Source organism: Bemisia tabaci, chromosome 9 (assembly GCF_918797505.1).
Source record: "Bemisia tabaci chromosome 9, PGI_BMITA_v3".
Lineage (NCBI taxonomy): Eukaryota > Metazoa > Arthropoda > Insecta > Hemiptera > Aleyrodidae > Bemisia > Bemisia tabaci.
This window is the reverse complement of record NC_092801.1, coordinates 21,490,595-22,589,954: the sequence shown is the minus strand read 5'-3', so window position 1 is coordinate 22,589,954 and position 1,099,360 is coordinate 21,490,595. Positions and strand designations below refer to the sequence as shown.

At 39.6% G+C, this 1,099,360-nt stretch overlaps 32 protein-coding genes and 2 non-coding genes across 52 annotated transcripts; 20 read left to right on the top strand and 14 right to left on the bottom strand.

Moving 5' to 3' along the window:
- The first annotated feature begins 19,696 nt into the window (after positions 1–19,696).
- Positions 19,697–126,300, top strand: LOC109034725 (G1/S-specific cyclin-D3). The gene is made up of 4 exons (XM_019048009.2): positions 19,697–20,260; positions 31,391–31,606; positions 62,715–62,871; positions 120,809–126,300. The coding sequence occupies exons 1-4, from the start codon at positions 20,060–20,062 to the stop codon at positions 121,123–121,125; spliced, it is 891 nt and encodes a 296-aa protein (XP_018903554.2). The 5' UTR covers positions 19,697–20,059; the 3' UTR covers positions 121,126–126,300.
- A 6,788-nt stretch (positions 126,301–133,088) lies between these two features.
- LOC109034724 (WD40 repeat-containing protein SMU1) lies at positions 133,089–144,496 on the top strand. Its single transcript, XM_019048008.2, has 11 exons — positions 133,089–133,294; positions 134,174–134,240; positions 134,704–134,847; positions 135,693–135,807; positions 136,731–136,919; positions 137,316–137,545; positions 137,877–138,100; positions 139,362–139,463; positions 140,368–140,551; positions 141,640–141,792; positions 142,473–144,496. The coding sequence occupies exons 1-11, from the start codon at positions 133,269–133,271 to the stop codon at positions 142,569–142,571; spliced, it is 1,533 nt and encodes a 510-aa protein (XP_018903553.1). The 5' UTR covers positions 133,089–133,268; the 3' UTR covers positions 142,572–144,496.
- A 1,461-nt stretch (positions 144,497–145,957) lies between these two features.
- LOC109034683 (polypyrimidine tract-binding protein 2) lies at positions 145,958–172,181 on the bottom strand. Of its 2 annotated transcripts, XM_019047948.2 has the most exons (7): positions 171,839–172,181; positions 151,823–151,941; positions 151,163–151,373; positions 150,439–150,605; positions 149,279–149,494; positions 147,587–147,879; positions 145,958–146,474 (listed from the first exon to the last, which is right to left on the bottom strand). In XM_019047948.2, exons 1-7 carry the CDS (start codon positions 171,933–171,935, stop codon positions 146,342–146,344), a joined length of 1,236 nt encoding a protein of 411 aa, XP_018903493.2. In that variant the 5' UTR covers positions 171,936–172,181; the 3' UTR covers positions 145,958–146,341. The 2 variants fall into 2 exon arrangements, with proteins under 2 accessions (XP_018903493.2, XP_018903492.1); XM_019047947.2 differs by lacking the exons at positions 145,958–146,474; positions 147,587–147,879; positions 149,279–149,494; ... (1 more) ...; positions 151,163–151,373; positions 151,823–151,941 and adding an exon at positions 156,325–163,807.
- Positions 172,182–176,670: 4,489 nt separating this feature from the next.
- Positions 176,671–253,389, top strand: LOC109034657 (uncharacterized). Its single transcript, XM_072304331.1, has 5 exons — positions 176,671–176,870; positions 209,769–209,812; positions 239,137–239,250; positions 245,925–246,330; positions 249,376–253,389. Exons 3-5 carry the CDS (start codon positions 239,149–239,151, stop codon positions 250,053–250,055), a joined length of 1,188 nt encoding a protein of 395 aa, XP_072160432.1. The 5' UTR covers positions 176,671–176,870; positions 209,769–209,812; positions 239,137–239,148; the 3' UTR covers positions 250,056–253,389.
- Positions 253,390–266,593: 13,204 nt separating this feature from the next.
- LOC109034716 (uncharacterized) lies at positions 266,594–277,804 on the top strand. Its single transcript, XM_019048001.2, has 2 exons — positions 266,594–266,902; positions 272,726–277,804. Exon 2 carries the CDS (start codon positions 272,749–272,751, stop codon positions 274,750–274,752), a length of 2,004 nt encoding a protein of 667 aa, XP_018903546.2. The 5' UTR covers positions 266,594–266,902; positions 272,726–272,748; the 3' UTR covers positions 274,753–277,804.
- A 10,939-nt stretch (positions 277,805–288,743) lies between these two features.
- Positions 288,744–302,814, top strand: LOC109034721 (uncharacterized). Its single transcript, XM_019048006.2, has 3 exons — positions 288,744–289,035; positions 291,496–291,568; positions 298,540–302,814. The coding sequence occupies exons 2-3, from the start codon at positions 291,539–291,541 to the stop codon at positions 302,221–302,223; spliced, it is 3,714 nt and encodes a 1,237-aa protein (XP_018903551.2). The 5' UTR covers positions 288,744–289,035; positions 291,496–291,538; the 3' UTR covers positions 302,224–302,814.
- Positions 302,815–325,615: 22,801 nt separating this feature from the next.
- On the bottom strand, positions 325,616–334,086 carry LOC109034707 (uncharacterized). Its single transcript, XM_019047985.2, has 3 exons — positions 333,777–334,086; positions 331,948–332,025; positions 325,616–328,219 (listed from the first exon to the last, which is right to left on the bottom strand). The coding sequence occupies exons 1-3, from the start codon at positions 333,813–333,815 to the stop codon at positions 326,285–326,287; spliced, it is 2,052 nt and encodes a 683-aa protein (XP_018903530.2). The 5' UTR covers positions 333,816–334,086; the 3' UTR covers positions 325,616–326,284.
- Positions 334,087–344,031: 9,945 nt separating this feature from the next.
- On the top strand, positions 344,032–353,800 carry LOC109034722 (uncharacterized). Its single transcript, XM_019048007.2, has 2 exons — positions 344,032–345,925; positions 350,149–353,800. Exons 1-2 carry the CDS (start codon positions 345,239–345,241, stop codon positions 350,830–350,832), a joined length of 1,371 nt encoding a protein of 456 aa, XP_018903552.2. The 5' UTR covers positions 344,032–345,238; the 3' UTR covers positions 350,833–353,800.
- Positions 353,801–360,254: 6,454 nt separating this feature from the next.
- Positions 360,255–384,774, bottom strand: LOC109041442 (chitooligosaccharidolytic beta-N-acetylglucosaminidase). 5 transcript variants are annotated; one of them, XM_072304535.1, is made up of 8 exons: positions 384,510–384,774; positions 377,146–377,236; positions 370,656–370,879; positions 368,284–368,492; positions 366,565–366,900; positions 365,186–365,547; positions 363,195–363,470; positions 360,255–362,415 (listed from the first exon to the last, which is right to left on the bottom strand). In XM_072304535.1, the coding sequence occupies exons 3-8, from the start codon at positions 370,666–370,668 to the stop codon at positions 362,037–362,039; spliced, it is 1,575 nt and encodes a 524-aa protein (XP_072160636.1). In that variant the 5' UTR covers positions 370,669–370,879; positions 377,146–377,236; positions 384,510–384,774; the 3' UTR covers positions 360,255–362,036. The 5 variants fall into 5 exon arrangements, with proteins under 5 accessions (XP_072160636.1, XP_072160634.1, XP_072160637.1 ...); XM_072304533.1 differs by having other exon boundaries at positions 384,515–384,774; XM_072304536.1 differs by lacking the exons at positions 377,146–377,236; positions 384,510–384,774 and adding an exon at positions 372,560–372,680.
- Positions 384,775–390,177: 5,403 nt separating this feature from the next.
- On the bottom strand, positions 390,178–415,946 carry LOC109034711 (phospholipase A2). 2 transcript variants are annotated; one of them, XM_019047994.2, is made up of 5 exons: positions 415,734–415,946; positions 397,868–398,038; positions 396,397–396,556; positions 393,536–393,697; positions 390,178–390,907 (listed from the first exon to the last, which is right to left on the bottom strand). In XM_019047994.2, the coding sequence occupies exons 2-5, from the start codon at positions 397,974–397,976 to the stop codon at positions 390,823–390,825; spliced, it is 516 nt and encodes a 171-aa protein (XP_018903539.2). In that variant the 5' UTR covers positions 397,977–398,038; positions 415,734–415,946; the 3' UTR covers positions 390,178–390,822. The 2 variants fall into 2 exon arrangements, with proteins under 2 accessions (XP_018903539.2, XP_018903540.2); XM_019047995.2 differs by having other exon boundaries at positions 393,545–393,697.
- Positions 404,487–408,503, top strand: LOC109034710 (uncharacterized). Its single transcript, XM_072304537.1, has 3 exons — positions 404,487–404,736; positions 405,168–405,427; positions 408,206–408,503. Exons 1-3 carry the CDS (start codon positions 404,548–404,550, stop codon positions 408,483–408,485), a joined length of 729 nt encoding a protein of 242 aa, XP_072160638.1. The 5' UTR covers positions 404,487–404,547; the 3' UTR covers positions 408,486–408,503.
- Positions 415,947–422,810: 6,864 nt separating the features above from the next.
- On the top strand, positions 422,811–459,484 carry mei-P26 (E3 ubiquitin-protein ligase meiotic P26). Its single transcript, XM_019047946.2, has 15 exons — positions 422,811–423,054; positions 426,556–426,761; positions 428,116–428,266; positions 429,016–429,195; positions 430,130–430,270; positions 431,707–431,937; positions 432,422–432,522; positions 435,747–435,951; positions 436,663–437,164; positions 437,628–437,795; positions 438,797–439,002; positions 439,563–439,756; positions 440,549–440,712; positions 441,785–442,017; positions 443,710–459,484. The coding sequence occupies exons 2-15, from the start codon at positions 426,634–426,636 to the stop codon at positions 443,812–443,814; spliced, it is 2,709 nt and encodes a 902-aa protein (XP_018903491.2). The 5' UTR covers positions 422,811–423,054; positions 426,556–426,633; the 3' UTR covers positions 443,815–459,484.
- Positions 459,485–461,846: 2,362 nt separating this feature from the next.
- On the bottom strand, positions 461,847–465,089 carry mRpS18A (mitochondrial ribosomal protein S18A). Its single transcript, XM_019048004.2, has 4 exons — positions 464,680–465,089; positions 463,700–463,839; positions 463,233–463,356; positions 461,847–462,332 (listed from the first exon to the last, which is right to left on the bottom strand). The coding sequence occupies exons 1-4, from the start codon at positions 464,792–464,794 to the stop codon at positions 462,172–462,174; spliced, it is 540 nt and encodes a 179-aa protein (XP_018903549.2). The 5' UTR covers positions 464,795–465,089; the 3' UTR covers positions 461,847–462,171.
- A 22,950-nt stretch (positions 465,090–488,039) lies between these two features.
- On the bottom strand, positions 488,040–494,039 carry LOC109034685 (RING finger protein 141). Its single transcript, XM_019047949.2, has 4 exons — positions 493,412–494,039; positions 492,650–492,821; positions 490,249–490,502; positions 488,040–488,619 (listed from the first exon to the last, which is right to left on the bottom strand). Exons 1-4 carry the CDS (start codon positions 493,561–493,563, stop codon positions 488,466–488,468), a joined length of 732 nt encoding a protein of 243 aa, XP_018903494.1. The 5' UTR covers positions 493,564–494,039; the 3' UTR covers positions 488,040–488,465.
- A 146-nt stretch (positions 494,040–494,185) lies between these two features.
- LOC109034686 (lysoplasmalogenase TMEM86A) lies at positions 494,186–513,228 on the top strand. Its single transcript, XM_072304541.1, has 6 exons — positions 494,186–494,490; positions 503,003–503,172; positions 504,776–504,969; positions 507,111–507,226; positions 508,530–508,640; positions 509,826–513,228. Exons 1-6 carry the CDS (start codon positions 494,455–494,457, stop codon positions 509,931–509,933), a joined length of 735 nt encoding a protein of 244 aa, XP_072160642.1. The 5' UTR covers positions 494,186–494,454; the 3' UTR covers positions 509,934–513,228.
- An 18,314-nt stretch (positions 513,229–531,542) lies between these two features.
- LOC109034713 (fatty acid synthase) lies at positions 531,543–587,874 on the top strand. The gene is made up of 34 exons (XM_072304123.1): positions 531,543–532,190; positions 533,974–534,113; positions 536,245–536,394; positions 537,967–538,046; positions 538,767–538,869; positions 540,540–540,740; positions 545,295–545,533; positions 548,099–548,320; positions 550,701–550,801; positions 551,121–551,349; positions 551,881–552,111; positions 553,392–553,581; positions 554,754–554,983; positions 557,387–557,691; positions 559,959–560,097; positions 563,115–563,237; positions 564,144–564,252; positions 565,746–566,003; positions 567,282–567,446; positions 569,321–569,472; positions 570,700–570,879; positions 572,193–572,444; positions 573,432–573,619; positions 574,415–574,664; positions 576,062–576,238; positions 576,623–576,805; positions 578,939–579,309; positions 580,305–580,441; positions 580,897–581,150; positions 581,773–582,016; positions 582,830–583,149; positions 585,074–585,289; positions 585,853–586,074; positions 587,270–587,874. Exons 2-34 carry the CDS (start codon positions 533,978–533,980, stop codon positions 587,390–587,392), a joined length of 6,480 nt encoding a protein of 2,159 aa, XP_072160224.1. The 5' UTR covers positions 531,543–532,190; positions 533,974–533,977; the 3' UTR covers positions 587,393–587,874.
- A 2,557-nt stretch (positions 587,875–590,431) lies between these two features.
- On the top strand, positions 590,432–607,946 carry LOC109034704 (uncharacterized). The gene is made up of 8 exons (XM_019047982.2): positions 590,432–591,299; positions 596,457–596,509; positions 596,930–597,000; positions 598,397–602,280; positions 603,432–603,631; positions 605,400–605,561; positions 606,312–606,461; positions 606,910–607,946. The coding sequence occupies exons 1-8, from the start codon at positions 591,183–591,185 to the stop codon at positions 607,100–607,102; spliced, it is 4,830 nt and encodes a 1,609-aa protein (XP_018903527.2). The 5' UTR covers positions 590,432–591,182; the 3' UTR covers positions 607,103–607,946.
- Positions 607,947–611,299: 3,353 nt separating this feature from the next.
- LOC109034650 (probable cytochrome P450 4d14) lies at positions 611,300–637,131 on the top strand. Its single transcript, XM_019047903.2, has 12 exons — positions 611,300–611,337; positions 614,488–614,662; positions 616,680–616,786; positions 619,427–619,514; positions 619,886–620,074; positions 624,050–624,119; positions 626,324–626,450; positions 626,843–626,900; positions 628,023–628,156; positions 630,391–630,646; positions 631,953–632,132; positions 635,210–637,131. Exons 2-12 carry the CDS (start codon positions 614,488–614,490, stop codon positions 635,407–635,409), a joined length of 1,584 nt encoding a protein of 527 aa, XP_018903448.2. The 5' UTR covers positions 611,300–611,337; the 3' UTR covers positions 635,410–637,131.
- Positions 627,396–627,514, top strand: LOC140225558 (5S ribosomal RNA). The gene has a single exon (XR_011900604.1). It is a non-coding gene; the product is annotated as a 5S ribosomal RNA (ribosomal RNA).
- LOC140225559 (5S ribosomal RNA) lies at positions 627,715–627,833 on the top strand. The gene has a single exon (XR_011900605.1). It is a non-coding gene; the product is annotated as a 5S ribosomal RNA (ribosomal RNA).
- A 3,437-nt stretch (positions 637,132–640,568) lies between the features above and the next one.
- On the bottom strand, positions 640,569–757,297 carry Synd (protein kinase C and casein kinase substrate in neurons protein Synd). Of its 6 annotated transcripts, XM_019047938.2 has the most exons (12): positions 692,308–692,444; positions 689,785–690,042; positions 671,781–672,005; positions 662,322–662,470; positions 657,585–657,773; positions 655,987–656,079; positions 654,607–654,833; positions 652,983–653,103; positions 651,069–651,179; positions 649,547–649,719; positions 645,396–645,604; positions 640,569–643,499 (listed from the first exon to the last, which is right to left on the bottom strand). In XM_019047938.2, exons 2-12 carry the CDS (start codon positions 689,960–689,962, stop codon positions 643,390–643,392), a joined length of 1,785 nt encoding a protein of 594 aa, XP_018903483.2. In that variant the 5' UTR covers positions 689,963–690,042; positions 692,308–692,444; the 3' UTR covers positions 640,569–643,389. The 6 variants fall into 6 exon arrangements, with proteins under 6 accessions (XP_018903483.2, XP_018903489.1, XP_018903487.2 ...); XM_019047944.2 differs by lacking the exons at positions 689,785–690,042; positions 692,308–692,444 and adding an exon at positions 756,747–757,297; XM_019047942.2 differs by lacking the exons at positions 689,785–690,042; positions 692,308–692,444 and adding an exon at positions 747,088–747,261.
- Positions 757,170–765,276, top strand: LOC109034680 (E3 ubiquitin-protein ligase RING1). Of its 2 annotated transcripts, none has more exons than XM_072304516.1 (6): positions 757,170–757,306; positions 758,975–759,308; positions 760,029–760,415; positions 760,913–761,117; positions 761,933–762,161; positions 762,615–765,276. In XM_072304516.1, exons 2-5 carry the CDS (start codon positions 758,985–758,987, stop codon positions 762,142–762,144), a joined length of 1,128 nt encoding a protein of 375 aa, XP_072160617.1. In that variant the 5' UTR covers positions 757,170–757,306; positions 758,975–758,984; the 3' UTR covers positions 762,145–762,161; positions 762,615–765,276. The 2 variants fall into 2 exon arrangements, with proteins under 2 accessions (XP_072160617.1, XP_018903482.2); XM_019047937.2 differs by lacking the exon at positions 757,170–757,306 and adding an exon at positions 757,851–758,053.
- Positions 765,277–766,373: 1,097 nt separating this feature from the next.
- LOC109034714 (trehalase) lies at positions 766,374–779,060 on the bottom strand. The gene is made up of 9 exons (XM_019047997.2): positions 778,545–779,060; positions 776,925–777,141; positions 775,158–775,598; positions 772,730–772,854; positions 771,603–771,739; positions 770,544–770,710; positions 769,783–769,984; positions 767,781–767,977; positions 766,374–766,755 (listed from the first exon to the last, which is right to left on the bottom strand). The coding sequence occupies exons 1-9, from the start codon at positions 778,679–778,681 to the stop codon at positions 766,609–766,611; spliced, it is 1,770 nt and encodes a 589-aa protein (XP_018903542.2). The 5' UTR covers positions 778,682–779,060; the 3' UTR covers positions 766,374–766,608.
- Positions 779,061–779,141: 81 nt separating this feature from the next.
- On the bottom strand, positions 779,142–783,317 carry LOC109034715 (uncharacterized). Its single transcript, XM_019047999.2, has 3 exons — positions 783,190–783,317; positions 780,346–782,063; positions 779,142–779,323 (listed from the first exon to the last, which is right to left on the bottom strand). Exons 1-2 carry the CDS (start codon positions 783,194–783,196, stop codon positions 780,412–780,414), a joined length of 1,659 nt encoding a protein of 552 aa, XP_018903544.2. The 5' UTR covers positions 783,197–783,317; the 3' UTR covers positions 779,142–779,323; positions 780,346–780,411.
- Positions 783,318–784,408: 1,091 nt separating this feature from the next.
- Positions 784,409–847,945, top strand: kuz (zinc-dependent metalloprotease kuz). The gene is made up of 16 exons (XM_072303897.1): positions 784,409–784,792; positions 824,895–825,179; positions 827,042–827,233; positions 828,372–828,706; positions 829,669–829,815; positions 830,724–830,919; positions 831,521–831,685; positions 832,107–832,301; positions 833,067–833,211; positions 833,834–834,041; positions 834,920–835,153; positions 837,674–837,790; positions 838,257–838,421; positions 840,070–840,190; positions 841,213–841,310; positions 842,554–847,945. Exons 1-15 carry the CDS (start codon positions 784,732–784,734, stop codon positions 841,305–841,307), a joined length of 2,661 nt encoding a protein of 886 aa, XP_072159998.1. The 5' UTR covers positions 784,409–784,731; the 3' UTR covers positions 841,308–841,310; positions 842,554–847,945.
- On the bottom strand, positions 807,522–812,582 carry LOC109034689 (uncharacterized). The gene is made up of 3 exons (XM_019047958.2): positions 812,431–812,582; positions 810,806–811,115; positions 807,522–809,237 (listed from the first exon to the last, which is right to left on the bottom strand). The coding sequence occupies exons 1-3, from the start codon at positions 812,480–812,482 to the stop codon at positions 808,874–808,876; spliced, it is 726 nt and encodes a 241-aa protein (XP_018903503.2). The 5' UTR covers positions 812,483–812,582; the 3' UTR covers positions 807,522–808,873.
- A 2,242-nt stretch (positions 847,946–850,187) lies between the features above and the next one.
- On the top strand, positions 850,188–869,109 carry Usp1 (ubiquitin specific protease 1). Of its 3 annotated transcripts, none has more exons than XM_019047969.2 (8): positions 850,188–850,502; positions 852,472–852,651; positions 854,683–855,020; positions 856,849–857,042; positions 857,565–857,929; positions 858,335–858,586; positions 859,821–860,001; positions 861,660–869,109. In XM_019047969.2, the coding sequence occupies exons 2-8, from the start codon at positions 852,483–852,485 to the stop codon at positions 862,255–862,257; spliced, it is 2,097 nt and encodes a 698-aa protein (XP_018903514.2). In that variant the 5' UTR covers positions 850,188–850,502; positions 852,472–852,482; the 3' UTR covers positions 862,258–869,109. The 3 variants fall into 3 exon arrangements, with proteins under 3 accessions (XP_018903514.2, XP_018903515.2, XP_072159999.1); XM_019047970.2 differs by lacking the exon at positions 850,188–850,502 and adding an exon at positions 850,531–850,956; XM_072303898.1 differs by lacking the exons at positions 850,188–850,502; positions 852,472–852,651 and adding an exon at positions 853,960–854,126.
- Positions 869,110–870,791: 1,682 nt separating this feature from the next.
- Vha100-2 (V-type ATPase subunit a family protein Vha100-2) lies at positions 870,792–982,196 on the top strand. 5 transcript variants are annotated; one of them, XM_019047965.2, is made up of 20 exons: positions 870,792–871,270; positions 913,974–914,240; positions 937,300–937,444; positions 954,695–954,871; positions 956,437–956,565; positions 958,501–958,521; positions 960,841–960,935; positions 962,464–962,590; positions 963,675–963,851; positions 964,626–964,838; positions 965,703–965,853; positions 966,653–966,792; positions 967,725–967,958; positions 969,116–969,225; positions 970,058–970,182; positions 971,798–971,913; positions 972,541–972,651; positions 975,661–975,895; positions 977,301–977,472; positions 978,837–982,196. In XM_019047965.2, the coding sequence occupies exons 3-20, from the start codon at positions 937,328–937,330 to the stop codon at positions 978,940–978,942; spliced, it is 2,556 nt and encodes an 851-aa protein (XP_018903510.2). In that variant the 5' UTR covers positions 870,792–871,270; positions 913,974–914,240; positions 937,300–937,327; the 3' UTR covers positions 978,943–982,196. The 5 variants fall into 5 exon arrangements, with proteins under 5 accessions (XP_018903510.2, XP_018903505.2, XP_018903504.2 ...); XM_019047960.2 differs by having other exon boundaries at positions 870,793–871,254; positions 975,619–975,895; XM_019047959.2 differs by having other exon boundaries at positions 870,793–871,270; positions 975,619–975,895.
- Positions 981,993–991,666, bottom strand: LOC109034649 (uncharacterized). The gene is made up of 9 exons (XM_019047901.2): positions 990,912–991,666; positions 989,627–989,811; positions 988,845–989,027; positions 987,792–987,936; positions 987,078–987,252; positions 986,515–986,617; positions 985,513–985,673; positions 984,921–985,067; positions 981,993–984,286 (listed from the first exon to the last, which is right to left on the bottom strand). Exons 1-9 carry the CDS (start codon positions 991,283–991,285, stop codon positions 983,963–983,965), a joined length of 1,797 nt encoding a protein of 598 aa, XP_018903446.2. The 5' UTR covers positions 991,286–991,666; the 3' UTR covers positions 981,993–983,962.
- Positions 991,667–992,229: 563 nt separating this feature from the next.
- On the top strand, positions 992,230–1,010,025 carry IntS8 (integrator complex subunit 8). The gene is made up of 16 exons (XM_072303896.1): positions 992,230–992,506; positions 993,512–993,728; positions 994,642–994,866; positions 995,773–995,974; positions 996,812–997,054; positions 997,828–998,076; positions 998,357–998,570; positions 999,299–999,432; positions 1,000,181–1,000,309; positions 1,001,236–1,001,398; positions 1,002,535–1,002,795; positions 1,003,946–1,004,159; positions 1,004,987–1,005,105; positions 1,005,894–1,006,048; positions 1,006,571–1,006,753; positions 1,008,344–1,010,025. Exons 1-16 carry the CDS (start codon positions 992,380–992,382, stop codon positions 1,008,461–1,008,463), a joined length of 2,955 nt encoding a protein of 984 aa, XP_072159997.1. The 5' UTR covers positions 992,230–992,379; the 3' UTR covers positions 1,008,464–1,010,025.
- Positions 1,008,655–1,040,667, bottom strand: LOC109034651 (uncharacterized). The gene is made up of 3 exons (XM_072303899.1): positions 1,040,303–1,040,667; positions 1,015,311–1,017,121; positions 1,008,655–1,013,038 (listed from the first exon to the last, which is right to left on the bottom strand). Exons 1-3 carry the CDS (start codon positions 1,040,309–1,040,311, stop codon positions 1,012,789–1,012,791), a joined length of 2,070 nt encoding a protein of 689 aa, XP_072160000.1. The 5' UTR covers positions 1,040,312–1,040,667; the 3' UTR covers positions 1,008,655–1,012,788.
- A 20,063-nt stretch (positions 1,040,668–1,060,730) lies between these two features.
- On the top strand, positions 1,060,731–1,077,080 carry LOC109034701 (uncharacterized). Its single transcript, XM_072303987.1, has 3 exons — positions 1,060,731–1,060,851; positions 1,069,105–1,069,478; positions 1,076,715–1,077,080. The coding sequence occupies exons 1-3, from the start codon at positions 1,060,788–1,060,790 to the stop codon at positions 1,077,063–1,077,065; spliced, it is 789 nt and encodes a 262-aa protein (XP_072160088.1). The 5' UTR covers positions 1,060,731–1,060,787; the 3' UTR covers positions 1,077,066–1,077,080.
- A 1,458-nt stretch (positions 1,077,081–1,078,538) lies between these two features.
- On the bottom strand, positions 1,078,539–1,091,341 carry LOC109034700 (uncharacterized). Its single transcript, XM_019047977.2, has 4 exons — positions 1,091,068–1,091,341; positions 1,084,830–1,085,215; positions 1,082,266–1,082,580; positions 1,078,539–1,079,215 (listed from the first exon to the last, which is right to left on the bottom strand). The coding sequence occupies exons 1-4, from the start codon at positions 1,091,324–1,091,326 to the stop codon at positions 1,078,691–1,078,693; spliced, it is 1,485 nt and encodes a 494-aa protein (XP_018903522.2). The 5' UTR covers positions 1,091,327–1,091,341; the 3' UTR covers positions 1,078,539–1,078,690.
- Positions 1,091,342–1,096,202: 4,861 nt separating this feature from the next.
- On the bottom strand, positions 1,096,203–1,098,109 carry LOC109034674 (uncharacterized). The gene has a single exon (XM_019047931.2). It carries the CDS (start codon positions 1,098,097–1,098,099, stop codon positions 1,097,296–1,097,298), a length of 804 nt encoding a protein of 267 aa, XP_018903476.2. The 5' UTR covers positions 1,098,100–1,098,109; the 3' UTR covers positions 1,096,203–1,097,295.
- Positions 1,098,110–1,099,360: the final 1,251 nt, after the last annotated feature.

Genomic DNA, 1,099,360 nt, shown 5'->3' with positions numbered 1-1,099,360 from the left:
ATTTCGTTTGATACTGTGCAGTACCTCTGGTGTGAAATAGTTGCTTCAAGCGCCGCGGTACGCTGCGGCGCGGCGCGGCGGGCGGGCAGCCAGCGCTGAACGCGCATTGGCGCCTGCAAACCTAACAGGGATACTTCACGCATTGCGCAATACGTGAAGTATCCCTGTTAGGTTTGTAGGCGCCAGTGCGCCGCCGCTCCGCTTTGTGTTAAGCTCTAATATTTAATCTCGCGGAGTCAGCGTTTTTCAACTCATGGCTCTGAAATGTTTGCACACTCTGTATGGATTATTCTCATTTTAATTGATGAAAAAAAATATGTAGTAAAGGAAAATATAATGTGCGTTTTGTAAATATTAAGGTGATTCCGCACATAACTTAGGGATTTAAAAAGCACAAGAATTTCTACACAATTTCTTATAGCCTTTTATAGCTGATGGCGAAAAAGCATCGGCCAGGCGATAAAGTGTAAAGCCCGGCGATAGGAACTATAGCCCGGCTGTATAATTTTTTATCGCTTCGTGTAGCCCGGCCGTAGGATTTTTTCCACTTTCTACAGCCAGCTATATGATTTTCTATCGCCCTCTTCAGTCGACTTTAAGAACTCCTACGGTATTTTGAAACGCAGCTCCTATCGCCAATTTTTACCAGGGAAATCTAACATTAAATTCGTTTTCTCTCGTGACGAATTACCGAAGGCTACCGATTTTCATGCAAATCTACCGACAAAAAACCCGGGTGCCAATTTTCGGTCATATTTTGAACTTTAACCGGTCACTATTTTGAAATAGTTTAAGATTTTGACTGTTATCTTTTATATAACATTTCATATATATTCATTTGAATACAGTCACAACTCTGAACCGTGCTAGGCAGAGAGGAACCAAGAAACATGCTATTTCCAAAAAGTGGGCAATTATTTATAAGAGAACACTTGTGCGGATTCGTTTGAATTTTTCAAGGAATTTGCTTCGTACCTACTATGCAGAAAATTCACTGAAATGTGCAAAAAAAATCTGCACTTTTTCATGTGAAAAATTAAATTGCCGATTTTTGATGGTCTGATCTGGTTTGGTTCTTTTCTGCTTAACGCGGTCAAATTAAATCTGCTGTATCTTGTAGGTACTACCGAGAGACGCCACAAATAGAAATCACTATTTTTTTACTCTCAAGAAATCGCCTTTTCTCGTTTATATTTTTTTTTCTAAATGTAATATTTGTCCGTATTAAAACGATCTCTATCTCTGTTCCTAGGTCGGCATCAAATTTTCTACAGTGTGTGGCTCCGACCCTTACATTTATGTAGAGTAAGTGGATACATTTTTCCAGTGTAGGAGAGCTGACAAAATTGAAGGCCTCTATCTCAACTTGTCCAAAAGTTACAAGGATGATCAGAGGCGAAGCGTAAATGATCAATTATCGCTATTTCCCTATTTGAAGCTATGGTGAAGAATCGATTATTAAGGCGCTCGTTGCGACCACCCTGTTATTCGAACCTTTTGGATAGGTTTAAGTGGCAGATCAATCGATCTATAGCAAAACCCACGCTGGAGAGTCTAAATAGCGCCGAAACATATTACGTGAAATCAGTGTTATTCTCGGCTTGCTTTTGCGTCTATAATATGATATAAAATTCATAAACTTCTCCTCTACTCATCCAAAAAATAAAATTTTATTCAAAAGATAAAATTAAAAACTAAAGGGATGAAAAAATAAATAATAATAATTAAACAAGCTGTTTTAACCCAAAAAAGTTGGAGAACGCGCCGATATCGAGGTCTAAATTAGCTGAGAACACATCGAAATTGAAACTGAACAGACAAGGCGTAGCTATCTCGATTGCAACGTCGGATCCTTCCGATGGCGCCAAGATAGCGTTTTGGGCCACTTCTGTCATGTTAGAATTTTGAAAATTGGAGTTGAAATTACAGTTTCCCATCAAAAAATACCACCTGATACTAAGTTTCACAAAAATCCATCGATCCAGATCGGCACCGCGTACGATCGGTAGGACTCTTTACAGGCGAAAGCGAAACAGAAACCAGTCAATTCACAAACGTCAGTGCGCCTTCATTTTCGTCTGATACTGTGCAATACTTCCGTGGTTGAATAGTTGCTCAGAGTGCCTTCTACAGTGTCGCCTCGACTTGCTGGCAGATCACTATTACCGCTGATATTAAGCTTTAGCGTGCACGCAATTAGTACACATTTTCTCACCACCATCAGGGAGAAAACTATTCATGTCTAAATTTGCGATTTTGCAAATTTTTTGAGGAAATATGAGTAGGAACTCTCAAAACGAACATAAACGGATCCGAAATTATAAAACCCTTCAAGTGAACGGACCCGATGAGTTTAAAAAGTGCCGAAAACAAACTGACTCGACAGTTAGTGTTATTATCAGCTCGTTTTTGCGCTTTTGCGTCTATGATGTAAAAATTATGCTTTTATCTGATTATATTCCTCGGAAAAACGAATGAAAAAATAAATAAACAGATATATAAATATATATACATATATAAACATGAATTCGAACGGCATACATATTCGTAATCTACGACCCATGATCGATGCTCATTACATGGTGTCAGGTCCAGGTCTGACATCATGGGAGAACGCAATAGTGTATTTCCTTCGGAAAATACACTAAAATACACGAATAATGAAACGAGCACTTTCAACGCAAAAAAAGAAAGAGCTATATAATTGAGATCCAAATTAGCTGATTGTGAAAGTACGACATCGAAATTGAAACTGAGCACTGACCACACGCACGGTAGATCGAGTCAAAGAGAGAGGTCGGACATGAACAAAGGCGGACTGGTAGTCGAAAAGTTAGGAGGAGACCTGAATGTAAGGGCCCCTCCTGCCGTTCGGGGGCCCCTCTAAGAAGGTGCGGGGGCCCTTCCCCGGTAAATTTTGAAAATTTCACACTTTTTAAACACGTAAGCATTATTGGAGTTGGATTCTACAGTACTTCAACTTTAAAATAACCCATTCTCAGGATTCATCGGGGGTCCCTTCATCACAAATGCTTTTGGCGACCTTCCATTTCTCTTAGAGACAGATTTTCAAGGGATTCGGGGCCTTTAAGTGATTGAAAAGGATAAGAAAATTACAACATTACGGGAAAAAAAAGATGACTCGAAAAAAGATAGCCGCGGGGGCCCCTTCAGGACGTCCGCGGCAAATTGTTAGGGGGCGATCGCCTCCCCGCCCCCATGGCCAGTCCGCCCCTAGAGTGCCGCTACTGCAGTTTTGATCGTTAAGGCCGTAGTTTCAGGGCGCTAAAGCAGGGATTGTATTTCGCAAACAGATAATTTTTTCAGAATAATTAAAAAATAAGAAGCAGGACTCATTTAACTAAATGAAAAACGGAACTTAAATCTACAATATAATGTAAAACAATTTGGAAAATCTCGTCATTTAAATACAGAAGACTCGAAAACGCCTTCAATTGAAGCGTGATACCTCACGCGTTCCGGAGAGTTCGAATAGTTGTATCCCTGCGCCTTAGCAAGGCGATAGAAGTTTAATATTGAAGCAGCGTCCCCGCGTTGTTTTTCGGTTTTCCTGTGCCGCTACTGCAGTTTCGACCGTTAAGGCCGTCGTTTAAGGGCGCTAAAGCCAGGATTGTATTTCGCAAAAAGATAATTGTTGCAGAATAATTAAAAATTAAGAAGCAGGAATAATTTAAATAAATAAAAAAGGAACTCAAATCTACAATATAATGAAAACAAATTTGGAAAATCTCGTCATGTAAATACAGAAGATTCGAAAACGCCTTCAATTGAAGCGTGATACCTCACGCGTTCCGGAGAGTTCAAATAGTTGTATCCCTGCGCCTTAGCACGGCGATAGAAGTTTAATATTGAAGCAGCGTCTCCGCTTGGTTTTTCGCTTTTCCTGTGCCGCTTCTGCAGTTTCGACCGTTAAGGCCGTAGTTTAAGGGCGCTAAAGCCAGGATGTATTTCGTAAAAGAAATTTTCAGAATATTAAAAAAGAAGCAGGATAATTTAATAAATAAAAAGGAACTCAATCTCAATAAATGAAAAAACAACGTAGTTTAAGGGCGCTAAGCCAGGGTTGTATTTCGCAAATGGATAGTTTTGCAGATTACTAAAATTAAGAGCAAGAGTAATTTAACTAAATAAGAAAAGGAACTCAAATCTACAATATAATGCAAAAAAAATTGGAAAATCTCGTCCTGTAAATACAGAAGATTCAAAAACGCCTTCAATTGAAGCGTGATACCTCACGCGTTCTGGAGAGTTCAAATAGTTGTATCCTGCGCCTTAGCAAGGCGATGAAGTTTAATATTGAAGCAGCGTCCCGCGTTGTTTTTCGGTTTTCCTGTGCCGCTACTGTAGTTTCAACCGTTAAGGCCGTAGTTTAAGGGCGCTAAAGCCAGGATTGTATTTCGCAAAAAGATAATTGTTGGAGAATAATTAAAAATTAAGAAGCAGGAATAATTAAATTAAATAACAAAAGGAACTCAAATTCACAATATAATGCAAAAAACTAACGTAGTTTAAGGGCGCGAAAGCCAGGGTTGTATTCGCAAAGAATTTTTGCAGAATAATAAAATTAAGAGCAGAATAATTTAAGTAATAAAAGGAACTCAAATCTACAATATAATGCAAACAAATTTGGAAATCTCGTCATGTAAATACAGAAGATTCGAAAACGCCTTCAATTGAAGCGTGATACCTCACGCGTTCCGGAGAGTTCGAATAGTTGTATCCCTGCGCCTTAGCACGGCGATAGAAGTTTAATTTTGAAGCAGCGTCCCCGCGTTGTTTTTTCGGTTTTCCTGTGCCGCTACTGCAGTTTCGACCGTTCAGGCCGTTTCAAAGAGTTGTATTCACGTTTCAGATAATTAAATGAGAGTATTTTTCGGCCTTCTATAAGACCGTAGTTAAGGCGCTAAGCCGGTTGTATTTCGCAAAAAGAAAATTTTGGCATAATAATTAAAAAATAAGAAGCAGGACTAATTTAACTAAATAATAAACGGAACTCAAATCTACAATATAATGTAAAACAATTTGGAAATCTCGTCATGTAAATACAGAAGATTCGAAAACGCCTTCAATTGAAGCGTGATACCTCACGCGTTCCGGAGAGTTCAAATAGTTGTATCCCTGCGCCTTAGCAAGGCGATAGAAGTTTAATATTGAAGTAGCGTCCTCGCGTTGTTTTTCGGTTTTCCTTAGCCGCTACTGTAGTTTCGACCGATAAGGCCGTAGTTTAAGGGTGCTGAAGACAGAGTTGTATTTCGCTAAATGATAATTTTGCAGAATAATTAAAAATTAAGAAGCAGGAATAATTTAACTAAATAATAAAAGGAACTCAAATCTACAATATAATGCAAAAAAAATTGGAAAATCTCGTCATGTAAATACAGAAGATTCAAAAACGCCTTCAAATGAGGCGTCATACCTCACGCTTTCCGGAGAGTTTAAATAGTTGTATCCCAGCGCCTTACAAGGCGATGGAAGTTTAATATTGAAGCAGCGTATCCGCGTTGGTATTTTGGCTTTCCTGTGCCGCTACTGTAGTTTCAACCGTTAAGGCCGTAGTTTAAGGGCGCTAAAGCCAGGATTGTATTTCGCAAAAAGATAATTTTTGCATAATAATTAAAAATTAAGAAGCAGGAATAATTTAACTAAATAATAAAAGGAACTCAAATCTACAATATAATGCAAAAAAATTTGGAAAATCTCGTCATGTTAATATAGAAGATTCGAAAACGCCTTCAATTGAGGCGTGATACCTTACGCGTTCCGGAGAGTTCAAATAGTTGTATCCCTGCGCCTTAGCACGGCGATGGAAGTTCAATATTGAAGTAGCGTCCCCGCTTGGTTTTCGGCTTTCCTGTGCCCAGGGGCGGACTGGTAGTCGGAAGGTTAGGAGGAGACCTAAATGTAAGGGCCCCTCTTGTCGTTCGGGGGCCCCTCTGAGAAGGTCCGGGGCCCCCCCGCGGTAAATTTTTTAAATTTCACACTTTTTAAACACCCAGGCATTCTTGGAGTTGGATTCTACAGTACTTCAACTTCAAAATACTCCATTCTCAGGATTCATCGGGGGTCCCTTCATGACAAATGCTTTTGGCGACCTTCATGCCTCATGTCAGAGACAAATTTTCAAGGAATTCAGGGCCTTTTAGTGATTGAAAAGGATAAGAAAATTACAACATTACGGGGAAAAAACGATGACTCGAAAGAAATTCGCCGCGGGGGCCCCTTAGGGACCTCCGCGGCAAATTGTTAGGGGGCGATCGCCTCCCCGCCCATATGGCCAATGACATAAATTTTTCCAATAACCTACAAATTTTCACGTTTATTTCGTCAAATTTAACATGTCGAGGGGTGCCTCTCGAAGTAAATTTTACGAGATAACCAGTGGGGTCATTTTTGAGCCCCCGACATCTTGTAATGACGAAGTTATAACCTTTTAAAGTTTTCAAATTTTGTCCGAATTCTCCCATTGACTCGATCTACTGTGAAACGATTCGATTACAAAATCGGATACTTTCGAGGCCGTCAAAATAGCATTTTAGGCAACTCCCGCCATCTTGGATTTCTTCAATTTCGAAAATTTAACTGGAAATTCGGTTTTTACGTCTGAATATACAGCCCAACACCATATTTCACAACAATCGATCGAACAGGAGCCGAGATGGCATTTCAGGCCAAATTCATCATCTTGTATATTATAATTTTTAAAATTTCAGTTGACATCCAAGTTTTGCGTCGTAAAATGTCACGTGGTACTAAGTTTTACAAAAATTCATCGATCAAGATCCGCACATCGTACGATCAGTAGGACTCTTTGCAGAGTAAGAGAAACTAGTCAATTTACAAACGTCGGGGCCCCTTCATTTTTGGCCGATACTGTGCAATACTTCCGTGGTTGTATAGTTGCTCAGAGCGCCTTTTACGGTGTCGCTTCGACTTTCTGGCGGAGGATCATGATACACTCGTGATCAATTACACATTATATCATCACCGACGGTTAGATAAATAAAATTTATTCCTGAATTTGCAACGTTGCATCTTTTTCACTAATGTGTACGGGTATAAACTAATATGAACTATTAAAAACTGCCGTGATTTATCCGAGATGAGACAAAAAAATTATTTTAATGATTCATTCAAGTCAATTATATCACCCTCGAAAACCACAAGGACAAAATTTCACGTAAAATATAGGTATACGGAATATTTTAAAAAAAAATTCAATCAGTCAGTAAGCAGGGAAAAAGTCTTTATGGTTTGGATTTTCCTTTTGGAGAGGGATTTGAGATAGCCTCATTTTTATTATAAATTAAACCAAGAAGATTTTCAGATATTTTCCATTGCCATGAGCCTGTCAAAAAAATACATTTTTCGGCCCCTCTTTCGAGACGAGTTTCAATAAAGTTGAAATCTGTCCCAAACAAAACCTCATGATAAGACAATCATCCGCTGTAAGTTTAAACTTGAGTTCAAAGCTCATTTTGGCAACAAAGCGTTGCATAGTTTAAATGAAGCATGGCGCGCTGGTGCAAAAATATAAAAAGCTGAAATTCACTGAAAATTAAAGAGAAAGGAAAGAATTGGTTATTCATCATCTTCACGTTAGGATGTCATATTTCTCTGCTACACCGAGTCGTTATAGTGTATCAATCGCTGTGATTCAAGTACTCCTTCCTGGGCTAGAATCGACCCCTGTCGATTTCTCTCAATTTTGGACGGGGAACATTTTTTTCGGACTAGCTAGGTTTCGGCTTGATCGGAGAAATTTCGATTTTGGCCCTAAAAATGTAGTCTAGGTAACCCCTGCGGATTTTTCTCGATTTCGGAGGGGGGAAAAAATCTCGAGATTAGTGTCGAATCCTACGTAGTTTGAGGCGTAGAATCGATTGCGCCCGGTCCCGAGACTCGCCGGAGCTCCCTAAGCCGAGAAACGGTCAAAAACGAGCGTTTCTGGCCCTGTTGCAAAAGTGCATTTTTCGTCGGTACCGCGGACTCGTGGAGCTATTCCGACCAGAAAATCGGACTCAGCGGCTCATTTCCAAGCGGACTAGCTTGGTTTCGGCTCGATCGGAGAACTTTCGATTTTGACCCTAAAAATTCAGTCCATGCTATTTAGTAGTTGCTATTTCTCGTTCAAAGCACTCGCAGCTAGCACGCCTATCTAAGGCTGCTTCAAGAGGCACGCCCGTCTAAGGCTGCTTTCCTCATGCTTTAAGAGACACGCCCGTCTAAGGCTGCTCTTCTTTTGGTGCGCACGTCCCTTTAAGACTGCACTTCTACTCATTTCAGAACCTTTTTATTTCATTATATTATTTTCTCCATTCAGTCTCTATGATGAATTTAGAGTTTTATTCCTATACGGGCTCTGCTACTATCCCGTCTTTATTCTGAGAGGACTTTAACGCATTAACAAATTGATCCGGCAACTCAAGAAGCCTTTGAAAAAAGGCCCATTCTGATTCAGGCCCTATGGATTTTTCTCGATTTCGGAGGGGAAGAAAATGTCGAGATTAGTGTCGAATCCTACGTAGTTTGAGGCGTAGAATCGATTGCGCCCGGTCCCGAGACTCGCCGGAGCTCCCTGAGCCGAGAAACGGTCAAAAACGAGCGTTTCTGGCCCTGTTGCAAAAGTGCGTTTTTGTCGGTACCGCGGACCCGTGGAGCTTTTCCGACCAGAAAATCGGACTCAGCGAGTCATTTCCAAGCGGACTGGTTTGGTTTCGGCTCGATCGGAGAACTTTCGATTTTGACCCTAAAAATTTATTCCATGTAACGGAGCGCCTTCAATTCATTGAATGCAACACGGATGTCTATCATAGAGCACGAATAGTTGTATCAACACGTTATTGCCAAGACCGTTGTCCTCTGCTCGGATATTAATACTGAAGCCTTAATAAAAGGCGATGTATGAATACTAAAGCGTTGCCAAATTTCCTCTCTTTAAACACCATTCTCCTTTAAAACTTGTTAGCGCATATTTTTTAAATGTTAGAGATCATTCTACGCAACTTACTTTAATGATTCTGAAAATTTCAAGGAAATATATATCCATAACATCCTCAAAAATCATGTTTCACCGGAAGAAAATGAGTAAAGTCTGAATATATTTACGAAGTTTTTCCGCCGCAGTGAAATCGAGCCAATTTGTTAGGTGTGCAGACAAGCCTCGCACAAGTGGTCTTGGACACGTTGTATACACTTTTACTTTGTATCAAACAATGAACTTTTACTCAGAAAATTAAAAAAAATAGGTAGATTAAAGTTTTTTTACTAACCGAGAAAATTCAAAATACTAGAGACATTTCCAATGAAAAAGGTAAACTTTGCAATGATATGTCCTGCCAAAATGAGCTTTAAATGAAGCAAAATTTTTCACCGGAGGATCGGCTTAGCATATAAGGTTTTGTTTTGCACCAATCCGAAGGAAATCCCTGCGTTTATAAAAAAGGGGAAATTATTTGACAGACTAATTTTTTGTTGTAACTCAATACTTTCCGTGATAACAACATTGAAAAAAAAAGTAGCTTGAATCAAACATGATGATTCTTGAATTTGCCGCAAAATTTTTTTTTTCTTGCTTTAAGCTGACTTTTTCTTGATACAAGAAAAATAATGCTTGGGTTAAGCAAAAAAGTAGCTTATATTAACCAGAAAAATTCTTGATTTAAGAAGAAATAATTCTTGGCGGCAAATTTAAGATTCTTTTTTTTCCAGTGAAGTCTCTACGACGAATATTTGCAACATACTCTCTGAAACGAATGATATACGATTTTTCATTTCTTGAGGAAAGCAAAGAGACGAAGAAACTATTCGAAGGTGCTCCTCTCATAGTACGAATCTATTCAGACCGGGCGCAAATAAGAATCTGAGATCTCGGACATGTTCTCAAGCACTGATTTCTTCTTTAATATTTCAAAAAATCAATTCAATCTGGAAATGCACGCCAGTAAACTACTTTTGGAACCATTCCATCAGAAAACTCTTATTTGATGCCGAAAATTGAAAACAATTTCTAAATCAATAGTTAAATAACAATTTCTGAAAAACTACATAATACTCGTATATCATAATGATTGTTGAGTTAAAATATTTGGACGAATCACTTAGGTTTGAGGCACATGCGCATATCAAACAAATGTCAGGTTCCGATTTATCAAATAAAAACTCCTTCAACGAGGCGTGATACAAATTATCATACGCGTGTGCTCATGATGTATTGCTGTCCTATCAGGCTACCATGAGGCCGGTCAGCAGTTCAGCTCGCCTTCAATCACGCAGGATACATCACAAGATACTTCCTTCTAGATCGCGTTCGCGTCACGTTGTGCGTCGTGTCGCTCCGTTCTCACGTGCACAACAGTGGCGTGGCGTGAGTGGAAATGTTGCATGTGTGAGGAATTTGCGATTTATCTGTTAATTCTTATGTAAAAGTTCGGAAGAAACTCGATGGTGCCACTGGTTTTCTCTGAAATTAACTCCCAAGCTTAAAAAAAGCTCTCAAGTTGAGGCCAAAATGGAGGGAATATCCCGCGCTATCCTGAGAGTCCACCTCTACATCAAGACAAACTCTCCATGCAAAGATAGGGAGCAAATACATTGCCAGGGCTGCCACTTTTGTTGGGGACTCCAAAACTGAAAACACGGCAACCCTGCTAATGTATTTGCTCCCTATCTTTGCATGGAGAGTTTATCTTCATGTAGACGTGGACTCTCAGGATAGCGTGGGATATCCCCTCCATTTTGGACTCATTTGAGAGCTTTTTATGAGCTTGGGAGTTGATTTCAGAGAAAACCAGTGGCATCATCGTGTCTTTTGCGAACTTTTGCATAAGAATAACAATCAAACCGCAAATTCCTCACACATGCAACATCTCCATTGTGATATATTGATTGTTATGCCATTTAAACCTATGGTAAAGAATCGATTATTAAGGTGTTCGCTGCAAACATCCTGTTTTTCGATCCTTTTCTATAGGTTTAAATGGCATAACAATCGATAAATCGCAATCCACGCCAAGCCACTGGTGCATAATATCAAGAATTCATAAAGTTTCCGTCCTTTAAAAAACATTATCAGTGACGTCATCATCAAGTGAGTTGGTGCCAAATCCATACAAATACAAAATCTTGCATCTTATCACGATGTTCGCACCTAGTTCACCCTTGCATTATACTTGTTTTGAATGTAACTGAACTGAGTTTTCAAAGGTGAGCAAAGAAAACTCCGCATAATAATTATATTTCATAGTTGAGTACAATTTAATATAAATCATATGTACACTCAGCCATCACGTCACATCGCGCGTCTCGTCGCTCCGTTTTCACGTGCACAACAGCGGCTTAGCGTGAACTGCGATGTATCGATTGTTATGCCGTTTAAACCTATTGTAGAGAATCGATTATTAAGGTGTTCGCTAAGAACACTCTGTTTACATCGATTACTTCATATATCGTTACATCATATCGTTACATCATATATCGTTAATATATCGTTTACATTACATACATAACAATCGATATATCGCAATGCACGCCAAGCCACTGGTGCATAATGTCAAGAATTCATAAAGATCACTAATTATTGATACAGCCTCCCTACACGCTGGAATTGTCGATTTCCTGATACAAACCTGATGTGGAAACTTGGCTGTTTTGAAAACGCCTTCAAATGCGGCGTGATACCTCACGCATTCCGGAGAGTTCAAATAGTTGTATCACTGCGCCTTAGAAATGCGACGGCAGTTTACAATTGAAATAGCCTCCATACACGCTAGTCTTGTCGATTTCCTTTGACATTTTTGCAGTGGTGAATGCATAGCTGAAGTGCGCTCCAGACAGAAGTGCGTTCAGCAAATGAGTAGTTTTTATAGGAGGATTGAAAACAAACAAATGGTAGGAAATAAAACATAATAATAAGAACTTTGCGAAACTACAAACCTGATATCGAAACTTGGCTGTTTTGAAAACGCCTTTAAATGCGGCGTGGTACCTCACGCATTCCGGAGAGTTCAAATAGTTGTATCATTGCGCCTTAGAAATGCGACGGCAGTTTACAATTGAAATAGCCTCCATACACGCTAGTCTTGTCGATTTCCTTTGACATTTTTGCAGTGGTGAATGCATAGCTGAAGTGCGCTCCAGCTAGAATTGTATTTAGCAAATGGGTGGTTTTTACACGAGGATTAAAAATAAACAAGTGGTACGGAACAAAACAAAAGAATATGAACTGTAGAATGGACCGTAGGTAGATTTAAATTTCTGACAGAACTGTTTTCTGACGCTTCAGTCAAATAAAACACAAATTTATTGAGTTGCATTAGCTCGTAAAATCAGTTATTCTGTTGATTTTGTGCTCCAATTTCTTGCGAAAGTACAAACCTGATATCGAAACTTGGCTGTTTAGAATTGAAATAGCCTTCATATACGCTAGTCTTGCCGATTTCCTTTGACATTTTAGTAGTCGTGAATGCATAGCTAAATGCGCTCCAGCCAGAAGTGTATTCAGCAAATGAGTAGTTTTCATAGGAGGATTGAAAACAAATAAATGGTAGGAAATAAAACATAATAATAAAAACTTTGCAAAACGATAATCCGGGTATCGGAATTTGGCTGTTTTGAAAACGCCTTCAAATGCGGCGTGATACCTCACGCATTCCGGAGGGTTCAAATAGTTGTATCATTGCGCCGTAAGAATGTGACGAAAGATTACATTTGAAATAGCCTTCATACACGCTAGTCTTGTCTATTTCCTTTCACATTTTTGCTTCATATTGCCACCAAATTGACCGTTGGACGTACTAATGGCCTATAAACAGCTTTTTTAAATTTAATATATTAGAGTGTAAACCCAAAATGTATCGCAAAATTTACCCGACATCCTTCAACAGAAGGGTTTGGTCACCCAAAAAGACCAAAACAGGGTACCTGCATAGAAAAGTCTGTGTAGTACATCAAAAACAAAACTTTAAATGCGTTTTTCTCAAAACGCTGTTTCCAGTTATAGGCTGTTCTTGGTGCGGTGTCCTCAATTACACTACCCATTACACTAATTTTTGATTATTCTATATTGCAAAAAAGTGGCAAATATTTTGCAATGGCTTAAGCTGAGATAGTGCCTTTTCTCAATTTCACAATCAGCCATTAGAAATGAACGTAGAAACTTGGTTTTTAGTTTTGGTTTGATCTTAGTTTTTTGGAATTCTGCCGGGATAGGTGACTGTCATCAGTACACTGCATTCTCTGAAACACTCAATTTCCTTGTTTTGAACAACTTGAGGCACGTGGGAAAACGACAATCAATGCAACTACTAGCGGCTCATTTCAGGTAGCATTTTTTTTATGAAGTCTTGGTACCACCCTTGTTACACAAAAAAGTAGAATCAAATGACGTGATACTATTAATCTCAGATATAATTTTCCTAATTTTCTTGCGTATTTTTTGTATTGACAAAAAAAATATTTAAAAAAAAACGGGTTTCCGACGAGAGACGAGGCCTTGAACTCTAGAAAAGAGGTCCGTGAACTCATGGCCGCGTCAATTAGCCCCGCAGCATATTGCTTTTTGATGGTTTCTTTCGGTAGCAGATGAAGTCCTCTCCGTCACCAAGATAAACACAACCCTTAGATCCCTCGAACATACCCCTCGCACCCACCCTCCACCATCCAAAGGGTTCCTCTTTCCGCGAGTGCAGAAAAAGGGTCGCAGCCAAAGGGTTTATTGGCTTTACGTGACCTCGTGAGAGCCAATCTCGCGCGGATGAATTGACTCAAATTGTTCAACGATTTGCACCTTGCGGTCGCTTCCTTTCAACGTCTGTCTCTCTATCACGGTTGGAGTTGCGCGTCTGGCCGATATTTCGATAGGCCATCCACGCTGCCCTGCTAAGGAAAAACGCCATATGAACATTAGAGAGTTGCCAAATCTCCTTCAATAAAATGTTTACTTTTGAGGAGTGCTATGAATAAATTCTTTTGTAATTTTCAGGAACTTTGGGGGAAATCGCGAACAAAATTATCTGAAAAATTGGAGGAAAAATACTCACAAATTTCCCCAAAAATTCGTGATTTACCGAAGGAAATTTCGGCAACGCCTGAAGGTTCATACGGTGTTTATCCTTAGCACGGCAGCACGAGGGCTGTTTTCTTCGTTTATTATTCTTGGGCGCGCCTAAAAATGGGTTGAGGAGGTGAATCTTATGCAAAATCGTCAACGTTCGGATCAGGTCTTTTGTCCGTTCCTCTATAGTGTAAGGCCGGGGCATGGATTGAGGTTACCACATGAGCCCTGGAAGCGTAACGTCTCATGGAAAATGGGGCTCACGTAAAAATTGAGATACGCCCTTTTGTCAGAGGAGCGACTTATTGTTCAGTGCTGCGTCTGACTAAGCTGTTTACCTGCAAGCCGCATTTAGACACAATTGCCAGGAGAAAGTGTCGTGGGAAAATGGAGTTGCTGCGAGGCTAAGTAAAATTTCGCGAGGGTTGCGATATGAGGTACTCCTCCCACGTTTATGAAAAGCCTTTGGATTCTAAGTCCAAAGTAATGCGCGCCTTACGGAGAGTCACGAGCAGAGACAAGAGACCCTCCACTGGCCTTTTGGCGACAGGTGGAAGCTTTTACTTTCGGGACTTCAGCATCAGCATTCTACTGTTGACTTACCTACATGACATGGTTGAGGTTCAACAACGTGTTGGTCGTTTCGTTTTGCAAACGAGCCGAATATGGCCGAAGTTTGGGAAACTTGTTTGGCTCATGACGTCACCCGAAGCTCATCATCCACCAGGTAGGTCAACAGCCGAAATTAGGGTGATGACTGTTGGTCCCTTATAATTGTCCATTAGGAAACAATTAATTGTTGAATCCCCGAAAGTAAAAGCTTCCCACCTGTCGCCAAGAGGCCAGTGGAGGGTCTTTGTCTCTGGTCACGAGTCCCTATCTTCACGAGGAAGTTACTGATGCAAAAGTGCACTCTTTTCAAGTTCTTCTGGGAACATTGTCTGACACTTTTTTTTATTTGATTCTCCAGAATTTTCTCTGGCTTTAGGCGAGAGGCTCTTTAAAAATTCGATAAATAGAAATTTTCTCGAGTTAATGAGCGCGAAATAATCCGAAACTAATCGTTCATTCTCTTCTATTTCGTAACGGAGAATTTGCACGCAAATTTTTTATTGCTTCATCTGAAAGGGCTTAAAGAGCTGATTTTGCAGTATTTTTCATAATTTTTTCAACTTTGGGAAATAGTATACAAATATATTTAAAAGTGAGAAAATTCGTCGCCTAGTGACCTAGTGACATCATTTGGAGGCATTACCCATTTAAACGTATGTATTTTAGCAGATTAGATCATTTTGTCATACCTCCTCCAACAATAATTGTTCAATTTATGAACCAAGGGTATCCTCGAATTTAGCTCACTTGGTAGCGTCCACTCAAACACGGAATTCATCAAATTTCAAACACCTGCAAATTCTCCACCGGTGTCGATGGCTAGGCAAAAAAGCACTCAGATATCCCGATTTGTATCGTTTCCACTTTCCTCCCACACTTGATTTTTAAATTGGAAACTTGTTAATGCCATCACTTGCAAATTTTTGTGACACCCACGAAATTTGTAAACATTCCACGTCATAACGATGAGTTTTGCTTCAGGTATAAAAGAGGAAGAAGCAGTGTGGAAATTTTGAAACGCTGTAACGGGGCAGTGGCGTGGCGAGCTTTGCGATATATCGATTGTTGTGCCATTTAAACCTATGAGAAAGGATCGATAAACAGGGTGTTCGCAGCGAACACCTTAATAATCGATTCTTTACCATAGCTTCAAATGGCGAGATATCGATAATCGATCATTCACGCCACGCCACTGTAACGGGGATCCGTGTTTCCCTGGTTTCAAGATTGATCTACGTGTTACAAATAATATTTTTGTCGAATGTATTGTCCCTCTGGTTTCAATCTCAATGATATGACTCCAGCAACCATGACCGAGATGTTATCTCCGATTTTCACTTCCCTCGCGTGCATTTACCACCCTCTGTCTCCAACCCTCCCTCCGAGTGCTAATTTCGATACTAGGCAATAGACCACTAGACAAGGTACGAATTTAAGCGATCTGATACATGTTTCTTAACCAGAATTTCACGTAGAAAACGATTCACACAACGAAAATTACGGAAACCAACTCCTAACGAAGATATTAACGTTTTTATTTCACATTGGTTACGAGGAATTTGAACTGTCCGCTCACAAGAAACTCAAAACTCTACGTGAGTCAAATCGCCCACTACAACGGTTTCAGCAAGCTTCTCAATCGAACAATGTTCATTTCCCATCATGTGTTGTTCAAACTATTAGCAATTTGCTATAGCTGAGCCAAAGCGTCAAGATTGAGGTTGCCAGATTTTTATATCGCAGAGACTGTCATGATAACGTTTAGCGCGCGATGTGAATCACGTAGAGCATTGAGTTTTCATGAGCGGGTGGTTTGAATTCACGCATTAAGAATCATTAAATATCTTCGTAAGGAGTTAATTTCGGTAATTTTCGTTGTGTGCATCGTGTTTTACGTAAAATTTTGGTTAAGAAACATGTATCAGAATGCTGAAATTCGTACCTTATCTAGTGGTCCATTGACAAAATTACTCGACATGTGTTTTTCCATCAAGGAAGTATCCGACAATAAACGCAAAGAGGGTAAAAGCTCAGGGATTCAGGGACATTTGAATTTTACGCGTCAAGAAACACTAATTTCTTGGTTAGGAGTAAATTCAATAATATTCGTTGTATGAATCGTGTTCTACGTTAAATTTTGGTTAGGAAGCATGTATCAGAATGCTTGACTTCGTACCTTGTCTAGTGTTCTATTCCCAGTTTATGTAACAGCAACATGGGCCTTCGTTAGAAACCGGTGCGCCTTCAATTTTCAGCATATGCATCATGGACATCCGCTGAGTTGCATCCAAATGTTGCCATCATTTTGCAGCTCGTTGGTTTATTAAGGTGATTCGATGGACGCCATATTTTGTGTCAGAACGGCATGCGATATATCGCGCATCAATTGGTTCCATTTTTTCAGCTACTCGTCATTTTTTTCCAATTTTGAGATCGCAATTCTGTTGTCAGGAGACTAAAGCACTCACTTACCAATCTTAACAAAGAAATTCAACGTAATAAAGGCGTGGTTTTTTCAGAGAGAAAACATCGCATTCGATACTGATATCGAAACTGCACTCGAATGCGATATTTCCTCTCTAAAAAAACCACGCCTTTATTACGTTGAATTTCTTTGTTAAAATTGGAGAGTGAGTGCTTTAGTCTCCTGACAACAGAATTGCGATCTCAAAATTGGAGAAAAATGACGAGTAGCTGAAAAAATGGAACCAATTGATGCGATGTATCGCATGCCGTTCTGACACAAAATATGGCGTCCATCGAATCACCTTAATCGAGTAAGGATCAACTGAAATATTTATTATTGATTCATTAGTCACATGCTCGCGATATTTTTGTTTTCGATGCGTTCGGCCGGCGTTTGATGAGTCGTGTATCGAATCCTAAAGATGGCTCGACGGCCGAGCGTGTCGAAAACAAAAATATCGCGAGCCTGTGATTAATTAATCAATAATAAATATTTCAGTTGATCCTTACGCGATTAATAAACCAACGAGCTGCAAAATGATAGCAACATTTGAATGCAACTAATGCCACCTCAGCGGATGTCCATGATGCATATGCTAATAATTGAAGGCGCACTGGGTTTCTAGCGGAGGCCCATGTTGCTGTTGCATAAACTTGGAGTGGACCGCACTGGACAAGGTACGAAGTTAAGCATTCTGATACATGTTTCCTAACCAAAATTTAACTAATAGTTATAATTAATAACTAATAATAAATAATTTAATTTTGAGGTAGTAATCAATTATATATTAAGTAATAAAAGATTTCAAGTATTTTCGGTTCGAGGCTTTCATAAATCTAGTAAAAAAAATCAAATCAACTGAAGCTGTTTTTTTTATTCTCTCCTCGTAGACTTACGAATGACGGAACACACCATAGCCACTCTCTTCTGTAGTGAGAGTGGCTGAGAGTATAGAGTCCTATTTTTTTTCTACTCTTGCGTTCAAGTCTCTCACTGGAAAAAAAGCACATTGGATCTAGAGTCCAGACTCTTGAAAACATTGACAAGAAAAAATACTCTTGATTCAATCGGATTTTTGCTTGAATCAAAACGAAATCCGCTTAAATTAAGAGGCTTGGTTCTTGATTTAAGCTAGATTCTGATTGAATCAAGAGTACTTTTTCTTGTCGATGTTTTTAAGAGTCTGGACTCAAGATCCAATGTGTTTTTTTTCCAGCGCTGAGGTTTTTTGTTCTCAGTAAGCTTTAAGCTTTGCCGGATCTTTATGAAAAAAAATACAATCATCCAAACCCATTCGACGGCTCTAATCCTCCATGCTTGAGGTTTCTTCTCTCAATTTTGACGTAGAGGGAAACCCGCCACTCTGTGCTATAAGGATGCGCCTGGGATTCCAGTCCGAGAGCGCGCGACGTGTTCCTGTAAACGGATTCGCCTTCATTTTAGAAGGTCGGCAAAAGGTGTTCCCATGAGTCTGAATTCCTGAAATAATTCAGAGTGATGTTTTCCATTATTCAACTCTCTCGATATTTCTTTTATTTCCATCGGCTTAAAATCTTAGATCTAATTTTATTTTCGTGTCACGCGAGCGTCTTATTCTTCATTCAGTGGCGTGGCGTGCTTGGCGAAAAATCGATTGATCTGTCATTGAAAACTATGGAAAAGGATCGATAAACAGCACTGGAAAAAAAACACATTGGATCTAGAGTCCAGACTCTTAAAAACATCGACAAGAAAAAATACTCTTGATTCAATCGGATTTTTGCTTAAATCAAGAACCAAGCCTCTTAATTTGAGCGGATTTCCTTTTGATTTAAGCTTAAATCTGATTGAATCAAGAGTCCTTTTTCTTGTCAATGTTTTCAAGAGTCTGGGCTCTAGATCCAATGTGTATTTTTTCCAGTGAGGGTGTTTGCAACGAACACTTAATAATCGATTTTTCACCATAGCCTCAAATGAGTAAATATCGATAATCGATCGTTCACGCCTCGCCACTGTTTTCATGTATTCGTCCACTACAGTTTTTACGAAAAAATAGCATGCCTGAATGAAACAAGGAAATGAATGAATTTATTTCAGTAACATAAATAGCATGAACAGAAAATAATTTTTAAAAAAGCTAAAAAAAAAAAAAAAAAAAAAAAAAAAAAAAAAAAAAAAAACACGGATTAAAGCATGATGAGGACGCGAAAACTGCAGTTCCGTCGCAATACGAGACTCATTCTTCATTCGCGACCAACCGGTTTGCACACGTCGAACCGCGATAAGTCGAACTCGCCTCACTACCACAAGCCACGCACAACCGTCGTGAATGTGAGTGTGCATGTGCGTAGTACACACTCACAGCCCCCGCTCCCCCCATCCGTACTCTATATTGTTATAAGCTAGAGGTAGGAGCAGATGTTTCCAAAAGGCGAAGGGAACACCCCCAGGTGTTTCATAGAAGCCTTTCTATGTTCATTAATTTCTATCTCTCTCGCTCCCCTCGCCAACTGCCGTCCGTCCTTGTCCCTTTAGAAATTCGTCCTCTTATCACCAGCGCGGCGCGGTCCGCCAGGTAGCGCTGGGGTCGCATAGCTGCACAGCCGAATCTGGAGTGTTTTTATCAGCTCGCTGCTGCATTCCAACGGAGCGGGTCGCGTGTTCTTTCGTCCGTGCTCCGGTCACATGGTTTACGCGCTCGCATTTTTGTTTACATTGCTGCGTTCCGGCGGAATTCCGCGCTGAACTGATTACACCTCGGATCTTCTCGTCGCTGTGTTGTCTGTGAAAGACACTGCTTGTCGTTGTGTTGTCAGTGAAAGACGCTGCTTGTGGTTGTGTTCGTGCGTTGACAGCTCGCAAGAACTGTTCGCTAGGTTGTGGGTGCGATTTTTTTGGTTCTCGGTGATTGGATACTTCGAAGCGGAATCATGGATTTGCTGTGCTCGGAACGGATCAGCCCAGACAATCGATTCGCCGAAACTGACCGGGTTGTGTTCGGTGATGTTCGGGTGTTGAACAATCTGTTGGATTCCGAGTGCGGGTATGTGCCCAGGGTCGATTATTTCGAACAAGTGCAAAGTGACATCAAGCCCTTCATGAGGAAAATGGTCACCACATGGATGTTGGAGGTAGGACTCTGTTTTATTCTACGTCTCCCACTTGCATAATTCCCTTGTGAATTCATTTTTTTAAAAAACAAATGGGAGGGGGGGGGGGGCGAGTATATCGCAACCTCTCTCGCCGTGTTCTCTAGCTGACACCTGAAAGAAAATTTCATCAGTTTGAAGTCGAAGCACCTAATATTTCTCAAAACGATTCTTTTCAAAAAGAATCGCAAAAAAATTGTCCCTCGAAAATCATCCCCCTTCCTTACACCCCTTAGCGATCATTGCCAGCCAAAAGAAGAGGTTTCGTAACAAGCTGGTGCATGATGTCAGTGCAAAAAATTAATTTCTTTAAACGTTCGTTAGTTTTTTCATTCGCAGAACCTTTTCATACGAAATAATTTGCAAAATTGGAGAATCTAAAAGGTTTTTTTAAAAGAAACAAGTAGTTACGCGGCATGCACTGATTGATTTTTTTCGTGCCTCGCAAAATATGAATTCACATAGAAATAACTTTGCAATGCCATTAATAATACTGATTTCCGTGTTTACACCAAGATTTAAGTCAGCTCTAATAGAAATAGCAACTGTCAGTCGTGTTTTCTTCTCTATCCTCTCAATTTTCATCTTTGTAGTACATAATGACTGTCTTAGTTTATTCTTTTTTTTTCAAACAATTTTTTTTTTTTCGGAAATAAGCAATTGTCTTCAATAGTTTCATTAAAGAAAGCATGTACCATGTAGATAGTCTGTCATGAAAAAAAGTTAAAACTGCGACGTGAAAAGGGGGGGGGGGGTAGGGGCAGGATTATGACATGTAAATTGTAACATAGACATGCAACTTTGCGCAGCATGACATGTTGTCTTTCGGAACATGATCAAAACATTATATGATGAAGAATTTAGCAGGTTTGACGAGCGAGATAATTAAGTTATCCATTTCAGCAAATATGACTTCATTTGCAATCAGCGGTTTGAAAAAATCCCCATAAAAAACCAAGCTTTTTAACACGCAGACTCGATGGTCGTCAAAAATCAGACCGCACGTGGGTCATTTTGATTAATTGCTAAGCAAAATGAATTTGTGAGAGTGTCAGCGTGTATCAGATAGGATTCCCCAGTAATCTGATCGGAGGAAGCCAGGATGACTTTCTTAATTGAGATCTTCCGGATTTGTACCTGGCGAGACGCTAAGTTAGATGAAACGTTCAATTTTTACACCAGGAAATAAAAGACATTAGATACTAACACTATTACCGCCAGTGAGGCAAATATTACATTTTTCATTCATAATTTCTCTACGTTGATGCTGAGGGTTACTTCTCATCTTTCTCTCACGTTTGCTACTCATAAGCTCGGTCTCAGCCGGATATAGATGACCTCCAGACAGTTTAGGGTGGGAGGGGTCGCGTAGCTTTGGCATGCGTCTGAAGGACGCTGGCCACAAGAAGTGTAACCGCTGACCCAATGCACAGCTCTGAACTTTGAGAACCGATTATAAAATTATTTATTCCGGAGCGAGACATAATAGTGAATTTTTGCCAAAAATTCACCGACATACTTTCATCGTTTCAGCGCTATCATCACTTTCTTGTATCATCACTTTGGTTGTACCAAAAATTTTTCGGTACAACTCTCTAGAAAGAAGTACCTAAGTAGAAAGAAACAGGGACGATGTTGATGAAGACGATTCCCGCTAAAACCGTTTAGCTGGAAGATTTAATTTAAATCCGTCGTTAAAAAGTAGCTTCTTATCTTGAAACAATCTTCAGGCAACATAGAGATATGAATAAGATACACGCATCACATGCAGAACGCTGTAATTCGCGTAGGTAATTTTTCGTCCTTAAAATTTAGTCGCAATTTTGATACGGCGTCAAGTTTTGTGTCAATAAAATTTTTCACCATCCATTCATTCAATTATTTTAACATTCTTAACTCAATTTTTCCGAAAATGTGTGTTAGTTCCTTTCTAATAAACTCAGTCCAAATAAAATAAGTCGACTTTCAACGTCAGCGTGGATAATCCATCGCCTCCGGTCTCAAAAACCAAGACCGAAATCGCGGATTCCCAAATCATTGTGCACGGTAAATTTCCGAAAATGCAAAATGAAAGCGTGACTCAGCGCTCCGCAACGCAACGCAAGACGCAGCGTCGGTTGCGTCGGGTGCTAAACGAGCCAAAACAACGCAACACCCACGCGATTCCCAATAATCATACGCGGTTCTCGCCCAGCGCGTCATCCGTGGCACAGTTTCCAGGGCAGGTGCGATCTGGGGTCTCTGGCGTCGCGAGGGTTCATAGCTCCTCAAACGTAAGGACATAATCACTTTTCCAGATGAGCCTCATTTTCCGTATGAATACGTACTCTCCAAGGCTCATACAGAGATAGCGAGGTGTCTTTACGCTAGAGGAGCGACTATTTTCGTTTTTATTCGACCCGCACCCACACAATGACCTCCCCGCACCCCCGGCCGCAAGACGCGACCCTTTTGTCCGCCCGCAACTTGTAACGAATCGTCTTCAATCGCTCCTTTTCGGGTCCACGGGCTTTTTGAAAATCCCTTTCATCCCGAAAAAAAAAGACGCCGAGAATGGAGGGGGAGGCATCAGGGTCGACCTTGAGCGTCACCTGTATCAATTGGTCCTGGGCGTCTTCGTCGTCCCCTCCCCCTTTTTTTGCCCCCGGTTTTTTGGCCCAAAAATCAACCGAATCTGATCGCACGTTGGCACGTTGCGTCATGGAGGTAAGATTTATTTTCCTCGGTATTGTCGATTTTATGGAGCTCTGGATTTTACGGTTAGAGTACTTGGATTGCATTTTGCGAAACGGAACCAAAAGCCTTCAAATGTTGCTAGAATTGTGCAACGTACATTCTTCGAAATAAAATTACTGTAAGCACTAAGAAATTAAATTTACAAAAGTAATTTTCGTCTTGAATGTATAGTTCATCGGGAGTAAAGATAGTTCAATAGTTGCAAGGTAAAAATAGTTGCCCAGTCTTGTCGACGCGACGCGATGTTGGAATGCTCTTGGTTCTTTTTTAATTGTGAAATGCAATCCAATCGCATGTCTCGGTTTGGAGGGAACCCAACTTGTTTTTGCCCAAAACTGAGTTTTTGTTGAAATTTTCCCCCTGCAGATCTTTAACTCTTTATTTAATTTTTTCCTCTTCTTTTTTTTCCTTTTAACGCCCAATTCGAATTTTTGTAGTTTTGAAGACGGAGGAACCTAACTCAATTCCAATATCACTAAATCGACTCAAAGAGTTTGTTTTTATTCTTGAAATTATGACTTTGTCATTTTTAGTCCAAAATTCTACTGATTTTCACGTGAAATCAGAAGAAAAATCGATGAAATTATGACTTTTTGATTTCTAGTCCAAGATTTTACTGACTTCTGCGTGATATCAGATGCAAAGTCTGTGAAATTTTCAAATAGAAACGCGCAACACTCTCTTGTGGATTTTGCAGTGTTGAAGTTGAAAGACACTTACGTCCTTTTATCTGAGAAAGGACGTTCAGTTTTTTCCCTAAAAATTCTTCCCATTTCCGAGTGCTACACAGGTCTCTCCTGGAACTGACTTTTTTCCAGTTGAATTTTTTTCGAAGTCTAGCAACCTGGCTTCCTTTCTCTACTTTCGGCTTGCTGTGTAGCTCTTATCGCAGGCCGGAGATGATGCAATTAACGAGCCTCAATAATTCTTCAAATCAAGGGTTAAATGGGGTAATTTTGTTTTACCTGTCCTTCGTCCTTGGTGTCGAAACATCGATATTTTTTATGCCAAATCATTTAATAGAAAGAGTAGGTAATAAGCTATCAAAAACGCAACAAACCGTAACTTCACTGAAAAAAAATCTCTGTGTATTTACTAAGAAAAGGGTAAAATTACCAAGAATTCAGGGTTCTATTTGATCCCAGTTTTTTCTTGGTAAAATTATCATTCATGGAATTGGTAATTTTACTGGACCTTGGTGAAAACGCCAATATTTTTTATCGAATGTGGTAGAATTACCGAGATAAAATGGCAAAGTTACCGGGAATAGATTTACCAATAAAAGTGGTATTCTTACCTGAAAAAAAAACAGTAAAAATACCGGTTTTTAGGTAAACTTACCAGTCTGTCTTGGTATAATTGGTATAAGAAAGTGAGATGGTAAAGGTACCAACGGACCTTGGTAAAAACGCCGATAATTTTTTTTCAGTGTTAATCACTACTACTTGGGGTGTGAATACGAACAAGGCTCTTAACTTTTCAGCACTTGTTTCTCGAGTTCGGACTAAAATCCGTATCTCTAGGAGGCGAGGCCGAATGTCATCCCTGTTAGCGCCACCCGCCAGGTGTAGCCACGGTGGCACCCGCTGGACCTCCTTCCTCCACCGAGATTCTGGAACATGGGAAAAAAACGGTAGCCCGATCAAGATTCCCCGTTGGGGAGGTCCTAGTTCTCGGAATCTATCTCCGGGCACTGGTCACTCGGCGGATGCTATAATTTCCAAAAAAGCAGAGCCAGTCGAAAAGCAAATGAACTGTGCAATCCCGTCGCCAGTCGCATCGCTCAGCCTGCCCTGCTATGGAAAAACGTCGTATGAACACGCGCATGTTGCCAAATTTACCCCTTAGACAATACCTATTTTTGAGGATTGACAGGAAAAATTTTCGTTGAAATTTTCGAACACTTTAGATCAAATGGATTGCATTTTGCAAAATAGAACCAAGGGCATTCCAATGTCGCTGGGATTGTGTAACTTATACATTTTTTGTAATAATATTACTGAAATCATGCAAAAAATTGAATTTACAAAGGTGATTTTTGTCTTAAATTTATAGTTTATCGGGTGCAAAGATAAAACTTGTCTAGATTATTAGTTTATATTCGCGAGGTGAAAAAGGTTACACAGTCTTAGCGACATTGGAATGCTCCATTTTTTTCTTGTATCGTGAAAAATTAAGCTTAAATCAACATAAAAAAATTCTTGGTGGCGAATTCAAGAATCATCATGCTTGAGCCGAGCACACTTTTTTTCAGTGTTCTTCTAAAATTTGGAAGAAAAAATACTCAGGAATCGCCCCGCAAAATCGAGATTCGTCGAAGGAAGTTTGGCAGCGTCTGAAGGCTCATACGGCGTTCTTCCTTAGCACAAGAGCTCTGTCGGAAGATGCTGAGACAGACGAGGCCTGGGAACCGACTTTGAAAAAGTCTAAACATTGGGGTAATAAATAATCGTCGTGTCCTAGACGAGCTCGGCTAATTAAAGCAGATATACGCTTCTCAATCATATGCTGCGGAGTGAGGGACCGAATCATTTAATTATCATTTTTGCGGCTTTCCGAGAAGTGCGAGAATATAGATCGGGATCGTGGAGATATCGGGACCATCAGCGCACAGTGGATCGAGTTAATGGGAGAGGTCAGACAAAGTTCGGAAACTTTAAACGCCTCTAACTCAGTGTATATGTCGCAGGCAATTAGCAATCGCCGGCAATTCACGAGCCAGAGGTGAATAAATATAGAAAATCATAAAATTTAAAAATAAAAGAACAAGATTAGAGTGCTGATTATGTTGCCTATAATGTGAATAGACACTTTTTCATCCTTAAAAACATGGCAGAAATATACTTACACACTCAGAAGAGCGTGTAGTGAACTCCGTGACATTAGTTGGGTTGAGATCGGACAGGCAACTAAACTAAAATCCAGACAAAGCGTAGAGTATCACAAAAAATGAAGGCGCTTCAAGCCGAACTCATACTTTTGAAGACCATAACTCTTAAAAAATGCGTTATGCCGATTATTGCGATTTATAAAAACAAACCGCTTGCTAATTGCCTGCGACATATACAAAATTTTGAGGCTCTACAAGTGGGTCCATTGGTTTCCTCGTGAAATTTTCTGCCAGAGGCACCCCTTAAAATTTAAAATGTGACGAAATAACATAAAAATTTGCAGTTTTAGTAAAAAATTTCATGTCCGACCTCTCTGATTGATTCGATCCACTGTGCGACGGTCCAGGAGTGACCGCAACATTGACCCTTACATTTTTAAGGGTAGAAGCGCGTATCCTTTGATTTTGGATTTCTGAGAAGTGAGATATTAATCGTGATCTCGGAGAAATCTCGGTTAAGGGCGGCTCTGAAGTATCCGAATTCCTGAAAGATATTAACGGGATAAAAGCATCCCTCTTAATTTTTTCATTTATATCTGTCGATCACTTTTTCTCCTCCCTTTCTTTATGGAAATGGTTTTTTTTTTCTCTCTCTCTTTCTCTCCTCTTAGAAGTATTTCGCTTCGATGGGAAACTGGGCGTTACGTAGTTTTTGGCGATGCTGGATTCTTCAAGTACGGTTTCCCTTGTCGGTCTCCACTATTTCGGGGAAAATAGACAATCAATTTTGGTTCCTTCCTCGAATTCAGAATTAAATTTGATCATTGCTACGTGTAATTTATTCGGCGGTAGGTACTTTTGATTCATATTTGGATTAATTAACTTCAAAATTGAGTCTTACACTAGATCTTAATCTTGATTGGCGATGTCAAGCAATTATTTTATTGATAGCTCACTGGGGGGGGGGGGGGGGGGGGACATTGGATCTAGAGTCCTGACTCTTGAAAACATTGCCAAGAAAAAATACTCTTGATTCAATCAGATTTAAGCTCAAATCAAAAGGAAATCCGCTCAAATTAAGAGGCTTGGTTCTTGATTTAAGCAAAAATCCGATTTAATCAAGAGTATTTTTTCTTGTCGATGTTTTTGAGAGTCTGGACACTAGATCCAATGTGTTTTTTCCCAGTGCTGAATTGAATGCGAGGGTTTTTTCCAAACACAATACTTCTTTCATTTCTCTGAATTTTGCCGATTTTTGGGTTTAGAAAGATTCTCTAGGCTCATGCGCAGGGGCTATCGTCCTTTTTTTTGCTAAAAATTCAAAATCTGCCGAAATTTCTTACCTAATCGATGCGACGTATCGCATGCTAGTTCGACCACGTCTCTTGAGCTTGACGAATCACCTCAAGACGATTTATCGATACCTCGAATAATTTCGAAGAAAATCACGAGTTGCCTCACAAAATTTGGCGGCCAGGTTTCGGCGATAACGGTCATTCCGAGGCGGACGGATCTCGGAGCGGAAATCAGGCGGAAACGTCGGCGCGTGTTCTTGTAAAAAAACGGCCGTCCATCCGGGACTGACGGGGCCTTTCCTCTCCCGAAAAAGGGCTTTCTCCGAAATTTGACTCCTGGACCTCCGGGGCGGGGGCGGCGGCCGGACGCAGCCCCGAATTTGGGCGAAACCCGACGCCCGGGGGGGGGGGGGGGGTGGGGATCATACCTCAAATCCCGAGTCCCGACTCGAAAATCAAAACAAGGATCCTCGGAAGATTGAGTCGTTCGGAAACCTCAGCCCTGCCCCGATGAAAATGACCCGCGCATGATGTGCCAATTAAGTCGTTTTCAAACCGCATCGTTTCGTCGATTTACGCGAATTTATTGGTCTTAAATATGGGTCACGTTCGCCGATGACTCCTTTCCGGAGTGAATTATCATCGCACGAAATTCGTCAAACCCCGGACGTAACTCAATTCCAAGTTTGTAGAATTGACCCGAACAGTCGAGGCATATTTCGGTGAAAGGGAGTATGGGAAAAAACTCAACAAGGTGGAGAAATGGTGCTGGGTCCACACCATTTCGCGAGAAAAACGAAGTCGAAAAATTCCAAGAATTTTTCAACGAGAGTCAAAAAATTGTTTGCTTCTATTTTTTGTATTTTCATGGCTTTGTTTTCCCAGCGAAATGGTATGGATCCAGCACCATTTCTCCACCTTATTTTTTAGTGTTTTTTGTGTTTTTCTTACACTGAAAAAAAAACTCCGGCCGTGGGAGCCGTCCTTACGGGCTATATAGGCATACCGTTCGCGTCCCGGGTTCAGAGGCCGAAAGTTCCGGGCGTAGAACCCGGAGCAATCGAAGCTTACGGCTCCACCCTACGGAACTTTCGGCCTCTGAACCCGGAATGCGAACGGTATGCCTCTATATAGCCCGTAGGGACGGCTCCCACGGCCGGAGTTTTTTTTCAGTGTAGGAAAAAACTCAGTTATGAGGGAAACTCAATATCGTACTATCTTTTGTTCATTCGACTAATTTTTAAAATTTCAAAAAACTGGTTACAGGTACCGCCTTTGATCAATACTAGCCAAAATTTTAAGTATATAGCATGTAGGAAAACCTAATGAGAAATTGCATTTATAAATTGATGACCGATACGCCCTTTTACCAAAAAACGCTTATTGCGCAGAAGATATTCGATGCTTGCCTCTAAATTTTACCTACACACGGTATACAAAATGATGTAACTTCATCCCAAGGTAGAAGACTTGGACAGGTCAATTTTTTCACAGCAATATGACTTTGCAAATTCTTTCCTAAATGTCGCCGATTCATACGTTCAATCCGTAGGATACATCGGTTAGATTTCAACGCAACGCTGAACAATTTCTCAGTAAAACTACAAGTTTCTAGGGGAAATTTCCGAATTTGAAACGTCGAGTTACGTCCTTTCGTCCGAAACGAAGTCAACGTCCGCGGACATTAATTTTTTTGCGTTAAAATCACATTACGCTCACGTCACCAGCCACGCGGTGCTAACGCCCTGGACAAATCACTAGTACCTGGAATCGATGCGGGTGTAAAATTGTAAGAAAAATAATGACGTCACATTGCATTGCCTCGCGGATGGATGCGTGCGTGGCGAAAAGCTGCGTTCGCAAAGAGGCAACTCGGTTCTTCCATGCGAAAGGAAAACGCTTACTGATCATCCGGACGTCGCCAAATTTCTGCCTATTAGATACTAGTTTTCCGGGAAAATGGAAATTTGACATTTTTGCACATTAAAAATCTACCGTACCTGAAAATGTTACACTGATAAAGAAACTCCGGCCGTGGGAGCCGCAATTACGGGCTACATAGACATACCGTCTGTTCCGGGCTCTAAGGCCGAAAATTCCGGCTGCTGGAGCCGTAGCTTCGGCCTCTGAACCCGGAGCAATCGAAGCTACGCCTCCAGCAGCCGGAATGTTCGGCCTTTGAGCCCGGAACGGACGGTATGTCTATACAGCCCGTAATCGCGGCTCCCACGGCCGGAGTTTTTTTTCAGTGTAAGGAAATATATCGATGGCTAAAGCGACCCGTATCTTCGTTTGTGACGTTGTAGATTTTCAGCCAGACTTGATTTTTTCCTTCGAAAACATAGTCAACGTAATTTTTCAAAATCGAATATGTTATCGGACGAATCCCGGCAACATTCGATAGTTCACACGGCGTTTCTCCTTAGCAGCTCAGCAGTATTGGCCCCACGATAACTTTCTGCAAGTCATGTCTCCGTCTGAAGGTGAAGAGAGTCGATCCTTCAATCGAGTGGTCTTCAATGAACACGAGAGTTTGTGATTCCAGGATTCCGGGAATCACGGTAGCGGTGTTTACACTTCACACCCATTGGCGGATGAAAGGGATTCGCGCCGGGACATCCCGTCGCACGGTGGATCGAGTCAAGTAGAGCGGTCGGACAAAATTTGGAAACTTTTAAAGCTAATAACTCCGTTCATACAAAACTTTAAGGTTCTGAAAATGGTCTCATTAGTTTCGTCGTGAAGTTTTCTTCAAGAAGCACCCCTTATAATTTAAAATGTGACAAACTACGGTGCTGCCATTAGCCACTAACACACGTACACTCCGAATGTACACCCTGGCCTATTGCGCATGCGCGGGCATCGAGAATGTTCCTAATTTTGTTCTCTTGAACAACTATAAGTTACAGGAATGAGTATAAGATCCTTCTTCTCGTCAAACTGTACTTTCTTTTCCGAGAGAATGATGTGTGTACATTCGCGATGCCCGCGCATGCGCAGTAGGCCAGAATGTACATTCGGAGTATACGTGTGTTAGATGCTATTTCCCGGAATTAATTCCGAAAAGCGGAACTTTTCAAATAATCGGAACTTTTCTATGAATCCTCTGAATCCCCGAAATTTTCAGCTTTTTACGGAATTTCTTTAAAATCTTCAGTTTTTCGCCAGTTTGACCATTTATTTTATCAAATTTAAGGACTTTTGAGCAATTTTGGCAATCATCGGAACTAAATCCGGGCGTACATCGGAATTTTTCTCGGAACTTTGGCAAATCGGAATACGTTTCCGGAAATCTGAATTATTTCGGATTCTTTTGATAAAATAAAATGGCATCACTGGAATTAAACATCAAAATTTCCACTTTCAGTTAAAAATTTCATGTCCGACCTCTCTAATTGACTCGCTCCACTGAGCGTCGGCCCTGAATCACCCGCAGAGCTCTTGCTTCCACCACTCTTTGATGAGCCAAAAAAGATCCACGAAATCGACAGAAAGCATGAAATAATGATCCCGGCCATTATTTAACACTCATTGTTTCGAGCCAAAAGCAAGAAAGTGCATTGTTTTCGTGGAGTACCTTCGAGTGAAATCCGATAGCTCCGCGTGGTAGCCCTCCCGGAGGTTACGTTGCCAGATTTCAAACTTCGACGATCTTTTTGGGTAACGAGAAATGTAGTCGAAATGCGATTTTAAGCGCACTCTGCAACGGTGCGCTGGATGTGTGGTCCAACCCCGTAACATCTTTTTTCTCCGATTCATTCATGTTGTGAGTTGTAGTTTCCCAGGGTTTCTAGGTCAATGATTACGTGTTATTGAGCTATTTATATATGTACTTGGTTCATACACTGCAAGCGAGGTTATTGACCCTCGCAGAAAAAATGGATTGCTGGTTTAACAATTAAATTGTAAAAAAATATGTCTGACTTGTTTCAAGTGTACATTTTACAATACTGCCGTGCTAAGGAAAAACGTCGTATGAACCTTCAGGCGTAGCCAAATTCCCTTCAATAAAATGCGAATTTATGTGGAAAGTTGTGTCTAATATCCCTCTAATTTTTCAGATCATTTTGCTCGCAGTTTAATCTAAAATGTCTGAAAATTTCAAATTTGTGATTTTCTATGTCTTATATGTCTGACTATTACAATAGCCCCTTTTGGTGGCTATACATATGTAAGCTTTGTAAAATAAAATGAAATTAAATTAATACTTTATCCCCGAAAAAACTAATGTCTTTATTATGTTTGTTGCAGGTCTGCGAGGAGCAGAGATGCGAGGACCAGGTGTTCCCATTAGCTGTTAATTTTTTGGATAGATTTTTATGCTCTTGCGACATCTCCAGAAGGCAACTGCAGCTCATTTCAGCAGTCTGCCTTCTCCTGGCATCCAAAGTCAGGCAGTGCCACGCTCTCTCCGTAGAACTCCTATGTTATTATTCCGACAACAGTATATCACAGTCAGAAATGAGGGTAAGTACTAGATTTTCTTTTTCGCTACCATACTAATCTTTATTCCCGTTTGTTACACTGTGAAGGTCTACACTGGGGAAAAAAACACTTTGGATCTAGAGCCCAGAGTCTTGAAAACATTGACAAGAAAAAATGAGTCGCGCTGAGGATGCCGGAGTTGCGAGCCGGCGAAACGCGTCCGCAATTTAACTAATTTTTACGTGCAAGTGAGTTTTACAATTTTTATTCGAAGAAAAAATACTCTCGATTCAATCGGATTTTCGCTTGAATCAAAACGAAATCCGCTTAAATCAAGAGGCTTGGTTCTTGATTTAAGCTAAATTCTGATTGAATCAAGAGTACTTTTTCTCGTCGATGTTTTTAAGAGTCTGGACTCTAGATCCAATGTGTTTTTTTTCCCACTGTAAGTACGGGAACCAATCAGAAATGGATTCGCACTGTTTTTACTTTCAGCATAAAGGGACTCTACCCCGATTTGTCTTCAGACGTCATCCGTTGGAGTGACGTCATCCGTCTCTATGGGAACCCACCGATGAGAAATCCGATTAATTTAATGGCTCCTTTTCACACCTGATGGCCCGAACCGGGATCCGCTCTCACGGTGTCTGCGCGCTCGGCCCTCCGTGCAGAAATGACCACTTGTCTCTCTGGATTTCGCTCCGCCCTTCATGTCGCCATAAGCGCCGGCCAAAACAAACAAAGGGAAGACGAATGCGTGAAATCCGAGTAAAGAGAACCCTCGCAGACGACCGCCGCGGACAGGTTTGCGTCCCGAAGGAGAAACAACCGGGAAGACGGCCTGTTTGGTCTACTCGCCGACCGAACATGCTGGTATCGCAATTAAAGGTCACTCCGTTGGGTCCGAGCACGTTTCGGGGGGAGAGGGGGGGCTGTCCCTTTGCCCGGAGTCTTGAGAAAAGGGTGTCCAGTTGATATACATACGTGAGTAATTTAAGGCGTATGGGGGAAGGGGGTAATGGTTTATTTTGGACGTGTAACTCTTGGGGCACTACGTTGACGAATTTTTAAAAAAAAAATCGGTCCCTATTCGTATAGCTCAAAAAGTTCAGATCAGCGGCCCGATTATTGAAATTGATAGACAATGGTATACAGAAAAAGGAGACATAGGAGTATGGAGCGATCCTGTTGGCTGAAATGGGTGGTTCTTACAGACCATAAGGGGGTAAATGATGGACTAACTATCGGGTCTCTCGTGGGTTGCTGTTAGTTAGCCTATTACCTACGTCCTCTGTCCATTGCAACCACCCGCTTCCACCAATAGGATCCCTGCATATCCTTGTTGTCATCTTCTTCTATATTTTTGGCTATCAATTGGACTGCATTTTGCAATTTAGACCTATAAATTCCGGCCCGGTTTAAAAACAACGTATGTGCCATTAGTTTCCCTATGCACATAGGTGTTTTTTCAGATGAGCCAGAATTTATAGGTCCAAATTGCAAAATGCAGTCCAATTTCAACAATCAGCCCACAGGACATTATTTATGTTATACAACGTTGGATTTTCTTCATAAAAATAAGATTAATAAAAAAAAATATTGAAAAATTCGGCCTCGAATCACATGTTTGCTCACTTCCTCAAGAGTCTCTCATGTTCACGAGTTTGTTTTAACCGATAAACCTGGCAACGTCGCGATTGGTACTCACCTCAGATTCGATAGGATACACTTCCAGGCGGTGTCTATCTATCGCTTCGACTTGATTCGAAGGGTGGCTCCCGCGTCTCGGAGTCGGAATCAAGGGTCCTAAATCCGGTAATTAATGGGGAGGGGGGTTGTTTTAATCTGGATCGGGGCGAGTTCTCTCACATGAGTGAGCGCGGTTCGCGAGGAGGGACAAAGGGATGGTTGCGATTCGCGGTCAGTGTCCCGTATGGGAATGTCCCTTCGCGTCTGGAAACGCGGATGACCTTTGGGCCTTTGGGGCTCCGCCATCGGTGGCCGTCGCACGGATGCTGAGCAGTGGCGTGGCGTGAATTGCGATATATCGATTGTTATGCCATTTAAACCTATGGAAAAAGATCGATAAATAGGGTGTTCGCAGCGAACACCTCAATAATCGATTCTTTACCATAGGTTTAATGGCATAACAATCGATATATCGCAATTCACGCCACGCCACTGATGCTGAGCCGGGGTCACATCAACACAGGGAGGTTGCGACATGGTTAATGGGCTTAGTTTGTTTTGAGCGTAGTTTGGAAAGTTACGCGACGAGAGAAAATTCAAAATATTCCGGATTTCATCAGGGGATTCTCACAGTAAACGAGAACCTACACGAACGGGTTATTTGAAGAACACTGGGGGAAAAAAAACACATTGGATCTAGGAAAATTCAAAATATTCCGGATTTCATCAGGGGATTCTCACAGTAAACAAGAACCTACACGAACGGGTTATCTGAAGAACACTGGGGGAAAAAAACACATTGGATCTAGAGTCCAGACTCTTAAAAACATCGACAAGAAAAAAATACTCTTGATTCAATCAGATTTAAGCTTGAATCAAGATCCAAGCCTCATAATTTGAGCGGATTTCCTTTTGATTTAAGCTTAAATCTGATTGAATCAAGAGTCCATTTTCTTGTCAATGTTTTTAAGAGTCTGGACTCCAGATCCAATGTGTTTTTTTTCCAGTGCGGGTTGACATGGTTAATGCGCTTAGTTTGTATTGAAAGTAGTTTGAAAAGTTACACGACGAGTGAAAATTCAAAATATTCCGGATTTCATCGGGGGATTCTCACAGTAAACAAGAACCCACACGAACGGGTTATTTGAAGAACACTGGGGGAAAAAAAACACATTGGATCTAGAGTCTAGACTCTTAAAAATATCGACAGTAAAAATTACTCTTGATTCAATCAGATTTAAGCTTACATCAAGAACCAAGCCTCTTAATTTGAGCGGATTTCCTTTTGATTTAAGCTTAAATCTGATTGAATCAAGAGTCCATTTTCTTGTTCATTTCTTCATTCATTCTTTTCCTCTTCATTCTTCAATGTTTTTCAGAGTCTCCAGATCCAATGTGTGTTTTTTTCCAGTCCGGGTTATTTGAAGAAGGTCGTAAATTCCAAAATCGTAGTTTCTAAACGCAGAATGTAATAAAGTTGTCCATGCGCAACTTTTGAGTATGAGAGCATCGCAGGGAGAAAAGTAGCATTGATCTCCGACTTTAACTTTTGCCTCGCCTGATGACATTGTTCCGATTACAGACTACGCATCATGCAAAAAGGAACTACCGTCTGACTCAAATCAGCTGGCAAGTAAACCAATTAGTAGGGAGTAGAGTTTAGTTTTCTACCCTTGCGTTTGAGTCTCCAAGACATTTCACAATCGGGAAGTACTATTTTTGGCCCATTTTAGAAACAATTTATACATATTTATGGTTTGGTGTCCCTACGACCGTTCTCATGTCCTGTAATCTTCCTTTGGATGTATAAGTTTCATCATCCACACGTGCAAGATATCGGTTATTTTTTTATTTTTCAGTTGTGAAATCGTTGAATCCAGAAAAAAATTGAAAAATTACTCACGTTTTCAGGCTCTGCTCATAGAAATCCGGTTCTCGAAACAGTCCTGCCTCATAAATCCAACCGGGCTCATATTTGTCAACTTTTTTAAGACGTTCACCTTTAATTCGTCTTTTGTGCCTGGGTTATCACGGCCGGAAGAGAAATTAATTCACGGTAATGATTTTATTCAAGGCCCAGATGAACCCATCATCTTCACCTGCTGTAAAGGGCCCCCAGCGTAGATTACGGCTAATCCCTTTCATGCGGCCATGGAAGGGACAGGACAGTGCTTGAAGGAGAAAACAAACGGAAAACAAAAAGAGACACCTAAAACAAAAACATAGAGGCGTTTGGTAAAAATTATCCGTTAGTCCTAGGCAGGACCAGACAGCGCGGTTGCCAAATGGAGCTTCCAAATATACCTTTAGTGCAGTATTTGCGAGACACACGAGCTTACATCTTTCTAAAAGTGGAAAATTTTCGCGCGATAAATATTTTTATCCGTCGGATATAAAGTTTTAAAGATCCAACTCGCCGAAATAAAGCCACGAAAGAAATTATTCAAAATTTTTAAAAAAGCAATTGAACGATTAATTTAAGTGCGTGGCTTTGAGAAAGGACATTGAATGATATATTCGTTTGAATGGCCTGCTTTGAAAACTGCCGAATTTAGGTAGGAAAAATTAAGAAAACTACAAAACTACTGAATTCAGCCGGAAAATTTCAGGGGAAAAATGTTTTCGGCGCAGTTCCTGAAGAGATTTTCTTATTAGCCAAAAATATAAAACTCTCAAAGAATCACCAAAAAAAAAAAGAATAACAAAAAGACAAAAAAAACCTAAAAACCAAAAAAACCAAAAAAAACAAAAAAAAACAAAAAAAACCAAAAAAACCAAAAAAACAAAAAAAAACCAAAAAAAACCAAAAAACCAAAAAACCAAAAAAACCAAAAAAACCAAAAAACCAAAAAAACCGAAAAAACTTCAAGAAAACAATAAAATAAAAAACAAAAAGAACAACAAAAATCCGACCTTAGCAGTTTTCAAAACAAGACATCGAGTACTGCTCAAAAGTGGCAACTCCGCGGGAATAGACACTTTCCACAAAAGCCAGCGGCGGAAAAACAAAGGCCCCTGCGCGAAAACCGGTTGGGCTGAATCATCCCGGTTGAGACGAATTACCGTCGGAATTAATTACCGGGGTTAAGGAACCGGAGACGAGGCTGATTAGCATAAGGTATAATTAACTGACCGAGTTTCGGAAAACAAAGGCCTCCAGGGGTGTAGGTTACAGGGCGAGCCCCTGGAGGCGATCGATGATTCGGGACACCCTGGATTCTCACATCATCTTCGTTTCCGGCTGGCGACAGGGATTAGGGATGAGTCGAGGGCTAATCCACCGTAAGGGCCGAAAGGGTGCTAAATCACTTGTTAAACAGCCTCGCGCCCAGAGCTCTCGCCGATTGTTTTAAGACCCTGTCAAGCAGGGATTTAGAGCTGAGGTTTGAGGGAGCATCATAAACGGAGCCGCATCGGCGCGCGAGGCGGAGGCCCGGCGCGGACTTTCATGCCGCTTCGATCAGTGCGCCGGGGGAGCGCATATGCCGTTGAGGCGGCTTCACCTGGTGAAGCCGACTCCCGGCTCCTTTTCTGATGCTGCATCAGTTTTGATGCTGAGTCCAGCATCAAAATTAGCGGCCTCAATTAGCAGACGCGTCGGACGCCAGCTCCCCGGGCCCGGCTGCCGGTCGGCTAATTGCACGGGGCTGTGTTTTCAACCCTTCCTCGGCGTCCACTTCTTAGAACTTTCCTCCTCCCTCCCGCTGTCCTCTCACCTGTAGAACCCTTCTCCTCCGCGGTCACCTCGACGGTTCACCCTCTTCCTGGTTTCATTTCGTCACTCTCACTTTCCACAGATTCACCACCTTCCGAGTTCGTTGCGATACATCCGCTTACACATTGTGCGTCCTAGGCTTGCGGATAAGCTGCCTACTTATTTCAGCGCTTCGCGCTTCTCGTGGCACGGCAAGGCAGCAAGGCACCCTCCGTTACCTTAACATGCGCTACTCCGTTTTTTTAAACTTTCTTTCGCTCTCACTAAAATGTTACTCCCTCACATTTGAACGGATTTAAACAGAATTATCCTGAGCCCACTTCAGGTTGCTGCAAGTTTTCTCTTGGAACTAAAACTAGAATACATACATACGACGGCGGGGAGAAAAATTATGCACTCGCGTAATTTTTTCTGTAGCGCGGCGTTAATTTATTGCAAGGGCACCAAAAGTCTGCCGGTTTCTTTTGTTTATGTACTTTTAGAAAATCTTATGCTTTATTGTGATTTTTTAAATTAGTATTTTTTATTTTATCATATCATGCTTTATCTTGAGCCACGTTAGGTCATTTTTAAGTGAAGAAATTCTAGGAATGAGTCCACCCAAAGAACTCGATACTGATATCAAAAGTGCTTTCGAATGCGCGATATTTTTCCTCTGAAAAAAACTTCATCTTTAATACGTTGAATTTCTTTGTCAAATTTGATACATGACTTCTTTAGTCTCATGACAAGAGAAGTGCGATTTCAAATTTCGGAAAAAAATGACGAGTTGCTGAAATTATGGAACGAATTGATGCGATATATCGCTCGTCGCTCTGACACAAAGTATGGCTTCCTTCGAATCACCTTAAGTTTTAATGTTCTGCAAGTATCAGTGTGTCATAACATTTCATTATTTGTACTTATTTTCGAATTGCCGGCAAAAAAGTAAGTGTGTGAATGACCTATAAAACAACGAGTATAGCTAAGTGCGTCTTCTGCCTGAGAAAAAGTTACGGTGCTGGAGCGTACTTCGATTGCTCGGGCTGTACGGCCGATACTTTCGCTGAGCCGGTCGAAGCTTGGCAAAAAACTTAAAAAATCTTCATACTTAATTTTTTCGGTACTTTTCCGCCATACCATTCGGAACTAAAAATGAAAAAATGAAGCCCTATGGGTATTGAATTTTCTTGAAATAGAACAGTACGCGCTGGAAAAAAATACAACTTTTTGAATGGAGTTACTGCGATTTTGCTGTGGACGGCAGATATAGTGCCCTGCAGGCAGGCAGATTATTGAAATTGATAGACAAAGCTATAGACAGAGAGGACAGAGGGAAAATATAGCGACCCTACCGGTGGAAGCAATGGACAAAGCAGGGTAAGTAATAGAGTAACTGCTGGCAACAGACAAGAGACCCTACAATTGGACTGAATTTTGCTACTAGGATCTACAAATTCTGGCTCGTCCATAAAAAGACTTATATCTGCATAGGTAAAGTAATGGCACATACGTTGTTTCTAAACCGAGCCAGAAATTGTCGTTCCTAATTGCAAAATGAAGTCAGCTGCTTAGAAGAAAACTTGGACTTTCCAAGAGTAAATGCCTCATTCGCCTACATCAATCAAATAGCTGGAGTAGTTCTCTCAAGACATTTACTTTTTTGTGTGGCCGAAGTCTAGAAAATACTAACAGGTTAGATTACATCGGTCAGTATGAACAGAGCAAAAGAACCCTACTTTTCTTCACTTATCGTCAATTGATCTTTAAAAAATGAGAAAATCCTTACTCACAGGAACGTACAGGATTTCGAGACAGTTAGTCAGAGTAGGGAGGAAGTTCCTCGTGGTTTTACTAATCCTTTTCGCACACCATTGCCATTTACCACTTTAAATTACAATATATTATAAGTGTAGCTATACCCAGTCACTATACAACGGGGCAACAGAGTACAAGAAGTCGGAAATAGTGAATGAACCTTGGAGACGTCCCATCATATCGGTCCTTGATTATTCTTTAATGAAAATATCCTCTCGCCCGGTCATGTTGCCAGCTTCACGACAGTTAACCAATAAAATCCCCTTATAATTCCCGTAAACGGCAACACCGGGACTCGCGTTTCCTTCCGGCGTGAAACCACTTCCTCGCCGCGAGCAACCACCTACCCCCACTGTTCCTACGCAGAAGCGCGTATCTTCTCGTGGATTCCGTTGCAGTTGCGCGGTTTTAGTACCAACCCCCAAGCAACGGACGCGGCCGAATCTTGATTACGACTTGTGTCCTTAAAATAATAAGTCGGGACACGGGTTCGGGGGTGGCAGTAATTATTTTCTTTCTTTCTTGTTCTTTGTCTTTAATGACAGGATCGAGTGTCTTTGCGGCTTGAAGTCGTTCCGGTGTTCCTTATGCGACCCCAGCGTGACAGTGGATAATTACCTTCGATCTGCATCTCTGATTGTTCTTGGCCACTAAAAACGTGGCCTCATTATACCCCTGGAGGAAGTGCTTATTTTTATTATTTTTGTTCGTATTTCGGTGGCGCGATGAGTTACTTGGTTGAATCATTCTGTGTGCAGGGAAAATGTCCGTTGACATACGCGGGATACCTAGATTTTTGGTTATAGAGACCTACTGTCGGTTCAGGTAACCAAAGTTTCGGTCAGCTCTATCGAGACCAGCTAGCCAATTGTTGAAATCGATAGACAAAGCGATCGATGAAGAAGACATAGAGAGTATGGAGCGACCCTATTGGTTGGAATCGGTGGGGCCAATAGACTAAGGGAGAAAATGATGGACTAAATATAGGGTCTCTCGTGGGTTACCGATACTTAGTCTATTACCTAGCTCCTTTGTCCATTGCAACCACCCCCTACCACTAATAGGATCCCTCCATACCCCTTGTGTCGTCTGCTTTGCCTATCGCATTGTCTATCAATTTCAACAATCGGGACTGCATTTTGCAATTTGGAACTATAAATTCTGGCGCTTCTGGAAAAAACACTTATGTGCAAAGGGAAACTAATGGCACATATATTGTTTTTAAACCGGGCTAGAATTAATAGTTCCAAATTGCAAAATGTGGTCCAATTATTCCGCTGTATCTTTTACCAAATAACTTGACTGGCGGTACTACCACAATTATTATTGGAACTGCCCATATCATCCAACAAATTGGGTTAGTATCACAATTTTAGGGGGTAACACCAAACACTTTTTTTTTTCCGTGATCGATTGATCGATACGAACCCAAGACTTCTTTAACGGCATTGAACCGGTTCATAGTAGCGGCTGCCACAGACGATTCATTCATGGAATGAATAAATTCATACCGATGAATGAAAATAACTCCTTTACTCTTGATCCGTCGCTATCATAGTAGCTCAGCCCGGAGTGAAAAATCGTGGATCAAGGTGCTGACAATGACTGACGAATGCCACCCAATTCTTCAGCCCTTTAGATCCACACACACAAGCCTAGATTCCGACGCATCATCGGCGAGATCCGAACCCTTGATCGCTATGACGTCGCCGCAACAATCGTGACGCAATAATTAATGACCCGCCGACAGCGTGTAGAAAATCGGACGATTTTTCTTACTTCCTCTCCGCATCTCTCCCGCCAAAAAAATCCCCGGCCCGACCCGAAAATAGAACTTGCGCGGCAAAGGGAAAAGAAGAAGAAGAGTGATAGGGACAATGAGAGACAGACGAGCCCCGTTAGGTATTGTCAACGCCGCACAGTGGATCGAGTCAATTGGAGATGTCGGACATGACATTTTTGACTAAAACTGAAAATTTTGATGTTTATTTCGTCTCATTTTAAATTTCAAGGGGTGCTTTGAGGAGAAAATTTCACGAGGAAACCAATGGAACCACTTTTAGAACCTCAAAGTTTGGTATAAACGGAGTTATAAGCGTTTAAAGTTTCCGAATTTTGTCCTAACTCTCCTATTGACTCGATCCACTGTGCGCCGCCTGTCGTCGGGAATGATAAAGTTTGGACAGCGCGGCCGTTATCCGCTTTTTCCAGACGCCGAATGAATCGCTTTTTGAGCGCGGGATCTTTTTTTCTGATTTTCGACTGAATACCTAAATATTTTTTTCGGCCCTCCCGACCCTTCGAGACAAATCAATTCACGTCCGTAGTATCCATTCAGTGACTTAGCCTCTCCTCATAGTAATATTTTTTTTAATTCATATTTTTTTCCCTCCTTCGGGTTTTTTTTTTCTTTCGCGTGCGTTATCATTACTGGACGCTGCGTGTCATTCATATTTCATCGCTTCTCTGGAGTAAGGACGTATCTCGATTTTCGCATGAGCCCCAGAAAACATGGATTTATTTACAGAATAGGGCTCACGTGAAAATTGAGATGAATTTTAGTAATATTACAGCCTTAACTCGTGTTTCCTTCCCTAGCTTAGGAGTAGATTTCAGTGCTGCTATATCCCGGAATTAATTCCAAAATCCGGAACTTTTCCCAGAATCTTCGGAGGAGTCCCCGGAATTTTCAGCTATCTTCAGAATTTCCTCGAAATTTGCGGTGTTTCGCCAGTTTGACCATTTATTGATTGAATTCAGGGACTTTTTGATCGAATTTGACGATTTTCGGAACTAAATCCGGGCGTATTTCGGAATTTTCCCCGGAATTTTCCTCGGAACTTTGGCAAATCGGAATTATTTCGGAATCCTTTGATAAAATAAAATGAGAGCACTGGTAGATTTTAGACGCAAGGAAGTGGCCCTAGCGAAAAAAATTCGACGCCATGATTGAAAAACAAAAATCTTTCGCTCTTGCAAGAACCCCACCATGAAATGTGTGCCTTTACAAAAAAGAACACCTAAACCGGTTACGGCATCTTAGCGTAGGAACATTTCGCTGAGATTGTTCGAAGCAGAAGTGCCGACTTTTTCGAGCTTTTGTAAAAGTTTGGCCTGGCCTTAAAGCTGGCGCCACGCTGCTGCATAGAGCAGCATTTGTTCGTCATTTGTTCATGCCGTTCGGCCGCTTTTTGGGCTCGGCTTTTTTCCTAACCGGTCGTACAAGTCTCCGTCGCGACTCCCTCGCATTTCGATGCGAACTCGCCGCTACTTGTTTTTCGCACCCGCCTTCATTCCCCCGCGCTAATTGTCCTTTGAATAATTTTCGTCTGCGACCTCCGATTTGAATATTTCGCCACGGCGGCAATCATCCCTTTAATTGAACTGCTCTGATTTCGGCGGGAAAGAATGGGCCACCACCGCAGCCTGGCAAGTTCAAGTTTTCGCTCTCTTGACATTTTGACGGATCTCCCTTAAATTATGCGCACTTAAAAAACGGCTTAGATTTTATATTGATTATCTACCGGGCAGTCAAGTAATTGAAACACCATGATCAAACAAATTCTTGAAAATGTATAATGTAAATAAATATATCATTCATATTCGTTCTTGTTAACGCAATAATCTTCATTCATAAGGAAAATTAGCTTTAAATAAACTTTTATGACCTTTCTTAATGAGCAATTTTGTTTTTACAGCGACAACACATTGGGAATGACGTCATGTCACAATTTTACTCTTGATCATATTATATTAATCTTTTGGAATTTTGTTCAATAAATAAATAATATTAATTGCATTGATTAAAAAATAAAAACGGTAAGTTGTCCGTTCATAGTGAGAAACTTTGGAAAATTAGTGTACGTTTATTGCAAGCTTTGCATCGGTATGAAAATGTTATGTTGCCACGGATACATAATGAAAATGAAACTGATTAATACCTCAAAGTACGCAGATATAATGTACGATGATTGAACAGAAAAACTGTTTGCCGGCTCGATCGTTTGAAGTGAATTAAAAACACCGGTGGCAAAAATCCGTAACACCCATGCGAATAAACAATAAGCGTAATAAACTGCACAGTAATGCTATTTTCTATAGTTATGCACGCATTTTTAAGGGATCGAATCGATAGGAAATCAGGATGTTAAGTCATTGCCTCCGGCATCAATAATTATCTTTGAGATCGTTTCCGACCTTTTGGAACTAATTTGGCAGATATTATACGGCACCAATATGAAAAGGAGCGAGAAACTACGTTGAGAGGATGAAAATCATTTTCGGCAGGTAGATATAAGATGTGCACAGTAATTCTCTCATATCGAGGACTTGGGTTAGTTTCTCCGCGGGGTGGAAAAAAATATTGACAATATGCATCCACGTAGTAAATAATTCCAATTTCTACTATCATATTCTCTGTAAAAAATCATGTAGGTGTAACTTTTCTCTTCGCACCCGAGGTTTTATGAGCTTACATTCTGATGCATTTGAATCTGACCGAACTCGATTTTATGGAAATAAAATTGCAACAAAATTAAGGAGAATTGCTCAGGTTTTGATGATCCTTGCAATTATATCGCCGAAAAATCGTAAAAAATCGCAACTTAATTTTAAAACATCGCGATTCCGTGAAAAACGAATCAAGAAAGATAATTTTTGACTAGTTATGATAGAAACCTCGTTTATTTATTTAGATATATTCGTGCAGTAAAAAGTTAACTGATTCATTCAAAAAGGTCACTATAATTAAAAAATGCAAGTGTAATTCCTGGAATCGTGCCATCGCTACTACCACTACTTTGAAAGCCTGGTGTGATTTTTAAAAACTGATTTTGAACACAATTTAGTTGCGTCATCATATTTCTTTTGAAATTCTAAGAGAGAAAGAAACTATTGCTTTAACTTTGATTATCACCCCTAAATCTTGCATATTACCCCATTTTGTTGCTCATATTAATGAAAATAAAACGAGAATATAAAACAAACCTTATACGTTCAATAACTTGAATATCTAGACTCTAAACATAGCACACTTGACATTTCTGTGACCGCTTAAAGTTGGAGGACCTTCTAATGGTGATCGACCGATTCAAGTGCGGATCCAACCTCGTGACCTTTGATCCTACACAAGCCCAAGGCTCACATTTAAATAGTTTTCTCATTTATTCACACGAATCCAGGAAGGAGTTACTCCGGAATTGCAGGCAGTGGCGTGGCGTGAATTGCGATACATCGATTGTTATGCCATTTAAACCTATGAAAAAAGATCGATTATCAGGGTGTTTGCACCGAACACCCTAGTAATCGATTCTTTACCATAGCTTCAAATGGCGAGATATCGATAATCGATTATTCACGCCATGCCACTGATTGCAGGGTAACCAGACGGAGCCCTTTACATACGTAAATCGTTGTTCCAGAGCGTGCCACGAGAATAAAACCCCTCGCAGCTTGAGATGAGATCCTTCGGATCCTTTTTATGCAGAGGCAAAGGCAAGAAAGTTATCCTGGTGTGCTGTCTAAAGGCTCCGCATTAACCCCTATCTGGCCGATTAACGAATCGAAAAGCCATTGAGTCCGTTTATTGGCGAGCTGTCGATTTCAATGCATTAAATTGGCCTCCTCCTTTTCTTTTTATTCATTCCAGGTGGGTTTGCGGGCTCCTTCTTCAGGCCTCTCAGACGGTGCGCCCTAGGATGACCTTTCCACGTTTTTCGTGTCTGGCGCAGCGGTTGCCATTTCCATCGAATGAGTTTATTTTTTTTCTTTTGACGAATTTCCTTATCGGTCCCTTGGTCTGTGCCATGAAAAATCAATACGCAAAAAAACTTTACCATTAACTCAACGTCGCATGATGTAGATCTATAAAAAAACTACCAAGTTCTGTCAATAGTGCTAAAAATTAGGAAGAAAGAACTCCAGGTTTGATTAATATTTCTAGTCATAAATCACTGTCAACACTTTTTTTTTTCTAGTTTGTGACTGAGAATTTTAAGTTCTTCATACTATGTGTCTGATCCTGCTTTGAAAAGCAAGAGGTAGGTATGTCGTTGTCAAAAATACGCGATGCTATCAATCAAATTACGACAGGGGAGTTAATTAAGAGAGTAAAAGTTCTTTACTTCTAAAATTTGAGGTCAATGTTCACTAAACGATTGTTTTAATTTATTTCTGTTTTTGGCTTTTCAATTGTCTGCAAACCAAAAACTGTTCTAGGACTAGACTCCAATTTAAAATAGGAGAATGGAGGGAAAATCTGGTCAAATAAATTCTCACCTGTCATGAAAAGCTCAGCCGCAGAAAAGAGAAACATCTAAAATTGCCTAATTAAGCAGCACATTTCACCGCACAATTTATGCTCTTTACACGATTCATATTCATTCTGAGCTGAAAAGTATTTGTTTTACCTGCGAGTATTGCGCAAACACTGGCATATCTCTCCAAATGACCTTTCTCGAGGGGGAATAGATGAAATAATGAAACAAAGAGTAAAAATTTACTATTTCCTACAAGGGAATAACATTGTAGTATACTGAATACCAAAGTTTTCAGTACTGGTAATCGAAGATGGCAGAAAAAACCCATATTTTTCGCAAGACCAGGCATCACCGTCAAATCTGTCTCGCGGAACTAATGCGTCCGATTGTTACCCCATTCCGAGTCTGATTCGGGCTTGCATAAAATTACTCTGCGGTTTGCGCTCAAACCGTTGCGTTTCTACCGAGTGAAAAAAGCCGAAGAAAGAGGTGTTACGGATAACAAAGGTCGCTTCTTGACTTCCTCATTCTCTCTTCCAACGTGACACCGCTCACCCCTTCGCGACGACTATTGTTGTTGATTCCAAACAGTTTAAATGTGACCTTAATCAAATTTCCCTTTCAATTGAGTTTTTACCTCTTTTTATGGGCGGTTTTCTGTTCTTCCGACCCGCGTCTGAGACTTGGAAAAAATGCTAAAAAGCCGAGCGATATGGATCGAATTGGGGTTAATTTGTGCCCACTGAGCATTCGCTCCACTTTTAAGTCAGTGTACATAGGATATTTCTGAGGGTCATAGTAAGGCAGTTATTGATTTGATTTATTCTATACGTTTCTGCCAATAATTCAAAATCGAAGATCATTCTAGAGCCTTTGAGGTCCTACCTGGGCTTTTTGTGATTGTACATGTATATGCATGTATAAAGTGGGTTATAAATTTAAAAGTCGTCGCGTTCTCATGCATTTCGGATTCATACATATACAGGTATAGAACTTGTCATGACCTATTCACTTTCCGTTATTCCTCTGTCGCATAGAAGTAGAAAAAAAAGAAGGATTGTATAAGAAAGTAAATTTTACAGACTCTGGAGCATGAAAAAATTCAAGACTTGAACGCAGTTCAGGATAATTGGACTGTATTGTGCAATAAGGAACTACAATCTCAGGCTCATAGATAAAAACACCTATCTTCATGGGGAAACTAATTGTGCATATGTTGATTCTAAAGTGAGCCAGAAACTGCAGTTCCTAATTGCAAAATTACCTGTGGAACCTAATATTTACGTTCATACTACGCACAGAACATCATAGTTTCCGGCAGAGGTAACCAGAGTTTTCAGTCGTAGAATCAGTACTTCTGCTCTGAAAACTAAAGTCTTCGGTAAAAGAACTAGTCTCGATACGGCCACAGAATATCGAAGTTTCCAGTTGAGGTAATCAAAGTTTGCGATCGTTGAAACAGAATTTTGGCTCTGATAACGAAATGATTAGATTATTTGATAAAAATGTACGAATGCCCATCGATAAATCGATTTTTGCTCTGAACATACCTACATCAAAGTCCTTACACAGAGAAAATTACGGGACGAGGTCTGACAACCAGCGGTTCATTCAAGTACGTCATTTCTTCACTCTTCTGGCGTATAAGGACCAAACTCAATGTTTGATGAACCCTGGTGTCCATTTAATTTCATACCATCCAGGGCTCACGAGAAAAACGACTTACATCTTTACATCAGAAAAGTGACGACCGTATTTTTGCGACTAATCCCCGTAACAAGGAGGTCAGGCACTGCTTCTAATTATAATTTTTTTTTTCGAATTCGATGGAAACGCGACTTCAGCCATCGGCTTCACCGATGATTGATGTAATTCTTGAGCAAGCACCGAGGGGGGGGGGGGGGGTGTCGCTGATGAATGTTGATGGGTGACCCACAGGAACAATACGGGGCAACAGGACGTAGCTGGCGGGGTCAGCTCGAGTCGCCAGGGCTGCCCCATCGAGCTGAATACTCCAGATACGCCACCTAAAAAGGTTGACTTTTTAATAGTAAATGGCAACGATGGGAAGATAATCGAAACATTTCACCCTTTCTCTCGTAATCCCAGAAAAAAATGCCCGCTCACCGGCGGGACTTTCTACCGAGTCCGGAAGTAATCCATTTTTCTACCCCCGCGCGGCCGTCGGCTTGCCAATCGACTGTATCGAACTGATCGATATATAACATGGTTAAGATAGGGATCTATCGATCGCGATAACGATTCGATAGTCGACCGAATTGTAATTATTTCGTTTCGTGTGAGTATTAAGGTTCTCTGACTCGAGTGACACTTACGCACTCGCTTACAATGGAGTGACCACTTTTACTACTCACTACGCGCGCAGTCAATGAGTTGTAAAACGCGTAATCGTCTGGATGTCTTCCTCAGCGCTCCTCGAATTATTCGAATATCGACTACAGCCTTGACGAGTTCTGTTTTGAGCACCTCTTGAATTAAAAATAAATCAAAGTACCGAATAAAAATCATTATTACATTCTCTTACAGAGAATTTTAGGCTCTCTTCACCCGTCATTTTTCTTGAATTTTGCAATCGCAATTCTGTTGTCATGAGACTAATGAATTCAATTACCAATTTTGACAAACAAATTCAACGTATTTTAGACGTGGTGTTTTTAGAGAGAAAATCTCGAATTCGAGTGCAGTTTCGATATCAGTATTGAATGCGATATTTTCCTCTAAAAAAATCACTCCTTTATTACGTTGAATTTGTTGGTCTTAGTTGATAATTAAATTCTCTAGTCTGCTGACCACAGAATTACGATCTAAAAATTCGAGATCAATGATGGAGAAGCTGAAAAAATGGAACCAATCGATGCGATACATCGCACGTCGTTTTGGCACAAAATATGCCGTCCATCGAATCACCTTAAGGTTGTTTCACATGTCACCGACACTTAAACATCAACAATAATAAGTTAGCTTAACATAGTTTCGAAGCTTTTCATAAATCGTTCCCTCTCCATGCCGTCCTGTGAAAATTCTCCCAGACTCCAACACAAAAGATCCAGACAAAGACAGAGGACACGAACCAGGAAGGAGCAACAAACAGCCGACACCCCGTGAGAAGTTCAAAACAAAAGGGTCTATTTACATCTGGAATTTGACGGAATTCCACCCCTAGACGGGCATCAATTCGCGTCGGCGGACACTGGTCAGGGTCGTGACCTAACCCAACTTAACCTTGAGAGACAGCCCGGCTGACAACCAATCGGAGGCGAGGTTGCCCAGTCCTGCGAATATCGATATTTTCTCATTTATTTCAGTCCGTATTTTCACACTAATTTGGCAACGTTGGGGAGCGATCAGACAAGGTGGAGCCGAGCAATAACCATATGATTATGCACGGGGCTGAAGAAAGACTTGGAAGGGTGGTTTTTGTCTAGGAAGCAGAAGGGAGCTACCTTCAGTTAGGGGTTGCGAAACGCCGTGCAAATGCGAATTGCAACACGAGGCCCGGTTGCCTTTTCGCGACATGCCGATATTTCGCACATGCAGCATCGTAACGTGCTAACGTTGTCTTCGTTGCCTAAGTTTAAAAACAGATACTTACTCTTCACAGAGTTGTTGAGAATGTCGCTTTCTGGTCAGACTCAAAAATTGTCAAAGATAATGACCCTAGGGTGGTTTTTTGCTTCCTTTTTCTTTTCTCGTCCATAAAAATTCCAGCCACAATCAGCTATTAGTATTTAAGGGCCTTGGAGGACAAGGCGCTTAAGAGCAGTTTTGCTATTTAGAGAAATACGTGTTTAAATTTTCAAAATTACACTTTTTGATGCTTAAAATTAGGAATTTGGGAGTGAATTTTTCACAAAACATATTTCAAGAATATTTTTAGTTCAATTCACTGATATCTCAATTTTTTCAAAAACTGCTCCTATGCGCCTTGTCCTCCAAGCCCTTCGCTTAAAGTTTTGTTTCTAATTTAGAATCAAGAAGACGCAACTTCCAAATCTAACAATTTCATGATCGATTTTACAAGAAATACGTCCATTTGTTAAAACAAAATCAGAATGATGTCAGGACGATTTATTTCACTAGAAAAAAGCTCAATTCTCGGCAGCAGAGGAGGCCGAATTCGCAAAATTGGAGAGTTCCTGGGCCACTTGACAACGCGGAAGAGGGCAGACAGCCCCTGCTGGTGGAGAATTTGCAATGTCGAGAAAAATAGCAAGCTGGGAACGGAGAAAAGAAAACGGGCAGGGGCGACAGGAGAATCGTGGAAGAACAAAAGGGCTCCTGAGGGAAGTCCCCGGTGTCTGATGATGAAATTCGTCTGGCGGGGTGGCGCAGCCATGCGCAGGTCAGGTTAAGCGAAGGGAAACTTGATTTCAATCGCTTCTGCCAACTTGAAAATTTACATTTGGACGTATTTATGCTGAAAGGAACTATGTTGCACGCATTCCCTATGCACATAGTACCTTTTAGCATAATTGCGTCCATTTGATTTTCGCTAGACCCCCCTCCGGTCATCTTCGTGCAAAAGTTGCGTCACTAGTCTGGTACACTTTTAGTTCAAATAACAAGGGTGAAAGAACTTAGCGTGCGTTGAAAGGAAAAAGGAGAAAGGGAATGCAAATTCAAAAGTTGATGAATTACTTCAACAAACACCGAACAATATGAAGATTGAAAATTTAAAATCCGGTATGCACCATCAGGTGTTGCGAACATTGTGCATGGTGTAAAAGAGCGTCTCATAGTGCCATTGTCCCATGGGCTTTTTATAGGGGGTACTTATTTCCCCTAAATTTAAGTTTTATTTTCATGACAAAGAATTGATTCTTTCAGACCAACGGATTCCAGATAAATATGAGAAATAGTATGAGTTCTTGGCAACACCTAATGGCACTTACCCTAAGTAGCAGTGACCTCAATTTGATCGGAGAATGTATCGCAATTTTATCGCCGTCGATTTATTGCAATATTATCGGATAAAAAATTGCACCAATTGCGATTTCATTGCATGAATTGGCGATGAAAATCGCGATTTAATCGGCAGCGATTCATCCAATACTATCGAACAAAAATTCGTGCGATAAATAAAATAAAATTTCGCTTTAATCGAACACAATTTTGTATCCATAAAAATGCAACAACATTGGGGATGATCGCTCAGATGTTGATCATCCTAGCGATTTTATAAAAAAAATATCGCGATTTTTCCGGTGAAAAAATGCTTCGTGGGACCAAGTTTTGTATCCTTACTCATCACATAATGACTGAGCGGCTCTGTAAAGTTCCAAACTTATCGATGGTGACCATAGAAAATTTTATGTTCATAATGTAATCATATTTCTGCCCTACCCTGCCTCCACAACCAAGTTCAATGCCCCAGAAAACTAAGGCGATGACGTCACTACAAGTTACTCACTCCTCATTCGTAATTGTGCTAAAAAAAAATACCTTCGCCTCAATTGTACTCAAATATCAGGGACCCAATGACTAATCCTGACGATGCTTTCCGCGGAAGACCGAACTTTTTCATTCGCAACCTACTTCTCTAAACACAGCACAATTGGATGTATTTATGCTAAAAGGAACTATGTGCATATGGTTTGCGTGCAACATAGTTCCTTTTAGCATGCAGTCGTCCAATTCACTGAATTAGCCGATAAAAAAACCTAACTTGTGGCTTCGCTCATGAGCTCTGATGTGTGAACATCTTATTGACTTCGAAGGTCATCAGATCATGGAGGTAGGTGTTAACATTGAGGAATTAGATCAATTTCAGCTCCTCTACACGCGTTCATCGTTTTTCTCTGAAACAAGCAGTTCACAAACGAAGCCCTAGGATTGGAAATCAGCTGACTAGGCCGGGACTCCAATTACATGCTGTTGACGCGTTTATTACTGGTGTTGCAAACGCAAGCACCGGAACTAGAGAAAAAAAAGGAATTTTGTGGTCTTGTTGAACTCTGTCAGCATACACGATGTGTGACAGGGTTGGGCATGGATCAATCAAAATCGTCACATCAGCTCTCATAAGCATGTACGCCACTTTGCGCTTCTCTCCTTTCATATTTCAGCAGTGTGCGAATGAATCACGGTCAAAAACATAAATAACAGATTTTGGCGGAGAACCACTACACTTACATTTTAAGTTTAAATGAAACATTCGTGGATAATTACCCTCAACGCAAGGGCCCCCCTCTGGTCATGTTTGTAGTCATGGGTTTAACACATCCAGACACCACGTAGATCCCCAACATGAAAATGGAGCAAGGGAACGACGCACGTCGATGACGGCGCAGAGATACAACTATTCGTGCTCGATGGATGTCCGTGTTGCGTTTGGAAAATTGAAGGCGTGATGGCGTGAGGCGTGTTGATGCACCGCAAAGGCACGTGAAAGAACTTGATACCTACGTGGTTGAACACAACACAAATCGCGGGGGCCCATAGTCAGGGAATACCGGGAAAACCAGGAAATGCCAGGGAATTTTAAAAATTCAGGGACAACTTGAAAATGTCAGGGAAAACGGCGAAAGTGTCGGGGGAAAATTGTTAAGTCATCCTTATTTTCTTTCAAGAATGGGTTTGACGATTCGAACCAATGTAATATACCACCCCCAAAATAAATGTCGCCCTCTGATTAGTCGATCAAAAACTTAGGTAACGCTTTTTCGATTCGGCACGATCATGCAACAACGGATGACGGATGAATGGGATGAATGGAGGGACGCAGACGGAACGCGACGTCTGGCCGCGCGCGGAAATGACGTCACGCGGTCCCGCCTTGTCCAGCTGAGATCCACGTCGGCCACATAACGGAGATAAATCCCAGCTTCCCTCGTAGTAGCGGACGAATTTCAGGACGCATCTGACAAGGCCGCGAAGGTCGCGCTACTGCCAGTGTGAGAAACGTCCTCTCATAAATCAAACCCTCGGCCCAGAATTCGAATTTCAAATTGAGATCGGTCCCGAAATTGCAATGATTATCTCACAGCGTTACAGACCGGACCCCCGGAGACGCGATTAGTGCTAATTTTCGCATGCCCCCCCTCCCCCCCTCGCGTAATTCCGCGCGATATTATTCCCATCGTTGGATACTCGGCGGACCAATTATTGCGAATAGACAGACGGCTTGTCAAATCTGCGACGCCTGAGGAAAAATGGCGTGAGAGTATGTGACTTGAGTATATTGATTCTTATGTAAAAGTTCGCGAGCAACACGATGGTGCCACTGGTTTTTGCTGAAATCACCTCTCAAGCTCAAAAACAGCTCTCAGAGTTGAGGCTGTAATGGAGGGGATATCCCACGCTATCCGGAGAGTCCACGTCTACATTAAGACGAACTCTCCATGCAAGGAAACATTAGCAGGGATGCCGTGTTTTCAGTTTCAGAGTCCCCAAATAAAGGGGCAGCCCTGTCAATGTATTTGCTCCCTATCTTTGCATGGAGAATTTGTCTTGATGTAGAGATGGACTCTCAGGATAGCGTGGGATATCCCCTCCATTTTAGCCTCAGCTTGAGAGCTTTTTTTGAGCTTGGGAGTTGATTTCAGAGGAAACCAGTGGCGCCATCGTGTTTCTCGCAAATTTTTACATAAGATTCAGAAGTCAAATTGTAAATTCCTCACACACGCAACATCTCCAGTTTTAATCAGTGGAAAATAGTTAAAATGTGAAAATTAGTACCGCCGGATGATTCGAGTTCATTGGTTGACTTATACCCTTTCGGGCCTCAAGAGCTACATGACCTGATCAAACCTAACCTCCAAATTTTCGAGTTGTCCATACTCTCCCTATAAAGGTGCTCTAGCCGCGACCCGCTCATGCCTTTTGCCGCGCGAACGGAAGGAAGCGCGAGCATTCATGCGGGACATCCCTGGGGCCAGGGCGCGGGCCGCGACCCATCCTCGCTGCTTCTTGCCACGTCATCTGGCCGTCTCGGCGCCTTTCTCGTGGGAATACGCCGATCCCGGATTATCACGAGTTAAAGCCGCCACCGACAGATTAGGCGGAAAAACAAGGAAGACGGCCAGGCCAGGCCACTGTCCGTTCCGGCCCGATACCTCTCTTGCCGTGTCCACCACCCATCGACGCTGACCGCTCCCTTTTTCGACTCCTCTTTGCGGTTTTAGTGGTCACCGCGGTTACCCCGCTTTAAACGACATATGCTCCGATTGAAATACACGGAACTTACGCTGTTTTCACACTCGATACATGATTAAACGCATTTCTATGAGCCTCGGTTTCCATGCGGCCTTATACGATCTGGAGCTCATTCTACAACGTGGATTCACTTCGTGATGTTTAATATTAACAGATGTAAAGAGCAATTATCGCTCATAATATCGGTCGTTTAGAGCGCGGGTTAAACCGTGCGCAGTTGTCGGTTGAATCTCGAGGTGAGATGGGGTTGAATTGCATCAGCGTGGGCGTTTGATAAGGCAACGCTGGTAAATTACAAGCGGGAGTTTTGATGAAAATGTTTAGGCGTGTGGACTAATGTCGATGGGACGTTTCCCATGACATCTCGAATTGTTCATCATGGGAATATTCTTATTGACTTTTCACTTTTCAATGCCAGCACTGGAAAAGTGCATCTCAATCACTGCTTTGCGACATATCGATTGATCTGCCATTTAAACCCAAGGAAAAGGATCGATAAACAGGATTTTCGCAACAAACACCTTAATAATCGATTCTCTTACCATAGCTTCGAATGGGGAAATATCGATAATCGATTATTCACGCCTCGCCACTGATCTCAATCCCAAAATGTTGAGTATTTAGCATGAAGCTACTTTTCGGGGCCACCAACTAAAAATCCCGATACCTTCTGACAGTGGTGTGGCGTACTTTGCGATATATCGATTCATCTGCCATTTAAACCGTGGAAAAGTATCGAATCGATTCTTTACCATAGCTTCAAATGAGGAAATATCTATAATCGATTCAGACGCCTCGCAGCTGATCTCAATCCCAAAATTTCGAGTATTTAGGATGAAGCTACTTTTCGGGGCCATCAACTAAAAATCCCACACATGGATAATTACAAACATCGATAGTTGCGATACATCGATTTATCTACCATTTAAACCCGTGAAGGATCGATAAACTGGGTGTTCGCAACGCACGCACCTTATTAATCGATTCTTTACCATAGCTTCAAATGAGGAAATATCGACAATCGATCATTCTCTCCTCTCGACTGCTGACTCCCGACTCGGAATTGCCGGTGCGTACGATTGGGGGTGCATTAGATCCGAATGGACCCCGATTCACATCTACCCCACCGTGAGTAAAAAACCCGAAGATACGAAACGGCACATCGCCGGCGGGTATGCATTACCGGGAATCATTCATCATTCCTCACTGCGCATGACTCCTTTCAGCCCGCGCGGGTTTTCTTAATTTTTTTGCTCAACTTATTTGGTACAAATAAGTATGTTTCTCGATTTTCCCCACCCCGCTCGGCCCGGGGCGAGGCGAACGGAGGAAGAATGGGGCCTTTGATTTTCTCGACAAAAGAGGGAGGGCCTCCGTCACGTTGGCTTCCCTGATTTAAGGACCCGTCGAAGGCAAGAAATCAGTAAGTAATAATATATCCGCTCCCTTCCCTTTCCGCACCGCTCGTGAGGAAAAAATCGATCCATTGAGTGCGGAAACAAAAAAAAAAAATCGATGCTTTATCCCCGCAGACTTCCGCGAGCGGCGATATTATTATTAGTCCGTCGTTTCCGCGTTTTCTCATGAGGTATCAATAATAACTCCGTGCGCGCCATAATTGGGCGTTATTGGCTTTTACGGCCCTGTAAACACCGGTAAACTTATAAAAACGTGTTGTTTCACATTAACAGCCCATTTTCGGGGCTGGTGCCCCGCTATAAAACGTATTTGATTCCTATTGTCGCACCGTTTGACAAGTTTCGTCTATCTCATCCCTACGGCTGTTCCGATTTGACAGTGACTTTGATGGAAGCTATGTTTTCGCCCATCGAATTTGACTTGGTTTCGATTTAAGAGTCTCATACTCGTAAATGTGGTGTTTACCTCGTTTCCGTTTGGTTTCGGTGCTTTGATGTAAAGGACAACAATGATGCATTTGATTTGCTGTTGCTGGCTACATTGTGGCACACATTTTTTTGCAAATTTTTTGTGACTGTGCGGCTACGATAATTTTCACACCAAACTTTACACGATCCGATTTTTCACATTTTTTCCCCATATTTTGTACCTTCGTATTTCCTTTGCTCATCATGCATGGGAGAAAAAGGGAGAGGAAGAGAGAACGAGAAAATAAGGAAATGCGACTTTGCCTGATACACAGCGGTTTAAAATAAATCTAAAAAAAAAGTTCCAACATCATCTATCCGAGGTGGATGAGACGTTAAGGTGATTCGATGGACGCCATATTTTGTGTCAGAACGGCATGCGATATATCGCATCAATTGGTTCCATTTTTTCAGCTACTCGTCATTATTCTCCAATTTTGAGATCGCAATTCTGTTGTCAGGAGACTAAAGCACTCACTTACCAATTTTAACAAAGAAATTCAACGTAATAAATGCGTGGTTTTTTCAGAGAGAAAATATCGCATTCGAGTGCAGTTTCGATATCAGTATCGAATGCGATGTTTTCTCTCTATAAAAACCACACTTATATTACGTTGACTTTCTTTGTTAAAATTGGTAAGTGAGTGCTTTAGTCTCCTGAAAACAGAATTGCGATCTCAAAATTGAGAGAAAAATGACGAGTAGCTGAAAAAATGGAACCAATTGATGCGATATATCGCATGCCGTTCTGACACAAAATATGGCGTCCATCGAATCACCTTAACATGATTTTGGCGGTTCAATGACTCATCATGATTAACCAACACTGTCTCATGATTCATCGTGGGCATCCACACTACATAATGATACGGTGAAGTGGGTATCGCTTCTCTTCCGCTTCCTGTAGCAGGCGCTCACAAAAGCTCCGACAAAAGTTAGATTTGCCCGGGAATAAAGACTTCCTCCATTTCAGGTGTGAAATTGGACGGGCCCGGACCCGCGCAGGAAGGATACCTTTTCGGGCGCGATAAAAGACGCTGGAAATTCCTCGCCGACAGGGGAAATGATGGGTTTCAGCTGGAAGTCATGTTTAATGCACGTATCGAGTTAAATTGAGGAGAAACGGAAGGGTTGAGGGATGCAAAAAGGCTCCCGGAGGAAGAGCCACGACCCCATTGTGTCGGTCGAAACCTTTAATTTGAATACGCGATTAGGCACACCTTAATAGGCTCGAATCGATCGGCGCAACGCAAAATATTATCGATAGCTTTATTATAAAGAAGGAAAACCTCAATCGATTTAGGTTAGGTTTTGAGGCGGGGATCGTGTTGCGCTGATGCCGTTTGTTTAGGAAAAATTAATTCCTTAATAATTAATTTAACAAGTGCTAATTTTCGAACGCAATTTACCACCAAACATTTCGCTAAAATTTAGTCTCCTTAGTTGGATCAAAAATAGTGACTAACATGTTTAACATTTTACCTGATTATAATACCTTTCAAGCGAGAAAAATTTGTTATTCTAGGAATTTAAAAGGTGTTTCTAATGTTGCGCTGATGCCGTTTTTCAGAAAAATACAACTGAAAATGCAATTTAACAGCGGTCTTTTGTGTAACAAAAGCACAAAACATGTGAAATATTCAGGATTCATCCAATTCTTAGGAAAATATTGAGGAGTAAAACAATTAAAGGAGTGACCAAGTAATCAACTGAACTTTTGACTGCGGAATATTATGATTGATTTTAAAAGAATAAATTTGCTTCTGAAGTGGTTCCCTCGTTACTTCGAAAACATGACTTTGCTGCGCGCAGGAGTTCAGTGGCATATCTTTTAAAATGAAGGCGTGCTGAAGCCATTGACTTTCACGAATACTGCATCATCTGAAACGTCTTGAAGATTAAAATGTCCTGTTTTTCGACGTAAAACTGGCAATACCGATTTGACGATGGCTGTCGTGTATTGAGCCCAAATATTCTTTTTCTTGACGTAACATGCCAGAAAATTGGCCCGCTTCACGCACCCATAAGATATGACCGACCCTTCTCGAGTGCATTTATGCATCCCTGTCAAGAGTTCACTCTCCCGCACTTAATCGTACGTTTGTGTGTGTGTGTTTTTTTATTATTTTTGTTTTCTTTATCCGGAGGGTTCGAGCGACTTCTGGACTGTGATTTCCTTCCGATTTTTGACGATCGGCGAGTGTCTTCCTTCCTCACCGAGCGCCGCAGCTGTCCCTAAAATAACCCCGGATCGATTTGAATGTAACCAATTAAATGCAGCGTCAGAAATGATTTGAATCTCGGCCCCGAATTATTCACTCGGGTTTTTATTGGCGAGGGCAAAGGTGTCTGGTACATCCCGGTTTCGATTATTCTGTTTTGAGTTTTATGCGATCCGGGTGTCAAAACGGTTTGAATTTAGATCGCGTCGGACTGATTCCGATCGAGGATGATTTTTGGATGACGAATCGAATGCACTCCGTCAAAAGGCGCTGCCAGCCGTTGAGCTGTGATTTTTTTACGACATGTAAATTAATCCGTCAAGCAGTAGCGTGGCGTGAATAATCGATTATCGATATCTCGCCATTTGAAGCTATGGTAAAGAATCGATTACTAAGGTGTTCGCTGCGAACACCCTGATAATCGATCTTTTTTCGTAGGTTTAAATGGCATAACAATCGATAAATCGCAATTCACACCACGCCACTGCCGTCAAGTCGACCGTGGAAAAAACGATGGTTTTTACTTCTGCTCCTTTCGATTTTCTTCGGCGGGATGAAATTTATGAATGGATTAGGTTTCGGTGACGTTTATGCGTTGAAAGTTTCCAACGGCGAAATGTGAGGTCTTCGTTCGAGTATTTCGTGAGACTCAAAACTGTCATTATTCATGCGATGTCAGGTATCCTTGTGGGATAGAGCTTTTTACGTGGGCTCCACAATGTTAGCAATGTGCTTATTTGTATCGGCAAGTAATTATTGCAACTTGCGTGGTTCAACTTTCATTGATAGAAGTCAAACTTCGATCGTAAATGTTTAGCATGTTTGTACCTAATGGGAAAGACATGGAAACTTAAATTTTATTCAAATTGAAGTGAATTCAGACGAAATCTCGCATTTAGTGTAGTAAATAATAACATATATTTTAAAACTTTTATGAATGGCAGAAGTTGAAAAGTGCGTATCTCAATTGCAACAATGAACATATTTGATTTAATACTATTTTCTTTTTAAAAAAATATTTTCAAATATGAACGTGTTTCTGCCAAACGAAACTATGTGCATTAAGGCATGAGCCCTATGAGACCCATAAGAATATATGCATGACAGGGCTCACGTCATAGTGCACATAGTTCCGTATGGCAGAAATACGTCCATATTTCCTTGGTAATCTGTAGACAATTTCAAGAAGAACCGCTGCTTAAGGTTTTTTTGCAAAACAGATCAAACACTAGCAGAGATTTGCAAAGTCACGATAGGTACGTATTTTTCGACTTTTACAAACGATATACTTCCACTAAGCCTTTTGAGTGACTCCTCATGAAGTAAATGATAAATGATCCTCCATCAATATTGATAATGATGCACTTCACGAATAGATGTGACTATTTTTTTTATTTTTTATTTTTTTTTGCGTATTTATTGACTAGAGCAGGCTTTTATTCATTCTCTTATTTTTTAATAAACAACACAGGTATAAGACCGATGCACACAACGGCTCCACCAGAATTCGCAACCCTTCCGGCAGCCTTATCTCTCTCATCTCTGCCACTTCTCTATTCTCATAGTGTCTCAATTCCAAGCACTATTGATGATCACTATTTACGTCCAAACGCATGTTTCACTTTTCAAAACGAGGATTACCAACGCGACAGCGTCACACGCAAACCAGGACCAGGAGCTCGCTGCTCGCCCCGGCGAATAAGTGCGCAACAAAAGCCGACCAAATCCTGCACGGCTCAAAAACAAAGGTCGCCTCACCTTCAATCGCTCGTCCATCCCTAGAGGTCACCTTTGACAGCTCAAATCGCGTCGAAAATCGAAATTACCTTGAGCCCTGACAAGCGTGTTCCCTTACCGGTTCCGTGGCTCATCGCCAAAGATCCGTTCAACTTTAATCTGCGACGGAGATCTCCCCCCGTAGCCGTGATGATTTAATACCCACGGGTGACAGACGATGCCCTGGGCGAATCAAAAACACCTCTTTAAGCCATTAAAAAATCGCTCCGAATTCGGTTCACGTAGCGAGCTACCGATTCGAACCGGTTGTCGGCGAGCATCGGGAGTTTGACAAATCGAGATCTCTTCTGGACGCCATTGTTCCTCGCCGTGAGGTTTCGCGGAGCTTTCTTGACCATCACTCACTTTGGAACTTTGGCCTCTCCGGATGGGTATGTAAATAAACCGATGGATTTCGCTTGTATAAACAAGCGCGCTTTTTCCTATCGATCCGAACCTACCCCAACAATCCCCATTTAAATTAGACCCCTCCGGATAACCTTTGTCTATCGGACTATTATTCAAATATTAGTCTTGAGGCAGCGGCGCAGCCTAACCTAACATCTTTCACACCCCTGTCTGGAGCCGGTCTATTGTAATTAAAATCCTACTTACTTATATCGGCGCTGTATCGTGGAAATCATTAATATGTATGTCTGGCGATGTCGGTTGCGCGCGACCGGGCTGGAAAACACTGTATTGAAAAGATTTCAATAAAATTAATGACGTTTAATGCTATTTATATTCGTGTTCGCACCTTTTGGGGTTTTGTCTTTCCATGCCGCCCCTGATCGGAATCGAAACCGTTTGGATTTTAAAGGGCTCAAGTGGTAAAAACTCTTGAGTTCGGGACGGCGTGATAGTTATGGGGAACCAAGACTCAAAAGTGTTTGGCGTTTAGGTCTTTTTTTGAAATGAACAGTTCGGCTGAGGGCAGGTTTGAACCCACGTTTAAGTGCGGAAAAACGCGGCGTGAATTTTTAAACAGGCCGAAAGGGACGATTTAAACTGTGTCAAAGGATTTGAAAATGTAACCGTTCGTCTCTCTGAATCGGTGGCGAGGCGTGCTTTGCGATTTATCGATTTATCTGCCATTTAAACCTATGGAAAGAATCGATAAACAGGGTGTTCGCAACGATCACTTTAATAATCGATTCTCTTTCCACAGCTTCAAATGGGGAAATATCGATAATCATTCACGCCTCAAAACTGTGTTCCGCCGTTAGGGACGCAGCAGATTCCTGTCACTTTTTGCTTCCCTGATCCTTGAAGGGGTTGAGGGTTGATTAATCATACATTTCGCTCAAATGTTTCAAAGAAGTTTTTTTTATTTTATTTTCTGGAATATTCTCGTGAAATTTCACACAGCACTGGAAAAAAACACATTGGATCTAGAGTCCAGACTCTTGAAAACATTAACAAGAAAAAATACTCGTGATTTCAGTCGGATTTTTGCTTGAATCAAAACGAAATCCGCTTAAATTAAGAGGCTTGGTTCTTGATTTAAGCTAGATTCTGATTGAATCAAGAATACTTTTTCTTGTCGATGTTTTTAAGAGTCTGGCCTCTAGATTTAATGTGTTTTTTCCCAGTGAGAGACGCCCAGTAATAACTCCTTGAAAAATAGATTAAAAGAAAACAAACAGGAGGCAGGAGGGGCAGTTTTGAAATCCCACGATCAAGATATACACGTTTTTCTAGATTCGCTATCGATTCATCCCTTCTTGCGTGCTTATGTTCATTTTGAACAGTCTATCCAAACGCAAAATTTTCAAAAAGTTCACGTCCTATCGACCAAATCGTCCATGTGAACCGTCCAAAATTCGACGAACCTTTTTGCTCCATTGACCTCGAAGAACGTATACACGCAATGCATAGACTATAATTAAACAAGAGGTCGAATTCTCCGCTCGACCACTTCGAGTGATCGAGTCACGCCTCGAGGACATCCTCAAACTCGCCCCGATAATAGAATAATCACATCCGATAATTTCGATTCAATCAGCTCATCGGAATTTATGTCTCATTGCACTTAAGTTCCTTTCCCCAGGCTATCCCTCATTCACAGGGTCCGTCATTGAAAGTCAACTATTTGGTCGAGGGATGGCGATTTTCAAGAGAAAAATCGACCTTACAGGATCGATTCGATTTTTAACACAATCGATGCAATTTAACATCGGCCGGCGATGAAAAATCGATTTTCCGCAAAATTGATTTCTTCGATTTTTGGGATCAAAATTATGGAAAGACGTCATCTCAGTCACCGTTTTCGAAAATTTGTGCTAATTTTGATAACATTTTTAATTTTATTCGTTCACCGGGTCTAAAATTTCGATTTCTAAACCTACGCCGAGAAATCGATGCAATTTTCGCTCATCTATGCAGTAATCGATTTCAAATCTCTGAAAATTTAATAGTCGGCGGTGAAAATTTAATCTCTTCGATTTTCGAGATCAAAATAATGGAAAATCGCCAATATGACGTCAATGCCATCAATGTTCTCAGAACTTAGATCATGGAATTTGATAAAAAAAAAATTGATTTTAATTGTTTGCTGAATTTACTGGCTAAAAAAATCGTTTCCGGTTCCAAATCGACTTCTGAAGATCGACACAATTTTTTTCGATTTCTGCGTCAAAAAATCGATGCCTTCAAGTTATCGATTCGAGATGGCCAACCCTATCTGACTCTCCTGGGATGGCCACCGGTTGTGGTTCCACGGACCTTGGCCCGATTAATAGCGGGGCCACTGCCATCCCCGGGAACTTCACGCCGCGTAGACGCGAGTACCATCTTTCGCCGATATTCAATCACCCCGATGACAAAACAACTTAACTACAATATAAAAAGAAACGGAGGTATGTTCTTTCGTGACCAGGGTGACGACTTGTGTGCTCAAGTCATTAGTTCCACCTCCCGCACTGGCTTCTCCGCAGTAGTTTTCTGACGCGTCAAGTGATAACCACGTATCTTACGAGGTGTTTCCGTTGCAGTTATGCGGTTGTTGCGGAGAAGGCATTTTTCAACCCCTGCGTGTTTTCGCCTGTCTTGGAAAGTGAACTTCCGGTCGAAAGTCGCGGCATGTTTCGTCTCATCGACGATATTGCGTGGTAATGTGTTGTTGATGTCCACGGCAAAAGTGACGTCATTTCGACTGCATTGCGCAATAAGGAACTAATAATTGGACTGAGTTAAGCAGAAAGGAACCAACCCACATTTTGGAAAAAATTGAGTTATGAGTGGTTTTGAACTCAACCACTGCTCTAATATCTATCGCCAAAAATTCAAAGTTTCTGTTGGAGCAAATTTTGCAGTAATTGAACTTGAAGTTTAACTTTTACATTAAGTCTTATGCAGGAGCTAAACTTTAAGCCTCTTTTTCTCGGTTCGATCCCGATGTGGCTTGGTTCCTTTCTGTTTAACTCCGTCCAATTCTAGATCTATTCAACTATACGGGGGTGGTTACATTAGCATTTCTTTAGTGTAAAATCTACATTGAAACACATCGGACACTTTTTTTAACTACAAAATTGTTGAATCAGAAATATCATTTTTTTCGTGTGGAAACAGTGAACAAAGTTAGAAACAATATTTTATTTTTAATTCTAAGCAAATTTTTTGTTTTTGTTTCAGACGTGGGAGTTACTGGCTTTATCCCGGCTGGAATGGGACCTCTCCGCTGTCACTGGCAGTGATTTCGTAGACCACATTTTAGAGCGAGTAACCTGGCCCAAAGACAAACCAAAGATTAGATCTCATTCACATACCCTAGTTGCATTATGTTGTACAGGTGAGTGTCCTAATTCCTCAACCTCTTATACCTATGAAAAATCACTGTAAACCCCTTTCGTGTGGCGGTAAAGGGTCTAGTCTATAATGAGACTTTTGCATAGCTTTAAAATCGTTTTTCAATGGTGGAAATCTTTGTTTCCGATGCGCGACTTTGCGATAAGTCGCAAGAAAAGTTTAATGTCACAAAATAATCATACAAGAGTAACATGGCACAAAACGAAATCGATACATCGTCATCTTCGGCCAAAGTATCGCAAGCGCCATGAGACGTTTAAAAATTTCTGTCGCCATTTTTTTTTTTACAGAGTAATCTCTCAAGCAAGTCGTCCGAAAATGTCACTGAATTCCCCTTTTTCTGCCGATATAATTCAGTGAATTTTTAAACAGATTCCAACAGCAATTTTTCTATACACAAAAAAATGGCGGCGTAAATTTTGAAACGTCGCATGGCGCTTGTGATACCTCAGCCGGCAGGTGACGATATCCGAGGAACGTATGGGACAATGAGCCACTTGTAGCCGAAATTGGGATTCTCGTGTGGCGTGTCTTTAAGGTGAGTGATCTCGAGAAGAAGAAAAATAAGAAAGAGAGGAAGGGAAGGGAGGTGAACTGGAGTTCGAAACACTGAAGTGACACGTTTTCACTACGCGTACTCGTAAAAATATACACAGGAGCCCGTATTTCTTGCAATGCTTTCCCACATCTTTTAACTGCTCACCGTGAAGTCAATGGTCGCATATAATTTCCCACTCATGACTGCCTCGGAAGTTCAAGTGCAGGAAACGCTGCCGTGCTAAGGAAAAACGCCGTATGAACCTTCAGACGTTGCCAAATTTCCTCCAATAAAAATCGCATTTACTGGGAAAATTGTGAATATTTGTTTCCAAAATTTTCACACGATGTTTTATGCAATTTGATCTAAAATGTCTGAAAGTGTCGAGGAAACATATGCATGAATGTCGTCAAAACTACATGTTTTATCAAAGGAAATTTGGCGACTCTGGAATGCTCATACGGCGTTCTTCCTCAGCACGACGGTAATGATCCGATCGATATTCCCCCATTTGAAGCTGTGGCAAAAAATCGATTATTAAGGTATTCGTTTCGAACACCCTGTTCATCGATCCTTTTCCATAGGTTTAAATGGCAGATCAATCGATAGATCGCAAAACACGCCACGCCACTGCTTCCAAAAATATAGTATCTGACGTCAGCCACCACTTTAGGACACATCAGGGTTTTAAGCGCCGTCTGACATCCTCGACCAATTTCTCGCGAAACACCCTAATTATCCTCTCAACGACATCCCGACTTGGACACGATTCTCTCCGCCACCAATTTACGTGCATTAATCCTTCCACTTATGTAAATATCCCACGCCTGAATGGCATCTAGGTGACAAGAAGGAGTGCTGGGTCTCAGGTGGGCGCGAGGAGTGATCGGGCAATTTAGGAGGTCGTACATAATTTGAATAGGTACAGGAACTTCCGCGGAGTGGCGGGATACGCTGACACTGATGAGCCATTTATCAGTGGCTTATTATAGCTGAATAAAGGGTTGTCGAAGGAAACTTCCTCGCTGAATGAGTTCGGTTCCCAGCGGACTTTTTTCTAGCTCTCATAAAAAGGAAGATGTTAGACTTCTTTAAATACCAATGGATTTGGCAACGCATCTACCAATGCTAGCAACGAGGAAGTACTCTGAGAAATAATACTTGGGGTTAAAGGTCTGAACATCTCTTGAAGGGCTTCGAGGACAAGGCACATAAATGCAGTTTTTACTATTACGAGAAATACGCATTTGAAGTTGATTTAACATTCTGGATGTAAAAAAAATGTGTGCAAGAACTTATGAAATGCTGAGTTACCCGCCTTAGCAGTTAGTTTCACATCTTGGCGTCGCTAAAGTAACTGCTGAAGCGGGTATTTCAACATTTTATAAGTTCTTGCACACTTTTTTCAGACCCAGAATGTTAAATCAACTTCACTTTTTTTCGGTGAGCTTTTGAATTTTTGATGCCGTTCACATGATGCAAATAGTTAAAAATGGGCAGAATTACAAGATTTTGACTAAATTTTGCAATTTGGAGCTTTTAATTTTAGCCCGGTTTAAAAACAACGTATGTGCCATTAATTTCCCTATGCATATAAGTGTTTTTCCAGAAGAGCCAGAATTTATAGTTCCCAATTGCTAATATTCCTTCCGACGGAAATAGCATTATTTATACCGTTCCTCCTTTCCTCGTTTTCTTTCATGTTTGTACCAGTGGCGTGGCGAATGTGATACATCGATTGTTTTACCATTTAAACCTATGGGATAGGATCGATAAACAGGGTGTTCTCAGCGAACACCTTAATAATCGATTCTTTACCATAGGTTTAAATGGCAGAACAATCGATACATCGCAATTCACGCCACACCATTGGTTTGTACATCCTTGGATTTTGCGAATAGTGACATAGTGACAACCGCCACAATGATTCTGGTAATCCGGGGTCTGCAGCGTTTATTTACTCGTCCAAACAAAATGTAAACAAACGACAAGAACCTCCGATGCTGTTGCGGCAACGAGGATCTACCTGCCCGAAGGAATCTACAGCAGCTTTGCCGTTGAAGCAAAGAACTCTCTTATTTCCCTATACGACGCAATGGAAAGTAGGCGAATTTTACACGTAGAGCGGCAACATCGGTAACCGATTACCCTAAGATCAATGGCTTATCCCGATAACTAAAAAACCCTTGTCTCGTGTCAAAGCAGCCGCGGATCAACAGGTTCGATTCCGATCGATGCAAATCCAAAGCCCCTCATCGTCATTTCCGGTTTTGATTTGTTTGAAAGTTGAAACCGAATACCGTACAGATAATAACAACGTATGAATGCCGAAGGGGGTGACAGTTTTCGGATCTTCCCTTACGGGCCTTTCCGCTTCAACCCCTTCGCTCCACCTGATTCCGTGAGGTAACGGTGGATCAGGTTACAAACACGCAATCACCCGACCACACTCGCTCATGAATGGGAAAACATCGGGTCAAACGACGAGTGAATGGGGAAAACACCAGGTCAAACACGGGGTTGCTTGCGACGAGCTTTGAGGATTTCATTGTGCGCGAGGGGTTGAAACGGTCACCAGAATGAGAGTCAAGCACGGGCTGGGTGACATCGGCAAACATTATTTGAAACCGTCGAGTGTATTCGGAAATTATATCATTTTTGCCCGTGTGTGTTTTGTGTTCGTGTTCCGGGGCGAACTTTCGACGACCCTTGAGGGGGTCGAATCGGTACCTGAGCTAGTCATGCATGTAAAGTTTGGACAACTGTGACGTTGACGAAAATGTATTCGCCTTGCGCTCGTCAAGGAAGACACATTCTGTCCTGGAGCCACTGCGGAAATGAAATATTCAAAGGCTGAGTTGTGCTGCGTGGAATATTTCAGCGATTGGAATTTCACATAGTGTGGGTCACATGCGCCATCGTGGATAGGACTTGTGAAATAATTTGGAAGAAATAAAGGAACTAAGTCATTTTACTTTACGATGGGGTAAAATACGTTTATTCCATTATTTTGGATGAAAAACTGAACTTTAGAAAGCTGCACCGTGACGACATTTTGCAATGAGGAGCTACTATTCTTGGCTCATTGCTCATTTTTGCTATTTTTTAGGCATAGCTCATTTTTATTGTGCTTCAGTTGTCTGTGAGACTCCGTGTTTATAACACTCTTTATGATACTCCAAGTCGTGCTCCCCTAATTTGTCACGAGATTTGAATCCTACAAAGTACATCTGCACCACCAATCCGTAATCCCGTCTAAAACTGCTGTTTCATCCACCCCATTCCAACCCGACCAAACGTCTTTTCTTCATCTTCCCAACCGACTTTTCCCTCCCCCAGTTTTTTTCTGAGGTCAACCGACGGAAGGAACGGCCAACTCGCATTTCTTTCCCGCCGGATTAAGAGGAACCCGTCGCTAACGTGATTAATCTTGGACCACGTGTGATATCGGCTGGAAAGCTCTGCTAACCCGCTCACAGTTCGGATTTAGTCTTGCCCTTTCTTCGCGCGCACTCACTTGTAAATGCGGTCGCCGTCCTCGCAATATCAGGAATCCAGGTTAATTCTCACATCCCTAAAGTCTAAACCGCTTGATCTCTGAACGCGGCAAGTAATGACAAGTTTGAACTGGGAATCCGTCTTCATTTTAATACATTTGCATCATGGCGGCTGCTGAGTCGCCTGTCTTTAGGCCCTCTCTCACGCGTCTGTCTAATTGTGGTATTCGATTTACATTTTGAATGAGTTCAATTGCCCGACCGCACCCTTTGGTTGGGCTCATACATTTTTAGATTTCTCTATTTACGCTTTGTGTGTTGGTGTGGAGGTCGACTAGCTTGACATTCAATTATTGCAATGATTTCAATGTTTGTTGTTAAGCAAAACGTTTCGACCGATCTGGGTGTTTCCTTGGAAATTTTAAAGCCACCTAGTGCGACACACACACTCACACACACCAAAAAAAATAAAAGAAGAAAATGTTGATGCGTCTGCATTTGCGAATATAGAGGCGAAACATGGATTACATTAGCAATAAGGAGCCACTCTATCTGGCTCTTCCATAAAAGCACCTTCCTACAGAGGGGAACCAATGGCATATATTTGTATGTTGTTTCTAAAATGAGCGAGAAATAGTGGTTCCTTATTGCAAAGTTTGGTCTGTATTGCAACATAGTAATTGACCCATTTTACATTATATGCAACACAAATCTGTACCCGAATCGCTCCAAGTAAAGCTTTCAGAATGACGAGGGCATTTGTTGCTCAGACGCAAGCGTATTCCAACGAAAGATACCCTGGATTCTCATTCAAATTATGAAAGGAGCGCGGAGGTGAAAGTGATCGTGATGCATTCGGAAGAGAGGAAGTCGGAGGGGATGAGGACTAAGTGAAATGTGAAAAGCGGAAACGAAAATGAAAACCAAAGAACGAAGCGGAAAGACAGCGAGGAAGATATCGATCATCGTCATGAGCAAGTCGATGCTCAAACCGCACGTATCGAATATTCGATGAGCCCCCGAATATAGACATTACCATGGGATGTAGGGCTCATCAGAAAATCGAGTCCTTAGGTTTAGCGGAGACCGATTCGTCTATCAAGAGTTCGAAAAAAAAAATGATGTACGCACACGGTAGCACCACCGGATACCGAAACAATGGAGGATCCTACCCGTAAACTTGAAGGTGCGACCTCCCCCCCCCCCCCCCGCCCCCCGTTCGGGCCCAGTCGATGGGTCCTCATGGGGAATGAACTAGGTCAGGTCTACGCGTACTCAAACAAGTGTTCACAGTTGTAAATTTACTACGCGCTCGTAGTAAAACGCGACTGATTGTAGTAAAAAGCGTCTGGCTGCCTCATGGGGACGGGAGGGTTTTTCGGGTCTGTTTTTCCACTCGTGGACCCTGTTGCCAGTTTTGTCTCCAGGGCTTTGTAGCTCGTCCCTTCAGTGGTGTTGGCTTCTGTAGAGCTTTTTTTATCGCCATTGACAATATTTCGGCGATGAAAAGAGATTGATGGTCTTTCAGGCGGTAGTTTCCGTGATGTTTCGTAGGATTGTCGGTGGCATCATAAGTAGACTTTCTTTACTGAGTAATATTCGATAGCCTCTAGATTTGTATTTTACTCGTTTTATTATGCAGAGTGTGTTTTAGGTGAATATATCCAAAGAAAAATCATAAAAAATAGGTTTACAAATTACAATTGCCAAATGAAAGAAGCACTTATTACTAAATACCTGACAGACTATGTCACCTTTCGCCGTATCCTCTGAAAAGATGGGGATGATGACAAAAATTTAGACTGTACTTAGTAAGTTAGCATGCTAGATCTTGCAGTTAACTCCTCTTTATCGTTTTCATCGCGATTGCAAGTAGAATTCTACTTTTGATTCTCTGAAAATAATGACATTTTAAACCTTCTGCTGTTTGCTGCACCCATTTTTTTGGCTGTACTTTTTTTGGTCCACCCTATTTTTTTTTTACCAAATTAGGGTCGTCTGCAAGGAAGGGGGTCAGAAAAAAGCCTGCGATTTCTGGACACTCTTCCACTCAAAATTTTCGCGAAAAATATTAATCTTCCGCAATTTCTGGAAATTCTTCCTTGTAGGACGCCACCTCCTAGGAAATTGTTGATTATAGATCCGTCCATCGAAAAAAAGTGGGATACTCGTCGTCGGTTTTGGTTTCCCCCAGACAATAGAAATTTCATCTATTTTGGGCTCCTTTGGTTCAGATTGATTTTCTGGAAATTTACTCTCCTCAAGTTGAAGCTGGAAAAGCACTACGCCGCGAATCCTGACGGAAAATCTCCTGGAAATCCCTAAGAGCGGCAACTACGGGCTCCTGAGTCGTGGGTACACGGTGGCTCCCAATCAGACTCGCGAGCTGGGGTCCCCCGTTCGTTAACCCTCGACGAGTAAACATCCCGCCGGTGGCAGATCGGCCCGGAAAACCCGGAATTTCCGGTCGAGATACCCGAATTTCGGCGGTACCTGGCAGGAGCGACCTCGGGTCCGGGCGACAACTCGACAGGCCGTCGCTCGGCTCACATAAAGGCGTAACCACACTTAGAGATGAGCCATGGAAAGCAACGAGTTATACGGACTGGAGGGCTCATGGCGAAGTGTGGTTACGTCCTTATGTCAGGAGGGCACCGAAGTGCCCGGGAACTTAACCTCTGTATTATCTCAATTCGGGAGTTTATCTATGCGCCGCCTGTTCCCTGCCCCGATACGCCAGCTCAGGTCGCGAAGCCGTCGCACAGTGGATCGAGTCAATAAGAGAAATCGGACAAAATTTGGAAACTTTAAAAGCTTATAACTCCGTTTCTACAAAACTTTGAGGTTATAAAAATGGTTCCATTGGTTTCTTCGTGAAATTTTCTATAAGCAGCACCAATTATAATTTAAAATGTGACGAATTTAAAGAAAACGGATCGAGTCAATACGAGAAATCGGACATTTGGATACTCTAATTGCTCATAACTCCGTTTATTCTGCCGCGCTAAGGAAGAAGCCGTATGAACATTCAAGAGTCGCCAAATTTCCTTCGATAAAATGTTCAGTTTTTAGGAAAGCTATAAATATTTTTCCTTGAAATTTTCAGGAACTTTAAGTGAAATTGCGAGCAAAATTATCTTAAAAATTGGAAAGAAAATATTCATGATTTTACCAGAACATTCTTATTTTATCGAAGGAAACTTGGCAACGCCTGAAGGCTCATACGGCGTTCTTCCTTAGCACGGCGGTATACAAGACTTTGAAGCTCTAAAAGTGGCTCCATTGGTTTCCTCGTGAAATTTTCTTCAAGGAGCGCCCCGTAAAGTTTCAAATGTGACGAAATAAACATCAAAATTTGCAGTTTTAGTCAAAAATTTCATGTCCAAAATTTCTGATTGACTCGGACCAGTGTGCGGCGACGGCTCCTGAATTAAATTACTACGAGGTCGTTGGTTCCTCGTTATCGTAGTATAGTGAGTAGCAGGAGTAGTAGAGTAGTAGTATCGTAGCGTTGTCTCCAAGACGGTTGGAGGTCACTCTCGTTAATCAGGAATTAGACATTATGTGATAATTCGGTCCCATTCTGTCGCGCTAAGGAAGAACGTCGTATGAACATTCGAGCGTTGCCGAATTCCCTTGATAAAGTATGTATTTTTGATAAAATTTATGCATATTTTTCCCGGAAATGTTCAGATATTTGGACGTATTTCTATCAAACGGAACTAAGCGCCAATTTGAGTTCCTTTTGAGGAATTTAGAATCCCGGATAGCGCGTTCTGTCAAACGGACTTAAGCGCCATGGAAAAGCATTGCGAGTATAGGACGGAATAAGCCGGACGCCCGATTCCGCCGCCAATCCAAGCCCCCCTCTACCTTCCTCACCCTATGGCGCTTAGGTCCGTTTGATAGAAATACGTCCATTTTTGAGTAAATTGTGTACAAAATTATCTGAAAATTTTGGAAAAAAACTATTCACAATTTTCCCAGTAAACTTGGTTTTTATCAAAGGAAAATTGGCAACGTCTTAAGGCGCATACGGCGTTTTTCCTTACCGCGTCAGCATTCCAATTAAGACGGCCGAGTAGTCGGTCTAGTCCATGCGTCGTTTCGATATATATCGCTCTCGCTTCGATATTAATTTTCAATGCAAGGTTCGTTTTTCGGGCTTTTTCACATGTTTAGATCGAATGTAAATGCCCGCTGATTGACGCCAAGGGAGCGTTGAGCTGTTATGAACGCGCGGCTATTAATCTTGGTTCCCACATCATTCGGGTTCCCTTTACGCAATCTAACTAGTGGCATCGTTTGTAGACCGTAAAGAATGTAATTAAAACTGTCTCTGTAACAAACGTAAACTTTTAACTTCCTCCGTAGCTCAATATTAAGTCGTAAGTTGCTTGGGACAGCGTATTTTAGGGAATTCGACTGATGGATTCTGTAGGAACCGGCGTGAAAGGAAACTCTCAGAGATGGGAAAAGTCGACCATCTGCGGACAGATATGATTGAAGAGGAGATAGAAATCTAAAAAACTCCAAGTTCGAGTCCCCTTGCGAATGACAATATTGAATTTTTGATTTCTCTCCATGATTTAATTAAATAGATCACCCCATACATGTTACCCTTTCATCGACAGTCGCACATTTGTTTCAAAAAGATTTCTCTCGCGATTCTCCACACTGAGATAAAATCCTGTCAAAATATTACCGATTGATTGAATTATTCATGACTGATTTGTCGATAGTGTCGTCCCTTCAAACTGCGCGTCCTGCGAATATTACACCCTTCATTTTTCTTCTGATCTGCGTTCGCCGCGCCTTTTCTCTGCGGTTTGATCTTCACAGCATATACTGCCTTCGTATCCCCTTCATTTTATACGTAAGCAAAATCCTGACAAGTACGCTTAAGATGAATAATATTAACTTAACGACTTTTTATCTATTTATTGATTCTTCTACTCTCTATGAAACTAAACCTGGACTTCGCTCGTAACATGCGTAACGACTAATTTCCATTGCCTCTGCGTTACGTACCAAAACGTAACTGTCGATTTATTGCAATATTATCGGAGAATTATTGCGAAAAATCTCGATTTTGTCTCATAATTTTGCAATAAAATTGCGATTTTTTCGACGGCGAATATTATCGAACAAAAAATCGTGATAAATTGAGGTAAAATTTCGATTTCATTGCTTGCAATTTCATAGAGATGAAATTGTGACAAGATCGAGGATAATCCTTTAAATTTTGACGATTCCACCTAACGTATCGCCAAAAAATCGTGGAAAAAATCGCAACTTAATCTCAAAATATCGCAATTTTTCCTTTGAAAAATACTCCTCGGGCAAAGAGGGAAGTAATACCCAGAGAGGCGCAGTAATATTTCGGGAGGAAATACCTTTGGCGGGAGTAGGAAGAGGAAAGGGCACGAAATCATCAGATAAAAAAGCAGGAGAGCTGGGAGCATCTCTCATATCTCATCATACAGCTTGCACATCAGTCAACAAGCATCTGGCCGATGAAAGCGATAGCTGCAGAAAACGCACAAGGTCGGAGGTGTACTAATAACTTACCCTCCGTCTTACTAATTGGTCATGCGTATCAACTCCGTGTTGCCAAAACATCGACACCGCCGACGCATAGATTTCCCCGACAGCGGGCAGCCGCTTGGGCCGTCAACGAGGGTTGAATTTATCGCCGCCTAATTTGAGGGTTTAAGGGATGTTTACTCTGCTATAATTGAAGTTTCTGCATTTTGGCGCGGGGGGGGGGGGGGGGGGCTGTCGGGCCGCCCGTACTTCTGGCTCCGACAGGTGTCGGAGTCCATTTTTACTCGTCTCGTCTGGAGAGAGCGCAAACAAGTTGTGAGATGTTGAATGATTTGATTCAACATCCATCCCTTACATCATTCGGGGTTCTTCCGAGTTCATTGATAAATCATCTTGGAAGCGGCTCTATCAAGACCCGATCGAACATCTCAGTTTCAGCGCGCTATTGGTATTGGGTTCGATGGACCATCTCTACGGTCAGCTGCTGGTTACTGCTAGCTCATCGTTTACCCCTAATGGCCTCTGGCTCGTGCTCATAGGTCACCCGTATCGGACGTATCGTCGAGTCACGTGAGTTCGGTATGATGATGTGACATCTCCATCGATGAGGCCCACCTGCACCGTGCATCTGTCAGGAGTCAATGTTTTAGTCGTCGCACGGTGGATCGAGTCAATTAAAGAGGCCGGACATGTACTGGAAAAAAAAAGCACATTGGATCTAGAGTCCAGACCCTTAAAAACATCGACAAGAAAAAGTACTCTTGATTCAATCAGAATCTAGCTCAAATCAAGAACCAAGCCTCTTAATTTAAGCGGATTCCGTTTTGATTCAAGCAAAAATCCGATTGAATCAAGAGTATTTTTTCTTGTCAATGTTTTCAAGAGTCGGGACTCTAGATCCAATGTGTCTTTTTTTTCCAGTGTGCAAGTTTTGACCAAAAATTTTGCAAATTTTGATGTTTTTATCGTCTTATTTTAAATTTTAAGGGGTCGTCGAAAATTTTACTAGAAAACCAATTCCATTTTTAGAGCCTCAAAGTCTTGCATAAACGGAGTTATAAGCGTTTAAAGTTTCCAAATTTTGTCCGACCTCTCCTATTGACTCGATCCACTGTGTTTCGTTCCTAAAGGGCGAATCTCGATTACCGCATGGGCTCCAGAAAGCATGGACTTATATGTAAAACAAGGCTCACAAGGAGATTGGGGTACCTCTTCACGTTATATTGAATTACACGGTGGGAAGAGTCCAGCACTTATTTGTAGGGAGCTCATTACTGCTATGTGGTAAGGAAAAATGCCGTTTGAACCTCAAGGCAATGTTCCCATTTTCCGGAACTAGTTTTAAACTCTGAAACTTTTGAGATTTTCCGGAATTTTTTCCGAAATATTTGAAATTCCCAAAATGTCCCGGATCTTCTGCATTTTCCGGAACTTTTGAATGAACCAAGAGGAATCCCAGAACTTTTGACGGTCCTGGAGTGGGAAAAATCGGCAAAAAGTTCCGGATCCCGGAACTTTAGACGGACATGGAATGGGAGCACTGCCTCCAAGCGTTGCCAAATTTCCTTTGGTAAATCACGATTCCGGGCAAATTTTTAAATATTTTTCTTCCGATTTCTAAGATGATTCTGTTCGTTGAACCTAACTCAAGGAAACGACGATATATTTAAAAAAGCACCTATTCGTTTTAGCAAGTTAATGGCAAATATGTCATCCCTAATACAAAAAATTAATTCTGCAAACTCGGTCCATTTACGATAACATTCAACCCTTCCAACCACTCATGGACCAATTTCGCACTCTTCGTTGGACCGACGAAGAGCCGTTTTTTGCAGCTGACCACGCACGCCCAAGTTCTTCAAATCCAAACCTGTCCCGATTCCAGCGCGCCACCGGTTTCGCCCCGAAAACCAGTCCGACGAACTTTCACCCCCTCCCTAAAACACCGGTGGCGGGGGTTGGACTCCCCCTATTCCACCGCGCAGCTGAAAACCCCGATCGGAAAGTGAATAGCGATAGCTTCGAGGCGTAGAAATCAGGGCTCGGATTAAAAAGTAAATAAAAAAAGATACTCGTACAGCTAGTTACATCTGCCAGGTGCTGCGCTGCCAAATCCACCCGAAGAACCCCGTTTTCTAAAGCCGATCCGTTGAGAATTCGCAACCCTGATGAGGGCCAAGCACGCGCTATAGACAAAGGTCGGGGCCCTCGTAAAGGGGGTTGAATGAGGACCTTTGTGCGTAGCTATGCAAATGACCCCTGCCAGCGGGGTCGCGGAAAAGTGAGGTTAGCTCGTTCTTCTCGGACCAGTCACCTATTCTGAATGGTGACGTCATCTTTTTACAGCCACGAGCGATAGGGTCTATTTGCGAGACGCGACTCTTTTTATAGTTTCGGTATGAATTAGTCGTTGACATCCTTGTATTGCTTCGGTTCTACCCTTTTGAGCTGAAACAACGTAACTCTAGTACTAATCTTACGGAGATCCGTGGTTTTTTCATCGCACGGGGAGTTCTGGTTTCACCGCTGCAGCCGTGGTTTGCATGCGCGCTCGTGTAAGGTGTGCAAGGTGTGGGTTTGACGATGATCGCGCACGTGCGGTCGTGAGCACGAAAATATAGCCTTAAATGTAAAATCAGGTATGTGCAATGCGTTTTCAATGGGGTTTACGTTGTTCTAACGCATTAGGCGACAAATGTGCCTGCATTGGTCCCTTTTTTATTTTTTATTTTTCATTTTTTTATTTTTTATTTTTTTTATTTTCTTTATTTTTTTTATTTTTATTGCCACCTCTGTTTTATAACCCTGCAAACTCGCACGATCTATTTGCAAGAGAGCCGATGATCCCTGAATTTTAAACGTCACCAAGCGTTTCACGCAGAGACCTAATATTTTAGAACCGGCTTTTCAAGGATTTTAAGCAAGTGTAGCGAAAACTCCTCACAGTCAGTCGAAATTGAAAATTTGATGATGCCACTCCAAATTAAACACACAATTTTTGTTGCAATGCAACAGTAGTTGACTTAGCTTGAAAAGTTTTCCTCTTTGGATATTGAATTTCTTAGGAAGTACGTGAAAAACATACGCTGATAGTATAAAGAGCTAAAGACGCGTATTTTACTGAATTTGGTACCTCGCGGCATACTCTTCGGTAATTATATGTGCGGCTAAAGGCGTATACATGGAGATACTTTTTTTTTTTTTACTCGATGGTGTTTAAATTAAACCGTCAGAATGCCAAGCTACCGAATTTGGCGCGGAACATGTCAGCGCTGAATATATTAGTTAATTGGACCTCACTCCGACTGGAGGGGGTCTGCGATGCACCTTGTGCCCGCGAAGCGGTCAGCGCCCTTCCGTAATAAGCTGTCAGCATCGGATGACCACGGTTTCGTCGGAAATGACTATGGATGAGAACAGTGGCGAGACGTGTATGATCGATTATCGATATGTTCCCATTTGAGGCTGTGGTAAAGAATCGATTAATAAGGTGTTCATTACGGTCACCCTTTTTATCGATCCTTTCCTGTAGGTTTAAACGGCAGATCAACCGATATATCGTAAAACACGCCACACCACTGATGGGGAACGTTGCTCTTGAATTTTTGACCGGGTCATGGCTAAAAGGACTACTAATGAGGGGATGAGAATTGTTTCGGTGGCATGTTATGCTCATCCCTTAGAAACAATTGACGTTTCAAACGTACTTGAATTTGGTGCAAAAGTTGCTCTGTCACGCTCGACAATTGTCACACTAGAAATGTTTTCATGGTAGGAAAAAAGTTCACATCTTGCTGCGGATGGGTGTGAGTAACGCGTGCATTATTTTCTGCACGGCGCCTTCAGTTCTCAGGGTATACTAAAAACATCCTTAAGGTATACGATTCAGGTTTTTAGGCGGAGTTACTCTTTGTTCACTGAAATTGGGATTATTGGTCATTTCCTATTACCTATTGACCATTCTGTGGGAAAAAAAACCTTATTTGCCCAGTCTTCAACGAGACGCCAAAACATTAATCTTCAAAAATTACGAAGAAAGCGTCCTCGGGAAACTCTCATTTCTTTGCGACTCGGTAGAGTATCGTCACGTCGACGTATCGTAAAGTTAGACCGCCAAAAATGTCATGGGTCGATAATTATATAATAGATCGATGCAAGTTTTTAGGCCGTATACTTTTTATTTTACTTATGGATAGTTATCTTACAAATTTAATCAAATACTCTCGGGGCATTGCTTCTTCTCCTATCTATTCAATTTTTTGAAAATGTATAACCCGGGTAAAACTCATTTTTAGAGAGAGGTATGGATTTTGAGAACTTTTTAGTCTTAAAGCTTCATGAAGCCTAAGATAGCAGAGCCAATCAGAGATGGACCCTCCATTGTCTATACCCTTACAATAAAGGCACTCTAGCGGGGCCTAATGAGCCCCGATGCCGGTTGACGCAGCCCCCCCCCCCCCCTCCAGAGGGCGCTAGGTGCCTGGAACGTAAACATAGCCGCGGAGGTTTAAAAACTACGTAAACACCTTTGCGCGCCGCTACAGTTTCATACGGGAGTTACTCGAGCAAGGCACGTGGCCCGAAGGGGCCCCGCCCTACCTGAGGCAGCTGCTCACTGAGCACTCACTTCTGCAGCTGGGCCCCGCGCCCCGCCACGCTGCGGGGGCCCACCGTCGAATCCCGATTGATTTTGTCAAATTAATCACCTTTTTAGTGACTCCCTGAGCATTGTTCGCCCTGCGGTCAAGTGCCTGAATAGATGAGGGAGGAGGGGAAGAGGGGGGTGAAGGGGGGAGTTAGGAATAATATAATGTTCGAGTCGATGATTATTGATCATGATTAAGCGTTCAGGAGCGCTAGCACGTCTGAACATCACACCTCGTCACTCTAATTTGACTGATTAAATAATTAAATCGATCAGTGGGAAACTTGGCCATTTTTATAGTTTCTTTTATTTTATAGATTTGCAATTTTTTAGAAATACAGCACATAAGTTGTCACACCTCCGTAAAATTTCCATACTCTCGCTCTAAAGGTAACCTCAGGACAGATCTCCACAATTTTAGGGCTTAGGATTTTATAATTTTGAAATTGAGTTTTATCGTTTTTATACGTCACAAGGAAGCTGCGTTTCGAGGGCTAAGGAGCAATACCACCTAACTGACAATTTTGGAGGAAATAAGTTAGCGGCTTTGCCGCTTTTTTGAGTTTGAAATATTCATCCTGATGTTATTTCGTTTTTTTCAAAATTATAAAATCCTAAGTCCTAAAATTGTGGAGATCTGTCCTGAAGTTACCTTCAGAGTGAGAGTATGGAAATTCTACGGAGGTGTGACAACTTATGTGCTGTATTTCCAAAAAAATTGCAAATCTATATAAGAAACTACAAAAATGGCGAAGTTTCTCCTTTGTCCTGCGAAATCGTCAGTTTTGTAGAAAAGCGGTGCCTATCGCTTCTTTGCTATCGATTTGTGTGCGTAGTTAAAGTGCGTAGTTTGTGTGCGTAGCATAATAATTATCCCTTTTTATTTTTTTAAATCCTTTTCTTTTATGAAACGGAATGGAAACTAAAAGAAACTGAAAAACTTTCAAAATTGTTCAAAATTCATAGAGACCTTTAAACCTTTTTTACGTAAAAATATAGGTTTTTCTCGTAATGACCATCGAGTAATTCGCGAGTTCACGTTTACAATAATCCTTTTCTGATATGAAAAATACAATGCAAAAGCCAGATTTTCCGATTAGCGCTGACATATTTTGCCCCCTATTTTTTTGGTGGATAAACTGAGGTTACAGCCCACAATATAGTAACCTCAAAGCAAGGTGACAATGGGGGTAAGAGGAGGGAACGAGGTGTAAGGGAAGGTCGCATTCGATAAAACCTAATGGAGTTATGGTAGTCGCATTAAATGATACAAAAAAAATTATTGTAAAAGCAAAAAAAAGGCTAAAAAAATCGTCGCAATCGCAAGCATGCACCAACGGGGCCTCAATCCGCGTACCCCCCACCCCCCACCCAACGCACCACCCCAAACTTAGCACCTTGCCGCGCAGACCTCAGCCCGAGCAAAAACGGGTATAGAAAAGATTTTTGACGGGGACACATCCATCAGCGCAAATAACGCGGTGTTGCAACAGCCAGGATAAATCCTTTCATAATCGGAAGAAAGATTTCACTAACTTGAACCCGTCGATTGAAGACGAGGCTTTTAGACTGTTTTCGTACATATGCCAATTATTTATAACACTAAAATATTCTCCTAGTGTTTATCTCGTGAAGTGAATTTTCACTTTCAATTGTTGTGTTTTACAATTTGTGCCCCTCTCCCCCTCCCCCCTCAAAAAAATCAGAAAAAACACGCCTTGTAAATGTGGGGGGGAGGGGTGCATGGTCCTTGTGTCGAGTATATGATCTATATCAATTTTTTTATAACTTATCTTTTTTTTTTTTTTACCCAGGGTTTTATATCTCCTCAATAACTATATAACTATATCTTTCAAACTATTTTCCCAAATTTTCTAAAAAAGTATTTCTCAAAAACACAGATTTCTATCTGTTTTATTTACCAAAAATTATTCGTTTCGAAAACTTCACCATTGATACCAGTTTATAATCTTTGCAATTGGTGAGAATGTAATATTTATTCCGTTTGTGTCACCGCGGAGTCCTGGAATACGGGAACCAATCAGAAATGGATTCGCATTGTCTTTACTCTGTATGAAGGGAGTCTAGTATGAATCGTTTTTAAACGAAACGAGGTCAAATCATCCCTACTGAAAATCCCGCAATCCCATGACGATTTGGCATCAATGGCACCGGCGGCGAATACCCTCGCAGTGCGGAATTATTCGAGAAGCTTTAAGTTCAGGTCCAGCTGCCGGTACCGAGGGGAATCGCCGAGTCGGATCACTGGATCACCGCTCACCGTTCACCGCTCACCACTCACCGGGCCATGCCACAGCTGCTACACTGAATCGATCAATAGAGGACCTCCACCTCCCGCCTGTAAATCTTCCATCGATATACGACGCCCGAATCCGCGTTTGTGTACGTACAATGACGCTCGCTGTGTGTGTGTTGGTATCGGTGGAGGGTGGTAAAATCGGAGCTTTTCGGACCAGGACTAAACCCCGCGCCGAAAGTCAGAGAAAAAATCCGTAATCGTTTCCGGAACTGATGTTGCTTTTTCCCCCTATTTTTTTTGCTCCTTCCGTGCTTTTTTTGAGGCTCTGATGAAGGTGGGAGTGGTCATAATGACGGCCTTCATTTTTGTAACATCGTTTACTTCCTCTCGTTAAGGGCGGGGCGGTCCTCATCGTAGGGATGATTAGAGGGAAGAAGTGCGGAAGGGGGGGGGGGGGGGTTGAACTCTTCGCAGGGGCACGAAACTTGATGGGTAAGAAACTTTTCCGGCATTTGTTAAAATGTTAAAAAATTCAATAATCTAAAATTAAACAGTTGAAATGTTAAAAACTTAAAAAGTTAACAAATCTTATGCTAAAGGTTTTCCTCGTATCATCTCGTGGACCTACCCGGAAGTCGAAATAGCTGTATCGCCCGTTTTACCCCATCCAACTTTTCTACTCCTGCGTTGAAGTCTCTAAGTTAGCGGAATAGAAAGCAAGTTCCCCTTCACTCATGGGGGAATGCAATTTTACCTACTCGGAAGTCGGAATACTTGTATCACACGTGCAGTCCTATCCAACTTTTCTACTTCTGCGTTCAAGTCTCCGAGTCTGCTGATCTTGATATTGTATTCAGGAGTTGATTTCCGCGATTTACCGTTGTGTACCTTATCAAGTAGCCCCTTCTGAGTATTGTAAACGGTATTACATCCTCTCTACTTCCAGCTACTACTACTGCCGTGCTAAGCAAGAACGCCGTAAATCCATCAAGATTTTCCCTCGTTTTTTGGAACTTAACACTTCATGAAATGAAAACTGTTTTACTTATGCACCTCAAATGTTCAGGTTAAGTTTTTGATAGTACTTGCAAAAGAATTCTGTAAAAACATTGTCCCAAGGTACACAAGTGTTTCTGCTATGATACATTGTTTCCAAAAAACATAAAATGGCGTTTACGGTGTTTCTGCGTCGCACGGCACACTACTTCCACTACTTTTTTACGCAGCAAGAGGCGTTGGGTAGCTTCGAAAGCAGTTATGGGAAGCCAGCAGTTTCGACAAAAAATACACTCCGGCACAAATAAAGCGAAAGATTAGAGTCCGATGACAAGTCCTGTCCCGATCAAAGGGGGCCAATCGCGACGACTGTCGAAGACCCCCGATCGATAAATTCCGAAGATAATTACGCGCCCATTCGCTCGCACACAAGAAGTGCCAAAAGCTCTGGGCGCCACGTCAATCATGGCGACCGGAACCGGGCGGGACAATGGTCCACGCGGAGAATATTGGAAATAAATAAGACTAAACAGCCGACAAAGGGGTGCCAAAACTCAAAGACGCTTGATAAATGGTTAACATCGTCATATCCCGATAGCATTGTCTGAAACACCTCTGCGCCGAGTATTATCGGCTGAATCCGTCACCGTTCTGACATAACGGCGTATTTCTATCTCCACATGAGCCCCAGAAAGCATGAAGTTATATGGACAGCAGGGTTCATGAAGAAATAGAGATACGCGTTTACGTCAGAGGGTTGCTGAATTATGAGACGGAAAGACTAAGCCGAGGAGTAATGGATATTGACTGCACAAGCCAAAAGAATAAAAACGAAGGAAAAAATGATAATCCTAAGTAAACAATTGGACCTGAGGCGAGGCGCTGGGGTTTACCTTTCTGATTTCGAGTAGTCAAGGGTTGCCAACCCTTCTATTTGCCCGCGCTGTATTATGTTTCCACGCCTGTTACGCGTTCCGGGGGCAATTCGATCTCCGCCGATGGTTAAAAGAGAGACATTTTCGGGAGTAATGGCCCCTCGCGGTATCGCTTCATTACGGCGGGCTCAAAGGATGAAAATAGCGTGAAAATATGGGTGGGACGCAATGATGCGGGTATCCTTTTTCAGCGAAACCCCTGCGAAAAAGACCTTTTTTGTTCTTGGAGACCGATAGGTAACCCTTCGCGCTGAGTTCCTCTAATCTGCTATAATCAGAGTTGCATTGTCGATCCTTGCAACCTCTTCGATGCCCTGCCGATAGTTCTGTTGGCGTTACAGTCGGCACCCGTCGGAATTTAATCTTATATCTGAAATATATCTGATTCTTAAGATTGCTGAACCATTGCGAGTTCTGTGTACATCTGTCCTCTTTCAGAAAAATTACCTTAGCGCATCAAATACCTTCTCAATCCATTTTTTTTTTTGCAAAAGTTGAGTCCCTGTCGATCGCTCTGTTGGCATTACAGTCGGCATCCGTCGGAATTTAATCTTATATCTGGAAATATATCTGATTCTTAAGATTGCTGAACCATTGCGAGTTCTGTGTACATCTGTCCTCTTTCAGAAAAATTACCTTAGCGCATCAAATACCTTCTCAATCCATTTTTTTTTTTTTTGCACAAGTTGATAGTCCCTGTCGATCGCTCTGTTGGCATTACAGTCGGTATCCGTCGGAATTTATTCTTAACTAGGAATATATCTGATTCTTAAGATTGCTGAACCATTGCAAAATCTGTGTACATCTGTCCTCTTTCAGAAAAATTACATTTGCGCACCAAAAACCCTCTCAATCCATTTTTTTTTCTCACAAGTTGAGTCCCTGCCGATCGCTCTGTTGGCATTACAGTCGGTATCCGTCGGAATTTATTCTTAACTAGAAATATATCTGATTCTTAAGATTGCTGAACCATTGCGAGTTCTATGTACATCTGTCCTCTTTCAGAAAAATTACATTTGCGCACCAAAAACCCTCTCAATCCATTTTTTTTTCTCACAAGTGGAGTCCCTGCCGATCGCTCTGTTGGCATTACAGTCGGTATCCGTCGGAATTTATTCTTAACTAGAAATATATCTGATTCTTAAGATTGCTGAACCATTGCGAGTTCTATGTACATCTGTCCTCTTTCAGAAAAATTACATTAGCGCATCAAATACCCTCTCAATCCATTTTTTTTTCTCACAAGTTGAGTCCCTGCCGATTGCTCTGTTGGCATTACAGTCGGTATCCGTCGGAATTTATTCTTAACTAGAAATATATCTGATTCTTAAGATTGCTGAACCATTGCGAGTTCTGTGTACATCTGTCCTCTTTCAGAAAAATTACATCGAGCGCATCAAATACCTACTCAATCCTTTTTTTTTGCACAAGTTGAGTCCGAACCTGAAATACAATCGTTCCCGTTTTAACGGCTGTGCTCACACCGGTCGGTAAAACTGGAGAGGGGGCCGGGGGTGTCCAGCTTTTAACCTGTATTCTGCACTTTTTTTTATCGCGAACCTTCCCTCAACCGTTTTCCTCGCACAAGTGTTTCGTGTCACGGGTCAACGGTTCTGTACCCCTGGGATACCTTTTTCAATTTATACACAAGAAGTATATTCGTAGGATAAAGGATAGGTTTCTCTTGACCATACCCTACGCGTAATCACTCAACGAGTTTGCCTCGAAGTCATGCAAATACCCGCATTATCGCGGCCCGAAGTTACCCGCGGCAAAGGAACGGTCCCGAAACGGAACCTCCCTTCTGGGGGTCCCTTGCCTCGTATGATCGTAATGCGGTATCAATAAGATGCCCCCGAGTTGCTCTAATTTTTTAAGTGTGAAATATCGTGGAAAACGTTTCAATGTATTATCGTGCCCGTCGGGTCCTTAATCAGATCAAAACAGGTTTCGCGAGACCTCTTAATCTCCGTATAATGAGCTCTTTATGGTTCACCGTTTTCGACCTTCCTTCAAAATCCCTTCAGGGTTCGGGCCGGCCCCGGGTCAGTGGGTTTAACCCGAGTTTGCTATTGAGTTAATTCTATCTGTCATCGTTACTCCTGCTACCGATCTCGTGGAATTAATAATTTGGCAAGGGAAAAACATTCAAGTCAGCGCTCCTCCTTTTGTCTTCGAAAATTTGAGCGAGTAGATCTATATACTACATCCTTGGTACCTGGTATATCATGGCAATGGGAGTGAATTCAAAGGGGCAGTATATCGATGCAACACTTAAGACCGTAATGAGAAAGTTCAGACACAGAAAGATAGGAATAAATAATTAAGTAGATGAACTCGAAAAATCAAAGTGCCTTACTCTTTAATATGAAATCATAAGAGTAAAGTGCAACGCATAACGCCTAAGTAGAATAGTTTTTTTTTCATAATCGGCGCCGGTACTTGATTCCTCCTTCAGGCTACGTCTTCGGTTGAATGGGCTAAGTTCTAGCCGGTACAAAGAACAATTATTTTAATGAAACATTACCTAGTTTGATTTTTTACCTAGGGTGAGAGACAAAATGATAAACTTTCGTTTTTTTCTTAATTTTAATATTAACGTCCTGATGCGAAGTAAGATCCAAAAGTCCAAGTAATAACTTACTTAGCCCCGGAGTCAATGAAAAGGAAAAGGAAGACAACAACGCACGACATCAATTTATTTAAGTTGTCAGCTGCTCATTCAAGGTTTTTTCGGGTCGTAAAAATTAATCGTTCTCACCATGAGACAAAAGCCCTTGATTTTTTCATACCTTTTCGTGGCTCGTATTGTAATGAACCCTTTGTCCCTGCACGCTGAGTGCCTGTGGTTTTTCATGAACAAATTTATATCGGGCATTAGCGTTCACGCTTGGTAACATTTTAAAAAGGTGAGCGCTTCTCTCCTCATTTTTTTCGGATGTAAATGACCGAAAGGCTAGAAAAATTTGGTAGTTATCTCCAATAGGATAAGTTTCAAGTTGAAGCTTTAAAAGAGAAAACTTCATTACCTAATGCCGTTTGCTTTTGTTTTTTCCCTGGGTCTTGCTTTGAGTTGCTCGGGCATATATTTTCAAAGATTCTTAACGAACATTTGCAACCCTTGGAGATTAAAAGATCCGGTCTTGAGCAATTGGCCATGTGCAGCAATTTCAGTTGTACGAACAATTGATACGGACTTATACTTTTCATATCTTTCTGATTTAAATGACTAAATGGAACGAAATAGCCTGTAAGTATCTATGACATTAATGTTTGAACGTAGATTTTTAAAAAAAGAACACCTTTATTTTTATGCTTTCCCTTCTGGTCGTCTGGACACACATCCTCTTATTCGTAACGAACTATTTACCCTTTAAAAAGTCTGGTTTTAATAATTTGACCGTGGACTCTTTACTCATAAGAACTCTTAAATTATATTTACGATTTTAATGCATTCCCCAACCGAAACAATAGTCGATCTCGTCTGAGGAACCTGAAGTAAATGGTCCGGAACGGAGCGGTAATGAATGAAAAAGGACCAACTTGAAACGCACTCGAACCGCTCCTGGGACGCCGCAAATTATTCATCTCGATCGACTTTTGACCCCTTGTTTACTCTCGACAAAAGCTCCTCAAAGGCCCGTATCCACAGACGGGCGTGGGTTGTCGAAGGCCGAGCTTGGAAGGCGCCTTGTTAAAGGTGATGAATCGGCCCAACGGTTTCTCAGGGGTAGATTCCTAAGGGAGGGGGCGACGTCTCGAATCGGAGGGGTGATTAATGTAGCGCTCCGCGACGCCCGGAAAATTATTAATGGAGACCGGTTGAGGAAATCGGTGCGTCCCGAAAAGAAACCGTTGCAGTTTTCGGGGTGTCTTGTCGTGTCTTGTGTCTGGGTGCATTATGCAAATGTGAGACTCCCGTCTCGATCTCGCGCAGTCTGCGGTTGTGACGGTGAATGGCCCTCGCTTGTCCTCACAAGAAATGTGTAACGGGAGGTGTCCGGGCGCGTAGAATAATACGCGAGCGCGTCCTGCGTTTTGACTCGCTGGATTTATTTGTGTACGAAAAGGGAAAAGGAATCGCCCGAATTTGCATCGGCAACGTGCATCGCTTGTTAGGACGATACCTAGGGGATTCGGTCTCGACAGCTCTGCTGTGCTACGGAAGAACGCCGACGGCCGAAGGAAGATTGCTGGTATGCATTCCGTCGACTGTTCGACCGGTGGCCTGGTCAGTGCTTGTAAGGGGCACTCGGAGTCGCACTCAAGTTTGAAAGCCACCTGAGAGAGTCGTTACGCATTAGATTAGATGATAAAATGGGGCAGCGCTCGCCACGCTTGGCTGATTCGCTGGTGGCGAAACCGCAAAGCTGCGCGACTGTTATCAAAAGCTACTTTGGCTCTTAATTACTCGCACAAACAGGAATAGACAATTGCATTTATTCCTGATAAGAATGAGTCGGTGTACGGAGCACGATTAAATCCTCACTGACACAAAAAAAAAAAAAAAAAAAAAAAAAAAAAAAAATCGATCACTCTAACTGAATTTTTCGTTTTCAAAACTATTGGACCATTAGATCTTTCAAAACGAACCTCCGATTTGTGTTACGAAATCGCGACTCTTAGACCCAGCACGTTTTTTTGAGGAAATGTAACCACACTAGAGGCTGAGCGCCTTATTAAAGCCAATCATAGCCCAATCGGTGAGTCCCAACTCACTGACAACGGATCCTCTCACAGTGGAGAGAGACGTCCAGGGAAGAGAAAAAAGGGGGAAATGGTGGCAAATTACTTTGAATTATCCAATGCAGAGACGCTATACGAGTGCTCTAATCTGGCAAAAAACTCTCCGTTTCCGAGTTTGCGGTGTACTAGATTAAATAACAACGAGGTGCCCGAAATTACCCACGATCCTAGGAGTGCACCGGGAGGGGTGAAAAAGAGGCCCGTCAGAAAAATGAGTCGAACGCTGAAACCGTGTCATGCTACGCTGCACAAAATACTGACATTTCGAATTTTCTTGTCGAGGCATGCAACAGAAAGGTGGGTTAGATATATAGATTCCGTCCTTAGATAAACTCGAACTTTTTTTTAATTCAGTTCAACCGCCTGCTGCAGCCCCCTCCCGACGGAAAAAAACGATACATACTGCGCACTCGCTCTTTCTACACGGTTCAGAGGGTCCTTCCTTTTTTTCGAACGGGTAGATAACTCCGTGCTCGCCGAAACCCAAAATTGTCAAAGATAAACAAGCAGCCACCGTACTCGCGAAAAAAAACCCCTCACGGTGAAAAACAAAAGCAGCACCTTCGGTGTGACAGCTCGGATTAAAAATGAGGACAGTTTTTGAAAAAACGCTCGGGTGGGGGGAAAAATGACTATCATTTTTTTCTTCTTTTTCTCCACGCGCACTTACCCCCTCGGGCACTAGGAAGCTCATTTTTTTCCACTATAACTCATCCCGTTTTTTCGAGTGGCCTCATTGTCTTCCTCTCTCTGTTTACCTTCGCGCGATTAGAAGTTATTTACAAGATCATTTACCATCGTTTTTTATTCGCAGCTTCTCTATCTCATGCTCCTTCCGATCATTGTTATCTTCCCTAGTGGCGAGATGGTTTTTTCTCGTTTGTTTATGCACCTTCATTTTTTTCGAGCTTTTGGTGATTGAAAAATAGCGGAAGCTCCCCGCGACGGTATCATTAAGTCCTCGAGTGGATGCTCTCAGAAAGTAGAAAAAGATAAGAGGACGTACGTTTCATGGGAAGATCTTGAGTCTTAGTTTCACTCCGAGTTGATGAGATTATGGGGATCTAGGTCCCGGCGTTTGTGATTTTTATTGTAATTAATCTTTAAAACAAATAACTCCTAGAATGAAAGCGTATAAGCGCTTTACTCATAGCTAGATAGAGAGTAAACATAGGCTGTTCGTCGAATGGTTCTTTAATACTTCACCACTGATTTACGCAACCCTTTCTCTTCGAGTCGTTCTTGATGAAATTCGTAGGCTTTGCCTCTTGTTTACAATCTATAAAAAACTTTGCCTCGTTTTTAGGTTCCAGTGTGTATTTCGCACAGTCTATAGTAACACTGGAGAAAAAAACACATTAGATCTAGAGTCCAAACTCTTAAAAACATCGACAAGAAAAAGAACTCTTGATTCAATCAGAATCTAGCCTAAATCAAGAACCAAGCCTCTTAATTTAAGCGGATTTCGTTTTGATTCAAGCAAAAATCCGATTGAATCAAGAGTATTTTTTCTTGTCAATGTTTTCAAGAGTCTGGACTCTAGATCCAGTGTGTTTTTTTCCGGTGAATAGTAACAATAAATTTAGTAATTTAGTATAGAAAAAGATAATCTATTATAAAAAATAAAAATAAAATCAATACGTGCTTAAATTTATTTTAAGATAGAGCTCAACAGTGTATTTCTTTCAGAAAATACACAAGAATGTATCATTACAGGAAGAATGATTTGCTGGGAATGGGCCGAAATCACGAAATAGTTTAATTTAAGTTTTCACCGCACGATGCCCAATTGCCCATGCTGTCACATTAATTAGACGTATTTATGCCAAAAAGAACTGCGCTGCACGCAAAACCGATGCAAAATGCACATAATTCCTCTCAACGTATAAATACATCCAATTACCATGATGCGTCATTATTCCGCAATGTATACTTTTAAGTTTACCTAATTCGTTGTCAAACTCTTGAAGCAAGTATCCATTGCTAGTACGTATTATTTAAATGTTTTACGTAAAATTCAGTAAAAATGAATAAAAAAAAGTGTACTCCGTGAGATACGGTTGGGGTCCACCTATAATAAAATAAAAGAAAAATCCATGTATTGTTGACTACCGGATTCAAATCAAACGCTAAGATTATATTACATGTAAAAAGCGGCCACATTTACGTCACATCTCATATCCCTGCCGTAGTGCCGCTGCAAAAAAAATATATGGACGAATTTACGCTAGAAGGAACTATGTACATAGGGTTGTCGTGCAACATAGTTCCTTTTAGCATAAACACGTCTATGTGATTAATACCTCAAATTAATCCAGATGACACCGATGATTCGATCGCACCGTGACAAAGTCTCAAAAAAGTAGATCGACTAATTTACAGCCACCCGTACACATTTCGTCGCTCCTGCTGACGTAAGGGCGTATCTCCAATTTCCACGTGAGCCTTGTTTCCCATATGACTCTATGTTTTCCAGGGCTCATGTGGAAATCGAGATACGCCCTTACGTCAGAGAGACGACGATTTGATACTCAACGTCCATCGATGGAAAAATTAGAAAAGGTGGAACCGAAACGCGTTTTGCATAATTCGAAAATATATGTACGCGCACGCTCAACTAGACACCTTCTGGGCGATTATGTCACGGGAGCTTTACGACTCTTTTATTTCTTTATTTACCTTTTTCGGACGGCCGGAGAGAAAAAAATTGTCGTAAAATTCATTTTTTTTACGACGCGGGGTGAAAGGAGCACGCGTTTGTGACCGGATTTACGACCGGCGGAATTCGCGGCGTGGAGGGGTGCGATAAAACGACGAAACATAAATATAGAACATCTCGCGGTAATGGTTTAATGACCCGTGATATGATAAATACACATCAAGGGTGTCCTGGACCGGAGGAACTCAGCGTCCGGTTCAGGAAACCGGACTTTGGTGGATGGTGGTGGACAGTGACTCGGAGACTTTAACGAATGGTTAAGAAAATAAGCGACGAGATTCGGAGGGGTTGCTGCGGGTTCATGACTCAATAGTAACCTTTTGCTGTGTACATTTGCGTAATAAATTCTCTCCACTTTTTGTTAGCTTTTTATCTTGATAGGCTTGTCCTGTCTGTCTCCTCTTGATCTGCCACTTCGGTTGGAGACAGCAGGGAAATACGTGAAGAGATAACTGTTTTTGAGTTTTTGTACATCTGTGTGCGGTGTGCGACTCATGCATCTTTACTCGGTACTTTCTGAGCAGTTTTAGTCCAGTTTTTGAGGGCTGCGAGGGGAAAAAATGTAAATAAACTATTTTGATAGGTACATACAAAAATCTTTAAAAAAATTTAAGACTTTCCTAATGCGCTCATCGTGAGTTTTAAGCCGCTTACCGTGAGAAACAAATCTTCCTTTCCTCTATCTGAAGTTCGCAACAGGCCCATTTTTCGGCACTTCAGGAGATTGTATGACATTTTTGTGATAAAACTTCTGCCATCCTTCCTCTCAGATTTGGCTGCAATGATACCGCTGAAAGTTCGCTCCAGTTTTATCAAGGCTCAACAAGAAAGGGACCAGCAAAAAGGTGTAAAAAGGCCGAAGAAGAAAAAGAACCTCGCCTCGACGGCGAGATCCGTTCAGTCTGGGCTCAACCACGTATCATGACTCACGGCTCAAATCGTCGTCTCCCTCGCAAAATAACGTAACTCCATTTCAATGTTGCCAAGTTTTCCCTCGAAAATTGTAGTTTAACCAGAAGAATCTTGCGCGCACCTAGCTGAAAATTTCTCAGATTTTTCCTCAGATTTCATGCGAAAATCAGCTAACTTTTTTATATAAATTGCACAGATACAACTTTGTTAAATAAATTATGGTTAAAGTCAATTTGGCAACGTTGGGATGGCGTTACGTCCTTCCTGCAAGAGACGACGAAATCCCGGAGCCGTCCCGTCTGGGGCAAGCGCTTATTGTTTATGGCTTTCTTTTGATGATCTCTAAGGCCCGTGCCCGTCTCGGGCAAGATCTTCGGATAACCCCCCCCCCCCCCCCACCCCCGACGACTTTCTTCTCCCCCGAGCTTCCTCTTCCTCTTCTTTCCCCGTTCTATTGAGGATTGTCTCGCCGTCTGCGAGGAGTGGAGGGGGGGGGGGTGAGTCGCGTGCCGCAGACCGTTGTCCGGGGGGAGGCGGGGTCGTGGCACGCTCCTCCACCCACAATACCTGGCCCGTCGCACCTTGATTGGCCATATGGTGGGTTCGTTCGCCTTTTCTGCCTTCCAGTCATCACAGGGTGGCTCGCAACAACGCTATTTAAGTTTTCTTCGCCCGAGGAACGGGATTCTTAGGAATTACACGTGGAAAACTTGCACAATTTTTTTTCTTAAATTCTAGCATTTCAGTAGCAATTTCGGTGTAGAACCAATTGTTAGTAAAATGCGTAGTATATTTGGTTTATATTATAGTTGGCCGGCGGGCTGATTGTTGAAATTGATAGACAAAGCTGTAGAAAAATAAGACATTAGTAAGGAGCAATCTGATTAGTTGAAATAAATGGTTCTTATAGACTAAGGAGGTAAACGATGGACTAACTAGAGGGTTTCTCGTGGGTTGCCATTGGTTAGTCTATTCCCTACATCCTGTGTCTATATCAACCACCCACTTCTACCAATAGGATTCCTTCACATCCCTATCGTCCTCTTTGTCTATAGCTTTGTCTATCAATTTCAATAATCGGCCCGCAGATTAACCTAGAGTACAGTAATAATTAGTACTGCCATTTCCCGGAATTTATTCCGAATTTCGAAAGTTTTGGAATTTTTCGGAATTTCAGGGTTTTTTGTCAGTCTGACCGCTTATTTGTTCAAATTTGATGATTTTTGGATCACATTTGACGATCTTCGGACCTATATATCCGAGCGTGCATCGGAATTTTTCCCGGAACTTTTGGAAACCGGAATCGATTCCCGAAACCCCGGGATCTTTGGTAAAATATAAAATGGCAGCACTGGTAATGATGCCGGAGCACGGTGTCCATGCCAGACAAAATTTTTAACGAGATACGAATTTTACGATGTTTGTATCCTTACTCTGTCTGGTGCCCCTCTCAAAGGATCCTCTAGAAGGATCCGATCCCGTGAAGGTAACCTCAATGGTCCCGGTCGGCGGGACTTGCGGGGCACCTTGCGTGTCTGGGCCGCGCCGATGCAAGTTGGACTCGGAAAAGGAAGCGGACCAGACGATGCAATAAATAAGCCCGAGATCCGATGAAAAAATTCAATAAGATAATTACGCACTGCCGACCTGGACTTCTCGCTCCATCAACACTAGTAGTTCTCCTCCTCTCTTCTCGTCGTCTTTACAGCTACGGCTCGCCCCAAATTACTCCCCCCCCCCCCCCCCCAACTCGGGGCTGTCTAGAAGGGCTCACGTCGTGCCCCCTTCCTCCGCGATTATTTCCTCTATCCGGGGGCCGCAGCGCTGTAGGCTGGAGGAAACGTCATTACACAAGTGCAGCAGTGCAGTTATACTCTCTTGAAAAAAAAAATACATTGGATCTAGAGTCCAGACTGTTAAAAATATCGACAAGAAAAAGTACTCTTGATTCAATCAGAATCTAGCTTAAATCAAGAACCAAGCCTCTTAATTTAAGCGGATTTCCTTTTGATTCAAGTAAAAATCCGATTGAATCAAGAGTATTTTTTCTTGTCAATGTTTTCAAGGGTCTGGACTCTAGATCCAATGTGTTTTTTTTTCCAGTGCTGCAGGAGCAATGGCGATTCTAATCGCAAGTAAGTCTTCGCTCATTTAAACGCATGTTAAACAGTCGATTCATATCGGAACGGAATCAAGCTATCTAGAATCGATTATTTTGGATGGATTTAAATGGAGGATTTTTTTTGTAACCTGTAACAATCACTCCTATACAAGAGTACAAGATTCTTCAATTTAACTGACCATATGGGTGGAGAATTTTGCTAAAAACACGATGTTATTAGTTCGCCTAGGACCAGCTGTCAAGTTCATAAAAAGCTCTGAAAGTCAAAGCCGCAATGCTAATGCAACACGTGGCTGTAGAAAATTCAATCGCTATATTCGGTTCAATACTCTACAGAGAGATATGGCTCAATATATTCGAGGATTTGCTCTTGTCTACGTAGTTTAGTAAAAAACTCCAGCTATAGTACGAGAAACTTCGTTTATACACCCCACCTTAGATACGCGAAGACAATTTTATTGCATACAGAAGTGGAATTCTCTGTAATCACGTTTTACGCCACTATTACGGACTTGACTTTGAAAGCTTTGAATGAGGTAGGAAGTTGAGTTTATAAAAAATCAGTGGTTTTTACCCAGTATTTTCATCCGTAGACCTTTGTATTTCAGGAAAATATTGTCTATGGAAATACCATGCTGTATCAAATATTCTCAACTTGTACAAAAACTTTATTACACGCTTCTTTCCTCACTCTCTTCCGAACTAAGAATATGCCAGATAAAGTGTAAAAATTGCGGTCCATGACCTCGGATATCTGTAAACCCTCTGCAGCAGTATTGGTTTTCCGTACGGGAATGGAAGCATGCGGCTTGAGGTTAAGTAGTGCTGAGTCAACTTGAGACCAAGAATGGGCACTTAAAAAGGAGATGGAAAAAAAGGGAGAAATGGCTTATGAAATTGGTATTAGGTCAGGTTAGTTGAACTCTTGATGACCTTTCACGTCGATATGTCTAGAGAGCCCTCTGCTGGATCTAATTCAGACGCTCGGAATCCAATTTCAATGCCTCCAACTTACGCACTTCAGAACATTCGCCGACGGTGAATAATTTATTTGATTTGAAGACAAGTCCTTTTTTTGCTCGCTTCGTCTGTCTACGATCCGACAAGAATTCTTTTTCTATACTGATGTAAAACCTCGGTCGTTTTTATTCCTGCATTTAAATGATGAGATTTCACCGATGATTGATTTTAAAAGCTGTATGCGTGCAGTTACCATCGTACTTTGTGCTCAACCAGCGCTAAAGTACTTCATAGTTGTGTATTGTTGATTTTTATGAATTAAAAAATTTAGAAATGGAAGAAATGAGATTCCTATATTTTCTGTATAAAAAAATTGAGCTGAGGTGGATACCGGACCTGTTACGGCCCATTTCAACTTACGGAATTACGGAAGTATCCAAGCTATACAAAATGGAAATCACACCAGGGTGGATCTAAAAGACAAAATTCGTCTGTGTATTTCTCCGCTTAGTGCTTCAAAAAGAAAGAAAGGAAAATTACACCCCGAAAAAAGTTATGGGCTGTATAGACATACCGTCCGTTCCGGACTCAGAGACCGAAAGTTCCGGGTGCTGGAGCCGTAACTTCGACTGCTCCGGGTGCTACGCCCGGAACTTTCGGCCTCTGAGCTCGGAACGCGGACGGTACGTCTATATAGTCCGTAAGTACCAGTGGCGTGGCGTACTTTGCGATATATCGATTGATCTGCCATTTAAACCTATAGAAAATGATCGATAAACAGGGTGTTTGCAACGAACACCTTAATAATCGATTCTTTAGCATAGCTTCAAATGGAGAAATATCGATAATCGATCATTCACGCCACGCCACCGGTAAGTACGGCTTCCACGGCCGGAGTTTTTTATTCAGTGAATAAAATAAAACAAAACAAAGCACGAGGACGTCTTCACGAAAAAGCAAGAGTGACAGTTTGCCCCCGACAACGACATCTCATTAAAATAATGAATCTCATCTGTCTTACGCCGCCTTTGATTCGAATAACCCTTCAAATCCCACCAGAACACGGCGAATGATGATAAGTCCGCCGCTCGAACACGACCTTACACAACCCTTCGACCCCTCGTCTCTCGTCAATAGCCTCGAAGGAGACGAAGAAGATTTGCCCTGCATCTCAAATACGGAATTATCTGGCTAGACGCAGGAGTTAATCGATAATGCAAAGGCAGGTAAAAGGAGCCCGACACAACACGCAAAATAAATAAACTGGATCGGGCCTTTTTAATTTATTTATCAGCTTATTTTAATATGACGGCTCAATCACCGCTCCGATCGGGCAAATACAATTTTAATAATTTTCGGTTTGGTAGTTTTCCGAGTGGCATTGTTCTCCGCGGGTCCGCGTGCCGCTCGGGATAGGGACGGAGATCTAAATTAAAACCCCGTGCCAAACCGCGTATGTCGCGTAGAGATCCTACGGTTATACGCGGTTTCGGCATGGCGGAGCAGGCGTGAATGCGGCGTGCTCTTTCGGGTCACCGGAATTCTTTGCGCGAATAAATTAATATTAACTCCTTTTCTTCCGGGCTCGACGACAACGGGTTGAGTCTGCCCCCCCCCCCCCCCCCCCTCCATCTTTGAGTTTGGGTGCATCTGATTTTGCCCCGTTGTCATCTAATTTGCCGGCGATGCACTTATCACCCTTAGCCCCGAACGAGGTCCCGTGATCTTCCTTCTTATCCTCGCTATCAGACTATGCAGCCTTTAGGAAGATATTCCAGAATTTTTAATTTTCTTCTTCATGAGGAGAAAAAAAACAATTTTTTTTAGTAATTTACACTATACATACACTGGAAAAAAAGTCTCTTGGATCCGGAGTCCAGACTCCTAAAAATTTGACAAAAAAGGGGGGAAAACACTTGATTCAATCGGCTTTTTGGATGAATCGAAACCGCCTTACTTTAAACGGATTTTCCTTTGTTTTAAGCGAAATTGCAATAAAATCAAGGGTATTTTTTCTAATTAAAATTTTTAAGAGCCTGGACTCAGGATCCAATTCAGAGACTTTTTTTCTAGTGTACAATCGGTTTTGACACATTACTTTCACCCACTGCACAACTGTAAACCTGTATGATGATCACTAATGTCAATCATTTGTTTCTTTTGTTGCAGGTATGCATCACTTTTGTTTCCTTCTCAAAGTTATATACAATTCAAATATGTAAGTAATCCGTACCATACACCAACTTAAGAAGTAGCGAAATTGGGAACAAAATGAAAGACGAAAGGAACTTGAAAAATAGTTGCAGGTATGCTTCGAGTGCCAGGGCATTTGTCACTTTGTAAATATCACCAAAACTAGAATCGAAAAATAGGGACCACAGACTATAATTACAATGCGATCCAAGTGTGAGAATTTGTCCGTGATCACGCAGTATCGAAATTAAAATCGAATTATAACCCGGAAAAGAATATTCCAGACCTAGGGTCACCCCAACCGAGAAGTGTTACCGAGCTGTGTCATTTTTCACACGATCGGTACAATTAGTTGGCATGCATCCTAAAAAAAATACACTGAACGTACTGACTATACGTACAGAATATAATACACTGACTTTCGGTTTGGATACAGCATAGTTTGTCGATTTTTCGGAATGGATTAAAAAATTCCTCTTTTCTGAAATTGAGACCCTTTGTTAACTAAAATGGAGGAGTTTCTGGGGTCTAATTTTGTATTTTTTCTGAAAATCGTGATAAAATTTGCGTGTTTTTCTTGAATACACGCGTTCTTTTGCAAACTCGTGCATGCCACTTAAAAAATAAAGGAAGGACAAGAGAAGGTCTTAGCTTTAAGAATTTTGGAGGTATATATAAACTACTTTTTTGCTCAGTTCCAGCATTTTTTCTTTCTATTGTTTCTAGAAAAATTCAGCTTAAATCAAGATAAAAATCACTCTTAGCGGATAATTCCAGATCCATCATGCTTGAGCCAAGTATAGTTTTTATTCAGTGTAAGCTTAAAAAAAGCATGGGACTTAAAACCCTTCCATTCCTTCAAATCCTCACCTCGTATGTTTACTTTTTTTCGATCACTTCAACTCGATAGATTGTTTCTCCGACAAGCAGTTCGCAAAGACCCCAAGTGTCCTCGCCCCATCCGTGATCTGAAATCTTGATAACCTGCTCCTCGCGTCAGCTTAAGCGCAGCATCCCGGTCCTATGTTAAAGAAAAACGATGTATGAACATTCGAGAGTTGCCAAATTTCCTCCAATAAAATGTTTATTTTTGAGGGAAGGTATGAATATCTTCCCTTGAAATTTTCAGGACGAACCGGTGGAATTGCGAGGAAAATTACACTGAAAAAAAAAAATCTCGGTGTATTTACTAAGAAAAAGATAAAATTACCAAGAATTCAAGGTTCTATTTGATCCCAGTTTTTTCTTGGTAAAATTACCATTTATGGAATTGGTAATTTCACCGAGAAATCTCGGTAAAACTATTGAACTTTATTCTTGGTAATTTTACTGGACCTTGGTAAAAACGCCAATATTTTTTATCGACTGTGGTAGAATTACCGAGATAAAATGGCAAAGTTACCGGGAATTGATTACCAATAAAAGTGGTATTCTTACCTGAAAAAAAAAACAGTAAAAATACCGGTTTTTAGGTAAGCTTACCAGTCTGTCTTGGTAAAATTACCAATAATTGGTGAAAAAAAAGTGAAATGGTAAAGGTATCAACGGACCTTGGTAAAAACGCCGAGAATTTTTTTTCAGTGTATCTGAAAATTGGAAGAAAAATATTCATAATTTTACCGGGAAAGTCTTGTTTTATCAACCGAAATTTGGCAACGCCTGAAGGTTCCTATGGCGTTCTTCCTTAGCACGGCAGTATGGGAATCCTCTTTTTTCTCGTTTTCCGAGCCGGATGAACAATGAGCTCGGTTTTCCTTCCCGACTGGGTTTTTGCACGCCTTCTAATGGATCCGCCGAGCAGCTGAGGGAGGCTTTCCGGAAGGGATCCGTGATTTTTTCTCGCGACGGTAACCGCGCCTCGAAGGGGCCACAAATCACGCGAAGATTAAAAGCCATTAGTATGCAAAGATAACAATCGGGGCCTCGCGAAGGGCCGCGATATTCGCAAAAATAAATATCGCCTAATGAAGCTCTCTTGATCGCGCGCTCTGCCCCTGGCGGCTCCCCTAATTAATGATATTCATCCCTCGGCCCGCGAAAAAGATGGGTACATTACACCAGGTACGAGCCGTTGTGATCGTATATATTATCCAGGCAAGCTGGAGTATATCTGCGCTGGATTCTGATAGTCGAGGGGCTGGTTTTGGTTGAGTTTTTAATTAATATTAACGGTGCGAATCTTCGTTTTTATTTTACTCCTATTGTTGCTCCTCGGTTCGCATTATCAGACCTACGTGAAAGAAATGCGCTGACATAGTAGATAATGTCACCTATCGTGGTTGTCAACGGTGATATCAATATTAATATACTTGACCAAGAAATTCGGCATTTCAGTAGTTATTAATATTGATCTGGAGCGCTGTTAAGGGATAGCAGAGAGAAAACAAAGTTCACATTTTCAGGATAATTTTGAATCCCCCCCCCCCAAAAAAAAAAAAAATCCTTACAAATTTTGCCCCCTCACCCCTACTTTAACTAAAATGGAGCTCCCGAAATGAATCAAGCAATCAAAAGACTGTTCTCATAACTATGAAGACTGATTCCTCGTACTAAAGAATCGTACTCTCTAGTTTAAATTATAACGGTAACGCGTTACGGGTAACGCCTCGCTTGCAGCGCGAAGTGCTTAGGGGAGTTGGACCGCGAAGCGGTCAATCGGCGAATCCCCAGGTACCTACTAGTATGCTTAAAATGACGAGAGGGTCCTCTACCTCTGCAAACTTTTCCCGAAAAGCGGAAGTGCCTTTTCGCATCCCTGACGCAGCACATCAACAATTCAACAACCCAGCTAATCCAGGAAGGAATTCCGTTTCACGCCGATCCTCCGTGGCCAATCAATCCGGCACCAAGACACGCGGAGTTGTAAGCCGGAGAATTATTGCGCGAGGGACAATGCGCAGTTTTGAGACGGCTCCATTGGACACAGCTGCAACGGCTCGTCTGAGTGAATCGGAACTTGATTAAATGCCTCGAACGCAACAATGTCCATAATGAGAATTAAAAGAGTGGCTTCCCCGTTCCTTGTTCCGTTTCCCCGAGTCGCGAGTTCGCGCGTTCTCCGGGAATGTCCGCGACCCGAGGATTTTTGGTCCTCCGGGCCGGGGCCGGCTAATTTCTCTCTCGTCTTTCAATTTGCTCCCATTATCCATCGTCCCTTCCGATCGGGAGCGGTGGCGGGAAAGCCGGCCCTGCGGTGGGAACCACGCTGGGCCCGCGGCATCCCCTCTTCTCGCGCTTCCCTTTAGATGTCAACTCCGATATCGATTCGAGTGTTGTTCCCCCGAAACAATCGGTAATTGGCCGTCATGATCCGTGGGGGGAGCGCAATAAAATGAAATATCTGACAAGTCCCTTTGAGCGTCTTTCTTCCGCGGATTCCGATGCACTCTTAACCGTCTCGGTTTACGTTGCCCCCGCCGCACAGTGGATCGAGTCAATTCGAGAGGTCGGACATGAAATTTTTAACTATAACTGCAAATTTCGGTGTTCATTTCGTCACATTTTACATTCCAAGGGGTGCTTTTCAAAGAAAATTTCACGAGGACACCAATGAAACCACTTTTAGAACCTCAAAATGTTGTATAAACGGAGTTATAGGCGTTTAAAATTCCCAAATTATGTCCGACCTTTCCTATAGGCTCGATCCACTGTGCGCCGCTTCCCGCTTCGCTCCGCGCGGATAAAGGAGCGTAACTTTCGGATACTTTTCTCGAGGGCCGTTCAGCTCTCGAGTGTTTTCGTCGCCGCGCCGCCCGGATTAAAAGCTCGTTTGGCTTGACGTTTATGCTCTCCTTCAGACCCTTTTAATCGGCACGACGAAAAAATAAACTCTTTGAAGCTTGTCATGTGAAGTCCTCTCGATCTTCGGAAGCTTCCGCGGAAGGCAACGGAGACCTTAAACAGACCCGATGGTTCGTTTTGACTGGATCAGGAGGAAGACGGATGGGGTCTTGAAAAAATTCTAAGCTGTGTTTCAGAGAGGTCAAATTCCTTAATATTGGAACTGGATTTTTACTTGCTTCCCTGGGCACCACCCCCGCACAGATTGAAGAAAATGATATGCGCACTTACATTTTTGTTCATTTGTTGCTGAAGAGTGAAGAGTCATTGAAATGACCTGGGGCTTACTTAGTTCGAATTTATTTTGTCATGAGCAATGAAATGGACGTGTGAGGATGTAGTGGCTGATATAAGTTCGATTCCAATGGGGATACATCCCCAAAGTACTTTTTTTTTTGGGGGGGGGGGGGGACAGGTAAATTGTACTCTTCCTCCTCCGCAGATAAGCTTTGACCTTTTTAGGGAAATTATGTACGATTTGACGGCAACTTTAGAGGTTATTTGATATTCGCCTCCCACTCCCCCTCCCCTAAACTGCTCGTGGATTGGAGCCACTGTATTTTGTCCTAGAGCGAAATTCGTTGGAATTATTCGATAAATGGAGAAAAATTCGGAATTAACAATGTTTTTTTAAAAAAAAAAAACTGAAATGCTGATCAGTATACATGTTGATTAGTTGGCTGTTAATGTAACATCGTCGCGGTGTTGAAGTAACAAACTAAGCGTTCATACGAGCATGTCAGATTTGCAATGCACCAACCTTCTTTCCGCGTACCCTTACCTTCCAAGTTCGATGCGATTGCGGGAACAACATCGAATAGGGGCGAACTCCACTCTACTTTTCGAGTAAAACCAGATGCCCTCGAAAACGATGAGTTTCATTTCATCCAATTAGAGGAGCATTGAGTCGCGGAGCTGAGAAACCCGACATAATCGGTAACGGGCGTTTTCTCTCTCGTGACCGTAGGAGCTTCCGCAAGGAAGAGGGTCCCGGCGATGGAGAGGAATTGAATTGTAGCGAGGATAATAACAGTTCGTCGGGAAGATATGATCACACTCGCGGCTCGGCGAGGCGGCCAAGGGTGATCTTGTGAGAGTTGGCTGCTGGGGTCGCGCGTCGGGGGTTGGGGGTTGGGGGACACAAAAGCGCGGACTCGCCAAAAGTGCATCTCCGCACCCTCCCAAGGTCCCCCTCAGACGTCTGTCTCTTCGTCTCCGTCTGCCTGACCTCGGCTTTGTCGCCTCCGAGGTCATCCTTGCTGATGACCGTCGACCGCCGCATAGCGGATCGAGTCGATCGGAGAGGTCGGACACGAAAGTTTTAACTAAAACTACAAATTTTGATGAATAATTTGTCGAATTTTGAATTTTAAGAAGGGGTGTCTCTGAAAGAAAATTTCACGAGGGAGACCACTTCTAAAACCTCAAAGTTTTGTATGAACGGAGTTGTAAGCTTTTAATTTTCGAAGGTGGATACAATCTGTCAATTATCACTGCGTAGAAATACCAATCAATTTGTACGACTCTCATTTTTTTGCACGATTTAACGATTAACCCTGAAATTGGACGTATTTCTACCAAACGGAACTATGTGCATTATGAACGTGAGCCCTGTTGTGGATATATTCTTATGGGTCTCAGGGCTCATGTTTTAATGCACATAATTCCGTTTGGCAGAAATAAGTCCAATTATAACACGCGCGATTTGATGCGATCTGACCACCAAATTCATTTCGGTGAGCATTTATAAAAAAAGGAACTAGGTGCATACGATTTTTTACTTGAAAGTAACTATCCCTGTACAAGATGTCATTTCTGAAATAAACCGGAAAAAGTGCCTTTTTTGGGTGAACGCGGTCCATTTTGAGTTGAATCGGAATTCAAAAGGCATCCTAAGAACGAACAACGACCGAACGAGCTATGTTCATACCCATGCGTTTAAGTCTCCGAACCCAATTATATCGCGACTGCCAGCGACCACAGTTTTTCAGCCGCCGGCGCCCTAGCTGCCTCAGGAATAACATGTCCAAGATGCAGTGCGGTTGAGTCTCCTTCTCTTTCGCCTCAGTAATCGTCGATACGCTACTTTTTTAAGTTCAAGCCAACTATAACTAGAGTAACTTGTTCCCACCCCAAGTGCATCTCACTCGTGTTCAAGAATCCGGAGGGAAGCCTCGCGCTCGGTAACCTCCAAGTGGTTCTCCGCTCATTACCCATTCAAAAATACTTTCTTTCTCATCGTAGAACCACTTTACCACCCTCGTCGAGCAGCTACAAGCGAGCCCCAGGTTGCCAAACTTCATTGTAAAACAAAATGATCCTGTAGGTAAGATTCTGGGAGAGTAATCTCAAGTTAGGTCTCGTTTTTCTTTGTGGCCTTCAAAATTATTTTAGCTGAAATAATTGGAACAATGAGTTATGTTAGTTACAATTTTATATCACAAATAAGCCAAAGTTTTTGGAAATTTTCTGAATGGACGGTCAGACACTCATCATTCTGCACGCTTAATTAAGATCCCTTTATGAAGATCTTGAATCAGAGACATGTCACGGTCGGACATTTTTGAAGAGATTTGTGAAGGGATTCGGCTTCTGAAGGTAAATGATTTTTGAAATCGTAGAAATTGGCCTTTGTTGGGAAATCGTCATCTCTGAGGATACCCCCCCCCCCCCTTGATTACTTTCATTTTTTTTAAATTCAATTTGTCTTTGTTAATTTGTAATAGGCACTCGTAAATAGAGTCTGCAAATTTAACTTTATTGGCCACATTCAGAATTTTCCAACAAAGTAAAGATTCCAAAATCTTGTGAACATAGCATTCCAAGATATTCATATTTTGCCGCAATCTCTTAAAGTTTCCCTTCCACTAAATTCTTAAAAAAATCATTCTTAAGAATTCGTTTTTTTCGAAGTTGCGCATGCTGATTCTGAAGACAAAATGAAAGAAACTCTAATGTGTGTATTGAAAATTGGTCAATAATTCTTCAATTCGGCAACATTGCAGGGGTCTTTTCGGTTACGCACCGCGCTTTCCGCCCCAGACACCCGTGAAAACCCCCAACGGCACAAACTTGCACCCGCACCCTCTTCAACTCCCCCTGGATCTGCAACCCCCTCGAGGAAGAATAGAGCTTTTCGATTGGTTAATTACTTCTTACTGCCGCACATCATCTTCGGTCTACCAGTGCCCCAGTCCCTCCATTCAAAGCTCCACCGGTCACGACCTTCCAGCGAGTCTGGTTCCGCGGCGAGTATCGCTGACTCTTGAACCGGAAGGTCGCGGGTTCAATCCCATCGGGAGTCCCGCCGGACTTCTTTAAGATCCAGAAGTTTTCGTATTTGGATGTCTCGGGGGGCGTGGACTGGAAATTCCTCTCCTGTTCAATAAACCCCTCGAGCTTTGTATCATTTTTCGGTAACGGCGAATCAATTTTCTGGAGTTTAGGAGGGGCTTTACCGGTTTTAACCTTAACCCTTCATTCCTCTACTGGCAGTTCTTCGTGCTCTGCTATGAATGTGTAAGCGAGCATTTTTCCTCCATGTTCCATTCAAAATTCATAAGAATATACAATGCAATAGTAAAATTACACATAAATGGACGCATTTCTGTCAAACGAAACTATGTGCATCATGATCTGAGCCCTGTTACGCATATATTCTTATGGGTTTCAGGGCTCATGTCTTGATGCACATAGTTCCGTTTGACAGAAATACGTCCAAATAACGGTTTAGTTGGTAATCGAGTCTCTTGACCATTGACATTGCCCCCTCCCTCGCGTATTCGAAGATTTTTAGGAGTATTTTTCTCCCAAAGTTCAATCGAACCATCATAAAATAGTTACTCTGAAGGCTTTTACGTCGATGCTGATTTCCTTTAAGAACATTGTGTATCATGCATGTTCGTTAAATCGCTTAATTAAAGCAGAATAGACAGAAAGCTCATGATCATATAAATGAAGTATGTGCAAAAGTAACAGTGGCGAGGCGCGCGGGAATGATCGATTCTAAATATTCCCTGATTTTTTTTTAAAAAAAATCGTGGGTTAGTTCCTATCTATCTATCTCGGTCCAACTGGAAAATAGAGACAGATCGCACAAAGAACGAGTGCCACTTTTAATTCGAGCAAGACTGATTTGAATAAGTACGCAACCCTCAACCTCGGCTTGTTTAATTCGCATTCGTTCATATTCGTGAATCAACGAATCAAATTAATACGTCTAATTCGGATATCACCTCGACAGCTGCTCTGATTGAACATGCCTAATCCGTCAAACAATCGCATGCCAAAAATGTACCAACAACTGCTCAGCACCAGAAATTATCATAACTCTCTATGCACCTCCACATCGGCACAGAAACAGTGATGCCGTTCACGCACACCTATCATCAGATCAATTAATCCAGAAAATCATCACTGCCAACAAAATATGCTAATGCCGACCCAACAAAGTGCATGATACTCCCAGGCCTCGCCTTTGCACAATGCAAAGGTGCATTGAGAACTGAAACCGCAATGTTTGAGTATGTTTATATTGTCGAACCCGACGCTACAAAGGCCCCGAGGTCTTAATTATGTTAGCGAGCCGGGTCTATTGTCTCAGCGCAAAAAACTGATGAAAAAAACAAAGCGCGCTGCTATTGAGACCCTGGGAGCTGGCGCTGTCGGACTGGGGCGTCTCAAAAACGCATTACCGCAGTGTTGGTTTTTTTTTTCAACCCCTTGTCTTTTATTTTTTGTTTTAGAAAGTAAAAAGAGGCACGTAAAAACAATCGCGAAAACCTGTTTTTTTCAGTTAAGCCCCACCCCTCCTCACCCCAGCGGGGCCGGGCCCAGCATCCCTGAGGTTTTCGAGGGAGGTGCGAAAGTAGCTCCATTCCAGCGTTGCCGGTAATTGTGCACTTAATTATCCGTAATATTTGCATATTCTTGCTGGTAAACTTGGCATCGTGGATCGATTCGCCACCAATTTTTTCAACCCCTAGCAAGGGCGCGAGTACGTTGGAAAAAAAATAGCATGAATAAAGGCCACCCGAAAAGGACTCTGAGGAACCAAGGCGAATATTTTAAGTAATTGTTTTTTATCTTTCAATGACATTTTTTTCTTTTTTCGTCTTGCACCGAGAGCGACCCACGGAAGGAGGGCAAAAAAAATCAAGACATTTAAAAGCATTGCGCGGGGTGATTTAGGCGAGTGTTACAGGAGAAGCTGCCCTTAATGAGAGGTGCACATTCAACCCCGGATGCACTTATGAATATAAATTATTATAAAAAATAGAATCCCTTTTCTTTTTTTGTTAATTATTCTTCCTCTAAGCGTCGGCCCGACCCCTCAGACAGGTATCATGGATTATTTTCCGGCTCCGCAAAGCTCCAGCGTAACGCTTTGGTAACGCTGCGTGCCTGCCACCTCTGGTAATTAAGTGTCAAATATCGCTTCATTAGGTTATGGGTGCGACATTTTCCTCCCCCTTGGCGTCGGGGTGGAATTTGTTCTTTGAGTCCCGAGACAATGTTATTTTTTTTTCTGCTCCAGTTAGATTTTGCGGGTTTGATTTATTTCTCGCTTTTTCCCAGCCTGAGGCGGCGTGAGCTTGACTTTTAAAGAAGGCGCGCCTAGTAACTGCTGCGTCTTGTGACTTACATTGTATTGTCACGAGGAGGCGCTCTGCTCCAAAAAACTTTGATTGTTACAACTCGGCTAATTTAATTTGAATATGATTTTTTTCCCACACTTTTTTCACGCAGGAATGCACGCTACAAATCTAGTTTTAATGCGTTAGTAATTGGCCTTACCAGCTAAGTGTCGTCCTTATTCTCTCTAGGAAGAACCGTAGGTTTTTTTTCTTCATTTTGCCGTCAGTTCAATTGGATTGCATTTTGCAAAAAGGAACCAAGAGCATTGCAATGTTGCTATGATTGTTCAACATCGTCCATTGCAATATAACGATTGAAATCCTGAAAAAATGTGAAATTTACATGGTAATTTTTGTCTTAAATTTACAATTTTTAGTGAGTAAAATAAAAATTGTTTATAGATAATCAGGTTTTGTCTCCAAGGCGAAAGAAGTTGCACAATTTTAGCAACATTGCAATGCTCCTGGTTCTTTTTTGCAAAATGCAATTCAATTTACGTCCTCCCTCGTGCCGATCAAGCGCAGAGAAACTAACGTCAAAATTTTCGACACTTGGAAACCATTTGGATTGCATTTTGCAATAAGGAACCACTATATCTGGCTCCTTTATAAAAACACGTATCTGCATAGGGAAAAACAGCATATATGTTGTTTCTAAAATGAGCCAGAAATAGTGGTCCCTCATTGCAAAATGTGGTCCATTTAATCACTTGCAAAATACACTATAAAATGTATAGCCATACATTTCATTGCGAAATAGGATGCCTCCGGTAAAGTGGAAAGGAAGAGTGACCTTGGCTCGGGTCATTTAAAGCCTCAAAAAAAGTGTGATCACCTGCGAGAGGTAGCTCGTCACAGTGGCGTGGTGGGTGACGCGGAGACATCAGACAACCTGATCTTTCTTGTTCACGATCAACTCGCATAATTAAGCATCGATTGCTCAGTGGCACTCGCGTATAACTTACAATCCTAGAGTCGTCATTGCCCGATTGCCAAAGGCTTCGGAAATTCGACTGTCACACCCTAACACCCTGTTTATCGATCCTTTTCCTAACAGTTCATAAAGAATAATTTTCACGTCAGTTCGACAACTATAGTCTGACCAACCGGAAACAAATTGCGATTAGTCCTGAGACTTATCGTGCAGAGGAGGGGGGGGGGGGGGGGCTCCCTACACCCAAGATCCAAATCTGCGAGCTCCAGAAGCTGCAGGTGCAAAATTGCGTTTGGCCATGACCCAATCGAAGGGGGCCTCGTCTGGTATCTTGTGTCGTCCCGGTGGACACTTTCGATTTCCTCATCTTCTGCCACCTCTTTAATCCGAATCGCGAAACACTCGTGGTGGTGAATTTTCGATGCGTCTCGCATTACGTAAGACGAGTTTCCGGAAGATGAAGGGTTATTCAACCAACTGATTAGCTCTCTATATGATAGGTATATTACCTATGATATGCTCTACATGAAGTTCCTTAAAAAAGTAAACATACGTTAAAGGCTCCTAGTATTGGGTCAAACTAGAGTCCCTTTACACTAAGAGTTATGAGACAACGCGGCTCATGGATGTCAAAAACGGGAATGAAGACAACACAAATTGAACGTTTTTCGTAACCTTTGATCAACTCATTCTCCAATTCCTGTCTCCGTTCCTTCTCTCATTCAGTTTGTTCCTTGCAGTGCCCCTAATTCCCCGGTCCATTCCAGTTTCCAATCTTTGCAATTGGTGAAAATGTAATCTTTATTCTCTTTTGTGACACTGTGAAGGCCTAAAATACGGGAACCAATCAGAAATGGATTCGTATTGTCTTTACTCTCAGTATAAATTACTCTATGCCAAACTACTGCACTGCATGCCGAGCGAGTCCTAGTATCTTTGCCGAGTATCGGCTCTGGCATCGCGTGATGTCTGTTAGCATCCACAGCTGCACCAATACTTCATACCGTCGACGCAACGACGTCGAGTACCAGAAGATCTGTCTGCCGGGCTCCAGCTGGGTGTTAATGCAGTAACGAGATCAACTCCTGGACAATGAGCGTAATGAAGAGTGCAAAAGGGCCTCGGGCACGAGCCTCCTCCAACACGTACGAAATTGCTCTTAATCGGAGGCGATTAATCATCTTCGACCCCCCACCCCCTTCGAAGGGGGCGGATCAAGACGGTCGGCGGATCATGTTGCATCTTGAGTGCATCCGGAGCGGGAGGGGGTGTCATCCGCGGAAGGGGGCGGGGGGTGGACGTGGATGTCACGTGCCCAGGTGCATCGGCTCCCCACCCCTCCCCCTCGCAAGCGAAATGGCCACGGGAGGGGATGTTTTACGGGCAGCCTTGATAACCGCCCATTGTGTCGTGCGTCTTGAAGCTCGCCTCGCGGTGTCCTTCGCCTCGAAAAAAAGGCGAGGTGAAGGAAAGGAGGAGCGAGGGAGCCTTTTTGAGGACGGAAAAAAATTAGTTTAAGGAAAATTAGGTCTTTTGTCGCCGGGAATCGCATCTGGCCTTGCGTCGGTCGCCGCTTGTGTGCTCCGCGATCCGGCACGTGGGTTGTGGGTTCGGATACCGGTGGACGCTGTTGCCATGTGGAGGAAAGCGAATCGAGGTCAAAGAGCGCTTCTATTGATCGTATTCGATAGTGGTTCGATGTATCGTTTGGTTCAAACCAACAGAACATATCCTCAAACAAAAATTTTAGGATATAAGTTGAAAAAGCTGAAAATGAGAAACACTCCTAACAATTTTAGGTACTTTTCCTTTCCATTTTATACTCATAAGAATCAAGAGTCTATCACAAAAAACCCGTTTCTTCAGATTACGCGATAGACTTTTGAGGCAGGTTTACACGTTGAACCAATCGATAGCGCTATACAATCTCGCATGTTTGATGTATTGAATACGATCTAATCTATTTTTTGCCCTCTGATGATTGATAAGCAACTTTTTGTGCAAAAAATCAAATAAAATTCCTCGATGATGACTGATGAATCTCTGGGTTGGGTGCTTTGCCAGGCGGGATTTTTTTTTGCAAATTATTTGGAGATTACTGGACCGATTGGACGTATTCGTGCGAAAAAGAATTATATTCATAAAGTATGCGTTCGACACGGTTCCTTTTGTTATAAGCACGTCTAATCGGTCTAATCACTTAGTTTGTGGTCATCAGCCACTTTCGGCAAATCTGAGTGTTGGCTTACAAAGTAACTTCTACATTATAAAGAAAATGGGTAGCCCCAGGGTTTCTGAAATGTACGTCTCGTTTAGTTACGAGATGAGGAAATATTGAAATCAGGATACGAGGTGGCAACCCTGTCTAAAAATAGACAGTGCGGCTGCGACCGATGTGTCTATTACGATCCGCCTCGGTCCATAGATCTTGCGGTCACGATGTAAACATTGTCGCGAGCCGGCCGGCGGCAGCTGCCGTGATTTTCTTCCGATTTCCGGGCGCATTCCCGAATCCCGATTCCCGATCGATACTGCTTCCTTCCCTCGTCTCCGTCTGGAGTCGCAGCTGACTTTGCTTTTGTTCCCGTTAAGATTTTACGGAAGACGGCGTGGAGCGGCGGCACGCTCGTCAGTATCGACACCCTCTGCCGGGGTGCCAAGGAATGGCGCGAGTGGTTCCCTTCGAGTGTACGATTGTTACGTCCTTGGTGTAACAATCGCATTGTTCGCCAGCCGAACGCGTGCCAGGGTCCATCTGGTGACGTCGAGTTACGGGATTTAATGGAGAGGATGACTTTGATGCTATCGATCTCCGTAATAGTGACTCGGACCTGTGATGCTCATCGAATCCGAATCTAACTTCTAACCATAATGTCGCCTCGCTCTCTTGACGGTCGAAAATCGTCGTTCCGCAGGAAGAAGGACGTAAATACATTTCAAAGTAGCAATTTGGAACTTCACGGAGATTCTTTTCGTTTTTGACTGATTTTTCAACTGATCACGAGCGAAATCAGAAAAATTGTGAACGGATGCACCCAATAGCCAGATTGCATGGAAAAAAAAGGATTGCTGATTTTACAATTTTAGTTAAAAGAGCTGCCCGACATGTTCCAAATGTACATTTTACAATAGTAGAAAGCTACATTAACATGGAGATTGTTAAATTAGCATTTTTTGTATTGTAAAATCTACATTTAAACACGGCGGGCACTTTTTTAACTACAAATTTGTCAACTCAGCAATCTCATTTGTTTTCGTGTGCATTGTGCACTCGGCAGAAATTCAATGTAAGATCATCTAATTCTTATCGTCTACTTTTCTACCCATGCGTTTGAGTCTCTTAAGTCTCTCGCACAGTATAACATCTCATCGTGTGATACCCTGAAGTGCCGTCCGCAAATGACGTCACGCGTTTAGAGGGAACGTTAACTACTCCTTTAGAGGAAAGGGGATGGAAGAGCAAGAGTGGATCTGATATGGGGAGGGGGTCAATCAATCGAAAAAGTGCCTGACGCCCTTTATGGACGATTCTTGAAGCAGTATCGCATAATCGTACCTGATCACAAACAAATTCAAAAGTCTTAAAAATCGTCTATTTTTCGAACCTTGCGTTCAAGTCTCTCTCTGATGTTTTCAACTGAAAATCGTAGATATATGCGTAAAAAATGATAAACTAAAAATTATAACCACTTCTAGTTCTAAGCAATGACATCCCCGATTAGGTTAATCATTTCCGGATGAAATCGTCATCCTTGAAATCCGCACCATATGCCAACGACCTCAGATCTGCCCACGCCTCCGAGGTGACACATGTGACAAACACTCGGGGGCGATTCTTCAAAGTTGGCAACACTGTTTTATTCTCCATTTAAATCCATTAAAAATATCGATTTAGGTGAGGCAAGCTGCTTCGGCAAGAATCGATTGTTTTACACACATGTAATGGAGAAAAAACATTGTTGCCAATTTACAAGAATACCCATTGCATGCATTTGGGGGCGAAATCAACGGAGGCATTGAACCCGATCCCGAACCAGGAACAAGAGAAAAAAACAAAAGGCAAAAGGAAGGAGCGAACAACAACATCGATAATTAACACCGAAAGGCATGGGCCGGGGGTGGGTGGGGGTGGTAGACCGGAGGGAAATGCAAGCTGATTAGAATGTAACGCCACTTGGTGCGGGTTATTATAATGGGCGTAATTTGGAGGAGAAAATTAATTTTACAACAAAAAAGAGGAAAAGGCAGGAGGACGGAAGGAAGAACCCGGAGCGCGGTTGCTGGATAACGAAAAAAACCCACGATTCCACCCTTGAATTACGGATTTCTCCAGGAATACGCACACGAAATGACAGCGTTCTCGGGAACGGAAAAAAGGAAACAGAGAAAGGGTTGCTAGATGGAAGACGATTGATAAACGCGACCGCTAGGCAGCTGACGTCCTCCCACCTGAGGTGGGGGATGGGGGGTTGCCGCGAGGCACCACCCCCACACCGCCGCGGCCGAGAAAAGCCAATGCACTCTCTTTCTTAGATCGGACTAGATCTTGTCTTCATCTGTCTCTGTTTATTTACATTTTCGGTGGCCTAATTGTTTCATCCCCTTCGAGAGGGATGGAACTGAGGAAACATATCTATCGATCGCACCCGCCCCCACGCCCGAAAATAAGGACGTCAACCTGGAAGAGTAATTTCGGATGTAAATTTGGCCCAAATCCGAACGCCTTATGGTGGCCCCGAGTACGGTGACCTTTCGCGTTTGTTTTTATTTCGAGGCTCGTGCCTGGTTCTTACGCTTGTTCGGACTGATTCTCGGGGTGAACTTGTTGCCCGAACGAAGGAACGTAACTCCATTCCAAGGTTGCAAAATTTGACTCGAATAATTCAATTCTTCACGACGAGTGCACTTCTGCAATTTTCGTTCAAAAATTCTCTGAATTTTGCTTGAGATCCGTAGAAAAATCTGAGAGATTATCAGTTCAAAATGCTTAAGATTCTCTCTTCCAAATTACTCATTTCGTCAATTTGGTTCATATCGCGTGTTTTCAAAATTTGTTCATAAATTATGTGTGATGTGTTAGAACAATTTCATGCCAGCCTATCCTTCCGTACTTTCTCTCGCTTGTTGGAGCATTTTTAAGGGTTCATTTCTACAACCCCCCACTTTTGAATTTTTTAAAAAAATAAACATCTTGTGCAAAATTGAGGGAGGGACGCTCCTCAAAATTGGGGTGGGGGCTGTAAAAACGGCAGCCTCCCCTTTTTTAACGCGGGTAGATGACATAGGGTGAGTGTGTGGTAAAATCCGATGCAAAGATAAATCGAGTATTGCGTGACTGAAAGCTAAGGGTTCGTTTTAGAGGTAAATTGAAGCAGGTGGCCTCGCGAGTCTTCCGGTTCGGGAATGCAACTTTACGCGCCGAGCAACAGTAAGTGTAATGGCGCGTGAAACTTATCCAAAAGTAACGAATTGCACTGGAAACTTTTAAGCTTGACACCCTCGCGCTGTTCCATTACCCGTAATGGTCGCATTTGATTTCCGCTCAAGCAGAAACGAAGTTGACTCTTCCATCGCAGATCTTCATTTGGAACCACGTGCCCTTTCGCCTGTCTGAATGTAGGAGTCATGTACTGCCTTGCGCAAGGAAATACGCCGTATGAGCCATCAGGTGTTGCCAAATTTCCTTTAACAAATCACGAATTGTCGAGAAAATTATGAATATTTCTCTTCCGATTTCTTGGAAGCACTGGCAAAAAAACACATTGGATCTAGAGTCCAGACTCTTGAAAACATCGACAAGAAAAAATACTCTTGATTTAATCAGATTTAAGCTTAAATCAAGAACTAAGCCTCTTAATTTGAGCGGATTTCCTTTTGATTTAAGCTTAAATCTGATTGAATCTAGAGTACTTTTTCTTATCAATGTTTTAAGAGTCTGGACTCTAGATCCAATGTGTTTTTTTTCCAGTGAGATTTTTTCGAAATTTGATCGGAAAAGTCTGAAAATTTCAAGGAAAAACATTCATAACTTCCTCTACAAATAAACTCTTTTTGAGAAGAAATTTGGCAACATTCAAACGCTCATACGGCGTTTTTACTCAGAGCGGCAGTGTAAGCACACAGCTACAATAATGAGAGATCGTTTATATTACCATTAAGCTCGACCAACGGACCGCTGCAGCAGAGCGTGGCGCACGGCGCAGCGGCGCCCAAAAGCGTCGGGGTGTGAAAGGGCGTTGCTTATTAGCAAGCGCCGACAGATTGTTCAACGGGCTCGCACTACGCACAGTAGAAACAATTCGATGAATACGCATTTAAAATTTTGTGAGCATCGGAAAAAAATCTTTTGCAGAGTCGCCTAACTGACTGGGGCTTTTTGATAGTTTACGGGATCAAAAGCTTGAAATTTAAACGATATGGTAAAGAGTTATCTCTGAGGTCGAAAAACCTGTTACTTCTTGGTTTGTCCAAGGTTGAGACGAGCATTGACCCTTTAGTGACGAAATGTGACGGTTTAATAATGCTTAAGAGCGCACGTGTTCCTTTTTAATTGTCTTACTTCCGCGTTCGTTTATACCACAACATGGTGCTCACAACTTGTGCTGGACTTGAGGTGATTCGATGGACGCCATATTTTGTGAAAGAACGATTCATCATGAACGATATATCGCATTAATTGACTGGTTTCATTTTTTCAGCCACTCATAATTTTTCTCGAATTTTAAGGGCGCAATTCTGTCATCAGGAGACTAAAGAAGAATTCTTCAGTCTCCTGACAACAGAATTGCGAACTCAAAATTCGAGAAAAATTATGAGTAGCTGAAGAAGAGGAACCAATCGACGCGATACATCGCACGTCGTTCTGACAAAAAATATGAAGTCCATCGAATCACCTTAACAGCATAAGGTAAGTGCATGTATCTTTCGGTCAAAATGTTGCGAAGTACTGACTCACAACGCAAAACTTATTGCGCTAGTTACTAGAAGCCAAAAATTTTAAAATAATATGGAAATTGATGGAAGTGAATCAAATCTCTCCAAAATTGTAAGCATAACAATATCGTTTAAGCATAACAATATCGTTTATCACCTTTTGTTTTAAACTAAAGAGCCTCACAAATTTCACTCGAATTTCACTTCAAAATGTTCAACAGCGTCGTAAACAAGAAACACAAAAGACTAGACCGCATTATCTGGAAAGGGTTCGTATTATATCGCGTAATCTGAAATAGGCTGGCATTATTTGGACGTATTTCTATCAAACGGAACTATGTGCATTATGACGTGAGCCCTGTTGTGCGTGTATTCTTATGGGTCTCAGGGCTCATGTCTTAATGCATATAGTTTTGTTTGATAGAAATACGTCCATTTCATGAGCCTAGCGTTTAGAATCGGAAAGAATGACCCGAAGACAAGTCATTAGCCGGGTTCGTCACGCGGGCAGATGATGAGGCCCAGAGTCAACATCTTCCGGACAGAAGAGAGCAAGAACACGGACCGGGTGCATGAGTACACGCGGCGCACATTGCCCGATGCGCCGCGCACCTGCCCCGTATGTGAACCCGGCTTCACGGTCAAAACCCCCGCCCTCGCCGTCTACGTCTTACGCTTATGACTTGAATATTCAAATCCTCGCCCTCCATTAGGCATTCGTCATGGACGCAGCGCACCTACCGCTCGGGTGATCGACTTCCCGACCTTCGATTCACGGCTGATCGGGACCTAATTGGGCACCGGACACCTTCGGCCCCGCCATCTGCATGAGGATTAATTTATTTATGACAATAAGGACACTGGCAAACAGGAAATGGACCAATTGACGCAGGCGCATGTGCTCCGAGGGTAATTGAAAAGCTTCGGTCGTCTTGGTTAATGAAAGGGTGCGTCGGGTTAGAAAGGGTAGGATTCGGAAAGTTTGGAGGTTAGGAATCATGATCCAATGGCGGATCAAAGGGGAGGCGGGCGTAGGGGGTGTTTGCTCCTCACTTTCGCCCGAAAAAGGAGGAAGAAAATGGGATGAAAGAGAGAAGGAAGGAACGGTGGAAAGGCTAAGGAAGGACGTTATACTTGGTAATTATTCAAGACGAAATTGACTCGAACTACATGTTAGTTGTTTTAAAATTTCGAAAATTTTCCCCCGTTTGAAGTGTTTGGATCTGCCTATGTTATAGGTGGATCCAGGGGGGAAGGGGTGGAGGGGGAGGATGAAGCTCGCGCTCTCCTCGTTCGTCTGAAAAGAAGAGGGAAGAAAAAGGGGGAAAAGAAAGAAGGAAGGAACGGAGGAAGCATGTTTGGCAATTTTTCATGACAAATTGACTCAAACTGCGTATTCGATGCGACTTTCAAATTCCGAAATTTCTCGGGGGTGCGGGGGGGGAACAGATCCCCCCCCCCCGTCACACCCCCGATCAAAGTGTTCGGATCTGCACGTGGTAATTTGTGAAAAATTCGCGTTTCCATGATAGCGCTCTATCCAGGAATATTTCCTGGGATAGCGTCCGTTCTTAAGGTCGAGTGAGTTTCAACCACGATCTCCAGATTTAGGGGTTTCTCACCTGGGGTTCTCGATGAGCGCTCGGTGACTCACCGTGGTGACCCACGTGGTTTGACTCACGTGGCCTGGCGCACACACTCTCCTGGGACGAGGTAAGAAGAAGACGGCTCGGCGGTGTGACCGAAGATTAAGACAGTTCTTGCGTCCTGAGGCGAGCAGCATCTGGCAGGACCCAACAGGTGCGTCGAGGCGCGTGCCATCACTCGATGCCACTTCTTCCTCGACCTTCCCTAGGGACTCCAAGCTGCGTGTTGCGTAAACACCTCACGCGGCAACACTTCTTTCTTCCGAGATTGACTCGACCATCGTCGCTACTGGCTGCTTCTTTCTTCTCTGTTTCTTTTTCGGCCTCCAGACTCCGAGCCACGCTCACCTGCCCAAGCGGGGGGATAATAGGATAGAAATCCTAGGCCCAAGTTCCCCCTCCCTTTTTTGGCCCTTTATCTGGTTTCCAGGCTATTGTGAGTTTGTTTTTTGGCCGGGGGCCGTTTCTTCCGTCTTGCCGGCCATTGTTGCGTCTCGGGATTTGTGCGAGCGCGTGGGAGGGGGAGTCGATTCATGGCTCTGTTTACTTTTCCTCGGGAGGAAGTTACGGTGTCCGGGGGTTGTTTGCGCTTGGCTTATCAGCTCGTAACTTCCGAGATTATCCGGACGGGATTCGACTTTGCGCCGAAATCGATTTGTTCGAATCAATGTAATCTGGTCGCTGTTTTCCTCTCCTTTTTCATGATTCTTTTTCTTTTTTTTTTCAAATTTTGTGATTGAGGCGTTGGGTGAAGAGAGGGCATTTCTTGGTTGCGGTGTCTCAAAATCGGCACTGCTAATTTATATTTTAGAGAGGAAACTTTTAAGTGAATTTTTTGAAATTTTTCGTTTTCGGCATTGTAAAATCATGAAGAACATACGGTAAAAGTAAAAGTGGGTAAATTCCGTAAAGTTTAAACGAATTCCATTCATTTGCTATTTCAGTAGTTCCTCATACTAGTCCTTAAAAATATTTTGGCGAACCGCATCTTTGCTTGAATTCATTCATGATTCATAATTCGAGAGATCTACGGTTTAGAGTCTCAACTGGACTGCATTTTGCAATGAGGAACTGATTCTCAGCATCCATAAAAGCAGCTATCTGCGTGGAGAGACTTTTCGTCTATACTTGTTTCTAGAATGAGCGGGTAGTAGTAATGCCGAATTGCAAAATACTTAGGTAGGTACCTACTTATATTGACACAAAACTTTCTAAATAGATGAAGCAAAGCCCCCCCCCCCCCCCATGGATTTTACGAAGACACGATACCTAGTAATAGCTGATGCATATCCATTAAATTAAAATTGCTCGTTAATAAATTCAGTTCAGAACGTACAATGTTGCGAATCATTAACAATACTGCCGTTAAAAATACATAAATAAGAAAAGTATCGTAACCAAACAAAATCTCAGGAAAAAATCCATTAACACGAAGATACACACATATGCACAATTGAATATCAGCAAGATGTGTAACCTAGGACATCAATGTTGCACGAACATTAAACGAAAAGTGCAATTCCCCCATTCTTTCCCATTAAAATTATCAACCAATAATCAAAGTGTGTCTTTCAAGTGAGGTCGTAAACACCGAACAAAAAAGCAGCGAAAAAAAAAAACACACACCGAATAAAAGAGTCCACGAAAGTTCACGAAGCCGTGACATCGACGCAAGTGGTTGAATAAGCATGTAAATATACACGCTGATAAAGCGATAAAAATTAATACAAATATCACAGAACAAAAGGTGTAAAATTAAAAACGGCAAAAAAACTCGAGAAAAAATACCGTTCCAAATCGACGCTCAGCGGGAAACAAGAACGCGGAACTCGTCAAATTTCGTGGAAGGAATCGCAGATCATTACATCGCAGTAAAATCTGATATTTATGACTTCATTTCTTTATGGCCAAACGGATCGGGATTGGCCGAGAGAGACCATAAAAATTAGGGAGCTTATTCTGCGAGGGGGCCTAGTTGCTAATAAACCGTTCGGGAGGAGGGTCAAGGCAGCACCGTCAGATAAACGGAAAGAAGGGGAGGTGTTGAGAATAGCCCCGCATACCTACCTTCGTTTTGTGTCAAAATAGACCAGGAGTGTTAAAATATTAAGCGATTTGCATAATCGCCGGCAGAAATGCATAATTTTCGAGCCTTTCCTAGGAGTCTTTTGATTTTTCACCCCGATGAAGCAACGACCATTTGTCCAGTCGATAAAAGCGATCATAAAAAATCGGCAGTTCTGCATAAATTTCGACAAAATCGGAAGGGATGTTACTTCCGGCTGACAGATTTCCATCGAAAGGGACTATCTCGCGGAAATCTGGGATTCGAGTGACAATCAAGAGAGAGCAGTTTAGTTCTTGAAGAATACTGCTGCGCTCAGTTCTCATGGCCAGATTTATGACCTGGAATCAGCTGAAATGATGGGTTCCTTTCTATACGATTTGCGAATGAAATTTCCAATGGAGTAAATTAAAACCACAAATGCAAATGAATAAGTCAAAACATGAAGGGCCCATTCAAACTTCATTATTCTTGGCGAAAACCTGCATTGGCCATAACTGCGTCTTTTGTATTGCAAGATCCAAATTTAAGATACATATTTTTCATGCAATAGTTGGAAAGGACTTCTCTATAAAATATTCAATGGTTTTTTCAACATTTTCATCAAAAGATCAATATGTTTTTCAGTACCATGTGGTATTTAAAAGCAGCTTTTATTCATTTTTTTGAACGACTCAGAAGCTGTATCGTCTAGTCAATAACTTAGTATTGCACGTACAAATGCTCTGTTTAAGAGTTTGAACTACAGAGCAATCTTTGAAATTTCCCTCCAATCTCTCCCTACTTTCACAGCTCAAAATATACCTCTACACATGGAAGGGACTCAGCGCCAACCTAGTCTCTTCCTCTTCTCTCTTTGTGAGCTCAAGTTCTTTCATCATCACGAGAAGAAATTTCCTCTCGCCTAATCATATTCAAATATCCTTTTATATGAGAGCTGCATAATTCGTTCAAACACTTTCGATAGTTTCCCGCTGAACTCTTTCTCCCTGTAAAAGGCTTGGTAATGATTCTAGTCAGACTACATAAATAGGTACTCCAATACTGCTGTGCTAAGGAAGAACGCCTTAAGAACATTCGATAGTTGCCAAATCGCCCCGGATAAAACATGTATTTTTGAGAACGATTCTGCGTATTTTTCCTCCAAATGCTCAGACGTTTTAGACTGAAGTGCGAACAAAATTGTCTGAAAAAATTGAAGAAAAAAATTTACGATTTTCCCAATAAATTAAGGTTTTTATTGAAGGAAATATGGCAACGTCTGAAGGTTTTGAAGTTACGGCGTTTTTCCTCAGCGACAGAATAGGCAGAGCTACTCATTTTGTGGCGTCATTAAGGTTGAACACCCCCATCACTCGCTGTTCCGGTTGTCCTTTGAGCTTCGGAGCGGATTGACAACCCTTTTCGGATGTTGCACTTCATTCCGATCTTGATGCGTCAAACTCTGTCTTTGCATGTCGACGACTTCCGACCGCATATCGATTGATTGACCCAGTTTACCGTCTGATACAACCGCGGAAAGGAAGTTTGCGGCATCCTCAACACCCCACTCAATCGAATGACAAATAGCGGAAGGTTCCCGAAGGAGATGGTTGATTTTTTAGATAAGTGGCGCCTACATCCGAAAAGGGGTTGATAATTCACCCCTTCGGCCTCTTTTTGATGGTAAACAATTGATGTGCTGAGCAACTTAATGCCTCACGGAGAAAAAAACTTCGTGCGTGGGACCCGAAGTTTAGGTCATATGGATCTCTGAAGTTTTCAGATTTAGCATCTGAACACTTTAGATCTAGCTGTCGAGGTTCGGATCACACATCTGAAACTTCAGTTCTTACATCTGAAGTACTTCAGATGTGAGAACCGAAGTTTTTCGGATGTGAAAACCGAAGTACTTCAGATGTAAGAACTGAAGTTTCAGACGTGTGAGCCGAACCTAAGCAGCTGGACCTAAAGGGTTCAGATGCTCAATCCAAAAACTTCAGAGATCCATATGACCTAAACTTCGGGTCCCACACACGAAGTTTTTTTCTCCGTGTAAATTCTAGAACCAGCTAGATGTCATAGGTATCAAGATTGGATGAGGAATACTTACTACTTATGCATGCAAAAATCAACGGTTAACCGGGCCAACAACCTAAAAATTAACAAAATGTGCATTAGTTCCATCAGCTTTACATTTAGACTCCGGGGTGGGGGGGGGAGGGCTTTACCTCTTATCTCCGAGTGATAATGAGGAACAAATAAGTTCCCATAAGAAAACGTTTGCTCTTCCTCATTGACAAATGCTCTAATCGGAGTGCAATGATTTTCACCGCACCTATAAAATCTCACCCTATCACTCACCCTTGATTTTTACGACCCAGAAAGACATATAATTCATAGCCAATCCATGTCAAAATTATGCTTCCTCCTGTCACTGTTAGTCGAGGCTCCTCCAGTGATGTGGCGATTTATCGATTAATCTGCCATGTAAGCCCATGGAAAAGGATCGATAAACAGGGTGTTTGCAACGAACACCTTAAAAATCGATTATTCACCATAGCTTTAAATGGGGAACTATCCATACTCGATCATTCACGTCGGGCGACTGCTCGTGAAGGGTCTGCTGGCTCCGCCCCCTTTAAAGTTAAAACTCTCCTTTGTTAAAGAGCAACAGGCCCTTTTTCAGATGAGCCCTTTGGCGCAATTTCATCATGTATTACAGGGCTCATCTGAGAGTGAGTGTGTGCCCTTTTAACAAATATGAGTCCAATCGTGCTTTTATAACCCTGAAAATCGTATGGCTCCTTTAGCGTGGCACTCTCGAAGGAAGAGGTTCGATCGCAACCCTTTTGAGAGGACACTCCAACCCTCGAAAATTTTTACGATCTTCGTCGAAAGACAATATTTACGATGCGATCTGTTCCGCCGTAATTGGATCCACTTTTTAAGCTGGTCTGCTATCGATTCATATGGGCGTGAAGTCGTAAAAAGCCGAATCGTATATTTTACCGTTTTCTCCAGATGATTTTTGATAAACGAAATCAAATTTGAGATGAATTGCATGCGTAAAAATTAAAGGCTTTGTGCATAGGAGGCGGTGGGAATAAAAAAAAAAATACAAATGCTGTGTCGTGCAAATCTGGGAACGAGTTTTAAAGTTGTTGTTTCTTTATGTCACCTCTTTTAGCATAGTCTCATCGTTACCCTTGCTCATCCTAAGTAAAATTTTGATGAGGAAACATGTATCTCAATTCTTACATTTGCACTTTGTCTAGTGGTCCCTCGAAATGGAAATGTATAGTAACTTACTCTCCCTATACATGCAGGTATTTAGGTACGATAGCAAAAGGCAATGGGTATTAATTTTCCATTATAATCGCTCCACTTACTCGTAATCATTATCTCCGGAAGAAAAAAAAAGAGATTGGAAGTTTTTGTTCCGATGGGGTGCGGGGGTGTGATGTACTACCCGGACCCGGTCGCGACTACTTTTCTACTGCTGCGTTGAAGTCTCCGAGCACTTGTTTCGGGAGAACGGAAGTAGGCGTCCTGAGAAAGGTTTCCGTGGCCTCTGGCCTAGGCAGGTCCTCCTTTCCTCGTCCCTTCTGATCCTGCTTTCTGACCCCTCCCGAGGTGTATTGTTGCCCAATTTTATGTTTATATCAGTTTTGCGATTTATCAATTGATCTTCCATTTAAACCTATAGAAAAGGATCGATAAACAGGGTGTTTGCAACGAACACCTTCATCATCGATTCTTTTTCGTAGCTTTAAATGGGGAAATATCGATAACCGATCATTTACGCCTTGCTAGTCGCTCATGTATGATTCTTATGTAAAAGTTCGCGAGAAACACGATGGTGCCACTGGTTTTCTCTGAAATCAACTTCCAAGCTCAAAAAAAGCTCTCAAAATGAGGCCAAAATGGAGGGGATATCCCACCCTACCCTGAGAGTCCACCTCTACATTAAGACAAACTATCCATTCAAAGATAGGGAGCAAATACATTGACAGGGCTGCCACTTTATTTGGGGACTCCAAAACTGAAAACACGGCAGCCCTGTCAATGTATTTGCATCCTATCTTTACATGGAGTGTTTGTCTTGATGTAGAGGTGGACTCTCAGGATAGCGTGGGATATCCCCTCCATTTTGGCCTCAACTTGAGAGCTTTTTCTGAGCTTGAGACTTGATATCAGAGAAAACCAGTGGCATCATCGTGTTTCTCGCGAACTTTTACGTAAGAGTCAACAGTCAAATCGCAAATTCCTCACACATGCAACATCTCCATTGGACGTGCTTCTGCTAAACGGAACATAGGCGAGTGGTAAAGATGGAATTTCCTTTCGAAAGCTGCATATAATGACAGTGATTTTTTTGTAGCGCCTTGATGCAACTAGAGTCCCTTTATACTGAGAGTCAAGACAACACCCCTCATGGAGTCACAAACGGGAATAAAGATTATAGAAATTGAACGTTTTTTGTAATCTTTGATCGGCCAATTCTCAAATTCCTTTCTCCGTTCCTTCTCTCATTCCGTTTGTTCCTTGCCGAACCCGTAATTCCCTGGTCCATTCCAGATTATAATCTTTGCAATCGGTGAAAATGTACTCTTTATTCCCGTTTGTGACACTGAGAAGGCCCAAAACACGGGAACCAATCAGAAATGGATTCACATTGTCTTGACTCTCAGTATAAAGGGACTCTAGATGCAACTATTCGTGTTGCACGGATGTGCGTATTGCATGTTCAAAATTGAAGGCACTTTCACTTAACATGGCAAGCTCTCTAATCGCGTGTTCCCTTTCTGTTTCAGAACCGGACCTGATGCGAGTGCGCCCCTCGCTGGTTGCGGCGGCCTCTCTAGTTGCGGCCGTGCGGGGGCTCCACCTCTCGACGGGCGAGGAGCTGGCCTGGCAAGTGGGCGCCGCGGTGGGCGCCGACCGGCCGAGCCTCGAGCGGATGGTCGCCTTCGTCGAGAGCCTCCTGTCCTCGGAGATGTCCTCGCTCCAGCACCGCGGCCCGGCCCTCGCCTCCAAGCCGCCCCCCGCGCCCTCCGGCGGGAAGCTCATGGCCGCCGAGAGCGACCAGAAGCCCGAGACGCCCACCGACGTCCAGGACATACACTTTTGAAAAAGGGCCTCAGAGGCACGCCGCTCAGTCTAGTGAATAGTTAGTCCGTAAGATATGAGGCCTGAGTCCGCATATAGCAGTGGTCATTTTCCGAATCGGCGACACTGTTTTTCCTGCATTTAAATCCATTGAAAATGTCGATTTTAGGCAGTTGCGTGGCGTGATTCGATATAAATCGATTTTTCCCCATTTGAAGCTATGGTAAAGAATCGATTATTAAGGTATTCGCTGCGAACACCTTGTTTGTCGATTCTTTTCCATAGGTTTAAGTGGCAGATCAATCGATATATCGCAAAGCACGGCACGCCACTGATTTTAGGTGAGGCAGGGCTGATTGTTGAAATTTTTAGACTGAGCTATAGACTATAGACTGAGCTATAGACTGAGCTAATAGCATATTTTTCCCTCAAAATTTTCAGACAATTATGTACGAAATTTGATCTAAATATCTGAAAATGTCAATGAAATGTATGCTAAAATTTCGTCAAAAATATACCTTTTGTCAAGGGAAATTCGGCATCTCGAATGTTCATTCGGCGTTCCTCCTTAGCACGGCAGCACGGGAAACCTAATAGTTAGTCCATCATTTACCCCTTTAGCCAATAAGAACCACCCAAATTAACCCATATGATCGCTCCATACTCATTATGTCCTCTTTGTATATCGTTTTGTCTACCAATTTCAAGAATCATCTCGCTGCCTCGCCAAGAATCGATTGCTTTATATAGATTTAAATGGTAGAAAAACAGTGTTACAGTTCGAGAATCGCCACTGCCGCATCAGAAGGATGATGCTTAATTTCAAAAGATTTTGGTTTCGGAGAAAAATCACGAGATTTTTTTTTCTCTTTCAATCAAATCCACAATGTTGGTATTTGATCTTTCTCGCAGCTCGTCGTGAAAACTCCAGTCGTTTCCCGATAAGGTAGTTTCGAATGTATGGTCAACATTGAAAATAATGTCGGCCGAAAATGATTGGAATTTTCTTTATTCGCCGGAATCGAATGTTTTGGAATTTTCCCTGCACCGACTTTTCCACCATAGAACTGTTTTAAATGTTCACCCTATCACATCTGACGGAGCGAAAATTTTAGCAGCTTCAGCTTGTCAGACGAATATTTAAATCTGACGTTCGATGTATTTTATTTATCACGCGGTCGGAAGGATTTTATGGGACAATGGCCTAGGATAGCATGGGTGTCTCGATTTCGAGCACAAATGGATAGATAGTCAAAGTTACCGTGTTTATATTTCTGTTTTATTTTTAAGGAAGATAATCTGATCTATTTTATGTGCGTTTTAAGGAAATGATTTCATTATTTTATCATTCTCATTTTTTTTAAACGTTTCCCTGTTTTTAAAGTTTTGAGAGGAAGTAAGACTTTTACTCTCTTAACTGGATTGACGACCAAAATGTAGAGTAGTTTTATATCTGAGTAGGTACTTTTTTTTCTTTTCTCTGCCCTCTCCCTCATCTTACAGTAAAAAATGCTGCACTTTTTTTAAATTCTCTTTTAGTCAAAAGAAATACAAAAGTAAACGGTGATCCTAATAATTTAGCATGATAAAATTCAAACTTATTTTTCTCGAATCGGATAAGCTTTTAGATCAAAATACTTCATTTAGGTACTTAACTTATTAACATGATCAAATAATGCGTATTCTGAAAGTTAAGAACTAGCCTTTTTTTATTTTTATTATTAGGAGAAAAAAAATTGTACCGATCTGATGGGAACAACCTCGCCAAAAATTTTCAGGGACACAAGCCTCACATGGATTCATGTTACTTGAAAATTTTTAAGGATTAATACCTGTTTTTATGTTTATTCATTAAATTGTTTTCTAGTATTTAGCTGTAAATAAAAAGCGGTTTGACCAGCCTCTGAGTACCTAGAAATTTAGAATTTAAAATTGACCAAAAGTGTAACACTTGCCAAATTCGAGTTTGTCTAAGTCGAAGGAGAAAAAAAGAATTTTTTTTGTACAAACAAAATTTTTTTCATATTAAATCGTAAAAAAAAATATTCTGTAAATTGTTGTAAATTTTTTTCAAAATCATTTTAAATTCATGTCACACTTAAGTTTTTTGACCTTGCATGGTTGTAAAATATATTGTTTCCTTTAAGTTGTCATTTTTTCGTCTAGATCTCATCTTATTTTTGTGGAAAAATGCATTCTAAGTGGTTGATATGTTGATATTTCTCAACCACGGTTTCAATCATAAGATCCTCTAATTATTATGCGCTATGAGGACCAACTTCATTAAAGACTAATGTAATGAGGGCACCTAAACTTAGGGTAGTACTTATCATTCATTGATTATATCTGTAATCCGTATCTCAATTTGACATCTCAATAATGTCATTAGACTTGTTTCTAGTATGCATTTATTTTTATTTATTTTCAAGCTCAAGCGCTATTTTCTTAATTCTTTGACTGAAATTAAGCGCTTCAACCTGTGATTCTTGTTAATTCTTATTATTATCTACAGCTGAATAATGAATGAGAGGTTTTCTTTCATTTTTTTATACTATCCTAAAAATATTGGATTAGATTTCACATCCGTTTTTTTTATTCCTCTCCTGACCTACAAAAGTTTAAGGTTTGAGAGCACCTCAAGTAGGTACCCCTCTGCTTTATTTATTGTTCATAAACATTGTTTTGGTTTGTACTTAAGTACCAATGTACTATTTTTGTTATTCCGTATTTGTTAGGTACCTATGTTTTGCATATGTTTTGGTAATTCTAAGTACTTTTGTATCATTTTGTAAGTATTTTTAGATGTTCTCACCGTTTGAATTTCCGTATGAACTTCTTCCAGCCCAATTACATAAAAAGTAGAAAAATCTAAAAAAAAAAAAGTCAAAAATTGAAAAATTTGAAAAGAGTGACGAAAATTCATTTTATTAGTTTGAATATACCCTTTCCTTCTTTTTTCAATACTTATGCATCTTTCAAAAGAGAGGGATATCTATTACTCTCATAGTGCCAGTATTTTTTGAGTTGGGAAAAAAGGCAGGAAATTTAAAACTCTGAAATGTATTAGTTACTTCATTTTATAGGTTTTCCTTATTTTCTCTTTTTTTAAAAGAAATAATTAAATAAATTAAGTAAAAGAAACAATAAATAAATTAATGAAAAAATGGGGGGTTTCTATCATCAGAAGATATTTAATCGCACAAATTTTTGTAACGTAAAAAATTTATATCACAAGACTATTATTTTTTTTTCCCTTCTGATCACGTCTCTCTTTGAAATTAACAAATCAAAAAGGTTCCCACGCATTTATGAGGACCATGCTATGACGAGTGGGTTTCGCTCAATTTAATCACCAGGAGAGAAAGAAAAAAAATTTACTCTACTATGTAGTCCAAAGATTTTCTATTTTCTATTTAATGTGATTTTTGCTATAATTAGTCAATTATCTATTCACAAATGTATTGTCATTGCACTAAATGTAATGAATCTTGTAACCTCATTTATGCAAAAGATCTCATACGTAAGAACTATTTCCTGTAGCTACCTATTTATTCTTTTGAACACCTACCATCTATGGTCAAAGGTATCTCACCTTATATTTCCTTTGCCTTAGATGTATCAGAATATCCCATGTGTCTGAGGAAATTTTAGTCCAGACCCAAAATTTGAATAAGACAAAATATATTTTGTAAAGTCATTGGAAGACTGAATAGTATTATTTTAATGAATATCAAAATATGGAATTTTAGAGCTTATAAGACTTTCGAATTCAAAGGAATGAGATCATTTGATTCAATGTCATATACTTATTGATCGACGTAACATATTTAACTAAGCTTTTTGATGGAGGTATCTTTTTAGGAAGTCTGAATGAGTTGGAAGAGATAAATGTAAGGAAAAATAAGAGACATCAATGAGAAGTAGTTATCAAAAACAGAAGAATATCTCCAGAGAGAAGTGCTCATTCTCATACCTACCGCTATCTTTTGCAAACAAAATAATTAAAATAAAGTAAAGAACAAAAACTCAATGGATTTATGTACCTAAGTACGTACTTTCGTGAAACATGAGCATAACTATAGCATTCATCTTTAACATTCATCAGCACGTAAACACGTAATCAAACTAATCATATTAATCAAAAGTAATGATGAAATATAATTGTTTCTAGCCAAAATTATGAAAGGCTCCAATATGTTCAACTGATACAATTTGACCGTGTATCATTTCTAATAGGCTAAGCTTTGCAATGAGTATTAATCAAAAATCTAGCGATAGTAAGTTTTTGCTTTTCTCTCATTTCCTCCCCAAACTAAATTTTGGCTGCTCTTTACTTTTTAAATTACTTATCGTTTATTGGATTACATTTCTCAGAAAGTCTAAGTTAATGAGTCAAATTTCCTCAAAAATGTGAAAAATTGTACAGTTAGCATCTAATGTATCAATTCTTCTTTTAAAATTTGAAGAGCAAGTTTAAGATTAAAATTCACATGGTACTTAATGCGATAAAAATTTGCGTCTTCCTTGATTGATAGATCCATGAGTGAAAGTATGATAAAAGAGTTTAATGGAATTGAAATGTTGGTGAATCCCAAATCTCAAACCTCCAATACCTACGGTTTTTGTTTGCTCTCTTTAAAATCAAGTCTGGTCTCCAATGCATTTGTACTATCAGTTACTCACTATTCAAACAAATTTCCTAGGTACTCGTCGTAAAATTTCTTTATTTTTGCATTCAATATTTAAACATACATAATTATCTCAGCAGACTAGATGTCTAGTCTAGATCAATGAGATCAGTCATTCTCTGGTTTTCAAAAGAAGGTCCAATGGAAAACATCACTTCTTGAGGGATGAACACTGCTCAATATTTCGATTAAAGTCATCAAGATGAAGGCCCAAATTTGTTTCCTCACATTTAAATGAGAATTGTTCGGAATTACTTGCTAGATTATTATACCCAGTATTGATCAAAAGAGCCTCATTAATATTTTATCAATCAATTTTTGAAAATGTAGTCCGTACCTATTTTGAGTTTGTTGCATGTTACCCTGTTTTATATTCATTTGTATATGGGAAATGAACTTATTATCACACCCAGCATACTTTTTTATAAGATAATTTTTCATTGATTTTCCTTTGTTTATTTATGTCAAAAAATAAAAACGAAACAATAAATAAGTTTGAAACTTTTAAATACTTGATTTATTTCCTTATTTTTCCTTGATAAATATACGAGTATCTTTCGAATGTTGATACCTTTCAACAGGAATCTTATTTCTCAATGATCAATTTGCCTGAAACCTCATGGTTGGGTTCAATTCTCCGACAAAATTTAAAGTTTTGTCTACTTTTATTGATTTAAACACAAAAATCTACCTGCTCAAAATAATGAACGTCAGCATTTTTTTAATAGTTTTTTTTCTTTTATGTGAATGCGATGAAAAACATCAGCAACTACCACAACGAACGTTGCTAATTGACTTAACAACTTAAGCGACTTCATTGACTTAAGAGAGAGATATCATGACGCTATCTCTCTCTCTCCCTCTCTCCCCCTCTCTATGCAAGCGCCACTTGTAGTGCTACACGACTAGGTAATACGCATCTAAGCATACACTGTTAATTTTATTTTAAATGATACAACTATTCGGCCTCCGCGGTCACGCTAGGAAGTATCTCTTCTCAATGAAGGCGTTTCTTATGCATCAATTCTCTTCATTAAATTGTCATCAGCAGCATAACCGCATTACTCATCAAGCAAAAGTGCGCTGCCACACTATTTATAGGGTTTTAAAATGACGCAACTATTTGGCCTCCGCAGTCATATTTACTTCCGTTACGGTAGTTTCTGATTTGAATTTTCAACGTATCCTCACAATTTGACGCCACACTGTTTAGTATTAATGCTGCTACACGTAATGAGTTAGTTTCTTGCATTAATTTCTACATGATGTAGAAATTAATGTCATTATTGTGATTCACAATAATGATTGATTCTCAAAGATACAAACCGTGTGACAACAAAACGCATGCAGTGGTGGATCTCATCCTCAGATAACTTAAAATTATCTTACACACAATATTTATCTGGAGGAAGTGAAACAAAAAACAAAATTAGTCACAATTTATCTAAGGTTTCCATTAGTTGAATTAGGCACGAACGAAGTACTCTAAATGGGCCTGTTCCAAACTTTAGTAAGAGCAAAAAGAAAATGTTTTTTTCTTGGAAAATGGCTCAAAAATTATAATGAGCGCATCGGAAAAGTCTGAAATACACTCCTACCTAAAGAATTTTCCTCGAACGGAGAAGAGAAATCAAGGTGGTTGTGAAGGATTGACACTGAGTAGTTTTCCATTTGAAAAATTAATGAATATAGCATGAAGTCCGCAACATCGCAAACCGAGATGCGTGATTCGGGAGTTTCATTGTCGAATGCGTGTCTCTCGAAAGAGCTAAATATTCGCGATATGAATATTGCCTATGCGGTAACATTGAAGGCGAACTCCAAATTGATGATATCCGCTAATTCTTTCACTCATTGCATTGGAAGTATCGAAGTTTACAAAGCCAGACGTATCGACGGTGAAACTATCAGACCACGTATTTCGGTTCGCAACGTTGTAGACTTTTTTTTTTTTTTTTTTTTTTTTTTTAGAAATTTTATTTAAGTAAAACGTAACTACTACAGGTATTTTCTTGTATCAATCCACATGATTTAAAACTAAAATAATTGCTATGAATTTACAGAGTAACGTTAGATAATGAAATCATTACCTAAAAAACAGGAATTATAAAATTCTCTGTCCTCCATATTAGAAATATTAAAATATACAAGTTTTTGGTTCAATTATTTAACATTCCTTTTTTCGGACTCCATTAACACTCTTATTCTGCCGTGCTAAAGAAGAACGCCGTATGAACATTCGAGAGTTGCCAAATTTCCCTCGATAAAATGTTTATTTTTGAGTAAAGATATGTATATTTTCCCCTGAAATTTTCAGGCACTTTGGGTGAAATTGCGAAAAAAATTATCTGAAAAATTGGAAGGAAAATATTCAGAAGTTTACCGGGAAATTCGTGTTTTACTAAAGGAAACTTGGCAACGCCCACAGGTTTATACGGCGTTCTTCCTTAGCACGGCAGTATTCATACATCGAGTTTCGAGTCCTACTGCCGTACTACGAAAGAACGCCGTATGAACCTTCAGGCGTTGCCAAATTTCCTTTGATGAGACGCGAATTTTCTGGTAAACTTATGAATATTTCCCTCCCAACTTTCAGATAATTTTGTTCGCAACTTCAATTAAAGTTCCTGAAAATTTCAAGGAAAAATATCAAAAACTCTCCTCTAAAATAAACGTTTTATCGAAGGAAATTTGGCAACTCTCGAGTGTTCATACGGCGTTTTTCCTTAGCACGGTAGCGGAGCTCAATAATGGTTACCATAAATACTAACAAGTACATCGTTATAGTTAAAATGACAGACTTTTCACGAAAACATTTTAAAGAGTTCGAGATCTTTACAATTTATTGTGATCTTCCGCCGCATTTCTAAGGCGCAATGATACAACTATTTGAACTCTCTGGAATGCGTGAGGTATCACGCCGCATTTGAAGGCGTTTTCAAAACAGCCAAGTTCCGATACCCGGATTATCGTTTTGCATACTTCACATTCTTTTGTTATATTCCGTACCACTTGCTTATTTTTAATCCTCGTATAAAAACCATCCATTTGCTAAATACAATTCTAGCTGGAGCGCACTTCAGCTATGCATTCAAGACTGCAAAAATGTCAAAGGAAATCGAAAAGGCCAGCGTGCATGAAGGCAATTTCAATTTTAATCTTCCGGCGCATTTCTAAGGCGCAATGATACAACTATTTGAACTCTCCGGAATGCGTGAGGTATCACGCCGCGTTTGAAGGCGTTTTCAAAACAGCCAAGTTCCGATACCCGGATTATCGTTTTGCATACTTCATATTCTTTTGTTATATTCCGTACCACTTGTTTATTTTTAATCCTCGTATAAAAACCATCCATTTGCTAAATACAATTCTAGCTGGAGCGCACTTAAGCTATGCATTTACGACTGCAAAATTGTCAAAGGAAATCGACAAGGCCAGCGTGCATGAAGGCAATTTCAATTGTAATCTTCCGTCGCATTTCTAAGGCGCAATGATACAACTATTTGAACTCTCCGGAATGCGTGAGGTATCACGCCGCATTTGAAGGCGTTTTCAAAACAGCCAAGTTCCGATACCCGGATTATCGTTTTGCCTACTTCACATTCTTTTGCTATATTCCGTACCACTTGTTTATTTTTAATCCTAGTATAAAAACCACCCATTTGCTAAATACAATATTAGCTGGAGCGCACTTCAGCTATGCATTCACGACTGCAAAAGTTTCAAGGGAAATCGACAGGCCCAGCGTGCATGGAGGCTATTTCCATTTTAATCTTCCGTCACACTCTTACGGCGCAATGATACAACTATTTGAACTCTCCGGAATGCGTGAGGTATCACGTCGCATTTGAAGGCGTTTTCAAAACAGCCAAGTTCCGATTCCCGGATAATCGTCTTTCATAGTTCATATTATTTTTTTTTTCATTTCTAACCCTTTGTTTATTTTTAATCCTCCTATAAAAATTACCCACTTGCTATATACAATTCTAGCTGTAGCGCACTTAAGCTATGCATTAATGACTGCAAAAATGTTACCGGAAATCGAAAAGGCCAGCGTGCATGAAGGCAATTTCAATTGTAATCTTCCGTCGCATTTCTAAGGCGCAATGATACAACTATTTGAACTCTCCGGAATGCGTGAGGTATCACGCCGCATTTGAAGGCGTTTTCAAAACAGCCAAGTTCCGATACCCGGATTATCGTTTTGCCTACTTCACATTCTTTTGCTATATTCCGTACCACTTGTTTATTTTTAATCCTAGTATAAAAACCACCCATTTGCTAAATACAATATTAGCTGGAGCGCACTTCAGCTATGCATTCACGACTGCAAAAGTTTCAAGGGAAATCGACAGGCCCAGCGTGCATGGAGGCTATTTCCATTTTAATCTTCCGTCACACTCTTACGGCGCAATGATACAACTATTTGAACTCTCCGGAATGCGTGAGGTATCACGCCGCATTTGAAGGCGTTTTCAAAACAGCCAAGTTCCGATACCCGGATTATCGTTTTGCATACTTCACTATTCTTTTGTTATATTCCGTACCACTTGCTTATTTTTAATCCTCGTATAAAAACCATCCATTTGCTAAATACAATTCTAGCTGGAGCGCACTTCAGCTATGCATTCACGACTGCAAAAATGTCAAAGGAAATCGAAAAGGCCAGCGTGCATGAAGGCAATTTCAATTGTAATCTTCCGTCGCATTTCTAAGGCGCAATGATACAACTATTTGAACTCTCCGGAATGCGTGAGGTATCACGCCGCGTTTGAAGGCGTTTTCAAAACAGCCAAGTTCCGATACCCGGATTATCGTTTTGCATACTTCATATTCTTTTGTTATATTCCGTACCACTTGTTTATTTTTAATCCTCGTATAAAAACCATCCATTTGCTAAATACAATTCTAGCTGGAGCGCACTTAAGCTATGCATTTACGACTGCAAAATTGTCAAAGGAAATCGACAAGGCCAGCGTGTATGAAGGCTAATTCAATTGAGGACACCGCACCAAGAACAGCCATGTAACTGGAAACCGCGTTTTGAGAAAAACGTATTTAAAGTTTTGTTTTTGATGTATTGCGCAGACTTTTCTATGCAGGTACCCTGTTTTGGTGTTTTTGGGTGACCTAACCCTTCTATTGAAGGATGCCGGGTAGATTTTGCGATACATTTTGGGTTTACACTCTAATATATTTAATTTAAAAAAAAAAACGGTTTTATAGGCCATTATTACGCCCAACAGTCATTTTGGTGGCAATATGAAGTATAAATCATTTTAATCACGCATGATTAACGCAAAATGAAAGAATATCGATAGTGAGTAAAGAAAGGGGTAACTAGCACCTTAAGCCCTTAAGTTTATAGGCCCGTTAAGTGGTCGTTCTTGCACCCATCGATCCAGAGGCCTGACTTAACTCGGGAAAAAAAAGGTTTTTCGACCTCGAGCCGTTACCTATCTATATTCTATCGCTACCACAGCATAGTCCAGTCCAGGGTAAGTAGAATCCGAAAAGCAGATGGGCGTAATAACGACCCATACGCCTATAGGCTGTTCTTGGTGCGGTGTCCTCAATTTCTTTCATGTTATATATAGTTTATAATATATTTCAAACGATAGGAAGGATCATTTTTCGATGAAGTCGCTACAAATACGTTGACACATTTTACGAGAAAAATATCTGAATTAACCGTAATACCTACTCACAAATCTACGTGCTGCTTCACTAATGACTGGGTTTTTAAATGATGCAACTTTTCGGGCTCAGCGGCCACGCTAGGAAGTATCTTTTCTCAATGAAGGCGTTTCTTTCGCGTCAACACTCTTCATCAAATAATCATCTGAACAACCGCATTACTGATCGATAAACGCTACTAGAGTTGTCCGCGCCAAATAAGTTCACGCACTTTAAGGTGATTCGTAAAGTTCAAGTGACGTGGTCGAACTGGTATGCAATATATCGCATCGTTAGATAAAAAATCTCGGCAGATTTTGAATTTTTAGCAAAAAAAAAGGACGATAGCCCCTGCGCATAAGCCTACAGAATCATTCTAAACCCAAAAATCGGCAAAATTCAGAGAAATGAAAGCAGAATAGTGTTTGGAAAAAAACCTCGCATTCGATTCAGCTATCGATTTCTGTATCTGATGCGAGGTTTTTTTCCAAACACTATTCTGCTTTCATTTCTCTGAATTTTGCCGATTTTTGGGTTTAGAATGATTCTTTAGGCTCATGCGCGGGGGCCTTTTTTTTGCTAAAAATTCACAATCTGCCGAGATTTTTACCTAATCAATGCGATATTTCGCATGCCAGTTCGACCACGTCACTTGAGCTTAACGAATCACCCTCCTAAGACTGCGACAAAAAAGCCGAAATCTTGATTCTTGCTATTAGTTTCAGTGCTAGACTAATGCACGATCTTCTGTCGCAGTCTGAAAGTGCATAAACTTATTTGGCGTGGACTCTACGCTGTTGGAGGGGGACTTTAAATGATGCAATGCGGCCTCCGCGGCCACGCAAGGAAGTATCTTTTCTCAATGAAGGCGTTTCTTTTGTGTCAAGAATCTTCAACATATTATCATCTGAAGGACCGCAGCCACAATCTACGCTGCTACAATGTTGGTGTGGATGCAACTATTCGGCCTCCGCGGCCACGCAAGGAAGTATCTTTTCTCAATGAAGGCGTTTCTTTCGCGTCAAGAATCTTCAACATATTATCATCTGAAGAACCGCAGCCACAATCTACGCTGCTACAATGTTGGTGAGGATGCAACTATTCGGCCTCAGCGGCAACGCTAGGAAGTATCTTTTCTCAATGAAGGCGTTTCTTATGCGTCAACACACTTCATATAATAATCTTCTGAACAACCACATTACTGACCTCTTGTTGGAAAATTAAGCCCCGAAGTGTGATATTTTATCTGAGGAGGCGCCTGTTGCCCCTTTACATGTGTCTTCTAAACTTTGTCCCCATTTTTCTCCTGCTCCTCTCTTCCCTCTTTCTTGCCCCCCCCCCCCCCCCCAATACTTTCTCTTTTTTTATTCCCCTCTCTTTTTTTTTCATTCCCATTTAAACTCCTCTCTCTTCTTTCCTCTTCTTTTTTCTTTTAAATTTTGGCGTCTTTGGCAATACAGCGCTTGGTTCTATCAGGCTATTCTAGAAAGCGAGCCAAGTAGATTAGAAGTATTACAAGGTGGGAGGGGTGGAGTGACGCACTGATGAAAAAAGAGCGTCAATTTAAATAAACCGCCAAAAATAGTGTCTTGATCAGCCGCTAGAGCCGGCAATTATTTTAGGTTATGTTGGTGTAAACACACAACACAGTGAGCCAAACAAGTCAAGAATTTTGAACTGTATTTTAATTTTCCTATTTTCCTCTTTCTAATCTCGTGGAGTCACCTTTTTCTCCTTGTATTTTCATGATTAGAATCCTGCTATCTTTGATTGTCAACATTGATCTCAACTTTCCTCCAAAATGTCAATAGAAATTGAATCAGCGGAGTAAGTATCCAAATGACCCTTGATAATTTTTCATTTAAGTTTATTTTATACTTATTTACCGGTTTTGATCAGACCTTATCAGAATTGCCGCTTTTATCCTTCTATGTTTCAGAATGGGACTCTGTACGAGTCAAGTTTGATGCATAAGATATCAATCAAAACATTTGCATGACAAAAATTAAGTTGGCTCAGCCACGTTGTATTAATAGAAACAAAAATAAAATTTGTAATCGTCATCCCCGTGTACCATATAAGGAATTGCATATTATAAAAGTAGAGGTTTTACTATTTTGAATCTCCTGGGGCTTGAATAAATGGGTTTAAAAACAATGTAAGTAACAGGAGCTGGCCAGCTGTATCAACCACAGTGTACATAGAGTCGTAATGTAAATGGGAGAGCTGGCGCCATGTTCTGCACGACGAGTTCCAAGCCCGGTGTGCGCCCAGCTCGAGTGTCACTTTTTCGATACACGTTCGATCCAAAATAGTGATGTGGAATACGCTATTATTCCTATCTTCTTCGTTTACATCGGATGGCCGGGTACCCGTGTATCGCAAACAATTGATCATGTATCGAAAAAGTGACCTGGCGTCACACAGGAGTCTTGGAATTCAGGACCTTGAAAATGTTAAAAGTGACGCCAGCTCTCCCAATTACATTATGACTCTATGAACTCTATGGTATCGACAGGACCAAAAATCAAACTTTCAGTCATTTTTATTTACTTACCCCCAAAAAAGCACGGTAAGAAATAATCATGCCGCTTGCTGTGTCCAATGTTTCAATCAACATTAGGCTATAAAGCTGTTTTTCCAGTCCAGTGATATAGTAGTTTTCTTGTTTTGTTTAATATTGTGCTTTTTTATTTTTTTCCCTAGTGTGATCCGTCTCATTCAACAGTACCTAAAGGAATCAAATCTAACGAAAACATTACAAGTTCTTCAGGTAATATTCATATCTCAGAATAATTATGTATGACGCAGTTAAGTCATTGAGAGTTGGATACTCAGCTATTGTTAAGAAAATATTACTACATAAAATATTCATCTCTAATAACAAACTAGCAGTATTTTATACTTATTTCAATAAAAAAATTCAAAAGTCAGAGTGAGTCGGACTCATTTTAACTTGAAATGAAAGACAGCATTGAAGATTTCACTGAAAATGATCTTTGAAAGGTCGTTTGGCTGTCAATATCGGGAATAAGAAGAAAATGAAATTCGTCCCTTGAGGCTGTCTGAGGAAAGCGACTTTTTAGTCCATTTCCCCCTTGGTACTTTTAGACTGCTGAGTATTATACCTAAGTGAAATCTGGATAAGACAAGACAAAGGCAAAGCATTTGATACCATCTCTCTAATGGATTTTTTTTATTTTTATACTTACTCTTGTTTTTTTTTTCCCCAATAGGAGGAAACTGGGGTGACACTGAATACAGTGGAAAGCGTTGATGGGTTTGTCACAGACATCAACAATGGACATTGGGATGTAGTTCTGAAAGCAGTCCAGTCTCTTAAACTTCCTGATCACAAGTTGATAGATCTTTATGAGCAAGTAAGTATCTATGCCTGCTGTTTGGATGATTTTTTTATAACTTGGTTCACAAGTTTGCTTGCCACAGCAGTCGCTTTGCCTGATCTTGGCGAGGTTTTCATTAAGCACCTCTGTTAGACTCGGAAAGAAAATCAGAGACTATGTGACACATTTACCACAATGCATCAATCATCAGTTGACCCATTGGTTGCCACATAAGTTTATGTTGAGTGGTGCCATTCTCTGATGTGACATTTCTCTTCTTTTCTTTCTCCAGTTCTAAAGTGGAAAGAAAAAAATCAGGAGACTGTGATGTGCCAGTGACACAGGCATGCGGAGAGTTTGAAGCATTTCAAGGCGAAGCATAAATCATAGGCTATCAATACTTTCCCATCTGAAGCTAGGATGAGGAATCAATTTTAGGGTGTTCGTCGCAAACACCCTGTTACAATTGATCCTTTTCCATGGGTTTAAACGGCAGATAAATTAATTCACTGCAAAGCACAGCATGTCTTTGCAAGCCCTCCCTATAAGTAACTTAGTTTTTCCCCATTTTGACCAAAATTCATGATTACTTTCTTCCAATGATGGAAAAAAAGCCGCTCTCCTTAAGAATTTACATTTTTTTCACCCAATATTTTCCTTCAGAAATGAAAGTAATACAAACAATTAATATTCCCCCATTTTCCCATATTTTCACAGGGTTTCCTCCGTATGAAATGGTTAGGCTGGTCGCATGATCAAGGAGTTTCTATGCCCTAGTGACAGTGGGACCAACCAGTTACAATTTTAATCCATGGTCACAAAAAAACAAAACATATTAAAAATTTTATCTACTTTTTTTTAATAATTTATTTTTGTTTCAGGTAGTCATAGAACTCATTGAGTTGCGTGAACTTGGAGCAGCTAGGACATTACTTCGTCAAACTGATCCAATGATTGTCATGAAACAACAGGAGGCTGATCGATATATTCATTTAGGTTTGCACTTTTTATCAGTTTTATTATTTTTATTCCCTCTCTGAAAATGTAAATCAATGGCTGAAACTGAGCATTACATATTTTAATCTCACTCCTTCATAATTGAACCGGCTCACGGGAAAACGTTCAATGTCCATTTCTCTATTTGCAGAGGGGTCAAAGGGCTGAAAATAGTGGGCCCATCCCCCCCCTCTCCCTCTTGAATGTTTGCATACCTTCCTTAGGTATCCATAAGCATTATATGTAATCTCCGTAAATGCACATTGACGGCTGCGACACTCACAGGAAATGAAACTGTAAATGTATTACCCCAGTTTCTGTCTTGTTTTTCCCCCTTTTCATGGGTTTCCTAGTATCTGTTTTCAAATTTGATTTTCTTTCGCATTGATTTATCCTACTTTATATAATTTCAATCGATTTGATGCATTCTAGGCAGTCGTAAACACATTTTATACTGGGCCAATCTCAAATCATGCTGACATATATGTGTCTGATGTTCATTATTTTTCTTTTTCCCCTGTAACTTTCATTGAAACCTTAAAGAAAAAAGTAATCATTTTTTTTTTTTGTGTCACCAGAAGTCTGGAATTATGTATCTTTCCAATTTCAAGGTTTTTGAGGTTCAAATTAATTATTTTTGGGCAGATTTATGCAACTCATGTGAAAACGTTGTATGTCCAACGCTCTTTTTTTTAAAACTATGCAGCACTGGGTGGGTTGGGAAAGGGAACAGTTGTGTGCCTTTTCTACAACCCTCTACTAAGATACACATTCTTTGACTTTCTTCCGAACTGCCGATTCTAACGCCTCCACAGTATTTTGCGGTTTATCAAAAGTTGGTTTTTGGACATCAGACATTTTTGCATTCAATTGATAGTTCCATTTTGTGAGGTTTTTATTTTTCCTTTCCTTTTTTTCGTCAGAAAATCTACTTGCTCGTTCCTACTTTGACCCTCGAGAAGCGTATCCAGAAGGCAAAACGAAGGAAAAAAGAAGAGCCGCAATAGCACAAGCCTTGTCTGGTGAAGTCTCAGTGGTTCCATCGTCAAGACTGTTAGCCCTCTTAGGTCAAGCTGTGAAATGGCAGCAACTCCAAGGGCTACTTCCTCCAGGTTATTATTTTAATTTTTCAAATCGATCCACTCAATCATAACTAAGCGCCAAAAAATTATCTTATAAATGTAGCTATTGTCCATCTAGTGCCTATAAAAAGATTTAAAGAATGAATACGTCATAACTGATAAGAAATGAAATAAGGAAAACTGAGAGCAAATGATGATCAATCCAATCCCTTTAGAGTCCTTGCCAAATATGTTCACTCACTTTTAGACTGCGACTGAAGATTGTGTGACATTAGTTTAGTATTTTAAGGAATTGCAAGAATCTAGATGGCGGATCCTCTGTCGCAGTCTGGAAGTGCATGAAATTATTTGGCGTCGAACTCTATCCCATGATTAATGAAATTATATTGGGATCATTCTATTCATTTATTTTTTCACTTTTTTCAGGTACCACCATTGATCTTTTCCGTGGTAAAGCTGCAATCAGAGATCAGGAAGAAGAAAAATATCCCACTCAGTTGTCAAAACAGATCAAGTTTGGTCAGAAATCTCACGTCGAGTGTGCCCGATTCTCGCCAGACGGTCAATATCTAGTCTCTGGTGCCGTCGATGGTATCATTGAGGTTTGGAATTTTACAACAGGAAAAATTAGAAAAGATCTCAAGTATCAGGCTCAGGTAAAAGAATTTTTCTATCACATAAAACTGCAAGTATATGTTTTTGCAAAGCTTATTATAAATTTCTTTTCTCCAAACCAAGTCAGGCATCATAGTCGAGAAAGGAGAAAATTGCCTTAAGAAATTATTCCATTTTAATCCATCGATGATTGATTTGAATACAATACGATTACTTTTATAGGTCCAACTTTTTTTATAAGCACTCATAATTTCACCCTAAATTTTATTTTCACTCTTACAGGATAACTTTACAATACAATTACTTTTATAGGTCCAACTTTTTGTGTAAGCACTCATAATTTCACCCTGAAATTTGTTTACTCTCTGACAGGATAACTTTATGATGATGGAAAAGGCAGTTCTCTGTCTCTCATTTAGCCGAGATTCAGAAATGTTGGTTGGTGGCTCAGAAGACGGTCAAATCAAAGTTTGGAAAATTGCCACAGGACAAGTTTTACGAAAGTTTGAAAAAGCTCACACAAAAGGAGTTACTTGTTTACAGTTCTCCCGCGACAACAGTCAAGTATTGTCTGCGTCTTTTGATGCAACAGTCAGGTCAGTAATGGTAATCTCGCCTCTACAATTGAATATGCGTATGTGAAAACGTCCGATGTCCAATACAGTGTTCCAGAATTTGAGTGAGCGATTTCGTTGTAACTTAAAGACACAAGATGGTTCTAGACGTCAGGAATGTAGAAGAATTTTATGAATAATCCCCTAAGTAAAACTAAACCTTCACAAGAGAGATTGATCTTATTTATCAGTGTCGCAGGGTAAAAGAAACCACTTCTTTTACCCCGTCCATTGTCCAATTCAGATTGGACAGTGGACGTTTTCGCATGAGTCGATTCAATTAACAGGTAACCAAGTGGCACCTTTTTATGCTTACTAGGGATAGGGAAAAAATAGCAACCGTTCAAAAATCACAAATTTTTGTTACCTTACATTTCTACATAAATATGTGCTGAAAGTCTCCATCATAACTTAATAATTGACAAAGGAACTGCAGAAAGTGCTGTACCCGGTTTGCAATATTGCTGACTTTCCATCATGCTTTATTTTTTAAATTGAAAAATACTCGATGTCAGTCTATGATAACTTCCTTGATTTTTCCTCTCTCTCTTATGTAATTATTCTGTGAAAATTTCAAGCAATAACTTTAATTCGCTCTTCTTTGATCAAATGAAAAGGGACTGGAGATTTTGAAAAACAATAAACAAAATACGCATTCTTCCAGCTGCACCCTCGAAATACTACATTTCATTCACTGCATGTGTGCATTTGTGACTTGTTATTTTCAGAGCTTTGCAGACTTTTTCAGCATTCTATGCTTAAAATTCAGGGGCTTTTGCACTTAGACCAATTTTGGGGAGTATTTGTGGGCAGATGTATGGGGGAGCAAAGAGAGTCTAGCTTTCTAGTCGTGTGAAAAATGTATTTGCCTGACTTTTGTTGATAACGAGCCTTTCATAGACTAATGACTCTATGAGTGGGTGGTATTGAGCGAACACTTGTGTTCTGATTGGTGCATTGAGTGATTAAATTTTATGGACGGAGGTTGTATTAATAAGTTAACAATTTAATTTCAACTTTTTCTATTCATTAATAAATGTTAGGACGCAATAATGAAATGAGAAAAATTTTAAGTATCATGAATAAATCTTATATTTTTAATTTTTTCAGCAATTTTGCCGTGTCATCTTTGCAGTCTCTCATGTCAGGGTTGATACAGCCAGCAGTTGTGTGTTTTTTTTCTTTTAATGTTATCATGCAATTTTTTAACATGTCAATTATCTTGATTTTGTTGGAATTGTAGAATCCATGGTTTGAAATCTGGGAAAACGCTGAAAGAATTCCGTGGGCATACTTCCTTTGTAAATGAAGTAACTTTCACCATTGATGGACACAACATTCTAAGGTGAGTTTTATTCTCCTATTAGCCTACTTTTAGCAAATTTTGCAACTCTTTTTGCACTAAAACTTGTCTTTAAGCACTATTTTTGAGGCTATGATTCGTAAATATTGGAACAAAAGCCTGGGAAGACCCTACAAGTTTTTCTCTCTTTTACTCTTTTTTGCATCCAAAGGGATTAAAATTTAGAAACATTGATAAATGTTAGGACGTAATAATCCAATGAGGAACATTTTATCATGAATAAATCTTATGATTTTAATTTTAATCTGAAGTTTTACCGTGTTATCTGTGCAGTCTCTCATATCGGGCTTGATACAGCCAGCAGTTATGTGTTTTTTCTGTGAAGTTTAAACAGACCTCTTAGATCTTGAAGAACATAATTATAAAATGTGAAATATTTAAATTATTCGAGTTACGCTCACATTTCATGTAGGATTCAGAACTATAGTGTTTTAAGCTTTAAGCTTAAAACTTTAAACAGCTTGTTTTAATAATGTATTGGACCATGCTTGTTTTAAGCTTTAAGACAAGCTGTTTAAAGTTTTAAGCTTAAAGGAATGAGACCCTTAAGGTCCATATTTACGCAATCCAATTTACTATCTATTTTTCATTTTTTGTTATCTCCTCAAAACAAATACCATCAAAAGTAAATGATGAATTGAAAATGAAATGATACATTTTTTCTTCAAGCAAGAAGGAAAATTTAGGAAATTATCTTGTAAATTTTTAGAAAATCTTTGTTTGAACTAGCCAGCTTGACAAAGAGATTCCATAACATCTTTTAAGATCTAACAGATTTTCCTCACAAAGGATTTTAACTTTCAAGATCCAAATCTCTCTTCAAAAAAAATACATTAATTTGAAATCATTATTCATTTTGAGTAATCATACGTATTTAATGTTTCAGTGCATCAAGTGATGGGACAGTCAAAGTGTGGTCTGTGAAATCAACAGAATGTATAAATACTTTCAAATCACTGGGAACAGCTGGTGCTACTGTCAACAGTGTTCACATTCTTCCTAAAAATAACGATCACTTTGTCGTTTGTAATAGGACCAATATCGTAGTCATCATGAACATGCAAGGACAGGTATTTTTACTGATGAATTTGCATATTATTTCAAACTAGGATCACTTAAATATAATGATTCATTCCTCCCTTTTTGCTCTGTAAGTTAATTATCGGCTGGAGCTGATAAAATTTTTCTTCTGTTCTGGAGTAAATAACCTGACAAATTCTGAAAAACTCTTGGAAACTAAGAAATCTGTTATATTCTAACTTGCTGAAACCAATGAACTAGACTGAACAATGACAAACATTGAGGTATATTAACATTTTCGTCAAATAATCCGAATTAACAAGGCTAAATCTTTCAGTTTTTTGTATGAATCAATGTCAGCTGTGAATAAAGTTTGGATAATTAGCCTGGTGTTATCACAAATTTCAAAGCAGGAGGTAGAACAGGTAACTGAAAAATGAAATCAATTGAATATGCATTTTTACCACCCAAAAGAACTTGATCCAAAAATATATCCTTAACTATTTCTAATGCCCTTTGAAAAGGAATTGGAAATCAGGAAGCGTATGTTCTGTCAGAAAAATTTAAAATCCACGCAAACTTGTCCTCCTGTGATAGTCAGCACCTAATCCTTGTTAGTCTATGTGAAAAAGATTACACACTCTTAGACTGTGACAGAGGATCGTCAGGCGTAAGGTTAGCATTGAAATTAAAAAAAAGAATCAAGTTGGTAGATCTTTTGTCGCAGTCTGAAAGTGCGTAAGAATATTTGACATGGACTCCACAGAAAATATTATTTTTTATAATGTGTTGCATGTACCAAGCTTTTTTCATTTTTAAGAGATTACATTGGCGGCCAAACTTGGAAACCACGTATCTTGCAATGTACGGTCGTAGACTTCTTAGTATTCTCTACTTTTCAATTTGAAAACTAACCAATGTATGTAATATTCTCAATATTTTTGTGATTTTTCCTTTCTATTTGAGAAATCCTTTTAAAAAATTCGAGCAAGAAAGCTATCTTGATTCTTAACTAAATAATAAAGTACGTTTGGAAACTTTGAGAAATTGCAATAGAGGCCTTTTTTATCTGTGCTTTATTGCAGTTGAATGAAAAAGGCAATGCTCATCATCTATCATCTTTTTTTTTGTTTGACAGATTGTGAGGTCGTTTTCCAGTGGTAAGCGAGAAGGAGGAGACTTCGTTTGTGCAACTCTTTCGCCTCGAGGAGAGTGGATTTATTGTGTTGGAGAAGATTATGTCCTGTATTGTTTCTCAATCACATCTGGGAAATTGGAGCGAACACTGAATGTAAGTTCTTTGGAAAATTTCTCAATTATGTGCTTCTCAGTTAATTTATCATTAAAATCCTAATTTTGTCTTTTCAAGCTTGATTTAAGACAAACATTTAATATATTTGAACGTATTTCTGCCAAACAGAACTATGTGCATCGATACATGAGCCCTGAAACAGTGAGACCCATAAGAATATATCCATAACAAGGCTCTTGTCATAATGCACATAGTTCCGTTTGGCAGATATACGTCCATTTATACTAAACAGCTATTGAGGTTTCGCTGGTGGTACTTTTACAGAGTAAGTCAGCTATTGTGATCATAAATATTGCTACTAATCACCCATCAACATTTCGTTGCACCACCGTATGTGTATTTTTCCTCTGAGGTCCTGTCAATAAAATATGTAACGCTGAGGGGAGGGACACTGGTTCAAGAGTGCATTACAAGTGTATCGTAATTACATCCTGAATCATAAACTTATTTTTGAGTCGAAAATTCTTGAAGTGTCACAGCATAGTATGCATTGATATCAGTAAAAGAAAGCAAAGCATAAACCAAAATAATAAATATTTTGATTTTACTGTACCTATTTCCAAAGTCAACTTTATTTTGTAACTTTCCTTGATTTGTGCGTTCAATTTGAGCTATGATTTTGAACATCAGTGCCTAAAATTGTTTTTTCTCTTCCTCAGGTTCATGAGAAAGACGTGATCGGAGTTGCTCATCATCCCCACCAGAATTTACTCTGTACATATTCTGAAGACGGGCTTCTTCGTATCTGGAAGCCTTAAACAACACACTTTGAAAGAATTTCAAATTTTAATATGAAACTACATTGATGAATCTACACTGTTAGCTATGAACTTGCCTCCCTGAAAACATGCCGCAATTTTTAGGAGCATCTAAACATTGCTTTGAAAGCTTTTAAGTATGTTAGGTGATAATTTTTGCAAGGCAACTACAGCTATTGCATGCATATGCTGACTTTGAGCATGTACATTCAGATGTTGAGAAATTTTGAAACTGGTGGTGTCCTCCTTTAATGTAAAAGGTACAACAACAAAGTGAGTGATTGGCAGGTGTTTAGCATGTTTTCAGGTGATGGTACGATTCATCGGTAGATTGTCCAGCTGCTTGGAAAATCTTTGATATGATAAGATTGTTCTTCCTTCTGTACTGAAAAGGAAGGATATAGGGGCAGAGAGGATGAACTTTAGGAGAAACACTAAATCTTGGGTCCAAACCTTGGTTTAATTGACCTCTCCCAAGAATGCGATGCACAGCTGTCAGGGTTTGTAGGACCATTGACAGAAATTCTAATGCAGTTTTTGGTAGCTACAACGACAACCTAAGTAGCAAAGGTTGCAATGAATTGCAATTGCATAGTAAAATTATTACTATTGTATCGGAATGGCAAGCATTGTTGTCTCTTAACTGATTGGAAGAGCTCGGCTCTTTTTATCAAAATTTGTTGCAGTAAAATTGAAATAAGTTGCATTTATTCTTTTGTATTGCACATTGACTACTTTTCTCTCGCATTGAGTTACATTTTATTGATTGTTTAAAATTGGCATTTATTGACCAAATGATGTACAAATACTTATTGTTATTTCACAGTATTAATGTTTTGGAAAATATTGAAATAATTTTGCAATGTTATTGAATTAAATTTCAATCTTTTCGCTACACCATGATACTTGGGATGTTGTTGGGGCACACATAAGAGCATCACTCAGACAACTGAGGTAGTTCGAAGACCACTGTATTTGTTTTTTTTCTGTTTCACTTGACTTTGTAATTTATTTTATTATTATTTTTACCACCCAAGATAACTATTTCATGATATATTTTTTATGCTGGTCACTATCATTTCATGATCACTTGAAACGCTGTCTGTTCTTCATTAACTGAAGTTTAGAGGCGCTAAGTGTCAAGTCTCCAAAATTGTTTCATGATATTTCCTAAAGATTTGTTATCTTTTGCACATTGAATTAATGCTTTCCATGTGAAGATTTTTTTTTAAAGAAAAAAACTACTTTGCGTATTGAATTGTCGATAAGTAACTATCCTGCAGTTTGAAAAATTCTTTGAAGATATTAAATTGCAAAAATGTCAGCTTTCAGTATGAAAAACAGGGACTTGTTTACTTCAGGTTAGGCAAGACAGAAGTTTAAGTCGTCTTTGGCATGATTACGTTTTAAATTATTGACGATAATTTTTAATGTTATGAGTTAAGAAAAAAGAAAACTCATTTCCTCAAGACGGCAGTGAATAATACTCCCTTGTAGGATAATGTGGACTTGCTGCTGTTTTGCCAGAAATTACATCTACTTTAGGGCACTTACTACTTTTATAACTCTTGGATTGTGCAATAAGGATTAATTTTGCCATTACAGCAGAATCATTCCGTTCATTTTAAATTAAATTGGCGAAATTTTGACAGCTCAGTTGTCATGATGCTCTTTTTGATACATATCATGACGGTAGTTTATCAAAGACACTCAGATCATTAATTGTTTTATCCAGTTTCAACTAGATTGAAAAAAATTGCAACAAAGATAAAGCATTCAACTGAAAGTGATTAATGCCTGCATGCAGAAATTCAGTTCTCTGATTAAGTTATCATCTGCTGATTTTTAAAAAATAATTCAAGGTCTTGAAATTTTTACAAGGAAAGGAACATCATTTATAAAATAAATAAAAATGAATGGCGGATTTTCTTTTGTTTCATTTATTGCTGTGAAAAAAATGTTCTGATACAAAACAATACTTTTGGAAATAAAAGGCAATGAATAGAATTTTGATTGACCTACAGTTGCTGCTGGCTTTGCCTAGTACCTATTAAACTTCATAGAGCCAAAATCTAGTTTGCTTAAAAAACTACTATCCATGCATTTGAAAAGTCACGTTTTGTTACAATGTGAATTTAAGCATTCTGTAAGAGTAACATTTTGTAACTGAGCAATACGACTATCACTTTTGTCCGTTACGTTCAAAGAGAATAAGCATACATACTACACAATTTAGTCCAGCTATTTTAATGACATCTTTCTAAAAAAAAATTGAGCATAATCAAAATAAAAAGAGAGGAAAAAATACAGCGTACCATGGCAGAATGCAAACTAATTAAGTACACATATTTTTAAAGTCGTATTAAAAATAAGTCACAAAAGTATCATATGAGTATGTTGCCTAAAAAATAGCAAAGAAAAAACTAATAACAAACTATCTGTAGCTTAAAATATATTAAATTAAGGTAAAATTACATAGGTAGGTAAAGGTAAAATCACATAACAAGAATAAATCAAAACAAAAGTACTGGGTTCAGAGGCGAGATGAAAACGCTTTAAATGAATTAGTATCAACTCATTAGTCACTTTACAAGCAGTTATTAATGGTGGGGTTGAGCAGTCGAATTAAATTACAAGGCACTATCAAAAAAAAAAAAAAAAAAAAAGAAAAAAAAAGTATTAAAGCCACTCAAGAATTATTGATAAGACTCAACCATTAACGATCTTACATGAGTTTTCTTTTGAGGGGTTACATCAGATTCGAAAGATTACCTCTTTTAAGGCTGTACAATCACACAGTAATGAACTTTTGGACTCTGATGGAGACAGAAATGAAATTAGAGCAATATGTAAAGACTAAATCTACAAAAATGAGAAAAATTGCAAAAAAATCTAATAGATACTAAACAGGGCAATATAGCAAGTAGTAATAAATAGCGGATATAAGAATATGAAAGTTAAAAGACGATTGAGGTAGCTAAAAAGCGTTTTCTGGTTCCGTGTGTGCTTAAAATTTTTAAATGCCTTCATGACTGCTATAAAAGTTGTTCTTTTTTAAGTTGAGCTGAAAGACAGAAATTTGAAGAATCTAAAAAAGAATGAATCTGTCTATAAGAGCACTTTCGGGATCATGTTTTTCTATTTTAGGTTCAAGCTGTTGGAAATCATCAAAGCCTAAGGATATCAGATTTTTAAGTTTATTATAATGATTTTTGCATTTTAATTTCAGAGGTAAAAATATCTCAAGATGAGCGAATAAATGCTCGGAGGGCAGCAACGTATAAGAAGTCTTTAAGATTTTCATGTATGCAGTAATATTTTCCAGAAAAGCGATTTTGAGGTATAATATTGTAGGTGGAAATTTCATTTTTTTTTAAACTTTAACATCTTAAGCACAGTATGGCACATTTCTCCTTCATATTTTCAGAAAAAGAATTCCAGTCTGCAAGAACTTATATGCTCATACAAAAGACATAGAAAAAGTATTCCGTTTTCAATAATAAAACATGAAGTCTGAGAAAAAGTGCGAATTCTGTAAGATCTTCATCATTATTTTTTTTTCGACTAACAGCAGATCTGATGTATAGTATTGCAATAACTAATGATAATTACTAAAGTCCGCTCTTGGGATTGTGTGCTTTTCTCATGTGGTCAACTCGCCTCTGAAAAGGACCTTTTTTCAAAAAATGACTCAAAATATTTTGCTTAACAACAAGGAACTTTTTCTTGGTGATCAGAGGTTTTCATAATTCTAATCTTTGTTTTCGCTCTTAATCTTCATCATCGGAGGCATTTGAGTCATCTGTCAGGAAATCATCTTGATAGAGTCTTTTTGATTCAATTTCATACTCTAGAACTTCATCATCTGCTAGGTGCGAAGAACCTTCCATGAATTTGGCGAACCTGCGGACAAAATGTAACAAGCAATTAGGACTACTAAAAAGAATCCAACAGAATTGAGGGGCTTGGAGGACAAGGCGCATAGGTGCAGTTTTTGCTATTTCGAGAAACATGCGTTTGCAGTTTTGAAATTACATGGATCCTTGTGGCGGAAAGAAAGTTCAAAATGACTTTTTGATGCTTAAAAGTTGGAATTTGGGAGCGAATTTTTCACAGAATATGTATTGAAACTAGTTTCATGAGATCATTAATATCTCAATCTTTCCAAAATCTGCACTTATGCGCCTTGTCCTCCAAGCCCCTAAATTACCTCTAACAGCGGTGAAAATACTGAAAATCAGTAATTAATATGGGTATCAAACAATATGAGAGTAACTTAGTTTCAGGCCTCCCTATCCAAAGACAGGCAAGGTTGATAGACTCAGGTCAGTCAAGTGACTCAGTGGCCTTTGGGATATCAGTGGCAGTGGAGTAAATTTGAAAAAAAGGATATGTTCTGTAATTGTTGCAACTTGTGTGCCACTTTGCTTTCTTACAATATTGTAGGATAGTCCTTCTTTGAGAGGAAGAGTATTACATTTCTCACTTTATTTGAACTGGCTGTTATTGACATGTTACATACCTCCTACTTGTTTTAAATTTTTGATAATACGTTTTCACCTCCAACACCACTGATAATCTTTATAAATAACTACACAAGGTGCAAGTTTAAGCGTAATGACAAATGTTGTCCCATCAAAGTTTCATGTTGAACATGATTTCTTCAAGAAAAATCATAGAAAGTAACTCCTTACCAAGATATTAACGTTTTCCAGCACATCAATTTAAATTCCCTGGCATAAAAAAACGATTTTCTACTTGAATTAAATCTCTATCATCACAGTTTGTACTGAATGAAAATGTGGCTACCTTAATCTCGACACTTTGGCTCAAATGTTACAAATTTTTTAGACTTAGAACAACACAGGGCGGGGAAGAAACACTGCTCCATTAAGAAGCCTGCAAAAATCTTTACAGGACGTTATTTGATTCTATGCAAAACTCAGAAACAATGGTCATGAAACATTTAGCAGGCGCAAATCAAATAGAAAATTCAAGATTAGTCCCAGTTTTACCTTAAAGGATCTTTGAGCTTGAGAATTGTTCTCCATTGATTGCAATCTGGACTAGAGCAGTGGGCACGAAGGTGATCAAGTGCTTTAACTGTTTCTATGCTCCCTTGTTCATGGTATTCGTCTTCTGTAAGAAGCCTGGCCGGTTTCGGAGGGAAAAATCGTTGCCGCACGTTCAGTCGCATTTTAGCTGACCAGCTAGGTGGAAAATTATGGAACGCCAGTAGAAAGAGATCTATGCTCAGCGTTGCTTCTTGGAAATAACTGCTCAGGAAGACAAGAATCAGGCCAACACCCTGAAAAATGAGCACAGAATAAATAACAATACTGAGGAACACACGTTCACTTGATAAATAGCCACTGAGGCTGAAAAAACATCAACACAGAGTTGCCACAGAATTTGGAAATTGAAATTTCCTGACATTTCCCTGATACATTTTGGTGCAATTCCCTGACAATTGAAGATATGGCAAATGGTTAAGAAGACATAATAGAAAGTAGTTTTCAGGCAAAATTTCCAGTTCAAAACCTCAAACCCATTTTAAGGCGCAAATAAAGGAGATTTAACAAATTTTCCCTGACACTTCCCGGTTTTCCTTGACTTTTTAAAATTCCCTGACATTTACTGGTTTCCCTGACTGTGGCAGCCCTGTCAACAGTGAAACTGCAAACACCACATACTATGGAACTCCTTTGATTCAAATCGATGGAATCCAAAACTTATCTGAATATTTAAAAATTTAAATAGAATCTTTAGAATGAGGGTGGGGCAAGATTTAGGAATTTCCTCGGAAAGAGGTGCTTCTGATGTAGGTCTCATGAAAAATGAATTCTGAGCTTTGAAAGTTCAAACAGCTTTTTTGACTGAAAATAAGAAACTTAGGTAAGATTGAAGTTAGTAAAAGGACGATTTTGATTGGCCTGAAGCTAATGCTGCCTAAAGAGGCGATGACGAATGGTTTCAACCACCTTGAATCCAATGCGACATGGTTGCCTCGAGGATGAAAAACCGATCTCATTTAAAAAACAATACAAGTATTAAATGGATCGCATTTAGCAAAAAGGAACCAGCGTGAGTTGTGTTGTAAAATGTTGCTTCTTCATAATTATCTAAAAAATCATCCAGAATAGCAAATAGTTTTTTCTTCCAATCAAAAAAATTGTTAATTTTAAAGAGAAATAATTGGGTAAATTTGAATACTGTACATATATGAAGTATTTTTAAAAGAAAAGAAGAAGTTGCACAATTTTGACAACTATGTAATCGTCGCCTGGTTCCTTTTTGCTAAATGCGATCCAAATACCTAGAGTAAATGAACTACATTTTGCAGTAAGGGACCATTATTTCTGGCTTATTTTAGAAATAACATAGATGCTATTGGTTTCCTTGAGCAGAAAGGTGCTTTTGTGGAAGAGCCAGAGCTAGTGGTTCCTTAAGGCAAATGTAATCCAAATATTAAAAATAAAAATCAAAGATAGGGCTTCAAGAAACTACGTTTTCTGAGAAAAAATGAAGTATGACAGTAAGCCTGCAGCATCGCAACTAAAGATAAGTGATTTTGCACTTAGCCGTTCAGTACTTGCTTTTGTTATCCTGGAGGCAATATTGAGGTGAAATATAGAATCAACAAGAATCACACACTTTAAAACTAGGAATCTTAAAACTGATGTGATGACAAAATATCAATTTTTTACCTGCAGGGTCCACTTGATGAGATTTTTACTTCTAGGATCGGAGACAGGGCCATAACGGTAACATATAACAAAACTGACAAACCCCGAGAATGCAAAATATATAAATGCATGGACTTTGTATCGTAGTGCAATTGTGCGCAAGTTGTCTGAAATCATCTGAAGCAGATAAACAGCCACTGCCCAGCCACTGGCTAGAAAACTGTACATGACTGGTTTCTGTGAACAAAAGATATTTTACATGATCATGAGCTTATAATAATACAAGGAACTTGCCATAAAATGAACCAAATATGACAGAAATGCACCGAGTCACATCAAGTTTGAACTAAGAAAGAGGTTTGACGTTTTATTCCACCATGAGACTCAACTGTAATTTGCTTGTTCACAGGAAAAATAAATATATAATATGGTTGAGGCTCCTATAGAGTTGTCCTCCTTGAGATGATAATTAGATTACTCTACTGGTGTAACTCATTCTTATCACATCGAGGTTTAAATTCAAAAAAGCTTATTAAGAGGTGCAGAGTATCATTGCAGAAGTCCATTTATTATACCTGGGTACATTACTTATATTTATTACCCTCATACTTTGTTTCAAAAAGTTTTTTTGTTTCAAGTGTAATACTAATTATAAGAATAATAATGAAAACACACTTGGGAAACTCTCAGCAAACTTACATATAAAATGGACTGCATTGCGCGAAAAGGAACTGGACCGCATTAAACAGAAAGGAACCAAGCCACATCAGCTATTGCCAAATTTAATTCGGCAATTTAATTTTTACGAGAAAACAGTTGTGCGGATTTTCGTACAAATTTCAGTGAATTTTCTCCATACTACGAAGCAAGTTCCTTAAAATTTTCAAAGAAATCCGCACTAACGCTCTCTCGTAAAAAAGAAATTGCCCAGTTAAATTTGGCAAGAGCTGATGTGGCTTGGTTCCTTTCTCTTCAACGCGGTCCGAACTATAACTTCTAGTACGATTCGAAAATAACGAATGTGCCTTTATGTTTCCTCAGGCAGATGAATGCTTTCATGGATGTGTCAGACATATCAGTTCCTATGTTTAATGTCCTCTCATGGGAGATTAAAAATATCTTTCGAAAAGGAAATTAAACTACTTTTAGTCACTACTGGGAATAAAGAGAATATGAAATACCTTGGGGATCATCCTGCTGAGAATGTATACAGCAATTAAGAAAGAAGCGCAAATACCAAATGAAACACCACTCAAGTAATAGAACAACGAATTTTCACACAGGCGTGGTGCAGAGAAGAATAAAATGACTCCAACGAAGAAAATTAACACTCTCCAATAATCGATTCCTGAAAACAAGCGATAAAAATTACATTTTAGCAAAGCGAGAATTGAATTATTGTCATTCCTTCTAAAAAAAAAAAAAAAAAGTACTACTACATGAATAATATCACCAAATGCCCTGGGGTCGCTTAGCAATCATGATACTTTTCCCCAGGCCTCTACATCAATAGAGCTCCGTTCCTCAACTTCAGGGGCCAGTATTTCGGACTGAAATGAGTCGATTTGGACTTCTTGATTTCAATGTAGGTTAGAATTTTCGCATTCATTTTGATTAAAGAATTTCAAAATTTTGACAGGGACTCCACTTTCAGATCAGGACTCTCCTATTAGTTCCCAGGGGGAGAGGGACATCAGGATGATAAAATCCGAATTCCTTGCATTTAATTCTCTATTAGTCCCAATGGTCATCGACTTCATCTGGCCCAATGTGTCAGACAAAAAACCCTGGAACAGATGGTCTGGGACACCTTACATCTTCATTTCCAAAAAGAACTTCTGCTACTTAGCAGAATACACTAGTTTGAATCTGAGATTTTGAAAAAGAATGAGGGAGAATACTTACGTATTACATTCAAAGTGATATCGTAGCTTTCATTTGTCAGAATGCCGATGCAAGTGGAATTGAATGGGTTCAACTGGATGGTTTTAGATTTTGACCATGATGGCAGATTGAAACTCCATGTAGATCGACTCTGTTCAAATTCAACGATTACGTCTTCAGGTGTGAATCCATCATACCTCGTGTACTTGTCTTGAGATAAACTTAGTTCCATCTGAGGAAAAATGAATGATTTATTGCATTATTCACTTTTATAGAAATGAAATCATGTGTATGAGAGTGAAAAGCCTTAAGTACAAGGATTTCAGAAAATTGCTGGGGTAAGCACTCTGTTCATCTTAGTTTTTTGGGGTGCTGCTTGTAAAACAAATAAACATGGCATCAAATTACCAGCAGCTTTGAAAGTTAATGCCAAGATCATCTGGAGCACCATTAATTAGGACCAGAAGTTTTGTGAGAACTCCCAAAGACTGTCTGGACGATCCAATTTCTTTTCACAGTTGGTATGGTAGCAGTCTTTTAAAATTTTTAGAGAGGAAAATTCTAATATTGCCTAAGTAAAGAATTCATGACGAGAAGTCTCAATAAGTCTTTAAAATAAGCCCTCCAAATTTAAACAGATACAAGATGAGCACACTTGAAGGTCGAAATTTCAAAACTCACCAAAACAGTTTCCCAAAGATGGATCAAATACTTGGGTTTCCCTTTGTAGCAGTAAATCTTTGGCGTTGACGTTTGTTCTAGTCCACTGTGGTGGGTCTTCCATGGTTCTAGATGGTGGGCTTAAAAAAATTTCAAAGATTAATGAAGATGAGCACATGAGTTAAAAATGTTTTAAAATTTGAAACTAGGAGGAATACAGAACTATATGTAAAAATTTCATTTCTATTCAACATGAAAAGTTGAATTTAAATCACTTGTTTAGGAGCTGGGTACTGCCTTTCCCTGTTGGCGCTCTCATACCTGTTCTCAGATCTTTCTTGCAGCTACTCAAGTTGGATTTTCATAGATAAAGACTATCTAAATTTGCTGCTCATCACATGAATATTCAGAAAACATGAATATTCAGAAAAAACTGATGAGATTCGATTGAAAGGAGTTTTTAGAATTAAAATGAAAAGAGGACCAAGACCTACTTCTTGGCCAGAAAGGTACCTAATAAATTTGACATACTTACACTTTTACTTTTACTAAGGCAAGGAATGATAAAGGATTGACTTACCGAAAAGACCACAGGGTATCTATGAGAAGAAGACTTATGATTTGTAAGAAATGATAGCAACAGATAGAAATCGGCGAGAGCTCTGAGTTGCTTTTTATTTTTATCAAACTTATTAGGTAATCTATCCGAGACTGGTTTGGGACTGGCATTAATTGGTGGTACCTAGGTACTCGCCTTTACTCTTTAGATAAAATAAAATACGTCTTCAGTAATTAAACCTACATCGAAAAAATACAGCTGAAATGCACATTTAGCGTTTCAGGGCGCAACTTTTAAAGACTGTTGTGAGTACTGAGTCGCATTCTGTAAGGCCCCTGATAAAAGATAGGGATAAGTTGAACTATCAACCTCAATAAGTTCAAATGTTCAAGTCCTTAGAAAACTTCTTTTCTTCTGACGTTATCAGGAGTTCAGAAGAAGACCTCAATATTACTCTATTAGTACGGAAAATTGGGTTGAAGTGTATATAAAACATTTTAGAAGAATTTTAGTGTAAAATTGATGAATCAACACAAAACAGGACAAAAAAGACGAGAAACAGCAGCACTTTCAAAAAATCTCCTCACCATGTAGTTTGATATTTATCTTTGTTAGTTTCTTGGATTCTTTGCTCTTGTTGTCTCCAATTTTTGTTTTTACTGACTCTCTTACACATTCACCTATTTTCCGAGCTGAATTTCAAACAGGTACTATTGTTATCAGGCTCTACAGATCTATTGGAAGATATCTGGATCAAAGAAAACTTAATACTTTTTGGCGGGCAGAAATTTTTGGGTTTGATTGGTTCAAATCAATGGTAGATGTGCAGATCTTCTTAAATTGAGGTGAGCTTTCTCTTTCTTTCCCCATACTTTTCAGCTATCAAAATTAGAGTGTTGAGCAAAATAGACTTGGGGATCCATCAGCTAGGTACTTTGTGGGAATGTTTTAATTTCCTTTAATTTGTCATGCTTCATAATTTTTGGTAAACATAAAAAAGAAAAAAAAAAAACTTGATATTATCACCTACTTTGACTGCACTGAATTTCAGTTTTTCCTAAAAGTTTTCTTTTGTAATTTGATACTTGATGGATTAGATAAATTACATACGCACATAAAATGATGTTAAAGAAAAAACATATTCATAGAAAAATAGTTTATTCCGATGAAATAATTTATAAAAATTCAGATTTAGAAAACGAAGACTAAACAAGTTTATTTTCCTAGTTGTTACACAGCTGCACAGCATCTGTAAACTTTGTGTTTAAGTGCACCTATCTTAAAATCTTAACATTAATGTCATTTCACTTCGAGGAATAAATAAATGCCTACCTACCTAGATAAATTTTAAGACGAATAAATTATTAATTAAATATTAAAGTTACTTCTAAGGAAAATTCTTGGAATGACAGAACTGCACAGAGGATATTTGATGTTCAAATTTGATATGGTCAAAGTTTCAAAACCAGTCCTTCTAAGTGACGCCATTTTATAATTTCCGTCAAATGAAAATTTCAAAGACTTGTGGTTTTTTTTTGGGGGGGGGGGGGGGGGGAATCATTGCGTTTCCTTAAAATATATTTCTACAGACGCAGTGAACTGCTGATTCAACGCTTCAAAAAGTTATCAAGATAAAATGTCTGGGTATTCAGGAACCTGTTCATTCTTCTTTTGGAGTCAAGGTTAAAAGAAAAACCTTGCGCAAGAGATTAACACAAAAAGTTAAGGCAAAATCACATTCAGTATTTTCAGAAAGGGCGTCTCAAACACAATTTAAAACATTTTCTGTTTTCAAACAGTCAAACATACTCTACATTTTGGCTGAGGCCAGTCATGACAAGAAAATCCTTAGAAATTTTAGTATTGCACTGAAAAATAAAGTTAATAGGAGATGATTCTTTCCATCGAACACAACCTCTTTAATGATGCAGAGTTACAAATAATCCCCCGATCGTGATATTCCAAAATATTAAAACTGATTGGTGAGATCATGAACTGAACAATGCTCCTTATTCTACTTAATTATTTAATTTCACGGGGAGGAAAGAAAGAAATAGAAAAATTGTTGATTTTGGCGATCGTAAAGGCAGGAAAGGATCCAACACAACAATGGTGTTTCAGAATTTTAAAACTGAGCTAAATTTTGATTCGAATGAACTTTCTACAGATTCCTTTTGGAACAAAGAGAAAGATAAATTGTCTTTCTGAAAGAGCGTTAATTAGTTGGATGGAAATAGAGGAACCCAAGGCATGAACATGTTGAATAAGATGTTCCAAAAATTGAGAGATTATTTGGATCAGTTCTTTCAAATAGGGCAGAAGTCCAATTTTTCAAAATCCATTTTTCCTTTTCGCATTATTGACGCTCTTCTCCCATGACATTTGCGTTTTAGTGCGTCTTGCTACTCGCGTTCCAATGAGACTGCTACTGGAGACTTCAAAAATGTAAAAAAAAAAAAAAAAATAAATAAATAAAAATTGAAAAATGGATTTTGCGTATTTTGAAAGGACTGATATATTTCACATTGCTTGTCTAAAAACTAAGACAAGAACTCAATTTTTAGGCCATAAGGTCCCATGAAATTTTTCAAATATCTAGGTGCACCTAATTTGCTCTGATACTTAAGGAAAAATGTGACAGCGTTTTTATTCACTAGTCACTTCAATGAAAGATGCAATTCAGTTTAAATATTAATTAGTAGGAACAAACCATGATGAAGTTTCTATTCTTTGAGACTTCACTTTTAGAAAATGGAAAAGTTTTATCATTAAAAGATGCTCCATAAGGGGAAACATTCAATATAGAAAATTTACTAGCTAAGGGACAGAAATGATTTAAAATCAATCCCTGACACGGTTGTTTTTGGTTTGTTAATTTTATAACACTAAAAAGCATGACTGAACCCTATGGGTAAAATTGTTACAGTGCTGGAAAAAATTAGATAGTGACAGAAAGTGAAAGGTCTCATTGGCACAGTGTTGATATCACTTAGCATGAGCTGAGTGACCTCACACTTCATAGTAGCGAAATACATTACCTAACTACGGATTTAAACTGATAAGGAACGGGAAAGTATTTTCTTTCAGATTTACGGACTTTCAAGCATTTTTTCACTTTCTTCCACAAAATTTCTGGTCATTAAAGAGCTTTCAAAAAATCAAGAGAATTTTTCCCCCCTAATTCTATTAAGATACAGGCATTAGTATCCGGAAAATTATTTCCAGATAAAATGACTGAAATTTCCATGCTAGGAAAAAGTGGCATTATATTTCTCCAGATTTCAATCTCTCATTATTTAAAAATCACAAATAAATTAGCCACTCCATTAGCGTATTGGCTTCTGTAGCCATATATCTTCTTGGCATAATATAAGAAAGAGCAATATTTTGCTATAGCTCATTGTGGAATGTAAAAATTAAGAATACTAATTAGGAACGCAAGAATGAGATGTGAAAAAAAAGGGTTATGCACTACTTTTTTGTGTTTTCAAAAAATTTGTTTTTCAGAAGGAAATATTCACAGTGAGTACTGATTTTTTCCCTCTCTCACGGAACGTATTCGAACAAAATAAAAAAAAGTTTGATTTTTTTTTCTCCTGGCAGAAGCAATTGTAGAAGTAAGCTTAAAACTTCTTCATGAAAATAAAAATATTATTTTCGGAGTACCAATCAAGTAAAATTGCCAATAGTAGCAACAGAAAAAAAGAACAATGTGATTAATAAGACAAAATATGAGCTCATCAATTGAAAGGCCGGTGAAAATTCTTCGTTACTAGATAAATCCTACGATATGTTAGACTGATGATCAATGCAGAGCACAGAAAACAGGATGTAGGTATGTTGTAGAAAAAGCGACAGGAAAGTTGAGGAAGGTAGAAAATCGAGGGAAAATACGCTGAGGGGAAAAGCGCAATAGATGAAAGAAAAAAAATGAATAAAATAAAAGAAGAAAGAAAACAAAGAGTATTGTATAGAACTATAGTGTATTAATATAAATTATTTTTTCATTAAAAAAATAAAACTAATTGTATTGTTCCCGAATACAATTAAAATACATTCATCACTATAATATAATACTGTTTGAATCCAACAGATAAATAATGGATAGTACTGATAGTACTCATGATATTTTAAATCACTTTTTTAATGCAAAAACACTTAAAAGAAGCTTTAGCAATAGATTCAGAGAGTAGGATACTTAGGTACAAAGAAAAGAAGTGATAAAAGAAAACTTGAGAAAAAATAAATAAATAAATAAAATAAAATAAAAATTAAAATACAGAGTGAATACAGAAAGAGAAAAATTAAATAAGAGAGATAGTAAACCTAAAATAACTAACCCTGTAATATATAAATATTGATAAGAAATAATATTTTAATTTTAAAAAAAATTTAAAAAAAGAAATAAAGTGAAAACTCGACCGGAACGCTAGAGAGAAAAATGATTGCAAGAACTAAATTTTACTTGACACTAGTCAGGAAGGTATTGATGCCTAAATGAAATAAATGGTGGATAAAGAAACAGAATAGAATCACTGAGAAAGAAAATCACAATAGTTTCATGAGAATCTAAAAGCAGAAATCTAACTCTTGTCTGACATGATTGAATTAGTTTAAGGTATTTTGTAGGAACAATACCGAGAGATTTCTCAATTGAAGCCTGTCAATAAATAAAGAGGGTAGGTATGATTTATCAGTTGAATATGAAGGCAAGCAACGAAGCTCAGCTGAAAATGTTTTGAAGTTAGTGTGTCGGAAATCAATACATAACTGGATTCACAAACAAACCTACTAATTTGCATGAAGCATACTGATATAAATGCACAGTTAAGTTATTCACAGAAGATGAAAAAAAAAAAAACAACAGAAAATGGAAAATTGGCACTATTTTTTGATCCATAAAATTCCAGGACCTGAAAATCTTTGCTTTTGAGTTCAACAGAACTGATATGATGAGGAAATCTATACAGAGATTCACCATGATGCATAGCTATGCTATCAATGGTTCAAAATTCCTTGCCTACACTACATGAAGGTGCATTCAGGCACGTCTAGTCGCTCAATGATCCCCAATGTAAACATTAATTGTTTCCCTAAATCGTCAGCAATGATTCATGGATCTAGGCAAGCTCGTCAAGCGGCTAGAGAGGCTGAGACAATGGGCCTTAAAAATAATTGCTGGGAAGAGAAATAACTAAATAAGTTTTAGTAGAATCCAAAGATCCATGTGTCTAACTTGGCAACGTAAGACAAAACCGCAAGAATTAAAAAATCGAATAAATAAAAAAACAAAATTTGAGTCAAAGGCAATAATCTACTAACCGTCATTCTTAAACTGCTAATTATAGTCTCTCGTGGACCATGAAGTTACTTAGGGTATACTTTTTACAAAAAAGTACACTTATTTGTTATAAATTCTTAGGAAAGGTGAAGGGGCTAAATGAAAACAAAATATTGAATACTGGCCAATTAATAGTTGGAAAAACTAGCGTGAATGAATATTGCGATGAGTCTGATGACAACATTCGAACTGCACCGACAGTATCAAACAACTCTTAGCAGGGAAATCAGATAGCCTGCTTTGGGATAAAAAAATAGATAAAAATCAAAATAATTCTTCTCACCATACTGATCAGGTACAAATCGAATACTTCAATCAAAAGTTTTACTATCATTTGCTAGATTTTAAAAAGAGTGATTGTGGGTTGAAGTTGGTAGGCCTTGCTTTGCTAATGGAAAGGTCAGATAAAAAGCACCAAGTACTAGACTGAAAATGTATGTTTAGGAATGAATTTTTAAATCCTTTACTCATGTAAAAAGACCCCACAGGAACAAGGAAAAGATAAGTTTTAAGTAGATCATCATTTCGATTATAAAACGAATAGCAAATGAAATTTGTGTAAAACACCAACTTTTTAAATTACTTCGAAAAATGGATGGGCTTCGATACGTGTATAGAAGGTTTTATTTTAACCTACAGCTCTTCGTATGTTTAAGGGAAAAACTGGCCAATTTACTTCTATCAGAAATTTTCTTTTTTAAGTAATGGATTAGCTGATAGATTATTTTCCCTCAAGATTGAAAAAAAGCCCTGCTGAGCAGTCTAACATGTTAAGAAAACGTGTATTGCAGACTGGAATTAAATAGGTTTTATTTTAAGTACAATCAATTGTACGATCAAATAAATTTCAATTACTTTTTCCACCAAACATGCTTCACGAATTGTTGTTTTCTTTCGAGGTGATAGTGGGATTGACATACCTTCACAATGTATTAAATTCAACCTATTCTTTGAGTATTAAAAAAAACTAATTCCATGCCAATTGCTGACCATCAGCCCTCTGATGAACCCCCCAAAATTACATTTTCACCAAAGAAAACAGAAATCAGGACAACTAACGATACAACCATTGATAAAACAAGTAAAATCCAGCATTTTGTAGCGTCTGAATCTATCTTATCTCTAACAGTACCTCACACCGGTCTCTACAACACAAACAGAGAAAATAAGGACGAGGAAATTTGACCTCGGATTACTGATACGTATCACATTGTACCTTTGCAGGTTTGTATGATATGTTGAAACACTAAACTTAACACCATCTTGACCGTAAATATCGTTGCCAATTTATGCAGAAATTAACTAAGGATGGACCACTGGAATGGATTAGAAAATTGCAATACTTTGCATTTTTGAGTTTGCACAAATTATTTCGAGTATTGTTTTGACAATTCAGAGGAAGTAAGAGCAACTAAAACGGCAAAAAAATCAGTGAAAATGGGGACAACCAGATAAAAGAGAGGGAAAGTTTTTCCCTTACTTAAGTGATCAGGCTTAAATCTTGGTTGGTTATTGGTATCTTGATCTTGGAAATCGTATCCTTTAAAAATTAGGTTCCTTTTTTGACACCAATTCCCTGACAAAATCTCTGATTTTCCCTACTATATTCCGTTTTCTACAGAATCCCATTTTTTCCAGGTCCTAGGCCCCATGGGTTAAGATCACAAAATTTTCTCTCTTTTTAACAGTCCATTTTACCAAACTATGTAAAATTTTGGATACTTTGCAGTGTAAATTGGCAACACTACCTAAACTTAACTGAGATTTCAAAGATTATCAGGCTGATCGCAAAGCAAGCAGCAGAAGCTGTTTTTTAATGTCTAGCATAGACCAAAAGACACAACGCAGTTTCTTCCTAATTAATGTTCTTCCAAAGTTAAGAAGTGTTAAAGGTTGGAGCTGAAGCTCAATATCATAAAAAAACTTTGGTTAAAAATAAAAATGTCTTCACATTGACGCTTCATAAAACTTAATAAACATACTCGTCATGCGGTGATTATTACTCTCTCTGAGACGCCCAAATGTGGATTGCATGGATAAGCTATGAGAGTACATTAGAATATTTTCATGAGAAGATATAATAAAAATGGAGGATCTAAACAAAGTCACGCGAAAATAATTAATCATTTACAAGTTGGAATAGCTATCTAAAGAATGTGCAACTTTGGGAACAAATGCCGCTTTAGTGGTGAACCTTTGTAAGAAGTAAAGTTTACTCGAATTTTACTAAGGGTTCAAGAATCATTCAAAAATATATCTGCCAATCTACCGTTCGGAAATAGTATAGAATTTTAAAAATCTTAAGATCGACTTATTCAAAAGACTTTGATAGGATATCTACTCAAATAGCCAAGAGACAGGAATTATAAAAATAGATGCGATGTGAAATAATTACAAAAGGAAATTAAGTGACAAATGATTTGCAAATGTAAGTTGGAAAAATGCATCTATCTTACAAGGCATTCTATTTCATGACGTTGCAAACGGTTTTCATACCAACATTTTCGCAAACATGTAAACATTCGCACTGAAGGACAGACAGCAAACGCTTCAGGGTGAATTCAAGATTTTTTTCGAAGGGGGGGGGGGGGGGGAGATAATGGCAGGTTAGTATGTGGCAGATCAAGGAACGAACACGAGAAAGACGGCGAGCGTGGTCAAGGAGACGAAAGTTGTGGTCAAAGCTAGACAATGACAATTGAGGAGTTTGGAGGACAAGGCACATAGGTGCACTTTTTGTTAATTCCAAGAAATATGCGCTTGAAGTTTCAAAATTACACGAAGCCTTAAGGCAGAAAGGAAGTTTAAACTTTCTTTTTGATGCTTTAGATTTGGATATTAGTTGTGAATTTTTCACAGAATATACTTACAAACTAGTTTCAGTCAAGTTCACAAGTATCTCAATTTTTTCAAAAACCGCACTTATGCGCCTTGTTCTCCAAGCCCCTCAATTAAATCTTAAACATTCTAAACAGATCATTACTCAGGATTTGCTGCGGATGCATCTAGAGATCAATGCGAGACAATGTAACAGCATTTCATGCAGAAACAATGAATGACAGTTTAGATACATAAAAAACCCGTTCTTGCAGTTTTCAAAATCAACTGATTCATCGACAATATTTACAAAAGTTCTCGTGAGGGTAAGCACGCAGTCTTGCCCATATCAATATCAACATTTTTTTAAAAACTACATTCTTCAAATTTCCACTCGAGACCTGGTCAGTGAGATATTGTTAATTGTTTTTGTGCGCTTTTTTAATACATAATCATGTACAGTGGATTGAATGCGATTGTGACACCATTCAATTTATTAGTTCTCCACACACTGCATTAGTTTGTGTTTGTATTGTTTGTTTCTTGGAGTTGTGCGAAGAAAGTGGAATTGATTATGGACCATAATTCAAAGGAAAGAAAGGGACAAAACACGCTAGATACTATCACGAGAGGAATATCATTCCACATGAATCCAAAGTGCCTTGGATTTTAGTGGGAGACAAAGACTTTGAAATGCTCAGAAGTAAGGACCTCAAAAAAAGAATACCTCACGCAGGCTCAAAAAAGGGGAACTGGAAAAAGATTGTTTTAAAAAGCAACCGAGAATAAACAATGATCAATTTACCAGCAAGTGACTCGACATTAAAGTTGAATGAAAATAGAAAGGTGAGGAAACAGAAAATCGAGAAAACTGCAAGAGACAAGCTTAAATAAGTAAATAAAAATTGATTAATAAATAGAAAATCAATTTGCAAAGAGATAACTCTACAGAGAAATAGAAAAAGTGTAATAGTTAACAAAATCAGTTGAAGAAAAGTATTAAGAGAACTGGTATTTTATACAAAAATTCAAACTTAGTCAAGAGAAAAAGTAATTACATAGCTGATTGGACAGGAGTAAAGAGTAAAAAGAGGGGAAAAATTAAGAAACAAATATGACCAACTGTGTTTCTAGAAACATGATAAACAATGATCTTGCTTAAAAACAATTTGTAAAGAATCCATCAGGAGTAAATAAAAATAAATATCCTAAAAATAATCAATAAATAAGATAAAAAAATACTATAAGGTAATATACTTAATTAAGAGATAACCTTGATACTGATAGTGGATTTAACCAATGGTCAAAGAATTCAAGCATTTTGTCACAAGCACTCACCGAGATTGTAATCGCTCCGAAAACTAATCGTCTTTGAACTGATAGCCGTCTGACTGGATATTTGATTTTGAAAAAGATACTCGCAAATGGTTTTGTTCACTTAGTTGGTAGTTGTGCATTTTGATCAGGGCTCCAACAGCATCCTCGATGGAATTCAGCTGAATCAGAGCCATCTTCCTGTCTTTCGGGAAGAATTTGAATCCTTTCACAGTGAAACCATTCGACTCGAACAAGTGTTTGATCTCTTCCTCGGATATCGTCGCTGGAATGTTGGACAGGTGGAGCGTCGACGACGGTGGGTATATGTTTTGATAGTTTTTCGACCCTCGCTTCTTAAACCTGTGCAGTGGCGAGTTTGTGTAGTCTTTCGTGAGACCGGTGTCCGGCTGCCCTTCTTTGGGCATTTGAACAACTTGGTGCTTGGATGGCATCACGCGCATTTGCTTGCCGAACAACTTCAGCTTGTCCAAGTGCTGTATCGCCAAGTGCGCTTGGCTAGCCTCCGCCATCTGTATCAGGGCGCTATCTTTCTTATTGTACAAGATTTTCACACGCAGGACGTCGCCGTAGACGCCGAACAGTGTGAAGAGAACATCAGGATTTACCGATTCCTCGTCGAGGTTGCTGATCAACAGCACGCAGGTTCCGGTCGTCTGCGCTGTGAGTCGCTGCAGGGCTCCTGTTCCCAGGCCCGCGGTAGCTCCTAGTGTCGGAAGACCGAAACTCCCGACCGGCAAACCGCTCACCGGCGACCCGGCGTACGATGCTGCCAGGGGTGAGCTCAGTCCGAGCGAGCTGAACGGCGATAGGACACCGGGGGTGCTGGCCAAACGACCATCCGATTGCGTGAGGGATCTCCTGGCAGCTTGCAATGCGATTGGAGAGGCGGCTCCGCCAAGGAGGAGTTGAGGGAGAAGCTGGTCGGGCAAAACGTTTTCCAAACCACCCTCGCCGTTAGGAAGCCCTGGATTCGTGTAGTCGCGAGACTTGTCATTGTTATACTTGACGTTGAGATTAGTTAACTTTGAGTACTCGATCCGGAGCGTGCAGCAGGAATTGTAAACGTTTTGCCCATCGAGCGAAAGCTTGGCCGACTGCGCAGTGACCACGTCTGGATACTGGATCAAGACTTGAAAAGAGTTATTGCGAGTGAACGTGACGATTTTGAGGACCTTCCCATACCGTGAGAAAATTTGGTATAAAACTTCCAAGGTTATTGGGTACACCATTTGTTCGATGATGACGCGGAGAACCGTGTTGGGTCCACCTTGGGTTTCGCTCGAGCCGGACAGGGCTTGTGCTGCTTGGAGAGCGGCTTGGGCCGAGGCGGAGGCATTGCTGTGCGTCTGGTCTGTTTTGAGCTCCTTGTGATTGGAGAACTGGACGTAGACGGCTCTGTCTCGGAGCTGGGCAGTGCAGTTGGTGAAGTATTGGACCATGGAGATGGCGGCTGCTTCGTCGCCCATCTCTAGGAAGGCTTGGTTCTTGCCTTTCAGGACGAGGACGTTGGTCACTCGCCCGAAGGGAATGCCCAGATGAATGATCTCAGCCTCTGTTACTTCATTTGGAATGTTGCGGATGTGGATAACTTTGGAGGGGTTTGTTGTCGACGGCTGTTGCTTCGTCTCTAGTTTTACTTTCTTAGCGTCATTGTTGTTGTCCAAGTTGTTCATCTGAGGGCTCAGGTCGTTGCCATTGCTCACGCTGCCTTGGGTAAGTAACTCGTCGGAACCTCGCTTGTTCGGCATTCTGTTAATGTCTTGCATATGAATATCCTCAGTCGACGCAGAAATCTGGCCTAAAGGTCTCTTCATAATGAGCTGGCCTCACGACTAATGATGGTTTAATTTGTGGAAAGTCCAACCGAAAACGGAACTGAGACACTCGGTCGGTCCTTAGCGATTTTAGTTAGTATGGATGACTCGGGTTTAAGCGACAAAACTGCGGCAATCTACAAAAAAGAGAAAGAAAACAAACGAAGCTATACTACAAGACCCATGATAGTTGATAGACTTTTGGGGATTGTTGAAGTAGGTTCTCAATTATTATCGACTCGGCCATAAATCTTAGGTGATGGAAAATTGAAGGGGAAGAGGAGTGAAATCTGAGTAGGTATAGTAATGAGGTAAAAAGGGAGTTTTCTTTTTACACTATTTTCTTTTTTTTAAAAAAAACATGAGAACAAATACAAGCACCAAATCTTATTTTTCAAGAGGGTTCAAACGAAGCTAGATCTCTTAAGCTCCTCGTATGCGATATCATCACTTGGTCCTCCGCATGTGATGGCAACATTGACAGGTTGCTTCCTTAAATCACCAGCCATGGCTATTTATTTTTCATTTGTCTTTTGAAATACTACTGAAGAAGTAAGAGGAGTTCAAGTGTAAGAATGGAGCCAAGCAGTTGAGAAAAATGTTGAAATTACGAAATGAAACATTCAGTGCCGATGAACGAGAGGCAATTGAAAAAAAGTTGGTAGTTGGTTACTGAGGAGATGAAAAATGTTTGAAAAAAATTCCCAAGAAATGAACAGAGATCATCACTATTCTGTCAATGAATAATGCATGATCATTGAAGACCTAGAGACATTACCTACTGGACATCTAAGGGCGCAGAGTGTTCACGACCAACGACCGATAGGTTGTTTGCAAACTACATGAGCAGTGGGGAAATTGCGTACGCCCCTGAATGACGGACGATATAAAATTTATTACGTTTTGATCAAAGCACGCTCCATCTTGGATTAAATTCTCCATAAAATGGAGCAGGCAAAATTTCAAAAGTCGGGGGAAATTGTGTCCCCCATTTTACCCCCCAAGGGAGGCTAGGGGGGCTTCGGGACCATAAAAATCGGATTCCTTGGGGTCGATTGCCGGATGAACCATCTTTATCCGGAGATTCTGCGTCAATTTTTGACCAAAGGGAAATTATGGAGGGGGCCGCTGTCCCCCTCTTTAATAGATCATTTTTGGGCGTGAAGAGATACAATTGTGGACTTTAGGGGGTCAATTTCACGTGAAATTTTCTGTACTTTTCAATTCTAATGAAATCGAACAAAATTCGATTGAGTACACCGACTTTTAAGATCGTGACCCCCCTTTACCCCCAAGGGAGGCTGGGGGGGGGGGGGGTTTCCGAGACCATGAACTTCGAACAACCAATGAAAATCGAATTCTTTGGGGGTCAATTCCCTATACAACCCCGCGGTCCCCGATTTCGTTCGATCTAAATCAACCGAGAAAAAGGCCTGGTACGGGTGCTCTGGGACACCCTGTATACCTAGAGTTTTACCTTTTACAGGCGCTTGCAGAGTACCTATATAGGGAGAGTATGGTCACTTCAGTTACCACCTCTGATTGACTCAGCCATCTTAGGCTGAATAGAGCTTTCCGGGGCCCAAAAATGGCGGTCGCTGTAAATAAATGTAAAGAAAAAATTACTCAAAATGTAGTTTTACTTGCACATTGCAGCGGGAACTTCACTCAAATGCACCAGTCCGACAAATTGACAAAGTTTTACGGCTAATCGTGTGCCATGCTCTCGAAAAATCACTTTGGATGTAAAGGGGTTGGCAATGGACACCCCCCCCCCCCCTCCAATCCGCAAAACCCAGAAGAACAGGCCGCCATTCGTGGGCCCTAAGCCTCTCCAAGGGCCCAGTGGCCGTACTCTCCCTATAAGGTACTCCAGGCGCTTGCCGCGATCGTTTTTGGCGCTAAATTCAAAGTTTCAGAAATTTTCTTCCGGAAGATGAGGTGCCTTTCCACAGAACCAGTCACGATTGAAAAGCAACAAAACTTGATCGCATATCCACAACATTGAAAGAGGGCTCGGTCTCTCTTCGGCTGAATCGGAGATTTTAACGCAGAGTAGAAAAGTTGGATGAGGCGAAACGCGTGATACAACTATTTAGACTTCGGAGTGTCGTAAACTTGCATATCCATGAAATGAAGGAGAGCGTGAACTCTCTTCGGCTGATTCGGAGACTTCAACGCTCGCTTCATCGATCTTAGGGCTTGTAGATAAATATCGAAAAACCAACGACAAAAATATTGGTATTAGGAGCAAACGGGCCGTTCAAGTATTACGTAATCCACTTTTTCCAATTTTTTGCCCCCCCCCCCCCCCCATTTTAAAAAAAAACATCAAGAAAACGCCAAAAACACAGCTTGAAAAGATTCGGTTTTTTTTTTTGATATTTCGCTGAAATACGAAAGGAAGAGATTAGCAAAGGTGTGATAATACATGACTAGATTTGTTTTATTCATTATTATACTGGAAAAGTTCACTTAGACAATTTTGAATAAGTTGACAATTGCAAAAATTATGTTGAAAAAAAGAAGGAGGCAAGGGGATGAGTTAGTGCGACACGCGTCAGGCTGGGTCGCACGCCGAAAAGATTCACTCGAAAAGGGCGGGATTTTCAATTTTTTGCACGTTTTTTCCTTCAAAGTTTTATCTACCCCCAGGGCCGGATTAAGAGGGTGGCCACATGGGCCGCGGCCCATGGCGGCAAATTTTGCAATTTTTTTAAATGTAGCTATAAAGAAGTATCGGATTCAGAAAAAAAAATTACGAATGAGAAAATGTGACAAAATCTCTCATTTCCTGAGAGAATATCTCTAATTTTGTCGTTCTTCTGTGATACAATAGACAGCACCTTTATTTAGTCGAGTTAAGACTAGGAGAGAAACCGAGCACGGAATTTGGCCTGAGACGGCGCGGCGCAGAGAGCAATGATGACGAGAACGTGAGATGAAAAGGAGAAACCCTCGGCGCGGCGGTCGGCATGTAACACATAATAGCGCCTACAAGACTGCATGAATACTTCACGCATTGCGCCAAAGACAGTGCGGTTGCTGCAGTCAGTAGCGGGCAGCGTGAAACGCATAGCGCCTGCGAGACTGCATGAATACTTCACGCATTGCGTCAAACACAGTGCGTGCCTCAGCGGTCGGCCCGAAACGCATAGCGCATGTAAAACTGTAGGAATACTTCACGCATTACGCCAAACACAGTGCGGTCAGCGCGGCTCGGCGGCGGAAGTTAAAATTACTAGACCACATTTATGTTTGTTCTTTCCTAATTTTTTGGTTCATTTTTTATAAATGGAGGGACTTGTCCATACAGAGATAGGTTTACAGAACTTAACTTTCGCGCCAAGTTCCGTGAACTTTTGCTAGTAGTGTTGACAAGGCTTTCGCCAAAAATGTGACCAACACGAGTAAACGCGTCTTATACGCTTCTCCCCCTCCGGCTCGTTCACTTGATGGTTTTTATTGATGTTTCAAAACGAATGAGAAGGGGACTGCAAAATACAGGCGGCCCATGGGCGGCAAGTAAGTAAATCCGGCCCTGTCTACCCCCTGCTCGGATTTTTTACGTATTACTACCCCCAGTAAAAGCGTTGCGTACAATACTTGAACGACCCTACACTCCATTGGCTTCCAAAATTTTTGTCTCCCTCTTTGAAAAAAAAACTAGCAATTTTTAAACGACGAAAGTTACATATTGCTAGATTGGATACCCTTCTCTCACATTGCTCACTGAAACTGTGACTTATCTTTCTCTCCTCCTGAAAGCTTTCCATACACTGGAACAACCCCCTTCGACCTGTAACCAAACTACAGTGAGCTTTCATTCGTAAGGCTCAATGAAGCTCAAGACAACTAGATTTTTTCGGACTGAATAATTCCGATCCAAACAATACATAACCCAGATTTCAGGGGCGTGATGATGGTCTAAGGTGATAAGATGGAAAAGGTATTTTAGGAGAATGATGATTTCTGCGAGAGGAGTCATTCGATACAGGGAAGAAATTCACTAGGAGAAAAATGGAGGGATAAAGGAAGAAACAAATAATTACAGAAATTAATGCAGTGTGTGTCCAGAGACAGTTTTCTTTCCCATTCGGGGAGTAAGTAAATCAGTGTTATGGAGTGTTGAAATCATAGTTGATGGAGTGCGATGCAGCACTCTTAGAGAACCACTAACTGATGCAGCACAAATCTTGGCAATGAAATCAGCTGGAGCAGGTCTACAGAACTTAATATAAAAAGGATTTTATAGACTTAACTCCTGTGTTCTGTCTTCCTCAAGCGCCATGTCTCGAATGCGTTCGAAATTTGTGAGAGCTTGGTTGCCCAAGAAGCACAGCACAACGAAAATATTTAAATTAAATTGCAATTTGATTTCAATGAAGTTGTAATTATTTATTTAATATTTTTACATCATTTAGTAGATTTATGCGGATTTTAAATAATCAAAAAAATAGGCTCCATATGTCAGAAAGATAGGCAATATGCGATGTAATGAAAAATTGCAACTTATTTCAATTTTATTGCAATAAGTCTCAATGAATGGGGCCCCTTCAAATAGGAGCTAGGCAACATACACAACAATCAGTGGAATTGCTATATTTTTACAATGTAATTGCTACTTATTGCAATCTGTGCTACTTGATGGGTCATCATGGCATCTAAAACAGTTGACGCACCTGGTCGACTCTTACCAACTCTTTCATGCACCATGATGGAAATGCAAAAAATTGATTTGGCTCCTTAAAAACTGGGCTTCCCCATCAGAATAGCTCCAAAAATTTTAGTAGGAAGGCAGAACACCGCTTCACTCACAAATAAAGTAAAAACAGCTGAATTCTGTCCCACAGGAACTACATTTCTAAGCTGTCATTCTTGGTTGGAGCTCGAGGCTGTAAGGCGAGTTTGAACCTTTCAAAGTTGATTTCGATGCAAATAAACTGTCAAGTACTAGGTAACTAGTCAAATAAAAAAAAAGAGGATAATATTCCATTCGAGCAGAAAAAAATGAATAGTTAGTTCTATCAGTTAGGAAAGCGAATAAACACTCAAGTAAACAACAACTGGACAGCGGAAAAAGGAAGTAGAAATTAGTTTGTCACCAAAAAATCAAGGAAAAATTAACGTTATTCTGAGGAATTGAGAGGGAAGTAAATTAAATAATCACACTTACGTCACTACGACACTAAATGGACTTCATTTTGCGACTAGGAACTACAACTTCTGGCTAATCTGCAAAAACACGTATGTACATATGGTAACTGAAGGTACATATGTTGTTTTTAAACTGAGCCAGAAACTGTGATTCCAAATTGCAAAATGTAGTCCAAATTATATTCATCATCACGGCACGAACAGAATAGAGAAAAAAAATGTGAACATTCACGAGAAAATGGACCGAGGAGCTGTAAAAATGGAAACTGAGATATTGGTAGGTACCATTGCTTGAAAACGGACTTCCCCAACATTTCGGTGTAATAAATAAAAAGCCCAAAAATAATAAACAAAACTGCACTACGCAATAAAAATTAGAGGCTCACAGGTAAAAAAATTCAGTTTTTAGAAAAACCTACGTAAAGTCAAATCTTGCTTGATTGGGTCTCGTAACTGCCCAATTAAAACGCTCATATACAAAAATTCAGCGACAAAAAACAAACACATTTTTGGGGATACTAGAGAGCTTTCAACAGCGCATGCAAAAACGGTGAAAGTCTCTTTCCGTTTTGTTCTTTGGTTTTGAAAAAATACTCTCTTTTAGAAAGAGGAGCAGCCAAAAATAAATATGCATTCTTTCAGGGATCCTTTGAATTAATTAGCTTTGGAATACGGTTGAATCCTGCAATCAAAAGGCACGTAAAGTTTCTGGCCCTTTTCTCAAATTAGGAAAATTAAACATCAGATCTCTTGTGATACCCAGCCACTTAAGAATTAAGTTACGGCAAGTATTTGGGTCTGTACAGACAGATTTCACTTGCTTAAGAAGAGATGATCCTGCATATGGTAATATCTACCATGAGTGATCTTCATGATCATGTACGCATGAAAAGGTGCTTTATCACCAGTTTTAATGATCATTAGCTCCAGAAAGAGTCTTCAATAATCAGTTTAAGAAATATTTGAACTAGAATGACAGGAATAATGTTCCATTATGTAGGACACTTAAAAACCTGTGACATTCAAGGGAGGAGAGTATGAAAAGTGCGTTGTTGAAAAAAGCGGATTGGGATCGTTTTGAAACAGAATTACATGATGCCAAGTGGTTGGCATGGTTGGACTCCATTTGAATTACCCGATGACTTGCATATTTACATGCAAATGCATGTTTCTACCTAACCCTTAACAATCTTGGGTGGTTGATGGGACCACGGGGTTGCGTTTGCAAACAGAAGAACCAAACATTAACGGATATGTTTATTTTGACAACACGCCTATAGTTCTTGCCAATGGAAAAGAAGATAGAGCTTGCTCATCGAATGTTGAGACTAAAGTAAACCTCTGATTAGAAACACCCAACAGGTGGTAATACATGTGTTCAGATGAAGGGTAATTCAGGATAAACTTGATTACAGGCGTACAATTGATAAACGGCAATTCTTTAGAATTTTGTGATATGAGTTTGTTTTATTTTTTTAACTCATGAGTAAGTATTAAGAAAGTTTCCTATTCCTGAATAGAGGAAGTGAACTAGAACAGAGGGGGCTAAATGATACTCTCCCCTCGAAAGATTGATTATTTTCTAGGATGAGTACTTTAGTTTAAATATTTGAACAGAGTGTGCCTCAACTTCAATTAGATAGACCTGAGATTCCCTTGAGCACTGACACAAACTATAAAATCATAGCAATGTGAGGGTCGAGTCCCTCTTGTCTCATTTAAGGAGCGGTGTCACATGATAGGTGGCACTGATGACAAAACAGAATATTTCAACTGAATGGGTAGCGTGGAAAACTACCTTCTAGATCTTGGCTTGAAAATATGTGAAAGTTCTACAAAGATAGACATTCCAGATAAGCAAGCTCTTACCAATATATTCAAACTTAGGAATTATGAAAGATGGCATCAATTATTAAACATCAACACGGAGCCTCTATGTAGTAACAGAAAAGTAGCTGAACATTGTTGATATTTAACAAGGGTGTGTAGTGGATGTGATGTCAAATTAAACTGTCTGGAAACAGAATCACACACAGGAGCATATTCGACTTTGTTGAACGTCAACCTGATTATTCTATAATTTGCATACTTACAGATGAATTCTCAAAATCCATCCCGTAATGATTTCTCAGTGTCCTCATTACTAATCAGGTGCCTTGCATAAGTAGAAGCACTGAACAGGAACAGGTAAGTTCCCTTTGGCGCTGCATTTCTTAATGGAGTCGGGGATTTGAAAAAGGTAGAGCTCACGCATCGTACATTGAGACATATGTCCATTCCTGATTAGCTCTGAATCAGTACGACTCGACAGATTAATATATGCAGTCAAATGGTATCACTGATGAATGATGACATAAACAATATTTTGACATTTGATGCGCAAGCTCTAGAAACCAGTTTGCAGGACAGCTGCAATGATCATCCTGTCCTGGACCAGAGAACCAAACGTTCATGGCTATGAGAGCCTAGCTGAAAGAGTTGCCATTGACAGAGCAATTAATCGGGCAATGTTTGAGATATACACCAAGATGCTGCAGGAAAGTCAACACCCTTACGAACAATGCAGTGACTCATCCAGTATGCACAGGTGCAACAACCCTTCTTCCAGCTGATCAGCAGTCACTGTAGATGAACTAAGGATCAGTGGATTGAAAGCGAAAAGGGTGAAAAGTGAGGGGTGTCGCCAAAAAAACTAAAACGAACAAGCATCACTACAGCCTCAGATCCTGGAGGATGTGCCAAAAAAGCGACGAATAGAGCTAGGAGCAAATGCAGAAACCAGACGTTTAGCTCTACGTCGTTTCGATGCTACCTCGAAAGAACTAGGATGAAGGGAGAATATGAACATCAACTCAAAAAGATTCTAACAGCAAAACGTATCAAAGGGCCGATAGGAGAGGAATGTTTCATTGTTCAGGCAATTGAATGCCTGCAGAATAACCTTAAATTCAAGACTTTTCTAAGACAAAGAAACCAAAAAATGGGGAATGGAGCATGATGAGGATACGTACCAGTGGTGGCTGACTCTCCAAGCTGCAGCAGAATTGGCAGGAAAACTCCAATAATTGTGGAAATCGTAACTTGCTTCGGCAAACAAACCATCATCATGGCTTACTAACTGTTGAATGTGGGCCGTTAGGTCGAGGGAGGCGGCATCAAATCGGACAAACACTTCTTTGTATACAGGGCACGAAATTTAGAAAAGTAATTGAAGGAGGGAAATAAATTTTTCTTAAACTTTAAACAGTCACAGGACTTAATCAAAAGAAACAGCGACACGGTCAATAAACTTAATTACCAGAACGGGATCGGAGAACAGAAGGCTGTGGTCGCCATTAAGCCTCTGGAACACCAACAACCAACAAAAGCCACGGTCCATTTTCCACGATCGTTTGGTGCATGCTGCCAACTGTCTCTATACCTCACCATAAGATGCTAGGATTATAAGAGGGAGGCTTCTCCTTGTTTGTGAAACTAAACATCACTAAGCCTTCAACTGTTATTTATCAGCGAAGTTTAGATTGAGAAAAGTCAAAGGGAAATCATGGTGATTAAACCAGCTGAAATTCCGCTATGTATTATGCACGAGAAGGCATTTTAGTGTCATATATTATGTTAGAGGTGGTGTACCTGACAATATGCTCCGCCATTTTTATTTAATGTTGCGCTACTGTGTCCGTGTACTGGAGGCTTCATTTTTCTTTCTTCATTCTCTCCCCTCTCTTCTCCCCGCGGCCAATCTCTCCAATTAAAATCCCACGAACCCGAAGCACGAAGCACGAACCCTCCCGATGTACGGCGAAGTGACTCGCGGGTTCACGGACCCGAAAGTTCGGCGCGCAAAGTCAATCGTTCTTTTTCTTTCGCCCCCTAATTTATGTAAGTGACTTTAATTTTCTCAGTCTCATCTGCATCTGTTGTAGGCTGTGCCGTCGCGAGAAATTCTTTTTACGAAATCAAACTCATCTTTTCGGCGCCTTTAGAGTGCCTACGTCCATTGGCGGGGGGGGGGGGGGGGAGGGTTGTCGCCGCTCGCCTGGCAGGGGGGGGGGGGGGTCGTTCCCACTATTTGGGAAATGTGAGTTGGTGTTGGTATTTCCAGACAGAAAATTAGACATGGTTCACGCCTTGCAGCCTGAAACCAATTATTTTTTCATTCAACAATGTTCAACGAATGCCGCTGAGTGTGAAGATTTTGAAAGTGATGCAATGATTACGAATTACCTATTCGATTCTAAGGGAGGAAAGCAGTGCACGTGAAAACTAAAAATTCACTAAATTTATTTTATTCTGATCCAAACATTAAAAGGAAAGAAAATATAATTGAGAGGCTTAGAGGAAAAGGCGCATAAGCATAAGTGTAGTTTTTTGAAAAAACTGAGATATTAATAATTTCAAGTAATAGTAGTTTTGATGCGTATTCTGTGAAAAATTTGCTCCCAAAATTCCAATTTGTTAGCATCAAAAAGTCAGGTTGAACTTTCTGTACACCATAAAGGGAAGGGAGAGGGGGAGGGGTCCGGGTCCCTGGTGCTGGGGCCCGTCTACACAGTGACACACTACTTCGAATTCATATGTAACCCCTAAAATTTTCCCTAAAAATTCCGCAAAAGGTGATGAAATTTTCTAAAATACGCTAGGGTACCGCAGAATTCTCCTTACTTACTTCTTTAAAAATTTCTATCGATTTTGTATAATAATTTGATAATTTGTAATTGATTTCATCTAAAAGGGATTAAACCGATTTTGAAGGAGACTCGATTTAGAAAATTTGACACTCGCTGCTCTCTTCGCTATCACGGCAGAATAGGTTGCACTAAAGAATGCTGGTACCTACTGTGAGAAAATAATGGTCATTTTTAAGTGTAAGAATCTTTAAAGATCCAAAGTTGCATATACTTGAGGTTTGAAGCAATAAATGAGTCGTGTTCATGTGAAATGTAGCTTCATGCACAGGGCAATTAATCATTCGACGCGGCCCTCCACGTTGCGGAAATTCCCAAATTCAGTAGAAGTAGACGCGGTTGTCACCAGGGCCGGATTTACCTACTAGCCGCCCGGGAGCCGCCTGTATTTTGCCGCCCCCTTCTCATTCGTTTTGAAACGTCAATAAAAACCATGAAATGAACGTGCCAGCGGGCAGCGGGGGAGGGGTGCATAAGACGCGTTTGCTTGTGCTGAACACATTTTTTGGGAAAGCCCTGTCAACACTACTAGCAGAAGTTCACGGAACTTAGTGCGAAAGTTTAGTCTCGTAAACCTATCTCGGAGTGGACAAGGCCTTCCATTCATAAGAAATGAACAAAAAAATTATGAAAAAAGAAACATGTGGATTAACGATTTTAACTTCCGCCGCAGCGCCGGGCCGACCGCACCGTGTTTGGCGCAATGCGTGAAGTATTCACGCAGTCTTGTAGGCGCTATGCCTTTCACGCTGACCGCACTGTGTTTGGCGCAATGCGTGAAGTATTCGTGCAGTCTTGTAGGGGCTAATATGTGTTACATGCCGATCGCCGCGCCGAGGGCTTCTCCTTTTCATCTCAGGTCCTCGTCATCGTTTCTCTCGAAGTCGCGCCGTTCCAGGCCAAATTGCGTGTTTGGTTTCTCTCTTAACTCGACTAATTAAAGGTGCTGTTTCTTGTATCACTGAAAGACGACAAAAGTAGAAATTACTATACTTTCAGAAAATTAGAGGTTTTGTCGCCTTTTCTTGTTTGTAATTTTTTTTTTTTCTAAATTCGAATTTTCTATACCTACATTTTAAAAAAATTCAAAATTTACCGCCCCCTATAGATGGGGCCCCATGGGCCGCGGCCCATGTGGCCACCCCTTAATCCGGCCCTGGTTGTCACTAATAGTAGGCCCGCACTCCTCGGGACAATTCGTTGCCAAGCAGAGGCGAATCCAGCAATTTGGCAACATCGAATTTCTTCCACTTAATCCTATGCTACATAATCGATTCTTGTCGGAGTACCTGGCCCCTCCAAGAATCGATATATTTCCAGTGGTTTAAATGGAGAAAAGACAATATAAGATGTGACTGTTAGTGTTTACCGAAGTCGAAGTCGAAGTGACCTGATGATGATGATTAACATCGAAATAGCTATCGTCTGAGAAAAATCGCCGGATAAAAAGTGATCGGGAGAAAGGTAATTTCATCAAGAAAAGACAATGTTGCCAATTTGCTGGATCCGCCAATGTTGCGAAAAGAGTGCCCACGTCCTTAATAAAGTTTTATTATCCTGTTTAGACAATTTCGGGAAGCATCTTTCAACTTTATAAAAGCGCCACTAAGAATTATTTTATGAAACTAAAGATGCCTTCCTGCTATGGCAGCGTCATCCTATCACGAAAATCTGCCACCAAGATCACAATTTTGTTGAAAATACTCCACGCTGCACGCAGGGAAGTATTTTTTTCAAAATGAAGGCGTTTATAATGCGCCAACACTCTTCATTCCCTAATACTCCAGAAGCAACCGCATCGCGTCACTCAGTAACCCACGCCGCACAGTGGATCGAGCCAATTAGAGAGGTCGGACAATCGGACATGACATTTTCGGTTAAAATTGCAAATTTTGATGTGTTTTCCGTCATATTTTAAACGTTAAGGGGTGCCTCGAAATGGAAATTTCACCAGAAAACCAATGGAATTCTTTTTGAAATCTCAAGATTTTGATTTGGACTACATTTTGCAATTAGGAACTATAGATTTCGGCCCGATTAAAAAACAACGTACGTTCATTAATTTCCCTATGCACATAAGTGTTTTTTCAGATGAGCCAGAATTTATACCTCCAAATTTCAAAATGCTGTCCATTTAATGAAGTGATAAGCTTTCAAAGTTTCCAAACTTTGTCCGACTTCTCCTATTGACTCAGTCCACCGTGCGCGGCTACACCGTTGATTGGGTTTCGAAATGATGCAACTAATCAGCCTCTACGAGAGGAAGTATCATTTCGCAATGAAGGCTTTTTTTTTTCAGTAAAGAAAAATTGAAATCTTAAAGTGCGAGAATGGAGTCGAAGAGGAAGTACAAAACCAGTCATTAACAGGGTGGCACGAGACGCAAGAAAGAAATAAAAGATGGGAAATTTCAGTGGAGTATTTCATAATTTTCGTGGGTTATATTGTGCAACCCGCACTCAAACACACAAAAATAAAAGAAAACCACAATTTTTACATTTTGTGAAACATGAAAAGGAGCCGGGGGTTTTCATTATCTTTCATAAATTTCTGAGATTCCATGAAATATTTCCCATGTAATTTCAAGATTTTATTTCTCATGAAATTTTGGCACCCTGGTCTACGACGCCATGTAGGTAATCGAACTAAAACTAAAGTCGATTTTCCCTGAAAACTTCACTGGAAAAAATGGTATGCTATTTTAGCACCTAGGATATCAAAAATGTGTCTGGTGATCCTAAGATGCTACCTTGATTGCCCACGCAGTTGAATTTGCATTCATAGGATGTAAAGTTAACTGCTAGCGCTAGGGCAGTTAAGGCAGCATCTTATTAGGATCATCAGACACATTTTTGACATCATAGGCGCTAAAAAAGCATATTATTTTTTTCAGTGTTGCTCCTCCAAGCAACTGCGCTATTCCTCAGCAGAGCAAAATGTCTCCTCATCCCTCGCAACACTGCTGTAACATTGCAGCAACATTGGTTCACTGGGTGGCTCGGCCCACTCATTTTTCATTGCTTAGGCGGCGGCTGAGATATTTCGTCTCGAGATGCATCGGGGCGGGAGGAAGGGAAGCGACAGGTTGTAGTCATATACACCGATAACTTCATCTCCGATTGTGAGACGGGGCGAGTCGTGGGTTGGGTTGCGGGTTGCATTTCCGCCTGGTCAGGGGCGGGGAAGGGGCGGCGCGAGTATGCGCGGTTGCGGACGATCGCGGCGCTCTTACGAACCAGAGTGTCGTCGGACTGCGGGCCTCAGTGCCCAACGTGGTTTCGCCGTGTGAGTTTGCGTGTGTACTTCCATCCCGTCCGTCCTTGCGAGTGCGTACGTAATTTTATATCGAATCATCCAGGTAATGTTAATTTTGTAAGTTTCGTTAATGTATTCTGCCTTGCTAAAGAAAAACGCCGTATGAACCTTCGAGAGTTGCCAAATTTCCCTTGATAAAATATGTATTCTTTAGAACATTCATGCATATCTTTCCTTGAAAGTTTCAGATATTTTAGATTAAATTGCGTTCAAAATTGACTGAAAATGTTAGAAAATAATATTAGCAATTTTCCCAGTAAATTCGGTTTCTATTGAAGGAAACTTGGCAACGTCTGAGGGCTCAAACGGCGTTTTTCCTTAGCACGACAGTATTCTAAGAGGAAAATTTTATGGTTTTGCGTCTTGAAGAAAAAGTTAAAATTTCGAAAAACGCTCAAAGACGTGTCTTTCTAATTTCATTTTTCTATAACATATATTTTTTCTATCAAAAGCGGCATCGCAAAAAAATTCCACGCAGGAGTGGGTAAATCTATAAAATTTCGATATCGAATTTTATATCAGAATCATCAAGGTAATTAATCATTTTGTATGTTCCGTTAAGGTATTCTACGAGGGAAATGTTATGGTTTTATGTCTTAAAGACAAATATAAAATTTCGAAAAACGCTCAAATACGTGTCGTTCTAATTTCATTTTTCTATGACATATATTTTTTCCATCAAAATCGGCGTCGCATAAAAATTCCATGCAGTAGAGGGTTAATCTATGGAATTTCGAAGCAGATTCAATTTTTCCGGGACCCCTTATTTGTTTTTTAATTTATGCCAGAAATGCTGAAGGAAGATTTTTATAGTGGAAATTCGTGTCTGTAAGATAAGAATTTTCTCCATCGACCTCGGTTTCTCCTAGTGTATTTTTTTTTCATCAATTTTTTTTCCTGACGACTTGACTTAAAAATAGTTTATGGCGGAATGTGCTCGTTAATTCGCTCTCTTTTTCCTGATTTTACGACAAAAAACGCAAATTTGCCACACCAATGCTTGAAGCTTACCTAAATGTTTCAATAAAATTATCCAAATCAAAATGTAATAAAAAAATGAATTAATGAAATAAAAAAATAAAAATAGACACCAGGGAAAAATTATGTCGAAAACAAAATAAATAAGATCGATCAAAAAATTTACATGCCAAAAATCATGAGACTAATAAAAAAATGCAGTGAAAAACTTTCTGATGATTGAAGAAAAATAATGCCAATTATAACTATAACTTTCACCGCATAAAGAACTTTCAAAGGTCTTTTAGTATTTAATCCAAAAATTCAACGAGGAAATATGTATATGAAACCATACAATTTTATCCATGTGACCGTCACAATAGTTGTATCGCGCACTCTGCTCCCTAAGTAAATAGTTTTTTTCGCGATAGCATATTTATTTATTACTTAGTTCATTAATTTCTTGGTTTTTTTTACTAAATAATTGCTGAATTTAGTGCGTAAGTGTCATTAAAAAAGTTGCAAAATGCGACAGAGTGCAGAGGTGGAGAGCGCTAAGTTTACCAGTTTACAAGTATGATGCGTGTTACGATTGGACGGACTTTTTGGCTATCTTCATCTGTTGTGAATTTTTAGGTTTAAATCAATGGCGAATGTCGTTAAAATAATCAGTATTTGCAGTTTTTAATGTCAAAGCCTAATTATTAACGAGACATAGTGAGCTTGCTTTCAATATTGGCTGAAAACTTGTCCAATAAATTACGCATAAAAACAAATATTCCCAACATATATAAAGAAGGAATCGGTGAAACTCTGAAAAATGAACTTTCAAAGCAGTTCCTCTTCGAAACACCGTTTCTCCCGTAAACTTTAAGTTCCTAGCGTACCGTCAAAGTTTGTAACACTGCTTGATGTTTCCATTTAAACACGTAGGTGCACGCACAAATCAGCACATCAAATTATATAGACACCTGCAAATTCTCCATCACGAGAAAATTGAAATAAGTTGCAAGTTTTCTTAGCATTGAAAATTGCCTATTCTCACAATGCGTGAAACTCAATGTATACTGATCTTTTAAAATCAGTATTTATTGACCAACTTTTGTTAAAATAATGCAATTTTTCAAGTATAAAGAAAATTGCAATTCTGTGTTCATATTTTTGTTCCCTGATAAAAATTGGCAGTAGAATGTGTGTTCCAAAATACTATAGATCTAAAGCCGGCTGTAAGATTTCCAATAGCTTCTGTAGCCGGCTATACAATTTCTTACAGCCTTTCATAGCCGATGGCGATTAAGCAACAGCCAGACGATAAAGTTTACGTTTTGCGTCATTGCGCAATGCGTGAAGTATCCCTGTTAGGTTTGCAGGCGTCAATGCGCGTTTGCGCAATGCGTAAAGTATCCCTATTAGGTTTGTAGGCGCCAGTGCGTCGCCGCTCCGTTTGAATTAGGCTCTAATATTTAATCTCGCGGAGTCAGCGTTTTTCAACTCATGATTTTGAAATGTTTGCACACTCTGTATGGATTATTCTCATTTTAATTGATGAAAAAAAATATTTTTTAAAGGAAAATATAATGTGTGATTTGTGAATATTAAGGTAGTTCCGTATCAAACTTAATGATTTCCAAAGCACACGAATTTCTACACAATTTCCTGTAGCCTATAGCCAATGGCGATAAAGTGTAAAGCCCGGCGATAGGAACTATATCCCGACTGTACACTTTTTTATAGCTTCGTATAGCCCGGCTATATGATTTGCTCCGCTTTCTACAGCCAGCTATATGATTTTCAATATCCTTCTTTAGTCGGCTATAAGAACTCCTATGATATTTTGAAACGCAGCTCCTATCGCCAATTTTTACCAGGGGAGAAAATTGAAATAAGTTGCAAGTTTTCTTAGCATTGAAAATTGCCTATTCACAATGCGTGAAACTCATTGTATACTGATCTTTTAAAATCAGTATTTATTGACCAACTTTTGTTAAAATAATGCACTTTTTCAAATATAAAGAATATTGCAATTCTATGTTCATATTTTGTTTCACTGTACCACTTATTGTGACAAAATTCGCTCTGGAGTGAAACTATTGCTCCGGATTTCTTTCCCGGATTTTCAACGACAAAATGTTTGCTTCTATTGAGGATTCTCAGATTTCAACACCGAAAAAAATTAGGGTATTGAATTAACATCCTGATCGTCAAAAAATGTGCAATGGTCTCAAAATGTATTTTAACCGCCCTCGAAATCATCTTAACACGGCTAGAGCGTGAAATTGATTGCAGGGGCAGTTCCGACGAAGGTTATAAAGTCAGCACATTTTTTTTTTCAGCACTGTAATTTTTTTTTTTCGGTGGAGGTCTTAGAAACAATGTATAATAGAGACTCGATCATCTGCGATTTTTTTAGGAACTTTTTTTCTTTTTTGAGAGTATGTGCCTTTTTTGTGTGTAATTTTCTATAATATTTTTAAAAATCATTTAATTAATTTAGTTTTGCACTGGTATTTATTAGAGCTCAAAATTGTTGACTCCAACTGAAATTTTGGAACTTTTCGGCTTCTTCTTTCCCACAGAATAGTGAAGCAAATTCCTTAAAATTTTCAAAGAACACACAACATTCCGGTGTCCTTTGAAAATTTTAAGACATTTCAGGAATTTGCCTCACACTATGCAAAAAATTCACTGAAATTTTCACAAAAATCTGCCCAACCGTTTTCCCGTAAATCTCCAGCTCCTTTCAGGAACAATGTCAGTAACATTAGTTTCCCTAATGGACTTTAGAGTTTTTACGGATGGATCAGAAATTGGAAAGCAGAAAGGAACCAAAGTTGTATCAGCTACTGCCAAACTTAAGTGTACAATTTAATTATTCACATGGAAACGGTTGTGCGGGTTTTTATGCCAATTTCTGTAAATCATTTGCATAGTACAAAGCAAATTTCTTAAAATTTTCAAAGAAAACCGCACAAAAGTTCTCCTGTAAAAAATTAAATTGCCCCATTAAATTTGGCAATTGCTGATGAGGCTTGGTTCCTATCTGCTAAACGCGGTAGAATTGCAGTTCCCAATTGCAAAATGTAGTCTAATTTGCCTTGGAACATTCCGAGTTTTCAAGGTCAAATTTACGTCAAAATGTCCTGATTTTCTTCCTCTATGCAGTGTGGTATCAATAGCTCAATTTTGAATTTTTGGAAGATGAGGTCCCTTTTCACAAATCTTGTTTTAATTATTATAAAGAGCTTTCTAGTCAGTAGGTATCCCACTCAATTTTTGAAGATTTTTGCAATGTCGATTGAATTTTGCAAAAAAGAAAAATTTGGCAACTATCGAATGTTCATACGGCGTTTTTCCTTAGCATGGCAGTTAACCCTTTTCTCGGGGAGGAACGTCTAGAAAAGGGGTGGTTTTGCCTGCGACCTGGCAGGTGGGAGCTCAATACACGGCGGTCGAAGCGGCTCCGCTCAGAATTTTAATATTCACTCGTTAATACGAATCTGCTCATTTCTCGGCGGCCTCCCCCCCGGATGTTGCCCGGCCCCGCCCTCCCCTAGTGCCCCCGTGGGATAGATCTCCAAGGAAGAAATTGAATTGGTTCGAGAAAACTCATCAGTCAGCTTTCTTGGGGGCTCCAAGGAATGAATTCTTTTTGTGAGCTATGCATATTCTTTCGCCGCCGACCCCGAGCCCGACTCATTCCGCTAAACTTGTTTCCCTTTCGCTCTCCTGCATCCCGATGCATTGAGCATTGATCCGCCCCCGCAAGCGGTGCCAATCTACCGTCCTGAGAAAGAACACCGTATGCACCATTAGGCGTTGCCAAATTTCCTCACTGAGAAAAAAGTTACGGGCTATACACTGCCCAGCAGCCTGATTGTTGAAAAAAAGGCGAAGCGTGATTGGTCGGCTATGTCTTATCGCTGCTTTATCGTGCTTATGTCGGGTTGACTTCTCGACAAGCTAACGGTACCTCTTAAGTTTCCGGCAGTATGTCGATCATTCCACCTGACAAAGGCACGATAAAGCAGCGATAAGACATAGCTGACCAATCACGCTTCGCCTTTTAACCTATGTCATCTATGTCGTCCCGACAAACAAAAAATTTCAACAATCAGGCTGCTCAGGGGCCGAATTTTGTCGGCTCTTTCGTCTTTCACACGGAGTGTAACATCCATCGATGAGTCCAAACCGCACTACCGGCCAATCAGAAGCGCTAAGCCGGACTTAAGTATACAGTCGAGACCCGTCCTAAGTATATTAAGTACGGTGGAAGGACCGAAAAAATTCGGCTCCTGTGTTCGAAACTAACTTTTGAGTTTCAGGAGCCATGTGGCCCATGAAGCTCGATTTCTAGGGACCATTGAAGATTTTAGGGGCCAAATTGATTTTTTGCCTCGATGTCACGGCGAATTTGGTGAAAAGTTCGAATCCGGTGTCGTGCGTCGAAATTTCAAAAATCGCCGAACAGAAAAAAGTAGAATTTTTTTTTTTGGGGGGGGGGGGAGGGGAGTTTTAGTGGCCAAGTTGGCGCAGAGCCTTCATTTTTAGGCGCCATGGCCGATTTCTTAGGCGCATTTGGCGCGTTGGCACCTATGAGTTTCGAACACTGTACACTGCCGTGCTAAGGAAAAACGCCGTATGACCTTTCAGACGTTGCCAAATTTCCTTCAATAGAATATGAATATTCAGGGTTTGTGAATATTTTCCTTCCAATTTTCCAGACAATTTTTTTCGTAATTTCACCTACAGTTGCTGACAATTTCAAGAAGAAACATGCATAACTTTCCTTAAAAAATAAACATTTTATCGAGGGAAATTTGGCAACTCTCGGATGTTCATACAGCGATCTTCCTTAGAACGGCAGTATAGACAGACCTTCCGTTCCGGGGTCAGAGGCCGAAAGTTCCGGGTGCTGGAGTCGTGGCCCCGATTGCTCCGGGAACTGAGCTCGGAACTTTCGGCCTCTGAGCCCGGAACGCGGACGGTCTGTCCTTACAGTCCGTAAGTACGGCTTCTACGGCCGGAATTTTTTTCAGTGATTCGACAGATCAAGAGTTTTCAGAGAAATTTACGAAGATTTCTATTCCAATTTTTCAGAGGAGCTCGTACGTAATTTGATCTAAAAACTCTGAAAATCGCAAGGAAAACCGTTCATTACTTTCTCCACAAAAATATTTTTGAAAGGAAATTTGGCAACGTTCGAATGCTTATGCGGCAGTTTTACTTAGCGCGGCAGCATTCTGCCGCGCTAAGGAGGAACGCCGTATGGACATTCAAGAATTGTCAAATTTCCTTCAATTAAATGTTTATTTTTGAGGAAAGTTATGATTATTTTTCCTTGAAATTCTCAGGGACCTCAGGTGAAATTTCAAACAAAATTATCTAAAAAATTGGAAGGAAAATAGTCATAAGTTTACCAGAAAATTCATGTTTTATCAAAGTAAATTTGGCAACACCTGAAGGTTCATATGGCGTTTTTCCTTTGCGCGGCAGCATTGCGGTCAGACACCATTCCGCGAGTTGTTGAGCCATTCACAGTTTTGTCTTTTCCCAGACGAAAGAAAGAAACTACACTTTTCAACGACATTGAGAAAAACCTTAAATTTTGAGTGGGATACAGATTGGAAAGCTCTATATAATAATTGTGACGGAATCTGTAGAAAAGGACCTGCTCTGACTGATTTTTATTCTCATTACACGCAATGATCCGCAAAAGTTTAAACAGAAATTGTTATTGCATTTATGTAAAAAATTGAATTTTTTACGTCAATTTTCCAACTTTAAAATAGAGTTACGTTCCTTCGTCAGGTGAACGACAATTGGAATGCATTTGCCAATCTCGAACAGCCATTTCTGACTTAGTTTAGAAATGGCTTTTGATCCATTAACTACACTGAAAAAAAAACTGCTAAAATCAACACATGAAATAGTGAAAAAAGGTGACAACTCATCAAAATAGATTAAGAACACCGGGTTGATTTTACTAATTTGGTGATTTTGTCACCGTATTTTAGCATTTTTTTTTTTTCAGTGTATACTAAACTCTACGCTCCCTCACTCAGATACGGGAGGAATGTTAAATACGAGGCCAGATTACGGTTTTCCTATCTTCGACTGTGTTTCTCACGTAGCCCTTAAAGTATACCACTGCAAATCAAACAAACGGAACGGAACTAACACAACATGGAAATAGAGCAAGAGAAAGAACGCGCGTTGATGACGGCGCAGAGATACAACTATTCGTACTTGATGGATGCCCGTGTTGCGTCTGCAAAATTGAAGGCGCGGTGGCGAGAGACGTCAACTCGCAATACTTTGCGTGTCGGGTCAACGCTAATCCTCAGCGCAAGCGCAAACTCAAATTGATGCGAGGAAAGCAATCGATTTAGCTGATAGATTGAGGTCAGAAAACCAATTCGATTTATCGATTCCAAGCATAGAATCGATTGAAAAGAATCCTTAGCGCTAAGTTGCACCAAGATAACGGACGATTGAGGTTGACAGCTCTGTTCTGCCGTGCTAAGGAAAAACGCCATATGAACATCAAATATTGCCAAATTTTCTCTAAGAAAGAACATATTTTTGAGGAACGTTATTAACATTTTTCATCGAAATTTTCAGACGCTCTAGATCAAATTATCAACAAAATCCACCGGAAAATTGAAAAGGAATTACTTACAAATTTTCCCAAAAATTCTTAATTTGTCAACGGAAGTTAGGCAACGTCTGTAGGCTTATACGATGTTTCTCCTTGCCACGGCAGTGTTCTTCAGCACGTCTATTGACAGTACAGCTGCCGGCGGTGGAATTAATACCATGGCTGGGCGGTTTCAGCCAGCGCGGCGAAAACCAGAAAACGCGATTAAAAATAATACAACTAATTGACAAGTGTCATCCTGACTCGTCATGAGGGTGGCGGGTCAACATTGCTTTGCACTTGCGATGAATTTTGGAAGTCACTGCTACTCACCTTTCAGCGTTGCCAAATCGGAGCATGTTTCTGATTTTTCAGAGGAAATTAAGCGATTTTTAAAAGGAAAATTAACGACGTTGGTATCGTTTTGCTCTGTAGGTGTCGGGACATCTGTGCGCTCAACCACGGAACAGTTTGATTACATTTTGTAAAAGAGAACGAAGAGCTTTTCGATGTTGCTAGATTGTACGACTTACATTTCTTGCAATAAATACCGAAAAACCTTGCAAAAAATTAAATTGACAAAGGTAATTGTTGTACTGAATTTATATTTTATTGGGAGTAAGGATACACGAAAAAAAAACACATTGGATCTAGAGTCCAGACTCTTAAAACATTGACAAGAAAAAATACTCTTGATTAATCAATTTAAGCTTAAATCAAAAGAATCCGCTCAAATTAAGAGCTTGGTTCTTGATTTAAGCAGAAATCCGATTGAATCAAGAGTGTTTTTCTTGTCGATGTTTTAAGAGTCTGGACTCTAGATCCGATGGGTTTTTTTTTCCATTGTAAAGCTTTTAAGATGATCGGTTTATTTTTGTAAAGTAACAAAGTTGTGCAGTCTTAGCGACATTGGAATGCTTGTGGTTCTTTTTTGCAAAATGTAATCCAGTTGATGGATATGGAGGACTAACGAACAATTTAACCCAACCGACAATTTTGGCAAAAATGAATTAGCGACTTTGCCGCATTCTACAGTATAAAATACGCAAGCTGATGACTTTAGTTGTTTCCAGCTCTGTAGGGGAGCGCTTCGATGACGCTGTAATGTATGAAAAAATTGCAAACTTTAACCTTAAAATTAGAAAATTGGCCAAGTCTTCTCTTCGTCCTGCAAAATCGTCAGTTTGCAGGTAGGCGATATTGTTCGTTAGCCATCAATATCTTACTCTGCGTCAATCTAATTTTTCCCCCTTCAATTAGACAAAGAAATCCAACTATTAAAGGCATGGTTTTTTCAGAGGAAAAATATCGCATTCGAGTGCAGTTTTGATATCAGTATCGAATGTGATATTTTTCCTCTAAAAAAACCCTGCCTTTATTATGTTGAATTTCTTTGTCAGATTTGGTACATGAATTCTTTACTCTCATGACAACAGAAGTGCGATCTCAAAATCCGAAAAAATTGACAAGTAGGTGAAATTATGGAACGAATTGACGCGATATATCGCACGTCGCTCTGACACAAAAAATGACAACCGTCGAGTCACCTTAATATATATTTCAAAATGGATTTCTTTCCGAATCGAGTCTTGTTATCACAACCAGAATCCTAATGAGACAACGGGAATTTCAGTTGTCTCTGTGCGAAGTATATTAAAAGGAGGCTCCTGTAGTTGCCTTGGGAAAATTTCTCCGTGCTTTCAGCGTCACTGAAACTGCAGTCTGGGCGCTGAGGGGTATTTGAAAGAGCTGGATTAAAGGTGAGCTCCTGAGGTAACCATCAGGATCGTCAAAGAGGACAGTTTAAGAAGTCAAAGATAAACTTTAGCAAGGAGAACGAGCGGTGAGCAAGGGGGAGGGGACTTAAGTTTCCTCTCGATACTGTCTTCCTTGTTCTATATTAAAAGGGTGGAGATACTTAAAAGCCATTGAAGTAAGTTTCCGCAGTACCTCCTCCAGCCTCATTTCTAGTGACGTCACTGACTATCGGTCTGGTTTTTTTCATTTTTACTCGAAGGTAACTGGCGCGTTTTAGAGAAGCCAACCTTAATTAACACGCTGAATGTCCTTTTGGTATACTGATACATTTGTATATTGAGGAGTAGTTAATTCTATTTTAATGATGATACATTTGGGAATCCGGCAAAGTTTTTTCGGTCATAAGTCGTTTGGCAATGCTTTTAAAATTGGACCGCGTTTAACAGAAAGGAACCAAGCCACATCAGCTATTGCCAATTTTAACTGGACAATTTAATTTTTTACGAGGAAACGTTTGTGCGGATCCCTTTGAAAATGTTAAGGAATTTGTTTCGTACTATGGAGAAAATTCACTGAAATTTGCACGAAAATCCGCACAACTAGCTGTTTTCATATAAAAAATTTAATTAGCCGATTTTTGGCAATATCTGATGTGGCTTGGTTCATTTCTGTTTAACGCGGTCCAATTAACAGTAATCCGCCGTGCTAAGGAAGAACGCCGTATGAACATTCGAGAGGTGCCATATTTCCTTTGATAAAATGTTTATTTTGGAGGAAAGTTATGAACATTTTTCCTTAACATTTTCAGGAACCTCAGAAAAAAATACGAACAAAATTCTCTGAAAATTTGAAAGAAAAATATTCATAAGTTCACCAAGAAATTCGTGTTTTATTAAAAGAAGAAAGGCAACGCCTAAAGGTTCATACGGCGTTTTTCCTTAGCACGGCAGTAATGGTTAAACTCCAAAACCATGCACGGATCTTAACCCTGGTAAAAATTGTCTGCACAATAGTATTTTGAAACATTGCAGCTGTAGGATTTCTCCCTGTCCTTAGTTCCTAACCTTACGGGAATAACAAATTCTATAACCGGGGTACATGGACGAATAAGAGATGGACAATGCAGCCGAGCTGTAACTAACCATGGGCTATGTTCCAAAATTCTATTGCACAGTCAAATTTTGTTGGTGAATTGGAAAGTTTCATCGTTCTTGCGCAAATGTTATTGGGGGGGGGGGGTGTCGGGGGTTGTCAATACCATGGCTTGGAATTGTTTCTGAATTCATATCCTAGATGAATATTAGATAATTAATTCTAATTTCCTTTCACCAAAATAGAATAACATTACTTTAAATATTAACATTAATAGTTCCATTATGAATGAAGAGTTAAACCAAAAAAAATATTCAATTTTCTTGTGTCCGCCGATGAAAAATGAATTGGATCGTAGAATTGCAATTCTCTAAACTCGCTCCATACCGAGTTCATGCGAATAAGTCTCAATCAGAAAGCACCCCCCCCCCCCCCCCCAATGTGTTGCGATGCTTTATCATGCGTGAGCCTCTTCAGCCGATTTCCATTACATCCTGTCTCTATTCCGAGCGATAACCAATCGTGCATGGATGTCGTGAATTTGTATCACGCGTGAAATGAAGGCGAAAATTAAGTCTGTTCTGCTGAGACAAGTGTTCGCAGCTCGGTCTCCCCTCCTAGAATAAATTTACCGCGTGAAAAGAATGCCAAGGGCCGAATGCATATTCGTTACCCACAATATCACAAGAAGGAAAATTTCAACAAAACTTGAGTGAAAATTGGCAGTACAACTTTGAAAATAGATTCTTCCGTGGAATATAGCGATTATACACTGAAAAAAAAAGATTGGTGGAATTTACCAATCCTTCACGCTGTATTTCATTCAGCGTGAAAGAATGGTAAATTCCACCAATCTTCAAGTCGATTCTGCCATAGAAATGGATACCTGTACCAGTATATAGTAACGTTTACCTTTCTTCTGGCAGAATTGACTCTGAATTGACGCTGTGTGAAATACAGAGTGAAGGAATGGTAAATTCTACCAATCTTTTTTTTCAGTGTACTTCTGCCTTTCTAAGGAAAAACGCCGTATGAGCATTCGAGAGTTGCCAAATTTCCTCCGATAAAATGTTTATTTGGGATGAATGTTATGAATATTTTTCCGAGAAATTGCCATGAACTTTAAGTAAAATTGAGAGCAAAATTCTGAAATATTGAAAGCAAAATATTTACAAATTTCCCTGAAAATTCGTATCGTACCAACGGAAATTCAGCATCGCCTGTAGGTTCATACGGCGCTTTTCCTTAGTACGGCAGATTTTCTGTAGCAAAAGCATTAAAAATACAAAAGACAAATTTGTGCTTTAGAAAATTTTAAGGTAGGTCCGTACCCATTTTACATATTATCAAGATCAAACAATCTTAAATTTCGTATTTTTCATTTTTTGCAGCGGCAAATCGCTGTTATCCTCCAGAGTCCATTTCCCAACTTATTTTGGAGAATTTCACTCGACATAGTTTGAAATAGTCCTTTAAACAAAGCCATACGTCAAGGATCTTTTCAAAACCTCTTTAATCACAATGTGAACTATGAGGGATCTCCTAGGAAAGGGGCTGTTTCCTGGGCTCTATGACAGAAGGCGTTCGTGATTTGCGGTACATAGATTGATCTGCCATTTAAACCTATGGAAAAGGATCGATTAACAGGATGTTCGCAGCGGACACCTAAATACTCCATTCTTTACCATAGGTTTAAATGTCATAACAATCGATACATCGCAATTCGCGCCACGCCACTACTATGACTGCGACCCCAGGCCACTTTTTATCTCCAATAGAGGACCTGCAGGAGTAGTACGGGCATGTCGAAAGCTGGAGCTCTTAGAGCCCAAGAGGGCAGTCAACCCTCGAACACGAAAAAAATCGCTGTCAATCCTCAGATTCCAATATCAAACCAGCGGACCTATTTTTGAAAAAAGACAAAAAAGACATAAGGAGTATAGAGCGATCCAATTGGTTGAAATGGGCGGTTCTATAGACAAAAGATGATCAAATAAAATGGTTCATTTGATGGACAAACTATCGGGTCTCTCGTGGTTTGCCGTTAGTTAGTCTATAACCTACGTCTTTTGCCCATTGAAACCACCCGCTTCCATCAATAGGATCCCTCCTTATCCTTTTTGTCTCTTTGTCTGCTGCTTTGTCTATAAAATCGTGATCAATTTTCGTCGATAAAATCGAGATTTTTTTTCCGAAAGTATCGTGATAAATTGTCGGGCGATAAAGCGATTTTGATAATCCTGGCGATTTTATCGCCAATAAAATCTCAATATACAGCGATTTTCCCGTTGAGAAATTCTCTTGGGACTTGCTGCCACCAATAGGATCCCTCCATATCCTTTTTGTCTTCTTTGTCTATTGTTTTGTCTATTAATTACAATAATCGGCCCGCTGTCCTTACTCTTCCTATGTAGTTAATTTTTATATAGGTACTCTCTTCTCCTAAAGACAATGCATTTCAATTTGAGATCTCTTGCGGATATGGCAACTGCTCGCAAAGTTCGACACGCGCTTGGGGGTGCAGTGGTGGTGGCGAAAAAATGCACGGAGCCAAATTGACAGCAATTATTATCCGGCTGAGTTTGGCGCAGAGCGGCCACCCCCGCCGTACTGTTCGTTTGAAGCCTTTCGGTGGCCGTAATTTCACTCGTCGCACAGTGAAGTGAGTATATCGGGAGAGGTCGGACAAAATTTGAAAACTTTAAAAGCTCATAACTTCGTTTTTACAAAATTTTGAGGTCTTACAAATGACTCCATTGGTTTTCTGGTGAAATTTTATGTATGAACCACCCTCAAAATTTAAAATTTGATGAAATAAACATCTAAATTTGCAGTTTTAGTCATAAAATTCAATTCCGACCTCTCCCGTTGATTCGGTCCATTGTGCGTCGCACAGATATGCATCAGAGGGAGAGGGTGGCCGTAATTTCACTCGTCGCACAGTGAATCGAGTCAACGGGAGAGGTCGAACACAATTTTGAAACTTTAAAAGCTCATAACTCCGTTTTTACAGAATTCTGAGGTCTCAAAAATGGTTCCATCGGTTTTCTGGTAGAATTTTACGTATGAATCACCCCTTAAAATTTAAAATTTGACGAAATAAACATCTAAATTTGCAGTTTTAGTCATAAAATTCAATTCCGACCTCTCCCTTGAGTCGGTCCATTGTGCGTCGCACGGATATGCATCAGAGGGAGAGAGGTTCGATTGACCCGTCGCACGCGGGAGATTTAAACACCGATGCACCGCACACATATTTCCCGAGTCGGTGCCTAAACAGTGTTGTCAAATTTTCCCATAGAAATAATCCACTTTCGAGGCATTGTATCACTAGTGCCATTCTTATTGAAATTGACTTTCTAATGATTCGCATTCCTTTAGCACAGTTACTGTAAGGGAGGTTACAGTTACAGACGATACATCGTTACCTCCCAGACAAAGTATATCACAAGCGTCATGCGAAGTTTAAAAATTTCCGCCGCCATTTTATTTTTTTCAGAGGAATTGTTCAACGAGGGTGTGCGAAAATTTCACTGAATTTTCTTTGTGCTGCTCATAAAATTCAGTGAAATTTTCATGCAGATTCAACCAACAATTTCTCTGTAAAAAAATAAATGACGGCGGATATTTTTAAACTTCGCATGGCGCTTGTGATACTTTGGTCGGAGGTGACGACAAGTCGCTGGCAATTAATCGAATCAGTCATTTTATCAAATGCCTAGGAAGATAGTCAAATTTTGACAAATTACAAAATTTTGAAAATTTATGGCGAAGCGCTCTTGAGTTTTCGATATGGGAGGGGGGGATAACTCATCAAATCTACTATAAGTCATTTCTTAAAAACTTCGGTGTTTTTTATTCGCTGCGTGATGAAAGTTCTGTGAAGATTTTAAGCCTTCATGTTGGTTTTGTCTCCCTTTAAAAGATTAAGTATGAGCGAACATTTTGAAACACTGTAACCTAGACACGCATGTATGCAGTTCCGATGTCGATATAATTATACATAAACATACATAAAACGTATAAAAAAGTTTTTTGTGAGGTGAAAATCGTACTGCTCAACGTTTGTTCATAAAGGAAAACGTAAAGTATCACGATCGCCGATGAAGAAAATTCGAAACTTTCAGCTTCTTCCTAAAACTCATAGCCTCGTTGAAAGTAAGTGCTCAATATTTTTAAAGGTACATCGATTCGACTTTAATTTTGATTAAATTAACCAAATAATATAAAACAATGGATTTTATTTGGTTTCAGTCCAGATTCCTACGGGCTGATATCGTTGAGTTCTGAAACGACCCAACTCTGTAATTTCAAACGGTTTTTCCTTAAAGCCGGCAGACAAATTCTTCATTGTAAACAGCAGTCAATAGCAAAATCCTTAAATAAGCCATCCTCGACTTTGAATGGTTTTTCTTTGCCCCAACTCTTCTGGCATTTACGTGGTTTTCATCCTTTACTTTATGCTCACCCGCCGCGGCGCGCGGCGTGCTGCCAACGCGAACGCATGGCGCAATGCTTGAAGTATCCACTTAGGTTTGCAGGCGCCAATGCGCGTCGCGCGCTGGCCGGCCAACCGCCGCGCCGCCGCGCCGCAGGGCGCGCAGCTGCTATTCAGACTGTTTTCGGACGAAAGTTAGAGCGCCTTCAAATTCTTGAGTATGCAACCGGGGACGTCCACGGAGCACGAATAGTTGCATCAATGCGTTGATATTGCCGTTGCGCTAGGTTTGTCAGCAGCCGAGAGGCCGAGACATTAACCATGAACACCTCTTTTAAATTTTGTCTTCGATGATAGGAACGCAAAAGTTTAACCTCCGTCTAGAAAACAGCGAATCAATTTGTTTATCCTCAATTCCGCATCAGGATTAATTGACATAATGAAATTTTTTTGTATATGTATAATATGATTGGATTTCATTTTGCAATAAGGCACTATTAATCTGAATTTTTTTTTTTTTAATTAACTGAATTATCACGAGGATTAGGAAAATTAGTCCTGGAGGACCTGTCATATTGCTTGTAAATACTGCGCACAAGTGAATGAATAAAAAATTATTATCATTATGTAACTAAGAAATGGATTCTAGCTACACCGAGAAAAACGAGTTTGAACAAGTTTTGTCAGATCGCTTTGGGAATTTCCATTTTAATATTAAAGGCAGATTCGAGTTCTAAAAATTCAATTTGAGGGCTAACATTTTGCACAAGACCCTCATTTAGGCTTTGGAAGAGATCAAGCCCACTCAAGAGATCGATGACCCAACGTTTATTTCCAACGTTTATGTCATATGGATATAGTTTTCTCATTTAAATATGACATGCTAATCTTTCGGCAGCTCTACTCTTTTTAACCTAAATATAATTGAGCTGGCAGTAGCGCTCTATGAACTACTTGTTTGCATCTGTCCAGCCCATTACTTCATCGTACCTACCCTCAATGCATCTTCCTCGTGGTTGCCAGGTTGAGAAATGTTTGCTTTTTCTCGATTTCAATGAGCTTTAAACAGCGGTCTCCCCACAATCCGGCAACATGTAATCTCCTTAGTCTAGTCAAGTAAGCACTTTCTTCTTTTAGAAACGGTAACAGCTTGTGATACTCTAAATTTGGCTTCTCAGACGAAGAGGGACGTGAGATGGAAATTGCCGCGGTTGGCCTAATGGTCATGCACGAGGTCTCTAATGTAAGCATGCCGATGGTGCAATTGAAAAAAAAAAAACGTACGTTTGTATGTTCCTCTTGTGGGTCATGCGTTGTTTTTGCGATTAGTTAGGCTAATAAAAGAAATATGTCGGCTTGGGATCGAGGAATGCTTGGTCATGTCACCGATCAGACGACGTTCAATGGGAAGAAACATTTGCGTCATTTGCTTGTAGGCATGGTGTTTCATAAAAAGCTCAGTGGTTTTTATTACTCAACTTAAATTATCAAAGAGCAATTTAAGGATTGCAGGCAAATTTGTTCGAAAGTTACACAGAACTTACGATTAAAACTTCGGTGATTTTTTTCCCTATGTGAGAAATATCCTGTCAAAATTTTAAGCCATGCTGTTGATTCGGTCTCCTTTTAAAAAATATAATATAGGAGAACAGATTATGAAACACTGCAATACTTAACTAGGAAACGCATTTTTGTAGTTTCATCATCGATATGCTGCGTTTGAAGCGAAGGATGTATTGTTTATACTATGTGAATCGTAATTGCACATATGGAATTGTCACAATATTTTTGTCGGTAATAAAGTTATTAACCAATTAAGACACCGCAAATCATATTTCCTCAACAATTCGAATGGAACGAGGGTATACAAGTAAATCAATGGTTTTTGAACAAATTTATACTTTAAAAATAGAGTAAAAATAAATATCGTCAGCAATTAGATACGGTTTGGCGAGACTTCCTTGAAGAGTGAACCAACATGAACAATATGAGCTGCGCTTAAAAACACTCAAACAAACATTTTTCAACGCTTCAGAGGTGTCCTCGCACGCCTCGAAGGGCATCAGATTTACAACACTTTCCCGCTTCTACTGTATATTCTTTTATCAAAAGCGGGTGACGATCCGTTTGTCTGAGCATCGGATTCAGCGTCAAGGCTCTTAGTTTCACTAAAATGGGCTCTTGTGCATCAACACCACATTGAATATTTATCCCTCACGCGACTAGGGATGAGAGCTTTCGGAAAGCTCACACAGGAGGATATTTGAGTCATTATAGTATTGGTTCGATACGCGATGGTTGTTCGCCCCCCCCCCTCCCCAAAAAACCCCTAAATAGTTCGTTTAAACCAAAAAAGAGCGAGAACCTACCACTGATATCCCAGTGCAACCATATTCCACCACTCGATTAGGTGAATTTGAAGAGACATCTTGTGGCAACCATCTCTCGGTCTGAGAGAAAGCTAGAGACCTGCGATTTTTTTTAAGTATCAAGAAATGCTCCTGTTTTATCCAATTATCCTTATTATCTAACAAGACCGGATTTATAAATTTTTGACTAGATGTTTTTTTCCCCACATTTTTTTTTAAAAAATGAATTTTTTTCAACTTTGTTTTGCTTTTTTGAAACTGTTCTTCGAAACGTCGTTTTGTTATTCGATTAAAATTATGTGCTCACTAACCGCCAACGGGCGATTTCGAGGATTTCACTGGCCGTGAAGTGCCCTGAAAATAATAATATGCTGTTTTAGCACCTAGGATGTCAAAAACGTGTCTGGTGATCACAATATGCTGCCTTTACTGCCCTCGCAGATAACTTTACATCCTATAAATGCAAATTCCACTGCGTGGGCATTCAAGGTAACATCTTAGGATCCTTAGACACATTTTTGGCCACTTAGGTGCTAAAACAGCATACTATTTTTTCAGTGTGGCTTTTGAGGGTGCGTAGCGCCCCCCGGGGGGAGGGGTCGGACCGCGTAACGGCCAGGGGGCTCCCCCTAATATCTTAAGATTTTCATTTTTTGTGATCTTTAATTGAAGGATTCGCTAATTTTTATGACGCCATCTTCCCCCATTAACTGATGTGCCCACTTGAAGAAACTCCTTTGATGTGAGGACAGAGGCTGCGAGTGCCGGAGAATGTTTAATTAAAACAATCGGCCTGGCAATGCGGACACTTCGAAGCAGAAACCGCGGGACGACCGGCCGTTAATCACGGATAAAAAGCAGGATGCGGGACACAGGGATGCACAGATTAAAACACTAAACTCCCGCGATTTCGGGTGCGCCGCCATGAGTAATTGATTCCGCACTCGCGGGCACGTTGCCACTTCACGCCGTGAAAACGCGGAAAAACTCGTCATAGAAGAGGATTTTCAGTGATTTTTCGACGGTGCTGTAAAGGGACTCGACTCATTTCTGGCGCGCTTTCAACAAGTCCATCCTTTCGGCACTCTTGAAGGGATTTTGTCCCCTCTGTTTGCATTGGGAAAAATCTTCGGCTTTATAAATATTTGGGGGATCTGCCCTCTGGTCGCCACCCGGCCCAACCCCCGAGGCGCTCTGCCATGCTAAGGAAGAACGCCAAATGAACATCCGAGAGTTGTCAAATTTCCGTTGATAAAACATGTATTATTGACAAAATGTATGCATATTTCTCCTTAAAATTCTCAGATATTTTAGATTAAAGAGTGTACAAAATTGCCTGAAAAATTTGGAACAAAATATTCACAATTTTCGCAGTAAATCCGGTTTTTATCGAAGGAAATTTGGCAACGTCTGAGGGCTCATACGGCGTTCTTCCTTAGCACGGCAGAGCTGCTAATAGTGATAAACGAGCAGGGATTTTCGGTCTTTGAATTGGTCATGAAAATTAGCAAATCCTTTAATAAGATCACAAAAAATGAGAATCATACGTTACTAGGGGACTCTGTCCCTTGGCTGTTACGCAGCTCAAACTCCGGGGCGTCGCGCGCCCCCAAAGGCCGCTTCGCGGCCAACTGAATCGTCGAAATCGTCCTTTGGCGGATGATGAGCAAATAATTTTAATTGAATAACAAAACGATGTTTCGAAAGAAAATTTCACACCGAACAATATTCTTAATGACTTTTTCCTTACTCAGAATTTTGATTCCTTTCTTGGAAGTCGACCTTTGCAGGGCCTCATGAGCAAAAGAGAAAATTGCAAATTATAAAAGTCGGGGTGCTAACTTCACAGACATCTTCCTAACCCCGTCCATCGAACGTCTTAAAAATGATTTTATTAGAATAGGGTGGATAATGTGGTCTATATATTAATAGTGGTGAACGAACAAGTTATATTTGGTCTTTGAATCGGTCATAGGGCTTTTGATCCGCCAATTTCGCGTCCATAAACTAGTCCAGTCAATCTAGCATTTTTCTGGGAAAATCTATATATAGAAGGTTTTTTTGCGGAAACATGTTGCATTAGGCTACCAGAACAACATATCAAAAGTTTACCAAAATCGGCCGTCCGCTAAGGCCGCCATCTTGAAAAAAGGGGGGGCGGGGGGCCAAAATACGCCGCCGGCGACCGGTTTTTAGCTTATATCTTGAAAAATATCGATCCTACGGAAAAATGTCACTGAACCTTTTAAAAAGATCATAAAATTTCCTATTAGAAACACTATACATTTATTAAGTTGCGACTTCTGGTTCGTGAGATATGGCGGTAGTTTCCTGCGGCTAGGAAAGTCAAATCTTGCGAGAAATCACGTTTTTTCAACAAAATCTGTAATTATCTTAAAAACGGCGAGTCTGAGGCAAAAAAGTGTTCTTACCGGAATGAAAGAGCATAAAATTTCCATGCTACGAATGCTTATAAATTCACAGGGGGTCCGCCCCCGGAGCGCAATGCGGTCCGAACCAACGGCGGCTACTACGCGGTGAGGCTCGGCTTGGCCGCGCCATGAATTGTTGCGGTCCAAGATGAAACGGCTTCACTTTTTTGGTAGATTTACCGCGAGGGTATGTCATATTATCCATTTAAATATGTGCTAATTTCCTTTCATCATGAACCCCCCCCCCCCTCCCCCTTTAGGTCATGCATAAAGTATAGTTAATAAATGTCAACGGTCGCGCTTGAAGATAATGTTATTATTTTAGGCTTTCTTATTCAAATTAAATTTGTCAACAAATCCTCTTTTTTCAAAGTAACTAAAAGGAAATGAATTAATACAAAATATAGAAATAGGAATAAGACAAGAATTTCTTCGTTTATTACCTTAAGCGGTGGAATCGTTTATTAATACCTATATGTTGAAAAGCATGATGGTCTTGAAGGTTCAATTGTTTTTGATGGATACGAACAAAAAGCGCAACAGATTCTACAAAAAGCGTCGAAAGGTGACGACGTTATAGCTTTAAGAAATGTCCTGCCTTAATTCTTTTTGAGGACACTCCCATATCCGTGGCCCAGGACTTGCTTCTATCTATAATGAAAAGAATGATGCGCGTTTAATTCGCTTGTTATCGAAACACTTTACCACAGGGAGTCAAGTTAAAGTATCTCAAGCAGAGGACGATGCGGATACTCTCATCGTAAATGAGGCTATCAGTCTGCCGAGAGGAACGAAGAAACAAGTTGTTATCGTTGGTAGAGTACCTACCTATATTGAGAGAGTATGGCCACTGGGCCCCATGGAGAGACTTTTAGGACCCAAAAATGGCGGCGCTTTGTTTTGGTTTTTGTGGATAGGAGGGGGGTCATTGCCAACTTTTGACTGTTTTCACCAACCACACTTGCTGCCAACCTTACTACATCCAAGATAATTTTTCTCAAAAATTGCACACGATTAGCCTTAAAAATATGCAAAGAATCGCAATAGTGCATTTGGGTAAATTTCTCGTTACGATAAGCAAAGAAAACTACAATTTGAGTCATTTTGCATCACATTAATTTATGGCGTCCGCCATTTTTGGGTCCTAAGGGCTCCATTCAGCCTATGATGGCTGAGCCAGAGCCAATCAGAGGTGGTAACACCGGTGGCCATACTCTCTCAATATAGGTACTCTAATCGTTGGTGAAGACATTGACCTCCTTGTTCTAATGATAGCTTTGACGCCTGCATCAAGCGACATCCTATCACTCAAACCAGGTATAAGGGCAAATATGCAGCCCAAATTTTTAGCTCAAATCGATTGCGAACATCGAACGTAAATTAGAAGAAGAGCATTCTGTTTATCTATGTCGTCAGTGGATGTGATACTACTTCAGCATTTCGTGGCAAGGGCAAAGGCAAATTTATTAAACTGTTAGAAAAATGTGGCGAAGTCTCTTGTATTGCTGAGAAATTTGATGAAACCGACTGCACTCAAGATGAGCTTTGTCAAGCGGGTGAGCAACTCGTTCTTTTGCTGTATGGTGCTGAAAAATCAGTTACCTACTGCTTTGAACAAATGCAGATTTCAGCAGATTTCAATGTTTTAATCGTGCTTTGGCAAGGCAAAAACTGAGGTGAAACTGCAAACGTTGCCTCCAACTTCAGATGCGTGCAAACAACACTTCTTACGTGTATATTATCAAGTTCAACTCTGGAGAGGAAGAAAACGGAATCCCAAGGAATGGGGGTGGAAATCTTCGGAACTCAGGCTTCTCCTTGTGCCTATGCTCAACCCGCCTGACCCCCCCCCCCCTCCCCCCCAAGAACTTTTACAAATCATCTCATGTACATGTTCGAAAAGCTGTAGTGCCCGCTGCTATTGTAAGAGAGCTGGTGTACCATGCAGTGACTTTTGTCTACATTGTTCCGGCTTGGGATGCAGCAATCAAGCAGAAACACTGATCGAAGAGGAAGCAGAAGATGAATTTAGACTCCCTCTTTCTATATTTTGTATTAATTCATTTCCTTTTAGTTACTTTGAAAAAAGAGGATTTGTTGACAAATTTAATTTGAATAAGAAAGCCTAAAATAATAACATTATCTTCAAGCGCGACCGTTGACATTTATTAACTATACTTTATGCATGACCTAAAGGGGGAGGGGGGGGGGGGTTCATGATGAAAGGAAATTAGCACATATTTAAATGGATAATATGACATACCCTCGCGGTAAATCTACCAAAAAAGTGAAGCCGTTTCATCTTGGACCGCAACAATTCATGGCGCGGCCAAGCCGAGCCTCACCGCGTAGTAGCCGCCGTTGGTTCGGACCGCATTGCGCTCCGGGGGCGGACCCCCTGGTGAATTTATAAGCATTCGTAGCATGGAAATTTTATGCTCTTTCATTCCGGTAAGAACACTTTTTTGCCTCAGACTCGCCGTTTTTAAGATAATTACAGATTTTGTTGAAAAAACGTGATTTCTCGCAAGATTTGACTTTCCTAGCCGCAGGAAACTACCGCCATATCTCACGAACCAGAAGTCGCAACTTAATAAATGTATAGTGTTTCTAATAGGAAATTTTATGATCTTTTTAAAAGGTTCAGTGACATTTTTCCGTAGGATCGATATTTTTCAAGATATAAGCTAAAAACCGGTCGCCGGCGGCGTATTTTGGCCCCCCGCCCCCCCTTTTTTCAAGATGGCGGCCTTAGCGGACGGCCGATTTTGGTAAACTTTTGATATGTTGTTCTGGTAGCCTAATGCAACATGTTTCCGCAAAAAAACCTTCTATATATGGATTTTCCCAGATGACCCTTATTTAGAGCTAAATTGACTGGACTAAACGTTTTCGTCCAATTTATTTTTTTCACGTTTTTCTCCCTCGAAATCTTGTCCAAGGGAATTTCGTCCTACTAAACAGTTAGTCCTACGCTCTCGTCCGTCCAGCGTTTACGGGATAAACGCTAAGCGATTCTTTGAGCAGTTCGTTCAGCGGACAAGATTCAGTTTGACAAACTTGACCAACAAATCGATAAACATTACATTCATCAGCCAGCATTACGAAATATATAAATGTTGCCACGTGCACACGAAAATATCGATGACCAAAGTTCCAAAACACGTATCTCCATTGCGATGTTTCAAAATCTCTGTTCCTATTTTATTTTTTCGGAGAGAAACAAACCAATTTTATGGCTGGAAATGCGTACAGAATATTTCGCTCACAGATCAGAAAAATCAAGGGAGTTTTAAGGAATTTGACAAAGTATGAATGGGAGGGCAACATTGCAGACGGAGATACGTTGTTTCGCACTTTAGCCGTCGATATTTACATCACGGATCCGCCAAGTATATCGACGGTGAAACTACCAAACCACGTATCTCGTTTGCGGTGTTTAAAAATTTACACTCACATTTTATTTTTTTGAAGTAGACCAAATCAATATCATTCCTTGAAATTTTCACAGAATTTTCTCTGCACAAAGAGGAAAAATCACAGAAATTTTCAAGACTGGACGTTAGGTAGTTTTTCATTTAAAAAATAAAGAATGGCAGGCAGTCTGTGACGTCGCAAACCGAGATACGTGGTTTGGTAGTTTCACCGTCGATATGCCTCACCAGATTACATTGCTTGAATAGTTAATGCGTGACCGCCAATAAACTCCACCTTCACGACTTTCATACATGCATGTTTATCTAGAGGGAACACCGCAAGCATGGAGACAGCCTTATTCCAAGAATGCTCCCAATCAGCCCTTCAATACAGTTTTCTTGGAAACACGCGATGTCTACCGGGCATTCTTAGAACTAATTTACTTCAACTTCGATCCCTTGTCCCTTCCAATTATTATCAGGGGTCGGTCTTGAGACTTGCGTGTTTACGGTTGAATGTTTCTGTTTTTCGAGGTGTTGTTTTGTGGGCTTCTTAATTAAATGTCCGACGTTCGATCTCTTTACTTCTTTACCTGCTACTAGTTTAACGCGAGTGAACATATTCATAAATCAACTTTAAAACAAATTACGGAAATGAGAATGTAGTCTGTAGTGTACATGACAGGAGAGAAAAATGGTTACAGCTTTTATTTTATTAACCTACCTATGATTGGATTGCGTTTTGTAAAAAGGAACCAAGAGTATTTTAACATTACTAAGATTGTGCAACTTCCATTCTTTGCAAAAGAAAAAAAAAAAAAAAAAATTACCGAGATCATATCACAAATTAAATTTACAAAGGTAATTTTTGCCTTGAATTAATACTTAATTGGGAGTGAAGATTAAACTTGTTTTGATGATCAGTTTGCAAGGTAAAATAAATTGTCTAATCTTAGCGACATGGGAATATGCTCTTAGGATCTTTTTGCAAAATGCAATACGCAAATGAGACTACTGTACTAGTGACGAGGTCGATTATCGATATTTCCTCATTCGAAGTTATGGTAAAGAATCGATCATTAAGATATTCGCTGCGAACACCCTGATTATCGATCCTTTTCCATAGGTTTGAATGGCAGATCAATCGATATATTGCATAGCACGCCGCGCCAACGTACTGCAACTGTATCTTGATCCCAAAAATCGATCGTTTAACAATGGAACATCCTGTATATTGCCTCAGAGTGGATGTCTCACTAAATTTTAATATTTTTTTAGAAAAAATTAGTGGCACAAATTTATACCGTCGTAAGGGGTTACTACTCTGCGGTTTAATAATACTCTCACACGGTTGCGCCACAGTTAGCTACCGGGAAAACCGGGAAACGTCAGAGAATTGAAAAAGTTAGGGAAACTGACGAAAATGTCAGGAATTATGACGAAAATGTCAGGGAAAAATCGTTAAGTCACCTTTATTTGCTTTCTCGAGTGGATTTAACGTTGTGAACAACAAATTTTGCCCGGAAAATATTTTTAACTATTGTCTTTTTAACAACCTGGCATGTTCAATTGGCAGGGAATTTCACCAAAATCAAGTTTTGTTGTTTCCTAATCATGATTGGTTCCCAGGGTCACCAAAGTCAGGGAATACCGGAAAAACCGGGAAATTTCAAGGAATTTTAAGAAACTGGAGAAAACCTGGAAATATCAATGAAAATGTCAGGGAAAGGTCGATAATAAGCACATTTCTTAGTTTTCTAGAATGGATTTTACGTATCGAGGAACAAATTTTGCCCGAAAACAATTTCTTATTATGTCTTCTTGACCATCTGGCATATCTTCAATTGTCAGGTTTCCCCAAAATGTGTCGGGGAAAGCAGGGAAATATCAGGGAATTTAATTTTACAAATTCTCTAGCAACCCTCATGATGCTCTTTTCGGTTAAACGGCAGAAGCTGCCATTCTGGGCCCGTTGTTGCGGGGATGAGCCGAGCTAGAGCGCCTTGCGACTAGACCACCCGCACGACGCTGGCGACTTCCCCAGCTCGGGCATCGGGCCCGGCACCAACTCTGCCATGCTAAGGAAGAACGCCGTATGAGCCTTGAGACGTTGCCAAGTTTCCTCCGATAAAAACCGAATTTACTGAGGGAAATGGAGATATTGCATGTGTGAGGAATTTGCGATTTGACTGATGATTCTTATGTAAAAGTTCGCGAGAAATACGATGGTGCTACTGGTTTTCTCTGAAATCAACTTCCAAGCTCAAAAAAAGCTCTCAAGTTGATTCCAAAATGGAGGGGATATCCCACGCTATCGTGAGAGTCCACCTTTACATCAAGACAAACTCTCCATGCAAAGATAGGGAGCAAATACATTAGCAGTGTTGCCGTGTTTTCAGTTTAAGAGTCACCAAATAAAGTGGCAGCCCTGTCAATGTATTTGCTCCCTATCTTTGCATGGAGAGTTCGTCTTGATGTAGAGGTGGACTCTCAGGGTAGGGTGGGATATCCCCTCCATTTTGGACTCAAGTTGAGAGCTTTTTTTGAGCTTGGGAGTTGATTTCAGAGAAAACCAGTGGCACCATCGTGCTTCTCGCGAACTTTTACATAAGAATCAATAGTCAAATCGCAAATTCCTCACACATGCAACATCTCCATTGCGAATATTATTTTCCAAAATTTTCAGACAATTTTGTACACACTTTAATCTAAAATATCTGAAAATTTCAAGGAAAAATGGACCGCGTTTAACAGAAAGGAACCAAGCCACATCAGCTATTGCCAATTTTAACTGGGCACTTTGTTTTTTTACGAGAAAACGTTTGTGCGGATCCTTTTGAAAATGTTAAGAAATTTGCTTCGCACTATGGAGAAAATTCACTGAAATTTGCACGAAAATCCGCCCAACTGTTTTCATGTAAAAAATTAAATTAGTCAATTAAATTTGGCAATAGCTAATGTGGTTTGGTTCCTTTCTGTTTAACGCGGTCCAAATATGCATGAATGATATCTTAAATATATGTTTTATCAAGGGAAATTTGGCAACGCCTGAAGGCTCATACGGCGTTCTTCCTCAGCACGGCAGAACTTTAGTTGGAGGGACTCTCGGGACTCATCGTGCTTGTCCGGGGCTATCTCTCACTCGACCACAGTCCCCGGCCGCCACCCCCCGCCGCCCCCCGGAACGACTCCGGCTAATTAGCCTTCCTCCCCGCCAGGTGGAGCCACCCTGTATATCGCTGCCCTCCCGGTTCGATTTATGGTATCATAATAGCGATAAACACCCCCGCCCCGCCGAATGGATTTATTACAATTGCCCGATCCCCTCCTCGGTCTAATTTAGTCCACTTGTTCGCCGCCCCCGCAATTGCCGGCCTCTGCAATCCGCATTCCACCGGCGTGCCCTTAAATCACCCCGCGCCGGGATCGATGACGATTGAGAGGTATCTGGGTCACTGATAAGGGTGGTCCGAGTTCCGGATCGGATTCAAGGTCGGCTGTTGGGTCAGCTGAGAGGAGGAGGGGGTTAATGATTACTTAGCATGGTGTCAACGATCATGACGTCAACGATCATGGTGTCAACAAACAGTTTTTCTAAGTTTTTGTTGACACTATGATCATTCAAAATTAAAAAAATTCTGACCCCTATGAAAGATGATGAATACTTAACATGGTGTCAACGATCATGATGTCAACGAGCATGGTTTTTTTTTTTTTTTTTTTTTTTTTTTTTTTTTTTTTTTAAACTTATTCACCTACTTATACAGCAATTGGAATATTTACAATATGATTATAACTAGACTTAGGGCTAAGACTTAATGCTAGTGCTATTAAAATGTTATGTCCCCTAGATAGGGGTAGGAGGAAAAGTATAATACAGTGGGGCACTATAAATACATAGTAATTATAATAGACCGCATTCGATAACGGTTCGATGTATCGTTTGGTTCAAAACAATAGAACATAACCTCAAACCAAACTGTAAGGATTTTAATTGGAAAAGCTGAAAATGAGAAATTTCCTGACAATTTCACTTTGCATTGGCATTTAGTACTCAAAAGAATAAAAAATCTGTTTCAAAAGATCCGTTCTCTCAGATTTCTGAATTTACTTTTGAGGCTATGTTTATGTTTTGAACCAATCGATATCGATACAATCTCACCCGTTTGATGTATCGAATACGATCTATAAGATAAATATGGAATAGAAATATTATGAAGACCGAATGTATTTTTATTATTTACAACGAGCATGGTGTCAACAAACAGTTTTTCTAAGTTTTTGGTGACACCATGATCATCCAAAAATAAAAAATTCTGACCCCCATGAAAGGTGATCACGGTGTCAACGAAACTTAAAACTTCCCTCTATAACATCTCTCGAATTTCAAGTCTAGTTTTCCTTGTGCTATTGACTCTAGCCTAACCTAACCTAACCTAACTCAAAACTAACTTTATCCGACTTTACCTCACAAGTAACCCAACTTCACTGAACCAAAATTTCCTTATATATGACGAGTTTGCTGAAAATTCCATCAGTTCGGATGAACTGGCCTATTTATGCATCGCTCTTAATGGAAAAACGGGAAATGATAGGGGAAACGGCAATATTTTCCTCTTTCTTGATTGAGCAGTTGGCATCTTTCTGACTTGTTCCACTCCAAATTATTCCCATTACACGTAGTTCCTGTTCGTTCCTCTCTTTTCCCCCTCTTTTCCTCTCCCTTTTTCTATGATTCAATAAGAGTCATAATCTTTGAGATTATCCCGAATTCTAAATATTTTAAAGACCCCACAGTACAGCCCTCCCAGAGGATAGAAGTAAGAGATCAGCTACATTTTCCGCCTAAAGCGTGTTCAACGAAATGAGCAATGCTGTCGATAATACTACAAAACGCGAATCTCGGTTTGCGACGGACAAATTTTAATTTCTAAATGTAATAATACTTAACGTCATTTCGTGAAAACTTCCCTGAATTTTACACTTCGGATGAAGGCTATTCTTTGAAAATTTCAAGCAATATCGTTGGTTTAAGTTTCTTCAACACTTTGATGCCCATGCCGCATACCTAGAGGCGGATCCGGCAATTTGGCAACATCGGATTCCTCCATTCAAACCTATGCTAAATAATCGATTCTTGTCGGAGTGCCTGGCCTCTCCAAGAATCGATACATTTCCATAGGTTTAAATGAAGGAAATCCGATGTTGCCACAATGCTGGATTCGCCAATACGGGTCAAGTACACCCGCGGTTTTCTAAAAATACGTGCCCTGCGAGTTGCACATAGCCGGTTCAAATGAGCTTTTAGATATAGGTCTACAGATATATCCTAAAAAAGAAGTAGACACCAAATTGAAAAAAAGAGAGAAAAATCAAGTGTCAGCACAGCCGAAGATACGGCCTCGGATTTGGGCCTCATTTCCTAACTTTTCTCTCGATTCTGAGCGATACCTTCTCGGCAGCAGAGGCTGAACGGAGCATCGCGAAGTGACGCCTCGCGTCATCGCGCCTTCAATTTTGCAGACGCAACACGGACATCCATTAAGTACGAATAGTTGTATCTCTGCGCCGTCATCAACGCGCATCCACTCCGTCGCTTTATCTTCAAATTACTGTGTTCGTATCAGAGTTTATCGCAGTGGTGCTTCAAAGGCTACGAAAGAAAAACAGCAGAAGATATAAACATGTAATCTGGCCTCGTTATTGAAACCTCAACCCGAATCTGAGCGACATTGTACTCAATATTATTGTCTTTTGTTCTCTATTATATTTAATTATTTACTCTGTTTTTTTTTTTAAAAACAATTTTATGTATTTTTTTAAATTTTTAAATCCCCCCTTTTTCTTTTTAAATCTTCTACTCTATTTTTCAAATTTCTTTCATTTCATTTCAAAATTTACTCTTCTTTCCTTTTCTTTATTTTTTATTACTTTTATTTTTTTCAGTTTTTGTACTTAATTCATGTTTATTATAATTGCATCTTTTTCTACTTTTAATTAATGTCAACGTATTTATGTTATTACCTTTTTTTCTCGTATTATTATCAGTTTAATTTAATTTTATGTCTGATCCGGCAGAATAATCGGAGGTATCCCAATTTGCCGGGCAGATTAAAAACGCAAGCGATGTATCGATTGTTATGCTATTTAAACCTATGGTAAAGAATCGATTATTAAGGTGTTCACTGCGAACACCCTGTTTATCGATCCTTTTCCGTAGGTTTAAATTGCAAAGCAATCGATATATCGCAAAGCACGCCACGCCACTGGTTCCTTTCCGATGAACTCGGTCTAATCGATGTTCAGAAGCAGACGTATTCCAACGAAAGACACCCTCGATTCTCATTCAAGTTACGAAAGCAGTTCGGAGGTGAAAATGATCGTGATGCATTCGGACGAAAGAAAGTCAAAGGGGTTGAGGACTTATGCACGAATAAAATTTCAACCCTTTTTCTCAGTTTCAACTTAAGATGATTGCGCAGCCACCATATTTTGTGTCAAAACGACTTGCGATATATTGCATCGATTGGTTCCATTTTTTCAGCTACTCGTCATTTTTCTCGAATTTTGAGATCGCAATCCTGTTGTCAGGAGACTAAAGAGTTCACTCACCAATTTTGACGAGCGCATTTAATTTAATTTAGGCATGTTTTTTTCAAATAGAAAACACAGCATTCGAGTGCAGTTTTGATATCAGTATCGACTGCGATGTTTTTCCTCTGAAAAAATACGCCTATATTACGTAGAATCTGTTTGTCAAAATTGGTAAGTAAATTCTTCATTCTCCTGGCAACAGAATTGCGATCTCAAAATTCGAGAAAAATGACGAGTACCTGAAAAATGGAACCAATCGATGCGATACATCGCATGTCGTTCTGACACAAAATATAGCGTCCATCGAATCACCTTAATGTGGGTTGGTTCTTTTCTGATGAACTCGGTCCAATTTTGCTTTTAAAAATCAGAATAGGTCCCTCTCTTGTAAACGCTGCTCATGTCTATCGAAATGTTATACAGATCCGGCAACACCGCAGCAGAGCGGGTACAAAGCGCACGGTCTGAGGGTACAAAATCGAGAGCGCCGTAATATAATTAGCAATGAAACTGATAATTCCATTGCCGTATTTGTCCGACCCGTGTTTTCAAATTAGGCGCCCCCCCCCTCGCCCCCCCCTCGCCCCCCCCCCTCGCCCCCACCCCGGGGCCCGCCCCCTCCACTTCACCCCTTCGAGGGCTCGATCCCGCCGTCGCGAGCTTCGAGGAAATAAAAAACGGAGTAAAAAATTGAAGGAAACGGAAAGGAAAAAAATTAATTTCACAATTTATTCCGCGACGCGACTGAGTTGCGGGTTGCGTTCGGGCGCCCTGCCGAGCAACCGCACGACTATAAAACCTCGATGCTCCTAACTGTCTATGCGAATCCCGTGTTTATACGCGGTTTCTGCCGAGCGGGACGGTGCAAATCGCCCGCCATATATTATCGCGGCGCTGCGTCGGTCGGGCGTATTTATCAATTTCACACCCCTTCAGATGGATGGCACGCAAATTTAAGCTCGAACCATAACTCAAGAGGTTGAATGCGGAGCCGCGGCGAGGCGGTGCGTCGCGGCGCCGTGCGGCGTCGTTTTAAAGGCCTAAACACTGCCGTATTGAATGAAACGTCGTATGAGCATTCGAATGTTGCCAAATTTCCTCTCAACAAGTGTATATTTTTGAAAAAGGTTATGGATGTCTTTCCTTGAAATTTTCAGACTTTTTAGATCGAGTGGAGATGTTGCATGTGTGAGGGATTTGCGATTTAACCATTGATTCTTATGTAAAAGTTTGCAAGAAACACAACGGTGCCACTGGTTTCTCTGAAATCATCTCCCAAGCTCAAAAAAACTTTCAAAGTAAGGCCAGGAGGGGATATCCCACCCTTCCCTGAGAGTCCACTTCTACATCAAAACAAACTCTCCATGCAAAGATAGAGAGCAAATACATTAGCAGGGTTGCCGTGTTTTCAGTTTTGGAGTCCCCAAATGAAGTGGCAGCCCTGTCAATGTATTTGCCTCCTATCTTTGCATGGAGAGTTTGTCTTGATGTAGAAGTGGACTCTCAGGATAGCGTGGGATATTCCCTCCATTTTGGTCTCAACTCGAGAGCTTTTACTAAGCTTGGGAGTTGATTTCAGAGAAAATCAGTGGCACCATCGTGTTTCTCGCGAACTTTTACAGAAGAATCAACAGTCAAATCGCAAATTCCTCACACATGCAACATCTCCATTACGAGTGAAATTCTCTCAAAAATCAAAAGAGATATACACAGTGATCCAAGGTTAAACGGCCAAACTGCAGGAGCGTGTTTTGTGAATTAAAATAATACTTCCTTGTTCCAAAAGCGTCCAAAAGTTTCCAAAAGTGCCCCCTGTCGGAGCTGCGGCTCCCCTAAAATTTCGGAATTTAAAGTAAATCGTTTTTTCTGAATTTTGGCAACGGTTGTGAACCGAATCTTATAAAAATTTGTACTCCTCTGTACCTACTTCTATGCCCTGAATTCACGAATACGCTAAAAAAAAAGAAGTGAAATCTCAAAAATATCTCGACTTAAAAAGACGAAGAAGAAAATTTGTTGTGTTGTTTAACGAGAAAAAAAGGCAGAAGTTTCATTCCTGCGATTCGAACTTGGGAAAAATCCCGTGAAACGTCCCGTGGAGACAAGGCGTTAGATCGAATTACAAGCAAAATCCGCTTAAAAATCGGAGGAGAAATATTCAAACATTTTCTTGAAAATTTGGCAATGCCTGATGGCTCATACGGCGTTCTTCCTCAGCAACGGTAGAACAGTGGTGTGATGCATGAGCACTAATGTGTGAACCACGCGACAGGACCCCCATCCATAAGTGTGCACATATTTTTGGAATACGGCAGAGGTAGGATTTGGAGGACGATTTGCGATATTAAGGAGCTTAGTCGTGAAAACTAACCTCTTTCTGTCTTGTATTAAGATCCGGCGATTTTTTTTTTTTTTTTTTTTTAGTTTTTGAAAATGTAGATAAAATGTATGTTACTTGTGATTAGATCACGCAGAAAATGCATTAATGTGGAAATGCAAACCGTTCAGCACAGGGGAAAAACTGGGGTGGGGTAAAAAAAAAAATTAAGTTTTTGATGCTGAACACTTCAACACTCAAAGTCATTGGGTTAGATTTCCAGCCGAAATTAGTATCATTAATGATTTTTTGAGCATTTAAACTAAATCGTTTCAGGGGCGGCTATACTGCCGTGCTAAGGCAAAACGTCGTATGAACCTTCAGGCGTTGCCAAATTTCTTTTGATAAAACACAAATTACTCGATAAACTTATGAATATCTTTCTTCCAATTTTTCAGATAATTTTATTCACAATTTTACCTTCTGTTTCTGGAACTTTCGAGGACAAATGTTCATACTTTTTCTCAAAAAGAAACATTTTATCCAACGAAATTCGGCAACTCTCGAATGGTCATGCCGCGTTTTTCCTCAGCACGGCACACTTCAGCAGCATTCTCAACAAAGTTTCCATTTTTTCACCTCAAACTTTGAATTGCTAACGAAGAGTTAATTTGTTGGAATTTAGGGTGTTCTAAGGGATAAATGATGGAGAATTAACCCCTTCAAGCTGCGGTCTAGTCATATCAGCCCCCCCCCCCCCCCCCCGTCATTTAAATACAAATTTTGCCTGACTCCGTCATATCTGCTTAGTTTTTTAATGTGCTGCTTATTGTGTTAAATAATGCTGAAGCTTTAAAATACGCATTTTTCTTCCAAAATTGTGATATTTTCTTATTTTTGGTGTGATATTAATGATCTCCTCTGATTACAGGGATGGAAAATCTATAAAAAGATGAGTCGGATCGCAAGAAGAGAGTAAGTACAAGCATCTGAATTGACTCATAAATGCCATACTTTTTCGTTGGAGCTGACCCCCATATCAAGACAAAACATATCAAAGCCTCTTTTTCATCTTTACTTCAGTGCCAACATTTTTAACCCTTCAGTGCCGTCTTTATAATTTCAAATTTCACGTCCTTCTTCAGCAGACTAAGATCTCACACAATTATTTGTAATGTTAAAGTGATTCGATGGACGCCATATTTTGTGTCAGAACGGCATGCGATGTTTCGCATCAATTGGTTCCATTTTTTCAGCTACTCTTCATTTTTCTCCAATTTTGAGATTGCAATTTTGTTGTCAGGAGACTAGATCACTCACTTACCAATTTTTACAAAGAAATTCAGCGTAATAAAGGCGTGGTTTTTTAGAGAGAAAACATCGCATTCGATACTGATATCGAAACTGCACTCGAATGCGATATATCATCTCTAAAAAAAACCACGCCTTTATTACGTTGAATTTCTTTGTTGAACCAATGAAACCAATGGAATGGAACCAATTGATGCGATACATCGCATGCCGTTCTGACACTAAATATAGCGTCCATCGAATCACCTCAATAGGGAAAAATGAAAATCACGGTTAAGAAGGAAACTCAAAAAATAATTCTTAGCGCAGCGAAAACCCCCGCGAAAAAAAAACTCCATAATCCAAATCAACGCAGGTCAAGGCGACTATTGAAGTGTTCGGAGTGTTATGAGTTTCTGGTTTAATCATAGAATATGTGCTGGAACACCGCCGATGGTATCACTTTTTGAGGCTGTTTTGTCCAGTACTTCTGAGACTAGTGTGCGGCGACTAGCGAAGCCGTATGCGAGAGTTCCCAGCTCCTGGTTTCCCTCAGGGTGTTCCGGAATAAAATTTATTTCATAAAAACCGGAAGTCCCGGGCTTTTTTGAATTAGTTATGACTTGGTCAACATAATTTGACATTAGTAGCGAGGATAATTATGGATTTAGCCGCCGCCGTGTTAAAAAATACCGCACAGTTCACAGTTTTTGTGAACGTGAGGCTAAAAATGCAAAGTGGTCCAATATACCTCTCGTACAGTTCCCGCATCGATGGCCAAAGTGCAAAACCGCGTATCTTCACTGCGCTGTTTCAAAATTTCCGCTAATACTTTATTTTTTCAAAGTAAAACAAGCCAATCTTGTAGCTTTAAATTTCAACGGAATATTCTGCTAACAGAGAGGAAAAATCAAGGTAATTTTCAAGACATTGCGATGACTTATTTTCTAAAAAAATAATAAAGTATGACAGGAAGTCTGTAACGTTGCAAACGGAACGGAAATGGTTCCGCGCTTAGGCCGTCAACTTGTTTTCATTTTTTCTTATTATAAGAGTTCTTTTGCCGCAATGAATCTATCTAAAGTACCTATACACGGCGAGTATGGGCAATTCGGTAATTTTGATGTAGTTTGCTAGGTTAGCCTAGTAGTCAGCGCGCCTGACTCTAGGTAAATAGGTCCCGGGTTCGAATTCCGGTAGTGGCGTCAAATTTTCTTGGAACTGACGAGTGGATCTGCAGGAACAGGTTCTACTTGGCTTTATTCCCTGAAAATGTGAAAAGCCTGGAGAATGGGATGTCCATATTGCCCTGTTGTCTACGGATATTAAATCTCTGTCTATAGTTGGCTGTAGAGTGTAGACCTCTGAGAAAAAGTGTAATCTATTAAACCTGCAAAAAAATTCCCATTTGTTACTCCATGAGGGAGGGTTGTCGTAACTCTCGGTATAAAGGGACTTTTAATCGGCACTGTTTTTATATAGCTACTCTAGAGCTAGCATTTATCTAGATCTAGCATTTATTGAAACATCTGTAAAATTCTACGGTGGAGGATTCCCGGAATTCAATCGGAGGAAGTTGTGCCGGGTAAAGCAGCTTTCAGGATCAGGAACTGCATGAAGTCCTACTATCGGAGCTGGATGCACGGGAAAAAAAGAAAAAGCACGGCCGGTAATGGGCCTGCATTTTGGATGTAGGCAAACCGCAACGCTCAATGGTAGTGCCTGGGTGCGCTGGTCGTCAAAAGTGACATTTTAATCCGGGTGATTGAATTTGCATGGCCTAATCCTGCTGCAGGCGCGCCATAATTATCGCGACAGCTGTTGCCAAACTGTGCCAAGCTGGGCTGATGTCTCGCATGGGTTGGATTAGCATCAAGTTATTCAAGTTAGAGTACCTACATATGAGGAGAGCACGGACAAGGCCCAGAAAGGTAGCCAACCTTTTGAACGAATTGACTTGAAAAATGCCGCTGCCATTCTTCAGATTCGAATATCAAAGTCCAATGGAGATGTTGCATGTGTGATGAATTTGCGATTTGACTGTTGATTCTTATGTAAAAGTTCGCAAGAAACACGATAGTCCCACTGGTTATCTCTGAAATCAACTCCCAAGCTCAAAAAAAGCTCTCAAGTTGAGGCCAAAATGGAAGGGATATCCCACCCTACCCTGAGAGTCCACGTCTACATCAAGACGAACTCTCCATGCAAGGTAGGGAGCAAACACATTGACAGGGCTGCCACTTTAATGGGAGACTTCAAAACTGAAAATACGGCAACCCTGCTAATTTATTTGCTCCCTAACTTTGCATGGAGAGTTTGTCTTGATGTAGAGGTGGACTCTCAGGATAGCGTGGGATATCCCCTCCATTTTGGCCTCAACTTGAGAGCTTTTTTTGAGCTTGGGAGTTGATTTCAGAGAAAACCTGTGGCACCATCGTGTTTCTTGCGAACTTTTACTCCAGAATCATTAGTCAAATCGCAAATTCCTCACACATGCAACATCTCCATACTGTCGTGCTTAGGAAAAACGCCGTATGAACCTTTAGGCGTTGCCAAATTTCCGTTGATAAAACACGAATTTCCCGGTAAACTTATGAATATTTTTCTTCCAATTTTTCAGATAATTTCGTTCGCAATGTTACCTATAGCTCCTGAAACTTTCAAAGTAAAATTCTCATAACTTTCCTACAAAATGGACATTTCATCGAAGGAAATTTGGCAACTCTCAAATGCTGATACGGTGTTCTTCCTTAGCACGGCAGTGATGTATCAAGATCCCCTGTGGAGATCCGCATCACTGTCATAAACGTGACGTCCCTTCAATGATGAGATACTAATAATGCTCGGCAATTAATATTGCCGTGCTAAGGAAGAACGCCGTATAAACCTCCAGGCGTTGCCAAATTTCCTTTGGTAAATCATGCATTTTTGGGAAAACTTGTGCATTTTTGGGGCAACTTGTTCATATTCATCTTCCAATCGCTCAGATATTTTTGTTCGCAATTTCATCCAAAGCTCCTGAAAATTTAAAGGAAAAATGTCCCTTACGTTCCTCAAAAATAAACATTTGATCAAAGGAACTTTGGCAACTCTCGAATGTTCATACGGCGTTTTCCCTTTAGCATGGAAGAACAGCTCTCGCAAAATCGCCTCCCATAACGTATCGCAGGGCGAGAGTGATCTCAATCTTATTCCGCTATGGGGCTACACCCCCTGACCGCTTCACAGTCCAATCTCTCGGAGTGCTTCGCGCGTCGCGTCTCAAGCGCTTTGAGTTACGATCTACTCTTATGATTCTTATTTGGACGTACTTCTGTCAAACGGAACTAACCGCCAATTCGAGTTCCTTTTGAGGAATTTAGAATCCCGGATAGAGCGTTCTGTCAAACGAAACTAAGCGCCATGGAAAAGCATTGCGACAATAGGACGCCCGTTTCCGCCGCCAATCCAAGCCCCCCTCTACCTTCCTCCCCCTATTCCGCTTAGTTCTGTTTGATAGAAATACGTCCATTTTAGAATAGACTTCGAAAACTCGCTCAACTGCAGTAATTAAGTTATTTTGCAAAAAAAGAAGAAGTTAAATTCTCGCTCGAATGTCCGATCTTGCAACACGTGCTTCGAGCTTCAGTCTCGTGATTTCACTGTTTATTAAACATCGAACTACAGCGGTCACACTGCCATACTAAGGAAAAACGCCGTATGAACATTCGAGAGTTGCCAAATTGTTGAAACCAGAGTTAAAACCTTATTTCTTAATCACAATGTAAACCAAATAGGGCCTCCTGAGTAAATAAACGAGACTGGAAAAAAAAAAAACAAATTGGATCTAGAGTCCAGACTCTTAAAAACATCGACAAGAAAAAGCACTCTTGATTCAATCAGAATCTAGCTTAAATCAAGAACCAAGCCTCTTAATTTAAGCGGATTTCGTTTTGATTCATGCAAAAATCCGATTGAATCAAGAGTATTTTTTCTTGTCAATGTTTTTTCAAGAGTCTGGAATCTAGATCCAATATGTTTTTTTCCAATGGACAATGAATAATTAGTTCGTACGAGTCAAGAAAACTTTTTATTGTAAAAATGCTCTAAGCTTTTAAAAATACCATCATCTTATTTTTTACTCCAGCGACTTTTTGAAATAACCGCCCTGCCAGCAACCGAAAGCATTTGACCAAGCTCGAGATAGGCTGGGGGCCAAAATTCCCTCGAAGTTGGCTTAAGTGCGAACACCGGTCCGCGCTTACTATTTTTTGCTCGTGCGGACCCTAAACTGGGGGGGGGGGGGGATTAAAAAAGGGGCCCATATTGTCCCGAGGGTCGAAGCTGGTCATACTTCCACGCGGACAGAGAGGACCGCACAATGGCAGTAACAAACGTGAACAATCTGAATTGCTCACCCAACCTGAACGACTGATAAACGCATTACTATCTTGAACGGCGATGCCAGCTCCTGTACCGGATAGTAGAAATTATACGCGCTGCATTAATACTGAATTTTGCAATGAAAAATTACAATTTCTAGCCCATTGATAAAAAAAACTCCAATCTGCCTAGGGAAATTAATGGCACGTATGTTATTTCTAAAATGAGACAGAATTTGCAGTTCCGAACTGCAAAATGTGGTTCATTTAGTGAAAAAGACGTTTCAAGTTTTGTGAGAAACAACTGCAGAGTGCTGGAATTTCAAAACCTCTGGTCAACATTATCAGTTTTTGCGAAAATGACGAAATTGTTTAAAACTGCATATAAGGTGCTTTATTTCAAAATTTTTCAAGGGAAAGTCCCCCAAGACCCCTCTTCCGCGTGTCTCATCCGACGTGTCTTGATCCGCGTACGGCCGGTTCGAGTTTTTTTTTGAGTTTTTAAATTTTATTCTTATCAGCATCCAACCAAAGCTTGATGGATTTCTAGCCTGGACGTTTTAGTTCTTTTAATTGAGGGGCTTGGAGGACAAGGCGTATAAGTGCAGTTTTTGCTGTTTCGAGAAATACGTGTTTAAAGTTTTGAAATTACACGGATCCTTATGGCGATAAGGAAGTGCAAACTGACTTTCTGATGCTTAAAAATTAGAATTCGGGAGCAAATTTTTCACAGAATATGCATTAAGACTAGTTTTACTTGAGACCATTAATATCTCAATTTTTTCAAAAACTGCACTCATACGTCCTGTCCTCCAAGCCCCTCAATTGTCCCCTCTGGCCTTGTTACCCTGTTATTTATCTTGCGTATAATTGAATTTTTCATTTACTTGCTGTGTCCGGTATCACAGCAGTTCTAAATCCAGTGATTTTTCACAGTCGTCCATTTTCAATGAGTATTTAAACTCGAAAGGCTGTCAATATTCATTGTTGAAGACCTCATCAGGTATTCGGTGACACTGCGACAAAAGACTATTGCGTCAATGCCATTCATCTTCCCTCGATAAGGTAACTGTGATTTCATAAGAGATCCGACAACTTGGACTCCGCAAATTATTCATCCTCCAACACCATTCCACCCTCCTCCGCGATACGTAATCGGTGCGACGAGTTAAGGGTTGAAGGGGACCTCGATTCGGAGGGAGGGTGGGGGGTGGGCGAGGTGAAGCTCGTATGATGAATCTGACCCACCACATATTTTCGCGCAGATTTCGAGTTTCGGTCTCTGTCACTTTATTATCCACCACTAATTAACGGCGTTAGTTACGGCGGTTGTCGATTTGCCGCTCGGATTTAAAACGTACGGTCGCTTTCAAATGGACCACTAGATAGGGGGCAAGGAATCAAGAACTAAAATAAATGAAGCCTTATCGACGATGTAAGTCCGCAGCCAAGTATCTCGGTATGCGACGCCGCATCACGGAAAAAAAATTCTCGGCGTTTTTACCAAGGTCCGTTGGTACCTTTACCATCTCACTTTTTTTTACCAATTATTGGTAATTTTACCGAGACAGACTGGTAAGCTTACCTAAAAACCGGTATTTCTACTGTTTTTTTTAGGTAAGAATAACACTTTTATTTATAATAAATTCCCAGTAACTTTGCCATTTTATCTCGGTAATTCTACCACAATCGATAAAAAATATTGGCGTTTTTACCAAGTTCCAGTAAAATTACCGAGAAAGTTCAATAATTTTACCAAGATTTCTCGGTAAAATTACCAATTCCATGAATAGTAATTTTACCAAGAAAAAACTGGGACCAAATATAACCCTGAATTCTTGCAAATATAACCCTGAATTCTTGGTAATTTTACCCTTTTCTTAGTAAATACACCGAGATTTTCTTTTCAGTGCAGACTTCCTGACATGCTTTATTTTTTAAGACTTAATTAATAAAGAGAAAAGAAAAAATCGAGTTTCAACGCAGCCGAAAATAGGAGAGACGTAATCAGCCTCTTTGTTTAACTTTTCTTCCGAATCGAAAATGAAACCTCATGGGCAGTATAGAGCGGAGTATTGCGAGTTCACGTCTCGCGCCATCGCGCCTTCAATTTTGCAGACGCAACACGGGCGTCCATCAAGTACGAATAGTTGTATCTCTGCGCCGTCATCAACGCGCGTTCTTTCTCTTCCTCTATTTCCATATTTTGTTGGTTCCGTTGGTTTTATTTGCAATGGTTTATTAAGGGCTACGTGAGAAACACAGTCAAAGATAGGAAAACCGTGATCAGGCCTCGTTATTGTCATGGGAACGGAGTTCCCCATGATATTAGAATCGTTCCGTTGCTATCGCTATGGGATTCCCTATGCCTCTGCGACCTTGAGCGTTTCGCCCAGTGTTCGATTTTTGGTTCATTTTCGGATGTATCAAAAATCGTTGTGTTTTTTAGCCAATCATGTCTCTACGTCAGGTTGTGTAGAATTCTAAAATTCGCTTTCCGCGAGTTTTTTTTCTCCTTGAGATGTCGCGTCTGACTGGTAAATCTGCGCAGAACCACGAAGTTCCGATTTTAGGCAAATTCTTTTTTTTGGGAGGTTCCGATTGGTTACTTTTCGCCATCAGTTTTCTGTTCGTTGGTGCAAAAGATCGCCTACCTCGTTGCTCTTGAGAAGCCGCCATTATCCCACCTCAAATTTTACAAATAGAAATAAAGACATAATAACCATCGTACAAGGTGGAAAATTGCTCTGGAGGACTCGGTACGGACAAATAAGTCAAAATCAGACCTCGATTGATTGATTTAATTCATGGATACGCAAATATTGCCTTAGCTCAACTGCCGCGATCGGAATGCATGCTGGGATGAACCTCGAGACACATGATAGCATAGGCAAACAATGTCTCACAGAGAAAGGCGCTTAGCTCGTTTCTCTCATATCGAAGACGCGAATCGCTCAAGGACAACTCTTGTGATAAGTCCCGCCCATCGTCCGAGTCTTTTAAATGCTATTTTTTTCGATCAGCCGTGGATCTGTGGTAGCCTAGTTGACTGAGGCGCCCCATTTTTTTGTTAAGGTGCGGGCAATAGGTGATCGGGAGTTCGATACCCGGCGATGGGAGTTAATTTTTAATGGTTGTATTGAATGTTTTAGACCAATCATCAAAAAATAATTAATACTAGATGATAAATGTACGAACATTTTCTCGTGAGTTAATATGTTAAACAAAAATACTGGAATATACCTCCTTCATATAATCAGCCACATGTTTCCCCAAATTAATGACGTTATTTTCTTTTTTTCAATAAAGTTTATTTGCATTCAACGTTCGTAAGTTAAGCAAGATGTACCTATTGATACAAATAGAAAGACATGAAAATAGTATGTCTAACATTTCAGTTGTTTTTTTTTTTTTTTTTATTTTTTGTTTTTTTGTCTTTTCAATAAAACAAATTGACTTGGACTAGAATCAGTGTATCTCTGAAGACAAAAGCTAAGTTTTTTGATACAGAAATACTAATATATTCATCCGTTATATAATCAGGGAGATGTTGACCCAAATATTGATGTATATTTTCTCTGTTCGCCCAAATTAATGATGGTATTTTCTTTTTTCAAAAATAAATAAAGCAATGACATGAAAGTAGTATAGTGCACATCGAACATTTTAGTTACATCTATTTGAATGAAAAAACGGCAACTTAGGAGGCACATAGGTCACTTATGATGCGTATTCGGGCATATGTGTAGAGTAAAAATATCATACTTTACGCCGAAAAAGCGAAACTGAAAGTTAAATGCGTTAACTTCCGAAAACCATGTATAATCCAACGAAAATAAATAATTGGTAAATAACAGCTTTCTTGTATGCAAAGAAAAAAAATTAAAAATGTTAAAAAAGAGATGTTGACACAAAATTACATAGCCCCTTCAATTCTGAAGATACTGCAAACGAACTGTACCTTAAAATTTTCATATCCCAGAAGCTAAAGTTCCCATGACGAATATTGCTATCGCTAGCGATTGCAAAAACCAACTTGTTTAACATTCCTCCTGAATTGGAGTGACCCCTATTTGGGAGCATAGAGTTTAGTAAAGTTAATTTGCAACTCGGATTTTGCAAAAAGGAACCAAGAGGATTCCAATGTTGCTAAGATTGTGCAACTGACAATCTTTGTAATAAAATCACTGACATTATGCAAAAAGTTAAATTTTCCAAAGGTGATTTTCGTCTTGAATTTATAGTTTATTAGAGGTAAAGATAAATTTTAATTAGATGATCAGTCCATAGTTGCAGGGTTAAAAAGTTTCACAATCTTAGCAACATTGGAATTCTTGTGGTTCCTTTTTGCAAAATGCAATCTGTGTGGCCTACAATGAAACAGATTTTCGATCCTTGAGGCAGTCGGATGGATCGAAGTTGCAAGCTACACAAATGGAAAAATGTCGGTGTGTTCCCCGCTTATTATTGATTGCGAGTAGGATTCGTAGTTGCGGGTTTGTTACTCCCACGTTCCGGGGCTGTTTCAAAGACCTGTCAAAAGCAGGGCTCCGAATTGCAAACACATGTTCGCGTTAATTCGAATGCTGATCGGCTGCATCGCGAATTTAAAAATTTCATCATGAGCAACACTAGTAATGGAGAAATCGGGTTATTTTTTTTTTCACTCGTTTTTTCTCTCTCTCTGCAGCGCATGTAGGATTACTGCCTCAGGGCGGAACTTTCAATGCTGTTCGCGCTGCACGGACTGGCTGCCCAGTTCACGGAGTGGGCGAAAACATCGGCCAGTACACGGACTGGTCATTTCGTCAACGGGGCGTAACATACAGGGTGATCCAGCGCTGAAAAAAAAAATCTCGGTGTATTAGGCAAGAAAAGGGTAAAATTACCAAGAATTCAGGGTTCTATTTGATCCCAGTTTTTTCTTGATAAAATTACCATTTATGGAATCTCCGAAACCGAGAAACCGAGAAATCTCGGTAAAATTATTGAACTTTCTCGGTAACTTTACTGGACCTTGGTAAAAACGCCAATATTTTTTATCGACTGTGGTAGAATTACCGAGATAACATGGCAAAGTTACCGGGATTGATTACCAATAAAAACTAGTGGTATTCTTACCTAAAAAAACAGTAAAAATACCGGTTTTTAGGTAAGCTTACCAGCCTGTCTTGGTAAAATTACCAATAATTGGTAAAACAAGTGAGATGGTAAAGGTATCAACGGACCGTGGTAAAATCGCCGAGAATTTTTTTTCATTGAGGGTTAAACGGCCAGACTGCAGCTCTTATGCAGCTTTAACGAGCACACCTCATCTATTCCACCCTTACATGGCTCTGTTCAGCAGAAATCTATATATTTAATATCCTAAGGCCTTTTTTGGCCTCCAACAGTTTGTGCTAATTCGATCTCGGAGACTACTGGACCGATTTTCCTCGGATTTGTTTTAAATGAAAACTCTTAGGCTGTAGACTTGCCAACATCCCTTGGTTTTTCGATTTGCGCGACCGACGTTGCAAAATTTACCTCCATTTGATAACGACATATTTGCGTTTTTGACGCTGGACGAGTCATATGGTTGGGGGACCTCCCACCCTTTGATTTTCCGTTTCCCTCTCCAGGTAAACCCATCCCTACCTGCCTTTAACACGTGTCACCCTTCTACTCTGGCACGGGTCCTGTGGCAGTATACCTCCTCTCCTTATGCCGCCTGACTCGGAATACCTGCTACGCATTATAATCAGTTCTCGGTTTGTCCAGGTTTCTTTTTAGTGCGTCTAGAGTTTTGCTTTCTTGATTTTGTCTTTAGTTTTTTTTTACATGAAAATTACTTAATTTTGATGTGTATTTTTCAGGAGATAATTTTTCTTTTTACGGCAGCACAGGTTTTATTATTAATAATTAACTTTTGTCAGCAGCTCATGTGTTCTTCCAAGAGAATCGGTAATTAATCTTCACCGTTTCGCACCGTTAAAATTTCACAAAGTGTTTTGATTTTTTTTTTCCAGGATTGTTTTTTTATTCTTCAAGGATGTTTTTTTTCTAGAAGTAGGTGGTTATCATCATTAGTTTCTTATTATTTGTTTGTGAATTTATTAATTTGCCTCCAGTAAGTCCACTAATTATTCGTGGTAGCAATATTTGGCTCGCGAAGCGAGCCAACATCACTCGCGGAGCGAGTGACTGGGGGTCCAGGGGGCTTGCCCCCGGCTAGCGGCGCAAGCGAGCGTAGCGAGCTGAAGCAGCTAGTATGTCTAATTATTCCTAATAATTAATCGTAATCGATGTATTTGAATGTTACACCCTGTTTGTGGAATTGGTTTGTCCGGTGACCGGGCAATTCTGGGCAATTCGGGTGCTACAACTGATAGCTCCCGTGCATGTCTGAAAGGGTAAGAAAAACTGGAGTGCCTTCAAGTTTTGAGCATGCAACACGCACATCCGTAGAACACGAATTGTTGCATCGAGCCGTCAGAACCAACTTACAATCAGTGTAGTCTTCGCAGGTCCAGGTACTAACCGAATTATTGACTTTAGATACTCAGCGGGCTGATTGTTGGAATTGATAGACAAAAGCCGTAGACATAAAAAGACATAGGGAGTATGGACGGATCCTATTGATTGAAATGATTGGTTCCTATAGACTAGGGAGAAAATGATGGACTAACGATAGGTTCTTTCGTAGGTTGCCGTTTGTTAGTCTATTCCTTACCACATTTGTCTATTGCAACCACCTGCCTCCACTAATTGGATCCCTCCACATCCTTTTCGTCTTATTTGTCTATAGCTTCGTCTCTCAATTTTAACAATCACCACGCTGGTCTCGTGTCTATAACTGACAGTACTCTTTATAAAGGTGCTCCGTTATTCGGGTGCTACAAGTGACTAATCTCAAGTTTTCATGACCGCGGGAGTGATGTTTGGAGAAAAATGGTGACAGCGACGTGTTTCTCGAAAAATTTACGTGGGTTTGAATTACCTAATCCTTTTGACTCTAAAAAGGCTCCAAAACTTTTTGGTGTTAACATTTTTCTTTTCATTAGCCCCCTCATTCATCCGAATTTAAACATCGTTGATTGTACTTTTTAACAAATTCAGAGCATGAATGTCAGTCCTTTTCCCTAAAAATAGGGATGGACGCGGTTCGTCGTTAAATTTCGTCGCTCCTCTAACGTAAGGGCGTATCTCTATTTCCACATGACCTCCGGAAAACATGGCAGTATATGGACAAAAGGGCCCACGTTGAAATTGAGATACGCCCTTACGTCAGAGGAGCGACGATTTAAATCACGTTGAGGATCGTCCATGGACCGAGTGCGTATGATGGGAAAACTGTCCTCAAATCCTCAGGTTTTGGTGCCTTCCCAGTGGAACCTTAGGGGATAATCCATATCACTTAAAGTTAGACGAAGGTTTCCGTGCTTTCCTCTCACTAAGGTGGGTGTCACTCCGGCGTTTCGTCCGTTCGTGGTTGCCGTTTCTGCCGTGCTAAGGAAGAACGCCGTATCGACATTCAGGTGTTGCCAAATTTCCTTCGATGAAACTTTCATTTTTAAGGAATTAATGAATATTTTTTCTTGATATTTTAAGACTTTATAGATCAATTTTTGAAAAAAATCCTCCGAAAAATCGGAGGAGGAGTATTCGCAAATATCCCCGAAAATTCGTCATTTTTCGAGGGAAATTTGGCAACTGGCAACTGCCTCTTCTATAGTTTTGGATCCATGCTCATGTTGGAAAATACCACTATTTTTGTATGTTCAAAATTAACAACTTATTTTAGCGCTCATCAAAAGTAAGATTTGTCAATTTCGGAAAATTTCACACCAAAAAAAGTTCAAAAACATACTTACTTGCGCGCAGTTATTTTTTGTGTAAAAAAAACGACGCGCGTATACGCGCATGTGAATACCATACGTGATTAACACTTTTGATTTGAATTTGAGCTGTGATATTTTTCAACGTAATCGTATAGAGTACTTTCATAAGTGATTATTCATCAACTGATAAGATCTCATAGCCTTGAAACCGTTTGATCACCGAGCAATGTACAATTTCGAATCAATTATCCGCAATTTAAATGATTGTAACGCGTGGGAAATGTCAGAGTTCGACGCGCAGAGAACATTTGTTGCCGATTATTTCTGGTCGGTGAATTTTACCCCACTTTATTATGTATAGGAGGGTGAACAGTTGAGTTTCGTCTCTCAACTCTAGCGCTCACTCACAGAAATGCTCAATTTTCGATGATTAAAAATACCACTTCAACATTTCGTAGATCAGGGCTAACAAAGAAAACATAATCGGAGATTTTCCAACATCGCAATCGAGCAATACATTTTTTTGCATCACCCATTGATACAATGCGATACTGCAATTTTAATCTGAAGGAAATACGCCGTATGAACATTCGAGAGTTGACAAATTTCCTTCGATAAAACGTTTATTTTTGAGGAAAGTTACGAATGTTTTTCCTTGAAGTTTTCAGATACTTCATGTGAAATTAAGAACAAAATTACATGAAAAATTTGAAGAAAAATATTTACAAATTTTCCCGAGAATTCGTAATTAACCGAGGGAAATTTGGCAACGCATGAGGGGTCATACGGCGTCCTTCCTTAGCACGGCAGTATTAGTCTATTGGACTTTAATGAGTAGGGTAGATCCATATGCGATGGATTTTTTTTAAAAAGTGTTTTTTCTTATACTGCCGGGCGAAGGAAGAACGCCGTGCGAACATTCGAAAGTTGCCAAATTTCCCCGGATAAAACATGTATTTTTGACGATATTCATGCATATTTTTCCCAGAGATTTTCAGCTATTTTAGATTAAATTGCGAACAAAATAGTCTGAAAAATTGGAAAGAAAATATTCATAAGTTTACCAGGAAATTCGTGTTTTATCGAAGGATATTTGGCAACGCCTGGAGGTTCACACGACGTTTTTCCTTAGCACGGCAGAGGCGTCTCGCGTGCTTGTTGCCATGCCGCGCGCCGCGCTGCATTGCTGTTGCTGTGTGCAAAGCTGGGCGCCTTCAACTGGACGTGTAGGCAACGCGGACATCCTAAGAGTAGGAATAGTTGTATCACGACGCCGTAACGTATAGCAGCCGTTTTTTCACTGTCATGATGGCTAACTCTCACAGAAACTTGATGAATTGATGTACGTTTGAGAGAAAGAATCAAAATGTTTATAATTTCGAAGAAATCGTATTCATTTTTCTGAAGACCACGCGACTCAGATAACAGGTGAAATTTCATGCTGCTAATGCATCAGCTGCAAAAATTGGAAGGAAAATATTTACTATTTCCCCAATTAATTCGATTTTCATCATAGAGAAAAGGCAACGCCTGAAGGTTCATACAGCGTTTTTTTTGGCATGGCAGTATAGTACCTACAAGTTTTCTTTCAAAACTACTTTTGTTGATAGATCCCTGTTGCGTAACCGACGTCCGATCCCGCTCACTTTTTGGCGTCCCTGCGCGGATAGCCGACGCGTTACTAGATTTATCAAACTACAAAATAGAGTCAAATCAGTGGGGTGAAAAGCTCGTTTCAGTTTGGTAAGCGAGCTTTTAAAAAGATTAAGTTCCGATTATCATTAATGTAGCGGACGTTTCCATCCGAATGACCTGATACGTAAACACTCGTTTTTATCCGTATTGATCCCCCTGCCCCCCCTCCCGCCTCGCGGAAGCCCCGAATGCGCTGCTAAGGATTATAACGTAGATCTCCTCGGTGCGGAACACTATATTTTTGATTGGATGCGTGGTATGGCCGGAATGCGTTCAATCGTTTGATTTCGACGCTTGTGCTGCGGGATAATTAAAAAAAAAGGAGCTCACATCGTGACTCGATATCGGAGGGAGGCCCGAGGTAATTTTTCAGTTGAATTGTGCGTCTATTAATTCATTCCAGGGTTTATTATTTCCTTTTTTCCTGTTACTGAAGCGCGTTTTTTTTTGCTCCGATGCGCCTTCTTCATAAAATAGAAAAAAATAATTTTCCTACGCGCTGCACTGAAAAAAGAAATTGGTAGAGTTTACCATTCCTTCACGCTGCACTGAAAAAAAAAAGTTACGGGCTGTATAGATATACCGTCCGTCCCGGGCTCAGAGGCCGGAAGTTCCAGGTGCTAGAGCCGTAGCTTCGATTGTTCCGGGTGCTGCGCTCGGCAATTTTGGCAGTGGCGTGGCGTGCTTTGCGATACATCGATTGATCTACCATTTAAACCTATGGAAATGAATCGATAAATAGGGTGTTCGCAGCGAACACCTTGATAATCGATTCTTTACCATAGCTTCAAATGGGGAAATATCGATAATCGATCATTCACGCCACGCCACTGAATTTTGGCCTCTGAGCCCGGAACGCGGACGGTATGTCTATAAAACCCCTAAGTACGGCTTCCACGGCCGGAGTTTTTTTTCAGTGTGTATTTCACACAGCGTCAATTCAGAGTCAATTCTGCCGGAAGAAAGGTAAACGTTGCTATATACTGGTAGGTACGGGTACGGGTACCGGTTCCTCTGGTAGAATCGACTTTGAATTCACGCTGTGTGCTTCATGCAGCGTGAAGGAATGGTAAATTCTACCAATCTTTTTTTTCAGTGTGATCTCGTTTTCCCCGTTAAGGCAGATATAAGTTTAGTTATTCTGAATCAATTGTAAAACTACACTGAAAAAAAAAAAAAAAAAAAAAAAAAAAAAAAAAAAAAAAAATCGGCCGTGGAAACCATTCTTACGGGCTTATGTAAACATACTGTCCGCGTTCCGAGCTCAAAGACTGAAAGTTCCGGGTGTGGGGCCCCGGAGCAGTCAAATAAGCTACGGATCCAGCACCCAAAACTTTCGGTCCCCTAGCGCGAAACGGACGGTATGTCTGAGTAGCCCTTAGCTTTTTTTCAGCATGGAAAGAACCTCTTTGTGCGTCCAAGGGAAAAGAAACCCTGCAAAAAAACACCGAGATGACTTCAGGTATGAAGGGGAGGGGGGAGGTCTCTGACTAGAACAACCGTTAGGTACCATCAAGCGCCCCTTTAAAGACGAGTGGAAGGGTGGAAGGGATCTGAAATGAGAGGAGTTAAAAAACTGGGGGTGGGGAAGAAAGACCGACTTTTATAGCTAGACCGACTCAAGACTCACTGAAAAAAAAATCTCGGGTGTATTTACTAAGAAAAGGGTAAAATTACCAAGAGGTCAGGGTTCTATTTGATCCCAGTTTTTTCTTGGTAAAATTACCATTTATAGAATTGGTAATTTTACCGAGAAATCTCGGTAAAATTATTGAACTTTCTCGGTAATATACTGGACCTTGGTAAAAACGCCAATATTTTTTATCGACTGTGGTAGAATTACTGAGATGAAATGGCAAAGTTACCGGGAATTGATTACCAATAAAAGTAGTATTCTTACCTGAAAAACAGTAAAAATACCGATTTTTAGGTAAGCTTACCAGGCCGTCTTGGTAAAATTACCAATAATTGGTAAAAAAAGTGAGATGGTAAAGGTACCAACGGACCTTGGTAAAACCGCCGAGAATTTTTTTTTCAGTGCTTGCTTTTAATGAAAAAGCAACTGATTATACCACCTTGGTATCTACAGTAATTTTACCGTTACTATATTAAATGAGTTAATTGAGCAGGACTCTTCTAAGATTCTTTTATGTAAAGTATTTCCTTGTTAAACACTAATGGTTGAAAGAGTTTTCCTTTTTTTGTACTTGGCTCTGGCTTCAGCAAAAATAAAAGTGAAAGATCCTGAACTTCGGAGTGGATTTATACCCTTAATGTTGTCAATGTATCTCGATGGATATCGGTCCGCGAAAAGAGGTAAAGCACCCTCAAAAATTGTATTGATGTACTCTATGCATCTGTGCCTGCGCTACCTCGCTGAGGTAAAGCGTCGTATGAACATACACGTGTTGCCAAATTTCCCTCGATAACATATTTATTTTTCGGGGCAGTTTTCAATATTTTTCCTTGAGATTTTCAGAGACTTAAAATCAAATTGCGATAAAAATCCTCCAGAGAAAATTAGCAGAACATTTTCTTAGGTTCTCCAGAAAATGTAGTTTTATCAGAGGACATTTGGCAACGCCCGAGGGCCCATACGTCGTTATTCCGCAGCACGGTGGTTTGGATAAAGTAGTATCATCAAAGTCTCATGAAAGCCCTCATCTTTGAGCCTTTTCCGTCTGCCGATGTATCTTAATTTGACGTTTCCGATATTTGCTTTGCGATATTGTACTTGGAAAAAGAGAGGGAGGAGAGGAAGAGGAACCCTCTAAAATAAACGAGGTGGAAGTGAACCAAATTGAGCCTGCCGTATATCGGTTCGGAATCCTTGCCGCGGTTTAATGTAAACAATGAGAGTAATAGTGGGAGATTAAAAGAGACAAGGGGACAGGTAAAAAATGAAGGGGGATCGACTCGAGAGGATTTACCCCTCTCCTCTCGACGGTATTGCTTTGACATGCAATACACGATGTTTGATGCGGAGTGCATCGTTGCCAGCAGCGTGGCAAAATTTCGTGAGAAGTAAAGTCTTGAAATTTCACGTGAGAGGTCTCGTGGAATTTCGGAAATTTATGAGAGATATTAAAAATGCCGGTCCTTTTTCATGTTTCGTAAAAAATTGTGACTTTCTTCTATTTATGTGAGTTTGAGTGCGGGTTTCATACTCTAGCCTCTGAAAAATATGAAATATTTCACTGCCTCGTGAAATTTCATGAAATATTTCACTGAAATTTCCAATCTTTTTTCCTCTTTTCTTCTCTTTTTCTCTCTTTTTCTCTCTTTTCCTCTCTTTTCCTCTCTTTTCCTCTCTTTTTCTATTTATTTCTCTTTATTTCTCTCTTTTTCTTTTTTTTCTCTCTTTTTCTCCCTTTATCCTTTGGTAACCCGTCTCTGTGTGACGGTTTCTCCTTTTGTCTCCGCCTTTCCCTTCTTTTCAATCTCTCACTATCTTTGTTTTCCTCTTCTTTGCTCTTTTTCCGTCTTACTCCTTTCTCCTCCTTACACTCCTGTATAGATATTTAGTGCATCAATTTCCTCAAGAATCATCGATAATCTGATAACTGGCAACCTCTGAGGGAGCTCGATTCGAGGAAAGTAATTTGACAGGGATGAATATATTGGCATCTTGCAAGTGTTTGCACAAGGTTTTTTCTTCTTTTTTCTGTGTCCTAAAAACAAAAGCGTCTTAGATTTGATTCATCTCTTTGCCTGAAATTCTCCCTGCGTTGCCACGTGAACAGAAAATTAAGTATAATTTTTTGCATGAAGGCTTCCGTTTCATTTTTACTGAATCACTATATTCGTCTCCGAGTACCATGCTATATAGATTGTGCCAGCGGCGTAGCGTGAATTGCGATGTATCGAATGTCATGCCATTTAAACCTATGGTGAAGAATCGATTATTAAGGTGCTCGCTACGAACATCCTGTTTATCGATCCTTTCTCATAGGTTTAAATGGTATAACAATTGATTATCCAATACCGGCTCAATCTACCTCAACATCAAAATTTACCTCTTTGTAAGAGAAGCCTGTTAAATAACCTCCGGGTAAGTTTTTTGTTTTCTTTTTCCCCCAAGTTTTTTCCTCTCATATTATTTTTTGCTTCCTTCAAATTTGGTTTTCTCTCTTTACACTTCGTTGAATTAATTTTGCTTACATTCTTTTTCAAAAAAATATTTTCAAGTTTCCCCTCAGCTTTGAAGATCGAGTGTAAACACATGATGAAAGTTTAACATATACTTAACATTTCTATAACGTATTTGATTGCAGCAAGGCAGATCTTTGCAAAGTGTCTCAGAAATGTAAAATGTGAGTAATGGAAATTAGATTGTGCTGGCACGGATAAAAATGGAGATTATATGCTTTTTTTCAATCAGACTCGACATGACCTCCGTTCCTTTTTTATGACCTTACCGGGATTTTTTAAGGTGATTCGATGGACGCTATATTTTGTGTTAAAACGACATGCGATGTATCGCATCGATTGGTTCCATTTTTTCGGCTACTTGTCATTTTTCTCGAATTTTAAGATTGCAATTCTGTTGTCAGGAGACTAAAAAATTCTTTTACCGATTTTGACGTACAAATTCAACGTATTGAAGGCGTGTTTTTTTAGAGGAACTCGATACCGATATCGAAACTGCACTCGAATGCGAGATTTTCTCTCTAAAAAAACCACGCTAATACTGCCATGCTAAGTAAACGCCGTATGAGCATTCGAATGTTGCCAAATTTCATCTCAAAAAACATGTATTATTTAAGAAAGTTATGAATATATTTCCTTTAAATTTTCAGAATTTTTAGATAAAATTACGAACGGAAATCCTATAGAAAATTGGAAAAAAAATATTTAAAAATATTCCCAAGGATTTGTAATTTGTCAAAGGAAATTTGGCAACGTCTGAAGGCTCATACGGCGTTTTTCCTCAGCACGGCAGTATAATACGTTGAATTTGTTTGTCGAAATTTGTAAGTGAATTTTTTAGTCTCCCGACAACAGAATTGCGATCCCAAAATTCGAGAAAAATGACGAGGAGCCGAAAAAGTAGAACTGATCTATGCGGTACATCGCATGTCGTTTCAACACAAAATATGGCGTCCACCGAATCATCTTGAAGGAAAGTAAGAGAATCTTGAAAAAAACTTTCATCTTTGATCCTGTATCGAAGTGAAAACTATAAGATGAATTCCAGTCTGCTTACTTCGAGGAAGGGAAAAAGCAACGACAAATTATGCAGCTAAATTTTTACCTGATTCGTTTCGTCATTTCTGGTTTCAACTCATTTGAAAGAAGGGGAAGTGTGGTGGGGGCGAGGGTGCGAGAAAGAAAAACACAAGACAGAAAGGGGCAAGGAAATATCTCCGAAGGTGAAATAGACGGATTTGAGGCAGGAGGATGAGCATACAAAAAAGAATAGGAGGATTAAAAAAGAAAAAAAAAAGATAGGAGAAAAAAGGCTCACGGTGAAAGTTAGGAAGTTGAGAACGACTAAATGCTCAGCGAGAGTAAATAAACTTTTAAATAAATGAGCAAAGCGCGAGTACACCCGACCTCTCTTAATTTTAATTTTTATTTACCTTTCTTTAGATTCTGCTCTTTTCCCATTCTCTGTATAGCTTCGATGTGATTGAGAGAAACTTATTTTTGAAACACTCACCGTGGAGCTCCAGTTTCCAGTAAGAATTCACTTATTACATTTTGATCCAGATTTTCCGGGGTGAAAGTTGGAGCACTTGAACTTTTGAGTTCGAAACTTCGAGGTTCCCACCCTAGTTTGCTTAAGTTTATGATGTGTTCCATTGGGTGCTAAAAAATTACAAGTGATGCGCTAATGCCATGCGTTAGAAACCATACAAAGAGGAATATTTTTGTTTACTACCTATCCGTTTCATTTACCATTGGACGCTTTTTTGTCGAAAGGGACGATTTACGCGAGAATTATACAAAAACTAATTATATTCCATGCAAATCCTATGCACTAAGTTCCTTCTAACTTACACAGTTAATAAAAAGGTAATTCCATCTTACCATAATACTGCCCTGCTAAGGAAAAACGCCGTATGAACCTCCAAGCGTTGCCAAATTTCCTTTGATAAAACGCGAATATCCTGGTAAACTTAAGAATATTTTCCTTCCAATTTTTCAGATAATTTTGCTCGCAAGTTTACCGAAAGTTCCTGAAAAATTCAAGGAAAAGTATTTACAACGTCCCTTAAAAATAAACATTTTATCGAAGGAAATTTGGCAACTCTCGAATGTTCATACGGCAATCTTCCTTAGCACGACAGAATGGTTCATGTGCAATATGGTCATGGCTAGTTCTAACTCATTGTTAAAACCTACATAAGCTGAACATCTCTCAACCATGATATTCATCACTTAAACCAACTTTCTAAAATGCTTTTACTCTACTTATTACAAATACCTATTTGTCAAATAGAGAAAATTCAAGTAATTTACGATCAACTTCTACCACGAAAAATTTGTGAAATTATTTAATTTCATCGGGGAAAAATCTTCGTAGGTATTTGATATCTCTCAAAAGCGAAAAAACTAATAAACCAACATTAATTTAGGCGTGAGATTTGTGAAAAGTATACTTTGTGAGGCATAAATAATCGCAAAGACCCTAAAAGGAACTGAAAAATTTGTTGGCTTCCTCTCATAACAATCAAAGGTGACAAGAATTTCGCAACACTGTAATTCTCGCTACATTTTGTCTATACTTTAATGATAGCCACTTTTTACGCTGAATCCTGAAAGCTCAGTGTCATAGGACATCGTAACATTATTGTGCAACTACCAGTCTGGCTGACAAGAATTCATTTTGCCTACCATGGCAAGTAAGGGCGATTTTTTTTGCGATTGAAAAATCTACAATATAGATGGCCAAAGTACGAAACCACGTATCTCCATTGCTTTGCTTCAAACCGCTCCCTTTTTGATTTTTCAAGGAGAAACAACAAGACAACTTTGCAGCTTAATATTTTTATATTCTCTGACCTACCAAAAATTCAAGGAATTGTCAAGAGATTATGATGACTATAGTTTTTCAAATCAAAAACAGAGTAGAACTAGAAGTCTGCAACGCCGCAAACTGAGATATGTGGTTTTGCGCGTTGACCAATGAAATTCTAGATAAAAATATTAATCACACTACGCGGAAAGCTACAGCAAGTACCTGCTCATAGTTATAGTTGAGAATTGTTCGACTAGAATTTAAATATTTTGTTTTGCGCCTGCCACGCTCTCATTAAACATACATTCAACCTTTCGAACGACGCCCCCCCCCCCCCCCCCATCACCCCATACGAGACGGAAAAAAGAATCGACGGAAAAAGAATCTATCTCATGTAAAATTGCACTACTGGAAAGCGGGAGCTTATTCAAAACAAGTTCACCTGTCACATCGTCGCCTTTCTCACGTGCTGCCGTGTTACGGAAAAACGCCGTATGAACCTCCAGGCGTTGCCAAATTTCCTTTGATAAAACACGAATTTCCTGGTAAACTTATGAACATTCTCTTTCCAATTTTTCAGATAAATTTGCCCGTAATTTCACCTGAAGTCCCTGAAAATTTCAAGGAAAAATATTTATAACTTCCCTCAAAAATGAACATTTTATCGAAGGAAATTTGGCAACTCTCGAACGCTCATTCGGCGTTTTTCCTTAGCACGGCAGCGTGGGGTGTATCTTAATTTGCACGTGAGCCCTCTGCTCCGCATAAGTCTATGTTTCGGGGCCAGTGGCGTGGCGTGCTTTGCGATATATCGATTGATCCACCATTTAAACCTATGGAAAAGGATCGATTATTAGGGTGTTCGCAGCGAACATTCCAATAATCGATTCTTTACCACAGCTCAAATGGGGAAATATCGATAATCGATCGTACACGCCTCGCCACTATTCGGGGCTCACGTGGAAATTGATATACGCCCTCATGTCAGAGGAGTGACGACGTCCAGTGGCGTGGCGTGAATTGCGATGTATCGATTGTTATGCCATTTAAACCTATGGTAAAGAATCGATTATTAAGGTGTTCGCTGCGAACACCCTGTTCATCGATCCTTTTCCATAGGATTAAAGCCTAGGATTGAAAGCTTCCTTTTCAATTTCCACGTGAGCCCCGAATAGTGGCGAGGCGTGTATGATCGATTATCGATATTTCCCCATTTGAGCTGTGGTAAAGAATCGATTATTGGAATGTTCGCTGCGAACACCCTAATAATCGATCCTTTTCCATAGGTTTAAATGGTGGATCAATCGATATATCGCAAAGCACGCCACGCCACTGACGACGTCAACCCGCGACTCCCCGTAACGGCTGAACGAGCTGACAGAATCTGGTCGTGTCTGACACGAAAAAACACTGCGGAAAGTTCTCATGGTGCTACTCCGAGGATCTCACTCAAAAATGCAAATCTGACAACTTGTATTGCGAGGGGGTACTCAAGGAAGATAAACCCAAAGCCGAGTCTACTTTCATCCCCTCTTGAGACGCCAGAACATCCACCTCGTGCCAGATTATGCAAAGCGTCTACATTTGCGATGCGCGTCGAAGCTGAGCTCAGGAATTTCATCGCGACGTGGCAGCGTTATGCTGAAATAGCGTCGCGCTACGGAATCGGGTTGCAGGGGTTACACGGGTCTGAGGAGCGATTATTGAGACTGATAGACAAAGCGATAGACAAAGAAGAAATAGGGAACATGGGAGCGATCCTATTGGTTGGGGAAGGTAGTTGTCATAGATTAAGGGGGAAATGGTGGAGTAACTATGGGGTCGCTCGCGAGTTGCCGTTAGTAAGTTTATTACTTACCTCCTTTACGCGTTGCAACCACCCGCTCCCACCAATAGGATGGCTTTATTTGCAAGGTGTCGTCTTTGTCTATTGCTTTGTCTATCAATCAATAATCAGCCCACTGGTTGGACAATCAGACTTGGGAGTGGGACAAACGCGGAGCAAAATAAAGGTCTTTGCTGAGTGGTGTTCATCATCCATTATCAGATTTTACAAAGCAATAGCTTCTAAATATATACCTATTTAAAAAGAAAGAAAAAGAAAGAAAAAAAAACAGAAAGAGAGAAAGAGGGAGAGAGAGGGAAAGGGAGGGAGAGGAATGAGAAACATGGATAAAAAAACAGGGTATAAATGAAAGGAAAGAAAACAAGAGGAAAAATAGAGGAGACCAGAGAAATGGGAGGAAAGGGGGATGAAGAAAAAATTTGAAAGAAGAAACGACAGCGACGGAAAAGAAAGATAAAAGCGCGAAAAAAGAAAAAAACAGAGACAAAAAATAAAAGAGAGCAAAGGAGGGTAAACTAAAAAGAAAGAAAGGAAGCTTAAAGGGAAAAATGAAAGAAGAAAACAGATAAAAAGAGGGAAAAAAACGATGAAGGACAGATGATAAAAAGTGGAAAATTAAAGAGCAGAGAAGGAAGAAGTAGTCGCAAAATATTACGACAAGCAAGAGGTGCAGCAAAAAAATACATCAAAGAAATAGAGCAAAAACAGGGAGACTAAGAAGAAAGAGGAAAAAAGTGAACGGGAAGAAAAGAGAAATAATGAGGGGGAAAAGATGAAAATGGATTTTTAAAGAAAAGAAAAACATGTCCAAATAATACTCTGTGAGAGAGGGTGGCTACGAATTTTGAAAAAAGAAAATAACAAAAACTGAATAAAAGGAAGTTTGAGGATAGCATAACGGTTTTATTTAGATTAATTTTTAAGAATTTTTGGTGAACTTGTGGCTTCAGATTTGTTTTTGAGCCTTACTTTTAGACCCTCCTTCGCGATCTTTGATTCGTCGTTTAAATTTGTCCAAACCACCGTAAACGTGAGTAAAGCTATACCAGTAATAAATTGGCTCAAGAGAGGAAGGAAGTTAGGCAACAGGATGATCGGTAGACAAAATATGCATCATATACTGAGCCGATTCTTAACTATAATGATGTAAGTATCAAAATCGGGTCCCCCGTGGTTCACCGTTTACACCTCCCACTCATAATTTCGCAAGGAGAGGTATTCCATCATCACCTCTCCTCTTGTGTCAAAAGTTAGGATACGTGCTCAATCTCCATGCTGCCGTGCTAAGGAAGAACGCCGTATGAACATCCGAGAGTTGCCACATTTCCCCGAATAAAACGTGTATTTTTGAAGAAAGTTATGCATATTTCTCCTTGAAATTTTCAGACTTTTTAGATACAATTAAGAAAAAAATCCTCTTACAAATTGGAGAAAAAATAATCAAAAATTTTCCTGAAAACTCATGATTTGTCGAAGGAAATTTGGCAACACCCGAAGGATCATACGGCGTTCTTCCTTAGGGCGGCGGCATGGTTGTCACCATCATTGCCCGTTTGGTTTTAAAAGTTGAGTTCTAAAAATCATCGATGGTGGAACTACCTAACCACGTACCCCGTTTACCTACTGTGCTTAAAATTTCCTGCTCCTACACTGAAAAAAAAATTTCGGCGTTTTTACCACGGTCCGTTGGTACCTTTACCATCTCACTTTTTTTACCAATTATTGGTAATTTTACAAAGACAGACTGGTAAGCTTACCTAAAAACCGGTATTTTTACTGTTTTTTTCAGGTAAGAATACCACTTTTATTGGTAATCAATTCCCGGTAACTTTGCCATTTTATCTCGGTAATTCTACCACAGTCGATAAAAAATATTGGCGTTTTTACCAAGGTCCAGTAAAATTACCGAGAAAGTTCAATAATTTTACCGAGATTTCTTGGTAAAATTACCAATTCCATAAATGGTAATTTTACCAAGAAAAAACTGGGATCAAATAGAACCCTGAATTCTTAGTAAATACATCGAGATTGATTTTTTCAGTGTATTATATTTTTCTAAAAGATATTTTCAATCGTTGCAATGCATTTAGACAACTCTGGACTTTATTCACATTACCCTTAAACTTTATATTCTTATGTTAAATAGCTAGTGCCTTACTTGCATATAATAACACATGAAAACAACTGCAAACGTTAAAATAAGGTGAGTGTTTAGGCGCAACAAGTTAAAAGATAACTGCCTGTATTAGTCACGCAAACCTGTTGCTGGCTCATTATTTCCTCTTTTGTAAAGCCTCTCCTATCACCCTTCACTTCCGAGATGCAGAGGGGAAAAAAAGGATTTTCAGTGTAATTCGCCCGTTTCAGTGGCGTGGCGTGCTTTGCGATTTATCGATTGATCTGCCATTTAAACCTATGGAAACGGATCGATAGACAGGGTTCTCGCAACGAACCCCTTCATAATCGATCTTTCACCGTAGCTTCAAATGGGAAAATATCGATAATCGATCATTCAGGCCTTGCCACTCGGCCGTTTTGACTCCTTGATGAGATGCTGTTAGTGAAAATAATGCAGTTAGAAATGAAGTGGTTAGTGTCTCATTGGCGCTTTAAACTTAACGAGAAATAGAAAAAATAAGGTGAAGGAGTGCCAAAAAACACTTGAAGCAATTTAAAATTCGGTCAAGTACAATATTCGTCCTGTTGAGATAAGATCGCACAGTAAGAGAGAATTATAGGATTTGCAGGGCAGTGTTCTATTTAACATCGTTGGAGCATTGTGGCACTGCTGCCGTGGAGTTGCGATGCTTTCTAGTTGGCAACACTGCTTTTGCTCCATTTAAATTCATTAAAACTATCGATTCCTGGCGAGGCAGGCTGAATCGATTGTTTTACGTACGTTTAAATGGAGGAAATGCAGTGTCGCCAACTTTTAAAAATCGCTACTGCTGCCAGGCTGAGGAAGAACGCCGTATGAGCATTTAGACGTTGCAAGTTTGCCCTATATATTCTTAAAAAAAGTTATGAATACGGTTCTGGAGGTTTTCAAACATAGGTTAAATAGCGAGTGAAATTACCTGAAAAGTTCAAATTAAAGTATTACAAGTTCCTTGGAGTTTGATATTTAAATTGAAGAAATTTGGCAACGTTTCAATATTTATACGACATTTTTCCTTAATACAGAAGGATGTACGGGAGCACTGCCGTGCTAAGGAAGAACAGCCGTATAAACCTTTAGGCGTTGCCAAATTTCTTTCGGTAAATCACGAATTTTCGGAAAAATTTGTAAATACTTTTCTTCCAATTTTTCAGATAATTTTGTTTGCAATTGTATCTAAAGTTCTTGAAAATCTATCGGAAAAATATTCATAACTTTCCTCAAAAATAAACATTTTATCGAAGGAAATTCGGCAACTCTTGGAGGTTCATACGGCGTTTTTCCTTAGCACGGCAGAGCAGGCGTCTCGCGTGCTCGTCGCCATGCGCGCGCCGCGCTGCATTGCTGTTGCTGTGTGAAAAGCTGGAGCGCCTTCAACTTAGCGTGTATGCAACGCGGACATCCTAAGAGTACGAATAGTTGTATCACGACGCCGTAACGTGGAGCAGCCGTTGTTTCACTGTCATGATGACTTTGCTTCTGATATAAAGGGAAAACTCTCACAGAAACTTGATGAATTGATGTACGTTTGAGAGAAATAATCAAAATGTTTATAATTTTGAGCGAATCGTATTCATTTTTCTGAAGACCACGCGACGCAGATAACGAGTGAAATTTCATACTGCTAATGCATCAGCTGCACTTTTCGTCGGGGGTAAAATGGAAACAAAAGAGAAGGGTGGACATTTGAACCCTCTTCTTCTCTCACCATCACCAACACAGACTGCCGTGTTACGGAAAAATTGTCTACAAACTTTTAGGCGTTGCCAAATCTCTGCTGGAAAAAGTTGAATTTGCTCAAAAATTATTGTATATATTTCTTTGCTCTTCGCAAGGAACTTATTCAAAATTCAATCTAAAATTTTTGAACATTTCCAAGTAAAATATTCATTATTTTACTCTAAAATGAGGATTTTTGAAAACGACTCTACGCTTGTATTTTTAAAACATTGCCAGATCTCTGCTGATAGAAATTGTATTTTCCTAAAAATTACCGTACATTTTCCTTTGATCTTTTCACGGAATTATTCACAATTTAGCGTAAAGTATCTACACATTTTTAAAAAAATATTCATAATTCTTCCCTGAAATGAAGTTTTTGTAAGTAAAATCAATTAAACAACGACCTACAGCCCGATTAATGAAATTGATAGACAAAGCGGTAGATAAAAAGGATGAAGGGGAAATGGAGCGGCCTATGGGTTAAGACAGGGGATTGCTAAAGACCGAGGGGAAAAATGAACTAACTATAGACTCTCTCGTGTGTTGCCGTTAGTTAGTCTATTGCTACCTCCTTTGTCCATTGCAACCACCCTTTTCACCACTGGTATCGCTCCACTTTAGTTTCCCGCTTTCTTTGTCTATAGCTTTGTCTATATATCTCAATAATCAGCCTGCCGATGTTATACAACGTTTTTCCTCAGGACGTAAGGACCTTCATGACCCTGTTTCCAACTCCGCACAGTGGATCGAGCTCATAGAAGAGGTCGGACATTAAAGTCTTGGCTAAAATTTCAAATTTCCCTGTTAATTTCGTCACAAATTCAATTTCAAGGGGTGTTTCTAGAAGTAAATTTCACGAAAAAACCAATAAAACCACATCTAAACGCTTTTGTTTTGTATTTTCAAAAAACATAAACTTTTAAAGTTTCCAGATTTTGTCCGTCTTCTCCTATCGACTCGACCCACTGTGCGCCGGACCATGCTGCCGAGCTAAGGAAGAACGCCGTATGAGCATTCGAGAGTTGCCAAATTTCCTTCGATAAAATGTTTATTTTTGAAGAAAATTATGAATATTTTTCCTTGAAATTTTCAGACACTTTAGATCAAATTACAAACAAAATTATCTGAGAAATTGGTAGAAAATATATTCAAAAATTTTCCTGAAAATCAGTAATTTGAAAGAGGAAATTTGGCAACGCCTGAAGGCTCATACGGCGCTTTTCCTTAGCACGGCAGCATGATCAAGTGGTCCCGTTGATGACGTCATCGTGGCAAAACCTAATGGCGCGCTATTGAGACGTCAGTCAGTCTTGATGAGACGCAGAGCACCGTATGATGATCCGTATCTTTGTTTCTGATCCCCCCTCTCCCCCTCCCCCATCTTGTGAGTGAGCCAATGCTCCGTACCCCGATTATCCCTCCGCCTAATTTACAGGCCTGTGTTCTGCGATGCTTTTGATTAGCTCCGTCGATCTGAGCTCATCTTTGCGAGGCTGTCATTGCCGCAGCTCATGTCCTCTGTTTTGATTGGAGCAGAATCTGGGTCTGAGAATCGGTGAGATAGGTTTGAGGGGGCCGGGGGTGTAATGCACCGCTAGACAAAGTGCGAATCTAAGCAGCAGCTTATTGTCGAAACTTTATCTGGCTTTGTCAGCCAGATAAGCCAAGACGGCCCTATGTGTGCCATGTAATATATCGATTTTCGATGTCTTGTCGCGCGGACAGAAAGTTCAACAATCAGGTCGCTATGTTATTATTACAGGAGAAAAACAAGGGAGGGGGCGGGAAACAAGGCTAAAATACGACAATACTTTTCTTATACATATATACTTATAATACTTTTTCTTTTCATTGGAAAACTATAGTCAACTTAATTTCTTGCAAACTTCCTTGATTTTTCTTATTTATTATAGCAGAATATTACGCAGAAATTTCAAATTGTGTTGTTGACGTGGTTTTCTTCGAAAAAATAAAGTGAGAGTACAGATTATGAAACACCACGATGGATATAAGTGGTTTCGCACTTTAGCCATCGATATACCGCAAGTCGCTTTAATTATAGCGCGCCCGGGCGCTCTGCGACTCCTAATCATCATCCTTGTCTATGAGAAAAGAGATCGTCTGGTAAATTGCACACCTTATGAACGAAAAACTATAATTTACTCGAGTTAAATCGTATACTATACGTGGACTAAACTTTCATATTTTGTGTGTGCGAAAATGTTTACGAAAAGGTTTTCTGCTCAGCTGTATCACGATCTCAATTTTTAGTATTTTTGGCACTGAGCTCCAGGTCTCTTTGGCGCGGATGGTCCCATTTTATGAAAATTACCTCAGAGTTTGCAAAGAAGATCAGTGCATTACATTTCTGCGTCCGTTTCTTTGCCTTATATTTTTCCCCTCAAAAATTCATTGTTGAGTGACTCAATTTTCTATTTTCCAGGTAAATAAAAGGATGTGGCAAAAAACGACAGAGCTCTTGCTTCTGTTGGCCGTGGTGAGGTCTTCTGAGGTTGAATGGTGTTCTCCGAAATGCATCTGCCCCTCTCAAAAAGAGGTAAGAGAAACTTTTGACTCTACAATTAGGTTTGACTCCCAGCGAAAAAATATGAAAACACAGATTCGTTAGCGTTTGCTTTCGTTCTTCAATATTGCGATACCCACAAGCATTTGTATACATTTGGATCCAGCTTTGGTTGTCAGACTGTGCCGAAATGAACAGCATTTCTATCCTATATATAACTCACATTGTTGAACAAATAAAAGATTTTGATAGTAAATGTTTTGTTGTTCCATATTAATTTGTTTAAACATTTGTTTTTATAAAAATAACAACTCATAAGTTAATAGTTCTGCGTTTTGATTTAACTTTAAGTTTTTAATTTTTACGCAAGTAAGGGCGTATTGCCGACTTTTGCCAGTGGCCCGTCAGTACTGCCGTGCTAAGGAAAAACGCCGTATGAACATTCGAGAGTTGCCGAACTTCCCCGAATAAAACATGTATTTTTGAAGAAAATTATGCATATTTCTCCTTGAAAATTCCAGACGTTTTAGATAAAATTTCGAACAAAATCCTCTTTAAAATTGGAGAAAAAATATTCACAAATTTTCAAAATTATGGAAATCGACCTTGTAGAACGCTCAAACGAACTATGATAAAAAATAAAAAATTACATAGTTTAAATGGGAGAATTCGCAACTTTACCATGCAATATAAAAAAAACCTGGGTCATATTTTCAAAATCTAAATAAAGCGGGCTTACCTAGAGACAATTGCCTGGCGATAACCGCAAAAATCATGAAAATCGGCCTGGTAGAACGCTGGAACTAAGCGGCGTTACCAGATACGCAAATTTAGGAGGACTCGGAACTTTTATATATGATGAGAGAAGTGCGCTTTCTTCCACTCTTCACTGATTTGCTTTCTGATTTCATGCAAAAATAAAAAAAATTACATTTTTATAAACTAAATGATTTGTTTCAGTCAATTGGTCAACCTTGGAAGAAAGTTACGTCCTTTTGTCCGGGAGACGACGAAATGACACCTTCTGATCTCTTTCTTCAATCCCTGCCCTCTTTTGATTGACTTACAGTAACACACTGAAAAAAAAAATATCGGTGTATTTACTAAGAAAAGGGTAAAATTACCAAGAATTCAGGGTTCTATTTGATCCCAGTTTTTTTGGTAAAATTACCATTTATAGAATTGGTAATTATACCGAAAAATCTCGGTAAAATTATTGGACTTTCTCGGTAACTTTACAGGACCTTGGTAAAAACGCTAATATTTTTTATCGACTGTGGTAGAATTACCGAGATAAAATGGCAAAGTTACCGGGAATTGATTACCAATAAAAGTGGTATTTTTACCTGGAAAAAAAACCAGTAAAAATACCGGTTTTTAGGTAGGCATACCACTCTGTCTTGGTAAAATTACCAATAATTGGTGAAAAAAGTCAGATGGTAAAGATACCAACGGACCTTGGTAAAAACGCCGAGAATTTTTTTTCAGTGCACAAATCAGTATAAAACGGGCTTTATGACACAATGTGGCAACAATGGGCTCCACCTTCCGAGAAAAGGGCCGGAAACAGGGGGGCGGAAACGGAAACGCCGAGCGAACCGGCGCCGATTGTCGTTTCCGGGTATTGGGCGAGATGAGAGACTCTAATTTTAAACCGAAGCGTGGCGCGTCTGCTAATTTCCATTCTCCCTCTTGGTAGCGTCATAACCTCCTTCGCAGCGAGTTGCGCTGATATCCCTGGCGATTCGAGTGGGTTTAATAATTTAATTAACTTTAATTAAGAGAAAAAGAAAACAAGACGTTACCGAGGTCTGAAATCTAATAACGGGGGAAATAAGAGGCATTACACCGCTGACATCAATCAGGGTAATTTTATTACGCTCGGATTTTTCTCTCTTCTTCACCTCTTCAGTCACTGCGGTCTCGGAATAACTTATTCCTGCGGCTATGATTTGGACCGAGTTTAGCGGAGAGGAGCCAATATTTTTGGTTTTTGCAGAAATGACGTTGACGGCGAAACTGAAGGAATGCGTTCATCGTTTGCAGAGTTCCGAAATCTGCGCTTTCATTTTATTTTATCGAGAGAGGATAAGCCAACACTATCTTTTGGAATTTTTATAGATTATTCTGCATGCAAAGAAGACAGATCAGGAAAGTTTTCATGAAATGACGTTGAGTAGTCTCCATAGAGCAAATGAGAAGAATATGGATTTTTCCATTTTTCTTGTTTTTCTTCTTTGCCCGTGTGCTAGAATTTTAGAACCTTTAGATTATACTAGACTGTCACGGCCACAAATTACGTAGGGCACTTAAGGGAAGAGAGCCAAGAGGTGCCTTATGGGAGCCTTACGGGGGGGGGGGGGGTCAAGCGCTGCCTTACGTAAGCCGTATTTGTTTGTCAAATTTTTATTTTTTTAGATTTTATTACCAAATTTCCAAATTTCCAATTTTCGTTAATTACAAGAATGCCTACTGCAAATTTCGTTTTTTTAGACGTTACATGGTTTCATTTGTTAAAATGTAATTTCTTCTGAGCTTTCTGAATTTAAAAACTGGTCATTTTTTTTCAATACAACTGTTATTTGGTATGATCTCCTACCAGCGATTAGTAATGTTCAAGACAATGCCGATTTGTTTCAACACCATTTTTCCACTAAATTATGAATTTAAATGATAGAAGGGGGGAGTCTGGCCAGTCTTACTTAATTATTTAGGGGAGGGGGAGTGTCCAAGCTAGCCTTACGAGTGCATTACGGAGAGGAGGGGGTGTCTAAAAATTGGAAAAAGTGCCTTACGTAATTTGTGGCCGGCCTTGCGTACGCCAGAGTAACAACGATGAAGGACTCGGCGGAAACGGAAGCCAGTGGCGTGGCGAGCTTTGCGATATATCGATTGATCCGTCATTTAAACCTACGGAAAAGGACCGATAAACAGGGTGTTACGCAAAAAACACCTTAATAATCGATTCTTTACCATAGCTTCAAATGAGGAAATATCGATAATCGATTATTCACGCCTCGCCACTGAGTTCCATTTTTTCAGCTCCTCGTCATTTTTCTCGAATTTTGAGATCGTAATTCTGTTGTCGGGAGACTAAAAATTCACTAACCAATTTTGACAAACGAATTCAACGTATTGCAAGCGTGGTTTTTTAGAGAGAAAATCTCGCATTCGAGTGCAGTTTCGATATCAGTATCGAATTCTTCTGAAAAAATCACGCCGTTATTACGCTGAATTGGGTGTCAAAATCGGTAAAATAATTTCTTAGTCCCCTGACAACAGAATTGCAATTTCAAAATTCGAAAAAAATGACATGTGGCTGAAAAAATGGAGCTAATCGATGCGATGTATTGTATGTCGTTCTAACGCAAAATATAACGTCCGTCGAATCACATCGATTGATCTGTCATTTAAACCTATGGAAAAGGATTGATAAACAGGGTGTCCGCAGCGAACACCTTAACAATCGATTCTTTACCATAGGTTTAAATGGCATAACAATCGATACGTCGCAATTCGCGCCACGCCACTGAAACGGAAGCCCGGAAGCCGGGCGGCAGCGGCAGAGGTGTGAAAAATAGTAATTTTTGGAAGCGCGCCAAAACCGGATGAAAATCCATTTTTGTGTGGAGTCGTGCGTGGTTCTTGTCTCATTTATCACGGCCCCTGGCCCGGACTCCCCGGGTACCCGGTCGAGGCTGCCCGCTCCCTATCAGTGGCGTGGCGTGAATTGCGATATATCGATTGTTACGCCATTTATACCTATGATGAAAGATCGATTATCGGGGTGTTCGCAGCGAACACCTTAGTAATCGATTCTTTACCATAGTTTCAAATGGCGAGATATCGATAATCGATTATTCACGCCACGCCACCGCTCCCTATCTGCTCCTTCGAATATGATCTCGGCGGTTTCCTCGATTCAATTTTGCCACCCCCCCCTCATCGTAGGACCCTCCCCTCCGCGGTGAAATATTGGGAGAACGGCGTGAACCCATAATCGGAATTGGGGCTTCCGCATTGGATGCAGTGGCGAGGCGTGTATGATCGATTATCGATATTTCCTCCATTTGAAGCTATGGTAAAGAATCGATTGTCAAGGTGTTCGTTGCGAACACCCTGTTTATCGACCTTTTTTTGTAGGTTTATATGGTGGATCGATCGATGTATCGCAAAGCACGCCACGCCACTGATTGGATGCCGTTTTGCTGTCTTGTTTGCGGTGGTTTTACATTGTTTACGAGAATGATTCGATGGTCGGTGGTCGATCGATCGATTACGCAAGAGGAAGTTCCATTTGAACTATTTCAAAGTGTGCAAAACCAAAACGTCTAAAGTTAACTTTCAAAAGAAGAATCGGCGTTTACAGTATGCATTAAAATAAGTAAATGCAAATATGCAGTCAGAAATAAAAAAAAAAAAAAAAAAAAAAAAAAAAACTAACTAACTAACTGTAACAATATTGTTGTACGTATTGTGTGTGGCATAAATTGTCGTCCCATATACGAAGGATCGTATCTCCATTCCAAGGTTGCAAAATTTACTTTCAAAAATATTATTTTTGCACAAAATTTAATGACAGAGCAATGGTTACCAATAATTTTGTTGCTTTTTCTCTGTGATCATTCATAACTTCCAAAACTCCCCACGTACTAGACCTCGCGCCCGTCGCACCAAGGTCGACTAGAGTACCTATATACAGGAGAGAATTGCCATCTCAATCCTTTTACAACAGAAAAAGTGTGCCGTTCTCTGATTGGTCGGCTATCATGGAGCCTCAAAGTTGGACTATTGTAAACGAACCTTGTCCCCTCCGCTCCTATAGTTTGGCCCAATGTAAGCAAACAAGATTGCGACGAAGTTTTATAAAGTTCTAGACGGGTTTTTGGGTGTGATTGAAATTTTTTTAGAATCGATTTCTGAGTTGAGTTCGGATCGAACTTTGATGGATATTTTTGCCGAAAACGAACCTTTGAGTGTGATTATCATTTATTTCTCAGCCGATAATACTTGTTCCTCTGGGTCGGGCTTGTTTACATTGGCAGGGCCGGATTAAGGGGGTGGCCACATGGGCTGCGGCCCATGGCGGCAAATCTAAAGGGCGGCAAAAATTTGCAATTTTTTTAAGTGTAGGTATAAAAAAAAACCGGACTTAGACAAAAAAAAATTACAAACGAGAAAAGGCGACAAAATCTCTCATTTACTGAGAGTATAGTAATTTCTAATTTTTTTCGTCACTTAGTGATACAAGAGACAGTTCCTTCAATTAGTCAGGTTAAGAGAGAAACCATACACGTAATTTGGCCTGGAACGGCGCGACTTAGAGAGAAATGATAACGAGGACTTGAGATGAAAAGGAGAAGCCCTCGGCGCGGCGACCGGCATGTAACACATATTAGCGCCTACAAGACTGCACGAATACTTCTCGTATTGCATCAAACATGCACAGTGCGGTCATTGCGGTCAGCGTGAAACGGATAGCGCCTACAAGAATGCATGAATACTTCAAGCATTGAGCCAAACACAGTGCGGCCAGCATGAAACGCATAGCGCCTACAAGACTGCGTGAATACTTCACGCATTGCGTCCAACACAACGCGTTCAGCACGCATTCCAACGCGTTCAGCAGCGATCGGCGTGAAACGCATAGCGCCTACAAGACTGTCTGAATACTTCACGCTTTGCGTCAAACATGGAAGGCCTTGTCCACACAGAGATAGGTTTACGAAACTTAACTTCCGCGCAAAGTTCCGTGAACTATTGCTAGTAGTGTTGACAGGGCTTTCCCAAAAAATGTGTTCAACACGAGTAAATGCGTCTTATGCCCCCCTCCCCCGCTGGCACGTTCACTTGTTGGTTTTTATCGAGTTTCAAAACGAATGAGAAGGGGGCGGCAAAATACAGGCGGCCCATGGGCGGCAAGTAGGTGAATCCGGCCCTGTATATTGGGCCAACTTTGGAGTTCCATGATAGCCTGAGACTGATGAATCGATCAGAGAGTCGCATAGAGATGGTAATACTCTCTCGTATACCGTACTAAAAAAACAATGCCGTATGAACCTTCAGGCGTTGCTAAATTTCCTCTCATAAAACGCAAATTTCCTGGTAAATCTATGAATATTTTCCCCCCAATTTTTCAGATAGTTTAGTTCACAATTTTACCCAAAGATTCTGAGACTTTAAAGGGAAAATATTCATAAATTTCCTCAAAAATTTACATTTTATCTAAGGAATTTTGGCAACTCTCGAATGTTCATATGGCGTTCTTCCTTAGCACGGCAGTGTATGTACCTACTCTAGGGTCGATGACCGATGATCTTTCTAGAGGGCACTAGAGTCCCTTTATACTGAGAGTCAAGACAATGTGAATCCATTTCTGATTGGTTCCCGTATTTTAGGCCTTCTTAGTGTCACAAACGAGAATAAAGATTACATTTTCACCGATTGCAAAGATTATAATCTAGAATGGACCAGGGAATTACGGGTTCGGCAAGGAACAAACGGAATGAGAGAAGGAACGGAGAAAGGAATTTGAGAATGGGCCGATCAAGGATTACGAAAAACGTTAAATTTGTGTAATCTTTACTCCCGTTTGTGACTCCATGAGGGCTGTTGTCTTGACTCTCAGTATAAAGGGACTCTATAAGTACCTACTCTAGGGTTGATGACCGATGATTACTCTAGAACGACCCGAACTTGTGTTGCAGGTGTACTGCCACTCGGGGGGTTTCTCGGAGATCCCGGCGCACCTCCTACCATCTCTCGTGGAGCACCTCTCGTTCATGAAGAACAACTTCACGGTGATCAAGCCGGACGCCTTCGCCCTGCTCAAGAACCTGCGGAAGCTCATCCTGGACGGGAACAACATCAGCGCCATCCGGGCCTTCGCCTTCCGCGGCGTCCCGCGCCTCGAGGAGCTCTACATCAACAACACGAACCTCTCGGCCCTCTCGCCCTTCTCCTTCGCCGGGCTCCTCGGCCTCCGCAACCTCTACCTCACCAACAACCTCATCACCTCCGTCGGCAGGAACGCCTTCGCCGGCACCTCCAACATCGAGACCATCAACTTGAGCAGCAACCCCCTCGTCCGCATCAATAGCTCCGCCTTTTCAGGTTAGATACCCTCTCTATTCTGATAAAATCATTTTTAAATCATTAAGATCATTCGATTCTTCAAGCTCAAGTGACGTGGTCAAACTGGCTGGCGATATATTGTATCGATTAGGTCAAAACTCGGCAGATTTTGAATTTTTAGCAAAAAAAAGGACGATAGCCCCTGCGCATGAGCCTAAAGAATCATTCTAAACCCAAAAATGGACCACCAGACAAGGTACGAATTTCAGCATTCTGATACATGTTTCTCAACCGAAATTTCACGTCGAAACCAATGCGCCAACAATGCGAACACAATGCGCACAACAAAATTCACCGAAATCAACTCCTTACGAAGATATTTAATGATTCTTGATGCGTGCATTGAAACCATCCGCTCATGAAAACTCAATGCTATACGTGATTCACATCGCGCGCTAAACGTTATCATGACAGTCTCTGCGATATAAAAATCCGGCAACCTATCAATCTTGACGCTTTGGCTCAGTTATAGCAAATTGCTTATAGTTTGAACAACACATGGTGGGAAATGAACATTGCTTGATTGGGAAGATTGCTGAAACCGTTGTAGTGCGCGATTTGACCTCACGTAGAGCTTTGAGTTTCTTGTGAGCGGGCCTTTCAAATTCCTCGTAACCAATGTGAAATAAAAACGTTAATATCTTTGTTTGGGGTTTGTTTAATTAGAAATCGTTGCGCAAATCGTGTTCTACACGTTCTACACGAATTCTGGTTAGGAAGCATGTTTTAGAATGCTTAAATTTGTACCTTGTCTAGTGGTCTATTGGCAAAATTCAGGAAAATGAAAGCAGAATAGTGTTTGGAAAAAAACCTCGCATTCGATACGGAAATCGATAGCTGAATCGAATGTGAGGTTTTATTTCGAACACATTGTTTTCCAGCTTCTTCTCCGCGTTATTTACTTTTATTGACAGTGTCTCTGTGCTATTTATATGCGGTTGTTCCCTATTTAATGCCGCTTGAACCCTTCTTCAATCTCCCTCTCATGGTAATAACGCCTCACCCACTACTACCCCCGATCGCCAGTGGCATACACTCATCACCGCTGAAAATACGGTGGAAACTAAAACGCCTTCAATCTTTCGGTATGCAACACGGTCATCCGTCGAACACGAATAGTTGTATCAAAGAGTCGTGTTTTAAGACATTGGGAATAGGAATAAAGCACTAGATGAAAAGCGAATTTAAGCATTCTGATATACATTTTGTATGTTTCCTCATTGAAATTTCATAGAAAAACGATCTGCACAACGGACATTATTGAATGAGACTTCTAACCGAGATTTTTCTCGGTGCATAAATTCGAACTTTCCGGTCATATAGGGTAAATAATAGTCCACTGGAGTAAAACCATACATTAAACGTTACAGTGACAGTCTTTGCAGTAAAAAAATTGGACCTGTTCAGTATTGGCGCTTGAGATCGAGATTGTCTCGTTTTTATGCCATAGAGACTGTTACCGCAACGTTCAGTGCGCGATTTGACTCACGTAGACTATTGCGTCTTCATGAGCGGGAGATTTGAATTCACGCGTCAAGAAATATTGAATATCTGGGTTAGGAGTTAGGTTCGGTATTTTGTGTTTTACGAATCGTGTTTTACGTGAAATTTCAATGAGAAAACATGTGCATATATCAGAATGCTTAAATTTGCACTTCGTCTAGTGCTCCATTTCCATTCCCAATGTCTCTATACACAACGCCTGGATACAACTATTCGTGTTCAACGGATGACCGTGTTGCATACCGAAAAATTGAAGGCGTTTTAGTTACATAGGAATACATGAAAGCATGTATCAGAATTTTCACTTCATACCTTGTCTACAAGTCCATTACAGAGGGTTTATACACTGGAAAAAAAAAAAAAAAAAAAAAAAAAAAAAAAAAAAAAAAAAAAAAAAAAAAAAAAAAAAAAAACACATTGGATCTAGAGTCCAGACTCTCAGAAACATCGACAAGAAAAAATACTCTTGATTCAATCAGATTTAAGCATAAATCAAGAACCAAGCCTCTTAATTTGAGCGGATTTCCTTTTGATTTAAGCTTAAATCTGATTGAGTCCAGAGTCCTTTTTCTTGTCAATGTTTTCAACAGTCTGGACTCTAGATCCGATGTGGTTTTTTTTCCAGTGTATCAACACTCCACGGAGAAAATATTACTGTGAATCCTGAATCGCGTACAGACTATATATAATTTTTATATTTTATATTGTTACTCACGGGATGTTTAAAAAATCAGTTATAGTAGTTAGAAATTTTAATTCAAAAAACGTAAATACCTCCGTTATACTTACCACCCCCATGATTTCAATTTCAATTGATCCATATTTGTTGATTATTTAAATCTAAATAGCTTATAAAAACATTAATGTGTGAAATTAAAGACTCTATCTAGTAAACCATCTCTACCATCTAGTAACCATCTAGTAGACTCTATCTTTTTACTGATATTTTAAACCTAAACTAGATTTCATTGAATTACAAAATCAATATTTTTGATAAACTATTAAAATTATGAAAATGGAAGAAATAATTACACCCATTATATTAATAGTAATAATCGGACGTATTTATGCGAAAAGGAGATATGTGGAAGTGGAAAGATGGGGTGTGCTCGTTAGTGGTCGGGCCATAAGAATGAATGGGGAATATTGTGCGCCAGTGACGTCAGCGGCAATGAGTGCGCACTCTAACGACGGGGAGATGGTCGTCGGGGCGCTGTAACTCGTGAGCCCTGTGCACAAGGCTCTCTTGCCATGCCCGCGGCTCATGAGTTAGCATATTTTGCCGTTTAGCTCCTTTTGATTTAATAGAAAATCCCGCTTCTCAATTTTCTCAAAAGGAGCTATATCCACTGACCACATTGTTTCTTATCACCCAACTAACGAGCACACCCCATCTTTCCACTTGCACATATCTCCTTTTAGCATAAATACGTCCAATCTATCTAGTTAAAACCAGAATCTATAGATAGAACTCTATCGAATCTATCTTTTAAAACTAGCATTCCTGGGCCCATGTTTCAGGCCTGAGGCACGTACGCTACCTCATCCTCCCCTCCGGCATCAAGTACATCGAACCCGAAGCCTTCGCGGGGATGGACACGATCGGCCTGATCAAGCTGCCCTACATGGACCTCAGCTCCCTCCGCGCCAACACCTTCCACGGCCTGAGCAACGTCTACGCCATCACGATCCAGGACTCCGACCTGGGCGTCATCCAGCCGCGCGCCTTCGCCAACCTCAGCTTCGTCGGGCTCATCAGCCTGAGCAACAACAAGATCGACTCCATCCGCGAGCTCGCCATCCTCGACTCGCAGAACATCGACGCCGTCAAGCTCGAGGGCAACCACATCCTCGACGTCCCGCAGCCCCACCTCATCGTCCTCGACGTCATGAAGGAGGTCGTCGTCTCCAAGAACCACTTCCCGTGCGATTGCCGGATCCACTGGCTCCTGGCGAGCCCGCTCGTCGCGGGGAACTTGACGCTCTTCCTCCAGGAGAATTTCTGCATCTCGCCGCTGGAGTTCAACGGGAAGCCGATGTCGAGTCTGGACCTCCAGTCCATCGGTGGGTGCAACGATGACGCCAGCGTGCTCAACAGGAACTCGGCGGTCGGGCGGCCGTCCGGGGATTGCTGGCTCTCGCTGGCGGTGGGCGCGATCGTGGTGGGCAGGTTCTCGCGGCATTCGTTCCGGGTTAGTTAATCGGGGTGAAAATTCGGGTTTTCGGTGTGTAAACTCATCGGTTTATGATTTAGAGCAGGTAAACAAGTTCCGGAAAACACTGGAAAACAAAATTACATTGGATCTAGAGTCCAGACTCTTAAAAACATCGACAAGAAAAAGTACTCTTGATTCATTCAGAATCTAGCTTAAATCGAGAACCAAGCCTCTTAATTTAAGCGGATTTCGTTTTGATTCAAGCAAAAATCCGATTGAATCAAGAGTATTTTTTCTTGTCAATGTTTTCAAGAGTCTGGACTCTAGATCCAATGTGTTTATTGTTTTCCAGTAAAGATGAATGAGCTCTCGGAGAGTATCGTGCTGCGGGCCGATTTTGAAATTGATAGACAAAGCTATAGACTCAGGTCTTGTCTCCACGGAATTTTTCATGGGATTTGGCCCAGGGGAAAATCTCACTACGAAGTTGGGGAAAATATTGAGTCAGTCAATACTAATCACAGTGCCAACTAAGAGTACTTGTGGATGTGGAGTCCCAGGAACGATTTACAAAGAAGGAGAAGAAACTTTGTCGTGTTGTTTACCGGGGGAAAAGCCCGCATAAGTTTTATTCCTGCGGCTTGAACTTGGGAAAAATCCCGTGAAACGTCCCGTGGAGACAAGGCGAAAGAAGACAAAAGGGATATCGAGGGATCCTATTGGTGGAAGTTGGTGGTTGCGATGGACAAAGGAGGTAGGTGATAGACTATCGAACGGCAACCCACGAGAGACCCAATAACTTGTCTTTCATTTCCTCCCTTGGTCCATAGGGACCACCCATTTTTTAACCAATGAGATCGCTCCATACTCCATATGTCTTCTTTGTCTATCGCTTTGTCTAATAATTTCAGTAATCAGCCCGCTGGAAAGAAATGCTATGAAAACATCCGAATGTTGCCAAATTTTGTATGGTAATGTTTGTATATTTGAGGATAGTTAAAAAGTTTTATCTTTGAAATTTTCACATACTTCACGGAAAAAGGTGTTTGGGTTTATCCCCTAAAATTTTGGCACTATTCCAATTTTTTGGATGATATGGACATTTCCAATTAATTGTGGTAGTACCGTAAATCGAGTTGGGGGACTACCTCAACATTTGGGCTAGTACCTACTTTATTGGGGTACAATCACGATAAATTGGAAATGCCCACATCATCTAACAAGCCCGTGCTCTTTTCTTCCATGTCTAGATTTAAAAAAATTGTCTGAAAATTTCAAAGAAAAATGCTCAAAGATTCTCTCGATAATATTCGTTTTAATGAAGTAAATTTGACAAAGTTTGAATAATAATACGGTGTTTTTCCTCACAGCATGGCAACACAGGTCGATTGTGAAAGTCAAGGAAAGCGTATCAAAATTGTAACACTTCAAATTCTCCTCTGATGTCATTTCTTTTTTTCTTCGTTTTTACCAAAATTACTTTTAACTCATTATTTTTGATTTTATAAAAAGAAAAATGAACGATGTTGATCAAAATTTTCACGAGACAATACTTACACTCGTTTACTCGTTACTCACTCGTTTTTTGTACAAAATGAGGAAAAATTGGAACAATTCCAAAAAATATTTATTAAGTTCCTTTGGAACTAATCAAATGTGTCGAAAATAATTTTCAACATTTTTAACCGTGTTCCTTTTTTTTATATCCATCATTGAAACATGGGGAGAGTTAAAATTTTGACCTTGTCATACCCCCTCGTAAAATTTTGGAGGAATTACAAGAGCAGTTTTGTTTAAATCAACTCTCAAGCTCACAAAGAGCGTCAGGATGGAGGTTGCATCTACGATTATGTAGAAGCACATCCATGTACCTAATAGGGCAAAAAATATGCAGAGATAGGTCTGAATGGGTACTCTGGTTAACAGATTCCATACCTCTCTCTACACGGAGAGTTGCAGCTCTAGGTACATACTATCAGCCCCATCATTCCGGAAAACATTTGAAAATCTAACCCAAAAAAGGTACTCTTCCAATTTCCAGTATCACTGCGGACTGATTTTGCAGAGTTCTGTCATTTAAGAGCTGATTTTAGACAAAAATTTTGGAACCAATTAGTATTTTTCAAATTTTTATTAATTAAATTTTGCAAAAAAATGCGTAAGCACGTAACCATAAAACTTTTGAAACATTTCGCGAAGCATTATGTAACGTCGATTAAATCATAGATTTTCTGTACACAGTACGTTAATAGAGTCTCTGTCGTATTGTTTACAGAACTGTTGAGTAAAAAAAACGCCTTTAATTGAAATAGAAATCCGCTGAGGGTGGAATTTTTGCCTTCATTTCTTAGACACATACAAGAAGGGGCACAGTAAATAGGCACTAATATACGTTCTTGAAAGAGTTCTGGGATGCAAAGCTAAGCTGATGCCGACTGAAGTTTTTTAATGTCAAGTGTATTTGCTCATATACTTTGATTTTCCAGATATTCTTGGCTACCATATCATTTGTAATAAGAAAAAAAGTAATCATCACCTTAATTATTCTGGAAACAGTCTTTTACACGTCTCTCTAACTGTAAATAAATACATTTCGTTTATTTTGCGAAAGTTTCGGCCAAACTAAATCGATTAAGGTGATTCGATGGACGCCATATTTTGTGTCAGAACGGCATGCGATATATCGCATCAATTGGTTCCATATTTTCAGCTACTCGTCATTTTTCTCCTATTTTGAGATCGCACTTCTGTTGTCAGGAGTCTAAAGCACTCACTTACCAATTTTAACAAAGAAATTCAACGTAATAAAGGCGTGGTTTTTTTCAGAGAGAAAATATCGCATTCGAGTGCAGTTTCGATATCAGTATCGAATGCGATGTTTTCTCTCTGAAAAAACCACGCCTTTATTACGTTGAATTTCTTTGTTAAAATTGGTAAGTGAGTGCTTTAGACTCCTGACAACAGAAGTGCGATCTCAAAATAGGAGAAAAATGACGAGTAGCTGAAAATATGGAACCAATTGATGCGATATATCGCATGCCGTTCTGACACAAAATATAGCGTCCATCGAATCACCTTAAAGTAAACTTTAGGGAATTGATTTTTTTATAGAATGTAAATATTTGAAATACCCGTCATTTGTAATTTTTTTTTGTAAAGCATTCTTGTAAAATATGTTACGAGCCCTTTCTCGGTAGACAAGTTAACAAAAATTTGGCCCAAATAATACGTCTTATGGCATATGTATAAATCAATTTTTAACTGTAAACTTTTTTCAACGAAAACGTTTGCAATTGCTATCACTGTTTTGTTATATTTTTATAGTATTTTTGCCTCAAAATTTTGAGACCACGAATTTTTCTGAAATAAATTTGTTAATTAATTTGAGCCTTGATTATTCATTTACGAACCAATATGCGCATGATAAAACTGAAAGACGTATATCTGTTTCGAAACCCTCCCTTGGATTTTATCGCGAAATTAAGCGTCAGAAATGAATCTACACAAGGGATGAAAAAATAAACTTAAAATAAAAAAGAAAAACATTGTCTCTAACGGTTCAGATTATGCCAAAAAATCCAAGAATATCAAGCTAATTTCAGTTTATAAAACTGAATTGAAGAATCGCGGAATTCCATATGCTTCACAAAAAATGATGCACAGCGATTTTGACTATGATAGAGCCCCATATCCAGACTCATTCAAGTACTACGCAAGATATTTAAGGGGTGAGATGGGGGAAGGGGGAGTATTTCAACTAAAAAAATCGTTTCCAATAAAGGGCATATTTTTTAGCTTTCTCTGTTAGTTCTTAAATAGGGTGGGGAGGGGGGGGGTGTCTGGCTAGTCGTACATGGTTCAAAAGGAAAATGAGAGGTTTTCCACAGATGCCTTGCAAGGGACGGAAAATGGTTGGCCAAAATGCCTTACGTGATACTTGAAATGCCTCTTTCTAAAACCAAACCAAATTCCCTTGAAAACTTCAAAATGCTGCGCAATGAAGGTGCTTCCATCCTCACACGGTGAATTTATCAAACTCTATTTTCGATCAAACGTGGCAACGGGTATTTTGAACTTAGGCATAAGAGAAACGTGGCTAAGCTCATAATTTGATTACTGTTTTATTTGTCCGGGGTCCAATTTGCATATTTCAAACAACACCGGCAAATTGGCATCGGGAGACCCACTGCAGTTGCTTGTAGCGGCGCACCATTGTGGCCAGATTGTGCTGAAAAGTCAGATTTTATCCCCATTTAAACCCTTGTAAAATATTCGCATTTTATCTCGTGGGCTGGCAACCTTGCGGCGCACCTCGACGTGTTGCCGGCTCCAGTTTTCAACTCATCGGTAGTCTTGGACTTCGAAAACTTCGATCCAAGGGCAAATTAATATTTAACAAGTTGATAGAGACCACACCAAATAAGTTTACTTAGAGCCGGATTTCGAATTTTTGGGACCCCTGGGCATAATGTCTGTATTGTGGACTTCTCAAAACGTTCACACACGCCTCCCCCCCCCCCCGCCTTTGGGGAGGAATTTGGTGGTTAACTGTCCCTGTAGAGGAAGGAAAGGGGGACCCGGAGAGTGTACTCCAGAGAAATTTGAAATTTTAACCCTTATGAACGCATCTTGAGGCATTTTTGGGACACACTACGAGGAAGAAGAAGAGCAGAGGTCTTTTATAGCCTCAACTTTTAGTCCACAAGGAAGAAGAGCAAATTATATGGCCTAAGAAAAATTGGATTGCATTTTGCAAAAAGGAACCAGGGGCATTGCAATGATGCTAAGATTGAGCAACTTATTTTGTCTTGGAAGAAAAACCTGATTATCCGTTAACAGTTTCTATTTTACTCGCTGAAAACTGTAAATTTAAGACAAAAATTACCCTGTAAATGTCATATTTTTTCATTGTTTCAGTAATTTCATTGCAACGGATGAAAATGCATAATCTTAGCATGATTGCAAAATTCTTCTGATTCCTTTTTGCAAAATGCAATCCAATTCAAAAATTAATTTATACCGAGAGGGGAACTGTCGGGGAAAATTTGTGGTGTTCGTCCCTGAGCGCCTAGCATCTGGTAAACTTTCATGGTAAATTCGACCCTGAGTTTACGCACTTATACGGTCGTATTCCTACGCTGAAAAAAAATGGTAGATGTTACCTTACTCGGATCATCGTGTCAGAGTGCACAGGAGACTCTATGGTTGCATTTATCATAATATCGTCACCTTCCAGGCAAAGTATCACAAGCGCCATGCGACGTTTAAAAATTTCCGCCGCCATTTTATTTTTTTACAGAGAAATTGTTCAACGAAGCTGTCCGAAAATTTCACTGAATTTTCTTTGTGCTGCCGATAAAATTTAGTGAAATTTCCAAACAGATTCAACCAACAATTTCTCAGTAAAGAAATAAAATGGCGGCGGAAATTTTTAAACGTCGCATAGCGCTTGTGATACTTTGCCTGGAAGGTGACGATATCATGGTAAGTACCTCCAGAGCTCTGGTGAATACTTTTATAATTCTGATTATTTTCAGCAAATAGTATCATTGTGTAAAAAATCAAGCAGACTTATAGCAGCTTTTACCATACTTGTTTCCACTGTAGTACACTGGTAAAAAAAACATCTTGGACCAATGCCGCGGTGCATTGACTTAAGAGTGCAGTTTCTTGTCGCCGGATTTAAGAGTCTTGAACTCTTGTTTCAAGCGGATTTTGCATTGATTCAATTCAAAATCCGCTTGAAACAAGAGTCCAGACTCTTAAATCCGGCGACAAGAAACTGCACTCTTGAACCGAGAGGTTTTTTTTTTTACCATTGTAGTTCCTTAAACAATTCCTTTCCTCGGGGAGGCTCATCTTACTTAACATTATGCTTGAAAAATGTTTAAAGAAGCCCTTAAAATAGCATAAAAAAAGGACATTTTTTTTACAAACCGCGAGTGTATTCTGCAGTGTGAAATGGGCCCTTTCGCGGGATGACAGTAATTTTATACTGCAGAAAGTTCAAAATATACGGAAGAATAACTTCTTTATTTTTGATTGACTTTAAAGTAGGAGGAAACTTTTTTCTTTTAAATTTACATATACACATAAGTCGTTTTATAGCCCTCTCTGACGCTCTAAAACACTTAACCCTCACTGCCCCCTGTTGAACCACTCAGGGTCGGACTGGCTCGCAAATGAGGGAGTAGATCCTTGGCTGGTTAAGGGGCTGTAATGTGATATTTCCTGGTAGGGCATCCCCTACGTGGAGAGAAGTTCAGAAAATTTTGACAAATCAGCACAAGTTTACGCTATTTTCAGGTTCAAAGTTTATCGATCGTACAGAGTAAGAAATGCAAAATTGAACGTATTGATGTAACCGACAGACTTCTGGAATTAAAGAAAACATGAAAAATTAAAGCCATTAGACGCATCCAAGTACCATTATTTCCAAAAGAACCAAGCTAGTGCTGCGGTTTACACGACCTTAAGAAGTGGGTTGCAAACCCATTCTAAAAAAGAATCCATCAAGAGCTTGAAAAAAGAAGAAAGAACTCAACACAGCCAAAGACAGGAAAGACTTATTCGGGCTCTTTTTTAACTTTTCTCCCGAATTGAAGCGACACCTCATTGACAGCGTACAGCAGAGCATTGAGAGCTCACGCTTCGCGTCATCGCGCCTTCAATTTTTCAGATGCAGCACGGACATCCATCAAGTACGAATAGTTGTATATCTGCGCCGTTGTTAACGCTCATCCTTTTCCTCGCTTTCTTTGCATATTGTGTTTGTTTGCGTTTGTCTTTTTCGTATACTGGTTCTTCAAAATGGTAGCATAGAGCAGAGCATTGCGAGTTCGCGACTCACGCCATCGCGTCTTACATTTTTTATATGCAATGTGGACAACCTAGCTTGCGCGAATAGTTATATCGCGTTTACACTTTCGATGTCTCTTATTTTTGAATTTCGAGATAAATAAGGTTAAGTTTGCCCAAGTAATGCTATGGTATGTCCAAGTCAACAGACATTTTGAAAAGGAAGAAATATGTTCAAAGGTTTCTCAAGCGCTTTATAAAAGGCGCATGTCTAAAAATCGAACCGACCATCGTTTCTAAGGGATTAAACATGGTGGATGAAGGAGGGGGATGATAAAGCGCCTGTATATCAACGAACAGGTGACAATTTTACAGAAAAGTGTTTCCACTTCAGAAAGTAGTTCCCATTTTTCTCCAAGAAACACACCTTACAATTCACAATGTGAAGGAACGAACATCAAAATTGGCAGTTTTTGTCCAAAATTTCATGTCCACACCTCGGAAAGTCTCGTTTCATTAAACGGCAGGCTTTACTAAAAAAAATTAAAAATTTTGATCATGTTGTGTTGTAATAAACCAAGAGATTTTATTGGCAACTGAAGGTTATCTCACAATACGTTCGAGGTTTCGAAGCTTAAATATACACTGAAGTATTTCAGTTTCTCGTGCGTTTTGAATAGTGTCCGAAAAATCAACGAGCTGTTGGATATTGGAACGCTTTCATATTGGAATAACTTTGCGTTAATTTTTTATTAAAAAATAAAGGAGAATAAATTGACATCATTCCTTGAAATATACGTAGAATTCTCTTCGCACAGAGAAAAAAAGTCACTGCAGTTTTAGAGAATTGCCGTTGAGTAGTTTTCCGTTTAAAATAAATAAATTATGACAGGAAGTTTGCGACGTCGCAAACCGAGTTATGTGATTTCCGACTTACACCGTCGATGTATACTGCCGTACTAAGAAAATACGCCGTATGAACCTTCACGCGTTGCCAAATTTCCTTTGGCGAATCCCTAATTTATAGAAAAACTTCTGAATATTTTTCGGTCAACTTCTCAGGATAATTTTGTTTGTAATTTGATCTAAATTTTCTGAAAATGTAAACGAAAAATATTTATAACTCTCCTCAAAAATAAACATGTTATCGGAGAAAATTCGGCAACTCTCGAATGTTCATACGGCGTTCTTCCTTAGCGCGGCAGTACATGCTGAACTATATTATATTATTTATTTTGGCCTGTAGCTCGTTATTTTTAATCAATAATTATATCTTAATAGCTAAGCCAGCCGATTTTGGCAAAAAAATATCTTTGTGTTAGTGTTGTAAGTCATGAATTGACAAGGTGCGTCCGGATCGCGGAGTCTTAAAACAAATAAAGACGACAAAAAGGTCGGTCAAAAGTTCACCTCTGAAAGGGTCAGAGCGAGTCACCCTGCGGACCTTAAAAGTATTTCTCTCCGACAATGAGCCATGCACCTGTCTCACACCTGGGGCGAATTCGATCGAACAGTTTTTCCCCATCATCTTTCTCTTAGATGGAAACCTCGACTGAAAACTGCAAACAAAAGCGAAGTAATTGAACAGTAATAATTCGATTAGTCTCACGCCCGGTTGTTTACCTGCCTCGAAATCTCCGTTGTCAAATTTTCAGAGGATACCTGGATTAATGGAGATGTTGCATGTGTGAGGAATTTGCGATTTGACTGTTGTTTTGTATGTAGGTATAAGTTCGCGAGAAACACGATGGTGCCACTGGTTTTTTCTGAAAACAACTCCCAAGCTCAAAAAAAGCTCTCAAGTTGAGGCCAAAATGGAGGGAATATCCCACCTTACCCTGAAAGTCCACCTCTACATCAAAACAAACTCTCCATGCAAAGATAGGGAGCAAATACACTAGCAGTGCGATGCTGTGTTCTCAGTTTTGGAGTCCCCAAATAAAGTGGCAGCCCTGTCAATGTATTTGCTCAAACGTTGAGGTCAATTGACCTCAACTTGAGAGCTTTTTTTGAGCTTTGGAGTTGATTTCAGAGACAACCAGTGGCACCATCGTGTTTCTCGCGAACTTTTGCATAAGAATCAACAGTCAAATCGCAAAGTCCTCACACATGCAACATCTCCATGTGAGCAGGTGAGAAATTATCTCAAGACACAGGAGCAGTTTTCGCCTCTTGAACAAGATGAAGGCGAATCAGGGTCCATGCCATAGATGGAGGTTTTAGATACGCAACGAAGCAGTTGCAGACACGCCTTAATTACGAACGTCTATAGGCAACAATTTTGACGCAAAGGAGTTGTTTTTGCCTATTTGACCCCTAAAGCAGAGGTTTTTATCCCTCTCAATAATTTATGTATGGACTAAGGACGCTTGCTTGTCATGGTTGTTTTTCAAAACGGTAAAATTCTATCAAAAATAAGTGCATAGAACATCGATACAAATCACAAAAACACCGATATATCGATGTATCCTGGACTCAGAAATTTTTTTATTTTTCCAAAATTGGACTTGGAAATGTTTCTTCTTACTTACTAACACTGACCTAATACTATTTCTTTCTTACCTTTCACTCACTCTCTCTTATTCTCCCATTTTCCTACCTGTCCCCATCCTCTCACTTCATGTTTATAGAGTTTACTCTCTTTTACTTTATTTTTGACAAATGAAAAAATGAGACGTAAATATGATCATGGAACGGCTTATTTCTACCAAGGAAAAAATTATATTTGACAATTAATTTGACAATTTTGTTTTTGTAGTTAAAAAAGTGTCCGACATGTTTCAATGCAGATTTTACAATAAAAAAATGTTACTTAAACCACTCTAGTGGTTAAATTAGCATTCCACGATTGTAAAATATACATTTGAAACATGTCAAACACATTTTTGGACAATTCAATTGTTAAATCAATCATCCAGTTTTCCCCCGCTTGGTTTTCTATGTTTCTAAAAATCGCAATACAAGAACTTATTATTTAAACATAATTTGAGGAGTAGCATCTGACAGTATTGAAAATTAAAAGGAAACCTCGATGCTATACTTAAAAAAAAAAAAAAAAAAAAAAAAAAACCTACCCCTCTTTTTTTAAAAAACTGTATAGCAACAACGTTTCCTTTTTATTTTAATAACTTATTAATATTCGATAGAATAAGGATTTTGTATTAAAATCGTGCAGCTTTTCATTAACAGTTTTATCGCCTGAATAGTCACCTTATACCAATTATTTCAGTTATAACGGCTGTATTGCCGTGGTAAGGAAGAACGCCGTATGAACCATCAGGTGTTGCCAACTTTTCTTCGATAAAACGCGAATTTCCTGGTTTTATTTCCTGAATTATTTTCTTCCAAATTTTCAGATGATTTTGTCAGCAGTTTCATCCATAGTTCCTGAAAATTTCAGGGGAAAATGTTCATAAATTTTCTCAAAAATAAACATTTCAGTGAAGGAAATTTGGCAACTCTTGAATGTTCATACGGCGTTTTGCCTTAGCACGGCAGTTTAGGAGCAACGCACTTTTTCAGGAGCGACGGCAACAGTTCTTGGGGCGTTGATCCAACTAGTCTAGTTGTTTGCACACGAGAAATACGATCAACAATAGAACCACGATGCGGACGCGAGGAATTAAAGACCGGTCGACGAATTGCCACCGTAATCAGATTAACTCTACTTATATATAAGACTTTCGAATTATTATTTGTTTCCCATCTTCTCCTCCTCCAAGTTTCCAGACGCCAAAACTTCGGGGTATCTATTCTCTCTTGAGAGGAAAAACGCGTAGGCATTGTACATATAATACGCTGAAATAAAAAGTCCTGCGAACTGTGAGGACGCACTGAAAAAAAATTCTCGGCGTTTTTACCAAGGTCCGTTGGTACCTTTACCATCTCACTTTTTTTACCAATTATTGGTAATTTTACCAAGACAGACTGGTAAGCTTACCTAAAAACCGGTATTTTTACTGTTTTTTTTTTTCAGGTAAAAATACCACTTTTATTGGTAATCAATTCCCGGTAACTTTGCCATTTTATCTCGGTAATTCTACCACAGTCGATAAAAAATATTGACGTTTTTACCGGGGTCCAGTAAAATTACCGAGAAAGTCAATAATTTTACCGAGATTTCTCGGTAAAATTACTAATTCCATAAATGGTAATTTTACCAAGAAGAAACTGGGATCAAATATAACCCTGAATTCTTGGTAATTATACCCTTTTATTAGTAAATACACCGACATTTTTTTTCAGTACGATGATTTATACATATACTGCCGTGCTGAGGAAGAACGCCGTATGAACCTTCAGGCGTTGTCATACTTCCTTCAATATAAAGCGGATTTACTGGGAAAATTGTGAATGTTATTCTTCAAATTTGTCGAACGATTTTGTTCGGAATTTGATCGAAAATACCTATCTGAAAATTTCAAAGAAAAATATGCATAACTTTCCTCGAAAATACATGTTCTATCCGGGGGAATTTAACAACTCTCGAATGTTCGTACAGCGTTTTTCCTTAGCATGGCAGTATACAGGGTGATCCAAAAGTCCCTTTCACCCCCTCTAACTTTTTACCTAATTGAGGTAAAGATTTGAAACTTGGAGGATATTCCTAAGTCAAAAGGAGCTACTTTTTGGCCTCCCTAAGATTTTCAGGGGGCCCCCCTAGGGGGAGCAATGGTCCCCAACTTTTAATTTTCAAATGGGAAGACCCCCTTTGTGATAGCTCGTTCGAAAGAGCATAAAAAAAGAAAACTTTTCGCGCAAATTCGAAGTCAATATCTCAAACCGTTTCAAAATGGCGGCCGGTTAAAGTTCAAAATGGCCGAAAATTCACACCGGTTATTTGTCGATGGATTTGCGCGAAAATCGGTATGTAGGGGTATTTTGACACGAGAAAAACGAATTTGACGTTAGATTTTAAAAAAAAAACATAATTTCCAAAATGGCCGCCGGTTAAAGTTTAAAATGGCCGAAAATTGTCACCTCGGTTTTTTACTGATGGATTTACCTAAAACTTGGAATTTGAGAGTATTTTGGCATAAGATAAACAAATTTTAACTTAGATTTCTAAAAAAAATCAATTTTTGGTCATTTTGAACTCTAACCGGCGGCCATTTTGGAAATTTCGGTTTTTATTAAAAAAAAATCTAACGTCAAATTCGTTTTTCTCGTGTCAAAATACCCCTACAAACCGATTTTCGCGCAAATCCATCGACAAATAACAGGTGTGAATTTTCGGCCATTTTGAACTTTAACCGGCCGCCATTTTGAAACGGTTTGAGATATTGACTTCGGGTTTGCGCGAAAAGTTTTCTTTTTTATGCTCTTTCAAACGAGCTATCACAAAGGGGGTCTTCCTATTTGAAAATTAAAAGTTGGGGGCCGTTCCCAATCGGAAATTTGACCTTGGGCAGTTCGGAATAATATTGTGGCAACCTTAGCGAGATTGTGAGCATATTTCAACAGTAAGGTTGGCCTGAGAATCTTGGTACAATATACCATCAATACTGGATATATAACCTTAGTATTTTAATATTGCACCAATATTAGCAACATTAGAAATCCAACGTCAGGTGGTGCTCGGTGATTCCAAGATTGTCACAATGTTGTCACAATATTGGTTATACAATATTGGTAAACTAATACTGTCGTAGAGTTTTGTTTCCAATATTGCAGTAATATGTTAGTTTTAACATTGGCGCATTATTAAAAAAAATACTGAACATAGGCTTCTGCTTATAATATTGACACAATATTGACACAATATTAGGAAAACAAAATTGCTAAAATAATATCGAGACGATGTTATCTCTGTGATACTGCGGTATTGTTATTATGTTAATATTCAATTAACGTTAGAACAACAAACATAACAGGCTTCTGTTTCTAATATTGTCATAATATTGACACAATATTGGATATCTAAAACTGCTGAATTGATATTATGCTAACATTATTTTTACAACATTGTGGTAATATTCGCACTTTAACATTGTCACAAGATTAAGAAAATAAACATTTTAGGCTTCTGTTTCTAATATTGTCATAAGATTAACACAATATTGTGCGCGGCGAGCACAATTCGACCGCGTTTGCTATTTCCGCCACCAGGGCGCGCTCGCCGCGGATCTGCCGTTGCGGTCCCTTTAAGGGCAAATTAAAGGGCAAAAACTGCGACCTTTCGCTTTTTGACGTAATAGGCACATGATCCATAGGTGTCTAACCCATCTTACCGATATTCTTAGGCCAAGGGCTTAAATGGAGCTTTTTGGCAACGGTCCGCGCGCGGCCGCCCCGTCAATGGGGCTGGTTCTCGTTTCGCCTGGGCAGTGGTTACAAGTGGGATCCAAGTTGAGTACTTCAGCCAGTGCAAGCAGCCAATAAAATAGCTGATCTAGGAAGGTTCCTCAGCACTCCGATGTTCCGTATGCCTACACTAAAGGCATTGCGACGCTAAGAAATTTCTTCCGCGAGGACGGCAGGTAATACGGCGTTCTATCGCCTACCTTGCCTCAGAGGTAAGATTGGAAATCCAAGCTTGTCTCAGAGGTAAAATAAATATCCTGCCAATACTATGGCAATATTTTAACATTAAGTCTATGGCAACATCATGATCACGATAACCGCTGAACAATCTTGGAGCAATATTATTAACATAACGTTGTCACAATATTGAATATCCAAGTTTGTCTCGGAAGTAAAATAATGTCCCACCAATATTGTGGCAATATTGTCAGGATAGGCTTGGAGCAGTCTTACAAACCTAACCTTGGCACAATCTTTGGGCTCAAGCTTGTCCCAGAGGTAAAATAAATGTCCTGCTAACATTGTGGGAACATTAGCAAGATAAGCTTGGCAACTCTATTCAAATGTGAAAAAATGTCATACTAAGCTTGTACCAAGGTCGAATTTCCGATTGGGTTGCCTCCCCCAAGGGGGGCCCCCCTGAAAATTTTAGGGGGGCCAAAAAGTAGCTCCCTTTGACCTAGGAATATCCCCCAAGTTTCAAATCTTTACCTCAATTAGGTAAAAAGTTAGAGGGGGTGGAAGGGACTTTTGGATCACCCTGTAGACCGTGCTATACTGTCGTGCTAGGGAAAAACTCCGTATGAACCTTCAGGCCTTCCCGAATTTCCTTTGATAAAATACGAATTTACTTGGAAAATTCTGAATATTTTTCATCTAATTTTTCGGACAGTCCGGTTCAAAATTTCCTTTAGAACATTTGAAAATTTCAAGGTAAAATATGCACAATTTTCCGCAAACATGAACATTTTATCGAAGGAATTTTGGCAACTCTCGAATGTTTATACGGTGTTCTTCTTTAGCACGGCAGTATAGATAGTATTCGATAGAGGTTCGATGTAACGTTTGGTCTATAGTGTTATTTTAGCTCATCGAGGAGGAAAAAGAGAAAAAAGATCACGGGTCGAGGTGTAGGCTTGGACTAATCCGCATATCTTTTATTAAGTCTCGAAGTTGGTTACATTGCAATGCTCAGCATCAGCACATTCTTCAGACAGACTGCATATAACTAAGGTTGTCAGGTTTACACATAACAAATTAATTCAACATGGTCCTAAACAATTGGACGCAACCTCAAACACAAAATGTTAAGATCGGTGGTGAGGCGTGAATGATCGATTATCGATATTTCCCCATTTGAAGCTGTGGTAAAGAATCGATCATTAAGGTGTTCGCTGCGAACACCCTGTTTATCGATCCTTTTCCATAGGTTTAAATGGCATATCAATCGATGTATCCCAAAGCACGCCACGCCACTGGTTAAGATTTTAGTTTGAATAACTGAAAATGAGAAAATTCTTAACAATTCCACTTTGCTCTGCCATTTTTTACTCATAAGAATCAAAAACCTATCCGAAGAGAACCGTTTCCTCAGATTACTCAATCGACTTTTGAGGCTATGTCTACATGTTGAACCAATCGATGTCGATACAATCTCACGTTTTTGGTGTATCGAATACGATCCATTCCATCCACGAATTTTCACTCTCGGTTGTGGAATCCACTGGCAATTTCAGCAAGTTTATCAAGTAATTTAAAGCGCTCTGCCATTTTTGATTCCCGCAGTAATGCCCACCGTTATTGGCGCCGCGCCGTGCCGTGCCGTGGGCCGCAGCGCAGGTGAAGTGGCGTGCCCGGACTGTCAAAACGCCTTCGCTTCTGAGCGTATGCAACACGGTCATCCATAGAGTTCGAATAGTTGCATTCAGGACTTTAGGAGTTGAAATGAAATTTGCATACATACAGTGTTCGTCGGAATTGGCACTAACTCTGCCGTGATAGCGAGGAGAGCAGTAAGTGCCAAAATGAAGTTTTGAGAAAACGGGCTCAGAAGCTTCTGACCGGAAAATTTTATTGAAAGAAGCCTCAGTTCTTTGTCAAATTGCCACTAATCGTCCTAAAGACTCCTAGAAATCGTTTGGATGATTAATAATCGACTGATTTTATTTCAATTACATAAAAAGGGAATTTTTTATTTTCATGCTAGGCAATTCGTAGGCAAGACAGCCGTGAGTGCTATCTTCTGCATGCTTTCGTGGTTGCGTCTGAGACACACAAAAACCACATTTTCAAGATAGAAATTCGCAGAAGAGGGCGGCACTTTACTTGAAAGCACTGTTTACATCAGCTCCCTGGAGGAATATTGCCACTTACTGCTGCCTTGCCTAAGACTGCGTCATTTTTTGCGCACTTCTCATACGTCTCGTTTTGATACAATGAAGATGAATTTTGCTGTTTTAGCTATTTCAGTGATTTCATCTAAAAGAGCTCACACTTTGAAAGGAACTCGATTTCGAAAATTTGACACTTATCTACTCTACCGTGCTAAGGAATAACGCCGTATGAACATTCGAGAGTTGCCAAATTTCCTTCGACAAAATGTTTATTTTCTGGAACAATCATGAATATTTTTCCTTGAAATTTCCGAAGTTTTTAATCAAATTACAAAAAAAAACAAATTGTCTGAGAAATTAGTAGACAAATATTCACACAATTTCCTGGAAATATGTGATTTACCAAAGGAAATTTGGCAACGCCTGAAGGTTCATACGGCGTTTTTCCTTAGTATGACAGTACTGCTCTCTTTGCGACGTAGCAAGGCGTTGCGCATGAAACTGACTTCAGTCAATCAGTGAACGCCGTTTCCGCCGCCTGGCCATTTCTTTAGAGCCCGCCAAAAATATCGCTTCAAACGGATCCGGTTTTTGGCAGTTTCAAAACGAGGTTTCTTTGCCATTTGGGGTTGATCAAAAAATCTGAAAAAATTCCCAGTAGCGTTGGCACACTCCGGACGTTCAGAAAGTGGCAAAAAGAAAAGTTCAGAGAGTCCCACTTGTAGTAATCCTTTCTTAACCAAAGGAAATGTTTACCTAACCAGGAGAACCAGTGAAAAATGTAAAAAAAGTAAAGGAAAAAAAATGAGAAAAACTGCAGAGCTTCGAGGATTTTTATTTTGAAATTGTTTTTCCGTTTTTCATTTCCTTCTGAAGTTCTCTCACTTCAATGTCCGTCAAGCTCTGTTAAAAATCTGAACATTGGAAAATGTAGAAATTTTGTGATCCCTTTTAAATTAATTTTCGCCTCCAGTTTGGCTGTGCTAAAAAAAATAGCAAATTATGTATTATTATATTGTTTGGAAGTGTGGTTGAGGTGCGGCAACATTAAAACAACATTATCTTTCCGGTTTGACAACACTGCGTTGCACTTCCCCTCCCCTGCCTACGTTCGCTTCGCACCGTCAGAGCACCGGACACCGCCGACCATCACCGACACCGAGCCCACGCGTGTTTGCACCAGTTCGCAACTTTGTTTACTTCTTATCTTCTGCGGAATCTTGGCGGTTTTGTGTTCCATCCTCACTTTAATTTTGTCGTTTTATTTTCTGAGTAATCCGTCTTGATCTGATAATTCCATCGAATTATGCATGTGACTGTTCTCCTAGTGAATGACTGAATGAGTTCTTTATTCACAAGTGACAAGTGTTATTGTACCCTGACCGTGCCTAGTTACCTACTGATAATGGTGTGAACTTCACACGTTTCCTGACACATCCTCCAGATCTTCTCTCAAAGGTATGTTGATTATTTGACTTCTAAATTGATTGTAAGTTGTCCCTCTTTCCTCTTCTTTCCTTTCTTTCACCGCTTTCTCTCGCCCAACAGTTTGTATTGCACCACATGATAACAACTGTTGAATCCATGTTCAAAAGGAACAGGTGCATGCACATTTTCAGACGAGTCTTTAAGTGCTTTTCGAATATATTTCAGGACTCATGTGGCCTGGACTCATGTGGCCTAAAATCTGTTCTCTTTTAATGAATTAATCGCAGAGCCCAGGAAACTGACGTCAATCATGTTCATTCCGTGTGGAAACTCAGATTTTACTTATTTGCAGAGCAGGGACAGGCAGCCTCGCCGAATCACTTTCTCTTTTAGTGCTTGTCATTTCATCACTTACTTAAAGTATAGGGAATATTGAACTGTTTTAAACTCCACTTCTAGTATTTTCATGAAAGTAAACACACCCATGCTCACAGTGGCAACAGTTTCAGCGAGGCTCACAGGTAGAGACCCGGTATCTTACAGGAGGGCTGAGCGATACGATAAGTGGTGTATGTGCCTCAAGTAATTGTTATCAGTATGGCTTCGCTAACAGCCACTGTTCACGACCACTCTGGTGCAAGCCTGCATGTTGGGTAAAAAGGCTTCCACCAGAGCATCAGCTTCCAAAGGAAATTCAGCCAAATTACTTAAGTAAATTTCTTAGAAGCGGAAGTCGGTCCTTCCAATTCTGTTTTCACTTCAGCAATAAAAAACAATGAACGACACTGAGAATCGACAGTTCAATTGTTAATTTTAATGGAAAGTTTACTAGAGAGAATATAGAGTTAGTCCCTCACTATTTCATGTCAAATTTTTTTAATATCAGATAAGTAAGTAAGCAAGGTGAACCTACAGACTGAGCGATGAACCAAGCGAATATCTATGGCCAAAGTGCTAAACCACATATCTCTGTTTGCGATGTTGCATCGTATTTTTTTTCTTTGGAAAACTAGATAATGTAGCTTCTTTAAAATTTCCTTGATTTTTCTTCGCTGGAAGCAGGATATCCTGTATAAATTTCAAGCTAGAGAAAATACTTGAAAAGATGGTCCGAAACTGTATGTACTCTTTCAAGCTATGTATACTTAAAGTTGGCTTGCTTTTCCTCGAAAATATAAAGTTGGTGTGAAAATGTCGAAATACTGCAATGATGAAACGTGATTATGCATTTTAGCCATCGATATCAGTGATAATACCATTACCCCACCATAATCTACTGTGCTAATTTCTATGAACCCTGAACTTCTGCATACTTTTTTCCCACATTTATTAGCATACATTTTGTAGTTGAGTGACTTTACTGTAGGTAATAATATTGATATTTAAATTATTTATCATCCTTTTTTCCCCCATTTCTTTTGTGGTAACAGAATACTTAGAAGAAATAGAGAAAAGGCACCTAAATAATAAGGCAAAGAAGCCTTGAGACAGATGGAGTCTTACAATTAAATACCATTAAAATTTTACACAAGAAATAAATCTAAGTAAAGACATGAAATTAAAATGAGGAATAAATAGGAAAAGATGGGGGGGGATAGAAAAATTGACAATCAAGTCAGATGGAGGGCAGGCAGTTCTGCTTTAACACTGTTAGTTATGCTGGGTGGTTAATACATCCTGTACATACAAGTCAAATATGACGCTTTTCTCGGAAAAATTATGTTTTTTTGGTGTTAATTTTACGGAAAATTTCACGCAAAATTTGAGCTGGATAACACAAATAATAAAATTAATATATTCATCCATCAAAGTTCTATAATTTTTTAACTGAAAAAAAAAAATAAAAATAATAATAATAATAACCTATCATCCAAGAAACTACCACGGTTCATAATGCAAAATCTTGAGATATCGACGGTGCTAGTGTCTAGATCCACGTTCCTCGGTTTGCAACGTTGTATAGACTTTACGTCATTACTTTATTTTTTAAATGGAAAACTAATTTTTAAATTCTTTAAAACTGCTGTGATTTTTCTTACCTGTGCGAAGAAAATTCTGTGAAAACTTCAGGGAATACTGTAGATTTGTTCTCCTTTAAAAAGGGCAAAATAAGAGCGGAGATTTTCGAACACCGCAAACGAGGTGCGTAATTTTGCCGTGCTAACGAAGAAAGCCGTAACTGTAAAATTATTGAAATCGAGCTTCCTTCAAAATTCGTCGAATCTTTTTCAGATGAAATCACTGAAATAGGCAAAACAGGAAAAGTCATCTTATTTTTATGAAAACGAGACATACGAAAAAGCCGTATGTTCGCAAAAAATGATGTAGTTCCAGATGAGCTAGCCGATTATCAGATGAAACTCGCGTCATTTCCTACTTAAGTACTTTTTCGCACGTGGAAATCAAGCGAGCAACTATTCGAACTCCGGAGTAGGTATGTGGTATCATGCGAAATTGAAGGAAAATCGTAGGTTTTCGCCGTTTATGAATAACTTGCGCGCATCGATATAGAAGTCGCGCATTTTTCGCGATACTGAGGTGAAAATTGTGCGACTTAAAGTATGTGATCTTAATTATTATCCGCTGGAAAATTCCGAGTTGTGGCTTGGTATGGAAGTGAATAAGCGTAAAATTTAAAGATTTTACATAACCGACCAGAAAATCGCGCATTTCCCGCGATATTGAAGTGATCGTCACATAAATTCTGTTTTTTTCTTTCTTCTTTCTTTCTTTCTTTCTTTTATTCTTTTTCTTTTCAGAACTCAATTCAGAAGTTGATCGTAAAGAAATTTTTATCACATCCAAAATCACTCCCAGAACTTTGTAGAACTTCGTCGCCATCTTGTTTGTTTACATTGGGGCAAACTATTAGCGGAGGGGCTGGGGTTTGTTTACATTGGGCCAATTTCGGGGCTCCATGAATCCATGATAGCCGACCAATCAGAGAGCGGGACATTTTTTCTGTAGTAACATGATTGAGATGGCAATGCTCTCCCGTATACAGGTACTCCACAGTGGCTAGGCGTGAGCAATCGATTATCGATATTTTCCCATTTGAAGCTATGCTAAAGAATCGATCATTAAGGCGTTCGCTGCAAACACCCTGTCTGTCGATCCTTTTCCATAGCAGATTAATCGATATATCGGAAAGCACGCCCCGCCACTGGTACTCCAAAAGGAACCATGGACGGAACTAGACATTTTCTGTCGAGGGGCACAGGAGAATGTAGAAATTGGGCTAAGAGGGATTTGGGAGGACTCTCCCATATGCAGAGAGAGTTCCGGAGGGTCTTCTGGAAAGAGCCTCGCCAAAAAGTGGTGTTTTTTAGCCCCTTTTTGTACACCCGAGTTGGTCAACGGGACAAGGCTCAAATGAAAGCTGATGGTAAGGCAAACTTCCATGCAAAGTTCAACTTGAAGTGAAACCTCGTTTAGGCTGTAGAGCGTTGCCAATTTTCCATTTTTATGCGCTATACTCAAGGAACACTGGATCGTCATGGTTCAACAGGCTAGTACACGCGAGTTGGTCAACGAGACAACGCTCAAATGAAAGCTTATGATAAGGCAAACTTCCAGGAAAAGTTTCAACTTGAAGTGAAACCTCATTTAGGCTGTACAACGTTGCCAATGTTCCATTTTTATGTGCTAAAATCAAGGAATTCGGGACTAGTAGTCCAGTGCATCATAATTAAACAGACTAGAGTCGTAATGTTTAGCCCATCCTCATCAAATTTATAGCCCATGAAGGTACGTTTTCCGCCAAAAATCTCGAAAATACTCTAATTTTATGTTTAAAAAATTAATAATATATTGGCAACACTGCTCCGAAACGTTCACGATGGCCTTTGGTTGCGCTTCTATTCGATCTCAGGGTAGTATTTAGCTCGTAGACCGATGCACTTGTCTGTTTAATTATGATGCTATGGACTATTAGTCCCGAATTCCTCGATTTTAGCACATAAAAATGGAAAATTGGCAACGTTGTACAGCGTAAACGAGGTTTCACTTCAAGTTGAAACTTTTCCTGGAAGTTTGCCTTATCATAAGCTTTCATTTGAGCCTTGTCTCGTTGACCAACTCGCGTGTACTAGTCTGTTGTTCTATGGTGATCCAGAATTCCTCAATTTTTGCACATAAAAATGGAAAATTGGCAACGCTGTACAGCCTAAACGAGGTTTCACTTCAAGTTGAAACTTTACATGGAAGTTTGCATTACCATCAGCTTATTCGTTTGAGCCTTGTCCAGTTGACCAACTCGGGTGTACTAGCCTGTTGAACCATGATGATTCAGTATTCCTGGAGTATAGCGCTTAAAAATGGAAAATTGGCAACGCTGTACAGCCTAAACGAGGTTTCACCTCAAGTTCATACTTTACATGGAAGTTTGCCTTACCATTAGCTTTCATTTCAGCCTTGTCCCGCTGACCAACTCGGGTATACAAAAAAAGGGGCTAAACTTGGCGAGGCTCTTTTGACGCAATATTTTCGCTCATTTCATACCTCATTTTAAAAAAATGAATTTAATGAACCCAATCCGAGATTCTGAATCATTACAATTCAGGGATACACTTTCACTCAAATTGTAGTAAAAATGGGACAGGGAGTCAAGGATAATGACGTGCAGTCCTCCCTTTGCTTCGATTTTAGCGGCGCGCCAGCCAGGGAGATCGCACGGGACGGGACACGAGTAATTGCTGGAGTGTGGCGCGCCTTCGATCCGGCTGGCAGCAACATGCTTACACCCGTGGTCGAATAGTTGTATCACTGCGCCTGCCGTGAATGCGTTCAAATATCCTTTCCTACACGCGTAGGGAAGCGTATTTTGCTCCGACTGCATCGTTGCAGACCTCAAATAATGTCTTATTTTTAATCATTCTTGTTACGAAGGGCAAATACAGTTTTTCTAAACAATTTCCGCGGATTTTCTTCAGTCGCTGGAAATTTTGACGCAATATTTTCGCTCGTTTCATACCTCATTTTAAAAAAATGAATTTAATAAACCCACTCCGAGATTCTGAATCGTTACAATTCAGGGATACACTTTCACTCAAATTGTAGTAAAAACGGGACAGAGAGTCAAGGATAATGACGTGCAGTCCTCCCTTTGCGTCGATTTTAGCGGCGCGCCAGCCAGGGAGATCGCACGGGACGGGACCCGAGTAATTGCTGGAGTGTGGCGCGCCTTCAATCCGGCTGGCAGCAACATGCTTACACCCGTGGTCGAATAGTTGTATCACTGCGCCTGCCGTGAATGCGTTCAAATATCCTTTCCTACACGCGTAAGGAAGCGTATTTAGCTCCGACTGCATCGTTGCAGACCTCAAATAATGTCTTATTTTTAATCATTCTTGTTACGAAAGGCAAATACAGTTTTTCTAAACAATTTCCGCGGATTTTCTTCAGTCGCCGGAAATTTTAACGCAATATTTTCGCTGTAATCGAAAAATTGGCAACAATGCATGGTAAAATTAGTGCGACATTACAAACATGGGCATTTCCTAGTGTATTATATATAGTGTATCCTCCAGTAAGTTAATGGAACTTAAGATTACTTGAGCTGGTGAAACTGAAGATTACTTGAGTTGGTGAAACTTAAGGTTACTTATGTTAATGGAACTTAAAATTTCTTGAGTTGGTGAAATTTTAGATTATTTTAGTTAATGAAACTTAAGGTTACCTAAGTTAATAAAACTTAAGGTATGGTAAACTTAAGTCAATACAGCTTCACAAAATAAAATTTGAATAAACTCACTTAGGCAACCCGAAATACAGTTAGGCTTATTTCCGTTGAATTCGTCCCAATAATATTCTCGTCTGTTTAAATAATTACTTAATTGTACTTTTTTCCATCAGGTACCTGAAGTGGCAAGCCAACAATGTCCTTTCAAGTGGACAGCGTCGAGCTGGTGCACGATGGCAAGTCTTCAGACCAGGATTCACCTCACATCGACAGCATTGAGTTCTCGGGTCTTTCGAGCATGGACGGGTCTCCAGAACTTGAGAAAGCTCCAGCAAATAGCGGTGAGTTAGCGATGCTTAAACCTCTAAACCAGAAAGCAGTCGTAGTTAAAGATGCCAAGTTGGTAGAGCATATTGAGTCCCTGGGCAAGGGAACCCCTTGTCCGCGCATTAGGAAAATCGAGTCTCCAAATCGGAAAGTAATGCCGGTGAGTTTTTCAGCGAAGACCACCAAGTCCCCAAAGGAAAATGTTCCTCCCAGTACCACTCAGTTCAGCGCTAGAAATATAGACACTTCGAATCAGGTTAATCCTCCCAAGAATACCGCGTTAACAGATAGCACCAATTCTCCAAGTCGGGGAGTACTCACCAACTCTCCAAACCAGAAAGCACTTTTGGGAAAATTCTTCGGGTCACCGGACATCAGAACCGCCCCAAATCACATAGTATCAGATGTTGTTGAGTCAACGGTCAAAACTCAGTACCCTAAAGGAGAACCGATAGCAAATGCTGTTGAGTTCTCTATAAAGCTTTCTGAAGTACTGAATAATATCATGAATTCCCCAACGAAGGATGGAGATGACTTCATTATATTGGATGACCTAGATGATCTCGGCGAGTCTCCTGGAATGAAAATACGCACCATCAAGATCTCGCAAAACTCTGCACCTTCAACTGATTCGATGGATGTTGCGCCTTTAGACGTTACCGCATCATCACTTAAGGAAACAACCCCGGTAAACGTCGTTGAGCCGGCGGAAAATATCATCTCCTCAAATGATCCGACGGATGTTACGCCGTCAGATATTACCGCGTCATCAACTAAGAGAACAACCCCGGTAAAAGTCATTGAGCATGCAAAAAACACCACGTCCTCAAATCAGAATTCAATGGATGTTGCGTCGGCGGATATTTCCGAGCCATCAATTAAGGAACCAACCCCTATCCAAGTCGTCAACATTCAGTCTCTCAGGCAGACCTCAACGGAAAATACCACATCCTCAAATGATCCAATGGACGTTGTGGAGATAGACATAATCGAGCCATCGACCAAGGAAACCACCCCTCTGGAAATCGTCGATTTGGCAACACCCCCAAGGGTGGTAAAATCGATCCGGACGCCGACCTCCGTTTCCGGTGCGAAGAAAAAAACCGACAAGCCATTGATCGGGGCTTCAGCGTCCTTTAAGGCCAAGGAGCGAGTCAAGCCCGAGAAGCCACCGGTCCCAAGCTGGTTTCGGAACGTGTCTTTCACCGAAATCGGGAACATCACCGGAGGGAGAAGGGTCGTCAGTGTGAGGGGGAAGATCATCTTCAGCTCGCGCCCTCACCGTTCGGGCGGAAAGGGTCTCGAACTGTACTTCGACGTAGCCGACGAGACGGGAATCATCCGCGTCTTCGCGCACGATAAGGTAGCGTTCTTCTTCAAGAAGCAGATCGTCGTCGGTAAAACTCTCCAGATGATCCGCGCCGTAGTACACCCCAGGCAGCCTCTCGTCAATAACCTCGACCATCCCAGCGAGCTGCACTTGGACGAGTACACGGACCTAGTGTGGGAGGTCAAAAGCCGTCTTCTGAAAGCCCTGGACCTGGATATCCGTTTCGTGGCGTACGAGGATGTCGAATCCTTCGGCGCGGACGAATTTTTCGACGTGACCGGAACCGCTCTTCATTTCCGCCTTCACACCGAGGAAGGTGAGAGGAGTTGCATAACGATCAGGGACGACAGAGGGTATGAGTTGGATGTCACTTATTTCGATTGGTATATTCCTACCCATGAAAGCATGCTCGGCCTGAGAATCGATATCCTGCGATGCCGTTTTAACCACGTAGATCGCATAGTCGATGCAACCGGGAGCCATGTCAAAATCGACGGTCGACCCGTGAGAGCGTACTATAGTTCCTATCTAGACTTTTTCTAGGCTGTCTCTTTCGTGCCGAGTGGAGTCCCTTTATACTGAGAGTGAAGACAATGCCAATCCCCTTATGATTGGTTCCCGTTTTTTAGGCCTTCACAGTGTCGTAAATGGGAATATAGATTACTAATTGCTAAGATCATAAACTTGTGATATCCATAAGCCGCGTTGTCTCAACTCTCTCTATAAAGGGACTCTAGTGCCAAGAGCTCCGCTGTCGTGCTAAAGAAGAACGCAGTATGAACCTTTAGACGTTGTCAAGTTTCCTTTAGTAAAACCGAATTTACTGAGAAAATGGTGAGTATTTTTCCAAATTTTTCAGACAACTTGCACGCAATTTACGAGTATAAAATATCTGAAAATTTCAAGAAAAAATATGCATGAATGTCGCCTATAATACATGTTTTATCACGGGAAATTTGGCTTCTCTCAAATGTTCATACGGCGCTCTTCTTCAGCGCGACAGTCCGAGTGTAGGTTTTCCTTCGAAATCGAGAAATTTATTTTGAGAATTCGTTTTCAGATGAATTAAGCAAGGCGGCAATTCACTGGGAAAAATGCGACCTCCTTCGAGTAGAAGTATTCTTGAATTTGCCACCAAGAAGATTTTCTTTCGAATCAAGGCGGAGAAGTTTACATCAAGATACATCAAGAAGACAATAGGCTCATATTGAAGAGGATGTCGCTGCCGGACGGAAATCCTGCCTGATTTAAGCCATTTTTTTCTTGATGCAAGAGGAGATCTTCCTGATTGCAAATTCAAGAGCACTTCAACAAATAATAATAAGTCAAGTCACTTCCTACCATAATTTATCTACCTGCTATCTTTTTTTCCAATCTGAACTTTTAACTGAAAGCTTGAAGCGCAGTAGGATTCTGGCAATCTCTCTCAAATTGAGATAATTTTTTTCTCCTTAAACACAACATTTTTAAGGAGGTAGCTCAAAATATCTATCAGAAAAATTCAGAATTCTGGTTGAACCTACTCGAAGGGCTAAGGGCTCTCTTCACCCAGTCATCCTGTTCCTGTTTACAACGAGAGAGTTTCTGTCAGCTCTTTTGAAATAAAAGTTGTCTCATAATTTGCGAGTGTATTGGTTTTATGTATTTATTCAATTCATGTATTTCCCGAAATAATTCGTCTAATTGAAATAAATATGCAGAGTAAATGTTCTGGATTAATAGCCCTACATATTCATGTATTTAAGAGTTCTTGCTGTTGAAAGTTCGCATTCCTCCAACCCCGCCCTTCTCTTTCTACTGTAAATTCTCCTCCTCTAAAGTCCCTTGTTTATGTATCTATATTAATGTTCTCTCTGTCCTCTGAAATGTTTACATCACCAACATGAAGTTTATCATTGTTGAAGAAGTATGCAGATTCTCTTTTATAACTTAGGATAAGCAATTATTTCCTCTTTGCTATAATCGTTGGTCAGAACAGTTCATCGATAATTTTTCTCTACTTCCTTCCCCCTCCTATCCCTACCCCCCCCCCCTCTTTCTACTTGAAATTCACCTTAAGTCCTTTTTTTATTCATCTATTTTTATGTTCTTTCTTTCCTCTGAAATTGTTGCGTCACCAACATGAAGTTTATCATTGTTAAAGAATTGTGCACTTACTCTTTTATAACATAGGATAAGCAATTATTTCCTTTTTGTTTTAATGGTTGGTCAGAGTAGTTAAGTGATAATTTTTCTCACCGATTTATCCATTTTTCCCTCCTTCCTCCCCCTCCCCCCTCTCTTTAGTTTTTGGTAACTAATTATTCTCAATTTCTCGTCCAACATATCGTCGCCTACCTGACATAAGGGCGTAACTATTCTCTGCAATGAACCCTGTCCCCCATACAATTCATTGTTTTTCCGGGCTCATTTCAATGTGCTGTTACGCCCTTATGTTAGCCAAGCGACGATATTACGGAGCAGAATTAATCGTGGCTCTCGTCAACATCAACCGTTCTATCTCATTTGATCAGCATTTCTACATACGATCTCGAAATAATATCAGTGTTCATATTTGTTGCCAGGCTTTCGAGCCCAAATGTGAAACGTAATTTTTAGTTTTCGATAATGTACTCAGTTAATTTTAGACTTTTCTCACCCTCTTGCATCAAAATGAATTTCTAGATTCAAGTATTATTTTGAGAATAAGCCGAAAAACTCATGTCATACACCTGGGACATAGTTACCACTGGTAAATTTTGTATAGTAAGCAAGATTAGTACAATTCTCTTTTCTCCTCAATGTAGACAAATTTTAATGAAGTTTTCAAATTTTAAAACGTGATAGTTTTTTTTTTCAAGTTTTCAAATTTTATATAGGTAGTGGTATATTTTGTAGTTACTTGAAATCAAGAAGTTGAGAAGGTTGTTATTAATTACGATCAAATGGACAGTATTACTCCTCAAGGAACTGAGTAACATTCGCAGTTGCCAATTTTCATACAACAATTAACTTCCTCCATTGAGAACGACCGTCGCGACTACTGTGAGTTGCGGGATAACGATAGAGACTGGTTGCGGGCAACTGTGTCTGCGTTGCATAAAGCCAAATTCGTGAAATTTTCAAAGTAATTGGCATTGTAGTTTTTTTTTTTGTAGACTAAGATTGTCCAACCAAAGTTATCAGTTGAATTATTTGATTCTTTTCCAGAAAACACCGCTCAAATTATCGTTTCGTTAGAATCCATTTCATAATTATGGTGCATTCCACACATATTTTTCTCTTTAAACCCACATAAAATCATCGATAAATATGATGTGAAAACAATTGAGTTTTCTTGTGTATATTTTTAGAATAACTCGCGAATTACTTAATGTTCATGCGCGCAAATTGCTGTCCTTGCCTGAAAATGGCTTGTTTCAAGTTTCATTTTAAATTGTGTAAGATTAACTAAACCTCATTTTTTTATATTTCCTTTGATAATTCAAGATGTCCTTTTTGTACTTTAATATTAGATTAGTTTAGGTTATTTGCCATTTGTTCAGTGTTCAAAATTTAACTTAGGTAAATATCAAACTCTATAATAAAACTGGTGCTTCTGCCAATTTTATAAGTACTCGGTTTATTTTATTCTTCAATTCTGTCACTGATTTCGATTAAAAATACCGAAAGTATTCAAAGAACAATCCTTGTAAATTTTATTGAAACAAACTTTCTGACACCATCGGAAATTTGTAATTTACAAACGTCATTCTGTTCATGCCACGTTTGGATGGCCTTTAGCATGATTCAAGAAATCGTAAAGTCTGCTTGTTTTTCAAAAGTTATGAGGCAGTTTCCTCTTACATGATCAATGTAATTTTTTTCAACCGCCTTTTAAATACAAGCACACCAAACCCCCTCCCCCTCTTTGAGAGCACTGATCCGCTTTTACAATAGCAGTCGATTTTCTTTTTGATTTATTTTAAAATACGACAGTAAGCAGAAAAATCTTTCAGCGATTGATTCATGCGGCTTTAAAAAGGATTTGATTCCAGATTTTTTTTTTTTTAAAGTCTTTGAAGTGCGTTTCTTTTTTTGTAACATTCGCAAAGCGTAGGCACTAGAATTTCACCTTATGTGCAATTTCATTAAGTTGTTGGTCGCGTTCGAGAACCTGTAATGTCTTGCCACTTCAGATAAATACGTTTGAGTATTACCTATATACATTGTGAACACATTTTCAAGGGTCGAAGGATCGTGAAAAACAGTCAGTCTGGAAGGATGTTTAAGCTTTTCACATTTTACATTGCTGTGTCTAGTAATTTCTAATAGCTTGCTTTAATTTACCGTAGAATGTGTCTCAAACCTGTCTGATTTTTCATTTTTGAAGCCGCATGAAACATGCTTCTGCTTTTTACTTTCTCGCTTCCTTCTTGGGTAGAGGAAGTATTGTCATCCTCCAGCAAACAACAAGAAAGAAAAAAAGTTGAAATATCACAATTTCCAGACGTTTTAAGGACCTTGGAATCAATATAACCGTACTTCAAAAAATCGGTGTCCGTCCGTCAGGCGTCCCCTAACTCTGTGTACAGCCATATCTCAGAATCTATCTGTTCAATTTCATTCAAAATTTGCGGAGAAGACCATATGTATGGTCTCCTTATGCACGTCCAACGATTTTGGGGTACGCTGATATTTGGGGGGGGGGGGGCTAGGGGTTAACCATGATTCTTAGCAAAATCACACGGAAAACTCACTTAGACAAACTGTAGGTTTTGAAAAAATGCCGCATGGTTGCCAGATTGTGCTGAAAAATCAGCAGTTTCCCCCGTTTAAACCCATGGTAAAATATCCTCATTGAATGGTATAACCTGGCAACCTCGAATGCCTTTAATTCTTTGAAAGTTGGCACGAAAGCATACCACCTGGATTATTCATTTAAGTTCCTAAAAGATCTCTGGACCAAACTCAAAATTGAAGGGATTTGGGTCATATGGCGAGGGCCTTTTTTTAAATTTTACTTGCGAGGAAGATGTTTTCCTGTCTGTTGACACCATTTAACGTTACCTTCAACGAAATCCATTCGCGAAAACTCTAGAGTACCTATATTGAGAGAGTATGGCCACTGGGCCCATGGAGAGGCTTAGGACCCAAATGTGGCGGTGCTTTGTTTTGGTTTTTGTGGATGGGAGGGGGGTCTTTGCCAACTTTTGACGTTTATCACCAACCGCACTTGCTGCCACCCTTACTACATCTAAGATAATTTTTCTCAAAAATTGCACACGATTAGCCTTAAAAATATGTAAAGAAGTCGCAATAGTGCATTTGGGTAAAATTCTCGTTACGATAAGCAAAGAAAACTACATTTTGAGTCATTTTACATTAGATTAATTCATGGCGTCCGCCATTTTTGGGTCCTAAGGGCTCCATTCAGCCTAAGATGGCTGAGCCAATCAGAGGTGGTAACACCAGTGGCCATACTCTCTCAATATAGGTACTCTCCCTGGATTATTCATTTAAGGTCCTAAAAGATCCCTGGACCAAACTGAAAATTGAAAGCATATGGGTCAAATGGCGAGGGCCTTTTTTAAATTTTACTTGCGAGGAAGATGTTTTTCTGTCTGTTGACACCGTTCAACGTTACCTTCAACGAAATCCATTCGCGAAAATTCGTCCGCAAAGAACGGGAGTAAAGCATGGTGTCTAGTTCTTTAAAAACCGGGATTCATCAGAGGATGAAAATTTACCGGGAAAATCAAGGAAAAATTAAGGAATTTGTTCCAGAAACCGGGAAAATCAGGAAATTTGCTCAAGAAACCGGAAATAATGTAGAAGCTTTCATTGGATAATATCAACATCAGGAACATTTTTAATCCAAATTTTGAATGTGCAGCAAAGAAATGGCTGTAAGACTAATTAATATCTATATTCATATTTGAAACTCTGGAAAATTATTTTCCTTTCCCCAAGAAAACCCCGGGAAAGTGGGAGAAAACTTCGGTTTCTCATCCAGGAATGATCTCCTGAAAATCAGGGAAATATCAGGGAATGAGCTTTGCCAAGAAAACCTCACCCTGGAGTAAACACGCGCTCTCCTGCCGGGAAGCCGTCTTGCCGTCTTGTCGGGTGCACTCGCACTGCGCAATGCTCGGAGGTCAGGTCTGGGGCTGGAGCTAGGGGGAGATTTAAACAGATTTCGGGGATGCTCGTTTCAATGGCCGTCATTATAACAGTATGTGATCGCTCATAATGCCTGCTCAACGTTGCATGAAACCCCGCGCGGGACGCATCGCCGGGATAGGAAGACTCCCGACCAGGATAACGCGAGGGGGAGGGGGAGATATATTTCGAGTCGTTTCAGCTTGTTGATCGATTTCGGATTCGGGCGCATCATCTGCCCCCGTTGTTGCCGGCGGGCTGTCTACTTGTCCGGAGAGTCCGGAGACCCACACTGAAAAAAAATCTTGGTGTATTTACTAAGAAAAGGGTAAAATTACCAAGGATTCAGGGTTCTATTTCCGGCGGGTCGTTCAAATTCCTCGTAACCAATCTATGTGAAATATAAAAACGTTAATATCTTTAATTGGGGTTTGTTTCATAAGTTTTCGTTGCGCGAATCGTGCTCTACGTGAAATTCTGGTTAAGAAACATGGATCAGAATTCTTAAATTCGTACCTTGTCTAGAGGTCCATTGATATGTTCACACTGAAAAAAAATCTCGGTGTAAGTATTTACTAAGAAGAGGGTAAAATTACCAAGAATTCAGGGTTCTATTTGATCCCAGTTTTTTCTTGGTAAAATTACCATTTATGGAATTGGTAATTTTACCGAGAAATCCCGGTAAAATTATTGACTTTCTCGGTAATTTTACTGGACCCCTGTAAAACGCCAATATTTTTTATCGACTGTGGTAGAATTACCGAGATAAAATGGCCAAGTTACCGGGAATTGATTACCAATAAAAGTGGTATTCTTACCCGAAAAAAGCGGTAAAAATACCGATTTTTAGGTAAGCTTACCAGTATGTCCTGGTAAAATTACCAATAATTGGTAAAAAAAAGCGAGATGGTAAAGGTACCAACGGGCCTTGGTAAAAACGCCGAGAATTTTTTTTCAGTGCAAGGAGCATTTTTCAACGAAAATATTGGAATCGTACTGCAATTTGATTTCAATACAATGGACCACTAGACAAGGTACGAATTTCAGCATTCTGATACATGTTTCGTCACCAAAATTTCACGTCAAACACGACGCGCACAACGAAAATTACCGAAATCAACTCCTTCCAAAGATATTTAATGATTCTTGATGCGTGAATTCAAACCACCCGCTCATGAAAACTCAATGGTCTGCGATGATTCACATCGCGCGCTGAACGTCATCATGGCAGTCTCTGCGAAATAAAAATCTGGCAAATTCAATATTGACTCTTTGGCTCAGCTATAGCAAATTGCTTATAGTTTGAACAACACATGGTGGGAAATGAACATTGCTCGATTGAGAAGCTTGCTGAAACCGTTGTAGTGCGCGATTTGACTCACGTAGAGCTTTGAGTTTCTTGTGAGCGGGCAGTTCAAATTCCTCGTAACCAATGTGAAATAAAAACGTTAATATCTTAGTTAGGAGTTGGTTTCAGTAATTTTAGTTGTGTGAATCGTGTTTTACGTGAAATTCTGGTTAAGAAACATGTATCAGATTACTTAAATTCGTACCTTGTCTAGTGGTCCATTGTAATTTTTTTACCATTAAATTGCAATATTTTTACATCATTTAGTCGATTAATGCCGATTTCAAACAATCAACAAAATGAGCTCCATGTGACAGAAAGATAGGAAATATGCAATGCAATGAAAAATTGAAACTTTTTTCAATTTTATTGCAGTAAGTTTCAATAAATGGGGCCCCTTCAAATAGAACTTAGGCAACATACACAGCACTCAGTTGAATTGCAATAATTTTACTATGTAATTGCTACTTATTGCAATCTGTGCTACTTGGGGACCCAAGCAGCATTTTTCAACGGAAAATCGCGATATTTTGATATAAAGTTGTGATTTTTTAACGATTTTTTGGCGATAAAATCGCTCGCGAGGACTATCAACATCTGAGCGATCATCCTTGATTTTGTCGCAATGGGTGAGTTGCACCGGTCACAGAATCATGTTTCGGTGCTTTTTCCTTGCATATCAAGGGAAATTCGGTTTCAAACCGGGAAGAGAATCCAAGATTATCCAAGAAGGGTTGCCACAGTCAGAGAAAACCGGGAAATGTCAGGAAAAATGACGAATATGACGAAAGTGTCAGGGAAAGTTTGTTAAATCGCCTTCATTTGCTCTCTAAAATGGGTTTGAGGTTTCAAACAACACATTTTAAATGAAAACTATTTTCAATTATATGCATCTTAACCCTCGCGTCACATCTTCAATTGTCAGGGAATTCCACCAAAATGTATCAGGGAAATGTCAGGGAATTTCATTTTCTAAATCCTGTGGCAACCCTGCCATGGGCGTCTACATAGCCGCCCGTGCTAATGGAAAAACGCCATATGAGTTTTCGAACGTCGCCAAACTTTTCTCGAGAAAGTATGTACGTATTTTTTGGGAAAATCGTGAATAATTTTCCTTGAAATGTTTAGACGCACACTTTGGATGAAATTGCAAATCAAATTCTTGAAAACTTAGGAAGAGAATAGCCACAATTTTTTTTTTTTTTTTTTTTTTTTTTTTTTTTTTTTTTTTTTTTTTTTTTAGCAAATTTGGATATTATGTTACAAACTTGGCAACATCTTCAGATTCATACTGTGTTCCTCCTTAGTACGGCAGCACAGGTCTAGAAACAAGTGGATTTCGTAAAACCAGGGAACGGTTAGAACATTTTAGGAAGAACAAGGAAATTAAAAAAATCGTGAAAAAAATGTAGTCCCTTTGTCATTAAATCACGAGGACACCACAAAATTTGGTGCATGGGTGTAATGTTTTGTTGATTTGGCTATCTTTTCTCTCTCACCTATACCCACGAGTCTTGAGAAATGCATTTTGGAAGTTGAGCTTCGAATAGTGATGAGTTATGGAGGGAGGGTGGGATTCAGAAAGGGAGGAATTTTGATTTCAGAATTCCCGATCAGAACTATGAGCGCAGTCATGTAAATGGAGGCGAACAATACAAGCGAGAGAACACCAATTTTGGTGGTTCATCATCTTCCGACTCGTGAAATAGTGTTGCAACAGCTCTGCCTTGCTGAGGAAGAACGTCGTATTAGCCATCAGGTGTTGTCAAATTTCCTTCGATAAATCACGAACTTTCAGGAAAATTTGCAAATATTTCTCCTCCGATTTTTCAGAGGATTTCGCTCGTAGTTTGATCTCAAAAGTCTGAAAATTTCAAGGAAAAATATTCATAACTTTCTTCAAAATTAAATATTTTCTGAGAGGAAATTTGGCAACATTCGAATGGTTATACGGCGTTTCTACTTAGCCCAGCAGTGTTCCGATCTTCTATCGGAGCCCGGCGAGGGAGAAATGGGGGTGGAATAGTGGTAAATAGTGGTGTGGCGTGCTTCGAGAATTGTCGATTGATTTGCCATTTAAACCCATGGGAAAAGATCGATTAACAGGTCGTTCGCAACGAACACGTTAAAAATCGATTCTTTACCGCAGTTTTAAATGGGGAAATATTGATAATCGATCATTTATGCCTCACCACTATCGGTGAAGTGTGCCAGGAAAGGGAGGAAAAATTATCCACGGTGGGACCAGTAAACTCTCAGAATGACGATAATGGAAATATTGCCCTGGTAAAAATTGGCGATAGGAGCTGCGTTTCAAAATACCGTAGGAGTTCTTATAGCCGACTGAAGAAGGCGATATAAAATTATACAGGTGGCTGTAGAAAGTGGAAAAAATTATACGGCCGGGCTACACGAAGCGATAAAAAATTTAACAGCCGGGCTATAGTTCCTGTCGCCGGGCTTTACACTTTATCGCCTGGCTGTTGCTTTTTCGCCATGGGCTATAAAAGGCTTTAAGAAATTGTGTAGAAATTCGTGTGATTTGTAAATCCTTAAGTTCGTACGGAATCACCATAATATTTATAAAACGCACATTATGTTTTCCTTTACTATACATATTTGTTTTCATAGATTAAAGTGAGAATAATCCGTACAGAGTGTGCAAACATTTCAAAGTCATGAGTTCAACAACGCTGACTCCACGAGATTAAATATTAGAGCCTAACACAAAGCGGAGCGGCGGCGCACTGACGCCTACAAACCTAACAGGGATACTTCACGCATTGCGCAATGCGTGAAGTATCCCTGTTAGGTTTGTAGGCGCCAATGCGCGTTTCGAGCTGGCTGCCCGCCCGCCGCGCCGCAGCGTACCACGGCGCTTGAAGCAACTATTTCACACCAAGTTTTGCACAGTATCGTACGAAATTGAAGGCGCTCCAACATATTAGGAATGGCAGGCATGCTTCAAAAGTACGGAGCTTTCCTCGCAAAATAAATCAAGATAATACGGCCCAAAAAGAGAGCGGTAGTCCAAAAACTCACTAAGTTCTATCATCCGTAATTAGTAACGTTTAGCATAAACTTTATCGTCAAGCTGTTGCTTAATCGCCATCGGCTATAAAGGCTGTAAGAAATTGTGTTGCCGGCTATAGAAGCTATTGGAAATCCATAGAGAAAAAAAAGGAGGTGTTTGCATCTTGAGGTTTGTTTATCCTGTGACGTAGGTCGGTACAATCTGGCCAGCGAAATCCGGAATTCGAAATATGAAAAACGGACCATAATGTCCGATTTTTTTACTTAAATCAACTCATTATATAATTTCAAGCACTTTTTATAGAATGACTTTTTTCCTTAAATTACACCATTTCCAAGAAAGTCGACAGGATAAACGTCGCTGTACCGACCTACGTCATCAAATCATCAAAAAAATTCCAAGATGCCCGAAATGCAAACACCTCCTTTTTTTTCTCTATGTTGGAAATCTTACAGTCGGCTGTAGGTCTATGGTATTTTGGAACACAAATTCTACTGCCAATTTTTACCAGGGTGCTGCAATATTCTTGGGGAAAAGGAACGAGAAATGCGATGGTCTGTTTCCAAAATTTGGTTTTGGAAGGCATATACCCTAAAGTTGTTCACGGTTGTTCCAGTAGGTAAAAAGGGAGCCAAGCCCCTCCATAATGAGAAATTGTAATGTAAATATCGTCCAATGTTGCTAGGATTGTGCAACTTACATTCTTTGCAAAAAAGTACTGGAATCATGCAAAAAAATTAAATTCACAAAGGTAATTTTTGTCTTAAATCCATAGTTTATTGGGAGCAAAGATAAAAGTTATTTGGACGATCAGTTTATATTTGCAAACTAAAAAAAGTTGCGACATCTTAGTGACATCAGAATGCTCCTGGTTCCTTTTCGCAGAATGCAATCCTTCTGATTTTCATCGATTAGGGGGGAGAGGGGTCGAGCGGTGCATGACGGTTTGATCCGGTGAGGGAGGAGTCGAAAAATCGATAAAAATCGATGACATAATTTGTGGACGGCCCTTCAGAGGAATTTTGAAGGAAACTCGATTTAGAAAATTCGAGAGTTACGGCTCTCTTCGCTATCACGGTAGTAAACTGTCGTGCTAAGGAAGAACACCTATGAGCCTTCACGCGTTGCCAAATTCCCGTTGATAAAACACGAATTTCCTGATAATCTCATGAATAGTTTTCTTCCAGTTTTTCAGATAATTTTGTTCGCAATTTCACCTGAAGTTTCTGAATATTTCAAGGAAAAATATTCATAACTTTCTCAAAAATTGAACATTTCATTGAAAGAAATTTGGCAATTCTCGAATGTTCATACGACGTTCTTCCTTAGCGCGGCAGTAAAGTAGTTCAAAATTTTGTCCTTAATATTGCTAGGGGTTTAAATCTTTTTCGGCAACAGCGGTTGCTCTGACTTAATCCGCGCGAGGCCTTCCCCGCAAACAATTGGGCGAGCGCTCGCGGGACATTGAGCAAGGACCGACAAGGAATATGGAAAGTCCCCGTTTTATTTCCACCACGTACTGTGTTGCCACATCGCACTCAAAATTTTCCATTCTAACTCTTATAACTTCGCGGACGGAGAACCGTACCTATCTCTTCCAGATTGCAAAATCTCTTTTCCTTCGTTTTATTTCACCGGCAACTGGCAAGCCTGGTCCATTGCCGTTCCTGTTCGAAAAGCGAACCCCCCCCCCCCCCCCTCCCACGACCGGGTCGTTTTTAATATTTTCAGTCCGGCGTGGAGCGTGGAGCATGGTTGGATAACCACTCCGCATCAATTGTAACTCGGAGAGCATACTTGTGTACTCACACACGCCCTGGAGCGTTAACGCACTCACACGCGTCTGCCATTCTAGATCGATTTTGGATATTTCCCCATTTGAAGCAGTGGTAAAGAATCGATTATTAAGGTGCTCGCGAACACCCGGTTTATCGATACTTTTCCATAGGTTTAAGTGGCAGATCAATCGATGTATCGCAAAGCACGCCACGCCCCTAGTGGTCGTCGTTTAAGGTGATTCGACGGACGCCATGTTTTGTGTCAGAGTGCGACTTGCGATTTATCGCATCGATTTGTTCCATTATTTCAGGTATTTGACATCTTTTTCGAATTTTGAGATCGCACTTCTGTTTTCATGACACTAAAGAATTCATGTACCAAATTTGACAAAGAAATTCAACGTAATAAAGGCGTGGTTTCAGAGGAAAAATATGAGCCTTATGCAGGAATAAAAACGTCAAACCTCTTTTTCTCAGTTTTAACTGGACGTATTTACCTATGCTTAAAGGAACTCCGTGCAAGCGGAAATAGGGGGTTTGCTCGTGCAAGCTGCATAAAAAACAGTGTAAATTTGGATATATCCTTTTGAGAAAATGGGAAAGCGGGATTTTCAAATAAATGAAAAGGAACTGAGCGCTAACTTGTGAGCCGTGGACATACGACAAGAGCATTGTGGACAAGACTCATGATTGAAAGCGCCCCGACGAAGAGCTCGTCACCGTTTTGCGTCTCGATCGTCGCCGCTGACGTCACCGGCGCTTTAAAATCCCATTCATTCTTATGGCCCTCAACTAACGAGTACACCCCATCTTTCCACTTGCACATAGTTCCATATAGCATAAGTATGTCCAAATTAATGTGGGTTGGCTTCTTTCTGATGAAGTCGGTCCATATAGTGGTTTATTATGAAATTCAGTCGAATCAGAAATGAAATTCTTATTCCTTTTCAGTGGCAATGCGAGGTATACAGGGTTTGAAAGCTTCGATTGGGATCCAGTGTTGTGAAGGTGAGAGCCCGGAACAAGGTTGCCAAGTGGACCGATTAAATATGAATATTATACATGGGTTTTAAATTGAGAAAAGTACAGATTTTTCTGCACCTTCTAGCAACAATGACCCGAAAGTAAGGCCGCTCAGGGTGACGAAGCGTGAATTATCAGTTATCGATATTTTCTCATTTGATGCAATGGTAAAGAATCGATTCGTAAGGTGTCCGTCGCGGACACCTTGATAATCGATCCTTTTCCATAGGTTTGAAAGGCAGATCAATCGACTTATCGCAAAGCACGGCGAGGTGTGAATGATCGATTATCGATATTTCCCCATTTGAAGGTATGATGAAAGATCGATCATTAAGGTGCTTGTTGCAAAAAATCTGTTTTTCGATCCTTTTCCATGGGTTTAAGCGGCATAGATCAATCGATATATCGCAAAGTAGTATGCCATTGACTGCCACTCTCTCGGGTGCCTTGACCACTCGTGCGGGGGTAGCTAAGTAAACAGGACGGAAAGTATTCCTTGCATAAATTATCCGTTATAAGGATTAATTCCAGACAGTGGTGCCCTTTCGTGGTGATTAATGTTTCTTCGATCGTGGTATTGGAGGACTCTGTCTCATTCCTTGGAGTGTTCATGAATCACGTAACGCACTTTTTAGGCATTTTTGATCAGTGTTCGGAACTTACCTTTGAGTTTCAGGAGCCATGTGGCGCAAGGAGCTCGATTTTTAGGGGCAATTGAAGATTTTTAATTGCCAGATTGACTTTTTGCTTATCTATCACTGTGCATTTAGTGAGAAGTCAAACGCAAGATGTTTTAGTCGCAGAGCTAGTAACCGCACCTTGGGGGAAATGTCGAAATATCACCAAACAGAAAAATTAGGATTTTTTTTTTGGGGGGGGGGGGGGGGCAATTTGTAGGGGCCACGTTGGCGCAGAGCCATCATTTTTTAGGCGCCATGACCGATTTCTTAGGCGCATTTGGCGCGTTGGCGCCTGTGAGTTTCGAACACTGTTTCTGATCCCCGTATCTTTCAATAGTTTCAATAGGTACGTAAAAACGAAATTACATGACACAATAACGGTCTCATCAAATCACACCTCCCCTGGAGCGTTACGTAAAAATTTATCTGAAATATATTCACGTTAGAATACAAGTTATGAAAAAGAGGGGCTGTCAAAAAAATTGGCGCGGCTTTTTTGGATCACCCCGTACCTGTCGGTCCTCTCAACAATTTCTAAGTCAGCTGACGAGGATTTATCCCGAAACGAGCGAAACATGCTATCTAATTTAAATTGAAACAAAAATTTAGATACGCAGTTACTTTATCGTGCACTAAAGGAATCTTTTTCTTGTGGCTTTGAATTTTTTACGCGAGCGGATTCTTTGCTGTGGACTTTATGGTCCAAGGCTCTTGAAAAAACTGTCCTGGCTAAAGTATCATCTTTCCTGTCTCAGAGGTCCCGTTGCGGACCACTCCAAAATGCCTGCTTTGCTTTTTTTGGTTAGCTCTCTTCAACTTTCAACATGTCGTGAGCCAGACGAGGTTAGTACTTATTTTAAATAAGCATATTGTAAATGCAAGTTTTCTTCTGATTATGAATAGCTTTTTTATTTATTTGTCCATTGAATCTATGTTTATCGGTTTGCGTTTTTATTTTCCGTTCGATCCATGTCGATAGAATACAAATTAACCCTCTCGTTACACGCAGACTTCCTATCTTTTTTTTTTTTTTTTTTTTTTTTTTTTTTTTTTTTTTTTTTTTTAACTGAGGAATTCTTCTTCTGCTGTGTCTTCAGCAATTGTTGCTACGTACGGATATGCCATGCGTGCTGATCACAGCTCATTGCATACTCGACTCTCTGAAGGCGTTTCATGTGCGAAAGTAGCGCAATCTGTCGAAGAACGAACGAGGTAGGGATCGAGCGATTCGTTCAATCTCACCTCCTTTCACAGGGTGCTCTACTTCCGTACCTACATCAAACGCCTTCAGAGAGTCAACTATGCAATGAGCTAAAATCAGTACGCACAACATATTTGCAACAACAATTGCTGCGGACGCAGCTGAAGGCGAATCGAAAACAACTGTATAATTCACGGTGAAAAATATTGTAGCTCTAATTAATTTTGTAACCAATAGAGAGTTGTATTTCATGGGCTTTTTATGGAGGGTTCTCGAAAAACCTCTCAACATGAACCAAGTTTAAATGCAGAATAAAATATACCGCAGTACAAATTTTCATTCTTCGAAGACCGATGAAGCGCCCAAACCACAATTCGCTCTTGAAGCAAAAGAAAAATACGACAAAAATATACCCAAAAGCTGTTTACAGGGGCCAAATGGAGATGTTGCATGTGTGAGGGATTTGCGATTTGACCATTGATTCTTATGTAAAAGTTCGCGAGAAACACGATGGTGCCACTGGTTTTCTCTGAAATCATCTACCAAGCTCAAAAAAGCTCTCAAGTTGAAGCCAAAATGGAAGGGATATCCCACCCTACCCTGAGAATCCACCTCTACATCAAAACAAACTCTCCATACATAGATAGGGAGCAAATACATTAGCAGGGTTGCCACTTTATTTGGGGACTCCAAAACTGAAAACACGGCATCACTGCTAATGTATTTGCTCCCTATCTATGTATGGAAAGTTTGTTTTGATGTAGAGTTGGACTCTCAGGGTAGGGTGGGATATACCCTCCATTTTGGCCTCACTTTGCGAGCTTTTTTTGAGCTTGGGAGATGATTTCAGAGAAAACCAGTGGCACCATCGTGTTTCTCGCGAACTTTAACACAAGAATCAATGGTCAAATCGCAAATCCCTCACACATGCAACATCTCGACTATTTCCGGTAGATGTATATAGCGTTCCCAATGTTTCAAAAATTTACTTTAGAGATTTCCACAACCTCGCTACCCAAAGCGTCATTTCCATCTATGTGCCATTCTTATGCCTCATCAGACATGTATGAATTTCGTCGTGTAAACGTTCACGGAAATTTTGTATATTGAATGTCAACAGTGGAAATTCGACAAATGCGCACATGCATCACCTTTCTTTCCAAAATAACAAGCACACTTACGCATAGTATTACGATAGCCTGAGTCTGAAACTACGTACCTTCATCTCTGTTTGCGGTGTTGCAGATTTTCTGTCATACTTTAATTTTTCTTTGGAAGCTAATCGACGTAATATTTCTCAAAAATCTCATTATTTGCCCTCATTTGTAAGCAGGATATTATATATAAACAAGTTACAAAGTTGGCTTGCTTCTCTTTAAAAAAATAAATTAAATCGAAGCGACAATTTTGAAACATTGCAATCCCAAGTAGCACATTGCAACGAAAATATTGAAATTAAATTGAATACGATTTCAAGATAATTGTAATTTTTTTACCATTATATTGCAATATTTATACATCTTTTATTCGATTTATTCCAATTTCACACAATCAACAAAATAAGCATCATGTGTCAGAAAAATACGCAATAAGCAATGCAATGAAAAATTGCAACTTATTTCAATTTTATCGCAATGAGATTCAATAAATGGGACCCCTTCAAATAAGAGCTAGGCAAAATACACAACACTCAGGGGAATTGCAATAATTTTACCATGTAATCGCTACATATTCTGCCGCGCTAAGGAAGAACGTCGTATAAACCTTCAGGCGTTGCCAAATTTCCTATCAAAAAACTCGAATTTTCGGTAAACTTATGAATATTTTCCTCCCAATTTCTCAGATAATTTTGTTCGCGATTTCGCCTAACGATTCTGAAAATGTCAAGGAAAAATATTCATATCTTTCCTCAAAAATAAACATTTTATCGAAATAAATTTGCCAACTCAAATGTTCATACAGCGTTTTTCCTTAGCACGACAGTATTGCAATCGGTGCTACTTGGGATGGAGATACATGGTTTTGCCCCATAACCATCGATATACTTATTCCTTCTCCGTATTTAATTCATAGTATTTTTTCCATTAATGTTTCCTATACAGATTATCCGGGGGGGTGACAGTCGGTTTGAAGAAAACTTCCCGAATGGTTGAATCTGCATTTGGAACAATCGAGGTAAAATCTTATAATTTTTTTTTATTCTAAAGTATAGATAGTATGTAGTGATTAGGATTACCATTTGTCAACAGTCGGATAGTTCGTGCTTTTTACTCGGAATTTAATAATTCAAGAACGCCACCGCTTAAATGAATCGGTTTCTGTTATACGGGCGTAAGTCCAAAAATTTCAAAATCGTTTTTTTTGCATTTTCAGCCTCCTTTAGGGTACATACACATTTTCTGAAAAGATGGCGGAAGTCCCATGTATAGAAGGCTGTGGAATAGGGGGGCGAGTTTTCAAACTCGCGCATTTCTGAAGTTTCTGTAACTTTTTTCATAATAAATGAAGAACATTTGTATTGAATTTGCATCTTGACCTAGCTGTTAGGTGATATAACTTCTTATTGTGCATTGATCACAAAAATACATGATTGAAATTTGAAAACTTGGTTTCAACACTTTTTAAATGAAAATATCCCATGTCACCTTCATTAATTTTGGAAAAATAGGAGTAATTCTAGAAAATTTAGGCCTTTAAATAAATTTAAAAACATATAATAACTCCCTATGCTATATAAAAGAAAAAAACCATGTGCTACATTTTTCAAACTTACTTTAATATTAGTTTTTTGGCTTGAAACTGTCTCAGTCATCCTTCGTTTTCTGGTATAAGGGCGTAAGTCCAAAACTTAAAATTAGCCTAAAAGGGTACTAAAATTTTTCTGAGCCAAAAAAACATTTCAGAACTTTTAAACGGGTGTTTATACAACCTTTGAACTCTTTTTTGAAATTTAGTGGTGTCCTGCATAACGAGAAAATCAGTTTTTTGCCTCTCCTGAAAAATTTGGATTTGTGGACTTACGCCCGTTTAGCAGAAACCGATTCAAATATGTTTTCCGTATCGAAATACCTACGTTTTTAATAATAATGTATTTCTTGACATGATTTTTCCCGGAATTCAAACTTAATGAGTTCGAGACTGCTCGGCTTGTGAAACGTAATTGAATTGATTACCCTCTACTTGCAGTTCCTAGAACTTGTGAAAACTTGCCTATTACCGATTCTTACCATAATTTGCATTTGAGAATTTTTAAAAGAGAAGTATAGTCTGAAAATTATTCCATCTTCACAGTTACAAATTTCCGTGTTGGATGTCCCTGTGTTACTTTTTTTTGTGTCAGGTCAACCTGAAGGACTTGGTTGCTCAACATACTTTTGATTTAAATCGACCCAAGCGTAGGGCGTAGGCTACTCGGAGACATCGGATCATGAAGAAAGTTTCCTGCCGAACTTATGTACTCTTGTTTTCTTATCTAAGTATAATCAGGGATTGCGACTTGCGAGTGGCTAGCTTACTGGACTATATCACTCATGTGACCCAGGTTTAATCCTGGAGCATGGCTCGTCTGAACCAACTTTAAATGAAAAGTCGATGACACCAAAAAGCCTCTTCGGGAGCTTGAAGTAGGATGCAGGTACTGTCATTTAAGCCAAAAACGAAAAATATCTGTCGGGCTCTTCGAAAATGAAAGCGATGTTTATGTTAACATATGCGTGGTTTTTTCAAAAAATTAAGTTTCCCTAAGTCCCTAAGTCGACAAAAAAGTTAACATTACCACATCATACTGTTCTACAAGAGTTTAGCTTTCTAACGAGCTATAGATTTTTATTTTTGGACCCCTGCTTTGCGAGATAATCGATTTTTATCGAGACATCTTCATTTCGCTGCGGGTCCACCGACGACGTCGCGTCGCTTTTATTTTCGAAGAGCTCGACAGATTTTTTTTCCGTTTTCGGCTTAAATGACAGTACTTGCATCTTAGTTCAAGCTCCCGGAGAGACTTTTTGGTGTCATCGACTTTTCATTTGAAGTTGGTTCAGACGAACCGTGGGAGGATAGCATCTAATTTTTAATGAGGTCGCAGCTTTTCAACACACTGATTTGGTCCCTTTAACACACAGATTTTGTCTCTTCAACCTAAAGATTCGGTCGATTTGACACAGGAAAAACTAACACAAATCAACCAACCACTTGTGTTACTTCGTGTATTACTTTCTACCCAAGTGCCTAGTACATAGATTACAGTAAATTGCAAATGTACAGTTAAATTATTACAATTGCATTGGAGTTAGTGTATATTGCGGATCTACTGATTGAAGGCACACAGCTCACTGAAATATATTGCAATAAAATTGAAATAAGTTGCAGTTTTTCATTGTACTGCATATTGCCTATCTTTCTGACACATGGAACTCACTCTGTCGATTGTTCAAAATCGGTATGAGCAAATGACGTAAAAATATTGCCATTTCATGGTTAAAAATTTCAATTTTAATGCAGTAAATCGCAATTTTACTTCAACATTTTCATCGCACTATGTTACTTATAAACACAATATTAACACAAGATTTTGTTGACTTTTTCATACTGTGTACCTACTTGCAGTCCGCCTACATCTTAAAATCCGATTTTTCAATTCAACATCGACATAAATCGTTCTACCTACCTACCGAAAATTTTTCCTCCTTTCCCCCGTGAACGATCACATCTGAGTTTGTTTCGGTAGAATGGCAACGCTTTGAAATTAGTTGAACTTCCAATAAGTTTTCCCACGAGTTTTCCGAGATTCTCTTGAAATTGTGCTAAGACACTCCCACTTTCCTCTCTTCCAATTGTTTTTTCCGCTTCCAAGGAGAAAGGGTATCTTCTTTACGGGGAAATAATGAATCGAATGAGGGACAGAAGTTTGACGGAATTAGGGCGAGGAATTATTCAAGTATCGTTCCAGATTCATCAATTTATGAAACTCAACCGGGGGCCAATGAAGGAGTTCGATGAACTACCACCGATTCCCATGACCCTTTCAACAAATTTCAGTGTTATATATTAACACATCGCCACCTTCCGGCCGAAGTATCACAAGCGCCTTGCGATATTTCAAAATTTTCACCGCCATTTTATTTTTTTACAGAGAAATTGCTCAACGAAGTCGTCCGACAATTTCACTGAATTTTCCTAGTGCTTGCCGATAAAATTCAGTAAAATTTTCAATCAGATTCAACCAACGAATTCTCTATAAAAGAATGGAATGGCAGCGGAAATTTTGAAACGTCGTATGGCGCTTGTGATAATTCGGCCGAAAGATGATGATATTACGGAATACGGGGATTTAACCGTAACTTGTAAAGTAGTCTTTTATTTGGACTACATTTTGCAAATAGGAAATATAATTTCTGGCTCAGTTTAGAAACAACGTATGTACCATCAGTTTCCTTATGCACATACGTGTTTTTACAGATAAGCCAGAAATTATCGTTCCGAATTGCCAAATGTAGTCCATTTTTACGAGTTTTAAAATCCTTACTTAAAATGTTACGATGACAGAAGGAGTCCAGAATTCGGGGGGACTCCGAGCCGTGTGCCGCCGCACAGTGGATCGAGCCAAACAGAAAAATCGGACAGGAAATGTTTAACTAAAACTGCAAATTTTGATGTTTATTTCGCTACATTTGTTTCTTTAAGGGTTGGCTCGTGAAGAACATCGCACGAGGAAACCAATGAAACCACTTTTAGAGCCTCAAAGTTGTGTGTAAACGAAGTTATTAAAGTTTCCAAATTTTGTCCGACCTCTCCCATTGACTCAATCCACTGTAAGCCGTTGCCTGGAATGATGCCCGCGAGGGTGCTAAAACTTTTGTGTAATGTGACTCACCCCTACAGAATTCCACATCATGCTATGTGTGATGAATCTTCATTAATGAGCTTTAAAATTTAGGTCTCCACGTTTCCTTTTTTTATCTCAATGGAAATGGGAAATAATGGCACGAGCTCAACTCAAGAGTATTATTTTGAGCTTTCTGCGATTCTCATGTCTCTTAGAAGTTATTTTCCTTGAAAATTAACGCTAAAAGTTGTTCGGTAGTCCTCAAAAAAAGATTTTAAAGAATTTAAAATCAACCTACTGCGAATGGAATCGTTTAGTTCACTGGAAAAAAAACACATTGGATCTAGAGTCCAGACTCTTAAAAACATCGACAAAAAAAAAAAAATACTCTTGATTCAATCGGATTTTTGCTTGAATGAAGAACCAAACCTCTTAATTTGAGCGCATTTCCTTTTGATTTAAGCAAACATCTGGTTGAATCAAGAGTATTTTTTCTTGTCAATGTTTTCAAGAGTCTAGACTCTAAAACCAACGTGTTTTTTTCAGCAGTGTTTAAAAAAAAAGCCATGTTCACTTTTCTGAAACTCTTCAATCGGCCTCTTTTCATCAAGCTCACTCACTCTGATCAACACCGGCGGATCCAGCAGATTGGCAAAATTGTTTTTCTCCATTAACCTATGGAAATGTACGATTATTTAACATAGGTTTAAATAAAGGGAATCCGGTCTTGCCAAATTACTGGATTCGCCTCTGCTGATAAAGGGTATCCCAGGATAAGGGCACCAAAATGCCCCTCCTCACGGATTTTGAATTTAATGGTCTAAACCCCTTCAGGAGGTCCTAAAAACATGGTTTTGGGCAATTTTAACCTCCTGACCCCAACCACCCCCCCTCCAGCCCCGAAAAACCCATTTTTCGGGGAATTTTGGGGTATTTTCACGTTTTATTTCATATCTCCCGCGTTTTTCAATGGAAATGCACCAAAATTTCACCAAATGTACATCAGGGCAATCACATTCTTGGGTAAAAAAATCAAATTTATCGAAATATATGTAGACTCCGAAAAAAATTCGTGAAAATCGTAAATTTTCAATTTTTTTCAGATTTTAGCGGTTCTAAAAAAAATGAGGACACATACATTTTTTTTTATTGCCTTAAAATGTAGGTGATATACCCAGTTGTTACCAAAAAAAATTTCAAGCCTTCACGCGTGGTGCGTCCCACCGAAAAAATAGTTTTTTTGGCGCCAAAACGGTCAAAATGGCTCTTTTGGCAACGGTTTACTCGCACGCTATCAAGATAGTAACACTAAAATCTCTAATTTTTGGTTTCAATGTTTCAAGAAGCATGCCCTAGTAACATCAGAAAAGGTTACAAGTCGATCGAGTCCTTACGCCCCACGTAAAGTACCGGTTTTTGGCGCCAAAATGGTCAACATTCCTATTTCAGAAGAGGTTACTCGCCGTAGGGTGGCCCTTATTTTTGACTTTACGGAATTTAAAGTGCAGAGCCCTGCAAATGGTTTCATTTGATGAGAAAATAACTGGGAAAAAATAACAATGGAGAAAAAAATATTTTAAAACGCGCCTCAAAGAGCCTAAAGTTCCGAGCGTGGCGTGCGAAGACGCGTTTTTTCGTCATTTTGCGAATTTTTTTTCTCCCGTTGAAATGTTTCTACGGCTTTGAAATTTTTGTAGGTAACATACTTTTTAGAGTACTTTACGAGAAAAATAACGAAATTTACCTCGCCCATCACACATCATGCGATTTTGTCGATTGTTCATAAACATTCTCCCGGCACAGTTTGCCTGAACGAGTTTTGGCAGCCAAACGAGGCCACTTTGAAGGGGAAATGGGGTATTTTAAAAGTAGCGAGGTAAATGTTGTTATTTTTTTCGTGAATTACTATAAAATATGTGATACCTACTTCAGAAAATTTCAAAACCGAAGCAACAATTTAAAGGTGGAAAAAAGACACGCCGCGCGCCGTGCGGGTAGATTGTAAGGGAAAATCGGCAAAATCGCACGACATGGCCTCTTTGATGAGGTAAAAAGGGCATTTTAAATTGGGCGAGGTAAATTTCATTATTTTTCTCGTAAAGTACTCTAAAAAGTATGTTACCTACAAAAATTTCAAAGCCGTAGAAACATTTCAACGGGAGAAAAAAAATTCGCAAAATGACGAAAAAAACGCGTCTTCGCACGCCACGCTCGGAACTTTAGGCTCTTTGAGGCGCGTTTTAAAATATTTTTTTCTCCATTGTTATTTTTTCCCAGTTATTTTCTCATCAAATGAAACCATTTGCAGGGCTCTGCACTTTAAATTCCGTAAAGTCAAAAATAAGGGCCACCCTACGGCGAGTAACCTCTTCTGAAATAGGAATGTTGACCATTTTGGCGCCAAAAACCGGTACTTTACGTGGGGCGTAAGGACTCGATCGACTTGTAAACCTTTTCTGATGTTACTAGGGCATGCTTCTTGAAACATTGAAACCAAAAATTAGAGATTTTAGTGTTACTATCTTGATAGCGTGCGAGTAAACCGTTGCCAAAAGAGCCATTTTGACCGTTTTGGCGCCAAAAAAACTATTTTTTCGGTGGGACGCACCACGCGTGAAGGCTTGAAATTTTTTTTGGTAACAACTGGGTATATCACCTACATTTTAAGGCAATAAAAAAAAATGTATGTGTCCTCATTTTTTTTAGAACCGCTAAAATCTGAAAAAAATTGAAAATTTACGATTTTCACGAATTTTTTTCGGAGTCTACATATATTTCGATAAATTTGATTTTTTTACCCAAGAATGTGATTGCCTTGATGTACATTTGGTGAAATTTTGGTGCATTTCCATTGAAAAACGCGGGAGATATGAAATAAAACGTGAAAATACCCCAAAATTCCCCGAAAAATGGGTTTTTCGGGGCTGGAGGGGGGGTGGTTGGGGTCAGGAGGTTAAAATTGCCCAAAACCATGTTTTTAGGACCTCCTGAAGGGGTTTAGACCATTAAATTCAAAATCCGTGAGAATGGGCATTTTGGTGCCCTTATCCTGGGATACCCTTTTTTCTGCTGGTAAAGCCATTTCAGGCTTTGAATACGTCCCTTGTGTTTATTTGAGAAACTATAGATAATCAGCCTTCAAATGGATGGGACGGTCATTTTTTTCAAAAAATGAGTTGGCATCTTTTCGAACTATACACACTTCGATTTTAATATATCGTAATATGAATATCAGATTTTAGGGTAATGACTTCACAGTCGGGCATCACAAACGTATGGTTAGGATCAAGATTTTATCGTTGGAACTGTTTAATTTTTGCAGGAAGTACCGAATGTCGAATTCCATCCCCTCAACTTAAACAACTGCCTCCGATGTAAGCGATTCTTTTTTTCTAAGAAGAGCAAAATTCCTGATGATCGTTCCTGCTGCAACAGCAATTATGTGTTCGAATCAGACCCCGCGGAAAAAAAGATTTCTCATCGGATTCAGAAACTGAAACCTATCTACGAATTACTAAAAGGGGCACCATCGACAGCATCGCCAACGCCAAGCCAGGATGAACTACCTAAATCTCCTTCAAATTTAGCTCATGCAACCAACCATACAAGTGATACATCGCCCTCGAATATTGTAGATTTAACGAACCAACCTACTGAAGTTAAGACAACCAGTTCTCTCCCTCCTACAATTGTAGTCAATGAAACCGATCGTCCAGCTGAAACATCGACCACTAGCACTTCGTCTTCAACAAATGTGGTAAATAAAAATAACGAACCGTCTCCAAGACAAACGAATACTACTGCCTTCCATTCAAACACCGTAAGCACAACAAGCCAACCGACAAAAACTAGTATTCTAACTCCTCTAAATAAGATTACTAAAACAGATCATTCACCTCAGATAACAAAAATGCGTTCCATTTGTCCCATAACGACTAAAATATCAACTGCGCATAAACCAACCACTAAAATATGTGGCTGCAAATCAACCTCGACTAATCCTACCACTAAAATATGTGGCTGCAAATCAACCTCAACTAATCCTACCACTAAAATATGTGGCTGCAAATCAACCTCAACCAATCCTACCACCAAAAGATGTGACTGCAAGCCAACTTCAATCGAATTTACCACTAAAACACGCGGTTGTAATTTAACCTCGACTAAACCTACCACCAGAGCATGTAGCTGCAATTTAACTGCAAATACGCCATCGACAATCAAAACCACTACCAAGGCCCTTGTATGCAATTTAACCTCTCGCCCGTTGAATCCAACTGCTCCCACCAATTTTACATTTCTTGCCCCTCCTACATTGATTCAAAACACAACTTTGCCGCCAAGAGTCACATCCTGTAAAGTCAAGTGCGCTATGTTCAAGAAACCCACCTGCGCGCCAGATCGAACAGAACTTGAAAGACTCCGAGAAAAATTGGAAAAATACGGATTCACAATTGCGCCGAACCACATCAGAAACCGATTTCCGTATGCAGGGCAAATGAACACTCCATCCTTCACTTTTGACGTTCCGAAAACCACTCCATCCCTCACTTTAGACGTTCCGAAAACCACTCCATCCTTCACTTTCGACGCTCCGAAAACCACTCCATCACCAAACACATCTCAACCTCCGAGGCAGCAAAATCTAAACAACACCCTCAGAAATCCGACAGTTGGGAGATTCGTAGACTATACGAACGGTCTCAAAATGTTCAATCCATTTATAAATCAGCAAGTGTTACAAAGCCCTCACAAAAAATATCCCAACACTGAAAATTTATCCTCAAATCCTAAAATCGTGCTATACTCACTTGATCAAACTCCACAAAGTTCCTTACCCCCCGCGTGGCTAAACTGGCTGAGGAAAAACAAGATAACTTTTCTTACACCTACAGAGCAAACTAGACTTTATTTTCATGCTGATCGTGAAAATCATTCAAAATCAGACCTACCTGACGAATATGTAACAACATCATGGTTTCTTTTAAAATCGAAATGGGATGATTTAAAACATGCCAGCAACATTAATTACATCACCGATGTAAAATCTAACGGAACGGAGGCAATGACTGAAAGTTACCTCGAGAGGGGGCCGAGGCTTCATCCACTGAAAGACGATACTCCAATTTGTCGGACGACCGTTTGTCACGGAAAATTTCAGTGCGTTGAGAGTTGTCCTCCGCGACTTTCTCCATCGGCAGAGGCCACACCTGCTGCCGGCATCCCGAAGTCCAGTAACTTAAAAAGTGAGTTACGGGATATCATACTTGACATCATGAAAAATTGCTCATCTGAGCGAAAGACTACCACCACCAGAATTCCCACCACGAATCTTGATCCGAAAAGAGACCAGTATCAGAATTCCGAAAAAAATCAGAGCTTCGAAGTCCCGACTAATACCGTGCCATGCTCCACAACGTCAATTTCCCCTGGTGGAATGGAAAATTCGTCCGAAGAACATCGAAGCTCCTCCGAGTCAAAACCAACGATCAATTCCGAAACGACCGCGCTTTGTTTTTCAACTGCACCGCCTGCTCGTGGAATGGAAAATTCGTTCGAGGAATATCGGAGTTTTTCTGACGAGTCAAAATCACCGATCAATCCAGAAACAGCCGCAACCTGTGATTGTGAAGTGGAAAATTTACCGGTAAAACATCACAGTTCCACCGAGTCAAAATCCTCGATCGATCTAGAAAACACCCTTCCTTGGGCGTGCAGCGATATTGCCTCAAATGCGCCGAAGGAGAATCGATTCCCTCTTCGGTTGCAAGAGCTGATTAAAAACATAGTCAGACAGAGCATAAATGATCGTTCAAATTATCCGCCGACGCAATTGAAGAAAACAAGCGATCCTTGCGTTATTTCCTCCGCAAAACCTGACATTGGAACTGAAGTCTCGTCGACAGAACACCAGAAATCTCGTACTTCAACCAGAAGAACCAATCAGAGCACGACTGCCCCTCCTCTCTGCCTTGCAGTCCGCCCTCACGGAGGGAAGAAAAAATGTGAGTCAACCCCAGTGTGTCATTCAACATCGACTTTTACTCCTCCGTGGAGTCCACGTCCGGGTTCAAATCAAACTCAAGCGTCGAGCGAACCAAAATTTCGAGATATTTTATCTGACGTCATTTATCGATGTTTGACAACGCCTTCTGTTGATGATACTACTGTTTCGCCTTCGGTTGATGATGCTACTGCTCCGCCTTCGGTTGATGATACTACTGTTTCGCCTTTGGTTGATGATACTTCTGTTCCGCCTTCGGTTGATGGTACTACTGTTCCGCCTTCGGTTGATGATACTACTGTTCCTTGTGCGCAAAACAATACTATCTCAAATATCCCGGACAAAGATCAGTTAACACTTAAATTGCAAGGACTCATAAAAGATTTAATCAAGCAGAGCAGTATTAATTCACATTATTCAACAAACGAGCTGAAGGTAAAAAGCAACGATTTCACCTCCTTTACGCAATCGCCACTCCCTGAAACTGAAACTGAAGCACCGTCAACTGACCAACAGAAATCGTTTGAATCTATCCGAAGAACCAATCAGAAGAAGATGGTTCCTCGTATTTCCCTCGCAATCCGGCCTCCTGCTGGAAGAAAGAAATGCAAGTCAACATCAGTGAGCAATCTAACATCGACTACTCCATGTCCGTGCAGCTTGGATCGCGATTTGAATCGATCTCTAGTGTCGAGTGTGCCAGGAAACATAAGCCAGATGACAGAACTGCGAGAGAGGATATCCGACATCATACGTCAGTGTTTGTCCACGCCCCTGGTGGATGACTGTTGTACATCGAGTGTTGAAGCTGTAGCGGCAAGTGGTCCTCGGATTGCCGACGAAACATGTGGGAGTCAAAATTGTACGTTGAAAGTGGAGGAGACGACCTCCAATGTTAGTACTGTTGTCGACGGCAATATTGGTGGAAATCAAAATATCTCTTCGGATGAGGAATACGGGACTGAAAATGTGTCGGCTTCTTACGCTCTGGACATGATGTAATGGGTTTCGGGAAGCAGGAAAATATTGAATCGGTTCGATAAAATATGTTTAAGGTGATTCGATGGACGCCATATTTTGTGTCAGAGCGGCATGCGATATATCGCATCAATTGGTTCCATTTTTTCAGCTACTCGTCATTTTTCTCCAATTTTGAGATCGCAATTCTGTTGTCAGGAGACTAAAGAACTCACCAATTTTAACAAAGAAATTCAACGTAATAAAGGCGTGGTTTTTAGAGAGAGAAAATCGCATTCGAGTGCAGTTTCGATATCTGTATCGAATGCAATGTTTTCTCTCTGAAAAAAACCACGCCTTTACTTCGTTGAATTTCTTTGTTAAAATTGGTAAGTGAGTGCTTTAGTCTCCTGACAACAGAATCGCGATCTCAAAATTGGAGAAAAATGACGAGTAGCTGAAAAAATGGAACCAATGGATGCGATATATCGCATGCCTTTCTGACACAAAATATGGCGTCCATCAAATCACCTTACCACAGTCTTGTGAGCAATAATGGTAAGGGTCCAAAACAAGTAAAAAATGTATGAATTTATTTTGCACCCTTTAAGTAAAAAAGGACAAATCGTTCTATTACTGTGCAGAGTTATTATTAAGAATAATAAGCTGATATTCTCATAATACTTTTGTTGCCTTGTTCTTCTTGTCCATCGATGGGCAGTGGCGTGGCGTGAATTGCGATGTATCGATTGTTATGGCATTTAAACCTATGGTAAAGAATCAATTTTTAAGGTTTTCGCTGCGAACACCCTGTTTATCGATCCTTTTCCATAGGTTTAAATTGCATAACAATCGATGTATCGCAATTCACGCCACGCCACTGATGGAGATACGTGGTTTCCCACTTTAACCATCGATAAGGATAACCTCGAATGTAGCTAAGTTGAAAGTAAAATTTCTTGCCAAATCAGGAATTCGATTTAAACTGAAATTAGCCAGTATAATTGAAAGGGTAAGAGCGAGGAGGCTGAAATGCATTCGAACGTTTTAACTGAAAACTTAGTCGTGTACTCATTGATAGGTATACATTTCACAGAGTTAGCAATTTTCTTCCATCACAAAGAAAAATAACAAAGAAGTTCTGAAGAAAATTTGCAACCGATCATTCGTAATACGAATAATTTCCATCGGCTGGTTTGCATGCTGCCCAACGTTTATGAGGACGCCTGGATGCAACTATACCAGCTCAATGGACGTGCGTCTTGCATACATAAAAAATGAAGGCGTTTGAGTTCGTCTTACACGTCCTCGCACAGCGCCGCGTCGCGTCGTGGCGTGTGCGAAGCGACTTGTTAAGTCATCTGATTGTACAGGGTGTTTCAAAAGGAAATAACCTCCTTGAATATCTTTTGAACGAATTCAATACCAAAAGCCCCAATTTCAATATATTTTTTAGGCAGACGTCTTATCCACACAGTTGCATTTTTGGGCCCTTTTCTAACAATATTGAATCCATACAAATATTTAACCCGCGTTTTGGCGTTTTTCGTTATCCAAATGCGTTCAAACGACATTTAAGATGGATACTTTCTTTTGAACCACCCTGTGTTTTCATGGCTCCACGATAATGAGAGAAGGAAGCAAGTGCAAAAGAAGGGAGACGGGGGGTTTCGTAAAGTATTTCCAGAGAAGTTGTGCTTCGAAGTGGGCTTGTAAATGCTGCATTATTAATTTGCTTTCTTGAGAAATCAGGCATTGTTAGGTATCTAATATTTATCAATTTAATTGGATCGAATTCAACGAAAAGGAACTAACGTAAATTAGTCACCATTTTCTCGTCTGATTTTTTTTAGTTTTACAGTTTCATCTTCTAAAGGCTGACGAACTAGCGCTGTCTGTAAAAGATATGAGAATCGAGAGCATCTGAAATTAGTTCATTTTTTTTCTGTACTGACCAATCCAAGTGCCACCACCTCCCCAAGTAGCATTTTGCAGGGGAAAAATCGCGATATTTTTAAATTAAGTTGCGATTTTTTCATGATCTTTTGGCGATAAAATCACTTGGATCATCAACAGTGGCGTGGCGTGCTTTTCGATATATCGATTGTTATGCCATTTGAACCTATGGAAAAGGATCGATGAACAGGGTGTTCGCAGCGAACACCTTAATAATCCATTCTTTACCATAGGGTTAAATGGCATAATAATTGATATATCGCAATTCACGCCACGCCACTGATCATCAACATCTGAACAATTACGAAGTCTGTTAGATTAGAAACCGGATTTTGGTCATAACTAGCCCACAATGCATCCGAATTAGGTTTTCTTGAGCTTTCCTGATAGCTAGAAATATATTTAAGAACGCTACGTTCACAGATTTTGTTTATTTTGATCAATGTTTATTCTGTGTCATCTTGAATACGAGTAAGTCAGGTGCGTTTTGCGATTTTCATCATGCGATCACTGATGGAGCAAAGATTCAACATTAAATTTTGTTTTAAACTCGGTATACCTTGTACCGAAACTTTTGGTATATGCTAAGTAAAGTTTACCATGATCATTCTATGAGATGTTCCCACTGTTTTGAATGGGTTAAACGATTCAAAACTGGTCAGGAGTTCGTCAAAGATGGGGAGCATGGGAATCGACCCTCAACGGCAACTGACATTTGTCACGTGGAAGAAGTGCGGGCGAAAGTGCTCGAAAATGGTCGTTTCGAGCTTATTGAACAGAGTAATATTTCTATAGGCTCTGTACAAACAATTTTGATAGAATATGTAGACACGCATCGAGTTTCAGGTACACTTGCCCCTTGATTGTTGTCCGTTGAACGAAAATCTAACCAAATGTCAATTTCCCTTTAGCTGCTTGAACGTTCTAACAATGATCCTACATTTTTGGATAGGATAATTTTCGGTGACAATACTTTAGTGTACGGCTACGATATGGAGACGAAACTCCAATCGTCCTTGTGGGTTGAAAAATGTTGTGCAAGACCGAAAAAAGAGAGACAAGTTCGGTCAAACATTAAAATCGCAAAACACCCTTGAGGTTGCCTTACTTCAAGCCACATACCAACGAAGCTATAATTAGGATTTTTCAAATTTGTGAACGTAGCGTTCTTAAATATATTTTTAGCTATCAGAAAAGCTCAAGAAAACGTAATTTGGACGTACTGTGAGCTAGTTATGACCAAAATCCGGTTTCTAATCTAACAGACCTCGTATTCCCAATCTTGTTTTAATTTCATCCCTATAAAATCGCGTTCGATGAAATCGAAATTTAATCTAGATTTATCACGAATTTTCGTTCGATAATATCGCTGTAAATCGCCGTCGATAAAATGGCGATTTCATTGTAATTTTTCTGACTGATTACATTCGAATAAATCGACGTCAATAGAATCGCTAATATACATTCTCCGATCAAATCGCAACTTGTAGTGATCACTGCTACTTGGGATGGATACATCGATCTGGAAAAAGGATCCAGATTAAAACATGGAAATTCTCCTTCCTGGAGGTGCTTGAAGTCAGCTTTGGCCCAAGTTCTGTTCGAGAAACCCTCCTCACATCGTCACCTTCCGGGCAAAGTATCACAAGCGCCATGCGACGTTAAAAAATTTCCGCCGCTATTTTATTTTTTTACAGAGAAATTGTTCAACGAAGCTGTCCAAAACTTTCACTGAATTTTCTTTGTGCTGCCAATAAAATTCAGTGAAATTTTCAGACAAATTCAACCAGAAATTTCTCTGTAAAAAAATAAAATGGCGGCGGAAATTTTTAAACGTCGCATGGCGCTTGTGATACTTTGCCCGGAAGGTGACGTCATGTCGTCGTTTCCCCTGAGAAAGAACGTAACTATATTCCAGTGTTGCCGCATTTCCCCTAGCAAATTATATTTTCACCGGGAAAATCTTGGGCATTTCTAATTGAAAATTTCACCGATTTTTCCTCTGATCTCTTGCAAATATCAGGAAAGTTTTCAACAAGATTCGCACAAGTACATTCTTGCACAAAAACTAATTGTCCGAGTCAATTTTACAGCCTTGAAATGGAGTTACGTTCAGTGGCGTGGCGTGATTCGATATATGTCGATATTTCCCCGTTTGCAGCTATGGTAAATAATCGATTAATATGGTGTTTGCTGCATGCGAACGCCCTATTTATCGATCCTTTTCCATTTGTTTAAATGGCATAACAATCGATATATAGCAATTCACGCCACGCCACTGGTTATGTTCCTTCATTCGGGAATTGACGATGTTTGTGCCACCATGCTAAGGAAGAACGTCGTACGAACATTCAAGAGTTGCCAAAATTCCTTCGATAAAACATTTATTTTTGAGGAAAGTCACGCAAATTTTCTCTCGAAATTTTCAGGTACTTTAGGCGAAAACGAAAAAAAAAAAATAACCCGAAAAATTGGAAGTTATCGGAAGAAATCCGGCAACGTCTGGAGCAGTGTTCGAAACTCAGGCGCCAACGCGCCAAATGCGCCTAAAAAGTCGGCCGTGGCGCTTAAAAAATGAAGGCTCTGCGCCAACGCGGCCCCTTAAAATTGCCCCCTAGAAATCTGAATTTTCATATCAGGTGATTACTCGAAATTTTCAGCACCATAAGTGAAAGCTTTTCCTATTCTTCACGATTTCAGCCTTTGTGCTTTTGTCCTCCCCATGTTACAGCTACTTACTAGTTCTGTTACGAAAACATCTTGCGTCTAACTTTTCACTAAGTGCGCCGTAATCTATAGGCAAAAAGTCAATTTGGCCCCTTCAAAATCTTCAATGGCGCCTAAAAATCGGGCTTGATGCGCCACATGGCTCCTAAAACTCAGAGGTGAGTTTTGAACACTCACTGAAAAAAATGCTCGGCGTTTTTACCAAGGTACGTTGATACCTTTACCATCTCTCTTTTTTTACCAATTATTAAAAATTTTACCAAGACAGACTGGTAAGCTTACCTAACAACCGGTATCTTTACTGTTTTTCTCAGGTAAGAATACCACTTTTATTGGTAATCAATTCCCGGTAACTTTGCCATTTTATCTCGGCAATTCTACCACAGTCGATAAAAAATATTGGCGTTTTTACCAAGGTCCAGTAAAATTACCGAGAAAGTTCAATAATTTTACCGAGATTTCACGGTAAAATTACCAATTCCATGAATGGTAATTTTACCAAAAAAAAACTGGGATCAAATAGAACCCCGAATTCTTGGTAATTTTACCCTTTTCTTAGTAAACACACCGAGTTTTTTTTTCAGTGCTGGTCTGGAGGTGCGTAAGACGTTTTTCCTGAGCACAACAGTGTTCAACGCGGTGGATATCGAGCTGGCCGAGAAAGGAGACGTTAAACATTTACCCTATAATTGGGAGGCGTGTAATTTCTTCATTCGCGCTTTCTTGGAATAATGCCCGGGCAAGACCGGGGGGGGGGGGGGGGGGGGGGCACGGATGAGACGAGTCGAAGACTCATAATTATAGTGACTCCCTGGCGACCGGCTCGGCTTTTTCTTTTTGTATCGATTCAGCGGAAAAGTGCCGTCGGGTCCGTATCGATGGCTCCTTACAATGCCGAACAGGTCTCTCCACGAGCCGGCCCAAAATCCCGCTCACTAATGAAAGCGCTCGTCAAATCGTTCCCGGCCAGTGTTCGAAACCCTGGTAAAAATTGGCAGTAGAATCTGTGTTCCAAAATACCATAGACCTACTACAGCCGGCTGTAAGATTTCCGATAGCTTCCATAGCCGGCTACACAATTTCATACAGCCTTTTATAGCCGATGGCGATTAAGCAACAGTCAGGCGATAAAGTGTATGCTAAACGTTACTAATTACGGATGCTAGGACTTAGTGAGTTTTTGGAATACTGCTCTCTTTTTGGGCCGTGGTATCTTGATTTATTTTGCGAGGAAAGCTCCGTACTTTTGATGGACGCCTTCCATTACTAATATATTAGAGCGCCTTCAGTTTCGTGCGATACTGTGCAATACCTCTGGTGTGAAATAGTTGCTTCAAGCGCCGTGGCAGGCGGGCAGCCAGCGCGAAACACGCATTGGCGCCTACAAACCTAACAGGGATACTTCACGCGTTGCGCAATGCGTGAAGTATCCCTGTTAGGTTTGTAGGCGCCAGTGCGTCGCCGCTCCGCTTTGTGTTAGGCTCTAATATTTAATATGGCGGAGTCAGCGTTATTCAACTCATGATTTTGAAATGTTTGCACATCCTGTATGGATTATTCTCATTTTAATTGATGAAAAAAATATGTATTAAAGGAAAAAATAATGCGTGTTTTGTAAATTTTAAGGTGGTTCCGTATCAAACTTAATGATTTCCAAATCACACGATTTTCTACACAATTTCTTATAGCCTTTTATAGCCGATGGCGAAAAAGCAACAGCCAGGCGATAAAGTGTAAAGCCCGGTGATAGGAACTATAGCCCGGCTGCATAATTTTTTTAACGCTACGTATAGCCCGGCTGTATGATTTTCTCCGCTTTCTACAGCCAGCTATATGATTTTCTGTAGCCTTCTTTAGCCGGCTATAAGAATTCCTATGGTATTTTGAAACGCAGCTCTTATCGCCAATTTTTACCAGGGAACTCACAGGCGCCAACGCGCCAAATGCGCCTAAAAAATGAAGGCTCCCTGCCAACGTGGCCCCTAAAAATCTGGATTTTCATATTACGTTATTATTCGAAATTTTCAGCTCCACAAGTAAAAGCTTCTTCTATTCTTCATGATTTCATCATTTGTCCTTTTGTCTTCCCCAGATTACAACTACTTACTAGTTCTATTACGAAAACATCTTGCGTCTATATTTTCACTAAATGCACCGTTATATATAGGCAAAAAGTCAATTTGGCCCCGAAAAAATCTTCAATGGCGCCTAAAAATCGGGCCTGATGCGCCACATGGCTCCTAAAACTCAAAAGTGAGTTTCGAACACTGTTTCCGGCGCCTTCGCACATTCGACGAACGCGCATCAAATTCGTGCGGGCACATTATACTGCCGTGCAACGCAAAAACGCCGTAAACGCCATTTTACATTTTTTGGAAACAATGTATCATCGCAGGAAAACTTGTGTGCCTTGGGACAATGTTTTTACAGAATTCTCTTGCAAATACTATCAAGAACTTGACCTGAAAATTCGAGGTGCATGGGTAGAACAGTTTTTATTTTATAAAGTGTTAAGTTCCAAAAAATGCGGGAAAATTGTATTTACGGCGTTCTTGCTTAGCACGGCAGTATAGCAGTCAGGCCCGCCACAAGGGGGGGGGGGGGGGGGATACTGGGTCCTTGGAACCGATCGCAACAGAGTCAGACTGGGTTTAGTTAGGTCACGCAACTAAACTAACTCTCCGGCAAAGCTGGGAGTATCACTCGAATTGAAGGCGCCTCAATACTGAATTTGTGCACACTGTTTCCACAACTTTGCTCAATAGAGCTTTCGAGGCTCTTAATCTCTATCAAGCAATGAATTCTGAATCGACTAGCTGTAAAATGTAACCGGTTTAACCGACAAGGGATAACATCTGCTTTATAACCATATTGTTCATTATAAAATGTCGTTCAGAAGCCATACAAGACGTAACGACTACAATAATCTTTTAGGTAGGACGATGTGCCTTCAAAATCACATGATACAATTCTAGGGATCGGAAGTTAAAAAAGTAATTACCTCTTCACTCCTTTCTTAAGTAAAAGGAGCAATAAGTTTGCACTGACACCACAATCACGATGCTTTCTTTCGTAGGAGGATGCTTCCTTAAAATCACATGCAACTTTCCAGGATCGGGAAGTTAAAATAATTCTTATCATTGTCTAGATCAGTCACTGATCTAGACTCACACTAGATCATTCACACCACGCCACCGTCCCTAAGGATCTTGCACCATTGAAATCTGGCCGTTATTTGGACCGCGTTGAACAGAAAGGAACCAAGCCACATCAGTTATTGCCAAATTTAACTGGGAAATTTATTTTTTACATGAATTTGGTTGTGCAGATTTTCATGCGAATTTCAGAGAATTTTCTCCATAGTTCTTCCATAGTTCTCCGTGGTCGCCAAGCGAATTCCTTAAAATTTTCAAAAAAATCCGCTCAAACGTTTCCTGGTAAAAAATTAAAGTGCCCACTTAAATTTGGCAATAGCTGATGTGGCCTCGTTCCTTTCTGTTTAACGCGGTCTATCGATATTTCCCCATTTGAAGCTATGGTAAAGAATCGATTATTACGCTATTCCTCGCGGACACCCTGTCTATCGATCCTTTTCCATTGGTTTAAATGGCAGATCCATCGATATATCGCAAAGCACGGCACGCCACTGAAGCCGGCGCGCCTTCATTTTCATCTGATACCGTGCAACACCTTAATGTCGCAATAGTTGCAAGGAGCGCCTTGACCCACTTTGCGTTGCCTCGATGGCTAGATTTCGATGGCCACAGTGCGAAACCATGTATCTCCCTTTGCGACGTTGCGGATTTCGTGTCATACTTTATTTTTTTATTGAAAAACTAGTCAACTTAATGTCTTGAAAACTTCTTTGACTTTTCCTCCGCGTGAGCAGAATGTCCCGTAGAAATTTCAAGCTATTTGGTTGACTTACATCTCTCCCAAAAAATAAAATAAGAGCAGCGACTTTGAAACGCAGCGATGGAGTCACGTGGTTTCGCACTTTACTCCCCGATTTCATTCTTATCAAGAAAATTATTTTCTAGCTTTGTCCGTGGCAAGTTTAATCAATCGAAATCCTACACACTGAAAAAAAACTCCGGCCGTGGAAGCCGTTACGGGCTATTCAGACGTACCATCCGCGTTCCGGGCTTAGGAGCCGAAAGTTCCGGGCAGCACCTGGAGCAATTGACGCTACGGCTCAGCACCCGGAACTTTCGGCCTCTGAGCCCGGCACGGAAGATATGTCTATATAGCCCTTAACTTTTTTTTCGGTGCATGATTAGTTCCAGAAAATCAAGTTGACGCCCCATTCTTCATAATTACCCATTGAGAAAGGGAGACAAAGGCATCCTCACTTCGTAATTTGTGGAGCTGAATAAAGAACTGAAAACAAGGGTTTTATGACTACTTAAAGGAGTGATAAAAATAAAAGCGCATCTCATCACGTTCCGCTAACACCAGTACAGGCACGTAGAAATGAATAATAATTAAATTATTCATTCCCAGACAGCGCAGAACACGAACTTGCATTGAGAGCCGTAATGCACAACACCTTGTTTTCGATTTTACTCACGTAAAATATCGAGCTTGCTGTTTATATCGATGAGTTTTATCATTGCCTCTGTTTTTTGATTGGCGTTAGAGCAAATGTATGATTGCCTCCTTCTCCGGAAAAATTTCTTTATACCTAGTTAAATTAAAAATCATGGTCAAGGAAGAAAGAATTAGGAATGTCGCCTATATAAATATTTTGAGTTTTTTTTTTTTTTTTTTTTTTTTTTTTTTTTTATATATCAACGAAAATTGGCCAAAGTGACCCTCTTACACCCCTACTGGACACACTTGAAGGAATTTTCGCTCCTCCGATGGGATCATTGTGAAACAGCGCGTCAAATTACATTTAAGTCGAGCGACGGTCGAGCAGCGGTTTGACTACAAAATGCTAAAATCGCTGATTTTTACATTTTGAGAGCTAAGAACGAGGGATTTCTGATCCTCGTGGGTCCAAACTGTTATTTTTCTCTTAAAATATTGCATTAGAGGTCTCATTATCCTTATTTGCGACTTTCTAGCGTGATTGAATTTTCCAAAGAAAATTCTGCGAAATTGCTAAGATCGCCAAGATGAGAAATCGGTAAAACCACTTAAGTGCATTGCGGGACCACTTAACCTTTAGCTACGACCTTGAGATTTTTTTGTGATTTTTTTCTAACTATGAGACAACTTTTTGGCAAGTATCTCTGTTGGATTTCGCAAATTATTTATTTTTCGTCCAAAATGGGACACCCTACGCCAGCTATGAATTCGCGATGTTCCGCAGCTCCACTTCATGCTGCCAGTGCGGTGACGTGAGAAAAGTTAAAAGAAACGAGGCTCGATTATTACGGCTCTCCTATTTTCGGCTGTGTTGCTCTTACAGGCTTTAAAGCACCGCTAAAAATACAAATAAGACGAACCGAAACAAACACATCATAGAAATAGATCAAAGTAAAAGGAGGCGCGTTGATGACGGCGCAGAGATACAACTATTCGTACATAATGTAAGTCCATGTTGCATCTGCAAAATTGAAGGCGCGATGGCGCTATGCGTGAACTCTTAATGCTCCTTTCTAGGCTGCCAGTGAGGTGTCGCTCAGATTCGAGAGAAAAATTTAAAATGTCCGACTACGTCTCGACTCTGTTGTTCCTCAATTTTTTCTTATTTTTTTAATTTGAGGTTTGATTCTTTTTTGAATGCACAAATATATTTACAGACCTGCATCTACGGCTTGTACATACGTACCACGATCCCTCACAACTCGCATGCGAGAGGATGGAGTCATAACTAAGAGTGTAAGATTACCCCTTCGGAGGTATTTCAAGGGTGCAAAAGAAATAGCTTTCAATTTATAAAATATTGTGCTTTAATCTTTGAATGTATGACCTGGAGCATTCTCTTTAACTAAGTATATCCCTGTAGACCAAAAAAGGCCCCAATAGAGCTCAGCTTATGTGTTCCTATAACTGCCAAAACAAACCCCTCCAGCAAATTCTTCTTTTACAAACTGATAAGCACTATAATTTTTTAGTTGACTCAATCCCTATTAGGCCTTGTCTCCACGGGACGTTTTCATGGGATTTGTCCCAAGTTCGAATCGCAGGAATGAAACTTCTGGGATTTCTCCCAGTTACCGTCTCCACGGGACGGGGCTCATACAGTCCTGCGACTAGTTTGCGCGGGAAGATAAATTAGTTAAATTCGAGTATTTAACCGGGATTAAAATAATAATTGCACTCAATTGACAATTAGACACATTTTTTAACTAAACAAACATTAACAATGTAGTAATGAATAAAATATCGCACAATTCGTTTTCACTTCTTCTTCTTCTCTCAGTGGATCCTAGGGGTACAAGTACCATACTTGGTACTGGGAAAAATATTGATTAACTCAATATTTTTCCCAACTTCGTAAGTGGGATTTTTCCCTGGGACAAATCTCGTGAAACGGCTCGTGGAGACAAGGCCTTAATGAAAAAAATCTAAAGCCTTGGAGGCATCGTGGAAAGTGGCTCTAGTATAAACAAATATTTACTGATTTAATATGTAAGAAAAGAAATGCTCAGCTTTTAACTTAAAACTGACGGAACCGACATGTCACGTCGCGTCGCGTCGACCGGGAGCACGCGTTATTTCAAACTTCCCGCTCTCAACGATCACCGTTCCGAGATGACGTCATTACATTTTCTAACCATGCTTTTTTTTCCCCCCATTGCCCATTACAACAATAACACCGCACTTGAGCAACTTGAAACGAGATTTGTGAAGTCAATATTAGTCAATATATTTTAATAATTTGTGTATTGTGCATGGTTATCCACTTTCACAACCGCCATCCATCATTATACTTTGTGGAGTTTCTATGGACGCAATGTCTGTCGCTTTCAGATCACTATAATAAAGTCCGACATCTCTGTAGGTGTCAAACGCAGCGGCGTTAGCCCTTTAGTGCCGAAGCCGATGTCTCCTGGCAATATGTATTCACATTGAATCCATTGTGAGTAATCTTTGAGTACAGTCACATTTTGTTCAGATTTTCTCTCATTCATGGAGGCCCCCAAGCACCAGAAGCGCCCGCTTCTACTTGCAGTTCGGGATGGGAGACTGGAGGAAGTAAAGACTCTCCTCGCATCCATAGATCTGTCCGATGAGGAGAAATTCAATTTTCTTTTCTACGCCATTTTTTACAACCAGTCTGAAATCACTAAGTATATGTTAGAAAATGGCTTCGAGCAGTACCTGAACCAGCATAAGCGATCCAAGCAACTTTATGGTGTAGCAGGGCAAAATTCAATTCAGTGCGAAACAGTGGAGATTGTCGAAATGCTGCTGAAGTACGGTGTTGACTTTGCCAATTTTTCTGCTGATGCACTGCTTGAAGCTGCAGCTAAGAAAGGAAATTTGAGATTTATCAAATCGTTAGCATACAGAGTCAAAGACCGTGATCAAGCGAGGCTTCTTAAGAAAACCCTCATCTGCACTAGCTTTAAGGAATTGCAGCCTCAGATTTTTCAACTTCTTTTAGAGTATGGATCTTCGGCGTTAACTGCCGATGAATTTTGTGTGTTATTGTATCAAGCTCACAGTCGGGGTAACAGAGCAGCTATAAGATCTTTATTTTGTCGGGCAAGTGACTTTAATCTCGAAGAGCTCCTTAAAGTTGCTGTCACTAAAACTACGGGTTGGCTTCCTAAAATTCTGCAGTTGTTATTAGAATATGGCTCCTCCGATCTTTATTTCGTGAATGACCCTAATGTTTTTAAACCTCTGTTTGAAACCCTGAACAAACCGCACCCTTATTTTTTGAATTATCACAGAAGTTGTGCCATAATTCTTGTCAATCATATCATGAAACTTAAGGTAGCAAAGCTTTACAACAGCAAAGAAGAATTTTCAGCTACAATCTACAACAATCAACCTAGAATCGCAGATTACAGGCAGCAATGTGAGGCAGAGTTAGAAAGTTTGATGAACGAAACTGTTGGCAACACTCACATAACATTTTATGATATTTTAACACGGCCGATCAAATTGATGGCCAAATTAGCTAGGAATGAAACCATTGTCGAGTTAATGAAATCAGAAGCATACAGAGTTAAATTTCCAATTTACCATGGATTGGTTTACAACCAGTTTGAGAAAGGAATAATCAGGAAGGAGTTGATAGATAAAGGAATTAAAATATATAGGTCATTACTCAAGAATTTTTCTGCTCTACCTCACGATATTATGGAAATTATTGTGTCTTTTTCATCAAATAAAGACCTGAGGAGTCTGATTATTACGATAGAATCATCAAGCAGTCCTCAAAATGTAGATGTTCCCTCTGGTAGTCAACATAAAAATTTAAGAAGATCGAGGAGGAGGAATAAAAATCAAGAGAAAGATGGTGCATCAAGTAGCAAGAAAACGAGGAGACAGTAACTGTAGTTTTAGTTCTTTACGTTCAAGGTAAAATCTCTTGCTGCACTTCAAATTGTTTCTCAGGGTTTACCTTTTTAATTTCTTTTGTTTTCCTCGAAAAATTGAGCATGTACATCAACAGCTCTCTACATTTAAACTTGTTGCTGTGCGTTCTATTTTTCACAATAAAAGGAGTTATGTTGACTGTCCAGTTAGTTCAGTCAGTCAACTTATGATCTTAGCGCTCAGGTATAGGAGCCGTACTTATTTGAAATGAAAATACACAAATTTCCTACAGATGTGAAATGATACATGATCTAACTTAGTGTTTTTATTAGGAGCACTCAACAAGAAAAATAGTGCTGGGTCCACACCATTTGACAGGAAAAGCGAGCCCAAAGAGTTCAAAAATTTTTGCCTCTCTCACTTTGCAAAATAGTGTGGACCCAGCACTTTTTTACCACATATTTACGTATGGTTCAAACCACATTTTTTAATGCCTACTCTGCCCTTTTTTTTTATTTTTAAGGAACATGCTGCTCTTTTTATTCCTTTCTTTTTTTATTTTCCTGTGCTTGCGAGTCTTAGCTCCCACAGAATGGTTGGTCTGAAGTAGTCCACTCTCTTCTGTCAAGCTAGACTCTATTAAGTTGGTTCTTGGACTGGTCAAATTTGAATTTCTAATTTCGCAAAATTTGCCAGTCTTAGAATCACCTTAATAATTGACATTTCTCTTACTTGAAGAAGTTACTATTTTACACACTTATCATATAAGTAAAAGGGCTGCGCCGAAGAGCACACAGTGCTTGGTTTTTTTGCCCATCCACCCAACCCCCAACCCCTAATGTTCAGTGATGCTGCACTGGACAACCCCCCCCCCCCCCCTCCCTGGTGGCAGTTTAAAAAAACGAGGAATTTTATTGAATACCTTCTATAAATAAACTATACCTCTTTGACTTAATATGTATTTACATTTTCTAACACAGTTTTGTTTTTTTAGGGAGCTTTTTAACGAATGAATAAATAAACATGCTCCTTTGCATTGCCACTTCTCCCCCTTAAGTAATCGATTTGTTTATTTATTTATCTTTTCTTTGTTTCAATTTTTACTGTTTTAGGGAATACCTAGTTGAAGAATTAAACCTTTGATTAAGTTTTTCAATCATTGATGCACTGTAAACAGATTACTGCAAATTTATTGTTTTAGTCCAAGCCATCAGTTCTGTACTCTGAAAGTTTGAGTGCATTGAGGTCTATTCACTTACCATTTTTATTATAAATTTCTACCTCCTGAAAAAGTTTTCTGTTATCTCAGATAAGGTTTTGGAAAAAAAATCCAACTTGATCACTTACTGGTACTCTCATTGTTAGCATTTTTTTTTAACATGTTCCTTCAAAACCTAATCCAATCTTTGCATTTGTTTTCATATTCCACTTTGGATTTTTTACCCCTGAACGAAAGGTAGGAAACTGTAAGTAGAGACCGAATGACGAACTGCACAAATTATAGATTTAAAATATTATTCGGATCTTGTTTTCTTCCTCAGAGCTTCAGATAATTTTTTGTTTGAAATTATAAAGCTTCAAATCGTTTGTAGGTATGTCTTCATTCCAGCTGGTTTTTTTTTTTTTTTTTTTTCTTTCTTTTTTTTTTCTTTTAAATGGTTTTGCATTCAAAATGTCATGATTTAGAAGTGTTAAACACTCGTAAAATAGGAGAAGTTAGGTCTATTTAGAAAATAATTCAATGAATACTTCACTGTCACAGAAAGATTTTTTTAAAATGGATTTTGTTCGACCCCACTGAACCACAGAACAGCAAAACTTTTAGTGAGGGACTATAATTCAAGTAACTTTAAGATCTATTTTCCTTTTATCAATCTGAGAGAGATGAAATTGTATTTGTAGTATTTCAGCTTTTTATTTGTACATTTTTTCCCTGCTTTTAAAAATTGATATTGTATTAAGCATGCCCAACAATGAAGGTTGTGTGCCAGATTAAGTGAACAGCTTGAACAGAAGTTTCTTGTGATCGTTGACCTTTATCATATGAACTCCAAAAAAAACTATGTATTTACCTACCATTAAAATCTAGAGTTTATGTGCCTCCCTATTCAGGTTAACTTCCGTGTCAAGGAGAAATGCCGTATAAGCCTTCAGACGTTGCCAAACCTCCGTTGAAAAATCACGAATTTTCAGGAAAAGTAGTAATATTTTCCCTCCATTTTTTTGAGAATGCAGTCCGTAATCTAATCGAAAAAGTCTTTACCTAAATTACAATGAAAAATGTTCATAACTTTCTTCACTAATACATTTTTTCTCAGAGTAAATTCGGCAACATTCGAATGTTCAGAAGAGGTTTTTCCTTGGCATGACAGTTATCTGCATCTGCATTTATGATTAAAAGCAAAGTAAAGACAAGAATAGTCAAAGATGCCAGTTACATAATTTCTTTTGGAAGTCAAAGCTAACAGTTCAAATAGCTGTACGTGAGCACAAACCTTTACTTTCGTCACTATGTATACAGTTACTAACGATGCAATATGCTGTTCAGTCTTGGGAAAGTTTCATAGATATTTTTAACAATCCAAATTTTACCCTAGGTATTTGTATAAAATGGCATCATTTCTTAAAAAAATTTTATGGCCTGTCGATTTTGTCTTCTTAATTATAAGTTTCAAAATTATATTTTATCATCACATATTCCTCCAGTTTTTTTTTTTTTTTTTTTTTTGGCAACTTGAGATTTTTTGGGTCTTGTTTTTTAAATGTAATCTTCGAGCAAACGTTTAATTTTATGTGTGTGTATGTCAGATCTGAACCAGAGAAGCTTAACCAAAATTCCAACTTTGCCAAGCTTTACTGGAAAACTTAAATGTTTGTCGGATTGTCCTCGAGATGCCAGTCTGAAATGGCCTCAATTGTGCCTTGAAAATGCTGCTCTAAAATGAAGAATGAATATTTTTGTTGGATGATTTCTGTTAGAGATCGAATCACTAAGTGAAAAAATACCTAATTGAAAAAATCGGAGAAACGATTGCCCAACTCCAGAAACTGGACAACCATCCCAAAAGTATGTTGGGTGTAATTAAGATTACTTATAAATTTGAAGCGACATAGGTACCGTAGTTGGGAAGTTCAAAATTTCCATTTGCATGTTCTTTTTAAAAAGATTTAGTCCAGTCAGAGGATCAACATTTTCCAATTTTTTTTTTTTTTTTTTTTTTTTTTTTTTTTTTTTTTTTTTTTTTTAAGATATTAGAATATTATTGTGTTCATTTAGTAGTAATGTTTATCATCTCTTTCAAAGCATGAATCATTTCGAATCCAAAATTTAAGGTGTTAATATTACAATTGCGTTGTTAAGTTATCATGTTAATCATATTTAGAAAAAAAATGTTACTTTATTTCCTAGGTATCTTGATTATTTTTCTCTTTTTTCTTCCTCTGTTTTTTCAAGTATGTGCCCACATTTATGTGTTTTTGCAGGACTGTGTCCTAACTTACAGGGTCTTTTATATTTTAAAAAGTTTGAATTGGCAGGCGATTCACGTTTTTATTATTTCCAAGAATATGAGATAAAAACAACCCTGATATTGTACTTACATATTTTAAAAAGGAAATTGTTGTGAACGAGGATACATCTGGGTTCCAAATTTTTGTACGTTCGATTTAACAGTGAAATTGTGCATTATGTTTTCTCCCATATGTCGTTGCTTTTGTCATCTTGGGTTCTGATCCACCCATCATTGCTTTCTCTTAACTTCTGTTTATGTTGCATCATGCATTTTGAACATTTTCAAGCATTTCCATTTGACTCTATTTCATCTTTTATTTGCATTTTTGTTTATTCTTATGATTTGGCATCTTATGATTTGTTTCCTATGATTTCTCTTGTGCATAAAGTAAAAATAAAAAAAAAAAATAATGGGATGGATAAGCGTTCGTATCTTTTTCCCCGTCACTTACTATGCATTCAAAATTACCAGTATTTATCATTGATTCAGTATTATTTTCACGACCATAACTTTACAGTCTCGTCCTATTCCAATTCTTCTAAATTCCAAAAATTTGTTCCGATTGCTCAAACTCAAAAGCGTACTGATTTAGATATCTCTTAAAGGTTTGTCACATCTGCCACGAAAAAAAAAAAAAAAAAAAAAAAAAAAAAAAAAAAAATACATAGGTAAAATTAATTACGAAAAAAAAGAGAGATTTACTTACTGTATTCTTTCTAAGGTGACTACTAAAAAAAGAGTAAAAAATCAGGAGTTGATCATAAATTATGACAGGGACCTTTTCTTTAACGTTTAGGGAACGTTATTACGTAATTTGGATCGCGTTTCGCTAAAAGGAAACCAGCGCGATTACAATGTTTTCAAAATCGTACAACGTCTTCTTTTCTTTCAAAAATATCTAATGTATGTACTGTACGGTAATCAAATTAACACAATTACCTTTCTTTAAAATCAACAATTTTTTGGTGGGAACAAAAAACCATTTGCTAGTCTGGGAGATTTTTTTGCTACTTATGAAGAATCAACATTTTTACAACTCTGTAATCACGCTGGTTCCATCTTGCTAAATACCTACGATCCATTTTTTAGTTCATTATTGAAGAAAATCACTCAGTTAAAACGTTTGATCATTGGATAGTGCCGCTACTGCAGTTTTGACCGTTAAGGCCGTAGTTTCAGGACGCTAAAGCCAGGATTGTATTTCGCAAACAGATAATTTTTGCAGAATAATTAAAAATTAAGAAGCAGGAGTAATTTAACTAAATAATAAACGGAACTCAAATCTACAGTATAATGCAAAACAATTTGGAAAATCTCGTCATGTAAATACAGAAGATTCGAAAACGCCTTCAATTGAAGCGTGATACCTCATGCGCTCCGGAGAGTTCAAATAGTTGTATCCTTGCGCCTAAGCAAGGCGATAGAAGTTTAATATTAAGGCAGCGTGTCCCCGCTTGGTTTTTTGGCGTTCCTGTGCCGCTACTGCAGTTTCGACCGTTAGGGCGGTAGTTTAAGGGCGCTAAAGCCAGGGTTGTATTGCACAAATGGATAGTTTTTGCAGAATAATTAAAAATTAAGAAGCAGGAGTAATTTAACTAAATAATAAAAGGAACTCAAATCTACAGTATAATGCAAAACAATTTGGAAAATCTCGTCATGTAAATACAGAAGATTCGAAAACGCCTTCAACTGAAGCGTGATACCTCACGCGTTCCGGAGAGTTCAAATAGTTGTATCCCTGCGCCTTAGCAAGGCGATGGAAGTTTAATATTGAAGTAGCGTCCCCGCTTGTTTTTTCGGCTTTCCTGTGCCGCTACTGCAGTTTCGACCGTTCAGGCCGTAGTTTAAGGGCGCTAAAGCCAGGGTTGTATTTCGCAAATGGATAGTTTTTGCTGAATAATTAAAAATTAAGAAGCAGGAATAATTTAACTAAATAACAAAAGGAACTTAATTCTACAATAAAATGCAACAAACTAACGTAGTTTAAGGGCGCTAAAGCCAGGGTTGTATTTCGCAAATGGATAGTGTTTGCAGTATAATTAAAAATTAAGGAGCAGGAGTAATTTAACTAAATAATAAATGGAACTCAAATCGACAATAATATGCAAACGAATTTGGAATGTCTCGTCATGTAAATACAGAAGATTCGTAAATGCCTTCAATTGAAGCGTGATACCTCACGCGTTCCGGAGAGTTCAAATAGTTGTATCCCTACGCCTTAGCAAGGCGATGGAAGTTTCATATTGAAGTAGCGTCCCGGTTTGTTTTTTCGGCTTTCCTGTGCCGCTCCTGCAGTTTCGACCGTTCAGGCCGTAGTTTAAGGGCGCCAAAGCCAGGGTTGTATTGCACAAATGGATAGTTTTTGCAGAATAATTAAAAATTAAGAAGCAGGAGTAATTTAACTAAATAATAAACGGAACTCAAATCTACAGTATAATGCAAAACAATTTGGAAAATCTCGTCATGTAAATACAGAAGATTCGAAAACGCCTTCAACTGAAGCGTTACCTATATCTCACGCGTTCCGGAGAGTTCAAATAGTTGTATCCCTGCACCTTAGCAAGGCGATGGAAGTTTAATATTGAAGTGGCGTCCCCGCGTTGTTTCTCGGTTTTTATGTGCAGCTACTACAGTTTCGACAGTTCAGGCCGTAATTTTAAGGCGTGAAAGCCAGGATTGTATTTCGCAAACAGAAAATTTTACAGAATAATTAAAACTTAAGAAGCAGGAATAATTGAACTAAATAATAAAAGGAACTCAAATCTACAATATAATGCAAAATAATTTGGAAAATCTCGTCATGTAAATACAGAAGATTCGAAAACGCCTTCAATTGAAGCGTGATACCTCACGCGTTCCGAAGTGTTCAAATAGTTGTATCCCTGCGCCTTAGCAATCCGATGGAGGTGTAATATTGAAGTTGCGTCCCCGCTTGGTTTTTCGGCTTTCCTGTGCCGCCAGGGGCGGGGAGGCGATCGCCCCCTAACAATTTGCCGTGGAGGTCCCGAAGGGGCCCCCGCGGCTAATTTTTTTCGAGTCATCGTTTTTTTCCCGTAATGTTTTAATTTCCTTATCCTTTTTAAGCACTAAAAGGCTCCAAATTCTTTGAAAATTTGTCTCTAAGAGTCATGGAAGGTTGCCAAAATTTTTTGTGATAAAGGAACCCCCGATGAATCATGAGAATGGGTTATTTTGAAGTTCAAGTACTGTAGAATTTAACTCCAATAATATCTACGTGTTTAAACAGTGTGAAATTTTCAATATTTACCGGGGGAGGGCCCCCGGACCTTCTTAGAGGGGCCCCCGAACGACAGGTTGGGCCCTTACATTTAGGTCTCCTCCTAACTTTTCGACTACCAGTCCGCTCCTGATTGGATGAAGTCTAAAAATGAAAATGTTTGGCTTCTCTGCCAAAAATTTGTCCTCAAAGAAAAGTGACGAGTCCACCTGAGCAGGTATGGTGACGGCCACTGGCTCAAGTGCAACGATTTCGGTCAGAGGGGGAGCCCACGGTGACCCGTGCTCTGAGTTTCGCACAACGGCACACTCCTATCCGTGCAAAACTCTACGGCGACGGCGCGAGTCCATTATTTGAGTCGGACTCAAGAAACTTGCTCAGGGTCCCTGGTCTTGTGACGCATCACAGTGGATCGAGTCAATTAGAGAGGTCGGACTTGAAATTTTTGACTGAAACTGCAAATTTTGATGTTTATTTCGTCACGTTTTAAATTATAGGGGTGCTAATGGAAGAACATTTTACGAGGAAACCAATGGAACCACTTTTAGAACCTCAAAGTTTGTGTAAAGGGAGTTATAAGCGGTTAAAGTTTCCAAATTTTGTCGCGACCTCTCCTATTGACTCGATCCACTGTGCGCATGTAAAATTACAGGTAGATATCTATACTATAAGCTCCGAGACCTCCTAATTTTGCGAAACTGGTAACGCTTAGTTCCAGCGTTCTACCGGGCCGATTTTCATGATTTTTGCGGCTATCGACGGGCAATTGTCTCTAGATAAGCCAACTCTTTTCAGATTTTCAAAATATGGCCCAGGTTTTTTTATATTACGTGGTAAAGTTGCGAATTCTCCCATTTAAACAATGTTTTATACTTTTTGTCATAGTTCGTTTGAGCGTTCTACCGGGCCGATTTCCATGATTTTTGCGTAAATCGACGGGTAATAGGCCCTAGATGAGCCCGCTGTAATCAGATTTTGGAAAAAGGACCCAGGTTTTTTTAAAATCACGTTATAAAAGTGAGTGAGTTTACAGAATGCTCCGGTACTGCTACCGCTATGCGCGGGAGGATGCGCAGTGGTCGAGGTGGTTGCGCAGTAGCTGTGTAGCCTGCGCATCAGCTCTACACTTATCTACACAAGATTCGCGCCAACGTTTTCACGTCGAGCGGTGGCCGAATCGTCGAAGACGTCGAATGCGTCCACTGTAAACTCGGTGTGGGTTCGATTCCCGACTCAAGAAAAACTTGATTATTACCTGACTATCATTGTTCATTGTTTTACTGCAATAATTCATCAAGCAGTCATTCCAAAACGCGTCCTTTTAATTTTAAAGTAATTTTAAGTAAATTTTAAAATTAAAGTATACCTCATATCGTAATTTTTTAGGGGAAAAATAAAACTAACACTGATAGGAGGGTAAAAATAGGGCCGCGAAGCGGCCCATTGATGGCGCGGAGCGCCTTCAGGGGGTTGGGCCACGTAGCGGCCAGGGGACGTACCCCCTAGTAAATGTATACAGTTCAGGAAGAGAGCCAACAGACAGAAGCGGGAGCCGCACGCCGTCGCGTGTCACCAAGAGCACCTATTTTAACTCCCAGGAGATCAAATTGCATATCCAACTTATTGAAGGAGTTTTGAGTGAGTCCGCTGTGCTCTCTCTTATGCGAATGAGCGTAGCGGACTACGGCGCAGCAGTTGGATTAAGCGCGCCCAAGGTGTTGTCGTTAACGCGAGCACCTAATCTCATTACATTTTCATCCACCAGAAGTCATATTTTAAATCCTAACGTGACGACTGAAGTTGGTTTTTCAGAAATCAAGCATTAAAGCAATTTCGTTTTACCTCACCGTAAATTAAATTTGGAGTGCTCAAGCTGCAAGTCTCATTGAGCGATGAATTTTTGGTAGAAGTCAAAAAATACGCACATACTTTGATCATAATGTTCCCTTCGGAAATCTTCCCTTTCGGCATAACCCCACCCCTCGAAGAGAACAAACTAACGTCATCGTTCAAAATTCGGAATGTTCTGTATTTTTGGAAAAATTGGTAGGCTGTACAAATTTCAAAAAATGTCGATCATCAAGCACTTACTGTATTCAAGAAAATGAAATATCGCAAAATCTGCAAAATCGCAAATTAACACATCGACTTCTATCATTGGAGTAGAGTGGTTACATATTTGCTATGATCTTTAATGCGTGACCGCGTCCATTTTAACAAGGAACACACTTCTCGGGAGAAACTGTTGCGCAGGTGTGATACTTGTCAAGTTGAATCTTTTTATGCGATTTTTTTGTATCAGGTAACCAGTGGGAGGGGTGGTTTTTGAAATTGATAGACAAAGAAGACGAAGGAAAAATGAAAGCGGTTGGTTGCAATGGACAAACGAGACCAGTAATAGACTAACGAACGGTAACCCACGAGATTGACCCTGTATATACTTAGTCCATAATTTGCCTTTGACAACTACCCGTCTCAACCAATAGAGTCGCTCTGTATTCCCTTTGTTCTCTCTGCCTGTTGATTTGTGAACTTTGTCTATCAGTTTCAACAACTAGCCCTCGGAAGGAATTCAAGAAATTATAATCTAAAATCCTGAAATCCCACCAAATATCTAAATTGATCAGTTACTGTATGTGCCAAAAAAGTGCCGCAAGCTAAAGTACGTTTCATTGCACAATTTAAAGCTCTCATGACTGTCATGAACCATGAAAGGGAGTTTGTCTCGAAACTACATTTTGTCGTCTTCCAAACGAAAGAACGGAACTCCATTCCACGGTTGCCAAATTGACTCAAACAATCGTTTTATTTTATAAAAATGTACCCGCCTACGCAATTTCATCCAATATTTTTCTGATTTTTGCTTAAAATCCGAGGAATAAGCAGTGAGATTTTTAGTTAGACATTCCAAAAATTATCCTGGTTTAGGTCTGTGCAATTTTCCATGGGAAATTTGGCAACATTGAAATGTAGATACGTTCTTTTGTGCGGAAAACTGGGACGCGAAGGATTTCAATATTTTCTTGTTGTATGCAAGCTTTAACATGGATATAGTTGCCGTAAACACTATTTAAAAATTCCATTCTCGAGGAGATGAAAGACTCATGAAACTTTTAAAAATCTTCTAGTTTCCTTCATGTTCTTACTAATTATAGGTTAGTGCATTTTTTTTTTTTTTTTTCTTAGTGATTGCTTATTTGCTTCATTCGTTTTCTTGGATTTAGCTCACATTTTGAAACTTGAGCAGCAGTATGCGGGTATATGATTAACTTCATACACGGTTCGTGTTAATGTCTCTGATGACAACTCGAGTTTTTTTGTTTTTTTGTTTTTTTTTTTTGTTCAATTTTCTCAATCTTCAGTGGACAACGCTCGTTCCCATGCGGTCTCCAATCTAAATACTAACTACGGCAGACATAGCTTAACTTCGGAGATCGACCTAGCGACTGAACCACTACACTACCTGCACGCGAAAGTCTGAGGGGCGTAATTATGCCATTTCAGGGCCCCCATTGGAGTAATTTTGCCAGCAAATGATGATTTTGTCTTTAAATTTGAATCCGATACTTAATTTTTTTATTATTCTTTTTTAATCAATCAACATGTAAATAAAGTTTTAAAAGTTATGTTTCTTTAAAAAAACAAAAAAAATGGAACGCATTAAAATTAAAAATTATAGCTATGGGTGTAAAAAAATAATTAAAGTTGAAATGATACAAAAAATATAAATTAGCAGATACAAAAATTGATAGGAAAGGAGTAAAAACGTTTGAAAAGAATTAAAAATGAATTAGGAAAATTTTAAAAATAATTAAGACGTTAACATTTTAAAAAGAGTTAAAACTGAAAAAAATTAAAATCAAATTTAGAACAATTTTTTTTAAAAAACACTCCTAAGTTAAAAAAGTAATAATGTTTAAATAAATACATCTAAATACAGATTATAGCGGTGATAATATTTTTACCGATCTCATTTTTTTTTTTTTGTGTTTTAAGACCAACATACGTGACATTTTAATTTGATTCCACCAGCCGTGAATTTTTGCGGTCACACATATGGGCCTCTGCCACCACTTTAGCCTTCAATATCGAAGAACTCGAAAATGTGCCCCGCTGTTTTAATCTAGAGACCTTCCTTGAAATTTTTATCAAAAACAAAACACTACAGGTCTCCAGAAAAATTAAAACTTTTTAAATAGAACCGTGGATACTTATCGGCACACACCAACTACACGTGCTGAGCTTTCTCCAGATCTCGATCGTTCCACAGATAACTTAGCGATGTTTTATTAGCCGTAGGATCATAATGAATTCCGATTAAAACTTCTGTTGTTATATTGAAGATATTCCGTTTTTTTAAATCTTGGTCGAATGTTTTGTAATATTGACGATCGAGAATTTGAGTCAATGCTAGCATCGACGATTCCTTTTTATATTTCATTTCGAGTAATATACCAACATCTCCCGATCGCAGGTTTCTCAAGACGTATAAGCAGTCATATTTTGACGTTGTTAATTCGGACATATCGTGGTTCTCGGATTTACTTTGTTTTTTAGGGACGTTTTTCACCCGACCTCCTTTACTTACATAAAGTATCCCCGACTTGCTTACTATGGATGCGTGACCTTGTAGTACTCCGCACAAAGCACCTTGCATGTCGGCTTCATTCAATGGTTTCGTTTGGTTTAACAGCACACTAATGGAATTTTTAAATCCGATGAATCGGCTGTTGTCATTTTCTATGATGATTGCACTGCGTGCGTATTTTTCAAGTATATCTTTTGAGATCATGAATTTTTTTAATAAAAATTCTGTTGTATACATTTTGTCAAAAAGTTGCTCTTTAACCTCGAGGTTTGGGATTTTAATGTGAGCATTGTTCCAACCGAAGCGTCGTACAATTGTAAATGCTCCTTCTTCTACAAGCATTTGTAAGATCAAGTTGAAGGTGGGATAACGATCTTCTGTAAAATTTTTACGTTTAATATACTTTTTGAGCAAGAGAAAATCTTCTTTCTCTATTAAGTCTTCGATATTAATGGTAATTACTTTATCCATGTTTGCATCAAGATAGCCGCCCAAGTGCTCATACTCGAAAAGAGAATCAAAATAACGACCGAAAGGGTCCCAGTATGGGATAATTTTTCCTGAATCCAAAAAACTAATCACCGACTCCATGCAAAACATGGATGAGCCTTTTTCTGTTTTGAAGCCATCGTAATAATCTGTCATTGCGTCAATCTTATCTTCGACCGAAAATTTTTTGGTAAGATGTATGACTTCTTCCCGTGTAAATCCATAATACGGGGCAATTTTTGGATGATCAAATATTCGATAAGACTGTAGATTATTGATTCCAATACTACTTGTACTCCCTACTCTGGTGATGCCAGTAAGCAGTGAACGCTTGATAAAACCCGCTTTGCTAGGTTTTACTAAACTCTTCAAAAATGTGGCGAGAAAATCAATGATTTTTTCAGCATCATCGTTTGAAATATCAGGATTGAGCGTTGCTTGTGTTATCGGCGCATCGTATTCATCAATGAGTACAATGACCCGTCTTCTGAAGCTCCTGTAGAGCAGAGTAGCCAATTCATATCCTGCGACAAATAGTTCCACTTTGGATAGATTTTCTGGGTCTATCGTATACTTTGTATATATTCTCACAAGTTCAGGGTCATTCGCGAATGCCGGCTTAGGAGATACGTAATTACCGCCATTGAAGAAGTGCCTACTTCCTTGTCTTTTAAATTCTTTTTTGATCACGATCGTAAACTTGTCTAGAAAATCATCGTATGAGGTAAAAGTCATATCGAATACCAAATGAAGTACAGGAAATGCAGCAAAGTACTCTCTGAAGACTTCCTTATCCTGCCCAATGGCAAGTTTTTTAAACACATTCCACTTAGTAAGGTTGCTTCTGTCGGCTGTGTGACCATTCTCGTCCGTTTCTATCTCGACGAAATTCTGAATCATATTCAAGTTGACCGTTTTCCCGAAACGCTTGGGTCCATGGAGAACCACATGCTCAGTTCCCCGGAAATCGAAAAATGTACGAATTAAATTTGACTTGTCGACGAAATACCTCGACTCTACCATATCCATAAAAAATTCGGTGTTCAGGGAACGCGATTCTCCGTGCTCCACGTTGACACCAGCAACCTGCAACATGAGACAAAGATTGGACTAATTTTAAGAATGGATGCGGCATATTCTTCGAGAAACATGAATGCAGCCAGGATCACATGCACAGTATTGGACAAATTGCAGGAGTGGAATATAAATGATATTAAACGGTTACTGTGAGGCCTTGTCTCCACGAGCCGTTTCGCGAGATTTGTCCCAGGGAAAAATCCCACTTACGAAGTTGGGAAAAATATTGAGTTAATCAATATTTTTCCCAGTACCAAGTATGGTACTTGTAACCCTAGGACCCACTGAGAGAAGAAGAAGAAGTGAAAACGAATTTTGCGATATTTTATTCATTACTACATTTTTCATGTTTGTTTGGTTAAAATAATATTTTAATCCCGGTTAAATACTCGACTTTAACTAATTTATCTTCCCGCGCAAACTAGTCGCAGGACTGTATGAGCCCCATCCCGTGGAGACGCGGTAACTGGGAAAAATCCCAGAAGTTTCATTCCTGCGATTCGAACTTGGGAAAAATCCCATGAAAACGTCCCGTGGAGACAAGGCCTAACGATAGACGCAAGGGAAATAATTTTTGGGGTGAATCGCTGCCAGAAGGTGCTGAAAATCTTAAATTTCTGTACCTATGCGTTGCCGAGCAGTGCAGAAAATTAAGGCATTGAAACCATTCAAGAATCATAGCATCAGTTGAATGAGATCAAATACAGAACCATACGAGCCCAATAATTTAAGTTGTCATGCCTTTTCATAAGCTGAGAGGCGTTGCCAAAGCCAAGTGGTAAAAACAGATTTTAACAATTAAGTTCTAGACTTATTGCCAAGTTACGATCGGAAATCAAAATTAACTAATAAAAAGAATAGCGGAATTGGAATGAAAGGCGATGAACGGCAACACCGTGGAATTTGCAAAAAAATGTCACTTTTAATACCGTTAGGGGACTACACAAGTTGAAATTCTTTAAAAAATTATTTAAAAACACAAAGATAAAACACACTCACTTGCGTAAAATTGTATAAAATAATAACCGGGACGCGTTTCGGGAGCTTAGCTCCCATCCTCAGCCGCGACTGAAGGTGTTTGTTTACCTCGCAGCTCATTCCGCCAATTTGCCGGGTTGTCATGTTTGTCGTCGATAAATTTGAACAACACATTCGTGGCGCCCGACTCGTCAAAATTGAAATTGTTGTTCCGCTTTTTGTAAATGAAAATATTCTCCCATACATCTAACAGTTTTTGCTCCTTTACTTCCTTGAGGAGCCTGGGTTCAAAATTAATATTGTGTCCTGTGGACCAAAAATGGTGTGCCACCGCCGAGCGTGTGATTTCTCTGTTTTTCATATTCCTCACATGCTCTTGGCCCCTGATTTTCAATGATCTTTTCGTTTGGCCCACGTAACATTTGTGGCAAGTGTTACAGTTGATTTCATATATCCCAGGTTTTGCAGAGTCATCTTTTTCTGTTGTTTCTATTTTCTTGCTAAATCTGTTCATTAAATTGTGATTGTTTGTGAAGCTTAGCTCAATGTCCAATTTTTGAAAAACTTTTTTGAATTTTGGACCCCATTTGGGATGGAAAGAGAGAAGAAAACAACATCATCAGTATTGCCAAGAAAAATCATTTCCAGGAGGAGGAAATCAGGCAAGTCATAAACAAGGTGAAAAGGAAAGTGAGGATGAACAACTTGACGACTTTGAAAGGAGAAACCAAAGATAAAAGGTATAGAAAATTTACTTTCCATCCCAAATGGGGTCCAAAATTCAAAAAAGTTTTTCAAAAATTGGACATTGAGCTAAGCTTCACAAACAATCACAATTTAATGAACAGATTTAGCAAGAAAATAGAAACAACAGAAAAAGATGACTCTGCAAAACCTGGGATATATGAAATCAACTGTAACACTTGCCACAAATGTTACGTGGGCCAAACGAAAAGATCATTGAAAATCAGGGGCCAAGAGCATGTGAGGAATATGAAAAACAGAGAAATCACACGCTCGGCGGTGGCACACCATTTTTGGTCCACAGGACACAATATTAATTTTGAACCCAGGCTCCTCAAGGAAGTAAAGGAGCAAAAACTGTTAGATGTATGGGAGAATATTTTCATTTACAAAAAGCGGAACAACAATTTCAATTTTGACGAGTCGGGCGCCACGAATGTGTTGTTCAAATTTATCGACGACAAACATGACAACCCGGCAAATTGGCGGAATGAGCTGCGAGGTAAACAAACACCTTCAGTCGCGGCTGAGGATGGGAGCTAAGCTCCCGAAACGCGTCCCGGTTATTATTTTATACAATTTTACGCAAGTGAGTGTGTTTTATCTTTGTGTTTTTAAATAATTTTTTAAAGAAAAAAATGTCTCAGGAATGAATAGATAAACGAGGGAAAAAATACGTTGGCTTTCATTTGCTGGTAGAGCGGCCCAATTTTGAGTTTGGCGGTGGTAAAATTCCGGTTCTCGTCAGAGATGGCTTATGGGACTTTCTTTTACCTCTCAGACTTTTCTTTTTATTTCTCTTTCCATCTTCTTACCTTGTTTTTCTAAAAGTCTTCTTATTGGTAAGACTGTTAAAAATCCCGGCGCGAAATTCACGCTTATTATTCAGTTGCTATTTTGACCACCTGTTACTCTGAGTGCATGGATTCCGGATCCGGCGCGAATTTCGCGCTCTGGCGGGAGTCAAAATCTGATAGGCAAACGTAAGGAACTGCCGCAGCATGGATTTGAACTCAGGTCGCGGCGGTGATAGGCGAGTGCGCAACCACTTTGCCATTTGGCGCTCATGTCAGACATCGCTGAATTCACGCTACTTGAGGTACCTCAAATACTTATTCGTCCGTCGTTGGTGGTATTTCCGCTCTGATCTATTCACTCAGAGTACGCCGCGAAAGTCGCGCGGTACTCAGAGTGAATCATCGATTTTCAACAGTGAACCTATGTTCCCGTTTGAAAAAAAGCCCTTATTTGTCTTTCGAGTACGCATGTTACTTCATGATTTCTTCTCCTTTTCTGACCTGTGGGGGGATACCATTTTATCCCGGTTTTCATACGTCTGTTCAGTTTCATCACGATGTACCGAGTTTTATTCCATTTCTTGCGGATCCGTCATATCTCCCACCCACCCCTCCCCATGTGCCGCAATGAGTCACGATTTATCCTAGTTTATCCCGCTTTATTGAGATTATCCCAGTGTATGCAGTAAAGATTTCTCTCGTTTTATTTCTTAAAATTCCCCTAAAAAATTCCTTCTTGCTCTTTTGAGAGCATAAACTATTCTTGTCAATAAGGACTTTCCACAACTCAGTCCCGATTCCTCATATTTGTCCCTCATAAAATGTTACATGGGGACGGAGTTGTGAATTCCGCTTGTTTGATTTAGGGAGGAAAAATTTGAGGTAATGTTTACCACCAAAACAAGACGTGCTCCGATATTAGGACTAAGTATTACGTGTTAAAATAGTTGAAGTTTGTTGCAGGTTAGCTTGTAAAGAAGCAAGAACAGAGTTGAGCTAGCGGCTTCAGGATGATTTTGAAGTTCACATATGTAGAAAAAAAAAAAAAAAATGCCTCGCAACATTTTTGTTGATTTTTACAAAAATTCCTCGTATTGTTACTGAGTGAGGTTATAGAGAAGAGGATCACCAAAATAACCACAACTTTCTTTCTACAAATATCGTCTCTGGTTGCTCCTATATGTTCAAAATGAATGTCAAAAATGGAAATTTGCTTACCGCAAGGGGTGGTAAGAGGGATTTATTTCCGTCATCTGTTTGCGCTTCATCTTCGGGCATCAGAAGGGCATTAAGTGTCTAAAAAGAAATGTGGAAACAAGTCGTACTGTAAAATCTTTATCGTTTAAAGGGACAGCTGATTCGAAGGATGTAAAAACATTCGCGTGCGATTATATTATCCTTTTAGTTGCTTTGCATGATTATTGAGCCCGTCCTAAATAAAAATCGACTTTTTATGCCAGTGTAACCTTTATCCCACACAAATAAAAATTAAAGTTTTGTACAAAATGTTGGCCAAATCCGGAAAAACTCATGTGAAAAAATAAAAATTAGACACCCAAAACATATACTAGGTGTCATTAATCACTTAAAAATACCAATATATAAATATTATATGCAATGTAACCAACAAAAACAAAAAAAAAAACGGTAAAAGCCCCTTCCAGTCTATGTGTTCTTGCCTTAAAATTATTGTGTTCCAAAAAAAAAAAATAAAAAAATAAGAAAATTAAAAAAAAAAAAAAAAAAAAAAAAAAAACAAAGAAAGATGAAAAGAGGAAGAACAACGTAATAACAGTCTCTCTAAAGTTAAAAAGGGAAAAGTTTAAAAGAGAGGAAGCTCAAATTCTGTCTTCCCTTAAACCTTAAAATGTCTGATATCATTCGAGGTCAAGATTTTTAAGTACAGTTACGCCTCAAAATTACAACGAGCAAATGGACAGGAAATTCTGCTCAACGTCCCCTTCAGTTTGTCTCTATCGCAACCAGCTCACCTTTGAAGCTGGTTAAGTTGCCTGAGTCGTTAATATAAGGAAACATTATTGGACTCGCTCCCTACAAAAAGATTCTGAGCGATAAAAAAAAATTCTCCGAACACAACATGGAAAAAAGGACAGTCATTTTAATTGTCACAACTGCTAAAGTAATATCGTTTGGCTGTTAAAAAACGGCACAGAGACCCGATTAGTGAAATGACATCACGTTTGTCTGTCATAATAACTGACGATTTGCTGTCAGATCGACAGAAAAAAAAATTAAAAACTGACAGCAAAATCTGCTGAACCTACATCAAATATAGTTTATTATACTGGCAGCGCAGCTGCTGGCGTAAATGCCGGTTTCCCTTAGATTGACATCCACGCTGCTTTCAATTTAGCAGTGGCTGCTGCAGGCTGCTGTCGAAATAACAGCTCCGCTGCACTCATGAATGCAGGATCGTCCTTGCGATTAAATCCACGCTGCTGTTGATATAGCAGCGCTGCTGCAGACGTAAAAGAAACATTGCCCTTAAGTTTTCATTCACACTGATGTGGATGTAAACGGTCCATCGCGGGGCATGACACGTTCCTGTGAGTAATGTATGTGAGTAAACCTATGGTAAAGAATCGATAAGAAGGTGTTCGCTGCGAACACCCTAATTATCGATCTTTTTCCATAGGTTTAAATGGCATAACAATCGATATATCTCAATTCACGCCAAGCCACTGGTTCGAAAACAAGTAATAAGCTGCAATACTTAATGAGATCCCCCGCGCATATTTGGACCGCGTTAAACAGAAAGGAACCAAGCCACATCAGCTATTGCCAAATTGGACACGGAAATTTGATTTTTTACGAGAGAACGTTTGTGCGGATTTCTTTGAAAATTTCAAGGAATTATCTTTGTATTATGGAGAAAATTTACTGAAATATGCACAAAAATCCGCACAACCGTTTGTATGTAAAAAATTAAATTGCCCAATTAAATTTGGCAATAGCTGATGTGGCTTTGGTTCCTTTCTGTTTAACTCGGTCCATTTGTAATGGGTACGAAAAATAAAGCTACTTACATGAATGGATAGAAGTAACAACATGAAACGAGTCATCATTAGGAACTAGAAACAAGCTAAACACGCAAAATAACTCGCGAGACGGCAAGCAAAACGATGACTGGAGGGATCCGAGATAAAAACCAACAACTCCCTCTACTGCGTAAAATACACGCGCAAAATTCAGCAACGATTCTCAGAAACCATCGGACTAATATTGGATTTGTCTGAATTATTCGAGTAGATTTGACACAAATCTGGATGAAAATAACTCGAATTGGCGATATTTCAGCCGTTTAGCGATGACTGTTGACTCCCGCATGCAGCTGCTCAGCGTGTGATTGCGGCATTATTCCTGGGTAGACCCCCCCCCTCTCCCTCCGTCTCCAGACGGCTTCCTGGCCAGGGCCACCCCTCGTTGCATCATCCCCACTCCAGCGCCTCAGATGCGCGCGCATCCGTCGCCGAGTGGAGGACCCCGTCTTCCCAGCGGCCGCTCTTGCCGCTGATATATTTAGTGTTAGTCCATAGAGAAAAAAAGGAGGTGTTTGCATCTTGAGGTTTGTGTACCCTATGACGTAGGTCGGTACAACCTGGCCAGCGAAATCCGGAATTCGAAGTATGAAAAACGGACCATAATGTCCCATTTTTTTGCTTAAATCAACTCATGATATAATTTTAAGCACTTTTTATAGAATGACTTTCTTCCATAAATTACACCATTTCCAAGAGAATCGATGATAAACGTCGCTGTACCGACCTACGTCATCAAAAAAATTCCAAAATGCCCGAAATGCAAACACCTCCTTTTTTTTCTCTATGGTGTTAGTCTCCTTTTCTGAGCCTCCTGCGCTTCACACGAATTTGAGGCTCCTGCCTGTCCAGTACTCCATTTGGACTGCATTTTGCAATTTGGAACTATAAATTGGACGTATTTCTGTCAAACGGAACTAAGCGCCAATTGAACGTATTTTTGCGAAAAGGCGCTAAACGCCATTTCAGACTAAAACCATTGGCGTTTCCGTACTAATGGACCGATTTTGGTTTACTTTAGCTTGTTTGAAAGCTGAAGAGTTCCTCTAATTACCCACGTTGCCGAAATTACGAAAAAATGCATATTAAGCGAGATATGGGGGATTTTGCACGTAGGTCCATTTGATTTAATGCGCTAACCCGGATTCCGAATTAAATCAAAAGGCGCTATCTCCACTCGATTGACGCGCGCGCGGCAGAGCTTGATGGAAACTAGGTGAAACTTGATGTCGGGGGGTATTTTTGGACGGGAAACTCGAATTTCGGGTCAAATTTTGAAAATTCAGAAATCCAAGATGGCGGACATGACCTAAAATGCTATCTCGGCCCCTGTCCAGCCGATCTTGGCGAAACTTGGTATCAGGAGGTATTTTCGGACGGGAAACTCGATTTTGTGGTCAAATTTTAAAAAATCAGAAATCCAAGATGGCGGACATGGCATAAAACGCTATCTCGGCCCCTGTCCAGCCGATCTTGGTGAAACTTGGTATCAGGAGGTATTTTCGGACGGGAAACTCGAATTTCGGGTCAAATTTTAAAAATTCAGAAATCCAAGATGGCGGACATGGCATAAAACGCTATCTCAGCCCCTGTCCAGCCGATCTGAGTGAAACTTGGTATCAGGGGGAATTTTCGGACGGGAAACTCGAATTTCGGGTCAAATTTTAAAAAATCAGAAATCCAAGATGGCGGATGTGGCTTAAAATGCTATCTCCTTTTTAAACAAACGCACTGCACGCCTAGAATGGCCGCCAATGAAATTGCGTAACGCGCATGGGCCGAGTTGTGAAGGCCGGAGGGGGTGGGAGCCCAAATATACCTATGTAACCTCAATCTGCATTCCCGCTGCATCTTGCCAATGTGGATTAGATGTGAAAATTTCCACGTTTGTAAACTTTAAATATATGGCACTCTACGTTCACATGCACCGCCTTGTCGAGGTGCGTGGTTTACCTGGCAGCGTCGGATCGTGAATTCCCTTCTTGTGCTGATTACATATGTTAAAATTTTCGTATCTGAATAAAAACAGTTTCCGTTGTCATTTTTAGCCCCTAATACCGAACTTCACACAAACGATTCAGGTATTGAGCTATTGTTGAAGGCCACATCCGCCATTTTGAATTTTAAAATTTTAACAATGAGGTTATTCAGTAATTTTTAATTTTTGCATTTTTTTGGAGGATTGAGTACGCACGGTTCGCTGGAATTTTCTCCGATTTTTTGAAACATTATAAACCCACGGAAATCAAGTTCGAAGTTGCGTATTCTGAGCTACCATTTAAACTCGCGTCTCCGAGGAAGTCAAGATGGGGCCTGACGAACCCCTAGGTGACGGTCACGCTTTTGACCACGTAATCCTTCCAGCGCGCTCTTAATACTCATAAATTTCTAAATACTGTTCCGATTCCAATAAAGAACCTAACAGTGATTTTAATGAAAAGTTAAGTGATTCCGATGGGTTTGTTAATTTATTCACTCGTTAAAAGCCCGTTATCCATGTCAATGCACAGTACACACTGACATCGATCGAGCCAGAGGGAACGCACGGTCGATATGTGACCGTCACTCAGGGGATCTACCAGACGACATCTGGGATTTTTCGGCGATGCGCGTTTAAATAGGAGATAACATTTTAAGCCACATCCGCCATCTTGGATTTCTGAATTTTTAAAATTTGACCCGAAATTCGAGTTTCCCGTCCGAAAATACCTCCTGATACCAAGTTTCACCAAGATCGGCTGGACAGGGGCCGAGATAGCATTTTAGGTCATGTCCGCCATCTTGGATTTCTGAATTTTCAAAATTTGACCCGAAATTCGAGTTTCCCGACCAAAAATACCCCCTGATACCATGTTTCGCCAAGATCGGCTGGACAGGGGCCGAGATAGCATTTTAGGCCATGTCCGCCATCTTGGATTTCTGAATTTTCAAAATTTGACCCGAAATTCGAGTTTCCCGTCCAAAAATACCCCCCGACATCAAGTTTCACCTAGTTTCCATCAAGCTCTGCCGCGCGCGCGTCAATCGAGTGGAGATAGCGCCTTTTGATTTAATTCGGAATCCGGGTTAGCGCATTAAATCAAATGGACCTACGTGCAAAATCCCCCATATCTCGCTTAATATGCATTTTTTCGTAATTTCGGCAACGTGGGTAATTAGAGGAACTCTTCAGCTTTCAAACAAGCTAAAGTAAACCAAAATCGGTCCATTAGTACGGAAACGCCAATGGTTTTAGTCTGAAATGGCGTTTAGCGCCTTTTCGCAAAAATACGTCCAATTTGAATTCCTTTTGAGGAATTAAGAATGCCGGATAGCGTGTTCTGTCAAACGGAACTAAGCTCCATCGAAAAGCATTGCGAGTATAGGACCGAATGAGCCCGACGCCTGGTTCCGCCGCCAATCCAAGCCCCCCTCTACCTTCCTCCCCCGATGGCGCTTAGTTCCGTTTGACAAAAATACATCAAATTCTAGCCCGGTTTAAAAACAACGTATGTGCCATTAGTTTCCCTATGCACATAAGTGTTTTTCCAGGAGAGCCAGAACTTATAGTTCCAAATGGCAAAATACAGTCCATTTATTTGCCGCAGACTGGGTTCACCTGATGTACTTCACTTCGTCAAATAAATCTTAAGTATGAAACATAACCCACGTGTTCCATCACTTTACCCTGACTCCACTGAGTCAATTGAGCGGCTACCGGCACGAACTTGGCACATCTTTTAGATGCGCTGAGAAGTTTGCGCTGACACTTAACTTGACTCCTGGCACGGCACGTCTCGGACGCGCTTATCAGTTCGCGCTGATTGAACCTTTTCTCTATTTTTTTTATTCTTTTATTTATTCAGTTGAGGGACGTCAAACCTCCCTAAGGGAAGCCTTCTTTTATTTTTTATTTTTAATTATTTTTTTGGTTTTTGTTTTGACGCTTCCCGTTCACTTATCTTTGCATGGAGAGTTTGTCTTGATGTAGGTAGAGGTGAACTCTTGGGATAGCGTGGGATATCCCCTCCATTTTGGCCTCAACTTGAGAGCTTTTTTTGAGCTTGGAAGTTAATTTTAGAGATAACCAGTGGCACCATCGTGTTTCTCGCGAGCTTTTACGTAAGAATCAACAGTCAAATCGCAAATTCCTCACACTCCATACATCTCCATTGTGACATTATTATACCCAGTTTTTAAGTTTGTGCACCAGACTATGCAGTCGAAGAAAGGCGAAAAAGTGTGGCCCTTGATTTTATTAGGGTTCCGGAAACCCCGCTCAATATTTCTTGCTAACAGCTCACGAAAATTACCTAAATACAAGCATGGGCTGCTCAATTTGGACTTACAAAAAACCTAAATGAACAATATGCAAATTAAGAAATCTTTTTTGTTTCTCTTTCAGTGGAAGATGTGTACCGGAAAAAAGCCATGGAAAACAAGCGGCGTCAAATTTCATTAAAGTCTAAAAATTACTAATTTGGACGCTAAACACCGAATTAACTGCAGAATAAGCCCCCTGAAATAAAAGTAATTAAATTCACGGAGAGACAAAATAGTAGAATTAATAGTTAAATTTATGTCATCATTGTATCAAATTGTAAAATTACTTAAATCATGTCGTTGCACTTGTCTACTCGATACGGCAAACAAGCGATGGGGTGGAGGTGGGGAGGGGGTATGGGGGACGGTATGGGGGACGGAATGGGAGGGGGGGGGGGTTTCTCAGACGTGGGTTGATCGAAAGAAAAAGACAAATTTCCTAGTAAGTTCGTACCTGTTAAATTCCGGCGACCATGTTTTTATGCACTTCTCTACTTTTCTACTCTTGCGTTAAAGTCGCTCCAAATCTATGCACCTTCAATTAAGCGCTAGAAAACTTTGCGTATGAAGGTGATCTTACTACAAATTTTCAAAAGCTTCTGACAAAAGAGAAATTGGTCATTTTTCTTGTTGTCCATATGAAATTTCTAACCAGAAAAACAATTGTTGTCCGTTGGAATCAAACTGCGCACTGAAAAATAATTCTAACATTACTCGAGGATCCATTGCCTTTTTCTACACAATTTTTTATACTTAATTTTCTACAATGAAAACTAATAAACGGCATTGAAAAATCCAGTGATTTTCGTGATTCCAGTGAGCGAGAGGCTTCGTTGAGGCGCTCAAAGTAAGCACTTTGTCGTGTGTAACGAGCAGCTGGAGTGCCTTCAATTATTTGTGTATGCAACTTAGACATCTCTGGGGCAGAAATAGTCGTATGAGTGGAAGGCGTTGTCATCAACCTTTAGTTTATCGATTGCATTCGTGTATCGAACACTGGTTATGGGTCCATGTCCTTAGTGAAAATTGTTCATTACAATTAAATCGATTTCAAAGCTATCCTAAATGAAAGAAACTCCTCTTCTTGATCCCAAGGTAAATTTGGGAACTTTCCATACCTCATGAAAAAACGGTGCTTTATTCATTTTATGTAAAACTTAAAACTAAACCTCTTATGTTTCCGACATTTTTTCCATGTGGTGACTACTTTTTTAGGGATCAAACATCGCAATTTTAACGTCCGTTCTTCTTTTATGGCGTGGATCTTCTCTCACATCAGTTGAATTTCTAGACTCGTGCCAATTCAACCAAATTGGCCTAACTTTATCACTCTTAGGTTTACTCTATTTTTAGACAACCTATTTTAGGACTAATAAACATTAGTCTATTATTTACAAAATTAACTATTTTAGGACAAATAAACAACCTACCAAATGGAAACGCTGTGCGAATTTCCTACAGGCTACGTAGACATATATATCAGAATGCTTAGTTCCGATCCTGTCTACTGGGCCATTATACGATCCATGGATTACGTAGCATGGATAAATGACAAGATGCGCTGTTGCCACGCAACAGCTGCCAACGGTCGCGGCGCTGAGTGCAGGACGGGGGTTGTGCCGCTTAGCGGTCCAGGCATGAGGCCCTTTAGTAAACACATGACACATGTCACTACATGACTCGTTCCTATGCACATGCTTCGATCATGCTCCGATGATATTATTTCTCGATATGATACGAAAAAGTGGGTGATCTTTGTTTTTAATTGATTTATTTTTATCTCCCAATTCTCTTCATTGAGGAAGAAAATTCGGTGAAAAACAGTCGAAAAACTCAAGAATGCTTTCTCACAGAGCATCACATGATCAGTGCATGCACATTGAGGATTGGAATTTCACTAACGACCGCCAATTTTCTAATCGCCCGATAAGATTAATGTCTCTTAATTTTTTATAATTATTTTTGTTTACATACTATCCGTTATTTATAATCGTGGAATAATTTCAGTTTTATCTCTCGGTTACTATGTAACTTTCTTATCGCTCAACGGCCACACACATTAATTTTCCAACTCTTTGTTTCTTAATATCCATTTATTCTCTTTACACATCCATTCATAATCCAGTAAATTTTGTCGGCACTTTTACATCCGAAATTTTCAACTGGAAAAGGAACATCCATCGATAAATAAATAAAATATTAAGTAATATAGTTGCAGCTTTGTAATGCAAGTGGGCCACTTTGGCTTTTATTCACCCATTTTTTTTAAAATTCAGTCATGAAAGTTATGGGTTGAATGTGCTTACTAAGTAGTCCGAAGGGGTTAAATTCTTCGAATTTTTATGGTAGAAGATTTTTTTTTTTTGTGACAAATCTCTTACAACCTCTCAGGGACCACTGACCGCGGCAAGGCCCCCTAAAGTGACCACATTTAGCAATGAGAAACTACTATTTCTGGCTCATTTGAGGAACAACATGTATGCCATTAGTCTCCCTATGCAAAAAGGTGCTTTTATGGAGGAGCCAGAGATACACGGAAAAAAAATGAAGTGCTGATTCAGCAATTCAATTGCTAAAAACAGTGAGTGCAATGTTTCAACGCAGATTTTACAACAAAAAAATGCTACTTCAACCGCATCGTAAACTAATTTAACCACATTGTAAACTAATTCAACCACGCGCACGGGGGTGGTTAAAGTAGCATTTTTTTGTTGTAAAATCTGCGTTGAAACATTGCACTCACTGTTTTTAGCAATTGAATTGCTGAATCAGCAATTCTCTTTTTTTTCCGTGTAGTGGTTCCTTATTGCAAAATGACAGCCAAATAATTGTAGAGACTGAGTCAAATGTTTCCAATGGTCGTTGGAAGACATCGTCAAAGATGAGCCTAACTGCATCACACGTTACCAGGTTTCCGCGCATGCTTTAGTTATTTTTTTACTTTTTTACGAGGGAACCGAGCAGCATTCTGAGCAGATCAAAAAGGACATTGCAGAGATCAAAGAGTGGCTCACGGCGACCCCGCACCTTCCAAGCGTGGAGGATGAGGACTGGCTAGAGACAATCCACCGCAACTGCAAGTTCCGGCTTGAGAAGACCAAGTCCAAGCTGGACGCTTACTTCTCGCTTAAGGTGAAATTTTAGTCCCACATCTTTCCCTGTGCAACTTTTGTCCCATTTAAGCGTCTCATTTAAGGGGCCTACGTTACAAGAGAGTTACGAGGGTTGAGGGAGGTGCACATTGAGACTTGAGATGAACAGGAGAAGCCCTCGGCGCGGCAGTCGGCATGTAACACATATTAGCGCCTACAAGACTGCATGAATACTTCACGCAATGCATCAAACACTGTGCTGTCAGCAACGCAGCGGTCGACGCGGAACGCATGGCGCCCACAAGACTGCATGAATACTGCACGCATTGCATCAAATACAGTGCAGTCAGCGCGAAACGCATAGCGCCTACAAGACTGCATGAATACTTCACGCATTGCGCCAAACACAAGCGCGGCGCGGCGGCGGAAGTTAAAATTATTAAACCACATTTATGTTTGTTCGTTCATAATTTGTTCGTTCATTTCTCATAAATGGGAGGCCTTGTCAACACAGAGATAGGTTTACGGAACTTTACTTTCGCGCAAAGTACCGTGAACTTTTGCTAGCAGTGTTGACAGGGCTTTCGCAAAAATAAGGCGTTAACGATTTATCGAATATCGATAAACAAAGAGTGGTATCCTCCTTTTTGTCCCGGTTAATGAATGTACATGTTTTATCCATGTCTATCTTGTTTTATTTTTAACTATAATCGAAGATAGATAAACAAAGATCAATATATCGAAGGGTGGGATGAATTCCATTTTATCCTTTTCCATCCTATTCTATCCCTATCTATCCTGTTATATACAGATATATCCCGTTTCACTCTGATTATTCCCCTTTTCTTAGAATTCCTCCCTTTTAACCCGGCTAATATTAATACATCCCCTTTTTAACCGTGTCTATCCTGTTTTATATCAAATGATACATCGAAGATTTTATTCAAATTTCCTGGGGATTTTCAACGACGTTTTATGATTGGTTAATGAAATGACCAATGAGAATGCAAATCGACACGAACGTTCACACAAAAAAGGCCTTAGCTTTTTTTAACACAGTAAGAAAATAAAACATGAAAGCAAATTGGGCAACATAAAATGCAGTCAAAGTGATTCTGGCTAAATTTTTTCACCTCGCCTCTAGATCCCAGCTGAGAAAATCGCTCGCATTGATCATGAGAGATCCGCTGTTCACATCTCATCTGCGTCACGGCATTTTTATTCTCGCTTAATCTCACTCTCACTTTCAAATTAATATGCACTCATCACGAGCATGATCACAAGGAATCAGATGTGACTTATTCACTATATTGCGCCCATAAGGCATGCTGCAAAAGCATGTATCAATTGTTTTGGAGCAATTCTTTGCATTGAAAGAGCTCCAGCCGGCTCAGCGATGCCACGGTGTGTGACATTCACCTTATTTTTTTATCCCCTTGTTTATTTTTTATGATGTGCAGTTTCGTCGGCCTCTTGTGGTGTAGTGGTTGTAGCGCTGGCCATATGACCAAGAGGTCCTGGGTTCGATTCCTGGCCACGTTTTCAGCCGCAGTTCGATGGTCTCAGACAATGGTCATCCAAGGCAGAGGTAATAAGCGTTGGATTAGCCAATACACTGAAAAAAATTATCGGCGTTTTTACCAAGGTCCGTTGGTACCTTTACCATCTCAAGCATTAGTAAACCAAGCATTAGTAATTAGTAAGCATTAGTAATTTTACCAAGACAGACTGGTAAGCTTACCTAAAAACCGGTATTTTAACTGTTTTTTTTTTCAGGTAAGAATACTACTTTTAATGGTAATCAATTCCCAGTAACTTTCCCATTTTATCTCGGTAATTCTACCACAGTCGATAAAAAATATTAGCGTTTTTACCAAGGTCCAGTAAAATTACCCAGAAAGTTCGATAATTTTACCAGGATTTCTCGGTAAAATTACCAATTCCATAAATAGTAATTTTACCAAGAAAAAACTGGGATCAAAGAGAACCCTGAATTCTTGGTAATTTTACCCTTTTCTTAGTAAATACACCGAAATTTTTTTTCAGTGTATGATATTTGAAACTTGGTAAGGAAAAAAAGAAACGAAGGACAAAAGAAGGAAAAAACAAAAAAAAAAACTTATAGGTCCCAGGTAGACCACTAGAAAAAAAAGTAATATATTTGAGGTATTTCCCTGTTTATGATTGATTTTTTAAGACGTTCGGAGGAGGGACCGAGAATTTTTTAAGACAATAATTTTTAAATTTAAAAAAAAAAATGACAACAGAACAGTTTTGGTCCTTTGATTAAATTTTTCTACTTTTAGGTATACGTGCGTTTACTTTTTTCATAAATAAAGTGCATTTCCGAAGTTGATAAAAATACTGTCGCTGAAAAGCATCGAGCTTTTGTCTGCTATATATCATTAGCTTTTGAACTGTGGAATAATACTAATTTAACGCTTATCAATCAAACCATAACAATATTGGAGACAATGAAAACTGGATTCTCCCTTGTTTTTGACTAACTAGCTCTTAGACTGAGCGTAACACAGGCATTAGAGACAGACTCCCTGCAAGAACAACAAAAGGCTCAACTGCATATCTTTCGCAGATGTCTACGTTCATGATAAGATCAAGGAAATAGGAGTCTTTTAAGACGAAGAGCTTTACTTCAACTTAAAGTAAAAAAGCTGGTGATTATCTCTAGATTCCTCCCACAATTGAAACGAAATCGTGCAACACGGACACAGTACATACCTCCGCAAGAATGATGAAGATTTCATTTGACCCGCAGGTCAAATGTTTTTATCGTGGAGCAGTCAAGCCTCTGTTTGCGCATCTCTTGATAAGAGCTGGATTTTTTCTGCTTAATATATCACACCGAGATCTTCAAAAACCGGCGTGAGCTGTTACTTCATCGTCATATACAACAATCCGATTCCATCAGTCGCATTTGTCAAGCTACCGCGGTGCAGTTCTGTTAATCTTGGATCGAAACGTCAACAATCATTTTGCGTTTAACGTTTCCTCAGCAATAACATTAATCGGAATTCGTGTAAATCTCGTTCTACGAACCTTTTCTTGCGAATTTTCGGCAATACAGCCTCTAATAATAATAAACCGCGTGTTTTACCGGAACGCATGGCTGTACCGTTGTGTTTCCTCTCACGGAAATCATCCTCATACTCTCATCATCCTCGGGATCCGTTTAAAAATCAGTGACTGACGCACAAACTTTTCGGTTCCATCTCCGTCAACCGCGGTTGATATGAAAAGGACGATTCGATTAATTCTGTGTTGCAATTTAACTGTTTTGACTCGCATTATACCAAAAAATCTTTAGCAGGAGGCTATTTTCTTCTAGAACGTACATTTAAATGTGTCTCACGAATTGTATCCGAAGTTTTTGTGTCCGTTGAAAATAATCGTGGCTCCTGACCAAACCACGGAATAAATCATCGATCGCACAAGACCTACCCTGTGAATTTCAGTCCATCGCGTAACGCGATTTGCGGTTAGCTCAATTGAAGGCGCTTCACGAAACACATTTTTCTAGAAAGTGAATTCAAGAACGCAAAAAATCTTTAGCAGGAGGCTATTTTCTTCTACAACGTACATTTAAATGTGTCTCACGAATTGTATCCGAAGTTTTTGTGCCCATTGAAAATAATCGTGACTCCTAACCAAACCACGGAATAAATCACCGATCGCACAAGACCTCCCTTGTGTATTGTGATTTCATCAGTCCATCGCTTCATCATTTCAGTCCATTGCGTAACGCGTTTTGCAGTTAGCTCAATTGAAGGCGCTTCACGAAACACATTTTTCCAGAGAGTGAATTCAAGAACGCAAAAAATCTTTAGCAGGAGGCTATTTTCTTCTATAACGTACATTTAAATGTGTCTCACAAATTGTATTCGAAGTTTTTGTGTCCATTGAAAATAATCGTGGCTCCTAGCCAAACCACGAAATAAATCAACGATCGCACAAGACCTTCCCTGTGAATTTCAGTCCATCGCGTAGCGCGTTTTGCAGTTAGTTCAATTGAAGGCGCTTCACGAAACGCATTTCACGATGGAAATCGATCAGTTTGAAGAGTGTGCGAAAAGCGCCCTGGTCTGTGCCATCCACGAAGGCAAACTATCAGATGTCCAGGGACTCCTCCCGCTGGCGAACCTCTCGAAGCAAGAGGAGTTCTACTGCCTGTTCAACTCCTTATTCTACGACCACGACGACATCACGAGCCTCTTCCTGAGGAACGGGTTCGAGTTCGTCAACCCGGAGAGGAGGTCCTGTCCCTCCGTCTTCCGGCTCACCGTCTTCAACCCCAACATCGAGCTCATCGACATGCTCCTCAAGAACCCACCCCAAAACGACGAGAACATCGACGAGCCCCAGATCTCCCCCCTCCTCCTCCTGGCCTTCCGCGGCGGGGCCAACAAGAGATTCGTCTCCTTCTTCGAGTCGCTCCTCTGCAAGCCTGATGCCGATCTCGGCTATCTCCTCGATTCACCTCTTTTGCCCCCTTCATTTCCTGCCGGTAGGCAACCGGCGTTGACCCTGGGGACCTTCCTGGAATACAGCTCCGCCGTGATGAGGCTCTCGGACTTCTCGTCGCTGTTGTACCTGGCGTTCAGCAGGGGGAATGAGCGGATCGTGAAGCTGCTTCTGAGCCGGATCGTGGCCGATGACCTAGTGGATCTCCTGGAGACGATACTGACGGAATCTGCGTTCGACGAGTGGCGGCCTGAGCTATTTCGGGTGAGTAAATTGATGGATATCAAAATGGATTAAATGGATCGCATTCAGCAAAAAGGAATCAGCGAGATTACAGTGCTGTAGAAATGTTGCTTATTCATGATAATCTAAAAAATCTCCCAGAATAGCAAATAGTTTTGACTTTCCATCAAAAAAAGTGTTAATTTTGAAAATAATAGTGTGAATTTTAATACTGTATACATATTAAGTGTACTTTTAAAAGAAAAAGAGAAGTTGGACGATTTTGAAAACACTGTAATCGCGCTGGCTCCTTTTTGCTAAATGCAATCCAAATCGATCGCTTTTATCGGGAAGGAACCAAGTCACATCCATTATTGCGAAATTTAACTGGGCGGTTTAATTTTTCAAGAGAGAACGTTCGTGCGGATACCTTAGAAAATGTCAAGGAATTCGCTTCGTACTATGGAGAAAAATCACTGAAATTTGCACAAAAATCTGCACAACCGTTTTCATTTGAAAATTTAGATTGCCCGCAATTAAATTTGGCAATAGCTGATGTGATTTGTTTAACTCGATTCAAATCGTAGAGTTGTACCAGGGGTTTTCTCCCTCCCTGCTTAAGTAGAATTTGTCGACGGAAAAATCGCAATATTTTGAAATTGAGTCGCTTTTATACGATTTTTCGGTGATAAAATCGCTCGGATCAACAACATCTGAACGATCATCTTCAATTTTGTCGGAATTTTATCTCCATATAGTCGAAATTTTAAGTCGATTTACCACAATTTTTGTTCGATAATATTGCGATAAATTGTTGTCGATAAAATCGCGATTATATTGGAAATTTATGCAATGAAATCGCAATTTTTTATCCTATATTATTGCAATAAATCAACGTCAACAAAATCACAATACATTCTCCAATCAAATCGCAACTTACCGCGATCACTATACTAGGGTGGTAGATACGTGCTTCCGCTACCAAAAAGCGTTATGCGCCTTCATACAGTCGCTTCGTGGCGAAGAAAGGTGAGTTATAACTCGAAAAGTTGAGGAAGGCGGGCTCAGGCTCATCTAGAGATCGTTCCTATGCCAATAGCCAATAAATTCCAGGAATCAGATTGGTAGATTTCTAGATGTAGCCATGCATTACAAGAAATGAACATTTGAAGAATCAGACAGCTTATGTATGTATAAATAGATAGAAATAACGGTAGAAAACACTCTACAATAACGAGACAATTATATTTCGACGATAAATCTATGAAACCACGTATCTCGGTTTGCGACGTTGCAAATCTCCTCTCACGTTCCACGTATTAGAGATGACTAATCAACGTAACTGTACCAAATTTTTTGTGATTTTTCTTCGCGATTCAAAGAATTTTCTATACATATTTTGTATGGAAATGCCTCGTAAGTTTTTTTGTTATTATTTATTTTTCTTAAAAAGAAGAATTGAAAATTCAGAGACATTGAAACTAAGGAGCGTGTTTTTACAGTTTGGCTGTTTATTTGGAAAACATATGCTCGTCAATCAAAAGTCGGGAAAACTCTCGTAGGATTGAATGTCAAATTCTGCCGGCCGCTGAGTAGGGAGTGGATTCTTCATTATTTCAATTCAGTTAATTTATTTTTCCATAATACCGCCTAATTATTTGGTTTTCATGAGGATTCCTCCGTTTCGGAATTTGACTCAAATTGTTGGGTGCGGTAATCAAACTGCAAAAAATGAACGATGTCTCTCTGGCTGTCGATTTTCAATGTCAACTTATCCTACGTCACGTGCTTGATATCTATTTTACTCGTTCAATAGGTCACTCTATCACCCGCAAAGGTTCAACTATATTAAATAGTTGCAACTGTATGTGTTTAAAAGAGTGACGCAGTCACCTAAAGAAAAGACATATTTGACAGGTGTACAGACGAGTAATATTGTGAGTATAGCAGACGATGGCATACTAAAGAGTCTGGAAAAAAGAAACTATTTGACATTGCATTTCCACAGTAATTTATTACTGGGTCAGGGCTGGGTCCACACCATTTTGCGGGGAAAACAAAGCCAACAAGTTTCAAAAATTTCTATATAATTCAAAAGTTTTGAGGTCTATTGAGTATTGGTACAAAACTGGGGGAGGGGTGGTTCAGCTCATGCAGGTAGCTTGTATTGGAATATCAAGATGAGATCACGCTAAGCCAAGATATCAATATCATTTTGGGTCTTTTTACACCTCATTAGTAAATCACAGTGAACCCAACTTAGCAACCCTCAAAATCCAAGACGGCATCGAAAAGCCATCATGCATTTGACGTTACACGTGGCACAAAAGTGTGATCCTCGCGCCATTTACTGTCGCTGCTGAGCAATTCTCGTGATTACATTTCATTTAGCCACGGTTCGTGGCGCCACGCAACAAAAATTGTTGCGTTTAGCCACAAGTCATAGGTGCTGTGTGGCTAAATGAAACATTCAAAATGAGTGTGGCTAAATGCAACAAATTTTGTTGCGTGGCGCCACGCAACAAAAATTGTTGCATTTAGCCACAGATTAGTGAGATAGATTTGAGTTGACTCATGAATACTAAGGGTAATCTTCTAGGCGAAGCATATTAGATTAGGTAAATTTAGACAGCCACAATTCAACATATTGTTAGCGAGGCCCACGTCGCGTCGCATCGGACCTGACCTAACCCAACCTAACCTAACCTAACCTAACCTAACCTAACCTAACATAACCTAACCTAACATAACCTAACATAACCTAACCTAACCTAACCTCAGGTGGATTAGGCCCTGTGGCGCTGGGCCCGGATTTTTTCATGCGCTACTGAGCGACGCGGGCCTCGCTACCCGAAGCGCGCCCGTAATTCAGGCGATAGGCAATCGTGAGTTGTGGCGCTCGGCCCTGTGGCGCTGGGCCCGGATTTTTTCATGCGCTGGTGCGTGGTGCCACGCTCGAAAGTTTATCAAAGTTGGTTGGGCAGTTTTTTACGAAAGTCAAAGATGAGCGGAAAGTCAACTGTAAGCAGAACTTTGTGGCAGGTTGCACCAGAACTTAAGCAGTTTTAAACATAAGGGAAATTTGAGGATTTTGCAGGGGTGTGGCGCCACACTCTGTGGCGCTGTGCTCGAATTTTAGCCGAGATCCGAGCGTGGCGCCAAGATCTGTGGCTCATTGCACCGTAGCCCTGTTGGCTGCGGTGCAATGAGCCACAGATAACTCAGATCACACATAACTTCTGTGGCTAAATGCAACATTTTTTGTTGCGTGGCGCCACGCAACAAAATTTGTTGCATTTAGCCACACTAATTTTGAATGTTTCATTTAGCCACACGGCACCTATAACTTGTGGCTAAACGCAACAATTTTTGTTGCGTGGCGCCACGAGCCGTGGCTAAATGAACAGATACCAATTCTCGTAATACAAAACAGGGAAAACCCGAAAAAGCTGCAAGCTGCTTGAGCTGAGCACCCTCTCCCCTGAGAGAGTACTAACTCTTTAGAGCTCAAAAGTTTTGCCTCTAATTGAACTTTTTGCCTATGTTTTCCCCGCGAAATGGTGTGGACCCAGAGGCGGATTTCCCACAAGGTAGACCTAGGTAGCTGCCTAGAGGCGCGAAGTTTTGAGGGGCGCAAAATTTTGAGACACGTGCATGCTTTTTTAAGGGTTTTAGAATTGAAATCGGTAAAAAAATTTAAGGACGAAGATAGAGGCGCGCGAAAAGACGAATATCTATGAATCTGTCCTTGTCTACTGATAAGGTCCGCGCCCCCTCTGCATTGCTTCGTCTCTTCGTCTCTTCGTCTCTTCGTCTTTTCTCGTCTTGTTTGCGTGTCTCGTCTTGATGTCGCGCCTTTGCTTTTTATTTTTTTCAACTTTTGTCGCCTTTGTTTAATTTTGCTATGTTTTAATTCCCTATACCTTTTGATTAGTATGATAGCACAAGAGGCTTTTGAGCCCCCAAATTTTTCTCTGAAATAACCAAAAAGTAGCTTTAAATTGCATTAATCAAATACCCGATTGCAAAAAATTTGCGGGGAGGACCCCCGGCCCCCCCTTGGCTGGGAAATGCCCCCCCCCCCGACCCCCCACGCGGTCGTCCGTTCTACGAGGGGCGCGACTGTGAGATTTGCCTATGGGAGCGCTAGAAAGGTAAATCCGTCCCTGTGTGTGGACCCAGCATCATTTCCCCACATTTTTACATACAGTTCGGGCCATTTCCTAGTGTTTTTTCTTATACATATGATGCATTTCTGATTGCAGATAATTTTGGAATACGGCTCAACGGACATGCGAATAGTCCCGGAGAACCACGTGCGGGCCCTCTTCGAGAACCTGAACAGGTGCACAGTCCACTTCCCCCACGTCCACCTCATCAGCAACTGCATCATGGGCCGCATGTTCAACGAGCGGGGCACCAGCACCACCGAGGTCCTCATCCAGCACGCCATCAAGATGAAGGTGGCCGGATTCTACCGCCAGCAGCTCGTCATGGTCCTCTTCCACGACCCGGAAATGGTCACCGACTTCCGGCGGAAGTGCGAGAACGAACTGGCGGACATGCGCCGAGAGTGCGTCGGCGACTCCGGCGCCACGTACTTTGACGTCCTGACGACGGATCTCAACCGGTTGGCGCTCCTGGCCGCCAATGACAGGATCGCCCGGATCCTAACCTCCAATTACGTCCAAGAGAGGTTCCCGATCTACGGGGGTATGCTGCGGTACCAGTTTGAGAAGGGTATGGTCAGAAACGAGTTACTCAAAGAGAGTATCGATACATGTTACTCTTCGTTTAGTTACTTCGCCAATCTACCGTATGAGCTTGTTGAGACGATTTTAGGCTATGTTGATAATACCGCATTGCGGGTGCTTGTTTATCCTCGCGAAGCCGGCAAGCAAAACGTTTTTCTAACGAAGAACCACCAATTCTCTGCGAAATTCAGCTAGTTTTGCGTGTTCCTATGGGTATTTACGGGTAGAGTAACTATGTAGGGAGAGTCCGAACATGTTAAATTATGGAGCTCTAAGGGCCCAAAAGAGCAGCCAACCTTTGCAAACGAAAAATGTCACCACCGATCTATAGTATCAAACCAAAATGGCCAAGAATGTTCATAAATGAGCGTTCTTCCACAAAAATGGACGTACTTATGCTAAAAGGAACTATGTGCATAGATTTTGCGTAAGACATAGTTCCTTTTGGCATAAAATACGTTCAAATGGGTAAATTTATGCCAAAACTAAGTCAAGTGCGTGCTTAAATAATGACGGATCGTAACAATTGTAATAATAAATCACTGTGGATAATTTGAATTCATAGGTTGTCTGCCCTTTTGAGCCCTAAGAACTCCATTACCTAACCTCAGGATTACCAACATGTCCGTACTATCCCTATAAAGGTACTCTACTTAGGCCGGTTAAAAAATACGTTACGTTAAATAATTTTAGATCTTTCCGCCCTGCCCTCCGTTCTTGTAACGCTCTTTTGACCTTCGTCTCGATCCTTTTACACGTAAGAGTAAAAGTATGTAACGCTCTTCTCGATCCATCCTTCCCCTTAGAGTGTTACGTATTTTATTAACGGCCCCTTAAGTGTGTAATATACGTCTGTAAATATCTTTGTACAAAGTTTAATCAGTTTAAGCACCAATGTAACCACCGGTCTATATTATCATGCTAAATCTACGCGATTAGCGTCTGCAGTGTCTTGTGTTAGAGTAAAATGCAATTTATCCGATGCAATCATGCTGTATAAGAGATCGTACGGATTGCAAATAAATGTTAAGTGTCATTATCAATTCCACCAGACCACAGGCTTAAATGAAAATAGCTGAACCAAGTAATTTAGGGGATATTCAACATCAAACGCTAGATTTGTGATAGGTATCAGACTTTTTTCATTGTATTCCTGGTAAAAATGGTAAGTACGAGGTCAAAAGCACTTGCCTACAGGGCCGGATTTACCAACTTGCCGCCCATGGGCCGCCTGTATTTTGCCGCCCCTTTATCATTCGTTTTGAAACATCAATAAAAACCATTAAGTGAACGTGCCATAGGGAGAGGGGTGCATTAGAACCGTTCATTCTTGTTGGACACATTATTTGCGAAAACCTTGTCAACACTACTAGCAAAAGTTAAGTTCCGTATACCTATCTCTGTGTGGACGAGGCCTTCCATTTGAAGAAATGAACAAAAAAAATTATGAAAGAACAAACATAAATGTGATTTAATAATTTTAACTTCCTCCGCCGCGCCGCGCTGACCGCAATGGGTTTGGCGCAATGCGTGAGGTATTCATGCAGTCCTGTATGGCGCTATGCGTTTCACGCCGACCGCGCGCGCTGTTGACCGCACTGTGTTTGACGCAATGCGTAAAGTATTCGTGCAGTCTTGTAGGCGCTGATACGTGTCACATGCCGACCGCCGCGCCGAGGGTTTCTCCTTTTCATCTTAAGTCCTCGTCATCATTGCTCTCAGCGCCGCGCCGTTCCAGGCTAAATTGCGTGTTTGGTTTCTCTCCTAACTCGACTAATTAAAGAAAGACGACAAAATTAGAACTTACTATACTCTCAGGAAATGAGAGATTTTGTCACATTTTCTCGTCTGTAATTTTTTTTTCTGAAACCGATTTTTCTTTATACCTATATTTAAAAAAGTTGCAAAATTTGCCGCCCCCTAAATTTTTCCGCCATGGGCCGCGGCCCATGTGGCTATCCCCTAGATCCGGCCCTGCTTGCCTATGGAACGAATAAACACAATTTGGAATAAGGAACTACATACTATTTCTGGCCCATTTTAGAAACAACGTATGTGTCATTCCTTTACCTATGTAGATAAGTGCTTTTATGGATAAACCAGAAATAGTATTTCATGACTGCATGTAAAATGCGGTCATAATTTAAAAACTGAAGGCACTGAGGTCGATGTTTTTTATTTGTTTTACCTGGAGAAAAATGCCGCCGACCTGACACTTGCCATTTTTACCAAAGTGCTAAGTTGCGGTTTGAACGTAATTTCAAGCATGAGTAAGTTACGACAGGCACATGCCACTTGCTTTAACTGTACGTTGAAATTTCATTTGAAAGCAGTGAAAAAGTACTTCAAGGTCGATATGAGCAACCGCGATGATGCAAAGAAAAAGTAATATCTGTATTACCTAACCCACGCAGTGTGTACACTATTCAGTCACTGATCGCCTGAAAGGTTGAAAAGATCATTCGAGACCTTTCTGTCATTTCCTCTATCTTTAAAGCCGAGGGTTATCTCAAAAAATACCCGTTTTTTTCGAAAAATTTCATTTCCTCAAATTCAATACATCGGTGTCTTATTCCAGGTTTCATTACTTCATTTAATTAACAACTTTGCGATTGCTACGCAGTTTAATTTCAAGTTGATTTCCTCTTATCAGTCTTGATCTCATTCGTCCTCAATGAAACATATGTAATTAATAATTAATTGTAAATAAAATGATATAATCTGTTAGATAAATAATTGATCTCCACTCAGATTTAAGTACATGACGTAGGTCTATGGATTTTTCATCGATAGGAGAAGGAAACAAGTACAATTTTGGAATGTTTGAATCACAGCTGATCAATGTCCCAATCAAACCACCATTTGCATTTAAGTGCGAGTAATTAAACGTTGTTTCCTTAAGTATAAATGTGCTTAAATACAAGAAAAATTGGTTGTTTATAGATCCTTGTTTCGAGTGTCTGATCCTCAGATTGAACTCACAAATTTCAAATTCTGGCATTTACTCCGTACAAAACCATACCCTACATCATTCCTCATATCTTCATTCCTGTTTTAAAGGAGCTTAAACTGATGTTGTGTAAATTATTACTTTCGTGCGATTAATTTTTTAATGTCGATTTTTTTACACGTTTTTATAAGTATTAAATAAACTGTGTCTCGATATATACTTGCTCCGTCCTTTTATTATCCCCCTATATGCATTCATTTACTTAAATACTTGTTTCAAACTCAAAACTCATCCCAAGATGCAGCTTAATGAAGACCATACACTGCTAGGCGATGGAAAAACGCCTTATGAACCCTCAGACCTTGCCAAATTTACTTCGATAAATGAGGCATGAGGATGTAGGGACTATTACCTGACAAACGCCGAGGCTGTGGCCCCAGGGGAAATACACTGAAAAAAAAATCTCGATGTATTCACCAAGAAAAGGGTAAAATTACCAAGAATTCAGGGTTCTATTTGATCCCAGTTTTTTCTTGGTAAAATTAGCATTTATGGAATTGGTAATTTTACCGAGAAATCACGGTAAAATTATTGACTTTCTCGGTAATTTTACTGATCCCCGGTAAAAACGCCAATATTTTTTATCGACTGTGGTAGAATTACCGATATAAAATGGAAAAGTTACCGGGAATTGATTACTAATAAAAGTGGTATTCTTACCTGAAAAAAAAAACAGTAAAAATACCGGTTTTTAGGTAAGCTTACTAGTCTGTCTTGGTAAAATTACCAATAAGTGGTAAAAAAAGTGAGATGGTAAAGATACCAACGGACCTTGGTAAAAACGCCGAGAATTTTTTTTCAGTGTAAGTATCGGGGCAGTACCAAAACACCGGGGCAGGTAACATGTTATAAGTACCTTCAGTTTCAGCTACATACAACCTCTTTCCAAATTTTAGAAAAAATCATCCTTTTTTCTCAATTTTGGTGGCAGTTTTACAGGGCCGATGAAAATCGGCCAGACTTAAATTGAGGAACTTGATGGACAAGGCGCAAAAGTGCAGTTTTTGCTTTTAGCAGGAATACGTCTTTAAAGTTCCGAAAGTACATGGATCCTTAAGGTGGGAAGAAAGTTCAAACTGACTTTTTGATGCTTAAAAATTGGAATTTGCATGGGAGCAAATTTTTCATTAAGACTATATTTTTACTTAAAATCATTAATGTCTCAATGTTTTTCAAAAACTGCACTTTTGCGCCCTGTCCTCCAAGCCCCTGAATTCTGAACTCTTTCTTCGACTTGAGATTGCAATATTTTTAAGGCCAGGATGAACTTAGTGCTGAAAGTTATGGGGGTGACCAACTTTTTGAGTTTTGGTCCATAATTATCTTCAAAATTCAGAAAAAAGTGATTTTCCTCCAAAAGTTTGGCAGATCACAGTATTTTGGGAGAAAAATTTACATGAGGAAAAAGACCTTTTTCTACCCGTAAGAACTAGTCCTCTAGTGTGGCAGCTTAAACCACGCACAGCACAGTGCGACAAAAATAGGGGCATAATTTTGCAATTAAATGCAATAAAATTGCAATATCTTCATACTTATGTCAATGAATGCCAATTTTAGACTATCGGTAAAATAATTTCCCTGTGTACGAAAGATAGGCAATTGTCAATACAAGAAAAATTCAACTTCATAGCAATAAATTCCAATACGAGAATCCCCCTTAATAAGTGAACGAACAACATACACAACACTCGAATAAAATAACAATAATTTTACCATGTAACTGCTATTTGCCGCGACCTGTACTGCCGCCGTGCTAAGGAAGAACGCCGTATGAACATTCGAGAGTTGCCAAATTTCCCTTGATAAAACATGTATTTATGACAAAATTCATGCATATTTTCTCCTTGAAATTTTCAGATATTTTAGATTAAATTACGTACAAAATTGTCAGAAAATTTTGGAAAATAATATTTGCAATTTTCCTAGTAATTCGTTTTTTATCAGAGGAAATTTGGCAATTTTACGGCGTTCTTCCTTAGCACGGCAGTATATTATGTATGTCAAGGTACGCGGATTGTTTTTTATTTGGACCGCGTTTAGCAGAAAGGAACCAAGCCACATGAGCTACGCCAAATTCATCTGGACAGTTTAATTTTTTACAAGAGAACATTTGTGCGGATTCCTTTGAAAATTTTAAGGAATTTGCTTCGTACCATGCAGAAAATTCACTGAAGTTTGCACAAAAATCCTCACCACCGTTTTCATGTAAAAAATTAAATTGCCCAAATCAAATTTGGATCGCATTTAGCAAGAAGGAGCCAGCGCTACTACAGCGTTGTAGTAACGTTGCTTCTCCATATTATTAAAAATCTCCCAGAATAGCAAATAGTTTTTGCTTCTCACCAAAAAAATGTTAATTATAAAGGAAAATAATTGTGTAAATTTTAATACTGTACAGAATACAATATGTTGAGTATTTTTTTAAAGAAAGACGTTGCATGCTTTTGAAAACACTGTAATCGCGCTGGTTCCTTTTTGCTAATGCATCCATTGGCAATCGCTGATGTGGCTTGGTTCCTCTCTATTTTATGTGGTTTCCTTTTTCAGTTTAAAATGTACCTACGCCTACGTGACCAAAATCACTCGGTCCTAGGAGCACCGCACTTTTCTTTGCGTTATCGTCGATGGAAGAATCGAGAAGGCAAAGAGACGCGCTTAGAGATCAATATAGAATGCGTACTGCACGAGTCAATCACCGAATCAGTCTGTTTTGGCGTGATAGTCTTTGCATGCGAGCAATGCTCATTATTTCGTCCAGCCTCAATGCATGCTCACTTACATAATCCGGCAAAAATGATGGCAAAGGTTATCGCCGATCTCAATTAGCTTGGAACGCATCGGAGAAAGGGAAATTTGCGATTGCGTAAGCGTTGAATAATCTGGCGTGGGGAGTGCCTCTGTACGTTTAGTTAAGAGTAATAACAAACAACAATTCCCGGTTTGTTTGTTTATTCTATATTTTTATTTTTTCATCAATAAAAAGCGGAGAGAGTTCGGGAAGAAAGGGATACCCCAGAGCAGTGCTCCCATTTCCCGGAAGTAGTTCGGAAGTTCGTATTTTGATCTAAAGTTCCTGAAAATGTCAAGGAAAAATATTCATAAATTTCCTCCAAAATAAACATTTCATCGAAGGAAACTTGGCAACTCTCGAATTTTCATACGGCTTTTTCCATAGCACTGCAGAATAGTTCACCTCATCGGCACAATAAGGTACGCTGGAATCAAGGTACAGAATAAGAGAAAGAAGCAAAGTGCACTTAGTAAGTGTCGAATGCGCAAACATTGTACAAATTTAATTTTAACCGCTGGATGCAACTATTCGGGCTTAATGGATGTGCGTGTTGCATACGCACGGGAGTGAAGGCGTTTTGGATGCCCGGGCACTCACCACTTCACCTGTGGCCGTCGTCACATACAGTGGAACGAGTCAATTCGAAAGGTCGGACAAAATGCGGTAACTGTAAAAGGTTATAACTCCGTTAATACAAAGTGTTGATGATCTAAAAAAAAATGGTTTCATTGGTTTTCTCACGAAAGTTTCCACAAGAAACACCCCATAGAATTTAAAATGTGACGAAATAAACATTAGAATTTACAATTTTTGTTCAAAAATTCATGTCCGACTTGTTCCAAAGAATCGTTCCAGTGAGCGGCGGTGCCAACGCAACGGCGAGTTCTACTGTGATATTTCCTAGGTACGAATAGTGGCAAATGAAATGTGTTCGACTCTTGCAGCAATCCCATTTTGGCTTTAGGTTGGAATTTTTGCTGCACTTGACATTTCCAGCTTCCATGCACTCTTCCTTGTGGAATCTTTCCATATTTAGTACGCAAAAGGTTACTTATTACCTACTCTGCCGTGCTGAGGATAAACGCTGTATGATCCATCAGACGTTGCCAAATTCTCTTTGAAAAAACACGAAATTCCTGGTAAACCTAGGATTATTTTCCTTCCAACTCTTTAAATGATTTTATTCACAATTTCACCTACAGCCCCTGAAAATTTCAAGGACAAATATTCACATTTTTCCTCAAAAATTCAAATTTCATCGAAGAAAATTTGGCAACTCTCGAATGTTCATACGGCGTTCTTCCTTAGCACGGCAGTGCTCCGGAATTTACCGCGTGGCATTTTTCGCCTATACGTTCACGCAAACACGCACCGCGGAAACCGACTTAACTTGTTGCATCATTCGACGGAGGTAAATCACGTGAAAAGTTCATCGTCTGAGCTGCTCGTCAGATATTCTCGTGTTCAGCATATTTAACGCTGATTGTGAGCCTCACTATGACGTGTTTCTCCAGAGAAATTCTCAACGATCCCGACGCGAAATGTTGAGCGGAATTTGACCTCTTCCTTGTCTCTGATTCAGCGAGGAAACGTCTTCCTGCGGCACGCAGTGGATTGAGCTAATAGAAGAGGTGGGACATGGAATTGTTGGCTACAGTTTTGAATTTTAAAGTTTAGTTTGTCACAAATTCAATTTCAATGGGAGTTTCTGCAGTGCTGCCATCTCCCGAATTAATCCCGAAATTCGGAACTTTTCCCGGAATCTTCTGAATCCCCGAAATTTTCAGCTATTTTCGGGATTTCCTCGAAATTTGCGGTTTTTCGCCAGTTCGACCATTTATTTGATCAAATTTAGGGACTTTTAGATCAAATTTGACGATCTTCGGAACTAAATCCGGGCGTATTTCGGAATTTTCCCCCTAAACTTTTGAAAAAATCGGAATTTTTCTCGGAGATTTGGCAAATCGGAATATGTTTCCAGAGATCGGAATTATTTCGAGAATCTTTTGATAAAATAAAATGGCAGCACTGTGTTTCTGAGAGAGAATTTCACGAAAAAACCAATGAAATCACTCTTGAACTCTTTTGTTTCATATTTTTGAAAATATGAGCTTTCAAAGTTTCCAGATTTTTTTCCGAAGTCGCCTATTGACTTGGTCCTGTGCGCGGCTGTAAAATTTCCGCTACTTTTCTTTGTAAAATTTCATTGAAGGAGTTTCTCGAGCAAATTTTTCAAGATTCCGATTTTTTTTCGATCGATACGTGTTGAACCCATAGTATTTCCTCGCATTTTAAACATAAGCCCAGCCGGGAAAATGGTCTTTACGGAGGGGGGGGGGGTATAGACAAGAACCCATTTTTCTAAACGAGGGTCTAGTTTTTTCAAGCGGCTGTATACATATGATCACAACCTTTCTGGAGGGAGGGGAGGCACTAACCGTTCGGAAAACGCAGGTGGCAGCTCACCCAAAGCTCACCTTTCCCGAGACCCCCTTGGCTTCGCCTATGTTTCTGGGAAAGTATCACAGATGTCATGCAACCTCGCCTCATTATGGATCGTATTCGATAGTGGTTCGATATATCGTTTGGTTAAAAACAATAGAGCATAACCTCAAACAAAAATTTAAAGATTTACGTTGGAAAAGCTGAAAATGAGAAAATTCCTCACGATCTCACTCATCATTGCCATTTTGTACTCATAAGTGTCAGAAATCTATCACAAAGAACCCGTTCCCTCAGATTACTCAATTGACTTTTGAGATACTTCCCAGCTCAGACCCATGTAGCATTTCTCAACGGAAAAATCGATATATAATGCGATTTTATCGGCGATAAAAGTGCCAGGATCATCAACATCTGAGTGATTATCCTCGATCTTATCCCGATAAAATTGCGCTTTTATCGCCCAAAAATTTATCGCGATATTTTCGGGAAAAAATCGCGATAAATGGCGATTTATTCTCGATTTTATCGACGAAAATTGATCACGATTTTATCAAACCAAAAATTGCGATGTGTAGCGATTAATCGCCATATATCGCAATTTTCAATGCGATAATATCTCGATGTATTGCCACCGATATAATCGCGATAACCAACGAATAAAAACGATATTCATCGCGCGATCACTGCCACTTGGGGAGGGGGTCCGGGAAAATTTTTGAAATTTAAAGTCTATTTGGATGCATTTTGAGGCTTCCGTAACGCAGATTGTCCATCAATTTCTGCGGAAAAACTAAGTTCCTTTTTTAACTTTCAGCCTAAAATACCGTCGAATTGTTGCATTCAACACATTTGGAAAATTTTAGAAATTTTAACTCTATTTGAACGCATTTTGAAAGTTCAAGCTTCCTCTTTTCTTGTCTTTTCTTATTTTCTATCTCTTCTTTTCTTCATTCTCTTCCTCCTTCTTCTGCTTTCGGGGGGTGGGGGTGGGGGGGGGGGCTTGAACACCACAAGGCAACTCCCCTCCCCCCGGCTAAGTGCCTGAGTATGGATGTAGGAGAGATCATCGAAAAATCCCATAGGTCTGAGAGTTTTATGATTCCGGTTAATATACGAAGACACGCACGCGTCCTTCCACCGTTGGGTTTGTCAACAGGAATTCTAATTTCAGACACCGCGAATTTCAGCTTTAAGAGCCCAGAGTTAACTACTAAATTTAAAACGCAAGCGGTTTATGTAATGTAAATTACCATTACGAATCTGAGACCCTCAGATTTTTCGGATTTTTCTGGTAGCCGTCTATGGTTCCTATTGGTTTTAGTGACGATATCGAGACAATTTGTTGGGAAAAATAAATAAAAACACAGGTAATTAAATATCACAGTGTACAATTTTATTTCAAGAGATTCCTCTTATCTAACAAAAAAGTATTTAGTCTTCAATAAGCACACTTAGGTAAACAAAAGAACTATCGCTGAGACTCTGAAATTTTGTGAGATGTTGCAAAATGTATAATTTGCCTCATTTTCTATCGTAATCGTTTGGTAGAAAATCTGAAAAGGCACTTTATGAAGCGTAAATGATCACTCTTGAGGTATATAAATCTTTAACCTGAGGGAATTTTAGGGGTGGAATACGATCTTAGAATTGATGGGTCATATAATTTAATTTCAGTGATATGGCCTCCAGGCAAAAAAGTACATCTAAAATTGACTCTCAAAAATTAGATGACATTACATCAAAGATGTGATCTCAGGAAATACTATACATTTCTCCAATCATCATCAATAAGAAAAAAGCAAATATGAAAATAAAAAAATTCTCTGTTGTTTTCTCAATCACATATTCTTTCTCGGTCTAAACTCTTAAATATTATGGCGCGAATGAATTTAGAAGAGATCGATGATTTTGGGGCAATCCAGCTGAATCAGGGCAATATTCAATATTGATGATTACAAGGATCTTCACTTCAATTTTAAAAATACTCACAAATAATGATGCTTGCAAGGTTTAATATGTCGAATGTTGACAAATGATAAAACTGTTGTAAATAAGTTGGAGTGACAACCTACGCACATTTTTTACTTCGAGTGTTGTTCCCATGCATGATAGCCCTTATAATTAGATTTTCGAGCATAAAGTGTATCTCTCATTCTTGCATGATGCATTCAATGTACAGCAAGAGAGCCAAGCTGTCTAATGAAGTACCAGTTGCATAAGCTTTGGCCTAGCTTTGAATTGAAGGGGCAGTTTCCAACTCGCACTTCTGACTCTCGGAATGAAGTAATAGAAATGGTATGGTATCAACATGATGCAAGGCTGTAAAATAATTATGCGATTAATTTGAAGTATTCATGCTACGCCCTCAGGGCGGATTTTTTTCGTTACCAACATGGTACCGGCATTGGTCAAAGTGATCAACAGTGACAAATATGGTACTAACATGAGATTATGTTGAGGTTGAGATCAATTTGACACCATCTGACAGTGACATAACCATAGGGATTTTCCATTAAATCAGACTGGATCCAAACGATAACATTGGCATAACCTCTTCGAATGATACCAATGAGAATAAATCGACATATACATGCATCGATTTTCTGGGACGTGCAAAAACATTGAATCACGTAGAACGTGCATCCTGTGTTACGGAAGGCGAGACAACTTTGAAAAATTCGCATGCGATGAGTGGTGGCACCAACCCGCATCGATGAGCTCGTGTGTTCCAGTTGCGCACATCTGCGCATGCGCATAGTAGCGGCTCCAGTGAATTTTCGTCGGATTGTGAGGCTTTTTTCCTCGGTTAATAATTAGTTCGGAAAAATGAAACAATGCAATTCGGGTGTAAAATTATGTGTTCTATAACTTTTCTTCTTAGGATTTTTTTTTCTGAAAATGGACTCTAAACGAGATATTCGTGAAAAACCGAGCGCGAGCATGAATTCTCCATTGCCTCTCTGCAGTCTCTTCGAGTGCTTGGGACACACGCTCTCTCCCCTTCACCGCCCGCCCATCTTGGGGCTCCGAGAGACTTGCTTCGCTCCGCCTGTACTAGACCGAGCCGGACGCACGGTCTACGTGATTCAATGTCTTTGGACGTGGCACTGATATTGCCTATACTTGTAGTAGAACAGGGCAATCGAGCCTCGACTAGGTGGTCAGGTAACAACTACCCTCATTCTGGTAGCACCACTCGGGCTCGACGGAGTCGGCCCGGAGCCCGCGCTGGACGAGTCGCTCCCGGTGGTGGAGGAAGCGGTGCTCGGCGGACTCCCAGCCCTCCTGCGGGTCGCTCCAGAGGCGCTCGGCGAGGGCGGCCACCCTCGGCCAGAGCCGGGAGTCGGCGTTGTGCTCGTCCGCCTGCTCCGTCCAGAGCGCCGCCTCGGCACCCAGCACCAGCCTCCGTGTCGCCGGGGTCGCGTCCACCCCGAGCGAGGAGAGGAGCTTCATCGGGTCGTTCTCGTAGACCTTCTGCCACGGGATGAACGGCGAGCACCAGTTGTTGCCCTCGCCGACCCAGGCGCCGAATCTGTAACAGGCAAAACAGGCTCATTAGAGCGCGCGAGAACATGAGGTTGGACGTATTTCTACTAAACGGAACCAGAGACATGGTGGGAGAGAAGGGGTGTGGTCGTTATAGTCGAGGGCCGTGAGAATGGATGGGGATTGTAGTGCAAAATGTAGTTCAATCTAAGGACGTATACTTAAAGGAGTGATAAAGTCAGGCAAAATTAGAAATTAATGAGATACTTAACTGTACTTATTTTACAATAGAAGAAACCAAAATGTCTGACTTTCCCTTTAAAAAAACCTATATTTGCATTGGAAACTGATGGCACTTTTGATTTTCCTAAAATGATCCAGAAATAATCGTTCCTTATGTTAAAATTCAGTCCAATTATTTCACTGCTTATAGGTGTCAAATCTGCATCATTTGGCGCAAATACCACCTGAGAGTTCTAACAACTGGACGTATTTCTACCAAACGGACCTAAGCGCCATAGGGTGAGAAAGGTAGAGGGGGGCTTGGATTGGCGGCGGAACCGGGCGTCGGGCTCATTCCGTCCTATACTCGCAATGCTTTTCCATGGCGCTTAGGTCCTTTTGACAGAACGCGCTATCCGAGATTCTTAATTCCTCAAAGGGAACTCAAATTGGCGCTTAGTTCCGTTTGATAGAAATACGTCCAACTGACCTTTTCAGCGTACTTCGAAGTTGAGGGACGATGAATCGTGAATCTGAAAAAAACCAAGATGAAGTTCGCTGCTTAAGTCATTTTTTAAAGAACAAGACAAATACGAAACTCACCCGCAATCGAAATAGAGAGCGTCGTAATTGGAGAAAATTACTGGGTATCCGTTGTTCACCAAATTGGCAATCGTCTGATCGTCTCCTTTCGTCCAAATCTGCACGATGTATTTCTTTGGATCCAAGAACCTCTTGAGCCGAGCCTCAGTAGTCAGAGTGCTGGTCCAGATGATCGGCTTTTGTTTTCCATTATTGATGGCTTCGAGTCGCTTCAGGGCTTCTTGTTGGAAACTGTTCCAAAGTTCATGGAAGTCGTCGTCGGAGCGGTTCATATTCCTGAGGAGGCAATTCAAAAAATCAAATATGTTATTTTTTGCGTGATGAATGGTAAGTTGCAAGGTGCGGGGATTTGCGAATTGATAAACTGATTCCAATGGCGGATTTCACGAAAAGAACGATGGCGTCATTCACTAATCTTATGATCACCTCCCAAACTCAATAAAAGCTGTTTTGCTGTTCGGAAATAAAATTTCTGGCTCAGTTTAGAAACAACACGTGTACCGTTAATTTCCCTACGAAAATTACGAATAAGCCAGAAATTGTAGTCCCGCAAAATGAATAAGTCCAAATCATCTACCCGAGCAGCACTTCGCAATAAATTTCGACTACATTCGTTGACTTATTGCTACTGCATTGGAATACTGCGGTTGTGGCCTATCTACTATTTGGCTCAGTGCTGTTATTTCTCGAATTAATTCCGAATTCCGGAAATGTTGCAGTTTTTCGGAACCCCACACAGAATCTTTGAATTCCCAGAGTATTCCAGAGCTTCCCCCATATTTGGAATTTTTGCGGAACTTGGGTGTTTTTTTCAATTTAACCCGCATTATTTGATCAAACTTGACAATCTTCGGGACTAAAGCTGAGAGTGTTTCGGAATTTTTCCCGGAAATTCCAAAAAAAAAATCGAAATGTTGAACTTTTTGAAATCGGCATTAACTCGAGGAACTGTAGAATCTTTGGTAATATACAATGGCAGCACTGTTTTGGCCTTGGGTAAACAAATGGAAAAAGATTTACAATAATAGAAAAAACTACACAGCGGCTGACAAATCTAATTTTCAAGTAAATATCACCAAAACGTTCCGGCTGAAAACTCAGCCTTCCTCAGTTGGATAAAACAGTAAAAAAATGTAAAAATCTGAAACAACAAATCATCCGGATAACAACATTGCTCTCGCTTTGAAAGGTACAGCCAAGTACTGCATTTTTAGATTTTTACATCTTTTTACTGTTTTATCCAACTGAGGAGGGCTGAGTTTTCAGCCGGAACGTTTGATATTTATTTCAACATTAGCCTGGTCCCAAGAAGTACAGTCCAATGAAAATATTGAAATTAAATTGCAATTTGATTTCAATAAAATTGTACTTTTTTACCATTAAATTGCAATATTTTGACATCATTTGGTCAAGTATTGCCGATTTTAAACAATCAAAAAAATGAGCTGCAAATGTCAGAAAGATAGGCAATATGCAATGCAAAGAAAAGTTGCAACTTATTTTAATTTTATTGCAGTACGTTTCAATGATGGGGCCCCTTCAAATAGGAGCTAGGCAACATACACAACACTCAGTGAAATTGCAATATTTTTCCTGTGCAATTGCTACTTATTGCAATCTGTGCTACTCGCGAGTTACCCGCTGTGTAATTATTTTTATTATTGTATATCCGCTGAATAGACGATCGAATTCCGAACCAATTCCGATCAAAGTAGACATGCTGATGACTGGTGGTCACCATCTACCATCAAATTTTGACGGGCAGCACTTTTTTGTTCAAAGTAAGATCAGAACGGAGTGCCACCATTCATCGTTTCCTGCCAAGTTTTCATTTTAGAAAGAAGCAAATTAATGAGTTTAAGACTGATGACTCCGACACTTTGATGCTACTTTGATCGGAATTAGTTCGGGAATTTGATCGTTTATCAAGGGCTTTCACCTTGTCTCGGGCTGCGGGGATCACTCATATCTCAAATGGAAAAAGGACTCACTTTTCGTACATCCAGTTGACGATGGACTCGGTGGAGTTCCAGCAGTTCATGTTGACCTCGTCGCCGCCCATGTGGAAGAGATCCGAGTCAAACAACTCGTGCATCTCGGAGTAGATGTCGCTGAGGACGTTGTAGACCTTGCTCGAGACGGGGTTGAGCTGTCCGCAGGGTGGCTCCACGCAGTAGCTCTGCCAGGGCTCCGCGTGGAAGCACACCACGTAGTCCTCAGGGCCATCCCCGGGCTGGGCGATGTAGGACCATCCCTCGCCGACGTGGGCTGGTGCGTCGAATTCCGGAACGATCCGGATTCCGCGTACTTGGGCGTAGTGCACTAGCGAGCGGATGTCGTCGTGGGTGTACACCTGGAAATGGAATATCAATGAGACTACATTTTGCAAAATTGGACTATTTAGGTATGCTATAAAAGAAATAGAGACGGGTGGAAAAGGAGTAGGCTTGTTAGTTGAGGGCCGTGAGAATGAATGCCCTGGTAAAATGGTCCTATGGGAGCCTGCAGAGAAATTCCCATTGGAACCCGTACGGGCCAACGGGTCCCCACTGGCAATGCGCGATGGTTCCCATTGAGGCCCATAGGAATTTCATGGATCCCATTGGGCCCCTATAGGTTCCTGTCGGATGCCATGAACCACCTTTTGGTCCCCATTGGGATTTCGTGAATCCTATTGGGCGCCCATAGGAACCTGATGGGTACCCAGTAGAATCTAATAGGTCCCTATAGAACTGTTTTACCAATGCACCAATGACGTCAGCGTCGGCTCCCAGTACAGCATTTTTCATCGGAAAAATCGCGATATTTTGAAATTAAGGTGGGATTTTTTCACAATTTTTTGACGACAAAATCGCTAGGATCATCAAGATTCGAGCGATTATCTTCAATCTTGCCAAAATTATATCTCTATGAAATTGCATTCGGTAAAATCTAAATTTTATTTTAATTTATCACGATTTTTTGTTCGATAATATTGCGATAAATTGCCGTCGATGAAATCGCGATTTTATTGACTCCGTTCTTTCCTTCTCTCTGTATTCTATTTTTCTGTCTCCTTTTTTCAGGCGAACGGGGGAACGTACGGCGTGCGTCCCTTTTGGATCCGCCAAAGGCAAGTCCTACTGACCCAAAATGGCCATTATTACCATGGTCTGGGCCAGGTTAGAGGCCGTCCCTAAATTACTTAATAAAATTTTTCGGCACCCCCCCCCCTCCTTCTCCTCCTCTGTGTAACGCTTTTATGACGTAGGTCCTCATCCTGTAACAAGTAAAAACAAAATGGCGTAAGACTATCCTCACCCCCCCCACCCTCTTAGAGCGTTACGTAATTTAGGTATGTCCCCTTACGAAAAATTGGCATCATGCTTACCTTCTTCTTATCATAAGCACCGTACTGAGTGAGCTGGGGGTGGGATTTGAGCTCGAACGGGAAGCTGTGCGAGTCGGTGATGTGCCAGTGGAAGGTGTTCATCTTGCTGGCGGCCAACCCGTCGATCAGGCGCTTCAGAGCCTCCACCGAGAAGAACGTCCTGGCTGTGTCGAGGAGGACTCCTCGATAGGGGTAGGCGGGTCTGTCGGTGATCCCGACCGCACTGGGCACGATCAGAGAACCGGTGACGTCATCGTATGTGATGAGCTGTAACAGCGTCTCCAGTCCCCGGGCGGCTCCAGGGTAGGTGAACGCGTTCACCAGGGCTGTCACAGCCTGTGGTCATTCATGGAAAATATTAAAGGTCTGTTGAATTCAAGATATATGAGCAACACATGAAAGGTACAATAGGTCACTACTGCCGTACTAAGGAAAAACGCCGTATGAGCCTTCAGGCGTTGCCCAATTTTCTTCCATAAATCACGAATTTTCGGGAAAATTTGTCAACGCTTTTCCTCCAATTTTTCGGATAATTTTGTCCGCAATTTCACCTAAATTACCTGAAAATTTCAAGGAAAAATGTCCATACCTTTTTTCAAAAATAAACATTTTATCGAAGGAAATTTGGCGACTCTCGATGTTCATGCGGCGTTTTTCCTTAGCACGGCAGACTAAACCTGGTGTTTTTTTTATTTAACTAGGGGGTCTGCCCCTCCCTGGGGCGCTGTGAGCCCCCAAAAGCGGCTTCGCGGCCGGCGAAATCGTCGAAATCGCCCGTTGGCGGTTAAGGTGATTCGATAGACGCTATATTATGTGTCAGAATGACATGCGATGTATGGCATTGATTGGTTCCATTTTTTCAGCTACTCGTCATTTTTCTCAAATTTTGAGATCGCAATTCTGTTGTCAGAAAACAGAAGCACTCACTTACCAATTTTAACAAAGAAATTCAACGTAATAAAGGCGTGGTTTTTTTAGAGAGGAAATATCGCATTCGATTGCAGTTTCGATATCAGTATCGAATGCGATGTTTTCTCTCTGAAAAGACCACGCCTTTATTACATTGAATTTCTTTGTTAAAATTGGTAAGTGAGTGCTTTAGTCTCTTGACAACAGAATTGCGATCTCAAAATTGGAGAAAAATGACGAGTAACTGAAAAAATGGAACCAATTGATGCGATATATCGCATGCCGTTCTGACACAAAATATGGCGTCCATCGAATCACCTTAACTAGGGGGTCTTCTGTCGTCTAGCTGCTCTTCCCCGGGGCCCCCAGAAGCCGCTTCGCGGCCAGCGAAATCGTCGAAATCGCCCGTTGGAGGTTAAGGTGATTCGATAGACGATACTGATATCGAATGCACTCGAATGCGAGTCTGCTTTTAAAAAGTCCGAAGACTCGAGGAATTTCAATCGCGCCAGAATGGCGGCAAAATCGTAGAAGTGATGTACTACGGCGGTCAAATCGCTATCTCCTCCCATTTTCCACTGACTTTTGTTAAAAGAAATACGTATATCACTGAGTGCGTAGATGATTGGTCCTACTAATTGTCACTCGTCCCTTTAGTAGGAGGGTAGGTATATTAATTTTACTTTTTTCTTTCGCAATAAAAGCACAGGAAAAGTCTTTTTTTTTTTTTTTTTTTTTTTTTTTTTTTTTTTAGTGGCGGAGATTCAAAAATTTGATTTTAAAATTGCAGATACCTGACTAAGTACTTACCGAATTCTTTTCCTTGGAGACGGTGAGCTCGTAACTTTCGTCGGTGTCTTGGGTGAATGTTGTCACATTCGTCCGGGCCAGGACGACGGTAACCACAAAATTATGCCCAGGGTCTTTCAGAGCTGGCTCGCCTTTTAAGTTCAAAAATATGTTCCGGATAAACACCTGCCCCAATTCGTGAAGTAGCGCGTTGGTTTTAGGCGGCAGAACTGTAATGAGAATGAAATATTAGTTTCATTAATTTGTAATACGATCAAGAGAGGGGGAAGGGGAAATTAAAGTGGGATATCATTCCGATACTAGTTGAGGAGTAAAAAGGAGGAATGTAGATTCAGAGGTACTGGTTAAACATTTTTAAGGTATTTGTCAACTATTGACCTATTCAAATATTATTAGAATTAAGTCAGTTAAAATCATTAGGGTTAATACTTTCATATTTGTAGTCCCCTGTGTATTTAATTAATAAAAAAAAAAGAATTAATGATTTGAAGTTGTTCATTTTTCTGGAAAAATACTTTTTAATAGGAGGAAAGTTCAGTCCTCCTTACTGCCGTGCTAAGAAAAAACGTCGTAAGAATATTCGAGGGTTGCCAAATTTCCTTCGATAAAACATTTATTTTTGAAGAAAGCTATGAATAGTTTTTCTTGAATACCTTAGGAACTTTAGGTGAAATCGCAAACAAAATATCTGAAACATTGGCAGAAAAATATTTACGAATTTTCCCAAAATTCGTGATTTACGGAAGGAATTTCGGCAACGCCTGATGGTTCGCAGGGCCGGATTAAGGGGGTGGCCACATGGGCCGCGGCCCATGGCGGCAAATCTAAGGGGCGGCAAAAATTTGCAATTTTTTAAAGTGTAGGTATAAAAAAAAATCGGATTCATAAAAACAAAATTACAAACGAGAAAAGGCGACAAAATCTCGCATTTCCTGAGAGTATAGTAAGTTCTAATTTTGTCGTCTCTTAGTGATACAAGAGATAGCCCCCTCAATAAGTCGAGTTAAGAGAGACATCAAAAACACGCAATTTGGCCTAGAACAGCGCGACTTAGAGAGAAATGATAACGAGGACTTGAGATGAAAAGGAGAAGCCCTCGGCGCGGCGATCGGCATGTAACACGTATTAGCGCCTACGAGACTGCACGAATACTTCACGCATTGCATCTAGCACAGTGCAGTCATTGCGGTCAGCGTGAAACGCATAGCGCCCACAAGAATGCATAAATACTTCACGCATTGCGCCAAACACAGTGCGGTCAGCGTGAGACGCATAGCGCCTACAAGACTGCGTGAATACTTCACGCATTGCGTCAAACACAGTGCGGTCTGCGCGGCGCGGCGGCGGAAGTTAAAATCATTAATCCACATTTATGTTTGTTCTTTCATAATTTTTTCGTTCATTTCTTATGAACGGAAGGCCTTGTCCACACAGAGATAGGTTTACGAAACTTAACTTTCGCGCGAAGTTTCGTGAACTTTTGCTAGTAGTGTTGACAGGGTTTTCGCAAAAAATGTGTTCAACACGAGTAAATGCGTCTTATGCACCCCTCCCCCGCTGGCACGTTCATTTGATGGTTTTTATCGAGTTTCAAAACGAATGAGAAGGGGGCGGTAAGTGGGTGAATCCGGCCATGATGGTTCGTGCGACGTTTTTCCTTAGCACGGCAGCTAAACTGACTTACTTTTGGCTTAAGACAAAAATGATGGTCGCCAACACGGAAAAAAAATCGTTGCTTCAAAAATGCCCATTGACGATTCCACGTCCAGTCGCAGTTAATGTTACAATGTACGTGGTAACAATGCATCACGATGATCTTGCGGACTAAACTATTTTTTTTTTTAAAAAAAAAGTAGCATAGTAATTTCGAGTGGAAAAGTACGATCGCAGAAGTACTTCGATCGAAAATTACTCGTAGATTGGACATAGAATCCACCATGAGCTTTAAAAGATGAGCGATTTTTTTCTCCTCGCGGAACACGAGAAAATTCTTGTAAATACGTTTTCTTGCAATATTTTTCACATTTGTCACTACACGGAAAAAAAGGATGATGATCTAACAATTAAATTGTTCAAAAATATGCCCGATATGTTTCAAATGTATATTTTACAATAGTAACCGGAAAAAAAGGATGACTGATCTAACAATTAAATTGTTCAAAAATATGCCCGATATGTTTCAAATGTATTTTTTACAATAGTAACCGGGGGGGGGGGGGGGGGGGTGGGTGGGTTAAATAAGCATTTTTCATTGTAAAATCTGCATTGAAACATGGACATTTTTTCCAGCCCAAAATTGTTAAATCGGCAATTTCATTTTTTCCGTGTACTTACTGGGATTTGATATTTCATTAACGACTAGGAAATCTTACCTTGGCCAGGCATGCTCTGAAAGTATATGCTGTTAGGGTTGATACTGACGACATCGGAGCTGACCTGGATGTAACCAGAGGGTTTCGGCCAAAGCGTGCCGTACGGCGCGCAAGTCAGTTTACATGTGTTTTTGCTGAGCAACTTCTCCCCTGCAGTTGCATTAACGGACTTCGCTGCGATTTTGACGCATTTCCCAGCTTGGCATCGCCATGACCAAACTGGCCTGTAACAGTCGAAACACATAGTTAAGATGCTAAAAATTAATTTGAGAAAAGTGGTCGCGAGCATCATAGATAGTGCTTTGATCATGCCATCATTAAATCCACACTCATCTAAAAAACCGAAATCTCGAAGCTATCACGACAGCTTCGGGATTTTTGAAACCCCTTGCTTCCGTAGGCAATTTTTCATACAGTCCCTGCTGTAAAAATTGCCTATCTAGCGAGGAGCTTCGAAAATCTTAAAGTTTTTCAATGCTCTGTTGTGTCGAAATAACGCGTTCCTGGAAAGTTTGTGCATACTTTGTAACCTGGTTTATTCCCGCTCTTTCACGTGCCGTGATCTAGAGTACCTGTATAGGGAGAGTACCGACAGATCTGAAACTCCGAAAGTCCATCAGGCCTTCACCGATGCCTCCGAGAATAAAGTTAGGGCCCAAAAGAGCAGCCAACCTATGAATTTCAATTATCCAGAGCGATTTATACTGATACTATTGTTACGAACCGTCCTTTAATAAGCACGTGTTTGACTCAGTTTTTGCATAAATTTACTCAATTTCGAGGAGGAACGCTCATTTCTGTACATTCTTGGCCATCTTGGTTATAATTGGAATCTGCAGACTGGCAGTGAAATTTTGTGCGTTAGAAGTTGGTTAGAAGGGTGGCTGCACTTTTGGGCCTTAAGCCCTCCATGAACCGATCTGTCGGTACTCTCCCTATACAGATACTCTACCGTGATCTATTTTTCCATGCGTCATCTACCAAAAAAGTTATCGCAATTTTAAAATTAGCGAACACCCTTAACGTCATTTTCCGAAGACGTAAGTCCGTAAGAATAAAACAATGAACAGTATACTAAAAAATACCCCCCTACACAAAGTTTCAGCTCCTTACGACGAAATAACGAAGACAGCTATTTGAAAGAAAAAAAATGACAACTTTGAAAGCGCATAGCTCACTTATGAAGCGTTTTCGGGCACATGTATATAGATAAAAAAAAGTCATATTTTGTACAAAAAAATTGATCCCGAAAATTAAGTACGTTCCGGACACTCTGTATGTATGTCAAAAATCGTATTTTTCGTCCCATCGAGCACAGGCAGGCCCTTCTTGGTCGAAAGGGGTCGGAAAATTCCTTAAAAAATTTACTCAGTTTTCAAGAATTCATCCACCTCATACGTGTTATTTTTTCGTAATCGGCTTGACCTCATTTGGAGCGAGCGATGGACGAGTCACGGTTTGGCGGGAAAGATTCTCAGAGTTTACGAGGATCCTACGCGAGATCGCGCTGCGATCACCTGTTCACAACAGAGTGGCGTCCTATTGAACTCGTCTCTGGCTCATGGATTGAAAGCATGCGAAACTACGCAATGTTTTCGTTGTGAATTTCCTTTGAATGTATTTCCCATTTTTTCAAGCAGCATTTGTCATTCCTGAACACTGAGAGAGGAAAATCCGACATCTTGATAGATTAATACGCCCCCGAAAAAGAACACAAACAGAAAATAAAACACCCCATCGGGGTGCCGGTCAGAATTCATTGATAACAACACACAAAACACGATACCAAAGACGGGTAACCTGTCGTCTGGTTCCAGGCAAACAAACCGCCACTTCAAAACTTTAGTGATTGAAAAGAACAAGACACTGACACACAAAATATAGATACAGAATGTTGAAAATACTTTGAAAAAATGTCGTCGAAAACAAACTGCAACCCAACGGTAATTCATGTTTATGGCTACACTGCTTGTGACTCACTGTGTAGCACCTGGCACACGCACAATTCGACTGTACATTCTGGCTGCGCGCGCATCCGAAATGTACAGTCAGCAGTTGGCCGCTGCTGTCTGTTGAGTCTGTGCGCATGCGCAAACTGTCAGCTGCGCAGTGGGGACTGTACGTGTGCTACCTGCTATTGCGTGAGGTGAGTTATCAACTGCTTTCCGAATTCAAGGCAAGCAGTCTCGTTGCGTTGCGTCGGTCTCGCGGCATATCTGCGCTATTGTTAACATTAGTTCCCCTTCCTCCCATGAAAAGAGGGAGCGTTAAGGTACGTTCCCACAGGGCGCGGGCGACGTGAATATAGCCGCGCGAAGCCAACCGCTGCTGGTTCGCTCGACCGGGTGCGATTATTTTTATGACTGTTCTCAGTTGTCATTAATACGGCGATTCGCGTCGCTAACGTATGCGTTATAATGGCTGCACTGGATCACGCGAATAAACCTCGCACGGGCCGAGGGTTAATGATTCTCACCCACGAAAAAATCAGATTTGATGCCTCTCCTCCATCCCAGAGTCAACGAAAGAAGGAAGACGTGAAAGAAGGAGGAGGAGAAGGAAAGGAGGGCAATGACGACAAGGAAGAGAAACAAGAGGGAGTAGAAGAAAAGAAAAATTAATAAAGAAGAATAGGAAGACGAGGAAGAAGAGGACGAAGAAGAGGGGGAAGAAGATAGATAAGGGTGACCTCGACGACCACAACGAGAAGTTAGGAAAGAAGACGGAGCTTTCTGGGTTTTTTTAGGAGTGGGATATGAAAACAAGGAAGATGAAGAAAAAAGACAAAGAAGAAGAGAAAAGTAGCAGGAGAAGCAGAGGGAAGAATGAATAAGTCAAGAAAAAAGAAGACAAATTCTATCAAGAGGAAGAGGGAGAAAAACAAGAAGAAGGAGAAGAAGAATGCGAAGGAGAACAAGAAACAAGAAGAGGAATACGAAGAAGAACAAGAACAAGAACAAGAATGCGAAGAAGAGGAATGCGAGGAAGAATAAGAAAAAAAGAGGAATACGAAAAAGAAGAAGAAGGGAAAGAAGAGAAGACGAAGAAGAAGAAGAAGAAGAAGACCGACAACAACAACAACAACAATAACGACAAAAAACAACACGAAGCTGAAGGAGAAAAATATGAAGAAGGAGAACAGGAAGAGGAAGAAGAAGCAAAAGAGGAGGAATACAAAAAATAAGAAGAAAAAAGAGGAGGAATACGGAGAAAAAGAAAAATAGGAAGATTAACACGAAGCTGAAGAAGAATAAAACGAAGAAGTAGGAGAAGAAGAGAAAGAAAATTACGGAGAAAAAGGAAGAAAGAAAACGGAGAAGAAGTTAAGAAAAAGTAGGAAGACTACAAAACAGAAGAGGAACACGGAGAAGATGAGGTACAAGAAACATCGAGGAAATTCTCAATATTAAATAAATAAATAAATGAACAAGGGACATGCAAGACATTTTGGGGCCCCCTTCCCACGGTAGGCGCTTGATGCGATGGCGTGTATCTTACGCATGTTGACTTCGCGCCGCCCGCGTTCGGTGGGACCGCGGCTCCAGGTTACTAAATAGCGCCGGATATGTAGGCCCAGGTAATGGGGGGAGGGGGCCCGATGTGCCAGCTTTGCCGCCACCGCACCACATCGTGCGTTGAGAGGACCCGTGAAGGGGCGCGGTGTTTTTTTTACGTTCGTCAGCCCATCTTCATAACAAAAAAGTGAGTAAACACACAAGGAGAGAGGAAAAAATAGGGGAAAAGTACCTGGTCCGTTAGAGAAACACCTCTTGCACCTGCCCGATCTTCCCTGTTACGGTGAAGAGCGGTGACTGCTAGCGATGATTCTCGCAACTTAGTGTCACGGTATTTTACCCTTTTGAATGTATGATGAACGATCGATTCCAGTTCCAGATGAAGCAGGCTGAGCTTGCGCACTTGGAATCGATATTTTTAATGGATTTATATGAAAGGAAAACAGTCTAACCTACTTTCGAGAGTCGCTACTTTCGAGAGTACTTTTCTCTCGTAGCAAAAGATACATTGCCAAAATGAAATAATTTTATACAGTCTTTTATTTCATCAAAAGGTTTCCTTTCGACATTTTTTTTTTCTTTTTCTTTTTTTCTTTTTTTTCCCATACATTGCTCATAATTTCTTTTCCCACACTGAAAAAACACTTCGGCCGTCGAAGCCGCAATTACGGGCTGTGCACACACTGTTTGTTCCGGGCTCAGATGCCGATAATTCCGGGTGCAGCCGGATTTTTTTCAGTGCACACGAGCATTTACTAAAATGTTTGCAGAGATACTTAAATGGAAATTATCGGGAATTTCATTTATGAAATCACATTGTTTGTTTCCACGAAAATGAATTTTGGCGGCATGTTTATTGACCTACCATCCGAGATGCGTGATCTAGTCCCAACATTCATATGCAAATTTTTACCGAACAATGATGAGATACCATGACGGCACAAATTTTGCCCCTGGGTCACACGCTTCCAAGGTCATCTCAGGCAGTAGGATTTCCCATGAGATGCGCAATTTAGAATGTTGCCCGTGAAAATTTGAATATGCACGCTAGGCGGTGGCGCGTGGCGTGTTTTGCGATATATCGATTGATCTACCATTTAAATCTACGTGAAAGGATCGATAAACGGGGTGTCCACAACAAACACCTCAATAATCGAGTCTTTATCACAGCTTCAAATGGGGAAATGTCGAGTCGATCATTCACGCCTCGCCACTGGTGACAGGAACGTGACAAGTGCAGCCTCGACACATCTTCTTTGGTATTATCAGTGATAAAACAAGTTCAGTGCATACTCCATGAACGGGATACTATTACATACATTGGAATACCAAGCGGGTCAAGCATACATTTTTGCGATCAAGTTTATAGTTCACGTTGAACTTTATACGTCATCACTCCAAAAATCCCTACATATTTATGAGCACACGTGAGCTAATTAACAGCAGATTCAGTTTATGTTCCGAAAAATCACGAAAGAGACGATTTCCTGCCAATCTTTAAAAACAAACGTTTTCGTCGGAAAATTTCGTTCGTTATCGTTCGTTCCTTCGTTCCTTCGTTCCTTGTTCCTTCGTTCCTTTGTTCCTTCGTTCCTTCGTTCGTTCGTTTGTTTTTTTCACTCTTTTATATTCACCGCTGAAGATTTTTAAGAAATAAAACCTCTACTCTAATTTAATAAAAGAGTCAGTATTTCTGTAATGTCGAGCCCCTAAACTGAATAAAAATTCCGGCCGCGGAAGCATAACTTACGGGCTATCGCTATACAGACATACCGTCCGCGTTCCGGGCTCAGAGGCCGAAAGTTCCGGACGTAGCACCCGAGCAATCGAGGCTACGGCTCCAGAGCCCGGAACTTTCGGCATCTGAGCCCGGAACGGACGGTATGTCTATATAGCCCGTAACTTTTTTTCGGAGTATACTCAAGTTTGATTAGTGGTTTTGTGCAAAGGCAGATATTATAGTGGTCCGAAGAAAGGGGAAAAAACAAGTTCTTAAAAACATGCAGGGCCGGATTTACCTACTTGCCGCCCATGGGCCGCCTGTATTTTTCCGCCCCCTTCTCATTCGTTTTGAAACATCAATGAAAACCATCAAATGAACGTGCCAGCGGGGGAGGGGTGCATAAGACGCGTTTACTCGTGTTGAACACATTTTTTGGGAAAGCCCTATCAACACCATACTGGCAAAAGTTCATGGAACTTTGCGCGAAAGTTAAGTTTCGTAAACCTATCTCTGTGTGGACAAGGCCTTCCATTCATAAGAAATGAACGCAAAAATTATGAAAGAACAAACATAAAAGTGGATTAATGATTTTAACTTCCGCCGCCGCGCCTCACAGACCGCACTGTATTTGACGCAATGCGTGAAGTATTCACGCAGTCTTGTAGGCGCTATGCGTCTCACGCTGATCGCACTGTGTTTGCCGCAATGCGTGAGATATGCATGCATTCTTGAGGGGGCGCTATCCGTTTCACGCTGACCGCAATGACCGCACTGTGTTTGATGCAATGCGTGAAGTATTCGTGCAGTCTTGTAGGCGCTAATATGTGTTACATGCCGATCGCCACGCCGAGGGCTTCTCCTTTTCATCTCAAGTCCTCGTCATCATTTCTCTCTAGGTAAGTCGCGCCGTTCCACGCCAAATTGCGTTTTTGGTTTCTCTCTTAACTCGACTAATGAAAGATGCTGCCTTTTGTATCACTGAAAGACGACAAAAGTAGAAATTACTATACTCTCAGAAAATTAGAGATTTTGTCGCCTTTCCTCGTTTGTAATTTTTTTTTCTAAATCCGAATTTTCTTAATACCTACATTTAAAAAAATTGCAAAATTTGCCGCCCCCTATAGATTTGCCGCCATGGGCCGCGGCCCATGTGGCCACCCCCTTAATCCGGCCCTGAAAACATGAGCCGTATATTTCTAATTAATCTCCGATTAATGCCTTTTGCCCTAACTGTTTAGTATAGGTTACTCACTCAGCATTTATCCGGTGGTTGCAATGACTCCAATAAATAACAGTAAAACGCTCCCAGCAGGACTCTTCCACCTAATCGCCATTTTTTAAACCTGAAACAGAGAATAATTTTCAAATAAATTGCATGCAGTCGGGTGAGACATTTTTACGTAAATAGATTTTTCATGATTTCCAAGAAATAAACTGTGAGTAATTTAGTTAATTTAAAAAAAAATGAAAAGCAACAGTGAACTGGCTTAATAAGAAATAGTAATTTGTTACCACCGTGAAACACATTAGGGCTAAGCAGGAGTAAAAAAGAGCATCACATTTTTTCGTATTCTTTGTCGGATCAGTGCAGAAGTGGCAAAACTACGGCGCGCAACTATTCGTGTTCCCAGGCCGCTCAAATTGCCCTCACAATTATTGAAGGCGAAATCGACGAACTGTAAGACATGCAATACGGGGAAAAATCAACGTGTGTTCGTTGCCTCATGAAAATTAAAATAAAACACTGAAAAAAAATATCCGGCCGTGGAAGCCGTACTTACGGGCCATATAGACATACTGTCGCTGCGTTCCGGGCTCAGCACCCGAAGCATTCGAAACTAGGGCTCCAGCACTCAAAACTTTCGGCCTCTGAGCCCAGAACCAAAGGTATGTCTATAAAGCCCGTAACTTTTTTTTTCAGTGTAGGTGTTGATACTAAAACAATACTGCTTTGGAGAGTGGGAAAGGTCAACACCGCAAAGAATCAGGTTTCGATCAGTCCGGTGGCTCGAGAGAAGTTGAAAGTTTGCGGAGCGAAGGTGTTCAAGTAAGTTCGTCTCGGGTCAAAAGCTCACCGGGCGAGGGCGGAAACCGAAAGCTCTTTGACTTTTCGCGCGGGCCGAGGCCCGGCGGGACAGGGAGGGGGCGAGGGGGACCCGGGTCCCTGAGAGTAAGACCTCAAGAGTCGAGTTTCAGAAGCAATCCTCAGTATGGTCCAGAGCGGTGCTAATTTATCAAGTGGCTGTAAATATTTGCTCTACATTCACACCGTCGCATCGTTCGCTCCGATTGCTTGCCCTGTATTGGAGTAAACTGAAGATACCGAAACCAAGTTGCAAAATGTCAGTGCTGAAAATGCGGGAAAATAATTATCTAGAAAGCGATGTTTCAAAAATTCTGCTAGAATAATAAGAAAAATCAAGAGAGTGAAAAAAAATCAAATTAAATAGAAGTAAAGTAGACAGGGTTGCCACAGAATTTGGATTTTGGACAATTAAGTTTCTTGACGTTTTCCTGATTCCCCTTCCACATTTTGGTGAAATTCTCTCACAATTTAACAAATTCCCGATTGTTAAAAAGACATAGTTAGAAATAGTTTTCGGGCGATATGTGTTGTTCGAAACGTCAAACGCACGCGAGAAAGCGAATAATGAAGGTGATTTGACGTTTCACCCCTGACATTTCCCGGTATTCCCTGACTGCGGCATGGCAACCCTGAGTAAAAAGATAACCATGGAAAGAAACGAAGGAGAAAATAAAAATAGAAACTTTCGTAAAAAAAATGAAAAATAAGGGAAAAAAGTGAAGGGGAAGAAGGGGGGAAAATAAATAGAAAAATGAAAAATGAAAATAGGTAAAAACAAAATAATTAAAATAAGATTCTAAAATAGGACTAGCAGAACCCAATATTCAAGGGAGAAAGATAACGTAATTTTCACCGGTATATCTACCAGACTTTATTGTATTACAGTTCCACCATTGCGCTTAGGTAATCATATACGTGTATTTTGAGAGTGTGATGTTACAGATACCTCTATCCTGTTGCATTTCATTTTTTCGAAGGACGAATGGTCATCGTTTCTGTGCAGTTGGAGAATACTCTACATAGCATGCTCAAGTATCTAATTTTTTGCGCTTGCGAGGGCCAGCAGCGTTGTAATGCATTTTAAAAATTCATTTTTCGGAAAATTGACAATGTCGGAAATAAAAATTAGTAATAGTATACCTTCATCGGCATAATAGGCAACGCTGGAATAAAGTTGAGGCGTAGAGGAGAAAGAATCAAAGCTTTAGTCATTGTTGCGTAAGACAGATACTAAAGCAAAGCAATCATAACGCCTGGATGCAACTATTCGAGCTTCATGGATGTCCGTGTTGCATACATACGAAAAAGAAGGCGTTTTACAACTTTCGACACCAACCGCCTCACCAGCGCAGCGGCGCGGCGCTCGCTGGAACGTGTCAATGAGAGAAAGCATACAAAATTTGGAACATTACAAGCTCATATCTACGTTAAAACGGAATGTAGAAGGTTTAGAAAGGGTTGCATTGATTTTTTCGTTAAATTTCCTCCACGAAGCACATCACACAATGTGTAATGTGAAGAAAATAACATCAAAATTTACAGTTTTAGTCGAAAATTCCATGTCCGAACACTTTGACAGACTTATTTCGTCGTCAGGCGAGCTTTGCTGCTAGGATGTAAAATAACAGAGTGTCTACAATTTTTTATTTATACTTAGAGCCGGCATCTGTCAGGCATGAAAAGTATAGCTCTGCTGAGCATGCTCAGCACATCGGGATTTTTAAAAACTGAAGCACAAAAGATACTCACATCTTACGCCCGTATGCAATTACTCGTGCTTTCAGGAGATATTGTTGTAGTATAAATAAAAAATTGAAAGGGATCTGCTATTTTGTATCCTCGCGCAAAACCGGCCGCGGGTGAAGTGGTAAGTGCCTGGGTAGTCAAAACGCCTTCCATTTCGTGCGTATGCAACACAGACATCCATTAAGCTCGAATAGTTGCATCCAGGAATTAAAATGAGTATTCGCCGCATGCAACACTATCTAGGGGCGTTTTTCTTGTTTTTCTTGCACAGTGACTTAATTCCAGCGTTGCCTATTTGTGCCGATGAAGTAAAGTATTCTTGCTTTTTATCGCAACATTGTCCATTTTCTGAGTAGTGCTTTGATTGCTTAAATACATAACAACTTCGCTATCCTAGAATGGGCCCTGACTTCTCCAATCTAAAGAGCAATGAATGCGACAACGTCTTTCCATAGTCACTTCAGAAAAAATCATATTTCTCCTGAAAAATGTTCCTCCGTAGATTAAGGTCGTTTTACTTATGGACGGTCAAATAATGGCTTATTTAATAAAATTCATATTGAATAGGGAGGTGCGCTACCTGAACGCCTCGGGGTCTAGCCCTCCGACTCCGAGGCGCTTCGCACCTCGGGCGCCATGTGTTGCGCGTTGCTCATATGATTTTATAACATAGAGTACATAGAGTCGTAATGGAGGTGTTAGAGCTGCCGCCACTTTTAAGCATTTTCCATGCCCCGAATTCCGAGACTCCTGTGTGACGCCGGGTCACTTTTTCGATACATAATCGATTGTTTGCGATACACGGGTACCCGGCCATCCGATGACAACAACAACAACAAAGGAGATAGGAATTACCACGTAGTCCACACCGCCATTTTGGATCGAAAATGTATCGAAAAAGCGACCCGAACTCGGCGCACACCGGGCTCGGAATTCGTCGAGCAGAACATGGCGCCAGCTTTCCCATTTACATTACGACTCTATGTACTCTATGTTTTTTAACATGGAGTAAGATTTTAGGTAACTGTACGTATTTTATCGCGCAAACTCTAAGCCGTATGCTGCTGATTTTCTGTGTGTAGATGACATTTTTTCTGGTAAATGGGCGCGGTACAATGTACGTCTTTTGTGGGATGTGGGCGTCAGTGAAAAAAATGGTATTGGTCAACTCGTGTATTCTATCCAAATTTTTCAGTATCTGGACACTTTTTTTGCGATAATTATTTCCTTATTGTTTCTAAGCTCGAGAATTTCCGTGGGACTTCCCCATTCGACATCTCTTCACTCTGCCCTGAGCAGTAGCGTGGCGTGAATTGCGATATATCGATTGTTATGCCATTTAAACCTATGGTAAAGAATCGATTATTAAGGTGTTCGCTGCGAACACCCTGTTTATCGATCCTTTTCCATGGGTTTAAATGGCATAACAATCGATATATCGAAAAGCACGCCACGCCACTGGCCCTGAGGCCCTGACCCTCGCAACCCACTGACATTAGTAAGGTCGATCGCCACTGCTCGCACAGTGGATCGAGTCAATCAGAGAGTTAGGACATGAAATTTTTTACTGAAACTGCAAATTTTGATGTTTAATGTTTCACATTTTAAACGTTAAGGGGTGCTCCAACACGGACATTTCACGAGAAAATCAATGGAATTACTTTTAAAATCTCAAAATTTTGTATGAACCAAGTTACAAGCTTTTAAAGTTTCTAAATTTTGCCCGACTTCTCTCATCGACTCGATCCATTGTATGGCCTGGCGGAGACCAATAACCGAAAAAACATGTCAGATCGATGGCTAAAGTACGAAACCACGTATCTATGTTTGCGATAATGCATATTTTATTTTTTCTTTGGTGTCTCCAGATGAGCCCACTCTATTCAGATTTTGGAAATATGCCCAGGTTTTCGCTTTATTTTATATAATAGAATTGTTGATTTTTTTTTTTTTTTTTTTTTGGGGGGGGGAGGTTAGCAATATAATCTTTATAATGATATTTTACACTTGAAAATGGGATTGTATAGCCTAATTCTGTGACTTATCACGAATGATTTGATTCTACCGGTTTGTCATCAATTCTATCAGGCGCTCAGCCTCGGATGTAGCGTATTTCTTAAAAGCTACTCAGGGGGTTATCGACAATAGATTACGGTCCCTCCTGACAGTTTTTAGGTTAAACGCCAGACAAAATTGGTGACTCACTAATGGGGTCGTTCCATCAGTGATAAGTTAAATCAGGAGTTTGGGCACTTCGTATTTTTTTTTCTTCTTTTTATTCTTCTTCTTTTTTTAAGGAGATGGATCTATCCGTTGGATAACTTTTTCTCATCCGAGACGTGGGACTCATCATCGTTGCTTTTTCTGAAGTAAGGACGTATCTCTGTGTTTACGCTGTCCATGTAACTTCATGCTTTCCGGGAATCCAGTGGCGTGGCGTGAATTGCGATGTATCGATTGTTCTGCCATTTAAACCTATGGTAAAGAATCGATTATTAAGGTGTTCGCTGGAACCCTGTTTCGATCTTTTCATAGGTTTAAATGGCATAACAATCGATACATCGCAAAGCATGCCACGCCACTGCGGACTCACGAAAAGTTATAATGTTCCTCCGCACGAAGTACAGACGGTAAGGTACTGATCAAAATCAGTAACTTGGTGATTTTAAAATTTTGTGAGTGATGTTTGGCACCACTGTGATCCAAGCTTACGGCTAATTTTCTCTTTCATTCGACAAGATCCATGATTAATTAGTCCTGTTGGCAGAATCGCTACTTCATACTGTGAGTGCAAAAATTCCAAATCGGCAAGTACGAGTACGTGCAAAGATTTGAGGATATTATGTAAGTGGTCGTTCAGTTGGAGAATTTAGAGAAATTTTGAAGTGAAAATCTGAGCCCGGGTCTCTTTAAAGCCCAAAAATCCCGAGTGATATGAAAGCGGAGCGAAATCAATTTTCCTCACGGAGTAACTTACACTATTACGAAGCGGAATCTTCTTCTTTTTGCGGAGGGTCACAAGTGTCTGAAATTTTGTACATTTCATGATTAAAATGAAACCACTAATAGATTCGGGTACGAGGATATCCTTGGTCTCTACGTTGAACAATTGAGGGGTCTGGAGGACAAGGCGTATAAGTGCAGTTTTTGAAAATATTGAGATATTGGTGATATCAAGTAAAACTAGTCTTAATGCATCTTCTGAGTGAGATTCGCTTCCAAATTCGAATTTTTTAAAGCATCGAAAAGTCAGTTTGAACTTTCTATCCGCCATGGAGGAGCCATGTAATTTCGAAAAGGCAAAAACATTTCTCGAAAAGGCAAAAACTGCATTTATACGCCTTGTCATCCAAGCCCCTCAATTATCGGAGAAAATATCACGAAATAATTTAATTTGCTAAAATTCATGTATTTCAATGGGAAATACCGCCAGATGACGTCACAAGATTTGGCATGTTCTCCTATTTAAGATCTACTTTGAAAACAAAATCAGGAAAAATACTGCGAACTTTGCTCATGCTCATCACGCACTTTCAGATGAAACAACACAATGCTCCGTGCAAATCCTCCATTCCACATCGTGTTCACATCACTCGGGGGTTTTGAGCGCTGCACAGATCCCTGCGTGCTGATTCGCTGATTGTTGAAATTGATAAACAGATCTATAGACAAGGAAGACGTAGGGAGTATGGAGCGATCCTATTGGTTGATGGGTGGATCTTATAGACTAAAGGGGTTAATGATGGACTAACCATAGGATCTCTCGTGGGTTGCCGTTACCTAGTCTATTACCTACCTTCTATGTCTATTGCACGCACTCGCTTCCTCTAAAAGGATTCCTCCAAATCCCTTTTGTCTTCTTTGTCTATCAATTTTAATATAACGATCGAATTTTTAAAAATATGTTTTAAAATTTGTTTATCTTCTTTGTCTATCAATTTCAACAATCAGCCCGCTGCACCGAATTCCACTCCTCCATTTGGACGTATATCTATCAAACGGAACTATGTGCATTCACATGGAGAAAAAATCCTCGTTCGTGGGACCGGAAGTTTAGGTCATGTGGATCTCTGAAGTTTTCAGATTGAGCATCTGAACACTAAGGTCTAGCTGTCGAGGTTCGGATCACACATCTGAAACTTCAGTTCTTATATCTGAAGTACTTCAGATGTAAGAACTGAAGTTTCAGATGTTTGATCTGAACTTTGGCAGCTAGACCTTAAGTGTTCAAATGCTCAATCCGAAAACTTCAGAGATCCATATGACCTAAACTTCGGGTCCCACGCACGAAGTTTTTTTTTTCCGTGCAGCCCAAGTAGCATTTTTCAATGTAAAAGTTGCAAAAAGTTGAAACAATGTTGGTATTAGTTGCAACAAAGTTGCAACTTTCGGTCAACTTTTGGTCGATAAGTGCCGATTTTCGGCGATCTGATCGGAAGACAAAGTTGCGACCTGCTGAGATTGCAAAATTGCTGCACCAAAGTTGTTTAAAATCTAAAGATAGGCAACCAGCAATACTTTGAAGTTGAAACATGTTTCAACTTAATTGCAACTAGTTCCGACAATGATAGCTCCTTCGGAGGAGAGAGTAGGCAATCTGCACATCAATCTATTAGTTGCAAGAATCAAACGATTTTGCTGCAAGTTGTTGCAACCTCCGCTACTTGGGAGACATGGGCCCTGAGACCCATAAGAATATATGCATAACGGGGCTCACGTCATAATGCACATAGTTCCGTTCGACAAAAATACGTCCATTTTTAACAGTGAAAACATAACATAACCTTACTCTCGACACGATCCGCTTCAATCCAGTCGTCTCGCGCCCAGCTACGCGCGCTCTCGCTCCAGATCACCGACCACGATTTCAATCGAAGAACCACCTCGCACGAATCCAATCATCCACAAAACACACTTCACTTCCGACCGCAAATCAGTCAAAAATCAGTCGACGATCAGGAGAAAAATCTGATCGCCGCGTCCGACGATGGCGATGCTAACCCGCGACTAAACGACGGTCGAGCCGGTTCCGAACCGAAATCTCGGATCGGTTTATTCACCGCTGGTCGTTTCTCTGTCTCCCCGGTGGCTCGGATTCCGGAGGGGGCACTCGAGGGGGGCGGGGGGGGGGGGGGTTGTTTGTGTCCTGGCTGGATCGCGTGGATCGGTCCGGGTCTAATTCATCCACCTCCGGTGAATTTTAATCGCTGGACGGGGCCTAATGACCCCGAGCGAGGTTGCCGGATTTACGATGAAAAGTTGTTCGTTCGTCGTCCCGAGGTGCAATTTTCGACGGAAAAATCGCGATATCTTGAAAATAAGTTGCGATTTTTTTTTTTTTTTTTGCGATTTTCGGCAAAAAAATTGCTACGCGACCTTTTCACAATTTTATCTCTATAAAATCGCGTTTGACAAAAGCTGATTTTTATCTCAATTTATCACGATTTTTTGTTCGATAATTGGACCGCGTGAAGCAGAAAGGAATCAAGCCACATCAAATATAGCCAAATTGAACTGGGGAATTTGATTTTTTTATAAGAGAACACTTGTGCGGATTCCTTTGAAAATTTTGAGGAATTTGCCTCAAACTATGCAGAAAATTCACTGAAATTTGCACAACCTTTTACATGTAAAAAATTGAATTGCCAAAGGAAATTTCGCAATATCTGATGTGGCTTGGTTCCTTTCTGCTTAACTCGGTCCAATTTTGCGATTAATCGCCGTTGATAAAATCGCAATTTTATTGCAAATTTAAGGTAAGTGGAATTAATTCGGATACTTACCCCCCCCCCCCCCCCCCCATCATCCAATTTCAAAAATCGTCAGTGTTCCGGACTTGGAAAGTGAGCTTTCCTTTCATCAACCCTGATAATATTTCGAAGAGCAGGCCGAGGTTGAAATGACCCATAAGGTCCTTTTCGTTGAGTGGCTATGAGGAGCTCTTGGGCATTGGACCCAGAATTGGATGGAAGGGGATAGTTATCAATATTTTATAGTTATCACCTCCTGTCATTATTGTCGACCGTGGCACAAAAAGATGTTATCAGGAAAGAAAGAAGTTTTTTTTTTTTTTTTTTTTTTTTTTTTTTTTTTTTTTTTAATGTATATGGAGAAAATTGAACCGTTAATCTTATAATGCTCAAGACTCTAGGTCCTATCTTCTTTCCTGGTTGTGGTTACGATGTTAAATCGTGTCAATTAGTGAGTGTAATTAGTTCAGTTCCGGTAACTATGCCGCACTAACCGCAAGACCGAAATAATTTTGACGAAGTAGGTAGAACAAGTGAAATCTACTATGAATATTGTAAAATAAAGAAATTGCCTTCTCTCTTGGTAAAGCTCGAAGTTTAGTTTTCACTGGTTGGATCTCCCGTTACGGTTTTGAGAGATTTTTTAGGTTTGAGGTGATTTTAGACGAAACAAGTGGCACCATCGTGTTTCTTTAAAAAAATTGCACATTGAATCATATTCTTGAATTAATAATGAAAGACTTTTGGAGAAAATCCATTAACTTTGACATTGCAAACGGAAAGTTAAGTGCGTCAATATGAAAGTACAATTTTTTTTCTCTGGTAAAAAATGTCTAGGAAGAAAACATAAGTGGGCCTGATGGAATTATTGCACGATAATTCCGGCAATATTGTTCGTGAATATGTTGCGATGTTATTTCGACAACATTCCCGCACCCTGTAGCAGTATTGATAAGTGCGGCACTGTAGCAGTGTTATTAGACGTAGTTGCTGATGCGTGACTCCAAAAATGTCGCCATAATCACCTCATTTTCACCAGATTTCATTCTACCATTATTTTTTTCATTGGTTTTGGACAATGATAATAAAATTGTGTGCGTGTACTCTTAAAATTCATCGCCCGTAACATAGTCGAATTGGTTGGTATGGGAATAAGACGGTATTCCTCAAGAAAAATTAGTAATTCACATCTATTTCATTGAGTGGAACCTAATATTGTAGCAACGCTGTAAAAATATTGATACTGTCACACTTACACTGACGTGCTAAGGAGAAACGCCGTATGAGCCTTCAGGCGTTGCCAAATTTCCTTTGATAAAACACGAATTTCCCAGAAAACTTGTGAATATTGTCCTTCCAATTTTTAAGACAATTTTGTTCGCAATATTTCATCTAAAGCTTTTGAAAATTACAAGGAAAAATATCGAGGGCTTTCCTTAAAAATAAACATTTTATCGAAGAACATTTTGCAACTCTCGAATGTTCATACGGCGTTCTTCCTTAGCACGGCAGTACAGATATTGATTATTTTGTCGTTAAAAATCAGAAATAGTAGAAAATTTGGAAATGCTGCTGTCAGAATAAACCACTTTTATGATTAGTACATTCCATGCATGAAGGTATTAACCAGCTCAGTATCTTTACTCTTCAAACACCACTTCAATTTTGAGATTCAATATTACCTACTTAAAGGTGAGTGACCTTATTATAGTCATTTTTAAATTTATGACCTAGGTAGCTGTTTTCTCCAGCAAACGTGTTTTCCGATCTTCAGCTCTCATTCCGCACTTCGTCAAAGCAGACTCATTAAGCACTTTTCACAAATGATTCTCATCGATGACTAAAGTGCAAAATCACGTATCTCCATTCCAAGGTTGCGAAACTGACTCAAGTGACTCAATTTTTCAAAAGAATATAAATGAGCCTAATTTGTTCAACATTTTGATGGTTTTTGCATGTGATCGCAGAGGAAAAGCCTTCAGGCGTTGCCAAATTTCTCTCGACAAATCTCAAATTTTCGGGAAAATTTGTAAATATTTTTCCTCCGATTTTTCGGAGAATTTTGCTCGTAGTTTGATCCAAAGTGTCTGAAATTTTCATTGAGAAATACTCATAACTTTCATGGGAAAAAAAATTTCTGAGAGCAAACTTGATCCGAATGCTCATACGGCGTTCTTCCATGGCATGGCAGTATACTGCCGTGCTATGGAAGAACGCCGTACGAACATTCGAGAGTTGCCAAGTTTCCTTCGATAAAATGTTTATTTTCGAGGAAAGTTATGAATATTTTTCCTTTAAATTTTCATAATCTTTAGGTGCAACTGCGAAAAAAATATCTGAAAAATTGGGAGGGAAATATTCATAAGTTTACCAGGAAATTCGCGTTTTATCAAAGGAAATTTGGCAACGCTTGAAGGCTCATACGACGTTCTTCCTTAACACGGCAGTATAGCCATACATGGAAAAAATTATATAATTTGCTGATTTAACAATTCAACTGCTAAAAAAAGTGACCGCAATATTTCAACGTAGATTTCACAACACAAAAATGCTACTTTAACCACCCCCGTGGTTAAATTAGCTTACAATAGTGGTTAAAGTAGCATTTTTGTGTTGTGAAATCTACGTTGAAATATTGCAGTCACTTTTTTTAGCAATTGAATTGTTAAATCAGCAATTTAATTTTTTCGGTGTACGACAACGTTGCTCGAGGAGTGAGCCTACAGAGTCAGACTGACACGACACCCATGTCGGGTGATACATCTAATAGGAGGAGCGATGGCTGGGGCTCTGCTTTTGCGAGTCGCACATGTTGGAGATAGAAGTTGAGCCGGTGCATCGTCCATGAAGTGTCGCGACTTTCAAGTCGTCTAAAGTTGGGCCCGCTTGGGAGTTCACGCCAAGTTAAGCTCCGGTTCCGCCACGCGACCCGCCTCCAGTTTCCTTCGATGTCGCCAATTTACTCCCGCCATTTTTTTGCTCAAATTTCCAGGCTCCCACTTCTGCCGTCATAGCGAGAAGAACAGTCAGTGCAGGAATGGAGTTTTGAGAAAACGGACTCAGTAGCATCTTCCTATTTCCGGTTTTCACATTCCATTTGGACTTCATTTTGCAATTGGATTGCATTTTGCAAAAAGGAACCTCTAGCATTGCAATGTTGTTAAGATTGTGCAACTTCTTTTGTCTTGGAGGAAAAACCCGATTATCCATTAATAGTTTCTATTTTACTCTCTAAAAACTGGAAATTTAAGACAAAAATTACCATCTAAATTTCATAGTTTTTCACGATTTCCGCAATTTTATTGCAAAAGATGAAGTTGCACAATCTTAGCATCATTGCAATGCTAGTGGTTCCTTTTCGCAAAATGCAATCCAATTAGGAACTACAATTACTGGCTCAGTTTAGAAACAACGTACGTACCATTAGTTCTCCTATGCACTTACGTGCTTTTACGGATGAGCAAGAAACTGTAGCTCCTAATTGCGAAATATAGTCCATTTGAACTGCAGTTTGCAATTGGCAAATATAAATTCCGGCCGGTTTAAAAACAACGTATGTGCCATTAGTTTCCCTATGCATGAAAGTGTTTTTTCAGATGAGCCAGAATTTATATTTCCAAACTGCAAAATGTAGTCCATTTGTGGTTTGCGTCTTGAACAGACCAACTGTATTTGTATGATGCTGTCCCCGTGTTGTCCGAAATTCCCATATTATCAGTGGCGAGGCTTTAATGATCGATTATCGATATTTCTATTTCCCCTACCTATAGGAAGGGAGGCATCAAACTTGAAAGCTCTGTTTTCATTGGCTCTCTGGAGGAATAATGTCACTTACTGTTGTCTTGGCTGCAACCACAACGCACTTACAGCTTTCTCATATGTCTCGTTTTAATAAAAATAAGTTGATGAATGTCGCACGTATTTTAACATCCTGGATCCTTCAGCAACTTTTTTTCTCAGTGATATTATTGAATCGATTAGGGCGCAATACTGAATTTAAAAAAGTTTAATATTTTCGCCCGTTACAAAGCAAGAGACTTGCAGAAGGAGTGGCGAAGCGTATCCGCGGCGCAGCACGGAGTCCATATTGGCAACAGAGCGTTTCAATCCAACCCGTGTAAGGCGTCTTGTATCTTTGTGAAATGAAGGCGCAACCAGTTGAACGGTGCGGCGCGCGGCGTCCGTCAAGTTAAATCGAACAGAGCGACTTTAGCCGAGCGTTAAACTGCTGAAGTACGCCGGTGATGGATAGCCTAAGATGCAGAAGAGGGTGAGAAGGCTGAAAAAAAAGAAAGAAAAGAGGCAAGCAAGTCGAGAAACTTCTAAATTGTTTCCGGTGAGAGCGAGCAAATGGACTGCGGAGGGGGGGGGGGATCACTGAAAAAAAGAGAATTTTTGCAGTAATTGGGATTCTGCCTCTGTTTGGCAAACAGAATTTTGGTTGTCTTTACCAAACTATTATTGATTAAGCAGGAAGTATTCGAGTCATAACAAAGTCGCGAAGTGGGGGGGGGGGGTAGATGGTATCACTGAAAAAAAGAGAATTTTTGCAGTACTTGGGATTCTGTCTCTGTTTGGCAAATAGAATTTTGGTTGTTTTTACCAAACTATTATTGATTAAGCAGGAAGTATTCAAGTCAACAAATCCGGGGTGGCGGGGGGGGGGGGGTTTATCACTGAAAAAAAGATAATTTTTGCAGGAATTGCCATTTATTTTATTTATTGAATTTATTTTACATTGGTTACGGGATTGCCCGATCACACAAAATTCAATACTCTACGTGAGTCCAATCGCGTACTACAACGGTTTCGGAGGCTTCTCAATCCAGCACTGTTCATTTCCCACCCTGTGTTGTTCAAACTATAAACAACTTGCTACAGCTGAGCCAAAGCGTCACGCTTGAGGTTGCCAGATTTTCATATCGCAGAGAGTCATGGTAATTTTTAGTGTGCGATTTGACTCACGTAGACCATTGAGTTTTCATGAGGTTTGAATTCACGCTTTAAGAAACATTAAATATATTAGTTAGAAGTTGATTTCAGTAATTTTCGTTGCGCAAATTGTGTTCTACGTAAAATTTCTGTTAAGAATCATGTATCAGAATGCTTAACTTTGTACTTTCTCTAGTGGTCCATTGTGAGTTGAACTTTCAACTCAAACTCTCAAAAGTACGGGAAAATGTTTAGCATCGCAATCTGAAAATTGATTTCTCCACCCTGCTCAGTCTTCTCCTTAATCTGAACAGTTTAAGTTTCCACTTAAAGGGCCCTTCCGCCTCTATTACATTCACGATGGTCATTCCCAAATCTCGACATTGCTTATTTTAGTCACAATTATTTGTACGACTCATAAACGGGGCACGTCAAACCATTGGTATCGTTTTGGAGATGTCCTGTCGTATTCGTACTCAGAACATCGCTTCGAGCCGCCCCTAAAACATAAAATGTAACGTTCGAAATATTAAATGAGATGTGATGGCTTTAAAAAAATGAATAAACTGTTATTTTTTATTTTAAATTTGTTTTTTTCAAGGATAATACTTTTGTCAAAATAAGGTGTATAGAGAGTGGCTCAACCCAAGGTAGTAATACATCAACTGTAATTGAACGGACTATTTTCCAAATCGTATAAGCGCCTATCTCTATTTTGGTGGTAGAGTGGTCGTTTTTTCTGATATAATCAGCCATGTCTAATTTCAAAATAGCTTTCTAAAAGAGCATATATTTTTTGAAATTCCAAGATTGTCATCAAAGCGAATAAAACAGGGTCTCTTGTTTTTCTCGCATTCGCAATTTTGGCGTTTACGTGATTTGGAAAATAATCGGTTCAATTAAAAACTGTTAAAAGCATTTCTCTTGGACTTTACTCTTCGATTATTGTAAGCTCCAAAAAAAAGTAAAAACAAAACAAAAGCAAACAAAAAACCAAACAAATCCTCACAAAAATGCAGACTCCGACAAGACGTTGAAATGATAATGAAGATTTAAAATATATCAAATTATAAGAATGATAGACAAAATCAAAGAGAAGCAAAGGAATGGCATGACTCTCCTTTCAATTGTATTGGATTTACCTCAGTGCGTTTTGAATTATTTCGCTCATTTCTCGTGCGTTTATGACCGTTTGTCTTTTCTGATTCTGCTCGGACTCCTAGGGACTGGAAAGATACACAAATGGTCAGATTTGAACTTTCCCTACTTACGATTAGACAACTCCGAGAACAAGACAAATTGTATCACGTGAAATTGAAGGCTGTTTAAACTGCTCGCTACTACCTTCCTCGAAGCAAAATCCTGGCTACGCGCCTGGTAATAAAAGAAACCCGAAAACAAGACAAATTGTATCACGTGAAATTGAAGGCTGTGAGACTCTCTCCTCTATTTGCGTCACTGAGCAACCGATCAACTTAAGATTCTATTGGCCGTGATGTCAACTCAAGTGCAGAGAAAATTGTAGGCGTAGAAAATGAAGGAGTTTTTGGAATGAATTCTGATTGTAACGAGGCAATCAGCTAACAAAGTATTGAACACGCTAATCATGTGTGCGCGCATAATGTAAGAATTTAATGTAAATAGTGTTTAAAGTCTTCGAGTTTCATCAAACATTATCAAATCAAAATGGGTCACCCGTAAACATGATCTATATTGACCGGCCACGTGTAAAAAGAAGAGGAGTGTCAATCAATTAACACATCGTATGCCCATCGGCATTTCAATTACAAAGTAGATACGCTTCTCTCGCGCGCAGACAAAAAAATCGACAGGAACCAGATAAAGAGGCCAAGACAGATTTTTTTAAATTAAGGTATTTAGTATCATTTTATTTATTTGTTCCATATTTCACTCAGTGTTTTACCCTATAGTTTTGCCTATTTCCTTATTCTTTTCGCTATTTTTTGACGTTCCGGTAATCATGGATTGAATGATAGAAATAATCGCTACTTGGATTGCTACAACTTCGTTGAAGAAGAATACGAGTTAAAAAAGGGCATCAAAGTATCTCCACTGTCTCAAATTGAATGCAAGTGAGTGAAATACAAAAAATGAGAGCCAAAGAAGATGTTTGTTTGCATGTCATTATCCAGGATTTGATTCCCAGATGATATATGTATCGGAGGCCTTTAAAAACGTTTAGGGGGGAATCGGAATGAAATAAAATTAATCGCGGGAAACAAATCAAGTAACCGGGGGTACCCGGTGCCCTGCAAAATAATGACGATTGACAATGTACAGGCGTGTTCTGAGCTATTCCTCAAAGAGAGGAGGTTAAATAAAACGTCTCCATAAACGCCTGCAATACTCGATGTAAGCAAATATCATGACAGCGGTATCCTTATATTAACCGCATTGCATCTACCTATTTTCATATCATATTCCCAAGTAGCACAGATTACAATAAGTAGCAATTACATTGTAAAAATATTGCAATTCCACTGAGTGTTGTGTATGTTGCCTAGCTCCTATTTGAAGGGGTCCCATTTATTGAAACTTATTGCAATAAAATTAAAATAAGTTGCAATTTTTCATCGCATTGTACAGTGACGTAGACAGGAGGGGGTCCAGGGGGTCTGCCCCCCCCCCCCTTAGCCTCGTTAATTCTACCTTTTTTTTTACTTTTGGAGGGAAGAAATAAAATATTATCAGGGACGTACACAACATAAAGTAAATTTACCGTCACGTTTTTGAATGGACCCCCTCCCCCTTAAAAAATTTCTAGCTGCGCCACTGGCATTGCATATTGCCTATCTCTCTATCTGACACATGGAGCTTATTTTGTTGATTATTTAAAGTCGGCATAAATCGACTAAATGATGTAAAAATATTGCAAATTAATGGTAAAAAAATTGCAATATTAATGACATGAAATTTCAATTTAATTCCAATATTTTCGTTGCACTGTGCAACTTGGGGAGGCACCTTAAAATTACATCGTGGGCATTCGAACTCAAAGAAACGTAAATTATCAGGCGTCATTATTCGCCTGCCGATTCCGTTCGATAATTTTTTTTTCTACCGTTGAAAATGTAGCATTAAATACATGAGCTCTTTCGCATACTCACACATCGTACTTTTTACAACGAATAACAGGGTATTCTTCCTTGAAGCATTTCGTATCGAGCATGTCGAAGTATAGGTGTCCAACTCCTCTGGCTGTCCTCTCCTCTTTTTCGTCGACCGATTTCAAGCACTTCAAGAAAACATCGTCACACTGGCAGTTAAGCCTGTGGGACAAAATTCAGTTGCCTCAAGTGTAAAATAATGGACCGCGTTAAGTAGAAAGGAACCAAACCACATCTGCTGTTGACAAATTTAGTTGGGCAGTTTAATTTCTTACATGAAAGTGATCGTGCGGATTTTTATGCAAATCTCAGTGAATTTTCTGCATAGAACGAAGCAAATTCCTTAAAATTTTCACAAGAATCCGCACAGACGTTCTCTTGTAAAAAATTAAATTGTCCAGTTAAATTTGGCAATAACTGATGTGGCTTGGTTCCTTGTAAATGTGAAGAAAATATTTAACAATCATTAGTAATAGAGAAGAAGAAATAGAATAACATATATAGTAATCATTAGTAATAGAGGATCTCATGGAAATGATTTTGTAAAATCATCGGCAGTATTGAAATTATAAAATTTTCAACAGTGGTTACAAGGTTACAATAATAATTATAATAAAGACAACCAAGAAATTAATTTTTGGTTGGTTTTTTTTGGTTTCTTTCTACTGAATGTGGTCCAAATGATTACATGTAATGTCGTACTAAAATAATACCATGTTAGTAATAGTGAGTAAATAATTACGTGTTAGTTTGTCAACTTATATCCTGTTTGATACTAGCAATAAGATCGGTCAAAAAGTAACGCATCGTCCAAAAGAACTTTTAAATCGCTACAATGACTATGAATACAATATTTACCGTTACATCCAAAGACTCGAGGCACAAGTTGCAACACAACTGCCAAAAAAATTTATCAAGGATGTTTCTCCGAAGGGAAGTGTTTCTGGGACCTGAACACCCACGGAAAATCATCATTCTTCAAAACGCCTGGAAATTTTGGTGCAGGCAATTCGCATGGCAATGAAGGACAAATGAAGGTCTGAGAAGCAAGGGGGCTTAATTGGACTTCATTTTGCAATAAGGAACCAATTTTTCTGGCTCATTTGAGAAACGACGTATGTGCCAATGGTTTCCCAATGTAGATAGGTGCTTTTAAGGATGAGTCACAACTCGTGCTTGATTATTACATAATGGAGTCCAATTGCATTGCATTGCGAAGTTTCATAGTTTCATCTGACAACTTATTTCTTCATTCGTTGACGGGTATATGTATGTAATTTTACATACTAATTTATCGGAACTTTCAGTAAAATCACAAAGCAAATTCATACAACATTGTAAAAGAACTTTAACGACAGCCCCAGAGTTAGTGAAGAAATTGTCGAATGAAACTTTACAAGTTGCAATTTGATTAAGCCCCCCTGACTTTCACCCATTCAAACAGTTGTTCCATCACATTTGAGGCTTAATAAGCTGGAATAACCGCTAATCGGCGGATAGGTGTCCATTCCGCACGCCCATCCATCACAATTATTGCACCCTTGGGACGCCATCCCGCTGATGGCGATAAAAATTCGATCCCTTAGTACCATGTATTAAAAATCCAATTTATGTGCAGTGGGGTCGGACTTGTGGATAGAATAACCACATATGCACGTATTGGTATTCCTCCTCTCATCAGTACTGCCGAGCTAAGGAGAAACGCCGTATCAACCGTCAGGCGTTGTCAAATTTCCTCTGATAAAACAATAATTTCCTAGTAAACCTATGAAGATTTTTCTTCCCTTTTTTCAGATAATTTTGTTCCCAATTTTATCTACAGTTCTAGAAAATTTCGAGGAAAAATACTCATGACTTTCCTCAAAAATAAATACATATCTGAAGGAAATTTGGCAACTCTCGAATGTTCATACGGCGTTTTTCCTTAGCACGGCAGAGAACGGTTACGCACTTTATTGACTTCTCTTTAATGCTACATAATCCTAACCTTATCTAAAAAATTAAATTAGATAAAGATTGATAAGGTTACCGTTAAATTAGATGACAGTTACAAAACACGTATTGTGTTTTTAATAAAAAAATCGGTGATTTTGATTGAAAAGTGCGGTGTAAGATGGAATAACCACTTATGACACCATTTTTCAATCGAATCATCTGTTTTTGAGTGAAAACTGAAACTCTTTCATGAACCCACGGTGCACCGTGGGTCGTTCGAAGAAAAAAAAACCTACACTGGAAAAAAAACACTTTGGATCTAGAGTCTAGACTCTTGAAAACATTGACAAGAAAAAATACTCTTCATTCAATCGGATTTTTGCCTGAATCAAAACGAAATCCGCCTAAATTAAGAGGCTTGGTTCTTGATTTAAGCTAGATTCTGATTGAATCAAGAGTAATTTTTCTTGTCGATGTTTTTAAGAATCTGGACTCTAGATCCAATGTGTTTTTTTTCCAGTGCAATAAATAAAATTACTCGGCAGTTTTCGTGTCTAATAATCAAAAATGTTCACTTGAGATTTCCTCGAAACCTTGTTTTCAGCTTTATTTTTCAGTGCCATTAGTGGGTGTTTTATTTTCGTTTTTATTTTTTTTTTTTTTTTTTTTTTTTTTGTTCATTACCTATTTTTCTGTTGTTACCTATCGTACACTAAAACGAGAATAAATTCATTCACTCATTCAAGTTATTGCGGGCTTATAGGCAAAATTCAAAGTCACTCATTGAACAACTTTTACCTCGATCCTTAAGTAGGTGCCCCAGTCGGGTCAAATTTTTTTTTTTTTTTTTTGGTTTCACAAAATATAAGTGTGCGTGGTATCGAAACGGTCAAAAGTGCGTGATATTTTTTTGGAGCCACGCTTACTTCGTGTAGAATGAATAATTGGTGAGATTGTGCTTGGATTGGCCAGACTCAATGATGTCAGGACAGTGATCGTGGTCACGACAGCAAGCATCTGTCTGCACCTCTGGGCCGAGGTCTTCGTAGTGATCCGCCACCGCCCCTGGACCGCACCATTTCGTACCTGAAAAATCGTTCGCACCGTCAGAACGTCTCTCCCGAGTGGCAGTGATCGCAATAAATAGCGATTTTATCGATTGGTTATCGCGATTATATCGGTGGCAATATATCGAAATATTATCGCATTAAAAATCGCGATTGATGGCGATTAAATCGCTACAAATCGCAATTTTTGGTTCGATTAAATCGTGATCAATTTTTGTCGATAAGATCGAGATTAAATCGCCATTTATCGCGATTTTTATTTCGAAAATATCGCGATCAATTGTCAGGCGATAAAAGCGCGATTTTACCGCGATAAGATCGAAGATAATCGCTCAAATGTTGATGATCCTGGCGATTTTATCGGCGATAAAATCGCAATATATAGCGATTTATCGGCGATGAAATCGCTAGAACATCAACATCTGAGCGATTATCCTCGATCTTATCGCAATCAAATTGCAATTTTATCGCCCGGCAATTTATCGTGATATCATCGAGACAAAGTCGCAATATATGGCGATTTGATTTCGATTTTGTCGTAGAAAATTGATCGCGATTTTATCGAACCAAAAATTGCAATGAATAGCAATATAATCGCCATAAATCGCAATTTTTACTCCGCAAATATTGCGATAAATTGATACCGATATAATCGCGATAGCCGACCGATAAAATCGCAATTTATCGCGATCACTGCTACTTGGGGAGGAGAAGTATTTCTATCAGTTTTAAGATTAATTGCATTATCAAAGCTCTTGCATGTGTGGAGGAATCCCGATTGAAGTGCGTTCCTTGCGTAAAATTTCGCGAGAACCACGATGGTGCCACCTTTTTTTTCTGAAACGAACTCCGAAAACTCAAAGAAAGCTCGCAAAGTTGAGGCCGTAATCGGGAGGGTATCCTACGCTATCCTGAGAGTCCATCTCTTTACCTAGGCAAACGCCCCCATACAAAGATGCAAACTTGGTTCCCACTGTTGAATTTGGAAGCTCTCTCAACTTGGTTCCCACTTTGTTTGAAGACTCTAAAACTGAAAACACGGCAACTCTGCTAATGTACTGGCTCCCTATCTTTGCATGGAGAGTTTAACTAGCAATAGAGATGGATTCTCACGATAGCGTGGAATACCTTCTCCATAACGGCCTTAACTTTGAGATCTTTTTTGGAGTTTTGGAGTTCGTTTCAGAGAAAACCAGTCGCACCATCGTGTCTCTCGCGAAATTTTACGCAAGAAAATGTACTTAATTACTGAAGACACTTAAAATCAATTTCGCTTTGATTAAGAGTCTCTGGGAATTTGAGAAAAATCCATCATCAAATCTGAAAATACCTGGATATATTACATCGTAGAAATGTCGCTTCCTCCCCGATTCAGCAATCACTTGAGCAATAAACAGAGCCAGTTCCAAATAGACAAAAATATTTATCCCTGATGGCATCTTAAATCGATTACTTTCAAGTCGTGTATTTTGGTGTTGTGTTCCGAGCAGTCTGCATCGACCTGCACAGAAGAAGATTATGTTCATCCGTGAATTTATAAGTGAGTTCATGTTTCCACTCTCTGAGGACAAACCACTAAAAACATACTATGGCGTGGCGTGCTTTGCAATATATCGATTGATCTGCCAATTTAAACCCATGGAAAAGGATCGATACCACATGCACAGATCTCATTGTTTACCGATTGTAACGAATTATAATATGTAATACTATAGAATATTTGCACAGGGTTCTCTCCCTCCGTCAAGCTGACATAAGTATGCCTGATGTATGTGCTGAGAGTAATTCATGCTCATAAGAAAAAACTTAAGTCAAACGCATACTGAGCAACCAGTTCAGCTAATCAAACAGTTCTGCTGTTGCACGTTGTTTACACGGTGAACTACACCAGGACGCGACTATTGAGGCGGGCACACTACGCGCAATGCGTGAAGTATCCACTTAGTGTTGCAGGCACTGACAGAGCGCGCGGTGGAGTACTCGCAATGCGTGAAGTATTCATGCAGTCTTGCAGGCGCTTACATGCGTTCCGCGCCGAATGCAGTGTTTAGCATGATCATTCAAACTCGCGCAGCGTTTTTCAACTTGTGATTTTGAAGTTTTTTGCACACGTACACTCTGTAAGGACCACTTGTAATTTACTCTGATAAAAAATTAAAACACTACAAAAAATCAAACGATTGTTTTCTCTTTATTTTCATATCGATGGCCAAAGTTCGAAGCCACGGATCTCCGTGTATGACATTGCAGAGTTCCTGCCTGATGATTTTCATTTTTTCTTATGAAAAGGTAATCAATGTCTTTAGCCATCGATATTCATTTCCTGGCCTGAGTGCAACCTCAAATGAGGGGCTTGGAGGACAAGGCGCATAAGTGCAGTTTCTGCTATTTTGAGAAATACGCGTCTGAAGGTTCGAAATCACATGGATCTTTATGGTGAAAAGAAAGTTCAAGCTGCTTTTTGATGTTTAAAAATTGGAATTTGGGAGCGATTTTTTCACAGAATATGCATCAAGACTTGTTTTACATGAAATCATTAATATTTCAATTTTTTCAAAGACTGCGCTTATGCGCCTTGACCTCAGAGCCCCTCAGTTGTGCTCAAATTATTTACTCAATAAATGAAATGAGCAATTATTAAAATTGAACTTTCTTGCAAAGCAGTGAGACTCGGACTTTCCGCTAGTCTGGACGATATTGAAACGTTATATGTAGCTTCTCTTAACCTCAGAAATATTCAGCTTGGCGCATTAAAAATCCAACCAACGGCGCAGCTTGGGCTCGAGACCATCACCAGACCAAAACTTGGCAACATGCGCTAACCATGTGATTACATTGTAAGTGCGAGGATAGGTACATGTATAATTATAATCAATTGCGCTAATTGAATTTGAATACCCCACCATTCAGGAATGACGCAATATGTCTCCGGTTCCTCCCACGAATAAGATCTCAATTTTGTCTCACTTCCTTATTACTTATTTCTTTCTTTCTTCTTCTTTTTGTCATTTATTCGTTAAATTATTATCATTCTTTACATGTGCTCTTTATTCAAGCCTTATGTTTCTTCACAACAGGAAGAAATTACAGGTATTTAAAAGTGTCATGGCGTGCAATGAGCCAGTGTTGAGACTTCAAGCTGAATAACGACGGTGAAATTACCAGACCGCGTATATCGGTTTACGACGTTGCAGACTTCCTGTCATACTTCATTTTTCAAAGGGTAAACTACTCAACGTCAATTCTTGAAAACTTCCGTGTTTTTTCTCCTCTGCGCGAAGAAAACTCTGTGAAAATGTCAAGAAATGATATTGATTTGTTCTCCTTCGGAAAAATAAAATGGGAGTGGAGATTTTTAAACATTACAAACGAGATATGTGGGCTGGTAGCATCACCGTCGATATGCATTCAGCCGTAAATGAAAGCACTCGAAACTTGAAGAGTTTTCGGTGGAAAACGAACGAAAGACCTTTATCACTGCTGTTATCTTGCTCATGGATTTTAATCGATTTTTCTTAGAATTCCCACAGGAAAGTGGTGAACTTTACACCTCCTGCGTGCGAACTACTTTCATTTTTTATTTTATTTCTGACCTATCAGTCTGGGTCTATCCATAAATTCAGCGATTATGTCACTCGCAAAATACATTACATATCGTGCGAGTAGCTCACACGTGAATTCTGCCGTGCTACGGAAAAACGCCGTATGAGCCTTCAGGCGTTGCCAAATTCCCTCGAAAAACAACAAATTTTCAGGAAACTTTGTGCATATTTCTCCTCCAATTTTTCGGAGGATTTTGTTCGAAATTTGATCTGAAGAGTCTGAAAATTTCAAGAAAAAATATTCATTAGTTTCTTCAAAAATGTATATTTTCTGAGAGGAAATTTGGAAACGCCTGAAGGTTCATACGGCGTTTTGCTTTAGCACGGTAGTTCTTGGATCTGCGGCAACTGCTGCGTCCGAACTCACTCCCTATCCACCAGTGGCGTGGCGTGAATTGCGATGTATCGATTGTTATGCCATTTAAAATTATGGTAAAGGATCTATTATTAAGGTGTTCGCTGCGAACACCCTGTTAATCGATCCTTTTCCATAGGTTCAAATGACAGATCAATCGATATATCGCAAAGCACGCTACGCCACTGCTATCCACCACAATCAATTTCGGTGTTGCACTCGGACTGAGCGAAAATCAGTAACTACTACGTCATAGTATACAAACAACACTAGGTGGATTTTTATCGCATTTTGCAGGGTGGGAGAATAATATGCCAATGATTGCCAGACCTCATTATTATTTCTCTGTTTTATACACTTGAGTAGTGGCTTCGAAACCCCCTTCCCCCACTCTGAGGTAAAGAAAATAAAGAATCGAGCTCTAATCTGCAGGAGATATCAGAGTTTGACGAGCATCTCTCTCGTGGCGATCATTGTTGAAATCTCGTGATGTGGCGCCCGTTCTTTAAAGACGTTTTTTATTTTTTTAATGTTCCCCCTCCCTTCAAAGGCGAATCCGAACTGATTCTGAGTCTGCTGTTTATCTATGACCTATTCTGATTGCAACCACCCTCGTTTTGTGGACTGGTTATCCATAGGCAAGACACCTGCGTATTGCGGTTCCGGGGAGGGAAACGAGCTTAAATTGTGAGTCTTTAATTGTTTTTTTTTTTTCTTTTGTCTTTCTTTTTTCATATCTGTGAGCACCTGACCGTATAGCTCTGTCCTCGCAGTGAGGTTCAAGTGTTGTGCTTTTAGATTACGGTCCTTAACCACGCCGTGTATTGACCTGACAAGATGGTTCAACGACTGGGATATTTGTACTCTTTATTTTGATGCATTTTATGGTCGAAGAATTGAAAAAATCATCTGTTTGCTAAACACACCTTTAAAAAAATTATTTTAGTTTATTTAAGAAAATACACTATTTTTTTCTTTTCTTTTCTTTAGCTGACGTATGACAATAAAAAATGAATCAGTTTCGCTAATTGTGAAAAAATAATATTCTATAATGATCAAGTCCTTTAGATCGGTGCAAAAATATTATGATATGTAAGTTTGAACATTGTCGAATATTGACGGAGATATTGTCCTTTGAAAACCGAAGAGGATGACGAAATTGAGAATAGTAGTGTAAGCCATAATTCGACCCTCTACATAGGTTTCATCAGGGATGTGTGCGGAACAACCAACTTGAAGGTGTGCATTAACTTGGTCAGTCTTTTAATTCAAAGTTTATAGCGTACTCTGTGAGATATTAAAATAGTGATATTTTCCCTCCCCCCCCCCCCCCCCAGCAGCAGCAGCCATAAGTTCGCCCATAACCCTAAACCCGGCACTGTGTATCGATGATCCATGAAATAAACCGAACCAATTGGTGAATGAGTTATGAGTACAGCTTTAACTGAATGTACGTCAACCTCTCCGTCAACTTTAAAAATTCTAAGTTAAGAAAAAAGATATTTTTTGTGAAAGTAGGGATCAAACTTCATTTTTGAGAATTGTTTTTATGGGAAAATTAAACCTCGATCTTCCTCTCCTCCATTCCAACTTCAGCCGGCTTTTTTCTTCTTCTGAACTTGGTCCATTTAACTCGGAACTTACGAGTCTAAAGGCAATATCTCTTTCAATGGCGAAAAAAAAAAACCACAAAAATTTCTTGCAATGAAGATGATCGGAAAGTCCCCAGAAAAGTAAAAGGTGACAGAAATTTTGTAGCGTGACAAACCAAGCAGCGCATTCATTTGGTTTCATCATCGCCCTATGAACACTTACCAGATCAGAATATCACAAACATCGCACATTCAAATGAAATCACAAAATTCAATTCATTAATCGTCAGACGAAACACTGGATTCGAGCATCATTTTGACAGGAATTTACCTCACTCGAAGCTAAGGGGACAAACATGAAAAATCTATCGAGCGTTTTTACCCACGGCTAGTTTTGGTATATTTGCATGAACCATGGGCGAATGGTCTTAATGCATGTTACCTTGCTTGTGATTTTCTCGCTCAGGCTTGAGACTGTCTATACTGACCTTGTCTAGTTGAATATCAACTTTTTCACGTTTTTCATGAGAAAGAAACAAAAGAGGAAGATAAATTCTACAATATAGAGTTCATGCGTACCCCGAGGATTTGCAAATTTCGTTCTTGTCCATATGAAAAATTTCACCTGATACACAATGAGAGGGCGCTATTGGTAGTCTCTAAAACAAATTCCTAAACTCAAAATAGCTCTCTAGTATGCGACCATAATGAAGGGGACTCCTGGTGTCATGAGAGACTCCACCTCTGTATTAGTCAAACTTTCCGTCCTTATACACACTGCTATGCTAAGGAGGAACGCCATATAAGCCTTTTGACGTTGCCAAATTTGCCTCAATGAGAAACGAAAATACTGGAGAAATTTTGAATATTTTTCTCCGGATTTTTCAGGGAATTTCATAGGCAATTTAATCTAAAATATCTGAAAATTTCAAATATAAATACGCATGCTTTTCCTCAAGAATACATATTTTATCCGAGAAAATTCGGCAACCCTTGAACGTTCGTAAGGCGTTTATCCTTATAGCACGGTAGTGGACGGGGAGCGGTAGAGGAGCCTTTTTGTGCTGGGACTCCAAAGGTATATAAAAAAGGTTTGCGGCGTTTAGGTATTGGGCGATTCTTGAAAGTTGACAACATTTTTCCATTTGAACGTATGTAAGTAATCGATTCTTAGTGAGACAACTTGCCTCACCTAAAATCGATACTTTAACGGATTTAAATGTAGGAGCAACAGTGTTGCCAACTTGCAAAATCGACACTACTAGCTTGCAGCAACGACAACCCCGCTAGTGAATTCTCTCTGTATCTGGACAACATTTTGCAATTATAGGAACTACAATTTCTGGTTCATTTGCAAGAGCCCTTATGTGCGCGGGGAAAATAATGGTATGTACGTTGCTTCAAAACTGAACTGGAAATTGTGGTTCCTAATTGCAAAATGTAGTCCATCTTTGATTCCGTGCATGGACCAAACCAATGTTTCTCGCGAAATTTTACAGAGTATTTCAAACGCGAATCCTTGCGGCATGCAAGAGCTTAATTGATTGATGGTTTTGCGACACGTAGTTAAATGGAGAAAACTTGTGGAAGGAGAAGACAAAAACAGCGCATGATTTGCACTTCATGGATTTATAGGATATCTCGGAAAATTTACTGAGGTTGCTAAGTTTATTCGGTCAGTTTGATTAGTATATAATCATTGCTGCACGTCTATTTTTTCAATTGGCCGTAAAATGACAAGGTCATCAGATAACTTGCAGCTCAGCTCATATTAACAACAGTGTATTCACACACAAGAGTTAAATTTCAAGGTTGAACGTTTCAGACGATGATAAAGTAAAATAAAAATTGCACTTTCTATAATACATATGTGACACCGCATCCTGTGACGCAGGTACAGACAAAAAATAGCTTTAGTCCTTGGACATACATAAAAAATAAACCCCCCTCTGCCGGATGGAGCCCTAATTTTTGTTGGTAATTTTTATAAGAAATAAGAAAATTTTGACCAATTTTTAATTTATTTTTAAACTATTATGAATTTTTTCGGTTTTACAGTTTCTTACTCCTTTCTTTCTTCCGTAAATTGGACGCATTTCTGTCAAACGGAACTAAGCGCCATCGGGGGAGGAATGGAGAGGGGGGCTTGGATTGGCGGCGGAATCGGGCGTCGGACTCATTCCGTCCTGTACTCGCAATGCTTTTCCATGGCGCTTAGTTCCGTTTGACAGAACGCGCTATCCGGCATTCTCATAATTTCCTCAAAAAGAACTTGAATTGGCGCTTAGTTCCGTTTGACAGAAATACGTCCAATTGACCATGTTGAATCCATAAATTCCGAGTCATTTGTTTATGCATCTTTGAGACACTTTTTCCACCATTTTCCTCTTTTTTTTTAAGAATCTAAGATTGTATGCATCCAAAAGACAATCTCACCGAGTAGCTCCTAGGCCGAATAACCATGACCACGATAGAGCCCCCACCGGCAGAGCAGATCAAAAAGGACATCGCACAGATCAAAGAGTGGCTCACGGCGACCCCGCACCTTCCAAGCGTGGAGGATGAGGACTGGCTAGAGACAATCCACCGCAACTGCAAGTTCCGGCTTGAGAAGACCAAGTCCAAGCTGGACGCCTACTTCTCGCTTAAGGTGAAATTTTAGTCCCACATCTTTCCCTGTGCAATTTTTGGTCCATTTAAGGGACCTACGTTACAAAAGCGTTTCGAGGGATGAGGAAGGGGGGGGGGGGTCAAAAATGCCGAAAAAGTGCGTTACGTAATTTATGGACCACCCTTTGGACGTTTTTCGTCAGTTTAATTGCAAAAATCCGGATCTCAGTTGTGACGCACAGTGGATCGAGTCAAATTTGGAAACTTTAAACGCTTATAACTCCGTTTATACAAATGTTGAGGTTTTAAAAGTGGTTCAATTGGTTTCCTCGTGAAGTTTTCCTCTAGCGGCACTCCTTAAGATTTAAAATGTGACGAAATAAACATCAACATTTGCAGTTTTAGTCAAAAATTTCATGTCCGACCTTTCTGATTGACCACTGTCGTTCTCACTGGTTCTTCTTCTTTCAGGGTAAGCACCCGGCCATCCTGCGCGACAGAGACCCCTTGGCGCCGGCCCTGGTGACAGCCCGCTCAGCAGTGACTCTAGCCGTCGCCGAACAGGTGACCAATGATGGATCGCTCCTCGTTTACCATATCCACCAGCCGGACCACAGCATCCTCAATGCCGCCGACTACTATAAGAGGATCGTAATGCTCCATGACGTCATCCTGCTGGAACGGCTTGCGCCTAACGGCGTCCTGTTTATTGTCGATTTTACTCATTTCCGGTAAGTGAAGGTGGACAGGGCCGGATTTAGGGGATGGCCACATGCGCCGCGGCCCATGGTGGCAAAAGTGGGCGGCAAACTTTGCAATTTTTTCTTTTTAAGTGTAGGTAGATACAAAAATCGGATGCGGAAAAGAAATTACAAACGAGAAAAGGCGACCAAATCTCTCATTTCCTGAGAGTATAGTAATTTATAATTTTGTCGTCTTTCGGTGATACAAGAGACAGCACCTTCAATAAGTCGAGTTAAGAGAGAAATCCAAACACGCAATTTGGCCTGGAGCGGCGCGGCACAGAGAGCAATTATGACGAGGACTTGAGATGAATAGGAGAAGCCCTCGGCGCGGCAGTCGGCATGTAACACATATTAGCGCCTACAAGACTGCATGAATACTTCACGCAATGCGTCAAACACTGTGCGGTCAGCAGCGGTCGGCGTGAAACGCATGGCGCCTACAAGACTGCATGAATACTGCACGCATTGCATCAAATACAGTGCAGTCAGCGCGAGAGCGCGGCGGATCGGAAAGTTTAATAATTATTAAATCCACATTTATGTTTGTTCGTTCATAATTTTTTCGTTCATTTCTTATGAATGGAAGGCCTTGTCACGGAGATAGGTTTACGGAACTTTACTTTCGCGCAAAATATCGTGAACTTTAGCTAGTAGTGTTGACAGGGCTTTCGCAAAAAATGTGTCGAACACGAGTAGTAAACGTGTCTCATGCACTCCTTTCCCTCCGGCACGTTCACTTGATGGTTTTTATTGATGTTTTAAAACGAATGAGAGGGGGCGGCAAAGTACAGGCGGTCCATGGGCGGCAAGTAGGTAAATCCGGCCCTGAAGAGGATATTTAAACACCCAAAATACCCACGGGAAAAAATTGTTAGTTGTTATTCCATACCAGCCCAATTTGATGGATGCTATGGGCAAATTCAATCAATCGTTGTAGCACCGCAACGCAAGTTCGGGTGGTACCGCAACATGTGGGTTAGTAACCTAATGTATTGGGGTACTATCGCAATTAATTGGGGCACTTACCACGATAATTAGAAATGCCCCTAAGTGAGGTCTTAACCCTTACCTCCTTTTTACTGTGCCGTTTCGCCCGAAGTGCCTTCCAGTGGCGTGGCGTGCTTTGCGATATATCGATAGTTATGCCATTGAAACCTATGGAAAAGGATCGATAGACAGGGTGTTTGCAGCGAACACCTTAATATCGATTCTTCACCACAGGTTTAAATGGCATAACAATCGATCTATCGCAATTCACGCCATGCCACTGGTGCCTTCTCAGAGGACAAACCTCTTACGCGCACAAGGAGTACGCCCTGCATGAGCGTGCGAAGGGGGAGGAGGATTAAATGGCAGATCAATCGATATATGATCGATAAATCGAAGCACGCCACGCCACTGCTGAAGACCCAGATAAATGACAAAAATTCATTGGTTCACATTTACTTTTTTCATAAAAGCAATCTAACGAACAGTCTATTTGGAAATTGTCCTTGAATTCTCAGTATTCATTCAAAAACATTCAAAGAAAAAATCAAGATGTCTTGGTCGGATCTATTTGTAAAAAAATAAAATATGATCACAGATTTTTCAAAGTTACAACATGAGTGCGAATTTTCCTTTCTCTAAAGACAGAAGACAAAACTGTACCTAAATTCATGGCTTTGTTAGTCAATATTTTGACCCTAGTATATACCCTGGTAAAAATTGGCAGTAGAATCTGTGTTCCAAAATACCATAGACCTACAGCCGGCTGTAAGATTTCCAATAGCTTCTATAGCCGGCAACACAATTTCTCATAGCCTTTTATAGCCGATGGCGATTAAGCAACAGCCTGGCGATAAAGTGTATGCTAAACGTTACTAATTACGGATGCTAGGACTTAGTGAGTTTTTGGACATCCCGCTCTCTTTTTGGGCCGCAGTATCTTGATTTAATTTGCGAGGAAAGCTCCGTACTTTTGAAGGATGCCTGCCATTCCTAATATGTTGGAGCGCCTTCAGTTTCGTATGATACTGTGCAATACCTCTGGTGTGAAATAGTTGCTTCAAGCGCCGCGGTACGCTGCGGCGCGGCGGGCGGGTAGCGAGCGCTGAACGCGCACTGGCGCCTACAAACCTAACAGGGATACTTCACGCGTTGCGCAATGCGTGAAGTATCCCTGTTAGGTTTGTAGGCGCCAGTGCGCCGCCGCTCCGCTTTGTGTTAGGCTCTAATATTTAATCTCGCGGAGTCAGCGTTTTTCAACTCATGACTTTGAAATGTTTGCACACATCTGTATGGATTATTCTCATTTTAATTGATGAAAAAAAATATGTAGTAGTAAAGGAAAATATAATGTGCGTTTTGTAAATATTAAGGTGATTCCGTACAAACTTAAGGATTTACAAAGCACAAGAATTTCTACACAATTTCTTATAGCCTTTTATAGCCGATGGCGAAAAAGCAACAGCCAGACGATAAAGTGTAAAGCCCGGCGATAGGAACTATGGCCCGGCTGTATAATTTTTTATCGCTTCGTGAAGCCCGGCCGTATGATTTTTTCCACTTTCTACAGCCAGCCATATGATTTTCTATCGCCCTCTTCAGTCGGCTATAAGAACTCCTATGATATTCTGAAATGCAGCTCCTATCGCCAATTTTTACCAGGGATACTTAACCTTTCAATTTCGAGTTTTCCGACGACACAAAAATTATAGCCTGAAAATGTTCACACTTTATAAGAATCCTGTGAACATTATGTGCGAACATTGCGATTTTCAGGTATCAACATTTCCTAAAGATAATGATGCATGTAAGAGCGCTCGTGGAGATTTTGGTGAGCTGCTACGCCGAGAAGATAAAAGCAGCGTACTTGATCACCGAATCTGAGCTGGTTGTGCAAATGATCAAGTTGATAACTAAGCTGTCACCACAGAAGATGCGCGAAAGAGTTAAATTACATGGGACTTCGATGAGTAAAATGCCACGTGAGGTCGACGAGGAGGTCTTGAGCAATGACCTTGGTGGAAAAGGGCCTTCATTGGCCCACTTTAGAAGGTAAAGTATATCAATGTTTACACCTAGAGTCTCTTTAAACTCAGAGTAAAGACAATGCGACGACATTTCTGATTAGTTTCCGTATTTTAGACCTATAGTGTCACAAACGGGAATGAGATTACATTTTCACGAATAGAGAATTTGCAGGTGTCTGAAATTTGATGAATTTCGTGTTCAAGTGGAAACTACTGAGTGGAGTGAGCACGAGGACACCCTTGGTTATGAATTTAACAATTATTGGAGAAGATATGACAAAATGATCTAATCTGCTAAAACGCATGTGTTTAAATGGGAAATGCCACCAGTTGACGTCACTAGGCGGTGCAATTTCTCAATTTTTGAAGAAAATGTTGAAGAAATGTTTGATTTGCGTTCATTTAAAAAAAAAATAAATAAAAATAATCAGAGATTCTGAACCATTAGTAATGTGCACACTCACGCATTCTTCGACTCTAGCAATCTATCAATATTTGACCTATGCTTGACGACATATACTGTTTTTTTTTTTTTGTTTTTTTTTTTTTTTTCCAGACTTCTTGTCATGCCTTAATTTTTCAATGGAAAACAGCTGAGCGTGATAGCTTGAAACCTTCCGTAATTTTTTCCCGATCCGTGAAAAATATTCGGTCAACTCTCCAAGCCATGATGTTAGTTTGTTCTAAAAAAAAAAAAAAAAGTTTGAGCGTAGATTTTAAAATACCGGAAACGAGGTACCCGTTTTTGTGGTTTCACCGTTGAAATATCAACGGGGTCCTTCATTTGTAACATTTTTCGGTTGCCCTGCATTTGACAATTACGCACTCTTATGACTCGTTGTTAGTGAACAAATACATGCAGTCGGCAAGACTAATTTTTGAGGTATCTAGGTCGGGAAGCACATGCGGCGCCCCGAGTCCAACAACATTACGGTATGTTCGAAGCGACTGATAAAAGCTCCACTTTGTCATTTATAGTAATAATGATAGTGCAGATGCAAAACGCCTGCCTATCGGTAGCTAAAATTAAACGAAAACAAAACACGTGTCGGCACCATAACGCAACGTTACAAAATGCCCTACAATATGTTTCTATATCACGTTCAGAATAGATTGATTTCATTCATGAAAATTTGCCTCAACTTTCTTTTACATTAATTGTGCTCCATATTCGCGTAAAATCTGAACGATAACCTAACGGTAGCGTAATTTTGAATTGGATTTCCCTGTAAAATATGGTTCAAGGGCGTTCATTTTACGACATTAAGTTGCAGTGTTGCCACACTTTATTAATTTCAGGAGGCTATTCGCGATTATATTGGTTTCCTAGTTCATTCTCGTGGTCTAGGTATTTATTTTTTGTTTTTATTTGTCTCCATCTCCTGGAGGCCCGATAAAAATGTAAAACATGCAACGCTTTGATTTGCACTTATTGCATGACTGCTTTCCAAAAAAAAAAAAAAAAAAAAAAAAAAAAAAAAAAACAGAAGCCATGATGGTTTGTTTCTTGCTATGCGGTAAAATTAAAAAAAAAAAAAAAAAAAAAAAAATAAAAATAAAAACTAAACACGCTAATTGAAGACTAAAATAATATGTTCCAAGTTTTATGAAAAACCACTGTATTTGCATATACTACGTCGAGTTTAATTCTTGCAACTTGGTCACAATATCATATTAATACCTATCATTTCAATTTATTTCAATCCCCTCTATTTTAGTTTTATTATACCGGTATCTTTAATGCTTTCATGTTCCAGAGAAGACACAGCAGTTATTAGAAAAGTATCGCGATTGGTTTCTGGAGCAGGACCGGATCTGCGAAAATTTGGCAAAGAGAAGCAAGAAGGAGCTGAAGGAGTCATTTAAGAAACTAGAGATTGACTGAAATCGCCGCTTGAAACCTGACCTCCTCCGTAATTCTGCCAAACGGAACTATGTGCATTACGACGTGAGCCCTGTTATGCATGTATTCGTATAGGTCTCAGGGCTCATGTCATAATTCTGTATGGCACAGAGTCACGAATTCGTAACAACGTATTTTTGGGGTTTTTAAAAATTGAATCTCATTTCCTCTGAGGCTTGATTTTGCAAATTTTCATTTCTTTTTTCTTTTTTGAAAAACTGATTCCCTAAAATTTAAAATGTTTAAACAAAAATTGGTACTCTAAGCTTTTTATGCAAGCTACAAAATAGAAGTGTCCCCTAGAATCTAAGATTCAAAATGAATCCATACCATAGAGGGTTAATGCACATAGTTACGTTATGGCAGACATTGTCTCCAATCGTCTTTCGCCTCTCTCATGTCCACATCATTTCATTCTCGTTCCTAATTATTTTTACACATATTTTTTAATCGCTCTTTTTGTTTTTGAAAAAGAGAGAAAATTGTTTTAAACTAAGATGTATAACTTTGAAGTTGAATATAATATAATTGTCACATGCACTTAGCAGTCGCTGGCAAATCGCATTATCGACGCACGCACAGTGGATCGAGTCCATAGGAGAGGTCGGACACAATGTTGAAACTTTAAACCCTTATAACTCCGTTTATACAAAACTTTGAGGTTCTGAAAGTGACTCCGTTGGTTTTCTCGTGAAATTTTCTTTTAGAATCACCTCTTGAAATTTAAATTGCGACGCGATAAATGTCAAAATTTGCAGTTCCAGTCAAAAATTTGATGTCCGACCTCTCTAATTGACTCGATCCACTGTGCGACGGTGTAAGTCCACAACCACGTATCTCGGTTTGCGACGTCGTAAACTTCCTATCATATTTATTTTTTAAATGAAAAACCACTCAACGGCAATTCTTGAAAACCACCGTGATTTTTCTTCTTAGTGCCAAGAAAATTCTGCGAAAACTTCAAGGAATGATCTCGATGTTTTCTCCTTTAAAAAAATAAATTAGGAGCGGAGATTTTTAAACACCCAAACGAGATAGGTGGTTGCGTACTTGCACCGTCAATATGTATTCGTGTTGAATAAAAAAATGTGAAACCTCACATATAAACAAACAAGAATAGAAAGTACTGATTCTTATGCTTCGAATTCAAACAGACGTTTCTTACATCTTGAGTGCATGGCAGCATGGTTGGGTTTGGTTTGGTCACGCAACTAAACTAACTGCCATGCAAAGCGGAAAGTATCGTCGTGATTTGTAGGCACTCCAAGCCGAGATTTTTTCTTCATCAATGAATGCTTCACTGTACCTATCGATTCAGATTATTGCAATTGGACCAGTTAACGCATATGCCGCTCGCAAATTATGTCAGCGATTTCTGACTGCCTGCTATATAAGTGAATTTTACAATTAAAAAAAGAATTTTTAAGTTTAAATTAGTTCTTTTCTGGAACCTCCACTCTTGCTCACGTCAAATATTAAGAGTATAAGAAGTATTATTTTACCTCTGGCAACACTGATTTCTCCAATATCTGTCCTAAATAAGGCTAAGGAGCCTGCTTCGATGCATATCGATAGTTTTACTAGTATTTAAATGACGAAACCCATGCTGCCGTGCATTCGAGAGTTGCCAAATTTCCTCCGATAAAATGTCCATTCTTAAGGAGAGTTGGGAATATTTTCTCTTGAGATTTTCCGATACTTTAGATCTAGTTACGAATGAGATTCTCTGAAAAATTCGAAGAAGAATCTTCAAAAATACCCTTTTAAATTTGTATCTTATCCAAGGAAATTTGGCAACGCCTGCGGTAGCATGGTGTTCTTAACCCACGATATCCGCCACTGTTTCTGGCGATGTGACGTTAGGTATATTGGCGTGAACTAATTTACTTAATGCTATTCTCGCATTGGGCGTTTGGAGATAAGAAATTCTCTATTAGGTCACCTTAAAAATTCTTGCTTCAGGAATTTACATGTATGTATGTTGATGACAAATAAAATAATATCATCGGGAAAAAAGAACCGTGACATCATCGGCTGAAAAAAAATTTTCAATTAGAATGTCTGCATGCAAACAACCCTGGTAAAAATTGGAGATAAGAGCTGCGTTTCAAAATACCATAGGAATTCTTATAGCCGGCTGAAGAAGGCTACAGAAAATCATATAGCTGGCTGTAGAATGCGGAGAAAATCAGACGGCCGGGCTATACGAAGCGATAAAAAATTATGCAGCCGGGCTATAGTTCCTATAGCCGGGCTTTACACTTTATCGCCTGGCTGTTGCTTTTTCGCCATCGATTATAAAAGGCTATAAGAAATGTGTAGAAGTTCGTGTGCTTTGGAAATCATTAAGATTGATACGGAACCACCTTAATATTTACAAAACACACGTTATATTTTCCTTTAATACATATTTTTTTCATCAATTAAAACGAGAATAATCCATACAGGATGTGCAAACATTTCAAAATCATGAGTTGAATAACGCTGACTCCGCCAGATTAAATATTAGAGCCCAACACAAAGCGGAGCGGCGACGCACTGGCGCCTACAAACCTAACAGGGATACTTCACGCATTGCGCAACGCGTGAAGTATCCCTGTTAGGTTTGTAGGCGCCAATGCGCGTTTCGCGCTGGCTGCCCGCCTGCCGCACCGCAGCGTGCCACGGCGCTTGAAGCAACTATTTCACACCAGAGGTATTGCACAGTATCATACGAAGCTGAAGGCGTTCTAATATATTAGGAATGGCAGGCATCTATCAAAAGTACGGAGCTTTCCTCGCAAAATAAATCAAGATACTACGCCACTACGGCCCAAAAAGAGAGCAGTGGTCCAAAAACTCACGAAGTCCTAGGATACGTAATTAGTGACGTTTAGCATACACTTTATCGCCTGGCTGTGAGTTGCTTAATCGCCATTGACTATAAAAGGCTATGAGAAATTGTGTAGCCGGATATAGAAGCTATTGGAAATCTTACAGCCGGCCGTAGGTCTATGGTATTTTGGAACACAGATTCTACTGCCAATTTTTACCAGGGCGGGTAAGTGGCAAGTGTGAAAACAAGTGTAGGCAAACAAGCAGCCAAACTCATATGCACTGACTTAACGTATGCACTTACAAATTATTCAATTCGATTGAATTTACCTAAAAATGAGAATAATTTAGCCATAAAATCACCCAAAATTCTAAATAATTATAACTTGCCAAGAATGATAATAGAAAATCATTTTTTTCCATCCTGTCAAGATTAGACCATGTCATATGATAATTGCACTAAGTCAGAAACCTAACTATAGAATTTTCATCTGGTAGGAGTACATGTTAACAATAAATTTCCTGGAATTTTTTTAAGAAGAAAAGAAATATCGAAGGTGTAAGTCGGCAATCAGATATGGTCGATTTTCTTCACAAAATTGAAATGTGAGAAATTACTGCACCATCGCAAATCTGCAATGCATATTTGTTTCTTAAGTCAGCACCGAAATGACGGAATCTTGCCATAGTGCCACGGGATCTCGGGCTCAAAATTGGGTGACTATTTTATCACGTCTTTAGAGCCCCTTCATTTGTGATCGATGCAACATCATATACATCCGTTGTTACACATTGGGATTCAGGTATGTGGAAGCGTACTCCATGCGTGAAACAGGAAACAGGCGCGGTGGATGGTGACTAAATAATATGTTTCTATGAAATCAGTTAAGGTTGTCCATTTCAATTTTTGTGGAAAACAAATCATGGCTCGCTTTATTTGGTTTCCCGATTTTTGTGAACTTTTTATGGTAGATGGTTATTTAGCAAGCAGTAAAAATAGAACAAGAGGAACAAAAATTTAAACAATAAAATTGATTCTGGTTCTTGATCCTGGCTATGGTTTGGAAGCGATCTGCCTCTGAAAGTTTGCACCGCAATTTCGGAGACAAAAAAAGCTGCTTATCTCGGACCCTCTTCATGATAGTTCAACAACGTGTACTTAACATATTTTCCAACCATTGAAAACTTCTTTTTTCTTTCAGTTTTTCTTTTCCCATAGACTCAGGTCGCACCTCACGGTATAACGACTATATAGTTGGAACACACTCAGAATAGACGTGGTGCGGGTAGCTCTGTTCCCTATATAGTTAAAAATTCCGTGTTCAAAATTATTTTGGGCCATATTATTCGGTCAATCCGCGGATACTCCGATCGTGGATAACAGGACCGTGGAGTTTTTCACCCATCAAAATACGCCAGGAATAAACTTATTCGGTCAATCTTCGGATACTCCAGATCGCGGATAACAGGACCGTGGAGTTTTTCACCCCTCAAAATAAGTCACGAAAACTTATTCGGTCAATCCGTGGATACTCCAGATCGCGGATAACAGGACAGTGGAGTTTTCCAACCCTCAAAATACGCCAGGAATCAACTTATTCGGTCAATCCGCGGATACTATAGATCGCGGATAACAGGACCGTGGAGTTCTTCACCCCTCAAAATGCGCCAGGAATAAACTTATTCGGCCAATCCGTGGATACTCCAGATCGCGGATAACAGGACCGTGGAGTTTTCCACCCCTCAAAATACGTCAGGAAAACATATTCGGTCAATCTTCGGATACTCCAGATCGCGGATAACAGGACCGTGGAGTTTTTCACCCCTCAAAATACGCCAGGCATAAACTTATTCGGTCAATCCGCGGATACTCCAGATCGCGGATAACAGGACCGTGGAGTTTTTCACCCCTCAAAATACGTCAGGAAAACTTATTCGGTCAATCCGCGGATACTCCAGATCGCGGATAACAGGACCGTGGAGTTTTTCACCCCTCAAAATACGTCACGAAAACTTATTCGGTCAATCTTCGGATACTCCAGATCGCGGATAACAGGACCGTGGAGTTTTTCACCCCTCAAAATACGTCACGAAAACTTATTCGGTCAATCCGCGGATACTCCAGATCGCAGATAACAGGACCGTGGAGATTTTTACCCCTCAAAATACGTCAGGAAAACGTACTCAGTCCATCCATGGATACTCCAGATCGCGGATAACAGGACCGTGGAGTTTTTCACCCATCAAAATACGCCAGGAATAAACTTATTCGGTCAATCCGCGGATACTCCAGATCGCGGATAACAGGACCGTGAAGTTTTTCACCCCTCAAAATACGTCAGGAAAACTTATTCGGTCAATCCGCGGATACTCCACGATCGCGGATAACAGGACCCTGGATAATTAAGATTCAACTACATTCATACTTTCATTAGCTTAGCCTCGAGAGAACTTTCGGCTTTCTCTGAGTTACGAGCGAACCTCATTTTTCGCGGCCGAAACGAGCCTCTTGACCTAGATGGACTTGTAAAAAAAAACTTTACGGGCGGGTGGTTCTCACCTGGTGCAGAGATGCGCTTTCGTGGCTACCGCTTGGCCGTGCACTCCGCGGCAATCGGGTATCGAGTCACACTGTAGTTCCTCGCGGAAATCCGTCGAATAACAGAGCGCCAACGGACGTATTTGTTGTGGTCACCGATAATTCGAAACCTATCTACCTGCCCACGACGAATTCCAAGTTGCCAGGTTTACGGAAATGATAAAGCACAAAAACATAGCCGAATAACGAAAAAGAGATTTAATTAAAATCGGGAAACAAGGCTAAAAATGATTCAAATACACAAAAGCAAGACGTTTCGAGCTGATATCAGCTCATCTTCAGCTGTAAAAAACATAAAAAAAGTAAAAAATTGAGTGCGACCTGACCCCTAAATATTTTACTTGTTTTATGTGTTTTTGCAGCTGAAATGAGCTGGTACAGCTGAAACGTCCTGCTATTAGTGTTTTAATGTTGTTTAGCTTGTTTACCTATGTTGTTAATTGCTCTTTTTTTACGGAAATGTCTACCTTTGAAAATTGCGCGACTCGGAAAAAAATGAAAATTCCATTTTGTTGCGGGATAATCGATGGCTTAAAGGGACTCAACGTCAATACTACTTGAAAACTTCCTTGTTTTCTTCTCTTTATGCGAAGAAAACTCGGTACAAATTTCAAGAACTGATATTGATTTGTGCTCCTTTAAAAAAATGTAATGGGAGTGGAGATTTTTAAACACCGCATGCGAGATACGTGGTCTGGTAGCTTCTCCGTCGATACGTTTCCTCTTCGTAATTTTACGCAGGAAGCGATTCACCAGTGGCGTGGCGTGCTTTGCGATATATCGATTGATCTGTCATTTAAACCTATGATGGAGTAGGATCGATTAACAGGGTGTTCGCAGCGAACACCTTAATAATCGATTCTTTACCACGGATTCAAATGGGGAAAATATCGATAATCGATCATTCACGCCACGCCACTGCGATTCACGCATCGGAAATAGTTCGAGAATAATCCCTGCAGGAAGAACGAGCCTCCTCCCCCCCCCTATCCCTTCGGGAGGAAGGGCTGGCGGTTGTCTCGCAGGGTGCAAGACGGGAACGTCCAAGAGTCGTCTTATAAAAAAGACTCAGTCGGTCACTTCCCTACAAATTTCTGCAAAATGTAACCATTTTTGACGCAAATAGGGTTCTAGTTAAGTTGAAAATTGTCTTGAAATATACTCTGGACAAAATTCACAAGACTACCTACTTACGCATACGATTTTGCTGTACCTCACATCCATCTATTTTGAGAGATATTATACTGCCGTGCCAAGGAAGAACTCCGTATGAGCCGTCAAACGTTGCCAAATTCCCCCTGCAAATCACAAATTTTAGGAAAATGGTTGAATATTATCGAGCAATTTCTCAGATAATTTTGTTTGTTATTTGATGTAAAATTTTTGAAAATTTCAATGAAAAATATGCATAATTTCCCTCAAAAATAAAAATATTATCGAAGGAACTTTGGCAACCTTCGAATGTTCATTCATGATTGTATCATTAATATTTCCTATGAACTTAGTAAAAACATTTATTTTCACTCATAAAAATTTTGGCTTAAAAGTTTCATTGTTTTTTAAAAGAAAACGTAATGGTCAGATTTGCGATGATTGAAGGGGGGGTCAGTCGAGCCTTACGTAATTTTTAGAGGGGGAGAGGGGGCAAGGGATGCCTTAGGGTGCCTTACGAGGGGGGCTGGGGCGGGGGGGGGCGGGGAGGGGCCTAAAAACGGAAAAATTGCCTTACGTAATTAATGGATGGCCCCTTATGAAGTCTCATTGAGGAACATTCAAAAATTAACTTTCGTGCACTAATTCCTATACTGCCGTGCTAAGGAGGAACGCCGTATGAACGTTCGAGAGTTGCCGAATTTCCTTCGATAAAATGTTCATTTCAGAGGAAACTTATGAATGTTTTCCCTTGAAATTTTCAGGACTTTCCGGTGGAATTGCGAGCAAAATCATATGAAAAATTGCGAGAAAAATATTCATAAGTTGACCAAGAAATTTGTTTTTCATCAAGGAAAATTTGGCAACGCCTGAAGTTTCATGCGGCGTATTCCCTTATCACGGCAGTATGGCAAATGATTTTGAAGGCGGGGCACAAAATTAAGCTGTCTCGATAAATTTCGAAGGTGTATTGTCCGTTATTAAACGTCCTGAAAGATACGATGATAAGTTTGATGGTGTATTAGACCCTGAAAAAGAAGCTTTCGCCTTTTTAATACTTGGCAATGCAGCTGCGTCTCCCCTCCGTGTAAAAAGAGCTCCTACTTTCGAATCATAAATAAGAAAATGTTTTCACGTACGATGAGCGGTCAAGAACTTCCGTTTGATAATCAACGCGCAATGCATTAAAGTATTTGGTGCCCCCCCCCCCCCCCCCAACGCGGTGGCCATTAGACGATAAAATCCGCCAGCTCCTGTCGAGTCCGGCCACTGAACTTACACTTACCCATTGCCTGTTGATACTTTGCATAAGTACTTTTGCACCGTCGACATTCGAGACTCTTAGGGTTCGGCCACGAGAACCGTAAAATAGAGAATTTGCAAGAGTCTTAAATTTGTGAATTTCATCCTTCAAATGATACTGCGCTAGGATATTGCTGAGTGCGAGGATATACTTGGTCTCTAAATTGGACATTTATTCGAGAAAATATGTCAAAATAACATAATCTGCTAAAATACATGTGTTTAATGGAAATGCCGTCAGTGATGTCATGAGGTGGCACATTTTTTCTTTTTAAATCTTTTTTTCTCCAATTTCCCATGTCAGAAAAAAATTATGAAAATACTGCGAACTTAGCTCATTGGGCACTCTCAGATGAAACAATAAGATTTTTGTGTGCAAATTCTCCATTATTTGGACCGCTTTTCGCGAAGAGGAACTAAGCTACATCAGCTATTGCCAAATTTAATTGAACAATTTAAATTTTTACAAGAGGACGTTTGTGCGGTTTTCTTTGAAAATTTTAAGAAATTTCGTTTGTACTATGCAGAAAATTCACTGAAATTTGCACAAAAATCCGCACAATACCGTTTTTATGAAAAAAATTAAATTGCCCGATTAAATTTGGCAATAGATGGTGTAGCTTGGTTCCTATCTGCTTAACGCAGTTCATTTGGTGCACCGTATGTCTTGAAATTTTTTTATATTTTTTCTCTATATTTTTTTTTCTATTTTTCTACCATCTTTATCTATACAAAGTCTCACAAGGCTTCTCTCAATAAAATTCCATAGTCAAAGTCAAAGGCCTCTGAGCCCTTATTCTCAAAACTTCATTTTTGCACTTACTGCTCTCCTCACTATCGCGGCAGAATGCTCCGCACTATGCTGCCAATGTGGTGTCGCTTGGATTCAGGAGAAAAGTTAAAAAACAAGGTTTGATCACGTCTCTCCTATCATGAGCTGTGTTGCTCACATAGCCCTGGAAGCACCACCACAAATAAAATAAACGAAAACAAACACAACATGGAAAAAAGCAAGGGAAAGGACGCGCGTTGATAACGGCGCAGGGATACAACTATTCGTGCGCGATGGATGTCCGTGTTGCATCTGCAAAATTGAAGGCGCGATGGCGCGAGGCGTGAATCGCAATGCTCCACTCTTATGAGGTGTCGCTCAGATGCGGGAGACAAGTTAATAAGCTCAATTTTTTCTTTCTTTTTGCAATTTGATGTCTTATTCCTTTTTTAGAATACAGGAGATGAAGAATGTAGATATTTTTTTCGCTCCTCTGAAACATCGAGTCCTCCAAGATACGTGATTGCGGACTTTTATCGTCGATGTAGAAGAAATTAATGAAATGGAAATAGAATGATGATTACTTTCCGTGAGTTTCTTGTGCTTTTTGCGCAAGCGGAACTTGGAATGGAGATGTTGCATGTGTGAGGAATTTGCGATTTGACTGCTGATTATAATGTAAAAGTTCGTGAGAAACAAGATGGTGCCACTGGTTTTCTCTGAAATCATCTCCCAAGCTCAAAAAAAGCTCTCAAGTTAAGGTCAAAATGGAGGGGATATCCCACCCTACCCTGAGAGTCCACCTCTACATCAAAACAAACTTTCGATGCAAAGATAGGGAGCAAATACATTAGCAGGGTTACCGTGTTTTCAGTTTTGGAGTCCCCAAATAAAGTGGCAGCCCGGTCAATGTATTTGCTCACTATCTGTGCATGGAGAGTTTGTCTTGATGTGGATGTGGACTCTCAGGGTAGGTAGGGTGGGATATCCCCTCCAATATGGCCTCAACTTGAGAGCTTTTTTTGAGCTTGGGAAATGATTTCAGAGAAAACCAGTGGCACCATCTTGTTTCTCACGAACTTTTACATTATAATCAACAGTCAAATCGCAAATTCCTCACACATGCAACATCTCCATTTCTCGTAGAAGGACGGAGCTGAAAATAGGGGAGAAAAACGCCTCCGCAAGAGCAAAAATTCCCCATCGCTCCCCCAACCATTCTCTGATGTGAGGAATAGGAATTCTTATAGCCGGCTAAAGAAGGCATAATAGAAAATCATATAGCTGGCTGTAGAAAGCGAAGCAAATCATATAGCCGGGCTATACGAAGCGATAAAAAAGTATGCAGCCGGGCTATAGTTCCTATCGCCGGGCTTTACACTTTATCGCCATCGGCTATAAAAGACTATAAGAAATTGTGTCGAAATTCGTGTGCTTTGGAAATCATTAAGTTTGATACGGAACCACCATAATATTCACAAAACACACATTATATTTTCCTATAATACATATTTTTTTTCATCAATTACATACATATGAGTCGCTTTTATATTAAAGCATTTAATTATAATGAGAATAATCCATACAGAATGTGTAAACATTTCAAAATCATGAATTGAAAAACGCTGACTCCGTAAGATCATATTGGAGCCTAACACAGAGCAGAGCGACGTGCTGCCAGCGATGAGCGCGCACCAGCGCCTACAAACCCAACAGGGATACTTCACGCATGGCGCAATGCGTGAAGTATCCCTGCTAGGTTTGTAGGCGCTAAGGCGCTTTTCGCGCTGGCTGCCCGCTCGCCGCGCCGCAGCGTGCCACGGCGCTTGAAGCAACTATTTCACACCAGAGGTATTGCACAGTATCATACAAAATTGAAGGTGCTCCAACATATTATCAATGGCAGGCATCCTTCAAAAGTACGGAGCTTTCCGAAATCAAGATACTACGGCCAAAAAATAGAGCGGTAGTCCAAAAACTCACTAAGTCCTAGCATCCGTAATTAGTAACATTTAGCATACACTTTATCGCCTGGCTGTTGCTCAATCGCTATCGGCTATAAGAGGCTATAAGAAATTGTGCAGCCGGCTATAGAAGCTATTGAAAATCTTACAGCCGGCTTTAGGTCTATGGTATTTCAGAACACAGATTCTACTGCCAATTTTTACCAGGGAGCTGAAGGTCACTCTTTCCGCCTGTAGATTAGATATTAAACTTCAGTTGTCGCACGCAGGGTTGCACGCGCCAAATGAAAAATATGAAAGATTGGAAATTTCCGTGAAATATTTCAATAAATTTCACGAGACTGTGAAAAATTACATAATTTTCAGGGGTCGTGCAACCTGCGCTCAAATACACAAAAATAGAGGAGAGTCACAGTTTTTACATTTTGCGAGATATGAAAAGAACTGGTATTTTGCAATATTTTTCATAAATTTCATGAAATATTTCACGTGAAATTTTCAAAACGTTATTTTCCATGAAAAATTGCAACCCCGATAAGCATTCATCCATCATGGGTGGCGGGTGGCCACCACCGGACCAAGTCTAAACTCGGCATCAATGCAAGCGGTCTGCATAAAAAGGTGGCAGCCAACCGTACACACGCGTGGCTTCCCTAATCTGAATTTAAATGTTCAAACAAAAAAGGTTTACTCGAAATCACAAAATTGTAATTTACAAAAACCTTTCATCTGCTGTATCGCTGTATCACTCGTTTCAAGGTAGGTCAGAGGAAGCGCTTAGGGGTGCCCCTTCATTACGATGCGATGCAATTTCAGCTACCTGGGAGTCGAAATAATTGTATCAAGGCGAGTATCCGCCGTAAGAAGATGGTTTTAACTAGCTGTAAAAAATCTCCAATTTGCGTTTCAATTTGGAGGTGTCCTGACTCGAGTTGAATGCGTATACATATTCAAGTCGTGTACTCTGGCTCAAAAGCTCAGCAAGCCTGACAGTTTTGCGAGCGCCATACGCGCGGTGAATTAAGCTACCGTTTGAAGATGGTTAGCGTAAAGTTTCGCCTAAAAACTGATTTCTATTTCATTCTAACGGATGCATGATTACCGTTGAAAATTTTCAGCGGACTTTATCGTCGAAAAACAAAAAAAATTAAGAAACAGGAAATTTTGAAGTACAATTTGTAACCGTTCTAGAGTATGTAAATGGCTATCTAATGTGTTTTTTTTCCAGTGAATTTTTCCGCGAGAATAGCTCAAAATTGCTTTCCCTAGAGGTATCATCTTGTGCTCCCCCCCCCCCCCCCCGACCCCTCTTGATGAATGGCCGTCCCCCCCCCCCCCCACCCACGTTCCGCCTATATTCCCGCCTCTTTTGTTGTAATGAGTAAAAAAATCATCAGCTATAATTCACCTTTCAGACAAAAAGAGAGTTCGGATTAGTCGTCAAGCATTATTGAAAACTGAAAAATGACATCACGTTGATAAGGGAAAAACGCATTTTTCAAGCAAAACTGCATGCGCTAAATCCAGACTAGATCCAGACAACTAATAAGTTTGGCGCGGAAAAAAATTCCTGCGATTTGGGCGCTCGGAACGAGCCGCGGACAAAATGAAATTTAACATTGCAGGCTGTAGGCAGAAGATATAAAGCTAGAGTCGTTTTGAAAAAATTGTATTACGTCATATCGTCCGAGCTAGGTTCTTCCAATAAGAAAAAAGTAAATTACATGCCTTGGGTCCTCTGGACCAATCAGATTTCTACATTGCTTTCACCTTGCTGTGAGCTTTTGATGACGTCATCAAGTTACACTCGGAAAAGCGCCATTGCGTCTACATCCTTTTCGACAACATTAGTCTCGCAAAAAATATTTCTTCTGTCTCCACACTTCGCGCCATTTGTACTACACTCTTTATTATTAATGAAATAATTACTTTCTCTCTAGTGAAATATATTGTTTTAATCTATTTGAAATTGTTTTTATTTTTTTTATACACATATTTATATATATTTATATATACATTTTTTTCTGTGATACAAATTCCAACCAGTTCATTTGCAACTAACTGTGAGCATGAAAACCTGAGCCTGCGTTGGGTAAGTAAGCCTAATTACTTTATCTTGCTGCCCGAATTGAGAATCAGCTTGTCTTCTTTTCAGCATTCGTCAATCCTTTCGGTGGAGTGCCGATTGTTCACTCCGCATCTCTAATTTCGTATTACATTTACGCTTTCCGACCCTCATTCGCAACTCCTCTGAACCTAGTATCTAACCTCCAAATTGAAGTTTTCTACATTTTGTCTGGTCAAGATTTCGCCTTTTTCATCAAGCTTTTCTCATTTTCCGCCTCTGTTCTGTAGCACTAACCACTGATCTTTTCTATTTAAGAGTCTTTATGAGACTCATTTCTTTCTCAGGACAGATTAGTTTCTAGATCTCCCAGGTAGAGGAAGGCATGCCTGGCCGCCTTAAGTAGGTAGCTGTCTGTCTACGGACGAGTCCCAGTAATGGGGACCCAATTTTGTTTGACGTCTCACCTAATCACTGTTAACTGTGTTAACTTTACCTCCATTCTCCTGGATCTATAGCCTGTCCTGCTGCAGGCCCGTTTTCCTAACCTCACGGTGTTCACTGGATTGCGAAATCTGTACTTGAAATGGTGCAAATTTTATGGCATCTCCAAGAATGGGCTCCTCCTTTTTAATATTCCTTGTCACATCTGCAGTCTCGTTTCTAGAGGCCACAATTTGCTTCCTACTCCTCGCTCACTGATGTAGGTACAATAGACAGTTATTTGCTGAACCTACCTCTACCCGTCTAGACTGCCCATGTGGCCCTAATTTTTCATTGGTACATCTTTTCAAATTATTAAGTGATTGTCAATTTTCTGCATATCTCTATCATGAAATTCTAAATTCATGTTTCCTAACTTAGGCTTATACCCCCTCCAAGTCCATGCCAAAGAAGTTTTTGCACTCCTTGAGCACGACGGAAGATCCTCCATTTTGATAGTTGTAATTATTTTTACTTAATGCCAAACTGGAAGCAGCTGATCTTCTGTCTCACTCTAAATGTGTATAAACTTATTTAGCATTGACTCATCTTATAATTTGGATTCTTGACAAATCTTGGGGTACATATTTGTGAAATTAAAGATCTGAAATCTCCATTGTTGCATATAGTTTCCAAGTACCGTCCAAGTCAGGATAGGAAATTTTCTTTTGCCCCTCCAAAAAATTTACCAAGGGCCCTAATTTTCTTTACTTTGCCAGTACCTAGTCAGAGCCTTATGATGATCTTGAGACTCATTGATTTCACAATTGAGCACACTTTCATTGGATCCGCAATACTCAGTTTAAGTGAATTTAGCCCAAAAATGATTGCTTTTTATTTCCCAGCAATTTTCTCTCTATAATCCCTGGAACTTTTTCCAATCACTATTTTTAGAAGTCACAAATGTTTCACATATTGGGGAAAGAAGATAATTTCTTGGCCAACTGAGGATAGCAAACTTCTGATGTTTCAAGAAAAAAACAAAAAAAAAAAGGCCGGAAACTGTATGTAACAAGGTGGAGAAGTGTTGCTGAGTCCACAATGTTTTGCAGGGAAATCAAAGCTTAAAAATTACAATTAGAGTCAAAAAATGTTTCGACTCCAATGAGTACCAGTACAAAGCTGAGGAGGAGAGTGTTTAGCTCAGGCAGTTTGCAAATATTCCAATGCAAACTGCCTGAGCTGAACACTCTCCCCCCTCAGTTTTTTACTGGTACTCATTAGAGTTAAAAAATTTCTTTGACTGTAATTGAGGGGCCAGGACGACAAGGCGCATAAGGGCAGTTTTTGCTATTTCAAGAAATAAGTGTTTGAAGTTTTGAAATTACATGGAGCCTTATGGTGGAAAGAAAGTTCAAACTAACGTTTTAGTGCTTAAAAAGGAGAACTTGAGAGCGAATCTTTCACAACATATGCATTGAGACTAGTATTACTTGAAATCATTGATAGCTCAATTTTTTCAAAAACTGCACTTAAGTATGCGCCTTGCCCTCAAAGCCCCTTAATTGTAATTTTTTGAATTTCTCGGCTTTGATTTCCCTGCGAAATGGTGTGAACCCAGCACTTATTGACCAGGTAATTTATTGAGTCTGCTTTCAGACTCTAGAGATACAAGCTAACCAGAAATCTGCTGAAAGAACTTGGCAATGATAATAAGCAAGTTTACTGGATTCCGGTCATCAAGTTCTCAGGTCATCTTAGCTAGATAGTAGCACTGCCATGCAACACAAAAACGCTGTAAACGTCATTTTACATTTTTAGGTACAACATATCTTAGCGGAGATACATGTGTACCTTGGGACAAGGTTTTCACAGAATTCTATCGCAAATATTATCAAGAACTTAACCTGAAAATTTTGAGGTGCATGGGTCAAACAGTTTTTATTTCTTAAAGTGTTAAGTTCCAAAAAATGCGGGAAAATTTTGTTGGATTTACGGTGTTCTTGCTTAGCACAGAAGAGCAGTCCTTAAGTGTGTTAAAGTGCTCCCCCATCTCTTTGTTTTACTAACAGTGTAATGATCACCTCCAGAAAGTAAGGAAAACCTAAGGAAAATAAATAGTTACACAGTCTTGAGATTTGGGGCCTCCCGAAAAGGAGGTATACAAACCCTAACTTAAACTGGTCAAATCTGCCTGCACGCGGATGCATCTTTTCTTGAAGATCACGTTGGGTTGAAAAATTCAAAATCCAAAAAGTCGACATCAGAGGTTTGCACATGAGCCAATTCAATTTGAGACATGAAGCAAGAGTCAATCTTTGATCAGTTTCTAATCAGCACCACTCAGGGTTGCAATTTTTCATGGGAAATAAAATTTTGAAATCTCACATGGAATATTCCATGACATTTCGAAAATTTATTAAAATTATTGAAAAATACTAGTTTCTTTTCATATCTCGCTAAATGTTAAAATTGTGACTGTCTTCCAGTTTTGTGTATTTGAGCGCGGGTTGCATACTCTAGCCCCTGAAAAATATGAAATTTTCACTGTCTCGTGAAATTTCGTGAAATATTCCATGAAAATTTCCACTCTTTCATATTTTTCATTTCCCGCAAACCCTGACACCACTCAGCAGGCTGACATGAGCATTTAGAAAATCAGTTGGCATTGAAGAATTAAGAATGAGAATGTTTTCGTGAGAATTAATGTGAACAAGATTTATCTTTTATGACAAGTAGTCTTTAATTTAAGTAAAATAGGGGCATCATCTCTCTCAAAACTTAAAAAACACTTAAGTGTTGTTAAATCGTTGAAAGAGGTCAAGTAAAGGTGTAGGAGTGTTAGAGCTGAAATCTGTCCACCAATCAAGGAACACTACCCCATACTCAAGTATTTAACTTCCAAATAGGGAGGGTGGGTCCATCTGCCATCCCCAACCAGTGCCCCTGTAATAAAATCTACAAGTAATTTAACCCTATTTTACAGATATTGAATGTCTTTGGTCATGAATTTAAGATGCTGATTGTGTGAATGATTTTACTAATGTCCTTGACAACATTACTTACTTAATCGTGAAATTCCTAATGTGAACTTTCATGTTTCAGATCCAAATTGACTCCAGTTGAGACACCCACCACCTATTCCAACTTGTCTCAACGCTTGTGATCCTGGCTGAACCAAACATGGATAGCGGAGGTGAAGAGAATGAAACTGAATTTCGGAAAAGTGTGTCGACCGAGAGCTTAAACTCATCAGGTCCTTTAGAGGATGCTTCCACCCCAAGCGATGAAAATAAATGCAGCATTTGCAAGTAAGCAATCATCTTCCATGCTTAATCATGACAGTGCAAAAATAGACTAACTCACTGACTAAGTCAATCAGTATGTGTTGCTGTTGGATGGCTTCAATATGAACAAGAATTTAATCTTGTCATCATCGTGGTATTCATGATCACTGGTAATATGTGACTGAATGTTTCTCGCCATTGAAATTCCTTGTATTTTACCCAATCTTAACCCTTTGTGGTTGACTGTCAAGGGTGACTGAAAATTTTTTTTGCCATGTTCTGATCGGAAGTCAGGCCCGACCGGATATAAAGTTTAGCAAGCTTTGACGTCATGTACCGGGCCCGAGTTGACCCGCTTGACAAGTGCTGCGGTCCTAGTGGTCACTGAGGGAACTACTTGTTGTGTTGACATCATAGTAAGCTTATTGTTAGTCTAAGGCAAACAGGGACAATTAATTGTGACCACCAAGGATTAAGAGCTTGAAGTAAACTATAATGATAAATATACATCATAGAATTTGGATGTAAGGTTGTGCGCTTGTCCACATCAGAACCTTTGACCATCAACCATGCCTTTGGCTCCTTTTTTTGTTGTAGGAAGTAGTTTGATAAATGACATTTTCATGATAATTACTTATTCTAACTAAGATTTGTGGCGTGAACAATTGAAATTCTCAAAGTTCTCTTAATACCCATGAAAGAAGTTTCCTACAGTTGCTTGATCTTAGCTCATTTCAATGCTAGTGATTCTTCAATGAAAAATCTACTTCAAATTGGAACTTATTGACTGGTAAATCACAAGGTCTGTACTAAGCTTACTAATTAATACTTAAATAAATTTTGCTTAGATTTTTCAAAAATACCATACAGACATTCCCACATGTATCCAATGCTGAAAACTTGGCAAAACTTTCTGTGCAGGAGCTACAAAGAAAAGCACTTGCAGACACAGTAGGTAATTAAAAAAATGTGTGATATGAACCAGAGATGGGCGAAAATTATTTGGCAATTATTTGGTCAATCAACAGCATTGATTAATTCAGCATTCTTCTCAATTGGTTGAATATTTGACAATTGACCTATCTTATCAGGTAGAGAACTTTGTGGACCGAGTATCTGATCAGTGTTGCCGAACTAATTTTAGTAATTGCCAAATTATTCGCGCTCAGCTCTTATATAAACTATATTTTTACAGTGCGCTAAGGAGTGGATTTTAAAAAATGTTTGATGTGCTCAATGTGATTTCTGTATGATGGTAACATTTACAAGTCTACATAGTAAGCTGTATCTCTTAGGTGTAACAGACCATTAAAATAAATTTCATGAGATACATGTATCTACGCATTCTTTTTCCTATAATTTCTTGTATTTCTTTCAGTAATGAGTACGTGGCCCCTCGGTTACTTGCGTGTCTCCACACGTTCTGCGAAGCATGCATTGGCAAACTCTTGATGAACAGTGGAGGAGATGCTGCCAACTTATCAGAAGATCGTTCTCTTGCGTGCCCAGAATGTAATCATATCACTACGGTAAGACAGGAGCTCACTTTTGAATTCATCATCAACTACTGTATAGAGGTTTCAGCTTTTATTGTACTCATAATGATTAAGTGTTCATGTTCAACTGTACTTTTGGTTTTAAAGGTGTACGCATTGAATTTAAAGAAAGAATATAAGATTCTTTTTCATCACCTAAATTGATAGTAAAAATATATCAGAAGAATCTTGATAGCTCTGTTTTAAAATACACACCTCTGCTTTATTTACTCAGGTTGTATTTTTATACAAAGTTTCTAGGAAATGTTCTTGGGAGGGTAAAAAAAAATTACACTTAATTCTGTGCAGCAACAATGAACTGTCATTACTCATATTAATGAAATGTTATTTGAGATAAGGTATGCCTTAACTGTCAATAAATAAATTGTAATTTATGAAGTAGTTAAAAAACAAAACTGCCAAGGTACCGTTAACATACCGTATTCATCCACAGATAACCCACACCCTGATTTTTGAGTGTTGAAATTGGGCATTTTTTCCCCCGATTTCAACACTTGAAAATCAGGGTGCAGGTTATCTGTAAAACTCTCAGAAATTGCATACCTATCAGGCATTACTTGATAATATGAGCAAAACAAACCACCGTGGGCACAGGTAGGTTATAAGGGAATTTTTTTTTTTCGACCCTCTCAAAATCTAGGGTGTGGGTTATCTGAGAGCATGCACGGTAATTTAATCGTGATTAATTTATGAATGTAAATCATTCTTGATTGTCAATTCAGGTCAGTATTAATGGAGCTTCCTCTCTGCCTTGCGACTATGTTTTGACTAACATGTTGGATATAGCTGCTATTCAGAACTCTGACATTGGTTGTTCAAGCTGCATAACCAAAGAAAAAGCAGTCGCAAGATGCTCTGATTGTGCTCATTTCCTATGCCCCAACTGCGAAAACGCGCATGAGGTAAGTTTGGCAGGGCGTCTACAAGTTTGGAAAGTCAGGAAATAGTACTGATTTTTTAAGGGAGGTCCAGAATCACTGATAAAGTGCAGAAACTCCGCAAGAAGGTCCGTTTTCCCCGTTTTTTTTCCCGTTTTGGTTATTTTTGTCGCAATTTGAGAGAGAAATTCAAATTTTTGAAATTTTTCTATTTTCGTCAATTGGAGGCACTGAAAAAGAACTGAAATTTTCTGTTGAGGAGGCACTGAATTTCTTAGGAATGCACTGTAGAAGTACTGATTTTTGGCCAGCCTGTTTTAGTAGACACCCTGGTTTGGTGCATTACCCTCAGATTTTTTGTCTATTTCTAAGATGTTCTTAGTTACTGATCTCTCTCAAATTGATTACCAATAAATTATTTACGAAAACAAACATGCAGGGTGTCTCCAGATCTAGAAAACTGGGACTTTTCCAGGAATTTCATCAGTTCAGAGAAATCTGGTGAAAGTAAGGGAATTTCATGTAAAAGATTGGATATTCGTAAATATTAAATCTTTAAATGTAATAAACATCTTGGCTGAGTATAACCAAATCGGGGTCTCAGTGCTGAGTTCCACTAGGTATGAATAGTCTAAGGAGAAATGATTTTCAATGAGAAATTGCAATTTCGTCAATTTTGAATGATTAATACTTAAAGAGAAAAGTACACATGTTCTTGTTCTTTGCAGTGAAAATAATGTCAATTTTTCGTTTTCACTTCCACTCGTACAACTTATTGATGTGAAAAGTGAGGGAATTTTGATGATTTTGGTCAGGGACTAGGGGAATTTTTTTCCTTGGACTCTGTAGATATTTTGATAGTAGTATATTTGTATACACTTAATCTTTTATTATTAGTCGAATCTTGTAGATCTCAAACTGTAAGAAAGAAAATTATATTTGCGTTCTCTGTTTCTAGTTCATGCGATGTTTTGAAAATCACCGTGTTATCAAGTTGGAGGAATTAAAGAAATCTGCCGATCTTGCGACCATCCACAAGCCCATCATTTGCAGTGTTCACACCAGTCAAGTTGTCAGTTCATTTTGTCACACCTGTCAGGTATGCACTTAATTTTAATCTTGGTTTGAATCATTGCCCACTCCCTCTTGCCACGGTATTTTAGAAGTTTTTTTTTTTCTACCTCAAATACGACATTAGTGGTAATGGAGTTGTTGCATGTGTGAGGAATTTGCGATTTGACTATTGATTCTTTTGTAAACGTTCACGAGAAACACGATGGTGCCACTGGTTTCCTCTGAAATCAACACCCAAGCTCAAAAAAAGCTCTTAAGTTGAGGCCAAAATGGAGGGGATATCCCATGCTATCCTGAGAGTCTACCTCTACATCAAGACAAACTCTCCATGCAAAGATAGGGAGCAAATACATTGACAGGGTTGCCGTGATTTCAGTTTAAGAGTCCCCAAATAAAGTGGCATCCCTGTCAATGTATTTGTTCCCTATCTTTGCATGGAGAGTTTGTCTTGATGTAGAGGTAGACTCTCAGAATAGCGTGGGATATCCCCTCCATTTTGGTCTCACTTTGAGAGCTTTTCTTGAGCTTGGGAGTTGATTTCAGAGGAAACCAGTGGCACCATTGTGTTTCTTGCGAACTTTTACAAAAGAATCAATAGTCAAATCGCAAATTCCTCACACATGCAACATCTCCATTCTTGCTTTCAGTTAGAACCCCACTATCCTCAGTCACTACTATACAACCAGCCTGGGGCAACTGTAGTTTGAGGCCATCAACCTTGGGCTGGCTATCCGGGAATCGAACCCAAGACCTCTTGGTTATAGATCCAGCACTGAAAACTACTGCACCTCAGGAGGTTGACAATGAAATGTCCCTAGTATCTCATCTAGAGTGAAAAGCAATTCTTGAGTTCAGATACCCCCCTTCCATAGAAAAAATTAAAAACTAACTTATATTATACTAATTTACTGTTCATTTTTCTGTGACATACCGGATTTTTTGACTTTAATAAACAATTTGGAAGTGTTCCGTAAAAGAAAACAAAATGAATTTTCCAAACATAAACAAGTAAGTAGTTTTATGCTTGTACAGAGGCATATTTGGACTACATTTTGCACTAAGAGAACCGCGGTCGGTGTACCATTTCAGAACAAAGTATGTTCCTTTAGTTCCCTCGTCCATATAAGCGCTTTTATGGATGAATCAAAACTATTTCCTCCTAAGTACCTGCAATTAAATTGCACTCTAAAATATTTATTAACACAATTTTGAGAATTTTTCTAGAACTTTGTTTTTACATCGAATGTTTGCCTGCCAAAAAAAGTTGAAATTAGAGAAATTCGGTAAAATTAGAAGTCTCTTAATGAGGAAAGCCTATTTAAAAAGTAGGAAAGCTATGAACTGGTTGACTTGGTATTCCTTGCCATCTTGGTTAAGCCTTCGTTAAATTATGTTTCTTTGTTACTGAAAACTCTTTTTTTTTAAAAAATATAATTAACACTCTCCTCCATTTGACCCTAGAAACTTATCTGTACGGAGTGTGTCATCACTCTCCACAAAGCTCCAGAACACAAATACGATGGCATAGCAGAATCAGCAAAGAAATCAAAAAATGATATTGCATCTTTAGTGACCGAAGGCAAAACGAAAATGGAGCTCTGCGAGGAAACATCCACCAAGTTAGAAACGGCTCTTGGAGATCTGGAAACTATGCACGACACTGCAAAAGGTCTTCTTTTAGAGACATATCAGGTAGCTGAAAAATTTAGTTAATTTTTATGATTTTTTTTTTCTTTTAAAAATCAAAATATTTCTTCCCATTTTATCTTTGGACTTTATCCCAAAAATAGAACCTTATTCTGAGGATTTTTGTTTCTTCCTTCTCTTGTTGAATGAAAGAATTTTAACTCTAAAACTAACACTCTACTTTGGAGTATACTTAGTATCCTTCAATTTACAGTTTTCAGCATTTTAGCAGAAGATCATAATTTTTAGATCATTAGTATGTTCTCAAATGATTAATTCGCTCTAATTAATTCAAGTTCCCCGCCCTCGCCTCACTTTTGTGAACGCAATTCTGGCGTTCCACAATGGAGCATGACGTTTTTGGACACTCTGATCTCGAGGGCTTTGAAATAAAGAGTTAAATGCACGTTTCCCCCCACATCTTTAGGTTAGGGATTGAATGTTCAGTGAATGTGTTTTTTAATTCCACTTTTTTTTGTTTCATATGCAGAGCTACAAAGCTGTTCTGGAACAGTTGAAAGATGAGGCACTCGCTGAACTAGAATCTGTTCACAAAAAACAAGAGCTTGTGATAATGGAAACTTGTCATAAGTAAGTAGTACATTCAGTTCATTCATGGAGCTATTTATTCATACTATGCACCAGAAGTGTCCAAATTTTAAAAACGCTAATAGATTTTAAGATTTTGTGCCCCTATGAAATTCTTTAAAAAACACTTCATGAGTAATCCTTAATATGAAACAAAATGATATGCTAAAATCTGCTCAATGTCAGGCTTTTTTGCATCTTCTGCACCACAATTTCATGAGGTATGCAGCTCCGATCGTTTTGGTGAGTTTTGCTTTGTGAAAACTTCTGAACCATGAGGCTAGGCGGGTCGCGATCAGTCGGGTGCAAAAATTAAAGGCCTTGAAATGGGCTCTCAAAATGAGGAGGCCACTCAAATTGCGACCTTCATTGTGAAACTACAATTAATGTGAAATATTTCTTGCAAATCTATTAAATTGTTTGTAAAGACCCGCTCAAAAGTCGTCATCGTAAAGGACTCTATGCACGGACCCCCCAAAATCGCCCATTTCAAAAGTTAACGAAATTCATACCAGTGATAGAGGGGCACTTCCGGCCTCCAAATCCGGGGTTGGTTTAGTGCCCAGCCCCCCGAGTGCGACGTTGCCATTTTTTAAAGTTGAAACATGTTAAACCCCATAACTTTTGAGCAATTAAAGATATGAAGGTGCGGTTTGTTTGAGTTGATAGAACATAAAAAGAGCTATCATTTCGTATATAGTTTTTATCCATTGTTGCCAAATTTACCCAAAAATCGGCGATTTTTCGATTTTTTCAAGGTGCAAAAATACGGTTAACCTAAAAAATTCAATATTGGGACACCACGTAGGAAAATAAAAAACACGCGTAATTAAAGCCCTTAATGTGAGCTTTCCAACGGTATATCGGTTTTTCCGGGGAAACGATTCTATCGCGAGATACAGGCCTTCAAAGTCCGACTTGGCGTACTTTTTGGAGGTCCCGCGTCATTCGCACCTCAAAAATAGAGTATTGCGAACGCTGGCAGAAAAACGAAACTCATACGTAATGAAAGCTCTTTTAGTGAGCTTTTCAACGGCATATCGGGTTTTCCGAGGAAACGATTCTATCGCGAGATACAGGTCTTTAAAGTCCGACTTGGCGTACTTTTTGAGGTCCGCCGTCATTCGCACCCCAAAATATCAGTATTGCGCACGCACATAGGAAAATGAAAATTACACGTAATGAAAGCCCTTTGTATGGGGTTCTCAACGGTATATTGGTTCTTCCGGGGAAACGATTCCATCGCGAGATACATGCCTTCAATGTTCACTGTAGCGGTTCAGGTCCTATTGAATATTACATGAAACAGGGGAGTTCTTATATCTAAGTGGGCTGCCGTCCATGCAGCGGCGAGCAGGGAGAGAAAGATGCAGATATGCAGAGAGAGATGCAGATATAGAGACGAACCTGACACATACTGCAAACTGTATATTACCAAATGTTAAACGAATATTAAACCTACAAGTTCAATGGAATCTCAGAAACAACGGATTCATTTTTATATCATGTCTCCCCTATAACACAATCCCTGAGATGGCGACTTTTTTCTTGCACCCTTTATACCTGAGTGTTTTCATTCACGTTGAGTGTTTGACACCATCGAATTTTCTGAGGCAGGGAATCGATAAACGAGATCGAAAAATTGTCTATTTAGTGCCCTGTTTCATGTATTATTTAATATGACCTGGGACGTGCACCATCACGATGGGCAAAGAAACAAGCCGCGCAGGATACCTTAAAACCCCGCTACTGTGAATATTGAAGGCATGTATCTCGCGATAGAATCGTTTCCCCGGAAAGACCAATATACCGTTGAAAAGCCCATACAAAGGGCTTTCATTACATGTAATTTTCATTTTCCTATGTGCGTGCGCAATACTGATATTTTGGGGGTGCGAATGACGGCGGACCTCAAAAAGTACGGCAAGTCGGACTTTAAAGGCCTGTATCTCGCGATAGAATCGTTTCCCCGGAAAAACCAATATACCGTTGGAAAGCCCATACAAAGGGCTTTCATTACGTGTAATTTTCATTTTCCTATGTGCGTGCGCAGTACTGATTTTTTGGGGTGCGAATGACGGCGGACCTCAAAAAGTACGCCAAGTCGGACTTTAAAGACCTGTATCTCGCGATAGAATCGTTTCCTCGGAAAACCCGATATGCCGTTGAAAAGCTCACTAAAAGAGCTTTCATTACATATGAGTTTCGTTTTTCTGCCAGCGTTCGCAATACTCTATTTTTGAGGTGCGAATGACGCGGGACCTCCAAAAAGTACGCCAAGTCGGACTTTGAAGGCCTGTATCTCGCGATAGAATCGTTTCCCCGGAAAAACCGATATACCGTTGGAAAGCTCACATTAAGATCTTTAATTACGCGTGTTTTTTATTTTCCTACGTGGTGTCCCAATATTGAATTTTTTAGGTTAACCGTATTTTTGCACCTTGAAAAAAATCGAAAAATCGCCGATTTTTGGGTAAATTTGGCAACAATGGATAAAAACTATATACGAAATGATAGCTCTTTTTATGTTCTATCAACTCAAACAAACCGCACCTTCATATCTTTAATTGCTCAAAAGTTATGGGGTTTAACATGTTTCAACTTTAAAAAATGGCAACGTCGCACTCGGGGGGCTGGGCACTAAACCAACCCCGGATTTGGAGGCCGGAAGTGCCCCTCTATCACTGGTATGAATTTCGTCAACTTTTGAAATGGGCGATTTTGGGGGGTCCGTGCATAGAGTCCTTTCTGGAGAAAAAGGGGTACTTAAATGGGTTTTTAACCCATGTGGGCTTTGAGCCAATGGGTTTTCTAACCAATAGAAAGTGCTAGGGTTGCAGTGATCGGCTACAACCGTGGTTTAAAACGTTTGCATAATGCACTCTTCCATTTTCTTAAATGTTTCCTGGTCGGGCAGGAAAAATTTTGAAAAAACATGTCAGCAGAGAAAGTGTTAATACCTATTTATCTCTCCGTAGTATCAACTGCATCAGAGCTAGTTATTGTGGTATTCTGTTTACATTTTATAATATTGGTAAGGTAAGAAATATCAAGAAAATGTCTTCAAAGTCTTTCCTGATAATGGATCAAACATCCTCACCAGGACAGTAGAAGTAAGGATCAATGATACTGCGCATTAACCTAACGTAACCGCTTAATACTTCTCTCAAATGTATTTTTCACTATTTTTGTATGTACAATCAAAATGAAATTTGCTATTTTTTCAGTGTGGAGAAATCAATGGAACATCTGGATAGAACTAACAAATTTGCAGATACACTTCTAGAGAAAGGAAATTCGTCAGAAATTCTAGCACTGAAACCACTCATAGTTTCTCATCTTTTGCGCCTAATCAGCACCGTCCCAAAACCCAAGATCAAAGTTGAGCTTGAGTTTGTTACTGATATGAATCAATTCAAAGAAGCTGCAAAGGTGAGTTCTAAATATTTATTTTGTATAGTGTAAAAATTTAAATTTTATTGTTATATCTAATAAATCATACAGTCTTTCTATTGATCTGCTACTATATCACCGTTGTCGGTAAAAATCGGAAAAAATCAAGAAAATCTATCTAGGATCTGGTAATTTTGAGTGGGTCAAGCATTCTTCAACTTCATTCATTTCATGACTGAAAATTTGATTCAACTCATGAAATATGTTGGTTTGTATAATCAAATGAGTGTCGATTTATTAGGGTTAAAATTCGGAAATTTCATCTGAAGAACAAGGTTGCCACAGTCAGGGAAACCGAGAAATGTCAGGGAATTTTAAAAAGTCATGGAAAACCGGGATATGTTAGGGAATATGACGAAAATGATAAAAATGTCAGAGGAAATTTGTTAAATCACCTTCATTTACTGTATAGAACGGGTTTGAGGTTTCAAACAACAAATTTTGCCTGAAAACTATTTTCAATTATGCCTTCTTAACCACCCGTCACATCTTCAATTTCCAGGGAATTTCACCAAAATGTGTCAGGGAAATTTCAGGGAATTTCATTCTCTAAATTCTGTGGCAACCCTGGAAGAATCAGGAAACTATCAGGAAAACTTGAATTGAAATTTCGGTAGAAATCCTGTTCACTGAACTCTTGATCACTAGTTTTTCCTTGTATCATCACATCTTAATTTTTTCTGTTCACAGACTGCATTTGGCTACTTGAAACACCCTGACTATCAACCGCCACCTCCTCCCCCTGCTCCTACGGCACCGATCTCTCTGCCACTTCACCCAACACCTCCACCAACATCAATGCCCCCTCCAATGACCAACGGTCTTATCAACGGTTCCATCTCTGTGCCCTCCTCTTCGGTTGCCTCGAGCCCTGTCTCGATGCCATCGTCGTTCGATTCGGAAATTAATTTCTCAACCTCGGTGCCACCACCTCCGGCCCCCCTCAGTCTCACCTCCATCCAAGAGTACAACCTCACGCAGCTGGCCACTCTTGCTGCGGGCACAGAAAAGTCACCGTCACCCCCGAGCATTGTGCCTGTCTCAGTTCCCGTCCATCCTAGCCCCAATCCGAGTCCTACGTCTGGTTTTAACTTGGTCGACCTCTTCTCCGGTGATATCTCGTCAACTTCCAATGCAATCAATAATCTTCAAGCTTTAGCAAAACTTGGTTCAGTTGCTTTTAACGATCAAGGTGAGTTCTTTCATTATTCATGTGCTGCTGTTGCTAATTATTTTGTTTAAATGCATCCTGAAATTGGTTTTCAATGTTGTACCTAATCCATTAAGCTCACTCCTAAGCCTCATTCTTTAGGCGGGTAAAGTTTAGTGTCATTTGGTTCTTTTTGGTCTATTTTATCATAAATTTACACTTTCTGCCATTAGAAGAACATAATCCTTTTTGCTAAGTGGTTTTGCAGTACCAGTGTACCAATTTTATTTAAAAACTCAATTTTCTCACTGATCTTTTTCAATTTAACTTTTTTGATTTAACATCTTATTTTTTTTACACCCATCATAACTGTATTGTACTTTGAATTTCTATCTGAAAGCAAGTCTGTAATCAAAACTGCAGCTTGAGAAAACGTGCAATTTTTTTTTTTTTTTTTTTTTTTTTTTAAGTAAGTAAGACTTTGTTCACCGTAAATTTGTTGCAGATATGCCAAACGGACCGGCCAATGGAGCTCCGCCCGGAAACGCTCTTCTGCCAATGAATCGAGCTGCATCCCCACTATTGGACAATCTCTCTTCTCTAACCCTTTCTAATCCTACAATGAATAATGGAAGCAACTTCCCTCCATCAGCTTTAACTCCAAATGGCAAAGGTACGTGTGCCATTGTACTCTCCAGGAAGATAATATATCAGGCAGGGTTTCCTGCCGTCTGGAAAGTCAGGGATTCCGTAGGGATTAGAAAAAGAAAGGGAATCTATGTTAAAAGTCAGGAAATTCTCCGAGAAGTGCGTCAGCCCGGCAACTTCAGCTGGCACCATTCATGTAGCGTGGACAATCGCCGTGTGCTTCATTTCTTAATTCAAATCTCTAGTCTTAGAATTTTTGTCCAACCTCCGGCTTGAGTCAACGTAGCTATAGAGGCAAACCATGAAACAGAATTATGTAAATATGTTAAAAAAATTTGAGTCAGGGAAAAGGAAAAAAAATTGAAAGGAGTGTCAAGGAATTTGGAAATGAAGAAACTAAGGAAACCATGATCAAGGTGTCTGCACCACGTACAGAATGTACGGATACACTTGATGTGGAACACTGCTTTGTTTGGCGCACAATTTTGGGAGATTTTTCTTCGCTCTTTCAAGAGTATTCTCCAAAAAACTGCAGCAAAAATGTCAAGTAGTTTGCTTTTTCAAAAAGAAGCACCTAAGAACAGAAATTTTGAGAGTGCAATAGAGATGAATGGTTTTGTAGTTTAACAGTCAAAATCTGCTTTCTGTCTTAAAATCGTCTTTTAACCATGAGTAGAGCTCCTAGAGAGGGTTCAATTATGTTCTCGAGGGGGAAATGTTTTACAGATTTTACCAAAAAATTTCTGTCATAACTTAGATTTTATAAATCTGCATTTTGCCTGAAGATAGCATGGTGCACTTGCTTAAGGTCTGCCAATTTTTTTTTACCATATCCTAACAAAAACAGAATACTATGCCAAAGAAATGATCTTGTAAACTTCCCACCTCTGTATTGAAATTTGTCTCTGACTTTCATTGAAAATGATGTATGGGTCTAATTTTTTTGAGAACTCTCTGAATAGTGTGAGAGGAGTGTCAGTTCATTTGTTGATCAGTAATGATTGAATCTTCTTCATTTCCTCTCAGAAATTGTGGCTGAAATTCCTCCTCCAATGGGTGTTTTTGCCCAGCAAATCAGGGCCAATTCAAATGCAAAATTGTCCTCTATGCAAATTCGATCGAAATTTGGTCAGTTGGGGCCCGGCAAAGGTCAGTTTAGCTCGCCACACGGATTTTGTTTAGGTGTTGAAGAGGACATCGTTGTCGCAGACACCAACAACCACCGCATACAGGTATGATCAATTTCTTGATTACCTCTTTGGATATTTGTTTATTTTTATCCAATGATTGTAATTATTAATAAGATTGTAAGGTAATAAACAGAAAGTAACGGAAACTAAACAAAATGAAACCAAAAGGAAATCAAGGTCAAAAACTGTGAGCTAAATAATGACAATGAAGAAAGTTGAAATTAAAAAACTCAACTCACAAAAATAATTTAAAATTGGACTTTCTTTACTTTCAAGATTGTAAAGGTTATCCTCTGACAATCAAATTAAAAATTTGACGTTCTGTCCAAACCATGGCATTATAAATTTATTTTGGTTGTGTAATTAAGTAAATGAGCTAATATTTTACATCTCATGGTCTTGTCAGGTCTGGTCAGTAGCTTTACCTGTTAGGACCTTCTTGATAATGTGCAAATATTAGCATTTAGTCTTTGAGTAATTGGGAAGGTTGCTTTAATTCCCGGCCGGCACGGCAATTATATTTTTTCTTTTTACTCTTTGTCCTACCAATTATGATAATGAGCTATGTAATTAACTAATCGATGTGTACATTTTACTGTTAGGTCTTTGACAAAGAAGGCAATTTTAAATTTCACTTCGGAGTGCCTGGCAAAGAAGAGGGCCAGTTGTGGTATCCTAGAAAAGTGGCTGTCATGAAAAACTCTGGTAAATTTGTGGTCTGCGACCGTGGGAATGAGCGATCTCGAATGCAGATTTTCTCCAAAGGTGGTCACTTCATCAAAAGGATTGCTATCCGGTGAGCACTAAATGAATCAATTTGTTTACTTAGTCGAAAGTATTCATTTATTTATTTATTTATTTTAGACCTGTGCAATTATGGATTTTTTAATTTGATAACGATCACGATTATGATTAAAATTGGAAAGAAACTTATAAAATAAAACAGCGCGATAATTTTTTTTTTGTTTTTACTAAAAACAAAGTTATTTTTTGGCTTTCGTGACCAAAGTTGAAGTGAATTTAACTGAAAGGGACAACCTAAGCGCAACAAAAGTGCAGCGTCGTGAATTAATTAATCCCTTAACTGCAAAGATAATTGACAGCAAATAATTTTCTTTTCCTTTCAAGTAAGAAATTAATTACCAACATATCTTTGCAAAGGAATTTGAAAAGAATTAGTAAATGACCTGATTCCAATGCTGATCAAAAAAGGAGGAAAAAATTGTTATAATGATTTTAACACTGTGACTGCAGAGGCATTTTTAATTCTTGGTCTCACAAGACCAACGCTTCCCAGTGGCAACTAATAAAAGCCCTAGTTTGACAGCTTTCAGAGGTCCTTTAGCTCTATCTGTTGGCTAACTACATAGTTGAATGTTACTTCGATATCCTAACGAGTGCATTACATTAGTCTCAATGTAGTTTCTACCTCTGGTAGTTCTCTAAGTTATCCTGCCGCTTTTTTTGTCTGTTTTCATGGCCTTACGGGACCAGCCACTGTCGGTCCTTGCATGCCTAAGTGGCAGTTAACAAGTTTAAGCACTATCTGCTCTCAAATACTTATAGATGTTGCTCCTTTTCTCCGCAGGTATATCGATATTGTTGCTGGATTGGCAGTTTCGGCTCAGGGTAACATTATAGCAGTAGACAGTGTCTCTCCAACTGTATTTATCATCTCAGAACATGGGAATCTTATACACTGGTTTGATTGCAGTGAACATATGCGAGAGCCATCAGATATCGCTATAAACGGTAAGATTCGTTTCCTGTAATATCACAAACCATACATAATTTTTGGGTGAAATTATTCTGAAATGGAAATGGAAAGAGTTGATGAGGAGTAAACTGTAATGAATCTTGATTTTTCTCAAAAATTCAATTCTACCGGTTTCCAACATTGAGAACTAAACTTACGATAATACAACTGAAAAGCTTGATGCAAAGCACCTCGTTTTTTGGTCTCTCTCGGATTTCCTTGAAATTTAGCAGCCTTATGAAAGTGTGGAACTTCAGCATTTTCCAGTCTGCTTTGTTCTGTTCCACTCAAATGACTCAAATTCCCCTAAAATGACTAATATCTACATTTTATTCCAAAAAATGACATTCAATTCTTCAGTTGATCATATATCTGGAATAATTACATTCTTACAATACTTTTGATAATATATTTTTAAAGATTTATCCCCACTTCCCATTTAAAGAAAAAAAAAAATTTCCTTCGGAAAATACACTAATTAACTAAGAGTGTTAACATGAATCCTTGTTGGTATGCTGTTGGTTACTTCTTGTTTTGAAATATTCATTCACTCGATAAGACTGCTTCCGTTGAAAGTAGACGAAATTCAAATCGAAGCATTGTTTCCTAGTATATTGTCTGTCCTTTGGGTTGCCTTGCAAGAAAAACTGATGAGACGTTAGCTATTGGTAAGGGCGCTCTTTTTGTAATTATTCTCCCAAGAAACTGATTCGATTGCTTACTGAAAACCGATAGAACATTCCTGGCCCGAACTACATACTTTAGTAGAAAGTCAGAATTTATAAGATGTATTGAATTATTTCGACGTCCTGTTACAGTGTGAAATTACTGGCAGAGTCAGTTAATTTTTTCTCATTTATTTATCTGTCTTCGTGAAGGTGCTGTTTGTAGCTAAATCAATTTCCTAACCCAAGGGATTCCCATTATTGTTTTTAATTGGATTTTTGAAGAGTCAAAATGAAAGTAAAATTGCTTATTTGCTCTCAGAATCTTGAAGAAATAGAATTGTATGACAGTGTTCTGCATACAAATTTTTGCGAAATCATTTTTTTTCTTTTTTTTTTTCAGGTCGAGAATATTTTGTTTGTGACTTCAAAGGTCATTGCGTCGTTGTGTTCAATGAGGCTGGTATATTCCTGCGTAGAATAGGCTGTGAAAGTATTACTAGTTTTCCCAATGGCATCGATATTTCTGATGCCGGTGATATTTTAGTTGGTGACTCCCACGGCAACCGTTTTCACATTGCTGTCTTCACCCGAGATGGTAATGTTACGTGTGAATTTGAGTGCCCCTATGTTAAGGTAAGATTCATCAATCAATCTTCGCTCTTCCTAAACGTACTTTAATTCTTACTGAGGCAGAGTGTCTGCCGGTCTTTTAAAGTCCCGAATGTCCCCGATTATCCCCGATTTTGGAAGAATGTCCATGATATCTCCGAAAGTTCCCAATTTTTTTGTGTAGGTCCCCAATAAATAACAAAAATTGTCCTCAACACCGGCATTTTCGAATTTTTCCGCCAGCCGCAGCGGTGCAGTACAACCAGGAATAAAAAACTGAAGTGTTGTTTGATTTTTCGCATGTTTTCATGGGTTCAACATAACTTGTAAAATTATTCGTACAAAATACGCCTTTTAACGCTCTAACTAGATCCCTTTCTCTTCCTATTTCGGGAAAAAAGTCTCCGTTTTTCTTGAAAAAACTTTCTAAAAGTCCCTGAAAGTCCCCAATTTTGGTTTTTCTTAACTGTTAGACACCCTTTAAAGGATGACGTGCCACCTCTCACTGTTTTGAGAGGTCGAATATTTTGCTACACATGTATATTCAGAGATGCAAAATTCACGGAATAAAATTCTATGTTTCATATGAAATATTTTGCTGATAAGTGAAATTGGCATACAGAGTCCATCGCTGAATTTTGAAAAAGTTTCATTTCTTGAAGTTTCGTGAAATTTTGCATCTCTACTTATTTATGAATGGAAGCAAGTGTATATCGCCTGCCTTCAAGGACACCTTTGATCGATCATCGCTCAAATCCTTCTGTGGAGACTATAGCCTGATGCATGGGCCTCCTTTCCTTCTTTCCTCACCATACATCGTTACCATAAACTTGTTTGAAAAGTAAAGAGCGGAAATGTTTTGAATAATGTCAAGTGGAATTAGTTGAAATTTCATTCAAAGAAATTCCTTTTTTTTTTCTTCTTTTTTTACAAAATTAAAAAATTTATTATGTATTTAATAACTCATACGCTTTGATTACCAGGCTTTGAAACTAATTTGCTACTCAACAATTGCAACTGTCACTGACTCAAGTATCAATTATACTAGATGTTTCCATTACTCGAAAGTCCCCGTAGTTTAATATTTATCGCAGAATTCGCATTTGCCAATCTGGCAAGAATTTGCAGCTGGTCATAAACAGGGTGATTCTTAAGTCACACACCACTAGCATTAGGCATGTATCACCGCTGCAACTTTTAAACAAATTTAGATAAAGACAGTATTTTGTGAGTGCTCCTTGGTCAAAGTAAAAGACTTTTTGGACCACTTCAAAATTTTATGGGGATTCTACTTAAAAAGGACAAGAACCCTAGGGGTTATTGAGGTGGTGCAGAACTTCTGAATCACCCTGTAGATTGTTTTGACTGGGGGAGGATATTTATCATATGATCAGTATGATTTTTTGGTCAAAAAAAGTGATAATTGCCTATCATGCCCCTCAAATAATTAAAGACTCAACAGGCTTGCTTCCGAAATCATGTTAGTTTCCGAGCTTTGGATTCTGAACATCTCTTACTAGTTTCTGCATTTTTAAGGGGTTAAAATTGGCTAAACACAAAATTGCAATATACTTTTTCCTCATTTATCTTTTTCTGCACGAAATGTCTGATCCTTTTATATTGATGAAAAGAAATAATAATCGCTCTGATCTTCTAATTCTATGTTGAAACATTGTTTTCACAGCTACATTTTTTTTTGTTTTTGTTATTTTTCAGGTGTCACGCTGTTGTGGGCTAAAAATTACCTCCGAAGGGTATGTTGTAACTCTAGCTAAAAACAACCACCATGTTTTAATTCTAAATACTCTATATATTGTATAGAAGGTAGACGGAGTGTTTTGGTTTTCATTCTTCCCTTTTTCCCTCCAAAATGAACCTTTTAAGAATTTACTAATTCAATTTTAAAGTAAATTTTAAATTTTGATGAGTACACTTTTTTCCCTAAAACAAGAAAAAAATTGACGTGTTTAAGAAATCCCAATAGTCTTATTGAAATGATCTCAAATCTTCCAGTTTTAGAAATCTTTATTTCTTTAGATATTATACCTATTTCATTTCTTTCCCCTCCTTGGTTTTATTTATTAATATTTTTTTTTCTTTTCCTTTTTTTTTACTTTTACGCAGCAAGTAACCTTTTTTTAAATTTGTTTTTCTCTCTTCCTCTTTTTTGTTGTTTGTTTTATTAGTGTTTTAAGATGTTAAACAAAAATCATAATGAAAAAAAAAAAGAAAAAGCAAAAAAAAATTACAAATGGAAAATAAAAAGAAAAAAAAAGAAAAATTTCATGTAGTCTTATGGATGAGAGATAATTAAAGGTACTGGAAGGTGAAGAAAAATCCAGAATTATACCTTGAAATACTGGAAATGTTTCACTTTTTTAGATTTCTCATTTTAGAAGTGTTGTGCCCTTGAATGTAATGTGAACGTAGAATGTGTTTGCATTCAACGCATGTTTATCACTACTCTTTGAAGCATTTTGTGGTTGTTTTATTATTTATGCAGCCTCCTCACCCTTTTTCAGTTTTTATTCTAAATGAAACGATACGCTTTTGTGAAGGGATTCTCAAAGTATATTTTCCCATGATCTTAGGAATTGCCTCATCACTAAAAATTGGCTGATTCTGCATCCAAGTTCCCCGTTTCTACAAAAATTTTACACTCTTCCAAGAAAAAGTAAACTGGCGCTTTATTTTGATTTTTCTACTCAGTACTATGTATACACTTTTATTTACAAATTTATTCAATTTTATTCCTCTGACAAAGAAATAAGTATCCTTTTTGCTCATTTTTAAATCTGCTATAAGATTTTATCTGTTGGAAGCCTCTTATTTTGGTGAAAGCCTGTCATGAAGATACTTAAATCACTATATATCTAAATTCTTGTGTTGTTCACCAATCGCACCTTACATTAATTAACACTATCATTATGAGTATTCGTCTTTAAACTACATGCTCCCCTCGTGCACCCTCAGAGAAAGTGTGTCCAGTCCATCATGTATCCCTTTTTAATAGTCATTTCTTTTGATGAGTGCCATCCCTTTTTCATTCATCGTACAAAACTGCAATGGCTTTTGCAATTTTTGTCATGCCTTCTCAGATATTAGAGTGTAAATAATTTTTCAAGAAAACCTCTAGTGTAACTCCAAATGAACTCAAATTTGGAGATCAGGATTTCAGTGTAGTCAGCTGCAAGCAATAACTTTGTTTAGAATGAAGCCATTTATCTAAGTCAAACCATCAATACGTAATTTTGAATTACTCCCGTTTTCCTTTTTTTCTTTGGTTTCTGCTTCTATTTTCTTTATCTCCTTTCAAACTGTGTCATGCATCCATCTATTACCCTGGATAATTTATGCCGTTGTAATCATTTTTCCCCCTATGTGTCAAAGTATCGTCCCATATCTCGTATTTGCTCCTATTCTCCTCTTTTCTAAACTCTTACAAGCTACAGAACCAGAAATAATTTCTTTTGTCCTAACCACTGAAGAAGTGTCCCTCTATATTCCGTCATTATATTTTCTCTGTGGCTTTTATTTGCCTTGTGTAGTATTGACCATTTAATTCACCTTTGCTTATAATGATCCATTTCTCCCCTCATCAAGCAACATGGATGCAATGATTTCTGTAATTTCAAAGGGCAGTTTAACTCTGTTGGCGTGATCGCTTTTCACTCCTGTTTAATTCGTTGATTTCATTTTCTATCAGGTATTCTTAATTTTAGGTAACTTGCTTTTGTAAATACGTTTGTATTTATATTTATTTTTAGGACTTAACAATCACATTTGGGAGAGCTACTAGGCACACCTAGCTTTTTTGGGTGATTGTATCAGAATCTTTTTGGGGTGTTCATGTTTTTTTGTTAGTGGGGTCTCCCCTTTTTTTCATCCACATATATCCTTCTTTGTTTCAGGTTTGTTTATTTTTTTTTCTCCTTCTTTTTTTTTAAGTTTAATTTCCCAACACATTCTCCCCAATTTTCTAAGTATTTGGTTTGTGTGTAAGTTTACTGTTGCCATATTTTCGTTTGTTTTTCTTGTAGGTTATGTAAAAAGTCTTTATTGTTATTCCAAGAGTAACAATTTTTTGAAAAACTTTTTTTTTTCCTTTTTGTCAAATTAGTCAATCTTAAAGTGAGGTTCCCCAATATCCTCCTATCATTATTTCTATTTTTACTATGTATATTTCGTGCACTGATGTTTTGATTGATTTCCTCGAGCTTTTTTGAGCTTTTTATGAACTTCTTTATCGGTGTCCATAATTTCAGACATTGAAGAATTTTTTGAGACTTTTATTTTTAAAAATCCTGCAATTTTTAATTTTTTCTAATCTCCTAATGTACCTCCTCTTTCTTTTTGTCTGTGAGATTAATTTATCGGGAAAGTGATTAGAGGCTCCCTCCTTGTCATCATAATATCCTTTGTTGTATGTATTCTCAACTGGATCTTCATAAGTAAGCAACCATATTTTGTATGGTACTTTCATTTGAGAGCTCAGCAAAGAATTAGTACAGTCTATTAGGTCTCCTATTCGGCAAAGAGCGAGAGGATAAGAAATCAAGAATTCACAGTTTCGGAAGATCATCATCTTTACTGTTGCTGTTATCAACATTATTTTTGCTGCTTTTCTTCATCTCTCTCCTCGTCTATTCTTTTAAGATAATTTTAGCGAGCTTCCTGCGGAAAAAAAATCAAATTATCATCAAAATGTGAAAATTAATTCTCCTCTCTAAAATTTCACCTGAGATACGCAGAAAGATTTTTTCTTGAATGTGATCATTTTTAGATTTATTCTATCTCTGTCAAACTCCAGTTTTCTCTGTTCATCTTCTACCTCGCTGTGGTTGTTTGATGCAAGAAAATGCCGCTTTCTCAGAGCAGTCTCTCGTACCCAAGTTAACAGACAAACTAAAAATTTTTTATCAGGTATAAATTTGATCCCTTTTCGAAGTTCTTCAGCTTGTCAACTTGTGTTCCTTTAACTATCTCTTTAGCTGTATTTTCATTGGAACAACTCAATTTTACCTTAAAATTGAGCTCATCTGAAGATCTTTCCAACTCAAGTTTAGTTATTGATTCTTTTATTATTCATAATTGTTACTGTTCTCTGGCAAAAAAAAGAAAAGAAGAAAAAATCCTGAAGAAATTATAAGCAGCAATCAATAATATACTTAGAGAATTCCTACTTAAGTTGACTTAAGTTGATCTTATATTTATCTATTTACTTATTTCTTTTTTTTACGTTAGATATTACCAAATTATTGTGATATATTTTAGTTTTATTACAATACATAGAATGCTTTTGTTTTCAGATAAAAACATTCTCATGTTTGTATAATATTCAAGTTTTACATACCTATGTACCCGTGTACAAATATTTTACATCCATTCTACATGTATATACTTTAATTGTTTCTTTCCTTTTCTTTGTTTCCTTTAATTCTGACTGTTCTCTTAGTCATTTTACTCACCCGATAAACTGCGGTTGCAAACATTGCCCACTTCTCCTACCTTATCATTATTTTTGGCTTGTAATACTTCAGTTATTTCTGTACCATTATTTTTAGTTCTTCACACTTCTTATTTTGTTGTTTAATGCTGGATGCTCAGAATTTTCCGTGGAAGTTCTTTCCCCCTTTGTTTGAACTGAGTGAAACTAAAAAATAACGGTTTTATTCGAAATTGCCCTATTTTTGGTTTTTTCCTCCCTCTATTGGTCACTTAAAGTTAAGTGAAATTTCTCTAAACTTCTGTCAACCATTTCTTGCCTTTCAGCTTAATGTATCTCTCAAACGATTCCATACTGTATGGTGTGTCTTTAGAAGGATGTTGTGAGTTCATGGAGCAAGCCACTTTAGTCAATGCTAGTCCACCTTTGAGAATGTGAATTTTATGGTTCATATTATTTTGAGACAAAAATTTCATGAACCAAAAACCATCTGAATCGTTAGTATCATTCAGTTCACATCCATGTTGCTAGTCCAAAGGATGTAATTGCATGTGAAGCAGAGAGGAAATGAATCATTAAAAAAACCTTTCAGCGAACACAGTGATTGCTTGGGTTGTGATCGGACCATTAGTAATTGGCACTATTGTAGAGCCATTCTGTGTGTCTGATATTGTTTTTGTGTTTTAAATCTTCAACTTATCTAAAAATCAAAGAACCATTCGGGAAAGGGGATGTCATTTACCTCTTTTTTACTAAAAAAATCTCCAACCTTGTCGAATGTGAAGGGCTCACAGTGGCGCTGGCAGAGAACCCTTGACCTTTTTAATCTGTTCTCAAAGGAGAGGATTTAATTATAATTGTCATGAGAATTTTAATTTAATAGGACCCACGAATATCCTCAATAACAGTAAAAATTCTGTAGATTCTCCAAGCTAACCCATATTTTTGGGTTGAAAAATTTTACATTTACTATAATATAACTCTATCATTTCTGAAGGGCCAATTTTGATCAAATTTGTACTTGTCCTGAATTCAATATCTTACTTGATCAATTTTTTTCAGTAAACTGCTCTAAGTTTGTACCTTTTAATCCTCTGAAATAATCAAAATTGATTGGGAGCCTGCCCGCTGCCTTTGAAATTTCATAAGAACCATCCCTCCTGATGTTCGTTCTGAAATTGCTCAAAATCTGATCTATTACGAAACACTAAACCTCAGACTCACAAGATCCCTTTTGGAATAATATTTCTTGTAATCTCCGCTCTCTGAATATCTCATGGACTAACTATGGCATGAAACATTTCAATCAGGCTCTGACAAATCCTGATAGGTTTTTAGTTTTCAATCTGATTCCTAAAAAAGAAAAATTAGAGCGCTCAATAACATTAGCAAGACCAATAAATAGTGCACACAGCTTACTTATTACCAAGATCAACATTTATCATATCTTTTTTCACAATAACTAGAATACATATTTCTTGTCATTTTATGTTTCAATTTAGTCGTCTGGTGTGTTCGTTACCATTTATTGTGAATATTATTTATTTTTTTCTGAGTTCAGTTCTTTTTGGAGTCTGTCGGTTAAAATGTTGAATTTTATAAAAACAGCTTGCAATTTAATATGTTAGCAATCCAACAACACCCGGACCTAAAATTGGTGAAGCGCATGCCTACCCAAATATATTGCCAGATGAGTTAAAACATCGGCAAATGCTAGGATATATCTGTTGCACTGTAGAAGAATTTTTTACACTCTTTAAAGAAAATTCTGATACTCGACTCATTTTCCGACAGTTAAACGTTAACACTAAATCTAGAAAACTTAAAACCATACAGACTGCAAGTGTAACTGCATTATGTATTTTCTGTAGTCAGTGATTGTTTGTAGCAATCATATGTGCTCATTTCATTTCGGTGATTATACACAGAATAATAGGAAAAAATAAGTAGAACTGAACATTTGGAAATGTTAATCATTAAAATTGCTGCACTGTAGTACCCTCTTTCCCTTCTTGTTTTGCGAGGCTGATTATGAAGTCTGAATTAGATTAGATCTTTTGCAGGGTCCTTCTCCTTTGTCTTAGGTTCCTGATCTGGCTAATGTACAAAGCTAGTACATATGTTCAATTTACATAAGTTGTTTTTCATCCTCCTAACTCAAGATTTATTATGTCTGAATTTGAATCATCAGTCCATTGATCAGTTATAAGCATGAATCCATTGCTCTTGATCTTATGGACCGAAGATTCCAATGAAGCAATGCATCCTCTAATTTTCCCTTTGTTTTTCTTTACCCTAAATTTAGGCCTATAGGAATTTATGTTGCATTATGAACTCTTAAAGTCTTACTTTCTTAATTACATTGAATTTAACTTACTGTGCCTGTTTCTCCTTTTGTTTTATTTGCTCTTTTTTTAACATGTTTTTATCTTCCTTGTACAGTGATGTATCCTCGCTAGAGGCAGATTTAGAAGGCTCATTATGTATGTTTGAAGAAAATTTCATTTTTCTTAGAATTATTAGAAATTTTGGATTTTGGATCCCCCCAGTATTTCTTCATTCTAAAAAGAAAGGAGGAAGAGGAATAATGCTGTCTTTATCGAGGAAAATTCCAAATTTCAACGTTGATAATTTTTTTAGTTTGAAAATGTAATGTGAAGGATGAAATCACTGTGAAAAAATATTTTTGCAAAATATGTACTGCTCTCCCTTAAATGTGAAGAATACATCATTGTTAAGAAGATAGCCTAGTTTTTGGATTCTAAACATTTCTCTCTGGAACTAATGTATTCAGTGTTCGATTGAAGATAACTCATTAATTATCTCTTTTTTGTTAAACTCAAAGAGATTTTTTTTTTGTTGTTCACAAGTAGGTATTGGAATTCAATATTGTCAATCAGTCTCAAAATTTTATTTCGTCTATTTCGAAATGTTAGAACTCTATTGAGAATGTGAGTCCTTCAAAATATCCTACTGACCTCGGAAATACGTAGTAAACAGAGAACCCAAAGTGGGGTAATGTCTATCATAAATGAAATTCAACACTTTACCAGCCAACTCATGGCAAATTGCAAGTTGCTTGTAAAAAACTTATTTTTTGAGTAATTTTTTTGCCAATCAACCAACTATTAGTGATATTTCTGTCTGAACATTAGTATTACAAGTAGAGTGATCCTGACAAAATTTCCCTTTTTTCCGATTTTGCTGCTGGGCCTATTTTCTTTGACTTTTCGAGTTATTTTCTTTTCCTTTAACACATTGTGTTCATTTTATGCTTCAAGCTCATAGGGGGAAAAAATCCTGTTTCAACTGTTTTAGAGAAAATTGCACATCTTTGTTTCCTACCCCTACTCCAGAATTTAATTTTTTTAAGCCATGAGCCACAGGGTGTCTTGCTATCACGAAAAGGTACTTGGCTTCTAAAATTGCTAATTATATCCTTTATTGTTTAGAATTATTTTAAGTTTAAGCTTATCAGTTAGAGTTGCATTTAATTTAACCCCTTTTTTTTTTCTCTGTCGTCAAGTTTCTCTGTTACAATATTGTTTCTCTCTCGCCAAAATCAACTCAATTCAATATCTGTCTTCCGAAAATCATGTTCGAAGATTATTCTTGTTAATTTATGAATCGTACTCCCAAAATCTTTTATCTGGAAATTTCTTCTTAACTGGTTGCTCCTCTCTACAATATTACTCGTGACTATTCTACTATTACCTTTAAGGTTATTTTTTAATCTCTGATAAATTTATCTGCAGTGGAGTGAGGAAAATAATAAAAAAAAAAATGAAACTTCTAAATCAAGAGACCGGACAAAATAACAGAACCGAAATGGAGCGGCCAAGAATTAGTGAACTAACAACTACTTGTATTGAAAAGCTGTCTGAAACTGTAAACAAGTTTAGTAATAATTGAATTGGTTTGAGGAGAAACCACCAGAGACATTTGTCCAATTTTAAGGTTATTTTTTGTTCTTAATAGTTTTCAAAGTTAAATAAAACCATTAAAGTAGTGTAAAGATTAGTTTTAGGGTTCTCTTAATCCTGAACTAAATCTTCACACCACTTTAATGTCTGCATCTAACCTTGAGAAGAATTCAAAACCAAAAAAAACTCTAGGTAGGAAATCGTTGCCGTTTTCACTGGTGTCAGTTAAAGTGTAACAAAGGAACTTCTTTAATCTGACAGGCTACTGCTATTGCTTGTTTACCTTGTCCGTTTCTTCAGTCAGAATTGAATTTATGAAGGTGACAGTACCCTCAAAATGGATCATATTTAAATAGTGTCTGTGAATTCTTCGAGTTGCTTTGTTCAACTCTTTTCTCAAATGCTGTGTAAAGAAACTCATTTCAAAATGTTGAAATCCCCGATCAATGCAAGCCTACATTCTTTGCTGTAAAGTCGTATTTTGTCTTTTTGCGCTCCTGACAACTTTCTGAGATGAAGATACTATTTTTATCCGCACAGAAATCCATTCCATGAATTCAAATTGAATAGCCTCCACATGCCTCAAATCTCTTTTAAAGTCAAAGAAAGAGATGGGAAATTTTAGTCTGCTGGAAAAGAAATAAAACACTCCCTTGATATTTAAATGCACTACCCATTTTCTGCGAACAGAGGTATTGTTTTCTCATTCAAAGGAGGAAGTTAATAATCTAGTTGAAAAAATGACAAGCATAAATCTAGAGAATAGAATGGAAGTCTTTAACAGCTACAATAGATCAACATACAGATAAATCATATAAAAAGAGTTATGCAAAGCCGTGATCATTTTTATCATCATTTTATGTAATCGGTGAATGGAATTCCCTGTGCTTTCCATGCATTTCATCTCGGTTTGTCTGACGGTAGAAATTGCTCATCCGCATTTACTTATTTGTCCCAATCAGTTTCTGTCCACCTTCTACTCTCTTGAATAGATGGATTCATATATGGGGGTGTAGAAACTTCTGATTTGAGGAGTGGGTGGAGAAATGAGTGAATCGTAATCAAATAATTTCCTTTTTTTTTACCTTTAGAGCACCTCATACATATTTTTTCTCCTTTTTTTATTGCTATTGTTTTTTCCTCCTTTATATTATGATAAACTTTGTCCCTATAAATTAATTTGCAAAAATGTTTGCAACCAAACCAGAAGTTAAGCAAATTTAATGTATTATGCTTCTTAACGTAACTTACAAATTGACCTTGTAACCTTCATTGACTCTGAGTTGCTATTGCCCAGGCAAGCCATGACAGTCATTCCCTGACTGAAAGAAATGAAAGTACAGCTTTGATGTCTCCGATCTGGTTAATGCAAGGAGTTGACGTTGCCTTTTTGCATCGTTTGTTTTTAGTATCTGCTTTTTCTTTTTCTAGTGCTCCTGAGCTTTTGTGTACATCTGAACATTATTAAATTTGTCTTTCATGTACAACCTTATCGCTGTAAATGCTAGTGGTATCTATGTTTCTGGATAGAACCTTAGTGACGTCTTATGTCTTTTCGACCAATGTTGTGCATGTAGCCTTGTGTTTTGTGCATGACACTTTGAAGTTCCTATATTGCCCATTCTGTTATTTGGTTCTCGCCGCTTTTCTTAAGCAATTTTACCTCTTTTTATCCTTCAATATTTTGCATAACATCTTTGCTATAAATGGCTTGTAATAACTTTAATTCAGCTCAATAATTTGAAGAATGTGATTTTATTTAATAAGGCATTAGTTTTTATGCTGAAATTCAGTCTTGACGAGCATGTTTCACTGAAAATTACTTTTCTTAGTCCAAATTTTGAAGTCGAGCTTTTTTGTTTATTCGCTTTAAGTTCTTGTGTCAAAATTAGTGCATCAGGGTGTGCTATATCTTGTCAATTTAACTGAAACTGTACTCAAACTGCATTAATGCATTAAAATTTTTTGCATTTTACTGCAAGAAATATTCTCGAATCGGCTCCAAATGCTCCATCTCCCTTCATTATTTTGTACTCTTCAACAAGGATATGGCATAGTTCGGTTACCAATCTCTCAATTCCACATGAACAGGCGTTAGTAGTAATACCAAGGCCTGTTGTCTTCGGAATAATGTTGCCTTGATTTTTCCCTTCTAATTTTTAGATATTCAGATTATACAAATTGTTAAGTCAGAACATTGTAAGACTGATTTCATTTACTTTTAATCGAATTCCAGTTTACGTTTTATCTTGTACAAAATATAAGGCAAATATTTTAGCAAGTATGATGCTAATATAATAAAAAGGAATTTATTGCTATTTCATAAATTTACAAAGGAAATGCTCTGCAAAATTCTTTCCCAGTAATTGCTGAAGTAAGTCCAACATGATCAAAGCTTGTTGAGTAGTGTCTCGCTCAAAGGATCCCAAAATCTCATTTTGTTTTGAATCATCTCTGCAAGAATAAATACGTCAGTGTACGAAAATATTGTGTGACAGTGTTATTTCAGCGATTGCAAAAAGTTTGTATGTTTTAAATGAAAGAAAAATTCTAAGAGAAAGACTCTCCAATTAGTACCTCTAAGTTGGTACCTCAAAACAGCATGAGAAACAACACATACATAAGTTGCAGCTAATTGCACCAACAATTGGCCCTGAAAGTCTCTTGACAATGTATACATTTTTGAATATTTTCATTTTGCTGTCATTGATGAATCTGACCTAATGAATCTGAATTTTACGAATTATTATTCTTATGTTACTCCGTTTTATGTGAGTTCAGTCCTTCATAAGAATTTAAATTTTCTTCATGTCTTGTTTTGTTAATTTCAAAGCCTACAAGTTCTACAGGTAGTGCTGCTTCGTTATTATATTATGCATTCAATTCGGGGACGTAGTGATTTTGTATGGTAAATGCTGTTAAGTTGCTAAAAAATGAACACTCAACGAGAAAATATGAATAGACCAGAGTTTTTTTTCCTAACTTTTTTTGTGATCTGCAGGTATGGAGTTATTTCCAAAATCTGATGACAAAATCTAATGTTATGCGCATTTCTAATCGAGGCTAGGCGATATTATCTGACCTTGACGTTTTTTGCAGAAAGGCATGTAAACCCAGTTTCTTGAGAACGAACAAACAAATCATGTTTTCTTTCACTGTGTGTAAAATGAAACTTGATAATTGTGTCTTTCTTCTCTCTTGTTGTCGAACTACCTTGGGAAATCCAGGCTAACCGAAACAAACCTACGTAATTGCATCTAAGCCTGTTTAATCCCCTATTCCAATCTCTTTTTTTTTGTAAAATTTCAGTGTGTAGCTACGTAAAGATTATAATATGTCCACTTCAACCATTATGATTATTCCTGCCTAATTTGATACTACCTATCGCAGAAAAATTTTGGGTACATTAACACATAAATTCCAATTGAGGAAAATTATTCCAGTTAAAGGCGAAAATGTCTTCTATGGAGGAAGCACAGGATGTAGATGTGTGAAGGTTTAAGACTTAGCAGCCACTTTGCATGTCATTTGATCATCATTTCATTCATGAAAATTTATTAATTTTTCATCCTCAAGGAAATGGCACATGCTGGTTAAAATGACCATCGAATACCTGTTTATATCTGTAATACCTCTCTGTAATCCTAATATACCTTTTAATACAAAATCGAATGCTAACTTTCCATGTTGGCCCGTCACAAAATAATTTGAACAACAGATTTTGCTTTGCTAAAAACACAATCCTTCACTAGTAAATGACCTCGCCAAGATTAAGTCAACTCTTTTCTTGTGTTCTTGCGTTTTGCTCCTAAAGGAATCTCTGCATCCAAAAGCTCTGACTTCAAATTTTATCGATATTTTTCCTTTGTCTTCTCCGCGTAATGTGTAATCTAATTATCCTTATAATTCTATCTCTTATTTGCCAAGAACACAATCAAAATGCAGAATTAGAACATTGATACAAAAAAAAACGGTTCCGTTACAGAAGTACAGGTCATTTTTCTATCTTAATTTGGAGGGATAGTTTTATCTGTGCTCACCAAACTTGATGCTCAAATGTAGCACCCCTCTGATAGTCTTCCGTGTCGGCCCACCCAAACATTTAGGCTCGGTGTCCAAGTCTCTCGCTGTTAGTTATAGGTAGAACCCGTTTCAGATTACTTTTCCTCTATTGCTGTATGCGTAGGATGGAGAATTACATACAACAAAAGTAGAGCAGTAATTTGCTTCCTCTTTTTTAAATCGTTTCCCATTAATGATGAAGAATTGGAAAATTTTATTTCCCTTTTATTGTGTCGAGCATTTTCAAGCATGATATATCAACTAAAATGCATAAAATCGTAAAAATTCATTCCCTCTCTCATGACCTAAGTTTGCTAAGTACTTGGACACAGCTTTGACCTCATGCCTACATTTATCAGTGTTTCTAATTTTTGTAAATGGTGTCTTTCTGTACTGTATCCACAAGCTGGGTAATTTACCTACCCATTTCACAAATGCTTTTTCTCGTGGCTGACATTAATATTTTGTTCATCACCTTGTTTCACCCTTCTCTCGCAGCTCTTGATACCATGGCAATCATACAATAATATCTTGCCTTAGTCACTTAAAAAGTCTTAAGTTATATTTTTATTTTTAAATTCTATTTTTTTTTTTTCGTTTGTTAGATCCTAAGTTGTAAGAACTCGTACAATGTTGAAAATGCTGTTCAGTGTAACGAAAACCAAATGCTATGCACCCAGTGGGCAAAAACTTCAAGACGTGTATAATCTCTTTTTTCAAAATTTTTCCTGAATTATCGCACCAAGGGAACATATTTTCTTGTGTATTTTGCCTGAATCAAAACTTTAGTCGGTAAAAGTAAGAAGTATAGTATCTAATCTCTAAAGACAGTGACATTAGAAACATGAAACCAAGAAGTTGTAAGAAATCTAAAAAGTAAAGGAGAAAGACTTACCAAACGAATTGTTTTCTTATAGTCAGAAAAAAAATCATTCAGTCCACCAACTTTGGAATCAATGTATGCCTACTGCCGTTAGACTCTTAAAAAATTGAATTTACCATCTTTTTGGCATTTCACAGCACAACTACTGATAATAAATTTTTCTTGAATTTCAATCTTAATAAACGTAAAGATGTAGCCATTTTTCTCTCCGGAAATGTATTAGATAGGGCATTTTTTCGATCAAGTAAATTATTTCACTAAAATTTTTGTTGAATCTGGCATTTTTTTACGTTTCTGTTACCAATACCTGTCCGGAGATCACTTTGAAGGGGGAATAATCAATATCTTTATTGGACAAGAATTTGTGATGTATTTTATATTTGACTGATTGACAAAGCAAGCAAAATTTTTCTTCGGAAAGCCCTGATTTGCCATCTATTTTATCGTAGGTAATTGAAGTCTTTTTTCCTCTCTCTCACCATCTAAAATATTCATCAAGTACAGCTAGTACAAATTTTGAACTGTAGACTGAATTTTCAGCAATAATTCATGTTAATAATATCTCTCTTTCTTTTTTCCTGTGTGTGAATTAGTCGTATTTAATTTTATTGTTTCTTATTCAGTTTTAATCCTTAAATTTGCGTGAAATTGTCTTGTGTCCTAGTTGTATGAAAATTCAACAAATTTAAATTGAGCATAATTTAAGGATGCTTAAAATACCTCTCTCCCTTTTGTCTCTCATTCACCAACAGTTGTGACCGGCATAAATCAAAAACCATGCATCAGCATTTGTCTCGATTTATTATTTTATCTCAAACTTTATTTTTCTAAGGTGAAATGATGATGTTAGTCTTGACAATTGGAATTCATGATCCTCTTTTTACTGAGAAATATCTCAAAACACTCTATAGATCAGTTTTTGATTTTTAAGGAAGAAATTGATTTAGGCACCTCTAAAATGTTTTAATGTTGCCCGAAAATTTTTGATTTACTTAGGCTATCAATAAGAAACCTTTTCTCAATGAATTAATGCAGTTTTTTTGTAATCCAATGTTCAAGGTTTGCTGATCTCCTTCTCCCCTCCCTATCATTTTGCAGAGGGCTAAATATTCAGGAATGAAAATTGTACCAAATAATTTTATTTTCAGGGAACCATTATCCATGTCAGTGTTAAGGTAACTTTATTGAACTTAATTTTTAACAAGATTTAAAAGCTCTGGGATGGAATTTTAAGATGACCCTTGATATTTAAATTGCCAAAATATTAAGCAATGTTAATGCTCTTCTAGTTGGTTCCTGGCCCCAAGGTAACCGTTTAATATGAGTAGCAACCAACGCCTCATGTCAAATTAATCAAGAAGAAGTCATTAAGAGTCTGGAAATATTTTTCTAATGCACTGTTCTCTTTTATTTAGTTTTTCTCTAATGCTTGAACTCTCTGTTTGTCACACATATCTTACCTCAAATTTTATCATTTTAAAACCTATTTCCTGTCACTAGTGTGAAAACTTGGTTTTCCTTGAATCAAAGTACCTACCTGTTTTAATTTCAAGAACAGTTGTTAGATTTAAAAATGAAAAAACCATAAAAAACTGATTCAATTTTGCAGTCACGCGAAGGCAAACAAATGCATATTTTTCCTCAGCCCAAGTTCCCTAGAGGATAACTGATTCCATTTATTTCCTGTTCTTGAAACCTACTTTTGTTTGTCGGGAGCTATATTTTTAAAACCTAAGAAAACCACTTGAGGTCTTAAATCAAAATTTTGATTATGTTAAATTTAACATTATAGTTGCATAGGCACCTACCTCATGCTCAGGAGTATCATTTCCTTTGCTCTGCTAAGCTCATGGGAGAAATTGTGATCAGAAATTTTCCATCATGCTCTTTGCCTCCAATATTTGAATTTAATGCTTATGAGCTCTGAATTTTCAAATTGTACACTTTACCCCATTGTGAGTAAAATTTTGCTCTTTGTTAACCGTTCCGTAAGTGGTTCCTTGTTTAACACTGCCTAATTTCTTTCGTAAAATAGTTGAAAGTCAGGTTGGTGACCTAGGCAAAAGTAAAGTAGACTACAAAGAATAGATCATGTCTAAAATGCAGCTAGATCCCATCTATATCATTCCAAAATGATCATCGTTTCTGCAGCCTCCATCTACTGGTTGCATTATTGGCAGTAACCAATATTTTAAGCCTTACACTGATGCGAAAATAGAAGCAAAATTTATAAATCCAGGTTTGGTACGGAAATGAGAGGATACTGGTTAAGGGCAACTCCCCTCACCCAATATTTTTCCATCCTGTCAAATAATGTATCTTCACTTTTCTAGGGCATTCAAATGCGTAGTAATGTGCAATTAATTTGTGTTTCCTTTCCCTCTTTAATTTAAGGAAAAAAAGAAACCAACTTAGTACGCTTAATCTGTCTTATTTGAAATTTTTGACTTTATAGATTTTTAGGGTACAGTAGGGTAGGTAGTTTGTAGTTTACCTAACTTGTTTGTGAATGAGAAATTGATAAGTCAAACCGTTTTCTTCTCAGTTTTCCCCTTTTTCTTTTTTTGTCTAATGTATTAACTCACTAGTCATCTTGTTTATCATTACAGCTATTCGGTATGTATACATATATACCTGGTATCTATTAATGAAGGGGCATCTTTTTATTTGTTCCCCTTTCTCTGAAGGAAAGTTTAGTCTTTCATAGAACGGGATTTTTACAAATTTGGAACATCCATAAAATGTTGAAAAAAGTAGTTAATTTCGCTGTGACACATGTAATGTGGAATCTACTGGTACTCATTAGAGTAGCTGTGTTAAATTTGTTTACTTTTCACAAAAAATGATCCTATAATTCGGATCTATGCAAATTTTTAGTAGACCTACAGTCAGTTAACTCTGAGCAGAAATCAATTTTTGACTATCTTACTGGCATTATGAGTGCTAATTTCTCAAAAGTTGTCGCGAAAGTAAAAGTTTGGCTTTTAAAGGCAATAATTTACAATTTAACTCGGGAAATTTCCATGCTTCAACTTTGTAAAAATCCCAGTCAAAGTTAAGGTTACAAACAAAGAAAAACGTAAAGTAAGTTACAAAAATTGAAGAAAAAAGAAAATGTTTAAAAAAAAAAAAAAAAAAAAAAAAAAAAAAAAAAAACTATAAAAAAAAAAATAAAAATATTTCAATGATTAAAAATGATTTTTTCCAATTTTTTGTTGTTTGATGTGGTTCTGTATCCATATCTCAGAAGTGCCTGATTGTGTTTCTAGATTTTCCGTTGTCACTAGGAAATAAAGTGATGGGTACAAACCTTTTGTTGTACTTTATCGCTTGATATTTTGAGCAAGTTTTTTGTTAACTTGGTGAATCTATACATTTGTGTTTTACATGTATTTTGTAACGTATTATGTATGTATTATGTATTCATACATTGTTTCTATTTATACACTTATCGGACACCAGTTCATTTTTCTGATTAAATTACTCAACGTGCCTTTGGATTTTTATTACTAAGGAGGGCATTTAAGGGTAGTTGAAATTCTGATTGTAAATGTCTCAATGCGTTTGGAACTAGTAGTGTTCACTTAATTTCTTCCCCATATGCATTTTTTGCGAACTCATGTCTCTTGGTAGTGATAATAATATACATATATTATATGTACATATGTTCAGCTATATATTGAGGTATATTCTTTGCACATAACATGTGTTACGTCTCATTTTAGGTTCCATCTTGGCTCCTCTTCCCTTTCTTTTGAGAGTGAGAAGGATGTAGCCAACATTCACAATTATTATTATTTTATTATATTATATTGATTTTGATCTTTTGAAGTTGTAGAAACTAATTTAGAAATTGTATTTGGCGAATATTATCCCTTACTACTTAAAGGACCCAGGTAAGAGTTCTAATGTAGTATTCGTTTTCCATTTTCATGCGAGTAAACAATGTAAATCTCTCTCGTAGTTGTTAATATTTGAACTTGTGTGTATTTTTATTCAACATCTTACTGCGCTAGGTGCCTGCCTGTAATTGCGCTGGTTTGTACATAAAGTTGCTTTCTTTCGGGCTTTGCTTGTGTATGCAAATTAACCATTGAACTTTTCAGAACAAAACATAGGGCTTTGTTACTTTCTTTGTAGCTCTGCCGCTTACAGTTGGTTCTTCATTTTTACATGAAATGGGTCAAGGGTCGAGACTACCTCATCAATCCAGGTGAGCAGTCGAGAATTCTTGATGTCATCTTTGGAAGAACCCGACTATTAACTCACTCCCTCATTTTGAGTACATTAACGCAAGAGAAAGATTTTCATTTTTTCTTATTTCTTGGCTTGGATCTGTTTTTTTTTTTTTTTTTTTTTTTTTTTTTTTTTTTCAATTTTCTTCCACCCAGTACATTTTTTTTCTTTTTCTTTAGTAATTTAAGTATCCCCCCTATCCTCTTAATGTGTTTTCCTTTCCTATTATGTTTATTTTTAACAAATTATGGAAGAAGTGTTGTACCAGCTTTTTATTTAGAAGATTCTGAGTTTTTTTTTTTAAAATGCCTTTCTCTTCTCATTCTTTCTACCCGTTGAGTATTCTTGTATATATTTTCCTGGTTAATTATGATTGAAACCAGTTTGATTGCTCATTCTAACATTTATTACTTATTATTTATGGTTATCATCATATGTTTATAGCTCAATTTTTATTTTTGGTTCTCTTTTGTTATTTTTCCCCCCAAGAAGTAGGGAACTCTTTCTTACAATTTTAATTTTCCTTGCTACAAGTGAAAAGAAGTTTGATTTTGTTATTAAAATCCATTGAACTCGTCATTTTCGACTAGCGCTGAAAAAGAAAAATTCATGAATGATTCGAATGTTCATGCTGATAACTGAATTTTTTCAGCCCAGCAATTTCTAAACCCTGCACACTTTGCTATTTTTTGAGCACCAACACAAAGGCTGCAGTTTTCAATGCTTGAATTTTTTCTGACCAATGTGTTTTGCATTAAAATAAGTTTGATTTGAGTGGATATTTTAAAGCTGTTCATCCTTGTGACAAAAACTATGTTTATCGTTACCAAAATTATTAACGTCATGGTACATAATCGTGTGATGTTTGTTACTTCCTAATTTTCCTCATTTGTTATATACACACTATCACAACCTTTTGCTGGAAAAAACCTTTGTTATATATTTCTCTTTATCATGTTAGCATATTTTGATTGTATTTTTTCTTCTTTATCATGATTTTTGCATATTTTGTCTGTAATATTCTTTATGTATTATCATTATAATTATTACTTCTTAAGTACTTTTATTTTATTTTACGAAATCAAATATATGGTAACTAATGTAAATTGAATTCATCTTATTATTTCTCTGTCTTTCCTTAAGTTACCTATGAAAGAAAAAAAACTACACTCGCTTTTACACAAACGTAGAGCCAGAAATTGTCCAGACAAAGTACATACAAATAAGCGCAATTAAAAGCTTTTTTTCAAAAATTCTAGGCGCACTATCAGGACCATTAATTGGATTTAATAAAAGAAAGAAGTGCATAAAAACAATAAAAACTTTATTCCCAATACATGTTACAGGTAGCAATCACTAATCCAAGATCTCACTATTTTTAATGCAACATTTGGTGTTTGAAAAAAAAAAAAATGTAGAAATAAGGAATATGATCTTAAAAGGAGAGACAAACTCCCGTGCAATGAGCTCATGACCGGAAAAATACAGCACATGAACTGAGGGTTGTATTAATTTATTTTTCTCAGAAGATGTTGCTTTGATTGCTAGTAAAAAACTTGACAAATTCTGTGATTATAGACATTCAACCTCCAAAATGATATCATTAGCGAGACACGTCGGGTCAAGGATTAGAACCAATTGTCTTTAGGGACAAGTTTCCGCGGAGCAAACGGGTCTTTGGGCGGCTTGATTGTGGACTCATCGTAGTACACCTTGAATTTGAGATGTTCCTTTCGCCTCTTGTATGGATCCCTCTCTCGGGCCCTCGGAAGTAGAGATGTCATTAAACCTGTAGAGCAGAAAGAATTGAGAAATAATTCTGTACACAACATGAAGAGATCACTGATTATGTACAGCTCTATCTGAGCTAAATTTTTAAGTTCATCTGATACACATATCATCATACCAAATGCATATGGTGCATAAGAAGAAGTGGTTGAGTGGCAGTTGAGGTGATTCAGTGGATGCTACATTTTGTATTAGAACGACATGCAATACATCCCATTGATTAGTTCCATTTTTTCAGCTACTTGTCATTTTCCTCAAATTTTGAGATCGCAATTCTGTTGCCAGGAGACTAAAGAATTCATTTATTGATTTTGACAAACAAATTCAACGTAATTAGGGCATAGTTTTTTCAGAGGAAAAGTACCGCATTCGATACTGATATTGAAACTGCACTCGAATGCAATATTTTCTCCCTAAAAAAACCACGCCTATATTACTTTGAATTTGTTTGTCAAAATTAGTGAGTGAATTCTTTAGTCTCCTGACAACAGAATTGCGATCTCGAAATTTGAGAAAAATGATGAGTAGCTGAAAAAATAGAACCAGTCGATGCGATACATAGCATGTAGCTTTGACACATAATGTGGCGTCCATCGAATCACCCTCAGCAATTTTTTTTTCCAAGCATTTAATGAATATAAACTGGTTGTAGAATTTTGTCCTGGAATACTGAAGGTTCAGAAGTTCTTTTCCGCCGAGTAAAATTCAGGAGAAACAAAAAATGATGGAGCGAGACTAAAGTTTTATCCTTGCTCATTAGCTGCCAGTTTCCAGTTCATTTTACTGCTAACTGATGGATATAAATCACGTCCATCTTCATTGTAATAGAATAAAAATAACTCAACGAATAAAGTGTAAAAAAATTATAGTGTTCGACTGTGTTAAACAGAAAGGATCTTACCAGCTTTGTTTGCCATCGCTACCATGTTGCCAATTCGTCTCTGCTGTAATCTGCATAAGCCTGTGATCCTCCGAGGTAGCATACATCCATCTTTTCGAATAAACTGGCTCAAAATTAGCACATCCTAGAAAAGAGTGTGATTTGTGAGAATAGGACAAAATATGATATTAAGAGGGTCATCTAGAAAGAAAGTTTACCCATTCCATATCACCTAAGAAGCTTGGCTGTATCGACTAAGCTGAAGGCGCATCTTTACCCTGATTTACCCCCCTAGCTGTCTTACCTCCCCGGCTTAAGGTCAGGTCTAGTGCGCGGTCTAGATTGTGTTATAAGTCAATGGGGGAAAGTAACCCCTTGATGAAATCCTAGATCACAAAATTTATGCACGCCCAGGAAAAACAAGTGTTCACAAGTAATCCATCCCAAGAAATCGATAGTTCCTACTTGCAAAATGAGGACCAATTTACCGTGTGTTTTATCTCCACGTTTAGACGACAAACTGCACAAGCATCAGAATCTTCGTTGTGTCTCAACAGAGTTTCCTCACGGGGAGAATTCATGTAAACACCTTCAATTATAAGTTGCTTGTCTTTACGGGTTTCAATAACTGGAAAAAAAAGTGAAAATATTGCAACAGAAATCCATGAAATTGTAGAATTGAACAAAACATCATGAGACTAAATAAAAAGTAGAGTGATATAATTGTGCTGGAAGTTTCCGCAACAGAATATGAAAAGAAAGTCTAATAATGTTGACTAAGATTAAAGGCGATAGAGATGGTGCGGTTAACCCTCTCAACAGGAGGTGACATCAGAATGAAGAAAAGTGGCAGTGATAGGAGAGAACGGCACTCTAGGTGGTAGGAATCTCTCAAGTCCGGTGATGTTGCTGATGAAGGACAATGAGCTAGGTATGTGCACAACTACTGAAGGAAAAAGACAAAGCACAAAAAAAACAAAATTTCTTGTGAGAAGATGAAATCACCATCTCCTAGTCTAAATGGCTTATCGATAGTGTAAGTCGGCAATCACATAACTCAGTTTGCAACATCGCAGACTTTCTGTCACACTTTATTTTTTAAGCGGTAAACTACTAAACAGTAATTCTTTAAAAATGCCGTAAATTTTCTTCTTTGTGCAGAAGAAATTCTGCAAAAACTTCAAGGAATGATGTCAGTTTTTTCTCTTTCAGAAGAATAACATGGAGGCGCAGATTATCAGACATCGCAAACGAGATATGTGATTGCGGACTTACGCCATTTTTATGCAACTAACTACTGCTGATCGAACTTTGTGCTGCTGCTTCATTCGATTTGCATACCAACAAATCAACAAAAATTTATTTGTGCTGATTAGTATGAAGCAGTCTCAGCTCTGTACCAAAGTAAGAAGCAACTTCGTTTCAGCCGAAGTGTGGGAGAGAAAAGGTTATCGTTAAAGACTCTTACTTTGTTTGACCGCAACAGGGGCAGTAATGTGAAGCTGTCTCGTGCATCTGCTAATGCTTGCTGGTAACAATGCTTTTAGATTGGAAGCAGAGAAGCTAATTATTCTTCCGAACATTGCTGCGGCGGAGGACACGGTAACACAATGACTTGGAGGAGGTAGAATCACTTTCGCTCAGAATTCCTATTTATTCATGTCCACACTTCGATAAATAAATTCTGCGCCGCACTGTTATTTTCGATAGAGTCTATGAACAATCATTGAGGAAAAAAATCCAACAGCAATATAATAAGGAATAACAGAAAACCTTGCGAGGTACTGCAATAACATAGACATGATAACCTCAAAAGCGAGAGCTGGTTTGTTTTGGAAGAGGCCGGAGCAGTGAGTTCAACCAGTTCAACGAGTTCAACACTAAAACTTCCAATGACTAGTCAATCAAATTAATCAAATGAAGTCCTCTTCTTTTGATTTTGAGAGATTTTTCATGCCTTGATAAACCCCCACTGTCGGTTTATTAGTCTGGATTATCAAAATTTTGCATCTCTTTATCAACTAAACAGTCGAAAATGTTCCACGAGGAGAGTAACATTAGATAGAAGTAACATCCGGCAACGCAGCATTTGAGTTAGGTTGCTGTCATGTAAAATATGCTAGCGGGAAATTTAAAAAAAAAAAAAAGTAAAAATTACACACTGATACATCGGGCCGAGTTGGAGCAACAACGCAGCGTGCCAATAGAAGCATAGAGTAGGTAAATAGACTAAATGGATTGCATCTTGCAAAAAGGAACCAGGAACATTGCAATGTTGCTAAGATTTTGCAACTTCATCCTTTGCAAAAAAACTATTGAAATCCTGGAAAAGTATGAAATTTACATGGTAATTTTTGTCATGAATTTACAGGTTTTAGCGAGGAAAAAAGAAACTGTTAATAATCAGATTTTTCTTCCAAGACAAAAGAGGTCGCACAATCTTAACAACATTGCAATGCTCCTGGTTCCTTTTTGCAAAATGCAATCCAAACAGTCGATTCATTCTGTAAAAAAGACTAGTTCTAATAAATAGACCATAAGAATAAATAGATAAATAAATAAATAAATAAATAAATAAATAAACGAATAGATAAATAAATAAATAAAGAGATAAATAGATAAATAGTCTATTTATTCTATAAAAAAGACTAGTTCTGATAAACAGGGCCGGATTTACCTAGAGTCCCTTTATACCCAGAGTTAAGACAACTCACTTTTGGTTGGCCTGAAAGTGGCCTAAAAAAAAATCCAATTCTGATTGGTTCTCGCTCATGGAGGCCGAAACGAGTGCACCAAGATGGCGGTACTTCGAATGTGAACAAGAATAATGAAAACATTACCGAATTGTGGTTTATCAAGAGTAAATTGTTATTTCCATCGGTCCAAAATGAAAATAGATTAAGAAATTATTCACAAACCAATCTCATTTTCTTTTTAATTGATCAATTTGTTGATGTTGTTGTTTTTGTGTGACAGACATCGCAGGATTCCTGATCCTTATCCCTCAATATCGTTCGTTTGGGTGCACTCGTTTCGGCCTCCATGGCCAGCCAAGGCCGGCTGCGAGTCAGCTGATAATCGAGTTGTCTTAACTCTGGGTATAAAGGGACTCTAGATTTACCTACTTGCCGCCCCCTTCTCATTCGTTCTGAAACTTTAATAAAAACCATCAAGTGAACGTGCCGGAGGGGGCGGATATTGCATAAGACACGTTTACTCGTGTTGAACACACTTTTTGAAAAAAAATGTGCAAAAAATAAACGGGGTTTAATAATTTTAACTTCCGCTGCCGCACCGGCACCGCGCTGACCGCACTGGTTTGGCGCAATGCACGAAGTATTCATGCACTCTTGTAGGCGCCATGCGTTTCCCGCCGACCGCTGCTGACCGCACTGTGTTTGACGCAATGCGTGAAGTATTCTTGCAGTCTTGTAGGCGCTAATATGTGTAACGCGCCGAGGGCTGTTCCTTTCAATCTCAAGTCCTCGTCATCATTTCACTCTGCGCCGCGCCGTTCCAGGCCAAATTGGGTGCTTGGTTTCTCTCTTAACTCGACTAATTAAAGGTGCTGCCTCTTTTATCGCCGAAAGACGACAAAATTAGAAATTACTATACTCTCAGGAAATGAGAGATTTTGTCGCCTTTTCTCGTTTGCAATTTTGTTCTGAATCCAACTTTTTATACCTACGTTTAAAAAAAAAAGTCAATATTTGCCGCCCCCCTAAATTTGCCGCCATGGGCCGCGGCCCATGTGGCTACCCCCTAAATCCGGCCCTGCTGATAAATAGACTATTAGAATAAATAGTGCTATTTATTCTACGATAGAAGGTCCTAGAAGATAGATCCTCGACTCCATATATTTTCAATGGAAAATCGTGAAGTTGCCGAGTTATGCACCTTCCTGTGTGGTACTCGGTGACTCCGGCCAGAAAGTGACAAATTGGTCCAGGTCATTCCAAGTATTGTTGATACTGAAATTGTAAAAAAAAATCCCAAAGTTGAGCGACAACCCAACTTGGCGCTTGTGATACTAATGACTTACCTCTTACATGGCATTTGTGATACATAACTTCATCGACTTCAACGGAGTATTTTCCAAATTCATTTAATTTTATTTAAAAAAAAAACAGTAAGTAAGTCCGAAATAATGAAATGCATTTACATACGAAAATAAGTTAGCTTCAAGTCATTCCTAGGGTGGGTAGTTGCCGAACTAGGCACTCGTGATATTTTTCTTTCGAATGGTGCTTATGGTACGGAAGTACATCTCGTCACCTTCCGGCCAAAATATCACAAGCGCCGTGCGACGTTTCAAAATTTCCGCCGTCACTTTATTTTTTTCCAGAGAAATTGTTGGTTGAATCTGTCTGAGAATTTCACTGAATTTTATCGGCAGCACATAGAAAATTCGGTGAAATTTTCGGAAAGCTTCGTTGAGCAATTACTCCGTAAAAAAATATAATGGCAGCGGAAATTTTGAAACGTCGCATGGCGCTTGTGATACTTTGGCCAGAAGGTGACGATCTATACCTAAATCGATTTTCGTTCATATTTCTACATTTTTTTTCTTTCTGAAAAAAAAATGATTATTTCCGTATGTACCTACATGCATATCGTTATTTCAAAACTACCCATAACCTAATTTCGGTAAAAATGGCGCTTGTGATATGTTTGCCGGAAGGCGACGCTAAATCGAGTGCCACTACTCTCAATTCGAACCAATTATTTCATCATTAATTTTTCTGCACCATCAGACTTGGCTGTAAAATGCGTTGTTGCCAGATCGAGGCAATAATTAAATTACTTTTTCCACCACAAGGCAAACCTGTAAAATGCTATGTTACCAGATCGATCCGATAATTTTAATATTTATTTTTTGCGCCATCTGGCAGCAGCTGCTTCTCATTTTCATACTTCTCGGAACGCCTCTGCAACATTACGTATTGGACTGACAACGTGTAATTTAATGTAGGAATCGAAGCATTTCTAGAACTTTTCACGGTGAACGTAGATATCTACCAGTGGCGTGGCGTGGTTCGATATATGTCGATATTTCCCCATTTGCAGCTATGGTAAAGAATCGATTAATAAGGTGTTCGCTGCGAACGCCCTATTTATCGATCCTTTTCCATAGGTTTAAATGGCATAACAATAAATATATCGCAATCTACGCCACGCCACTGATATCTACGTTCTTCAAACGTCCGATGTTATCTGGGATACTACAAACCTACTAGGCGAAGATATTCCTTACTCATAGGCAACGCTTATTGCCATTACGATAATTGAAGGAGGAATAGACAGATAGGAGAAAATTAGTAAGAAGAATAGACAAAGGGGGTGGAAATTCTCATATCACATAAGTACAGCAATTGCATGGCCATTGCTGATGTCAGTTTGTTTTTTTATGTTTTCCAACTTTTTGAAAATTCTTATTAACTTTTTTATGTTGATCGTGACCGCAAATGTGACCTGATTACCTTGTATCTGTGTCATAAATAACGTTTTTACGTTATACTTTAACGTAAGAAGTTTCGGCAGTTACGTAGCAAGGTTTTGGAAATAACGTAAATGTGATAGCGTAATATTTTCAGGTGAGAACACGCTTTCTCAGGTTTTCTTACTAAGGATTCGATAACATTCAGGTAGGGTTTTCATTAAATTTTACGAGCTCTTTTTTTTTTTGGACAATAAATCTTGACAAGTTGTGTATTTCAAATTTCGTATTTTTATTTCTTTTGGTAACAATTTCAAAAAGGAAAATAAATAATTAAATCTAATTTTTTACAAATGTTCACAGGGTAAATTGTTCCTGCAATTATAAACAGCCTTTCTCTCTATGTGCAGGAAATTCTGGAAATATTTAAGTAAAGCAATAAGTCAACTTGCTTTTCTTTAAAAATTTGAACTGGGAGTTGAAATTTTGAACATCGTAATCAAAATATTTAATTTACACGTTTTCCCATCGATATCTGTGTTTGGCTTTTAGATTGGCTTTGAAAACTAAACGTTACAAGTGTCATGTCAGGCAATCTAATCTGTTCTTTCCTAACTTATTTTCATGGTAGGATGAAATTTCAGGACTATTCAAAAGCCTTCCATCCGTCTGTATCTGAGAAATTCAGTGTACCAGATGACTGCTGTTTCTTACGTAAAATTTCGCGAGAAACACGATGGTGCCACTGGTTTTCTCTGAAATCAACTTCCAAGCTCAAAAAAAGCTCTCAAAGTGAGGCCAAAATGGAAAGGATATCCCGCCCTACCCTGAGAGTCCACCTCTACATCAAAACAAACTCTCCATGCAAAGATAGGGAGCAAATACATAGCAGGGTTGCCATATTTTCAGTTTTGGAGTCCCCAAATGAAGTGGCAGCCCTGTCAATGTATTTGCTCCCTATCTTTGCCTGGAGAGTTTGTTTTGATGTAGAGGTGGACTCTCAGGGTAGGGCGGGATATACCCTTCATTTTGGCCTCACTTTGGGAGCTTTTTTTTAGCTTGGGAGATGATTTCGGAGAAAACCAGTGGCACCATCGTGTTTCTCGCGAACTTTTACATAAGAAACAACAGTCGAATCGCAAATCCCTCACACATGCAACATCTCCATTGTTGGAAACTTTAACATTGAAAGGGTTCTTCAGTGATTTTGAGCGAAGCGATTTTATTAACATTGGTGTGGAACAGATTCGCCTCACCCTGAATTCTTACACATAGAGGAAAAAATATTTTATTCACTCTTGATAGACGAAATTAACCATGATGCAGGTAAGTAGGTATGAAAACTACATTTCATGAAATTCAAGAAGCCTTTTTGCTGGGGAATACACTTTGCACATATTGCGATTAATCCTAAAATAATTAAAACTCTTAACAATGTCCGTTAGTTAGTATTTGATAGCGATATTACACACATTCTGGAAAGACACCGGGATAATCATCTTATAATGTTCTCTTACTAACAAAAATAAAAATTCTGAAAGTTAATAATGAGACACTAATTATTCCAAGTGACTTTACACAAAATAATGGGGAGAAACAACCCAATCATTAATCTCAAGATACCAGTTTCAACCAGCTTCAAGCCAGGAAGCCTCATTCATGTATTTTAGCTTTGATTTTAAGTTTCTTCGGATCACAAAAATGTCACTTAACATGTTAATGAACAGGGGCTTCCGACTATGGCTACACATAGATTGATGGTATAAAAAAAAGATAAATTCGAGAACAATTCACTGTTGACTATCCTAAATAAAATAGAAACAAATTACCAGCACACAATTAGAATACAGTTGAGAGTAGATTTAGGTATCAATCATGAATGCATTTTTCCTCCGCAACTTACAATGAAGATGACAAATAATATGAAAAAATATATATTCTTTTTTTAAAACTAGTAAAGGCTTATAATGTTTTACAAAATGTGCCCTGAAATGTTTCATCAATATACGGATAAATTTAAAATATTAGTAGCATTGCACTTTTAATAGGGCTTCAACAGACATTCAGCTCAATTCTTTCAGAGGTGAATTCCAACACAGCATAAAAAATCACAGCAGATGAGAAACAATTTTTCAACATTTCATGTAAATAGAATCAGGAGAAGGAAACCCTTTGGCGGCGTTATATAGGTTACGTGCTTCAAATTTCAGTTTGCATGATTATCAATTTCTTATTGAAGAATCATATTGTTCAGGAAAACAAAACGCCGAAGATTTCTGATAATAAAGCTATGTGACCTATATAAAGGCTGGAGCTACCTACAAATTTCTTTGAAATTCAACGGCTAACATAAATCCGCAGTGTTCTAAAGGACATAAATTACATCATGCCTACTTCCGCAGCTGTAACCGCTACATTTGGATTGCGCCCCCCCTCCCCCCCTCCCCAATTTTCGTCCAATCGCAATGGAGAGTACGGATCATCGGACAAGAGCCGAGCGAGGTGTTGAGGGCCGCGTTTATGGCGCGCCGTTTGGGACACCCGCGCTCGCTGCCATCTTGTCCCGGACCTTGCCGGATCCGTTCCGTCCACGTGTGCGAATACGCAAATTCCACATGTAGATGCTACGTCACAAAGACCATCAGAAGACTATATAGGAAGTGGCTTTCTCGCCAATGCATTGCAACAGCAACTGTCAGCAGAACGCGATGGAGTATTCTCGCAGTATATTTGTCACGCGGAGGAAGAACACCAGTTAAAGAGACAACCGCGGTTGTGAACCGTGTTCGTGAAATTGTCACAAGTTTTTCCGTGTGTGGTGCCTGCGGGGGTACTTCCAGCGAAGGGGGTGAACGTTGCTTGGTCTCTCTCTACGGGCTGTCGGCCAGTGGGGAGAGGGCAATGAGCCTGTTGCAAACTTTTGCTAGAGCAAAAATAAGAGTTGTTTCTTGTAGATAATGCCTCAAAAATCACGATGAGCGCATCGGCAAAGTCTGAAATGAACTCATAACTTCACAATCTGCGTAAGAAATTTGCGTTTTTTAAGCTTCCCGCTTCAAAAACGATACTACGGCACAGGTGAACATTTTGTTAGAGGAGTCGCTCCATCGTCGGCGATATTCATCATGGCCGACGCTTGCGCGCAGTTCCGCGCGTAATTCGAGGAGAGTTCAAGGTCAATCAATTCGGGCGTGGAAAATATGAACACCGATTGTTATCTGGTCTAATCTAGGTCTAATCCAGTTCAGGTGTTATCTCGTCCCATCAAACGTGTTTTGGCGGATTGGCGTCGGCCATGATGATTATTGCCGACGATGGAACGACTCCTCTTACAGAATGTTCACCTGTGCCGTAGTATCGTTTTTGAAGCGGGAAGCTCAAAAAACCGCAAATTTCTTACGCAGACTGTGAAGTTATGAGTGCATTTCAGACTTTGCCGATGCGCTCATCGTGATTTTTGAGGCATTATCTATAAGAAACAACTCTTATTTTTGTTTTAGCAAAAGTTTGAAACAGGCCCATTGGCATTGCCTGGGGAGTGGGGGGCCCGGCCGCCGTTCAGTCTTTTGACGTCTCCTAGAGATACGTGATGTAAGTTTTCATCATGTTTTTAAAAAGGTGGGGCTTCGGCACCATCTAGTGTTTTTTATATTATAATTCGTCTTTAGTCATGTGCTTCAAGCCTCGGAATACGACTCCCCAAATGGCAGACCTGCCATCCGAGAGAGTACAAGTTTCCCCTCCGTTTTCCTGTACGGGCTCTGATTTTGCAGGGTCGTTCCAAGTTTGAACTAGCACACTTAGATCAGCTAAAACCGTAAAAGCGTACCTGTGTGTGTTCGTGTGCATGACCACCAAGGCCGTTCACCTTGAAACTATTGAAGACCTCACATTCGATAGTTTTTGGGCAGCCTTTAGCTGCTTCTCGGCTCGCCGTATTGCTCTCCGACAAGCAGCCAAGAACGATTTTGAAAAGACTATTTTCAAATTTTGTTGCAACAGCATATACGGTCGTTGTTTGATGAATACGAGGAATCGTTTGGATCTGACGCTTTGCACTGACCCTGAGCAATATCAGAAATTAGTTTGCGATAATTTCTTCAAAAGATCTGTGATTTATGATGATAATTTAGCCGCTGTCCATCGACTGAAAAAATATATCAAACATAGCAGTCCAGTACAAATTGCTCAATGCATTCTGGATGTATCCAAGTGTAAAATTTACGAATTTTACTATGAATTTTTACTTCCCAATTTTAAAGACTCACTGCAATTAATTTTGCAAGATACGGATAGCTTGCTTGTGGAAGCCAAGGTTGATTTGTACAAATTTATGAGCGAAAATATGGATCAGTTTGACACAAGCGATTTTCCAAAAGATCATTCACTACACTCAGATAAAAACAAAAAAATTCCTGGAGTTTTCACGGAAGAATTCAATGGAGATCCGATCAAATTCGTAGTTTCGCTGCGTCCAAAAATGTACTCGGTAACGACAGTGAATTCGGAGAAGAAACGAGGAAAAGGAGTGAAGACCTCTACCCTTCAGAAAGAAATAACGGTTTCAGATTATTTGGATTGCCTGTTTCAACGGAAGGATTTTTCTCACGATCAATGTTCGATAATCACTAAAAAACATGTTCTTTATACCGTCAAAACAAAGAAAAAAACACTATCGTCATACGATGATAAAAGAATGGTCGAAAATAATGGTATAACAACTATCAGCTACGGATATTGTTACTTCGAAGATCACCGACTTCAACTTAGCAAAGTTCACGAGGAGCTTCTTACAAAATTTTCCTGCGAAATTGAAGATAAAAAAAAAATCTTCAAACGTAAATTGTCATATAATTTTCCTTGAAAATGTGAAGTAGACAAGTAGTGATACGTCAAGGATGTGAATAAGTGAAAGGAGGAGAATATTTCGGAAATTATGATTTTTGGAAGAATCAAGAAGGCGTGTACCTCGGAGGCGAGAAAAAATTATATAAACTCGAGAATTTACTCCTTTTCTCTTTTTATTTCAGAAGTGAAGCAAAAAAAAAAAAAAAAAAAAAAAAAATGAGTTTGAAAATCTTTGAAAAATATATCAAATGGTCAGAAGTGTTGGCTGATCACATTATCGTGACAAATTTGGAGGAAGAAGCAAAATTTTCCGAGATATCGCCTCAATTCATCAACCAAATTAGCCATTTAATCGACTGGGATGCACTCTCTAAAAATTCGGAAATTTGGATGAAAAATTCTTGGATTTGTACAGCCATCTTCTTAATTTCAAACATATTCTTCGGGATCGCAAATTGTCTTTAGATTTCATCCAGAACCATGGACTCGCTCTAAGGAATGAGTGGGATTCGATTTCTAAACATCAAGAATTAACCTCAGAATTTATGGAAGAGTTTCAAAATTTAGTGAATTTCGATTTAATCTCTAAGTATCAGAAGCTTTCTGAAAACTTCATTCGCAAATTCCGCAAAAAATTGAATCTGGAATTTATCTTGAAATTTCAGAAAATACCTTCCTCACTGCGAGATGAATTAGAGACTCAATTCTTTTGAGGAGTATGGATGTCACAGTAAAAATTCGAAGTCTCGCCGAGGATCTGCCCATACCAACGCAATGGACTCACGGATCAAACGGATTTGATCTCCACGCCAGGATTTCTGAAAATATCATCATTAAACCTCAAAATAAGTCGGTTATTCCTTGCGGTATAATCGTAAAATTACCTAGAAATTTTGTCGCGGAGATTCGAGGACGTTCCGGTTTAGTGTTGAACCACAGTGTTGTCGCGTTTAACGGCTTGATTGATAACGATTACAGAGGTGAAATTTGTGTGGTTCTCTTCAATTTACACCCTAGTCAAAACTTTGTGGTGAAGAGAGGTGAGAGAATAGCCCAAATTGTCTTTCGTTTTGCACCAACAATCAGACTGCTGGAAGTGGAATCTATAGACGCGACAACACGAGGCTCTTCTGGTTTCGGTTCAACCGGGATCTAAAAAAAGAGGAAAACTTCAATATGTTTCTCAAAACCTTGATAGAAACAGCGGCTACACATTGTGAGTCGTTCATGATGATTGAATTAATGAAAACGGTTGATTTATGTGTGAAGACTAAAATTGCTATTTTCAAAACAATCGTTGCTGATATATACATCGCATTCAACCATTCGAAAAAAGTGTGCCATTTGGCATCTTTTTATTGCAATCCTCTCCTTTTGCAATATTTTACTTTAATCATGGAGAATTTATCACTCAACGATAAAAATATTTTCATATTTACTATGCTCAATTTCTTGAAAGAAGCTGTCGGCGCAAATAATTCTATCGTTTTGAGAACTCAACTGTACATAATTTTGAAGGAGATAAACCGACAGCAGGACGATCCCCACTCAGGAGACAATTTTCCGTTCGGAATTAAGTGGTTCGATAAAATGCATTCCCTTCACCAAGAAGTAGGCTTTTTCACACCCGAAGATGGCTATCATGAAGGCAAGATTTCAAAGAAGAATAAAAATGAAATTCGAAGGGCGGCGAAACGCTGTAAGACTTTAAGAAAATTTAAAATCTCTCGCCGGGTATCTCCCAGATGTTTGTTTGTCAAAACATCTTATTTATCGCATCCATTCACCTATATCGTTCGACCAATTATTAAAAATTCAGTAAAAAGTGTGTGTACTCTTATCACTCTGCTCATTTAATTATTGTGTTTTTTCTCTTCCGAAAATACAGCATGCCCTTCGTTTGTGATTTACAAGGATATCAAGATGGTCAAAACGAATTCGTCGCAAAGGAATTTGCGTTGGTCTCCTTAGACGGAAAATATGTAGAACACTTTGTGTTCAAAACCGAGCCGGGCAAGAGGTATTACAGCGGGGCAAATGCGTGGCTGGTGGAAAAATATCATAAACTTCTCTTTACGGATGGAAACACAAGCATAGAAGAAATGCCGGCTATCTTCGATCGGGCGTGCAAAATATCAAATGTATTTTTCGTCAAAGGCCCGCACAAACAAAAATGGCTGCGTCAATATGTACATCGCAACATCAAATTCGTGGAATTGAAGGAAGCACCTCCTCTAAGATATCAATCGAGTTATCCGGCAAATAAAAAATGTATATACAATCATCCTCACTGCGCTCTCGAAAACTGCTTCAAATTACAAGAATATTTAAATCGAAAAATCTATCCTCCTTATAGTGGATCTTTATAGTGATCCTTAAAACGATACTGTAACTTTTTTTTTTTTTTTCCTCGTACTCACTACAGATAATGGATAGAAGTCAGATACAATTTGAAGATCAACCACCTCCTGAAAAAATGGTGAAATCACCAAGTCTGCTGCAGCCGCCGCCGCCCGCCGCGAGCCACCGAGCTGGGATTTGAGAAAGAGCAAACTCAAGAAGTGCAGGTCAAACCACCGATCGTAACAAGAAACTATGAGCCGGAGCTGGGCGTCAGCAAACCAATCGTTCTATTCAGCGAACTACCGGTGGCAGAAGAAGAGGAAACAAAGAGGAGGCCCATGTTCTCCTGGAGGACAAAGCCTTGCATCCTTGGATCCAGAAATTTTGATCTAAATCCTACAGGATTAAAATTTGCGGCGATTGGTGTTGAATATTCACCAAACTTTCCCGTAAAAGTAGTTTTGGGCAAGTTAGACTTACAGAATGGCTTTGTAACTATGACGTTGGATGAATGGTGGGATTTCAAAACGTACTTTGAAATATTCACGTCATACTTTCTGGGGGAGTCGGTACCACCTGTCTTAAAAATTGACAGCATCACATGCAAATTCCGAGCTCTGTTCAACTCTCCATTTCTCATATTGACTCAGCCCAACGGAGGAAAATTTGAAAACAAGAGGCGGTTTTTGAAAAGTTAAAATCAGTGGCAGGTCTGATCGATTTATCATCACAAATAGCCAGAAAAAATCAAAAATTCTGCATCAGATATAAATCTCAGTCTACGGAAAACATGCAAATCGATTGTATAGAGGAACTTAAGCTACTAGCTAGAGCTACTTAAAGGTTAGGTTAGGTCGGCCAAGGACGCCTAATGCCTAATTACCTAGGACGCGCAGGTCGTTGCTATCTCGCAGACAGGTCGCCCGAAAAATGTAGACTGTATGCCGAGGTTTTAAGGTGTGAGAGTCTTTATGCAAATGAATAGTCAATTAGTTTAATCAATCGAAAAAATCGGTCGATATCATCTAAATTATAAAATGTTACATAATATGCCAATATTAGTTATGTGTAGTGGGGACATAAAATTCCTCGTGATGGCTCCAGTATTCAATCGACTAAAATCATGTACTTACGTGATAGAGCTAGCGCTGCGACAAGCATGTAAACAAGATGAGCTACTGAAAGGTTAGGTTAGGTTAGGTTAGGTCGGCCTAGCATTCATAGCACAACAAGAACTCGTGGTTGCCAACAGAGGAAAAGTCCCTACTTGCGTAAGGCACAGCGGCGAATCCATCGTAGACGTGACGCGCGCAACTGACGAAGTAGGCATAACGGATTGGGAAGTCCTAAAGGAAGAGAACTTCTCCGACCATCGCTACGTCGTGTATAACATAATGATCGGAGAAAATCCGGCCCGAGTCCCACAAGCGCGTGAACCGGGTGGCTGGATATTGAGGAAAGAAGCTATCCCGGAGCTTGAGAAGGCGCTGAAAACAAACATCGAGGCGATGGGCTCTACAGAAGGAACAGCGGCAGAGCAAGTAGTGACAGATTACCTAAAAGTCATTACCGACACATGTAACGACGTTCTTCCGCGACGGAAGCGTTTCGTACGGAAGAGTGTATACTGGTGGACAGGCGAAATCGGCGAGAAGAGGGTGTCTTGCGAAGAAACTCGGAGGCGCTTGAAGAGACTGAGCGACGAAGGCCGCAAGGGGCCAGCGGGACAAAGACTGCTGGCAGAGCTTAGAGACAAGAGAAGAGATCTAAAGATCGCCATCGCCGATATCAAAAAGAAGAAATGGGAAGAACTCCTCCAGGATTTGGATCGCGATCCCTGGTCCAAGGCATAAAGGATCGTAATAGAAAAACTCGGAGGGACATTGGAAAAGTGGATATCAACGCAGTAGTGGAGGAACTCTTTCCGATGGGCGACGAAGATTGGTACGAGAAAAACGAAATACCGGCAGACAGCGATGAGGAGGTACCGATCTTCACACCGGAAGAATTGGGAGTAGCTGTCAGACGTCTCACCGGAAAGAGGCGGAAGAAAGCGCCGGAATTAGATCACTTTACAAACGACATCGTAAGGTGCTGCTACAGAGCAGATCCAGAGAAAATGCTGAACATATATAACAAGTGTTTGGAGGAGAGATCTTTCCCGGATCAATGGACGATAGGAAGACTGGCGCTGCTGCCGAAACCGAGCTCGACCAACTTTAGACCGATAACCCTGCTGTCTGTACTCGGCAAACTTTATAGAGACCTTATAAATAACAGGATTAAGAAGGAGTTAGCGAACACCGGCTACCTCTCCGATATGCAATTTGGCTTCAGGGAGGGGAGATCCACTGGAGATACCCTAAGAATCATGAAGAAGAAAATGCGTGGAGCTAGAACAGGGAAAGATTTTGCTGCGTAATAAGTTTCGACATAAAGAATGCCTTCAATTCGATTAAATGGAGGAGCATCCTGGAGGGTATGGAGAAAGCGGGGCTCCCCAGATGGTGCGCGTAGGTTCTTTTTGCTGTGAGGGGTTGATGACCTCCCGGACTTCTAAGGAAGCTCGGAAAAACGCCTTAGTTTGTAAATAGTGTAAAAAATTCGATACCCTGTTTATTAAAATGACACTTTATTCCGTTCTCGGTAACATTTAATTTTTCTAGGGTTTCTTTCATTTGACTTTTAGGATTCAAATGTTGAAAATATCCAAGACAACATCGTGAGGACGCGGGTGCGTCGTGCTCCAGTTATGCCTGACGTTTTCCAAAGTTAATTTCAGAATTTAAATGTTTAATGACCTTTCAAGTGTGTGCCAGTAAATTCCGCATCTTTTAGTGTTTTATTTGTGACTGTGCGTGGGGTTTGTGTCAAAATTTTGAGAAATTCTCTAGGACACGTCACTGCCAGTCCTCGGAAAGAATTCGAAGAATTTCTGGTATTCACTTTCCGCCTTGTAACAGAGTTGTCATGCTGAAAAAGAATGACTTGTCGCCTCGTATCACAAGAGCTGGTTCGGCCAAATCTACCAACTCTGGCATTCCTAAGGGCGACAGATGTCAGATCCGACTATCGACGGATAAGGCTGATGCGTCTCGAGACGACAACAACAAACGGTGGCGTACTCTCACGGACCGCAATGCCACTAATGACAGGATAAGAAGAGCAGCGTCTTTGTCGTCATCCTCCAAGCCTAGAGCCCCTTCATCTAGCGACGATGCAACAACCACTTCACCCACGTGTTCACATCGATCGCACCAGCTGGGGTTATGAGCGATAATGCGCTCATATACAGCGCCTGCACAACACCAAACATGATGGCGTGGACCCATGCTGCTGCTGCACCAAACATGGTGTGCGGACCCCTGCTGATGATCAATCACCAGCCGCCCCTAGGTGAGAGAAAATACTTTATTTTCCTTTTTTGTTAGGATTTAGAGGCATGCGTGTAAAAATGCTTACGGCATACTAATTTTATAATTACAGTTATATAATTAATAACATACAGATATAATTACTAGCCTACTAATTAAGCTTCAAAAATATAATATACATGTATCACTATTATTTCAATGTGTGTGCTCACTTTTTAAATGGATCAAATTTGTTTTCTTGAAATTCAAGGTAGTACGCCTTCCTCAAACCTGAGCGAGCCGAACACCCTACCCGTTGAAAAGATGGCACAGTGTACAGATAATGGCACAGACCTTGTGGGAGCGTTGGCGCACCGAGTACCTACACACTCTGGCACCTCGGTCTAAATGGCAAGCCGCCAACACCCCTCTAGCGGTCAATAACATAGTCATTGTGGACGACCCGTCTGCCCCATCCCTTTCATGGAAAATGGGTATCATCACTGATATCTTTCCCGGCCCCGACGGGCAAGTCAGAGCTGCCACCGTAAAAGCCAAAACCGGCGAGCTGCGCCGCCCGGCAGTAAAACTCTATAAATTGCCCGTCAGCGAATAGATCAGAGTTAACACAATCATAATTTCAAGTTTCTTGCCAAAAATTACTCTTAAAATTACTTGTAAGTTACTCTGTGCCGCAACTACTCACTATTAATTTATTTTATTTTTCCCTCTCTCATTTTAGATCGTCATGAAGCCTATCATGTTGTTTAGCGACTCAGAGTCCGATGTCGAGTTCCGGGTGGAGGCCACCCCATCTCCCAACTCCCGGGGCCCATGGGACGAGCTCCCCGACCACAACCGTTGGAGCTGTCCGCCCAAAGACTGGCCAGAGCTGCAGCCCGGCTACAGACCAGCAGGAGACCTGCATCTCCGGCCTCCAACCCGGCCACTGTATGTAGGGCCACGAAACCAATACTGGTGACAGGTCGCGGCAAGGCCACTGCCAGATCAAAGCCAGCCCATTCGACCGGTCCCTAGTGCCTCGGAGTCTCGGCCTCCGATCAAACCAATCAGGCTGGTCAGGCCCACTCCGTCCGCGGCTGAACGGGTACCTCCTTTCCCGCAAACAGGTCCCAGCAGGGTGGCCTCACCTGCGTCCCACCACCCCAGCAAATTGGGACAGGATGGAGCCCGCCGAATCAACCAACAATCAACAATTCTAGTCGGCACAAGAACCCCCCACGCCCACGTCAGGCCAACCAGAGAAGGCTGTGGAATCTACTTCCTTTGCAGCCAAAGCTTTTAGCTTGTTGCTTTTTTTCCTTGCAAAAAAGCCAAGAAGGGTGCGGATAAAGCAAACCAAAGAGTATATCGCGGCGAAAAGCGCATCCGCGATCGATTAAACCGAAAAATAGACGAACTTGAAACGACAGTAATCATGTGTAACCTAAAATTACAAGTTTTAAGGCGTGAAAATGAAGAATTGAAGGCCGGCCGTTAACCATACAAACAGCGCATCGAGCGCATCGATCGCACCAGCTGGAGATATGAGCGATGATAATGCGCTCATATATAGCGCCTGCACAACACCAATCTAACTACTTCCTACTGGAATCTACTTCCTTTGCAGAGTGTTTGGCCAAGTTGTATGAATTGCCCCTCATCAAGATTTATGAGAAGCTCAGACCCATTGTTGCATATCTCAAAAAAGCCAAGAAGGGTGCGGGTGCAGCATACCAAAGAGTATATCGCGGCGAAAAGCGCATCCGCGATCGATTAAACCGAAAAATAGACGAACTTGAAACGACAGTAATCATGTATAAGCTAGAATTACAAGTTTTAAGGCGTGAAAATGAAGAATTGAAGGCCGGCCGTTAACCATACAAACAGCGCATCGAGCGCATCGATCGCACCAGCTGGGGTTATGAGCGATGATAATGCGCTCATATACAGCGCCTGCACAACACCAATCTAACTACTTCCTACTGGAATCTACTTCCTTTGCAGAGTGTTTGGCCAAGTTGTATGAATTGCCCCTCATCAAGATTTATGAGAAGCTCAGAACCATTGTTGCAAATCTCAAAAAAGCCAAGAAGGGTGCGGATAAAGCAAACCAAAGAGTATATCGCGGCGAAAAGCGCATTCGCGATCGATTAAACCGAAAAATAGACGAACTTGAAACGACAGTAATCATGTGTAACCTAGAATTACAAGTTTTAAGCCGTGAAAATGAAGAATTGAAGGCCGGCCGTTAATCATACAAACAGCGCATCGAGCGCATCGATCGCACCAGCTGGGGTTATGAGCGATGATAATGCGCTCATATACAGCGCCTGCACAACACCAATCTAACTACTTCCTACTGGAATCTACTTCCTTTGCAGAGTGTTTGGCCAAGTTGTATGAATTGCCCCTCATCAAGATTTATGAGGAGCTCAGACCCATTGTTGCATATCTCAAAAAAGCCAAGAAGGGTGCGGATGCAGCATACCAAAGAGTATATCGCGGCGAAAAGCGCATCCGCGATCGATTAAACCGAAAAATAGACGAACTTGAAACGACAGTAATCATGTGTAAGCTAGAATTACAAGTTTTAAGGCGTGAAAATGTAGAATTGAAGGCCGGCCGTTAACCATACAAACAGCGCATCGAGCGCATCGATTGCACCACCTGGGGTTATGAGCGATGATAATGCGCTCATAAACAGCGCCTTCACAACACCAATCTAACTACTTCCTACTGGAATCTACTTCCTTTGCAGAGTGTTTGGCCAAGTTGTATGAATTGCCCCTCATCAAGATTTATGAGGAGCTCAGACCCATTGTTGCATATCTCAAAAAAGCCAAGAAGGGTGCGGATGCAGCATACCAAAGAGTATATCGCGGCGAAAAGCGCATCCGCGATCGATTAAACCGAAAAATAGACGAACTTGAAACGACAGTAATCATGTGTAAGCTAGAATTACAAGTTTTAAGGCGTGAAAATGTAGAATTGAAGGCCGGCCGTTAACCATACAAACAGCGCATCGAGCGCATCGATCGCACCAGCTGGGGTTATGAGCGATGATAATGCGCTCATATACAGCGCCTGCACAACACCAATCTAACTACTTCCTACTGGAATCTACTTCCTTTGCAGAGTGTTTGGCCAAGTTGTATGAATTGCCCCTCATCAAGATTTATGAGGAGCTCAGACCCATTGTTGCATATCTCAAAAAAGCCAAGAAGGGTGCGGATGCAGCATACCAAAGAGTATATCGCGGCGAAAAGCGCATCCGCGATCGATTAAACCGAAAAATAGACGAACTTGAAACGACAGTAATCATGTGTAAGCTAGAATTACAAGTTTTAAGGCGTGAAAATGTAGAATTGAAGGCCGGCCGTTAACCATACAAACAGCGCATCGAGCGCATCGATTGCACCACCTGGGGTTATGAGCGATGATAATGCGCTCATAAACAGCGCCTTCACAACACCAATCTAACTACTTCCTACTGGAATCTACTTCCTTTGCAGAGTGTTTGGCCAAGTTGTATGAATTGCCCCTCATCAAGATTTATGAGGAGCTCAGACCCATTGTTGCATATCTCAAAAAAGCCAAGAAGGGTGCGGATGCAGCATACCAAAGAGTATATCGCGGCGAAAAGCGCATCCGCGATCGATGAAACCGAAAAAGAGACGAACTTGAAACGACAGGAATCATGTGTATGCTGGAATTACATGTTTTAAGGCGTGAAAATGAAGAATTGAAGGCCGTTAACCATACATACAGCGCATCGAGCGCATCGATCGCACCAGCTGGGGTTAGGAGCGATGATAATGCGCTCATATACAGCGCCTGCACAACACCAAACATGATGGCGTGGACCCATGCTGCTGCTGCACCAAACATGGCATGCAAACCCATACTGATGATCAATCAACAGCCGCCCCTAGGTGGAGGAAAATACTTTATTTTCTTTTTTTGTTAGGATTTAGAGGCATGCGTGTAAAAATGCTTATGGCATACTAATTTTATAATTACAGTTATATAATTAATAACATACAGATATAATTACTAGCCTACTAATTAAGCTTCAAAAATATAATATACATGTATCACTATTATTTCAATGTGTGTGCTCACTTTTTAAATGGATCAAATTTGTTTTCTTGAAATTCCAGGCAGTACGCCTTCCTCAAACCTGAGCGAGCTGAACACCCTACCCGTTGAAAAGATGGCACAGTATACAGACAACGGCACAGACCTTGTGGGAGCGTTGGCGCACCGAGTACCTACACACCCTGGCACCTCGGTTTAAATGGCAAGCCGCCAACACCCCTCTAGCGGTCAATAACACAGTCATTGTGGGCGACCCGTCTGCCCCATCCCTTTCATGGAAAATGGGTATCATCACTGATATCTTTCCCGGCCCCGACGGGCAAGTCAGAGCTGCCACCGTAAAAACCAAAAGCGGCGAGCTGCGCCGCCCGGCAGTAAAACTCTATAAATTGCCCGTCAGCGAATAGATCAGAGTTAACACAATCATAATTTCAAGTTTCTTGCCAAAAATTACTCTTAAAATTACTTGTAAGTTACTCTGTGCCGCAACTATTCACTATTAATTTCTTTTATTTTTCCCTCTCTCATTTCAGATCGTCATGAAGCCAATCATGCTGTCAGCGACTCCGAATCCGACGTAGAATTCCGGGTGGAAGCCACCCCATCTTCCCAACTCCCGGGGCCCATGGGACGAGCTCCCCGACCGCAGCCGCTGGAGCTGTCAGCCCAAAGACTGGCCAGGGCGGCAGCCCGGCTACAGTCCAGTAGGAAACCGGCGTCTCCAGCCTCCAACCCGGCCACTGTCCGTAGGGCCACGAAACCAATCCTGGTGACAGGTCGCGGCAAGGCCACTGCCAGATCCAAACCAGCTCAGGGCCTCCAGCCTATTCGACCTGTTCCTCGTGCCACGGAGTCACGGCCCCCAATCAAACCCATAAGGCTGGTCAGACCTACCCCGTCCGCGGCTGCAGGGGCACCTCCTTTCCCGCAAGCAGGTCCCAGCAGGGTGGCATCACCTGCGTCCCACCACCCCAGCAGCGGCAGAGCTGGTGGCTGATCACCTCCAGTGATGAGGAGCGGCTTTTGTCCCCCACATCAGCGTCGCCGCGGCCACCCAAACCACCAGGGCCAAAGCCGACTAGCCCAAGCCATGTCTCCCCGGCTTCCACCGTCTACCTGTCGCCGAGGACGGCCACATCGCAAGCGGCCCAAAGGGTCTTGGTCAGAGACGCCTCCACGCAGACCCCTTTCCTCTGGTGGCCCACACCCCAGGATTCCGCTTGGCAGGAACGTCAGAGGTCTCGGAGGGAGCCCCGATCGAGGCGTCGGGCGGAAAGGCACCGGCCCCGCGACCGCCTACCCTCCAGAGCGTCACACAGATCGAGAAGCCGCCCTCCCACCAGCCGTGCTAGCTAGATAATTGACAGCCTCCCCCTATGAGTCCATTTCAGAAGTTATATTAAATGTATTAAATTTGGGCAGGATGGAGCCCGCCGAATCAACCAACGATCAACAATTCAAGTCGGCACAAGAACCGCCCACGTTAGGCCAACCAGAGAAGGCTGCGGAATCTACTTCCTTTGCAGAGTGTTTGGCCAAGTTGTATGAATTGCCCCTCATGAAGATTTATGAGGAGCTCCGACCCATTGTCGGATATCTCAAAAAAGACAAGAAGGATGTTGATGCAGCATACCAAAGGGTATATCGCGGCGAAAAGCGCATCCGCGATCGATTCGACCGGAAAATGGACGAATTTGAAACGACTGTAATTATGTGTAAGCTAGAATTACAAGTTTTAAGGCGTGAAAATGAAGAATTGAAAATCTGATGAAATACATCGCATTCCTTCTGAAACCTGGGTGACTCAGATTCTTATTCTTTCACAATATGATGCAATTATTTTTTCTAAATGCAAAATTATCCTTACTGTGCTTCCCGAATATCTAGTTTCTTATCTCTTGTCATTTGCGAAAAAATAATTTTCTTGCTTTTAAAGTCTTGTGAAACGTGAATTCATGTGCTTTCAAGTTTTATTTTTTTTCTAGAATTGATCTTCACGGGACTTAGTGGCTTTTTTTCTCTCTCTTTTTTTAGAAAAAAAGAATTCAAGTACTCTCAAGTTTTATTTATTTTTTTTTTGTGTTGATCTTCACGGAACTTAGTGGCTTTCTTTTCTTTTCCTCATTTTTTTTTAGAAAAAAAATGTCAAGTACCGCTCGACCAACTGTAATTTTCCACACTAGGGATTTGGGACCAGCCATTCAAGCTGAAGCAATTAATTCGCATTTATTGGAACCCTCTACCTCCAAGGAAAATTCATGCTTGCATGGGTTACATGGGCCCTCCGCTTGCATGGGTATAAAAAAAGAGCTGGTGAAAATCGAAATAAAAACGGAGGAAACAGACTACCTCCAAGGAAAATTCATCCTCCCTAACCATGACAGCAGCCACCCCCTCCGCTTGCGTGGGTGTGAAGAAAGAGCTGGTGAAAATCGAAATAAAAACGGAAGAAACAGAGATCAAGCAAGAGGTAAAATCTGAAAATGACATAATTGAGGTGAAGTCTGAGGAGGTAGAGGGGGTCAATTTCGAGTTGGTCCCGAAAGTTGAAAGCACATGTTCGTACTCGAGCTCTAGTGAAGACGAATGGGGTGACGGACATGTGTTGGAAATCAGTGTGGTAGAGCGGTTCAAATTACGAGAGTGTACTGTGACTTTGGAGCGATGGCACCCGAAACTCAGAAGATCACGCAGAGTCAAAAAATAAATCAAATAATAAAAAATAAGAGTCAAATAATAAAAAATAAATGTTAGGTTAGGTTAGGTTAGATCTAATCTTTAAGAAGACAAATAACTAAATAAAAGTATATCAATTACACTGATAAAATGATTAAACTAATTATCTTTGTCTTTATTATAATCAATTTATTGCACTAGTATTAATTAACTAATTTAAAGTTAAAAATTAATTAAAATTGAATTTCTAAAAAATATAATTAAATATAGTCAAAAAAAAATTATAAAAATTTAATTTAAGTAAAGATGATAATCTTTTACCTTTTGTATCAGGGTTAATTAACAATAAAAAAGAGTTTAATGTCTGTGTTTAATGAGATGTGTTTTGTGTGTCTTTCCCCGTGGGTGTGGTGGATATGAGTGAGTAATGTCTAAAAATATTTTTTTTGGTGTTGGGTCCAAAATTTGGGTTTATTTTTGTTAAAAAATGTGTTTATAAGCGAGTTCGAATGGAGTTCGAGGTAGCAGGATAGCAGGGTGGAGACTCGGTCTCTCAGTAATATGCGTTTGAAAACTTGTGTGTCAGATCGGTATAATCAAGTTCAATGTTTGCACTGAATTTTGTGAAATATCATAATTATAGCGTATATTAGGCAGCTATGTGGACTTGTTCATAAGCGAGTCCGAATGGAGTTCGAGGTACCAGGATAGCAGGATGGAGGCTCGGTCTCTAAGCAAAATGTGTTTGAAAACTTGTGTGTCAGATCGGTATAATCAAATTCAATGTTTGCATTGAATATTGTGAAATATCATAATTATAGCGTATATTAGACAGCGTTGTGGACAACTTCTCGTGAGCTCGCGTTGCAGTAGGAGCGGGTAGAGGGGGAAGGAGTATCTGTGCGGGGATCTGGCGGGAGCCGATGGCGGTAGGTGAGTTGAGGGAGGGGGAAGTTGTCCGATTGCATAGATGCAGTATTTTTGCTACGAGTAAATAGTTCAAGGTAATGCATCATTCCTCCGCGAAATTAGTTCAAGGTAAAGGCGTGGCAGTCAATATGCGACGTAATTTTGCGGGTGTGATAGGAGGAATGGAATGTACATCCATGCAGTTCGTTTGGTTTATTTTACACTATGTGAGTAAAAAAACATTCTACTGGAGCTCCGACCCATTGTTGGATATCTCAAAAAAGACAAGAAGGATGTTGATGCAGCATACCAAAGGGTATATCGCAGCGAAAAGCGCATCCGCGATCGATTAGACCGGAAAATAGACGAATTTGAAACGACTGTAATTATGTGTAAGCTAGAATTACAAGTTTTAAGGCGTGAAAATGAAGAATTGAAGGCTGTTAACCATACAAACAGCGCATCGAGCGCATCGATCGCACCAGCTGGGCTTATGAGCGATAATGTGCTCATATACGGCGCCTGCACAACACCAAACATGATGGCGTGGACCCATGCTGCTGCTGCACCAAACATGGCATGCGGACCCCTGCTGATGATCAATCAACAGCCGCCCCTAGGTGAATGAAAATACTTTATTTTCCTTTTTTGTTGGAATTTAGAGGCAGGAGCAAGAGCATTTTCGAAGGTGTACGAATTTCCAACTCGATATTGAAGAAGAAAAAAAGCTTCAATTAAATTTGATTCCGAAGATTCTGTTGACAGTAAAGTTGAGCCCCCCAAAAAAAGAAAAGTAACATCCTGCCAAAAGAGTAAAACATTTCACAACTAGTCTTGGGGTTCAATTTCTTTTACTCCTCAAAGAACGCTTTTTTTTTATTTCTGTGTTTTCCTTCTATGCATGCCTACATTGTAAAATGTTCCTCAAAATGTTTCAGGTTGTATAAAAAACTTTCTAGGTATGTATGTTTCTTAAAATCATTGATCAAACCTTTTCTTTTGTTTTCTTTAATAAAACCAGGTTTTGGGCTTCAAATAATGAATGTTGGAGCCCTTTATTGATCAGCTCCTGATGTTTCCTATGATGTACGGAGGTAAAAATTTGATGAATATCTAAACCTTATTAAATTTTGAAGGTAATCACATAAACTTAATAACAGCTGGTTTTTATAATTTTTTTAATACTTAAAGAGGGAGTTTTATGCAATTTCCAAAAAGTGTACTAAGGTATAGAGAACGTTCTCCTACTTGGTTTTTTCAGGTTCCTGGTTGAACAAAACTTATTCTACCAGCTTTGAGGATTTTTCTGTCAAAGCTTGCCATTGCTATTAAGGTGGGCTTTACAACACAGGGTACTAATAACGATGGATAGTTGGCCAAGTTAGCGGTAGAAAAAGAACTACTGCGCCTGACAGAGCGTGTCTTCACCTTTCGTTGTTATAAATTAAAACACAGACCTCATGGAAAGTGTTTCTGGAATCTTGGTGAATTCTGCATCCAGTTTCAATGATAAATTGGTACTTATCCAAAATGGCACCTGACAGGCAACTTTCGATTACCTGGCGGAAGTTTTTAACCTTGCATCCTTTATGAGGAGTCTGGAGAATCAGCTATCTTGAGTAAGGAGGTAAAAATCTGCTCACTGATTTCCAGCGAGTTGGGTGCTTCTGAGATTACCCATGACTCGTCTTTGTTAGAAATAGTCTCTCGACATACCGGGCAGGTAGAGTTGTTCACTTTCCTGAAATTAAGTAACGAATGTTAATTAGTTACTTGCTGCAATACTTAGATTTGACAATTCAGAGATCGTAAGTTTGAGTTCCAAGATAAATACAAACTTACAAAAGCAGAAAAAATAGGTTTTCAGAGGAAATATACATTTCTGTAGGACTCTGCTGTGAGCTTATTATTCACTTAAAAAGAAATGGCATTAGATACTTTTAATAATTCAAGGGACACTTCGAGGCCAAGGACATACTTCCCCATTCATGGTGAAACTTCAAAAACATGTAAGTTGAATATTGATAAAGTTTTCCAAACTTATGTCAACACTCCATTCGTCTTGGAGAATATTACTGGCCTTTTTCATTAAAAAAAAAAAAAAAAATAACAAAAAATCCACAACCTCACAAAGCAAGTTGCAATATTTTGTACTTAGTTTCAATATCATTACAGTATTCAAATGGGGCTCCAATGGTCATGATATAGAAGGAACATGTAAAAGAACATGAAAGGATAGAGCAGCAGCAGGGCATTGGGAGGAAGAAAGTTAAAAGTCGTGAGAAAAAAGCTAGAACTTCTCTCACCAATGCACTGACAGAGCTTGCAGACATACACACTGTATTTCAAACATGTTAGTGCAAGTATGACTTTTTCAGTTGTCAATCAAAATTGAGTCTTCTGTCCATAGAAGAACCACTTCTCCACCGTTTTTCTTGATGCACATTGGTGAAAGTGAGTAACATTTCCATAATGAATGTTAGTAATTGTATCATATGACAGACAATAAATTTTATGTGCTTGCCATATCCATCAGAAAAGTTGGAGATCTTCATCTGAAATTTCTGTACTGTCTGATAGTGCTTGCTTAGGAGCCTTCAATGCTAATTCTAACGTTCAACGTTTAGGTGAAGGGCAGTTCATAAAGTATATGGCGCTCAAATCAGAGCTAAGAACCCCTTCCCACTTGTAATGCACCCCTACCACAACTCTGCAACCTCCCTAAAAAACCATGCAATACTCAGTGTGTGCCACTCTCACGCACCTTACGCACAACTACATCCCTCAAATTGGCGTTTTGTAATGAGTTTTGGGTGAAAAATTGCTACCTGATGTTGAATTTTCATCTTAGGTTTTCATAATATTAGCTTGACTCAGTGCGGACTTCTTTACGATTTTACCAAGAAAATCAAGCTTTCACAATAATGATCCACTTTGCAATGCTAACTACTGACAGAGTAAACAAATTGAAGTAAAATTCTGCAAATTTGCAATTATTCCCTGGGTTTCCCTCCGAATAATAATGTTTTCATGAGGAACGTCATTGGAAGTACCATACCTGAAGAAAAAGTCCACTTCTAATAAAAACATTTACTCCAAGTACCCACTTGTGATGTTTTTTCAAATGTTACAGCACAGCACATGCCAACAAAGATGACGGAATATGCAGAATAGCTTGAAGGTAAATTGCCTATCGCCTGAGTAATTACTGAGGGAATAGTCAAGAGACAAAAATTCCAGTTACCGATTTTTTAAGATTTTTTTTCAATTTTGTGGCATGCCTAGGACAAAACTAGGATTATCAAGACTAGGAATTTGAGGTAGTATGTAAATTCACTTTGTGCATGAAATAGTTGCAGGCAGGACTTACCACTGCTCGAGACAAACATGACAATAGGAATGAGCACAAGGCAGCATAACGTCTGGCTTCCTCTCGAGGCAAATGCAACACTCAGTCAATTTACTTTCTGGTATTACCCCATCCGCTGTTCGACTAATGCCCTCCTCGTGGATTGCGTTGTCAATTTCTCTTAAAACTGTAGAAGCCGTCATTCCATTGCTACATGATGACACACTCTCCATTTGCTGCGCAGTAGTGACTTGATACTGAAGAGCTTTGAACACCTAGAATCAGTCAAAAGTTCACAATTGAAGTAAATCTTCGATGCTTGGTCCTCTTGCCTTTATACGGTGACAAAAGCCGTATTTTAGGAAAACCTGACTTTCTTGAAAATTATTATGTGATGGAATAACACTGAGATTATTTTCAGCTTCAGCAGCAAAAAGTAGGTATGTGTAAACCCAATAGACACATGCATGAAATAATTTTTCTGTTTTTTGGGACATTAAATAAACAGGTCAGTTTTTCAAGAAAATGACACAGGCTCACAATGAGTAAATTTTTTAGACAGTTATTTACATCTCATCGAGAGCCTTGTCCTTTACCATGGAGTTGTGGCACTACGAAAGAAATTGCCAGTTGCTTTTATCTGATCGCGTAAAATCGTTTTTTAAGTGGAGCCTGATGGGGCGAAAGGCGGTTGTAGAGATTTTGGGACGTCTTGAAATTTCTTCTTGACCGGCGAGTCACATACAACAATGAAAGAGCTGGCTTCTGTTAGTGTAAAAATCACATATTGTTTGCTGAGGACACCTATATGGGCTCCAATGAGTGGAACAAAGACTGTTGGCTGTTGCCATTCTGACTGGTCTTTTGTCTGTGGTATAAAAAGCTGAAAATCTATTCTGATCCAAAATCCCGACTTAGAGCTCATTGTGCATTCCAGAAAACCTCTGGGCAATAGGCCCCTCCAACATACAGTGAAAGACTCTCCTAATACATTCTCAGATCAAAGTTGCCTCAAACAGTTGTGTGCTGAACAGGAATGGGACTTTTCTGGAAAAGTTTTAATTCTTTGAAGTACAGGATAATGAGTCAGTTAAGTCATTTTTTTTATTGTGTCATTCGAAAGTGGTAAGTGACCGAAGCTTACAGTTTTTTTCCTAATTTTTTGAGATGACTGCAAAGGGGAGAAAAGTTTATTTGAAAGTACCAAAAATTAGGGTGGCCTAAAATGGCGTTTGAACCGCGCACTTGTAGGTTTCAAATGTAAACGTCACGATCAATAAGGTGGCAGAATGCGTAGTGGAAGAATACACAGCGGCTTCGCGTTGGCGGTGTATTTTTGTTGGTCAATCGGAGGAAATGTAGGTTACTTTGTTTGAGATTCATACCGATTGTTCTTAATTCTCTAAGCTTTTCAATCAACATACGATCCAGATTTATGTAGAATATGAAACATTCACACAGAACTTACTTAACCTCAAACGAGAAATCGTGATTTCAACAATGGCAGCGTGGCAGTAGTAAGCAGGTCGGCTTCGGCGCCACCATCTTTCCGTCTATGATGCGTATATTCAAGGATTCATGGCGGTCGGTTCAAACATGATTTCGAGAACCCCTAAGAAGGAAGCATTATATCTCCGCAGAGACAATTTTTCGTGAAATTTTATCATCTCGCGCCGAAAACTGTAAGATTCGACTATTCACAGGCAAATCCCTCCTGAGCTTAACTGACTCATTCTGAGCATATGAGGAAGAGGTTTTGCGAAGTTCCTTCATCCCTGCAACCACGCCTGGGCCTATCAGACTCTCTTCGAAAAGGGATTGTAAGACCTTACAAAAGAAACTGGCAGTTCTTTTCTTAGTGCCATTATTCTTTGATATAAGACATGGCTCTTCATGGGAGACAGCAAAAGTAGAGTCCAAGCCAAATAAGTTTGCTCAATTTAAGACTGCAACAAAAGATCTGCGATCTTGATTCACGCATTAATCTTCAATGCTAAACTTATGTCAGACAACCTCCTGTAGCAGACTAAAAGAGCTTAAAATTGATGGGCCTGCACTCAACTTAGCTAAAAAAAGAAGCATATCTTACTCTATAGTATAAAATCATAAGCGCACCGTGTCACGCTAAGGGTGTCACGCTGAGGGTGTCACGCTAATTAGTAACGCTCGGTTTCTCCTCCACTCCCGGCTCCCCTCCCGCCGCACACGCTCACATGCTTCCCGCCGTCTCTAAACCGGGTTTTCCCTGACTCTTAATGATCTTTTAACGATATCTGCTTATTAGAGGCGCGAAGCGCCTCTGGGGGGTTGGACCACGGAGCGGCCAGGGGGCGCAGCCCCCTAGTCTTTGTTAATAAAGTATTCCTTTAGAACTAAAATGTGCTTCAGGTTATCTGAGCATGTATGCTACATCAGCACTTACTTTCAAAAATTGGGGAAGGTTTAGAAGTTTACATGACTCTATCTTCTTTGTGGTTGGATCAAGTTTGACACACGCTATTTTTACTGTTGCTTTCCAAAGAAGTGTTGCATCAGTGCCTTTCTTTACAGCGAACATGAGCTGTTTTCCATTGCAGTCGACACATCGCTGAGACCTAGAGATGAACCAAAAATAAAATTATATACAGCAGGGCACAAATTAATGAGAAAACGAAAGTAAGTAATTAGATGCTGCAAATATTACATAGCTGACTAGGCTAGCTGGCTTGCATTTTTGGCATAAATGATGGAGGACTAGTGATGATAGCAAAAGATAAAGCTCACTAATCTTTGAAGTGCGTTCTCAGTAATAATTCTTTGAAGCGTGTTCTAATAATTATCTTTTTAACCAATATATTGACTTTGCAAATACAATCGATTCTCCATGCTTACCAGGAAATTCATCCAAGAGGGATAAGCCTTTTCTGTGAACCGGTAATTATTCTACAAAAATTCAGGTATTTAAATTGATTGAGGGGTGTAGGACGTTCCAGCTTCACGGTAGGGAAGTTTCTGCACACTACCTCTACATGTGTGCAAGTTTTTTTGGTATGATTACAACCTCTCCATGCTCCTGAAACTTGGCGACCCTCCAGAATTGCTCAGATTTCATAATTTAGTGTAACAGGGCCAATCTCATCCCATACCATGAATTTGAAATTTTCAGCTGAAAGATGAAAAATGAGTAAAAACTGATAATACTTACAATACATTTAACTGGACGATGTACTCCAAAAATTCTTCATACGTTAAAGAGGAAATCTCTGTTAGCCATCGTGTGTGTTGCAACATATTTTCTTCTACAAAGTTTTCCACTGATTTTGGAATGATGGACTCAACACTCTGATTTTGACCCATTGAGAGGCATTACTGAGGCTACTTTAGTGCTTACATAACCAGGTGATGTTGCATGTAGTCAGTTTTAAACATGGTTTAAGTCGGTAAGATTGTCGGTAGTTCAAGAAACCAATAGGTAGGTAAATCCCAACTTACACCTCAAATGACCTGAAACTGGGTTCCATTAAAGCCTTGTAGCATCATATCAAGAGATGAAAACATGGTTGTAATGTAACAAAAATTGATTATAGATGAAATGGTTCACTGACAGTTATAACTTCACCAATTCTTGAAAACTACGCGATCTACTCACACTGACAATGACAGGCAGGGTTTAGGGTTTACGAGACACTTCAACATTACTTACGGATGACAGGGATGCTAAAATCTTGCTGAAATAGATACGAAGTTAAATTGGTTGGGTTTGATAATGAAGTTAGAATCTGTTCAGCCGAGCAGATGATTCCAGGAATTACGTGAAAGTAAGTGGAATTGCAGTTGCAAGAAAAACATTAAATAACAAAATAACATGGCCGTGTCGTGTTGAAGTTGATGTGAACTTCGGTAATCTTCGTTTTCACTCGGCCACTTCCGCTCGCAAGATCACGTGATGCTGCTTATCACGTGATACTGCTGTTGTGGTTGTATACATTCTTATCAATTATCATCAAAACAGAGCTTTCCGGAGAAAGGCTGAAAGTTCGTCATCTAGTCGTAAAAGCACCTTTGGAGCTTTTTTTTGCGTTCTCGCTATACTAAGTTCGCTTCAAGAATTAGTCTTGTGAGTAATTCCAGTGATAAGTTTTGAGAATCGTAATATCAATTAACTTAAAAGCTACCCACCGAATAACTGATGGATCTCACTCTCTTTGTTTTTCGTATTCCTTTTTACTTTTGATCAGGAACAGAGCAATGACCGTCTCAAATCGTCGCTACGCCGATCAGCCGGTGAGTTTCTATTTTTTCGTATAAATCTTGACTCTTAGACTTCCAAGCATTTTCGACCTTTAAATTAACCGCAGAATGTCTCATTCATGTTATACAACCAGCTAAGAATCTGCCATATCTGCAGAAATTTCTATTTTCAGCCTTCAAAGTTTTTATTGACAAATGCTATTCTCATGTACTCAGCATCAATCATTATCAGCTGCAATTGATAGTGAATCTCCAATCATCTAAGTGTTTAAGCTTACACCAAAGCCTCAAGCGAAGGAGCAAACGGTATGAATGCCTGGCGCAAGCTAGCTTTCCTAGAAGAATTGCAAGCTGGCTAAGATGATGAAGAGCAAATGATCGAGTTCATGATGACAAAGTCTCATCTCATGAAAACTGATGCATGGCACGATTCCTCTCTCTGGAAATATAAATAATGCACTAAGTAGTTTCTTGCCTCATCTTGCTGTCAAAAATTCGCACTACCTTCACGACCATAACATGAGACCAAGCCAGTATTTTTGCGACTGTGTTTCGCGTGCCAGGTGTCACTTTGACAAGCCAAAGTATGCCGCATCTGACCAACGAGTACGAGAGAGATAGACGACAAAACAGCGTATGAACCAAGATAAGTTGAGCCTTCCTCCCTGTTAACTACTGTGTTTTCCGGGGCTCTCATCACAAATCAATAAAGTGGTCTTGCTATCTCGAATTTGCACTACCACTATCACTGCAGGAAGAATGCGAGGCCAAGCCTTTATTTTTGCAACTGTGTTCGCACACCAGGTGTCTGTTTCACAAGCTGAAGGATGTAGCTAGGCCCGCCACATCCCATCTGGGGCCCTGGTACCAGTTTTAAGGTCCGGGCCCCAAGCACGGAGGGGGGGGGGGGGTCCGAGGGGCATCCCCTGAGAAATTTTAGAATTTATACGACTAACTGGACGCATTTTGAAGCTTCCATGAAGAATTTTTCCATCAATTTCTGCGGAATAATTATGGTTTTTTTTCTACTTTCAGCACAAAATACTTGCGAATTGTTGCATTGAAATCATCTGGAAGGTTTTTATTTTTTTTTTGGGGGGGGGGGGGCATATGATACTATTTTCAGTTCTGAGAGGGCCAGGCCCCCCTGGACTCCCCCTTCGTTTGTCTATGGCAAGGGAGTTGAGTCATGAGCCATTGAAGTCGAGGATGGAGACTCTTAGCATCTGTAAACGGAAGAAAATGAAACGCAGTTACTAAAAATATCCCTCTGTACTGAAAATCTTGAAAATAGATAGAAATTTTCCAAGAAGTATACTTCTTTGAAAACTTAAGAAGAATTCTACAGTGCCCCAGCATGTTTCTGAAAATCTATTCACCTTTTGCGAAATTTTTAGGGTAAATTTTTCACTTTTTCTTACGAAACAAGGGTTGCATGTGAATTCGTAGTTGTTTTTCACGGGTAACACGGGCCCCGGTACCCCCCCCCCCCCCCCTTGTGGCGGGCCTGCCTTCATTCACGCTGGGCGTGTCGATTTCCTTTGACATTTTTGCAGTGGTGAATGCATAGCTGAAGTGCGCTCCAGCTAGAATTATATTTAGCAAATGGGTGGTTTTTCTACGAGGATTAAAAATAATCAAGTGCCTCGTAATATAACAAAAGAATATGAACTATGCAAAACGATAATCTGGGTTTCGGAACTTGGCTGATTTGAAAACGCCTTCAAATGCGGCGTGATACCTCACGCATTCCGGAGAGTTCAAACAGTTGTATCATTGCGCCGTAAGAATGCGACGGAAGATTGCAATTGAAATAGCCTTCATGCACGCTGGCCTTTTCGATTTCCGTTAACATTTTTGCATTCATGAATGCGCTTAAGTGCGCTTCAGCTAGAATTGTATTTAGCAAATAATGGGTGGTTTTTATGGGAGGATTATAATGAAACAAGTGGTTGGAAATGGAAACAAAATAATATGAACTATGCCAAACGATTATTCCGATAACGGAACTTGGCTGTTTTGAAAACGCCTTCAAATGTGGCGTGATACCTCACGCGTTCCGGAGAGTTCAAATAGTTGTATCATTGCGCCGTAAGAATGTGACGGAAGATTTAAATGGAAATAGCCTTCATAGCATCTGCAGAGCAGGATATAGTTCGGGCCATTTGGAAGATCTCTTGTCAACCTTTGGTTACCAAACTAGTGGTCAGACTCTGACCAGCAGTCAATATTTGCTGTCCATGGGCAGCCTGTATTTTGGTGCCCCCTTCTTGTCCCTTTTCACGAAAGTCAATAAGAATCATCTAATGGACCTTTTGAGGGGGGAGGGGGTGCATAAGATGCGTTTATATACTTGTCTTGGGCGCACTTTTTGAAATTCCCGTCCACACTTGCATAAGTCCTCGTAACTTTGTACGAAAGTTAAAGCTTCTATCTCTGATACCACCAAAGGATGACAAAATTAGAAATGGAAAAACAGTTCTATACTCCTGGGAAATGAGAGATTTTGCCACCTTTTTTCGTTTGTATTTTTTTTAATCTGAAATATTTTTACTTACATATACTTATGCTTTAAAAAAAATCGCAAAATTTGCCGCCATATGGGCCGCGGCCAATGTGCCCCCCCCCCCCCCCCCCACTCACCCGTCCATGCGTATCTGACATGTCGATGAGTGCGAGAGAGATAAATGACGAAACAGCGTATGGACCAAGATAATTTTATTCTTCCTCCTTGTTATTGAAGTGCTTTGGAAATCTTTAAATTTGACACGAACCACCTTCATATTTACAAAACACACAGTACATTTTCCTTCAAAAACATATTTTTTCTCATCAATATAAATGAGAATAATCTATGCGGAGTGTGAAAACATTTCAAAATCTTGAGCTTAAAAAGGATGCGGACTCCGCGAGTTTAAATATCAGAGCCGAACGCAGAGCGGAGCGGCTCGCGCACCAGCGCCTACAAACCTAACAGGGATACTTCACGCATAACAATGCGTGAAGTATCCCTGTTGGGTTTGTAGGCGCCCATGCGCGTGTCGCACTGGTTGCCCTCGCTTTACTACGTTGGTTCGTTTCCTCTGGACTTCTAAAATATAATTGGAGATTGTGAAACATCGCATTAAATTAACGAATCTCTATATTTCAGCCATTGATATGTATTGTGGGGCTCGAATTATATCAAGTTTCCGATGTGGCAAGGGCTTAAGTGTCTAGTAACAACAATTCCCGGATCGCACTTGTGGCTGGATTGAGTTCAATTAGAAAATTGAGCGCAACCACGCAATTATGACACGTGCAGATAGGATTCATTTACTTCGTATGTCGTTGTTAGCGGCCAGTCTAAAAAAAATTGGATGGAGGTAGCATCAGTTTCACACTTGACCTCAAGGGGGAAATTTCCCAAGGTGGAAATCAGATCATTAAATTTTAATAAATTGACAATGGACCACTAGACAAAGTACGAATTTCAGCATTTTGATACATGTTTCTTATCCAAAATTTCACGTAAAACACGATGCACACAACAAAAATTACCGACATTAACTCCTCACGAAGATGTTTAATGATGCATGAATTCAAACCACCCGCTTATGAAAACTCAATGCTCTACGTGATTTACATCGCGCGCTAAACGTTATCATGACAGTCTCAACGATATAGGTACAAATCTGGCAACCTTAATCTTGACGCTTTGGCTCAGCTGTAGCAAATTGCGTATAGTTTGAACAACACATGGTGGGACATGAACATTGCTTGACTGAGGAGCTTGCTGAAACCGTTGTAGTGCGCGATTTGAGTTTCTTGTCAGCGGGTAGTTCAAATTCCTCGTAACCAATGTGAAATAAAAACGTGAATATCTTCGTTAGGAGCTGGTTTAAGTAATTTTCGTTGTGTGAATCGTGCTCTACGTGAAATTCCGACTGGGAATCATGTATCAAAATGCTTAAATTCGTACCTTGTCTAGTGGTCCATTGATCATCAAAATGACAACATTGTAGGATTTTTCGTGCAGTAAGGTATGATTTTGTCATGTACGCGTGTGAGCATTGGGCAATCACACTCTCGCACATTCAAGGGACGAAAAAATGATTTGTCAACGATGCTCTGAAATGTGTCAACTTTTTAAGCCTTACGATTACTTACCACGCTGCTGTGTTCGTTTCTTTGAGAGCTTTTTTATGAGCTCATGCGTTAATTTTAGACAACTCAAGAAGCATATTCGTGTTTTTCGTGGAAATTTCGGAATATTTTGCTGAACTCCAAGCCTCTGATTCTGTCCGTCAAGGAGTCCGTCGAAGACACGCTTACGTTTTAATGGCATATTCGCGTGCAGTGGTATACCGTTGTATTTATTCATGAATTTTAGTGGCATAATCCTGTGTCCTACCTTCAAGTCGAAGTGTACAGGTCCCGGCTGACCTTTGAATACATTTTAGACCAGAGGTAACTTCCAAATTACATAATTCTTCTGCAATTTTTTGACATCTTTCGCCAACCCCCACTCCTCTATTCATAGTAGCGTTTTATATCGCTTTACCGCCCCTCCTTCTACCACACAATACAAATTTTTAAAAAAATGCGTGTCAAAATCATGGAACCTAGGCCGGACTGGCTCCGAATTTTCGGGGGTGGGGGGGGGGGGGGGGGGCTCTGCCGAATAGGGGATTGGAGGCCCTTACTGATGGAGAGAAGAGAAAGGTTCGAAAGGGTTGAACGAAGCACCTTACATTTATGTCCATAAGGACTCTTGTGAGGTCCTTTCAGCCACAATTTTTGGGACGATCGCCTCCTAGCCAATCACGTCATTCCGTCCCTAATCAGCTATTCGGTGGGTAGCTTAGGAAATCGATTAGCGTTGCTAATTGATGAGTCGATGTGGAAGTTCTCTGAGTAGTCAAGAAAATAACTAAGGGACATTATATCCGCTATGGCAGATCTTTTTTAAGCATCGATTTTTTCAAAACCAAAGTTTAGAAGCATTTTTGAACCCCGAAAAAAATCAACGCTGCATCACGCTGGCAAGGACCCTTCCCTACCTCCTGGAATTCTATGAGTCAAGGGTTCCCTAATTCTAACAAATTACTTGCCGATCTAATGTTGGACGTTTGGCTGTTACTGGTTAATTCCGTCCTGTAATTCTCATATTCGTATTTAGAAACTTACGTCGCGACACCTCTGAGAACAATGGTTTTTCCTGAGGTAATTTCACTCCCTAAAATAATGGAATGACCTGTGGGAAATATATTTTTTGTTCACGCTAAGCTCGACGTAAGTTAAATTGTAGCATTAATCCAAGACTTCGAATGAATCATTTCTTTCCGTTTTATACTAGTGACTTCTAGAGTAGAGAGTTTGTCAGGGAAAATACTTTAAGTTCCAACTGACTCGTTCAAATAATTTCTATATTATACAGCTAAAAGCAAAATCTTGGAAGCACTATTTCTGACGAACTGCCGGACTGATAAGGATGATCTTTACATGTATGTCATCTGTAGTAGATGTAGATGTGCAAAAAATTAAGAACACCTGAATTTTTAATGTTGTAGAGCTTTTAAAGCTCATGTCACTTAAGTCCAATTTTAATAGCGTGAGAGATATGTCGTTTCCGCTAGAAACGTCAAGATGTGGGATTCTACCTGAGTGACTCGAATAAACAATAAAACAATGGAAAAGCTCGTGAAGGGCTCCTCATTCGAAGAGTTGAGGAACGGTGCATCGCTAAGGGTTCAAGGTTCAAGGTCCAAGGTCCAAGGTATACCCTGGTAAAAATTGGCGATAGGAATTCTTATAGCCGGCTAAAGAAGGCAATAGAAAATCATATAGCTGGCTGTAGAAAGCGGAGCAAATCATATAGCCGGGCTATACGAAGCGATAAAAAAAGTATACAGTCGGGCTATAGCTCCTATCGCCGGGCTTTACACTTTATCGTCATCGGCTATAAAAGGCTATAAGAAATTGTGTAGAAGTTCGTGCGCTTTGGAAATCATTAAGTTTGATACGGAACCACCATAATATTTACAAATCACACATTATATTTTCCTTTAATACATATTTTTTTTCATCAATTAAAATGAGAATAATCCATACAGGATGTGCAAACATTTTAAAATCATGGGTTGAAAAACGCTGACTCCGCGAGATTATATATTGGAGCCTAACACAGAGCGGAGCGGCGTGCTGCCAGAGTTAAGCGCGCACTAGCGCCTACAAACCTAACAGGGATACTTCACGCATTGCGCAATGCTTGAAGTATCCCTGTTAGGTTTGTAGGCGCTAATGCGCTTTTCGCGCTGGCTACCTGCCCGCCGCGCAGCAGCGTGCCACGGCGCTTGAAGCAACTATTTCACACCAGAGGTATTGCACAGTATCATACGAAATTGAAGGCGCTCTAACATATTAGGAATGGCAGGCATCCTTCAAAAGTACGCAGCTTTCCGCGCAAAATAAATCAAGATACTACGGCCCAAAAATAGAGCGGTAGTCCAAAAACTCAATAAGTCCTAGCATCCGTTATCAGTAACATTTATCATACACTTTATCGCCTGGCTGTTGCTTAATCGCCAGCGGCTATAAAAGGCTATAAGAAATTGTGCATCCGGCTATAGAAGCTGTTGAAAATCTTACAGCCGGCTTTAGGTCTATGGTATTTTGGAACACACACTCTACTGCAAATTTTTACCAGGGTAAGGTTTAACTCAATTTTTCCTGCATTCTTCCGGCTTCGATTTGTGGTATTGGTCAATTTACTTGATTGCTGAATTTCTATTAATATTTACAGCAGATAAAAAGTGAGAAGGCAGGCGCTGCGTCGCGTCGGGACGGACCAAGTATTATTCACTCTTAAGGGTCGAAATCCGATTTTTTTTTTTTATTTTAAATTAAGTATTTAAAAATAACTTAGTAAATGGAAATTTCTCCAGTAAGTGGACTGTGAAAGTATGTACATCCAGCTATTCCTCATCATTCACGCGTTACGTCAAAAATTCGCGTCGTTATTTGAGCGTTACGTCAAAAATTTTGAAATCGATGCAGGTCGAACCCAAAATGGTGTATTAAAATGGAAGAACATTTTTGCCTATACATATGCGTATAGGGCCCGCGAAGCGGGCCTGAGGGCTCGAGGCGCCCTCCCGGGGGTTCGGCCGCGTAGCGGTCAGGGGGCAGGGCCCCCTAGTTTACCTATAACCATGTAAAGTTGGAATTCGGTTTTAAAATTCGTTGCGTTCGCCACTGTAATCATTGCAGGTAATAATCGCGCCCAGAACGGAGAAGATAAGAAGCACGCAACTATACTCCAGAAATCAATTCTAACCCTAATGAAGTTGCCTTAATTTAAGCGCCTTCAATGAGGAAGATAGGCATCATGCAAGCGAAACTGAAAATCGCGATGGTGCAGAAGTTGTCATTTCTTCTACAGTGGACTCTCGATAATTCGAAATTGAAGGGAATCGGCTTTTTCTTCGAATTAGCGAGGTTTCGAAATAAAGAGAGTTCGAATTAAAGAGATTCCATGTAGAAAAATTTCGAATTAGAGAGGTTCGAATTATAGAGGGAAGGCGCCATCTGAATTCGAATTATAGAGGGGCAAATGGACGGATTTACGCCTAAAGGTCTTTAGCTCAAAGGTCAAGCTCTTTCAGACACCCAGGAACATGAACAGTTGACTTCGAATTGTAGAGGGAATGTACCGTCTTATTTCGAATTATAGAGGGAGGGCCATACTTACTTCCCACATTTCGAATTACAGAGAGAATTTTCGTCGCAATTTCGAATTATAGAGGGCCAAGCCAGCTTTAAAATTTCGAATTAACGAGGGGAGAAAAATACATTGATTTTCTTCGAATTATCGAGAGATTTTCAAGGGAAACAGACTTTCCTTCGAATTAACGAGGTTTTCGAATTATCGAGGTTCGAATTATCGAGAGTCCACTGTATTCACGTGGATAAACCGTACCTACTTGAAAGTGCAATAGTTTGATGAGGCGATTGCTCTTTTTAGCAATCAATGATGCTCTTGTATTGTTTCAGTGTTTCATTTTTCAAGACCCGCATAAATAATTGTAATCCTTTTTTTTTTGCTGGTTTAATGGCTTCGTGTCTAGCATCTTCAGCCAACTTTAGACAATGTTTGGTGTCCATAGACATCGCGGGATCTCCATGCTCCAGGCTTTTCCAATTTTCAGGAATTAGGGCCGAGGAGAATCTGTTTCAGCAGATCTACCCGTCAATTCCGTGAAAAGTAGACGCCACCACCGGGATTCGAACCCGGGACCTATTGACCAAGAGTCAGAAGCGCTGACCTCTAGGCCAACCTGGCCGACAATTGTAACCTTTAAGAGTCGAAAGGGCTGTAAGAAAAAGTTCTCTAATCATGTGTTGGAGTGGGGAAATTTGAGGTTCTGACAAGACAATATGCCGTAGATCATCCTAAACATTCTTACAAATTTGTTGGGGACAAAAAATGGATGCCTTCTTGCAAAATCTTGAAAGGAAACTAAGTTTTTGCCCAAAATAAATGGTGTTGTTTTTCTGATTTCAGTTCAAAAGTATTGGAGCCAAGCTTGTGCCATTCTTCAAAACAGTCGCGATCTATTTTTTGCTGTTTATCCCAGTCGATCGACCATCTCACTTTGCATCACTCATAAAATGTCTTCCCATCATCAGCCTCATTGGCTTCGTACTCCTCCATCAACTGAGCCTCAGTCATTCGTAAGGAATTTAAGAGCCTTTTTGTATCTTTATGAGGCATGCTCTGCACAAGTTTTGTAAGCTGTCTGACAGCAGATGCCATCTTAAATAAGTTCCAAATGGGGGAGGGACAGGGACAGATTCACCTACTTGCCGCCCATGGGCCGCCTGTATTTTGCCGCCCCCTTCTCATTCGTTTTGAAACCTCATTAAAAACCATCAAGTAAACGTGTAGAAGGGGGAAGGGTGCATAAGACGCGTTTACCTACTCATGTTGGATACATTTTTTGCGAAAGCCCTGTCAACAATACCAGTAAAATTTCACGGAACTTTGCGCGAGAGTTAAGTTCCATAAACCTGTTTCTGTGTGGACAAGGTCCTCCATTTATAAGAAATGAACCAAAAAATTATGAAAGAACAAACATAAATGTGGTTGAATTATTTTAACTTATTCTGCCGCCGCTGCGCCTGCGCCGCGCTGATCGCACTGTGTTTGGCGCAATGCGTGAAGTATTCCTGCAGTCTTGTAGACGCTATGTGTTACGCCAACCGTTCCTGACCGCGCGCACTGTGTTTGACGCAATGGATGAAGTATTCCTGCAGTCTTGTAGGCGCTAATATGTGTTACATGCCGACCGCCACGCTGCGCCGAGGGCTTGTCCTTTTCATTTTAGTCCTCGTCATCATTCCTCTCTGCGCTGAGCTCCAGGCCAAATTGCGTGTTTAGTCCCTCTCTTAACTCGACTAATTAAAGATGCTGTCTCTTGTATCACAGAAAAACGAAAAAATTCAAAATTACTATACTCTCAGGAAAGAGAGATGTTGTCCCCTTTTCTCATTGATATTTTTTTTTTTTTTTTTATGAATCCGATTTCTTTTTATACCTACATTTAAAAAAATTGCAAAATTTGCCACCCCCTAAATTTGCCGCCATGGGCCGCGGCCCTTGTGGCCACCCCCTTAATCCGGCCCTGGGGAGGGATGCAGTTAATTGAGGGAAAGTTTTTTTAATTTGGGCGCATTTATGCTAAATGGCCCTACCCACAAGGCTCTTTTCATATGTCCATGGCTTACGAGCTAACGCTCAGTTCCTTTTGACTTAATGTCAAATCCTGCTTTTCCATTTTCTCAAAAGGAACTATAGCCACTTTTATTGTTTCAAATGTAGCTTGCACAAGCACACCCCATCTTTCCACTTGCTCATAGTTCCTTTTATCAATAATACCTCCATATGAGTTACTCATCAGGTAGAATGATTTACCGTACTTAATAACTTGCAATATTAAATCTTAATTTTTGAAGACAAGTCTTTGAAATATATATGTATATTTTTTTATATAAAAATTGACCTGAAAATTTGACCTACCTTGCAAATTGAAGGCAAAATGGCAATATACAGCACCTCCATACTCCCATTTTGACGATTCTGCTTTTCTTGTTCATATTATCAGCCGGGAAATGCCACTGTAACATTAAGAACTTTTTGAAGCACCGTCTCTTATCCGCGCTCCTTTCAATTACAGAATCAGTTATGTCTTCTTTTCTCTGTTCCAAAATATTACCACTTGTCACCACTGACCTATTATTTCTGACCTTTAATTCTACTGCTTTTCTATCATTTCAGATGCTCAAGCTCTTGGAGAATTTTGCTTGGCCTGATATTTTCTTGCATTGCCGATGCCTTCCTCATCTGGCCTGATTACTTTGTGCATGGAATGGCTGTGTTTGCTCTCGCTCATATTTTCTACGCAGCAGCGTTTGGATTCTCTCCTCTTAATCTTTACACAGGAGTAGTTCTCTATGCTCTCAGTGCATTGGGTCAGTTTTTAATCACATGCGATTAAGGTTACAGTACCTAACTTAATATCATAAACCTACCTAAATCTTCCTTAAACCTACCTTATTGAATACCTAATTTAAATAAGCCTCCCATCCATATTGGTAGCTCTTCATTCAATTAAATATATTCTATCTCCCAAAAAAATTTCTTCATCGTTATAAGGAAAAGAAATTATGAATTGAAAAAACGAGCTTTCTTCAAAAATATTCATCATATACCGAAAAAAAAAAAGAAGGGAGATCTGTATTGTCACTGACTGGACCATTTGTTGCCCAGTTCGGGTTATTCCATGCCAAATCAGACCAGTGATCTAGCCAGATCCCTTCAGAGTTGGATGAAATTTGGCTCGCTCCTTCTGTTTACTGAGCTGTGTTGAAAAATGTTAATTTTGAACTTTTTCTATGCCGCTTTCAACTTTTGTTGAGCTTTAAAGTTCGGGAAAATTGACTGACATTATAACAATTTTAATAGTCTGTAACTTTAGAGCGGTCAATCTAGGCCAAACCGTTTTGGTATCAGTAGAAAACCCCTGTATTGCACTTCTTACTTATACTTAGCATCATTTGACGTAAGTTTAAATTTTTTCATTAAACAATTTTGATGTCGAAAATTGAAATATCTCGAATGAGGGTACATTAAAGTGTACGAAATTTTGACTGGAAGTTGGTAATGCCGTAAGAAATCCAGATGCAAACATTTAAAGTGGAGACTTGATGGAGTCAAAAGTTATGAGCGTAAACACTTCATTGTAAAAAATTAAAATTTATGTTTTTCATCTCAGCTCAGTAAAGAGAAGGAGTGTGCCAAATGTCATTAAATTCTGAAAGGGTCCGGTCAAAAAGGGCCAATTTTTGGTCGGATTTGACAAGGAATGACCCAGTTGTGTTCCAGTTGAGCATTGTTTAAATGTCAAGATTACATGTTAAAACTTTTCAATGGATAAATGTTGTGTCATTCATTCTGAAAGTGTAAATTGCTCAAGTAAGGTCGTAGTTTTTGTTTTTTTTTAAGCGTGCCAGTAGGGCTCGCTTTTTGAAATCACTCGGATGTACCATAGTACAGCACACCGATCAACCAATGCTATTCAACGGGCCGTCCAAATATTTTTTTCCTCGGACCCGTTTTCTTGTCTTTGAACCATTATACTGTCAAGCCCTGATGGTCTCTTACCAAAAAACCGAATGAACTGCTAATTGGGAACCCTTGAGAACATTTTCCTGTCAAAACCGTATTATTTCATTTGACAAAAACCTCATAGAAGCTTTCTTACGCTCGGAGGACTCAACTCTAGAACCTTCTTTCCCGCCAAAACTGTTTAGCCAATGAGCGTCTTGCACTGCAAGTGCAATCTGTGATGAGCCTCGTGACTCTTTATACCATGTACTAACCGTGGCCCCTGCAGAAATCCACTCAAACCACTGCAGTTATCTCCCGATATAGCTTTGGGTGTCAGGTTTCGAGCAAGGCAATAAAAGACGGCGAGGAGAGGGTCGCCTCGTCGAACCTATTATCTTCCACGCCTGATTAACCATTCACCGTGACGCCAGGATCCACCAAATTTTCACAAAAATTGTTTTCCGTCTATTTAGCGAGTTTTTCCTTACTTTCCGTTAAAGTACAAATAAAAAGAGACCTCATTTGTAAAAATCGGCCGAATAGGAGAGAAGTTACAGTTCGAAATCCAAAGAGATTAACTCAACGCGATTTCGATGCACGGCAGTTCGCCCAAATCACGGTCGTGCGAAATGCCGCATATCAGCTTAAAATCAAGATAATTGGACGGAATCTTTAAAATCAATTTACATTCAACGTTCATGAATCAATATTTTCTCCCAAATTTAGCAAAAAGTACCATTTGATGCAAATAACAAAGACGTGAAAATAGTAGGTATGTGTCCAACATTTTAGTTATTCGGCACGCTTTTCCAACATATTCATGTTGGATTTTTCTGCTTGTTTTTTTTTTGGCATCATTAGTAAAATCAGTCATTTTTGCTTTCTAATTTCTATGTAAAAGCAAACTATATGAAGATGCCATCATCACCTAAAATGTGCAGATATTTTTCATAGCTTTCCTTCTAGGTCATTTTAACTGACTTGTCTCTTGTATGTTTTGCAGTTAGTTTACTTTTGCTTCCGGGATTGGATGGTATTCTAACCATTGGTGTTCCTATCTACTCCTTCATTCTCGTGACCATGACATGGAGAGCAGTTGCGCAAGTTCAATTTAATGAGGTAAACAAAAATTGAGTATCATGAATGAGAACAGAATGAAACACTAGACAAGGTACGAATTTAAGCAATTTGAAACAAGTTTCTTAACCAGAATTTTCTCGTAAAACACGATTCGCACAACGAAAATTACTGAAACCAACTCCTAAAAAAGATATTAACGTTTTTATTTCACATTGGTTACAAGGAATTTGAACTGCCCGCTCATGAGAAACTCAAAGTTCTCTGTGAGTCAATGTGCGCACTACAATGGTTTCAGCAAGCTTCTCAATGGAGCAATGTTCATTTCCCACTATGTGTTGTTCAAACTAAAAGCAATTTGCTGCCAAAGCGTCAAAACTGAGATTGCCAGATTTTTATATCGCAGAGACTGTCATGATAATGTTTAGCATGCGATGTGAATCATGTAGAGCATTGAGTTTTCATAAGCAGGCGGTTTGAATTCACGCATCAGGAATCATTAAATATCTTCGTAAGGAGTTGATTTTGGTAATTTTTTAAGTGCGCATCAAGTTTTATGTGAAAGTTTGGTTAAGAAACATGTATCAGAATGTTGAAATTCGTACATTGTCTAGTGGTCCAATAATGCTTTCATTTTCCTGATCAAGTATTTCAGATTGCTGAACAAATTGCATCCATAAACAGATAGTTAGAGACTGAAAAGGTATGAAAAAAGTGACAAAATAATTTAAATATGTACCAAGGAAATCCTCCAATAAACACCTACAACTTTTGATATCCTCATGTAACTGGAAGTGGAACAACGTGGAAGATCCTGCACAATGGAGAATTTGCACGCAATTTTTTTATTGCTTCATCTGAAAGTGCCTAATGAGCTGAGTTCGCAATATTTTTCATAATTTTTTTCTGACATGGGAAATTGGAGAAAAATTGATTTAAAAGTGAGAAAATGCGCCGCCTTGTGACGTCATCTGGCGGCATTTCCCATTTAAACACATGTATTTTAGCAGAATCGGTTATTTTGTCATATCTCCTCTAATAATCGCTCAATTTATGAATCAAGGGTATCTTCGTGTTCAGTTCACTCAGATGATTCCACTTAAACAGGAAATTCATCAAATTTCAGACCCTTGCAAATTCTCCATTGTGACCTTGTCTCAAGTGTTACAATGTTTTTCCTCATTATTTCCGCCATCTCCTCATGTTTTGACCTTTTTCTTAGCAGAGTTGAAAATATGTTATTTTCCAAAAATTTTCTATGTTCCCAATACCTACAATTAAAAGGAATGATTCACTGCAAACTTCATATTTTACATAGGGTTTGTTTTTTTTTCATTTTCCTCAGGACCTCTGGACTTGGGCAAAAGTATGTTCCTGCATTGGAGGAGTTTTATTTATGATCTCAGATCTCCTAATCGGTATTCATTATTTCTACAGGCCTATTCCATTTTCTCAGGTATGTATGAAATTGAATCAATACTGACTCAATATTTTCTTGCCAGTAAAAAACTTCATTTTCCTAGGCTTTCCTTGTTTACTTATATTTGAAAATAAATGCATCTTACACAAAATGAGCGATTATCTGGATTAATTGGAACCAAACCATTGCGAATAAAGAAAAATTCGGAATAATCAACAGAAAAAACAACACTCAATAATTTACAAATATTGATCAACTAGAAGTTATCACATGTATAAGGGGAGTAACGTATCTTTAAAAAATGCGTTTCTCTATCCTAGTCGTGAAAAGATTCCTGAAATCTCAGAATGATAGAACATTTCAACCAAAGTAAGATGCCAATCGTCCAAAATTGGGATGTCCTGGTCAAATATACCACTTCTCACACTTGCCAAATTGATCTAGATACTCTAGAGTCTAGATGACACTGTATCCAGATATTCAGGAGAAAAAAAAACACGAAAAAAATGTGGCTAGAAATGTATGTAACAAGATGGTAAAATAGTAATTAGTTCATTAGAGCTTAAAAATTTTTAACTTTTTTGCCTTGCTTTCCCTGCTAAATAGTGTGAATCCAGCACTATTTTACCACCTTGATATTAAAGAGCATAGCATAGTTTACCCATGCATTTCAAAATAAATGGCAAATTTTTATGTTATCATTTTCTTCACACTACCTATTGGTGCATTGATTGAGCTCAAACTATTTATATGCCTGTCATAAATAACTTTCTCTCATAAAATATTTAAAACTCTCAACAGTCAGAAATAATTAACAGATTTCAATCAGACCATGGAAAAGCAAAATTTTGGCAACTCAGAAGCACTATTATTGCCGGGAATAGATAAACACCTTCATCTACATAGTACACTCTCTTCCCCCATTTCAAAATGGCAAATAAGAACAGAATTGTACTGATATTTTTCTCATGGGCCCAAGTGCCGGAATCCAAGTCTCGAGAAGAACGAAAAAGAGTGCGCCTTTTGATATTTTGAGCCGTTTTCATAGGTATTTTTCAAACACTCACATTTTTTAGGCTAAAAGATTGAGCGCTTGCCGAATGGCATAGATTTCTCCATTTTCCTCGAAAATTAGATTTCGACGCTTGGGGACCAATGAAAAACATCAATTGATCGATAGATTCATTAAAACTCATGCCAAATTCTGTTCTTGTTTTTCAGGTGCTCATTATGTCGACTTACTATGTTGCTCAACTCGGGATAGCACTAAGTGTGGTTGACTCAAGAGCAGATGCTCCCGCACTGTTGGAGTCAAGCAAGCATGACTGAATTTTAATCTTCAAACTGTTCCCAAATCTCTTCCTTCTGTAGAAAATTCAATTCCAGCACGTATTTCAAACCTCCAGTACACCAGTCCCCCTCAGGTTCTAGCTCCTTTAACAAAAGTAAACTTTATTCGTAATTCCTTGAATTACAGAAAGTACAATTTTTATTTTTTGATTTGTATCTTTCAACAGCGTGCCAAGTCTGAGCAAAATCTAAAAGAAACTAAATCCATCCAAGAGTGAAAATATCCATTTTGAGAAATTCATAGTTACCTATTTATTTTGTGAGGTGATTTGAAAAATTTTTGCACTAGTTTATTTGACTGTTGTTGTTTCATGAAGGCTCTGGAAATGAGTAATCAATGTCAGAAAAGTACTTTTTACTTTCAAATACTATCACCATCCAGAAAACAGCCCTTTCTCATTTTAACGTGCTCCTCCAATCCCCTCAATGTCAGATCTCAGATTTATTGTGCATTTCTAGAGCCCTTACTCTAGAGTGTATTCCTAATTGTCTCCTCTCCTCTTGTTTTAATGGTTTTGGCTGGTGTCAAAATTAATTGTGCGTTTTTTTGTATTGCTGAGCAATTTGGGGAAAAATTGGTTGGACCTCTGCATTCCAATTAGACTCTGGTTTTACTGGAACTTTTCTTATTCTTGAAACATTGTACGTCTTGTTAGATTTTGCTATGGTATGTTTTTCCTCTCAATGTGAAAATTTCGAAAAAATTTAGCTCTGAAGCAGCAAAATTTTCAACAATGGGTCAGTTGCGCTGTTTACAGAATTGTGTTTTGATGCTTGATTCTTCTAGATTAGCTAAAAATAAGAAGATCCGTCCAAACAGCAACTTTCTGCGTTGAATATTAACCGAGATATCGCTCCTTAAAAAACTCGATTTATGACATCATCCACCGCTGTAGTGCATAACATGGTATGAACTCCCAAGGTGGATGATGTCACAAATTGAGTTTTTCAAGGCGCGATATTTTGGTTAATATTCAACGTAGGAAATTGCTGTTTGGACAGATCTTATCATTTTTAGTTGATCTGAAAGAATAAAGCACCAAAATACGATTCTGTGACTAGTGCAACTAACCCATCATAGATTGTACCTGCCTTCTCACTTATGGATCTGTGAGATTTTACAAGACCCAAAGCTGTTGAACTATTTTTAATTGGAAATGTCTTTGAAAATTTTCGGTCGACAGACAAAAGCCATCAATTAAAAAGTAGTAAAACTTTAGTAATTTTGATGTGCGCCTCATTTGATGTTCTACTCTCTTTTGTCTTTTCTCTCCTAGATGTGACTCTCCACAATCTTGTACATATTTTATTGTGACAACTGATGAAAAAAAATTGGTGCTGTCTTGATAGTGACTAGCCCTTGAAATTGTATGGCCTTTTCCTTTGTTTATACTTTGAATATTTTTCTTTGGTTGTTAATCTAATTTTGTACTTGCCTCTTAGTGATGGTGCCCAATGAGCATTGTAATTTGTGATAATAGTTCGTTTTGACTATATTTGTGTCTGTGACTTTGAAGTTATGACAGCTTTTAAAAGCTGAAGGTGCGCAGGGATTCACTTTCAAAGTGAATTAGTTTATTGCTCCCTGGTAATTTTTTTAATGTTGAATTCTTCAGTTCAAAGTAACTCCTAGCAATCAAATTAAGTCCTTGATGTTTTCTGGTACTTTCATCGACAGAAAGTATTTATTTCATTGTGAGTGAATTTTTCTCTGTAATCAAAACTTTTCTTGTGATATTAGCCCTTTTTCGCTTTTATTTTTTTATTTGTTGATTTTATTTTTTATTACTGCCTGAGAAGGAACAGACAGATTTTCAGTTTCTTCTAAGTTCTGAGTATGAGAGAGGTGTAAAAATGAAAGCACTACCATCAATTCTAGAAAGAAATTGCTCTGGAAACTCCATGGAGGAATCTAGAAAATGGTGACCCAATGATTGAATATTTTTTATCATTTTCGGTTCCTATTTTTCTCGTTATTATTTAATGTAAGAATTTTGCAGGAATGCAAGCAAAACCAATGTGAGTTAGGAAGTCATGTTAAAAGAACTTCGTAGAATGTATAGAAACTTTGATGAGAAATAGAGGTACTGATTTATTGTCATGGTTTTAAGTTTCATATTCTTGGATCTATCTAGTTTTTAGCTTTTGTGAAGTTCAGAATATTTTCACATGTGGATAAATCTACAGACAAGAATTTCTAAACCCCCTCCCCCCCTTGCAATAATTCTGCTTCACCTGAAGTATGAATTATTTTGGGAACATTGGACATTTTGCATTACCAAAATTTTATGGGGCATTACAAAATTACACATTTTGAATTTAAAAATCAAAGTTGCAAAATCCAAATCTATTTTACGTTGTTATAAGACTGGTATCAATATGCTATGTAAATTATGTATACTGATGTGCACTAAAATCTGCAGTAACCTTTGTCAAAAGTTAAAGGGGAAAGATTTAGACCCTCCATGTTTGGTGTACTCGAAGCAGCAGAACTTTTTTGTTCTTGTGTCCAAAATATGTAGACTGAATGACGTTATTTTATCCACTTTTTATATCTAGTCAAAATAAAATCATATCCAGAATTTCCTACATTAAACTCTCATTCTTTTTACATTGACCTCTTTCTGAAAGTAAAATTACAAGTGTCTCTAAACTCACTTCTCACTCAAGTCCTGACTGTGGCAAGACCACTGTATATTTGCTCATTAGCTGATTCCATTTGTAAACCTGCTGTGTCTTGTCGAATGAATTCAAGGTCTGAGCTGTGGCCGAAGTCTATTTTCAAAACAAGCAACTCTCGCAGTGCTAACAATATCCGTAATAGAATTACACACACATTCCAGTCCTTTTTAAGCGTGTCAGTAGGGCTCGCTCTCTTAAACGTTGAAAATGGGGGAGCAGACGAAATAAATGATTGAATGGTTTCCTTGCTTTTTCTGAAAATTTATAAAAAATTTCAAAGTTACTCTGAAGCACATGAACCGTTTATATTGTAAGACGGTTTCAGCGCTGAAAGCATGAGGTTGTTTTTCATGAATTTTACTATCAGAATAATATCATCTAAATTTGCACGTTTGTGGATTAATGCTTTGTGATCTTTCAATCAAATTGTGAAAAGTGTCTTTATTTATTTCTTTTTTTTTTATTGATCTCAGTATTTGAAAGTTGGAATTAACACTCAAATATAATTTGTATAATATTATCAATTGAGTTAATTATATGATTATCCAATGACTGCGTTATTCTGTACAATACAGTTTTTTCTTCTCAGTCAGCCACCTTCTATTTATTTCCAATCCTAAGAAAGTAGCCAATTTATATACTCTTTTAAAAAAACATTAAATTTTCTGATGGGTAAGGGAGATAGGGAGGAGGGGGGTTGAATTGATGAGAACATAGCCATCAACTTAGAGCGATTCTGCCGTGCCAAGGAAGAACGCTGTATGAACATTCGAGAGTTGCCAAATTTCCTTCGATAAAATGTTTATTTTTTAGGAAAGTTATGAATATTTTTTCTTTAAATTTTCAGAATCGTTGGGTAAAATTAAGAACTAAATCATCTGAAAAATTGGGAGGAAAATATTCATAAATTTACCATAAAATTCGCGTTTTATCAAAGGAAATTTGGTAACGCCTGAAGGTTCATACGGTGTTTTCCCTTAGCATGGCAAAATTATCTGAACATATTAACGATGAAACTCCCAATCCGATCCGATTTTAAGCCTTAAATTTCAGTTCTCACTTCCCAGTTTCGGGTTTCACCCCCTCATTGCCGGTTTTTACTTTCTACTCCCGATTTTCAACTTCCACAGAAGGTTTTTAATTCCTATATCCGGTTTTCACTTTCCATTTGTGGTTTGCGTCTTAAACAGACCAACTGGATTTGCATGTTATTGCTGCCCCCGTGTTGCCCGAAATTCCCATTTTATCAGTGGCGAGGCGTAAATGTTCGATTATCGATATTTCACCATTTGAAGTTATGGTAGGTAAATAATCGATTATGAAGGTGCTCGTTGCGAATACCCTATCTATCGATCCCCTGGTAAAAATTGGCAGTAGAATCTGTGTTCCAAAATACCATAGACCTACAGCCGGCTGTAAGATTTCCAATAGCTCCTATAGCCGGCAACACAATTTCTTACAGCCTTTTATAGCCGATGGCGATTAAGCAGCAGCATGGCAATATAGTGTATGCTAAACGTTAGTAATTACGGATGCTAGGACTTGGTGAGTTTTTGGACTACCGCTCTCTTTTTGGGCCGCAGTATCTTGATTTAATTTGCGAGGAAAGCTTACTTTTCAAGGATGCCTGCCATACCTAATGTGTTGGAGCGCCTTTAATTTCGTTTGATACTGTGCAGTACCTCTGGTGTGAAATAGTTGCTTCAAGCGCCGCGGTACGCTGCGGCGCGGCGCGGCGGGCGGGCAGCCAGCGTTGAACGCGCATTGGCGCCTGCAAACCTTACAGGGATACTTCACGCATTGCGCAATACGTGAAGTATCCCTGTTAGGTTTGTAGGCGCCAGTGCGCCGCCGCTCCGCTTTGTGTTAAGCTCTAATATTTAATCTCGCGGAGTCAGCGTTTTTCAACTCATGGCTCTGAAATGTTTGCACACTCTGTATGGATTATTCTCATTTTAATTGATGAAAAAAAATATGTAGTAAAGGAAAATATAATGTGCGTTTTGTAAATATTAAGGTGATTCCGCACATAACTTAGGGATTTAAAAAGCACAAGAATTTCTACACAATTTCTTATAGCCTTTTATAGCTGATGGCGAAAAAGCATCGGCCAGGCGATAAAGTGTAAAGCCCGGCGATAGGAACTATAGCCCGGCTGTATAATTTTTTATCGCTTCGTGCAGCCCGGCTGTATAATTTTTTATCGCTTCGTGCAGCCCGGCCGTATGATTTTTCCCACTTTCTACAGCCAGCTATATGATTTTCCATCGCCTTCTACAGTCGGCTGTAAGAACTCCTATGGTATTTTGAAACGCAGCTATCCTATCGCCAATTTTTCCATAGATGTAGATGGCAGATCAATCGATATATCACAAAGCATGCCACGCCATTGCATATTATATCTACCTTATTCCCTTGCACTGTCGTGATAGCGAAGAGAGCAGTAAGTGCAGAAATGAAGTTTCTGACCGGAAAATTTTATTGAAAGAAGCCTCCGTGCTTTGACAAATTGCCAGTAATCGTCAATTTTGCGATTTTTTTAGTGTATCAAAAAAAAATTTACAAATGAGAAAAGGCGACAAACTCTTCTCATTTTCTGAGGGTAAAAATTTAGTAATGTGGAATCTTGTCGTCTTTCGGTGATACATGAGACAGCACCTTTAATTGTTTTAATTAGGTATAAGGGAGAGAGCCAACACGCAATTTGGCCTGTAACGGCGCAGAGAGCAACGAGGACTTGAGATGAAAAGGAGAAGAAGAAGCCCTCGCCTCGGCGCGGCGGTCGGCACAAATCGCTTATTAGCGCCTACAAGACTGCATAAATACTTCACGCATTGCGTCAAACACAGTGTGGTCAGCGATCTGTGTGGAACGGATATATTAGCGCCCACAAGACTTAGGCCCGCCACATCCCATCTCGGGCCCTGGTACCAGTTTTAAGGTCCGGGCCCCAAGCACGGAGGGGGGGGGGTCCGAGGGGCATCCCCCGAGAAATTTTAGAATTCATACGACTGATCGGACGCATTTTAAAGCTTCCTTAAAGAATTTTTCCATCAATTTCTGCGGAATAATTATGTTTTTTTTTCTACTTTCAGCACAAAATACTTGCGAATTGTTGCATTCAAAACATCTGGAAAATTTTTATTTTTTTGGGGGGGGGGGCATATGATACTATTTTCAGTTCTAAGAGGGCCAGGCCCCCCTGGACTCCCCCTTCGTTTGTCTATGGCAAGAGAGTTGAGCAATGAGCCATTGAGGTCGAGGATGCCCAGACTGGAGACCCTTAGCATTTGACGACGGAAGAAAATGAAACGCAGTTACTAAAAATATCCCCCTGTACTGAAAATCTTGAAAAAAGATTGAAATTTTCCAAGAAGTATACTTCTTTGAAAATTTAAGAAGAATTCTACAGTGCCCTAGCGTGTTTCTGAAAATCTATTCACCTTTTCGAAATTTTTAGGGTAAATTTTTCATTTTTTCTTACGAAACAAGGGTTGCATGTAAATTCGTACTGGTTTTTCACGGGTAACACGGGCCTCCTCCGGGGCCCGGGCCCCGGTACCAGGGACCCAGTATCCCCCCCTTGCGGCGGGCCTGCCTTCATGCACGCTGGGCTTGTCGATTTCCTTTGACATTTTTGCAGTGTTGAATGCATAGCTGAAGTGCGCTCCAGCTAGAATTGTATATAGCAAATGGGTAATTTTTATAGGAGGATTATAAATAAACATGTGGTTAGAAATGAAAACAAAATACTATCAACTATGCAAAACGATTATTCCGATAACGGAACTTGGCTGTTTTGAAAACGCCTTTAATGCGGCGTGATACCTCACACATTCCGGAGAGTTCAAATAGTTGTATCATTGCGCCTTAGAAATGCGACGGAAGATTTAAATGAAGATAGCCTCCATGCACGGGACTCTAAAAATATCCTGTTCTTGATATTTTCAGCAAGTTTTAAATTTATATTGTCAACTGGAAGGCAGTTAAGAAGTGTTCTACTCTCCTGAAAAATCGTGTTTTCGGAGACACGTGATTTTGAGGCCAAAATCTCGTACGGGCCAAAAACTGTTACGCTTTTCGGGATGAGGCAGGTATTATTGCATTGGAAAAACTTGGTCAACCTCATTTTTCTCCGTACTAAAATTTTCCCATCAAAATTTCACGCTGAACGCGGTGAACTCATAGCAATTTTTCAGTCCTCTTCAAGTTCTATTTTTTTTTACTTCATGAATCAGTATTAGCGTCCATTAACTGGATCGCGTCTAGCAGAAAGGAACCAAGTCACATCAGGTAATGCCAAATTTGATTTAATTTTTTACGAGAAAACGTTTGTATGGATTCCTTTAAACATTTTAAAGAATTTGCTTCGTCCTAAGCAACAAATTCAATGAAATTTGCACAAAAATCCGCCCAACGGTTTTCACGTAAACAATTAAAGTGCCCAATTAAAGGCAGTAGCTGATGTGTCTTGGTTCCTCTCTGCTTAATTAACGCGGTCCAATTATTGATAGCAAAGGGATTCTAACACATTTTTTGGGTCAAAAATTGCCATTTATGGCTGGTTTGTATTTCATGGACTCAAAAACGAATTGCAACAAAATGGATGTCTCGTACTTCGCAATAAATCGACCTTTTACCGTCTATGAGTTTTGAGGGGGCTCGGAAGACAAGGGCAGTTTTTGAAAAAATTGAGATAATAATGATTTCAACTGAAACTAGTCTTAAAATGTACTCTGTGGAAAATTCGCTCCCAAATTCCAATTTTTAAACATCAAAAAGTTATTTTGAACCTTCTTTTCGCCATAAGGATCCATGTAATTTCGAAACTTCAAACACGTATCTCTCGAAATAGTAAAAACTGCACTTATGCGCCTTGCCCTCCAAGTCTTTCATTTATTTTTGGAGGTTTGCAACATGGGCATTGATTAATGAAATGCATTACTTTTTAGACACGTGCAAAGTGTATATTGCGTCATTGTCCTGTTGCAAGTTCATGACCTTGACCGTTGATAATTGCTCCGTTGCCAAATATTGTTGCGATTTTATAGCACGTTGAAGACAATGAATTATCGCAATTATCGATATTTCCCCATTTGAAGCTGTGGTAAAGAATCTATTTTTAAAGTGTTCGTTGCATACACCCTGTTTATCGATCCTTTTCCACAAGTTCAAAAGAAAGATCATTCGATACATCGCACAACACGCCTCGCCACTGGTTGAAGATAATTATGACCTATCTTCTTAATTAGTAAGTAAGTAATACTTAACCTTGATAAAAATTTGCTCGGCGGTCACGGGCAGAGCAGGTACTTATTAGATCATGAACGTCATAGTTTAATAGTTTTGTTTCAGCTATCCAACACAATCTTACATCTACATATCGACGGTGAAACTACCAAACCACGTATCTCGTTTGCGGTGTTTAAAAATCTCCGCTCACATTTTATTTTTTTGAAGTAGACCAAATCAATATCATTCCTTGAAATTTTCACAGAATTTTCTCCGCACGAAGAGGAAAAATCACGGAAATTTCCTAGACTGGACGTTCAGTAGCTTTTCATTTAAAAAATAAAGTATGACAGGAAGTCTGCGACGTCGCAAACCGAGATACGTGGTTTGGTAGTTTCACCGTCGATATACCGCATAACTATAAATTATTCTCTCAAAATTCCACGAAATAGTACCAGTTTACCCAATTAGGTACTCCCCAAGTGACGCAGGTTGCAATAAAGCGCAATTATATCGTAAAATTATTGCTTTAGTATCGGAGTGTTAGGTATGTTGCCTATTCATTAATTGAAGGGGCTCCTCTCATTGAAGTGTATTGCAATAACATAGAAATGAGTTGCTCTTTTTTTTGCATTGCATATTGCCTAGGTCTCTTAAATAGATCATGGATTTCACTTTACCATTTGTTTAAAATCGGCATTTATTGACACAATAATGTAAAAATGTTGCAATTTTATGGCGAAAAATTGTATTTCACCGATGCTCTGTGCTACGTGGGTCAACTTCATAAATGAGACAATTTTAAACACACGAATCGAGATCCGACGTGTTTTTTTTTTTTTTTTTTTTTTTTTTTTTTTTAATCTCACCAACGTCCGCGAATAGTACCTATAATGCAGTTGCTGCTACTTAGAAATACGGGCAAACAATAGCAGAACCAAGCGAAAAACTGCCGAAAATGAAATTCAAATCAGCGTAAGGTATATATGTGCCAGACTACTTAATATGCGTACGCAATATCATTGAACTCCGAAAGAAATTGCAAAATCTTGCCACCGGTCGACAGCGTGAATGAAGTGAAAAACGATTGAAATTTCTAGAATTTATAATTTCAATTAGCATAGGAAGCTATCTCTTTATTCATGACCGTCTGACCGTCTTTTTATGATGCTATGTTAAGGATAGTCGCGGATCAACGGGTGGGTTATTGAAATTGATAAACAAAGCTATAGACAAAGCCCAAGTAGCAAATCTTAATGGAAAAATCGCTCTATATTGCGATTTTATCGGCGATAAAATCGCTAGGATCATCAACATCTGAGCGAGTATCCTCGATCTTGTTGCGATGAAATCGCAAAATCGCCCGACAATTTATCGCAATATTTTCGAAATAAAAATCGCGATAAATAGCGATTGAATTCCGATTTTATCGACGCAAATTGGTTGCGATTTTATCGAACCAAAAATTGCGAAATGTGTAGCGACTTAATCGCCATATAACGCAATTTTTAATGCGATAATATCTCGATATATTGTCACCGATATAATCGCGATAGCCAACCGATGAAATCGCTGTTCATCGCGATCACTGCTACTTGGGAGAAGACATAAGGAGTACGAGAGTACGTATAGCGATCCCATTGGTTGAAACTGGTGGTCTTTACAGACTAAGAGGGAAAATGATAGACTAACTGTCCGGTCTCTTGTCGATTGCCGTCCGTTAGTCTATTACCTACCTCATATTTGTCCATTGCAACCACCCGCTTCCACCAATAGGATCCCTCCGTATCCCTTTTGTCTTCTTTGTCTATAGCTTTGTCTATCAATTTCACGATCGGCCGGCAGGCACCCTCGCAGCTGCAAGGGGGCCCGAGCATCGGGGGGAGGGGGGTCTTGGTCGCTACGTGAATTGAATTAGTGAGTTCGAAAACACACCAACTCGGGGTTTTTTTCGATTTTCACTTTTTTACGGGTTAGTAACACTTATGGATAGAAGCATCTGCACGCAAAAGGAAATTTAGAAATAGCAATCGGAAGTGCTCGTAACAGAGACTGAAAAAGGGAAAAATCGAAGTATTTCATTGGAAATACCAATTTTTGGCCATTTCAAGGGAAACGGGTAACCATCCGATTTTGCGGTTTTCTTTTTTCGGTTCAGTATACCTTGTACCAACAAGTTATATAAATATTCAAGCGTTATACAGGTCGAAAAATATAACTTTTTCAGGGCAGACTATGAAAAATCAGTACCTGAAAGTCGGTGAGAACGAAAACACACCAACTCGGAAGTTTTTAAACGCTTAATTCTCTGACATCAAACATGGTGTATCGATTTCAACTTGATGCTTAACAAAGTCTCTAAGTACTTGTCCTTTGGTACCAAAAAGGTTTTTCTTGAACTAACTTCTTCGCCCGCTGCGCAGTTTTAGGTGTTTCCTGAACAATTTTTTTTCCGAGTTGGTGTGTTTTCGAACTCACTGATTCAATTTTATTTTCTTCAATTTGATTCCGGGCCTATGTCTTCCGACTTTGAGACTTTTTATTTTGTCTTGTTACCTAGTTTTAAGAAAAAAGGCTTAGGAAGTGTAATAAATATGTCGGGCTCCATCCAAATATCATCGATCAAAACTGTGTCAGAAGATGAAAATGTCTCGCAAAGAGAGCAGTTCCCGTTATTCTCCTGCAAAGAAGGAACATGGAATAATGAAGTTCCATGAAACAAGCGGATTTTAAAAAATCAACTCTCTTGGAAAGCAATACGCAGTAGTTATGTCTTCGCGGAAGGCCATTTTCACTTCACTCACATTATCAGCCGGTGGCGAGATTTTTTTCAATTTCTCTCGGCATTCAACGAGCAGGTGCGCATATTAAGTAGTCTGGCGCATAATATTCCTTACACTAATTTGAATATTTCTGTTTCGGTCGATCTTCACTTGGTCCTATTATTTCGCCTTGATCCAAAGTACCAGAAATTGAAATCATTTGCAGAGCGTTAGTGAACCCAAGAAAAATCGTACCTCAATAATTACGGAGTGCTCAGAAATGTCTATTCCTGAAAAAAGGATGTAAACTGGAACCAGTAGTTTTTGATGAAAGTTGTTCCAAAAAATTTTTCTTAAGGAAAATTTCCTAAGAGAAATTGCAGCGAACAATCCGGTTTGGGATAAAAATATAGATTTTCAGTTTTTGACGGTAAACACTTTCTAATTCTCTCAGTAACATCGGGTCAAAGTTTCGAGCCATACTATTCACTATTAATGATGTTATAAGCATGTCCATCTTGTCTGAGACTGGCAATTAACCGGCGAACTTAAGATGATTCGATGGACGCCATATTTTGTGTCAAAACGACATGCGATGTATCGCATCGATTGGTTCCATTTTTTCAGCTACTCGTCATTTTTCTCGAATTTTGAGATCGCAATTCTGTCGTCAGGAGACTAAAGAATTCACTTGCCGATTATTTTAACAAACAAATTCAGCGTAATAAAGGCGTGTTTTTTTTAAGAGGAAGGATAACGCATTCGAGTGCAGTTTCGATATCAGTATCGAATGTGACATTTGGATTGCATTTTGCAAAAAGGAACCACTAGCATTGCACTGATGCTAAGATTGTGCATTTTCATCCTTTGCAATTAAATTGCGGAAATCGTGAAAAACTATGAAATTTAGATGGTAATTTTTGTCTTAAATTTACAGTTTTTAGGGAGTAAAATAGAAACTATTAAGGGATAATCGGGGTTTTCCTCCAATACAAAAGAAGTTGCACAATCTTAGCAACATTGCAATGCTAGTGGTTCCTGTTTGCAAAATGCAATCCATTTTTCCTCTTAAAAAACCACGCCTTTATTACATTGAATTTGTTTGTCAAAATTGGCAAGTGAATTCTTTAGTCTCCTGACGACAGAATTGCGATCTCAAAATTCGAGAAAAATGACGAGTAGCTGAAAAAATGGAACCAATCGATGCGATACATCGCATGTCGTTTTGACACAAAATATGACGTCCATCGAATCACCTTAACAGCGGTGAATGTAGGGAATTTCCACATGCAACTATGAGGGTATCCAAGGCCCCTCATATTGCATATCCAGTTTTTGAAGGCGAATCGATATAAGCGAGACCCGCAAAGGGAATGTAGCTTATGCGGCCGTGCTGCCGTCTCTTAAATTGACCATTTAGAGGTGCCAACCTTTTACAATCAATTATTGAGGCGTCTAAGCCACTGTTCTTGCACTCCTCAAAGGGAAGTTTTTGAATTGAACCCGACAGCGTATACTCTTTATGGCATTTTAGTCATGACTTAAAAATGGATTGACCGAAAATACTAATTTTCTGCGAGCACAAATTGAACCGAGTTTACTAGAAACGTACTAATTCACATGAATTTTGACCCTCCGTAAGACTCATGTTCAGGACAAAGAAGAAGGACTCTTTTTACGCCCAATATATTTTTTTTCTCGACTATATGAATTCTTGGCGGGAGAAATTAACGACTAGCTGAATTAAAAACTATACACCTACTCATTTTTTTCAAAATGGGACTTGGTGCGTCGCGTCCGGTTCAATCGAGACTTTTCTCATCGTGTGGACTCATTTCGAAAATTTCGCCTTCAAAAAGTGAGTAGGCCAATTGTTCTGCTCATGCGCCTCAATAGCTGCTCGTAGAAGGTTGAATCGTTCGCCCAGCCAATTTAAAAAAGATCTGCGGGCTGATAATTGAAATCGATAGACAAAACAATAAACAATGAAGACAAAACGGAGATGGAGAGATCCTATTGGTGGAAGCGGGTAGTTGCAATAGACAAAGGACGTAGGTAATAGACTAACTAACGGCAACCCACGAGAGACCCGATAGTTAGACCATTATTTACTCCCTTAGTCTATAAGAGCCGCCCATTTCAATTAATAGGATCGCTCTATACTTCTAATGTCTAAAGCTTTGGCTAGAAATGTCAATAATCGGCCCCCAATGGGCCGATTATTGAAATTTATAGACACAGCTATAGACAAAGAAGACATAAGGAGTATAGAACGATCATATTGGTTGAAATGGGTGGTTCTAATAGACTAAGGGAGTTAATGATGGACTAACTACCGGGTCTCTCGTGGGTTCCCGTTAGCTAGTCGATTACCTACGTCCTTTGTCCATTGCAACCACCCGCTTGCACCAATAGGATCCCTCCGTATCCGTTTTGTCTTCTTTGTCTATGACTTTGTCTATCAATTTCAATAATCAGCCCGTAGTGCCACGTAAGAGACTGATTTAGCGGCTACGTCATGGTTCAGTTGTAAACATACACATAATCCTGTCCCTGATTCGCGCCCTTCACTCCATGGTGGTATAATGCGTCCAAATGTTCCTTGTAATCAAAATTTCTCCTGTTTAGTGAATCCTTAATTTATTTCGGACCTGTCAATCACTAAACTGCAAAGAATTAACCCGTTTGACTCACGATGACTTTGTACATGAGGTTGCTTTATTTATCTCGGGTTGAACCACTGAGTTCGATATTATATCGAATGACGAAGTCACTAAATCAGTCTATAATAGCCACACCATACCTAGCGGACTCACTTCAAACAGTTTATTGCCTTCAAAAACTGGATACACAATGTGATTGGCTTGGAGGCCTCAAAAGTTGCCCGTAAGATTTGGCAACTCTGCCTTTTCATTCAAGAGAGACCATCAGCGGAGCGCATAAGCCGAATTATTTTGTGGGTCTCTTTTACCAGTTCGCTCTCAAAAATTGAAGGAAAAATGCGAGAGACAGGAAAGCCTCATAGGTAGGTCAAGCTGAGTAACTTGCTAAACTTACTTGATCTATTCGAAAGTGACAACTGCGGTGTATTCACAATTAATCCATGTTCGCCTTCAAAAACTGGAATGGCAAAATGAGCTGCTCGGGAGCTTCAATAGTTGCTCTTGAAAAGCTGCCACGCTTATCCGTTCAAGTTAGATACCCGATATGAGCGACTTGAGTAGTGCCGAGGCGAGAATGATCGATTATCGACATTCCCCCATTTAAAGCTGTGGTAAAGAATCGATTATTTAGATGTTCGTTGCGATTACTCTGTTCATAGATCCTTTTCCTTAGGTTTAAATGGTAGGTCAATCGATACATCGCAAAGCACACCACGCTTCTGCTTGAGAGCCATATTACTCGTAGAAGCTTAATTTGCTGCTGAGTTCTCTCGGTCCATTTAAATGTGACTAACTCGCACGCTCGCACAGCACCTTAATTTACTTTAATTTTACGTCATTTTGTTTATAAATTAACTCGAGTAGTGTTCCCAAAACCCATAAATTTATCATCTTGCGAAAAGTTTTATGGAAAATGGTAGATAAAAGGCAAACTAAGAATTAAAATCACTGCGACTCAATACAATGCTATCGGTTTTAATATGAAGAAGTGTCCCAGGGTTTGGCAAGCAGACCCTGGTAAAAATTGGCAGCAGAAACTGTGTTCCAAAATACCATAGACCTACAGCCGGCTGTAAGATTTCCAATAGCTTCTATAGCCGGCTACACAATTTCTTATAGCCTTTTGTAGCCGATGGCGATTAAGCAACTCACAGCCAGGCGATAAAGTGAATGCTAAACGTCACTAATTACGGATGCTAGGACTTAATGAGTTTTTGGACCACTGCTCTCTTTTTGGGCCGTAGTATCTTGATTTATTTTGGGAGGAAAGCTTCGTACTTTTGATGGATGCCTGCCATTCCTAATATATTAGAGCGCCTTCAGTTTCGTATGATACTGTGCAATACCTCTGGTGTGAAATAGTTGCTTCAAGCGCCGTGGCACGCTGCGGTGCGGCAGGCGGGCAGCCAGCGTGTAACGCGCAATGGCGCCTACAAACCTGACAGGGATACTTCACGCGTTGCGCAATGCGTGAAGTATCCCTGTTACGTTTGTAGGCGCCAGTGTGCGTCGCCGCTCCGCTTTATGTTAGGCTCTAATATTTAATCTGACGGAGTCAGCGTTATTCAACTCATGATTTTGAAATGTTTGCACATCCTGTATGGAGTATTCTCGTTTTAATTGATGAAAAAAAATATGTAAAAAATATGTTAAAGTGTATGTATAATGTGTTAAAGGAAAATATAACGTGTGTTTTGTAAATATTAGGGTGGCTCCGTATCAAACTTAATGATTTCCAAAGCACACGAATTTCTACACAATTTCTTATAGCCTTTTATAATCGATGGCGAAAAAGCAACAGCCAGGCGATAAAGTGTAAAGCCCGGCTATAGGAACTATAGCCCGGCTGCATAATTTTTTATCGCTTCGTATAGCCCGGCCGTATGATTTTCTCCGCATTCTACAGCCAGCTATCTGATTTTCTGTAGCCTTCTTTAGCCGGCTAAAGAATTCCTATGGTATATTGAAACGCAGCTCTTATCGCCAATTTTTACCAGGGGACTGCACATGTTTCGTGGATCAAAATAAGCCTCCTTTGCTGTACATTTTACTAGCTAAGTGCCCCCAGTCGGAGGTAAGACCCCCACAAATTTTCGGAAAATCACATATTTGCATTTTAATTTTTGTGACGCTTTAGGACCAGAACTCCTGAAAAGGGTTATCTCCCAACATTTAGCACTCGAAATTTATCCATGACATCAAAATTACAAATTCAAGGAAACTTCCAGACGGTTTTAGGTTAAATTTCAAAAAAACATTCTTTTTTTCACCAACAAGGGAGATATTTTTAAGGTTGAATGTAAAAAACCACCTAGTCTCGAAAAGTGGTAAAAGCATTCTCTTTCTCGAAGCAGCGAAATCGCATTGAAATGGTCAAAAACCGAGTTTTTCACCTTGAGGGATGCAAAAGCACCCCCCCCCCCCAAAAATTTCCCCCAAAGATTTTCTTTACACTTCGATAATGTTTGATCCATTGATTTTATCTCTTCATCTTTACACTTCGATGTTTTTTGATTCACTGATTTTTGGTGATACTAATATTCATTAGGTATATACGTGATATTGTGAATAAATATCAGAAAAAACTACGATTTTTTAATACGTTTTTATAACGTTTCAAAGTATTTTCATCATATTAAGAAAAATGTAAAGCAATTAGTGTCACTATATGGGTCAATTGAAGTTGTGGAGTCATCTTTCAATCACAATGAAAACGGTTTCAAACAGTTTTTAATAACATAGTGTTTGAAATATGTATATGTCGCAGGCAAATAGTGAAATCAGGCATTTTGTCAAATGCCTAGGCAGATAGCTAAATTTTGAGTGTCTACAAAATTTTGTGAATTTATGGCGGAGAGCTCACGAGTTTTCAATATTTGTGGAAAAATATCTCATCAAACCTACAAACTCTTTTTGTCTCTTCCTCTTACATTGCTTCTCATATTTTTCAATGTTGAAATTCTAAAAATGCAGTATTCTCTGACATGCTGAAAATTTCAAGACAAGTGTCTACTCAGGAGCTAAAAATCGCTTGAAAAACTATTTTGTGATGCAAATTTTTACTGAGAATCTTTTCTCTCGGGGTCAATTAATTATTTTGTCTAAAATTAGGAAAAGAATCAGAATTTCAATCTTAGCTAGAATATTTGACTATTTGCCTGGGCATCTGACAGAATATAAATCTTCAGAATATCTGATTTTACTATTTGCCTGCGACATACATAGGAAAATAACCCTTCAATATTTTTTCGTTTTTATAATTTTTGTAAAAAATTAGTTTCAAGAACATGTTGTAGATCTTTTTACTTTTAGTCTTTAATATTAAACCGGTCTATATACCGACCCACCCAGTGACCCGGTGACCCCACCGGTGCCCCCGTTTCTTAATATAGTCCATCTGTCCCTGTTTTTTTCCATTTATTGAACATATTAGTATATATTCTGAAGACAATACTCTATTGTCTTCAAGTCCTTTATTCGGTACTATTGTCTACTCCTTCATCGACTTAACTTCGAGGTCATAACGGCTGTCTTCACACTTCTTGCACTATTTTGCTTCGATACTCTCGAGTACGACGGCGAAACAAAAAAAAAAAAACAAAAAAACAAAAAAAAAACAAAAAAAAAAACCGAACAAACTAAAGTGAAGAAACGCAAAATGTTTTAGATTCCTAGGTGCTGAAAAAGTCCGAAAATGCCCATGTTAACTTCGGCAAAATTGTCTGGTGCTCAGGGCGGCGCTGAATTTTTCAATATTGAGAAAACTCACTGGCAGGTTTTTGCAAATATCTCCTTAGCTGAACGCTTAACTTTACGAAAAAACAATAACACCAGCAAAAAAAAACATAAAATCTCCTACCGAAATCACCCCCTCCTTTCTTTTTAGCTTATTTTTTTGGTAGTAAAATTAGGTATCGTTTTCTTCAACAATTAGCGAAAAAAGGCGCATTTTTGGAGATTTTGGGAGAAACTTTGGATTATATCTCCTGCCACTCCTGCCTGAAAAGGAAACTGTTAAGCTCATTGGAAAGAGAACAAAATTTACTTCTAGCAAACATTATGTTAAAAGTTCAAGAGTTTGATTCAATCCTGTGAAACAGCAGTTTATTAGCCCCACCCTTAAAATGTGATTTTGATGACCATTTTCCTTACAATCAAGAAGATAAAAAAAAACCATAGAAACGTGGCCCGAATTGTGTGACAAGATAGTAAAATGGTGCTGGATTCACACTAATTTGAGTCGGTGAGCCACTTGTCAGTGAGCCCAGCATGAACATCCTGCAAAATCCAGGACGGCATCGAAGTACATATTTTTCATTGCAAGACGGCAAGTTTTGTACTGGTACTCATCAGAGTTCAACCTTTTTTACTCTAATCGAACATTTTTGAACTTTTTGACTTATTTAATCTCACTGACTAGTGTGATCTACCAAAGAGGTCAAAAGAGACCCAAAATTATAGATATCTCGGCGTAACCTCAACTTAATATTCCAATGCAAACTGCCTGAGCTGAACACGCAGTGCTTCAATTTTGTACTGGTACTCATTAAAGCTCAAAGTTGTTGACTGTAATTGAACATTTGTGAACTTTTTCGCTTTGTTTTCTCCACTAAATAGTGTGGATCCGGCATTATTTGACCACTTTGTTATAAGGTTCGGGCCACGTTTCTGGGAATTTTTCTTCTTCTTGATGGTTACACTGAGGAAAAAAATTCGTTTACGTGAACCGAACGTCCGGTGTTCTAAATCATCCCAAATAATCGGTTCGTCAAACTGAACTTCCGGACAAAACATATTGAATTAAACAAACTATCCACCGATGTATTGCCAGGCGGCGGTTCCGGTGTGTCAGCAACTGGCTGACAACAAGTCCCCGAACAGGCCATCCAATGATATCAGACACTAATTTTAATTACCTAATTTTTTAATTGTATGTATTTTAAGTGTAAATATTCAGTTTGTATGCAAATGATCAAATAAATAGACTTGTTAAATAAAAAAATAAAAAAAAAACTGAACTTCCGGTTCGTGCAACCGTGCGTTCGGCATATACATATGATCAAACTGTGCTCGTGAGTTCACTTACTTTACCGCACAAGTTCGGTTACACGGACCGAATTCGGTTCGACAAAACACCGAACACTGAACACCGAACTTCGGTACGTACAATCGAACTTTTTTTTTCAGTGTGCGTACAGTGGCTCTAAAATTCTAAATCCGTCGCTAACCATCCCGAGGAGCATTTTTCAACGGATAAATCGCGATTTGTTGCGATTTTTTCGGCGATAAAATTGCTATCTAGATCATCAACATCTGAGCGATTATCCTCGATCTTGTTGCAATAAAATCGCGATTTTATCGCCCGGCAATTTATCGCGATATTATCGCAACAAAAATCGCGATATATGGCGATTTAATCTCGATGTTATCGACGAAAATTGATCGCGATTTTATTGAACAAAAAATTGCAATGCATAGCGATTTAATCGCCATAAATCGCAATTTTTTATTCGATAATATTGTGATAAAGTGCCACCGATGTAATCGCGATAATCAACCGGTAAAATCGCTATTTATCGCGATCACTGCTACTTGGGATAGGAAGCATCATGCAATCTAAAAATAGCTCAGCCGTCCAGAAATAGATTTCTAGACGCACAAAATTACCCTCTAGAAATTGCGCGGCGAACGTATCGCGAAATTTTCCTCCTTTCTTATCCTGCGCTCGGCGGGGCATCGCACTTCCTCGACGGCGGCGCAGCACGTGTGAGGGCATACCGGAAAACTCCGGAAAAATCCACCTTCTCCAACCATCACCGCGTAAAGTTCTCAGTTGATCGGGGCTTCATTGATACTCCCGTCTTTTCCTCGTCGTTACACGTGCGCAAGGAATGGTCACTCGCGGAACGAGTGATGGGGGTCAAGAGAGCGAAGCCCGAAGGAAGGTACCACACGCTACAGCTGCAGCCGCACGCGCCGAAAGAAAGTCCTTTTGAGGAAAACTCGAACGAAATGAGTGGCGCCTCGTTCAAAATTTGAATTTAGCTAATAATAGACCTGCCGGCCGATTATTGAAATCGATAGACAAAGCTACAGACGAAGAAGACAAAAGGGATATGGATGGATCCTATTGGTGGAAGTGGGTGGTTGCAATGGACAAAGGAGGTAGTTAATAGACTAACTAACAGCAATCGACAAGAGACCCGACAGTTGGACTACATTTTGCAATTCGGAACTAATTTCTGGCTCATCAGAAAAAACACTTATGAGCGTAGGGAAACTAATGTTACATACGTTGCTTTTAAACAGGGCCAGAATCTATATCTCCAAATTGCAAAATATAGTCCAGTTAGTCTATCATTTTCCCTCTTAGTCTGTAAAGACCACCAATTTCAACCAATGGGATCGCTATATACTCCCTGTATTTTCTTTGTCTATAGCTTTGTCTATCGATTTCAATAATCGGCCCGCTGTAGATAAGGTATACGAATTTTAGAATTTTGATACCGGCTCCTCAGCCAAAATTTCTCGTAAACTTACATGCAAAAAATTAAATTGCTGATTTATCAATATTATAGTTGAATTAAGCGTCCGGTATGTTTAAGTGTAGATTTTACAATAAATGAATACTAATTCAACTACCCCCGTTGTTAAATTATTTTTCGGTTACTGTAAAATGTGCATTCGAAACATGTCGGACATGTTTTTTAAAAATTTAATTGTTCAATCAGCTATCCGCATTTTCTCCGTGTAAGAGTACATATAGTCGTAATATAATCAAGTGAGCTGGACTCTGAATCCACGCTGTATGAAATACAGCGTGAAGGAATGGTAAATTCTACCAATCTTTTTTTTTTCAGTGCGAAAAGCTACCACATAACGCGCAATTTTGTTGAAAATAGACGTCACCACGCTATAAATCATCTCTCAACATTGAAAACGTTTCATATGCGTCAACACTCTTCATCCATTAAAAATCATCTGAAGCAATCGCATGTATCACGAATGTGCGTTGCTACACTTTTGATTGGGTTTTCAAATGATGCAACTTCGTGCTAGGAAGTATCTTCCCCCAAGAAGGGAGGGCGTTTCTCGTCCGTTAACACCCTTCATCAAAAAATCCGTGGCAACCGCATCAATCATTAATCATCTACGCTGTTGCACTGTTGCTTTGGGTTTTAAAATGATGCAACTATTCGACTTCCACGGCCGTGCTAGGAAGTATCATTTCACAATGAAGGCGTTTCGTAGGCGTCAACACTCTGCATCCTGTAGCAACCGCATTAGTCACCAGTGGGATTAACAATCACCACCACACCATTTCGTCGTCTCGTTGCGTCGCTCTGGGCGCGAGTCGGCCGAATTCACAACTTTGGGGATCAGAAGTTCAGAACTAGCGGAATTTTCCAACGTTCATTATGTCATTCTGGCGCACATATAGGGTGACCCAAAAGTCGTAGGACACTCCGGTAATTTCTTCACGAATTGAGATGGAGACCTGAAATGTTGACACTTCTATGAATTAATGTAACCACTTTTCGAATGCCCCAAAATTTTTGTAACCCCCTAGAGGGGGCTATGAACCTCGAACTTTTTTTTTCCAAGTACAACCCCTACTTTGCGACATTTTTTGGATAGCTAATACAGAAAGAAAACTTTTAACGCAAATTTTAGGTCACATATCGTCTAAATTTTAGGTAATGTTATCTAACCTATAGAGGATGCCACCTATATAACCTCTTAGTGATGTCACTTAACTTCTAGGTGATATCATTCAATCTCTATGTAATGCTACCTAAATTTTAGGTAATTTGGAACAAAGCTGAGGTTTATAGCCTCCTTCCAGGGTGTATCCAAAATGCTTAGTTTACTTTGACATGTGCAGAAAAGCTGTCAAAAATATTTCAAGTCTTCATCTCAGTTCTTTCAAAAGTTATATACCGGGGTGTGCTACGACTTTTGGGTCACCGTGTACATCACTTCCTCATTATAAATGCTCGATGCCGTCTCTCCCACTTCTCCTAGGACTGATTCCTTTCCACGCCTCTTTGAAAATCCTAAAGGATGCTCCAACTCTTTCTGATAACTCTGCGCCAATCAAAAATTAGTCACCATTTTGTACGCTCTGATATGTAAAGAACTGCATGGTATGGTTATTAATAGCATGGGCGTAGCTAGACATTTTTTCCGGGGGGAGGGGGGGAGGCAAGAGACCACTAAACTTTGCGGTTATTGAGTGATATCAAGCTGCCGCACAAGGGGAGGGGGGCTGCCCCCCCCCCCTTCATACGTCTATGCTAAAAAGGCCGCAACTAAAATTGTGTCTCTCAGTCATTAACTCAAATATCGTTTGCGATACTTCAGTCTCAGTGATTTTTCTGGGTTACTATTAAAATTATATTTTTCACAAGTTCAGTTTCATATCAGCTAACAATAATTTATAATATTTATGAATATTTATCATCACGAAAGCTAACATTTATGTGCAAAACAGATATTTAAAGTGAATCGTTTCGGTACTTTTTCTGTGGCGTTGCTACTTCTCTGATTGAAGCAAGGATTTTTTTTACATTGAATGAAACAATCGCATGTGGATAATCTCGATATACGTGGATCACCGAAATTTTAATGGTGACTAACACTTTCGTGAATGCTAATATAAGCTTAGGAGTGAAGTTTGTTGAAAATTGATAGAAACAACTATCATTTCGTGTTTGTATCCGCGCATTAAAGTCTTCATTTTATACAACTATACAAGAATACCAAACCTCATTCTGTCTACGAAAGAAAAAAATCGTGTTAAACTTCAATTTTCACTGTATCACCACGGACTGTTTAATCGAGTGGATCTCAAATAAATGCAAGTAACTCTGCGATCGATATCATCTATACACCGAGTAAGTACCGATTTAGTTTTTTCAATTGTTATTTTTTACCTTTAAACCGATTCTCTTTGAACTCATAAACATATCACTGAACTTGTCATGAAGAGACTCGTCATATCTTAGGTAGCATAGCAAAAATTTACAGCTATGCTGATAAAAATCTGTTTTGGGCACACGTTAAGTAACAGAAAAGCTTTCTTGAATGTCCTTGTGAAATTTCAGAAAACTGTCCAACTCAAAAAAAATGAAAATTTCGCTTTCTTGCAGACAAATGGTTTTAGGGTCGCTTATTTATTTATCTTATTATTTTCCTGAAGTATTTATTATTCATTTTTCATCTCACATTAAGAAGCTACGGGCAAATTTCGTTTGTTTCGAAGAATGTCCATGCCAAACTCTTGACATTTGAGATCGTCTATATTATATCATTCAATGGCTGAGAAGTTTCATGTCAACGGTGAAACCACAGGTGCGCGTTTCTCGGTTCTTGACGTTTCAGACTTCCTGTCTTGCTTTATTTTTTAAAGTAGAAATATGCTCCTTAGGAACTTTACTGCTTTTAATTATTCTCTATGCGAAGAATATTCTCAAAAAATACTTTTCTCGGGGACTGAATAACGTGTGCCGAGAAAAAAATCATTCATTGAAAAAATCTGAGTTTATTCCGTTTTACACATACTTTTTTTCGAGGTAGGGCACTTCCTGAAACATGTGACTCAAGTTTACACGAGGAAATGAAAAAATACAGCTAACGCATCGATGTTCCGAGTCGGAAAAGCGTTTCTTCATCGAAACGTTCAGGATTCAGCGGTTTGCTTTCTTGCAAAAGAAGTACCCGAAATACCTCCTTGAAATTTACTTAGAAATTCCCTCGAATGAGCGAGGAAAATTCACAGAAAATTTCAAGAACCACAATACAGGTGCTGATTTTATTTTAAAAACGTAAGTCATGAGGGAGATTTTTAACGTTGCAATTGGAGGTGCGCACTTTCAACTTTACAATAAAAAAACAATTTAAAAAGCGGGTAACAAGACTAAAATTTCACATACACAAAACCAAAACGTTTCGGCTGAAAATGCAGCCATCCTCGGTTGGATAAATCAAAATAAAAATGGTTAAAAATCTAAAATAGTACCTGATAAGTACCTTTCAATTGGGAATGACAGTTGTTATTATGACAGAAATGACAACATAGTCCACCTATATAGTATATCTATATAGTATATCTTGTCACGGGCTGCAGAGCATCTATATCATACTTCATTTTCAACTTTAGCCATCGGTATCGTTATATCAGCTCCTTCAGCCTCTATTAAACGGTCGGGAGGCTTTTTTCACAATAATAATTAGAATCCTCAGTCGCATTTAGGTAACCGACATTTTGATATAAATTGCAACTTTGATATACAATAAAACATCATAGAAGTTCCTATTAATGAGAAAAATCAGTAGGAATCGTGGCCTGAACTGTATGCGTAACAAGGTGGTAAATTAGTGCTGGGCTCACACTATTTTGCGGGGAAAACAAGACCTTAAAGTTCAAACATTTCAATTAAAGTCAAACATTTTAGCCTTAATGAGTATACTAGTACAAGACTGAGGGCGGATGATAGTGTACAGCTCAGGCAGCCGGCATTGGAATATTATTATTGCTCAATAGGGCTGCAATTTTTGACTGTAATTGAAATTTGTGAACTTTTTGGCCTTTTGGCCAGCGCTATTTCACCACCTTGTTAAAGACTTTCACCATACGAACTCAAGCCTTGCTCTGAACAATTTTTTTTTTTTTTTCAGAATCATGGATAGAAACACCGAAGTCGTCATCTCAGGAGCTGCCGGAGTATTTCCAGAGTGTAAAGGCATTCCGGAGCTTGAGGATGCACTTTTCCGGAAAGCTCACCTCATCACGGACGATCATCGAAAGTGGAAACAAAGTAAGTTTAGTTCACTTGATGTACGTGAAAATGTATCATCTGGCATAACAGGTTACATTTTCGGGTACCTAATGCAGAAAGAAAATTTCTGTGGCGGAATTTGGTTTCCAGCAGAAATTCTGGAGGATATGTGATAAGGAAGAGTTGAGAGAAATTTCAGGTCGATTTTTAATTGTTGGAGCCCCCCCCCCCCCCCTTGGACAAAAATCGTGGTTAGTCGTATCTTTGTTTCTGTACAATTTTAACGCTCTTTCTGTGTTTGGAATAAAGGTTTCTAGTATAGAAAATTTAGAAGACAGAATATCAAAGTAGAGCAAAATTTGGGCATGATGGATTATTTTTAAGGGGTGCACCCCCTCCCCCTTAAACGCGGAAAAACCGACCATTGGAAAATAATTTTTTCGCTCGAAACGCATTTATGTGCGTGAAAAACGCGCAACACTGGCGTCGATTTTGTTATATATGTGGACTAGCTAACATGGTAATCAATTCGTTCACCTTTTTAAAATTAAACCATGACAGACTCATTCTATTTGCATTAAATTCCCCTTGTATAATCACCAAAATGACTTAAACCACTCCAGTGGCGTGGCGTGAATGATCGATAATCGATATTTCCTCATTTGAGCTGTGGTAAAGAATCGATTATTAGGGTGTTCGCTGCGAACACCCTAATAATCGATTTTTTACCACAGGTTTAAATGGTAGATCAATCGATACATCGCAAAGCACGCCTCGCCACTGAGCCACTCGCAACCAGAGACCGTTCTCCGTCGATAACTCAGATTTCGATTTATTTTACTCTTCTTGGTAAAAATTTGGACGTATTTATGCTAAAAGGAATTATGTTGCATGCAAACCCAATGCACATAGTGCCTTTTAGCATAAATACGTCCGTTTGATCCATTGAAATCCAAAACCTATTTTCCCGTGATCCCTTTTCTTTCTACGTAAGTCAATCGCGAGTTTGTTGACTGCAAACTCTACACAGAGAGAACACTTAACACTAAGGTTTGGGGAAGTACGGGAGGCAGACCACAAAATAACCAAATCGCTCGGTTATATCTGGGGTTTTCCAGGTTTTTCGTGGTTTTCTGCGTTGATATCACCGCAAATTATACCAAAACAAACATAAAATTTGGGTTAGTTTGTGTTTCACTTCTTATACTTAAGTAGCAAAGGTTGCAACAACTTGCGACAAAATCGTTTGATTCTTGCAACCAATAGATTGACGTGCAGATTGTCTACTCTTTCCCCGAAGGAGCTATCATTGTTGGAACTAGTTGCAATTAAGTTGTTGAAACATGTTTCAACTTTAAAGTATTGCTGGTTGCTTCTCTTTCAATTTTATGGAATGCGAGAATATTGCAAATTGTTGGTACAGAGTCAAAAGAAGTTCCATCTGCTTGCCACTTGCCAGTGTTGCTAAGATTTATGGTAAAACGTGAACTTTCAAGAATTCTACTAACGCTGGAAAATTTCGGAAAACTTTGCACGCCGTTAAAAATTCACATTTTTCAGCATTTTGGTAACGTTGGTAAAATTAAGAATTTCTGAGATTTGCCGGGTTGATTTATTTATCCAGACTTTTCGAGAATCTGGTCACATTGGTAAAAATTCACTATTTTCGATAATTTTGGCACCATTGGTAAAATTTTTAATTTACGTGTTTGACAAAGTTAAAAAAATTCATTGTTTCCGAGAATTCTGCCGAGAAGTTGCATATCTCGATTTTTTGAGAATTTTGGTGACTACGTAAAATTCAAAACTTTCACGTTTGAAAATCAACCTTTTTCGAGAATTTTGGCAAAGCAGTTGCGGTAAAATTCGCGCAATTTGACAACGTTGACGAAATTTTTTAACATTTCTAAACATCCTAGCAACGTCGAAAAGTTCCAAGATTCGTGCAATAGAATTGCTGTAAGTTGCAACTTATCTTCTGATCAGATCGCCAAAAATCGGCAATTATCGACCAAAAGTTGACCGAAAGTTGCAACTTGGTTTCAACTTTTAACCAATATTGTTTCAACTTCTTGCAACTTTTACATTGTAAAATGCTACTTGGGTATGAACCAGCAGTAACAAAAAAACACAAGTATTTTTATCAGTGTATATTCCGTCTGTTTTCCAGATTATGATATACCGACTTATTGCGGAAAGGCGTTCTCCGCGGCAAAGTTCGATGCAATCTTCTTCAACATTCATTACGAGTTTCCCTCTTCGATGGATCCTATCATGAGACAAGCATTGGAGACATGCACGGAGGCTATCATTGATGCAGGTATGTTTAATGCAATCGCACCACCCCAAAATAAGTAAAGAGAATTCTGAAGAAAACCCACGAACTTGAGCCCTTTATTCTGTGACGCTGAATGAGGACGATTGGACGGCATTAAGCAGAAATGAACCAAGCCACATTAGCTTAGTTAAATTAAATTGGGAAAAACGCCGACCGCTGCTGACTGCACTGTGTTTGACGCAATGGGTGAAATATTCACGCAGTCATGTAGGCACCACGCGTCTCACGCTGGCCGCACTGTGATTGATGCAATGCGTGAAGTATTCATGCAGTCTTGTAGGCGCTATGCGTTTCACGCCGACCGCGCGAGCTGTCGACCGCACTGTGTTTGACGCAATGCGTGAAGTATTCATGCACTCTTGTAGGCGCTGATATGTATGTTACATGCCGACCGCCGCGCCGAATGCTTCTCCTTTTCATCTCAAGTCCTCGTCCTCATTGCTCTCTGCGCCGCGCCGCTCCAGGCCAATTTGCGTGTTTGGTTTCTCCCTTAACTTGAAGGTGCGATGTCTCTTGTATCACCGACAAAATTAGAAATCACTATAATCTCAGGGAATGAGATATTTTGTCGCCTTGTCTGGTTTGTAATTTTTTTTCTGAATCCGATTTTTTTAATACTTACATTTTAAAAAAATCGCAAAATTTGCTGCCCCTAAATTTGCCGCCATGGGCCGCGGCCCATGTGGCCACCCCCTAAATCCGGCCCCGCGTCGAAGTGACGAAAATTGATCCCGAAAATTTCCTGCTGCGAGCCGATGAGGATGCCATTGCAACCGAATTTTTTTTTTTGGGGGGGGGGGGGGAGAGGCAAGGAATTTCGAGGATCTGCGGGCTGATTGTTGAAATTGATAGACAAAGCTGAAGACAAAGACAAAAAAGGATATGGAGAGATCTTATTGGAGGAAGCGGCCGGTTGCAATGGACAAAAAGGGTATGTAATGGACTAAATAACGGCAACCCACGAGAGATGCTTTGGTAAAACCATCCTGTTCTCCCTTAGTCGATAGAAACCACCAATTTCAACCAATAGGATCGCTCTGTACTCCCTAGGTCTTCTTTGTCTATCACTTTGTCTATTGCTTTGTCTATCAATTTCAACAATCAGCCCGCTGTTCGGCTGAAAATAAACTAAAATCATCAGGAAGAAGAAAAGGGAAGAGATGGGAAAAAAGTAAGTAAAGAATAAGTTGGCGAGGGAAAAAAAAAACAAACACAAGAATAAGAAGGAGGAGGAAAAGAGGAAGAATAATATTGAGGAGTAGAAGGGAAAGAATATTTAGGAGAAGATAAACGAGTAGGGGAAAGGGAAGAAGGAGGAGGAGAGGGAGAATAAAAAGGAGGATATGGAGGAAGAGACGGAGGCGGTGGAGAAGGAGGAGAATTTGGAGAAGGAGAAGAAGAGGGAAGAGAAGGAAAAGGAAAAGAAGAAGAAAGAAGAGAGGAAGAAGTGGAAAAAGAACAAGTAATCATCAAAGAAACGAGTCCATTTATCTCGAGAAAATGCCTAGATTCAACTTTCTTATTGTACATCACTATCTGTTTTGTACTTTTCAGGTGTCAATCCAAAAACATTAGCAGGGACTAGAACCGCAGTTTATTCTGCGTACGAATCAAGTGAATCTGAACTCGCCTTGGTAATGAATACTACTGTGATGACCAGTTATAATTTATTTTACACTTATTCCTGAAATATTTAAGCATTGCCAGAAATCAATGACATATTTTTACATGAAACATTTAATCGATCTCTAAAAATTAATGTCACTTCGTGGTCGTTCTCCGAGCCCCCCGAATTCGCTTTCCTGAGCAAAAAAAAAGAACAAAAAACCAAGAAAAAAACACTCGTTTAAGATTTATCATTGCTTATCAAAAACATGGTACATCATGTATATTTGTGAGAAGCTCTTCGGCTCCCATTTCATTGGTATGTAAGTAACAACATAATATTCACTAAAGCATCTCATTTTCACCACCAAAATTCGAATTATTTTCATTTCAATAAGTGCACCATGCAACTATAAGTACGACACCTTGTTGGGAAGTACAAAACAGTCACTGACTTTCAATAAAAACCTGAGGCCTTCCCCTACAACTGGTCGGGAATAACACACAGAGGCTAAATTTTTACAAGATAAAGGTCTACCATATTTTCCTCCAAAAGTTACAATCAGATGACAACAAAATTCAATTTAAATATATATTCATGCGCTTATAATCGTTGACAAAACGAGATGTTTTATAGTTGGAACACTGAGTATTTACATCCACAAAATCACGCTTAAGTATGTGAGTATCTATAAGTACTTTGTAAAATGGCCATTATTGCTGTTACATAACCGTTGTGAATTTTGCAGGTCCTTGAAGATAACGTCAATACTGCAAGAGAGCTAAATGCCTTAGCTGGAACCTACAGGGCCTATTCGGCGAACAGACTTTCATTTGGATTGAATTTTGTTGGTGAGCTTCTGATCCAAGTCATATTTTTTTAAGTTTAGATGTATGATAAAATACCTAATTTTAAGTATAACTTTGAGCAGTATAGGTAGTTCTGATCCTTGACATACCACGAACTATATACTACTGCAGATTTACTTGAGAAACAATCCGCGTATACCTTCAGCTGTGAGTTAATACGGCCATAAATGACTTAAAGTTGCTTAAAAAATCCTCAATAGATAAGTCTGAATGGGAGCGATATTCAATCGATATCACGTGAAAGAAACCCATAGTCAAAAATTGCGCATTTTTGATATCGACGTTGCAAATCTTCACTCATGAGTAGATATGATTTGGGGGTGCATCATTATTATTTGTTTTATTATTCTCATGCATTATTTGTTTTTAATGGAAAACCAGCCGGGAGTTTTCTTTGAAATTTTCAATGGCATTCCGTCATTTATTCAATATTACGTTCACAGAAACAAGGATGTTTCATCAGTTCCTGTCTCTGTTTGTGCCGGGAAATACCGAAACATGAGAATAATTTCTTAATGCATTTCTCACAGCTTAAGGATCTTGCAGGACAAGGTGCATACATGCAGTTGCTGCTATTTCAGGAAATACGTGTTTGAATGTTTCGAAATTACATGGAGCTTAATGGCGGAGGAAAGTTCAAACTCACTTGTTGAAGCGTAGAAATTGGATTTTAGTCGTAGATTTTTTACGGATTATATTTAAAGACTGGATTTTTTTGAAATCATTATAACCTCAATTTTGCCAAAAACTGTACGTATGTGCCCTGTCCTCCAAGCCCCTCAATCAAGGGAGAGGCTTGAAGGACAAGGCGCATAAATGCAGTTTTTGAAAAAAAATGGGATGTCCATATTCTCAACAAAAACAAGTTTGAAAGTATATTCTGTGAAAAATTCACAGCTAAAATCCAATTTTTAAAGGATCAAAAAGTGAGTTGAAATTTCCTCTTTGTCGTAAGGCTCCATGTGACTTAAAAACTTCTAACCCGTAATTCTCGAAATACCAAAAACTGCACTTATGCGTCTTGTCCTCCAAGCCTCTCACTCGGGGCAATCGTCATTTTGAGGCAGAGTGCTGCTCGGTTTTCGGATGAAAAATATTACATGAGAGGAAATGAAAGCTATATGAGGGGCTTAGATAACAAGGCGCATAAGTGCAGTTTCTACAATTTCAAGAAATACTTATGCGTTTAAAATTTCAAAATTACACGGAGCCTCATATCAGAAAGGAAGTTAGAACTCACTTTTTGATGCTTTAAAGTTGGATTTTAGCTGTGAATTTTTCACAGCACGGAAAAAAATTGCTGATTCAGCAATTCAATTGCTAAAAACAGTGAGTGCAATGTTTCAACGCAGATTTTACAACAAAAAAATGCTACTTTAACCACATTGTGAACTAATTTAACCACGGGGGTGGTTAAAGTATCATTTTTTTGTTGTAAAATCTGCGTTGAAACATTGCACTCACTGTTTTTAGCAATTGAATTGCTGAATCAGCAATTTTTTTCCGTGAGGATATACTTTCAAATAGTTTCAGTTGAGTTCATGAATATTTCAATTTGTTCAAAAACCGCTCGTATACGCCTTGACCTCCATGCCGCTCATACTATGTTAGTTGGGCCGATTCTGTGAAAGTCCTCCATTTTTCTCATGTAGGACCAAGTCATGCTTTTCAAGGAAGCCATGGGGTGTTTTTCAAAGCAATCCAGCGGGCAAAGTCTGAGCTGGAGGAAGGATTAATACCGGCGGCTGTCGTTGTATGCATGAATTCCATCCAAACCGCCCGAACTCTGGCCATTTTAGACGGAATGGGTCTTGCTGCCCACGACGGAAAGTGCCGACCTTTTGACCAAAGAGGTATGTTACTCAAAATTCAAGAGTGCATGAAACACAGAGACAAGAAACCCCCTCCCCCCCCATACCACCAATACAGGGTTGCACGGGTGAAATGAAAAATATTAAAATATCGAAAATTTCCGTGAAATATTTCATGGAATTTTACAAAGTTGTGAAAAATATTTTCAGGGGCTTGGTGAACAACACGCACTAAAAACACCAAAACGCAAACACCAGTCGCTTTTCATTTAATTTTGCATTTGATTTTGAGAGATATTTTTCGATATTTGTCATATTTTTCTGAAATACAATGAATTATTTCACATGAAATTTTATTTTTTATGATAAATTGCAACCGTGCACTAGTGTCTTGGCAATTGAGGAAGCATTTACTTTAGGGATTTTAACATTCAGCTGTTGACCTACCTGCTTTGTTGATGGTTAATAACGTGTTGGCAGTATCGTTTTGCAAATTTACCAAAGTTTAAAAGATTTGTTTGGCTCATGACATCACGTGAAGCTCATCACCCACCAAATAGGTAGGCCAAGAGCCAAAAAAGATTGATGACTGTTGCTCTCTTATAATTGTCCATAAGGAAGTGTTGGACCCCCGAAAGTAAAAGCCTCCACTTGTGGCCAAGAGGCCAATGGAGGGTCTCTTGTCTCTGAGGAAATATCGCAGATAATGGAAGTATCTCTACTGAAAGGAACCAGAGACGGGTGCGGGAAAGAAGGAATGTGCTCGTTAGTTCAAAGTCACGCAGGAAGAAATGGGAATTATGCGCCAGTGACGTCAGCGGCGACGACCGAGCTTGACGAACTCAACGATGCCGCACTGACTCATGAGCTCTGTCCACAACGCTCTTGTCACATGCCCACGGCTCATGATGGCCTCATATGTTGGCGCTTAGTTCCATTTGGCTTAATGTAAAACTATTCCACATATCGACGGTGAAACTACCAAACCAACCTACGGTGTTTAAAAATCTCCGCTCACATTTTATTTTTTTGAAGTAGACCAAATCAATATCATTCCTTGAAATTTTCACAGAATTTTCTCCGCACGTAGAGGAAAAATCACGGAAATTTTCAAGACAGGACGTTAAGTAGCTTTTCATTTAAAAAATAAAGTATGACAGGAAGTCTGCGACGTCGCAAACCGAGATACGTGGTTTGGTAGTTTCACCGTCGATATCCATTACCACAAAAGGAATCACGTCCACTTTTACATTTTTGCTAATGCAACATTCTAGAGCACACCCCCATATTTCCTACGCGTTTTTAGTTCCGTTTAGTAGAACTACGTCCAAATGATATTCGTAGAGTCCTTTGCAAATCGAGTCATCGGAATGAAGGCACAGAATTGACTTTGCGTGCTCTGTGCTTTTTCATGTTCTGAAGTGATGGTCGGTCAGAGATTAACTACTCGGTAAGTTGACAGTGTTACAGTTTCCAGAATTGGGGGGGGGGGAGAGGGTAGGCACTTCATGCTATTTACTTATGAATAAATGATTAGTTTCATCCGGTGGCGTGGCGTGAACTGCGATATATCGATTCTGCCATTTAAATCTATGGTAAAGAATCGATCATTACGGTGCGGTGTTCGCTGCAAATACCCTGTTTATCGATCCTTTTCCATATACGTTTAAATGGCATAACAATCGATATATCGCAAAGCACGCCACGCCACTGATTTCATCTAAGATTTTCCGTGAAAAAGCGTACAATATGACAAAAAATGCCTTCTTTCTGATGTCTTCGTATGATGGCAGAGAATTTAAAACTAATTTGGTCTCGTGATTATTACGCAATATGTACAATAGACATTGTGCTTATCTCTTTATCATGACTGATCGCTAAATCATAGCGTCATTAACAGTTTTAAGGTGTTTTGATGAACGCTATATTTTGTGTCAGAACGACATGCTACTTGTATCGAAACTGCACTCGAATGCTATATTTTCCCTCTAAAAGAAACCTCGCCTTTATCACGTTGAATTTGTTAGTTAAAATTGGTAAGCGAATTCGTCAGTCTCCTTGCAACAGAATTGAGATCTCAAAATCAAAGAAAAATGACGAGTAGCTGAAAAAATGGAACTAATCGATGCGATATATCGCATGTCATTCTGACGCAAAATAGGGAGTCCATCGAATCATCTTAAACTCCGAGTAACATCAACCGATGAGAGTGTGCCCCAGAAAATTTGAAAATAAAAATTGTCTAATGTTGTTACTCTAAACAAACAACTTTAAAATACCAATTAGAATTTGTAAATAAGCTCATTTTTATAAATCAATTTTTAAATTGCACTCGGATAGAATTAGACGCGGTGGGCATTTTCATAATAATATCTCAGTCAACATACATACAATGCAACGCATTAAGTTACGTTGATAATAACGTCTTGATACAACTATTTGTACTCTACGTACAAGCGTATTGCATGTTAGAAAATGGAAGGTGCTCCGGTTTCTCTAGTCCATGAAGCAGTGCAGTACACGTAGAACCATGTGGCACGTTGCGTCGCACGGTGCCTTTAAATTAAGCATATTTTTATCCATCAATTTAAATGAGAATAATCTATGCGGAGTGAGCAAACATTTCAAAATCATGAGCTGAAAAAGGTGACTCCGCGAGTTAAAATATTAGAGCCGAACATAGAGCGGCACGTGCACTGGCGCCTACAAACCTAACAGGGATACTTCACGCATTGCGCAATGCGTGAAGTATCCCTGTTAGGTTTGTAGGCGCCAATGCGCGTGTCGCGCTGGTTACCCTTGCCCGCCGCGCCGCGCCAGTGCGATCCTCTGTGGACAAAAATACAAAATTCACAACTCGACAACTGATTATTTTTTTTATTTTTTTTTTTTTGGAGATTATCATCTTGAAGATATTTCTGACTCACAATGATGGTTCATTTTCAAATTTTTCGCTCAAAACTACTTCAAATTTTGGTAGAAAGAGGGCGAAAAATGGGTCGAGAATCACCGGTCCTTAAGAAATGCACGGGAAAAAGACGTCAACTTCAAACGAGGATTTTTCTCTTGAAACGCAAAATGCTCTGGGTGGTTCACATTTTCTTAACCCTTCGACATCCAACTTCAATTCTACCAAGATTTTGCGACTTTTTGCGACTATCAGAGATATTTGAAGTTTAAGTTTGGTTGTTTCACGTTGTTTGTACGAGTACATTTTTAACATAAGGCTGATTCGAGGTTGCCAACTTCAAATGAACCTCTCTCGAAAAATACGCAGACAATCCTAAAATACAACATTTTCTTAATCCTCGATTGTTTTACTTTGATAGTGCCAAAGGGTTTTTCTATGTTAGTGCTAATTTAAAGTTAAGTGTCTTTTACGGATTTTTGTCCGCATCATCCATAAGGGTGTCGCACTGTGCGTCGGTACGAATAAATGGCAAGATGAATCGCCATTGGCAAAAACTACCATCGAAGGATTGTCTCATCATGTCGTTTTGTTCGGGATAGTTTAGAAGGATATCCCCTCGTCTCCAGAGAAGGGGCACTTTTTTTATACCTAGGCTCTTTCCCGCAAGAGAAGTTTCCAGAATGGAGATGTTGCATGTGTGAGGGATTTATGATTTGACCATTGATTCTTATGTAAAAGTTCGCGAGAAACACGATGTTGCCACTGGTTTTCTCTGAGATCATCTCCCAAGCTCAAAAAAAGCTCACCAAGTGAGGCCAAAATGGAGGGGATATCCCACCCTACCCTAAGAATCCACCTCTACATCAAAACAAACTCTCCATGCAAAGATAGGGAGCAAATACATTAGCAGGGTTGCTTTGTTTTCAGTTTTGGAGTCCCCAAATAAAGTGGCAACCCTGCTACTGTATTTGCTCCCTAGAGTACCTATATTGAGAGAGTATGGCCACTGGGCCCCATGGAGAGGCTTAGGACCCAAAAATGGCGGTGCTTTGTTTTGGTTTTTGTGGATGGGAGGGGGGTCATTGCCAACTTTTGACGGTTATCACCAACCGCACTTGCTGCCAACCTTACTACATCTAAGATAATTTTTCTCAAAAATTGCACACGATTAGTCTTAAAAATATGTAAAGATGTCGCAATAGTGCATTTGAGTAAATTTCTCGTTACGATAAGCAAAGAAAACTACATTTTGAGTCATTTTGCATTACATTAATTTATGGCGTCCGCCATTTTTGGGTCCTAAGGGCTCCATTTAGCCTAATACGGCTTAGCCAATCGGAGGTGGTAACCCCAGTGGCCATACTCTCTCAATATAGGTACTCTATTGCTCCCTATCTTGGCATGGAGAGTTTGCTTTGATGTAGAGGTGGATTCTCAGGGTAGGGTGGGATATCCCCTCCATTTTGGCCTCACTTTGAGAGCTTTTTTTGAGCTTGGGAGATGATTTCAGAGAAAACCAGTGGCACCATCGTGTTTCTCGCGAACTTTTATATGAGAAACAATGGTCAAATCGCAATACCCTCACACATGCAACATCTCCATTATGCGACAAAACATCCAATGAGCATATCCCCACAAAATATGTGTTTATTTCGCAAATAAAATTACCCACTTTAATATTTCAGCTCAAGGATACGCTGTGAGCGATTGCTGTGCGGCGTTTTTCTTGCAAAGAGCGACCGATGCGCGACGAAATTGGGCCACCATAATCGGCGCCGATTACAGATACTTCGGCAACAAAAAGGGTGGTTTGCTCGATTTTGACGGACAACCTGCGAAGGAGATGCTGCGACAACTCTACGCTGAATGGAACGTAGACCCTGAATCTATAGGGTACATAGAGGCGGATGGCTCGGGAATTAAAGTAAGTTTATTTGAAATCCCCTGCTGTATACTTACGTGATTCATTCACTGAAAAAATATGGTATATTTTACCATACTCTGACGCAGTGATACGAGTGTGGTAATAAATACGAGACTCTATGGTAGCATTTGTCATATTAAAAGTCAGCAGAGTTCTGGTGAGTACGACCATAAGTCTGCACTGAAAAAAAATATCTCGGTGTATTTACTAAGAAAAGAGTAAAATTACCAAGAATTCAGGGTTCTATTTGATCCCAGTTTTTTCTTGGTAAAATTACCATTTATGGAATTGGAAATTTTACCGAGAAATCTCGGTAAAATTATTGAACTTTCTCGGTAATTTTACTGGACTTTGGTAAAAACGCCAATATTTTTTATCGACTGTGGTAGAATTACCGAGAATCGATTACCAATAAAAGTGGTATTCTTACCTGAAAAAAACAGGAAAAATACCGGTTTTTAGGTAAGCTTACCAGTCTGTCTTGGTCAAATTACCAATAATTGGTAAAAAAAAGTGAGATGGTAAAGGCACCAACGGACCTTGGTAAAAAGCCGAGAATTTTTTTTCAGTGTGTTTATTTTCACTAACTATTATCACTGTGTAAAAATTCTAGTAGACTAATAGTAAATGTTACCATACTTTGTTTCGGTGTTTACTTAATAATTCAAAAATTTCTACATTAAGCTTGTACTTTACCCTACATTGTAGGATCAGGTAGCCCTAAGAGAAAAGTACTGATCCTGCAATTTAGGGTAAAGTACAAGCTTAAAGTATAAATTTTTGAATAATGAAGTAAACACTGAAAAAGAATATGATAATATTTACTATTAGTCACGCAAATTTGTCACAAGAGTAAGATCTTTAGCAGTGGATAGTCGATGCAAGTAACTAGTGAGATCCCTAGAAGTGTTCGTTGTGACACTGAGCGCTCCTTCATTTAGGTGTCATGCAAATGAAGCTACGGAAAAGTCGCAACTATTGTATCAGGTCTTCGCTCCCTCATGAATATTGTGCTCCGACATGACAATTCAAGGAGGCCGCTTGTGCTTCCGTCGATTATAAGCAGAGTGACGACGGAGTGACCTTTCCCTCATTCCAACAGTGATCTATTTCTCTTGCTCTCACTTGACCTCAGAGTATAGCTATCTATTTTCAAAGTCCAAATTTAATTGTCTGAATGTATTTTGAAGACTTTTTTGCGGTTAAAATCGTACAAAAATATCAAATCCACACAAAGTTCGAGATAAAAAATTTGTGATTTGTGAGAATCATACGTTTTTCAGAATCAAAATTAGATGGCAACTCAGAGATCAAAAGAGAGCAAAAGAGATAGGAAACTTTTTTTAGGAACCAAGGGCCACATCGACGTTTCCCTCTCGAAAGAACTTAACTACATTTCAGTGTTGCCAAATTTCTCTTCGCAACTTTAATTCTTACAGAGAAAATCTTGGGCATTTCAAATTGAAAATTTCTCTGATTTTCCTTCTGATCCCATGAGAAAATCGGAAATATTTTGGAAAAACATAGCGCATGTGTAGTGTATATTTTTGTTAACTATTAAATTGTTTGAGTCAATTTGGCAACTTTGGAATGGAGTTGCATCCCTTCATCCGGGAAACGACGACATGCCTGTAGATAGCAACGGCGCACAGTGGATCGAGTCAATGGGAGAGGTCGGACAAAGTTTGGAAACTTTAAACGCTTATAACTCCGTTTATACAAAACTTTAAGGTTCTAAATATGGTTTCATTGGTTTCCTCTTAAAATTTTCTTCGAAAGACACCCCGTATTGTCTAAAATGTGACGAAAAAAACATCAAAATTTGCAGTTTTAATCAAACAATTCATGACCGACTTATCTCACTGACTCGATCCACTGTGCGGCACAAAAGGCAACACTGAAATGGTCCTTTACGCGAGTTTCAACCAAAAAACTCCGACTCCAGTGGCACAGCGTGCTTTGCGATATATCGATTGATCTGCCAATTAAACTTATGGGAAAGGATCGATAAACGGGGTAACTTTAAAATCTATTCTTTACCACAGCTTCAAACGGGGAAATATCGATAATCGATCATTAGCGCCTCGCCACACTGAAAAAAAATTCTCGGCGTTTTTACCAAGGTCCGTGGGTACCTTTACCATCTCACTTTTTTTTACCAATTATTGGTAATTTTACGAAGACAGACTGGCAAGCTTACCTAAAAACCGGTATTTTTACTGTTTTTTTTCAGGTAAGAATACCACTTTTATTGGTAATCAATTCCCGGTAACTTTGCCATTTTATCTCGGTAATTCTACCACAGTCGATAAAAAATATTGGCGTTTTTACCGGGGTCCAGTAAAATTACCGAGAAAGTCAATAATTTTACCGAGATTCTCGGTAAAATTACCAATTCCATAAATGGTAATTTTACCAAGAAAAAACTGGGATCAAGTAGAACCCTAAATTCTTGGTAATTTTACCCTTTTCTTAGTAAATACACCGAGATTTTTTTTTTCAGTGCACTGCCCGATTCCATCATCCTCCCAAAAATCATGTCCCTGATTGTTTTTCCTCCCACAGGAGCAGGACCTAGAGGAAGTAGACGTGATATCGGAGATTTTCTGTCGAAACCGAAAAGAGCCTATGTTGATTGGGTCGGTGAAATCGAACATGGGGCATGCCCAATCGGCAGCTTGCGGTGCCGGCATGGTCAAAGCGCTGATCGCCCTCAACAAATCGAGAATCCCACCAACTATTCACTGTGATTCTCCCATCCCAGAACTATCACTGAAAGGACTCAAGGTGAGTCGTTTAAGGCTTAATGGTAATTCTATCTTCTAGAGAATTTCTGGGAAGGAAACCAGGAAAATTTTCCAAAATTTTAATGGTTTTTTAGGGCAATTTTAGAAGGAAAACCGTCGGACAAACTAGGTTACACTTAAAAAGACACCGTCGTGCTTTACAAATTGAGAGACAATTTGTCAATCGACTTTTAATTTTCACTCGCTTTAAAAGACGATCGACTATACCATTATTTTAATTTGTATGACTTTGCCACGTAACCTTAAAAAACCTTAGAAAATCTCTCTCTCTCTCCCTCCCCCTCCCTCCCCCTCTCCCTCCCCTACCCCCTCCCTCTCTCCCCCTCTCTCTCTCAAAAAAGAAAAGAATAAAGAGATAACAGAGAATTATGTAACGCAGGGATCGAGATATTGACGGTGAAACTACCTGGCTACGTATCTCGTTTGCGGTGATTGCAAATCTTCACTCCCATTTTATTTTTATTTTTTTAAGAGAGAACAAATCAAAAAAGTTCCGCGAAGATTTTACGGAATTTTCTTCATGCAGAGGAGAAAAATCATGGAAGTGTTTAAGCATTGATCTAAAGTAGTTTTCTACTAAAATAATAAAGTACGACAGGAAGTCTGCAACGTCAAAAACCGAGATACATGGATTGGAAGTTTCGTCGTCGTATGTTTTTCTTAGAGAGATTACTCCTGTTTTCCCCCCTGCATTGCCTACTTCACCTTCATCCGAAAACTTTCATTTGACTCGACTTCAACAAGTAGTCCAAACTAGACTGAGAATTGGTCACACAAATTTTTCCCATAGCTATTTGATGACCCAATCAAACCGTCCTGCTTGCACTTCTTGTCCAAATTCCCCCTTAACGGTAGATCACGTCCTTATAAGTTGCCCACTTTATAAAGATATCCGAAAACGTTTTTTTCCCTACCCCTTACCCTCTCTTAAAAATTTACTTCTGAATACTCATCCTGTGAAACTTTTTGAATTTATGCGCTCCACTAATCTCAAAATTTAACCTTTCTCCTCAACCCTTTTGTATTTTTACTGATATTTCCATGTAAATTTATTACTGTTACTGCCCTCTTTAGAGGTGTAAATGGCCTTAGATGCTAAAGCACCGCTTTAAAATAAAATTATTTTACTACTACTATACTCCTGTTTTTCTGAGCAGAGCGCCATTCGAAATGTTACCAAATCTCTGGTCACCACTTACCGAAGATTCTATCCTCCAAAATTTGGAAATCAAAGCACAGACACGTCTTTATTCACTTCAGATACGAACGTCTTTATTCACTTCATTCAGTGCGATATTAAAAACGATTTAATGATGATATGTTCTTTTAATCTTTTCCATCGGAGGTCACCGTTGCGGCATCAATCGGCACCATCATAGCCCCACGTATGTATAGCTATCTTGATAGCAGGGGATTTACAACTCGATGTGACATGGTATCGAGAAATTAATGAATTTATTTTTCTTTTATAGTAAAATGTACTCCTCGCGATGTCGCCGTACACCTGGATTGACTCAAATCCAGATTTTTTCCACTACGACATCCATGAGGTGTGAAGTTTCATGTTTGAATGATCTAAAACTCGACGTAAAATGCACATGAAATTCACATCGACTTCGTTTAGCCGGATGAGGAGTAGGGATTAAATGTATGTATATCGGTATCCACTTTTTAATATTCTTACACTCTGCAGTTTAAAGGCATGCTACTCAATTTCCCCAGAAAAAAGAATGGCATCGGTCATTAGATCCCGAACTTAATTTGATAATCAGGGAACCTATGGTAGCTCCGGATGTCTAATAGTGTTGGACATGCGTCATAACTATACGCATTACGCATGGTTAACACCACTTGACAATCTTTAAAAACTAATAATATGTAAACTTAGGCCTTCAGGTGATACCCTGTCACGTATCATTCTACTCTGTCATTTAACAAATAAAATAATTGTTTGGAAAAAAAAAAAAAAAAAAAAAAAAAAAAAAAAAAAAAACACCACTTGACAATCCAGCAATATCCTCCAGAGACCCAGAGATTTCGTAATTTTAATAGTGCTTCAGTCCTGAGTCCATGTTAATCTCTGCCGTTTTCACTTTTCGCATCGTCAAAAATCGCAAAAAAATTAATTTCCCTTTTGAGCTTGAAATGAGTCGATTTGCCACCGAGTCTCTGGTATTACTAAAATAAAGTGGCAAAACGTCTTACCCCGGGGACTCAAGAGGATAAAATGGATTTCTGATGGTCAAATATAAGTTGGAATCTATTAGCCGTTGTTTTTATACGTATTTGAAAGCATTTAGAGAATTAACATTTTGGATATACTAAGTTTTTGGCTCGAATTAATTAAATTGTTTTCACAGGTTGTCACAAGCTCAACGGCAATGGATAGTGAGTTTGTTGCGGTAAATGTCATTGGAATTGGTGGGCACTTCGGGCACCTGCTTTTACGTAAGAATTCTAGGTAAGTAAGCTGTGATCCAATTTCAGTGAAACCATTTCAAATGAAAGATTGTTCGAGGCGAAATTCAAACATGCATGATATAAATCGTTCTTATAGTTTCAGCGCGTTAGCTTTTAAAAACTCGCGTGGACAAAATGAGCACCTTAGGAGCCGGTATATTTGCTTTTACTATATGCTTCAGGTCTATAAAAAAGTGAAACTCGTAGCACAGCAACCAACGCTTTTTTTTTCAACATTAAAATGAGCGATATATTAATTTCTTCTTTCTTTTAAATTTTGTGAGGTGAGACTAATCGGAACGTTCTGTGTCCTTTTGCAGCAAAACGCCACCCACCAGAATCACAAAGGAACTCCCCCAACTGCTGGTGATGTCCGCCCGATCTGAAAATGGTATCAATACAATTTTGGAGCAAACAAAGTCCATGACCGTCACCAGAGAATTCGCAGATTTGTTGAATGGTGTGTTCAGACAAAATTTACCCCAGCATCTGCACAGGGGATACAAAATCGTATCATCGGACGCCACTAAAGACCGAGCCAAATCTGAGGTGAATACATTTAGATCCTCCTGGATAAAATTCTCTAATTTTAAGTAATTTTTTGTTCCAACTAGAAAAATTCAGTGAAAATTTTCAATATTCGTCACCGTCTAAGACAAGTCTAAGAGCGCCAGCTCTCCCACTTACATTACGACTCTATGTACTCTATGCAGTCTCACTACCGATCGTCAGATCGTTGTTTCGACAAAAGTCTGAATCCCCGAGCAAGGTGAACCGACAGAATTGTGCTCCGTGAAATAAACGACTCTCATGTAAAATCAGACGGGGCTTTTATTCAGTCAACATTAGCAACGCGTTCAATATTGTTGATGTCGACGCCTTGATGCAACTGTTAGTACTCTGCGAACACGCGTGTTGCGTATGAGACAATGGAAGGCGCTCCTGTCTCGCTTGACACTCTTGTGTATGAAGCACTGAAGCAGTGCGCGCTACGCGCGGCAACGTGTGGTGCGCCGTTTTAAGACTTTTCTTGGAAACACTTTTCGGTAGTAATAAATTTTTCCTCTTCCCCATTTTCAGAGGACGGATAGTCCTCGGAGACCGATATGGTGGGTGTTCAGCGGAATGGGCTCGCAATTCAATGGCATGGGGATCCAGCTGATGCACTTCTCGATTTTCCGTGACGTCATCGAAAGATGTGACAAGGTTCTTGCTCCTTACGGTATTGACATCAATTACATTTTAACCACCGATGATGAACACATATTCGATGATATAACCAACTCCTTCGTCGGCATCACGGCAGTACAGGTAAACATCAGTAGCGTGGCGTGATTTACGATACATCGATTGATCTGCCGCTTAAACCTATGGAAAAGGGTCGATAAACAGGGTGTTCGTAACGAACACCTCCATTATCGATTCTTCTCCGTAGCTTCAAACGGGAAAATATCGATAATAATCGATCATTCACGTCTCGTCACTGGTGAACATTTACAACTTAATTTCAACAAACTAGGCCCCTTGCCGTTTTCCTCAGCTTTTAATATGTTTATCGATGGTCAAAGTCCGAAACCACTTATCTGCATTACGATGTTTCAAAATTTCCGCTCCCATTTAATATATGTATTTTGGAAGAGAAGTAAGTCAACTTTATGTTTATTCAGGATGTTCTGCTAACACGTAGAAAAAGTCAAGTAAGTTTTCAAAATATGGCGTTGACTGCAAGTTTGCCAAAAATAAACTAAAGTACGACAGGAAATCCTCAACGTTGCGTGATTTTGCACTTTGACCATCGTTCCATATACTGATTATTGTTTCCCGAATAGTTGAAATTCATTGCAATGCTCGATTAGAATGGCGTTGATTTTGGTTTTTTTATGAGCAAGAAGTATGAGTGAGCGATGAACGTTAATTGACGGACTTGGAGGAAAAGGCGCTTAAGTGCAGTTTTTGCAATTTCAGGAAATACGTGTTTAAAGTTTCGAAATTACACGAATCCTTACGGAGAAAAGAAACTTCAAACTGACTTTAATGCTTTATCAATGGAATTTGGGAACGAACTTTTCACAGAATATATATTAAGTCTAGTTTTACTTAAAATTATTAACAGCTCAATCTTTACAAAAATTGCACCAATATGCACCTTGTCCTCCAAGCCCCTCAATTAGACCGAGTTCATCAGAGAGGAAAGAACCCACATCAAATTGAAACTGAGAAAAAGAGGTTTGAAGTTGTATTTTTTCATAGGACTCAATGTAGAAAGAAAACTTTAACCCCTCTTTTCACAGAATAATATTTTTTTTTTTCGACTTTGAATTTCTGGCAGAAGAAAATATACAACTAAGGGAACTCAAAAACCATATTATAACTTAATTTTTTCGAAAATTTGGGTTGGTTCCTTTCCGATGAACTCGGTCAAATTTTGAACCTAATGGTGAATTTTGGAGGTTTTCGATTGGTCTAATTTGTTCTAGGTGAATTTGATACAAAAAAGGCCTCAAAGAAGTTTAATTCTTATATTGTCCAGTAGTCTATTGCTACGAGCGCTAAAACTTCAGTGAATAAAAAAAAATTGTTTAAAATTTCAGCTCGGGTTGATTGAATTGCTGAAAGCCTTGGGATTAGAGCCGGACCGAATGATCGGTCATTCTTTGGGAGAATTGGCGTGTGCAAACGCCGACAACTGTATGACTTTGGAAGAAACTATCCTGGCATCATACAGTCGTGGAAGAGCATCAAACGAAGCACCTCTCATCAAAGGGATGATGGCTGCCATAGGTAAGATTGACAGTGACAGTTTTTTGTCAAATCTTCAACTCGCGTCTTTGCATGTACTTCAATCCCTTGCCTCGGAGATGCCTAAATTAATTACGACGCTTAAATTTTTCTTTTTAGATTTTGAGTTTTGTAACTAATTGAGATCTTGCACGTGTCAGGAATTTGCGGTCTATGCACTGATTTCTATACGTCGAAGGCAAATAGTCAAATATTCTTACTTAGATTGAAATTTTGACTTTTTACCCTAATTTTGGACAAAATAATTCGTAGCTCCTGTAAGAAAGAATTCTCTGTAAACATATGCAGCATAATATAGTATTTTAAACGATTTTAATAGATTTTAACGATTTTTATCCTGAATGCACATTTATCACGAAATTTTCAGCTCGAGTCATAAAACATGGAATTTTTACAATTTTAACATTTAAATGTACTAAAGTCATGTAAAAAGGAAGGAACAAGGAGAGTTCGTAGATTTGAAGAGTTATTCCTCCCAAAATATTGAAAACCCGTGAACTCCTCGCCTCGCCATTTTACAGAATTCCGTAAACTGTCAAAATTTGACTACCGGCCTAGGCATTTGATAAAATGCCTGATTTAACAAACTGCCTTTGACATTTATAAAATCTTACGAGAAATACGACACTGCCTCTTGTTTTCTCTTAAACAAACTCCAAAGCTCAAAAAAAGCTCTCAAAGTTGAGGCTGTAATAGAGGGGATATCCCATCCCACGCTACCCCGAGAGTCCACCTTTACATCAAGACAGACTCTTCATGCAATGATACATAAGCAGGCTTGCCGTGCTTTCAATTTTGGAGTCTCCCAATAAATTGGCAACCTTGTTAATGTATTCGCTCCCTATATCTTTACATGGAGAGTTTGCGTTGATACATAGAGGTGGACTCTTAGGGAAGCGCAGGGTATCCCCGCTATTACGGCCATAACTTTGAGAGCTTTTTTGAGCTTTTGAAAAGGGTACAGCGGAATGTTCACCCTAACAATCGATTCTTTACCGTAGCGTCAAGAGGGGAAATATCGATCACTCACTGGTCCCTACAATTGTATTCCTTTGTCGGGTGTAGTATTATACATTGATTGATACTTAAATTTTCGTTTGTGACAAAGGCTTTTGAGCCCATAAAATAATTACACACATTTCTCATTTAATTAGGAAAGGGATCAGCGGACATTGCCAAACTCCTACCGGAATCTATTGACATTGCCTGTTTAAACTCGGACACAAGCTGCACCTTGTCGGGCCCTGTGAAAGACGTTGAAAAATTCGTGGCGGAACTTCATTCGAAAGGGATTTTCGCCAAGGCGGTTAATGTTGGCAACATTGCATACCACTCTAGATACATACAACCTGCCGGCCCTCTTTTACTGAAGTACTTGAGAGAGGTGAGTCACGGTTTCAACTTTTCATCTGAAGGCGATCCAGGATCTCTTCAAATTCACTTTTTAATTCAAAGTAGTAGGTATATTCTTTTAAGCACGCATATCTTCCCTCTCGCATTTAAAAAAAAGACAATTATAAAACTGTACTTTCACATTTCACAATTTATGCAATATATCCAGAGCCGGATTTAGGCAAGTGCATTTATTTTTTCTTATATATTTTTTTTTTTCATTCATTAGCATTTCGAGTAGGCATGATATCCTCACATTCTTAACTCACTAGATTAGGTACGCAAACTTCTTTTAGTACTAATATTTTGCATTTTTTCTGTCTTTTTTGACGACCAACGAAATACATCTGTCCATCTTTGCTCTGTTTTTCAGTTTGCACTGATTCCTACCTCGGTCAGTTGCATGCTCATTTTCTCGTTTTAATTTTTACATTTTCTAGCTTCTGTTCCAGTTGAGAATGGGCATGTAATTGGTACACGGACTTTATGTCCCCTTTTTTTCGTCCACAGACTTTTCGTCCACAATTTTTACGTCCACAGTTCTAAAGCCCACACTATTGTTAAGTCCATTACTTAAACGTCCACTAAGTTTAGTCCACAAATGTAAAGTCCACTAAAATCAAATTCAAGCGTCATATTTTAGTCCGTGTGTAAAATTATATTGACAATATCGAAATGAGAAAATTAAGAGAGAATGAGGTGATGTTATCGTAACTCATATTTTAAATGAATAGTTAATTTCTTCTTTTGATTCATCTTTTCAAATTGGCTTTGGTAAATACTTGGTTTTTTCTATCCTTGAAATTTCCGATTTAAAATGTGCCTTAAATGTACATTCTTTTTTTCTGTAATGAAATTGATTATTTCATTTTAAAAACATTTACATTTTTAAAACGTGGTAAATATTTGTAAAATCTTGTCCAAGCAATGGCATCGATATGAATCTCAATGAGCCGTAGTTGTGATGAAAGAAACTACACAAAAATTAATAAAAGAGGAAAAAAACTAAGAAGCACGCAATTTTTTGTTTATAACTTATTTGTACATCGACCTTCTTGAGTCAAATACGTCCAATTTTGAGCGTTTAGTTGCGCTTACACCACGCTGCAGCACAATAAAAAAAAACATAAAAGAATAAATTTGAATGATTTGGAAATCATTAAATTTGACACGGAACCACCATTATATTTACAAAAAACACATTTTCCAGTAGTACATATTTCTTTTTCGTCAGTTTAAAAGAGAATAATCAATGCAGAGAGTGCAAACATTTCAAAATCATGAGTTGAAAAACGCTGACTCCGAGAGTTTAAATATTAGAGCCTAACACAGAGCGGAGCAGCGTGTTAGCAGCGCAGAACGCGCACTGGCGCCTACAAACCTAACGGGATACTTCACGCTTTGCGCAACGCGTGAAGTATCCCGTTAGGTTTGTAGGCGCCCATGCGCGTGTCACGCTGGTTGCCTGCCGCGCCGCAACGCTTTAAGCAACTATTTCGCGTCAGAGGCGTTGCACAGTATACTAAGAGATTGAAGGCGCACGAAATAACTAGTTAAAGAGGACTTTCAATTTTGACTGCATCTGTTACTGAAAAATGTTTAATTTGGCATTGGAGCGTTTCCTAGGCTCCCGCTTTGGTTTCCATCTTATCATATCCGTACAGTGTACACATGAACATATGTTTTTATCTGCTCTTAGAGTCTGTTCTCTTCCATGACTTGATTCATGAAGGAAATGCTTTTAAGAATGAAGGAACTCTTCACCTCTCTTAATTTAAAAATCTAAATTTTCGTATATACTCCCATTTTCAAAATTCTCTGTGAAGACGTTAATAGTCTGTGACGTTGAACGTCTTAAAATATACTAACTAACTAACTAGTAGTAGTAAGCATTTATTTTTGAGGTGGTTCCTGTCATTTGAATGAGAAGAAAAAAATATGGACATAACATGTCCACAATTTGGACAATTTTGGACATATTCATGGTTGGACATTAAATCATGTGGACTTAATAAAGAGTGGACTTGACGTTTAGTGAACATAAATATCGGTGGATATTTATTTAATGGACGGAAGGTAGGTGGACATAAAGTCCTGGAAGCATGTAATTGGCCCGAAACTTCCTGGTTGTTTTATGTCTCCTCTAGCCTTGTATACCCATTTGTTTTTTGTATTTTAGTGTGTTTTTATTGTTGTCTACATTCGGGCTATTGTGTCTCTCGCTCTCTTATCCAAATCAAAATAAAAACATAATAGAAGCCCTGATTTGGGGGGGGGGGGGGGGAGAGTTCCGGGTTTTGGAGAAATAAGTTTTAGCTCAGCTATAACTTACGCAGCTATAACGTTAGCTATAACACTCGCAGAAATCATCCGACGTATCGTATTGATCTTGCAGGTCCTCCCAGAAAAGAAGAAACTATCCCGGAAATGGATCAGCACATCCGTGCCAAAAAGTAAATGGAATACTGATCTTGCATCATACAGCTCTCCAGAGTACCACACTAACAATTTACTCAGTCCTGTGCTCTTTGCGCGGGTCCTCAAATCGGTCCCAAAAGATGCGATTCTGATCGAAATAGCTCCGCACGGCTTGCTCCAGGCCATTCTCAAACGGGCGGTCCGGAATTCAGTCAGCAACGTCCCCCTCACCAACAAAACTTCCCCTGATGCTCGGATCTTTCTGCTGGAAGCAATTGGGCGGTAAGTAATCGACAAGAAAATTGACTGCACTAGAGTCCCTTTATACTGAGAGTCACGACAATGTGAATCCATTTCTGATTGGTTCCCGAATTTTAGGCCTCCACAGTGTCACAAACGGGAATAAAGATTACATTTTCATCGATTGCGAAGATTATAATCTGGAGTGGACCAGGGAATTACGGGTTCGGCAAGGAACAAACGGAATGAGAGAGGGAACGGAGAAAGGAATTTGAGAATGGGCCGATCAAAGATTACGAAAAACGTTCAATTTGTGTAATCTTCATTCCCGTTTGTGACTCCATGCAGGGGTTTTGTCTTGACTCTCAGTATAAAGGGACTCTAGACTGCACGAGAAATGGATCACTGAAAAAAACACATTGTATCTACAGTCCAGACTCTTAAAAACATCGACAAGAAAAAATACTCTTGATTCAATCAGATTTAAGCTTGAATCAAGAACCAAGCCTCTTAATTTGGGCGGATTTTCTTTTGATTTAATTAAGCTTAAATCTGATTATGAATCAAGAATCCTTTTTCTTGTCAATGTTTTCAAGAGTCTGGACTCTGGATCCAATGTGTTTTTTTTTCCAGTGATGAAGTTGTTTTTGTTTTTTAATGGGCCAGTTGCGCTGCGGGCAGATTATTGAAATTGATAGACAAAGCGGTAGACAAGGAAGACAAACTGAAAATAAAGCGATGCTGTTGGTGGAGGCGGGTGGTTGCAATAGACAAATGAGGTCGTAATAAAGTAACTAACGGCAACTCACGAGAGACCGTGTAGTTAGTCTATCATTTTCCCCCTTAGTCTATAACAACCAACAGTTTCAAGCAATAGGACTGCTTCATGTTCCGTATGTCTTCTTTGTCTATAGCTTTGCCCATTAATTTCAATGATCAGCCCGCTGGTAACATAATCGTGTTTTGATGCTCCATTCTTGTAGATTAGCTAAAAATAATGAGATCTGTCCAAACGGCAACTTTCTACATTGAATATTAACTGAGATATCGCCCTTTGAAAAGTCGGCTTTTTGACATTATCCACCGGTGTGTGCTACCGCATTGGATGGCGTCATAAATCGAGTTTTTCAAGGCGCGATATCTCGGTTATAATATTCAACGTAGAAAGTTGCTGTTTGGACGGATCTTATTATTTTTAGCTGGTCTACAAGAGTCAAGCATCAAAACACAATGCTATGACCAGCGACCCTATGACTGTTCTATGACTGACCCATTATTTTTTTGGACCTATACCAGAAGCAGATCTAAAATCTGAAGACGCTGCCAGCACAAATGTTTCTTAAATGATTCAGAGTTTGTCCACTTGAAATGATTGAAGGGTGGGGCAATCAGTGTGCTCCACTAAAAAAAGTCACTTAATTACGTCGCACAGTGGATCGAGTCAATTAGAGGGGTCGGACATGAAATTGTTGACTAAAACTGCAAATTTTTATGTTCATTTCGCCACATTTTGAACTTTAAGGGGTGCTCCTTGAAGAAAATTTAACGAGCAAACCAGTGAAACCACTTTTAAAATCTCAAAGTTTTATAGAAACGGAGTTATACGCGTTTATAAAGTTTCCAAATTGTGTCCGACCTTCCCTATTGACTCCATAACTGATGAGACTGGTTCTTTCACTGTGCGTCGTCCAGAAAATTTCCTATTGATATGAGCATCTTCCCTTTTTGATTTAGAAGAAATTTCTGCTTGACAGCAAATTCAAGACTGTTTCTGCTCAATTCAAGTCACTTTTTTCATGTGGCTGTTCGTTGCGTGAGATTGAAATAATGCTGTGACTCAAAACGGAGTCTCAAAATTTTCAGGAAGAATGTATAGGAAATGTGTTCTTCAATTTATTATATGCTCAGCCCTACGGAGGGTCTCATAAGTCTCAATTCGGAATAAGCATTTACACGCTCATCAGAGGAAAATCTCAATGTTGAGTAAAATTGTACTCTGTAATGGAATAAAATTCAGCTTCAAAAGGAAACTTTAAGACGAGAGACATTGATGTTGGTACAATAAAAAGGCATGGCTAATGTAGAAACACACTTCATACCAAATCGGAGAAAAAGAAGAGCAATAATTAATTGACGTGTATGGTTGCTATAAGATTCTCGCATACTCCCAGGTTCACGCGGATTCCAAAACTATTTATTCTGAGCACCTCTCAAAATACTCTCAAAATAGCCAATCTAAAAGGATTATGTCAATTAATTGTCTGTCAAATTTTTTGTAAATTTGATGTAAGCACCGTTTTATTTTGAAGGTTACATATTCTCGGATTGGAACCGAACGTCTCAGCACTGTACCCGCCAGTAATTTATCCCGTGCCATCTAGCACACCGACTCTTCAACCGTTTGTGACGTGGGATCATTCACAAAAATACGGTAATCTTTGTCATCTGGTAAGTGCTGATCTGAATTTCAATAATGAAACCTGACCAAAATCCTCTCTATTCTAATGAAATCATTTTTAAGACGCTCGATGGACGGAATGAGGAAAGGGAGTTCAAAGGTCAGAGTTTTAAAAGAGTGGGTTTTTACTTTCAGAGGCCTTTTTTTAGTCGTGGACCCTGTCAAGGTCGAATTCCCAAAAAATGAATCAAAACTCTGAGTAAGGAGAAAGTCATTAAAAAATATTGTTTGGTGGGAAATTTCTCTTTCAAACATCGCTTTGTTATTCAATTAAAATTATTTACTCATTAGTCGCCAACGGACGATATCGACGATTTCGTTGGCCACGAAGCGGCCTTTAGGGACTTGCAGGGGCCAGGGAGCAGAGCCCGCTAGTAACAAAAATTAGCGTTTGGGGACGCGCAGCGCCCCAGGGATTGGGCCGCGTAACGGCCAGGGAGCGGACCCCTTAGTAATCTATTCACGCAAGAAATAACTTCTTCAGTCACTATCAAGCGAATCATAGACGGGTTCAATTAGTACTGGTTTTTAAAACTTCGGATGTCCAGTGATACCCGAATCTTTCTCTTTGATATGAAATTAAGTGTGACGCATAACGCTTGAGACGCGGAGCGCTTCGGAGGGTTGGGCCATGAAGCGGTCAGTGCGGTCGTACCCCCTGATATTTTTTTAAAAAATAGAGCTAGTGATACGTAAGGTGGAGGAATGAGTTGGTATCTGGTTCAGTAATGTTTATTTATTGCATTTTTAAAAAGCAGGATATGCGCTAAAATCACAAAAATCATCCCGGATCCTCTTGGGAGATAACAATGGAGATGTTGCATGTGTGAGGATTTTGCGATTTGACTATAGTGATTCTCACGTAAAAGTTTGCGAGAAACAAGATAGTGCCACTGATTTTCTCTGAAATTATCTCCCAAGCTCAAAAAAAGCTCTCAAAGTGAGTCCAAAATGGAGGGAATATCCCACCCTACCCTGAGAGTCCACCTCTACATCAAAACAAACCCTCCATGCAAAGATAGGGAGCAAATACATTAGCAGGGTTGCCGTGTTTTCAGTTTTGAAGTCCCCAAATAAAGTGGCAGCCCTGTCAATGTATTTGCTCCCTAGCTTTGCATGGAGAGTTTGTTTTGATGTAGAGGCGGACTCTCAGGATAGTGTGGGATATCCCCTCCATTTCGCCTTAACTTTGAGAACTTTTTTTGAGCTCCCTGGTCAAAATTGGCGATAGGAGCTGCGTTTCAAAATACCATAGGAGTTCTTATAGCCGACTGAAGAAGGCGATAGAAAATCATATAGCTGGCTGTAGAAAGTGGAAAAAAATCATACAGCCGGGCTACACGAAGCGATAAAAAATTATGCAGCCGGGCTATAGTTCCTATCGCCGGGCTTTACACTTAATCGCCTGGCTGTTGCTTTTTCGCCATCGGCTATAAAAGGCTATAAAAAATTGTGTAGAAATTCGTGTGCTTTGTAAATCCTTAAGTTTGTACGGAATCACCTTAATATTTACAAAACGCACATTATATTTTCCTTTACTACATATTTTTTTTCATCAACTAAAATGAGAAAAATCCATACAGAGTGTGCAAACGTTTCAAAGTCATGAGTTGAAAAACGCTGACTCCGCGAGATTAAATATTAGAGCCTAACACAAAGCGGAGCGGCGGCGCACTGGCGCCTACAAACCGAACAGGGATACTTTACGCATTACGCAATGCGTGAAGTATCCCTGTTAGGTTTGAAGGCGCCAATGCGCGTTTCCGCTGGCTGCTCGCCCGCCGCGTATCACGACGCTTGTAGCAACTATTTCACACCAGAGGTATTGCATAGTATCATACGAAATTGAAGGCGCTCCAACATATTAGGAATGGCAGGCATCTTTCAAAAGTACGGAGCTTTACTTGCAAAATAAATCAAGATACTAAGGTCCAAAAAGAGAGCGGTAGTCCAAAAACTCACTAAGTCCTAGCATCCGTAATTACTAACGTTTAGCATACACTATATCGCCAGGCTGTTGCTTAATCGCCATCGGCTATAAAAGGCTGTAAGAAATTTTGTTGCCGGCGATAGGAGCTATTGGAAATCTTACAGCCGGCTGTAGGTCTATGGTAGTTTGGAATACAGATTCTTGGATTCCACTGCCAATTTTTACCAGGGCTTGAGAGTTGATTTCAGGGAAAACCAGGGGCACCATCGTGTTTCTCGCCAACTTTTACATAAGAATCAACAGTCAAATCGCAAATTCCTCACACATGCAACATCTCCATTTACGAAAAACGAGTTTGAAATTGCGTTTTTTGAGTTTTCATTTAGACGCGCTTCGCCGTGCAAAAGTCAAGATGGCCCCAAGTGTATCCATCCCGCTGCGGGTACACTTTCGACCACCAGACCCCTGCTCCACCACGATTTCTGGTCCGAGCAGTCGTTCCAATGCCCTCGATCAAATTTTGGTAATCAATTTTACGAGAAAGCTTTACCAAACATTCTCCTAAATTTGTCGACGTGATCATTGACCCTCCAATTTTTTCCGGGAAAATGGAAGTGGAAATTTTTAGAAAAACTTGTCTTTCTTATAACAAAGCGTTGAGGTAAGTCAGGAAATTATTTTCTGAATTTGCATCGCTATCTTCGACTTAGACCTTTTACCCAAGTTTCTATTGAGTACATGTTTTTGAAGCAAGAAAAAAAATTTACGACCTTCTAACACAGAATTCGGGCCACATTCTTAGCATATTTTTGAGATTGACATGCTTCCTTGTGAAACTTTGCAAGGCTTTCGTTAAATCGGGATAGTATTTCCATTTTACCTTACTATGTATAATGGCCATTAAAACATATTTACCTAGAGTATTGATGTTAGTATTTTATGTGGACAGAGTCCTCATTAATAAAATTAATAGACTTACTTAGAAAAATGAACAAATTACCATATTATATGAGTTACGTAATTTTCTTTTTTTACGTTTTACTCTTATTTGTATCATCTTTACATTTATAAAAACAGCCCTTACAAGCATCAAATATGCTTGACCATTGTGAGCGCGTTACAACGTTGGAAAATATCAAAAAATCTCTGGAGTCTCATAAAGATGGTGCCTCTTCAATCTCACCGCTATCCTTTTTCTTGGTGAGTTTTCTTCTATATTTACTTTTTTCCGTCTGAATCTTATTCTTGATGAATACTGGCCGTTTTTGGCGCACTACCCAAGTAGCGCAGTGGAACGAAAATATTGACATTAAATTGCAATTTGATTTCAATAAAACTGTATTTTTTTTTACCATCAAATTGCAACATTTTTACATCATTTAGTCGATTTGTGCCAATTTTAAACAACCAACAAAATGAGCTCCATGTGTCAGAAAGATGGGAAATATGTATAGTGAAATGAATAATTGCAACTTATTTCAATTTTATAGCATTAAGTTTCAATAAATGGGGCCCCTTCAAATCTGAGTTAGGCAACATACACAACACTCAGTGGAGTCGCAATATTTTTACAATGTAATTGCTGCTTATTGCAACCTGTGCTACTTGGGTTCATTAATGATATTTACTTTATATTCATACATGAAAGAAGCAGCTTCGAGATTCGTCTCTTGAGATTATTTTTTGAATTTTTGATAGAGAAATTCACTTATTCCTGAAAAGAAAGTTAAATTATGCTCTACAGTTCATATTCAAAAGCTTACTATCGATGGACTACGGAAGTCTGCACCTCAAGTGCACCGTTTCAAAATCTCAATTTGTTCTTAATTTTACGAGAGGAAAACATTCTGATATTATTTTTGAAAGATCACAGGCATATCTCGCAATTTTGGGTGATTAAATGCAATAATCAGGGGTCATCCATCAAAACAGTGAGTTGTGACAGAAAACCTGCACGGTCTAAGCTGGGGTAAGGTAAGTGCTTTTACAATGTTACCGACGATACGTCATGTTTCAGCTCTGTTCTCTGATGCGATCCAGAGGATGTCCCCATTTGAATATTTCAAGGCTCTCTAACGACCTCGTATTGTTTACTTTTTTCTACAGGTTGAAATTTGGAAAATGTTTGGAGTCACCGACAAGACACGCTATGCTAAAATTCCTGTTGCTTTTGAGGATATCCAAATCTATTCGGAACTGAACACAAATACGACTGGTAATGTGACCTTTTTTTTAATAAAAATCTAACTCCTCGAGGGTCGTCCCTAAGGTGATTCGTTAGTTGCCATTTTTTGTGTCAGAGCGACGTGCGATAATATATTGCATCAATTTGTTCCATAATTTCAGCTACTTGTCATTTTTTTCGAATTTTGAGTTCTCACTGTTGATGTCGTGAGACTAAAGAATTCATGTACCAAATTCGACAAAGAAATTTTACGTAATAAAGGCAGGGATTTTTTTAGAGGAAATTCAGTTTATTTGTATGAAAACAAGACCTGTTAGAAAGCCGTGAGTGCGCAAAAAATGACGTGGAGCCCATTTTCTCAAATCTTCATTTCTAATCCGCCCCAGTAGCAGTAATCGTAATAAATAGCGAATTTATCGGTTGGTTATAGTGATTATATCTGTGGAAATTTCTCGCGATACTAGTGGATTAAAAATTCGCTAAAATCGCTGTACATTGCAATTTTTTGTTCGATGAAATCGCGATCAATATTTGTCAATAACATCAGGATTAAATCGCCATACAACGCGATTTGCATTTCGATAATATCGCGATAAATTGCCGGTATATAACATCGCGATTTTATCGCGGTAAGATCGAGGACACTCGCATAGATGTTGATGATCTCAGCGATTTTATAGCCAATAAAATTGCAATAAATCGCGATTTCATCGGCGATAAAATTGCTAGGATCATCAACATCTAAGCAACTATCCTCGATCTTGTTGCAATAAAATCGCGATTTTATCGCCCGGCAATTTATCGCGATATTATTGAAACAAAAGTCGCGATATATGGCGATTTAATCTCGATTCTATCGACGAAAATTGATCGCGATTTTATCGAACGATAAATTGCGATGCATAGCGATTTAATCGCAATTTTTTATTTGATAATATTGCGATAGATTGCCACCGATGTAATCGGTATAATCAACCGACAAAATCGCTATTTCTTACGATCACTGCTACTTGGGTTGGGTTGCGGCCTTCTCTGATCATGAAAGATTGTCATGATGTTTTATAGAAAGGGTAAATAGCAACGAGATTCAGGGTTCTATTTGATCCCAGTTTTTTCTCGGTAAAATCACCATTTATGGAATTGGTAATTTTACCGAGAAATCTCGGTAAAATTATTGAACTTTCTCGGTAATTATACTGGACCTTGGTAAAAACGCCAATAATTTTTATCGACTGTGGTAGAATTACCGAGATAAAATGGCAAAGTTACCGGAATTGATTACCGATAAAAGCGGTATTCTTACCTGAAAAAATCGGTAAAAATACCGGTTTTAGGAGCTTACCAGTCTGTTGGTAAAATTACCAAATTGGTAATAAAAATGAAATGGTAAAGGTACCAACGGACCTATGGTAAAAGCCGAGAGTTTTGTGGCGAGTGTTCGTCGCACAGCGCAAGATCGCTTAAAGCGACTCATGAATGTTTTATTTGTCTTAATGCGCCTCTGGTTTCTTCTCCTCTTCCAGACTCAAGTAATGTATACTTATCAGTCTTGCCGGGAAAAGGGGATTTTTCCGTCATGCAGGAGACGAAAAGGACGGAGTCTTCGATCGAAAGCGAATTAACGACGCTCCTCTGCGGGAAAATCCGAGTTTGCGAAAAGGCACCTTCCCTCGGGGGTTTCGCAGAGAAAATCAGCCAGCAGATCACGAGCTTGATCGAAAAATCCCCAAGTCCTTGTAAAGTGACTGCGGATTCTTGTGAGCTTCAAATTTGTACCACAGGTATACTGTCTCTGCTAATTTTATCAATATTTAAGAGGCTGTGCTTGAAGGCCTTTAAGTACAAGAGACATAAGTGCAGTTTTTTTAAAAACTTGAGATATTACTGATTTCAATCAAAATTATTCTTAATACGTACTCTATGAAAAATTCGCTCCCAAATGCAATTTTTCAAGCATCAAAAAGTCAGTTTAAACTTTCTTTCCACCATAAGGATCCATGTAATTTTGAAACTTCAAACACGAATTTCTCAAAATAGCAAAAACTGCACTTATGCGCCTTTTCCTCCAAGCCCCTCATTTGAGGTCGCACACAGGTGCAGGAAGTGAATATCGATGGCTAAAGACATTGACTAGCTTTTTTAAGAAAAAAATGAAAAACGCCAGGCAGGAACTCTCCTACGTCGCACGTGGAGTTCCGTGGTTTCGCACTTTGGCCATCGACATGAAAATAAAGAGAAGACATAATCAGTTGAATTTTGTGTATAGTGTTTTAATTTTTTATCAGAGTAAATGACGGCGTGGACGTCGTGTGAAAGGTTGGCGACAAAGGGTGGAGGAGGAGATCAGAAGGTGCCAATTGCCTGATGATCTCTGGGAGGATAGGGGGCAATGGCGATTGGGCGTCGCAGAGCGCGAGGCGGCGCTGTAAAAGCGACTTTATGTATGTATGTATCAGAGTAAATGACAAATGGTCCATACAGAGTAACGTGTGCCTGTACAAGAAAACTTCAAATCACAAGTTGAAAAACGCCGCGCGAGTTTGAATAATCGTGTTAAATACTGCATTCGGCATGGAACGCGTGTTAAGGCCTGCAAGACTGAATGGATACTTCACGCATTGCGCGTACTGTGCGCGCAATTGGGTACGCTTTTCCTTTTTAACGTTGCCATGCATAAATACTCCCTCCCAGTCGATAAGTTCCACGAATTGACCCGGCAAGGGCTCAGAGAGGGTGGCAAGGGTGAAACCTTGCCGCAAGGTGACGGTTAGCTCACCGCAAGGTAATATTTACGTTAGAGTTGCGATTTATCGATTGTTATATCATTTAAACCTAGAGAAAAGGATCAATAAACAGGGTGTTCGCAGCGAACACCTTAATAACCGATTCTTTACCATAGGTTTAAATGGATTACAATCGATACGTCGCAATTCACGCCAATCTTCAACGAGGTTACGTTCTTTCGTTTTGGAAGCGGACGAAATGTTTGTCTTCTATCAAACTTTATCTTATTCGCAATGCATTTTCATAATTTTCTCCTGTTTGTATCCAATTTAAAGGTGCTTTTGGAGCGATAAAATGGAGCTCGAATTTGGCCGTCAGTCTTAACAGGATCATGAGCGTACATCGTTTGCATGAAACCCATAAAACCGCCAAACCTGTGAAATTAGCTTCAATAAGATTTTTGCATCTGAACCCGATGGAAATCAGAGCCAATAAGGAAGGTAAGCCTAGTTCCTTAAAAACATTTAACGAATTGATGACTATATGACATTTATAGGTAAAATAATACATTCTCGCCTACCCAATCATATATGTTGCAATAAGACAAACAATTCTTTAACATGTAGATTTTTTTAAGCGAAGTTTTCGTTTCTCTTGGAAAATCAATACATACGGAGTAAAGGTTCCGCGCAGAGTGGCGTTGTCAATTAAGGGCTAAGTTTGTATACGAGTCTATGTTACGAAAAAGAAAAGGTAGAAAACACGTAAAACATAAATTGCTTTTTGATCGAGGGCACTTTTTTTAACGCACGTATGGTTGGTTGGTTGATACATTTATTTCCAGGTGCTTTAACAGTACATAGGTCATTAACATCTTAGAAAATAGAGATCAATAGAAAAAAAATCAATTATACACTATGCATGAGTTGTACGATATGATCGTTTGTAGAAATGTGCAAAAAATAAACAAGACAAGGAAAGTTGTAAAAGGAGCTGTCAATAAATTCCGTCATAAATAGTGGAGGTGCAGTGTTCTTTCTTCGTGGATCGAAAGGATACGTTTGCTCGGGAGATCGGAAAAAATTTAGGAACGGCTATAAATACGACCGAAAGGTATTAGTGCTACCAGGAGGCCTCTTTGGCCACTATGCAACCCATCCATCAATAAACGCTCAGCGCCCTCACAACAGAGACGAACCCTAGGTACATTAATTTCAAGCCAGCAACTATTTTAACTCTCCGGATGTGCTGGTTGCATGTCAAAATCACGAAGGCGTTTTAAACGACGAAGTCCTAGCAAACAGTCCAGCAGCTGTGACCTGCTAAAATTGAGGTCGTCGCTCGTTTAAGACAAGTTATCGTCTTTCACCGCTGGTATCAGCGTTACCCGAATCCACCTGCGGGTCGATTATTGAAATTGATAGACAAAACCATTGACAAAGATGACAAAAGAGATATGTAGCGATCCCATTGGTTGAAACTGCTGGTCTTTACAGAGTAAGAGGAAAAATGATAGATTAACCGTCGGGTCTCTTGTCGATTGCCGTTAGTTAGTCTATTACCTACCTCCTTTGTCCATTGCAACCACCCGCTTCCATCAATAGGATCCCTGAATATCCATTTTGTCTTCTTTGTCTATAGGTTTGCCTATCAATTGCAATAATCAGCCCGCTGGGCACTACCTAGGAGAACTATCAATAGACGCAACGGCGCAATCACAGCAGTAAACGTATCTGCGGGCTGATTATTGAAATTGATCGACAAAGCTATAGACAAAGAAGACATAGGGCAGATAATTCGAATTAATTTGCGTAAGAAATTGTCTAAAAAATTAGAAGAATCATAGTCACAACATTTCCCAATAAAATGCATTTTATCGAAGGGAATTTGGCAACGCCTGAAGGTCCATGTAGCGTTTTTCCTTAATAATAGTGAACCAGCCAGACATTAACGCGACACTGTTTGCATTCAACATTGTTCTGCTATCAACCTCGTTCTCAGTCCGACCTACATCCATTCATCACACGAGTCCGTGACACCTCCTCCCCTCACCCGCTCTCCGACGCCGCACAGTAGATCGAGTCAATTGGAGAAGTCGGACAAAATGTGGAACCTTTAAAAGCTTATAACACCATTTATACAAAATTTTGAGATTTTAAAAGTGGTTCCATCGGTTTCCTCGTGGAATTTTCTTCAAGAGGCGTACCTTATTAAATTTAAAAGTGAAGAAAAAATCATCAACATTTGCGTTTTTAGTACAAAATTTCATGTACGACCTCTCTGAATGACTCAATCCACTGTCGTGCGCCGCTTGCATTATGAAATGAGAAGCTAATTCAATGATTACTAATTACCTTCGACCTTTTTTTGCCAGGTTCAATGGTCGAGTTTTGCATGGACAATCACTTGCGGCGTTTCAAGTGCAACGGCGTTAACTTGGATTACTTGAAAACAGAAGTTGACGTCAAGGATGAACAGTTTGTGGAGAGAATAAGCTTCGTTCCTTACGGCGAAACCTCTTTCATGGTATGTAAATCAGTGGCGTGGCGTGAATTTGCGATGTATCGATTGTTCTGCCATTTAAGCCTAGGATAAAGAATCGATTATTAAGGTGTTCGCTGCGGACACTCTGTTTATCGATCCTTTTCCAAAGATTTAAATGTAGGATCAATCGATAAATCGCAAATCACGCCACGCCACTGATGCTCACTGGGAAAACTAGTATACATATTAAAACATACCGACGGTGAAAGTACCAGCGGGCTGATTATTGAAATTGATAGACAAAGCGATAGACATAGAAGACATGGGGAGTATGAAGCGATCCTATTGGTTGAAATGGGTGGTTCCTATCAGAGTCCCTTTATACTGAGAGTCAAGACAACACCCCCTCATGGAGTTACTGACGGGAACAAAGATTACAGAAATTGAACGTTTTTTGTTATCTTCGATCGGCCCATTCTCAAATTCCTTTCTCCGTTCCTTCTCTCATTCCGTTTGTTCCTTGCCGGACCCGTAATTTCCTGGTCCATTTCCGATTATAATCTTTGCAATCGGTGAAAATGTAATCTTTATTCCCGTTTGTGACATTGTGGAGGCCTAAGATACGGGAACCCATCAGAAATGGATTCACATTGTCTTGACTCTCAGTATAAAGGGACTCTAGTTCCTATAGACTAAGGGAGTAAATGGACGTATTTCTGTCAAACGGAACTAAGCGCCAATTTAAGTTCCTTTTGAGGAATTTAGAATGCCGGATAGCGCGTTCTGTCAAACGGGACCTAAGCGCCATGGAAAAGCATTGCGAGTATAGGACGGAATGAGCCCGACGCCCGGTTTCGCCGCCAATCCAAGCCCCCCTCTACATTCCTCACCCTATGGTGCTTAGTTCCGTTTGACAGAAATACGTCCAAATGATGGACAAACTATAGGTCACTTGGATTGGACTCACATCAGGGTGCGACGATAATACGATGGAAATATTTCTGCCAAACGGAACTATGTGTATAAACACATGCACCCTGAGACCCATAAGAATATATACATATCAGGGCTCACGACATAATGCACATAGTTCTGTTTGGCAGAAATGCGTCCCGATGAGAGTAACGTGAGACGGAAGACAGAGTTACGGCAAACTGGCATCATACTAATTTCCTCCACAAAACTGTTAAGTGTTATGTTGATGATGTGTCATCCGGCTTACTTATTCTAGACATTTCTATTTATTTTTGTGCTTTATCCTTATTCTAGACGGAGGATGCATTCCTAGAGGCATGTCTCCAAGTCATCCACGAGAACTCCTGGACTCCGAGGACAACCATGGACAACGCTGTCATCGTGAATGTAGTGAAACCATCACCTGAGCATGATACTGATAGATTCGTTTGTATGCTCAAGGATGCAGCTGACTCACTTTATGATGAACTTAATGTAGAGCATCAACATTTAATTCCTACATGTGATTCAAGAAAGATGTAATGGTCTTCAGCATTAATTGCAATATTTTTTAGCATTTAGTCGAATTATGCCGATTTTGAACAATTGACAAAATGAGCTCCATGTGTCAGAAAGATAGGCAATATGCAATTCGATGAAAAATTGCAACTTATTCAAATTTCATTGCAATAAGTTTCAATAAATGGGGCCCCTTCAAATAGGAGCTAGGTAACGAGCACAACACTCAGCGGAATTGAAATATTTTTACCATACAACTGCTACTTATTACAATCTGTGCTACTTGGGATTGGAAAAGTAGCTGTAGCTGGGACCTCGAATGCACTATAAACGTTTTGTTACAGCGACGATTCTTTTTTCCTCGTGGAATAGTTCTACTCACACTCGGAGAGGCGGAACGCCCGAAAATATCAAATCAAGACGGAGTTGAGGGCCATTCAAATTTACAGTTGAAAAACGCGATATCGAAAAAAAAAATGTTTAAAATTAAAATCAGCCATTTCAAAGTAAAAATTTCCTGATTACAATGCAACTTTATGCTCTCTATTGGCACGAAAATGAACTAACGGTAAGCCATCCCCACGCTTTCTAATAGGCACCTGAAAGAATTTGCCGTCGAAATATCAGTCTTTTTCCCACGCAACGCGACAGAAGGTACTCACCAATTTTTCTTTCTGTAATTTAGGTTTTTTATTTAATTTACCGAAAAGTGTGCCTCCGTGGACTAACACAGAGCCTCTCTTCCTGTCACAGAAGGTGAAGAAATTGATATTTTGGTCAAGCATGGTAGTACTAATAATAACTAAAGAGTCAACAATCAAAAACAAACACACTGAAAAAAAATTCTCGGCGTTTTTACCAAGGTCCGTTGGTACCTTTACCATCTCACTTTTTTTTACCAATTATTGGTAATTTTACCAAGACAGACTGGTAAGCTTACCCGAAAACCGACATTTTTACTGTTTTTTCAGGTAAGAATACCACTTTTATTAGTAATCAATTCCCGGTAACTTTGCCATTTTATCTCGGTAATTCTACCACAGTCGATAAAAAATATTGGCAATTTTACCAAGGTCCAGTAAAATTACCGAGAAAGCTCAATGATTTTACCGAGATTTCTTGGTAAAATTACCAATTCCATAAATGGTAATTTTACCGAGAAAAAACTGGGATCAAATAGAACCCTGAATTCTTGGTAATTCTACCCTTTTCTTAGTAAATACACCGAGATTTTTTTCAGTGCATTTAATCTACCTTACTTACAATATTTTTCTTGAAAATTTGTACAGATTGACCTGAAGTTTAGAAAGCCGACGGATGAGATTCCAACGTCAGAGACTCTTTTGTCAGTCATGTCTGATGTCAATGACAACTTGAAACCGATGTGCTTGAATCATACTGGGAACACTTTCATACTCCGTATTTCCCACCTTTGGCAAAAGTTTAGCGTGCCCAATGGATCAAAGGAGATTTATGCGGAAAATCGTGCAGTTATTTACGAGCAAACTTTCGGCATAAAGCGACTCACCTTGTTGAAGAAGGTAAGCGTAACATGTTCAAGTAAGCACTTGATAATGCAACTTGAAGTTGCCCATGGCGGAAAGCGACAACGGCAAACGGACCAGTGACAAGGCGTGAATGATCGATTATCGATATTTCCCCATTTGAAGCTATGGTATAGAATCGATTATTAAGGTGTTCGTTGCAAACACCCTGTTGATCGATCCATTTCCATTGGTTTAAATGATAGATCAATCGATTTATCGCGACTCACCTTATTGAAGAAGGTAAGCGTTACATGTTCAAGTGCATGTTACAATTACATATTGAGCTCGTCGAGCCCGGTCGTTACCACTGACGTCACTGGCGCTTTATAATTTCCAAGCATTCTTACGGCCGTCAACTAACGAGCACACCCCTTCTTTCCCACCTGTCTCTGGTTTCGTTTAGCATAAATACGTCCATGTAAAGAAAACAGGAAAAATAAAAATGAGACAAACACCTTAAGACCGAAAAAGTCTTCGAATGTTATAATATTCCCGCAATTCCGCTTTCTCAATCGGTTATTTTCGTACAACAAAATTACATATGTATGTCGCCGGCAATTGGCAATCGCCGGAAATTTACAAGCCAGTGGTGAATAAATATAGAAAATCATAAAATTCAAAAATAAAAGAACAAGGTTAGAGTGCTTATTATGTTGCCTATAATGTGAATAGACAGACACTCTTCCATCTTTAAAAACATGACAGAAATATGCACATTCAGAAGAGAGAGCAGTGAACTCCGTGACATTAGTGGGTTAAGATCAGACAGACAACTAAACTAACATCGTGACAAAGCGTAGAGTATCACAAAAAATGAAGGCGCTTCAAGCCGAGCTCATACTTTTGAAGACCATAAACCTTAAAAATTGCATTATGCCGATGCGCATTATTGCGATTTAAATACATTGCTAAAGATAGGTAGGAAAACGAAATCTCTCTTTCTCTAATCCAAACTTTGCTCCTTTCCATATTCATCATTAGGTGGGTTCGTTCAAAACTCCGAGTACATGTCTAGTCACGAAAGACTGGCGTTCAGTTCTAGAGAAACTAAAATCAGATGCAACGCGACCCGGAGACAAAATTCACCTCGTCATCGACGGATCATCGCTTGCACTTCCACTTTTCCCAATGAAAGAGGTCTCGAGAGAACTTTTCGAATATGACGTCAGGTAAGAGATTTTGTTTATATTGCGCATACTCTTTCCATTTTCATCCAAGTATAAATCTCACAGAACATTCGGCGGGCTGATTGTCGAAATTGATAGACAAAACTATAGACAAAGGAGACATAGGGAGTGTGGAGTGATCCTATCGGCTGAAATGTGTGATTGTTAAAGACCTAGGGGGTAAATAATGGATTAACCTAAAGGGTCTCTGGTGGGTTGCCGTTAGTTAGTTTATTACCTATCTCCTTCGTCCAATGCAACCACCCGTTTCCACCAATAGGATCCCTTCATACCCCTTTCGATTTGGGGAATAAACGTAAAAACATGATCAACATGCATGCTTTTGGGAACTTTCTTTTGAATCCTGACGTGAATTTTATGAAGAAATCGTCGATTAAAAGGTCTCAAATATGCTTAAAAAGGTCAATCCGTCGTCTCCCAGACGAAAGAACGCAACTCCATTCCAAGGTTGCCAAATTGACTCAAACTATCCATTTCTTCTACAAAAATGTATGAAAAAATACCTGCATGCATCCATATGCGGACCCAGAAAATAGGCAACTTTGTTTTTTCTTGGTACGTTTTTGTGCAGTTTTTGTCCTTTTTTTTATTTGATACCTACATTTTGCATGAACCCTGAGGAAAAATCAGTGACACTCTCAATTAGAAATGTCCAAGATTTGCCCGGTTTAATGCACTTTGCGAGGGGAAATTTGTCAACACTGAAGTGGAGTTACGTTCTTTCGCGAGGAAAAGGACGTTCGACCCTCTCTGTTTTATTCATTCTGTTCCTTTCAGATGTTACCTGGTCTCTCAGTGTAAGAAGTCAGTCCTAACCTCGCTCGAGCGTATTTACCTGAAGCAAATCCAAAGAGACGTAGCAATCAATGTGTTGGTGAACGGGCGGTGGGGCTGTTATAGACGGCAGACGATCCGTGAAACAGCTATGACTCGCATTTTCCGTGGAATGTCACGTAGAAACTCCAAACTAAAGAACCTTGACGTTCGGTATATCAGCCTAGCGGAGACCGATTTCAATAACTGCATGGTAAAGTTTCTTGAGCAGTACTTAACTTTCCACGAGAGTAAATCGATGGCCGAAGTTCGAAACCACTATAGGACCTGTTTACGGGAGAATATTGCCAACTCAATCCTTTTACTGCGGAAAAAGTGTACCCCTCTCTGATTGGTCGGCTATCGTGGAGCCTCAAAGTTGGACCAATGGAAACTAACCGCAGTCCCTCCGCTCCTATTTTGGCTCAATGTAAACAAAACAACAAGATGGCGGAAAAGATCTACAAAGTTCTAGACGTGATCTTGGATGTGATAGACATTTTTTTATGTCCAATCTCTGAATTGAGTTCTGATCGAACTTCGATGAATATTTTGCTGAAAATGAAGCTTTGAATGTGATTATCGTTCATTTCTCAGCCGAAAATACGTGTTCCTCTGGGTTGGGTTTGTTTACATTGGGCCAACTTTGGAGCTCCATCATAGCCTAAAACGGATGAACCAATCAGTGAGCGGCACAGAGACTGCAATACTCTCTCGCATACAGGTACTCTAGAAACCACGAGTCTTTGTTTGCGACGTTTCAGACTTAGCGTCATACAAAATTTCATCTTTGGTAAACTAGTCAATGTAATTTCTCGAAAAATTCCCTAGGTTATCTTTTTTTACGCATATTATTCTATGTAAATTCATATTATTCTATATAAATTTTAACCTATGAATTTGGCTCCTGTTCTTTCGAAACATTTAAAGAGGAACAAAAATTTTGAAAGTCCAAAACCACGTATCTTGGTTCGCGACGTTGCAGGCTTCCTGACACACTTTATTTTTTAAATAAATAGAAAACTATTCCACGGCAAATCTTAAAAAGTGCCAGGATTTCTCCTCTCTGCACGAAGAAAGTTCTGCAAAAATATCAAGGAATTGTGCAAATTTTTTCTCCTTAATTTACCGTCGAAATGACTCTTATATTAGTAACCGGTCTTACAAAATCTTACTTAGCGGTATCAATTATTTTTCAATTATGAGTTTTTTGGTGCGAAAATCTTTCTCCTCGCAAACGGTTATGAATGAATAAAATTTGTAAGAGAATTAAAGAGGTCACTGAGGATAGATTTATGAGAAAATACCTGCATGGCATAGGTGGACCCAGAAAATTGGCAACATTGCTTTTCCCCCATTTAAACCTATGTAATCGTATCGATTCTTGTAGAGGCCAGGTGCTCCGACAAGAATCGATTATTTATCATAGGTTTAAAAGGAGGAAATCCGGTGTTGTCAAATCGATGGATCCGTCTCTACATGCATCCTCCTGTATCCCTCGCAGAATTGATGGAGCCATCGCAAAACCTTTTTGTCCTCAATGCGCTCCTACGCCTCTTTCAACTCATGTAACATCTCCAAATAATAATTAAAATAATTTTCTTTTGATAGGTTGAGAAAACTGTGTTGGATTATTCAGCTATCACATCCGAAGGAGATCGTGTGGTAGGCCTTGCCAGTGGTGACGTCAGAACAAGTGAGATTTCACCAGATCCTGAACTCCAGTGGAAACTGCCTGTCGGTTTTTCTCTAGAGGGGGGAACCACACTCCCATATGCTTTTACAATGGTAATGTACATCTCTTGTTTTAATCCAAATCAATAAACTCATAAGTTTCTTTGACACCAATTGGCATCGAAACTCAAAATAATCACAAATCAACCCTGATATTATTATAACAAATAAAGAAGGGAGATAAGTTTCCAAATAAAATCAGCTAAACTAGATTTATTGCATACTCTGTGAAGAAAATCGCTCCTAAATTCCAATTTTTAAGCTTCGGAGGGTTATTTTGTTCCCTCACATATATTTCACGGCAAGAAAACTCTAGTAAATGTACTACCATCCTAAATGAGAGGCTGTATATTTTAGGAGGCTAGGATTTCAAAATGCTCAAGTAATTTTGTATTAATCGTTCCTTCATAAACTGTTCCATTTGTTTGTGTTTTACAGGCAAATCTCGTAATGAGAGATCTCCCCGATCCAGGGGGCGCCAAGAAAACAGTTCTAGTCCATAGTGGTCATTCACCTATCGGGACGACATGTATTGCCATTGCTCTTAATGAAGGTCACTCAGTTTACACTACTGTTCCAGATGACACAGCAAAGGAACAAATCTTGCGGAACTTCCCTCAGGTTATCATTTTACTCGAATCGCAATAATTAACATGCATAACTATTCGATGGACCGTGATAAATTGTAGTACACATCAACATTTAACATTTTGTCATCGAATAGTTACGATAACTCTGGAAAAGGCTTGCAAATTTCCTTTTCATTTGGTATATTTTACTGCTAGAACTTGGAGACGTCATGTTTCAACTTATTCTTCAAACCAATGAAGTAATACTTGACCCATTCCTGATTAGATTTTAACTAAACGCTTGTGGCCGCTCTGCGGCCACTGGAAATATACTACATGCAAAAAATCGTAGAACGACCATGTTCAAATTATTTAAGAGATGAATGGATTCAAGACCGACGGAGGCACGCGAAAGAAAGCGTATTTATCTCTGATTGCAACTTAATGCACCACTTTTGTTTTATCCTTAATCAATAATGTTTTTAATAGCTACACACAGTTATTCTTTGTATTTGAATGAGAACCAAGATGTTGTACAACATTACAACACCTTGGTTCTCATTCAAATACGAATAAAATGGTGTTGTTCAAATCAAGCCTTATTAACAGTTATTCTGCAAAGTTTCCGCGAATTTTCCTAAATAATCTCAAATAAAAGCATCGATAGTATCGCTGCGACATTTTTGTTAGTTCTGTTTTCTTTTAACGCAACCAAAACAAATTAAATATCATCCGAGTTTCTAAATCGTTACAATGAGAATAATTTATAATTATGGTAAAAACCGAAGCAGATAGTCAAGAATGATTACACGTAGTCTTACAATTAGTTCAGCGGTGGCTTCACCGTGTCGCGCAAGCCAGACAGGTGCTAATATGCGTTTGACCGATAGCACTGCGTTTGGCGCATTGCGAGAAGTATTCACGCAGTCTTGTAGGCGCTGATATGCCTGTCACGCCGACCGCACTGTTTGACGCAATGCGTGAAGTATTCTTACAGTCCCGCAGGCGCTAATATGCGTTTGATACCGGCCGCACTGTGTTAGCCGCAATACTCGAACTCGCATTAGAATCGCGGCATCGAATAATGAGGCTTAAAGGATCCATGTTGTGTTTCAACGCCTTATGAGCATTCCAACGTTGCATCGTTTCCCCCGATGAAATATTTTTCCCGCGAAAAGTTAGGGAAGTTCTCTACGTTCGCTTATTTAGATTGAATGGACCATTTAATAAGGTGTGAATTTAAGCATTTTGATACATGATTTTTCATCGGTATTTCACGTAGAACACGATTCGCGCAACGAAAACTACTGCTCAACTCCTAGCTAAGATACTGACGTTTTTATTGCATTGATTGAATTGCCAGGTCACAAGAAAAACGATACCCTACGCGCGTCAAATTGCGTCAATGTCTGTACTACAGTAAAAGCTCGTTGAGACGAAATACGGTTAAGACGAAAATCCGCTTAAGACGAAATTTTTTTCGGTCCCTTGACACTTCCGTAAGAGTCAATGTAAAAAAAACACGGATAAGACGAAATTTCGAAATTTTGACCCGTAACCAAAGCCGGTTAAGACGAAGAAAAATTTCCGATTTTTTCCCCTGAAATTGGGTAAAAACGACAAAAAAGAGCCAATTCTTAGGGGAAATAGACTTAGTTTTACGTACCTTGACATAAAAAGAGTAGTTTGAGAGTAGATCGGGGGTATCCTCTGTTTTGCTGGATGACTGAGATGCAATCGACAGCTGACGATAAACCGATTTGCGTATTTTAAACAAATTCAAAATTTGGACTTCGTATTGTATAATATTTAAAAATTTAAAGCTAATAGATAATAATCTTTCAAAAAGTCATTCACTTAAAATAATATTTAATTTTAGTTTGTGTGGATTTTGAAAGCTGTCCGGATATTAAAACTGCTTCCAAATGGAGGCTGTTGAAACCTGTATCGTCCACGTCATTTTGACTGAAGAATGTCCTAAGTTTGTTGCGCAGTTGCCGCTTATGCCGAAAAATTTCGTCTTAAGCGGAGAACGGTTAAGACGAAAAGCCGCTTATGACGAAATTTTTTTCGGTCCCTTCATTTTTCGTCTTAACGAGCTTTTACTGTATTTCTATATAGGTACTCTAATTTGTACTTTTTTACAATGAATTCGATTGACAACCCACCCCAATTCGATTTCCAGATACCGGAATCCCAGATAACCGACTACAACAACAAGAACTTCTTCGTTCCGCTGATGATCGGGACAGGAGGCCAGGGAGCGGACCTCATCGTCAGCGACCTCCCACGGGAGCAGATGATAGCGTCCTGGCAGTGCATCGCTCGCAAAGGGTGCTTCGTGAACCTGAACGAGTCGGTCCTGGCGCATAACGCACCCCTGCCCATGCGCTACTTCGACGGGATGACCGCTTTCTACAGCTTCAAGAGCGCCGATCTCTTGGCGTTCGCCCCCGAGAGGAAGCGACGGCTCCATAAACTGGTTGACGATTGTCTGAAAATAGGGGGCATTGTCAAAATCCCGTATCGAGTCCTGACGCTGAACGAAACTGACAGGTTCGTCATAACTGTTTATTCTCGCAGAAAAAGAAATCAATGGAGAATTTATAGGTGTCTGAAATTTGATGAATTCCGTGTTTGATTAATTACGTCATCCAAGTGGGGGAAATTCTTGTGTTTTACGTAAAAATTAACGAATTAATTCTCCGTGTTCTCTTCCTCTTCTCCTCCTCCTCCTCCTTCTTCTTCTCCTTCTTTTTCTTCTACTCTCCGGATGGAAAAAACAAGAAAATGGAAAACAGCGAGAAGAGAGCCCTTACATTACTAACAGTTCTCGGTAAAGCTGTGAAAGCGCTAGAACGCAAATTCGAACTCAACTTTCCTACATCATAGAACTACAAAATTAAGAGGCTTTTGAATGTGTTGGCGCAATTCTAACAAGAAGTCTACAAGTGTCTACAACAGATTCGTTGATAGAGTCCGTCTACTTTAATGTGAAGGTGTATGTTACCATTATATTTTGACCTCGTGGGAGCTCGTGTTGCCTACACTAAAAATTGAAGGCAAACTAACATCCAAGTAGGCGCGTGTAATGTTACGATACACTATTCCACATCTTTCTCATTTCTTCCTTCTCTCTCCTGCATATTTTTTCTCCTATCTTCCTCCTCTTTCTCATTTATACTTTAATTTTTCTCATTTTTCCTTTTCTTTTTCTTCTCTCCGTCCTCTTCTTTTTATACTTCCTCTTCATTCTCTTAGCTTCTTTTTTTCTATCCTTCATCTTCCTGGTCTTATTTCTCTTTTATCCTTCCAATTTCCTTATTTCTCTTCTCTCACTCCCTATTTTCTTTCTCTCTCTCTCTTTCTCTTTCCTCCTTATTTGTCTTCTTCTTCTCCCCGCAAATGTCTTCATTTCCTGGGTTCAAAATCAAGATAGTAGTAGTGTAGTATCCATACTTCTTGCGGGATTCGACTTTTCTTTATTAGATATTTTGGTGTGCTCAGACAATAGATCTAGTTTTTATTTTTTTCTTTTTCTTTTTCCGCAGTGTCTGTAGCATAAATCCTACCCTCGGAGAAAAACTGGTGTTGAAATTGTTTACCGGCGAGAAACTCAACGAAGACAAAGAACGCTTGATAGAAAAGTCTGATTCACATGATGACAAAGGGTCTTCGGTCATTTTCTGTAAGTATCATCCAAATCATCATCGTAGGAATCTATATATTTTAAAAAAAGCTATTTCTTGCAACGCAGATCTAGATATTAGGTCAATTCTGGCGAATTTTTTTTCGACCTCTTAGAGATGCGTCTGAGGATTTGCCAATTCGATCCAGTTGGAGCCTTTGAAATTCCTCGATTAAAAAAAAATGAGAAAGGATTCGTATACGCATTCTATCAGCGCTTTACCTAAGATTATAACGATAAAGTACAAAAAGATTATATGCATGCAAGAACTAAAGGCCGCCCTCTTTCAAGTACTTCGTCCTTGCGATCCGTTTTTAACAGTGGCGAGGCGTGAATGATCGATTATCGATATTTTAAACTATTAGAGAGGAAATTGGCAACGCCTGAAGGCTTATACGGCGTCCTCCCTTAGCACGGCGATATTTACTTGACATTGTATACACGATTGCCTTCAGGTTCAACCATCCATGAGACGAGCAGCTTGGTCCAATGGTTAATTCAACGAGGTACTAAAAAACTCACGATCATAACACTGCATTCGAACGGTCGCTTGGACATACCCACAGGCATTAAGGACTTCTTGCGAAAACATAATGTTATAGTTTCAATTATACCAGGAGAGAAAATTCTGGCACACAATGAATCGGGAGAAATGTTGCGGAAACTTTTGATGACTGAGAGATTTGCCTCAATTTTCACTGTCTTCTTGGTGAGTCTGGCTTTCACCATTTTTTTTTCATCTTCACCGGCAATTTAATGGGACATTTGTACAAGATGACGGAAAACTGTCTTACGTTTTGAGGGAAGCTCAGCCCTTTTTAGTCACTTTTGATACTATTCATGTAGCTCAAATAAAAATAAGTTCTCGAAAATGGGATATTTTACAGCAGAAAAAAGAACAGAACGTGCAGTGTGCCCAATGTCTAACTTCTCTAAAATTTATACCATGCTAAGGATATAGTGCGATTTTCTTTTTGTTTAGCTTATTATATTTTATCAGAGTACCTGCGCTTCTCAATTTTTTTCATTTTAATCGAGATTCATTAAAACTCACTTCCTTTTTGGATCTCGGATACTTTTATTGTAAATAATGTGCGATCTCTTCCGAGAATTTCTACCCGTCGATGACCTTAAGTTTTTCCTTCAAGGAGCTCACCAATCATGTATAAAAAAAGTTGAAATTTTTACTTTAACATCCAACTGATCCCTGATCGCTTTGAATTTTCTATTTGGTCTTCGATTAGTTAAGTCGCCATAATTCGATTCTGCTCAGTGTAGCCAACCTAATATTGTGGCATATCTATTTCTATTAAAAATATTTTTCGATGCAGGGACAAAATACCACCGTCCTAAACTACATCAAACAAGGTTTGGAGGAAATGGATCAGCAAATTCCCATCGTTAATATAGATGGTGAGCCTGGAATTGGTGCGGTCCCTACAGGAGTAATTTCCGTGGTAGTTAATGAAACTCCTAATTATGGAATGGCTCTTGACCACGCAATGCTGAGTTCCGACACTTCCTCTGTATACGTCGTTTCTAACAGGCCAAGACCTCGAATCAAAAATCATACAGGTATTTTTCCATTTGCACGAATTTCGAATTTGATCGTAAATTTTAGTTACAAATTAATGATATTAAGAATTTAGATAATGCTTTCATAAGTGTAGCTCTTATATGGTTTATATAACCCCCACTCCCCCACTAGCTTCATTTCGCCCCTTCCTTCAAAGGAAAATCTGACCTCAAAACCAGTAAATTTGCGGGTTCCAATACATAATGATATGAGGAAAAGACCTTTGAGCCGTATTAAAGGGCTATTGGTATGAGAGAGAATTTGCAGGTGTCTGAAATTTGATGAATTTCGTGTTTACGTGGAAACTACTGAATGAACTGAACACGAGGATACCCTTGGTTCATGAATTGAACAATTATTGGAGAAGGTATGACAAAATGATCTAATCTGCTAAAATACGTGTGTTTAAATGGGAAACGCCGCCAGATGACGTCACTCACTAGGCGGTGCATTTTCTCACTTTTAAATCGATTTTTATACTTTTCCCATATCAGGAAAAAATTATAAAAAATACTGTAAAATCAGCTCTTTAAGCACTTTCAGATGAAGCAATAAAAAATTTACATGCAAATTCTCCTTTGAGTCAGCTTGTGTGCAGCCAAAGTTTGCGTTAGGATAGCATTAAAACACGTTTCAAAGGAGGAAAGAGGCTTGAAATGAAAATCCTTGAGATTTTCTGTTAAAACTCCTGGAAGAAAAGTAACAGGAAACTTCGAGGAAACTGTCAAACAAGTTGTTCATGGAATTGTAGCCACCAATGAATTCTGTTTTGTCAAATGATTCATGCGTTTTACATTGTGTGTATCATCTAGAATCTACCGGGGTTCAAACGGAAAGTATTACGAACTTCCTTCCCTCTTCTGTGAGAGACATGGAGGAAATGGGAAGAGTTTTGGCATCAAGAGACGCCACCTGCAATGCTCAAACTGTGGCTAAATTCATTCCGACCACATCCCGGGCCCCACCTCTATCAAGTAAATTGCACGCAGACATTCAGCCTTTGTTCATCATCCCAGCTTTCTGTGAAACAGAACTGAGGCCCCTGATCTCTAAACTCATGTACCCGTGTTTCGTGGCTCAAATAAACCCGGATGCAAAATCTGTCAATCAGATAGCTTCAAGCCTCCTTAAGGTAAGAGACAAAATTCTGATAGATTGCTAGACATTGGTTTTCATGACCTCTCGATGCTTGGTAGCAGGAAATTCAGGAGGCTGCACTGCACTGAGGATTGGCCAGACAAGGTCGAAACGCGTCTGCAGTTGCCTTCCTGAGTGGACTACGTAGTGTTGCTCCAAACTGCGTATCTCTTTGAGGGAAATTTGTGCTTGTGTGTGAGCTTTTTCCCTTTGTAATGAGATATCAACTTTAAGCTGAACTTTTTAAGCACGTTGGCTAAAAAACTCCATTATCCCGTCTTACGACCCGTGCGTTTACCGCAATCAGCTTGTGTGCTAGACATCAGCACACAAATTAAGCACTAAAGTATGAACTTTTCATAGAAACTTCACTGTCTGACACCGACAAACTAGGAATAACCAACGATTGCAGCGCGCACCGTGCTGTACGCGCAATGCGTGAAGTATCCAGCCAGTCTTGTAGGCGCTTAAACGTTCCACGCCGCGCCGCCGCGTCGACTGCACTGTATTTAGCGCAATGCGTGAAGTATTCGTGCAGTCTTGTCGGCGCTAATATGCGTTTAACGCTGGTCGTACTGTGTTTGGCGCGATTATTCAAACTCAATTTAATGAATTTTCTATTCCATAGAAAAGGTTGAACATATCACAATTTTTCAGAATAAACTTGTGGGTGAGAAATAAAATGAGAAAAACTTATATAATAACCATCAGATTCAATGGTGCTTAAGACTAAAATTCAAGAAGCGAGGATCAAAAAGATTTCATATCATTGCAACGTTTCAGAAAGGTTTTGCTTATTTATTTTTTTTTCAATTTTTAATGATTGTATATTTCACATAACAATTGTCAGAAAATGTTTGTCATATCACGGAATACATTCCCAAAAAATTTTAACGTTAAATTTTTAGTGCATGAATCAATTGGTGTAAACGATTTTGCAACATTGCGATGCGATTAAGCGTGTTCGGCTGTCACTTCTTCCTGGAATAGCATTTTGTTAGGAAAATGTTGAAATGAGGTTGGAATTATTTTTCTATGTTCTTTTTAACCATGCTGCTGCGATTGTTTTGCATTATTTTATCAATACATGCCGAATTTAAACTACCAGACATAAAATGAGAGGCTTGGAGGACAAGGCGCATAAGTGCAGTTTTTGGAAAATTGAGGATTTTATGATTGGTAGTAAAACTGGTCTAAATGCATATACTATGAAAAATTTGCCCCCAAAATCCATATTTTAAGCATAAAAAAGTCAGTTTGAAGTTTCTTTCCGCCATAAGGATCCATGTAATTTCAAAACTTCAAACATCTACTTCTCAAAACGGCAAAAACTGCACTTATGCGCCTTGTCCTCCAAGCCCCTCAAATAGATTATTTGTATTGCAAAGAAAAATTGCAACTTATTTCAATTTACACGTAACAGATTTCATTAAGTGGAGCGCCTTCAATTCGTAAATAGGCAACATACACTACACTACGATACAGCACCAATACTTGGATCACATTTTGCAAAGAGGAACCTAGAGCATTTCGATGTTGCTAGGATTGTGCAACTTACAATCGTTGCAAATAAAATCCTGAAATGCAAAAACTTAAATTTACAAACGTAATTTTCGTCTTGAATTCATAGTTTATTGGGGTGAAATTTGTCCAATTAATCAGCTTATATTTTCAGGATAAAAAAGTTGCACGATCAAACATTGGAATGCTCTTGGTTCTTCCGCGCAAAATGCAATCCACTTATGACTTTTGCCATGCAATTGCAATTTATTGCTACCTCTGTTCTCTGAGTTCAGTTGTTGGAAGATTTTACCCTTTGTTCCAAAGAAGTTTGAATATCAGAATAAACTAAAAAGTCGCCGAACATGCGCTAGTTTTAACATTATCGCTGCTCAAGTTCTCCATTTTACTAATTTCAGTCGATGACAGAAATCCAAAAAAGTGGGCCCTATTCATTGGTGGCCGAGTCGTGGAATGGTGGATTAGGGGTGGTCCTCTCACGACTATTCTCTGAAATAAACCAAGAGGTCACATTGTTCCTTCTTCAAGGGTTGCCCGACCGAATGCAAAGGATGCTTCCTGCGGAGAGCACCCAATCCTCTCTCGACCAGTTCCTAGCCAAAGTTCTGTTTCGGGTATGCTCCATAAACAATACATTTAGTTGTAGAGTCACTTAAGTATAGCTGTTTGGAATGTTTCAAGTCAGTAGGGCACTACTGCCGTGCTAAGGAAGAACGCTGTATGAACATTCGAGAGTTGCCAAATTTTTGTTCGATAAAATGGTTCTTTTTGAGGAAAGCTATGAATATTTCTCCTAGAAATTTTCAGGAACTTTTCAAGTTCATATTAGCTCATTTTGCAATAAACTCAGAGGGGGGTTTCAAAAGAAATTCGGTGCCATCGATGCTAATGAAATTTGATCAATTTGACGGCTAAATATAAGTAGATGATTGGTGAGACGGGAGCGGACAAAAGCTCCAGAAAAGTTGCGAACTTTAAAATAAAATTCGTTCATTGCTCGTGATCATCGATTCCAACGGTTGGGTAACCGTTGTAACCGTTGTAACCGGGTAATATCCGTTGATGTAGGTACCTCAACGTGTTAAAACGTTAATACAGAATTCTTTTCTCGTATAACTTACTCTAAAAAAAAACTTTACCCTCATCTCTTAGTAATTGTTTTTGTTTTGTTTAATAGGAACTAAATCAGTCCGATGACAAACTTACGGACACCCGCACTGCCATAAATTTATTACCAGACGACTACAACAAAATTCATGTACGGAGAGCTGTTAGAACTATTCAGAGAACTTTGCGATTTTCGATGGATTACGGATCCGTAAATAAGTTACGGAGCGAGCTGTTAGTATTCGAGATGGCGCAAACGAACAGTCAGTTAACTGACTCAGATATCCAACAAGTAAGTAAGCAAACATGTGACGGTAATAACCGATGAAATCGAGTGAAGATGTTGACTCTACATGAGTCTATGGCCTTTTGTAATTTTGGGTTCACATTTAGCCCTCTTTTTTCCTTTAGGAAAAGTGGTACCTTCTCTATACCGTATGTATACTCTATACCTCTATATGTATACCGTATGTTCCTTCGGGAAACATACTGATCAAGAACCAAAATTTTTCCCAACATAAACTGTTCAATTGTTTTCAATTTGCCTTCAATTACGGCTGCAGAAATTGTTGTTACAAATATGTTGTGCGTGCTGGTTTCAGGTCATTACATACTCGACCCTTTGAAGGCGTTTTATGTGCGCAAGTGGCGCATTCTATTGGAGGATAAACATAGTATGGATCGGGCGATTCATTTAATCTTAACATTCTTGGTTATTCTCCAACAGAGAGTGCTACGTGCGAACATAAAACGCCTTCAGAGATTCAAGTGTGTAATGAGCTGAAATCGGCACGCACAACATACTCATAACAACAATTGCTGCAGACGCCGTTGAAGGCGAAGTATGGTATTTGGAATCTTGGGAGAGGAAATTGCAGTATATGTGAACTGTGAAAGTTTGTCGCTGGGAACCAGCCACTGATAAACAATAAAACATTTCTGGTAGGCGGGAAAGAATTTATTATAGACTGATTTAGTGACTACATCATTCGATGTAATATCAAACTCTTGGTCCAAACCAAAACAAACTAGCATAAACTACTAGCTGTACCTACTACTGGCTGTACTACTACTAGCTGTAACTACTAGCTTTAACTAGCTGTACTCATGAGTTAATTGTGTTACTGCATTAAAATGTAGTCATTGACCGGTCAAAAATCAATTTAAGACTCATCATACACGAGAGCCTTCGATTGTAAGAGACACTTGGACGCATTTTAGCACCATGGCGCGAAGGGTACGAATCAGAAACACGATTTTGTGTTTGTGTACATTTGAACCAAGGGTTCGATATTATATCGAATGACGTAGCCACTAAATTAGTCTATTTATAGGAGTTTGGGGTCAGAAATTTGTTATTTTACGTTTATTTTTTTGGGTTTAATCCGAGGTTCGTAAGGCCTCGCTGGGTTGGACCGCGTGACTACTAGTTCTTAAAGTATGCATTTCTTTACTCCTATTTTAATATCCTTGGTTTCTCTTAACAGATGTCCGAGAAAACCACGAAAATCGTTCGTTCAGACAGGAGAACGTTCAAAGAAATGCTGGCGGACCCTCTCGTGCACTCAACAATTAACGAAGAAACTCCATTCCGGTGGAGCTACCAGTGATCCGACTCAACGTCATACCTCGTTTTTGGAACCATCTCAGTTATTAATATAATAAGTTATTCGATTCGTTTATATTTAAGAATCCCAGCACGACATTTAAAATGAGAATAGCCTATCGTTAGTGAGACTAGAAAAACCATTAATTATGGTGTGCGATTTTGCAGACTTCCCGTTGTGCATTCTTTACTCTCCTGGGATGAAAATTTGTCCTCGTTGTTTTATGAAATTTGGAGAGACTTTTCCTGGAACTTTTCATGGAAATATTCTCAGAAAATTTCATTCTTGTGAAAAAATGAAGTATACGGGCCGGAATGTCTAGACCGCGCAATCTGAATCCATATCCGTGTATTTTTAGTGTCATAATCGATGAACTCTCATTTATTCTGTACAGAAATACGACTTTTGTAAAGTTTTTTTTTATTAAAAAAGAAGAAATAATTGATATTTTTACTGATTAAATTTTCTCGAAAACACTGCATTTGTGGTTTCCTTGTCATTCCCAAATTGAAACCTCTCGATTTTGCTCAGAATAACGATCGCATAAGCCGAAGAAAGAATAATCGCACATCAAGTTGTGCCCTTATACATAGGATAAAATCCATTATTGTCTTCGAAACTAAAATTATTAGGTTAGTACACGATACGGCTCTAAACATGGAGTCTGGTGGTGTTGTTTCTCGTGAAGGCAACGCTTAACCTGGCTCACACAAGAGCTATTTAAACAGTGCAGGCCGGGTTGCATCTTATACTTTTTGAAGGAGTTTCAAAACTGTCACGTGGTAACGAAATGACCACCACTACCACCAGAGATCAAAGAAATTATGCATGTATGCATTCCTCATGTTTCCTCTTCAAAATTTCACGTGGAACACAATATGCGCTACAAATATACTGAAATTAACTCTTAACCAAGATATTAACGTTTTTATTTACCACTGATTACGAGTTCGCGATCAGAATGGAAAAATATGGAGGTAACTTCACAGATCAGGCTATACATGGAATTTTGAGGAAGGAATATGATGTGTCAGAGCTTAAATTCGCATCTTGGCTATTCAGTCCATTAAAAGATGACGAAAACACACATTGTAACTTATATCGTTTAATATACCGTCATTATTCAAGATGCATCTCGATCATGATAATTTATCAATTATCAAATTTATCATGATACAATTAGAGTTGCGTCTTTAATAATGACGGTATATTGGACGATATACCTAATTGAAGACAAATTGAGGCGGAGTTCAACTAAAGTTTTATGAAAAAAGCCATTGAGCTCATTGAGGTAGGAATTAAGAAGAACTGACTCTTGAAATATCTTAAATTTCAAATAATATTGTGCGAATAAGTGCGAATTAAATGCGAATAATTTACATTGTCTAAAAAATTGAAAAATAAATATTCGCAACTTTCCCAATAAATCAGTTCTTTATCAAAGTAAATTTCGCAACGCGTTATGGTTCGCACGACGTTTTTCCTTAGCACGACAGAATTTCTGACTAAAATGATTCCAATTTTTGCGAGTAATCAAAAGGAAATTCAATGGAAATCTCATGGTAAAATCCCGAACTGTTCACCAGTAAAAAAGCAATTAACGAGTAGAGATCCTGCAATTGGACGTATTTCTGCCAAAAGAAACTATGTGCATTAAGACATGAGCCCTAAGATCCATAAGAATACATGCATAACAGGGCTTACGTCATAATGCAGATAGTTCCGTTTGACAGAAATGCGTCCAATTTTGAAATGTAGTCACGTTCTTCCGTTCGAAAGACGATCAATGGGACTACATTTTGCAATTTGGAACTATAAATTGTAGCCCGGCTTAAAAACAGTGTATGTGCCATTAATTTCCCTATGCACAAAAGTGTTTTTCCAGAAGAACCAGAATTTATAGTTCCAAATTGCAAAATGCAGTCCAATGATACTTCTGAAAAGTCCACTCAGTCAGCTAGCTGTGTCTTTGATATGTAATGGACCTATTACTTTTTCAAAATCTCTTACGAGCATTCGAATGTTGCGCCAAATTTCCTCTCGATAAATATTTACTTTTGAAGAAAGTCATGCAAATGTTTCCTTGAAGTTTCCAGATGTTTTAGGTTACATCACGAACGACATTATTGTCCGAGAAATTGGAAAGAAAATATTTACATCAATTTCAATAAATTTGTATTTCATCATAGGAAATTCGGCAACGCCTGAAGGTTCATGAGGTGTTTTGAAAGTTCGTAATGTATCGTTAATGAGCGTTCGAATGTAGCCAAATTTTCTCACAGAAAATATTTATTTTTGGTGAAAGTTTGGCATACTTTTCCTTGAAATCCTCAGATATTTTAGATTTAATTACGAACATAATTGTCTGTAAAATTGGAAGAATAATACTTCGTCACCTTCCGGTCAAAGCATCTCAAGCGCCAAGCGACGTTTCAAAATTGCCGCCGCCATTTAATTATTATTTTTTTTTACAGAGAAATTCTAGGTTGAATCTGTTCGAAAATTTCACTGAATTTTATCGGCAGCACAAAGAAAATTCGGTGACATTTTCGGACAGCTTCGTTGAAAAAAAAGCCATTTGTCTGTAAAAAAATAAAATGGCGGCGGAAATTTTTAACGTCGCATGGCACTTGTGATATATGTACTTCGGTTAGATGATGGTGATTTGCAAGTATTTGAAATTTGCACTAACTATATTACTAACTATATTACTTTATGTTTATATTATTCTACCTCTCCTTCTCTATTGCTAATGATTAATACATATATCTTCTCTCAATCTATTAATTTAATATATTTAAGTGCTGTTTTATGTCAGCACTTAAATATTACTAACTATATTACTTTATGTATATATTATTCTACCTCTCCTTCTCTATTGCTAATGATTAATGTATATCTTCTCTTCATCTATTAATTTAATATATTTAAGTAAATTTTATATATTTATGGAAATTTTCCGATAAATGCGAAAAATTCATCAAAGGAAATTTGGCAACGTCTGAAAGTCCATACGGCGTGCCAAGGGAGTTCGTCCACACGGCACACTTAAAAGGCCCACGGTGCGGGACGGCGTGTCGTCACGTTGGACGCTGGCGATTATGTCGCCGTTGCTCGGATGTTGGCCCCTGACCAAGAATACACTCAAGGATGCCTTCTTCTTCGTCGCTTTATTTTTTGATCCCCAACGACTGACACGGTCCCGGGCCCTAAATAAACTCCCTAACTGCTCCATATTTTGTTTATCTTTTACCGTCACGTTACGACTCGGTGCTTCGCCGTCCGCTGAGAGCCCGACTCCGATCGGAAAATCGTACCCGATCTTACGTAAGATCAGTCACCCTTCGAGGGGGGTTGCGGAAGTCTCGTTACGGGTGGTGCAAAGTGATATTTTCCTGTGTTTTTTGGCTTAATTCACCCCAACCTTCACCCTCGCCGAGATCGAAGTGTGCGTGACATTGTGCGTGACACCTGTGCGTCACGTATTTTGTGTTGGCTTAATTCACCCCAACCTTCACCCTCACCGAGATCGAGGTGTGCGTGACATTGTGCATGACACCTGTGCGTCGCGTATTTTGTGGATTTCTTCGATGGTGTGTGTACGGCACCAGCGTGCGGAAAATGGGTTAACGTGAAAAGGGAATGTATCATAGTGAAGTGATGCAAGTGGCGCACAATAAATGATCATATCGGTTGTTGATTTTGCCTGTTGAGATAGGATAGAGCCTCCGTTTGGACCTATCCCTCCGTTTCCGGACCTACCCCAACTGCTGAGCCAAGATTGGAGTTGAAAATGGAGTTCTTCTCGAAGTTGCTGAAGATCAGTCGATCATCGAAGTCACGGTCAAGATCGCCGACTCCAGACCCCCCGGTCACAGGGCCATCCTCTCCAGTCTCCACTCAAAACGAGGTCAGCCTTCGCGCTTTGTCCCGTGTCCTAAACTAGTTTTCTGTTCGTAGGAAAAGAGAATTTTCGGGGGACTCTCCCCTCTTACGCCCTTTGTGAGAAGATTGGGAGTGGGATTACAACCTTTATTCCAACTGGGAAAAAGTACTCTGAAAAAAACACTCCGGGCGTGGAGGCTGTACTTACGGACTGTGCAGACATATCGCCCGCGTTCCGGGCTCAGAGGCAGAAATTTACGGGCGTAGCGTCTGGAACAATTAAAGCTACGGCTCCAGCCCGGAACTTTCGGTCCCTGAGCCGAAACGGACGGTACGTCTGTAGAGTCCGTAACTTTTTTTTCAGTGTAGCATGATTTAAGCAGAAATGTCCTCGAGACGGAAAGAGACTACATCAAGAAAAAAGTCGCTTTTATCAAGCAAAAATCAACCGAATTCAAGCGATTTTATTCATGGTTCAATAGGAAGTCGTACTGATGGCAAATTCAAGAATATAGTTTAAATCAAGTCGCATTTTTCAGTGTGAAGATGCTTCTATTGCGTTTTGGAGAATGATCTATACTCGATATTTCCTTATTTGAAGCTGGGGAAAAGAATCGATTATTAAGGTGTTTGTTGCGAGCACCCTGTTTATCGATCCTTTTCCTCTGGTTTAAATGGCAAATCGATCGATATATCGCAAAGCACACCACGCCACTGTTCTATAGCCGATCGATCAAACGATAATCCCAAGATTTTGGGTAATTTATTTTAAAAAAAGCCCCAAAAGAGGCATTGCTGCTGATATATTAGGTATTTGTGCACAAGATTTGGCTAAGAAGCATACTCTGAAATGACTCTGAATATACATTTCAAGTATATATTGCAAATCGTTTTGTCTTGAGATTCACGATTTTTAAGAATTTTTTAGAAAGTAAAGTATGACTGCAGGAAGTCTGCAACGCCGCGAACCGAAATACGAATTTGTGCAGCAGTGGCGTGACGTGCTGTGCGATATATCGATCGATCTGCCATTTAAACCTATGGAAAAAGATCGATAAACAGGTTGTTCGTAACGAGCGCCTTAATAATTTATTCTTTACGGCACCGATTCTTCTTCATTACAGCAGTATTTTCTGTGCCCTCTCCTCAGTTTAAACATTGGCGGATCCAGCAAGTTGGCAACATTGTTTTCTCCATTTAAACCCATGGAAAAAGATCGATTCTTGGAGGGGTCAGGTGCCCCGACAAGAATCGATTATTTAGCATAGGTTAAAATGGCGGGAATCCGGTGTTGCCAAATTGCTGGATCCACCTCTGAGTTTAAAATTTCCGCATATACGCATGTCGTTATAGATACTCACAATCAGTCGCAATGCCTGTGACGAATGATTCGTTGACACTGCAATCTACATAGTTGGGGACCAATCCCAAAATAGGACAGTATTATGAAATCAAACCGCGTCGCCTTGGTAGCGGATACATTTTCTGATTCATACCCTGTTATTGAGATGCGCTCTATCACCGAAGCTCTTAAGGGATATAGTTATGCACCCCTACATTTGCGAAAGGGCCAGTCGAGGCCTTACATTGAATGCACCTGTTTCATTCTCAAAAATTCCCCTCAATCATGACGGAAACCATGCGTAGTTTGTGAATGCGCCCTTAAGGTGATTTGATGGACGCCATACTTCGTGTCAGAAAGGCATGCGGTATATCGCATCAATTGGTTCCATTTTTTCAGTTACTTGTCATTTTTCTCCAATTTTGAGATCGCAATTCTGTTGTCAGGAGACTAAAGCTTTCACTTACCAATTTTAACAAAGAAATTCAACGTAATAAAGGCGTGGTTTTTCTAGAGAGAAAATATCGCATTCGAGTGCAGTTTCGATATCAGTATCGAATGCGATGTTTTCTCTCTGAAAAAAACCACGCCTTTACTTCGTTGAATTTCTTTGTTAAAATTGGTAAGTGAGTGCTTTAGTATCTAGACAACAGAATTGCGATCTCGAAATTGGAGACAAATGACGAGTAGCTGAAAAAATGGAACCAATTGATGCGATATATCACATGCCGTTCTGACACAAAATATGGCTTCCATCGAATTACATTAAGAATATTGTTTGCGGGAAATTTTTCTTCGAAACATCGTTTCGTTATTCAATTAAAATTATTTGCTCATTAATCGCCGCGCCGACGGGCGATTTCGACGATTTCACTGTCCGGGGGTCGGGCCGCGTCTATATACGATGTGCGTCAGTGTCGAAAGAAAAATTTATGGAGTATATAATATTACTGAGACCAAATTTCGCGGAATATAATAAGTGAAGTAGAGAAACTTGGCCTTGAGATAAAAACAGAAGGGGTGAATGTTAATAGACGTAGTGCTGAGAAACATTTGACATCAACAAAAAGTTTGCTCTCCTTAGAATTTAGTTATCTCATCTGGTCCCATCGTCAATTTCCCCCAAGCTGATGCCAAAGACGACGATTTAGGAGGAGAACAGAGCTACAAGAAAATCATGCTTGAATTACTTTTCAACTGGCTGAATATTAACAGATGTATAGCTCACGCGCAGTTTTGGCAGCGGTCGCGGGTCGTGGGTCATAACTCGGCATAGGTTAACCTCGCCGATCAAGCGTCTCGTCACCATTTGAAACGTTTCAATAGGCGCCATATTGAAATCATTCAATCTGAATTCACAGAGCAGTTTCGATAACTTCGAGATTCGATCGATTTACACAGATTTAGAGAACCCTTGTAAAATTTTTTGAATTTTAAGAATTGAATTGATGACACATGAAACATGTGTTTAAATGGGAAATGCCGCCAGATGACGTCACTAGGCGGTGCATTTTCTCACTTTTAAAACTGTTTTTATACTATTTTCCATATCAGAAAAAAATTATAAAAAATACAGTGAAATCAGCTTTTTAAGCCCTTTCAGATGAAGCAATAAAAAATTGCATGCAAATTCTCCACTAAATTGATGAATCACCGCAAATCGCAATAATAGAGAATTTGCAGATGGCTAAAATTTGATGAATTTCGTGTTTAAGTGGAAACTACTGAGTAAACTGAACACGTGGATACCCTTGGTTTATGAATTGAACAATTATTGGAAAAGATATGACAAAATTATCCAATCTTCTAAAATACATGTGTTTAAATGGGAAATGCCGCTAGATGACGTCACTAGGCGGTGCATTTTCTCACTTTTAAAACTGTTTTTATACTATTTCCCATATCAGAAAAAAATTATAAAAAATACTGTGAAATCAGCTCTTTAAGGGTGGTTTCACGATAACTGGAATAGTTTTGTCGCCGTAACAGACAACACATTTTTCGGTCATATTTTTAGTAGAAATGATGATTACTTACTCGAATTTTTTCGCATTAATCTTCAAAAGGTTACGTATTATAACGCTTTCTAGTGATTTATTGCTCCACTTCTCAATCAACATTATGTCAATTCTGAAAATGTGCTGTCTGTTACGCGGTAAAAAGTCAGCGTAACAGACAGCACATTTTCGGCCATTTATATATTAAAATTGAAAAGTAGAGCGATAAATCTTTGAAAAGCGTTATAACACATAACCCTGTGTAGATAAATGTATAACAATTCGAGGGATTATCATTACTACTAAAAATATGACGGAAAAATGTGTTGTCTGTTACGGCAACAATTATACTACCTATTCCAGTTATCGTGAAACCACCACGTGCTTTCAGATGTAGCAATAAAAAAATTGCATGCAAATTCTCCATTGGATTGATGAATCACCGCAAATCGCAAGACGCCAAAAATCACACGGCATGTGAGGCCTGCAAATCCCCAGTAGAATTTATGAAACCGTTAATAAGCTATGAGCGTAAAAAATGCCGAAGAGATTCACTGCACTTTCTTAACACTATTATCTTTTTTCTTTTTAAAAAAACGAGGTAAATCAACTTTGAGGACTTTGAAATGGCTCTCTTTTAATTCTTTGCTACTCTTTCACCAGATGTGAAAGATACCCAAGCAGAGTATTCCTTCACGTATACAGTAAATTTCAACAGTTTTCCACGAGTTTTTGGAAAATGCTCTCGACAGGGCCGGATTTACCTACTTGCCGCCCGTGGGCCACCTGTATTTTGCCGCCCCCTTCTTATTCGTTTTGAAACATCAATAAAAACCATCAAGTGAACGTGCCAGCGAGGGTGGGGTGCATAAGACGCGTTTACTCGTGTTGGACACATTTTTTTGCGAAACCCTGTCAACATTACCAGAAAAAGTTCACGGAACTTTGCGCGAAAGTTAAGTTCCGTGAACCTATCTCTGTGTGAACAAGGCCTTCCATTTATAATAAATGAACGAGAAAATTATGAAAGAACAACCTGACCGCACTGTGTTGGACGCAATGCGTGAAGCATTCCCACATTCAAATATAGGCGGTATACACGCCGACCGCTTCTGAACGCACTGTGTTTGACGCAATGCGTGAAGTATTCATGCAGTCTTGTGGGCACTATGCGCTTCACGCCGACCGCTGCTGACCGCACTGTGTTTGACGTAATGCGTGAAGTATTCATGCAGTCTGGTAGGCACTATGCGTTTTATGCCGACCGCCGCGCCGCTCCGTTCCAGGTTAAATTGCGTGTTTGGTTTCTCTCTTAACTCGACTAATTAAAGGTGTTGTCTCTTGTATCACCGAAAGACGACAAAATTAAGAAATTACTATACTTTTACCCTCAGAAAATGAGAGATTTTATCACCTTTTCTCGTTTGTAATTTATTCTCTGAATCCGATTTTTTTCTCTCTTTTTTTGATACCTACATTAAAAAATTGCGAAATTTGCCGCCCCCTAAATTTGCCGCCATGGGCCGCGGCCCATGTGGTCATTCCCTTAATCCGGCTCTGGCTCTCGAACAGCTGAAAAACTGACATATTTGTGATGCAGAGAGAAACAGAAGAAAAGTGTAAACTTTACATCGAGTCTTTTAGTTCAAGATAAGTTTTAATTAATGTTAAAAAAACTGACAACTAATAGGAGGTCGATTTTTTCCTTGCTTTTTTTAAAATATTTGGCTCAATTCATGCAGGACACGTCCAGCGTGTCTAGTCGCAGAGAACCCCCATGGGAAAAGAAGAAAAAGGGAAATTAAAAACCTTTTTTAATCCTATTTTTTCTTTCTCTCTACAGGCCGTGAAAGAATCTACATCAATCAAAGAGCGCATCAAAGAAGATAATAAAAGGTAGGAAAATCTGGACGCACGCACATTGCCCGATAACAATGTAGTATTCTGCCCATAAAGCACACTTTCCCATTGACATTATTTTCAAAGATGGACACATCGTCATCAAAAGCACCGCCTGTGAGCAGGATGGAAAAATTACATGTTTCCACTTTTTTTACACGTTGAAGATGTATTGTTATAATTTAAGGTTGATGGAGGATAATCGGCCATTATTATTCAACGAAATTTTGTAAGTTGCTTTTTAAAAAATCTCCTTTGAGACTTCCACAATGAAATACGAAGACCCATGACAGACTCTTAGTGAGGTATAGCGGTCAACGAAAAATATCAGAATAAGCTATAGTGAAAGTGTAAACCGAAACTTCTCTTTAGTTATGTTTTTTCCTCCTTTTCATCTTTGTATTATTTATGTTTCAGTAAAGAAGATAAGAATCATCAGAACCATGAAAATAGTCTGAGACCGAGTAGAGAAACTAGAAAAATTCAAGGTAAGTGAGCACATCATCCGACTACAAAATCAATATTCTTTTCAAAAGTACATTCACCACATCAGTATGCGGCCAAGTACTATGCGAACAGCTGTGAAGTTCAAAGCATGTCCGTACCAACCAATGAAGTTTTTTTTAATATCTCTTTAAGTCCCAGCAAATACTGAGAGTGAGATTGAATTTTCCACAAAAACGGAGCATTTACTCTTAAGTAGAAGAGAAAAGTTCTGTCTGCTAGACCAAAACTCTCCACCTAGACCGACCCTGGTAAAAATTGGCAGTAGAATCTGTGTTCCAAAATACCATAGTCCTACGGCCGGCTGTAAGATTTCCAATAGCTTCTACAGCCGGCTACACAATTTCTTAGCCTTTAATAGCCGATGGCGATTAAGCAACTCACAGCCAGGCGATAAAGTGTATGCTAAACGTCACTAATTACCGATGCTAGGACTTGGTTAGTTTTTGGACCACTGCTCTCTTTTTGGGCCGTAGTATCTTGATTTATTTTGCAAGGAAAGCTCCGTACTTTTGATGGATGCTTGCCACTCCTAATATATTAGAGCGCCCTCAGTTTCGTATGATACTGTGCAATACCTCTGGTGTGAAATAGTTGCTTCAAGCGCCGTGGAACGCTGCGGTGCGGCAGGCGGGCGGGCAGCAAGCGCGAAACGCGCATTGGCGCCTACAAACCTAACAGGGATACTTCACGCGTTGCGCAATGCGTGAAGTATCCCTGTTAGGTTTGTAGGCGCCAGTTCGTCGCCGCTCCGCTTTGTGTTAGGCTCTAATATTTAATCTCGCGGAGTCAGCGTTTTTCAACTCATGATTTTGAAATGTTTGCACATCCTGAATGGATTATACTCGTCTTAATTGATGGAAAAAAATATGTATGAAAGGAAAATACAACGTGTGTTTTGTAAATATTAGGTGGTTCCGAGGAATTATTTCCAAAGCACACGAATTTCTACACAATTTCTTACAGCCTTTTATAATCGATGGCGAAAAAGCAACAGCCAGGCGATAAAGTGTAAAGCCCGGCTATAGGAACTATAGCCCGGCAGCATAATTTTTTATCGCTTCGTATAGCCCGGCCGTATGATTTTCTCCGCATTCTACAGCCCGATGATTCTATGATTTTCTGTAGCCTTCTTTAGCCGGCTGTAAGAATTCCTATGGTATTTTGAAACGCAGCTCTTATCGCCAATTTTTACCAGGGGAGTCCTATTTTGCAGAACTATTGCATCAAAATTAAGGTCAAAGATGCTGTACCTATTTAATAAATAAGACATAAAAAGCCAATCTAAAGATTTTTTTGGATAATTTTGTATGGCTGTAAAATTTCTACGTTAAGTCTACCAAAAATATCAATAATTTTCCCCTTCGATTCTGTTCACAGCTGCCCCGTCAAGCATTGGTGTCCAAGAAAAACACACGTCTACTGTCCATGTCCAAGAAAACCACATGTCTAGCGTTCATATTCAGGAGAGGCACCCTCATTCTCCCGGAAATTCCCCTCAATCCGGCTTAGATGTGAAACACGATCATTTTAGCAACGAGATCTTCATTCAACCAAGGAATCCAAGTCCGCAAATTTACGATAGCAGCAGAGTTAGGCCACAATTATCTTCTTCGCATCCAGAATTGAGAGTTAAACAATCGCGAGAAATGACTCCCAATTCACCACCCTCAAAGGACACTATGAAGATTCGAAGTAACTCATTAGAAGCGGAAGAGGCGGTCAACGCAACTAAAAATAATATTGAAGTGTTAGCTTACCTAAAAAAATCAGAGCTCAACGATAGGCATAAGGAGAATATTGAACGCGTCAAACTTTTCCTCGCGAGCAATTCAACGAACAATCAATCACTCAGTATTAAAGATACTGAATTTTTAACCGGAGATGGGCAAAACCTAATTGCGCCCTCCTCTCATGTTGCAGCTGGGAAAAATGTAACATCTAGTAACGTTTGTGCGTCCAGTTTTAGGTCAACAAGCGGCTCAAATATTTCACAAAATCGAAATGATCTTGCTAATTCAAATTCAATAAGTAATGCACATCTCGTATATCCCTTTTCGCGTGATAAAAGTAGTTTCGAAATTGGGAAGTCTTACTCGTCTCCCGCAATACCAACCACTCTCAGAAAATTAGAATCTTTTCCTTTCGCGAAAGCTGGAAATTCAGCCACGGATCTTCCCGAGGTGTTTAACCTATCTAACTGTGATTTTAGTAGCTTTGATGAAACTGCCGAACAGCGATCCTGTAGGTCGTTACCTCCGAAAAACTGTGTTCGTAGTTTGTCTTCAAGAACAAAGAAACTCACGCGGCAATCAGCGACAAATTCTTTTGGGGACTCTGATAGTGATGAAGAAATTGAAATTTTAGGAAAGTGCTGCCCTGCTGAATCTAAAAAATCAACTCTGAACCTAGGGCGAGATCCAAAAATAAAAGAGCAAGGTCAAAGTGACAATATGTTTGGAGCTGAAAATTTCGACTTAAAGACGCAGCCCAAATCAAATATATCAACTAACGCTGAAATTATTCTAGACTCCTCCAACATGCATCCAAGTATTACTACTGCATCCTCTTTTACAAGTGGAAGTACGCAAATAATCGATTCTCGGAAACTTATTTTCGATTGTAACTTTGAGGATACGCTAGGAATCAAAGCAGTCACACCAAAAAGTAATGATTCCGGTTTCTGCGAAAGCACTGATAGCTCAAAGAATATAATTAATGATGTATATGAGTCTAGTCAGAGCTATGCCGTGCATACAAGTGACACGGGACAATCAGGCTCTTTGATATTTGGTACCTCACCTTCCAATGAGCCTATTGAACAAAAGGTCTCGATAAAAAAGGCCGATTTAGCAAACGACATTTGTGGTGCAGCAAGTACGTCAAGAAATACTGCAGACATAGATAGTCATAGCGAAACCTCGTACACAGCTGGGACTTATGTAGAGAGTCAACTTATAGAGAAAGCTGGCCCTCACAAATCGATCTTGTCTGATGCGGAGGAGAATGCAATAGACAAAGGTGAAAATTCCAGCTTCATGAATATATACATGAAAGGAGAAATTGGTGACTCAGTCAAAATAGAAAAGATCGGTGATATGTTCATTTCAGATTCGAGCCGAAAAAGTTCGTCTCAAAGTTTAGCGGACGAACTGGAGGGTTATGCGAGGGAAAGTGACATCGATTTTGAGAGCGACAGCCTGGAGGGAAGTGAAGAGATGTCGGGAAGTGGTTCCGAGGATGGGTTCGATTTCGAGATTGAGTTCGTGGACGACATAGAAGAGAGGCTGAAAGATAACCGAAGCACGGTGACGCCCGGCGATAAGATCCAAGAAAGCTTAGGGAAGCTTTTTAATACCCTTCAATACTTGGACGATGACAACGAGGAAGACTTCGTTCGTCATCACGAGACCGAAATCGACATCCACGCTCCTGCCGAGTATCTGACAGTCCAAAAACCGCGAACGCGAAAACGGAGCTTGCGAATCCGATTGAGTCCAGTTATTGAGTTGCTGGACGAGTCTGTTAGTCCCACTATCCTTTTCGACTTTGGCAACAAGACGTTCGATGACCAAACTCACCGCAATAAAAGCGCCATCGTACCGTATGGAGATGCATCAGTTAGCAGGCAGAATGAGGACTCTTTCTCAGAGCATTCGGACAGTATGAGTGGGAGTAGTATCGATAATCAATGGCAGAATACTACTTCTTCGGAGGCCCCTTCAACTTTATGCTCCTCAGGGCAATTTCAAATAAAAATCGACCCTCCTAGTAATAGTTTAGATGATGAAATTTGTTTCGGTATTCAAGGAACATCCGGCATTTCTTCTAATAATTTTGGTGAACAAATTGATACGCCAGAAAAGGATCTGACGAAAGAAATGAGTAAGGTATGTGTGGAATCGTCTTCAAGAGAAGAAACGGACAAAAAGCACGAAAGTATTAAGACGGAAAAGTTAATAGAAGAAGAGTCGAGAAAGCTAGTGGTGATGGAACAAACTAATTCTGTTCAGAGTACAATAATGGATAGAGCCAATTCCGAGCTATTTCCATCATCATTATCGTCATCTAAGGCAACAGCTGCAGAAGACTCAGAAAGGGTTTTAACAAACACTAGACCAGAAGACTTTACTGATGACTTTGCCCATACTGTAGAGGGAGAGGAATGTAAAGCTGAGAGAGCAGAAGTCATTGGCCTCGCTCAAAATCAAAACGGATGTTCCAGTAAAGTCGAGCCTGAAAGACCAGAGAGTTTGAAGGAACTATGCGAGGCGACCATATATGCTGATTTTGAAAATCGAAATGTAGAATCTTCCAATCAAGAAAACAACGTCACCTCGAACGAAAATAGCAGTGCAAATTTTTGTGATATGATGTGTTACAAAGAAAAAGACAAGAACGCAGAAATACGAGGACGACTCGAAATGAGAGGGAATGCTGTGAACGCAGGCAGACAAGATGGGTCCAAACAAAAGTCCACAGAACTATCAAGAGATCTAAGTAACATGAGCTCAAAGGAAAGCTGTGATAAAAGCGATAGTGATGAAATACTGTATCATTCCAGACATAATGACGAAATAGAACTGAGCAAAGTCATCGGTGAACGGGGTTCGGCAAAGTTCACGAATGAAACAAGCCCTGTCCCCGGCGAAGAGCCATCGGGTTCTCATTCCGACAGGGTCTATGATTGCCCTAGCAGAAACGATGTACCTCAGGTAGTTGCCTCCTGCAGTACTAGCATCAATTATAAGGGGGATGAAATTTTTCCTGAAGTTCCCTCTTCCCATAATTATAATAACGAAACATGTGTAGTCGAACATCAACAAGACTCTATGATATCGGATATTTCGTGGAATTTCAACACACGGAAAAAACAGAGAAAAATCGAGGATAAGTTTACTGTGACTCTTGTCCCTGAGAGTGAGAGCTTTGATATCGAAGATGTGCAACTCGACATTCCATTACTGACGGCTACCGAGTGGGAACAAACCCGTGGTGGCCAGTTGGATACCTCTGATACTGTGCTAAATGAGCCAGGCCGTACATCCGCGGACTCACGGATACCTGATCTTATCCATCGAGATTTGAACCCTTCGCCATCGTGTTCGAAAGAGAGTGGAAATAACAGGATAGCGTTTGCCGACAACAAGATGAAAATAAACTCCTCAATAAATTCTTCACACGAAGGTGGAAAGAAAAGTGAACAAGAAGTAATGCTGAGAGAGGACATCATGAACCAGCAACCAACTGAGGAGATTCTGAAGGTGGGTGCAACCTTTACTCTGTGGTTAGAGGTGTCGTTAGCTAAAATGGCACTTTTTAGACGCTTCTGGTTCACCAGCTGCGCCATTGCATTGCTCGCTCGCAAGCAGAATGTAAGACAAGACGTTCCAGCGCAGTTGCGATGGAGGGCGCTTTTCTCAGTGGCAGAAGAAAGCAATACAGTTGCCCAAACTTTTTCAGTCATATAAAACATTAATGAAAACCATTAAATAAAAATTCTTCCAAGCAAGGGATCGAGCCTCAACCTCCGGCGCACAGAGGAACGAGTCTTTGGAAGAAGTCGGATATGAAATTTTTTATAAAAATCGTAAAATTTTACGTATATCCAGTCACAATTTTAATTTGAAGTGGTGATTTTTACGGAAAATGTAACGAGAAAACCGATGAAACTACTTTTAAAACGTCAACATTTCATATTTATGAAGATATACGTTTTTAAAGGTTTTAAACTATGTCCGACCTCTGCCATTGACTCGATCCACTGTGTGGCGTAGCGTGAATTATCGATTATCGATATTTCCCCATTTGAAGCTGTAGTAAAGAATCGATTATCAAGGTGTTCGTTGTGAACACCTAGAAAATCGATCCTCTTCCATAGATTTAAATGGCAGATCAATCGATGTATCGCAGAGCACACCACGCCACTGCGAGCGACCGGGATGCGATTGTCCAATAGCAGTCGAGAGTTGACCGCAGCCCGATCGTTGGCGTAGTTTAATCCTCGATCCCTATTCTGCCGTGCTGAGGAAAAACGCCGCATGAACATAAGAGAGTTGCCTAATTGCCCCGGATAAAACATGCGTTTTTAAATAAAATTATGCATATGTTTCCTTGAAAGTTACAGACGTCGTAGATAAAATTGCGAACAAAACTGTCTGAAAAAATTGAAGAAAAATATTGACGATTATCCTAGTTATTCAAATTTTTACTAAAGGAAATATGGCAGCGTCTGAAGGTTCATACGGCGTTTTTGCTCTGTGCGGGAGTATTGGACGACTGCAACGCAGTCGCTCGCAAACGGAATGTAAACAAATGCCAATTTAGCTGACGACGAGTGTATAGTTGGTCTGGTGGCACAATAACTCACTTTCATGTAAAACAATTTTACAAGAGCATTATCGTCCCTTTTCAGCTTTTGCGCGCCAAAGAGGATGAAGTACGAGCTCTGGGAGAGCGAATGAAACAAAAAGAGGAGGAGCTTCAAAGGCTAATGGACAGCAAACGGCACTTGGAGAACCTTCTCGGGCATAGTGGTGATAAGCTGAGCTTGGTCGGTACGTCAACACCAGGTGCTCAATCGGGGCTACCTTCCACTGATTCGGATAAATTGAAGTAAGAAATCTTAGAATAGCTCTTCATTTATCTCTTAATGAAATTGACCACTGAATAAACTTAAAATCAAACATTACGTGTAAATAAATTGGTACTCACACATTCAATGTCAGTTACTGACCGGTACCTCAGAAGTATCAAAAGTACGACTAGGAAGCGTTTCTTGTAGGGGAATTTGTTGAATATATTCAGCAGTACGTATAACGAATAAAATGTAAAAGACATGAAAATAACGATTAAGATTGAGATTGCCCGCGTAAAAGTGATGCTTTAATCAACTTGTATGATTGTTGCGGGACAGAATAATATGACAAAAAAATTGCCATTTCTTGCACTAGTGAGTCCTGGAGATTTACTGGACTGATTTTTGCGAAAATGTTCTTCCAAAGTAATACATTTAAACAAACAAAGAGTTATTCGGAAAATTGACAATGTTGTGATTAAAATCAGTAATGGTTTACTTCATCGTCAAATAGGCAACGCTGAAATTAAGTTAGAGTGTTAGAGAAACAAGCGAAGATCCCTCCGTTAGTGTCGAGTGCGGCAAGTACGAAACAAATATCATTATTTCAACACCTTGATGCAACTATTCGGGCCCCCCTGACGTCCGTATTGCATATGCACGAAAATGAAGGCGTTTTGACTATCTTGGCACTCGCCGCTTCACCCGCGGTGACCGTCGACGGTGGGCTTTACTGCAAGGATTCAAAATGACCGAACGCTTTGAAGTCTTCGTTTATACCACATAGGTATCTTACAGATACGAATATAGATGCGTAGGCGTAGGATGTTAGTATCTTTTGTTCTTCAGTTTTGATGTCGCGAAGTGCTTGACATGATTTGTAGATCAACTTATCATGCCTAAGAAATGTCTTTGTACTATAAATGAAGACTTCAAGTTTTTTTATCCTTGCAGTAAAGCACGCTGCAGGCGTCGCACCGCGCGCGGGTGAGGCGGTCGGTGAGTGTCTTGAGAAACAAAACGCCTTCAATTTTGTGCGTGTGCAACACGCACATCCATGAAGCCCTAATAGTTGAATTAAGACTTTGGGATGAAATGCTTTGTTCGTAATATTTAAAAAAATCATATTATTAGCACTGTGAAGCGGACATTCTGCGGTCAAAAACCGCCTTCCGCAGTGGGAGATAAGGCATTCCGTCTGCCACTGACAATTGGACTGCGTTAAACAGAAGGGAACCAAGCCACATCAGCTATAGCCAAATTTAACAGGGAAATTACATTTTTTACGAGAGAACGTCTGTGCAGATTCCTTTGAAAATTTTATGGAATTTTCCTTGTATTATGGAGAAAATTCATGAAATTTGCACAAAAATCCGCTAAACCGTTTTCATGTAAAAAATTAAATTGCCCGATTAAATTTGGTAATAGATGATGTGGCTTGGTTCCTTTCTGTTTAACGCGGTCCAATTTTTAGCCTCGAATAGTTTGTCTAATTTGACTTTGGCGAAGAAAATGCGAGCTGTAAAGGCTACAGGGCGCATAGCGATAGTAAGGACGCAGCAAGGGCCGGAATAATCCTAGTTAGGTGTCACAATTTTCAGCGTTTTTGTGGAAAAATGTCTCTAAAATCATTTCTTTACGAAGTAATATTTATTTGAACCACTCACCACCATGGCTCATTTCCCGCGAGCAGTCTCTATTAAGAAATGTCACTCCACAAGCAATTTCATTCATGACTCTCTCCTAAGAAAAAAGTTCACAAAACTTGTCCCATACTATCTTCATGAATGCGTTTGTACGATACAGGGCGGTGGTGCGGGAGTACGAAGAAATTATAGCTGGCCTCATGGAGATTGTCGAAAGAGATCGCAATGAGTTCGATAAAGAAAGACAAAACTTGCAAAAAGAAATTACAGAGCTCATCAGCCACCTGAATAGTTTGGAACTAGCCTTCAATGATATTCATCTGTAAGTACGTTATGTAATTGAAAGAAATGTTCATCTCTCTTATATCTTAGGGTGAGCGTTGCATATTGACGGCTCAAAACCAAGAATGCATGCGTACATCTTTACTGCAACGTTTCAAAACCTCCGATTAAATAGAATCCTCTCTATTCTAATAAAATCATTTTTAAGACGCTCGATGGACGGGGTGAGGAAGGGAAGTGAGACGACTGATAGGCAGGAGTGTGGAAGGGGAGTTCAAAGTTCTGAGTTTTAATAGAGTAGGTCTATATTTTCAGAGGCCTTTGTTCAGTCATGGACAGCTATATGTGGCCCTGTCAAGGTCGACTTCCAAAAAAGGAATCAAAATTCAGAGCAAGAAGAAAGTCATTAAGAATATTGTTTGGCGGGAAATTTTTCTTTGAAACATCGTTTTGTTGTTCAATTAAAATGATTTTCTCATTAACTGCTAACGGGCAATTTCGACACTTTCACTGGCTGCGAAGCGCCCCGGGGGTTGGACTGCGTAGCGGCTAGGAGGCATAGCCCTCTAGTTTTGCATAAAAGCCATCCAAAAAAAATTTCTGCCTCCTTTCGGATAATATACGTCTGTAATATTCCGAAGTGGGCATGATTCATACCATGGCTAATCTAGGAATTTTAAGTCTTAAAAAGTCTTGTGAACGACCCTGAAAAGACTGATCAGCTGACATTTTAAAAGATATTTTTAGCCATTTTGCGAGCATTAATATTTTATTCTCTTCTCATTTGTAGGAAATACGAAAAAAGTAAGATAGTAATCGCAGGATTCAAAAGCAACGAGGATTTGCTGAAACAATGTATTGCTGACATGGAGATGGTAATCATGAACCACGAGAAGAGGTATAACCGTCTCAAAGAGCACGCCACATCTGAACTTCAGAGGTAAACCCCAAACGTCTTTTAATCTATAGGTTAGATAGATATATAGCTAGATAGATAGATAGATAGATAGATAGATAGATAGATAGATAGATAGATGGATAGATGGATAGATAGATAGATAGATAGATAGATAGATAGATAGATAGATAGATAGATAGATAGATAGATAGATAGATGGATAGATAGATAGATAGATAGATAGATAGATAGATAGATAGATAGATAGATAGATAGATAGATAGATAGATAGATAGATAGATAGATAGATAGATAGATAGATAGATAGATAGATAGATAGATAGATAGATAGATAGATAGATAGATAGATAGATAGATAGATAGATAGATAGATAGATAGATAGATAGATAGGCGATCATTCGCGCCCCGCCACTGCTTCTGGTTACAGTGTTGTCTCACGCTTAAAACCTAATTTTGCTTTTATTTCAGGGCAAATGAAGAAGTTGGCGCTATGCGGAGGGACCATGAGGCCAAACAAGCCTCTTACAACGATTTACTCAAAAAATGCGAGGTGCAACTCAAATCGCTCCAAGAGATAGTCAACCAGAAGATGGAAGAGAACACATCACTTATGAGAATATGTGACGATTTGATCCAGAAAGTCTCCGACATGAACCACTAATGTCAGGCTCAAGTGCTAGAAGCGCATTAATAGTGCCTTTATGATTAATTTTTATTATGCTCAATGATCATATCGACTGTCATACATTATTTTTTAAACGAAAAATACTCAACGGCAATTCCTTAAAACTGCCGTGATTTTTCTTCTCTATGCGAAGAAAAGTCTGCATAAACTTCAAGGAATGATGTCAATTTGTTCTACTTTGAAAAAATAACATAGCGGCGGAAATTTTCAGACACCGCAAACGAGTTATGTAATTGCGGACTTACGCCGTCGATATTTTATATTCTGTTCATATTAAGAGTCGAAAGCGCGGAAATTAATGCAGTAAAAAAAAAATTTCGGGAATATGCTCATATTGAATTTTGAGAACGGGCGGAGGGTATCAGAGATAAAGACAATGAGTTAAATTTTTTATGAAATTAATCTATTACGAAATTATTCTTATATAAAAATCTCTCTTGGCTTGATTTTTTAATAAATGAAACGTACCAGCTCTCATTTTTCGCCGTAATATTGGACGTATTTCTGTCAAAAAGAACTAGGTATTTATGCATTAAGACATGAGCCCTGAGACAGTGAGACCCATAAGAATATATGCATAACAGGGCTCATGCCGTAATGCACACAGTTCCGTTTGACAGAAATACGTCCTATTGGGGGTTGAAGTTTTCATTTGTGCAATGAAATTGCTCCCAATGTAATTTTTCTACAATAGACGTTTTTCCCAAAATTAAAAAAAATGTCACTTCATTCTTTCATCTGTAACTCTCCCTAAAAATTGCAATGTTCCGCCAGGGCCGGATTTACCTGCTTGCCGCCGCCTGCATTTTGCCGCCCCCTTCTCATTGGGAGGATAGGGGATGGGGAGGATGGGGGATGGGGAGGATGGGGGATGGGGAGGATGGGGGATGGGGAGGATGGGGGATGGGGAGGATGGGGGATGGGGAGGATGAGGAGGATGGGAGATGGTGAGGATGGAGGATGGGGAGGATGGGGGATGGGGCGTATGGGGGATGGGGCGTATGGCACACCATGAATAGTTCCTCGCACTTTTAATCGCAAAATTGTGACTCATCCACGATTTATTCCCAATTGCAATCTCATCACATTAAAAATCTCAAAAATCCTGTCAATGCTCAGTCCTTCCTTGAACTTCGCGAACGAACTCAGCTCCATTTTTTCGATGATAAGTTTCCTCCGAACACACCTGGCAAGATCATCCTTGACAGCCTAAATAGCTGTTTTTTTAACGGATCGAATATAACTTTCTTCGAAGATAAATTTTGATCAGCCCTAAATATACGATAAAAACCGTCTCGGTTCTGTAACGAAAGCGGAGGACGGCTGTTTTTACGTTGTTTCCTTTCCTTGTTCTTGCGGCTGAAAATGAAGTTGAAACGCTTTGAAACATTCCACGGTTGGTTATATTGTTGTTTTTTGTCGCAGTCATTTTCGCAGTTATTTTTGCTCGAAAAATTAAATCATTTTCGCTGGAATTGAGATGGCGAAAAGCATTACCTTTCGAACAACCATCGTATACAGAATATTACTGTTTGAAAATCTATTGGGAAAGTTTCTGCGCGTTCCTTCCTCTCTTCAACACATTTTACTTATAAAAATTTAATCATGTTTTTTCATCATTTTTTAACGAAAAAGGTAGGTGGCATGCTGTAAAGTACTGTTTACAATCATGGTTTATCTACCCCCCTCCCCCTTTTCACCTATATTTGACTCTTTTTTCAGGTCAAATTTGTCTCCAAGATATTTTAAAACATTTTTGTGTTGCCTTGTTTTTTCCGAAATATCACAATTTTTCGAAATTGCTAAGCTGATCTTAATTAAACTTTAACCGTCCTACGTGTCTTATGTATTGCAAACATGCCTCTGAAAAGTCCTAATGATAACGAGATTCAAACACAATGAAAATGTTTTTAAATTATTAGGGACGCAGATTGTGCAACAAGGATGTAAGCAGCAGTGTGTATTTTAGTTTATTTGGTGACTGCTACGTATCCCTCATTAGGAGAGCGATAATTTGCTTACATTTTTGAAAAATAATGAACCACTGAGCAGAGTAAGAATTTAACTGCAGAGGAGTGTTTCATTAAGTATTGAAATTTTATGCAGAGCAAGTTGGATCCATCGAAAACTTCCAATCCAAAATTCACTCGCCGACTGAAAATTATGTGTCTCATACGTTAGAATCAGTGAATGCAAACTTTTCGCTCGCAAAAAAACAGAATCAAGTGGTCCATTTCACAGTTTAGCTCTCGTGAAGGCATGTCCAACTTAAGGTGATTTGATGGACGCCATATTTTGTATCAGAACGGCATGCGATATATCGCATTAATTAGTTCCATTTTTTCAGCCACTCGTCATTTTTCTCCAATTTTGAGATCGCAATTCTGTTGTCAGGAGACTAAAGCACTCACTTACCAATTTTGACAAAAAAATTCAACGTAATAAAGACGTGGTTTTTTCAGAGAGAAAACATCGCATTCGAGTGCTGTTTGGATATCAGTATCGAATGCGATACCTATTTTCTCTCTAAAAAAAAACCACGCCTTTATTAAGTTGAATTTCTTTGTTAAAGTTGGAAAGTGAGTGCTTTAGTCTCCTGACAACAGAATTGCGATCTCAAAATTGGAGGAAAACGACGAGTAGCTGAAAAAATGGAACCAATCGATGCTATATATCGCATGCCGTTCCGACACAAAATATGGCGTCTATCGAATCACCTTAATGCTCCTCTACCTCCATCTCCCCGGAAAACCCTACGATTAGAAGAAAAAGAGCCGAAATTAAAGGTCATGACCGATGATGTGCCCGCTTCGAAGCCCAACCTCCTTCCGGACCGCTAATTCCTCTAAAATTAGAAAAGAATGGATTCGTACTTCTAGTTCGACAAACCCTCTCATTCAGTGCAATTTTTCCGGACTACGTATCCGTCGCCCCGGTTGTTTTTCTCGCAACAGATTTCTGACTCAAGTCGGCGTATGTGGCCAATATTTTCCTTACATTGACAAAATTTCCAGGTAGAATATTTTTTAAACAAAGTAAGTGCATGAATGAGTTTGCAACCGCTTAAAGTCTGATGGATTCTATTGAATCTTATAGAAATATTTTGAAAAAAAAAAAATGTATTACAGTCGATATTCCAAGAACAATATTCATTGAATATTTTTTTTCTCTTGAATCTGCCCGCCCCACCAACGAAATTGTATCAGGGGGCTTTATTTCAATAATTTTTATTGATTATGAATATTTAATAATACAAGTTTTGGGGGGGGGGGGCGTACTGAATAAATTGAAAGGCAAAACTTTTCATTGAAACAATAAATTGGAAAACAAACTGAAGTTCTAAAAATACGGATGAAATAGTCGAAAAATATTGATTGAATATATTATAAAGGGATCGAGAATATTACTACAAGGTGTACCAATATCGCCAGAATACTGAGTCAATATGCATTCAAGGAGTCGAATTTTTATGTAATATTTCACAAAAATATTTTGTCTTGACCGGGTCGTTAGTAGTTAGTACTCACGTTGCAGTTCTTTCTGCACCTCCCTTTTGGTCTCTAGTCACTCCAATCAATCTCAGTTATAAATGCCAGGTAAAAAACAGTGGTGTCATTTGTGAAAGGGGGATGGTAAAGAAACCAAAATAGAATTCGCATATTTGTTGAAAATATAATTGTATCATGCACTGACGAGGGAACTTAGTATAGGGTTGTTGACAGTGTCATACCAGGTGAATATTAATTTTTTTATTCATATTATTCGCAATCAAGATATAAAATAATTATTTCAAAATCAAATTAGTAGAAACCAGGGAACCAAATATTGGTAATACAAATACAAATAAGTAAAATAGGAATATCATAGTCCAAATATAAATTCGTCATTGAAAAGGGAACACTTATTGTATCGAATGGATCTAAAAAATGGCATAATCTCTTCGGTGCGATCGATGGGAAGAAACTGTTGGACTAGATGGATAAATCGATAAAATGCATGATATTGCATGCTAATTGCGTAATTGAAAATAACGCAGCACCCGCCTCAGATCGATGCAGTCATAAAATTTTAACTTTATTACCTTTCTTGTCATTTTTAAACGATTAATGATCTTGCTTGACATAATTTAGCAAAACGTTGCGGGTGCGATGTATTTTTATGCAGAGTAGCTATTATTTTGTTAGTTACAGTAGTAAAGTGTTGTGACCGAGGTAAGTCTCTTATCGTAGAATTTCATGTGATTTAAATAAACTTGGAGATTTTTTTCTATACAAATTAATTTTTTTAAATTAAAATTTAATATCATGGTATATCAAGTATTTAATCTTAATGTATGAATAGTATAATCGGTTTTTGAATTTTTTTAAATTTGTATAGAAAAAAGTGTTAATAGTGCCGACAAAGTGTTAGAAAAATTGTGCAGTATGCTCCAACATAGTGAAACTTAGAGACCACATATCTGCACGGAAAAAATTCTTAGAGGTTATCCCCTAAAATTTTTTCACTACCCTAATCTGCTGAATGATATGGGCATGTCAAATTAATTGAGGGGCTGGAGGACATGGCGCATAGAAGCAGTTTTTGAAAAACGTGAAATATTAATGATTTCAAGCTAAACTAGTCTTAATGCATTTTCTGTGAAAAATTTGCTCCCGAATTCCAATTTTTAAGCCTCAAAAAGTCAGTTTGAACTTTCTTTCCGACATAAGGATCCATGAAATTTCCAAATTTCAAACACTTATTTCTCGAAATAGCAAAAATTGCGCTTATGTGCCGTGTCCTCCAAGTCCCTCAATTGTGGTAGCACCGCAACTTAAGTTAGGATGGTAACCTAGCTTTAGAGGAGGATTTTCCTGGTTTCAAGGGCTCCCACTGCTCCAGGGAATAATTTGAAAAATGCGAGTTGTCTCAGGTGTAATTGAATTGGTCAGTTACAAAAGGGATCAAAATCCAGATATTAAAATACAAAAAAAAAAAAAAACTGTTGAAACTGTATGAACCAATCCGATTTGAATTGCAGATTAATTAATAATGTGATTAATTAATTCATCGCTTTCATATACAGAGCTCCGAGATTTATAAGGGGTCAATTAAAACAGTTATTACCATTTTCCTCAAATCCTCATTTTTGGCGCTTGAATCCTTCTGTAACTGACCGATTCAATTTTGAGCTATTCTCACCAAAAAATTGATCAAATTTCAATTTCGAAGATGAACAAAATGACCCTCAGGTAAAATCTTTCAAATTTCTTGGGGACCGAGTTTCTCGGAAGGCAGGCCCCCCTATTTCCGCCCATGACTATTTCTGTCATTCAAAGGAAATCGAATGACCTTCAAATGGCAAATCTTGACGTAAAATTAAGACCGAAGTTCGTCGTCCCTCTGACCTAAGCTGCCGCGCTAAGGAAAAGCGCCGTATGGACATTTGAGAGTTGCCAAATGTCCCCGGATAAGACATGTGTATTTGAGGTAAGTTAAGCATATTACGATATTTCCGTGAAATTTTCGGATATTTTAGATTGAATTAAGAAAAAATATTTAAAAAATGCGCAGAAAAATATTCACAACTTTCTCAATAAATTCGTAATTTATCAAAGGAAATTTGGCAACTCTTGAAAGTTCATACGGCGTTTTTCCTCAGTACGCCAGCAAGGGCAAATCTCGATTTCCACGTAAGCCCTGCACTTCATGTAACACCATGCTTTTCAGGGCTTACGTGGAATGCTGCTGTGCTGTATGAACATTCAAGAGTTGCCAAATTTCCTTCAATAAAATGTTTCTTTTTGAGAAAAGATATGAATATTTTTCCTGGAAATTTTCGGGGATTTTTTGGTGAAATTGCGGACGAAATTATCTGAAAAGTTGGAAGGAAAATATTCATATGTTTACTGGAAAATTCGTGTTTTATCAAAGGAAATCTGGCAACGCCTAAAGGTGCATACGGCGTGTTTCCTTAGCACGGCAGAATGGGAGATACGCCCTTACGTCAGAGGAGCGACGAATTGTCAAGAGTACATCGACCGATAAAAAGTCCATGGAGCGAAAGCATTTACGTTCTCTTAATTTTTTTTTTTTTTTTTTTTTGGGTCGTCAACTTATAGGGGGAGTTTTTTAGGATTGGGCCGGGGTGGCTACCGCCACCTATAATCTCAGAAATACGATGCACAATCCTAGCTGTTTTTTTTTTTTTTTTTTTTTTTTTTTTTAACTTTTATTAATGAACATAACTACAAGGTATTAAATGTTTTCACGTTCCTAGCTGTACACTTGGTGGCGCTTACCAGATTTTGATCGTCCACACTACCAGATTTTGATCGTCCACACTTCAACCGTCGAACCGCACTGTTATTGCAATCGGTGGCTTCCAATCGGTCATTTTATCAGTTACGATTCACCCAAATCACACGTCACGATTGCACCGAGAAACAATGAACACAACACCGAATTTACATTGAACCGTGCAATTGATCTAAAATTCTATGTCCAGCCGGTTGCTGGCAATGACCGAATAATTGTCACCGAATAACCTTGCGGCACACAATGGATTATTAAGTCCGTTAGAGAAGCAGGACATGGAATTTTTTACTAAAATTGCAAATTTTGATGTTTAACTTGTCCAATTTTGAATTTTGAAGGACATTTCACGAGGAAACTAATGAGGCCACTTTTGAAACCTCAATTTTGTATGAACGGAGTTATAAGCTTTTAAAGTTTTCAAATGTTGTCCGACCTCTCTCATCGACTCGATCCGCTGTGCAGCATAAGGTGGCAGTGCGATCGGCACAGTTCTGTGGGGAGGAAAAACCGGTAGTGCACCGTGCACCTGCCAAAAAAGTAGCGTTACTTTTGACTTGAAATGGTGAGAAACATGAGCATTGAAAATGTCTTTACGCAAAGCACGGAGTATTGCCTGTCCTTTTTTTTTCAAAAGAACGTTTGCTTTAGTCGCATGGACTTTTTCTTTATTTTACACAAAGCACACGGCGGAGAACACGTCTGTATCGTCTTGAAGAATAATTTGCGGGGGAATTGAATATTTTGTTTCTATCTCAAAAAACAAGTGTAAACCATAAATATTAATTCGTCCTTAAATCAAACGTCCTAAAAAAGCTTTTTTGTTTAAATAAATATATTACTGTATCTTTTACTGCGATTGTGAACCAATTATTTTGAGGAGATTTTAGACCGGTGAATTTCACAATTAGAGCGAGTTTTAACTGTTTAAGGGGACTCATCAATGAGATCGGTGGAATTTTGAGAAACAAATTCCAGTCCGAAAATTCAGTTGTTACCGCTCTCTGCGGCAAGTCGGAAGTGTAACTTACTGCCGAGACTACTTACAGCTTCTGATCTTTGTCCAGATGGAGTGGTCGGTATTAATTGTGCCGGGGATTCTTTTGGTGGCCCTGATGGCACGTTTGCTAATTTACCGCTGGAGAAATCGACGGGTACTCAAATTCATGGCCTCCGTCCCTGGACCCACTTGCATTCCATTCTTCGGCAACGCATACCTCACCCTCCGAGTCAATAACACAGGTAAATATAGCTTTTTAAGACTGCATCTGTGTCTATGGGATAAAAATGTGCCTTGCCTAATAATGTTAACCTCAGTTAGCATCAAAATCAATTACTATTAATGGAAAAACAGTTTGCATTTGGGAACTGCGATTTCTGCGATCCATCTATCCATCTGTCTATCTATCTGTCTACCCATCCATCTATCTATTTATCTATCTATCTATCAATCTATCTATCTCTATATCTATCTATCTATATCTATCTATCTATATCTATCTATCTATATCTATCTATCTATATCTATCTATCTATATCTATCTATCTATCTATCTATCGATCTATCTATCTATCTATCTATCTATCTATCTATCTATCTATCTATCTATCTATCTATCTATCTATCTATCTATCTATCTATCTATCTATCATCCATCCGTCCATCCATCCATCCATCCATATTGGGTTCATCGCATGTAGTAAGAGGGTTTGTATTTCTGTTGATTGTAGGGGAGTAGATCTGTGATTGGAGATATCGGAGGGAAGAGCAGTCCATAAGTATGTGTTTGATGGTTAGAGGTGATGAATTGCAGAAGTGACAGATGGGTTGGTTTTCTTTGGAGATGATATGTATGTATGTATGTGTGTATGTATGTATGTATGTATGTATCTATCTATCTATCTATCTATCTATCTATCTATCATCTATCTATCTATCTATCTATCTATCTCTCTCTCTATCCATCTCTCTATCCATCTCTTTATTCATCTATCTATCTATCTATCTATCTATCTATCTATCTATCTATCTATCTATCTATCTATCTATCTATCTATCTATCTATCTATCTATCTATCCATAACTGATAATAAAACACATCGATTGCCGGAGTCGAAAAAACCTATCTCCGCTATCATGTCTCATGTTTTTTAGGGGAGAAATTTACATTTTCTCCTGACATTTCTCCTGACACTGAAATACCCAAGTGAACAATGTTAATTTTTTTTTTTTGCTTCACTTGCGGGGCCTTGTATTGAACGCCAAACCCTGTACGCTATATTTGAGCAGTGATAAATCCAGGAGTTTTTATCTTCGTTGATCTTCATGTTTCTGAGAATCATAAGCATAAGATCTCATCGATCTCCATAACAACTTCAACCCAATATGAAAAAAATCATAATGCTGAAACGAATGCAAAAAACGCAATTAATAAGCTGACACAGACAATCTGAAAAATTTATTTTTTATTCCATTCACTTAGGAAAAGCACATAGTTCCCTGTGAAAGCAAGTTCATAAAACGTATCTATTTTATGTGCGAGTAAAAAGAAATGAATCTCCTTGATCAGCATGCCTCTTTTTTTATGGAGATAAGTGATTTAACAAAGTTGTCTTGCACCTGGGACTACTATAACAAAAAAGCACGTAAAAGTTATGTAAAGTTTGAGTTACTTACCTGAGAAGGGCAAGCGACGCGCGAATGTTTCATCGCTGCGCGGAGTTATGTCGCTGACGAGATTTTTTTATAAAAATTACCGAAAAAAAGAGAGAGAAAAAATAAGGGGAAAAAAGCAAGAAAAAAATCTGCACGATAAAAAATGAACACCCTGTGTCAAAGCTCATTCAGCTTCAACCCAAGTCTTCGTAGTAAAGAGAGAACCTAATTAGAACACTGTCTTATTCATGTGCCTCGTGTAATTGCCTGCCTACGCTGGAACCTGAATATGAAGGCATATTTCTTTTATTATAATGGTAACTCCACCAATTTTTTCATATTTCTGACTATTGCTAACTGTAGTCAACAATATGGTTTCACATTCAACCAACCGAAATAGGATGCGTTTTAAGGAAGCACAAAGTGCAAATTCCAAAGTCTGAGAGAATTTTCAATATATGTCATGGTTTTTCGCACAAAGGCACTGATATAGTAAGATATAAATGTCATTAAATGGAAAATGCAGAGGAAATTTTTCCTCGTTGTTTCGCCATTGAATATAGACGTATAACTATACCATTCTAAATTTTTCAATGATTCTAGGTATTCATCAAACTTTTCGGCAGCTTTCGAAAGAGTACCCAAGGGCAGTCGCATTTTGGGTTCTTGGTGAACCCTACCTCGTAACAGCTGATCGCCAAGTTTTTAACGTGAGTACCCTCGGTCGAAGAAAAAAATTGGGTGAAATTTGCAGCGATTCATTAAATATTTCGTTTTAAATTATTTTAAGACGCCAAAGATTTCCTGATGAAACTTAGAGTAAGAAAGTGCCTGTATATGAAATGAACAACTTACTGACAGAGACGTGGCGTGTTTTGCGATATATGGCTTTGTTAGCCATTTAAACCTATTAAAAAGGATCCGAAAACAGGGTGTTCGCGACGAACACCTTGATAGGATATATTTCCAGCCTAGATGAGCCACTCTTCATAGATTAACCCACGAGGAGTCCGCGAAACGAATATGAGACGGTGGGTCGCATAGCGGCCAGGGGCGTAGCCCCCCTAATCTGATATAATTTGCGTCGGCGCGCAATGAATGTCACACTGCATTGATTTGAATTAAATCCAATGAAAATATGGAAGTATATGTGACGAGCGCTGCAAACAGAGACATGTGGAGCACGATGGCGAGACCATGAGCGAGAACATTTAACTTGCGGCAATGGCGGCACACGGACTTTATGTCCACTTTTTTACGCCCACAGACTATTCGTCCACAATTTTTACGTCCACAGTTCTAAAGCCCACACTATTGTTAAGTCCATTACTTAAACGTCCACTAAATTAAGTCCACAAATGTAAAGTCCACTAAAAACAAATTCAAGCGTCATATTTTAGTCCGTGCGTGTAAAATTATATTGACAGTATCGAAATGAAAAAAATTAAGAGAGAATGAGGTGTTGTTATCGTAACTCATATTATAAATGAAATGTTAATTTCTTCTTTTGATTCATCTTTTCAAATTGTCTTTGGTAAATACTTGATTTCATTTCTATCCTTGAAATTTCCGATATAAAATATGCCTTAAATGTACATTATTTTTCTTTAATGAAATTGATTATTTCATTTTAAAAACATTTATTTTTAAAACGTGGTAAATATTTGTAAAACCTTTTCCAAGCAATGGCATCGATATGAATCTCGATGAGCCTATATAGAAGAAGTGATGAAAGAAACTATACAAAAATTAATAAAAGTGGAAAAAAACTAAGAAGCAAGCAATTTTTTGTGTACATCGAGCTCCTTGAGTCAAATACGTCCAATTTTGAGCGTTTGGTTGTGCTTATACCACGCTGCAGCACAGTAAAAGCCCAAAACATAAAATAATAAATTTGGATGCTTTGGAAATCATTAAATTTGACACGGCACCACTATTATATTTACAAAAAAACACATTATTTTCCAGTAGTACATATTTCTTTTTCATCAGTTTAAAAGGGAATAATCTATGCAGAGAGTGCAAACATTTCAAAATCATGAGTTGAAAAACGCTGACTCCGCGAGTTTAAATATTAGAGCCTAACACAGAGCGGAGCGGCGTGTTAGTTAGCAGCGCAGAACGCGCACTGGCGCCTACAAACCTAGCGGGATACTTCACGTATTGCGCAACGCGTGAAGTATCCCGTTAGGTTTGTAGGCGCCTATGCGCGTGTCACGCTGTTGCCTGCCGCGCCGCAACGCTTTAAGCAACTATTTCGCGTCAGAGGCGTTGCACAGTATCCTACAAGATTGAAGGCGCACGAAATAACTAGTTAAAGAGGACTTTCAATTTTGACTGCATACATACATTCCAGTCGCTTTACAGCGCGCTCGGGCGCTCTGCGACACCTAATCGCCATCCTTGCCTATTGATCCAGAGGTCATCTGGTAGATGGCATCTTGTGATTTCATCTTGAATGCCACCAATCCACGATTTTGCTGGGCGTCCCCTACGTCTTCTCCCAGGAGGAACCCAATCTAGCACCTTCTTAGGCAACCTATCATCCGCCATTCGCTGAACATGACCATACCAGACAAGCTGTTTGGTCATAATTTCAATTTTTTTTCGAAGAGAGATCACGTAAGGAACGAAAGAGTCCGTGAGATCATGAACGCCGAGCAGAACATCGTGCATGAATTTTGACTGCATCTGTTACTAAAAAATGTTTAATTTGGCATTGGACGGTTTCCTAGGCTCCCGCTTTGGTTTTCATCTTATCATATCCGTACAGTGTACACATGAACATGTGTTTTTATCTGCTCTTAGAGCCTGTTCTCTTTCATGACTTGATTCACGAGTGAAATGTTTTTAAGAATGAAGGTAGTATGCATTTATTTTTGAGGTGGTTCCTGTCATTTAAATGAGAAGAAAAAAATGTGGACATAACATGTCCACAATTTGGACAATTTTGGACATAGGTATTCATGGTTGGACATTCAATCGTGTGGACTTAATTAAGACTGGACTTAACGTTTAGTGGACATAAATAGCGGCGGACATTTATTTAATGGACGAAAGGTAGGTGGACATAAAGTCCTGGAAGCGGCAATGACATTTCAAAATCTCTGCTTCTATTTTATTTTGAAAGAAAATGCGAGGAATTTTTATTCGAGTTTTTCAAAGAATATTCTAAAGAAAATATGATTAGAAACATGAACACATTCGTTTAGGTCATGTAGAGGGAGAGGCGGTCCAATGAATTTGAGGTTTTTATTTCATGATTCCAGCAACTTGTGGGTAATGCATGTATTTACAATCAAAGTGTGCACGTAACATTCAAGAAAAACATTTGCTTTCACAATTTTCAGGCGCTTTCTTTGTGTTCGCAAAATATAAACAAAACGAGTGATTACGACCCCTTCAAAGCCCACTGTACGGCAATCTTCACTGCCAATGGTGAGTAACTAGACCTTACTTATTATATACATATATACATAATGATTTTGGAAAAATTAAACATTAGTAAGATATACCAATGATTTTCTACTGCTATGAAAAAATAAAATAAATATTGAATGAAATACATTTTAAAAAATCGAGTCAAAAGTTGCTCAAAAGAAATTTCGAGCTGTTCTCGTCGAAAATTTGATTGACTTACGATTTCAAACACATGGAAGATATATTTTATAATATTCCTTGGCAAAATTCCTAGAATTTTGCAACTACATGGGGGGGGGGGGTGGCAGGGTGGCTAGTTTTGCTAATGGCTCGATTTTTTCTGGTAACTTATCCCCATCATCACTTTAAGACCATTTTGTTTCAAACAGGGTCGGAGTGGCGGAAAATTCGACGGATTATCAATCCAAGCTTCCGGACGAAAGTGCTGATGTCGTTCGGGCCCGCCTTCAGTTGCCACACGAAGACTTTGCTGCAGCGCCTGCAATCACACGCCGATACCGGTTGCTACTTCGACATACTCACCCCGGTCCACTTGTGCACAATTGATATGATCTGTGGTGAGTTCCACTTCAACCCGTGCCTTAGACTGCCGTAATAGCAAAGAGATGAGCAAATGCAAAAATGAGGTTTTGAGGAAACGGGCTCAGAAGTTTCTGACCGAAAAATTTTATTGAAAGAAGCCTCCGTTCTTTGTCAAATTGCCACTAATCGTCCGAAGGACTCCTAGAAATCGTTTGGATGATTAAAAATCGACTGATTTCATTTCAATTATCACATGAAAAGGGTATTTTTCATTTTCGTACAAGCCGTGAGTGCTATATCTTCTGCATGCTTTCAGGGCACACAACAAACGCATTTTCAGGTTAGAAATTCGCAGGAGAGGGCGGCATTTTACTTGAAAGCACTGTTTTCATTGGTAAAACTACGTCATTTTTTGCGCACTTACGGCTTTCTCATATATCTCGTTTTGATACAATTCAGATGAATTTCGCAATTTTAGCTATTTCAGCGATTTCATCTAAATAAGTTTAGACGAATGTTGAAAGAAACTCGATTTCGAAAATTTGACCCTTTACTACTCTCTTTTCTATCACGCAGTAGAGTCGTTGACGGGCCCGTTGCGAGGTGCGGGGATTTGCGAATTGATGAGTGATTCCAACACTGAAAAAAAAGTGAAGTTGATTTGACATTCTGGGTGTAAAAAAAGTGTGCGAGAACTCATGAAATGCTGAATTACCGCCACAGCAGTCAGTTACACATATTGGTATTGCTAAAGTAACTGCCGTAGTGGGTAATTCAGCATTTTATAAGTTCTCGCACACTTTTTTTACACCCGGAATTTTAAATCGACCTCACTTTTTTTTCCTGTGAATGGCAGATTTCACGGAAAGAACGATGGCGCTATTAATAAATCTTGAAATCGCCTCCCACACTTAAAAAAAGCTGTTTTAGGAACTCATCCATTCAAAACGATCACATTTACGCGAGAACAAATCAGGTACACTCGTGACGTCATAGTGCATGACAAACCTGGTTTCTTCATCAAGCGGCTGCCAATTCCTTATGGAGAAATACATTGTGAACGATGAAGAGACCAGGTTCGTCGTGTAGTGTGACGTCACGAAAGTACCGGGTCCGTACGCCTAAAAGTGACCGTATTAAAAATCCGAAATTTGGGGCGTTTTTAAGTTGATTTTTTGGGGGTTTTCAGTGGTCAAAAAAATCCGGAAAAATTCCTATGACATCTTATTTCTTTCGATACAAGCAATAAAAAAAAATTGTGCAACGTGCCCAAGTTTCTTGTACGAGAATTAAGTACGAAAGGAAATTGGCCAACGTTTCAAATGGAAATGTAGTCAAACCGGCGCACAGTGCGGCCCTCTGTGGACAAAAATAAAAAATTCAGAAATCGACATCTGAATATTTTTTTCTGGGGTTTTGTCATCGTAAGAATATTTCTAACTCGCACAGTAATGGTTCATTTTTAAATTTTTCGCCCAAAATTAGTCGGAGGAAAGTGGGCGGAAAATGGATCGAGAATCACTGGTCCATTGGAAATACACAGGAAAAAGACGACAACTTTAAATGAAGATTTCTCGCTTGAAACGTATAAAATGCTCCGGGTGGTTGACAGTTTCGTAATCCTCACATATCCAACTTCAATTCCACCAAAAAGATTTGCGAATTTTTGCGACTATCAGAGATACTTGAAGTTAAAGTTTGGGTGTTTCACGTTGCTTTTACATTGTTAACATAGGGCTAATTCGAGGTTGCCAACCTCAAATCAACTTTTCTCGAAAAATACGCAAAGAATCCGGAGATATAACATTTTCTTGTTCCTCAAGTGTTTTACTTTGATAGTGCTAAAGGGTTTTCCTATGTCGGTGCTATTATCTTCATTATTTAAAGTTAAGGTGATTCGATGGACTCCATATTTTGTGTCAGAACGGCATGCGATATATCGCACCAATTGGTTTCATTTTTTCAGCTACTCGTCATTTTTCGCCAATTTTGAGATCGCAATTCTGTTGTCAGGAGACTAAAGCACTCACTTACCAATTTTAACAAAAAAATTCAACGTAATAAAGGCGTGGTTTTTTTAGAGAGAAAATATCGCATTCTAGTGCAGTTTCGATATCAAAACATGGCGTCCATCGAATCACCATTAAAATGTCTTTTACCAATTTTTGTCCGCATCGTCCATAAGGATGCCGCCTTGTACGGCGTGCGATATATCTCGGCAGATTCTATCTTTTCATCCAAATAAAAAACGAAGTCCGTTCGCTTCAATCCGAAAGGAGAATCTTTTTACTTTCATCACAAAACGTGGAGAAGACTGAAGTGGGTCGATCGCATCTCGGTGGAATTTATCGCGGCAAAATGCCACGAAATGCTCCCAGCCGAAACTCCATGGAATTTATCTTCGATGACCCGCCCTCACGTTCTCCGCGAAGTATCTTAAAATACCGAGAAACTTGAAATGCGAACGGGGGAAACGGCCTTGAACCTGAACCCCGGAGTAGGCTCCACAAGTTGGAGTCCTGCCATCCGGCTACACGGGCAGCGTCTATAGCGAAAAGGGACTCGGCACCCCAGCTGGAGACCAAGCGAGAATGGGGGCAATGACAGTGGAGTTTCAATGTGTGTCAATGTGCCAGAGTTTAAGAATTTTATTCATAGACGTACCTGCGGGCTGATTATTGACATTGATAGACAAAGCGATAGACAAAGGGAAAGGGAGCGATTCCATTGGTTGAAATGGGTGGGCCTATAGACCAAGTAAAAAATAGAACATGGTAATTGATTAAAAACTCGAGTTACAAGCCAAAAAAATACACTGAAAAAAAATCTCGGTGTATTTACTAAGAAAAGGGTAAAATTACCAAGAATTCAGGGTTCTATTCGATCCCAGTTTTTTCTTGGTAAAATTACCATTTATGGAATTGGTAATTTTACCGAGAAATCTCGGTAAAATTATTGAACTTTCTCGGTAATTTTACTTGACCTAGGTAAAAACGCCAATATTTTTTATCGACTGAGGTAGAATTACCGAGATAAAATGGCAAAGTCACCGGGAATTGATTACCAATAAAAGTGGTATTCTTACCGGAAAAAACAGTAAAAATACCGGTTTTTAGGTAAGCTTACTAGTCTGTCTTGGTAAAATCATCAATAATTGGTAAAAAAAAGTGAGATGGTAAAGGTACCAACGGACCTTGGTAAAAACGCCGGGAATTTTTTTTCAGTGTAAACAAGTAATATTTCAAGCTACATGTGGATGAGAAATAATATTAAACTTACAAGAGACAAAGCAAACGTTTCGACCGCCAAGAAACTGCGATCTTCTTCAGTGCATAAGGAATACCAAGTGCGGAAACATTTTACGAAATTAAAAACAAATAAAAAAGCTACAAAACTATTAGCAAACTATGCGAAAATGTCGCTCGAAAGAAAGCTCGATTTTTCGATCAGTTACCATGTTCTGTACAGCTTAGCCAGCCAAATGCATTTTCAAAAAGCGCGATTGTCGCGTCAAGAGCCGAGAGCGTGACTAGGAATGGGGCAAAACGTGCGATACAACTTTATCAACTTTGAAATAGGGAAAATTGCATTTCATCAAAATGAAGGAGAACTGAACTCTCCCTCGGCTGACTCAGAGACTTCAACGCAGAGTAGAAAAGTTGGATGAGGCTAAACACGAGATACTACTATTTTAACCTCCAAGAAGGTAAAATTGCGTATTTACAAAATGAAAGAGAACGTGATGTTCTATATCACACCAATTCAGTTCGTCAACCCAAGTTTCAGGTCGTGTAACCGAAGGTTCGGTTACACGGATAAAAAATCCGTTTCATTCTCAGGAGGGAGCGTTCAACTCACTGATTTTTACCAAAACTTATGACGAGGATGTTGATATCTAGTTTTTATTGTATTGTTTAAAAAAAGTACCTTTTGATACTTGTCCCGAAAGGGGACATCCCGCCTGGTACGTGATGTGCGGATTTAACGTGTGGGTTTTCTTTGCCTTGCAGAAAACATGATGGGGTGTTCAATGAACATTCAAAATAGGAACTTGGTGAGTCTTTCAACGAATTTGGAAAGGTAAGCAAACAAAACGCTAAAATAAATGAAGGATCCAGTGCATGAACGTACTAAGTAACATTTCTTGAATTATAAAGAAGAAGAAAAAGAAAGAAAAAAAGCCTAATGGTAAAAAATTACCTGCATTTGAAGGGAGATGACAAATTCAATCTAATTTCATGAGTACCTATGAAAATTCCGTCTAATATTTCAAACGTTGCATGATGTACCCTGAGAATAACCCTAACCTCGAAATGGTCAAAATACCAACTTTTATGAAGCCAAAATGAACCAAAGAGCACGGGCCAAAGGAAGATTCTTTATTGGGACTTAAGATAAATTCCCCCCCCCCCCAAAAAAAAAACCTTTCATAATATGAAAGTTAACGCTAAATTCTTTTGGGTGGAGACTTTTTCGTCCTCTACAGAATTTTTCACAGATAGAGAGACTTTAATGTCGTAGTACTCGACATTGAGGTATTAGCATTAATGGCGTGGCGTCCGTGACGTGCTTTGCGACATATCGATTTATCTGCCATTTAAACCTATGGGGAAGGGTCGATAGACAGGGTGTTCGCAACAAACACCTTAACAATCAATTTTTTACTATAGCTTCAAATGAGGAAATATCGATAATCGATCATTCACGCCTCGCCACTGATTAGCAATAGTATTAAAAATAATGTTCTACACACGTTTAGTTAAAAAAAACCAACCTCAGTTTACACGTTTTGAAGCTTACATTTGAAAAGATGGAGCTTTGCGAGAAAAAGTGATTTAAGGTAGGTACTTACTCTGCCACATGCATGCGGGAGCTCAAACTTTTTTTAAAATGCAGCTTCCCGTGTGCTTTGGGCACAAAACCAAGCTGAATATACCTACTTCACAAATGTAAAATTTGCATGCAATTTTTTATTGCTTCATCTGAAAGTGCTGAAAGAGCTGATTTCACAGTATTTTTTATATTTTTTTCTGATATGGGAAATAGTATAAAAATAGGTTTAAAAGTGAGAAAATGCACCGCCTAGTGACGTCATCTGGCGGCATTTCCCATTTAAACACATGTATTTTAGCAGATTAGATTATTTTGTCAAGTCTTCTCCAATAATTTATCAATTCATGAATCAATAGTATCCTCGTGTTCAGTTCTCTCAGTGTCTCAGTAGTTTCCACTTAAACACGAAATTCATCAAATTTCAGACACCTGCAAATTCTCTATTATGCATTCCCTGGTAAAAATTGGCAGTAGAATCTGTGTTCCAAAATACCATAGACCTACAGCCGACTTTAAGATTTCCAATAGCTTCTCTGACCGGCTACACAATTTCTTATCGCCTTTTACAGCCGATGGTGATTAAGCAACAGCCAGGCGATAAAGTGTATGCTAAACGTTACTAATTACGGATGCTAGGACTTAGTGAGTTTTTGGACTACTGCTCTCTTTTTGGGCCGTAGTATCTTGATTTATTTTACGAGGAAAGCTCCGTACTTTCGAAGGATGCCTGCCTTTTCTAATATGTTGGAGCGCCTTCAGTTTCGTGTGATACTGTGCAATACCTCTGGTGTGAAATAGTTGCTTCAAGCGCCGCGTCACGCTGCGGTGCGGCGGGCGGGTAGCCAGCGCTGAACGCGCATTGGCGCCTACAAACCTAACAGGGATACTTCACGCATTGCGCAATGCGTAAAGTATCCCTGTTAGGTTTGTAGGCTCCAGTGCGTCGCGCGTCGCCGCGCCGCTCCGCTTTGTGTTAGGCTCTAATATTTAACCTGGCGGAGTCAGCGTTATTCAACTCTTGATTTTGAAATGTTTGCACATCCTGTATCGATTATTCTCATTTTAATTGATGAAAAAAAATATGCATTAAAGGAAAATATAATGTGTGTTTTGTAAATATTAAGGTGGTTCCGTATCAAACTTAAGGTTTTACAAAGCACAAGAATTTCTACACAATTTCTCATAGCCTTTTATAGCCGATGGCGAAAAAGCAACAGCCAGACGATAAAGTGTAAAGCCCGGCGATAGGAACTATAGCCCGGCTGTATAATTTTTTATCGCTTCGTGTAGCCTCGCCGTATAATTTTTTCCACTTTCTACAGCCAGCTATATGATTTTCTATCGCCCTCTTCAGTCGGCTATAAGAACTCCTACGGTATTTTGAAACGCAGCTCTTATCGCCGATTTTTACCAGGGTTTGAATATTTGAAACAAATATTGTGTGTTCACAGATCTACGGAGATGTGTTTTGAAAAGTCGTTCAGTTTTATGTGGTGGTCCGACACGATTTACTCCCTCTTCGGAAAGAAGAAGCGCTTACTTGAGGCTGTCAAGGGTATGCGAGATCTTGCGCATCAGGTGAGTCCACGAACTGTTTTTACTGGCGATCATGAAGCTCATGAATGTATACTTGCTTGCAAAAGATCAAACGCTTCTCTCAGCATGGCATGACTTCACTGCACACATAATCTTGGTCATAATTGAAAACTATTAAAAAACCACCCAACTGGTCAGAAAAATAAAAATGGTGTAAATAAACAGACTATAAGTAAACTACCGAAATGCGATTTTTCATCATTCCGAACGATAGAGGCTGTCCTGAAAAATAAAATGTGAAAAGTGAAAACGGAAAAATAATTTGAAACAGCGAAACGTTCGATAGGCATAATACCTAGCGTCGTGAAAAGTTCAAAACTCACCAATGCAGAATTAACGGGTTTTCATTATCTACGTATTACTCTATGTTGCAGATGTTACAGCAAAAATTAGAATCGGAAAATATTACGAAGTTGAGCACACTACCATTGGGTAAGTTGCGAGAAAGAGGCATCCATATTATATATTGTATGTTACTGTGTTCGCATTACAGATTCGTCAGTGTTACAAAATGTGACAAGAGTAGGTGAGGTGATTACGGAGAGAGTCGGAAAGATATAAAGAGTAGTCCATCGCCAAAAAGGTTGGAGAAGTTAGACCGCGTTAAGCAGAGAGGAACCAAACCACAACGGCTACTGACAAAATCAACTGGGCAGTTTCATTTTTTACAAGAAAACGTCTTGTGCAAATTTGTGTGCAAATTTCAATGAATTTACTGAATCAAGTGAAGAAAATTACATACGATTTTCAAAGGTTTCCGCGATACGCTCTTTGAGAAACATTTAAATTCCTCCGTCTTGGAAAAATAGCTGATGATCTTTCTGCTGAACGCGGTAAAAATATAAAATTCAATCTTCTTCAGCCGAATCGAATCTTTACCTTGGCACGGATGGCACCCTATCGGGCAGAGCGGCGATCAGTGCTTTCGTCAACGGCCATACCACGTTGAAAGCACCGGTTCTCGTCCGATCACCGAAGTTAAGCAACGTCGGGCGTAGTTAGTACTTAGATGGGAGACCGCTTGGGAACACTGCGTGCTGTTGACTTTTTTATTTCGTTCCAAAATGTGTAATAGTGCCGAAAATGAAAATAAAAAATAGAGCAATTTCCAGCCAATCAAATTTTTGACACATTTTTTGGTTCTCCGATGAAGTATCAAGCAATGATTATTTCCCTACAATTTTCAGGATCGAGCCTCGGATCATTTCGGCATCCTATCGGGCAGAGCGAGCGATCAGGTGTTTTCGTCAACGGCCATACCACGTTGAAAGCACCGGTTCTCGTCCGATCACCGAAGTTAAGCAACGTCGGGCGTAATTAGTACTTAGATGGGAGACCGCTTGGGAACACTGCGTGCTGTTGACTTTTTTATTTCGTTCCAAAATGTGTAAATAGTGCCGAAAATGAAAATAAAAAATAGAGCAATTTCCAGCCAATCAAATTTTATAGCAATTATAACAAAAATAGCACTACCTAATGGTGTCGTAGTGCACCTCCAATGCTTCCTCTTTGCGATCGTATTTTTAAAACTTGGAATTTTAACGTTCTTTTTAGATTCAAGCAGTGGCTTGGAGGATGTCGAGAAAGAGAGTCTCTCTACTTTCATGGACTTGCTGTTAGACAACATAAAATTGGGCGCTATAACAAAAGACCAGGCCGTTGAAGAAATAGTCGAAATGTTCATAGCCGTAAGTATATGAAATATATGGCGCAATGCGTTCGTTCGACCCCTTACTAAATATTACTCATGAAAAGAAACCTAGAGGAAGCTTGAACAATAGTGACTACTTTAGGACCGCGTTTGGCAGAAAGGAACCGAGCCACTTCAGCTTCCTGGTAAAAATTGGCAGTAGAATCTGTGTTCCAAAATACCATAGACCTACAGCCGGCTGTAAGATTTCCAATAGCTTCTGCAATCTACATATAGCCGGCAACACAATTTCTTATCGCCTTTTAGAGCCGATGGCGATTAAGCAACAACCTGGCGATAAAAAGTATGCTAAACGTTACTAATTGCGGATGCTAGGACTTAGTGAGTTTTTGGACTACCGCTCTCTTTTTGGGCCGCAGTATCTTGATTTAATTTGCGAGGAAAGCTCCGTACTTTTGAAGGATGCCTGCCATTCCTAATATGTTGGAGCGCCTTCAATTTCGTATGATACTGTGCAATACCTCTGGTGTGAAATAGTTGCTTCAAGCGCCGCGTTACGCTGCGGCGCGACGGGCGGGTAGCCAGCGCTGAACGCGCATTGGCGCCTACAAACCTAACAAGGATACTTCACGCATTGCGCAATGCGTGAAGTATCCCTGTTAGGTTTGTAGGCGCCAGTGCGCCGCCGCTCCGCTTTGTGTTAGGCTCTAATATTTAATCTCGCGGAGTCAGCGTTTTTCAACTCATGACTTTGAAATTTTTGCACAGTCTGTATGGATTATTCTCATTTTAATTGATGAAAAATAATATGTAGTAAAGGAAAATATAATGTGCGTTTTGTAAATATTAGGGTTACATGTAATATTATTCCGTACAAACTTAAGGATTTACAAAGCACCCAAATTTCTACACAATTTCTTATAGCCTTTTATAGCCGATGGCGAAAAAGCAACAGCCTGGCGATAAAGTGTAAAGCCCGGCGATAGGAACTATAGCCCGGCTGTATAATTTTTTATCGCTTCGTGTAGCCCGGCCGTATGATTTTTTCCACTTTCTACAGCCAGTTATATGATTTTCTATCGCCCTCTTCAGTCGGCTATAAGAACTCCTATGGTATTTTGAAACGAAGCTCCTATCGCCAATTTTTACCAGGGCTATTGCCAAATTCAACTGGGCAATTTAATTTTTGGAAAAATTCAACGAATTTGCTCTGTGCTATGCAAAAAATTCATTGAAAATTGCAAAAACGTCCGCACAAACGTTTTCATGTAAAAAATGAAATGGCCCGATTAAATCAGGCAATAGCCTATGTGGCTTGGCTCATTTCTATTTAACGCGGCCCTAATAGTCTTTTGATGAATTATTGATTTGAAAATTTTAAAAAATATTGAAACCAATAGCTCTCTAACTCCGCAAATTTAATTATTTATTGATGTAATAATATGCATCTATCCAGCCGATCTCCGATATATGTCGGCTATTTATAGATAATATAATCTCTAGTCGAGACGCCGCACAGTGGATCGAGTCAAGTAGAGAGGTCGGACATGAAATTTTTGACTAAAACTGCAAATTTTGATGTTTATTTCGTCACATTTTAGATTACAAGGGTGTTTCTGAAAGAAAATTTCACGAGAAAACCAATGGAACCACTTTTAGAACCTCAAAATGTTGTATAGACGGAGTTAAAAGCTTTTGAAGTTTCCAAATTTTGTCCGACCTCTCCCATTGATTCGATCCATTGTGCGCCGCGCTGTCGAGATTCGCCATTGAGATCCTTGGTACTTATAGCAGTTTCACGTAGAGTACAATAGAGTCGCAATGCACTGGAGCTCAGATGAAGTCACTTTTTGAGACTGTTTTGTTCAGGACTTCTGAGACTAGTGTGCGGAGATTAGCGGTACTATATCCGCGGGGTACGAGCTCCGGGGTCCGCTCAGAAAATACAGGTATAAAATTTATCTAATTAAAACCGGGAGTTTCGTACATTTTTTAATTTGTTATGATATTGGCCAATATAATTTGCCAAAATTCGCGAAATTGTTATTGAAGTAAAATAATAAATCCCCAAAACCACTCCTAGTCCGCGTTTCTCTCATAAGCCGCTGTGTTACAAAATGCCGTCGGGTTCACACTTGGTTCACACTTTCCGGCGGAAACAAGGGGCTCGAAATGGCCCGTTCATGGATTTACTTCATTGGCGCTCCAGTACATTGCGACTCGACTGTACTCTACGCAGTTTCATAATCGAATTATTTTGTCTGTATTCAGGGTTCGATTACGACAGCAACAACGGTTGCATGGATGACGAAAATCCTTGCCACTCGACCGGACATCCAGGCCCAGCTCCACGAAGAAATTCACAGGGTCCAAAAGATGACAGAGGCTGAAACAGACCAGGAAGATCTTTTCACTTTGGGGCAGCTGTCCCAGTTCCAGTATTTGGATATGGTCGTCAAAGAGACTCTCCGCCACGTCACTGTTCCGTTTGTCCTTCGGCATCTTAGCCAGGATCTCACTCTTGAAGGTAACCACTGGCCACGTCATGTTCGCGGCCAGCACGACATGTGCATTGGCGCCTACAAACCTAAGTGGATACTTCAAGCGTAGCGCAATGCGTGAAGTATCCCTGTTAGGTTTATAGGCGCCAGTGAGCCTCTCGCGCTGGCAACACGCCGCTCTGTTCTGTTTGACTCTAATGTTTAAACTCGCAGTCAGCGTTTTTCAACTCATGATTTTGAAATGTTAGCACACTCTGCATGGATTATTCTCATTTAAATTGATGGAAAAAAATATGCATCAAAAGAGAATACAACGTGTGTTTAGTTAATATTAAGGTGGTTCCTTGTCAAATTTAATGATTTCCGAGGCATTTCAATTTTTTCTTTTATATTTTGTGCTTTTACTGTGCTGCAACGTGGTGTAAGTGCAACCACACGCTCAAAATTGGACGTACTCGACTCTAAAAGATCAATGTACAAATGAGTTAAAACTAAAAATTGCGTGCTTTATAGTTTTTTTCCTCTTTCATTCATTACTCTGTACAGTTTCTTTGAACAACTACGGCTCATTGAGATTAATGGGGCCGTCCCTAAATTACGTAACGCTTTTGGGGGAGGGGGGTCAAGGAGAGCGGCACGCCATTTTGTTTTTACGTGTCAAAGGACAGGTACCTACGCCACAAAAGCGTTATCGGTGGGAGGGGGAGGGTCAAAAATGCCGAAAATGTGCGTTACGTAATTGAAGGAGGCCCCTAGGACCAGCATGCTGTATGTTATCAGTTATGTAATAAGTACCTACTTCGCAATACTGCCGTGCTAAGGAAGAACGCCGTATGAACCTTTAGGGGTTGCCAAATCTCCTTTGAGAAATCACAAATTTTCGAGAATAATTACAAACATTTTTCTCTCGATTTCTTAGGGAATTTTTGTTCGTTATTTGATCTAAATAGCCTAAAAATTTCAACGAAAAATATTGATAACTTTTCTCAAAAATAAACATTTTATCAGAGAAAATTTGGCAACTCTGGAATGTTCATACGACGCACAGTGGATCGAGTCAATTAGAAAGGTCGGACGTGAAATTTCTGACTAAAACTGCAAATTTTGATGTTACTTTCATCATATTTTAAATTTCAAGGGGTGATTGTGGCGGAAAATTCCACGATGAAACCAATGGAACCACTTTCAGACCCTCAAAGTTTTATATGAACGGACCTATAAGCGTTTAAAGTTTCCAAATTTTGTCCGACCTCTCCTATTGACTGGATCCACTGTGCGACGTTTTTCCATAGCAAGGCGGAATAAGAAATAGAGTGTGATTTTACTCCACAGATGGAAGAGTTCTGCCAGCTGGTTTGCGTGTGATGCTGAATACTTTCACCTTGCACCATGATCCAGAATACTGGGAACGACCTAGCGAGTTCTACCCATCGCACTTTTCGCCCGAGAAAGAGACCGCTCGCCCGAAAGGCGTTTTTCTCCCATTCATGTGCGGACCGCGGATTTGTCCAGGTAATCACGAATCATGGATCGATGGTAGAACTGTGGAATCACAATGAGGGGCTTGGAGGACATGGCGCATAAGTGCAGTTTTTGGAAAAATTGAGCTATTAATGATATCAAGTGGACGTATTTCTATCAAACGGAACTAAGCGCCATCGGGGGAGGAAGGGGGGGGGGCTTAGATTGGCGGGTGTTGCAGAACGCAATGCTCGTTCCATCCTATACTCGCAATCGGTGTTCGAAACATCACCTTTGAGTTTTAGGAGCCATGTGGCGCATCAAGCCCGATTTTTCGGCGCCATTGGAGATTTTTTAGGGGCCAAATTGACTTTTTGCCTACATATTACGGCGCATGAAGTGAAAAGTTAGACGCAAGATGTTTTCGTAACAGAACTAGTGAGTAGCTGTAACTTGGGGAAGACAAAAGCACTAAGAATGAAATCGTGAAGAATTGAAAAAGCAAGCTTTCAATTGTAGTGCTGAAAATTCTGAGATTTCTCAATTCAAATAGATTTGTTTTTCTTTCTTTATATGACTTCCTATGATAATCCAGATTTGTAGGAGGCAATTTTCAGGGGCCACGTTGGCGCAGAGCTTTCATTTTTTAGGCACCATGACCGATTTTTTAGGCGCATTTGGCGCCTGTGAGTTTCGAACACTGCTCGCAATGCTTTTTCCATGGTGCTAATAAGTTCCGTTTAACAGAACGCGCTATCCGGGATTCTTAAATCCTCAAAAGGAACTCAATTTGGCGCCTACTTCGCCGTTTTACAGAAATACGTCCAAGTAAAACTAGTTCCAATGCATATTCTGTGAAAAATTCGCTCCCAAATTCCGATTTAGAAGCATCCAAAAGTCAGTTTGAACTTCCTTTCCGCCATGGGGATCCGTGTGATTTAGGAACTGCAAACACGTGTTTCTCGAAATAGCAATTACTGCACTTACGCACTTTGTCCTCCAAGCCCCTCAATTATGTTTCATTTTTTTTAACTAACTAAAATACCTCTTTGAAATGTCCTGTGAATGCTTTTGAGCACATGCAAAAAATTTCAAGGAAACGTCCGTTGGATAGGATACTTAGAGCCAATAAAAATTAAGGGAGACTTGCAACGTCGCAAACGCGAGGTGCGCATTTTCGACTTCCCTGGTAAAAATTGGCAGTAGAAATCTGTGTTCCAAAATACCATAGACCTGCAGCCGGCTGTAAGACTTCCAATAGCTTCTATAGCCGGCTACACAATTTCTTATAGCCTTTAATAGCCGATGGCGATTAAGCAACAGCCTGGCGATAAAGTGTATGCTAAACGTTACTAATTGCGGATGCTAGGACTTAGTGAGTATTTGGACTACCGCTCTCTTTTTGGGCCGCAGTATCTTGATTTAATTTGCGAGGAAAGCTCCGTACTTTTGAAGGATGCCTACCATTCATAATATGTTGGAGCGCCTTTAATTTCGTATGATACTGTGCAATACCTCTGGTGTGAAATAGTTGCTTCAAGCGGCGCGGCGGGCGGTAGCCAGCGCTAGGTACTCTAGCCAGCGCTGAACGCGCATTGGCGCCTACAAACTTAACAGGGATACTTCACGCATTGCGCAATGCGTGAAGTATCCCTGTTAGGTTTGTAGGCGCCAGTGCGCCGCCGCTCTGCTTTGTGTTAGGCTCTAATATTTAATCTGGCGGAGTCAGCGTTATTCAACTCATGATTTTGAAAGGTTTGCACATCTTATATGGATTATTCTCATTTTAATTGATGAAAAAAATATGTATTAAAGGAAAATATAATGTGTGTTTTGTAAATATTAAGGTGGTTCCGTATCTAACTTAATGATTTCCGAAGCACACGAATTTCTACACAATTTCTTTTACCTAGCCTTTTATAATCGATGGCGAAAAAGCAACAGCCAGGCGATAATAAGTGTAAAGCCCGGCGACAGGAACTATGGCCCGGCTGCATAATTGTTTATCGCTTCGTATCCCGGTCGTATGATTTTCTCCGCATTCTACAGCCAGCTATATGATTTTCTGTAGCCTTCTTCAGTCGGCTATAAGAATTCCTATGGTACTTATTTTGAAACGCAACTCATATCGCCAGTTTTTACCAGGGTTAATAATTCATCGATGTTCTGAGCCGCGGCCTTTGAATAACGATCGCATTGTCAAATTATTGGAATGTAATTGAGGGTAGATTATGATAAGAAGTTAAAGTTGCTGTAATGTTACTTATTAAATTTCGAATTTTTATAATTGCGATTGCATACTGCCTTATTTATCCAGTTCAAAGCGCTAAAATTATCGTAACATCACAAAACAAAGTCACAATCGAGATGTTGCATGTGTGAAGAATTTGCGATTTGACTGTTGATTCTTCTGTAAAAGTTCGCAAGAAACCAGATGGTGCCACTGGTTTTCTCTGAAATCATCTCCCAAGCTCAAAAAAAGCTCTTAAGTTGAGGCCAAAATGGAGGGGATATCCCACCCTACCCTGAGAGTCCACCTCTACATCAAAACAAAGTCTCCATGCAATGATAGGGAGCAAATTAATACATTAGCAGGGCTGCCACTTTATCTGGGGACTCTAAAACTGAAAACACGGCATCACTGCTAATTTATTTGCTCCCTATCTTTGCATGGAGAGTATTTGTTTTGATGTGGACGTGAACTCTCAGGGTAGGGTGGGATATCCCCTCCATTACGCCCTCAACTTGAGAGCTTTTTTTGAGCTTGGGGAGTTGATTTCAGAGAAAACCAGTGGCACCATCGTGTTTCTTCGAACTTTTACATAAGAATTAATAGTCAAACCGCAAATCCCTCACACATGCAACAACTCCATTTTTGGAGTAGTTGCGTGTTGCCTATTCTACCCGATTCCGGGCGCAGAACCTATCTACAAAAATGGAACATGGTGATTTTTGACGTTATTATTAAAATTAATTGACGTGTAGTGAAGATTTACCATCATTCTTGTGTAAATTCCCTATACTTAAACCCATTAATTGCTTCCAATGCAAATGAGTCTTCCCTTGCAATATATTTTTCCTTCCATGGGAAAATGCGTAAGCGCTAATAAATTGTTGAAATTTTTCAGGGAATAAATACGCCACGCAGTCAATAAAATTGCTGATGGCCAACATGATTAAAAAATATGAATTCTTCACTGAGGAGAAACCCTGCCAGGATTTTCTAGAGGATGAGTATCGTATCATGTTCATGCTGTGGCCTACATCAGGATTCAATGTCCAGATAAAGAATCGCTCTAAGACTATCAGAATCGCACAAAATGGCTGAGCTTCATTCCTAAATTATTGTGTTAAGTCACTTCATTCCTAAATTATTGTGTTAAGTCACTTCATACCTAAATTATTGTGTTAGTGTTAAGTCATAATTTTAAAGATACCTACACATCATCTAAGATATGATATGGATGTGAGGAAAATTTTTGTCAAATATTGACCGAAAATGAACGATGGTTTTACATCTAACGCGGAAGCAAAAGAGCTGGAAATTTTCAGCTGCAACAGAATGCAGGTAGGTATTGTGCAGGCACAAAGAAGGAATATTAATTTGATGAAATTCCCTTCTACGCTGTGTTTTATGAAACTTGACTTCGAAGAGAAAATTCGAAACAATTATATCAATTTTTTCCCCTTTTTTTTCTATTTTTTCTTTTCTGGTGAGTGCTGCACTAGGTGGGTTTAAAATATCCAAGGAAACACCCAGATCTGTACAAACGTTTTGCTAATAACAAAACTGCACAAGAAAAATTTGGAAGAAATTTGGGAGAGCTCAGTGAAACTAGAAAAATTATTATGAATATCCATGCAAGAGCAGATTTAATATCTCTTTTATATTTTGACTCTCATTTTCATATTCAAAAAAATTTTAACAGCAGGAATTTTGTGACTTTTAAAAAAAAAAAAAAAAAAAAAATTAATAAAACCAATAATTTGAAAAGTAAGTATTATTTTCATCAAGAGTTATAAAAGACTGAAATGTTCCCTCTAAAATAGCTTCTTTAGCTTGTGGGGCTACAAAAAATTGTTAACTTTAAAAAAAGTTTGCCTTTGACAGCCACAGAAATGGTTAATCAGCTCGAAATTTCAAAAGGATCTTTTCAAATTTTTCCCCTTGAGAAATGAGACTTGGGGGGGGGGGGGGGTTCCAAAACAACATTCAGTTACTGAGGCAAGACATTTTTAAGAGGCAGGTTTGTGTGGAGCAAAATTCTTCACCCTACTAAAAGGCAGGAGTCCATGAATCTGTTCGAAGAAGTTCACCTGCAAAAGAAGATCAATGAATGAGAATGGGAGGAGTTGATCTAAACATAAAAAACTGCAATTCTTCAATATTAAGAACAAGACTTTTATTCCTGGCTTAAAATAAATTAGTGTTACATTCGTTTTTTCGTACAAGTTAAACAGAATGAAAAGTAGTGGGTACTAAAAAATATTACTTCTATCAAGTAAGAAAATGTACATGCCTAGGGACTTTTCAGCTCCGACAAGAACAAGAAACATCTCGATGACTATGCTGCAGAAATCGAAGGTCAAAGAGAAAAAAGTACAAAAGAATTTTGGATTCAAGCACAGTGGTTTGCTCTCTAATGAAGGCTAGTCCTAATTTCACATCGGAGAGTTGCCACGGAGTTACAATTGTGCTACCATGTGCTGCTAATTATCGTGTCAGAAATGATCAAATATGTATTCAATGGAGAGACTTCAGTATAAATTAGAATCAGTAAAAACAATGTAATGGTTGGACAGAGGGGGAAAAAAACATTTAAAAAATTTCCATCACTGAATCAAGCAAAAAAAAAAAACCACACACACACACATGGGAAACCCATGGTGTCTTATTTCTATTTAATGTCGCCTTTTTTATCCCTTTCCTTTGATTCCAGTTTTTGTAAATATCTATGTCATTACAACCCCTCGAGGATCCATGTCTTCTTCTGAGGTTTTACAAGACTTAAGATAAAAAACAAAGCCTCTTCCCTGATTGAGAATCAAGTACATCGATTTCATTCTTCAAACAGGATTAAAATTTTTTTCGTGATGTTGGTGCTATTTTTGATGCTAAATGATTAATGTCTGATCTGTAATTTAAACGTTTAAAAAGAAAAAGAAATTGGTAAAAATTGAATAAAATTAGATAAGTACCTGAAGTAATTAGAGCTGTCATTAGTCCTAATATATTGTTCTTCCTATCTTTCCCCCAGTTCCCTCACATTTTTTTCTCTCTCTCTCTCAGGAAAAAAGACTTGCATTGTGAAAAAATATAATTAAATTCACAGAGTTGCAGAAGATTTGGTCAAAAGTAAGTTGAATAATTACCATCATAATTTTTCCAAAAAAATGAAATTTATTTTTTTGATAAAAAGTTGGTGTAGGTGAGACCAAAGACTTCGGAATACTTCAGGGCTGCAATGTCAGCCAAAATCTCCAGAAAAAATTAATCTCGAACCTTGAAAATATGACTGGAACTACCAAATTATTAAAATACTCAGTTTTTAGCCAAACGTCTTCCAGTCCTAATAATTGTGGCTAAATATGGCACTTATTTTAAAGGTTCTTGAAAAATTTAAGTGAAAGGAGTTTTTTGCATGGAAAGCTAAGTGGCTGTAGTTACACAAATTTGTTTATTTTCTTGAAACGTTTATGCACCTGCTTTTGGCATACAGTACGTAATAATGTCTCTGATGCTCTAAAGGGCTGCATTGTATAGTTTTTTTTCACACAAAAATAGTTTTGCATTCACGAGCTTGATGAGTTGGCCAATTCTAATTGTAGTGCTCAAGTAAACAAAAAGGTTACAAGACTGATTGATAAGGATTGAGCTACAAAAGACGACGTAAAGTAGTTTGAGACCTCAAATTTGTGAAACATTCGTCCTTTGCAATCTATTTATACTGGTGTACTGTTCTGTGAGTCATCTTAAACTTCAATGATTAAGAATGATCACTTTTAAGCGAAGGTTTGTACGGTCCCAAAAGAGGAACTGGGATATTGTAGGGAATACTGGCATATACTGGTTCACACAGGTAGATGAGTATCAAAAGAAAAGAATAAAATATTGGTAAAAAAATTGATCTACCTTGCAAAAAGTTATTTTAACAATGATTAAAACTGTCCGATCTAATAGTTGTAGATACCTGCATTACTTTTAAAAAAGAGATAAATGCTTGTTCTTATTCTGTCAATTTCATTTAATTTCTTGGAAGTATGAGGTGCCATACACTCGCACGAACACTCTCAATTTCGTCTAAAATTGTGAACTGAATATAATACTGAAAAAGTTGCACAGGAGTTGTGAGGGGGCTGGTCCCTCAACTTTTGTAACAGTTCACTTAATCTCTCTTAATAATTTGAAAATGCATGAGTATTTCTCCCAAATCAGCCCCTGGGAGTAAGGTACGAGAGGAAGAAACTGTACCATTTAAAAACGAATTATTGAAGAAACTTTTTACGGTAAGAATGAATGGGGCTGTCAAAAAAAATGTTTTTGGAAAACGCGTCAAAAATCAAGAGTGTCTTTTTATTTTTACTATTTTTGATTTGATCAAATTGAAGTTGAAAAAACATGTAAAGGAGACACCAAAAATTTAACCTGTTCAAACAGAAAAAAATCTCACCAATAGATTTCCAGAGGTAATATAGAGTATTGATCGCTGTGTCAGTCTCCAGTATGATACTGTTGACATTATAGAACATTCCACCATTTGAGGTTCTGTGTTGCAACTGAGACCATTTATTTGCGACTATATTATCCTTAGGTATAAAAACAGTTTTAAGCTTTCCAAGGTGGAAAACGCATTTGTAATTAAAAATTGATAAGGACCTACATACTTTTAAAGCAATTTTTCCATGATGCGACAGCCCCACTTAGACAGTTTCAAATTTTTTTCTGAAATGTTATTATTGATACTTACTGAAGTAATAAATGCTGTGAACTCCACTACAATTCACTTGGCGTAAAGTAATGATTGTAAAAGTTTCCGAAAGAGACTGACGCAAAAGTAATTAGTTCATCTTCGTAGTTCAGCTCAAAATGTATTAAGGGGATGATTGCTTCAGTTTATCGATTGAGCAACTATCAAGTAAGAGCTAACTAAACATATGTATTCCGAACAAAAGAGATTTTAATCTCATTTTTTCACAGAAAAAAAGGTAATAGGAGGTAAAGACTCTAATAAATTACTGAGAGTCAGTAGCCATAAAAACAAAGGGGGCCACAAGTGCTTGAAGTAAGTATTTAAATTTTATGATATACATGAAATCCAAATTAATGTATCTCTATTGGGACAATTCAAATTTTTGAAAAATATTTAAATCGGTAGAAAAAATCATATTAATATTAGGAAAATAAATTTTGACAAGTTCATAATTCTATTTTTTAGGCCATTCCATGGTCTTCCAGAAAAATTTTGAACGATATCTTTGATTTGTGTCCGTGTAAAAAAAGAAGAAAAAAAAGAATTAGATGAAGGATGGAAAAAAAAACATTTGCCCTTTTGACCCTGGCAACACACCTGTTCAAAATCTATGGAGGTCAAGTGAACATTTCACCAAAGTAATTTCATGTTTCTGAGATATTTTCATAGAAAACTAATTCATCAAAATTAGTTTATTCCAGACCTATGTAAGGTATCATTAAAGATTTGTTTATGACATTTTTTAGACGACTTTATTAAAACTGATTCAGATATTTCAATTTCAAAGCGAAGAGGATTTGCAAAACTCAGGTGAGCAAAGATTTCAAAGTTGTTCCAAAAAATTTCAAGACTGAACTCTCTGAAATATATCTACCATATCTATAAAACAAGCTGCAAAAGGACTGTCATAAAAATGTCTCATCGAAGTTAAAATATTAATTTATCAACATGGCAGCAAAACTCTGAACTGAAGTCTGCAGATGCACCTTGAGCATTAATTCATAGTAATTTTCATCCGAGAGATTTTTGGATTCTTTTGTGAAAGAGACAATTGAAGAGTCTAGAGGATATAAACGGTATTGCAAACTGGGCTTCTTGTCTTCTCAGAGAATGCTTCTTTTCTTGGCACGTTTTTTTCCTATTTAGAGATAGAAAATTTATGATGGCCTAAATAGCAGTATATCACATTTTTATGGTGAAACCATAAAACCACATATCTCAGTTTGCAACGTAGCAGAATTCTTATCACATTTGACTTTCTGAAGGATGACTATAATCATAATTTTTGCACAAGTTTTTTATTTATTTTTCTTTACATTGTCATATTCTCAGACGATTTTTTTTTCAAAAATTCTAGTAACATTCCTTCAAAAAAGTAACGCAGATACAGAAATTTTGCAACAGCAATTGAGACACGTATTTTTGTAGTTTTACGGTCCATTTCTTCTGGACTCAACAAATGTAAAAAGATTTCCTAGCGGAGAAGTTAAGGAGCAGTTCAAAGAAGGCCCCAAAATTGAGTGCACTATTTATTTACAAATTACATACAAAAAAAAAACATTAAGTTTAAGTTCAACAACACAGCTCTGTCATTATGGCAATTCCTTGGTTCAAAACACATGTGTGGCAACAGCATGATGGGATGTCATTCAGTAGAGCGGATTTACCTGCAGAGGAAATTTAAAAAAAAACAACATGTTAGTCCATTTCAGTGCTTTGGTACATGCGTTTTATTTTCAAAACTACCTTTGTAGATAATTCCATTCTGCTTTATGGTATCCAATGGAGGCTTAAGTGAGCAAGACTTGACATCTTTAATTTTCCTGAAAATGTATTTCTCGGCGTTAGCAGTCTTATAATTGAAGTTTGAATAAGAAAAAAAACAAGAAAATTTTGTCAAATTATAGGTCACTTGGAAATTCTTGTTACATTCCGCTTCTCGCGAGCATATTGGGTTAAATCTTTTGAAGTCATTGAATGATGGATCTTTAAGCTAAATGTATATCAAGATGAAAAATGTTTTGAAACACTGAACACATTTTGCTTGACAGTAGGTTTCACCTAAAATATTTAGTAAAGGAACCACTGGCTCTAGAAGTACATTTTGATTATACTGTGCGATGAGGAGCTACTACTTCTGGGTCATTTTAGAAACAGCGTATGTGCAGTTAGTTTCATGATGCAAATGAGTGCTTTCATGAATGAGCCAGAAATAGGAGTTCTTAATTGCAAAATTCAGTACATTTCAGCCTCCAGCTACTTGAAAATCAGATTTGGAAACCAAAATTTAACGCCTTAATTATTCAGTTGAAAAGAATTTACTATACGGTTTGATTAATAGGATGTGATACGTAGCTATTGAATACTAAAAGTTTTTGGTCTTTCAAATGAGATTTCATAAAATAGACAACTGAATTGTGTAAACTGAGTGGTTCTATATATTGCTGAATATAGAAAGTGAAACCAATACTTTAGCCTAATCTGTTTCATATCTCCGAATCTATTTATTTCCAATTAATATAAAGTCACTTTAAGCAATTATTCAGGGAAGGATTCGCAATTTCATTTGAAGTCAAAACTGACACAGCTCAACCTCACTTAAGTGTCTTCTGCTTGTTCAGAAAATAAGTACAAATGTCTTGAACACTTTCACAGCGGCAGTCGTAGAAACAAATACACCATTTTTGTAAGGCAAATGTACAGATGATACGGTTATGATTCAAAGAATTTTTGGTTACAAACATAATAACATGATAAATAAATACATAAAAATAACGTTCATGAATGCGAACGAATATAAATAAAATTTTGTAACTACACAAATACATATAAACTAGCTGAATACACATTTGTACCCTAGAACTTATTAATGTAAATTTTACAAAGTTGACACAAGACTAAACAAGTTAAAACAATTTAAAAAGGAGGGAGAGCTTCGAAGGCTCTCAGTGAATAAAAATCTTATACAACAAATTTAACTAATGCAACAACTGGGTATTTCACGTCGTGCGACGTCGTATACCCGGAAAAATAAACTTTCAATACATGGACTTATTCAAACGGAAGAGCAAGAACGAAGTGGAAATGCAAGAATGCAAAAATTCTCAACAAAAACAACTTCTGGAGCTGATAATTCTGGATACCAGAAATAAGATGGACACCCTATTATCTTCAAAAATTCTGTTGAATATCATTCGTAGATTATAAATCATAGAAGTACAAGAGGCTCTTAAAACATTTAAATTGTTCTCAGTCTGGTCTCCAACCAAAAAATTAATAAATATTAGTTCAACAACAAGAAATGCAAAAGAAGGTGGTCGTTTCATGATAAAGTATTAAAGAGCTTGCTTTGGTTTTCAAAAGTCGACTACCATTTATGTCTTGAGGTTTTAGATTCATGGAAAATTCACAGGTGGCTGGTAATTTTTTTTTTTCTCGATTACGACGAACTGATGGAGAAAATGTTGATACTTCAAGACTCAAACATGTAAGTTGAATAAAATTTGATTGTTCATTGCAAGTGATTGTCTGTTAAATGCTGTCGTATTTTGAGCAAGCATAAGGATTAGTAGCTTAAAAGGAAGTAACAAAGGAATATTCTGAGATGGTAGTCCCAAAAATGCCTGCCTGCAGATAACTCGCATCCCAATTTTTGTTGCACATTAATGTTGTGAAAAAATTCTTGTAAGAACCTGTGTTGCAATTTTCAGCCCTAAAAATGGGTACCGGTTATTTGTTCCTGCAATATTCCCCAGTTTTGGTCCCAGACTGAAGCTATTACTTTCGTCACAAGGGAGAAGAAAATACTTCCCGAAATCCTGAAAAATCTCGAATCCATCTGGATATTTATTACTTGAGTCAACCTCTAACGATTCAGAATTGTTTTGGAAAATATTCTTTGGAATAGCATTAAATTAAAACTAGGATTACAATTTTATTTTTCATTCCATTAATTTAAAAGAATGGCAATACATGAAATGATGATTGTCAGTTAGTGCCTTCTTGCAATATTCTTGCTGAAATCTCACACATAATCATCATCAGAGGCTCTAAGAACTACTTCTGCACAAGCTGAAAGGGCCAAAGATTGCGCAGTTTCCTGTAGGAGTGCGTAAAGACCCTGAAGAATGAAACAACAAATTTAAAATCACTAGAGATTTGGCAACTTGGAATTTTTGGTCTGAATGCAAGGCGATCCTCGGTTGCTCTCGTTGGATATTCGCTTGCGGGTTTAGAGTGATAGTTGAGCAATGCAAACACCACTTCAGACACCTCTCCGACCACGCATTACAAACAACTTGATCTACGGCAACAGCATGTCAACATGGTATGGGCTTTTACGCAACTGGTTCAACATAATTTGCTGGATACAGACCGACGCGCCCTTCTTTCCGTCCTTTGCACCAACCTTGTTCGTCTTCATCTTCTAGTTTTTCAAAAGTTTCCCCTGGAATAAAGATTAATTTATTACTTTTCTAATTTCAGTGAATATTATGAACAGATAAAATGAGGTAACTTTTCTTTCATCACGTCTAAATCTTTCGCTTGTTTTCAACCTAGACCTCAATAGAAAATAATAAAACTAATTAATAACACTAAAAAGAATAGCTTTTAACAATTCTTCCAGTCTCACATCCTCTGTTGACATTAAAAACGTAACTTTGTACCCACTAAAAAATTAAAATATTTGTCGGATTAAAATGAATCTTACAATTTAAATCATTAATGTAATTGACAGATTTGCTCCAGTCACATGCTCTTCCTTACACTATATCCTTTTAATTTCTGTGTTTTATGAAATAAAAACATTGACCCACCCATTGCTGAGCTAAGAATCAGTCACTGCCATTCAATTAGACATTCTCAAAAAGACTAGAGCTATAGAATTAAAAAACGAAAAAATACAAAATAGAAGTTTAAATTGACCTGTTCCAGAACTCGAAGCTCCAAAATATTATAGCATTTAATTGATTAATTACATTATTATGTACTCATTCTAGGAAATAAAACGGGTCAATTAATACAGTTTTTACAGTTTTTCTTGCATTTTCATTTCTGGCGCTTGAGTTCTTTTGAGAAGGGCCAATTCAATTGAAGTGCACACAGTTAAGCATACAACATGGTTGTTAGGTATTGAAGAGTTTGCCTATAGAAGGGCGTATTTTAAAGTTGTCCTCCATTTTGAAAATTAATAATACAGCATTGGCATATCTTTGGAAACACATTGTCACATTTTTGTCTTGATCTGACGCTCCTGTGCAAAATTAAAAGCCAAAATGTACAAAACCACTTTCTCAAAGTTTCAAATGAGTTATGCCAAGAACACACATTTTTCAATGACGCCCTTTTACAGGCAAACTCTTTGATTCTTATTCTTAGTGACAAATAGAAAATACTGCATGTTTGATTGAATCTTTCAGTTTGAAAATGACCCATCTTGGAAAATGAAATTTTTCAGGAGTCGATAAAAACTGCGTAACAGCCAGAAAAAAGTGTTTCTATGCCAAAAAAAAAAAAAAAATTAACAGCTTAAAAAACCTGAGTTGGGTCGTTTTGGAACTAAAACATTCAATTTCTAAAGGGCATGTAGAAAGGGTGGGAAATTCAAATGTGTGGTGCAAAATGAGAATTTTCAGGAATGGTTCTCAGTATTTACTTCGTGTAATCTGAGAATTCTTAGGTGCAATACTGAAAGGGTAAATAGATTACTTGTCAAACGCAAAGACATAATGACGGCACGCTCGTATCTACTAACGTGGGGGATAAGTGATACAGTCCTGGCGCTCTGCGTTTGTGTGAGTGTGTAAATAAGCACGGGAATCCATGGCGACAAAGGGAAATTTGATTTGAACTTGTACTCTTGGTTTTTGCAAATTTCTTGTTCTAAACTCGTTTTTAGTCACTAAAATGAACAAATAAATAAAGTTGGGACGGTGACTCAGTATAATACACCTATTTTGGCTCGGTAACAAGCAAGGATCTCTGATAAAGTTAGTTTGTCTTTTGCTCATGGTGGTACTGCCCGTTCAAACAGGCCGTTACAGTCCAAGATGACAGTTACTCCCAAAAGAGATTAATTGGTCGATGACGGACCAAAAATAACCTAAGGTTAAAAAAATATATATGAGTAAGTGAATTTGAGCAAAAATCAACCTAGAATACTTTGTTTACGCAATTTCATTCAGTTCCCGCCCTATATTTGAATTTCAAACTTGTCCCAATTTCGCCAATCCTCTGGCCAAGCGAGAATCTGCATGAATTAGAATTTGCATCATTTTTTTTCTTCGAGCGCTCCGTCTTAATGTCTTTGTTCAACAGGACACCCAGAGCCAAAATACGTTACCTTGTTTGAAGCTAAGTTCATCGGATTCAGCACCTTCATAGTCGTAGAGGGCTCTAACAGGAACTCCAGGTTCTCCGTTGTCTACGAGCGTCTCCGACCCATCCTCATCCCATTCGTCCTCCTCAAACGGGTTCGATTCCGCCGCCCCGCTCGCCGAGCCCCGACTCCCTGAGCCGCCAGATCCTCCCGAGCCGCCACCCGACCCATTCCTGCAATCATAAGAAAATACAAAATATCATGTATGTCATCATCACCGGCAACTTCAAATACCAGTTTCAGTTCTTTTTTCTTCCATAATTAGTTCCTTGATTATTAGAGGTGTCGTCAGCTGAGTTGACGGTTGTTTACTTTCGGTTTGCAAGCACCAACGACGAATTTCGGCCTCTGCACAAAGCAGCGATCCCTACTATCCACCTTGAAAACATCCGTCGCATGATCGTATCGTAAAAAAACTACTTATCAGTTATGATTCGCGACTTTTATGTGGTTGTGATTTCTGTATGGCTAAGAATTAAAGTATTACAAGGTTTGAAAGTATTAAAAAACTTATCTAGGCTTGTGTTCTTGCTCCTGCAAGAGTCGGATGTTTTCATGTGGATAGTAGTGATACGAAAACGTTTGGAAACCGAAAGTAAACAACCGCAAACTTAGCTGACGACACCTGTAGGAGCATTTGGAGAAAACACATGTGACAGGGTTGCCACAGAATTTAGAAAATTAAATTCCCTGACATTTCCCTGATTTTCCTGACAACTGAGCAAATGCCACTTTGTTCGAAAGACATAGTTAGAAAAAAGTTTTCAGGCAAAATTTGCTGTTTGAAACAACAAATCCACTCGAGAAAGCAAATAAAAGTGACTTAGCGACTTATCCCTGACATATCTATGACTTATGAAAATCCCCTGACAATAGACCCCGGTATTCCCTGACTGTGGCAACCCTGATATGACTGCCCACAGGAAGAAGGACTTGTGGGGGGGGGGGTGTCAGTCAAACAAATTTGAATTGATGGAGTAGTACAAATGCTCAGAGTAGTGCTTCATGAACGGGGGTAAACTGCAGTGAACCAAAAAGCAAACGGCTCAAACAAGTCACAAACATAGACAGCTCACAGATTTGATGTTGAGCTGAGCCAAAGTTATAAAGCTTTCAAGTTCCCTATTGAGAATAACAATTTTTTTCAGAGATATGTGAATTAAAATTGTGATTTGCCATGTGTGAAGCTAAAAATTATTAAATTAAAATGTTATTTAACAATCTCTGTCGGAGATTATTTTCTAACAGCATCTCAAGTTCTGGTTTTCCGACCTGACTTGACAAAAAACGCTCACCTATGGAAGTTCTCTCAATCTGAAGCCCCTTATTCTGAACAAAAAATGCAAAAATTGAGCCAAAAAAGGTCTTTGTTGATGAAGTTTTGAAAAATTACTAAACCGTGGAACTGATATGATTTTCCTAAAAGAAAGCTCCAATTCTCAACTGTCACACAAAATGTATTACTCGATACTTATTACATTTCCATCCATTTTGTTTAGGATTTCATTTATGGGGTCTTATAACCCTATTCTACTTATTACTATATTTTATAACACCTTGTATGAAAAAAAATGTTAGGAGTAAGAAGAAAAAAAAGAAATGCCCAGGCCATTAACTACATGTTTCTTTCTAAGTTGATAAATGGCAATTGGGCAAACACGATGTAACTTTTTTAAATATTCGATGGCATTTAACATTAAAAACAGATAACTGCGGACAACACAATATTTTGCTACAAACATTGGGTGCCATGTAAGTCCAAAGGCTGATTAATGACAAACTGAACACTTTTTTGGACGCAAAAATTGAAAAAATATAGGATTCTGGTAGAACTAACTCAGCAAAGGAGAAAGCTCAGAAACAAAGTCGGGTTTAACAACTGCTGCAAAAGCTCCTAATACATTTGATGGAAGAAAACACATTACACCATGATAAAATACAATAGAATTTGCATCAGAAACGCTGGCAGTTGTTTACTTTTGATTGTCTTGCACAATAGATCAATTTACATTTCTGCGCACAGCTACAGCACCTGAAGTCGATGATGTCTACTGGCTAAGGGCAACGCAGTCACTTGCAAACGGAAAGTGAACAACTGCCAACTTATCTGACAGGAGTTCTCATTTGACTTGAGGGGAAATTCTCAGTTGATCATGATGATGTTATACTTAAAGCCCTATGATTGAAACTCAAACTAAAGCATTACTTTTGGAATGAGAGGAAAACAACCTAACAAAAAAACCACTAAAAATGTGGCCAGAATACTGTGAGTGACAAGATGGTAAAATAGTGCTGGGTCCACACTGTTCTGCAGGGAAATCAAGGCCAAAAATGTCAAAAAAAAAAAAACAAATGCCCTTACTTTATTCACAACAATTTCTAAGGAGAAAATAGGGAGTGTTGAGTTGCTATACAGTAAAGGACAGACATTTTTTTATCGCAACAGTAATAAAGTCCACGCGCCTAGTTTACATGACTTGAATGGGCCTGTTACAAACTTTTGCTAGAGCAAAACTAAGAGTTGTTTTTTATAGATAATGCCTCAAAAATCACGATGAGCGCATCGGCAAACTCTGAAATGCACTCATAACTTCACAATCTGCGCAAGAAATTTGCGGTTTGTTGAGCTTCCCGCTTCAAAAACGATACTGCGGCACAGATGAACATTTTGTTAGAGGAGTCGTTCCATCGTCTGCAATACTCATCATGGCCGATGCCAATCCGCCAAAACACGTGTGATGGTACGAGATAACACCTGAACAGGATTAGACCAAGTAACAATCGGCGTGTTTACGTTCATATTTTTCTCGCCCGTCTTGATTGACCTTGAACTCTCCTCGAATTATGCGCAGAACTGCGCAAGCGTCGGCCATGATGAATATTGCCGACGATGGAGCGACTCCTCTAACAAAATGTTCACCTGTGCCGTAGTATCGTTTTTGAAGCGGGAAGCTCAAAAAACCGCAAATTTCTTACGCAGATTGTGAAGTTATAAGTGCATTTCAGACTTTGCCGATGCGCTCATCGTGATTTTTGAGGCATTATCTATAAGAAACAACTCTTATTTTTGCTCTAGCAAAAGTTTGCAACAGGCCCATTGACTAAATCATAATAGGTGCTTGCCAGGGGAGCTTAATACAAGCTAAAACTTGGAATTCTACTGGGACCAGAACTGATCAATGACTGTATATTGTTCTAGAACGTACCTAGAGTAGGAAAATGATAATTGAAATTAAGCTTCAACACTCTCATCAACGCTCTATTGACATCGTTTTAGAATGCATGCAATGAAAACGAAAAGTCAGTCATATCATTTTCTAACAAAATAATAAAAAACCAAAACGTTTGAAACTTCCAAATAATCTCATAACTTTTAAAAATCGATGGCTGTTTTTTAGAGGTAAGAAACATATTTAAAATAAGTCATTATTTTTTATAAAATATCTGAAGAGGATCGAAAATCTGAATGTTTCATTCAGAAAATATCAAAATTATTGGAACATTAAAATTTCGGCACAGTTGCAAATGAATCTGGGGCCAGGCTATGAAAAATTGAATGTTGTATCTCAAAGAAACCTTTCATCGTGAAAAATTGCAACAATTTGGCTGCATTCTTTAAAATAAACTCACGAAAAAGACGCGAGATAAGGCTTCAAACTTTACAACAAGAATTTCTTGCAACTAGGACCAAACAACTTGGTTTGGTGAGCTGAGGTATCAATGCCGCGCTTTGCTGTAGATGTGTGTTGCTCCTCTTCAAACTCAGCATGTCGGTTCATAAATTTTTTTTAACAATTCCCCCACAAATGGTATCATTCATTAATGCACATGTCCTATTTAGCATGGAGAATTTCAGCTCTGATATACTTAACAAAGCTCGTTGTAAGGCTAATTTAATCTGAAGTTGCAAAAAACATGTCTATACATTCATCTTACCAAAAATTCTGTGGTTGGTCTCTCTAAAGATTTTCAACCCCGGTCATTCCACCTGTCTTCAATGGATTTTTTTGGTAACTTAAAACCAAAATGATTACAGGAGAAAGTTTTCACTCTTGTCAACAAAAGAATGTGAAAAGATAATTAGCTGAATAGATAAGGAACAAAATTGAACTTACGTAATTGGAGGAATGCGGTTGTTGGTTGCAGTACCATTTGTTTCACTAGGAGACTTAGTTTTAATTGAATTGTTGGTGACTGGTCGCTTGGAATTGGCTATTTCGTTGTTTGCTGATCGATTCGTTGACTGTTTCTTATTTTGAACTATTTTCTGGTTCACCGGCGGGTAGTCCTGAAAATTAACAACGTCTAATTGAGTTCCAAAGATATATTCACATAAACTTGCCCTAGCCAAGAATACACAGCAGAAATAAGCTATAGTAAAAGTAATCTTAGAAAGATCATCGAAACGTAACGTATGAATACATCTCATAGTATGGTCATCACAGTGACATCAGTATACATCTCATAAAACCAACCAGCCTCTGGTTGAATCTTATCCCCATTAAAGCATTCAGTGAATTCAAACCTGATTTTTACTTACCAAAACAAAGGCCTCAGGAGTAAAGATTATGGCTGAGGTCTATATTTAAGAGTGTTTTGAGGTTTGAAATTTGAAAAAAGTGCTGCAAAATGGCTGGGCTTTTAAGGGACAAACTTACTGACATTCATTAACCGCTTGCGCTCAAATTTATTTTACCATAAAGGGACCGTTCAAATATTACGCAAGGCATTTTTGCCAACTTTTTGACTCCCCCCCTCCCCCTGTTAGACACCTGTAAGAAGTCTCTGGCCCCCCTTTTGGAATTACGTAAGATTGGCCAAGGCGCCTCCCCCCCATTTTCCCAGAAAAAAACGAAGAAAGGCTGGTAAAATAGCTGGAATAAATTTAAGGCTTTTATATGTTGATGAAAATCGGCAAAAAAAAGAAGCAAAAAATTGAAATTTAACTGTCAGGGTGTTTACCAGTCAGCTTACGTAAGACTCGGCTTGATCCCCCTACCCCTTCGTAAGGCTCCGTAAAACAAGCTTGGACCTCCTCCCCCCCTGAGTGCCTTACGTAATACTTGAACGGCCCCAAATAAGCGTCACAAAATGCTCCTTGCTCGATGAAGTAGGAACCATGGGGAACATTCAATAGAATAGTAGATAGGATCCTTGTTGCAAAGAAATGCTTTTTGGTGAGTATTTGAAAATGAATGACATACATGGAAACCATTCGGGTACCAAGAATACTCTCAAAAACACTGCTTTAAAATTTTCGTCTTAAAGAAAATTATGTCTAAAGAACAATACCTTATACATAGCAAAACTTCCAGTAAATATGAGTTGGCAGCGATAATGGCACACCGGAAAAATGAAATATCTTGTTACAAAGTAGAATGCAGCAATTAATACTGAAGGAGCAAGCAGAGGATTCACCTCTGACCTGCTCCTAGCTCAAGATGACAAGAATAATGTTTTTTTCTTCTCCTTTGTGACATTTTTTAGAATTTTACTAACCTGGTATTGTTCCTTAGACAAAAAGATGCCTGAATGTGACAAGAGTAGAGGAGGAAATATAAAATGAGAGAAATTTAAAGAAATAAAAGAGATGATAAAACAGCGAGGAGAGAAGAAGCAAGCAAAAATAAAACATACATGCGGTAAATCTTCACCGACAGGTCGCTGGTTGATGAGGGTGATACTTCCTGCTGGGATGGATTCTTTCACCTTGCCCTTGGAAATATCCCGGAATTCCTCCGTGTAGTCCTGGATGAAATGAATGCACATACATAGTACTATCACATGCGATTATAACAACAGCAAACAACATCAAAATGAATAAATAACAAAACAAAAAAATATACTTTCAATGACTATTTTAGGTGTCCGTAGATATGAACCGCGAGAGTCTTTTTTGTCACAGAGGGAATCAACGCCTTACAGAAGGCGAACAGGTTTTTGTATTTTCATTACAGTGTTTCTGCAGCAAGGAACCCTTGCCAGATCATTATCAGACATTATCAAATTTATGGCAGGATTTTACAATTATTATTTTTTTTATCTCTATGGACACCTTCTTTTAGCCATATGAATGAAAAGGAAAACCAAAAAATCGCAAGAGTTAAAGAAAATAAAAATGAACAACAACCATCATCTCACAATTAAGGGACAGAGAAACTGGAATAAAGACGCTCATTCTTACAGCTCAGAAAAGCAAAAATCTAGGGATGAAAAACGATAAAGTAATCAATATTCTTGGTATGAAGATGAGAGTGCTCATTAACTATTTTCCTTCTTAACACTCAAATTTTAAGCTCTTAACCACTAAAAACTGATTTGAAGGGTTTTCTCTTCTTTTAACATTTAAACGGTAACTTTTTGAAGATATTGGGAGTAGGCTAACAGTTTCAGCTGGTTGTAAAAATTCCAACCATCACGGAGAGAGGAGTTTCTTGGAATTGCTAACCGATCAGATTCATGCAGTCAAAAGCTCTCTTAAAGATAAATGTTAAAGATTCCCAGGTTTAAAGTGGTAAGGAAGCTCCGTATCAATCTAAAGTTAACTTCTTGTCCCTCATAATACGCTTCGATACATGGATGTGCATGTAAATTCAGAAAATCAAATTGTTGCTGAAGATGAACTTTAAATTTTGATGAGGCAAGTCAATTTTTTTCGAGGAACATGAGATTGTAGAGGACCTTAAATTTTTTTCCCCTGCAAATGGAATTGAATCTGTCAGTTACAAAGGGCTCAAGCGCCAGAAATGAAAATACAAAAAAAAAAAAAAAACCAGTAGAAACTGCTTGAACCAGCCGATTTTAAATTTAAAATTGACTTATGATGAGATTAGTTAATTCATCGCTTTAATATTTTAGGGCTCTGAAACTTATAAGGGGTCAATTAAAACAGTTATTACCATTTTTCTCGAATCCTCATTTTTGGCACTTGAGCCCTTTGGTAACTGCCCGATTCAGTTATAAGTTATACTAACCCATTGTCAGCAAGCAATCTTAAAGCACCCCTTTAGTGATCCTAGCATAAGCTTCTGAAATGAAGAGCATTAGAATTTTTCCAGGCCTGCATGAGCTTAAATTATCTAAAAATGATAGGTTGGACTAATATCTTGATGACAATAAGCATTGAATTTTGGATGCACCTAAAACTGGTCATGCAAGTTTCTAATTTCCTAAGCAAGTCAATTTGTAGCAGTATGTTCAGATGCAAATAACTTACTTCTTGATTAACACGGATGCCCTCCTAGATAAGTTTTTCCTTCCCCCAAATCAGTGATTTTTTATTTAGTTGAATTCAAGAACATCTTGCAGAAAATACTAAAAGCTAATTTCTAAAGAGTAAAACGCATTACTAAGTATGTATAATGCTGAGGTTAGAGGACCTAAAATCTAGGACCGAGAGAAGAAAAAAAAACGAAAAAATCTGAGTACAAATAAAAACTGAAATATCTTGCTAATTCAAACAAAAACTTCAAATCAAGATTACTTCAGAAGCCACACATTTAAGTGAGGATTTCATTCAAAACATCAACCTTAAATGGAGGATAAACGTACCTCAAAGACAGGCCAGTTCATTGCCATATTGATACCATGGTTATTTGACCACCACTTCAAATCTTTCTCATGATCTGCGTTATTTATTGTGTGATAGAATTCTTCATATATTTGCGGTAAACTGAAAAATCAAGCGATTAAAAATTAAAATATTATGAACTTAAGGCTGAGGTATAGTTAAATTCATCCATTGAACAGGATGAACATAATCCTTACTCTCCATAAAAAAAGAAGGGGGGGGGAGATTAGCAAATGGTAAAAGTAAAAATAGCTGCAGAGCTAGTCTATTTCAGACACAAAAAAATATTACAGCTGATAGCTATTGGCAAAATTTCATTTTAAAGTTTGTAAAGTCATCTTGCAAATTCCCTTTCACTTGAGAAGAGACATATTTTTCCTCAGGTGATTAAAACACTGCACAAGAAATGGTGAAAATAGAAAGAGGGAAAATATATAACTCACTTGCACAAAATATTCATATTCTGAAACGCGTTCACAATTTAAAGATTTTGTGCAAGTGAGTGATGTATTTTTCTTCTCTCTATTTCTATTGCTCCACAAAGTTAAGATTCAGTTATCATAATTCTCAACACACTATTTTTTTGACTGATCTTGTAATAAAATTTACCACATAAGTATATAAAGTTCAGTTACAAGGTGAGCAAATTGCCTTTTTCTTTAAAAGAAATCAAATTAACATTTCAGTAAAAACATTCTAAAAATTTACAGAACAAACCCTGGGACCTGGTATTGGTCACAGAAAAAAAATTAATTTTTCAAGTTTTAGAGCTCTATAACATATATTTATTTCATATTGTTACTCCCCTATCAAACACACTGCAATCTTTACGTTGTTCCATCTAAAAGCAGCCAGGGTGTCTACTGGAACAGGCTGGCCAGAAATCAGTGCTTCAACAGTACTTTTCGGTACATTCTCAAGAAATTCAGTATCTCCTCAACAGAAAAATTCAGTACTTCTTCAGTATCTTCATTTGATGAAATTCAAAAAATTTCGAGAATTTGAAATTCTTGCTCGAATTGCGGCAAAGATGACGCAGACACAAAATTTCATGGGTGGCTTGAAGATGAACTGACTGCACAATCGCAATCTTGCAGGCAAATACTACTAAATGAATCAACGTGCAGGGGATTGCATACTTTCCACACTTTATTAAAAAACAAACGTGGTAAGGAGGAAAAAATTCTGGACCTTCTTGCAGAATTTCCGCACTTTTTTAGTGCTTCCGGACCGCCCTTAAAAAATCAGTACTATTTATCAGCACAGTATCTCCGGACTTTCCAGACTAATACACAACGTGGCAGCTCTTCAAAAGGCAGGGCTATTCTGCCGTGCTGAGGAAAAATGTCATATGAACATTCGAGAGTTGCCAAATTTCCTTCCATAAAATGTTCATTTCTGGGTGATGTTATAAATATTTTTCCTTCAAATTTTCAGGAACTTCCGATGAAATTACCAACAAAATTATCTGAAAAATTGAAAGAGAAATATTCATAAGTTTACCGGGAAATTCGTGTGTTATCCAAGGAAATTTGGCAACGCCTGAAGGTTCATGCGGCATTTTTCCATAGCACGGCAGTATTTAAAGGGCAGACTTCTACTCACACTGGGTCTTGCGAGATATTCAGACACTTGTGGATGGTGAAGAGCGTATCCTTGAAGAACTGTAACCGCTCGGCCTCCATCTCTTGGCACTTCTCAAAGACAAGTGACATGTCTTCCATATACTTAGGGTTGTAACTGTTTAAGTCCTGCAGCGCTTGCTCGTACTTTTCTCGACATTTTGCCACATCTTCTTTAGATTTCTGTACTCTATCCTGCATTTTTTTTACCTGAAAATTTTCAACGAGTCTCATTAATAAATAGACACCAAATCAAACTCAGACTTAATTTTTCAACGAAAAAAAATGCATTAACATTAAAGAATCTATCTAAAATATAGACCATAAAATTTTAATGGAGTTTCAGACTATGAATACTTTTACTGACCCTTGGCAGTTGACAGTCCAGCCTGACCAAATAAAATTATTTTCGAGCTCACGTAGTTACGCCTGCTCCACCATATACGAAACATAAGCGAATTTTATTTAAAGTTCCGAACCTCATTGGGAAGTTTGGTCCCGCTTTGTCTCATTAATCACTAACACCAGTGGACACCGTTGTTTCCAGATTCAACCAATCAGGTCCGTTGTTTTTGATGGGTCGAACCTTTTTAAGAACCACCTCGCGAGGTGGTACCAAAATCACGCACCATGCGATTTGTTAGTCACCGAATCGGAAGTTCCAAACTTAAATAAAATGGCAACTTAGAGGTTCAGGCACAAAAGTAGTACCGAATCTCTAAATAAAATTCGCTTCGTGGTGCTTCAAAGGATCATAAGCCCCGCCCAACTTGTAATGACAAGTGCTATCCCCTCAGCCATTACTGGTGGAAATACGGGGAAGAGAGACGACTTTTCATGGACTTTGCTGATACAAAAATATTCATCTCATAAGCCTAGTTCGTCATGACACAATGAGAGGGCGACAGGAGTAAAGGTGGATTTTTTATTTGACTGCAATGGGTAAAATGGATTGAATTTCGCAAGAGGGAACCAAGAGCATTCCAAAGTTGCTGGGATTGTGCAACTCACATTCTTACCAAGAAAAGTATTGGAATCATGCAAAAAAAAATTTACAAAAGTAATTTTCGTCTTGAATTTATAGTTTATTGGGAGTAAAGATAAAACTCGTTTAAATGATCAGTTTAGGTAAAAAGAGTTGTACAACCTTAGTGACATTAGACTACTCTTGGTTCCTTTTTGTAAAATGCAATCCAAGTGATCTTAATCTTATGAAAGCTATTCAAAATACAACACAGGTACAACATAAAGAGAAATTAAAGAGAAGCCAAAATTAAAGAGACAACATTTAGAAAAATCATTTTTCCACAGAGCTCAAGAAATGCTAGCAGGATACATGACAAAGAGGAATGAAAGAACATACGTTGAAAGAGCGAGCAGTTACGTAGGAATGAAGTGTGTTCTGCCAGTTATTAGGGTGGGAGTTAGGTGAGGAATCGCTGGATGGAATGCCTTTCTGAATCACGTAGGTCAGAAAGATTTCAAATACCGGAAAAATATGGAAAAGCAAATTGTAAGGTCAGAAAAAAAAGGAAATGGGTGTGTTAGTGAGAAAAAGATTTAAAGCAGAGGGAAAATGAACTTTTTAAAATGAAATGAGACTAAGCAATTCTCTGTTTAGATAGTGGGAACAAGTCAATTTACAATATATTACGAGGAATTATAAAACTATCTTATCAAATCACAGTAAACTCTTTCTCACTTCAATTTATTTCATCAAAGAAAGAGAGATATGGAGTAAGCTAATAGAGCTTAGCATTCTAGCAAAAAAAATAGAAACGCATTGAGTTTACAACTAGACTACGAGATAGTTTTATTATTGCTTTCACTGCGTGTGCACTCATTTTTAGAAGGTTTTTACCGTTTCTTAGAAGATGATTATAATAGCGTTAACAAGATTCAGTCTAACTGCATCAAATTTTAATTAAATTCTTCTGACGTTCTACTAAGCAGTATTTTATTTCTTCTGACGTTCTACTAGGCAGTATTTTAGTTGGATATTTTGTACGGATATTCTTCTTAACAAAGGGGATGTTTGGAGACAGTTCCGAGGCATTAAGTTGTTTAGTTTGCGGCTAAAGAATAAAAGGAAGTCACCTTCTGACCAAAGTATCACAAGCGCCATGCAGCGTTTCAAAATTCCCACCGCCATTTTATTTCATTACCGAGAAATTGTTGGTTTAATCCGTTCGAAAATTTTACGGAGTTTTATCGGCAGCACAAAGAAAATTCAGTGAAATATTCGGACAGCTTCATTGAAAAATTTTTCTGTGAAAAAATAAAGTGGCGGCGGAAATTTTAAAACGTCGCATAGCGTTTGTGATACTTTGGCCGGAAAATGTCGACATGATGAGTGGAAATTCGACAATGTAAAATGCAGTCAAGTGATTCTAGTTGAAGCCGTCAGCATCTCATTAAGTTGTTCATCTAATCACAGAGTGCTGAGATATGAATATGGTCACAAACATATTGACGGCGTAAGTCCGCAATCACATATCTCGTTTGTGGTGCCTGAAAATCTCCGTCTCTATGTTATTTTTGTAGAGGACAACAAATTGACATCATTCCTTGAAAGTTTCACGGAATATTTTCGGCACAGAGAAGAAAAATCACGGCAGTTTTCAAGAATTGCCGTTGAGTACTTTCACATTTCAAAAATAAAGTGTGACGGGAAGTCTGCGACGTCACAAACCGAGATACGTGGTTGGGGACTTACACCGTACACCGTCGATATGAGTAATATGGGAGGGTAATGAATTGTTTCAACTCATTGTCAGACACTAAGAGGGAGAACAAAGACTGACTTTAATTAAACTTCATTTCTCGATTCTATACATGTTTAGACCGATGGACGATTCTGAGAGAAGTTGGTGAAGCATTTGAAAAGTGAATTTGAATTAAAATGAATCGGACGGAATGAATGGGACCGACAAGGAAAACAAAATACTCTGGGCTGCTTACCTGATCCATGGACAGAGAGCTATCGCCCGTTGCATTTCTTTCTTGATTCGACGCTGACTTTTCAGTTTTGCATGCTGTATGGTAATCGCTTTTGGCTTTGTTGACTTTTTGCAGCAGTTTGCCCCATGGTTTCTGCGCTTTTTTAAATGCATCTTCCATTTCCTTCCTTTCCTTGATGTGTAATACTGTCTGTTGAGGAGAAACAAAAACAAAGGTTAAGACATCATCTCTTCATATACCATACTTACGCCCTTCCTCTCTTGAAATGAGAAAGATTTGAATATGAAAGATGCAATACACTGCGTTTCGGCACAATCTATAAGTACATCAGCAGCCTGATTGTTGTAAATGTCGGCACAAGAATCGAAAATCGACATATTACACGGCGCGGCGCAGATAAGGCTAGGTCTAGTCTTTTCTTGCCGACATAGCCAGTTAAGGTTTCAACAATCAGGCTACAGTTGAGTAAGCGAGATTCTGATTCTACTTTTTTCCTTCAAGTCAAATTTTCGTAGGCAGTTTACGGGACCTTCTGATTTTCAAAACATGCTTTTACACCATGAAATTTTCCTGTGAAAAATTAAAGTCGTTCTGATTTTCTGTGAATATTTTAATATCAGAATGCTGAAATTCGTACCTTGTCTAGTGGTCCATTAGGACCTTAGAGTTGATCAGAGCCAGTGTTCGAAACTCACAGGCGCATTTGGCGCCTGAGAAATCGGTCATAACGCCTAAAAATTGGAGGCTCTGCGCCAACGTGGCCCCTAAAAAATTACCCCCCCCCCCCCACCCCCAACCCACACGAAAAAATCCTAATTATTCTGTTCCGTGATTTTTCGAAATTTCCCACGAGATACAGCTACAAGTTCTGTGACTAAAACATCTTAACTTTTCACTAAATGCGCTGTGATAAATAAGCAAACAGTGAATTCATTGGGGGAAAAAAAGACATTGGATCTAGAGTCCAGACTCTTGAAAACATTGACAAGAAAAAGGACTCTTGATTCAATCAGATTTAAGCTTGGATCAATAGGAAATCCGCTCAAATTAGGAGGCTTGGTTCTTGATTTAGGTTTAAATCTGATTGAATCAAGAGTCAAGAGTATTTTTTCTTGTCAATGTTTTCAAGAGTCTGGACGCTAGATCCAATGTGTTTTTTTCCCCAGTGTTTGGCCCCTTAAAAATCGTCAATGGCCCCTAAAAATTGAGCTTGATGCGCCACACGGCTCCTGAACCTCAAAGGTGAGTTTCGAAAAACGATCAGAGCTATGCATTTTTCGACCTCAGTCATCGGTTAACTCCTTCCACCGCATTTCGGGGGGGGGGGGGGGGGGACCGGAAAACTCGGCTCCTCCAGCGAACCACCGTTAAGGCGAATTCCACGGTTCGATCTGGTAACAGGACAACGCACTCGCGCACACACGAGCGTTGCCCAGGAATCCGACCCTATCATTCATGAGGCGCCCCCTCCAGAGCGCCCGGCCGACGCGGGGGGCCGCCGGCCCCCCGCCCCCCCCCCTCCCTCGGGATAGGTGCTAACGATCATCGATACGGCCGAGGTTCACAGCTTACAGGTTACAAGTTACGTTTTTCACGAGGCATTTCTCCACCTGACCTTGAGTGCCCGCGGCTATCCGCTCCGCGCGGGCACCTCCCCCCCCCCCCCGGGGGGGGGGGGAGGGCTGCTGGAGTGTAATGACTCCGCGCTGTTGTTGTGGTGTTCTTTTCTCGCCAGGAGTGTTGTCTTCGGTCGGATTCGGCCGCCGTCGTACAGTGGAACGAGTCAATGGTAGAGGTCGGACATGATTTAAAAACTTTAAAATCATATATCTTCATTCATATGACATTTTGATGTTTTAAAAGTAGTTTCAAGTGTTTTTCCGTAAAATTTTCTATAAGACACATCCCTAAAAATTAAAATTGCGACGAGATATACGTAAAATTTTACAATTTTTGTGAAAAATTTCGCTTCCGACTTGTTTCAAAGATTCAGTGGGAGAAGGCGGACGAAGTTTAGAAACTTTGAAAGCTTATATGGATCGCACTTAGCAAAAGGGAACCAGCGCAATTACAGTGTTTTCAAAATCTTGCAACTTCTCCTTTACTTTTAAAAATACTCAATACATGTGCAGTATTAAAATTTACATAATTATTGTCCTTCAAAATTACCAATTTTGTGGTGAGAAGCCAAAACAGGGTGTTTACTAAAACAGGCTGGCAAAAAATCAGTACTTTTACGGTACTTTTTCAGTACATTCCCATCGAATTCAGTACCTCCTCAAAAGAAAAATTCAGTACTTTCTCAGTACCTCCATTCGACGAAATTCGAAAAATTTCGAAAATTTGAAATTCTCGCTCAAATTGCAACAATAATGAAGAAAATTCCGGACTTCCTTTCGAAATTTCCGCACTTTTACAGTACTTCCGGACCGCCCTTAAAAAATCAGCACTTTTTCCGGACTTGTAGACACTCTGCAAAACTATTTGCTTTTCTGCGATCGATAAACGTGAATCGATCGACAAACCCGTGAATCGAACGAAAAACGCGTGAATGGATCGAAAAACGCGTGAATCGATCGACAAACGCGTGACTGGGTCGACAAACTCGTAAGTCGATCGAAAATTGTCGATTGATTCATTTTCCGATCGATTCATGTCGATGGAATCCATACCCTCCGATATAAACATCAAAATTAGCGATTGTAACAAAAAATTCCATGTCCAGCCTACCCACTGCTCCGGAGGCTCGATCCTTAGTAGCTCGATCTGCTACCACTGTGCGCCGTTCGGCTCGTTCCGAACGCTGGTCGCGGAGGAAACGGATTTCGGTTGCCCATTTTTACGACTTGGCAACACTGTGTTGGCTCTATTTAAATCCATTATAAATAATCGATTCTACGTGAGGTGACTTCCTTCGATAGATCGATGGTAGCGTTAAAGTCGAAAAATGTGTAATGTCGATTGCAACGCTGCGAACTTCGTCTTATCGACGTGAAACTCCCGTGGAAGTCGAAATAGTTGTATCATGAATTTCGCCCTACCCAACTTTTCTACTCCTGCGTTAAAGTCTCTAAGCCAGCCAAAGGGATATTCTCCTTCATTTCGTGAGTATGCAATTTTACCTATTTGGAAGTCAAAATAGTAGTACCACGCGTATCGTCCCACCCAACTTTTCTACTCCTGCGTTTAAGTCTCCGGATCAGCCAAAGGGAGATGCTCCTTCATTTCGTAGGTATGCAATTTTACCTATTTGGAAGTCAAAATAGTTGTATCACGCGTATCGCCCCACCCAACTTTTCTACTCCTGCGTTAAAGTCTCTAAGTCAGCCAGAGGGAGATTCTCTTTCATTTCGTGGGTATGTAATTTTACCTACTTGGAAGTCAAAATAGTTGTACCACGCGTATCGTCCCATCCAACTTTTCTACTCCTGCGTTTAAGTCTCCAGCTGGTCAGCTAACGGGAGATGCTCCATCATTTCGTGGGTACGCAATTTTACGTACTTTGTAGTCAAAATAGTTGTATCGCGCGTTTTGTCACGTCCAACTTTTCTACTCTTGCGTCAAAGTCTCTGAATCAGGCAAATTGAGATTCCCCTACATTTTGTGGATTTGCAACTTTACCTACTTGGAAGTCCAAGTACTTACGTTTCGCCCCATCCAACTTTACTACTCTGCGATAAAATCCCTCAGTCGGGAAAAAGACCAAGCTCTTTCTTTGTCGTGGGTGTGCGAGGAAGTTTTGTTGCTTCATAATTACGGCCGATCTGTGAAAAGGAACCTCATCTTCCGGAAGAAATGGGGAAATATCAACAATCGATCATTCGCGCTACGCCACACAGTGAATCGAGGTCGGACATGAAATTGTCGACTAAACCTTCAAATTTTCATGTTCGTATCGTCATATTTTGAATTTCAAGGGATGCTTTCAACAGAAAATTTCACCAGGAAGCCAATGGACCCACTTTTGAGACCTCAAATTTTCGTATGAACGGAGTTGTAAGCTTTTAAAATTTCCAAATTTTGTCCGGCCTCTCTCATTGACTTGATCCACTGTGCGCCACTGAAGTATAGAGTTGGCTCTCTCTTCGATTTCCTTCGAGTAAAATAAATTCAGATAAAAAAATCCACTTAACAGTGAAACTTATCGAGTTTTCTCGAGTCACTCAAAGACAGACCTCGCTGAAAAAAAATTCTCGGCGTTTTTACCAAGGTCCGTTGGTACCTTTACCATCTCACTTTTTTTTACCAATTATTGGTAATTTTACCAAGACAGACTGGTAAGCTTACCTAAAAACCGGTATTTTTACTGTTTTTTTTTTCAGGTAAGAATACCACTTTAATTGGTAATCAATTTCCGGTAACTTTGCCATTTTATCTAGGTAATTCTACCGTAGTCGATAAAAAATATTGGCGTTTTTTACCAAGGTCAAGTAAAATTACCGAGAAAATTCAATAATTTTACCGAGATTTCTCGGCCAATTCCATAAATGGCAATTTTACCAAGAAAAAACTGGGATCAAATAGAACCCTGAATTCTTGGTAATTTTACCCTTTTCTTAGTAAATACACCGAGATTTTTTTTTGTGTTTTCAAACAAACTTAAAATTCCCTTCTGAAAAACTCGATCCAAATCCACTCGAAAGCAATTTTAGGCACTCAAGTTGTCCTTGTAAATACGACAACGGTCTATCGATGAGCCGATGGGAAAATATGCGAGAGTGAAAAGTGATAGCGTACCTTGTGATAAGCGTCTTTTTGCCAGGTTTTGACTTGTTGGATGACTTGATTGCAAAGGTCGTCTTTGACCCTTTGATGAAGGTCGCAGAGTCGGTCAGCCTCGACCAGGACCCCTTTCCACGCTGCTTCCGTCGTGCCGTATTCTGGACCTGTAATCACAAAGATCGATACGTCATAAAACCATCCGCTTACCCTTAACTTCTTCGTGGCGAGGCGTGAATGATCGATTATCGATATTTCCCCATTTGAAGCTGTAGTAAAGAATCGATTACTAAGGTGTTCGTTGCGAACACCCCGTTTATCGATCCTTTTCCATAGGTTTAAACGGCAGATCAATCGATGCATCGTAAAACACGCCACGCCACTATAATCTTTCTCGCTTTCCTCTATACATATATCGGGGAAAACGAAATGTTTCTTGAGATGTAAAAACAGTGTATTGATTTTTGCAGAGTTTTCGGTAACTTCCTAGTATCCAGTTAAAACAGATCACTGAAGTTATACAAAAAATAGTCTCAGAACTGCAAAATGAGAAGTCCCCTGTTTTTCGGACTGATTCAGTATCAATCTGGCTCAAAAATTTATGGAGTGCTGATATGATTCCGGGGCCCCTCTTCTCGAGTGGGGCCCCTTCTGACTGACCAGCGGGCCGATTATTGAAATTGATAGACAAAGAAGATATAGGGAGTATGGAGCTATCCTATATTGATTGAAATGGATGGTTCTTATAGAGTAAGGGAGAAAATGATGGACTAACAACTATAGGGTCCCTCATGGGTTGCCGTTACTTAGTCTATTACCTGCCTCCTTTGTCCATTGTAACCACCCTCTTCCACCAACAGGATCCCTCCATATCCCTTCTGTCTTCTTTGCCTATAGCTTTGTCTATCAAGTTCAATAACTGACCCCCAGATGAGGTCCTCCAGTACGTGGGTGTCCTGCTGGAGTCTATGAGACACCCGTAAGAATTTCTGAGGTGCTTCAGCACTTCAGCACCCCAGCCCCTCTGGCCAGTGGGTTTGGCTCTACAACCAGGAGGTCCCGGGTTCGATTCCCAAGTATAAATTCAAATTATCCAGAGTGATTTATTATTACAATGAGGAATTTGAAGGTGTGTGAAATCTGTTAAAATTGTGTTTCAGTGAAAACTACTACGTGAACTGAATGCGAGGATGTGAGGATGTCCCTGGTTCATAAATTGAACAATTATTGGAAACGATACGATAAAATTATGTAATCTGCTGAAATTCAAGTGTTTAAACGGGATGACGTCACTAGGCGGTGGATTTTCTCACTTTTAAAGCTATTTTAATACTATTTCCCATATCAGAAAAAAAATATGAAAGGTACTGCGATATCAGCTCTTCAAGAACTCCCGGATAAAGCAATAAAAAGTTTGCGTACAATTTTCAATTGCTAAGATTCGCTGTTTGTAAAGCACGTATTCGACTTAGTTCTTGCACAGATTCACTCAGTCTTGCGTAAGCACGCTCATTTATGAACATGCTTAGCCATCTTGGTGAAATATTGGAATATGAAGATTGGCAGTGACGTTTTGCGTGTTGGAAGGTTGACTGCTTTCTTGAGGCCTGGGATGAGTTTTATATTTCGTCAAGTCCGTACCCTCCCCGTAAGGGTCCTCTAGTTTCACAATGTCTATCGAAGGGAACAGTGCGGCATGGCGTGCTTTGCGATATATCGATTGATCTGCCATTTAAACCTATGGAAAAGTATCGATGAACAGGGTGTTCGCAGCGAACACATAGATAATGGATTATTTACCACAGCTTCCAATGGGGGAAATATCGATAGATCGAAAAGCACGCCACGCCACTGGAAGGGAAATGAATCAAAGCGCGCTTCACTGATACTACACTACCGTGCTAAGGAAAAACACCGTATGAACATTCGAGAGTTGCCAAATTTCCTTCGATAAAATGTTTATTTTTGAGGAAAGTTACGAATGTTTCCCTCGGAATTTTGAGGAACTACAGGTGAAATTGAGAGCAAAATTGCCTGAAAAATTGGAAGGAAAATATTCATAAGTTTACCAGGAAATTCAGGTTTTATCAAAGGAAATTTGGCAACGCCTGATGGATCATACGACGTTTTCCCTCAGCACGGCAGACTACAGGATACTCGACTCTCCTATTTACACACAGGATTCGCGCTGGTGGCAGTGTCGTAGCGCGAATGATCGATTAATCGATATTTCCCCATTTGAAGCTATGGGAAACAATCGATTTTTAGCTGTTCGTTGCGAGCATCCCGTTTATCGATCCTTTTCCATGGGTTTGATGGGAGATCAATCGATATATCGTACTGGTTCACGCTGCATGGTGGTCGAGCCGGGAAATTGAGAAATAACGATTAGATCGTCGGGTGATTTTCCCGACACGATTCGCCGCCCTCACGCCTCTCGTCTGCGCGGCTGTTAAAATGGCGTATCCTACATTAAGAGATGAGCTTCAGAGAGCATTGAGTTACTAGGGGGCTACGCCCCCTGGCCGCTACGCGGCCCAACCCCCTGAAGGCGCTCCGCCCCATCAAGAGGCCGCTTCGCGGCCCTATTTTTACCCTCCTATCAGTGTTAGTTTTATTTTTCCCCTAAACAATTACGATATGAGGTATACTTTAATTTTAAACTTTACTTAAAATTACTTTAAAATTAAAAGAACGCGTTTCGAAATGACTGCTTGATGAAATATTGCAGTAAAACAATGATTAATGATAGTCAGGTAATAATTAGGATTCCATGAGTCGGGGATCGAACCTACACCGAGTTCAAAGTGGACGCACTCGACGTCTTAGACGACTCGGTCACCGCTCGACGTGAGGATGTGGGTGCGAATCTTGTGTAGATAAGTGTAGAGCTGATGCGCAGGCTACACAGCTACTGCGCAACCTCCTCGACCACTGCGCATCCTCCCGCGCATAGCGGTAGCAGTACCGGAGCATTCTATAAACTCACTCACTTTTATAACGTGATTTTAAAAAAACCTGGGTCCTTTTTCCAAAATCTGATTACAGCGGGCTCATCTAGGGCCTATTACCTGTCGATTTACGCAAAAATCATGGAAATCGGCCCGGTAGAACGCTCAAACGAACTATGACAAAAAGTATAAATTTACATTGTTTAAATGGGAGAATTCGCAACTTTACCACGTAATATAAAAAAACCTGGGCCATATTTTGAAAATCTGAAAAGAGTTGGCTTATCTAGAGACAATTGCCCGTCGATAACCGCAAAAATCATGAAAATCGGCCCGGTAGAACGCTGGAACTAAGCGTCACCAGTTTCGCAAAATTAGGAGGTCTTGGAGCTTATAGTATAGATACGGACAACAGGGGTCATCGCGAAATGCAATTATGTCCTTATGTCACAAAGGCGACGAGTTGAGCACACCGCGGTGAACACGGACATGGAGACCTGCGGTATACTCTACCGTGCTATGGAAGAACGCCGTATGAGCCTTCAGACGTTGCCGAGTTTCCTCCGATAAAAACCAAATTTACTGGGAAAATAGAAAATAATATTTTCCAAAATTTTCAGACAATTTTGTATGAAATTTAATCTAAAATATCTGAAAATTTTAAATGCATGAATGTCGCCAAAAATACAGGTTTTATCAAGGGATTTTTAGCAACTCTGGAATGCTCATACGGCGTTCTTCCTTACGGCAGATGGTTAAAAGACATAGATAGAAATAGTTTTCAGGCAATATTTGTGGTTCTAAACGTAAAACCCACTCTAGAAAGCAAATTATGACCGAACAATTTTTCCCTGATATTTTCGTCATTTTCCCTGACATTTCCAGGTTTTCCTGACTTTTTAAAATTCCCTAACATTTCCCAGTATTCCCTGACTGTGGCAACCCTGTTGCGTGGTCCCGCCCGCCTCGACAACAACGGCGCATTGTTGCCGGATTTTGCTGAAAATCAGCTCTTATCCCCATTTAAACCCAATGAAAAAAATCCGATTCTATCTTGTAACCTGGCAACCTTGCAACGGAACGACTCGATCGAGGAGCCTGAAAAATCACCGACGAGGCTGCTGGAAAGAAAAGCGAAAAACAGGTGATGGGGGGCAGGGAGAAGGGGGGGCTCCTCGAGGAAGTTCAAGGTCGAGTGACCCCGGGAGGGAGAAGGGAGGGGGCAGGGGGAGCGGATGCATTTTTCGTAAGACCGAAATCACGGTGCTCGCATCGCGCATCATCTCATCGCACAGTGGACCGAGTCAATGTGAAACAAAATTCGGAAACTTTAAACGCTCATAACTCCGTTTATACAAAATTTTGAGGTTCTGAAAGTGGTTCCATAGGTTTCCTCGTGAAATTTCCAACATTTAGGACCCCTCGAAGTTTAAAATGTGACGAGTTAAACATAAAAATTTGCAGTCTTAGTCAAAAATTTTATGTGCGACCACTCTAATCGACTCGATCCACTGTGCGCCGCGGCGCTGCGGTTGCGCACTTCGCCGTTCTGAGGAAAATCACCTTATGTATCTTCTGGAGTGGCCTAATGTCCTCAAATAAAATCTGTATTTCCGCAGGACGTTATGATTAGTTTGTCTCGTGAATATCAGATAATATAGATCTGATCGCGGATGAACTTCTCTGAAAAATTGATGGAAAAATATTCACATATTTCCATGAAAATACGTAATTTGTCAAAGGAAATTTGGCAGCGTCCGAAGGCTCATAGGTCGTTTTTCCTTACCACGGTAACACTACTTTGTTGCCGCGCTTACCGTTTGACTACTTTTCTGACATTCTGCCGCGAAAAGCTTTGTTTCCACGATCAAAATGAGCGACTTTTAATTCAAGTTCCAAGCCTCCTTGGGAGGTTCTACCCGGTTCTTCTCTTTATTTTTTTATTTTTGTTTTATTTTATTTTTTTTACACTCCAAATATCTCACGAGGGATAATCCTGCGCTTTACCGTCCCTACACTGGGAAAAAAAACACACTGGATCTAGAGTTCAGACTCTTAAAAACATCGACAAGAAAAAATACTCTTGATTCAATCGGATTTTTGCTTAAATCAAGAACCAAGCCTCCTAATTTGAGCGGATTTCCTTTTGATTTAAGCTTAAATCTGATTGCATCAAGAGTATTTTTTCTTGTCAAAATTTTCAATTAGAGTCTGGACTCTAGATGCAATGTGTTTTTTTTTTTTTCCAGTGTAGAGCCCCTCCCTCGTTCCGTCCCTTATTAAGCCAGCCCCAGGAATCCTAATAGAAAACTTCTTTTTTTCAACCCAATCCATTGGGCTGTCGGATTTTCTCAGCAACCGGTGTCCAAGCAAAATACAGAATTTCTCGACCCACTCCCGGAAGTAAGTTGAAAAGTGGATGAAAGGGCGTGCCGACATAATCCCGCGCGGAAAATAACTTTTAATCAGAGGCCATTTATTTTCGATGGAAAGGCCAACAGACCCGGGTGCCAAAACAATGAATGAAAATGCAATGTGTCTAAAAGAGAAATAAAAAGTAAACGGGATAAAACGCGAAAATATGCTTCAAATAAAATCCTTAACTTTCTACTCAATACTGGGTTCGGCTAAATTGGACGGAGTTTATCCGAAAAGAACCATCTCACATTTTCGAAAAAATTTAGTTAAGATTGTATCTGAATTTCACCAGCCGTATATTTTCTCCTGCCAAAAACTGAAGGTCAAAAAAATTTTGCGAAAAGAGGGGTTAAAGTTGACTTTATACATTGAGCCTTATGCAGGAATAAAACTTCAAACCTCTGTTACTCAGTTTCAACTTAATGTGGGTTGGTTCCTTTCTGATGAACTCGGTCCAATTAGCAAACACAACAGATTCGACTACGTTTTCGAAAAAATTGAGTTAAGAATGTTTTTGAATTTCACCAGCCGTATATTTTCTCCTGCCAAAAACTGAAAGTCAAAAAACAAAAAAAAACGTTGGTGAAAAGAGGTGTTAAAGTTTACTTTTTACATTGAGCCTTATGCAGGAATAAAACTTCAAAACCTCTGTTACTCAGTTTCAACTTAATGTAGGTTGGTTCCTCTCTGATGAACTCGGTCCAATTAGCAGACACAACAGATAAAGCCTTAACAAGTTCAAATTCAGAGTGGATGCTGGTAAAATCTCAACATTTTCCAGCAAGTCATAGTCATTAGCGCATGTGCAAGGTGGTGGTGATGATGATGATGGTGATGATGCGACTGCACGCGTATCACCGCCGCGGCCCTGGGCTACCCCTGCCCCCCCCCCCCTTCTCGAGAGGGAGACCCCCCTCTTTCAGGGGAAGATGAATAATACGGCCGTCAGTAATGCGAGTTGATTTGCCGCACACGGGAGGATTTTGACCCAAACTGGGATTGAAATTCTTTAAACGAGGATCGAACTTATAGGGTTCATTGAAGGAGCGACAGAGGTATTGAGGGTGACCGCAATTCCCTGACGTTCCAAAGTTTTTGGAATTCATATTTGAGAAAACTCCCAGATTTTAAACTGATACGGAATTGAGGCCTTATATGTAACAATGGCGGACGTGAAAAATTACCTTTTCGAAACACGCTTAAAAAACTGTTTTGTTCACACAAAAATTTAATATGTTTGGTTCTGGCATAATTTACAGAACTCGAAGATCACATCTCAAGTATTTTTTAAAAATTTTCTCGATGCCAAAACAGTTTTTTGAATGTGTTTCGAAAAGGTAATTTTTCTCATCCGCCATTGTTACATATAAGTCCTCAATTATGGATGAACTCCATTTTGGGAACTACGATTTCTTACCCAGTATAGGGACAACGTGTGTACCAATAGTTTCCGTTCTCATACACGGAAGTGTTTTTACGAATGTACAGCGTTGCCACAGAATTTGGAAAATGAAATTCCTGACATTTTCCTGATTTCCCTGACACATTTTGGTGGAATTCCCTGACAACTGAAGATACGGCAAATGATTGAGAAGACATGATCGAAAATAGTTTTCAGGCAAAATTTGTGGTTCGAAACCTTAAACCCACTTTAGAGCGCAAATAAAGGAAATTTAACAAATTTTCCCTGACATTTTTGATACTGTCATTTTCCCTAACACTTCCCGGTTTTCCCTGACATTCCCCGGTTTTCGCAGTATTCCTTGACTGTAGCAACCCTGGAATGAGCTAGAAATTGTAGTTCCTAATTGAGGCGTTTTTTCGGTAAAAGGGCGCATGAGACTTCCAATGCTGCTAAGATTGTGCAATGTAGTTCTCTAGTTGTAATTAACTTATGCGAAAGTTCTGCTATGAATTTTTCCTTGAATCTGCTCTGAGTTTTTCCTCACTATTGCAAGAAAGTAAGTCGACTGTAAGTGAGTTTCATCTGCCGCAAACACTATAAAAAATTGCACATTTTTAGAAACATTGCAGGCATCTTAACCTTTTGCAGAAAAAGGCCTCAATTCCAAAATGTTGTCAAACTGTGGTATTTAGACAAGACCAATTTTTATAGTCCAAATTCTTTAGACAGGAGCATTGTAACAGCTACGAATCGTTTGTTCTCTGTCCTAGGATTTTGGTCGGCTCAGAGCGTCGAGCTCTTCTCTGTGCACGGAGAAAAAAACTTCGTGCGTGGGACCCGAAGTTCAGGTCATATGGATCTCTGAAGTTTTCGGATTGAGCATCTGAACACTTCAGGTCTAGCTGCCGAAGTTCAGGTCTGACATCTGAAACTTCAGTTCTTACATCTGAAGTACTTCAGATGTGAGAACCGAAGTTTTTCGGATGTGAGAACCGAAGTCGTTCGGATGTGAAAACCGAAGTACTTCAGATGTAAGAACTGAAGTTTCAGATGTCAGACCTGAACTTCGGCAGCTAGACCTGAGGTGTTCAGATGCTCAATCCGAAAACTTCAGAGATCCATATGACCTAAACTTCGGGTCCCACGCACGAAGTTTTTTTCTCCGTGTGCGGTGCGAAAGCGAATTGATTTGCACACGGCTATACATGCACAATTGCACATTCCACGCTTCTTGGTGTTGCCACGCATCAGGCGAAACAAGGGCCTCCTCACCACGGAATGTTCATTCAATCAGTGGCGTGGCGTGCTTAGCGATGTATCGATTGATCTGTCTTTTAAACCTATGGAAAAGGATCGATAAACAGGGTGTTCGAAGCGACCCCCTTAACAATCGATTCTTCACCATGGCTTCAAATAAAGAACCATCGATTATCGATCTATCACGCTCCGCCACTGCATTCAATCGGTAGCGAGGTAGGATCCTTCAAACCATTCGCAGAGCATCTCTGCCAAACCATTTACACGAGTAGAATTCAGCTGCATGCGGTCGAATGGACCACTAGACAAGGTACAAATTTCAGCATTTTGATATACTTATTCTCCTCGAAATTTGACGTAGAACACCATTAAAGTGACAAAAATTGTTAAACTTAACTTATCCAATATATTAACGTTTTCATTCATCACTGGTTACGAAACCTTTAAATTCGCGCTCACAAAAAAACCAGAGTCCACGTAAACCAGATGGCCCACAAAATGACTTTGGCAGGTTTCTTGTAAGTGCCCCTTCCCCGATTTGTGTTTTCCAAATTATAAACAACGCGCAACATCTGAACCGAAGCGCCGAGATTAAGGGTGTCATGTTCTCATACCGCAGATACTGGTGAACGTTAAGTTTGCGATTTAACTAAAGTAGATAATGGTTTTTTTGTGAGTGGGCAGTTTGAATTCATGCGTGGAAAAATCAACATCTTGGTTAGGAGTCACATTCAGGGATAAGCGGTGCACTAATCGTGTTCTAGGTGAAATTTTTGTGAGAAAAACATACGTCATGTGCTCATGTGCTGAAATTCCATTCACTTCGTTGAGCACCTTGTCTAGTCGTACATTTCTTCGTCTTCCGAGCGAGGGGGCGTAACTCTATTTCAAGGTCGCAAAATTGACTCACGAACAATTTAAATTTTTACAGGAATATACCTGGAATATTGCCTGAATTTTTCCCGGAACTTTTGGAATTCCCGAAATGTTCCGGATCATAGACATTTCCGGACCTTTTAAAAAAATCTAAAAACAATCCCGTAGCTTTTGAAGGTCAAGGAGTGAGAGGAATTTTACAAAATAGCTCCAAATCCCAAAACTTGTGACAGACATGGAATGGGAGCACAAAGTTCAGAATCCCGGAACTTTTGACAGACATGTAATGGGAGCACTGCTGCGACGTGGCACAGAGGATCGAGTCAATTGGAGAGGTCGGACATGAAATGTTTGCTAAAACTGCAAATTTTGATGTTTAATTCATCACATTTTTAATTCAAGGAGTGCTCTCAACAGAAAATTTTACGAGCAAACCAATGGAACCACTTTTAGAACCTCAAAATTTTTTAAAAACGGAGTTTTAACATAAGCTTTGAAAGTTTCCACATTTTTTCTAACCTCTCCTATTGACTCGACCAACTGTGCGTGGGTAAAATGAATGAATGTTACCTTTTTCTATGAGTTCGTTCCACTTTTTGGACCAGCCTTTGAGGCTCTTTGCGTAGGCCTTCTCGATGTCGGCCCGCTCCTGGATGAGCGTGCCGAGGTCTGTGCAGAGCTTGTATCCGTCCTCTATCCGTTTCGTGGTGCGCTTGTAGTTGCCCGGCTCCCAGAAGGAGTCGCTCGACGCAATGAGCATGTTGTCATCGCTGTGGTGCGACATCGCGCCGCCGCCTGGAACAAACACCGCACGACCTTCGAATTAAAATCAGTGTCACTGTGCCCGCCGCCAAGGTGAGGCGAGAGAGAAAAACGGAAACATATCATACACTTGGAGTACTTATTAGTACCAGAGACAAGAGACCCTCCACTGGCCTCCTAGCGACAGGTGGAAGCTTTTACTTTCGGGGTTTCAACAATTCCTTATGGACAATTATGAGCGAGCAACAGTCATCACCCTATTTTCGGCTGTTGACTTACCTACATGGTCGATGATGAGCTTCGGATGGCGTCATAAGCCAAACAACTTTCCCAAACGTCGGCCATTTTCGGTTTGTTTGCGAAACGAAACTGCCAACACGTTGTTGAACATCAACCATGTAGGTAAGTCAACAGTAGAATGCTGAAGTCCCGAAAGTAAAAGCTTCCACCATGGCCAAGTTACTAGTGGAGGGTCTCTTGTCTCTGATTAGTACGGAGAGTACGGACACACTGAAAAATGACAATACTTCCTCTACCCTAGCGAGAATGTAAAAGTGAACTTTCCGTGTGATTTTGCAAAGAATCAACTTTGGCCCCTAGCCCCCCCCCCCCCCCAATTTCAGCGTACCCCAAAATCGTTTGACGTGCATAAGGAGACCATAGACATGGTCTTCTCTACAAATATTGAATGAAATTGAACAGATAGATTCTGCGACTTGGCTGTACACAGATTTGGGGGACGCCGGACAGACGGACACACATTTTTTTAAGTATGGTTAGAAATGATGAAATTTCAACTTTTTTTCTTTTTCTTTTCCTTGGAGGATGACAATAATTCCTCTACCCTAGGGGAGTGAAAAAGTTAAACTCCGGTCGTGGAAGTCGTACTTACGGGCGATACAGACATACCGTCCGCGTTCCGGGTTCAGAGGCCGAAAGTTCCGGGCGTAGCACCAGGAGTTAGCGATATCGGTAGCGGAAGAAAGAAGTTCAAGGTTCTACAGCGAAAATCCCTGACTTTTAAGGGTCAGACAAAATTCCCTGACTTTCCCAAGTTTTCGACAACTTTTCAAGAACTTATCACCCTGTATTCATATACGGTGTGTTTCCTCGGAACAACGACTCGATGGAGATCCCAGCTCCCGACGACGGGCGTGAGTCATTTGCTTATAATAACATCTTTACGTAATTTCACTCGCGCCCGAAAAGGGGGGCCGGAGGGGGGGGGGCTTACGGGGAAGGAGGGGGGAGCTCCTTCTCTTTCGCGTCTTCCGTCTAATTACTACAACACAATGGGATCGGCGAGGCGGCAGGCGTCGCGACGGAGCTGCCGGTCGCATCCTCGGCGGCAGAGTTGCCGATAGTTTCGTTAAAAATGTCGATTTTTGAGTATTTTAAAATTAAGACTGGAAAAAAAAACACATTGGATTTAGAGTCTAGACTCTTGAAAACATTGACAAGAAAAAATACTCTTGATTCAATCGGATTTTTGCTTGAATCAAAACAAAATCCGCTTAAATTAAGAAGCTTAGTTCTTGATTTATGCTAGATTCTGGTTGAATCAAGAGTACTTTTTCTTGTCGATGATTTTAAGAGTCTGGACTTAGATCCGATGTGGTTTTTTTTCCAGTGCGACCGATTTTTCCCAAAATTAAGTTTTTGCACTAACAGCTCTATACTTTTTATAACCTTGAGCTAAAATTGGTCGATTTTGGTTGGTTAAACGCTTTCTAAGGGTCTTTCGGATAATTGGACGTATTCTTGTCAAACGGAACTAATCGCCAATTTGAGTTCCTTTCGAGGAATGTAGAATGCCGGATAGCGCGTTCTGTCAAACGGAACTAAGCGCCATGGAAAAGCATTGAGAGTATAGGACGGAATAAGCCCGATGCCCGGTTCCGCCGCCAATCCAAGCCTCCCTCTACCTTCCTTCCCCTATGACGCTTAGTTCCGTTTGACAGAAATACCAATTGCACTGGAAAAAAGAACACATTGGATCTAGAGTCCAGACTCTAAAAACATCGACAAGAAAAAGTACCCTCGATTCAATCAGAATCTCGCTTAAATCAAGAACCAAGCCTCTTAATTTCAGCGGATTTTGTGTTGATTCAAGCAAAAATCCGATTGAATCACGAGTATTTTTCTTGTCAATGTTTTCAAGAGCCTGGACTCTAGATCCAATGTGTTTTTTTCCAGTGTGGCATAATTTGACAGAGAACGGAGACTTCATTCAATAAAATTTTCCAATCGGACGCCTCTAAGCCCATTTTCTCAAAAATTCATTTATGCACTTAAGACTTTCTTCGCTATGACGGCACCGTTGGATTCTCGCACCCATCGGTCACCACGCGCCGCGCAGCGCGCGCGCGATTAGATCGAGCGTGCGCGGTCGAGCAGGCCGGGCCCCTTGATGAAGACAATGCTGCCATGCTAAGGAAAAACGCCGCATGAACCTTCAGGCGTTGCCAAATATCCTTTGATAAAACACGAATTTCCTGGCAAACATATGATTATTTTTCTTCCAATTTTTCATAAAATTTTGTTCGCAATTCTACCTAAAGTTCCTGAAAATTTCAAGGAAAAATATTCATAAATTGCCTCAAAAATAAGAATTTTATCGGAGGAAATTTGGCAACTCTTGGATGTTCATACGGCGTTTTTCCTTAGCACAGCAGAATGGGTCGGGTCGGGAGTCGCCTGGGCTTGAGGACAAGTCCTGTCTAAAATTGGACGTATTTCTGCCAGACGAAACTACGTGCATTATGACGCGAACCCTGTTATGCATATATTCTCATGAGCCTCAGGGCTCATGTCTGAATGCACATAGTTCCGTTTGGCAGAAATACGTCCAATTGAGCTGGACATGTTTGGGCCGAGCATTCGGGACGGGGTATGAGACAATAGCTCGGTTTATTATGAGAATTTTTGACTGGGCGGTCTCGGTGTAGATCAGGAGAGACGCTCTCAGCGAGGGATAAATATCGTATCATCTTGTCATCACACGCTCACAAAAAGCGAAAAACTTCGGTTATAATCAAAGACCGAGCTTTGGTTCATGTCCAACACCAATGTTTTTTTTTTTTTTTTTTTTTTTTTTTTTCTGTTGTTTTATGGCTTTGTGACTAAGCACCTGCAGCCAACTTTAGACTAGTGTGATTAGTGTAGTGAGTAGGTTACAGGTGATTAGATACCGACTTTAGAGGTGTGAAAAAGAAAAAACTAAAGACATGGAAAAAGGTGAGGGGTTGATAAAAAGAGGAGTTGAGTAGGGAGAGGGTGAGAACCCTTCACCATTTTCACGCTCTGATACCCGGCAGAGCGACTTCCTATGACCAGAGACTGGGTAATGGAAAACAAACAAAGTGAACATACGGTAGGAATTGAATGTGTGAGAGAGAATGATTTGTTTGGACAAAAGGTAGATTGAATAAAACAGAGGGTAAGACGGTTGGTGGGAGTGAAAAAAAAGTATAGGGAAATTATTAGTGTAAGAGTGAAGATTTGATAGATTAGAGGTGGATATCATTTTTATCTAGAAAAAGGGCTATGGATTTAAGGGTATTGAGGTCACCGACCGAAAGAAGATATAGGGTTGAATAGGGTGGGAAGATTTCAAATTTATTTATAAGTTCAGAAAAAAGGATATTTCTATTTTTAAGTTTATCACATTGGAAAAGGATATGTTCTAGGTTTCCAATGGAACCACATTCACACAAATTAGAGGTTGTTAAGTTAATTCTAAACAAGTGAGTGGGGTAAAGGCCATGACCAATTCTAAGTCTAATTAGATTCGTAATAAGGGAGCGTTTCCAGTCAAGTCTGTAAAACCATGGTTTACGAGAGAGAGTAGGGAGAAGAGATTTTAGTCTTTGTCCTTTCCACGTACAAGCTATCCTATCAGAATTCCAATCGTTAAAGTTTTGTTGGGAGATAAGGGGGAACACCAATGTTTTCGATCCGAGTTACCAAAATTTTCAGTCAAAGGGACCGAACTTCATTACAGAGTTGCCACATAATTCAGAAAATGGAATTCCCTGACATTTCCCTGATTTCTCCAACATATTTTGGTAAACGTCCCTGACAACCGAACAAATGCCAGATTACTCCGAAATGGTCATCGTGAAAATAATTTGAAGTAAGCCCAATACCAAGTGGCGAGTGGTGATCGAGGGTAAACTACCACATCTGTTTACCATTGTACCTCGACAAAAATGACAACTATCACATCATCAAATGCCAGATAGTTAAAAGGACATAATGGGCCTGTTGCATGCAAGAGATACAGCCGCGCGAATAGACTTTTTAAAGGTTAAATGACACGAAAATTACGATGGTCACATTAAATAAGTCTGAAATACACTCCTTACTGCGCAATTTGCGTTGTTAGGAACGCGCTTTTTCGAATTTCCCGCGTCTGGGGGAAGTTTTCTAATCACCGGAAACGAGCAAACGGCGGGCTCGGTGATTTCCGGAAGATGCCGAGTCGTTGTTGTTGTTGTTGTTATTTTTTCCGTCAGCTTGTTTACAAACCCAACGTGATCTCCTATAGTGGTCCATATACGCTTTATGCGGTAACCAAATCGATCAACTTTTAAATATCCAACGCAATCCTTCTACATTTCATTTCACGATGTCACGAGCTCCGATTTTTAGGTTATGTTGTCAGTTTTAGTTGACCGGAAATAGCCGCGAGTTGCCGTTAATTGTTTCCGTTAGAAAACTGCCCCCAGACGCGGGAAATTTGAAAAAGCGCGTTCCTAACACACAAATTGCGCAGTAAGGAGTGTATTTCAGACTTTTTTAATGTGACAATCGTAATTTTCGTGTCATTTAATCGCTAAAAAGTCTATTCGCACGGCTGTATCTCTTGCATGCAACAGGCCCATTAGAAATAGGATTAAGGCCGAATGTGATGTTCGAAACGTCAGACCCATTCTGGAAAGCAGATAAAAGTGTCTTAATAATTTTTTTCCCTAACACTTCCGTCATTTCCCCGGACATTTCCAGGTTTTCCCTGATTTTTAAAAATTCCCTGTTATTTCCCCGACTGTGGTGACCCTGTTCATTACCAGTTCAGAACCAAAGACCTCAAAAAAGACTACCATTCTTAGCACGGCTAGAAACCATTGGTCATTGTAAATTGTCATTGTTGTAGTCTTCCCCAGCCGAACGTAAAAGTCGATATCAATCATTGAAAGAACAACTCTTAACTCTCCCGAAAGAGTACAGGTAACCAGGCCCTTCCAGGCAAAGTATCACAAGCGCCATGCGACGTTTAAAAATTTCCGCCGCCATTTTATTTTTTTACAGAGAAATTGTTCAACGAAGCTGTCCGAAAATTTCACTGAATTTTCTTTGTGCTGCCGATAAAATTTAGTGAAATTTCCAAACAGATTCAACCAACAATTTCTCAGTAAAGAAATAAAATGGCGGCGGAAATTTTTAAACGTCGCATGGCGCTTGTGATACTTTGCCTGGAAGGTGACGAGGTGCCGAAGAGTGTCGGAAAGCTACACTGCCGTGCTCAGGAAGAACGCCGTATGAACCTTTGTCAGTTGCCAAATTTCCTTTGATTAAAAACGAATTAAGTATCACGAAAACTTGTGAATATTTTTCATTCAATTTTCCAGAGAATTTTCCTCGTAATTAGATGTAAATTATCTGAAAAATTTCAAGAGAAAATGTTTATGACTCGCCATAAAAATAAACATTTCATCGAAGAAGATTTAGCAACTCTCGAATGTTCATACGGCGTTTTTCCTTACACTGGGAAAAAAAAAAAAAAAGAAAAAACAACACATTGGTTCTAGACTCTTGAAATCATTGACAAGAAACTGGACTCTTGATTCAATCAGATTTAAGCTTAAATCAAGAGGAAATCCGCTCAAATTAAGAGGCATGGTTCTTGATTTAAACCTAAATCTGATTGAATCAAGAGTATTTTGCTTGTCGATGTTTTTAAGAGTCTGGACTCTAGATCCAATGTGTTTTTTTTTTTCCAGTGCGGCAGTACATTCTACGCGTTTGACTTTTCACTCCGTCTCGCGCCTCGACATCTGGGTGTGAAACTCGCTGCTCCCTCTGGGGCGAGGACACTCCCCCTTGCCCTCTTTCCGGCACTGTAAATTCTGAGCAGCCTGCCAGTAATTTCGCTAAAAGCTTAATCAGGTAGCGTCGCAGCGTAAGTGTGCTTTGCTTGATCAGAGTGCCAATCGTATAAATCCTCGTTCCTCCGACGGAACGGCGTACCTTAATTTCTACGTGGGCCTCGTTTTACATATAAAACCATACTTTCAGGGGCTCATGAGTAAATAGAGCTACGCCCTTACTTTAGAGGAGCGACGAAAAGTCGGCGCACTCTGCTCCAGCGCACAGCGGATCGAGTCGATGGGAAAGGTCGGACAAAATTTGGAGACTTTAAACGCTTATTACTCCGTTTATACAAATCTTTGAGGTTCTTAAAGTGTTCCATTGTTTTTTCAGGGTGTCTACTAAAACAGGCTAACCAAAAATAAGTACTTATATAGTGCTTTTTCAGTACCTTATCAAGAAATTCAGTGCCTCCTCCAATAGAAAAATTCCGTACTTTTCTAGTACCTCCATTTGACGAAACTCGAAAAATTTCAAAAATTTAAAATTGCGACAAAAAATTTAAAAAAATTAAAAAAAATTCCGGACCTTTTTGCGGAATTTCCACACTTTTTCAGTAGGTACTTTCCGGACCACCCTAAAAAAATTAGTACTATTTCTGGACTTTCCGGAAATTCCGGACTTGTAGACACCCTGTTTTTTCGTAAAATTGTCTTCTAGAAGCACCCCTTGAATTTTAAAGTGTGACAAAATAACGTCAAAATTGGCAGTTTTAGAAAAAAATTTCTTGTCCGACCTCTCTGATTGACTCGATCCACTGTGCGGCGCTTTTTAGGAGTATAAAGCGCTAGCACTGGAAGTTTCTTTGAAGCTTTTTTAGAACGTGCACAGTCGCCGAAAGTTGAAAGCCCTGATCTTGTCGGATCCGTCAGGATGAGTATATTGGAGTGGTGCAATAAAGATGATTCAGTTCTACAATTTATGCTCTGGAATTTACATAGGAATTTACTTTGTCCGAGAGCATCTATTTTAGGATCATGAGCAGAAAATCGTACGAATTTTCTGTCTTGAGTCACATAAAACATACGTCGAAGGTAAAATCAAGAGACCTCGTACACTTTCCAAGAGGCTTGGTAAAAATGAGTGGAACATGGAAAATTTTAATGAAAAGGCATCATCAAGGGAAGTATCCCACACCGAAAATAAAATTAAGGTCGATTTGACATTCTGGATTTCAAAAAAAAAGTGAACTTCATACATGCTGAATTACCTGCCACAGCAGTTCGTTTTAAATCTTGGCATTGCTAAAGGAACTGCTGTAGCGGGTAATTTAGTATTTTATAAGTTCTCACTCACTTTTTTGACATCCAGAATGGCTCACACCTTCACTTTTTCTTGGATGCAGAGTCGCAAGTTCTCAAAAAGTTAGAGAATACCTGGAAAAGGTAAAAAGTTCTATTCGACCGTGAAAAGTTAGGGAAAATTTAGGGAATAGTCCTATCAAGCATTAAATTTTCTCCTCCTACAGCCACTTTTGCATGTAATCACTAATTCTCCTCCACGAAGTGTAGGGAGATTAAGACTTCAATGACTGTCTACTATAACCTAACGCAGGTGATCAGCAGCCAGCGCAGCACCCGGCAGAAAAACTCGTGATTTCACCGAGTTTCTTCTCTACTTCTCTTTTACAGTGAATCTCCCTTTGTCTACTGAAACCATCCATTTTATTCAACAGGATACAGGAGAAAATACAATTCCCTGACATTTTCCTGATTTCCCTGACACATTTTGGTGGAATTCCCTGACAATTGAAAGATCTGACGGGTGGTTGAAAAGGCGTAATTCAAAATAGTTTTCAGGTTGTTCGAAATCTCAAACCCATTTTCGAAAAAATGAAGTTGATTTAACAAATTTTCCCTGACATTTTCGTCATATTCGTCATTTTCCCTGACATTTCCCGGTTTTCCATGACTGTGGCAACCCGATATTTAGACACACTGTCCGGGTTCCGGGCTCGGAGGCCGAAAGTTCCGAGCGCAGCACCCGGAGCAGTCGAAGCTACGGCTCCAGTACCCGGCAATTTTGGCCTCTGGGTCCGGAACGGACGGTACGTCTAAATACCCCGCAATTTTTTATCCTCACTGCAGTGCATATCCACGCTCCTTGCTCCGTAAGTGCTAGGTCAGTGAAATATTTCGTCGGTGCACACGGCACACTCACTTGACCGCGGAGTCAGAGTCACGACCCGGTTGTTCCTCCGCTTCCCGGGTTGGCCGCCTGCCTCGACACCTCCATCACCTCCCGCGAGCGGATCCGTCGTCAGACGCGGCGTCGTCTGCCAAATCCATCGATCCTCCGACGCCGAGGAGTCATCGACGCCCGGCGTTTTGGCTCGATTTTCGGCCTCGGATCGCTTCCTGTCCCCGCGACACTTTCTCCGCGCCGAGCCCCCACGACCAGCTCCGCCGCTCGGGACCCGGCCCCGAGCATCGCTAAGGAAAAACGCCGTGCGAGCTTTCAGACGTTGCCAAATGGAGATGTTGCATGTGCGAGGAATTTGTGATTTGACTATCGATTCATACGTAAAAGTTCGCGTGAAACACGACGAAGCCACTGCTTTTCTCTGATATCAACTCCCAAGCTCAAAAAAAGCTCTCAAGAAGTAGTTAGCGAGAGAAATACTGAGGCGCGCTCTTTTAGGCGAAGGATACAGGAAAGCGAGCAAGATTTATGTGGACAGAGGATGATGCATCCTTGGCAGAATTTCATTCGCATTTTGATCTAAAATATCTGAAAATGGAGACGTTGTATGTGTGAGGAATTTGCGATATGACTGTTGATTCTTACGTAAAAGTTCGCGAGAAACACGATGGTGCCACTAGTTATCTCTGAAATCAACTCCCAAGCTCAAAAAAAACTCTCAAGTTGAGGCCAAAATGGAGGGGATATCTCACCCTACCCTGAGAGTCCACCTATATCAAGACAAACTCTCCATGCAAAGATAGGGAGCAAATACATTAGCAGGGCTGCCACTTTATTTGGGACCTCCAAAACTGAAAACACGGCAACCTTGCTAAAGTATTTGCTCCCTATCTTTGCATGGAGAGTTAGTCTTGATATAGAGGTGGACTCTCAGGATAGCGTGGGATATCCCCTCCATTTTGGCCTCAACTTGAGAGCTTTTTTTGAGCTTGGGAGTTGATTTCAGAGAAAACCAGTAGCACCATCGTGTTTCTCGCGAACTTTTACGTAAGAATCAACAGTCAAATCGCAAATTCCTCACACATGCAACATCTCCATTCCAGGGAAGAATGTTCTCAACTTTCGTCGAAAATGAGCTTTTTAACCCGGTGAAATTTGGCGGCATTTGAGTGTCGATACGACGCTCTTCCTCAAGACGAAGGCGTAGGAAGTGCCGCTGCCAGAACGGGAGAAGGAACGGCCGGTGGTGTTGCGTTGGTCCGGGCGCGTTGCCTAACCCGCGCGAGCGACTCGGCAGTTGGCGACGCCCACCCAAAGCACTCGAAAGTGCCTCCATCGCGAGCGTCTTGCGTGGCGAGGAAGGCGAAGTGCTGCGCCATTAGGAGACGAGATGTTCATTTCTAATGGGGTCTCCATCGGGCTGTATTCGGGAGAGCGGATTTCATGTCGACGAAAGTGTCATGTCAACGAAAGTACATTTGCGATTGTCGTCGGCTGAAAAGAGGATCTCCGTCGACAAAGACTAAAAATTCAAATTGATACCAGCAGCCTGATTGTTGAAATGGAGATGTTGCATGTGTTAGGGATTAGCGATTTAACTATCGATTCTTGGGTAAAAGTTCGCGAGAAACACGATTGTGCCACTGGTTTTCTCTGAAATCAACTCCCAAGCTCAATTAAAGCTCTCAGGTTGAGGCCGAAATGGAGGGGATATCCCACGCTATCCTGAGAGTCCACGTCTAAATCAAGACAAACTCTCCATGCAAAGATAGGGAGCAAATACATTAGCAGTGATGTCGCGTTTTCAGTTTTAGAGTCCCCAAATAAAGTGGCAGCCCTGTCAATGTATTTGCTCCCTATCTTTGCATGGAGAGTTTGTCTTGATGTAGATGAGGACTCTCGGATAGCGTGGGATATCCGATGCGATATCTCTATTTTGGCCTCAACTTGAGAGCTTTTTTTGAGCTTGGGAGTTGATTTCAGAGAAAACCAGTGGCACCATCGTGTTTCTCGCGAACTTTTACATAGGAATCAACAGTCAAATAGAGAATTCCTCACACATGCAACACCTCCATTTTGTGTTTGTCGCGTGGACATAGATGACATAGGTTTAAAGGCGGAGCGTGATTGGTCAGCAATGTCTTATCGCCGCTTTGTCGTGCCTTTGTCAGGTGGAATGGACTACATACAGCCAAAAACTTAAGAGGTGCCTTTACCCAGTCGAAAGTTCTGTCGGGTGGCCGACATAGGCACGACAAAGCAGCGATAAGACATAGCCGACCAATCACGCTCCGCCTTTTAACCTATGTCATCTATGTCTACCCGACCAACACAAAATTGGGCAACATCAGGCTGCTGAGCATGGCATGAAAAAGTTAGGGTTCGCTCCAGCTATACAACCCGGAGAAAAAGAGAGCTACCCTCCATGGGTATTTGGCAATGATGGAAGCTTTCACTTTCGGGACTCCACAATTTCAATTGTCGACCTCCCTACTAGGTGGATGCTTGACAACGTGTTGAGAATATTGTTTTGCAAACAAACAGAAATTTGGTAAACTTCTATAGCTCATGACGTCACCCGAAGCTCATCGTCCACCTGGTAGGTAAGATGACTGTTGCTCTCATCTAATTGTCCATAAGGAGGTGATGCATTCCCGAAAGCATGAGTCTCAACCAGTCGCCAAGAGAGGTTAGAGGAGGGTCTCCAGAGCTGATGTTTCACATGCACCACGGAAATTGGTATTTTATACACTAATGAGTGACAATCTAGGAAATAAACTCCTGTTAAAATCGAGAATTGAGGGGTGTGTACATTGTTGCACACTGGAAAAAAGTCTCTTGGATCCAGAGTCCAGACTCTTAAAAAATTCTCTTGATTCAATTGGATTTCATGCTTGAATTGAGAGCAAAGTCTCTTAATTTACGCATATTTCCTTTTAGTTCCAGCAAATATCCGATCAAATAAAGAGTAATTTTTTAAGAGCCTAGACTCTGGATCTAAGAGACTTTCCAGACCTTTTGGAAGAGATGGCCTGCAAACATCTAGGTCCCAAAAACTGACAGAAATCGATAAAAATTACCCAAAAATACGTAAAAAGCGCGATACATACAGCAACACATGTTGAGATCTCTACGAGGAGCTCCTTCCTCCTGCACCAGTGAGCCAAAAAATCGTTGCTATCGACTACAGAATTCGGCTACTACACCAACAGCATCATCAGCATCACCGATACATCGAAGATATACAGCGAATTTTATTTAAAGTTCCGAACCTCTTTGGGAAATTCTGTCCCGGTTTATCTCATCAATCAGCAATCACCAACACGAGTGGACACCGTTGTTACCAGATTCGACCAATCAGATCCGTTGGTTTCCGATAGATCGACAGGGTGTCTACTAAAACAGGCTGGCCAAAAATCAGTACTTTTACAGTACTTTTTCAGACCATTCCCAAGAAATGCAGTATCTCCTCAACAGAAAAATTCAGTACTTTTTCAATACCTCCAGTTGACGAAATTCAAAAAATTTCAAAAATTTGAATTTCTCACTCAATTTGAGACAAAATGACAAAAATTCCGGACCTATTGCGAAATTTCCGCACTTTTCCGTACTTCCGGACCCCCCTTAAAGAATCGGTACTATTTCCGGACTTTCCGGAAATTCCGGACTTGCAGACACCCTGATCGAGCCTTTTTTAGAACCACCTCGAGAGGTGGTACCAAAATCACCCACCAACGTCGCAATCCGAATCCGTCAGCGAATCCGTCCTGCACCGAAAAAAATAATATGCTGTTTTAGCATCTAGGATGTTAAAAATGTGTCTGGTGATCCCAAGATGCTGCCTTTACTGCCCCCGCAGTTGAATTTGCATTCACAGGATGTAAAATTAACTGCGGGGGCAGTAAAGGCAGCATTTTGGGATCACCAGACACATTTTTGACATCCTAGATGCTCAAACAGCATATTATTTTTTTCGGTGTGCATCCGTCCGTTGCAGTCACCGAATCGGAAGTTTCGAACTCAAATGGAATAGCAGCTCGAAAGTTCGGGCACAAAAGTAGTACCGAGCTTCTAAATAAAATTCGCTCGAAGAAATACTGGAGCACCGCGCCACCGGTGGTATCCGAGGTCAAGAGCCTTGACACTGTCCGATTGGCCGGCCGGCGGGAGCATGGGGGTCCGCACGGAAGGAGCTGTCCGGCGTCCGAATTGAGAAATCAATTGGCCACGACTCGTTAGTTCCGAAAAAATATGCTCCTCACTCGATACTCGCGCACAGCAGACGCGGAATTATCGCCGCGCACCGATACTGCCGTGCTAAGTAAAACGCTTTATGAACCTTCAGACATTGCCAAAGTTCCATCGACAAATCGCAAATTTCCTCGTAAACTTGTGAATATCTTTCTTTCGATTTTTAGAGTATTTTGTTTGCAACTTCATCTAGAGTTCGTCGCTTGGCTGACATAGGGGCGTAACTACACATTGAGATGAGCCCGGAAAAGCATTAAAACGTATGGAAGACAGGGTTCATTGCATGGGACAGTTACGCCCTTATGTCAGGTAGGCGACGAGTTAATGGAGATATCAAGGAAACAGGGTCCCCACAGAATTTAGAAAATAAAATTCCCAGAAATTTCCTTGATCTCTCTGTCAAATTTTGGTAAAATTCCCTGACAGTCGAGGATATGCCAGACTTGCCAGATGCTTAAAAATACATAATTTGAAATAGTTTACAGAGCAAATTTGTTGTCCAAAGCGTCAAATCCATTTTAGAAAGGAAATAAATGTGACTTGAACATTTTCCCCTGACATTTTCGTCATTTTTCCTGACATTTCCAGGCTGTCCCTAAATTTTTAAAATTCCCTGACGTTTCCCGGCATTTCCTGACTGTGGCAACTCGGAGGATAACTATTCATGACTTTCCTCCAAAATAAACATTTTATCTGAGGAGATCTAGCAACTCTCGCATGTTCATACGACGTTTCTTCATCGTACTTCTAACCACTGACCCTCCTCGCTCCTCACAATTTCCTCCAGATAACGGACCGCGATTCCAGTATAATATCGTGTTCGAACACTGGTACACGAAGCGTCATAAGTTTATGCTCAGGAGCATCCTCGCTATATTTTTCCTTGACAAGGAGATTCAAGTTGATGTGATTTCTCATTTGATTCATACGCTCTGTCCACAACGCTATCGTAACACGTTACACGGCTCACAAGTTAGCATATTTTGGCGCATAATGGAGAAGTTGCATGTGTGAGGAATTTGCGATTTGACAGTTGATTCTTAAGTAAAAGATCGCGAGAAACACGATGGTGCCATTGGTTTTCTCTGAAATCATCTCCCAAGCTCAAAAAAAGCTCTCGAAGAGAAGCCAAAATGGAGGGGATATCCCACCCAACCCTGAGAGTCCATGTCTACATCAAAACAAACTCTCCATGCAAAGATAGGGAGCAAATAAATTAGCAGGGTTGCCGTGATTTCAGTTTTGGAGTCCCCAAATAAAGTAGCAACCCTGCTAATGTATTTGCTCCTTATCTTCGCATGGAGAGTTCGTCTTGATGTAGACGTGGACTCTCAGGATAGCGTGGGATATCCCCTCCATTTCGGCCTCAACTTGAGAGCTTTTTGTGAGCTTGGGAGTTGATTTCAGAGAAAACCAGTGGCACCATCGTGTTCCTAGCGAACTTTCCCATCAGAATCAATAGTCACATCGCAACTTCCTCACACATGCGACATCTCCATTCCGAGCCGCTGAAAAATCGTGAACTCAGATTCGTTTCCGAGCCGACCGCACATCCACTCCGGAAATCGCGGACCTCGTCCACCCTCTCGCACCTCACCTCACCCCGACGAGAAGCACTCTCCTTGCGAGCCCATTAAACCGACCGCGAGGAGGGACATAAAACTGCAGCGATCCGAACGGCGATTGCCGGGTCTCGGCGGAATACTGATGCGGCCTGGCGAGGCTATCGCGGGCCGGGACGGGCGGCCTTGTTCCTCAATTAGATTCCGAACTGATGGGTCGCCACCGGCCAATGGCACGGACCCGTGCGCCGTCCAGCCGGCCCGGCCCCCAGCGGACCCGGCACCAGGACGTTAAGTGCTTACGACGTCGTTTCGACGCCAGGGCTCCGCTCGTCGCGACGGCGGCGGCGTCCCGACGTGACGTGACGCGGTGACACTTTCGTTGCGACGTCAAGGCGATGACGTTCGCCATCGACTCCGAGGAAAAAATGGAGATGTGGCATGTGTGAGGGATTTGCGATTTGACCATTCAATCTTGTGTAAAAGTTCGCGAGAAACACGATGGTGCCACTGGTTTTCTCTAAAATCAACTCCCAAGCTCAAAAAAAGCTCTCAAGTTGAGGCCAAAATGAAGGTGATATCCCACGCTATCCTGAGAGTCCACTTCTACATCAATACAAACTCTCCATGCAAAGATAGGGAGCAAATACATTAGCAGTGATGCCGTGTTTTCAGTTTTGGAGTCCCCAAATAAAGTGGCAGCCCTGTCAATGTATTTGCTCCCTATCTTTGCATGGAGAGTTTGTTTTGATGTATAGGTGGACTCTCAGGGTAGGGCGGGATATCCCCTCAATTTTGGCCTCACTTTGAGAGCTTTTTTTGCGCTTGAGAGTTGATTTCAGAGAAAACCAGTGGCACCATCGTGTTTCTCGCGAACTTTTACATAAGAAACAACAGTCAAATCGCAAATCCCTCACACATGCAACATCTCCATTGCGGTTGGACTGTTGGAGTTAGTCGAATGGGTCAGTTGCACCGGACACAGAATCGTGTTTCGATGATTAATTCTTGCAGATTAGCTAAAAATAATAAGATCTGTCCAAACAGCAACTCCAGGGTTGCCACAAAATTCAGAAAATGGAATTCCCTGATTTCCCAGACACATTTCGGTGAAATTCCCTAACAATTGAAGATGTGACGGATGGTAAAGAAGGCATGACTGGAAATAGTTTTTAGGCAAAATTTGTTGTTCGAAACCGCAAATCCATTCTAAAAAACAAATGGGTGTTTGAAAGATGGGTGTGTGAAGGTGGTTTAACAAATTTTCCCTCACATTTTCGTCATTTTCCCTGACATTTCTCGGTTTTCCCTGACATTTTGATATTCCGTGACATTTCCCGGTTTTCCCTGACTGTGACGACCTTGAACTCTCCACGTTCAATATGAGGGACCATTCAAGTATTAAGTAACGCGCTTAGGGGGAAGAGGAAGGTTTGAGCCAGCGTTACGGTGCGTTACAGCGGGGGGGGGGGGGCGATTGGGGTCAAGCCCAGCGTTACGTGACAAATCCGAGCGCGGGGGGGGGGGGGGGGGGGCTTTGAAAAAAAGGTGCGAAAAATTGAAAATACCGCCCTTGCCGCCCCCATTTGTTACAGATTAAGAGGGGGGTGTAGGGCTGCGTTACGGGTGCGTTACTCGGTGGAGGGGGGAGGGGAAGGGATAAAAAATCGGGAAAAGTGCGTTACGTAATACTTGAACGGCCCCTTAACCGAGATAATCCGCTTCGAAAAATTCGGATTGTGACGTCATCCACCGCAATACAGACACCCTTGGTTTCATCCACTTTGCTTTCATTTGAGTTTTACGTTGAGTAACCAGTGCAAATGTGTGAATCACCGATTGATGAATCCAAGGTGGAAGAGATCATGGTATGCGTGACCACGGTGGATGACGTCATAAACGGGTTTTAGAAATTGGAAGCCCGGCTAAATCCCATTTCCCGTTGCCAAACTGCCGTGAAAATAATGTATTTTTCACAAAATCGCGGCAATTTATACGCGCAGAGCGCCGAGCCATAAAAAGGTCTTCCTTATAATTTCTGAGGGGAAAAGGGTTTCTATAATGGAAAGGGCAATCTGAAACGTAGGGCCCGTTAAGAGCAGTGGCGTGGCGTGCTTTGCGATACATCGATTGATCTGCCATTTAAAGCTACCGGGAAAGGATCTATAAACAAGTGTTGGCAACGAACACCTCAATAATCGATTCTTTACCGTAGCTTCAAATGGGGCAATATCTTCAATCGATCATTCACACCTCGCCACTTGCCAAGCATTCCTGCCTAAAAAATTATTTTTCCCTGCAGGGTATCTAGTTTTTTCCCAGTACGTACGGGAAATCCTCATGAAATCCTAATTTATCCTGATTTTTGACTGCTAAATCCTGATTTTAGACTGCCAAATCCTGATTTATGACTGCTAAATCCTGATTTCATAATTTTTCCAAATCCTGTTTTTTGCGGAGAAAAATTTATAGCACAAAAATAGCTCGATAAAAAAATCCGATCGGATGGCCGACTTTACTCAAATCCTGATTTTACGACCGATTTATTCTCAAAACCTGATGGACCTCAAATTCTGATAGAATTGGGTAAATTCTGATGCTAGACCCCGTCTTCATTTTTCTTGGATTTCCAAGTTTTTCCTGACTGTACCCATCTTTCTTACGACATGCAAGCAACTGACACACCCAACCAGCGTTCTTCATCACTGAAGACCTACCAGCCGTTAGCATTATCCGGCAACGATGAAGCTTGAGGGCCTATGCAACGAGGGGGGGGGGGGGGGTGTTCAGGCTAATGACACAAGCTCCCAACGGGGGTCTCGGGGCGCGGAGATCCATTCATGCGTGGTTCGCGGATTCCTCTCGCGATCTTGTGAGTGGGTCCCGGAGAAAAGTTATACTCACAGACTATCGATACTTCCACATTTGAAGCTATGTTAAATAATCGATTGTTTGCAAACAGCCTGATAATCGATTTTCTTCCTTGGGTTTAAATGGCAGATCGATCGATCAATCGCTAACACGTCACAAACTGCGTTGCACGCATCAATCGTCACTTACACTCTTCAGAGTTGCCACAAAATTTAGAAAATAAAATTCACTGATTTTCTGACACGTTCGAGTGAAATCCCTGACGATTGAGGTTATATCGTTTGGCCAAAAAGCATAATTTTAAGAAGTTTCCAGGCAAAATTCGTTGATCTAAACGTCAAATCCACTCTAGAAAACTAATAGAAGTAATTTAAAAAAAATTCCCCACACTTTCGTCATTTTCGACATTTCTAGGTTTTCCCTGACTTTTTAAAATTCTCTGACATTTCCCGGTTTTTCCTGACTGGGGCAACCCCGACCTTTTCCCCCGAACTTTTCCCATTTTTCGCTGACCATGTCCATCCTATTCCCTTCATAAAATCAGGGTTGCCGCAGAATTTAGAGAATGAAATGCCCTGACATTTCCCTGACACATTCTGGTGAAATTCTCTGACAATTGGAGATGTAACGGATGGTTAAGAGGGCATGATAAAAAATAGTTACTAGGCAAAATTTGTCGTTCGAAACTTTAAACCCATTGCTCTAGAAAGCAAATGAAGGTGACTTAACAAATTTTTCCTGACATTTCCCGGTTTTCCCCGACTGTGGCAACCCTGTCCAGTATTGCGACTTGCAAAATCGTCGCCACCTGAAACAGCCAAAATCTAAAAGCGTACCGGTGCCCGAGGGGTTGGTGAGTTTACCCCTGACGAGGGTATCGTGGCCGACCGCTCTGAGGGGCCCGGGGCCCTTTTTCGGAGAGCCGGTCCGCTTGACATGGGGACGGTGTCGTAGGAGAGGGGCCGGGGGCATAGGGTCTCCAGCGTGGGCGGGCAGGGATAGGGAGGTCTCCATCGGACTGGCGAGAATTCACCTGCTTTACTGCTCTGACGACCAATCACTCACTTGCGTCGCGAGGCTCCATCCGAATCCTCCTGTCGAACCAAGAAAGTTATCGGAATATTATCAGATACCACAGGGGTGCAAATTGTTCAGTTGCGCTGGTCACAGAATCTTGTTTTGATTCTTGATTCTGGTAGATTAGCTAAACATAATAAGATTCGTCCGAACGGCAACTTACTACGTTCAATATTTACCAGGGTATCTACAAAAACAGGCTGGTCAAAAATCAGTACTTTTACAGTACTTTTTTAGTACATTCCCAAGTAATTCAGTACCTCCTCGATAGAAAAATTCAGTACTTTTTCAGTACCTCCATTTGACGAAATTCGAAAAATTTCAAAATTTTGAATTTCTCGCTCAAATTGAGCCAAAAATGATCAAACAATTATCAAAAAATTAAAAAAATTCCGGACCTTCTGCGGAACTTCCGCAATTTTTCAGTACTTCCTGAAAAATTACCTGAAATAACCTGAAAAATTGGAAGAAAAATGTTTACAAATTTTCCCGAAAACTCGTGATTTACCGACGAAAATTTGGCAACGCCTGGAAGTCTATACGGCGTTTTTCCTTGGCACGGCATTATACCCCCAAAGTACGGCTACCAGGACCGGAGTTTTTTTTTCCAATGTGATATTTGAAAGGCCCCTGACTTTTCCAAGTGATCCCGGACTTTCCAAGTACTTGTCACCCTGATAAGAATATCCTCGGCTCATGGGGTTGTTTCGAAAAAGTCCTCGTCGACTTTTCCAGCGCGTCGATCGGACGAAAGTGCCATCCGTACCCGACCACCCGCTCTCGAGCCGCAGCCACGCCGGGCCCGGGCGAGCGGCTGGCGCGTTCCCAATCCGCGACTCGCGAGTCGCGAGGGCCTCCGCCACCGCGCGGCTTTCCAGTCGGACGCGCCCGAGCCGAAGCCGAAAACGGGTTCGAAAAGTTGGCGCCGGGTCGGGCCGGGGGTTTTTCGCGGAGCGCCGACTGGAAATGCGCGCCGCGGCCACTTTTACCCGCTAATTACCCGCTAGAAAGTCGCCAATTAACATCTCCGTTGCGTACTCCGCCTCCCGCGATCAGCTAAAAGCGCGTATCAGCGTTTTGATCTCGACGGAATTTGAGCGGGTTTGGTTTAGCGCTACGTTCGGAGCGGCCAACGCATGGCGCGCGGCCTGTCCAGACAGACAGGTCGCTCTCGTTGCTCGCTTCCGTAATTGAACCGATTTTTTTTTTTTTTTTTCAAAATAACGTAAGTGACAATCTCTATTTTGGTCAGGGTGTCTAAAATAACGTAAGCGCGACAATCTCAATTTTGGTCCGGGTGTCTAAAATAACGTAAGCGACAATCTCTATTTTGGTCAGGGTATCTAAAATAACGTAAACGACAATCTCTATTTTGGTCAGGGTGTCTAAAATAACGTAAGCGACAATCTCTATTTTGGTCAGGGTGTCTAAAATAACGTAAGCGACAATCTCTTTTTTGGTCTGGGTGTCTACTAATACAGACTGGTCAAAAATAAGTACTTTTACAGTACTATTTCAGTACATTCTCAAGAAATTCAGTACCACCTCCAACAGAAAAAATCCGTTCTTTTACAGTACCTCCATTTGACGAAATTCCCCATCTGACGATACCCCCCCCCCCACCCACCCCACCAAAATACACTTCACTTCACTTCGTGAATCCCAAAGGAAGAATGAGGTATACTTTATGCTATTCTACCCTACTCTGTTTTAGGGTAAGTTCACCCTTTACATCTGCTACAGGACAGATGAATCATGGTATTCGTTTAAGTAGATAAAGGTACCCGGTAACCTCATTTAGAACGGGGTTTAACGGCGCCTGGATGCAACTATACCTGCTCGATGGATGCCCGTGTTGCCTACACGGTATACCGAAGGCGTTTTGCCTTTTCGTGCCCGAACCCAAGCACTCAAAAGTGATGCCCACGACAATTTGCTGGCAGCTAGTAGCTAAACGATTGAAGATAAGCCAGATGGTTAATAAGACATTATTAGGAATAGTTTTTAGACAAAATGTGTTGTTCAAAACGTTGAATCCGTTCCAGACAGCAAATAAAGGTGACCCAAACATTTTCCCTCACATTTGCGTCATTTTCCCTGACATTTCCAGGTAATCCCTGACTTTTTATAATGCCCTGACATTTCCTAATTATCCTGGTACTTCCTGAATGTGGCAACCCTGTGAACGTTGTAAGAGCAAAGATTAATTTTTCTCGAAAATAAATTTTAGAAATAATAATTTAATCGAAACTCCGTGCCAAAGCAGAGCAATGAGTACTTACGCGAGGTTTCAAGTTTTGCATGCTCGGAAGACGGGTCCAGCACTATCACCGAAGTGCACTTACATCACTAACTTGTCATTAACTTAATGACGAACTTTACTCATTATATAATACGCCCACACGGGGGAAATGCTGGATTTGTCAGACAGGAATTTTTGAAAATTTTGAGTGAGAGATCGTCTTGCTAATGAACCGACCGTAGATGAAAAAAAGGAAATGCTGTGTTGAGCATGAATATTTTTTAATTAAATTTGGTTTAACCTCAAAAAACGAGTGAAATCTGACTGCCTTGCGACTCTGCAACTTACAGCTGCGCGAAAATTACACATTGTCAAACTTGGCAAAAAAATGGGAATATTACTGAGCTCGGCTTGCCATATTGTTAAAACGCAGGTTTCTTTTGAATTCATATGGTTCCCTCTCCATCTTTTCACCTCCTTTGTAAAAAAACCTGTAACTTAATTTGATGAAATGCCTGATTCGACTGATTGCCTGCGTCAGATATAGTTTCTTTTGATTTAAATGTGTCCAAATGATTAAAGATCAACAAAAACGCACCTGTCCGCACTCCGCAGGAATAACGACCTGCGAGCTGAGTGTTGAAATTGATAGACAAAGCTATAGACAAAGAGGACGTAAGGAGCCAGGAACGATCATAGGATCGCTCCTACCGCTTGGATCCTTTAATCGCTTGGTTGAAATGGGTGCTTCTTACGGAGTAAGGGAGTACGAGTAAATGATGGTGTAACTATTGGGTCTCCCGTGGGTTGCCGTCAGTTGGTCTATTATCTACATTTTTTGTCCATTGCAACCATTCGCTTCCACCAATAGGATCCCTCCATATCCTTTTTGTCATCTTTGTCTATAGCTTTGTCTACCGATTTCAACGATCAGCCCACCTGAGTTTTTCTGAATGGAGGTCAAAAGCCGAACTTGACCCCACATCGAGAAGACTTCTAGAGAATTCTTTCTTACATGAGAAATGAACTATTTTGTCTAAAATCAGGAAAATAATCAGAATTTCAATCTAAGTATACATATTTGACAATTCGCCTAGGCATTTAATACATTGCCTAATTCGACTGATCGCCTGCGTCAGATACAGTTCCTTTTGATTTAAATGTGTTGTGTTCAAATGATCAAAGATCGACAAAAAAGCACCTGTCCGCACTCCGCAGGGAGAACGGCCCGAGAGTATCTCCGAATGGAGGTCAAAGGTCGACAAAAGAACTTGACCCCACATCGAGGAGGCTTCTAGCGAATTTTGTCTTACATGGGAAATGAACTATTTTGTCTAAAATTAGGAGAATAATCAGAATTTCAATCTAAGTATAAATATTTGACTATGCAACATGCCTGATTCGACTGATCGCCTGCGTCAGATACAGCTCCTTTTGATTTAAACGTGTTCAAGTGATCAAAGATCGACAAAAAAGCACCTGTCCGCACTCCGCAGGGAGAACGACCCGAGAGTATCTCCGAATGGAGGTCAAAGGCCGATAAAAGAACTTGACCCTGCATCGAGGAGGCATCTCCAGCCGATGTGTCATGGACCCCTTTTTCAAGCGGAGCCTCAATCCGTCCAGAAATGCGATACGTCACCGACCGGACCGGACCGCGGCATGAGTAAACTTTTCCGCATACCCGAATGATTTAGAACCGCGCTTGGTAAAGAGGCTGCGAGGGAACTTATGAATGGCCGACCGCGGGGGGGGGGGGGGGGGGGGGCGAGGTGGATAGAATAGCTGGGCAGAGGTCCAGCGCGGGCCCGGGAGGGGAGCGGGGTCGGGATCTTGGACTTGAGGCTTCGGCCGATCCGCCAAACTGGTTCCTGCTTCCAAAGATCGTAAAGCTTTTCATCTCTCGAGTCGCACAACGGACTCGTGTCCCGTTAGAATCGGATGATTTTTGGCAAGTGGCGAATGGACTCGTCGCAGTGGTGGATCTTGTCTCATCAGGGTGGATCCAAAGTGAGTCGGAGGGGGGGGGGGGGGACGGCAGGCATTTGTTGATGTCAGATGGGGGGTTTGTGGATGTCCCCCTCCCCAGAGTAAGAAGGGTGGGCCTCCCCCGGAAAATTTTAAAAAATATAGTCCCTCCAACATTGGATTTGAAGCAGTTTTATTATACAATTTGTGCATCATTTGAGAGTAGAGCATCGACGAATAATACCTCTCTCAGAGATGCCATAGAATTTAGAAAATGAAATCCCCTGACATTTTTCCCATTCGCCGCACATATTTTGGTGAAATTCGTTGACAACTGAGGCCATGTCAGATGGTTAAGACAAAGAAATAGAATTAGTTTTCAGACGAAATTTGTTGTTTGAAACGTCAAACACATTCTAGGAAGCAAACAAAGGTGATTAAACGAATTTCCCCTGATATTTTCGTTGTTTTCACTGACTATTCAAAGTTCCCTGAAATTTCTCGGTTTTCCCTAACTGTAGCAGCCCTGTAATACATTTCGCCATATGACTTATTTCGGATTTCGAGCCATTTTTGATACAATGTGGATTGCATTTTGCAAAAAGGAACCAAGAGTATTTCAATGTTGCAAAGATTGTGCTGCTTCTTTTGTTCCGGAAGAAAATCCTGATCATCCAGGAACAATTTCTTCCTTACACCCTAAAAACTGTAAATTTAAGACAAAAATTACCATGTAAATTTTAAATTTTTGCATGATTTCGGTACATTAATTGCAAAGAATGAAGTTGCACAATCTTGGCAACATTGCAATGCTTTTGGTTCCTTTTTGCAAAATGCAATCCATGTGTAACCCACCAACTAAGTCGATCCGCAGCGATAGCAGTTCTGGAGGCAAATATTTCACGGATGCAACATGCAACGGATTGTTTCGCCTTTCCACTGCACTGACGCGGTTGAAGGCTCTTCCTACTGCGCCCCCCCCTCCCCCCCCACCCGGTGGAATCTCGGCTCATTGGTTATTCAAGTGTTGAGCTATTTCGTTGATGCAACTCGATATAACGGTCGTCACCATCATAGCCCGTGTCCTCAACTCCCCAGAGAGACGCAACAAACATCACAACACAGACCGAGCGATTCCTCCCAGTGGCGATTCTTACACGTTGGCAACAGTGGTTTCCTCCATTTAAATCCATTATAAAAATCGATTTCAGGTGAGGTGGTCTCTTTCATCTTGAGTTTAGTATTTAACATACGTTTGAATTGAGGAAAATGCCGATGATAAAAGGGCGAAACAACCTCTCTCCATTGCTCAGAATTTGCGCTTCGATTTCAATTTTTCGAAGAGAAAAAAGCCATTATCGCCTTATACGATGACTAGAATTGTGTCAAATGTTTCACGACTTCATGTTTTTAATACGTTTTGAAGATCACTAGCAATCATATAATACATCTCAATTTTTTTAGAGCCTAAAATAATTTCAAAAGTAATGACATATAAATAAATAAAATATTAAGAAATATGAAAGATTGAAAGCCATAAAAAAAAGATAAAAACTTAAGGATTAGATAAAATTCGCAATAATTAATGGACTGATTTGAAATAAAAATAAAAGAGTATTCAAAATTAAGGTTCATGATTCAATTTAAGTAATTAATATAAAAATTTATCATAAAGTAAAAATTATTTTGATAAAGTAGTGTTAAACATTTCTTTAAAACAGAAAACAAAGGAGCATACCTTATCGGCGCCAAACTTGCTTTGTCTGCACTTCAAAAGGGCTGATAATCTTACCTGAAACAGAAATCAAAATGCACTTAGAATATGATTAATGCTAACATAGAACGCAAATGAGACGCTCTCCTTCACATAATTCAAAAGATTCGTTCAGATTAATGACTTATTTTTATGCATAAAAAAAGCTGTTTCTAAATAGGAGCGCTTTTAGGTTCCCGAGGACGATGAGCAATCTCAACGATGCTCAATGTGCATCATTGACATGAAAGAACTCTCTCGCAACTAAATTTCAGCTATCAATTTAGAGAAAACTACACAACCGCTGAACAAAAAAAATATTATAGAAGAATGATTTCCATCCTCCTTGCTTTGACATCAGAAGCATGAAATAAAGGTATTGCAGATATTACGCATATATTATTGCAGCATATATATTATTGCAGCTATTCTGAATATGTTAGGCTCCTCCCCGAAATTTTGTTGTCGAGCTAAGGCGCCATATGAACGCATTGCCACTAGTATACTATACAACTGAAGAGGAAGGTTGAAAAAAAAGCGCTCCCTATTGGCTGAATGCTTAAAACCTCCAACCCCTTTTAATATCGACTTCCAGGTTTCGATTAGAATATGATCAGGTCAGACAAATATTCTATCTAGGTAGTATGTCTACATATTTCTCACCGAGAAATTCTAACCAATAACTATGCTTGTTTCGATTGTTCCGTTGGTTATCGGAATTAAAAGACGAGGAACAGTTGCAATAATTCACTTCGAACATTAAGATCCTACCCGATTATAATGTCTCAAAACAACAAGATGAAGACAAGCGTGAAATATCGTGACTGAAGTCGACAATCAACATACAATGGGAACATTCGTTAAAAAACGCGAAACGCCTTGGACATATGCTGAGAAGATGAGACAGGTGCAATAATTGAGAGGTAGGAAATTGACGATGACAGTGGCATGATGGAAGATGGGAACAAGCCCCCCCCCCCCCCCCCCGGGTCGCCCTTCTGAGCGGTATGATAAACGAATCCACGCGTCAAAATATATGTACTGTTCCGATAAGGGGGAATGAAAATGCTACGACAAGCGCGTAAAAATCTACGAGCTGAGAGAAAATGTGTCTATTTTTTTACATATTGCGGCCTAAACAGGGTGTCTACTAAAACAGGCAGGCCAAAATCAGTATTTTTACAGTACTTTTTCAGTGCATGTCAAGGAAATTCAGTACCTCCTCAACGGCTCCAATTGACGGAATTTGGAAATTTCAAAAATTTGGATTTCCCGCTCAGATTGCGACAAAAATGACAAAAAGTGACTAAAAATCCGGACGGATTTGCAGAATTTCCGCACTGTTTCAGTACTTTCGGTCCGCTCTTCAAAAATCAGTACTATTTCCGGACTTTCCGAAAATGCCGGACTTGCAGACACAATGCCTGAACGAGGGGCTTTTTCAACCGATGCATGTTCTTCACCTTCTTCCGAACTATGAAAACTTTGACAAAGGAATCATCCATAATTTTTGACCCCGCGATACTCTACGGATTCGGAGTGAACTGACTTAAAGATTTTAACGCACAGAAGAAAAGTTGGATGAGGCGAAACGCGCGATACAACTTTTTCGATTTTTAAGTGGGTAAAATTGCATATCCACGAAATGAAGGAGAAAGTGAATTCTTTTCGGCTGACTCAGTGACTTTAACGCAAAAGTGAAAAATTGGATGCGGCGCAACACGTGATGCAACTATTCTGACTTCCAAGAGGATGAAATTGCATATCTACAAAATGAAGAGAACATGGTGTTCGATAACATCCCAAACATTCAATTCGTCAAACCCGACTTCCAGGTTGTGCAACCAAACGGTAGGTTACGCGAATCAAAAAATCAGTTTTATTCTAAAGAATGAAGGTTCGGCGCAATGCTTTTTACGAAAACTTATGACGAGGATTTTGATAGTTTGTGAAAATTAGTGCCAACCCGCAGATTTTTCCAAAACTAAAGCAAAAGCGTTGACATTTTGAGGAAATTGCAGCATAAGTGTTGACTTGTTTTTAGAAAATTACTGCTTAAGTGTGTAATTTTTGAAAAAATTACTGTCAAAGCGTTAAACTTTGGAGAAATTTCCCGCGAAAGCGTTGAAAAATATTGATTTTCCAGAGCTTTGGGGGGCTGTGGCCACCTTGGAAAACTCTTGCTTTGGGGAGCTGTGGCCACCTTGGAAAACTCTTTGGGGGAACATCTATACGGAAAAAAGTCTTATTTCGATCAACAGAATACGCTCCTGGATTCTGGCCCTTTCAACCTCGGATCATCCTGTATCACGATGAATAAATGCAGCAGGGTTGCCATCGAATCTAGAAAATGAAGTTCGCCATTTTCTCTGACAATTGAAGATATGCCAGATGGTTAAAAAGACACAACTGAAAATAGTTTCCAAACAAAATTTGTTGTTCGAAATGTCTAACCCATAATAGAAAGCAAATAAAGGTAAATTCACAAATTTTCTCCGACACTTTCGTCACTTTCCCTGACATTTCCAAGTTTTCCCTAACTTTTAAAAATTCCCGGACATATCCCGGTTTTCCCTGACTGTGGCAACCCTGGCACTCTAATTTTCCCTAACATTTCCCGGTTTCCCTGACTCTGGCAACCCTGGGATAAGGGCCGACGAGGGTCATCTTGGCCGTATCGTCTGTGGCCGGAGGCCAGCAAGGGCGAGTCCACTCCAGTATCGTGGCGTGAATGATCGATTATCGATATTTCCCCATTAGAAGCTATGGTAAAGAATCGATTATTTAGGCGTTCGTTGCGAACACCCTGGCTATCGATCCTTCACCATAGGTTTGAATCAGTGGCATGGCGTGCTTTGCGATATATCGATTGTTATGCCATTTCAACCTATGGTAAAGAATCGATTGTTAAGGTGTTCGTTGCGAGCACCCTGTCTATCGATCCTTCACCATAGGTTTAAATGGTATAACAATCGATATATCGCGAAGCACGCCACGCCACTGGTCCACTCACTCTCGGGATTCGCCGAATGCGTGCGAGCGAGCGCGAATGGCGAGTGTGGCCTCCTTTGAGCGGGGCCCGGCGGGCCTTGGGGGGCTCCCGGCTCCGGCGGCCAATTAGGCCAATTAGGCCGAGTGCCTCGTTTCAGCCGTTTCCGAATTCCGATCGACGAGATTTTTCCCATTCCTCACTTCTCGACCGAGCCACCAGCCACGGCAGCATTTCTGCCGTGCTGGGGAAGAACGGCGTATGAACATTCGAGAGTTGCCAAATGGAGATGTTGCATGTGTGAAGAATTTGCGATTTGACTGTTGATTCTTATGTAAAAGTTCGCGAGAAACTCGATGGTGCCACTGGTTTTCTCTGAAATTAATTCCCAAGCTCAAAACAAGCTCTCAAGTTGAGGCCATAATGGAGGGGATATCCTACGCTATCCTGAGAGTCCACCTCTACATCAAGACAAACTCTCCATGCAAAGATAGGGAGCAAATACATTAGCATGGTTGCCGTGTTTTCAATTTTAGAGTCCCAAAATAAAGTGGCAGCCCTGTCAATGTATTTGCTCCCTATCTTTGCATGGGGAGTTTGTCTTGATGTAGAGGTGGACTCTCAGAATAGCGTGGGATATCCCCTCCATTTTGGCCTCGACTTGAGAGCTTTGTTTGAGCTTGGGAGTTGATTTCATCGTGTTTCTCGCGAACTTTTACAAAGAATCAACATTTATATCGCAAATTCCTCACACATGCATCACCTCAATTTGCCCGAAAACATGTATTTTTGACGACTCTCATGCAAATTTTTCTTTGAAATTTTCATATTCTAGATTAAATTTTGTCCGAAATTGTCTGAAAGTTTTGGGGGAAAATATTCACAATGGAGAACATGGCAGGTGTCTGAAATTTTGTAAAGTCCATGTTTAAAATAAAACTATTAAGAAAACTGAGCGCGAGGATGTCCTTGGTTCCTAAATTGAACAATTATTGGAGGAAATATGACAGAATAACCTAATTTGCCAAAATACATGGGTTTAAATGGAAAATGCCGCCAGATGGCGTCACAAGGCGGCACATTTTCTCACTTTTAAATCATTTTTTCTCCGATTTCCCATTTCAGAAAAAAATTATGAAAAATACTGCGAACCAGGGTTGCTAGAAAATTTAGAGAATGAAACTTCCTGATGTTTCCCTGATAGATTTTGGCGAAATTCCCTGACAATTGAAGACGCGACGGACGGATAAAAAGGCATCATTGAAAATAGTTTCAGGCAAAATTTGTTGTTCGAAACCTCAAACCAATTTTAGAAAGCAAATGAAGGTGCTTTAAGAAATTTTCCCTGACATTTTCGTCATTTCCGTCCTTTTCCCTGACATTTCCCGGTTTTCCCTGACTTTTAAAATTCCCTGACATTTCCCGGTTTTCCCTGACTTTTTAAAATTCCCTGACATTTCCCGGTTTTGCCTAACTTTTTAAAATTCCCCTTCATTTCCCGAATTTGCCTGACTTTTTAAAATTCCCTGAAATTTCCCGGTTTTCCCTGAGTGTGGCAACCCCGGCGAACTCAGCTTATCAAGCACTATCAAATGAATCAATACAATTTTTGTGTGCAAATTCTTTATTTTCCCTGTAATTACGGTTTTTATTGATAAAAATTTGGCAACGTCTGAAGGCTCATACGGCGTTCTTCTTTAGCACGGCAGCATTTGCTCGCTCGTTCCTCGAATTGAACCGGTTTCTGAATGGAAACAACCGAGCCCCGAAACTCTTGAGCTCTCCTTCGGTATGTTACGAACGGCTGCCAAGGGTCATGAGTTTTTCGGAGCTTGGTTCGTTCTGTGTATGAATGGTTCAATTGCGCTGCACTCGCACTTTCGTCGAAATTGGCCTCCCGCTACGAAGCAAGTTTCGTCTCTTCATAACTGTCTGCGTCAAAATCGTTGGTGGTGAATTCCGTCGTTATTCGCACGAAGGAACGTAACTCAAATCCGAGGTTGCCAAATTAAGTCAAACGATTCCATTTCTTACGACACTGTACAGGGTTGCCACCAGTGTTCGAAATTCACCTTTGAGTTTCAGGAGCCATGAGACGCAACGAGCTCGATTTTTTGGGGCCATTGAAGATTTTTCAGGGGCCACTGAAGATTTTTTAGGTTCCAGATTGACTTTTTGCCTATACATCACTGTGCATTTAATGAAACGTTAGAAGCAAAATGTTTTAGTTACAGAACTAGGTAATAACTGTAACTTGGGGGAAATTTCGAAAAATCATCAAACAGAAAAATTAGGATTTTTTTTTTTTGGGGGGGGGGGAGGGGGGAGGGGCAATTTTTAGGGGCCACGTTGGCGCAGAGCCTTCATTTTTTAGGCACTATGACCGAATTCTTAGGCGCATTTGGCGCCTGTGAGCTTCGAACACTGGTTGCCACAGAATTTAGAAATTGAAATTCCCTGGAATTTCCCTGATTTCCCAGATACATTAGAGTAAAATTCCCTGACAATTGAGAATATGCCATAAGACTAAAAAACATGATTTGAAATAGTTTTCAGGCAACGTCAAACTCACTCGAGAAAGTAGATGAAGGTGATTTGACGATTTTACCCCGACGTTTTCGTCATTTTCCCTATAATTTCCAGGTTTTCCCCGACTTTTTACAATTCCCTGACATTTCCCAGTTTTCCTGGTATTCCCTGATGATTGTACCAACCCTGGAAATAGCAAAACCAGCACTTATGCACCTTTGTTAATAAAACGATCGAATTTTTAAAAAACAGTAAAAGCTGTTGTATTCAAACTTTAGAATATTTAAAAAAACTCACGCTTTCACTAAGAGATTATATATTGGACATGTTTCGGTGGCTACCCGGGCCGCCATCATCAGTGATGGAAGTTTTTTGATAGTTTTTTTTTCCAGTTTTTTAAAGTTTTAATACTTATCCTCCAAGCCCCTCAGTTAAGATTCCCGCAACCGCAAAGTTGAGTTGTCCCGAATTCGAGAGCTCTCTCACCTCCTAGCGACGGGCTTTAAAGCGGGACGCGGACCTTTAAAAGAGTAGGCAACAGGTGAAAGACTAGGCGCATGATTTGCTCGTCTCGTGTTGATGCTGATTCACGGCTCAGAAATGTGCAATGCGCTCCGGCACACAGTGGATCGAGTCGATTAGAGAGGTCGGACATACAATTTTTGACTAAAACTGCAAATTTTGATGTTTATTTCGTCACATTTTAAATTTTAAGGGAAGTTCCCAAAAGAAAATTTTATGAGAAAACCAATGAAACCACTTTTAGAACCTCTAAGTTTAGTATGAACGGAGTTATAAGCTGTTAAAGTTTCCAAACTTTGTCCGACCTCTCCTATTGACTCGATTCACTGTGCGGCAGCCGGGCACAGTGTCGGGGATCACAAAAGTGCAGAAAATCCCGCTCATTAACACGGCCGTGATAAGTACAAACGCCTTATGAGTATCGAGTGTTGCCTTTCCTCTTAAAAAATATTTATTTTCGAGGAAAGTTATGAACATTTTTCCTTGAAATTTTTAGACTTTTTAGATCAAATGGAGTACATTTTGCAATAAGGAACCAATATCTCTGGCTCTTCTATAGAAGCACCTTTCTGCATGGGAAAACCAATGGCATATATGCTGTTTCTAAAATGAGCAAGAAATAGTGGTTCCTTATTGCAAAATGTGGTCAAAATTGACCGCGTTTAGCAGGAAGGAACCAGGCCACATCAGCTAATGCCTGCAAGGAGCAATTGATTTTTTTTACAAAAAAAGGTTAGTGCGGATTCCTTTGAAAATTTTGATGAATTTGCTTCGTATTATGCAGAAAATTCGCCAAAAATTTGGACGAAAATCCGCACAACCGTTTTCATGTGCAAAATTAAATAGTTCAATCAAATCTGGCAATAACTGATGTGGCTTGGTTCCTTTCTGCTTATCGCGGTCCAAATTACGAATATCCTCCGAAAAATTTGAAATAAGACTCAAAAATTTTCCTAGACTTCGTGATTTGCCGAGGGAAATTTGGCAACGCTTCATGGCTCATACAGCGTTCTTCCTTAGCACGGCAGAACTGCCGTACTAAAGAAGAACGCCGTATGAACATTCGAGAGTTGCCAAATTTTCTTGATTAAAATGATTATTTTTGAGAAAATATATGAATATTTTACTTTGAAAATTTCAGGAACTTTAGGTGAATATGCGAACAAAATTATCTGAAGAATTGGAAGGAAAATATTCATGAGTTTACCAGGAAATTTGTGTTTTATCAAAGGAAATTTGGCAACTCCTGAAGGTTCATGCGGCGTTCTTCCTTAGCACGGCAGAGAACAGCTCTTGTTTTTACGAGCGCAATGCATGCGTCCCGCCGGTGAAGCTGACTTCGCCTTCAAGCTCTCACCGTCTCCTACCAAATTTCGGAACCGGTAGAGAATGTCTGGCAAGAGGCACTCACTCCCTTCACGGGGAAAAATGGATTGCTGAATCAACAATTCAATTGTTAAAAAAAGAGACTGCAGTGTTTCAAATGTACATTTTACGACAGTGGAAAGAGAATTAGATTGCATTTTGCAAAAATGAACCAAGAGCATTCTGATGTCGCTAAGATTGTGCAATTTTTTTTTACCTTAAAAATATAAACTGATCATCTGAACAATATTTATCTTTACTCCCAAAAACTATAAATTCAAGACGAAAATCATCTTTGTAAATTTAATTTTTTGCATGATTTCTGGAATTTTTGTCGAGGAATGTGAGTTGCACAATCCTAGCAACGTAGGAATGCTCTTGGTTCCTTATTGCAAAATGCAATCCAATTTAACCATGGGGGTCGTTGAAGCAGCAATTTTTGTTTTAATATATACGTTGAAACATTGCAGTCACTTAATTAACGACAAAGTTGTTAAATCAGCCATTAAAATTTATCCGTGAATTGCTTTAGTGAATAAAGGGAGCTCATCCCAAGTTTAATGCTAGCCGACTGACGTAAAAATCATGAAAATAAGCCGAAAAGATCTGAGGATATAAATATGATGGATACTTCTGAAAAATAAATATTTGAAGGGTCAGAGGAGGGGTTGTAAGTGTACGGATACACCGCAGACTTGAATCAAATCGGATCAGGCACTTCTTTCATAGCCCCGACAAAATAGGCAAAGTTGAAGATTGTGACGGGTTTCAAATGTTCTCGTAAATACGCCTGAAATTTTGCAAACTTTAATATAATTTGTTCAGAATACTAATACTTTTTTTTTAAATTCTACTATACACTCAATTTTCCGCGTGACTTTTTACTCTCAACCTTTAAGCTTATCTTTATTTTAAAAATTATCGAGCATTCTTAGTACTAATCAGGTTCTCACAGCGCTAAAAATTTTAAAGAAAACAATGAATTAAACATCAATAATTTTGCAGAGGATATGTGTCTACATATTCGGAGCATTTTCCCGTCAGAAATTAGGGAAAATCGCTTCAGTTGATGATCACGATCCGACTCAAACCCGTCGGGAAAACGTGGAGCTGCCAGTGAAGACTTGAGTTGGGTTAGGTTAGGTCACGCAACTAAATCAACTTCGCTGCAATGCGGGAGGTGTCACGCGGAAATGAAGGCGCTCGGCGCGCCACTGCCGTGTCGCGTGGATTTCTTCTGAGGCTGCAGTTGACGAGGGATTTTAAATGTCTCTCATTTTCTTTTTGATACACTGCGCACTATATGCGTAAGCCAAATTGATGCCTAAAGTCGATAAATACACAACCTCAATTTCGGCGTTGCAAATCTATCTATTCATGTTTTCTTTTATTAAACAAAAATAAAGCAGTTAGGTATCAAGGGGCAGTGGGCATTTATGGTTGAAGGATTTATAGTGTTAGTGTCGTCACCGTGTGAGCTACATCACTTTGCAATTTAAAAATTCCCTTCTCAACATCGTATTCTCGGCCATAGTTCTAGTCATTTTTTTTTAAACTTAAAACAAAACAAAAAAACTTGCTGGTCCTTCGAATTTAAAATCATGGACCACTAGAGGGTACGTAGTTAGGCATTCTGATCATGTTTCCCGGCCAAAATTTCACGAAAAACACGATTAGTGCAACGAAAATCACTGAAATGAACTCTTAATGAAGATATTTAATGTTTCTTTACGCGTGAATTCAAACCACCTGTTCATGAAAACACAATAGTCTACGTGAGTCAAATCGCACACTTAACTTCACCACGACATATGAAAATCTGGCTGCCTGAATCTTAACGCTTTGGCTTACCTATAGCAAATTGTTCACACTTTGAACAATTAAGGGTGAGAAAGGAACAATGCTCGATTGAGAAGCCTGCCAAAACGGTTGTGAGGCGCGATTTGACTCGCGTAGATAATTGCGTTTCTTGTGACCGCGCACTTCAAAATTCCCGTAACCAATGTAAAATAAAAACTTTAATATCTCAATTAAGAGTTGATTTCAGTAATTTTCGATGCAACAATCGTGTTCTACGTGAAAGTTTTTTTTAGGAAACATTCATCAGAATGCATATCTGTCGTGATAGCGAAGAGAGCAGTAAGTGCAAAAATGAAGTTTTAAGAAAATGGGCCTAGAAGCTTCTGAGTGGAACATTTTACTGAAAGAAGCCTCCGTTTTTTGTCAAATCGCAACCAATCATTTGATAGACTCTTAGAAATCATTAATTGGGGGACTAAAAATCGACCGTTTTTATTTTAACGTACATGAAAAACGAAAAATTCGGTTTCGTGTTAGGTTAGTATTTCTCAAGACTGCAGTACGTGCTATCTTCTGCATGCTTTTGTGGTAGCGTGTTGGACACACAACAGACACATTTTCAGGTTAGAAATCGGCAGACGAGGGCGGCATTCCTCTTGAAAGCACTGTTTTCATTGGCTCTCATGCACCTACGGCTGTCTTGAAAAAAAAATGTCATTTTTTGTGCATTTACGGCTTTTTCATACGTCTCGTTTTCATTGAATTAGGATGAATTTTGCTGTTTTAGCTGTCTCAGTATTCATCTAAAAGTGTCCAGACGAATTTTGAAGAAAACTCGACTTCGAAAATGTTGCACTTCGGCTCTCTTCGCTATCACGGCAGATATGTTCGTACCTTGCCTAGTAGTCCATCGCTACCACCTCCGCTTTTTTCGTCATAAAAACACCCAACCACGTCCATATTCTTAAAACTTCCCTCCCACACTTCTAGGTATTGATCTCTTTCGTAATAAGTCGGGAGACCGGGAGACCCGGAGCCTGTTCCCTGTGCGGCGGGTCGGCGGCGGCGGCGCAGCGCGGAGATGGGGTCCTGGCGTTGCGGCCGTGGCCGGCGGGGGAGCGGCATTCCTCTCCCACGTGGTCATAGTCATACAACTCCGACTGGCGGGTTATAACTCACGGCCGCGCTGGGCTGGGGCAGACTGCAACTGCAAATTGCCACCACCCTCCGACATCCCCCGGACCCTGTCCCCCTCCCCCAACCCCCCCCCCCCCCCCTCGGGAGTAAGCGTGTCTGCGGATGATTCCGAAACGCATCCTCCGTTCCTCCGTCGTCGGCCCCTCGCATTCGCCTTCGGCCGGGTGCGTTCTGCGTTTCGTACGGAATGAGCGGGATTCTTTATGGGAGACTGCCCACTCGCCCGGTGGCGAGCGCAGGGTTGCCACCGGATTTGGAAAAATAAATTCCCTCACATTTCCCTGATTTCCCGGACAGCGGAGGATCTGCCCCCAATAGAGAATTTGCAGGTGTCTGAAAGTTGATGAATGTCGTGTTAAAGTGGAAACTACTGAGTGAACTGAACACGAGGATGCCCTTGGTTCATGACTTGAACAATGGAGATGTTGCATGTGTGAGGAATTTGCGATTTGACTGTTGATTCTTTTGTAAAAGTTCGCGAGAAACACGATGGTGCCACTGGTTTTCTCTGAAATCAACTCCCAAGCTCAAAAAAGCACTCAAAGTGAGGCCAAAATGGAGGGGATATCCCACCCTACCCTGAGAGTCCACCTCAACATCAAAACAAACTCTCCGTGCAAAGATAGGGAGCAAATACATTAGCAGTGATGCCGTGTTTTCAGTTTTGGAGTCTCCAAATGAAGTGGCAGCCCTGTCAATGTATTTGCTCCCTATCTTTGCATGGAGAGTTTGTTTTGATGCAGAGGTGGACTCTCAGGGTAGGGTGGGATATCCCCTCCATCTTGGCCTCAACTTGAGAGCTTTTTTTGAGCTTGGGAGATGATTTCAGAGAAAACCAGTGACACCATCGTGTTGCTACCGCACTTTTACATAAGAATCGATGGTCAAATCGCACACAGAAAAAAATGGATGGTTCTGTCGTCAGCACCATCCATTTTTTTATGTGCAAACCACTCACACATGCAACATCTCCATTTGCAGGTGTCTGAAAGTTGATTAATTTCGTGTTAAAGTGGAAACTACTGAGTGAACTGAACACGAGGATACCCTTGGTTCACGACTTGAACAATTATTGGAGAAGATATGAAAAAATGATCTAATCTGATATAATTCGGGTGTTTAATTGGGAAATGACGCCAGATTACGTCAATAGGCGGTGCATTTTCTCACTTTTAAATCTATTTTTATACTATTTCCCATATCAGAAAAAAATTATAAAGAATTCTGTGAAATCAGCCACTTCAGCACTTTCAGATGAAGCAATATAAAAATTACGTGCAAATTCTCCATTTTTCATGGCTTCATTCTTCAAAACACCCTGAATTATTCTAACGATAAATTCATTTTTAATATTCAATCTCTTCATGGTTTAAAAAATTGCTTTTAGCTACCGATAAAATATAGTCCCTAGTTGAGCCTATTCTGTTTAGATTAACCCACGAAAGGTCCGGATCTTGGAGGGCGCGAAGCGCCCCCGGATGATGGGGCCGCGTAGCGGCCACAGGGCGCAGCCTGCCAATGACCACGGTGCGACGTGAATGTCGCTATATGGAAGAGCAGAAAATGCGGAATCCACGGTCCGGTAAGAGTTTCCGAAGTTGGGGGAAAAGATAAGGAAACTTTCGAGGAAAAATGGGAAGTTCGTGCAACTTGTGGCGGAAGTTCACAAACTCTTCAATTCTTTGAATAAACTTTTCATGAGCTTAAGGGCAAGGGATTTTAAGAGCTGTCTCTCAGGATATAGAGAAGAAAAAATCCCCTCTCTACATTGAAACATGTTTAATCGTTGTTCAGAGTTCACAGATTCTGACGGGAAAAGAAAGAGATGGAAAGTGGGTGAAAATTTTACGGGGTGATACTGACTGTTGAATAATATGCTGCCTTGATTCACACACTTTTCAGCGTGGAATTTTCTCTAAATTTTCCTCTTTTTTTCATAATGAAAATTAACAATTTCGAGCATCTGATGGATTCACGTTATATAAAAAGTTGACAAATGACGTTCACCGGGGTTGGAATTTCGTTCATAGATTCGTCCTGGTATACTCTGCGAACTTCAGGTTCTACCCATGCTCCGATCTAGGGTAACAAGTTTTCTTGGATTTCAATTCCCTTACTTTGCAGAGATTTGGACATAAAATTGCTTAACTTTGCCATGTTTTTCGCGTGGTTTTCACGAAAATGCTTAAAACGAGAAAATTTAGCGCGAAGTCTCTTGTAAGTAAAAAAATCCAAAATTCAAGAGCTGGTTTTACTAATTTAACTGATATAGCGTACGGGTACGGTAGAAAATAATTGCATTTTTAGGCCGGAGGCAAAACTTTTCAAGTTCTGCAGCAAACCCGTGATTTCAATTAAAATCGTTCGTAAAAAAATTGTAATTTTTTAAAGAAAATCTGTGCGTATCTTTTAAAATCTATTGATTGAAATTGAAGCATTAACTGTGGTTTGCAACGTTGCAATCAAGGTAAATAAGCTTCTTTTCGCGTGGAAGCATCGATATTTGAGTACGTTTGCGACAGGCGTGACATACAACTATTTGACCACAGGTGTAAGCATGTTGCAGCTCCGCCGGATTGAAGGCGCGTCAAACTGCGAAGATCTCTTCACCGCCCTGCCGACCCTCGCTGGCGGGACGAACGATAAAATTGCTGCGACATTTAGACGACGCGTTATTATTTACGACTCCCTTCTAATTTTCCCCATTAAAAACCGAAATAACTATCCTGATAGCTACGATGTAGAATCAGGGACCGTGGTTTTTTTTTCGGTAAAAAAAAAAAAAAAGGAAAATAGGACTAAAAATAATGTGGCGACGTTTCCCAAAATTTTCAGGGCTGGTCAAAATCCTCTGACTTTCCCACGTTTTTCAATGACCTTTCTATAACTTGTCACCATGTCTACCCCCATTTAATTGAGGATGCAATGGCAAAAACATACATCTCTGCGAGCTGATTATTGAAATTCATAGACAAAGATATAGATATAGGATACAAAAGGGACATGGAAGGATCCTATTCGAGGAGGCGGAGGTTGCAATGGACAAAAGAGGTAGGTAATAGACTAACTAACTGCAACCTATGAGAGACCCTGTCTATCATTTTCTCCCTTCGTCGGTAGGAATCACCCATTTCAACCAATAGGATCGCTCCATACTCCCTATGTCGTGTTTGTCTAGCGCTTAGTCTATCAATTTCAATGAGGCTGATCACTCATCAGCATCCCAAGCAGAGATCACAGTTAAAGGAAGAAAACAAATAATTAGGAATCAGAAATACTTGCGGTAGTAACTCGTCTGAGCATTCGGTTCGAGTGATGTGCAAGGCGTTCGAAGCGATCATTGACTGCTCGGTTTGCTCGGGGCAAGGAGCAGGAACAGGAGGGGGGGGGGGGGGGATTACTATACACAACAGAGTGCCCCGTGTAGTTTTCAATGGCTCAATTCGGTCAATGCGACCAGGTCACTGACACTTCTCACTCCGTTTTTTTGTGGGTGCCCAATCTGCCTTCCGCTCGGAACACCACGTCACCGCCGCTATACTGCCGGGCTTAGTGAAAACGGCGTATGAGCCTTCTGGCGTTGCTATATTTCCCTTGATAAAATACAAATATTCAGGGAAATTTGTGAGTATTCTTCGTCTAATCTCTCAGAGGATTTCACTCCCAATTTACTATTAACAGGGTTGCCACAGAATTTAGAAGATGGAATACCCTGACATTTCCCTGATTTTCCTGACACATTTTCGTAAAATTCCCTGACAATTGAAGATATGCCAGATTGTGAAAACGACATAATTACAGATAGTTTTCAGGTGAATTGGTTGGTCGAAACGTCAAATCTTTCTTAGAAAGCAAAAAAAAAGGTGACCTAAAGATTTTTCCGACATTTTCGTCATTTTCCCCTGACATTTCCGGGTTTTCCCTGACTTTTAAATATTCCCAGACATTTCCCGGTTTCCCTGGTGTTTCCTGAGTGTGGCGACCCTGTAATAAGTATCTGAATATTTCAAGGTAATATACTCATAAATTCCCCGCAAAAAAAATTCTATGACGAGAAATCTGGCAACCATCGAATGTTCATACGGCGTTTTTCCTTAACACGGCAGTATAACAAGTCTGCGACTATCATGCTCAGGTGGCCACTCCAAACATTTCTTGCTCGAATCTCACATCGCATAGTTCGAATACGTGAGCGCTTTGATTTCGTCTTGGAGTATTTACGAAGTTTTCCGTGTACGAATTCTCATGCTGGTACAATGGCATTTCAATCGAGCGTGGTACAATCTACAATAATTACGGTAAACCTACGCCGGAAGTGAGGAAACATCGAGGTATCGAACATGTTTTGCTCAATTACTGCTTTCGCTTTGAGTCTTTGGCAAAGAACGGGCCGATAACACCTATAAGCACATTTCAGTACTTTCTTCCCACAGACTATTTATAAGCCCTAAAAAAAGACTGAAAGTATGAAAACGTAAAATGTTGAATTTAATTGGTCCAACTGAGTGGTTCATTTTTGCGATGGTATACTTTCGGTTTATTTTCGGTTTCACAAAATAGATTGTTCGGGCAAAAATGTTGCTGAAATGTTCCGCTGGGCATGAGCGACCCGTTTTCCAATACATGTTTAACGTTAAATCATTATTAAACCATAAATGGACTACATTTTGCAACTCAAATAAGATATGTAAAATACGAAGTACTCGGTTATAACATCTATTCTACTTCAATTTATGCGCAATGTGTAAAATTCTGGAAACTGCAGAAGATCACAACAAAATATTAGAAAAAAGAGGAGAATAATTCAATTAGGAACTACAATTTCTGACTCATTTTAAAAACAGCATACGGTATAAAACCACGGATGGACTACATTCTGCAATTAGAAACTACGATTTCTGATTCATGTTCAAAATAGCATACATTCCATCGGGTTCTTAATGCAGGTAGATGCTTTTATGGATGAGCTTGAAATTGTAGTTCCTAATTGCAAAATGTAGTCCAAATATTCCACGTTAAACAGAAAATAACGAAGGCACATCAGCTATCGCCAAATTTAATTGGGCAAAACGGTAGTGCGGATTTTTGTGCAAAGTTCAGTGAACTTTCTGCATAGTGCGAAGGAAATTCCTTAAAATTTTTAAAGGAATCTGCACAAACGTTCAGGGCCGGATTAAGGGGCGGCAAATTTTGCAATTTTTTTAATTGCAGATACAAAAAAATCGGATTCAGAAAAAAATTACAAACAAGAAAAGGTAACAAAATCTCTAATTTCCTGAGAGTTCATTAATTTCTAATTTTGTCGTATTTCGGTGATACAAAACACTGCGCACCTTTAAATAGTTGAGTTAAGAGAGGAACCAAACACGTAATTTGGTCTAGAGCGGCGCACTATGGTCCCAATTCACTTTTCAGTGATCAAAAATCATAGCGGCTCTCCGTTTGAGTATAAATACATTTAAGATATGTTTTCCCCATGATTTTGATGCGCTGAATCCGAATTTGACCTCCGCTTTTCCCTAAAAAATCATTTGCAAAAGTTACCGTCATTTTTTCACATAAATCACAAACTGCCATACGATTGGCTTGTTATACTTGCTTAGATTGGATGAAAACCACGCGTTCATTGCACATACGTGTACAGTTCATGTAAAATTAAGGATGTTTTAATTTTTCGACACCCTCCCCCCAATTTTTTTTTTTTTTTTTTTTTTTTTTTTTTTTTTTTTTTTTTTTTTTTTTTAGGATAACTAAACTGAAAAAATTGAAATAGATCTAAAATTCATTTGTATTTTAAAAATGTCGAAATAATGCTTCAGAGAAGACTTTTCTTTATGTTGATTTGCCGGGAAACGCAAATCGGGTACATAACAATTATGTTGAAGAGCAGGGGTGCAGTATTGTCACGTTAAGGAAAATTCAATCAACAATGGATAAATATTCGAGGAGTAAGGAATTTTACGTCAATAGGTACTTTCTAGGATGGAAAAGAGCATTTTTAAAGATAGAACTGCGGAACGGAAAACTTTTCAAAAAATCTCAAAAAGTAGGGGGAACCAAATTTTTTTCGAAACGGTCAACCTCGAAAAGATTCATAGAAGCTACATAATGGCGTCTCTGTAGATGCAGAATTGCTTAGCATGTGTTAAGGCTGCAATTACAGGTGTTTTTCAGGGCAAAAAATTGAGTTTTTCTGGGGCAGACACGTAGTCACGTAAAAAATTCAAATTTGGTCGAAAAAGCAGGCGGAAGTAATTATTTTTGGTACGGTTGCCTTCCTAAGGATCTGTAGAAACGACTTAAAAGTGTCTCTGGAGGTGCCAAATGTCTCAGAATATTTTTCTAGGGGCTTTCCAGGATTGTAATACAGTATTTTGAAGGAAACACGCAGGTACGAAAAAGATTCAAAATTCGTTCAAAAAGCAAGAAGAACCAACAATTTTTGGTTTAAAATCCTTCTTAAGGATTCATAGAGACTACTTAAGCACGTTTTTGGAGGTGTCGCATGCCTCAAAAAAGTTTAAGACGACTGCAGATTGATCGATGGCTAAACTTGCTAAATACCGTTATTTTAGCCACCGACTTAGAGACCTAATAAATTCGATTTCTCGAGAAAAAGCAAACCAAAGCACGAAATATTTCTACTGTAGCTTCCCAAGGATGTGTAGAAGCTCCCTAAAGGTGTCTCATTAGGTGACCTTTGGTGACTTTTTTTTAAAATGAAAGTACGTGGGAAAAATCGGCATTTTTTCATGAAAAATAGGTACCCAACTTCTACCTTGTGTAGAATGTATCAGAATGCCTCGGAGAAAAATTGTAATTAGTGCGTTACAATCCTCTTAGAGTCCTCTACAAAATGGTATAAGCAAGAATTCTGAGAGACCATTTCATGATTCAGGAGAGGCTCCGAACGCTTTGTTAGAAATAGCCACTTCACGGGTCAGAAAATACATATCCGACTATTCGCACAGTTTGTGACACTTTCAAAGTGACTAAAAATTTTTTTGAGGCATACTACGTGTAGTTTATGACCCGTAGATACTATATTTATCAATTTTGACTCGAAAAAAAAATGTCGTCCAATTTCATAAATATCGATTTTTGAGCGCTCCCGAGCGGATTGGGACCATAGTGCGGCGCGGCGCAAAGAGAAATGATGACGAGGACTTGAGATGAAAAGGAGAAGCCCTCGACGCGGCGGTCGGCATGTAACACATAATAGCGCCTACGAGACTGCATAAATACTTCACGCATTGCGTCAAACACAGTGCGGGCAACAGCGGTCGGCGCGGCGGTGTGCAACGCTCAGTGCCTACAAGACTACATGAATACTTCACGCATTGCGCCAAACACAGTGTGGTCAGCGCGGCACGGCAGCGGAAGTTAAAATTATTAAACCAAATTTATGTTTGTTCTTTCTTAGTTTTTTAGTTCATTTCTTACAAATGAAAGGCCTTGTCCCCACAGAGATAGGTTTACGGAGCTGAACTTTCGCGCGAAGTTCCGTGAACTTTTGCTAGTAGTGTTGACAGGGCTTACGCAAAAAATGTGTCCAACACGAGTGAACGCGTCTTATGCGCCCTTCTTCCTCCGGCACGTTCACTTGATGGTTTCTATTGATGTTTCAAAATGAATGAGAAGAGGGCGGGAAAATACAGGCGGCCCATGGGCGGCAAGTAGGTAAATCCGGCCATGCAAACGTTCTCTTGTTGATAACTAGATTGCCCAGTTAATTTTAGCGATGGCTTATGTGGCTTGATGCCTCTCTGCTAAACCAGGGTGTCTACTAAAACAGGCTGGCTAAAAATCAGTACTATAACGGTACTTTTCCAGTACATTCCCAAGAAATTCAGTACTTCCTCAACAGAAAAATTCAGTACTTTTTCAGTACCTTCAATTGACGAAATTAAAAAAATTTCAAAAATTTGAATGTCTCGCTCAAATTGCGACAAAAATGACAAAAAAATGCCGGACCGATTTGCAGAATTTCCGCACTTTTTCAGTACTTCCGAGCCGCCCTTAAAGAAACCGTACTATTTCCGAACTTTCCGGAAATTCCGGACTTGTGGACACCTTGGCTAAACGCAGTCCAAATGTAGTTGGGTACCTGCAGGCCGATTATTGAAACTGATAGACAAAGCTATAGACAAAGACGACAAAAGGGATTTGGAGGGATCCTATTGGTGGAAGCGGGTGGTGGCAATGGGCATAGGAGATAGGTAATGGACTGACTAACGGCAACCCACCAAAGACCCGACAGTTAGTCCATCATTTTCTTCCTTAGTCTATGAGGACCAACCATGTCAACCAACAGGATCGCTCTATACTCCCTATGTCTTCTTTGTCTATCGCTTTGTCTATCAATTTCAATAATCGGCCCGCAGGACTGATTCTGATTAAATTGTCCACTTGGCATACGCTCAAACTACTTTATTACAATGTCTCCGGAGCAAGGAGCCGCCAGGACGAGTGTTGGATTTGTCATCCGTTCTGATCGAATGATTCTACGGCCGTCGGTCGTCAATGGCTCTGTGGGAATGCCCCCCCCCCCCCTCTTCCCCCCGAGTACGTCCTATTTGAAAATTGCTCGCCCCCCCTTCCAGCGTCCTACGCGATTCTCTCATCTCTGACTGATTGTGAGTTTAAGTTTACTTTCGGGATCACTTGAGTGTGACGTCACTTGGAACTCACGGCACGATGAACAAGAGGAAATGGAAGGACCGAGAAGTCATCACCTGAGCTAATATTTCCTCACCTAAGTCAGGGTTTCCAAATTTGGAAAATTAAATTCCTTGACATTTCCTTGAAACATTTTGGTGAAATTCTCTGACAATTGAACAACTGCCACATTATTAAAAAGACATAGTCAGAGATAGTTTGCAGGCAAAATGTGTTGTTCGAAATGTCAAACCCACTCGAGAGAGTAGATGAATATTATTTGACGATTTTTCCCTGAAACTAGGTTTTCCCTGATTTTTTAAAGTTCTCTGGTGTGTCCCGCTTTTCCCGGTATTTCCTGACTGTCGCAACCCTGCTAAGTCAGGTATTGGCCACAAAATTTGGAAAATGAAATTTCTTGACATTTCTCTGATTTTTTGACACATTTTGGTGAAATTCCCTTTAAATGGAGATGTTGCATGTGTGAGGAATTTGCGATTAGACTGTTGATTCTCATGTAAAAGTTCGCGAGAAACACGATGGTACTACTAGTTTTTTCTGAAATCAACTCCAAAGCTCAAAAGAAGCTCTCAAGTTGAGGCCAAAATGGAGGGGATATCTCACCCTACACCCTGAGAGTCCACCTCTACATCAAGACAAACTCTCCATGCAAAGATAGGGAGCAAATACATTAGCAGTGATGCCGTAATTTCAGTTTTAGAGTCCGGAAATAAAGTGGTCGCCCTGTCAATGTAATTGCTCCCTATCTTTGCATGGAGAGTTTGTCTTGATGTAGAGGTGGAATCTTAGGGTAGGGTGGGGTATCCCCTTCATTTTGGCCTCAACTTGAGAGTTTTTGTTGAGCTTGGGAGTTGATTTCAGAGAAAACCAGTGGCACCATCGTGTTTCTCACGAACTTTTACATGAGAATCAACAGTCAAATCGCAAATTCCTCACACATGCAACATCTCCATTGATGCTATGACAAATGGTTTTCAGGCAAAGTTGTTCGACACCTCAAACCTTTCTAGAAAGCGAATAAAGGTGATTCAACAAACTATGGCATTTTCGTCATTTTCTCGGACGTTTTCCGGTTTTTCCGGACTGTGGCCACCCTAATTTTTCGTGTTAGAAGGTTTGCTGCCCTTTTGGGCCCTAAGAGCCCCATATGTTGACGTGTCCGTAGTATCCCCGTATATTACTCTATCCAGTACTACCTCCAAGTGGACGTTCCGGTTAGTTCGGAATATTCCTCGATTCCGGAAAAATACTCTTCACGAGAGGCTTGTTTTTAGCGGCCGATTCATCATCCATTGGCCACTCGAGTGCGAATTGGATTCGTTGTGGCGTGGGGGCAAGACAATCAGTTCGTCCTCCCGTGATTTCCGTGCTAACGGCTCGCGGCGCGCTAACCTTCATCGGTTAACTTCAATGAAAGACAGCAATAAAATTTCAACTACCGCCAAGAATTTCTGCTCATTCCCATTCATTGACGGTCGCAGGCTGGCCAAATCTCACAAATCCACCTTTTTCTTTTCTTCTTCAAATGATTAAGCAAATACTTAATGCGTACTTACTGCAAAAATCACCACGAAATCAGATAGGTGATTTCGACTTAATGATTGAGCAACACGTACCTGAAAAAATGAGAGAGAGAAAAAATTAGTCTTAGATAAGAAAAAAGAACGTACATTATGAACAATTGTTTGGGTCAGTGTTCGAAACGCATCTTTGAGTTTTAGGAGCCATGTGGCTCATCAAGCTCGATTTTTAGGGGCCATTGAAGATTTTTTAGGTTCTAGATTGACTTATTACCTATATATCACTGTGCATTTAGTGAAACGTTAGACGCAAGATGTTTTAGTTACAGAACTAGTAACTGTAACTTGGGGGAAATTTCGAAAAATCATCAAACAGAAAAATTAGGATTTTTTGTAGGGGGGGGGGGGGGGGGCAATTTTTAGGGGCCACGTTGGCGCAGAGCCTTCATTTTTCAAGCGATATGACCGAATTCTTAGGCGCATTTGGCGCGTTGGCGCCTGTGAGTTTCGAACACTGGTTGCCACAGAATTTAGAAGATGAAATTCCCTGAAATTTCCCCGATTTCCCAGATACATTTTAGAGTGAAATTCCCTGACAATTGAGAATATGCCATAAGACTAAAAAAACATGATTTGAAATAGTTTTCAGGCAAAATTTGTTGTTCGAAACGTCAAACTCACTCGAGAAAGCAGATGAAGGCGATTTGACGATTTTCCCCCGACATTTTTGTCATTTTCCCTGAAATTTCTAGGTTTTCCCCGAATTTTTATAATTCCCTGACATTCCCCAGTTTTCCTGGTATTCCCTGATTGTACCAACCCTGGAAACAGCAAAACCAGCACTTATGCGCCTTTGCTAATAAAACGATTGAATTTTTTAAAAAAATCAGTAAAAGCTGTCATTTTTTGGGCGCCATGATCGATTTCTTAGGCGCATTTGGCGCGTTGGCGCCTGTGAGTTTCGAACACTGGCACCCTGTTTTTGCAAAATTCCCTGAACGTTTCCTACCTCTCCCGACTGTCGCCTCCCTGGCCGGAGCTCGATAGAGCGTTAAAGGCAAACTTCTCGGAGCGATCTCGCAAGCTCCGGGGAGCGTAACGATCGAGCGCTCGCGCTGCCCGCGGAGCAGAACCAACTTGCTCGCCGACCTCGCGACCGCGCGCGAGCGGGGAAATCCTGCAACGGCTCAATTCGTCGGGTCCGACTCCGACAACAGCTGCCGATCGCCTCTGCCTCCGCTCCGTTCCCCGGGTCGGCTCGTACTCGCCGTGGACAATGGGCACATTGTTTCAGGACCCGGGGGCCGGGGGTCGCTTCGAAAGTGGAGGGGCACGTGCAACGAAGCTACCGCGCACTCGGCAAGACAGCCGTATGTGCATACGAAAACGGGCTCTCGCTTTTCCGGGAAAAACGAGAAAGCCGCGGTCTAGCGTAGCTTATACGGGAGTACAGTAAAACTAGCCCTAAGGGGAGGTCGGACATCAGGATGTCTACTAAAACAGGCTGGCCAAAATTCAGTACTTTTTCAGTACATTCCCGAGAAATTCAGTACCTCCTCAACAGAAAAATTCAGTACTTTTTCAGTACCTTCATTTGACGAAATTCGAAAAGTTTCAAAAATATGAAAAGTTTCAATAATTGGAATTTCCCGGTCAAATTGCGACAAAAATGACAAAAATTCCGGACCTTCTTGAGGAATAATTTCCGTACTTTCCGGACTTCCGAACTTTCGGACCGCCATTCAAAAAGCAGCACTATTTCCAAACTTTCCGGCAATTCTGGACTTGTAGACACCCTGGACATGGAGCTTATGACTAAAACTGGGTATTTTCATGAGGGTGTCTACCGGTGCCATGTCATTTACTTAAATTCCTTAATTGCAATTTCAGTACCAATTCCTTGATTTTCCTCATTTCCTCGAAAATTCTTTTTATGACGATTCTCAAAATCCTTGCTTTTTCCTTACCTTTTCCTTTCTTTTTCCTTGGCTCACATGCATTTTAAGTTATACTCGGACTAGGAAATGGAATGACGAAAAAATAAACCGAAAAACACGAGGAATTGAAACAGGATGTTGATAAATGGATTGTGTTATGAAATCACATACCCCTAAGGCTACTCTCTAGAGTTTGTCATAAAAATCTCGAATTTCTGTACTTTTTTACCGAAGATCCGCACCTTTTCCATGCATACTTCCGTGCGTTATCAGTGTATCCGTACTTTTTCCGTACCGCACCCCGGCGTTCATCAGTCGTCATTAGGCAAATTTTATTTAACTTCTGGCTCAAAAAGTTGCTCATCAATCAACATTACAAAAGAAGCGTCCACCTCCGAATGGAGATGTTGCATGTGTGAGGAATTTGCACTTTGACTGTTGATTCTTCTGTAAAAGTTGGCGAGAAACACGATGGTGCCACTGGTTTTCTCTAAAACAATGCCCAAGCTCAAAAAAAGCTCTCAAAGTGAGGCCAAAATGGAGGGGATATCCCACCCTACCCTGAGAGTCCACCCTTGCATCAAAACAAACTCTCCATGCAAAGATAGGGAGCAAATACATTGACAGGGCTGCCACTTTATTTGGAGACTCCAAAACTGAAAACACGGCATCACTGCTAATGTATTTGCTCCCTATTTTTGCATGGAGAGTTTGTTTTGATGTAGAGGTGGACTCTCAGGGTAGGGTGGGATACCCCCTCCATTTTGCCCTCACTTCGAGAGTTTTTTTGGGACTTGGGAATCGATTTCAGAGAAAACCAGTGGCACCATCGTGTTTCTCGCGAACTTGTACATAAGAATCAATGGTCAAATTTCAAATCCCTTACACATGCAACATCTTCATTTAATTTTTGCCTTACTCGATTGATTAAATTTCTTAGATTATAGTAAGGGGTCTATAAAAGAGATTCTCTCCGTCCTGACCGTTGGCCCGCGACACGGATACGTCGTTTCCGCTCGAGACGAGAGAACTGCAGTATGCAATTGGCGCAATTTCACTGCTCGCCGTCCGTAAAACACGTCCAGCTTTCGTTTGTCACTCGTCATCGTCGTCCAGAGCTTCCACTCCGTCTCGATTCAACTTGCGAAGCTCTCTCTCCTGGCCGCGTGGCGTCGCGACGGCCGAGGAAACGTCGCCTAGCGTCGCGACGCCCGGCCCAGAGAAAGCAAAGCGACACAGAGTAAACACAAACGCCGCGATTTTTCGGTCCTCGATCGAGAAAATTGCCGTCGGGAAATGATTCGTTCGACGGTGACCGACGTCCTTATACGGGCATGCGAGTCACCGAATCCGATTCAATTCACTTTCTGAAGTGCTCGGATTATAGGAATCAGGAATTTTCCAAGTTTTCCATTTCCTGTGTCGATTATTAACACGGTTTCTGGTTTTTTTCATTTTGGAAAATCCTGATTTCGGACTGCTGAATTCTGATTTCATAATTTTTCCAAATCCCGATTTTTTGCGGAGGCATGAATTTTCAGAGTTTTCCATTTCCTATGTCGATTATTAACACGGTGTCTGGTTTTTTTCATTTTGGGAAATCCTGATTTTTCCTGATTTTGGACTGCTAAATTCGGAATTCATAATTTTTCCACATCCTGATTTTTTGCGGAGGCATGAATTTTTAGAGTTTTCCATTTCCTATGTCGATTGTTAACACCCGCGGTGTCTAGTTTTTTTCGTTTTTGGAAATCCTGATTTTTCCTGATTTTGGACTGCTGAATTCTGATTTCATAATTTTTCCAAATCCTGATTTTTTGCGGAGGCGATGTAACTTCACAAAAATAGCTCGATAAAAAAATCCGATCGGACGGCCGACTTTTCTCAAATCCTGATTTTACGACCGATTATTCCTCAAATTCTGATCAAATCGGGATTAAATCCAGATTAACCTCAAATCTTGATAGAATCGGGAAAATCTTGATGCTAGACGCCCTGGATTATTGGCACGGTGTCTAGTTTTTTATCATTTTGGGAAATCCTGATTTTTCCTGATTTTGGACTGCTAATTTCTGATTTCATAATTTTTCCAAATCCTGCTTTTTTGCGGAGAAAAATTAAAATTTCTGCATAGGCGTATGCAAAAGCAAGCCTCTACAATTAAGTTCTAAGGATCAAAAACAAGTGCGAAGCTATGATAATATAAATAAACGCCAATGAACCAGACTCGAGGCCGACTTTTCTGAAATCCTGATTTTACGACCGATTTCTCCTCAAATCCTGATGAAATCGGGATTTATTCCTCATTGACCTCCAATCCTGATAGAATCGGGGAAACCGGGAAAATCCTGATGCTAGACACCCTGAAAGGTCTTCGTTGCAAACACCCTGTTTATCGATTCATTTCCGTAGGTTTGATGACAGATCAATCAATTAATCGCAAAGCACGCCACGCCCATAGCCTAGGGTCTATAAAATAATATGTCTTTTTTTACCGATTATTCTCTTCCTTACAGTTATCCAGACTGCTGAAAATCCTCTCTCTGAATTCGGTATAGATGAGACACCTTAGATACATGCGCAAAACGCACATGCACCATGCATGCACGCACACCCACACACATCCATACCCTCACACGTGAACATAACTTACTTCTGAAACGGGCGTAAAGCACATTAAGATCCGTCTAATCTACTACAATGTATCCGATGAATGCGTGCGGTGTTCAGTACTATCAATAAAGCTCGGGATTTACCTCTGGAGAGTCGACTCGATACAAACGGCGAGCTATTTCCAACTCTCGATCGAGGCCCCGATTGAGGCTCCTATACTCTACCGTGCTGAGTAAGAACGCCGTATTAGCCATCAGACGTTGCCAAATTTTCAGGCAAATTTGTGAAAATTTAACCTCTGATTTTTCGGGGGATTATGTTCGAAATTTGATCCAAAAAGTCTGAAATGTTCAAGGCAAAATATTTATAACTTTTTTTAAAAATAAACACTTCACCGAAAGAAAGGCTGCCGTGCTAAATAAGAACGCCGTATAATCCATCAGATGTTGCCAAATATCCTCCGATAAAATACTAATTAATAAGAAAAGTTGAAAAGATTCTCCTTCCAATTTTAAAATGTGAAATGTAATCTTCATTCCCGTTTGTGATACTATGCAGGCCTTAACAACGAGAACCAATCAGAAATGGATTCGCATTGTCTTTGTTCTCAGTATAAAGGGACTCTAACACATACAAGAGCTCCTGTCAATTCGTAATTTAACTTTCAGTAACTGAAAGTTTCAAAGAAAAATATTCATGATGAGATTCCTCAAAAATGATTGTTTCATACGAGGAAATTTGGCAACATCCGGCAGCTGATACGGCGTTTTTCCTCACCGCGGCTGTAATCCTCCGTGCTAATGAAAAACGCCGTATGAGCCTTCAGGCGTTGCCAAATTTCTCCTAGTAAATCAGTAATTTTCAGATATTTTCTTTTAAAATTTGCCTACCGATTGCTCAGATAAGTAATTTTGTTTGTAATTTGGACCGCGTTTAACAGAAAGAAACCAAGCCACATCAGCTATTGCCAAATTTAACTGGGCAATTTCATTTTTTACGAGAGACCGCTTGTGTGGATTCCTGAAAATTTTAAGGAATTTGCTTCGTACTACGGAGAAAATCCACTAAAATTTGCACGAAAATCCGCACAACCGTTTTCATGTAAAAAATTAAATTGCCCAATTAAATTTGACAATAGCTGATGTGGCTTGGTTCCTTTCTGTTCTACGCGGTCCATTTGATCTAATACTTCTGAAAATTTCTAGGAAAAATTTTCATAATTTTCCTCAAAAATAAACATTTTATCGACGGAAATTCGGCAACTCTTGAATGTTCATACGGCGTTCTTCCTCAGCTTGGCTGTAATGGAGGCCGCGTTATTTCAAGTGTGTTTACGTTAATCCGTCGCCATCGCAGCGGCTCGCCCGAGAGGATCGGCATCGATTTCGCTTTGTTTTCTTTCGCCGATTGATTCAGCGCGCCAGTAGAATGCCTCTCTGGCAAGTCGGCCGCGCTTCATGACCACGACAACGCGAAAATACAATGGAACATCTGATGATTTTCCAGATTCAGCGATTTTCGGCGCTTGGCGATGGCATGCGCATTTTGCCAGCTGAAAAATTAAAACTTAGCATAATTCTTGTTTCCAGGTCAACATACTACAGGATTGCAATAAATTCGTCATCCTATAATTCCCTATGTTTGCATTTCCTTGCAAGGTGTCTACTTAAACAGGCTGGCCGAAAATCAGTACTTTTACAATAATTTTCCGGTACATTCCCAAGAAATGCAGTACCTCCTCAACAAAAAAATGCATTACTTCCTCAGTACCTCCACTTGACGAAAATCGAAAAATTTCAAAAAATTAGAATTTCTCGCTCATATTGCGACAAAAATGACAAAAAATTCCAGACCTTCTCGCGGAATTTCCGCTCTCTGTTGGTACTTCCGGACCGCTAGTAAAATATCACACTGGTAAAAAAAACCTCTTGGACCAATGCCGCGGTGCATTGACTTAAGAGTGCAGTTTCTTGTCGCTGGATTTAAGAGTCTTGAACTCTTGTTTCAAGCGGATTTTGCATTGATTCAAGCGGATTTTGCACTGAAACAAGAGTCCAGACTCTTAAATTCGGCGACAAGAAACTGCACTCTTGAACCAAGAGGTTTTTTTTACCAGTGCAGTGCTATTTCCGGATTTTCCAGACTTGTAGACACCCTACCCTGACTCCAAAATTTTCGGAGTTACATTTTGAGGAAGAAAACCCGGAGGAATGAACACAGCAAAAACATAGCAAATAAACATGACCAATGACCATTTCCGGGATGCGATTTTTCCCTAACCTCAGGGTCATTTCCTTTCTCCCACCGATATTCTCAGGATGTTTGCAGACGCAGTAGTTTTTCCGACTTTTCCAGCTTTTTCCTCACCATGGCCCCCACATACACGCCCTGTTATCACGGCTTGCTGTCAATCCAGCGCACTTTCCTTCGAACCATTGACGTAGGGCCTATCTCGATTTCCGCATGAGCCCCAGAGAGCATGGATTTATATGTGAATCAAGGCTTACTTGGAAATTGCGGTACGCCCTTACGTCAGAGGAGCGCCGCGACGTATTATCCGTGATTCGTGGGACGAAGCACCGACGACGCACAATGGATCGAGTAAATGAGAGAGGTTGGACAAAATTTGGAAACTTTAAAAGCTTAACACTCCGTTTATACAAAACTTTGAGATTTTAAAAGTGGTTTCATTGGTTTCCTCGTGAAATTTTCAACTAAAATCACTTTTCAAAACTTAAAATGTGACGAATTAAACATCAATAAATTTGAAGTTTTAGTCCAAGATTCATGTCCGACCTCTCAAATGGACTTAATCCACTGTGCGACGACGCGGGAGGAGTTAGGGTGAGCTTCGGTCTTATCTCATTGTTGACAATAAATCACGTATTTAACACACCCGGCGCAAGTCGCAACTTCGACGCAATATGTCTTAAGCAAACGCGAAGCCTTGACAGCTGCTAGATTAGGAGCACCCATTTTTAAGGTCAAGTTTGCACTTTCCGGACCACTATGGCCGTTTCCTTGAAGTTCTGAAAAAAAGAGAAGACCACTGAATGAGATCTCGAGACAGGTCTCCTAGGCTAGACACCATTCATATTCGTTGAATGCAAACTTTAAACTTTCGCACGGCATGGCATGTGTGGTCGATTAAAATTGAAAAACTTTGCTCGATTATTGCTCAAGTTCACAGGAAAAAAGTCTCTTGGACTCGGAATCCAGACTCTTAAACAATGGAGAATTTGCACGCAAATTTTTTTGCTTCATCCTAAAGTGTCTAACGAGCTGATTTTGCAGTATTTTTTATATTTTTTCCGGCTTTGGGAAATAGTATATAAATAGATTTAAAAGTGAGAAAATGCGCCGCCTATTGACGTCATCTAGCGGCATTTCCCATTTAAACACGTGTATTTCAGCAGATTAGATAATTTTTGTCACACATCCTCCGGTGATTGTCAAATATGAACCAAGGATTTCCTCGTGTTCAGTTAACTTGCTAGCGTCCATTCAAACACGGAATTCGTCAAATTTCAGATACCTAATTTCTACATTGATAAGGATAGCTACGATTAATATTCATCGAACCCAAAATTTAAACTTTTGCACGTCATAGCATGCACCGCGTGTTCCACGGAGTCCTCAACGGAGTTATAAGCGTTAAAAGTTTTCAAATTTTGTCCGATCTTCACCATTGACTCGATCCACTCACTGGTAAAAATTGGCAGTAGAATCTGTGTTCCAAAATACCATAGACCTAAAGCCGGCTGCAAGATCTCCAACAGCTTCTATAGCCGGCTATACGATTTCTAATAGCCATTACAGCCGATGGCGACTAAGCAACAGCCAGCGCCAGGCGATAAAGTGTATGCTAAACGTTACTAGTTACGGATGCTAGGACTTGGTGAATTTTTGGACTACCGCGCTCTTTTTGGGCCGTATTATCTTGATTTAATTTGCGAGGAAAGCCCTGTACTTTTGAAGGATGCTTGCATTCTTAATATGTTGGAGCGCCTTCAATTTCGTATGATACTGTGCAATACATCTGGTGTGAAATAGTTGCTTCAAGCGCCGCGGCGCGGCGCGGCGGGCGGGTAGCCAGCGCTGAACGCGCATTGGCGCCTACAAACCTAACAGGGATACTTCACACATTGCGCAATGCGTGAAGTATCCCTGTTAGGTTTGTAGGCGCCAGTGCGTCGCCGCTCCGCTTTGTGTTAGGCTCTCATATTTAATCTCGCGGAGTCAGCGTTTTTCAACTCATGATTTTGAATTGTTTGCACACTCTGTATGGATTATTCTCATCTTAATCGATGGAAAAATATGTATTAAAGGAAAATATAATGTGTGTTTTGTGAGTATTAAGGTGATTCCGTACATACTTAAGGATTTACAAAGCACACGAATTTCTCCACAATTTCTTCTAGCCTTTTATAGCCGATGAAGATAAAGAAACAACCAGGCGATAGAGTGTAAAGCCCGGCGATAAGAATTAGGAACTATAGCCCAGCTCCACAATTTGTTATCGCTTCGTATAGCCCGGCCGTATGATTTTCTCCGCTTTCTACAGCCAGCTATATGATTTTCTGTAGCCTTCTTTAGTCGGCTATAAGTACTCCTATGGTATTTTGAAGCGCAGCTCCTAGCGCCAATTTTTACCAGGGCTATGCGGCATGTGCATGCGAGCATTCACCAAGAAACTTCAGGGGCATGGGTGAGGTGGAACACGGGACGATTTCGAGCTTTTCAATTTCGGACACGACATCCTTCCGTGGAGGACTAATTTGCTTAAATTCGACCTCCCGAATACGGACAACTCTCCGACGCCCGCAAACTTTGGTGTACGTGTCCCGTGTCCCGTGTCCCTTGTTAAACGACATGTTTCGGTTGTCCCCCAGTGGATTAGACCGACAGCGACATAAACGTGTAATCTCCACGTTACAAACTACGTTGCCAATTGCTCCTCTGGCGTAAGGGCACAACTGGATTACCGCATGAGCTCCAGAGAACGGGGTTTATATATAAAACAGGGGTCACTTGGAAAGTGACATACGTCTTTACGTCATAGGAGTGGCGATATGACGGACATACACAGCCATGCCGTGCTAATGAATATCACCGCACAATATTCACACATTGCCAAATTCCTTCTGTAAAGTTGCGATTTTTCGGTGAACTCGTGATTTTTTTCGCATGAATTTGTTTGATCATTTGATTTCCAATGTTATCTGATGTGCATGAGAACCGCATACAGGGTTGCCACAGGATTTAGAAAATGAAATTCCCTGACATTTCCCTGATTCCCTAACACGTTTTAGTGGAATTCCCTAACAATTGAGGGTGTGACGGATGGTTGAGAAGACATAATTGAAAATCGTTTTCAAACAAAATTTGTTGTTCGAAACCTCAAACCCATTCTAGAAAGCAAATGCAGGTAAGTTAACAAATTTTCCCTGACATTTTCGTCATTATCCCTGACATTTCCCGGTTTTTCCTGACTTTTTAAAATTCTCTGACATTTCCCGGTTTTCCCTGACTTTGGCAACCCTGGATTGAATTTCAAGGATTCGGAGAGATGGCTATGAGTGAAGGTCTCATTTGGACCGCGTTATGAAGAAAGAAGCCAAGCCACATCAACTACTGCCATTTAATTATTGAGCAATTTAATTTTTCTACATGAAAACAGTTGTGCGGATGTTTGTGCTAATTTCAGCGAATTTTTTGCATGGTACGAAGCAAATTCCTTGACATTTTCAGAGGAGTCTGAACCCATTCTAGAAAGCAAATGAAGGTGATTTCACAAATTTTCCCTGACATTTCCCGGTTTTCTCTGACTTTTTTAAATTCCCTGACATTCCCGGTTCTCCCTGACTGCGGCAAACCTGTATTCACAAATTTCCTTAAAAATTGACAATCTACGGTAGGAAATTTGGCAGCATCTGGAGGCTCATAGGGCGTTCTCCATTAGCACGGCAGAATAGCGCACCGATTTCGGCACTTGGCAACGGATGCGAAGCGACTTGGATTAGCGAAAAAAGTCAATTGTAGGAAAGCGAGGGAGGGGGAACGCTAAAGGTTCTCGTCGAATATGTTACGATGACATGTCCAGGAGCCAAAGCTGTGGCCATTAACTGCGGTTCAAAGGCTTCCTCCCCGGCTGCCACCGTGGAGAGGCGTGCATCATCAGCTATCGATACTTTCCCATTTGAATCTGTGGTAGAGAATCGATTATTTAGTCGCACTCAGAAGATCGATCTTTTCCTATAAGTTTAAATAGCGGATCGATCGATTAATCGCAAACTGAGACACGTCATTGGTTCCCAGCGTGACCCGCGCCGTCCGCGTGCCACGCTGGCTCGTTCACCCTCTTCGGCGCCGCCTGCCGCACATTGGATCGAGTCAATTAAAGAGGTCGGACATGAAATATTTAACAGAGACTGCAAATTTTAATGTTTATTTTGTCACATTTTAAATTTCAAGGAGTGCGTAAAGCAGAAAATTTCACGAGGAAACCAATGGAACCACTTCTAGATAGTCAAAGTTTTGCATAAACGGAGTTATAAGCGTTTAAAGTTTCCAAATTTTGTCCGACCTCTCCTATTGACTCTATCCACTGTGCGTCGATCCGTTTCGATGAGTTGACGAGCCAGACAATCCACGCCACACGAAACTCAAATCACGGCTGCCGCGATGAGAGGTTACAAAATGGAAAATTTGCGAAAATTGACGCAAGAAAAAGTACTTGAATCGCAAATCACCCACACAGACAAAAGCTCCAATGGAGTTCGTATCGGTTAGTTGTCTTTTAGGGCCTTAAAAGCATCATGACCTCACTATCAAACAGGGTTGCACAGGGTGTCTACTACAACAGGCTGATCAAAAATAAGTACTTACACAGTACTTTTGCACTCCATTCTCAAGAAATTCAGTAACTCCTCCGACAGAAAAATTTCAAAAATTTGAAATTGGGACAAAAATTACAGAAAATTAAAAAAAATCCGGACCTTCTTGCGGAATTTCCGCACTTTTTCAGTCGGACCGTCCTTAAAAAATCAATACTATTTCCGGACTTGTAGACACTCTGGTGCAGAATCTTCCAAACTCCGACATTTTGAAACGCCCGCCAGCCGGCTTTCCACATTTTTCTCATCAGCTTTCCACAACATCTCCCACCAATCCTTCGTGCGGGAAATGGCGTATACTGAAAAAAAAAGTTACCGGCTATGTAGACATCCCGTCCGTTCTGGGCTCTGAGGCCGAAAGTTCCGGGTGCTGGAGCGGTAGCTTCGACCTCTCCGGGTGCTACGCCTGGAACTTTCGGCCTCTGATTCCGGAACTCAGACGGTAAGTCTATATAGGCCGTAAGTATGGCTGCCAGTGGGGTTTTTTTGCCAGTGTAATATTAACCGGTTATTTAGGTTATTATTTAGCTTATTGTTAGTGTGTGTTCTGTTTCTCGTGTATCCCCAAAATATCGGTTAATTTTTCTTACTGCGCAGACCCAAGGGACGCAGAATCCCTGTAGGAGGTTGGAACCGGGCTGAGGCCGGACCACGTGCTCGCCGGCGAGGCGCGCAGGCGTGGAGGAGCAGACTTGGAGGCGCAGGAGCAGGGGCAAGGCCAAGGCGGGATGCGCCGGGGCCGCGACCGGGCGAAAACGCGATACGCGATACCTGTGTGCCTGCGTAGCCGCCACCGCCGCCGTGGCGCGCAGGTAATAAGGTCAATGCTACCTCGCGGACTCCATCGCCGCGGCCGGATCGCGAGGGGCACGGCAGGCAGTCCAGCCCAAGAGCAGACCGAGCGGCAGATCCGATCCGCAGAGCCGAGAGATGCGATCCCATGTGATGCGCCGGCGCCGCCGCACACGGAGATCAATTTTTCATTACACGCTCTCCGGGTCTGTTCGACAGGTGTATCGCGCGCCAGCGGACTCGTTGTTGAAATTGATAGACAAAGATGTAGACAAGGTCATAGACAAAAAAGACACAGGGGCAGTGTTCGAAACTTATCTTTGAGTTTCAGTAGAGTACCTATATTGAGAGAGTATGGCCACTGGTGTTACCACCTCTGATTGGCTCAGCCATCTTATAGGCTGAATGGAGCCCTTAGGACCCAAAAATGGCGGACGCCATGAATTATTGTAATGCAAAGTGACTCAAAATGTAGTTTTCTTTGCTTATCGTGACGAGAAATTCACTCAAATGCACTATTGCGACTTCTTTACATATTTTCAAGGCTAATCGTGTGCAATTTTTGAGAAAAATTATCTTGGATGTAGTAAGGTTGGCAGCAAGTGCGGTTGGTGATAACCGTCAAAAGTTGGCAATGACCCCCCTCCCATCCACAAAAACCAAAACAAAGCACCGCCATTTTTGGGTCCTAAGCCTCTCCATGGGGCCCAGTGGCCATACTCTCTCAATATAGGTACTCTAAGTTTCAGGAGCCATGTGACCCATCAAGCTCGATTTTTAGGAGCCATTGAATATTCTTTCGGGGCCAAATTGACATTTTGCCAACAAATCACGGCGCATTTAGAGAAAAGTTAGAATCCGGTGCCGTGCGTTGAAATTTCAAGGATTCTTTTATAAGGGGTGGGACAATTTTAAGGGGTCGCGTTGGCGCCGACCCTTCATTTTTTAGGCGCCATGACCGATTTCTTAGGCGCATTTGGCGCGTTGGCGCCTGTGAGTATCGAACACTGCATGGAGTCATTCTCAAACGGGTGGTTCTCATGGACTAAGGGGGAAAATAATGGACTAACTGGAGGATCTCTTCTGATTACTCAAACTGATGGACAAAGTGATAGACAAAGAAGACATAGGGGGTATGGAGCGATTCTAATGGTTCAAACGAGTGGTTTTTATAGACTAGGGGGGGAAATGATGGACTAACTGGAGGGTCTCTTCAGGGTTGCCATAGAATTCACAAAATAAAATTCTCTGACATTTCCCTGATTTCCCAGACACATTTGGGTTAAATTTCCTTGACCACTCACTTCCGCCAATAGGATCCCGGGTCCCTCCGGATCCCTCTTATTTTCTTTGTCTATAGCTATGTCTATCAATTTTAATAATCGGCCCGCTGTGGCCCAATGAGGATTTCCCCTGGGGTTTTCAAGGGGAACCATGGGAACCCATGGGATCCTTAAGAGGACCATCAAGGTCGGGTTTCCTTACAGAGTAAAACATTCTTGAGAAGTCCTTGCAATCCTGGGCAAGTTTGCGAATTTATTCCATTCCTGCAAGGTCAGGGAAAAAATCAGGGAGTTTGCTTCAGAACCTTTAACTTATTCTTCCGATCGAAACGTTTCATTGTTTTCTACCGTGCTCACGCGATCCAGCGACAAAAAGTAGAGCCTCTGCCTGTAAATCCTTGAATTTTAAATTGTTTGGATGTTGAAAGACTCAGCGCTGAAGTTATTTCGATGGAAAATTATTAGACGAATTTTGAAGGATCCTTGGATTTTGAATTGTTTTAATGTTGAGAGACTTAGCGCTGAAGTTATTTCGAGGGAAGATTATGAGACGAAAAAATTAGGTACACGAATTTTGAAGAATACCTACTCGATTTCGAGAAATTGACACTTACTGCTCTCTTCGCTCTCACGGTAGTTTTTACTGACTTCTCAAGAGCTGGGCACCTGTCTCATGAATAAGTTCAGCTGTGATACCGCAAGACGCAACTAGAGCGTGACTTAAAAGTTCAATTCACAAAAAAATAAAGAAAAAAATAAAATAAAATAAAAAATCCGGCACTGACATGGAGTGAAAGGCAGTCTCACTGTGCGGCGCGGCGAGAGACGATGCCTTATTCGCGCGGGTCGGGAGAGGGTTCGTGGTCCGGCATGGGCCAGACCGACCGCGGCCGATGCTCTCAACGGACGCGGAACCACGGCGAAAAGATCCCAAGTGCAAGGCGGGTTTTCGGATGAGTTACGAGGTTCTTACAGCGCTGAAGCTGCAGCCGAGACGCTGCCACTCATCCTCGATCGCATCTCCACCATTCAACGATCGACGCTCAAGCCACGCTTCCACAGGAGGCTCGCGACGCGAAATTTTCCGTGATGATTTCAATTAGAGTCCCTTTATACTGAGAGCCAAGACAACACCCCCTCATGGAGTCACAAACGGGGATAAAGATTACGCAAATTGAACGTTTTTTGTAATCTTTGATCGGCCCATTCTCAGATTCCTTTCTCCGTTCCTTCTCTCATTTCCGTTTGTTCCTTGCCGAACCCGTGATTCCCTGGTCCATTCCAGATTATAATCTTTGCAATCGGTGAAAACGAAATCTTTATTCCCGTTTGTGACACTGTGAAGGCCTAAAACACCGGAACCAATCAGAAATGGATTCATGTTGTCTTGACTCTCGGTATAAAGGGACTCTAATTTCAATGGAGGGGCTTGGAGAACAAAGCGCATACGTTCAGTTTTTGAATAAATTGAGGTATTAATTATTTTAGGTAAAACTAGTTTAAATGCATACTCTGTGAAAAGCTGCCTCCCATATTCCAATTTTTAAACATCAAAAAGTCAGTTTGAACTTTCTTGCCGCAAAGTTACCACAGAATTTAGAAAATAAAATTCCCTAACATTTCCCTAATTTCCCTGACACATTTCGGTGAAATTCCCTGACAATTGAAGATGTGACGGGTGGTTAAGAAGGCATGCTTGAAAATAGTTTTCAGGCAAAATTTGTTGTTCGAAACCTCAAACGCATTCTAGAAAGCAAACGAAGGTGATTTACCAAAATTTTCCCTGACATTTTTGTCATTTTCCCTGACTGTGGCAACCCTGTATAATCCCTGCGATTGGTGAAAATGTAATCTTTATTCTCGTTTGTGACACTTGAAGGCCTAAAATACGGGAGCCAATCAGAAATGGATTCGAATTGTCTTTACTCTCGGTGTAATTGGGCTCCGGGTACGCACAACTGCCCGTTGCGGTTGCCTCGGCGCGGGGGAGAGGGCGTCGCGCGCCGCTTGTGGGAGCGCGCCTCCAACATTGGGCATTCATCGGCGAGCGTCGGTCGGACATCCGCTTCCACCGTCGCGTCGCCGCCTCCGCGTCTTCGCACCTCCGAAACACTTGTTCCGGCCGCAGGAAAGGGGGTCAGTGCAATCCGCCGCGCTTCGGACGCCGAGGATTCGTAATAATAACCATCCTGGGTCGACGCGACGGGAGAGGGAGGTCGACTATGGCCGACTTGGTGGCTAGCGGGCCGATTTTTCAAGCTACTTCGTGCCATATCCACAAGATAAGACGAGACATTGGGGCCCGTATGCATCATGTAATACATAGGTTTTGTATGTAGAGCCATTTTCCGGAATCAATTCTGGGGGGTTTTCGAATCTCGAAACTTTTACAATTTCGCGGAACTTCACTCGGAATCTTCGAAAATCCCGAAATGGACCACTAGACAAAGTGACTTGTGAACTTTTCCAGAATCTTCTCGGAACTTTTGAAAAAACCGAAACAAAAAGTTTCCGGATCCCGGAACTTTTGACGGCCATCGAGCATTCCATGGAAATTTTCCGAAGTGGGTGGGTGGGGGGAGGGGGGGGGGATGATGACCGTTTCCATAAATTGAGGTTGAACTCGTGCTCATTTCGTCCGCGATATAGGCGACTACCAACAAGCGCTGCGTCGCGCGGACAACGAAACAGATTCCGTCCTCCGGAATGAGAATGACTCGCATAGTTCCAGCGCTGGAGGCACTCCTAACCCCGTGCCCCCCCCCCCCCCCCTCCAGCTCCTTTTATTAGTTGCATACTTAATCTAGATTCCACTTTCCCGCGACTTTAATTCCCTCTCGTAATTAGGTAGGCCTCCGTTCAGCGCCGCGCCGACCACGCGGGCTTCACTCTCGCCCAGCCGTGCTCGGAAAAAACGCCGTATGTACCTTTGGACATTGCAAAATATCCTCTGGAAAAGTATGCGTTCTCAAGAAATCTTGTTAACATGTTCCTTCAATTTCTGTAGAGTTTTTTAGGTATCTACAATTTAAGCTGGTGTGTCTGAAAATTTCAAGAGAAACTTCCGCGCAAAAGTTCCGGAATTTGAGGTAGTTCCGGGAAACTGTGTCGATGCACCGAAGAATGTAGACCAATAGACATGGGCTCGGGTTAAAATTGTACAGCGCAATGGCTTTCTCATCAAGAATCTATAGGCGAAACAAATTTCCAGAGAATGGTCGATGGTCGTCAAAAGCTCTGAGATCTGGAACTTTTTTGTTCAGATTTTATCAAAAGTTCCGAAAAATCTAAAAAAAAAAAATAAATAAAAAAAATAAATAAATAAAAAAAAAATATTGGAGTTGAAATTGTGTAAATTATCTTCTACAGACTTAGATTTGAAGCTTTGAAAGTAGAGGAAAGACAATTTTATAAAACATGCAGAACGCTATTTCTGCGACTTACTGCTTCATACTGAGACAAGGCTCAACGATAATACAAATGATTCATTCTGGATTATTGGACTCGCTAGAAAATCAATGTTTACACTGAGTCATCGCCGGAGAATTATGATAACCGTATCTTCTAAGCTTCGCTTGTAGAAAAGAAAAGAGTCCGAATGCACAACCGCACGTAGACTTCAACGAAGATTTGAAAGAAAAAAAATCGTTACAGAGGAGAAGCAACTAATGGTTTCTTAATGGTGTTTAATCGAGTTAAACCATTTCGCGCTGGGTATATTATGGTATCGCGTGTTCAAGATTGGTAAACCTGTTCGTAAAGAGTAACTTGAAGCTTGCTTATCGTGTTATGGATACCAAAAACCACAAGAATTGACTCTAACTTGCGAAGAGCATAAAGCAAGCACTTGCATTCAAAAATCGTGGTAAGAGACAATCCATACAATATCATCAGAGAAAAGTGTATGAATAATTCATTTCGAACAAAATGGAGATACCTAATTGCATTACTAAATAGTAATCCCGAGTCGCGCTTAAATAAAAAAGGGCCAAAATCAACTATTAAAGGGGGGGGGGGGATAAACTAGCCTCCAAAATGTTGAACATTTTCGAAAGATGAACACAACTAAAAACAGTAGCCACGCGCATTCCTACTTGTTGACAATTTTAAAATCTGCATACGTCCACATTAAGTGTGAAAAATCACTAGGTTACGTCAGTTAAGTGTCAGGATAAAAAGTAGAATCACTTGGGGTTCATAACTGGAAAAAAGGAACGATCGAAGTGGATAACTCTATCCTTACTTTTTGAATAACTAAAATACTCCTTAGTTTTCCGGTTTGACGTGCAAATCTGAGATTCTCAGGTTTGAGTCATCTCAAATCCATCTTTTTCTAAGACTTCATGATAGAAAAATCCACTCATTCAGGACATAATGTCGGTGTGAAATGGTTGATTTACTCAGTTTTGATCATACAAAGGTAGGGTAAAGGGGATACTTCATGATAGAAAAATCCACCCATTCAGGACATAATGTCGGTGTGAAATGGTTGATTTACTCAGTTTTGATCATACAAAAGGTAGGGTAAAGGGGGGGGGGGGGGGGGGGGCTTCATATTAAGGTTCCTTACAGGTTTTTTTTTTTTTTTTTCATTAAAATTCGATTCTCGCAGAGGAACCTATGAAAACTTAAACTATAATGATCTTACGTGTCAGGAAGAAAGAGGCCAGCTTTGGCATGATTTCAAAAGAAATAATGGGCTGGTGTTTGTATTTACCTGCAACAAGAAGAAGAAAAAAAGAAAATTAATATGAGTGCGGAAATATCTTTATTAAAAAACAAGGAATAAAGTTGAGAGTTCATTCATGAGAATAGTGCAATCCAAAAACCTTAGCGAATCAGATGGAACGGTTGCAATTCAATTTTACAGCTTTTAAGCACATTCAACAACAGGTAAGCGTTGATACGTGTGTATGTCTGGAGGTTTTCAAATACCTACCTGTACTTTTCAGGGCATAAAGTGAATAATACCTAATTTTGTAAGTACAATTCTACGTTTGATGGAATGACCGCCTAAGATTTAAGGCTTTCGGATGTGTCTATTCCATAAAAAAAGGGGACGGGCTTGAGTGATTTGCGCTCATGAAGTAACCGGTTCGACAGTTTTCCACCACCTAATGTATTCTGGGAGAAGGATGAATCACTTTACAGCTCCGATCGCATGACTTCGTACATAATTTGTGGCTCCAACCAAATAGACACACGTACCTACTGATTATTTTGAGGAAACATGAGGAGAAACACGTGAGATATTTCAGAGGAAATTTCGAGAAGAACTTACCAACCCTTCAACTGCAAATGATGCACAAAGTTGCATCACTGCAATCTGATCGTGAGTTGCAGTGCAAAGCTTATCGGTCGTTTAAAAAAATAAATAAATAAATAAATAAAAAATTCATGATTTCAAGGAAAAATAATTCTACAAAACAAATGAGGGTGACTAAACAATTTTCCCCGGACATTTTTGTCAATTTCCCTGACGATTCCACTTTCCAGGTTTTCCCTGACTTTTAAAAATTCTCTGACATTTCCCGGTGTTCCCTGACTGACTGTGGCAACCCTGTAGAAACAGTTTTCCGACAAAATATGTTGTTCGAAACGTCAAACCCATTCTAGGCAGCAAATAAAGGTGACCCAACAATTTTCCCTAACATTTTCGCCCTTTTCTCTGACCTTTTCAGGTTTTTCCTGACTTTTTAAAATTCCCTGACTGTGGTAACCCTGATGTTGTTCGAAACGTCAAACCCATTCTAGACAGCAAATAAAGGTGACCCAACAATTTCCCCTGACATTTTCGACCTTTTCTCCGACCTTTTTCAGGGTTTTCCTGACTTTTTAAAATTCCCTGACTGTGGTAACCCTGACGAGACCGTACGAGGTTTTCTTCTAGCATGGAATCATCGCAAGCTTCGATCCGTGTCCACTATATCCCGAGCGCGAGGCGCAAATATTCGGAGTCTCTGATTTACTGTTGCTTTCTAGTCACGTTTAGCGTTAAGCGCGGCGGTCAGCGGGAGGCTACAGGCTGAACGGGCATGTGTGATGCGGGAGGCCTAAGCTCCACGGCGAGCGATAAGTGGGGCGAAAGGAGGGTGGGGCGTAGTATCGAAAACCTACAATTGCGGCAGGGATGACGGGGACGGGCCGAAAACGGCGGAGGGGGTTCGGAGGGAGGAAGAAGGCGCTGGACTCATATCCAATTAGCCCGCTACGTGTGCGAAGCTCACAAGCTCACCTAGTCCAACATTTGCCACGTTGTCGTCGCCCACGGTGAAGTTCCGCGCTGCTTCGCGTTTTTTCGCAATAGAGGAACGCTCAACTTCTGAGAGCTTAACCAGGGTGGCTAACAACTTTCAAAAAATAAAATGCCCTGACATTTCGGGATGTCTACTAAAACAGGCTGGTCAAAAATACGTACTTTTACAGTACTTTTTCAGTGCATTCTCGAGAAATTCAGTATCTCCTCCAACAGAAAAATTCCGTTCTTTTTCAGTACCTCCGTTTGACGAAATTAGAAAAATTTCAAAAATTTGAAGTTGCGACAAAAATGACAAAAAATTTTAAAAAAATTCCGGACTTGTAGACACCCAGCGTTTCCTTTCTTTCCCTGACGAAATCGGCCAAACTAACGGGGAAAAATTTTAAAGTTCCTGAGATTATTTTCCCTGACGACCCAAAAATATGTATATATATATATATATATATTCCTGATTTTTCGATACGGTTGAACTGATAAGATGTGAGTAAAGAAAACTTATGTTTTAGGAATATAATGTAATAAATGAAGCAAAATATATAAAACCTAAAGATACTTCAGCTCATGTTTAAAAATTTAAAAGACGTCAGCAGAAAATCTGGGAAAAATTTTGGTAGAAATCACTGAGAGGGTAAAATTTGTGGGAAAATGTCCGAAAATGTCGCGTTTTTAGATTTTCCTGACGTTTCCTGACACGAAAATTGCTTGCAAAATAAAATTCCCTAACATGCCACATTTTTGCTGATTCCCTGACGTTTTCCCTGATTTTCCGGGTACAAGAATTTAATTCACGGAAAAAACGAGCTTAGGGTTGGGACCTACATGTTAGTGCTGGGCACTAACGAGGGTTAGATCAAATGGAGCCAGCAAGTCAGAGGAGTGCTGGGCACTAAACAGCTCGAGGCTGGGTCACTAAGGAAGAAGTAGTGTCAAGCCCTAAAGTGACTTTGGAGCGAGCGTAAAATATGAAACGCCTCCGCCTGGGATCGAACTCGGGTTGCGCCGGTGGAAGACCAGCGCGTTACCACCAGGCTATCGTGACTCCGAACGTCTCATGGGTGAATTTACACCTGTTAAGCGCAACTACGTCTCGCAGCATCTGATTAGCACTACTCATGTTCAGTGCCCACCTGAACTGCCTTCCGGTGTTGAGCTGTACAGCGCTTAGACGCCAGCCCTCAACTACTCCCCACTAAACGGCCAGTAGTGCTCAACACTAGTCTTGTTTTTTCCGTGTTCCCTGACATTTTCCGGTTTTCCAGATCGCTAGACACCCTGTTAAGGTAGCGATCTGCCGTGATAGCGAAGAGAGCCGTAAGTGCACAACAGAAGTTTTGAGAAAATGAGCTCAGAAGCGTCTGACCGGAAAAGTTAATTGATAGAAGCCTCCGTTTTTTGTCAAATTGCCGCAAACCATGCGAAAGACTCTTAAAAATCGCTTCGATCATCGATGATTAAGACTCGACCAATTTAATTCGATCATCCATGATTAAGACTCGACCAATTTAATTCAAGTTCATAAAAAGAGTATTATTCATTCTTATGTAGGGCTGGTGTTAGGCAAGACAGCTGTAATTGCTATCTTTTGCGTGCATGCATTCGTGGTTGCGTTTCGGACACACGACAAACACATTTTCAGATTAGAAATTGGCAGGGAATGGAGGTATTTTACTTAAAAGCTCTTTTGGAGGGTCTTCGCAGGAATAATGCTAGTTACGGCTGTCTTGTCTGGAACTACGTCATTATTTGCGCACTTACGGCTTTCTCATGTGTCTCGTAAAAGCAATACGAATTACGCAATTTTAGCTAGGTATTTTCAGTTGTTTCATCTAAAAGAGATTAAACGAATTTTTAAGGAAACTCGATTTCGAAAATTTGACAGTTACGGCTTCCTTCGCAATCACGGTAGTTAAGGTACAAATGAAGCTCTTAGAGCCCAAAAGAGTAGCTAACCATCTAATACAAAAACTTCACTGCCAATCTTCAGAGTCCAATACTTCACCAAGATGGCCAAGAATATTCAAAAGTGAGCGTTCTTCCGCAAAAATGAGTGAATTTATGCAAAAACTTTATCAATTATCAAAATGATTCTTCTATCCTAGGATTTCAGGCTTGCGATATACACTGGTCGGATAATGTGCGCACTGCGGGCGGTAGGTCTGACACCGAGATATTCTACGATTATAGCGTGCACCGTGAAGTACGCGCAATGCGTGAAGTATTTCTACAGTCTCGCAGGCGCTACGCTGTGTTCAGCGCAATGCGTGAGGTATTTCTACAGTCTTGTAGGCGCTGATGAGCTTTTCACGCCGACTGCACTGTTTAGCGCGATTATTCGAACTCGCAGAAGCGGAATTTTTTTGTTTTTTTTTATTCATTTTTTAAATTATAAAACTTAAAATGTTAAGGTTTTTATATGTGTTTCACGGCATACCGAGTCCACTGCAAAAATGTTACAATTTTAGGTCTTTCATTGTAAATTTCAGTTTTGTTAAATTTCATGAACTTTCATCATGAATCTCATGACTGAAAAATTTCATGAAATTTCCCGGATCGCGCATTATCGTCATCACGGCGTTTTTCGCACTTTCTCGGTGGTAAGAGCGTGGCGTTAACAGAGGCAACGCCGCTCTAGGAATGTCCGAGTTAGCAGGCCGGCGACTTTTAGTCCTTCTGTTCGGAATACTACCGGGCTATGGAAAAACGCCGTATGAGCCTTCAGACGTTGCCACATATCCTTGTAGAACACCTAATTTTTCTGGAAAACCTGTCAATACATATTTTTCGCCCACTTTTTCAGAGAATTTCGTTCACAATTTAACCAACAGAATTTGAAAGTTTCAAGGCGAAATACCATATCACTAAAAAAAGAAATTCGGTCATGTGAAATGAACGTTCGGTGATCCATATCATCCCAAATATACGGTTTTTCAAACTGTACTTTCGGTGCGTGTAGCCGAACGTTTAGCATATATGACCAAACTTAATTCGTCAATTGACTTTACCGCACAAGTTCGGTTACACGGACCGAAAGTTCGGTTTGACAATTCGAAAATTCCGTATAAAGAACCGAATTAGTTGGGATGATATGGACAGGGTGTCTGGTTTTATTTTTCATTATGGGAAATCCTGCTTTTTAACTGCTAAATCCTGATTTCATAATTTTTCAAACTCCTGATTTTTTTGCGGAGAAAAATTAAATATGTCTGCATAATTAAGTTCTGAGGATTAAAAACAAGTGCTTTTCTCAAATACTGATTTTACGACCGATTTTTCCTCAAATCCTGATGAAATTGGGGTTAAATCCCGATAGAGCTTAAATCTTGATTGACCTCAAATCCTAATGGAATGGGAAAATCCTGATGCTAGACACCCTGAACTGAAACACCGAACTTGGGTGCATACGACCAGACTTTTTTTCCTGTGTAATTTTTCTTAAAAATAAACATTTTATCGAAGGAAATAAGGCAACGTCTGGAGGTTCATACGGCGTTCTTCTTTAGCACAGTGCAGTACAGGAGGGGTGGGGGGGGGGGGGCGATGACGGAATGACCGCGATCAGCGATGGCCTCCCGGCTGGATGCTCGCTGCCCCAGTCCCAATTATCAATTAGCCGTTTCGCATGCTTCATCGCGGATAATCCCTCGTCCGGGCGACCCTTGACCTCGCCCAAGCCCCGGCACCCGCCACCCTCGCCCCAGTCCTATGCGTGAGCTTTCGCGTCCTTCGCCAAGATCCGCCGACCGCTACGGGCTTCAATATACAGGGTGGTCGCACAAGTTCAGAAATCGGTGGGCGAAAATTTGAAAAAGGGGATATTCTAGTCCTTGATATTTCACAGGGTTGCCACAGAATTTGAAGAATGAAATTCCCTGACATTTCCCTAACACATTTTTCTGAAATTCCCCAACAATTGAAGATGGTCAAGAAGACATACTTGAAAATAGTTTTAAGGCAAAATTTGTATAGTTAGAAACCTCAAATCCATTTTAGAGAGCAAACAATGAAGATTTAACAAATATTCCCTGAAATTTTCGTCATTTTCCCTGACATTTCCCAGTTTTCCCGGTATTCCCTGACTGAGGTAGCGGGAATGAAGATCACAAATTGGCAGTTTTTCGTAATCTTTGACCGGCTCATTCTCAAATTCCTTTCTCCGTCCCTTCTCTCATTCCGTTTGTTCCTTGCCGAACCCGCTATTACCCGGTCCCTTCTACGTTATAATCTTTGCAATCGGTGAAAATGTGATCTTTATTCCCGTTTGTGACACTGTGGATAGCCTAAAATACGGGAACCAATCAGAAATGGATTCACGTTGTCGTGACTCTTAGTATAAAAGGACTCTAGATAATACGTGTCCCTTTGGGTCGGGTTTGATTACATTGGTCTAACTTAGGAGCTCCATGATAACCTAAGACTGATGAACCAATCACAGAGCGGCACAGATATGGCAATGACTCTCCTGTACTCTAAGTTCGACCACGTCACTTAAGCTCGACGTATCACCTCAATCAAACTTTCGTGTTGAAATTTCTCTGCGTGTATTTAGTGACCCATTCCTCTACTATCACTACAAAATGGCGGGTTAATACTACGCGGAGACGATGAACCGTGTTTTCTTGGCGTTTCCCGGATCGGTCGGACCGGGCCGATCTCGGCCTCGACTGCGGACGCCGCACAGTGGATCGAGCCAATAGGAGAGGTCGGACAAAATTTGGAAACTTTAAGCGCTTTTAACTCCGTTTAAACAAAACTTCGAGGTTCTAAAATTGGTCCCATTGGTTTCCTCGAGAAATCGTCTTCAATGGGCGCCCACTGAAATGTAAAATGTGACGAAATAAACACCAAAATTTACACAGGGTTGCCACAGTCGGGGAATACCGGGAATTGTCAAGGAATTTTAAAAAGTCAGGGAAACCTGGAAATGTCGGGGAAAATGACGAAAGCGTCATGGAAAAATTGTAAATTTACCTACATTAGCTTTTTAGAATGGATTTGACGTTTAGAACAACAAATTTTGCCTGGAAACTAGGCCAAAAATCAATACTTATCCAAGACTTATTATTTAGTGCATTCCCAAGAAATTCAGTGCCTCTTCAATAGAAAAATTCAGTACCTTTTCAGTGCTTCAATTGACGAAATTCGAAAAATTTCAAAAATTTGAGTTTCGCGCTTAAATTGCGACAAAAATGAAAAAAATTCCGGACATTCTTGCGGAATTTCCGTCTTCTTCGGAAATTCCGGACCGCCCTTAAAAATCAGTACTGATGCCGGACTTGTAGACGCCCTGACTAACGAAATAAACACCAAAATGTACACAGTGCCACAGTCAGGGAATTTTAAAAATTCAGGGAAAACCTGGAAATGTCAGGGAAAATGACGCAAATTTCAGGGAAAAATTGTGAATTTACCTATAGTAGCTTTATAGAATAGGTTTGACGTTTAAGACAACACATTTTGCCTGGAAACTATTTTAAATTATATCTTTTTTGCCATATTGCGTGTTTCATTTGTCAGGGAATTTAACTCAGATGCGTCAGGGAATTTCACTTGCTAAATTTTAAGGCAACCCTGATTGCAGTTTGACTGAAAAATTTAATGTCCGACCTCTCCGATCGACTGGATCCACTGTGCGCCGTCGCTGGCCGATCGGGTTGGCTCGGCGGCCGCGGTCGAGGTCGGAGGACCGGTTCACGCCCACGGGCTCCTGCCCCCCGCGCCCCGCGGTCCCCTTGGCCCCGGCCGCTTTGATCCCCTCGGAACCGGTTGCCGACTCGGACCCGGGCCCCGGTGGAACCTCTGTCCCCTGTCCCAGGGCCCGCGCCCCCGGGGGTTTCCTTATGCGCAGCCAGCCCCCCGCCCCCCGCGGAACATTCCAACCTAATCGACCCGCCGCCAGAGGAGGAACAACGCCAACATGTCACACTCTTCTGCCCTTTTCCGCGCGCGAGCCAAGGAAAAAGCTCCGCGGTTGATGCGCGAGTCCTTCGGTTTAAATAACCGGGGTGTCTGCCAGTCCGGTAAGCGTGGAAAGCCCGGAAGCACTGAAAAAGTACAGGAAATTCTGCAAGAGGATCCGGAAATTTCTCTCTTCGCGCCAAGAAAATCTGCTGCAAATCCTCGAGAAAGTGTGGAAAGTCCGGAAATAGCACCGAAAGCACTAAAAAAGTGCGGAAATTCCGCAAGAAGATCCGGAAATTTTCTCTTCGCGCCAAGAAAATCTGCTGCAAATCCTCCAGTAAGTGTGGAGAGTCCGGGCGGTCCGAAAGCACTGAAAAAGTATAGAAATTCCGCAAGAAGATCCGGAAATTTTTTTCTCACGCCACGATTATCCTCTGCTAATCCTCCAGAAAGTGTCAACAGTCCGTAAATAGCACTGTTTTTCTGAGGACGGTCAGGGAGCACTGAAAAAGTATAGAAATCCCGCAAGAAGATCCGGAAATTTTCTCTTCGCGCCAAGAAAATCTGCTGCAAATCCTCCAGTAAGTGGAGAAAGTCCGGATATAGCACTGTTTTTCTGAGAGCAGTCCGGAAGCACTGAAAAAGTAGAGAAATTCCGCAAGAGGATCTGGAAATTCTTCTTCGCGCCACAAAAATCCTTTACAAGTAACTCCAGTGAGTGTGGAAAGTCCGGAAATAGCACAGTTTTTTGAGGGCGAAGCAGTCGAAGCTACGGCTCCAGCACCCGTAACTTTCGGCCTCTGAGCCCGGGGCAGACGGTACACTGGGAAAAAAAACCACATTGGATCTAGAGTCCAAATTCTTAAAGAGATCGACATGAAAGACATCGACAAGAAAAAATACTCTTGATTCAATCAGATTTAAGCTTAAATCAAGAACCAAGCCTCTTAATTGGAGCGGATTTCATTTTGATTTAAGCTTAAATCTGATTGAATCAAGATTCCTTATTCCTGTCAATGTTTTCAAGAGTCTGGACTCTAGATCCAATGTGTTTTTTTTTCCAGTGTATGTCCAAGTAGCCCGTAACTTTTATTTCAGTGTTTAGTTCGACTTTTTTTAACACGTACTGATTCAATAGGACCGATCGTTGCGACAGGTGTCTTCATATAGCGCACCTCTCGTCGGTCCCGACCGAGCCTCAATCGAAGTTATTAGCGGGTTAATCGATCAAGCATTCCTGGCGCCGATAACCCGGAGTGCTCGTCGCGCGTGGAATCTCCCTGTCAACGAAAACAAGAGGGGGTACCGAATCCACGGGTGACGAAATTCGATATTCCATCGCCACTTGGACTCCATTACTGCCGTGCCCAGGAAAAACGCCGTAAGAGCATTTATAAGTTGTCATATTGCTCAAGCAAACGGGAATTCCATTTTCAGATTGAAGGTAGAGTCCCTTTAAACTGAGAGTAAGGTCAATTTGAATCCACCCTGGTACAAATTGGCAGTAGAATCTGTGTTCCAAAATACTATAGACCTACGGCCGGCTGTAAGATTTCCTATAGCTTCTATAGTCGGCTACACAATTTCTTATAGCCTTTCATAGCCGATGGCGATTAAGCAACTAACAGCCAGGCGATAAAGTGTATTATGCTAAACGTCACTAATTACGGATGCTAGGACTTAGTGAGTTTTTGGACTTCTGCTCTCTTTTTGGGCCGTAGTTTCTTGATTTATTTTGCGAGGAAAGCTCCGTACTTTTGATGGATGCTTGCCATTCCTAATACATTAGAGCGCCTTCAGTTTAGTATGATACTGTGCAATACCTCTGGTGTGAAATAGTTGCTTCAAGCGCCGTGGCAGGCGGGCAGCCAGCGCGAAACGCGCATTGGAGCCTACAAACCTAACTGGGATACTTCACGCAGTGCGCAATGCGTGAAGTATCCCTGTTAGGTTTGTAGGCGCCAGTGCGTCGCCGCTCCGCTTTGTGTCAGGCTCTAATAATTAATCTGGCGGAGTCAGCGTATTTCAACTCATGATTTTGAAATGTTTGCACATCATGTATGGATTATTCTCATTTTAATTGATGAAAAAAAAAATATGTATTAAAGGAAAATATAACGTGTGTTTTGTAAGTATTGAGGTGGTTCCGTATCAGACTTAATGATTTCCAAAGCACATGAATTTCTACACAATTTCTTATAGCCTTTTATAATCGATGGCGAAAAAGCAACAGCCAGGCGATAAAGTGTAAAGCCCGGCGATAGGAACTATAGCCCGGCTGCATGATTTTTTATCGCTTCGTATAGCTGGTCGTATGATTTTCTCCGCATTCTACAGCCAGCTATATGATTTTCTGTGGCCTTCTTTAGCCGGCTATAAGAATTCCTATGGTATTTTGAAACGCAGCTCTTATCGCCAATTTTTACCGGGGCATCTCTGATTGGTTCCCGTATTTTAGGCCTTCACAGTGTCACAAACGGGAATAAAGATTACACTTTCACCAATTGCAAAGATTATAAACCGCGGAATGGACCGGGGAATCGGAGGTACGGCAAGGAACAAATGGAATAAGAGAAGGAACGGAGAAAGGAATTCGAGAGTGAGTTGATCAAAGATTAAGAAAAACGTTCAATTTGTGTAATCTTTATTCCTGTTTGTGACATCCATGAGGCGCGTTGTCTTAACTATCTCTATAAAGGCACTCTACCTTCAGAGAGTTGAGACAACGCGGCTTATGGATGTCACAAACGGGAATAGAGATTACACAAATCGGACGATTTTTGTAATCTTTGATCAACCTATTCCCGAATTCCCATCTCCGTCCCCTCTCCCATTCCATTCGTTCCTGGCCGTACCCCCATTCCCCGGTCCATTCCAGTTTGTAATCTTTCTAGTTGGTGAAAATGTAATCTTTATTCCCGTTTGTGTCACTGTGAAGGCCTGAAATACGGGAACCAATCAGGAATGCATTGCCTTCGCTCTCAGTACAAAGGGACTCCAACGGAAGGCATTTTCTATCCAAAATATTAATCCCTGAAAAATTCAAGGAAAAACTCTAGAAAATTTCTGTTCTGATACGAGAAAATTTGGCAACACTCGAATGCTCATACGACATTTTTCGTCGGCACAACCAACAACGCGGAAAGATAATACGCCAGCCGGGGCCTAAGCCCAGGGGCCGCGAGACCCGACGAGTTCACACTTGGTTCACACTTTAAAATTAATGGATTTTAAAACCTAACAAACGCATCGCACGGCGAGCCCTGAGGTCCGTAAGAACGCTTGCAATCCAGGGTTCATCGGATAACACACTCGTCCGCTTTTGAATCGACAGACTCGAATAAGCGCGTGGGGGGCGTGGGCCACTCCCCCTCCCCCCCCCCGGTCACCACCCCCGATCATTTTAATTTGCCGATAGAGGAATCGTAGATTGTGGCCGAGGTTCGGCGTCTAGATTGACAAAGAGCTATTAAACGAGGCGAAAATCGAGTGCCTGTGGCGGTGTGTGTTTTCGAGTCGAATTTCTGCGTGGAAGACGTGGGTGGAAGACCTGGGCCAGCGCTGCGAGATTTAACGCTGCGGCTTGGAAAATTCGCGTCGCGGTCGGGAATGTTTCTGTGAGAAGGGATTTTTTTTTTTTTTCTTCTTCTTTTTTTGCGAAATCAGCGTCGAAGGCAATAAAGGCAATGAAGAATTTGCAGGTGCCTGAAATTTGATGAATTTCCTGTTCAAGTGGAAACTACTGAGTGAACTAAACACGAGGATACCCTTGGTTCATGAATTGATCAATTACACCGCTCAACATGGGTTTGGTCCTTCGAAGCAAACCATTTTTTTTCGATTCGTAGGTGCTAAAGAAGTCCGAAAATTCCCATATTAACTTCAGGAAAATTGTCTGATGCTCAGGACGCCGCCATTTTGAATTTTTCAAAATTGAGAAAACCCACGATTAGAGGGAACGGGAAAGGGTGCTAGTTAGAGCGTTAAAAGGCGTATTTTATACGACTAATTTTACAAGTCATATTGAACCGATGAAAACATACGAAAAACCAAGCAACACTGCAGTTTTTTCATTCCTGGTTATAACGCGCCGTCGCGGCTGGCGGGAAAATTTGGAAATGCCGGTGTTTAGGGCGATTTATGTCATTTTTTGGGGACCTGAACAAGAAAATTGGGGACTTTCGGGGATATCGGGGACACCCTTCCAAAATCGGGGATAATCGGGGACATTGGGTACTGGTAGACATCCTGATTGTGCGACGATCTAGTCTTCACCTCAAAGCTCCAGGAGGAACAATTTCACTAAATCCGCGAACAACCACACTTTTTGAAGGGACCTTCATTTTTTGAGGACCTGAACAAGGAAATTGGGGACTTTCGGGGATATTGCAGACTTTCGGGGACACCCTTCCAAAATCGGGGATAATCGAGGACATTGGGTACTGGTAGACATCCTGATTGTGCGACGATCTAGTCTTCACCTTCCAAGCTCCAGGAAGAACAATTTCACTAGATTCGCGAACAAACACACTTTTTGAGGGGACCTTCATTTTTTGCGGACCTGAACAAGAAAATTGGGGACTTTCGGGGACTTTTGGGGACATCCTCCCAAAATCGAGGACATTGAGGACTTTGGGGCACACCCTCCCAAAATCGGGGACATTGGGGACTTTGGGGGACTGGTAGACACCCTGATTGTGCGACGCTCCAGTCCTCAACTTCCAAGCTCTAATAGCAAAAATTTCACTACATCCGCGTACAACCACACTTTCTGAGGCCCTTTAAGGCGCTCCCGGAGCCGACGAGAAGAAATCTCTTACCTTGTTCAGACTCGCGGAGGTAGAGGATCATATGAAAGCCGGCCATGGCTCGGACGGACGCATCTCAGCCGGAAACGGAAAGGAAGAAAACGGAAGTCGGGGAAACTGACTCGGAGCGAGCGCGAGAGAGCTTTCGAGCTGTCGGCACAACCGCCGATCCGATCGGGGCTCCGCGATAAACGCCGTGTCAAAGAACAACTTTCGATCACGTGCGTGGCTCGCGCTCCGGCGAAAAGAAAAAAGCACTCGAGGATTGCACGACGATTTGTCACAACTCTATGACGGAGAGATAAATGGAGCCCCTCGGCCTCGGTGAGAAGAGCATAGGATGCAGGGTACGGTAACGTACACTGCCGTGCTAAGGAAAAACGCCGTATGAGCCTCCAGGCGTTGCCAAATTTCCTCTGGCAAATCACTTATTTTCAGGAAAATTTTTGAATATTTTGCTGCCAATTTCTCAGATAATTTTGTTTGTAATTTGATCGGTCTGAAATTTCAGAAAACATTTCGATACCTGCCCCAAGAAAAAAAGCACTCGAGGATTGCACGAGGATTTGTCACAACTCTATGACGGAGAGATAAATGGAGCCCCTCGGCCTCGTGAGAAGAGCACGGGATGCAGGGTACGGTACGGTACACTGCCGTGCTAAGGAAAAACGCCGTATGAGCCTCCAGGCGTTGCCAAATTTCCTCTGGCAAATCACTTATTTTCAGGAGAATTTTTGAATATTTTGCTGCCAATTTCTCAGATAATTTTGTTTGTAATTTGATCTAGTGTCTGAAAATTTCAAGTAAAAACATTCATACCTTTTCCCAAAAATAAACATTTAATGGAAGGAAATGGCAACTCTCGAAATGTTCATACGGCGTTTTCCTTAGCACGGCAATTCACTCCCCTCCTAGGGAAGATCGCCGTATCTTCATTCGAATGTGACCGAATTTTCCTCAAGAAAATATGTTTATGTGCAAAAGTTACATGTATTTTTCAAGGCGGGGAGGGGGGGGAGGGGTGTTCTGGGGGCCCCCTAGAAAATTTTCAAAATTTTTAAAACGTCTACTTAATATGCATTTTGAGTCAAATTCGTCATGTATGATAATACGCGCGTCCTCCCTTCTCCTTACCTACGTTCCCTTCCTTTTTTCTAAGTACAACATCCTTTTTTCTTCCTCCTTTTTTTGACGACCATATTTCCCCCGTTCGCCCACAAAAATGCACCCTAGCGCCACCCCCCCCCCCCCCCATGGATCCGCTTATGCCTGATTTTTCCTTGTGCCTAATATTTTCCGGTTTCTCGAGTTTAAAACAACGGTAGACGCCCTGTTTTCCCTGAAATTTTCAGTCACTTTTGGTTAAACAACAGGATGAGATTCGCTGAGAAAGTGAAGGAAAAATATTCAAAAATTTTCCAAAAAAATTCAAAATCCTATCGAAAAAAATTGGCAGCGTTCGACGGCTCATACGGCGTTCTTCATTAGCACGACTGCATGCACAAGTGAATTCCTCGCTTTTGGTGCGTCACCGGCGAGAGCTCCGGGTGCGAGGTCATAGTTCTGGATACCACACCTTCCTACTCTCGATTCTTGGCGCGTTATCAGGCAAATTGCAAAAACTTCAGTCGAGAAATCAATCAAAGTCCGATTCTGAAATCTGTAAAATTTCTTCCTTTGGATTCTTTACTTGTCTATCTCCTCCCTCCCTCCCTCCCTCGCGAAAGTTATAGGTACCACAAGAACGTCTTTTTTTGACCCAGAGAACGACTCCTTCAAAACTCGTACTTAATCCTGGGAAATTCTGTACGTCAACACTGGAAAAAAAAACACATTGGATCTAGAGTCCAGACTCTGAAAAACATCGACAAGAAAAAGTACTCTTGATTCAATCAGAATCTAGCTTAAATCAAGAACCGAGCCTCTTAATTTAAGCGGATTTCGTTTTGATTCAAGCAAAAATCCGATTGAATCAAGAATATTTTTTCTTGTCAATGTTTTCAAGAGTTTGGACTCTAGATCCAAAGTGTTTTTTTTTTCCCCCCCAGTGTATAGATGCTTTAGCGCATGCTGGGTCCAAAGCTGTGGGCTGGAGGTCTGCCGTGCTAAAGGAAGAACGCCGTATGAGCTTTCAAAAGTTGCCAAGTTTCCTCCAATAAAAACCGAATGCACAGGAAAAATTGTGAAATTTTTTTTCCAAAATATTCAGGCGATTTTGTACGCCATTTGAGCTAAAATGTCTGAATAGGTATCTCAAGGAAAAATATGCATGAATTTCGTCAAAAATACATGTTTTATCAAGGGAAATTTGGCGACTCTCAAATGAGGAAGAACGCCGTATGAGCTTTCAAAAGTTGCCAAGTTTCCTCCGATAAAAACCAAATGCCCAGGCAAAATAGTGAACATTTTTTTCCAAAATATTCAGGCAATTTTGTACGTCATTTACTTAATCTAAAATGTCTGAATATTTCAAGGAGAAATATGCATGAATTTCGTCAAAAATACATGTTTTATCAAGGGAAATTTGGCGACTCTCGAATGTTCATACGGCGTTTTTCCTTAGCACGGCAGAAGTGTCGTGCGTCTCGTGTCGTGCGGTTCGGCGAGGTGTCGCAGTGTCGCCTTGAGACTCGATTAGAATACAATTATTCTCTCTTATCACCCCGATCGCCTCATCTTGGCTCTTAATCGTCCCCACGCGTCGCCGCCGCGCATGCCCCAGACAATTTTCCGTCCCCTCAACCCCCCTCAGCTTCGTCATTTCCGACGTGCCACGATGATTGTTTGGCGTCGGGACCAATCTTGACGGAACTAGCGGCCTGTCGCGTCGCGTCGTCGCGTCCAACGACCTGATCTCCAGTAACAGTTTGATTAGAGTCCCTTTATATTGAGTGTGAAGACAATGCGGATCCATTTCTGGTTGGTTCCCTTATTTTAGGCCTCCACAGTGTCACAAACGAGAATAAAGATAATATTTTCACCAATTGCAATGATTATAAACTGGAATGGACCGGGGAATAGGGGGAACAGCAAGGAACAAATGGAGTGAGAGAGGGAACGGAGATAGGAATTCCACAGTGTCACAAACGGGAATAGAGATTACATTGTCACCAATTGCAAAGATTATAAACTGGAATGGACCGGGGAATAGGGGGAACAGCAAGGAACAAATGGAGTGAGAGAGGGAACGGAGATGGGAATTCGGGAATGTGTCGATCAAAGATTACCAAAAACGTCCGATTTGTGTAATTTTCAGTCCCGTTTGTGGCATCCATAACCCGCGTAGTCTCAACTCCCTGACATTTCCGTCATTTTCCCTGACATTTTCAGGTTTCCCTTCACATTGACCGATTGTCCCTGACTGTGACAACCCTGGCTGTAACATGTGTCAGGGCTTTACTATTTGAGTATTGTGGCTTAAGTAAAATTTCGCGAGAAGCACAATTTTGCCACTGATTTTCTTTGAGACCAAATCCGGAGCTCACAAAAACATACATTCCAAGAATATAAGATCCAGAGAATGCACTAGCTTCTTGGAATTTTTGTTTTTCTTTTCCACCAGATTTATAATATCATTGAAACCGATGAGAATTTCTTTATGACGTCAACTGAGTCCCGTTAAAATACGTTCAGTGGCACGTTTGAATGCTCGATTACAGTGACTGAAAAGTAAACAGTTAGGGTTTTTTGCTTGGGTTGCTTCAACTTCAAAAATTAGTGTTAAACTTCTAAGATGGTACAGAGAATTACACGAAAAAATGATATTGCTCATTTAAGAGTGCATAATGAACCAAGCTTGCAGTATTTTTTAAAAAAATTTCGGATGTATGAGAAATAGCAAAAAACTAGATTCAAAAGTGAAAAAGTGTACCGCCTCGTGATGTCATCAGACGACATTTCCCAATTAAACACATGTAGGTATATTGAATTTTAGTGAATCAGGTCAATTGGTCATATCTCCTCCGATAAATGTTCAATTTAGTGCCCAAGGATATTTTCGTACTCGATTCTCAGTAATTTCCACTTCAAGGGGGAATTCATCAAATTTCAGACACCTGCAAATCCTCTATTTGAAACAGATAAGTCGCCTCGCTTTGATAACACCGCGCGGAGCTTAATAGATCCATTCAGGGTTGCCACAGAATTTAGAAAATGAAATTCCCTGACATTTCCCTGACACACTTTGGTGAAATTCCCTGACAATTTATGATGAGACAGGTGGGTAAAAAAAACATAACTGTAAATAGTTTTTTGGCAAAAGTTGTTCTTCGAAAACCTCAAACCCATTCCGGAAAGCAAATGAAGGCGATTTAACAAATTTTCCCTGACATATCCGTCATTTTCCCTGACTTTTGAAAATTCCCTGACATTTCCCGGTTTTCGGGGGAATTCACTGACTGTGGCAATCCTGCATACTGCCGTGCCAAGCAAAAACGCCGTTGCCGTTCTAGAGTTGCTAAATTTTCCCGGATAAATCATGTACTTCTGAGAAAAGTTAGTCATATTAATCCTCGAAATATTTAGACATTTTAGATCAAATTGCGAACAAAATCGTCTAAAAAATTTGAAGCTAAACATTCAAAAATCGTCCAGTAAATTCGGTTTTAATTGAAGGGAATCCGGCAACGCCTGAAGGCTCATACGGCGTTTTTCATTAGCACGGCGGCATACTATTACGTGGCCCTTCAAATTTTATGCGTGATCGTCTTCAGATTTTCAAATCCTCTTGGACTCGATAGACGATCAGCTCTGTGACGAAACACCGCGCCAGAGACTGCAACTCCGCCTTAAGTACACCTACTTATTTTTATTGCGATGAAGTTTTTTTTCGACGCGTCACCGGGACGGACGGAAACAAAAGGATTCGAATCCACCGGGGACCGCTACAATCAAAGCGCTGATTTGCCAAGGACGCAGCTGATCTGGTTCCCGAACGCAGTCTCGCTGCGATGCCGAAAAAAAAGAGAGAAAAAAAAACACTAGCAATTCCAGTAGGTAAATACTTGCTCGAGACTGGATATTTTTCTACTTATTCAAACGAGGAATGCGAACGGTGGCTGAGAAATGCACTTTGCTTCTGAGCTGTGATCGGAGCGAAAAGTATTTCCGATTGGCATACTCGCGGTGATAATTGCTGACTTTTCCAGTGCTGCAAAGGAGAAAAGCCAATCTGGTTATGCGACAGGTATTCGGAGTATTCCTACTTTTTTGCTTCGCGTTTCTCTTTTCTTTATTTGTTTACTAAAGATAAGCTACCCACTCGACGTTCGCAAAAATCTACGCAGAACAAGGGTATAATCTCTATAAACCAGCAAGAAATGCCGTCGCCGCCGCAGTGGAGAATCTTGAATCCTATATCAATGACCAGGTCCAAGAATCTTTTTGGAATCTTTTCCATGAAGTGAAAGTACTATGAGTGTTCTCAAAATCTTGACAATTCTCCAAATCATTTTCAGAAGATTTCAAGCACATTTTTTGAACATCTGCCTGCACTTAGGGCGTGTAACTACAAATTTGATACCCAGGAGTAAAGATAGTGCTCGATCGGCCGATCGCGGAGCACAAGTGACGACACCTGAAAATTAGATTGAATTGCGCAAAAAATGGTCCGATAATCTTGAATAAAAATATTCTAAGTCTTCCCAGTGAATTCGTTTTTCGTTGAAAGAAATATGGCAACGTCTAAAGGCTCATACGGCGTTTTTTCTGAGCATGACAGTGTCAGCTTCCCTAAGCTGCATCCTTATACTGCCGTGCTAAGGAAAAACGCCGTATGAACCTTTAGGCGTAGCCAAATTTCCTTTGATAAAACACGAATTTGCTGGAAAACTAATGAATATTTTCGCTCTAGTTTTTCACATAATTTTGCTCGCAATTTCATCTAAAGGTCCTGAAAATTTCGAGGAAAGATATTCATAACTTTCTTCAAATTTAAACATTTTATTCACGGAGATTTAGCAGTTCTCGAATGTTCTTACGGCGTTCTTCCTTGGCACGGCAGTATAGGCAATGCGGACAAAAATCGGTAAAAGACACTGAACATTAAATAATGAAGATGGTAGCACCGACATAGAAAAACCCTTCGGCACTATCAAGTAAAACACTCGAGGAATAAGGCAATGTTACATCTCAGGATTTTTGGCGTAATTTTCAGGAAAAGTTTTGAAGTTGGCAACCTCGAATCAGCCCTATGTTAACAATGTAAAAGCAACATGAAACATCCGAACTTCAACTATTTTGATGGTCGCATAGAGTCGCAAGATCTTTTCGGTAGAATTGAAGTTGAACATCTGAGGATTAGGAAAATGTCAACCACCCGGAGCATTTTGCGTTTCAAGCGAGAAATCTTCATTAGAAGTTGACGTTCTCGACCCGTTTTCCGCTCACAGGGTGTCTAGTATTTTTTAATTTTGAAAAGTCCTGATAAAAAAATTCCTAAATTTTTAATTTTGAAAATTCCTGATTATTTCCTGATTTTTCTCGACTTCTGGCACCGTAGGCAAAAAGCAGTAAGACTTTCTCCGCTGAAAAGATTTGCGTAAGAAAAATTCCTGATAAAACGTGCGATTTTTCCGATTTTCCTGATTTTTTCCTGATCGGCCAAAATTCCTGATATTTTCCGATTTTTTCGGGTTTTCCTGATGCTAGACACCGTGGCTCACTTGCTACCCAACTTTGAAGTAGTTTTAAGCGAAAAATTGAAAAATGAACCATCATTGTGAGTCAGAAATATCTTCAAGATGACAAACTAAAAAAATGTTCAAATGTCGAGTAGTGAATTTTTGGTTTTTGTCCATAGAGGGGCGCACAGTGCGCCGCGCCGCACAGTGGATTAAGTTAATTAGAGAGGTCGGACATGAAATTTTTAACTAAAATTGCAGATTTTGAGGTTTATTTCGTCACGATTTAAATTTCAAGTGGTGCTTTCAGCGGAAAATTTCACGAGGAAACCTACGGAACCATTTTAAGAACCTCGAAATTTTGTATAAACGGTGTTATAAGCGTTTAAAGTTTCCAAATTTTGTCCGCCCTCTTCTATTGACTCGATCCACTGTGCGCCACGTCAATAGAAGTCTTCGTAGATGCGCCAGAAATTGTAGTACCTAAATGCAAAACCAGGGCCAATTAAAATGAGCGGAGACGAATAAATAATCCTCGCACCTCGAAATTTTATGATTCGGGGCCTCGCACCGCGATTAATGGCGGTTCGGCTGCTGATAGGGGCAGGGCGCGCGCAGCCCGACACTAAAACCCTCTTCAATTTCCACAGATTAGATAACCGGGGGTCCGGTTTGTATTAATCGTCGTTATTCCGTATCCATACTCGCGTGCCGGCTACGACCTGGATTCTACTTCGGGTATTCTGACGTCTTGTGATGGGTCTCGAGCACTTTGGAGCCAGCGATACTCTGCCATGCTAAGGGAAACGACGTATGAGCCTTCAGACGCTGCCAGATTTCCTTGACTAAAAACCGAATTTACTGGCAAAATGTTGAATTTTTTCCCATAATTTTTCAGATTATTTTGTTCGCAACTTGATCTAAGTAACAAATTCGAAAATTTCATGGAAACATATGCATAACTTTCCTCAAAAATACTTACATATTTTATTCTGAGATATTTGGCAACCCCCGAATGTTCATACGGCGGTTTTTCTCACTGTAGTCAAACCATCTATACTGTCGTGCTAAGGACAAACGTTATATGAGCGTGCGAGAGTTGCCAAATTTCCTCCGGTAAAATGTTCATTTTTAAAGAGAATTGGATCGAGTTCATTGGGGAGGAACCAACTCAACCAACCCACATTAAGTTGAGAGGGTTTGAAGAGAGGTTTGAAGTTATATTCCTGCATAAGTCTCAATGTAAAAAATAAACTTTAGGTAAATTTTCAGAGAATTTACCTATATCTGAATGCGAATAAAATTCTCTAAAAAATTAGATAGAACGTAAACACAAATTTCCCAGGAAAGTCACTTAATCAAGGGAAATTTGGCAACGCCTAAAGACTCATACCGCATGTTATATCCACAGAACGGCAGTACGGATCAATGGCTTCAGCGCGAGACCACATATCTCTATAGCCGTTTTTCAAAATTTCTGCTCCTATTTTATTTTTTCGAAGAAAATAAAGCCAATTTCATATCATGAAATGTAAACAGAATATTCTGCAAACAGAGAAAAAAGTCAAAGAAGTTTTTAAGATATTACGTTTAATAGTTTCCCAAAAGAAAAAAGAAAATGTGCAAAGGGAGATATGTGGTTTTGTACTTGAGCTATGTTGAGATACTTTCTGGGTTTTAACCCTTACCGGACAGACATCTTAGATCATTCCTGCTTACTTAGGGTTCCTGACACAGGGTGAGAGGTTTTCGTGGTTTTTAAAATTCCCCGGCTCGGAACAAACAATTTCCTGACTTCCCCATGACTCTACATCCATGTTTTCATGGCACAGGAAATTTGAATGAAATGCTTTTCATAAAACATTATCGCGCAAATGCCACAGAAATGGAAAAAATCTAAAATTTAAGATCAGAAGGTCTGAAGTTCCAATTTTTGTGAATAGAGCGTGTGAAAGCAGTGGAATATATTGACATTTTTTGGCCAGAAAGGCGAAATTCAACATTCTGCAGCAAGATTCTTCAACTGTTAGGGGTTTGGCAAAATTCCTTAACTTTTCAAGAACTTGTTGCCCTGTCAATTAATAATGAAGAAAAGCAATAACTGAGTGATATACCTATCAATGATGACAAGCCATTCGTTGTCCAATTTCTGGACACTGCTCCAAAATTAAAAAGAAAAACATGGATATTCAACAGTAGATACAGTAAAAAAATAACTTTGGTTTATTGGTTACCTTTAAGGGGAAGCAAGATTCTGCAAAATACATTATTGAGTCGGTGGAAATCAGTATATAGCTAGGTAGGTTCATTTCCAAGATAATGATACTCTCGACATTTTTTAAACTAAATGTCAGTTTAAATTGATTAAATATTGACAAGATAACTTCTCATCTAGATGGGAAAATGTTTTCTAAGTAGTTTACTCTTTAAGAAACAACACAGCCGTTAAATGATCCGATCATCAGCTGGATTATTAGAAACCAAACATTTGATTCTGAGACATTTTGAAGCTAAAATGGTCTATCATATCTCAGCACTTAGGTCCAGTATTGCTTGTGACACAAAACCACTTCAGTGGAACGATGGATTTAACACAGATACTCAGGCTCTAACAGACAACAATAATTCAATTTTCGACGTAAGAAGTGGCTCCTGTATTAATGAAATGACAGCTGCAGATAGTTACAAAACAATACATCATTCCACTTCGTCTTGGTCATCCCGTCCTGGTAAAATTTCACTAAGTATGGGAGGACTGTTGAAAAATTCGTCGGCACAAGATCGATACATTACACGATGCCGATAGGAATACGTCTTTGCTTACCGGCTCCACATGACAATAAATAGTTTCCATAATTCGCCCGCTAAATATTGTAAGGTCGCAGTTTTGATACCTTGGGAGTCTTGCTGGATATCTATACATGTGTTTATTTTTAAAAACTATTCTCAAAAACTCATTGCGCTTAGTGCGGGTGGTAGAATTTGTTGCGATGCCCACACAGTATACCGAATGAGCATTTTAGATGTACGTGAAATGCATCTGAATCTTACCTTTTGAGTACTATTGGGTCCTGTCCAAAAACTGTTTCAGGAGAGGAGGTTAATCCTTCGAGAATAGAGCACAGCACTTATTATCAAAAAATCGAACAAGCTAGTAAAACAAGCCCACTTGAACAAAACATCACAACAGTAGAGAAAAAATTACGAATGCCCAAAATTAGTAAGTACTCAGAGCAAAGAAACAAACGATCCAATTAATCGAGTGAGGACCCTGGCCAGTGTTACTCGAATAAATTTAACACAATTTTTAATGCGGTACGAAGTTGAGAGGATCCGAGAGAGAGGGACAAGTTGTCATCTCATCGAACGATAAGATTAGATTAGGGATTTAGAAGTGTGTAGCGCGTAGCGATCCTTCCTCACAACACGATCACCATTTTAAGCAACTCGACACGTAGATAGAAACCGAAAGACGCGAAATATTTGACGGCCCAACTCGTTCACGGCCCCAAAGCTTGTTGGGGAAACTTTGAGCGGAGCTAGGATCCAGGAATCACCGCGGACAACGATCTGAATCCTTCGAAAGAAATCCTCGGAACGAAACTGCGAAGGCAGGCATTTTCTGCTTTCAACACTTGTTCTTTGACTTCCGAACGTTGTCAAATTGTGCAATTGCTCTTCGTCATCTGCGCTGAATCTCTCTGTAAAGCTGAGCATTTAACGGGCATTTTCGTGATGAGAATATTTTTGATTTTTTCCTCATTCTGAAAGCAAAAACTGTTGCTACACGAGAAACTTAATCGAATTGTGAGATGTTTGTGAAAGAAGATGATAATCTGGCAACGTATGTTTTGTATATTTTGTCTAGACAAGTTTTTTAGAAAGTTTCGATCTACTGCTACAAGAGAGCGCTACCTGTCAATGCAAACTGAAGCTACATTTCGGCTTCCACTGTTTCCAGTTGTTCTTTGAATAATTTTTCTTGATCAAATAAACTCGGAATTGAAAGTTGTAGAATTGAACCTGGAAATTTACCATAAAGCATGTAAAATATCACTTGAAATATTTTTCTAATGAATAGATTAATAAAAATAAACAAGATTCTAGTCGGTAAAATTGGCAACCCTGGACGAAGCCAGCCAAAACAAACTAACCTAATTTTCTTGATTTCTTGTTTTGACCAAAAAAAAAAATTATTGCGGTTTGGAAATTTTAACTCTTATTTAGTGAATTGGTTTTTGCTGTAGAATCTATGTAATGTACTAGGTAGGCCTTTTCTCAATTTGCTCCCTTGAAAATCAAGGACTGAGCCACATTTTTTGAAACATTGGTTGAAATCCATCCGCAACTCTGAGCACGTAAGTACCTTCAGACATGAAAATGTTTGGACTCTAGATTTTTGATGCATTTGAGCATTTCTCTCGAGTTCCCCTTCTGTAGAAACTTCTTCCCTTTTCCCTTGGCAACTCAACTGTATCGAGATTGATCCCTCAGCCTGGGGATGCGCCTCACTCTCTCTGCCCTCCTTTACGAAAATACCAACTCGCACCATACTTTAACACGCTTCATGCGAATTGATTAAACGGGGCCTTATTTACTCATTACTTTTTCATGTAACTATTCACCCAAACTTTTAGTTAATGTGTGGAAAGACGATAGGTAGATATAGACCTGGGCATTTGATCCAGTCCTGAATTACGTATGGTGCAAATTGTGGATATATCGACGGCGTAAGCCCGCAATCACATATCTTGTTTGCAGTGTCTGAAAAACTCCACCTCTTTGGTTTTGTTTTGGAGGAGAACAAATCAACATCATTCCTTGAGGTTTATGTAGAACTCTCTTCGCACAGAGAAGAAAATCACGGCAGTTATAAAGAAGTTGAGTAGTTTTCTGTTTAAAACTAAAGTATGACAGGAAGTTTGCAATGTCGCAAACCGAGTTATGTGATTGTCAACTTACGTCATCAATATAAGGGTGATTGAATTGGGCTCAGGCGTTTTCTTTGATGATTTGTAACCCAAGCCTGACAAACTGGTTCAATTTAACTTATCATTCGACAAATCATTTTTTTGCTTTTTAAATTGTATAAAAAGTTTAGATAAACTGAACATGACCTTTCATCTATGTCACAAGCTAAGTAGAAGCTACTGCTTCTGTTGTCAGAGTTCCTGAGCTAAAATTATATCATTGATAAAAAATCAACTAAGTAGTGAAAGTCTCTGGAATTTCCATTGAACAAGTGTGAATTATTAACACAATTTGTTCTTGATTTTCAGCCCAACCAAAATGGGTTCAACGGAGCCCGTAGGTCTAAACAAGACCTGGGAATTGTCGCTGTACGAGCTTCACCGTACTCCACAAGAAGCAATTACTGATAATACAGAAATTGCAGTGTCTCCAAGGAGCCTCCACAGTGAGTTAATGTGTCCAATCTGCTTGGAGCTCCTCAATAAGACAATGACCACCAAAGAATGTCTTCACCGATTCTGCTCGGACTGTATTATCACAGCATTGAGGTCTGGTAACAAGGAATGTCCCACCTGCCGTAAGAAGCTTGTATCCAAACGCTCCCTTCGACCAGACCCCAATTTTGACCTCCTTATCTCGAAGGTACTTTACCATATTTGTCCTTTAACGATTAACAATCCTTTGTTTTTGCTATTTTTATTTTTTATCAGTCCTGCAAAAATATTCATATGAACTTCTGGAATCAAACTTTAAGTTTGCATTCCTGAGAAACATTTTATGGCCAACCTCCTCAGGGTTTTGTGTGGTGAAAACACTTTTGTTTTATTCAGACATTTCTTGCCAGGAAGATTCTTAGCTTGCAAAAAGTGTTTACACTAGTGCATTTTGCCGAGTGGTGAACTAGACAACTATTCTATGTAGCGCGGTGGAGTTTATTTTGTCCCTGTAGCTGTCAGTTTTTTTATCTCCATGAAAAAAATGTTCAAATTGGCCATCCTATTATGTATGGGTGTGAACAGCCAAGTGCTTTGTAACTAAAGTGTTTCAAGCTGAAACTTTGCATGATATGGAATGATTCGACTTTTTTGAGTTGCTGCCAAAATATTCTTAAAACTAATTGTGATTTAACCGATTCATAATTGTATTTCAGTTCACCATTTGGTACTGTAAAAAGTGCTGCTCTATGGTTGACATTTCCTAAAGCTAATCAGATCAGAAGGAGATAAAAATTGTTTAGCCTTAAAGAAAAATTAGATAGTGTTTTTAAGAATGTACCAGTTGGCTGTATCTTGTGTTATATTTTTAGTCCCAGACAAAGTAGTCGAATCAGGCAATATGTGACTTTTGTTTTCCTCATTCCAGATCTACCCAAGCCGTGACGAATACGAGGCGCATCAAGTCCGCGTGTTGGAGAAACTGAACAAGTCACACAGTCAAGCAGCGCTTGTTAGTTCTATTACTGAGGGCATCAAGTTGCAAGCGCAAAACCGTCTGCCTAGATCCAAGAAGTCCGCTACCGATGAGCTGAATGCATCAACTAACAGTGAAGCCAGCGCTGTTCCAGCATCTGCCTCCGTTTCCGCTCAGGGCGAGACGTCAAATGACTCAGTCACACCGCTCAATCAACCCCATACTTCTGCCTCGTCTGGTTCGGCCCCTTCTTCCGTGTCGAGCAACTCCATTTCTTCTGCATCCGCTTCTGCCTCAGCTTCCGCCTCCGCTTCCGCCTCGCAGCTGCCCAAGGATCAAGTAAGTTTCTCTGATTTGGTTCCATCTCAAGAATTCTCTTAAATATAAATGGAAACCTTGTATCCTGAAGGCAGTGTTTCACAATAATTGCTACGGATTTATTTTTTCCAAGGAAAACAACCTAACTTTCTCTTTGAAACTTCCTCAGAATAATCTTAAGGAAACAAAACGAAGGAGAAAAACCATGGAAGTTCTTCAAGATGTTATAACCATTATTAGTTTTTCATTACAAGAAGGGACAAGAGTAGGACAAAAAATGGAAAGGGTAAAACAGATAATCTGCAATGTTGTAGTTGGATGTTACGGATGAATTTCTAGTCTAGCCATTGATATTTTCAATTCTTTGAGTTTGTAACATATTTACTAGTGCTCCTTCACAATTTACACCAGAACTAAAGCACACCCCATATTTCTCACTCGTCTATAGTTCCGTTAGGCAGAAATGTGCCCGTGTTAATGCATAATTGTTAATTGATTATTTTAAATAATTTAATCAGGTGGGGAAACCAGCCAAAAAAGCCAAGTCAATCGCCAACTCAGAGGCAGAGTCAGTTGAGTCTAGCCTGGATACATCAAGTCAAGACTCAAGTGAAGGATCTGATGAGCCTCTCAACATGAACGAAATCGAGCTGGTCTTCAAACCGCACCCAGCCGAGATGGTTGGGGATGAGCGGTACCTCAAAACAACTTCAAATGCGACAGGTATCTCTTCCCACCTTTTATTTTAACTTCCCTTGTTACAAATTTTGACTTTAAAATTAATCATGCACTTTATTTTTCTTTTTATTTGCACAAAGTACTACGCACAAAATACACTTTTAGACATTTTACATGTCTTTGAAAAGCTTAATTAAACTGTAAGAGTAAATACTTAACTAATTTTACAAATTTTAACACTAAGAAAAATACCTCCTTAAAAATATCCAGTAGAAAGTAAAGACATAATTAATAGTAAATAAAAATGTCTTCTTGCTTCAACAATTATTGCAGACAACCGGCACTAGCCAAAGTCCAAAGAACCCCCGATCATGTCCAAAGAGCATGTGGAGGCACGCAGATTATTCTATGGGAAAAATTTTGTGAGCCCCTGGATTCCAAGCTCATGAGGTTTTTAGTCGTTTTAATTGTCGTTTGCACAGATCCCATTCCAAGAAGACAAGTGCTTCTGGGTTGAGGTGCTGATCCAATCGAATTCATACGAGATGTACGTTTAGTAATGTACTCCTACACAGAGTCGATGTTGAAGTCAGCGCAAATATTGATTTCAGTAATTTTTGTTGCGTGAATTATGTTCAACGCAAAATTTTGGATAAGAAACACATATTAGAATGCTTAAATTCGTACCTTATGCACTGGTCTATTATTGTATCATAAGAAAATTTGATACATTTGTTCTGTATACTGTGGAGAATTAATTATGTCATGCTCCACAAAAAGGGTCAGAAAAGCCATAGGCCTTTTTTGTAAATAATTTCTCGATTATGAGTCTGTTCTCATTGACCTGTTTAATTTTTCAGTGGACCATCTGAGCAAGTACCTGGCAATGCGTTTGACACTAGACTTGGGCTCTGAGCTGCCTAACCGAACGCTAAATTTTTGCATCTACATATCCCCGCAGCAGAACCAACTCGTCGTCCTTGATGGGAAACAAACCCTGCGCCAAGTCAAAGAGAAGTACTGGAAAGCAAATAAACCACTGGAAATGTTTTACTCTTGGAAAAAAACGTAATTTCTCCAACTCCTCTGGTAAGTTGCAAACGAAGTGCCCCGTTCCTCCGTGTACTTTAAGTAGAAAAAATGAGCATAAAAAACCTAGCAGTTTTCCATTTTCAGAAGATATGGCCCTCTTAGATCACTTGAGCTGTATAGGGGTTGAAGCTCCCCGAATTTTTCGTAGATTATTCAACTTGGAAAAAAACGAATCGTGTTTTTGAAAGTGCTGCACTGTCAGTCACAAAAGTTATCAAAAAACCAAACTATTTTTAATAGCAAAATGTCCGTATTCGTCAAATGAATTCTTAGAAGTTGAATGAACAATGTATGTAAACAATCTGTCATCTTGACCTGTCATATCGCCTGTATTTATTACTGTGCACAAATGAATGAATAAAAATTATTGTCATTAGTATTATGTCGTCTGATGGCCCATTACTTCAAAACTGTTTGTGCTCTCTTCATCACCCATTTTCTTTTTTGCAGGTGTTCCAATGGATATGTCTTCTTGGTCCTCTGCATTTATCAATCTTCTATGTATTCAGAACTATCGAGGAATTGTATGTGATAATTTCAGTCCTGTCTTCGGATCAATATGAAACAAAGCAACCAAAGTTTTGTGATTTTGACCCCTTTTAAAATGTGTAGCTTCTTCGATAATAAGTTTTTATTTACACTTGCTATTCTTAATAGCATGTATTAACAGATTTTTGTCCTGTAGACAAAATATTTTCATTTTTAAGTGACTCTAGAATATGTTACAAGAGGATTTTAGTTATGAAAACCCTCCTGTTCTCACATGCTTGCTTTCAGAAAAAAATGTAATTAGAGCTTATTTCACTGTGAAAATGTTTCAATCACATTTATTAATTTAATTCGTAGTATTTCTACGAAAATCTGTGAGTAACTATGGATCAAAGCAAGCTAAGAGTAGAAGCGGAAAATTTCTTATCCTCCGGTTTCCTAATGCCGTCTTCTATTTTAATTTTGCGACCAGCCAGTATAAAACTTTTTTGTATTATCATTTGTTTTCTTTCTAATGGCGTTTTAATTTTTAATGTTTTCATTGACGAGTTTTTATGGAAGTGCCGCGCTGGAACCACTGTCTTAGCTATGTTGCTGCAGGCATCTGTAAGCATTTTATCAATGATGGAATGATTGCAGAAATCATTTAGTTTTAATTATCATTTAAAAAATAATTTCAGAATTGAGTATTTTAATTTAGCTAGATTTTAAATGAAGCTAAACTGCCCGGTAAGGATCACTGAAACTGTATGAGGTCTCTTAATTGTAAGAAATGGGAGGAAAAAGCCTGGGAATGAGGTATTTTTGGTGGCGGATCAGCCTCTCTAGTCAAGGATGCTACAAGAATAGGAAACATTCTTCTTTCTCTTGTTTTTATTTTTTAGGGATTTGGTTTTCTTTTTTTAAATTTAATACTAATGTACATAGTTCCTTCTATCTACTCAGTGTACATAGTCCAGAAATTTTGTCCAAAGACCCGATATTTTTGTCTCTGAACAACATGAAGTAAATGGGATCATTTTACTCGCAAATTTTAACTGTCTCATCATTTGCCACTTTTTATCATAGAACAACAGTAACTGGGTAGTTTATATACTATTTTTAATAGATCACCTCTCTTTTTTGAAAGCACTAGCGAGTTTTACACATGTCGCATTGGAGTAGTACCAAAATTCAGCTGCAATGCCCAAAGTCTCCCTTGCACAATCTTAGTACAGTAAAAGCTCGTTGAGACGAAATACGGTTGAGACGAAAATCCGCTTAAGGCAACATTTTTTTCGGTCCCTTGACACTTCCATAAAAGTCAATGTAAAAAAAAAATACGGATAAGACGAAATTTCGAAATTTTGACCCGTAACCAAAGCCGGTTAAGACGAAGAAAAATTTCCGATTTTTTCCCCTGAAATTGGGTAAAAACTACAAAAAAGAGCCAATTCTTAGGGAAAATAGACTTAGTTTTACGTACCTTGACATAAAAAGAGTAGGTTAATAGTACATCGTGGGTATCCTCTGTTTTGCTGAATGACTGAGATGCAATCGACAGTTGACGATAAACCGATATGCGTGTTTTAAAAAAATTTAAAATTTGGATTTCGTATTGTATAAAATTTAAAACTGCTTTCAAATTTTGACTTGTGCCAAAAAATTTCGTCTTAAGCGGAGAACGGTTAAGACGAAAAGCCGCGTATGACGAAATTTTTTTCGGTCCCTTCATTTTTTGTGTTAACGAGCTTTTACTGTACAGCACTCTCTATCTATAGTGACACCTGTTATGACAACACTTTCTCCATAACAAACGAATCATTGGGTCTGCGCGTCTACGTATTTTTGTTGATAGCCAATTGTTGTGACAAAAAACCTTTCGGTCCTATTTGTTATAAAGTTTATTGTAAATTAATTAAGTGTTCCCACGTCCTCTGAATCCTTGGCAGTTAAATTTTAGGTTTTTTGCAAAATTTATTCCTTTTCTTTGTCATATTAATTACTGTAATGAGCTAGCTCACCTGAAAATGTAAGCTACTTATATCATCTAGAAATGCGTAATTAAAAATTATTGTTTCCAATGTATGTTTTAAAATTTACTTTTTTACATCGTACAAGTTAGCAAAATTTGTATTTATATATACCTATCCAGTACACTGTTCTTAAACAAAAACCAATTAAATTCATAATCAGAAACACATTGAAAGTTTAGGATACTGAATAAAAGGTCAATCCCCAACAATTATTTTTATTTATTTATTTTTTCTTTTCAGTCTGCAAACATAGGTAGGTATTACTTATGTTTCTTTCAACATGAACATAATAGCTGAATACTGAATTTTTAGGTACAAGTGAAAAATCATCCGGCCATTTTTCTGTCATCGCTACATCTCACTTTTTTGTATACCATCACTGTCATACTTGGCGTCAAATAATGCTACAATTTTGGATTAATTTGTATCGCACTCGCTTTATCTTAGTTTCATTGATTCTCCTCCTGTTTGACCCAAAAATGTGGTAGCATAATGTAACATCATCGAAAATGAAGATGATGATTCGATTTCCTCTCACATTTTATTTTTATACTGTTCATTTCACATTATTGCTGCTAAATACACACTGTCGCTTCTTTCTCTGAAAATTGTCTCATCATTCTTAAAACTATTCCCATAAATTTAAATGAACAATCTCTGATGGGAAAGAGCAGAGACAAGAGACCCTCCACTGGCCTCCTAGCGACAGGTGGAAGCTTTTACTTTCGGGGTTTCAACAATTCCTTATGGACAATTATTAGCAAGCAACCGTCATCACCCTAGTTTCGGCTGTTGACTTACCTACATGGTCAATGATGAGCTTCGGGTGACGTCATGAGCCAAACAAGTTTCCTAAACTTCGGCCATTTTCGGCTTGTTTGCGAAACGAAACTGCCAACACGTTGTTGAACATCAACCATGTAGGTAAGTCAACAGTAGAATGCTGAAGTCCCGAAAGTAAAAGCTTCCACAATGGCCAAGATACTAGTGGAGGGTCTCTTGTCTCTGGGAAAGAGCATCCATAATCTGTGTTCCTGCATTTTTGTGGAACAATTAACTTGATGCCTTCACTTCACAGCCACGCACCATCCCTAGAACTGATAACTTTTCTACTTAAGGCTGACCCTATCAAATGTTTTTGAGTCTAGACTCTGATAAAAGGACCAATTTCGACAAAGCTGACGAGTAGGTCTATTTTATAGATGAATTATTAGTCTATATCGAATACCAACAACCAATACTACCTAACTGACAATTTTGGCGATATTGAATTCGCAACTTTGCAAATCAGTATAAAATACGCAAGCTGATGTTTTCAGTTTTTCCAATTCTGCATGAGAACGCTGTAATGTATAAAAAAATTGCATATGCAACCTCAAAATTACAAATATGGCAAAGTTTTCTCTTCAACCTGCGAAATTGTCAGTTTGCAGATAGGCGGGTTTGTTCCTTGGCCATTGATTTGGAAGCTTTCATGCTAAAAGTAACTCTTCAGCATAAGAACCTTACACAAATAGTTTCTTTTTAGCATAAATTCGTCCGAGTGGATTTACTTCCTTCGTGCATTTGTAAAAAGTCAAGGAATGTTTTCTCCTAGAGGATGACTAAGGTCTCTTTTCCCAGGTTTGGTCAAAAATAGCATTTGAAAAATGATTAATATAGGGGTGCTTATTATTAAAGAAAGAAAAATCATAAGTTTGAAAGATTAATCAGTCTCAGATTTATTGAAAATTGAATTCATTATCAGACATTCTTTCCGTTGATACAAAACCACTCCATGTACAACAAATACGATTCTGGCCGTTTGCTAACAAAATTTCTGTTTTTAAATGCAAAACTTGGTCAATCTAGTTAAAACGAAGCCATTGTGCTTTCACCATCATCAAATTTAGTTCAAAACTTCGACTTGATTAAATCCATCAAGAAAGTTGTTTAGCTTTCTATTGCACTTCAAACTTGTAATTGGCTGTCAAGCTATCGGAGTACCTATCTAGCATTTCAAAAACAACACCGTTGGTCCAACCGAATCCAGTTTGAGGTTCGTACTCTCCGCCTCCTCCTGTTTCTCCTGCTAGCCGAATATGATACTGGAATCAAAATATGTCGAATAAGAATTTTGCAATCAGCAATAAAGACATTTTGAGTTACTCAGGTTTAGTTTGAAAATATTGTTTGTCGGTAGTCATCTTTGAAATTTGTGTGCGCTCTTTTATATTTATCATTGAGAGAAACATTAATTCTTCGTTGCAATGTTAAAAATCCATCGATCCTACTTCATGTTGTAGAATAACATAGAATATGAGGGGGATCTTTGAGATAATTAAAGGTGAAGAAAGCAGAAAGAGACTCAAGAAGCTTTCAGAACAAAATAGAATTGTAAGAACAATCTAAGTATTGCTATTGAGCAGGAAAAGCTTTTCGTGAGAAATTTTTTATGCAAAGTTCTTGAAAATTTTCCGGAAGATGGGCAAATTACGAACTTATTTTGGCAGGAAGAAATTCCCACAATTCAGGGCAAAATTTTATTCATGGGTAATATTTCTAAACTTTTCCCCGGAGTCCCTGATTTCTTAAAAGTTATTCACCCTATAGGTGGTCATTTTTCTAAATCTAAATGATGGAAAAGGATTTGACAGTCTCATCACCCTCTCTGTTATATGATTACATCAAACCAATATCCCAGGAGAATGAGCATTTGCAGGTGTCTGAAATTTGATGAATTTCGTAATTAATTGGAAACTACTGATTGAGAGTGAACTGAACACGAGAATACTCTTGGTTCATGAATTGAGCAATTAATGGGGAAGATATGACAAAATTATCTAATCTGCTAAAATATGTGTGTTTAAACGGAAAATGCTGCCAGATGATGTCACTGGGCGGTGTATTTTCCCACTTTAAAATACTGTTCCCTATATCAGAAAAAAATCATAAAAAATACTGTGAAATCAGCTCTTTAAGCTTTTCCAGATGAAGCAATAACAAATTCGTATGCAAATTCTTCATTGTTTTGAAACGTGTTTCAATATTACAAATGTTAGAGTCTGCTCAACTAAAGTTCAAAAATATAAAGCATCTTCGATTGAAAAAGGGATGTAAATAGACTATATACCTTTTCAAACATAAAGCCTGCCTTCTTGTAACCTAGATAGTTGGTGTGAACCCAGTTCTGAGCAAAACTGTAGGCAACTTCTTGCGCCTGAGGAACACCCGTCCGGTCCAGACCTTGAATCAAAAACACTTGGACTGGGGGCCAAGCGTTAGGTTGATCCCACTGCTGTCCTGATTCAAACTTAGAACACGGTTGCCCTGTAACATACAAATGATGTAAATTAGAGGATTCATCAGGAAGGGAAAGCGCTCAGAATCCATTGGACAAGATCAATAGAGAATATGCAGGTGTCTTAAATTTTGTTAATTTCATCTTTAAAATGATACTGCTAGGAAAACTGAGTAAGAAAATATCCTTGGTCTCTAAGTTGAACAATTATTGGAGAAAATATGACAAAATAACCTGGTCTGCTAAAAAACATGTGTTTCAATGGAAAATGCCGCCAGATGACGTCATAAGGCGGCACATTTTCTCACTTTTAAATCTATTTTTCTCCGATTTCCCATGTCAGAAAAAACTTATGAAAAATACTGCAAACTCAGCTCATCAGGCACTCTCAGATGAAGCAATAAAATTTTTGTGTGCGAATTCTCCATTTTTGAAATATGCAAATTGGGAAAATTTGAATTTTCTATGTATTTACAATATAAACTATGAACGTTAATTCTTCACTGATGACTTGATTTTAAAAGATTTCTATGTAAGCACTGTGTTCTGCCATGAGAGCAAAGAGAACCATAAGTGCAAGCCCGAAGTTTTGAAAAAATAGGCTCGATGGCATCTGAGAGAAAACTTTTACTGAAAGAAACTTCTGTTCCTTGTCAAATTGCCACCGATCAGCCAAAAGACTCTCAGAATCATTTGGATGATTCGATTTTAATTCATTCAATTATATAAAAAGGGTATTTTTAATTTTCACGTTAGGCAAATCAGCCGTAAGTGCTATCATTTGCATGCTTTTATGGCTGCGTTTTAGACACACAACAAACAAATTTTCAGGTTTGGCTATAGGTTCCACATTAGGAATATAAGCCAGTAAACCAACAGAAGAAGAAGAGGAAGAATTTTTAGGTTAGAAATAGTTAGAAAAGGGCGGCATTTTACTTAGAAGTAGTGCTCTCATTGGCTCTCATGGGCTCTCTGGCAAAATAATGCCTCATACGGCTGTTTTGTCTGAAACAACATCAATTTTTGCGCACTTCCAGCTTCCTCACTTGTCTCGTTTACATACATACATATAAAGCCATTTGTGCTGTTTCAGTCATTTCATTGATTTTATCTAACGAGAGATAAGACAAATTTTGAAGGTTTCGAAAATTTATGTGTTGCAGCTCTCTTTGCTGGGACAGCAGTGTTGGCATGAAATATTGATGTAGAAACATGTCTTCCATACATCTAATTGGACGTATTTCTACCAAACAGACCTATGTGGAGGTGAGAAATGTGGGGTGTGCTCGTTAGTTCTCTTTGCGTAAGAGTGAATAAGAATATTAAAGCGCCAGTGACGTCAGCGGCAACGATCGAGCGCCGGCACAACGAACAGGTCGTTGGAGGGAGTCTTTAACTCATGAGCCCTGTCCACAAGGCTCTCTTGCCATGCCCGCGGCTCATGAGTTCCGCATTCAGTTGCACATAGGTCTGTTTGATAGAATGCAATATCCCGCTTTTCCAATTCTTCAAAAGGAATCACGCCCTCTTTTACATTGCTTCTTATGCAGCTTCGACGAGCACACCCCATATTTCTCACCTCCACATAGGTCTGTTTGGTAGAAATACGTCCAATTCTTACCCTGCTTTAGAGTCCTTCATGCTCTTTGAAATAAAATTTGCTGGTAAAAGTGGTTCCATTGAGGTGGACATGAATTTTGCGAAAATTGCTAGGAGCACAATAAAACTATGCACATATGTATTTAAAATAAATAATTATACTTGGTAATTTCTTTGTCCCCAAGAAAATTATTTGAAGACAACTGATCGGTAAAAGATCCTCCTTTGGACTTACCATGGTATCGAGCTGTGAGTTCATTAGTGATCATCTCCTCTTGCTTTACGTATTCGATGATTCTAGTAGCAACCTGGATCTTTGGCTTTGTGTAGCTGCCGGTCCAAAGCGGTGCAAAATTAGACGGGTAAAATTGATCCCGGGGTTTCTGGCTCTTCAAGTCGTAATCAAACCAACATCCACGTTGCTCATTCCAAAGAACCTTCGAAATAAATTTTTCATTTTAATTTAGAATAGAATAGAATAGAATAGAAATCACTTTATTCGTTAAAAATGCACAAAAAGGCAAATGAACGGGTCAACATAGATTAAACTTAATACTAACATTCAAAATCAGAAAAATGCATAATAGTTAAATTAGACAATTCTTCAAGTGAATTAGATTGAATAAACGTCTACACCAGTTCTCTAACTGCGTATAATTCTTTCTCCACTAGGATTTCAGTGATCAATTTTGAGAATTTTTGCAATTCTGTGTTATCATCAATTTTTAAATCCTTTAAAGGAAGTGCATTGTAACACAACATTTGTGAATTAGAGTACAAAATTGGCAGCACAACAGATTACTGGTGGATAAACAAGCAACTGTAAATACTTTTAAAGCTTTTTAAAAGGCAAAAAGTAAAAATAACTTCTAATACCCACAAATATTAAAAGATAATGTTTAAAAAATGACAGTTGGTTAATGTTCCAACTGCTCTGGACTTTAGATTATTTTCAAAACACAAAAAAAACCGTAAATTTTCAGATGATATTCTTACCTCTTCAATTGAGGCTAACTGCTTATCGGCGACTTCTTTGTAAAGCTTAGACCGATATTTATCGCCCATTTTGCCCCACCACTCGCTGAGGAAAACGGCGTTCTTGTGCATGACTGCATTGAGGTCCGTCACAACCAGGCTTGGTGTATTCACATCCAGAAGAGTACCTAGGTATGCAAATGAATATTAGTTTCTTGCAGATGTAGTTTAAAAGTCAACAACACTACTAATATTAACGAGGAGCAGAATATTTTAATGTTTACTGGAAATTTTAAAAAAGCAGTCTCATTGGAATGTATACTTTTGATTAAATTTCAATGATATTCCAAAATAACTATTTCTCTATAAAGTGTACAGCACTGATTGTAAATGTTGAAGATACATGCATAGCTGTGCATTCAAAGCTTGGAATAATTATTTTTGCGGAGAAGACGGATTTGGATTGCCGATGTTGATCTGGCATTTCCAATAATACACAATATGTTGATGATTTAATTTAAAAACCACATATCGACGGTGAAACTACCAAACCACGTATCTCGGTTTGCGACGTCGCAGACTTCCTGTCATACTTTATTTTTTAAATGAAAAACTACTTAACATCCAGTCTTGAAAATTTCTGTGATTTTTTCTCTTTGTGCGGAGAAAATTCCGTGAAAATTTCAAGGAATGATATTGATTTGGTCTACTTCAAAAAAATAAAATGTGAGCGTAGATTTTTAAACACCGCAAACGAGATACGTGGTTTGGTAGTTTCACCGTCGATATCTTTCATACGCATACCTTACTTACTTTCATTGCAATGTTTCAAAATATCCACTCTCATTTTATTTTTTCGCCGAGAAACAAGCCAACATTATAACTTTAAGTTTATACAAAATATTCTACTCGCAGAGAAGAAAAATCAGGGAAGTTTTCAGGAAATTATGGTGACTAGTTTCAGTTCCCCAAAGAAAAAATAAAGCATGAGACGAAGTCTACAACGTTGCAAATCGAGAATAACAGTCTCAAACTTTGGTCATAGAAATATATTTTGTATCATAGCTATTCAGTAATTACCATTGTATCCACCATTTTTATTGATGAACCACCTTGATGAGAAGTCCCAACCACTCTCTGCGCCAGACTTCATCCTGCCATACCATCGCTCCCGCTCAATTTCAGTATCAATTGATTCAGCCAATTCGTAATCTTCCCTAAAATTTAAACATTGACTATAACATTCAAATATTTAAATTTAAGAGCACTTAATTTTTAAATTTCATAAATTCCAAATATTTTATGCAATTTCCACTGCATTAAATTTTTTAAAGGTTTGATTCTATCATGTCGTGCAAAAACCGCTGCGGTCTATTTTTCCAGGTTTTAAGTTTTCTTGTATCAATCATACTTTTCAAGAGTTGATACAATCACGAAAGTGGTGTAAGCACTCGTTATGGGATTCAGACAACCCTAAAACGAGTATTAACACTATCTACTTTCATGGTTACACCTAACTCTGAAAAGTATTATCAACCCAAGGAAACTCAAGACTGGAAAAATGGACAATAACGGTTTTTGCACGACATGATTCAGGTAGGAATGACTTTAATTTCTGCGCAATGAGGTGAAAATTTGAAAATGCCTATACAAGTTACAGAGACATTTATAATTTTCTATTAAGAGGCTAGCGGTGAAAATTTTTTAAAACCAATTAATCAATTACAAAGACATGGATTTTATTGGAATGATACTCAGAAGTTTAATTTGGTAGGTTCTGATTCAACGATTAATCTGTTGAATCTGTTTGATCTGTAAAGCATCCATGATGCCTTTGATTCTCAGCGGTTGAAACCATGGATCGTTGCTTCATATGATGTGATAAGCTTCAGGCCAATGAGAAGCATTCTTTCGATAACTACAACTTTCAGAGTCTTCATTTCAGTTTTTGCTTCATTTGCTAAAAGTTACTCTGGAAATACATAATTTCAAGATCGTACAACAGCTCCATTCAAGGTCTCACTTTTGACAACATGATAAATTAACTCCAATTTGTAATCATTCCCCACCTGTTTTATCTATACTTCTAAATTCAGATATTTTAAGGTAATGAGGTATTTTAATTTGTCATCTTTTAATGGTAATAAAGTTTTATCAATATATTTCACAGAGAAGATTGATGCCTTGCCAAAATTTCATAAGCATACCTGTAAGATTCAGGTCTTGGTCCATTGGATGGAGCAAAATATCGATACATTTCGTATCTCTTGTTATCCTTGACAAACTTCACTTTCCTGTTGTTTTGCCACCATTCAAACTCACTAGTCAAAGTCTGCAAATAAAAAAAGAACTCAAGAGTTAAATTACAGGTTGACAAAAAATGAAATGGCAGAAACAACTTAAAGTGACAGAAAAACATATTTCAAAGCAAGTTCTATAGCTTGAGAAGGTATCCATCAAATTGATGGATATTTGAACTGGTAAACTGAGAGCGTTTTTCCGATTTTAGCTATTCTGTCAACTTAAAGTAACTTATGACAGAGCAGAACATCGCTTAAGCTTTCTTTCGCAGCATGATGAGAAAATAACTTAGAAATTAACATGTTACTGCATAACAACTGCGCCCCCCCCCCCCCCCCTTAAAAAATAGAAGCTTCTTATCCACTAATCCGAAGCAAAAAAGTACCAGAGAGTATAGAAGGTATACCTTCTATACACTCTGAAAAGTACATCAATGGTATACTGCCGTGCTAAGGAAAAACGCAGTATGAACGTTCAAGAGGTGCCAAATTTCCCTATTTTGGAGGAAAGTTACGTATATTTTTCCTTGAGATTTGCAGGAACTTGAGGTCAAATTGAGAACAAAATTATCTGACAAATTGGAAGAAAAATATTTACAAATTTTCTCTATATTAAAATATTTAACAAAGAAAATTTAGCAACGCCTGATGGCTCATACAGCGTTCTTCCTCAGCACGGCAGTATAGGAGGCGCTACGCTAGAATGCTAATTATCAGGGGGCATACAATCAATCAAAAGTGTCAGGCATATCAGCGAGTTCTTTCCTCATGCAGCTACAACTTCCCCCCTTTTCTCACACAAGAGCTGTTGGTGACAACCGCTCAGGTGTCAAAATAGATAAAATTACTGTTAGCACGTAAAAATAGGTCACTACCCATTAATCACTGTACCATGAACAAACACTCCATCACAATTCTTCTGCTTAAGCAGTGAATGAGAATGTTAGTTTCTTTTTTTCATACTTGAAAATCCTGCCTCACACCATTTTTAGAGAGTTAAAAGGCACAGTAGCAATGAGTTATTCTGCCGTGCTGTGGAAAAACGCTGTATGAACCTCCGGTTGTTGCCAAATTGCCTTAAATAAAATACTGATTCACTGGTAAAGTTGTATTTTTCCTCTAATTATTCAGACAATATAGTTTTTTGATCTAAAATATCTGACAATATCAAGGAAAAATATGCGTAACTTCCTTCCTGAATAAACGTTTTATCAGTGGAAATTTGGCAACTCTCAAATGTTCATACGGCATTTTTCCTTAGCATGGCAGTATTGGACAAGGTATGACTAATAGTACTACGTAACACGTTTCCTCTTCAAAATTTCACGAAGAAAACGAATCACACAACAGGAAGTCAGGAAATCAACTCCTGAACAACTCCATAAAATTATGATTGGTTACAGGCAAAAATACAAATGATGTCATTTATTTGATCTAACTATCTTTTGATGTGTTTTAAAAATACTTGTTAATATCTAGTTCAGGTGTTGGTTTCTGAACTTCCCGCTGTGTGATTAGTTTTCTATGTAAGATTTTGAAGAGGAAACATATGGCATTTCTTTTGACTTTAGATCCTGTCCTGTCTAGCCGCCCATTCCTTTTTCCTCAACACTGAACCAAACAGATGAGGAACAGAAAAATGAAGGAGAAGGGGGGATGGATGCAACCTTTTCTTTACAGAAACTGAAGTTTGTTTTTCTCGAAGGACATTGTGATGCTAAGTGGCATCACAGCCACCGTATAGGGACAGCTGACTGAGATTACACAACCTCATTTCTACTTCCGAGCTTTATTACCTGTATGAGGTATGACTATTTTCGGCGATATAATACTCACTTGATAGATTTAAGCGAAATCTATCCAGATTTTTAAGACAATTTTGGAGAGAGAAGGTCTTTCATCTGTGTATGGGCAAGCCTGGCAAGATTGAGACACTAAGGTCAGTATCTGTGCAGTGTGCAGACACCTTCCCCTTGTTCATTAGGTTGATGACAAGGAGTATAACCAATAAAATTAAATCAGTTGAGTTTATAATATCCTCCAATTTGGGAATAAGACCAATCGAATAGAAATTGCCAAAATCAGAAACTACGTATCCATCTTGCAATGTATCAGATTTCCCACTCAAATTTTATTATTTTTTGAAGAAAAAAAACTAAACTATTCTGCGGGGAGATTGAAAATCAAAGCAGTTTCAAAGAAATTAAATTGCCTAGTTTTCAAAAGAAAACATGAAATATGGCAGGAAGTCCACTACATTGGGGATAGAGATACATGGTTTCTCATTTTTGCCATCGATACTTTGACAAAAACATGTATTGCTATAATCACAAACCTTAAGATGTTTTTCAACAAACTTTGAATCTCTCGTTGCCTTGTAGTAGCTTTCGAACATCAAGATGAGAAACGGAGGCTGAGAACGGCGTTGGTAGTAGACTCGTGCTCCGTTGGGCATTATTCCATACTTGTTGACTAAATAGACAATGTTTTCAATCACACCGCGGGCCGTTTCCACCATGTCACTCAAGATGAGGCCATTGACGATCCAGTACGTGTCCCAGTAATAGAGCTCTCGGAATCGACCCCCTGGGATGCAGAACCCATTGGGAGTGTAAAGCAAGGAATACTGATCACTTTTTTCTTTCACCTCCACTTTGACTTTCCGGGCAAGGATTTTCCATATTTGGTTTAGACCATTGGCAAACTTCTTGTATTCTGTGTCTTGGATTCGCTCCTCCAGGCTGATGTGTTCTTTAAAGTCTGGCGGGACCCAGACCTGAAACAAAGAGGAAAATTTTGAATGAGAGTCTCAAACCAGTGATCCCACGCATCCAGATATAACTGTACCGCATGGACTTTCCCTATATTAGGACGGACTGAATACATACCGAAGAAAATGCAGAGACACTTTCTCTATCTTAAAATGTCCATACATATGACATCACAAAGTGACGTATCAACGCGGGCTTGCACGAGCCTGGCCCGAGAGCGTATGGACTTTCGTTTAAAGCGCACCCAGGAACACTGCCTCAAACAATCATGTCTTATGAATGTTCCTACTAACTTTTAGGTCCTAAGAGTGAACTCATCAAAGACTAAAATGCAGGGGTAAGGACTAAGACTAAAATGGTAAAACTAATTCTTTCCATCTAACATTTTCTTCTTACCGCCTCTAGATCAACTCTCGTTTTTCAGCTACACAACAATCCTTAAAGTCAGTTCTCCTATCTTAAGGCTATAACTAAAAGATTCCGTACCCTCTCAAAATTTAATGAAACGCAAACTTTTACTGTAATCCACAGAGCTTGAGGTCAGGCTATTTTGGCACCTCTCCTGTATTGACATTTAAAATGGCTACAAACCTTGAAAACTTTGATTGAAAGTCCACCATTCAATTGGAATGTTTCTCCGTGAAACTGGGAGAAAACTTTTCGTGAAACAATGTTCTTATTTTAGATAAACAAAGCAAACCTGACCTGGTTAAATTAATCATTCCTACTCTAACAAGACATCTTCTACACTGCGTTAAAACAATTTCTCTGATTTGATTTAATATTACAATAACCACAGACAAAAACCAAAAAATTTTAAACTGTCTTTTCTCGGCATTCATTTTTCCTATGTGCCTATTACTCCTGAGTGTGAAGTATGGCTGATGAAACAGCGGAGCCGGGAGGTTTTAGAGGCAATGGAGATGAATTTCTGGCATAGATCTGCTGGTATTTCCAGAAAAGATCTCGTCAGGAATGAGACGGTACGGGAGATCATTGATGCCAAACAGACCATCATGCATGACATTATGACGAAATGACTTATTTGGTATGGTCATGTTCAGAGAATGGCAAAAGACAGGTTGCCGAAAGAGGTCCTTGATTCGGTTCCTCCTGGGAGAAGGCGCAGAGGGCGCCCAATGAGAGGTTGGAGGGAGAGGATTGAAGCAGAAATGTTAAGGTGCTCAATGCCCCATGGTTTGTGGTTCGACAGAGAGCAGTGGAGGTTGGGAGTCGTAGAGCGCGAAGGGAGTGCTATGAGGCGACCTATAAATATACACCCTTTACTAAGAAAAGTCCTCATGAAGAAAAATGTAAAATCAGACAAAAACCTCAAGTTCGTTGCCATCTTCAAAATGTTCGTAGACAAACTTTTGCAACTGCTCCTTGGACGGAGTTTTCCTGTCATTTTGTATTTTGAGCTCTTCGTACTTTTCCAGCGTGTAAGATTCATTGTATTTCATCTTCTTGTCGACAAATTCCTTGGAATCAGGGTATAGTCGCGCCATTTGCACGTCATGTAACAGCTCACTGTCACAATACACTTTGCTGAACAAAAAAAAAGAGCAGCATTAAAATTTAAAGAAAATTGAAAAAGATGACAGCCGTTCCTGAAACTTATGTGATTGGTAATACCCTTGCTACCTTGAATAGTGGAATATCTTGAACAATGGTATACCTCGATTTAAGGAATATCTTGAATGAAATATCTCAATAAAAGAAAAAAAGGCATTTCTGGAGGGTCAGCAAAAAGATATGCTAAATTCCTTGATTTCCAGTTCAATCCTGATCAGCTAATTTCTTGAGAGGAATTTCTCAGGACTTCGCCTAGTTGCCTCCTACTTTTCAGTGGCGCATCTTGGAATTTGCGTATTGAAGAAGAAAAAAACAAAATCAATTGTAAATTCTACTCAGAGAAAAAGCACTGTTCTGCCATGCTAAGGAAAAACACTGTATGAACCTCCAGGCGTTGCCAAATTTCCTTTGATAAAAAACGAATTTCCGGGTAAACTTATGAATATTTTTTTTCCAATTTTTCAGATAATTTTTCTTGCAATTTCACCTGAAGTTCCTGAAAATTTTAAGGATAAATATTCACAACTTTCCTAAAAAATGGACATTTTATCGAAGGAAATTTGGCAACTCTCGAATGTTCATACCACGTTCTTCCTTAGCACGGCAGTATTGTTACCATCCTGCATTCACTGTCCATAAAAATAATTACACTACTGTTATTTTTTATTACTTCATTCTTTCTTGGGCACAAGTGTTGAATTTTGTCGTGAAAGAAAGCTCAACAGGAGGCTGTTGAGCTTTTTTTCATGAAAAGCTTTTAGCTTTCAAACTTGATATTTCTCAACAAAAAATTCAAATTATTTTGAAAATACAACAGTTAAGGGTCTGTATTAGTTTTCCTGTAATTTGAATTAAATCCTAGAACAAAAAGAGAAGATTCAGGGTAAAGTTAAAACATTCATACTACGTACGATAAAAATTCATACATGAAACTTTGCTACGCAGGGCGAAAAATATGTTTCTCCAATGAATTTCCAGGAATTTTTTTAATGAGCTCGAAAAAATACTGCTACTCAACTGATCAGCTTTAACTTTGGTTTATTTACCAATATATTTTTAAAGAAAAAACATTAAACAAAGAACTGATGCTGTAGAAATCTACAACTCCTGATCTTAGAAGGAGTTTGACTTTATAAGATCATGAAAATTAGATCACTCTCCTTTTTTTACTGAACAGTCAGGTTCATATTTTTTTTCAGGGGCACATTACACTTCTTGTTAAATTTTACATAGTAAAAATTATGTAAAATGTAAACTACAGCTTGCAAGAACAATATTTTAAATTTTTGGGAATTTACGCTATCTTGTAAAACTTTGTTTTCCACACATGCATTTGCTTTGAGTTGGTCACTAATCAGTACTACAGTTTCATTTACCTGTCGCATGAAGGTAGATAGCTGGTATAGTACATATCCTTCAACTGCATAGCATTGAGCGAATTATAAACGTTTGAAAGAAAGAAAATTGAGGAAAACAAATTCATTTTTGCGGTTCGGTTTGATTCAAAAATCATTTCTTATATTATTGGATACTGATTATTCTTAGTTCAAGAAATTTAGGAAAAGAGCATTGCACTTGAGCTACAAACAGGAGAGAATAGATTATCACACATAATATTTTAAGAGAAATTAGAATGGCAATAGGTTCTGAGAAAATATTTGACCCATCTTTCAATTTTGAAATGAGGATTAAATAATGTCAGAGGGAATCAGATAAAAAAACTTAGGTGTGAAAAATTAAACAGAAAAACTTAGGGGCGGTTAAATTGTTGAAACTTAACAGCATCAGGGGACGGCACAGGTATTTAAAAAATTCTACGTTGAGTGCGAGGTCACAGCCTCACTACTGAAAGGTAGAGTGCAGAAAATTTGCAAATGAAAAACTGGAAAAGAATGAAAGAAAGGAAAAGGTGATTAAAAATTACAAACTTGTAAGGACACGAACAGATAAGATTGACGAAAGAAGGTAAGTACCTGTCATGTTTTGGTTGTCAGGGCACTTTGATAGGTACCATTTATCTAGAGGAAGTGGACTAAGACCCATATTTCATCCTTCGGAGACGGTCAATGCACCGTGACCTGATAGTCCTGGTCAAGTATTAAAAGCCAGCATTGTTTACCATTTTGCACTGATGGAATGATGGGCACATCACCACCTGGAATTTTCAAAAGGTAAGGAATCAGGTCCATTTCTTCTGTTCAAAGGCGTACTTTCAGGAAGGGGCAGATTGGCTCCAAATTTTGCAGAGGGGGGGGGGGGGCACTCTCTCCAAGCGTGGATTTGAGGGCCCCTCTGGAGGGGGTCTGAGAATCCTCCCCCACCGTCTCTCAGTCTAAACAAGAGACATTAAATTGGGATGGTTCAAAAATGCCATTTAACGAAAATTAAGATGGTGTTTTCTGTACTGGATTATTCAATTCAACATCTACAAAACCACAAAATTACAAGCTTAAAGGACAACTTACATTCAACTTATCGTTTTCTAATGATATTTGGCACACTGTGAATTTGTAGAGGGTGCTGAAGTTGGAATTCTTTCATGATATGAAAATAATTTAAACTTTTGTCTACAAAAAAGACAAGAATTGTGCACACTCAATTAGGAATTTCTTCACTTTTTTTTTTTTTTTATTTACCATCAGAAAGACTCTGCCAGGAATACAAAAAGTTCCAGGCCTATTCATTTTAAAAACCTGTTTTCCCTCGGAAATTTCAAAGTAATGATTTACTTTTGGCTTCGAACATATAAAATGCCTCAATTTTGCACATAAATGTGGTTTTGCAAAAAATCAATGCGATTCTTCTGATAAAGAGATATCTACTTAGTTAGCAAATTTCAAATCGATTTATTGGCACAAATAATCAGGAAAATGGCAAAACTTTAAGGGGACCAATTTATAATTGAAATTCATGTTCTCTGCCGACAAATGAAATCAAACCAATTTTTTTTTAATTCTGCCTAATTTTGAAAGCTTCAACTGCAGTAATTTAATTTGAGGGATTTTTGATAATCTCAGACACAAAAATTGAAGAAATAAATTTTAAGAAAAATTAAATTTTTAATGTGGATGAATAAACTGCATTAATTTCTTTAAAGAAGTCAAATCAATACTCTGATTTTGATTAATTTTCAAAAATTCACTATCCGTAATTGTAGCGAAGTTGAGGTCTCCTTACCTGAGAATCTATACTGAAGCTATTCATAAAAAAAAAATAGATTTTGGAGGAGCAGTACAGATGATCTCAAACCTTTAATTTCTCAGATTTTTCCTGCTGATTTTCGGACAAATGGTTTATAAAATCTGATAATACTGCATCCATATTGGTAAGGGTATGCTCAGGTATACAGCTAATGTCAACTGTACCTAAGAGCTCTTGAAGACAAGATAACTTGCTTTTTATTACTTCGAAAGTGCCCTCTCTACTACTGGTGTGACTAACCAAAATTTCACCAGCAACATTATCTATAAAATCATCTGTCTGGAAGTTGTAAAAATTCTCGTTGACAGGAGCAAGTGCTTTGACATCATTCATGTCTTGCTGCCGTTTCATTCGCTTTCTCTGTCCTTGATCTGAAACAGCTTTCTTCTTGTGATTACCCGGTACAGAGTTTGGCTCATGGAGGAAGATTCGCTGTTCCTCAGATTTTTCACTGATCATGTCCCTTTCAAAATTATAAAAGTTTTCGTCACTAGGAGGAAAATCTTCAGCCTTAATTTCAAGTGCTTGACGCTTCTTAAGCATTTTCCGTCCTCGCTCCTTGATCAATTTCTTGTTGAGATTACCGGCTCTAGTGGGTACAGCAGGGTTATGATTGGAGAGAAAACGTTCTTTTGTGAGTTCGTAGACTACGTCTGGTGGTATATTATCTGCCAGTTTATCATCGATGAATTTGGACATGACAGCAGGTATAGGATGATGTAACACATCTTCTTTCTTACAAACATGGCTATGGGTTGGATGGTAATCAACATGAACAGATTTGTTCTCTAACTCCTTGACTCTCATAAAAGCCATGCACTGATTTCCTACTCTCACTCTTCCTATCTTACGGCGTCGACTTGACAATCGCTCAGCATGATTTTTTTCAGAGCCATCATGTTGACAATAATAATATTTCACAGCGCTCTTCGGTTTTTGCCCTTGCCGAGCAGTGAAATAGGAAAATGTGTTTTCTTCCTCTTCTTCCTTCCATGCGCTGAACTCTTTTATCGATGGGAAAGTTTTCGATATTTTGGGCTGGATGGTGATTACGTCGTGATGAGCTAAACGCATATGTTCGATCAACTTGGTTTTGTGTTGAAACTTTTCACCACACTCTTTTATTAAACAAGGGACTTTATCTCCTCTCTCCTGAGGTTTTGAAGTAATAGATGTACATATCTGTAGATGCTTGGCTACAGATTCTTTTCTGATGAACGATGCATTACAGTAAGCACACATAAATTTTTTGAGGTTTTTACCGGGATTGGCAATGCAACTGTTTTCATGACGGTCACAACTCCACTTGTTAGAAAAGGTAGCTGCACAGTATACACATAAAAATTGGGTCCTTACACCAGCGCTCACTTGGCACTTGTATTCATGACGATCAAGACCTTGTTTGGAAGAGCAGGAAGTTGCACAGTAAGCACATAAAAATTTGGAATTTTCATTGTGGAAATTACGTTCGTGACGAGTACAGCTCCTCTTGTCTTTAAAATGAGCTTCACAAAAATTACAACTGAAATGACTTGGTGGACGTTTTTTGGATGTTTTGCCATCAATAGGTTCCAAAATTGATGGTGTCTGTGCTTTCTTCTTTGTTAGACGAAATATATCGTCAGATGAATCTACATCACTTCCATTTCCAGGAAGCTTCTTCCGAGTTATGATTATGATGGTTGAGTTATCATCTGCAAACAAAAGGAGAGGTATAAGTGAGGCTAATGATTCAAGAGACTATGCATCATGGGTAAAATAGCAGTAAAATTGAAAAAATTCTACGCTGTAGTTTGGAACTGTGAAAGGAAGACTTAAGATGGGGATGAGAAATCGATAAGGAAGCAACTTTCTGCAAAATTTACTGGACAATCCGCTGCCGAACCCAGCGCTGCTGGCAAGGCGTCACGATATTAACTCGCTATCTCTCCGGAGGCCGATTGAACACGCAGCTCAGATTGCTTGCAACTAAGCCCACGGGCGAATCGATAACAAAAACAACTCTGTTGTTTTTGTTTCTGACAAAATAGTAAGCATCCCAGAGGACACTGTGCTGAGGGGTGTTGCCTCCTGCTTTTCTTCTATCCAAGTAAAATTTTACTTGTAATTTCGATTGATGAATGAAGTTGTGGCACCCTCCCCTCGAGGTCAAACGCCGCTGCCCACAGTCACGATCAGCAGCTTAAGCACGCAACCTCCTGATGGTTGGTGTCAAGGGTGCCGCAAAGTAAAGACGAACATGGGAAAAAAATGCAAAATTCAGATTCTTAGCGTTGCCACCAGGGCTAGCCTATCCAAACGCGCACTGTTTGCGAGCTCCAACCTAAAACTTCAGATCACTGCAAAGACAGCCTATACTTGAGATGGACTGAATATCGGCAGAGGAAATCAGCAATCACATAACTCGGTTTGCGACGCCGAAGTTTTCCTGTCTTATTTTATTTTTTAAACGGAAAACTAGTCAACGCGCAATTTTTTAAACTGCCGTAATTTTCTTCTCTGTGCGAAGAAAATTCTGCATAAATTTCAGGGAACGATGTCGATTTGTTCTCCTTTGAAAGAATAACATAGAGGCGGAGATTTTCAGACACCGCAAACGAGTTATGTGATCGCCAACTTACATCATTGATATGTCACTTTGGTTGAACCAAAATCCTGGATTGTAACTCTACTTCAGAGAAAAGCATAACAAATTCTGACATGTAGCTTGGCATGTAACTTACAGGGACTTGAAATGTCTGATGACACTTCAAGCGGTAAAAGTCTTGAATACAGTTTGAATTCTAAAAACTAGAAAATACGATAATAAGAAATGCGCACCTGACATTTTCTACTTCTACGTATAATTATTCACTTATATGTTTAGATTCTGGATACTTCAAACTTATTATTTACCGCAAAATAAAAGTGGAAAATTTTAAAAACGCTGGTCGTGTTGCGTGTTGTGAGTGACAATGTGAAGTGATAAGATAAGGTTTGAGGTTAGGTTGAGGTAGTGCGTGGGGAGGCTGTCTCTGGGGGTGGCGAGTGGAGAGGGAGAGGGGAGACATGGAGACATTGGTTTGGAAGCGCCCTCTACAAGCGCACGATGGAACCATTGTCCTAGATTATCGCAATGTTGCCGAATACTGATCGATAATCAATAATTATCTCTAAATCTTTAAAAAAAATTTCTAAAAATCTCTATTTGGAGTTGCACTCATCTTAAAATGGTTTACTATAAAATTTTCTATATTGCCTGAAGTGTATATAGTTTATTCATATTGTGTGGCTTTTTTTAAAACAATTATTGACGTCTATAAATTTTTAATATGAATCAAATGCCGCTGTAACGGCATATTATTCTGAACTGATTGGGAGTGACTGTTCATATTCGTGGCCAGAATTTTGGCAGAGTAGTGGTTTACGTGTTTCAACGGCTGCGCCAAACCGTTGTCTCTCATCCTTCACTGAAATGTAAATATCATACCTGTAAATTAATCAACATCTAAATAAAGTTCACACACACTGAAGGCAAAGGGGATGTTCTGAAGTTTTTTGACTGAAAAAATCGCTTGAAATATAATCTTTAATGTGGTATTACTTACTTTCAATGTACTGTAGATCATATTTCAGAAACTTTAATGCTTTGAGGAAAGAGGAAAAAATCCAGCATCAGGCTCGGAGATACATACATATCTAACAAAAATCAATTTACGCGCTAGAGCGATTGAAAACTTTACAACTGGGTCAAGTTACCGCTGAAATAGTTTGTAGCGGGTTAGCTATCAGGTATCAGCACTTACCACGACAAACTTTGAAGAATAAAATTTGTAAAACAAACCCTACTTTAACAGCGGTTTGTACTTCGAAAACTTCAAGATTTAAAAGCAAGTTAATTTTGTTTGAATGGTCGACTTGCGTAAATTCAAATCTCCCGCGCAGATAAGACTATCGAACTTGGCGCTTGGCGCAGATTCATTCCGAGCCAAACGATTTGACAACATTGCACAAATTCAGTTTTTTGTTGCATGGGGCATCGGTCTCTCGAAGAAAGGATTTTTTCGCGAGTGAATAGTGATTGGTCGAAATTGGAAAGGAGAAGATCGCGAACCGTACTTCGAGAATGGAATTACTACTTATTAGTTATTAGTGGTAGCTTTTACTAAATAAGAAATACTCAATTATTTTCGTGGCCTCTTATTCGGCATTTTCATGTCACATTTCCAGTGAAATCGCACCTAAATCACCGAAATTCCCGCGATGCTGTCTTTGAAGTGTTCATAGTGTTGTGTTTCCAAGCTGGCCAGAGCCAGCTTTTGTCTGTGTTTTTCATTTTGAGTGCAAATAAAAAGTGATGTGATTGCCCTCTTCGCTCGGACAATGCTAGCAGCTCATGGAGTCTCTTTATTTTTGATCCTGTTTCTACCTTACATTCATTGTGGTGAGTCTCAAAACTTCCTTTGTTGATGTTGTAGAGCCTATTATTTCCTTATTTTTGTGCCAATATTCGTATCAAATATTGTTTACTCTCAGTTCCCAGAGTTTACATGATTGCAGTCCTCAGGTTCACTTCGAAATGTTGCTATTTGCAGTGTTTCCTTGGGTGCCTCATTCCTAGTTGTGGATCGTTAGAATAGGTGTAAACACCTAACCTACATTCGGAACCTACTTATCAGGCGAGGGTTTCCTCTCATTCTCATTTTGCGGAAGTCCGTTTACCCTTATCATTGAATTGTATGTTACCATATTTTATGCCACCTTATTGTGGAGACGAGTGCAGCATCAGAAATAACCATCTTGTTATCTTTGGTTGCTCACTCGGAGCGATTGGCTCTGCACTATCCCATTTTGCGCTGATGCTGACAATTTTCATCAGACAGCGAGTTTGTTGCAAATACATCTTGAAAAATGAACTGAAGTACCTACAGGGATGCATGTGATCCTTTGGATTGCATTGATAAGAGAGGATTTGCAAGGGCAAGATGGAACCTCTTGGGATGTAAACAATCAAATGAAAGGCTTTTTATTATCCTTGGAATGTGGTGAGTTGGGTCATCTGCGGTTGAAGCAGTTCACCTTAAGGTTAGGATTGCATGTAGCGGCTCAGTGACCACTGTAGGAGATCAATCCAAGTATTTCCAAGTGTTCCACAGGGACGCATTGACGGCCAAACTGTGGCAATAGGCCGGGAAGAAAAATTAACACTGTTCATTGCAGCTGTATGTGTTCCATATAGATAAAAGAGCTCCTAAACATCACTTAAATATTGCGGGAAAACGGGCTTGATTGGCCCGTTTGGTCAAAGTCAACTTAAGTAAATATCCAGCGATACCGTTCAATAATATATTTTTGATCAATTTCGTCTGGAAACTGAATTTGTGCATAAAGTATGTACCTACTGACTGATTTTGCGCTATTTCCTCCACCATGGTTACTACGGTAACTATGAAAATTGGACATCAACTAGACATCGATGCTGACTCGATTTTAATATTATCAAGTAATTTCTACCCGGAAATTCCACTGGAAATACTTTAATGACTTTACACTTCAATAAAAGTCCTGCAAAAGTCAGCATAAGCCTACTATGGATTAATAACCTTAAGGCTAAAGTTGTGAGCATTGTTTGAACCACACCAGTAACGCTGTACCTAATTTTGAACTGTCTCCTAGTGACATTTCTTAGCTCAAATTTGTGCTCGCCGAAGCCCTTTTTTTCAAATTTTTAACTACTTGAAGCCTGAAAAATTGCTACTAAGTAGGCATGCAAGCACCAAACAAGCCCTACTCATTCGGCTACACTGCAGTGGGAAAAAAATTCTCTAGGGTCCTTAATCCAGACTCTACAAAAATTTGACCAGGTTAAATCAAATTCAACGAGATTTTTGTTATCATCTGATGGAAATCCACTTAAGCAAAAATCCGATTGAATCAAGAGTATCTTTTCTCGTCAAATTTCTTATAAGTCTAGGGTCGATTATTGAAATTGATAGACTAAGCTTTAGACAAAGTCAACAAGAGGAGCTTAGAAGGATCCAATAAGTGGAAGCAGAGGGTTGCAATGGACAAAGAAGGTAGGTAATAGACTAACGAACGGCAACCCATGAAAGACCCTATAGTATGTCCATCATTTTCTCCCTTAGTCTATAGGAACCACTGACTTCGACCAATTGGATCGCTCTGTACTCCCGATTTCTTCTTTATCTTTGTCTATAGCTTTGTCCATCAATTTCAATAATCAGCCCACTAGACTCTAGATCTAAGAGTCTTTTCTAACGTGAGAGGCCGGCACGGTGGGATTTACGACTTTTTTAAATCGTGAAATTCGGAGTTAAGCTCGATTTGCAATAGGCCCTGCAGTTTGATGTTTCGGATTATGAACTAAGAATGTTTGTACTAAGCAATTCGATAAAATCTGAATATTTTTTAATATGATAGATAGTAGAACGTTCTTTCAACCCCGGCGAACGCCCAGAACAATCGAAAGACCTATGAAGTTGGGTTCGAACATAGCACGCAACTATTTTAACTCCGCGGTGGGCCGGGTTGCATACCCTAGATTTTGACGGCGAAATCAGAGATGTAACCATGGCCACATATTTTCCCACTGTTTTACGCTCATTGCATAATGCAAATGCTGAGTTCGTCGCTTGGAAAGCATCTATCTCAGTTTGTTGCTATCGTCATAGTGGCACAAATCTGTGCGTCCAAATAGTTGACCGAAATAATCGCCATTCCCGAGGAAAATACTGATTGCACCCGTACCCTGTCGTGAAAGCCGTGGGCAGATCTCATGTTTCGCCTGCAAATTTGAGTGTATGCAACCTGGCCCACCACGGAGTTAAAATAGTTGCGTGTTGGGTCCGAACCTAACTTCAAATATTCTTCCATGTTGGAATTGAGTTTTTGAAGAATTAAGTCATGAAAACCTTCACCGAAAAAAAAGGTGCTGACTTTAACATTCTGGATGTAAAAAAGTGTACAACATCTCACAAAACGCTGAGTTAACCGCCACCGCAGTTGGCTTTACATCTTGACATTGCTGTAGTAACTGCCATGGCGGTTAACTCAGCGTTTTGTGAGTTGTCGCACACTTCTTTACTTCCAGAATGTTAAGTCAGCATTCTTTTTTTCGGTGTTGCGATTCCACGAGAGTAGGTTTTCTACACCCCTAATTTTCAGCTTTTCTGATGGTCACCTCCCTCCCCCCCCCCCCCCCTCCCTCGAGTTCAGTAACTTTTCAACTCCTCGGCTCTTCGTAAAGTTTCACGTCAATCCACTTCTAGGAAACGGGAGCCATGACTTCCGCGGCCCGACCAAGGCGAACCATTGGCATTGATTATCGATATTTCCCCATTTGAAGCTATGGTAAAGAATCGATTATCAAGGTGTTCGTTGCGGACACCCTGTTTATCGATCCTTTTCCTTAGGTTTAAATGGCAGATCAATCGATATATCGCAAAGCGCGCCACGCCATCGAGGCGAACCCTGACCGAGAAAATTGAAATTGACGAGCCGGGCAGTAAGTGGGAGAGAAGGGGGGGCGGAACTAGGGGGTACGTCGCAGGGGGGGGGGGGGGGGGAGGAAAGTCCTCGGCCTCCCGAGTCCCGTGGCTAGGTCATTGTCTCTTTTTTCGGGTCGCCGCTGCTTCCAGCTTTTTGCCGTACACCTACGCACGACGAATAACCATTCCCATTCAAGGTTGCCAGATTTCGCACTAAAATTTTGATATATTATTTCACGGGCAGGGTATCTGCAAGTCCAGAATTTCCGGAAATAATATGGATTTTTTAAGGGCGGTCGGGAAGTACGGAAGAAGTGCGGAAATTCCGCAAGTAGGTCCGGAATTTTTTTGTCATTTTTGTCGCTATTTGAGCGAGAAATTAAAATTTTTGCAATTTTTTGAGTTTCGTGAATTGGAGGCACTCGAAGAAGTACTGAATAGAGAATTTGCAGGCGTCTGAAATTTAATGAATTTCGTTTTTTAATTGGAAACTACGAAGTGAACTGAACGCGTGGTTACCCTTGGTTCGTGAATTGAACAATTATTGGAGGAGATATGACAAAACGAGCTAATTTGCTAAAATACGTGTGTTTACATGAGAGATGACGCCCACTAGGCGGTGCATTTTCTCACTTTTAAATCTATTGTTGAACCTATTTCCCATATCAGAAAAAAAAATTAAAAAAATACTGTGAAATAAGCTCTTTAAGCACTTTCAGGTGAAGCAATAAAAAATGTGCATGCGGGTGATTTCACGATAATAGGAATAGTCGTGTCGCCGTAGGTTATGAACGACATAGGGCAAAACGATTGAAAACTAAATTAATTAATCAATAGGAATGATGTCCCTGAACCTATCCATGCTAGAAAATATGATGAATTATTATTATATTTAATAATATGAGACTCTAAAGGCCGAAAATGTCCGGTCGGTTACGCGTCGCCAACCCCGATTTTGAAGCAAAAGAGCAATTTGCGGTAACAAATCAGTACTGATAATGAACTCTTTGGCAATATTTGCTGAAAAGAGACTCTAGTGTTCAAGAAAATTGCCAGTTTGAACTGAAATGTTTATTATTGAGCGAGAAAAGTCATAAGAATAGGTGTCGCCACATTTGGCAACAAATTTTTGCAGTTGTATGAAGTGCAGTGTTTATCTCGCCAGATGGAGTCAGGAGTTCCAAAACTGCCATCAAATTGTTCGCTGAAGTCTTCTTGACAAAACCATTACTGATAAGTCAGTTTTTTTTACAATGAAAACTTTAATTATCATGAAAACCAGTGATTTTTACGTGTGTAGCACTAATTCCTCACTACGCAAAAACCTGAATTTAATAGTATTAAACTAAAAGGAAGTCTCCAAAGTTTAGAAAACTTTTAAGGCAGCATTAATTCCACCTCATAACTCAAGAATTGCCAAGTTTCATCTTTTGTATCATCTTTAATCTCACATTTTTGAGTGTCGGTTACGCTGTGTCTGTTACGTAACCGACACAATCTGGCAGGGCCGCCATGTTTGCGTGGACCTCCAGCAATCCCGCGGGAAGCGCGGATACCTGATTCAATGGCTTGTTTATCAATCACTTTAACTTTGCACTGAATCAAAATAGAGCGTGCCAAAGCTGGAAAAAGGAAGTTTAATATCTTTAAAATGAGGTAATGAAATCCTGTTAAAATTGGTGCAATTTTATTTCTAAGGTATTTCACATTTTAACTATTCCTGTTATCGTGAAATCACCCATGCAAATTCTCCATTTCCCTGTTAAGGAGGTACTGAATTTCTTGGGGATGCACTGAAAAAGTACTGTTGGGGTACTGGTTTTCGGCCAGCTTGTTTTAGCAGACACCCCGCATGGGTTTAAACTGAGAAAAGTGCCAGCACTAAAACCAACGATTCAGCAATATCTGGCAACAATACTCCTATTTCGCCATCGCCGCGATTCCTCGAAAGCATCGTGTCCAGCAGGCTCGTAATTGAAATTGATGGACAAAGCGTTAGACATAGGGAAAATGGAATGATCCTATTGGCTTAAACGGGTGGTTCTTGTAGACTAAGGGGGAAAGCGATGCAGAAAGTGTAGCTCGTCTAAGTAACATCGCACAGTGGATCGAGTCAATGGGAGAGGTCGGACAAAATTTGGAAACTGTAAAAGCTCATAACTCCGTTTTTACAAAATTGTAGTATCCTGAAAATGGTCCCTTTGGTTTTCTCGTAAAATTTTCTTTTATACTCAACCATCAAAATTTAAAATTTGACGAAATAAACATCTAAATTTGCAGTTTTAGTAAAAAAAAAATCCTGTCCGACCTCTCTGATTGACTCGAACCACTGTGCGTCGGATTGTCAGAGGAAATCCGAAAAACTTAATAAATTCTCAACTGTGAGAAGCCTGGAAATTTTGCCATCAAACGTTGAATTTTCCTGTTCTGTTGAAACTATTTTATGGCTTCAATAGTATTTGATTCAAGGTGCGCACAAGCCATACAATCGTAGGAATGCCACTCAGTATTTCCATGATTCAGTTTGTGCATGTCCTATACTTAATCGTTAGAAAGTCCTACTAACTACATTTAATAGACTAAGTTGTAGCAATCTAGTACTGTTTACACCCCTGAATTTTAATAATAATTTCATCATTTGTCAATATTTTTCACAATTTTTTCATTTGTTTTCATAAAGTTGCTCAAATTAAGTTGAATTTAGCTCAATAGCAACCTCACGACGATGTTTTTGAATTTTTTTGACGAACTGTCGAAAACATTTTTAAATCATTTTATAAATATTTTTGGCTCAACTGGGTGTGCTTATTGTGCTCTCAGGGTGTCTACAAGTCCGGAATTTCGGGAAAGTCCGGAAATTGTACTGATTTTTTAAGGGCGGTCCAGAAGTACTTAAAAAGTGGTGAAACTCCGCAAAAAGGTCCGGAATTTTTTTTTTTAATTTTTTGTCATTTTTGTCGCAATTCCAAAGTTTTGAAATTTTTCTAATTTCGTCAAATCAAAAAGAAGTACTGAAAAAGTCCGGAAATTGTACTGATTTTTTAAGGGCGGCCCGGAAGTACTGAAAATGTGCGGAAACTCCGCAAAAAGGTCCGGAATTTTTTTTAAAATTTTTTGTCATTTTTGTCGCATTTCCAAATTTTTTAAATTTTTCTAATTTCGTCAAATGGAAGTACTGAAAAAGTACGGAATTTTTCCGTTGGAGGAGATACTGAATTTCTCGAGAACTTACTGAAAATGTACTGTAAAAGTACTTATTTTTGACCAGCCTGTTTTAGTAGACACCCTGGCTCTGGTGTGATAGATGACATTGCGAACTACGATTTTACAGACATCAGTCCCTCTGTTTTATGACGAGGCAACTTCGCAATTTTAGAAAATAAAATTCGCTTTACAAGAAAAAAATCGAGGCTGCGACACGCTCAACCGACCGATCCTCGCGAATTCTCACAGCCCCCCCCCCCCCTCCCCATCTCTTTTTTTTTCCTCGCCCCCCACCTCCGATTTTTTACGAAGCGACTTCTCATTTTCACTGATTCTCTGGACTCTTCTAGAGAACATCGAATCCATCGAATCTACGATACGCTCTAGCGATGAGAATTTTTGATCGATCTTTAATTATTATCGATTCTTTCGCCCTAAATATCGATGAATAACGGGTGTCGATTATCACGGAAATCGAGGGATAGTCAGGAAATACGGGGAAAACCTGGAAATGTCAGGGAAAATGACGAAAGTGTCAGGGAAATGATTCGCTCTCTCGAGTGGGTTTGACGTTTCGGACAACAAATTTTTCCTGAAAACTATTTCTAACTACTATCGAAAAATAATTCGACTTAATCGGCATTCCGTCCTAGGGGTCATTCCATGCCAGCTGGTGCCACTTTTAAAAACGACCCCCTCAGAATTTGATGGAATTTGGGACACTTATTGACCATGCAGAACTGCGTAGTTCGACTTGGCGAGCTTTTACTGTATGTATTTCCAACAATCTGGCATTTGTTCAATTGTCAGGGAATTTCACCAAAATCCGTCAGGGAAATGTCAGGGAATCAACTTTTCCAAATCCTGTGGCAACCCTCACTGGACACCTTGTCCTGAATTTCACCAAAATGCGTCAGGGAAATGTCAGGGAATCAAATTTTCCAAATTCTGTGGCAACCCTGACTGGACACCCTATCCTGAATTTCCGATTTATCTCATTCGATTGTTTGAATATCGATCGATTCGGTCCATCGCTTTTTTGAGCGAATCGAGCCCGCGACACGCTCAACTGACCTATCCTCGCAAGCTCTCCGAGCCCCCGATCGCCCCCACCCCCACCCCCCACTTTCCGCACCCCTTTTTTGCGCGGTCATCAACGATCCGTCAAGCGGACGAGGTGTCGCTAACGGTATCGCTGCACCCGTCGGATCCAGGAAGGAAGGAAAGGTTGACAGGAGGAAGCACTGTCGCGAATTGTGTAATAATGCGGGCGAGTTGGTGGGAGGGGGGAGGGGTGTCGCTAGGCAGCAGGAGGTAGGTGATCGTGGTCCATGTCCGTTTAAGTGTCACGCTGTTGTCGAATTGATCCGGCGCACAATGGATCGAGTTCATAGGAGAGGTCGGACATAATTCAAAAACTTTGCAAGTGTATATTTTCATTAAAATGAAATGTTAATGTTTTAAAAGTAGATTAATTGGTTTTCTCGTAAAATTTTCTATGTAAAGCACCCCTTGAAATTAAAATTCTGACGCGGTAAACATAAAATTTTACAATTTTTGTCAAAAAATTCATGTTCGATTTCTTCCGAAGACTCGTTTCAATGTGCGACGCTCTATCATTTAACACATGAGGATTTTAAAAAATTGACCTGGATGTGGCTAAAGTAGAGTACTTATATGGGGAAAGTACAAACGTTTTGAAATATGGAGACCTTAGGGCCCACAAGGCCAGTCAACATTTTAAGACGAAGAACACCAGGATCATGCTGCCGCCAATCTTCAGATTTCCATATCAAACCAAGATGGCCAAGAAATATTAAAAGATATTACAACTTTGATACGGAAACTTAACTTCGAGATCGTTTTAATATCAACGATTCGAATCACGACCTCTCTTGCAGCGACCAGTACTGCAGGTTAGGCAGGCAGTTATCTTTTGTCTTCAGGATCTATATCCCGTAAAAAGTTAACTAGAAACGCAATAATGTTGAAACCTCGTAATAGGTATACCTACTATTAAATAGTTCTAAACGGAACCCAAAAACACCGGGGAGATAATAGGAAATATAAACCTAGCAAGCATCATGATTGTTTTGCATCTCCTCGGCTGAAGCATCTATTCTGAAAAAATTCCCTTAATCGTTGAGTCACAAAACATTATTGAAACGCTAATCGTTGCGCCGCGTGAAGTATTTCCTCGAAGACGTCTGGCTCATAGATCATTATCGCGCAATGAAATAATCATGCGACATTATCAGAACAACAATGTAAAGCTCTGTAAGTAGAGGTTTAATTTCCTCTTCATTTTTCTTTGCTCCGAATTCATGCCGTTCCAAAAATAACCCTAACCCTCGAATTTTCATTCTTTTGCACTTGCCTGAAGTGGAGGTAATTTTAAAGTCCTCGAAGCTTATCATTATCAAAGCCAATGTTTGCTGGCTCTATCGATTTAAAGGATGGTTAATCGATACATGCCAAAATTAAGCTCACATTGAAGCAGATGCAGAGGCGTTCTTTAACTCCCAGGAAACTTATACGAAGCAAGAATGAACGTGATTCGCTGAGGAGCCCTAGAGTCCCGCAGTGTGAAAATGAAAATCGTCTGAGTTGATTCAGAAGAAGTGCAACTGCTTATAACTCCCCTCTATTTCTGCCCCTTCCCACAAAAGAAACTATGTAATCAAACACCAACTTCAAGTGATAAAGCTGTCTAAGCGCGATGTATCACATCTTGACCTGTCAAATTCAACGAAGAAATTTGTTCACAAATATTGTGACCATTTGAATCGGGACGTGCGAAAACAGCTTATGTCCATTTTTCCAGTCTTAAGTTTTTTTTAGTTCATAATACTTTTCAGAGTTGGTTGCAACCACGAAAGTGGCGTTATAACTTGTTTTCGGGTTAATCTTCATCAAAGTTCGATCCGAACTCAATTCAGAAGTCGGATGTACAAAAATTTCTATCACACCCAAAAACTACGTCCAGAAATTTGTAGAACTTTTTCGCTATCTTGTTTGTTTACATCGGGCCAAATTAGGAGCGGATGGGCTGGGGTTTGTTTACATTGGGCCAACTTTGGGGCTCCATGGTAGCCGACCAATCAGAGAGCGGTACACTCTTCCTGCAGTAAAAGGATTGAGATGGCAATACTCTCCCGTACACAGGTCAGGGTGTCTACAAGTCCGGAATTTCCGGCGAGTCCGGAAGTAGTACTGATTTTTAAGGGCGGTCCGGAAGTACTGAAAAAGTGCGGAAATTCCGTAACAAGGTCCGGAATTTCATGCATGTTTTGTCATTTCTGTCGCAATTTAAGCGAGAAATTCAAATTTTTGAAACTCTTTGAATTGCGTCAATTGGAGGTACTGAAAAAGTACTGAATTTTTCTGTTAGGAAGGCACTGCATTTCTTGGGAATGTACTGAAAAAGTGCAAAAGTACTAAATTTTGGCCAGCTTGTTTTAGTAGACGCCCTATACTCTAGATACTTCGCATAATACAAGAAAGACGGGAGAAACAAAATCAGTCCGACGCTACATACTGCGCTTTTCTCAGCTGGGCAGCACTAGAGTCCCTTTGTACTGAGAGTCAAGACAACACCCCCTCATGGAGTCACAAACGGGATTAAAGATTACAGAAATTGAACGTTTTTCGTAATCTTTGATTGGCCCATTCTCAAATTTCAGTCTCCGTCCTCTCTCTCTCATTTCATTTGTTTCTTGCCGAACCCGTCATTCCCCAGTCCATTCCAGATAATAATCTTTGCAATCGGTGAAAACGTAATTTTTATTCTCGTTTGTGACATTGTGGAGGCCTATAAAATACGGGAACCAATCAGAAATGGTTTCACATTGTCTTAACTCTCAGTATAAAGGGACTCTACTTTGTAGAGCTTTTTCGCCATCTTGTTTGTTTACATTGGGCCAAACTAGGAGCGGAGGGGCTGGGGTTTGTTTACGTTGGGCCAACTCTGGGGCTCCATGGTAGCCGACCAATCGGAGAGCGGCACACTCTTTCTGCAGTAAAAGGATTGTGACGGCAGTCCTCTCCCGTATATAGGTGCTCTAGATACGGCGAATATTACAAGAAAGACGGGAGAAACAAAATCAGTCCGACGCTACATACTGCGCTTTTCTCAGCAGAGCAGCACTGCAATTCTTTTTCATCCGTGCGTGTCAAAACAGTTCCATCCTTCCATCCAGAAGCGGCAACAGGGTCCGCGGCGATAGCCCCAGTTGGCGGTATCCGACTTCGGCGTTGCGCGAGTCTCCGAACAGGAGTTCATTGTTCAGTGACTCATGTTTTGTCAAGGCCTCAAGCACAAGCACAAGCCTCAAATTTGTAACCCCCCCCCTTCGTTCCCCGCACGTCCCCCCCCCCCCGGTAGGTCATTAACTCCCCCGTGTTCGCGGTGGACGGTCCGCTCGAACCGCGACTCCCAGCGAAAAAAAAAAAAAAAAAAAAAACGGCGAATGACGTGGCGTGGCGTGCTTTGCGATATATCGATTGTTGTGCCATTTAAACCTATGGTAAAGAATCGATTACTAAGGTTTTCGCTGCGAACACCCTGATTATCGATCCTTTTCCATAGGTTTAAATGGCACAACAATCGATTTATCGCAAAGCACGCCACGCCACTGACGCGGAGTCCGACCCCTCTCGCTGACCCCAAGTCGCTTTCGATCGGTAAACTCGCGGGATTTCATCTAGGTCGCCCCGGAAATCGAATGGAAGGGGATAATATTGCCGTGCTAAGGAAGAACGCCGTATGAACCTTCGAGAGTTGCCAAATTTCCTTCGATAAAATGTTTAGTTTTCAGGAAAGTTATGAATATTTTTCCTTTAAATTTTCAGAATCTTTAGGTGAGACTGCGTGCGAAATTATCTGTGAAATTGGGAGGAAAATATTCATAAGTTTTCCAGGAAATTCGCGTTTTATCAAAAGAACTTTGGCAACGCCTGAAAGTTCATGCGGCATTTTTCCTTAGCACGGCAGAATATTGCATCGCGCGGTTCAGTGGTGCGGCGTGCTTTGCGATGTATCGATTGATCTGCCATTTGAACCTACGGTAAAGGATCGATAAATAGGATGTTCGCAACGAAAATGATCGATTCTTTAGACCATACAAGTCCGGGTGTCTACAAGTTCGGAAAGTCCGGAAGTAGTACTGATTTTTGAAAGCGCGGTCCGGAAGTACTGAAAATGTACGGAAATTCCGTTTGAAGGTCCGGAATTTTTGCATTTTTGTCGCAATTTGAGAGAAATTCAAATTTTTGAAATTTTTTGTCACTGATAAAAAAATCTCGGTGTATTTACTAAGGAAAGGGTACAATTACCAAGAATTCAGGGTTCTATTTGATCCCAGTTTTTTCTTGGTAAAATTACCAATTCCATGGTAATTTTACCGAGAAATCTCGGTAAAACTATTGAACTTTCTCGGTAATTTTACTAGACCTTGGTAAAAACGCCAATATTTTTTATCGACTGTGATAGAATTACTGAGATAAAAAGGGCAAAGTTACCGGGAATTGATTACCAATCGAAGTGGTTTTCTTACCTGAAAAAAAAACAGTAAAAATACCGGTTTTTAGGTGAGTTTACCAGTCTGTCTTGGTAAAATTACCAATACTTGGTAAAAAAGTGAGATGGTAAAGGTACCAACGGACCTTGGTAATAACGCCGAGAATTTTTTTTCAGTGATCCACAAACCTCCCCAGCTTTTGCCGAAGATGCAATTGAAGTAAGTCGAGACAATAAATAAGAGACGCTGAGTGCATCGCGGTGGAGTGGAATTTAATTAAGAAAATAGTTTTTATCTCGTACTTGAAAAACGGAGCCCTGATCAATGCGCGTTTCTGCAGTTTAACTTATCTTGTTTGTATGTGCTTGCTGGCGCTGCTGCTGCGACAGCTTTCGTGTGTCGCTGATAATGAGGTCAAGACGGGATGCTGCGAAAGCCGCATTTACGAAGCCGTGGACGGAATCGATCGTGAAAAGTTCTGCTAACACAATTTCAGGAAAGGTTCCATTTGAATGTGAAAGGTGCATGCCGACCGAACGCTCCACGATTGAACGCAGGTCTACGTTCGGAACTTCAATACCGGGGTCGCGAAAGTCAATGAAAATCGGGAAAATGAGGAGATCTTTACCGTGTGGTCACTGAATATTTCGATGTTGAAACTACCAAACCTTATATCACGGTTTGCGATGTTGTAGACTCCCTGCGTACTTGTCGTAAGTACACTACATGCTTCAAACAGGGTGTCTACTGTACGGAAAAAGTACGGGTACACTGAAAAAGCATGGATTTCGGAAGGTTGGTACGAAAGCACCGGAAAAGGTACGGAAATTCGAGATTTGCTTGATTAAGTCTAAAGTAGTCTTGGGGGTTTGCAATTTCCTAACATAATCTATTTATCAAGTCTTTGGTTATAATATTCCTCGTGTTTTCGGTTATTCCTTTGTCATCCCACCATTCCTTTCTCCAAACCTGAATATGGTAAAAATGCGCGAAAGAAGGAAAAAGTAAGGATTTTTGAGAATCACCAAAAAAAAGGAATTCTCGAGAAAGAAAGGAAAAAGCAAGAAAAAGGCTGAAAAATCAATTATTTTTAATGACAAGGTTCCAGTAGACACCCTGTTCAAAGTTCGTTTTAATTTCATTTGTAAATAGTTTCGCATAGCAAAAATACCTCTACTTGAGCTATTTGCTCCCTGATAGTAATATCTACCTCAGAAAAAAACCTCGTGCGTGGGACCCGAAGTTCAGGTCATATGGATCTCTGAAGTTTTCGGATTGAGCATATGAACACTTTAGGTCTAGCTGTCGAGGTTCGGATCACACATCTGAAACTCCAGTTCTTATATCTGAAGTACTACAGATGTGAGAACCGAAATTTTTCGGATGTGAAAACCGAAGTACTTCAGATGTAAGAACTGAAGTTTCAGACGTGGGATCCAAACCTCAGCAGCTGGACCTAAAGTGCGTTCAGATGCTCAATCCGAAAACTTCAGAGATCCATATGACCTAAACTTCGGGTCCCACGCACGAAGTTTTTTTTCTCCGTGTATGTAGCGAGAGTATAGACAGATGGGAAACTCTTCCAGTGTACTTTTTTAGTGTCCGTTGTCAGTTGCATTCGTACGGATGTCTCTCAATATTTTGTTTGTGAGGGGTAATTTCCGGCGAACTGTAATACGGTGACCTAATGACCTCCGACTTCGATTAACCGCTGTCAATTATACCACTTACACGTAGGCGTTCTCTAATCTAGACGTCGGACCTATCATTAGAGTAAATAATAAGTGCGCTGTAACGTTTTAATCGGTAAGATTCCAAGGTTGACGTCCAATTGGACGTATTTATGCTAAAAGGAACTACGGCACACGCAATCCCTATGCACATAGTTCCTTTTAGCATATATACGTCCAATTGACGGAATGTGGTAGTGACTTCGTGTGAGGCTTCGCGGGGAACATGCAATGTAAACAATTCGCATGAATTTTAGTTCTTTTAGACGCGTTTTCAGGGTGTCTAGCACCAGAATTTTCCCGATTTTCCCGACCTATCAGGATTTGAGGAAAAATCGATCGTAAAATCAGGATTTGAGAAGAGTCGGTTGCTCGATCAGATTTTTTTATGCTTTCGCCTACGCTTGTGCAGAAATTTTAATTTTTCTCCGCAAAAAACCAGGATTTGATCTGGATTTGGAAAAATTATTAAATCAGGATTCAGCAGCCAAAAATCAGGAAAAATCAGGATTTCCCAAAATGAAAAAAAAACTAGAACTAGACACCCTGTTTATGCTTTGGGAACCATGTACATACAAACGAACGAAATGAATCGATTATTAAGGTGTTCGTTGCGAACACCTTGTTTATCGATCATTTTCAATACGTTTATATAAATGACAGATCAATCGATATATCGCAAAGCAAGCCACATCACTGCACCTCACGCCCTACAGGGCTCATGCATGCGGAACCGCTATTTCTCCCTCGGTTCCATCCGAATATCTTGGCGAATCGCGACCAGGCGACAAGCGACAACCGACAACCCGGCCTGAATGCTGCTAATCTGCGAAAGAACGTCGTAGGTATGAAAATTCGAAAGTTGCGAAATTCCCTTGGATAAATCATGTATTTTTGAGGAATGCTAATAATGCTATGCATGTTTACCCCTGAAATTCACAGCTATTCAAGATTAAAATGCGATCAAAATTGTCTGAACAATTTGAAGGAAAATCGTCTTAATTTTCCCGATAAATTCGTTTTTGATTGGAGGAAATATTGCAACGTCTAAAGGCTCATACGGCGTTCTTCCCTAGCACGGTAGAATACTGCCATGCTAAGGAAAAACGCCGTATGATCCTCCAGGCATTTCCAAATTGCCTCTGATAAATACGAATTTATCGGGGAAATTGTAAATATTTTTCTTCCGATTTTTCAGCCTGTCCCGTTCGCAATTCAATCTAAAATATATGAAATTTTTAAGGAAAAATATACATAAATTTCGTCTTAAAACATGTTTTATCCGGGGATATTTGGCAACACTCGAATGTTCATACGGCGTTCTTCCTTAGCGCGGCAGAATGGGCAATGGATAGCGTGTCACCGGAATGGCTCGTCACTCACCAACCGTCGCCACAGAGCAGAACCCCGTCGGAGTCGGGTGCCGATACCGATACACCCAACGCCATCACTCAAAATTAGAGTGGCGTGGCGTGAACGATCGATTATCGATATTTTCCCATTTAGATCTATGGCGAAGAATCGATTATCATGATATTCGTTGCGAACGCCCTGTCTGTCGATCCTTTTCCATAGGTTTAAACGGTTGATCGATCGATAGATCGCGAAGCACGCCACGCCACTGATCACTTCCGCGTCTGCTGGACCACAACGACTCCCATTGATCATTGGTAGACGGGGCGTGTCGCCCCCCCCCCCCCCCACCCCCCCCCCCGGGCCATTGAGAGGTCGGTGTAAGGACTGTCGATCGGAGACAATGGAAAAATGAGCACTGCACTGACAATGAGACGGAAAATAAGTTGCGGGATGAGATACAGTCTTGTCTTGAGGTGTCTACAGACTCCAGGAAAAAAGTCCTGACTTTTCTGGGACCCCCGCAACAGAATTGGAAGGTATGGATTCCATCGATATTCGAACACGTCGAAAAATAAAAACGTGAGTTGATCGACGTGATTCGATCGATTCACGGAGTCGTCGAGCGACTAACCGGGTTTGTCGATCGATTCGCGGATTTATCGATCGATTCACGGATTTGTCGGTCCATGGAGATGTTGCATGTGTGAGGAATTTGCGATTTGACTGTTGATTCTCATGTAAACGTTCGCGAGAAACACGATGGTGCTACTGGTTTTCTCTGAAATCAACTCCCAAGCTCAAAAAAAGCTCCGCTTCCGCCACCGCGCCGCGCTTGTGTTTGGCGCAATGCGTGAAGTATTCATGCAGTCTTGTAGGCGCTATGCGTTTCGCGCTGTGTACTGTTTTTGATGCAGTGCGTGCAGTATTCATACAATCTTGTAGGCGCCATGCGTTTCACGTCGACCGCTGCTGACCGCACAGTGTTTGACGCATTGCGTGAAGTATTCATGCAGTCTTGTAGGCGCTAATATGTGTTACATGCCGACTGCCGCGCCGTTGGCTTCTCCTATTAATCTCAAGTCCTCGTCATAATGGAGATGTTGCATGTGTGAGGAATTTGCGATTTGACTGTTGATTCTTGTGTAAAAGTTCGCGAGAAACACGATGGTGCCACTGGTTTTCTCTGAAATTAACTCCCAAGCTCAAAAAAAGCTCTCAAGTTGAGGCCGAAATGGAGGGGATATCCCACGCTATCCTGAGAGTCCACCTCTACATCAAGACAAACTCTCCATGCAAAGATAGGGAGCAAATACATTGACAGGGCTGCCACTTTATTTGGGGACTCCAAAACTGAAAACACGGCATCCCTGCTAATGTATTTGCTCCCTATCTTTGCATGGAGAGTTTGTCTTGATGTAGAGGTGGACTCTCAGGATAGCGTGGGATATCCCCTCCATATTGGCCTCAACTTGAGAGCTTTTTTTGAGCTTGGGAGTTGATTTTAGAGAAAATCAGTGGCACCATCGTGTTTCTCGCGAACTTTTACATAAGAATCAACAGTCAAATCGCAAATTCCTCACGCATGCAACATCTCCATTGGAGGGCATGGATTCGATCGACATTCGAAAACGTCGAAAAATAAAAACGTGAGTTGATCGACGTGATTCGATTGATTCACGGAGTCGTCGATCGACTCGCGGGATCGACTCGCGGGGTTTGTCGATCGATTCGCGGATTTATCGATCGATTCACGGATTGTCGATCGATTCACGGATTTGTCGGTCAATTCACGGTTTGGCGATCGGTTCACGCGTTGTCGATCGAATCACTTCGATCTGGTCACGTTTTTTTTTTTCTATCGATTGAGGCGATCGATCGACACCGTTTTTAAATAATTTGCCGATCGGATCACGTCGATTGATTCACGTTCGTAGTTTTAAATCGATTCATGACGATCAAAGCCATACCCTCTGACAGAAATGAAAGGAGGGAATGGAGAGTCGGCACAAAAAAACTGTCAAAGCCATATCTATGAATTTTTTTATTGTATTCCTGTCCGTAATGTATTTATGATTCGTATATCTTATATTATATTTGATTTTTTTCTTCTTTTATTACATTACCTTTTTTTCAAAATGAAAATTGTTTGTTTGTTGCAGGTGAGTTCTTCAAGACTATATCATGTGACTAGTAATAAGTCTGTATTTTTTCCGTAAGTTGTTTGATTTTTTTCAATTCTACATTGAACATTACTTCGTACAGCACAAAATAGAATACAAATTTTGAAAATACATATGGGTCACATTGCAGTGTTGTACACTTTTCATTTTTATTTCATTTTATTCTACATATTTACTAATTTTTTTGCAAGGGGGCGAAATAACTTCACAGCTAAAATTTTCACCGAAAATCCCTCAAATAAAAAGAAAAGTAAGACGAAAATTTGAACACAAGATATACGTATTTAGTGACGTAAAATTTCATTTAAACATGACCACGCTTTAAACCATTTAAAGTGCTTTTACTATACCTAGTGCGAGGTTGATTTAAGCGTCCCGTTAAAGTAGGTTTGAAGGACACACTAGTGCTCTAAAAAAGCCTAGGAAATATTGTAAAACTGACCTGGAAAAGTAGTGAAAGAAGAAATCTTCTGTCCCTACTTTTCGTCGCTTCATCTTTCTCTTGTCCTTCCTATTCTATTATGATTCGACTCGAAGGCTCGAGTTCATAAAAACCGTGTCCGTCCAGACCTAGATAGTACGGACAAGTCGGTAATTTGCAAGGCGAAGTCATGAAGCTTTTAGGGCCCTAAAGGGCAGTCGACCTGAGAACTCAAGCCATCCAAAATATCATTACAATTGTTCCGACCCGTCGCTTGTAAAGCACGTACCCACTTGACGTAGTTTTCGCATAAAGCTCATTTTTGCAAAAAAACGCTCATTCACGAACTTTTTTGGCCATCTTGGTTTGATCTCAGAAATCTGAAGATCGGCAGCGGCTTCCCCGTCTAGGTACTGTAGTCAGATCAGCACTGAAAAAAAAAGTTTCTGGCTGTACAGAATACCGTTCATTCCGGGATCCGAGACCGTAAGTTCCGGGTGCTGGAGCCGTAGATTCGATGCCTCGAGTGCTACGGCCGGAGCTTTCGATCTCTGAGCCCGGAACGCGGACGGTATGTCTACATAGCCCGTAAGTTAGGCTCCCACGGCCGGAGTTCATTTTCAGTGTAGGTACTGTAGTCAGACCAAGTAATGTTCTAACCTGCCAACTATATCCAGTGGTCCATTGAGCCGTGCAACAAGAGCGCCCAAGCCTCATACACTGAAAAAACCAAGTTACGGGCATAGACACACCGGGCTCTAAAGCTGTAGGTTCGGGTGCTGGAATCTAACTACGAGTGCTCCAGGTGCTAGGCCCGGAACTTTCGGTCTCTGAGCTCGGTATGTCGGTATGACGATATGTCTATATGGCCCGTAAGTACGGCTCCCACGGCCGGAATTTATTTTCAGTGCAGGTAAGTACTGTAGTCAGACCAAGTAATGTTCTAACCTGCCAACTATCCAGTGGTCCATTGAGCCGCGCAACAAGAGCGCCCAAGCCTCATACACTGAAAAAACCAGTTACGGGCTATAAAGACACTGGGCTCTGAGGCTGTAGGTCCGGGTGCTGGAATCGTAGCTTCGAGTGCTCTGGGTGCGAGGCCCGGAACTTTCGTCCTCTGAGCCCGGAAAATGGCCGGTATGTCTTCATAGCCCGTAAGTACGGCTTCCGCGGCCAGAGTTTTTTTTTCAGTGTAGGTACTGTAGTCAGACCAAGTAATGTTCTAACCTGCCAACTATCCAGTGGTCCATTGAGCCGTGCAACAAGTGCGCCCAAGCCGCATAACGGGGAAAACCGCGCTAATGGGCCCGGCAAACCAGCGTAAGCAGCAGGGAGCGAGCGGGGCAGCGATCGTACGAATTACCGCCCCCCGCGCCCCCCGCGAGGGGCAGCGTCCATTTGTCGCGTCGCCGCGCGGTCGGACGGAGCGGAATAAAAATGAAAGTAAAATTAGCCGGGCGAGCGGACGGAGATGTTCATTAGTATGAGCCGAGCGCTGGCGCATGGCGCTACGGATTCACTTTCTTCTCGGGAAACTCGGCTCGCAGGTGGCCCTGGCAGTGTCGCCGCGATTACCCGAGCGATTAACCATTACACCTGCCCCTGCCCCCCCCCCCCCCTCCCGAAAAGACGGGGCGATTAAGAAACACACCTCGTCATCGCTCGTAATCCGTCTGATCCGTTTCCCATTTTCTCGCCGCGCCATGCCGCCACCATGCTGTGGCTGTTGCGGCGGTGACGATCAAGGCTGAGCGAATGTATCACGCGAAGGAGCGGATGCGATAGGAAGAGTACCCCAGCGGGCCGATTATTGAAACTGATAGACAAAGCTATAGACAAAGACGACAAAAGGGATTTGGAGGGATCCTATTGGTGGAAGCAGGTGGTGGCAATGGACATAGGAGGTAGGCAATGGACTAACTAACGGCAACCCACTGAAGACCCGACAGTTAGTCTATCATTTTCTTCCTTAGTCTATAAGAACTAACCATGTCAACCAGTAGGATCGCTCCATACTTCCTATGTCTTCTTTTTCTATCGCTTTGTCCATCAGTTTCAATAATCGGCCCGCTCGGCAGGGTTCAGGATTTCGGAGCCCGTTGGAGCTGTCAATGGTGCGCCCGGCCCCCACCCTATAATGAATCTCCTCGAGTCCTCGAGGAGGTGGGTGTAGTCTAAAAAAAAAACAATTTGGGCTAAATAAGCATACCGTCTGTTCCGGGCTCAGAGACCGAAAGTTAATACGGGTTTTCATATCAGACTCTCACTTATCCAATCTGTCTCCGGCCGGTAGCAATTGGACCGATAAGAATCGAATAAAAAAATTGGCTTTTATTTCAAACTTCACGCCAAGACTGAAACGAAACGGGACGAGCGGAATGGAGCGTTTCGTCGCTTTTGGATAGTCGGTAGCAAGTGAGCTACCCTAACAGACCAAGATTCAACATTTCCCGCTTACTTTAATTTTGCCCCCTTTCTAAGCTTTCCGGTCTTCTCCCATATAAAAAAACCTGGGTCTTCTTCCTAATTTTCAAATTCTGATCACAGCGGGCTCATCTAGGGACTATCACCTGTCGATGACCGCACAATTCATGAAAATCGGCCCAGTTGAACGCTCAAATGAGCCATGACAAAAAGTAAAAAATTGCATCGTTTAAATGGGAGAATTCGTAACTTTAACCCGCAACATAAAAAACCTGAGTCGTATTTTCAAAATCTGAATAAAGCGTGCTCATCTAGAGACAATTGCCTGTCGATAGTCGCAAAAATCATGAACATCGGCCCGGTAGAACGCTGCAAAATTTTAGGTTACAGTCATTTTTTTATGAGTATTGATCCAAAACCGTTGCCAAAACTGAGAAAGAATGATACGGTTCCCGAAAATTTAAGGGACCGTAGCTCTGATAGAGCCCCTTTATACTGAGAGTCAAGAAAATATGAATCCATTCTGATTGGTTCCCGTATTTTAGGCCTTCACAGTGTCACACACGGGAATAAAGATTACATTTTCACCGATTGCAAAGATTATAATCTGGAATGGACCGGGGAATGACGGTTTCGGCAAGGAACAAACGGAATGAGAGAAGGAACGGAGAAAGGAATTTGAGAATGGGCCGATCAAAGATTAAAAACGTTCAATCTGATCTTATTCCTAGTGCCCAGAGTGAGGGGGTTTCTGACTCGTATAAGTACTTAGCTGACGGAGGCGCTGTGAGAACTTAACTGAAAAGTGTTATTTCAACCCATAAAACACGCTTCCTAGTGTAACGGTTTCATCCATGGATATACCCTGTATTTGAGGGATTAAGGTGCGAGAGCCAAATATTTCTGTGTGCGATAAAAGCGAATTCCATGAAAGTTTAGCTAAAACAAATGCGATGACTTCTATCAAATATTTCGCTCTTGGGGGGGAGGGGCTCTCACCTCTCCTTTCAGCTACGACCCCGAGGACATCCAGTCCAATCAGAGAGCTTCGGGCAACAATGCATTTACGACTGAAGGTTAAATTCCTTGACGTCAGGCTAATTCCTCTATTGTTTTCCAAGAGAATACAAGCATCTTGGTTGTAAAACGAAACGATTCGTAGGTCTTGAACGACGGTGCTTGGCGGTTGAGTAGGGTTGAACGTAGACCAGCACACACAGAGACAAATGAATGATATATTCAACCATATTCGTAGCAAATTGTTGCACCAATCGAGGAGTATGGTTAAATCAAAGATAGTACATGGTAAAATCTGCATGTCGATGTTCCAGTTATTCTTACTGGAAAGGTAACAAATCCAATCAAATCCAAATTGCGTTCTGCCCGTCACAAGTAATCTTAGTGGGTAAAACCTGTTCTTTTTTTCATCGTATTTTTTTACCTTGCAATTCGTAAATAATTGTGAAAAATAGCAGACTGAATAAAATATTTTCAATTTTGAAACCGTATTTCTTGGGTGGCAGAAAAATCAGTCGTCAGTATGGTTGAATTGATCATTCATCATTTTCCGTGTTTAAGACCTCAAGGTTTAACTGTGGAACTAATTTTCGATGTGTTGAACTTAGTATTAAGTATGCAATATTTCTGGCTCATTTTAGGAACAACACAAGTGCCCTTGGCTATGGTCGTGCCTTAGTGTGAAAATAGAACGTAGTCAATTTCATTATCGATGAAACCACTTCATAAAATATCGCAGTGGACGGCATCAACTACCCTTTTTCATAGATCGGAAAAAATTACCTCCTGAATTTGCCACCAAGAAAATTTCCCTTCGAATCAAGCAAATTTCTGCTTGATTGAAACGACTTTCTTCGTTAGGTATCACTTGCATTTGAGCTAAGAGAAATTAATTTTTGGCGCATTCAAGAATATTCCAGCTTAAATGAAGTCACTTGTTTCCAACGTCAGGTAAAAGCTTTGACCTCGCCTACATCAGACGTTTTGAGTTGAGAATTTGTCTTTCTTCTCATCTTGTGGTTGCTGATTTTAAAATTCAACCACCACACCATTGATCCTTCACCAGCGCATAGTGGATCGAGTCAATTAGAGAGATCGAACATGAAATTTTGGACTAAACTTTGGCAAATTTTTATGTTTATATCGTCACATTTGAAGCTTTCTTGAATTAAAATTGCACGAGGAAACCAATGGAACCACTTTTAGAACTTCAAAGTTTTATATAAACGAAGTTATAAGCGTTTAAAGTTTCCAAATTTTGTCCGACCTCTCATTTTGACTCGATCCACTATGCGGCGGAACTGATACTGCACAAATTGATACGGCGCAAATTCAGTATTTGCGAACAAAAGAGAGTGTAGAGAATGTGAAAAAGTCAAAAGAAAACGGGTGGAAAACTTGAGATGCAATAACAACACAAACTAATTTGGACATGGAAGATTTAATGTTTTTAAATGGAGAAATTCAATGTAGCGAGAATGAGAGTCATTACAATTACTGACTTTGATTTTGCTGTATAGTCATTAAATTGTTGAGAAACGACTAAGTGAACAAGCAGTGAATTGAGTAAAATCAAATTGTGACGCCAGTTTTACTTGCATAGCACTTGTTTCATTTGAGATTATAGAAAATCATTTTTCAACAAACGAGGAATAATTACGACGGTTGGGAAATGAGATAGCACCCTGGGGGCTTTTCAGCTTAAACATGTAGCGTGGACTGGATGGGGTGGGCTTTATTCGTTAAGTAAGATCTCCAACTTTTCCCTTCCTTTTGACTCGTAGCTTATAGTGGTCTCTGGATATACTTATTGTTTCTCCTGGTTTTTCAAGTTTTCTCTCATCTGTGGCCTCCGCTACAACAAGTCCTTCTCGTTGAAAATGTCGAAAAACAGGTGAACAATTTTTCACAGGGGCCGATAGTTCAAAGCCTTCCCTAACATTTTACCCCAATTCCTGATCGATTCCCCTGAAACCAGAAAATAAAACGATAATAATAAGAAACCCTTTCCCTCAAAAAAATTAGACGTCGTCATCATTGCTAAATCACCGTCGAAACGAAAATTTCTACCTTTGCAACCAGTAGTTTGACCAAAGGTGATTTATACAACCGGCCCCTAGTCACCCGGAGCTCATCATCCACCTGGTATGTAAGATGACTTTTGCACCCATAATCGTCCATAAGGATTGTTGAGTTGAACGATCTAGAAACAGTAGATTGGTGGTGGCCTACAATAAAACGTAGGTAACACACATGGAGTGGTCGTTTGATAGACGGGCGGGGTGTGGAAATGGACAGTTGCTATTAGAGTACCTGTATAGCGAGAGTATGGACAGATGTGAAACTCCGAAAATCCATCAGGCCTTCACCGATGCTTCTGCGAATAAAGTTAGGGCCCAGAAATGCAGCCAACCTATGAATTTCAATTATCCAGAACGATTTACTAATACTATTGTTACGAACCGTCGTTTATTAAGCACGTGTTTGACTCAGTTTTTGCATAAATTTACTCAATTTCGCGGAAGAACGCTCATTTCTGTACATTCTTTGCCATCATGGTTAGAATAGTTAGAATTGGAATCTGCAGACTGGCAGTGAAATTTTGTGCGTTAGAAGTTGGTTAGAAGGGTGGCTGCACTTTTGGGCCCTAAGCCCTCCATGGAGCGATCTGTCCATACTCTCGCTATACAGGTACTCTAGTTGCTATCTTCGTCATAACCTCGGATCTTACGGGGATTTTTATTATAAATGGTTTAGTGTTGAAACTTCAGTCGTAAACTCACTCGAAGAATAGCTATGTTTCAAATCTGGACACAGATTTTCAAACAGTTAGTTGCGAATTTGATGTAAGTCATTGTTTAGCAACAGTCCCACAAGAAACCATGGAAACCGACTGTCCTCGTCCTTACCTTACTGTTGCTCATAGTGAGTTACAAAATTCGCCATTGGCGTAGCATAGGATCCCCCTATCTATAGTTTCTAGATCATTGGTTGAGTCCCTGAGGTATCCACCTGTTGCCAAGAAGTCAGTGGACTGGAGGGTCTCACGTTGCCTCTGCCTGCGCCCCCAACCCCACTCCCCCCACCCCCGCGCGGCGTGAGGGCGATAGACGTGATAGCTACGCCACTGTCCTCCGGCCTGAAGCTCACGGCTCACGGCCGTGAGTCACGGGCAGAAGGTGACGACGTAGTTAGGGGCTCCGTAGCAGTCGAAAAGACTGGTGGGGTCGTCGTAGGCGTAGCTGTAGGCGTCCGGGCACTTGTCCTTGAAGACGCGGGACCAGTTGGACGGCGGACACTTCTCCCTGGTGTTGTGGTTGTCGCCGGAGCAGCAGAGCTCCGGCTTGCGGAAGGCCTCGCAGCCGCTCTTGCAGCCGACGACGCCGTCCGGGGTGCGGACGGCCAGCTCGTTGGGGCAGGCCCGGTTCATGTCGAACTTGCAGTCGATGTGCCGGCACTTGGGCCCGTTCCCGCCCTGGGGGCTGATCGACATCGGCACGTTCGAGCCGTCCACGTTGCTTACGTCGTACCTGCGGGTTGCCGCAAAAATAAAAACTGATTAGATTTTCGGTGGAAAATCGAACACTGCATAAAAGGCCGGTCGTGTACGTACCGATTCCGTTTTATCCCAACTAATGTGGTTTGTCAAACTGAACTTTCGGTTCTTCTAACTGAATTTTCGGTCTGTCAAATTGAATTTTCGGTTTGTCAAATTGAACTTTCGTTTCTTCAAATGGACGTATTTCTATCAAACGGACCTAAGCGCCATAGGGTGAGGAAGTTAGAGGGGGGGGGGGGGGCTGGGATTGGCGGAGGAATCAGGCGTCCTGCTTATTCCGTCCGATTCTTGCAATGCTTTTCCATGGCGTTTAGGTCCGTTTGACAGAACGCGCTATCCGGGATTCTAAAATTCCTCAAAAGGAACTCAAATTGGCGCTTAGTTCCGTTCGATAGAAATACGTCCAAATCGAACTTTCGTTTCTTCAAATCGAACTTTCGTTTCGTCAAACCGAACTTACGGTTCGTTAAACTGAACTTTCGGTTCGCGTAACCGCACTTGCAGTGAAGTGAACTGACTGACAAAGTTTGGTCATATATGCCTCCATTTAAACCCACGCTAAATAATCGATTCTTCTCGGAGCACCTGGCCCCTCGAAGAATCGATACATTTCAAAAGGTTTAAATGGAGGGAAGGCAATGTTGCCAATTTACTGGATCCGCCAATGCTCACTGGAAAAAAAAACACATTGGATCTAGAGTCCAGACTCTTGAAAACATTGACAAGAAAAAGGACTCTTGATTCAATCAGATTTAAGCTTAAATCAAAAAGAAATCCGCTCAAATTAAGAGGCTTGGTTCTTGATTTAAGCTCAAATCTGATTGAATCAAGAGTATTTTTTTTGTCGTTGTTTCTATGAGTCTGGACTTTAGATCCAATGTGTTTTTTTTTCCAGTGCTTCTTAAGTTGGAAGGATGTGATTTTTTTCACAATTTTTTTTCTATTTATTTTTCGATTTTAAGCTACTTTTTTCCAGATCTCGATTTTTATTTACTTATGAGTATTTCAGTAAATTTGCTTTGAATTCAGCCGCTGAGCAAATCTCAACCTCCTTCTCTCCCGTGACTTGGCCGAAATAACGCCTCTAATACTACATTGCCTTTAATACCGCCTTCCTTCCTTTTCTTAAATGAGTTTCTAAGTGCAAAGAGTACTCACTAGAGTCCCTTTATACTGAGAGTCAAGACAATGTGAATCCATTTTTGATTGGTTCCCCTATTTTAGGCCTTCACAGTGTCACAAACGGGAATAAAGATTACATTTTCACCGATTGCAAAGATTATAGTCTGGAATTGACCAAGGAATTACGGGTTCGGCAAGGAACAAACGGAATGAGAGAAGGGACGGAGAAAGGAATTTGAGAATGGGCCAATCAAAGATTACGAAAAACGTTCAATTTGTGTAATCTTTATTCCCGTTTGTGACTCCATGAGGGGGTGTTGTCTTGACTCTCAGTATAAAGGGACTAATACTACATCGCCTTTAATAGCGCCTTCCTTCCTTTTCTTAAATGGGTTTCTAAGTGCGAAGAGTACTCACCAGTCCTTGCCATTATCGTTGAGGGTGAACTCGGCGAGGGTGGCCGGCGGGGCGCCGGTGCGGCCGTTGCAGTTGCCGGCGCCGGAGCCGCAGTCGCCGGTGACGCAGCGGCCCGAGGGGTGGTCGCACTGGGTCCGCGCCCAGATCCGGCCGGCCGTCCACTTGCTCGGCACCTCCAGGTCCCGCGACGCCCCCGGCCCGAGCATGAAGCCCGTCGTGCTCAGCTGGGCGCCACCGCCACCCGTCTGAGTCGCCGGCCACAGCGGCCACCGGCAGTTGTTCTTCACCGTTATCCGCACCGCCGTAGACACTGCAAATTGAAATTACATCGGATTATAAGAGTCGGATTGTAAGAGAGGAGGAGGAGACGACGAGGAAGAGAGAGGAGAAATAAGAAGGAGGATAAGAAACATACGAGAAAGAGGAGGAAGAAGGAGAAAACGTGGGAGGAAGAGAAGGGAGAAGAAACATGGGAGGAAGAGGAGGAAGAAGAGGAAGAAACATGGGAGACAGAGGAGGAAGAAGAAGAAACACGGGAGAAAGAGGAAGGAGAAGAAGAAACATAGGGGAAAGAGGAGGAAGAAGGGGAAACATGGGAGGAACAGCATGGGAGAAGAATAAACATGGGAGAAAGGAGAAAGGAGGAAAGAAGAGAAAAACACGGGGCGAAGGGAGAGAAGAGTGGAGAGAGGAGAGAAGAAGAATCCCGGGAGAAAGCGGAAGGAAGAAGAAATAGGAAGAGGAGGAAGAGGAACATGGAGAGAGCAGGAAAGATACTGGGAGAAAGGAGGAAGAAGAAACAGGAGAAAGAGAGGAGAGAAGATGGGGAGAAGAGAAGTAGGAGAAACATAGGGAAAGAAGGAAGAAGAGAACAAGGGAGAGAAGAAGAAAGAGAAATAGAGAAAAGAATGACGGCATGGACCTAGGCGGGAGGGAAGGCAGTGGGGGATGAGGGAGCCAGCGACTGCTGTTGAAAAAGATCATGGCTAAAACCAAGAGTGTTTTATGTATTCTTTTTGATAAGCAAAAAATGTTCTCTTACGACTCTGCGAGTCCGAGGTCGATCCCCGATCCAGGGGCGAACAGTCAACGTTAAACCCTCTGCCCAGCATGACTAATATTTGTCTGTAATTAAAAACAATCGCGTACGAAAGTATCTGTATATCTCCCTTGAAATAGGGCAGTAAATGACTTCCAAAAGCAAGTTAAAACGTTTAAAAATCCATCAGTCTCTTGACATTGAGGCAGTTTCAAAGGTTCAAAATTGAACAGTTTATTTTTTACTCCGCGCACTTACATCCGTTACGATTCGGTTAAAACAGGGTCGCCAGTCAGGGAACACGGGAATTGTCAGGGAATGTTAAAAAGTCAGGGAAAATGACGATAGTGTCAGGGAAAAATTGTTAAGTCAATTATATTTGCCTCCTAGAATGGGTTTGATGTTTCAAACAACAGATTTTGCGAAAGAACTTTTTCGAATTCTTTCTATTTAACCGTTTGGCTTCTCTTCAATTATCAGGGAATTTTACTAAAATGTGACAGAAAAATGCCAGGGAATTTAATTTTCTGAATTCTCTGGTAACCCTGCTAATTTGGTATTAACAGCGAATATTTTTCGTACATACCATTGGCTAAGACTGCAGCAACACAGAGAGATACCACGAACTTGATGAACATGTTGAGACGGAGATGCACGAACAACAGTGAAGAAGAAACGTTGAAGCCAGCGAATTTATAAAAGCAGAAATAAAAAAAAAAAAAAAAAAAAAAAAAAAAAAAAACCTGGGTAAAATTCAAAACTTAACTCGCCGAGGGAATCCCCGGTCGCGCGCCCGGGGCTTTCTCGGACGCCGCACAGTGGACGAACCAATAGATGAGGCCGGACATAAAATCTTTGACTATAATTTCAAATTTTTTATGTTTATTTCATCACAAATTCAATTTCAAAGGGTGTTTTTGAAAGAAAATTTCACGAAAGAACCAATGGAACTACTCTTAATCTTTTTTATTACATATTTTTCGAAAATATAAGCTTTCAAAGTTTCAAGATTTTGTCCAACTTCTCTTGATTTACTCGGACCAGTGTGCGCCGATGTGGAGCGGGTCGACCAATCAAAACGACAGAAACAGGAAAACCACTCGCGAAATGATCGATTTCAGCTGCCTGATAATGATAAAATGGGGAAATGAGATAAATAGTACAGGAAAATGCTCAGTGTAATCCACACTAATAAGCAATAACATAATAAAATTTAAAATTGCACGCTGGGTGCATTAGCTGTTTCTGCTGTGAACAATGATTGATCGGGAAAAAGCCCTGAAAATTTACTGAGCAATTAGAAACTGCGGTGCACAATGCACATCAGTCGCATTGCAGCGACAACTGGACTGCATATTGCAACGAGGAATTATTATTTCTGGCTGTGTTGTGTGTGTGTGTGTGTGTGTGTGTGTTATCTAGTTGTCTATTCTATTCTAAGGCATGTATTTAAATTGGCAAGGTACAATTCTTAATTTTTAAGTACAAAGACGTGCTAAATAAATATTCAAAAATTGGGCACGCGTCGAGAAACACCTAGCGGCTGACCAGGTTATCTACTAGTCCGGAAAGTTCGGAAATAGTACTGATTTTTTAAGGGCGGTCCTATAGCATAGTAAAAGGGCGGAGAATCCGGAAGAAGGTCCGGAATTTGTTTCCATTTTTGTCATTTTTGCCGCAATTTGAGCAAGAAATTCAAATTTCTGAAATGTTTCGAATTGCGTCAAATGGAGGTATTGAAAAAGTACTGAATTTTTCTGTTGAGGAGGTATTGAATTTCTTTGGAATATACTGGAAAAGTACTGTAAAAGTACTGATTTTGACCAGCCTGTTTTCGTAGACATCCTGCTGGCTCATGAACATAAAATCTCGAAAATCTTACATTCAAGATAACAACATCGCGACTACGAAGCAGTTTTCACTGCACTGAATTTAACGTTTGAAAAATTTTCGCTGCATTCGGAGTTTTCTGAAAAGGTTACATTTATACTACTAATCGTTAGTTACAGGCTGCGACCTCCTTCATAATTCACCCGCTATTTGATTCATTCAGACTCCAGAATTGTTCCGAGTAGGAGGTGCGGGACATAGGTAAATGGGACGCTTTGTTTAGCTTTCCTGGAACCCCGTAATAAACTCAAGACTTCCCATGACTTCCCCCTCCCACCAGCCCTAAACTTTGAAAGCTCTCCGCTTGAACCCGTTTGATTTTAATCGAATTCAGCAGCGAACACTGCCGTCGAAATTTAATTCGAGATTCGTCGAGTTCTTCAGCTTTAGGACTAGAAATAAATGGACCGTGTTTAGCAGAAAGGACCCAAGCCTTGTCGGCCATTGCCAAATTTAACTAGGCAATTTAATTAGTTTGCAACAGAACTTTGGTGCGGACTCCTTTTAAAATGTTAAGGAATTTGCTTTCTACCATGCAGACAATTCACTGAAATTTGTACAAAAATCCGCACAACTGTTTTCATGTAAAAAATTAAATTGCTCAATTAAATGGCAATAGCTGATAAACAATAAAAACTTGGGTCCTATTTTCAAATTCTGATTACAACAGGCTCATCTAGGGAATATCACCTATCTATAACAGCAAAAATTATGGAAATCAGTCCAGTAAAACGCTCAAACGAACTGTGACAAGAAATAATTAAGTACATCTATAAATAGGAGAATTCGCAATTTTACCACTTCATATAAAAAACCCTGGGTCATATTTTCCAAATAATCTGAATATAGCGGGCACATCTTGAGACAATCGCCTGTCAATAATCGCAAAAATCATGAAAATCGGTTTGGTAGAACGTTGGAACCAAGCGTTACCAGATATGCAAATTTAGGAGGTCTCAGAGCTTATAGTATAGAAAGCGAAACATAATTTGACTGCAATGTTGCAGGTTTCCTGTCACATTCGCAACAACCCTCAGGATATATTCTGGAGGATTACTGTCGGCGTAAGCCAGGCGTGCAAAATGTGCTCGATCGCCCGATCCGTAGATCGCGAGTGGACGGTGCACACTCCGGTAGGCGCAGTATAGGCAATTTGCAATACGTATCGTATGTGTAACGGTGTAGCGTTTGAAGTATTTCGACGATGTTGAAGGCGCTACGTATGCGGTGCACGCGGGCGGGCTCACTTCCACTACGATTGCCCGCGATAATTGACCAGCGAGGTTAAATCATTCGAAGTGCATCATTTTTGCTGGAAACTCTGCAAGTGTTTTGTATTTGATGAAAATGTATAAATTAAGTATTGCTTGCACGCTGATGTTTGTGTACATCAGGGCAGCTGCTGCGCTTGTGTTTTGTCTCATTATCACCCATTCATTATGTCCATTTATGATTTTTGTGGAATTTATTAACTTTGATCGCGCTGATTTTTTGAACCTAAATCATCTCGACCGAGAAAAATTCGCTGCTGAAAGTGCTCGCTGTGTAATATGTAGCGCGCAGGGGAAATGTACGTTTGCTGGTGAAAGTGCACACTGTAGAACTTCTTGTACTCTGCAGCAACCTTTCCTGACAAAAAAAAAAATTCTCTCTTTAGAATAGGAAATGGCCAATCCGTTCACCTTGTTTATAAGACCGTGCCTTCTTATGAGACCATGCTTTGTGTTTGTTTAGTCTTGGTATTTTGCATGTCTTTCCCGAAATTATTTCTTTTTTTGTTTTTTCCTGTCAAAAAATTCCACCGTAACTAACCTGGTACTATATGTCTTTGGGTCGACCGTAGTCAACTGAAACTAGACCCTGGGTAGAGATGCTCAATTTCATGAAACTTATAATTTTAAATCACTTTATTTTTTTGTTTTTTTTTTTTTTTTTTTTTTTTTTTTTTACAAAATTCTACACTGGACTCAGTATGCAATGAAACACATAGGAACAGGCTGTTCTTAATTATAAAACTTTGGAAAAACTCAGGGCGTCTACAGTCAGTAAAATCCGTAAACTATCAGAAAATTTGATGTCATCAGAAAATATCATGGATCATGAAATTCTGAGTGTTTCAAGCATTTTTCAAACATCTGAGACAGTTCATCGAATATTCAGATATGTTAAATCAAATGAGTTGTAAGGTGGTAGTGCGAAACGAGTAGGAATCATTTAAGGGTTAAACTGTCATAGTTCCGCGGGAATTCGCCACTATTTCTCATGGTCACAAAAAGAAGAAGAAAAAAATCAAATGAGTGTCGATTTATTCAAGCAAAAAGTCAGGAAATTTCGGATTAGATATCAGGATGAATCAGGAAAATGCGAAATGAAATTTTAGTTGACACCCTGAAAAAGGAGAAGAAAAAAATATTATTAAGTCATATTTCGAGGTAATTCTCTGATAAGTGTAGTGGGTGCATACGCACCACACAACTCCTAAAAAATCGTTAAAATTTCACGGAAGGTCAAATGAAGTGGAGGACAACACGCAAACGTGCAGTTTTGGAAAAAAAATGAGAAATTAATGATTTCAAATAAAACTAGTCTTACTCTCTTACTGCATATTCTGCGAGAAATTTGCTCCCAAATTCCAATTTTTAAGCGTCAAGAAGTCAGTTTGAACTTTCTTTCTGCCGTAAGGATTCATGTAATTCCGAAACTTCAAACACGTATTTCTCGAAGTAGCAAAAACTGCACCTTACTCTCTTACTGCATATTCTGCGAGAAATTTGCTCGCAAATTCCAATTTTTAAGCGTCAAGAAGTCAGTTTGAACTTTCTTTCTGCCATAAGGATTCATGTAATTCCGAAACTTCAAACACGTATTTCTCGAAGTAGCAAATACTGAACCTAAGCGTTTTGTCTTCCAAGCCTCACAAATACGAAATTTCATCTATTTGTATCTCTGGCCGTGGATAGTTGCACGCGAGGGCCAATCCTAAGGCCAGCATTGCGTCAATGCATTCGGAGGAACCTCGATAGTGCCATTACAGATTATATCAAACCCGATGCTTCGGACAGGGACGCCGCGCCGGCGACGATTATTTCTGCGTGCGGCCGCTGGATGGCGTAAGAACCGCGTTCGGTCGCGTTACTCCAGCACCCGGGCTTCCTCAATACCCGGCGATCCCCGCGCAGTTGCCGGCTCGCGTCAAAATTCACCCGCTTGATGCGGATTGCAAAACACAAAATCAGGGTGTCTACTCTGCCGTGCTAAGGAAAACAGCCGTATGAACGTTTGAGAGTTGCCAAATTGCTCCGGTTAAAACATATATTTTTGAGGAAAGTTATGAATAATTGGACTGCGTTTTGCAATTTGGAACTATGAATTCTGCCTCTTCTGGAAAAACACTTATGTGCATAGGGAAATTAATGACACGGTGTTTTTAAACCGGGCCAGAATCTATAGGTCCAAATTGCAAAATGTAGTCCATTTGTCTTCGAAACTAACAGATATTTTAGATTAAATTGTGAAGAAAATTGTCTGAAAAAATTGAGGAAAAATGTTCCCAATTTCCTCAGTAAATTTTTTTCTTACTGGAGGAATTGAGGCAATGTCTGAAGGCTCATACGGCGTGCTTCCTTGGCAAGGCAGTATTCAGGGTGTCTACATGTCCGGAAAGTCCGGAAGTAGTACTGATTTTTCAAGGGTGGTCTGGAAGTACTGAAAAAGTACGAAATTCGCAAGATGGTCCAGAATTTTTTGTCACCTCTGTGCCAATTTGAGCGAGAAGTTCAAATTTTTGAAATTTTCCGAATTTCGTGGAATGGAGGTACTGAATTTTTTTGTGGAGGAAGTACTGAATTTCTCGGAAATGTATTGAAAAAGTACTGGAAATGTACCGATTTCCAACTTTGCTAACTTGAACCCTAAAATCTTTGTTGAGGGTTATGTTCTATAGTTTTGAACCAAACGATACATCGAATCACTATCGAATGCGATTCATTACAAACGCGTCGAAACGGCGCGGCGGGAAAATGATGAAAGTGATGCAAAAAAAAAAGAAAAGAAAAAGGAAAAAGGAAAAAAAAATGGGGGAAGGCCAGTTGAATTTGTAAGAAGGCTTGGAAATCACCGCACCCGAAGGGACGAAATTTGATTTTTCTCCGACGAATTTCCAAACTTTGTCAGCGGAACCTTCCACCCTGTGACTCGTCCGATACGCTTTCCGATCGGCCGTATTTGGCGATTTTGAGGTTTTTTCACAGGATTCCCGATGAGTGAAGTATCGGACCGGAGACGGCAGTGGCGTGGCGTGCTTTGCGATGTATCGATTATTATGCCATTTAAACCTATGGAAAAGGATCGATAAACAGGGTGTTCGCAGCGAACACCTTAATAATAGATTCTTTACCATAGGTTTAAATGGCATAATAATCGATGTATCGCAAAGCACGCCACGCCACTGGGAGACGGCATGGCAGCAGGAAACAGTGACCCGCGGCCGGTGTTTAGTGGTGCGTCGCCGATCCCTCGTCCACACGAAAGGTGAGCGTCGCCGTGGGGGGGGGGGGGGGGGGGGGGGGTCATGGCCCGCCAAGCGGAAAGAGTAGTGACGAAAATCAGCCGCTCGATCTGGCCGCTGCTGCGTCATCCTGGGTCCTTGGGTGAATCTTAGGGACCTTCGAAGGATCTGAACAGGTGTCCGAACCAAACCTAGGGAACCGAGAACCATCAGGGATTTCAGAAAAACCTGGACTAGTCAGAAAGTGTTTTAATGCAGGAATGACCTGGAAGCAGCGTGCTCAGCGACCGGAAAAGCGTGCAAAAGTCTATTTGGTGGGAATAACCCACGGAAAACATACGCAGGGTTGCCACAGTCAGGGAATACCGGGAAAACCGGGAAATGTCAGGAAATTTTAAAAAGTCAGGGAAAATGACGAAAATGTCATGGAAAAATTATAAAGTCTCCTTAATTTGCTTTCTAGAGTGGGTTTGACGTTCAAAACAACAAATTTTGCCTGAAAACTATTTCTATTTATGTCTTTTTAACCGTCTGCCGTATCTTTCATTGTCAGGGAATTTCGCCAAAATTTGTTAGGGAGAACAGGGAAATGTCAAGGAATTTCATTTTCTAAATTTTTTGGCAACCCTGCAAACGGCATTTGAGGGAGGGAAACCGAAAAATTCAGAAAATTAACGCTTTTTGCATCAGTGACTTTTAAAAAGTTTAAGTTTTGACCGCCTGTGTGATTTTCTTGCTGAATCCTGCCTTTTCTGCATCCCTGCGAACCCAGGATATACCAAAGGCCACGTAATTGTGGATTTGTTTTCTTCGTGAAGTCCAGGATATTAAGAGTAGTGTAACGGGGATGTTGATAGAAGCTTTCAATGATTTTACTAGTAAAATCTGCCTAGGACAGGGTTCTCTGGTAGGTTGGAACGTCAGAGAATTTATGGTGGCCTGGAAAAGTCAGGGAATCCACACGCGAAATCAGAAAATACCGCGAGTATTGCGTCCAGTGGCGTGGCGTGAATTGCGATACATCGATTGTTATGCCATTTGAACATATGGAAAAGGATCGATAAACAGGGTGTTCGCAGCAAACACCTTGATAATCGATTCTTTACCATAGGTTTAAATGGCATAACAATCGATGTATCGCAATTCACGCCACGCCACTGATCGCGTCGGCTCGGCAACTTCAGTCTGTAGCATCCGAAAAAGTGCAATACATGCCGAGGGCGGTTTTCCAGAATTAAGAATTTTTCTCGCAGTGTGGAGTGGGCAGGGTGTCAAGCATCAGGATTTTCCGGATTCTATCAGGATTTGAGTTCAATCAGGATTTACTTCCGATTTAATCAGGATTTGAAGAAAAATTGGTCGTAAAATCAAGATTTGAGAAAAGTCGGCTGTTCGATCGGATTTTTTTATGTTTTCACATACGCTTATGCAGAAATTTTCATTTTTCTCCGCAAAAAATCAGGATTTGATCTGGATTTTGAAAAATTATTAAATCAGGATTCAGCAGCCAAAAATCAGGAAAAATCAGGATTTCCCAAAATGAAAAAAACTAAACACTCTTGGTCTGGATTTTGAAAAATTATTAAATCAGGATTCAGCAGCCAAAAATCAGGAAAAATCAGGATTTCCCAAAATGAAAAAAAACTAGACACCCTGTTTATTCTTTGGGAACCATGTGCAAACGAATGAAATCAATCGATTTTTAACGAGTTCGTTGCGGACACCCTGTTTATCGATCATTTTCCATACGTTTAAAAGGCTGATGAATCAGGAGTTGGAAAAATTATGAAATCAGGATTTAGCAGTCAAAAATCAGGAACTCATTAGGATTTCTCAAAATGAAAACAAAGAAGACATCCCGCTGGGGGAAAATGAAGCTAGTCGCAGGGAAAGTCAAGAAATTGGGAACTGAAAAACGAAATTAAAATGTAACCTCGGGGCTGCTGGTGCAAACTTCTCATCCGCAGAACTTGATACATGGATCGTATTGTCAACGACGCGACGCGACGGTTGCATTCTAATTCTGCATCGGAGACCGTTTTGTTTTGAAAGAGGTGGCCTTACTTTTGCATGGACAGCACGCGTCAAGCAACGTCGACGGCGCTTGAGCATAATCTAATATTTGCCAGTGACTGTAACTCGCGTGGAATTTTTGAGCCGATGACTCACACAAGGTCGGTTGGAAAATGATTGAACCAACAGCGTTGTCGCTTTTCCCTTTAAAATCCATCGGGTTTGCCTCGACGGAGTCAATAACGACGTATTAACCCCTAGGCGTTGCCAAACTTCCTCTGATAAAACTCGAATTTCCTGGTCAGTGTGTCTACAAGTCCGGAATTTTCAGAAAGTCCGGAAATAGTACTGATTTTTAAGGGCGGTTCAGAAGTACTGGAAAAGTGCGGACATTCAGCACAAAGGTCCGGAGTGTTTTCATTTTTTCGTTATATATGTCAGAATTTGAGCGAGAAATCCAAATTTTTGAAATTTTTCGGATTTCGTCAAATGAAAGCACTGAAAAAGAACTGAATTTTTCTGTTGAAGAGGTACTGAATTTCTTGGGAATACACTGAAAAAGTACCGTAAAAGTACTGATTTTTGGCCAGCCTGTTTTAGTAGACACTCTATGTGAAACTCGAATTCCTTCGAACTGACCACGCACATGCCATGCAAAAACCTAATATCTACTTCAGTGTTAGAAGCTCCGACATGTACCTAACTTTTTTTCGATGCCACAATTATCGCAGTTTTTTTTTTCTTTTTCTGTTTTTTTAGTAATACTCTACCGTTTTAGTCTTTTAATGGTGACTTTAAAGGTGTCAAATGGCTCCATAACTCGGAGAATTTTAGGTGTCATGGGAAAACCGCAAATGTCCAGTGTCTATTCCCTATTCCTCTACTGACTAACTTCGGATCACTTTTTAATTCTGCATTTAAAAAATTGATGTAGTTTTCTCATAAATAGACAATTTTTTCTGCAATTTTACCTTTCAAGGAAAAATGTTCATAACTATCGGGGGAAATTTGGCAACTTTAGAATGTTCATACGGCGTTTTTCCATAGCACGGCAGAACTGACACTGACACTGAGTCAGGTCAAGTCGACGACGACGAGATCATAAAAACTCGACACCACCGCGAATTAACTCATGTTGTCGGATTTTTGTTTATTTTGGTGTGCACGAGTGTACTCCTCGGCAGACAATGAGTCATGAGCACCAGTGGCGCAGCGTGCTTCGCGATGTATCGATTGATTTGTCACTTAAACCTATGGAAAAGGATCGATGAACAGGGTGTTCGCTACGAACACCCTAATAATCGATTATTTACCATTGCTGCAAACGGGGAAATATCGATAGTCGATCATTCACGCCTCGCCGCTGATAAACACCAGACAGTTCCAGTGACCTTGAAAAATGAAGTGCTTCGTAAAATGCAGACATTGCGCTGGGTCAAAATCTAAGTAATTAAGGGCAAGGTTGGAATTCAACCGGTAATTAAGCACAAGGAACAGGCTCAGGGATGCAAAATGAATTTTCCTCCAATAAGGAAGTTTCCTGGATTCCCGGTAATTTTGAAAAGCTGGGAAAGAGGAGGAATTAGGAATATTAAAAAGTATTAAAAACTCAGGAAATTTTATTGGTAATACCAGAAAGAATATAAGGAAATTTCTAAAGTAAAATTTTAAAAGACACCCTGATGACTGTGAGTTTTCTCCTATTTCATAAAGAAAGTACCAATCCAGTACCTTAGCAGGATTACGTAGCATGGTGTCAACGATTACGGTGTCAACAAACAGTTTTTCTAAGTTTTTGTTGACACCATGATCATCAAAAAATTAAAATTCTGATTCTTATGAAATATGATCACGGTATCAACGATCGCAACGTTAACGAAACTTAAAACTACCCTCTATAACATCTTTCAAATTTCAAGTCTTGTTTTTCTTGTGTTATTTAATCTAACCTAACCTATCCTAACCTAACGTAACCTTACCCAACTTTACCTTACAAGACCTAACCGACTTTCACAGAACTTAACACTCCCCGACCTTACCCTACCTAACTTAACCCAATCTAACCAACATATCCTGACCTAAACTAATCTAGTCTAACTATACGTGACCCATACCCCTCCTGAACACTAAATTTTCTAATTGTACCCATAAGGAAGATATTTTTCTGTTTGTTGATACCATAATCGTTGACACCATGCTCAGGGCCCATTTTTACGTTTTAATGTCTGAGCACGACGTCAACAATCGTTGACTCCATGATCAGATTTTGGGTTTGTTGACACCATGATCGTTGACACCATGCAACGTTACCCCTAGCGGAACAAGTCTTTTCTCATTTTAGATAGAAAGTTCCTCTAGAATAATGTGAGGGACAGCAAGTCGATGGCCGAAGTGCGGAACCACGTAACTCCATTTGCGATGCTGCAGACTTCTTGTAATCCTTAATTTTTCTTCGTAAAACTAGTCATCGTAACTTCTTGGAAAATTCCTTTTGCTTCTGGAGGGTTAGCAGAAGATTCTATACAAATTTCAAGCGATAAATTTGCCTTGTCTCTCTCCGAAAAAAAAAGGAGCGGAAATTTTGAAACACCGCAGTGGAGATACGTGGTTTCCCTCTCTGGTCATTGTTGTGAATTCCTGACTTCGTCCGAATATTCTCCATTATTTGTCGTCCTTTTTATTTTTCAAAGAACAGCGGCAACGCTGCAGTTATCTCAGCGCGAGCTATCATTAAAGTGCCGCTGGCCGTCACTGCGGACGGGGGGTGGGGTGGGGAGGACGTTCATATCTCTGTTCATTATCAACGGATTGCGTTTCGTCTTCTGGAGCAATATTGAAATGGACCACTAGACAAGGTACGAATTTAAGCATTCTAATATATGTTACCTAACCAAAATTTCACGTGGAACACGATTTGCGCAACGAAAATTACTAAAATCAACTCCTAAGGAAGATTTTAACGTTTTATTTCACGTTGGTTACGGAGAGTCAGCGCGCAATCGCAGTACCGCCGCAGCCAATCACAAGTCACCGCGGCGCACGAGATTTGAACTTCGCCACAACAGAGCCCGCGCAATACAAATTCAGCGGCCAGCGGCAGCTTTCCCGCCCAATTCACTCTTGCTTCGCCAACCGACCAATCACAAGCAAGTTGGTTTCCCGCATTCGCACACAAAGGAAATCTGCATATAAATATACCCGCAAGTCGCTAATTAATTCACTCTGAATGCAGCAGTCGACCAAGAAGCACCTCACTCTCAAGCTCTCAACAAGGATCAAGTCAAATCAAGCCAAGCAAGCAGCTGAAGAAACATCCTAAGGAGCTCAGCAAGAAATTGGCGTTTTTTGGATCAAGACCGAAGTTCAGTTTCCCGTTATATTGGCACCAAGGTCAAGCATTAGCGGTCATCATTACACAGAACGAAGCAAATTCATCATTTCAAGCATTCAAAATTATTCACATTCAAGTCATCTCTATTTCGGACTCATTTTTGTTGCGCGCATCGTATTCTACGTGAAATTTCGGTTAAGAAACCTGAATCAGAATGCTGAAATTCGTACCTTGTCTAGTGGTCCATTGCCTGAGAATTTTCTACCTCAATCTTTTTATTCAAACCTATTTTTGATTTTATGACGGTTGGAAAAAAGGTTTCAAACTATGCATTTTTGTAGGGAAGTGCTTCAATGACGCTGCAATGTAGATATGAAAAATTGCAAATCCAATCCTAAAATTACAAAAATGGCGAAGTTTTATTTTCACTCTGCAAAATCGTCAGTTTGCAGGTAGGCGGTATTGTTCGTTAGCCACCGTTATGTATCTAAGTATGTCGTCTAGTCTGGGTTGAGCTCGATTCCGGATACGATCTACGGTTTATTTCATGGATATACCACCAAACGTGCTCTGTGGGTGGCTGTTTTGCATCTAAAAAAATGAAGGCGTTCGGAAGAGGATTCATCCCTTTCCGCTTTTGTATCTATGTTGTGAGCTTGATTTCGGATACGAATATGATTTACTTCGCGGATACCACTATTCGTACTCTGTCGATGGCCGTGTTGCATCTAAAAAAATGAAGGCGCTCGAAAGATGATACATCCTTCTCCGTTTATGTATCTACGTCGTTTATCCCGTGTTATGAGCTCGATTTCGGATACAACTAATGATTTACTTCAAGCTTACCACTATTCGTGCTCTGTGGATGGCCGTATTGCATCCCAAAAAATTAAGGCGTTCGAAAGAGGATATACCCCTTTCTGCTTATGTATCTATGTCGTTTACAATGAGCGATTAAGGATTTACTTCATGGATACCACTATTCATGCTTTGCGGATGGCCGCGTTGCATCTAAAAAATGAAGGCGTTCGAAAGAGGATACATCCCTTTCCGCGTATGTATCTGTTTCGTTTATTCCATGTTGTGAGCATGATTCCGAACATAACTAGTGTTCCTTCTCCTTGATTCCGGATACGACCGATGATTTACTCAATGGATTTGTGCTCTGGATGACCGTGTTGCATCCAAAAAAATGAAGGCGCTCGAAAGAGGATACATCCCTTTCCGCCTATGTATCTGCGTCGTTTATCCTATGTTGTGGGCGTGATTCCGGATCTAACTAATGTTCCCTCTCTTTCTTGTGTTGCAGCTAAGCGGTTGAACGAGTACATCAGTCACTATGAAGAGCTCTCGTACGACACGAGGGCCGTCGCGCAGTCGCACCACAGGGCGCGGCGATCGGTGACCCGCGGGGATGCGGGGGCCGGGGTGCTGGAGCTGAGGATGGACGGCCACGGGCGGAAGTTCCACCTGCGGCTCCGCAGGGACGTCGCTACTTTTTCCGACGATCTCGTCGTCGAGGACTCGGCCGGCAATGCCGTCCCCTCGCACCACAAGGACCACACCGCCCACATCTACCACGGACACATCGCAGGTGAGAACCTTAACAGGGTGTCTACAAGTCCGGAAATAGTGCTGATTTTTTAAGGGCGGGCCGGAAGTACTGAAAAAGTGCGGAAATTTTGCTGAAAGGCCCGAAATTTTCACCATTTTTGTCATTTTTGTCGCAATGGACCATTAGATGAAGTACGAATTTCAGCATTCTGACACATGTTTCTTGATCAAAATTTCATGTCAAACACGATGCATACAACGAAAATTACCGAAATTAACTCCTTACAAAGATATTTCATGATTCTTGATACGTGAATTCAAACCACCCGCTCATGAAAACTCAATGCTCTACGTGATTCACATCGCGCGCTAATCGTTATCATGACAGTCTCTTCGATATACAAATCTGGCAACCTCAATCTTGACGCTTTGGCTCAGCTATAGCAAATTGCTTACAGTTTGAAAAACACATGGTGGGACATGAAAATTGCTCGACTGAGAAGCTTGCTGAAACCGTTGTAGTGAGCGATTTGATTCACGTAAAGCTTTGAGTTTCTTGTGAGCGGGTAGTTCAAGTTCCTCGTAACCAATGTGAAATAAAAACGTTAATATTTTCGCCAGGAGTTGATTTAAGTAATTTCCGTTGTGCGAATTGTGCTGTACGTGAAATTTTGACTAGGAAACATGTATCAGAATGCTTAAATTCGTACCTTGTCTAGTGGTCCATTTGAGCAAAAAATTCATACTTTTTAAATTTTTCGAATCTTGTCAAATGGAGGTACTGAAAAAGTACTGAATTTTTCTGTTGAGGAGGTACTGAATATCTCGAGAATGTACTGAAAAAGTAATGTAAAAGTACTGATTTTTGGCCAGCCTGTTTTAGTAGACACCCTGTCAAATCAAATTGACGTATTTCTGCCAAACGGAACCAGAGACAGGTGGGCAAGAAAGGGTGTGCTAGTCAGTCGAGGGCCGCGCCGTAAGAATGAATGGGAATGGGTCCGTTGCGCTGGTCCCAGAATCGTGTGTTGATGTCTGATTCTTGTAGATTAGCTAAAAATAATAAGATCCGTCCTAACAGCAACTCTTTACGTTCGCAACATTAACCGAGATATCGCCCTTTGAAAATTCGGGTTTTTTGACGTCATCCACCGCGGTTGTGGTACCACTGGTTTCTTCCACCTTTCTTTCATCAGTCAGTGTGACGCACTTTTGCACTAGTTACTCAACTTAAAACTCGGATGAGAGCAAGGTTGAAGAAACCAAGGGTGTCACTTCCGCGGTGGATGACGTCCTAAACCGAGTTTTTCTAAGCGTGATATCTCTGTTACTATTGAACGTAAAAAGTTGCTGTTTGGACAGATCTGATTATTTTTAGCTAATCTGCAAGAATCAAGCATCATAACACGATTCTGTGACCAGCGCAACTGACCCATTTCTCCACCATAACCCAATTCAATAGTAGCTCAAGGTTGCAGGATTTTTTAACAAATCGAAAACCTACATTCCGGGGGGGGGGGGGGGGGGTCAAGAATTCGATATCAGAATGAAAAGGGTGACCAGGGCCGGATTAGCGCTCAGGGGTCCGGGGCGCTGCGCTGCCCTAGTCATTAGAGGCCCCATGACACCCAAAATTCCAGGCGTACTTTTCATCCGTAGTCTTTTATACTTAAGTAATTAATTTTTTTTTTTTTTTTAAAATTTTTTGTTACTCATTTGCGACAAAATTCATTTGTATCGCATGCATTGCATAATAAGTATTTTTTATCCCATCGGAAATTTTTATGAAACAATTTTAGTAAACATTTAGTTTTGTTCGCATGAGCTCTAATGTATCTAATATCTCAAGTCGACTAACAGAGACAAGTATATTTGAATGAAATTGGATTTTCTATCTTGCAGGTGAACCTGACAGTCACGTGTTTGGTTCAATCTTGGATGGAGTTTTTGAGGGCAAAATCATATCATCCAATGGAGATGCCTACTACATCGAGAAAACATCTAGGTATTTCCCGCAAGACCATAACAACACATTTCATTCAATCATATATAAAGAATCAGATGTAGAAGATCCATATCAACATGTTAGAGAGGGTAAGTGACTGAACTATTGGCTTCTCTGTTTCTTCCTTTTTTCATGCACTTATAAGAAGATAGGCAAGTTTGATATTAGTCTTTTATAGTGATATTATTACCGATATTAGCCCTTGTCACATCATCAAACTGAGGATCAAGACAAAGTTATGTGGTTAATTCAACCCATGCTCCAACCAATGAGAGCTCCTCATTGGCATAATCTTGACAATTTGACCCTGTAACAATGCCTTATTTATGAAAGAAGGAGAAATGCTAATTTCGCCTCTCCGAACCAGCGAATTCAAGAGTTTCAATACAATTGATGCATATGATGATTAAACGCCTTTTTTCATCTAGGCCAATTCTCTGGGTATTTCAGGAACAACATATGTGCAATTGATTTTCAAGCCCAGTTACATTTTTTCTCAATGCATCCAAGCATTTTACTCCTTGACTATAAATGCTGCTCAAGTATATAATCATTAAAATTTTTTATCATGTTCTGTAAAGGAACAACACACAAGGAAGTATGAAAAGACTGAGAAAAAAATGAGAAAAACCAACTATGAATTCATTTAATCTTGAAAATTTGTATTGAAAAACTCACCCTTCCATTGGGTGTGGTGGTTCAAGCGTGAATTTTTCGATATAAATTTTCAAAATTAAGTAACAGCTTTTACGATCTTATTTAAATTAAAAGATGGTGAGTGCCAATTATGAATTTTATGTTTGTGAAGAGTAGTGTTTCAGTAGGTTGACGCAGAAAAATTAAATCTAAGTTTAAATCCACATCTCCACCCATCCTCTTTCTGTGTGAAAAATGTATCTGTTTTGTTGTTGTTATCACTCTGTTAAGTTGCGCGATTTGAAAAACGCATTCTGTTAATGAGTTCGCTGTTCTCTTTAATTTTTTTTGTTCATGAGCCTTCGTATCTGCTCCAAACATGTTTGTCCTCGTTAAAATCTAACGCTTAGACAATTTTTAACATTTTTACCGATGGTGGCAAAAGGTACAGAACACATCTAGGCTAATCAACGAAGAAAGAGCATCTTCGACCCACTTTAAATATTTTGTTTTAAAATCATCTAAGATGTAATATGCGCAACTTTAATTATGTTTAAACCTAATTTCTTAATTTTTTCATCATGATCACAGGTCACCCGTCAGGCTGTGGGGTCACAGAGTCAGTGGCACAGTGGATGTCCTCTGTCCAGAACAGCGCAGTGGAAGAAGAAGAAGACTTTGATGACACCAGCGACATGCTGTCGAATCCAAACCGCAAACCAGCAGGGAGGGAAGACATTACCAGCAACGCTATTCCTCAGTCATCAGACTCGGAGGACAAATGGGAGTCACCCCTGAATAAATACTCAAAGGAGGCCAACCACTACCGCTCCAAAAGGGCCACTCGCCCGAAAGAAGAGAATAGAAATACTTGCTCACTCTTCATTCAAACAGATCCTTTGATCTGGAGGCACATCTCAGAGCAGGTACAAACTGCACCTTTTTGTAGATATCGCACGCACATTGTTGGCAGCATTTAGATGCTCATTCTGTAATGAAAGTTATCTTTTTTAGGCAAAGTAAAGCTCTAAGCTGCTCTACGCTCAAAGTATAACCCATAACTTCAACTTTTCAATGCCCTCCTGCTTACAAAACTATGATGAAAAGAAAGAGCTAATAAAAGAACTAAAGGAATGATCCCAAGCATTTCTAAAACTTCTAAAAAAATTATGTCAGAATTCTGCATTCTACCTTTTTAATGAGTTCCTTGAAGAAGTAATTGAAGTCATGAAATATTACTGTTTCTAATGATTTTATGAAGAAACTGAAAACTAACATATGTTCTATCTGAATTTCGATTTACAATTTGTAACAATTTAGTTTTCCTGTTCAACCACACTTCTGACTTTTACCATAAGCTTAATTAAGCTTCTTATGTACTAAAATTGTAAAATAAATTAAACAAAATAACTGCTGATAGCATGAGTAAATAGAGGTGAAATGAGCCTTCCAAAGCTGTGCTCCTACTGTAAACTTAAAGCTTAGGAGCCATTTTGCCATCAAGTTTAATTTTAGGAGTCATCTAGAGTTTTTCTAATGCAGTCAAAATATTTTTAAGAGTCATATTTGGCCCGTACCTTTTATTTTAAGGCGCCAAACCTTTTGCTGGTGGCATCTGGTGAAATTAAAGTTCTCAGATTCTATTGTCAGAGTTGTATGTGGGCTGATCATGTTTACTTAATTGAAGTGTCATCATCAACCCTTGCTTTTCGGCTGAATCGCCCATTATCTCGCCTGTTTTTGGAGCAGTTTGTGCTCTTTTTCTTGCTCAGACTTTAATAAGCTCCTGGTCTAAACCATTATATTTTTACAAATACTCATAACAAAAATTGTCGAACACTACATTGTTTTTCGTAAAATTCAAATGCTTCTCTTTTTTTGTTCTCAGGTGAATTATGATGCTGAAAAAACCAGGGAGGAGATTCTTTCTCTCATAGCACATCATGTTACCGCTGTGAATTACATTTATAGGGATACAAAATTTGATGGGCGCTACGAGCATCGTAATATCAAATTTGAAGTGCAACGAATTAAGGTAAATTCTTCTTATAATTTTCATCCTTGTAAGCACTCATGGTCTCAGCATAAAGATTAGCCGAACTATTGACACCCCCAAGATAAGAAAAAGTTTGAATAATCTGGGAGTCATTTCTAACAAACTTATTATGATAGTTTTTATTTCTAAAACAACATCACATGTGACCAGACTTAAATATTTCCAAAATAAATTGAAAGCAATTACAGTAAAATCGCATGCACTTAAATATTCATTTACAGTTACCCTATTCTGTGCATTGGTTAGAGAAAGTGAACTGCCAAGAGAAACTAAAGTAGACGGTTAGGACACTGTTATTCCTCACATAAAGAAATTCTGGAGTGTAATAGACTCTGTTAGGTGGTGTATCAAACTTTCTTATGTATTTTTGGAAGCAAATACCTTATTGTTGTAAGCTTTTACTAGTTTATTTAGCTTTCTACTAACTGCAAGTCCAAATCTTTCACATCAACTACATATCCAACATTAACAAAAGAAAAATATGATCATGCAGTATCGCGGGGGGTGTTCAAACGAGTTCTTGCCGGAACACTATCGACATCGTCTCTTATTGAAACTGGCGGCAGTACCGACAGTGGCGATGATATTGACAACAGCCGGCCTTATCGGATTTTTGAGAGCTCGCACTCAATGCATTATTGCCCCGTGTGTCGGTTTATCAGATTGCCTGGCGCGGCGGCGTGTAAAATAGATGTACAAATGGCAACAGCTTATTTTCATCAGCTCCAAAAACTCTGATCGCTATCGGCAAGAGCGCTCTTATCGTAACTTTTTCTTAACGGAACTGTTTCGGTAGCTTACCGACAACCGATAGAACAGCCCTAAGTATCGCTGCTCTTTAATTTAAGTCCTGTTCTTGGTGTCTAATTATGGCTCTGCTTTTACAGATTGACGATGACTCACCATGCCAGCCAATGTATAGAGGAGAACCGAATCCCTTCTGTATGGAAAACATTGATGTCTCAAATTTCCTGAATCTCCACTCCTTGGGCAACCACGAAGATTTCTGCCTTGCTTATGTTTTCACCTACAGGGACTTCAACGGTGGCACGCTAGGTCTTGCTTGGGTTGCCAGTGCTACAGGTAAGTTTTTCCTTTGAATAAGTTGGGATCTTCACTCAATTCTTCCCATTATTTTCAAAATACTACGGGTAAAACTAGTGTTGGATGTTCAAAATTAACATAGCCCTCTCATTTTAATGGATCTGAAATCTTATTGAATGCGATTTTTTTTTATGAATTTTTTCCCAAAATGCTCGCACAATTGAGAGCCTAGCTAAATGTTTCACCCCCCCCCCCCCCCCACAAGAGTTAGTATCAGGGATGTTGTCTGACTACAGTTGTTACACTCAAAATGTGTATTGCTAAATTTATTCATATTTTATCAAACATTTAGAACAAACCCAAGTGCAACTTATATCACATTTTTCATCAAGAATTCTAACATACAGTAGAAACCAAAGTAGAAAAATGAACACAGGGTTGAGATAATTTTACTAACAAAATTTGATAGTCTGTAAAAAGGACAAAGTACTAAACGAAGTAATGGCAATGACAAAATCACACCGAGTAGTAAAATTCAGGGAATTAATCTGAATATAACTTTCTGAAGGCAGAAAATCTGTCTTGCAGCTATAGAGTTTAAAAACTGAGTGTCTATAAAGCTTCAATTGTTTCTTCATAGGTGCATCTGGTGGAATCTGTGAGAAGTACAAAACATACACCGAGACAGTCGGAGGTTTATATCAATCTACTAAAAGAAGCTTGAATACGGGTATCATCACGTTCGTAAACTACAACAGTAGGGTGCCACCTAAAGTATCACAGCTCACATTAGCGCATGAAATAGGTTAGTATACATAGGTACTTGCATCTATTTTATTTGAAGTACAAAAGATTTCCAGAATTATTACTTCATTCTCCTTTTCAATCCAAAACACTGAACAAAGTTAAAGTTGAATTTGTTTTAATTGGAAATTTGAAGTACAGTTATGACTAAAAGCTCATGAAGATTACCATTGAATTAAAATGTTAAATTTAGCAAAATGCCTAAATGAGTGCAAAGGTATGCCAGTGTAACTTTATTAATTAACACCGCTAATTCTAAAACAGAATGTTTATTTACAGTATTTATATTATATTATTTACTATTATTTCCCTCACTTCTACATGTATTATTGCCACCTCTGATTCATTTCAATTTTTTTACTTTAACTTTTTATTTCATTAAATGCTGCCGATTTTCACTTTCTTGAAATTATGTTTTGCAGGTCATAATTTTGGGTCACCTCATGACTATCCTCTCGACTGTCGGCCTGGAGGTCTATATGGCAATTATATCATGTTTGCCTCAGCAACAAGTGGTGACCGTCCTAATAATAGTAAATTTTCATCTTGTAGTATTGGGAATATTAGTAGTGTTCTAGATGCAATTGAGGATAAGAAGAAAAGAAACTGCTTCAAAGGTAAATTGTGAATTCCTATTTACACGTTTCAGTTTTCGTCCCAAGCAAACAACAAACTTACTGTAACTCGATTCTAAGTTTCTTGTCTTAGAACGTATAAGTTTTCTCAAGAAATAAAAAGCAGCACTGATCTTTTTTTTTACATTACTCAAAGAATATGACAACGCAAGTAAATAAAATTGTAAATAACATACCTGAAGCGTAAATATTCAAGCCAAAAGTCCGACTGTTCCAATTGAAATTAACTATTATTTGGACTGTTGCGGACACAGATCAATTTGTTTTTATTCATCAGTAACAGGGTATGTATCTCATAGCACTTTGAACGAGGGACGACTCATTAGAAATTGCAATTTTCACTTTAAAATTGTTTTTCTTCCATTTCAGCCTGTTATATTAAGAATAATTCACCCGAGGTTAGGCAGTCTGCCTCAATAAGTATGAGGCATTTCACCAGAATTTAAAAGAAAAAACGTAATGTTGCCAACATGAAAGAAACACCTCTTCATTGCGAGTGTCGTGCAACTTCTCTTTCATTGAAATTTCATCTTGTGAGCTCTTAGCCACGCCAAAATAATAGTAAATTTTGCTCTGCTGCAAATAGATTCCCTGTGTGAATACATTGTCTTGTCCTGCAAAATTCTTCCACAATTCAGAGAAAAGAATCTAACTCTTAGAATCTATTCCTTTCTTTGTAAATGAATTTTGTGTGACTGATTCCAATTTGTCATCAAGTTAGTCTGATTGTGTTGCTTTTGTTCACAGCGTCCGAGGGTGCTTTCTGTGGGAACAAAATTGTCGAAGCCGGAGAGGAATGCGATTGCGGCTATGATTACAATGAGTGCAATGATAGGTGCTGCTATCCAAGAATATTGAATGAACACGATAGAGAAAATACTACCGCCAAGGGGTGAGATTCCTTCCAAAATAGAATTTTTGTTTATTTATAAAAATCATTAGGCGATAGCCCAATTACAAGGTTAACAAGGTAAAAACGAAAAAGAGAAAACAGAAAAAACAGTAAGTAGGAACAACAAGAAGCAGATAAGAGGATTTAACGACTTAGAATAAAATTAACAATGAGATGAGACTTTAATCAAGGAAAATTCTTAGGATAAGATTCATTTGAATGGGTTATCCAATATTAGTTAAAATTAATTAATTACAATGGCATTTTAATACAAATATGTTTAATTTAAATAAATAATCAGTTTTCAAATTTAATAGATTTTAATAAAATCAACTTATGATTCAGTTTATCAATTATGTATTTCATTTCTTTCCAGTATCATTTATTATATATCAGTGATAGATTTATATGAATCCAGTTAGAACAGTTTGAATTTACCAATTTTATACTTAGTGAAAGCTAATGTCTTTTCTACATATTCATTTTGGAAATTTTCGAAATGTCTAATGTATATAACACTGGCTTTTGATGAGAAATCATGTCTTGCGATGCCTTAATCCTTACAATATCTGAAGATCTTGTTTTCACAAATACTAAGTTTTTTGCGTTTGATGTTATGTAGGTGTGGCCGACGGATTAACACAGAGTGTAGTCCCTCACAAGGACCATGTTGTTACAGTAATACTTGCAAGTTTATTCCTATATCGCACAGCGTGCAATGCAAGTCAGAATCGGATTGCAGCTGGAGCTCAACGTGCTCTGGTCGTTCTCCGGAGTGTCCACCACCACCCCCGAAAGCTAACAAAACTCGCTGCAACGAAGGCACTCAGGTAAGCACGGTATTAGTTGCAGCTTTGAGGTTTAAGAGTGAAAATATGCTTTGATTATGAATGCTGCGATCAGGCAGGTGATCGTGAAACATTAGATAATAATTTGATTAAAGCAAAGAGATGTTTTTAGATGGAGAATTTGAGTGTCATTTTCAACTGGGACTTTTTTTTTTTTTTTTTTTTTTTTCGTAAATCCTTGAAGAAGACTCTCTGTTAGAAAACCTAAAGATATTAAAGTAATTGAAGAAAGTAAAGATTTTAAATTAAGGGTGTAACTCTAAGTAATTTGAGAATAAATCAACAAGTGCCCATCACATTCACCATTCAAAAATAGATGTGAAAATCCAAGATTTAAGGCTTTTTGCCTTTCCAGGTTATCATGACAACTTTGAAGTTTTTTGTGGTTATAAAGTCAGTCATAAGTTGAGAAGTACTTTTGACACCTGACGTTAATGGAGAACTTAAAGAATAAATTTGTCAAATCCTAAATTTTAATGTCATTGATCTCTATCCTCTTATTATTGACTGATCATATATTATCGGTGAGTTAGATGTTTTTCGACTGCCCAAAGTCAAAGTTTGAAGCAGCTAAGCTAAATTCTATCCTTGGGCTCCTACCCCTAGATGGCAAGTGCCAAACTTGTGGAAATCAAAATTTTTGCCAAGGAAGCTGTGGAACATTTCAAAAAAAGACACTTAATTTTCCTAGAATTGCTGTCCCATTTCAATTCATTGATCGAATTTTAAAAAATAAATAAGCTAAAGACTGCAGATCTTCCCCAAAATTGTCAATTTCCATTGATTTACATTTTCTTTTTGTAAAAATTAACTGACCTCCTGACGAGTTTTTTTTTTAATGAGCTTTTTCATTTTTGTAGCTGTGCATCAACGGTGAGTGCACTGGGTCAATATGTCTTGAGTGGGGACTGCATGAGTGTTTCTTGACGTCTCATATCATCCCCAACATCGACAAACGCAAACTGTGTGAGCTAGCCTGCATGAACGGGACCAATCCGGACACTTGCCGGTCAACCTCCGAGTTTGCTGCAGCTGTAGGTTTACCACCAGGCGGAATCAGTCTCCGACCTGGATCTCCGTGTGATAATTTTCAGGTATACATTTTCTCCAGTTGTGTTCATGGAAGCTCTACCTCTTTACTGCTATGGCAGGTTTTCCTCTGTCCTATACGCTATCGTACAAAAATGGTAGGAATGATATTCTCAGAAAATAGGATTTTCCATGGGTTATTAAACTAACGTAACATCGTTGCATGGAGCCTAGCAATATCTCATTTCAGTCACTTCATTTTCGCCACCATGATGAAAGCAGCAATGTGGTAGTAGTATAGTCAGCAGTCAATAGGGCTAGCCATTTAGAATCTTCCATGTTGCATCCTTGCAGCCGAATCCCGAATCTCTAGTGCTTGCTCACTCATTTTTACAATGAATGTATATGTTACTGTCAAAATGCGTAATTCAGTGAATGTATAGAATAACGGGCGGTTTAAGTTAAAGTATGAAATGACATTTCTACTTCATAACTCAACTAGTTATTGCATAGAATAAGTGGTTATTCTGTAAATTAATGAAGACCGATCAGTGAAATCATTCAATGGTATTAATTTAAGTTTGTCATGTAACAAGGAAACCCGCGATTAATTAACTAGTTAATGTATAGAATAGCGGATTATTATGTACTTTCACAGTAACATATACAGCGGTGATTCCAGAACCCCCGTAATATTTTTTCTTGAAAACGGCGGAGAATGAGACGGGACCACAACTTTCATAGTAAATCGACCAAAGAATGAATGAAAGTATTATCAGCCCCCAAAAAGGCCCCATGGGGGGGTTTTTGGGGGGGGAGCCCACCACGATTCTCGCATATTTTCAAAATGGAAGGGTATGTTTTGGACTTTGGATTGGGAATATACGGTAAAAAAATAAGAACATTTTGTTCTTGCACTTTTTCCCTAAACCCCCATTTCTTGGAGTTATGGGGATTTTTGGGGCAATTTTCAAATTCGAACATTGTAGCGGCCAAATCATCAAATTTCAAAATCTAAACAAATCTCTGAAGGAGAGGTCAATACCTTTTTATGATGTGACACCATGACCCTGTTGCTCAAAATAAAAAAAAAAAAAAAAAAATTTTGGGGGCCAAGACCCCAAAAATTTTGGGGCTTTGGAGGGCCATGATTCGAAAATGTCCGAAGGCAAGGTATGTTTTGATTCTGATTTGAATTTACGCGAAAGTTAGCAGAATGATATAACGCATGAATGTTTGCTCAATTTTTTTTTTACCCCTTCTATTTTGTCCAAAAATACCGGTTCATATGGGGAAATGGAGATTTCAGTAATTTGGAGCAAATAGGGTAATGCGGTAATATCAATTCTGGTAACTTTTCGCGTAGAATCAAATTCTGAAGCCAAAAACTACCTTGCCTTTTGACATTTTCGGGACTCATGGCACTCCAAGCCCCAAAATTTATTGGGGGGTCGCTCGTGGCCCAAAATTTTGGAGCAACAGGGGTCATGTGTCACATCAATAAAAAGGTATTGACCTCTCTCTTTCAGGCGATTTTTAGATTTTGAAATTTGGAGATGATTGGCCGCTTGCATTAGGTCGATTGAAAATTGCCAGAACAAATGCCCATAACTCCAAAAAATGGGGTTTTAGGGTAACAAGAGCAAAGACAAATGTTCTTACTTTTTTTACCTTTCAGATACCGAATCCAAGTCAAAAATATACCCTTCCTATATTGAAAATTGCGGAGAGAACGGTGGGGGTCCCCCAAAACCCCCAGGGTGCCAATTTTGGGGGGGCTGAAAATCTTTCATTCGATTCTTATGGGGTGATTTTACCCTATGAAAGTTTTGTCCGCAGCTCAATTCTCGCGTTTACCAAGAAAAGCTAGTGGAGGGAGGTTGGATCACCCTGTACTCTAGATTTGTGTTCTACTCTCTGTCTTTTATTTTGGTTTATTCAAAGAATTCCTAAGATTTCATTTGAACTTAATCTTAATAATCTTTTGCAACAATGGATTTATATTGAATGTTATATTGAAATTAACTAATTATTATTTTAAGTATATTAACGTACGGATGTCAAGTCTGGCAGCTGAAGAAACAGACACAGGATATGCTATGAGCAACGGAGATGGATTTCTGAAATAGGTCTATAGGAATTTCTAGGAGAGATCGGGTCCGTAATGATAGAGTGCGTCAGATCTTGGGAGTCGAAAACAACATCGAGTTCGACATCATGATCAGACAGCTTGTCTAGTATGGTCATGTTAATAGGATGACGGATGAAAGGCTGCCCAAAAAAATGCTTGATTGGGTTCCTCTTGGGAGGAGACAAAAGGGACGCCCAGTGAAAGGGTGGCAACAAGGGGTTTTAAATGAAATGAGGGAGTGCCAACTCCCTGACGGGTTGTGGGAGAACCGAGTTTTGTGGTTGTTAGGCGTTGCAGAGCACCAGAGAGCGCTATGAAAGCCCCTCTTATGTATGTATGTGTACAGAAATTTGTGATTTCAATACATGAATAAGCAAAGAAACTGAACATTTGCAAGAACTAAATCATAACTCCTGAACAGTAATTTGACACTGTCACTTTTGTTTGCTTCCAGGGTTACTGTGATGTATTTTATAAATGCCGTGCTGTTGACGCAGAGGGCCCTCTAGCAAGACTGAAAAATATGTTATTAAATAGAGAAACTCTTAATATAGTTCGCTCTTGGGTCACTGTAAGTATCTATTTTCTATCATAAATTTTCCTAGTGTTTTCTTTCATTTAGGACCTCTTCTAGTCCTAATACTAACCATCATAGATGTCTGCATATAAGTTACAGTGTAGTTTTGAGAAAACCGAGGAAGGAAAAAATTCCACCCAAGTATGCCGCAGAAAACATTTAGAATAGCTTTGGAGGAATTGAGAATTATTATTTCCTAAAATGCATTAGAAGATGACACTTCTTTGAAGAAAAAACGACAAGGGATTGGATTTATTGATCTTCTTTCAATTTGAGTCTTGTTTTGGTATGCTCGCTGTTTTGAAATAAAGCTTAAAATCACTCCTTAAATTTGGGGTGTTAAAAACTCCTTTTTAAATTTTTATCAAATTAATGGGTACGCAGACCGAGCACTTGGTTGGATGCTGCCATTACCGCTTTACACAGAATACTGTTTTATTGTGTCGGTTTCCTGTTGTAGGAGAACTGGTGGGCATGTTTACTTATGAGTATTGCATTTGTGATTGTGATGGGTATTTTCATCAAATGCTGCGCAGTCCACACGCCCTCTTCAAATCCAAAGAAACCTCCTGCAAGGCGGTTCAGTGAAACTCTCCGAAGACCAATCTCAACGCTTCGGAGGATGGTGAGTTACTATTTCAGCCTCCTTTTCACAGCAAGTCTTATAAATCCTCTTCCTGTAACAGCTTTTTTAATCAATTTTTATACGTTGCGTAATTGTTAGTTTCTGAAATTTTCAATAGTTGTCTTGTGCATGAATTGGCACTGTCAGACCTGCAGGCCGATTGTTCTTGCATTGATAAATCAGATTGAGACGCCCAAACGTCAATTGATGAACATCCTCAAATCACATCGATGATTAACATGTGCTCTGCACTACATGTAAGTCATCAATGTGAACACAACCTGAAAATTGAATTTTTGATCATTATTTTTGAAAGCTGCCGCCGCCAGAGCGCTGAAAGCCAATGACAATACTTGTTGATGTTTTGTGATTGATTGATTACTCTTATACATGATGGCAAAGTTGTGCGAATATGGTTATTGATTTATAAAATGTAACAATTACTTCAACTTAAAGTTTTTGATAGATAAGTTTTTTTCACCGACTTATGAAAACCGTTTTCATTGAAAAAACAATCAGGGTTGCTGATCCTTCAAGATTTCATTCTAACATTTAAGAAAAATTAGGAAAGTCGTCATCAAATTGAAGATTTATAAATACAAACATGGGAAGAGCTATGAAAAGCGTTTGCTGTTAGCAGTGCCCAAGTAGCACAGTGCAACGAAAATATTGAAATTAAATTGCAAGTTGATTTCAATACCATTGTAATTTTTTTTACCATCAAATTTCAATATTTTTATATGATTTATTCGGTTTATGCCGATTTTAAATCATCAACAAAATGAGCTCCATACGTCAAAAAGGTAGGCAATATGCAATGCAATGAAAAATAACAACTTATTTAAATTTTATTGCAATAAGTTTCAATAAATGGGGCCCCTTCAAATAGGAGCTAGGCAACATACACAACACTCAGTTGAATTGCAATATTTTTACTATGTAACTGCTATTTATTGCTATCTGTGCTACTAGGGTGATTTAAAACTGGTTTATTTTATTGATTCTCCATGAATCGGTCAGTTGCACTGGTCACAGAATCGTGTTTTGATGCTTGATTCTTGTAGATTAGCTAAAAATAATGGAATCTGTCCAAATAGCAACTTTCTGCGCTCAATGTTGAGTGAGCTATCTTGTTTTGAAAAATTTGGTTTCTGCCGTCATCTACTGTGGTAGTAACACCCTCGGTTTCTTCCATTTTGCTTTCATCTTTCAACGAGACACACACATTTTCAATAGTTACTCAACGTGAAACTCGGATGAATGCAGGTTGGAAGAAACCAAGGGTGTCACCACCGAGGAAGATGACGTCATAGAAAGAATTTTTCAAAGCACGATATCTTGGTTAATATTGAACGTAGAGAGTTACTATTTGAACAGATCGTATCATTTTTGGCTACTTTACTAGAACTAAGCATCAAAACACGATTTTGTGACCAGTGCAACAGACTCTTTGGCCAGATCAATGTCGAGGCAAAATATGTCAGCTCAGTGTTTGCTTCCTTGTCAAGTCAGAAAAAGTTGAGGTAGAATGTGTTTAAGTTCATCATCTATGCTTGTAGTTCATTTTGAAAACAAATTTCAAGTTTTTTGTCTCTGCATAAAATATTTTAAAAAGCGAAGAATTTCATGGAGATCCATTTTTTTGCAGCATCGACCACACTTCCATCACGCACACAGGCACGGTGGAAGCAGTGGCGGGCATCGATCTGGTGCTCAAAGTAGTAGACACAGCCACGGTGAAAGCCGCTTACATCACTACGCACCCAAAGGTATGTTCTGGCCTGAGACTACTCAATTCCATATTAAAGGCTCAAGTTCATGAATGTGTGTCTCCGATTGCAACGTTACGAATCTCCACTTTTCATTTATTTTTCACTTATCTTTGCACAAAAATTCCCAGGGAATACTTCGGGAAGGGTGAAACAAAGTAAAAAAAAAGTTGTTGTTTGATAATAGATACAGTCATCCTTCAAAAAAAAAGGAAGACTTCTATGTTGCAAACAGATTGTAATTTAAGAATGAGAGACTAATTCTAAAAGGTGATTCAAAAGAAACGCATTTAAAGTTTTGTTTATGATAAACCGCATAGGCTGTGCAAGAAGGAAATCTGTTCCGGGTATTTTTGGGTAGCTTAATTCATCCTTTTTAGTCGATTTCAGGATGATTTTTGTTTATCATCGAAATGCGTAAAATTTAATCAAACGTGTCATATGGCATCTTTCCACACAACACACATGGTGGCGCATCGTTTATGCTAAATGGACATAAATTAAAAGACCTCATAAAACTGACCTGATGGGGGATTAAGACCCTCCCTGTACCTTTCTCTATGTCGCCAATGCGGAATATAACAAATCTTTGTCATTCTTAAATTTTGATAGATTTCTGCAACCACCGTTTTCTTAACCACAGCTTGTCAACTCTGATTGTTGCATTGATATACCATGGTTTCTTTTACCTTGGATTCATCAATATACACTTATTCCACTTGCTATACGGTATAAAACATGGATAAAACAAAGGTGGAAAAAACCATGGTATGCACAACCGCAGTGAATGACATCATAAGCCAAGTTTTTAGATGGGCGATATTTCCAATAATATGGGATGTTGAAACTTCGCATTCGGACAGACAGTATTTATCATCGCAAATCAATGCTCAAGGGTAAATCTTAACTTACTTTGTGGATAGCACAATTGACCCTTTGCAAGACATAAATCATATCATAATTTTATTCCTCTGTTTCGTTTCACTTTACTAAATTTTAATGTGCTCTTTCTTGTTTTTCAGCAACGGCGCCTCCTGTAAATAGTAGACCAGAATTGTACGCTGGTGCATATAGTAGTGATCGGAATGCTTTCAACATGCGACAGCATAAGGTCTGATTTGTAAGTATCATTTTCTCAGTCCTAAGATTGCCATTGCAATAGGTAAGTGTGGAAGTACTCTGATTTTGAGTCGAGTCAAACCGAGTACTTTCACCTTTTATGAAAACTCAGCTTTGAGGAATGTCCTGGCTGAGAGTAGTGAGCTAGCACTGTTTTGAAGCTGTCTCAGTCTGCTGAGCAAAATTCTTCAATACCTCGAAATCCAATACTTTCAGCATTGTAGTGCTTGATTCCCTCCATTAAATCTGGTTAGGATGGGAGAAAACTCCATCAAATAGTGAAAGGAATGTCTCATCTTATCAAATTATGGCTGAATCCAAGTTCTATACTTATGAATCTGTTTTCCAATGAGAGAACTTGCATTTCAAACGCCAAAAAAAAGTGCGCAACCTCGGCAAGAGATTATACGCTCAAAGAAGATGTAAACACTCTGCATTCAAGCGCAAGTGCATGAAACGAATTGTAATTTACATTGAAATGTCAGGGATATCATCAGTTTCCCAAATATCTTTGATTTTTGAAAATTGAACAATGGACCACTAGACAAGGTATGAATTTAAGCAATCTGATACATGTTTCTTAACCAGAATTTCACGATTACACGATTACAATACACGATTAGCGCAAGGAATATTACTGAAACTAACTCCTAACGAAGATTTCAACATTTTTATTTCACATTGGTTACAAGGAATTTGAACTGCCCGCTCACAAGAAACTCAGCTCTACTCGAGTCAAATCGCGCGCTACAACGGTTTCAGCAAGCCTCTCCATCGAGCAATGTTCATTTCCCATTACATGTTGTTCAAACCACAAGAAATTTGCTATAGCTGAGCCAAACCGTCAAGATTGAGGTTTCCAGATTTTTATATTGCAGAGACTATCATGATGAATGTTTAGCGCGCGATGTGAATCACGTAGAGCATTGAGTTTTCATGAGCGGGCAGTTTGAATTCACGCATCATGAATCTTTAAATATCTTCGAAAGGAGTTGGTTTCGGTAACTTTTGCTATGCGCATCGCATTTTACGTGAAATTTTGGTTCAGAAACATGTATCAGAATGCTGAAATTCGTACCTAGTCTAGTGGTCCATTTCTGTGGAAAAGGCACAGAGGATGCAAACTGCAAAGATGTATTGAGCGCTCCTCATAGTTCGATCTTCAATCTGGTCTTATCTTTTCCAGTATCCATCTCTTATCTGCCATTCTCATCTATCATATTATTTTTTTTTTTTTGTTACAGGTGTGATATAATTTATTAGAGCTACAACAAGTACATTTGATAGGAAAATTGTTAGGTTATTCAATTTGAGATTATGTTTTCCACAACTGGGGAAATCTGCAATTACTGCCATCATAGTGTGTGCGTTTGTGTGTGCGCGTGTTTTAACTATGTTCATTTTTTCTATTTTTTACCTTTTTCCTTTCCACATTATCACAACTGTGAGATCCTGTTGAAAGCTCAGTTGTCAAAATGATACATGTGCAATGTACTTGAAATTGAATGCCTGTCATTTTACATCATTTTTGCATCTGAAGCCTCCTTTTCTCGGCCTCAGAGCATAATGCCCTGTTGTCATTCTCATGATTAAATCAAGTATAGAATTCATGTCATATCATCAGCGAAAATAAGCGAATTTTATTTGAGTTTGAAACTTCCGGTTCGGGAACTGACGAATTACAACGTTGGTGCGTAATGTTGGTACTGCCTCACAAAGTGGTTCTGAAAAAGGTTCAATCCATGGAAAACCAATGGGTCTGAATGGTCATATCTGTCGGCAACAGTGTAGGTTGAATTGGGCAGAACTTTCTTGAGAGGTTCGGAACCTTAAATAAAATTTGCTTAATATCAAGAGATGAAAACTGGACTCAAAAGCACCCAACAAGATTATTTTGAAACTGAAAATTATGCTTTGCTAGGTTTCGAATTTCTGGTAGTACTTTATTCTTTAATTTGAAAATTATTCAACATCACCCCTGAAAAACCCTCTTAATTTGCTTTTCCTTGTTGAAAAATGCTGTGTAAAAATTTCAAGCAATGAGCCGGGCTCTCTCTTCTGTAAAAGGATCAAATTTTGACGGATAGTTCTATATTCCCTGAAGTTAAGATTCATGTTTTTCTTATTTATATTTAATCATGGGAGAAGAATTTTCTCATCGAATTCTAAATCTTTGAAAACAGTTGAACAGCTATGTCTTGCATCTGGCTTGCAGCATTTATCAGAATTCAATGTTCTTCTCTGTGTTTTATAATTTTAAAGCATTTATACTCATTCCTTGAACCACTCTCTTATTTTTTGTATGTCCTCTTCAGACTTCCTTTATTTTCTACTTAAGTTTTACTTCTATTTTTGTTCCATTTTTGCCGTTTGGCCTTTTAATTTTATTTGATTTTCTGTGTACTTTTTTCACTTAAAAAATTGTATACTGTTCCATTAGTTTCATCGAAGGTTCTTAAATTTTAAAAAATACTTAGAGACCCTCGAAGTCTAAAATTGCTTTAACGAATTATGAATATAAGGGATTCACCTTTAAATTATTAATTAGTATCAAACTGACATGTGATGGACTGTGAATATCTAATCGACTTACGATCAAAGATTCTCAATGAAAGATTTTATTTTGTGTCAAATAAGTATATCAATCGCGATGACCTCTTGTGTTTTTGACCAATAGTAGCTTTAATTGATGAAGATATTTCTGCCTCTTTTTTTCTTCTCATAACAACTTAGTAGGCCCTTATTCTTGTCCCAGGAACAAAGGAACGTATCTTGTCTGTGCTGTTTAGTATTCATACAAGCATTTTATTCTTCCATGAGAGAACCATCGCACAAATTTTTCTGAAAATTTGTGTCTTTTCTCAACACGTGGAAAGAAAAATTACCAAAAATTCCAGGCAAATACATGTGATGATTGATGACTATCATAAAAAAATAAAATGTCAGAATAGAATACTGTAACAGCACAACCAAGATATATTCCTTCGTAGGGAAGACGGTGTTGTATCCTTTCATCACCACACAATTATTTCTAGGTTTCAAATTTCTCTATTGTTGTTGTTTTTTTCTTTCTTCTTCTGTACTCGCAACTTAAACATTAGCAATTTTTGCAAATAAGCAATGGAATATGAGTGACATTTTGTTTTTCCTCAGTATAAAGCTGAATTATCACTCTAATGTTAAAGAGCAGAATCAAGCTCAAAAACATTCGAAGTGTTTGATTTAATACTCATTTCGTGTCATAATACATGTGTCTAACTAATTACTAAAGTTGGATGAACAAAATGGATAGTGAAGTCTGTAAGCCATTGTTTTACGAAATTCTGATTCGAAGTTTTGTAAATGAAAAAGGGCATTCAACCACTACTACTCTTTGAGTAGCTGTTATTTTTTGTTTCTTTTTCTTTTTTTTTTAAGAATTAGCATTTACCAAAAATGAGAGAGTTGAGTTTTTCTCACCTTTTTCAGTGGGTTAAATCGAAAATCCTGTCTTTAGTAGTCGCTATTTAGCCCCAAAAGTGACTGAAATAGAAAAGTGTCTGTAAATATTTTTTGCGTCCCATTTTATTCTAAAATCCAGCAGATTCGGCAAAGCTTTAAAGCTCATCATTTTTAATCAATCAAAGGAGTATTAATTTTTGAGGAATAGTAATGGAGATAAATTCAACATTTCTACTCAGTAAAAGACATCATGAGAGACTTTGAAACCTTGTTGTTATCTATAGCTTTATAATTGCAAAGACAAGCTCAGAAATCAGGATTTTACAGAATAGCAATGTATGCACTCATGACCTCAATGTGCTCTGCATGTCTGCAAGTCATTTTGTCGTATCAGTCTCTGGAATTAATTTGTACATTACGATAATTATTGCTACTCAAAGATACAGACCGTGTAGCAGCGCAACATTGTGACAGATCTAGTCCCTGGATCACTCAGAATCACCTGAAACCAAAGTATGTAGATCTTCTCTGCCCATAATTAACAATACTCTTTTCTTTCAATATGAATCTATACTTTATGTATCCCTGAGTCCTTGTCATCAAATTCAGCAACTGTCGAACAGAATTTTTCCTATTCATTCAAGTTTGTTGAAAAAATATGGCACCGTATGCAAAAATAAGTTTTTTGGCATTCCTGACATAGAATATCTTTATTTTGTAGTGACCATGCTCACTTTTATACATTCCTTAGTATAAATTGAAGCTTTGGAAATCCAACTCTGTCGGAGAAATGTATCAAATTCAGGATCCAAAAACATATCGGAACTCGTGTAATTCTTTTACCAATGTACTCGTAGCTAAATCTTATTCTTGCTCCTTTTTTATTGCAATTCTATCATGTAGGTGAATTTTATTATCCCATCTTGATTTTTAATATCTCGTAATGGTTTTTTAAAGTCTTCCGATCTCTTATTAGATGATAAAGTTTTGCGAAGTTCACCTGCCGCGACTACTTATTTCTGAAAAGTCTACTTATAATTTTACTCAGCCCTTTTTTTTCTAGCATTATTCATCCTAGATTTTTCCTTCCTTGTTAGTTCTTTTTTTCAGTACCATTGATTTTAAATAATTATTTGTTTAAGTTTCTTACTTTTAAGTCGCAACATTGTAAGTGATTGTACAGTGTGTATTGTAGTGCGTTTTATTGAGTACCTAAGTAACTCGTAGAGTCAAACTTTCAAATTGTCTTTTAAAACCTTTGACAAACATCGATTTTAATCTCTATCATGGTTAGCTCTGCTTGGGAATTTTTTAAGTGCAATTACAACAAAATTTGTAGCTGGGAACAAAAATTTTACAAAAGTTCATGAATTTGTCAGTTTTGGATTTTATCACCTTAAATGCTCTTCTGCAAGTTATTATGTTTGTATCCCTTTCTTTAGGTTAATGATTTTGCTCCTCCCAATTGCCTTTTAAGTATTAAGGCAAACGGATAAGTTTTGTGCAAAATATAGGTAAAGTTATTCCACTGAATCGTACCTAGCTCAAAGCTAATGAAGAGTAAAATTTATTTTAAAAAAAAAGAAAGTTTTTGTCTCCTTCAGGAAGAGTGTTGAATGTACTATTTTTTTGAAAATTGAGTCACCTGTATTAGTTTCAGATTCATCTCATGTATGTAACTAACTAGTTTTCATTAGATACAAGCCTTGTATTTTGTAAAAAGTTTCTTGTAATTGGAGTAAAGTGCGTGTCACAAGCGCTGTGCTTTGAAAAAAGTACCACAATAGCTAAGTTTGGCAACAACAGGAAGTGATTTGACTTTATCTTTTGCTTCTCTGGTCTTGTCAAAGTGCAAAGAGTAAGAGCCGATTCTTGTATCCAAAGCAGTGTAAAACATGCATGAAACTTAAGACACCCACCAATGTGCACACTAAATTCTCTCAGAAAGGGGTTTCACAAGCACCAATTTTCATAGTATAGTCGTACCTCAATTATCCGATTAATTTTGGTTAAGCATGTGCTGGATACCAAAAACTCAGCATAATCAAATATGCATAACATCAAGGTAACTTGAGCGCCAAATAATTGAAGACAGGATAGTTGAGGTATTACTGTGAAAATAATTGTCTTCTCAAACTTTCATTGAATTTAATCAGTGAGTGTTGGTGTGCAGCAATTTAAGTCAAAGTAACATTTCCAGCCATCACCAATAACTTTAAGATTTTTAACCGTCTGGTTGCCAGAATGCTTGTGCACCAACAAATTAAGATCCTCTGAAGTCTCTTAAAATTACAAATGTGGATAAAGAGGGACTTTTTTGTGACTTTAATTGAAAATCATGGTTCTAAGTTCATCATCTTGTGATGTTAGAGAAGTGGATGTAATCTTTTTTGTTCCCAGAAGTACCAATAAGCTATATTTTGTTGAAGTCAACCTAGCTGCATAATAGAATACCGTTGAGATTTTAAAGCTAGGTTTTGAATTTATATTTTTACTTGTAAAGATTTCAAAGGCATTTGAATGTTATAGCTTGTGTACAGAGCATCTTTGTAGTTAAAATAACTAACTAGGGTTAGCCGAAAACGCTTTTGGTATCAAATCAAATCCTGAACTCATCCCCATTAGAATCAACACTTTTAGCATCAACAGGTATTCAAAATTTTATATCATGCAAAGTTTGGTATCACATTAATGTATCGTTCCATGCAGACAGAATTTTGTCTTCTTTATCTAATCTTCTATCTTAATCTTTATGATGAAGGTTCCTATCTCTGTGGATAGTCAAAAATTATGAACTATTCATTTTTTTCTTAAAATTACATGTAACAGTTGATTACAATTTCAAGTTCACGTTTTGTTTTGAGACATGCCATGAATCACAGGTTTTTCGGTTTACCCTAGGAATCACTTGGCTATGCTGCCGTGTGCTCCTATGTAAATATCCCTGTACCTACGCTCCTTCTAAGTGTTGTACAATCGAGCGTAAAGCGTGATTGCGCCCGCAGTGTTCCGTGTATTTAATGTGTATAATCTAGAATTTTTTAAGCTTGTCTGTAAATTTTGTAAATTGGATTCGAAACAATGCAAAATTGAAGCAAGATTATTTTCGTATTTGTAAGTTGTTGGTCTAGAGAACAAATTGTTTGTCCAATGTCTGAAAATGGTCTCGAAAAATAAAAATAATTTTGGTTAAAATGTCTTCGCTTCTTCCTTCCCCTCACAGTTTTCTCCTTCTCAGATCTCTGAAATTCGTTAAAAGTTTATTTTACGTGTACTATGTCAGATGTAGATCACCAGTTCGAATCGCAATTAGAGATAATGATGAAAAGAGGTAGGAACAAGTGGATTGCATTTTGCAAAAAGGAACCAAGAGCATTCTAATTCCGCTAAGACTGTGCAACTTTTTTTACCTTTCAAATATAAACTGATCATCTGAACAATATTTATCTTTACTCCCAAAAAACTATAAATTCAAGACCAAAATCATCTTCGTAAATTTAATTTTTTGCATGATTTCAGGAATTTTTGTCGAGGAATGTGAGTTGCACAATCCTAGCAACATTGGAATGCTCTTGGTTCCTTATTGCAAAATGCAATCCAAGTAGTGTTCATGAAAGAACCATGCATTTCTGATATTATTTGATATGACGTTCCTTCTGACCTCTTGAGCTGGACAAGCCTTAAAATTGAACTTTCTATGTGCCAATCTCGATAACAGTGAGGTTGAAAAGTGACTCTTTCGGCTCTCTCATGCGCATTACTTCCTTCATGTAGAAATGTGAAACTATTATGATGGGTGTGGATGTTAAGCTGCTCCCATTTAGCATTGAAAGGATTTTTATTCTTTTCGTATGTCTTATCGTACTGGCCTCAAAGGGGCCTTCCTGGTTAAAAGGAACATCAAATCAAAATTTAGCTGGCGCAGAATTTCTTGGCATTCTATGTGTAATCCTTTCAATGAGAGCACATGAATCGCTATGTTTGGTTCTCTACCTTGTGCAGTGGAATCATGAAAGCCAGAAAAATCGTCCTAATCCCCACAGCAGCCAAGTACATACTGCCAATACACGGAAAAAATGAAATTGCTGATTCAACAACTCAATTGCTAAAAAAAAAAGACTGCAATATTTCAACCTAGATTTCACAACAAAAAAGATGCTGCTTTAACCACTATTGTAAGCTAATTTAACCGTGGGGGTGCTTAAAGTAGCATTTTTTTGTTGTAAAATTTACATTGAAACATTGCAGTCACTTTTTTAGCAATTGAATTGTTAAATCAGCAATTTAATTTTTCCGTGTTCAAGAGGGTCAAGGGCTCTAATTTGAGGATTCTATATGGTTCTAATTTGAGATGAACCTTCCGATGCATCGGAAGGTTCTTTCTTGCTTGAATTAATCCGAAAGAGCGAATTTTAATATCTTTGAGAGAATTCGTCAGAGCAGCATAATTTATTTAAAAGGAAACATTAAACAAAAGTTACTGAACCAAAAATCTGGAAAAGGAATTGACGAAGATCGGCAATACTATGCCTGTGAGATTTAGAAAAAACAGTGTACAAAAGAAAATCGACCAAAACTTTTCTTAAGCAATTATTTAAGAACCAAAAGAAACATTTAAATGCAGAGGAGAACATGAATTACTGTTAGGTATACATGACATCAATACTTATGAATTTTTTCGCTATCTAATACAATTTTTTGAATACATACACAACTTTTATTGTAAGATAGAGAGATAGAGAGAAGGGGGCAAACAGGGAGTGAAAGAGAGGGCAAGCAAAAAAGGGCAGAGTAAAAATGTATGTATCTGTGTCTAAGTAAGTTTCAAAGCACTGTTCAATTGAACTACACATCGTTTTTCGAAATTTTTTTTCAAGATAGAGGTTTTCTTTGTTTCTGTTCAGTTAATAATAAGTCCACTTGAAGATTAAGATGAACATACCTACGTGAAAAATGTAATTTTTGAGCGTATTGTATAGCGTAAGAATATATTGAATAAAAAATCACAGGTTGAAAAATGTCATTATTCATCACTTTACACAACGTAACAAATTTTGACGGCGTAAGTCCGCAATAACATAGGTATCTCGTTTGCAGTGTCTATGAATATCTCCGCCTATGTTCTTTTTTTAAAGGTGAGCAAATTGACATCATTCCTTAAAGTTTATGCAGAATTTACTTCGCACAGAGAAGAAAAATCACGGCAGTAAAAAATAAAATATGACAGGAAGTCTGCGACGTCGCAAACCGAGTTAGGTATGTGATTGCCGACTTACACTGTCGATTTGTGATTTTTCATGGCAGTGCCTGTAAAATGAGATTCTCGTGAAAATTTTCCAACCCTCTTACATTCTCACGAGATTCTCACAAAGATCTGCATTTTTTATTGTCAGACGCTTTCATGTGGCCACCGCCACCAATAATTTTCAAATTACAGGACAGGTGCACTGCATTGCTAACGCGAAGTTCAGCGCTCAGCGGTATTTTGAAAAATCGCGCCACAGACTAAAGTGTCGCTATCTACAGATGTTTGACCGAACTTTTAGTTCCCTCTGCCTTGCAATCAAAGAAACGGCCTGTTGAAAAGTGTTTTCTTGAATCTGATATGGCGGCTGAGTAAATCTCTCAAACTCCGTCAATTTTGACGAATTCCACGTCAAAGTTATTATCTTGTGTCAAATATCGCGATAAAGTGTAGATAATCATTTCTTGTTTTATCAAAAACTTCCATGCATTCTCTCAAGTTCAGTGTGTAAGTTGAGCCTTCGTTTCACCTCTTCTCAGTGTACATAATGTTTTGGCTGTCTGTTCTGAATTAGTGTGTTTTCTGCCGTTAACTCCTTAACTTCCTGCAGTCTCCGCATTTCTCTTCACCGAAATGTTCTGCTTGATCTATCTCTGAACGTATTTAGCGCCCTAATCTGTTTAATCGCGGTATCCCCGTCGTGTCCCGATTTCGCGCCTTGGAAGTGGAAGGCCTTTATTTTACCCGCTCTTATTTTGTGGTGATAAGCAATTCCATACCAAAATTCTGCCGTCGGAAGCGGAAATCCGATTTTCGCAGTCTATGGTTTCACAAGTTTCGTTTGCTTTTTCTCAGTTGCTCATTGAATGTGGCTCCTTCATCTAGGTTAATGATAACACACCCCAATCCTCTCCTGTTGCCTTAGGTTATGAATTAGATTCCTCTCACTTGTCAGCCTACGGTATGTATGAATCTTCTTAGCAATAGATTTTATCATGACATTGATTCTGGGCTAATTTCGTAAAGCTACTCAGTTGCCCTAATCTGTTGCTGTGCCAACTCAATCGGCCAACCAGATTTCATATCTAATACTGCTTTCATTTCCGGGTGGTCCAAGCAGATCTGCTGGTCTTCCCTGAAGTCACTGGTTGTGCGTCTGGTAGTTACTCCAAGGTACCAAGAAGTGTAGAAATGGTGATCTTTTATTGTGGTTAGTACCTCTGTGACTGCTCAACGAATACCCTGGTTCTTCTCAATCTGCTACACACTTCCTTCCCGACCCGGGCGGAGATAAAGGTGATAACAGACCTGAGGCGAAAGGGTGTTATTCTTCAGCTATACCCAAGAGTACTTTCTAGTATTTTCTTCGATCAACAGTAGGATTGACAGTTTCAGGAGGACTCAACAGTTGCTGTTGGTCCTCATTCGATCGCCAAGTTATTGAGCATGCAATCTCACCAGGATTTGTAGTTGGATTGAGCGTGACAACAACTCCAAGGGATGTGTTTAACATCTGTGTCCATCCATTATTTATTCCACTTTATTGCTAAGGAACAACGGTTTTGTCACATTATTTAAAGCAACTAGACCTACTTTAATGATTGCTCGCTGGAGTTTGTGATCCACAACTCGATAGAAAGCAATGCATACCTTAAATGATATAGTAGCTCGGCGTTCTTCTGAACGTCTTTATCCAATTCTTATTTTCAGCCTCGGCTGCCTCAAGCTGTGAAATCAAGACCAAGCTACACAAGTCAATCATTCTTGTGGACCAGTTCTGAGACCTGACTGCACGGCGATGGTGGCATAAAATGCAATATATTTCTTAAGAGATCATTCCAGGACGAGCCAATCCTGTGTCAGACAGGCTTTAATCACTTGGGGAATGGATCTGTTGCAGTGACTAATCTGTGGTGATTAGTCTTGTGCAGAATTGTGAACTGGATTCTCTGCACCCATGTGTTCTTGATCAATATGCAATCATATAGAGGTGTGTTAGAGGAGTTGACGTTTGTTTACTTTCGATTTGCAGGCGTTTTCGCGTCACTTCTATCCACATGAAAACATCGGATTCTTGCAGAAAGGAGAACATAAGCTTGGATAGGTTTTTCATTACTTTCTAACCTTGTAACATTTTAATTTTTAGCCACACAGGCATCACAACCACTTTAAAGTTGCGGATCATAACTGATAAGTAGTTTTTTAAGGTACGATCATGAGACAGATGTTTTAAAGATTGATAGTAGCAAACAAAGCTTTGTGCAGAACTACAGAGGCGCAGATTCTTTGCCTACAGCTGCAAATTGAAAGTAGACAAATGTCAACTTATCTGACAACACCTCTAAGACTTAAGCTACACAGAACACCTGCAGAAGAGAGAGTAAAGCACTCCACTATTACAAATAGGACAGTATATTGTAGAATATCTCAATGCTCAGAATTTGAGTAATGTTTCTTAATTGATTTCTCACAACAGGTTAGGAGAAGATGACGAAAGTTATACCGGAACATTGGGTGCTGGAAACTGATGAGAATTCGATTCCTCCTCCATCAAAACGAGTCTGCCTATCTTCTTCTAAACGAGCGCGGTCCCATGCCAACCAGACTTATCCCAAGTCCAAAAACTTCACTCAACAGATGGCTAATTCTCATGACAGTAAGTTCTTTACTACCCTAATCCGCAGTATGTGAGTCGAGCATTCAGATATGATCACTAACTATCTTAGTTTCTAAGTACCTCAGTTGAAACTTTTTTTAAAAACGAGATGAAAATTGTCATCATTCGATGGAATTCCTATCAATGTCTCTTGTTATTTTGTGTTTTGAATTATGCTGTGCTTAAGGATGGAAATTGCAATACCTAATTGTCGGGAAATTTTAAAGTACTGTGTTCCACTACTATCTTGAGATAAATTTTGCAAAATGTTTTACTGTTCTGTGATTCTATTTTAACTTATTTTCTTAAAATTAATTGTTTTTTCTTCCTTAATACTACTGCTACAGGACAACTCCATCTGAGAGCCAAAGCATTAGGAAACCGTAATTGCTAAATATTGATTTTTCACGGTCATATCAGCGTTTTCAATTTTGATCGATGGTTTTATTTCTTTCATGTAAGAGGATGTAATAAAAATCACATGATTCTAAAAATATTACAAAATTTATTTGCCCTACCATTAGATAAACCACACCGGTATAAGTAACGAATCACATACCTTTTCTATTTTAATTCAACATTCAAGCCAGTGTGTATTGAAATTGTTGAAATACTACTGTTAAACTTAATTGCGCTGATTTCTGTTTAAAAATATGTTCAAAAAGTAGATTATGCACTTACTGTTTTCAGAGAAAAAGCCTCTCAGTCATGCTAGCTTTTCAAAATGATAGGAAGCAGGTTCTTTAAGGCCAGAAAATCAAAGAGAACAACTCCTAAACTCAAATTTCATGCCAATTTGCACATTTCAGCACTTGTTCCCTCTGTAAGGGATTCTCTCAATTCTAATGGTGGGGGCAACAAAGAATGGTGGCTTCTAGAAATATTCGCACTCGGAAGTATATTTCAATAGTTCAAATCCAAAAATCACTGACAGTGTGAATGAAATGCCACTGTTGCCTTGAATTTCCAATTATAGCACTGTGTGAAATTGAGGACATAACACTTAACCAGGCTCTTGGGGAAAAGACCTTGTTTGAAAAAATTGGCAATGACGAAATCACGCTAATCTTAAATTTACCTCTTCATTGCTGATATCTCGACACTTCAAGTGGTGGAGCTTTATCTTATACTTGCCTTAAGCCAAACGGAATTCAGTCTCCATTTAATTGAGATAAACGGAAATATTTTTGTCATCTTGGAGCCGGAGTTTTGCAACCTGAGTGGTCTTCTGATGACAGGTTTTCTCCCTTGATGCTCAATTATGATCATTCAAGCAAGGAGATCCCAGTCCACGTATCCGTAAATTTTGAGTGTTCATTAAGACGAACTCTCTTTGTCACTATTTTGGTGTATTTTTTCTGTATCCTTCATCTTAAGCAAGCAAAGAAATATTGTTCAATTTCAGTGCAAAGTGATCTGTAGTGTTTTAAATAAAGAAGGGTTAGGTTTTATTTTAATGGCTGTCGCTTTTGAAGGTAATTTGAATCCTCTGCTTTGTTGTCCCAGGGTTCACAGGGTTGCCACAGTCTGGGAAAACCGAGAAGTGTCAGGGAATTTTAAAAAGTCAAGGAAAAATTGTTAAATCACCTTTTTTTCAAAATTTAGTTAAACCTCTGCTGTTAAAGATTGTGTTTTCCGCTTTGCGTACATTTTATATCACTTCTTTCTCCACTGGCTTAAAGTCTCCAGTTCCATCTTCATCTTAATTTTAATTTAATTTGGTTAGGTTTTTTTATTTATTTTTTTTTTTAAATGATAACAGAGAGATTTAGTGGCTGTACTCTTGTATATTTAATGCTTTTCATAGTCTCGCCCTCACCTAAATGCTGGTTCTGAAATCAATGAACTTGCTATCACATTCACACAAATGGCAAAATAAAACATCACTGATGCTAAATGCAATTTTAAGAACTCCAACAACAGTGGAGGCGAAGTCAATGCTAAGATATTCATTTTTATTATGCACCTCTCTCATTCTAATCACTCAGAACTTGTAAAAATTCTGTGTCTAATGAATTTATTTTTGTGCAGTTGGCGCTGTCGTAAATGGGTATGGTCTATCGGAGTCGTTGTCGCACCACTCCCACCACCACAATCATCACTCGCACCATCAGCACCACCACTCGCACCAACGCAACTCCTCGCCTGACGAGAGTTCGAACAGTGATAATGCGTCGTCTGGAGCTGCCCCCTCGGTCTGCCCAGCCACATCTGCTCCTGTGGCGACCCTCTCCAACCTGGGCAATACGTGCTTCCTCAACTCGGTGCTCTACACGCTCCGATTTGCCCCTTCTTTCCTCCATAACCTTCACCACTTGGTTAGCGACTTGGCGGAGATCGCTGGTCGACACACCTCTACCTCTATCAAGGTAAGTCAACATAGAAAATTTAAACTAAGGCTGCAGAATGCTCACGATACAATTTCTTGGTCAGTGGCATTCTCACCTCTTATGAAGTTAGATTGTAAGGTGTCTAGCGAGCTGGCAAACCGGGAAATGACAGTGAATTTTATAACGATATGCCGAATTTAATGATAAAGTGTACAATTTGTCTACTTTCTTTGAAGCGTGGAACCAAAAAAAAAAAGGCATCGCCTTTGGAAATTGCCTCAAGATTGCTGCGATCCTGTTGCGGCTCGCCAGGTTGAGAATTTTCTGTGCCCCTGGTGGAAATTTCCACTGTACCAATAGCTCACCCCCCCCCCCCCCCAATCAATCACGTCTAATGAAAATCAAGGGCTAACGGACAATACTGCATAACTGACAATTTTGTCGAAAATAAGTTGGCAACTTTGCTGCATTCTACAATATAAACTACTCAAGCTGGTGATTTTAGTTTTTTTCCAATTCTCTAAGGGAGAGCTTTCATGGTGCTGTAATGTATGAAAAAATTGCAAATCTAACTTTAAAATTACGAAAATGGCAAAGTTTTCTCTTCATTCTGCAAAATCGTCAGTTTGCAGATAGGTTGTAGATAACCATTGAAATGCTGTTCATTCATTGATGAAATGAAGCAGTACCATTTTAATTAAATATTTTTGAAAGGAATACTTTGAATTACCCCAAATGGATCGCTTCAATGAAGTTTATTTTTAAGGGAACAGCATTGAATAGCTCTAAATGGCATAGGGGGAACGAATTTCAATTACTTTCACTGTCCGCTCAATTTAGATAGTATTCATTTCTTGTGAAATGTGCAAAGCAGGGATGAGACATCTTGTGGTTTTTATCTGGTTGATTAATGTATTTTCAAGTGAGGAGATTTCATGAATCTATCCGGTGTACAATCTCTAAAATATGCAAATATTTTATTTTCTCTTCGCTACAAGAGCATTACGACCTCATTTTTCTGAAATAATTTTAATTTTCTAACCTAACTCGCTGGTAAAGGAGCTTTGTCCACAGAAATTCAGAATTGAGTTATTGATACCAGTGCATATAAGAGTGTTCCACTAACATCTCAAGACAAAGCCAGCCTGAAAAGTGGAACAGAGTGTCTAGCATCAGGATTATCCCGATTTTCCCGATTCCACCAGGATTTGAGGTCAATCAGGATTTAATCTCGATTTCATCAGGATTTGAAGAAAAATCGGTCGTACAATCAGGATTTGAAAAAAGTTGACCGTCCGATCGGATTTTTTTATGCTTTTGCATACATTTATGCAGAAATTTCAATTTTTCTCCGCAAAAAATCAGGATTTGGAAAAATTGTGAAATCGGGATTTAGTCGTCTGAAATCAGAAAAAATCACGATTTCATCAGGATTTCCCAAAATGAGAAAAACTAGACACCCTGTGGAACCAAACTGGAGGTACGGTGCTTTTAAAATTGCAGCTTAATTAGTGTAATTTTGAGAAACAGACAAATCTGCCGTTTTCGGGGAGTAATGTCACTGGAGTAGAATGCAATGTAACTTCCTGTAACAGCACAAGTATGAAACTTACTCTTGAAGACAATAAAATTTGTATGAAATAAACAACTTATTCTTGTAGACATCAGAGAGAGTATTTTTTTGTTGAAATCTCAGAATTTGATTTTTTGTCTCAACTCAACAAAAATCGATCAATTAAAAACTTTGCCAGCATAAATGAAGATTCCTGTTTCTGTGAACCGTCACATTTTTTTTTTTTTAAATGTATCATTAAAAATATCCCCTTCTAATTAGAAATGCATCTGTAATTGTTTGCAAATGTTTCAGGCGAAATCTTCATCTTTAGGTCGTAGTATTGGAAGTAAAAGTTGGAGCAAAGACTTGCCTTTGCTCAACAACACTGATGCCAAAATTGCAGCTGCAACAGAGCGGCTTCATGATCTTTTCGAGTCTCTTCACAATTCAGAGTTCAAGGATCAAACAGAGCCATTCCAGCCAGAAGTCTTTCTCCAGTCTTTGAGGTAAATTCCTCTTTTGAAACAAATCAACCTGATGAAGTCTAGAAGCATTTAATCTCAGATGGAACAGTTGGAATGTGGGATTCTTCATGATTGAGACTTCCGCCACGATCTTTTGCAAATACGTCCATTTCTTCAAAGTGTGGTAGTCTCTGTCCCTGCTTCAATCTGTCTGAAGCTTTGTTTCTTGATGTGTCAAATTATACCTGTATCAAGAGAAAATAGGCAGGCTTAGAACTGTTTTTAGCTCAGTTATTATAGAATGTCTATTGGTTCTCCTTTACTAAATTTTACTCAACTTGTCATCGTTAGACTCACAGTAACAGTGGTAAGACTAAGTAAATTTGAGTTTCCTTCTAATTTTTATCTTAACTTCCCAATTGAAAAAGCGCTCGTATTAGCTGCAAAATGTCCCGGTTTTTTGTTTTATTTTTGCAGCCTCAGTCCCATTTGAAGTTGTTTCTCATCAATTATTTTGCATCACTTATTAGGTTTCTCCTGTTGACGATGTGTTTTATTTTGCAGGGACGTAAACCCTATGTTCGAAGGGAACCAGCAGCATGATGCTCACGAACTTTTAGTTTGTCTCATAGACAATATTCGAGAGACATGTCGGACCTTGATGAAGTATCATGAGATGCAACAGTCGATGGAGCTGAAAGACAAGGAGGCGGTAGTAATGAATTCGCTCCCAGCTGTAACGCAGCACACGCGCGCGTCCAACAACAAGACATCTTTTCGGCTCAAGAACTCGGCATCAACGCACATTAAGAAAACCATCAATCGATTCTCCCGCTCCAAAAACCGCAATTCCAACACAAATGGCAAAAGCCTACTAAGCAACTCTTTCAACGGCAAAAGCGTTTTAACGGAGAAGCAGAACCTGCCTGGTGAGAACTCTAGTACAACCAAACTCTAAGTTGTAAATCAAATCACATGGTGTTCATGATAAGTAGTAGCAAAAATAGAAGCAGTGCTCTTGACTGTATTACTAAAGGCATCGAAGGTATCTTTAATGAAATTTGGGCAATTTTATGTTTCTGAGTCGGTGCATTTTCATTTTCACTGATTCAGTTACAAATTAATTTTTGGTGAATCATGTGAATAATTAAGTATATCCTGCGTTATCTCTATAGTCGGGGAATTTCATCAAATTATTCGGGGACTTTCTTAAATAGTCTTGGGAATTCCAATTTTAAATTCTTGTGGCCACCCTGAAGCTTCGAATCAAATTTGAAAATGAAAAAAATCCAAGTTCCTTCTCACACCCAAATGTTTTTTTTTTCTTCCTTCAGAAGAGCTGAACGTCTCGTTGCCAGTGATGAACGGTGATGTGGTAAAGTCAGACCAGGTAGATGGAAATGGTGAACTGGACTGTGCGTCGCCGCCTGCATCGCCAGACACCAACTCGAGCTACAATTTTATTGCGGACGACTTCCAAGGTGTCTCTGTCCAGTGCACTGTCTGCTTAGAGTGTGAACAGGTCACCCAGCGGCAAGAAACCTTCTGTGATATTTGTGTACCTATCATCAAACATGATGCAAAAGGTAAGTGCAACGAATTAAGTGATGCATTTTTTCAATCATTGATATTATAGGTATCAAAAGATCAAAATTCTCAGAGTGTAAAACGAAATTTCTGAAATACTTGGAAAAAGTTGAGATTTCTGATCATTTTATTCAAACAACAGAGTACTACTTATCGACGGCGCAAGTCCTGAATCGCATATCTCATTCGTGGTGTCCGAAAATCTCCGCATCTATGTTATTTCTCTAAAGGAGAACGAATTGACATCATTCCTTCAAGTTTTTGCAGAATTTTCTTTGCACAGAGAAGGAAAATCATGTCAGTTTGCAAGTATTGCCATTGAGTAGTTTTCCGTTTGAAAAATGAAGTATGACAGGAAGTCTGCGCCGTCGTAAACGGAGTCATGTGATTGCCGACTTACACCGTCGATATAGTGAAGGTGTATGAGTGAAACAAAATGTCAGATATTTTAAATTAATGAAGTTTTTCTTCTCAGAAAACCGTCAATCAGGAAAATCAGGGTTGCTACAGTCTGGGAATACTGGAAAATGTTAGGGAATTATGAAGAGTCAGAGAAACCCTGAAAATTGTAGGGAAAATGATGAAAGTGTCCAGAACATTTTCTAAGTCACCTTAATTTGATTTTTAGAAAAGGTTTGATGTTTCAAACAGCAGACTTTGCGTGATAGCTATTTCAAACAATGTCTATTTAACTATTTGGCATATTTTAAATTGTCGAAGAAGTTTACCAAAATGTGACAGGGAATTTTATTTTCTAAATTCTATGGCAACTCTGGAAAATGCATATTGAAGGCCACCAAAATATTCAGTCTTTTTACCTATCAGTGCAGGACTATAGAACGCCGTTGTGGACCAATCCTAAAAAACGCGCGTAACATAGAAAATGAAAGCGGCACAGAAAAACCTCTGAGTGTCACCCCGGAAATGTTGAATATTTCTGTGCTTCCCCGAGAACGTTGTGCACTATGAGAAATTTCCATCTTCGAACCGTCAAGCGCAGTTCATGAAAATAGCCTCAAATGCTGCGTGAGCTCCGAACTTCAATGGATTGAAATTCTACTGGACACTGTGCATCGCACAGTCTTTTTTTCAAATTATGAAACAGTTGGAGGGGAATAACTTCACTGTTGGCAAGGCGTTTTAGGTTTGGTCCGCAGCGGCGTCCCGTAGCAGGACTTGAATAAGGCAATTGCTGATTTGAAGGAGTGTTAATTGTCTTTTAATGTGTCACAGATCAAGAGGAGAGAGTGAGTCAGCTGTACCGGGACTCAATTGTAATGGATGAGTTTCTTGTGGAATCAAACAAGTATTGGTGCGAGCAGTGTTGTCGTTACAATGAAGCCAAGCGGTACGTTGAATATGAAACTCTGCCCAGGCTCCTTACCCTTCAGCTCAAGCGCTTCTCCTCTTGCAAGTAAGTACAATTGTCATGTTTTTCATCTCTGCGCATTTAAATCAAAAGGAAATCCGCATTTTCATCAAAAGGAATGGTGCATTTAAATCCATTCTAGCATGAGCTCTTAGATCCATAAGATGCATAACAGGACTCATGTCAAAATGGACATAGTTCCCTCTGTTTTAAATGTGTCCAAATCTGTGGGCTGATAATTGAAATTGATAGACAAAGAAGGTACAGGGAGTCTGGAGCAACCCTATTGGTTGAAGGGGGCGGTTCCTATAGACTAAAGGCAAAAATGATGGACTAACTATGAGGCTTCTCGTGGGTTGCTGTTAGTATATTACCTACCTCCTTTGTCTGTTGTAACCTCTCGCTTCCTTGAGTAGGATTCCTCCATATCCCTTTTGTCCTCTTTGTCTAAAGCTTTGTCTATCAACCCTTTTGTCCTCTTTGTCTAAAGCTTTGTCTATCAATATGAATAATCGGCCTGCAGATTGTGCTAATCCATGTTCTATTCCAACTGAGCATCATTCATCAAATAACTTAAATACCTCCTAAAATAGAGGGCACAATGGTATATTAATGGTTTGTGAAAATAGTAGTGTAATGAAAGAGGTTAGTGCATAAAATTTAGGCTGAATCTTAGGAGCTAATTTTTTTTAGCAACTCTTGTCAGCCTTTATTATATCTCCTAGACTGATAAATGGCAATTTTGATTACCAGTTTATTCAAATTCATTTATCAGAATGTAGCTTTAATCATAAATTCCTCAGCTGACAATCCGAAAAGAAAAATCTGTGTTTCATTTGAAATTCTACAATGCCTGTTTGGACTGTATCTTTGAATTATTAGGTACCATGCACAAATGTTTGAGTGAAAATTAGGCCTTCGTGCAGCTAATTTTGAATACTATGAGTGAGTGCATTCAACTCTAACAGTTTAAAAATTCTGAAAATTTCTTCTTTTTCTTAAAAGTTTTCTTCTCTTTAAAACTTGCTTCAATTTTATTATATTTAATACCTTGTTGATCCACTCATTGGTTATCTGTTGCTCCAGTTATCCAGCAGAGTGTTTTTCCAAGTTTCCTCTGTTCTTCCATAGATATTTACAATCGTTTTATGTGATTTTACAATTTTGATTATCTGGCGTTTGCGATATCCGCTGTAACTCATTGGATAATGGAGGTATTATTGTATAGACGCATTTAGTGGTGACGTCACGGAACGATATTGTTGGTTCGATATCTCGAAAGTCGAAATGTGCCCCAACAAACAAACATAAACTCCAAAACGAACAATTGATGAAAGAAAGCTAAAACTAGCCTATAACTAAAACATTAATCCGCGGAACAATAAAAATATGAAAGCTAGTCATTTTCCAAATCGTTTGAGACCACATCCACAAAAATTGATAATATAATAAGCTCGTGACATAATATTTAGTCTTCGGACGAACGTTGTGTTTGTTTGTTGGGGCACATTTTGACTTTTGAGATATTGAAATTAGATCAAGATGTGACGTCACACTAAATGCGTCTATTGCAAAATTAGGGCATTTCACCATACATAAGCCAAAATAAAGAAGTTTGTTGGACAGCTAACCGGAGATTATCCATGCTCTCGGTTTTCATGAGATTGGCCTGATTTATTAACGCCTGTTTGCAAATTTTTCAGTTCAGGAGTAGAAAAAGTGAACGAATACATGCCAACGCCTTTTACCCTGGATTGTTTCTGCAAGGACTGCTCCCGAGGGCCATGCAGTGATTCGTCCAAGCAGCGACACTATTACCAATTATATGGAGTTATTATGCACCTGGGTGCAACCATTGCATCAGGTCACTACGTTGCGTATGTGCGAGCTCTTGATACGGCGGACTGTCACGCCCATGTCAATTGCCGCCATGCTCGCAAGACAGCTTCTCTTACATCTGCACCCACCCCTCTATCCCACCCTCACCCGCTCACAACGGAGAAGCAGTCAGGGCTCATGCGATTCTTCAAACGCTCCACCCACCAAACGCAAAGTATGCTCCTAAACGACACTAAATTGTCTCCATTCACATGTCGCAGTTTGGATTGTTGCGGGATTCGGGTGCGAAATGATTCAACAGTGAATAGTGTTGCCCATGAATCCCTATGGCTAGAGTGTGACGACGACACAATTCGGACATTGTCGGAGAAGGACTTCCGGGAGATTTTAGAAATGAAGTCATCAAAAAATTTGGCTTCTACCCCTTATTTGTTGTTCTATGTTCGCATGAATAATGATTAAGGCTTAGTTTGCGTTTCGCTACATTCCACCTAAATCAAAGGACACTCTGTCGCAAAAAAGATAGTTTTCAATAATTTATACTTGAAAAAAAACTGTGAATTTATATCAGGTCAGGTATATTTTACATACTGATTCCTCTCATGGAGAGTCGGATTTTTGCCATGTGCTTGATTGAATCGTTCAGAGTCAGAGGTTGCTACTGTACCTACATAGATAGTTAAGGACTCATTCAGGCAAAACTGAATTATCTGTATCAAGATTTAAATGGTCATTTCCAAGTAGTTAGTTCAAAAATTAGAAATATTTTCACAGCCCTTAGAATAAGAGACATTGGTTGTAGCATAATTTTGTACAGTTGAAAGGACACATTGAAATTTTTATAATTTCCTTCTGCCCAGCGCTGTTCATTTTCATTTAAAGATTTGTGTTGGCTGGAAAATTGTGGGCATTAAAAGTGTCAGCTAAGAAAACGTCTTATCTTATGAATTAATGCTTAAAAAAACAAGGGCACTTGCACGCTGTTCTAAGCTGCTTCGAAAGTTTAGGGAAGTCTAACCTTCACCAGACTGCTTGATGTATAAAAAACTGTTTTGAAAGAAACGCACACATTTCAACCGTTCTTGTTATAGTTCCATTCTGTGAATTTATTACTCTTGTATGATGACAAGGCCTCATCAATGGAAAAGTTTCGTAGCTGAAAAATTGAATCTGCTTGATGCAGAAATTTGGTTTTTTTTTAGTTCAGGTTGTTCAGTTTAACCATCAAGTGGTCGTGAGAAGCTTGCTGCACTAAATCTTATTCATCTTCTTCAATGAGGGGGTTTGCTCCAATAATCTTCCTGATGGACTTGAAAAAAACATTGGAATGAAGTCTGTGAAAATGTCCTAAAATTCTTCTTCTTCCTTACACAGTTTTTTATGTTTTGAGGTTTTCTATCAGTGGATGGTATAGGAATATTGATAAACAATGTCAGTTTATACATTTTCTAAAAATGATAAAATAGAAAAAAAACCTAAAAATTCTGTGGAAATTTACCTTTTCTTGATGAAGTGGTCTCTTCCATACTGTGCAAATTATTTGTTCCATTTTTAGTATCATGATAAAATGAAATTGTGTTCTCGTCTCAGCATAAGCCAAGAGGGCTTTGTTTTCAATTAAAGCAAAATTATTCTTCGTGCCAAGCTCTCCTATTCAAGCCATTAAAAAATGTGAGTGACGAAGATGCTAAGAAATTCCGAGAGCAGAGTATCGCGTCGAGAGTGATATGTGAATAAAAAATTAAATTATGTATTCTTGTAATTTCCCAAGAATGGCTATGTGCCTCATTAACATTTCATGTATCTAATCTTTCTTGTTTAAATATTTTACGTTCGATTTTAGCAATTGTTGATGTTTCAGAAGAATCAAAATTCGAAATTTTGTGATGAGAGAATCTCAAACGGAATTTATAGTCCTTAAAGTTTTTGTTGTGGTTGCCCTCTGTCTCTCGCCAATATTCAGGAATTTGTGCTCTCATAGTTGTCAGTAGATTCTCACCTTGCAGCTGTTATATTGCAAGCGCCATTTATGCAGGCAATATGTTGCCACACTTCTCAGACTTTTCAAACGTTTTATGGAAAAACTAATGAGCAAAATCACCAGCAAATTTTACTTGACATTTCTTTTGTCAAGTGCAAAAGCTTAAAAAAAATTACAATCAATATTGAGATGGTCAACAACATAGTGTGTAAGCGTAAAGGGTGCTTGTGATACTTTGGCCCAAAGATGACAATATCTTCTTTGATTTGGAAGCAGATAATTGGTTATTCTGTGACCCAAACGCGTCACTGTTCCTCTCAATAGCAATTTTATGAATTTAGTTAACGGTGAGTCATGAGTTTTTGATTAGGTTGTAACTGTGACATTTTTTCAAAAACTGTGTGTTTATCAGTAATGACACCAAATACTTTTTCTTAAAGTCAGTGCTGAACCTGTCTCGAGTCGAAGTAGGTTTTAATTTTATTCCTTGCATAGAGGGAAAAGATCACACAGTCCAGTTGTGAGAGAGATGACGATGGATTAAAGTAAGTGTTTTTGTGCCACCAAAAAAAGTGGAAGTTCGAAGAAAAGAAACGAAGAAGAAAAAGTTTTCTTTGTCAGTTCAGTGAAAATTGATTACCTATTGTTTTTGCTTCCCTTAGTATCCTCATAAATTTTTTTTTTTTTTTGGGGGGGGGGGAGTTGGGAGGAGAGGGGGCGCCCGAAACAGCCAAAGGTAAAGAAGTTCTAGCATAATCAATTTTCTTATTCGTTTGACTTAGTGCAAGAGCCCTACGAAAGCAACAGTACCCGTCAATTACAAAATTTAGTTAATTAGTGTTAAACTTTAAGTTTATACAGCATGCTAGTCAACATTTTTAAAAATCAAACAATAACTAAGCTATTTAGGCTCTAACCAAGGATGTATTTATCATGGTGAATCCTCATTCTATACATATTGTATGCCGGGTAAGATCAACATATTTCAAATTATAACAATGAGGTGAAGTTTTCTGGAAAATTAAAACTTCAGTCTCTAGATCAGTATTTACAGATTGTTCATGCCGAAAATCCTCTTTCTGAGTCTTAAAATTCAGTTGAAAATACTGTTTCTAATCAACCATCATTGTCTACGAATCAAGAACGGCTGAAAAATTTACTCAGTACTTTTAAACTTGAATATCAAGGTGTTAAAGGTCGTTTCTTTACATGAACATTCTTCAATAATTGCTCTATTAATTGAAATCTCAGTTTTCTATTGTAACTTGTATAGTAGCTAATATTTTCAAAACATCCAAATGTGGTGATATACAAAACTCTAAACTGAGGATTCACTGAAAGCTTTGCCAATGATTTTCCAATATAACTATGCGCAACTATTAAGTGAAAAAGTTCTCAAATGTTTGGATCAATTTAGGAAACGGTTGTACATGCCTAAAATTGTATTTTTTCAATCATTGCCCAACATCAGTTTCTAAAATTTTATAATGTTTTAAAATGAGGTGTCTTAATGTAACCTGTCAAAAAAAAGAAGAAACTTTTCTGGTTTCATAGCTTTGTGAACAAGAAAGGTTCAAACTAAACAACAGGTTCAGATCATGGAAAATGAGGCTTTAAAATGCATCCCTTTTAGGAGGAAATCTTCAAATATTTCATAATTCTGACTGTTGACGAAGGCTACAAAATGTGATGTCAGTTTATGCCTGACGTAACAATGGCTTTGATTTGCTCCCATGCTAACCTCAAGAGTCCTTAATATCCAAAATTTTGTAACGTCAGCTATAATTCTCAAAGACCATGCAAAGGTTAAAGCAACCTTGACCGTAACTTGTTGAGCAACCTTCTTTGTATTTTACCTGTACAGTTATTTTGTAAAAAGCAAACTTCTGCTCATTAAAAAAAAAAAAAAAATTGTTAAATGCACTAGAAATATTTTGTAGGTAGAGTACTCTACGTATAAGTCCTTGCAACGCTAATAGTGTTTTTAGCTCTTGTTAACTCTTTCTAGGAAAAATAATGGAAGCCTCTGTTGTCAAGTTTGGGGTGTTTCCATAGGTCGTGTTTTTATTGTCAAAACAATGCTCTCAATTCTATTCTAATAGGACATTTGAAAAAGTTTCAATCTCTGTCGGGAGTAGCTACTTTGAACATGTTGTATGAAGAATCTCTAAGTTGTCTATTCTTTGATAACTCTTTCACTTCCCTTTGACACTCTTCATCTGTTTCTCTCAACATATGTGAAGTAAAAAAAAAAAAAAAAATTCAGTAACAAGAAAGTCAATTTTGATCTTAGCGGGAATATCTTTAGCTCAACAAACCACCAGCATAAAAATGATTTTGTAAGGAGTCAAAAAAAAAAATCATAATCAAGCCTGAAATTGCAAGTATTATGGTTATTAGGAGCATGCAATACATCTTTTGACTGTATTTATTGAAATTAAGGGGTGTAAATTATTATATATCAGTTAGGACGCAACGCCCCTCGACGGCTTCGCGGTCCACCTCCCCGAAGCGCTTCGCGCCTCTGACGTTATGCATTACACTTTACTCTAATAATTTTATATTATAAAGTAAGGTAATGCTTCTGTAACGTGGTGGTTCCAAAATGAAAGAGTGACCAAGCCCAACTTTTAAAAAAATTCCTTTGGGCTAAGGTTTTTCAAGCCGCTTTTAGAAAAATGATGGTTACTAAGCAGAGAGGAAGAGGTGACCGAGCATTATCAGTTGGTTTTCAAGGGTTGGAGAAACAGAAAAAAGTGCCGTCTGTCCCACTCAAAAGCCCATTGATGTTTTCTTGGCGATTACTCATCAAAATCCCATTGTTCTCCAGTTCTCAGTTCTAGCAATTTATTTATTTTTGCCCCTTTTTTTAATCTAAATACCACAGGAATGAGAAGCATAGACGGAAGCGTCTGAAGTTTAGGGCATCGGTATTGCCTAGCAAATATCTTCTCTTTTCAACCCCTTCAAGAATCACCCATTTTCTAGGAAAAGAAATGTTATCTAGAAGAAATGGTCAATGATTTGATTTTATCTGCGCTGCCATAAAAATGTATGTTTGCCAAAATTGCATTAATTGGCAAGAAATGGAACTCTGTGCGCTTTCACTCCACTCTTTTTTATAAAGTGGCCTCTCTCTGAATACTTTTCAAATACTTCTGGACTGAATGCCTCAGTTTTTGATGAGGACGCTACTTTTCTTCTGCATTTACAATCACTCAAAGTTAAATTTTCGACCAAGTCCATGCAATCATTGTTATTTTTATTCTTTTAAACATCTATTTGTCTTTACCATTATCTCTCTTCTTCTAATATGCATGCTAGCCATTCCAGTTATTTTTAAAAACAATCTGAACCAGATTCATCTCTGTCTTTCACTTATGGAAAAAGAGGATTTCTTATGAAAGGGCTACTTACGCAGTACTGAGGAGGGCTTAGTTTCGATATCATTTGATACCATGCCCCTTAGAGCATCCTGAACACAACTAGCTTTTAAAACCAAACTTCCTACGTGCCAATCTCGATAAAAGGAGGCTGAAGAGTGAGTCATTCAGCATTTTAGCACTCCTTATCTATTAGAAAGTTTGAAACATCCAATTGGTGATCAAGGAGAGCCTTTTTATCCTTGCAGGCCAGGAGATAAGATAGACAAAAAGAATCAAATATCTCCAAATGATAATGTGCAGTGTGGTGTTCACACACATATTGCAACAGTCCCACACCTCCCCTGGAAAACGCATGCAAAATTCATCTTTCAGCCCTGCTTTTCTTGAAGATGTTTGATTTTAAAAGCTCATTGTGCTGATGAGGCCTTAAGAAATATCTTATCAAATAATTTCAAAATAGCCGATACAGAGTTCCTTAGTATTGTGTGCGTAGTCCATCGCATTATATGTAATAGTTTGATTTTTCATAACTCATGTCTAAAATCCTTTTCTAAGTCATCGTTTGTTTCAATCACACTGTATGAACATAAGTTGCTCTACAAAACATAAATCCATGCATTAAAATGTCACACTCATGAATGTATAACTCCAATTTTCGGCTGTTTTGGAAAAATCTAGCTCAAAAGCAACGGCTTGAAACTGCTCTTGAATTACCTATTCTCATTTTAATATGTAATCTGATGTTTTTGATAGTTGCAACCATTATGAAAATCAAACCACACTTCCCATCTTCTCAATGCCAAATTCTGGTCCAGATTTTGAATTGCAGACTTGAAAAAGTTGTCATCTGCTCCCAGGCTCTTAAAATACAATTTTGTGCTGAATGCCATCACTTTAAATCCATCGATTAGGATGCCTAAGGTAGCTTGGTTTAGAAAAGTCCTAAAGCCTCTCTGCACCTTTTAGCACCAAATTCTCATAGAATTTCCCAATTCTAGGTTAGGGTTTAAACCTTCACATATCGATGGCTAACCTCGTAAAGCACATATGCTCACCTTTCGGCCAAAGTATCACAAGCGCCATTTGTGCCTAGGTGTCATGTTGCCAAAACTGTCAAATTTTTCAAATTTTTGTGAAAGCATGTGGGAAAGTTTTCAAAAAAAAATTGAATCAATATTGAGATTTCTAGCACAATAGAGTCTAATTGTAAATAGCGCTTGTGACACTTTCGCCAGAAAGGGATGATATCTTAAATTATGTTGTGCCAGACTCCTCGCAATACTGTATTTTTTTGTAAATTTATCAATTTATTTTCTTGAAAATTTCTGTGACTTTTCCTTCGTGTTTTTAGAATATTCTGTGAAATTTCAAGCAATAAAGTTGGCTTGTTCTCTTTAAAAAAAAGTAAAAGGAGTAAGAAAATTGTGTCGCCATTGAAATACCTGATTTCCAAGTTTAATCATCGATATATTTGTTGAGAGTATAATAAAAAAAATTTCGAAACTCATGCAAGTTCAGAAAATCTGTTTTTGGCAAATTGAGAATGGGCTCTTTAATTTTTCAAGAACCATAGCGATAAAACTTGAGCTAGTTGTAGCTATGCACTGTCAGACATAATTGCTCAGAACCCTTGTGTCTATCCAGAGGTAATTATCTTTAAGTCAATGGTGCATATAGGTGTCTCTCGGCCCTATCAGAGTTTGTTTTGAAAGATGGGAACTGTAAGAAAAAGAATGTACTTGTTGACTATTAAATCTGTATATTTTTATTGTAAACTTATAAACTGTTTCAATACTTCTCTTTGCTTTTGTTATGTTAATTACATATAGGTAACAATTATGATTCCTCTTTTTTTTTCTCTTTTTTTTCTGTTATCAGTGTTTGGTTGTTTTGTTAAAACTTGAACATAATTTATTTTCATGCCATATTAAATTATTCAAAACATAACTGCATTGTTCTTGATATTTTATTGTCCCTGGGAAACTTTAGATCCAACATGAAGATATATACTGAGGCCAAATTTAAAAATTTAAATGTTTTAAGTTAAAAAGGATAATTATTTCATGCTATTTTGATCCTAATTTTAAGCAGTGGTGAGGCATGAATGATCGATCGATTACTTATCAATAATTCCCGGTTTGAAGCTATGGTTAAGAATCGATTCTAAACTTAGAGGTGTTCTTTGAGAACATCATGTTTATCGATCCTTTTCCATAGGTTTAGGTAGCAGATCAATCGATGTATCATAAAGCATGCCCTCTGATTGTAAGAGATGGTTCCTGCTTAAGGTAGATAATCTACATCAAGGTGTTAGCATGCAACTAAAGCTAGGAAAAGTCTAGGTAAACATTTCAAGCGAAGAATGTAACGAATTTTCATGAAAAAGTCTTCAACTTTTTACTCTTGTTGTATTTTTTGGTATCTACTAGTTCTCCTAGTTTTCAGGGGAATAGTCAAGTCATTCAGATAATCCTTGATAAGTCTGAGATTTTTCTCCATGAGTCTCTGGACAACCAGTGTCTCTTCCAAAGTAGTTGAAAATTGCAAAACAAGAATTTTCAAAAAAATCTCTCTGCAGTCAAAAAGTTCTGCTCAGCAAGAAAAGGTTGGACTTCCTCTCTGAGGTCCTACTTAATTTTGCAAAGAGAGGGTCACTTTCAAAGAACGTTATGTTTGTGTCTAAAATTATTTATCGGATTTATTTATCTACTTCCAATTGGTCCTCACTGTAGACCTTCCAAATGAAAAAAAATCAATACTTAACTCTAGACTGAGTAGTTTTGAACAGCCTCTTCTATGTTGCTTACTCGGTCATCATCAATAATTTTATTGATAAGTATATGAAAAAAAAAAATAGGAAACTCTTCTCTTCAAAAGTATGTATTTTTACCAAACATTTTGATCCCATTCAATGGTTTTTGGGAAGGATTTTTCTCACATTATGTGTCCTGATCTCAGCTTATTTGGAAGAAGTAAAAAGTAATAATTTCAAAAGTAAGGACATAAAAAGGATGAAGATTTACGACAAAAGAATAAAGAAATAGTGTAATTCCAGGAAGTACATTAATACTTCATTGACTTGCAGCTTTTATCTTTCCAAGTAACATCATCTTGTCGTTTTATTGTTCGGCTACGAGATGAAATACTTAATGATGTAATACTCTCTGCAGCCTTAAAATATGAGGCAGAAAAAAACGAATTATTAATGCGTGGGCAAATCATTACTGGCAAATTACATCAAGCTACAAGAATGACCTAAGATTTACGAGCAGGACTGTAAAAAATAAGGTCGTCTACTAAAAATATTTGAAATTTCCGCCGAAATGGATTTCCGTTTCTTGCCGGTATCAGTTTCCGGTTTTGTAGATTCCATTTATTTCAACCATTTGGAATGAATGGAAATGAACCAGAGTACTTTGTTGACGTCACACCAAACAATCACAGTCAATCAGCCAATCAAAACGCTGCGCGCAAAGACAGCGTAGATAGCTTTTTGGCAATTAGCCAATGAGCTTCATCCAAAAAAATTGCGCCAAAATGACGTATTGTGATACTGAATATGGCGGATGGCGTCGCGACGCTGGAAGTTCTAGCTGTCTCGTCTCGTTGTTTTCATTTTCCATCGCTTGCGTTTGTGTGTGTTGAAACGTGTAAATTGATAAAAGTATTTTTATTTCCATGTTCCCCGCCTTCTGCCTGATTAGTTCTTTACGACCTCGTTCAAAGTTCTCACCGCTGTGGTAGACGAAACCGAAACTTTGAAACTTTCGCCGAAACTCGTGAATTGTGCGCTCCAGATTTTTGTGTGTTTGTGTTCCGAATTTCTGCACTCGTAATCTACAGTTTCCCGTAGTAAATCTTGCTTTGTTATTAATCTACCATACGTTTTGGTCGGGAAGCCAGCGTTTTTGTGTTCATGGTGTTCGGCCGGCTCTAACCTCATTACTGTTGTGTTCAGCGAAGTTCCTCTATTTTTCATAAATTCATACCTGATAAGTGCCGGTCCACGTTTATCATTAGTGTTTTCAGTGTAACTATTTCCGAATTTTTAATTCTGGTGTCCGTACTCTCTTATCTGGATTATAAGCTGAGGTATGTGAAGCAGTTGGTAAGTTTCCTCCCTATCATATTTTCTTCTTTGGATTTACTTGTACACCTCCAGGGTGCAGCATTTTCGACGGAACTGAGGCAAACATATTTTACTTCAAAAATCGAAGTGGACCACTTCATACAATGTCTAATATAGAGTAAAATTTTCCCCCTGACATATGTGCACTCATTGCTGGTTTGGACCATGTGTTGAAGTCAGTGTGCATCAGCTGCAGTATGCTCCGAAAATCTCAGACACGAGGCACAAGTGCACATATCGACAGTGAAACTACCAAACCACGTATCTCGTTTGCGGTGTTTAAAAATCTACGCTCACATTTTATTTTTTTGAAGTAGACCAAATCAATATCATTCCTTAAAATTTTCACGGAATTTTCTCCGCACAAAGAGGAAAAATCACAGAAATTTTCAAGATTGGATGTTAAGTAGTTTTTCAGTTAAAAAATAAAGTATGACAGGAAGTCTGCGACGTCGCTAACCGTGATACGTGGTTTGGTAATTTCACCGTCGATATGGCATCAGTACTATAGGTACTCAAAGATGTTATTTGGTTGTTGTCAGGTGTTGAGTTCACACACTTCGTGTTGGAGCGCTGGATGCATTCTTTATTTTCAGCACGATTATATTTCAAAAATAGCAAATATCGAACAATGAACAAAATAGTATCATCAAGAGCATTAATTTCTTGCACCTTGAGAATTCATATTTTTATTGATCTAGGATGAGGAAAATGGGAATTCCAGATTTAAAGTTCGACGGAAGGAATGTTCCTTAAAATCTGGAAGTGAGCTTAAGTGTCAAAGTCCACAGCAAGTTCCGTTTCATCACCATTTTATCCCATACTCTGTAGCTTTTTCAGGTCTTGGAAACCAGGAATTGTCAGAGAATAGACTGGATCTTTAAAAAATCCTGAAATCCTTTAAGTCTAAACTTGCGTGCTGGCTACGCAATCATACTGAGTCTCACTACCTATTGCAAATCAAGTGCTATTTGTTTCCAAGTTTTTTCTGTTGAGCCTTATACTCCCTTCAGTGATCAGCTAACAGGTTGCTTTAAGTAATCCAGTTTATTCTGTGCTCAGCTCAGTGAGGTTTTACTTAATTAAGGGCTTTTTTTTTAATCTGTGGAACGCATGGATCGCGATGATAGCGGTTCGGGCTGGTTCAACCAGCCTGAACCAACCTCAACCTACTTACCTTGTAAGAGTGATCCAAGCGTTCCACTGGAACACATGGAACAGTTGGATCGCGCCAGTGGAACGCGATAAAAAAGTGATGCGTTCCGTTGTGGTCCACTGTGGTTCGGATATAAAAAAAGCCCTTTATATATTTCCGCATTTTCTCTAACTAAATTTTGACGTTATTATCAAAGGAGAGAGAATTTTAGGAAATCTCCCATACCCACTTAGTTCTGTTTGTCAGTTATGAAATCCCGCTTTTCCGTTTCCCTAAAAGGAATCTCCCTCTCCCCCCTTTTTACAATGTATCTTATGCAGCTCACCATGAGCACACCCTATCTTTCCAACACGTTCCGTTCAGCAGAAATAAGTCCACTTCTTACGTATACTAAGGAAGAGCGCCGTATGAGCCTTCAGACGTTGTTGTATTCCCTATAATCAACGAATTTACTCGGGAAATTCTGAATATTTGGACCGCGTTAAACAGAAAGGAACCAAGCCACATCAGCTGTTGCCAACTTTAACTTGGCAATTTAATTTTTTACATGAAAACGGCTGTGCAGATTTTCGTGCAAATTTTGGTGAATTTTCTCCATAGTGCGAAGCTAATTTCTTAAAATTTTCAAAGAAATCCACACAGACTTTCTCTCGTACAAAATTAAATTGTCCGGTTAAATTTGACGATAGTTGATGTGGCGTGGTTCCTTTCTGTTGAACGCTGTCCATTTAAGTATCCTCCAATTTTTCAGAATATTATTCGCACAATTCAATCCAAAATATCTTAAATTTTCAACAAGAAAAAAAAAAAAAAAATGATGCATAATTTCTCTCCAAAATAAATATTTTGTCGGAGGAAACTTGGCAACAGCGGAATGCTTGTATGGCGTTCGTCCTTAGCATATAGAGTACCCTATGCCTTAGCACGACATATTTGTCATCGAGCTGAACCTGACCTGCTGAAACGATAAAACCGATCTTACAGAAGGGAAAAGTGGTGTCTGTAGGGTGGGGGGGGGGGGGGGCGGAGATAGGGGTTAATTCGCAATTGCATGACCGCCGTGATAGGGGGTGTGTCGGCTGTCTGGTCAGGGAGAAGCCAGCAGCCTCCCTCGTAAGTCGGGAATTTTGCACCGGGCGGATCATGTTCGCTCATCAAGTGAGATTAGCGAATTACTCGCCAGACCACTCTCGTACGGCTTCCCTAGAGGTGTTAACGAGTTTGTACGCCGAGCTTTAGCCGGACTAAACTTGTGGGTGGAGATTATCGCCGTTTTTAGAGCCAATTTTCCAGACTACATCTTGTTCTCGACAACCCGGGTTACCGCAACTCCGAATTTTTGCAGTCAGCAAGCGGACGGTGACGCAGCGATATTGGAGCTCTTGCATGTGTCAGGAATTTGCGATTTAGGTATTGATCCCTGTGTAAAATTTCGCGAGAAACACGATGGTGCCACTAGTTTTCTCTGAAATCAGCCCCAAAGCTCAAAGAAAACTCTCAAAGTTGAGGCTGTTATAGGGGGGATGTCCCACGCTACCCCAAGAGTCCACCTCTTTATCAAGACACTCTCGGTGCAAAGATAGGAAGCAAATACATTCGCAGGGTTGCCATGCTTCCAGTTTTGGAGTTCCCCAAAGTGACAAACGCCTCATTTCTTAAATTGCTCCTCATCGTTGCATGGAGGGTTTGACTTGATTGGACTCTCGCGGTAGCGTAGGATATCCCCACCAATACGGCCTCAACTTTGAGAGCTTTTTTTGAGCTTTGGTGTCGATTTCAGAGAAAACCGGTGGCACCATCGTGTTTCTCGCGAAATTTTTCTAAAGAATTAGTATTCACATCGCAAATTCCTGACAAATGCAAGAGCTCCACTGTAATAATAAGTCACTCTCGATAATTTTAATTCATAGTTTGCCTGCCGTTTTGGGCCCTAAAAGCTCCATGACCTGACCTCAAAATTACTGACACACCGTTTCTGTTAAACGCGGTCCAAATTTGCCACGAAAAGTGCAGTTAGGTACCTAAATTCTGGTTGAATATTTCCAATCAAAGTCTCCAGCGAACTGAAGGTGGTGGCCCGCAAAATTGACGCGATTCTCAAATTCTCAGGTTGGGATTTTTTTCTTCTTTTTCATTTTTCTTTCTCTCTTCTCCTTTTTTCTTTTCCTTTTTTTCTTTTCCTTCTTTTTTCCTTTTCCTTTTTCCCCCTTTTTCCCCTTTTTTTCTTTTCCTTCTTTTTTCCTTTTTTCCCATTTTTCCCCCTTTTTTTCTCCTTTTCTTTTCCTTCTTTTCTTTTCCTTTTTTTCTTTTCCTTCTTATTTCCTTTTCCTTTTTCCCCCTTTTCCCCCCCTTGTTTTCCTTTTTTCTTTTCCTTCTTTTTTTCCTTTTCCCCCCTTTTTTTCTCCTTCTTTTCTTTTCCTTTTTTTTCTTCTCCTTCTTTTCTTTTCCTTTTTTCTTCTTCTCCTTCTTTTCTTTTCCTTTTTTTACTCTTCCTTTCTTATTTCTTTTCCTTTTTTTATTTTTATTTTTTTGTCCCATTTACCTATATTTATTTTTACGATTACGGAACGGCAAAATCTTGATAGCAAAATGTCTCCAGCTCATATCATAATTAAAACGAGGAGCGCTGGATGTTTCTACAGTTCGATTCGCCTCACAGCGGACGTACTCAGCCGAAAAGAGGGCATCTGCCAAGTATTTACCCTCTCGAGATAGCAGTCGAGTACCTCGCCATACGACAGATAAAACATCATAAGCACCACTCAGTGTTACAAATGTGTTTTTAACCTCCGTGCCGCCCTCGTCGTGGGCGCCGAGAGATAGCCGCTCCACAGCAGAAAGTTTCCCTGTTCGAACTCGGGACAGTGGCGAGGCGCGAATGATCGATTAACGATTCCCCATTTGAAGCTATGGTAAAGAATCGATTATTAAGGTGTTCGTTGCGAATACCCTATTTATCGATCCTTTTCTGTAGGTTTCAATGGCAGATTAATCGATAAATCGCAACGCACGCCACGCCACACATGGACTGGATGGATCTTCTGCTCTGCGTAGGCTGAAATTCTGGTTTGTTGAAGTAGAATAGTGGGTTGTTGTCATCGTGTGTGCACATTTAAACTTGAATGGTTTTTAAACTCGAAGAATCAGAAAGTTGTTTTTTTTTGTTTAAAAAAATGACTAGGTAAAATGATGATCGAGGATAGAGCATTGAGAGGGGAATTTTTTAAGTACAGAGTGATGCAGCTCTTGCAATGTCGATACTATAATAAACAATACCTTACTCATACATTCCCATTCCCTATCCGTATACCCAATTGCTGTAATTTTATTCAAAGAAATGAAACATGAACGGGAATTTGCAACGTCGAAATCAAGGTTGCGCATTTTTTGACCTGAGTCATTTATTTGCCGTCCACAGTGCACAGTTTATCGAAGAGAAAAAGAGAGAAACTCGAAACTGCTCGTTATAATTGTAGCAGCAGAAGGAATCCCCGCGTCTTGGCAGTGGCGCGCCGCGCGCGCCTTCATTTCCGTGCGACACCTCCCGCATCGCCGCGGAGTTGATTTAGTTGCGTGACCTAACCTAACCCAACTCGAGTCTCTAGTGGTAGCTCCACGCCTTCGCGACGGGTTTGAATCGGATCGAACGGAAAAAATTAAATTGCTGATTTAACAATTTGGCAGTTAACAAAATTGACAGCAATGTTTCAATGCAGATTTTACAACAAACAAATGCTACTTTAACAACAACAAAATGCTGCTTTAAAAACAAGAAAATGCTACTTACTTTAACAAAAAAATAAATGCTATTTTAACTACATACTTGGTAAATTGTGCTTCCCACCATTGTAAAATGTACGTTTGAAACATAGCAGTCACTTTTTTAGCAATTGAATTGTTCAATCAGCAATTCATGTTTTTTCCGCGTGGGATTATTAATTAAAGTGTATCAGTGGCGGAAGTAAACACACGTCTGGATACCGAATATACTCTGCCGTATCACTTATTTCTCTTTCGATTTTCAGTAATCATTACATTGCTAAAAATGCATCCTCGTATCCTGGGCGAAAGAACACAGCTCCATTCTAAGATCGCCAAACTGTCTTACAAACAATTAAACAAGAATATGGTTGCGTGCAATTCTGTCCGAAATGTTGCTGATTTTTGCATATCATCAAAGAAAAAATTAGTGAAATTTTTATTTAAAACACGGATTAACTTTCCAGTAAAAAAAAGTCCAAATGGAGATTACGGAACGCTGGAAAGTAGCTAAGTGTACGTTCTTTCGACTCGGAGACGACGATTTTAGCGGCGCGGCGTACTTTGCGATATATCGATTGATCTGCCAATTAAACCTACGGAAAAGTATCGATAAACTGGGTGTCCGCAACGAACACCTTAATAATCGATTCTTTACCATAGCTTCAAATGAGGAAATATCGATAATCGATTATTCACGCCTCGCCACTGGACGGTTTATGCGTGATATTTGCGGAAGACTTGCTACGTTGCTCTCAGGATGAGATATTCTGCCAATTGATTCGTGAAGTATGATCTTGCTTGTCTAATGTTTTCACTGTTTGGTATTCACTCCGGTACTCAGATTTATCTAATGTATGTAATCATATACAAGAGGGTTGACTTACGTCAATTTCTACCTGAAGAGTCCTCTATCGCTCAGATGCATTGGCTCCCATTTTTTACTTCTAAGTAACGTCCTTCGTTAATTTTTAAATGGGAAAATTTCATTTTTATCTATTTATTATAAGTACCTATTTATATTATAGTAAAGGTAGTCATTTCACGTAGTATCACGCAATGATATGACGCAATAAAATGTTCTTGTGCAAATCCCAACTCCCATGAAAACATTGCTAACATATTTTGAAAATGCCTACTTTCTATTCTCAATTTTCAAAATCTAGCTTCGAAATTTCGTCGAAACGTTGATGTCAAGTGACCTAGCGACGTCATCTGACGGCATTTCCCATTTAAACAAAGGTATTTTAGCAGATTCGAACACATTGTCATATCTCCTTCAATAATTGCTCAATTTATGAACCAAGAGTATCCCTGTGTTCAGTTTACTCTGTATGTGGCAACCCTGAAATCCCTCACGCATGCAAGTAAGAGTGACATTCTACTCCTCGATATATGTATCGCATTTAGCAGAAAGGAACTAAACTACATCAGTCATTGCCAAATTTAACTGGGTAATTTAATTTTTTACAGGAGAGCGTTTGTACGGATTCCTTTGAAACTTTTAAGAAATTTGCTCTGTGCTATGCAGAAAATGCACTGAAATTTGCACAAAAATCCGAACAACCATTTTCACCTAAAAAAATTAAACTACCTAAGTAAATTTCGCAGTAGCTGGTGTGGCTTGGTCCTTTCTGCTTAACGCAGTCCATTCTAGAGTCCCTTTATACTGAGAGTCAAGACAATGTGAATCCATTTCTGATTGGTTCCCGTATTTTAGGCCTTCACTGTGTCACAAACGGGAATAAAGATTACATTTCCACCGATTGCAAAGATTATATTCTGGAATGGACCAGGGAATTGCGGGTTCGGCAAGGAACAAACGGAATGAGAGAAGGAACGGAGAAAGGAGTTTGAGAATAAGCGGATCAAAGATTACGAAAAACGTTCAATAATTTCTGTAATCTTTATTCCGGTTTGTGACTCCATGAGGGGTGTTGTCTTGACTCTCAGTATAAAGGGACTCTAGTCCATTCAAGAGAGTAAAAATACTAAGTCGCTAAGTACGTTTTTCGTAATAGATTTAGAACACCCTGTACCGAGAGTAATCGGAGTTACGCTACTTGGGCTTAACAGGGCGGAACGGGGCAGCGGGACGCGTGAAAAATGAGCGTCTTATCCGCGATCGCTCTGTAAACGCTCTTAACCCACCGCCGCGCCGGGCGCCTATCCATCTTCCCACGGCGAGGCTCGACGACTCACTATCGGACACGTTAAGCGTGACATGGAAACGCGTAGTTATTGCTGTCTAATTGTCATTTTTCATAATTTTTCACGGCTCGTGCTCCCTCCTCCGTTCACTTTCGCCGAGCGTTGGCTCGCTGCGGACGTCCTAACGATTCATCAAAATTCTCGCCCGGCTTCAGGCGCGGGTCTCTTGAAGTCAATGAATGTTAGGTTATGTTTTTTTTTTTTTTTACAGAAGGAGAATGGAGATGTTGCATGTGTGAGGGATTTGCGATTTGACTATTGATTCTTATTTAAAAGTTCGCGAGAAACACGATGGTGCCACTGGTTTTCTCTGAAATCATATCCCAAGCTCAAAAAAGCTCTCAAGTTGAGGCCAAAATGGAGGGGATATCCCACGCTATCCTGAGAGTCCACCTCTACATCAAGACAAACTCTCCATGCAAAGATAGAGAGCAAATACATTAGCAGGGTTGCCGTGTTTTCAGTTTTGGAGTCCCCAAATAAAGTGGCAACCCTGCTAATGTATTTGGTCCCTATCTATGTATGGAGAGTTTGTTTTGATGTAGAGGTGGACTCTCAGGGTAGGGTGGGATATCCCCTCCATTTTGGCCTCACTTTGAGAGCTTTTTTTGAGCTTGGGATATGATTTTAGAGAAAACCAGTGGCACCATCGTGCTTCTCGCGAACTTCTACGTAAGAATCAATGGTCAAATCGCAAATCCCTCACACATGCAACATCTCCATTTGCAGGTGTATGAAGTGCTGAAATGGGCATAGAATAAGTAGACTACGTCAACAGAAGCGAAAGCTCCATAAGAACCAATGTTAACACTTTTATTCTTAGAGTCGGTCAATCTGGTGCTTATTGAAACCAATTTCGTGGTTACTTACTAATATAAAAGTGGAAAAAAACCATTAAATTTTAAGCAAATATACAGTACTTCTCCGGTTTAACGATATAAGTTTAAAGAAAACTCTCCAATTCCTAAACACGTATGTATCCGTCATTATTCGACCTCTCCAAAACGTCGACCTACCGCAAACGAAAACAGCACTTCTACTTATCGAAACAGCTTCGTACCTAAATTTTCGCAACGCCGCGATGCAACGCAAATTCTGCCGCGCTGGTTTCCTCTCTTGTGAAGGCCTCGTCATAAAAGAAGGCATGCAGTGTGACTTGAACACAACCTTTCGACTGAGTTTATAGTGCTGTAAGCTTTAGAGTCATTAAAACACGTTAATTTTTTTGCTCTTTTTTTTCTCTGTACGTGACTTTGTCTAATCCTAGCGATAAAAAGAGCTGAAGTGCGCGTAAGTCGAGGCTGACCATCAAGGAAAAGGCAAATCGAAAGTGCATCAGGGAAAACGTAGAGGAGTCTCCCACTTTTTCCCGCCTGCAGTTGAAACGGTTTTGACAATAACCTCAGTGAATCAGTAATGATGGCTGCAAAAATTGGTTTCTCCTTCAAATCCAAGGTTATGCAATGTGGGCCACGGGGGAGTTGAAATAGTTGTATCGCGCGCCTTATGCTCTTACCGTTCGTTTCGCGAGAAACTCGGTGAGTTTTCTGTTCAGATTGTGCATCACGCAAAACCAAAAAAATTTCTCGACAGGGTGGCAAGTCAAATTCTGTTGCAAAATTCCCTGACTTGACCGATAGAATTCCCTGACTTATGGTAATCATCGCAAGCCATCAAATCAAATCCATTTTTTTTTTTCACGGAAAACAGTATTTGTTTGCTGGATGGTTTTACTGTTTCGAAAAGGTGAATTTCGCTGAATCCACGGTAACAAGCAGAATTGGACGGAAATGGCCGATCTTCACTGTCGCGGATCGCGGCGTAGCGCGGTATCGCTCATCACGGTATGCAATTATTGTTCATACGCGAAAATTCCCTGACCGTGCACGAAATTCCCTCGGGATTATTTTTGAGCCAAATTGACTTTTTGCGTATATATTACGGCGCATTTAGTGAAAATTTAGACGCAAGATGTTTTCGTAACAGAACTAGTAAGCAGCTGTAACTTGGGAAAGACTAAAGCGCACTAAGAATGAAATCGTGAAGAATAGAAAAAGCAAGCTCTCACTTGTAGTGCTGAAAATTCTGAGTTTTTTCAATTCAAATACCTAGATTTGTTTTTCTTTCTTCATGTGACTTCCTGTGAAAATCCAGATTTTTAGGGGGCAATTTTTAGGGCCACGTTGGCGCAGAACCTTCATTTTTTAGGCGCCATTGGCCGATTTTTTAGGCGCATTTGGCGCGTTGGCGCCTGTGAGTTTCGAACACTGATCGCAAAGCATGCCACGCCACTGCTTTTTTTCTCGTTCGAAGGAAACCCGTGACCCCACGATGACGTCGAGCCGTGGGCGCCTGCCCCCCCCCCTCCTCCCCCGGTTCCCTGTGACGTGGGGTCATTTGTGCATTGGAAAGGCGTGCCGATGCGAGCGCGACTCGGCCGCAACGAGTCGATAGTTGAGTCGTTATCGAATGAACTCGATCGATAGATCCCTATCTTCGCAATGCTTTTTATCGATCGAGGTTATTCGATCAATCGATTATAACGACTAATCGACCCGCAGCTCTGCCACAGGCTCCGATTTCGAGTGCGGAATATGAATATGCCTCTCTGGAGGCAGAAAATCAATCACTGTGCGGCTTCCTTCGCTTCCTCTATTCCAACCCCCCCCCCCCCCCCCCTCGTCAAATGCTAATCATAATTATTTACCCCCGCAACAACGGTGAGTAAGCGGCTCTCGCCGTGGGTTCGCTCCTGCCTTTGGTAAAAGGCCGTGTGCCTTTGTATGGCATGGTGTCTAGAATCGAGATCGTCCAGGAATGAAAAATTTTAAGGAAAATCAAGAAAAGATTAGGAAATCTGCCCTAGAAACTGGGTATCTTTGCTACCGATTTGAGGAGGGTTCACTGGGAAAAAAAAAAACACAATGGATCTAGAGTCCAGACTCTTGAAAACATTAACAAGAAAAAATACTCTTGATTCAATCGGATTCTTGCTTGAATCAAAACGAAATCCGCTTAAATTAAGAGGCTTGGCTCTTGATTTAAGCCAGATTCTTATTGAATCAAGAGTACTTTTTCTTGTCGACGTTTTTAAGAGTCTGGACTCTAGATCCAATGTGTTTTTTTTGTCCAGTGTTGATACAGTCAGGGAATACCGGGAAAACGGGGATTTGTCTGGGAATTTTAAAAAGTCGGGGAAAACCTAGAAATGTCAGGGAAAATGATGAAAAAGTCAGGGCAAAATTGTTGATTCGCATTTATTTCCTCTTTAGAATGGATTTGGCGTTCGGAGCAACAAATGTTGCCTGAGAATTATTTTAAATTAGGTGTATTTAATCATTTGGCATTTCTTCAACTGTCGGAGAATTTTACTTAAATGCCTTAAGGAAATTTCAGGAAATTTCATTTTCTAAATTTTGTGACAACCCTGTAATCCGCCAGAAGTTCCGAGTTGTTTCGCTTCATGCCACGCAAGTTTTTGAAGTGCATAAATTTCCTGTCGAGGAGGCACCGAATTTTTTGGTAAAGCACCGTAAGAGTGCCTCACTGATTTTTGGCCAGCCAGTTTCAGCAGACACCCTGAAATTGTTGTCGTGGTTTTCTTTTCTTTTTTTCAAGTTCTTGACTCGTTTCGACGCCCTCGAATTTCTCCGATCCTTGCAACCTTATCATCGGTGCCCAAAGTCATCGAATTCAAAGATGAACGCACACCTGTTGGGAACTGGTGGTTGCGTGACGTCAATTTTCAATTCACTCGAAACGATAATACGTCGCTTCGGCCAGCCATTTTTAGAAGACACCCGGATGTTGGTGTCGTAGTTTTCTTTACTTTTTATCAAAGTCCGTGAATTATCCCGATGTCCTCAGGGCTCCTCACCTCGTGCAACCTTATCATCGGCCCCCAAAGTCATCAAATTCAAGGATGAAGGCACACCTGTTGGGAACTGAACGTTGCGTGACGTCATTTTTCAATTTTTCCGATTTCCTTAGGGTTCCTCAACTCTTGCAACCTTAACATCGGAGCCCAAAGTCATCAAATTCAAGGATGAAGGCACACCTGTTGGGAACTGAACGTTGCGTGACGTCATTTTTCAATTTACCCGAGAGGATGTTGCAGGTCCTGCCTGAGCGGACCGGTGAGATCCGGCTGCTGTCCGGTGGCCGTTGGCCCTAACCCGCCCTCCATCGCCCTTGCGTCGTCGGTCGTCGCCTTGCGTTGCGTTGTGTCGCCGCGGCGCCGTTCGTCGGAGCGACGGATTCACAGATCTGGCGTCGCGTCGCGTTGCCGCGCACCGTGATCATTTGAACATGAATAAATTAGATGAAGCGGCCACTTAGCCGTCTTCCTCTTTTTTATCCGTCTCACCAACCCCCCCCCCCCCCCCCCCCTCACGGAGGCACCGTTAATGTGTCGATGTCGCGTCGTCCCACACTGTTGCATGCCCGGCTCACTAGACTCTTCTAGAGTCCCTTTATACACGGAGAAAAAACTTCGTGCGTGGGGCCCGAAGTTTAGGTCATATGGATCTCTGAAGTTTTCGGATTGATCATCTAAACACTTTAGGTCTAGCTGTCGAGGTCCGGATCACACATCTGAAACTTCAGTTCTTACATCTGAAGTACTTCGGTTTTCACATCCGAAAAACTTCGGTTCTCACATGTGAAGTACTTCAGATGTAAGAAATGAAGTTTCAGATGTGTGATCCGGACGTCGACAGCTAGACCTAAAGTGTTTAGATGCTCAATCCGAAAACTTCAGAGATCCATATGACCTAAACTTCGGGTCCCACGCACGAGGTTTTTTTCTCCGTGTATTGAGAGTCAAAACAACACCCCCTCATGGAGTCACAAACGGGAATAAAGGTTACAGAAATCGAACGATTTTTGTAATCTTTGATCGGCTCATTCTCAAATTCCTTTCTCCGTTCCTTCTCTCATTCCGTCTGTTCCTTGCCGAACCCGTAATTCCCTGGTCCATTCCAGATTATAATCTTTGCAATCGGTGAAAATGTAATCTTTATTCCCGTTTGTGACACTGTGAAAGCCTAAAATACGGGAACCAATCAGAAATGGATTCACATTGTCTTGACTCTCAGTATAATGGGACTCTAGACTCTTCTGCAGACTCGCGTAATATTCTGCCGTGCTAAGTAAGAACGCCGCATGAGCCTTCAAGCGTTGCCAAACTTCCTGTGACAAATCACTTATTCTCAGGAAAGTGTGTAAATATTTTTCTTCCAATTTCTCAGATAATTTGGTTCGGAATATGGCCTAAATGTTCTGAAAATTTCAAAGAAAAGTATTCATAACTTTCCTCAAAAACGGGCATTTCTCCAGAGGAAATTAGACAACTCTCGAATGTTCAGACGGCGTTCTTCCTTAGCACGGCAGTATTGAGCTATGCCGACTTTTCTGAAAAAAAGTTACGGCTATTTAGACATACGGTCCGTTCCGGACTCAATGGCCGAAAGCCCCGTCTTCTTTGTCTATCGCTCTGTCTATCAATTTCGACAATCAGCCCACTAGCCCCTCTCTCAGTGGTACTCCTGAGGTTTCTGGGCCCTTGCAAGTGTCGTCACAACAAAATCCAAAAGAATGAGAGCGAAATTGAATATTATGGTTGTAATTTTAGAAAGGTCTGCCTAGCGCCCAATGAAAAGTCCCTGATTCTTTCATAGATCTTACCCTTCCGTGTGTTCATGAATTTGAATCTATTTCTTTTGTAAAAAGAAGCGCAGTGCATGACTATCAGTTATGCCGATCCAAGGTCAAGATGTTATCACACGACTTCGTTCGCGCTTTCACCGTGCATTTTCGCGGGTCATTATTACTCGTTTTTTTGTCGTTTCCGTCACGAAGGAACGTAACCCCATCGCAATGCTGCCAAATCTCCCCTCACAACTTACAAATTAAAGGAAATAGTCTTTGGCATTTCTAACTGAAGTCATGCAAAAATCATGTTGTGGATGAAAATGGATATGTTGCATGTGTGAGGAATTTGCGATTTGACTGTTGATTCTTATGTAAAAGTTCGCGAGAAACACGATGGTGCCACTGGTTTTCTCTGAAATCAACTCCCAAGCTCAAAAAAAGCTCTCAAGTTGAGACCAAAATGGAGGGAATATCCCACCCTACCCTGAGAGTCCCCCTCTACATCAAAGCAAACTCTCCATGCAAAGATAGGGAGCAGATACCTTGACAGGGTTGCCGTGTTTTCAGTTTTGGAGTCCCCAAATAAGGTGGCAACCCTGCTAATGTATTTGCTCCCTATTTTTGCATGGAGAGTTTGTTTTGATCTAGAAGTGGACTCTCAGGGTAGGGTGGGATATCCCCTCCATTTTGGCCTCAACTTGAGGGCTTTTTTTGAGCTTGGGAGTTGATCTCAGAGAAAACCAATGGCACCATCGTGTTTCTCGCGAACTTTTACATAAGAATCAACAGTCAAATCGCAAATTCCTCACACATGCAACATCTCCATTGCACCGGTACAGTTTTGTAGAATAATTAATTTTTTTAATCAAGTTGACAACCTTGGAATGGAGTTACGCTCTTTCTTCCGGGAGACGACGGCCCTGTGCTTTTAAGGGTCGCTTGCGGATTTTTTTCTTGCCCTTTCTTGCGTGCTTCTGCCCCGGTCACAATGGAAAGGTGACACTGAAGTGTTAATACTACGCCCCGTTTTGCACGCCCAAATCGATCAATAACGACGTGAGACCAACTCTGCCGTGCGAAGGAAAAATGCCGTATGAACATTCGAGAGTTGCCAAATTTCCTGCGATAAATTGTCTATTTTTGAGGCAAGTTATATGAATATTTTTTCTTGAAATTTTCAGGAATTTTAGATATAATTGCGAAGAAAATTATACGCAAAATTGGAAGAAAAACATCAATATGTTTACCAGGAACTTCGTGTTTTATCAAAGGATATTTGGCAACGCCTGAAGGTTCACACGGCGTTTTTCCTTAGTACGGCAGAACTGGTTTCGATCGAATGTACGCGGAGCTTACCGATGAGCCACGCTCGTGTGAAAAGTGAGAAATATGCGTAAATGATAGTGTAGAGGGGACGAAATAATTGAGGGGGAGTAGAGGGAATTGATTGGAAAGGAAATGACGCCCTTTCACAAAGTCCCCCTTTTTTCCACCCAACAATACGGTGGTAACCTACTTTCAAAGTGCTCTCGTTCTTTTTCTTTCCTATCCCACCGGCGTCCTACGGAATGAAGGTGTCGTAAAGTTTTCAGGGTGTCTACAAGTCCGGAATTTCCGAAAAGTCCGGAAAAAGTACTACTTTTTTCAGGGCGGTGGGTAAGTACTGATAAAGAGCGGAATCCCGCAAGTGGGTCCGGAATTTTTTCATATTTTCGTCACTTTTGTCGCAATTTAAGCGAGAGATTCTTTTCGGAATTTTTCGAATTTCGTCAAATGGAGGAACTGAGAAAGTACTTAATTTTCCTGTTGATGAGGTACTGAATTTCCTGGGAATGCACTGAAAAAGTACCGTAAAGGTACTGATTTTTGCCCGGTCTGTTTGGGTAGACGCCCTGGTTTTTTTTCGGAGAATGAACTTATAGAGTGTTCAAAATGGGTCAGTTGCGCTGGTCACAGAATCGTGTTTTGATGCTTGACTCTTGTAGATTAACTGAAAATAAGAAGATCCGTTCACAGCATCTTTCTACGTTCAATATTAACCGACTTATTACACTTGGAAAAATTCACGGGGAAAAAAAAAACACATTGGATCTAGAGTCCAGACTCTTAAAAACATCGACAAGAAAAAGTACTCTTGAAGAATCTAGCTTAAATCAAGAACCAAGCCTCTTAATTTGAGCGGATTTCCTTTTGATTTAAGCTTAAATCTGATTGAATCAAGAGTCCTTTTTTTTCAACGTTTTCAAGAGTCAGGACTCTAGATCCAATGTGTTTTTTTTCCAGTGTTCGGTTTATGACGTCATCTACCGCCGTAGTGACACCCTTGGTTTCTTCCATCTTGCTTCGTGCACCCCATCTTTCCCACACGTCTATAGTTCTGTTCAGCAGAAATATGTCCGTTTAAGCGGATCAGAGAGACCAAATGGTCGCTGAAATCAAAACGGCGAGCGTCCAACTTTTTTACGACCGGACGACGACGGCGAGACGCGGGAGAAACGAAGAGAGGATATACGTCGTGGGGTTCGAATTCCTGGCTACCTACAGAATTTGATGACGCTACTTGTTACGCTGATGGGCCATGAACGACCCAGGAATGCATTCCATAAATGACGGACTGAATATCTTTCTCTGCGAACCATGTCCGATTCAAAATCCACTTGGAGGGTCCCAGGTCCCTCGTTGCGTTGAAACTCACTCACTGCGAATTCGCTACACAGTTAAAAATTACAGTTTTTGATGTTACTTCGTGTTACTTTCTGTGGCGGGTTAACCTAAAGGATTTGGTTGCTCAACACAATAAATGTTGTGTTAATTTGACCCAAACCGTAGGCTACACTGAGACATGGGATCATGAAAAAAGTGTCCTGCCGAACTTATGTTCTCTCGTTTTACTCCCCATATTCTGAGGTCGCGTCTTGCAAGTTGCTAGGGTTGCCACAGTCAGGGAATACCGGGAACACCGGTAAATGTCAGGGAATTTTACAAAGTCAGGGATAATGACGAAAATGTCAGGGAAAAATCGTCAAGTCACTTTTATTTCCTCTCTCGAATGAGTCTGACGTTTTGAACAACAAATGCCTCGAAACTATTTCTAATTATGTCTTTTTAACTATCTGGCATTTGCTCAGTTGTCAGTGAAATTCACCAAAATGTGTCGGGAATTTAATTTTCTAAATTCTGTGGTAACCCTGGCTAGTCCATTGGACCACCACCGATGAGGCTGACAACTAATTTTCAAAAATGTCGCAGATTTTCAACACAAAGATTTGGTCAATTGGACACAGGGAAAGTTAACACACAAAAAATCAACCAACAGCTTGTGATACTTCATGTTTTACCTCGTATATTAACACAATGTTGGTTACTGTTTCTTATTGTATATGTAGCCTGCGAATACGAGTGAGTGCAACTTTCCGCTGCCTGCGGGAAACACTTTTCTCGGTTTTTGCGTTACTTTTCGCGTTTTGAATGTGCGGATCGTGTTCTACGCGTCATTTACCTGTGGGCTCATGCATTCCAAAGTCAAAATTCGTTCATGGACTAGTGACCCATTGTCGCGTTTGTCGCGTGAAACAGGTTGCGTAGACTCTCGGTCGAACCGGCTCTTGCTCGCTAAACCGGAGGAGAGGAGCCCTGAATTATTATTCGTCGTTTCTCACGAAATAACGCAACTAAATTTTCAATGTTGCCAGATTTTCTCGCGCAAATTGCATTTTTACCGTGAGAATTTCGACAATTCCTAACTGAACATTTCACCAATTTTTCCTCCGATCCCATGCGGAAATCAGACAAATTTTCGGAGAAAACTGTGCAGGTTTACTCTCGTAAAAAATTCAACTACTTGAGTCAATTTTGCAACTTTAGAATGGAGTTACGTTATCCTTCGCGCGGGAATCGAGGAACAGTATCGAGGCGTGAATGATCGATTATCGATATCTCCTCATTCAAAGCTGTGGTAAAGAATCGATTATTAAGACGTTCGTTGCGAACACCCTGTTTTTGATCCTTTCTCATAGGTTTAAACGGCAGATAAATCGATTTATCGCAAAGTGCACCACGGCACTGTTCGATCCTTTCTCATAGGTTTAAACGGTAGTTAAATCGATTTATCGAAAGTGCGCCACGCCACTGTTCGATCCTTTCTTATAGGTTTAAACGGCAGATAAATCAATTTATCGCAAAGTATGCTACGCCCCGCCACTGACGAGGAATGGACCACTAGACAAAGTACGAATTTCAGCATTCTCATACATGTTTCTTAACCAAAATTTCACGTAAAACACGATGTGCACCGCAAAAATTACCGAAATCAACTCCTTATAAAGATATTTAATGATTCCTGAAGCGTGAATTCAAACTACCCGCTCATTAAAACTCAATGCTCTACGTAATTTACATCGCGCGCTAAACGTTATCGTGACAGTTTCTGCGAAATGAAAATCTGGCAACCTCAATCTTGACGCTTTGGCTCAGCTGTAGCAAATTGCTTATAGTTTGAACAACACATGGTGGGAAATAAACATTGCATCGATTGAAAGGCTTGCTGAAACCGTTGTAGTGCGCGATTTGACTCGCGTAGAGCTTTGAGTTTCTTGTGAGCGGGCAGTTCAAATTCCTCGTAACCAATGTAAAATAAAAACGTTAATATCTTCGTTAGGAGTTAGTCTCAGTGATTTTCGGTGTGCTAATCGTGTTCTACGTAAAATTTTGGTTAAGAAACATGTATCAGATTGCTTAAATTCGTACCTTGTCTAGTGGCCTAATTGGATTTAAATTCTTTCAGTGGTCCATCAAGTAAATCACATCAAGCCCCCAGCGCCAGCCGATGTAGTGCGATTCGGATCCGAGGAGTCGTTTTGGGGCAAAAAATACGAGTGAGCCTCGCATAGGAACTGGTTTCGACTTAAAATCCGCGATGCGTTAACAATCGAATTTCGATATTTCCCCATCTGAAACCGTGGTAAAGAATCGATTATTAAGGTGTTCGACTGCGAGGCGTAATGATCGATTTTCGATTTTCTCCCATCTGAAGCCGTGGTGAAGAATCGATTATCAAGGTGCTCGTTGCGAACACCTATGTTTTCGATCCTTTTCTATAGGTTTAAATGGCAGATTGATCGATATATCGCAAAAGCCTCCTCACTTTTATCAAGATTTTGAAACTCGCGTGCGCTCAAGTATCGCGCGCGGGCGTCTGATTTTGTAACAGCACTGCTGCAGTTCCACAGTTGTCAAGTTTCTATGTCATTCGTCGTTTCTCGGATCAAGGAACGTAGCTTCATTCCAAGGTCGCAAAATTAACTCAAACAATTTAATTTTTTACAAGAATGTAACCGTGCAATTTTTACCCACAATAGAGGAATGCAGGTGTCTGAAATTGGATGAATTTCGTGTTTAAGTGGAAACTACTGAGTGGACTGAACACGAGGATACCTTTGGTTCATGAATTTAACAATTATTGGAGAAGATATGACAAAATGCAGTTTCTCACTTTTAAATCTATTCTTTAACTGTTTCCCATATCAGAAAAAAATTATACAAAATTCTGTGAAATCAGCTATGTAACCACTTATAGATGCAGCAGTAAAAAAATTGCATGCAAATTCTGCATTGTTTTCAAATTTCGTATGGAATCGGAGAAAAATTGGTTAAAAAAATCACAAGTTAGCAACACTATTTTCTCATTCCCCCTGCTCTTTTGCACTTTTTGCAGAAACCCGATACTTTTCTTCCTAAATGCAAACACATCTTTAAAAAAATGCAAATTTTTAGTGCATTTTAGCGTTTTGGAGCCATCCCCCCCTTCCTGTCATCGGATCGTGTCGAACTTTCAGTATGTTGTTGAGGTATAGTATAACTCAAGAGATTCCCGTAGAAATCTCTTTGTTGTAATTGATTCCGGGTCGAATGCTACTTTGACCTGACAATTTTTTTACATGCATTTAAAATTAACGAAACGCAATTGGCGAGAAACAGATGTTGATCCTTGATCAGTCCTCTTGGGTGGTCCCGCAGCGCAACTCACAACTGGTTCCGTTCGATAGCGGTGCGATTGCAAGGGAGATAAAACGGTGAGGTTGAACGAAGGGAGAGGAAGAGAGGAGAACAGAGAAAAAGAGAGGAAAGGAGAAGAAGGTGGGAGAGAGGGAGCCGTAGGCTTTCAGCCGGACACGTCATGGCTAGCATATCCGCTGAAAAATTTATCCGAATTTGGTGCAGGCGGCCGTTTTGTCGCGTGGTGGTTGACCAGCCACGGCGCACACTGGATCGAGTCGATCAGAGGTCGGACACGAAATTTTTAAAACTAAAACTGCAAATTTTGATGTTTTATTCGTCGAATTTTAAATTTTAAGGGGTGCCGCTTCAAGAAAATTTCACGAGGAAACCGATGGAACCACTTTTAAAGCTTCAAAGTTTCTTTACAAACGTAATTAGAACTGGGAAAAGAAAAGAAGAGACAGATGTCACATCCAAAATTGCGCAATTCAACAGATATTTACATGCTAACCAATGGGCCAACTGATGATCGATGCATCCAGACGGATGTGACTTTTGTCTCTTCTTTTCTTTCCCCAGTTCTATAACACGGAAAAAAAATAATTGCTGATTCAGCAATTCAATTGCTAAAAACAGTGAGTGCAATGTTTCAACGCAGATTTTACAACAAAAAAATGCTACTTTAACCACCCCCGTGGTTAAATTAGTTTACAATATGGTTAAAGTAGCATTTTTTTGTTGTAAAATCTGCGTTGAAACATTGCACTCACTGTTGTTAGCAATTGAATTGCTGAATCAACAATTCTTTTTTTTCCCGTGAACCTTTTAAAGTTTCCAAATTTTGTCCGACCTCCCTCATCGACTCGATCCACTGTGCGGCGCAAGCATCTGTCCCTAATTTGGACTTATCTTAATCAAAATGAACTATATACATCCTGACATGAGCTCTGAGATCCATGATATCACATGCATGACAGGGCTCATGGCACAATCGATATAGATCCTTTGGATTTGAACAGTTGCGATTTATCGATTGATCTGCCTTTTAAAGCAGTGGAAAAGGATCGATAAGCAGGATGTTGGCAGCGAATACCTCAATAGTTGGTTCTTTACCATATCTCCAAATGGAGAAATATCTATAAAATTTGATTCTTTATCTAATTTTTTTGATAACTGAGGCAAATTTAATCGTTGTCTTCTAATTGGACCTTATCTGCTGGATGTCAATAAGTAGTAATTTATAATGCTTGACGTAGGTTTACCCAACTTCGGTAATCTATACTATAAGCTCCGAGACCTCCTAATTTTGCGTAACTGGTAACGCTTAGTTCCAGCCTTCTACCGGGCCGATTTTCATGATTTTTGCGGCAATCGACGGGCAATTGTCTCTAGATTAGCCAACTCTTTTCAGATTTTCAAAATATGAACCAGGTTTTTTTATATTACGTGGTAAAGTTGCGAATTCTCCCATTTAAACAATGTAAATTTATACTTTTTGTCATAGTTCGTTTGAGCGTTCTACCGGGCCGATTTCCATGATTTTTGCGTAGATCGTCAGGTAATTGGCCCTAGATGAGCCCGCTCTAATTAGATTTTGGAAATAGGACCCAGGTTTTTTCAAAATCACGTTATAAAAGTGAGTAACTTTACAGAATGCTCCGGGACTGCTACCGCTATGCGCGGGAGGATGCGCAGTGGTCGAGGAGGTGGCGCAGTAGCTGTGTAGCTTGCGCATCAGCTCTACACTTATCTACACAAGATTCGCACAGATGCCCTCACGTTGAGCGGTGGCTGAGTCGTCCAAGATGTCGAATGCGTCCACTTTGAACTCGGAGTGGGTTCGACCCCCGACTCTTGAAAAAATTGATTCTTTCCTGACCATCATTACTTATTGTTTTACTGCAATAATTCATCAAGCAGTCATTCCAAAACGCGTCCTTTTAATTTTAAGGTAATTTTAAGTAAAGTTTAAAATTAAAGTATACCTCATATCGTAATTTTTTAGGGGCAAAATAAAACTAACACTGCTAGGAGGGTAAAAATAGGGCCGCGAAGCGGCCCATTGATGGCGCGGAGCGCCTTCAGGGGTTGGGCCGCGTAGCGGCCAGGGGGCGTAGCGGCCAGGGGCGTAGCGGCCAGGGGCGTAGCGGCCAGGGGGCGTAGCGGCCAGGGGGCGTAGCGGCCAGGGGGCGTAGCCCTCTAGTAAATATTTAGTGCGAAAAATACATGCTTTTTCCTCGGTGAGGTTGGCGCGATGATTTTCAAAACGAGTTCCAAAGGAAAATTCCTCAGAGCAGCGCTTTGATTTCCCGAACTAAATTGGAAATCCCAGAGTTGAAAATGGGAATTCCGTTGAATGATCATTATAATTTACTGCTTAAAAGGGGGGGGGGGGAGAGAGAGAGAGAAAGATTTTGTTCGAAACAATTTTTCTCTCTGAAGGTATAGTTTTTTTTTTTTTTTATGCGTGTTCATTTTTCTGATGCTAAAACGATGAGGAAATATAGGAGGAAAATAATTATTTGAGCAATTTTTCTTTCGTAGCAGAGTTTTTCCTTTTCTATTTTTATATTAATTTCTCCTGATAGCATTTCAACATTTTTTATCTTCCCAGCTCACTCCAAAGATAAAATACCCTCCTCTCGACTGTCTAATTTCATTGGCAGTTTAAAATAAAAAGATTAGAGACACAGTACATGGTCGGACGACAAAACTTAGATAAGAGCGGAAATGAGAACATGTCGGAAATATGAGTCAGGCTCTGAAAACCTATCTTTCACTGACAGTGGCAACGTAGACGAACAGCGAATTACAGGACGTCTGAAAAGAGAGATCCAGTAGGATCACGATATTTTGTAGCCAGGCTCTTGCCTATGACTCGAGAAAAAATTTCAAAATTCATACAATTTAATGTGTGATGATGAATGTCCCCATTCTGAACTTAAGCGTAAAAATCCAAATGGACGCCAATATTCAAAAATTGTCTTTATCTTTTTTCTTAAAACTTAAGGAGATTTGGTGGATGCCATATTTTGTGTCAGAACGTTAGCATTGTTAGCGTCAGAATTGTTAAGCTCTCAGGACCATTTCGAATTTTTTTCCTCCTTGAATTTTCAAAAATTAAGGAAACTATTCTTTTAGAAGATAAGGTCCTTTTTCATAAATCCGGTTACTATAGCTGGAATGAAAATTGGACGAGGCTCGTAGGTACCAACACTGATCGTGAGGTAATAAATTCTTACCCAAGTTTAGGTACACCTAAACTGAGCAATTTCTTCCGCAAATATGTCTACGACTTTTTTTTTGTGGAACTTTCGCTAACTTAACCCTATGCCGCAATTCGACTAAGTATGTTTCAACCCGATTCTCGTTTAAGTGACGTATGACGTCATCATGTCTCGGAAATGACTCCTCGACTTGTCTATTGTCAAAATGTCAACAGTCGAGCTATTTGTCAACATGCGATGAAAATACACCCAACGGAATTGTCTCGCAATGTAAATAAGGATCGACTGCATAGCCGCAGGGCACTGTGTGACGTAACACTGATCGAATAGCTGGAGATTCCTCTGTAAACACCAGTAATGCCCCGTTGCCCCATGTCATCTATCTCTGAACCGATCGTTTGTATGTGTTCAGAGGCTATGTACAATTCGGTGGTTTAACTTTCAAGTTGTCTTGTTCGAACTATACGTTTCGGAATTTTTGCGCAGACTTTTTTTTCTCTTTTTCGGAACCTACAAGACAATATTAGGACTTGATATTTAGGACCCAAAACTCCCTCTAAAAAATGAATTAGTATGACGCTTTTAAACGTTTCTACCAGGAAGAAATGCGTGCAAGGGTATCAAAACACGCCTTCAATGTCCTACAAACATACATAGCAAGGATATCCAAAGAACACAAATAGTCGCATATGATAAGCGGTGGCGTTATGAAAGGCGAAACGCCTTCTATTTTTTAGATATGCAACATGGACATCCAGGGAGCACGAATAGTTGCATGCAGGGGTTGGCTTTGAACGTTTCCACGTATAATTTGTCCTCTCAGAAGTAATTGTTTTCCTGCCTTCATTACGGCCTCAACTTTGAGAGCTTTTTTTAAGTTTTGAATTTTGTTTCATAGAAAACCAGTCGTCTACCGTGTTTCTCGCAAAATTTTACGCAGGAAAAAGCACTTTTATCGAAAATGGAGAATTTGCAGATGTCTGGAATTTGAAGAATTTCATGTTGAAGTGGAAACTACTATGTGAACTGAACACGAGCATGCCATTGGTTCATTAATCCAGCAATTATTGAAGGAGATGTGACAAAAATATCTAATTTGCTAAAAGTCGTGTGATTTAATGGGAAATGCCGCCTGATGACATCACGAGGCGGTGCATTTGCTCACTTTTAAATCAATTTTTAGGCTATTTCCCATTATAGAAAACAAATTATATAAAATACTGCGAAATCAGCTCCTTAAGCACTCTCAGATGAAGCAATAAAAATTTGCGTGCAATTTCTCTATTCCTGTCATATGCAAGAGCTTCATTCTTTCCTCTAGGAACAAATCTCTTTTCTATGTGTAATATATTACTTTTTAGTTCATGGTGCTTGCATTCAATAGAGAAACTTACGTGATGCATGAGTTTTCATTCCAGGCTTCCTTTCGTGACTTCATATTGCAATTGACTCGGCACTCGGCACCTGAGCACTTGCATGTAAGTAATGACTATAGGTTGTGCATATTTTCTAGCCTTTTCATTTTCATTCCAATGCCCTACACCCACTCTCCTTCGAAAGTGCCAATCTGGTTTTACTGTTACGTCATGTTATCGAGATAGAATCAATAGTTGTCAGGAAGAGCCTAATTTGGTGTATTCGCACGAATGATATGGCGAACACCCTGTTTATAGATCCTCTTTCATAGGTTTAAATGGTAAATCAATCGAAAAATCGCAAAGTACACCGCGCTACTGACTTTTATTACACTTATTCGACACACTGGTTTTTTTTTTAAAAACAGATTTTCTTTCGTCATTAGAAAGCCATTCAATTCACTAACTGCCTTCCCGTATTTGCACATTTTGTTTTTATTTTCTGCGTTTACTGTTCTTCTCATTACTGTCCAGAGTTTTTACTTCATTTGTTTTCGACACTTTTCTCTCAACTTACTTTATTTTATTTAATTTTTTTTTATTTTTTTTTTTGCATCAAATTTTCCGTTTAACGACAGCTTTGTCATCATTACGTCCTTACCTACTTTAAAGTTCGTTCAGTAGCCAGAAAATTCAAGTAGCTCTAAAAGCCCTTTAGTTTCACAATAAATCCGTCACATTCCCAAAAACCCCTAGAAGCTCTCAACAAAAATCCCGAACGCTTTACAATATCCTTGACTCCTCGAAAAATTTCAACTTCTACTCCTTACCAGTATATGATATTTCATCTTTTCGCCAGGAATTATAACTACATTTTGCAATTAAGAACTAGAAATTTTGGCGCTGTTTAAAAATAACGTATGTACCATTAATTACCCTATTCGCATAAGTGTGATTAAGGATGAGCCAGAAATTGTAGCTCCCAACCAATGGCAAAACGTAGTCTAATTATAACAAAATCATGAAGTTATAACGCTTAAATCTTTCATTCACCGTGCGTCAACCGAAACGTGACATTTTAAACGCCGTGCGCTTTTTATCGGAAAGTAAATGGAGTGGTTGTAATGAGGTTGACTTGTGTATTGATTTCTGTGGTCGAAAAGGCCAAAATTAATTGTCTGGAAAGGTTAATCGTTTCCACAACTACGACGAGGCTTTGAATCCAGAAAGTGTGTGTCCTTTTTATCGATTTATCACTGATTCTACGCCGCACCAATGTTTCTTTCTCTTCCGACAATCTCTCTCTTCCTAGAGTACCTATATTAAGAGAGTATGGCCACTGGGTCCCATGGAGAGGCTTAGGACCCAAAAATGGCGGTGCTTTGTTTTGTTTTTTGAGGATGGGAGGGGGGTCATTGCCAACTTTTGACGGTTATCACCAACCGCACTAGCTGCCAACCTTACTACATCTAAGATCATTTTTCTCAAAAATTGCACACGATTAGCCTTAAAAATATGTAAAAAAGTCGCAATAGTGCATTTGGGTAAAGTTCTCGTTACGATAAGCAAAGACAACTACATTTTGAATCATTTTGCATTACATTAACTTTATGGTGTCCGCCATTTTTGGGTCCTAAGGGCTCCATTCAGCCTAAGATGGCTGAGCCAATCAGAGGTGGTAACTCCAGTGGCCATACTGTCTCAATATAGGTACTCTATCTCTTCCAGGCCTAACATCTCTTCAATTATGAGGTTTAATCATCAAGAAAATGATGAAAATAACGAACACTAATGTAATTTTCGTATCTGTCTGTTTCAGGTGAGTTTGTGGAGATTTATCTTACTCTGCCTTCAACCTCTCGGAGGTGGTGAGTCTGTCCTCTTTCCTAGAACTCCACTGTCGTGATAGCGTGGAGAGCAGTACGTGCAAAAATGAAGTTTTGAGAAAACGGGCTCAGAAGCTTCTGACCGGCAAATTGTATTAAAAGAAGCCTCCGTTCTTTTTCAAATTGCCACTAATCATCCGAAAGACTCTTACAGAAATTGTTCAGATGATTAAACATCGACTGATTTTATTTCAATTACATAAGGAGGGTTTTTTTTTCATTTTCATGCCAGGCTATTGTAAGGCAGGACAGCCGTAAGTGCTATCTTCTGCGTGTTTTCATGGTTGCGTTTTGGACACACAACAACCACGTTTTCAGGTTAGAAATTGGCAGAGATGGGCGGCATCGGCACTTTACTTGGATGCACTGTTTTCATTGGCTCTTTGCAGGAATACTGTCACTTGCTGCTGTCTTGCCTGAAGCTACGTCATTTTTAGCGCACTTACGGCTTACTCATATGCCTTTACTCTCGGTATATAGGGATCCTAAGAGAAATCAGGGAAATGACAGGGAATTCAATTTTCCAAATTTTGTGGCAACTGTGTTGAAGTGAGTGCATGAGTGCACGAGTGCATCTTTCTCCTCCGTTGCATCTGGTTGCACGCACGTCCCGACCCACTTTGCATTTTTTTAATCATTATCTCACCTGCGACGTCCTCGCGTTTTTATTGGTTTTATCGGCGAATATAAGTGCGGGCGCCGGGCGCTTGTGCTAAGGAAGAACGCCGTATGAGCCTTCAGGCGTTGCCATGTTCTCTTTAGTCACCCATGAATTCACTGGAAAAAAAACACATTGGAGCTAGAGTCCGAGTCCAGACTCTTAAAAACGTTGACAAGAAAAAATACTCTTGATTCAATAAGATTTTTGCTCAAATCTAAAGGAAATCCGCTCAAATTAAGAGGCTTGGTTCTTGATTGAAACAAGAATTCGATTGAATCAAGAGTATTTTTTCTTGTCGATGTTTTTATGAGTCTGGACTCTAGATCCAATGTGTTTTTTTCCAGTGTTTACTGGGAAAATTTTCTGTATATTTTTCCTCCAGTTTTTCAGACGATTTTGCACCCAATTTAATTTAAATTATCGAAAAATTTTAAGGAGAAACACGCACAACTTTCTTCAAAAATACATGCATTATTCGGAGAAATTTGGCAACTCTCGAATGTTCATACGGCGTTCTTCCTCAGTATGCCAGTGCGGAACCGGCCTTCCTCCGTCTCGGGTCGCGGTCTCGATCAGTGGCGCGGCGTGCTTTGCGATACATAGATTAATCTGCCATTTAAACCTATGGAAAATAATCGATGAACAGGGTGTTTGTAACGAACGCGTTAATAATCGATTCTTTACCATAGCTTCAAATGGAGAAATATCGATAATCGATCGCTGGGAAGGACGCGGATTGGGAGGGGGGCGCGTGAACTGGAAACGGGTACGTACGATTGCGAGCGGTGACGCGCATTGTCGAAGACGATTGTCAACGTGACATCGTGTCAATGTGTCAATGTGACATGACGCTCGCCCTCGAACCTGTCGAAAGTGAGAGTGGGCAGCAACGCAACGTTGCCGCCTCACTCGACTCCCGGTAAAGCTCCACGAGGAGAGCTTTCTTCAGTCAGGATCGTGGAAGCTAGAGAACCTCGTATTCAGAAATGTCTCGGTAATTTTGAGGTTGTCTTACTCTAGACCAATAGGTCCCGGGTTCGAATCCCGGTGGTGGCGACAAATTTTCACTGAACTGACGAGTTGATCTGCAGAAACAGATTCTACTCGGCCTCAATCCCTGAAAATTTGAAAGCCGGAGCATAGATGTGCCAAAACCCCCCTGATGTCTCCTGACGATGAGAAATAATCTCTACGTTTAACTCTTGTCTATAGACGGCTGTAGATTCCTGAACTGGAATAGAAGCCGAATAAATTAACTGCAAAAATAAATTTTGAGGTTACGTCTTGTAGTTTCTGAGGCCTAAAAGGGCAGCCAACCTATAAATTCAACATGGTTTCCACAGTCAGGGAATACCGGGAAACACAGGAAATATCAGGGAATTTTAAAAAGTCAGGGAGAACCTGGAAATATCTAGGAGAATGTCGAAAATGTCAGGGAAAAATTGTCCAGTCATGACTGGACAATTTTCCCCTATAGGTTATTATATATTTCCCAATATTTTCCCAATATTTCCCTATTTTTTACAATAGAAGGGAAATAAAGGTCTCCTAGAATGGGTTTGACATTTCGAACAAAAAATTTTTCCTGCGAACTATTTCAAAACATGTCCTTCTCAGCATCTGGCATGTCCCTCATTCTCAGGGAATTTTACCGCAACGTGACAGAGAAATCAGGGAAATTTCAGAGAATTACATCTCCTAAATTTTGTGGCAACCCTTGCTCCATATTTTAGCGCGTCGGTACTCTCCCTGAATAGGTACTCTAGTGGAAGCGAGGGACGTTCTTTCAGGTAAATTTCAGGGGGTGAAAGTTGTTCAGGGGAAACGTTGCTCGGGGTCGGAACCCTCGTGAACCCCGAGAAATGCCCATAAAATTACAGAGATTGTCAAGGAAGGGACAATGAGAGGGTGCCAAGTTTTTCAAAAGTCTGAAAATCTAAGAAAGTCGGTGCATTTTACCCAGCTTCGAAAATCCGAATAATCAGGGTTGTCTCAGTCAGGGAAAACCGGGAAATGTCAGGGAATGTTAAAAAGTCGGGGAAAACAGGGAAATGTCAGAGAAAACGACGAAAATATCAGATAAAATTCGTTAAATCACCTTCATTTGCTTTCTAAAATGGGTTTGAGGTCTCGAACAAGAAACTTTGCCTGAAAACCATTTTCAATTATGCTTTCCTAACCATCCGTTACATCTTCAATTGTCAGGGAATTTCACCATAATGTGTCAGGGAAAGCAGGAAAATGTCAGGGAATTTCATTCTCTGAATTCTGTGGCAACCCTGAGTTTTTTTACCTCTTGACTTCTATTTTCCAAAAGCCGCCGCGAATTCCAAAATTAATTTTAAACACAACCAGTTCCATCTTCGTACTCTTTGCATTTTGCACAAACGTATGAGACAAAAAAAAATTTCCCCTGCAAGCATCTACCTTTCAGCATATCTTTGGGAGCGCCATGGCCAAAAAATGTGTACACAAGTGATGCTCGGGTATACTCGAGTATCTTTACATTGGGTGGCAAACAGCTGTGCCTTGGCGTGCTTTTCGATATGCTGATCGATCTGCCATTTAAACCCATGTAAAAGAATCGATACACAGGATGTTCGTAACGAACACTTTAATAATCGATTCTTTACTATAGCTTCAAATGGGGAAATATCGATAATCGAGCATCCACGCTTCGCCCCTGGCAAACAGTGGAAATCATGCGTCCGGTTCCGTGTTGAAAAGGATTTGTCATGTGCCGTGCTAGAAAAGAACATCTTATGAACATTCGAATGATGCTAAATTGCTCCCACTAAATTATTGATTTTTAAAACAGTGTATGATTATCTCTCCTTGAAATTTCCACATACGTTTCATTCAATTCCAAAGAAAATCTCTGCCAAAATCGAAGGAAAGAATTTTCAAGTTTCCCCGAAAATGCGTGCTCTATCCGGTGATATTTGGCAGCGTTTGAATATCGATACGGCGTTCTTCCTCAGCAAGGCAGTTATGTGCTCTGCCGAAAAAACAAAGGTACCGCTTGTTTAAAGCTTTTGTTCCGCCAGCAGGGAGTGCCGATTCCTTCCTATTCTGACATGATGGAGTGTCGCTCGTCGCCTCATAGGCGGCGGGAAGAGAATATTTATTCAGGATTTTTGTGGTGGGTTCGGCGTGCGGGATGTCTAAAGTATGATTTCTAGGACCTAAATAAACCGGAAGTTACCGACAGGGTTACCACAGTCAGGGAATACCGGGAAATGTCAGGGAATTTTAAAAAGTTAGGGAAAACCGGGAAATGTCAGGGAAAATGACGAAACTGTCGAATCTGCGCGCATGTCAGGGAAAATTTGTTATCTCTTCTTTATTTGCTTTCTGAAATGGGTTTGAGGTTTCGAACTACAAATTTTGCCTGAATACTATTTTCAACTATGTCTTCTTAACCATTTGCCGTATCTTCAATTGTCAGGGAATTTCACCAAAATGTGTCATTTTCATTTTCCAAATTCTGTGGCAACCCTGTACCGAGATGTGCCTTTTAGAGGAAAAAATGCAGGAAAATTTCGCAAATTTCTCGGGTAATTTGTGTTGAAAACCGATGATTTCCCCTCTACCCGACCTACTCTGAGATTCCGGCTGTCTGGAAAACCGAGAAAATCACGGGGGAATTACTGAAAATTTTAATTGTTTGAGTGGATTTGGCAAACTCGGAATGGAGTTACGTCTCTTGGTCCGGAAACGAGGATATTAAGACGGTTAATTACTCGCACGAGCGGTTGGAAATGGAAGATGCAACGGATGATGTGCGAGCCGAACGGATCTCATCAAGCGTCGGAAAATTGCCGGAGGAAGTAAAATTAACATCCTCGAGGCTCGAGCTTAAGTCGGCAGATGAAACCTCGGCTCGAGTGAGCTCCGAACTGTAAAGCCGCTCTTTACGGCCGTCAAAATCCCCCGCGCCGCGCGTCGAATGGGATTTTTATTGCGGCCAATAATACAACTTCATTGTTTATTGTTTGCTTCTTCGACGCTTCCATAAGTTACGCGCTCCCGTTCTGCCTGCTTACGAAAAACGCCGTATGAGCCATCAGACCTTGCCATGTTTCCTTCGATACAAATAAGAATTTACTGGACAAATAGACCGTATTCGATAACGGTTCGATGTATCGTTTGGTTCAAAACAATAGAACATAACCTCAAACCAAACTGTACGGATTTAAGTTGGAAAAGCTGAAAATGAGAAATTTCCTGACAATTTCACTTTGAATTGGCATTTGGCACTCAAAAGAATAAAAAATCTGTTTCAAAAGACCCGTTCTCTCAGATTTCTGAATTTAATTTTGAGCCTATGTTTATGTTTTGAACCAATCGATATCGATACAATCTCAGCCGTTTGATGTATCGAATACGATCTATTGCGAATATCCTTTCAAAATTTTTCAGACAATTTTGTACGCAATTTAACACTGAAAAAAAAGTTACTGGCTGCACAGACCTGACGTCCGTTGCGGCCTCCGAGGCCGAGAGTACCGGGTGCTGGAGCCGCACAGGGTTCCCGTAGTCAGGGAGCAACGGGAAAACCAGGAAATGTCAGGGAAAACCAGTAAATGTCAGGGAAAATGACGTAAATGTTGAGGAAAATTGTTGGGCCACCTTTATTTGTTGTCAAGAAGGAGTTCGACGTTCCGAACAACACACTGGAAAAAAAACACATTAGATCTAGAGTCCAGACTCTTTAAAACCTTGAAAAAATACTCTTGATTCAATCAGATTTAAGCTTAAATCAAAAGGAAGTCCGCTCAAAATAAGAGGCTTGGTTCTTGACTTAAGCTTAAATCTGATTGAATCAAGAGTATTTTTTCATGCAGATGTTTTTATGAGTTTGGACTCTGGATCCAATGTGTTTTTTTTTCCAGTGCACATTTTGGCCGAGAACTATTTCTAATATAAAATACTAATAAACTAATTTATCTTCATTATGTATAAAAACAAGACATACGAGAAAGTCGTTAGTGCGCAAAAACTGACGTAGTTTCAGGCTAAACAGGAGTAAGAGACATTATTCCTCCAGAGAGTCGATGAAAAAAGTGCTTTCATTTAAAGTGCTGCCCTCTTCTGCCAATTCCCAACCTGAAAATGTGTTTGTTGTGTGTCCAAAACGCAACCACAAAAGCATGCAGAAGATAGCGCTTACGGCTGTCTTGCCTTACAATAGCCTAGCATGAAAATGAAACATACCCTTTTCATGTAATTGAAATAAAAACGGTCGATTTTTAAGGATCCAAACGATTTGTAGGAGTCTTCCGAACGATTAGTGGAAATTCGACAAAGAACAGAGGCCTCTTTTAATGAAATTTTCCGGTCAGGAGCTTCTGAGCCAGTTTTCTTAAAACTTCATTTTTGTACTTACTGCTCTCTTCGCCGCGCCATCACGGCAGTATACACGGAGAAAAAAACCTCGTGCGTGGGACCCGAAGTTTAGGTCATATGGATCTCTGAAGTTTTCAGATTGAGCATCTGAACACTGAAGGTCTAGCTGTCGCGGTTCGGATCACACATCTGAAACTTCAGTTCTTACATCTGAAGTACTTCAGATGTGAGAACCGAAGTTTTTCGGATGTGAGAACCGAAGTTCTTCGGATGTGAAAACCGAAGTACTTCAGATGTAAGAACTGAAGTTTCAGATGTGTGATCCAAACCTCAGCAGCTGGACCTTAAGTATTCGGATGCTCAATCCGAAAACTTCAGAGATCCATATGACCGAAACTTCGGGTCCCACGCACGACTTTTTTTTCCCCGTGTAGGTACTCCAGTTTTTCCATCTCCTTAAAAATCTTTGATTTCACCGATGACGGATCCTTGAAACGGCCTTGATCCGCGACTTTCAAACCGCTTTCATAAACCCAGGATAATGAGTTGGCACATCCGTGCAGTCTGCAGTGCGTCTTTATTTTCGTATCGCGCTTAAGCGGCAGGGGAATGGAGGAGCAGGAAACAAAGACTTTTTTATCTCCAGCTGAGGATTAGTGGAAATAAAAAAAAGCAATCAAAAGCGACTGCGAATGCAAACGGCGCGCAGCTCGACGCGTCATCATTATGCACACACGGGCGCGCTCGCCACCTTCGGATTGGCCTATTTTTTCGTCCGCGCCCAGCCAGGAGTGGAAAGCGAAATTGGGTCGTCGCGGAAATTAAAAAGTGAATAAAATCGGGGGCCATTCGACGCTGTTCTTTTATCTATTCAGCACGCAGGAAGATGCAAAATTTCTTGAAATCTTACCAAATTAATTTTCGTAATATTTTTTTCGAAAACGCTTGACAGACGCCCGACTCCCCTCCCCTCTTTGAGATCCTTAAAATGGACCACTAGACAAGGTACGAATTTAAGCATTCTGATATATGTCGAACACGATTCTTGCATCAAAAATTACTGAAAGTAACTCATAACTAAGATATTTACGATTTCAATAAACATAGACCGTATTCGATAACGGTTCGATGTATCGTTAGGTTCGAAACAATAGAACATAACCTCAAACCAAACTGTTAGGATTTTAGTTGGAAAAGCTGAAAATTAGAAATTTCCTGACAATTTCACTTTGCATTGGCATTTGGTACTCAAAAGAATAAAAAATCTGTTACAAAAGACCCGTTCTCCCAGATTTCTGAATTTACTTTTGAGGCTATGTTTATGTTTTGAACAAAATCGATATCGATACAATCTCACCCGTTTGATGTATCGAATACGATCTGTTGGTTATGGGAATTTTGGATCGCCCGGTCACAAGAAACTCAATTCTCTACGTGAGTCAAATCGCGCCTCACAACGATTTTGGCAGGCTTCTCAATCGACCATTGTTCCTTTCTCACCCTTATCGTTCAAAGTGTAAACAATTTGCTGTAGCAGAGCCGAAGCGTCAAGACTGAGGTTGCCAGATTTTCATATCGCAGGGATCGTCATGGTAAATACCAGGCGAAGTGGTCGTGCGATTTGACTCACGTATTAAGTTTTCAGGAGCGGGAGGTTTGAATTCGCGCGTCAAGAAATATTAAATATCTTAAGCAGGAGTTGATCTCAGTAATTTTCGTCGCGCAAATCGTGTTTTATGTGAAATTTTGGTCAGGAAAAATGCGTCAGAACGCTTAATTTCGTACTTTGTCCTAAGGTTCAGTGTGGGAAAACTGAAGAATATTGCTGGATAAAATTCGAAGTATATTAAAATGACAGCGTGACAAATAAGTTGAAGAAATGAGGATGATAAATTTTGGATGTTGTGTGTTCTTTAGCTATTAATTGAGAGGATTGCGTAATGATGGCACTCCCCTCCCCCGACGTCCCTTTGTAAAGCAGGCTCATACCCCCTCCCTCAGAGCGTTACGGAATTTACTAACGCTCCGTAAGATGGCCCCTTGCCGACCTTACAATTGACCGCCCACATCTTCAGACAAAGTATTTTGCTCCTTAGACATCACAGTGCTTAATGGCATCCATGACACATGACATCAACTTAAGACAAGAGAAACATCTTATCAACTGTCAAACCTAACTGTAATCGTAATTTAAGATACGGCATTTTCGCAGCCAGGAAAGAGAGCATAACCCATGCCATTTTTGGACTACCATCTGATTGAGAGTAAAGTATCTCAAGACGTAATGCGAAATGGTGCCACTATACACATTTATCAGGAATATGTCCAAAATTTTCACTTTCAAAAACTATGAAAAGTCGGGAGATAGCAGAAAATTTCAAAATTCAAGGAGACTTTTCTTTCACCCTGTCGCAAACTTGGTGTAGGTAACTTCTTAAAATATTTTTTCCTGCACTTTTCTAGAATGGAAATTATTTATTATTAGTTATTGGAAATTGAGAGAAGTAATTTTTCTCCTGATTTTCACGCTTGTTCACGCATCTTTTCAAAATGAGAATAATCTAAAATCTCGTAAATGAAAGGGGGGGGGGGGGGGCTCAGCTACCCTCCCTGTTTCTTCCTTCCAAACGCATCATAATGAATCACTATTGAATGTGGAACTAATTTGACGGAAGATCAATATTTGTGAGTCGGGTGTGTTTCATTTCCAAGAGTAGCTCATTATACGCGTTGTCAAGTCTGATAATGACGTTTATTTTCCCAATACAGGACAGTAAAGCTTCTTTGATTGCAGAAGAGACAAGTAGGAATAGTAATAGAAATACATGATTACTACAAACCCTTCTTTACCGGGTTGGTATGTGAATCAAAATATTTGGCTCGTTTCATAGTCTCATATCATCCCCTATTTAAAATTTCAAAAGGAAAGAAAAAGAAAAATTATTTGTTTTAAGTTTCTTAATTTTCAAAATTTCACCAAGTAAACCGAGCTTACTACGGATGTTTTGAAAGTCTAACTTTAAAGGTATGTTTTGTGTAAGCTTCTTACCATCGCAGATTGAATGAAGGACGAAGACGCCATTGAAAGCTCATTCTGTGAGTTTATGAACATTTTTCTCGATTTTGAAGGAGAATGAGTTTAAAATCTCAAAATTACTTCAAGCTTTATCATGGGTCATATAAAGTTGCTCCGGAGCTGAAAATTGAGTTGAAGTCTGTTTCAAGTCGGAATGTTCATACGTCGTTTGTGTTTGATCATTGTATTTTCACGCGTTTTTCCATTCGACATGGCAGACCCGATCCGGGCCCTGCTCCAAAAAAAAGTGACGTCACCTGATTAATGACTAATTGTATAAGTCACCGGCTTTGATGGGTTCAGGGTCTTATCGGGCCGTCCTGAAAATACATTGACACATTCCGGCTAATGTTCTATTCGGGCTATTTACCGAGCCAATTATCTGCAGTCGGCGTTGCTCAGTCAGACGTATTGTCCCGGAGGTATTTCGGATCTTGACTTGATGATGCATGTCCTCTGGCAATCGCTTCTTTTACTGAATTATTTTAATGACTGAAGATTCAAAATTTAATTTTTGTACCTCAAAAAACGGTCAGAAGTTTGAAAGAAGAAGAAAAAGAACGATTCACAGTTTTTTTCACTTTCAATCGAATGACGTCTTTAAAGTCAAACGAAATTAATGTTGTCATCGACCTCAAAGTCATTTTTAGTTTAATGAAAGACATTATCATCTAAATTGAAACATGGGATCTTTGTTTATTTTATAATTTTTTTTTTTTTGAAGAAAATGGTATTGTGAATTAGTGGGAGCTTTAATTGCAACGTTTCAGAATCTCGGACCAGGCCTCATTCTTTTTTTGTACAGACAAATGAAAAGAAAAGAAAGAAAGACCCTAAAAATTGCGACGAAATTTTCTGCGAGTATGCTGAAATGATTTAGGAAACTTCGCAGTAAATGTTAAGAAAAACATTCAGTCAGTTTTTTTTTTTTTTTTTTTTTTTTTTTTTTTTTTTTTTAATTAGCTTAAAATAAAACATGAGTGGAGATGTGCAACGCGGCTGAGATAAATAAGCTTTTTTTTCGCGCAGGAGCCATTGATATTTGACCTCATTTGCGGAAGGCGCTATTGAGATAACTATTCGACCATGGGTGCTGTCCATATTGCAGCTAGCTGGAATTGAAGGCGCGTCACGCGGCGAAAATGACACGACCACGCTGGGTAGCGCCGAAAAACTAGGACCACGCGTCATAATTCTCGACTGCTTCTCGTTTCTATCATAACTTAAGGAAAAATATGTAACTTATTTTTGACTTTTCAGAATCTCGGACCATGTTTAATTTTTTATTCGTTCAAGGAAAAGGGAAAAAAAATCTTCCTGTCCAAAAATTTAACCCTCTCAGTTTCAAGAGACTTAGTGCTCAAAATCTGTTTGTAGGTCTCTGGGTGTTGGCACCTTTTTAATTTTTTCCCCGTTTTAAAAGACTGATAGTATAGTTTGTTCCTTTTTTTCGGATGTCCCGAATTATTTATTGTTCTCGAAAAATCATAAAGAAACTCAACTTTAATCATAATTTGATCAATTTCAATAACTCTATCTCTCTCCCATTATGCTCGGTGGTTCATTTTATGCCCATAAAAAAAAAAAAAAAAATTATCCGTAAATACAGCGGATGTGGTCGTTTTTAACTTCTCTGTATCTTGCATAAAATTTAAATTTCTAAAGCCCATTTTTTAGAGGAGGATATGCTTTATACTGAACTCCTTGTCCGAATCCTATCTGCTGCACAAGCAGCAAAACGCACAGTTTTGAAAACTCGAAGCAGGATTTTCTCAAAACTTAAAAGCGTGACATCCGCCGCTTTTACGTATGAGGCCTCATTTCTTCTTCACTCCGAGTAAATATGTTTACTTTTCATCTTGCTTTTTTTTCTCTCCCGTCTTTTGCTCTTATCTTGTCGCGCGTGGCCTCATTTTCTGGCGGCGCCTTGACCACCACTTCCGCTCATGTCAAAATTCCTAGGTACTCATTTTGTTTGATATAATGAATGGGGGAACGAACGGTAAAGCATTGAAATCATTCACTCTTCAGTGCGCGATTTCTTTTTTTGTGAGCAGGGGGAAGTTTGAATCAAAATACGTTAATTTCGTTTTTAGGAGTTACGATCAGCAGAGTGTCTACAAGTCCGGAATTTCCGGAAAGTCCGGAAATTGTACTGATTTTTTAAGGGCGGTACGGAACTTGCTTTGTCTATCAATTTTAATAGTCAGTCCGCAGCAGTTTCATATAACTTCATGGCATTTCACGAAATATCATCTCTCGAAGTTTCATGAAATTTTGCACTGAAAAAAATACTCCGGCCGTGGGAGCCGCACTTACGGGGTTTATAGACATACCGTCCGCGTTCCGGGCGTTGCACCCGCGGAGCAATTGAAGTTACAGCTCCAGCACCAGGAACTTTCGGCCTCTGAGCCTGGAACGGACAATATGTCTGTATAGTCCGTAATTTTTTTTTTTCAGTGTGCATCTTTGCCAAGCGAGGATTGAGATTCTCCGAGCCAGCTACCACACTGGAAAAAAAAACACATTAGATCTAGAGTCCAGACACTTGAAAACATTGACAGGAAAAAATACTCTTTTGATTCAATCGGATTTTTGCTTGAATCAAAACGAAATGCGGTTAGATTAAGAGACTCGATTCTTGATTTAAGCCAGATTCTGATTGAATCAAGAGTACTTTTTCTTGTCGATGTTTTTAAGAGTCTGGCCGCGGACTCTAGATCCAATGTGTTTTTCTTTCCAGTGCAAGCTATCCGCATGCGGACATCGTTAAAACATTTTTCCAGTACAAAATCCACCACGAGCATCGTAAGAGCTCCAATTCCTTTTTTCCGGGAGATGCTGCATGTGCAGTACGATGCAATCCATCGTGGCTGCATGTAACGATTCTCGAGTAGAAAACGGCGCCGGTATGCAAAACGTCATGTCATGAACCCAGTTCCGCGGTCGCAGCCTGCGCTCTCGATAACGGAAGAGACGAGAGGTTCGAGATGTTGAATGGGAACGAGGAAACTGGAAATGGAGAAAACGATCGAGTGAAGTAGATCGCTGCGAGCACGCTCGTCGTCGCACAGTGGAACCAGGGCTGCCAGTCAGGGAATACCGGGAAAACCGGGAGATGTCAGGGAAAATAACGAAAATGCCAGGGAAAATGACGAAATTGTCAGGGAAAATCGTCAAGTCACCTCTATTTCTTATCTTGAGTGGGTTTGAAGTTTTGAAGAACAAATTTTGCCAAAAAACTAATTATGTAAAATTGTGTCTTTTTGCCATATTCAGGGTTGCCACAGTCCGGAAAAACCGAGAAATGTCAGGGAATTTCAAAAAGTCAGGGAAAACCGGGAAATGTCAAGGAAAATGACGAAAATGTCAGAGAAAATCGTCAAGTCACCGTCGTTATTTCCTTTCTTGAACGGGTGTGACGTTTTGAAGAACAAATGTTGCCGAAAAACTATTTGAAATTATGTCTTTTTGCCATGTTGCATATGTCATTTGTCAGGAAATTTTACTCAAAAGTGTCAGGGAAAATCGGGAATGTCAGGGAATTTTAAATAGTCAGAGAAAACGTGGAATGTCAGGGAAAATCACCAAGTCACCTTTTTCCTTTCTCGAGCGGGGTTGACGTTTTGAAGAACAAATTTTGTCAAAAAAATATTTAAAATTATGTCTTTTTTGCCGTATTGCATGTTTTCAGTTGTCAGGGAAATTCACGAAAACGTGTCAGGGAAAACCGGGAATGTCAGGGAATTCCAAAAAGTCAGGGAAAACCTGGAAATGTCAGGGATAATGACGAAAATGTCAAAGAAAATCGTCAAGTCACCTTTATTTCCTTTCTTGAGTGGGTTAGACCACATTTAGAACACATTTTGCCAATAAAATATTTAAAATTATGTCTTTTTTGCCGTATTGCATTTGTTCAGTTGTCATGGAAATTTACGAAACTGTTTCAGGGAAATGTCAGGGAATTTACTTTTCTAAATTTTGCGGCAACCCTGTGAAACAAGCTAACAGGAGAGGTCAGACGTGTAATTTTTCGCTAAAATTTCAAATTTGAATGTTTCTTTCATCCTACATCAAATTGCAAGGGGTGTTTCTGAAAGAAAATTTCACGGAAAAAAATGAACCCACTCTTGAACTTTTTTGTTTCTTATGTTCGAAAATATAAGCTTCCATAGTCTCCAGGTTTTGTCCAACGTCTCCTAGTGACCCGTTCTAGTGTACGTCGCGTCGGTGCAATCGCCGCTCTCCCCCGATTTTCGCTGCAATCACGTCCGGGGAAAACCGCCCCAATCGGCAACGTCGCCCGTGATAAGTGTGATAAGTCGAACGATTGGAATCAATTCCGCGCCGGCGCGGACGGAGATGCCAAATTTTATGAAATTTTAAGAAATTACGTTTCGCAATGAATCTCGAGATTCTCGGAAAATCTTTATTAGACTCGCAGGGTTTTCGGAGGTCTGGAAAACCGGGAAAGTTAGGAGCTGTCCTTAAATTACGTGACGCACGTTCTCGGAACTTTTGACCTTTATTATTCTACAGGAACAACCCATTTCAACTGATAGGATTCTGTACTCCTTATGTCTTCTTTGTCTATAGCTTTGTCTATCAATTTCAATAAATAGTCCGTAGAGTTCTCATCTAATGGCTGTCCTTACATTACGTAACGCACATTTGACCCACATTTGGAACTTTTGACCCTCATTATTCTACAGGAACCACCCATTTCAACCGATAGGATCGCTGCATACTCCGTATGTCTTCCTTGTCTATGTATAGCTTTGTCTATAGCTTTGTCTATCAATTTCAAAAGTTAGTCCACAGAGTTCTTATCTATTGGCTGTCCTTAAATTACATGACGCAGATTTTCGGAACTTTTGACCCTTATTATTCTACAGGAAACACCCATTTCAACCGATAGGATCGCTCCATACTCCCTTTGTCTTCCTTGTCTATAGCGTTGTCTATCAATTTCAATAATTGGTCCGCAGAGTTCTTATCTAATTCTCGGTTATTTGTTGCGGGTTGTTTACTCGACCCCTAGAAATTCCACGAAATTTTATGAAATGCTCTCAACAAAAGAAATTTTACATTTCATATGGAGTTTAACGGTAATTTATTCTGGGAACTTTTATTTTGAATCTTTGGGCGTGGTAGTGGTGGCAGTCTAACCTCTCGAGTGTTGCCATAATTTGAAATTTTTTGACTCTTTTCCCTCGCGGAATTTTTGTAGTTGCTGCAGTAGCGAGACGTGAATGGTCGATTATTGATAGTTCCCCATTTGCAGCCATGGTAAAGAATCGATCCTTAAGATGTTTGTTGGGAACACCCTGTTTATCGATCCTTTTCCAATGGTGTAAATGGCAGATTAATCGATGTATCACAAAGCACGCCACGCTACTTTATATAAATGGAAAAAACAATTTTTAAACACATTTTTAATAACATTTTTTGTCCTCGTTTCGAAACGAAGATGAGTAGTGACATGCAGCGGGAGTTTAAACAGCTTTGGCCTTTTGCCGCTATATGTAGAGCACTTTTTCCTCACAATGAAGTATTTAAGTCTCCGATACTCCCCTAGAACCACTTGTGTTTCTTGAAATTTACACTGATTTTCACCGAAATAATCCCCCGAGAATAAGGAAACGTAAGAGTTCAAGACAACGTTTGAAAATATCAAACTCTGGATCAGGGAGCGCGTAATACAACTTATATACTGTCGTGCTGAGGAAGAACGCCGTATGAATTTCTAGAGTTGCCAAATTGCCCTGAATAAAACATATATTTTTTGGAAAAGCTGTGCATCTTTTTCCTCATAATTTTTAGTCATTTTAGATGAAATTACGTACAAAATTGTATGAAAATTTTGAAGGAAAGTATTCAAAACTTTCCCAGAAAATTATTTTTCTATTGAAGGAAATATGACAACGTCTGAAGGCTCATATGGCGTTTTTCCTCAGCACGGCAGTACCTATAGTCAGAGAATACGTAAATCGGCCCTCTTAAACTCGTCTTTCCCACGGAATATATCGCAGAAACCAGTGGCGTGGTGTGAATTGCGATGTATCGATTGTTATGCCATTGAAACCTATGGATAAGGATCGATAAACGGGGTGTTCGCAGCGAACACCTTTATAATCGATTCTTTACCATAGGTTTCAATGGCATAACAATCGATACATCGCAATTCACGCCACGCCACTGGCAGAAAAATCGTCTTTACGTGGCAACTTTTGGCATTTGTGCGCACGATTCGTGCCTATTTATAAGAGCTGTCGGATCGGATGGGATCGGATCCGCCAGACGGCGAGGGCGGGCGGGCCGTGAACTTGAGCGAAAATGTAAAATGTTATCTCGACAAAGGTCGGGATTTGCCATTGTTACGTGTCTCGCCTGACGGCAGCGCGGCGCCCGCTAGGCATGTTCGATTACTTAAAAAATCGAATAATCGGTAATCGAAACACGTAGCGAATCGATCAAGCGATTAAACGGCAGGAAAATAATGAATTAATCGATAGTCGATTATTATTAAATAATTTTCGAAATATTCTAAAAGTGGATACTTTGACGACTGAGTCGCTCGAATGTATTATTATTTAGCGCGAGAAAACGTTATTTAACATAACCTTAAATTTCTTCTTCCTCTTCTTCTGTTGGTTTACTGGCTTATATTCCAAATGTGGAACCTACAGCCATCTATAGACAAAAACCTTAAACTGATTAATCGTAAAGTGACAATAGATTAGACGATTAGGTAGGATGTTCAATAAAATGTTAATCGATTTTCGAGGATTCGATTAATTCATTACCAATTGTACCACATTTTGCAATGAGGAACTACAATTTCTAGCAAACAACATTTGTACCATTAGTTTTCCTATGCACACAAGTGTTCTGACAGATGAGCCAGAAATGGTAGTTCCTAATTGCAAAATGTAGTCCAATTGATAATCGGAACATGCCTAGCGCCCGCTCGCAGTGTTCAGTGAACGTCTCACGAGATCCAGACCTTCTCAATTTTTCAGAGATACGCACTTATACAGAGAGTAAGAACCACGTAAAAGGCAAATCTATGACGGGAAAACGCAGAAATCGAGAAGTGCAACATATCTTGCCGAAATATTGATTTTATTTTAAATATTTATCGATAAACGGATCGACTATACCCTCAGGCACATTTCCAACAATTATAAGGAAACATTAGATTAGTACCTTTTTTTCGGCTGTTGACCTACCTACTAGGTGGATTATGAGCTTCGGGTGACGTCATGAACCAAACGAGTTTAAAAAATTTCGGTTTGTTTGCAAAACGAACTACTCAACAGTACTCAACACGTTGTTAAGAATCCACCTAATAGGTATGTCAACAGTTGTATGTCGGAGTCTCTAAAGTAAAAGCCTCCACCATTGCCAAAATGCCCACGGAATGTCTCTCTTTGTCTTTAGCTGTACCTCTTGCCTGCCTGTAACAGGCCCATCAGGCTGACAGGGTGTCTACAAGTCCAGAAATAGCACTGATTTTTAAGGGCGGTCCGGAAGAACTGAAAAATCATTGGCGGATCCAGCAAATTGCCAACATTGTCTTCTCTCCATTTAAACCTATAGAAATGTATCGATTCTTGTAGAGGCCTGGTGCTTCTATAAGAATCGATCATTTATCATAGATGTAAATGGAGGAAATCCGTTGTTGCCAAATCTGAATCCGCCACTGTGAAAAGGTGCGGAAACTCCGCAAGAAGGTCCGGAAGTTTTTCATTTTTTCGTCTTTTTTGTCGCAATTTGAGCGAAATATTCATATTTTTGAACTTTTTCAAATTTCGTCAGTCGGAATTACCGATTTTTTCTGTCGAGGAGGTACTCAATTTCTTAGGAATGTAGACACTGAAAAAAAAATCTCAGTGTATTTACTAAGAAAAGGGTAAAATTACCAAGAATTCAGGGTTCTATTTGATCCCAGTTTTTTCTTGGTGAAATTACCATTTATGGAATTGGTAATTTTACCGAGAAATCTCGGTTAAATTGTTGAACTTTCTCGGTAATTTTACTGGACCTTGGTAAAAACGCCAATATTTTTTATCGACTATGGTAGACCGAGATAAAATGGCAAAGTTACTGGGAATTGATTACCAATAAAAGTGGTATTCTTACCTGATAAAAATAGTAAAAATAGCGGTCCTTAGGTAAGCTTACCAGTCTGTCTTGGTAAAATTACCAATAATTGGTAAAAAAAGTGAGATGGTAAAGGTACAAACGGACCGTGGTAAAAACGCTGAGAATTTTTTTTCAGTGTACTGATTTTTGGGCAGCCTGTTTCAGCGGACACCCTGACTGATCTTTATTCACCTTCTGATTGCAGATTTGATTTGTGCTGGGTGCAAATCGGACGTTTGATTATGGGAGTGAAAGTGCACGCGGAGAAAAGAGAAAAAGGCATCGGGACTGGCACAAGACACCTGCGGTTCTGATGCGCGGCGCCTGAGCACCCACCCCACGTCATCCACCATCCATCCGCCAACGATGAGTAAATGACCCTCCGCCCAGCCCTGTCCGACTTGAAAGCCATGTTCAGCGATTGAGACTCGCTACCCCTGTGACGTTCACCATCTACACTTGCTACTTCAAGGTAAATCACTTTGTAATTTTCCTCGTCAAATGTAACACCTTACAGACGAAAGAGCCGATTGTAAGAGCAATGGTCAGGTGCTCGTCAAAGTGGTGGTTTGAGCTGACCAGAGCTTGACCAAAGGCCGGTGTGTATGACTCCCGGTTTTCTTCAGGTCAAGTCCCAATCAGAGTCCCTTTATACTGAGAGTCAAGACAACACCCCCTCATGGAGTCACAAACGGGAATAAAGATTACACAAATTGGACGTTTTTCGTAATCTTTGATCGGCCCATTCTCAAATTCCTTTCTTCGTTCCTTCTCTCATTCCGTTTGTTCCTTGCCGAACCCGTAATTCCCTGGTCCATTCCAGATTGTAATCTTTGCAATCGGTGAAAATGTAATCTTTATTCCCGTTTGTGACACTGTAAATGCCTAAAATACGGGAACCAATCAGAAATGGATTCACATTGTCTTGACTCTCAGTAGAAAGGGACTAGTCCCAATCTGCCTCTGTTATTTCTCGCAAACTAATAGGTAAGCCGATCGGCAGATTGACTGCTGGCTAGAGTCTCACCACTGGTTTGGTGACCAAAGGTTGACAAGAGATCTTACAAACGGCCCTGCGGGAGAAAAAGGTGAACTAACAATCGGTTCTCTCGTGATTTGCTGTTAGTCAGTCTATTACCCTACCTCCTTCGTCCATTGCAACCGCTCTCTTTCACCAATGGGATCCCTCTGTATCATGTTTCTCTTTTTTCTCTATAGTTTTGACTATCGATATCAAGAATCAGTCCGCAGCACAACCCTCTTTTCCAACTGGGCCCAGAGGGCTCATTTGAAATCGGTTCGGGGTCAATCAGTGGCGCGGCGTGCTTTGCGATATATCGATCGATTTGCCATTTAAACCTATGGAAAAATATCGATAAACAGGGTGTTCGCAACGAACACCTCAATGGAGATGTTGCATGTGTGAGGGATTTGCGATTTGACTGTTGATTCTTATGTAAAAGTTCGCGAGAAACACGATGGTGCCACTGGTTCTCTCTGAAATCAACTCCCAAGCTCCATAAAAGCTCTCAAGTTGAGGCCAAAATGGAGGGGATATCCCACGCTATCCTGAGAGTCCACCTCTACATCAAAACAAACTTTCCGTGCAAAGATAAGGAGCAAATACATCGACAGGGTTGCCGTGTTTTCAGTTTTGGAGTCCCCAAATAAAGTGGCAGCCCTGTCAATGTATTTGCTCCCTATCTTTGCATGGAGAGTTTGTCGTGATGTAGAGGTGGACTCTCAGGATAGCGTGGGGTATCCCCTCCATTTTGGCCTCAACTTGAGCGCTTTTTTTGAGCTTGGGAGTTGATTTCAGAGAAAACCAGTGGCACCATCGTGTTTCTCGCGAACTTTTACATAAAAATCAACAGTCAAATCGCAAATCTCACACATGCAACTTCTCCATTATCGATTCTTCACCACAGCTTCAAATGGGGAAATATCGATAATCGATCATTCACGCCTCGCCACTGGAGCTAATATCGTCACCTTCCAGGCAAAGTATCACAAGCGCCATGCGACGTTTAAAAATTTCCGCCGCCATTTTATTTTTTTACAGAGAAATTGTTCAACGAAGCTGTCCAAAAATTTCACTGAATTTTCTTTGTGCTGCCGATAAAATTTAGTGAAATTTCGAAACAGATTCAACCAACAATTTCTTAGTAAAGAAATAAAATGGCGGCGGAAATTTTTAAACGTCGCATGGCGCTTGTGATACTTTGCCTAGAAGGTGACGATATCATGTTTGGGCAGCCGCACAATGGATCGAGGCAATAGGAGAAGTTGGACAAAATTTGGAAACTTTAAAAGCTTATAACTCCGTTTATACAGATCATCGAGGTTCTAAAAGTGGCTCCATTGGTTTCCTCGTAAAATTTCTTCCATAAGCACCCCATAAAATTTAAAATGTGATGAAATGAACATTTAAATTATCAGTTTTAGTCAAAACTTTCATGTCCGGCCTTTCGGATCGACTCGATCCACTGTGAGCCGTGGCCTTAACTGCGATTTTTCGGAACCCCCGCGAAAACTTTGAAAGTTCCTCCTCAGATGCAAGGGGTTCGGCGGAAGTCGGGAAGACGCTCTGAACGTTGCGTCGGCGGCAGGGGCGGACTGGCCATGGGGGCGGGGAGGCGATCGCCTCCTAACAATTTGCCGCAGAGGTCCCAAAGGGACCCCCGCAGCGAATTTTTTTCGAGTCCTCGTTTTTCCCCCGTAATTTTGGAATTTTCCTATCCTTTTCAGTCACTGAAAGGCCCCAAAATCCTTGAAAATTTGTCTCTAAGGGACGTGAAAGGTCGCCTGAAGCTTATTTGATGAAGGGGCCCCCGAAAAATCCTAAGAGTGGGTTGTTTTATAGTTCAAGTGCTGTAGAATTTAACTCCAATAATGCTTAAAATTGCGTTTAAAAAGTGTGAAATTTTCAAAATGTTCCAGGGAAGGGCCCCCGGACCTTCTTAGAGGGGCCCCCACATTTCGGTCGCCTCTTAACTTTTCGACTGCCAGTCCGCCCCTGGTCGGCGGATGTAATCCGTTGGGATGCGGGCGAGGAGGATTCATTTAGTGGAGCGGAGCGCGAAGACGAGGCGTGTCGTTGACCCCCGCGGATGGCATGGAAATCGGCCCGCGTCCCGTCCATCGTCATCGTCGTCGGTCGATGCTGCGGCTCCTCAGTCGCTGTTTATTTCCGAGTCGAACGACGGAATTGACGAGTCGCGCCGGTGTCAATGTCACGCGCCCGCCCGGCTCCCTCGCGAGGAATTTTTCGTGGATCAGCGGCCCGAAATAGCCGAAGCGAGGCGCCATCGCGGCTCGGGCTTTCGTCCCCGCGACTCAGGCACCGTCCTGAAAGAGCTTATCACAAACGTGATCAAGTCCAAAGTTTTCGGAGACCGGGAAGCCTTGAAGTATTTGCCGGATTGCCACAGTCAGGGAAAACCAGGAAATGTCAGGAAAATGTCGGGTAAAACCTAGAAATGTCCGGAAAAATGATGAAAACGTCTGGGAAAATGACGAAAATGTCAAGGAAAATGATGAAAATGTCAGGGAAAACGACGAAAATGTCAGGGGAAAATGACGAAAATGTCAGGGAATATGACGAAAATGTCAGGGAAAGATTGATAAGCGCCTATGTTTTGTTTTCTAGGATGGGATTGGCGTTGCGAAAAACAGATTTTGCCAAAATACTATTTCTAATCATGTCTGTTTGACCATCTAGCATATCTATAATTGTCAGGGAATTTCCCAAAAATGTGTCAGGGAAATGTCAGGAAATTTCATTTTCTAGATTTGATGGAAATCCTGTATTCGTCGTTTCCCGGACGAGGGAACGTAACCCCAACGCTGGCCTGATCCCCCTCCCCCTAAATTTCGAAAAGATTCGTCGGGGAAGGGCGGGATTTTCAATTTTCCACTCGTTTTTTTCAAAGTCTTTCCTTCTCCCCCGTCTCGGATTTGTTGCGTAACTCTGGGTTTGACCCCCTGTCCCCCCGTTTAACGCTCCGTAACGCCAGTTCAACCCACCCCCCACCCCCAAGTGCGTTACGTAATACTTGAACGGCCCCTAAGAAGTCGCGTCCCCTGCGCTTTGGCGCACAGTGGATCGAGTCCTTGAGAGAGGTCGGACAAAATTCGGAAACTTTAAAAGCTTATAACTACATTTATACGAAACTTTGAGATTTTAAAAGTGGTTCCATTGGTTTCCTCGGAAATTTTCTTCTAGAAGCACCCCTGAATATTTACGTGAAAACTATTTTAAATTATGTCTTTTTAACCATCTAGCCTATACTGGAAAAAAAACACATTGGATCTACAGTCCAGACTCTTGAAAACATTGACAAGAAAAAGGACTCTTGATTCAATCAGATTTATGCTTAAATCAAAAGGAAATTCGCTCAAATTAAGAGGCTTGGTTCTTGATTTAAGCTTAAATCTGATTGAATCAAGAGTATTTTTTCTTGTCGATGTTTTTAAGAGTCTGGACTCGAGATCCAATGTGTTTTTTTTCCAGTGTACGCTAGATGGTTAAAAAGACATAATTTAAAATAGTTTTCACTCGAAATCTATTGTTTGAAACTTCAACCCTTATATCTAGAAAGCAAATACAGGTGACTTTACAATTATTTCCTGACGTTTTCTTCATTTTCCCAGACATTTCCCGGTTTTCCCTGACTGTGGCAACCGTGACTCCGTTTATATAAAATTTTGAGGCTCTCAAAATAGGTCCATTGGTTTTCTCGTGAAATTTTCTTTCAGAATCACCCCTAGAAGTTTATAATGTGACGAATTAAACATCAAAATGTGCAGTTTTAGTCACAAATTTCAAGTCCGACCTCTGATTGACTCGATTCACTGTGGCGAGAAGAATAGAACGGCGGAGCGGATCAGAATTTCTCTGAATTGGCATCGGAGGTAGTTGGGAGATTGTGCAATTAAACGCCGGTCGGCCCCCTTCCGCCCCCCCCCCCCTCCGCACGGTGCGCCGTCGTTGTTCGTTGGGAGCAACACTCCCTCCGTCCCCCGGCATCGAGCGGGAAGGTGCTTACGGCAATCTCGAGTGCCAAGAGAATTTTTCTGTTGTAAAATGATGCACGTTATCAGGGCGACGACGAGCCACCAACGGACGGCACGTCGTGCTTGCCAACCGACACGACGCACGGTGGATCGGAGCAATAGGTGAGGTTGCGCTGAAAAAAAATTTTCGGCGTTTTTACTAAGGTCCGTTGGTAACTGTACCATCTCACTTTTTTTACCAATTATTGGTAATTTTACCAAGACACACTGGTAAGCTTACCTAAAAACCGGTATTTTTACTGTTTTTTTTCAGGTAAGCATACCACTTTTATTGGTAATCAATTCCCGGTAACTTTGCCATTATATCTCGGTAATTCTACCACAGTCGATAAAAAATATTGGCGTTTTTACCGGGGTCCAGTAAAATTACCGAGAAAGTCGATAATTTTACCGAGATTTCTCGGTAAAATTACCAATTCCATAAATGGTAATTTTACCAAGAAAAAACTGGGATCAAATAGAACCCTGAATCCTTCGTAATTTCACCTTTTTCTTAGTAAATACACCGAGATTTTTTTTTCGGTTTGGACACAATTTGGAAACTTCAAACGTTTATAACTCCGATTATACAGAATTTTGAGGTTATGAAAGTGGTTTCATCGGTTTCCTCTGGGTGCACCCTTTAAAATTTAAAATGTGACAGAATGAACGTCGACAATGGAGATGTTGCATGTATGAGAAATTTGCGATTTGACTATTGATTCTTTTGTAAAAGTTTGCGAGAAACACGATGGTGCCACTGGTTTTCTCTGAAATCGACTCCCAAGCTCAAAAAACGCTCTCAAGTTGAGGCCAAAATTGAGGGGATATCCAGAGACAAGAGACCCTCCACTAGCCTCCTAGCGACAGGTGGAAGCTTTTACTTTCGGGGTTTCAACAATTCCTTATGGACAATTATTAGGGAGCAACAGTCATCACCCTAGTTTCGGCTGTTGACTTACCTACATGGTCGATGATGAGCTTCGGATGACGTCATGAGCCAAACAACTTTCCCAAACGTCGGCCATTTTCGGCTTGTTTGCAAAACGAAACTGCCAACACGTTGTTGAACATCAACCATAAAGGTAAGTCAACAGTAGAATGCTGAAGTCCCGAAAGTAAAAGCTTCCACCATGGCCAAGATACTAGTGGAGGGTCTCTTGTCTCTGGGGATATCCCACGCTACCCTGAGTGTCCACCTCTACATCGAGACAAACTCTCCATGCAAAGATAGGAAGCAAATATATTAGCAGGGTTGCCGTGTTTTCAGTTTTGGAGTCCCCAAAGAAAGTGGCAGCCCTGTCAATGTATTTGCTCCCTATCTTCGCATGGAGAGTTTGTCTTGATGTAGAGGTGGATTTTCAGGATAGCGTGGGATATCCCCTCCATTTTGGCCTCATCTTGAGAGCTTTTTTTGAGCTTGGGAGAAGATTTCAGAGAAAACACGTGGCACCATCGTGTTTCTCGCGAACTTTTGCATAAGAAGTAAGAGGCAAATCGCAAACTCCTCACACATGCAATATCTCTACTGCAATTTTAGTCAAAAATGACATGTCCGACCTCTTTGATTGATTCGACCCACTATGCGACGCTCGCTTCCTCGCCGCCCCCCCCCCCCCCCCCACCGAATACGGAAATACTTTAGGGGTTCTTCGTTAAAGTTGTTCTTCTGCAGCAGTTTGAAGAACAATGGGTGTGTTGCACGCAACAGATACTGACAAATAAATACACACTTAACGGGTAAAATCGTACGAAAATCATGTTGCACTGAAAAGAAAGTTAGGGGCTACACAATAAAGATCTACCGTCCGCTCTGGGCTCAGAGGCCGCTAACGCTTTTTCATGTTTCCCGCGACTGCGGACAGTTTTCTCAGTCACCGCCGACCAGGTTTGCACGGGCAGAGGAGTGAAAAAACTGACTAAAATAAACAAACGATTTCACGAACTTTTTCTACTGTGTAGTTTCAATCGTTGCCAAGCGTCTGTTTCCGTTTACTTTCGCAAGGAGAGTTTTTAACAGTTCGCGAGAATGTTTGCGTTTAATTAGGTCAGCGGACTGATTATTGAATTTGATAGACAGAGCAATAGACAAAGAAGACAAAAAGGATATGGAGAGATCCTATTGATGGAAGCGGGTGATTGCAATGGACAAAGGATGTAGGTAATACGGCAACCCACGCGAAACTCGATAGTTAGTCTATCATTTACCCCCTTAGTTTATAAGAACCACCCATCTCAACCAATAGGATCGCTCTATATACTCTTTACGTCTTCTTTGTCTATACCTTTGTCTATTAATTTCAATAATCGGCCAGCAGGTCTCTCTCCGGGCAAACCTGACTGCCGACCACCAAGAAAAACTGCCCGCGTTTTCCAATTTTTCCCTCTGGCGAGCTTTTGACTAGGAGTTTGGTACTAAGAGGTTATTAAACGCTACTTTTGTGTTTATCCCCCTGTCAAATGTTACCAGCAATTTGACCAGAGGTGATGGAACCGGCTCTAAGAGGAACGTATTTTTTTCCCCCGTGATTTTTCGTAGTTTCGTCGTCGTCGATTCGCCCTCATTAACCGGGCGTCGCTCTCCAGTGGAAGTTTGAGTTGATTAATCGGATGAAAAGTCGAAGGAGCGTTAATAGTCCGGGGCGGAGAGGAAGAAAGTGCGCGCGAGTCGGAGTACGATTCCGATTCGGAATAATTACGGAGCGCTCCGCGATGCATAATTGCACGAAGACCAATGACCTACGCCGCGCCGCGGCGGAGACCAGAGACCTGTCTCGCTCCGACTTAACTGTATCCCGCGACTTGTGAGTCAGCGCAATGATGCCGAACCCGACTTAACCTCCGTCACGTCGCAGTCAACTCGAAGCCCATTAGTGAAGGCTTTTTATGAAAAATTATGCACAGCGAGAAGGAGTAATATGTTTTCAGGGTTGCTGAAGTCACGGAATGCCGGGAATGTCAGGGAATTTGAAAAAGTCAGGAAAAACCGGGAAATATCATGGAAAGTGACGAAAATGTCAGAAGGAATGCCACAGTCAGGTAAAATCGGGAAGTGTCAGGGAATTTTAAAAAGTCATGGAAAACCGAGACTTGTGAGTCAGCGCAATGATGCCGAACCCGACTTAACCTCCGTCACGTCGCAGTCAACTTGAAGCCCATTGGTGAAGACTTTTTATGAAAAATTATGCACAATGAGAAGGAGTAATGTTTTTTCAGGGTTGCCACAGTCAGCAGGGAATACCTGGAAAATCGGGAAATGTCAGGGAGTTATGAAAAGTTAAGGGAAACAGGGAAATATCAGGGAAAGTGCAGAGTTGCCACAGTCAGGAAAAACCGGGAAATTTCAGGGAATTTTAAAAAGTCAGGGAAAACCGGGAAATGTCAGGGAAAACCAGGAAATGTCAGGGAAAATGATGAAAATGACGAAAATGACAGGGAAAATTTGTTGAATCGCCTTCGTTTGCTTTCTAGAATGGGTGCGAGATTTTAAACAAGAAATTTTGCATGAAAACTATTTTCAATTATGCCTTCTTAACCATCCGTCACATCTTCAATTGGACGTATTTCAGCCAAACGGAACTATGTGCATTAAGACACGAGCCCTGAGACCCACCAGGATATATGCATAACAGGGCTCACGTCATAATGTATTTAGTTCCGTTTGACAGAAATACGTCCAATTGTCAGGGAAATTCACCAAAATGTGTCAGGGAAATCAGGAAATTTCATTTTCTAAATTCTATGCTAACCCTGAATACTGGGGAAATCGGGAAATGTCAGGGAATATTGAAAAGTCAAGGAAAACCGGGAAATGTCAGGGAAAATATGTTGAATCATCTTCATTTGCTTCCTAGAATGGGTTTGTGGTTTCGAACAACAAATGCTCGAAAACTATTTTCAATTATTTCTTCTTAACCACCCGTCATTTCTTCAATTGTCAGGAAATTCACCAAACTGTAGCAGGGAAATCAGAGAATTGTCCGAGGAAAGGCATTTATTGAATGTTCATACGGCGTTTTCCCATAGCACGGCAGTTCAGGTATTTAATGCAAGGAAGCCTTGGCTACTTTTGATAGCTCGCGTGGAGAGCCCGCGAAATCCATAAAAAAATCGGTGCATGAAATGTCACGTAGCGTTCGCCATTTCATTCAAAGGCCTTTAAGTTACCGCCGCGGTGATCGACGAGTGACTTTACCGCCTGACGCACCCCCTTTCGCGAGGGCTTTTGACGTATACAGGGTGATCCAAAAATCCCGCACCACTATCACCAGGCATTACGCGTCACCCCTGTAATTTTTGAATAAATTGAGATGGACTTTAAATTTTGTGAAAGCTCTCGGGTCAAAGGAAACTACTCTTGGGACCCCCTAAAATTTTAAGGGAGTCAACGTAACACGGGACAAGAACCCCACGAATTATAGGGGTGGTGAAGGACTTTTGGATCACCTTGTACTTTTTTATCGTGTCAAAAGAAACTCAAGTCAAACAGACATCAGATAAAGCTGAAACAACATGCACCTCAACTTACGAAGTTTCAGATTTCGAGTCATATTTTTGAATGACAGCCGATGGTTGTTTATTTGGACGTATTTCTGCTAAACGGAACTAGAGACGTGTGAGAAAGATGGATGTGCTCTTGGCGAGCTGCATAAGAAACAATGTGAAAGTGGGCGTGCTTCCTTTTGGGGAAATGGAAATCTTAATTTTGCTGAACGGAACCAAGCGCCAACTGCACGCGGCACTCATGAGCCGTGGGCATGTGCCAACATCGTTTGAAGAGGGCTCATGAGTTGAAAAGTCCCGTCCCCCATCCCGAATACGTCACCTCTGACGTCACTGGCGCTTTATATTACTATTCATTCTTGCAGCCCAATAATTAACGAGCACAACTGTCTCTGGTTCCGTTTAACAGAACTACGTCCTTTACATTTTTGTTTTGTCCTTTCGAGAATATTCGGTCAAAGCTTGATTTAAAACATGGTGTCTAGTTTTTTAAAAACCGGGGAAAACCGGGATTCATCAGGGAATGAAAATTTACCGGGATTATCAGGGGAAAATCAGGGAATCTGTTCCAGAAACCGGGAATAATGTAGAAGCTTCCATTGACCATATCAACATCAGGAACATTTTTTTAATTAAAATTTTGAATGTGCGCCAAAGAAATGGCTGTAAGATTATTAAAATCTATATTCATATCTGAAACTCTGAAAAATTATATTATTTTTCCCAAGAAAATCCCGGGAAAGTGGGAGAAAACGTCGGTTTCCCACCAGGGAATGAACTCCTGAAAATCAGGGAAAATTCAGGGAATGAGCTTTGCCAAGAAAACTAGACACCATGATTTAAAATAGCAAGTGATTCCTTTTTCAAGGAGCAAAATAAGGGAGGAAATTTTGAAACACCACATCTGAGGTACGTTCCTCGCAAATAACACTGTTGATATCTATCCTAACCGCGATTATCGTAAAATTCAACGCGGATAAGTTGCAAATGCACCGAGTATCACACCTAGTCACGCGATTCAAATTGACGTCTGAGTAGTGAATATACCTTTGTTCTTTATTCATGAACCCTATAATCCGCAGTTGACCAATGAGGTGTACTGTATACTAATACGACGGAGCGTTTCGCCTCTGCAAAAAGGGTAATGACGGAGAAACATGCGTGTGGCTAGCAATTCGATCATAAAAATTGCTCGGACAGACAAATAAATAAGTGAAAAGTTGAGCAATTTATGAACATTATCAAAAATGATTACCAAAACATGATTCTGTGACCAGCGCAACTGACCCATTTAATTTTTCACAAGAAAACGGTTGTGTGGATTTTTGTGCAAATTTCAGTATTCCTTACAAATTTCAGAAGAATCCGCAATTGTTGGTCCATTTTTGTAAAATATTTCGATTGTTTGAGTGAATTTGGCAATCTTGGAATAGAGTTACGTTCCTTCATCTGGGAAACGACGTATTCTGCCGTGCTAAGGAAAAACGTCGTATGCGCTTTTAGATGTTGCCAAACGGCCTCTCAGAAAATGTTTATTTCTGACGACTGTTATTCATATTTTTCCTTGAAATTTTCAGAAAATTTAAGTCAAATTACTAGCAAAATTCCTAAAAAAAAAATTGGAAGGGAAAGGTTAGCAAATATACAAAAATTCGAGATTTCTGGGAGGATATTTGGCAACGACTGAAGACTCATACGGCGTTCTTCCTGAACACGATAGTATTGTGACGGGTCCAGGGCCCGGGGTGGCGCACAGTGTGACATCCTTATGGACGATGTGGACAAAAATTGGAAAAAGACTTTTAACTTAAAATGATGAAGATAGCAGCACCGACTTAGGAAAACCCTTAGGCACTTTCATAGTAAAACACTCACTCGAGGAATGAGAAAGTGTTATACCTCAGAATATTTTGCGTATTTTTCGAGAAAAGTTCATTTGAAGTTGGCAACCTCGAATCAGCTCTATGTTAACAATGTAAAAGCAACGTGACACGCCCTGATTTTAACTTCAAATATATCTGATAGTCGCAAAAAGTCGCATGATCTTTTTGGTAGAATTGAATTTGGCTATCTGCGGATTAAGAAAATGTCAACCGTCCAGAGCATTTTGCGTTTCAAGCGAGAAATCTACATTTGAAGTTGACGTCTTTTTCCCGTGTATTTCTTATGGACCAGTGATTCTCGACCCATTTCCCGCTAGGGTGTCTGCAAGTCCGAAATTTCCGGAAAATAGTACTGATTTTCAACGAGTGGTCCGGAAGTGCTGAAAAAGTGCGGGATTTCGCAAGAAGGTCTGGGAGTTTGTCATTTTTGTCACAATTTGAGCGGGAAATTCAAACTTGTCGAATTTCGTCAATCAGAGGTACTGAAAACGTACTAAATTTTTTTGTCGAGGAGGCACTGAATTTCTCGGGAAAGTACTCAAAAAGCACTGATTTTTGGACACCCTGCCCGCCCACTTTCTACCCAAGTTAGAAGTAGTTTTGAACAAAAAATTTGAAAATGAACCATCATTGTGAGTTAGTAATATCTTTAAGATGACAAACTGCAAAAAAAAAATTTCAGATGTCGAGTTGTGTACACTGGAAAAAAAAACACATTGGATCTAGAGTCCAGACTCTTGAAAACATTGACAAGAAAAAATACTCTTGATTCAATCGGATTTTTGCTTGAATCAAAACGGAATCCGCTTAAATTAAGAGGCTTGGTTCTTGATTTAAGCTAGATTCTGATTGAATCAAGAGTACTTTTTTCTTGTCGATGTTTTTAAGAGTCTGGACTCTAGATCCAATGTGTTTTTTTTTCCTGTGTACACATTTTTGTCCACCGAGGGCCGCACTGTGCGGCGGTATGAGCGGCCAAATTTTCTCGGGCGCAGACACTATAATGGGCCGCTGGGCATGGGCAAATGGGCAGTCTATTAAAAATTAAACTTAAATAACTGCTGCTCGCCCCCTCCTCGCCCTCGCTCCTTGTCGCGGCTCTTGTTTCTCGCTCGTCGCCTGTCCGTCCACGTCCACGTCCACCGACGTCGAGCATCATATTGTAGAAGCGTCGCGACGCCCGACGCCCTTCACTCCTCCCTTTTTCCCCTCCCTCCACAATCCACATGGAATTCGAGCATGCAGCCGGGATTTTCTACACGGAGAAAAAAACTTCGTGCGTGGGACCCGAAGTTTAGGTCATATAGATCTCTGAAGTTTTCGGATTGAGCATCTGAACACTTTAGGTCTAGCTGTCGAGGTTCGGATCACACATCTGAAACTTCAGTTCTTACATCTGAAGTACTTTGGATGTGAGAACCGAAGTTTTTCGGATGTGAGAATCGAAGTTTTTCGGATGTGAAAACCGAAGTACTTCAGATGTAAGAACTGAAATTTCAGATGTGTGATTCAAACCTCAGCAGCTGGACCTAAAGTGTTTAGATGCTCAATCTGAAAACTTCAGAGATCCATATGACCTAAACTTTGGGTCCCATGCACGAAGTTTTTTTCTCCGTGTAGCCTCCCTATATGGGGGGATAGGGACGGACGTCGGACGTTTCGTCGGTAATACTGCCGTGCTAAGGAAGAACGCCGTATAAACACTCGAGAGTTGCCAAATCGCCCCGGATAAAACATGTGCTCTTGAGGAAGATTATGCGTGTTTTTCCTCGAAATTTTCAGACATTTTAGACAAAATTGCGAACAAAATTGTCTGAAATAATTGAAGAAAAATATTCACAATTGTCTCAATAAATTAGGTCTTTATCGAAGGAAATGTGGCATCGTCCGAAGGTTCATACGGCGTTCTTCCTTAGCACGGCAGAATAGGTCTGTTGCAAACGGTTGCCAGAACAAAAATAAGAGTGATTCCATACAGATAATGTCTCAAAAATCACGATAAGCGCATCGGCAAACTCTGAAATGCTCTCCTAACTTTACAATCAGTGAAATTTTGCGTTTTTTTAAGCTTCCCACTTCAAAAAAGATACTACAACACAGGTGAACATTATTTTCGTTAGAGGAGCCGTTCCATTCAATCCCTGATCAACATGGCCGACGCTTCCTCGCGCAAGTTGAGGAGAGAACGAGGTCAATCAAGGCAGATATCCATCAACGCGAGAAAAATGTGAATGTAAACACGCTGATTGTTATCAGGTGGTTAGAATCATCGTCTCGTCGCATGTATTTTGGCGGATTGGCGTCGGCTTTGTTGAATATTGCGTAGTATCCTTGTGAGCAGGGGTTGGGTGGAATGACTCCTCCAAAGGGCTTTTTTTTATCGCGGATCAGGGTGGATCGCAGTGGAACGCACTGGATCGGAATCCTGAGCGATCCGGACCGATCCAAGTATTCCAAGTGATAAAAAAATCCAAACTTGGAATTTGGTTCGATTTGTTATTGTTTTGATTTTTTGGGGACGGCAACTTCCTCGCATTAGGTTAGGATCAAAGTGGATCGCGAGCTCGCCCCACCTCGGAAGAGCGATCCAGCGTTCCACCCTGATCCACCTGGAACGCTTGGATCACGCTGAGGAACGGAATAAAAAAATACCGATGTTCATCGCGATCCACTGCGATCCGCATAAAAAAAAAGCCCTTAACGAAATGTTCACCTGTGCCGTGGTATCGTTTTTGAAGCGGGAAGCTCGAAAAAACGCAAATTTCTCATGCAAATTGTGAAGTGAGAACGGTGCATTTCAGACTTTACCGATGCGCTCATCATGATTTAAAAAACATTTTCTATGAGTAATAACTTTTATTTTTGCTCTAGCAAAAGTTTGCAACAGGCCCATTTGAGCATGCAGCCGGGATTTTCTAGCGTACCTATATGGAGAGATAGGTACATAGGAGATAGGGGAATGTTATGTAAAAGCACTGCTTTCTGGCCGCAGCCTGTTTTAGTAGACACCCTGCCGGTGGCACCATCGTGTTTCTCAGGAAATTTTACGTAAGGAAAAGTACTTAACTCCCTGACTCATGCAATAGCTCCATGGAACTAGAAGCCTCCTTGAGACATGATTACGAAGATGCGACGAAGCTGGGCAGCGGTGCCTTGGGAGCTTTCGTCCGGTATCACGTGTCGCCTGAAAATGAGGCTGGGAATCTTGAACTTGGGCGGCTGGAGCCGGGGGAAACCTTTGAATGTGCGGATCGACGATGACGACGCACAGAGGTTCCAGTCGATAAGAGAGGTCGGACAAAATTCGGCAACTTCAAAAGTTCATAACTCACACTCCGTTTGTACAAAACTTTGAGCTTCTAAAAGTAGTTTCATTTGTTTCTCCGTGAAATTTTCTACTACAAACGCCTCTGAAAATCAGGGTCCCCACAGTCAGGTAATACCGGGACAACCGGGAAATTTCAAGGATTTTTAAAAAGTCAGGGAAAACCTAGAATTTTCAGGGAAATGATAATAATGCGCGGAAAAAACGAGTTTAGGGCTAGTACCTGCGCGGAAGGTCCCAGCCCTAACCGGGTACGTGAAATTGTTTCACCTCATACCCCATAGGGGCAGGCCGGCACGGGTAGAGCCCAAACCTACCTGCTTCAGGGTTCAGCCCTACTTGGTAAGGGCTGGACCCTGTCCAGGTGGGGCTGGGCCCTACCCGCGCAGGGCCTGCCCCTGTGGGGTATGAGGTGAAGCAATTCTAAGGCCCAGCCCTAATCTCATTTTTTCCGTGTGTCGAAAATGTCAGGCAAAAATTGCCAAACCACCTTTATTTGCTTTCTAGACTGGGCTTGACGTTTCATATAATAGGTTTTACGTGAAAACCATCTGAAATCATGTCTTTATAACCATCTAGCATATCTTCAATTTTCAGGGAATTTCACCAAAATGTGACAGGGAAATCAGGGAAATGTCGTGAAATTCCATTGTCTTCACTCTGGGGCAACCCTGTAAAATTCAAGATGTGACGAAAATTAACCTAAAAATGTGCAGATTTAGGCAAAAATTTCAAGTCGACCTCTCTGATTGCCTCCACCCACTGTGCGACGAAAATGATAATAATGTCGAAAATGTCAGGGAAAAATTGTCAAGCCACCTTTATTTGCTTTCTAGACTAGGCTTGGCGTTTTATAAAGTGTATTTTGCGTGAAAACCATCTGAAATCATGTATTTTTAACCATCAGGGACTTTTACCAAAATGTGACATGGAAATCAGGGAAATGTCGTGAAATTCCATTGTCTCCATTCTAGGGCAACCCTAGTAAAGTTCAAGATGTGACGAAATTAACCTAAAAATTTGCAGATTTAGGCAGAAATTTCAAGTCGACCTCTCTAATGGAGAATTTGCAAGGGTCTGAAATTTGATGAATTTCCTGTTTAAGTGGAATCCTCTGAGTAAACTGAACACGAAGATACCCTTGATTCATAAATTGAGCAATTATTAGAGGAGATATGACAAAATAACCGATTCTGCTAAAATACATGTGTTTAAATGGGAAATGCCGCCAGATGACGTCACAAGGCGGCGCATTTTCTCACTTTTAAATCAATTTTTCTCCAATTTCCCATGTCAGAAAAAAATTATGAAAAATATTGCGAACTCAGCTCATTAGGCACTTTCAGATGAAGCAATAAAAAAATTGCGTGCAAATTCTCCATTGCCTGGATCCACCGTGCGACGACCGTGACGGTGGCAGGGCCAGGCCGGGGACCCGCAGGGCCGACTCGGAGAGCGAGACAGGGACGGGACGTAGAGCGAGGCGATGGTGCGCGGCGGCGGCGGCGGGATCGCGCGCTCCTCGCAGACCGTAGTCCGTAGTCGGGTATTAACCTTAATTAAGTAAATGCCCGGGCCCGGCCGACTCGCTTTCGTTCCGAGTCGCCCACCGAACCCGACCCCGGCGTGGCGACGCGACGCCGTGCCCGCACCCACGCTTCCTCACGCCTCTCAAAGGCGTTTATGCTCCGGTTTCTCCCCGAATTTTTCAGTCTTTGAATGTCCTCGAAAGAAAGGGTATCGATAAAGGTTGTTTTTTGGTCAATTGGACGTATTTATGCGAAAAGGAGATATGTGGAAGTGGAAAGATGGGGTGTGCTCGTTAGTGGTCGGGCCATAAGAATGAATGGGGAATATGAAGCGCCAGTGACGTCAGCGGCGACGATGGAGACTCCGAGCCGCGGATCCGTGTCTTTAACTCATGAGCCCTGTCCACAACGCTCTCTTGCCATGCCCGCGGCTCATGAGTTAGCATATTTTGGCGCTTAGCTCCTTTTGATTTAATGTCAAATCCCGCTTTTCAATTTTCTCAAAAGGAGCTATATCCACTTTTACATTGTTTCTTATGACCCAACTAACGAGCACACCCCATCTTTCCACTTGCACATATCTCCTTTTAGCATAAATACGTCCAATTCTGGTTGAATTTTCTTAACTATCAGGGTGTTTACCGGTCCCCAAAAGTCTCCAATGTCCCCGATATCCCCGAAAGTCCCCAATTTTCTTGTTCAGGCCTCCCAAAAATGAAAAAAAATTGAGCGAAACACAGGCATTTTCAAATTTTCCCGCCGGCCACGGGCGCGTATGGTCAGGAATAGAAAAACTGAAGTGTTGCTTGGTTTTTCGTATGTTTTCATCGGTGCAACATGACTCGTAAAATTAGTCGTTTGAAATACGTGCGCCTTTTAACGCTTTAACTAGTTCTCTTTCTCTTACGATGTCGGGAAAAAAGTCCCCGATTTTCTTGAAAAAACACCCCCGAAAGTCCCTAATTTTGATTTTTTATAACTGGTAGACTCCCTGACTATACAATTTTTTGCTTATTGAATTTCTACTCTACACGAATACCTCATGCTTTGGACATTGCCGGTTTCGTTTCAAGTCTATTACTCTGCCTGCAGGGTGGCTCGGGTGGTCCGGACGAAAGTCCGGAAATATCAGTGATTTTTTTAGGGCAGGGCGAAAGATCTGACAAAGTTCGGAAATTCCGCAAGAAAATCCGGAATTTTTCCCTTCATACTCTGCGTGTTTTTTAATGAAGCCTGGAAAGAATGCAATCCCCTGCGCGTTGTTTCTTTGGCGTAGTATTTGTCTGCAAGATCGCGATTTTGCAGTCAGTTAATCTTCAAGCCACCAATGAAATCTTGTGTCTGCTTCATTCTTGTCTCAATTCGGTCTCAGTTTTGTCTCAATTTGTCTCCAATTTCGGTCCGACGCGACGACGCCTGCCTGCGTGGAACGCGTATTAGCGCCTCCAAGACGGCAGGGATACTTCACGCATTGCGCGAAACGCACCGTGCATACGTGCAGTGCGTGAAGTATCCTTTTCGTGTACGCGCAATGCGTGAAGTATCCTCGCAGTCTTGTAGGCGCTAATGCTGGCCACAATGTGTTGGAATCTAAAATTCAAACCCAGTGTCTGTATTTTTCAACTCATGATTTTGGAAAACTATTCCCAACTGATTTGACGATTTAACTCGGTTCCTTTGCTCATTTTTTATATTTTGTTCCATTTTCTTGTTATCTGTTTTTGATTCACATTCTGGAAGTATCAATTGAGTCCATTTGTCCTGAAGAACTTGTCAGGCAAAACTGAAGGCAACTGAACTGAACTGACGGCGGAAGTCCGAAAATAATTAAGGAATGCCGCAGGCTGATTATTGAAATTGATAGAAGAAGCTATAGACAAAGAAGGCATAGGAAGTATAGAGCGATCCTATTGGTTAATTCGGGTGGTTCTTACTGACTAAGGGAGAAAAAGGTGGACTAACTAAAGGGTCTCTAGTGGGTTGCCGTTAGTTTGTCTATTACTTCGTCCATTGCAACCACCCGCTTCCATCTATAGGATCCATTTATACCCCTTTCTTCTTCTTCTTCTTCTATAGCTTTGTCTATCAATTTCTGTGATCGGCCCGCAGGTCTAAGCTGCTGTGCTAAGGAAGAACGCCGTATGAGCATTCAAGAGTCGCCAAATTTCCTTCGATAAAATTTTTATTTTTGGGAAAAGTGACGGACATTTTTCCTTGAACTTTTCAAGAACTCAAGGTTAAATTACGAACAAAATTAGTTGAAAAATTAGGGAAAATGCATACATTAGTTTACCGGGGAATTCATGTTTTATCAAAAGAAATTTGGCAACGCCTGATGGCTCATACGGCATGTTTCCCTTGCACGGCTGTAGGGACGTGGGTAATGTAGTCAACATTGGGACAGTTTACGTTAGAATCCGTGTAAATTCGGATCAGCACAGCCTCGCCTTTGGCAGGAAATGACCCATTTTTGACGTAATTAGAGCACTCCGAACACTCGTTCTTGGACCGCGTCAAGTGGTCGCCTCCGACTTCGATTTAAACGCCAACGGAACGGGTTGTAAATCGACACGTTTCGCGATGACGCGATCGCAGACCGTGCACATGGCCACATGAGGAACCGCCACTTCGTCCTCTCTAGCCTCCAATCAAGTGTCATAGAATCATTTACCAAAAAACTGACCTAATTCGTGTCTAAATGGTAGGGAAATGTTGCCAGATCATCAACTAAACAGTGGCGAACAACGACGATTCCACGATTTGAGTCGTGAAGTAAACCTCGCGCAAAAATCCCCTTCAATCTGTCAGCTATGCAACATGCACGCCCTGACAAGCAACGAATGCATAGTGGTGTCCGTGTCCGCTATCCAAAACTATTTTCAATTTTATCTTCCTAATCATCTGTCGTATCTTCAATTGTCAGGGGATTTCACCTAATTGAGTCAGGGAAATCAGGAAAATGTCAGAAAATTTCATTTCCCAAATTCTTAATAGTAACTCTGTCAGAGTGTCTTCAATTCCGGGAAGTCCGGAAATAGTACTGATTTTTTAAGGGCGGTCCGGGAGTACCGAAAAAGTACGGAATTCCACTGAAAGGACCGGAATTTTTTGTCATTTTTTTGTCATTTTTGTCGCAATTTGAGCGAGAAATTCAAATTTTTGAAATTTTCCGAATTTCGTCAAATGCAGTCACTGAAAAAACACTGAATTTTTTTGTTAAGGAGGTCCTGAAATTCTTGGGAATGTACTGGAAAAGTACTGTATAAGCACTGATTTTCGGTCAGCCTGTTTTATTAGACACCCTAGGCAGCATGTTCTTGTCAGGGTTGCCACGGTCAGAAAAACCGGAAATCGGGAAATGCCAGTAAATTTTAAAAAATCAGGGAAAATTAGGGAAATGTCAGGGAAAATGACGAAAATGTCAGGGAAAATTTGTTACATCACCTTCATTTGCTTTCCAGAATGTGTTTGAGGTTTCGAACAACAAATTTTGCCTGAAAACTAGTTTCAATTATGCCTTCTTAACCATCCGACACATTTTCAATTGTCAGGGAATTTCATTTTCTAAATTCTGTGGCAACCCTGTCCTTTTAAATCCGCGTCAATTTAGCCACGATATGATCGTCCTGCAAAGGCTTTAAGTTTCAAAGGTGCAAAGAAACGCAAATGTCTGCCCTTTCTCGTATCCCTACCTTCTCTTCTCTCTCCCTCGGCCGTTTCGACAGCAGATTGCCCGTCGTTGCGTTGCGTTGGTTCGTGCTACGGCTCCGTAAATCAAGTATCGGGCATCTCTCCCTTTAGCTCTACGCGAGCCTTGGATTCGACTATCGCGAGTTTTGATTTACTCGCCTTGCACGAGCCAGCCCCCGGTGTACCTGCTGTACCCACATGCTCCCGGTGAAAGTGCTTCGCCGTACAGTGGATCGAGTCAATAGGAGACGTCTGACATGAAATTTTTTACTATAATCTCAAATTTCGATGTTTATTTCGTCACTAATTCAATTTCATGGAGTGTTTCTGAAAATAAATTTCACGAAAAACCCTAAAGACAGGGTTGCCACAGTCAGGGAAAACCGGGCAATGTCATGCCGCAATCGCACACTGAATGTGGGAGCTGAATGTGGCTTGAATTTGGAAGTCATGGGCCCAATGCTGCGGACGCTCAAAATTCAGCAACGATTTTCAGCGACCATCGGCTAATGTCGGATTTGTCGAATAGATATGATACACATTTTGATGAAAATAACTCGAATTAGTGAAATTTCAGCTTTTGAGCGCTGATTGTTGACTGCCACATTCAGCTGCCGAATTCAGCGTGTGATCGCGGCATAAGAGAAAATGACTAAAATGGCGAAAATGTCAGGGAAATTTTGTTAAATCACCTTCATTTGCTGTCTAGAATGGGTTTGAGATTTTGAACTAGAAATTTTGCCTGAAACCTATTTTCAATTATGCCTTCTTAACCATCCGTCATCCGTCATATCTTCAATTGTCAGGAAATTTTCTCAAAATGTGTCAGGGAAATGTCAGGGATTTTTTTTCTAAATTCTGTGGCACTCCTGGAAAAAAAATTTCACGACAAACCCAATAGAACGACTTTTGATTTTTTTTTGGTTTGTTTCATATTTGTGGGATTATACAAGCTTTCAAAGTTTCCAGATTTTATCCGACTTCGTCTATTGAATGGTGTCTACAAGTTCGGAAAGTCCGGAAATAGTACTGATATTTTCAGGTCGGTCCGAAAGTACTGAAAAAGTCCGGAAATTGCCCAGGAAGGTCCAGAATTTTATCATTTTTGTCGCAATTTGAGCGAGAAATTTAAATTCTTTAAATTTCGTCCATTGGAGGTACTGAGAAAGCACTGAATTTTTCTTTCGAAGAGTTACTAAATTTCTTGCAAATGTACTGAAAAAGTATTGTAAAAGTACTGATTTTTGGCCAGCCTGTGTTAGTAGACACCGTGAATAGGAGAAGTCTGACAACATTTGGAAACTTCAAAAGCTTATGTCTCCGTTTATACAAAACTTTGTTGTTCTAAAAGTGTTTCCATAGGTTTCCTCGTGAAATTACCTTCTATCAGCACCCCTCGAAATTTTAAATGTGACGGAATAACCATCAAAATTTGCAGCTTTAGTAAAAAAATTCATGTCCGACCTCTTCAATTAACTCGATCCACTGTGCGCCGGTCGAAATAGCGTCGCTCCTCCGGTGTAAGGGCGTATCTCTATTTCCTCCATGAGCCCCTGAGAGCATGGATTTATTTGTGAAACAGGGTCCACGTGAAAATCGGGATACGTTCTTACGTCAGAGGAGCGACGATAATGCCTCGCAGCTCGCATGCGTGTCGCAAACGACCAAATAACGCACCGAGCTCCGTGCTTGCATACGCAAACGAAAATAACGAGATTCAAGTCCTGGCCCGTGCGGGAAAAAGGACGTATCGGTAGTCAGGCGTTGTCAAGTTTCCTCTGATTATATTGGATCGGTTTCTGGTAGGGAATTGTAAGCAGGGTGGCATGAAACGTAAGAAAGAAATGAACGATTGGAAAATTTAGTGAAAAATTTCATGAAATTTCACGAGGCTGTGAAATATTTCATATTTTTCAGGGGTTAGAGTATGCAACCCGCAATCAGTCACTCAAAAATAGAAGAAAGTCACGATTTTTACATTTTGCGAAACATGAAAAGGAACTGGTATTTTTCAACATCATTCAGAAATTTCTGAAATTTCATGAAATTTCGCCACTCTGAGAGTAAGCAGTGTCGGATCCAGTGACAGCTCGAGGGGGACTGGGGCAGAGATGCAAAATTACGTGAGAGTTTTTCAGATTAAATTTCGTGAAATTTTATAAATTTTTGAATCCTACCTTGGACTCAGTGTGCCATGAAACGCATAGAAACATCAAAATCTTAATTTTGAAAATTTCGGGGGAAAAATTCATGAAAATTCTAATTGTTGCAGGTCGCATACCCAGCCCCTGAAATTCCACCTTTCAGCCTGATGGGCGTATGTCCACAGAATGATATACACGAGAGACAAAAGAACTGATTTTCTCGTTAAGCAAAATGACTTCTAACTTTCCCAAGTGTTCAAATGATGGTACAACAAAAGTTCAAAAGTTCTGAAATAAATTTTTTCAGTGGGAAAATGTTTAGTGCACATCAATGCTAATTTAAAATTTTGACTCTTAAGCATTGAAATTGCAAGAAAGAATTTTCCCAAATCTCCCGAGAGTAAATGTTCTATCGGATGAAATTTGGTAGTATTCGATTGTTGATAAGGCGTTATTGCCTAGGAGTAGAATCCCAGCTCTGGGTGCGTACTTGACGCGCCTTTCATCTCAAAGCCCCGAACGAATCTCTCCTCGTTTACCCATTTGTTCTTTAGGTTATTGTTTCTTTATTTAAGTAACTCTCTCGACTGGTGCTGCGTTCACGCATACGCTGTTTTGAACTCATACTTGTTTTGCCACCAAAAAATCGTCTGGAGTCCTTGCAGGGGGATCTATTGAACCAAAGATTTCTCTTTTTTGGGAGTGTGTGTGCGCCAGGTGTCCCTTTTACCATGAGACAATTTGATAAGAAGATTAGTTTATAAGTTTACACACGCTGTTATGCACGCAGTTTTAACCCTCTAGTATTTAACTGCTGGTTTGCCCCAAATACCTGAATCCCTCCCCGCAAAAATTGGCTTTATTTTGACAGGTTCTTGTATTTTTAACAGTGTTTGAAACTCGCTTTTGAGTTTCAGGAGCCATGTGGCCCATAAAGCTCGATTTTTAGGGGCCATTAAACATTTTTTGGGGGCCAAATTGACTTGTTGCCTATATATTACGGCGCATTTCCGAGAAGTTAGACGCAAGATGTTTTAGTTCTAGAACAAGTAGCTGTAATTTGTAACTTTCGAAAAATGACCGAACAGAAGAGTTAGGATTTTTTTTCGTGGAGGGGGAGGGGCAACTTTTAGGGGCCACGTGGACGCAGAGCCTTCATTTTTTAGGCGCATTTGGCGCGTTGGCACCCGTGAGTTTCGAACACTTCTCTGGTGTTCTATCGCGCAGCCTCCTAGTTTGCCCTAAATACCTGAATTCCTCCTATCCCCCAAAATTGGCTTTATTTTAACAGGTTCTTGTATTCTTAATCAGCGCGATATCTGGATTTATTTTTCAGCGATATCTCTTACCTTCCGAGGAGGCTTTCTAACTCCTGTGTTTTGTTTTTTGTTGGTCTCATCAGGGAGGAGTGCCTCTGCCCTTCGGCCAAGATGGGGACACTCTTCCGGAGCGAGGAAATGGCCCTGTGTCAACTGTTCATCCAGCCGGAAGCCTCCTACACCTCCGTCGCCACTCTCGGAGAGGCCGGCGTTGTCCAGTTCAGAGACGTAAGTCATTCACTCCATTCCTACATCACTTTACTATCAGCAGTATCATCAGTATCATCAGTATATATAGTGAAAACTCGCTAAGTCGACCTGCGGTTTTAAGGCGAAATTCCGCTCAAGTCAAAAATGGAGGTATTGCATGTGTGAGGGATTTGCGATTTGACCATTGATTCTCATGTAAAAGTCTGCGAGAAACACGATGGTGCCACTGGTTCTCTCTGAAATCAACTCCCAAGCTCAAAAGAAGCTCTCAAGTAGAGGCCAAAATGGAGGGGATATCCCACGCTACCCTGAGAGTCCACCTCTACATCAAGACGAACTCTCCATGCAAAGATAGGGAGCAAATACATTAGCAGAGTTGCCACTTTATTTGGGGACTCTAAAACTGAAAACACGGCAACTCTGCTAACGTATTTGCTCCCTATCTGTGCATGGAGAGTTTGTCTTGATGTAGAGGTGGACTCTCAGGATAGCGTGGGATATGCCCTCCATTTTACCCTCACTTTGAGAGCTTTTTTTTGAGCTTTGGAGTTGATTTCAGAGAAAACCAGTGGCACCATCGTGTTTCTCGCGAACTTTTACATAAGAATCAATGGTCAAATCGCAAATCCCTCACACATGCAACATCTCCATTTCCTCGGTCCCTAAACTAGGGTGTCTACTAGTCCGGAACTTCCGAAAAATCCGGAAATAGTGCTGATTTTTTAAGGGCAGTCCGGAAGTGCTGAAAAAGCGTGGAAATTCTGCAAGAAGGTCCGGAATTTTTTCCTTCATACCACGTGTGACGCCGGCCGCCCGGAAAAACGTCTCGGGGCGGGTCACGCCAAGTTCCAAAAGCAGAACAGCTCCCAGACTCAGATTTCAGTTTATTGAAGATATGCAGAGAGCTCCAAAACTTGGATGCCGTGTTACCGAAGCAGGATGTCTACTCGTCCGGAATTTCTGGAAAGTCTGGAAATAGAATTAGCTTTTTAGGGGCGGTCCGGAAGTACCGAAAAAGTGCGGAGATTCCGCAAGGTCCGGAATTTTTTTCTTCGTACCACGCGTGTTTTTTAATGAAGCCTGGAAAGTAATCCTCCTGCTCGTTGATTCTTAGAGTAGTATTTGCCTATAAGATCGCGATTATGCAGTCAGTTAATCTCCAAGCCACCAATGAAATTTTGTGTCTGCTTCATTTTTGTCTCAATTTGTCTTCAATTTCGGTCCGACGCGACAAACGCCTGCGCGGAACGCGTATTGGCGCCTCCAGGACGGCAGGGATACTTCACGCATTGCGCGCGACGCACCGTGGTGCACGCGCAGTGCGTGAAGTATCCTTGTCGTGTACGCGCAATGCGTGAAGTATCCTCGCAGTCTTGTAGGCGCTAATGCTGGCCACAATGTGTTCGGCTCTAAAATTCAAACCCACTGAGTCAGTGTTTTTCAACTCGTGGTTTTGGAATGTTTGTACTTGCTGAGAGGATCAATGCCATTTGAAATGATAAAAATATTATGTACATAAAATCTAGCTAATTTCCTCTCTCTCGTCATAGTACGGTTGCAGATGTACAAAAAAGTCTATACCTGTGTAGCCATTGTAAACAAGTGTAAGTGATACAATCAAGAGAGAAGAGCGATTTGAACAGAAGGAAACGTTTCACAAAAAGGTTTATGATGTATATAATCTTGGATTCTTTAAAGAAACTTAGACGTAAGAGCCTTAAAATCTGTGGCTTTTGTTTTTCTCTCGATGATTCGTTGAAAGTAAAGAGATGGAATTCGAATACTCACTCTAAAAATTTTAAATTTTAAATTGATAATTGACAAATTCGGAAAAGTTACTTAAAAAATCACTCATCGGCTTCTTGACATCACTCAACTCGATTTTTTAGCTTATTTTGGGCTAACTGGGGAAGCGATTAAAACGAAAATCCGCCTAAGTCGGAATTTCTCTCAGTTCGACTTTACAAAATTTCCCTTTAATTTAGAGTCGGAGAAACGAAAAATAAGTCACGGATAAATCAGGAAAGTTCATAGAATTCGAAAATGAGCAATTAGGAAACCCTGATGTAGGCCCGTTTTGCCGAACAGTCTGAAAGCGACTAAGAGATCGAAATTATGTGCTCAACCTCAAATAATGCCAACTCTTCTTATTTGAGTATCAGCGTGTGGTAAATATAGTGCACTGGTGACACTGATATCGCATCATAATAAGTTTTTGATAAAGGACGCTTCGGAACGGAGAAAAAGCTTGTCCTAAATTCTCACGAGACGAGCTGTTTTGAACCATTTCCGTAGAAAGTTACGAAGTACACTTTAATGCTCTCGCCTTTAAATACTAAAGATAAATTATTATAACAACTTGAAAAGTATTCAACCCGCAGAAAGAAAACAGCAAATGAGTCGTTTCTAAGGTGGGCAAAATATTCGGGCAAGTAGAGCGTTTAAAAAGCGCAAAAAATCTTATGTAAGAAGGAAAATGACTTTCAGTGTTGGAACTCAATTCGAACCAATCATATTTTGCTATACTATGGATAAATGTTAACTTTGATAAACATAAATCGTATTTTAAACTTTTATTTTGCACAAATGTCCTTCTTTTCTAAATTAGTCCTTAGTCTGTGTCCTTAGTCTTAATCCTCAAAGACGCTTGTTTACAATGCGCTGTCGGCCATACCGATTAATCAATCAAATGCATAGGTTGGCATCGGCACTTTTCTAGTGATTTTCGTTTTACACGTTGTCGCCCTTTTGGGCTCGAAGAGCTACATAAACCAAAATGTCCATACTCTCACCTGGTACTCTCATAAAAATCGCAAGGTATAGTGACCCATTATGTCAATAATTCACGTGCGTTTATGAGTTGAGTCTTGGAATTTTCATCGCGTTCGTTGTATTGCACTGGTGCGTTCGGCTTTTACCTGAGAAACAAGTTTAAGGTGATAAAATTCGTTCCCTGTCATGCTGTCGATGTTCAGGTTGATTGAATATCCCGTCGGGCAGGCCCTTTCGAGGTTGGCGCCTATCATGAGTGATTTTTTTCAACGCCCCTGTGCTCTGCACTCAGACCTCCTCCATGTTCTGACCTCGTCAGCGCATGTCGACTTGCCAGTAGCCCATTTTCTCATATTTTGCCGGAATTAAGAGATGTCTGCCGCTCCTTCACTTAAAACTACAGATGTAATACCTCTAATCGGCCTGTCGAAAACTTTTGCCAGAGCAAAATTAAGAGTGTATTCGGGGTTGCCACAGTCTGGGAAAACCAGGAAATGTCAGGGAAAATGACGAAAATGTCAGGGAAAATTTGTTGAATCACCTTCATTTGCTTTCTCGAATGGGTTTGAGGTTTCGATCAACAAATTTTGCCTGAAAACTATTTTCAATTATGTCTTCTTAACCATCCGTCACATCTTTAATTGTCATGGAAATTCCACCAAATCGTGTCAAGGAAATCAAGGAAATGTCAGGGAATTTCATTTTTTGTGCATCACAATCCAGACTTGCCAGTAGCCCATTTTCTCATATTTTGCCGGAATTGAGAAATGTCAGCCGCTCCTTCACTTAAAACTACAGATTTAATACCTCTAATCGGCCTGTTGAAAACTTTTGACAGAGGGAAAAGAAGAGTGTATTCAGGGTTGCCACAGTCAGGGAAAACCGGAAAATGTCAGGGAATTTTAAAAAGTCAGGGAAAACCGGGAAATGTTCGGGAAAATGACGAAAATGTCAGGGAAAATTTGTTAAATCACCTTCATTTGCTCTCTCTATAATGGGTTTGAGGTTTCGAACAACAAATTTTGCCTGAAAACTATTTTCAATTATGCCTTCGTAACCATCCGTCACATCTTCAATGTCAGGGAATTTCACCAAAATGTGTCGGGGAAATGTCAGGGAATTTCATTTGCTAAATTCTGTGGCGACCCTGTCAAATGGGGAAATTGCGAAGCACAAAATCAACAATTTTTCACGTTAAATCGGGCACTTTTTGCCCATGAAATCTAATATTAGTGTATTTTCCGAAGAAAATACACAATTTTTCCTTTGAACCTAGGAATTTTGGCTCGCGAAGTGGAGGATTTTTCTGTTAATTAAAATCCGGCAATTTCGAAATTCGATTAAACTCGCAACCCTGTTAGCCTGTAAGTGATTTTTTCCCCCAACGACCTGATGTAATCCACGGAGACCACCTCCTCCTCCAAGCCCTGACCTCGACACCGTAAGTCGACAGGCCCGTAGCCTTTTTGCTTCGATTTCCCCGCCGCTCCGTCGCACAGTGGATCTAGTCAATTTGAGAGGTCGGACATGAAATTTTTGACTAAAACTGCAAATTTTAATTTTTTAATGTTTATCTAGTCACATTTTAAAGGGTGCGCAGAGGAAGAAACTAGGTACTCGTAGAAGCCAATGGAACCTCTTTTTGAACCTCAAAGTTTGTATAAACGGAGTTTTAAGCATTTAAAGTTTTCAAATTTTGTCCGAGTTTATCGACCCCTGATTAGAGTTCCAAGAAGAAAGATGGAGTCCCGTGTGCCTTTCTGCGTAAATTGATGTTTCGGAACAGCGGGCCCGCGCCGCACAGTGGATCGAGTCAATCAGAGAGGTCGAACATAACATTTTTGGCTAAAACTCCAAATTTTAATGTTTGTTTCGTCACATTTTAACTTTAAAGGGGTGCGTAGATAAGAAAATTTCTCAAAGCAACATCGGAAAATTTCAAAATTTGAATTTCTCGCGCAAATCGCGACAAAAATGACAAAAAACTGAAAAAAATTCCGGACCCTCTTGCGGATTTCCGCACTTTTCCAGTACTTCCGGATCGCCCTCGAAGAATTAGTACTATTTCCGGACTTGTAGGCATCTTGGAGGTGCTTCTAGAAGAAAATTTCACGAGGAAACCAATGGAACCATTTTTAGAACCTCAAAGTTTTGTATAAACGGAGTTACGAGTGTTTACATACATACTTACATATCAAGTCGCTACCTCAGCGCACTAGAGCGCTCTGCGACTCCAAATCGCCATCGGAATCGATCCTCCCACAAATCATTGGGCAGATTACACCGTCTGATCTCCCCCTCCACTCCCTCCCGCCAACCTTTTACTGGACGTCCACGCCGCCCTCTTCGGGGAGGAACCCAATCAAATACCTTTCTGGGCAACCTACTATCTGCCATTCTCCGCACATGTCCATACCAAACCAGCTGCCTGGTTTTGATATCGTGCACAATATCTGTTACGAGTGTTTAAATTTCCAAATTTTGTCCGACCCCTCGCATTGACTCGATCCACTGTGCGTTGCGGCGGTCGTCCTGCCGTCTTGCGCTCGTGTCGCCGCGGTCTGCGGAAGCGGTCACCCAAGTCCCAAGTCGATGTCCGTGGTCACTAGATATCCAATAATTCCGATAGCCTATGGCCCCTCCGGTGATGGGATACACGCCGGGGCCCAGCTCGGCCCATCCTCATAATTCATAGCAATAGTCCCACTCTCCTTGCTTCTTGCCTCTTGGCTCGCTCGCTCGGTGCAGCCGGCCGGTCGACAGGTGTTGCCAGGTCTGAGATAGACCTATATAGACCGTATTCGATAGTGGTTCGATCTATCGTTTGGTTCGAAACAATAGAACATAACCACCAACAAGAATTCTTACACACTGAACAAAATATAGTTCTGTTCACAGGGCTCCTGCACTTATTTTGTAACAGTCACAGAAGCTTCCGTTATGAGGACAGAGTACTCTGTTCCCACGACCGAAGTTCTGTCCTCACAACAGAAAAATTCTGTAAGTGTAACAAAGAAACTGCATGAGCCCTGTGAACAGAAGGTTCTGTCGTCAGCACCATCTATTTTTTTTCTGTGCAGGGTGTCAGCATCAGGATTTTCCCGATTCTAGATGTGTGATCCGAACCTCAACTGCTAGACCTTAAGTGTTCAGAAGCTCAATCCGAAAACTTCAAAGATCCATATGACCTAAACTTCGGGTCCCACGCACGAGGTTTTTTTCTCCGTGCACCAGGATTTGAGGAAAAATCTGTCGTAAAATCAGGATTTGAGAAAAATCGGCCGTCCGATCGAATTTTGTCATGGAGCTATCTTTGTAAAGTTACATTCGCCTTGCGTGAATTCAGGATTTGATCCGCACAGGATTTGGAAAAATTATGAAATCAGGATTTAGCAGTCAAAAATCAGGAAAAATCAGGATTTCCAAAATTGAAAAAAAAAACTAGACACCCTGTTCTACGATTTAAGTTGGAGAAGCTGAAAACGAGAAAATTCCGAACAATTTCACATTCCATGGCCATTAAGTTTTCATAAGAATCAAAAATCTATCACAAGAAACCCGTTCCCTCAGATAAATCAACTAACTTTTGAGGCTCGCTGGGCTGGTCCCTTCTGCAAAATAGTCTGCACAATTTTACCCACCTGCTAAGCGTGGGCACTAAACTCTTATCCGTGCGGACTTCAAGATGAGCTGAGCTGGTAGCTTAGACACGCGTCCCAGAAGTGTGACTTAATAGACGATTTATGAGGATGAGTCGGCAAGAAGCACTTCAGTCTAGTCATCCTGTACTTAATTTTTGCGGAGTTATCGCCGATGAAAATTTAAATGCTGTGAATGACATCATCCGGTGCCTGATGAGAGTATATGGGCGCCGGCATGAAAAGAGCACTGCGGGAAAGCGAGGCTCTACTCTGCCGTGATAGCGAAGAGAGCAGTAAGTGCAAAAATGAAGTTTCTAGAAAACAGGCTGAGAAGCGCCTGATCGGAAAATTGTATTCGAAGAAGCCCTTTGTTGAATAGAGATGTTGCATGTGTGAGGAATTTGCGATTTGACTGTTGATCTTTGCGTAAAAGCTCGCGAGAAACACGATGGTGCCACTGGTTTTCTCTGAAATCATCTCCCAAGCTCAAAAAAAGCTTGAGAGCTTTTTTTGAGCGAACACCCTAATGGAGATGTTGCATGTGTGAGGAATTTGCGATTTGACTGTTGATTCTTATGTAAAAGTTCGTGAGAAACACGACGGTGCCACTGGTTTTCTCTGAAATCATCTCTCAAGCTCAAAAAAAGCTCTCAGGTTGAGGCCAAAATGGAGGGGATATCCCACGCTATCCTGAGAGTTCACCTCTACATCAAGACAAACTCTCCATGCAAAGATAAGGAGCAAATACATTAGCAGTGATGCCGTGTTTTCAGTTTTGGAGTCCCCAAATAAAGTGGCAGCCCTGTCAATGTATTTGCTCCCTATCTTTGCATGGAGAGTTTGTCTTGGTGTAGACGTGGACTCTCAGGATAGCGTGGGATATCCCCTCCATTTTGGACTCAACTTGAGAGCTTTTTTTGAGCTTGAGAGTTGATTTCAGAGAAAACCAGTGGCACCATCGTGTTTCTCGCGAACTTTTACGTAAGAATCAGCAGTCAAATTGCAAATTCCTCCCACATGTAACATCTCCATTGCCGCTAATCATCCGAAAGACTCTTAGAAATCGTTTGGATGATTAAAAATCGACTTTCGGAAATCGGATACTTTCGGAAAATTGACACTTACTGTTCTCTTCGTTATCACGGCAGCACTCTCCCGTGCTAAAGAAGAACGCCGTATGAATATCCGAGAGCTGTTAAATTTTTTCGATAAAATGTTTATTTTTAAGGAAAGTTGTGAATATTTTCCCTTTTAATATTCAAGAACTTCATGTGAAATTGCGAACAAAATTTTCTAATAAAATTGGAAGAAAAATATACATCAGTTTTCCATGAAATTTATGTATTATCAAAGGTAATTTGGCAACGCCTGAAGGTTCATACAGCGTTTTTCCCAGCACGGCAGTACTGTGAGCTAGCATATGCTTTTATGCCGTCGATTCTTCCTTGTTTTGTGTATGAACATAAGTCAAAAAAATAGATGAACGTATCTAAATAAAAACTATAGCCATTGTGACACGAGCCCTATCTTGCTTGCACTCTTATGGATCTCAGAGCTCATGCCAGAATGGATATAGTTCCTTTTGACTTAAGTAGAAGTTTGTCGACCCCTGATTAGAGTTCCGAGAAGAAAGCTGGAGACCTGTGTGCGCGTCTGCGTAAATTGATATTTCGGAACAGCGGGCCCACGGAGCCTCGATGTGAAAATTGCCGAGCAGAGGAAAAACATCGCATGAGCATTCATAACGTTGCCAAACTTTTCCTTGATAAAATGTTTATTTTTCAGAAAAGTCACGAATATATTTCCTCCAAGTACAACCTGATTTTTGGGTGTAACCCAGGTGTAACCATTAAATTCTTATATAAATTTTTTCGTTAGAAATGCTCAATTGTTTCCCAGTACTTGAAAATGTAATTCTCAAGTGGGCAACGTTAAAATTAGTCACGTTCACTGGGAAAAAAAACACATTGGATCTAGAGTCCAGACTCTTAAAAACATCGACAAGAAAAAGTACTCTTGATTCAATCAGAATCTAGCTTAAATCAAGAACTAAGCCTCTTAATTTAAGCGGATTTCCTTTTGATTTAAGCTTAAATCTGATTGAATCAAGAGTATTTTTTCTTGTCAATGTTTTCAAGAGATTGGACTCTAGATCCAATGTGTTTTTTCCCCCGTGTTCTTTTCGTCTTAAAAAAGACGAAATTTGACAACAGTCGAATGTTGATACGCTGTTTTTCCTCTTCACAGCAACTTTAGTTCCCCCGCCGTATGCGCCGCACAGTGAGACGCCCCTTGAAAAAAGGTCGTACATGATAATTATTTTGACTTAAAACTCGCTCCACTGTGTATTGTTGTCGTGCCTGGGGATTGCGGGATTATCCAGGGAGCTAATAACATGGCCCCTCTGACGCAAGGGCGATCTCAATTTCCAGATGAGTCCTGGATTACCTTTAAATCCATGTTCTCCGGGGCTCATGAGAAAATCGAGATGCGCCCCTAACCCCGAGCAGCGACGATAATGAAGTCAATCAGAATACGGGAGTAGCCCGGGCCCGGGCGCGCGGGCTCGTCGCACAGTGGATCGAGTCAATGGGCCTGTTGCAAACTTTTGCTAGAGCAAAAATAAGAGTTGTTTCTTATAGATGATGCCTCAAAAATCACGATGAGCGCATCGGCAAAGTCTGAAATGCACTCATAACTTCACAGTCTGCGTAAGAAATTTGGGGTTTTTTAGAGATGTCGGACGTGAAATTTTTGACTTAAAATGCTAATTTTGATATTTATTGCGTCACATTTTAAACTTGTAGGGGTGTTTCTAGAAGAAAATTTCACGAGAAAACCAATGGACCCATTTTGAGAACCTCAAAATTTTATGTAAACGGAGTCAGGGTTGCCACAGTCAGCAGGGTGTCTAGTACAGGAAAAACCGGAAAAGTCGGACAATATCAGGAATTTTGGCCGATCAGGAAAAACTCAGGAAAATATCAGGAAAATCGAAAAAATCGGACGTTTTATCAGGAATTTTTCTTACGCAAATCTCCTCAGCGGAAAAGGTCTTACTGCTTTTTGCCTACGTGCCAGGAGTCGAGAAAAATCAGGAAAATATCAGGAATTTTCAAAATGAAAAATTCAGGAATTTTTTTATACAATATCAGGAAAAATCAGGAAAATATCAGGATTATTCAAAACTAAAAAATACTAGACACCCTGGTCAGGGAAAACCGGGAAATGTCAGGGAATTTTAAAAAGTCTGGGCATACGATGAAAACGTCAGGAAATAATTGTAAAGTCACCTTTACTTGCTTTCTAGATAAGGCTTCAAACAGTAGATTTTGAGTGAAAACTATTTGAAATTGAGGAGTTAGGTGCAAAAGGGGCGTCATTGACAAAATCGCGTTTGAGTTATTCGTGTTCAAAGTTGTTTTTGTACAAATGAAATGTATGTTTAAAGATATGAAAATAATGTGGTAAGTTTAAATATAGATCATTTTATCAAGTTTAAGTTTGTACAATTAGAAGCTCTGAATAATCGCGGGTTTTTTTAAAATATGGAGGTTAGGTACGTTCATTTTTAGCCAACCTAACAATAATAAAATTACTGTATCTCAGTGAATGTTTTGACATAATAACATGAAAATTGGTACACCTACATTTAGATATGAGGATTCAGAAAAACCGGTCTCTGCAAAAGGGGCGTCATGGACCTAACGCCCCTTTTGCACCTAACTCCTCAATTATATCTTTTAAGCATCTAGCATATCTTCAATTTTCAGGGAATTTTACCAAAATGTGACAGGGAGATCAGTAGATCAGGGAAACGTCAGGGAATTTCAATTTCATCATTCTATGGTTACCGTGTTATAAGCTTTTAAAGTTTCCAAATTTTGTCCGACCTCTCTTATCGACTCGATCCACTGTGCGGCAGTTGGGCACGCAACGCAGCGCCATCGATCTGATCGTAAGTGAATCGAATCAACTTGTTAATAAGTAAACAAAAAGAACCCCCGGCTCCCTGCTCCCCGGCGGAGAAGCTTGTAAATGTCAATGCCGAGGCCAGCACGGCCCGGGTGGAGTCGCGTTTCCCCCGATTTTCCGGAGACGGGAAAAGCGTCCGGCCGAGTCACGACAAGCTCAAACAGCTGAAAAGTTTCCGGACTCGGATTTCAGTCGACTGAACGGGTGCAGAATGTTCCAGAACTCCTGTGAAAACTCGCGTAGTCGAACTGTAGTTTTAAGGCGAAATACCTCTTAAAACGAGAATTTTCTCGGTCCCTAGACTAGAGTCTCTTTATACCCAGAGTTAAGACAACTCGATTATCAGCTGACTGGCAGCCGGCCTTGGCTGGCCATGGAGGCCGAAACGAGTGCACCCTAACGAACGATATTGAGGGATAAGGATCAGGAATCCTGCGATGTCTGTCACACAAAAACAACAACATCAACAAATTGATCAATTAAAAAGAAAATGAGATTGGTTTGTGAATAATTTCTTAATCTATTTTCATTTTGGACCGATGGAAATAACAATTTACTCTTGATAAACCACAATTAGGTAATATTTTCATTATTCTTGTTCACATTCGAGGTACCGCCATCTTGGTGCACTCGTTTCGGCCTCCATGAGCGAGAACCAATCAGAATTGGATTTTTTTTAGGCCACTTCCAGCCCAACCAAAAGTGAGTTGTCTTAACTCTGGGTATAAAGGGACTCTACCCTAGACTAGCGTGTCTACTAGTCCGGAATTTCCGGAAAGTCCGGAAATAGTACTGATTTTTTAAGGGCGATCCGGAAGTACTGAAGAACTACTCAAATTCTGTAAGAAGATCGACAGAAGATCTGGCTTCATACCACGCGTGGCGCCGGTCGCCCAGAAAAGCGTCTCAGAGCCGAGTCACGCCAAGTTCCGACAGCTGAAAAGTTCCCAAACTCGGGTTTCAGTCGATTGAACGGGTTCAGAATGTTCCAGAACTCCAGCGGAAACTCGCGTAGTCTACTGTAGACCTAAGGCGAAATACCGCTTAAATCGAAAACTTCTCAATCCCTAGACTAGCGTGTCTATTAGTCCGGAATTTCTGGTAAGTCCGGAAATAGTACTAATTTTGTAAGGACGGTCCGGAAGTACTGGAAAAGTGCGGAAATTCCGCAAGAAGGTTCGGAATTTTTTCTTCATGCCACGCATGACGCCGGCCGCCCGGAATAGCGTCTCAGGACCGAGTTCTAACTGCTGAAAATTTCCCAAACTCGGATTTCGGTCGATTGAAGGGGGTGCAGAAAGTTCCAGAACTTCGATGCTATGTTACCGAAGCACGAAAAATCGTCGGAATTTCTAGAAAATCTAGACATAGCGCTGATTTTTTTAAAGGCGGTCCGGAAGTACTGGAAAAGCGCGGAAATTCCTCAAGAAGCTCCGGAATTTTTTTCCTCATACCATGCATGTTTTTTAATAAAGCCTGAAAAGCATCCAATCCCCTGTGAGTTGATTCTTAGAGTAGTATCTGTCCGTAAGATCGTGATTGTGCAGTCAGTCAATCTTCAAGCCACCAATGAAATTTTGTGTCTGCTTCATTTTTGTCTCAATTCGGTCTCAGTTTTGTCTCAATTTGTCTCCAATTTCGGTCCGACGCGACGACGCCTGCGTGGATCGCGTATTGGCGCCTCCAAGACGGCAAGGATACTTCACGCATTGCGCGAAATGCACCGTGGCGTACGTGCAGTGCGTGAAGTATCCTTTTCGTGTACGCGCAATGCGTGAATTATCCTCACAGTCTTGTAGGCGCTAATTCTGGCCACAATGAGTTTGGCTATTAAATTCAAACCTATTGAGTCAGTATTTTTCAACTCGTGGTTTTGGAATTTTAGTTCTTTCTGTATGGATCATTGTCATTTAAAATGATAAAAATATTATGTACGTAAAATCTAACTAATCTCTTCTCGTTCCTCATGGTACGGTTGCAGATGTAAACAAATATCTACTTGTGCAGCCAATGTGAACAAGTTTAAATGATACACCATTCTCTTCATTTTGCCATATAGAATCCTTTTTTCAAATTGAAAAGTTCTGCATATTTTTTTTTTAAATTTCCAGAGATTTTAGATTAAATCGCGTACAAAAATGTCTGAAAAATTGAAAGGGAAGTATTTACCAATGCCCTTATAAACTACACTGGAAAAAAAACACATTTGATCTGGAGTCTAGACTCTTAAAAACATTGACAAGAAAAAATACTCTTGATTCGATCAGATTTAAGCTTAAGTCAAAAGGAAATCCGCTCAAATTAAGAGGCTTGTTTCTTGATTTAAGCAAAAATCCGATTGAATCAAGAGTATTTTTTCTTGTCGATGTTTTTTAGAGTCTGGACTCTAGATCCAATGTGTTTTTTTTCCAGTGTAGTATTTAATCGAAGAAAATTTGGCAACGCCTGAAGTATCATACGGCGTTTTTCCCAAGCACGGCTGAGGAATACTCCCGAATCCAGCAGATTCCAGCACTCATCACCCGATGCGCAATAGCTGTGGGTATAAATGAACGGGGTCGCACAGGTTATTATAATCGGAGTCATAATTAGTGAACATGACCAACATTTTGGCGATAGGCGCGCCCGCGTATGGCGCGGCGGACCCTCTTATCAATTATCCTATTCCGGTAGCCGATGGCCGACGCACAAAGGATCAAGTCGATATCTGGAGAGGTCGGACAAAATTTGGAAACTTAAAACGCCTATAACTCTGCACTGGGGGGAAAAAAAAACATATTGGATCTAGAGTCCAGACTCTTAAAAACATCGACAAGAAAAAATGCTCTTGATTCAATTAGATTTAAGCTTAAATCAAGAACCAAGCCTCTTAATTTGAGAGGATTTCCTTTTGATTTAAGCTTAATTCTGATTGAATCAAGAGTCCGTTTTCTTTTCAATGTTTTCAAAAGTCTGGACTCTAGATCCAATGTGGTTTTTTTTTTCCAGTGCGTTTATGCCCAACTTTAAGGTTCTAAAAGTGGCTCCATTGGTTTCCTCGTGAAGTATTCCTCCAAAAGCACGCCGTGAAATTTAAAATGTGACGAAATAAACACCTGCAGAATTCTCAGCTTCAGTCAAAAATTTCATGTCCAACCTCTATAATCAGGGTTGCCACAGCCAGGGAAAACCAGGAAATGTCAGGAAAAATCGGGAAATGTCAGGGGAAATGACGAAAATGTCAGAGAAAATTTTTTAAATCACCGTCATTTGCTTTCTAGAATGGGTTCAAGGTTTCGAACAACAAATTTTGCCTGAAAACTATTTGCAATCACGCCTTCTTAACCACCCGTCACATCTTTAATTGTCGGGGAATTACACCGAAATGTGTCTGGGAAATCAGGGAAATTGTCAGGGAATTTCGTTTTCTACATTCTGTGGCAACCCTGCATAACTCTGTTCATACAAAATGTTACGCCTTCTTAACCACCCGTCACATCTTCAATTGTCACGGAATTACACCAAAATGTGTCTGGGAAATCAGGGAAATTGTCAGGGAATTTCATTTTCTAAATTCTATGGCAACCCTGCATAACTCCGTTTATACAAAATGTTGAGGTTCCAAAAGTGGCTCCATTGGTTTCGGTCCCCGTGAAATTTTCCTCCAGAAGCTCCCCTTAAAATTTAAAATGTGACGAAATAAACACCAAAATTCCCAGTTTTAGTCAAAAATTTCATGTCCGACCTCTCCAATTGACTCGATCCACTGTGCGACGGGACGGTCGCGTGGCCCGCCCGTTGACCTTGCCGCGTCGCATTTGCGTTGCGGGGATAATAAAGAAGTGTTATAATCATGAGTGTGCTTAATTGATTTATGCACGAATTGGCAACATCGAGGGTCGTGTAATGCCCCGATGGCGTCGGGTCGCCGCTCCTGATCGCGGTCGTTGCGGCGCCGCTAGGATTATCCTGAATGACGTCACGGGTTTCCATCAAGGTTGCCAAATTGCCTGGGTGAGAATAGGGTCAAAAGTTGTGGAAAAAACCTAGGAAAGTCGAGAAATTTTGCACAACCCTGAAAAATCGTCGTTCCTCTGGCGCACAGTGGAGCGAATCAATGGCAGAGGTCGGATATGATTTAAAAACTTTAAAAGCGTATATCTTCGGGTGCCATCAGGGTGCGCTACTTGCGCACATGAAACGCCTTCAGAGAGTCGAGTATGTAATGAGCTAAACTCAGCACACACAACATATTCGTACCAACAATTGCTGCGTAAGCACCTGAAGGCGAATTGAAAACAACCGAATAAAACACATTGAAAAACATTTTAGCTCTTTTCTTAATTCACCCATTTAAATGTATGTAAAACATTTTATTCTTGGTGAGGCAGCTTGCTTCACCTACAATCGATATTTTGAATGGATTTAAACGGAGGGAAAATATTGATGCCAACTTTCAAGCATCGCCACTGATCTGATCCTTTGACGTTTCAGGAATTTTGATCATAATACTTCCCGACTTTTTAATGTTCTGCGGGGCGACATGATTTTTTATGAAAATATGCTGTTCGCAGACGTTTTCGGCGCAAAGTATCTTGAAATTAAAAGTATAATTAAATGTATTGGCCTGAAGAGAGAGTTTAAAGATATTTCACAGCAAAGTACACTGACTTTTCTCTCATTTCGTCGCACCTCTAACGCAAAACGCAAGGGATTATCTTAATTTCCATGTGAACCCTGTATTACTTATAAATCCAGGTTTTCACAGGCTCATGCGGTAACCGAGATCAGTGGCGTGGCGTGGTTTGCGATATATCGATTGATCTGTCATTTAAACCTATGGAAAAGAATCGATAAACAGGGTGTTCGTAAGGAACACCTCACATATCGATTCTTTACCATAGCTTCAAATGGGGAAATATCGATAATCGATCGTTCACGCCACGCCACTGACCGAGATACGCTCTTACGCCACACAGTGGAACGAGTCTTTGGAAGAAGTCGGATACGAAATTTTTGATAAAAAAATTTTAAATTTTACTTGTATCTCGTCACAATTTTAATTTTAAGGGGTGCTTTTTATAGAAAATTTTACGAGAAAACCGATGCAACTACTTTTAAGACATCAACATTTCATTTTCACGAAGATATACGCATTTAAAGTTTTTAAATCATGCCCGACCTCTGCCATTTCCCTTATCTTGAGCGTTTCTAGCAAAGTTTAATTGTAAGCGCGTGCCTCATACTCGACGGCTGTAAATCTCAACGCATTCGCGCGGCATCATCTTCATTCTCGTCGGCTTTTGTTCGTCAGTGCGCCACGCCCGGTGACCCGCTACCGAACTGCAGAAGAACGCCGTATGAGCAGTCGAATGTTGTCAGATTTCCCCTGACAATATGGTTAATTTCAAGGAAAGTTATGTGTTTTTACCCTGAAAATTTTTAGAACCGTCAGATTTAGTCCGGAATGAAATTCACTGAACATCTCAATGCAGAACACTCGTAATTTTACGAGAAAATTTACATTTCATTAAAATAAATTCGTCAACGTCTTTACGCTCTTACGCGGTTTTTCGTAGCTCGGTAGCGGCTGCCGTTGACAAGTCCCGCGGGTTCAACGTGACAGGTGAATAGAATGAATGCATTTATGCCGAAAGAAACTATGTTCTGACGAATTAAATCAAAATGAACTATCAAGCACGCAAATTCTATGTGTGCATCGTTCTTTTTGAAATGAATCCGTTCAGATAAGAGGATGAGGGACCAGGTCGCCCACCCGCTGGGATGCAATGATTCATCTAGCGGATTCAATGCGTGTCACAGCCTCCTCAATCTTTTGTTGAACGGTTCGTTTGAAAAAGAGCGCAAACGTCGTAGAAATCGCATGGCTCCACGTTCTTTTTAAACGAGCCGTTTGGTTGCCGATTTTGGTTTTGGTTGCGCAAAACATGCCACCAACTCGAACATGGCGCCTCCTCATTCCTCGACCATTTTGGAATTCAGGTCTGTGGAACTAGGTTTGCTGAAAGTGTCCAAAGTCCGTAGGACGCTTTAATTTTTTTCCCTTTTTTTTCTAAGCAACTGACCTGTCTAAAACTTCAGCAAGAGCAAAAAGATGAGTTCTCTCATCAAATCAACTTAATCCTTTCTTTGTTCGCACTCCAGCAGATTGCACTACTTTTGCAAAATACGTCTTCTGAGAGTCGAGTATGTAATGAGCTAAAATCAGCACCCACAACATGTTCGTAACAACAATTGCTTCATATGCAGCTGGCGCATTGCTTTCGCACATGAAATGCCTTCAGAGGGTCGAGTATGTAGGTAATGAGCTGAAATCGGTACGTACAACATATTCGCAACAACAATTGTTGCCGACGCAGCTGAAGGCGAATTGAAAACAACCATTTAATGCACGTTGAAAAACATGTTAGTTCTTTAATTAAAATTGTTATCAATAGAGAGTTGTATTGCTTAGTCAGTTAGTGCTTTAGTCTCGTGACAACAGAATTGCGATCTCAAAATTGGAGAAAAATTACGAGTAGCTAAAAAAATGGAACCCATTGATGCGATATATCGCATGCCGCTCTGACACAAAATATGGCGTCCATCGAATCACCTTAAGATGAATTTTGCTGTTTTAGCTAATTCAGTGATGTCATCTAAAAAATATCAGACGAATTTCGTAGGAAACTCGATTTCGAAAATTTGACACTTTCTGCTCTTTTCGCTATCACAACAGTATAGGCTCTCTAGTGAACACTGAACAAATGGATATTCGTTAAAATCAGTTAAAATATTCGGGCGCATTGTTTCTTTTAAAGCTCAACAGCTATCGAGGAGGTATTCGGAGTGAGTTTGCGGTGACTGGACTACAGAGTGCGCTGATTGCTTGTTGTTTCAGCTGAACGCGGGCGTGAACTCCTTCCAGCGGAAGTTCGTGAGCGAGGTGCGGCGCTGCGACGAGATGGAGCGGAAGCTGCGGTACATCGAGGTCGAGGTCAGCAAGGATCGCATCTTCGTGCCCGAGTCCAACGTCTGCCCGCCCGCCCCCAACGCCCGCGAGATCACTCAACTCGAGGTAAATCAACTTCCACTCCATCGCTCATCCCCTATCATCCGGGGGTTATTTTTCCACTAGCCAATATGGAAAAACAAAAAAAAGCATATAAATATATATAATATATATATATATACGCGATAATACTACTATATATATATATATATATATATATATATATAACACTTCCTCGCGCTCTACGACTCCTAACCTCCACTGCTCTCTTCAAACCACAAATCTTGGGGGATTGAGCACCTTAACATTTCCGCTTCAATCCCTTCCCTCCAACCTTTCATTGGGCGCCCTCTACGGGCTTAATATACATGCCGTTTGCGTTTCGGGCTCAGAGGCCGAACGTTAGGGGTGCTGGAACCGTAGCTTCGGTTGCTCCAGGTGTTATGCCCGGAACTTTCGGCCTCTGAGCCCGAAACGCGAACGGCATGTATATTAAGCCCGTAGATACGGCTTCCAAGGCCGGAGGTTTTTTTTTTGGCCTCTGAGCTCGAAAGCTCCGGGCATAGCACCCGGAGAAACCGAAGCTACGGCTCCAGCACCCCGAACTTTCGGCCTCTGAGCCCGGAACGAACGGTATGTCTTTATAGCCCATAGCTTTTTTTTTCAGTGAAAGGGACGTTATTTGGAGAGAGGGGGGCAATGCTCTTCCTCTTCGCAATTTTTGCAAATTTTGATGAATTTTAAGGAAATTCTGAAGACTTTTCCATGCCGCTCCCCCCCCCCCCCCCTCCTACTAAACTTTGCCTCCTCAGCGTCGGGAGAATGAACATACAACTGACAGGTTTTTTTTTTACAGTTTATTGAAATCCTGGAAAAGTCTGGAAATCTTGCCCAACCCTGAAAACCTAGAGAAGTATCCTGTGTGACCATGGAATTCTTTCTTTAGGCTGAAATGTTTACTTATTTTCAGTCATAAGACACTAACTTCATGATAAAAATGTTTTGTGAAAAGCATATTTTCGTTAGTAATTATGTCATAAATAACACCGAAAAGTCATGGGAAAGGCAGGAACTTATATGCTCAAACCCCCTGAAAAGTCAAGGAAAAATCAGGGAATTTTATGATTCAAGAAAACTTGTCATTCTGAACAAATCTTTCCAAGACTCAGCCGAAAAGACGTCCCTGCCTTTGGCTGTCCACTAATGAAATGTGATGAGGTCAAGAGAGAGCCACTCAGTTGAGGTTTTGATAAAATGAGATGACAAAAAGCTTAGGTGGGTTCATTCTGTAATCTTTAGTGCAAAGAACCCCACAATGATTCTGAAAATTGGCTCTTCGGTAGTATGTCAAAGTTGAAGAACAATAAATCGTGATTTTGAAGGGGGGGGGGGGACAAATTAAGTTAGCCTGGGGTGTCATCAGATTCAGGAACGATCAATCTTCATAAATGTAATATCATCACTCCCATGTCAAAATTTAATTTTTTTAGTGAAGAAGGGCATGTTTTTCTTAGTGTAAGATTTGGACCGCATCTATTGAAAACCATGACCTAACATTGTCATGCATGCTATCTTTAATATATTCGCTGCTCACAAAATTAGTTTTAACGATATTTTTTTCTTATTTTCAGTCACATTTAGAGAGGACGGAAAGTGAAATCCTTGAACTCAGTCACAACGCTGTAAATTTAAAATCAAATTATCTAGAATTGACAGAACTGAAGTATGTGTTGGAAAAAGCGCACGCATTTTTTCAAGAGGTATGTATTGATTCCCATCCACCTCCTGTCTTTGTTGCACATTAATTTTCTCTCTCACCAATCGCTGAATGTTCTGGAGCTTGGCTCGTTTTGGTGTTCCTTGTTGCACCTCTCTTGCAGTGTTGAATCTTTAACTGTTTTGATGGCGCTCCGATGAGCTGTCCAGTCGTGAATTCCAAAACTTCGTCAATGCTCCTAAAAGTTGGAGAGAGGTTGTTTTTCCGTGCAAGAAAAAATTGAATCTATAGGCAGAAAAGTGCAGAAAGTATCTTCCCTTGAACTCACAAAAAAAAAGATTAGAAGAGGTAATATAGGAATGCCTCAGTCAGGGAATACCTAGAAATATTAGGGAAAATGATGAAAGTATCAGGGAAAATTTTTCAATTCACCTTTATTTCCTTTCCAGAATGGATTTGACGTCTGGAACAAAAAATTTGACGCGAATAATATTTTGAATTATGTCTTCCTAAACATCTTCCATATCTGTAATTGTCAGGAAATTTTACTCAAATGTGTCAGGAAAATTAGGGAAATGTCAGGGATTTTCATTTTCTAATTTTCGTGACACCTCTGTAATACTTTCTAGGAAAGTCAGCAAAAATCTAAGAAAGTCATGGAATTTCATGTAACTTCTCAGGGAAAAGTTAGTAATTAATACCAATAGGTGAAAGGGAGGAAGATAGGTAATACTCTGAGATACTGGGAGTGAGTGAAAGTATAAGTTTATTTGGAAAATATACAAGTGAGACGTTGAGCATCATGCATGACATTGACATAAACATAAACACAAAACAAGGGAAACATTCGACCCAAAGTTTAACAATTGAACCTTGGATTTTCATATCCTTTTTAAACTTTTAAATAGTCCCAGTTTTACAGTTTTAAGCGCTCTATTTCTACAGCTCAAGTTTTAAATCAGATGTGACTTGTGAAAAGCATTTATATGCCCGTTCTGTTTGGAAATTATGTCAGGAAATTTTGAAATTTAAGAAAACATGTTACCCTGTAGATAAATCGTTAATTATATTTCCCAGTTTATGCCTTGTTTCACTGGAGATATTGTGCTCTAATATCCATCTAGTAGGTAACTAAGAAACAAGGAAAAAGGTAATTCACTACATAATTCATCAAATATTTTCATAGCCAAAAAGCTTTGTTCATATTCAGGAGCGTGCAGTAATAGTATAACTGAAAATGTAAATGGTAAAGTTAGTAAGATAGTCTGATTAAAAGTTCTGTGCAGGTGAAAGAGGAATTCGAAGTTTGACCTGAGGCAGCTTATGCTTATTCAATAACTTAACAAAGAAAATTTCAGCTCCAAAATTTGCTTTTTTTTCTGTCCTGGCCTACTTCAATCATTCACAGTTTTATCTTCTATCGTTTTGTGTAGCACTACGGCATTCCCCAAGAAGGCAGTTGATGTAAATAATATGATGTGTGTATGTTCCTCCCTCCTTCATTTTTGCTTCAAATCTGATCGAGTAATTTCCCAAAAATAATAGCTTAAAAAACCGGCGAAAAGAAGTGGATGGCAATCAAATGTTTTTGGAGCTGGCGAAAATGAGCTATTGCCATGTATACCAGTTTTACCGACCATGCAGTCCAAAAGATAGAATACTCTAACTAAGAGCTGAAACAGTTCTGATTGAATCGATAGAATCGAGCAACAGCAAGATTTTTGGGGTTTATTGGTATTATTAAACATTATACAGTGATAACTTATCGACAAGGATTCGTTTGAACAACCCTAGGTGAATGAAGGGGGAAAAATACACCATGTGCTAAGACTTCAATGAGGAAAGTTAGGAGAAATGTGAGTATGTCTTGGTTGCAAATTGCATCAGGCCCTTGAAATGCCCTTTGAAGAGAAAAATGACTAAGATGTACAAATTAAATCATAGCAGAATAATTTTATAAAGTTTTGTCTTTTTTGAGCTTGACTTGGATATTCTGGATGTAAGTAAAGAATTGATGATCTTGTTTTTTTTTTTTCAACCGTCACTTTTGAGAGTTTTTCCTTACTACACAGTTACGAAGGGTTTGTTCAATTTCTTTCATACTGGGAGTTGGAGCTTTTATCACTTATTGAAAAGAAACTTTGATCGTGAAAACTATAGCAGTGGTGATCCATATTATATGAAATTTTAACTATAGCTATAACCAGTAGCATTGGTGTATTTCAACTGAAAACGAACAAAAAACCATGAACAAGCCCTCTCGTATTTTTTTTTTTTTTTTCTTGATTTTGCTACATACCTATAGCGTGCATTTTTCTTTCTGGGTCCAAAGACTGACATGATAAGGGTAAAATTAGAATATTTTATAGAGCTATTTAAAGCTGTTGATAAGAGTAATGCATGGCCTTTTTTCCTAAATTCATTTGAAAAGGATCGGAAAAAGATAACAATAGTTTAAAGGGATTCCTGCATACTTTTTTGAGCAATGCACTCACTATTAGTCGCTACAGGTCTTGCTGCAAATCTTTAGCTGCCGTATTTGAATGGTGATCTTTGCTTCAAGGTGCCCTCTGAAAATGACATTCCGTACCTATTCATCGAAAAATGCTGAACTTCGTCGGGTTTCGCAACATCAATAAGCCTCCAAAGTTTTTTTTTTCCTTACTCTCCTAGGGTGTCTACCAGTCCCCAAAAGTCCCCAATGTCCCCGATTATCGCCGATTTTGGAAGGACGTCCCCAAAAGTGCCCAATTTTCTTGTTCAGGTCCCCAAAAAATGACAAAAATCGTCCTAAACACTGGCATTTTCAATGTTTCTCGCCAGCCGCGGTGGCCCGGTATAACCAGGAATAGAAATGACTGAAGTGTTGCTTGGTTTTTTGTGTTTTCATCGGTTCAACATGACTTGTAAAATGAGGCGTATATAATACGCCTTTTAACGCTCTAACTAGCTCCATTTTTCTTACTGTTTCGGGGGAAAAGTCCCAAATTTTCTTGATTTACACCTCTAAAAGTCTCTCAAAGTCTCCAAAAGTCCCCAATTTTGGTTTTTTATTACTAGTAGACACCCTGTCTCTGTCCATTCTCTCGTCTCTTCTTTTTTTCCCTCAATGGACCACTAGACGGAGTACAAAATTGAGAACCGCCGCATAATGTTTCTTCATCGAAATTTTACGCAGAATACAATGAAACCATTAAAGCTTTCCAAATGTACCTAATAAGTTGGAATAAGACGGTTTTTGTCCGCTTTAATTAACTTTCCCTGCTCACTGAAAAACCAGAGTCTACTCGAGTTAAATGGACTAATTTCTGCCAAACGGAACTTTGTGCATTATGACGTGAGCCGTGTTATGCATATATTCTTATAGGTCTCAGGGCTCATGTCTTCATACACATAGTTCCGTTCGGCAGAAATACGTCCAAATCTAAGTGTCAATCGAGCTTAAAGCTAACTTTGGTATTGGTATTTTAAAATGGAAGAATTTTCCAGGATACTAAATTTTTGTGTTGACTAAATTAAAGATACCTTGTATTAACAGAGGAAAGCTATGCAAGTGAAACCAAGTTTTAGTTATTATCCTATTGTATAAATTGATTTCAGTGCCTAATTATGCCCATGTTGATCATGGCTTCCGTAAGCGGGAAGTTTGAGTTGACTTTATACTGTAATCCTTGAACGTTATGAGTTAATCTTGAAAGTTCTTGATGTTTTTAACATGCTCTGCGGGAAACTTCAATGAGAAATCATGGGCTATTATACGTACTTTTTTACCCTGCAGAGTGGCTCATTACTAAAATTTGGTAACGGAGAACTTTAGTGGGTTAAAATATTTTGAATCGTCAATTCCATTTTTCGTAAAACTTGAAAGAAAGTATAATGCTCTGAAAACTCTGTTGCTGTTTATTATAGCATTACTGCATGTTCTAGAGTTTTAAATTGTTGAACATTCTCCTCTTCATTTAATTGAATTAATGGAAACAGTTCATTTTAATTAATTTTTTTAGAATGACTAGGTGACAAAAAATCTTTCAATAAAGAAATCACATTCTGATGCGTTGAAAAATCCCTCTGCAAAAGTCCCTTGCATGCCTGAATAAGTTTTTCTTTTGACAAAAACTGTATTTCTTAGTTCTTACGATGGCTCAAATGCAGTAGTTTCACCTTCAGTATTATGTTACACAGCGAAAGTGTTTTTGTTCACACCGATTTTTGCTTGTTTGACTTTTGATTTTATGGTTTTAGCTGCTTGTAGTTTTGTTTGGCATTGTAGTTTGCACTCTTCTCTCGTGTTGTTTCTCAGAGTTTCTGTTTAAAACAGCAAGAGGGCGCCAGTGGCTCAGGCAACAACGACTCGCTCACGAAAGCACTCATCAGCGATGAAAGCCAGCAGCAGTCCTCTCGCGGTAGATTAGGGTAAGGATCCTCTTTTAACTGTACCTCTTTTTTTAAATCTGGAGGTCAATACCTTTTTTATTGATTTACTCTCTCTTGGAGAAGACATGCTGCTTCCATCCTCTGTCTGTCATGTTAAACTCACACTCACAATTAAATTTGTCTGGAAAAAGAGATTTAACATGTGTTATAGGTATTTTATGCACATTTAAATGAAACAAGTTTATGTACACTGGAAGTTTTGAAGGAGGATGCAGTAATTTAAGACTACACTCGCTCACATCAAAAAGCAAAACTAGTCATGAGTTTTTAATCCCTCCTTCAGATACTTTCCTTTCGTGCAACGTTGCAATTTTTTTAAACAAGTCAATCTCTATTGACACTGAAAAAGCTACCACACAAATTTCAGATGACAGCATGGTCAGCTTAAATGTATTTCCTAACAAGGTTATCAATTTTTTCAGACACATGCCCTATAAAAGTTTTCAACCTTAATCTATCCTTCCTTAACTTTTTAGGGCCTAGACAGTTAGGTTCCTCTTCAGTAAAAACATTGAAATTTGTATTCTATCAATGCCAAGAGCACTATGAGTTGCTTTTGTTCCAAGAGTTTTTTTATCTTTATTATTTAAATTATTTGAAGAATTTTGGCATCATACATAAGTTCGAATTTTGTTCACCAATTATGTTTCATGTTTTTTTCTTCTTTTTTTATGTATTGTCGCATCTTGGTATCCTCTACTTCACTTTAAATGTCTTAATTTTAGTGTTAATTTCGTTCTGGTCTCTTCAAACTTAGATGTTTCTCTAGAACATTTTTTGCAACAACTTTTTTTGCGAATTTCATTTTAAACAAAAAAAACTTTTCGGAGACATTTTCATTGTTTCATGCTTGCGAAAAGCATAGTCTCATGATTGACAAATTCTCAAGAGCAAAATTGACTGTAGAAAAGTTGAAGCAAACCATTATTTCTGCATTTGTTATTCTAAGTTTTCTTAGGCAAGCTTCAACCATATCGGCGATGTAAGTCGGCAATCACATAACTTGGTTTGCGACGTCGCTGACTTCCTGTCATATTTTATTTTTTAAACGAAAAACTACTCAACAGCAATACTTTCAAACTATCTTGATTTTTTTTCTCCGTGCAAAGAAAATTTTGCATAAACTTCAAGGAATGATGTCAATTTGTTCTCCTTTAAAAGCATAACATAGAGGCGGAGATTTTCAGACACCGTAAACGAGATATGTGATTGCGGACTCACTCCGTCGATATGCTGCCAATGCCCAAACAGCACTCAGTTTTCAGCATACACCATTCACGGATGGATGCTGCCCCTGAAGCGTGTCCTAGAAAAGTCCAACTTCTCTCTATTTTTGCAAGAATGCCAAAACTTTAGGCCTAGCAGTATTTATTCCCTTCCTGAATCCAAACTGGAACATGCATCTGAAAGTTATCGTAGCAAATTCTCTCTAATCATCTGAGAGGGACAATAAGTTTTTTCCGCATGTACTCTGTGAGTAATGGAAGATTTTTTTGTCTGATGGTAGGTTTGTCGCTGGAGTTGTGCCGCGGGAAAGAGTGCCGGCGTTTGAGAGAATGTTGTGGCGAATCAGTCGTGGCAACGTATTCCTGAGACAAGCAGAATTAGAGGAGCCATTGGAAGACCCTGCTACGGTAAGTTCGAAAGACCCTAGCTTTTAGGACCTTAGCTGTTTCTCTAATCTGTCTTTAAGTTAAGAATCTTAGAGGCAAAACTGAGAGGAAATTACCCAAATCAGACAAAGGGGTCGCCCAATAAGGATAGCAACAGGGGATTTCAAATGAAACGAGGGAGTACCAACTCCCTGACAGGTTATGGGATGACATGGCACTGTGGCAGTTGGGTGTTGCAGAGTGCCAGAGACTGCTGCGAAAGCAGCTCTTATGTATGTATGTAATGAGGCATTCATTCATTTATGGCTCGTCAGTGAAACAATTGAATTAGTTCAATTAACTCACTCAGAATTTGAAAATGAGGTTACGTTCTATCATTTTGTATTGAACAATTGCCAATCAATCATCCAATTTATCGCAAATCAATATCCTCTCCAATCTATTAAAATCATTTTTAAGATGCTCGATGGACGGAGTAAGGAAGGGGAGTAAGACGGTCGATAGGCAGGAGTGAGAAAGGGGGGTTCAAAGGTCAGAATGTTAATAGAGTGGGTCTTTACTTTGAGAGACCTTTATTTTTTAGTCATGGACAGCTATATGTGGCCCTGTCAAGGTCGACTTCCAAAGAAGGAATCAAAATTCAATCAAAATTCGGAGTAGGAAGAAAGTCATCAAGAATATTGTTTGGCGGGAAATTTTTTTTGAAACATAGTTTTGTCATTCAGTTAAAATTATTTGCTCTTTTACCGTCAAGGAGCGACTTCGACAAAAACGCTGGCCGCAGGGCGCAGTGCTCCAGGGGGTTGAGCCACGTAGCGGCCAGCGGGCTGATTATTGAAAGTTTAAAGCAGCCCTATAAGACATCGAATTGCGATATATTACATGGTTAAGATAGGGCTATGTCTTGTCCTGTTGGGCTGAAATAGTTTCAATAATCGGCCCGCTGGGGGCAGAGCCCCCTAGTGTTGAATATTGCAAGAATGATGTAGCCGCTAAATCAGTGTATTCTTCAAAATATCAATTATTTGGGGGGGGGGGGGGATTCCTCTTTCATTCATGGTAGACAAGATGTGAAATTTTCCATGGTGATTGTTTATCTTTGCAGGGGAACGAAATTTACAAGACTGTTTTTGTAGCTTTCTTCCAAGGAGAGCAGTTGAAACATCGAGTCAAAAAAGTTTGTTCAGGATTCCATGCATCATTCTACCAATGTCCTAGCTCGCACACACAAAGACAAGAACTGCTAAAGGGCATAAAAACAAGATTAGCTGATCTTAATTTAGTAAGTAGTTTTTGGTCAATATAATCACTAAATAAGGCTAAAAATAAGGAATGTTTCCAATTAAACGAAATAAGGATCGCTGAACTTGAAAAAACTCAAACTTAGTGCTTTTATTTCTTAATTTGTACATAATTTTGGAGGATCTGCCACCTTCCTTCTTCACCTAAAAGTTTTATAAAAAGTTATAATTCTATTTCTTAGAGTGCTTATTTTTATCTATTTGGTATCTCAAATTGTGCTATCCAGTTATTTCAATTTCTCTTTAACTGAAATTTTACGTCCAAGAGTTAGCCATCCGAAGCCAAAATATTCTTCCTCTTTTTTATGTATATTTTTTTATATTTTGAAAAAATGTTTAAACCGTGCAAAGCATTTTTTTTCCAACCGAAAATCATACAATAAGTCCATTTCATTGGATAAGCAAATGCTTAAAAGTTTGTAGTTCACCAGAGACAAAATTCTGCCTTTAACTAGAAGTGTGTAATTATGGATTTTAAGTTTTGATGAAAGTAAAAGTTAATGAAAGCCCTTGGGCATAATGTAACCATATGATCATAACTGAAGAAATAACGACTGCTCAAAGAGTATGGAATGTATGTCTTATTCATCATGCAAGTGCTGACAAATAATACACTTTATCAGAACTAATGCCTAGTGCCGTGAAGAATTCGCTTGTCAGCACATATGTGGCCAAGATATCCAATGACCACTTCACTTTTCAATATACTGAAATGTTAGATGCATTTAATCCTTATTCCTACTCTTCAATTGTAGGTATTAAATCAAACACGAGATCACAAGCAAACTGTGTTACGCAGTGTAGCAGAAAAGCTTCACGGCTGGACAGTGCAAGTCCGGAAGATGAAAGCAATCTATCACACTTTAAACTTATTCAACATGGACGTAACCAAAAAATGCCTCATTGGAGAGTGTTGGGTGCCTGTCAACGATTTAACCTTCATTCGCAAAACTCTTTTAGATGGTAGTGTAAGTATCAAAATCTCTCATCCCAGCCCTATCAATTTCTGTTGAACCGATGTGTGCTGCCTTAATTTTCTGTAACCCATTTGCATACTAGTATTTTTTTGCCTGTTGTGCTTAGTGGCATAAAGTAACCAAGAGGGCAACTGAATACCCTTTAATGATCGGTAGTACAACATCCATAAAGTTATCTATCAGGCAGTCAGACAAACATGACCAAAACAATTGTCTATTGACCTTGCAAGTTAACTGGTCTATTCACAATTGTCCTGGGGTAACGATGGCAACGGGGTAACTATGTATGCAGATAATAGTTGAACAACCGTGCAAGTCAAATCATCTAAGCACTGACATCCCAGGACAGCGTCAAATATCGATTAAATAGATAATTGGCAAAAGATTTGACTTTTTCTTGAAAAAAGTTAGCACATTTGATGTATAGATCTTTCAAATAAATTTTTAACAGGTCATTTTTTTTGTCATATCAATTTTTTCCTCTTTTTTTTTTTTTGTAATCATGAACAAAAATGTCGATGAAATTTAAATGAATAGAATCTAAATGTGTATTAGCTATATATCATGAGGTGATTGCACAAGATTTTATTGCTTTTAAAATCAGAGATTATTATTATTAAAAAAAAGAAGCAAACTTTTAAAACAGAGCCATTTCCTCTTTTTCAAATTCGGAATCTTATTTTGCCAAATGGAGCTCGATTGAGAAGACAAGACACAGAGAAGACTCAAGCAAAGTACTGATTGTTGTCAGATCTCTCATATCAAGAAGATCAGTATTCTCCCTTCAAGTTCTAAAATGAGAAATGTTCTCGTTATTTTTCTTTTATTGAATTTGAGCATGTTATTTTGTTTCAGAAAGCTGTAGGCAGTTCAATTCCATCATTTCTAAATGTAATTGAGATGAACGAAAATCCTCCAACATTTCACCGCACGAATAAATTTACCGAGGGCTTTCAGAATCTAATTGATTCATACGGTATTGCTTGTTATCGTGAAGTTAATCCTGGTATGTCCTTCTCTCTAAAGACTGTTTATAAACTCAGAAAGGCTCCATCAAGTTTTAGTCTGAGAAAACACTTAATCAGCCAAAATGCACGATGAAATAACTTAAAATAGGATAAAGATTGCAAAACAAAAGAGAAAGCCCGTGGAATGTTTCAGTAGGGATTACACCTCCTTTTTCAACCAGAAACAAAAATGAGTGCAGCTCTTATGTTGTTTTTGTTACCGGTTGAAAAAAGAGGTATGGTCTTCTCTGAAGCGTCTCCTAAGGGATTTACATTTTTTTTCACAGCTTTTATCCTGCATTAAGTCGTCAATTGTTCTGAGAGGTTACTTAATAGTGTCAGCAACATAATAAACTGAACTGATAATAATAATAGGGGGAAACTAAAGTAAGCCTAAGTTTAGTGATGCCATTATTTGTACCGAATAGTAATAAATTTTATTTACCTCTTGAAATACTCATCAAAAGTAACCCTGAGAAATCCAAGTGCAAGTTTTAGCACTGTGCAGGGTTATCCTTCAGAGGGTGCAGATGTGCTTTGATTTGTTGCTTTGTTGCTTGATTCCTTTAAATTTTTTGCATTTTACAATGGTCAGAATAAAAATTTGGACAGTAGTGGCAATAATTGCTTTCTTCGCTATTCATTTTGGCAGATTGTTAATCGGAAAATAATAGGAATTTTTATTAAAATAAGTGAGGTCTTTTTCTCACCTTGATAAAAGGCCACTTTTTGTCCATGTCACTCTGCAACTATCATTTAACCAAATAATGGTTTTTCTCTTTTTGTCTTTTTGTCTAGCACTGTATACAATTATCACATTCCCATTTTTATTTGCTGTCATGTTTGGTGATGCGGGTCATGGAGCCATCCTAGCCATATTTGGAGGAATCATGATTTATTTTGAACAGATGTTTCTCAAGAAGAAATCAAATAATGAGGTAAAATATTCACCATTACGATCATTCTGAAAGTCAGATATATATCTATAGAGCAGCTCAAAGTGAAACGCTCAACAATGATGTAAATGACAACGATCATATCACTCATGATCCTGGAAACTTGATTACATTTTTCTCCGTAACATGATTTCTTAACTCACATGTTCATGATGGAAAGTTTTTAGTCACCCTGCAGTTTAGCATAAAAAATTAAGTAGGTATATTATTTTTTGCTCCAGTTTTCGCAGGAATGGATCAGGCTAATAATCGTGTTTTATAATTAATGTTCTGATAATCCTGAGTGCAATGTATTGTACATTTATATTGTCTTTAAACAAGTCCTCCCTCATATCCAATCCTGAAAGTTATGCTAAGAAATATTTCATATCAGCTTTTCAGTAAAAGTCACAGATTTTTTTTTTCTCATTGGCAAACTTCTGTGAGTAGATCCAGTTAAGTTTTTGACTTACTGCCAACCTCTGTCACAACAATATAAAATTCCCTCCGGGCAGCAATGAAACAATAACATTTGGTTTTCATGTTGCATGAAGCAATGACTACTACATCCAAAACTCTTGACTCACCTCCCATGGTGGATGGAAAAATGGATGGATGCAGACGTTGGGCGCAATTCATCAAACCACAGAGTTTAGTTCTTGATATCTAGCAAGTATTATTTCTCTTTTAGTTGGCAGTACTGCGAAATTTGGCTCAAAAGAGAACCGAATTTATTCGCCGAAATTCGCCCATTATCTCTGGAAGTGAAAGTCATCTGGGTGAGCTGAACCTGTAGTCGGCTTTGGAAGTTTTCCAGAGCCGATTGAAATCTTCACAAACTTTCTTGTTTTTAATCAGGAAGCTCCCAGAAAATAGGAGCAAATCTAATTGTCATTGTGTGAAATTTGTTGATTGTGATATTTGTTTTGCAACAGATTTGGAACATATTTTTTGGTGGTCGCTACATCATATTCCTGATGGGGCTGTTCTCTATATACACAGGAATCATTTACAACGATTTCTTCTCGAAAGCAGTCAATGCATTTGGCTCAAGCTGGTTTAGCAATTACAATGAATCCACTATTCTCAGTAACTCTGACATCACTTTAGATCCTGTTTATCAATACAAACAATATCCTTATCCTATAGGAGTCGACCCTGTTTGGCAAGTAAGTTAAACACCCTTTTATTTGTTTCATCCTTTACAATAAAACTCATCTTTTACTTTGCTGCAGACTTACTCATAGCCTAGAATGGGCCAGTGTCATAACATTTCTGCAACATATCTAAAAACTTGAATCCATGTAAAATTTCTTGGAGAAACCAAAAAGCTCATCATAAAGTTTAAAAAAGCACCTCTAAAGGGAGGAGAAGCCAATTAAAATTTGACCAATCATAGGCCAACTGTTGTATGATGTAACTAGGCCATGTTTCTGGCCGGGCTTCAGCCTACCAGAGAATGCGGACCGTCGCTACAGACCGCTAAAAATATTGTTTGAATTGAGTCCAGATTTTGGTCACTTCAAAATCAATTATCTCCGTATTTTGAGTGAAAAAAGTTCAAAATGGGGGAAATTCAATTTGGGAAGCTGAACTCACTTTATATCTTAAGTGAATGACTTAAAACAAATTCATATATGTCTTGATATCCTTGTAAAAAAATGAATGTAAATAACCCATTCAGTGAACAAAATTCATTTTTATAATATGTTTTCAAGTGTAAATAATTTGTGAAGGTAAACAAGAACCAAAAATATCCGAAGTATTAAATTGAAAGCAAAGCTGTGAAAAGTGTAAAATATGACTTAAAGAAGCCAAACAGATATTATGAATTAAATGAAAAATCAACGCGTTTCGGGGACAACTTAGATTGCAAACGACGAATCCTTCCTGAAAAAGAGGGCAAGTGGTCTTCAAACGCATCAGTTCTTCATTTAATTCATGAAGTCAGTTAAGTTTTCTAATTTTAAGCTGCATTTGTCAATTTTGCAATTTTTCAGTTTCAAATATTTTAAAAATACATATAAATAATTAAATATGAAGTTTTGGAGTTTTTTTTGGAGGCAAATTTCTGAACGATTTTTTGAAAATTTATAAACTGAAAGTATGAGGCACCATTATATGCCCAAATCTAATGAGCTTTCGAGTAAGAAAGGCGATGAAATTGGAGATACATACAAGAATTTTTGTAACTTTAATTGCCCCTAAGTGAACTGTAGTTCATTTTTTATTGGGTTGCACGTATGTTTGTCACGGCATATCCATCGCAATTTCGTCCGGTCTTCAGATTTCCTCTGCTTTATACATTTAAAATTTTCTGTTACAGATTTCTAGCAATAAAATAGTTTTCTTCAATTCATTCAAAATGAAGTTATCAATCATATTTGGGGTGGTGCATATGATATTTGGTGTCATGCTGAGTGTTATCAACCATATGTAAGTCCTCCGGAAATCTTCTTTTATTAGTTCTTTAATAGATGTCCAGATAGTATATTATCAGCAATTAGGTATAGCTCTCAGTCTGTTGAACACGTTGACTGCCTTACTAGCCCATATGAGCCAGCAGTGACTGGTCCCACAAGGACAAAAAAAGAGGCGAGAAAAGTAGAAATGACAGTGGAAAAAATTAGTGCTCTCTTCATGAAACTCCATTGCTGCTGTGACCGATCATATTATATTCCTAGAAATACTAGGAAACGGTTTGGTTTCCATGGAAAATTCAAATCCCCCCTCCTTTTTTTTAAAAATCAAGTTGGTAAAAATTGCTCTCCTTAAAAATTTGCCTTTTTCAGTGGAATATCACAATTAGACGGTGTAAGTCTGCAATCACATAATTCGGTTTGCGACGTCGCAGACTTCCTGTCATACTTTACTTTTTAAACGGAAAACCACTCAACATCAATTCTTTAAAACTGCTGTGATTTCTCTTTTCTGTGCAAAGACAATTCTGCATGAACTTCAAGTAATTATGTTAATTTGTTCTCCTTCAAAAAAATAACATAGAGGCGGAAATTTTCAGACTCTGCAAACGAGTTATGTGATTGCCGACTTTCGCCGTCGAATCACATCATGCATAGGGATTAATGTCGGAATTCGCGGGTGGGCAAATTGTTTTTCAAAAGAATCTTTGCAGAGAAAACTGGAGAACGTATTCATTATCGCATTTGTGTAGTAAAACTAGTATTTTCATTTTTGACAAAGAGCCCTAGTCTATCAGATGTAATTGGCCACATGTTCTTAAGTGTCTTTTTTTTCTGTTTGATTTCAGCCACTTCAAAAGGAAAATGAGTATTATTTTGGAGTTCCTACCTCAGTTAATCCTTCTTATCCTTCTATTTTTTTACATGGTCATGCTCATGTTCATGAAGTGGACTCTATATGGTCCTCAGAACCGTAAGTTCAGATTAAATTCCTGTTTTCCTTTTTTATCCAATCAATAAGTTTGTACAGTATTACCGTTCTGCATATGCAACCCCGACGGCAAATTACGCAACATTACACCGAAAAATTTCCCAATTGTGCATGCCATTACGCAGAAAAATTGTTGAATTACGCTGCAATTATGCAATTTAAGTCAAATTATGCACAATTTTATGCTTATTTTAAAATTCCGAAATATTTTTGTTTCCTGTGTAAGGTAAGAATCTAGAAGCAAAGTTTGTAACATTACTTCTAGGTTAAAAACTATCTTCCATACCAACTATGACCATATACCACTGGCAAGGCCAGGCAAAGTGTACCTAACCTAAAAACGGCAATAATAAACTGAAATTATTAAAAAAAAACTTCAATTACTTATGATTTCGCATTTGTGCAGATTTCTTCAAATTACGCAGTTATTACGCATTATGCAGCCATTACGCGGAGTCACTCAACTACGCAGAATGGTAACACTGAGTTTGTTAGCATAGGCTCGAGAAAAAAAGGAAAAAATTGAGTGTGGGATAGCTGACCCTCCCATCCCCATTTCGGGGAATTTTTAAACATGTTCCACTCAATCTTCCTTTTCTCTTGTCAGTTTGGATATCATCTGTAAGACAGCTGTATGTATAATATGGGTTGCTCACAACATTGATTTATTTGTGAGAATGAACTTTAAAAGTCATTATATTGGTTTTTTGTGGTGTTTTGTTTGATCCTAAAACAATGATGACTTCAGCCGGTCATCTGGAAGTTGATGTCAAAGTACTACTCCAAAAGTCATTAAGCATTAAAGGTGATAAATAATCTCAAGATTTTCCTCTTTCGTACGTATTTAATAAAGTGGAAAGAAACTGAATACTAATAATTTTCAGTATTCTGGCCTCCTTGAGTGCTATGTGCCAATTATGCTTAAAAATCAGGCTTTGGTGCTTAAATATTGGGGAGGCTAGGCCATTATGATGCCCACTGCCAAACTCGCAATAGACTGATTTAGTGACTTAAGTCAGTTGATATAATATTGTACTCTCGGTTCAAACCAAAACAAATAATATAACCTAACATAGCCTCATGTACAAATTCTTCGTCTGTCAAGTGTGTTAATTCATTACAATTTAGCCATTGACAGGTTACAAATCAATTAAAGACTCATTAAACTAGAGAAATTTTTATTGTAAGAAACATTTGGGCGCATTTTTAACCACCATGACGGAAAGGACATGAATCAAAAACATGGTTATGAGTTTTTTTTACTATTGAACTATGATTTAGCTACTAAATCAGTCTATGATGAAGCAACTTGTTGAAGAACAAATCGGTAGAGCTCTCAATGCAATGAATGCACAGCCTGAGAAAAAAAAGATTCGAGAGTGGGACAGAGACGCGTACCCAACAGCACAGTGTATCCAAAGTATTAATTTGGCTCCTAGAAAATTGTAGATGACTCTCAAAAATTGAGTTTTCCAGCCGAAGTGGCTCCTAAAATTTTACGGGGGAGGCAAATTTCTGATAATTTTACAGCAATCAACTTCAGCTCCTATGAAAAAATTGATTTTTAGTCATTATTTTCTATCAAATTATGTTTCAGCGCTAAAGACCAGCCCCCGATGTGCACCATCTATCCTAATTATGTTTATCAATATGATGCTTTTCAAAAACAACGAACCATTTCCAGGCTGTGACGAATATATGTATGATAATCAGGTATCTACAATTATTGCACTCTTTTTTGTTTACTCAGTTTAGCTTGCTGCAAAATTTTCCAAAATCCTCAATAGGTTTATTTCAAACTTTAGCTGAAAGAGTTGTTTCTGCTGGAAATAGCTGAAATATCATGATGAGCGCATTGGAAAAGTCTGAAATTTGTTCTGAACACTGGATTTACGCAGATGATTTGCGAGTTTTGGAGCCTCTTGCCTGTACAGTCTACCTTAGCAAAAACATAATTTGACACAGATAAGCCACTTCACTTCCACATTTCCATGGGAAGCTCTAAATGGCCGCTGTCATGTGTCATAATCTTCCAATTAAAAACAGACAACAAGCGTAATTCTACATATTAAACTTAACTTGGAAAGCAGGGAAAAGAGTGTGTCTGATAAATGGAGTATGTAGTGTTGTTTATTTTCAATTGAAAAACTGCGTCATGGAAACCCATTACTGATTAAACTTCAGTTTGGTTTAAAATTTTTTGTGGAAATGTTTTGAACATACATTATATCAGTAGCTTCAGTTTCTCGATAATTTTGCTGCACCCATTGCTGTAACCCATTTCTGGTGTGATTTTTTTTTTTTTTCATTTTCTGACAACTTCTGTGTTTTTCTTTTCAGGAATTTATTCAGAGACTTATTGTTTTTTTCTCGTTCCTCTGTATCCCGGTCATGCTATTCGGAAAACCGATCTACCTTATATATTTTGCCAATAAGCCCACCAAACGTCACGTAAGTCGATTGGATGCTCAACAGTGCTATTCGAATATACATTCTTCTGTGTTCTCTTGTTTTCCCAGTTTTGCCCTGCTTTTTTTCTAGTAAATAGTGTCTCGGTCAGTGACTGACCAGGACAGTCATGGATACTGCAATGAGCCAATATGGTACGTACCATACTACCATGCGGGAGGGAAATTCAGTTAAAATATTCAAGTGGTGGGGCATCTTCAAATGAATATTTCAATTTTAAGGAAAAAGGAACATGAGAGTATTTTTTGCTAAAATTGTTGAATACAGCGAAGCAGATTCTAAAAATTAAAAATTATGTATTCTTAAATAATATAAGATTTTTGTTGGCGCCACATTTCTTAGCATTCAGTGCGCCGTCCTTTATGAACATTGTGTCTTTTTTTGGTGAGAAGTGTGTCTAGGGAATCATTGAATCAGGTGTACAAATATTTGTGTAGACCGTCAAAAAGAACGAATGGAAGGAAAAAATAGCATTATTGACACATATTAATTTCTTATCTGCCGAATCATGACTGCTGAGACAATGGGACAGTCTGTACTTCCGTAGTTGCTTATGAGATGTCTGCTTTCATTGAACTTGGAAGTTCTAATTTGAGCTTTTGGGTAGCTTTAATTGTGCCGTTTGTCGTCTTGGGAATTTAATGGTAAAAGAAAACTTCTCGTATCTTTCAGATCAGACAAGTCGGCTTTGAATATGTCTCTTCTATATATTTTCAGAATGCTTATAGCTTGAAAATGGTGATCCAACACCAATGCTTTCTGTGTAGTTTGTTCATCCTCGTCAAAGCTCGTTGAAATATTGTATAAACTCCTCTCAGAAATGTGGAGACCTTGTCTCTTTTCATATTTTGCTCCAAAATTGGAATACCCTTAAGATATGAAGCAGGTAACCTCACAAGCATGCCAAGTTTAGAGGAAAACAACCAAACAGTAGTAAGCAAATTTTTGAAAACTTTTTTCAATCGAAGTTTTCGGTATTGACAAATCATTTGTGCAAAGATTGTAACAACCAGCCATATGAAAGAGAAGTATTTTACAATTAGTAGTTCATGATTTGCCTATTATGAAATGAAGAGGTAGGTAGTGTCAAATGTATGGATCTCCCAAAATCCGTCAAAACTGCAGAGGACAAGGTGTAGTTTAAACCTGCACGATCGAAAATTAAAAACAACTGATCAGATCCAAGAGTGATTGATTGAATAATTCTCTTAAAATTTCTTTCTCAATGGAAGCTAACCTGGATTTTTTTTCTTTTGTTAAATCTTCATTTTCCAGAGGTAAAATTGATCTTGCCGTAAAACACTCAAAAAAATGGTCAAAGCTCCTGAGGGGCTTTGGGAAGGTAGGGCTATGTTGCAGCTAGGCGTCGCAGAGCTTCAGAGAGCTCTGTAAAAGCGGCTCATATGTATTTAAAAATGGTTAAAAAACTTTGGTCTTACTGAGAATAGTACTCAGGAATACCCAAAGTTCTCAAAGACGGCTTAAGCAAATCATAATCTGTCCGAGTCAAATTCAAGAACAGGATTGCATACTGAAGTAAGTCAAGAATCTGACGAGAAGTAATCGAGTATTCCAAATGTTTGCTTAATTCGGTATTTGTAGTTGAAATCGGTTTGATAGAGGCAATTAAGTAATTTTACAAACATCGGTAGCATCATGTGAACAGTATTCTATCTTAATTACTTAATCGGTGTTAAAACCAGTGACTCCAAGGTCATCTTGCTTCCCTCTTATTTTTTGTGACAATCTTGCAACACTTTTTTCAAAGATTTCATCACATATATTAATTTAAATACATCTTTTAGAAAGAATAAGTTGATTTTCAAACTCTTCTTTGCTTAATGAGGATATCATAGACTGCGAGTACTCTTCTTATCATGGGAAGCCTTAAAATGGCAAGAACTCTTCTTCTTAGACTTTTCGTAGCGGCACTCAGCATTTATCTTTTCGTCTGCTGGCTACAGCTTTGGAGTGGAAATGCTTGAAAATTTAAGAGTAAGTCCCCCAGCAATTCGGAGGAGAGTAATATGCAACTGAAAGTAATTGGTTGTCAAACTCTTAAAGACATTTGTTGAGAGATAATTTTTTCTTCTAAGCTGTAGTCGATTCTTTCTGCTGTCCTGGGTGTCCAACATTTGTAAGAACAATATTGGAGATCTGCTTGGTAGATCTTCAGATTTAACTCTGTTAAAAAATGAAATTTTGGAAAGTCAGAGAGCTTATAGTTCTGTGGTACGTCATGCTATGGATTGTTTGACCTACTGTTTGAACCCATGGAAAAGGCTTGATTATGATGGTGTTTGCAAAGAACATCTTAATAATAGATTCTTTACCATAGATTCAAATAAGAAAATATTGATCATTGATAATTTATGCTTCACCTTTAATGGGTTGGTTGCGCTGGTCACAGAATCGTCTTTTGATGCTTGATTCTTGCAGATAAGCTAAAAATAATAAATCCGTCTAAACTGCAACTTTCTACAATCAATATTAACGGAAATATCGCCCATTGAAAAGTCGGGTTATTGACGTCATCCACCACGGTAATGACACCCGTGGTTTCTTCCACCTTGCTTCCATCAGTCAGTGACGAACTGGTTACTCAACGTGAAACTTGGATGGAAACAGGGTGGAAGGAACCAAGGATGTCACTACCGTGGTGGATGACGTCAAAAGCCCGACTTTTCAATGGGCGATATTTCGGTTAATATTGAACGCAGTAAGTTGCGGTTTGGATGGATTTAATTACTGTTACCTAAACAAGATTTAAGCATCAGAACACGATTCTGTGACCAGCGCAACTGACCCATTCATTACATTAACCGAACTAGAAACTTTTTTTGAAGTTAAGGAGACCCCTCTGATAAAAGCATACTACAATGTTGGACACTCAGGCTTATTTGTTGGGTAGCCAAAGTGTTGCATGTTGCATGTATGTTGTGTGTGTAGTTTTCGAGTAACGGCGAGGCTCACCAGGGGATAGAATTGCAGGAAAGTCGGAACATGGATGTGGAGACAGACGTGGTCACAGCCGAAACGCAGGAAACCCTGGAGACTCTGATGGCGCAGACGGAGACGGAGCAAGATGTCCAGCCTGTGGAGGAACATGAAGAACCGAGTGAAATCTTCATTCACCAGGTCATTCACACGATAGAGTACGTTCTTAGCACGGTCTCGCACACTGCGTCCTACCTCCGACTCTGGGCGCTCTCCCTCGCTCATGCACGTAAGTATTTATATTCCTACTTTTTTTTGGGGGGGGGGGTTGCTGTGCTAAGGAAGAACGCCGAATGAACATTCGAGAGTTGCCAAATTTACTTCGACAAAATGATCATTTTTTAGGAAAGTTATGAATATTTTTCCTTTGAATTTTCGAAATCTTCGGTGAAATTGCGAACAATATTATCTAGAAAAATTGGGAAGGAAATAGTTATAAGTTTACCAGGAAATTCGCGTTTTATTAAAGGAAACTTGGCAACGCCTGAAGGTTCATACAGCGTTTTTCCTTAGCACAGCAGAATAGACAAGGTACGAATGTAAGCAAGCATTCTGATACATGTCCTTACCAGAATTTCATATATCACATAATGTGCGCAATAAAAATTACTTAAATAACTCATAACTAAGATATCAATGTTTTTATTTTACATTGGTGAAGAAAATTTGGAATTCCCTGTTCACAAGAAGAACAGTGGTCCACTTAAATCAAATCTTGCACTACAAAGGTTTTGGCAGGTTTCTTAATTGATCGGTGCTCCCTCTGCACTTTTTGTTGTTCAAAGTGTTAAGAACGTGCAACAGCTGAGGTGAAGCACCGAGATTCAGGTTGCCAAATTTTTATACTGCAGAGACTGTTACTAAGATGTTTAGTGCGTGATTTGATTCATATTAACTTTTGTTTTTTCATGAGCGGCAGTTTTGAATTTAAGTGTCATGTAACGTTAAATATCTTAGTCAGGAGTTGATTTCAGTTATTTCCGTTGCAAGAATCGTTTTTCATGTGAAAGTTTGGTTAAATACTGGGTTGAAAATGCTCAAATGTATACCTTGTCTACTGGCCCATCAATGTTGTTCAATCGTTCGGGGGTGACAAGTCTGTAAAAGAGTTTTTTTTAGAAAATCGTAGTTGCACCAAGGTAAAGTAAAAAGGAAGTTAGAATTAAAATTTAATCAATTTTTTACCCTAGAGCCTTTATTACAATGTCGCAAAATTGCCAATAACAGTCCATTCTTGTTTAAGTAAACAATTAAACACATTTATCAAGAAAACCAACAGAAAGGCCACACCTGACAACTTGAGGACAAATTGGAACACTCTAGCTACCCAACCTATAGGCTTGATTGTCCAATATTATATGTTCTCATTGAAGGGCTCTCCTTAGCTTTAAGCAGAAATTCAACATCATAAGTTGAAAATTCTGTTTGTGCAACTGGGCAAGGTAGATACAAACCCTATCCCGATGCCTCGAAAATTTTGTAAGATCTACATTTTTCAACCTACTTAGCCACTCTGTTCGGGTAAAAACAATAGTTTTGGTTTTCTGCATTTGACATTGAACGCAAAGCAAATGCTCACTTCTTTTACAATGCTCTTCACAGTTTAACATCTTTCTTTTTGATTCCTTTTGCAGAACTGTCGGACGTTTTATGGGGCATGGTTCTGAAGATTGGACTCCAAAGAGAGAGCCACGTAGGTGCTCTAGTATTGTTTATAATGTTTGCCCTCTGGGCTGTGTTCACTGTTGCCATTTTAGTCATGATGGAAGGTCTCTCAGCATTCCTTCATACACTCCGTCTTCATTGGTGAGTGATTGGTAGCATCTTACTCTTTCATTCTGACATGACACTAAGCTTCAAGGCAGCTGATATAGTTCAGCTCAGGCTCGTGATGATTTCTCGTTGAACTTATCAGAAGCAAATCTCAAGGTTTTTGAAAGTAGAGGAGTTCTATTATCTGTGTGGGGCAAACGTTTAAGGATACTCCAATGCTCAATGCAAACCTCATTTATGTTTACGCTGGTTTGATGCAGAAGCAAATATCAGCCATTCTGAACCTCCTTCCCTCAACAGTATCCTGTTATATACTGTAAGTCAGATATATTTTGACAGAGAAGTTTGTCCCCTTCAATCTTGATCAGTCTGTCTCTTGAAGTAACATCTGCTGGATTGCAGGCAGTCTGGAAAACCAGGAACGTCAGGGAATTTGCAACAACCCGAAAAAGTCAGTGAATTCCCCTAAGAAGTCAGGGAATTTCATGGGTTAGTGCTTAGCAGAAGTGAGTGTAATTTAAAGGAAAAAAACGAAAGTGGAAGTTTTATTCAAATGACAGGGAAAGTCAGGGAATTTGAAGATGAAGAAATCTTGGCAACCCTGAAAGATTTCAACCCCAGTGAAAAAATCATAGCCAGCAGAAGAAGAGAAACTTGTTGAAGCCCATGATCGCTGTTTCCACCAGTAGATTGATAATTTTTATTTTTGGGCCTGAGGTGCCATAAGCTGGGAGGGTCGCTGTTGGTGATAAAATGAAAACAATTGCAGAAATGGATGTTTTTAAGGTGACCTTTAAAGGAAGTTGCGTTTTTGTTCTGGATAGAGGTTTTGAACGAGGAAAGCCAATTTTAAAGGAAAAGATGTGTTTACATGAACTGTATGTAACAGAAAAATTGAAAATCTGCATCATGATTAAAATTTATCAATTATATCATAATGCCTCGCAAAATAGGACGCTGCATTGGTGATGCAGTAAACTCGCAAATTGACGAAATTTACGTGAAAGTTTTAATCCTTGGAAAAAAAACATTTACTTCATCAATAACTCATAGGTTAAGACAGAACTCTACAAAAAAGATGACACTCAGATTGAAAAATTAATGGTGTTATCAAGTTGATTTTTCTCCACATAATTACTTATTTCTCAACAATCATAATTTTTTCCAAAAAATCCAAACTCTACTGGAATGAAAAGTAAATTAATGTTTTTTAAAAAAATATAAACAAAATGTAAATAACTAAATTTTGTGAGATAGCCTAAATCAGAAAGGAGAATACTCATCAGAACTCACCAGCATTTCACTCTACATGTTCAGTTCAAAGTTTCTCCAAACATATATATTGAAGCATGTTTCCTGTCACTCACATTAATATTTTTTTCTCTTTTTTTCTTTAGGGTGGAATTCATGAGTAAATTCTACACGGGGACCGGATATGCCTTCCAACCGTTCTCTTTCAAACATATTCTTGAGAGTGAGGAATACACAAGTAATGAAGAATAAGGTTTTTTCAACGACTTCTTGTAATTTACCCGTATTTTACTCAAGTCTTAGGTATAAGTATACCATAATGTTACGCTTGGAAGCTTGCGCATTATACAATCATTCACTTTTTCGTTGTTAATTTTCATCTTCCCTGATAACACTATCTATCTTGCCTTTTATTTTCTCTTAAAGCAAAATTACTCTTTAGTTTTCTTTTTCTCTTTTCCTACCTCAGTGATTACAAACAAGTGAAATTTTGTTGGTCTTGCAATGAATGAAGATAATCCAAATTTCCACAACGCCTCCTATCGAAGCACAGCAAGTTTCAGTCAGTTTTAAAATTGGAAATAAAAAATCTCACTTAAAAGAGCCATCAGTTGTTGGGAGATTTTTTAAAAATCCATCATTTTTTTCTGAAAAAGATATTTCCCTCTTTGACTCCCTAGCCTCCAAATGTGAAGAAAAAAATTTGTAAGGAAAACTGAAGAAATTTTGTAATTACTCTCAGGTTTCAAGATTTCATTCCTCAAAAATTGTTTTAAAATAAATAGTTCAAGCTGTGATACTCAGTAGCATAGCCAAACATTATTAAGGGGGAATGCGGTAAAAAATCCTTCTTTGTCCATTATTAAAAAATCCTGAAGTCAGGTCATGGGGCATCTCGAAACCCCTGACTCTTCAATGTCTGCGTCTTTGGTGACGCTAACAAAATCTTAATCCCAAGTTTTAGAACTGAACCTCTTTAAATTTGCCAAAAATTGTAAAATTGTAATTGCCGTTTCTTCTCAGAGGAAATTCAAATTTCAGGAAAAAGTATCGTAACTTCCGATTGAGAAAAACTTTGTGGCAGAGATAGTGTGTTATCAGGACCCAATGTGATTTTGTGGCGGTGAGTGGCCCCTTGTGATTTGCTTTCCTTCTTTTAAGGTGTTTTTACATTAATTTTAAGCCTCTGACTACAGTTTAAGCAAGACCTGATCGTATAAACACACCAAAGGTCATAGATCCTGTTCTAAAACTAAAAGTAAGTGCTCATTCATGCTGAGGTCAAAATATGTTGTTCCATTTGTTTACTTAAAATATTATCATGTCTTTAATTTCTATTTAAAATATCATCGAATTGAAATGCTTAACTAAAGACATGAGTTTTGCAATGGTGGTTACTGCAACCAGAACTATTTTTGTAGTCAGTGTGAATGCTCTGTTTTTGTCAATATGGTAGGTGGAAAATTTTTATTTTGTTGACCTCAGGTCTCATAATACCAAGACACCTTTATGAGTAAGCCAAGAACCAAACCACTGGATCATAACTGAAATTTTTCAACAGTGATTTTTATGTCAAAATTTTTATTTTTATTCTTGTGATTAGTTTGTAAATTTTTTGAAACCTTAAAAAGTTGTAAGATTAGCTAGTATTTTTTTTCTCTCTTTTTTTCTTTTTTGTGCAAAAGATAGTAAAACTGGTAGAGCAAACACTATTTTTACTCTGATATATTTTTGGTTTTATTTTTGTAAAAATTTATCTATCAAGCCTGATTTTTAATAATTTTAAAGCGTATTTATCAAAGCTGTTTTTTTAAAAGTGCAAGCTTGTATGTATTTTCGACAGGCCATTGGCCTAGTTTAAGAGAAACATGGGGTAATACCTTAAGTGCCAAGTCAGTGGAGGTTGTGAGGAACTGTGAAAACTGTCAGAAATCAAAATTTCTCAAACCTCTAGGAAGAATTTTTTAGTTATTACTTTTTAACCTAAAATTCTAAAGTTGTCTTGAACGGATTGTTTTTATCTTACAGTAAATACTTGTGCTTTTTTTCGGGTCACGAAATAGTCATACTGAAGGAATCAATTTTTTTTATGAAGTTGACTGAACTCTGTTTTCCAATGGCCTTAAAAGTTATCTTTACTCATCCATTGCGTACAAGTAACGTGATTTGAGTCATGTGGAACTGCTGCAATCTGACCAAGATGTTTTGAAAAACTGAATTCTGAATATCAAAAATTTGTTAATGAAATATCAAAAAACAAGTTTATTTTCCCCTTGAGCTGTTACAGAGTCTTTTTATATTTCAAGTTTCATTCTTTGTATTCTAAACTGACTATCATCACAAATTATTTTTATACTCGTTTAGAAATTAATACTTCACTCTTTTACTCGGTTCTTAAAGCCTCCTTGTTTCCAATATTTTCACTTAAATCTGAGAAGGCTTATTTTGCTCTACGATTATCAAGGTACAAATATTTTTGTTTAAGATTTTTTTACTTTAATTGCTGGTGTATTTTTCTGACTATTGGATTATATCGTACCAACCCTTTGCTATGCATGCCGAATCAAATGAAACATTTTAGGCACCATCAGTTCAAGCAAATTGCATTTCCTATTTGCCCTGTGGTAGCTTAGATTTTGCAGGCAAAGGATTTTTGATTTATCTAGATTGTTCAAATGCTCCCTTGTAATCACGCATGCTCATCATATCATGCATTATCTATAAAACCAATGCTCTGCCTTTCGTTTAAAATTTTAGGACCACCTTAGCCGGAAAACTCAATTTTTAGAAGCCACCTACAGGTTTTAGGAGCAAAATTAACTTATTTCATACGCATCATGACTGCAAATCGTGCGTTGAGAGCATCACTGCTGCTTCATGACTGCAAGTTTAAAGAAATTGACGAAGTGCGTCAACTTTTTAGGGGCCACGATGGCCTAGTCCCCTCTATCTTTAAGCCTCAAAGCCTGCTTTCTAGACGCATTTGGTGAATGGTATCTGGGGAAGGCAGAAGACTGGATAAAATTCCCAATTTTATGAAGTTTGCAAAATTATTTGTTTTTATCTTTGGAAACTTGCATCATACATCATAGTGGATCACTTACTCTGTAAATTTTGCCCTTACTTCTTGTGCGAGAAAAAATTTAGAAAGTTTCAAAGTGGCTTGTATTATCAATTCCTGCCTTACTTCAAGACCAAGTGAGCACAGAAATTTGACCTCAAATAATTTTGACTAAAACTATAATTTTAGGGACCACATAAAAGACAACTCAGCCTATTTTAAGCCTCTATTCTTTCATAAGTTTTTTTCTTTTCTTTATTACATTTTATTTTATTTTTCCACTCATTGAACACCAATAATTCTCAATGACTAGTTTTTGTATCATATTTTGTAAGATGTATACTTGTAATTTTAAGTGCCTTGTGTATAATAATGTTGATGAATGATTCTACCTTGTTGATAAACTGTTTCTATAATTACAATAAAATATTACCAAAAACAATAAGATAGTTGAAACTGCTTGATACCCATCTTAGCATTGTTCTCCCAAGGAGTAAAGAGGCAGTTATGCAAGTTAAACCTTGCCTACGTGGGATTTTTTTACATGATTTGTCACAACAAAAAGTCCCCTTTATGAAGTAGCAATAAATATTGACCAATTCAATACTTCTCGCAGTTCCAAGTAGGTTCCTTGTGAAGCTCCAAGACCAATTGAGAAATAAATTAGAAAAGAAAGTGAGTGGAGAATTTGCATGCAAATTTTTTATTGCTTCATCTAAAAGTGCCTGAGGAGCTGATTTTGCAGTATTTTTTATAATTTTTTTCTGACATGGGAAATAGTATAAAAATTAATTTAAAAGTGAGAAATTGCTCCGCCTAGTGACGTCACCTGGCGGCATTTCCCATTTAATCACATGCATTTTAGCAGATTAGGTTATTTTGTCATACCTCCTCCAATAATTGTTCGATTATGAACCAAGGGTATCCTCGTGTTTAGCTCACTTGGTGACATACACTTGACACCAATTTATCAAATTTCAGACACCTGCAAATTCTCCATTGCGCGATATTTTGTTGTTCCCTCAATTGTTTGTGTTCATCAAGTTTAAATGATTTGTTTGGTTGTTTATTGTCTTCAATTATTACCTTCATTCCATTTAAATTCTAGATTTTTACTAAATTATCTCTCCGCGCCAACTCCTCGCAGAAACGTATGAGCCTCCAACAGTGATGGGAATGGCAAAAAATCGCTGAAGTTCCTTATGTGAGATTTGGTGCTAAGACAAAGCTTATGAAAACTACCCATGAAGAAAAGACCCTACAGGACTGTGGTATGATGATCTAATCCTACCATTCAGGAAAAAATTAGAAAATGTATCAAAATGCTAAATTTCCATATCGAATATTGTCGTACGAAGCATGCACCGAATCAGTCATAGTAACCATTTTTGCAGGGTGTACTAACAGCTGAAATAGTCTTTGTACCTGCATCATGCTATGAAAACGCTACCTGCAGGTTTACCATGATACTTAACGTGAAGTACGTATTAAGAGTGTAAGCAAAATATAAAGCTAGAGTAACAGTGATTGCTGATAATAGTAGTTAGCACTTATTCCATTTCGCTGTTTCTTTGTCTTTTTTCCTGATTGAACGTTAATCAATATGCAAGAAAATTTTATCCGTGAATCGATTGAGGTGTCGATCTTTACAAAAATTGAGGATTTCATTTTCCATCATGTTTAAAGACTATATCTTCATTCACATCGCATCAGTGCCGAAGCTTGGTATCTGCATGAATTTTATATTCATGGAAAGAAAAAGAAAGAGCAAGAAGGTGCTTCAATGATTTCATTTATTCTAAATTAAACTTGTGATTACCCATAATTTAACTATGATCATGAGCGTGAAGTATTCAATCTCATTTTCTATATATTTCTAATTATTTATCACACTTTCAATCATCGTGATCATGTTTTTCAACCCACCAGATCAATCTATCACAAATTAATTGTTTAAAATTATTTTATAGAGAGGAAAACTAACTATCTCCTTTAAATAGTCTCAGAAATTTTTCTTAATTTTTTGCATTATATAGAACTTATACGTTTTAAATTTTTACCCCTTCTTGAAATGCTTCTCAGCGTCTTTCTTATCTTCTGTTAGGAAATCAGTCCAGTCAGCTGTTTTTTCCTAATAACTGAATTTGATTTAAGTTGCCTCCAAAAAATTGTTTGACTTTTCAGCAAAGACCTTAAAAATTATACAATTAATTACCTTTCCTTAATGTTCGTCTTTACCGGCGTAACTTTTATCTTTCCCTTAACTGGTATGTTAGATTTACTGTTGAGTTTTCCCAAAGCATGGTCTCTTTCATCCTTGCTTTGAACTGCTGTGTTGGTTTTTCGGAGCAATGCAACTTTATATGAGTCCCTATGCGTACTGGCCCTTGACTGAGCAGCCTTACCAAGTGGTGCTGTCTCCAAATTGACCGGACTGTCGCAATCGGATTTGACAGTTTTGGCACCGTTTGAAATACGTGAATTCTCTCTTGTTTCTTTCATCTGATACTGCTCTAAAGCTTGCCGCTCCAACTCCTATAGGACAGGACAAAATTTTCTGTGAAAATAAAAACGGGATGTACGCCTCCCAGTGTAGCTTTTATTGTATGGAAAAGAACAGAAATTGGAAATTTTCTAGATGAACCTTAGTATTTTACAAACATTTTGGCACAAAAAATGTCCAAAATTCGAGTTCCAACAGGGTCTGGTTTTTGATAGATTCTATTTATATGAATTTGATTTGCAGCTCAAAATATTAAATTTAAAGAAATCAATTTTTAAAATTTCAATCTGCCATGTTCAAATCTCAATAGGCATAGTAAAAAGCCCTACAGCTTATAAATTACGAGGATACTCGAACATACTTCTAATCTAAGCTTTCTTTCTGCATACTGCAAAAAATGTATTGCAGTGTTGAAAAGTGACCACTTCATCCTCAATTAACTTACAATGCAGAGAGTTCCTGTTTTAAAGTCTCCAGTGTGTCCAAAAGACAGTATTGAATATCCTACAAAATATCCGGAAAATTTAATTGATATTTAATTACTTTTGTTTTCATATCATTTCATAATCTCCATAGTATTCTTTTCTTCAAATCATGAATTTTAAGGAAACTCCTTAAAAACTAGTAAACAAAAAGAAGAGAGAAAAATAAACGAAGGGAGTTCACCATGAAGGTCTCCTCTGAAGGAGTGATGGGTTTCTTGAGTAGATCATCCGCAGAGCTCTGATATTGTTCTATTGCCTCTTTTTCCAAGTCTGCAAAACATTTTTCAACATCAACTGGCAGACCCCGCTCAGCTTCCTGCTTTGATTTCTACCGGGGATAAACAAGTTAAATTTCAATGCACTGTTAATGAATGCCAGATCCTACAGCTCATGGGAATTTTAATCAACAACATTTAGTCCTTTGAAACTTTTCATTAATTATGTGTTTTTTCTTTATTACTTTCACTTTATGATGTTCAAATATTCCATTGATCCAATGTCATTAGAGGAATCGACCTATTTACGAATTTAATTTTGGAAAAAACGATCATGTAACACACCTATGTGATGGACCATATCAAAATCTTATTTACAGATAGATCAAATCTGATGAATGATGTTCAATATCAATAAAATGAATGAATAATTCTCAGTGAAATGGTATGTAAGACAACCAATTGCTCTTGAACAATTACTGTCAGTAATTCCGCGATTCTATTAATCAATTTAAGTTTTTAATTTAAAATATTAAAGTATGAAAGAGAATAAGTCACCTGGCTTGGTGAGTCAGTGTTATCAAGATGAGTTCGTACTTGTAAAGCAAAAGGATGGCTCATCATTCTTTTTGGTTTTTTCATATCCCTGCCTCGCTTTGGGTAGACTTTTTTCAACCAGGTTTTGACTTTTGTCAGTGCGGCTGCTACTTTCTCTGGGCCTGGAAATTGATTTAAATTTTTCAGAAACTAGCTATTAGCAAAACTCAGCTGAATAATACTGTAATGGTACACATAAAGCTACTTTTTTTCATACATTCACTGGGTCTCGGGCTAGGGGCAGCCCCATTTTGATTGTTAAATTTTTAGATTTTCACTCTCCCATGATGCAGAAAAAAACCTATCACCGTTCAAAATTTCTTAAAAAAGAAGAATCTGAAAATCAATCTGCCAAAAAATAGGGTAAACCTCCCCGGCAAAGGACAATTAGATCATGAAGCTCAAATCACTTCTTCTACACTCAGTCTAGCAAAGACCAAAAATTAATCCAAAACTTAGAGGATAACGTCTGCATAAATGTATGGTAGTTTTTTAAGCCTTAATTTATTTTGTGGGTGTAAAGCATAGCAACACAAGTGAAGATGATCACTGAGCAAGAGGGACTGAGCATCAAGTTTATGAAGATTTTGAAACTAAGTTGTAAAAATATCCAGCTTTCAAGACCTGCCAATGAACGAAGTTATCAGTATTTTAATAAATCCGAGTTCATCAATTTTTTTGGAAGAAAAAATTATGTATTCTCTCTTGTTCATGACAGTCAACGAATAATTTTTAAAGAGAAATTTTAGCATAATCTTTGCTAAATTGAATTCCTGAGCAATTAGTCATGTCAAATGGAATTGACAGACAATGGGACCACCAAGGTAACAACCTTTTGCTTTTTTAACTTCCTTTAAATGCCCCAGAAACTCTAAATTAAAAGAGGAGAAGAGGGAATTTTTCTCAACAGCAGCCCTTGAAATTGAAAATGGAGGCGTGTATGGATTCACAAGTAATACCTACCACCAGCACTATTCATCAAGCTATTACTGTAATCGTTGTCGTGAAGGGATGAAATAGGATGAGGGATGCGTGAACCTTGAGGTGTGAGAGAATTGTTGTACACCTGAAGAAGAATAAGAAATTTATGTACTTTTTTCTATTCATAAAAAACGAAAGTTTCATAGAAGTTACTCCGCAGGAAATTTCCCCCTAAATGACTTCATTATAATTGATTATGCGTGAAATTTCGTGCAATTTTCCTCCTTTTCTCAGGAATATTCTCTGAAATTTATATGTTAAATTTGTTTTTGACAATAGGTATTCTCTTGAGTAAATAAAATGTGAGTGGAAGTTTTAAAACTTTGCAATCAAGATGTGCAATTTTAGTTTCTCCATTGGTATGCAATCATCGTGCTTTCATAAGCAAAACTTTACATGTATTTTTTTGGGACATCATTGAGCCATTTTCCATTTTCAAGATTCGGAAGGCCTGAACGAACTCAAACTAAAGAAAAATCTTGTAAAAACCTATAAGTGTAAACTATCCTAAGAAATACCCATTTTGGTAGCACAAGTGTACTCACATTGATGGCAAGGGGATTCACTATAGTAGGGGTGGGAATAGGAGGTAGTAAGGAGCGCATCTGGTTTTGGAACGGAGGAGGGGTCTGATACATTGATGATCGAGCGGTACAATTTGTCACTGCTAGGAGTGGGCAGATTTGACGCGGAATCAGTGCATTATCTATGTTGAATATTCTGGCAACAAAATCGCAAACTATTAAGTCTTTGACGCTCTCTATCTTAACTCTTGTCTCTCAATCTAGGAAGCCTCTGAGTTTGTTCCTAAGGAATTTTGTTGCCAACTCTTAGCCTTCTCAAAAAAACTGTATGATTGCTCCGTCAAATATAGCGCAACTCAAATATATTATATCAAGTTAACGTTATCTTGGAACCTTGGTAAAATTATTTTAATTTTTCCCCTTTAGAATTTAGGAGGCCTATTCGTTTAAAAATTGACTATGACAATATAAACTCATTTAATGAGGAATTTTTCAGCATCTCTTTTGAAACACTTGCTACTGTTAATTAGAGGAAACCTGAATGTGAGTCCCTAGTTGCCATCCATAGGAATGGCCCTATTTATAAACTTTTTTGACAGTATTTGAGATTGTAAAAGGCTGATATTTTTTTAGCCTTTTTCTTGTGCCTGTTATAACGAGGAATGCAAGGAATCGTAAGTTGAAGCAACTAAATATCCTGAACTGAGTAATTTTGTAACACAGATACCTACTCACCGAGGCTGAATGTTTGACTGGAATCCCGAGACATTAACATCTAGGAACGGGCGATTTTTGTACCATTGTTTCGGACACCTTTTGGTTGACTGATAGGAGCACTTCCTGCTCTGGTATGCGAAACGACAACCTTGTGCAAATGAATCTAAAAAATATAGGCTACTTAGGATTTCATTTAGACAGATAATTCAAAACCATTAGTCATGAATAAATTATTTCTTAAATATATCTACCAAAAATCAAACCTAGAGCAATTCTTCATGAATTCTAATGTACTCATCTGACAAAGAAAAATAATTTTCAACAATGGGAGGACCATGTAATAATTTGGTATCTCATATTTTTAAAGTTGGAATCATCCCTTTTTTCTCTGTTGTAATTTAAAACCCTATCCTAAACTGAGAATGCCCTCATTTGAACTGTGCGCAGTCATACATACACCATGACCAGAGCAAACAGAATGCTAAAAACAATGCCCTATTAAAAAATAGCCGCACTTCGTAGTAGTTCATTTGTAATTTCTTTGTTCTTAAATTTTTAGTGTTTAAAAAGTTCAGCTGATATTTTAAGAGCATTTATAACACTTTTTCACTTAAATTTTACCTTAAATACCCAAGGAGGGTTTCCTAGGACGAATATTTAACAATTTTTTCTAAGAGGTGTCCCTTAAAAATTAACGAATGTTCCAAATACGTTTCACGCCGACCAGCGCCAGCGCAGCGACCGCACTGTGTTTGGCGCAATGCGTGAAGTATTCCTCCAGTCTTGTAGGCGCTAATCTGCTTTTCGCGCGGACCAGCGACCGCACTGTGTTTAGTGCAGTGCGTGAAGTATTCCTACAGTCTTGTAGGCGTTAATATGCTTTTCGCGCGGACCAGCGACCGCTCTGTGTTAGGCGCAATGCGTTAAGTATTCCCCCACTTTCGGAGGCGCAAATTGTTTATGACATTTTTTTTAAAAAAAAATCGTTGCTACCAGGGCAGTAGTTACAGAAGAGTTGAGTTCTAATGAATGTTACGAAGATTAAAGTTTTTTCGGTGCCCTTAAAATTACCAGTTGCTGTAGTTGTTCGCAAAGTAGAGACCAGATAGTGTTGGTTGTCGCCAAGCCAGAGTTGCTGTACAGATTTGGCTTGGATGAGGCCACGCAGTTTGAATTCATCGTAATACTCCAAATTCTGCTGGCAAAAAGAGGCTGAAGCAGAGAAATCACGGATGTGACTTACTGACTGGTCAACTGCAAAAAAGAGGATAACACTCAATTTCAAAGGATATATGGGGCGGTGGGGTCGTTCAAGTATTACGTAAGGCACTTAGGGGAGGGGAGTCCGAGCTTGTCTTACGGAGCTTTACGGAAGGGGTGGGGGGGGGGGGGTAAAGCCGAGTCTTACGCAAGCTTTTTGCAGTAAAAGAAAATGAAAAAATGTAAACAAAATGACAAAAATCGTCCTACTTAAACACCGGCATTTTCAAATTTTTCCGGCAGCCTTGCTTTTAGAGAAAGGGGTTTTGAAAAAATGTTAAAGGTACTGCAAAAAAAGTCTTATTTTCATCAAAATAATCAATTCCTAGGATACTTATTTTAATTCGAGACTAAACCAGCCGGTACTTTTAATTTCCGGGTGATTTATTTACATTTATTTTAAGCCTTATTAATTTATTTTGACATTGAAATGTTCGAAGTTATCTACTCTTACCCATGAACAACATGGCTAAAGAAGATAATAAGATGTAAAAGAAAAACAAATTTAAAAATAAAAATTACACAACACCAAATAAGGATGCATTCTTAATGGCAAAAATGACTGGGCAGAAGTTGAAGACAATGACGTGTACCTGTACTAACAAACTGTGGCAAGTGGTAATATCTGTTGGTCAACTGTGTTGATAAAAAATAGTTTTTCGAGTAGAGGGGTGGGCTCATGTAAATGGCACAATCTTGGCTGTTCATAGAGGTTCCACCTCCGCTGTTATTTGCCACCTTTTTCACTCTGTTGCTGTATTGTTTCAATTGATTCAACCTGAAACAAATCAACTACTTAAAGCTGCAAGAGAGAATGAATCATAAAATTTTGAATCAAGCAGTAAAGCACCCTTGAATAATGCATACCACCCATCATCAAGGATGCAAATGCAGCCGATTCAACGCTCAGAGTGTGTTTTTGCCTAATCGTTCCGTTGAAGGCGGACTGAACCAATCGCTCGAAACTACGATCTGCGTCATGGAAGTGGAAATTTTTATCTCGATGGGAAGGTAAGCAAGAAATTTACGTCTTTTTTACGTGCCTCAGTGCCCTCGTGTCCGAGTGTCCTCAGACGCGTCAAGCAATAGATCAATTTCACATCTATTGTATCAATTTATATTTCTGAGCAAAACAAGAGGAAAAATTTCCCGTTCTCTTACGTAAAAAAAAAAAAAAAAAAAAAAAAAAAAAAAAAAAACTTTCAAAGAATTAAAGGCATTTTTTCAAAACTTACAGTCTGTCAAAGTGAGCTTCCCGTATGATTTTGCTAAGAATCAACTTTTGCCCCTAGCCCCCCCCCCCCAAATTTTAGCGTACCCCAAAATCGTTTGACGTGCATAAGGAGACCATAGATAAGGTCTCCTCTGCAGATTTTGAATGAAATTGAACTAATAGATTCTATGAGGTATGGCTCTACTTAGATTTGGGGGACACCTGACGGACGGACACACATTTTTCCAAGTATGGTTATTTTGACTCCAGGGACCTTAAAACGTCTAGAAATGATGAAATTTCAACTTTTCTTTACTCCTTGGAGAATGACAATACGTCCTCTACCCCAGCGGGCCGATTATTGAAATTGATAGACAAAGCTATATACAAAGAAGACATAGGGGGTATAAAGCAATCCTATTGGTTGAAATGGGTGGTTCTCATAGACCAAGGGGGAAAATGATAGACTAACTGTCGGGTCTCTCGTGGGTTACCGTTACCTAGTCTATTACCTACCTCCTTTGTCCAACGCAACCACCCGCTTGTGTAGGATCCCTCCAAATCATTTTTGTCTTCTTTGTCTATTGCTTTGTCTATCAATTTCAATAATCAGTCCGCAGGGAAGCGAGAGAGTAAAAAACTTTAATTACATGAACATAGCGTACCTGCGAGCAGCGAAGCGGGTGTAAAGGCTGAAGTAGTAACCGACCTCTGGGAGCATCCAAGGCTCCCCATCCAGAGCGGAGGGGATCTCGGGGTCCTTGCCACGACCTCTGACGTCGCGATCCGCCACCGTGTAGAAGAACTCGCGGGCCTCGTCGTAGGGGTAGTCGCCGTAGCGGGCCAGCCGGCTGTTGGGGATCACGCGGCGGACGGTGCGCGCGCCCCCCGAGGCCCGTCGAAAGCGGGGGGGTCCGGTGGCGTGGAAGGCCCGCAGGAGCTCCTGGTTCTTCCGGGCGCACTCGCTCGTCTGCCAGCGCTCGTCGGCCAGGAAGCGGACGCGGCACAGCGCCGACTCCAACTCCGGGTCGTGCGCCATCCGGAAAACGGGCCCGTCGTGAGGTTAAGTTTTCTGTTTTCGTATTTGGAGTTTCGGAGGTTAGGAAAGCGCTTTCGGTCGGACTCCAGTCGCCGTGGATACTGTCCGGGCATTGAAGACGAATTTTCGCCACCGAATAGGCGAATGGAGAATTTCCAAACAAATTTTCTATTGCTTCATCTGAAAGTACTTAAATAGCTGATTTCACAGTATTTTTATATAATTTTTTTCTGATATGGGAAATTGTAAGAAAATAGATTTAAAAGTGAGAAAATGCACCTCCTAGTGACGTCAACTGGCGGCATTTTCCATTTAAACACATGTATTTTAGCAGATAAGATCATTTTGTCATATCTTCTCAAATAATTGTTCAATTTTCAACCCACCTCGGGAGATGGGTCGAGAATTTTGGATGTGATCGTCAGCATGAAAACCAAATGTTGAAGGCGCACGACGCACCGTCGCCCGGAGGGAATTTCGTTTCGTTGTAACGGAGGTTGGTAGTAAGTTAAAAACTTCGACTAAATACATCCACTCGCGAAAATTTGCCTTCATAAGGCATTATAGGCCAACAGCTTTATATCCCGCTTTCTCTGACTCACGTCAGTGCATCTTTTTGAAGTAGGCACCTGAATGTAGCAAATTAAGTAATACCTTTTTACAAATTATTAAGCATCAATAAAACCCAAGAAGTGGAAAACTGCTGTGAATAATGACGACTTCTTTCCTATTGAAAAGCTGGAGATAAATTTTACTTTTACTTTTTTAATCTCTTAGGACTGCCATCAGCGTTTATTGATTCAAGTCATATCCATAAGACAAACTTAGGGTGCGGGACTGCGGGTGCGCACCTCTGGAACAGGGTCCGTCAAATCAAAATTGCCGCGCTGTTTTTAAAACGTTGCTCAAAGCGCTCACTAGGGGCAGCACCTCTGCGAGTTGAGCTTCCTAACCTCAAAATCCTTGGCACGTTGTTTACGTTTTGATGATGCAGTGCTAATTTCGTATTTTCGCCAATTTTTCCTCCAAATGAGTGTTGTTAGTCTCCAAATGTTGCTATATAATAAGTGAAGTGTACTTAGCTTGTAGTGAACATGCAAAAAGTGGACGTGGACCTACTAAAACCCAGCACCGTGCCGATTTCGCCGGACACGGTGCTGTGGTTTGAATTCTTGATCGAGCATGATTTATTAGAAAACCATCTCAAGAAACCAAATCCAGGTAAAAAAGAGGCTAAAATCACTACCTACACATGATGATCAATCTTCATCATTGAACTAAATTATAAGTGATTCCTCCAGTTCAATCACATGCTTGAAGTAAGGTGTGCGATTCAATGTTGCAACTTTTGTGGTCTTTGTACGGATCAGACCATTGCTTCAAATTCCTCATACTTCACACCCATGATCGAACTACTAAGGTCAATTATTGTGGTGGAAGATGATGAGACAGCCTTGTGGGTTGGGGCAGGAGAAATATTCTCATGATTCACAGTGCCCTTTCCATGAAAAATGGACATCTTCCAACTCTTAAGTTAAGCTGTGAAGCTAATGGAAAATCACTTTGAATTTTTCCAATCTTATGATGAGACCCATTGATTTGTGATCTGAAATTGGAGTTTAGTCTGATAGTTTTTCTCCATGAATAAGCGAATGCTGAAGTGGACATTTCTATCCGATGCCGATAGTCATTACATCTTAGCCAATATTGAAAATTTGGTTTGGCTCGAGTCCAATTCAGACAATCGAACTTTTCTTACGCTTTTGTTAGTAAGTTGGAATCAAGTGATCCGGACATGAGAACACAACAATTCAATAGAAAGTTGAACGAAATCTCCTGACTGGTTTAAGCGGAAGCTGTACCTTAGCGAACCAGGAAGTATTGGAAAAATCTGAATGCGGATTAACGATGTCACACCACAACGATAATCAAATCAAATTTTATTGTGTTTGAAGTTCCATCCAACTTTTTGTCCTCTCTCTTTGGATGAGATGGTTTGACTGTCTGAATTGGGCTTTATTAATATCTAAAGCATTTACTGAAGTTGACTGACCCCATTTGATGTGGACTGCTCTCAGCTATCTGAGTAGGCTTTTGAGTTAACTTTAGCCTAATCTGTAATTAAGATGCCAGGGAAACTAGTAAACACAAAAATCTAAAATAAATTCTGTCATTGGTCTATCATTAACTACCTACTTCTACTAACAAGTGTTCTTTTTTTTCCAGACCCGTCACCGACGGAGTTGATAACCAAGTTCCTAACCATTTCATTGGAGTCGGCACCACCGCAGCCAATGGAGGTAGAGTTAATTGACGGTGAAAAGCCAGGACCTGATGCTTTCAATGCTGCACCAAAACTGAGCCGTAGACAGCTTGCTCTCAAAATACTTGCTGTGAAGACTTTTGCATTTTTGAAATGGGATCTTGATGTCATTGAAACCAAGTATGCATAGTTTTCTTGCTAATTCATGTATTATGTAGTCTAACAGTATGTCGATGGCGTAAGTCTTCAATCACATATCTCGTTTGTGATGTCTGAAAATCTTCAGCTCTGTTATTTTTTAAAGGAGAACAAACTGAAATCATTCCTTGAAGTTTTTGCAGGATTTTCTTTGCACAGAGAAGAAAAATTACAGCAGTTTTAAAGAATTGCTGTTCAGTAATTTTCCGTTTAAAAAATAAAGTATGACAGGAAGTTTGCGACATCGCTAACTGAGTTATGTGATTGCCAACTTACACCGTTGATATGTATTTCATTAGCTTTGAACATACTAGCTCGATAGCATACAAACAAATCCAACTTTACCAAGATTAGAGGGGAAGCTCAAAGTTAGGGAGTTCCATAAATGTTCCAGTGGAAACTGTTTTGATGACTTCTTTTAGCATTGTGAAAAAAAATAACACAGAAAAAATTGTTTAATTTTACAACTCATTAGCTTAGTTGCGAAAATTGTTCAACTTGTGCTTTGTCAGAAACAGTTTATCAGGGTGTCTAGCATCAGAATTTTCCCAATTTTCCCGACTCTATCAGGAATCCCGATTCAATTAATCCTGATTTCATCAGGATTTGAGGAAAAATTGGTCGTAAAATCAGGATTTGAGAAAAGTCGGCCTTCCGATCGGATTTTCTTATTGAACTTTTTTTTTTAAGTTACATTACATTAATTTTTCTCCGCAAAAAATCAGAATTTTGAAAAATTATGAAATCAGGATTTAGTAGTAAAAAATCAGGATAAATCAGGATTTCCCAAAATGAAAAAAAAACTTGACACCCTGTTTATGAACTTTTTGGAATTTTTTTTTCAGTTATAAAAATGATGGAGTCTTTTTCATGCTAATCTATTGTTTGTCCTCAGAATTCCGCTGCCACTCCAAGGAACACTCTTAAGAGACTTGCTGATCCTGACAAATGTTAAATGTAACACTAATTTTCCAACCAGTGACACGTTTGCGAATCTCAATTTTGAGGAATTAAGTGATGAGCAGATCTTTGGGATTGCACTGCATCATCGGTGGACTGTCCATGCCATTATGAACAGTGCTCTAGTTGCGAAGCAGGCTCGCCTGAATAATCCCCTACAGTAAGTAATGGAGCTGTTTAATATTCATTTTTATCTTTATTATCTTGATTATTTATATCTTATCATTATTGATGGCCAAAGTGCAAAGCCACTTATCTGCAGTGCGCCGTTTCAAAATTTCCGCTCCTATTTGACTTTTTCGAAGAGCAACTTACCAACTATCCAGCTTGAAATTGATACAGAATATTCTGATAACAGATAAGAAAAATTGAGGGAATTTTCAAGAAATTATGTTGACTAGCTTTTAAAAGAAAAAATTAAGTATGGCAGGAAGTCTACAATGTCCCGAATGGAGATACATGGTTCGCTCTTTGGCCATAGATATTTGCTCATACTTTTTGGTCAAAGAACTGATTGTCGTAAAATTCTCAAAATAATCTAATTTGTATTCTTTCCCATTTCCAAGCAGGCTGTAGGGGTGCTGAACCTTCATTTCTAATTCAGCAGCCTGATTGTTGAAATTTGTCGTTTGTCGGGACGACATAGATGACATTGGTTAAAAGACGAAGTGTGATTGGTCAGCTAAGTCTTATCGCTGCTTTGTCGTTCCTATGTAGGGTTCAACTCACAACAAGCGAACCGCACCTCTTGAGTTTCCGACAGTATGTTGTCCATTCCTCCTGACACAAGCATGACAAAGCAGCGATAAGACTTAGCCGACCAATCACGCTCAGCCTTTTAACCTATGTCATCTATGTTGTCCCGGCAAACAAAAAATTTCAACAATCAGGCTGCAGTGCTCAAAGAGTAATAATGATTCTCACCTACATTGCTAGTAAAAGTAAAATTTAATACTAGTCATCTTCTCAATCCTTGGAATCTTTTTTGTTGAAGATGCAAGTAGTTTTTTCAAAGTTGCTGCTTCAGGATGAAATTAAAAATAACCATTTTCTGTTTTGTTTTCAGTACAAACGAAGAGCTGATGTCCCGCATGGATGGCGAAGGAGCAAGAAGTGAATCTGTGCTCATGCAGCTTATCAATTGCACCAAAAAACCGGTTTTAAAAATGCCAACTTTCGACTGCTTTATTCCATTAACTGACGGAAGCGAGTATCGTCAAGATTGGAGTAGAGGAATCGACATAGATTCCCGGGAGTTTTTATGTCAGGTACTGTTTAAATATTCACAGGATCTTTTTATAACACTTTTTACATTTCATTTTAAAGATGAATGGAGGTTCTACAAAGCTGAAAATTCCTCACCACAAATGTGGAATTCTTAAAGTACACTTGTAGTAGTCCCATTGAAAACTTTCAACTGTTAAAATAAGCTGCCTTGCTAAAAACATTAGAGATGATTTGTCCCTAAAATATAATGAACTTAGTAAACGCCAGTTAGTTGACAACAGTCATGAAGTATTCTATACAAAGAAAATCGAAAATCTGTGTTTACTTGGAATCTCAATCAGTTTAATGAACAGCTGATGATTTTCATTATGGCCATTGTTTCTGCAGTCAACTCTCCAGAAATTCCGATATTTTTTTCTAGTTTTATACAAGTTGTACAAATTTACAAAAATCTCTCGAATATCAATACACCAAGGTACATTCTACTACAGGTATGGACAAGAGGAATTTTAGAAAGTCGTCAAAACGCGTAGATTTGACAGCGTCCAATGGTACGACTGCAACGCCATATTGATAACTTTACTCTCTGTTCTGAGAGTGGGTCTTGTTAATTTCATATTACTTTTTCGTGTTCTTAGTTGAGTTTTTCGTTACTTTGAGTTTTATGAATTTTTTAAATTCATCTGAAAGCTTATCAAAGCTACCAGATCTGCTAGAACCTCTTCAACGGGTTATTTTGAACTGCGCGGCAAAGATGGTACAACTTGCAACGTCACTCAATGGCCTATATTCTCAGCGCTGCCACTTCGGCACCCCGTTTGTCCATACTGTACCTTGTTACACCAGTTTTTACTAATATATCTTTCTGTATGTGCCAGATTCTATATGACCTTGGAACACACCAGGTCTACAGGCAGGCGTACCCTGGAGCAAAAGAGTCATTCAACCAGTGCGTGGCTCTATACAATGAGCTGGGTCCATCAAAATTACATTATTGTTCCATACCCATGAGCAATCTGCGTGGTTATTGCCAAGCACTAAACATCCCGTTCATGGAAGCGGAGACTGAAGCTTCCCTCATTATGAGGTTCTATACGGCTCTTCTTCATGATGATTTTAATGTAAGCTGTTTAATAGTTGATTATTATCCAACATCTTCCAGTAAATCAGAATCTATCTGAAATGAATTTATTGAATGACACTTTTTCTATTGATATCTTCTTTCAACTAATATCAATTCCATGACAGTATTTAATCGTAAAATTTCTCAGCCTGTATCATGGAATCAACCTGACCAATGGTTCATTCTTTGACAGTGAAACTACCAAACCATGTACCGTGTTTGCATTGTTTAAAAATCTCTGCTCCTGTTTCATCTATTTAAAGTCAACATCATTCCTTGAAGTTTTTCCAGAATTTGCTTTGCATAGTGAAGAAAAATGAGGGAATTTTTTGAGAATTGTCGTTGAGTAGTTCTCTTTTTAAAAAATGAAGTATGATAGAAAGTCTGCAATGTAACAAAATGAGATAAGTGGCTTGGAAGTTTCACTGTCGATATCCATCCATCGAATTTCCTTTGAAGCACTTTTACAACTTTGCATCCAACAGGTGATCTCCAAGGCATGCAAGGACTACTTTCTTTAAGAAGACAAACAATTTGTTAATCCAAACACGTCGGCGATTTTAATTATTTTTTGTGAGTTTGAGTTTTTTAGTTTTAGTTTCGGCTTTCTTTACTTTATTAACCCTTTTGTAAGTGGCTGTTTATCCGCAAGGCGGAATTAGGCCAATCAACCTGAACAAACAACAACAACATACTTTATTAATTTGTCAATCCCTTTCTTTCCTTTCTCCCAAAAAGAAACAAATTTGCTAATTATTTTAAATGTTTTAGGAAATAATCAACATCCTGCAGGAAGATAATACTTTGCGAGAAATTCCACTCAACATTCGGCTAAATTTAGAGCAAGACTGGAATGCAGGCGTCTCCTGCGGAAGCATGACCGCCACAAGAGAACTTCTCATTCAGATTCAAACGCTGAACGTTGTGCGGCAGGTGTTGGAAGACTCCCCACAGTATATTACGCAAGATTTTATTTCCAAAATCCACAATATCCGCAGAGGGACTGAAATTCTAGTCTGGGTAAGCCAGTTTTATTAATTAATCTTCGTAACTATTAGAATTAGAATCGTAAACCATTTTTGAATAATTTTCCTCTGTAATTTGCTGGGCTTTTAGCCTGTTGCAAGTAACCCTAATATTTTACATTAAAACTTTAAATTTACTCATTTTAATCAGAATTTGATTATTTTTTATTGGTAAAAGCTTATTTCCCTTTCCAACTCTTTGTGATAATCTCCTCTTTAGAATTAGATGAAGTCCTCTTGATCTATGTATCTTATATGATCATCTTGTGTTTCAGGTGTTAAAACCCATAATGGCAAATGCAACAGATCTGGTGAAGAGGCAGGTGATTGAGTTCTTGATCAAAGTTATTGGTTTGCCAGCCATGTTGAATTTTCCAGTCAGTCAGTTGGTGACGAAAAGTGATCTTGAAGAATATGAAAATGATGAGGGAGATGATCTGAAGGATATCGGACCCATTTTTTCTGAGTTCCAAAGTGTTCAAAATATCCGTGAGTTACCTTTTCATCTCTATTCATATGTGCTTTCCTCACAAGTATTTTAAATCTCGGTATTTATAAAACTCCCTATTCTCATGTCAATCCAAACTGGAAAGAAACTTTCACAATTTTTTTCTCTTTTTTTTCTTTTTTTTTACTAGGCATGCAATAGGATCTCTGTCTTTTCTTATAGATGTCTTTCTTTTTATCTTTTCTTCTGTACTTTCCATTATTTAAATTAGATTTTGTCAGAGCTGTCAAAGAGTTGAAAAGTGTGATCCAAGTCACCGATTTATTTTTAGTCTTTTAAAGAAGAGAAATGCTGCATTGCTGCGTTTCCTAAGTTGTTAAAAAGGACTTAAGACCCTTTATAGTCGATGCAAGGAAAAGCGACTGGTATAGAAGTGGAGTCGGGCCAGCAACTCTGTCTATTATTTAAGAGCAAGGTAGTGTAAGCAAGCCATGTACCTGAGTACATATCAACTTTTTGAAATCACTGACTTTGCCCTCACCTGCCATTTTTAAATGTCACCTGCAAAGTAATTAATTAAAACTGACACTGATGACTGATAAATATAATGATTTCCTCTAATTGAAATTGAGAGAAGTATTGAAGACTCATTGGATACACGAAGAATTTGACTGTTTTTATTTTCTTCCTTCTTCTTCATAAAACATCTCAAAATTTTTGCATAGGCTTTGTTTAATAATTTTTCCTGTTTATTTTTCTGTTTAAGCAGAAAACCCTCTCCTAGAAGTATCATTCATCGAACAGAAATTAGTTTCTAGCTATGACGTTGAAGAAATTAAAGATCTCATTTACAATAATAAACAAGTCTTCTCCAAAAAGCCAATTTGGGCGATAAATAATGAGGTAAGTGCAGTATTCAGTACAGATATTACGTATCACATAAAATGTCACAATGATATATAGTGGCATTGCCATGAAAGAATATGGAAGGAAGAAGGCACAGAGATGAAAGAAAATGGGATGTTTATAAAATGAAACATGAACAGAGGTTGGTCCTATCATTTCACAGATTATTTACACAGGTATTTCCTGGCATCTGAATCCTTTACTTACCTTTTTGTTCTCAAATTTTTTTGGGACTCAGTGAAACCCATCCTACTAAATACCAGGCTATCGAGATTATCTCCAAAATTTTTGACCTACTCATATCTGTTGTAGAATATTGAAACTATTAAATACAATTCAATTTTTCCACATACTTTATATATCGACAGTGTAAGCAGGCAATCAACCTAACTCATTTGCGGTGTCTGGAAATCTCCGCCTCTATGTTATTTTTTTAAAGGAGAATAGACTAACATCTTTCCTTGAATTTATGCAGAATTTTCTTCGCACAGAGAAGAAAAATCATGGCAGTTTTAAAGAATTGCCATTGAGAAATTTTCTGTTTAAAACATGTAAGTTAGTAAGTTTAAAAGTATAACAGGAAGTCTGCGACATCGCAAACCGAGTTATGTGATTGCTGACTTACACCGTCAATATCATTGGCATTGTTAGGTTAGAATGGGTTAGGTCTAGTATTTCATATCTTGCTTCTACATTGATGTATTCTCAAGTGTAGTCTAAAGGAAACCCGTTGTATTTTTTTCAGTGGGAGCTAGCGATACCTCTGCAGAGCTTTGTTGCAGGCTTGTCTGCTGGGCACCATCAAATCTACTCGCCTTTTCAGCAATTTGTTTATGTACTTCTAGCCAAAGCAAAACAGCTGAATGATCAGCAAGTAAGTAGAATTTGTGAAAGAGTTTACTGTTTTAAAAGATTATAATTTTAAAATGAAAGGTTTCATAACTTTATCAGGTTGATTTAGGTATCAAGATTATGACTTACTTTCGTTTCTCGGTCCTGGTTTTTAAGTTGGTGAAGTTCAGAATATGATCATTTTGAACCTATCAGTCCATCATCAGGTCGATACAATATTAGCAGTTGCGAATGCAAATTTTTCAAAAAATTAGAAGATTAAAAGATCTCATACAAAATTAGAATTTTAATGTGCAGTCATTACATGTTTTTATCTTTTATTTTTCAACAAATTTGCGTTCACAATTGCTATTATTGTATTGATCTGATGATGGACTGAAAAGTCGGAAATGATCATAGTCAGAACTTCACCAATTCAACAATCAGGGCTGGGACATAAAAGTTAGTCATAATCTTGATAATATAATTTTAACTCAACATCAATCCTTCTACCATTCAGTGGTGATTTCTTGCCTTTGGAGGCTGCTTTTAGTGATGGTATCATAGGATGAAGATTTAGTGTTCAAAGTCAAATGGGAATCAATGAATCTACCCAAATATGTAAACTACACTTTCAATAGTTCTCAAATGAATACTGCGATTTTGATTTTGTTTCTTGAACCCCAAAGGAAAAATCAAGGCTGCTCTTTTTGCAGAGATTCTAACATTTTTCTGCTAGAGGAATTATGAAATGGGCAATATTTTCCGAGAGAGTAATATTACAGTGCATAAACGCAAACTAATTTTTTGATAGAGCTTCTACAGTCTTGGTCATTGCCAACAAGATTGGCCTTATTTGAATCTATATCGGTCAATAAGTAGTATGAATGGTTTACAGACAAAGATTTATTTGAACACCTCTGGTAGAACAGATAGGTTTATATCAGATTGTATTTATTTCTTCTCTAGAATTTTTCTACGGCCCTGGCGTTCCTTCATGCAATCGAGAAGGAAATTGGGCGTGAGCAGAAGAACAGTCCTGCGTATTACAAGCAGTGTCAGCTGATTGCCTGGGAGTGTCTACTCGTTGATCTCAACCAACTTTTTGCAGAATGGCCTGCACCTTTAATCGGTAAACATTCTCTAAAGAGACAAATATTTCATTTAATTGGAATAAATAAAAGCTTCCTGAATCTAGATAGATATTAGGCGCAGATTTTTGCAGAATAATGTTCTTTCAAAAACTACACAAATTGAAGCCAGTGGTCTGTCATTTATTTTCCAGATATAGCTGGTTTCCGATTCCTCAAGAGATAAAAACCAAAAATCTTTCAGCGCTGTCAAATTTTCAAGCTCTTAGACTAAAAATGTTCTAAATGAAAATCTCTCAAAAATTAAAAACGTATAAAATTACTTTATTTAACAGCAACTTCTATCTTAATATTAACCAGAGTAATTTAAAAAAAATGTAAGTATTTGGGAGATTTTTTTATTTTAAGCCATGAAAAGCTGCCTACAACCCATACTTTGCTCCATAGGTCTATTATGAAAAATATGTTAGGAATAGTTTCGAGCTCAATTGGCTGTACATATATTCTCCCTTATCACAAATTCCAAGTAGAAGAAAAAAAAATCTTCTGGGTGTTAGATTAAACTTCAATTCTTGATTTTGAGTCTTGCAGAGGTATTAAATTTCAAACCTCTCTTTCTCGAATCCAGCTCAATGTGGCTTGGTTTTTTTCTGCTGGGTTCAATCCAATCAGGGCTGCCGATTCGTGGGCAAATACCCATTTCGTGAGTATTTTGAACTCCGGTGGGTAATTGGTTGGAAATGGGTAATTCGCGGGTAATCCAGGCAACCGTGGGTAATCTGTGGGTAATCCAGGCAACGGTGGGTAATCTATGGGTATTTTCCTATTTACTAAAATCCAACGAAATAACCGTAAGAAAATTCAAATTTGGCAGTAAACGGTGGGTGAACTGTGGGTAATCGGTGGGTAAAGTTGAAGTTGGTGGGTAAACGTGGGTAAAGTTGGGTGTTGTTGGTGGGTAAACGTGGGTAAAGTTGTAGCTGGTGGGTAAAAGTGGGTAAAGCTGGAGTCGGTGGGTAAAGTGTGAGTAAAATTGGAACTGGTGGGTAATCGGTGAGGAAAAAACAATCCGGTGGTTAATCGTGGTCTCAAAAATGGGTAATGGGATCGGCAGCCACGAATCCAATTGAAGCTAGATGGATGATTAATATCTATGGTTTCTTTTCCTTTTTTCTAGATCAAAATAATTTGGTGCAACAGTGTACACAATGTTTATCCACACGGCAGGCGGGGAATGAGCCAGTTCTGTTGCCACGACTGGAAATCATGGAAATGTCTGCAGTGGCGTTGCTGAATCTAGGCGAGTGGGAGTTCTTGACCAGTCCCATGGAAAAGCGCTTCCCGTTTTTTGAAGTTGTATCTGCTCTGGCCGTTGCATGTAACCAGATAAAGAAGTTCAAGGGAAATAAGAAAGTTTCAAGGGATGCCTGGGAAATGAGTAAGTTTTTTACTTTTGCTCTTGCTTCATTTTACATCAGTCGATCTTGCTTCCATCGATTATATGCATATAACTGCTGTGATAGCGAAGAGAGCCGTAAGTGCAAAATTTTCGAAATCGAGTTTTCTTCAAAATTCGTCTAAACTCTTTTAGATGAAATTACTGAGACAGCTAAAACAGCAAAATTCATCCTAATTTAATGAAAACGAGACGTATGTAAAACCCGTAAGTGCACAAAAAATGGCACAGTTTTTTTTCAAGACAGCCGTAGATGCATGAGAGCCAATGAAAACAGTGCTTTCCAGTAAAGTGCCGCCCTCTTCTGCCAATTTCTAACCTGAAAATGTGTTTGTTGTGCGTCCAAAACGCAACCACGAAAGCATGTAGAAGATAGCACGTACTGCAGTCTTGAGAAATACTAACCTAACACGAAACTGAATTTTTCGTTTTTCATGTACTTTAAAATAAAATCGGTCGAGTTTTAATCCCTCTAATGATTTCTAGGAGTCTTCTGGACAAATAGTGGCAATTTGACAAAAAACGGAGGCTTCTTTCAATAGAATGTTCCACTCAGAAGCTTCTGAGCCCGTTTTCTCAGAACTTCATTTTTGCTCTTACGGCTCTCTTCGCTATCACGGCAGATAACTCCTGAGTTCTTTGCCGAGAAAGTTCCTTGAGCACGCAGCCAAAATTCGGCAGTCGAGCGGACCTTCCCTTGCGAGTCCCTGTTGTTGTTGAGTCTGGACCGAGACTCTCCAAAGATGCTATAGCTGCTGAGAGTCTGCGTATGGAGTAGCTTAGAAGGTGAACTCATTGGGCAGAGACAGATGTCGGTCTTACGCGAAGGTATCAGAGAATGCGCTCCCAGACTCTCTGACAAGAGATCGCTTGTGCTTTGAGTTCGCCTGCTAACTCGACTCCCAATCCCTGCAATTAATGTAACAAAATCTGTTGGCAAAAAGTTTTTCTATTTGAAAGGAGGTTAGATTTTCTGTGACTTTGGAAGTTGATGTCTCGGCTAAAATTGTATTACATGAAAATAGGAGAAATGTAGGTATTGTCATTATTAAGTCATTTCTAGAAATGAATTTTTAAGGAAATCGTATCAGCTCTTGTTCTAATTCAATTGATCAATGATTTCTCTACACAGTCCTACCAGTATTTCACGTAAACGGTGGCAAACGGAACATGGGAAATGGCGTCAATCGACCAATGTTGATGCATCTTCTTACACGACTGAGAGACCCCTCAGTCATATCCCTTGTTGCTGCACTCTTGGCGAGGCTCCATACAGCGCTCAGGGATGATGCAGGTGTAGAACTAATAACGCAGTATTCAGTGCTTTGGCCGGCTAGTGTCAGCAAGTATGTATCCATTTTCCATCCTAAATTTAACCAATATTTCACCAAGGTAGATTAATTCAATCCAGTTCTGTGCAAGGAATAAGTTCTCGATCACAATGTCCTCATATAGTTTCTTTTAGTGGTGTCTTTCAGTTTGTATGAGTGTTGTCACGGAAATACTTTTAAAATTACCTGACCAGCATTCCCCCTTCTCTTTGGGAGAATTTATTCTTGTTTTGGTTAATTGAATCTATAGTTATCAAATTAATTCAAGACTTTCTCATTTCTTTATATTCGTATCATGAAGAACAATGTTGCGTTTACATCAAGTTCCATTAGTTGGAACAGGATCCTTCGTTCCGGCCTAACACTAACAAAACACAGAAGTCAAATGTGATCGAGTCATGTGAAAGATTTAATTTTGCATCATTTAGCCAGAGAGCACCCAAAAATTCTGAAAATTGACTCCCAGAGAGCATTTCAAAGTTGAAGAACGCAACAACCTAAATTTGAAAAAAGTGCAATTTAAGTTTTTTATTGCTGCTGCTCGCTTCAAAAAGATTAATTTTGAATGCTCATAATATCATATGTAATACAAATTAGATTTAAAACTTGAGCTCAATGTTCTTGAGATTATTAGGAAGTGTTAAGCATCGAAAACTGAAAGTCCATTTCTTAGCCTCAAATCAGTTATTGCTCCAACTGAACATTTTAAATTTCTACGTCGCCTGACTAATCTCAAATACTCAATTTCCACCAGTAAAAACTGACCAACGGTTTTTACTAAATTTTCTTACTAAATTGTTTTGGATTGTGTTCATTGTTCTGTTTACTTTTTTTCATTTTAGTGCAAACGCATACAGCTGTCGGTTAGTAGATGAAGTCCTCGTTCAGTTACTCCAGTCAGGACTTCGACACTATCCTAACAATGAGGTGTGGCTCAAATTATTAGGAGATGTCAATTTCAGTAAGCGCTCTTTCCTATTTTTTTTCTTTTTTCAGCTGAGTTTTGTATTAATTTTTGTTAGAATATACATTAGTGAAAAACAACATTGCTGTTAGAATTTTTCACCTTCAAATGAATCGTTTTCTCAGAAAATTGCCCAAGTTGGAAAAAAATTCATCAGATGAAGTGATCATTAGAGTCATGTGTATCTTTTCTTCATAATTTTTTTTCATTTTACATTGAATTGATAGGTATGAATTTTGTTTTTTTCGAAAACCATCCAACTCAAACGAGTACTCAAGTGGTTTAAAAACTTTCATATTGTACCATCGAAGGACCAATAAGTTTCATTTTCTGTGGGCTTATTTTGGAAACTGAATATTATACATTGTCAGCCCTATAAGTAACACAAGTAATTAGCAGTGTTCTCTGGTGACAAATGTGAAATAATCTGTAAAATGTATTAATTTTCTAAGGCAAGTTCAACTCTCAATCACATCTAGAGTGAATGATCAATCAAGTCAGTTAAAATCAAAGGTACAGGAAGCTCTATTAAACAAATTGCTGATGCCTTTTGTTCTCCCAAATATCTAAACATTTATCAAAATATCTGCGGAAATCCTTGAATTTATCATAAATTTCCAATAAATATTGTCAATTAAGGTCATCAACCTTGAAAAATTTCTTCAAAATGTTTGGGGTGTCTCATGTTCACCATGATCTGCAGATCAAAGAGTCAAGCATTTTTTATATCTGTCCAAAAGTTTATTGTATGTAGTTCATTAATTTTGTGCTTCCTGATTTGTTAGGTAATGGTCACCATGCAGCCGCGCTGAAATGTTACCTTCAATCTATAATTTCAGTATCTGACTTCTTTAGTCGGCCACTGACACGAACTCTAGTCGAAGACGCTGTTTTTAAGCGAATGATCAAAGCATGTATGTCGTTGCAGTGCTACACTCAGGTTTGTGCTTACCTTATATACTTTTTCATACCAGTGAGTGCAGCCTCTAAACTTTCCTTAACGTCAATTATTTTCTAGGCATGATTTTGTTCATTTTTTGATTATTAGTTTGTTTTTTTTTTATTTTCGAGCCAAGAAGCAGGCACCATGCCAATGCTAATGCTAGAAAAACATTCTAAGTAATGAGAGAATGCAAGTGCAATTTTGTGAAACTTCAATCATCAGAAAATAATTTTAATTATTCTGTAATAGATGGGAATCAATCATTATAAATTGCGTTTGTGGATTAGTCTATCTCCTGATTACAAGGACCTTTGTTTTGAAAATAATGAATGCATAAAAATATGAATTTAAAAAGATTTTTCAGAGAAAATTATGTTCAGTCATTAGTAAAGGGGTTAGGTCCGTAGCACTCAAAAGATATAGAAAACTGATCAGTTTTTTTTTGTTAACATGCAAAACAATAATGTCAAGTGTACTTATTAGAAAAGTAAAGAATCTAATTTGTATCCTTTTTTTTAGGCGGCTGTGTTGTGCCAATTCTTGGAGGAAGTAGATTATGCAACGGCTTTCAAGTGCCTTTCTGAAAATAATTGTTCAGATGCTATGGACTCATATTACAATTACATTTGGGATAACAATATTTTAGAGTTTCTAATCAATTTGCACACTAAACACAACCAATACAACCGTAAAAAGCAAGCGGTAAGTACCAATTTTGGTTTTCCAGTATTCTTGCAGATTTACTTGAATTTTTCAAATAAACCTGTTAAGTATACTTATAATGAAACCTGCATTTTGAGAGAGAGTTTCATGACTCCAGTTTACTATATATCAGGGTAGCCTAAAGTTTGGTGGTTTCCTTAGTGCCCTGTTGGAAGAAAAGATTGTAAGATTTTGTATGAAAAACCTCAATTATTTATTATTATTTTAGTGTCATGGGGACATTGGTAACGACTCTGATAGACAAAGAAGATCTCAAATAAGTATAAAGTTCAATTGTACAGCTCTCGTAACTTGATTAAAGTTAGTACAAAGGTTTATAAAAGTTAGTGGCATTCTATGAGAGTAACAAGACTTGAAATTCTAATTTTACAGTTCTTTTTTTGGCACAGACTGAGAAGAAATTCAGTGCTGGTAAAATTGTGTTATTTTTTTTAATGGTCTTTAAGATCTCCTGAGCATAATAAGTTTGAAAATTGAACTTTTTGTGTGTGAATTTTGTGAAAAAGCAGGGCTGAAAAGTAAATTTTATAGTATAGTAACATCTGTATCGAGTAGAAATTCATTATCACTAGATTGGTGATCGAGGAAAGCGCCCCTTACCTGCATTTGAATTACATAGTCAGGGTTGCCGAAAAATCAGGGAAAGTCAGGGAATTTGCAAAGACAGGAAAAGTCAGGGAATTCATGGGTAAAATTATAGAATTTTTGACACATCTGCTAATCACTAAAACATATTACTGATCTTCCAACTGTTTATCCTTTCCGGTCATTTTTAAGGCTTGTCATCTCTTAACCAGCTACTAAATGCCTTTTACCATAATTTGATCTCTAATCAAGGAAATTTTGTCAAAAGTTTAGCGAAAGTCAGCGCACTTAAAAGAAAAAGAGAAAAAGTGGAAAATTTGTTCAGAGGTCAGGGAAAGTAGGAGAATTAAAAATTTTTGGAGTTATGGAAAAGCAAAACTCAGGAAATCTGAAGGTGAAGAAATTATGGCAACTATGAATAGTAGTCAGAATGAATCAAACTTCCTCTAAGTGTTAACAGTGTATGTTGGAGTATTGCAACAATTACAGCACATCCCACAGGGTATCACAGTAGTAGTGCCTCATTTTCACAAGAAAATGCGCATTAAAATACTGTTAAATTCATTCTTCAACCCAGCGTTTCTCAATATTCGGATGTAGCAAGTTTGATTTTGAAAGAGTATTGTCCTCAGAAGGCACAAAAAGAACATAGAGAACATACATAACATTAAAAAAACAATGCAGTTTAGCTGGCGCTGAGTTTTTTCATTGTATGTACCATCTTCACTGTAGAAATTGTCTCTGAAGAACATGAATAGTGATTGATCACATTTGCAGCCGCACCATCTGCAATCGAGTATGAGGTAGTGTAGGGTGTAATAAGTAAGAAGTACAGAGTAGAAAAAAATTATTTTAGATGAAGAGCACCAGTTACCATTTGAATATTTTTCTGTGTTTCAGAAATTCATGAATTTGTTAATCGCTCTAGAATGATTTTTCATTTTTGGTCATGCAAACTAATAAAATATTATCTTAATTTTTCAGCTGCAAGTGATAGGTCTTTTGGAACTCAATACTAACAACAATGAAGAAATTAAACGAGAAGCTACTAACCTCAGAAAGTCCAGGTTCTTGCACGCCATGGTCAAGCAGTATATTTGCTGATTAGTTTCAGATGTATTCTGTGGAATCTACTCTTTATCTACTTCCTTCCTAGTGGAAGTAGTGCATGTAAGTGCATGTTCAACAGAGTTTTACTGAATGATACGTTGAGAATTTTTGTGGAAAATGTTCCCTCAGGTTGATCCTGTTAGTTTCAAAGAATCAAAATTGTGTCTCCTGAGTTTTAAGCGAAGGAAGATGATAATTTGACAAATGAATGGAAATTCATTCCTGAATGATACTTTATCAACAAGTGTAGTAAATTTCATTTTTTAAGTCAAAGTCATTCTTTTTATAGCAAAGAAAAACTTGAATGGGGTCTCTAAGATTCTTTCATCTGAAAAATAGTTGAAGTTGCATGCTTTGTCTCCAAAACTTTTCCCTTTCACGGGTGGTAACTTGCTGATTTAGTTTTTATTCTTGCCTTTTTGGCCTTGTGATGAACATCTGGCTACAGTTTTCAGTTCCCCAAATTTTTAGATTCTTTTTTAATAAATGGTTGAATATCCACCTAGGTATGTGGAACAGGTTTTACATATGGTGACTCTAAATCATTCCATTATTTGTTAGGTACAAGGAATTAGATTGGGTAGGATAGTGTTTCTTCTGCTTGCCCTTCATAATTCCTTCCAAAATTAAAACAACGTTTTAGTTATCATCCTTTTTCCAGCTTTTCTTAGCGGGAAGGCCACATCCATCGAAAGTAGGAAGATTTAAAGTATGTTCCTTCCTTGAAGATTCAATGGGAAATATCATATCCTTTATATGAAAAGATATGAAAGCCAAAAAACCTGTCAAGCAGGATCAACAAAAGTCTTTATCTTCTTTATATTTAAGTCCACTCCTGTACCTAAAAACTTTCATCGAAGGGAGTAAAATTTTACAATTGCAACATGTAACTCCCAGTAATATTGAAATCAGTGCTCATTAAAAATGTTTATTTTGCTTGAGTTTCAGTCTCTGATTTAGCTTTATTATATGTATTGTTTTCACTCACTAATTTCAAAGGTCTGAATGTTAACTTTCAACATTGTCAACACTGTCTTTAATTTTCATCTCTTTTCAGGCTGTTTTATGCCTAGATATGATAGCTATGAAGGGGCTGTTTTCAATTTCTCTTACAAAAAAATGTAACAGAAAACTAGCACCATAGATTGATCGACAGAGGGCTTAGATAAAGAGAAAACATACGTGTAGAACTGGTATTGTTGAGAACCTCTGAACATTTTTTCGCACTTGAGTCTCTATCTGAACTAGACCTATTCATCGTCATAAAGTTCAAATTTTACCGTGGAAGGGAGAGTACAAGTGCTCTATCTTCTTGTGAGCAAGATTAGAATGTCGGCCAATGACAATTTTATTCAGCATACGTTACTATCTAAGAGTGAAATAATGAAATTATCGAGGCTCAACCAATCACCAAATCTAAATTTACTGGAGAAAAAAATAGAAACAATTTGAGCAGAAATTTTATTTTTGTTAGCAGTATACCAATCACTGTTAATTATAAAGCTGTACATTTTAGAAAAATAAATATTGTATTTTTTGTAAAAAAAAAAGAAAAATAAAGAGAAGGAGAAATAAATCATCTTCAAAAGACATTATCTTGAATCAATCCATTTAATCCTCAGAAAAATTAATATGAAAGGAGGATTTTAAGATCCCAATACAGAACCTCAGTTCATGCTTAATGAAATATTAACAAATTAGGAACTTCGGTTCCAAGTTTATTACTTAAAATGAAATAAATAATCTAATCCCATTTCCTGCTTCTAAGTAACCAACAAAGAATTTAGTTCCAAAATTTCCTTTTTTTTAACACAAGTAATTCGTTCATTGTGAGTTTACGATGACACTATGTGGGCAAAGTCATAATATATATGGATTTAGTCTTATTTTGTCTCAAGTCAATTCACATTTACATCAATTAATACTGTAAATTCATTGATATGTAATTACTCTAGGTCCCTCCATGGTGCCCTAAACGTATAAACGATCAAAACATTTTCAGGCAAATTATTTTATCTTTATATAATTTTTTCATACTTCTAATTTTTAAATGAGGATTCTTTCTTGATCAGCTAGATGTATTCTTTTAAGAGGAATGTTTGAACTGTTGCGCTTGTATGCATTTTTCTTTCTATGTCATAACTTAAATTCTATCTATCAAAGGTGAAACTGAAACATCGTAGCAATTCTTAAAAACTAAAGTTTCATTTCCTTCCATAGATTTCATCACTTAAATGTACCGGTGGGATTAAGGTGTGAAGGAACGGCTCAATGTGCCTTGCAGATAAGCCTTCGATTCAGTGACGAATCTGTCGGATAGAAAGTACCCCAGTATCTTCGTCATTTGAGTTTTGGGAAATACCTAATTTATTTAAGATCCTTCCTCAGTTTGGTGGTATGATATGACGAAGAAAATTTTGAGCTCTTGAATATTAAGCCAAAACTGAAGGTTTCAGAAAATACTATTGGTAGAGGTAGAATAACACTTATCTTAATTGTGGTGGCTCAACATTTCTGCTCATTTTTATTTATTTATTTATTTTTTTTTTAAAAAAAAATCAACACTTTTTTAAATTAAAAATTAAGTGAATTGAGTGTTTAATAATACAAGGAAAAAATCTAATGAATGTCAGGATTACTCGATTGCCTCCCTTTTCAAAATTGGACGCATTTATGCTAAAAGGAACTATGTCATACGCAATCCCTGTGCACATACTTCCTTTTAACATGAATATAAACAATTGGAGGTGAAGTTGTAAAACATATCAACTGTTTTTTTTTTTCTTTCTTAAAGAATGAGACTGAATAGTAATGGAAAAACGTAATTCTAATAATTTAATAATCCGTTGCTAAAAGACCAGTAAAGAGGAGGTAATGATGGTAAAAGAGGTCTAATGGTTAAAAGAAAACAACGGCCTCCCTATAGTACCTGTATACGGGAGATATTGCCATCTCAATCCTTTTACTACGGAAAAAGTGAGCCGCTCTCTGATTGGTCGTCTATCATGAAGCCTCAAAGTTGGACCAATGTAAACAAACAAGATGGCGGAAAAGTTCTACAAAGTTCTAGACGTGATTTTGGATGTGACAGAAATTTTTTTATGATCAACTTCTGAATTGAGTTCGGATCGACCTTTAATGGATATTTTTGCGGACAATTAAGCTTTGAGTGTAATTATCATTCATTTCTCAGCCGATAATATGTATTCCTCTGGGTTGGATTTAGGTATTCACATGGGGCCAACTTTGGAGCTCCATGATAGGCTAAAACTGATGAGCCAATCAGAGAGCTGCACAGGAATGGCATTACTCTCCCGTATACAATTACTCTAGGCCTCCTAGTTGATTAGAGATTAAGATTCAGGAACTCAGACTTAGAGACATGTCTCATTGCACACTCAATGATCGGACGACTCCCCCAAATCCCCGGCAGTTACAACATCTAGATGTCCCTGCCCTGCACCCTCTCAAAGCGTTAGTCTGCCCCTGTTTTCACCAAGGACCGAAATACGCCCGCTCATTAGCTCATCTCTTCTTAACCCCTCAACCCCTAGAGAATTCTTTCTCAACCTCTTTGTTTAATATGACAGGAAATTTGCAACTTGGCCAATCGAGATAGGTAAGTATTCATATCTCTAGTTTCTCCGTTGACGTGAGCAAATCAGGCTATTGCCCAAGTACCCAAGTAGCAGAGGTTGCAACAACTTGCGACAAAATTTTTTGATTTTTGCAACTAATAGATTGATGTACAGATTGCCTACTCTCTCCCCCGAAGGAGCTATCATTGTTGGAACTAGTTGCAATTAAGTTGAAACATGTTTCAACTTCAAAGTATTGCTGGTTGCCTATCTTTAGATTTTAAACAACTTTGGTTCAGCAATTTTGCAATCTCAGCAGGTTGCAACTTTGTCTTCCGATCAGATCGCCGAAAATCGGCACTTATCGATCAAAAGTTGACCGAAAGTTGCAATTTTGTTGCAACTAATTCCAACACTGTTTCAACTTGTTGCAACTTTTACATTTAAAAATGCTACTTGGGTATCATTTTTCAACGGACCAATCGTGATAGGATCGTCATCATCTGAGCAATTATCCTCGATCTTATCGCGATCTTATCGCCCGGCAATCCATCGCGATATACGACGACTTAATCTCGATTTTATCGACAAATATTGATCGCGATTTCATAGAACCAAAAATTGCAGTGTATAGTATTTAATCGCGATAAATCGCAATTTTTAATCCAATAATATCGCGTTGAATTGCCACCGATAAAATCGCTATTATCAAGATCACCGCTACTTGGGTGAGCATCTTATTTACTCCGGTGGGAGGGTTGTTGATGGGACAATGGTAGTGGAGACAGGAAGCGACGAAATAGTGGTGGAAACAACTTGGTCTCTATCCTGCTGGTAAGAGCCTCTGTAGACGTATCCATATTCTGTCGATGCTCCTATACCGCTGTGTCCATTGAATCGGGTGGGTGTAGGAGCTGGCAGTCTGTCATTTTGGAATCGGGTTGAACTGTCATAGTTGCCAGGGCCTGAAGGCGGGAAGGAATGGTCTGGCCTGGAGAACAGAAGCATACAGTTCAGAGACAGATGGAACAGGAAACAAACAATAGGTACATCTTTTTCTATCAATTTTTTCTTTCACTCTTTCACATTGAAATTTTTCCCCCAGGGAACCCTGGTAAAAATTGGCGATAGGAGCTGCGTTTCAAAATACCTTAGGAATTCTTATAGCCGGCTAAAGAAGGCAATAGAAAATCATATAGCTGGCTGTAGAAAGCGGAGCAAATCATACAGCCGGGCTATACGAAGCGATAAAAAAAGTACACAGCCGGGCTTTACACTTTATCGCCATCGGCTATAAAAGGGCTATAAGAAATTGTGTAGAAATTCGTGCGCTTTGGAAATCATTAAGTTTGATACGGAACCACCATAATATTTATAAAACACACATTATATTTTCCTTTAATACATGTTTAATTTTATCAATTAAAATGAGAATAATCCATACAGGATGTGCAAACATTTCAAAATCATGGGTTGAAAAACGCTGACTCCGCGAGATTATATATTGGAGCCTAATACAGAGCGGAACGGCGTGCTCCCAGAGTTAAGCGCGCACTAGCGCCTACAAACCTAACAGGGATACTTCACGCATTGCGCAATGCTTGAAGTATCCCTGTTAGGTTTGTAGGCGCTAGTGCGCTTTTCGCGCTGGCTACCCGCCCGCCGCGCCGCAGCGTGCCACGGCGCTTGAAGCAACTATTTCACACCAGAGGTATTGCACAGTATGATACGAAATTGAAGGCGCTCCAACATATTAGGAATGGCAGGCATCCTTCAAAAGAACGCAGATTTCCGCGCAAAATAAATCAAGATACTATGGCCCAAAAATAAAGCGGTAGTCCAAAAACTCAATAAGTCCTAGCATCCGTTATTAGTAACATTTAGCATACACTATCGCCTGGCTGTTGCCTAATCGCCATCGGCTATAAAAGGCTCTAAGAAATTGTGCATCCGGCTATAGAAGCTATTGAAAATCTTACAGCCGGCTTTAGGTCTATGGTATTTTGGAACACAGATTTTACTGCCAATTTTTACCAGGGAAAGCGAGTTAGCCTGATGCCAGGCTATGCTTCATAAACTACCCTGAGTCTGACTGATTCAGGCTGACATCAATCTGACATCAATCTGACATCAGTCTGAATCAGTCTGACTCAGGGTAGTTTATGAAACATACCCTGACGTCAGGCTAACTCACTTTTACTAGAGTTCTTTTACTTTAGGTAAGTAATTATACTTAAATTGAAATCGGAGCTGCACCATGTTTGCAATAATAATGAAAGGACTTCTTTTGAAGAGACCCATACTGGAACTACGCATACTGGAGACTGGAACAACTTTTACTATGGAACCTGAAACTTATTTGTTACATGTATGTCTTAGTAGTCATGAAATGAAAAATACAGACGTAGGTACTGTGTGAACATTCCATCAGGGTGGATTTAGGGGGTGGCCACATGGGCCGCGGCCCATGGTGGCAAATTTTGCGATTTTTTAAATGTAGGTAGGTATTAAAAAAAGTCGGATTTAGAAAAAAAATTACGAACGAAGAAGGCGACAAAATCTCTCATTTCCTGAGAGTACATTTACATATATTTCTAATTTTGTCGTCTTTCGGTGATTCAAAAGACTGCGCACCTTTAATTAGTCGAGTTAAGAGAGAAACCAAACGCGTAATTTGGCCTGGAGCGGCGCGGCGTAGACAGCAATGATGACGAGGACTTGAGATAAAAAGGAGAAACCCTTGGCGCGGCGGTCGGCATGTAACACATATTAGCGCCTACGAGAGTGCATGAATACTTCACGCATTGCACGCAAACACAGGGTGCTCAGCAGCGGTTGGCGCGAAACGAATAGCTCCTACAAGACTGTAGGAATACTTCACGCATTGCACCAAACACAGTGCGGTCAGCACGGCGCGGCGGTGGAAGTTAAAATTACATATATTAAACCACATTTATGTTTGTTCTTTCATAAATTTTTCGTTCAATACTTATAAATGGAAGACCTTGTCCACACAGAGAACTGAACTTTCGCGCAAAGTTCCGTGAACTTTTGCTAGTAGTATTTACAAGCCATACGCAATAAATGTGTCCAACACGAGTCAACGCGTCTAATGCACTCCTCCCTCACCGGCACGCTCACTTGATGGTTTTTTTTTTTGATGTTTCAAAACGAATGAGAAAGGGGCGGAAAGTAGGTAAATCCAGCCCAACATGCCATTAAAATGTCCATTAACTGGTACTTTTTGGTATCAACAAACTAACCTCTTGGAAGGGTATCCATCCTGACTGCTTCCGCTCTCTCGCCAGTCATGTCCGTGGAGCGTGTCACCCGGCCGTCCGCAACCTGTCCTGCAGCCCTCCGACCCTCTGTCGTACCCGTCTGGTCTCCTGTCGAATCCAGGCCTGGCATCATATCCACCTGGCTTGGAGTCATATCCTCCAGGCCTCGTATCATATCCACTTGGCCTGGTATCGTACCCGCCCGGTCTACTGTCATATCCCCCTGGTCTACTGTCATATCCTCCAGTTCGAGTATCATACCCGCCAGGTCTACTGTCATACCCGCCAGGCCTACTGTCATACCCACCAGGCCTACTGTCATACCCACCAGGCCGAGAGTCGTACCCACCTGGTCTAGTGTCATACCCACCCGGTCTAGTGTCATACCCACCAGGTCTAGTGTCATAGCCTCCCGGTCTGGCGTCCCATCCATCCGGTCTTCTGTCGAACCTGTCCGGCATGTGATCGTAGCCCTGAGGTTTCCTGTCATGCGACATAGGGGCGTTGTAGTCCCACCTGGAGGCGTAGTCTCGATCGTAGCCGGCGCCCCAGCTGGCGGGCTTGGAGTAGCCCTTCGTCGTGGCGTCCCACGGCTTCGCCTCGATCGCGTTCGGCACGAAGACGTACCCCGACGTCACGCGGCCCACGTCGCCGTCCTTCCGATCGTAGTCGTCGTAGCCCCCCTTGTAGCCCCCCTTGCTGCCCCCTTTCTGCCCTCCGATCCAGCCGGACACCACGCCCACGCGGCCGTCCTCCGGGTCCCAGCCGATCTCCCGCGGCGGGTGGCTGTCCCAGTAGCCCGTCCCTGGGGTCGACTTCACCGGGTAGATGCCCTTCCGGTCGTCGTAAGGGCGCGGCGAGTAGGGTCGCCGATCCTGATCGGGGCGCTTGTCCCCCCACGACGACACCCCCGCACCGCTCGTCCCCCCGTAGCCGGACCCCGAGCTCCAGCTACTCCCAGCGTTGCCTCGGTCGTCGGTCCCACGGTTGTAGTCCGCCGGAGGCGGGTACTTGTTCCAACTGTCCCACTGAGGTCGGGCCGAATGCGAGTAGCTTCCCCCACCGTGGTGCTTCATCTGGCGGATCGCCCACTCGGGGCTCAGGTTATCGTACCCGTTGCCGCGGTACTCGCCCCTTTGGGGGGAAACACCCACACCCCCCAGACCGCCCGTACTCCCAGAAGTCCCGGGGCAAACCCCACAGAGCGAGTCGGTTGGCCGCTTGTCCCAGCCGTAGGAGGAGATCCCATGGTGGGAGTTCCAGGAACCCGAGTTGTACGGGTAACCCGAGCCGGAGACGGAGGGTCTATGATGATACGACGAGCCGGAGGATGGGTGGTAGGCGGAGGAAGGGCCGGAGGGTGGGTGGTAGGCGGAGGAAGGGCCGGAGGGGTAGGGGTAGGATGACGGGCCGGAGGGGTAGCCACTGTGCCCGCTGGGGGAGTAGCGGTGGTCCGATTGGAAGAACTTTGGCCTCGAGTCCGGGTAGGGCGAGTCGTTGGGCCGGAAGCCGGAGTTGGAGTCGTAGCTCGGCTTGGGGTAGTGGTAGTCGATGGGGTCCAGTTTGACCCATTGCCCCTCGGTGGGGTATTTGGAGCCCGGGATGTACTTGGGGCTGGGGATTTGCCGGGGCTGGGCGTCCTCGCCGGCGCCGCCGTGGGCCGAAGGGTAGCTGTTCCCGTAGCGACGGTAGTAGTACTGATCCTCTCGGGTCTTTCGGTAGAGGGTGCTCGCCGAGAAGGGGAGCGTCGACAGCGTCGCCAACGCCGTCAGCAGAGATCGTGAAAGCAGAGCCTGAAACATAATCGAACGCGATTTTATAGAGATAAAATTGCAATAAATTGCAATTTTTCATTAACGCATGAATGACGCATATGAAAGATGTTTCTATTCCGCCGCCGCCGTTTTTACCGAGATCCGTTGGTAACTTAACCATCTCATTTTTTTTTATCAATTATTAGTATAATGTTACAAAGACAGACTGGTAAGCTTACCTGAAAACCGGTATTTTTACTGATTTTTTCAGGTAAGAATACCACTTTTATTGGTAATCAATCCCCGGTAACTTTACCATTTTATCTCGGTAATTCTACCACAGTCGATAAAAACTATTGGCGTTTTTCCCAAGGTCCATCGGTAACTTTGCCATCTCACTATTATTGGTAATTTTACAGAGACAGAATGATGAGATTACCAATAGAACCTTATTTTACCAACCGTATTTCAAGGTATGAAATAAAATACAGAGGAGGGAAAATTAAAAAAAAAAAAAAAAAAAAAAAAAAAAAAAAAAAAAAAAATCCAATGACATGGAAAATGTCAGAAAATAACTTTTACAGGGAAGCGAGAGCACTGAAAAATCCTATCTCAATTAGCTTGACCACTGTACTGCCGTGATGCGAAGGAAAAACGCCGTACGATCATTCCGCTTTTTCTGTCAATTTTCTTGGATAATAGACGCTGTAAGAGAGCTCTTCGACGCGTTTCATCCATCGTCGGATACCCAATGGCGTAATCTAGCTTTTTCCCAAACTTTGAGATTAGCGTCTCTTAAAACGCCTTCAATAAGCCGGGTATGCTACAAACTATCCGGAGAGTTAAAATAGTTGCTTTCATCAATCCAGTTCTGCCGTGCTGAGAAAGGACGCCGCGCCGTATGAACATTCGAGAGTTTCCAAATTTCCCCAGACATGTAATGAATTTTTAAAGAAGATTATGTATTTTTTTCTTGAAATTTTCAGATATTTTACATTAAAGAGCTAATTAAATAGTCTGAAAATTTTGAAGAAAAATACTCACAATTTTCGCAATAGATTTGTTTGTTTGTTTGTTTTTTTTTTTTATTGAAGGATATACGGCAGAGTCTGAAGGTGCATACAGCGTTCTTCCCTAGCACGATAGTGTAGGCTCAATGGGCCTGTCTAGAATCCAAGAATGGCAGAAGTTGTAAGCAAATGAATTAAAATTACCGATTAAGCGGTTTTCCTTGTTTTGTGTACCGTAAATCGAAGTCTCCAAAGTCAGTGGAAAAGAAACGAAATTCTCCTTCATTTCGTGGATATGCGATTTTACCTACTTGGAAGTCAATACACGTACCACGTGCTTCATTCCACCTAACTTTCCTGCTCTGCGGTAAAATTTTTGAGTCAGCGGAAAAGAGACCAAAATCTCTCTTATTTTGTGGATTTGCAAGTTTACCTACCTACTTGCAATTCAAAATGGTTAAATTTTCGCTTCATCAACTTTTCTACACTTCGTCAAAGTCTCTGGGTCAGCGAAACAGAGTTCATTTTTGTGGTTTTGCATTTTTACCGACACAGAAGTCGAATTAATTGTATCACGTGCTTCGCATAATGTAACTTTTCTACCACGCGTTAAAGTCTCTGAGTCAGCGGAAAGAAAACCAAGTTCTCCTTCGTTTTTGTGGTTATACATTTTTACCGACTTAGAAGTCGAAAGAATTGTATCACGTTCTTCTCGTAATGCAACTTTTTTACCATTCGTTGAAGTCTCAGAGTCAGCGGAGCAGAGACCAACATCTCCCTCATTTTGTGGATGTGTAAGTTTACCTAATTAGAAGTCGAAATATAGTTGTATCACGTTTTAAGTCCACACTAACGTTTCTACCCGGCGTTAAAGTACGATCACTCAAATCTGCTCTAAAAACCAATTATTGGTAATCAAAATTTCACGTAAAACACGATGCGCACAACAAAAATTACCGAAATCAACTCCTTACAAAGATATTTAATGATTCCTGATGCGTAAATTCAAACCACCCGCTCATTACAACTCAGTGCTCTACGTGATTCACATGGCGCGCTAAACATTATTATGATAGTCTCTGCGATATAAAAATCTGGCAACCTCAGTCTTGACGCTTTGGCTCAGCTATAGCAAATTGCTTATAGTTTGAGCGACACGATGAGAAATGAACATTGCTCGATTGAAAAGCTTGCTGAAACCGTTGCAGTGCGCGATTTGACTCACGTAGAGCTTTGAGTTTCTTGTGAGCGGGCAGTTGAAATTCCTCGTGACAAATGTGAAATAAAAACGTTAATATCTTCGTCAGGAGTTGGTTTCAGTAATTTTCGTTGTGCGAATCGTGTTGTACGTGAAATTCTGGTCAAGAAACTTGTATATCAGATTGCTTAAATTCGTACCTTGTCTAGTGGTCCATTGGTATTACTTTGGAGAAAAACCAAACTTTTAATATATAGGCCTCTGCAACAAAACCTGAACAATAAAAGCAGCTTAGATGGTACTGTTTAAAGTTGACAGGTTGCTGCTATGAATTTTTACCTACTTAGAAGTGGAAATGATTGTATCACATGCTTCGCATAATGTAACTTTTCTACCACGCGTTAAAGTCTCGGAGTCAGCGGAAAAGAAACCAAGTTCTCCTTCATTTATGTGGTTATGAATTTTTACCACCCATCCAAATTCGCTTGCTTTTCCTTGCAATATTCTAAGGCTTCCCACAAACGGATTTTATTCAGAGATTTGGACGAGCTTTCACAACAGGGAGCCACTATCTTGGCTCGCAATTTATTTGATTTCCGAACCGCCGTTTCGATAACTTTAAAGCTCAACGTTTCAAGTTCCTGATGACTTTTTCAAGAGCCACCCTCAGAGACTACCAGTTTTTTACATGTGCACAGCCCTCAGACAAATAAATAGAGCTAAGCAAAACAGTAAGGACGCTCAGTGGATCGAGTAAATTACAGAGGTTGGACATGAAGTTTTTGACAAAAACTGTGAATTTTGATGTGTATTTCGTCACATTTTTAAGTTCAAGGGGTTCTACCAGAAGAAAATTTCACAAAGAGACCAGTGGAACCACTTTTAGAACTTCAAAATTTTGTGTAAGCGGAGTTATTAGCGTTTATAGTTTCCAAATTTTGTCCGACCTCTCCTATTGACTCGATCCACTGTGCGACGGCGAAACTACCAGACCACGTAACTTGGTTTGCGACGTCGCAGACTTCCTATCATAATTTATTTTTAGATGGTAAACTACTCAATAACGTCAATTCTTGAAAACTTCCGCGAATTTGCTCCTCCATGGGAAGAAAAATCTGTGCAAAATTCGAGGAATGGTATCGGTTTATTCTTCTTCACGAAAATAAAATGGGAAGGGAAATTTTTAAACACCGAAAACGAGGTCTGGTAGTTTGACCGTCGAGTTACAACTACATCGCGGTGTTTCAAAATCTCATCTCCTATTTGTCTCATTTGAAAGGAACCTGACAGTATAGGAAAATTACTGATATTTTTTTGTAAATGTGACAAAGACCAAGTGCTCCTTCATTTTTGTGGTCATGCATTTTTACCGACTTAGGAGTCGAAATGGTTGTATAATGTGCTTAGTGACATGGCGTGCTTTGCGATATATCGATTGATCTACCATTTAAATCAGTGGAAAAGGATCGATTATCAAGGCGTTCGCAGCGAACACCTTGATAATAGATTCTTTACAACAGCTTCAAATGGAGAAATATCAATACTCGATCATTCACGCCACGCCACTGCACGTGCTTCGCTTAATGTAACTTTTCTACCACGCGTTAAAGTTTCAGAGTCAGCGGGAATGAAACCAAGTGCTCCTTCATTTTTGTGGTTATGCATTTTTACCGACATAGAAGTCGAAATAATTGTATCTTGTGCTTCGTATAATGTAACTTTTCTACCGTGCGTTAAAGTCTCAGTGCCAGCGGAGAAGAGACCAAACAGTTATTTCCACTAAATTTTAAGCGATAAAAGTTGCTTGGTTTCTATGAAACAAATTAAAAGAGTAGACGAGATTTTAAAACACTGCACCGCAACGTAGATGTGGCTGTTTTGCTTAACCCTATCCAAATGACAGTTCAATCTCCTAAATTCGCCCCGTCGATACGGATCTGAAGGCAACGGGAACCAGGCGCGGCGCCATTGTCGCTTACTGACGACGCCTCTCATGATCTTCAAGAAGCGATTAGACTTCCTTATCAGTTGCCCGCTCAAAAATCTGCTATTTTCCGTTAGCTCAGCGGCTAATAAACGAAAAACGTTACAAAACGGAGCGGTTTCAAAATGTGGGAATACGCGGGACCATGCGCTGACCATGACCGGTTTCGGACGAGTGCGCATGCGCCCAAGATCCCGGCTTGGACTTGATCCACTATTGGGCGGCCTTCGCCGAGTTTTTCGGTCTGGATGATCTGTAAACTCTTCAGTTTACGTAAATCCTCAAAACAAATTCGTGCATTGAGGTTTTTTGGTCTTTATGTGTAGAATGGACCACTAGACAAGGTACGAATTAAAGGATTCTGATACATGTTTCTTCACCAAAATTTCACGTAGAACACGATTCGCACAACGAAAATGACTGAAACCAACTCCTAACGAAGATATTAACGTTATTATTTCACATTGGTTACAAGGAATTTGAACTGCCTGCTCACAAGAAACTCAAAGCTCTACGTGCGTCAAATCGCGCACTACAACGGTTTCAGCAAGCTTCTCAATCGAGCAATGTTCATTCCCACCATGTGTTGTTCAAACTATTAGCAATTTGCTATACCTGAGCCAAAGCGTCAAGATTGAGGTTGCCAGATTTTTATATCGCAGAGACTGTCATGATAACGTTTAGCGCGCGATGTGAATCACGCAGATCATTGAGTTTTCATGAGCGGGTGGTTTGAATTCACGCATTAAGAATCATTAAATATCTTCGGAAGGAGTTGATTTCGGTAATTTTCGTTGTGCGCATCGTGTTTTACGTGAAATTTTGGTGAAGTAGCATGTATCAGAATGCTGAAATTCGTACTTTGTCTATTAGTCCATTACACGATGAGCGGTAAATTGTAAGCTGCGATATTTACAAATACATAGGCTGTCCAAAAAGTACCGAGACTGGTTCCATAACTCAAAAATTAAGATAGCTAGAGGCTTGATCTTGGTCTCATTTGAAAGATCAACTCAATATCTATCGATTAAAACCAAAATCAAAACTTTTGGTCAAATATTTCAAAAGTTACAATACTGTTTGTAAAAAAAATATCTGGACTCCCTACCGTTTTTAATGACGATTTTCTCTTGCCAGGAATACACTCTCTAAGTTATTAATAATCAGTGCACGGTTCTTTTGCAACAAATCATGGCAAGAACTAATCGATTTGGAAACACTGTCAAGCCGTCGTCGTCCGACTACGGGTACAAGGGTTCAAAGTCCACAGGGAAAGAAGGAACCGTCGGTCAGCCACCCCCAAAAACCCTGGAACTTTTCGGCAGTTGTTGACAGTTCACAAAGCGTGCGTGGTCTACGCTGCAGGAAGTGAGTGCTTTTGTTTCTGTGTTCGAAATTTTTGAAACTATCATGGAAAGAGATAAAGCAGTGGTATCAAAAATTTCGAACACAGAAACAAAATCACTCACTATCTGCAGCGTAGACCACGCATGCACTGTGAACTGTCAACAACTGCCGAAAATTTCCCGGGTTTCTTGAGGGTGGCTGACCGACGGTTCATTCTTTCACCGTGGATTTTGAACCCTTGTACCCGTAGTCGGACGACGACGGCTTGACAGTGTTTCCAAATCGATTAGTTCTTGCCATGATTAGTTGCAAAAGAACCGTGCACTGATTATTAATAACTTAGAGAGTGTTCCCGGCAAGAGAAAATAGTCATTAAAAACGGTAGGGGGTCCAGATATTTTTTTTTACAAACAGTATTGTAACTTTTGAAATATTTGATCAAAAGTTTTTATTTTGGTCTTAATCAATAGATATTGAGTTGATCTTTCAAATGAGACCAAGATCAAGCCTCTAGCTATCTTAATTTTTGAGTTATGGAACCAGTCTCGGTACTTTTTGGACAGCCTATGTATTTAGGAGTTCTTCTAACCCAGGATGGAAGATTGGATCAGGCCATCAAGAACAGAAATATGTGGGATAGGTCAGTCGCCATGTTAAATGGAGTCCTTTGGGACTTAAGGATCTCCAAAGAGAACAAAAGAAGGATCTACATCGCGATCGTCAAGAGCATCTAACCTGCGGGTGTGAAGTATGGCCGATAAAACAGCGGACCCGGGAGGTTTTAAAGGCAACAGAGATGGACTTCTAGCGTATAGATTCGCTGGTATTTCCAGAAAGGATCGCGTCAGAAATGAAACGTTACGAGAGATCCTGGATGTCAAACAGACCATTGTGCATGACATTATGACGAAACAACGCATTTGGTATGGTCATGTTCAGAGAATGGCGGGAGACAGGTTGCCGAAGAAGGTCCCTGATTGGGTTCCTCCTAGGAGAAGGCCGAGGTGGTAGCCAGCGGGCTAATTCTTGAAACTGATAGACAAAGCTATAGACAAAGAAGATATGGGGAGTATGTAGCGACCTTTTTAGTTGAAATGAGTGGTTCTTATAGACTAAGGGAGAAAATGATGGACTAACAATAGGTTATCCCGTGGGTTGCCGTTCTATTACCTATCTCCTTTGTTCATCGCAACCACCCGCTTCCACCATTAGGATTCCTCCATATCCTTTCCGTCATCTTTGTCTATCGCTTTGTCTACCAATTTCAACAATCCGCCTGCTAATTCGGAAAATCTTAGGGACTCAATAATCGCTTAGCTGTTTAGGATGACGTAATGGCCCGGAACTAGGGGGGCCGCGGCCGGCCAACCACCCGAAACCTACTTGGCCCCTCCCAAGGAATGTGAGGGATTTTGCTAAGTATTTGCATGGTATATTTTTCATTATGCATATTGTTTTAGGAGCAATTCATCAGAGAGAACAACTCAAGACTATTTGCTCCTGATGAGACGACTCGGTTTATAAAAATTGTCCGCGGGAAACCCCCCGGACCCTCCTGTATTGGTAGGAAAATTCTCCTACCTCTCCTCAGGAGCTAGGGGAGTCGTGCAAACGCAGGTACAGTCCCTTTAGTGGAATTTTTTTATGCCTCCCTCGATGAGGTGTCCTTACCGGACGTGCTAAGGAAAATCGCCGTATGAACATTCGAGAGTTGCCAAATTTCCTTTGATAAAATGTTTATTTTTGAGGAAAGCAATGCATATTTTACCTTGAAATCTTCAGAAACTTAGGTGAAATAGCAAAAAAAATTACATGAAAAATTGGAAGCAAAATATTGAGAAATTTTCCTGAGAATTCTTGATTTACCAACGGAAATTTGTTAACGCATGAGGGTTCATACGGCGTTCTTCCTCAGCACTGCAGTTCTTGCCTACCCCCGGAATAGTTCCTAGTTCCGCCCATGATGGTAATATGTTACACAAATTCGTGTGATAGCTGTTCATAACGTGAAGACACATGTATTCTGTCGAAATTAACGTTACAGCAATGTTTTCGCAAATTTTTTTAAACGTTATTCTAGCAGTTGCCAGGTGGGTTAATGTACATTCTGTAGAGTTTATCAATTAAGAAACAAAATAAAGTATCTGCATGAAATGGAAAATTGAAATTTCGAAACATATTTCCGCGCGTCCGCTCGGTTACAGCATTAATAAATTATCTCTTGAATTTCTTCGAACCCTACGGTAATGTATTAAAAGCAGACCTTTTAATCACATTTTAACGAGGAATCATCAAGAACAGAATGGATCACTAGACAAGGTGCGAATTCAGGCATTCTCGATACATGTCTATTCTCCAAAATTTTACGTAAAAGACGATTTGCGCAGCAAAAATTCCTGAAATCAACTCCTAACCAATGTATTTAATGTTTCTTGACGCGAAAATTAAAAACTCCCGCTCATGAAAACTCAATGGTCTACGCGAGTCAAATCGCACACTAAAAATTAACATAACATTTTGCGATATGAAAATCTGGCAATCTCAATCTTGACGCTTTGGCTCAGCTGTAGCAAGTTGTTCATAGTTTGGAAAACACAGGGTGGGAAATGAATAGTGCTGGATTGAGAATCTTGCCAAAACCGTTGAAGTACGCGATTGGACTCACGTGGAGTATTGAGTTTCGTGTGATCGGGCAATTCTTTCGCGTAGATGACCAATGTAAAATAAAAACGTTAATATCTTAGATAGGAAATAATTTCGGTAATTTTCAATGCAAGAATCGTGTTCTACGTGAAATTCTAGTAAAGTAACATGTATCAGAATCCTTAAATTCGTATCATGTCTAGTGGTCCATTCACACGGAACGCTTGGCGTCTTCATTTTGCCCGGCGATGTAATATGACAAGATTTTGCGGATTGAGAATCCTTGAATTTACATCGAAGAACGCTTAAATTTTTCGCCAGATGTCTGCCATGAACCCAGGTCGAGGAGACTGGCTGCCACCGTTGATCTTGGAATGTAACCAATAAACAGACGTTGCCATTTTGGAAAACTCTATCTCATTGACGTAGTCCTTGAACCATGCTAATTTTCCGTAATGGACAACACCGTTCGGCAATTGTCATGACGGACAATTGGACAGCTTTATGCAATAAGGAACTAGGGTCAAATTTTCGATTTTTTTTTTATGATGAATTCCGTATCAGGAGGGTATTTACTTACTATTGAGAAAAAGAAAATCCTCAAAAACAATTTTTATCCCGCTTCAGCGACCCCGCAAAAATTTGCCGTCGCAGGATCACGCGAAGTTCATTTTGCAATTGGGACCTATACTATGGTTCCCTATTGCGTAATGCGAAACTCGGATTTCCCATTTTGCAATTCGGAACTATAGACAGGACGGCATAATGCTTTCTCGGCATTCTCGGCTCCTGTTCGACCGATCTTGCTGATTTTTGAAACCGGGGGGTATTTTTCGACGGGAAACTCGAATTTCTGGTCAAATTTTGAAAATTCAGAAATCCAAGATGGCGGGTGTGGCCTAAAATGCTATCTCGGCTCCTGTTCGATGGATCTTGCTGATTTTTGGTATCCGGGGGTATTTTTCGACGGGAAACTCGAATTTCTGGTCAAATTTTGAAAATTCAGAAATCCAAGATGGCGGGTGTGGCCTAAAATGCTATCTCGGCTCCTGTTCGATGGATCTTGCTGATTTTTGGTATCCGGGGGTATTTTTGGACGGGAAACTCGAATTTCTGGTCAAATTTTGAAAATTCAGAAATCCAAGATGGCGGATGTGGCCTAAAATGCTATCCCGGCTCCTGTTCGATGGATCTTGCTGATTTTTGGTATCCGGGGGTATTTTTGGACGGGAAACTCGAATTTCTGGTCAAATTTTGAAAATTCAGAAATCCAAGATGGCGGGTGTGGCCTAAAATGCTATCTCGGCTCCTGTTCGATGGATCTTGCTGATTTTTGGTATCCGGGGGTATTTTTGGACGGGAAACTCGAATTTCTGGTCAAATTTTGAAAATTCAGAAATCCAAGATGGCGGATGTGGCCTAAAATGCTATCCCGGCTCTTGTTTGATCGATCTTGCTGATTTTTGGTACCAGGAGGTACCGTAATAGCAAACCTAGTCTTGAAGATGTTTTTAAAACGTGTCAATGACACCAAGCCTCATTTCTGAAATGTTTCACGTGATACTTTAAAAACCCGAATGAAGTGTCAAACACAAAGCCACTCTGTGTTCAACACATTCCCATGTCACCACATTTTATGTGTCTGTGAAACATTTGCAGATTGTGCCACCGAAATGTTTCGAATTTATTTTTTTACATATTTCAATGACACAATGGTGTAGGTTTGAGGTGTGGGCCAAGACGAGAAACGTAGTTGAGTCACAATGTCTTTATTGAAGAAGACTGAAGACTGACCGCACGCTGTCTTGGTGACAGCGCGGTTGTCAATGGGCAAAGGTCTCCGTTGGCAGTGCATTTTTGACACATTTCTGACACATTTGTAAAACAATGAGCCTTTAACTCAGATTTTCCTCTGATTTTCTAAATGTTTATGACACATTTTCGGTATAATCACTACAGTCTATGTAGTGTTAAACACGAGCCCACTCTGTGTTGAATACATCCGCATGTCACTACTTCTTAACCGTAAAAAAATTTTCAGACATCTGTTTTAGCAAACGTCGTGGAGGCATTATAGCTATCAAATCAAGTGCCTGGGCGGCCTGATTACAGACTATGCCTAAGGAGAGTATGGAACTATGGGTTCACTCCATCAGTATTAAACTATCAGAGCGATTAGGACGTCCTCACTTTAGAAAAGTATACGCAAAGCATGATGTACGGTTTCAATATTTTAGATAATCCATAACTTATAAGCTCTTATGGAGATAAATGCGATGCATACCAAGAATTTAAAACTATTTTTAACTCTGCATAATTAAATAGCCAAAAAGTAAACCTTGAGACAAAAAAATAAACCAAAATTTGGTAAAATTGGAAAATGAAACGTCAACGCTCTCTGGTGGGTTCAGTTTGATCTAGGAAAATTTTTAGAAAGGTCTGAGAAATGTTTTCAACTTGTGTTCACCAGGTTTTAATGACAATCAAGGCACTGTTTTGTTTAACTGATATATTCCTGACACATTTTTAAATAAATTTCCTTGCCCTTATGCGTTTAAATTAATTTTATAAATGGTTATGACGTACGATCGCCGCGGATCAATTAAATGAGAGTGATACGAGTATTTCAACTGGAGAGCAATGAGGGAAATCCGTACACGAAAATCTGAGGGCGTTTCATATACCATTCCGTCACGTTTCATACATAGATTCAACATATAGCTGTACCTTATCAGATTAAAAATACGAAATATCTGCCAGTTGTTTCTGAAACATGTTTTTGAAGGATCTTGGAAACGTTGCTAAATTGTGTCAGAAATATGTCAGGTTTATTTCTCAGAAACTTCGAACTTCCAAGAATTTCTGCAGCAACGTTATAAGTATGTTTTAGAAATGTTTCCAAAATATTTAGTTGATCTCCTTTCCCAACATATCGTACACATATCTAATATGAATCTGTGCCTGGGTCGTTAAAAAAGAAATTGACACAATTACAAATTTTTTCCGATAGATGTCAATAAAGGTTCATTGATTTTCATATAAATTGCGGCAGAAATGTTCCGTAAATATGTTTCAATCATAGGCTTAGCTGTGGCAATGGTTTTGAAATGATTTTGAAACCTTTCTAATATAGTTTATTGAACGGACTGCAATATATTGACAACACATAGCTGACACAATTCTTACACATTTTTCGGGTGGGTTATTTATGCCTTTTTGAAATAAGTTTGAAACGTTTCCAACTTATTTTTAAAAAAGTTTGAATGACCGCAATTAGAAACATTTTCGATTTGTTTTCAATACGTTTCAAAGACACGGCCAACTTGCCCATTTCATGTATTCGTTTTGAAAATTTGTTGGAAACATATGTCAATGACTGATCCGAGATTGACGTAATTTGAAACATTTTAAAAACATTCCATTGTGTAACTGTGCTATTAGGGATTTTGGTCGGGAAACTCGAATTTCTGGTCAAATTTTGAAAATTTGAAAATCCAAGATGGCGGATGTGGCCTATAATGCTATCTCGGGCTGCTCGACCGATCGTGGTGAATCTTGGATGCATAGGGGGTATTTTTGGCCGGGAAACTCGAATTCCTAGCCGAGTTTCAAAAAATTGAAATTTTTCAAATTTTGACATTGAGCTTGTTCAGTGATTTTTGATTTTTGCGTTTTTTGAAGTATTAACTACGCATAAGCCACAATAATTTTCTCCGATATTTTTCGCATTTCAATCCACGAAAAACAAGTTTGAGGTTGCGTCTTCTGAGCTCCCTTTTAAACGTGTGTCCGAGGAATGAAAGATCCCCCAGGGGATACTTACTCAAGTAAGGTCATTTTCGGCCACATCCACCATCTTGGATTTTCGAATTTTCAAAATTCGATCAGAAATTCGAGTTTCCCATCCAAAAATACTACCTGGTACCAAGATTCACCGCGATAGATGGAGCACGAGCCGGGATAGCATTTTAGGCCACATCCGCCATCTTGGATTTCTGAATTTTCAAAATTTGACCAGAAATTCGAGTTTCCCGTCCAAAAATACCCCCGGATACCAAAAATCAGCAAGATCCATCGAACAGGAGCCGAGATATAATTTTAGGCCACATCCGCCATCTTGGATTTCTGAATTTTCAAAATTTGACCAGAAATTCGAGTTTCCCGTCCAAAAATACCCCCGGATACCAAAAATCAGCAAGATCCATCGAACAGGAGCCGAGATATAATTTTAGGCCACATCCGCCATCTTGGATTTCTGAATTTTCAAAATTTGACCAGAAATTCGAGTTTCCCGTCCATAAATACCCCCTGACCCCGAAAATCAGCATGATCGATCGAACAGGAGCCGAGATAGCATTATAGGCCACATCCTTAATCTTGGATTTTCGAATTTTCAAAATTTCACGATTCACGGGTTTGTTGACCTATTCAAGGGTTTATCGATCAATTCACGGATTTTTCGAACGAATCACGGGGTTGTCAATCGATTCACGGATTTGCGGATCGATTCGCTGGTTTTTGATCGATTCACGGTCGTCAATCGAATCAGTGCCGATCAAATCACGTCAATCGGTTCATGTTCTAACTTTTCGATCGATTCATGTCGGTCATGTCGGAATCATAACACCGGTTTTTCAATAATTTGTCGATCGAGTCGGTGTCGATCGATTCATGCTTTCATTTTTTGATCGATTCATGTCAATCAAATCTATAAACCCTCCCGTCCAAATTGCATGTTAATATTTGCCACCATTCTCGAAATATTAGCAAGTCGGTAGGTATCCATATTTTTGGCACACCCTGTTTTTTGTAGAATATCTTTCCGCAGGGACACTGCACCTCCCCTTCCTCGTATGATGGAAGGAAGGGGTGTTTTCTCTGTTGGGGTTAACCCTCCAGTTTGTAATAGTGACACCAGGGTCGTCTCCCCTATGCAGTCAGTGCTAAAACAATCTATAGTTCCTAATTGCAAAATGAGCTACCCCGGATTCTTCATTTTGCAATAAGGAACTATAGCCTTTTTTTTGTAATTATTGGCAACAGTGTGATGTTTTTGACGAATCTGTCAAGACAGGGTGTTAAAGGAACTCCATAGCTATAAAATGAACCATCAAACCGCAACATTGATCGTTTTGACGAAAAACGCCAATGGTTTTTGCAAAAGTTGCTCTCCTGAAAACCTACCGTTCTGCCTATAGTTCCGAATTGCAAAATGCTATCCAATTAGACTTCGCAGTCGAGACAAGTTTTAGACAGTGTCGGCTAGATTGACGTGGACTGACCTACGTTGCCTACCCGTGCACGTAATTCGTTTGCATTCGCATACTAAAGCAATACGGTATTGATATTTGAAATTCTGACTTGTACGATCCCTTAAAGGGAATATATCGACGGTGTAAGTCGGCAATCACATAACTCGTTTGCGGTGTCTGAAAATCTCCGCCTCTATGTTATGTTTTTAAAGGAGAACAAATTGACATGATTCCTTGAAGTCTTTGCAGAATTTTCTTCGTATAGAGAAGAAAAATCACTGGAATTTTGAAGAATAGCCGTTGAGTAGTTTTCCGTTTAAAAAATAAAGTGTGATAGGAAGTCTGCGACGTCGCAAATCGAGTTATGTGATTGCCGACTTACACCGTCGATATGTGCCAACCGTAAAATAAATAAATAAATAAAATCCAACATTTTGATTCTTCAGGGCCTTTCATGGACATTTTTTGAACCAAAATTTTCAGGTTTGCGACAGGAGTGCTTTTGCGTTGTTACTGAGTTCCTCGCGTATTTTACTTTTATGAGGACTGACTTGTCATCATTATCTCACAAAATGTCGCGTGTTTTTTTTTCTCGCCTTTCAAAAATATTCTCTGAAAATTTTGCACAAAAATATCTCCTACTTTCCTCACATAAAAATGAAGTAGGAGCAAGGCCGGATTTAGGGGGTGGCCACATGAGCCGCGGCCTAGCGACAAATTTTGCATTTTTTTTATTTTTAATGCAGGTATAAAAAAAACGGATTCAGAAAAAAAATTACAAACGAGAAAAGGCGACAAAATCTCTCATTTCCTGAGAGTTTATTCTAATTTTGTCGTACTTCGGTGATACAAGGGACAGCACTATTAATTAGTCGAGGTAAGAGAGAAACTAAACACTCAATTCGGCCTGGAGCGGCGCGGCGCAGAGAGCAATGATGAGGAGTTGAGATGGAAAGGAGAAGCCCGCGGCGCGGCGGTCGGCAAAAAACACATATTAGCGCCTCCAAGACTGCATGAATACTTCACGCATTGCGTCAATCACAGTGCGGTCAGCAGCGGTCGGCGTGAAACGCATGGCGCCTACAAGACTGTAGGAATTCCTCAAGCATTGCGCCAAACACAGTGCGATCAGCGCTGCGCTGCGGAGGAAGTTAAAATTATTAAACCACATTTATGTTTGTTCTTTCATAAATTTTTCGTTCAATTCTTATAAATGGAAGACCTTGTCCACACAGAGATAGGTTTACGGAACTGAACTTTCGCGCAAAGTTCCGTGAATTTTTGCCAGTAGTGATGACAGGGCTTTCGCAAAAAATGTGTCCAACACGAGTAAACGCGTCTCATGCACCCCTCCCCCTCCGGCATGTTCACTTGATGTTTCAAAGCGAATGAGAAGGGGGCGGCGTAATACAGGCGGCCCATGGGCGGCAAGTATGTAAATCCGGCCCTAAGTAGGAGCGGAGCTTTTAAACCACGTCAGCAATTGGAGTCTGGGCTTTCGTGGTTTCATCGTCGAATCATTTAGTATGATAAATAATACTTATTTTAGTAGAAGAGTAAAATCCGTGTAAATATTTATAAAACAGTTATCGCACAGAATTTTTAGCTATTTCCTCGAAATTAGCGGTTTTTTGCCAGTTCGACCTGTTATTTGATCAAACTCGATGTTCTTCGGAACTAAATCCGGGCGTATTTCGGAACTTTTCCCCGGAATTTTTGAAAAAAATCGGAATATGTTTCCGGGAATCGGAATTATTTCGGAATCATTTGATAAAATAAAATGGCAACGCTGGTACTCTCGCTATAAAGGCACTCTAGTATGAATAAATAACAAGTATTTTGGCAAGTACTATGAGCCGCAACATGTTGGCATTTACGTACACTAACGTTAAATAAATAAATAAATAAATAAATAAATAAATAAATAAATAAATAAATAAATAAATAAATAAATAAATAAATAAATAAATAGATAAATAAATAAATAAATAGATAAATAAATAAATAAATAAATAGATAGATAGATAGATAAATAAATAAATAAATAAATAAATAAAACAATAAATAAATAAATAAATAAATAAAATCGAATAAAATCAATGAGCGAGGCAACGGAGTCGAGCGCAAGGAGCAAGATTCGTAGTGGTGGCCGCTAAGTCTGGGACTAACCTTGGCAGCCTTACCTCCTCAATGGGAACGACCTACAATCTACAATTATAAAATAACCATAATTATTCGTACCATCATATCGCTACCGTATTATCAAAGCATGCCTCGTGGCGGCACAGCATTATGCTTAATATCTCTCTTGTTTGTCGAACAGGGTGACTCCGAAAAACAAACATAACGATTCGCTAACACTCCCTTACCCCTTCCCCCGTACAAAGGAATGGGCATCTCAGTCCATCGAATGGAGAGGTTGCATGTGTAAGGCATTTGCGATTTGACTATTGATTCTTCTGTAAAGTTCGCGAGAAACACGATGGTGCCACTGGTTTTCTCTGAAATCAACTCCTAAGCTCAAAAAAAGCTCTCAAGTTGAGGCCAAAATGGAGGGGATATCCCACGCTACCCTGAGAGTCCACCTCTACATCAAGACAAACTCTCCATGCAAAGATAGGGAGCAAATACATTGACAGGGCTGCCACTTTATATGGGGACTCCAAAACTGAAAACACGGCAACCCTGCTGATGTATTTGCTCCCTATCTCTGCATAGAGCGTTTGTCTTGATGTAGAGGTGGACTCTTCGGATAGCGTGGAATATCCCCTCCATTTTGGCCGCAACTTCAGAGCTTTGATTGAGCTTGGGAGTTGATTTAAGAGAAAAACAGAGGCACCATCGTGTTTTTCGCGAACTTTTACATAAGAATCAATGGTCAAATCGCAAATTCCTCACACATGCAACTTCTCCATTGTGGTTCTAGGAGTCCTTGTGTAAAATGGCGTCTCATGTGGGTGAGACATTTCTTCGATATCTATTTCCTCCAACACTTATCGGCTCAAAATCATGACAAATGGCTTGTCATTTTAGATTATACACATGTCATGAACACCTTAATAATCGATTCTTTACCATAGGTTTAAATGACATAACAATCGATACATCGCAATGCACACCACGGCGCTGGCATTCTGAGGCGAGGCAGCTTGCGTCATCTAGAATCGATTCTCAAGTTTAGGATGGACATAGGTGTACCTAGGCCCATCCTTGGGGAGCCCTATACTATATTTGTCACCGACATTCCACTCACCTCAAGACCCCCCTCCCACCATGGGTGACGTAATTTATAGACGGCCCCTAACTATTCAAATACAAACCATCAGATGAAACTGTATACCTTGGAGACTTTAACGCAGAGTTAGAAAAGGAAAACAATGGCTGATTTCTCAGACTCGTTAGTTGCGGGCAACAATTTTTTTTTTCTTTTTTTCGTAATTTATAAAAGTTATAGGAATATTTCCTGGCAAGATCTATATTGGAATTTGGCTTTAGGGAACTTGAGTTCGTCAAATTTTTCGAGCTGCGGGGGGTAAATTTAGAGGGAGACTAGTTTATCCGAAAACATCCAGGAGGAAGGATGTTTATCGATTCCCTGTTTATCGATCCTTTTCCATAGACCTAAATGGCATAAAAATCGATATATCGCAAAGTACGCCACGCCATATCTAGAATCGATTGTTTTACCTACATTTAAATGAGGAAAAAACAGTGTTGCCAACTTGCAAGAATCACTACCAGAGCCGAAAACAGTCGACTACGGAAGCAACACGCACTATAAGATGGAATAACCCCAGCCGTCAGGTCATTTTCATGCTATTTTTACGACCCAGGGCACAGATTCTCGTTCGTTTTTTCACCTCATCGTTTCCCAGTTGCAAAAAATTCAAACGGAGGAGTTCGCGATTTGCTCGTTGTTTGGTACCGAGGCACGAACATGCTCTTAGAGTCTCGTCGGGGGTAAATTAATTACTTTGGGAACACGAAATACTGATGGGGGAAAAGAGGAAATGAAGGTCCGCACCCGAGGGGGGCTGGGAAACGCGATATTTCTACATACGCTGCTAGATTGTCAAGTCGAGACCCAAAAAGTAATTTTCAACGGAAAAATCACGATATTTTGAAATTAAGTTGCAATTTTAACGATTTTTTGGGCGATTAAATCGCGATATTATGAAATTAAGTTGCGTTTTTTACGATTTTTTGAGGCAATAACAGTGCACCGAAAGAAAATCTCGGTGTTATTACTAAGAAAAGGGTAAAATTGCCGAGAATTCAGGGTTCTATTTGATCCCAGTTTTTTCTTGGTAAAATTACCATTTATGGAATTGGTAATTTTACCGCGAATCTCGGTAAAATTATCGAACTTTCTCGGTAATTTTACTGGACTTTGGTAAAAACACCAATATTTTGCATCGACTGTGGTAGAATTACTGAGATAAAATGGCAAAGTTACTGGGAATTAATTACCAATAAAAGTGGCATTCTTACCTGAAAAAAAAAAAACAGTAAAAATACCGGTTTTTAGGTAAGCTTACCAGCCTGTGTTGCTAAAATTACCAATAATCGGTACAAAAAGTGAAATGGTAAAGGTACGAACGGACCTTGGTAAAAACGCCGAGAATTTGTGTTCAGTGTGCGATTTATGAAATTAAGTTGCGATTTTTTTTACGATTTTTTGGCGATAAAATCGCAAGGATCATCAAAATCTGAGCGATTATCCTCAAGATCGCCGCAATTTTGTCTCCATAGGAACATGTTAGTCGCACTTCTTAGGAAGCACAAATCTTCGGATCATTTTTTATGGATCTCAGAGTCACATCGTTTTTTATACTGAGAAATGATACTTTCTCTTTTCTTCTCCCCGGCTCTATTCCTTCCTCCTGGATGTTCTTCGATAAACTAGTCTCTCTCTAAATTTACCCCCCGCAGCTCGAAAAATTTGGCGGACTCAAGTTCCCTAAAGCCAAATTCCAATATAGATCTTGCCCGGAAATATTCCTGTAACTTTTATAAATTACGAAAAAAAGAAAAAAAAATTGTTGCCCGAAACTAACGAGTCTGAGAAATCAGCCATTGTTTTACTTTTCTAACTCTGCGTTAAAGTCTCCAAGGTATACAGTCTCATCTGATGGTTTGTAAGTATTTGAATAGTTAGGGGCCGTCCATGAATTACGTTACCCATGGTGGGAGGGGGGTCTTGAGGTTAGTGGCATGTCGGTGACAAAGGGGGAGGGGGTCAAGAAAGAGTGACGTCACCGTTTCATAGTGAGAAAAGGTGTGGATTTTAGACGTTTCTTATGTGCTGTAGGTACGTTATTTTCGAGTCTTTTCTAAACAGTGTGTGAAAACCTGTATAGCAAAGGTTTGCGACAGCCCTGCACCTACGCTAAAAAGGGGCGGATACGCTTGAAATGACGCAATTTTTAGGGGGAGGGGGGACTCTGGAAGAGAGTGAGCATGCAGGTGACAAGGGGAGAGAGGGGTCAAAAAGTCGGGAGAAATAGATAACGTAATTTATGGACGGCCCTTAAGAATGTTCGATCATTGTCTTGTTACATTTCCTTTTTCGTGTTAAAGTCTCCCAGGTAGTGTTCATCAAGTATTGCTCAGGTTAAGAATAGAGCCAACAGTGGAGTGGCGTGCTTTGCGATATATCGATTGTTATGCCATTTAAACCTATGGAAAAGGATCGACAGACAGGGTGTTCGCAGCGAACGCCTTAAAAATCGATTCTTTACCATAGGTTTAAATGGCATAGCAATCGATATATCGCAATTCACGCCACGCTAATGAGAACCAGCGCTCCCATTTCCCGGAACTATAGTTCCGACTTTTGGGAGGATTCAAAATTTCTTTTGAGAGTTTCCTGCGAATTTTTCTCGGAGCTTTGGAAATTTCCGGAGGGTTCCGGATCTGCTGCATTTCTCGGAATTTTTTCGGAACTTTTATAATAATTTAAAAAGAATCCCGGAACTTTTGGCGGTCATAGAATGGAAGAGACGGAAACAAAACAGTTCCGAATTTCGCAACTTAGACGGTCATGGAATGAAATCACTGAATAAAACCACTTCAAAACACTGAAAAAAAATCTTGGTTTATTTACTAAGAAAATGGTAAAATTACCAAGAATTCAGGGTTCTATTTGATCCCAGTTTTTTCTCGGTAAAATTACCATTTATGGAATTGGTAATTTTACCGAGAAATCTCGGTAAAATTATTGAACTTTCTCGGTAATTTTACTGGACCCCAGTAGAAACGCCAATATTTTTTATCGACTGTGGTAGAATTACCGAGATAAAATGGCGAAGTTACCGGGAATTGATTATCAATAAAAGTGGTATTCTTACCTGAAAAAACAGTAAAAATACAGGTTTTTAGGTAAGCTTACCAGTCTGTCTCGGTAAAATTACCAATAATTGGTAAAAAAGTGAGATGGTAAAGATACCAACGGACTGTGGTAAAAACGCCGAGAATTTTTTTTTAGTGTGAAGGAGCAAAAAAAGAGCGTTAAGATGGCAACATGGAGGACCATAGGCAAAGCAAGCAAAGTTGGAGATGGAGTGGCAAAGAATGATGATTTTCACGGTTGGCCGACCTTTGCCCTGAGCCTGGGCGCAGTGCATTGTGCCTCTAACTCCATCCACACATGCTACAGCTACATGAGTCATGAGAGGACGCCGCGTACAACCGCGGATTCTTGACACCAGTTTCCTCCGATTTTCATCGGTTTTTGCGCGATGTTGCCAACTCAAACGTTCAAACCCTCGTCGGGGAACGGTGAAAAGTTGAAATTTTTCGGCCATCTGGGAGTCGCAGTCGCACGGTGGCGGCGTTCCCTGGGAATTCTGCCCCTTCCCAGAGCCACGAAGGCATTCCCCTGTCCGGACAACGGCCTTCCGTCTTTCTTTGTCTTCAAGTTCAGTCGTCATGTTACGTCACACTCTCGTAAAATTATTGGCTGGGAATAGTATAGATAGGGTAGATAGGGCACAAAGGAAAAATTTCCATTCGAGTCAATGGGGCATTCGCCGATCCAGCAAATTGGCAACATTGTCTCTTCTTTATTTAACCCTACGGACTTGTGTCTGTCGAAGGCAAATACTAAAATCAGGCATTTTGTCAAATGCCTAGGCAAGTACACTGGAAAAAAAGAATCTTAAATTTGCCGCCAAGAAGTATTTCTTCTTAAATCAAGAATTTTTCTGGTCAATATAAGCTACTTTCTTGCTTAACCCAAGCATTATTTTTCTTGTATCAAGAAAAAGTCAGCTTAAAGCAAGAAAAAAAAAATTTCTTGGCGGCAAATTCAAGAATCATCATGCTTGATCCAAGCTTTTTTTTTTTCAGTGTAGTCAAATATTCTTACTTAGATTGAAAATTTGATTTTTTACGCTAATTTTCGACAAAATAATTCGTTGCGCCTGTAAGAAAGAATTCTCGGAAAAAATATGTAGCGTGCAATAGTATTTTAAACGATTTTAAAATCTTGAATGCATATTTATCATGAAATTTTCAGCACGTCACATACCGAAATTTTAACATTTAAATGTACTAAAGGCATGTAAAAAGGAAGGGACAAGGAGAGTTCGCGGATTTGAAGAGTTATTCTTCCCAAAATATTGAAAACCTGTGAACTCCTCGCCATTTTACAGAATTCCGTAAACTGTCATTTGACCACCGGCCTAGGCATTTGATAAATGCCTGATTTGAAAAATTGCCCTCGACATATCGATTCTTAGAGGGGCCATGTTCAGACAAGAATCTATTATTTAGAATAGGTTTGAAAGGAGGAACTCCGGTGTTGCCAAATTGCTGGATCCGCCTCTGGAGTTGAATTTATTTTTTTCCGCAAGAGAATGCTCTTTATAGTAGCCTGGCTTCTCTCGATGTTCCAAAGGTAATTTCAGTGTGGAAAATATTAATTGGACCTTCCCGTTGATCCAAAAGGCCGCGTGTCATTTTCATAATTTTTTTAAACTGCGAGAGCACCTTTAATTCTTCATTTATACTTCGACGACGTATCTTGGGCAAATAGTTGCTCCACAAATCATGCTCAACACATCATATCAAAACTGAAGCACAAAAAATACCCAATCCTGCGCCTTTATGCAACTTTTCGTGCCCATTCAGGAGATATCTTCATAGTATATAGGAGGAATAGAAGGCGCTTTTGTTATTTTAGATCCTCGCAAAGAGCCCGCCATTGGCGCCACCGCGCCGCGGGTGAGACTTGACATCCAAAATGCCTTCTGTCAGTCAAAATTGTTTCTCGTTCCAAAGGCTTCTGTCAACCCCTGATTTAATCGGGCTGTAGAAAGAAAGGATGAGAGATTCTTATGACATAATAGAAAAAATATGGTATTCGGAGCCTTTGATTTTAACCATCCTGTGCTTGACGCGGCAGGGGGCTTCCTGATGAAACTTAAACGCGCGATGATTTTGTCCACGCATTTTTTCCTCTTTATCTTTTCAATTTTTCAGGGCACATGCTCTGAAAACACGTGCATTTCCGTTTTGCAATATGCTCATTGCACATGCATTTCCGTTTTCAGTAAATACTTTTGGGCATAGTTATACAGCTCTTGTGAATCATTCGGAGACGAATGAGCTTTTTTCTTTTAGAGGATCATTAGTTACTTGATTTCCAAAAAAACGTATATATCCGAGTTTAAATCCAGATTCGAAATGAGAATTTATAAAATTATGTACGTGAGTAAATCCGTGCAGTTGCATGGCATTTGCTGAATGTATATGTCGCAGGCAATTAGCACGCGCACTTTGCAAGCGGTTCACACGATGTTTGAATAAATCGCAATAATGCGCATCGGCATAATGCAATTTTTAAGGGTTATGGTCTTCAAAAGTATAAGCTCGTCTTGAAGCGCCTTCATTTTTTGTGATACACTACGCTTTGTCACGATGTTAGTTTAGTTGCCTATCCGATCTCAACCCAACTAATGTCACGGAGTTTACTGCACATTCTTCTGAGTGTGCACATTCCTGTCATGTTGTTAATAAGGATGGAAAAGTGTCTATTCACATTATCGGCGACATAATCAGCACTCTAATCTTGTTCTTTTATTTTTGAATTTTATGATTTTCTATATATTTAATCACCACTGGCTTGTAAATTGCCGGCGATTGCCAATTGCCTGCAACATATACAGGCCTGAAAGGATTTCGACTGTACATACCTACATGTATAAAAAGAGAAACAAAACTAAAATTTCCCTTACAAACTTATTAATTAATTTGGTAAAAATGAAATCGTAGAACTTCCAAATTGGCATAAAATTGCCAATTCATTATCTTTGCTTATTTTTCTGCAGCCCTTACAAAAAATTACCGTCTCCCCACCTTACAAGATGAATTAAAAAAAAGAAGATTGATTTTCGGACTGAGATGTCACCTTTCTAACTTCTCTTTGATCTGCACAGCTAAATTCATAGACAAAGCTGTAGACAAAGAAGACAATAAAAGACATGGAGAGATCTTATTGGTCGAAGTAGGACAAGCGGGTGGTTGCAATGGACAAAGGAGGTAGATAATAGACTAACTAGCGGCAACCCACGAGAGACCCGATAGTTTGTCCATCATTTTCTCCCTTAGTCTATAGGAACCACCCATTTCAACCAATAGAATCGCTTCATACTCCCTATATCTTCTTTGTCTATAGCTTTGTCTATCAATCTCAATAATCAGCCCACAGACCGCATTTTAGTCATTTTCAAATGTAGAGGTCTAGAATAAAGTAAAAAAAGTATATTGTTAAAAATCATTTACCTTATGCATTTTACTATCCTCGAAATTCAGGCAACCGGTGTAAAAACGTATCACTTTTCCACCGCCAAAACCCGATCAGGGACCATTTTCCTCTCGATCAAGAAGAAAAACGAGAGAACATTTCCGACAATGAGATACGGGCGCGAGGCTTTTTTTCTTGTACCCCAGCAAAGGAAGACCCAACGGAAGAAAAAAGGAACATCGACGACAAAGGAGCTAAATTCAGTCGGAATTATTCACACGAATCGAACCTGAAGTCATCCGATTCAGAAGCACCAACCGAGTCACCATAAAAAAACCGATTTATTGCACTGTTTTTATCTTCGTTTTTTGATCCAACCCGATTCGGTGTGATAAAAAAAAAAAAAAAAAAACGCGACAACGTAAACAAAGCGACGCGAGATGAAGAGCTTTGCACGTGCACACCCGAATAGGTGACGGTCAGTTGAACTCGGCGGCAAAGTTCCCCTGGGGGGGGGGGGGGGGGGGGGTTCAGGGGGCGGGGGAGGGGGCTCTGATGAAGATGAGGTAATTTCCAAGTTGTGCTCCCATGTCTCTTGCGTCTACGGAAGCCGCGCGAGACAGTTGGTTGCCGCCTCCTCACTTTACGGTGTCCGCTCCTCCGCCGTGCTAAGGAAGAACGCCGTATGAACCTCCAAGCGTTGCCAAATTTATTTTGATGAAACACGAATTTTCCGGTAAACTTATGAATATTATCCTTCCAATTTTTCAGATAATTTCGTTCGCGATTTCACCTGAAGTTCCTGAAATTTTCAAACAAAAATACTCATATCTCCACTCAAAAATAAATATTTTATCGAAGGAAATTTGGCAACTCTCGAATGTTCTTGTGGCGTTCTTCCGTAGCAGGGCAGTCCTCTTATCGAAATTTCGACATCGGCATCGTCACTCCTAAGTGAACGACGATTTTCAAACTTCGATCTGGAGGTCAAGCAAGGATGAGGCAGGGATCTTTGCATCAGATCATTTATTTTCTTGTTAAATTTCGCCGTAACTGGATCCAGGTGGGGGGCGGGTAGAGAGCCCCCCCCCCCCCCAGTTCGCCCGAAGAAAAAGAGGAATCAAATGAGAGGGAAGATAAAAGGGAGGAACGGAGGGAAGAATAAGGAAAGACGCTTACATTTGGTAATTATTCATGACGAAATTGACTCAAACTGCATATTAGATGCTTCAAAAATTCAAAAATTATGGAAGGGAGGCCCTCGGTCCCTCCTCACGCACGCCCTCCCCCACTCCCCTCCGCCTGTGGCGAGCATGGGTAAACCTACACAAGAAACAAGCGGGAAAGCTCTGATTCGTCCGTATGAGAAAAGCGCTCACCTGTTTTCTATATGTAGGCGCGTTTTTAAGTTCCCCGAAGAAGACTGAGATGAAAGAACTCGCTCACCAAAATTTCAACCTTCAATTTTGAGAAAACTACTTTGCTGCTATAAAAATTAATTTAAAAACGATTATCGTCCTCCGTGCTCTGACATCAGAAGCATAAATGGTGGTATCCTATATTAATCTATTCTAAATATTTTGGTCCTTCTATGCTACGCCATCTTGTTGCTCGCTGGTGCGCGATTTGAACGCATTGACACTAGTATACTAGAATTTTTGAGGCAGGTTGAAATAAAAAAGAGCTTTCTATCGGCTGAGCGCTTAAAAGTAACCGGCATTTTATGTTATGCCGCGAAGTTACACGCTGAATTTGGCAGATGAATATGAGAGTCAACAGACATCGCTCAAACAGCTGAAATGTCGTAAATTCGAGTTATTTTCATCCAGATTTGTGTCAATTTCATTCGAATATTTCAGACAAACTGATACTTGCTCTGCCGTGCTAAGGAAGAAGGCCGTATGAACCTCCAGGCGTTGCCAAATTTCCTCTGTTATAATACGAATATATTGGGAAAATTGTAAATATTTTTCTTCCAGTTTTTCAGACCATTTTCTTCGGAATTTAATCTAATATATCTGAAAATTTTAAGGTAAAATATACATCGATTTCGTCAAAAATCGTTCAAGTCACATTAAGCTCTCATATGTTCAGCGTGTGATTTCGGCTTTAATATGGGAAGCGGGAACACAAAGTAACCTGAGCACGTGGTAAATATGTTTTGGTTAGTATTTCTTCGGGTTACATCAGAGACAAGAGACCCTCCATTGCTATCGGAGCAATGATGGAGGCTTTGAAAAGAAGCTAGTTGAAAACTTGGGACTCACGCCACAAAAGTGCCAGGGTCGGGAAGGAGTCGAAACATCCAAAATACAGCGTTAAGTATTTTTTCAACAGCCCCTGATGTAAAAAATTACTTGTCTAACTTTTCTAGCCTTGCGTGTAAATCTTTAGAGAGGAGATAATAATGTGTATCACCATGTTATGTGTGCACATACAACATGCCTACCTTTAATCGAAAAATCCGAAATTTGACATTACTTTCTTATGAACAGCCCACACCTATAAAAATACTTGTGTTCTTCTGTTACTTTTGATTAATGTAGGAAGTGAAACACCAGCCTCCTATCCTGTGTTGATTTTTATACAGGTTGTGGTGAATTTAGCGCAGAAAACAATGGAGAGACTGAGAAAACGAATTCCTTCGAATGTGCCACGTTGGTATTATCACCACTCGTTCTTTTATTACATTTCTTCAAGAAAACTAGCCGGTATTTTCTATTAAACCTGTAAACCGAGGGCAAGGGTTATTTTGTGTTTTACTTCCCGTATTAACCAAACCTTTGTGTTGAAATTTCTCCCTGTGCTTTAAAAAAATCTTTCTTGGAAAGTTTTCTTGGCATTTGTTCTATTTCTTTTATTTCTTTCATAACTTTTCTAGCCCTGCGTTTAAGTCTCCAGAGAGGTTCCAGTAATATGTATCACTGTGTTCGTGTATACAACAAGCCTACTCTCGGTCAAAAAATCCGAAATTTACCCGTACATATGTTATGAACGGCCCCTCCTGACAAAAATCACTTGTCTAACCTTTTCAAGTCCAGCGTTTAAGTCTCCGGAGACGTGCTAACACTGTGTAGCATTTTACTTCTATGATGAATCTTATTTCTCGCTGTTGAGGTGATTCGATGGACGCCATATTTTGTGTCAAAACGACATGCGATGCATCACATCGATTGGTTCCATTTTTTCAGCAACTCGTCATTCTCATCGAATTTTGAGATCGCGATTCTGTTGTCAGGAAACTAAAGAATTCACCTACCAATTATGACGAACAAATTGAACGTATAGGTGTGGTTTTTTCAGAGGAAAAATATCGTATTCGAGTGCAGTTTCGATATCAGTATGAACATTCGAGAGTTGCCAAATTTTCTTCGATAAAATGTTTATTTTTGAGGAAAGTTTTGAAAATTTTTCCTGGAAATTTTCAAGAGCTGTAGGTAAAATTGCGAACAAAATTATCGGAAAAATTGGAAGGAAAATATTCACAAGTTTACCAGGAGATTCGTGTTTTATGTACGGAAATTTGGCAACGCCTAAAGGTTCATACGGCGTTCTTCCATAGCATGGCAGTATAACTGTCCATGACTAAATTAAGGCCTCTGACAGCAAAGACCCACACTATTAAAACTCTGATCTTTGAATTCCCCGTCCTCACTTCTGCCCATCGATCGTCTTACACCCCTTCCTCTCCCTGTCCATCGAGCGTCTTAAAAAAGGTTTTCAGTAGAATAGAGAGGATTTCACAAAAATTAAAACTTCAATGGAGGAAATTTGACAACATTTGAGGGCTATTTTGGCGTTCTTCCTTAGCATGGCAGTATAGGGGCTGGAAGAAACCGAGCTCATCTTACATGTTCAATATAATATAACCTAGAAAATGGCACATTGAGGGCACGCGGCGTCGATCCCTATAGGGTTGAGTCACGTAGCGAGTAGAGGCGTCCCCTCTAATTGCTGATACATTTGTTTAGATCCAGCCTTGCATTTTGACGGTTTAATCGCCGCCGTAAATGTAGCGGTTATCATGCCATTGACGTGATGATGACCAAGACGCAAGGTTCCGTCAGCATTGCATTGTCTACCGCGGTGTCACTCGCTCAATGTACATTGCCAAATTACAGGTAATGTTCAGCATTGTCTGTCGGCGAGTAGCCCATCTATGTCCGCCAGGCGCATCTATTTGTATAGACTGCGGCGAGTCTGTGTCATAACCGATTGAGCAACTGCGGGTAATGAGACGCAATGTCTACGCGCCCCATCCATTCCTGCGTCAATCTGATCGGTGCTCTAATTTCACCCCAAAGTTTTGGAGGCGCTTGGCTAGCATGAACTGTATACAATTTTTCAGTAGGCATGATTAAATACGAAAAGCCTCCATTAACCCCCCCCCCCCTCCAGAGGAGAAAAATCTTGGTTTGTCTACCCTTTCTCCTTTTTTTTATTTCCAAAAACCGAAAGAAAGGACCAAAGAGAAAAAGAAAAATGCAAAGACACTAAAATGAAATAAAAAATAAAGATATATAATGTGGTTCAATTTTTTTTGTGTGGAAAATTCTGGGAATTTAAAGGACTATAATGAAACAAAAGAGAACATTTAAAGAACGTTAAAATTAAATGGAATGAACAAGAAAAAAAAATGGAAGCAATCATATTTAAAAAAATCGGAAATACAGCATTAAGCGTTATATAGGCCCAGGACCCCCTCTTCTCTCCCTTTTCTCCTTTATGCACCCGTAAACGTAGGCTCAGACCCCTTCCCCTATACCGCTACGTGTTCTATGAACGTCCCCTGAGGTAGAGGACCTCTATAGTATAGGGAGAGTCAGCAACTCGCTGTATGTCGCTCTTTGGGCCCAAAAGGGCGAAAAACGGAAATCGCTGGGAAATTGCCGCTGCCAACCTATGCATTTGGAAGATTACTCAAAATGGCCGATAGCGCATTGCAAACAAGCGTCTTTTACCCTTTGTTGCATGAGCTAATCGTTGATTTTGAATAGAAAGTCTATACATTTTACAGTATTTTCTCGACAATAGAGTCAGTTAGAATCGATCTTTGTAGTTTCTTGAAAAGTTAGGAGATCAAACTTATAATTCTCCTAAAAATCATGTCTTGCTTTGATTCAATTTGATACTCCAGCATAGAAATAAAGCTGAAAACCATTTGTTGCTTTCATGCAACGCTATGCAATCGAGGACATCGCACCAAGAACAGCCTATAGGCGTATAGGTCGTTATTACGCCCATCTGCTTTTCGGATTCTATGTACCCTGGACTATGCTGTGGTAGCGATAGAATATAGATAGGTAACGGCTCGAGGTCGAAAAGCCTTTTTTTCCGAGTTAAGTCAGGCCACTGGATCGATGGGTGCAAGAACGACCTATTAACGGCCCTATAAACTTAAGGGCCAATAAGGTGCTAGTCACCCCTTTCTTTACTCACTATCGATATTCTTTCATTTTGCGTTAATCATGCGTGATTAAAATGATTTATACTTCATATTGCCACCAAAATGACCGTTGACTGTGAATGCATAGCTGAAGTGCGCTCCAGCTAGAATTGTATTTAGCAAATGGGTAATTTTTATAGGAGGATTATAAATAAACAAGTGGTTAGAAATGAAAACAAAAGAATGTGAACTATGCAAAACGATAATCCAGATATCGGAACTTGGCTGTTTTGAAAACGCCTTCAAATGCGGCGTGATACCTCACGCATTCCGGGGAGTTCAAATAGTTGTATCATTGCGCCTTAGAAATGCGACGGAAGATTACAATCGAAATAGCCTTATACACGCTGGCTTTGTCGATTTCCTTTGACATTTTTGCAGTGGTGAATGCATAGCGAAAATGCGCTCCAGCTAGAAGTGTATTCAGCAAATGAGTAGTTTTTATATGAGGATTGAAAACAAACAAATGGTAGGAAATATAACATAATAATAGGAACTATGCAAAACAATAATCCGGATAGCGGAACTTGGCTGTTTTGAAAACGCCTTCAAATGCGGCGTGACGCCTCACGCATTCAGGAGAGTTCAAATAGTTGTATCATTGCGCCTTAGAAATGCGACGGAAGATTACAATTGAGGACACCGCACCAAGAACAGCCTATAGGCGTATAGGTCGTTATTACGCCCATCTGCTTTTCGGATTCTACGTACCCTGGACTATGCTGTGGTAGCGATAGAATATAGATAGGTAACGGCTCGAGGTCGAAAAGCCTTTTTTTCCGAGTTAAGTCAGGCCACTGGATCGATGGGTGCAAGAACGACCTATAAGCGGGCCTATAAACTTGAGGGCCTATAAGGTGTTAATTACCCCTTTCTTTACTCACTATCGATATTCTTTCATTTTGCGTCAATCATGCGTGATTAAAATGATTTATACTTCATATTGCCACCAAAATGACTGTTGGGCGTAATAATGGCCTAAAAACCGCTTTTTTAAAATAAATATATTAGAGTGTAAACCCAAAATGTATCGCAAAATCTACCCAACATCCTTCAATAAAAGGGTTAGGTCAATCAAAAACACCAAAACAGGGTACCTGTATAGAAAAGTCTGCGAAGTACATCAAAAACAAAACTTTAGATGCGTTTTTCTCAAAACGCGGTTTCAAGTTATAGGCTGTTCTTGGTGCGGTGTTTTCAATTAAGGGTTAAGGATTAAAACTTTGAAACTGAGAAAATGTTTGCGAAACCAAAATTTTATACGTGCTCTTATAATTTTTGATCAGTGTATAAATAGTTGAAATATGTGAAAATCAGTACCCATGGATAATTCTAGTTCATCGGTTGGCTCCCCTTTTTGGACCCAAAGAGCCAGCATAATCTGATCAAACCTTACCTCCAAATTTTCGAGTTGTCCATACTCTCCATTTAAAGGTACTCTACCCCCGAGGTCGCTCTTCCCGTAGATGGTCTCATATCGGCGCTCCTTCGGCGTAAGGGCGTATCTCAATTCCCGCAAAAACCCCAGAGAGCATGAATCTGTACATTGGCGGCTCCAGAAAATTGGCAACATTGTTTTTCCTCATTTAAACCTATGGGAATGCATCGGTTCTTGGAGGGACCAGATGCTCCGACAAGAATCGATTATTTAACATGGGTTTAAATGGAGGAAATCCGATGTTGCCAAATTGCTGGGTCCGCCTCTGCATCTGTAGGTGAAGAGGGCTCGTTTGGAAATTCAGAAATACGTTTATGTCAGAGAGTTCCCGATAAAATTCCAAAACACAAATGGGGGTCTTCGTGGAGTCGGAATAACAGCGCGCGTTCCCAACAGTGGCGTGGCGTGCTTTGCGATATATCGATTGATCGGTCAATCAAACCTATGGAAAAGTATCGATAAACAGGACGTTCGCAGCGAACACCTTAATAATCGATTATTTACCACGGCTTCGAATGGGGAAATATCGATAGATCGCGAAGCACGCCACGCCACTGGTTCCTTACTTCTCAACCTTCATCAGCGTTGCTGGTGCGAGGAGGGAGGGGGGCTAAGTTGCTTAATTTCCGGTGCTTCCAGTTCTGAGACCCAGGAGCTAAGCCTGGGGGGGGGGGGGGCATCGGCAGCCAGACACTGACCCCTGCGCCCCCTTCTCCCCGGTAATCTCGGTTGATAAGAATCGCTCAGGCTATTGTTTTCCCGGCAGACTCCCGCAGTGTAATGGCCACGCCAGTGGCGTGGCGTGAATGATCGATTATCGATATTTCCTCATTTGTAGCTATGGTAAAGAATCGATTAATAAGGCGCTCGCTGCGAACACCCTGTTTACCGATCCTTTTCCATAGATTTAAATGGCGGATCAATCGATAGATCGCAAAGCACGCCACGCCACCGGGCCACGCCGCACAATGAAGCGAGTCACTGGAAGACGTTGAACATGACATTTTTGGCTAAAACTGCAATTTTCGGTCATTATTTTGACGTATTCTAAATGGAGATGTTGCATGTGTGAGGGATTTGCGATTTGACCATTGATTGTTATGTGAAAGTTCGCCAGAAACACGATGGTGCCACTGGTTTTCTCTGAAATCATCTCCCAAGCTCAAAAAAAGCTCTCAAAGTGAGGCAAAAATGGAGGGGATATCCAACCCTACCCTGAGAGTCCACCTCTACATCAAAACAAACTCTCCATGCAAAGATAGGGAGCAAATACATTAGCAGGGTTGCCACTTTATTTGGGGACTCCAAAACTGAAAACACGGCAACCCTGCTAATGTATTTGCTCCCTATCTTTGCATGGAGAGTTTGTTTTGATGTAGAGGTGGACTCTCAGGGTAGGGTGGGATATCCCCTCCATTTTGGCCTCACTTTGAGAGCTTTTTTTGAGCTTGGGAGATGATTTCAGAGAAACCAGTGGCACCATCGTGTTTCTCGCGAACTTTTACATAAGAATCAATGGTCAAATCGCAAATCCCTCACACATGCAACATCTCCATTTTAAGTGGGGCCTTTTCCACGAGAGGAAATTTTGCGAGAAAACCAACGGAACCAAATTTAAACTTCCTCCTCCTCTTATAACGAAGATATAAGGCGCACCGTCGCGTCGCCCGGAGGAAATTGTATTTTGTTTTAAGGAATACATCTCATTTAGCCACGGCTCGTGGGGCCACGCAACAAAAATGGTTGCGTTTAGCCACAGCTTATAGATGCTGCGTGGCTAAATGTAACAATGAAAAATGACTGTGGCTAAATGCAACAAAATTTTATTGTGCTGTTAATTGAATGTTTAGAGTGCGTAATTTCTTCATACGTATTTTGCCTGAGAGACTGAGTATGATCCTGCGCATAAAAAAACGACACACTTTACGAAGAACTAAAACTAACCTAACGTCATTCTAAAGTCGCTAATGTAATCATCAAGTCGCTGACGTCATCAAATAGTCGCTGACGTCATCCAATAGTCGCTAACGTCATCCTAAAGTCGCTGATGTCATTATAAAGTCTGTGACAAACTTTAACAAATTTTGTTGCGTGGCGCCGCGCAAAAACTTTTTTTGCATTTAGCCACACTCATTTTGATTGTTACATTTAGCCACAAGCACCTATGACTTGTGGCTAAATGCAACAATTTTTGTTGCGTGGCGCCACGAGCTGTGGCTAAATACATAGACACTGTAGGTCAATAGAATGTTAGGAATTTCTACTTCTCAAGATCCCTTATGTTTTACGAGGTATGAGGAGCACGGTATTCATCAATACCCTGGTAAAAATTGGCGATAGGAGCTGCGTTTCAAAATACCGTAGGAGTTCTTATAGCCGACTGAAGAAGGCGATAGAAAATCATATAGCTAGCTGTAGAAAGTGGAAAAAATCTTACGGCCGGGCTACACGAAGCGATAAAAAATTATACAGCCGGGCTATAGTTCCTATCGCCGGGCTTTACACTTTATCGCCTGGCAGTTGCTTTTTCGCCATCGGCTATAAAAGGCTATAAGAAATTGTGTAGAAATTCGTGTGCTTTGTAAATCCTTAAGTTTGTACGGAATCACCTTAATAATTACAAAACGCACATTATATTTTCCTTTACTACACATTTTTTTTTTCATCAATTAAAATGAGATTAATCCATACAAAGTGTGCAAACATTGCAAAGTCATGAGTTGAAAAACGCTGACTTCACGAGATTAAATATTAGAGCCTAACTCAAAGCGGAGCGGCGGTGCACTGGCGCCTACAAACCTAACAGAGATACTTCACGCATTGCGCAATGCGTGAAGTATCCCCGTTAGGTTTGTAGGCGCCAATGCGCGTTTCGCGCTGGGTGCCCGCCCGCCGCGCCGCGCCGCAGCGTACCACGGCGCTTGAAGCAACTATTTCACACCAGAAGTATTGCACAGTATCATACGAAATTGAAGGCGCTCCAACATATAAGGAATGGCAGGCATCCTTCAAAAGTACGGAGCTTTCCTCGCAAAATAAATCAAGATACTATGGCCCAAAAAGAGAGCGGTAGTCCAAAAATTCACCAGGTCCTAGCATCCGTAGTAGTAACGTTTAGCATACACCTTATCGCCAGGCTGTTGCTTAATCGGCTGTTGCCATCGGCTATAAAAGGCTGTAAGAAATTGTGTTGCCGCCTATAGAAGCTATTGGAAATCTTACTGCCGGCTGTAGGTCTATGGTATTTTGGAACACAGATTCTACTGCCAATTTTTACCAGGGTAGAAACGCGAATAGTCAAGAGCATACAGAACCAAGAACTATTCGGTACACATTGGCGAACTAGTTCGGTACCGGAACTACCGAACCAGTTCGGTCGTAGTTGCCGAATTATTCGGTTCGTCGCACCGAACTTTTTGTGATTATTTTTCAGCCAAAATGGTTTAATTTAGGCGGGATACACGTTTTATATTCTTAATTTTCAACGCGGGCGCCAGGGAAGTGAATCTGAGTAGCCAAGGATCAAAGTTGGACGGAAATAAGTCGCGCTACGCCCGGGTCCCCAAGCGGTCACCCATCGAAATACTAACTCCGCCCGACGTTGCTGAACTTCGGTGAGCACCCGCGTGTCGCTGCCACTCAGCCGCGGACGCTCGCGCGTGGGGGTCGCGTCGGTGGCTAATTTAGCACTAATAGACGGAGGGTATGGATTCGATCGACATGAATCGATCGAAAAATTAAAACGTGATTCGATCGACATGAATCGATCGACACCGATTCGATCGACAGTTAATTTAAAAACACCCGTGTCGATTCGATCGACATTAATGGATCGAAAAATGAAAACGTGAATCAATCGACGTGAATCGATCGACACCGATTCGATCGACAATCGTGAATCAATCGACAAACCCGTGAATGGCTACACAAACCCGTGAGTAGATCGACAAACCCGTGAATCGATCGACAAATCCGTGAGTCGATCGACAAACCCGTGAGTCGATCGACAAACCCGTGAGTTGATCGAATTTTGTCGATCGAATCGGTGTCGATCGATTCACGTCGATCGAATTTTGTCGATCGAATCGGTGTCGATCGATTCACATCGATCGATTCACGTTTTCATCCATTTTCGATCCATTCATGTCGATCGAATCGATACGGGTGTTTTTAAATTAACTGTCGATCGAATCGGTGTCGATTGATTCATGTTGATCGAATCACGTTTTAATTTTTCGATCGATTCATGTCGATCGAATCACGTTTTAATTTGTCGATCGATTCATGTCGATCGAATCCATACCCTCCCTAATAAACGTCCCCAGATTTGGTTCAATGATTGGATGCAATGATATTCTTGCAATGGGCCTGTTGCATGCAAGAGATACAGCCGCGCGAATAGACTTTTCAGAGGTTAAATGACACGAAAATTACGATGGTCACATTAAAAAAGTCTGAAATACACTCCTTACTGCGCAATTTGCGTTGTTAGGAACGCGCTTTTTCAAATTTCCCGCGTCTGGGGGCAGTTTTCTAATCACCGGAAACGAGCGAACGGCGGGCTTGTGATTTCTGGAAGATGCCGAGTCGTTGTTGTTGTTGTTGTTGTTGTTGTTGTTGTTGTTGTTGTTGTTGTTGTTGTTGTTGTTGTTGTTGTTGTTGTTGTTGTTGTTGTTGTTGTTGTTGTTATTTTTTCCCTCAGTTTGTTTACAAACCCAACGTGATCTCCTATAGTGGTCCATATACGCTTTATGCGGTAACCAAATCGATCAACTTTTAAATATCCAACGCAATCCTTCTACATTTCATTTCACGATGTCACGAGCTCCGATTTTTAGGTTATGTTGTCAGTTTTAGTTGACCGGAAATAGCCGCGAGTTGCCGTTAATTGTTTCCGTTGGAAAACTGCCCCCAGACGCGGGAAATTTAAAAAAGCGCGTTCCTAACAACACAAATTGCGCAGTAAGGAGTGTATTTCAGACTTTTTTAATGTGACCATCGTAATTTTCGTGTCATTTAACCTCTAAAAAGTCTATTCGCACGGCTGTACCTCTTGCATGCAATAGGCCCATTCTATACCTACATCATTCAGTTTCACAAGGAAGGATACGAAAATAATAGACTCAACTTGGTAGATCAAGTTTTTGAGAGAGAGGAGTATGAACAACACACGATTAAAATAAAATAAAATACGGGCGGATAAATAGATATTAAACTAAGTAAAATGAAGTAAATGAAATAAGATAAATAAGTAATATAAATTAATGAAAAATGAATAACCCAACATTTTGGGAAAATCATTTTTTGATTTAAACATTTTTTAAGAGTTTAGAATACTTGAGTGAAAAACTCTTCAAGCTCAAGCTGAAGCTGAAGCTGGAGGTGATGATCTCTAAAATACAGCAAAATGCAATGGAAATATTTTTGTAATTACTTCCTGCTCCCATCTAAATACAGCAACATTCTTTTGACTTTAAGTCGCAGATGTAAATGAAATTTTATTCAATGCGCAAAGGAGTTCGAAAAGTACGAGTAAAATAGATGAAAAAATGTTTAATGGAACATTTATTCACAGGAAAAATATCAACATGGATTTCAAAAATGAATGGGGACGCAAAGGCAAGAATAAGAAAAACGGCTTTGAACACATTTATGGATCAACACACAATAATACGACGCCGACCGAACGTTTCCGACTTTCTCCGAATATATATATACTGAAAGTTCGGTGCGAATTACCGAATGATCGGTTCACATGACCTTAAAAGTTCGGTGAAACCTTACCGAACTCGGTTGGTCGTGTGTTCCAAACGCCGTAAAGCCGTTCGATTAACAAAACCCAATACTTAGGTTTGCGCCACCGAACAACCGTATATAGGGTTTGGTAAAAATCACCGAACTTTTTTTTTCAGTGTAACATAGATTTAAACGGAGGAAATCCGGTGCGTTGTCAAATTGCTGGATCCGCCTCTGGTTGAAGCACGGAATGGGCTACATTTTGTAATTAGCCTCTATAATTTCTGGCTTATATTCTAAAAACAACGCATATACCATTAGTTTCCACACACACATGAGTGCTATTATAGATGAGACAGAATTTGCAATTCCTAACTGCAAAATGAAGTCCGATTGGTGACGCGACGGGAGGCAGTCCTAAATAATTGAGTTTTCTCGCGAGCCTGTTGATTCTTGCTAGTTGCAATCTTGATATTTCAGACACTTGCGAAGCGTAAATGATCGAGTATCGACAGTTCCCCATTTGAAGCTATGGTATAGAATCGATTATTTAGGTGTTCGTTGCGAACACCCTGTTTATCGATCCTTTTCTTAGGTTTAAATAGCAGACCAATCGATTCATCGCAAAGCACGCCACGCCACTGATTTCAGAGCGCAGGCTATGAATGTGCTTAACCCGTATATTTTCACCGATTTGATTCATCGAGTTTTGTTCGGAAGATATAAAATTATTGGGAACGAACCCCTTTTCATAGCTATTTCTTTTTTTTACGCTCCTTGCTCATCCAGGCAACGTCGTCTATTCGAATGTATTTATGTCTGTTACCGGCAAATCCCGATTTGCAGGCAAACCTAGGATTGCCAAGGGGGCCTCCGGGCAAACCTCACTGAAAATTTTAGGTAAACCTAGGTTTTCCAAACGCCATTTCAGGCGAGCCTCGACCCCCCCCCCTTTTTTTTTCTCTTTTTTCTCTTCTTTTTACCGCAATATGTCCGCACCGCTTATTTTTTGTTTATCTTAAATAAGACCGTACCGCTTAACTTTTCTGTACCGCAAATATGACCGCACCGCAACTATAACAGTGCCGCTTGACTTTTTTAATTTTGATCCCAAATGTAACGTTGGTAGGCATTAGGGTGCGGCGGTGCGGCTTACTTTCGTCATGTCGAAAAATCGACAAGGTCCGGGTGGCAATCGATGCTATCTATGAAAATAATAGGCTGTTTAAAATTTGAGCCAATTTTAAGCTTTTTTAGCTGATGCTCAAAGGGATCAAAACTATGGGCAAAATTACATTGGTTTAAATGGGCGGAAAAACGCATGATCTGCGCAAATGCGTTTTTTGGATCTAAAATGCGCTTAAATGAAGAAAACCGGACCAACTCTTAGAGAGGCATATAAGAGCCCATTTGAAACGAGAAAATCACACTTATGACCCATGAGTGAGGACAGGGGGGTCACGGCGTAGCCGGTTTTGATGCGCCGCGCCCGGAGCTAAGAATTCGCCTCTGATCGAACTCAAAATAAGTGTTCCGAAGTTGAAGAGGCAAATTTATCTCACAACTTGATGAGAAATAATGTATAATAGTTGTTTTAGCCTTTGAGAACTATACTTGGCCCTTTACAATGTTGCCTCACATACTATTTCTTGAGCCTGGAACGAAATTGGTGTATATAGTTTATCTTGCACTCGAGTGATCCCCCTACCCTCACCCATTGGTCAAAAGAGTGATTTTCTCGTTTCGAATGGGCCCCTAGATGCCTCTCTAAGAGTTGGTCCTGTTTTCTTCATTTAAGCGCATTTTAGATCTATAAAAACGCATTTGCGCAGATCAGGAGTTTTTCCGCCCATTTAAACTAATGTAATTTTGCCCGTAGTTTTGATCCCTTTAAGCATCAGCTAAGAAAGCTTCAAATTGGCTCAAAATACAGCCTATTATTTTCATAGATAGCATCGATTGCCACCCGGACCTCGTCGATTTTTCTACATGACGAAAATAAGCCGCACCCTTGTAGGCATGTTACATCAGAGGGTCCCAACGGCTGGATAGTGTGCATCTGGTAATACCAGGAGGTGCCAAAAAGCGGCCGCATTTGCACATAAAAATGCCACGCCATCACCAGCTGCAACAACAAATGGTCAACTAGACGGAACTTCATAACTATTTTAAACATTTGAAGACATTTTTTACAAGACTTATGTAATTATCAATTTTCTTAGCTATTTATCCCCTCACAACAAGTAGTCAAGCAGTCTTCACCTCATTACTTTTTTAAAAATTTGTATGACATTTTTTACAGTACGTATGCGATTATCAATTTTCTATGATATTTTCCCCTTTAGTTGTAGCCTTTCTCAGTGTCGTAAGTGTTCCTGAAATGAAGTCTATTTCAACCGGTAAAAATTTGGTCTCTACAATCTGCCTACTAACGTTACATTTGCGGTAAAAAAAGGTTAATCTGTTATATTTGCGGTATAAAAACAAAGTTTAGCGGTACGGTCATCTTTGCGGTAACGGAAAGTTAAGCGGCGCGGTTGATATTTGCGGTAAAAAACAAAATCGGGGTTTGCCTGAAAAGCGGTTTTTGCCGGTATCATATTAAATGGAACTACATCCACTTTGACATGAGCCCTTAATGCACGTGTGCTTTTGTGGATCTCAGAGATCATGTTAGAATTGGTATAGTTCCTCTTGATTTAAATGCGTGTCTATTGGAAAAAATCAATTGCCCATGGTGACGCAGCGTGCGTCGAGAACGGGTTACTGTGAGGTGACATGAGAGCATGAAACACGCTAGGACGCCTGCATTTTTTCAGTATGCAATACGGACAGTTAGTAAGCGCGAATAGTTGCGTATGATTCCGGCGTTATCAACATGATCAAATGTATGATATATGTAAATTTTTAAGTATGATAATGTCTCCATGCGTCAAGTAGGTAATTTCTGTTTGTCGGTGCGCTTACTTTTCTGTAACGTGTTAAAGTCTCTGCAGCGATTTCTCCATTTTGATTCAATTTTAAAATAAATACTTGGGGACAAATTAATGCTGAGATCATACTGAATTCACCGGTGCAAATTTTCTTTCTTTCTTTCTTTTTTTTTCAAGCATTATTGGTTTGGGAGGAATTTGACAGGATACCTTACTAGGTGACTCCCTCTCCTTATTTTAAAAAAATGACGCTTTTTTTAGATACTGGAATCGATATTTCACGGTGTTTGGAAAACAACTCACCCTGTAATTGTCCATGTATTATGCTCGAACAGCTTTGTGTGTGGCAAAGTTGCTGCAAAAAAGGGGCTGTAATAGACCACTAGACAGGGTACGAATTTCAGCATTCTGATACATGTTTCTTAAACAAAATTTCACGTAAAATACGGCGCGCATAACGAAAATTACCGAAATTAACTCCTTACGAAGATATTTAATGATTCTTGATGCGTAAATTCAAACCACCCGCTCACGAAAACTCAACGCTCTACGTGATTCACATCGCGCGCTAAACGTTATCATGACAGTCTCTGCTATATTAAAATCTGGCAACCTCAATTTTGACGCTTTGGCTCAGCTATAGCAAATTGCTCATAGTTTGAACAACAAATGGTGGGAAATGAACATTGCTCGATTGAGAAGATTGCTGAAACTGTTGTAGTGCACGGTTTGACTCACGTGGAGCTTTGAGTTTCTTGTGAGCGGGCAGCTCAAATTCCTCGTAACCAATGTGATGTAAAAACGTTAATATCTTCGTTAGGAGTTCGTTTCAGTAATATTCGTTGCGTTAATCGTGTTCTACGTGAAATTCTGGTGAAGAAACATGTATCAGATTGCTTAAATTCGCACCTTATCTAGTGGTCCATTAATTTTTCAGGGTCAAACTGCGTTAATCACGTAAAATGACGCATACGGTCGTGTCTCAGGACAAAATTTCAGACACTTGATAGCACGCGCATGTGTGCTTTGCCTGTACTACTGTGCTTTGCCGTGCAAAGGAAAAACGCCGTATGAACATTCGAGAGTTGCCAAATTTCCTTCGATAAAATGTTTATTTTTGAAGAAAGTTATGAATATTTTCCCTTTACATTTTCAGAATCTTTAAGTGAAATCGCGAGAAAAATTATCTAAAAAATTAGGAGGAAAGTATTCATAAGTTTACCAGGAAATTTGCGTTTTATCGAGGGAAACTTGGCAACGCCTGAAGGTTCATACGGCGTTTTTCCCTAGCACGCAGTGTAATTCCGATTGGCGAAACACGCGCGATTGCGATGAGTGCGACTAGTTATGGCTGTGAATGTGGAAAAGTTGCGGAGAGGGGGAGGATTTGCAAACATTTTTCTGGAGATAATGTACTAATCACGAAAAAATGCGCCAAAAGTAGTGTCTGTTGACAAATTTTCAGATCTTTAACAGTAATGAGCCTTTGTGCCTCGCGTTCGACTTAAATCGGCGCAGAACAAAATTTACAATGTAGATCGGTGAACCGAGGCTCTGAGAGATCGATATATTTGCATAGATTTAAATGGGAAAAAAGGACCCCATTTACAACTATGCAAATATATCGATTTTGGGAACCGGAGGGTGATCGTGTTCGGCGAACCGAGGCTCTGAGAGTATCGATATACTTGCATAGTTTTAAATGGGCAAAAAGGACTCCATTTAAAACCATGCAAATCTATCGATTCTGGGAGCCGGAGAGTGATCGTGTTATGCGAACCTAGGCGCTGAGAGATCGATATATTTGCATAGTTTTAAATGGGAAAAAGAGACGCCATTTAAAACTATGCAAATAAATCGATTCTGGGAGCCGGATGGTGATCTTTTTTAGTGAACCGAGGCTTAGAGAGATCGATATATTTGCATAGTTTAAAATGGGAAAAAGGGACGCCGTTCAAAACTATGAAAATATAGCTATTTTGGGAGCCGGAGGGTGATCGTGTTCGACGAACCGAGGCTCAGAGAGATCGATATATTTGTATAGTTTTAAAGGGGCGAAAGGGACCCCATTTAAAACTATGCAAATATATCGATTTAGATAGCAAGGTCGTGATCTTGATCGGTGAACCGAGGCTCAGAGAGATCAATATATTTGCATAGTTTTCAATGGGCTAACGGGATCCCATTTAAATTTAGCAAATATATCGATTTTGGGAGCCGAAGGGTGATTGTGTTCGCGCGAACCGAGGCTCTGAGATATCGATTTATTTGCACACATTTAAATGGGATCCCTTTCGCCGATTTAAAACTATGCAAATATATCGATCTCTCTGAGCATAGGTTCACCGATCAAGATCACGACCCGGCTCCCAGAATCGAAATATTTGTATAGTTTTAAATGCGGTCCTTTTTGCACTTTTAAAACTATGCAAAAATATCGATCGCTCTGAGCCTCGGTTCGCCGATAGTGGTTTGGTGTGCTTTGCGATGTATCGATTGTTATGCCATTTAAACCTATGGAAAAGGAACGATAAACAGGGTGTTCGCAGCAAACACCATAATAATCGATTCTTTACCATAGGTTTAAATGGCACAACAATCTATATATCGCAAAGCACGCCACGCCACTGTTCGCCGAACACGATCACCCTCCGGGTCCTAAAATCGATTTATTTGCATAGTTTTAAATGGCATCCCTATTGCTCATTTAAAACTCTGCAAATATATCGATCTCGAGAAACGGTCAAAAACGAGTGTTTCTGGCCCTGTTGCAAAAGTACGTTTTTGTCGGTACCGCGGACTCGTGGAGCTTTTCCGACCAGAAAATCGGGCTCAGCGGGTCATTTCCAAGCGGACTAGCTTGGTTTCGGCTCGATCGGAGAACTTTTTATTTTGACCCTAAAAATTTAGTCCATGGTACCCCTGTGGATCGTTCTCGATTTCGGAGGGGAAAAAGAAAGTCGAGATTAGTGTTGAATCCTATGTAATTTTAGGCGTAGAATCGATTGCGCCCGGTCCCGTGACTTGCCGAATTCGACACTAATCTCGACATTTTTTCCCCCTCCGAAATCGAGAAAAATCCACAGGGGTACCATGGACTAAATTTTTTGGGTCAAAATGAAAAGTTCTCCGATCGAGCCGATACCAAGCTAGTCCGCTTGGAAATGACCCGCGGAGTCCGATTATCTGGTCGGAAAAGCTCCACTAGTCCGCGGTACCGACAAAAACGCACTATTGCAACAGGGCCAGAAACACTCGTTTTTGACCGTTTCTCGGCTTAGGGAGCTCCGGCGAGTCTCGGGACCGGGCGCAATCGATTCTACGCCTCAAACTACGTAGGATTCGACACTAATCTCGACATTCCCCCCCCCCCCCCTCCGAAATCGAGAAAAATCCACAGGGGTACCATGGACTAAATTCATGTGCAAATGATGGCACGCTCCGGCAACAAGGTTCTGTGACGAAATCATTTTTGCCTCCAGAGTCTCCAAAATGTATACATCTTAGTGATCAAATGTCCAATCACTGAGAGCCAAATGTCACTCGCGTAGCGAGTGATCGTGGGTCCAGGGGGCGCAGCCCCTTGGCTGGCCATGACGGACGCGCAAAGCGCGTCCAGAACGGCTAGTATATCGATAAACGTACAGTGAGGTGACACTAAATCTATCGCTAAGTGAAGGCGTCGCGAACCCGGCGCGGCGTGGTGGCCCGAGCGAAGCTTTTTCCTGGCTGCCTGGCCAAGGAGATGATCATCATCATGAAAAGAAAGGCGGCGAAGAGAAAGGTAGGGAAAGAATGCCAAGGTCGCGGAGTCACGGACAAGGATGCCGCCTGGCGCAGGGGTGAAAAGGGGGAAATGTGCTAAAAGGAAAAGGTGGAAAGGTGCTAGAAGGAAAAGGTGAAAAGAAGAGTCAGGCGCTAGGCTGGTGAATAGAGATAGATATTGAAGAAGAAACATGGCATGGCGCCGTACTATATGTGTAGGTAGGAACGATACAACAGTATTACCTATTGATAATTTTTTTCTAGTATGGGAAATAGTATAAAAATAGATGTAAAAGTGAGAAAATGCACCGCCTAGTGACGTCATCTGACAGCATTTCCCATTTAAACACATGTACTTTAGCATAGTAGATCATTTTGTCATATCTTTTCCAATAATTCGTCACCTGCCCGACGTAGGGGCGTAACTACTATCAGCAATGAACCTTGTCCATGTCCATACAATTTAATGATTTTCCGGGCTCATCTCAATTTGTAGTTACGCCCTTATGTCAGCCGGGCGACGAATGGTTCAATTCAATACCCAGGGCAGGGGTATCCTCGTGTTCAGTTCACTCAGTAGTTTTCACTTAAACACGAAATTAATCAAATTTCAGACACCTGCAAATTATTTATTGATCCACAGACTGAAATTTCGATTTTTCGATAATTTTCCACAGGTTTAAATGGCAGATCAATCGATGTATCGCAAAACACGGCACGCCACTGTTTTTCTTTTTCATAGCTCCATGGCGTGCATTTTACGGTGGATTCTTAATTTTTGCACAATTCACTCTGAGTGCGATCGAAATATCTCAAAGCTTAAAGCATTAGGTGGATGTTTCGGAAAAACATGGTGTTCGAAACGAACACGTCAATAATCGATTCTTTACCATAGCTTCAAATGCGGAAAATAGCGATCGATCATTCACGCCTCGCCACTGGAAGTGTGAAGTGCACGAACACCGCGCTGCAAATTCATTTTTTTGTCTCCCAAAACTCATTAAGTCCATCGTTGCACAACAGCCTTTCGAATGATACCTTCGTGTTCAAGCTGCAACTGCGTTTTCATCTTTGAGGCAGAAAAACGGAACTGCATCGTCAGCCTGAATGACGCATGCACCTTATGCATTTGCGCCTTTATAAAAGCATGCAACTCGCTGGAGCTGCGTTCAGAATTAGTGAGAATTCTTAGATTTGACCACGTTATGGATTTAATCGGTTGCCTGATTGTAGTGGGCCTAGTTATCGTTAGCTCAGTGTCGTGTTCTGGTAAGTTATTTCCAGTGGTGTGGCGTGTTTTGCGATCTATCGATTGATCTGTCATTTAAACCTATGGAAAAGTACCGATAAACAGGGTGATCGCAACGAACACCTTAATAATCAATTCCTTACCATAGCTTAAAATGGGGACATCATTTTCGATCATTTACGCCACGCCACTGGTTATTTCGTCATGTATATTCGTATTTAACCTCCTTGTTTTAAATTGCCACAAAATGTATCATCAATTCAGTTTATTGTACCATAAGAGTGGGGTACCCACTCAAACTCATCCAGAGTATGAATCTTGAGGTCTAAGAGTGAAAAGGGTGGATTGAAGCAAAACCAGCATACATTTTTTGCCTAATTTTTCTTCCAGTTCGATTTTTTGGGCGCTTCTGGGTACCAGATGCGCCCTTTCCAACCGTTCGACTCCCCCGATGTAACATGTACTATACTACATGCCCTTTTGCCTTATGGGTAATGACGCCATTCTGGTACACCCGGGAAAATTGGATTATTTTCTGCATCTGGTATTCGTAAAAGTTTTCGTGAAATGTTTTGCTTTTAAGCATAACAATCTCGCACGGACGTATTACCTGATTAAAGTATTTTAGGGCCTCCTTATGCTTTAAATACTTATATCCAAGGCAGTACTTTCAGATCGATTTGAAAATATTACGAACAGTCACGTGATCTCTTCATTTTAGTGACGTATTACTGTGCTACTTTGTGATTGGTTCATTTTCTTGGCGCAGCATCGACACGTCAGCTGTTTGCGGCATTGAGCGGAAGGTTTAAGGTTATGTCATGGACCAAGAGAATGAATAAGGACCCCCAACTCCAGTTAGCGGAGACATTAGCGCTGCCTGGCCATAGAATAATAAAGCTTGTTATTCTATGGCCTGGCAGTGTTCACGCCGTGAATATGGGTCCAGCCAGCGCCGATGTCACCGCCGGCCGGCCGGTCCCTCTCTTCCCCGCGACCCGCGCTTCCCCTCCCCACTGCTGAACTCCTCTTCACGCGGCCCCGCTCCCCCGCGACCTGCGCGCCCTACCTCGCGGCGTCGCGACGCCGCGCCGCTGTCCGCTAGATCGCGTTGACGCACCAGCTTTAGAGGTTCCGCCGCTCTTTCCCGTCGTCTGATTTACAGTGCATCCTTTATGTTTCCACTCGCCGCTAACTTGATTTCTTCACAAGGTGCTTGTGGATAGTTTCAGTTCTTCGCGGTCGATCTGAAGTTTTGAAGGATTTTGTGGTTAAAGGATCCCACTTTAAATTCCATCTACGGCAGTCTTCGGGTACATAATTTGGTAGTAATATGTTTTGTCCAAGAAGCGCCCTCCAACGCTTGGGCGTTGGAACTGCTTGTTTTTATTTATTAATATTTTTTTAACCAGAAAACGATTTGGAAACAGAGCTGAGCACTCTCACTTGCATTTTTGTAAATACATGGATGATAATTTACGAAACATCAGAGAAAGATTCAGGGCGTTACATTGTTTTGTTCTTTGTGAAAAATAAAAGAAACAACAAAAACAAAGCCTGAGAGAAAGACAGACAGCGTGAAAAGCAGTTCACCCAAGTGGCAGTGATCGCGATAAGTTGCGATTTGATCGGATAGAATGCATCGCGATTTTATTGACGTCGATTTATTGCGATATGATGGGATAAAAAATTGCGATTTCATCACATAATTTGCAACCAAATCGCAATTTTATCGACGGCGATTCATCGAACTGAAAATCAATCAAGTGATAAATTGAGATCAAATTTCAAATTCATCGAACACGATTTTACAGAGGTAAAATTGCGCCAAGATCGAGGATAATCGCTCAGACGTTGATAATCCTAGCTAATGGCGATTTATCGCCGAAAAATCAGGGGAAAATCGCAACTTAATTTCAAAATATCGCGATTTTTCCGTTGAAAACTGCCACTTGGGATACACTAATTGAATGGCTTGGAGGACAAGACGCATAAGTTCTGTTTTTGTATTTTGAGGAATACGTGTTTGAAGTTTCGAAACTACACGGATCCTTATGGCGGAAAGAAAGTCCAAACTGACCTTTCGCTTCTTAGGAATAGAAACTTGGGAACGAATTTTTCATAAAATATATGCGTTAAGACTAGTTTTACTTAAATAATTAATATCTCATTTATTTTCAAAAACTGAACTTATGCGTCTTGTTCTCCAAGCCCCTAAATTGTGAGTTTTTTTTGGAAATTCGTCCACAAAATATTCCGAAAATTGGAGCGCAACTTGACTCAGCGCTATGGCAAATCATGTCTCTCCCCTCCAGGGCAAGGCCCGGCAAATTATCATATGAAACTTGAGTCGATCTGTAGTGATTTTAAAAGGAAAAAATAATCCAAACGAAAAGAAAAACCTTTTTTTGGTTTCACGGAAAACAAAGTAAGAGCCGGGAATCATAGGTCATCCTCTGAACAGCTTCTTCTCTTTAGGATGCCTTGTTCGGATTACAATGTAAAACTTTACATCGAGATAAAGGAAGCCTTTACAATATCATCCGAAGGAGGAAATTTGTACCGGTCTCGAAATAAATTTATAATAAAATAAAAAATATACATTTTCGAAATTTCTTATGGTTCCCGAGGTCTCAGGGCTTACGTCATAATGCACATAGTTCCGTTTAACAAAAATACGTCCAGTTATACAGTTGAATTCAATTGAAGGTTCGTCCTGTTCATTATATGCAACAGTGGCGTGGCGTGCTTTGCGATAAATCGATTGTTATGCCATTTAAACCTATGGAAAATGATCGATAAACAGGGTGTTCGCAGCGAACACCTTAATAATCGATTCTTTACCATAGGTTTAAATTGCATAACAATCGATACATCGCAATTCACGCCACGCCACTGATATGCAATCTCAGGGGTCTACTTAATCACAGTATAAACCATACTGCCGTGCTAAGGAAGAACGCCGTATGAACATTCGAGAGTTGCCAAATTTCCCGGGATAAAATACGTACTTATTTAGGGGGCAAGTTATGCACATTGCACATATTTCCTTGAAATTTTCAGATAATAATTATATTAAATTACAAACAAATATGTCTGAAAATATTAAGGAAGAAGATTAACAACTTTTCCCAGTGAATTCGTTTTTTATCGAAGGAAATGTCGCGGCGCCCGAAGGTTCATACGGTGTTTTTCCTTAGCACGGCAGCATAAGGAGCCTCCTTAAGGGCAGAAGCTGCTTAAGAAAATACTATTTATATACAAATTGTAAACTGTTCTGGAAAGAGTGACCATGATGGGGTCAATTTACTTCAGAGGGCAGAATATATTTTCCGCACAAAGTACTTTTGTGGTAATTTTTCCGATTAGCGTTGCCACAAAAAATAATTTTTTGCTCACTCATGTTTCTTAAATATGCCTCATATTTTTCTCGACGTTGCCACATACAACAGAAAATTATTTGTGCGAAAATTATTTTGTGCGACAACGATACCTAATCGGAGAAATCACCACGAATGTACTTTGTGCGGAGAAGATAGTCATCCAGCCGTTCAGAGTGCATATCTGCCGTGCCAAGGAGCGGTGCATGAGCATTGAATTGTGCATAATTGAAGCGTTGGATGCAGAAAGGACATTTCTCGGTTGCGGAGTTTTATAATATTCAGTGCTAATTTATATTTTACGAGGAAAATTATTGAGTGCATCTTCTTAGATAATTCGTTTTCGGTATTGTAAAATAATAGAGAATATTCAGTAAAAGTTACAACGACTTACATGCATTTGGTTTCATATAAAGCATGAAAAGGTGGCGAAAACTTTTTGAGACGCCGTAATCAAGGAATGCCCTGTTTATCAATCATTTTCCACAGGCTCAAATGACAGATCACTCTATATAATGTAGCGCACGCCACGCATAGAGTACGTAGAGTCGTATTGTAAGTGGGAAAGCTGGCGCCACTTTTAAGCATTTTCCAGGTCCCGAATTCCGAGACTCCTGTGTGACGCTGGGTCACTATTTCGATACATATTCGATTGTTTTTGATACAGGGGGACCCGGCTAAGTAATCAATGTAAACAAAAAATATTTGAATCCCTTTATACCCAGAGTTACAACGTTTCCATTCTGGTCGAGCTTGGTCAATCCTTCGTTGGGCTGAAAGTGGCCTTAAAAAAACCAATTCTCGCTCATGGAGTCACTAAAGGGCGCACCAAGATGACGGTGTTCAAATATGTAAAAAAAAAATAATGGAAAAAGAAGCAGTTAATTAACCTACAACACCCCAGTGTTGTATAAAGCGCGCATTTTTCCTCTTGGTTGAGAGGACTGCATCTGATCGACTGATCGACTTGCAGAATACCGTCTCGTGTTAGAGTGTACTTGTGAAAATATTTGTAGACCTTCCATACCATTTCAAAATGCCATGGATTATTTAAAAACTATCTTTTTTAATGCAACCTCAGTGGACCTTGTGGACCGTAGAAAGTTGCTTAGTCAACTATACTGCGGATTAGCATGGCGAGAGAGGCAGGCCCGCCACAAGGCCCCCCCCCCCCCCCCTTGTTTGAAGGGGCTATGTAATTTCATGTCGACATCTCTTTTTTAACATTTTTAATTTTTTTCTTTGCATACAAGAAAGCTGTTATTTACCAATTATTTATTTTCGTTGGATTATATATGGTTTCCGGAAGTTAACGCATTTAACTTTTAGTTTCGCTTTTTCGGCGTAAAGTATGATAATTTTACTCTACTCATATGCCCGAATACGCATCATTAGTGACCTATGTGCTTCCTAAGTTGCCATTTTTTCATTCAAATAGATGTAACTGAAATGTTGGATGTGTACTATACTACTTTTATGTCATTGCTTTATTTCTTTATTTATTTATTTTTTTTTTTTTTGCGTAGGTATAAATTGTTATTTTTGCTGAATTTTGGAGAAAATATTGCTTTAAGAACGTGGAATGTAAATTAATTTTATTGAAAAAAGAAAATACCATCATTAATTTGGGCGAACAGAGAAAATATACATCAATATTTGGGTCAACATCTCCCTGATTATATGAAGGATGAATATATTAGTATTTCTGTATCAAAAAACTTAGCTCTTGTCTTCAGAGATACAATGATTCTAGTCCAAGTCAATTTGTTTTATTGAAAAAACAAAAACAAAAAATAAATAAAAAAAAAAACAACTGAAATGTTAGACATACTATTTTCATGTCTTTCTATTTGTATCAATAGGTACTTTTTGCTTAACTTCCGAACGTTGAATGCAAATTAACTTTATTGAAAAAAGAAAATAACGTCATTAATTTGGGTGAACATGTGGCTGATTATAAGAAGGAGGTATATTCCAGTATTTTTGTTTAACATATTAACTCACGAGAAAATGTTCGTAAATTTATCATCTAGCATTAATTATTAGTTGATGATTAGTCTAAAACATTCAATACAACCATTAAAAGCTAACTGCTATCGTCGGGTATCGAACTTCCGGTCGCTTATTGCCCGCACCTCACCGGGACGGTGGAGCGGCCTAGTCGACTAGGCTATCACGGACCTGCATCGGACGTTGAAAAAATAGCATTTAAAAGACTTGGACGATGGGTGGGACTTATCACAAGAGTTGTCCTTGAGACGCTTCGTAGCTTCTGTTTTTCTAGGATATGAGAGAAATGAGCTAAGCGCATTGCTGTAGGAGCCATGGTTCGCACTGTTTTCATGTCTCGCAGGGTTCATCTCAGCATGCATTTGCCATCGCGGCAGTAAGCTGAGGCGATATTTGTTTATCCATGAATTAAATCAATCAATCGAGCTCTGATTTTGACTTCTTTGTCCGTAACGAGTCCTCCAGAACAATTTTCCACCTTGTACGATGGTTATTATTTCTTTGCTTCTATTTTTCAAATTTGAGGTGGGATAATGGCGGCTTCTCAAGAGCACCGAGGTAGGCGATCTTTTGCACCGACGAACAGAAAACTGATGGCGAAAAATAACCAATCAGAACCTCCCAAAAAAAAGAATTTGCCCAAAATCGGAACTTCGTGGTTCTGCGCAGATTTACCAGTCAGACACGACATCTCAAGGTGGAAAAAAACTCGCTGAAAGCGAATTTTAGAAATCAACACAACTTGACGTAGAGACATGATTGGCTAAAAAATACAACGGTTTTTGATACATCGGAAAATCAACCAAAAATCGAACACTGGGCGAAACGCTCAAGGTCGCAGAGGCATAGGGAATCCCATAGCGATAGCAACGGAACGATTGTAATATCATGGGGAACTCCGTTCCCATGACAAAAAAAAAAAAAGATATCCCTCAATATCGTTTGTTTGGGTGCACACTTTTGTGACACCATGGCCAACCCAGGCCAGCTGATAATCGAGATTGAGATGTCTTAACTCTGGGTATGAAGGGACTCTAAAGAAGATAGGCCACAGCTGGTCTTAACGACTTTAAATTTTTTGACGAGTCACAAGAAAAAACTCTTCAGATTCTTGAAGTAGAGTGTCTACTGAGTCATTTAAGCCAAAAAGAAAAAAATTCTGTCGAGCTCCTGGAAAATAAAGTCGATTTAAAGGTATTTTTGGGCTAAAATAGCCAAATTATCCATAGCAAGGCCCGTCATATTATTTAAAAACTTGTTTTCTTCCTGGGTATTATGCCCAAGTTTCTTAAACATGCATATTTTAAGCCTCCGATTACTTAAACTACCAATTTTAACCATATGGTAAATTTTGGGGGCCTAAAATGAGCCCTCAGAGCCAAAAATTGCAAACATTTTTGAAAACTTCGGATTTTCAGGGGGGTGTTTTTTTTAAACGTTGTTTTTTCTACAGTCGTCAATGAGTAATTCTGAAGGGCATTTTCGATTACATAATTGAAATTTTGACTGTTCAGGTGAAGGGGGAAGGGGGCACCAGGCTTTGCTTTGCCATTCTCACAGTTTCTGAAAACGCTTGAAAATTCCCTATTACATTGGAAGTCCAAAATATCCCTTTTTATTCATTAATTACTGTATCTGATATTATAAAATATGCAGCAGGAGTTACTGCCCCCCCCCCCTCCTCCTCCCTACGAGATGCATGTAAACCTTGATCTTACTGCGCGCGCTACCGGATCCTTGCTTTTCGCGTGATGGCAGTCCGTTGTACAGTAGATCCGGGCATTTGCAATAAAACATTTGGCGGTCTTTAGCATTACATATAAATGGACATGTTTATGCTACAAGTTTATCCTGCAAATGCCCGGATGCGAAAAGCAAGGATCCGGTAGCGCGCGCAGTAAGATCAAGGTTTACATGCATCTCGTAGGGAGGAGGAGGGGGGGGGGGCAGTAACTCCTGCTGCATATTTTATAATATCAGATACAGTAATTAATGAATAAAAAGGGATATTTTGGACTTCCAATGTAATAGGGAATTTTCAAGCGTTTTCAGAAACTGTGAGAATGGCAAAGCAAAGCCTGGTGCCCCCTTCCCCCTTCACCTGAACAGTCAAAATTTCAATTATGTAATCGAAAATGCCCTTCAGAATTACTCATTGACGACTGTAGAAAAAACAACGTTTAAAAAAAACACCCCCCTGAAAATCCGAAGTTTTCAAAAATGTTTGCAATTTTTGGCTCTGAGGGCTCATTTTAGGCCCCCAAAATTTACCATATGGTTAAAATTGGTAGTTTAAGTAATCGGAGGCTTAAAATATGCATGTTTAAGAAACTTGGGCATAATACCCAGGAAGAAAACAAGTTTTTAAATAATATGACGGGCCTTGCTATGGATAATTTGGCTATTTTAGCCCAAAAATACCTTTAAATCGACTTTATTTTCCAGGAGCTCGACAGAATTTTTTTCTTTTTGGCTTAAATGACTCAGTAGACACTCTACTTCAAGAATCTGAAGAGTTTTTTCTTGTGACTCGTCAAAAAATTTAAAGTCGTTAAGACTAGCTGTGAGGCATTACTCGTATTCCACACCGCCATTATGGATCGAGCATGTATCGAAAAATAAAGACCGAAGCTCGGCGCACACCGGGCTCGGAACTCGTCGACCAGAACGTTGCGCCAGCTCTTCGATTTTCATTACGCTCCACGTACTCTATGACGCGACGCGGCGCCACTGATATCGATCGTTCCGACCAAGCTACCAAAAATGACTGAGTTACTACCTTATGCCCGGTTTTTGTTTTAGTTGAAACGTTTATCGAGACCAAATTATTTCCCTTTCGGTAAATATTGCCCAAATGCATTTTATCTTTCCTCCGGGTTTTAGAGCACAGACCTGACCAACTGTGGACCGAGGCTATATGTGAAGTTACGTGTCTGGAAAAAGAGGGATATGTCGACACTTCCTCTCTAACTCGAGTGTTTAAAACAGATATAATACCGTTAGCCAAAGCGCATGTCACGCATTCTCCAACAAGATTTCTGAAGAAGAATGTAAACTCTGGATGCAAGTGTAAGATTAAGACCAACAATCCTGATCTCGTGAAATACTTCAACAGAATGGGTGCGCCCCTCATGCAATTTAAAATTTATCATAAGTTAAGAGGCTCGCATCATGCCCGGGAGTGGCTTAAGAAGCATAATATCACAGTCCAGTTCCCCCACCGTCCGGAGTCCGAGACACTCTCAGGATCTCAGAAGGTTTATTATTTTATTAACTTTAATGACATGATGTCCTGAGGGTTTCGTCATCAACCTTCTCCCTTAGGGGTATTAGTATAAGCTCATACATGAAGCTAGCGAATCGCGATAAGTTGCGATTTGATCGGAGAATATATGGCGATTTTATCGACACCGATTTTTTGTAATATTATCGGATTTACAAATTGCGATTTCGTCTCATAAATTGGGAATAAAATCGTGATTTTATCGACGGCGTTTAATCGCAATGTTATCGAACAAAAAATCGTCATAAATTGAGATAAAATTTTAATTTTTTCGAACGCGAGTTTATAGAGATAAAATTGCGAGAAGATCGAGGATAATCGCTCTTATGTTGATGATCCAAACGATTTTATCGCCGTAATATCGTAAAAAAATTGCAACTCAATTTCAGAATATCGCGATTTTTCAGTTGAAAAATTACCACGAATAGGCTTTATAAGCTTCAAGATCACTTTGGTCGGCCAGGCAGGTCTAGTGGTCAGTGCAACTGACTCTGGGTCAATTGGTCCCGGGTTCGAATCCCGGTAGTGACTTCAAGTATATTCACGGTACTGACGAACAGATCTATAGTAAAAATAATTCTACTCGGTCTCAATACCTGATAATATGAAAGGCGGCACTGAATACGAGTAGTGTCCCTAAATGGCTGTAGGATCGGAACATAATCCATTAAATCAACATAAAAAGGATCACAATGCAACCTTGTTGCGCTCATTCAGTCAAAAATTGACCGAGTTATAGCGAGTTTTAAGCGACGTGTTCCTTTACCTCCTAGGAAAATTTTAATTTTTTTTTTGGATGAGAAAAAAAAACAAATAAGAAGCATCAAGTTCCACCACAGCAAAATGTTGACAACCAGTGCTGTGTAGTGTCAGGTGTTACAAACTTTTCACAGATACATCGGTGAGAGACGACCGAAATTCGAATAGTCCTGGATGGTGCATAATGTTTATGAACGTTTGCATACGTCGACCTTTGCAAAAGAGTTCATGGAAAATAAAAAAGGTTAGATCCCCCCCTCCCCCATAGTCCAGACTTAGGTCCCTAAGATTATTGCCTCTTCTCGGAGCTAAAAACAAGACGTTCCAACGTAATTGCGTTGGAGGACGCTTCTTTCAGTGACAGGGGGAAGTAATATAGTTGTCCAAACTTCTTCAGTCACATGAAACATAAAAGAGAACCATAAAAAAAAATTCTCCCCGGCGATGGATCGATTCCCGATCTGTGGAATTTAAGTCAGGCGCGGAGGCACTTGGCCACGCTGGAAACGCTGTCTAAAATACACATTTGACTAAACAATTGACTCATAGCTCGGAGAATTAAGAGAGGTGTTTAGAAATATAGGCCACATGCTTCTCAGCGGTTTTTCGAAGCTCTCCCTTAGCGTCTTGGCCCAATGGATTGGCCTTGAGGCAAATTATCAATACTTGGATTTTCATGAATTAAATCAATCAATCGTTCAATATAAACGTCTAATCTTGGCTTTTATGAACAGAATGGGTCCTCTAAAGCAATTGCCTACCATGTACAATGCTCATTATTTTTTATTTTTTATTTTTTACTTTTTTTATATTCTTGAAATTTGAAGTGCGATAATGGCATGGTGGCCCCGGAAAAGTTACCTGACTATTTCGAAAGTAGTCTTGAAGAGTACGTGTGCGATATAAGATAAGATAATTATATTAATTTGTATATAAAGCCATGTGGCTATGATACAATTTCAAGTAAAAAAAAAACAATCTATGGTTTATATACATATAGATCATACTAGTTACATAGTTTTTTAATTTTTTCAGGAAAACTATGACTCCCTCTTCCTTGAAGGCCCCTCGCAGTGATGGGGATAATATGTCAAATATTTCCACTGTTCTGTGAATACACGCCTTCCCCCTCTGCTCTTTGTTTTTATTTGATCGTGGAAGTCATTCCGTTTGGAGATTCTGCGATATTAGGAGAACTTGTCTCGGAAAAATTGAATAATCTTTTCGCTCTTTAGTTTTATTTGTAAAAACGATCAAATAGTGAATGGGCTGTTGCACAAGGCATAATAAATTCTGCCATAGTAAAGGAGCCATAATATTGTCCTGAGTTTTGGGTGTTATGTAAACATTTTAATTAAGTAAGAATTAATCCATATAGTTGAAATTAGCAGAGTAAAAGAAATTTTACATACAGGGTTATCCAAAAGTCACCTACCACCCATGTAACTTTTTTCCTAATTGAGACAGAAGTTTGAAACTTTGGGAATGTTCCTCGGTTTAAGGTAGCAACTTTTTGGTCCCCCCAAAATTTTGGGGGGCGGGGGCTAACTTTTTTTAAAAACTTTAAAATGGCGGCAAAAAAATGACGGAAAATCCATATCAAGGCTGTTTACCGATAGATTTGCACGAAAGTCAATACTCTGGTGGTTTTTGGCTCGAAAAAAATTAATCTTCCATTAGATTTTGGAAACACTGAATATCGTCAAATCGTCAAAATATCGTTTACGGCAGTATCGGCACTCGGAACATTTCTGCATCTTATTTAAATTTTATCTTATTAATATTTTCAAGGAAAGGAACACCTTTGGGGGGGGGGGGAGGCTATAACGATGTTAAGTGGAATTCTCTGGAATCTGCGGATTTTCAAAGAGAACACGAGAAGAATTTATAATGTAAAAAGTATTCTTACATATGGATATGAAGTTCGGCAGATGGAGAAACGGACATGGATGTGAACAGAATGACGGATGAAATACTGCAGAAAAAATGCTTGATTCTATTCCTCCAAACAGGACTAAGGGGACGCCCAGTGGATGGGTAACAACAGGAGTTTTTAGAATATTTTAGTGTGGCTTCCTTGAGTTTCCTTAGTTTTACTGCACATATTTCAAAAATTGATATGTATAATGAACAATTATAATAAATAATAAAATAATAAAATATAATATAATAAAGTATAAATTATTAATAAAATATGATAAATAATTGAAATATAAATATTTAAACATTACGAGGCCCAAAAATAATGTAGCCCGGGTAATAATGTCCTTGCACAAATTTTTTTTATCAAAAGCTCAACATTTGACATAAGTTTTTACAACCACAAAAAAATGAAAAAGATTACAATTTTGGCGCCTATACCAAAATGGCATCATTGCCCATAAGGCAACACGGTATGTGCCATGTATACATGTTACATCGGGGGGTCCCAACAGCAGAAAAGGACGCATCTGGTATAACCAGAATCGCCCAATAAGTTTGAAAAAACTATATTTTGACTTAGTGGGATAGATAATTATTATGCTACCAAAAGTGTTTCAATACTCTCACGAAGGAAGTTTTTAAACAGACGATCGAAGCTGAGTGGAAACATGCAAGACTTCAAGCAACCTTTGCATGAAAATTACGGAAAATTAAAGAAAGAGGGGGAGGGAGAGAGGGGGAAGGAGAGAGCGAGGGAGGGAGAGGGAGGGGGAGAGGGGGAGGGAGAGAGGGGGGAAAGAGAGAGTCATTATAATCGGTAAGAACTATTTAAAATAAATGAAATGGAAGACTTAAATGTGTATTTAATTTTTTAGTCTTTTTTCCGCCCCCCCCCCCCACAAAAAATTCTAAATATTTCTCAGGGATTGCGCGAAGACGTCGCCTAAAAATCGCTGTAACGCAGCAAATTTTTAATCAAATATGCTCAACTAAGTCACGTTACAAAGGTAATAAAATGTTTTTTAAACTCATGCAACCCGCATTTTGCCACCTTTAATTATTTGCTCATATGAGGGTTTGGGACGAAACTTTTGGGACACCTATGTATTTTTAAAAAATTGGTTTCCTTTTATTAAGTAATTTTATTTACTTTCATAGATTTTATTAATTTCTATCAATTTAATATTTCTTCTGCAATTCCATTTATCATTGCCAATTCCAATTATCTTTAACAATGCCATTTAATTTTATAAGTAAAATTAATTTTTGCCCTTTTATTAATTTTTATTTGATATCACACACTTTTGTTGATTTTACTTATATATTCATTTTCATGTTCTTCTAAGCCTCGGAAGAGACAGTACTTCCGGTATGCGCAGTATTACTGATGCACCACTGCTGAAAAGCTACCAATACAATATTACTTAAATTGTAGAAAAATCTCCTGTAAAATTTGAACACGGAAAGAATTAATGTCGGGGAAAATTGATGAAAAACTGAAAATTGGGAATATTTAGAAAAGACCCAACAATGCTTGACGTTTTTATGACAACAGACATCTGCATTGATTGGAGCAGGTTACTCCGAATTTCAAGGGTACTTTCATTAATACTATCCTACAGAAGTGAACATAATAATCGTTATCATGGGCGGAACTAGGAATTTTCTGTGGGGGGCACAGAAGGATATAGAATTTGGGCCGAGGGGGGTCTGGGGGGACTCCCCCAGCTACAGAGAAAGGAGAGGGATCCGGGGAGAAATTTTTGAAAATTAGAAAGTCTTGAGAGCAATTTAAAAACATTCTCAATGACAAATTAAATGGAATTATATATTAAAGATGACAGAAAGAGCCTCCCAAAATTTGGCCCCTTTTTAGGTATTCGATTCGACCATCGACCAAAGTTTAAATGAAGCTTATATTAACATAGAAAACTCAGGAAAAAATTTCAAGATGAGTATAGACCGTTTTCGAGTTACGGGGGGGCAAAGGGTCGCGATCCGGCCTAATTGTTTTGCTGTTTTCTTGTAGAATTGATTTTATCGGCGGGGTTCTTATCGTTGTTTACGCATGTGTAGCACATGGATTCGCTACGTGTATTTAAACACGTAGAATCGATTTAACATTGCCCGAATCGATATTCTGATCAGTTAAACCGATTTTGAACGAGTTTTTAAGGAAAAGCCGATGATTTTTCAGGATCGAAATTGTTTATTTTCGATTCATGAATGAATAAATGCACCTGAAATGACTGAAGCACGACGCAACCCTATGTAATTTTGACACGGAGAATTGATTTTTTAAAAGTTGACGAGTCAATTAATCTATCGTTTGTAATCGAATTTTAGCGATATTTTACGAAAAGATGACTTTCGAATTTAAAATATCGGGTTTGCCTCCTCCGAGATCGAGATATGTACCCAACATGATTGGATCACATCGCTCTTACGTATTTTTAATACGTGGAATCGATCTATAGCCGATAAATTTCGATATATCGAACAACTTGTATTGAATTTTTGCGATTTTTTGCGCTTTTTTGCGGAAAATCGATGGTTAATTAATTTTATAATATCGGGATTGAGATCGGTGTCTCTCCATCCAAGATCGGAGAAATGTACCCTTCATGAATGTAACACATCCATTCTTACGTATTTCTACACGTAGAATCAATTTTAAACGTCGACGAGTCGATATATCGATCTGACGTACACAACTCTTGCGATTTTTATTTAAAACGGAATATTCGATCAGAAATCTACCAGACTTGACTGTAGGTACATCGATATCGTTTTGTGATTATACTCGCAAAATCAATTTTTGAAGTCGACGAGTCGCTATATTACTGGTCATATTGACTTCTTGTGATTTTTAATGAAAATTGATTTTTCTTATCAGGAATGACATAGGTGACTTAAAGGTCGCGGGTGAGATACATGCACCTGACATGGTCGAGCACCGCAGCCCCGTTTCCACATACTTTTTACACGTTAGAATGCATTTTTAAGGTTCCATAAAAAAATCACAAGAAGTCTATATGACCCAGTCAAATATATCGACTCGTCGACTTCAAAATTGAAAATTTTGCGAGAATAATCACAAACGAAACGATAGTGCTCCAGTCATGTCTGGTAGATTTCTGGATCGATATCCGTAAAAAATCGCAAGAGTGTTACGCTCAGATCGATACTATCGACACGTCGACGTTTTATAATTGATTCCTACGTGTAGAAATACGTAAGAATGGATGGTTACAAACATGAAGGGTACATTTCTTTCTCCGATCTTGGATGGAGGAGACAACCGATCTCAATCCCGATAAACCATCGATTTTCACGCTAAAAATCGCAAAAAATCGCAAAATTCAATACAATTGATCGATATATCGACTTATCGAGGCTATAGATTCGATTCACACTATAAAATACGTAACGGAGTCCGATGTGATCCAATCATGTTGGGACATATCTCCGATCTCGGATGAGCAAACCCGATTTAATTCCGAAAAAAGTCATCAATTTTTTCCGTAAAATATCGCTAAAATTCGATACAAAACATAGATTAATTGACTTCGTCAACGGTAAAAATCAATTCTCCGTGTCAAAATACATAGGTTGCGTGTGCTTCAGTCATTTCAGAGTGCATTTATTCATTCATGAATCGAAAATAAACAATTTCGATCCTGAAAAAATCATCGATTTTACCTTAAAAACTCGTTCAAAATCGGTTTAACTGATCAGAATATCCGATTCGGCAATGTTTAAAAATCGACTTCTACGTGAAAAAACACGTAGGAATCCATGTGCAACACAAGCTAAACAACGAAAAGAACCCCGCCGATAAATCACTTCTACAAGAAAACAGCAAACAATTAGGCCGGATCGCGACCCCTTTGCCCCGCCCGTACCTCGAAAACCGTTCCTATACGCATCTTGAAATTTTTTCGGGGGGGCTGAGTTTTCATGTTAATAAAAGCTTCCATTTAAACCTTTGGTCCGATGGTCGAATCGAATACCTAAAAAGGGGCCAAAATCAGCCTCTTTTTTGGGAGGCTCTTTTGCTGACTTGTTTTTCAAAATGTCAAATCTTACTGTGGGCTTTAAGTGAATTTCTCTTAATTTAACGCTCATGAAAACAAGTATTGCGCTAAAATGGGCGTAAAACCACAACCGGATACAGTCAAACTACATTCCACGTTCCTCACTCGGAGAAAGCCGCTCTCTTTGCGAGAAATTCTCATCTTCTGACATCTTTGATCGATTATAATAGGATTTAGCTCATATTTATTACACTTCATATGCCTTTTACCTTAGAGCTAATAAGTAGCTTGGGTCCTTGATATTTTTTGGAAGGAGCCGAGCAGAATTGTGGAAGGCGGGCCGCCCCGCCCTTTACTTCCGCCCATGGTTATTATTTGATTTACTTGAATAGGTATTCTATTTAATTTAATTTCATTCTTGTTTGTCAATTTTATTTCATTTTTATTAATGATAACTATTTTTATTCATTTAATTTAAAACCGATTCTAAGCACAAGTGGACTGAGGAGAATTGTGAAGCTGAGTGCTGGAGGAAGGAGGGGTATTTGGACGTTAGGGACATTGATATAAAATACAACAAATATGGCCTGACGGAAGTAGAGATCACCAATGCGCAACTCGTGGATAAGAAAGGCGGGAAGACTGAATGCAAGTGTACAGTTAACTCCTCCAACATGTATCTTACCTGGGCCCTTAAATGGAAGAATGTGGACCCTGATATATTTTTTAAGCAGCACCAAAGAGACCCGTATATGGCCCGGCTCTGGTTAGCCTCAAAAGGGTTCAAAGTCAGGTTCGAGCCCAAGGTACACCCAAAACTCCGGTTATTTATTAATTCATGAATTGAGGGGCTTGGAGGGCAAGGCGCATTAGTGCAGTTCTCGAAAAATTGAGATATTAATGATTTCAAGTAAAACTAGTCCTAATGCAAATGCACATTCCGTGTAAACTTCGATCTCAAATTCCAATAATTAAGCATCAAAAAGTCAGTTTGAACTTCCTCTCCGCCATGAGGATCCATTTAATTTCGAGACTCCAATCTCGTATTTCTCCGATTAGCAAAAACTGCATTATGCGCCTTGTCCTCCAAGTCTCTCAATTTTACTTCTTTACATTCCTTTTACATACTTTTACTATCTTGATTTTCATTGCGTTTAATGTTACGCCATTGTGTTTTTGCATGTTGAAGGATAGGGACCTACGCCACAGAGGCGTTACGAGATGGGGAATGGGGGGTCGAGAAATTCAAAATTTAGCGTGACATATTTTATAAACGGCGCCCATTGGAGTTGAGACATTTTTCAAAGAGACTACGTGACAATGGACATTGCATACTACGCTCATATTCATATTAGTCGTTGTTTCACATGATTTGTAGCGAGCCAACTTGTCAAACTAAAAAATGCTACTCATAATAATGAAAAAGTGAGTGAAAATGCGGATGATTTTCTGTGCCTCTCAATTCGTGCAGCTGCAATGGTTTAGTTGCGCTGATCACAGAATCCTGTTTTGATGTTTGATTCTTGTGGATCGGCCAAAAATAATAAGATCCCTCCAAACAGCAACTTTCTAAGTTCAATATTAACCGAGATGTCGCGTCGCCGCACAGTGGACCGAGTCAATGGGAGAGGTCGGACAGAATTTGGCAACTTTAAACGTTTATAACTCCTTTTATACAAAATTTTGAGGTTCCGAGAGTGGTTTCATTGGTTTCTTCGTGAAATTTTCTTTTTAAAACACCACTTGAAATTTAAAATGAGACGAAATAAACATATAAATTTGCAATTTAAGTTAAAAAATTCGTGTCCGACCCCTATCATTGACTCGATCTACTGTGCGCCGTGCCGGGGACAGTGATTCTAACGCGTGAAAAAGTTATTTCGTTACCTTTCGGCCAAAGTATCACAATCGCCATGCGACGTTTCAAATTTTCCGACGCCATTTTATTTTTTCACAGAGGAATTGTTGGTGGAATCTGTTTGAAAATTTCACTGAATTTTATCGACAGCACAAAGAAAATTCAGTGAAATTTTCGGACAGCTCAGTAGAACGATTCTTCTGTGAAACAAATAAAATGGCGGCGGAAATTTTTAAACGTCGCATTGCGCTCGTGATACTTTGGCCGGAAGTTGACGATTTACAGGGTAAAAAAAAATTAGACCTATTTTTTTTTCTCAAATTCAAAGGTGTTACCTTTCATTTGCAATAAAGTTTTCCTAAGTAATCACTCTGGTAGTGCTGCAATGTCTGTTTCAAGTCCAGAACCAGTTGCGGGGGGACGCGCATATCTGGGATAGATTAAGACAATTTGCACATTGAAAATTCTGCTAAATTTTTATTTTGGTCTAAAATTCTAAATAACGTGGAAAACAGTTTGTATCTGTAGACAACAATTAAAAATGAGAAAAAAATGCGATTTGACCATTGCTGTCATATTATAGCGATAAAAACAACTGAGGACATTAAATTAGATCTTTATCGGCAGGCACGCAGCTAGCAGCCTCTTTCCTCTGATGTGCATTTTGTGGTGTTCATCCTTCACTGTATCCAGCGTTTTGTGAAATCTTGCAGGTTTTAGTTCTTTTAATTCCTTCAAATAGGTCTCTTCTTTGAACAGATTCACTTCGGGCTGAACATCGAGCTTATAGTGATTCTTTAACCATTGTGCGCCATTGTGCGTACCCCGTTTGAAGCTTATGTTGAACTCCTTGCTTTCCTCGGTTGTGAGACCCTTCTCTTGGAGATATGCGAGCAGTTTTGCACCTGGCTTATTGCAATTGCATAACACTTTAGAACTCCATACTGATATTGTCTTATCATTACGAACTACTGGGTTGAACACTTCCTTCTCTTCCATCTTCCCATCTGCGAAAGGTACGCGGGTCGAAGGTCCTTTGTGTTCCTGCGGGAGGAGGACCCAACCCTTTAATTTAATGCATTCCTCGACGCAAGACTCCTGTGCCAGCTCCTCGTCAGTCTTTTGCTTCTTCTTCTGCTCAACAGAATATCATACTTGAGTCATTCTTCGTGGAAACTTTGCATATTGCTGTTTAAATCGTGGAATTTGTTACGTCAATAGAGCAGTTCCGCTGTTCACAGAATCGTATTTTAATGCTTGATTCTTGTAGATTAGCTGAACATGATAGGATAAGTCCAAACAGCACCTTCGTGTGTTCAATATTAACCAAGATATCCCGCTTTGAAAATCTGTTAATGACGTCATCCACTGCGGTAGTGGGGAGCAAGAATATTGGGCGAGGTTACTCCAAAACCGATGCTTTTGGGTGAGAAAGGTTTTGTGCGGGCAAAATATGCCACTGTAGGAGGGGAAATCGCGAAAAGGAGGGGGCTTTTGGGCGAGTAGAAAATACTGTAACGCATGTACTGTAAAATATATTGACGCACCATTGATGGCAAGTGTTCGATTAAGAGGCAGGTCTTTGTGAAAATAGTGAGGCAGTTACACTTAATATCACATAAAAAAACACAGCTGATCGTAATCTAAAAATTGTCAGGCACTTAAAATTAATATCACAGCAAAAATCATTAATCAATTAAAAATTGCCAGACACTAAAATTTTTTTGTCTTGGTACAAGTAACCTAACTTTTTAATATAATGAAGGCGCGTTTCGTATGATTTTGGACCTGCCTCGAACTCTAACCACAACTTCTCTGTGTCAGCAAAGCGTTCAGCAACTTCTTTCCTCGGTTCATTGATGTTGCTGCGTCGGATGGACAGAAGCTTGGTAAAACTTTCCGTCTGGATTTCGCGAAGAACCGTCTTGCGAGGAAATGAAAAGTTGTCAAGCCTCCTGATGATTGACCTCGCCCAAAATACCCCTCGTGATTCTATTCCCCTTTCTACTTCCCAAACTTTTTCCTCGCCCAAAAGAGTTCTCGTTTTTTACCTGATTTTGGCTCTAATGCTTGATTTTTGTAGATTAGCGAAAAATAATAAAATCTGTCCAGACGGAAACTTCCTACGTTCAATGTAAGGCGAGATATCGCCCTTTGAAAAGTCGAGTTTTTGACGTCACCCACCGCGGAAGTGACACCACCATGCTTCCATCCAAGTTTCACCTTGAGAAACCAGTGAAAATGTGCGTCTTCCTGACTGATAAAACCGCAAGGTAGAAGAATCCAAGGGTGTCACTACCGCGGTGGATGACATAAACCGAATTTTTCAAAGCGCGACATCTCGGTTAATATTGAACTTAGAGAGTTGCTGTGTGGAGAGATCTTATTATTTTTGGCCGATCCACAATAATCAAACATCAAAACATGATTCTGTAATCAGCGCAACTGAACTATATTGCAACTGCACGATTTGAGAGGCACGCTGGGATTTCCCCCATAAATCGTCCGTATTTTTATTCACATTTTCACTAAAATGAGTAGCATGTTTTAGTTTGACAAATTGATTTGCTACTAACCATGTGAACCGGCGACTAATATGAGCGCAGTACTGCGATATCCATTGTCACGTAGTCTCTTTGAAGAATGTCTCAACTCCAGTAGGCGCCGTTAATAAAATATCGACGGTGCAAGTCGGCAATCACATAACTCGTTTGCGGTGTCTGAAAATCTCCGCAACTACGTTATTTTTTTAAAGGAGAACAAATGGACATTATTCCTTGAAGTTTTTGCAGAATTTTCCTCGCACGTAGAAAAAAAATCACGGAAGTTTTAAAGAATTACCGTTGAGTAGTTTTCCGTTTAAAAAATAAAGTATGACAGGAAGTCTGCGACGTCGCAAACCGAGTTATGTGATTGCCGACTTTCACCGTCGATATGTATCGCTAAATTTTGGATTTCTCGACACCCCCCCCCCCCCAATTTCGTAACGCTACCGTGCCGTCGTCGCGTCGGTCCCTATCCTTTAACATTCAAAAACATAATGCCGTAACAATAAATTTAATAAAAGTAAATCAACTTTATGCAATTAAGTAAAATGAATGTATAAAAGAAATAAAATTGAGAGACTTGGAGGACAGGGCGCATAATGAAATTTTTGCTACGTCGAGAAATGTGCAAAAACACAATGGCGTAACATTAAGTGCAATGAAAGTAAATCAAGATAGTAAAAGTATGTAAAAGGAATGTAAAGAAGTAAAATTGAGAGACTTGGAGGACAAGGCGCATAATGCAGTTTTTGCTAATCGGAGAAATACGAGATTGGAGTCTCGAAATTAAATGGATCCTCGTGGTGGAAAGGAAGTTCAAACTGACTTTTAGATGCTTAGTTATTGGAATTTGGGAGCGAATTTGTCACAGAATAGGTATGCATTAGGACTAGTTTTACTTAAAGTCATTAATATCTCAATTGTTTCAAGAACTGCACTTATGCGCCTTACCCTCCAAGCCCTCAATATGGAATTTGCACGCAAATTGTTTATCGCTTCATCTGAAAGTGCCTAGAGAGCTAATTTTGCAGTATTTTTTACAATTTCTCTCGGCTATGGGAAATAGTAGAAAAATAGATTTAAAATTGAGAAAATGCGCCACCTCGTGATGTCATCTGGCGGCATTTCCCATTTAAACGCATGTACTTTAGCAGATTAGATAATTTTGTCATATCTCGTCCAATAAGTGTTCAATTCATGAACCAAGGGTATCTTCGTGTTCAGTTTACTCAATAGTTCTCACTTAAACACGAAATAGAGAATTTGCAGGTGTCTTAAATTTTGTAAATTTCATCTTTAAAATGGAACCTACTACTAGGAAAACTGAGTATACGAGGATATCCTTGGTTTCTAAGTTGGACAATTATTGGAGAAAATATGACAAAATAACCTAATCTGCTAAAATACATGTGTTTAAATACATGTGTTTGCAAGATGACGCCGGATGACGTCACAAGGTGGCACATATTCTCACGTTTAAGTCTATTTTTCTCCAAGTCCCCGTGTCGGGAAAAATTGTTGAAAAACACTGCAAACCCAGCTCATCAGACGAAGCAATAAAAGTGTGCGCTAATTCTTTTCAGACACCTGCAAATTTTCTATTCATAAAGAAATAAATAACCGGAGTTTTGGGTGTACCTTCTGCCCAAGGACGGTTTTGAACCCCTTTGAGGCTAACCAGAGCCGGGCAATGTGCGGGTTGCTTTGGTGCTGCCTAACAAATGCCTCGAGGTGCACTTTCTTTATATTGAGGGCCAACTTGAGATAAATGTTGTTGTTGTTAACCACACACTTGCATTCAGTCTTCCCGTCTTCCTCATGCACGAGTTGCGCATCGGCGATCGCTACCTCCGTCAGCCCATTTGCGTTTTTTTTTTTGTCCGTCTCATTAACGTCCAGATACCCCTCCTTCTTCCAACACTCGTCCTCACACTCCTCCTCAGTCCACTTGTGCTTAAAATTGGTTTTAAATGAAATGAATAAAAATAGTTAACGTCCGTAAAAATGTAACAAAATTGACAAACACAAATGAAATGAAATTAAATAGAATTTTAAAGAAAATAAAAAAAATAACGATAATTATTTTCACATTTTTATTATTCCCATTTATTTCCCCCATTTAATTATTATATTCCCAATTCCCCTTTATTATTCCCATTTCCTTAAAATTCCTCCCTTTTATCCCCGGTTAATATCAATACATCCCCTTTTCATCCGTTTCTATACTGTTTAATATCGAATGATTTATGGAAGATTATATTTAAAATTCCCGGGATTTTCAATGACGTTTTCTGATTGGTTAATGAAAGGACCAATTAGAATGCAAATCGACACGGACGTACATACACACAATAAAGGCCTTACCTTTTTTTAATAAGGTATAAGATAAGATATTAATGAAAGTACCCTTGAAATTCGGAGTAACCTGCTCCAATCAATGCAGATGTCCGTCGTCATAAATACGTCAAGCATTGTCGGGTCGTTTATGAATATCGATTACCCAATTTCTAGTTTTTTATCATTTATTTCCGACATTAATTCTTTCCGTGTTCAAATTTTACGATAAATGTTTCTACAAGTTAAGTAATATTGTATTAGTGGCCTTTGAGCAGTGGCGCATCAGTAATACTGCGTATACCTACCGGAAGTATACTGTCTCTAGTTTCGAAATTTAGAAGAACATGACAATAGTAATAAGTAAAATCAACAAGTGAATGATATCAAGTAAAAATTAGTAAAATAGAGATTAAAATTAATATATTGCGTATAAAATTATATGGCGCTGTTAAATATTAATGAAATTGATAAAGAAAAATGGAATTAATGAAGAAATATCAAATTGATAGAAATGAATTAAATCTATAAAAGTGAATAAAATTAATGAAAGGAAACCAAGTTTTTAAAAATATATAGGGTGTCCCAAAAGTTTCGTCCCAAACCTTTATAGGTACTATGAGCAAATAATTAATGGTAGCAAAATGCGGGTTGCATGAGATTAAAGAACATTTTATTACCTTTGTAACATGATTTAGCTGAGCATATTCGATTAAAAATTCGCCGAGTTACAGCGATTTTTAGGCGACGTCTTCGCGTAACCCCTGAAAAATGTTTAGACCTTTTTTGGGGTGGGGGAGGGGCGGACAGAAAAGACTAAACAATTAAACATACATAAGTCTTCTTTTAAATTTTTTTAAAATAGTTCCCACCAATTATAATCAAAGTTACCCTTTTTCAGCGTTGATGACTTCTCTTTCTCTCTTCAATTTTTCAATATATTTTCCGTCATTTTTCATGCATAGGTAGCTTAAAGTCTTGCATGTTTCCACTCATGCCGCAATCACACGCTGAATTTGGCAGCTGAATGTGGTAGTCAACAGTCAGCGCTCAATAGCTGAAATTTCACTAATTCGAGTTATTTTGATCCAAATGCGTATCAAATCTATTCGAATAGTTCAGACAAATCCGACATTCGCAATTTATAGTTCGTTAAAATCGTGATCAATTTTCGTCGATAAAATCTAGATTTAATCGCCATTTATCGCAATTTTTTTAAGCGCGATAAGATCGAGGATGATCGCTCAGATGTTGATGATAATGGCGATTGTATCGCCGATGAAATCACAATATACAGCGATTTGTTCGTTGAGAAAGAAATGCTACTTGAGAGAGTCAGACCACTAGACGAACCTTGCCGGCCCCGGCCGTAATGATTTTGAAGCTATTATGAAGCTTACCCCATACCCCAAGTAATTTTTCAACTGAGAAATCGCGATATTCTGAAATTGAGTTGCGATTTCTTACTGTATTTTGGCGATACAATTGCTTGGATCATCAACAGCTGAACTATTATGCTCGATCTTGTAGCAATTTTGTCTCTGTTAAATCGCGTCCAAAAAATCGAAATTTTATATAAATTTATAACGATTTTTTGTTCGATAACATTGCGATTAATCGCCGTCGATATAATCTCTATTTTATCACCACTTTATCTGACGAAATAGCAATCTATAAATCCGATATCATCGCAATGAATCTACGTCGACAAAATCGCGATACATTCTCCAATCAAATCGCAATCACTGCTACTTGGGAGTTCGGGCGGGCGTTTCGCTAGCTTTATGTGCTCGCTTATACTTATACGAGGGTTGATGACGAGACCTTCAGGACATTATGTCAGCGAAATTATTAATAAAATAATAAACCTGCTTCGGAGATTTTGAGTGTATCTCGGGCTGCGAGGCTGCGGGCTGCTCAGAGTGGGGGAGCTGGACTATGATCCCCTTTTTCTTCAGCCGCTTCTGGGCAAAATTCCAGCCTCCCATATGCATTGCCTTTAACATCAGGTGGGTGACATTATTTGCTTTGAGGTATTGCTCGAAAGCAGGATTTTTGGTGGGCACCGTACACTTGCAATCCAACCACCTTTTAGCCTCCGACGCTCCACCTTTTAGCCGTTTCACGTGCGCATCGGCTACCGGTAGTATCTCTGTGTTAATTTCTTCAATGCCAGAGGTGTCGAAATACCCCTTTTCCTTCAGACACTCAACTTCACACTCATCCTCGGTCCACTCATGCTTCGGCTTGTGCTCTAAAACCCGGAAGAAGGATAAAATGTATTTGGGCAACATTTACGAAAGGGAAACGATTTGGTCTCGATAAATATTTCAACTGGACGTATTTCTGCCGAACAGACCTATGCGGGGGTGAGAAATATGGGGTGTGCTTGTTAGTTCTCTTTGCGTAAGAGTGAATGGGAATAATAAAGATCCCGTGACGTCAGCGGCAATGATAGTGCGCACGCGCGCGGAGGCGATCGTCATCGGGGCGCTTTAACTCGTGAGCCCTGTCCACAACGCTTCCTTGCCATGCCCGCGGCTCATGAATCTCGCATTCAGTTGGCACATAGGTCTGTTTGATAGAATGTAAAATCCCACTTTTCCAATTCTTCAAAAGGAATCACGCCCACTTTTACATTGCTTCTTATGCAGCTTTCTAGAGCACACCCCATATTTCTCACCTGCACATAGGTCTGTTTGATAGAAATACGTCCAACTAAAAAAAGCATGCGAAGTTTGTAACTCAGTCATTTTTGGTAGCTTGGTCGGAGCGATCGACATCATCAGTGGCGTGGCGTCCGTGGCGTGCACTGCGTTACTACATTGATCTCCCATTTGAACCTATGGGAAACGATTGATTAATAGGGTGTTCGCAACGAACACTTTAATAATAGATTCTCTACCACGGCTCCAAATGGAGGAATATCGATAACCGAGCATTCATGGCTCGCCACTGGACATCATTAACGGCTCGTTTGACTTCCTTAATTATTCGTGTTATAGTTATGTATTTACGCCTCTGTGTGTAGCCATCCATGTTGACGCGGTGTCTGTGTTGTATAAACTACAAATTGCATGCGCTCTAGTTTTCTCAGGCACAGCGTATAATGTGTCGCAGGCAATTAGTCAAATCAGGCATTATATCAAATGCCTAGGCAGATTAGGGTGTCCCATTTAGGACCTTAAAAAAAAATGTGCAAAATCCAACAGAGATACTAGCCAAAAACTTGTCTCATGGTTAGAAAAAAAATCTCAGGGTCGTAGCTAAAGGTTATGTGGTCCCGCAAGGCACTAAGTGGTTTTACCGATTTCTCATCCTGCCGATTTTGGCGATTTTGCAGACTTTTTTCAGTAAATACAATCGAGCTAGATAGTCGCAAATGCGGATAATGAGACTTTTGATACTACATTTTAAGAGAAAAATTACAGTTTGGATCCAAGAGGATCAGAAATCCCTCGTTCTTAGCTCTCAAAATGCGGAAATCAGCGATTTTAGCATTTTGTAGTCAAACCGCTGCTCGACCGTCGCTCAACTTAAATGTTGCGGCATTTGACTCGCTGTTTCACAACGATCCGATCGGAGGAGCAAAAAGTCCTTCAAGTATGTTCATTAGAGGTGTAAGAGGGTCACATTGGCCAATTTTCGTTGATATTAAACTTTGCGCTCATTGTTAATTTTTTTTTTTTTCAATTTTCCTGTTTTTCATCATTTTTCAAAATGGTTTAGCGGCCAGGGGCGTAGCCCCCTAGTAATGAATATAATGGATACAAATTGAAGGGGCCATCTTTATTCGAATTTCCCGCAAGGTTTCATGATCAGTTGATGTTGACTATGAAATTCTCGCAGTTCGAATGGGTCGTGCTGCATTACGCCAGCATTGCCAAATGGCGCAAGTGTCCTACCGAAAACATTTCCAAGAGGACATCACGGATGTCAATCTCACAAATCACACGCGATAACATTCTCGCATTTTGCACTGTTTTGCTATGCCACCATTTTGCTGCACAACTAATCTGAGTCTCGACAACGTTATGGTAAACACAATAGTGAATGCAACGTAGAGAACCCTTGAGATCTAACTACCGCAGCCAAACGTAGTGCCTTAAGGAAGCCAGAACGCCTGCAATTTTCCGTGCATGCAACACGGGCATCCCGAGAACACGAATAGTTGCATCGAGACGTAATTAAATGCCGGAGCGCCTTCAATTCGTCGCTTGGCTGACATGAAGGCGTAACTATACATTGAGATGAGCCCGAAAAAGCATTGAACTGTATGGAGGACAGGGTTCATTGCCGAATGTAGTTAAGCCCTTATGTCAGGTAGGTGACGAATTTTTCCGCATGTGCCAACAATGTGTGCCACTCTGTGCCAAAGTGTGACAAACAATAATTCCTGAAATATCTTATAAATGAAAACAAGCAGGAAGCTCCAACGCATTGGCGTCGGAGAGCGGCTCTGGGGGCAGTAGTTGTAGTCAAGAATGAGGGCCTAGACACATTTTGTCATTGATGTACAATCCGACAACTGTCGATTCAATCAACGAAAACGATTCAAACTGTCGAATCGCCCCAATGGCCACGATAGTTGTTAGACGTTTACGGTTTCCCTGGTAACCTTTGTTTGCTATCAGCTGATATCAAGTAATATGACTAGGAAGCTCCAACCCAGTGGTTAAAGCTTCCTTAACCGCGAAAACTTTAAAATTCAAATTTTCAAATTTTGAACGTAAAGTACATTTTTTCCATCACGAGATAAAAGCACAAACAAGTTTTGAATTGTTGACTGTATCACCATGATTCCAAAAATACAATACACAACATAGCATTGACTAACAATAAAACAGTATGCAATAAAATAAAGTCATGACAAGGAACATAGCCGAAAATGGCGCCGATTCCCATCAACCAACGCGCGGTCTCTACAATGTAACATGCTGCATTGATACTCCCCAGCTGGGACCGTCCGGAATAGCAGCTCTAGTGCAAGCACCAGAGCCGCTAAAATGGAATCTTTCGGCTCGAGGAAAAATTTTCCGCAGAGAAATTCCTAACTTTTCTCAACTTATCAGGAGTGAGCAAATTTCCTCGTGTTCCTTTTTTAAGAGCACACGCCCACGCTGTACTGTTGTCCTGAGGAAAAACGCCGCATGAGCATTCGACTGTTGCCAAATCCCTACTTCGGAGTAAATTAACCCCGTTGTGCTCACTCTTTCCAGACAACTTTAAAAGTTGTATAGTCAAAGTATTTTCTTTAACAGCTCCTGCCCTTAAGGAGTTCCCTATGCTGCCGTGCTAATGAAAACGCCGTATGAACCTTCAGGCGTTGCAAAATGTCCTTCGATAAAAAACGAATTTACTGGGAAAAGTTAATAATCTTTTTCCTTAAATTTTTCAGACATATTTGTTTGTAATTTAATATAAAATATCTGAAAATTTCAAGGAAATATATGCAATGTGCATAACTTGCCCCCTAAATACGTATTTTGTCCCGGGAAATTTGGCAACTCTCGAATGTTCATACGGCGTTCTTCCTTAGCACGGCAGTATGGTTTACATTGTGATTAAGTGGACCCCAGCGGACCGATTATTGAAATTGATAGACAAAGCTATAGACAAAGGAGACAAAAGAGATATGGAGAGATCCTATTGGTGGAAGCGAGTGGTTATGCAATAGACAAAGGAGGTACGTAATAGACTAACTAACGGCAACCCACGAGAGAACCGACAGTTAGTCTATCATTTTCTCCCTTAGTCTATAAGAACCACACATTTCAACCAATAGGATCGCTCCATACTCGCTATGTCTGCTTTGTCTATAGCTTTGTCCATCAATTTCAAAAATCAGTCCGCTGGAATTGTATAATGAACAGGACAAATTTGAGGAACCTTCAATTGAATTCAACAGTATAACTGGACGTATTTTTTGTTAAACGGAACTATGTGCATTATGACGTCAGCCCTGTTATGCATATGTTCTTATGGGTCTCAGGGCTCATGTTTTAATGCACATAGTTCAGTTTGGCAGAAATACGTCCAAATAAGGAAATATATCCTTGCGGGGGACCACAATGATTACCCCTACAAAAAACCGAAGGTTCAGAGGGATTATCATTACGGATTTGACAATTTTCAGGTCCGTACCTATCTTAAAGTTTCCTAAAATCATGGATTTTTTTATTGTATATCGTAAAGCTCTTTTTCTGTGTCAAATTACTCTAACTCCTTGCGATTATCCTCTCTTTTTAAATAAAATCATTTTTAAGACGCTCGATGGACGGGGTGAGAAAGAGGAGAAAGACGGACCAAGGGTCAAAGCCCAAAGAAGGAATCAAAATTCAAAGAAAGGAGAAAATCATTAAGAATATTGTTTGGCGGGGAATTTTTCTTTGAAACATCGTTTTGTTATTCGATTAAAATGATTGGTTCATTAATCACCAACGGGCGATTGCGACGATTTCGCTGCCCGCGAAGCGGCCTTTCGGGGAGGGAAGGTTGGGCCGCGTAGTGGCCAGGATGCGGAGCCCCCGAGTCAATTTTTTAAAGTTATTCTGTTAAATTTATTTCGAGACCAGTACAAATTTCCTCTTTGGGATGATATTGTAAAGGCTTCCTTTATCTCGAAACCGAACAAGTCATCCTAAAAAGAAGAAACTGTTCAAAGACGACTATGATTCCTGGTTCTTACTTCGTTTTCTGTGAAACCAAAAGAAGATTTTTCTTTTCGTTTGGATTATTTTCTCCTTTTAAAATCACTACATATCGACTCGAGTTTCATATGATGCTTTGCCGGGCCTTGCCCTGGAGGGGAGAGAGATGATTTGCCATAGCGCTGAGTCAAGTTGCGCTCCAATTTTCGGAATATTCTGTGGACGAATTTCCAAAAAGCTTACAATTTAGGGGCTTGGAGGACAAGGCGCATAGATACAGTTTTTGAAAAAAAAAAATGAGATTTTAATGATTCAAGGAAAACTAGTCTTAACGCATATTCTATGAAAAATTCGCTCCTATATTCCTATTTTTAAGAATCGAAAAGTCAGTTTGGACTTTCTTTCCGCCATAAGGATCCGTGTAATTTCGAAACTTCAAACGCGTATTCCTCGAAATAGCAAAAATTGTATTTATGCGTCCTTTCCTCTATGCCCCTCATTTAGTGTATCCCAAGTAGCAGTTTTCAACGGAAAAAATCGCAATATTTTGAAATTAAGTTGAGTTTTTCCCCCGATATTTTGGCGATAAATCGCCATTAGCTAGGATTATCAACGTCTGAGCGATTATCCTCGATCTTGGCGCAATTTTACCTCTGTAAAATCGTGTTCGATGAATTCGAAATTTGATCTCAATTTATCACGAATTTTTGTTCGATGAATAGCCGTCGATAAAATCGCGATTTGGTTGCAAATTATGTGATGAAATCGCAATGTTTTATCCGATCATATCGCAATAAATCGACGTCAATAAAATCGTGATGCATTCTATCCGATCAAATCGCAACTTATCGCGATCACTGCCACTTGGGTGAACTGCTTTTCACGCTGTCTGTCTTTCTCTCAGGTTTTGTTTTTGTTGTTTCTTTTATTTTTCACAATGAACAAATCAATGTAACGCCCTGAATCTTTCTCTGATGTTTCGTAAATTATCATCCATGTATTTACAAAAATGCAAGTGAGAGTGCTCAGCTCTGTTTACAAATCGTTTTCTGGTTAAAAAAATATTAATAAATAAAAAAAATCGAACTGGAAGAAAAATTAGGCAAAAAATGTATGCTGGTTTTGCTTAAATCCGCCCGTTTCACTCTTAAACTTCAAGATTCATACTCTGGATGAGTTTGAGTGGGTACCCCACTCTTATGGTACAATAAACTGAATTGATGATACATTTTGTGGCAATTTAAAACAAGGAGGTTAAATACGAATATACATGACGAAATAACTAAAGGCGTGGCGTAAATGATCGAAAATGATGTCCCCACTTGAAGCTATGGTAAAGAATTGATTATTAAGGTGTTCGTTGCGAACACCCTGTTTATCGGTACTTTTCCATAGGTTTAAATGGCGGATCAATCGATAGATCGCAAAACACGCCACACCACTGGGAATAACTTACCAGAACACGACACTGAGCTAACGATAACTAGGCCCACTACAATCAGGCAACCGATTAAATCCATAACGTGGTCAAATCTAAGAATTCTCACTAATTCTGAACGCAGCTCCAGCGAGTTGCATGCTTTTATAAAGGCGCAAACGCATAAGGTGCATGCGTCATTCAGGCTGACGATGCAGTTCCGTTTTTCTGCCTCAAAGATGAAAACGCAGTTGGAGCTTAGACACGAGAAGGTATCATTTGAAAGGCTGTTTTGCATCAATACACTTAATGAGTTTTGGAAGTCACAAAAAAATGAATTTGTAGCGCGGTGTTCGTGCACTTCACACTTCCAGTGGCGAGGCGTGAATCATCGATCGATATTTCCGCATTTGAAGCATGCTAGAGAATTGATTATGAACTTGTTCGTTGCGAACACCCTGTTTTTCTGAAAAATCCACCTAATGCTTTAAAATTTGAGATATATCGATCGCACTTAGAATGAGTTGCGCAAAAACTAAGGATCCACCTTAAAATAAATAAGTGGGAGTTAGCCTCCCCTGACTTCCGAGTAAAATAATCTGTTAATCCTGTAAGACCCGAAACGAAGCGCACATCAGTTTTACACGTCGGTAACCAGAGAATCTCGTCATGAGAAATAGTGATGAAAGTTTGTGAGGCTTCCAATGCATGTTTTCCGTAGCGCCCATGGATGCTGAATCCGGAAATGACCTTGTCTTTTATTTTTCAAAAATTTTCCTCGGAAACCCATTTTCTCTTGGAAAATCTGTATTTTTCGGGAAATTGGTGGGTGTGGGTGCTAACTTATGGCCATTTTCGGACTCAGCACTATCCAAGTAGCACAGTACAACGAAAATATTGAAATTAAATTGCAACTTGATTTCAATGAAATTGTGATATTTTGACCATTAACTTGCAATATTTTTACATCATGAAGTCGATTTATGCAGATTTTAAACAATAAAAAAAATGAGCTCCATGCGTCAGAAATAAATGCAATATTCAATGCATTGAAAGATTGCAACTTATTTCAATTTTATTGCAATAAGTTTCAAGAAACGGGACCCCTTCAAGTAGGAGCTAGGCAACATACACAACACTCGGTGGAATTGAAATATTGTTACATTGTAATTGCTGCTTGCTTGTAGTGCTACTTGGGTAACAGTTTGAAATCTTGCATACCAAAAGTATCTTCATGGTAAATTTTGCGAGAAACACAACGTTTCTCACATTTTCTCAACATTTTCTCTGAAACAAACTCTGAAGCTCTCAAAAAATCTCAAAGTTGAAGCCGTAATACAGGAGATCGCCTACGTTTTGGTAAGAAAGGGAATAAATACAGTAGAAGGGTTGCCGTGGTCCCAGCCTTGAATTCCCGAGATCGAAGGGAAGCACTGCAAATTCATTCGCTCCCTGTCGATAAACAGAGAGTTTGACTGGGATACAGACGTGGACTCTCATCGTAACGTGGGCGATTCCCTGCATTACGGCTCTCAAATTTTGAGATCTCTTTTTGCACTCAGAAGTTATTTTCAGAGAAAAGCAGTGCCTTTATTGTGTCTTTCGTAGAATTAACGCAAGCCAAAGTATTTAAATAGCAAACACTCGTGGTGTGCAAAATTATTTTACATAAGCACCAATTTATCGAATGCCTATCGTTTTTTTGGAGCAGACCTGTATTTTCAAAACCATTTTTTAAAGAAACACGTAAGATGTTAATTTTTTTTTTCTTTTCTGTTTCTGTTGTTTATGTTGATTTTGAGAAAGTTGACAATAACTGTACAATATTCCATTCGTTCAGAACTGAAAAATGATACCTATTTAATTCCTGTAATAGCGAGTGGAACTTTATCCCTCTGCGTAGAATCACTGTACATTATGAAATGGAACATTAATAAATAATGTTTTGGCATAACGGTCTAGTAGGCAATGTTTTTCAAGGCATTTCAGTTTTACCTGATGAAGGACTATATTCTACAGATTAAAATCTTGTTTTATATTTATTTAAATTTCTCCTCCCCCTCTCCTTCAGACCGACAAATCCACAATAATGTATGATAGACCACTTAGTTACTTGAACTCATGTCCCTATCACAAATTTGCTTCTTGTTGGATGAGTATTTGAGGTTGATATTTTTTTCTTCATGCCGATCATGTCATGTTTTAAAGGCATACTTTCAGCAACTCCGCGGGGAGTGAGGGGGAAGGGGGGCTAGTTAGGTTTTTTAACCCGTCGATGTATATCAAATTTTTAGAAAGTATTTGAGTAAAATTAACGGTAGATTCTGTTAAATCTAAAACCTAAGATCAAAAGATCGTTAAAAAAGTACAGCCGTTATTCGTGCCTTTTTTTCTTGCGACAAGAAGTTGAGAGATGATAATTGTCTTCAGAGTTGAAAAATGTAAGTCCCTAAAGCAATTATTCTAATATAACAGCATTACTGCATGTTCGAAGACGTAGTCGGTTACATATTGTGTGTATATCATGTTGCATATTATGTTTAGTTACATTAAAAATGATAAATATATTAAGATTTTATTTCTTGAAAATCTCATTGTAATATCTTTGTTGACGTTAGTTTTTAGATTTAATGACGTGTACCATAAGTTTTCATCAATATTCTTAAAAAAGAAAAAAAGAAAATAAAAAAATCTCACCCCCCTTTAAGAGTTAAATACACATAATGATAGAAAATACACAGGATCAACTTAAAATTGTTCAGGTAGATCAAAATATGGCAACAATCAACGAGGCAAGATAGGAGCTGAAATTATTAATTTTCAATGAGCTTTAAAAGGATGGAGTGAGCACTCCTGGAAAAAAAATTACGCAAGAAAAAAAATCCTCCTGAATATTCCAAAGAATACGCTCCTTGATTTTGCGTCATGAAAGTCGAGTCCCTTAGGTACTGAATAAGTTATCTATTGCGTGAACACTCAGGTGGATTTTATGACCTCAAAAGAGAAGAAAAAAAATTACAGGTAAAAATTTATTAGGTACAATTTTTATTTCAATTCAACATTTAACGGTAAGCATCATACATATTTACAATTATCTTATGTGAACTCTTTTGTTGAACACAATTGGTATATTCAGTGTTTTTTTAACAAATTATTTGAACGAAGGTTCGAAACATTTTTTGGTAACCTCCGATATGAGTATTTGAAAGATGAAAATATTGGACAGTCTTTTACAGCCTTTTTCATCGCATAAAAAATTACCTATTATGACTAGCTTAAAATAAATTTGCACTAAGATTGTTTCAATTCAACATCACCCCTGGTAGTCTTGAGATTTGATAACATGTTTCTGTTACTAAACGACAAAATTCAAAGGCCTGGGAAAGCATGTAAATATCAATTAACATGTGAGCAGCAATAGATTAAGACTATTTTTTAAAATGCTCGTAAGTGCCAACTGATATTGAACAGTGGCGTGGCGTGCTTCGCGATATATAGATTGATCTACCATTTAAACATAGGAAAAAGTATCGATTACCATGAATTTTCGCAGCGAACAACCTAATAATCGATTCTTCACCATAGCTTCAAATGGAAAAATATCGATAATCGACCATTCGAATTCATGCCTCGCCACTGATATTGAAGATTTGAACCAATACATTATGACGGACACGGAACCCTCATGCTCTAAAAATTGATGAGTGCTGATTTTAAAAATTAACGGCCTATTTTCATATAATTTTACATAACTTGAGATCAGAGGGTTTTCTTTAAAATCATGTTTTGATAGTCAAGCGCATTGCCTTTTAGTTTATATGGAAAAACTTATACCTTTGATTTAGCTCATTTTGGGACATTATATTTGAGCTCATCAGGAACTTTTGATGTTTTACAGGCCGAGGTAATTTAATTTGAAAAAACACATTAACCAATTATCACTGTTGGCTTTGCATTAAAAAGGTTGGAACCCGTGCGTGTATAGAGGAACAAAGAGAGAAAGTGATTTTACATTTTACAGTCTAACAAAAGGATGAAGAACCATTTTATGATTTTAGGAAAGGCGTCTTCACCTTAAAATATTCTTTTCAGCTTCAAATTGGTTCCTTTGTTTTAGCGTAAAATTTATTTTGCCTACTTAAAGTAATTTTTGATGATTTCGTGTTTTCAATTCGAATGAAGTTTTTATTTTTAAATTTCAAAGAATGTAACCCCATCATCGATGAAAATTAAATAAATATTATAATAATTTTTCATTAATTAAAAATATGAAACTTCGTATGAATTCTGGTGAGAAAGCTTTCACCCGAAAATTTTTCCTCATGGCGAAAAAAAATAATTCTTCGAATCAAAATAATTTTCTTCCGATCAAAGACCATTTTTACATTTATTTACTCTTTTTTTTGCTTTTTCAAGTTTTAATCATTTTTTCGGCGATGTTCTGGAGACAAGGCAGTGGCGAGGCATGATTAATCGATTCTCGATATTTTCCCATTTGAAGTTGTGGTAAAGAATCGATTGTTGAGGTGTTCGTTGCGAACACCCTGTTTATCGATCCTTTTCCGTAGGTTTAAATGAACTGCATTTTGCAATTTGGAGCTATGAATGCTGGCTCATCTGAAAAAAACACTTATGTGCATAGGGAAACTAATGGCACATACGTTGTTTTTAAACCGGGCGAGAATTTATAGTTCCAAATTGCAAAATGTAGTCCAAATGGCGGATCAATCGATATATCGTGAAACACGCCACGCCATTGGACAAGGACCTGAGTATTGTCGCACCAGGACCAAAACAATCGTTACTAAAAAATTAGAATTTGTTCTGAGACTAGAAAAGGTTGGACCTGAAATCCAACAGAAAATAATTCTAAAAACTACGATTATTTTTCCATTATTATACATCCTAGTGGCAAGTGGCTGTCAAGTAAAATTCACCCTCTGGAAAATAGGGGCGAAAATCTTCAAAAACGATTAAAACAGAAATTACTATCTTCCAAAATATGACTCCTCATTGCACATTTTAAGTGCTAACAGAGTGAAGTAGATTTTCTTAGAATTTTTTAAGCCCCCCCCCCCCCCCTAATTTTGTGCCAATTGAATTTCACTCAAAAATATTTCCTTATTTAGCTTTTTCTGACATTTCTCCTTATTTTTTAGCATAAAGAAAATAAATTTTTTTTTAAATTTTTCATACAGTCATTGCTTATTCCAGGGCATATTAGCGAGGACCTACGAAAAAGCAAAATCTCTACCGAACTAGACACTCACATTCCAAAAAAAGAAAAAAAGAAAAAAAAAATACTCGCATTGCCGGGATAAAGTTTTCAAATTTGAATATATCGTATTCGATAGGGGCTCGATGTATCGTTTGGTTCAAAACAATAGAACATATCCTCAAACAAACATTTTATGATTTAAATAGGAAAACCTAAAAATGAGAAAATTCCTGGCAATTTTACTTTCCATTATATTAAGGCGATTCGATGGACGCTATATTTTGTGTCAACACGACATGCGATGTATCGCATCGATTGGTTCCATTTTTCAGCTACTCGTCATATTTCTCAAATTTTGAGATCGAAATTCTGTTGTCAGGAGACTGAAAAATTCACATTATCAATTTTGACAAACAAATTCAGCGTAATAAAGGCGTGGTTTTTTTAGAGGAAAAATATCGGATTCGATAGTGATATCGAAACTGCACTCGAATGCGATATTTTTCCTCTAAAGAAACCACGCCTTTACTACGTTGACTTCGTCCGTCAAAATTGGTGTATGAATTCTGCAGTCCCCTGACAACAGGAGTGTGATCTTAAAATTTGAACAAAATGACAAGTAGCTGTAATTATGGAACGAATTGATGTGATATATCGCACGTCACTATGACACAAAAAATAGCTTCCGTCGAATCACCTTAAATACTCATAAGAATAAAAAAAAAACTATCTCTATAAACCCATTCCCTCAGATCACTCAATTGACTTTTGAGGCTACGGTCACATGTTGAACCAATCGATATCGATACAATCTCACCTGCTTGAATATGCTATCACCTGCTCACCTGCTATCGAATACGATCTATTAAACGGGTACGAAACATTCTCCTATACAGATTTTCAAAGGAACGCGTCGTACTTGCCGGAAATGAACCCAGTAACAACCGTGAGATCGACCATTCTTGTCGTAGGATCCCTGCGTGATTGTCTCCGGCGACCCTCGTCCCTCGGGTCTGCAACTCCAGGTCCCGAAGCGACAACCAGCCTGCTCACCAGCCGTGTCCTCCAACAGCACTCCAGCCGTTGGAGTCGTAGTTGTGGCTGCTCTCGTAGTGCGCCAAATCCCCATATCCATGCTCCTGTTCGTGCTCGTGGGTCTTGACCGGGACGTAGACCGGCTTCTCAACCGGGACGGAAACAGCGTAGGGCTCCTTGACCGGCACCTCGACCGGGTACGGCACCGGTTTCTCGACGGGGTACGGCACGTGGACGGGCACCTTGACCGGCACGTGGACGAGCTTCTCGACCGGGTACGGCACGTGCACGTGTTTCTTGATGTAGACCGGGTACGGGACGTGCACGTGTTTCTTGACGTACCTCACCACCGTGAGATGCGGGATCGGCACTTTGATCGGGACCGGGAGGTGTTTCTCCACGGTGTACGGGACCGGCACGTGTTTTTCGACCGGGTAGGGGACCGGTACGTGGACGGGGTACGGGCGGTCGACGGGGATCGGGACCGTTTCCACGTGGACGGTCTCCTTGATGGTCTCGTGCCCGTGCCCGAAATCGAGGCCCTCGCCGCCGAGGTCCCCGTAGTGGCTGCGCTTCGTCTTGTTGCCGCCCTCGTGCTCGGCGTGAACGACGAGGAGACACGCGAAACTGGACACTAAAACACTGAGGACCCTCATTTTCGGACGGTGCGGTGCGGTGTGGTGGACGGAGCGAGCGGAACTAGTGGGGACGCAACCGATCGGGGGTTTATCTATCGAGCGGCGCGGAAGCCCCCCTCCACCGCGGCTCCAAATGCCGCGGTCCCCCTTGCTAGAGCAAATGTCCAGTGAACCAGTCATGTGGGCCTTTTTTTACATTGATCAGTTTAAACTTAGCATGATAGATTTGATTAAAAAGCATACATTTTCTCAGATCCCGGCCACCACCATGTGGGGCTCAGGTTTTCATTAGTTTTTTTTTAAATCTTTTTTTTATTATATTTCGACTGAAAATGACTCGAAACGTCTCCGTTTTTTTAATTGTGTATTTCAGCCTTGTTCCCCGTCCTCCCCCCTTCTTTTTCTTAAAAATGAAAAACAACTTAATCAGCCAACATACACATCATAAAGGAAAAACTTGATTTAGGGAAGAGGCTGCAAAAAACAACTTTGTTGTTTTTTCGCAGCCTTTTCCCCAAATTAAGTTGTTCTTTTATTTTGCTTAAAAAGCTAATAGTATTCTGTCGTGCTAAGGAAGAACGCCGTATGAACATTAGAGAGTTGCCAAATTTCCTTCCGTGAAACGTTCATTTTTAAGGTAGTTAATGAATACTTTTCCTTGATATTTTCAGAAACTTTGAGTGAAATTGCGAACAAAATAATCCGAAAAATTATAAGAAAAATACCATAAGTTTACCAGGAAATTTGTGTTTTGTCAAAGGAAATTCGGCAACGCGTGAAGGTTCTCACGGCGTTTTTCCTTAGCACGGCAGTATTGGTCTATAGTCTACGAATTGCTGGATTTCCTCATTTTCTTGGATCTACAATTAAATGAGTAGTAGTTAATTATCTTTGGTACTTCAGTTTTGAATTTATGATTAGATTAATTAATAATCTTAATTTCTTTACTATCAATTTATTTTTATTTACAAATATTTATTTTTGTCATTAAAATTTTTGGTAGGTGAATGAAAAGACATACTGATAATTTTATCGAAGGAGTATCGAGATATTTGTTTTTGGTGTCTTATTTGGTTCTATTTATATTTTATCAAAATTTTAAGATAAGTCTCTGTTTGCAGGAAGAAATGCACCAATTGGACGTATTTCTGCTGAACGAAACTACCTATAGACGAGTGGGAAAGATGGGGTGTGCTCTAATAAGCTGCATAAGAAACAATGAAAATGTGGGCGTGATTCCCCTCGTGGAAATGGAAAAGCGGGATTTTACATTCTACCAAACGGAACTAAGTGCCAACTGTATGCGGCACTCATGAGCCGTGGGCATGTAATAAACGCGTTGTGAACAGGGCTCATGAATTATAGACGCCGGACGTAGATCCCGATACCGAATCTGTCACCGCTGACGTCGCTGGCCCTTTATAATTCCCTTTTATTCCTA

Excerpts from the sequence above, each read along its gene's own strand:
- LOC109034725 (XM_019048009.2), top strand. The coding sequence starts at position 20,060 with ATGGATTTGCTGTGCTCGGAACGGATCAGCCCAGACAATCGATTCGCC. Across the intron at positions 20,261-31,390 it reads TCACCACATGGATGTTGGAG|GTCTGCGAGGAGCAGAGATG; the intron begins GTAGGACTCTGT and ends TGTTTGTTGCAG. Across the intron at positions 62,872-120,808 it reads AGTTGCATTATGTTGTACAG|AACCGGACCTGATGCGAGTG; the intron begins GTGAGTGTCCTA and ends TTTCTGTTTCAG.
- LOC109034724 (XM_019048008.2), top strand. The coding sequence starts at position 133,269 with ATGTCAATAGAAATTGAATCAGCGGA. Across the intron at positions 137,546-137,876 it reads ATCTCAAGTATCAGGCTCAG|GATAACTTTATGATGATGGA; the intron begins GTAAAAGAATTT and ends ACTCTCTGACAG. Across the intron at positions 138,101-139,361 it reads TCTTTTGATGCAACAGTCAG|AATCCATGGTTTGAAATCTG; the intron begins GTCAGTAATGGT and ends TTGGAATTGTAG.
- LOC109034683 (XM_019047947.2), bottom strand. The coding sequence starts at position 163,670 with ATGAAGAGACCTTTAGGCCAGATTTCTGCGTCGACTGAGGATATTCAT.
- LOC109034657 (XM_072304331.1), top strand. The coding sequence starts at position 239,149 with ATGTGGCAAAAAACGACAGAGCTCTTGCTTCTGTTGGCCGTGGTGAGG. Across the intron at positions 239,251-245,924 it reads TCTGCCCCTCTCAAAAAGAG|GTGTACTGCCACTCGGGGGG; the intron begins GTAAGAGAAACT and ends CTTGTGTTGCAG. Across the intron at positions 246,331-249,375 it reads CAATAGCTCCGCCTTTTCAG|GCCTGAGGCACGTACGCTAC; the intron begins GTTAGATACCCT and ends CCCATGTTTCAG.
- LOC109034716 (XM_019048001.2), top strand. The coding sequence starts at position 272,749 with ATGTCCTTTCAAGTGGACAGCGTCGAGCTGGTGCACGATGGCAAGTCT.
- LOC109034721 (XM_019048006.2), top strand. The coding sequence starts at position 291,539 with ATGGTTGAATCTGCATTTGGAACAATCGAG. Across the intron at positions 291,569-298,539 it reads CTGCATTTGGAACAATCGAG|GAAGTACCGAATGTCGAATT; the intron begins GTAAAATCTTAT and ends TAATTTTTGCAG.
- LOC109034707 (XM_019047985.2), bottom strand. The coding sequence starts at position 333,815 with ATGATGACTCGTTTCATGTTGTTACTTCTATCCATTCAT. Across the intron at positions 332,026-333,776 it reads TGTTACTTCTATCCATTCAT|ACACTTAATGCCCTTCTGAT; the intron begins GTAAGTAGCTTT and ends ATTTCTTTTTAG. Across the intron at positions 328,220-331,947 it reads CCCTCTTACCACCCCTTGCG|GTTGCTGGTGTCAACGTGGA; the intron begins GTAAGCAAATTT and ends CTCATGTTGCAG.
- LOC109034722 (XM_019048007.2), top strand. The coding sequence starts at position 345,239 with ATGGAAATCGATCAGTTTGAAGAGTGTGCGAAAAGCGCCCTGGTCTGT. Across the intron at positions 345,926-350,148 it reads GGCGGCCTGAGCTATTTCGG|ATAATTTTGGAATACGGCTC; the intron begins GTGAGTAAATTG and ends TTCTGATTGCAG.
- LOC109041442 (XM_072304532.1), bottom strand. The coding sequence starts at position 372,607 with ATGAATTACCGTTGGGTTGCAGTTTGTTTTCGACGACATTTTTTCAAA. Across the intron at positions 365,548-366,564 it reads GTGCTTATGATAAGAAGAAG|GTGTACACCCACGACGACAT; the intron begins GTAAGCATGATG and ends TTCCATTTCCAG. Across the intron at positions 362,416-363,194 it reads GCTCTCTATTTCGATTGCGG|ATTCGGCGCCTGGGTCGGCG; the intron begins GTGAGTTTCGTA and ends TGCCTGTTACAG.
- LOC109034711 (XM_019047994.2), bottom strand. The coding sequence starts at position 397,976 with ATGCCATCAGGGATAAATATTTTTGTCTATTTGGAACTGGCTCTGTTT. Across the intron at positions 396,557-397,867 it reads CTACGATGTAATATATCCAG|GTACGAAATGGTGCGGTCCA; the intron begins GTATTTTCAGAT and ends ACGATTTTTCAG. Across the intron at positions 393,698-396,396 it reads AATTATTCATTCTACACGAA|GCTTAACTGCCAGTGTGACG; the intron begins GTAAGCGTGGCT and ends TTTGTCCCACAG.
- LOC109034710 (XM_072304537.1), top strand. The coding sequence starts at position 404,548 with ATGACCACGATAGAGCCCCCACCGGCAGAGCAGATCAAAAAGGACATC. Across the intron at positions 404,737-405,167 it reads ACGCCTACTTCTCGCTTAAG|GGTAAGCACCCGGCCATCCT; the intron begins GTGAAATTTTAG and ends TTCTTCTTTCAG. Across the intron at positions 405,428-408,205 it reads GTCGATTTTACTCATTTCCG|GTATCAACATTTCCTAAAGA; the intron begins GTAAGTGAAGGT and ends TGCGATTTTCAG.
- mei-P26 (XM_019047946.2), top strand. The coding sequence starts at position 426,634 with ATGGATAGCGGAGGTGAAGAGAATGAAACTGAATTTCGGAAAAGTGTG. Across the intron at positions 429,196-430,129 it reads ACTGCGAAAACGCGCATGAG|TTCATGCGATGTTTTGAAAA; the intron begins GTAAGTTTGGCA and ends CTCTGTTTCTAG. Across the intron at positions 431,938-432,421 it reads TTCTTTTAGAGACATATCAG|AGCTACAAAGCTGTTCTGGA; the intron begins GTAGCTGAAAAA and ends TTTCATATGCAG.
- mRpS18A (XM_019048004.2), bottom strand. The coding sequence starts at position 464,794 with ATGTTCGGAAGAATAATTAGCTTCTCTGCTTCCAATCTAAAAGCATTG. Across the intron at positions 463,840-464,679 it reads CCCTGTTGCGGTCAAACAAA|TTATTGAAACCCGTAAAGAC; the intron begins GTAAGAGTCTTT and ends TTTTTTTTCCAG. Across the intron at positions 463,357-463,699 it reads ACGTGGAGATAAAACACACG|GATGTGCTAATTTTGAGCCA; the intron begins GTAAATTGGTCC and ends ACTCTTTTCTAG.
- LOC109034685 (XM_019047949.2), bottom strand. The coding sequence starts at position 493,563 with ATGGGTCAAAATCAGAGTGTTGAGTCCATCATTCCAAAATCAGTGGAA. Across the intron at positions 492,822-493,411 it reads ATCGTCCAGTTAAATGTATT|GTCTCAGCGATGTGTCGACT; the intron begins GTAAGTATTATC and ends GTTCATCTCTAG. Across the intron at positions 488,620-490,248 it reads CATGTTTGTCTCGAGCAGTG|GAAAGTGAACAACTCTACCT; the intron begins GTAAGTCCTGCC and ends ACTTAATTTCAG.
- LOC109034686 (XM_072304541.1), top strand. The coding sequence starts at position 494,455 with ATGACCGTCTCAAATCGTCGCTACGCCGATCAGCCG. Across the intron at positions 504,970-507,110 it reads CTATGCTCTCAGTGCATTGG|TTAGTTTACTTTTGCTTCCG; the intron begins GTCAGTTTTTAA and ends TATGTTTTGCAG. Across the intron at positions 507,227-508,529 it reads CGCAAGTTCAATTTAATGAG|GACCTCTGGACTTGGGCAAA; the intron begins GTAAACAAAAAT and ends CATTTTCCTCAG.
- LOC109034713 (XM_072304123.1), top strand. The coding sequence starts at position 533,978 with ATGGATAGAAACACCGAAGTCGTCATCTCAGGAGCTGCCGGAGTATTT. Across the intron at positions 538,047-538,766 it reads GTGAATCTGAACTCGCCTTG|GTCCTTGAAGATAACGTCAA; the intron begins GTAATGAATACT and ends TGAATTTTGCAG. Across the intron at positions 569,473-570,699 it reads ACGGCGAAACCTCTTTCATG|ACGGAGGATGCATTCCTAGA; the intron begins GTATGTAAATCA and ends TCCTTATTCTAG.
- LOC109034704 (XM_019047982.2), top strand. The coding sequence starts at position 591,183 with ATGGAGTTCTTCTCGAAGTTGCTGAAGATCAGTCGATCATCGAAGTCA. Across the intron at positions 596,510-596,929 it reads ATCAAAGAAGATAATAAAAG|TAAAGAAGATAAGAATCATC; the intron begins GTAGGAAAATCT and ends TTTATGTTTCAG. Across the intron at positions 605,562-606,311 it reads GCCTTCAATGATATTCATCT|GAAATACGAAAAAAGTAAGA; the intron begins GTAAGTACGTTA and ends TCTCATTTGTAG.
- LOC109034650 (XM_019047903.2), top strand. The coding sequence starts at position 614,488 with ATGGAGTGGTCGGTATTAATTGTGCCGGGGATTCTTTTGGTGGCCCTG. Across the intron at positions 624,120-626,323 it reads CTTTCAACGAATTTGGAAAG|ATCTACGGAGATGTGTTTTG; the intron begins GTAAGCAAACAA and ends GTGTGTTCACAG. Across the intron at positions 630,647-631,952 it reads CCAGGATCTCACTCTTGAAG|ATGGAAGAGTTCTGCCAGCT; the intron begins GTAACCACTGGC and ends TTTACTCCACAG.
- Synd (XM_019047938.2), bottom strand. The coding sequence starts at position 689,962 with ATGGAGACCTCCCTATCCCTGCCCGCCCACGCTGGAGACCCTATGCCC. Across the intron at positions 653,104-654,606 it reads AATATCTCGCAAGACCCAGT|TTTACCGCAAATATATGAAG; the intron begins GTGAGTAGAAGT and ends TTGATTTTTCAG. Across the intron at positions 649,720-651,068 it reads TCGGTGAAGATTTACCGCAT|GACTACCCGCCGGTGAACCA; the intron begins GTATGTTTTATT and ends GTTAATTTTCAG.
- LOC109034680 (XM_072304516.1), top strand. The coding sequence starts at position 758,985 with ATGGGTTCAACGGAGCCCGTAGGTCTAAACAAGACCTGGGAATTGTCG. Across the intron at positions 759,309-760,028 it reads TTGACCTCCTTATCTCGAAG|ATCTACCCAAGCCGTGACGA; the intron begins GTACTTTACCAT and ends TCCTCATTCCAG. Across the intron at positions 761,118-761,932 it reads AACAACTTCAAATGCGACAG|TGGACCATCTGAGCAAGTAC; the intron begins GTATCTCTTCCC and ends TTAATTTTTCAG.
- LOC109034714 (XM_019047997.2), bottom strand. The coding sequence starts at position 778,681 with ATGATTTTTGAATCAAACCGAACCGCAAAAATGAATTTGTTTTCCTCA. Across the intron at positions 775,599-776,924 it reads AAGATGGCAACGAACTTGAG|GTCTGGGTCCCGCCAGACTT; the intron begins GTTTTTGTCTGA and ends TCTTTGTTTCAG. Across the intron at positions 767,978-769,782 it reads ACTCACAGCTCGATACCATG|GGCAACCGTGTTCTAAGTTT; the intron begins GTAAGTCCAAAG and ends TGTATGTTACAG.
- kuz (XM_072303897.1), top strand. The coding sequence starts at position 784,732 with ATGCTAGCAGCTCATGGAGTCTCTTTATTTTTGATCCTGTTTCTACCT. Across the intron at positions 835,154-837,673 it reads CTCCGTGTGATAATTTTCAG|GGTTACTGTGATGTATTTTA; the intron begins GTATACATTTTC and ends GTTTGCTTCCAG. Across the intron at positions 840,191-841,212 it reads ACATCACTACGCACCCAAAG|CAACGGCGCCTCCTGTAAAT; the intron begins GTATGTTCTGGC and ends CTTGTTTTTCAG.
- LOC109034689 (XM_019047958.2), bottom strand. The coding sequence starts at position 812,482 with ATGTTCATCAAGTTCGTGGTATCTCTCTGTGTTGCTGCAGTCTTAGCC. Across the intron at positions 811,116-812,430 it reads TGCTGCAGTCTTAGCCAATG|TGTCTACGGCGGTGCGGATA; the intron begins GTATGTACGAAA and ends TTCAATTTGCAG. Across the intron at positions 809,238-810,805 it reads AACGATAATGGCAAGGACTG|GTACGACGTAAGCAACGTGG; the intron begins GTGAGTACTCTT and ends GGCAACCCGCAG.
- Usp1 (XM_019047969.2), top strand. The coding sequence starts at position 852,483 with ATGACGAAAGTTATACCGGAACATTGGGTGCTGGAAACTGATGAGAAT. Across the intron at positions 855,021-856,848 it reads ACACCTCTACCTCTATCAAG|GCGAAATCTTCATCTTTAGG; the intron begins GTAAGTCAACAT and ends CAAATGTTTCAG. Across the intron at positions 857,043-857,564 it reads GTCTTTCTCCAGTCTTTGAG|GGACGTAAACCCTATGTTCG; the intron begins GTAAATTCCTCT and ends TTTATTTTGCAG.
- Vha100-2 (XM_019047960.2), top strand. The coding sequence starts at position 937,328 with ATGGGGACACTCTTCCGGAGCGAGGAAATGGCCCTGTGTCAACTGTTC. Across the intron at positions 963,852-964,625 it reads GATTAGCTGATCTTAATTTA|GTATTAAATCAAACACGAGA; the intron begins GTAAGTAGTTTT and ends CTTCAATTGTAG. Across the intron at positions 970,183-971,797 it reads TCTATATGGTCCTCAGAACC|CGCTAAAGACCAGCCCCCGA; the intron begins GTAAGTTCAGAT and ends ATTATGTTTCAG.
- LOC109034649 (XM_019047901.2), bottom strand. The coding sequence starts at position 991,285 with ATGGCGCACGACCCGGAGTTGGAGTCGGCGCTGTGCCGCGTCCGCTTC. Across the intron at positions 986,618-987,077 it reads TGAATCCCCTTGCCATCAAT|GTGTACAACAATTCTCTCAC; the intron begins GTGAGTACACTT and ends ATTCTTCTTCAG. Across the intron at positions 985,674-986,514 it reads CTTGATGAATAGTGCTGGTG|GCCCAGAGAAAGTAGCAGCC; the intron begins GTAGGTATTACT and ends ATCAATTTCCAG.
- IntS8 (XM_072303896.1), top strand. The coding sequence starts at position 992,380 with ATGCAAAAAGTGGACGTGGACCTACTAAAACCCAGCACCGTGCCGATT. Across the intron at positions 994,867-995,772 it reads CGCCTGAATAATCCCCTACA|TACAAACGAAGAGCTGATGT; the intron begins GTAAGTAATGGA and ends TTTTGTTTTCAG. Across the intron at positions 995,975-996,811 it reads CCCGGGAGTTTTTATGTCAG|ATTCTATATGACCTTGGAAC; the intron begins GTACTGTTTAAA and ends TGTATGTGCCAG.
- LOC109034651 (XM_072303899.1), bottom strand. Across the intron at positions 1,013,039-1,015,310 it reads GATGGATACCCTTCCAAGAG|GCCAGACCATTCCTTCCCGC; the intron begins GTTAGTTTGTTG and ends TCTGTTCTCCAG.
- LOC109034701 (XM_072303987.1), top strand. The coding sequence starts at position 1,060,788 with ATGGATTTAATCGGTTGCCTGATTGTAGTGGGCCTAGTTATCGTTAGC. Across the intron at positions 1,060,852-1,069,104 it reads TAGCTCAGTGTCGTGTTCTG|AGCACAGACCTGACCAACTG; the intron begins GTAAGTTATTTC and ends TCCGGGTTTTAG. Across the intron at positions 1,069,479-1,076,714 it reads CACTCTCAGGATCTCAGAAG|CACAAGTGGACTGAGGAGAA; the intron begins GTTTATTATTTT and ends ACCGATTCTAAG.
- LOC109034700 (XM_019047977.2), bottom strand. The coding sequence starts at position 1,091,326 with ATGCAAAACAGCCTTTCAAATGATACCTTCTCGTGTCTAAGCTCCAAC. Across the intron at positions 1,085,216-1,091,067 it reads TAGCTCAGTGTCGTGTTCTG|AGCACAAGCCGAAGCATGAG; the intron begins GTAAGTTATTCC and ends TCCGGGTTTTAG. Across the intron at positions 1,079,216-1,082,265 it reads AAACCGTCCTTGGGCAGAAG|AAGAAGAAGCAAAAGACTGA; the intron begins GTACACCCAAAA and ends TCTGTTGAGCAG.
- LOC109034674 (XM_019047931.2), bottom strand. The coding sequence starts at position 1,098,099 with ATGACTGGTTCACTGGACATTTGCTCTAGCAAGGGGGACCGCGGCATT.